The sequence below is a fragment of the Lissotriton vulgaris genome, chromosome 9 (assembly GCF_964263255.1).
Source record: "Lissotriton vulgaris chromosome 9, aLisVul1.2, whole genome shotgun sequence".
In the NCBI taxonomy this organism is placed as follows: Eukaryota; Metazoa; Chordata; class Amphibia; order Caudata; family Salamandridae; genus Lissotriton; species Lissotriton vulgaris.
Window position 1 is genome coordinate 857,527,335 of NC_141697.1, and position 1,019,988 is coordinate 858,547,322.

The 1,019,988-nt window shown below is 44.1% G+C and overlaps 1 protein-coding gene across 2 annotated transcripts; it reads left to right on the plus strand.

Moving 5' to 3' along the window:
• The first annotated feature begins 177,915 nt into the window (after positions 1-177,915).
• Positions 177,916-793,329, plus strand: LOC147692371 (cytochrome P450 2G1-like). 2 transcript variants are annotated; one of them, XM_086938596.1, is made up of 9 exons: positions 177,916-178,115; positions 197,031-197,193; positions 244,253-244,399; positions 388,851-389,011; positions 467,215-467,391; positions 487,196-487,337; positions 491,669-491,856; positions 500,153-500,294; positions 789,012-793,329. In XM_086938596.1, exons 1-9 carry the CDS (start codon positions 177,936-177,938, stop codon positions 789,194-789,196), a joined length of 1,485 nt encoding a protein of 494 aa, XP_086794722.1. In that variant the 5' UTR covers positions 177,916-177,935; the 3' UTR covers positions 789,197-793,329. The 2 variants fall into 2 exon arrangements, with proteins under 2 accessions (XP_086794722.1, XP_086794723.1); XM_086938597.1 differs by lacking the exon at positions 244,253-244,399.
• Positions 793,330-1,019,988: the final 226,659 nt, after the last annotated feature.

The window sequence follows — 1,019,988 nt, forward strand, 5'->3', positions numbered from 1 at the left end:
GGGCCTTGACCGCCTTTCCTTTCCTTTCGGCGTCCCATCCTTAGAAGGGACCGCCTACCCGTTGAGGGGCCAATGGCCACCTCCTTCGAGCGCTCCCATCCGTAATGGGTGACGCCCACTCATAGGGATCTACCAATTAGTGCTCACCGATCATGACCTTACCGCCACAGGCCGGATAGTTGACCGGCTATCCGGACCCCCCACACACTCCTACCTAAAGGTCATGTCTTAACGTCCCCAGCCAAGCTATCAGGTCTCCTATGAGTAACTCGTTCCCCACCCGGGACAAATGAACACCATCACCCAAATACATACTGTCCCCTTTAATACAACCATGCGAAATAGAATGCAGTGTACTTGAACGGAACAATCGACTCACTTTATTATTAATCTTCCTTACTGAATGATTCAGAGCAGAAACTGAAAGAGCCCCCGCCACACTTTTCGCGGGATCAAATGGGACCATGCGATTGTGCACCCTGGAACTCTTCTCGCTAACCAACTTACAGTGGAAAGCATTGCCTCAAGAAGTAGTCGTCTACCAGTGGACACCAAATCGTTGCCCCCAAGATGTACTATGACTATAGCCGGCGGTGACCTCGTCCGCCCTAACAAACCCTCAAAAAATGATTGAAACTGGTCAATACAGAGCCCGCCCTTTCCGTAGAAGGACACACTGTACCCGTATTCCCCAGCCACGTGAATCATGTCACCTGCTTTGAATACGTCCGCGGCCCGCCTCACGTATGAGTGGCCCACGACCCACACCTCCTTTTTCACAGCCGGTGATGTCTGACCGCTGACCCGGTGTTGGGTCGACTGCACAGTCCGCCCCGCCCCGTAGGCTTGCGCAACTGAAAACCAAACAAAAACAAGAAGCGTGAGTACATCATTACAGCTTCACAACATGTGCAACCGCACATACCTTTTATAACAGTTCGAGGACCAACGCCCCACACGTTTAACTTGTTCGACATTCAGACCCCTGGCTGTAGCCTCTGTAGCAGCCCCTATCCGAAAGGAATGGGTCCCAAACTTGCCGGGGTTCAAGCCCGCAGCGGAAATTGACATCGCAAGCACCCGCTAAAACTGAAACCTCGTCAATGGGGTGGTGTCAGCGTGTCTTAACAGGGTCCCTCCCCATGATGCCACCCTTTGCGCTAAATAATCCTCTACGCAACTTACTGGGCACATGGAGGACCCGGGAATCCTTTGTATGATTATGCAGTCCCCCATCGCACCCTGGTCGGTCTTGGACCTGACAAATGAGATGGACATTGTCTCCCCTCTGACCTGAACGTGCTCTCGGCACAGTCCCCCCGTCACATCCCGCTTGTTCCTCGCCACTAGTTCGCTTACTCGCATAGCCCCTTGGAATGCCAGCACAAAAGCGGCTCGGAATGACACTGTTTCATACTGGGATGAACACGTTGAAGGGAGTACAGATAATAACAGGGCCAGCCTATCCAGACCTATCGGGCGCCTTTCATCTACTCTGCGACCCTCAAGGCGTTGCCACCCACATAGCGCTTTTTGTACAACGAAAGACGCTGTCGGGTCCTGGATCCCATAAGCCCTTGCCACAAAGGAAATGGCTGCCCGATGCCTCTGGGCCGTAGCCACAGATTTGCCTGCCTGATGTAAAGACAGCAAAAAATTTACCACCCACTCCTCCTGGCCCCAAAGTTCCCCTCCAGCAGTCCCCAAAAAGGCCAAATAGGAACGGAACGCCCCTTCATATGCCTTCCTTGTCCTGGGTGCTAAACTCTCTCCCACGAGGTTTCGTAGTTCGGGCACCGAGAGACCAGAGAGCTTCGGGAAAGGGTGCCGCCACCGGGTCCGCTGTGGGCAGAAAACCCCAGAAGGCCTGCATACGGAAACGAGAAAGCGCATCAGCCGCTTGGTTCATCACCCCCGGCCCGTGTCTCGCCTTAAATAGGACATTCAATTGCATACATAACAAGACAATTTCTTTGAGCAGCCTCAGGATCCATTTGCATCGTGCCGCCTGGCTATTGATACACTCAACCACGGTCATGTTATCAGACCAGAATACCACAGAGTGATCTCTAAACCCCTCCGGCCAAGTTTTCAGGGCCACCAGAATGGGGAACAGTTCAAGAAAAGCAATGTTACTCGTCAGCCCACCCTCATGCCACCATGACGGACATTTTTGAGCTGACCATTGTGTGCCAAATATGGCGCCAAAACCAATGCTCCCTGCCGAATCTGTCCACAGGCCCAGCTCCTCAGAGGACACCGCCGGTTTGTTCCAGACAACTCGACCATTGAAATCCGCCAGAAATACCAACCAAATGCGCATGTCCTGGCGAACCTCGGCCGAGAGCCTCGTGCGATGGTGACCCTCCTTCAGGCCGACCATGGCCTAAGCGATCGAGCGGGAAAAGGGGCGGGCCATCGGTATTACTCTCAGGGCAAAATTCAGCTGTCCCACCAATTGTTGTAATTGCTGCAACTTAACCTTAGACTGACTAATACACGTCTCCAGGGATGCCCTGAACCTGAGCACTTTTTCTCTTGGTAAACGAAAACAACCCTCATCCGAGTCGAGCTCGATCCCCAGAAACTCCAGGCAAGTCGAAGGACCCACCGTCTTACCGGGTGCCAATGGCACACCAAAATGATTCATTAAGACACAAAATTCATTCAAGGCCTGACCACATTCCGGATCCCCGGCTGCCCCTAGAAACAAAAAATCATCGAGATAATGCATAACCTGATGAAACCCCGTCTTCCTTGTGAAGACCCATTGCAGGAAACAACTGAACTGCTCAAAATAGGAACAAGATATAGAGCACCCCATTGGCATACATCTATCCATGTAATAGTGTCCCTGAAACATGAAACCAAGAAGACGCTGATCGTCTGGATGTACCGGGAGCAACCGGAACGCTGACTCGATATCAGATTTCGCCATCAGCGCACCGGGCCCTAGGCGATTCAAAATGGCTACGGCCTCATCGAAAGATGCATACCGTACTGAACACACTGCCGGGTCTATCGCATCATTTACGGAAAGACCACGTGGGGCCGACAAATTATGTATCAGCCGAAACTCACCCGGGTCCTTCTTGGGGACCACCCCTAAAGGGGAACAAACAAAGTTAGCGACCGGTGGCACGTTAAACGGACCGGCGACTCGACCTCGAGCCATCTCTTTCCCAATCTTCTCTTGTACCACGGTCGTGTGCTGCAAGACTGATATTTGGTTTTTACATTTTGCTAAACCCTGAAACTCCCCCACTGGGATGCGGAAACCATATGAAAACCCGTTTCGCAACACCCCAGCGGAAGCGTGATCCGGGTATTCGCTGAGCCAAGGAATCATTGCCATGGTATCAATCGGAGTAGGTAAAGGCGCCCCTCGGACTATTTCAGACCTGTTTGGCGCCTCCTCTACCCCCGTTATCACCCGTTTTGGCTCTGCACATGGACTCAGGATGGGACGCTTGCCCACACCCACTACATTCGTGCCTAAATTTGCATGACCCCTGGGGCCTCGTACATTTACCCCTGTTAAAATTCCAACAGCTCCCCTTTTTACCTGTGGTGCCGTTCGGCCTGGAGTGGTATTCGTTACTCGCACCTGATCGAAAGGGGGTCCCAGAATATTGGCGGGAGGACTCCCCCACACTACTCCCTACCAATGGCAAATTCAACATACCAGTATCCGCCATTTTCGACCATGACACAGAATCGTAACAATCCCAAGTTAAGTTTTTATCATGTTCTTTCGCTTTTCTGAAAATATTATCATAACAGAACCACTGATTGCCCCCATGTGACACAGAATACCCCATGATCCGTGACTGATAAATCGGCAATTCAGACAGCAATTCGGGCCTACGTTCGCCCAGGATGGATGTAAAAATCCCCCACGCCTTGCCCCAATTGCCAATGTTTTCATTTACCTTGAAGGCGGCCATCTTTGCGCGCCAAACACCCGGATGCATGAGCTCCTTTTGGCTCTTAACATATTCCATCTCATAATGATCGGTAAGCAACGAGAAGATGTTTACATACTCATCTGCCCATATCTTCTCCTTAATAGCTAGAGGGACATGTTGACCCAACTTTTCCCTCCGTGACGGGGCAGACTCATCCCTCGCAATCGGCAATGGCCGCTTACCTGAACCGGAAGCTGTATCTGCGGCTGAGCCTATCCCAGGTGGCTTTCCTCCTGCCGCGGCCGGCGTGATAACTGGCGATGCTGCCTTCGCCGCCTCCCTTGTTTCACGCAGTTGCCTCATCAAAAACCGTGCGTCATCAGCCGTGGCGCCCTCGTTATTTTTGCCCAACCACGCTGCTAATTGTGCTGCCAGCTCGGGCGGCATATCCTCCCCGGACACAGGGGTGACCACCACGGGAATCGGATTCCCCTCCGCCGGCACCGGAGTTGGCTCTTGGAGTGGGGTACAGGGAACCGGGATGTCCCCTCCAGCTGCTCCCCTTCTGGGCCTCTTGCCTTTTCCTCCCGGAGCAGCTCCAACCAACGGACGTTTCGGCCCCTCTTCTCCATCTTTCTCCGCCATTCGCTTCTTTAGGTCGGTCACCTCCTTCATAAGAACACGCAGCATCTGGTCGGTAGTCATTCGCTTTCCGACTTTCTTAGGCATTCTCCAACAGAGAATACATCATTCATGAGATGTCATCAGTGATGTCATCAGTGATGTCACTGACCATGTCATGAATGATGTAATATGTGACATCATTAGCAGTGGATTGCGGGTCCGCGATATAGAGTTAGTGCAACTAACTATATATGGAATTTCAATGGTTTTGTGCAAATAAAATAAGGTTTTTTAAATGCTAATCCCTAACTATATATGGTCTATAACCTATGGTTTTTTCAGTGAATTTTCAAGGTTTTGTAAATGCAAATTCCTAACTATATATGGTCTATAACCTATGGTTTTTTCTGTGAATTTCATTGGTTTTTTAAAAGCTAATATCTATAGCTGTAAAATATATTCTTTATTAAGTGACGTATCACGTAGCCCGTGAGACGCCTCATGATGCATCGCATAACCGTGACGTATCGTCTCTGCAGCGCAAACCAAACCCAAAACGTAAGCGCGCCAGAACACGCTTAAAGATATATATATATTTTTTTAACCTTAATTAGACAAAATCCACACGTGCACATATCACAAACGTTCAAAAAACACAATATGTCGGACTCCCGTTACGCTGCCGGTTAGCTGCCCGGTTAACGTACCAGGAAGCACCTTTACCGCAAAAAATCGCAATCTTTTTTTTCTTTTGCCCCGCAGGGAACTTTAATAGCCCCCTCATCAATCCTAGGGGTTCAGGAGGGGTCTGCTTTACCCCTTTCATTCATTACACCTTTTTTTTTCCACCTCTTGTCTCTCGATCCCACAGAGAGACAAGATGGCGGCCGCTCCAGACTGTTTACAATGATAACAGCCAATCAGCTTCTCCTCAGACTCCTGTTACACTGCCGGTTAGCTTCCCGGTTAGCTGCCCGGTTAGCTGCCCGGTTCGCGTACCAAGACGCGTCTCTACAGCGAAAAAATCGTTTGGTTTTTTTTGGTTTTTTTTTGGCCCCGCGTGGCTTTATAATATCCCCCTCATCAATCCTATGGGGTCAGAAGGGGTCTACCTTGCCCTCTTTCCTTCATTTCCCTCTTTGTTTTGGTCTCCTCTTGTCTCTCGATCCTACCGAGAGACAAGATGGCGGCCGCTCCGGACTGTTTACAATGTTGACAGCCAATCAGCTACTCCTCAGACTCCCGTTACACTGCCGGTTAGCTTCCCGGTTAGCTGCCCGATTAGCTGCCCGGTTCGCGTACCAAGACGCGTCTCTACGGCGAAAAAATCGGAATTTTTTTTTTTTTTGGGGGCCCCGCGTGGCTCTATAATATCCCCCTCATCAATCCTAGGGGGTCAGAAGGGGTCTACCTTGCCCCCTTTCCTTCATTTCCCCCTTTGTTTTGGCCTCCTCTTGTCTCTCGATCCTACCGAGAGACAAGATGGTGGCCGCTCCGGACTGTTTAGAATGTTGACAGACACCGGAGAGCCAATCAGCTTCGCTTCGCAAAGTTCCGATACTCGAAAAGTTCGCGAACCGGAGCGCTACCCGGAGCGCTGTTACAGATATATATCTTGTTTTAAACGTTAATTTCTATTGAGACCTAGCAAAGGCACATCGGGCTAACAGTCCCTACAATTTTGCCAAGTTTCGTGGAAATCCATTCAGCCGTTCGGGCTAAAAGTGAGGCCAACCGCCCTATGGAAATTAACATGGGAAAAATGCGTTTTGGGACCCCCCTTTTTTCTCGGCCCCCCCTTGACAAACCCCCCCCCAAATTTCCAGGAGCTGCTCAGAAACAAAATGTGCCATTTTCCTGAAAATTTCAGCCAATTCCGTCCACAAACGCCAAAGTTATTAGGCATAGAATTTTCAAAAGTTCCATAGAGAAAAAATCCTAACTATATGTACCTACTGGCTATCGCCAGTAGGTAATATATATATATATATATATATATATATATATATATATATATATATATATATTTATATATATATATATATATATATATATCCTACTGGCGGTCGCCAGCAGGTAGATATAGTTAGGACCTATTTTCCATAGGAAATCCACAACATTCTATTCGGAATAACTTTGGCGCCGGTTGACGAATCTTTGCGAAATTTTCAAAACTATTGGGCAGGTCCTCTCCACTCCTATCCTGAAAGTCTCGGGTTGATTTGTGAAACGGAGGCTGTGAAAAAGGGGGTCCCAAAACGTGTTTATCCCATGCAATTTTCAATATTGACCTTTAGCCTCAGCTACAGCCTGAATGCTGAACGGAATTACACCAAATCTGGCAAATTGGTAGTCCTCAGTTCAGACTCGTGCCTTTTCCTAAAATGGTGTCAATCTGTTCAGTAGTTTCCTAAATATTAAAAGAAAAAAGTACATATATATCTGGGTGGAGCCTAATGACACATCTTATTGTGAGATATGATTGGCTGTCAACACTTCATTCAAGAAGTGTTGGCAGCCATCTTGGGACTAATATTCATGATAGCACCTCATTAAAAAACATTGCAGTTAATAGAAGGTTTAAAGACTTTAGTTACATTATAAATCCTTTGTTGATGGTAACATACTCATTTTAGAAATTGTGGTATGTTCTAAGGTGATTTTACCATGTGAAAAATCCTTCTGCTGGGATATCATGAATCATGTTTGAGAGAAAACTGTTTTCTCATGCTTGTCCCATAGAGGTTTGAAAGGTGCTCCAGAAGCTAAAATGAGAGTATATTTTCTTTAAATTCACATTATCTTTCTCAGTCATGTGATAATGAAGTCTGACATTCTCAGTAAACATGTAAATCCAATAAGGGCAGATACTGTCAGTTGATTCCCTTGTGTTCTACTGCTGCTTCCCAGGGTGTTCTAAAGATCAACTAGAACGCTAACAGCCTTACTATTGGCAAAACTATGGCACACCTGAAGTCATCTTGATTGGAATAAACTGGTAACACTTAAAACATGTAATTTAAAAATGAACAATATAAGGGGGTTTATTTTGTCATATAAATTATGGTTAGTGCTGTAGTAAGAAAAATTAGGACATGTTTTATGTGAGATCTCAAATATCTTCCTCTTATATTTCAACAGGAGCAGCCTGTCAGTTGATTGCTTTGTGTTCTACTGCAGTTTCCCAGAGTGTTCTACAGAACAACTAGAGCTCTAACAGCCTTACTAATGACAAAAATATGGCACACCTGAAGCCATTTTGATTTGAACAAACTGGTAACACTTAAATCATTGTTTTTAAAAAGGAATAAAATGAGGGGGTTCATTTTGTCCCAGAAATTATGGTTAGTGCTGTAGGAAAAAAAATTAGGACATGTTTTAAGTGAGATCTCAAATATCTTCCTGTTATATTTCAACAGAAGCAGCCTGGCAGTTGATTCCTTTGTGGCCTTCTGTAGCTACCCAGAGTGTTCTAAAGAACAACTAGAGCGCTAACAGTCTTACTTATGACAAACTTATGGCACACCTGAAGCTATCTTGATTGAAATAAACTGGTAACACTTAAAACATTTAATTTAAAAAGGAACAAAATAAGGGCGTTTATTTTGTCATAGAAATTATGGTTAGTGCTCTAGAAAGAAAAACTAGGACATGTTTTAAGTGAGATCTCAAATATCTTCCTGTTATATATCAACAGGAGCAGCCTGTCAGTTGATTGCTTTGTGTTCTACTGCTGCTTCCCAGAGTGTTCTAAAGAACTGGAGCGCTAACAGCCTTACTAATAACAAAAGTATGGCACACCAAAAGCCATCTTGATTGGAATCAACTGGTAACACTTAAAACATTTAATTTAAAAAGGAAAAAAATGAGGGGGTTCATTTTGTCATAGAAATGATGGTTAGTATTGTATAAAGAAAAATTAGGGCATGTTTTAAGAGAGATCTGTGGTATCCTCTGGCGGAGGGGGAACCTTTGCCCTTCTCCTCACCCCTGCTGGGCCACAGTGGTGAACGTTCGAACGGAGGCACCCCTTGATGTGGGAAAACGTTCAGACTTGAGACGAGCTGTGGCTGTTGTCTTGTTCTGTGTACTTTATGCTTAAATAAAGACACTTGGTGAAAATCCTACTGGCGTGTCCTAAAGTCTGAGTAATTTCACACTGGCGACGAGGACGGGGCGCTGGAGGACGAGTGACCTCAACACGCTGTCTTCATGTACAGTAATCTAGCGTGAAGAAGGCTGCAAGAGTTCTGTAAAAGCAAGACGTTGCAGCGGGTGACAGCGCTATAGGACCGGATACGACATACTTTTCTAAGGGCAATGAGAAGTACATGGGAAGTAACTGCTGATGCTCACACGTTCCTGTGGTGAGATCTTTGTCCCTGATCTCCCCTCCGATCAGCTGCTGGATTCAGGAAGTGGCTTTAACCTGAGTACAGCGTTAGGAGAGCTGTGAGGCAAGAAGCTCGGTTGAACGAACAGTGCAGTGGGTGCCGGCAGAGGGAGAGCGGCTCTGCGCTGAAGCAGGGTGCAGGGACGCAATTCAGAAATTTCACGGGGAGGAACTGTATAGTTGCTACACCCATAAACGTGCCATCATTGAATTTTGCTCTCATACCTATGGAGGTGACAGCGGTTTTGATCATGACCTGGGGCATTTCTGGATAGAGCTGACAGAGTAAGCGGAAGACGTGAGCTCTCACTTCTCTTAAAGTCCGGTCCTGTCAAAAGAGTGCTTCGGGGCAATAGAGAGAAGGCTGGGCTGACATCAGAAGATTTGGGTGCACTTTCCCTAGTGTGGGTAGTGATTATGTGCGAAGAGCTGTTGGCGTACCTGATAGTAGAGTGCCAGGGCAAGTTGAAGGAACGGTGTACACAACTGAACTGTGATCCTGTCAGGAACTTGAACTCAAAGCAACAGGAAAAGTGCAGAGGAGGCGCAGGGAGGAATTTCGTGTGAAATATCCTCATACAGAGACTCTTGCTGTCGTCACTGGAGGATCTCAGTGGTTGGGGAATCTGAACGTGGGCCACATTTTGGTAGAACACTCACAACACTCATAGACCCAGTGGACTTGGAGCTTTTATCTTTCCACAGGGAATACCTAAGGTCTCTACTGGAGATAGAAGAGAAGTTGTCATTGACACACTTTATTCTGTGTGTATTATCACTCCATTGTTCCTTGCATTGTTCTTTATATTTGTATTCCTGCAAGGGAAGTGACTATTCATATATTTCGTAAAGCTGTTGCGGGGGTGGTAATATTTTGCATGTGACTAGTAGGTATCTTATTGTCTCCCACTCTGGCCACTAGGAATTTTAGCTGCGATGCAAAATGTAACTCCTCCACCATTTTTCTTGCCTACCCCTGGGGAACCGACACTCAAATGGAACAAATGGAAGAAAGTCTTCCAAAATTATGCAGTGGTGTGTGGGCCAAATTTAGGACTTGAAAGGAAAGTTGCCCTGCTAATGCATTACCTAGGCTCAAAAGGGCAAGAGGTGTTGGAGCATCTTCCAAAGTTGAATGAGAATGATGCGAGGGGCTTGAATGAGTTCGAGTTGAGCCTGGAAAAATTTGACTTACACTACCTACTGAAGTTAAGCATAATTATGGAGCATTACCACTTTGGTAAGAGGGGGCAAAAAGAAGGAGAGGCGGTAGAAGAGTTTGTCTCTGAATTGCAAAAACTAGCAGCCACCTGTAAGTTTGGGGGAGCTTGTGAAGAGAGAATCCGTGATCAGTTTGTCCTAACATGCAAGATTGAACGCATAAGGGAGGAACTATTGCTAAAGGACGACCTGCCCCTGGGGGAGGTGCTCATTGTAGCGAAATAGGTCGAGCACATGATGCAGTGTATGAGTGAGATAAGGCAGGATGGGGAGAGTAAGGTCAAGGTGAATGAAGTATCAGTGGAAGAGGAGAAAGTACTTGCAGTAAAAGAGCGAAGGAAAATGCAGATGGAAGTAAAAAGGGAGTTGGAGCTTCAAAGGAAATTGCTACAGGTTTGGCAAGCAAGGTCACATGGCGAGTGATAGTGATTATCCTGCCCACAAGTCACTGTGTAATAAGTGTGGGAAAAGAGGACATTTCAGACAGTGTTGCAGAAGAAGTAACAATTATATAAAACAGAGTAAGGAAAGATCCACGCAGTGTTGTGATGAAATTGTGTTGCAAATAAAGGGAGGACCAGTCTGCAGTCCTGAAGATGAAATAACTGTAGATGGGACTGGGTTAGAAGCGAAGTTTGATTCTTGTTCTTAGATCACAATCATATCTGCGGTGGAGTTTGAAAGGGTGTCTAAAAGCAAAATCAGTCTCAAGAAAATAGATATAAGACCAGGGGGATATGGGGGAAACCCCATAGGCATGAAAGGTTACTTTTTGGGTAATGTTGACTATAAAGACAGCTACTAAGATCTACTTGTCGAAGAAAGGTGATAACATTCTGTGATGGCAAGCACAGAAAGATCTAGGCATATATCTCAACCCCAATGAGGATCCCCAAATTCTAGTACAGGAGGTGGGAAGAGCAAGAGTAGGGATAGAGGAGGAATTCAAAGAGGTTTTTTACGGAGGACCTAGGTTGTCTCAGAAACTACTCCCATAAAATAAGGCTCAATAAGAATGCCAAACCAGTTGCAGCCAGAGTCAGAAACCTCCCCATTGCCATACAGGAAGCAGTGAAAGAGGAATTAGAGAGGCTGTGCAGGTTGAAGGTGATAGAACCCATTGAAGCCACAGAGTGGTTGGCACCAACAGTCGCAGCCAAGAAGACCCTAGTGTGATGAATTTGGATGTTAGATTAGTGGTCATTACTGAATTCCTGCTTTTCTGTGTTTGCTGTTAGTGAATTCTTTTTAAACATATCCAATGCAACCTCGTGGTGCACCGATATGTTAAACATAATATCGCTCCTCTGAATCAATTGTTACAATGGTGGTTTAGATTTTTATCCCCTCCCTCGTCCTGCCATTAATTTCTGAGTAGACCTGCAGTTTTAAATCAAAACCGCTTACCTGCACACTGGCGACTCCGCTACGGGTTTCCTCCAACTCTCTGATTGTAAAGCTTCAAGGTTGGTTGTCTCTTTGTGGCGGTGCTGCTGTAAATCAAATTACTGATCCGTTACACCTTTCCAGTGCCCTCTCGGATGGGTGCTATAATTGTGGAGGTGCATCTGCAAGAATTATCTGCGCTCAGTTTTCTCCTCCAAATGTGCACAAGAAAAAGCACTCACGAGGGATTTTCTCCATCCATTTATTCCGGAGCAAACATGACATGTTTCGGCTCATGCCTCACTCCAATGTGAAAATAAGTCAAGGTATTGTCAAGCTTCCTGCTCGTGCTGAATCTGCATACATCACAGGGGTGACAGATCGAGAGACCTGCCATGGCACATCCCCTAAGCTCCTCCATCCTGCTTTCCTACAGTTCTTCCCCCATTGTTTGTAAAACGAAGGTGAAATAGGCCCATCTACCAATAAAAATAGCACTTAGACCTTCACTGGCTTGTTGGTGGCATCTGTACAGTGCAGAGAAAGTTGCAATTGGATTCAGTGGTACACAAGTACAGTGTGTGATGTTGTAAGGGTTACATGGTCTTGTGTCTAAGGTACAGGGATGAATTGGGGTCCAAAATCAGCCTAGGTAATGTAAAAAAATAGCCTTCTGCAGATTGAAGCTTGTGGGAAAATACTGGGGGGGCTTTACCATGGACATGCTTTATTAACTTTGGTGAGATAAAAAGAAAATGAAATGTATGCACACTTTGTGCATTGGATTGTGCATACTTGTGAAGCACACATGAATATAGGTTAAGGTATTATCAAGCTTCCTGTTTGTGCTTATCTTGTGTACAACACAGGGGCTGCAGAGCGAGAGACTAGCAATGACACGCCCCTTGGGCCCCCCAACTGCTTCCCACTCTGTAATGGTTTTTCTCCCGTCGTTTGTAAAAGGAAGGTAAAAAAGTCCCATCTACCGTGAAAAATAGCACTTAGACCTTCACTGGCTTGTTGGAGACATCTGTACAGCGCAGAGAAGGTTGCAATTGGTTTCAGTGGTACACGAGTGCAGTGTGTGATGTTGCAAGGGTTACATGGTCTTGTGTCTAAGGTACTGGGATGAATTTGGGTCCAAATCGGCTGGGGTAATGTACAACAAATAGTCTTCTGGAGATTGAAGCTTCTCGGAAAATACAGGGGGCGGTTTTAACACGGACATGCTTTATTAAATTCAGTGAGATAAAAAATTAAATGTTGTTTCCACACTTTGTGCATTGGTTTGTGCACACTTGTGAGCACACGTGAATATAAGTTAAGGGATTGTCAATATTCCTGCTCGTGCAGACCCTGTGTACATCACAGGTGCAGCAGATCAAGAGACTGCCAATGACACGTCCCTTGAGCCCCCCTCCTTCCTCCCGCTCTCTAACATTTGTTCCCCGTTGTTAGAACTGGCTATTTCTGGTTGGCTAAGGCTGACGCCAAAGCTAGGCAGATGCCACCATTCTAGTCAGGGCAAGGGAGTCACACGCCAAGATACCACCCTGCTCACCCCCTTGGTAGCTTGGCACGAGCAGACAGGCTTATCCCGGAGGCAATGTGTAAAGCATTTGCACCAGCACACAAAGTAACAACATCCTAGGCACACCACAAAAGGAACTCCACACAAGGTTATATAAAAATAACTTCTGTATTGTAAAAACACATCAGATAGCCATCACTGGACTGCCATCGGGCAGAGGAAAGCCGTGAGGGAAACGGCGGAGTGTTTTTCCGGGAGGCACCGGCACCGGGAGTAAAGGACTGCAATCCCCAGCAGCCCCTGGGGCACCAGCGCGACCGTGACGCGCTCGAAGCGCCCGGAGGCGCAGGTAAAACACTGACCCCCACGAGACCAGGGGGGGACACCAGTCTTAGCCATCACTGGACTGCCATCGGGCAGAGGAAAGCCGTGAGGGAAACGGCGGAGTGTTTTTCCGGGAGGCACCGGCACCGGGAGTAAAGGACTGCAATCCCCAGCAGCCCCTGGGGCACCAGCGCGACCGTGACGCGCTCGAAGCGCCCGGAGGCGCAGGTAAAACGCTGACCCCCACGAGACCAGGGGGGGACACCAGTCTTAGCCATCACTGGACTGCCATCGGGCAGAGGAAAGCCGTGAGGGAAACGGCGGAGTGTTTTTCCGGGAGGCACCGGCACCGGGAGTAAAGGACTGCAATCCCCAGCAGCCCCTGGGGCACCAGCGCGACCGTGACGCGCTCGAAGCGCCCGGAGGCGCAGGTAAAACGCTGACACCCCCCTCGCCCCCGCGAGTCGCGCGCGGGAGCGCCCGGGGCGAAGCCCGGGCAAAGGGCGGGCCCTCTGTGGCCCTCAGAGGCACGAGGAGGTCGGGACGGGGCCACTCCCTTTATATTTACCCGTTCGTTACGATTTGAAGGTACTGTTCTTTGGTCCACTGGCCATTTCTCATTTGGGAACTGTGGGTACTGCTATCTTTTCCGGGACTATCTGCTATTATTATTTGTGTAAATATTGTGTTTGCTATGTGTCATTGACACCTGCATCTGTAGCCCTGCGCAACCACCCAAACCGCAGAACAGGGGTTAGTATTTGCCAGCATGTCCCCAAGAGGCACCCGCAGCAAAACTGCTGCCGCTGTGACTGGCCCCATTGACCTTTTTATCTCTAAGGCCAATGATGCCATCAATCAGGGCATTAACCTATTAGAACGCAGGGTATCACAAGACCTGGCGCATGCCAAACGTTCCTCGCTTGGCCTTATTGCCACCGCCACTACACCTGCACAAACTATGCCTAACAACATCAGACCCCTACTTGATGTTTGTGCCGACATACACACAATTCCCAGTGAGGTTAACCTCTCAGCCTCCATTCCCCTGTTAGACACAGACACCGACACCAGCACAGACCTGGAAAAAACGCCTGACCTACTAATTAACCCCTCTCCCAAAGCAAAATCTGCTGATAACACCAGGCATGCTAGAGGTAGGCGAGAGGGGGCAGTTCAAAAACTGAAGTCACACGCACCCAAGCCCCGGGTCACTACGATCAGGAAATATGGCCGGGCACAAAGGAAACCTGGGAAAAATACCAACTTCGTCCCTGACAACAATCATAACGCGACTAAGGTTATGGTAATTCCCCAGAGGGATGACAGTGAAACTGTACAGCAGGGTAGAACAACAAACACTAATGGAAATATAGACAAATTATATGACCCCCTGTTGGAAAGACTGGGGGATTTATTAAGTGTTTACCTATCCCCAATCGAAAATAGGCTTGCTCGATTAGAAAAACAGCTAGACGATTTGAGCAACCCTCTTAAGACTTTCCTAAAGGGAGGTCCTGCAGCTAGCACAAAAAATAGTAACCCTACCAATATAGCAGGTCCCAAAACAACTATATTACAAGTACCCCCAGCCGTCCCAAATAACGTAGATAAAGTCGCACCTGTTGCGCCGGCCAATGGCCCAATTACTAAACAAAAAACAGCAACATCCCATACTAATAGTAAATCTACAGACAAAAGGAAGGATCCTGGCACCAATACCACCACGAATACTACACTCCCAATTGCGAGCACCACAGGTCACCCCTCAGTTTCAACAAGCAATCCTATCTTGACCCAACCCACCCCAAAAACATCCAGACAAGTTCCTGCCCGCATTAATCTTCCCCCGGAATGCGGTGCATATGTACTAGTGTTAGTAAACGTTACTAAACTAAGAGAGGATCAGGATGAAAATCCCACATCACTCAAAAATAAAACCCTGCACTGGCTAATTACCAACTGCAATTACCCGATTGATGGTGCAAGGGAGATTATTAACACACAGAGGGTGGGTTGGATTGGACCACTTAGGAAAAAATTTGAGGGTGACTGTGTCACTATTAGTTTTAGAAAACCACACTGGGCAGAGAAGACATTAGCTAACGCCCCTCTACCATCGCCATTGGAATTTAACACCACGCTCCTTCCCTTGGGATATTTTTACCGACACCTGATACCCCCAGAACAAGCTACGGTTAACTTTCCCAACTTTCCCAACAATTTCCCCACTAATTCACACCCAGAGATGAATTTTGGTGCAAGGGTCAAATCACCCCTTTTTGCCCAAAACCAGAACTTAAATGCCGCCTTTTCCAACAACCTTAATTGGCACCTACAACCTCCAATGCCAATTTCTACCCCCAACCACCCGCAGTACTTTCAAGCCCCAACTATGCACCTGAGCAATCATAGGGATAGGTCCTACTCAATCCCCAACCCATTCCAGTTTGCACAGATGACACAAGCTAGGCCAATGTACAATATCCCAACTTTCAATCGGTTCGACTATCTATCATCATTAGACGAACAGGATTGACTGACTACACCCCTAAATAAAGAATTAAGCAACAATGTAAAAACCTGTAACCAAGAGGATGCCACAATTATAATTTCACCTGCATCGCTCCATGTTAAAACGGCAGTTCCAGAAATTATATTGTCGGATAGCATTCCGGCCATTTCAAACGAACCAACTATTCATGATAATGGCAATACTAGGCACACAATTATTAACCAGGGGTTCAAACACGGCCTATCAATACTAAGCTGGAATGTCGCAGGTTTAGAATCCAAGCTCTCTGACCCTGCATGGACCGAACTAATTAATGACATAGACATACTTATGTTCCAAGAGACTTGGGCTGTTGATAACCTGCATATTGAAGGCTACCACTGCTTCAGCCTGACATCTCCAAAACCTAGTTTTGGCCGAGCGGTGGGTGGACTCTTTACGGGGATTAGAATTTTGGCAGGCGGTATAATTAATGTTTTGAAGTCGGATAACCTTGCCAATTCCAACATTCAAATTCTGGAATATAAATTGAAATCAAAGACCACAATTTATTTAATTAACTTTTACAACAATGATTTTAATGGTGTACCGAACAAAAATTTTGTTGCTTTATCTAAGGTTTTAAACATGATTGATTGCTCTCTGTCAGTAGACACCAAGACTAGTATTCTGATCGGGGGAGATTTTAATGTGAAACTTATAGATAACTATGGATCCACTAATTTTGATCACTGTAATGACCGCAGGGGTTTGGAACTGATTAGCATACTCTCTGATTTTAATCTTGCTGATGTAATGAGTGTAGGGTATGATATGAATTTTCCCTATGCCCCTACGTTTAAGGGCAGGGATAACGGTTCAATTATCGACTACATTTTTACATCGCCTGTGCTAACGGACTGGTTAATCAAATCCACTGTGGTGCAAACGTCTTTCAGCGATCATAATCCTCTGTTTGCTATTTTTAACCTTGCACCCAGTCCGATTTTTATGAATTTAAATGGAGCAAGGGATATCACACCCTCAATTGACGGCCTTCGCCTTAAATGGAGAGGAATTGATTGTGGGGCCATTATAGATATAATTCGGGAGGCACATCCGGATTTATTGAAATGCCTCTCCTCCCCAAGTACAAATAATGAAGAACTGATTACTGATTTTGAAGCTTTATGCACCAATATAAAAAATCTCCTGTCAGTCCCACTCTCTGCTGCCCACAAAGAGCCACGGTGGTTCGATACATCTTGCTCCGAGGCCAACAGAGAGCTAAGAAAGGCTCTCTCTGCCAATCCCAGGTGTAAGGACGCTGTTCGAGCTGCCAGGAAAAACTATAAAGACAAAACATCGAAAAGGAAGGCAGATTTGCTCTGTGATCACTGGGATAAGCTGGTTATCAGCGCCAATCTGGGTGGCAGTGGCCCTTTTTGGACGGCAGTTAGGAGAACGAGGGAAATGGGCAAAGAGCTTACAAAAATTAGCTGCAATATAACCAGCTCAGTTTGGGAGACCCATTTTTCTAATATTTATGCCGCCCCCTCTGATGAGCAACCTCTCCCTAATCTGAACCAAACAGAAGGCTTAGAGATCTCAGACTTAGAAGTCAGGAAAGCTATCAAAGAAAGCCTAGGTAATAAGGCGCCCGGGCCGGACGGCCTCCCTATTGATATTATCAAATTTAATGTTGATCTTTGGACACCAATACTTTTAAACATCTTTAACAGTCTCCCACATGTAGCCATGCCTGCCACCTGGGCTACAAGTATTATTGTCCCCATCTACAAAAAGGGAGACAGATCCGACCCAGTAAACTATCGTCCCATCTCCCTCCTGGATAATACTCTAAAAATACTAGGACGAATAATTTATAACAGGGTACTGGAATGGGCGTCTGATTCTGACTTTCTAGACCCCTGTCAGATGGGGTTTAGGAGTGGGGTAGGAACCGTCGAGCAATGCCTAAACTTAAAATTGATAATAGATAAATACTGCATTGCTCGCTCATCCCCCGTTTACCTGGCTTTTATGGATCTTTCATCCGCATTCGATCTTGTGAATAGATCCAAGCTATGGTTAACCCTCCTGTCAAACGGTCTCGATGCCGCTCTTGTTAACTTCTTAGCCTATCTCCACACTGACTTGAAAGCTCGGGTACGTGTTGGGATGGGCGGAGAAGTGTCGGGAGCCATCAAGATAGGGAGGGGGGTGAGACAGGGGTGCGTTTTAGCACCCCTGCTGTTTATTATCTATATTAATGGCTTGTCCAACTGTTTAAAGAAAGCTACCCCTGATGTTCCAACTATCTTAGGAAATCCCTTGCCCGTACTTTTATATGCAGACGACGCTGTCCTTATGGCACGTACACCTAATGCTCTACGTCTGCTTGTACATAGTTTTGTAAATTTTATGGAGGGACTGGATTTGAAAGTTAATTTTAAAAAGTCTTTTATCATGTCCTGTGGGCCGGGCAAAAGGAAACTCTGTACTATCCAAATTGGAACAGATAAACTTGAATCTGTCCAAAAGTTCCCTTATCTGGGGTTGGTTTTCGCTGCGAACGGCTCTTGGAGTGGGCATGTGGCCCACGCCACGAGCAAGTTCTCGAAAGCCAACAACTCTGTCCTGAGTCTACCCCGCCCAAAGAAAATCGGTGCCACCAAAGCTATTGTTAAAATTTTTAAATTACAGTGTTCCCCTGTTGCTACGTATGGAGCCGAAGTGTGGGGATCGGCCAGCAGCATTGGTATTCAAAGAGAGGAAAACCGTTTCTGCAGGAAATTGCTGGGAGCACCAATTTCCTCTTCCAATTTCATCTGTCATAATGAACTTAACCTCCCTTTTATAAACGACTTTATTAAAGCAAGACCAGCACTCTTCTGGATCAGAATCTGGAGGAATGAGGCTGCTGCCCTTACGCAAAACATCATCAGGGACTGCCTTAATAGTGAAAATGGCATGCAGATCCCCTGGTTTAAAGAAGTTTTAAAAATATTTAATGAAATTGGTAGAGGTATTTTGTTTACTGAGCCAACGGCTATAGAACCAAAGGACAAATATGAGATCCAAAAGGCACTGTATGCACTTTACCGTAATGAACGGCTTGGAATTGAACTGCAGAAATCTGGGGTTAAAAAATACATCAGTAATGGTTTTTGTATGCAAATAATGCCACCCTATCTATCACTGCCTATGTCAAATTGGGAACGATCTCTACTATTTCGTCTAAGGGCAGGAACTGTGAAATTTTTGCTCTCTTTTCCTCTGGGGTATCAACACCATACTGACTTTACCCCCTGCCCTTGTGACGGTACAAGCACTCAAGACGATTTGCACTTTCTGTTTTTCTGCAAATTTTATGTGAGATATACCAAATGGCTTTTAACCCCATATTTTAGAAAACTTAGACCTCTTACACTTCAGGATTCCTATTTGCTGCTGCTCACCCTGGACAATGATGAAGTGACATTCCGCACTAGCACTTTTCTAAGACTAGCCATACGTGCACGTAAGACTATGGAAAGTCCTTGAAATCAGATTCAGTCGAAGATACTACTGCTAAAACCTTTTAACTTAATGAAATGTATTGTCTAATCGCTGTATGATTTGCTTTGTTATTATGAAATGTAAATTATTTAACTGTTTTGTATTATGTGAATGTATATGCTTTTTGATGTGTTCGGTACTTTTATGAATTTTAACAAATTCGAATAAAGGTCTTTTGAAACTTGAAACTTGAAACTTCTGTATTGTAAAAACACATCAGATAGAAGTCACACATGTACATTGTGCCAACTGGCAAGGGCAATATTCACAAGGGATTATTTACAGGACAGGGCCACATGGGCGCCTGTCAGAATCAGCACTTAGTAGAAATAGCACTTATAGAACTTAGAATAAGTATAGCACAAAATAACAGTTATAAATCACAACCAGTAACTACTGGGAACAGGTAAGTACCACCTACGCAACCCTAAACACCTTAGGAGAATGTCACACAGGGAACCAGGACCTCACTAGGACCACCTGTACTATAAAGAACAACCACCTGAGTATCACAATACAATTAGGGGTATAAGCACAAACACATTACACATGATGCATCACAACATTCAGAGGTGTAGGGAAGGAAAAACACATGATGCATAAAACATACATTCAGCGGTGTAATAACAAGGCACATGATGCATCAAAAACACATTCAGAGGTGCAGGGAAGGAAAAACACATGATGCATAAACCAACACATTCAGAGGTGTAACATCCAGCAAGACACATGATGCCTAAAAACATTCAGAGGTGCCAGAACATAACTCAATAGCGCAAAAACACATGATGCCCAAAAACATTCAGAGGTGTAAGATCAAGGTGTGTAATCATATTAAATGCATTACATTTCCTAGCACCACATCACATTGCGCCTAAATAAAATCACATAACAGCCCCCATCTAATAAAGGGACTAAAGAGCCCTGTGTCCAGAATGTCAGGGCGCGCTGCCACGCAGCGCCAGTCAGGGGTGTGCCACTGGTGCAAAACCTAAACGTTGCAGGTGCCCACTACTTGCTGGGCACCTGAGGACAATCACAAGACCTAAATGGTACAGCTGCCCACTAATTGCTGGGCAGCTGGGAATCAAAACTGCAACAGGGTCCTCTCTGACACTTCGGAGCAACCTGGGCCCACTGCTGGAGCCACACAGACTCTGACACTAAACACTGCGGCCAAATGCTGGAGCCACACAGGCTTTGGACAATCAACGGTGCCCCTTTAGTCCACTGGGTCCTTAGAACAAATCTGCGCCATCTATTGGAGCCCCACGGGCTCTAAGAATAAACCGGTCCCCTTAAACACTGGGGACAAGACACAGGTCCTCATAATCACATCTGCGCCAGGTTGGAGCCTCGCAGGCTCTGACCCAACACATGCCCCCAGAACTGGAGCTCTCTGGCTCTAACATAGAGGTGTCCCCAGTCCCTCGAGGAGACTCTGCAACTCAATGGGGACCTTGTGGGAGCCTTTACGGCTCTAAAGCAAACATGCCCCTACGGGAGCCTCCTGGGCTCTAGACAACGTTGGGGCGGCCCACTGCCATCCGGTCCGGCCATGAGCGCTGTACTCGCACCTTCACCCGCCCGGAGTCCCCAGCCCGATTCCACTCACCGGGCTGCTGTCCTTCTGCGGGGCTCCTCGGGGCAGGCGGCCCAGGACTTCTCCGCCGGGGCCCCGCAACACCTCCCTCCTTCTCCTCGGCTGGCCGCACTTCCTGGTTGGCGGCCCCGGGGCTCTCCACAGCTATGGGAGCCCCAGGCCGCGGGAGCACATCACTTCCTCCAGTCAGCAACTTCTGGGCACATCTCTGGTTTCCCTTTTCTGCCGGGAGACCGGCAACGAACGAAATGCTTCCCTCTCTCGGGGCTCCCTCTCGGTCACGGCAGCCCCACAGCGGCCGCCGCCATCTTCTTCTCTCTCCCCGGACTGCGGGGCGGGACTTCCGTAGGGGCCGCTCTGCAATTGGCCGGCCGGCCAACCACTTCCGGGTCGTCGCGGGTATCGCGGCGGCCCGTTTCAGGCACTCGTAGGCTGGGGCTGAATTAACCGAGGAGTGGGCTCCCTCGAGTCAAAGTATAAAAATAGCGGCCAGGTCCCTGGCAGGGTGGGCACCTGCCAGGGGACAAAATAATCACAAATAAGCGAGGTGGGCACTCGCTAGGGCAACCATAAGCAGGGTGGGCACCTGCAAAGCAAATAAAGCGTTCCCAGCGCTAAATGACAATCCACAGCGCTTCTAGCGCTAGAACAGCAAACAAAGCGCTTCCAGGCGCTTCAGGCTATAATAAGCCCTGGCAAAAGCAAGAAAAAGTTCTCTGAAGGGAAATGCAGCTTCTCCTTGCTTCCAAAGGTCCCAGAGATTCCAAGGGGCAAAGCAAAGTCCCCCCAATCAGCCCAGGCAAGGCAGAGGGGTCCCCCAGAAGTCCTCCAGGCATCCAGGAAAGTCCATCAGGTGTCCAGGGGCTGGCCAGGGCTCAGGGAGGCAAGCCTTCCCCTGAGCCCAAGCAGCAGCACGCCCCTGGCAGGATTCAAGTCAGAAACAAGAACATTTTTAGAGTGTCACAACACCCTTTTTATACAGAGAAATCCTTTGTCTAGCAGGGTGCAGGCAGTGTTAGAACCAGCACAAACTGGTTATAGGGAATTCCTTTCACTGGCCAGGCTAGGGACATCAGACGCACCCCAGGGGGTGGAGCCAGCATTGTGTGGGGAAAACTCAGCCTCATTCAATACCCTCAAACCAGACGGTCAATCCACAATCAGGCCCAGGCTCATTCCTCCCCTCACATCAGCATGCTAAACACTCCATTCCACACAGTGGCAGACCCTCCCAGACTCCTGGAGCCAGGCTCACCAGCCAGCCTCAGCCAATCACACGCCAGACACAAATTACACAAATATGCCAACTTCTAGAAGTGGCACTTCTACACTAGACACAATCATGCCGCATATACCATTGCGCAGCATTCAATCTCACAAGTTTGCACATACCAAACTCGACCCTGCACTCCCCACACATCAGGAACCACCATGGGCATACATATTCCCCATTCATTCCTATGGGAGGGCAGGTCACTCACCACACATGCACAGAGAGCTCACACACTTTACACTGTGCCACAGTGAAAAAGTGCACAGAGGCCTAAAATCACCAACACCAGGTCACAGAAACAGGCTAGGAAAAAGAAAAATGTCTCGGGGTGAACCTGCCAAAAGGGCCGGGTTCAACACCTGTTGTTTGTAAAACAAAGGTGAAAGAGGCCCTTCTACTGTGAAAAATAACACTTACACCCTCACTGGCCTGTTGGTGCCATTTGTACAGCACAGAGAAAGTCACAATCGGTTGAATGCTACACAAGTGCAGTGTGTTATGTTGCAAGGACTACATAGCCGTGTGACTAAGGTACAGGGATGAATTAGGGTCCGATATTGGCTAGGGAAATGTACATGAAGTGGTCTTCTGCAGATTGAAACCTGTGGCAAAATACTGGGCGGAGACCTTAACAGGGATATGCTTTATTAACTTCAGGGAGATGAAAAAAATAAAATGTTGCCTGCATACTTGGTGCACTGGTTTTCTCACACTGGTGAAGCACAAGTGAATATAAGTTAAGGCAATTGTTACGCTTTTTGCTCGTGCTAAAGCTGCCTACATCACAAGGGCAGCACATCGAGAGACTGGGAATGACACATCCCTTGACCCCCCTCCTCTTTGTTTCCGGTCTCTAATAGTTCCTCACCCCTTGTTTATAAAAGGAAAGTAACAGGGGCCTATCTTCGTTGACCCTCACTGGCCTTCTGGGGACATGTAACGAGCACAGAGAAATATGGAATGAACGTCTATGCTATAGAAAACAAATGCACAGAGTTGCAACTTACATTGCTCGATGATTTGTCTTAATAGTTTAACTTTGCTGAGGTATGTCTATGCTTCAACATGTATTTTCACATAAGTTATGTATTGGAATATCTGATACCTATAAAACACAGGTATAGATATACTTGTATGTTTGTTTTAAGTATGATGCCACTACGAAAAGGGACAGAGATGTATGCATCATTTCAGTAATATGGTGAGACTTTCAACTGTGACATGGAAAGGGTTTCTGGTATGCATTTGGGTAGGCCCAACCTTGTTAGTAGTTGCTGTGTTATTAGATGCAAGAGGCGAATTAGGTTGCAGGCATGATAGGAAAGGAATTAGTGAATAAGGAAAAAACAAGAAGACAAAAGCAATTTCAAGAGATTCGACAATGACTCTTTCTAAGCAGAGTAATTCAGGATTTTATTGAAACATTGTAAGAAGTACAACAGAAGATTACTAGTTTACAAATAGAAGCAGCCTATTGAAACTGTAATTGTAACTGCTTTAACAGTTGAAACGAAAATTATTTAAATTGATTTTAAAAAGAATTAAATCTTTAAATAAAATAATGAAGTTTCTGAAAGACAAAAGCAAAAGAAAAAGACTTGTTAATAGAACTAACTTTTGTAAAAGTTTCAGTGGTGAATGGAAACACACTTCAACTAGTGAGCATTTCTTTAATGAAGAAAGCTACTTTCAACAAAATAATTTACTATTTGCAGTTGATACTCAAGGTTGCTGTTACGAAGTTCGAAATGGTTGTCTCATTCCAAAAGAAGAAATAGTTGTTATAAGTGCAGAAGAATTAATAGCTGAAGAAGTGCAAGGGAAATGCACAGAATCTCCTGTATATAAGTGGGATTGTAGAAGTATTTGCAGTATTCAACAGGCATCTATTGAGATAATGCGATATTGTTTATGACAATATGCACAGAAATGTGTTAAACAGAAGATTAGGTTGTTACAAGGACTAGATCCATGTAATGTAAGACAATATAGTAAGAAGCACAGACATTCTCTGGCTTGTCTTTCAAGAAAAGTGTATAAAATTGCTTTTTATCACTCAGGTATGAGGAATTTAGTAAGGAAAGTGTATTATGTAAAGACTCCTGCGTTATGTTTTAAGTGAACTGAACATTGCTCATTTACACAGTTGTGTATCTGATGTAGAAAAATTGTGTGATGAAATTGAATTTTGTTTTTTGGTTCAGAACAGCAGTGTGTAGAAACTAAGAGCTGACAACTGCAGATGTTGAAGAACATGGAAAAGAGATTAGCATTGATCAGTTTGAAAAAGAAATTAGAAAGTATAAGACAGTGTATTCTGAAACACCAAACTATGTTTGTATTTGTTGTCGATGTACTCATTATAAAAGTCAAACTAGGAATGTTAATTTGTATTTAAAAAGTGAAAAGGAGAACAATGATAGGTGGCAGCAATTTGGAGCTTACTTGTTGGTAGAAGGTCGATTTGAGTTGGGAACTGATCAACATATTTGTAAATATTGCCACAACAAATTAGAAGAGAAATAAATGCCAGCTAGAGGAGTACATAATAATTTAGAATTAGTACCTATTCCAGAGGGACTGGCAGATATGTACACATATGAGTTAGTTCTTATTCAATCTGTTCACCCATTTCAAGCTATAATTTGTATGAAGCCTAAAACAGGTAAGCCGCCTCCAACAGACTCACAAAGAGGTATACAAGGAAAAGTTGTGAACTTACCTTTAGGTTTTAGGAAAAATATTGAAACTGTTGGTGGAGACAGAGAAGAAAATGAGCCAGTAGTTATTCTAGTAAATGGTTTACCAACAAAGAGTCGGAAAATATGGCAATAGTTTGTAGATGTTAATAAACTTCAAAAAGCTACATTATATCTTGTACAGAACAATATTTATTTTAAAACTGTAAATGTTGATAAACAGGTAATACGTTAGAAGATGAATCAGAACTTTCAAGTGGTTAAATAGAGAAAGTGGACAAGTCGAGGAGTGAAGAGATTTATGAACATTACACAATATGTCCTCTACATTCAAAAGAAGTAGTAGGAAACAGAATTGAGTTATTTCAAATAAAAAAAACACAGGGAACTCCAATGAGTGTATGGGAGAAAAGCTTTGAAGCTCTTTGGTTTCCACAGCTGTTCCCACTGGAGAAGGTAGACGATTTGATGAGCAACCTGGACGGATTCAAGCTTCAGAATATCATTCAACAAAATTATACTCTGAAGATCCTAGATTTCAACTGTGCATTACATGTATATTGCGTCTTTTGTTTGAAAGTGATTTGTCTTCTCTTTCGTATGCAATAAACCACATACTTAAAATGGGAGTTCCTCAATCACTTGTTTTAGCCAAAGAATTCATGGACAAAGTTCAACGAACAGATCAAAATTTAGAAGCACAGTTAATTAATTTGATGGCATGTCAACGTGGAACCAATGAGTATTGGTATCGTTGTCATGGTGAACTTAAGTGTAAGTTAAGAAACTTAGGTACACCAACATGGTTTGTAACACTTAGCTGGGAATAGTATGCATGGGAAGATTTACTTGAATTTCTACGAAAAGCAAATCTCAATATAAAAAATATGAAATGAAGGCCCCTGGAGAAATGTGTTCATTGGATCCTGTAAATGTGTGCAGGATGTTTTATCATTGGTTTAAAGCTAGGATGTATTTTATGTACAATAAAGATAATTGTCCTCTTGGAGAAGTTATTGATTCTTTTTTTTTGCAAAAAGAGTATCAAGTGAGAGGTGCTCCACATATACACATGCTATTATGAATAAGCAATCCTCCAAAATTTTGAAAGCATACTGATGAAACAGTATTGTATTTCTTCAAAAAATATGTTACCTGTGAGATTCCAAGAGAAGGAGAGGAAAAAAAGTTTTACATTTCCCAAGTCACCGTTGTGGTAAGTACTGTCAACGAAAATACAAGTATAGAGGAACAATTTATATCAAGTGTCAGTTTGGATTCCCACGTCCAGGATTTCTAAAGGAAGAGTAAAGTCTTTTATGTCTGCTGTAAGGCATACAAGAACTCGGAAATCTCTACAGAATACATACAACTTAATAAGAACAGAACAGTCAAAGTATATTAATAACTACAATCCAGTTATTTTGAAAATGTGAAATGCAAACATGGACATTTAATATGTTGCAGATAACTCAATAGCCATTGCACACTAAGTTACATCATATATAACAAAATAGAAAAGACAGAGATGAAAGAAATGTGGGAATACATTTTACAAGAGAACAGCCTTAGCAAAAGATTGTACAGCTTTAGCTTAAAAATGCTTTCCCACAGAGAAATTTGATCCTATGAATGTTCGGATTGCTTGTGATCTTCCAGTTTATATTCAAAGACACAACAAATCATTTGGGTAAGTTTAGGTCTTGCATGCACACAAAATAGAGTGTTGAAAACATTAGAAGAAATTGAATACTTAGCAGTGAGTGAACCAGAAAGTACAGAAATTCATAAAACGAATACTTTGGGGAGACGCCTACGCCTTGCTGCCGTGGAGAGAGGGAGAGCTTTCTGTTTGGTGCTTTGCTGCTTTGCTCCCTAATTCCTTGGAACCTCGCGGTACCCGCTTCGCGGGTCCCGCATCGGCCGTTTGCCTGGGTGTCTTAATTTGGCTTGTGACTGTGGACCAGAGACTGCGGAGGATTAGCAGGGCTGCGAGCGCCAGGTGAGAGACAGGGACTCCATTTCCCAGGAGTCCCTGCGTTGTTATCATCTGCACCTGGACACTCTCCCTGTCTGACCCGCCCCCGAGCACCGAGTGAAAGGTGCCTGCCTGCCCTATCGCGTTGGGAGACGCCTACGCCTTGCTGGCGTGGAAAGAGGGAGAGCTTTCTGTTTGGTGCTTTGCTGCTTTGCTCCCTAATTCCTTGGAACCTCGCGGTACCCGCTTCGCGGGTCCCACATCGCCCGTTTGCCTGGGTGTCTTAATTTGGCTTGTGACTATGGACCAGAGACTGCGGGGGATTAGCAGGGCTGCGAGCGCCAGGTGAGAGACAGGGACTCCATTTCCCAGGAATCCCTGCTTTGTTATCACCTGCACCTGGACGCTCTCCCTGTCTGACCCGTCCCCCGAGCACCGAGTGAAAAGTGCCTGCCTGCCCTATCGCGTTGGGAGACGCCTACGCCTTGCTGCCGTGGAGAGAGGGAGAGCTTTCTGTTTGGTGCTTTGCTGCTTTGCTCCCTAATTCCTAGGAACCTCGCGGTACCCGCTTGGCGGGTCCCGCATCGCCCGTTTGCCTGGGTGTCTTAATTTGGCTTGTGACTGTGGACCAGAGACTGCGGGGGATTAGCAGGGCTGCGAGCGCCAGGTGAGAGACAGGGACTCCATTTCCCAGGAGTCCCTGCGTTGTTATCACCTGCACCTGGACGCTCTCCCTGTCTGACCCGCCTCCCGAACACCTCTCTCCTATAACAGGAGTTCTCCCCGCTGCGCAGGAGCGTCCTTGGAGAAGCCCGGGACAAGGGCGGGACCGTCTGTGGCCGTCAGGGGCCGAGGGAGGCCGGGCTGGGTCCCCCTCTATCATTTTTGTATTTGTGACAATTTATTTTTTTGCCTTTGTGAGCTGGTGTTCAAAACGATTGTAGCTATAGTCATTTGTAGAATTTGGTATTCTCCGTAAACATTTAGGTTACTAAATATGACATCACCTACCACCTCCACCATTGGTATCCAATATCTGCCCGAGGTAGGGCCAGCCATCTCGGGCCCTTTGGATAAATAATTTTCTCGGGTAGCCAACGATATTGACAAAGAGATTGCATTGGCAGAGAGACGCGCTGAACGTAGGCAGTCAATTGAACTCCTTAAAATACCCTTGGAAAAAAGACAACCACAGGTTTTTCTGGCATTGATCCCCCCGCGGTCTTCCTTAACTCTGCCAGCGGTAGTTGAGACTTCTTATCCCTTCCCTCCTACGATTGATTTATTGACCAACTCACAAGTGGACCCTGACATTCGCTCTCCCCTTGGAAGTACACCTCCCTTATCTACTGATCCATCAATAGTGCAGCCGAAATCGGACCAAGGGAGTGTGCTAAACCAAGTGGTTAGAGCAAAGACTTGTTCCAAAAGGAAGAGATGTCCCGCCCCAAAGAAGTGCCACTTGTCTAAACCCCCCAAAAAAACAAGGAAAGTTGTAGTATGTTCTCGCTCTTTCCAGGAACCTATTGAGGTTGGTCCCAATGGGGAAAAAATATGTGAGGAGGGTGTAGCTCTTGAGGTGGTTAGCTCTGGCGTGAATAGCACTGATGTACCAACTATGGGGTTGCCAGAGCTTCCTCCTGTAGTTCTCCCCCTATCTCTTGAGGGGGGCAAAGCGTTAGTTAGTCCTAGCCCCAAGACCAATGATCTCCCAGAATCGAGAGTGGTTGAGTCTTTACACGTTACCCCTACCCTGCTGCTCGAGATGGAGAAGCTAATGAGGTCCCTTTTGACTCCGCTTGAGGAACAACTCAAAAAACTAGCAGATAGGTTAGACCATTTTGAGCAGGCAACCCTGAACAATTTTTTCACTACTAAATCACTAATAAAGTCCCACATAAGGATAGGGGAGTGTAGTAATCCTCACCAGCTTAGTGGGCAGGAGAAAGGTGTGTCGGCTGTTCTACTCCCCCCAACTGTGGCTGGCGCCTCAAGTGGGCTCCAGGGTAAAGGGAAAAGTAAAAAGACCAATTTGGAGCCAAAAAACAACCCAAGTAGTATGGCTGAGATACCCGCCACCCCCTCTCAACACAATCCCCAAAAGGAGGGAAACCGGAAACAGTTCTTGAAGTTTTTTGGAAAAGGGGAGGGAGTGACCCTCCCCGGCCGTATTTATTAAAACAAAATTAAACGTTAAACAGTTCATATTAATGTACAATTTCATAACCACATTGCGATGTTTGGCTAACCTTAACAGATTCTCTAATACAGAGGTTCTCCTAGCCGAACTACCAACCTGCAAAACATTTTCTTTAAATAATGAAATTGTACATCCTAACGTTTAAGGGCCAACGGCAAGGTCGTAACCAGTGTCAAGATCCCTAACCAGAAATACCCCCCCCCACTTGGGAGGGGCGACAGCACTGAGGCGTACCCCACGTGCAACTACCAATTTCCCTTAACTTGTCGGGGGCCCCAATAAACTCGACGCCACTTAAAGGTCGTTCGAGGACTCGTGTGAGTATCTAGAAGGTAGCGTAGACCTCCCCCCAAACCCCACACAACTTACCACATCTGCCGTCGCAGACGTCACTGGCCCCGGGAAATTCCCCAGGAGGGGGCTGTAACCCCTCCTACACAGGAAGGGGCCTTGACCGCCTTTCCTTTCCTTCCGGCGGCCTCTCCTTAGACAGGACCGCCTCCCCGTTGAGGGGCCAATGGCCACCTCTCCCGAGCGCTCCCATCCGTGTTGGGTGACGCCCACTCATAGGGATCTTCCAATTACTGCTCACCGATCATGACCTTACCGCCTACCAAATAAATACGACAACGCTACCTAAAACAACAATCCATTGGCCACTATGACCCGAATAAGCATGCTTATAATGGACACAAAAACCGAATATTTTTAATCACAGAACATACATAAAATCGACCAACTTTATTACACACTCAATATCAACATGATAATACCACAACCTGTAAACAAAATTAGAATTATCGAACCATCTTAAAACAACTAGCTGTCCTCAGGGGCTGGTGGGTGGGTCAAAATTGGCTCTTCGTTCCGTCTCGAGCTCACGTGCAGCGAGGAGGTGCAGCTTCAGAGCACAGGAACAAGAGGATGTCTTCCGGTCTTGCGTCTCTTTTTATCCGTCTTCAGGGCGGGCGTAAACCCGCCCCTGCCTGCCCCGAGGGCGTGGCCAGCTGCGTCAGTGTCTAGGCCAGCCCACTCCAGGGCGGGAAAGAGCGCGCCCCGGCTACGCCGCTTCGGGCATACCAGCCGAGACGCGCCTCCCGCCCAAAAATGGCTTCCCGGGGGGATCGAGGTACTCTGCCATAAGTTCGGGGGGACCGAGTGGTCGCCCCTTTCCATATGGCTGAGATACCCGCCACCCCCTCTCAACACAATCCCCAAAAGGAGGGAAACCGGAAACAGTTCTTGAAGTTTTTTGGAAAAGGGGAGGGAGTGACCCTCCCCGGCCGTATTTATTAAAACAAAATTAAACGTTAAACAGTTCATATTAATGTACAATTTCATAACCACATTGCGATGTTTGGCTAACCTTAACATATTCTCTAATACAGAGGTTCTCCTAGCCGAACTACCAACCTGCAAAACATTTTCTTTAAATAATGAAATTGTACATCCTAACGTTTAAGGGCCAACGGCAAGGTCGTAACCGGTGTCAAGATCCCTAACCAGAAATACCCCCCCCCACTTGGGAGGGGCGACAGCACTGAGGCGTATCCCACGTGCAACTACCAATTTCCCTTAACTTGTCGGGGGCCCCAATAAACTCGACGCCACTTAAAGGTCGTTCGAGGACTCGTGTGAGTATCTAGAAGGTAACGTAGACCTCCCCCCAAACCCCACACAACTTACCACATCTGCCGTCGCAGACGTCACTGGCCCCGGGAAATTCCCCAGGAGGGGGCTGTAACCCCTCCTACACAGGAAGGGGCCTTGACCGCCTTTCCTTTCCTTCCGGCGGCCTCTCCTTAGACAGGACCGCCTCCCCGTTGAGGGGCCAATGGCCACCTCTCCCGAGCGCTCCCATCCGTGTTGGGTGACGCCCACTCATAGGGATCTTCCAATTACTGCTCACCGATCATGACCTTACCGCCACAGGTCCGGATAGTTGACCGGCTATCCGGACCCCCCACAAAGCTCCTACCTAAAGGTCATGCTTTAACGTTTTTAACCATGCTAAGAAGTCTCCTATGAGTAACTCATTCCCCACCCGAGACAAATGCACACCATCCCCAGAATACATACTGTCATCATTAATACAGCCATGCGAAATAGAATGCAATGTCCCGGAACGGAACAACCTACTCACTTTGTTATTAAGTTTTCTAACAGCCAGATTCAAAGCAGGAATAGAAATAGCCCTCCGCCACACCTTTCGTGGGATCATATGGGACCACGCAATTGTGCACCCCGGAACTCTCCTCGCCAACCAACTTACCGTGGAAAGCATTGCCTCCAGGAGAAGTCGTCTACCGGTGGTGACCAAATCATTGCCCCCTAAATGCACTATGACTACAGACGGTGGTGACCTCGTCCGCCCTAACAAATCTTCAAAATATGCTTGAAACTGGTCAATACAGAGACCGCCTCTTCCGTAGAAGGACACCCTGTACCCGTATTCCCCAGCTACGTGAATCATGTCACCTGCTTTGAATACGTCCGCGGCACGCCTCACGTATGAGTGGCCCACGACCCACACCTCCTTTTTCACAGCCGGTGATGTCTGACCGCTGGCCCGGTGTTGGGTCGACTGCAAAGTCCGCCCCGCCTCGTAGGCTTGCGCAACTGAAAACCAAACAAAAAACAAGAGGCGTGAGTACATCATTACAGCTTTACAACATGTGTAACCGCACATACCTCTTATAACAATTGGAGGACCAACGCCCCACTCGTTTCACTTGTTCAACATTAAGACCCCTGGCTGTAGCTTCTGTAGCAGCCCCTATCCGAAAGGAATGGGTCCCAAACTCGCCCGGGTTCAAGCCCGCAGCTGCAATAGACATCGCGAGCACCCGCTGAAACTGAAACTTCGTCAGTGGGGTGGCGTCCGCGTGTCTCAACAAGGTCCCCCCCCATACTGCCACCCTTCGTGCTAGGTAATCTTCTAAACACCTTACGGGGCATATGGAGGACCCGGGAATCCTGCGTATGATTATGCAGTCACCCATCCCGTCCTGATCGGTCTTGGACCTGACAAAGGAGACCGTCATGGCCTCTCCTCTGATCTGAACGTGTTCTTGGCACAAACCCCCCGCCACATCCTGTTTGTTCCTTGCCACCAGTTCGCTTACTCGCATCGCCCCGTGAAATGCTAGCGTAAAAGCGGCTCGGAACAACACCGCCTCAAACGGAGATGAACATGTGGCAGGGAGTGTGGCCAACAACTGGGCCAACCTATCCAAACCTTTCGGGCGCCTCTCATCTACTCTGCGACCCTCAAGGCGTTGCCACCCACGCAGCGCTTTCTGTACAACGAAAGACGCTGTCGGGTCCTGGATACTATGAGCCCTGGCAACAAAGGAAATAGCAGCACGATGCCTCTGAGCCGTAGCCACAGATTTCCCAGCCCTACGTAAGGACATCAGGAAATTCACTACCCATTCCTCGTGGCCCCAAAGCTTCTCCCTATCAGTCCCCAAAAAGGCTAAATAGGACCTAAACGCCCCTTCATATGCCTTTCTCGTCCGTGGTGCTAGACTCTCTCCCACGAGGTGACGAAGTTCGGGGCACCGAGAGACCAGAGAGCTTCGGGGAAGGGTGCCGGCTCTGGGTCCGCTGAGGGAAGGAAGCCCAAGAAAGCCTGCATATGAAAACGAGACAGTGCATCAGCCGCCTGGTTCAGTACCCCTGGGACATGTCGTGCTCTGAACAGCACATTCAATTGCATACACAGTAAAACAATCTCCTTGAGCAGTCTTAAAATCAGTTTACATCGTGCTGCCTGACTATTGATGCACTCGACCACAGTCATATTGTCAGACCAAAATATCACAGAGTGATCCTTGAACCCTTCTGGCCAGGTTCTGAGGGCCACCAAAATGGGAAAAAGTTCGAGGAAAGCAATATTACTTGTCAGACCATTGTCATGCCACCATGTCGGCCACCTTTGTGCCGACCATTTTGTGCCGAAGATGGCACCAAAACCTATGCTACCTGCAGAATCTGTCCATAGCCCCAGCTCTTCAGAGGATACGGCTGGTTTGTTCCAAATGACTCGACCATTAAAGTCCGCCAGAAATGCTAACCAAATACGCACGTCCTGGCGGACCTCAGCCGATAGTCTCGTGCGATGATGGCCCTCCTTCAGGCCGACCATAGCTTGGGCAATTGAACGAGAAAAGGGGCGGGCCATCGGTATAATTCTAAGGGCAAAATTCAACTGTCCCACCAACTGCTGTAACTGATGCAGCGTAACTTTAGAAGCATTTAGACACTCTTGCAGGGTTGCCCTGAACTTCAACACTTTCTCAGCTGGCAAACGAAAACAACCTTCTCTGGAGTCCAACTCGATCCCCAGAAACTCGAGGCAAGTCGTAGGACCCACCGTCTTACCCGGTGCCAATGGCACACCAAACTGTTTCATTAATACACAAAATTCGGCCAAGGCCCGGCCACATTCGAGATCCCCGGCTGCCCCAAGGAACAGAAAATCATCAAGATAATGCATTACATGTTGGAAACCCGTCTTCTTTGTGAAGACCCATTGTAGAAAACTACTGAATTTCTCGAAATAGGCACAAGATATAGAGCACCCCATCGGCATACACTTATCCATGTAATAATAACCCTGAAAGAAAAAACCTAGGAGACGCTGATCGTCCGGGTGTACCGGGAGCAACCGGAACGCTGACTCGATATCCGACTTCGCCATCAGCGCCCCGGGCCCCAGGCGATTCAAAATGGCTACGGCCTCATCGAAAGATGCGTACCGCACCGAACACACTTCTGGGTCTATTGCATCGTTTACAGAAAGACCACGTGGAGCTGACAAATTATGAATCAATCGAAACTCACCCGGGTCCTTCTTGGGGACCACCCCTAAAGGGGAACAAACAAAATTCTGTACCGGGGGTACACTAAACGGGCCGGCGACACGACCTCGGATAACCTCTTTCCGGATCTTGTCCTGCACTACAGTCGTATGCTGCAAGACGGAAAGTTGATTTTTGCACGTCCCGACACCCTGAAAGTCCCCTACCGGAATGCGGAAACCATATGAAAAACCGTTTCGCAGCAATCCAGCAGAAGTACGATCTGGGTATTCACTGAGCCAGGGAATCATCGCCAAGGTATCAATCGGGGTAGGTAAAGGCGCCCCTCGGACTATATTAGACCTGTTTGGCGCCTCCTCTACCCCCATTCTCACCCGTTCTGGCTCTGCACGAGGACTCAGGATGGGACGAACCGCAACCACTACATTCGTGCTTGAACTTACACGATCCCTGGGGCCTAGTACATTTACCTTTGTTGAAATTGAAACAGAAACCCCTTTTCCCTGTATTACTGGCAGGTCTCGAGTAATCGTCGGTACTCGTACCTGACCGAAAGGGCGTCCCCGCATATTGGCGGGAGGACTCGCCAACATTGCTCCCCACCAACGGCATTTTCAACATTCCTGACTCTTTCATTTTATCCCATGTCAAAGAATCATAACAGTCCCAGGTCAAACTTTTGTTATGCTCCTTCGCTTTCCTGAAGAGATTATCATAACAGAACCAATGGTTACCCTGGTGAGACGTCGAGTACCCCATGATTCGTGACTGATAGATCGGTAACTCAGCAAGCAATTCAGGCCTACGTTCCCCTAGGATCGACGTAAAAATTCCCCATGCATTGCCCCAATTACCAATATTCTCATTCACTTTAAAGGCGGCCATTTTTGCGCGCCAAACACTCGGGTGCATCAGATCCTTCTGACCTTTAACATGCTCCACCTCATAATGATCGACAAGCAAGGAGAAAATGTTCACATACTCCCCTGCCCAAATCTTTTCCTTTACTGCCAAAGGAACATGTTGCCCCAACTTTTCTCTACGAGAGGGTGCTGACTCATCCCTCGCGATCGGCAATGGCCGCTTACCTGCACCGGACGTTGCTTCTGTAGTCGCAACCGGGGCCTGCGGCTTGTCTATCACTGCAGCCGGCGCGGGCACCTTGGCTGCATCTCGCTTCTCGCGCAACTGCTTCATCAGCACTTGTGCCTCGGCAGCCGTGGCGCCCTCGCTACTGTCGCCCAACCACGCTGCTAGCTGTGCCGCCAACTCGGGAGGCATATCCTCCGTGGATATCGGGGTGACCACGACGGGAATCGGATTCCCTTCCACCGGTACCGGGGTTGGCGCCTCGAGCGGGGTACAGGGAACCGGGACGTCTCCCCCGGCTGGTCCCCTTCTAGGCCTCTTGGGTTTTCCTCCAGGAGCTGCTCCAGCCGATGGACGCCCCGATCCCTCCTCCCCATCTCGCTCCGCCACCCGTTTCTTCAGTTCGGACATATCCTTCATGAGGATCCGAACCATCTGTTCCGTCGTCATTCTCTTCGCGCCTTTTCTGGGCATCTTTCCGACCAAGTATCTAGAAGACAAAAAGAAAGATCAAACGCTCAAAATTGGCTCTTCGTTCCGTCTCGAGCTCACGTGCAGCGAGGAGGTGCAGCTTCAGAGCACAGGAACAAGAGGATGTCTTCCGGTCTTGCGTCTCTTTTTATCCGTCTTCAGGGCGGGCGTAAACCCGCCCCTGCCTGCCCCGAGGGCGTGGCCAGCTGCGTCAGTGTCTAGGCCAGCCCACTCCAGGGCGGGAAAGAGCGCGCCCCGGCTACGCCGCTTCGGGCATACCAGCCGAGACGCGCCTCCCGCCCAAAAATGGCTTCCCGGGGGGATCGAGGTACTCTGCCATAAGTTCGGGGGGACCGAGTGGTCGCCCCTTTCCATAAGACCAACAAAGTAGCTACACTACCTGTCACAGTTGTTACGGGTATAAAAGACTGTTCTAGGACTGTTGCCCCCCCATCCAACGCCCCCCAAGTCCCATTGAACAATCCAACACCCTGTCATGGTACTGCAGCCAGCAGTAGCAGAAATATCTCTGGGAACAAAATAATTCTATCAAACAGCTCACAACCACCACATGACAATACTTCTTCCGGGTCTGTGGTCCCTGCCAATAGTCTACCCAAACCACCCCCATTGAAGGCACCACGCAGGATACCTTACATGAATCTTACCCCAGATTCTTTTCCCTACGTGGCTGTCCTTATAAATGTGCCACCACTATTGGCTGGGCAAAGGGAATCCTTCCAAATGCTAAAAAACAAGGTAATGCATTGGTTAAGGGTAAATAGACCACTACCCGGGGAAGTAGATGGTTTGATTGTTGGAGTAAGAAGGACGGAGTGGATGAGTTGTACCCCTAAGAAAGTGGGGGGTGATTGTATAGTTGTCAATTTTCAAGATCCTAGGGTGGCAAGCTTGATAACGAAGCATGAAGGGGGTATAACTTGCGGGGGAATTGGTGTCGTAGATCTTACTTTCTTTTACCCGAGACCAGCGGGTGTGGAATCTATCATGACAATTTATCCAAGATCCTTAACCAATGTCCCGTTTTTTATGGTCTGTCCCCTCTACAGTTCCATTTCAATGGAATAGTTATAATGGTGGCATAAATAGTAATTGTTTTGGAGCACTGAGGGAGCCGGGGTGGGGGTATTGACAGATGCTTGGCAATTGTATGAATAACGCAAATGTTATGACTAGCCGGAACCCATGTGGGAATTTTGTTAAACCTCTTAAGAACCAAAATGTGGAACCTAACGGAATATATACCGGCCTGGGGCTTGTGACTTTGGAGAAATCATGGGATGAATGTAACCAAATATCTGGGGGTGAGGATCCAATTACTCCTGGTATCCTAAGTAACCAGGGGGTCGAGCATAATTATAAAGATATAATAAGGCATAGGGCGGAAGCTGATGTTACTCCGATAAATCTGCCAATGAGGTCTCCTGTAGGAATAGTGCCCAGGGATGGCCCAAGCATAGGGAAGCTTTTCTCATGGAATATCGCCGGGCTGGCTGGCAAACGGATGTCCCAGGATTGGATATACTTTGTTAATGGTTTTGAAGTCTGTCTATTCCAGGAGACATGGGCCTGTGACCCTATTTTTTTCCCTGGATATCTAAACTTTTCAAACCCGGCAAGTAAAGGTCCTAGGGGTCGACCAATGGGTGGCCTTGCAGCTTGGGTGAAACAAAACCTACAAATAGAAGTAAAAGTGGTCGATCTGGGTTGTAGGGACATCCAAATGCTAAGATTGGCTTTGGAAAAGGGAGGAGTGATCGATATTTATAATATCTATGCTAGGGGTACCAACTCAGGAAGCTCCCCCACTCTAGAGGCCCTGTTCACCTCATTAGAATCACACTCATTGGGGAAGAAAATCATAGTAGCGGGTGACCTGAACAGGACATTTGAGCCACTAGACAGTATAGATGATCCCCTGGGGCAGGAGGAGGACACACAATGGGGTGTCCCGATCCTAAACCTGGCTACTGTAAAACGTTGGACTTAAGACATCTTGTTAATGAATGCCATCTGCCTGGAACATGGGTTGAGAGCTCTCAATGGGAGAACGAAAGGCGACAGCGAAGGGGCTAGTACCTTTGACAATGGTCTTAGCCGAAGTAGGATAGACTATGTAATTTGCAGCCTTAGTCTATGGCAGTGGGTATGGGACATGAAAGTAGAGGGTAGATTGGAAAGTGACCACAATCCCCTCTGTGTGGACCACAATAGGTGGTCAACCATGCCAGATAGTCAGCAATTGAATGAAGATCAAATGCCCATAATGACAAACGATATGTGTAGACTTAATTGGCCAAGGGTCTTGGTGAATGCGGATTCAATGGACTTTATAAGTTCCGAGTTGGATGCTGCAATCGCTGCAATGGAGTCTGAAAATTCCGTTAACCCAGGGTCCAGGGAAATAACGGATATACATAATAATCTCTTCACCCACATAAGACCACATTTCATGAGAGCACGTAAGAAAAACATGAAGCAATCACCTAAATTAGCTAGGTGGTTTAATCATCAGTGCAGGGAAGCCAGGTTAGCCTTAGGTGGCGCTATTAGGAATAGGGATAGGGAAGCTGTTGGTAAGGCCAGGAAGCACTACAAGGCTAGTATATTACTAGCGAAAAAAACATGGGGCGAAGAGTATTGGACAGAGTTAAAGGAAGCGTCAGGGGTCAAGGACTCCAGGTTGTTTTGGAGACTATTATAGTGGGGTAGAGGTGGTACCCCGAACAAGCCTGATAACAACGTCGCTGAGGGTGCTTGGGTGGAATATTTTAAACCACAATATGCAGAGTCCAAGGAGGTTGGGTTTGTGAAAATGATTCCAGTGGTCTTTGCAACTGGAAATCTGTTTTCTTTTAAAGAAACTGAGACTGCAATAAGTGCTGCCCAAGGGGGAAGGGCCCCGGGTCTTGACGGGATACCCTCTGATGTTTTTAAAAATGATATGGGTCGGTGGGCCAAGTATGTCTCCCTCCTGGGAAATTCTATTGCAAAAGGAGCTGAAGTCCCAGAAGTATGGAAGGGGGCGATCATTATACCCATCTACAAGAAGGGGGATAGGTCCCTCCCGGCTAACTACAGGCCAATAAGCTTGATTGCCACCATTCAGAAAGTGGTGGGGAGAATGGTGATAAACAAGCTAAGGGAGTGGGTTGAAGAAAATGGTGCATTGTCTCCTCACCAGGCCGGTTTCAGGCGTGCCACAAGTACGGTTGACCAGGTGTTTTGGTTTGCCTTACTTCAATGGGGGACGGTGGTGCTTGGCGAGGGCAGCCTGTATGTCGCCTTTGTCGACTTGTGGGCTGCCTTCGACCTGGTCCCAAGGGGAAGGCTTTGGGCAGTCCTGAGTGAAATTGGTGTCCCAGCTGAGTTACTCACCCTAATTATGAGGCTGCACGAGGCCAATTTTGCCAGGGTTCAGTGGGGCACTAACAGTGAATCTTCCGCCGACTTTCCTGTTGAGCGTGGTGTTCGCCAGGGATGTGCAATGGCACCCTTGCTCTTTTCGTTATTTATTAACGGAATTGTGGCTCGGATGTTGGATGCCTGTGTTGATGCACCCTCGTTGGCGGGCATCAGGGTCCCGATCCTGATGTTCGCCGACGATACATTGATCTTGTCCAAAACACTGCGCGGCCTCCAGCGTGCCCTACATATTTTTGAACACTTTTGCAGGGAACATGGCTTGGAAGTGAATGTGGGCAAGACCAAGCTGATGACTTTCTCGCCTAGGCATAGAACCCGCCCAAAAATATCTCTGAATAACTCTGAGTTAGAGGTGGTTAGTGTATTTACTTACCTCGGGGTCCAAATCACTAATAACTTAAAGTGGTCTCATCATATAGAAAAGGCGGTCCTGAAACACCAACAGGTCGCGGGAGCATTAAGGGTTGAACATAAAAAATCAAAATCTAAACCTATCAAAGCAGTCCTGGCAGTTTACGATGCCAAGGTCAATGGGTCTGCCCTGTACGGAGCGGAACTATGGGGCTTTGACAAGGTCCTTCCCTTGCAGATATCCGAGAATAGGTTTATTAGGGGTATAACGGGACTTCCCCAGAGTACCCCACTAATCCCGCTTGGCCTTGATCTGGGGAGAAGATCAGTCAGTGACCGAGTAAGATTACGTCCAATACTCTATCGGCGACGCCTCTGGACCACCCCAGAGATACGGCACTATGCCGATGGATTCCTTGCAACAATTAAAGCTGATGTTTTCCGTAAAATAACATGGCTCAAACACCTTAGGGCTGCTTTAAGAGAACTTGGCCTCTCCAAGCTTTGGGATAATCCCTCTGGGGAAGTTTTCCCTAGTAAAAATACCATCAAAAGTCTATACTGGGAAAGGGTGGATGGCAGACTCTGGAGCAGAACAAGATCTGACACGATGGGGGGGCGCTTCTTGGAAATTAAACAGTGTCCATTATTAGAACCATACTGGGACAGTATCACCGTCCCAGGAGACAGGAAGTTAATGTTCCAGCTAAGAGCTGGTTCCCCCTGAGATCTTTAACGGGCAGGTGGAGGAGTACGACCAACTCGTGCTGCCCAGTGTGTGGTCCAGCCAAGGAAAGCATAGACCACATCTTATTCCTCTGTGAGGCATACGCAACCCCTCGAAGAGTATGGCTAGTTCCCGTTTGTAGGAACTTAGGGATATCTAGTGGTGTGGAGGCGCTAAGAATTATTTGTACTTCAACTGATTTGCCAATTGTTTTGGGAACAGCAAAATACCTGGGGTGGGCATGGTCCATTAGACGGAGGGCTATCTCCTCCAATATTCATTTATTTTTAGAGTAAATGTGTTTTTAACTGTTTTTATTCCCTTCTTGTCGAAGCTTGCACAACGGTTTTTATCATTAAATGTATGAAATGGTTAATTTTATGTCTTGTATTCTTCAAACGTATTTTTTAAATGTATGTTGTGCTTTTATGAGTATATTGCTCGAATAAAGCTTTGACACATCTGGAAGAGCTATGTCTGTATGGAATACTTCCACATTACAGCATTAAAAGAAATGTTACACCGAATTTAAAACAAGGAAAATATGCAGTAATTAGACGTGGGGATGGCGTAGTGAAACTGAATTACTTGGACATTTCGACTGCTAGGAAGATTCTTCTAATACATGTAAATTTAACATTGCATGTACAATTTTTCCTACATATCTACAAATATTAAATGATGAAATTTAACAAGAAAAGACTATTAAATCTGAAATAGCTAACAACAGTTCTCAAGATAGTCAAAGTTCTGGTCCAGCTAGTCAAGATCCACTGGGACAACCAATAATCAAAAATGAACCAGCAATAGCTATGTATGAAGTAGAAATTGTACTGCAACAAGCACAACAGGAGAATACTATGGTGGAAAATTTAGAAGAACAACTAAATATTGAACAGAAATAAATATATGTACAAGTAACAGAACAGATACAACATGGTTTGTTGCATGAAAAAAAGGAATGTACACGTTCATCATTTAAACCTATTCCTATGTACATCAGTGGTCAAGCTGGAACAGGTAACAGCTTTTTAATTAAAGTTTTGACCAATTATCTACAAAAAACTACAGATTCACATTTATCTTGTGTTGTAACAGCTCCGACTGGATAAGCAGTGCACAATATTAAATGAATTACATTGTAAATGTAAATGTACAGGAATTTATATAGCGCAAATCACCGAGCGGTTTCTAAGTGCTTGCTTAGGGAACCCGTCCTGGTATTCCCCTGTGAGATAACCCCGGCAGGGTATCCGCAAGGTGAAAGCCAGGCATCCCGCCGCGAGGGGCCATTGTGGAGATTAAGCAAGCTATTTCCCAGAGTCGCAGAGTGTGAACCCGTGAATCGAGTAGGCACCGGAGCGAGAAATGTCGAGTCCATGGACATTTTGTGGACTCAAGACCCCGCCGAGCCGGGAATTGAACCCTGGTCCCGGGCTAACCTCTGCTTCCAGGTCTGCCTCCTCTAACCAGTGATCCACACTTCTCCACTGATTACTTACGTTACCAGTTGAACATGATAATGAATTAGAATATCAGAAATTGTCTGAAAAGGCTTCTTATGAAATGTCAAGAGTGTTGAAGAAAATTTTACTTCTAATTATTGATGAGGTGAGCATGGTCTCAAACATAATGCTTGCCTTTGTACATTTGAGAATGTAACAGGTTTTAAAAACAGATTATGATGTTCTGTTTAGAGGAAAACATAATTGTATTTGGAGATCTACTACAACTAACTCCTGTAAAAGGAGAACCAGTTTTAAAAAAACTTGTGCATGAAGACACTAGGAAATGTATGGGAAGCATTGGAAAGGTGAATATATGGTTACATTTTGAATATAAAGAACGTATAAAGAATATTTGACAAGCAACCGATGAAGATTATGGAAATATTCTGAAAGATATAAGAATTGGTGTTGTAACGAGACATGGTAAACAAGCTTTGGAAAGTCGGCTACTAAGGAATTTGCTTACATCCGAAAACACAGCAGCTGAAGTAATGTATAGGAACATTGAAGAAAAGAAGTCTATAGTTTGCTTAATGCCTATACTGCAAGAGTTTTGCACATTTAATCTAGAGCTTCCGAAATTGGAAAAAATCTAAAATAGTTTACTTTGAAGCTATTGATAAAATAGAGCATAAGGGAATGACCATTTTTCTTTCAAAGAAACTACAGACTAAATTGGACTCTTTGGAAAAATCTGTATCTAAAACTTTAGATGTATGTATAAACTGTCGGGCAATTTTGCGGCGTAATTTGAATGTAGAAGGAGGTTTAGTAAATGGAGCAATGGGGAGCGTTGTTGATTTTGTAAAATATCAGAACTGAGATGGATTAGAATTCTTGAAAATAAAATTTGATCAGATTACAGAGATGTTATTCTCTTGCATATCTGTATTTAGCCTCTGGAAACAAGTATGGTCTCAAATCAACTTAATTTTTGGCACTAAGTTTCCCTTTTCTTTCTCCAATGTCTTTTTAGGAAGCCTCTCACCTGTTTGGGAAAATATGACGTTTAATGTTAAAATTACTGATCTATTATTAGCTGTTGCTTTTCAAAAAATTACTATAACTTGGAAAGACTTTCCAAACATTTCTTATAGAACCTGGTGGTACGCTGTTTGTCACAACCATAGGTTAGATACTGCTTTTGTTTACCTTATAAATTTGGCAACAAAACGTTTGGATTTATGGTCACCTGTCACAATATTTCTTGATGTACATGCTAAAAGGTTCACTCAGCCACAACCATCACAACTTGAGGTTCTTAAACCCCCCTGATCCCCTAATTGTTAATTGTTCCTACTTTCTTCTATTATTTTATTGATATTCAGATTTTATATGTAATACTTTTTTCTCATATATTGTCATTTATACATCTGATTCGTATATTTGCAAAGATGCTTATTCTGGCCATTTTGATATGAGATTACTGCCATGCACTCGTTATAACACCCTTATATTTGTCAATAAAATGTTCTTGAACTGTAGATTACAGAGATAAGACAGATTGGGATTTATGCTGTACGTTTTCTGCTCGTAAAAGACTTGTATGTTCGTTGAAAACAGTTTCCCTTGTCTTTAGCATATGCAGTAACTATTTATAAAACTCAAGGTTTGGGTGTGGACAGTGGTTTGGTAAATGTTGGAAGTACTGTGTTTAAAGAGGATATGGCATATGTTGCATTATCTTGAGTGAGAACATTGTCTGATTGTATTAGATTGATTTTGATGACAACAAGATTAGTGCTGATGTAAATTTTGTAAGAGAATATAATTGTTTAAGAAAACTTTAAGCACCAACTTTAGGTGAATATCCCATTTATGAGAAACGTGTTGTGTGTTCAAAACGAAAATATGTTAAAGAATCAAGTGCAGTTGAAAAGCATAAAAATATCCAAGACAAATGAAAAGGTGTAAAGAAACAAAAAATGGAAAGTGTTGATGATGTTGTGCGATACCAATTGGAAAATAGTTCAGGTATCAACTATTATGGTAATGCTATTCTGAATGTTGTATTTTACCTACAAGATCGTTATCATGAAATTATAGGAAATCAGGAAAAAAGATTATGTTCTGCACTTTATGATGTATTTCAACAATTGACAACTGACAAAGTAAAATCTATACTGCTTGTGGTATTCGCCAACTCTTGGATATAGGTACTAGTTTTTTGACATTCAGTCTTTATATACAACAAGATTCACAAGAATTTCTGATGGTTTTGCTTGGAATATTAAAAGATTAAGGAATACAGATTGAAAATGTATTAGGACTAAGTTAGAAAAGGGATTATAAATGTGAACAGTGTTCATTAACTTCAAGCACTGTAGTCGACACAGAATGATTCATATACCTAACAATATCTGACTGCAAATCTGCAGCTTTTAACAAACTAGTAAAAGGAGCAAACCATGATATGAAATGCTCTCATTGTAAATCAGAGATGTTATCCACATTACGCATAGAAAGGTATGGAAAATATCTGATTTTGATGATGCAATATTGTAGAGGAAATGGAAGAAAACTGGAAACCAGAATAAGAAATGTTGTTGCCAGTCAAGTATCTATTTCTGGAAGAACTTTTACAACAATGGCTATTATTTTCCATTTTGGACCTACTACAAAATATTTACACTATACTTTGTATTTAAAGTGTAATAAAGGATTGACACATTGCAGAGATGCACACTTGGAAATAAAACCCAGATTGACTTACTAATTCTCAAATTCATATTTGATATTTTTGAAGCCTACGTTTTGAATAAATCATTTGGCCTATTGGGAAGATGTAAACATGCTTCAACAAATTCATATTGAATATTTTCCAAAGCAAAGTTTTGAATACAGTATTCGGCCTATTGTGAAAATGTGAATAGAAAGTAGAGAGCACTGGAAACAATTACTAATTATAACTAGTGTTGGACATATTATGTGTGCTGATTGATAATACATTTTGAAAAATTGTGTTGAAATGGAAAACGTTTACATATTTGTTCTGTTTATAGTAGGAGATGTAAATTTGTGTACATTTTGAAAATGTTGTTGAGTTAAATAATAGACATCCTGTAGAAGAAGGATGTAATGAAAGAAATCGAAAGGAGGAACACATATAGGTATAGATATTGAAAATAATGTTGTACACTCCTTTTTGTTTGAACAATCTAGGTGATTGTTTTGTTTCCCCGTTGTTTCACGATGATACTGCATTGACATCAATGTATCAATGCATATAGTGAAGTTAAGTGGAATCTGAGAACATAAAATGTTATGTAAATGTTAAATTATGTTGTAGTCTTTAAAACGTAATGTGTGAAATACATTATATTACATAATAGTTTTTGGTTTATTTTATTGTACGTAGTGGTAAACTTTGAAAAGATTTGTAATGATAAAGAGCACAATAGTACTTTGATATTTACTGAAAAACATATGTTTTAGGGACGTTATAGTTAGAAATTAACATCTAAAAAACCTTCAAAATTCATTGAAAACATAGGTTTCAAGGAGTTTATAGTTAGAAACTAGTATTTAAAAAGCCTTAGTAATTCACTGAAGAAACCATAGGTTTCAGGGATGTTATAGTTAGAAATTAGCATTTAAAAAAACCTGAGAAATTCACTGAAAAAACTTTAGGTTTTGGGGGCAATATAGTTAATTGGAAATTTCTCTCATACAAAAGCAGAGAAATGTGGTTGGTATAGTTAGTTGAGCTAACTATAACTTGCACCCCGCAATGCACTGCTGATGACATCACATTTTATATCGTTCATTACATGGTCTTGCGTGAATGAATGTAATTTGAAACTATAGCGCACAAAAGACGTGAAGTATTTCTTCTATGTCAGGCAACATTTTAATCTATATCTAGGGAAATTTGGGGATCAGGAAGCAACTTGACAAAGGCTAATGCCGAAGCGCGTCGTCCTTGGATTTTGAGTGCACAATAAGCTATTGTGCCACTCCTGGTGTGCCGCCTCTTCATTCTTGGCCGTACTTTGGTTGTGGAGTGAAAAACTGTTGCTATATATATATATATCTCTCGTGTATATATATATTCACTGAAAAAACCATAGGTTATAGACCATATATAGTTAGGAATTAGCATTTACAAAACCTTGAAAATTCACTGAAAAAACCATGGGTTTTAGACCATATATAGTTAGGGATTAGCATTTACAAAACCTTATTTTACTCGCACAAAACCATTGAAATTTGCATATATAGTTGGTTGCACTAACTATATATCGCGCACCCGCAATCCACTGCTGATGATGTCACATATTACATCATTCATGACATGGTCAGGGACATCACTGAGGACATCACTGATGACATCATCCAGTGACTGTATTTTTCTGTAAAGTAAAAATATGTCTTACATATTTAAGAATTTTTAAGCTAAAGACTTATTCACATGCACACAAAGTATTTAGATCCTTAGAAATTAGCTGTATAGGGTGGCTCAATTCCATCCAAGCCCCCCACCCCTTCAAAGGAAATTGAAGAAAGTCACATACTGCTGAACTGGGACCAGACCAATATAAGGTTCACTTTTCAAGTTTCTTTTGCAAACGCTCCATATCTTCAGACATTTAAGCATTTAAATACGTTTTGCTACCAGCCACCCATGATTGTGTCTCTAAAACAGAGCTGCAGAAAATCAATTGTAGAGAGGAAAAGAATAATGAAGTCGGATCCAAAAACTTTCACGGTAAAATGTTGTTTCCATACCGCAATATAAGGGCTAAGGACATACGCAATGAAAAGTGTCCGCCTTCAACCTTGGCCCAGAGATTGGTATGAGGTCCAATGCAAAAGTGCTGAGGCGTCTACAAACCAGTCCATTGTGAACTTTCTTGGTGCTCTGACAGCAGTGGCAAGATAAAAAATAATTTGAATAAGTTACAACTGTTTAGCCTACAGGACTGAAGACCTGATATGGGCTTGCATCTAATTTATTTAGATAGTTTATGCATTTTAAACACTCATTTTGTTGCTAGATATTGATGTTTTCACAAAATTTTTAGAAATGCATTCTAAAGTTATCGCCAAACCCAGTCAACAGATTTTCCCAGATAGGGGTCTCTTCCTACTGGTCTCTTTTCTCAACCAATACCTTCCCTCTAACATCATTCTAAATTGCTGCTTCTACAAACAGTAAACTATTATAATCACTACCCCTTGGTTTACTTAAGACTTACTTGCTAAAAACACCAGATGTTTTCGTATCATTAGTTAGCATTTCTAAATGCAGTTCTTAAACCTTTCGATTTTCTCAACATAACAACAAAATCATTTTGTCATAACATTACAGTGCAGATTAGGTTGCTCAAGTTTGTTTGTTATTATTGTTTTTATTTAACTTTGTGTTTAACCAAACAAATGTTTATATTTTAGTTTGTTGAGAAGTCACATTTAGCACCCCAATGATCACCATCAAATGATGAAAGCCGAGATTCTTTTTATTTTTTATTTTTTTTTATTTCAAAAAGTGATATAAAACTGCATTCAGCTTTGTAGCATCACCCAAAAATGTGGATACCACTGCACCCCTAAGAGCTTCTCTAAACGCTGCAGCGAGACTCATCACTGGGTCAAAAAAACACTAGCATATCTCCCCTGACCTGAAATCCTTGAACTGGCTGCCTTTTGAAGCCAGAATACATCTGAAAATCGCCTGCATGACACACAAGGCTGTACACCTGAGCTCTCCCGGGTACCTCACTCAGAAGCTGTCAATCTCTGGCGGCTCCAGAAACACTAGAGGCACAAACAATCTTCTGCTAAAACCTCGAACATTCCGGAAGGAAAAAACTTATAAACGCTCTTTCTCAGGAATGGCACCCAGGATCTGGAACTCACTCCCACCTGAAACCAGGCTCATCTCCTCCTTCACACTTTTCAAGAAAGAAGTAAAAGCTATTCTCATGGCTAAATACACTTGGCCTATTAACGTGGATTTGTAAAGACTCTACACCGATCTGTATTATTCTGCTCGAACTCTACGACTATGTGTTTCACCTGTATTATTGACTTAACTGATTATCTATGCACACATTTATCTGTAATATTTGCGTTTTTTGATGTACCTGTTCTACTTTGCTCCCTCACGTACCTACCCGTCTCACTTATTACGTATAATTTCACTCTCTTGTTGGTATTTCCGGCTTTGTAAAGCGCTCTGATATCTGCAAAGATCTTGTTCGCGCTATATAAAACTTTCAAAATAAATAAATAAATAAATAAAGAATGAGTGGATGTATAAGTGTCTGGATGAAGGAGTTAGTAGGTGCATGACTGATTGTATGAGAGAGTGATTAAATGTGTCTCACTGAGTGCATGGGTTAGTGGCTAAACTGTCTTAATTTGTGCTTCATTATGTCTGTTGTTCTGTAAACTGCTGCATGCGTTGATCAGTAGCTATGTGAGTAACTATATGGGTTATTGATTGATTGTCGAAGTATTTGTATGGGAGATGAGTGTGTGTGTGGCTGGCTGGGAGATGTGTAACTCTGTGCAGATCAATGTGTTCTTGTATCAATGATGGTATAAGAGAGTAAGTATGTGTTAGTATAGGTTTGAAAATATAGGGTACTCTATGTTTAACTGTATTGATTAGAAAATGGAAGTGTGATTGATTCTTTACAGGACTGACTAGGTGTGTGAGTAACTCCATGGATGAGTGGCAGAGTGTGAGTGTCTGTATAGGTGTATGAGTGCATATGATAGTGTTGTAAAGATGAGTGATTGTATGTATGAATGATTGTATGGGTGAATGAGTGAATCTGTGTGTAGACATAGGAATCAGTGAGTGCGTATGTAGTAACTAGTATTGGTGTGTCAATGGTTTAAAGAATTATGGGGCATATTACCAAGCAATAGCGATAATTATCGCTATTGCTTGGTTAGCGGGAAAAATTTACCGCTGAGCTGCGGCGATTTTTACCGCAAATAAACCTTGGTATTACCAAGGTTTAACGCAAATGCGCTGCAAATGCGCTGCAAATGCGCTGCAAAGCATGAATATCGCTGAAAAGTCAGCGATATTCATGCATTAGCGAGCTAATGCTCTTAGCCATGTTATCCACTTCCCATTGGATAACATGGCTAAGAACTGCTCAGGGCAGGTGTTAGCTTTTGGAGATATTCGCGCTTAGCGCGAATATCTCCAAAAGTTAGTAATAGGAGATAGCGATGTTAGCAACTGTTTTCAGTCGCTAACATCTTGGCACGCCCACTTTGCATCTCATTAGTGATAAATATCACTGACATGCAAAGCAGGGCCCAAGATGGTCGCTATCTCCTACTAGCTGTCGGTAACTGGTGTTAGCGACAGCTAGGTAATAGGGAGATAATTTTATCTCCGCTTTCTTGGCTTTTAAAGCCAAAAAAGCGGAGATAAACCCCCTTGATAATATGCCCCTATATTCTGTATTTTACACTGGATGTAACAGAGGTTATATTAAAGTGTGAGGAGATGCATTGTATTGTCACATGAATGATGTCATCAGTGATATCATCAGTGATGTGATCAGTAATGTCAAATGAAATGTCATCAGTGATGTCTTCAGTGATGTCATTTGAGATGCCATCAGTGATGTCATCAGTGATGTCATTTAAGATGTCATCAGTGATGTCATCAGTGATGTCACTGACCATGTCATGAATGATGTAATATGTGACATCATCAGCAGTGGATTGCGGGTGCGCGATATATAGTTAGTGCAACTCACTATATATGCGAATTTCAATGGTTTTGTGCGAGTAAAATAAGGTTTTGTAAATGCTAATCCCTAACTATATATGGTCTATAACCCATGGTTTTTTCAGTGAATTTTCAAGGTTTTGTAAATGCTAATTCCTAACTATATATGGTCTATAACCTATGTTTTTTTCAGTGAATTTCAATGTTTTTTTAATAGCAAATATCAAAAGCTGTAAAATGTAAAGTATGTGGTAGGTAAAAACATTTTCGTGTTTATGCACGCTGATGTGCTTTGAACGCTGCCCCCCCCTTTTTCTTTTAGGAGTATTCTCTCTTTGCAGATAGTGAAGGATAGGTAACGCAGGCCTTTGCCCCCGTTGTAATCCGTCGTGCCTGCTTCCCTCTCCATTTGATTGATTGTTATCCTGGCATTTATTGTTTTGGAATTGGTTCTCTTTCGTTCATTCTCTATTTACAAACAAGCACAGAGTCACAATATTCTGTTTAGTCTTTGCAGATAGGTAAAAATCGTTAAAAAAACTAAATGAATCAAGCAAAATCAGTAGGCCACTAATGGGATCTCTTCTTGACCTCGCTAAAATAGAAACATTAGGAACAACACCTCATGAGAAATACGAAACTAGTGAGAGGAACTGAGCTCGACGCCATGATGGCTGCAACACAACTCGGCTCCGCCGCCCACCCCGCCCAAAACAACGACAAACCCTATGCAAATATTATAAATATATACAACACACCAGCAAAGTAACAGGGTAAAACGTTTTATTAAAAAACTATTTACTTGGCAGCCTGCTGCAACATCCATCACTGTTCCAGTCGAGGTAGCATAGCTGGCGACCTAGGGGTGGAGGACCGTTGTGCAAATTGCCCGGGGATGACACCATGCGCCTAGGCTCGTCCCCAGTACATCCAGAGGTGATGTCCGACAAGTTGTGTGGGGGGATGCCTTGCTGATGCCGCCACCCCCACCACCACCTTCCTTTTGCCTGATCCGGCTAGCTCAATCGATCGAGCATGAGACTCAGGCACTCTGATCTCCTTGGCCTCAGTCAAGTATCAATAGTAAGATTTTCATAGGTGAGTGTAGGTTCATGGTTTTCCATCCACAGACTAAAAGCCTGGAGTGGGAGTGAAAGAACAATAACTAGGTAAGAAGGAAGGCAGAGGTTGTGGGAAGGACTCTGGATATGGTATGTTGCTTGGTCCCTGAGATGCTTCGATGTCACTGCCTTGCACAAATGGCATAAGTCCTGGATGTTGGGTGTAATAGTTAAGGGTTCCGAGCAACGCTTATAACACTGTCTGAAGCTTATTTGCACCTGCTGCAGCTTCACTATTTTCAAAGTAAATTAGGGCTGTTTGTGGACCTGACTGCATTGGAAAACAATGTGATGCGGTGCCTCCCTGAACCACTTGACGGAGGCCCCGAGATAATTGCGCCTGCTCCACACCTTGTCCCACAATCCGTTTGACCTGAAGACATGTCCTGCGGTGCCCTGGTCTGACCATCACATATACCTGCGCCAGGAGACGGCATGGGGTGCAGTAGAAGGGAGAGGCGGCACGAACGAGCCTCCCCCACCTCCCCAGGTGGAGGTTTCTCAGCTACACCCAAGCGCTTCACTTGACCAGCTGACTTGCGCCCGCTCTTGCGACACAGTGCCTCGCTCGGCCAGCTGAATTGCGCCTGCTCTTGCTATTACAACGTCTCACCCGCCATCCAACGGAATTCCACCCAATCTTGCGGTACAGTGACAGGCGGCTGCTACGGAGCTCACGAAATGGCGGTCGGCTCCACAGACTTGGACCTGGCCTGCAAAGATGGCTCTAGGCAACCGTGGAACTCGGACGCTTAACTGCTAGGGCATGGGCCCCATACCCAAAAGAGTCCACTCAGCCTTGAAGATTCTACAACAGTCACCGGGACCCCCGACTCCCGTAGACTTCCGGTGAGGAGCGTCTGCCATGATTGCTCGCGGAATGGCCACGACGTAGCCACGAGATGGTGGTGCTCTCATGTTGACGCCAGCTTCAGTCTGAAACATCCAGAAACACTGTAGACTACCAATTCGATCAGTTCCGGTGGAGCCCCAACGTGACCCGGTAGAGAAGAACTTGCCCTCCCCTCTTTGACTGATGGTTATTGTTGCCTGTCCCTTCTCTTGTCATTTAACAGAACTTTTTGGACTGCTGAAAGGGGTTGTGTTCCGACCGCTGGTTGGTGGAGACATTTTGACTATATTCTGGACCTGCGTTGTCGCGTAATGCGTCATATGATGTGCCGCGTTAGCGCACCCGGAAGTGCTCTGGTGCGCGAGGCGCAGCTTCCCGTAAACGATCCAGAGCGCGGCGCGCGGCGCGCGGCGCGCGGCGCGCAGTGCGTAACGTAAGCATAACAGGTCATGTGACTTGTTAATAAAACTTTTCATTGGTTCATTTTACTTTTGTTATTCTAATGATGAAAGGCTTGGTCATATGACCGAAAAATAAGGCTTTTCATTGCTTTCGAACATTTATTTTTCCTAAATGATGAAAGCCCCACCTTTTTTTTTATCGCTCTGACTTGTAAAGCAAAGGACCCAGATGCATTTACAGTTTATCACAAACAATGTTCCAGGCTAATGTATTTTCCCGGGAAATTTACAACTGTCCTCCAAGTAAAATATTCCTATATCGAGAAAAAGGGCGTTTCTTCGTCCATGAGGGAGCCGTTGAGCAAAAGAGGTTCGGCCTGCTGTCTTAGTCGCTGATAGGCATGAATATCAGATTCTTATCGATCACTTTATGTTGCAGGAGTGGAAAACACAACAGCCCTTAACCATTTATCTTTACTGCGTTCCTGCGTATTATACCTTTCAACCGTCATGTAATCGGGCTGCTTTATTTCACTTGCCTTTTACTCATTCGAAAACAGTGGCTATTATTCAAAACTATACCAAAAAAGGTACTACTACCATGTTTTGTTTTAAAAACCTTTATTGTGAAAATGTCAGTATACAAATACGGGCCTATAACCACGTGGGCCGGCCACGGAGCAAACTGGAATCGTATATGACGAGGGGACATTTACACTGTAGAAGAACGTAACGAGCGGGCCATTAGGTTGCAAGAACTAAGGTGTCTAACAGTTGTGGAATCGGGAACGTACATTTTATAATTAAAGTACGACAGGGCCAGTTACAATAAAATTATCTAGATATACATTTGCGGGCAAGTACCATGGGTGACGTTAATTCGAACTTTCAATAGTACAGTAATCAATAACACATCAGAACTTAATATCAATAGGGATGTCCAAATGTTCAATCAATTCTCGTCCCCGCCCGCCATGTGCTTCAAAACTGCATATGTATCTCGTGATATCAAGGTTGGGCAACCAGTACACAACAAGGAGTTACGAGTCCCATTTATACCGGCGCAATTTTGTGCGAGGCCGGGCAGGTCCAGGATATAGTCAAAATGTCTCCACCAACCAGCGGTCGGACCGAACACCTTTCGGCAGTCCGAAAAGGTTTCGTTAAATGACAACAGAAGAAATAGGCAACAAGAACAATCAGTCAAAAGAGGGGACACTTTCGTGAATCGGGCCCATGCCCTAGCAGGCAAGGGTCTGAGTTCCAAGGTGTCCCAGGGCCATTTTAGTGGACCAGGCCCAAATCCAAAGAGCTGGCCACCATTTTGAGAGTCCTGTTGCAGCCGGCGAGTGAAACGCTAAGAGGCCCCCCTCTGCAGATGAGGTGCCTCCACCTGGGGAGGCGGGAGAGGGCCGTTTGCGCCGCCTCCCCCGGGCACCCCACGCTGTCTTTCGGCGCAGCATTGTAGGATAGCCACACCAGTGCGACAACTTGCTGGACACCACCTCAGTGCCATCCGGATCTCGGCGCGTTCGAGTCGTTGTACCGCAAGAGTGGGAGGAAAACTGTTGGATGGCGGGTGACTCACTGTACCGCAAGTGCGGCAGCAACTCTGCTGAACGGCGAGTGAAACGGCAAAGGGTGCCGCACTGCACATGAGGTGCCTCCAACTGGGGAGGCGGGAGAGGGCCGTTTCCGCCGCCTCCCCCCCCCCGGGCACCCCACGCCGTCTTTCGGCACAGCATTGTAGGATAGCCACACCAGTGCGGCAACTTGCTGGACATCACCTCGGTGCCATCCGGATCTCGACGCGTTGTGCTGCCTTAGGCCTATTCGCACATCGGTCCGCTACTGACGCCGCCTCACAGGTCAACGGATTTTGTAGGCTTTTTATAGCCCAAAGCCGCATAACAGGTCATGTGACTTGTTTATAAAACTTTTCATTGGTTCATTTTACTTTTGGTTTCCTAATGATGAAATGCTCGATCATATGACCTAAAAATAACACTTTTCATTGGATTGAAACTTTTTTTTTCCCCAAACGATGAAAGCCCCACCTTTTTTTTTCTCACTCGGTAATCCAAAAAGGTTCCGTTAGATGACAACAGAGGGGACAGGCAACAAGAACCATCAGTCAAAAGAGTGGAGGGCAAGTTCTTCCCTACCGGGTCACGTTAAGGCTCCACCGGAAGTCATCGAATTGATAGTCTACTGTGTTTCTGGATGTTTCAGACTGAAGCTGGCATCAGCATGAGAGCACCACCATCTCGTAGCTCCGTCGTGGCCATTCCGCAAGCAATCATGGCAGCCGCTCCCCACCGGAAGCCTGCGGGAGTCGGGGGCCCCGATGACTTTTGTAGAATCTTCAAGGCTGAGGGGACGCTTTCGAGAATGGGGCCCAAGCCCTAGCAGACAAGCGTCCGAGTTCCAAGGTGTCCCAGGGCCATTTTAGTGGACCAGGCCCAAATCCGAAGAGCCGGCCGCCATTTTAAGAGTCCTATGGCAGCCGCCTATCGCTGCACCGCAAGAGTGGGTGCAATTCTACTGGATGGTGGACGAGACACTGTAGCCGTAAGAGCGGGCGGTAAACAGCTGAATGGCGGATGAGGCACAGCGCAGCAAAAGCGGGCGGAAAACTGCTGATTGGTGACTGAAATTGTAAAAGGGCGCCCCACTACAGCAGACGAGCCTCCACCTGGGGAGGCCCGTTCACGCCGCCTCCCCCACCCCCATTGTAGGATGCCAAGACCAGTGCGGCAAGTAAAGACATCACCTGGGTGCCGTCCAGATCTCGGCACGTTGTGCTGCCTTCGGACTATTCGCACAACAGACCGCTACTGACGAGACACAGTGCAGCAAAAGCGGGCGGAAAACCGCTGAATGGCAAGTGAAACGCTAAAGGGGCGCCCCACTACAGCAGACGAGCCTCCACCTGGGGAGGCCCATTCACGCCGCCCCCCCCCCTCCCGGGGCGCCCCACGCCATTTTTCGGTGCAGCATTGTAGGATGCCAAGACTAGTGCAGCAAGTAAAGGACATCACCTGGGTGCCGTCCAGATCTCGGCGCGTTGTGCTGCCTTCGGACTATTCGCACAACAGACCGCTACTGACCATTGTTGCTGTGTTTAAATGTTTTAATTTTAACGTGTTTACTGTTTTTGGTGCTTTCTATATATTTATAAGCTATTAAAGTGTTATAATCCTACTAGTTTGTTGGAGTGCTATATATTTTTAATGTGACACACAATGGGAAGACTTTGATGTACAAAAAGGCATCCCTGGAATCTTCCGCTTCAGGCTCGGTCCCACACACCCTCACAGTGAGAATCCCCTCCCCAATCACAATACAGGATCGTTATCAGATAGTAGGAACGCGTGTGGTGTGACGGATCTCATGAGGTGGGGGCCTTGATCTACTGTACCTCCTTTGAAGAGGGGTGATTCTTTACAGTTGAGGCCATAAACTACATCCGCAGGGCTAGGTGATAACCTGGGACCGGCCTGGACAATCAGACACAAAGGAAGAGGAGTGTCAGAGGGTGCGGTAGTGAATAGGGTGAAAGGGAGGTGTCGGGCGGGCACAGGGTGTGATTCTCAGGGAAGAGCAGCGCAGATGGGGGGAGGTTTATGGGCCATGCATGAGAGAGAGAGCGGGGGTGACCAGTGCGTGGGGGAGATGCTTGCGAGAGTGGGGAGCTGTGCTGAGGATCGGCGGTGTGCAGAGAGAGGGTCTGGTCAAGGCATATAAAATGGCTGCCGTGCACGACAAAAGTGTGGCATTGGAAAAAAAGCAAGATGGCACAGACAATGTTTATCAATACGGATTAATTTATAACAATTATTTTTAACAATATATTTACTCACAGTGTCAAAATGGCGGTCAACACTTCCTGATTTCCTTCGAATCGAACGTTAACAGACGTCACGCAGCAAAAAAAAAACGCTCACGCGCAGCCGCTGGAAGACAAGTATCAACATATATGAGCATCCTCAGCCACCCTCAGAAAACATAGGGGGTCAGGATACGTCTCCCGTACCCCCTTATACCCATTTCTCACGTTGTTTTTCCTCCATCTTGTAATTTAAATAAAACGAAACACAAAATGGCGAATTCCCGTTTCGCATCCCGATTCTACCGCAAAAATTCAAATTTTTTTTATTTGCCCCACGGGACCCTTTAATAACCCCAACATCATTCAAGAAGGATCTACCTTGCCCCCTTTCATTAAAATCCCCCTTCATTTTTCTCCTCTTCTTGTCTCTCGATCCTACCGAGAGACAAGATGGCGGCCGCTCCGGACTGTTTAGAATGTTGACAGACACCGGAGAGCCAATCAGCTTCGCTTCGCAAAGCTCCGTTACGCGAAAAGTTCGCGAACCGGAGCGCTACCCTGAGCGCTGTCACAGATATATCGTTAATTTCTCAAAATCCACTGGAGCACATATATTGAGACCCAGCAAAGGCACATCGGGTTAACAGTCCCCACAATTTTGCCAATTTTCGTGCAAATCCATTCAGCCGTTCGAGCTAAAAGTGAGGCCAAACGCCCTATGGAAAAATGAATGGGAAAAACGCGTTTTGGGACCCCCCATTTTTCTCGGCCTCCCCTTGACGAATCCCCCCCAAATTTTCAGGGGCTGATCAGAAACAAAATGTGCCATTTTCCTGAAAATTTCAGCCGATTCCGTACACAAACGTTCACGAGTCAGAACTTTATCGGATTGTACTTGATTGACTGTGATGTCACAAACATTTGTGCGGATCTAGATTGTGTTAAGGAATACAATAGGTTAAGAAGAGAGTATTCGCCAAATTTGCCTCAATATCCTTTGTTTGAGAAACGTGTGGTAGGCCGGAAACGAAGAAATATCAGTAATAGTAGGGAGGTTGAAGCAAAAAGACCAAAAGTCGATGATCCAAAAATTGTAAGCAGGAATAAAAGGAATTCTGTTGAAGATGTTGTTGGTTTTAAATTTGAAAATAGTTCTGGTGTCAACTGCTATGCTAATGTAGTTGTTAATGTTCTCTTTTCACTAGAGACTTTCAAAGAACAGATTGTGATCAATTCAGAACAAAGTTTATGCTGTTTATTGAATTCTGTGTTAGAGAAATGTAGTGCTGATAGAACGAGAGTAGAAAGTGTGTCTGAAATTCGTTTTCTGTTAGACGAATGTTCAGGTCAAGCAGAATTCTCTGAAAATATTCAGCAGGATTGTCAGGAGTTTTTAATGTATATGCTTGATGTATTGCAAGATGAGGGTGTAGATGTAGATTATCTATTTGGCCTTTCTTATCTATGGCAGCATGACTGCAAGAACTGTAGGCAATCAAGTACTACTAGTGTAGAGTCAGAAAGATTTATATATTTAACTTTGCCTGACAGTAAATCAGTATCCTTCAATAAGCTAGTAAAGGCAGCCAATCTAAACATGGAGTACAGCCAATGTAAGTCTGGAATGCTGTCCACGTTAATTTTACGAAGTTATGGCCAGTATGTCATTTTAATGTTTCAACGATGTAGGTCTGATGGAACTAAATTGACAACTTTAATTAATAATTTTGTGGCTTCGCAGTTGTCAATATCAGGAAGGACTTTTATAACTACTGCAATTAAATATCATAACGGTCCTTCAACTAATTCACGACATTATACAGCTTATTTAAAATCTGGAACCGGCTGGTCATTCTGCAATGATTCTGTTTTAACTTTCAAAAAAAGATTGCCTTTCCACCTTCAAAATTCTTACCTGGTGTTCTTACAACCAAAATTTTAGGAAAGGTAGCTTGGGATTTGTTTAGAGGAATTTCCAGAGGTTCTAATGGCTCCTACTCTATATGGCCTTGTGGATAATTGTAGTACAGAGCGAAAACTGTTTGTGTTTATAAGCTAAGTCAAGCAGCAGATCAAAATAAGGAGTAGAGGAAATGTAAGTCTGCAATGCTGTCCATATTTTTTATAGAAACTTATGGGTGAAATGTCATTTTACAATTTGAACTACATAAACTGGATGAAAAAAAGTTGTTAAGTCTAATAAAAAATTTTTGGGCTACACAGTCATCGATTTCAGGAAGAACATTTGCAACTGCAGCTATTAAATAATATGCTGGTCCTTTGACAACATCTGGATATTACACAGCTTATTTGAAATTTAAAAAAGGCTAGTCTTTCAGCAAACATTACTCAATACTCGTACTCAATGTTGCCTTTTGACTTGAATTTTGAAGTCAGAATTTAGGGTAGGTATTTGGACTATAATGTTTCTAGGTGTTGCTGTAACTTAGTGTGCTGTTTTAAATTGCTTTGTATGTCTCAGTTTTCTTAAGACAATGGAGTTTATCTTTCAGAAAGTGGCGGGCAGAAAATAGTAACAGCACAACAGAGTATAAACTGTTCATAGGACATCCTTTGACGTCATAGAAAATAAGTTACTTTGGAGGAGTTCTTATTTCTGCTTAGCTATATTATTTGGGTTTTTCCCCGCTGTTATATGATGAATACCTTCAACTCACTGTTGTCAGTGAAATTTGATATTTTCTGATAACAGCAAAAATAAACCATTAAATATGTTTAATTAATTTTCTACTTTGAATTGTGATTTATAATATGTATTCATTTTGTCTCATGGTCACTCTTTATTTACCACCTTGTATTAATTAAAAAATTATTGTTCTTTCTTACACAGATTAAAAGTATAAAAATGATAATTCAGTACGGTAATGACAATTATAAGGTAAGTGTTTAGTACTCTTTACGTTACATGTCTATCAGATTTAAGTTTTATTAGTTCCGCTGCTTCATTTCTTTAACCCTTAGTTTCCTGCCTTTGCTACTTCCTTCATTTCTTTTTCTATTACTTATTTATACTACTCTTTTCACTTCTTTTATCAGTCCCTCTTTCAACAGTAACTGTGTGTTACTCCCTCTATTTTTCTTTCTTTTCACATTACTCTCTGTTTATTTACTCGTTTTAAAAAAAAAAAATGTTTTAGTTCGCTTCCGGTTCGCGTACCGGAACACTAACCGGGAAGCGTATCAAAAGAAATAGAGGATGCTAGAGTGCTAAACATTCTAGCAATTTTTTTTAAAAGGGAAGGTAGTTCTGAAAAGAACTTTTTTTTATTATTTTTGATGTTTTATATTTTTTTGTGTGTTTTTTTGGAGGAAGGGGAAACAAAAATGATTCACTTCAAAGGGCTCAACAGGAGCAACAAAAAAAAAATTACTTTCTTGGACGTTTTGGACATTGATGATTTTCATATGCTCGATTTATTAGAGTAATACTCCTCTCTCCACATGAAATTAATTTTCCGCAAGCTACACATGTCAATCTCATCTGCCCAAAGTTCGTTTGGAGATTTGGGACCGTTTCCCTTGCCTCTGATTCAGTTATTGCTAGGTCATTGGTGGATGTTTTGGCCGGTCGGGGGTTATCCACCAAATCTTTAAGTTGTGCAGCACTATAATTAAGAGGGTGTCACCTCTCCATGTGTCGATGCATGGTATAATTACCATAGCTATATTTTTTCTCGGTCCCTCTGGAGAGTTTATCGTGGCAGATGAGGCAGGTAACGTACCTGGCATTTACTTTTTTTTCATGAGGACGAAAAGAAAAAAATTGCCAGATAAAATTTACTTTAACATGGGACGTCCTTGGCATTTCTTTCAAAAACCGCCTTGTCCCTTGCTCCTGTTCCTCGTCTTCCTCTTCTTCTTCCTCTTGTTGGAAGATGACCTGGCTAGTTGGTCCTCTCTTCTTTGGTGGTGGTGGAGGTGGTGGGGATCCACCAGCTGCAGCTAATACAAATGCCATGTCTAAGCAAGCAAAAACAGGTCTTTCTCTCATAAAAATGAAAGTCGGAGTGAGGAAAAAAGGTGGCACTTTCATCATCAAAAAAATGTTCTAAACCAATGAAAAGTGTTTATTTTACGTCATATGATCAAGCGTTCCATCATTAGGAAACTAAAAGTAAAATGAACCAATGAAAAGTTTTATGAACTAGTCACATGACCTGTTATGCTTACGTTACGCGTTCCGCGCCGCGCCTCGGATCGTTTCCGGGGCTTTGCGTTTCACGCCATGGTTCGCGTTCCAGAACGCTTCCGGGTGTGCTAACGCAACACGTCATAAGGGGCATTACGTAGTAACGCGATACGTTGCGTTTACGCGACGCGTCACGATGTGGCTTTCTAACGCGGTACTTGCACTAACGGAACATTTACCGGTTCGCGGACCGGCAGCGAAACAAGAAAATATATTTGTGAATTAGAATAAGAATATATTTTACAGCTATAGATATTAGCTTTTAAAAAACCAATGAAATTCACAGAAAAAACCATAGGTTATAGACCATATATAGTTAAGGATTAGCATTTACAAAACCTTGAAAATTCACTGAAAAAACCATGGGTTATAGACCATATATAGTTAGGGATTAGCATTTACAAAACCTTAATTTACTCGCACAAAACCATAGAAATTCGCATATATAGTTAGTTGCAATAACTATATATCGCGCACCCGCAATCCACTGCTGATGATGTCACATATTACATCATTCATGACATGGTCAGTGACATCACTGATGACATCACTGATGACATTATCCAGTGACTGTATGTTTCTGTAAAGTTAAAATATGTCTTACATATTAAAGAATGAGTGGATGTATAAGTGTCTGGATGAAGCATTTAGTAGGGGCATGACTGACTGTATGAGAGAGTGATTAAATGAGTCTCACTGAGTGCATGGGTTAGTGACTAAACTGTCTTAATGTGTGCATCATTATATCTGTTCTGTAAACTGCTGCATGTGTTGATCAGTAGCTATATAATTAACTATATGGGTTATTGATTGGTTGCCCAAGTATTTGTATGGGAGAGTGAGTGTGTGTGTGGGTGGCTGGGAGGTGTGTGACTCTGTGCATATATGTGTGAACAGTTGATTCACTAGATGTATGGGTTCAAAACTGCATGTGGAAACAGCTGTATGGGTGGTTGACTGTGTGCATGAGTGTATTAGTGAGTGAATGGATATGTCAGTGCTATATGTCAAAGTAAGTACATATGTAAAACACAGTACATGTGAGAGTTGACATATATAAATTACTGTGTATAAGAGCCAGTGAATGTGTGAGTGGCTGCATGGATCATTGAAAACTTGTATCAGTGATTGTATAAGAGAGTAAATATGTGTTAGAATATGTTTGAATAAGTAAGGTGTGTATAACTGTATAGTTGTGGAAATGGAGGTGTGATTGATTCTTTGCATGACTGACTAAGTGTATGAGTAACTCCATGGATGAGTGACAGTCTGTGAGTATCTTTTTACACTGAGTGTATCTAAGGTTATATTAGAGTCTGAAGAGGTTTATCGTATTATCACGTGAATGATGTCATCAGTGATGTTGTCAGTGAAGTCATTTGAGTTGTCATCAGTGATGTCATCAGTGATGTCACTGACCATGTCATGAATGATGTAATATGTGACATCATCAGCAGTGGATTGCGGGTGCGCGATATATAGTTATTGCAACTAACTATATATGCGAATTTCTATGGTTTTGTGCGAGTAAATTAAGGTTTTGTAAATGCTAATCCCTAACTATATATGGTCTATAACCTATGGTTTTTTCAGTGAATATATATATATATATATATTACCTACTGGCGGTCGCCAGTAGGTAGTTATAGTTAGGACCTAGTTTCCATAGGAAATCCACAACATTCTATTTGGAATAACTTTGGCCCTGGTGGATGAGTGTTTGCGAATTTCTCAAAGAAGATGTCTCGGTCCGCTGCGCTCCTTCCCTGAAAGTTTGGGGGGGATTGGTCAAGTGGGGGCTGAGATATAAGGGGGTCCCAAAACGTGTTTTCTCCATGTTATTTTCCATAGGACCTTTAGACTCGGCTACAGGTCGAACGGCTGAATGGATTTATAAGAAATTTGCCAAAAGTGTAGAGTCTTGTTCGCAGATTACGCTTTTTTTGGAATTGTGTAAATCCGTTCAGTAGTTGTTGAGAAAATTAAAGTTAAAGTCAATTATATATCTATAGGCGCGCACACGTGCGCGCACCCAAGCGGCTGCGCGTGAGCGGAATATTTTTTTGCTGCGTGACGTCTGTTAACGTTCGATTCAAAGGAAATCAGGAAGTTTTGTCCGCCATTTTGTCACTGAGAGTAAATATATTGTTCATTTCAAAGCGTTGAAACATGGAAAGGGGAGAAGGTAGAGATTGGAAAGGGGCGACCACTCGGTCCCCCCGAACGTATGGTGGAGTACCCCGATCCCCCCGGGAGGCCATCTTGGGCGGGGGGCGAGTCCCGGCTGGTATGCCCGAAGCGGCGTAGCCGGGGCGCGCCTTTTCCCGCCCTGTAGGGGGTTGTCCTAGACGCTGACGCCGCCGGCCACGCCCCCGGGGGGCAGGCGGAGGCGGGTTTACGCCCGCCCGAAGACGGATAAAAGGAGCAACAAGCCAAGAAAGCATCCTCTTGTTCCTATGCTCTGAAGCTGCACCTCCCCGCTGCACGTGAGCTCGAGACGGAACGAAGAGCCAATTTTGAGCGTTGTAATCTTTCTCTTTGTCTTACAGATATCTTCGTTTGAGAATGCCGGGCAAGAAGGTCGGAAAGCGGGTCGGTACCGATCAGATGCTACGCATGCTCATAAAGGAGGTAGCCGATTTGAAGAAGCAGATGGCGGCTAAAGACGGGGAGGGAGGACCGAAGCGAGTCATCGGACCAGCTTTGCCGGGAGTAGTCTCTAGCAGGAGAGGCAAGAGGTCAAAAAGGGGGGCACTTGGTGGGGAAACCCCGGTTCCCGATACTCCACTTGAGGAGCCAACCTCGGTTCCGAAGGAGGGGCATCCGATCCCCGTGGTGGTCACCCCCGTGAACGGGGAAGATATGCCCCCCGAGTTGGCGGCGCAATTGGCAGCGTGGTTGGGGAAAGATGGTAAGGGCGCCACGGCTGACGACGCCCGGGCAGTAATGAGACAGCTGCGGGAATCCGGAGAGGCCGCGAAGGCACCATCTTCTGTTCCCCCACAGGTTCCGGCGGCTGAAAGTGCAACAGGCCCAAGTTTGGCGGCAAGTGCGGGATCTACTTCAGGTAAGCGGCCATTGCCGATTGCGGGGGAGGGGGCTGTACCTTCTCGAAGGGAGAAGATTGCCCAGCATGTTCCACTGGTAATTAAGGAAATGATTTGGGCGGATAAGTATGTAAACATGTTTTCATTGCTTACCGACCACTACGAGATAGAGCATGTGAAGAGCCAAAAGGAGCTCATGCACCCGAGTGTTTGGCGCGCGAAAATGGCCGCCTTTAAGGTTGACGAAAACATAGGTACTTGGGGCAGAGCGTGGGGCATTTTTACCTCCATCATGGGTGAGCGCAGGCCCGAGTTATTGACCGAGTTGCCTATTTATCAGTCACGTATCATGGAGTATTCCCTGACGTACGGGGGCAATCAGTGGTTCTGTTATGACAATCTTTTTAGAAAGGCTAAGGAGCACAACCCAGTTCTAACATGGGATTGTTTCGACTCTGTCTCGTGGCAGAAAATGGAGAGTTCAGGAATGTTAAAAGTGCCATTGTCAGGGAGTAATGGGGGTGAATCTTCCCGCCAATCCTCTGGGACACCCTTTCGGACAGGTGCAGGTAACGAATACCACTCGAAGTCGAGTGGCAACACAGGTAAAAAGGGGATTTGTTGGAGTTTCAACAGGGGAAAATGTACGAGGCCCCAGGGGTCATGCAAGTTCAGACATGAATGCGGGGGGTGTGGGCAGTCATCCCATCCTGAGTCCATGTGCAGAGCCAAGACGGGTGATAACGGTGGTAAGGGAAGCGCCAAACAGGTCTGAAATAGTCCGAGGGGCGCCTTTACCTACTCCGATTGATACCATGGCAATGATTCCTTGGCTCAACGAATACCCGGATCATGCTTCCGCTGGGGTGTTGCGGGACGGGTTTTCATTTGGTTTCCGCATCCCAGTGGGAGATTTTCAGGGTGTAACAAACTGAAAGAACCAACTGTCGGCCTTGCAGCATTCGGCGGTGGTTCAGGTAAAGATTGGGAAGGAGGTGACTCGAGGTCGTGTTGCCGGTCCATTCAATTTTCCGCCGGTTGCTAACTTTGTTTGTTCCCCTCTAGGGGTGGTCCCCAAGAAGGACCCGGGCGAGTTTCGGCTAATACATAACTTGTCAGCCCCACGAGGTCTTTCCGTGAACGATGCGATAGACCCGGAAGTGTGTTTGGTGCGGTACGCATCTTTTGATGAGGCCGTCGCCATGTTGAATCGCCTGGGGCCCGGGGCGCTGATGGCAAAATCGGACATCGAGTCAGCGTTCCGGTTGCTCCCGGTACACCCAGACGATCAGCGTCTCCTTGGTTTTATGTTTCAGGGTCGCTATTACATGGATAGATGTATGCCAATGGGGTGCTCTATATCTTGTGCCTATTTTGAAAAATTCAGTTGTTTTCTGCAATGGGTATTCACACGGAAAACGGGTTTTCGACATGTTATGCATTATCTCGATGACTTTCTGTTTTTGGGGGCAGCCGGAGATCCTGAATGTGGTAAGGCCTTACATGAATTTCGGGTCTTAATGAATCGATTTGGTGTGCCATTGGCACCAGGTAAGACTGTGGGTCCCTCAACTTTGCTCGAGTTCCTGGGGATCGAGCTCGACTCAGTAGAAGGTTGTTTTAGATTACCCAGGGAAAAAGTGTTAAAATTTGGGGCATCCCTTGAAACATGTATTCGTGCGACGAAAGTAAACCTGCATCAATTGCAACAAGTGGTTGGTCAGTTGAATTTTGCCCTGAGAGTGATGCCAATGGCCCGCCCCTTTTCCCGCTCTATTGCACAAGCCATGGTCGGCCTGAAGGAAGGACATCACCGCACGAGGCTCTCGGCAGAGGTTCGCCAGGACATGCGCATTTGGTTGGCATTTCTGGCGGATTTCAATGGTCGAATTGTCTGGAACAAACCAGCGGTGTCCTCCGAGGAGCTGGGGCTTTGGACAGATTCGGCGGGGAGTATAGGTTTTGGGGCCATATTTGGGACACAATGGTCGGCTCAAAAATGGCCGTCATGGTGGCACGAGTGCGGGCTGACGAGTAACATTGCTTTTCTCGAACTCTTCCCTATTCTGGTGGCCTTGAAAACGTGGCCGGAGGGGTTCCGGGATCACGCTGTGGTGTTCTGGTCTGATAACATGACTGTGGTTGAATGTATCAATAGTCAGGCAGCACGTTGCAAATGGGTTCTGAGACTGCTCAAAGAAATTGTGTTATTATGTATGCAGTTGAATGTGCTCTTTAGGGCAAGACATGTCCCGGGGGTACTGAACCAAGCGGCTGATGCACTTTCTCGTTTCCGTATGCAGGCCTTCTGGGGTTTTCTGCCCACAGCGGACCCGGTGGCGTCACCCTTTCCCGAAGCTCTCTGGTCTCTCGGTGCCCCGAACTACAAAACCTCGTGGGAGAGAGTTTAGCACCCAGGACAAGGAAGGCATATGAAGGGGCGTTCCGTTCCTATTGGTCCTTTTTGGGTTCTGCTAGGGGGGAGCTTTGGGGACAGGAAGAGCTTGTCGTAAAATTCTTGCTGTCTTTACATCAGGCAGGCAAATCAGTAGCTACGGCCCAGAGGCATCGGGCCGCCATTTCCTTTATGGCAAAGGCTCATGGGATTCAGGACCCGACAGCGTCTTTTGTGGTTCAGAAAGCGCTACGTGGGTGGCAACGCCTTGAGGGTCGCAGAGCAGATGAGAGGCACCCGATAGGTCTGGATAGGTTGGCCCTGTTATTTTCCGTACTCCCTACAACATGTTCATCCCAGTATGAAACTGTGTTATTCCGAGCCGCATTTGCGCTAGCATTCCATGGGGCTATGCGGGTAAGCAAACTAGTGGCAAGGAACAAGCAGGATACGATGGGGGGACTGTGCCGGGAGCACATCCGGGTCAAGGTCGAGACGATGACTGTCTCGTTTTTCAGGTCAAAAACCGATCAGGGTGCGGTTGGGGACTGCATAATCATTCAGAGGGTTCCCGGGTCTTCCATGTGCCCTGTTGTTTGCGTAGAGGAATATTTAGCGCAGAGGGTGGCATCATGGGGGGGGACCTTGTTGAGACACGCTGACGCCACCCCACTGACGAGGTTTCAGTTCCGGCGGGTGCTGGCGATGTCAATTTCGGCCGCGGGCTTGAACCCCGGCGAGTTCGGGACCCACTCCTTTCGGATAGGGGCTGCTACTGAGGCTACAGCCAGGGGTCTGAGTGTTGAAAAAGTAAAGCGTTTGGGGCGTTGGTCCTCGAACTGTTACAAAAGGTATGTGCGGTTGCACATGTTGTGAAGCTGTAATGATGTACTCATGCTTCTTGTTTTTGTTTGGTTTTCAGTTGCGCAACCTTACGAGGCGGGGCGGACTGTGCAGTCGACCCGACACCTGGGAACCAGCGGTCAGACATCACCGGCTACGGAAAGAGAGGTGTGGGTCGTGGGCCACTCATACGCGAGACGTGCCACGGACGTATTCAAGGCAGGTGACATGATTCACATGGCTGTGGAATACGGGTACAGGGTAACCTTCTACGGAAGGGGCGGGCTCTGTATTGACCAGTTTCAATCCTTTTTCGAGGGTTTGTTAGGGCGGACAAGGTCACCGCCGTCTATAATCATAGTCCATCTTGGGGGTAATGATTTGGTGACCACTGGTAGACGACTGCTTCTCGAGGCAATGCTTTCCACTGTAAGTTGGTTAGCGAGAAGAGTTCCATGGTGCACCATTGCATGGTCCCATATGATTCCACGTAAAATGTGGCGAGGGGCGATTTCCGTTTCTGCTCTGAACCACTCAGTGAAGAAGGTAAATAACAAGTTGGGTAGATTGTTTCGTTCAAGTACACTGCATTCTATCCCGCATGGTTGTATCAAGGGGGACAGTATGTATTTGGGAGATGGGGTCCATTTGTCCCGGGTGGGGAATGAGTTACTCATAGGAGACCTCATTGCTTGGCTGAAGAGTTTAAAACATGACCTTTAGGTAGGAGTTTTGTGGGGGGTCCGGATAGCCGGTCAACTATCCGGCCTGTGGCGGTAAGGTCATGATCGGTGAGCAGTAATTGGAAGATCCCTATGGGGGGGCGTCACCCATTACGGATGGGAGCGCTCGGGGGAGGTGGCCATTGGCCCCTCAACAGGGAGGCGGTCCCTTCTAAGGATGGGCCGCCGGAAGGAAAGGAAAGGCGGTCAAGGCCCCTTCCTGGATAGGAGGGGCTACGGGCCCTCCTGGGGAATTTCCCGGGGCCAGGACATCTGCGACGGCAGATGGGTAAGTTGTGTGGGGTTCGGGAGGGGGTTTACGCTACCTTTTAGACACCTCACACGAGTTCTCGGACGACCGTTAAAAGGCGTCGAGTCCATAGGGGCCCCCGTCAAGTCAAAGGGAAATTGGTAGATGCACTTGAGGTACGCCTCTGTGCGGTCGCCCCCCCTCACAAGTGAGGGGGGTATTTTCTGGTTTAGGGATCTGACACCGGTTACGACCTTGCCGTTGGCCCTTAACGTTAGGATGTACAATTTCAAGTCAAATGTTTTGTAGGATGTTAGTTCGGCTAGGAGAACCTTTGTATTAGAGATCTGTTAAGGTTAGCCAAACATCGTAATGTGGAAATGAAATTGTACATAATATGAAACTGTTATTTTAATGTTTTAATTTTGTTTCATATTTTAATAAATACGGCTGGGAGGGTCACTCCCTCCCGCCTTCCAAAAGTTCAGAACTGTTTCCAGTTTCCCATCCTTGGGGATTGCGTCGAGAGGGGGTGGCGGGTATCTCTGCCATATGTCTTGCTGCGTAGGTTTTCTCGGGGTGTGCAGTAAGGCCCTTAAACGCGAAAAGATATTTTTTTTTTCGGGAAAAAAATAACGGGGTGCGCGCACCCGGTCGCGCACACTTATTCACAAGAGTGTGAAAATGGAGATAAATCAGAAGTTTGAGTGCTTAGATATAAGGTGGCTCTGAAAAGAGCCCTTGTGTTAATTGAGTGTTTTCTGCATTTATAAGTAAGTACCGATGCAGAGCCTGATGTTGCAGAGGAAGATTCTGTTTCCCTCATTCGTGAAATGAACACCGTCTCTCCTATAGACGTCTTGCATGTGGTATCGCAAGTTGTTGTGGTAAATAGAACCCATGCTATAATCTCTGAGGAACGCAGAAACAGATTTATTTACATGTCTCCTTGCTTTCTCAAATTGTGCACAATGTTGATTGGACCAATTCCATTTCTGTCTTTGGCATATATTGGAATATACCAAGGCAGATCGAGGAAAACGTGTCATCAATTGTCCAAAGGTGTCTTTTAGAAGCATTTACAATTATAAGGTCTGGTTCTGGGAGATGCATAAAAGTTTTCACCAATGGAATCAATTGGTGACATTTCAATCCTCTTTTGGCAATCCATGTTACGTGTACATTTGGTAAGCTGAGGTTGCAAATTCATCTGCTTACTGCATATTTTTCACTCCAGTGAATATAACTGTGTCCTATTAGCCAGACCTTCATTTTCAAGGGATTTGTAGTCGTCCTCCGATCGGTTCTGGAAGTGGAATGGTAGTTAGAAGTTGAAATTCTAAATAAAGAAAAAGGAAGAGGCTGGGTGTGGTTTAAAAAATAAAAATGATTGGTTGATTGTAACAAGTGGAGATTGAACTGTACGTTCCATGTTAATGTTTATGTTAAACGAAAAGTACTATTGGGTGTGAAAAAACAAGATATGTAACAGAGCTGTGTATTGGCAGGTGTTTCTGGAGGGAAAATCGTGTTCTTAGTTTGTTGTAGAACGTTAAGACATGAACTTTTGACCTGTGCCTTCAGCAAGGTGCAGAATGAGGTGTAACCATGGAAACAGCCGGAGATGGCAGTTGGTGATGGGTTCACTCTTTGGTGCCTCTGCATCTGAGTCTGTTCTCTGTTGGCAGGCGGAGAACTGTTTGTTATTGTGGAGATGAAAGGGTGATAAGGAGAGAAATACGACATAGCGTCTGGCCTGTAGAAGCGTGGAAGCAGTGATTAACTCTGAGTAAAGCGGAACTGTGTCGGTGCTTAGTAACAGTAAAAACAAAATGTTAACAGTGGTATAACTGTCTTTACGGTGCGCGACCTACTAAGAAAGAGTTCACGGGTCGTATTGGTTTGCAGGCTCTAGTATCAGTAAGTGAGGTCGAGAAAAGAAAACATTCAGGACTTTATTTATGAAGGCCTTGCGCCACCGGTGCGTTACTTTTTCACATTTAAAAAAATGCGGCACTGGCGGTGGAAGGTCTTTATAAATAAGGTCTTCAGTGTCTGCAGTTAAGGTTATGTGGAGCCCATGAATAGTTTTTCAATATGAAATCATTTCAGTTGAGATTATGGATTAAAAGAGAAACCGTGAATATTTGAAATGTTTATTTAGAAATGTACTGTTTTAAAAGCAAATCATTATGTAACATGAGTACAGAAATTGCAAAAAACACAGTAATTGGTATTGTCAGTAGTACATGGAATACAAACGCTATAGTTGAAGAAAAATGAATATAGTTGGAAAAAAACATTGTACACTCTTATAAGGAAGTATATTAAATTTTAATAAATGGAAGAAGGTCTCTGGCCTTTCAGTTTAGGAACGATATATGAAAATGCAAGTGGTTATACATCATTACTTTATGAATCAGCTGTCAAACAACACGAAATCATAATGTCCACTGTTAGTAAAGCCAATAGGTCTGTTCTTCAAAAGAAAATATGGAACAGAACGTGAAGAATATAGAAAACTAAAAGGAAATGAGGACGTCAATGGCTAGTATGAGAGTTATTGAAGCATTGTTTAGGCAAAATAGGTAGCTTCTGCTTGTAACAGGAAATCAGTTTTATCATTTGAAAGTATGTCAGCTATCCAATGGAAAAGAGTAAAGCAGTAGTGATAATCTGTTATAATCGGAGCCTCTTTTACCATCAGACTGCAGGTCGGTGGGTTTTCGATGTAGCTCGCTGTTAGGAAAGAGTTAACCGTCCATTGTGTAGGCAAAGTATGCAGCAAGTGCCTCTAACATGAAATCATTGTTATCATCTGAAAACATGTCAGCCATCCAATTGAGAAGATGAAAGGAGCATTCATGATCTGTCATTATTGGAGCGTCTTTTACCATCATTGGGCAGCTCAGTGGGTTTTCGATGTAGCTCTCTGTTAGGAAATCTTGCGCCGCTGCGAATATATTCCAATGACCCAGAACTCCTTGTATCGCTGCAAAGGCCATAAACCCTCCGTTGTAACAAAGCTGTTCATGATCAAGTAACGGATTCATGAGGTGATTGTAATTCGGTTCAGGAGGTACCAAATTGCAGAGACATAAATCCAGGGCCCACGTGAAATCACAGCTCAGGCAATGAAATACAGGCTGCACAAAGGTGAAATACGAATATCGAAATGATAATCGATATGAAGTATTCAAAGTTGAGAGTGGTAAGGTGCCGTAGTACAGAAGCATTCTCTGTCGAAATAGTTCCAAGTGGCCCGGCTCGTTTGCGAAGGCAGGAGGGACATCCATTTTGAATTTTCCAAGATGGTAAAGGAAACGGCGCAGCACCGCTGATTGTATAGCAACTCCACAGAATTAGCTCGCCGGCTATGCAGTTGAGAGGAGCAGAATGAGTTGATACATTTTCTAGGAGTCTAGTCACTTATATATTGCTTAGTAGTTTTCAAAAAAGTAGCTTTTTTTGAACTGGAGGATGCGTTAAAAAATAAGGGAGTGATTTGAGGGAGTTGTAAAGCAAGGTCAATTTTTTTTACATCAATGCTGTTTTCTGTGAATGTTAGCTTAGTGAAAGATATGTGTGTGAGCAGATGCAACGTTCAGTTTTAAATGTGACAATGGCGTTCTTGTTCATGTCTTCCGATTCAAGGTCGGTATTCGCTGCCAAATACAAAGATCAAGAAACGCATGCGTGGGGTACATAGTCTGCATTCTTAAAGGAAAGCAAATGAAGGGTTATTTTTACCGCGTTAGCATTGTCGTTTAAAAAGTTACAGTGATTTCTATTATATGTTAAGAAAGTGTCACTGATGAAGACTGAAAATAAATCCTTATAAATGATAGGGACTGGTGTATTTTAGAAAAGGTGTGTAACATTACATGAATTGTGAAAAAAAAATTATGTAATTGAAAGTGTATGGTTTGAAAATGAAAAGTAGAGGTTTATAGTTCACGTTTTGAAAGCAGTTCTAGAGGGTCAGATGAAAGTGTATGGTTTGAAAATGAAAAGTAGAGGTTTATAGTTCACGTTTTGAAAGCAGTTCTAGAGGGTCAGATGCATGATAGATTTATAAAAAATAGAACATTTTTTTAAATAGTATTATGGAAAAAATATGTGCCTTTATGCACTATTTACATTATCTGCCTGTTGCGTATTCTTTGAGTTTTAGTAATCCTGTGTCTTATAAGTTTTCTAGGGGTGGTTTGAGGTTCATGGTGGGTTTGGGCAGGGAGGGTAGGTTGGGGGTTTGTAATAGGGGGTCCGGGTGGGGTGGAGTGCGGAGTTTAGTGAAAAGTGAGGGGGGCGGGGAGTTACGGTGTTTGGTAATGGAGCAGAGTCAGAGGACGCCACATTTGTGTTATGGGGTGCCACGGAAATATGTATTTATTCTCAGAGGTTTATTATATTAAGGATATATATCAACATGGTGGCTCTTGTCGTTTTGTGATTCTGTGCATGTTTATAATGCTGGCTCTGTAGTTTTTGTTTATGGACCTTATTACGACACACAGGGGAGCCACGTTGCACAGTTGGAGATCAGAGACTTAGGAAATAAAACTTTATAATTGTAAGGGCTCTAAGCGATACAAATCGCCCGTTGTCGGTGTAAAAAATGTCACCGCTATTGGTGGTATTTTCTACGGTGTTAGTGCTCGAAGGAGAATAGTAACATATATGTGAAAGCAAATTGTGTAACAGGCTCAGCATTTCACATTATCGCGTGAAAACAAAAGTTGCTTTTACATAGCAACAAGTCTCTTATAATTAAGGGACGGAGTGTATATAGTGCTATTTAGTACTCTGCTATGTGATTGATGTCGAATATTTCATAAGAGGAGGCTTTAAAAGTTTTTCGATAAACTGGTTTTCTAGGGAAGTGGGTGGAGTGTTCCGTGTAAATTGCAGAATAGAAAGTAGTAAGAACCAATTGGAAGTGTTGTTTTAAAGTCACATGACTGCACATGCGTGTCTAGACGCCTGTACGCGATAGGTGGGTGAGCGCACCCGGTCGCGCACTATAAGAAAGCGGCGAAAAAACATCTCATAATATGCTCTTGGAGCTCGTTTTGGTAGAAAGAGTTAGTTCTGAAAAGAACTTTTTTTTTTTTTTTTTTTGGAAACAAGTGTTATGATGCTTTTGATTTCTTAAAGTTGCTACGACATTTTTCAGTATGTCATACTATCCAAATAAAGTGAAGAAATTTAACTTTTCTTGGAGCATTTATGACTCTCAATTCTGTGTTTAATTAGAGTAAAGCTTTGCTCTCCGTATACAAGAAGTTCTCCACAGTTGTTGCATTTTATGTGCACGTTCGCCAGACATGGTTTCAAGTCCATTTCAGCACTCGATGGAGATACAGGTCGTCCACCGGAAGATGTGCTGATTACTTCTGATGGTAATAGCGTGGCATCCGTTTTTCTTGTGAAAGGTGGTTGCTCATTTTCTTCAGATTCGGAAGATGAATGCGTAACGGTAGTCATTGCAGCGAAGTCTTCGGGAAGATGTTCGACGTTGTTTTCTCTTGAGAGTAGAAAAGAAAGTGATGGAAGTGGGTGGAGTGCTGCGTGTAAATTCCAGAATAGAAACTACCAAGAACCAATTAGAAGTGTTGTTTTGTAGTCACATGACTTCACATGCAAGTGTCAGGTCCTGTACGCGATAGGAGGGTGCGCACACCTGGCCTCGCACTAAAATAAAGCGGCGAAAAAACATCTTATAATATGCTCTTGGAGCATGTTTTGGTGGAAAGAGTTAGTTCTGAAAAGAACTTTTTTTTTTTTTTTTTTTGGAAACAAGTGTTATGATGCTTTTGATTTCTTAAAGTTGCTACGACATTTTTCAGTATGTCATACTATTCAAATAAAGTGAAGAAATTAAACTTTTCTTGGAGCATTTATGACTCTCAATTGTGTGTTTAATTAGAGTATAGCTTTGCTCTCCGTATACAAGAAGTTCTCCACAGTTCGTGCATTTCATGTGCACGTTCGCAAGATATGGTCTCAAGTCCATTTCAGCACTCGATGGAGATACAGGTCGTCCACCGGAAGATGTGCTGATTACTTCTGATGGTAATAGCGTGGCCTCCGTTTTTCTTGTCAAAGGTGGTCGCTCATTTCCTTCAGATTCGGAAGATGAATGCGGAACGGTAGCCATTGCAGCGAAGTCTTCGGGAAGATGTTCGACGTTGTTCTCTCTTGAGAGTACAAAAGAAAGTGATGGAAGTGGGTGGAGTGCTGCGTGTAAATTCCAGAATAGAAACTACCAAGAACCAATTAGAAGTGTTGTTTTGAAGTCACATGACTTCACATGCAAGTCTCAGGTCCTGTACGCGATAGGAGGGTGCGCGCACCCGGTCTCGCACTAAAATAACGCGGCAAAAAAACATCTCATAATATGCTCTTAGAGCACGTTTTGGTAGAAAGAGTTAGTTCTGAAAAGAACTTTTTTTTTTTTTTTTTTTTTTGGAAAGAAGTGTTATGATGCTTTCGATTTCTTAAAGTTGGTACTACATTTTTCAGGATGTAATACTATGAAAATGAAGTGAAGAAATTTATCTTTTCTTGGGGCATTTGTGACTTTCAATTTTGAGTTTAATAAGAACGAGGCTCTGCTCTCCATACAAAAGAATTTCTCCACACTCGTTGCATTTCATATGCACCTTCGCAAGATATGGTCTCAAGTCCATCTCAGCACTCGATGGAGATACAGGTCGTCCAGCAGAAGATGTGCTGGCCACCTCTGATGGTAATAGCGTGGCCAGGGCTCTTGTCGATGCTTTTGCATAATGCTTTGTTTAACATGCCGCTGCATGGTGTGTATAGAAAAGGAATATTTTTTATCTGGATTTCCCCTTGAGAGCTCCGAATTGCATATCGTGCAGGTTACTTTTGGCGCATTCACTTTCTTTTGATCTTCAGGATAAGTGAAAAATTGCCAAATGAAAGATTCCTTTTTTCTTCTTAACGGTGGTCGCTCATTTCCTTCAGATTCGGAAGATGAATGCGGAAGGGCAGCCATTTCAGCAAAGTTTTCTGGAAGATGCTCGACGTTGTTGTCTCTTCAGAGTAGAAAAGATTGTGAGGAAAGTGGGTGGAGTGCTTCGTGTAAATTCCAGAACAGAAACTACTAAGAACCAATTGCAAGTGTTGTTTTCAAGTCACATGACTTTACATGCGCTTCTTAGAACCTGTAGGCGGTGACACTATCTAGTTACGAACGTGATTTCATACTTAGGAACTAGCATTCAAAAAACCTAAGAAATTCACTGAAAAAACCATAGGTTTTACACAGGTTATAGTTAGGAAGTAGCATTTAAAAAACCTATGAAATTCACTGAAAAAAACATAGGTTTGACACCAGTTATAGTTAGCTGGAAATTTTACTGACATAAAACCAATGAAATTCCACATTATAGTTAGTTAGTTGGACTCACTATAACTTGTGCGTGTAATGCACTGCTGATGACATTACATATTACATCACTCATGACATGGTCAGTGACATCACTTATGACACCATCCAGTGAATGTGTATCTTTCTAAAAAATAAATATGTTTTATATATGTATATGTAAAGGTGGAGGGAAGAATAAATGTTTAAATTATTGTCTTAATGAATGTTTTTTTTTTAAAAGAAATGATTGGATAACTGGCTTATTAAGTGTATCTTACTGAATACATATATTAGCGAGTAATGTTTAAATATTTCAATATATGTATCAGTGTTTCACTTTGTGAATAAGTGGCTGCATGGGTTGATGAGTACCTACATGTGTGTGTATATGGGTTATTAGATGTTTTTTTAGTATCAGTATGAGTGTCTCTATGGTTTGGTGGGGGTGTTACTTATGATATAGATCCATCAATGACTGACTCACTGTTTCTATGTTTTTTGAAGACAACATATGTGCAGGACTGTATGGGTGGATGAGTGTGTATATGTTTGTGTTAGTAAGTAAATGACTGTCTTATTATTGTGTTTATCAGTAACTACATATGTTTTAATCTAGTATATGTGATTATTGATGTATATAAGTGAGTATATGTGAGAGTGAGAGATTGAAAGAGTTTCTGTTTAAATAAGTATGTGTTTCTATAAGTGATTGTTTAAGAGAGTAAGTATGTATAAGTTACCTTAGAAGTAACGTGGTAGTCACTTAAAGGAGGTCTGTCATCAGTGATGTCATAAGTGATGTCACTGACCATGTCATGAGTGATGTAATATGTAATGTCATCAGCAGTGCATTACACGCGCAAGTTATAGTGAGTCCAACTAACTATAACGTGGAATTTCATTGGTTTTATGTCAGTAAAATTTCCAGCTAACTATAACTGGTGTCAAACCTATGGTTTTTTCAGTGAATATATATATATATAAACCAATCCTGCTGCCAAAGTCTGTTTTCCCCTCAGGGCTTGAAGAACAAAACAGGTACAGACCACCAACGGCTCGTGATAATAAGTGCAATTTATTTCACCACGGCCTCCTCTGCATGACGCGTTTCGACCGGTCTCCCTGGTCTTGATCACATATATATATATAACCTACTACAGGTGGTCACCAGTAGGTAGTTACAGTTAGGACCTCGTTTCTTTTCAAAAACCGTTTATTCTTTTGCTAATATATTTGGTGCCGGTTGACGAATCTTCGTGAAATTTTCTAAAAGTATCGCCTGCTCCGGTCTTTTCCTGCCTTGGAGGTTTCGGGGTGATTCGTGAAGGGAGGGCCGAGAAAAAAGGGGGATCCCAAAATGCATTTTCCCCATGCTCATTTCCATAGGAAAAATTGGAACAGGCTACAGACCGACCTGCTCAACAGTATTACACCAAATTTGGTGTAAATTCAGTAGTACCAGTGAAAAAAGAAAATATCGATATCCCAGCACCGAGGAGGAGTCGGGACTCTGCAGGAGCTGACTTAAACCAGGAAGTGTTAGCAGCCATCTTTTACTCGGTAACTGAGTCACAAGAAAACAGTGGAAAACAGGTTGAAAAATAAGAAAAGGGGGCAGTTTTTATTTAAAACGTCCGATCATTTTTTATAAGCCCCTGGGTGGGCCAGGTCCCGGAGACAATCATTAATTAATTTACAGCAACCTCCCCGGTGCTTAGTTATTTAAATGTGGCGGGCACGCAGCCCCTCCACAGCACTGGGAACCACCACCTCCCCGGGGCTTGATGTATAAATGTGTGGGTGTCCCAGCTCCCCCATGCTGCCCTGGGGACCGCCACCTACCTGGGGGAATTGTTATTATAAGGTGGGGTGCCTCGCTGGCCCCCCAAAGCCTTGAGGACCTCCACATCCCCGGGGATTTTTTCATTACCCACCTCCCTGGGGCTATGTAAATTTAGGGAGGGTGGCTGACGGCCCCATCCTGCAGCCCACATTGGTCCCAGGGACTGCCACACTCCAGGGCCAGCTCCTGCCATGTCCCGGGGTGCCCACCCCCGGGACATTGCTGTTTGCTATAACAGGGTGGGATCAGGGCTCCCGGCGTGTCATAGCAAACTCCTGCTTTGCTTAATTAACGCAAAAGCATGAAACCAGCTCTGGCTTCAAAAAAGCAAAGCAGGATTGCTTTTGAGCAAGAGGAGCTGCATGTTAGCAGCTCCCCTTGCTCAAAAGCAATGCTGGCTCCCGCAGGAGGCGGGGAGCTGGTGAGACCATGGGGGCATTGGGGATGCCCCCACGGTCCCTAACACTAAAGGCCCTAGGGTTGGGGTCCCTTAATAAAGTTTTTTTTTTTTTAAAAGAGGCCAGGCCCCTGGGATGGGGTCCTTGGAGTGAATCCGAAATAATGGAAGTGGATCTTTTTTTTCTTTCAGGTTTGGATTCACAACTCCAGCCCAGCTCTCGGGAATCCATTGTAAATAAATAATTAAGTAGTATACAATGTAGAAGGTAGTGTTGTATTTGTGAAGTTCTTTTAAAAAGGTACTGTGATTGATGTTAATGACAAGATTATAATTGATGGAGTTGTTGAAAATATATAAAATTAAAAGAAAATAGTTAAATTTGAAAGGGTGTTGTGTTGTAGCGCATTGGGTGCGCGAATACATTTTTTTCTTTTTAAAAAGGTAGGCGTTAAACAAATCAGTATTAAGTTATAGGGTGGCTCTAAAAATAACCCTTGGTTTCATTATGAGTTTGTTGAAGCTAAATGTAAGTGCGGATGCAGAGCTTTATGTTTTTGAGAAAGACTCTGTTTCCCTGATCTGTGAAGTGTACTCCATCCCTCCTGTATATGCCATCCATATCAAAACGTAGATTGTTATTATATATCCTATGGTCTTTGGGGTAAGCAGAAACAGCTTTATTGACATGTTTTTTAGCTATCTCAATGTGTCCCTAATTAGCATTTCCAGACCTACCCCAGTCAATGTGTCTATGTGATTGTCACCATAGTGCACAATCATGAGATCAAGGGGTTGGAGATACAAAAAGGTTTTAACCAAAGGCATCAATAGGTGCCACTTTAATCCTCTCTGTGCAATCAATTTAATAACCACATTTTGCAAAGCTAGGTCTTTGTCAATACCTCTGCATTCAGCATACCTCTTGCGCCAGAAAACATAACTGTGCCCAACAATCCACGCTGTAAGCATCTTGAATGGATGTCTGGAAGTAGTGAAAGATGTCTGTAACTGAGGTAGTCAGTTGGTAGAAAGAGAGGTTTGTAAAATGGTGGTCAAGATGCTGGTTTTGAGAAAGTGGAGAATTGATTGGCTGTTTAAGAACATTGTACATTCAAAAATATGATGGTACAATAGAAAGGATAAGGTCTTATTTTGAAAAGTCATCCACACCATCTGTTTGTATTTATAACATTGTGTGGTGCACTTTAAAATATGGTGAACTTGTGACCTGTCAGTTCATTTGAATGTTCCATGAACTGTTACTATGCAAACTGGCATTAAGCAGAATGGGGGAAGGGTTGAAACGTAACCGTGGGCTTAAAAAGTGAATTTGTAACTTATATATAAGTAAAATGTTATTACAGTGACATTTCCCAAGTCAGTACTATCTTTAGAAGTGGTGTATTATTAAAATATAGTGGACAATGTATTTGTAATATATTTTTGAACTACGGTATGAATTTGCGACTCCATCGCGGTGGTGCACGGTGGAGTCGCAACTTCAAAAAAAATCTAGAAGCAGTTTGAGCACTTTTATAAGTCAGTTGCTAAGGGTTAATATGTGTAACCAATACAAATTTGTTTTAGAATTTGAAATAATCTAGGAATTGGTACTTACATGTATTTGTGTGGAGAAAGAGAGGGAAAGTTTGCCGCTACTGGTTTTACCTTGCTAAGACTGGTGCATTATATTGATTGTGTGCTAAAGAAAATCCTTTAAGACTTTGTGATATTTGAAATTCTATAAATCTATTTGGAAGGTGAGTTACCAATTTGTGAGGTGTATTATGAATTAGTTTTATTTTAAACTTTTAAAATGATTCCAAAACTGATGTTTCAACTATATTATTATTAAATGTAGAGATGTCTATTGTAGTTTGTTTTATTGTACCTAAATGTTGTTTGAAAATGTTTCTGTATAGTAATATGTGTATTTTGGAAGATGGATCAGTAATTATGGTAGTTTGCTTTAGTGTATGGATATGTACATTTGTGGTATACTGTATCATTTTAGCTGTTGGTTTACATTTGGAGGTGCAGTCTGCAAAATTTTTAAGGTGTGCATGGATTTATGTCTGAAGTATGTTTCTACTTGTATATGTATTTTCATACGTCTTATATATTTAAAGGTGCATGATGTATAAGAAAGAGCTGTTGTTGCTTTTTTGTGGTAGGGTCAAGACTGTGAGTACTAGTAGAATGGTGAATATGCAGCAAAAAAGTGTAGTTTGAAAGATGCTCCCATAAAGTGTTATTAATTAAGCTTCTTTTTTCTAGTCTGTAGAAAGGTATAGTTGAATGATGCCACATACTTTTAGATAGAATGTGAAAATGCACTACATAAGTGTAGTATGAAAGATGCTCATATAAGGTGTTATTAAATAGGCTTCTTCTTGATTGTACTCTGTAGAAAGGTATAGTTGAATGATGCCACATAATTGTAGATAGAATGTTGAAGATGCAGCATAAAAGTGTGGTTTAAAAGAAGCTCACTTAAGGTGTTATTAAATAGGCTTCTTTTTTCTAGTCTGTAGAAAGGTATAATTGAATGATGCCTCAAAATTTTAAATAGAATGGTGGAGATATAGCACAAAAGTGTGGTTTGAAAGATGCTCACATAATGTGTTATTAACTTGGTTTCTTTTTATCTACGTTGTAGAAAGGTATAGTTGAATGATGCCGCATAATTTTATATAGAATGGTGGAGATGCAGTTCAAAAGTGTAGTTTCAAAGATGCTCACATAAGGTGTTAAAAATTAGGCTTCTTTTTTTCTAGTCTGTAGAAAGGTATAGTTGGATGATGCCACATAATTTTAGATTTAATGGTAGAGATGCAGTACAAAAGTGTGGTTTGAAATATAGAATGGTGGAGATGCAGCACAAAAGTGTGGTTTGAAAGATGCTCATATAAGGTGTTATTATTTGGGCTTCTTTTTTCTAGTCTGTAGAAAGGTATATTTGAATGATGCCGCATAATTTTAGATGAAATGGTGAAGATGCAGCACATAAGTGTGCTTTTAAAGATGCTCACATGATGTGTTATTAATTAGGCTTCTTTTTTCTAGTCTGTAGAAAGGTATAGTTGAAATATGCCGCATAATTTTAGATGTTTGGGTGAAATTTAAAAATTTTCTTTGAATTTTTAAGGTTTGGATAGTGTTAGGATATAGATATATTTATGTATGCTTTAAGTAATATGGTGAGACTTTTACTAAAGATATGTGAAGTGATCCTTATTTGTCTTTCGGTTGATGTTATATTAAAAGTAGTTGTAGAATGGTTAAGGGAGCGTGAAAGTGTAGTTTGTGATGTTTTAGACATGTTATTTATTAGAGAAATTTGTATGATCTGAGGAAAGTTATATTTCATATATACTGCATAATTTTCAGTGTTGGTTTAAAAATTGAAGTGTGCTGTAATCACTCAAGCATCACCGTGGCACTCATGCTATCCCCCAGGCACTATCTATGTACTCATCCAATCACCAAATTATTACCCATGCACTCTTTCAATCATGTAGCCACTACTTATGCACTTGAATAATCATTCAGGCACTACTGTTGCAGTCCTTCAATCATGAAGGCACTATCCTTGTACTCATGTAATTACTCAGCTAGTAGTCATGGTGTTATAAAATCACCCAGGCACTCCTTTATTCACTAAGACAGTTCCTGAGTAGTTCTGCTATCAGCGAAGGCGTACGTATGCACTTATAAAATCACGCAGTCACTTCCTATATATCATGTAAATTCCCAGGTATTACCCTTGCAGGCATGCTGTCACCCATGTGTTACCTATGTGCTCCTTTAATCCCCCAGACATTACCCCTGTACTCATGCAATCACCAATGCATTAGCTATACAGTGCTTCAATTATCCAGGCACTATATATGCACTCTTACAATCATGCAGGGACTACTTTTGTACTTTTCTAAGCACTCAGCCAGTACTCATGTACTTATAAAATCACCCAGTCACTACCTTTGTACTCCTGTAATCACTTAGGTAGTATCTTAGTAGTTCATTAATTACCCAGGCGGTACTCATGAACGTATGAAAACACCCACTCATTTGCTATGCACTACAGTAATACACCAGATATTACCCCGGTAGTCATGCCATCACACAGGTACTAATTATGTACTACCCCTGCAGTTATGCAATCATTCAGGGTGTATCTATGCACTCAAGTAATAACCCACACACTACTCTTGCCATCATAGAATCACCCATGGTGCACTGTTGCATTCATCTATTCACCTAGGCAATACTCAATTACTCATCTATGCTTTCAGGTGATATTTATACACTTATCCATGCACTCAATGTGTATGTTTGCACTCATGCAAATAGCTACTCACTATCCATGCTTTTGTGCAATTATTCAGTGACTACCCTTGCACTCCTATGATTTTCTAAGTAGTACCCATTGAATTTTGGAATCGCTGAGGCAGATGTATTACATAGCTCAGTTTCTAGGTTGTACTATATTTCAGAAATATTGTATACATATTTCTTTTAGATATCATGATGATTTGAAAATATAGGGACATATGTATGCGTGCTTTTACCAATATGGGGAGACTTATAGTTGAGTCATGTAATAGTGTGCTGCTTTATATTTGGCTAGGACCAACACTCATGCACTTATAAAAACACCCTAGTACCCACTATGCAGTCTCGCAATGATGCAGCACTACATATGCAGTGCTGTAATCACTGAGGCATTACTGCTGCACTGATTCAGTCATTTAGAAACTATCTACGTAGTTATGCAATACCTAAGGTATTACTCATGTACCCATATAATCACCCAGGCACTATTGCTATACTCATTGAATCGTGGAGGCACTACCTTTGAACTCATGTAGTTGCTCAGCCAGTAGTCATGCTGTTATGAAATCATCCAGGCAATGCTTTTGCACTCCTTTATTTACTGAGACTTTATCTCAGTAGCCCTGCAATGACCCAAGAAGTACCCATGTACTTATAAAATCATCCAGTTACTTCTTATGTAGTCATTTAAATCCTAGATATTACCCCAGTAGTCATGCAACCACAGAGGTGTTACCTATGTAGTCCTTTAATCCACCAGTCATTACCCCATACTCATGCAGTTACCAATGCATTATATATACAGTGCTTCAATTACCCAGACACTATTCTTGTATTCTTTCAATGACGCGTGCACATTTCTTGTACTTATGTAATTATTCAGCCAGTATTATGTACTTTTGAAATAACACAATCACTACCTTTGCGATCCTGTAACCACTCGGGCAGTATCTTAGTAATTCAGTAATCACACAGGAGGTACTCATGAACTTATAAAATCACCCACTCACTTGCTGTGTACTCCAGTAATCCACCAGATATTACCTCTGTAATTATGCCATCACCCAGGCACTAGTTATGTACAACCCCTGCAGTTATGCAATTATGCAGGCTATATGTTTGCACTCATGTTAAAACTAACACTACAACTCGTAGTAGTCATAGAATCATGTAGGCCGTACTGTTGCTCTCATCTATTTACCTAGGCACTAGTTTATGACTCATCTATGCCTTCAGGTGGTATTTATACAATTCAATTCAATTATAACTTTATTTCGGTCTTTTTGACCATAAAAGTGCATAAGAAAAAAGATAACACATTTTCATCCTACACTTAACGATAGCATATCAGTATCACAATAGTTGGTTTGGGGGCGTACAGTTTGACATTTATACACTTATCTGTGCAATCAATTGTTCATGTCTGCAGTCATTTAATTAGCCTGTCACTTTTCATCTTCTAGTGCAATTACCCAGTGACTACCTTTGCCCTCATTCAATCAATCAAACACTACCCATAGAGTTATGCAATTACTGAAATAGATCTATTACATGTTTCGGTTTCTAGGTTTCATTATGACCCAGAAATATAATACACATACTTGTTTTAGATATCATGATGATTTGAAAATGTAGAGACATATGTATGTGTGCTTGTAATAATATTGAGAAACTTATAGTTGAGTGCAACTCTCATGCAGTTATAAAAACACCCAAGTAGTCACAAAGCAGACTTACAATGTTGCAGGCACTTGATATGCCGTGCTGTAATCACTCAAGCATTACGGCTGCATTCCTTTTCTCTCTTTCTGCATCCCTCTTCCCTTTTTTTCCTACTCAGGTGTAAGTGTGAGCATATTCAAAAAACCATATATACATTTGTTTGTAGCTTGTAAATAGAAGGTGTTTCTTTAGTAAGAGATAAGAATATGTTATTATTAAGAAAGATTCACCATAACAAAAAAGTGCAAAAGAGAAAAGAACAAAGAAAACAATACTATTTAAAGGAGAGACAAAAGCAGGAATTGGATGAACTACAACATGTGACAATGAAGAAAAAGTTGTGGTGAGGGAATAAAATAATTTCTTAAAACACTTTTAAGGAGTGGAAAGAATTTTGAAAATGCAGAAAATAGAAAGAATAGTTGTAGAATGCAGAAGAATTAAATGAAAAAAAAGGACAAATTAATGGAAAATCACATTCTGAGAAATCAATCTATGTTGAAAGAAGGATGAAACAATTTTAAGATATTATGACACGTATGTATAAAAGTAGAGAACTACAAAAGTTATTGAAAGATGGCAAGAAATATAAAAGAAGATCTGCTTTATATAAAAAAAATAGCAGATTGAAGTCGAAAAGGCTTTTGAATTAAAAAGAAGATTGTTTATATTAGTTTTAAAAAGAATTCGAACATTGGATAAACCAATGCATCTATGAAGGAGAAAAGTAAATGGAAAAGACAAATGTACAGGAGTAACTTTTGTAAAATAAATTTGGGTGAATGGAAGCACACTTCTAGTTTAAAACCTTTTTTTAATGTAGAGAGCTATTTTCAAAACAATACATTAGTTCACACAGTTGATACCAGTGGTTGTGCTTATGAAGTTAAGAATGGTTATGCAATTGAAAAAGAAAAATTGGGTCCTAGAAATGTGGAAGAAGTGATAGCTGAAGAAGTTCAAGGGAGATGTTCACAGGTTCCAGTGTATAAGTGGGATTGTAGTAGTATTTGTAGTATACAACAGGAATCTATTGATATTTTGTAAAATTTCGTACAACATTATAGTAAAAAAGTATTTAAAAAAAGATTAAGATGTTGCAAGGACTGGATCCTTGTAAAGGGAGAAAAACTACTAGCTTGCATGGCCATTCTCTGGCTTGTCTTTCTAGAAAAGTGTGTCAAAGGGTTTTTCATCATCTGAGAATGTTAGCTGTACATCACTCTTCAATGCAGAAGTTAGTAAGAACTTTGTACTATATAAAACGTCCTGAATTATTTTTAAGTGACATAAACACTGCTCTTTTGCATGGATCAGTGTCAGATGTAAAAAAAGGTTTGTGATGATGTAGAGTTTTGTTTCTTTGGTCCTGAAGAGGAGTGTAGAGAAAGTGAGAGTTTCATAAATGTAGGTGTTGAAGAAGAGGTGCAACATTTTGCTACTGTTTGCAGACAAAATTAAAAAGTTTAAGGTAGTTTCTTGTGAAAAACCAAACTATGGGGCCGATTAGGAGTGCGGTGATTCCGCATCCTCCAGGCCGGCGGAAGCCACCGCCGGCCCGGAGGATGCGGAATCACCGCAGCAGTGCCTTCAAAGACCCCCGGCCAGATTAGGATGGCTGGGGGTCATCGGCGGACGGGAAAACCGTCTGCCACTCTTCCGCCACGGTCGCCTTCTGACCGAGGCGGAAAAGCTCTAATATGGTGGCGGTGTCTATCAGACACCGGCAGCCATATTAGGATGGGGCAGGAAACATGCTTTTCCACGGCGGATTTTCCGCCGTGGAAAAGCATGTGGTCTTGTGAGTTTCGGGGCCCGTTTCAGGGCCCCGGTGCGGGCCCCCAGAGTGTCAGGGGGTGGGGGGGGCACATGGGGGTATGGTACCCCCCTGCATTTACATGAACAAAGCAGCAGGCACCGCGCGGTGCCTGCCGCTTTGTGCATGTAAATGCAATACATGCATTTTTAACCTTGCGGCGGGTGCTGCTTCAAGCAGCACCCGCCGCAAGGTTAAAGATACGGGATGTGATTGCCAGGGTGGCGGTCACATCCTAATTCAAATGGAGGGACCACCGCTGCCCCTGCGGATGGTCCCTCAACCTCGGGGGTGGCGGACGGACGCAGGTCCATCCGCCATCCTAATGGGCTCCTATATTTGTATTTGTTGTTGACATACTCACTATAGAACTCACACTAGGAATGTTGATGTGTATTTAAAAAGTGAAAAGGAAAACAATGATAAGTGGAAGGAATTTGGTGCTTATATGTTGGAGGAAAATTGCTTTGAGTTGGGTAGTGATCAACGTATTTGTAAACATAGTTACAGTAAATTAGAAGAGAACAAAACGCCAGCTAGAACTGTACATAATAACCTGGAGTTAGTAGCTATTCCTCCACAACTGATAGCTTTATATACATATGAGTCCATTCTGATTCAATCTGTGCACCCGTTTCAGGCCATTGTTTGTATGGAGCCTAAAACAGGTAAGTTGCCTCCAACAGATTTACAAAGGGGAAAAAGGAAGAGTTGTGTATTTACCTTTAGAGTTAAAGAAAAATATTGAAACTATTGGTATAGAGAGAGAGGAAACTGAACTAGTAGTTATTCTGATTAAAGTTGTTCCAACAAAGAGTCGGAAAATATGTCGAGAGTTAGTAGATGTCACAAACATTCAAAAGGCTATGTTATATCTCATAAAAAAAATCTTTATTACAAAAATGTATATCTGGAAGAACAGGAAACAGTTTTAGGTGATGATAGTGAAATTTCAACTAGCCAAATCGAAAAAGTGGACATCTCCAGGAGTGAAGAAATTTATGAACATTAGAGTGTACATCCTTTACAATTAAAAGAAGTGATTAGAAATACAATTGAATTATTCCAAATAAAGAAAGCAAAGGGAACTCCTATGAATGTCTGGGAAAGAAGTTTAGAAGCTCGTTGTTTTCCACAGCTCTTCCCCACTGGAAAAGGTGGACGATATGATGAATGACCCATGCACATTCCAGATTCAGATTATTGTACTCAGAAGATACAAGATATCTCCAATGTATTCCATATATATTTCATCTTTTGTTTGAAAGTGACTTGTTTGGACTTTTATATACCATGAAAGACATGTTAAAAACAGGAGTTCATCTTCAACATGTTTCTGCAAAGGAATTCTTGGACAAAGTACAACAAAGAGACAATAATTTAGAATCTCAATTGATTAATTTGATGGTGTTTCAACGTGGTACTAATGAGTATTTGTATCATTTTCATGGAGAACTTAAATGTATGTTATGAAACTTAGGAACCCCTACATGGTTTGTTACGCTTAGCTGTACTGTATACGCATGGGATGATTTACTTGAATTTCTAAGAGAAGAATTCAAATATTAAAGACATTAAATTTAAGATAGCTGGAGAACTGTGTTCCTTGGATCCTGTAAATGTGTGCAGATATTTTAATCATAGGTTTCAAGCTATGGTGTCTTTTACCTACCATAAAAATAACCCACCTCTTGGAGAAGATATTGTTTTCTTTTGAAGAAAAGAGTACCAAGCAAGAGGTGCTGCTCATATGCATATGCTATTATGGATCAAGGATGCACCTAAATTTAGAACTGATTCTAATGAGACTGCTTTATCTGTCATTGAAGTCTATGTTACATGTGGTATTCCAAAAACAGGAGAAGAAGATACCTTAAGATAACAAGTTTCACAGTTTCAAACTCATCGATGTAGGAAATATTGTCGTCTGAAATACAAGTCAAAGGAAAAATGTTATGCAATATCTCGTTTTGTATTCCCACAGCCAGTAATTTCCAAAGGAAGAGTCAACAGTTTCATGTCAGCAGCGAGGCATACTATAACTTGAAAATCTCCGAAGAATACTTACAATATAAAAAGAAGTGAAGATTCAAATTATATTGATTATTACAATCCAGTGATTTTGATGATGTGAAATGCAAATATAGATATCCAGTATGTTGCAGATAATTAAATTGCTGTTTCTTGCTATGTTAAGTCATACATAACAAAATATAAAACGACGGAGTCGAAAGAAATGAGGGAAGAAATTTCAAAAGAGAAGACACTTAGTAACAAATTATATAGTTTTAGTTTGAAGATGCTTTCCTATCGAGAGATTGGATCCTGCGAATGATCGGATCGGTAGAAGTTGATATTCAAAGTCAAGAGGAATAATTTGGGTAAGTTGAGGTCTTGTAACACGAAATCGAGTATTAAAATCTGTACAAGAAATTGAATACTTAGCATTAAATGAACCTGAAAGTACAGATATTGTTAAAACGTACTATCCTGAAATAAGTCCACATTTGGAAAAGATATGTCTCTAAGAAGTACTGCAATATTACAGCTTTAAGAGAAATATTACAGAAAATATAATCGAAGAAAAATATGCAGTAATTGGATGTGATGAATGTTTGTTAAAACATACCAAAGGAAATCTTATTAATCACAGGAAACTCAGTTGTGATACTGCAGATAAAATTGACTTTTTCTATTTCGCACTTATTTTTTTAAGTTCAAAAAAGAGTTTATTAAGCAATAAGAGGTGTCAATATATTATACATAAATGATACAAGAAAGAAGCAAGTCAAGCTAGAAAAACATTGTATAAATAACAAAAAGTACACTGGTTATGGAGATAGGATGAGGTTATACAATAAAGAAAAAAAACAGTAGTAAAATCTGTTAGACAGGAAAATACTTAGGAACAATAAGGTCAATCAAGGAGGTTTGGGGACTTCTTGTTGAATGGGTGATAAACAAAATGAATTTTTAGCACAAGCGTCAAGGTACAATGTTATAGGGAGCCATAAATTAGTGTGTTTCATTGCCATATGAGGAGGAAAGACAAAGGCAGTATCTAACCTATTATTATGACAAACGTTATACCACCATGCTTTAACCGATATATTCGTAAAATTCTTCCAGTTAACAGTAATTTGTTGGAATGCACCGCTATCAGTAAATCAATGATTCGTACATCAAAAGTAACATGATCCCAACAAGGGGAGAGACTGCCTAAAAAATGTGAACTAAAGAAAAAGGGATTTGAGTGTGGAAAATATCATTAATTTGGGTCCAAATTTGCTTCCTGAAATCATAAACGATTGTGCAAGAGAAAAGCATATGGAAGAGAGTGGCAGTGGGTGTAGAACAAGACCAACAGGAGTCAGGGATAGAGGAAAATCTCTTACTAAGCAAGTGTGGTGTAAAAAGAAGTCTGTTATAAATGAAAAATAATGTCTGTGTTAAAGTGGCAGATCTAGAGGATTTGCGAATCTTGACCCACAACCTATCCCACAGAGAAATAGGCCAAGAGGTAGCAAAGCCACATTCCCATTGCTCCTCTACCTTAGACTTTGGGCGAGGAGAGGGTGTGGAACGAAGAAATGCACAGATGAGAGAAGCCTTAGAAGAAACAGCCAAAAAAGAGTGAAGTTTGAGGTGGGGTTAGGAGACGAAGAGTGATTGCGAGAATGCTGGATCTGAGTGTAAGTAGACATGACCACTTCCTAAAGTATAAGATATTTACGAGCAAAGGAAGCAGGAAAATCAAAAGAGTGGCGTAATGTTGAAAAAGATAAAAAAGTAGATTGAGAAAAAAGTTGAGAAACCCAAATTAAACCCTTCTGTCTCCAAGATTTCCAATAAAAAGGTGTGTTATTGTTAAGGAGACTCTTATTGTGCCAAATGGTTGTGGATAAAAAATCAGCAACAGAGGAGGGAGGTGTCGGGGAGGAGGCTAGGAGGAGCTTGACTGTGAATTTATGTATGGGGATGGATGGTAACTGTGGTTTACGAGAGAAAGATAGAAATTCAGCAAAAGTAAAGGGAGAGAGAGAGAGAGACGTTCTACAGTAACCCACAAAAGACAGGGTTTATCAGGGTCCCGCAGCCAAAAGGAGGTTTGGCGCAAAAGGAAAGCCTTGTGATAAGTCGGAAAGTCAGGAAAATTGACACCTCCTTCAGATTTAGGACGTGTCAGTCTGAGGAGAGAGATATGGGTTTTTTTGCCAGACCAGAGAAAAGAGGAAAGAATGGTGTTAATCTTCTTAAAGAACTTTGTGGAAATAGGAACAGGAATATTAGAAACAGTGTACAGAACAATGGGAGATAACATCATTTTAATAGTATCAAGACGTCCCCACCAAGAAAGATAGAGTGGATGCCATTTGGTAGTGAGATCGGATAATTTCTGGATACATTTGTTTAGACAAAGTGAGACTGTATCTGTGATGGAGGGAGTGACATGTAAACCTAAGTATTTGATGTGAGAGGAGCTCCAGGTGAAATTAGAATCAACAAAATCAGGTTTGAAGGTATATTTCGTAAGAGGTAAAATTTTGCACTTGTCATTGTTCAACTTATATCCAGAAATCTGTGAATACTCACGAACTTCAGCAAGGAAGGCAGGAATAGAGACAGTAGGATTGGAGATAAAAAGCAAAATGGCATCTGCGTAAGCAGCAAGTTTATTGTGAGAGTGTGATGTCTGAAAGCTGTGTATGTCAGGGTTTTGCCTGAGTTTGGAGAGGAAGGGTTCCAAAGCTAAATTAAAAAGAAAAGGGGATGAAGGGCAACCTTGCCAAACACCTCTACCCAACTCAAAAAATGAGGAAACCAGACCATTTGCACAAACCGCTACTCTGGGATTGGAATAAAGAAAGGAAATTAAGGATACAAATTTGGCGCCAAAACCGAACCATTTGAGGGTAGAGAAAAGATGGGTCCACTCTACCCTATCAAACGCCTTCTCTGCGTCCAGGGCAATAGCCGCCAGAGAATCTTGAAAGCATGGAGATTTAGACAAAACATTAAAAAGAAGTCTAGTATTATCAGTAATAAAACGTCCCTTAACAAAACCAGATTGGTCGGGGCCAAGTAATTCAGGTAAAAAGGGGTCTAACCTAGCTGCAAGGGGTTTGGCATAAATCTTATAATCAATGTTGACAAGGGAAATTGGTCTATAGTTTTTACAATATCGAGAATCTTTCCCTTCCTTAGGGATTATACAGATAGGAGCATCAGCAAAGGTACCTGAAGAGCTGCCAAGGGTAACAAAGGAATCTATAAGAGAGTGTAATTTGGGCATTAACAATTTGGAAAAATGAAGACAAAACTCAACAGTAAAACCATCAGGCCCTGGAGCTTTATCTTTTTTGAGAGAATTAAGGGCAGAGAGTAATTCTTGCTGGGAGATGTCCAATTCCAAAAAAGTTAAGTCAATGGGAAAATGGTCTGGTTGACGAATGGTAGAGAAAAAATCAGAGAGAGATTGAGGGGTAGGACGAGTTTCAGAGGAATAAAGGGTAGAGTAGAAGCGGGAAAATTCAGCAAGGATATCGGTGTCTTTATGTATAAGGACAGCATTATCATCTAGTACAGATTCAATATTTAATGTATTATGTTTGATTTTCAAATAATTAGCTAGAATTTTTCCTGCTTTGTTTTTCCCACCATAAAATGTCGAACTAGATTTCAATAATTAGAGAGAAGCGTCCTCTGTAGATTTTTTGTTAAACTTCAACTTCGCCTCAATAAGCGCTGTCAAGCTTTCCTTTGAGTGAGAGGTATAATAGGAGTGCTCCAGACCCTTGATTTTGTGGAGAAGGTCACTAGTGTATTTACGAGCGATCTTCCGCTTCTTTGCCACATAACGGATGATGAAATCCCTAGCTGTGGTCTTGAATGCATCCCAAACAGTGTGATTGAGAATAGAAGGGGTGGCATTGAAGGTAAAATATTCATTAAAAAATTCAGTAAAAGAGGTGGTAAATTTGGGATCTAACAATAAGGAAATATTGAAACGCCACCTCTTTGGTCCAGTAACTTTGGGTAGGATATCAATATCAATCGAGACTGGAGCGAGGTCAGACAATAGAATAGGGCCAATTTCTGCATGAGTAAGGGACTGTGCAAGATGATGGGATACAAAAATGTAATCAATACGTGATTGGGAATGGTGGGAGGGAGAATAAAAGGTAAACTCTTTGGCCGTTGGGTTGCATATGCGCCAAGCATCAATGAGTTTATGCTGTGAGACTGCGTGAGTAAAGAGTTTATGAGGCTTGTTTGGAATGAAGGAGGTTTTGGAGTTTCGGTCAAAAAATAGATCAAGAGGCTGATTACAGTCCCCCGCCATTATGAAATTATCATCCACGAAACTGGGGATGCGAGTAGCCATCTCGTGCCAAAAAGTAGGATGACTACCTGTGGGGGCATAAACATTGAGAAGGGAGAGTGGAACACCCCTCAAGGAAAGCTTGACATATGATCATCTACCATCAGAATCTGACTCAGTATCCAAGATGGAGTAAGCAAGAGATTTACGGATAAGAATAATGACACCATTTCGCTTACCATCTCCGGGAGCAAAACACTCCTCTCCCACCCAACCTCTTTTAAGCTTAATAGATTCCGCTTCAGATAAATGACTCTCTTGCAAGAAGGCGAAATCCACATTCAATTTAGCAAGGTGAGAAAGAATTTGTTGTCTCTTAATGGGAGAGTTAAGACCTTTACCGTTCCATGAAACAATACGCACTGACATTAAAAAGAGATGAAAAAAGGAAAGCAACTACAATGAGAGAAAACCTCAAAGCAAAGAAAAACACGTAAAGATGAATGAAGGAGAGGCAGAGAAGATGGTGAAATAGGAAATAGATGAACAGAGAGAAATTAAAAATGGAAAAGAAAAAGTGACACCTTTAAGAAGAGAACAATTAGAAAGGACAGAAACAGAAGTTAACATTTCAATAAGGAAAGGAAACGTACTTACAGGTAGGGGAGATGAGGGATCAAAAGCAGGGAAGGAAGCCAAACGTATGAAGAGGGGGGTAGAACCAACTAGATGAGATAAGACGGTCAGGGCTTGCGAACCGCCCGGCTGGGGAAACACGGAACATGGTGTATGATCTGTGGAAACAAGAGGAAAGCTTTAGGAGAAAAGACAGGAAGAGAATCAAAAAACCAAGAGAAGGTCAAATCATCAAAAGCAACAAGTAGAGGGGAGAGTAAACAATGAACATTATGAACAACAGGATCAACATGGAAAAAAGGAAACTGTAACACAATGCATGTGAAACTATGATAACAATGGTAAACCCATGCGTAAAGCACAAGACTTCAAAAAGGAAAAGCCAACATTAGTCAGAAGAATCAAGGAGGGAATGAAGAAGAGGGACCAGAAGTATCCATGTTGGCTCCGTGACAGGAATTCAGAAAGCTCTGGAGTCACACAGGGTCTTCGTAGGTCGTCGTCTTATTGTTATATGTAACCCTAAAAAGACAGGGATGAAAAAGCCCATATCTAGCACCAATGGATCGAAGTTCAGGTCTCATGTCCAGAAAGGCTTTGCGACGACTGGCCGTGGCTCTAGCATAATCCTGCGCAAAAAACAAGGAGGATCCAGACCATGTAAGACGTGGAGAGGCTTTAGCTGCTGAGAGGACCTTTAAAAGTTCAGTATATTGCAAGAAATACATGATCACACCTCTGGGTTTCGTCGAGGCAGAAGTAGACGAGGGAACTCGACCAAGCCTGTGAGCTCTTTGAATGTTGAGCTCAGTGTCCTCTGGAAGATGTAGAAGTTTAGGAAGAAAGGACTTAAAGAAAGTAATGGGGTCACTCCCCTCACAGCCCTCCGCCAGGCCGTAGATGTGCAGATTATTGCGTCGATTTCTGTTCTCAAGTTCCTCAACCTGCTTTTGAAGAGAAGAGATCTGGGAGTGCATATGTGAAGTCTTAGCAGAGGACTCCTGAAGAGAGGAAACACTGTGCTCCACTGACGTGACTCTTGCTTCCATTTGTGTCCAGTTGTCAGTTAGAACCTGCAATTTAGCATTAGTCTCTTCCATAAAAGGGCGGAGTGCCCTTATTTCCTCCAATAATAAATCAAGAGACGCAGATGGAGCGGAAGTGGATGGTGAGGGGGTCCTTTTTCAGTCGTTTAACTGTAGTCTTCCCGTTGGGCTGAGTAAGGGGCTCCATGGCCGGCTTCGACATATGAACAGGAAGTTCTTGTGAAGCTTCCAACTGGGCCAGTGCTGAAAAAACCTTTGAGTTTTTGATGAAAGTGCGGTTCAAGGTCTTGCTAGCACAACTTATTATAAGTCTGCCCATAGGGTGATCAATCTTTACCAAGAGCACGACTAGGCGACATGCAGAAGGAAAGAAAAAGGCCCCTTATCTTCCAGAATGAGTAGTCAGCATTGGAAAAATAAATAAATATCACAGCAGTGAAGAAGTAGATCCAGGTATCACATGTAGAGCAAAAATAGCAAAATCAATAATCAGAAGCAAAGGCTGCTGAGGACTGAGGAAGAAAAAAGCAGCAAAAAGGTGCGAACCTCTGACAGGCAAGACCTAGAAACCGCAAATGACATATTATGCTGTAAATAAGCACGAAGAAACCAGCTTCCATGCAAGGGAGCAACCAAAAAAGGATGTAGTGATGCCGCAATCAGTCTTTAGTGCTTAGACGAAGCAAAGGAGGCATCTAGGTGAAACTGCGTAAGCATAATGTGACCAGAAGGTGTTAAAGTCACAAAATGGACGCTCATATGAAAAAGGAAAAAAGGCAGCATTAAAACATAAGTGGAAGGCTATGCGGGACAAGAAAGTCATTTAGCAATGGTATAGTGGCCCACCATGAGGAAAGAAGAAGGCATCAGGCATTCTGAGGGGTTGATGAGACCGACGATGTTTCACCTGTGAGGATCGTCACACGGAGTAGCTGCACAAAATGGCGGCCGCGGCCGTCATGAAGCCGCGATCTGGAGAGCGTCGCTCGAAAAAGACAGCAAGCGGCCAGAAAGGCTCCTGCAAAAGGTCACAACATCCTCTGGAGACCTTCCGATGCCGAAATCTTCCATCCGTATGAGAGGAAACCAACGCGGTCCGCTAGTATGCCTCAGCCGCGACGGAGCACTCACACAAGCACCGCCATCTCCTCAGGGCGCTAAGCCACGCCCCCTCTATTTAGCACTTCTGCAACTCTTCAAGCCTTGGCGTTGTGAAATGGAATTACTTGGAGATTTTGAGGGTATGACGATTCTTTTAATGCATGTAGAGATAGCATTGAATGTACAGTTTTTTCAAGTTATCTACAAATGTTGAATGAAGAGATTGAACTAGAAAGTACTATTGCATCAGATATTGCTAGAGACAGTTCTCAAGATGGTCAAAGTTCTGCTCCACTGAGTCAAGATCCACTAGGATAACCAATTCTTCAAAATGAAGCAGCAATAGCCATGAGTGAAGTAGAAATGGCAATGCAACAAGCCCGACAGGATATTATGGAGTTTGGAAATTTGGAAGAACACCTAAATATTGAACAGAAAGAAATATTTTAGCAAGTTACACAGCAGACTGACAATGGTTAGCTTCATGAAAAAAAATGCAACTGCACATCATTTAAACCTATTTAAATGTATATCAGTGGTCAAGCTGGCGCAGGAAAACGTTTCTTAATTAAAGTTTTGACCAGTTATCTACAGAAAAACACTGACTCACATTTATCTTGTGTTGTTACGGCTCCAACTGGGTTAGCAGCAAATAACATTAAAGAGAGTACATTACATCGATTAATCATGCTACCTCTCATCATTGATGAGGTTCGCATGGTCTCTAACCTATTGCTTGCCTTTGTACATTTAAGAATGCAGCAAATTTTAAAAACAGATTATAATGTTTTATTTGGAGGAAAACATGTAATTGTTTTCGTCGATCTACTACAACTTACTCCTGTAAAAGGGGCAACCATAGTTTAAAACACTTGTGCATGAAGACAATAGGAAATCTTTGGGAAGTATTGGAAATGTCAACATCTATCTGGGAGGTAATATGGCGCCGGAGTGAGTGGTCGCGGCAGCAGCGCTCTGTGAGCTTGGGCAGGCTCGTCAAAATACCTCAAACCTTCCTTGGTGCAGACGGGGAGAGCAAGCGATGATGCTATGATGATAACCTTCACCTTCTCCTTCACCCTTCTCCTTCACCCTTATCACGAGTTAATTACTGGCAGATCAGCGTTGAATGCTTATCCTGCTTATCCTTAAAGGGCACCAAGCATCGAAACACCGTACTCCTTGCCCCAGAAAAAGCCAGATGTTATGAAAGGCATGAAGGTTGAGCCTTCTAAGGAGAGACACTGAAAAAAGAAACCCGCGACAGGCTACAATCTTTGCTACAATCTTTGCGACCGCCTAAATACCTGTATCCCAACACCTGATACTGGAGCTCGGAGCTCGGAGCCTGGAATTTGCCTGGACCTTCAGTAAGTGTTTGGGACCGAGATGCCTTTTTCTTCGTTCTTGGCGCTCGTAGCTGTGACTCTGTGCCTGTGTCCCAAATAAAGGAAAGAAAGCGGATGGTCCTGGCTGAGAAAACCGTGAATTATCTGTGCAAAACCTCCCGTGTATATACATATATATATACATATATACTTTCTATGCTCTCTCTCTAACTCTGACTTTCAGATGATTGGTGGGTTTCTAAGACTCTAAAAACTCAGCTTGTGTTTAGCTTAATCACCCCCAAGGCCGGACTGTGTTTGATTTATGGAAAAAGTGCACTGCCCTTAAGCTGGAGTAGAGCTGGTGTTTTGATCTCGTCAGCGAGGGGAGAAATGGAGAAATGGAGAATAGAGGGTAACAGAGGCTAAAAAACGCTAAGAGAAGTGTCTACGCTTCTGTCTTGCTGCCGAATTTTCTATTTTCCCTGACTTTCTTCGACCTTCTCTGCCTGACCTGCCTGCCCGCTCGGATCGCTCATGCATCAGCCCTCATTCACCCTTCATCTCACCTGGTGTTTCTTGGCGCCTGACTCGACCGACTTGCCCGACTTGAACACTGTCACTACTGCTTGGCGTCATCTGCTAACACGAGGACAGGCGCCGTAAATCTCAGCGCGTATCCCGTGTATCTCGTTGCCGTGGAAACGTGAGAGCCTACGCCTATGCACGCAAGGAGAGAGGGGCAAACGGAAAAGAAGCAGAGTAAAAGGGGGCAACAAAAAGGGGGTTAATGCAATTTAAAAGGCAATCCAAAAAGCCAACGTGGCAAGAAAAGCCTCGAGATTGTCTTGGAGAAACTAAAAAACTATTTGAAACAGCAAGTAAAGACAGTATTACAATATTAGTGAAAATTCATGTTTTCAATGTAAATGTAAATGTACATGTATTTATATAGCGCAAATCACCACTGGTTTCTAAGCGCTTGCTTAGGGAACCCGTCCTGGTATTCCCCTGCGAGATAACCCGGCAGGGTATCCGCAAGGTGAAAGCCAGGCATACCCCCGCGAGGGGCCGTTGTGGAGATTAAGCAAGCTATTGCCCAGAGTCGCAGAGTGTGAACCCATGAATCGAGTAGGCACCGGAGCGAGAATTGTCGAGTCCATGGACATTTTAGGACTCAAGACCCCGCCGAGCCGGGAATTGAACCCTGGTCCCGGGCTGACCTCTGCTTCCAGGTCTGCCTCCTCTAACCAGTGAGCCAATAGAGATTGGCATATTGCAGGCGCCCTGAGCAAGCAATATAGTACATTTAAAGGAGGAGCCTGGAAAACCATTAAAGCAGCGCCAAAAGTGCCCAGAAAGCTGATCTATTGGTGTACCAAAAGGGGCAGAGAGGGTAGCAAACTACCAAACAACCTCAAAATATGTGGCAATTGCTGGCACAGTACCGGTAAAGAAAGAGGCTTCGTCTCTGAAACACAGGATATGGAGAGAAGGGAGAAAAGAGATGCTGCTGCAGGAGATGTCGGAACGGCAGCGGAGGCACAAATAACTGTGAAGAATAATGCAGCACTTACCGGAGATAAGGGGGAAGAGGAAGCAACGGCTTTGCAGAGCACAAGTGAGGTCCAGACACGAACCCTAGAGGGTCTAGAGTACTTGAGAAACTTACAGATTCTGGAAACAATCAACCCCCACAAAACGCTGAAATGGAAACGGTATATGCTTCGCAAATAACTAATGATAGACAGAGAGGCCCTGAAACAAGAGGATCCAAAGCAAAAGAAAAGGAAAAGGATTTGGAAAGGCTAGAACCTCATGAGAGTGGGAGAAATAAAAATGTGGAAAAAAAACTAGAGAAGGAGAAAGAAAAAGCAAAATGGAAAGCGAAAGAGAAAGAGCGTGAGAATGAGAATGAGAAGGGGAGAGATATAGAGGATAGCGCAAAATTGGAGTTAATGGCCAAGAAAGCACAGAGGCTTGAAACAATAAAAAATCTAAAGGCCACCGCAAAAACCACAGGCTCCCAGGCTACTTCTCGGCCCAGAATCTCTAATATCTTTAGCCCCCTACCCAAGGATGGTCTGACCAATGCTTCAAAAAATGAAAAATCACAGATCAAACATTCAAGCGATCTGAGCGGAACTTGTGTGGATGTCCAAGGTGCGCCCCTAGAGAACCTCGATGTAGAGGAAAATAACACTTTAGATCCAGACCTACGAAACCAAATCGCAGATCCTAGTGTGGGCATGGAAGGGACCAGGGCTCCCACAGGGGTAAAACCAGTGAAACCTAACCAAAGGGAGCAATCGGACCAAAGCAAGATGTACCCGATGGGCGTTTTGAATATCGAACATCCCTCTTGTTCTCTTAGTATGCAAACTCTTCCACGGGGGAGAGATCTACATCTAGGAAATAAATCATTCTTCGAGGAAGATTCTGATTCGGACATCTATGAAACAGGGATGTCCATCTCAAGTGAGTCAAGCAAATTAAGTGACACAAGCAAAGCAAGCCCAGGCCTACAAATGGGGACTTTATCCTCGGAGGTCTCTGGCTCTCACGAATCGAGAAAACCCAGTGAAACAAATTCCAGGAAAAAACGGGGAAAAAAGAGGACAAGACGTGAAAGAGAATGTAATCCTCCTAACGAAGAGACAACAGATCCAGGCACTAATACGGATCACGCCAAAGCAAGAAAGAATCTCGCACGAAGAAGACAGATTTCAAAATCATTTGGAGAAATACCACGTCAAAACCACAGCTTGGATGAGATAAAAGAGGGAAGTCAAAAAACAACGGGAAACAGAGGCGGCCCCGGAATAACTTCAATAACAATAGAGCTACCCAATAATCCCCTAGGGACTGGGTATTGTCAATAACAATAGCAAAAAATGTCCCTAAAGGAATCATTTATACAACAATTTTGGTATTTGTTAGTGTCATATCCATGAACACTTAGTTTGTGACAATCATAGGAGCTTAAATGATAACAACAGTTTATCAAAAAAGATCATGTTTTTTAATAATACATAGATTTTTTGTCAATTAATTTTTAATTTTTTTGGCAACAAAAACTACCAATCATTTCAAACAATGTTGAGTGGTAGGACAAAGAACACCTTTCGCATTATACATGGGTTTTACAAATAGCCATGTTCAAATGGTCATTGCACAAACTCAATAGGTCTACAAAACCAAATTAAATGATTTGAGCAAAAACAGTGTTCATATGTCGACGTTTCGGTCCCTGGTGGTCGCATGGATCCTTGGGACCATCTTCAGGACAAATAGTTGCACAATAACATCTAATATATAAAAACAACAATACTCAATGTCAGTGCTAAAAATCCAAAACCTGTGACACAAAGAAAAGGCTGTACAGTGTGCTCACACTAGAAGGACAATAATGAGCTATACAACACTAGACAAACCATAAGTAAACAAACAATCACCTAGATTTAGTTAATAGTCAATACAAGTACCAATAAACCTATACTGGTATACTTACATATTTAGATTGTCAACTGAATTACACTATACAAGTTGGACCAACCAATCAGCCATCTGTGGGACAGGGTGCAAAAAACCAACAGGAATATCTAGCCGGAGTCTATACAGCTAATCTCTACCATCACCAACACCACATGTGAGATATAACTGTCTGATAGTCACTCACGTGTATTTATTTTTTTAACTGTGACCTGAAAAATGAAGCCAAATGCCATATTAAAATATGCACCACCTAAGACCAAATATCAGTCAATTATACAGCTAATCGCTACCATCACCAACACCACGTGTAAGATATAACTGCCTGGTATTCACTCACGTGTGTTGGTCTGAAATGTGACCTGTAAAATGAAATCATATGTCAAATTAGAATAACCGCCACCTGAAATACGACCAAGTATTGCCAGTCAACTGTACATATCCTCTACAATCATAAATGTCTGCACGAGTTTGTTAGCCTATCGCTTCTGTAAAAGCGATATCTATTGTTACGGTCAAGCCAACAGCAAATTATGAAATAGTATGAACAAGCCCAGCTACGCAATGAAGACTCCGTGAGCCCTACCTAGTGGGTTCTCGCATACCTGACATGCGGGAGCGGTAAAACTCGTCCCGGGACGCCTGACTGCAAGGTTCTGGCAACATTCAGTGCCCGCGTCTGCTCCGTGAAATAACAGCAGAGCCCTCATTGAGTGAGGTGTTGAGCTCAATAAAGAATTTCCATATGGATGTCAAAAAAGATAGCCAAAGGAACCGGGCTGCCATTGAAAAATTACAAGGTGCGGTTAAAAAAGTCGGTAACATATGTACTGAGATCTCAGAGAGAATGGCCGCCGCAGAAACTTGCACGGAAAATTTGGAAACTGACGTTGCCAAACTACAAAAAACAGAAAAGGAGCATGATGGAATGATAAAAGACCACAAGGCAAAAGTCGAAGATCACAAGAACAGATCCAGAAGGAATAATTTAAGGTTTCTTGGTATCCCAGAAAATTTTGAAGGACCCTAGAGGGACAATGATTAATATACTCAAAACAGCGTTCCCGGAATTGGAGGCCTGGGATATGGACAGAGAGACACAGCGTGCCCATCGCTTTCCTTTGACGCTACCAAAACACGCTCATAAGCCACGCCAATATCCCAGGGCCATGCTGGTTCATTTTGGGAACTTCCTTCTTCGTGAAGCAATTTATGATCTTGTCAGACCTAAAAGCCAAAGGGAATACAAAGGGTTTAAGTTTTTTGTAAGACCAGATTTCGCCCACACCACCGTAGAGCGAAGGTGGAAAATGCGCCAACTTTTAACGCCTTTTGAAAAAATTGGAGCTACAGTTTTTCTACAAAACCCGGCACGGCTGAAAATTATATTCAAGGGCTCAACAAGAAGCTTTACTAGCGAAGTACAGGCCGAGGACTACTTAAGAGAAATTTCAGAAACTGGGACACGAAACTCAGGGAAATAATAAAAAAAAAAACACTTAAAGGAACTATAGAAGGAGATGGTCATTGAACTTAGCTGTCCTAAACAGCCTTAGAAAAGTTAAGGTTTGGAAGTATGGGGAATCACTAGAAGGGTAGAGTGGGGTGGAGAAGAATATAAACTTATAAAGCAAATTTTGTAATGTTATTTGAACAAGTATAAAGACTCTGGGAAACACTATATTCCATAAACCTGCCCAGGCCACGCGGTCCGCTGTGGCAGTCTGACCATTCGGACGCCCACAACTAGGACCCGGGACCTAGGATGCCTCATAAGATGGTATGGGGTGGTGTGGTGGGGAATCAGCGGTGGGATGAGGGAGTAGTGGGGGGAGTATAGGACCAAGAAATTCCAAGCACATGAAGGATAGAAAAGACTTTGTTACTGTGGTGCCAGATAATTCTGTAATGACCATGAAAATAGGATATGGATATGATGCAAGGCAAATGACAATAACATTTATGACATTATGGCTAAGTTGAAAATTGCTTCACTAAATATATGTGGCCTCAATGATACTAAAAAAAGTCAGAAGGTAGCAGCGGGGCTGCAATTAATGGAAGCTAATATCGTTTGTTTACAAGAGACTCATATTGAAGGTTCTCAGCATTTCTTATTGAAATCATTGGGGTATAACCTTATCACCGCCTCGACACAGGGAGTCTGAACTAAGGGGGTGGCAATTTTAGCAAAAGGTGGGGGGCTCCAATTTGACAGAGTACTTTCTGATAAATTTGGTAGATGGGGAATCGCCGAATGCAAGTATAATAATGGACTGAATAAAATGACAATCTGCACCATTTATGGGAGTGTCTGTGATGAACCCGAGACGCTTACATATGTTTCTAATGAGCTAACTCATTGGCCCCTACCTCTCATAGTTTGCGGGATCTTAATTTACATCTCCCCGGTGACTGAACAATGGGGCTGGAATTTAAATATCACGGTAGGAAACGTAGAGTTTTTCGGGCGCTTAAAGGATTGTGTATGGTACATGGCCTAATAGATGGGTGGTAACATAATCATAGTGGAGATCCTGGCTTCACGCGATATGCAAGATTAGATTACATGTTTATGTCAAATTCATTGAAAGCTGCATGTACGGTAGATAAACTTACGCGCCTATTGTCGGACCATAATCCTCTAATTTTGAACCTATCTTATACTTTGAATAAACGTCCAATTACTACCTAGACGTTTGAACGGGCTCTGTTAAAGAATGAAAATTACTGTCAACACATGAGGGGGTGGATCCCGGGTTTTCTAGCAGATAATCTTGGAAGTGCTCCCGTAGCAATAGAATGGGATGCTCTAAAAGCGGGCATAAGAGGCGAGACACTGCAATTCTCGCTTAGGTCTAATAAGGAAGGGAAACTTCGCCTAGCTGTACTACATCATAACCTGGGTAAAGCCGAGGAGGATCTGATCGCTGCAGCCCAACAGGGCCAAGTGCTGGATAATGCATTGGCTCAGGTAGCCATCACGAGAAATCTTATCACAGAAATAATAGTAGAAAAGGCCATCATCAAAGCATTAGTTAATAAGGAGAAAGTGTACGAGCTGAGCGAACTGGTTGGGCATCAGCTGACGGTACGTACTAGAGAAGTAGCATCAGCAAGCACTATTAAAGAAATTCAGGACCCCAGACTAGGCTTAAAAGCTGAACCAGCCAAAGTAAGGGCCGCGTTTCAGAGATTCTATCAAGAACTCTATACAGAACCCATAGTGGGGCTTGGGGACCCAGATTTATATTTAGATGTAAATCCAGGGCCTAGTCTCGAGAAGAAAGATTAGGAAATGCTGGATGAGTTACCTAACTGGGATGAGATCCTGCTCTCTTTAAATGCGCTAAATAATAGGAAAGCGGCAGGACTGGACGGGATTCCATCAGAGTTCTATTTGAAATTTGCTGATCAATTAAAAACAATAATGATGGTCTTATTTGCTCATATATTTCAGGGAGGGACCCCCCCACCTCATGGTCTGAAGCTAAAATTGTGGTCTTCCTGAAAAAAAAACAAAAATCCACTCGATTTAGGTTCATATCGCCCATTTACCTTGATTAATGGGGATTCAAAAATTTACTCGAAACTTCTAGCAGCTAGATTGGCACCAATAATTAATAAAATAGTCTCAAAATATCAACATGGGTTTATACCAGGACGGTCAACAACTGACCACGTTCAACGGGTGATGTCGCTATTTGATTATACGGAGTCAACAGGAGACCCTATGGCGCTTATCCTCATTAACGCGGAGAAAGCGTTTGATAGGGTCTCCTGGAGATTTTTATGGGCAGCAATGTCTCATTGTGGAATTAATAACAAATTCATTATGGCTACCCAAGGGCTATATAATAAGCCGAGTGCTAGAGTATTGGTTAATGGGCTCCTGTCAGAGAACTTTGCGATCATGAGAGGAACCAGACAGGGTTGCCCATGCTCACCTCTGTTGTTCGCGATTTATATCGATCCTTTTATTCGGTGGTTGGACAATTGTGTATCTATACCACCGATTCAAATTCGTAGTTATAACACTAAAATGTTGGCATACGCCGATGATATCGCGCTTGTCACTAGAGACCCTAATCTAGCCATGCCAGTGATAGAAGAAGAGGCACACCTATTCGGATTAGTATCTGGATATAAATTGAACTCCAACAAAACCCAGATTGTACTCAACAATAAGATTGTGATGGGAGATTCAAGAGTGACGGAGGAGGCCGTATACCTAGGCGTTACAATAAGTGCAAAAATTCAAAATATTTTGGATATCAACCTAAACCCATTGATCTCTCGAACTAAGAAGGAGTTGGCCCGACTGGATAATCTACATTTGAGCATAGGGGGCCGCTGTAATCTGATTAAGATGCTTTTTTTGCCCCGATTTTTATATTTCTTTAGGACCATTTACCTTGAGTTCTCCCCCAAAATTTTTAGTATTATTGAATCTATGCTTTCAAACTTTATTTGGGGATATAAAAAACCCCGAAGGGCCCTTAAACGGTTGGTACTTCCAAAGGAAAGAGGAGGTTTATCTCTACCTAACTTTAAACTGTATTATTGGGTCACTGTCCTGAAATATTGCGTTAAACTGATTTCACATGATGGTATTAACCTAGAGATCCCGTCCCCTCAAGAACTTATACTAGGAGAAGATTGCGCTGGTTGTTTTTGGCGACATACCAACGATAGCTACTTTAAGAAAGTCAATTTTAAAACTATTGTAGGGGTTTATAAAGTGTGGTGTAGTGTTTGTAAGATTTTGGGGTTGGGGCGATTTTCATTTTATACCCCAGTGAACAGCAATAACGAACTACCCCCAATATTTCACGATAGCTGTATGAACAGATGGGCCTCTGTAGGGGTGGTGCAGCTGGGCTGTTTTTATAAACAAGGCTGTCTCAAGATGTTTGAAGACCTACATGAGGAATATAATATTAGCCATAAGGACTTCTTTAAGTTTCTGCAGGTCAGAGATTTCTTAATAAAGAAAACTGGCGGGCGGGAGAATTTCCAGAATAATCAATTGATTGATCATTTATGTAAAAAAATTACTCCCAGGATCGGGGAAATTTATGAAATATTGAATCTAGCCTCCCCAGATGATATGGATAAACAATGCACTGTCTGGCAGGCTCTGCTGGGAGTTCATATTACAATCCCCCGCATGACCTATGATTTAGCCCTACACTCGTTAATGTCGATAAAGCTACAAGCACAATTTTATAAAACATTTTTTTCCCTGTATTACACACCTAAGAAAATTGCCAAATGGGGAACAGGGAAGGGAACTACATGTCCTCACTGTGCACTCTATGGGGCTGATATTGTTCATATGTTTGCCACTTGTAACAGGCTCTCCGGCCTGATTAAAGATATGTCGGAATTTCTTTCTGAAGTATGCCAAACAAGAGTAGAAGTTTCAACAGAGCAAATGGTGAATGGTGAACAGCATACAAACACACAGGGATTGATATTTGTGGCTATGGCAATATTCCGACTTAGTATCGCCTCCGCCTGGCTAGATCCTAACCCACCAGTATTCCAACAATGGAGGGCTAGACTATTAGCGACCTGCAGTCTGGAAATGGCAATCTATAGGAACAAAGGAGCTAAAAAAAGATTAAGGGGGATGCAGATCTGGGCACCGCTCTTGCTGTGGATTCAGAGACATACATGAATGTATTTTGTTTGTTTATTTCTTTTTCTCTTTCTATGCTCAGGAAATGCGAATTATAATGGATTAATTTCAGATTTATGAATGTAATAAGTCGTTTCTTTATGACATGATCTTGGTCGGAGAGTCGGGGGGAGGGGTGGGTGGGAATGCATTTATTATGTAAAAAATGTTAATAAAAAGTTTTTTTAAAAAAAAGGAAATGTCAACATTTAGGGGGTCATTATGATTGCGGTTTTTCCGCATGACCAAAGACCCACCGCCACATTAGGATGGCTGGTGGGTCCTGGTTTCCGTCCGCAGCTTTTCCGCCGCGGTCGGCTTACAACCGCGGCGGAAAAGCTCTAATATGGTGACGGTGTCTTCCAGACACCGTCCACCATATTAGGATGGCCTGTAAATTATGCTTTTCCGCGGCGGGTTTTCCGCCGTGGAAAAGCATACAGAACTTCACTGCGGGGGCCCGTTGCGGGCCCCCTAGGTGAAGGGGGGGTGGGGGGTGCACATGGGGGGTACCTATGGTACCCCCCTGCATTTGCATGCAGAAAGCGGCAGGCACGGTGCGGTGCCTGCCTCTTACTGCATGCAAATGCAATGCGTGCATTTTTAACATTGCCGCGGGTGCAGCTTGAAGCCGCACCCGCCGCAATGATAAAAATAGAGGATGTGACCGCCAGGGTGGCGGTCACATCCTAATTGCACAGGAGGGAACTCCGCATGCTATGCGGAGGTTCCCTCCTGCTCTGGGGTCGCGGACGGACGCAAGTCCGTCCGCGATCCTAATCGACCCCTAAGTCTCATTTTAAATATAAAGAACCTACTAAGAATATGCGACAAGCAAGTGATGAACATTATGGAGGCATTCTTCAATATATAAGAAATGTGTTTTGATAAAACATGGTAAAGAAGCTTTACAAAGTCAGCTACTTACAAACTTGTTTCCAAATGAAAATGTTGGTCTTGAAATAATGTACAAACAGGTTGGAGAAAAAAAGTCTATATTTTGCCTAATGCCAACACTGCAAGAGTGTTCTACATTCAATCAATAACTTTTGAAGCTGGAAAAACAGCAAATAAAAAAAATGGGAGCCATTGATAAAATAGAACACAAAGGACTTACTATTATTCTGTCAGAAAATTTAAAATCAGAATTAGATTCTTTGGAAAAGTTTATATCTAAGACTGCTGGTTTTGAAAATATTTTATATGTATGTGAAAACTGTCAAGGAATTTTACACCATAGCTTGGGTGTAGAAAAAGGTTTAGTAAATGGAGCAATGGGAAAAGTTGTTGATTTTGTTGATTATACAAACAGAGATGGAATTGAATTCTTAAAGAATAAATTTAATCAGACTGAATAGGTAAAACAGATTTGACGCTGTGCTGTTCGTTTTTTGCTTGTTAAAGACTTGTATGTTTGTAGAAAACAGTTTCCTTTTTCTTTAGCATATGCAGTGGCAATTCAAAAATCTCAAGCTTCAAGTGTAGACAGTGCTTTGGTAAATATTGAAAGCACAGTGTTTAAAGAGGGTATGGCATATGATGCATTGTCTCGAGTAGGACCGTTATCTGGATTGTATTTGATTGATTTTGATGACAAAAAGGTTAGTGCAGATGCAAATTGTGTAAAAGAGAATAATCGTTTAAGAAGATTGCATGCTCCTCACTTAGAGGCCTATTAGGATGGTGGAGGGAAATGGGTTCCGTCCGCCATGGTCGCGGCAAAAATACTCCTGACGGCACCGCGGATAATTCGCGGTAGCGATTAGGATATTTCTGTCATCACACACCGACCGCGGCGGATGGATCACATCAAAGACCGCCGCAAGCGGACGGTACCACAGAAACACTGTTCGCCGCGGACGCATTGACCGCGGAAACAGGCCCAACCGCCACCAGACCTGCAGAGGGTCCGGACACACGATTAGATAACCCCGCCATCCCAACGGAACTCACCACCTTCCTCGACCGCCGTGGAAAAAAGTACCGACAAACGGAGCATGACTGCGGAAGGACCAAACGAACATCACCCCTGCCGTCAAACCGATTAAAAAATGGTGGACGGAAGTAAATAGAAAACACAAAAAACAGGACACACACCCACCTGAAACACCCACCCCCAACAACTACACGCCCCAATGACACCCCCCCAGCACAAACAAGAGCACCCAAGTCACCACACCCACAGAACACCTGACTGGCAACAACCATTGGGACACAACCACCACACAGAGTATAAAATGAATCCCTCCCATTACCACAATCCTTTGCATCACAGCACAGCTGGAAGAAAGAGGCAGAATAGCACAAACAGCGGACACACACAAACACACATACAACCTGCACACCAACACACCCACCACACAAACCCCCACAACACCATCCCAACATACCACACCCCTGCACACCCCACCCCACCCCACCATCACCTTGTAAATCACACACCATGGCACCCAAGAAAAACCCAAAGTTCACAGAGAGTGAGTTGAAGGTCATGGTGGATGAAATCATCCGTATGGAACCACATCTGTTTGGTACCCTAGTCCAGTAGACCACCTCGGCAACTAAAACCACCATGCGTGACAGGATAGTGACTAGAGTGAATGCTTCAGGGACTGAGCCACGCACCAAATATGAGATCCAGAGGCGGTGGCACGACCTCAAGGCAAGGGTGAAAGGCACCAGGGCCAAGAACCACCTGCGGGCACAACACACTGGTGGCAGCACTCCCCCGGAGCCTATAACATTTGCCGAATGGGAAGAGAAGGTGCTGGGCATACTGCACCCTGACAGCCTGGAAGGAATAGAAGAGGGACTTGAGGCTGGTAAGTACAAACCAATGACCACTATCACACTGTCATGGTCTGCCTTGCACAACTGCCAAGACACATCTCCCAGGCTCCAATCCATGCATGTGGACCACACAGTCACCCAAATGTGAAGTCCAGGGCTCAAATGCACCCACCATGATCAACCACAAATGTTGCCTCCTACGTTCCCAGGCTTGCATGTTGTCAAAGCAGCTAACACCACGACTCCCAACAGGCCCCTATGTCTACATGGAGGGTGGGTTGGGTCCAGCAGTACAACTCCCAACAGGCCCCCATGTGTACAGGGAGGGTGTGGATGGGTGGGTGATAGTCCTGCACTACAACTCCCAATAGGCCCCCATGTCCACAGGGAGGGTGGGGGTGGGTGGGCGAGAGTCTAGCACTACAACTCCCAACAGGCCCCCATGTCCACAGGGAGGGTGGGGGTAGGTGGGCGAGAGTCCAGCACTACAACTCCCAACAGGCCCCCATGTCCACAGGGAGGGTGGGGGTGGGTGGGTGATAGTCCAGCACTACAACTCCCAACAGGCCCCCATGTGTACAGGGAGGGTGGGGGTGGGTGGGTGAGAGTCCTGCACTACAACTCCCAATAGGCCCCCATGTCCACAGGGAGGGTGGGGGTGGGTGGTCGAGAGTCCAGCACTACAACTCCCAACAGGCCCCCATGTCCACAGGGAGTGTGGGGGTGGGTGGGTGAGAGTCCAGCACTACAACTCCCAACAGGCCCCCATGTGTACAGGGAGGGTGGGGGTGGGTGGGTGAGAGTCCAGCACTACAACTCCCAGCAGGCCCCTATGTCCAGAGGGAGGGTGGGGGTGGGTGGGGTTGTGTGTCCAGCACTACAACTCCCAACAAGCCCACATTTGTACAGGGAGGGTGGGGGTGGGTGGGTGTGAGTCCAGCACTACAACCCTCAACAGGCCCCCATGTCCACAGGGAGGGTGGGGTGGGTGAGTCCAGCACTACAACTCCCAACAGGCCCCCATGTCTACAGGGAGAGTGGGGGTGGGTCCAGAACTACAACTCCCAACTGGCCCCCATGTCCCATCCCAGAACAAGATGGATTCCGCCCACCATTTGCTGACCAGTGCATCTCCCCCTTCAAACTTATAGGTAGGTAGCTATCTTCACAGGGGCACCATCCAATAGCAGGACCGGACCACACATATCCAAGTATTGTTTCCCCAACTCCACACCACCATAATGCCCAGTACTGTCTACCACACCAACATGATGACACCAACAACCATGTCCTGATTCCCTAGAAATTTGTAATGTAACACTAACAAATCTGTCATGTCCACAGCATTGATTCTTAAATTCTTGTCCCTCGGGTGATCGCAACTTGACAGGCAAAACCAGCAACCGCCAGCACCAGTCGCCCCCCTCACAGCCAGGACTCTCCAGTGAAGATTCCATGGACACCCCGGGTGCAGAGGACGATGCTGGCCCAAGCACAATCCCAGGGCCATCAGGCTCCCAGGACATCCCTGCCTCCACCACCTTGGCCAGTGTAACAACACCAACACCTGCCATTGTGAGCTGGGTAGCTACCACCACCACCACCACCACCACCACTCCTGCCAGTGCCACCCTGCCTGACCCATCGTCCAAAGATGGGCCATCAACATCTCATGCTAGCAGGGAGAGTGGACGGGGGAGGACACAGGTGAGGCCACAGCTCACAAACAGGAGTGCAGGTGCAAGGCGAGGTCGGGAACAACACCCAGCCCATCCTGGGACCGAGACCCTGGATGCCATTGCCAGAGCGGAAGCCTCCTACGAGCGGTCGCAGGCACAGGCAGATGGGGCACACCAAGACTCGCTACATACCTGCCAGCTGTTGGGGTCCATGGACACCCGGATGGGACAAATTGTTGACCTGATGGGGCAGCAAATAGCTCTTTGGAGAGAGTGGTTATCCCACGCCACACCACCTCCCCCTCCCCCAAGTGGCCAGCAGGACAGGGCACGAACACCACCTCCCCCTCCCCCAAGTGGCCTGCGGGACAGGGCACCAACACCACCGCCACCAACACCTGAGGACACTGACAGGGAGGTGGTCCCAGAAAAACCTACGCCCACATCTGGCTCCGCTCCGGCTCCAAGACGTAGGGGCCGTCCGAGGCTGGATCCGAGGCTTTATCCAGCAAAGATCAGTGACAATGCACCATCCACCCGCTCGAAGAGGGGCCGCCACTGACTTCACCCTTCCTTGAGCCTGGCATTCACTCTGCAAACTATCTTGCCCCACAATGCCAAGCATTGGCACACGTCTGTTGGACTAGGTGTGCATCACACAATTGTGGTGCCCCCACGGTGTTGTCATCTGACATGACCTTCAACTCACACTTCCCCCAACACCTATTTGTAAATATGCACTAACAGTAATCCACACCCTGTAAATAAAAATCACGGTGACCGGCCATGGCCATCCATGCCAGGGTAATATCAATACACAGGGCGGTCACCCACCGCCCGCACACAGCGGTGGGTGACCGCCCGCACCCGGCTGTCTGCGGTGGGTGCTGCTATGTGACTGAAAGGGGGATACCAACTGCCATTTCCACTTGCACATTCAAGTGTATGTGTTAGACTGCCCCGCCCCCGTGGAATGCGTGCTCCGCCATTGCAATACCAAAAGATGCACCGTAGCGGTAGCACGCACATGCGGTTGGCGGGGTGTGACCGTGATGGACCTTGCACATGTAGCCAATGGAAACAGGTAACGCAGGACGTGTAAGCCGTGCACCGCCACAGCAGGGCCAGGCATTGGCTCGTTTTGAATGAGGCAGCCCGGGAAAACCAATTGCTGCAGACGTTTGCCACTGATATCAGCTCAGGGCCCTATAAATTTGTGAATTTCAGCAGCACACATCCACTGCTTCCAGCCACTGCTGCCTGCACCCATCACCTCTACCTGCTGCTGCTGAGCAATCCACCAACTGCTGCCTGCACCCATCACCTCTACCTAATGCTGCTGAGCAATCCACCAACTGCTGCCTGCACCCATCACCTCTACCTGCTGCTGCTGAGCAATCCACCAACTGCTGCCTGCACCTATCACCTCTACCTGCTGCTGATGAGCACTCCCACAACTGCTGCTGTTGTGCCACAGTCCTGGACCTTGCCATGCCGAGAGTTCGAGAGATCCAGTCTACTCCCTTCACCGCAGCGGAGCTGGAGGTCCTTGTGGACGGTGTGCTCCGCCACTATGAATGGCTCTACGGTGACCCCAGACAGGTGGTTAGTGCAGTGGGGGACATGTTGGTGTGCATGAGGTGGTCACTGACTCCTGGCTTCTACAATCTTGGCAGTGTGCTGTGTGACCTTAACATGTGTTGTACTGTGCATGGCTGCTGAAAGATATGTGTTGCTCCTATCTGTGTGAATGGCCAACTGTCCACTGACTTGCCCCATCTTGTCTCCCATCATGGTAGGTCAAGCTGCACCTTCGCAAGGCCGCGTGGAGGACCATAGCATGTGATTTACGGGCAGTGGGGGTGTGCAATAGGCAAAACACACACTGCCACAAGCGGTGGGACGACATCTCCAGGCTCAGCAAGAATGTGGCAGAGATGACACTGGGGCTCAATCCCAGATCAGGCCCAGATCAGGCTGGCTTGACCCCTCTAATGCTCCGTATCATAGCTGTGACGCATCCTGACCTGTCCGCCCGGTTGAGAGGGGAGCAGCAGCAAACTAGCGGTAAGCAGACTGAATGGGTTTCTGACTTGTGAGTGCATCCATGTACTGTTGCTCAGACACAGTAGTGACATCCGTGGTGTGTATGTTGTGCTGCAATTGCATGTTGGTGCCATTAGCGGAGTGAGCGTTAGCATCCATGTCAGCCAGGTGGACATACCAGTTGCATTGTTGTGCAGGGTCCCAGGACATGCCGTTGAGGTCTGTGGTCCCATGGCATCACATGTGTGCTGGTCAGCATGCACTTGCCCTGTTTGTTTGATGTACATATTTCACAGGCACCCCCGGTTCTTTGACATGATGATGTCTGGTAGGGGTGTTTCGTGTGCAGGATGGGTCCTATATGTTGGTCAGCAGTCAAGGAAGTTTTGATTTTGTAATTTGCAGTACGTGAGTGTGGCACTTAGGTATACAGGTATTCAGCTTTGGCCGAGGGCACTGACCTACAAACGACGGAGCTTAGTGGTGGCAATACATCCGGATCAGAGATCACACACACGCAGACTGAGACTAAAGAGAGCAGCCCAGGAGAGGGGGACCGAACTGTCCCTGAGGACTCACATGTGGAGACACCATCGTCCTCATCTTCAGACAGTGGTGGTGAGTCAGCACTATTGGTAGACACAGGGAGTGGGCAATCTACACCTTCAGTCGGTACACAGCACACTGGGCCCACACTGCCACCAACTGCAACAAGTACTGCTCGTGCTCGCCAGAGTAGGGAGAGCAGAGTGGCCTTCAGTGCAGGCACCGCTGCCCCTGCTCCTGTGACACAAACTGCCCTTTGTGCTGAGGTAGTTGATCTGCTGCAACAGCTATGTGTAGGGCAGACCAACATGATCAATGCATTCCTAGACCACGATAGGAAGTTGGGGCAGGTGGTAGCATTCATGGAGGGGATGCATGGTGATGTTGCTGGTCTCCACAGAACAGTTCAGTCATTATTCAACACAGTGTCTGCAGCCATTCAACAGTCGCATGGACAAGGTTCTGCTTCAGTTCCCCCATCCACACCACTTGATGTCTCAGGGGAGAGTGACATTTCTGACCAGGCCTCATTTTCTGGGTATTGCACTAGAAGCAGGCACAGGCAGCAAGGCAGGGCACGGAGGCAACAGACACCATCCCCTAGGACAGGGAAATCTTTCACAGAACACGAAATCAGCTACCCTGGAGTTGACACACAGGATCATCAAGGGGTGTTGGGGGACAGGAATTCACATGTAACACAGGCATCCCCCTCAAAAGGTACTCCCAAGGCAAGGGCACCTCCCAAGAACAGGGACACTCCCAAGGACAAGGACACTACAAAGGACAGGGCAACTCCCAAGGCCAGGGACACTCCCAAGGACAAGGACACTACAAAGGGCAGGGCACCTCCCAAGGCCAGAAACACTACCAAGGACAAGGACACTACAAAGGACAGGGCAACTCCCAAGGCCAGGGACACTCCCAAGGACAAGGACACTACAAAGGACATGGCAGCTCCCAGGGACAGAGCACCGCCCACGGATAAGGCACATTCCAAAGACAGGACACCTCCTAGGGCCAAGGAACCTCCCAGGGCCAAGGCTTCTCCCATTCACAGGACATCCGCCAAGGACAGGCATACATCACCCCTGCGTCCCCTGAAGCTGGTATTGGTGAAGGAACGTACACCACATGTGTCAGAGGTGGAGTCCCCCCATACCTCTACTCCCATCCACACCCCGGTGAAGCAGAGGAAGGAGTACACTGTTGTTGCATCCCCCATTACACATGATAAAGAGGGCAGAAGGCAGGGCCAGAGCAAGTGTCAAACAGGGTCCAGCACGTCCCCAGTGAGCAGACCACCACCAGCACATGATCCACCTTTGATGGGTGATGTTTCAGATGAGCCCGCACCACTTACCCGTCCAGTCATGTCCAGGGTGCCCTTACATATACCAAAGAAACGGAGACACACACCAGTGACACCTGACTACACTTCTCCATCACAGTTCTTCCACGCCACAGCCACCTTCACAATCTACAACAACGGAATTATTCTCATTCAATCCACTGACCGCAGTCTAAATCTATTTGATAACATCTTCTCCAATTTAAAAGATTATGTGTCTAATCCTCCTACCTCCCCCAACCTACCCAACTGACCCAATCTCCCAACAGTCCGGCCACCACCTCCCCTACCCTCCTCGCCACACTCCCATCCCCTACCCCCCTGCCATCCTTGAGCGCTGCTCCTCACTCCTCCCTCAACCTCTCTTTCCCACCTTCCAGCACCCCCACTCTCCTCCCCTTACCCTCTCACGCGTCCAACCTACTCCACCTCATCTCCTAATTCACCTCTTGCACAATCTCTCAGGCCTCCCACTATGCCCACAGCCCCTTTCACTTCTTGTCCCTCCTCCCCCACCATCCCTCCCCCTACTGCCCCCCTATCTCATAACAATACCTTAGTCCTCCCTCAGGCTCCCTACACAGTAGTCGTCCCGTCTCTGGCTCCTAACGTTGACCATTCCCCTCCTATTGAAACCCCCAAGAACCTTGCACAGTAGTCGTCCCCCCTCTGGCTCCAAATAGAGACCATTCCCCTCCCATTGATTCCCCTCAAGAACCCTGCACAGGCGTCAATCCCTCTCTTGCTCCAAACAGAAACCATTCCCCTCCCACTGAATCCCTGCACGCACCCTGCACAGCAGGCGTTCCACCTCTGACTCCAAGTTGTGACCTCTCTCTTCCCAATAATACTCCAACCATCATACCTTTCCTTCCTTCATTAGCCATTTCCAGTTCCCTTACACCTCTGCCTTTAATTTGCACTACCTTCCATTCTTCACCCCCCCTTCCCCACCTTTTCCTTCATCTGATCTCACTCATAACCGTTTCACACAGCCCAAATCCCAACCCTCTTGTCACTCCAACACCAACACCCCTTCTGCTCCAATCTTTACCTTGGATAAGATTATGGCTACTCTTCTTCAAATCAAAGATGAACTCCAATCCTTCAAAGAGTTATTCTTTAAACAACTCAGGAACACTTTACCCCCTAAAACTTTGTCACCCTACAAACCCCTCACCCATCCCCCTCCTCCTTGCAAACAGAACTCTCCTTACTGGACATCTATCCCCTCACGTAACTCTATCACCCGTCCTCATCGCAGCGTTAACACTCTCTCTGCGTACGACATACGCTCTCTCCTACACTCATATGATATCGCACCCCTGGCCCACGCAGCCCCTACATATCTTCCCATCCCTACTATTCCTCTCAATCCCCACAGGTCCTCCAAACAGAACGATAGAGGTATCGTTCCTGATAATCTGAAAAAAGTCTCACTCACTCCCGACCCCTCTTCCTCCCTCTTCACTCCTCGACTAAAATGCACTCTTCTGAACTGCAGATCGGCCCCCAGACATGCCTCAGACATTGCAGACCTCATCATCGCACATGAAATAGACTTGATCATACTCACCGAAACTTGGCTATCTGACTCCTCCTCACCTCTCATTGACATTCTAGTTCCCCCTAACTACCTTATCATTAGGCTAGACAGGTTTGGCAAAACAGGGGGTGGGCTTGCGTGTATTCACCGTAGCAATCTGGCAGTCAATAGAGTCAGTTCACCTCTATTCTCCTCCTGTGAGTACCTTTGTCTTGATATCATCAGTGAAACTAACCCTGTTTGCTCCCTACATATTCTCTACCATCCTCCAGGAGACAACCTCACCTTTTCTGAGCACCTCATGGATCTGATCACAACGAACACTGGACGTCAACATACATAGATTATCCTGGGGGATTTCAACCTTCATTGGAACGACCACAACGACTCTTTAGTCAATTGTCTCAAAAACTTCCTCATTGACCTAGACCTCACACAAATTTGCAACAGCCCCACCCACGACAAAGGCTCTATCCTAGAACTTATCATCTCCAAAGCTGACTCTATCCAACTCGTGTCAATCCAACCCTGTGACTGGTCTGACCACTTCATTATCACTTTCTTCATTACTGAAATGAAGCTCATCCCTTCTCAATCCACCAGACCTAAGGTCTGGAAGAGAGATCTGAAGAAACTCAACCCCAACTCTCTTCCCTCCCTCAACCACAATCTTCTCTTACCTCCCGTTGGCGTTGTTGATATACAGGTCCTTACCGATCACTACCTCAATTCGATGTCCTCTATTATCAACGCAGCTGCCCCCCTTCAGTTAAAGAATGTTTCCTCAAAAATCTCTAAACCATGGTATGACGGATTTCTGAATGACGACAGATGAGCGATGAGACAGGCAGAACATAACTGGAGATCTGTTCCTTCTGCTTTGCACCTCAAAACACTTAAGAAAAAAAGAAACACTTACTTCAGAAAAATCAAACGCTCAAAAACTGCTTTCTTTAGCCTCCAGCTTGATCAAGCAAAAAACCGACCAAAAAAACTGTTCGAGTTAATAAAAACTCAATCCAGAGATGCCCCTCAATATCTTTCAAACTCCTCTAATACACTGCCGTCATGTGAAGAATTCTCTTCCTTCTTTAACTTAAAGACAACATCAAGAATGACCTCCTTATTGATCTAAATCTCTACTCTAGCGCACACATTAAAACGCCCACTGAGTTAAAAAACAATGCTTCATGGTCCTCCTTTGAAATGTATTCGGAAGAAAATATTGCCAAGATTCTCAGCACACTAAAGCCCTCCAATCACCTATCTGATCCTCTACCCGCAAACGCCGTAAAGGACTTTATACCATTACTTCTCCCCCTTTGGACAAAAATCATTAATTGCTCACTTCAACAAGGATACATCCTGTACTCCTGTACTCCCTCAAAGTGGGACAGTTCTTGCCCATTTTAAAGAAACACACAGCTAACCCCTCTGAACATAACAACTATCGCCCTATCACCAATATCCCTACCCTAGCCAAAATACTAGAAAAATGTGTGCACCTTCAATTGACTAAACACATCGAGCACTTTCATCTCCTCAACCCATACCAATCAGGCTTCCGAGCAGGCCACAGTACTGAATCTGCCATGACCCACAATATTGATGATGCACTTCAAGTACTGGATCAGAATGGCTCCTGCCTCCTCATACTACTCGATCTCTCCTCAGCTTTCGACACGGTCAAACATGAGAATCTAATTGATCTGTTGAATCTCAGAATGGGTATCTCAGGTACAGTTCTCAATTGGTTCACCTCCTTTCTGCACAACAGGACCCAAAAATTCAAAATTAATAACACTATGTCTTCTCCAGTTCCTGTTACTCTGGGTGTCCCTCAAGGATCCTCCCTCTCCCCTACTATGTTTAATCTGGTCATGGAACCACTTACCGCACTACTCCAAGCATCAAATGTTCAATTCCACATGTAGGCTGATGACACCCAACTCTACCTCAAAATAAACAACGTTGACGACATCAAATTACTCAACATAACGCTTAGGAACACACAGACCTGGCTAGCAGAGAACCACCTCAAACTCAACGCATCAAAAACAGAATTCCTCCTAATAGCACCTCCCTCCAAAGTCCACATCATTCAGCCCTGGCTCAATCATCTCACTGCTCTCAACGTTCAACCTACTATTGTGGACTCCGCGAAATCTTTAGGCATCACCCTCAACAGTAATCTCAACATGCAACATCACATCAGCAATGCAACGAAGGGAGCTAATTTCCACATCAACACTTTGCGTAAATTGATACCTTACCTTCCTCCCAAGGATTTCAAAACTGCAGTCCAAGCCTTGGTCCTCCCAAGATTGGAATATGGCAGTGTTGCACTCTGTGGTCTACCCCTATCATCTATAGCACCATTAAAAGCCTCTATTAATGCTGCAGCCAGACTTATCACAGGCTCGAAAAAAAGATCACACATCACTCCTGATCTAAAAGCTCTAAACTGGCTGCCCTACGAAGCCAGAATACATCTGAAAATCGCCTGTATGACCCACAAAGCTTTACTAGTAATAAACAACAAAAGAGTGCCCACTGAAGGGTAAAGGTGTCGAGCACAGAGACAAGGAAAGTTAGAATCTACCTTCGTAGGAATTTCCCGGGGATTCTTTTTAAGCCCTCACTCACCACCCTGGGTGGTGACATGCTTCATCATTGGGCCCACCGGGAGAAACCGAATGTCTCCCCGGTGTGCTGCAACGCCAGGTTACTGCGGAGCGGGGTTAGTTTGTGACAGAGTGTGAAAAAGGTGGAAAATATTAAAAATACCAACAGCACGTACCACACAAAAACTTTATTCCGTGGTTGGCTGGGTATCAGTTAAAAGGTATGTGATGGGAAATCTACCAACTATTGTGTTGGGTGTTTTCCCCTCAAGGTTTACAATGGGGTCAACATGTTTCTGCCCTTTAAGTGTACATGTGTTACTGGGCATTCGTCAGGACCATGTAAATGTGTACCTCGGCGGTATAGACACGCTAAGGCCTACCCTGACCAGAGGACGTGAAAGTTAAAACACAGACTATGTGTCAAAAAAGAGGGTGCAAAAAGAACAAACCAAAAAAGAGGGTTCGAGCTAAAGTGTGCGAACCTGTGGTTTGTGTGTTAAAAGATCCACACCTCATGGGTCTCGGGAGGGGGGTGGTGGCGACGATGGCACACCGCCCGCAACGCCAAACACCCGCTTGGCACCTAGCGCTCTCCTTTAACCGGACCCCGTGGAACTTTCACGTCCTCTGGTCAGGGTAGGCCTTAGCGTGTCTATACCGCCGAGGTACACATTTACATGGTCCTGACGAATGCCCAGTAACACATGTACACTTAAAGGGCAGAAACATGTTGACCCCATTGTAAACCTTGAGGGGAAAACACCCAACACAATAGTTGGTAGATTTCCCATCACATACCTTTTAACTGATACCCAGCCAACCACGGAATAAAGTTTTTGTGTGGTACGTGCTGTTGGTATTTTTAATATTTTCCACCTTTTTCACACTCTGTCACAAACTAACCCCGCTCCGCAGTAACCTGGCGTTGCAGCACACCGGGGAGACATTCGGTTTCTCCCGGTGGGCCCAATGATGAAGCATGTCACCACCCAGGGTGGTGAGTGAGGGCTTAAAAAGAATCCCCGGGAAATTCCTACGAAGGTAGATTCTAACTTTCCTTGTCTCTGTGCTCGACACCTTTACCCTTCAGTGGGCACTCTTTTGTTGTTTATTACTACTTCGTGGGGGACCGAGAGTGTCCTTTCCCTCTCTCTCTCGTTGTTGTTATTATTCCACAAAGCTTTACACCACAATTCCCCCACTTATCTCGCACAGAAACTCACAATAGCTGGAGGATCAAGAGCGACAGGAAGCGCAGACAATCTTCATTTAAAACAATCGAGATTCCACAAGAAAAAAATCTACAAACGCTCCTTTTCGGGAATGGTGCCCAGGATATGGAATTCCCTCCCTCCAGAAATCAGACTTATCTCTTCCACAGCACCCTTCAAAAAAGAAGTAAAAGCTCTTCTCCTAGCCAAATTTACATGATTTCTGACTATTGTAATCTGGCAACTCAATACTTCTCCTCCTTAGACTATTTGATTGTATTTTTGCATGTATTCTGGTAACTCAATACTCCCTTCATGAGACTATTTTAGATTGTATTTTGTATGTCTATTGGCCTCATGCATCTTTATCCTCCATACATTGTTTTTATTTATATTGTAACCATTTAATCGTTTCCGTTTTTGCTTAATCTTTGGTCATCTGCATGTTTAGTCACACTCTGTCTGTAAAGCGCTCTGATATCCGTAAGGATCTTGTTCGGTCTCTATAAAACTTTCAAAATAAATAAATAAAATAAATATCGCTCCAGTACAGCTGTCCCCAGCTCCCAGAGCTACCCTGCCTCCTGGCCCATACAGCCCTGTGGCTCATCATTTCAGTGGTCCTAGTGGGACAGCTGCAGTTCACTCCCATGTGTCAGGTAGTGGCACTGTGTCTGTTGTTCGCTGTCATGCCTCATGTAGTAGCACTGTGCCAGTTGTGCCCTCTCCTGTTTCAGGTACTGCCACTGTGTGTTTCCGCCACTCTCATGTCTCAGATGCTGGCATGGTATTTGTCGGTCACTGTACAGGGACATGTCCTGGCAGTGTGGCTGGGTCTATGGCTCATATGTCAGTCACTAGATCTGTGGCTGTGTCTCACACTCCTGTATCTGGTGCTGGCAGTGTGTCTCGGTCTATGGCTCATGTGTCAGTCACTACATCTGTGGCTGTGTCTCACACTCCTGTTTCTGGTGCTGGCAGTGTGTCTGCGTCTATGGCCCATGTGTCAGTCACGAGCTGTGGCTGTGTCTCAAACTCCTGTTTCTGGTGCTGGCAGTGTGTCTCGGTCTATGGCTCATGTGTCAGTCACTAGAGCTGTGGCTGTGTCTCACACTCCTGTTTCTGGTGCTGGCAGTGTGTCTGGGTCTATGGCGCATGTGTCAGTCACTAGAGATGTGGCTGTGTCTCACACTCCTGTTTCTGGTGCTGGCAGTGTGTCTGGGTCTATGGCTCATGTGTCAGTCACTGGTACTGTGGCTGTATCTCCCAATCCTGTACAAGATCCTGCCACTGTGTCCGAAGCTACTAGGTCAATCAGTCCACCTGATTCTGTGCCGTGAGGTGCAGTTCTCATCACTCAGAATGTCATTGTACTTGGTGTCTGGATTGTCCATTGTAACCACCCTTGCATTATTAATGTCCATGGGACGGGGCGCATGACACACGTCCTTGTGCTGCTTCAGATGTACCTGCTCTGTTCTGTACCATGGCCTGTTGATGCTCGTTGACCCTCTCATGTGCTGCCTCAGATGTACCTGTTCTGTGCCATGGACTGTTGATGCACTTAGCCACTCTCATGTGCTGCCTCAGATGTATTTGTTCTGTGCCATGGCCTGTTGATGCACTTAGCCCCTCTCATGTGCTGCTTCAGATGTACCTGTTCTGTGCCATGGACTGTGGATGCTCGTTGCCCCTCCCATGTGCTGCCTCAGACGTACCTGTTCTGTGCCATGGACTGTTGATGCACTAAGCCCCTCTCATGTGCTTCCTCAGATGTACCTGTTCTGTGCCATGGCCTGTTGATGCACTTAGCCCCTCTCATGTGCTGCCTCAGATGTACCTGTTCTGTGCCATGGCCTGTTGATGCACTTAGCCCCTCTCATGTGCTGCATCAGATGTACCTGTTCTGTGCCATGGCCTGTTGATGCACTTAGCCCCTCTCATGGGCTGCTTCAAATGTACCTGTTCTGTGGCATGGACTGTTGATGCACTTAGCCCCTCTCGTGTGCTGCCTCAGATGTACCTGTTCTGTGCCATGGCCTGTTGATGCACTTAGCCCCTCTCATGTGCTGTCTCAGATGTACCTTTTCTGTGCCATGGCCTGTTGATGCACTTAGCCCCTCTCATGTGCTGCTTCAGATGTACCTGTTCTGTGCCATGGACTGTTGATGCACTTAGCCACTCTCATGTGCTGCCTCAGATGTACCTGTTCTGTGCCATGGCCTGTTGATGCACTTAGCCCTTCTCATGTGCTGCCTCAGATTTACCTGTTCTGTGCCATGGACTGTGGATGCTCGTTGCCCCTCTCATGTGCTGCCTCAGATGTACCTGCTCTGTTCTTTGCCATGGACTGTTGATGCTCGTTGCCCCTCCCATGTGCTGCCTCAGACGTACCTGTTCTGTGCCATGGACTGTTGATGCACTAAGCCCCTCTCATGTGCTGCCTCAGATGTACCTGTTCTGTGACATGGCCTGTTGATGCACTTAGCCCCTCTCATGTGCTGCCTCAGATGTACCTGTTCTGTGCCATGGCCTGTTGATGCACTTAGCCCCTCTCATGTGCTGCATCAGATGTACCTGTTCTGTGCCATGGCCTGTTGATGCACTTAGCCCCTCTCATGGGCTGCTTCAAATGTACCTGTTCTGTGGCATGGACTGTTGATGCACTTAGCCCCTCTCGTGTGCTGCCTCAGATGTACCTGTTCTGTGCCATGGCCTGTTGATGCACTTAGCCCCTCTCATGTGCTGTCTCAGATGTACCTGTTCTGTGCAATGGCCTGTAGATGCACCTAGCCCCCCCTCTCATGGGCTGCCTCAGATTCACCTGTTCTGTGCAATGGACTGTTGATGCACTTAGCCCCTCTCATGTGCTGCCTCAGATGTACCTGTTCTGTGCCATGACCTGTTGATGCACTTAGCCCCTCTCATGTGCTGCTTCAGATGTACCTGTTCTGTGCCATGGACTGTTGATGCACTTAGCCCCTCTCATGTGCTGCCTCAGATGTACCTGTTCTGTGCCATGGCCTGTTGATGCACTTAGCCCCTCTCATGTGCTGCTTCAGATGTACCTGTTCTGTGCCATGGACTGTTGATGCACTTATCCCCTCTAATGTGCTGCCTCAGATGTACCTTTTCTGTGCCATGGCCTGTTGATGCACTTAGCCCCTCTCATGTGCTGCTTCAGATGTACCTGTTCTGTGCCATGGACTGTTGATGCACTTAGCCACTCTCATGTGCTGCCTCAGATGTACCTGTTATGTGCCATGGCCTGTTGATGCACTTAGCCCTTCTCATGTGCTGCCTCAGATTTACCTGTTCTGTGCCATGGACTGTTGATGCGCTTAGCCCCTCTCGTGTGCTGCCTCAGATGTACCTATTCTGTGCCATAGACTGTTGATGCACTTAGCCACTCTCATGTGCTGCCTCAGATGTACCTGTTCTGTGCCATGGGCTGTTGATGTACTTAGCCCCTCTCATGTGCTGCTTCAGATGTACCTGTTCTATGCCATGGACTGTTGATGCTTGTTGCCCCTCTCATGTGCTGCCTCAGATGTACCTGCTCTGTTCTTTGCCATGGACTTTTGATGCACTTTGCCCCTCTCATGTGCTGCCTCGGAAGTACCTGTTCTTAGCTTTGGACTGTTGATGCTCGTTGCCCCTCTCATGTGCTGCCTCAGATGTGCCTGTTCTTTGCCATGGACTGTTGATGCTCGGTGCCCCTCTCATGTGCTGCCTCAGATGTACCTGCTCAGTTCTTTGCCATGGACTGTTGATGCTCGTTGCCCCTCTCATGTGCTGCCTCATACGTACCTGCTTTGTTCTTTGCCATGGACTGTTGATGCTCGTTGCCCCTTTCATGTGCTGCCTCAGATGTACCTATTCTGTGCCATGGCCTGTTGATGCACTTAGCCCCTCTCATGTGCTGCCTCAGATGTACCTGTTCTGTGCCATGGACTGTTGATGCACTTAGCCACTGTCATTTGCTGCCTCAGATGTACCTGCTCTGTTCTGTACCATGGCCTGTTGATGCACTTAGCCCCTCTCATGTGCTGCTTCAGATGTACCTGTTCTGTGCCATGGACTGTTGATGCACTTACCCTCTCTCATGTGCTGCCTCAGATGTACCTGTTCTGTTCTATCCAGTGCCCATGCTCCTGGCTACTCTAGGAGTCAACCCCTATGTGCAATAAAGCAAGTTTTTCCTGTGTAGTGGTTTTGCTGTGTCATTCCTGGTTGTCTCCTTGCATTGTTTATATATTGGTGCTATTGTAAATGTTGTGTCCCAAACATGCCCCTCCCCCTCCCCACGTCACACCCCCGGCAGGTACTCCCCTTCAGACAGCGATTGGTGTGCTTGCGTACCTGCGTCGGCGACGGTCCATGACTTGCTGGTGGTGGAGCACGAAGAGGAGCGGAAATGCGTGTAGAGCTGGGTCCATGACGGCGATCTGCCTGTGGTGGGTATCTCTGCAATGTTTTGCCTCTCCGCTGTGGTGAATCTGCCGTGTTCAGGCTGGTGGTTTTTCCGCTGCGATTTGCTGTGTCTTTTCCACCATCGTGATATCGAGGCCGGTCGGAGACGTCATTCCGTACGGCAGTGTCTCTGGATTGGTTATGTCCGCCGCGGGGTCGGGTGTATTTACGCGGCGGTGCATGTTCTTCCGCGGCGTATGGAAATTTGACAGTGCTTCCCATCCTAATATGGCGGACGGACTGGCCGCGGCTGGCGGACAGTAAAAAGACATTTTCCGCCTACTCCAGGTCGGCGGTCGTCCTTCCCTCCGCCATCCTAATCGACCCCTTAGTTAGATATCCCATATATGAAAAACATGTTGTATGTCCAAATTTAAAATATGAGAAACATTCTAGTGAGGTAGGGAAATAAGAAAACAATTCAAGAGAATGATAAGGCCGACAAAAAAATGAAAATGGACAATGTTGATAATACTGTAGGGTATCTGTTAGAAATTGTATTTCTGGTTGGATGAGGCTTGCACCAAAGCCAGGCAAAAACCACCACTCTAGTCAGGGTAAGGGGGATACATGCTGTTGGTAACCCCTGCTCACCCCTTTGGTAGCTTGGCACGAGCAGACAGGCTTATCCCCAAGGCAATGTGTAAAGTATTTGCACCAACACTCACAGTAACACAGTGAAACACCACAAATTGACACTACACCATGTTGCTTATAAAAATAAAGGTATCATTATGTAGACTTAGGCAGATCAAAACGACATAACATCAACATACACCATTAAACATTGCTTTATAAGCAAAAGGTTCTCTTGTAGTCTTCTTTGTAATATCCTTGTGGAAGAAAAGTTAACTTTAGTAATGTTCTTATGTAGAAGGAGTATGTGTAAGAATTATAGCAGTGTTTGAATCCTTAGAACAATAGAACTCCTGAAGTGAAAGTAACTTTAGAAAATGGCGCTCTTAATAACAAAATGCCACCACTGTACTTAAAATAAGGAAAGGGGTGCCGTTCTCTTAAATGCCCCCGCTGTACTTGAAATAAAGAAAGGGGTGTTGTTTTCTTAAATGCTCCCGCCTCCAATGCGCCGGCAGCCCGACTTCCCCATCTTCCTAAGCGTAATATTAATAGCCCCTTCACTTCGTACCGAAGTGCAGTACCCTCCTTGGTCTGGAAACAGAGGAATCCACTCTGCTTACTCCTAAACTGACCCTGTTGTGAGAGGCTATGACACCCTGCTCCCGGATGCCCTCTGAGCACGAGACTGCAGGTGATTGTCTCCGGTTTTGCGGCTATCACCCAACAACCTCCTACAGGCACACAACCCCTCCCAGGCAGCGACACAGGGGCGGTTTGTGACTGCAGCCCGAGCATTACCTCGAGGAGGGTTGCTCTCTCTCTTGCGTTGCTGGCTTCCCGCTGGCGATTCCTTGGGTGACCGCGGGGTGTTGTCAGGAGAACTCTGATTGCCAGGTGGCGCTTCCCACAAAGGGTGGCTCCGTCTGACCGGTATGTGTGACTACATATAGCACACTCTCCAACCAGGTCACCAAACTGGTGAACAGACATTGGCGTATACTCACGAGCGGTACACTAGACTTGGAGAAACCTCTTTTTGCCCACAGGAGAGGAAAGAATCTCAAAGATATCCTTGTACATACGAGACCACAAACCACAGTAACCCAACAACCACGGTTACAAGGGTTGCATGGACACCACCCATGCAGAAACTGCAATAGTTGCCACTTAACGAAGAAAAGTCATACTCTAACTTTTAAAAATGGCACAAGGTGGGAACTACGAGTGTTCACCAATTGCAACAGCAAGAATGTTGTTTACCTCATCATGTGCCCATGCAACATCGAGTACGTGGGCATGACCACTCGAGCAGTTAAGACCAGAATAAATTAACATAAGAGCAACGTGAGGTGCAAAAAAGCAACCACAAAAATGGCAGCACATTTTTTGGAGGCGCAACATTGTGTCAATGAACTACACTGGACTGTCATTGAACAGCTACCCACAGATGTTGGACTATTTGAAAAGGAGCAGAGGTGGGTTTTCCGTCTGGGCACGGATACCAGCGGACTTAATGACTCCATCCCATGGGGCCAGCTGCGATGACCTGTGGGCTCACAAGTCACGCATTAAACTCAGAACCCCAGTTTAGGCACCAGTCAACCTTGACTTCCCACCTATAAACAATTGATATGTTAATGTTTGGGATTATGTACCCCTCCATAAAAGATCGACATATGTAGAAGCTTGCCGCACTGCTATCCCAGCGTAATATGACCTGAATGAGCCTAATTCCTTGTAGCGATTTAATGCACTTAATACAGGCCGAACACTCTTTCACAGAGAAAAACCTGCGGAGTTAGCACTTCTAATTCCTCCATTTGGCAGCATGCAATATTCCCTCTTTTCTTTCCTGCCCTCTACACAAGCGCAGAGACGTTGCGCACTATCGCGCATGTGCGATATATTGAATGTAGTGTACACGGCATTCTCGCTACCCCCGCGCGCATGCGCATATGAAAGAAAACGCCCTAGACATGCGCGCAGAACCGACAAAACAATCTAGGGTGACACTCCTTCTTTGGACATGATCCGTTTTGAGTTAGGCAGTAATTGAACTCGCATTTTGTAGTATAAAAGGGGCTACTCTCCAAACACACGGCATTACGTCGGAGCCGCGTTGAGGGGAAGGCAGCCTACCGAGTCTTGCAAAAACCGTGAGCTTGGTGTTTGAGGAACTATGGAACTATGTCTAGATTACTAATGAGTAGTACCAACAAAAACCTGAATTGAGCTTCCTATATCCTTTAGGTTGCCGCATTGAGCCGGAAGACAACCCCCAATACCACGCAGGGCTCATGAGGCCATCCTGCCTTAGTATATAAGTAAGCATTGATAAAACCAATCTTCCTCCTCTAATCCACAACTAAGGAGAAGAATATGACTTATTCATTTAAATGTGTGTGTCCTTGTCTTTGTGTGTGTCCTTGTCCTTTTCATTTTTCAGGGTTCTAGACCTCACCTGGTCCTATACTACCCTTCGTTTTGAACAGGTTATTTTTCCTGATCAGAATCTACGTCCTATTGTGATGGTATGATTTATTTTGCTTTGTTTCTTTACAGGTCTTGTTCTATGAACGCCAATTGGGCGCAACAGACTATTATATTGTAAACACTATTAGGAACATTACCCCTAATTTTTGTAGATAGTATTTTTGTAGAATTCACTTTTACATCTACACTACATGTGAGTAAGGTGAGGAGAGTTGTGCATATCCTCGTCCTGAAGAAGGAGTTTTTACACTCCGAAACATGTCAACGCACTTTCTGAGGTTGATGTAACTTAAAACACAGTAACAACCTCACTCTGCACCCCTTTTAACGATACCAGCCGAGGGCTTAATACATTTTATTTTTCACCCTACTAGCCAGGTATCTTTTAACCATCGCTTTTAACCACCTCACCACTCACACTTATTCTCCTACACACACCAACGCATAGTATACTTGAAGTGCTCCTACGTAGTCGTGAGTCATAGCACGCCGCATCCCGTAGAGGGGTGCGAAGACCCCAATGATGAAGCATGATACCAAGGGGCCTGTTGGTGTGTGAGGGGTATTTAAAACAACACTGTGTGCTCCCCACCATTGTAGGGATTACTACCACTACCTGAGTGGATTCCATTCTGTTTATGTAAGTGTGCACACTGGCCAGGACAACATGGCAGTTAGGAACTGTCCACAGGCACTGCAGTTGCAGGCCTGAGACACCTTTCTAGGGCTACTCATGTGGGTGGCACAATCAGTGCTACAGGCCCACGAGTAGCATTCGAAATACCAGTCCTGGCATACTCAGTGCACTTTGCTAGGGACCTACTGGTAAAACAAATATGCCAATCAGGGATAATCAAGCACAATAACAATTTACAAGGAGAGCATAGGCACTTTAGCACTGATCAGCAGTGGTAAAGTGCCCAGAGTTCTATAGCCAACAACCACAGGTCAGGAAAAACAAAGGAGGAAGAAGCAAAATGTTTGGGGATAACCCTGCAAAAAGGGCCATTTCCAACACAACCCCCTCCCAGCCTAAATCCAGGGCAGACCAAATGATACCGCAATGGGATTGCCTCCTTGGAGCGATAGAATACGGAAACTGGCCTGAACAGCAGGGTTCCATTCCTGTTCTATGCATTCCTGAACCCAGTTGGATCCCTCTATCCATACTCTCAGGGCTCACTAGGCTAAACAATGGGGGACCCTTCTCCTCACCTGGGGACCCCATCTGTGCAGCGCCTAACCTTACTTTGCTCACAGATGTGTCCGCAATGGTAGAAAGTACCCATCTGGCCAATACAACGGTGTGGCCCAGTCCACCCCCAGGGTGTGACCCCTGCCCCCTTCCCAGGGGCAACTCTGTCCACCAGGACAATCAGCCACATTGGCCACTGACAAGGGTCAATGATGAGGGCCAGGCCCTCTCTAACCTCTGTGGTGTCAGAAAGTGGGGAGCAGTAGCCCCAGGTGCCTGGAACCTTTTCTCCATTTTCCCTCCTTCTAAGTCAGGTATGGTATCCTGGCACTGGCTCGCCACCCCAGGGTCTGTGCCCTCACTCTGACCACAGGTCACAGGCAAGGCTCTTCTCTCCCTACCTCTACTTCTGGGGTCCTGCACTCTCCTCCCCGGAGAGGCGCCCTCAGAACACAACTCTCCCACCAGTTCAGGACCTCTCTCCAGCAACTGGTCACCCAACCTAGAGTCTAAACCCTCAGATTGCACCGGGGTCAGAGGCGAGGACTCCCTCCCTCTGTACCCCCTTCCAGAGTGCTGCACCCTCCCAAATCCAAAACTGACCCAGTTGTGAGAGGCTACGACACCCTGCTCTTGGATGCCCTCTGAGCAAGAGACTGCCGGCGATTGGTCTCCGGTATAGCGGCTATCACCCAACAACCTCCTGCAGTCACTCAACTCCTCCCAGGCAGCGACACAGTGGCGATTCTGAACTGCAGCCAAGCGTCACCTTGGGGGAGGGTTGCTCTCTCTCCTGCGTTGCTGGTTTCCCGCTGGCAATTTCTTGGGTGACCGCAGGGCGTTTTCAGGGGGGCTCTGGCTACCACGTGGTGTTTCCTACTCAGCGCAGCTCCAGTCTCTTCACACAGGCCATCCCAGCAGCAGCAGCTGATTGAAGCGGGAAGCTTCCGGTTGCTAGGCAACCCTTCGTCTCCACTTCAGCGTTGTTCCTTTCCTCACGGCTACATCTCGGGCCAGCGGAAATGAAAGCGCCCTTGATGGGGTCAGAGCCTCGGATCAGTGGTGATGAGCATTCCCTCAGTACTCAATGGTCTCTGCAGCATCTCTGTGACTCAGTTGGCAATATTAGAGGAACAGGATGAAGACAGGATTCCAGCAGGTTTAACACACTGTGCCAGACACACGCACACAGCAGCTGGAGGGGGATCTTTGGCAAATGAAGCACTGCTCAGAGATACAAGCCTTACGAAGGATCTCAGCTGTGCAGAGACACAAGCACACAGTGGCTGAAAGGCGATCTGTGGCAAATGACGATCTTGGGAACTTTGATGTGCCTGAGTTTCCACAACAGGAGGCCAGCTCTTCACAGGCCCTTGGAGATAGGTGTATTTCAGAGAGGCAAAGCACACAGCACAGCTCCTCTTCAAGTAAGGGGGACACAGCGCACAGCAGACAGCCCCTTAGTCCTCTTCCTCAGTAATCAAAGCAACTGTAGGTCAGCTTCCAGAAACTCAGCAACGGCAGCACTTTTCCTCAGTCTTCCTGGCTGTTCTTCTTGGGCAGGGATTCCTTCTTGATCACAAAGATTTCCTAATCTAATTTTGCACGGGTCTCAGATCTACTTTTATACCCCAATAGTCTTTATTCTTTCTGTGTGAGGGGTCCTGGACCCAGTCCAAACCAGTTATGGGTGCCCTCTGCCGGGGCATGTCTTCTTCCTTTGTGAGGGGAGGCCAGGGTCATCAGACACACTGCAGGAGGTGGTGCCAGCATTGTGGATGGAAGGAACAGTCCTATTCAGGCCTTATACACAAAGGAGCTATAGGGGTAGAGAACAGGTCATCCCCCACTCATAACCTCATACACAACATAGGACCTGTTCACACAGTGAATCTCCTCCTCAGATCCCTACCCATCTAATATGATATATGTTGGGCCAACGGTTAATATTATACCGTCTGTGCTTTATGGATTGGGTCACCACTTTAATACAAAATTAAAATGTAAACTGTTGCGTTGAATCCAACTAGTGTTACCCCCAATCACTCCCTCTCCTCATGTGAAGAAAGTACTTCAGGTTAGTGAGAAGAGATGAAGAAAGAGAAAAATGTGTAGAAGGGCTGGTGGTGCCTCACAGGAGTAACACCATGGGCGTAGCAGGAAGGTACTCGCTTGCTACATCAGCTTCTCCTCATCAGCGACCACCAATCCCAAACAAAAAATGCGAAATGTTAAAAAGAAAAGAAAGTGAACACTGGTGCTAAGATGTCAAACACTGCCTGTACATCAGTTAAAAATAAAATGTACAGCAGGCTCAACCCCACGATGAGGACTACAGGGCCTGGACCATAGCCCCGCCTGTCTCAATTGAAACCGAGCTAGATCACACTGGCTATTGGACTTTTATTCAGTGCTATGTGTCTGCTCATTTAAAAACCAACACGTTTCATTGCCCAAGGAAAACTCACGGCAATTTCTTCAGGGCGTGGGTCTGTCACTTCACCCTGCACCAATTGATATTTATTTTTTAGTGTTCCGGGATAAGGCCCCTTATGGGCATACCTGTACCCTCATGCACAAGTGAGTATGTGCTTACTCACTGTCTCACTGGCTATCAGGTTAACTGCCACCGCCAGTCGTGACCTCGTAGGTGTGTAGCATCGTCTTTTTCACATTTCTCATTTCACATTTTTTGTTTGGGATTGGTGGTCGCTGATCCATCTGGTAGTACTCATACACTCCTGCAATATTTTAGACATTATTTCTACAGTCTTCTAATCACCCAAGTATTATCTATGCACTCCTTCAATCATCCAGACATCACTCTTCCACTGATGGAATTACCCAAACAGTAACCATGCATTTATGCAATCACCCAGCCATTACTTATGCACTTACAAGATCATACAAACAATACCTATCCAGTTACAAAATCACCCAGGCACTACTGATGCATTTCTGCAATCACCTAGGCACTACTCATTCACTCATGCAATGACACAGACATTACCTATACAGCGCTCTAATCACCAATGCACTACCCAAGCATACCTCTAATTGCACAGTCAGTACCCATGCACTGATCCAATCACTCTGTCAATACCCAAGTACTTATAAAATCAGTACACATTACACTTAACCTGTTCTAATCACCCAGGTGCATGGCACTCATGCAATCATCCAGGCATTACCCATTAAGCAATGCAATCAGTCAATCACACACACTGTGGTCACGGTCGAGGCACCGATGGAGAGGGCGGGTCTCATATACCTGAGTGTGTACCGGGTGAGGTGAGGCCAATACCACATATAGGGCAGGTGTGCCAAATTCACCTTGTCTATATGGAGGTAATATGACTAATATATAATTAACAATTGCACTAAATAGTGTTTGCATGGATGCAGTAGCTGAATAAGGTCCTGAAGAAAGCCGGGGTCAGCGACCCGTGAGGCTGAAACTAGTCGACCGATTTTTCATCTAAAAGCAGCGACTTATTTGTTTTATGTCGCCACTGCAATTATTATTTTTTGGTGGTTGGTGTAATAGACCGCTAAGGCTGTGCGCATGCATTTTAATAATTTCTTTCGTGTTTTAACCTGTTTGCTGCTCCTTGGCGCTACGAGCTATTTGGTCATTTTGTTGATTTAAAAAACAATTTCACCTGTCAGAACGCCGCTCCTCGGCGCAACGCTCTCTCTTGGGCCTGTCATCTTTCCGCTCTAGGCACCGATCCGCCACGGCTTGTGCCGTTTGCAGCGGCGGGGCCATTCGAGAGAGACTCTTCCGGCCTCACATACTCACTTCTGCCCTGCAGGCTCATTGGCAGGTTAGCGGGCTAGTGTGTAGAATAGGCTGTGGCTATTTAAAGATCATTGCAGCCTCAGTTGGGGGCTGACAGTTTTTGTAATAGGCCGCTAAGGCTGTGCGCATGCATTTTAATAATTTCTTTCGTGTTTTAACTTGTTTGCTGCTCCTTGGCGCTACGCGCTATTTGGTCATTTTGTTGATTTAAAAAACAATTTCACCTGTCAGAACGCCGCTCCTCGGAGCAACGCTCTCTCTTTTGGGCCTGTCATCTTTTACGCTCTAGGCACCGATCCGCCATGGCTTGTGCCGTTTGCAGCGGCGGGGCCATTCGAGCGAGACTCTTCCGGCCTCACATACTCACTTCCGCCCTGCAGGCTCATTGACAGGTTAGCGGGCTAGTGTGTTTCTTCTTTTTAGGTACTTAATGACGCAGTGGCGGAAGCGCAGTGGATGAGCGCAGCGGGAGCGCCGACTTCGCGCCGAAGTCGTGCCAAAGTCCTGGCCGTCTGCGCCCATCTGCGCCCGTCTGCGCCCGTCTGCGCCCGTCCGCGCCAGTACGGGACCAGGGGCCATTCCATCTGCCCCTGGTCACATAACATACTCCGCTCTGATTTACTGGGTCTACTGATACCTCCCTGTACCTTTGTTCCTACTCTTAATTGCCAAGATGCGCCGTTAAAATGTCGTAAATACGCCCTTACCCTAGACTCGGTCCCTTGGGTTACAGACTCCTTATCTTCTTCTTTTTGGGCCACTTCTCCTGCCACGCATCAGGTTTCTTTTGCTACGTCTAAAATTTGTCCTACTCTGAACTTTATCAGCATAAATTGCCGATCTCTCTCTAAACACAAGAGAGATATGTTTCACCTCCTTGAGTCAGCTAGCCCAGCAGCCATGTTTGTAACGGAAACGTGGCTTAATGAGAGTTCCGGCCCTGACATTGCCATGGCTCTCCGCAATAACTACGCCTTTGTGGGGAGAAATCGTGTTCTCAAGGAGGGCGGAGGTATTGCGGTAATCTTTAAAAGAGAATTCTCATGCAAATGGGAAGACTTAGATTTTCCGAATTGCGAAGCTGGTCTCTTTAAACTTTCTCTCACTCCTTATTTTACTGTGACTGGAACCCTGATCTATCGTCCCCCGGGTTCGGCCAGCGCATGGGCTTCCTCTCTTCCAGAGCTCATTGCCCCTCTTATTTTACAATCCACTAATTTCCTTATAGTGGGTGATTTAAATATTCACTTTAATCTCACATCTTGTCCTATTAGCATGAGCTTACTTCAGGATTTAGCCGCCCTGGATCTCCACCTACATAACTCCGGCCCTACCCACAAAGCCGGCAATTTATTAGATCCCATTATCTCTAACCTCAACTGTATCACTCATCACTCTTCCTCTCCTGTTATCTGGTCCGATCACTTTATCATTAACTTCTCAATCAAGATATCGGCTCACAACTCCTCCACTAGTTCTCATCCTCATAAAGCCAGTAGGAACTGGAAACGATTAGATAAGGATAAACTGAACATCTGCCTTGAAAATTCCAAACCGACGTTTTCCACTATTTCTACTAAGGAGGTGTCTGCTATCAACTCTTGGCTGACAACAGCCTTAGATTCCTGTCTGCCAACCCAGAGAAATAAGTCACAGATCCATCATCCTCCAGCTCCCTGGTTTAATGATTCACTTCGCCAGGAAAAATCTCGTTGCAAGAAACTGGAGCGCATTTGGCGCTCCGATTACTGTACAGATAAGAAATCAAATTACAAGGCCGCCCTCCTGGCGTACCACTCTGCCTGTGATACCGCCAGAGCTAGTCATGCTAACAGTACTATACTCAACGCCCAAAATAGACCAAAGGCCCTGTTCAAAGTAGTAAAAGATCTTTCTGGCGTGTCTTCTGCACCTAAAGACCCTTCTCTGGACACATTACAATGTAACGTTCTGGCAAAATTCTTTCTGGATAAAATAGATAAGATCTATGCCATCTTTAGCACCACTCCCACTATATCTACCACTCTTGAGCCCTTATTTCCTACCCCCTGTCTCGCTGATGCTTCTGGTTGTACTCCCACTGCCTCCCAACTCCACTCTTGGGAGTCGATCTCTTCCTTGCTCTTTCAAAAATATTTACATGAAATAAAATCGGGCTCTCCCCTTGATCCTATGCCTCCTCAAATATTGTGCACCCTGGATCCTGCCATACTTCAGATCATTTTAGATATTTTGAATGCTTCATTGGTTGAGGCTACTGTCCCTAATGAATGGAAACATGCGATGGTGGTTCCATTGCTAAAAAAGGCCAACGCGGACCCAAACAATCCCTCTAACTTTCGTCCTATTTCTCTGCTCTCCTGCTACTCTAAGATTCTTGAAAAGCATGTTAATTCTCTTCTTAGTTCTTATGTTGAATCTTCTAATCTTCTTCACTGTTCACAGTCTGGGTTCAGGGCTGGCTTCTCCACTGAGACCACACTCATTGGTGTGTCCGAGACCATCAGAAGACAGGTGGACAACGGGGAGACAGTGGCACTCATCTTGCTAGATTTGAGTGCCGCATTTGACACCGTCTCCCATTCCATCTTGTTGTACACCTTGAAATCTGTGGTGATTGATGGTTCGGCCCTGGCCTGGATTGCTAGTTTTCTCTCTAATCACACCTTTCAAGTCTTTTCCTCTACTTCTGTTTCTTCTGTCTTTACCTCCCCTCACGGTGTTCCCCAGGGGTCTATTCTCAGTCCCCTTTTTTTCAACCTTTATGTGAGACCTCTTGCTTTCTTGGCAGAGCAAGCAGGCCTCACAATCTATTCTTACGCAGACGACACGCAAATCGTCTACTTACTTTCCACTAATAAACATCTTCCCATGTCTTCCCTGCAGTCTGGTCTGAAACATATCTCCAACTGGATGCACAGACATAAATTAAAACTAAATGGGGACAAAACAGAGCTGCTCCTATTTGGTCCAAATACATCCCTATGGGGCCCGCAACATTGGCCTCCTCGGATGGGCCCTCTACCTACCCCTTCAGCCACAGCCCGCAACCTCGGGGTTCTTCTTGACAACCAGCTGTCACTGAAGCAACATGTTATAAAAGTCTCTGCCACCTGTACCACCATCATCAGGTGGCTAAGAAAAATCACATGGATGCTTCCAGCTGATACCCTGAGGACCGTGGTCCAGGCCCTTGTCACCTGACAGATGGACTACGGGAATATTCTACTTCTGGGCGCCTGTAAGGAGGTAATAAAGAAATTTCAGGTGGTTCAGAACATGGCAGTTCGCCTGATCTGTAACTTACCTGTCAGGTCCTCGGCTACCATCCATCTGCGCAAACTGCACTGGCTGCGAATTGAGAGCCGAATTAAATTTAAAGCCCTCTGCATAATGCACCACATTAAAATGGGTAAAGCTCTGAGATACCTCTTTTGTGCAGCAATATGTCCCCTCCCGCACGTTAAGATCTTCCACACAAAACAAGTTTCAGATCCCTCGTGTCAACAGAGCCAAAATGGGCGGTCGCTCGTTCGCCTTATTGGCACCTTCCCTATGGAACTCCGTGCCTCAATTCTTGCGTTCTGAAGTCTGTTATCTGACATTCCGTAAAGGAATTAAGACCTGGCTTTTTAATACTTAACATGCATGCTCATAGTCTCCTAAACTTAGCTCATCTTCTGTTTGCTTTAGCGCCGGGAAACCTCCGGGTAGCTGCGCGCTCAATAAATGCAATTATAATAATATTAATAATAATCATTACCTCAGTATTCTTCCAATCACTCATAATTTATCTCTACACTCATGTAACCACCCAGGAAGTAAACAAGCACTTACAATATAACTCAGGCACTACCCATGCACACCTCCAATCACCGAGGTACTCCTCCAATCACCTTCATTTTCCTTCATTACCTTTCATTTTTATCTCTATTCTGAAGTTCCCTTATGTGTGGCCTAACTCCACCCCCCTTCCTACGGCCTCCACACCGATCTCCAATTTACGGAGATCTCCCTACACCCCGTTCCCTAGTCCTATTCTTGTGTGACTGAATAGATTAACCTGCCTTTTCTTTCAGCTAATGTACTATTTCAAATGTTTGCATATATTTAACACCTTGGCTGCTTTTACTTTTCCCCTCCTGTGCTGCAACTCATGATTTACCATTGTTCATGACGAGCTCAGCTCGTCATAAGCACAGCTCCACTGTGCCTCATGACGAGCTGAGCTCTTCATCAGCATGGAAGGGGTTAAAGATTTTAGATGTTTAATCGAACCTTAATATTTAGTTTTTTGTGTAAACAATTATTCTTCAATTTCATCCTTGTTCTACTTCCTCATGCCATAATGAGCTTATCTAATGTCTTCGTTTAACTCCTGTTTTTCACCTCTCTCCACCAATGCAGGCCGCGCAGTCCATCGCGGCTCTGCATCGCTACATTTTATTATTTCGGATTTCATGCCCATGCCCCCTGATGCAGACCATGCTCTCTAAAGTGGCTTTGCATCTCTCGTTGGATTAGAGGAACGCACTTTAGCAACGGTGATGCTTCGCCCACCTGTTGCTAAGTGTGTTTCCTCATAACGCTGTCTTCCATCCTGCAGCTGATTCTTCACGATCGTGCTTGAGGCCGGATTTCATCTTATCAACAGCAGCTGATCGCAAGAGTGTCAGTTACTCGGTGCCAACGCAATCAGCTGCTGCTCTTCGTATCACAGCAAGTAGTTGTTTTACAACCTTATTCATAAAAAATGTGTTTTAGCAGGAATTCCTCATTTAACTGGCCTTTTCAACATTCTATAGCAATATTAATTGTAATAAGAGAGGAATTATTCTCTTGAAATTCCTTTATCTATGAACCTTGTCACTATTATTAAGGGAAATCCTCCCTAATTATCTTTTCATTAAAGGGCTATACCACTTTTTACAAGTTAACATTTCCTATATACCAGGAATGACTCAGACGAGGCTTCTGCCCCTACTCCTAACATAGACAATGAAGCCCTGCAAAAAATTCTTCATAAGGAATTGAGGTCCTACATGTTTGAGACCTTAAGTCAGATCATGTCCTCTAAAAGGTCACTCCCTGATGCGGAAGAAATCTCAGAAATTCCAAACCCCTACTCTGACAACATCACTGAATTAAAGGGTAAAAGACTCAAGAAAAGTAAAAACATTGATAAGAGCAATATAGGAGGTCCAAGCACCTCATCAATTCAGGGAGGTCTTAGCACCTCAACTTCTCATGGAGGTCCTCGCACCTCGAACTCCCAAGCGGCATGACTTATCTGGGTGTCCTTAGCGGCACAAAACATATGGGTGTCCCTAGCGGCACAAAATATCATAATGCTCTTTACAATATGGGAGATAGCAAATCGAATGATATAGAATCCTCCGACACAACTGATGAGTATGTCCTTGATCTGGATGAAGATGATCTAGAATTTTAAAATCCAGAAGAAGAACTCCCATCATCCTCTAAGGACATTATCCTTGACCCCTTAGAGGAAGAAATGTATTCTCCATTAAATCTGAAACACCCAAGAAGTTTGAGTGGTTCTCTCAGGACCACGTTGCAAAATTCATTAAAAAATAGATTAGAACCCTCTTAGAAAGGGACTCTCATAACATCCTTAGAGCTGAATGCTCTAGACCGTCTATCGAGGATAAAACCTGCAATACCCCCAATTTGGACCCTGAACTCATTAAATTCCTATTCAAACTTGGATATGATCTAAGAAAAGGTATGGAAAAATCCCTGAAAGTGTGCCAAGGCCGTCTTCTCAATGTACTGGGACCATTAGCCATAATCCTAGATTCCGCAGAAAACAGCCCCATCAATGGCACCCCTCTCAACAACAATCTCATGGATGGAGCCAGAGAGCATTCATTCTACTGGGTAATGCCAACTCTAGCATTAATGCAGAGTTTTCAATCCTAACCTTTTTGGGTGGGCCAGAAAATGGGGCCTCTCTTCTGGCCACTTCAATCAAAGGCCATTTCCAAGATCTCATGGTTTCAGAAGAGGGTATCAGCAGTACAACGTGCCTCAATTCTACCCCCAGAGAGGTAGAGGCCAACGCAGCAGAGGATTTAGATCCAGTGGAACCTCCGTCTCAAATAACCCTCCAAGTGAGTACCCTCTCCACTCTCCCACACAAGTGAGGTACCTGGGGGAATGCTAGGTGGTAGGAAATTTGTGTCATCCGGTGATCCCAATACAATCCCACAGAGAAAAGTGAGGAGGGAAATGTGTTTTTTTCAGCAAAATCTGAGGTTTGCAGGGGATTCTGGCTGGGGAAACACTGGGGGATCCACACAAGCCATACCTCCCTGGACTCCCCAGCATGTCTATTTTTCAGAAATACATGGGTTTGGTAGGTTTCCCTAGATAGCTGCTGAGCCCAGGGCCAGAACCCCAGGAGACCCCCTTGCAAAACCAGGCCATTTTGAGACAGGTATTTTGATGTCTCTACAATACGTTATGGGCCCTTAACTGTTGCGGGTACTTGACCCACCCACACAAGTGAGGTATCATTTTTATTGGAAGATTTTGGGGAATGCGGAGTGGGTGGAATCTTGTGGATCCACACAGATTCCCGATCTTTCCATCACAGAAAAGTGAGGAAAATGTGTTTTACAAAGTTTGATGTTTGCAAGGGATTCTCGGTAAGGGAACCTGGTGAAAGCCATATAATTCACCCCATCCTGGATTCCCCTGGGTGTCTCATTTTCAAAATATTTGGCATTCTTAGGTTTCCCTAGGTGTTGGCAGAGCTAGGATTCAAAATCTACAGCTAGGCACTTTGCAAAAAAAGTGTCTGTTTTCACAGTAAAAATGTGGCAGGTCCATTTTGCGTTTTGCGCCGTTTCCTGTAGCCGGCACAGGGCCTACCCACACAAGTGAGTTATCATTTTTATCGGAATACTTGGGGGAATGTGGAGTGGGTGGAACCTTGTGGATCCACACAGATTTCAGAACTTTCCATCACAGAAATGTGAGGAAAATGTTCTTTTTTTCACAAAGTTTGAGGTGTGCAAGAGATTTTGAGTAAGAGAACCTAGTGAAAGCCACACAAGTAACCTCATCGTGGACTCCCCTGCATGTCTAGTTTTAAAAAATGTATAGGTTTGCTAGGTTTTCTTAGGTGCCGGCAGAGCTAGGGTTCAAAATCTACAGCTGGGCACTTTGCAAAAAGGTTCAGTTTTTAATGTAAAAATGTATTGTGTTCATGTTGCGTTTTGCGCCATTTCCTGTTGCAGACACCAGGCCTACCCACACAAGTGAGGTATCATTTTTAATGGAAAACATTGCGGAATGCAGGGTAGGTGGAATTTTGTGGATGCACGTGGATACCAGAACATTCCATCACAGAAATGTGAGGAAAATTAGCTTTTTTTCTTACAAACAATGAGGTTTGCAAGGGATTCTGGGTAAGAGAACCTGGTGAAAGCCACATAAGTCACCCTATTATGGATTCCCTGGTTGTTTCGTTTTAAAAAATGTGTAGGTTTTCTAGGTTTCCCTTGGTTTTGTCAGAGCCAGGGTTCAGAATCTAGAGCTAGGCAATTTGAGAAAAAATGCTCCATTTTTCCCTGTAACAATGTGTAGTGTAGTTCCTATATTCCCAATAGGCTCTGCACATTGGAATAACATATACTATAGATTTAACGTAAGTCTTAGATCGACTAGGTCTCTATCGAATATATTAGACTTAATTGTGAGTGCCAGCTAGCTCAGAGGTCACTAGAAACTTTCTCGAATTCACAAGCAGGGATTAGTTTCTGACAACCGCATAAACATGACAACTTTGTTTCCCAAGAATAAGAAATCAATCTCTAGAGTCGCGGAGACAATATATGGCTATTTTACTGAGTCAATCTTGCATGCTTCGTTTCACCAGAGGTGCTGAGAAAATAGAGAGACAGGCGTTTTCAATAAAAAGTATTTATTGAATAGTCTTCTTTCTCAAGCATAAGAAATGTACTGCTACAATCGTAATACTGGTTATAAAGTAAAAGGCATATAATACGAAGAGTATTATAAAATAGTACTGTAGGAGCATGATATGATTTGTAAGCCATAAAATACCTAAAATATATCAAATACATACAGTGATAAAATAATGACTAAAAAGTACTCAACTGGAGCTTCTAAAATACGCCTACCTAGGTGTACCTAACCTAAGTCTAGTACAAGGGAAGAAGTAAGTGAGGTGTAGCTTAAGTTTATTATTCTTTTGCCAAGAATCTATTCCAAGTATTCTCTAAGGGTCTAATCAGCTCCGTACCTTGGTTTCAGAATGAAGGAGGTCTTGTATCTCTCTCTCAGGCCTCGATTTCCCAGGGTAGCCTTGAAACACTGGAGCTGGATTTCTCAGCAGGAGAAAAGACACTGTCTCTCAGTGCGTCAGCTGGAGGGTCGGCTTCCTTCGGCACTTGCTACTGCAGGATGCGTCGGGCAAGTAGATAGTCGAACTGCTCCAAACCCCTCTGTGTTTTTCTGGGCAAATGTAGGCATATTTATTCCTTGAAGGTGCAGAGTTTGACGTATGATTGGACATTATAACGTCATCAAAGACTCAGTTCTTTGAAAACTCCATGATTTCCTAGATAAATTAGTATTCAGGCAAGGGGAAGTCCCTAGCTGATGAAGGCGGGTTTTTCTAAGAAAACGTTGTGGATTCTCAGAACTTAGTGGAAGTAACCATGCCGTATTTGGGCTGCATAGGCTCAGTCTAAATATGGGTATGATTTCTATGCCCATATAAGGGTCGTGTGATTTATACCTATATATGGGCATGAATCGGGAAAATTGCACTAGGGTCCTAGATTCGTACAAAACACCCACTCCACGATATTAAGTTCAATAAAACAAAATGTATGAGCACTGAACATATCTATGGCTATGGCTAGTGTTTACAATCCCACCCAAAATACAAATTGCATTTGAAAAGGTTTGTACGCATGAAATGAGTATTAACTGTATGAAAAAACAAGTCTCAACAGTTATATAAAGCATATTATGAGAGCATATATTCTAACCTTTATAAAATACTAAATTACATTCATGAAATGTCTCTTAAGGTACAGAAAGAAAAAATTCGAGACCATCCCATGGCATAACATTTAAACTGTCTAATTTGTAAGACAAGGCCAAATATTGTTATTAGGAAGTTTTCAAAAGAAATATTGTTCTCTAAGAATAGTTCTACTTTAAGCAGATTACTCAGTGCCAACAAGTTCTATTTTGGAAAAAGTTCAAATTGTTAAATGGTTTGTTTTGAAAAACGAAGGCCGAATTTCAGAGTTCAGGAAACGCTGTGTGCATGAATCAAAAGTTATTCTCGGTGTCAGGAGAAAACATCAGATCGTCAAGGCTGGCAAAGAAACCGTCTACCATAGCAGGCAAAAGTGGAGCTACTTCAGTTAGCAGATCAAATGTGCATAGATGAGGATAATCGCCGTCAGCGTTTGATGCATTAGCAATGCCCGCAGTAGGTTGTACCTGTGTGCCTGTAGGGTCACGTATCTCACCCTCAGTTAGACTTGCCGATGAGACCTCAATGAATGCCGTCATCTGAATGGGCAGCCTTTGGGGGCAACACGATGCATGAGTCGTTACCGGACCTAGCAAAGAGTCAACATCTGATGGCAGGACTGATGGAAGAGTAAGATAAATGTCCAACACGCATTCCTCTCCGCAAAGCAGGCCTCGTAGAACAGGTAAGATGCAATCTTGCCAGATTGGTCTGAACGAAAGGAACCAGGTTGTGTTCAGATCCCTTAAACAAGCCAAGCTAAGAATCTGTGTAATTCTCTCACGATACCTCATGACAAGGAGGGATTGTTCCATGGTAGTCTGGGTATCGCTGGTGACTTGACTTGCCATATCGGAGCAGAAGGAATAAATATAGAATTCCTGCAACGAGTCTCAAGATGAGAGGCAGACCGCCGAACACAGAGTGCACAAAATTTGGAAAAATGCCAAGGACTGCTTCAAATGGTGTTAACAGTCCTGAAAAAACTGTCTTAAATAAATTTGCGATGCCACTGGTATCAGACATGTTTAAGATTTGACCTAACATTTCTGCCAAATGTACTGGACAGTTTGTTGATAATAATGCATGTATCTCTGCTGAAGTCCTTGCAACTTTCAGATCATACGTTTCTCTAGACGAGGTCAGTGGCACAGTTTTCTGTAAAAGAATGGCTTTTATTCATTTTAAAGTATCCATTCGTATAGAAGAGATATTCAAGGAAGGCCATAATGCCGTCTCCCTGTCTGACTTTCTTCTAGGATACAATACTTGCATACAACAAGTGACCCTGGATGACACACTAACTAGATACGCTTTTCCTGGCAACATGCCACAACAGCTGTGGTCATTGAGCATAACGTAGCTGCCATTGGATAGCTGCCTGAAAATTAGTTCTATCACTGTGGAGGGTGAACCGTGCAGGTGGCAAGAAAGGTTATTTGCAGTACCTTTGCAGGCTCCGTGTAAATTAATACCTTGGCACAAAACTGTACCACTTAGTGAGTTCTTACAATTTTTACCACTAAGGAATACTTCCTTTCCCCCATTCCAACATTTGTGTGTGTAAGGTAAAGTCCAGGTCGACTTAATGTATTCTTTAACCAACATTTCATACAGGCCTGCTGGTATATGCTGTAGACAATACTGAAATTGAAAAATCGTCACTGGTATCGTGATGGTGCCATGTATTATCCATTCAATGACAGGCTTCTCAGTAACTGTCAATGGTAATCTTTCCAGTTTTTCAATGCTCAGCACTGTACAGTTTCTCCTTTTTGTGCCAAAGATATGTGTTTATCTGTAAGGTTAAATACAGTAAATAATGATGTGGTGTTGATTAGATGCCATGGCACGTAGCCTGAAAAGGGATTTTGTAACGTCCAGCCTAGCTGCATTATAGAACATAATTGGGACAGGCCATGTTGTAACATTAGCAAGACCTGCTCTATTATGTCAATGGCAGATGATACAATGTTGTCCAGAGAGTAAATTCTGGAGGACTGAGTCATTAACCTGTTGTCCACTACAGAAAGGCTTTTCTCTAAATTAGTACAATCAATTTCTCGTATTCTTTCTGCAGTTTCTATTTGCGTTATTTTCCATGCATCATTGTAAGCAGCGTATATACCGGCGTATATGAAAGTTTTTGACGTGGTTTGCGAGGCCCCATTAAGGAATCTCGCAAATCATTGCCTTCTTTAAGCAAAGATAAGTGTTGTTTGATGTCTGGAAGTGTAGATTTCTGTAGCCACTCAAGGCATAGTTTTCCTACACTGTAAGTACTTACTATTCCTGGATGTTGTCTCTGGGAATATCTCGGATCTGGCCTATTCACTGTGAACCCTTGTGTTCTGTTCAGGAATCTATCTTGACAGGTATTCATGTCTGAGGGCCAGATTAACTATTTTTTCCAATCAGGATTAATTCTGTTGTGTTGTAAAATCTGTTGAGCGTCTACCTCCTCATCTACAGTGTTATTACTGTCAGGCGTGGGCTTAGGTAAGGACGGTTTGTTTAAATCTCTTATCTTAGCCAAGCCAAGACAAGATGTTTGTTGTACAGTGTCATTTAAAAACATTATTTGCTCTGGGAGAATTACACTAGGGCTCTAGATTCGTACATAACAAATGTGATCTGTCGATGTTGTGTTTTGCCCAGTTTCTTGCAGCAGGCTTCAGACCTACCCACACAAGTTATATATCATTTGTATTGGAAGATTTTGAAGAATGCATGGTAGGTGGAATTTCGTGGATCCACACAGATTCCAGAACCTTCCATCACAGAAATGTGAAGAAAACTTGTTTTTTTCCTTACAAATGATGAGATTTGCAAGGGATTCTGGGTAAGAGAACATGGTGAAAGCCACACAAGTCACTCCATCCTGGATTCCCTGGGTGTCTATTTTTCAAAAATGTATAGGTTTGCTAGGTTTCCCTGGGTTTTGTCAGAGCCAGGGTTCAAAATCTACAGCTAGACAATTTGTAAAAAGAGGGTCAGTTTTTCCCTGTAAAAATGTGGTGTGTCCATGTTGCGTTTTATGCCGTTTCTTGCAGCATGGACGAGACCTACCCACACAGGTGAGGTATCATTTGTATTGGAAGACTTTGAAGAATGCATGGCGGGTGGTATTTTGTGGATCCACGCAGATTCCAGAAATTTCCATCACAGAGATGTGAGGAACATTTTTTTTTTACAAAGTTTGAGGTTTGCAAGGAATTCTGGGTAAGAGAACCTGGTGAAAGCCACACAAGTCACCCTATCCTGGATTCCCCTGGGGGTATAGTTTTTTAAAATGTATAGGCTTGCTAGGTTTTCCTTGGTGTTGACAGAGCCAGGGTTCAACATCTACAGCTAGGTACTTTACAAAAAAAGGGTCAGTTATTCCCGATAAAATGTGGGGTGTCCATGTTGCATTTTATGCCATTTTTTGCCACGGGCACCAGGCCTACCCACACAAGTGAGGCATCATTTTTCATTGGAAGACTTTGAAGAATGTAGGGTTGGTAGAATTGTGTGGATCTTCGCAGATTCCAGAACTTTCCATCACAGAAATATGAGGAAAAAATGTTTTTTTTACAAAGTTTGAGGTTTTCAGGGGATTCTGGGTAATAGAACCTGGAGAAATCCACACGTAACTCCACTGTGAATTCCGCTGCATGTCTAGTTTTTGAAAATGTATAGGTTTGCTATGTTTCCCTAGGTGCCGGCACAGCTAGGTTTCAAAAGCTACAGCTAGGTACTTTGCAAAAAAAAGGTTCAGTTTTTACTGGAAAAATGTGGTGTGTCCATGTTGTGTTTTGTGCCTTTTCCTGTCGCGGGCACCATGCCTACCCACACAAGTGAAGTATCATTTTTAATGGAAGATTTTGGGGAATACAGGGTTGGTGGAATTTTGTGGATGCATGCAGATTCCAGAATGTTGCGTTTTTTAATTTTTTTACAAAATTTGAGGTTTGCAAGGAATTCTGGGTAAGAGATCCTGATGAAAGCTGCACAAGTCTCCCCATACTGGATTCCCCTGGGTGTCTACTTTACAAAAATGCAGAGGTTTGCTAGGTTCCCCTTGGTGTTGTCAGAGCCAGGGTTCAAAATCTACAGTTAGGCACTTTGCAAAAAGAGGGTTAGTTTTTCCCTGTAAAAATGTGATGTGTCCATGTTGCGTTTTATGCCGTTTCTTGCAGCGTGGACGAGACCTACCCAAACAGGTGAGGTATCATTTGTATCAAAAGACTTTGAAGAATGCAGGGCGGGTGGTATTTTGTGGATCCACACAGATTGAAGAACTTTCCATCACAGAAATGTGAGGAAAATTTATTTTTTTTACAACGTTTGAGGTTTGCAAGGAATTTTGGGTAAGAGAACCTGGTGAAAGCCACACAAGTCACGCTATCCTGCATTCCCCAGGGGGCATAGTTTTAAAAAATGTATAGGTTTGCTAGGTTTTCCTTGGTGTTGACAGAGCCATGGTTCAAAATCTACATAAGGTACTTTACAAAAAAAGGGTCAGTTATCTATATATATAAAAACGAAAGTATGTCTGTTTGTCTTTTATGCATTACTACATCATTCATCCAATCGCCATAAAACTTTGGGAAGTTGTTTAATACACTCACGCGAAGGTGTCTGGCAAAAAAAAAAAGAAAAGAAAAATGTGTTAAATATCGGCCACCCGGTCCCCCAGGGCCCTCATAATCTTTCCAATACTGAACATGTACAGTTTACGTTGCCACTCGCTTTCGCAATGACCATCAACAAAGCACAAGGACAATCGCTGCAAGTGTGTGAACTAGATTTGGAGAATCATGTTTCTCACATGGACAACTGTATGTGGCCAGCTCACGTGTCGGAAAACCTTCTGATTTATTTGTTCACCCACCAGATGGAAAAACAAAAAATACTGTGTATCCACAAGCACTTGAATAAATAAACAGAATTAAAACAACACTTTAAAATATTTTCCATATTAAAATGAATAAGTTTCAATAAAAATAACACAATGTAAATTGAATGTTATCATAACAAGTTTCCTTACATTTCATTTCTTCTGAGATCGCAGCAACGCGCGACGGGTAAGCTAGTTCCCTATAAAATGTGGTGTGTCCATGTTGCGTTTTATGGCATTTTTTGTCACGGGCACCAGGCCTAACCACACAAGTGAGGTATAATTTTTTATTGGAAGACTTTGGATGTAGGGTTGGTAGAATTTTGTGGATCTTCGCAGATTCCAGAACTTTCAATCACAGAAATATGAGGAAAAAGGTTTTTTTTTACAAAGTTGAGGTTTTCAGGGGATTCTGGGTAATAGAACCTGGTGAAAGCTACACACGTAACTCTACCTTGAATTCCGCTGCCTGTCTAGTTTTTGAAAATGTATAGGTTTGCTAGGTTTCCCTAGGTGCCGGCACAGCTAGGGTTCAAAAACTACAGCTAGGCACTTTGCAAAAAAAGGTTCCGTTTTCACTGTAAAAATGTGGTGTGTCCATGTTGTGTTTTGTGCCGTTTCCTGTTGCGGGCACCAGGCCTACCCACACAAGTGAGGTATCATTTTTAATGGAAGACTTTGGGGAATACAGGGTTTGTGGAATTCTGTGGATGCACGCAGATTTTAGAATGCTCCATCACAGAAATGTGAGGAAACTGCGTTTTTTATTTCTTAACAAAATTTGAAGTTTGCAAGGGATTCTGGGTAAGAGATCCTGGTGAAAGCTGCACAAGTCCCCCCATACTGGATTCCCCTGGGTGCCTACTTTACAAAAATGCATAGGTTTGCTAGGTTTCCCTTGGTGTTGTCAGAGCCAGGGTTCAAAATCTACAGTTAGGCACTTTGCAAAAAGAGGGTCAGTTTTTCCCTGTAAAAATGCAGTTTGTTCATGTTGCGTTTTGCGCTGTTTCCTTCCGCAGGCACCAGGCCTACCCACAAGTGAGGTATCATTTGTATTGGGAGACTTTGAAGAATGCAGGGTGGGTGGAAATGTGTGGATCCTCGCAGATTATAGAACTTTTCATCTCAAAAATGTGAGGAAAATGTGTTTTTGGTACAAAGTTTGAGGTTTGCAAAGGATTCTGGGTAAGAGAACCTGGTCAAAGCCACACAAGTCACCCTATCCTAGATTACCCTGGGTGTCTAGTTTTAAAAAATGTATAGGTTTGCTAGGTTTACCGTGGTGTCAACAGAGTCAGGGTTCAAAATCTACGGCTAGGCACTTTGCAACAAAAGGGTCAGTTTTTCCTTGTAAAAATGTCCATTTTGCGTTTTGCACCGTTTCTTGCCACGGGCTTCAGTCCTACCCACACAAGTGAGGTATCATTTGTATTGGAAGACTTTAAATAATGCAAAGTTGGTAGGATTCTGTGGATCCAGGCAGATTCCTGAACTTTCCATCACAGAAATGTGAGGAAAATGTTTTTTTTTTTTTACAAAGTTTGAGGTTTACAGGGGATTTCGGGTAATAAAACCTGGTGAAAGCCACACAACTAACCCCATTGTGGATTCCCCTGTGTGTCTAGGTTTAAAAAATGTATAGGTTTGCCAGGTTTAACTAGGTGCCAGCAGATCTGGGGTTCAAAATCAGCTAGGCACTTTACAATAAAAGGTTCAGTTTTCACTGTAAAAATGTGGTGTGTCCATGTTTTGTTTTGCACCATTTCCTGTTGCAGGCATGTGGGTGGAATTTTGTGGATGCACGCAGATTCCAGAACTTTCCATCACAGAAATGTGAGGAATATGTTTTATTTTTTTTACAAGGTATGAGGGTTGCAAGGGATTCTGGGTAAGAGAACCTGGTAAAAGCCATACAAGTCTCCCTATCCTGGATTCCCCAGGGTGTCTAGTTTTAAAAAAATGTATAGGTTTGCTAGTTTTTCCTTGGTTCCGGCAAAGACAGGGTTCAAAATCTACAGCCAGACACTTTGCAAAAAAAAGGGTACATTTTTCCCTGTAAAAATGTGTTGTGTTAATGTTGCATTTTGCTCCGTTTCTTGCTGCGGGCACTAGGCCTGCCCACACAAGTGAGGTATCATTTTTATCGGAAGACTTTGCAAAATGTAAGGTGGGTGGAATTTTAAGGATCTACGCAGATTCTAGAACTTTCTATCACAGAAATGTGAGAAATTTATTTTTCTTTTGCAAAGTTTTGAGGTTTGCAGGGGATTCTGGGTAAAAGAACCTGGTGAAAGCCACAAAAGTAACCCCATAGTAGATTTCCCTGCATGTCTAGTTTTCGAAAATGTATAAGTTTGCTAGGTTTCCCTAGGTGCAAGCAGAGCTAGGGTTTAAAATGTTCAGCTAGGCACTTTGCAAAAATGGGTCAGTTTTCACTGTAGAAGTGTGGTGTGTCAATCCGCTGTTTCCTGTTGTGGGTACTAGGCCTAATCACACAAATAAGGTATTATTTTTATCGGAAGGCTTTGGAAAATGTAAAGTGGGTGGAATATGTGGATCCATGCAGATTCCAGAACTTTCCATCACAGAAATGTGAGACAAACGTGTTTTCTTTACAAAGTTTGAGGTTTGCAAGGGATTCTGGGTAACAGAACCTGCAAAAGAGGGTCAGTTTTCACTGTATAAGTAAGGTGTGTCTACGTTGCATTTCGGGCCATGTTCTGTCGCAGGCAACAGGCCTACCCACACAAGTGAGGTACCATTTTTACCTAGGGAAACACATAATAGTAGAAGAAATGATTTTGCCAATTGACTTTCTGTGCATTTATCCCTTACAAATGTTGGATAGTGTGGAAAAAAGTATTCATTTTCAAAAATGCCCTCTGATTCACATGCTAGTATATGTACCCACAAAACGGAGTTGTGCAAATAACCCCTGCTTCTAAACTCCATATGTTGTTCCCATTTCGGATATTTATTGTTTTCCTTTGTATGGTTTAAAAAGAGTCTTTATTAGAGTAAAAGATACAAAAATATTGAATAGGTCAAACAAATCAAGCAAAGAGAAGAGAAAAAACAAGTAAATGACATCAAAACTAAGTAGAGAAAAATAAGTAGTGCTATACAGTTTGGAATTAAACATGTTTGTTAAATTTAATACAATATTAACAATCATTAACTAAGGAAACAACAAAAAGAACAATAAAAGGAATTTCAAGGAGGCTTCAAAACTTATTCTGTAGCAGGTGATCTCATGGTAGAACATTTAGCAATCCTATCAATAAATTGAGTGACAGGGGACCATAATAAAAGTATTTTAATAGCAAGAGAAGGGGGGTATACAAAGGCTGTATCTAATCGGTGGTTATGACAGACTGCATACCACCAAGCCGGAAAGGAGAAATTAGACAAGTCTTTCCAATGTTTTGTGATTTGCTAAAAAGCAACTGCTAAAAGCAGATTTAAAATGTGTGTGATTAAAGAACAATTGTCCCAGTCGTTTGATATGGAAGATGTTAACAAATGTAAAGGGGGCTACATGGTCAAAAATCTTAACTAGTTGTTTACAAACTTTCTCCCAAAAGTTGTGAACAAAAGGACAGGTAAAAAGTATATGCTTTAAATCAGCACATTCTTGGGTGCAAGACCAGCAAGTGTCTGGTAAATCCTTGGTCATTTTATGTAGGGTTGTGGGAGCGATAAGGAGCCTTTTATAAACAAAGAAAAGTGTTTCAGTGGTGTTAGCTGCTCTGGATGTTTTTCTACGTTTAGACCAAATTCTAGACCAAGTATGGACCAAACTATTGACAGGTCCTGCTCCCAAGCTAATTCTATATTGGTGGTAGGGGATCTGTGTAAAGAAGAATAAATGGTGGAAGCTGTAGGTTTTATGGATAGGAGATTATGAACATGAATATTGCAATGTGTGGTATTTGGGGGAGATAAGGGGAAAGAATTAAAGGCAGTTTAGACAGGCTCTTGTAATAAGAGGTATTTATTGTGAAAGGAGAGATGGAAATCAAATAATCCACTAGCTTGTGGGAAAGAAATCACCTTGTCTGCTTCAAATAATTGACTTACCCAGAGTAATACTTTCTGTCTCCATATTTTCCAGCAAAAAGGTTAACGTTTAATCAATATAAATGTATTGTGCCAAATTGCAGTTTTAAGGACAGGACATGTGAGAAGACCAAATCGAATAAGTGACAGGAATGTTTAAGGATGAGGGTAGATAAATGTTGGGGGTTTTGTGAGAATGATAAATATTCTTGGAAAGAAAATGGGGATAGATAAGACTGTTCCATTAACACTCAAAGGGGTGGAGTCCCCAGGGGATCTGAGGGCGATTTAGAGAGTTGGCATAAAAGGAATGCTTATGGTATGAAGAAATATCAGGACAATTAACACCTCCTTCGTCTTTGGGACGCATGCAATTTGATAAAGATAAACAGGCTTTCTTGTGATTCCAAAGAAAAGAAGAGAGTATGGAATTGATCTTCTTGAAAGATTGAGATGACAAATCCAAAGGGATGTTAGAAATAGTATGAAGAACAATGTTATGTTATGTTATGTTATGTTATGTTATGTTATGTTATGCAGGGGTTTTGTATAGCGTACGGCTACTCAGAAGAGTGTCCCGACGCTTTGGATTGCACACTAATCTCATAACACAACAGGGAAAATAAGAAACAGAAATAGAAGGAAGCTAAAAGGGACCGAAACTAAGAGGAAAAGAGCCAGGTTTTAAGCCCTTTCCGGAAGGCCAACAGATTAGTAATGCTGCGCAAGGACACAGGCAGTTTATTCCATAACTGAGGTGCTAGTAGTTTAAAAAAGCGGCCTCCGATGCGGGCTCTTTTCACACGAGGAACCGCCGCAAGAAACAGGGCTTCAGACCTGAGCGACCTAGCAGGCAGGTAAAAGGCCAGCCTATTCTGCAGGTATTTTGCTCCGGAGGCGTGCAAGGCTTTGTGCGCCAGAGTAAGAGTTTTAAAAATTATCCGCTTCCGGACAGGGAGCCAATGCAGAGCCTCCAGAAGACCCGAGGCTCTGGCACGGCGCGATAGTCCAAAAATGGCCCGTGCTGCCGAATTCTGGACAACCTGTAGCCGTTGGAGCAGATACTCTGGCAAGCCGAGATAAAGGACGTTGGAATAGTCAATTCTCGAGCCTATAATCGCCTGCACCGTGATCTTCCTATGTTCCTCCGATAACAGGGGAAGGAACTTGCGTAGCATCCGGAGTAGGCCAAAGCATGTACCAGTGAGACCGATTACCTGTGAACGTAGTGTGAGGCCATTATCGATCTTAATCCCAAGGTTTTTAGCCACCTGGGACGAACTTGCTGGTGGAAACATGTTCTCAGGCCACCACACTTTCCAGTCCGGATCCGAACTGCACCCAAAAAAAAGGACCTCGGATTTATCCGAGTTGCACTTGAGGCTGTTGTGATGAAACCATTGAAACACAGCCTCAAGGCAACCCTGGATCCTACCTCCATCGAAGTCCGCACCCCTCTCACAGGTGAAGAGGAGCTGGGTGTCATCGGCATAAGAAACGATCTGGGCCCCGAAAGACTCCGCCAATGCCGCCAAAGGGGTCATGAAGATGTTAAATAGAGTTGGACTCAGGACAGAGCCCTGAGGAACTCCGACACCCAATGGCGACATCTCGGCGGAGCAAGCAGAAGCCCAGACCGTTTGTCGACGGCCTGCCAGGAAAGATCGAAACCACTGGAGCACCGTCCCTCGGAGACCAACCTCTGAGAGTCTTGCAAGAAGACCCTCATGAGGGACGGTGTCGAAGGCCGCCGACAGATCTAGCATCACCAGCATCGCTCTCCCGCCCGAATCCAGCACCTCCTTAATCGCCTCCGAGACTTCCAGGAGGGCTGTTTCGGTGCTAAGATTGGCGCGGAAACCCGACTGGGTAGGGTGCAGTAGGTCGTGTGACTCCAGGTAATCGGCAAGCACCTTATGGACATGCTTTTCAATGACCTTTGCAAAAGCCGGCAGGAGCGAAATAGGTCTATAATTCGCCAACACCTCCACGTCCAGGCCAGGCTTTTTAAGCAGGGGAATGATCATGGCCTGCTTCCAGGCCTGGGGAACCACACCCTAGGCAAGAGAACAATTCAACAGGGGGTTCACAAGGGGGTTAATGACAGCTGCCATTTTAGCCAAAAATTTTGCCGGACAGGCATCCCGAGGGGAACCTGATTTAAGGCCAGCCATCAGGTCAAATGAGACGGTCAGCGAGAGAGGAGGGAAAGCTGCCAAGGCCACACCTGCGTTAAGTCGGGTATCAGCGGTATTCTCCACCCGACCCGGTATCTCAGGCTCCAGTACAAGGAAGGAGTCCTGGATCCGCTGGATCTTAGAGGTGAAAAAATCCGCAATCGCCCTGACCCAAGGCGCAGGAGGGGGAGACTGGGTTGGTACTGCGCGAGACGTTGTAAACTCCCGCACAACGGCGAAAAGCTCCTTGCAGGAATTGGAGGCAGCTTCAATTTTTCTCGCGAATTAAGCCTTCTTCTCCGCGAGGATGTTCCGATGGTAAGCTTTCACCACAGACCTGTAGGTGAGTTTCGCCGTTGCGTCGTAATTAGCGCGCCATGCTCTTTCCGCTACCTTGCATTGGCGCCGAGAGGCCGCCAATGCTTCCGTAAACCAAGGGGCAGAAGCACCTTTTCCAGGTTTGCGGAGGGGTCTCAGAGGAGCCAGATCATTAAGTCTCTCTGAGAACCAGGCCTGCAGTTGTTCCACATCCTCCTCTAAGTTCCCTGCTAACACGAAAGGGTGGTCCGCACAAGCTTGTGCCAGCAGTTCCGGAGTAATCCGGTGAAGTGCCCTGAATCCCACGGAAGACTGCCGGGGGGCGCCGGAAGGCTTCCTAACTTCCGAGAAGTAAAATTTCACCAACCTATGGTCGGACCAAAGAACCTGGCTAGGAGCCAGCATCTCAATAGGGGTCGTAGAGAAGGTCAAATCTAAAGTATGTCCCTTCTCATGGGTCGGTCCGATATGATATGGAACCAGGCCCAGAGGGGCTGTGACCTCCAGCATTTTTATCGCATCGGCATCCGTTTCCACGTCCATGTGGACGTTAAAATCCCCGGCAACAATACAATGCTCTGCCGTGAGTAATAAAGAAGAAGTCACCGACTGGAACTCTTCAAAAAAAGAGCCCATGGGCCCTGGCGGCCGATAGACTAGGAGACCCTTCACCGATTGGTGCGGTGAAAGAACAATGGCAAAGGCAAGGGATTCGCAATCCTTGATCGCGTCCGAGGGGATGATGGTACAGGTGGCTATTTTATTTACTATTAGTGCAACCCCCCCTCCACGCCCCTTCGGCCTGTCCTGCCTGAAGATGTTATACTCGGGCGGGAGAGCAGTAGCAATATCTGGGTTGGACGCCTCACCGGGGATAACATAATTTTAATGGTATCTAGGCGCCCCCACCATGACAGCTAAAGAGGGTGCCACCTGCTAGTCAAGTCAGCCAATTTTAAAAGGCAATTCTCTAGATTTGTAGAGATAGAAGTTTTAATTGATGACTTGAAGTGCAGTCCTAAATATTTGATACGGTTGGATTGCCAAGAAAAATGAGAGCTGGAAAAATCATCTTTAAAGGTGAATTTGGTTAGGGGCAGGATTTTGCACTTATCATGATTTAATTTGTAGCCAGAGGCAAGAGAGTATGCGGAAACTTCTTGTATGAAAGCAAGAAGGGAAGATTGAGGATCAGAAAGAAAAAGTAGGATATCATCAGCGTACGCAGCGAGTTTCACTTGTAAGGAGTTAGACTTGAAACTTGATGCGGATATATTTTAGAAAGAAAAGGTTCTAGGGCTAAGTTAAATAGGAATGAAGAGAGGGGCAACCCTGGCAAACACCTCCGCCTAAAGAGCAGGAAGGGGAAGAGATGTTATTAACAAATATTGCCGCTGTTGGATGAGAATAGAGAAGGGAGATGAAAGTAACAATCTTAGAGCCAAACCCAAACCATTTGAGAGAATGAAAGAGAAAGGGCCAATGGACTCGATCAAATGGCTTCCCAGGGTCTAGGGCTATTTCAGGAAGGGACTCAGAGAAATGAGATAATTTGGATAAAATATCAAAAAATAATCGAGTGTTATCTGTAATATATCTTCCTTTAACAAAGCCGGACTGTTCCCTGCCAAAAAGATCTGGAAGATAAGATTTTAGTCGTAAAGCCAAGGCTTTAGAAATTATTGTATAATATATGTTAACCAAGGAGATGGGTCTATAGTTCTTACAATAATGCAGATCTTTGTTTTCCCTGGGGATGAGCCAAATCAGAGCTTTGAGGAAAGAACCAGAAGCCTCTTCCTTATGTAGAAAAGAAGAGATGAGGGTCATAACGTGTGAGCGGATTAACAGATAGCAATGAAGATAGAATTCCTCAGTAAATCCATCAGGGCCTGGGGCTTCATCCTTTTTGAGTGTGCAAAGTGCTTCATGTAATTCAGCTTATGATATGTCCAGTTCTAAAAGGGGCAGGGTTAATTTTGTGTCAAAACTTTTGGTGATATTGTAAAAATAGACTTCTATTTGAGATTCTGACGGAGAAGAGTCCAGTATGTATAAAGAATTATAAAACGGATGGAATTTGTGAACAATCTCATTGTCTTTGAATTTAAGAGTGCTGGGAGTCAAAGATTGATTGGATGTTAAGATTATTATGTTTGATTTTGAGACAATTAGCTAGAAGTTTACCAGATTTATTTTGACCCCCCCAAACTTTAGAGACGAATTATAAAACATATAATGAGGCAATGTCTGTAGACTCTTCATTATATTTTAATTTGGTGGCAATAAGTTCGAGGAGACATTCTGCAGATTTGGTAGTGAAATAGGAGTGTTCTAAGCTCATTATTTTGCCAAAAAGATCAGCCAATTGTTTCTGAGCAATATATCTCTTTTTGGAGACATAATTAAGGATAAAGTCTTGTGCTGTGACCTTAAAAGCATCCCAGATGGTAGGAAAGGGTAAAGAATCTGATTCATTTAAAATAAAAAAATTGTTCACAAAAAAAGGAAAGGAGGAAGTAAAACATGGATCAAGAAGTAGGGAATTGTTGAAATGCCTCCGGTTGGATTGAGAAGGTTTGTGGAGAATGTCTAGTGAGATAGAAACTGGGAAATGATCAGAAAGTTAAATAGAACCAATTTCAGCGGACTGTACGGACTGTGAGAGATTATGGGAAATGAAAAAAGAATCTATACGTGACTGGGCATAGGTGAGCAATAGGTATGTTCTCATGTGACCGGTTTGCAAAGTCCCCAGGAATCTAATAATTTACATTGGTGGATAGTATGTCTAAGGAGTTTGTGAGCTTTGGGTGGTGTAAAGGAATATAGGGATAGCTACGGTCAAGAAAAGGGTCCATGATTTGGTTACAATTCTCTGACGGGATGAAATTGTCTTGAGTGTGATGTGAGAGAGATTTGGCGAGGCTAGACCAAAATAGGGAGTCACCTGAAGTGGGTGCATAAAGATTAAAAAGAGAAATGTGTGTTTTCTCAATCATCAAATTGGTAAACAGCCAACGACCTGCATCATCATGGGTTTCAGAGAGTAATTTGAGTTGTAAAGATTTACAACAAAGTGTAGCAACACTGTTTAGTTTGCCATTACCCGGGGAGGAGAAAACAGAGCCCACCTAGTCGCGTTTCAATTTCAAAGACTCTTTCTCATTGAGGTGAGTCTCTTGTAGGAGAGCTATGTCAGCACCAAGTTTCAATAAATGTGTGAGAACACGCTGTCGTTTGATAGGAGAATTTAGGTCTCTAACATGCCAAGAAATAATTTTCAATGGCATAAGAACAACAGTATGAATGGAAGAGAAATTACAACAAATGCAAAAAAGGAATAACACAAAACATACCATGTAAGTAAAAAAAAAAGATAAATAGAGTAGTCTTTGCTGGATCAACATTGTGAGCAGAGAAGAGAATTTTAATAGTGGTGAACAAAAAGAAAGAAGATAAAAGAAAAAGAAAGAGATGAAAAACAAAATAAAATAGGAAGAAATGCACAAGCAAAGAAAAATTCATACCTATACAATTCCAAAGGAAGGGTGGGGGAGGGAGGTACCACATGGAAGGACAACACAGGCGACCTCCATCGACGAGACACACGTACCACCTGTAGGAGAGTAGGGTCAGCTATCCTATGGTCACCCCACATTTTTGCTTTTTGCTTCACTGGTTTCTGACTTAATGTGGCTGTGGGCCTGCTAATCAGACCCACAGCCTGCTGTTCTCTCTCTAAATCAATGCCAATGCACTCTAGGTGCATTACCAATTGGAACTGGTTCACCTTATAGGCCCCTATAACAGTGTACCTTAGGTATCCAGGGCATAGGTGTATCCAAGGCCTACCAGGGGCTGCAGCATGTATTGTGCCACCCCTGGCCTGGCCTAGCTATTTGACACAACTGGCTGATCACTCAGCCGGGGTAAGTTGGTGTAACCTCCTCTTACTTAGATGTAGTATATCTATATCTAACATATATGGACACATGGTAACCTATAAGTCACTCCTATGGTAGGTCTCGACAATCCTGGAGGCAGAGTGCTTGGTTTCATGTGAGATGGTGCTCTGGCATGAGATGAGCCTGTCTGCAGCTTTTGGAACAACGTTCTTTAGCTGTTTCATGATATTGCCATACCATATACTCTTAAGTGCATTATGAACCTCGCGGTTAAATGCTATCTTTGGTTTGGCTTTATCAAAACATGTCGAGTTAGGTGTCATACGACTTGGAATACTACCCCCTCACCAATTCTGGCGACGGGGGTAGAATTCCACCCTTCTAGAGGGAGACGACATGTACCTAACCTGAAACCCGGGTAAAGTTAAACATGAGCCTCAGCATCACAAAATGGATGCTGCCACCGAGACACAAGTCTGACCTCCTGCTGCTGGGAGTCCTTCCAGCTTGGGAGGCCTGGACAAAGGGTTTCCTGTCAGGGGAGGTGCTTGCACCACCCCAGGCAGGATTTTGTGTAGTGGGTTAGGGAGGGCTGAATAGAATGAGTCATGACTGGGGCACACAAGGTGTCCCTGTGCATATGCCAGTTCAAACCGGAGCTGGGGCTTTCCAGCCCCAGTCCTGGTGCAAAACTGGACAAAGGAAAGGGGGTGTAACCACCCCCCTTCCTGGTCCCACCCAGAGGAGGGACCTAGCAGGTGATCCGGCCCCTAGATTAGGTTTAAGAGTAGGAGCTGTGTCCTAAGACTTCAGATCATCCTGAACTCGACTTGAAAATAAGAAGAATACTGGACTTCAACGTTCTGCTGCACAGAAGACTGAAGAGCATCTCCCTTGTGGCCAAGGAGTGACCACCCTGTGAATACAGGCACCATCCAGCAACTAGACATCTGCTTTACCACTGCCTCCCGCAGGAGCCTGAGCCCAGAGCCCAACAAGACCTGGATTCCCAGACATCTCAGAGCCCGATCCACAGTCCATGAAAAGAAGAGACCCGTGGAGGCACCGAGAGATGTGGGACCGGCCATCTTGGAAGATCCACGAGAAGCTGACTGCGCAGCACCCGAGGCATCCTCAATGCGGTGCTTTGGGGTTTGAGAAGCTCCACCACCGAGCAGCATCTGCACCGAAAAACAGCCCTCCAGCATCTCAACGATCTGCGTGGGGCCCTTGTGCATTTTGCCACTCGACGCGTCACCTTGGTCACTGGTCCGTTGGCTAGTGGCCATCTTGGCAGCTAAATCTACAATCAACACTGCTGGTCTGGTTGCTCCAGACTGGCCCTCGCTCCTGTAAAAAGGAGCAGCCCCTCTGACCTTGCTGGTCTGAGTAACAAGCTTTCTTCGACTCCTGCGTGGCTTGCATTAGCCAAGGCCTGTTTGCTTCAATCAAGTCACCGACACTGGCATCAGCTAGAGCCTGCGTGGGACAGCTCATGATCGACTCCTGGTTATCCTCGACCTCTTCGTGTCCCTTGTGGCTGCAGAGACAAGCTATACCTCTTCACCTGGTTGCACCCGACAATGCCTTGTTCCTTCCTGGTTCCTCGCCAGTCACTGGCTAGTGACTTTGAACATTGTCCCCTCTGCTTTCAGGTCTTCACTTCTGCAGATCCACCCTTGGATCCACCGGAACTCTCCTTGACGACCCACCTGCAGCATCTTCATCTCCAGGCTCCATAGAACAGCACGACGAAACCCAACGCACTTTGAGACATATGCACCCGCTCCTGGGTAGAAATACACCTCTGGTGTCTAAGTTCCAAGTTGCTAAGTTCTAGGTCATCCAGAAGGTTCCCTTTTCTTTAACTTTGTGACTTTTACACACCCATTGAAATCAATAGGCGCCCGTGTGTAAATTTCTTTTTTTTTTTTTTTTTTTTTGTGTGTAAATTTCAGCACTGCACACGCATTCCGTGGGCCTCCTGGTCACTAACTTGTGTTAGCTCCTTGCAGTCCCAGCGATTCTCAAGGCCCTAGGCCTTCTTCCTTTCAGATGCGTGGTCCTTATAACACTATTTTAGTATATGGTTTGAGTGGCCACCAGGGCCTATCCATATGGTGCAACTTTTGTATATTTAGCCGAAAGAGCGTGGCGGGCACAATATGACACTGTTGCCAAGCTGACCTATAAAACGGTGGTCAAGGCTTATCATCGGGACATTCGCCTGGAAAAAAAAGCGTATCTAGCCAGGAGAATTGATGCTGCTTCCAACTCCTGCAAGGAGATATTCTCCATCGTGAGAGAATTCACCTCACCTTGGTCGAACACCTCGGACCAAAAACCATCTGGTACCTGGGCTGCGGATCTTGCTGACTTCTTTACGAGCAAGATCCAACGCATCCAGGAGTCATTCCTAGTACCAATGTCTGTGGGCCAAACTGAACGTGACATCATCACACTGCCACAGGCCGGGCCTAGGGCGACGTTGAGTGTGTTTCCTCCAATCTCTGCTCCGGACTCCCTGGCTCTAATGGGCAATTTAAAATCGGGTTCTCCCCTTGACCCATGCCCGGCTAAATTTCTAGCGAAAGTTGCGGAGGTGATCAACCCGTTGGCTAATCCGCTTTTGAATCTTTCGTTGAGGCTAGGTGTGGTCCCGCAAACCTGGAAGCAGGCGATGGTGATTCCCTTGCTAAAAAAATCTGGCCTAGACCCGAAGGCCCCAGTTAACTATAGGCCCATCTCTCTGCTGCCGGCCCTCACGAAGATTCTGGAAAAGCACGTTCAAGGCGTGCTTTCCAATTTCCTTGAATCTAATGAGATCTTGCACGCCACCCAATCGGGCTTTCGTCCCCATCTTAGCACGGAGACTGCGCTCCTGGAGGTTTCGGAATCCATTAAAGGGGTTCTGGACTCTGGGGGCAAAGTCATGCTGGTGATGTTAGACCTGTCGGCGGCTTTCGACACCGTTCCCCATGATGGTCTTCTCGCAAGACTTCGCGAGATAGGCATACGGGGGACGGTGTTCGACTGGTTTGCTTCCTTTCTTGCCGGCCGCCGGCAAACGATCTGGGTCCCGCCTGATTCCGCCGTGATGCCGCCTCTGGGAGTCGGGGTCCCTCAGGGCTCTATCTTGAGCCCGACCCTCTTTAACATCATTATGACCCCGTTGGCGGCACTGGTGGAGTCGCATGGTGCCCAGATCGTATCCTATGCGGATGACACCCAGCTCCTCTTCTCTTGTACGAGAGGAGGCGACTTTGATGGGGAGAGTATTCGGGATTGCCTTGGGGCTGTTTTTCACTGGTTCCATCTAAACAGCCTTAAGTGCAATTCCGACAAGTCCGAAGTACTTTTCTTTGGGTGTGACACCGAGCCTGACTGGCAGACTTGGTGGCCACGGGATATGTTCCCTCCATCCTGCTCCTCTCAGGTTGCAAAGAATCTAGGGGTGAAGTTGGATAACAGGTTAACCCTGAAATCTCAGATCCTGGGGGTGTCGGGCATGTGCTTTGGCATCCTTAGGATGCTGCGGAGGTTCCTTCCTTTGTTATCCGTGGAACATAGGACGCTGACAGTTCAGGCTCTGATTGGGTCCAGGTTGGATTATTCCAACATTCTTTACCTGGGCCTTCCAGAGTACTTGCTGCAGCGCCTTCAAGTGGTACAGAACGCCGCGGCCAGGGCAATCTTCGGCCTCAGTAGGCGCTCCAGTGCCTCGGGCCTGCTGGTAACGTTACATTGGTTGCCCATCCGCAAGAGGATCGCCTTTACGGCTCTGACCTTGGTCTATAAAGCTCTTCACAAGGAGGGAGCTAAGTACCTTCAAAAGAGGCTGGTCTTTTATCACCCGACCAGGTCTCTGAGGTCGGAATCCCTGCACCTTGCTGTTGTCCCTCGGGTAAAGAAAGCGCGCCTTGGCGGGCGCTCTTTTGGACTGCTGGCATCCCAGCTATGGAACTCTTTGCCGCTGGCCCTGCGGGGAGCCACTAGCCTGCTGGCTTTTAGGAAAGGCCTTAAAACGTGGCTTTTTACTCAGTAGCCGTTCTCTCTTTAATTCTTGGCTCACTGCTTTTTTAGTCTTTCATTTGGTGTTATGTTATTTTGTTGCAGTTTTTTTGCCTTCTCCTTTAAAAGCGCCGGGACACTCTTTTTGAGTAGCCGTGCGCTATAAAAATGAACTAATAACATAACATAACATAACATAAACACTGTTTTGTTTTAACGCATTTGCTTTTGTGCTCATAAAGAGTATAGGGGATACTTGTAGTAAATAAATGTATATATATTTTCAATATATATCTGTGTGGTGTCCTTTCATTTGGTATTCAAGGAGAGTGTATATGGTAAAACAGCTTGCTTCACATGCCTTTACAGAGTTTAGCCTAAGACTGCTTTGTCCATGCTACCCCTAGGATAGCTGGTCTATAAGGTTGACTTACAACCAATCATCATAAGGGTTGTTTGGACTGATAGAAGGTGGTCACTAGAACTAGTGAACATCATATATCAGGCCAACTTCTCACACCACCGTACTCAATGAGATGAGGCATAAGGACAGGCATGAATAATAGGGTATCTGAGAGGGAAATAGAGAAAACATGTTAACTAGGGAGGTCAAACACAGTGCCTAAACAAAATATTGAAAAAAAGATTTTAAACACCGTCAACAACTCCATGACAATCATGGGATGCACAATGCTGAACTGCTGTGAAAACGTAAAATAGTAATTAGAAACAGAAGGCAAGGGGCTCCATGGAGTGACAATATATCCAAACTCTATTGACACTTAAACAACGAGATGAAAAATAATAAGTAAGGTAAATAATAGGGTATATGGGAGGGGAGTGGAGAAGACATGGTAACCACAGAGGTCAAACAAAGCAGCAAAAAAGAAATACAAGACAATAAAAGAATGGATGAACAACAGCAACAACGCAATGGGAAGCATGGGACGAACAACTCTGAATTGCTGCAAAAACCTAAATTATTAGTTAGTCACAGAATGCAAGGGATTCGAAGTGTCCATTGTTTCTAACTTGCAAGAGTTGATAAAACTTCTCAACTTGCTGGGGTCTTTGTAGGATGTTGTGTTGTTTCTGTATGTAATTTTAAAAAGGCAAGGATGAAAAAGGCCGTAGCAGGCTCCCAATGAACGAAGATCTGGTTGCATGCTGAGAAATTACTTTCTTTCATCACAGTGCTCTTGGCGTAGTCCTGGGAAAAGAACTGAGCATGGCCAGACCAAGAGATCCAGTTAAGTGATTTTGGTGCTGACAGAACTTTAAGAAGATCTGTATACTCCAAAAAATATAAAATAAATCCTCACTGGCATCGTGAGGAGGAAACCATAGTAGGCAAGTGACCTAGTTGATGAGCACGTTGTATGACAAGGAGGTGCCTTCAGGAACTTTTAACAGTTCTGGAAGAAAGTTTGTGAAGAAAGTGAGAGAGTCTGACCCCTCCACATTTTCCTACAGGCCAAAAATGCAAAGATTATTCCTCCTGTTTTGTTTTTCTAACTCTTCAACTTGCTTTTGTAAGGATGAGACTTGTGTCTGGAGAGATGTGACTTTAGTTTCAGTGACACTGAAATGAGAGACGTGCTGCTCTACTGTTACCAAATGCACATCCATTTGAGACCATCTGTCAGTAAGATATTGCAATATATTATTTGTTTCCTCCATAAAGGGGCGTAAAGCACAAATTTCTTCAAGCAACAAGACCAAAGAAGTAGGGGGAGGAGATTTTGTGGGGGAAGGTGGGTCCTTCTTGAGACTTTTTGTGGAGGCTTCCCCTAAGGCTGTTGAACCAGTGGAAATCAGGGATAGAACCATTCTTGGGAGAAGAGGCAGCTGTGGAAGCATCCATGGCTGCAGATTTCAAAGAAACTGATGAGTTCTTAATATTTTTTTTTGTTTTGCTGGCTTGACACAGGAGTCAGTATTGCACAATCTCCCCATAGGTTAATAATGTAACCAATAGATAGATAAACCGTAGTCTTAAAAATGCAGTGTAACGAGCAACAGGGGGCTTTCATGGAAAACTATGCAGCATTTTACAGAGCTGACAAGGATTCTAGCCACTCCTAATGCATTTGAAAGGGAAACAATCAGCTTCCGTCTTCCCAAGGAAATAAAAATTAAAAATGGAGAAAAATGTCCACATGGGCACTAAAAAAATGCAAGAAAAATCAGGTAGTGTTGTCTTAAAATTAGAGGAGGGCATACCTTTCAAGTCCCAGAGAGTAATGCTGGGCAGGAGACATGTGCATAGAAGTACACCGACATGAAGAGGTTGGGAGGTGGCAGCCACTATGCAAGATGGCCACCGTCTCTGAGGAAAAAAAGAAGTGTGTGGCCGCAGCACTATTAACAGTTTTCAGGTGCAGGAAAAATGCTTGTTGGCGATAGTGCGCGTCTCACACACCTTCTGATGTCCATTCCGGCACTCTGGGCATGAAAAGGTGCAGCTCGCTGAGCGCGGTCCGTGAACTCGGCGAGAGTCACAGAAGCACCACCATCTTCTTCAGGCACCCAGCCACACCCCCTACATACTTTCCTTGATACATATTCTTCAATCTTTATATTTTACTAAGTGAATTTCTGTAAACCCAGGTACACAATGAAAACCGTAGCAAGGCGCAGCTCAGTTATTGGCTCTGGGCACGTTGGATTCTTGGTGAACCTACAAGTCCTATATATCCCCACAGCCAGAAGGGTCCAGCAGATGTAACAATATATTGTTTTGAAAAGTATGCCATATTTAGAAGACGTTACAGGTAAAAACGTTGGCAGAAAAGGCTGTTTTTCTTACATTTTCAATTTTTCCTATGTTCAATTGTTGGTTTCTATATGAAAACCTTGAAGTATCTACACAAATGATTCCTTGCTTAATTTGGATTTTTGTCTACTTTTCAGAAATGTATAACAATTCAGGATCCATTATTGCTTGTATACCCATTTTTACCATTAACTTGACGGAGGGTGAGAATGCAAAAAATAGCAAAAATAGGCTTTGTCCCAGTAAAATGCCAAAAGTGTGTAAAGAATTTTGGTTTTCTGACAAAAGTCCATCAATCTTTGAAAACTTGAAAGATGATGATTTCAGCACCACAAACACTTTGTTGGTACCATTTTCAGGGAAAACAACAGACACTTTCATCTGAAGCACTTTTTTCCCATAAAAGAAATCTAAATTCAGCTGGATTTTGGCTAATTTCTGGGTCACCTCCTGAAGAGTACACAAACCCTGGGTACCTTTAGAATTCCCAGGATGTTAGAAGAAAAGGATGCAAATTTGACGTGGATACCTTATATGGACTAACAGTTACAGGTGCCTAAGTGTGAACTACCCCAAATAGCTAAAAAAAAAGGGCTCAGCACTGGGGGTGAGGGGGGGAGGCCGAGCAGTGAAGGGGTTAAAAAGCGCAAATATTTATTTCCAGAATTTCATGGAAAGCTCTGAGGCAATTTACATTGTTGAAGAATGTATAATCTATGGGTGACTCACAAATGGTTCTAGTTTCAGTATGCAAATAAAAACTGTCCTAATGGTTATACCATTCTGTTTTTTGCAGGTATATGTATGAGGTATTTTTACAACTTCAGTGGGTTGTGCATAGGACCTGGTTGTGATTAACTTAACAATGGCTAATCCATAGATTTGAAGCAGTTGACTTAAAATCTATGTCTGATGAGGCATATTACAGGCACATCTAAGTAAGGTAAATAATCATTAAATACTCTTTTGCACAGTATTCATGGTTTAACAAATTCCTGATCACATGAATGCTGACAGACATCGATGCAGCAATTCACAAAGGAAATGTTCACTTGTGAGTGATTTACACATGTAACATCAATCTTACATAAATTGCTGATCACATTAATGTCTATAGAGCCAATACATTTCATACACACCTGGAAATCTGTAAAAAAAAGCGCCTAATACCTACTAAATACGAGTGAAAAAATTACAGCGCTTTGTTCCGGCAGGAGCAGATTCAAGACTGATTTGCTTATGGCTGGGTCCAAAATGAGGTGGCATGTTGGGTAAAAAATTTGCGTATTGTTGGGTTAGCCAGACTTTGTATCTACCCCCCCCCCCCCACGCACACCCAAAGGCCATATGCTGCATATGGTTGAATTTACATATGGTACTTCAATTATACTTTGTGTAAAAAAAATTACCTAGAAAAATGATGGATCAGGATGTGGCCATGAGCGATTGCCATTGCCTGAGATTCATTCAGATATTCCATTTATCCCTTTGTTGATGTTGTTGTTGCCACCCTGAGTGTAGAGGGTAATGCCCAGACATGTGTCTAGTAATCACTGTGCCCCTGGAATAAAGCTATACCAGGCGGATGAGTCCGTAATAAGGGCAAAACTGGTCCTGGGTTGCTTGTTTTCTGGTTCAGGGAGGACCCGGTCTGTCAGTGTAGGCTGGAATGTTCTGACTAAAGCAGGGTCAACGCTGATTTGCATATGGCTGGGTCCAAGCTGAGGTGGCATGGTGGGCAAAAAATGATGGATTGGTATGCAGTCTGAGCGATTGCCTGAAGTTGAGATTAATTCAAGCATTCCATCTATCAATTTGTTGTTGTTGCAGTTGCTGCACTAAGTGCAATGGGTATGCCCAGATGTGGGTCATGTGCTCACTGTGACACTGGAATCAAGCTATTGCTGGCTGGTGAACCATTGTAAGTGCAAAACTGGTCTTGGGCTGCCTGTTTTCCGGTTCAGGGGGGACTTAGGTTGACAGTCCGGGCTTGGCTGTTCTGATTGAGGCAGTGCCACTGTTGATTTGCATATGGCTGGGTCCAAACTGGAGAGGCAAGGTAGGCAACAATGTATTGGTTGGGATGCAGTTCAGAGTGTTTGCCAGTTGCTGAGATTAATTCAACCATTCCATCCATCACCTTTGTAGTATGGCTGATAGGTCCATTGTCTGCATTTGCATGAACTAATCTGCCATGAGGCTGCTTTTGAACACAACACTACAGGCATATATTTCGCAAAACCCTATTTGTTCCCTTTTCACTTGAGAACTGTCTACCTTGCACCTTCTCTGCTGTGCTCTGAGGTTTAGTCTGCACATGCTGCTCAAGGTTAAACAACAATGCCCCTTGTTATTCCGTTCTGGTCAGTCCCTCACACCTAGACATAACATGCTACACACAGCTGCACTACTGGAAATCGTGTGCTTTAATATAGTAAGCGCAACCTGTTTTAACGCACTTGGAGAGACACCTTTCCGAAGAGAAGAGCTGTGCTTGTCCTGAGATGTGAACATTGTATCTAGGTCTTGAGGTATAGGGGTCTGCTGACAAACCGCATAGGTCTTCTCTTTTATAATAAACTACCACTTAACACGGGGAGGGTGGTTAGGTTGTTCAGTCCTTTTCCACTGATTTTTTATAAAATTATACCTCTGTTTGTATTTGTCAGAACTATAAAACTTGATCGTGGCTTACCAATTCTTGCACAGGAACAGAGATGCTAGTACCCTAATCCCTCTCAGCAATGCTGGTAGGTCATTACACTGAACCTCCCATCATTACCTTAAGGGAAGGGGGAATTGGATAAAATAATAAACAGAGAAGAGAATGGTCCTGCGCTGGTTCCCTCAGGCCGCTACCTTCTGGTGGCTCATTCGTTGGAACCTAAAAGCAACAACACAACATTACATTCCTGCCTTCCTACAACCTATGGAAGTCTACTCTACTTATTACTATGGTCTCCTCTCACCCACCCTTGTGCTGCTGGACCTTGCTTCTCTTCTTAGTGAATTGATTGAATGCTCTGCTCCTCTATTAGTTGTCACTAATGTAAATAAATAGCAAAAAATAGATTAATTCCTTCTCTGATGATTCCACCTTACGCTAATTTTATTTATTGTTTTGGTAAGTGCACTTACTTCACTTATACTGGAGCTTCTTTTTATAGAGGGGTTCTGTTAGAAAGTTTTTCTCCCTTTTGTATTTGGAATGTTCAGGGTGTCTAATTCTAGCTTATCTTTTTCTTGCAGGTAGCTGAGTCTTCACCTTCTTCCAACAGTCTCTTGGTAAGTATTTACATTTATATACATTATTTCCACATTCTTTTGGCATAACAGAAGACCTTCTATAATCTTATCTTTTTCCTTCTAGGTCGTTTTCAACTGCAGAGGTGCAACTCTGGTTTTTACTTCAATTGACAGCAACTCATATTATCACAAGCTTTAATACAACGAATGTTCACTTAGCTTTGATCTTCTGAGTCTTAGTTCTGAGAAATGCTTCTTTACTCGGACGTGTCAAAACAGGAACAGCTTCTCCAAAGCTCCTTAATGGCTCTCAATAAAAGCCTCTGTCCCCGACTTCGGCTCTCCACAAATCTCCTCAAAAAGTCTTTAAATTAATTATTATCAGAACTCGCGCTAAGCTTAACGCGCCGAGTCCGAGTTCAAGACGCCTTTTATGAGGTGCGTCTAACAGGCTCTCCGCCTCGAAAACAAGGGAATACTTTACAGGAATTAGCGTCTCTCAGAAAACCGAACAACTCCAGTCAGGTTCATCGGTGAAGTGCGCATTTCCAAGGCGCTCGCGCTCCACATAGAATTCTCAGCAGCTGTGGCCAGAGAGACTGGAACGCCTACTGCCCTCTGTTCTGGCGACAACGGCGGCCATCTTAAGTCTCCAAGACCGTACTCTTTCAGCCCAAGTGTTTGCAGTATCATTTGATTCAGTTAGCAGCGTGGTTGGATAAGCAAGAATGGAACCTACGGTTCGGGTCCTGACAGTATTCTATGGTATTGTAACAATGGTGACTATATTGTGTTTATGCATTTTGCTGCTAGTATTGGCCTGTGTACTGCACCATAGAGCGCATTAGTTGAAATAAACATTTTAAACTATACCGCGACTCGCATTGTAGATAAGTACGAGTGAGTGAGCGAAAGAGTGTCTGGTTCCCATGATTCCCAAGATAGAGCGATGTGTTCTGGGTTGTCTAATCATTGGTAGCTTCGCTGTAGATGGAGAATGAATGAGACACTATGGCTAGTGGGTTTGGAATTTTGGGTACTAATGTGGTAGGTTGGCACACCCCTAATCACTGAGGTCCTGTTTTCCTGTGCATAGTTCTATATCTGAGCAGAATCTCCACAACATCTGGTTGTTGTTGTAGTTGCAGCAGGAAGTGCAACAGTTATGCCCAACCTGGCTGATGAGCCCATAGTAAGGGCGACACCAGTCCTGGTTTGTTTGTTTTCCAGTTCAGGGGGTACCTGGCCAGGCAGTTTGGGCTAGAATATTCTGACTGGAGCCAGGTCAAGGCTGACTTGCATATGGCTGGGTCCAAACTGAGGTGGCATGATGGGTGAAAAACAATGAAAGTAGCCCAGAGTGATTGCCAGTGGCTGAGATAAAATCAAGCATTCCATCAATCACCTTGTTGTTACAGCATCTTGTATTAAAGAGATTAAAGCAAATTGGGACTAGATGTGCCTTACTGAGTACCCTCCAGTATGAAAAGCATATAGCTAGCTGTCACATTCATTGTATATTGTCATCATTGATGTAATTTGAGGTGTCATTTGCGATATCATCACTGATATCACCTAGCTTGTCATGAATGATGTAATATATGTTCTCCTTTGACGTGCTTCAGTGGTCAGCTTTCTGCTGCTGCCCTTGCCGGTCTGCCCTGAATATTCTGCCTACTAACCCTGCATCACTCCTGTCTGCCTTCCGTTATTTGTCTGTGTGCCCTACTCTTACACTACTCCTCTTCAGGATCGTCTTGATACCTATGTTGGCTTGTCATCCACATTCAGCTTGCCTCCCCTAGCTATCTGTTCTCCATTGGCCAGCATCAACTTCTGCCACATGCTCTCCATCATCAGTTTACTGCCCATGCCCATGCTAGCCTCCACCTTATGGTCAACCTTCAGCGCTCCATGAGAACACCCCTGCCCCTTCCCTCCTGCTCTGTTGTCCATGTGCGTGTCACTGGACCCTCCCTGCTGCCCTTCATGGCCCATTGTACTGCTATTTCCCTCGTCACCGCATTGTCCTTGTTTTAGCTTTCAAGAGAACTAACCATAATTCCTATGACAAAAAGACTTCCCACCCCCCATTTTGTTCATTTATTAAACAAATTCATTAGGTTCTACAGCTTTAATTAACTCAAGATGGCTTCAGGTGAGCGACATTTTTACCTAAATATAAGTGTTAGCACTCTTGTTTATTAGATCACCATAGGAGGCAGCAGTAGAATCGACTGGCAAACTGCTGCTGTTGAAAGTGCATGTTGTACTCACAATATCAGACTTTATTCTCACAAGGCTAAGAACGGTAGTATTAATTTATAGAAAATGTGCGCTCATTTTAGCTTTGGAGCACCTTCCATAACCTCTATGGAAAAAACATGACAGAGAGCAGTTTTCTCTCAAGTCTGTGTGCAGTAGAGGCTAATAAAATAGAAATTCATGAAAACAACAAAGGTCAAATAGATATTATGTTAATGTGATATTCCCTAACATCAAAAACTCCCAGATATTCACTGAAATAAATAGTCAATAAAGCCACAATTAATTTAGTTATAGTAATACGACTGTGGCTTATGTAGAAAAAAAGAAAACTTGAAATTCACTGCAAACTCCAAAGATTAAAGTAAAGTTATAGTTAGATGATGAAATGAGTTAAAAACTACTGCTTAAAAACTAAAAAACATATTAGCCAGTTACAGTTCTGTGTGCTAAATATAACTTGTGTCCCTGCCATGCACTGCTTACGATCTCACGTATTACATCACTCATGATATGGTCAGTGACATTCTTGATGACATCACTGATGCTATTCAATAGGTGCTCCTAGAACATGTCTGCATGACTTTAGTTATGAATAATGTAGTTTACTTGTAAAGAAGCTTGTCACATTTAGTGTTAATAGTAGAACATGATCTTCCGAGGTACATCCCTTTATTCTTAACAACAAGTCCAGAGTATCCTCAATGTGAGAAGGTAAGGACATAACAAAAAGTTGGAGATAGCAATCTATATATTTAGAGGTATTGACTAAAAGGCTTCCAGAGGAGGAGACTATAGGTCTACCCAATGAGTTTCCATATGTCTATGAAGTTTTGGTAAGAGGTGTAGAGTCGGAATCTTGGTAATAACATTATAAAATGGACGCTCTTCCCTTTCTAACTAACATTTCTCTCTCCAATCCGTAGGCAGTTCACAATATTTAAGAATGATTTAAGTTACTTCTTGCTTGGCTATCATTGTATTCAATAAAAATCTGAATGTTGAAGAGAAGTTATATTTAGGAAAACGTAAATATTTATTTGTATACACAACCAGCTTAAACTACACAAGCATTAGACATTCTACAGATATAACTTAAAGGTTTAATTTGAGAACCACTCAAAACTTAATATAACTCATCTACGTCTGTATGAATGAATAAATGAATGATGGATTCATAAAGCGCACAGCTTCTACAAGGGGTGTCTCGGCGCTAGCAGAAGAACACAGTATTGTTAACGTGCTACGCAGACTATTTGAACTATAACTTAGCCCTCTGCCAGTGTATTTTATGACAGTGGTGTCAGAAATTATGTCATTTGAGATGTTATTGCTATAATTGCTATAATTTAACATGGTACAAGTGATATATTATGGGAGGGTATAGGATGTGCATTGTAGAAGGGCAAGTTATAGTTCATTTAGTCTATGTAGCGAGTTGACAACACTGTACAGAGGTGTACAAATTATATCAAGTTTTGGCTGATGTGCAATTTAAAACTGGAAGTTATAGCTATAACGTTGCCATTTCTGCAGTTTGAGTTTTATGTAAGTTTGCGCAAATATAACTTATCTTCAACTTTTGGGTTTTTCATTGAATTTGTATGGGTGTTTTGGTTGAATAATTGTTTTTTCCATATAATGTTGTTTATGTTGGTAAGAATCCCTAGATATATAGTTGTCTTAATACATTTCAAAAGTACCTAAGGATGTTCACAATAATGTAGAATGGAGTGGCGTAGAGCGGAGTGGCATTGTGTACATTGGTGTGAAGTGACGTAGAGTAGAGTGGAATACAGTGGGGTAGAGTGGAGTGAAGTAGAGCACCATAGAGTACAGTGGCACTGAGTGCAGGGGCATGGAGTAGAGTGGTTCACAGTAGAATGCAGTGATATGGAGTGCAGTGGCATAGAATGGTGCAGAGTAGAGGACAGTGGCATAGAGCATTGTAGAGTACAGTGGAGTAGAGTGGCTTGGAGTCACGTAGAGAAGATTGACATAGAATTGAGTGGTGTAGAGTATCATAGAGTGAAGTGGATTAGAGTAGAGTAGAGTAGAGTGGTGTAGAGTAGCTTGGAGTCACATAGAAAAGATTGACATAGAATTGAGTGATGTAGAGTATCCTAGAGTGAAGTGGATTCGAGTAGAGTGCAGTGGCATAGAGTAGAGCGGTGTACAAAGCAGTGGTATAGATCCGCAGTGGCATACAGTGTCGTTGTAGAGAATAGAGTGGTACAACGTAGAATAGAGTGGTGTAAAGTACAGTGAAAGGGGTACAGTAGAGAGGTGTAGAGTGCAGTGGCATAGAGTGCAGGGGTACAAAGTAGAAGACAGTGGCATAAAGTGCAGCTGCAAGGAGGAGGCTGCAATGGCTTAGACTGCAGTGGCGTGAAGCAGAGTGGCTTTATGTAGAGTAGCGCAAAGTAGAATAGCGGATAGTAGAGTAGTGCATCATGCAGTAGAGTGGTGTAGTGTAGTGGTTTGGAGTAAAGCAAGGTAGAGTGAAGATGCATAGATTAGAGTTAAGGGGCATACAGTAGAGTGGCATTGAATGGCTTTGTATTGAGTGGAGTGCAATAGAGTGACAGTGTGTATAGTGGAGTGTAGTGGTGCGGCATTGACTAGAGTTGCATAGAGTACAGTGGTACAGACTAGAGTAGATTGGCATAGAGTGTGGTGGTGGCGAGTGCAGTGGCCTACAGTAGAGTGGTGCAGAGTGGAGTTCAGTGTTGTTGAGTGCAGTGTCATACCATAGAGTGGTGCAGAGGAGAGTAGAGTGTTGTACAGTGCAGTGGCACAGTACAGTGCTGAGAAAAGTGCAGAGGCATAGAGTACAGTAGTGCAGAGTAGTGTACAATGGTCATTAGTGCACTGACATAGAGTAGAGTAGTGCAGAGTCGTGTAGAGTGGCATAGAGTGGTGTAGAGTAGAGTGACAGAAAGGCACAGATTGTAGTGGTGCACAGTAAATTGGCTTACAGTGTAGTGGCATAGAGTGGTGCAGAGTAGAATGCTGCAGTGGCATGCAGTGCAGTGCCATAGAGTGCATTGGCATGTTTTTTTTTTTTACATTTTCATAGTGTTAGAGTTCTTTTGAGGTAGTACTGTGGTATTCTGTAAACTTAAAAAATATATATACACATCAAAAAATAATTTTCCTTACCTCTACCCAATTCGCTAAAGTCCCTCATGTCTTCCTAGACATGACAAACATGGTACTAATGTAGACTTGGGTATAAAACCCAGAGCACTCACAAAGTGTGTTCAAAACAATATGGCTGACTTTTAATTTTGTAAAGGTTGTCATCAGCAAATAATATTGTGTTTTGCAGTATACCGCGGTCCAATATATCACTATGATTTTGTTCTTATAACTACGGAATCAAATACCAGAAAGGATCCTTTCCACACCATAATTTCTATTCCTGCCAAATTTCATGAAAATCTATTCAGCCATTTTGCAATTACTTCTGTGTAAAAAGTCTATGGAAAATGCATTGGTTGAAAAACGTGTTTGGGGACCCTTTAATCTTTTTACCCCCTTGACTAATCATCAAAAAACTGTGCATCATCTGCCAATGTAGAAACAGGAATAGGTCAGCAAAGTATTGTGGAGAGTCATCAAACATTGCAAAGTTACTACCAGTAAAAAATCTGAAGAATTCCTATCTCTGAGAATCCTAACTATAACTACAGAGTGGCTATCATCACTCTGTAACACCAAGTAGTGGTATTTAACTGTTGCATACCTTCTGCAGTATATGCTGCCTTGGAGAGTATCACTATAGTCCACACTTGTCAGTGAGATTAATGTCTATTTCATTATCTTTCTATAAGGTTGTGAAGGTCCTATATTTACACCATGTTAAATAAGACCATGTTGTCTTCTTGTGCCTCCTAAATTTCTTAAAGTCATTAACATAATTTATAAAATGAATCAATCATGTAATTTAGCACTGTGGGAACAAATGTAGAATTGGGCATGAAGCCCCTAGACCAGCTCATGTCCCCTGTGATATTCATGTCTGATAAGTTTAGATTATGGATCACCAGTTGTCTCACTAATATCTGATTCTGTCAAAGTGTGTAACAAATCCACATCACAAATACTCAAATTACTGGGTTGTGGTATGTTAGTAACCTTCCGATAACCTTCAGGGGGTTTGGAAGTATACCACTTTTTCACATTCATTTTTTGTATACATTTCAAAAAATCTATGCAACTGTGCATAATCAACATTTTGAGTGGGACAGGTTTATAAACCATGGAATACTACATTAATTCCATCCTTGGTTGATGTTCTATTTGACAAATTATTCACTGTGTTCATGTCTTCACCACTGTTTTGGCCACTTGTCTCCATTCCCAAGGGGGTCTTTGTGTCTTGCGGTGTGCCGTGTACATCTTCGTGTCAGCTTCCACCTCTTCCCTTCCGCCTTTTTTATCTTGAGTGACTTTACTGTCCCTTGCCTTTGTACAGCAGGCTGAATTATTCTAAAAAAATCACTTTGCCCTAAACTGCTGTCCTGGATGCTTATTGTTGTGCCTTCAGATGTGTCACTACCCTCATGTATCAGACCCTCATTCATTCATTGTTTTCTCTTTTCTCATTTGGTTGGTTTCTTGTCTACGTTCCCTTTTCAAATTATCATATTTCGTTCCGAGATCCGCCCACTTTGGTAAGCTCAGGGTGCAAGTTATAGTTACCTTAGGGCATGAGTTATATTTATTTGATATATCTACAACTGGTAAATTTCAGGGGTTTTGTATTTCTAGAATTGCATTTTTTTATATATATAATGTCACCTCAACCTCTGTTTTTTTTAGTGAGTATATGCACACGTATAAGAATTCTTGATGTGATTTCATCAAATCATGTCAGCATCAAAGTCATTAAAGTTCGAAAACGATCAGTTTGAATGGCTTGCATCAAGGAAGCACCTAAATTAAGGTGATCCTGTGAGGACTGTGCTGCACTGAAAGGGAAGGGTGAATAGACCGCTACGTGATTCGATTGATCTTCAGCGAGTACACTAAGGTCTGCGGCAGCAATGGGTGCACTCTCTGTTCCTTGATGCACCCCATTCAAACGTAATCATGGAGCCACTAGCTTTTGTCTTTTGACTGGCAGGGTTGGAATTATCACCGGCAGAGTGATCTGTAATAATCTACGACAGGAACAGCCTCACTTAGGTGCTTCTTGGATAATAACCCTTCGAACCTAAACGCAGAGCCACTAGGCCTTTATTCAATTGACCAGTCAGGTCAGCATTATCACCAGCAGAGGGAGCTGAAAGAATCCACACTCATGAAGTACAGCACTGAAGAAGTCACAGGATATTTCCCATTGTGACGAAACACGTGTTGGCTGGTTGCTTTTTCGATTTTACATGGAATAAAAGACAAAGAACGGATCATTTTCTAACTTTAATGACTTTGATGCTCACATGATTTGATGAACTCTCATCAAGAATTCTTATACGTGTGCACAGGACTTTGGTTCACAACTCTGTGAAGGATTCTTTCCTTCCCACACATAGGGGTTATAGGGTGTTTCCCCTACCTGTTGGCACCGTACCTACCAGACATCTAGCATACCAAACGGAGAAACAACAGGGCGCCATCACTTCCTATACCACCAACACCCTACATTGTAGTAATATACACACAACTATACATTGTTTATACAGAGGACCTTGATGATCCTCACATCAAGGACTGAAATGAATTTGAAGGTAATACTACAAATACTTGCCCTGAACCCCATCCTTTTCAATTAGCTTTATTTTCTCCATATACGGTGGGAGATAGATGACTATCACATCTTTATTTATAAGAGCTGAAGTTGTCCTTGATTTTTAACATTCAATGAAAGTATCTTCTCCCTCCACTCAATCAGTATCTTTGCCACTGGTAATCTAATTAGTGTTATGCCTGGGTTTCTGCTACCTGTGTTCTGTTGATCCCATTTGGGCTCAGCAGGAGAATGAAGTCCATGTTATAAAATATTAGCAAATCACAGTAAGAAAAACATCTGTTTCTAACTATCTAGTTTATTTGGTTCACAGGTTCTGCTAGGAAGATGGAACTATATAATATATCTGCTATCATAAAACATTACTTATCTGCTTGTTTTTTTGGAGATGGCCTTTTCAAGTACAGTGCATTGTCATTTATATGGGCTTTTTGAGTCAGGATGAGCACATTAACAAGCAGAATTCTTAGTGAATTGTTATTTATGGCAGTTTCAGTGCTGCGTTTTGGTCCCCAGCCAGACTGAAGCTTTTGAATCAGGCCCTTTCCAACTGTAAAACGAGTGAACTGTGTGTCTCTGCAACTTACCAGGGCTTTCACAAGAACGGGTAAGTTGGAAACTGAGTTTAAATGATTTAGTTTTTTTGGGTCTCCTCTGTTTTTCAGAAGAGGGATACCTCATATATTCTAACACCTTTCAGGTGGAAGGTGTTAATTAGGTCTGGCCAGTAAGACATAGCTAAGAGCTTAGCACTTTCCGACTTGTTGTGAGGAAAGTTGCAAGAAAATAATAGTTCGGTTGTAGAAACTGTGCTTGTAAGAAAATGGTTTATCGATTGAGGGGCGTGAGAGCCTCACTTAAATATGGCGATGAGTTACAATCACAGCAAAAACTGGAGAAAATTGTGATGTTGAACCATTATATCATGGAGCTGTTCAAACACATTATTCATGCTTTCTGAAACTCTTACTCTGAGGGACTTCTTTCAGCACGGTGGTAAATTTAGGGTGTTTGGGAACATGTCCTGCACCAGTGGCAGAGCTAAAAAATGTATAGATGAGAAACCTAATTAGGAAATCAAATATGTGCTGATATTGTTTTTGTGTTGCTAGATGAGGGTCATTAAATAACAAGCACGACAAAAAATGCACACATTTCTCACATTTTAGAACAGAAAAATAATGTGAATTAAATCCAAACTGATGGTTTTACATCTGAATCTAAAGGCTGAAGTCTGTTGACAGTAGTGAATGTATTCATTGTCTATTGTGAAGTTTTTTTCACCATGATACATGCAGAAATAACAGTACATGCAGAATGATGTGATGTGCAGGGGAATTAATTCTTGTATTGTATTTTAAATTTGTTATTTTCGATTATGTGAATAAAGAATGATTGCACCTGTTGTATTTATATTGTAATTATAATGAGATATTTATCCGGATGGAAAACAAGAGAGATTTATTTAATTCCATATAGCATCTCATTTCCTAAATCTGTTGCTTACAGAATGTTACATAATTTAAAAGGTTAAAATATTTGTCTAAATAACGTGTATTGTTCAGAACATTATGAAAGAGCTTGAGTTTTTTGTCCAGAGCTTTCATGCCATTTTTTGCTGAGAAACTGGTGGTCTACACTGGTCTTTTTTTATCTGAAGATATTTTTGCTAGAAGCATTTAACTTTGTGGTTTTGCTTACATATTTGCACATCAGCTTGAAGTGAGCCTTTGCCATTAAATCAAAGGCATGCACAGTCCATGCATAGAACTCAAGAGAAAGTCTAGTGTGCTCCGATTTTCATGAGGATGGAAGTTGAGGTGATTAAGAAGGTGAATCCGGCATTTGGTCTGTTGCGTCCCCGGCCGGTCGCTTGTTAATATTATTATTCACAAATATTCCACCTCTTGCCTCTAATTTTGCCACTTCAGTACAGGCGACTGGTATGGGATTACAAACCTTGAGGAAGGCCACAATGTGAGAAACTGGCTGCCTGTGGTCCAACACGGCACTCTGAGACACAGGTCCATATCTACTGGGGTGGTGAGGTGCAAAACATCTTTAAGCTGATAGGACTGATGAGGGAGGAGAAGTCAGTTGAAAAGAGGCATCTCACTGCCTCACGAGTAAGACTTTTGGTATTCATTTTGTATTTAGGACACTCCCAGCCAGTGGAGGTATGGGCCTACAAAAGATGCAGTAGAAGGTCTTCATTGCTGGACAGAAATATCTTTAAGTAGAAAGACAATAATGGATATTCCCTCAATGTACATCACAGCCTGTCGGGCTTATTGGTGCAATTTTTTAACAAAATATAAATACCCTTAGATCATATCGGGTTACAAAATTTGAATTGAAAGTATGCAATATTTTAGACCTGTCTAATGCATGGATTTTGTTTTGTTGATTATACAAATCTGAATGTTGTTGCAATAAAGCCTGGGACGTTTGAAAATGTAACTAAACATCCTCAAGTTGACATCATCATTATTGAAAAAATGGATGGAGTAAATAAGCCACCTATTTTCTTAGACACTGTGGGCGAACCATCCATTCCGTGGCCAGTGTGGAAAAACATCTTTGAGAATTACATAAAAGCTATGGATGATACCCATTTCGGTTCTAGTACAAAAAGGCAATACTATTGATTTGCTTAGGAGTAGAAGGTTAAAGAGCTGTCAAATATCACAAAACGGGAAAGGATGCTGCTGGGAATATTATAACAGATGTACATGAGGAAGAATTAAAAAAGCTTACACCAACATTGCACAGAATAAATAAATGTTGTGCTGTGTTTTCCACTAGGCCTTAAAGAGATTTTAGCAATTTGCAAATGTACTGAAAGAGCTGGCAGCGGCATGTGACTTTGGAGCCATGACTGAACAAATGGTGAGAGGCAAGTCAATACTGTAGTGCAAAAATTATAAGGTACAAGAAAAATTATCCTTGAGCACAAAATCCTATGGTCAAGGAGATATTCACCATTGCCAAGATGAAAGAACAATCACTGAGATGAGTAAAAGAATTAGAGAGGAGTTGGGCAAAGAGGGTCGGTGCAACCTTCTGATGGCAAAAGGCAGATAAAGTGGTCACAAATCTCCCCTGATGAATTTTACAAGTCAGTGAAAGACTCAACTGCTAGTGAGTTAGCACTGTGTACTTCATCGCATATACCTCCGGGGGAGGTCATTTGTGCGTTTAATACCATCTCTGCTAAAGTTGGTGACCTTTTAAGTATCCCGGGCCGACGCCCAGCTATCCAGGCTCCTAGATGGTTTGACTACTCCTCTTCTCTGGTGGCTAGAGAGCTGAGGGAAGCTATAAACAGTAGCCCAGGAAATCAGATCTTAGTCAGATCACGTTAAAGAGACTACAAACTGGAACTGGCCAAACGCATGCCCGCTTTGGAAGAAGGGGCATGGAGAGGGTTAGTTGAGGCTATCACGCTAAGGAATAGCTCAAGATTTTGGAGCATCATTAACAGTCCCTTACTAAACCACGATGAAGGCTGTGCAGTAGTTGCACATATCACAGAGGATGAGTGGGTGCTCAATTTTGACACAATGTTTGAGAGCCCCGCTGAGCTAGGTCACCTGCCAAATCGTGAGACAGTTAGCACTGATCTGGTCTTTTGTATGGAAGAGATTGAGGAGGGTATCATCACGCTGACCAGTAATATAGCCTCAGGACCCGACAGTATCCCTCCGGATCACTATAAATCAGATCCAATCTTTTGGGCTCCGGTCCTTGCTACAGTAGTCAATGCTGCAGCAAGGACAGGCTGCCCGAGTCCTGGGCTACCGCAACCATTGTTCCAGTTTTTTAAAAGGGTAATCGTGATAGCCCCCACTGTTACAGACCAATTTCACTGTTAGACTTAGTGGTGCGCTGAATGCTTCGAGAAAGAATGACTAGCTGGGCAGAGAAACACACAATGTTGGGCTGACTAACATGCATTTTTTGGGGGCGCTAATGGGCCTTTTGTTGGTTTTCGCCTGCTAACGCTGGAATTCCTATCGCCATCACGCTAATGTTAGCAGCAGTTTTCACTGCTGATACATGAAGCTATCTCCATGAAGCAATGTCTTTTACATACATTGCTAACAAGGTAATATTTTTTCACGGTACAAAGCGGTAAGGAAACTACCGCTAACTAGCGTTAGTTTTAGCCAGTCCTTGTACATATGCCCCAGAGACTCTTGGTTCGGCGCTATTCCTCTATGGTAAATATTATTCAACATCAGTGATTTACCTCTTGCTGGTTTAATGAATAGCTGGTAAACCTTTTTTACCCTCCTTTAATTTGTAGTTCATTGACTACTGTTCCCATGTAATTAGACCACCAAATGTACTACCAGCTTTAGGGTGATGCACAGTAGGAGAATTCGTGTAACCAGATATATGAACTGGTGAAGTGGCCCACGTTTCTTGAAAAAGGCAACATTGAAGGTTTTTAATAAAGGTTCCCCAGTCTGTCTGCTAATTTTGATGTAATACCTGCCAAATTCCAGGTACGTGGTGTACTTGGCGGGGTTATCGTTTATACAACAACTTTGTTTTCCCTTTCCTTGCTATGTTCAAATCTGAAGTTATTAGGTTCAGAGGTGAGTTGAGCAGTTGAGCAGTTGAGCAAGACATTTTTAGATGTTTTCGTTTAAGAAACCACTGGTGAATGATGCTCCACTTACTGGGTTAAATAGTGCACTTAATTGATCTACTGTGGTGTGAATCAATACAGGCTCACCTACCTAATGTGTTATAGGGTTGGGAGCCAGTTCATCTCTTTAACACGGGTTTTTCCGGGTTGACACTGTTTGAGCTCTCACTGCATTTAGAAAAATTCTAAGTATTTCTAAATCTGGCGATGGCTGTCAATCCCTGGGGCTGGTTTAGTTTAAACTGGAACACAAACTAATGAAATACAGTTTGGAAAATTGTGCAAGTCCTAGGCCCTGCCAGCATCTATAAACAGCGTATGCAACTTTTCTGGCTAGCTTTTCTTGCCAACTCTGTCAGCACAGCGACGGACTGTGGTTATCGAAAAATGGCGCTTTCCGAGACAACACTGACTTTTCTTGCTGTTTGTACTTCTTTCCTGCTTTTAATCTATACATGGAAATGGATCTTCAAAAGTAGCAACTTGCCTCCTGGTCCCCTTCCTCTGCCATTGATCGGTAACTTGCATCAAATAAAAACCAGCGACATGGTGAAATCCCTGAGTATGGTGAGTGTTTTCCGCCAATGTTTCATGATTAGACAAAAAGACGATGCTTCTTTTTCAATTACGATTTAATAAACTCTACCAGAGTGCTTGCTTCTCTTTTGAAAAATCGCAGGCTGTAAGTTGCCAAATAGTTTGCCATGTCTTTCTTTTCTTAATTCCACTTCATGCCGCGTTCCATCATCACATAACGCCTCCTGTCCCTTTATCGCACCCTTACAGTCACTTGTATATCCTTTCTGTGGCTTTTGGTCACTTCTTTTTCACCTCTCTCTCCCTCCTTCCTTCTCACTTTGTTTTTCTCTCTTCCTTCAGATGAGAATGAAACAAAACTCACAGTCTCCAGGAATTAATGCTTGTCTTGAGAATTTGTATCTCTTCCTTTTAGCATTTTAATAAACAAAAAATCATCCTTCACATATAAACCTGAAAACTTTAGAAACGACAAGCAGATTGTGTTGCGAATTAAGCTTGAAAGGAGAGAAGCAGCCCCTAAATGGTGTGTGATATGGAGTGCAATGTATTTAAATGTTTCAGAGTGCACTGAAATCCATAGTCTGGCTCTCCTTGCGCTACACTGCAAAATGCACCTCATGGCCGAAGAAAGAAAGCAAGCTTATTCAACTTTCTCTTGAAAAGTGGTAAAGAAGACTCCTGACTAATGTCAGCAAGAAAAAAAAAGGCGTGGCCACTGAATGAAATGACTCCGGGGCAGATTTACGAGTCTCTTGCGCCACTTATGCGCCGCCATTGCGTCACTTTTGTGACACAGCGGCGGTGTAAACCATGTGCCATGTTACGCCCTATTTATAACGTGACGCACCTAGGGAAATGCGTCATGCTGTAATGCCCTGCACCACATAAAACCTGCGTCATTTTTCATGTGGGCGTTCCGGCACGGTGGGGGGGGGGATCGTTCCGGCGCAGTAAAGCCTTAGTAGAGTGCCTGAGTGAAATCTCCAAGATTCCCCTCTGTCACTTTTCCGACGCAGCTGCGTCAAAACCTTGAGCCTGCTTGAAGCAGGTGTAAGGCGTGAGGCACCACGTTATGTATGAGCAGGCCACGAGTATTGCTGGAGATGCTTCGCGCTTGCGAAACAACTCCAGCAATGCGCCACCCTTCCGACGGAAGATGCATCACGCATCTGTTTATCCATGCGCCATGATGTGCCGCATAGTAAATGCTGCGCATCTGTGGTGGCGCAAGGGTAAACTTGTGTGACACATCTTACCTGGGGCATCCTTGCTTATTTGCAGGGATGCGCCAGTCGTCATAAATCTGCCCCTCAATCTTTAGTGTAAAGCCAAGTGTTTCTGTATATTCATGATGAAAATGTGAGTACTATTTTTCCATATTCGCAGAATATATAAAACTGTACATTTTACAAAAAAAGAACGGTAATGTAGTAGGCTTTTTGGCAACAACAGTAGACTCAGTGGAAATCAGATCTCAATGGGGCTAGGTGCCTCAGGAGATAAGGGCTGGCCAGCGTCATGAATTGCACGGCAGCAGAGGTCATTAGTAGTAGGATGTTTGCAGGGCTGACAGATGTGTGAATTGAATGTGCCTATCTTCGGGGTCACAGACCATCTGTGCGACAATAGGATAGAGTAAAGGTCCAGCAGCACAGATGAAACAAAGAGAGCCAGGCGCAACACAAGGGGCCTCATTTATGAGAAATGACGCATCGCTGCGTGAAAGCAGCGATGCGTCACTTCTCAGTGCGCACTCCTTGCGACAATCCTGATGCGTCATATTTAATGTATGACGCATCACGTCGCAAGGAGTTACAGATACGTCAGTATTTCTGACGTATCTGTAAGCGCAAAAGTGACGCATTGCTGGAGTGTGTCACAAAAGTGACGCAACTCCAGTAATGCGTCCATTCACATGGGGCAAGCCCCATGTGAATGGGCCTGCGTCAATCTTACGCCTGATGTGAGGCAGGCGCAAGATTGTGACGCAACGGCGTCCTAAAAGTGACGCAGTGAAATCTCATAGATTTCACTGTGTCACTTCTACGACCCTTCCTTGCGTCAATACGCCCCCCTTGCATACATTATACCTGGCGCAGGTATAATGTGGCGCAGGGGTTTACAAAGTGACGCATCTACCTAGATGCGTCACTTTGTAAATATGGCGCAACAAGGCGCATTTTTACGCCACTGGTGCATCACAAAAAGTGACCACCGGCGGTGTAAAAGTGACGCACAGCCTCATAAATGAGGCCCAAGGAGTTTCTGAAATAAACAGCGTGCACCATATATCACAAGCAAACTTTATTTTAGTGCATGTAACTAAACAAGCAGCCAAGGCATCAGAGAGATGTCCACCCCGTCCAAGGGTCTTCTCATTTGCTGTATAAGGTTTGGTGATGCACCTTTACCCAGTTAGCCCATTTTCAGGCATATGACTTAATTTTGTGCCAACTTCTGGTCCTTGTCTATTTCAAAAGAAAATGGTGGTTCAGTGAGTTTGTTGGATGGATTTTCCTGAGCGAAGTATTGAGGATGGCAGAAGTCGAGTTAATGTGGTGGGGGGGTGAGAGCTGTGGACATATGTAAAAACATAAATGAGTCTTTGATGGGCCTTCGCCGTTCACATGTAAAATGTAGGACTTTCAGTGGGTGCAGCTCAGATATGAAATGTAGGACTTTCAGTGGGCACATATAGGGGTGTCCTATGCATTAAGAATTTGCAGAACTATGCGTTCAAGTAATCAAAGCTTGTGTCCCTTTTTGGGGTTCCATGGTGCAAGGCCAATGCAAACCCTTGATAAATATGCCCCAAAGAGTAACACGACCCATTAACAATAGAGCTACAGTATAGGAAAAGGTCAACAAGTCAAGTTGATGTTTTGATCCCCTGACAAATGACGGGATTATCATTAGGGCTCTTTTATGTACAGCTGAGACCGAGATTAGTACTGCAATAAAAGAATAAAGCTAAGAAAAAAGGGAAGGAATGGTGTTAGTTGCAGGTAAGAATCAATAGTACTCACATAACAGCAGGGTCTATATATGTTCTGCGAGGATAAAAGAAAGAGAGATATACAAAGAATTAGTGAACCTTCTATATGAAAACCACAACATGGATGATGCCTCAAGTGGTGAGCAAAGTTTACATTACTTCAGCACTGCTTTCCAATGCACATATTTCTCAGAGAAAGTAAATCCCAAAACATCACCTGTTTGCATTACTTTTTGTGACATTGGACCATCGCAAAGCCTTGAGAAAACTTGACATTGATATTTTATTTTTTATATAGTGCAATGGTTTAAAAAAAAGACTAAACACTATAATAATAATAAGACATTGATTTAAATTTAATATGGGCCCTTAGCAACCCAGTGATTGCTCTATTATCTCTTTCTATGCTGGTGTTTGATACCACTAATAAGTCCAAGTTCAAGTTCAAGTTCAGGAATTTATATAGCGCGCTACTCACCCAGAGGGTCTCAAGGCGCTTGGGAAGAGGATCGTTATTTGTCGAATAGCCAGGTTTTGAGTTATTTTCTGAAGGAGATGTGGTTCTGTGTAAGGCGGAGATGAGTGGGGAGAGAGTTCGAGGTCTTGGCCGCCAAGTAGGAGAAGGATCTACCTCCCATGGTGGATCTTTGGATACGCGGAACTGCAGCGAGGCCTTGATTGGAGGATCTTAGTTGGCGGGTGGGTGTGTAGAAAAATAGTCGAGTGTTGAGGCATTCGGGCCCTAGTTTGTAGAGGGCCTTGTGTGCGTGGGTGAGGAGACGTAATGTTATTCTCTTGTTGACGGGAAGCCAGTTGAGGTCTTTCAGGTGGCCGGTAATGTGATCTTGGCGAGGGATGTCCAAAATGAGTCTCGCTGATGCGTTTTGGATGCCTTGGAGTTTTTTTTGTAATTTGGCTGTGATTCCAGGGTAGAGGGTGTTTCCGTAGTCTAGTCGACTCGTACCTAGTGCGTGGGTGACAATCTTTCTTGTCTCGGCGGGGATCCAGTGGAAGATTTTTTTGAGCATACGAAGTACGTTGAAGCAGGAGGATGAGACGGCGTTGACTTGTCTTGTCATCGAGAGGGAGGAGTCTAGGATGAAGCCTAGGTTACGTGCGTGGTCTGTGGGTATGGGTGCAGAACCCAGATCCGAAGGCCACCATGAGTCGTCCCAGGCAGAGGGGGATGATCCAATGATGAGCACTTCCGTTTTGTCTGAGTTGAGTTTTAGGCGGCTGTTTTTCATCCATACGGCTACTTCTTTCATGCCTTCGTGAAGATTGGTTTTGGCGGTGTTGGGGTCTTTGGTGAGGGAAAGGATCAGCTGGGTGTCATCAGCGTAGGAGATGATGTTAAGGTTGTGTTGTCGCGCGATGGAAGCTGGTGGACTCACTTAAACGTTGAAGAGGGTGGGACTAAGTGATGATCCTTGTGGTACACCGCAGATGACTTCGGTGTTCTCTGATTTGAATGGGGGAAGTCGGACTCTCTGAGTTCTCCCAGCTAGGAACGACTTGATCCAGTCCAAGGCTTTTCCTTTTATGCCGATGTTGCTGAGGCGTTGTATGAGTGTGCTGTGACAGACAGTGTCGAAGGCGGCGGAGAGGTCGAGTAGAATGAGTGCTACTGTTTCTCCGTTGTCCAGAAGTGATCGGATGTCGTCTGTTGCTGCGATGAGGGCAGTTTCGGTGCTGTGTTTGGCTCGGAATCCAGATTGTGAGGGGTCGAGGGAGTTGTTGGATTCGAGGAAGGCGGCGAGTTGGCTATTGACGGCTTTCTCGATGACTTTGGCCGGGAATGGGAGGAGGGATATGGGGCGGTAGTTTTTGAGTTCAGAGGGGTCTGCTGTGGGTTTTTTCAGGAGGGCGCTGACTTCGGCATGTTTCCAGCTTTCAGGGAAGGTAGCAGAGTAGAAGGAGCAGTTGATGACATCACGGAGATGGGGTGCGATGATGGAGTCTGCTTTGTTGAAGATGTGGTGGGGACATGGGTCGGTTGGCGAGCCGGAGTGGATGGAATTCATTAGGCGGATGGTGTCTTCGGTGGTGATTGGATTCCAGGCGCTGAGATTGTTAGAGGTCGGTTTAGGTTCTGAGGGGGGTAGAAAAGATTGTTCGTTAGAACTGTTTTCGAAGCTGTTGTGTATGTCGGCAATTTTGTTGTAGAAGAAGGAAGATAACGAATTGCAGAGGTCTTGGGAGGGAGTGATGTCGTTTGAGGCTGCGGTGGGGTTGGTGAATTCTTTGACGATGTTGAATAGTTCCTTGCTGTTATGGGCGTTGTTGTCGAGTCGATTCTTGAATGCTGATTTCTTGGTGGACCGAATCAGCTGGTTGTGTTTGCGGGTGGCTGCCTTGAAGGTGGTCATGTTGTCTGGGTTGGGTTTTTTCTCCATGTTTTCTAGAGAGTACGGCATAGCTTCTTGGATTTCTTAAGGTCATCGTTGAACCAGGGGGCCTTTTTGCTGTCTTGTTTGGTGTGATGGTTTGAATTTGATGGCAGCTTGGTTTGGGTCCGATGAGAGGGCGGGTTGGTTTTGGTTGAGCGATGTGAGGAGTTGGTCTGTGGTGATTTTGTTCCATTTTCTTCGGGGAATGGGTTGTGGGGGGTTGTGGGTCGAGGTGGTTTTGTAGCTGAAGTGAACACAACTGTGGTCCGTCCAATGGAGAGCTGTGGTGCGATCGAAGGAGATGTGTTTGCTGGAAGTGAAGATTGGGTCGAGCGTATGACCGGCTACATGGGTGGGGGTGTCAACAAGTTGTTTGAGGCCGAGATTGGCCAAATTGTCCAGAAGGGTGGTGGTGTTGCTGTTGTTTTTCTTTTCCAGGTGGAAGTTGAGGTCTCTTAGTAAAATGTAGTTCACGGAGGCGAGGGCATGTGGACTGATGAAGTCAGTGATGTCCTCGCTGAATTGTTTACGGGTTCCTGGAGGCCTGTAGATGAGGGTGCCTCTGAGTGTGGTCCTAGGGTCGGTGTGGATCTGGAAGTGGAGGTGTTCGGCGGTTGTAAGGTGGTCATCGGAGCTGATTGTGATTTTGATGGTGTTCTTATGGACGATGGCGATGCCTCCACCTGTTTGGACGGGGCGGTCTTTTCGGACGATCTTGTAGTTGTTCGGGATGGCTATGGCGATGTCGGGTGTTGATGATGAGTTCATCCATGTTTCAGTAAGGAAGGCGACGTCCGGTGATGTAGTGTCGAGTAGGTCCCAGAGTTCGATGGCGTGTCTGTGGACCAAGCGGGTGTTCAGCAGGATGCACTTCAGGTGGTTAGAGTCGGAGCTGAGTTTGGGGTTAGCGGATGTGGTATGGCTTTTGATGCTGGTAAATTTGCAGGAGTGGCAAGCGAAAGGACAGTGGGAACGTCCCGGGGTAGCTTCGTAGCATTGAGGTTTGCGTCCGGGGTTAAGGGCTAGGAGGGTGGTGGCGTCATATGATATGATTGTGACCGCCTGGACATCGTCCTGAACGGCCGCTCCCCTCGCTCCCTGCTCCCAGCCCAGTGCAGCGTCCACAGCTCACAGCTGAATCTGGTTTTGCCTGTGACTCGCCTGCAGAGTCTGGTATCGTTGTTCTAACCTGCTCAATTCGCTCTGTGCATTATCTAGTGGCAGCGCTTAGTAACTTATTTGTGCATTTAGTTTTGGCAGCGCTTTTAACCTGTAGTGCATTCATTTTAGACAGCTTGTCTTAAAATTGTCAGCGCTCTTACCGGGACTCTCTGTGTGAGCACGCTGGTACTTATTTGCATTTGAAATTACCTGCCTTTGCATTGTGCCCTCCCGGTTTCACTTTCCAGCCCCCCCACCATCTTGTTGTTGTGCTTTTCCCCTGGCCCGCCTCCACGTCCACGCCTACCAGCGGACCCTCCCACGCTCCGCCCCCTCCACCACCTATGTTAATCAGATGTCCCAACGCGCAGCGTCCACGCGCTTCGGCCACGCCGAAGGTGCGCCAAAGGTAAGCCCGTCTACGCCCGTCCGCGCCTGGACCGCGCCCAGCGCCAGACCCCCTGGCCCTCGCGCTGCCCTGCCCTCCCGCATTACCTACGATGCCGCCACCCTCCTAGCCCTCAACCCCGGTCGCGCCCCCAACTGCGTCCAAGCCGCTCCCGGACACACCCATGGTCCTTTCTCCTGCTACTCCTGCAAATTCAGCGGCACCGTCAACATCTCCGCTACGACCACACCACAGATTCCCGACCCCAACCACCTACAATGTATCCTTCTCAACACCCGCTCGGTCCACAGGCACGCCATTGACCTATGGAACCTACTAGATACCATCTCTCCAGACGTCGCCTTCCTAACGGAAACATGGATGAACGCTTCCTCCGCCCCAGACATCACCATTGCCATCCCTGAAGAATATAAGATCACACGCAAGGACCGTACCAACCACACAGGAGGAGGCATCGCTATCGTCCATAAGAAATCTATCCGCATCTCAACCAGCTCTGACGCCAACCTCGCCAACTCCGAACACCTTCACTTCCAGATCCACATCGACCCCAAGACCACACTCAGAGGCACCCTCCTCTACAGACCACCAGGACCCCGCGCAAAATTCAGTGAGGACATCACGGACTTCATCACTCCACACGCGCTCCCCTCCAAAGACTACATCCTTCTGGGAGACCTCAACTTTCACCTTGAAAAGACCAACGACTGCAACACCACCACCCTGCTGGACAACCTCGCCAACCTCGGACTTAAACAACTAGTCACTTCCCCCACCCACATCGCAGGTCACACACTCGACCCCATCTTCACCTCCAGCAACCATGTCTCCTTCAGCCACACTACGGACCTCCTCTGGACTGACCACAGCTGCGTTCACTTCACCTACAACAAGCCAAAACCCACCAACCACCTCCAACCAACTCTGCAAAGAAATTGGAACAAGATCACCACCGACCAGATCTCCGCATCGCTCCTTCTAAACACACCAGCCCACTCTTCCAATCCAAACCAAGCCGCCGCCAACCTCACCCTATGGCTATCCAACACCGCCGACACCCTAGCACCACTGAAAAAACGTCAAAGCAAACCTGGCAGCAAGAAGGCCTCATGGTTCAACGATGATCTTAAGAAGTCCAAGAAACTCTGCCGCTCCCTTGAAAAGGCCTGGAAAAAAGACCCATCCACTAGCACCAAGGACGCCTTCAAAAACGCCACCCGCACTCACCACCAACTAATCCGAAAGGCCAAGAAAACAGCATTCAAGGATCGACTCGACAACAACGCCCACAACAGCAAGGAACTTTTCAACATCGTCAAAGAATTTTCCAACCCCTCGGCCAACTCCAACGACATCACCCCCTCTCAAGCCCTCTGCGACTCCCTAGCCTCATTCTTCCACAACAAGATTGCAGACATCCACAACAGCTTCGACAACGAACCCGGAAACCAACCAACCCAACCATTTGCTGAACATTCTCCCCCCGTGAACACCCTCAACGACTGGAACCCAATCTCCACTGAGGACACCATCTGCCTGATGAATTCCATCCACTCAGGTTCCCCCACAGACCCTTGTCCTCATCACATCTTCAACAAAGCAGACTCCGTCATAGCACCGCACCTCCGAGACGTCATCAACTGCTCCTTCAACTCCGCCACCTTCCCGGAAAATTGGAAACACGCTGAACTCACCGCCCTTCTGAAAAAACCCACAGCGGACCCCACCGAACTCAAAAATTACCGCCCCATTTCGCTCCTCCCATTCCCGGCCAAAGTCATCGAGAAAGCCGTCAACAACCAGCTCGCCGCTTTCCTCGAAGCCAACAAATCCCTCGACTCCTCACAATCTGGCTTCCGAGCAAAACACAGCACTGAGACCGCCCTCATCGCAGCAACAGACGACATTTGAACTCTATTGGACAATGGAGACACAGTCGCCCTCATCCTCCTCGACCTCTCGGCAGCATTCGACACAGTCTGCCACAGCACCCTGTTACAACGCCTCAATAACATCGGAATACAAGGAAAAGCACTTGAATGGATCACCTCATTCCTCTCCGGAAGAACCCAGAGAGTCCGCCTCCCACCATTCAAGTCCGAGGCCACTGAAGTCATCTGTGGCGTACCTCAAGGATCCTCACTCAGCCCCACCCTCTTCAACGTTTACATGAGCCCCCTCGCGACCATCGCCCTCCAACACAACCTCAACATCATCTCTTACGCGGATGACACTCAACTTATCCTGTCTCTCACCAATGACTCCAGTACCGCCAAAACTAACCTACACGAAGGAATGAAAGAAGTTGCCGAATGGATGAAACAAAGCCGTCTGAAACTGAACTCAGACAAAACAGAAGTCCTCATCTTAGGTACATCCCCCTCTGCATGGGACGACTCCTGGTGGCCGGAAGCCCTTGGAAAAGCACCCATCCCGACAGACCACGCACGGAACCTTGGCGTCATCCTGGATTCTTCACTCTCAATGAACAGACAAGTCAGCGCCGTATCCTCATCATGCTTCAACATTCTTCGCATGCTCAGAAAAACATTTCGCTGGATCCCCACCGAAACAAGGAAAACAGTCACCCATGCTCTAGTCACGAGCCGACTGGACTACGGAAACACCCTCTACGCAGGTACTACCGCTAAACTCCAGAAGAAACTCCAACGAATCCAAAACGCCTCAGCCAGGATCATATTAGACATCCCGCGCAACGAACACATCTCCGGTCACCTGAAAGACCTCCACTGGCTACCCGTCAATAAGAGAATCACTTTCCGACTGCTAACTCACGCACACAAATCACTCTACGACATCGGACCAGAATGCCTCAACTCACGACTGTCCTTCTACACCCCCTCCTGCCAACTACGTTCTTCCAACCAAGCCCTCGCCACTGTACCTCGCATCAACAGGACCACCATGGGAGGCAGATCCTTCTCATACCTGGCTGCTAAAACATGGAACTCACTCCCCGCCTACCTTCGCCTCACCCAGAACCACCTAGCATTCAGAAAACAACTTAAAACGTGGATATTTGACAAATAATCCTCCTCCCCTTTCTAAGCGCCTTGAGACCCTATGGGTAGGTAGTGCGCTATATAAATTATCTGACTTGACTTGACTTGACTATGCGGGAGGGATGGGTGTTGCGAGGACCAGGGGGTCTGGCGCTGGGCGCGGTCCAGGCGAGGACGGGCGTAGACGGGCTTACCTTTGGCGCGCCTTTGGGGCGCGACCGCTGCGCGTGAACGCTGCGCACAAATGAATCAGTCATATGTGGATAGTGGGAGGGGAGGGGCGAGGGAGGGTCAGCTGGGAGGAGGGGCAGGCTGTGGAGGACGGGCTCTGCGGCACAACAACAGGTGAAATGGCCGCGAAAAACAAAAGTGGAGATAGGCTGGGGCACAGAGTTAAATTATGGCTGGGACAATCTGTCTTGCAAGTGTGATTATAATCGTAAGAAAATACAGACAATGTGCATTTAAATAACGCAGCACAAATAGCGCTACAGCTGCAAATGCGCGATTCTGAATCACAGTGCTACAAACCCCTAAAAGCGCTATAAGTATTTCAAAGTGATACAATGGTTAACGCGCTATTGCTTTAAGCAATATTGGTGCCAGCAAATAAAAATCAGCAATTCAGTTCCGAGCGTAGCTACAATACCAGGTGATGACTGGTGAAAGACTTTCTGCAAAGTTTCACACATCACTTGCTTGAGGAGCTCATCCCCAGCAGTGCAAGGAAATTCCCGCCTCAGTGAAGATCAAGATCGTCGCAGCGCCTATTGCCGCTGCAAGAACCGAAGCATCCTTTGCTTGCGGAACGCAGCGCTCCAGTGCGGGAAAAGTACCATTGCTGCGAGTATAGTCGCAGAGCCTGTCGTCACTTGGTGAGATTGTCGTAGCGCTTGGTTGCGGACCCCATCATATCACTGCGAGAGTTGTCGCAGAGCCATGGCATCGAGGGGCCGTGAGAGGGGAAAATCGAAGCTGCGCATCATTGCCGGACCAGCGTTCGTTGCCGTCCTGAAGATCGTCACATCGTACCCTTGCAAGATGCTTCCTACGAAACCTGCGCACCAGAATCCATACATGGTATTGCATCCCTCTCCATACAGACCGGAGTCACCGCAACATGCCCGCTGCGTCCAGCGGGGTTGACGCATCACCTCCCTAGGGTCTCAGGAGTGTCGCATCGCTTGTTTTTCAACGCTGCAGCTTTCACTTGGAACTTTTGTTGCATCTAAAGGTACTTTCGGCTAAAACGTGACGCAACTGTGGATTATTTTAACTCAACCTTAAGAACTCTATTAAAACCATATTCTTGAACTGTGTATGTTGGATTTTTGTCGTTTTAGTCTTGTTTAGTTTAGATTAAATACGTCTATTTTTCTAAACTGGTGTGGAGTCTATTTGTGGTGTTTTCACTGTGTTACTGTGAGTGTTGGTACAAATACTTTACACATTGCCTTTGATAAGCCTGTCTGCTCGTGCCAAGCTACCAATGGGGTGAGCAGGGGTTATCTAAAGAGTGTATCCCCTTACCCTGACTAGAGGCCAGGGTCCCTATTTGTCACAAGTACCTACCTGTGCCAACTAGAGACCCCAAAATCTAACAAGGGCACTCACCCCCTCCTCAAATTCATGTGCTTGTTGAAACCCCACATTTCAAAGTGGATGCTATTCAGGACTCAAGGTTCAGTTGAGTGTAGCTCAAATGTATGATAGCCTGGAAGGTCTAGAGATTGACAAACCACTCACTAGAATACTCATGCTTGCACTTCTCGGGCGGTTGTTGTAGGAAGTTGACTTTTTATGCAGTGTACCAAAGTAGGGGCACACCATTTTTGGTTTACATGGGCTTACTTTAGTAATTCCAACTGCTTTATTTAAGGTAGTGTAATTGAGCAGCTTATGTTTATCAAAGGGGAGTGGTAAGATTTGTTGAACACACAGACTCAATAAATGGCACACACTCAAAACGAAATCCGAGACCAATTAATAAAAATAACACATCATTTTATATAATTATAGACAACAAGATCATCAGAATCAGGTAAGTACTTTCAGTGTTTAGAATTTTAAGATGACACAGTAAAATGCTCAAATAACAGTTTTTTGTGGTATGAGCCTCGAATGCAGTAAATATACAGGAGAAACACACTCCTTGAATATACTTTCAAGCAATTGCATGAAATACATTTTAGGACTTAGGGTGCTTGGGAGCCAAGGTCTAAAGAACCACCAGCAGTTTGGGTTTATCTGCCCTGGATTGTCTCCCGGTGCAGAGATTCTAGCCGCAATAATAGCTTTGAGCACTACACGGTTAAGTCAAAGTACCTGAAACAAGAAAAGGCTGCAAGTGGTGACAAGTCTGGCAGAACCCAAAAGTGGTTTATATCATAAGGGTCTCTGGGGCATGGGGATGCCATTGGGTTTCCATTAGCCCAGGCTGTGCGTCACGGGTGCAGTGGTGTTTTGGTCAGAGGGTCCTTTGTGTTGGAGGCTCTCACGGTTCTTGAGTTGACCTAGAGAGGGCAAAAAAACAAGCCAGCAGGGGAAATCATGGTGTGGGCCTTGTGGGTCCTGACGTCCCTTATTGGCAGGTCGGATTTTACGGTAGGGGTGTCCAGGTTTGACAATCAACAAGCCTTGGATGCAGCAAATGCTCTTGTTCCCCGGTTATTGGAGCTGGGAGACTCCTGGGGGTCTAGCATTGTGAAACTCACTGGAGAGATGGGGATGACCTCTTGGACACATGGTGACCTGTTTCTGATAAGATGTACCCTCGATGGGTCCCATAGTCATCAAAACAAAGTACCATACAAGTGCAGTTGGTGCCTGCAGATGCAGGGAAGTGGCTCCTCCACCCCAAGAGAGATGCTTAGTGGTTGTTGAAGTGCTGTACAGACCTCCAAGTGTTTAGAGAATGCACAGCTTTTGGACGAGTTGGGTCTTTGCCATGGTCAAGGTACCAGCAGGCAGGCAGGGTGTGGCGACAATTTCACACAGGAGTGCGCAATGTCATGTTTTAAGAATGGCTTGCACAATTTTCTTGTATCCTGCAATGGCAGCTAGCATGCAGTTTTATGTGTGGGTCCCTTTGGGTGGCATAATACATGCTGCAGCCCATACGGACCCTCTGTAGTACTGATGCCCTGGGTACTATAGGTACCCTTTACCAGGGATTTATAAGGGTTCTAAAGTCCTGGCAATAATGCAATATGAATGGCTTGAGTACCTTTCCCTTGTGGGACTTGAAACTCACAGGGGACTTTAATTCAAACCTAATTTATACTCCGGACGAGGACGAATCTACATCAGCAGACAACATACATTGGTCCGTCCCACATCCTATACCAGCCAATAAGGCTAAAAGTGGACCGCGTAGGACAAGGGTTGGTTAATGCCTCAGAGTTTCTTGGGCTAAGAGTATTGAACGGTAGAACTCCAGACGATTTCCCCCCTAAGTTTCCATTCCATGGGGAAGACAAGGTCAAGACTGGACTACACAGCAATCTCAGTATGGCTGATACCATCCCTATCGCACTTCTCGATAGAGTTCACAACCAGGAGTGACCATTCATATCAGCTGATACATTTTAGGTCAAAAATTACCAAACACCAGGTAAATACCACTTTTGATGGCAACATACACACAGTGGACCTAAAACATCTAAAATGGTCAAACGACACAATTGAATCATTGCAGATAAAAATAAAAAACGTGTTAATTACTAGCAAAATTGGAGCCCAGGACAAAATACAAGCATGGGAAAGCTTCACAGCTGAGCTAAAAACATTAATGCCGTCAGGACAAAAGCAGCCCAACGCCCGGGAAAAAACAACAACGTTAGGTCTAAGCATGGGCGGAAAATCCGTTCCGCTTGCGAATTTTGCGGATTTTCGGTAAATTCGCAATCCGCGAACGCTCGCGAATTTACCGAAAATCCACAAATTTTCACGCAGCGGATTATTTTTTCTTGGTGATACAATTTTGCGGTGTGCGGTGTAAGTTCGCAATTGCGAACATGTAGGTGCGGCGGGCAGCAACAATCTCGCACTCACGAAATTACAAAAATTGCAATTCTGCACAAGAAATCCACTAGCAAGCAGCATAGACCTTCTGAAAATGATGACTTTTTTCAGAATAACTCCTCAGGTTGACATTTGCCTGCACTTTTTTGGATTTGAGGCCTTTTGACTTTCTTTGGATCACTTTTGGATTAGAAACAACTTTCACAAGTAAGCTTGTTTGGGGCATTACAGTTGCTGTAATGCTGTTCTGCAGAAAAACGAGTTTTGCAAAAGTGAAAGCATTCAGCAGGTTCAAAAGTTCAAACTCATCATTAGTAACCATTCCCTGTAGTGCTTCCTGACTGGGGCCCCTCCAGAGTTCAGTTGCTAGTTGCAACAATTGTATGACCCTGCGCTGACCCTCACAGCAGGCTCATAGAATAGCTACAAGTAGGCCACAACGGTCCTGGAAAATAAAATTGCACTTCAACAGAAAGCAAATTACAGATAAGGAAGCAGGTGCCAGACTGGAACTTTAAAACAGTGACACATTAATAAATCAACCCCAAATTAATTCATGTCAGTTGAAGCAGGGCAAGTGTGCTTGCTTTTTCCCCCCATAATCTACAGTGATGATGAACCAGAGGGTGGCATTGATGTACCAGAGGGTGGCATGGGTGAAACAGAGGGTGGCAGGGGTGAAACAGAGTGTGCTGGGAACCTGTGATGATGAACCAGACGTAGAAACAACATAATCGCGACCGTTGCGGGCCGACATGTAAGTTCGCAATTGCGAACTGGTACAAAACCCTCGCGAACTGGCAGAAATCCTTGCGAACACAAAAAAAATCTGCAAATTCGCGAGAATTTGCGGATTTTGCGGATTGTGAGTTCGCAAATTCACAAAATTCGCGAACGCCAGATTCGCAAAATTCGCTCATGCTTAGTTAGGTCTGCGAACCCTGAAACGTAAACTCAAAAAATGCATAAGGATGCTAAAAAGAACAACTCCTGACACAGCAGCATGGGACAGTGTAAGATAGCTGCTGAGGAAATGTTATAAAAAAGACCTCTGGGAAGAAAAAAGAAAGAGCAGCAACAAATTCTGGGCCGAACTCCTCTGTAGCTCAAAGAAATCCAACTCAAAACAGTTTTGAATCATCATAAACAACCTGAACCGACAGGTTACAGTGTTATCCTCAAACATACAAGAATCTGAGTGGGTGGAATTTCTATCCAGGAGGTTTTGAGAAGCTCCCTTGCTAGAACCAATCATGGGAAACACCTATGATTGAGGGGAAGATCATGTAAAGCCCACTGGGTTCTTAGAAAGCACCAGCCCAGAAGACGCCGCAACTTCAAAACAGAAGGAGCAATCAAATGTGGTCACAAATCCAGTAGAGGAAAATGTCTCCCCGATTCCAGCTATAAGTTACTCGTCCCCTTCGACTGAAGGAGTTAGATGTATAATTAAGAAAGGCAGAAACGACGGCGCACCAGGCCCCAACGGAATCCCCCAAGCAATCTTCAAATATGATATTCCGTTTTGGGGCAAACACCTTTCCAACTTATATCAAGAAATAGAGAAACTAAACATCATACCAGTAAACTGGCAAGGTTCGATTCTGACACCTTTATTTAAAGGAGGAGACAGAGCAAATCCGGTGCACTACAGATTGATAGCCCTGCTGGACGTAGAGGCCAAATATTATGCCTCCCTGGTACTAGAAGAACTTAAGGCATGGTCTGACGCCCTTAACCTAATTCCGGAAAACCAGACGGGCTTTAGAAAAGTCCTTGGAACGACGACGAACATTTTAGGTCTTTCGCTAATTACAAACAAGTGTAAGCAGAGAAAACTGCAACTTTACCTCTGCTTTATAGACCTAAAAGCAGCCTTCAACAGTGTTGCTCGCCATCTTCTGTGGAAAAAGCTGCGAGCCTGGGGTATCCCTGAAAGGCTTTTAAAAGGCATCCTGTTATTCTATTCAAACACCTGGCTAAGGATTAAGATAGGTGATGGGTCCAGACTCTCAAGGAAGCTGACAACCACCAGAGGCTTAAAACAAGGGTGTGTTCTGGCCCCCCATCTTTTTAATTTGTTTTTATCTGACCTCTCTCAAAGGCTGGACTGTACCAATTCCCATCCACCAAAGCTTGGCGAACTGAGACTTTTGCATCTCTCATACGCGGATGAGGTGGTACTAATGAGCCAAAGAAAGATCGGCCTGCAAAGATGCCTGAATGAAATGTCAGTTTACATTTCAGAAAACAAACTTGAAATAAACACATCCAAAACAAAAACTATGGTGATTGGAAAAAAACAGTTAAGAAAACAGACAATCTGGCTTAATGGAAGCCAATTCGAGGAGGTAAAAAAATACAAATACTTAGTCCTTTATATCGACAACTCAAGAAATCTTACGGAGCATAAAAATATATGTCTCAGAGATCAAGTGCACTAACATTTGCTTTCAGCCTATTAGCAAAAAAGCTGAAGGTCCCCTCCCATAAACGTTTGCTCACCGTAATGAAGGCAAAAACCCTGCCAACTCTAACGTATGCCAGCGCGGCCTTCCATGGCGAGGATGGAGAGCTCCTAAACCAACTAATAGCTTCCATCTACAAAAAAGTATTCCAGATTCCAAGGTCAGCTTCCCCAGCCCAGGTTCGGCTGGAATTTGGCCTTACAAATGAAGAAGTTGGCAGAATGTACGCGACGGTGAAAACCTGGTATCGCTTCAAGCTAAACGCTGCTACATCAAAAATCAACGAGGCCATCTGGACTGAACTAAACTAAGGCAAATCTTCTCCTTTCAATCAAAACCTTTGCAAATCCCTTTCGGCCACATGTACGACAGAAATATGGAACAAAAACTTGCCGTACCAATCGTTTTAACAAGTTGTAAATAAAGCATCAAAAACCCATGCACTGCTACTGGACAAAAATATCCTAAGATCAAGGTTGCACGCCTGGATGGTGATAAACCACTATAGGTCCCTTGCACCGGCGGCTTATTTATGCGAAACTTACTCAATTAACTTAAAAAAAACAACTTATGGCACTGCGATTTGGAACACTACCATCCCAGGCCGAGCAGCCAGCTTGGCTGCACACAGGCCCTAAATCGTGCCGGCTGTGCAATCATCACAAAGAAGACTTTATCCATATAATTTGCACATGTAAAAAACTGCAGGCTGAACGTGTAATCTTTCTAAAGACAAGTTTCAACGAAAGAGGTATTAGATCCTGCAGAGCCGCAATAATGGCGTGCCTAAGCCCCTCCGACCCCCCACTGCATGGCAGACTGATCAAATTTCTTAAAGCCTTTAAAAAGCTTTGCTAAAAGGGTCGGAAGCTGGGCAAACGAGGTCTAACTTTCTGCCTGGAACTTTTAACCCCTCCCCTGCTGATGACAGAACCGCTCCGTCATCAGCTACAGTTGAGCTGTGCTGATGACGGAGCGGTTCCGTCATGGCCCAGCCGCCGCGCCTGCGCGGCGCTGATTTCGCGCCTGCGCGGGCGTTCTAAACAGCGGGGCGGGTCATGACGGAACCGCTCCGTCACCAGCATAGCTCAACCGCGGCTGGTGACGGAGCGGTTCTGTCACCAGCATGCGGCCGCCGCGCGGCCGCCCCGCCCCTTTAGCGCTGCGGCGGAATAGCCGCCGCAGCGAAGGGGTTAAGAAACAAAATGATTGTATACTTAAATTTCTGCTTTTAACTGCTTATCGTATTATTGTGCTTTTGCTACTTGTGTTAAATTGTTATGGTTTTGACTAACTAAACAATAAACATTACTTACTTTAAAAAAAAAAAGAATGGCTTTCCTGTGTATTACAACAATTCTGAACATGGATTTTCCCCATTGCATGCATCTTATTTGCTTTATTGTATACTTTGGTGTTTTTTACATGTATAATATATGCAGATGCAGTCTTAGGTGACTTGCATGTCCATGCTTACATTAGTTTTTACAGATCCTAGCTATACATTAGTCAGCCACACCCCCATTGTTCCTGTGTTTTCTGTCTCTTCGTCCCGCCATAATTCCTTCAGGCTGTGGATCACACTTCTACTAGCCATCATAAGCCAATAATCTTGCCTTCAGAAGACATTTGAAAGCTAATTTTTGTAAATGATCAATGCCCCCTTACCTAAAAAGACAAGCACCTGCAATGTGCTGTGTAAGTTGTTACTCCATTCATTCATTTACTCAGTATTAAGTAAAAGAATTAGGTTGTTTGTCAAAATGTCAACCAAAGAAATATCTACCTTCACACAGATGGTCATAGTCCACATACATAGGAGGAGTAGAGATTCATTATCATTCCACATCTATTTACCTTAATGATATTGTGCTAGTCAATATTTTGAAGTGGATACATGGGTAAGCTGATATTTTAAACTGAATATTTTGGTGGCACACAGTAAACAATTTAAGCATGCATCATTCGGCAGGAACAGATATCACATTTATTCATATCAGACGTTTTATATGCATCCTATCTTCTGTAATAAATTTGTAAAACACATTGACAATAGTCTCCAGAATTATAATAATTTTCTTTTAATATATCAATTGAAGCAATCCAGCATCTCCCTGAAGAACAAAACTCATGTTGTACACAAGTGACAGGTTTCTCACATCATCAAGCCACTTCTAAATGCAGACACAACTTGTCTTTCCTCCTAAGTGAATTGGACTTCTTTGGAACCTGCATGCTGATATTTAAACACCCTCTCATCAGTGATTAGGTCCATCCATATCATGTTAGGGGATGAGGTGGATTAAACAATTTGTCTCATCGCTAGGCATTTGCAATTGTTTCCCTTTCTTGACTCCATGGCACAGCACTGTCCCGAATTTGCATTACAGAGTGATCTCACTTCATTATTCAATGTGTGTGCATGGAAAAAAACAGTTGAAATAAAATTGTTTTACTTCTTTCTCCATTGCAGCTGAGCGAGAAGTATGGTTCGGTTTTCACAGTATCCCTTGGCCCTCGCCGCGTGGTGGTACTTTGGGGATATGACGCTGTGAAGGAAGCCCTGGTGGACCACTCTGAAGAGTTTAGTGGAAGGGGAGCTCTTCCAACATTTGACAAAGTCTTCAAAGGTTTTGGTAAGTAATCATCTGAGAGAGATGATATTTGGAGAATGTTTCCTTATCCTTATCAGAACTGGATTGACAGTATTAAAGGAGAGTTGATTTCTGTGTGAATGTTACTACTTCTTCACTCTGCTGCAAACAGCACTGCTCACCGACGACGTTTGAAGGCCACCACATCACTGATATATATCACATTCAATGATGAATGAGTACACAATGAAGGCCCATGCCAGGACAAAATGTTAAGCTCTCTTAACATGCTTGCTGTTATGGTGTTCCCTGAATCCAAGGCTATACATTGTATATTTTGCAGCAATTAAAGTATTGTTAGAAATAGGTTGTCTGATTGTCATCAGTAAGCGGGAATCCTGTCTAAGCGGGAACCACCACTCTTGTCATTGTAAGCTAGATACAGACTAAAAGATAACTTGTGCTCACCCTACAGTAGCTTGAAACACAGCAGTCAGGCTTATCTAAAGAGGTAATTGTTAACAAATGTATGCAAAAGACACACAATTGATGGATGGAATACAGAACAAATCAAAAAACTCACCCCCAGTCAAGAGATCTGGGTTAAATCCATCATTCCTTTGCTCACCATGCCACCCCAGTTTAGACCTGGCCATATGCTTCGCACTGTTTTTAAAAGCTGATTTCTGGGCACTTACTGGCACTTGTATCCTTCGCCTCTGCTACCCCGGTCCACCGCAAGCGTTAAGCTTTATTGCTGTGGAGGGTGCAGGGCGGTACCTTTTTTCTCTGGGGGCTGATGTCATTGGGCTAGCGTGGTGAGGCGATGCTCGGATGGTCATCTGACTTAGAGCCCATGCCTACTTTTAGCAAATGTCACGCAGGACGCGCGCAGCAGACGCGCGCAGCGGTCATGCCATCGTCGCGCCGAAGACAAGCCAAAGTCCTGCCCTTCTGTGCCCGTCCGGGCCCAGACGGGGCAAGGGGCCAAGACCCCTGCTCCAACAGTTCCAAATCCTCTGGTATTTACATCCAAACAATTAAAGACCTTGCGCCCCCCTAAACAAAAAGGATGTACTACACTTAAAGCCCATTTGGCAAATGGCGCAAGTTGTCCAATTTGCAAACTATCACTTGTAAATGTCCAACCATACCCTCCTATTGATACAAATCAGACATTACATGATCCCCATATTGTCCGCACTGCCGATAATTTTCGGTTTTACAGTTTAAATTGACGCTCTCTGCCAAAACACAAACTGGATATTTTTAACCTTCTTTGAGATGAGCAGCCAGATGCTCTTTTTCTGACAGAAAAGTGGCTACACGATAGCGCTGGCCCTGATATTTCAACAGCGCTTCCTACTAATTAAGCTATCGTACGGAGGGACAAAGCCACGAAAACAGGAGGTGGTATAGCTATCATCTTTAAAAATCACCTGAAATGTAGCTTTGACCCTGCAAATATCCCTGACTGTGAAGCAGCTACTTTCAAATTAACACTAACACCAAACTTCACCCTATCTGGCATGTTGATTTATAGACCTTCAGGTAATTCTACCCAGTGGGCTAATACCCTAGCGAATTACGTTACCCCACTTCACCTGGGCTCAAAAAACTTTTCTCTTATAGGGGATTTTAATCTTCATTTAGAAGACCCTTCAAATATTACTTGCACTAATTTGATTGATGATCTGTCTGCCAAGAATATCAAGCTTCTTGATTCCAGCCCTACTCATAAAGCAGGACACTTATTGGACCCTATTTTTTCTAGTCTAACAGAACTGGTATGTCACTCCGCAATTCCTTTATGCTGAGTTAGAATACCTAACTCAGGTCTTCGACGAAGTAGTACGGAGTGGGGAGATCCCTGAATCCTGGAGAGGGTCATTTATATCCCCCATCTTTAAAATGGGAAATTAGGCCCGGCCAGAGTACTACCGTTTAATTACGCTACAAGACACGGTCGCCAAACTGTTCGCAGGGATTTTGTTGTCAAATTTATCAGACAGGGTAAATGACAATAATATTCTCCCACCTAATCAAACAGGCTTTATCAAAGGCCTAGGAACAGCAACAAACATCTTAGCCCTATCGGTACTAATGGACAAAGCAATTACAATAAAACAACCTTTGTATTTATGCTTTGTTGATTTTAAATCAGCTTTCGACTGTGTGGATTGAGAATTACTGTGGGAAAGGTTACGACTGCAAGGCATCCCACCCCAACTACTACAGTTGATTTGTCTCCTCCACACTCATACTTGGGTCAGAGTGCTGATGGGGGACGGTCGGTCATTAACTGAGGAAATACCGCCATCAGGAGGCCTAAAGCAAGGGTGCGTACTTGCCCCATTGTTATTCAACCTGTTTTTAGCAGATCTAACGGCGGCACTGAATGACACAAATGCCCATCCACCTAAACTTGCTGATAAGCATATATCAAACCTCCTATATGTGGATGATGTTGTTCTTTTAAGCAATACAAAAGTGGGACTACAGCGCCTAATAGCACGAATATCTGAGTATTCAAAGGAAAATATGATGATAATAAATGAATCAAAATCCAAAGTCATGGTGGTAGCAAAAAACGCACAATGGAAATACAAATCTAAATGGTTTCTGGGGAACTCGCAATTAGAACAGGTAGAAACCTATAGATATTTGGGTGTTATATTTAATGATAACGGACATTTTGTTCAGCAAAATCTTGAGCCCCCTAGGAAGGCAAATGCTTTGACAGCCGCGTTCAGGACTATCCATAAACTAATCAGCCAACTTACTTATCGTCCATTCCTAAAAGTGATTTCTGCTAAACTGCTTCCCTCTCTTACATACGGCAGTGAGGCTTTAAATGGAAAAGATGCAATTATTATCAACAACACTACTGCAAAGTTCTTTAAAATCCTCTTCCATTTATCTATGAATGCATCACAAGCACAAGTTAGACTGGGATTTGGTTTAAATAACCAGCTGTACGCACGGAAGGGACATGCAATTGTCTGGAACAGAGTAAAAAATTATCAAGTCAATCTAATTTCCCAGTTAATCTGGAAAGAAATTAATGGCAATAGCAAATCACCAGCTTGGCAATATCTGGATGCAGCTTTAGACGAATTTGAGGCTAGGTCGTTTTGGGATTCTCCCATAACTCAGGAGTCATTTAAGAAAATTATTATTAAGATAACAGATCATTTGTCGTTGATAAGTGACAAATCAATGTTTGCAAAAAGAAAACATACCTGGCCTATAATTAATGGATACTCAAAAAAGACAGCACAGCAATACTTGAATATGCCATTGTCACTGAACAACAAACAAATCTTTATGGAAGCACTATTTGGCATATTGTATGTAGGCTGTGTAAATCTGGGGAGGAGAACATTATCCATCTATTGTGTCTCTGTTCTGAAATGAGAAATGAAAGAGCAACTGTATTAAAGAGACTATTTAACGTAAGAGGGGTTCGAACATGCAGACAAGCATTGATCCTATGTCTTTCTTCAGATGATATAATTATAAATTCTGCTTTGGTAAAATTTTTAACAAAAGTCTGGAAAAAATTAAAGGTCCAAGAAACGGCAAACTAAAAACCCCTATATTTTTCCCTTTTTTTAATCCTTTTTGAATTACATGTCAAGTTCAAGTTCAAGTTCAAAACCACTTTAATCGATTAATTAAAATCATTAAAGTTCATCAATATCACAATACATTACAAAAATACATATGGATAACAATGTTAAAAGAAGAGGTTATCAAGATACAAATATATATCATTGTCACAAATTTTATTGAAAAGACGCACATAATTTTAAGGAATTGCTGCTAATCAAATTGTATATAACTGTTTACTGTATGAATTGTTTTATTGTAAGATTTTAATTAATCAAACAATAAAGGATATCTATCTTTATGCTGGTCCGATCATTTTTTAGCTAAATTTACTCTCGAATTACCTGCCCCATCAGCACCTCTTCTTTTTTCACAAATTATATCAAGGAAAAACTGGAAAAAACTGGATCTCTTAGACTTCAATAAAGCACTTGGTGTAAATCCTCCCCCAAATGTCCTACATATGGAAAGTGCAGCTAAGACCACTCAAAATTGACTTTCTGATGCCGCAGATTCATGCTTGCCAACACCACACATAAAATTCAATAATCATCGTCCTCCTGCCCCTTGGTACAATGACGTACTAAAAATTGAAAAATCAAAGTGCAAAGCACTGGAGAGACAATGGCGAAAAAACTACGCACCAGAGAAGAAGACTATATACATTAAAGCAAGAAATATTTATCACACTTCTTGCATAAAAACAAAAGCCTTTTTATTTTTTTGTCCTCATTAGCCACTTAATCGATCCGGGGGCATTCCAATCGCAAGACACAGTCGCCTCTGTACCATTAAGATACCGTCAAGTATTCCAGGAAGGCTGGCCTGGTGTCACAACAGGGAAAGAGGACCCCACACAAACTGACTCCAAAACAAGCCCATTATAGGCTGATAGTCCAATGCTGCTGTGGCTTGGGGTGCCTCCCGTTGGACATGGAGACTCAGGCTTAATCATCGGACCCGGGGAAAAAAAAAAAAAAAAACCCAGGTTCCTAGTTGTTCCGTCTCCACTCAATTAAGAAATTCCAAAATCTCACTGTACGGGGACTACACGTTCTGGTCAAATCTACTTTTGATGTTACATAAAGTGAGGACAACCACTCTGCATGGATCGGTGGATTGATATTAACCCAGTTTTTGCAAATTTGTCTTCTTGCTAGTAGTATGGCATAATATAGGAACTCTTTTTGTAATCCCTTGATGTTATCACTTAGTCCAAATATTACTAAAGACCAAGAAAAAGGGATAGAGATTTTAAGAATTGACTCAAGTGATATCTTGATTTCTTGCCAGAAAGTAGTAATGTTCGGGCATTCCCAGAATATATGCAGGTCTGAGGCAGCTGGAAAAAAAAAATTACTGCAACACTTCCATGGTTGGAACTTGGAAAGTATTTTAGGGGACTAATACGCCCGATGTAATGTAAATAGTTGGTTGCGCCTCAGCCAAGCTGGTTTTATGATCTTATAGAGAAGTGTAAAGGATTCTATCCATTTCACTTCTGCCTGGGGTTCTCCCCATAGTTTTATCGGAAGATTAAGCTCACCCTCCCTTTCTTCCATGATGCTCCAATAATGAGAGGCAACCCCCTTACCTCTATAGGGTTTTTCAAATAGATTCTTTTCTAGGGAGCTGTATCCTCCAAATTTGATCTTTTTATTAGTTTGAGAGCGCAACCCACTAGAAAGCTGTCTATAAACAAACCAAGATAGGGGTGAGGTTACACTGTCTGAGAATATTTCCCATTCGATAAAAGAGCCATCTATCACTAGTTCTCCCCATCGTGTAATTCCTGCTTCTAGTAGAACTGTTTTACCGTCTGAGTGTAATGCGGTGAGAGCCCTGGGAAGTCTCAGATCAGTGCGTAGTTGGAAAAGTATGCAATCCCCACCTTGGATTTGATTTGAGACCATTATTTTATGGGACAATGTAGTGTCTTTAGCCTGACTTTTTTGAAACATCTCTGATGCCCAAATTTGAATAGGAATCCGTCCAGAGGAAGATCAGAGCCCAGTAGCATTGCTTTGAACATATGTCGGTTCTAGTTGTCTAGTGGGGACTTTAGTAACATCCTGGAGTGGGTCAAGTGGAAGGCCCAAGCGTAATATTCCAGGTCTGGCAAGGCGAGCCCTCCTTTTTCCCTTCTCCTTCTCAGCTTCTTCCATGCCAGCCTGGTTGACTTATAGCACCAAACAAATGAATTAATATTTTGTTGACATTTTAGTAATTGGTTGGTGTCAAATATTAAAGGAATGGTGTTGAAGATGAATGTGTATTTGGGGAGAATGGACATTTTTACTAGGCTAGTTCTCCCGTAGATGGTGAGAGGGAGAAAAGACCAAGATTTCATTAATGATTTAGATTCGCGTGAGATACGGTCTAGGTTAGTCTGGGCCAGAAGATTTGGGTCTTTGGTGATTTTTATGCCCAGGTAACACATTGAGGTTCTTAAAGGGAGCTGAAGATTGCTGATGTTCCAGGCCATTATCTCTGTCTTCCCTGCGTTTATTTCATAACCTGAGTACTTCCCAAATTCCTCTGCGCTTTTAATGACAATAGGAAATGCCTGTGTCGGGTCTGTTGTGTAAACAAAAGCCTTGTTTATCTCCAAAACTATACAAGAAGCAATCAATAAATCCAAAACATTGTTTAATATGGTCAAGGAATTAGCAGGCTCTCAAACAGTTGCAAATCCCCAACCTCTAAACGAACAACAGTGCGATAATCTCGCTCAATTTTTTATTGGGAAAATTGACAAGTTAATCAAGGAAATGAATATTTCAAATCCTGTAACCAATGACCAAGAAGCAACTGAAAACTGCTCCTACTGGCACCTTAGACTGTTGGCCTCCCATCAAAATGGAGGAGTTTAAGACTATTCTCAATAGTATTAAATCAGGATCTCCCATGGATCCAGTGCCAATTAATATCCTAAAACAATTGGATTCCTCCCATTTGGAAGTATCCAAATACTTTCTTCCTACAATCTACGGTACCCACTCTTTGGAAGCACGCAATGGTGAACCCTTTATTAAAAAAAAAAACGGCCGACCCCGAGGTACTGTCCAACTATAGACCTATCTCTATCTTACCAGTGTTCTCAAAAATCTTAGAAAGACATGTCCATTCCTTTCTAACAGACTTTACAGAAACTAATAATTGTCTTCACTCCTCCCAATCTGGCTTTAGAGCAGGCTACTCCACCGAAACAGCACTTTTAGGAGTTACCGAAAAGATCCGTAAGCTCCTGGACGATGGCAATACAGTTGCCCTCATCCTATTGGACCTTAGTGCGGCCTTCAATACCATCTCGCCCAAAAGGCTGGTTAACACCTTGAAAAATACTGGTGTAGGTGGCGCAGCTCTTAAATGGATTTGTTCCTTCTTGGAAAATCGCACTTTCCAAATTATGTCAGCATCTGCCTGTTCGAAAAACTTTATTTCACCACATGGAGTACCCCAGGTTTCTATTCTTAGCCCCCTGTTTTTTAATCTTTATGTCAAACCCTTAGCAGACATAGTTGACAAAGCAGGTCTTACCCTTATGACCTATGCAGTTAATTCCCAAATCATCTTCTCTCTCTCTGACTCCAGTTCATTTGCTCCCTCTAACCTCAAACTGGGTCTTACTGATATTTTTGACTGGATGACTGAAAACCAGTTAAAACTAAATGGAGATAAGATGGAGGTTTTTGTCTTAGGACAACATAAAGATATTTGGAACTCCTCCCATTGGCCTACCCAAATGGGAAATCTCCCACTTTCGACTAGCCATTTTTGCAACCTTGGTGTGTTTGTGGATAGTACTTTTTCAATTGAACCAACAAACTGGCAAAGTAGCAGCCCTGTGTTTCACTATTTTGAAATTGCTGAAAAATTTTTTGTGGATGCTACCTGCTTCTACTCAAAAGACCGTAGTCAATGCGCTTATAACATCTCGACTTGACTATGAAAACATCTTATACCTTGGGACTAGCAAGGCCGTGGTACGCAGATTGCAGTTGATACCAAAATCTGTGGCCAGACTGCTCTGCAAGGTTTCCAAAACAGCTAGCATCTCGGGCCATCTACGTGACCTACACTGGCTCAGGGTGGAGAATCGCATCAAATTCAAAGCCCTGAGCTACATGTTTAAGATAAAAGCTGGTACTGCTCCCAAATACCTAAAAGCACTATGATTGGGGGAGAATGTTTTGATTTGTTCTGCATTCTGTCCATCAATTGTGTGTCTTTGGCTTTCTCGCCCTAAGTGTGCCAGGTATGCCCAGATGTGGGTCCTGGGATCTTTGTGCCACTGGAATCAAGCTATCCGGGCTGATGAGGGGTGAAACCCCAAAACTGGTCCTAGGATGCTTGTTCACGGTCAAGGGAGGACCTGGCTTGGCAGTTCGGGCTGGATTGCTCCCATGAGGCACAGGGTCAAGACTGATTTGCATATGGCTGGGTTCACACTGGAATGGCATGGTGAGCAAAAAAATATGGATTTAGGCCCAGATCTCTATACTGGGGGGAATGTATGACATTGTTCTGCATTCTGTAAATCAACTGTTGTTTCAACATATGTGTGCAACACACACAGACAATAACATATTGCAAATACCTACAATCTACTCCACACAGGGATAGAAACATAGATAATCATTTTATGAATAAAACAAGACCAAATCGAGAAGAATCCAATATGTAGAACAGGAGTTATGAATTTTTAAAGCTTAAATATAATTATATTGCTTGGAGTCAAAAGGGATATCTGGTCATGCTAGATTGGGTAAATCCAAAGTTCTGGCTGATAGAGATACTGGGCTACAGGACTCATGCAAGTCCCTCAGAAAAAGTACCTGGGATGGAGGAAGCATCGACGTCGAAGACCTGATGCAAGGAGCAGAGGAGGCAATGCGTTTTCGTTGATCCCCTGGATGTAGGTAAATTGTCCGTTACAATCCACATAGTCAGTGAAGCCTGGTTGGTGAAGCCCTTTGTGATGCATTGTCATCAAGCCGTACAGTCCATCATCATCAAGGTACTTAGTCGGTCAAAGCAATGTCCGCGAGCAGCAACTGCGTCGAAGCAGATGTGTCAATTCCAATCGACACAAAGTTGTTAATGCATTGGTTCTGCTGGATCAGTATTGAAAAGTCACTTCCAAGAGCCCAGGACAGGGTTGATAGCACTTGGAAAGGCAGTACTCACAGATGGCAGATTTCAGGTGCTGGTGCAGGGTTGTAGGAAGTCTTTGATGTCCTAGAAACTTCAGAACAGGGAGAAAACCAGCAAACCCTTGGCATTACTCTGGGTTCAAGAGAGATTGGTCCAGTCCTTTTCCTCAGCAGGGCACAGGGTAGCAGGTAGCGGGCAACAGGCTGCATATCAGAGCAGAAAAGCAGTTCTTCCAAAGCGGCCGTCCAGTAGAGTGGCAGTCCTTGTAGCAGCACATCAGTCCTTCTTAGCAGAGTTCTTCACAAGTCTAGAAGTATACTGTCTTTGTAGGGTCAGAGACCCAGTATTTATACCCAGTTGGGCCATTGACGTAAGTTTGACATCAAAGAAGAATCTTTGAAGTAAATAGAGGTCCTTTCTTCCCAGCCCTGCCACCAGACTGTCAGTTGGGGGTAATCAGCCTTTCACGTGAGAACAGGACACTGCCTATTCAGTGGTAAGTGTCAGCTCCCCCACCCTTCCTTCCCAGGATGAGCCATCAGAATGCAGATGAGTTCTCAGATACATCTAACCTTTCTTTGCCTGTGGCGGTATAGAGGGAATTCACAAAGTGTAGCTGGTACCCACCCCAGACATGTATTGGAGAAATGCTGCAGGCACATAGAGCAGTAAGGAAATGCCCACTTGGCATTTCTAAAATATTAATGTTAAATCCAACTTTACCAGTGAAGAGGATTTATCATTACCATTCCACAGATATTAAATACAATGCAGTTACTCCTTTTTAAACAAGAAATATAGCTTAAAAGTATATAAAGGAATTCCCAATGTTAACCCATGAGAGAAGTAGGTCTAACAGTAGTGAAACATAAATGTAGGTGTTTGTCACTACTAGGACATGTTAAACTCAAAAGTACATGTCCTACCTTTCATTTACACATCACTATGTCCTATGTGTTGCTTAGGGCCTACCTTAGGGGTGACCTATGTGTAAAAGAAGGGACATTTAAGGCTTGGCAAAAGGTTTTAAATCCAAAGTGATAGTGGCAGTAAACTGCACACACAGGTCATGCACTGGCAGGTCTCAGACAGGATTAAAAGACTACTTGTGTGGGTAACACATTCAGTGATTCCCTTTGGTATCGCAGGCCTACTGATAGCAATTAATTTACAGGCCCTGGGTACATGTTATGCCATTTTGAAAGGGACGTCCGAGTAAACTAAATAGGCCAATTGTGTATACACCAATGTTTCCATGTTTAGGGGAGAAGCACATGCACTTTAGCACTGGTCAGCAGTGGTGAAGTACTCAGAGTCAGTAAGGCAAACAAGGAGAATCAGAAGAAAGAGGTGGTAAGCAGACAACAAGTTTGGGAGAAGGTCGCCCTCAGGATGACAGGACTAAAAGGCACATTCTTAGATTTTGCCACTAAAGTCATCCTTATTGTTTTGCAAATGTTCCCATTGCCAATTGCTAAATTTTACCAGTACATTTATAGGATCTACAAAGTCTAGGTCTCAATCCAGTCAATGGTTTTCACACAACAAATTGTGAGCAAACTGCGTTTAATTTTGCAATGCAATTAATTTACTAATCATTCAAAATTCAAAATGCCTGTGGGGGGGGGGGGGGCGATAGGGGCAGAGAATGCTTTAAGAAAAAATGTTTCATGCAGGCATTGATATTGGGGGGAACATGCAGTGATCTTAAGGACCTGCTTCCCCTGAGGCTGTCCACCACTATTCACCTGGACCTTTTAATAAATGGGATTGATTTCAGCTCCCTTCCGCATCTCAAGTATGTCATAGCTTCCTGTAATAGATAGAACATTAACATAAGTGATGCAAATTGATGATTCTGATCCTACTTTTAAACTCTGGCTATCCTGTAATTAAACAACAAGGTTGATTAGAGGAATAGGGGAGATAGCCTTTATTTAGAAGGGGCTTCCTCATTGGTGTCTGAACAAACAGTGCTATTAGGCTCTCAGTAGAGAGTGGTAAAGTGCTTCTCTGAGATTGCATGCTGATCTTTTGCTGACAGTGATTGTAAAGTGTGGTGCTGTACGGAGATCATATTTTTGTTCCACAGAGTTAACATTATTCAATATATAATTCCCTGATTAGCACCTCTGGGATGTTTTGGTATTGAACACATAACCCAGTGGATCAGTTGACACATTTCTCTCTGAATATCATGAGAGATATGGGTCATTGGACCTAGTGGTCTCCTATTTTCTGAGAGATTCATGCACCAAATACACATGGTTTTATCTGGGTTTGTGAGGAAGATTCTCTTGAGATGCCTCATGTTTTGCTTCTTGTTATGTCCAGTGGTCTATAACATGTCTTTGTTTTTTCTACTCAAAAAGAATTCTGTTCTGATGATGACCCTGTAAATTGTTAGGGTCAAAACACCGTTGACTCACTCTTGGCAAGTTGGAAGAGAACATTATCTCTAACAGGTTCCATCTTGTGTGGACTATTCAACCAAATCTGAGACTTTTTTATATTGATTTTCTTTTTTGTTAATGCTCTGTAATGTTGGAATGGGGCAGTTGTATGTAATATGTTGAGCTTAAATTGTTTTTGTATTGTTCTACATTGTACTTTCTTCTGTGAAACGTATTTTCTAATGATAATTCAAATTGTTTTGCATTACTTACTGTATGGGCACAGTGGTTCTGTTATGGTTTTTCATATGTTTTTTCCCTTTCTTCTGGAATGTTATATTCATATTGTAATCCTGCATGTTTACATATATTTATATTATGTCCTCGAACCTTTGTGGCTTTTGCATGTCTCCCAGATTTGTGGTGCACTTTGAAATTCCACATGGTTGCAGTATTTACGCTGTCATGGACAACAAAGTGCCAGAACAAGTGCTTCTAACATGTCCAGACAGTTTTTGACCGAGGATTGATTTGTGTAACCTTCTAGCTTCCACAGTTTAACCTCTAGCTCACACTTTAACTGCTGATAATAAATTAGACTTTGTTTACTTACAGATTTTTGTGTACCATGAAGTCAGTTCCTCCTTATGTGAGACTGGTCCATCATCTTTAACAAAATCATTTTTTAATATATTAAACAGCTGTGATATTGGTATCTCCTTTGTTGGTATATTATCATAGGGCTACTATGAGAGTAGAATAGATCTCTGCTAATTTCTTAGGGCCATTTACATTTTTTGGTCACTTAACACACCTACAGATGTTTGAAATTATTCGGGGATGGACTTCTTTAAAACAGTCCTATAAGAACTCTGTTGTGAATGTGTTTTCTGGAGTGGAGGGAGGTGGGGGGAGTTATGACAGGGGCAGTTTCTCCCTTAGGGCTCAGGGGCTGTGCCTCCCTGAAATTCCTTAACATTAACATAAAAACATACTAAATAGATCAATTTATTTTGAGATACAATCATATCTCTAAATAAATTGATGTATTTAAGTCTGTCTGTCTGTTTCCGGCAGCCTTCCTCTCCTTGCTCTGAGCAGGAGACTGAAGCCAGACAGTAAATCAACTTTCTGAACTGTGATGCATGACACAGGGCTTTTTGTTTTAAAGTCCTTCATTGCCATTGTGATCTAGGGTTGTATGCTCTCTGTAGGCAGTTTTGGGCGGCGGAGTGTAATTTCAGATGTCTGTCATTCAAAGGCGTATATCCCATCCTTTCCTCATACGTGGGACTGGATGTAAGCACATCTGACCTGGTGCCTTGTTCTCAGTAATGGTAAATGTTTGCATGCTAATGTTGTGTTATCGATATTGTGTTGAGAACCCTCATCACGCTATCTTCCCATGCCCTCGCTGCAGATTGCTCGCTCCTTTAGAAGTAGGGCTGCTGTATTTGTTCCCCCTTGAAATGCATCCATATAAGGAGCAGGGTTCTTCTTCCCTTGCGAAGGTGATCCAAATATCCAAATCAAGCACAAAAGTGATAGATATGTGCTTACTGTGGAACTTGTGCATACAGTGGACAGTTCTCTGAGGCATGACATTAAAACGGGCCCTGTCTTCATGTCTCTAAGTTAACCCTAATGCCAAAAACATGGATTGACTTGCAAACAATGAATGTTAAAAACGTAAAGATAATGCATTTTAGTGATTTAGTTCCACTCTTATTTCACATGCTTTACTTAAACTTGCATTGCCCAAGAGCTAGCTATTTTAAAATTATTGATGTTTATCTGTATTTTTTTATGTGCATGCTTTGAGGCTTGAGCCATGTCAGGTGTTTATGAGGGGCTTTGATTGGGGGGGCAGGTACTAAGGCTGAAGTGAAACAAAGAAAGCGGGGGTTGGTGTGTTGGCCTGTCTGCAGACAATGTTTATGTATTCCATTTGCAACTAACATTTTTTCGATGTGTGTGTGTGTCAACATATTTGCAAAGAAAAAGTAAGAGAAATTATAGTGCTTAAATATGAGTGCACTGCATGTTGGGATCTGTGATGTGACAGAGATGAGAGGAAGTGCATTCGGGGAAGAGTGAAAAGAGGATCCTGAAGATGAAAGAAAGGGGGGTGGAGATGGGCAGAGGGACAAGATATGCAGAGAAAAAGAGAATACATATTTAACATAAAGCACATATAACTGAAGGCCAACATTTCTTCCACAGGCCTCAATGCTATTTAATTCACTGACTCACTTTTTCAGAATTTAAACATTTCCAATATTAAGTATTTATAAGAAATCATTGTAACTCATTTATCTTGATTTAGGTGTATGTCAGTTGTTGTGTCATTTATCTGGAAATAATTTCATCTCGGAGAGAACCCAAAATACCGGTCAGGTGGCACACTATGAAAATTACAGACATTTATTTGACATGTTCCTTTAAGCAGAGCCCCAACTTTTTTCTTCTCACTTAAAGACCTGCCTGCACACATTTCCTTATTACTGGTTGCAGCCAGTGTCTGTGGATACTTCTCAAAGTCTGGGGAAAAACAACTATTTTGCATAAAATGGAAGCACCGGGCTCAGTGCTGATTGGCAAAAAGGTTGTGTGCAAACTCTAGACACTTTAGTATATAACAAACAATTTATCAACCGATTTCGAAAAATATTCTTAATTTTATTAATCTTTTTGCATTTTTTGATGGTAGAAAAATATATATATAGATACAATTTATACACAAGACATTCTAGTTAAGGATGGAGTAATGATTTCAATCTTTACTATACCGAGTGCGACCTTGACATAATTGTGGCTATCTGCGGCATTATGGTGGTCAAAGGCCCTTTCATGTGATGGCATACAAAATATTAGATGACAATAAATCTGTATGATATAATAGCACCATGCATGACTCTAGTACATATGAATGCTTGAAGAAAGAACAAGCTGCTGCTTGGAGACCACATGCGAATTTACCAAAAAATCTAATAATTAAAAGTTGGTGTTTCAGGTCAAAAATGCAGATTATTTCATGAAATCAACAAGTTTCTCTTTGGGGAGGAATATGACTTGGTGAAATGGCTGTACAAAAGTGAAACTGGGAAGAAGATATTTAAAATAAAAATATTGGATTTAAAAAGTTGTCATTTAAAGGATAATTCACACTAATTTCTGAAGGTTTTTATGTGTGGTGTAATTTGTCTGTTTCTTGGTGATTTATACAGTTAAGCAGTAGCATTGCTCGATGATAATACTGCATGGTTTGTCTAGCTTGTATACCTTTGGCCTGTGATTGTGAGATTTTAATTTATTTAGATATATTCTGCCTTGCCAGGTAGGAACTGAGTCATAGTATAGGCCTGAGCATCTACAATGGAGGGTCAGGATGCAAAAATACAAAAATAAGTAACATACATTTTGAAAAATGATAGGCCATGTGACTCCATATTACTAGATTTTCTATAACTCATTGTAATGCATATACAGTTTCAGCTGATTTTTAGAAAAATTATGTTGAATAATTAACAACCCAGTTTCATTGCGGAGGTTGACCCCCCAACTCACAAATTAAGAGTACAGCTTGCATGGCACTCTACAAAAGTATTGGATTATTTAATTCAGAAACTATTCATTTGTAGCCAAAATATAGAAAATGTGTGTTGTAAAATGTGTTTGAAAAAAAATACCCCCCTAAGAATATGTTGGGCTTACTTACTTTGCTCACATGTTCCATTCTATCTAAGGCAGGTATTTTCGCCCCATATGTCTTAAAGTTCAGCAGCTGCCACCTCTATGAAGGAAGCCTACACTGCTAAGGCTATGCAGTAATGTGTGCCCAGGGGAAACTTCAGATCTTATTGTGCCTGGGCATTCAAGTTTGTATTCGTCATTCAAGGCTGTTGTTGGATTTAGCATTTCTGGTTGCTCCTGGCTAATTGGTGGTTGCATCTCTTATATAAGGTAGCAGCTTAATTAATGAATATGTGGTGAATAAAATAGAAATACCTAGTTTAGCATTTTTTGTGGTCATTAACATGCAACTTTTTGTTTAATTTTGCACATTTGTTACTTTTTCTTTTCCTCTGTGAGGTCACATTTTATGTTGTCAACAGAGACAATGATCACATGACATCAGTAGTTCCAATATTGTGTGATGTCACTACCTTCTGGAATTAAAGGGTTGTGACTCCCTTCCTCTCCCATACCATTTTGATGAGTCAACGTCCACATGGTTGAAAGGAGCTATATTTGAACTCTTTTGCCAGCTGGGTGTATACAGACACTTTGAGCCAGGTTTTTTTTTTTCAAATCCTGGGATCACACCTAACACAGAAATCCTTTACCACATTGGGGCTGCCCATATGTGACCTAAGGAAAAATCTACGAATTTGGTAGGACTAATATGTATAATTCTAATGATAATTGTCACAGAGTTCCTTATACTTAACATCATGTAAGAAATAATGAGGTGCTATTTTGTGTTTTGACAATATGTGAGTCCATATGTCTGTTCCTTGTGGAAGCTTAAATTGCACAATACACGTTTCTGTTGCATTAACCAAACTTTATCAGCCCATTCATCTGAATCTTTTCTTTTTCTGTAAAGTTAAGAACAAGTTTCTTCATGTCCATACATCTCTCTTGACCAATTGATTAACTTGAGTTTTTTCCAGATTGAAATCAATTTTCTACAGAGCACGATTAAATCTGGACTCAGGATCCAATGTAATCCCTTTAAATCTAGATTGGGGACCTTCCTTACTGAAATTGGAGGCACCTCTCTTTAATTCTTCCCCAAGCTCATTGTGCTTTATCAAATGTAGAAAATACATGAACATGTTTGTTGTATTCTAGGTTAAGCAAATGTCGACCAATCAACTTTGAACAGTGTCTCACAAATTGCTTTCTTGAATTGCAATGAGCAATCAAACAAACCAGGCTAGATGAACCACCGCTCTACCCCTCACAAGTTCAGGATTTTAAAAGAATCTAATACATTTTACATTGTACAGAAATAATCAAAAAAACGCTTAGGTGATATCAGTTTTAGAGGCATTTCAGAGGATGCTTTCATGAAAAGCAGTTTTGCCAATTAAGCCTGCCCCCCCCCCCCACATGGGTGTCCTGGCGTGGAATTTAGAATAAATGTGGGCATCATTTTCTAAGTATAGATTTAGATACAGGTCAACAAATTGATGGATTGCAATTTAATGAGGTTACCTTTTATTTTAAAATTATCTATCAGCACTTCCTTCACCTATCATTGCCTTTGCAATTAATCTTCCTATCCTGCCACTCTTACATAGCACCTCACTTATATAAATGTTTTGGTACTCCAGTTAAAAAGGGGCATTAAAAGAATTTTGATAAGTTTTGTTAGGCTAGAAATAGGAATGCCACAATATGGCATGTAGATCCACCTTTTGGTATTGTTACCCACATTATGCCATGTGTGGTCACCATATATGAGGAAAAGTCAACAGCTACTGAAGGTGTCAAAGAGATTTCGTGTCTTCCCACTTTAGGCCAGACATAGCCATATTTTATACTGTTACAGCCAACCTATTTTGGGGATGACCAGAGAAGGTCACACCTGCACTAATTATGCCAAATTTGGCCATGACATGTGCTTAATGCTTAACTGGATGAACGCTGAAAGTCAGGGATATGATGTTCATGAGCTGTCAGGGATGAGATGCCCTTGTCATGACATCAATGCCATAAGTTATTTGAGAGATTGCCAGCAGATACAGGCCTGCCCAGCATATAGGGATGCCAGCCTACGCCCTGAATTGCTACCTTATGCCAAGGATGATTGACAGATAGAACCAACTCCCACAATAATTGCCAATAAGGCAGAACCAAGACCTGAGGTGGTCACCAGATGCAAGAGATGGCATGCTCATGTCATGCTAGGAATTGTCATTTATGCTGAAAGAGGGCTGGGCATTATAATGTAATCTCTTGGTCAAGTTCTTAAATATGTTTCCCCATTGGTCATATGGAATTGTATTAGTTAATGTAAGGCATTGAAAGGAAGAAGACATCAACAATACATTTCTAACTTGTGAAGCCGATATGACTCGCCATTAAGGACCAGGAACCACTGAATAGATTTACATTTTGTTATTTGGATAATGAATCAATCTAGTATATATGCAAGCCAACAGTAAATTCAGTAAGTACAGCAATATAATAGGTAAGCTGAACTATCTCAGCAAGTTAAGGCATAATAGAATGAGATACAGAATTGTGATAGCCGTGATATTACAACAACAAATAAAACAAACAGGTGTTCCATAAAGAAACTTCCCTTCTCTCTTATAAATATAAATTAATAATGGGTTATTATTGACAAGTAAATCGACAGTCTCAAATTCAGGAGTATAGAAGGTGTCAGCATGATCAGACTTCAGCCTTCATAGAAGGTGTCAGCATGATCAGACTTCAGCCATTACAGCCGTCTTCAGCCTGGCTGAAGACAGCTGTAATGCCAGAAACTGGTCCTAGGAAGCTTGAATCTGGTCCAGGGACGGCATGGCTTGGCAGCTCGGGCTGGACTGTTCCCATGAGGCACAGGGTCAGACTAATTTGCATATGACCATGTCTGAATTGGGGTGGCAGAGTGGGCTAAAGAACGGTGATGGATTAAACCCAGATCTGTTGCCTGGGTGTGAGTGTTTGATTGGTTCAGATGCGCCGTCCATCACCACCCCCTTTTGTACCGCCTCAGACTTCAGTACAAGTCTTGGAAAACGGAAATAAGTGCTAAGCATTAAGCTTCACACTTGCAAGAATAAAGCAAAGAGGTCAATATCTCTCAAAGTCAAAAGAGAATATTTCAGGACTAACCGCGTGAACACCAATTTAAAAGTAACGAGATTCAGAAAGCATCCTCATCACCTTTCACACCAACAGGGACCAATCAAAACATTACTAGAGTGCATCTGCAACATCGCCTCATTTTCCCAATGCATCGAACTGGGACTCTGATTTTCAACTTTGAACACGTGCCATCCTGGTACATGATGAACAGAAGACCATTGTTTCTCCACGTTCACTGCCAAGTTGTTCCTTCCAAGCCTCTCCTTCAGCAGTCTAATACAAACAATACACCTTTCTGTAACTAACTAAATAATAAACCTGCAAGAAAAAGGAAATATGCTGGCAAAGCAGAATGCATTTAAACTGAGGTATGCAGTCAGGCTGACTTTAATTAAACATTTAATATGCACTAGGAATGCATGGTTATACATGCATATGTGGAACATTAAGAATTAATGCAAACACGAGTAAAAGAATACATGTTTATATAGGAAAATACAACTTGAGGTCTAAGTGTAAACTGTGTTTAAAGAATCTATCAGCTGTTTTGATCTTTTTAGCCTTGTGGTGGCAATTCAAATGTTTAAACAAAGGGACTTCAGAAAGTACTATACTATAATTCAAATAATAATACTGAAAATGGCCCTTTCCATATAAAAGGCTCATTAAAAGACTACAAGTAACACACAATAAAAAGAGGAATGTGATGATAGGTAATCCATTCTGCAGCAGATGCAGGTAACTGTGTACAGAAGTAGCAATCCTTAGCATCCATAGTGTCAATGTATTCATAAAGCAACTTAAAAAAGGAATTTGGGAATAAAATTCTCTTGACGAATCTACTTGCAATGTCTTAAACTCCTGAAAACTACTGTCAGTAGGAATCAGGGGCCATATGTATGAAGCAAATTTGCATTCGCAAAGGCCGAAATTCGCAGAATTTCGGCCTTTGCGAATGCGAATTAGGAAAATGATATGTATGAATTGAAATATGGTGCAAAATAAGGAATTGCGAAATTTGCGATTCCTTAAATGCAATGTATAAAGCCAAAAACAATTCCAAAATGCCGTTAAGGAATCGCAAATTACCACCAACTTCTAGTTCGTGGTAAGTTGCGATTTCCTTTAAAAATGCACATTTCAGCATTTTTTAAAGTGCCATGTGACGCACATACATGCTGTTAGGGCATGCATGTGCACCACATGTGCACCCATGCATATTTCAGGGGTGCAACAGGGTGTCCTTTGGACACCCCTGCACCCTTGAAATTATTCTCAATTTGCGATTTTCAAATTGCGAATCGCAAAATTGAGCATACCTTCCCATTCATTCCTATGTTCCTCCTGGCCCATAGAAATGAATGGGAAATTATTCCTTAATTGCGATTCGCAATTTGGTAATCGCAATTAAGGAATACTAAGAATTCGCAAAAAAAAGCACATTTGTACATACACACCATTTTATGATTCTGAAATAGCGATTTCTTAAAAATCGCTATTTCAGAATCTCAAATCGATACCTTCATACATATGGCCCCAGGTTTCTAGGGTTAGTCCTAGTTCTATGTTCAGGCGAATTGGGAAGCGTTGGTGAATATTATCCTAAAAGCAAATAAATTATCCCTTCATTAAGAGATAATTATACACCTGCTAATATAAGCCTACATCTATTTGGGTTACTAGTTGCTATGACTTCTCTAAAATCAGACAGTTGTGTAGAAAATAGCAGCAATCAGAGTTCTTTGTACATTTCTACTTGTGCAAATGGCAAAACAAAGTCCACAAATCATATGTAAGTTACATACAAATTCTTTGTGAGTCTTCCCTAACCCTACTCCGTCTTTTTCTAAACGACACCCTTATGCTCCTTTCGCAGCCTCAGGCCTAGGGAAACTTCCTAATTCCTTAACAAAAGTTAATTTAATTTACTCTGATAAAAGCACAGATCAGGGTTCAGTTTAGAGATCATGCCAGTGACAAGTCATGGCAATCCTTTTAATCAAAAAACAAATTAAAAGCACAGTTTAGCCACACAATTAGGTTCACTGATATCCTTTTAAGTCCCTAAATAGCCTCTTGCTCTAATTACTGCAAGCATGTCCATTCATGGAATGAGTACCTCCAACCGGGTACTCTAGCTCTTTTTGATCTCCTAAGAACAAATCGTTAGCCTTCACTGCCACTCAGACCAGAGTCCTCAGTGACCTGTGAGATAGTGTGGGGCACACGCTCTGCAGGCAGACTTAGTCTCTCCCTTTTCCTCTTTCTTGGCCAACTGTCTCAAGTCCCACCCAGTTTCCCACAACAATAGGCCCATCATCACGGTCTGAATCTGGCTCAGTTAGTGCCACAGGGCAAGACTCTACTGTCTCAACCTCAGATATTGACTCATCAAGACTCCCCTTAGGCAGATGAGGAGCGGTTTCAGGTTCTTACTGATTTTCCTCAACTTATTCAACCTTTTTCCGCTGCTTTTAAGTTGCAGCTACCACATGTGGAAGAGGTACTGTCACGCCATAAAGTGCACACTCCACTCTACTAGTGTCAGCAGCATGAATCCAGTTGGGGAGACATCCACAATTAACAGCCGTATTCGTTACTAGGATCACTTGGAGTGGTCCTCTCTATTGAGGTTCTATGCACGTTTTCCATATATGTTTCCATGCCAAGAACCAGTTGCCGGTAGTAAGGTCAAGGCACTGTTCCTGATGCAGTGGGGCGCTAACAGCTTTGACTTGTTGAGACACCGAAAACACCACATCAGCCAGTCCTTTGCAGTAATCAAGAATCATCTCATCTATAATGTTCACAAGATTATGTGTAGGCACTGCTGGCAGTCTCATTGCTTGACCCATGATGACTTCCTTTTGGGACACTCCTATTGGGAATGCAAAGACTCAAAAACACAAGGGACAAGGCATCAGGCCATTTCAGAGACGTTGGGGCACACACTTTGGTCAACCTGGATTTCAATATTTCGTTCATCTGCTCAACTATGCCTGAAGGAAAAGTCTGATAACTGCAATGTAGTCATTGCTCCACTTGTATTGTTGCACACAACATTTTCATAACCTCATTCATTATTGAAATGAGTTTCTTGGTCTGACTCCAGCAAAGTTGGGAAATCTACACTGGGTATAAGTTTTCTAAACAACAATTTAGCTTCTGTGAGGCTTTCGTTTCTATTGGTTGGGCATGCTTTGACTTAATACAAAATGGTACACACAATTACTAGGATGTGTCTCAGCCCATTGAATACAGCCATCTTGATGAAGTCCAGCTGCATACTGTTGAATGGCCCTCCTGATATTCCTATGTGGCTTAGTGTCACTGTAGTTCATTTCCCTACATTTTATGTGCTATCACAAAATACTTCTGTGACATAATCCTTCAGCCATCAATCTAAATCAGGGTTAAACCAGTTCTGTTGAACCAATCTGTCCATGTTATCCCTCCAATGTGTACGGGACCTTGACAATGTCTAATCATCGGGAACACCAAGCTATCTGGCAATACAGTTCTTCCATCAAACCCAAATGTCATCTTCTCTTTTGACACAATCTGCTCTGACCAAACTCTGCTGTTCTTCCTCTGGTACTTCCTCCTGCAACCTTTTAACTTCTTCCCAAGTATCAGTTGTTGCCAACAAAAGGTTGTTATTGGTTTCATCTTCAGATTCATTTACATATTCACCTTTAAATGTTCGAGCCTCATGAGAACAATATTAGGGGTGGGCGGAACTCATAGAGTTTTACTCTGTGGAATTCAGCGGAGTTACATAAAAACTCTGCGAGATTCAGCAAAGTTCTGACCACCCCTTAAAAAAGCAATCTTTACAATGTTTCTGATAAAAACCTCTTTACTTTCCTCACTGAGAAACCATTTCCATGCTGGTATGATATAGGGTTTTCTGCGTCCCTCAAATACACTCAGACATAATTAAAACTCAGTTACCTTCCTTTGGTTTTACTCCAGAGTGTGGTACATCCTCTAATTAGACCAAGTGCCAGCTCAACCACATGGCAAACTCATGTAGATGGGCAACTTGACAACAGTTATGTTCAGATACTCCTCGAGAATGCGGGACACTACTGACAGCACAGAGGTCAACATTTTAGTCATAATTTCACTGGGGCACTCACAGGTACACAGGCACAGCACACCAGCAGGAAGCAGCAGGAGGAGGCAATGATTTGATGCACAAACCTGTCACTTGATTAGAGAAGATGATAAAGTACATCAGGGAGGTCTTCATCTTTGACACATAACTGTTGCTGCTTGTTTCAAAAGCAACTAATGTGTATCATTGATTTTTGTTATTTAAATATAATGTTTCTGACATTTTTAATTAATTGTCCGATAAATAAGAGGTAATTGACATTTGATAAAGCAAAAGTTGAAAGAGATTGAATGTTGTATACCCCATGTTGTGTATACTACAACCCACTCTGCCCTTATATAATAATGCAACAATGTTTTAAGTTTCAAACTATTCCTAATTATTATAAAAATGTATTGGAAGTACGCTTGTTCACTGCAGCTGCGTTGGTTGATGCCTACCAAAAGAATAGGTAAATATATGTATAGTCCTTCTTTTCCTATTTATAATTTGTGTACATTGAAGTTACAGACTGATGTGATGTGAATGGACTGGGAGAAATAGAGCTGAATCACTGACATAGAAAATAAGGTCACCAATTCAAAGTGCCTGAAACAAACATCCATTTGTGTGCAAGACTGCTTGATGTGTTCAAGACTGCTTGATGTACAAATGCAGAGACAAAATAACTATTGTAATTTCGTCACTACCATTTCCGTGGCTAGACTACTGTAGTCTTGCTTCAGTTCTATGGCGAGTCTCTGAAGGTGGAAGTATGCTGCTTCAATTTCCTCCTGTCTGCTGAGGATTCAGTGCATCAGATGTTTTTTTCTGGTTTCGTGTGGGTGTAATTTATTTCCACTGTGAGAGTGATTGGGGGAGAGGGTCAGAATGATTACAAGCAGGGGTGATGGGCAGTACACTCTGGCACATTGCGGTTAGTGGACTTTTTGCTCAAAAGTAGGCAAAACTCTGCAAACTCTGTCAGCAGAGCGAAGTTTACCATCCACCCTGACACAATATTGAGCAACCCCATTAGCATATTGGTTGACAATTGCCACATAGTCATTTCCACTTCTATGGACTGAACACTCAACAACAGCAATGTTGGTTGCCAATTGCAGTGCCTCCAACAATCTTATGACATGTGTTTCGCTCCTCAGATGGGATCCGGATGATGTCATAAATCTCCTCTGTGACCATAATGGTCCAAAATCATGAACAACACCAAGTCCATCAGTGCAAATTGTCACTTTCAGCTGTTCAGAAACACAGCAAGTTCTTGTAAGAATGTTCAATTCTGTCACTTGTGCTGAAAACACCCCTCAAAACCAGGAGGTTTCCACTACTCCTGTGATTGTACAGACTGTGTTAGCTGCTCTCAGTGTTCCTCCATCGTCTCTCAGGCAGGACTGATCAGCAACAGTATGAAATCAGTTGTTTTCAGTGGATCATCTTGCATATCCATGTCTGGCTCAGTGTGCATTTCAGTGACATCGAGACAATCATGCTGTAGTTCTCCATTATCACCAGTGTATTCCCAGCAATATTTCCAGGAGTCAAATTGTACTGAGGATTTCTTGGGGACTCTGCATTAAGTTTGACATTTGTGCATACAGGCTGATCTCCTTTTATAAGACCTATGTCCTTTCGTAAGGTGTTATAAAAAAGTAAGAGGGACCCCTAGATTAACCAAGGGAATAGAGGTACCACAACCAGAAAAGAGATTGGTTCCCTTGATTACGATAATGACTACAATGTACAATGAATATGCAACAAACTATTTCCAACTCCAGTCAGCAGTTATCTAATACCATCACACAAAATACTATATTTTCTAAAAAAACATTTGTCTTTATTTGCATGCTGTGGGCAATTTCAATAGAATTCCTTTAAAAACAACACATGTTTCATAAATCTTTCAAAGACACAATTACATCAACAATTGTCACACATATTAAAATCTATGGGCCAGATGTAGGTATCCAAATACCGATTTTCGGCCGTTTCCGACCGGTATTTGGATATTGAGATGTAGGGGCATGTTAAATTACAGAATCGTTAATTTTACTGAATTTGTCATTTTTCCGATTCTGTAAAATACCGAATTGGTAAAATTACCGATTGTGTAATTCAACAAGTAGGTAGCACTGTAATCAGTGCTACAAGGGTTTAAGAATTTGTGATTTACCACCAACTAGAAGTTGGTGGTAAATAATGAAAACCCTTCAAAAAGCATTTTTTTTGCTTTAAAAAATGTGCCATGTTGCAGACATACATGCCCTAAGGGCATGTATGTCAGCAACATGTGCACCCATGCACAATTAAGGGGTGCAACAGGGTCTCAAAGTGACACCCTGTCCCCCTTGCAAATTCGGTAATTTTACCGAATCGGTATTTACCGATTCGGTAATTGGCATTGATTCCTATGGGCCTCAAAAATTACCGAATCGGAATGAATCGGTAATTACCGAATTGGTATTTACCGATTCGGTAATTTCAAAAGTGAAATTACCTACATCCCATTTACCTACTCTTAAATACCGAATCGGTATGATTCGGTATTTAAGAGTAGGTAAATCGAGATTACCTACATCTGGTCCTAAATTCCCTAATCATAAATCAACATGTACACATTCCAAATACCGGTCCTGGGAAGCTTGATTCCGGTCCAGGGAAGACATGGCTTGGCAGTTCGGGCTGGACTGTTCCCATGAGGCACAGGGTCAGACTGATTTGTATATGGCCATGTCTGAACTGGGGTAGCGGAGTGAGCTAAATAACGGTGATGGATTAAACCCACATCAGTTGACTGGGGGTGAGTGTTTGTATTGTCTACACTCCGTCCATCACCATCTTTAGTTTTTCTTTGTTCGCCCTAAGTTGGCAGGGTATGCTCAGACGTGAGTCACTTGCTCACTTTGCCACTAGAGTCAAGCAAGCCTGGCTGAAGACGGCTGTCATGCCAGAAACCGGTCCTGGGAAGCTTGATTCATGGTCCAGGGAAGACATGGCTTGGCAGTTCGGGCTGGACTGTTCCCATGAGGCACAGGGTCAGACTGATTTGCATATGGCCATGTCTGAACTGGGGTGGCGGAGTGAGCTAAAGAACGGTGATGGATTAAACCCAGATCAGTTGACTGGGGGTGAGTGTTTGTATTGTCAACGCTCCGTCCATCACCACCTTTGGTTTTTCTTTGTTCGCCCTATGTTGGCAGGGTATGCTCTGACATGAGTCCCTTGCTCTCTTTGCCACCGGAGTCAAGCAAGCCCGGATGAAGACGGCTGTCATGCCAGAAACCGGTCCTGGGAAGCTTGATTCCGGTCCAGGGAAGACATGGCTTGGCAGTTCGGGCTGGACTGTTCCCATGAGGCACAGGGTCAGACTAATTTGTATATGGCCATGTCTGAACTGGGGTAGCGGAGTGAGCTAAATAACGGTGATGGATTAAACCCACATCAGTTGACTGGGGGTGAGTGTTTGTATTGTCAACGCTCCAGCCATCACCACCTTTGGTTTTTCCACATTCCATATACATCAAGTATGACCTGCATAATCGAGACAAACGAAAAAACTAAAAGACTTTAAAATGATCTAATTCTATTGCACATTGATTTCGAAAGCACAAGGCCAATACTCTTGATTTGTATTTGCACCCTTCTGCGGCTGTCTTTTTCAATTGTGCTCTCCTTTAGCATTGATAGTTTTCGATGGTTTATATTAATTCAGTACCACCTTTTTCAAGACATACAGATGATTTAGCTGTCCCGATATAATTTATAATTTTTCTACCATTAATGGCTCTTTGGTCCACTGCTTAGTGGGTTATTTGAGGAAGCAACGGTTCTTACGGTACTGTGCTGTAAGAGTAAACTGTACTTGCCACTCCTACTGCTTTTTGGGGAAGTTATTGATGGCTGTACCCTCTTTGATTGGACTTTCGTAATATTGCCCTGATTTGTCACATCTTATTCTGCGCGGTATTGGTGCTGTTTCCACGCTCTTTCTTCGCCTATACTACACTGGATGCGCAGAAACTTGAGTTCAGTTTCGTGGTTTTAATATGGAGCGCATCTTTGAATGGCCGCACTTTAAATGTAGACCACGTAGTATGTTCTGTGCCCCAGATAATTGGATGGTCGATCTCCTCTTCCTCGAGGCGACAGCAAATCTAGACGCCAACTACCGCTTGTTTGCTTCCCCATTGAGGAAGCAAGCAAGCAGTAGCTGGCGTCTAGATTTGCCGTCACCTCGAGGAAGAGGAGATCGATGCAATTTAGCTTGCATAGCAAAGTGCAATACAAAAGATTCACAGGTATAGAATCACAAACCACAAACTGATGGCTTTCTTCAAAAGGCCCTATTCTAACAAGCACTTCTCGTGGTACAGGGTTTGTCATTTGTTTATTTGCAACTCCTAAAACTTGGATTCTTTTTCCTGAGAGGGGTAGGCTTGCAACTTCCACTAATCAAACAGTGAAACAGTAGAATGGGTAGCATCAGTGTTGATCAGAAATGATACTGAGTGGCCATTCACTTCACCTTCCATGATTGAACCACTCTGGTCCGCCTCTAAGACTATGTCAGGCGCACAATAGTCCTACTCCCTCAGTCACCATCATTGTGACAGATCTAAACCCTCTGCTCAACCCAATCTTTTGCAGCGCTGGGACGCCCCTGGGTAGCCATTGCGCTATGTAAATCCTCTTTCCATTCCATTCCATTCCATTCCAACGCTCAAGTTTATGAAACACAGGAAATTGATGGAACATGTTTTGGTTCTGGGTGGAATGTTAATTAAATTTCAGGACCTAATTGTTATTTAATATAGGACCATTTGCATTTGGCTGTGGAATTGGGGCTTGAGGAACTTGCATCACTGGAACGTGTTGCACATTAAGACTTTGTGTCATTTGTCTTTGCACATTTTGTTGCTGCACAGGGGTGTTAAACATGAATTTTGAACCTGATTCACATTCATTATTCTGTGATTCACATTCATTATTCTGTTGGGATTATGGTTAGATCCCCAATTTTAATGCCCTTAACTTGTTACAATAATGACATGGATTCGACTTCAACGTTGCAACATCAATTCCAATACTCGAGTCAATGGGGACACTACAACTACTACCTTGTTGTGGATAACTTTTTCCACCTTGCATCATAAGAACTTCCTGCTGATACGCACTTTGCATATGGTTGACTTTGACTTTCCTCTCTGTGCTGTCTTCATTTGTTCAAAAATCATTTTCTCCTTCAACGGCTTCTGTTTCATTTCCAGTTCATCACTACAATATTTTTCAAACTTAAAGATCTCATCAATTGACTTATTCTGCCAGCAAATTAAATGCTGTTGAATCATCATGATAAACTCAGGTCTCCATCCTGTTACAATCCGAGATACAAAACTTTCTATATCTTTGGATTCAAAATTCTTCATTCCACTGTGCTATTTAAACACTTACAACAATCTCTCATAAAAAAAGCACTGTCTCTTTAAGCTACTGAGTTGTACTATCAATTGTATTGCAATCTATTTCCTTCACTGATATCTTCCCTTTTAAAAAGGTAATCACCTGTTGATACTGTTCCATCACCCAGGGTGATGGTGCAATAACATATCGGAATTCTTTTTAGCTACTTCTCTAGCCTCTGTATAGCCACCTCACATTCTGCCTTCAAATCACTAGGGGCAACAATGTTTAAAATAGTATTGAACTCTATTCACAATCCCTGCAAAATCTTCATAAATCGATCAACCTGGGTGTACCATTCCACTGGCTGATCTCTCAATTTGGGGAAATCATTCGTAAAATATGCAAGATCACTCCAACTCTATGGGACATGTACATCATCTCCACCAGGCACTTTTCTCAATGGGAAATTTAAAGCACCTTCTTCATCTATAAAAGACTGAGGTGGCTCTCCGTTTGCTTCTTTTGGATCTTTCTTTTTAGCCCTTCTGCCTCCCCACTTGTCTAAATCACTCCAATTCTGGATGCTACCAATTAATTCTCTAATTTGCATTTTTATTCCTGATGTCCTCATACTAATTATGTCATTTTTGTCAAAACACACACAATAACTTTTCTGCAAAGATTTGGTCCGTCTTAAATCTACATCAGACTCTCAAGCTAATTCATACAGCTTATCATGAGCTTGTCCTGCATTCTTAGTGACATCTTTGCACATGTAAAAAATGCATTCTCTTGCTTGATAGGTATCTTTCATGGAAAATCAAGATTTCCTGAGATCATCTTATCCAATTCTGATTTTAATATACATGCATCCACTCCATTCTTCCTTCCTGGAGATTGATGTTCTCTGCTCAGTCCTGAACCCTCAGCTTCTCTTGGGGACCCATTGAAAAACCTAATAAAATCATCTCACTCTTGTGAATAAACACCATTTTGGACTCCAGAAGTATTGGACACTGTCCCTTCCCAGTTTCTACTGCTTGTAATACACTGAGGTGATTTCCAAATGAACCAATGTGAATTTTGTAACCTCTGGGAGCGTTTCTCTACAGGGTTAAGTTCTGTCTGATTTAGTGTCAATGGTACATAAGTGACATATGGTGTATTGGCCATATTCTGGACCAAAGGATTCATTTTGTGCCTCCCCATCTGAGAGCAACAGGAATAGTAGTTGACACAGTCAAAGCATGTGTCATTGTTCCTGATGTCTCAGGTTTATAAAAGGGAATTGCGGGACCAATAGTTAATGGAACAGTTATTGCATCTGGGGTATTACAAACAGTGGAGTCAACAGGGGCACAGTTCACTGAACTCTCGCCCATAAGGTTCTGACTCATATTCACTGAGGTGGTAGCTTACTCTGAGCTTCCGTCAGCAACAATGTGTATTGGCATTTATATAGCGCACTACTTACCCGTAGGGTCCCAAGGCGCTTCGACCGCTGCGAAACCCTTCCTGGCTTCCCTGAGAGATGGTCCCTAATGGGTATCTCCAGGGTGAGACCAGGCATCCCCGGCGGTCTGGTGGGGCCGTTAGTGAAGATGAGGCAAGCTAATGCCCAGAGTTGCCGAGTGTGATCGCTGATCAGAGTGGGCACCGAGGCGAGAGAATTATCGAGTCCGCTGACCCTGGTCCAGAAACCTGCCGCGCCGGGAATCGAACCCTGGTCCCGGCCCGTCCTCTGCTCTCGGGTCTGCCGAGATCCCATTCATTCCTTCAGGTTGGGTCACATTATAAGGAGGTGGACTGGTCACCAATAACACACCCAGAAAGACATCACTAGATTCACCCTCACTATCTTTGCCTTATCCCTCTACACTCTCAACCTTATCCTCCTTTTCTTTTTCTGAAATTCCTTACTCATCAATGCAGGACATAATCTAGTTACCTCAAATATGTCAGATCTCTATTTTTGTTGTTCTGCATCCCATCTAGCTTCAGCACAGCTACTTACTGCTTTCTGACTCTACCTTGATATTTCTCTTTAACATGAGCTACATGCTCCCAAGTATTGGGTCTCATACAGTGCAGGTTTAGGAGGTTGGCTTCACATCACACAATACTCTTCTCCGATTTTCCATAATTCTCAAACCAAATGTGCTGTAGCGTGGGAGAATCAAAGCACCTTCTTTTTAAGTGATCTTATACCATTGACTCAGCCAGATACAAGTGTGGAACACCACATTTATGGCCATGTAAGGACCTGCTGTGCCTTCTTCTGAACCTTGTCTCCTTCCCTAATAGGCGCTCTTACATCTCTCCTAATCAGTTCTTAAAAAGCCCTGAAACATTTCACTTTTCAGTCTTAAAGACAAGAATTTTTTTTCGAATCAAACCACAAAATAATTTCTGCACCCACAGTTCTTGTTCAGGATTTAACAACCAATCTCAGCACGGCTCTCTCTGACATAATCCATCTCTGACATAATCCACCAATACCAGCACAACAATAATGACAACCATCCCATCTCACACAGCATATTATGTCATGCTTCTCACTCCTCACATTGGGTCACTGTCCTTTACAATTTTTACAAGGCACCTTTTTTCAGTACCTTAATTAATGCAACCTCCTATTTGCATGCAAGGATCCATTACACCAATCACACCTCATTCACAAAAATGTATATGTCCTTACCTCAATTGTGCAGCAGATGGCTAGGACCACAACATATTTTACAACACAGTGTATTCCACACTCATATATATCTATTCCAGGATCTTAGGCTATGTCCAACTCAATTCACACCTATACCACAACTAAAACATCATCTTATCACATCATACAATCTCAGCAAAATACCGCAAGCTGTACATGCACAATTACAATGCGCTACCCTATTAATATTCACTCCTCCTCTGTTACAACTCTTTCCCAAACCACTGGAACAGTGCTGATCCTTCGAATCAGGATATGGGCTTTAAGGGCTCGGGCTGGGTTTGTCAAGTGAAGAATTTCTACAATGGTTACATAAACTCCCTGTGCTTCATAACTAACCACCCAACAAAGGTATCATCTGAAAGAACACTGTGCATTACAAGGTACTCTCTTGGCCAACTCTTTAAAAAAATTCACATTGGTTTTATGGACCCTTAGTAGTTGACATGAAGCATTGAAAGAGAGAAGAAATGAAGAATACATTTCTAACTAGTGAAGCCAATGTGACTTCACAATAAGGAACAAGAATCACTAAATATAGTTAAAAATTGTATTTGGATGTGAGGAATCTGTCATCGGGACCTGCCTTACATGAGGAGATCACCTAACGCCACTGCATCCAACAGTGTCACTACCCTGAAACATGCACAAGAAAAAGAAGGGTTAAATGGAGCAAAATGTTGTTGGCAACAGCACTAATAAAGGATAACAAATTTTGTGTTCAGGGAGATGAGGGCTACCAAAGGAAAGAAATAGTCACAGAGCTACCGGGGCAATGAAAGGGAAGCTACAGAGTCCAAAAGTGTGTGTGTGTGTAAAGCCAAAAGGGGAAAGATGGCGTGGGGCCAATGAGGAAGAAGCCGTGATGAGAGGTGCTCACCCTCACACAGTGAAACATCGAAGAGATAATGAGGAAATGACAGAAGGGAGAGGACAATGCCTCTGAGGGAAAATATCCTGCTGAGAAAATGAAAACCCGGATGTCACGGAAACATAGAAAGATTGTCCTGAGAACTGGTGTGAAGACTTATGGCCAGCTCCGGAGGACACTGGAGAACAACTTCAATTCTCCTAGTCATTGAGTCCTAAGACAGAGGAAGGTGGGGTGTGGGGGGGTAAAGTATTCACAGGGAATAGGTTTGTTGTTTTTTTTTTACACTGCTATGTGTCCTTCATTTCCCTCACAAACATTTCTGACAATTCTGGCATAAAAGATTGTAGATCCCATTTGGAGACACTGTCTGATACTGGTTATGTGTGCAAGTGTGAAACCTTAAACATTCCCCACAATTAGAATTAAAGTTGTATTCAACTGTGAAGACCAAGGAGCTCATTACAGTTGTGTCCTGGTTATCATGATTTTATTGTAAGACACTACCTAGGAAACCCCTATGTTGACCTTTGGGGATAGCCAACAGGAAATTGACTCCACATGAATAGAATGTGGAATAAAACCAAGAGCCCATAAAGAAAGGAGTAGACTCCTTTTTTCCCTTTTTTACACCCTAATATTTCCAATTTCCCCAAGCACTGTTGGGTCTGGTGACCCAAATCTTGCATCATATAGTTATCCCTGCTTCCTTTCTCAGAGACTCCAGGCCCTCCAGTTTTGAGGAAAACATACAAAAGGAGACAGAAAGAAGAAGACAGGTTACCCTAACAAAGTCCAGGATAAATTGTCCATATCCGCACTTTCTCTTTAGAATTACAATTTTCAATAAAAACATCAGTAATAAAAAAAAGCGCCCGTTGTCCATACATCCGCCCATCCCTTTAACACTTGGGATCGGGAACTTTGAAGGCTGTAGTGCATAAGATGGCTGAAAGCCAAGATAAAATGGAAAAGGTTTTGGAGAAGTTCCTAATGGCAGCAGCAGAGGACCAGGAGGCATTACACAAAGTTCAGACAACTCAATCATAAATACAGGATACATCCCATGGAAGGCTCGCCAATACCTTGGGGCAACAGAGAGGACACACTGCCCTCCCCTCAGTGGTATTGCAAAAATATGCTAGTGGAAAGAATCCTGATTTATTCAATAATTTGAGAATGGCACAGGCCACAAACAATGGGTGAAGTATTTAGGTGCTCTACTAATCTGCGTATCAGGCCTCCAATCCAAAGGGGACCATGCATCACTGGGAGATCAAAAAAAATATCATTGAGCTTTTGGGCGTTGAGGAAAAAATATATCAGGTGAAATTATGGCATATCAAGGAAGAGCCTCAAGAAACCCCTTGAGCCCTGTACTACCGTGCCAGAAACATGACGGACTGATGACTGAAGCCCCTTACTGCAATCAAAGAATACATTCTCAAAAAATCTATTTAGAACAATATCTCACCTCCACACACCCTCTGATACTGAAGTTGGTCCATCAGCATACCCAACGAACCTTAGAAAAAGCAGTCAAAACTTTTAGTGTGTTCAGTTGAGCCCAAGAACTTTAAAAAGGGTAAGAAGACCCGAATTAACACACCCAAGCACCAGGGGTCATATTACCAAGGTGAAGTATCGCCGCTTTTTCGGCGAATTGTGCTGAGAAAGCGGCGATACTTCTAGCGCCCTATTATCAAGGACATGCTAACGCCTGTCTCAAGCCCACTTTGCATGTCAGCGAGAAACATTGCTAATGACATGCAAAGTGGGCATTCCCACGTCCAACCACATGTAAAATGTGGTTCGAGGTGGTAACACCCTATCACCAAGGCAGGCGTTGGGAGAAAGAGACCTGCAATAAACTTGTTTATTGCAGGTCTCCCAACGCCTGCTCTGATCAGGTGTTAGGCATTGATAACATGGGGGTGTGGATAATAAAGCTGAATCCACCCCCCCATATTATCAAGGCACACATTGGCGCGTGACAACAACGCTTGTTTTCACGTGCTAATGTTCCCCATCGCCGGCTATCGCCGGATTTAATATCGCCTACGTGTTGCGCGTTGATAATGACACACTAACACAGCGATAAAATCCGGCGATAGGGAAATGTGCGATGTGAGTTTTTTAACGCACATCTTGGTAATATGGCCCCAGATCCCTTCAACCCCAGACACCCCTCCTACCCATGAAACCAGAAACAGTAAACACATTCCCAGGATAAATGGTACCATCTCCATCTTAGGGCCCTCAATGCTTTTAGTGTGGAGGGCTTTGTGATATAGCCCGATTTTGTCCAAAGAAGATAGAGCACATGGAGATAGGGATGGTCCAAACATTATACTGTCCCCACAAATGTTAAACCTCCTTATCATTGCAGCTTGTTGGTGAATGGAAAACCTTTCACCGCCGTTGTAGACACCCTTTGTTTGCAAAGCGTGATTCAACCCCAAGTGCTCCCCGGTGGAATATCAAATACTATGGAGACCGTCAAAATCCAGTGTGTCCATGGGGAAAGCAAGAGAAACCCTTTTTCCAAGGTGCTAATCCAGCATAGAAATTACCTGGTATTACCTCTTAAGGAGGGGATTAGTCAGATCATGGGAAACGATTAGCCAGACTTGAAATACTGGTCCAGGAGACCTTGAAGGAGGGGGAGGACTGGTAGGGGAACGGCACCCTTTACGCAATCTGAGGATCATGAATGTCCGTACCCAAAAAGCTGGAAGAGCAGGAAGCAAAGAAGAAAGGAGGATACAGCCACCTAGATGGTGCTACCTATCAAAACTGATTATTTTGTTTTGGACTTAGATCGTAATTTTCGGGCTGCACAGAGGGAACACATTCTGAGCAACTTGCCACACAGCTTCTGAGAAAGAGGGCCCCAACTACATAGATCCCCAATTCATTCTACAAGAGGGGCTACTCTTTCGAAAAGCGAGGAAAATAGAGCCCCAATAGTGGTTGCTACCCGGTCCCTTTAGACAAAATATTGTTCCTAGCCCCAGAGTCAATTGCTAGGGTGTCATTTCAGTACTGAGAAGGCAGAGAGTGCTTTTTTTGGACAAATTCTATTGGCCAGGTATTTACCAGCAGGTAAAGAATTATTGCATGAAATGCCCGATATGCCAGAAGAACAGTAGACATAGGCCAGGTAGAGTCCACCTCCTTCCCTTGTCCATTATAGACAAACTCTTCACAAGGGTGGGTATGGACATCATAGGGCCCCTTCTCGCGTCCTGAAGTGGTTGCTGTTATGTCCTAGGACTCATGGACCATGCCACACATTTCGCTGAGGCTATTGCCCTCCGCCAACCCAATAAAATACACATAGCAAAGGCTATGATTAATGTATTTTCAAGGGCTGAATTATCAAAAGAGATTTTAATGGATCATGGAGCCCCCTGTCTGTTGGGAATCAAGCCCTCATTACTTACCAAATTTAGATTGACTCAAACAAGAATACCACACAGATTTACCATATTAACCTCCTGAAAGAATGGGAAGGTCCTTACCTGTTTTGACAGGAATGACTATAGAAGAGGCTCCTTTGTACCTAGAAAGTATAGATCTGGACCTCCCACATCAGTTGAAGCAATAACTGGTGAACTGCCCACAGTCCCACACAGGGGTGTTCTCCCTTCTCCCAGGTAGAGCTGACCTGGTATAACACCCTATACACAGAATTCCAGGCAAAGGGGTTAAAATTAAGCATGGGCGGAAAATCCGTTCCGCTCGCGGATTTTGCGGATTTTCGGTAAATTCGCAATCTGCGAGATTCGAGAATTTCCCGCAAAATCCGCGAGCGGAACGGATTGGGTCAAAGTTTAAGCTGACTTTTGTAACTCTTTTAGAATAACGCCGGCAAGCTGCCAGAGCCATTCTAAAATAGTTACAAAAGTCAGCTTCAACAGGAAGCTCTAATAGATAAAGTAAAGCAGGTGCTGCTCAAATTCAGTTACACAATCATTAATCACCCCAAACTTGGGGTGATTAATGATTGTGTAACTTAATTTGACCTTCAACTCGAGCACCTGCTTCACTTTATATATTAGTGCTTCCTGTTGAAGCTATTTGTAGCTATTTTAGAATGGCGCTGGCAGCTTGCCAGCTCCATTCTAAGTGGTGCTGAGGGCAGAAGGGCACAAAAGTGGGACAGAGGGCAGAAGGGGACAAAACATGAGTGGGGAAGAGGGCAGAAGGGCACAGAAACGAGTGGTACAGAGGGCAGATGGGCATAAAAAACGAGAGGGCGGCAGTGATTAACCAGGCAAAAAAAACCCCCGCGAACACGCAAGGCGCCCCGCGAAAACCCGCGAACACGCAAAAGTAAAAAAATCCGCAAATTTGCACTAATTCGCGAATTTTGCGGATTGCGAGTTCGCAAATCCGCAAATTTGCAGATTGCGAATTCGCAAAATTTGCCCATGCTTAGTTAAAATACATCCCTATTGTATTCCAGAGGCCAGAAGAGACACCATAGAAACAGAAGTGAAGCAGATGCTCCTGGGGGGAGTCATTAAGCTATCTATGAGTAGTGGAGTTCCCCATTTGGAATGGTACCCAGACTGGGTGGCTCAGTCTGTTTCTGCATTGATTTTATAGAGGTAAAAATGTATTGCAGTTTGATGCACTCCCTCTCCCTAGAGCAGATGAGATGGTGCAGAGACTTGGGGAAGCAAAGTACATACCTTCCTAGATCTCTAAGGGATATTGGCAAGTACCCCTGAGGAAAGCAGCCAAAGAAAAGACAGCCTTCTCTACACTGAGAGGGGTATATTACTTTAACCTGTTGCCATTTGGGCTTCATGATGCTTCTGCAACTTTTCAATGCCTAATGAACACTATTCTTCAACCCCATAACTAATACTCCACTACATATATAGAGGCTACCATCTTCTATAGGAATACATGGAGCCAACACTTAGGCAAATGCAGGCGGTTGTCCACACCCTAGATGCAATCGGGCTGAACACCAACCCTACAAAAAGCTTTCTGGAAGCAAAAATGGTGAAGTATCTGGGATTTCTTTGGGGTGAAGGCTTATCAGACCACAAGCCAAAAATGTATCAGCCATATCCAAAATACCTGTACCCTGTACGAAAAAAGATCTTTGGGCTTTTTTAAGCCTCTTAGGCTATTACAGATGGTTCATATCTAGTTTCTCTCAAATAGAAACATCCTTGACTGGCCTGCTCAAGAAAACCTCCAAATCCATATCAGAGCTAAAAAAAAAACATTCCCTGAAGTGTTAAATGCCCTTCTCACCCTAAAATCAGTCCTCCTCTTGGCCCCGATTATACCAAGCCCTTTACAGTTCAAACCAGCATCTCAGATGTAGGCCTGGGAGCTGTTCTATCTCAGGTGGACGGTAAGGGTAAAGAGAGACAAAATATGTACATTCGTTGACAGCTGTTCCTCAGGGAAAGAAACTATGCAATAATAGAGAAGGAAGCCGTAACTATGAAATAGGCCATATTCACCCTATGCTACTACCAGGGCCGGACTGGCCGTTGCGGGCACCAGTCAATCCCCTGGTGCGCCGCACAGGTGGGGGGCGGTTTTGGGTTCCTGGGGGCCGTTTTTGTTACAGGGATGTTTTTGCAGCATAGCTGCAAAATCGGCCCTGTAACAAAATCGTCGAAAACCAGCCCCAGCAAAGAGCTCAGCGGCACCCACAACCTCCCCGAGTCCCTCCCCCCCGGGGGCCGGCCGAGCACATTGCCAGGGCCGCTTTTGGTTCCCAGTCCGGGCCTGGCTACTACGAGGGATGAGAATTTACCTTGTTCATGGATTATGCCCCCTTGGAATAGATGGCCTGTAATAAAGCTGGAAAAAAACGCATACTGTGATGGTTCCTTGCATTACAACAATTCTGATTTCAAACTCTGTATTGGCAGGGGACCCAACAAACAAATGTCGACTTTTTGTCCCAGTGCCCCCATGAAAGGTATCTTGTGGACAAGAAAGTAAGAGAAGCAGGATGTGAGGATTCAGTCCCCAAGTCCACTGCATCCAACAGCGTCGCAACCCGGAAGCCTGCGTACGAAAGGGTTAAATAGAGCAAAATGTCGCTTGCAATAACACTAATATAGAACGACTATGTTTTTTTTCAGGGAGGCAAGGCTACTACAGAAGAGGGCAAAAAACAAGCGGCTACGGGGCAATGAAAGGGATGCTATGAAGTCTAAAAGCGTATGTGTGTGTGAAGCCAAAATGGAAAAAAAAGACATGGGACCAATGAGGAAGAAGCCATGAAAGGAGATGCTGACCTTAACACCATAATACATCAAGAGGAGGACAAGGAAAGGACTGAATGGATGGAACGTTGCCTCAGAGAGGAAGAATACAGCTGAGAATCTGGCTGACCCAGAATTTGCGGAACAGGAGGAAGAGAGCCCTGAAACCTGGTATGAAGACTGGTGATTGGCTCCAGACGATGCTGGAGAGATGCTGCAACTCAAGAGAGATGCATGCTGTTGCAACTCAGGAGAGTTGCATCATAGGTGAGTCCTAAGGCGACGGGGAGGCATGTGGTTGTAAAGTATTTACGGGAAGGTGTTTGGTGGCACTTTTGACACTGATATGTGTACTTCACTTCCCTCACAAACACAGTGGCAATGCTGACATTGGATGGTAGTAGAGTGCACTTGGAAGCACTGGGGCATATCTACAAGAAACTGGCAGAGCGAAGTGTTATGCCAAAATTGGTAACACTGCGCTCCAACAGTTTCAAAAGGCAGGGATGCACCGATTTCACAAAAATGTGGCGCACCCCTGCATTTCCCCTAGCCCTGGTGCTAACAAAGCTGCCTAGCAAAATTGCAGGCCCCCTACCGCCATTTTGCTTTGCTGCCTGCGATGCAGGGGCAATTCTTTATGTGCAGGAAGTGACAACTTTCTCCACATAAAAAATCTTTACATGCGATTCGCTCTATCTATGTGTGCTGCAGAATGCAGCACACATGGAAGGAACAAATAAAAAAGAGAAATAAAACTTTTCTCCTCATATCCCCTGCTCAAGACCAGGTATTCCTTGGCAGTATTTGCTGGCACCCCATACCTTGTAAATATGGGGCAGCATCAAAAGAGATGGGTGTTGCAGCAGAATGCCCACTGTAACCCCCATTGCACACCCCTTTTCACGTTAAGTGCTGTGTGAATAGGGGTATTATTTACAAGGCAGTGTTAAGCTGCGTCAAATGACTTAACAGCGCCTTGTAAATAGGGTAAAAGAGTTAATGCCAACAGAATGTCTGAAAAAGTGGTGGCATTAACTCTTCGTTGAAGAAGTGTGGCTCACTGGTTAGAGGCGGCAGACCCTGAAGCAGAGATCAGGCCCGGGACCAGGGTTCAATTCCCGACGCAGCAGGGTCTAGGATCAATGTCCGCGGTCTCGATAATTCTCGCTTCGGCACCTTCTCTAATCATGGGCCCCACGCTGCAACTCTGGGCAATAGCTTGCTTAATCTCCACAACGGCCCCACCAGCGCTGGGAGGCTTGGCTCCGCCCCTCACAGGGAGAGCCAGGAAGGGTTCCACAGGCTAGGCGCAGAGATACCCTCATGGGTGATTCAGCGCTATATAAATCAATAACTATTTGTTAAAATGCCCCACGATTTGATACCAGTTATGTGTACGTGTGTGATACCTTAAACATTTGCCACAATTAGAATTAAAGTGTTCTTCAACTGTGAAGACCAAGGACCACATTACGGTTTTCTCTTAGTTATCCTGATCCTATTGCAAGAAACTACCTAGAAAACCCTTATGTTGACCTAAGTGGCAAGCCAATTAGGAATTGACCCCTCATTAATAGAATGTAGATTAACACCTACAGCCTATAATGAAAGGACCAGACTCTGTATTCCCCTCTTTTAACCCTCCTAATATTTCCAATTTTCTAGAGCAGTGTTGAATGTGGTAAAGGTGCATTCCCAAATCCTGCACAAACTACTTACAGCTATTTCCTTTCTCTGAGACTCCAAGCCCTCCAGTATTGCGGACAATCTACAGAAGGAACCAGAAAGAAGAAGACATGTTACGCTACCAAATTCCAGGAGAAAATCTCCATATCTGCAATTTCTCTTATGAATTATATTAATCAATAAAAACATAATTGATTAGAAAAATCTGCCTCCTCCTCCATACATCCGCCAAAACTAGTGTATCAGCCCATCTGCTGGAAAACTCATTCTCCATCTTCGAGTATTTCAAAGGCTACATGGTCAAATTTCCTGCCAGAAATGTATGGAGACATGATTGCAATGAAGATACCCATATAGGTTGATAACCAAGTTATTGGGGAAGCCAGTTCAACCTATTTACACCAGGTACGGTCGAAAATTTTTTTGTAAAAGCCATCAAGACTGGTCCCCGGGACCGTATGGTCTCCTACAAGCGCTCAATAAACATAACCCACAATTCTGGGCAGACAAGTTGGTCACTTGATTCAAACAAGTCCTCATCACTCCAGGAATACCTGATAGCTGGAGAGGTTAATTTTGGTCCCCATCCATAAAGCTGGTAAAACCTTGCTACCCTCAAAAGAACAGGTTGATAACCCTAATGGATGGTGAGGCTAACAGATCTCATGACCAGGGTGGAAAGCATCGATCTGATTTTGTACATCGACTAGGCACATCCACTAACACCCAGATGCTGGCTCAAATAATAGAACAAGCAATGCAGCGCTCAGCCACACTTTATCTGTGTTATTATAACTTTCGTTCAGTATTTGATGCCTTTCAGAGAAAGATCATTTGGGTAAAGTTAGTGAATAAGTGAATTTCTCCCTTCCTTCTCAGGGCGATCTAACTCTTGTACACACATTCCAGGACAAGAGTCAGACTGGGTTGCGAGTCAACAGTCTAAAAAATGTTTACAATGAATGGTTTGAAACAAGGCTGTGTCCTGGCCCCTCTTTTTGTTTATTCTGTACCTTGTGGATAGTACCCCTGCTTTAAACATAATTTGCATTCCCTGAGTGTGGCTGGTTCGAATGTATCCCACCTGTTGTATACCGATGCTATTATCTTTACTAGTTATACAAAGCTGGAGCTACAGCATTAAATTAACAAAACTGCACAGTATGCTGCTGATCATGAGTTAAATGCCAATTTAATTAAAACTAAAACAATGCTAATTACAAGTGTAATAGGTCCCCATTCAACATTTTATATAGGAGGGTAAGTGTTGGCATCAGTATCAGAGTAAAGATATTTGGTGTGATATTTGATTCTAGGGGTTCGTTAAAGAATCCTTGTGCTGAAATTTCAAGAAGGAATGATGCACAAGTTGTTGTGTCTGCTTCATTACGGAACACCTTAAAAAGTTTGTCACTTAAGCTTCTCTTGGAGGTAATGGCAGCCAAACATGCCCCTTCGTTGATGTCCGGTGTGGAGACATTAGGAGGGAAAGCAGACAAACTATAGATAGCCTCACGGTAGGAAACTTTTGACGTCTTTTCAATCTACCTAGGTATGCCTCGCCAGCACAAATTCATTTAGAATTCGAGCTTAAGAGGCAAATCATAAGTATCCTAGGAGCATACTTTAAATGTTTTCACAATAGAAAAAATCATACAAGTTCCACACTTAGTACAACAGTATTGGAGGCTATAAATGACCCTAGAAATTTAAAGCACACGAATATTTTAAACTGGCTATCTCCACTTTTATGACAGATGAACTCTGGGCCCTTCAACTTTCACAATCTGTATTTAACAGAGTCATTAGCGGTCTTAGTAAAAAGGCCTCATTGTTGATAGACAAATAGATGTTAGAAAAAAGTACACATATATTTATTTATGTATTATTTATTTATTTATGGCTCTTATAAAGCGCACAGCTACCTCCGACGGAGGTGTCCCGGCGCTATATGGATTGTTATCTCCTCGTATGGCCTACTAAAACCCCAGACATACTTGAGTGGTCTGAATAGATTAGAAGCTAAATGAGAGCTCATGAGATTCCGGTGTGGCAACTTCAAATTTAGCAGTAATATGCCAGCCTGGAAAAGGCTAGGCAATGAACTATCATGACTTCTATGTAATTATAGCAGAGAAGACATCTGTCATATTGTTTGCTGTTGCCAGCTTTAGCGATTGAATGAAAAAGCTTATTGAGACAGTATTTTAATCATAATACTATCTGTAGATGTCGTCAAGCAGTTATAGCTGCCCTTCCGGAGGAGGAGTTCATTTTTTCTGGGAGATTCTTAAAATTCATGTCTACAGCTGAGGGGAAACCTAAAAAAGTGTGAACAGCAGCATTTGCTGATAGGGATGCTAGATGTCTCCATGAGGCACAAATACAATGATTGTTTCCAATATTCTAATGGGCTTCCTCCAACTTATGTTTAATTGGGAAGGTTTTTCATCTACATACAGTATTAAGTTGAGAAATTATTTTACAAAAAACACGATGCACTTTAACTTTTGGGTAAACCTTATTCCCTTACTTATTCTTGGGGAGTAACTATTAAGTGCAATGATGTTGAACCATGGGTAAGAAGGGTACTGTAACATGGGTAACAAGGGTTTGTGGAACACTATATTATCAGATTGCTGCTTTTAAGATATTGCGGGTGCGTGTCATGTTATTTTAAATTCGTCTGTTTACTCCATGACCATTATTCGCTATCCAGATGCAATAGGAACCTGACAGGGTACTTGGCAGTTTACTGACTATTTTGCAAAAAATATATGTATGGTACCACTAGTAATAGTTAAATAGGTGTATGTTTGAATATTTCATCTATGTGTGTTGACCCTATGACCATTAAATAGAATTTGACTTCTGTGGTATCCTACCGGCATGTGGCACTTTAATGACTATTTTGCATAAAAACTATGCATGATGCAACCAACAGCAGTTTAATTAGAACATGATAGGTGCAAGGAGTCCATTAAGGGCAATAAGATCTATGAAACCATTTCATTGTAGATGTTGTTTTTTAATCAATTGTTTCATCTGAAGCTCTTGAAAGGTTATGAATGTTTAATTGTACTTTGAAATGTTTATTTTTAAAATGACACCGTTGTGATTTTTCTTCTTTCATCCATATCAGAATGTAAGTTTATATTATCTGAATAAACGCATACATTCATTTATTCTTACACGGGATTACCAATCAATCCATTATGTAAACAAACCAAATGGAAATTCAAGAAGTACAGCAATACAATAGGTAAACTGAAATATCTCAGTGAGTTGAGATGCAACTGAATGGGATACAGAATTGTGATAGCTACTAGAAGGAACGTTTCTTTATGGAAAAAATGTTTGTTTTAATTTTTTTCCATAGAGAAACTTTCCTTCTCTCTTCTAAATAAATGTCATTTATGGGGTCATCTATGAAGGGACTATAGTTTGAGAGCGTAGAAGGTATCAGGATGATCAGACTTTAATAGCAGTCTTGGAAATACATTCTTAGCATAAAGCTTCACTCTTGCAAGAAGAATGCAAACAGAGAGTTCTATTCCTCTCAAAGTCTGAAGAGAATCTGTTATGACTCTAACTATGCAGGAAACACCACCAGAAACCAATCAAAGGATTTTCTAAGTGCCGTTTCAACATTGCTTCCGTTTCCCAACACACAGAACTGAGTCTATGGTTCTCAACCTTGAACATATTGCCATCCTGGTACATGATGAACAGAAGACCTCTTTCGACCATTGTTTCTCCACGACAACTGCCAGGTTTGTCTCTCCAGGCCTCTCTTTCTGCAGTCTAATACAAACAATAAGCCTTTCTCTTACTAACAAAATAATAAACCTTCAAGAAAAAGGAAAACCTGCTGGCAAAGCAGCTTGCATTTCAACTGAGCTACTAACTGAAGGCTGATCCAACAAGTTTAACAGCACTTAAATGGCAGTACATATATATGTATTTGACCAAATGCTCATGTCTGCGGTGTTTAAGGGTAGGTAGAATCACCCCACTCCTTGAATGTGATAAGAAAATCACCAGTACAAATAGCCTCTATCCCAAACACTCGCAATTCTATGATGCAAACAATCTAATATCCCTATAACAATATTCAAGGGAAATCACAAATAACTCCTTCTTCTTTAATTTTCTTAGAATCCAATTCTTTTATTCTTAGAGACAGAACTAAGCATAAAATATATTTTGAAGTGTAAGTGTAAGGCGTGAATAACAAAATGCTTGTGTTCACGTTTATGCTGAACATTAATGCACACATACAAATCTCAAGGATCTACAGTGAATACATTTAATTATTACGCTTATTAGTTTAATAGAATATAAGTGCACTTCTGTGATGTATAAGGGTGGAACCTCATTTGCTCTGCTCCAATGGTACAGATCCCTATTTGATCAGTAGATCCCCACTTTATGTTTTCAGGGTTGCCATAGATCAGACGGGGTCAAGAGAGTCCATGGTTATGATGCCAACAAAGATATCTGGGATGTGGTGTTCACCTTATGCATTGAATTTCCATTTTAGAGATGCTCCTGATGTCTGCCAGATGTAACAGATGCCAATTCTATACCACTGGCAGATTTCAGATATCAGAGTGACTCAGAAATGAAATAGATGTAAACACATGAAAGTCCAAGTGGAGGAAAGATAGTTTTATGCAAATTGGTTCATACCTATATGCCATTGAACCCATCTGAATTAAAGAGCATCAGATGTCATGGTTGACCAACAAATTCCAGGGATGCAACTCAAACATTTATATAACCAGACACACACTAACTACAAACACACACACACATGCCTCTCCCAATCATTTCCTACATGCTTAGCAGCAGCTACTAGCATTGCTGCATAATTGTCATTGCTCATGCATTCACTCTTCTTTCCAGGACTGGGTTCGACAGAAGAAATTAAGCCTCACCTAAGCCATGCTGTAAACAGGCTATCAAACTTGTCAGGACAAAGAGATCTGCCACCAGAACACAGGGGCAGTCATAAGGCCAGCAACCAGCAAATTAAAGCAGAAGAGACAGTGTTAAGCAGAAGAGACAGTGTTAAGACCAGGAAGTGGGTCAGGAAGAAGACACTGTTCCATGCTCACTGTCACACTCAAGTTTCTGTCTGCCACCATTTTTGGCCTTACCTCTATGAAGCTTAACTTTATATGGAAGAAGGGCGTACCTTTTTGGACAGCCGATGTGAGAGTTGAATCCCACTAATCACTGGAACCTCAATATTTGGTCACCAATATTTACCAAAGTATTTGGCTTTGGAATCTCTAATTGATCTAGAAGATAGAGACTGCACCTCTCATCGTAGTAAACACAATTTAGCATAGTGGTACAGAATAAAAAGATTAGACATATAAAGCATTGAAGGGCATATTTATCAAATTATCATGCAGCGCAGTGCAGCAAGTCACCTTGTTGCCCTTCATGATAGGAAAAGGGCAGGAATGCGCTGTATTTAAAAATATATGGCACATTCCTGTAATTTCCCAGTGCTGGTGCACAGTATGCTGCATAGCGCCAATGCAGGCACCCTTGCACCATGATGTAAGGGTGCGTGTGTTATTTCCAGGATAGTTTTGTGGAGGAAAGGACACATTTCTGCACAAAAACAATCCTATGAGGCATTTTCTTCTTTCTATGTCATAGAAAGAGGAAGTAACAAGAAGAACTATAGATATTTCTCCTCGTTGCACCTCATTTGGGGAGGTGCAGCATTGTGACGCATTCTCAGGTCAACCACTAATGGTAGATTTGGGAATGCACAAAAATCCTTGAGTGAATGCATAGGAGCACCCACGCTCCACCCATGGAATGCCTCCCTGGTGCAGATTTGCGCTGCGTTGCATCACTCAGGGCCATACAAAGTGGCCTTGCATAGCTTGACAAATCAACCTTAAGGGTTCCGTCACTTTTGTACCCCATTGTGTGGTGCAAAAGCAATGCAACCCTATGATAAATATGCCCCTGAGTTCTAAAGAAAAAGTAAGGAAAGGATACAAAACAGAAACAAAATACATGACTTGCCATAAAGGCCCAGCCAGAAATACAGAATACATGCAAATCATAAGCCCCCACATGCATCAATCTAGGATTTTGCATTTCTTAAATAGCGAAAATTAAGGAATCGCTATTTAGGAAATGCAAAATGCTATGCATCATTTTTTTCGGTATTTCTTTGTGATTCGGTAAAAATCGCATTTTTTACCGAATCCCAAAGAAATACCGAATTCTTAAGTTAATTTTCGCAATTTCCATTGATTCCTATGGGCCAAAAGGCCCATAGGAGTCAATGCAAATTGCGAGTGGCACTTAGAAAATTTCATGGGTGCAGGGGGGGGTCCAAAGGACCCCCCCCATGCACCCCTGAAATGTATTTTTCGCATCATGTTGCACACACACATGTCCTAAGGACATGTGTGTCCGTAACATTTAAAGCATTTTAAACACTTTTTCCAAATTTACCGAGTGGTTCAACCACTCGGTAAATTTGGAACCCTAAGTGCGAATTTTCACTTGTCAAAGTGATGATGCATTGCTTTTAAGAAGTCGCACATCTGCGACTTCTTAAAAGCACCCGCAATTTTAGAACTCGCAACAATGTTGCAAATTCTAAAATTGCTTCATGCATCCCAAAAAGCACTTTTGCATTCGCAAACGGCCGATTTTAAGGAATCGCACCGTTTGCGAATTTAAAAGTGCTTGATGCATGTGGGGGTAAACTCCTAGTTAGACGTTTTGCTCTAAGAAAAACTCTAAGTGTCTGACTTATTAGGAGCACTGACACCATAACAGGACGTCTAGAAGGAAAATGGTAAAGTATCCCTATCAAAGCTTCATTCACAATGCATGCTTTCTAACACAATATTATACAATACTAATTATTTGACTTCACCTACCGGATTCTTTGTGAAGCAAGAGAAGAGATGGTTTTTCCACATGACACTGATTGGGAGGGAGAATGAGCAGGCGAGATTGAACAGAACAGAGCAAACAGTATACATTTTAAAAATAAAGGCACACAACACAAACAACATGAACATGTGGCATAATGTTCATGGCATTATCTTGATTTCTAAATAACCTAAATAATAATTCGATGGGCAACTTCATTAATTCATTATTTGGACTAAAACAAATGTTAGTACATATTTTCACACGTTATTTGTACATTCTGCATATTTTCAAAAACACTTTCACACTGAGATCCTGCCTGTTTTATGTTCAAGGAGTTTTCTCACACTCACTGCTGGAAAGTTGCCAGTTTTGGCAGTAGGTCTCTGCCGCTGCTCCTACATCAGTAAAACTGTTAAAATCTAAATTAATCCATGTTCTACCTGCACAGTGAGAGAGAGATGAACTTCTCAGCTTTACTCCAGCTATGATAACTGCCAGTGGGATTGTATCTGAAGGGTCAGCTATACATTCAACTCTCTCTTTCTCATGGGATGTTTGATCTCAAGCACTCTCTCAGCACATCTGTCACAGACATTTAAAAAGAGAAATGTGTACGGTACAATAGGTGGAAATAAACCCAATGTATGAATACAACATCTGAAAGCAAGAGGAAATATCAAGTATGTCAGATTCAAATACTTTCCTAAATGTTAACATTTATATTAAAACACATGAAATAAAAAATAAAAACAGTACCGTTTTTATAGATAAAAACACAACATGCATTAGCATTTAAAATGAATCAATGCCATAAATAACTTTCTATCACTGCAGCAAAGAAAAAAGTCTATGGACCTGAGCACTCCAGTGTGCATTGACCTGTGTGCTATATAGCGTTTTGCTGATGTTTCAGTCTTGCTCTTTGGTTACACTTTACATTACTGCTCCTTCGGGTATATGTTTTGGTCACTGGTAAGAAAAATATTGCCTGATATCTCCTGATAATGTTAGTAATTCATACGTAGTCAATATAAATGTATTAAAATGATGTAGGATAAAAGGTGTATTTTTTTTTTTTTTTAATTTTTAGAGAATATTGAGTCCTTTTTCTGACAAATATATTTAACCAAAACTCCACAGGATTTTTAAGCAATGGAGAAAGGTGGAAGCAGATCCGTCGATTCTCCCTTACCACGCTGAGGGATTTTGGTATGGGCAGGAAAACTATCGAGGAGCGGATCCAGGAAGAGGCTGAGTTTCTTGTACAAGAGTTCAGAAAAACCAAAGGTCTGTGTAGTATTTTAACAATTTAAACAAAAATCAGAAAACAACTGAACTTCTGGAATGGTTTTGCAAATACATATACTTATGTATCTACACATGTTTACATATTCAAGTATAGTTGTCAACTTATAACATTTCTGCAAACATTTTGATATTTCTGTAAGGGAATGAAGCATTACCAAAATTTATTTTTGCTTGTTTTATATCAGTATTACTGCAGGTATTTTTGAACAAGTGCTTTGAGTATGAGAACATTCCCTTGTAATCTTATTTCACATATTATCAACTGAAAAAAGCAAAAAGCTTGCAATGGCTTTTACTGCATCCGGTCGACATCTACTGGAGGGATTGAAAGTCTCAGAAACTCAGCTGTGGGGGTAGGCGGAACCATAATTACTGACCATATCTTACCCGTTTTTCTGCCTTCTAGTATCCCTGTCGTTAGGCATCCCAAGGACCTTGTCCGGGCACTTGTCTCAAGTGTCCCTGCCATAAGGCATCCTAAGGACCTCGTTCTGGGAATTGTCCTTTTATATCCTTATATTAATATGTTTATTGTTAAACCTCGTGACTCCCCACCCCACTGGAGGTGGTTTACCGACTACTGAGTGCTACCCCCAAGGCTAAGAGAAAACCATCAGTCCTAGTGTTGCCACGATGTTCAGGAGGTACCCGCCAATCTTTCCAGCAGTCTGATGAACCTCAGATGACAGACATGTGATAAAATAACATCATTAAAGATTAAAAAGAATATTTTAAAAGGAAAACGGCTATCTACATTTTACAAAAAGCAAAGACTAAAAACAGGTTTCAGTGTTGCCTAAACCAAAATCAATTAAACAGAAGATGAGCATTGCATTGTTTTCCTTGTTCTTATCACCCCTTTCAGGTATTTTCCAATATAATCATTAAAGATTTAGACATCTAGAAATTGCAGCTTAACAAAATTGAGTCGACATTGACTCAGGCCTTGCAGTTTCAAGTAAGGAAAAATCCTTCTTTTCCTAAGAAGGGTAAAAAACGTACAGAAAAATAGTGTGTGAATTGTGGACTGTGCAGATGATTCATCACAGGGGCATGGACAAAGCATGTGTGACCAGTCATTTACCTGAGGGAATGTTACCAGGTTATGGAAATTGCTAAGACGTAGATGTGTCAGTAGCATCCTGTCATAATTTCTATTAGCTGTTAATAAGTAGGGTTGGATTCCTGGCTGAGTCAAGAGCAATTGATTGGCTCTGACTGAGATTTTCATGTTATTAGATGACAGTCTAATCATCTCCAGATGATTAACACATAAAGCCTTAAGGTCCCTCCTTGAGATATGAGACAGGGTATCAGATTTGGCAAAATATTCTGAGCAATCTAGGTCATGCATAAAGTTTTTAACATAGGCGAGCCAGGGAATACGTCAGGCCCGTTGCAAGTTCAGACACTCGGTAATACGTTGGGCTCATTGCAAGTTCCGACACTCTTTGATCACGTCCCCAATAAGGCCGGTAGCAACACCTGTCCAAACGTTATGCCATAATAAAATTGCCTGGATTTTAATAAGGCCCTAGTTTAGCATGGCTAATGTACGTAGCCATAGATCTTGGGACGGCTAACAAAAATCTCAAAAACCTAGTCTCAACTTGCTGGTGGGACTCTACATTTGCCTAACCCCAAATACCAGCTCCATATAGAGCAACTGAAATGCATTTAGCTTTATATATTATCTGCAAGTCCTCAATAGAGCGCTTTCCTTACTTCCTGGAAAAATTAATCAAGACACCGATGGCTTTGGCAAAAAGCAGTTTTGTACAGTAAATAGCTTTTGACCATGAGCCCATATTATCAAAGACAATCCCCAGGTAGAACAAGTGATTAGTGAATTCAAGTTTTTTAGTACTAATAAAAATATTGTGGCACTTCACACTGGGCTTACTACATTTCATTACAAAGGCTTTACTTAAATTGACATGGAGATCCAGGCACGACATATAAGAGGCAAAACTCGTCACAATTTTCTGCAGGCCTATTGGGGTGCGGGCTAACAAGACTGCATTGTCGGGGTATAGCAAAGTACCAATAGTCCTTTTGCCTAGTCTGGGTAGGTCTTGGCATTCCCTTGATAAGGTGTCCCCTAGGCTGTTTATGTAAAGGGTAAGAAGGAGGGGTGCTTAAACGCACCCCTGCCTGACACCCTTCCTTACAGGGAAACTAGGACTGAGTTCACCAGTTCTGCCATAGCGCACCCTAGCCTGAGCGTCTAAGTACAGCTGTTTGAGGAAGTTGTTTAATGACTTTTCCACTCCCTTGTCCTCTAGGATGCACCACAACTTCTGGTGATTGACACAGTCGAACACCAAACTTAAGTCGACCAAACAAATAAAAAGGCTCCCTCTTTGTTCCTGTCAAGTCAAGTCAAGTCAGAGAATTTATATAGCGCACTACATACCCAGAGGGTCCCAAGGCGCTTAGAGGGGAGAGGAGGATTATTTGTCAAATATCCACGTTTTAAGTTGCTTTCTGAATGCTAGGTGGTTCTGGGTAAGGCGAAGGTAAGCGGGGAGTGAGTTCCAAGTTTTAGCGGCCAGGTATGAGAAGGATCTGCCTCCCATGGTGGTCTTGTTGATGCGAGGTACAGTGGCGAGGGCTAGGCTGGAGGAACGTAGTTGGCGGGACGGGGTGTAGAAGGACAGTCGTGAGTTGAGGCATTCTGGTCCGATGTCGTAGAGTGATTTGTGTGCGTGGGTTAGCAGTCGGAAAGTGATCCTCTTATTGACGGGTAGCCAGTGGAGGTCTTTAAGGTGACCGGAGATGTGTTCGTTGCGTGGGATGTCTAATATGATCCTGGCTGAGGCGTTTTGGATTCGTTGGAGTTTCTTCTGGAGTTTCGCGGTAGTGCCTGCGTAGAGTGTGTTTCCGTAGTCCAGTCGGCTCGTGACCAGAGCATGGGTGACCGTTTTCCTTGTTTCGGTGGGGATCCAGCGAAATGTTTTTCTCAGCATGCGAAGAATGTTGAAGCAGGAAGAGGATACGGCGCTGACTTGTTTATTCATTGAGAGTGAGGAGTCCAGGATGATGCCCAAGTTTCGTGCGTGGTCTGTCGGGGTGGGTGCCTTTCCGAGGGCTTCCGGCCACCATGAGTCGTCCCATGCAGAGGGGGAAGTACCTAGGATGAGGACTTCTGTTTTGTCTGAGTTCAGTTTCAGACGGCTTTGTTTCATCCATTCGGCAACTTCTTTCATTCCTTCGTGTAGGTTAGTTTTGGCGGTGCTGGGGTCATTGGTGAGAGAGAGGATGAGTTGAGTGTCATCCGCGTAAGAGATGATGTTGAGGTTGTGTTGGTGGGCGATGGTCGCGAGGGGGCTCATGTATACGTTGAAGAGGGTGGGGCTGAGTGAGGAACCTTGAGGTACTCCACAGATGACTTCGGTGGCTTCGGACTTGAATGGTGGGAGGCGGACTTTCTGAGTTCTTCCTGTGAGGAATGAGGTGATCCATTCAAGTGCTTTTCCTTGGATTCCGATGTTATTGAGGCGTTGTAAAAGGGTGCTGTGGCAGACTGTGTCGAATGCTGCCGAGAGGTCGAGGAGGATGAGGGCGACTGTGTCTCCATTGTCCAGTAAAGTTCGAATGTCGTCTGTTGCTGCGATGAGGGCGGTCTCAGTGCTGTGTTTTGCTCGGAAGCCAGATTGTGAGGAGTTGAGGGATTTGTTGGCTTCGAGGAAGGCGGCAAGCTGGTTGTTGACAGCTTTCTCGATGACTTTGGCCGGGAATGGAAGGAGCGAGATGGGGCGGTAATTTTTGAGTTCGGTGGGGTCCGCTGTGGGTTTCTTCAGGAGGGCGGTGAGTTCGGCGTGTTTCCAGTCTTCCGGGAAGGTGGCGGAGTTGAGGGAGCTGTTGATGACGTCTCGGAGGTGCGGTGCTATGATGGAGTCTGCTTTGTTGAAGATGTGGTGAGGACATGGGTCTGTGGGGGATCCTGAGTGGATGGAGTTCATCAGGCGGATTGTGTCCTCAGTGGAGATTGGGTTCCAGTCGTTAAGGGTGTTCACGGGGGGAGAATGTTCAGCAGATGGTTGGGTGGGTTGGTCTCCGGGATGGTTGTCGAAGCTGTTGTGGATGTCTGCAATCTTGTTGTGGAAGAAAGAGGCTAGGGAGTCGCAGAGGGCTTGAGAGGGGGTGATGTCGTTGGAGTTGGCCGAGGGATTGGCAAATTCCTTGACGATGTTGAAAAGTTCCTTGCTGTTGTGGGCGTTGTTGTCTAGTCGATCCTTGAATGCTGTTTTCTTGGCCTTTCGGATTAGTTGGTGGTGATTGCGGGTGGCGTTTTTGAAGGCGTCCTTGGTGTTAGTAGTTGGGTCTTTTTTCCAGGCCTTTTCGAGGGAGCGGCAGAGTTTCTTGGACTTCTTAAGGTCATCGTTAAACCATGAGGCCTTTTTGTTGGCAGGTTTGTTTTGACGTTTCTTCAGTGGTGCTAAGGTGTCGGCGGTGTTGGATAACCATAGGGTGAGGTTGGCGGCGGCTTCGTTTGCGTTAGAAGAGTGGGCTGGGGTGTTTAGAAGGAGCGATGCGGAGATCTGGTCCGTGGTGATTTTGTTCCAGTTTCTTTGCAGAGTTGGTTGGAGGTGGTTGGTGGGTTTTGGTTTGTTGTAGGTGAAGTGAACGCAGCTGTGGTCAGTCCAGAGGAGCTCCGTGGTGTGGCTGAAGGAGACATGGTTGCTGGAGGTGAAGATGGGGTCGAGTGTGTGACCTGCGATGTGGGTGGGGGATGTGACCAGTTGGTTAAGTCCGAGGTTGGCGAGATTGTCCAAGAGGGTGGTGGTGTTGCGGTCGTTGATCTTTTCAAGGTGAAAATTAAGGTCTCCCAGAAGGATGTAGTCTTTGGAGGGGAGCGCGTGTGGAGTGATGAAGTCCGTGATGTCTTCGCTGAATTTTGCGCGGGGACCTGGTGGTCTATAGAGGAGGGTGCCTCTGAGTGTGGTCTTGGGGTCGATGTGGATCTGGAAGTGAAGGTGTTCTGAGTTGGTGAGATTGGCGTCAGAGTTGGTTGAGATGCGGATTGACTTCTTATGGACGATAGCGATTCCTCCTCCTGTGCCGGTACGGTCCTTGCGTATGATTTTATAATCTTCTGGGATGGCAATGGTGATGTCTGGGGCGGAAGAGGCGTTCATCCAAGTTTCTGTTAGGAAGGCGACGTCCGGAGAGATGGTGTCTAGTAGATTCCATAGTTCAATGGCGTGTCTGTGGACTGATCGGGTGTTGAGAAGGATGCAATGTAGGTGGTTGGGGTCAGGGGTCTGTGTTGTGGTCGTAGCGGATACGTTGTCGGTGCCGATGAATTTGCAGGAGTAGCAGGAGAAAGGGCCATGGGTGTGTCCAGGAGCGGCTTGGACGCAGTTGGGGACGCGACCGGGGTTAAGGGCTAGGAGGGTGGCGGCATCGTAGGTAATGCGGGGGGGCTGGGCAGCGCGTGGGGCAGGGGCTCTGGTGCTGGGCGCGGTCCAGGCGCGGACGGGCGTAGACGGGCTTACCTTTGGCGCACCTTCGGCGCGGGTTGGGCGCGATCGCTGCGCTCGAACGCTGCGCGTAGGTCCTACTGACATAAGTAGGGGGGTGTAGGGGGGCGGAGCGAGGGAGGGGCCGCAGGGAGGTGTGATCGGGGTGGATGGGCGGGCTGGCAGGCACAACAACAAAATGGCTCCTAGCCAAAACAATAACACGCCGAGGTCGGCACAATCAGCTGAAATATATCTGGGAAGTGGGCGAAGGTGCAGCTGTTGAAAGTCAGGCAGTACCCACAAAGTCAGTAGCGCTGCGGTCAAATCCCTATTTAAACACGCGCTACAGCAAATTCCAGCGCTACAGCAAATTCCAGCGCTATAGGCAGTTTAAAATGATATTAGCGCTATGTACTAATAATATGCAAAAAGGTGGCGGCAATTGCAATTAAAATCGTAACGATGCCAGGGTTCAGGGACACCGATGTTCGGGGAGCGGCCAACACTGAGCAAGTCAGGCAGGTCACAGAGGAGGCTCGGGCGGGTCAGCACTCTTCACTCAGTGAGAGGGAGGGGCCGCAGGGAGGTGTGATCGGGGTGGATGGGCGGGCTGGCAGGCACAACAACAAAATGGCTCCTAGCCAAAACAATAACACGCCGAGGTCGGCACAATCAGCTGAAATATATCTGGGAAGTGGGCGAAGGTGCAGCTGTTGAAAGTCAGGCAGTACCCACAAAGTCAGTAGCGCTGCGGTCAAATCCCTATTTAAACACGCGCTACAGCAAATTCCAGCGCTACAGCAAATTCCAGCGCTATAGGCAGATTAAAATGATATTAGCGCTATGTACTAATAATATGCAAAAAGGTGGCGGCAATTGCAATTAAAATCGTAACGATACCAGGGTTCAGGGACACCGATGTTCGGGGAGCGGCCAACACTGAGCAAGTCAGGCAGGTCACAGAGGAGGCTCGGGCGGGTCAGCACTCTTCACTCAGTGAGAGGGAGGGGCCGCAGGGAGGTGTGATCGGGGTGGATGGGCGGGCTGGCAGGCACAACAACAAAATGGCTCCTAGCCAAAACAATAACACGCCGAGGTCGGCACAATCAGCTGAAATATATCTGGGAAGTGGGCGAAGGTGCAGCTGTTGAAAGTCAGGCAGTACCCACAAAGTCAGTAGCGCTGCGGTCAAATCCCTATTTAAACACGCGCTACAGCAAATTCCAGCGCTACAGCAAATTCCAGCGCTATAGGCAGATTAAAATGATATTAGCGCTATGTACTAATAATATGCAAAAAGGTGGCGGCAATTGCAATTAAAATCGTAACGATACCAGGGTTCAGGGACACCGATGTTCGGGGAGCGGCCAACACTGAGCAAGTCAGGCATTTACCCATTATAAGGTTCAGGTTCAAGCTCTGTTCCACAGTACCGAGACCTTGATGGAAACTGTACTGTAGCTCTGAGATGACACACAAATCCTCCACCCACGACTGCAGTCTGTTCAAGACTACACGTCCAGCCACTTTCACAAGGGATTCTAACGAAGAAATGGGTCTGTAACAGGCCGGGTCGTTACGATTGCCTTTCTTGAAGATAGGAAGAAGGATAGATTCCACCCATGTCAGGGTAAACCCTTGTGTGCAACAAGCCCTTAGAACCCGGGTTAAAAGAGGGGCCAAAGCAGCGGGCAGGATTTATATAAATCGACAGGCATACTGTTGCGTCCTTGAGCTTTATCCCCTATACTTGCATTAATGGCCAGGTTCACCTCGTCCACGTTGAAATCAATGCAAATTGGGAGGTGACTTACCGTGCCTGGTCCAGTGACCTCACTGGTATTGGGTATTGTGTTGTTAAAGTAAAGGCTGGAAAAGTGGGACACCCAAAGGTCTTCTCTGATCGCGTTTTCAAAACTTGGAGAGTTTTTCAGGGCCAAGAACGGAGCATTCACAGCCTTCCAAAAGCCTTTCATATCCTTTAGTGCAGGGGCTCGCTTAAAGGCCTGCCATAGTTCGAATCTGATAGCCTCCTTTCGTGCTTTGAGCGACATTTTATACGCCACCCTAGCCCTTCTTATTGCTTCTTGATCTACGTCGGCGGGTGTAGTGCAAATTTCAAAGCTGCATGTGACTTACTGCACTGGGAATCGAACCAACCTTGTGTGGACCTTTAGAGGTTGATTAATAAACTATTGTGAATGATCTTTCAAAATCTACAGAAGGAGTTAAGAATGTTGACATCTAGCGCAGTCTCATCGAGACATGCTAAAAAATCTGTTTTGCAATTAGTTGGAAGAGATTTTGTTAAAAAAGAAGTAGCTACACCTGTCCATCTAATCGTGTATCCATTAGTTCTTTAATAAAAGGGCCCTGTAAAGGCCCATTGATCATATGTCCAATTAATAGCAATTTGGACGGCAGGTCTACAGTGACACTAATTAGAAAATGGTCGCTAAAAGCGACAGAGTGAGTTTTAAAATTATGTATTCTGTCGGCGTATCTATGACCAGGTTTAACATATTCCCAAGGTGGGAATGATAGAAGTGAGAGGTGTCTATATCATCATCAGATGAAAGACCGCAATATCCTCTTGCCGTATGAGTGCAAAGACTAGTATTAAAGTCCCTGCCCCAGATTACACAAAGGTCTGTAGTTATGGTCCCATAAATAGAGTCCAGATATCAAACCTATAGTTATACGGCAGGTGCAGAAAATCCATCCTTATATGTTATCGTATTGGCTGCTGAATCGCCTAACTCCCATGGCCTTGGGTATAGCGCCCTCACATAATCCCTCTGGTGTCCCTCTTTGCGGCTATTTTGCTCCCCTCCTTGATATACAAATATGATCCTGAGCAGAGTTGCTGTATGCATATTCCATTGGGAAATTGCATGTAACCTAGGTCACCAGCAGCATCATTGGATCATGCTATTAGCTTTTCTGGTAGCAGCAAACTTTCATGATGGTGCTGTGTTGAAAGAATGGCTAGGCGCAGGTTTTCTCATCCATCCTAATCACTCATAAACAATGTAAAATTTCAGCAGTCTTTAGGAGAGTCAGATATTTAACCGACTACTTCCCAGTGTACATTCTTTAACTACATGTCCCACTTTTAGTAATACTGAAAAATTGGGACAAAGCTGGAGGTCATTAGTCTGGTACCAGCATCATCTCACTGCACTTCTCGTCATATAATGAGAGACTGGGGAAAATCATGAGTTCTAAACAATACCTTGTAGTTCTGCATGCAGCTCTTTCATGCCAGTTTATAGCTCGCTGTGTTATATGAGGTTTTTGACTTATGAACTGCAAATAACAAAAGGATCTATGTAACAAAAGCCTTAAGTACCAAGCTATCTATGTAAATGATTCTGCCCTCTGCAGAATACATGTTTTCTCTGTAGGCATACTAATCATCTGCCTTACTGTATTTGATTCAGAAGTCTCTCCAGTAGGAACATGAATCATCAGCCTTATCAGTACATCTTTATCATTGCCACTGGTCTGTGTACCTTTTCTACTAAATGCCTCACTTCCAATAATTTGCTCAACTTGAACAGAGCTGGAAGTCATTAGATGTGTCTCCAAGTTTCCTCACATTGCCCTATTCATCATGTCTGCCAGGTGTCGCTGCACAGCTGCACCGCCCCGTTAATCCATTGTGCTGTAAATATTCAATGCCCTGACAGAGCAGTAAGTTCTGAACACCTTTGGCCATCCATCCATCCATCCATCCATGGCTTCTCAAAAAACTACAAGCTTAAACTTGCTACAGATGAAATTATGGTGTGTTTCAAGTCTAGAGCATGTGTAGGGACCTAAACTACGGAATCCATACATTAATTAATAATGCCAGATTCAGGCGCTACGTAAAACATAACAAGTGCGCTTGTTGACAGTTGTGGAGAATTGACCACGTTTTCTCACAGCATTGTGAAGCGGCAGTTATGGGATTCGAACCTGCAACATGGTAAACTACAGATGCAAGCAGTACCCCTTCACCAAGTGGCTAGGGTGACCAACCATCCTTTAATTTCATGGACTACCCATGAACAGAGTGTCTGAATTAAGCAGACCACTCTTACCCAGTCCAAAGATCAGGGCTTGATCCATCACCGTTATTTATCTCACTGCACCATCCCAGCTCAGAACCTGGCTATATGCAAATCAGTCTGTCCCTGGCCCAGTGCATCATGGGAACAGGGCAGACTAAACTACCAAGCCAATTCTTCACCAGAAAGGAGACAAGCTACCGGGGACCGGTTTCTGGCATTTCATCCGTCTTCGGCCCGGCTTGCTTGAATCCCTGTTCCCATCATGCACTGGGACAGGAACAGACTAATTTGCATATAGCCAGGTTCTGAGCTGGGATGGTGCAGTGAGCTAAAAAACGTTGTTGGATCTAGCCCTGATCTCTTGACTGGGTGAGAGTATTCTGCTTAATTCAGAAACTCTGTCCATCACCACCCCTTGTTGTTTAATTATTTTGTCCACCATAAGCGTGGAAGGGTATACTCAGATGTGAGTCCCTTGCTCATTGCACCATCAGGATTCAAGCAAGCCGGGCCGAAGACGGCTGTAATGCCAGAAACCGGTCCCCGGAAGCTTGTTTCCTTCCCAGTGAAAGAATTGGCTTTGTAGTTTGGTTTGCCCTGTTCCCATCATGCACTGGGACAGGAACAGACTAATTTGCATATAGCCAGGTTCTGGGCTGGGATGGTGCAGTGAGCTAAAAAACAGTGTTGGATCTAGCCCTGATCTCTTGACTGGGTGAGAGTATTCTGCTTAATTCAGAAACTCTGTCCATCACCACCCCTTGTTGTTTAAATATTTTGTCCACCATAAGCGTGGAAGGGTATACTCAGATGTGAGTCCCTTGATCATTGCACCATCAGGATTCAAGCAAGCGGGCTGAAGACGGCTGTAATGCCAGAAACCGGTCCCCGGAAGCTTGTTTCCTTCCCAGTGAAAGAATTGGCTTTGTAGTTTGGTTTGCCCTGTTCCCATCATGCCCTGGGACAGGAACAGACTAATTTGCATACAGCCAGGTTCTGAGCTGGGATGGTGCAGTCAGCTAAAAAACGGTGTTGGATCTAGCCCTGATCTCTTGACTAGGTGAGAGTATTCTGCTTAAGTCAGAAACTCTGTCCATCACCACCCCTTGTTGTTTAATTATTTTGTCCACCATAAGCGTGGAAGGGTATACTCAGATGTGAGTCCCTTGCTCATTGCACCATCAGGATTCAAGCAAGCCGGGCCGAAGACGGCTGTAATGCCAGAAACCGGTCCCCGGAAGCTTGTTTCCTTCCCAGTGAAAGAATTGGCTTTGTAGTTTGGTTTGCCCTGTTCCCATCATGCACTGGGACAGGAACAGACTAATTTGCATATAGCCAGGTTCTGAGCTGGGATGGTGCAGTGAGCTAAAAAACTGTGTTGAATCTAGCCCTGATCTCTTGACTGGGTGAGAGTATTCTGCTTAATTCAGAAACTCTGTCCATCACCACCCCTTGTTGTTTAATTATTTTGTCCACCATAAGCGTGGAAGGGTATACTCAGATGTGAGTCCCTTGCTCATTGCACCATCAGGATTCAAGCAAGCCGGGCCGAAGACGGCTGTAATGCCAGAAACCGGTCCCCGGAAGCTTGTTTCCTTCCCAGTGAAAGAATTGGCTTTGTAGCTTGGTTTGCCCTGTTCCCATCATGCACTGGGACAGGAACAGACTAACTTGCATATAGCCAGGTTCTGAGCTGGGATGGTGCAGTGAGCTAAAAAACGGTGTTGGATCTAGCCCTGATCTCTTGACTGGGTGAGAGTATTCTGCTTAATTCAGAAACTCTGTCCATCACCACCCATTGTTGTTTAATTATTTTGTCCACCATAAGCGTGGAAGGGTATACTCAGATGTGAGTCCCTTGCTCATTGCACCATCAGGATTCAAGCAAGCCGGGCCAAAGACGGCTGTTATCCCAGAAACCGGTCCCCGGAAGCTTGTTTCCTTCCCAATGAAAGAATTGGCTTTGTAGTTTGGTTTGCCCTGTTCCCATCATTCACTGGGACAGGAACAGACTAATTTGCATATAGCCAGGTTCTCAGCTGGGATGGTGCAGTGAGCTAAAAAACGGTGTTGGATCTAGCCCTGATCTCTTGACTGGGTGAGAGTATTCTGCTTAATTCAGAAACTCTGTCCATCACCACCCCTTGTTGTTTAATTATTTTGTCCACCATAAGCGTGGAAGGGTATACTCAGATGTGAGTCCCTTGCTCATTGCACCATCAGGATTCAAGCAAGCCGGGCCGAAGACGGCTGTAATGCCAGAAACCGGTCCCCGGAAGCTTGTTTCCTTCCCAGTGAAAGAATTGGCTTTGTAGTTTGGTTTGCCCTGTTCCCATCATGCACTGGGACAGGAACAGACTAATTTGCATATAGCCAGGTTCTGAGCTGGGATGGTGCAGTGAGCTAAAAAACGGTGTTGGATCTAGCCCTGATCTCTTGCCTGGGTGAGAGTATTCTGCTTAATTCAGAAACTCTGTCCATCACCACCCCTTGTTGTTTAATTATTTTGTCCACCATAAGCATGGAAGGGTATACTCAGATGTGAGTCCCTTGCTCATTGCACCATCAGGATTCAAGCAAGCCGGGCCGAAGACGGCTGTAATGCCAGAAACCGATCCCCGGAAGCTTGTTTCCTTCCCAGTGAAAGAATTGGCTTTGTAGTTTGGTTTGCCCTGTTCCCATCATGCACTGGGACAGGAACAGACTAATTTGCATATAGCCAGGTTCTGAGCTGGGATGGTGCAGTGAGCTAAAAAACGGTGTTGGATCTAGCCCTGATCTCTTGACTGGGTGAGAGTATTCTGCTTAATTCAGAAACTCTGTCCATCACCACCCCTTGTTGTTTAATTATTTCCTTCTATACTCGGTTGCTCCAAAAGCTCTAAATTATTCTTCTACATTATTACATTAATTGTCTCACCGTAGGGATTATGAGGAAAGTGATGGCTAACTTCACCATATTCACCCCTATAGCCACAGTTTTTCCCTTTTAAAACATCACATTTTCTGCAATTAAAATCACCAGCGCAAATATATATGGAATCATTTTGATGGATTTTATGAACATGTCTAACGCCTTTTCTAGGGCCATAACAACATGGTTTCTGATGTTAGCAAAAATATTATTATAGTAATTAATTAACACTATGCACACATTTTCAGTTGTGTGAAACCATAAAATGTTTTAAAAACTGTGAATTCATGTAGAATTTTTAAGAATAGGTGGGGATGTAACAGTAATCAAGGTCGCTAATCCTCCTTTTAGCCCTTCCATTTGATTGCTGGTGTTATAACAGAAGAGTATCCCTCAATATAAAAAGCCTCAATGTGCCAAGTTTCTTGTAAGATGATTAAATGGCAATTTTAAACTAAGCTTCATCCTTCATTTTGTTTCTCATCCCAGATATATTCCATATTGCAATGATCAAATTTGTATGCAACTGGGTCTTTTTTATGGCGCTTTTTGGCCTAATTTGAATTACTGAGGGAATTTGTATACTCAGATTTGTGTTAGTTTCCTGCGTAGCATTCTTATACAGTCAATCAAGTTCACTCTATCTTCTGAGTGTTGGAAATCTGTTCCTAAATGATAGCTGTGTTAACCAATCTGTAAGTTTATGACCATTACTAATATGGGTAGATTGTTCAACATCTGGTTTATAGAAAAAACCTGAGTGGTAGTGCCACAATGTCACCTAGTTGTTTCTCTATCATCATTTGCCTATAGGAACGTTCTCTGGGCAATGCTTCACCCAGTTCAGGGGAACACAAATTTACAACACATTGCACTTGGCAGAGTTTCCCCGAGTAACCCTCCCAATTTACTCTTCTTGTCATAGTAATTCCTCAATAGAGAAGGTTTGTGCTACAACTACTGTACTTTGCAAACCAGTAAACAACCTTATTCTTTAAGTCCCTGCATGTTTCTTTAGCATTGTATGCCATCTTTAGAACCTCCATTAATATAATTGTATACTGTGTTGCCGGAGGTAGTAAATGCAAAGTATCTTGGGCATTCCTCGTAGTATTAGAGGTTGTAATTTCTATGGCACCATTAGTGTTATTGATGGTATTATTAATGGTATTTGTACTGGAAAGTTCAGGTTTTCTTGTGCATGTAATTATATTTTCCCTTGTTTAATGCAGGGCAGCTAAACCAGATGATATATTATTGGAAATTTCCCACAAAGAATGTCCCGTAGGCTCCCTATTAGCCAGTTCAATAGGGCGTATTGCACCAGAGATCTTATGCCAGGATGTTATGTCTTTAATTATTTTCCCAATCGGTTCAACATCATTTTTGGCAATTTTTATTTCAGCCATATATCTTTTTTCAATGGTGTCTGTTTTGGCGTCCAGCTTTTTGAATAGACCTTTCAAGTTTAAAAAAATATTTGGTGCCAATTCTTCGTCCATCCGTGATCCTTTGTACTTTTGTTTTCCTAAATATTTTAGGGCAGGAGGGAACATCAGTTCATTAGTACGTGACAAGACAATATATCTCTAATGGGGACTTTGGTACACAAGGTGTCGTTTTTAAATTAGGCAGAATGCATGTGTTTTCCCCTAGGCAGCCAATAATATTTGTTCCGCTTTCTAGGGTCAATATTTCAGTCCTGGCTTCTTCTATAGCTGCATTCAAAGCTGACTTAGTAACAGCTAAACATTTCTCTGTGTTAACTTTTTAATTATTAATTAAACTCATAGCGTTGGTAGGAAGTTTGTTATTGGTGAGCCTGCTCCTGCAGTTTTCTCCCCATTCTCGCAGAGTTTGATGCAAATTTCAGGTTCTCCATGATGTGGGATTGGTGTTTACAGGGAATATCAATATTAACAAGCATTTACAATGCAACGGTCTCGCCTTTGCAAAAGTTAGAGCTATTGGCATTGTAAATTACAACATTTGTATTTATGTATTGGATTTGAAAATAGATAACTAAATGGCATTGTTATTTACAATGCCAATCGCTTAATCTCTTGCCAATGCGAGACCTAGTAGTAGAGTGAGTAATAGTGAGTAAGTGTTAGAGAGTGCGTAGTAGAGAGTGTGTAGTAGAGTAAGTACTAGAGAGTAATAGAGTGATTAATAGTTAGTGAGTAGTAGTGAGTAGTAGAGAGGACTAGAGTGAGTAGTAGTGAGTATAGTGAGTATTAGAGAGTGAGTAGAGAGTAGTAGTGAGTAGTAGAGTGTAGTAAAGTGAGTAGTAGAGTGAGTATTAGAGAGCAAGTAGTAAAGAGCGAGTAGTAAAGAGCGAGTAGTAAAGAGCGAGTAGTAAAGAGTGAAAGAGTGAGTAGTAAAGAGTGAGTAGTAAAGTGTGAGCAGTAAAGTGTGAGTAGTAAAGAGTGAGTTGTAAAGAGTGAGTTGTAAAGAGTGAGTAGTGGAGTAGTAGGGTGAGTAGTAGAGTGAGTAGTAGTAATCAAACTTTTCCCAATAAACGAACAATGGCGCTTCATGGAGACCTCTGTGGAAGGATGTGTGACAGTGTTTAGCCCTCCACGCTAGACACTGCCATCTACATTGTTCTCTGGTCTCTAAAGAACCTACACTCCCAGGATTTTATAATAGTCCGCAAAAGCAAGGTTTGGTGGTGAGCCTTGTGTCCAAAGCCTGTGGAGGCTATGGAAACAGTGTAGCATTCGGCTTTTCCATATTTGGTATGCACGCAGAGTGATTTTGTTGGCATGGCCGTTCTGTGGGAACATCCTTAATCAAAAGGAGCGCGTTCTGGTTCTCTCTGTTGGCGCCTTTACACGGCGCGATGGTGGTCCTTTCCATTGGACGGACCAGAGTAGCCCTGAGGAGCCTGTTTTAAAAGTAGAATTGACGCATCTTTTCCATAACGTCAGTCAGCGTCACTGTTGGAAGAAGTCTGATAACTTTACCGGATATTTACAACAGCACACCGGGTGTTTACACTACGTACTTCAAAAAGGGTATTACTGTGCGTGCGTTGCATTAGAAAGAAGGATGTGCTTTCCAGTCTCACTCTGCCAGCCTCCCCACACCCTCCAATCTCAATGCTGGGGATAATGTGTGACCACTTTAAATCTTAAATAATAGTATCTCCGTGCACTCACTCTTTGATTGAGGTTTAATTAAACCTCAATCAAAGAGTGAGTGCACGGAGATACTATTATTTAATCATATTGACTTTTGCCTACTTCATCTCCTAGTGCACCAATATACTGTTTTGAAAATGCAGTTTGATGAAATAGCGCAATTAACGTCCAATCAAGCTGAGTTGTTAGCTTTCACTTCTGAAGCGGCAGAAGAAATTTATGGACTCATACAAGAGACCAGAGCTTTCAGTCCTAATATTTCCACCACAGCACAATTAATTCGGCAATTTGAATTTCTAAGCAAAAAAGAAATCAATCAAAGATTACATGCAACGACATTGATACATTATCATAAAAATAGGAGAATCCCCAGAGGGTTGAGAATCGCCCTAAAACCTATGTTGTGCAAGAACAGTAAAAATTTTGTTGAAAAGTGGTATCAAATTTTGAACAAGTGTTCACTTGATTTGATTCTGTTAATCATACAGGAACTTTCTAAAGTTCTCAAAGAAATTGACGTCGATCTAAACAACATGAAAAAGGAGCTTGAAAAATTTCTAGATTTACAAACAACATTGGAGGATGTGAACAAAAGATTAGACAAATACGCCAAGGAAGTAAACGATCGGAAAGTCAGAAAATATAAGAGAGATACTATTGATTATAAATACGACGAAGTGTACACCTGGGCAGAAATTTATAATCAAAAGAAATGGCAACAACCCAAAACTAAACCATCTACTACCTCGTCTCAAGAAAGTTTAGTATCTGAATCAGACATTGCACAGACAAGACAACCCATTGAGAAAACCCAACAACCAAGTTCCTCTACCAAGAAGCAGCCTTTTTTAGATATCAGTCCCGCAGCCAACGCACCACCTACAGTCGCATCAGGAGGGGGAGAAGAAACTCCCGAAGAAATAGCCAAACGAACCAGGAGCCAGAAGTCAACAAAACCGACTTAGTTATCAATATCTCATCTAAACCTTTGACACCAGCCCAGATGGCGGTATTAAATAAAGGAATCACGTTTGTACCAACCTATAAGACCAGTCTCGCTGAAACTGAGATAGCGCTATTCAAATTTTTCAGGAACCTTAAACTGAAATACTTTTTCAAAGATGCGATACCTACATCTATGACCGATGCTGCAGTTTTCAAGCCTAAAAGCACATTCTGTGCTCCATACTCTCATAAAACTATAGAAACTGTGGAAAGGATGATACTAACGGACATTCAAAAAATTAACTTTAACAAAATCACCAAAAACAATCTGTCTAAGAAGGAACGCAGCACCATCATGCAGTTGTCTAATGATACTGAAATAACTTTCCAGAAAGCAGACAAAGGGGGAGCCCTGATTGTCATGGACACAACTTTTTACAATGCAAGTGTCAATGAACACGTTCAAGACAAAAATACCTACATTCCTTTGGACTGTGACCCCACTGAAGAATATTTGAAAACTCTCACAGCAATTTTGGATCATGCCCTTGAACAAAAATGGATCGACGACAGAACACATAAATTTTTGGCAACCAAATTTCCCAGGAGACCAAAACTCTACATGTTGCCTAAAGTGCATAAAGAGTTAAAAAGACCACCGTTCAGACCCATCGTGTCCGCGTGCGGATCAATATCAGACAGTGTAGGCAAATATCTAGATCACTTTTTACAGCCGATGGTACAGAGAGGACAAACCTACATTAAGGATACTACATCTTTCCTCAATTTACTCAAAACCATAGAACTTGAACCTGATGCAGAATATTGGCTCAGCACAATTGATGTAGTATCACTGTATACTTCCATACCACACAATGAAGGCCTTGAAGCCTTTGAATGGAGTCTTTTAAGGGATGATGAATGTGAAGCCAACAAAATCTTCTTAGTGGAACTCATGCATTTCGTGCTGTATCACAGCTACTTCGAATGGGATAACAAATTCTACAACCAGTGCAACGGAACCTCAATGGGTTTTGGGGGGGCCCCCTCATATGCCAATCTGTTTATGTATAAATTTGAACAAGAGAACATTCTGAACAACAACAACTGGACCGATCACCTTGTGACGTTCAAAAGATACATAGATGATTTATTTTTAATTTGGAAAGGCGACAAAGAACAACTTGTTGCTAACATCATGGAAATAAATCAGTTGAGCCCCAGAATCAAGTTTACACACACCATCCAGAAGGAAACTATTGCATTTTTAGACGTACAGATTACAATAGTCAACCAAAAACTACATACCCAAGTGTACAAAAAACCCACTGATCGGAACTCCAGTTTGCTGTTCCAAAGCTTTCATCCTGAAACCTTAAAAAAGCATTTACCCACTTCCCAATTCATCCGCCTTAAAAGGATCACCTCGGACTCCCATCAATTGGAAATGACTCTTACCGATCAGCTACATCAATATCAAAAACGTGGATATCCCAAAGATGTGTTGGATGAATCAATCAAAAAAGTCACCAATCTCTCAAGAGATAAATTACTGACATCTAAGCCTCAATCAAAAGAGAACAAGACAGTGTGTGTCTTAAAATACTCGACAGCATCAACACAAATCAAAAGAATTATCAATCAGTATTGGACCCTCATCAGAACAGAACCTGACTTAACCAATCTTTACAGCGATCATTTGACCTTCGCCTTTAAAAGATCGAAAAATCTTAAAGAAACACTCAACACTAAGAAAGTGACAAAAATTGCACCAAAAGGCATGCTGAAATGTTTGAACTGCATACATTGCAACAACATAATACCTGGCAACATCTTTTTGCATCCTACCAAAGGTCACAAAATAGATCTACTGTATACAGGTACCTGTGACTCAAAAAATGTAATTTATGCAATAAAGTGCCCATGTGGCAAAATCTATGTCGGCCAGACAGAAAGAAAGATTAAGACGAGAATATCAGAACACAAAAGCAATATTCGAACAAAAAACATGAAATCAGCATTATCAACACACTGGCTTGAAAACAATCATCAGATCACCCAACTGAAATTCACTATACTGGAGATACTTCCGCAACGCCAAGACATGGATCCCACTAAGCAACGATTACAAGCGGAATTTCACTGGATCAAGAAATTGAATTCCCTCCAACCAGCAGGGATCAATGATCGAATTGAATTTTCATGCTTCCTGTAAATTCCCGTCACTCCATATGGTCACATGAGCGACCCCCCACTCCTCTGAGGATGACCCTATGAACTTTTTCTCATTGAACTCTCTCAGTTTGTTAGTCATTTTTGATCATATGTTTCACACTGTATGAACAGATACTTTTAATCAGCATGTGTCACTTTTGTACCTTTACGTACATTATTTTCCATGAGTTTTTCAACACAGCTTTGGGTTTCATTTTTGTTGCCATCCATGTTTCCCACACTTTAATTATGCCTAAGTTTGTTTTGCATATCTTTATTATAATTATGTAGGTCATTTTTTGATGTTCTGCCGTGTTTCCACATTGATTAGCCTTTGTTTACCATTTCATAGCGTAACACGTGACCCCAGCAGACCTATCACATCACGCTGAAATCGCCACGCTTTTGCAGCGCATTTCGTAGATTTTTATTTTTTCCTATCTCTGTAACCAATAGGTTTTTATTTTACCTCGGGTATCTTACTACCCGGTTGATTAAATTCCCACAATGTGGTGCATATTGTTATCCCGATCTCCGTTATCGGAACCCGTATCACGTGACCTTGCGACTTAGTTATAACCAGGCTTCCCATTGGCCAGTCATCCAGCAGGATCAGTTCCGCGTTCGGAACTGCGAGACGAGCACTCGTTCACATTATGGTAAGCTCTCCGGTTCGGATTTGAGTTGGTCCTTTCCTTGAGGGTAGAACTCCGCTCCTTTTCATTTTTTAGCGCACTTATTTTTTGATCCGTACACACAATTTTAGCAGCATACTAGCTACTTGCTTTTTCACCACTTTTTGATTTACCGCTTTCGTGCATGATAACAGCCGGTTAGGTTCGCCCCTGTTTACAACATGCTTAACACCCTGTAATGACTAACGCTCACCTGTTGATGCATAATCCCAGCATGTATGCTTTAATGTGCTTAAACTTAATATTTATGTTATGTACATGATTGGTCAGTTTGACCCCATGGTTCGTCTTCCTGAAAGTTAAGGTCTTGTATGTTTTCATTATGTTTTAGGCCCCTGACGAAGGGTTACTCCCTCTAACCCGAAATGCATTGGGCAAGTAATGAGTAATATGAAGATGGAATGATTTTGATCCTAGTTGGAAAATGAAGTCTTGAAATGAACACTACATTGGAATGAAATAAATTCTGATTCAAGCTTTAAAAGAAGTTTCAGTTTGGATTTGTGATAATAACATGTGAAGAAACCCACCAGTTTCATGTGAAATTGCGCGCCTTACAGTGATTTCCCATCACAGTTCGCTCACTTTAAATCTTAACACACAACCTGCGTATTATCCCAGCATTAAACATTCCATAGTATTGCTAGTATCCGCGCATTCATCCAAATAACGGGAAACAGCCACTACAACGAAGCCGTTTCCACGAATTCAGTAACCACGCATGCTTTACAACGCATGCGTGGTTACCACTAAAACCTTTACCACGCATTCCTTTACTACGAAATACGTAGTAAAGGAATGAGAGTTAAAGGTCAAATAAAAAAGAGGGGGCAAGGGGGGGCTGGGGGGGTCTCCCCCCCCTAAAAAAAAAAAAATCGAGCATAAAGAAAAAAAGAAGAAAACTTACATAAAAACGTCTTCAGTGCCCCTGTCATGAATGAAAGAGCCTCCACAACGTCGTAGCGTAGCGTGTCCGTCATTATAGAAGTCCTTTTTTAATTTTCATAGACGTGTTTTGACGCTTGTTTCTGTGGTTGGTGGAATTAAGGGCTGCTGATGAAAGGCGTGCAGAGGTGTCAGGTAAGAAAACAAATCTTTGTAAATAAAAATTACCCTGAAAAAAAAGTATGAAGTGTTTCTCTCCTTTGCTTCTGTAGACTGACCCCTCTCCATGCCTCATTTCCCTGAAAATAGCCTAACGCAAATAATAATATGCACACATTGTTTAGCCTATCACTATCATTATGTACAGTTTCCCGTTTCAAAGATGTTTTTTACCGTAGAATAATCCTGCGTAAAAAAATGCTGCGTGCTAAAGCCACATGCGAACAAAAATTTGCGTGGTAATGCCATGCGTGGTACTGGTTAGCGTGGTATAATCATATAACCCCAAATAACAGGTTATGGATTGATTTGAAAGCGGAGTCGTTGAGTCATTTTAAAGGTCAGAATCATTAGCAACGTGGAGAACAGTAGAATCAGAGGGAAAGTCACCAGCGCGCGACTGTACCCGGGTTAAAACTCAAGCTAATGACTACCTGGACATGGATGTGTCGCCTGAGAGCGTGGATGTGTAGGAATGCCTGAATCCGCTTGGGAGGGGGTACACAGGCTGACCTTGCCTGATGTCACAGAAAAAAGGAACCCATCAGACAGGACACTATAGGTGTGGCAGGGTATACTCAGACATGAGTCCCTTTCTCTCTGCACCATCAGGATTCAAGCAAGCCGGGCCGAAGATGGCTGAAATGCCAGAAACCGGTCCCCGGTAGCTTGTCTCCTTTCTGGTGAAGAATTGGTAGTTTAGTCTGCCCTTTTCCCATGATGCCCTGGGCCAGGGACAGGCTGATTTGCATATAGTCAGGTTCTGAGCTGGGATGGTGCAGTGAGATAAATAACGGTGATGGATCAAGCCCTGATCTTTGGACTGGGTAAGAGTGGTCTGCTTAATTCAGACACTCTGTTCATCACCACCCCCTTTTCTGAATCATCAGACAGGACAGGCATCAATCCATCACAGAATCATACAAATACCTGATTGAAAGAGAGGCAGCAGAAGGCCTAGCTCAAGCTGTCTGGTTGGGTCTATTGTTTGCTTTATGCCTTAAACATTTTACAGCATTTATAACCATATTCAACGACGAGTACATGCTAAACTTTCATTAACAGTAGATTTACAACCATTTTTAGAAACGTCTGCTGTATGTTTGTTGCTCTATAGTGAGATCATCTTCAGAATCTTTGCAATGCACATGCGTGGAGCATGTGTTGAATAAGCACAGAAGACCAAGACGCAAAATGTCTTGCAGAGAGTTAGCTAGGTCTTGAGTCATGTTAGATTCTAATGGAATGCACCTGAAGAAGCTCAACAGAGGATGAACACATGATCTCCAATGCCTGCTTGTAACAAGCCTGGTTGTAAGAAGATGCATGTTTATTTTAGACCATGAGGACACGAATGGAACAGGTCTGAGGTCACTGTCATTTTTTAATGAAAGAACTGCAAACCTTTACAGCAGTGAAATGACCGTCTGCATTTAAAGTAGGGGGAAAAAGCGGGAATGTGCCTTTAGACACTGCATGCATTCAACCCTAGTGTATCTCCCACATTATTTCCTTCCACCATGCTGCCCCTTGTGGTGTATGACAGTCAGTCCAACTTTACTTGCCTTTCTGGAACCAATGCAAGCATTACATATTACTGAGGGGTGGCATCAGAACGCCAAGTGGTACTGGCATCATGGATGGGGTAATGATTGAGGGCCAGGAGCTGTCTTGCTTTGCCCATGCTTTGTGTCAATACAACGTTGTTAAGACTCATTCTATTTAACATATTTCCAGAAGTCAACTGTCCAGTGAAAACAGCCCCTGTTCACTAAATAGCGAATTAATCCAATAGTCGAAGAGGGAAATCAAAAAGAGGATGTTCCTAGCATTATGATTTGAGTTCCCGTTGCAGGAGCATCACTTGGTTCTATAGCAACCTACATGCACCCTTTGCTCCTAAGGAGGCACAACTAGTAGGTTTACAACCACTTTGACACCGAAATAAATAGCCACAAAGCTGACCACAACATTCTGGGTTTTATACATCTGCTCTCCATGCTCCATCCCGCCCTTTCTTACCCCCTTGAAGCTCGTTTTAGGATGCTTCTTCTACTCACCTATCTGTCCATGCACCTCTATGCTGCCTGATACACTCCTTTCCTTTCTACATTTGCACTATGCCTTATTAAAAGCAGCTGTATTTATAATTATCCGGTGGCCGGTTTAAATCTAGCATTTCTATGTTACAGTGGCCGAATGTGAATACAATTTAATTCAGTAAATTGCTAGAGGATATTTTAAATTGCATCTATTGTGTCCTAGAAACTGGAGTGCACCCATCAGTTTATCTTCAGCTCTGAAATTACCCAAAACACGTTGATGTACATAACATTTCACAAAATCAATTTTACTGACCATATTTTCTTACTAGCTGTTGAATTTTATAGAAGATTAACTGTATTATACACTTCATCAATGTGTTGTCAAATAAAATGAAGCAAACTTGCCATGCTCTCTTTTCGGTGTTTACTTGGGTGGTGCAAACTGATTTAAAAAAAGGAAAATAAACATACGCTGCATCATTTTGAAAACGCACGCAGCAAGAACATGTGCACCTGCAAAATGACGCAAGTGCTTATTTTTGTCTGTTTCCTGATCCAAGTTGGATTGGCAAAAAAAAAGTTGTTCGACTGGGGGGTTGCAACACGGAGGGGCGGAAGTAACTAGTGAGAGACAACACTGAAGGGGGGAAGCAGTGCAGGGAGTGCGGAAGCAATACAAAGAAGGGGAGACAACGAGCCATGGCTAATGCATGAAAGAGTGGTGGGGTGGCGGGGCGGGTTAGGTGGGGATTTAACAGATGACCACAAGAAGAAATTAAATAAATAAATAATTTTCCCTCGTCCTCGTCTGTTGAAATCTCCCTTCCCCCCTCCGCCCCCCCCACCTGGCCCCACCACTCTTACCTGCACGGTCCGCAGCTGGAGACTACTGAAGGTGGGAACGGGTAGGGGAAGCAACACGAGGGGCAGAAACAAGTGGGAAAGAGAGAGGAATGTGGTCAAAATTAATGTAAAAGAGAGAGAACGCAACACAGAGGTGGGGAGAAGCATATGGGCAAAAAAGCAATGCAGGTGTGGGAAAAGCACACAAGGGCATGGGGGAAGCACATGAGGAGGGGAAGACATACACGAGGGAGACAATAGGAAAACACACTCACTCTCTTAGAGAGCGTAAACAAAAAGTAAGCATCTGGTATGTGTCCCTGAAAAAACTAAAATGCCATCTGATGGATACACTCTTCAGTTCAGTGTTAATTTCTGTTTTGAGGCATCAAATACTTCTGTAGGGCCCCTCCTCGCACCATTTATATGTGCCTCAGGGGCCCGACCGGCATGCCGCACCCGCTGGGTTCCCTCAGACCCCTAATTAGCCTAGGCTCGGACCGAGTCGGACACAGACTCACCTGACACCTGGTCCTGACCTGAGGTCTGGCGGCGGGGCCTGGGTCTGGCCTGCAGGCTGCAGCAGCTCACAGTTCTGATAGCCGCGCAAGGCCGCAAGCAGGACGGGCAGAGAGGCTGCGGCCAACGCAAGGCTAGCTGGCCAGGTAGGGGGCCGCCCGGGGTGCAATTTAAATAATTTTAATTATGGCTACAGGGCAGGCCTGGTCGGTGACGCAGTGGACTTCGGCCCTGCGTTGGAGTTGCTGCTGGGTGTTGTCTTTTTGGATGGATGCCACACCTTACTCGTCTCTGAGCCTCGCACACCATTAATAAAGAGCCTCAGGCCGGGGCCTCGCACCACTTGCAAGAGCCTCGCGGGGCCCACGCACCATTTGCAAGAGCCTCACGGGCCCCTGCCGGGGCCCACGCACCATTTAAAAACAGAAACCTGCACTCGCCTGCCCTCAAAACACACATCCGAAGGACGCTCTGTAATCACGTGATAAGGAGCGAACAGTGGGAGGGAGAATTCAACAGGACTTCAGCCAATCAGCAGGCTGCGTCTTCCTCAGATGTACTAGCGCGAAAGAGGAGACACACAGCGTACCCGGGGAACGTTCGGATGTGAAGTGGGGAAGCATGGCTGCCAAGCAAAGTAAAGTGCTTTTTGTATGTGTGTGTGCATGTGTGTAGGTGCGCTCCTGTGTGTGTGCGGCTGGGGGGGTGCCGGTGAGTGGGGGGAAGTAGGGGTGGGTGCACACGTGTGTGTGTGTGTTCAGGGAATCTGTGGCAGGGACGTGCACAGCGCAGGGCTGGGCGTGCGCGCCCACGAGGTCAAATCTCCGGCAGGAGAAGCTCGTGACAGTCTGCTGTCCACATTCCCCCAAAAGTGATTACATAAGTTGGCTCGCCCTAGACAGCAAAAGCTTTGCTTTTGCTTTTGTCTAGGCGAGCCCTAAAAATGTATTGATAGAGGTAATAAAAGCGTCTCACCATTTTCTTTATTCCAAAAATCAAGAGGGGGGGCCCAGCCCAGCCTCATCCACCTGCAGACAGGCATTGAAGGGCCCGCTCTTGGCACGCCCAGGCACACAGTCGGGTGTGTCCCACGCTGCGGAGGTAAATGCTACGCTTTGTAGGGAGATGTCAAGCAAAGTCTTGAATGTTATAAAGAACTGCTGCTGGAAACTAAAAAGCACTTCTACTCGCGTGAAATTCTTCTAGCAAAAGTCCAGCACCAAAGAGTTATTTCAAAGTTAAAAAACTTGCCTCACCTAGTACTCCTAAGAGTGCAAGTAGCCCTGAACTATGCAATAAGCTGACTACTTTGTTCCAACATAAGATAGAATGCATATATTCAATTTTTTCACCAGCCCAGAAGGGAGAAGGAACCTTCCCTCTAGAAATGGCTCAGACAGGACCTAACATGGTGTCTGTATTTGATCATTTCATCCCTTTAGAAAGATCACCAACTATTAAACTTTTGAACTCCTTACGCTCAGGTTCCCCCCCTGACCCCTGCCCAGTCTTGATTCTGGAAAGCATTCCAGAAACTATAGGATCTGCCTTACACCCCGTGATCAATAACATCTTTTATATCTGGGTGTTTCCCCAAAGGGTGGAAGAGGGCTTCTATTCTTCCGCTATTGAAAAAAACGACAATGGAACCCTCAGACCCCAGTAGTTATAAACCTATCTCGCGGCTTCCATTGCCAGCAAAAATTATTCAAAAGGCAATGAACACGCAGCTTAGTTCATATCTTCAGACCAGCCATCTACTTGATCCAACACAATATGGTTTTAGAGCCGAACACAACACGGAACTTGCTCTCTTGAAATCCATAGAAGAAGTAAGGGAGGCATTGGACGGTGGAGGGAAGGCTGTTCTGATCTTGTTAGATCTATCAGCAGCCTTTGACACGGTCTATCACATGGTTTTGATGGACCGATTGTCGGAGGTAGGAGTACAAGGTACAGCATGGAAATTGCTGTACTGCTTTCTCTCAGATAGATCACAGACCGTCGACCTGGATAACAACAAGTCCCATCCATTCTGCTTTCCTTGGGGGTCCCTCTGGTGTCCTAACTAAGCCCCACGCTTTTTAATATTTATATGATATCGCTGGCTGGCTTTATAAAATCTTACAGTTTTCAGCTTACCTCGTACGCCGATGACACCCTAATAGTGTTATCATTTAATGACGGCGTGGAAAAAGAAACTGAAGTGCGCTGTCATGGTTGTATGAAGGAGATAGCTGGTTGGATGGCCTCGAACTGTTTAAAATTAAATTCCACCAAAACCGAGATCATTGTTTTCGGAAATAACCCCCATGTTTGTAAACCTGATTGGTGGCCAGAAGATTAGGGCAACTGCCCTTTACTGACACTGAAAGCCAAGAGTCTGGGAGTAACAATTGAGAGTAGATTGACATTTAGCGATCACATCAGTGCTGTGGTCTCTGCTTGTTTCATGATACTAGGAATTTTAAGGAAAATTAAACCTTATCTTTCAGAAGGTAATTTCAGGACAGTTGTCATGTTACTCGTTATGTACGGACTGGACTACTGCAATGGTCTCTATTTGAATGCCCCAAAACAAGTCATCAATAGGCTTCAGATAGCGCAAAATGCAGCAGCAAGGCTGCTGTCCGGCACTCCCAAATTAGTTTCAGTAAAAAAGAGCTAACTAGGCTACACTGGCTTCTGGTGAAGCAAAGGGATTGCTTTAAGGCCTTATGTATGGCTTTTAAGGCTCTTAATGGTATAGGCCCTGACTACCTGAAGAATAAGTTCAAGTGGTATGCTCCAGTTAGGATCCTTCGATCGACGGGAGCAAAAAAGCTCCTAACCCCTATTGTTAAAAAGACCACTTAGGGAGGCAGGAGTTTTATTGTATGTACATCTAAGGCTTGAAATGATCTGCCACTCAATCTGTGGAATGCCCTGGATTTCCTTCTTTTCAGGAAGGGGTTGAAGACATGGCTGTTTACCCAATGATCCTCTCCCCACTACGGCTAGGCAGTGTATAGCGCCAGGACACTCCAGGGTAACAGCTGCGCTCAACAAATTCAATCAACATAACATAACATGTCAAGACATATCCCCATTCAGCAGCTGTGGACAGGAAGAAAGGAACAGGTAAGGCCCGGGAAAGTGGGTCCCACAAGGGCAAAGCACAACACCAGCAGAGTCCCCTTGTAGCTTCACTCTTACCCCACTTACACTCAGGCCTCTGACATGCTATCATCCGCCCATAGAGATAATGGAGCTGAGAAAAAGTCACTGAATTCGCCTTGTAACTATAACAAATGCTCGGGCGTCAGCAAGATCATGCAATTTCAAGGTTGCCTAATTGACTGTCCCTTTGCCCTTTTGATCTGCTGTGAGCCAATAACCTTCTGGCCCTCAGCAGAGATACTACTAAAGTGGCTGCAAGATGGCCACCACCGTCGGTCGAATTACTTGATCTCATTCCTTTCTTCCTGGGACCAGAGTTAGCTTCTTGTCGGTCCCCTTCTGGCACCGCCCTTGCTCCTGGATGCAAACCTACCTATCATCGTGACTTCACCCGTAAGAAGGATCTACAAAGTGCATAACGGTGCCAAACCATTAACAGTCACCAGTGTTTAAACTCTGCACCAGTAACGCTCTTCACTGCTGTTGATGTAAATTTAAAGCAGCATTATAGTTCTTACACAGTCTCATCATTACAGATTGCAGTTTATATCATGGAAGCTCGCCTCAGAGGTATTGGAGCACTTTACATGAGTGCCAGTCACTTGAGCCACCGCCTCCAAGGCTCATACCTGCTTCCTGAGCTCCAAAGTTGCCAGCTCTAGTCGTGAAGCCACAATCTCCTCGAAAGAATATTCATGATGCATAACTACTGCCTCAGCTGCCCAAACTGGCTGCGGTTCAGTGCATCTGTTTCTGAGCTGTCTCCCACCTTTATGAGCGGCTGTGTCCATCCTGGCTTGTAGCTCGGGTGCATCCCTTGTGGGTGGGCCCTAAGAATGCCATATCAGCACACTTAGTCATGTGCAAGCTCCCCATTTCAGTGCTGTGACTCCTAATTGCCCTGTGCCTGATCCAACCAGAAATGGCAGTAGCGGGGAGAGGATTTGCAGAAGGCTTGCAATTCGCAGCCTCTGGAAAGTTTTTGTCTAAGACTGCTCCCCTTAAGCCCACTTACTGCTGACAACAAGGGGGCCCTTCAATTCCCACGCTCTTACTTAATTCCAGTCAATGCGATACCCCAACCCTTATTACCACAATGTTGCTCAACTCACTCATTGCCAACAGCTTCAGAGCACAGCTGACCATGCTAACCCATAGTGCTGTGCGACAACTGGGAAACGGACCACCCAGTGAGTGCCTGCAGTTGCCAATCAAGATCCTCTGACCCACGGGTACTCATAGTACGACCCGCGGTCCGCCAGCGGTCCGGCAAGCCTTCCTTTGTGGCTCGCGGACCTTGCAGACATCGTACCTGTGTTTTTTTTTAAAGAGTGTCCGCAAACACCGCCAGTTGCAGCAGCGCAGACTTTGAGAGACTCTTCTCTATGGGGGCCGGGCAATTCCAGGGATAGTCAGAGAGGAGATGCAGGGAAGCTAAGAGGTGAAATATAACAAAGCCTCATTATCAAGTAAATGGCCTTTTAAAGACCTGTGGAGTACTCGGGTGGGCTGTGTGTGTGCCCGGGAAGCTGTCTCAGCCCGGGCTGCCACACACGCTGGGTGAGGTGATGGAGGATGACAGAGGTCAGCAGGGTGTGAGAGCCAGGTGAGGTGATGGAGGGCAGCAGAGAGTGAGAGCCAGGTGAGGTAACAGAGGGCACCGAGAGTGAGAGTCGGGTGAGGTGACAGAAGCACCACCATCCTTGCTGCAGGTGCCGGTGTCCCCCCCTAAGATGCTGGTCCTGTTGTCTTACTTGCCCCAGAAGGGCTACGGCACCCAACACCGTGTCCTGGGCATGGCATTTCTGGCTGCAGGCATCGGTGTGGTGGGGGCTCATTGTTTGCTTCCACATTGTGCAATGTCCCCAGAAACCAGCCTCTGACCAAGGCTTGCTGTACAGCAGACAAGTTAATCTGTCCCGTTTTTGTCTTCTCTGGATCATATTCTGCTACTGTGGCTCTTCTTGTGCGGCACACAGTGATGACGACCATCAATTTCTTCCAGAAACAATGCTGAGGACTGCCTTTTCCCGTCACCTTTTAGGCTGAGCTGGTGACCAAGCCCCTCTTTCCTGATTGGGTCCTTTGAACCAAACTTCTTGGTTACTCAGGGACCCTTTCATTGGTGCGCTCTAACGCCCTGCAGCCGCTATGCCCTTAATCTGACTCCTACAGGGGGGGTTTGCCGTCCAACCTCTGGGTTGGGCTGTGCCTCCCGGTTGGCAGTAATACTCCAATGCGTAAAAGGATTTTAAAGCTCATATTGGTTGATCTGAATTTAAAACAAGTTTGGCCTGCTCTGTTGTATTTACAGATGTTGTCAAATGCCGGAACTTGTTATCATGTTGCTTCTTTTATGAATAATGCTGTAAGAATGAAGAACTCAATGATTCTAGATTTATTTCCTAAACCACAGTGTTATCTGTATGCCTTGCTGTATAGTGTGTGTTGCCCGGGATATTTCTTATTGGGGCTTATTATGTGATTTATTCCTAATGAAATTGTGTTTAATCAAAGATGTATTTTTTTTCTTTTATGGGTAACATATTTTAAACCAAATAACAATGCTTTCGTCTTCTCTTAGTGGTCAAGGGGCTGCTGTGAGATCAACACCCCTCACACAGGTCATAAGAATTTAGTCAACGGGCTATTATGACTGGCTACAATCAGCCAACCAGAAAGAGCCTACGGCACTATTCTGACTAGAGAAAGAACAGATAGGGGCAGATTTACAAGTCCCTTGCACCACTTTTGCATCACTTTTCCCATGTTAAAAGTGACGCAAAAGTGGCACAAGAGGATTGCTAATCTGCCACATAGTTTCTTAAATCAACAACAATCTCATTGGCCACCCTTTCAACTAATCTAAATTTGTCTGGGTGTTAGGACAATTATGATTGGCTGATTGCCGAAGACATTGCAGTAATTTTATTTTAACTTTCAAATGGTTGAGGATTAGGGGTTGTCTTTGTGCCAGAATTACCTCAGTCAGAATTGCTGTAGATAGCCCACCCTCGTTTTGCTTTCCAAGGAGTCATGAGTAGCATACAATTGCATCCTGATTTTGACCAGAGAGCAGAAAGGACTGTGGAGTTTTATTAATAGAAATATTGTTTCACAGATCTTTCCAGCTAAATTGTTAGTTTATCCCTACTTAGCACAACACAATATCCTCCACATAGAACAGATGAGCACAATATTTCCACGTCAAAGGCTTTGGTATTCAATAATCACAAGTCACTGAAGGAAACAGTAAAGTTTCCTCTGGAAGTGTTTTGGTTGGGCTCTGACAACAAATCAGTCAGAGTTGGATGAAAAGTATACAGTCTCATCACCGTTCAGAGTCTGCACACCAAAGCGTACACTGCAGCTGCTTGCCTGCTTCACCTCTCTAAAATGAACAAAGAGGTAATAGACTTGCCATCATACCAACAAATCATTAAAACACAAATACAAAGCATAATCCTCAACCATTTTAAAATTAAAATGGAACTGGTGTGAAGTCCTCCAAGGTCTACTTTAACAACACTTGAGGAGACACCCAATGAACAGGTATTTTGTCCTTCTCCACCACAGAAGGAGTAAACAAATATAAACATTGTAAAACAAAACTAATCTAGGTCCTTATTGGTCATTTGCAACACGGGCTGGTGAGTAAAATGAGGCTCTGACAATATGCTTGAAGAAGGATAGACATAGGGTTCTTAAGAGTACAGACAGTGTGCTGTTGCCTTTTATCTCACAGATATTTGCTGAACTCACTCACTTCAAGTGAAGACCATCAAACCCAGTTCATTTTGACTGAATGTTTCTACATGAGATGGCAGTGAAGTGTTGAGTAGTAGTTACTTTGTATAAAATGTCATTTTGGGTGTTTTCGGTTATGCATAATTCTTGCATAGTGCTTTATGACTGAAGAAAGGATTTACAAAGTGAGGGCTTATGAAGTAAACTACACTCATCATAAGAGCTGTGCAGGTATAGTAACTGTATTATCAGTGTTCTGATAGATTGTGGAGTGGGATGGTATAGTCGAATGTTGATGATGTGTATATAACGTCTAGAAGTTTTTAGTTGGAAGGAGGTGGAAGGGAAGAAGTGTCAACGAGGCAAGAGCTAAAGAGATTAAATTCAGACTCGCTGAGCACTGATGAGATAGATACCTAAGGAAAACAATTGCTTACATTTGATTTGAGTTACTCTTCATTTACCTGGTTTGCTGGAGTTACCTCCTATGTTCTGTGCCTTTTGGCATAGCACCACACCACACCACAATGGGACTGTGCCCCAAAATAGAAGTATCTCAGAGGGTCTCCAATCCTGTCCCCACACAAAGGGCTGCATACTCCCTGTAGTGAGTCTGATGCCAGGGATGGGAAGGGAGGTTGTCTGTGCATGTTAAAGCCCCTCTTTGAAGTCACCACCACTTCAAAGGCATAACTGTGTAAAAGTACAGGGTCTCTGACCGTACCACTAAAGACACTATTGGCCGGTGAAGAACTCTGGCAGGAGGAAGGACTTCCGTGCTGCTACAAGCACTGCCATTCTGCTGGATTGCTGCTCTGGACGAACTGCGTGTCTGCGCTGCTCCCTTGCTGCCTGCTATCAACAGTCCTGCTGAGGAAGGAGTGGACCGATCTCACTTGGAATTAGAGTGACTCCAAGGGCAAGTTGATTTGACCTGTGATCTGAGCCTCAGGGACATTAAAGACGTACTTTCCACCTGCAACAGCATCTGTACTTTGCTTGCTGCAAGTCTTGACCTGCCAAGGGGTGCCAATTCAGTCCTGAGAACTGGAAGGGGGTGTAAAGTGCTGCAACTGCCAGAATTTACTCACCACTGTCTATGTGCCACTCAAAACCGGCCCATCTCCCTCAATGATAATGAATCACTGCTGCAATCGCTACTTAATAATAAAAAAAAACACATTCCAATTAGGGAAAAATAAATGCTCTTTTTGATTACAATGTTAGCATTGCGACATGTGTATTGTTTTTGGCCGAGATTTGAAAGCATGTACGCATTGATCAAAAAGTCAGCATAAAGCAGGATGGTATCATAGAGGATGGGAGAGCACGTCAGCATTTCTTGGAACATCACAGCCGTTGTGAAGAATGCTGGTATATAATGCGAATTAAATAAAACAGCCTTATCTTATTTTTTTAGTTAACACACGACAAAGCACTTGAATGCCCCTTGCCCCTACCCAACACATTACACTATTAAGTCCCTGGGGCCTTATTTATGAAGGACTTGCGCCGCCGGTGCGTCACTTTAAACATGGGAAAAAGTGACGCATCGGCGGCGCAAGTGCTTCATAAATAAGGCCCCTGTAGTTTAAAGAACGTTAGTGCATGGGGGAGGGAATCTTAAACATGCAGTCAATTTAATTAAATCTCTGCCTCCATCGAGGCTTGCCATGGGGTTGCGATCATCGGGTACAGAGCCTTTGTTAATGTTGCTTGCAAGTGGAAGTAGACAGATTAAGAAGGTAGGTACACAACATTTGCATTATTGACATGCAGTTATAAACAAAATATCCCACAGAATCGTAAGCAGCAGATATAAACCTTTTGTCCCCACCCAACACATTTGAGTATTTACAGAGTCCCTGTACGTAAAAGCAAGTGAGTGAGTGAGTGATGGTCATCTTAAACACAAAGTTAACTGAATTACATCCTAACCTCCAGCGAGGAGAGACTACGGGGCTGTAATACAGGTATTTGGTTGTCTGCCCCAACCAAGTGCAGTTTACTGCGAAAACGTAGGCATTACTCATCTCACCATGCCATTACGATCGGGGACAAACACACGTACACAGATGGAGTGACTTTTTTATGTTGTTTGCATCTGTAGGTAGTTTTAGACAGATGTAAACAAAATATACCAGAGAAACAGAGAAATGTGATAGAAAGAATAAAAATACCCCTTTGGCCAGCTGCTCGGAGGCAATTTTGAGCACGGTGCCACCTCACATGCCTCCTGCTCCGAGTACCCCTTCACTGAGCTATCAAAAGTGCCCTCCCAGTGACCAGAACAAAACATTTTAAAAATTGAGGCACAAATCATGGCATATGCGAAACCAAAAGCTGTGTGAATCCATAAAGAAAATTAAGCCAGTTGAGGCTGTGTACCTTTATTTAGACATGCCGTATCTAATGAAAGTGTCATAGCCTCCATTTGAAATAGGACCACAATGGGGCGCTTGTAAAAAAAAAAGTAGTCCATAAACAAATAGATTAAAAAAAACTACAGTGTTAGGAATCGGGAGTTGGCTGGTGCTCCTGGCTTACAAGTGGAAGTAATGTATCCTGAGCACCGGCCAATAAGGAACCAGGGAACATGAGCAATGGAGTTTTGAACCAATAGCATGCAGCAGGTCTTGATGACAGTGCATGTACGCTGAGGCTCGACCTAAAAACCAGCCCCCCTGGTCATAAAACCGTAATAAAACCGTCCCTCAACTGCTTAAAAAAACAAACCCGACACTGATCCGTTAGACTAGCCCACCAGGCACTGCCTGGTTGCTCTATAGGCCAGTTCGACACTGCACACATTTACCAACTACTAAGAGCAGAACTAGCAATCATGGCGCTAGTATCAGGGTCCTTCTGAGCAGTACTAATGGTATTCCATAAAAAGTAAAGCGTTGCAGTAACATTAAAAGTTAAAAAGTGTTAGTGGTGCTTCATAATGTAGAATAGTCCAGAAGCAAGAGCGATACAAACCCTTCCAAAAATATAAATCAGCTCAGATGAAACAGCTGACACTAACCCATCAAAGACCATGCAACACATGATATGTTTCTATCAAATGGTATTATGATTCAAAATATTGCATTTGTTAAATAAATGTTCAATTTTTTCGTAACAGTAATGATACCCGTAATGAAACTTTCATTTACAGCAGTACTTTTCTTGATCTTTGTTGATTTTTTCACTTGCGAATCAACTGCGTATCATATAAAGTTATTTTTTTTAATAAGGTACTAGGAACTCCCTCGTTAAACAATAAAAGAATACTAAACAGCCAATCTAATCAGTCACCAGTATTTAATAACATGCTTTAAATTGTAAAAAAATACAAATCATCTTGCTAGCTGCACTGCTGACGGAGTCTTTTTCTTTGTATACCATGTGCAAAGTTATATATGGTAGAAATAGAGCCAGATGTAGGAATATCTTTTGCTGGGATGATCACCGCAACACACACCAATATGAGAGCTTCTTAGCGGTATTAAGCTTGAGGGATACTCTTCGGTGACTCTGGTGCTACGGGGAATTTCTGCAACTTGAAGTATGCAAAAGAAATGGGTATCAACGCTATTAAGAAGAAGCATCCTGAAGTGGTAAAGGCGGTTGATGGTTCTAATCTCACCTCTGGTCCCATTGTAGAAGAAACTGAGACCTTGGAGTTGACGGGGCTACAGGGTCATCAGGAATTTATAAGATTCAAACGTATTGATGCCCTGCAATTTCAATTAATACTGGGATTACCATGGTTGTCTGAGCACAATCCTACTATTGATTGGGAGCGAAGAACCGTGAAGATGAACTCAGAATATTGTCAAACTAACTGTTTTTCAGAGATAAATGCAAGGTTGAAGAATTCCCAGCTTCCACGCTTGCTCTTCTCACCACTAACATTGGTGTGGTGGAAACACAATCAATACCTAAAGGGTACCATGATCTCGCTGATGTCTTTGATAAAAAGAATGCCAAAAGATTACCACCTCACAGAGATTAAGACTGCAAAATTGAACTTGAACTGGGAGCGATACTACCATGCAGTCGTATCTTTGCCTTAACAGAAGATGAGAACCTTTATCTAAAAGAATATTTGGATGAATATTTAAAAATTGGATTTATCAGGCCGTCTCAATCGCCAGTGTCCTTGCCTTTGTTTTTCCGGCCAAAAAAGGATGGGACTCTTCAAACTTGCATCGATTATAGAGCCCTGAATCAAGTCACAGTAAAGAACAGATACCCTCTACCACTAATTTCTCAACTTTTGAATCAAGTGAAGGGGGCTAAGATCTATACCAAACTCGATTTACGTGGAGCGTATCATCTGGTGAGAGTCGCCGAGGGTGACGGATGGAAGACAGCTTTTCGGACCAAATATGGGCTGTTCGAATATCAGGTGATGCCATATGGGTTGAGCAATGCTCCCGCTGCCTTTCAACATTTGGTTAACGATGTTCTACGAGAATTTCTGGATCGAGTGGCCATTGTATATATCGATGACATCTTGATTTTCTCAGACAGCATTGAGGAACATGTTAATCATGTAAGAGCTGTTTTGCAAAGGTTATTAGAGAATCATCTGTTTGTAAAACTTGAGAAATGCTCATTTCATGCGGAACGAGTGGAATTTCTGGGTTTTATTCTGTCAGCTGATGGAGTGGAGATGGATGATTCAAAGGTTTAAGTGATTCAAGATTGGGCTTCCCCTCAAAGCGTGAAAGAAATACAAAGCTTCATCGGATTCGCTAATTTTTATCGTCGATTCATATCTAATTTCTCAGACAAGGTCTCGCCCATAACCCAATTGTTGAAAAAAGGGAAGAAATTTGAATGGTCCAATGAAGCAGAGATGGCCTTTCAGACTTTAAAAAAAGCTTTTGTGACCGCCCCAATTTTGATGCACCCAGATCCAGAGAAAGAATTCTATGTGGAAACTGATGCCTCAGACTTTGCCACCGGAGGAATTTTATCTCAGAGAGATAAAAACACAGGACAACTCCACCCAGTAGCCTATCGATCCAGGAAGCTATCAGAGCCTGAATGTAATTACTCCATAGCCGACAAAGAAATGTTGGCGGTCAAGGAAGCATTCCAAGATTGGCGTCATTACCTATTAGGTGCTAAACATTGCGTAACAGTATTCACCGACCATAAAAATCAGCAATTCTTAAAATCGGCAAAAACGCTCACTCCGCGACAGCTAAGGTGGTCCCTGTATTTCTCTGAGTTTGATTTTGTGATCACTTATAAACCAGGTTAAAAAATGGTAAGGCTGGCGCTCTATCCAGAATGAATTCTTCTGAGGAAACCAAAACTTTGCTTCCAGAACCAAATATTCTCTTGAGGAAAATAGTAGGAACTAATTATCTACAGGAATTTTCTGACGACATCCAAAAAAATCACTCCGAGGAATTGAAAGGTTGGGCGGATTCTGATGATAAGAAATCTGTTGAAGGTGGCCTACCATTTTATGAGGGTAAACTATACCTCCCTACTAAAGATATGCAAGAAAAGGCAATGAAAAGTTGCCATGATGATTGTCTAGCTGGTCATAGAGGAGTTAAGAAAACTACAGAGTTGATCAAGAGGCACTCTTGGTGGCCTGGCATGGCGGCTTAAATAGGACAGTATGTGTTGACCTGAGAATTATACATTAAGGGAAAACCAAGTCGAAGATCCCCTCAGGGATTGCTGCAACCCCTACCTAATGCACCATATCCCTGGCAGACGGTGACATTAGACCTAATAGTCGATCTTCCTGCCAGTTTAGGTAACACAGTCATATTAGTGTTGGTTGACTCGTTTTCTAAAATGGGACACTTCATTCCACTAAAGTCCATACCCACAGCCCCTCAGTTAGTGCAGATATTTAATCAACACATAGTCCGTGTTCATGGCATTCCTAAGGTCATTATTTCAGACTGAGGGTCACAATTCATATCAAAATTTTGGAAAAAATTCATGCACAGTCTAGGAGTTGACACACGATATTCAACCAGTTTCCATCCTGAAACAGATGGCCAAACAGAGAGAGTTAACCAGGAATTAGAACAATATCTCAGACTCTATCTGTTGGAACAAGAGGGCAACTGGTCTGAATTGCTGTGGACAGCGGAATTTGCTTATAATAATGCTGTACATGATTCCACTGGGTACTCGCCATTTTATCTCAATTCCGGTAGACATCCAAATTTAGTGGTGGGTAGATCTGAGGGAACAGTACCTTCAATCACTAAAGTCATGACTGAATTAAGGGTATCTTACAATAAAGCTCAAAAGAATTTGCTTAAAGCTAAAGAGTCATATAAAAGACAAGCTGATAAAAAAAGGAGAGTAGGATCAAGTTTTGAAGTGGGTGATCAGGTATGGTTGTCTACCAAACATTTAAGATTAAAAGGGAATAGGAAGTTCCAGCCCATAAATCCTGTGGTAGTACAACTGAAACTTCTAAAATCTTTAAAGGTCCACTCAACTTTCCATGTATCACTCCTAAAAAAGAATCCTGAGAATGCCAGACTCAAGGAAACTCCTTCACCCATAAATGTGGAGTCAGGTGAAGAATTTGAAGTCAGCAGGATTCTAGACTCAAAAGTTGTTCGATAGAAGCTATATTACTTGGTGGAATGGAAAGGTTTTGGTCCAGAAGAAAGATCATGGGAACCATCCACAAATGTACATGCCACAAGACTGATCAAGAATTTTCACAAGGCATATCTAAAGAAACCCAAATTGGGGGAACCCTGTTTGGAGGGAGGTACTGTCACGACCTCTCTGGCAGCAATTCGAACACATGAGCTAAAACACAAGGAAATCCTCCTAAAGAAAACGTCATTCAAATATCTACGATGGAAAAGACATCATGTGGTGTCAGCATTGTTCCTAAGACTGTGCCTAACGAAGGTACGCGCTTTTGGTCGGAAAATGGAGAGAGACTTGCTCCGCGGCAAAGGAAGGTTGCCGCTCCAGTGTTTATTGACTCGCGGTTGACAGCTGAATGTGGTGCGCGTGCAAATTACAAACTGCGCACTTCAACTGTGTCTTCCTTGCGAGTAACAGCTTGTTTCCTGTGTTCTTCGTCGATGCTACAGTTCAATCAGAGTTTCAGCAAGTATTTCCTCTATCGCATGCGCAACGTGGTATTCTCGTAAGAAACACCTTTTGTTTTCAATTGTGACTGTAAAATTTCAGTAGCGTGTGCTACTTTTGAAACGCAATTAAGTGTGGCCAGTGTTATCAGAGAAATCTTGCTCCAGACCTGAAGGGGTATACTGGCATCTCGCTTCCAAGTTCTGGCAATTTATTTTCCACATAATTTACTTCTGACAAAACAATGAACCGTATTAGACTCCTGATAAAAAGCTGTGAATAGTTACTCATAAGTTTTGAGCTCACATTTAAATTCAGAGGCCAAGTTATATTTTAGGAATAGTATTCCGGGTAGCAAACAGTTGAAGAATTATAAGAATAACAGAATCTGTGACAGGTCGCTAAGAACCTAAGCTATCACATAAAGTTAGTTTATGTAGATATAATATAAACGTTACTAATGGTATTATGTTTAATGCAGCATAACAGATTCGTGAATGCAAACCTTCAAAATTCCCAAGAGAGAGCAGCAATAGCCTAAGGTTTCAGGGTAAGAGTTCATCCTTAGTATTAAGTAAGAAATATTGAAAGTAGATAGTTTTTGGTGTTGTACATTGTGTTTTTTCCCTGCAGGGCGCTAGCTCAAGAGCCCAGCGGAACCGGCAGAAGGATTAACATCAATCACAAAAGGCTGTCTCTCTTTTTCATCCACTTCCCCTTTCCCCCCCGCTTTAGGGGTTGCCACGATATTTATTATCGGCGATTACTGAGGTGGTGGGGCGTTGGGATTCAGAATCGACTCCTGTGGAATATCTTGGTACCTTGACACATGGCATGAAGGGCGGAACATACCACACGCCCCCAGCGTTTGTCACACTCACAGCACACGCCCACAGCACAACACAGACACGCCCACAAGGGACTACTTTGCTGGCACGGTTCTTTTACCTTCAAAATGTATATGGTGGGCGTCTGAATAGCCTATGTCCTTCTGCTTCAACTGCCCTTTCCAAAACTGTATTGGGTTTTGTGATTGGTGCTGTGTTTCCTGAGATTACCCGCCTCAAAGGTTTGGGCTCTCTCTTTATTATATTAGTATGGATTATAAAAGGCATACATACATATTATTAAGACATAAAAATGGAAAGATACATATGTCAAATTGACAAGGAGGTAACAATCATAATTCCAGTATTTCATTCCTCTGCTTGAGATCTCCTACTTATTAGTAAAAGGTGTAGGTAATACGCTAGACAATAGCAAACAAAGTGATCAGGTACCATTTGTAAAAAATGTAATGCTGGATGGCATTGCCTGAATTTGCATTTCCACATAAGGGGTAATACTAATCTATTACAGGCTGCAACATAAAAAGATCATATGTAAATTTGTTTGAGAAGATATTCCATCCAGCAGGGCTTGGAGAAAAAAGGTTCCTGTAGGGTAACCCAACATACATGAGATGAGATTTAATCGAAACCTTACTAAAATAAATCGGTGTTAAGGATTTGTCACAAACAGTAATTAGGAATTTACATCAAAAGTGATAGTGGGACACTTAAGATTTAGTGACACCATACATTTATTAAAAAAAATTTCCAGTCCCTCTTTCGTCATCTTAATTAAAAACATTCCTTTAATTCGGGATTTTCGAGATTTAGAGATTGACAGGCAATTGATCCATTTCACAAACAATGATTATAAGCCCATTGAACTCAAAGTGTTTTTAATATTGTGGAGCCGGGAATCTTGTACGGTTAATCCTCAAGTATTACAATTAATCCCTGAATATTAATACACTTCCCCACCCACTACCCCTATATCCCTTGAATTCCATCCCTAAAGGTGTATGTTATATTTTTTCTTTTTTCCTTTTTACATTAAATACAAATATTTAAATATTTAACTATTAAACCTCAAGTATAAAAATTAATGCCTGAGAATAAAGGGCCCGATTCACTGAACTAACTTAAGACAAAATCCTAAACTTACTACCATTTTGGTATTCACAGAAGGCACTTACTCATTTTGATATTTACAGAAGGCACTTACTCATTTCGGTATTCACAGAAGTTAGGACTCCTAACTCCAGGACTCCTAAATGCCTTCTGTGAATACCGAAAGTCTTAAAGTTAGGATTTTTCTTAGTTTAGGAGTAGTAAAGTTAGGACTCCTAAATTTATGACTCCTAAACGCCTTCTGTGAATACCGAAAGTCTTAAAGTTATGATATTTCTCAGTTTAGGAGTAGTAATAGGACCCCACATTTACAAAACCATGTAAGCCTGGGGATGCGCAAAAACTTTACAACTCCAGAAGTGATGTGTAATGAGGAGGAATAACTGTTTCTCATAGGTTTGCCCTCTTTCCATGTGTGCTGCATCCTACAGCAAACATGGAAAGAATACATAGCCTTCAAGGATTGTTCTTGGGCAGGAAGGTGCCCCTTCCTGCACAAAAACTATCCTGCCTACAACTAAGGAACCCTTGCACCATGGTGCAAGGTTGCCTGCATTGGGGCCAGCACTGTGGGAAAGGACAATAATGCACTGAATTAGACAAATGCAGTGAATTCCTTCCCTTTCACTTTGATGTTGGGCAGCTAGGTGACTAGTGCACTGCCCTACGTCGAATCCCCATAAATGAGGCTCTTCATCTCTAAGTTGCAGTAATATTGGCCAGCAATCTGGTGATAATACTAGATAATTTCCCTCCCTAACATTATGCATACACTATAAACTTCCTTTATAGATCAGCTATATTTTCTCTATCATCTTTAAAATACCAATTAGGGTCTTATTACGATAAAGTCAGAGGCTTTCCAAGCCTCATTGCAGTTTTCACACTGACCACCTAATTACAATGTAGGCGGTCAGAATTGAAACCAGCTGGTCATTATGGATGAATTCAGATGGGTTCAAGGAGCCCGTCAGCCATTAAGAGACCGTCCCATAATCCCTATGGACTGCATTTCCACCATAGGGATTACAATGCTCTTTTTCCAACAGGCTTTCCATGCCATGCTTTCCGAAAAGGAAAGCCTGTCGGAAAGCGAAATTGGGGGCTCCTAGCAGTGCCCCCTTCTCCATGCAGCCTCCAGTTGGCACCGAGGAGGCAACTATGGTACCCGCCTGTTAATCCCTGCATCGTGTGGCAGGGATTCACATAATCACCCATTTCTCTATGGGAGCTTGAGCTATGGCCAGTTTATGGTTGCAGCTCAAGCTCACATAGAGAAATGGGAGTATGGGACCGCACCATATGCGGTCGCATTATAATTGCAGTATGGGGACCCCCAAACTGAGGCATGCTGGTCCCAAGACCGCGATGGTGTTGGTCAGAGACAACTCCAACTGACATCGTAATTGAGCCCTTTGCATGGTACTGATGGACATTTTGTTAATTTGAGTAGATTTTCATATCTACTCAAACTTAAGTTCTGGAGTGCAAATGGTATTAGTATTCACATTAAGAGAAGGAATCTGTTGAGGTTCCTAATAGATAATCAAACATATACTGCCTCCTAAAGGAAACACACTTAGGGGCAGATTTACTAGAAACTGACGCATCTGTTTAGATGCGTCAGTTTCCTGTGCCTCCATACGAAACGCTTGCACCACCATGGATACGATGTATTACAATACGGTGCACCATGGGGCAAGATTTGACAGATGTGTAAGTGCTTCTGATGCATTTGTTGACCCAAATGTGACGCATTGCTGGAGTTGCTCATGAAATTGATGCAACTATAGTATAGCACCACAACAGATAGGTGAGTCCCATTTAAAAAACCTTGCGTCGTTCCTTACGCCTGGTCAGAGCAGGCGTAGGGAATTGGATGCAGTGAAGGCGTAAAGTGACCCAGTGAAATGTTGTATATTTCACTGCGTCAGTTCTACATGGCTTTTTGAGTGGAAATGCCAACCCTGCATACATTATACCTGACGCAGGTAAAACGTGACGCAGGGCTTTACAACTTGACGCATCTCCCTAGATGCATCTTGTTGTAAATGGCCGCACTGTGGCACATTCTTTACGCCTCCGCTGCGTCATAAAAATTATTAAAAGGAGCCAAACTAAAAAAAGAATGGGTGGTTACTTATCAAGTAAAATGCTGTACAATAAGTGTTCTCTTCTATAAAGAAAAAGCAGTGTATCAATAAAACAAAAGACAAAGCAGATTTCTCATAGGTAAAGCAGAAATGAATGGCGCAAGTATGACACTACGTAGCACCCAACAATGAGTTTGGCAGTGTGGCAGTGGGCTGCCAGGCCAGTACCCCACTGCCAAACTCATCTGCACCCCACCCGTCAGATTACAAATGTATTTGTGGTCTGGCGGGTGGTGCTTTGATAGACCCACAGCTATGCCTTTCAAAGGCTCTTATCTGAGCCTTAGAAAGGAATTGCAATGGGAGCGCCATAGCACATTCTTGCACGGCATGAACTGTGCAGTTCATGTCATGCAGGAATGTGGGTGCATACTGACGGAGACACACCATGTACCCCCTGCATGCACCTTTTGGTCCTTAGGGGCTCGGTTGGCTCACTTAGTTCCCTCACTGTCACACTTTTCATGGTGGGATCACTGCCATGAAAACTGTGACAGAGAGGAAACTGGTAATATGCTTACCGGATGCAGCAGAACTCTGTCCATCAACTGTTGTTTTTGCATTTGTCACCCCGAGTGGGACGGGTGTGCTCAGACTTGAGTCCCGTGCTAGCCGTGCTCTCCATGCCACTGGAATCAAGCTATCCTGGCTGAAGAGGGTGTAAAGCTGTCTGAAACCAGTCCTATGATGCTTGTTTCCAGTCCAGGGAGGATCTGGCTTGGCAGTTCGGGCTGGACTGTTCCCATGGGGCACAGGGTCAAGACTGATTTGCATATGGCTGGTTTCAAACTGGAATGGCATGGTGAGCAAAAAAAACGATGGATTTAGGCCAAGATCTCTGTACTGGGGTGAATGTATGACATTGTTCTGCAGCCTGTCCATCAACTGTTGATTTTGCATTTATCACCCCGAGTTGGGACGGGTATGCTCAGACGTGAGTCCCGTGCTCTCCATGCCACTGAAATCAAGCTATCCTGGCTGAAGAGGGCAGAAATTTCGAAACCAGTCCTAGGATGCTTATATTAAGCGCTTAGAGACCCCTGGGTTATAGTGCGCTATATAAATCAAATAAATAAATAAATAGATGCTTGTTTCCAGTCCAGGGAGGATCTGGCTTACCAGTTCGGGCTGGACTGTTCCCATGGGGCACAGGGTCAAGACTGATTTGCATATGGCTGGGTTCAAACTGGAATGGCATGGTGAGCAAAAAGACGATGGATTTGGACCCAGATCTCTGTACTGGGGTGAATGTATGACATTGTTCTGCATTCTGTACATCAACTGTCGTTTTTCCAGCAGAACCACCAGCATATTGCTGCCTCAGACTGCTGCAAGATCAAGGATCCCTGGTGGTTCCAGGGTTCCTGTGGTGGTCCAACTGCCCAAAGTATTATAGAGCTGTGACCGCCCTGAGCTGTTCAGAAGCGGTCGCTCTCCTTCACCTACTCTCCCCCCTGGTATCGTAGCGGTTGTGCCTCAGCTGCCTCTACGCTTTGCACCAAAATTGCGGTGTTTGTGTTGCGCTCCACTGCTGATCACGCGCTCAACTATGGTGGAATTATTTACATTGTGGTTTGGTTATTTTAAAATACTGTGATTGCTCGCATTGTGGTATCGTATTTCATATTTTGACATTGCCCGACTGCTGGTGTATTCTAAGCGCTACACCACTGCTAAACGCTTTGTGTGCCCTGCAGCGTTTAATATTGTTGCTGCAATTTTGTTTGTTGTGCCCTCTTGACCGTCCCTCCACCTCTCTCCCGCCTCCCAGCTGCCCCTCCCACCCACTGGTACTTCTGGCCGACCTCGCACTCGTGGAGAGCTGTGACCGTCCTGACCAGTTCAGAAGCGGTCGCTCTCCTTCACCTCCTCTCCCCCCTGGTATCGTAGCGCTTGTGCCTCAGCTGCCTCTACGCTTTGCATCAAAATTGCTGTGTTTGTGTTGCGCTCCACTGCTGATCACGCGCTCGACTACGGTGAAATTATTTACATTGTGGTTTGGTTATTTTAAAATACTGTGATTGCTCGCATTGTGGTATCGTATTTCATATTTTGACATTGCCCGACTGCTGGTTTAATCTAAGCGCTACATCACTGCTAAACGCTTTGTGTTCCCTGCAGCGTTTATTATTGTTGCTGCCATTTTGTTTTTTGTGCCCTCTTGACCGTCCCTCCACCTCGCTCCCGCCTCCCAGCTGCCCCTCCCACGCTCCGCCCCCTCCACTATCCATTAAAGACAGATGAACCAACGCGCATCGTCCACGCGCAGAGGTCGCGCCGAAGGTGCGCCAAAAGTAAGCCCGTCTACGCCCGTCCAAGCCTGGCCCGCGCCCAGCGCCAGACCCCCTGTCCCCCGCAAAACACACCCCTCCCGCATTACATACGACGCCGCTACCCTCTCTGCACTTAACCCCGGACGACCCCTTACCTGCTTCCAAGCTGCCCCAGGTCACACCTGCTTCCAAGCCGCCCCAGGTCATGGACCATTCACCTGTAATTCCTGCAAGTTAGACTGCATCAGGACCCTCACCAAACCCACAAACACTAAACAGAATCCCGACAACAACCACCTGAAATGCATCCTTCTGAACACCCGCTCAGTCCACAGTCACGCCATTCAACTTTGGAATCTACTCGACACCACATCACCCGACGTCGCCTTTCTTACGGAAACATGGATAAACGCCTCATCCACGCCTGACATCGCCATAGCCATCCCTGACGGCTACAAGATTATCCGTAAGGACCGCAACAACCAAATAGGAGGAGGCATCGCCATCGTCCATAAGAACACCATCCGCATCACTACCAGCTCAGACGACAACCTCACAACCGCCGAACACCTCCACTTCCAGATTCACATCGACCCCAAGACCACACTCAGAGGCACCCTCATATACAGACCACCAGGACCCCGCACACAATTTAGCGAAGACATCACTGACTTCATCAGCCCACACGCCCTCCCCTCTGAGGACTACATTCTACTAGGCGACCTCAAATTCCACCTGGAAAAGAACAGTGACAACAACACTACCACCCTTCTGGACAACCTCGCCAATCTCGAACTCAAACAACTTGTGGACACCCCCACACACTGGGCCGGACACACACTCGACCCAATCTTCACATCCAGCAAATACATCTCCTTCAATCACACCAATACTCTCCATTGGACGGACCACTGCTGCGTTCACTTCAACTACAAAAAGACTACGAACCACAACCACCCACAACCAATTCCCCGCAGAAACTGGAACAAAATCACCACCGACCAACTCTTCACATCGCTCCACCAACACCCCCCTGCCCATTCATCAGACCCAAACCAAGCAGCCACCAATCTCGCACAATGGATCACCCATAGTGCTGATGAATTGGCACCCGTGAAAAACAACCCGACCAAACAAAATCACAAAAAAGCCCCCTGGTTCAATGATGAACTTAAGAAATCCAAGAAGACATGCCGACCCCTCGAGAAAACCTGGAAAAGAAACCCAACAACCGAAAACCTAGCCACGTTCAAAAACGCCACCCGCAAACACAATCAACTAACCCGCTCCACAAAAAAATCAGCATTCAAGGACCGACTCGACAACAACGCCCACAGCAGCAAGGAACTGTTCAACATCGTTAAAGAATTCACCAACCCCTCAGCCGGCAACAACGATATCACCCCTTCCCAAGACCTCTGCGACTAGCTAGCCTCTTTCTTCCACAACAAAATCGCCGGCATACACAACAGCTTCGTAAACCAGTCCGGTGACCAGCCCACCCCACTCACCTCCGAACTAAAGACCCCTACTAACATCCTCTGCAACTGGAACCCAGTCACCACGGAGGACACCACCCGCCTGATGAACTCCATCCACTCAGGATCGCCAACCGACCCTTGTCCCCACCACATTTTCTACAAAGCAGACTCCATCATCGCTCCCCACCTTCGAGACGTCATCAACTGCTCCTTCAACTCCACAACCTTCCCGGAAAGCTGGAAACACGCCGAACTCAGCGCCCTCTTGAAGAAACCCACAGCAGACCCCACCAAACTTAAAAACTACCGCCCTATCTCCCTCCTCCCTTTCCCTGCCAAAGTCATTGAGAAAGCTGTCAACAATCAACTAGCCGCCTTCCTCAAATCCAACAAATCACTCGACCCATCTCAATCCGGATTCCGAGCCAAACACAGCACCGAGACCGCCCTCATCGCAGCTACAGACGACATCCGAAAACTACTGGGCAATGGAGAAACAGTTGCCCTCACCCTTCTTGACCTCTCCGCGGCTTTTGACACAGTCTGTCATAACATCCTTATACATCGTCTCAGCAACATTGGAATACAAGGAAAAGCACTGGACTGGATCATCTCGTTCCTCGCCGGAAGAACGCAAAGAGTCTGCCTCCACCCTTTCAGATCAGAGGCCACCGAAGTCATCTGCAGCATACCACAAGGTTCTTCACTTAGTCCCACACTCTTCAACGTCTACATGAGTCCCCTCGCATCCATCGCTCGACAACACAACCTCAACATCATCTCCTACGCAGACGACACCCAGCTGATCCTCTCCCTCACCAAAGACCCAAACACAGCCAAAACCAATCTACACAAAGGGATGAAAGAAGTGGCCGAATGGATGAGGAACAGCCGCCTAAAACTCAACTCGGATAAAACAGAAGTCCTCATATTAGGATCTTCCCCCTCAGCCTGGGATAACTCATGGTGGCCTCCGGCCCTAGGAAGCGCCCCCACACCTACGGACCACGCACCTAATCTGGGCTTCATCCTAGACTCCTCCCTATCTATGACCAAACAAGTCAATGCCGTCTCTTCCTCATGCTTCAACATCCTGCCTATGCTCAAAAAAGTCTTTCGTTGGATCCCCACCGAAACTAGAAAGACGGTTACCCACGCACTGGTCACAAGCCGACTAGATTACGGAAACACCCTGTATGCCGGAACCACAGCCAAACTACAGAAAAAACTCCAACGTATCCAAAACGCCTCAGCCAGACTCATTCTAGATGTCCCCCGCAGAGCTCGCATCTCTAATCACCTGAAAGACCTCCACTGGCTTCCCGTCAACAAGAGAATAACGTTCCGTCTCATCACCCACGCACACAAAGCCCTATACAATCTAGGACCCGAATTCCTCAACACGCGTCTTTTGTTTTACACCCCCACCCGCAAACTTCGGACATCCAATCAAGCCCTCGCCGCAATACCACGCATCTACAGGTCCACCATGGGGGGAAGATCCTTCTCTTACCTAGCGGCCAAAACCTGGAACTGCCTCCCGACCCACCTCCGCCTTACTCAAAACCACCTCTCTTTCAGAAAACAACTCAAAACCTGGATTTTTGATAAGTAATTTCCCACCTTTCCAAGCGCCTTGAGACCCTATGGGTGAGTAGTGCGCTATATAAATGCCAAACTTGAACTTGAACTTGACCTCCACAGTGACTAGGTGGTCCTATGGACTGTCATAGTTATATTAAGGCCCTAAATGTGTATTTGCTATGCTCCAAACCCATATTCACACTTGGTGAAATTCAAGATTCATTTATCACAAGCCAATGGGAAAACCTGGCATTTGGAGGAGGCCTCAACATAACATCAGATGATTGTGTATCCAAAAGTTCTAATACAAAATACGCACTTGCCACAGAAAGAATTCAAAGTGATTGGATTGTCCTAATGACTCATGATTATTCTTTTTCTTGTCACCTTCATATTTATACTCAAGGGTTGATCTAAAACTCAGAGTCCTCACCCAGTCAGTGTTAGAGGCCAAGCATAGAAAAATGAATCTATCAAGTAAAGCACATGCTGAAATCCTATTCAATTCAATTCAATGAATCTTTATTCAATTTCTTAGTTAAGATAATGATAAAAGCACATAAAAATGTCTACGTAATAATCCTTTCATAAAATAACTTAAAAATGTAAGGAATATACGGTCAACTTGATTTTGTACTCAAAGTATTCCATTCACTTAATAATGCTCAAAATAGTCTCCCATCATAATTGTTTTTCTACATTTGAAATTATTTTCTAGGGATTGTAGAACCAGAAGTGCAGGACGACAATATCTAAGCCCGTAAGCTCTTAAAATCTGGAGAATCCACCTCTTTCTCTGGACAGTGTAAAATGTACAAAAAAAGAATATGTGCAATGTGTTCTGTAAAGATAAATCATCACATGGGTATTTACTCATCGATCTAGACCAGTTGTTCAGTTCAGGAAAACTTATTGTTCTATGTATAATGCCTAATCTGAACCGCGTTAACAGAAATCTATGGTAGTCACCTGCAATAATCCTTATATAAGGCTGAATATTAAATGCTTACCGGGTAAGATGGTGTGCTTGAACAGTTGAAATTTTGTCATTTCAATAATATTTATTTTTGCTTTCAAAATGTGCTGGCAACTACTTTTGAGATCTTTCCTGGCAACCTTGCTCATGGTGTTGGGATCATTATATTATTCTGGGTGGCCAAGATTGCATGTGATTTTTAAAAATAGAATTTAACCACCTAATATGCATGGCCCTGTCTAACCCACAGCTGTCTTTCAAGATTTGAAGGTCGAGCAACATTTTATCTGTGTCCAAATCATATGCCACAATAGGACTGGCTGGATTTGTATAATGTCCACTAAATATGGAATGCCAATTCTGAGTGACAAATATGGGTAGAAGTACTGTCTGGAACAGTCAACTAGAACCTAAAAAATGAGTTTTCGACATTCTGTAAGTAGTTGACATTAGCATAGCCCCAGATACCAGCACCATAAAATTGCAATTGTCACACACTTAGCTTTATATGTTTGTAGCAATTCTAATGGTGGCCGTCTACCCAGTTTTCTACTGAAGTTTGATAGAGCTGCCAATGCTTTAGTAAATAATAATCTCCTGGCTTTGACTGCCTGAGTCCAAGTTCCCATTCGATCATACATAATCTCCAGGTAAGAAAAAGTTTTGGAGCATTCTATAATTTTAGCATCTATAAAAAAGGCTTGACTCTTTTTGCGGCACCTCATTATGAATGTTTTGTGGTATTAACTGTCAGACCCAGGTTAAACATAAACATAACAAACCCGGAAACTACCCTTTGCAGACCCAGCGGAGTGGGTGCCATAAGGACTGCTTCATGCAGAAGAGCGAGTACGACATTTATCGACTAAAGGTAGGTCCTGGCACTCTTTTGCCAGTACACGTCCTAAATCGTTAATATAGAGTGTAAAAAGAAAGGGTGCCAGGACAAAACCCTGTCTAACTCCTCTCATTATTATAAATGGTTTTGTACATTCCTCCCTACCCCATAACAAACTCTTGCCTTCCCCCCTAAGTAAAGCTGCCTTAAAAAGGATATAAGTGAGTTTTCCACCCTCATACCCTCTAAAATCTTCCATCGGTTATCGTGGATAACGCAGTCAAAAGCCTTGGTTAAATGCATGAACACCAGGAATAGCTTGCCCCTTTTTGCCTTTGTGTGCTTGCCTTTTAGAATGGTTAAATTAGGGCCCTGTTCCATGGTGCCCAGCCCCTTATGAAAGCCATATTGAACATCACTGATAATCACATGGTCCTCAGCCAAGTCTTGCAATCGAGTTAAAATGACTCACCCCACAACTTTGACTGTGGAATCCAGCAACAAAATTGGTCTATAGCACGCTGGATTCTCCCCCTTCGCCTTTTTTTAAAAAAGGGCACTAGTATTGATTTAAACCATGTTGATAAAAATCCGATAGGACAACTTGCATTAATTACTTGTGTTAAAAGCGGTCTCCATAACAAAATGTTAGATTTTTCAAAATATACGGGGATACCATCGGGTCCAGGGGCTTTCCCTCCCATACTTGACATGATGGAATGAGAAACTTCAGAAAGGTCGAACTGTAAGTCAATTTGGTAACCACTTGGGAGTAGTTCTATCTCATCAACTATGCCAACTTCAGTCTCTCTACACGTCACAGAATGGTTTTTTGTAAAGTTTTTGATAATGTTCCACCCATTCATCTTCACTAATACCTATCTCTAGCGACACTGTTAAAGGGAGCATTAACAGCCTTCCAAAAGGCAGAGGTATCCCTAGTTTCAGAGACAATGTGTAGGGCACGCCAGCTTCTTCTTTTAGTGTATGTCTCCTTTCTTTTAGTGCACATCTATACTTCCTTCATGCCTTTCATATCATCTCGATTTTTAACTGATTTATGTAAAGTGTGTTTAAGTTTTGAGTGGGCCTTGGTGCATTTGGAATCAAACCACTCATTAGCTTGTATAGCTTTTTTATTGATCTTCACAAAAAGGGCGTTTTTAATATAATGTGATGTTGTAAAAAAGCCTTTTATAGTGGCTTTATGGGGAGTTGTCTCATAAAGGCAAGCCAGAAAGGTATCTTTACAGTTTAATACAGCCTATCCTGTAAACCCATCAGGGTCAACTTTGACCCAGCGTAGCGCGTAGCCATTTAACCTGTTCAAAGTTATATTTTTGACAGTATAGGTTGGACAATTTCTTGTATTTATCACATTATAGTGTACTAATAAACCAACGCTCAATGGGAAATGATCACTCAAAGGGATCTTATGAGTACAAAAATTCTGCATGACAGTAAGATAAAATCTATAGTTGAAAAGATACCACGGCCAATAAAAGTAGGACTGAAAGAAACCGGCAGAGAGCATATATTGTTGGGAAGTCCTAGATCAGCAGTGAACATGATTTTGTTTAGAAGATCACCATAGGTTGTGTGCGGAAAGTGTGAAAAACTTAGATCTTTGTTATACGAAATACCACATACACCTCTTTCAACATGTTGACATATGGCAGAATTAAAATCCCTTTCCCAGATAATAAGTAAATCCTTGATTGTGGAAGCCTGCAAGCTTTGTAAATTGTAACTTATTTTCCTAAGTACCCGCTCAATCAAATCATGGGGAACGTTATTGTAAAAATTCAATAAAACAATACAAAGTGATTTGTCATTGTTAATGATAACAAGTTGAAAATATATATCTGCAACCTTCAATACAATTATACTTATGTTCATGTAGTTTGAAACATATGTGCATTAAGCATGGGCGTAAAATCTGTTCCGCTCGTGGAATTTGCAGATTTTGGGCAAATTCGTAATCCGCAAACTCTCGCGAATTTGCCGAACATTCGCAAATTCGCACGCAGCTGATTTTTTTTGCTTGGTGATACAATATTGCGGCGCGCGGCGTTGACTTACCATCATTCAGCGTTTGCAGATTTGTTTTTCTCCATATTTTGCATGTGCTGCGCCATTTTGGATCTTGCTGCGGGATCCCGAGGGGAGTTTGGCGACCGCGATTACGTCATCGCGGCTTGCCACCTTGCACAGCACGCATCGCGAGAGTTCGCAATTGTGAACACGTAGATGCGGCGGGCAGCAACAATCTCGCACTCGCGAAATTGCAAAATTTGCAATTCTGCAAAAGAAATCCACCAGCAAGCAGCATAAACCTTCTGAAAATGATGATTTTTATCAGAATAACTCCTCAGGTTAACATTTGCCTGCACTTTTTTTTGCAAGGAGTCCATTTTGGGGGGGGGGGGGGGGGAGGAAGGAAGTGCCCCACAGTCTCCAACTTCCTGTTCCTGTCCAGCAGGCTAATCCCAGTGCTTTCTTCTTGTGCTGGTCAATTTCATTTGGATCTTGACCTGGAAGGATTACTTTTTGTGGATGCTGCCGGATATTTGGATTTGAGGCCTTTTTGACTTTCTTTGGATCACTTTTGGATTAAAAATTTCACAAATAAGTTTGTTTGGGGCATTACAGTTGCTGCAACTACAATTTTTGGAATTTTCGATTTTTGGGCTGTTGTTGGGGCCTTTTGCCCAGGGATACTCAGTGGTGCATGGACTGAGTCTTTCTGTGGGGTCTCTTTAATGTAAACATCATGGAGGGCATGGATGGCATTGGATTGTAGTGATTTTAGTGTGTTTTTCGATTTTTGGGCTGTTGTTGGGGCCTTTTGCCAAGGGGTACTCAGTGGTGCATGGACTGAGTCTTTCTGTGGGGTCTCTTTAATGTAAACATCATAGAGGGCATGGATGGCATTGGATTGTGGTGATTTTTGTGTTTTTTGACTTTTTGGGGTGGTGATGGGGCCTGTCCATGTGGGTGGGGGGCATTTTAAGGACTGGTACAGGCAGGGCCTGGCCATGTGGTGGGGGTCTAGGGGCCATTTTAAAGCCAGGCAGTGTGCTTTGTTGTGCCATAGGCCTGCACCCAGTCTGCCATGCTTTCATTCATTATGCCCAGGGGTACTCAGTGGTGCATGGACAGAGTCTTTCTGTGGGGTCTCTTTAATGTAAACATCATGGAGGGCATGGATGGCATTGGACTGTGGTGATTGTTGTGTGTTTTTCGATTTTTTGGGGTGTTGATGTGGACTGGCCATGTGGGTGGGGGCCATTTTGAGTGCTGGTACAGGCAGGCACTGGCCATGTGCTGGGGTGCAAGGTGCCATTTTGAAGGCAGGCAGTGTTCTCAGGCCTGCACCCATTTTGCCTAGCTTTCATCTATTATGACCAGGGGTAGTGAGTGGTGCATGGGCCTAGTCTTTCTGTGGGGTGTCTTGAATTTAAACATCATTGAGGGCATGGATGGCATGAGATTGTGCTGATTTCTGTGTGTTTTTTGATTTTTTTGGCTGCTGTTGGGGCCTTTTGCCGAGGGGTAGTGAGTGGTGCATGTACTGAGTCTTTCTGTGGGGTCTCTTTAATGTAAACATCATGGAGGGCATGGATGGCATTGGATTGTGCTGATTTTTGTGTGTTTTTCGATTTTTTGGGGGGTTGATGGGGACTGGCCATGTGAGTGGGGGCCATTTTGAGTGCTGGTACAGGCAGGCCTTGGCCATGTGCTGGGTTGCAAGGGGCCATTTTGAAGGCAGGCAGTGTTCTCAGGCCTGCACCCATTTTGCCTAGCTTTCATCCATTATGCCCAGGGGTAGTGAGTGGTGCATGGGCCTAGTCTTTCTGTGGGGTGTCTTGAATTTAAACATCATTGAGGGCATGGATGGCATGGGATTGTGCTGATTTGTGTGTGTTTTTCGAGTTCTTGGGCTACTATTGGGGCCTTTTGCCCAGGGGTAGTGTGTGGTGCATGGACTGAGTCTTTCTGTGGGGTCTCTTTAATGTAAACATCATGGAGGGCATGGATGGCATGGGATTGTGCTGATTTATGAGTGTTTTTCGATTTTTTGGGGTGTTGATGGGGACTGGCCATGTGGGTGGGGGCCATTTTGAGTGCTGGTACAGGCAGGCCCTGGCCATGTGCTGGGGGCAAGGGGCCATTTTGAAGGTAGGCAGTGTTCTCAGGCCTGCACCCATTTTGCCTAGCTTTCATCCATTATGCCCAGGGGTAGTGAGTGGTGCATGGGCCTAGTCTTTCTGTGGGGTGTCTTGAATTTAAACATCATTGAGGGCATTAATGGCATGGGATTGTGCTGATTTTTGTGTGTTTTTCGATTTTTTGGGCTGCTGTTGGGGCCTTTTGCCCAGGGGTAGTGAGTGGTGCATGGACTGAGTCTTTCTGTGGGGTCTCTTTAATGTAAACATCATGGAGGGCATGGATGGCATGGGAGTGTGCTGATTTTTGTGTGTTTTTCCATTTTTTTGGCTGCTGTTGGGGCCTTTTGCCCAGGGGTAGTGAGTGGTGCATGGACTGTGTCTTTCTGTGGGGTCTCTTTAATGTAAACATCATGCAGGGCATGGATGGCATGGGATTGTGCTGATGTTTGTGTTTTTTTCGATTTTTTGGGGTGTTGATGGGGACTGGCTATGTGGGTGGGGGCCATTTTGAGTGCTGGTACAGGCAGGCCCTGGCCATGTGCTGGGGGGCAAGGGGCCATTTTGAAGGCAGGTAGTGTTCTCAGGCCTGCACCTATTTTGCCTAGCTCTCATCCATTATGCCCAGGGGTAGTGAGTGGTGCATGGACCTAGTCTTTCTGTGGGGTGTCTTGAATTTAAACATCATGGAGGGCATGGATGGCATTGGATTGTGCTGATTTTTGTGTGTTTTTCGATTTTTTGGGGGGTTGATGGGGACTGGCCATGTGAGTGGGGGCCATTTTGAGTGCTGGTACAGGCAGGCCTTGGCCATGTGCTGGGTTGCAAGGGGCCATTTTGAAGGCAGGCAGTGCTCTCAGGCCTGCACCCATTTTGCCTAGCTTTCATCCATTATGCCCAGGGGTAGTGAGTGGTGCATGGGCCTAGTCTTTCTGTGGGGTGTCTTGAATTTAAACATCATTGAGGGCATGGATGGCATGGGATTGTGCTGATATGTGTGTGTTTTCCGATTTTTTGGGCTGCTATTGGGGCCTTTTGCCCAGGGGTAGTGTGTGGTGCATGGACTGAGTCTTTCTGTGGGGTCTCTTTAATGTAAACATCATGGAGGGCAAGGATGGCATGGGACTGTGCTGATTTATGAGTGTTTTTCGATTTTTTGGGGTGTTGATGGGGACTGGCCATGTGGGTGGGGGCCATTTTGAGTGCTGGTACAGGCAGGCCCTGGCCATGTGCTGGGGGGCAAGGGGCCATTTTGAAGGCAGGCAGTGTTCTCAGGCCTGCACCCATTTTGCCTAGCTTTCATCCATTATGCCCAGGGGTAGTGAGTGGTGCATGGGCCTAGTCTTTCTGTGGGGTGTCTTGAATTTAAACATCATTGAGGGCATTAATGGCATGGGATTGTGCTGATTTTTGTGTGTTTTTCGATTTTTAGGGCTGCTGTTGGGGCCTTTTGCCCAGGGGTAGTGAGTGGCGCATGGACTGAGTCTTTCTGTGGGGTCTCTTTAATGTAAACATCATGGAGGGCATGGATGGCATGGGAGTTTGCTGATTTTTGTGTGTTTTTCCATTTTTTTGGCTGCTGTTGGGGACTTTTGCCCAGGGGTAGTGAGTGGTGCATGGACTGAGTCTTTCTGTGGGGTCTCTTTAATGTAAACATCATGCAGGGCATGGATGGCATGGGATTGTGCTGATGTTTGTGTTTTTTTCGATTTTTTGGGGTGTTGATGGGGACTGGCTATGTGGGTGGGGGCCATTTTGAGTGCTGGTACAGGCAGGCCATGGCCATGTGCTGGGGGGCAAGGGGCCATTTTGAAGGCAGGTAGTGTTCTCAGGCCTGCACCTATTTTGCCTAGCTCTCATCCATTATGCCCAGGGGTAGTGAGTGGTGCATGGACCTAGTCTTTCTGTGGGGTGTCTTGAATTTAAACATCATTGAGGGCATGGATGGCATGGGATTGTGCTGATTGTTGTGTGTTTTTCGACTTTTTGGGGTGTATAACTGATGTTCCTCTGGCTTCCATTGCTTTTAGGTGCACAAGAGAACCACCAGTGCCAGGAAGAAGTCCTGCTGCGGTGTGTGCAGCATAACGTCACGCGACATCACGTGCGGCCACAGACAAGACAACTCTGCAACTCGTGCAACTGCGGCCTGCTGTTCTGACATCTGAAGAAGATGGCCCCATAAAAAGTTCCCTGTAGCTCCTCTAGCAAGAAAGTTTCCAGTAAGGAGCAGAAGAAGCAAGTGGCGCCACTTACCAAGGAGACCGGTGTTCCGCCCGCCACATTTTTTGGGAATAAAAAAAAAGTACGCCTGCAGCAGCAGCGGGATCTGATGGGGACCAAGCTGGGAGCAGCACCCCCGCTCCATTGGGCTCAGTGCCACCACCACCACCATGCCAACTCAAGTCCAAACCCTTGAGTGCTTTAGAGGCAGCCAGTCTATTTGTTCAATCACCATCGACCAGTGATGTTGGCTCATCGCAAGAAAGTAGCAGCATCCCTCAATCAACACAGGTTGTTGTAACTCATCTGACGAGTGTTCAACAACCACAGCCGCAACAACAACCACATGTGCAAGTACAAGCCCAAGTACATGTGGAAGGAGAGGCAGCGCAAGGAGATGCGCAAGCAGAGGTGCATGGAGCGGCACAAGTGCCCACAATAGTTGTTCCTCCCGAAGTAGGGGCACTTCAGGAAATCGACATTCAAGCCGAGGTATCATTTGAGGAAGCCACTCCTTCTGATCATTCATTGTCTTCCAGATCCCTAGCAAGGAAAAGATCAAGGATGGTGTCTACATCTTCTTCAAGCCCCCTTCCTTCTGATGATATGGATCCAAATTGGGAACCACCACTGCCGTCTGAGAGTGAGGCACACCATGATCTGACAAAGGTAGCTAAGCGTAAAAGGAAGGTCCCCGAAACTCTCGTACTTATGGAGTGTGATGATGACGCTGAACAAGAAGTCGCGTATACTACTGCTGATGAAGACTCTCACGACGACGACGCAGTCATCATAAACGCCACTGCAGCCCCAGCGGGCATGCAGCAAACAGATATTTTTACCCTAGCCCGAAAAGCTGCTGAGCGTGATGTTGTTGACGAGGCAATCGGACCACCACCTACCGCTTCCATATTTTCTCGCCAAACGGGACCTCCATCCACCTCGACCTCCATATCCTCAATTAGTGGTGCTGCAAGTGTACAACGTAGTAAAGTTCGGCAACACACATCCTCCACTTCATCTGGCATTGGCATTACCAGTATTGCCTCCTTCGCCCTCCACAGACATTTGAAGTCCGCAGTTTGGGACTTCTTTAGTGTTAGCACAACAAGGGAAAACAGGGCCATTTGTACCATTTGTAAGCTTGGAGTTAGTCGTAGTAAGCTTGGTACCAACTATGGTACCGGAGGCCAGAGAGGTCATCTTGAGAGACAGCACACTGTCCAATGGCATGCGCACCTTAAGGAGATCAAGGAAGCCTGAATTGCAAGTCAACAAACTTTATCCGTCGATGTTTTATCTGATGATGACGAGGAGCAAGAAGCGTCAAACATTTCTTCACTTTCACCCAGTACCCCTGTCAGCAGCACACCCACTGTGAGCCACACTAAGAGTGTGGGAGAGAGTGAGACACCAATGCGAAAAAGTTCATCATCACCGAGCGTAACTGGGTCGAAGAAGTCATCATCATCATCATCCCGTAAAATCATGGTCCAGCCCACCATTAGAAGCATGTTGTTTTCAGATGCGCCATTTGAACGACCACCCAATGACGCGTCTGTATAACACTCAGCTGGCTAAAGTGCTAGCTCTGGACCTTCTCCCTTTTTCTTTTGTGGAAGGGGTTGGTTTTCTTGAATTAGTGGCAATGCTCTGCCCTAAATGGAAGGTTCCTATCCCGTTCTATTTTGCCAGAGTTGCGGTTCCAGCACTACATGAAGATGTGCTGGAGGTGATTGGGGCAGCTTTGCAGAAGAGTGCTGTTCACATTATACATCTGACAACAGACATGTGGACCAGTTGCGCCGCCACTGATTACATGTGCATCACTGCACACTGGGTCTCTTTTTCAGGGGTTACAGCAAAGCTAAGGGCTGGTGTTGACCCGGACAACGTTTTTAAAGCTGCTCGGAAACATGCAACACTAGCCATGTTTGGCATGGAGAAAAGTCATACAGGAGAAAACATTTTGCAGGAGTTTAACACAAAGGTCTTTCAATGGCTGTCCCCAAGAAAATGCAAGATTGGTTATGTTTCCACGGATAATGGCGCCAATATAGTTAAGGCCATGGATATGGGTAACTATTTCAGAGTGCCGTGTTTGGCACACTGTATAAACCTGGTTGTTAAAAAATTCTCGAGTGAAGAAAGTCCAGTACGCAAGTTACTGACCACCTGCCGAAGAATGTGCACACATTTCAGCCATTCTTCTAAGGCCCGGAAGCATCTGAGGGGCCTGCTACATCAACGTAAACTGCCAGTGAAAGCACTCATCCAGGAGGTAGCAAAACGTTGGAACTCAACCTTCTACATGCTTGAGCGTCTGTTTGAGCAGTGTGCGGAAGTCGATCAGTATTTCTTTACACAGGGTGCAGCTATGAAGGACCTGAGGATACATGCAGAGCAATGGAAGCTAGTTCAAAGCCTGACAGACATGCTTCGACCTTTTGAGGTCTTATTTTATTTATTTTATTTATTTATTTATTTATTTATTTATTTTATTTTAAAAATTTATAAAGCGCGGCGTATACCCATGGGTGTCTTGGCGCTATAATTTTGCTGAAAATCCCAGAATAAGGAGGTATCTGCCTTCAAACGTATTGTTACTGAGCGGATTATTGATCGAATAACCAGGTTTTTACCAATTTTCTAAATTGAAATAACGATGGTGACAATTTTATTTCCTTTGGGAGCATGTTCCAGATTTTGGACTTAGGGATGAGCCTTGCGGGACGCCACATGGGAGGGCGAGCTGAGGGGATTGAAATGCGCCCAATGTCACTGCCTGTGTTCTATTGGACAGGAATGATGCCAGAAGCTCTTTGGCCTTTGAGCAAATGCCCATCTTCACGCGTGCAGTCAGCAGGGAGGACTGTAATTTGGGAAAAGCTATCCCATTGTTGCGCGTGCTAGAGCACCAACTGAAGGCGGTGTCTTCTATGTTTCAAAAAGATGAAAAAAAGCAAGGAGCTTTTGATTTGGTGGAGAAATTATTATAGGGCCTACTTTGCGATGAACGTCTTCAAAAGATCCACACAGAACAGCATTACATTTGTGCTACTATTCTGGATCCACGGTACAAAAAGGCACTGGCTGGCAGAGTATTCTTTCCTTTTGATGACGCAGAAGTTACAAAGTAGAAACGTTGGCTAGCTGTGTCAGCCATGAGGTTTGAAAGGGAACGGCAGGAAAGTGAAGGAAAAGGCAGTACATCAGCATCAGCAGGCCATCTGGAGTCAAAAGAATCCACTTCTACACCTGTGACTGTGGCAGAAGTGAGTGATTTTTCCTCTCAGCCATTAAAGACACCAGCAACCGGATCATCTGCACCAGACACAACAGTAACATTGTGTGAAGAAGAGGATTGGCTAACTCGGCTTGGGTTTGCTTCTGAAAAGGTCCCAGCAAAAAGTAAGCAAAGTGGAGAAACCGTGGAGAACCTTGAGTCGATGGTGCAGGACTATCTGAATGAATCAACAGAGGTCTATGTTCATGATGACCCATTGGCGTATTGGCATGGGAAAAAAGAATTGTGGCCAGAGATCTCCAACCTGGCTATAAATTACTTGTCTTGCCCACTCGCAAACGTGTCTTCTGAACGTGCTTTCAGTGCTGCTGGTGGCATTGGAATTTGCAAAAGGACCCGCCTCTCGCCCAAAAATGTGGAGAGGTTAACAATGATCAAGATGAATCAGCACCTCATACCACCAGATTACAAAATACGAGAATACACGCAGGAAGAAGACGAGGAGGACACCAACTTAGATGAGGGAAGTTCTTCTCAGTTAGGTGACCTACTCTAGCCTGAATTCACAGAGTATGAGGACAAACTTTTCTTCCCTGTCACCGAGCCCTGAAAATGAGCCAATGAATCAATAACTTTCTTTTTCGTCCTTATTCACTTTTATTCCTGTGTGTCTGTCTTTCTTTGTTTTGCAAAATCTATATAAAAAAACTTTAATCACCTAATCACAAAAACAAGCCCATCAGCAGAACTGTCTTCACTTATTTGCTTATTGATTTGAAGGTGCCGCAGTCTGCATTCCTCAGGTTCACAAGTTCACAAGAACATGCACCTCTATCCTCCTCCTCCAGACTCCTATTTCCCTCAAAGCAGATGGCTGGATTACGCCCAATGACGAAAGACTCTGCACTTGTGGGGGCGTTCTACTTCTTTGCGGTGAGTTGACGGGTCTGGGGCCATTGCTGGGAAGGTCTAATACCGGATAAAAGTGTTTTGGAGAAAATCAGAGTTGAAAAAGTTTTTGCCTTTTTACTCACTATCATGTTTTCGGGGGCCTGTTTGGGTGGGTTCCTGCTGTATGTGACAGGGTTTTGGGGTCTTGGAGCAACGCTGGGTATGGATACTTTTGATTGCAAGTGGTTTGAAGAAAATCCAGGTTTGGCAAAGGGGAGTTAGGGCCTATCTTCAGAGCGCGCGTGGAGTGATTTTGGAAATTTGCCTGAAAATTACTAAGTCCCCATTTTTGTAGTTTTGCTTTTTGGCTGTTTGGGGGTCTTCTACTTGTTTCCGCCTGGGTTGGCGGCTCTGGGGCCATTGCTGGGAAGGTCTAATACCGGATAAAAGTATTTTGGAGAAAATCAGAGTTGAAAAAGTTTTTGCCTTTTTGCTCACTATCATGTTTTCAGGGGCCTGTTTGGGTGGGTTCCTGGTGTTTGGGGGTGGGTTTTAGGGTCTGGGAGCACTGCTGGCACAGTCTAATGTTGATTGCATTTGGTTTCCAGGACATCCATGGTGGAAAAGTGGAGTTATGACCTAGCTGCACAGCGCGCTTGGACAGAAGGCCGAAAAATATTGTAAGTATGAGATTTTCCATTTTTTCTTTTTGCCTGTTTGGGGTGTTGTGCTTTTTTGCAGGTAGGTTGGCGGGTCTTGGGGCATTGCTGGGAAGGTCTCATACCGGATAAAAGTGTTTTGGAGAAAATCAGAGTTGTAAAAGTTTTTGCCTTTTTGCTCACTATCATGTTTTCGGGGGTCTGTTTGGGTGGGTTCCTGGTGTTTGGCGGTGGGTTTTGGGGTCTTGTAGCAATGCTGGTTATGGATACTTTTGATTGCAAGAGGTTTTAAGAAACGCCATGTGGAAAGGGGGAGTTAGGGCCTAGCTGCACAGCGCGTTTGGACAGAATTGAAAGAAGGCCGAAAATATTCTAAGTATGAGATTTTCCATTTTTGCTTTTTGCCTGTATGGGGGTGTTCTGCTTTTTTGTTGGTGGGTTGGCAGGTATTTGGGCATTGCTGGGAAGGTCTAATTCCGGATAAAAGTGGTTTGGAGAAAATCCATGCTGAAAAGCGTTTTGGCACATTAATTTAGGGCTCGTTAGAGTTAGCACTAGCAGCAGGATTGCATGTGTTTCGGGGTGTTCTAGATTTTTGCAACTGAGTTCTGGGGTCTTACAACACTCGTGGGAATGTGTAATTTTGGTTGCAAGTGGTTTGAAGAAAATCCATGGTGGGAAAGGGGGGATTTGGCCTAGTTTAAGAAAGTGTTTGCCACTATTCTTAACTTAGGGCTCGTTAGGGTTAGCAGTATTGTATTGCATGTGTTTGGGTGGGGGGATGTTTGTGGGGGGGTTTGCGAGTCTTGGAGCGATGCTGGGTATGGATACTTTTGCTTGCTTGCAAGTGGTTTGAATACAATCCACGGTGGGTAAGGGGGGATTTGGGCCTACTTTACTTTCAAAGTACGTTTTGTCACCATTTTCTACTAGGCCTCGTTTTTTGAGATCTGATTGGGGGTCTTCTACATTTTTGCGACTGGGTTTAGTAATTGTCTGGGAGCACTGCTGGGAAGGTCTAATTTTGTTCTAAAACACAGTTTACAGTACACCTAGCTTGAGGGGAAAGATCCGCTAAATTAATTCGCCCATACTTATTTATCCTTCAAAAGGAGACTCAGACAGAGAACTCACTTTCAAAAATATTGTACTGTCTATTAGGAAACTCAAAGTGTGACTTTTTGCACTACACAGCGTACATACCTTATATTTATTTGTCAGTGGTGTTCTAATATCACTTACTGTTTTTCCATCAATAATTACAGGCCGGGTTTCAGCCTGTGCAATTTGAAAAGGATGTAGTCAGGCTTCACATAAGCGAGCCGCAATTCAGCATCCGCCAGGCAGGCAGTGGACAGGGTGTCTTCTGGTCACCAACATTGATGGACGGAGCGTCAGATGGAATGGAAGAGTCACGCTAATTAGAGGAATGGTTGGATGCATCTTACAACTTCCCAAATTCAACAGGACAACTACAACAACATACATATACAGTATCCAATCTTTTCTAATTATCTTTTAAGTAATGTTATTCTATGAGTGTGACTCTGCATTTCTTTGATCTCTGCTTCTAAATTCATCCCTACAGCCTTTGTATAGGTTTTACTTCTGCTATTTTTCAAACCTAATTTAATGTACGAAGTGTTTCTCTGAGTGCAGAGATAGGCAAGTGAAAACGCATAATTATTACTGCAGCCCTGTACTGTCGCATTTTTTTATTCACGGTTGTCGAAAGTACTACTTACTTTTCAGTAACCATGCATGCAGTAGTGCATGCACTTCCTTTATGTCACTTAAAAAATTTATGGTTAGCTTTGTACCCAAAGATTTGTTTATCTTCAATTAATGTTTGTCCATGCTGTGCTTTTTTTTTCTTCTCTCAACAAAACTTTCCCAAAAAAAACCCATTCCCATCCATTTTCCAAACCCTAACCCTCTTCCCCCGGGCTGTGTGGTTTTGATTGATGTGTGACTAAATGACAGAAATAATTCCACACACTTGCTGGGGAGGATAAGGTCATAGCAACAGGCTGGAGAAGGAATCCGAGGATATATTCTATTCTTACTCAGCTTGACACTCACTATTAGCAAATGAAAGCAGATTTTCATGTGCGCCATCAACTTGATTGGTCATCAAGAACATCCTCCTCCTAAACGTGGCAAATTATTACGCTGCTGTGTCCTTCACCTTCAGTACTATTTCTTGTAGTAGTAGCCAATGTCAAAGAAATTCAACGCAAGTACTAGTTATACTTTCAATACTTTACCATTTGTTAGGCTACATTGTGGCACTGTTCTAGTGTACTGTCACCTGCTATATTCTCCATCATACCGTTCTAATGTTACGGTAAGGACAAACAAGGTTTCATTTTCTTTTTTTTCAGATGCTGCAACTGCCAGTACCACCGCAATGATGACATTTCACCCGCCCAGGATTGCCAACCTTAATCGCCATTTCGCGTGCAGCCAGCCCTGTGCCTAGCCCTATTTTCAAACACAAATTACAGGTAAGATAAGCGTTTGGGGGGAGGTAGTATTAGGAGAGACGAGAGACTGACGGTCCTAGGACTATTGAATTCACTTACTCTGTGAGAGGCACTTAGTTTTGAAAACATTTGGGCCATTAGTACTTACACAACTTGAATCAAGATGCCACTTAAGTTTCTGGACTGTTAAACCCCCACATACCAGCCTCAAAAGCAGTCAAAAACACGTATGCTAAGATAAAGTTTAAAGTATATTTATATATCCCTAACATAAGTAATCTCCCGCAAGACCCAACCCACCCCCCCTCGCGAACCCCAACGAATGTCCCTGAAAAATAAGTCCAAAAAAAGTAGAAAACCCAACTCCCAATTCCAACCCCCCAGAAGTCTTTAAAAAAGGGGCAAGGGACAGTCTCCTCTTACTGCTGGCTGCTGTTGACTTTTCGGGCCAGGTCGGCATGCTTCTTGCGGAGGGTCTCGAGCAGGGTTTTGGTGTTGAGGAGCTCCTGCTCGAGGTAGGAAACCCTCAGGGAAAGGTGGTGCATCCTTTTTTTGCAACTGCTATGGGGGGGCAGCTGATTTCTTTGCTGCTCGGCGGTGGCGGGTGGCTGCGGTACCCCTGCTCCGTACCGCTGGAGACCTTCTGCGCTGACTGGCTAACCCAGGGAGCACTGAGGAGGATGCAGATGTCGCCGTGAATGTTGTTGATGTACAAGTCTGCGTGTCCTCCTCCTCCTGGGCCACCAGCCGCCGATATTCGGCGACAGTGGCCTCCAGCCTCCGTTGCCGGGCACTTTTACCCAGCTCCTTCCGTGTTGGTTTGGAAGGAGCATCTATATGAAGAAAGAAAGACATAGTCTGTAACCTATGCTCTTTAAGATTAACACAAAATGATTCAGCAGAAAGTTGTGTCACAGTAGAAATAGCAACTTGCAAGCGCAGTACATAACTATTGTGGCCAGTATCTATATAACCTCCCACTTCTTCATCCTTGCTCTAATATTAGTGAGAGTTTAAGGAATCAATTCTACGAGCACTATGGACACACTCCATTAGAGTCGACTATGACAGTACACCAGTCTTATTCTTCTTCTTCTCTCTTGTTTAGCAAAATTGGTACGCTAACTTCTGCAAGTCAGCATAATGCCAGCGCAGTCAACTTGCACCCTAGAAAAACAGACGCCCGCCATGATGAGTGAGACAGACTTGCGTTACTGTAGCAGTCCAGAACATTCAGGTGGTGATGCTCTTACTTTTCTATTATGGGTGGCACTGAGAATACTCTGTTACAAGGGCTACTGCTTAATTAATTTAACTTTCACCCTACAGTGCCAATGAATACTAGAAAAGGAAAATGAAGAAGATAAATAATCTGATTATCTATCACTGCACATGGTATGTATTTGCTCACATATGGGATGACTTTAGGTGCTTTGCTTCTTATTGAGTGAACAGTGATACATCCATACATGAATGACCGAGTTCTACTAAACGTATTAACAGAGGTAGTGAGTGGCCATCGTAATAGCCAGATATATGTTGTGCTTGTAATACAAACTACTGCTACTATTCATGGTAGTATTCTGACAAAATTACAACTTCTTTTCCTTGCCCTTCCTACACTGGGACGGACATGCGTGTGCGGTGTTACATGCTCTTCAAAGTAACACTTAGTTCATCCAGTGACCGTCTACTCTCTCTAGATACACATATGCTATCTAAGAGTCAGATAGTACCATGATCCAGGCATCCATCCATTCAAACTATATGTCAATCATTCTTCTTCATGTCTCTCATCTGGACAAACCTTACGTTTTCTCACGGGGAGCAGCCTATGCAGTCTGCAATCTCAATAAGTAAGGAATATAAGAGCTTACCACTGCCCGCCACTACCGTGGCAATCCGCACAGCAGTTTGGTCCGGCATTTGCACCGCCTCCTCCCCAGAGCTTTCCTCCTCCACCTCCGCGCTGGGCCCAGCACCAGATGTTCCACCTACAAAGTACATTTCAGAATGTTAGATGTCATAGACATACACCACTCACTAGTATTTTGTCTAGGAATGAAGAAATGTGAATACAGAAACCAATCTAATAATTTGTGACTGTCTACTCTAAAGTAAAAATGTCCCTTTTTCCAGGGAAGGGTGTTGTCTTGCTGCACTTTTTGGCACAACTGATGAATGCTTGCTTTTTAACACGCATCATTTTTCTCAAAACAGACAGAAGCTTCACTTCTAAGAACAAATCATCATCACTAGGACAGAGGGACCAACGAGATTAAAGGAGTCTCTGTAATGATTGACTCTGGTGCTACGGGGAATTTCTGCAACTTGAAGTATGCAAAAGAAATGGGTATCAACGCTATTAAGAAGAAGCATCCTGAAGTGGTAAAGGCGGTTGATGGTTCTAATCTCACCTCTGGTCCCATTGTAGAAGAAACTGAGACCTTGGAGTTGACGGGGCTACAGGGTCATCAGGAATTTATAAGATTCAAACGTATTGATGCCCTGCAATTTCAATTAATACTGGGATTACCATGGTTGTCTGAGCACAATCCTACTATTGATTGGGAGCGAAGAACCGTGAAGATGAACTCAGAATATTGTCAAACTAACTGTTTTTTCAGAGATAAATGCAAGGTTGAAGAATTCCCAGCTTCCACGCTTGCTCTTCTCACCACTAACATTGGTGTGGTGGAAACACAATCAATACCTAAAGGGTACCATGATCTCGCTGATGTCTTTGATAAAAAGAATGCCAAAAGATTACCACCTCACAGAGATTAAGACTGCAAAATTGAACTTGAACTGAGAGCGATACTACCATGCAGTCGTATCTTTGCCTTAACAGAAGATGAGAACCTTTATCTAAAAGAATATTTGGATGAATATTTAAAAATTGGATTTATCAGGCCGTCTCAATCGCCAGTGTCCTCGCCTTTGTTTTTCCGGCCAAAAAAGGATGGGACTCTTCAAACTTGCATCGATTATAGAGCCCTGAATCAAGTCACAGTAAAGAACAGATACCCTCTACCACTAATTTCTCAACTTTTGAATCAAGTGAAGGGGGCTAAGATCTATACCAAACTCGATTTACGTGGAGCGTATCATCTGGTGAGAGTCGCCGAGGGTGACGGATGGAAAACAGCTTTTCGGACCAAATATGGGCTGTTCGAATATCAGGTTATGCCATATGGGTTGAGCAATGCTCCCGCTGCCTTTCAACATTTGGTTAACGATGTTCTACGAGAATTTCTGGATCGAGTGGCCATTGTATATATCGATGACATCTTGATTTTCTCAGACAGCATTGAGGAACATGTTAATCATGTAAGAGCCGTTTTGCAAAGGTTATTAGAGAATCATCTGTTTGTAAAACTTGAGAAATGCTCATTTCATGCGGAACGAGTGGAATTTCTGGGTTTTATTCTGTCAGCTGATGGAGTGGAGATGGATGATTCAAAGGTTTAAGTGATTCAAGATTGGGCTTCCCCTCAAAGCGTGAAAGAAATACAAAGCTTCATCGGATTCGCTAATTTTTATCGTCGATTCATATCTAATTTCTCAGACAAGGTCTCGCCCATAACCCAATTGTTGAAAAAAGGGAAGAAATTTGAATGGTCCAATGAAGCAGAGATGGCCTTTCAGACTTTAAAAAAAGCTTTTGTGACCGCCCCAATTTTGATGCACCCAGATCCAGAGAAAGAATTCTATGTGGAAACTGATGCCTCAGACTTTGCCACCGGAGGAATTTTATCTCAGAGAGATAAAAACACAGGACAACTCCACCCAGTAGCCTATCGATCCAGGAAGCTATCAGAGCCTGAATGTAATTACTCCATAGCCGACAAAGAAATGTTGGCGGTCAAGGAAGCATTCCAAGATTGGCGTCATTACCTATTAGGTGCTAAACATTGCGTAACAGTATTCACCGACCATAAAAATCAGCAATTCTTAAAATCGGCAAAAACGCTCACTCCGCGACAGCTAAGGTGGTCCCTGTATTTCTCTGAGTTTGATTTTGTGATCACTTATAAACCAGGTTAAAAAAATGGTAAGGCTGGCGCTCTATCCAGAATGAATTCTTCTGAGGAAACCAAAACTTTGCTTCCAGAACCAAATATTCTCTTGAGGAAAATAGTAGGAACTAATAATCTACAGGAATTTTCTGACGACATCCAAAAAAATCACTCCGAGGAATTGAAAGGTTGGGCGGATTCTGATGATAAGAAATCTGTTGAAGGTGGCCTACCATTTTATGGCTACTAAAGATATGCAAGAAAAGGCAATGAAAAGTTGCCATGATGATTGTCTAGCTGGTCATAGAGGAGTTAAGAAAACTACAGAGTTGATCAAGAGGCACTCTTGGTGGCCTGGCATGGCGGCTTAAATAGGACAGTATGTGTTGACCTGAGAATTATACATTAAGTGAAAACCAAGTCGAAGATCCCCTCAGGGATTGCTGCAACCCCTACCTAATGCACCATATCCCTGGCAGACGGTGACATTAGACCTAATAGTCGATCTTCCTGCCAGTTTAGGTAACACAGTCATATTAGTGTTGGTTGACTCGTTTTCTAAAATGGGACACTTCATTCCACTAAAGTCCATACCCACAGCCCCTCAGTTAGTGCAGATATTTAATCAACACATAGTCCGTGTTCATGGCATTCCTAAGGTCATTATTTCAGACAGAGGGTCACAATTCATATCAAAATTTTGGAAAAAATTCATGCACAGTCTAGGAGTTGACACACGATATTCAACCAGTTTCCATCCTGAAACAGATGGCCAAACAGAGAGAGTTAACCAGGAATTAGAACAATATCTCAGACTCTATCTGTTGGAACAAGAGGGCAACTGGTCTGAATTGCTGTGGACAGCGGAGTTTGCTTATAATAATGCTGTACATGATTCCACTGGGTACTCGCCATTTTATCTCAATTCCGGTAGACATCCAAATTTAGTGGTGGGTAGATCTGAGGGAACAGTACCTTCAATCACTAAAGTCATGACTGAATTAAGGGTATCTTACAATAAAGCTCAAAAGAATTTGCTTAAAGCTAAAGAGTCATATAAAAGACAAGCTGATAAAAAAAGGAGAGTAGGATCAAGTTTTGAAGTGGGTGATCAGGTATGGTTGTCTACCAAACATTTAAGATTAAAAGGGAATAGGAAGTTCCAGCCCAGATTTATAGGCCCCTTCCAGGTGTCAAAAATCATAAATCCTGTGGTAGTACAACTGAAACTTCTAAAATCTTTAAAGGTCGCCTCAACTTTCCATGTATCACTCCTAAAAAAGAATCCTGCGAATGCCAAACTCAAGGAAACTCCTTCACCCATAAATGTGGAGTCAGGTGAAGAATTTGAAGTCAGCAGGATTCTAGACTCAAAAGTTGTTCGATAGAAGCTATATTACTTGGTGGAATGGAAAGGTTTTGGTCCAGAAGAAAGATCATGGGAACCATCCACAAATGTACATGCCACAAGACTGATCAAGAATTTTCACAAGGCATATCTAAAGAAACCCAAATTGGGGGAACCCTGTTTGGAGGGAGGTACTGTCACGACCTCTCTGGCAGCAATTCGAACACATGAGCTAAAACACAAGGAAATCCTCCTAAAGAAAACGTCATTCAAATATCTACGATGGAAAAGACATCATGTGGTGTCAGCATTGTTCCTAAGACTGTGCCTAACGAAGGTACGCGCTTTTGGTCGGAAAATGGAGAGAGACTTGCTCCGCGGCAAAGGAAGGTTGCCGCTCTAGTGTTTATTGACTCGCGGTTGACAGCTGAATGTGGTGCGCGTGCAAATTACAAACTGCGCACTTCAACTGTGTCTTCCTTGCGAGTAACAGCTTGTTTCCTGTGTTCTTCGTCGATGCTACAGTTCAATCAGAGTTTCAGCAAGTATTTCCTCTATCGCATGCGCAACGTGGTATTCTCGTTAGAAACACCTTTTGTTTTCAATTGTGACTGTAAAATTTCAGTAGCGTGTGCTACTTTTGAAACGCAATTAAGTGTGGCCAGTGTTATCAGAGAAATCTTGCTCCAGACCTGAAGGGGTATACTGGCATCTCGCTTCCAAGTTCTGGCAATTTATTTTCCACATAATTTACTTCTGACAAAACAATGAACCGTATTAGACTCCTGATAAAAAGCTGTGAATAGTTACTCATAAGTTTTGAGCTCACATTTAAATTCAGAGGCCAAGTTATATTTTAGGAATAGTATTCCGGGTAGCAAACAGTTGAAGAATTATAAGAATAACAGAATCTGTGACAGGTCGCTAAGAACCTAAGCTATCACATAAAGTTAGTTTATGTAGATATAATATAAACGTTACTAATGGTATTATGTTTAATGCAGCATAACAGATTCGTGAATGCAAACCTTCAAAATTCCCAAGAGAGAGCAGCAATAGCCTAAGGTTTCAGGGTAAGAGTTCATCCTTAGTATTAAGTAAGAAATATTGAAAGTAGATAGTTTTTGGTGTTGTACATTGTGTTTTTTCCCTGCAGGGCGCTAGCTCAAGAGCCCAGCGGAACCGGCAGAAGGATTAACATCAATCACAAAAGGCTGTCTCTCTTTTTCATCCACTTCCCCTTTCCCCCCCCCCGCTTTAGGGGTTGCCACGATATTTATTATCGGCGATTACTGAGGTGGTGGGGCGTTGGGATTCAGAATCGACTCCTGTGGAATATCTTGGTACCTTGACACATGGCATGAAGGGCGGAACATACCACACGCCCCCAGCGTTTGTCACACCCACAGCAAACGCCCACAGCACAACACAGACACGCCCACAAGGGACTACTTTGCTGGCACGGTTCTTTTACCTTCAAAATGTATATGGTGGGCGTCTGAATAGCCTATGTCCTTCTGCTTCAACTGCCCTTTCCAAAACTGTATTGGGTGTTGTGATTGGTGCTGTGTTTCCTGAGATTACCCGCCTCAAAGGTTTGGGCTCTCTCTTTATTATATTAGTATGGATTATAAAAGGCATACATACATATTATTAAGACATAAAAACGGAAAGATACATATGTCAAATTGACAAGGAGGTAACAATCATAATTCCAGTATTTAATTCCTCTCCTTGAGATCTCCTACTTATTAGTAAAAGGTGTAGGTAATACGCTAGACAATAGCAAACAAAGTGATCAGGTACCATTTGTAAAAAATGTAATGCTGGATGGCATTGCCTGAATTTGTATTTCCACATAAGGGGTAATATTAATCTATTACAGGCTGCAACATAAAAAGATCATATGCAAATTTGTTTGAGAAGATATTCCATCCAGCAGGGCTTGGAGAAAAAAGGTTCCTGTAGGGTAACCCAACATACATGAGATGAGATTTAATCGAAACCTTACTAAAATAAATCGGTGTTGAGGATTTGTCACAAACAGTAATTAGGAATTTACATCAAAAGTGATAGTGGGACACTTCAGATTTAGTGACACCATACATTTATTAAAAAAATTTCCAGTCTCTCTTTCGTCATCTTAATTAAAAACATTCCTTTAATTCGGGATTTTCGAGATTTAGAGATTGACAGGCAATTGGTCCATTTCACAAACAATGATTATAAGCCCATTGAACTCAAAGTGTTTTTAATATTGTGGAGCCGGGAATCTTGTACGGTTAATCCTCAAGTATTACAATTAATCCCTGAATATTAATACACTTCCCCACCCACTACCCCTATATCCCTTGAATTCCATCCCTAAAGGTGTATGTTATATTTTTTCTTTTTTCCTTTTTACATTAAATACAAATATTTAAATATTTAACTATTAAACCTCAAGTATAAAAATTAATGCCTGAGAATAAAGGGCCCGATTCACTGAACTAACTTAAGACAAAATCCTAAACTTACTACCATTTTGGTATTCACAGAAGGCACTTACTCATTTTGATATTTACAGAAGGCACTTACTCATTTCGGTATTCACAGAAGTTAGGACTCCTAACTCCAGGACTCCTAAATGCCTTCTGTGAATACCGAAAGTCTTAAAGTTAGGATTTTTCTTAGTTTAGGAGTAGTAAAGTTAGGACTCCTAAATTTATGACTCCTAAATGCCTTCTGTGAATACCGAAGGTCTTAAAGTTATGATATTTCTCAGTTTAGGAGTAGTAATAGGACCCCACATTTACAAAACCATGTAAGCCTGGGGATGCGCAAAAACTTTACAACTCCAGAGGTGATGTGTAATGAGGAGGAATAACTGTTTCTCCTAGGTTTGCCCTCTTTCCATGTGTGCTGCATCCTACAGCAAACATGGAAAGAATACATAGCCTTCAAGGATTGTTCTTGGGCAGGAAGGTGCCCCTTCCTGCACAAAAACTATCCTGCCTACAACTAAGGAACCCTTGCACCATGGTGCAAGGTTGCCTGCATTGGGGCCAGCACTGTGGGAAAGGACAATAATGCACTGAATTAGACAAATGCAGTGAATTCCTTCCCTTTCACTTTGATGTTGGGCAGCTAGGTGACTAGTGCACTGCCCTACGTCGAATCCCCATAAATGAGGCTCTTCATCTCTAAGTTGCAGTAATATTGGCCAGCAATCTGGTGATAATACTAGATAATTTTCCTCCCTAACATTATGCATACACTATAAACTTCCTTTATAGATCAGCTATATTTTCTCTATCATCTTTAAAATACCAATTAGGGTCTTATTACGATAAAGTCAGAGGCTTTCCAAGCCTCATTGCAGTTTTCACACTGACCACCTAATTACAATGTAGGCGGTCAGAATTGAAACCAGCTGGTCATTATGGATGAATTCAGATGGGTTCAAGGAGCCTGTCAGCCATTAAGAGACCGTCCAGTAATCCCTATGGACTGCATTTCCACCATAGGGATTACAATGCTCTTTTTCGAACAGGCTTTCCATGCCATGCTTTCCGAAAAGGAAAGCCTGTCGGAAAGCGAAATTGGGGGCTCCTAGCAGTGCCCCCTTCTCCATGCAGCCTCCAGTTGGCACCGAGGAGGCAACTATGGTACCCACCTGTTAATCCCTGCATCGTGTGGCAGGGATTCACATAATCACCCATTTCTCTATGGGAGCTTGAGCTATGGCCAGTTTATGGTTGCAGCTCAAGCTCACATAGAGAAATGGGAGTATGGGACCGCACCATGTGCGGTCGCATTATAATTGCAGTATGGGGACCGCCAAACTGAGGCATGCTGGTCCCAAGACCGCGATGGTGTTGGTCAGAGACAACTCCAACTGACATCGTAATTGAGCCCTTTGCATGGTACTGATGGACATTTTGTTAATTTGAGTAGATTTTCATATCTACTCAAACTTAAGTTCTGGAGTGCAAATGGTATTAGTATTCACATTAAGAGAAGGAATCTGTTGAGGTTCCTAATAGATAATCAAACATATACTGCCTCCTAAAGGAAACACAATTAGGGGCAGATTTACTAGAAACTGACGCATCTGTTTAGATGCGTCAGTTTCCTGTGCCTCCATACGAAACGCTTGCACCACCATGGATACGCTGTATTACAATACGGTGCACCATGGGGCAAGATTTGACAGATGTGTAAGTGCTTCTGATGCATTTGTTGACCCAAATGTGACGCATTGCTGGAGTTGCTCATGAAATTGATGCAACTATAGTATAGCACCACAACAGATAGGTGAGTCCCATTTAAAAAACCTTGCGTCGTTCCTTACGCCTGGTCTGAGCAGGCGTAGGGAATTGGATGCAGTGAAGGCGTAAAGTGACCCAGTGAAATGTTGTATATTTCACTGCGTCAGTTCTACATGGCTTTTTGAGTGGAAATGCCAACCCTGCATACATTATACCTGACGCAGGTAAAATGTGACGCAGGGCTTTACAACTTGACGCATCTCCCTAGATGCATCTTGTTGTAAATGGCCGCACTGTGGCACATTCTTTACGCCTCTGCTGCGTCACAAAAATTATTAAAACGAGCCAAACTAAAAAAAGAATGGGTGGTTACTTATCAAGTAAAATGCTGTACAATAAGTGTTCTCTTCTATAAAGAAAAAGCAGTGTATCAATAAAACAAAAGACAAAGCAGATTTCTCATAGGTAAAGCAGAAATGAATGGCGCAAGTATGACACTACGTAGCACCCAACAATGAGTTTGGCAGTGTGGCAGTGGGCTGCCAGGCCAGTACCCCACTGCCAAACTCATCTGCACCCCACCCGTCAGATTACAAATGTATTTGTGGTCTGGCGGGTGGTGCTTTGATAGACCCACAGCTATGCCTTTCAAAGGCTCTTATCTGAGCCTTAGAAAGGAATTGCAATGGGAGCGCCATAGCACATTCTTGCACGGCATGAACTGTGCAGTTCATGTCATGCAGGAATGTGGGTGCATACTGACGGAGACACACCATGTACCCCCTGCATGCACCTTTTGGTCCTTAGGGGCTCGGTTGGCTCACTTAGTTCCCTCACTGTCACACTTTTCATGGTGGGATCACTGCCATGAAAACTGTGACAGAGAGGAAACTGGTAATATGCTTACCAAATGCAGCAGAACTCTGTCCATAAACTGTTGTTTTTGCATTTGTCACCCGAGTGGGGCGGGTGTGCTCAGACTTGAGTCCCGTGCTAGCCGTGCTCTCCATGCCACTGGAATCAAGCTATCCTGGCTGAAGAGGGTGTAAAGCTGTCTGAAACCAGTCCTATGATGCTTGTTTCCAGTCCAGGGAGGATCTGGCTTGGCAGTTCGGGCTGGACTGTTCCCATGGGGCACAGGGTCAAGACTGATTTGCATATGGCTGGGTTCAAACTGGAATGGCATGGTGAGCAAAAAAAACGATGGATTTAGGCCAAGATCTCTGTACTGGGGTGAATGTATGACATTGTTCTGCAGCCTGTCCATCAACTGTTGATTTTGCATTTATCACCCCGAGTGGGACGGGTATGCTCAGAGGTGAGTCCCGTGCTCTCCATGCCACTGAAATCAAGCTATCCTGGCTGAAGAGGGCAGAAATTTCGAAACCAGTCCTAGGATGCTTATTTTAAGCGCTTAGAGACCCCTGGGTAATAGTGCGCTATATAAATCAAATAAATAAATAAATAGATGCTTGTTTCCAGTCCAGGGAGGATCTGGCTTACCAGTTCGGGCTGGACTGTTCCCATGGGGCACAGGGTCAAGACTGATTTGCATATGGCTGGGTTCAAACTGGAATGGCATGGTGAGCAAAAAGACGATGGATTTGGACCCAGATCTCTGTACTGGGGTGAATGTATGACATTGTTCTGCATTCTGTCCATCAACGGTCGTTTTTCCAGCAGAACCACCAGCATATTGCTGCCTCAGACTGCTGCAAGATCAAGGATCCCTGGTGGTTCCAGGGTTCCTGTGGTGGTCCAACTGCCCAAAGTATTATAGAGCTGTGACCGTCCTGACCTGTTCAGAAGCGGTCGCTCTCCTTCACCTACTCTCCCCCCTGGTATCGTAGCGGTTGTGCCTCAGCTGCCTCTACGCTTTGCACCAAAATTGCGGTGTTTGTGTTGCGCTCCACTGCTGATCACGCGCTCAACTACGGTGGAATTATTTACATTGTGGTTTGGTTATTTTAAAATACTGTGATTGCTCGCATTGTGGTATCGTATTTCATATTTTGACATTGCCCGACTACTGGTGTATTCTAAGCGCTACACCACTGCTAAACGCTTTGTGTGCCCTGCAGCGTTTATTATTGTTGCTGCCATTTTGTTTGTTGTGCCCTCTTGACCGTCCCTCCACCTCGCTCCCGCCTCCCAGCTGCCCCTCCCACCCACTGGTACTTCTGGCCGACCTCGCACTCGTGGAGAGCTGTGACCGTCCTGACCAGTTCAGAAGCGGTCGCTCTCCTTCACCTCCTCTCCCCCCTGGTATCGTAGCGCTTGTGCCTCAGCTGCCTCTATGCTTTGCATCAAAATTGCTGTGTTTGTGTTGCGCTCCACTGCTGATCACGCGCTCGACTACGGTGGAATTATTTACATTGTGGTTTGGTTATTTTAAAATACTGTGATTGCTCGCATTGTGGTATCGTATTTCATATTTTGACATTGCCCGACTGCTGGTTTAATCTAAGCGCTACACCACTGCTAAACGCTTTGTGTTCCCTGCAGCGTTTATTATTGTTGCTGCCATTTTGTTTTTTGTGCCCTCTTGACCGTCCCTCCACCTCGCTCCCGCCTCCCAGCTGCCCCTCCCACGCTCCGCCCCCTCCACTATCCATTAAAGACAGATGAACCAACGCGCATCGTCCACGCGCAGAGGTCGCGCCGAAGGTGCACCAAAGGTAAGCCCGTCTACGCCCGTCCAAGCCTGGCCCGCGCCCAGCGCCAGACCCCCTGTCCCCCGCAAAACACACCCCTCCCGCATTACATACGATGCCGCTACCCTCTCTGCACTTAACCCGGGACGACCCCTTACCTGCTTCCAAGCTGCCCCAGGTCACACCTGCTTCCAAGCCGCCCCAGGTCATGGACCATTCACCTGTAATTCCTGCAAGTTAGACTGCATCAGGACCCTCACCAAACCCACAAACACTAAACAGAATCCCGACAACAACCACCTGAAATGCATCCTTCTGAACACCCGCTCAGTCCACAGTCACGCCATTCAACTTTGGAATCTACTCGACACCACATCACCCGACGTCGCCTTTCTTACGGAAACATGGATGAACGCCTCATCCACGCCTGACATCGCCATAGCCATCCCTGACGGCTACAAGATTATCCGTAAGGACCGCAACAACCAAATAGGAGGAGGCATCGCCATCGTCCATAAGAACACCATCCGCATCACTACCAGCTCAGACGACAACCTCACAACCGCCGAACACCTCCACTTCCAGATTCACATCGACCCCAAGACCACACTCAGAGGCAACCTCATATACAGACCACCAGGACCCCGCACACAATTTAGCGAAGACATCACTGACTTCATCAGCCCACACGCCCTCCCCTCTGAGGACTACATTCTACTAGGCGACCTCAAATTCCACCTGGAAAAGAACAGTGACAACAACACTACCACCCTTCTGGACAACCTCGCCAATCTCGGACTCAAACAACTTGTGGACACCCCCACACACTGGGCAGGACACACACTCGACCCAATCTTCACATCCAGCAAATACATCTCCTTCAATCACACCAATACTCTCCATTGGACGGACCACTGCTGCGTTCACTTCAACTACAAAAAGACTACGAACCACAACCACCCACAACCAATTCCCCGCAGAAACTGGAACAAAATCACCACCGACCAACTCTTCACATCGCTCCACCAACGCCCCCCTGCCCATTCATCAGACCCAAACCAAGCAGCCACCAATCTCGCACAATGGATCACCCACAGTGCTGATGAATTGGCACCCCTGAAAAACAACCCGACCAAACAAAATCACAAAAAAGCCCCCTGGTTCAATGATGAACTTAAGAAATCCAAGAAGACATGCCGATCCCTCGAGAAAACCTGGAAAAGAAACCCAACAACCGAAAACCTAGCCACATTCAAAAACGCCACCCGCAAACACAATCAACTAACCCGCTCCACAAAAGAATCAGCATTCAAGGACCGACTCGACAACAACGCCCACAGCAGCAAGGAACTGTTCAACATCGTTAAAGAATTCACCAACCCCTCAGCCGGCAACAACGATATCACCCCTTCCCAAGACCTCTGCGACTAGCTAACCTCTTTCTTCCACAACAAAATCGCCGGCATACACAACAGCTTCGTAAACCAGTCCGGTGACCAGCCCACCCCACTCACCTCCGAACTAAAGACCCCTCCTAACATCCTCTGCAACTGGAACCCAGTCACCACGGAGGACACCACCCGCCTGATGAACTCCATCCACTCAGGATCGCCAACCGACCCTTGTCCCCACCACATTTTCAACAAAGCAGACTCCATCATCGCTCCCCACCTTCGAGACGTCATCAACTGCTCCTTCAACTCCGCAACCTTCCCGGAAAGCTGGAAACACGCCGAACTCAGCGCCTTCTTGAAGAAACCCACAGCAGACCCCACCAAACTTAAAAACTACCGCCCTATCTCCCTCCTCCCTTTCCCTGCCAAAGTCATTGAGAAAGCTGTCAACAATCAACTAGCCGCCTTCCTCAAATCCAACAAATCACTCGACCCATCTCAATCCGGATTCCGAGCCAAACACAGCACCGAGACCGCCCTTATCGCAGCTACAGACGACATCCGAAAACTACTGGGCAATGGAGAAACAGTTGCCCTCTCCCTTCTTGACCTCTCCGCGGCTTTCGACACAGTCTGTCATAACATCCTTATACATCGTCTCAGCAACATTGGAATACAAGGAAAAGCACTGGACTGGATCATCTCGTTCCTCGCCGGAAGAACGCAAAGAGTCCGCCTCCCCCCTTTCAGATCAGAGGCCACCGAAGTCATCTGCAGCATACCACAAGGTTCTTCACTTAGTCCCACACTCTTCAACGTCTACATGAGTCCCCTCGCATCCATCGCTCGACAACACAACCTCAACATCATCTCCTACGCAGAAGACACCCAGCTGATCCTCTCCCTCACCAAAGACCCAAACACAGCCAAAACCAATCTACACAAAGGGATGAAAGAAGTGGCCGAATGGATGAGGAACAGCCGCCTAAAACTCAACTCGGATAAAGCAGAAGTCCTCATATTAGGATCATCCCCCTCCGCCTGGGATAACTCATGGTGGCCTCCAGCCCTAGGAAGCGCCCCCACACCTACGGACCACGCACCTAATCTGGGCTTCATCCTAGACTCCTCCCTATCAATGACCAAACAAGTCAATGCCGTCTCTTCCTCATGCTTCAACATCCTGCCTATGCTCAAAAAAGTCTTCCGTTGGATCCCCACCGAAACTAGAAAGACGGTTACCCATGCACTGGTCACAAGCCGACTAGATTACGGAAACACCCTCTATGCCGGAACCACAGCCAAACTACAGAAAAAACTCCAACGTATCCAAAACGCCTCAGCCAGACTCATTCTAGATGTCCCCCGCAGAGCTCGCATCTCTAATCACCTGAAAGACCTCCACTGGCTTCCCGTCAACAAGAGAATAACGTTCCGTCTCATCACCCACGCACACAAAGCCCTATACAATCTAGGACCCGAATGCCTCAACACGCGTCTTTTGTTTTACACCCCCACCCGCAAACTTCGATCATCCAATCAAGCCCTCGCCGCAATACCACGCATCCACAGGTCCACCATGGGGGGAAGATCCTTCTCTTACCTAGCGGCCAAAACCTGGAACTCCCTCCCGACCCACCTCCGCCTTACTCAAAACCACCTCTCTTTCAGAAAACAACTCAAAACCTGGATTTTTGATAAGTAATTTCCCACCTTTCCAAGCGCCTTGAGACCCTATGGGTGAGTAGTGCGCTATATAAATGCCAAACTTGAACTTGAACTTGACCTCCACAGTGACTAGGTGGTCCTATGGACTGTCATAGTTATATTAAGGCCCTAAATGTGTATTTGTTATGCTCGAAACCCATATTCTCACTTGGTGAAATTCAAGATTCATTTATCACAAGCCAATGGGAAAACCTGGCATTTGGAGGAGGCCTCAACATAACATCAGATGATTGTGTATCCAAAAGTTCTAATACAAAATACGCACTTGCCACAGAAAGAATTCAAAGTGATTGGATTGTCCTAATGACTCATGATTATTCTTTTTCTTGTCACCTTCATATTTATACTCAAGGGTTGATCTAAAACTCAGAGTCCTCACCCAGTCAGTGTTAGAGGCCAAGCATAGAAAAATGAATCTACAAGTAAAGCACATGCTGAAATCCTATTCAATTCAATTCAATTAATCTTTATTCAATTTCTTAGTTAAGATAATCATAAAAGCACATAAAAATGTCTACGTAATAATCCTTTCATAAAATAACTTAAAAATGTAAGGAATATACGGTCAACTTGATTTTGTACTCAAAGTATTCCATTCACTTAATAATGCTCAAAATAGTCTCACATCATAATTGTTTTTCTACATTTGAAATTATTTTCTAGGGATTGTAGAACCAGAAGTGCAGGACGACAATATCTAAACCCGATAGCTCTTAAAATCTGGAGAATCCACCTCTTTCTCTGGACAGTGTAAAATGTACAAAAAAAGAATACGTGCAATGTGTTCTGTAAAGATAAATCATCACATGGGTATTTACTCATCGATCTAGACCAGTTGTTCAGTTCAGGAAAACTTATTGTTCTATGTATAATGCCTAATCTGAACCGCGTTAACAGAAATCTATGGTAGTCACCTGCAATAATCCTTATATAAGGCTGAATATTAAATGCTTACCGGGTAAGATGGTGTGCTTGAACAGTTGAAATTTTGTCATTTCAATAATATTTATTTTTGCTTCCAAAATGTGCTGGCAACTACTTTTGAGATCTTTCCTGGCAACCTTGCTCATGGTGTTGGGATCATTATATTATTCTGGGTGGCCAAGATTGCATGTGATTTTTAAAAATATAATTTAACCACCTAATATGCATGGCCCTGTCTAACCCACAGCTGTCTTTCAAGATTTGAAGGTTGAGCAACATTTTATCTGTGTCCAAATCATATGCCACAATAGGACTGGCTGGATTTGTATAATGTCCACTAAATATGGAATGCCCAATTCTGAGTGACAAATATGGGTAGAAGTACTGTCTGGAACAGTCAACTAGAACCTAAAAAATGAGTTTTCGACATTCTGTAAGTAGTTGACATTAGCATAGCCCCAGATACCAGCACCATAAAATTGCAATTGTCACACACTTAGCTTTATATGTTTGTAGCAATTCTAATGGTGGCCGTCTACCCTGTTTTCTACTGAAGTTTGATAGAGCTGCCAATGCTTTAGTAAATAATAATCTCCTGGCTTTGACTGCCTGAGTCCAAGTTCCCATTCGATCATACATAATCTCCAGGTAAGAAAAAGTTTTGGAGCATTCTATAATTTTAGCATCTATAAAAAAGGCTTGGCTCTTTTTGCGGCACCTCATTATGAATGTTTTGTGGTATTAACTGTCAGACCCAGGTTAAACATAAACATAACAAACCCGGAAACTACCCTTTGCAGACCCAGCGGAGTGGGTGCCATAAGGACTGCTTCATGCAGAAGAGCGAGTACGACATTTATCGACTAAAGGTAGGTCCTGGCACTCTTTTGCCAGTACACGTCCTAAATCGTTAATATAGAGTGTAAAAAGAAAGGGTGCCAGGACAAAACCCTGTCTAACTCCTCTCATTATTATAAATGGTTTTGTACATTCCTCCCTACCACATAACAAACTCTTGCCTTCCCCCCTAAGTAAAGCTGCCTTAAAAAGGATATAAGTGAGTTTTCCACCCTCATACCCTCTAAAATCTTCTATCGCTTATCGTGGATAACGCAGTCAAAAGCCTTGGTTAAATGCATGAACACCAGGAATAGCTTGCCCCTTTTTGCCTTTGTGTGCTTGCCTTTTAGAATGGTTAAATTAGGGCCCTGTTCCATGGTGCCCAGCCCCTTATGAAAGCCATATTGAACATCACTGATAATCACATGGTCCTCAGCCAAGTCTTGCAATCGAGTTAAAATGACTCACCCCACAACTTTGACTGTGGAATCCAGCAACAAAATTGGTCTATAGCACGCTGGATTCTCCCCCTTCGCCTTTTTTTAAAAAAAGGGCACTAGTATTGATTTAAACCATGTTGATAAAAATCCGATAGGACAACTTGCATTAATTACTTGTGTTAAAAGCGGTCTCCATAACAAAATGTTAGATTTTTCAAAATATACGGGGATACCATCGGGTCCAGGGGCTTTCCCTCCCATACTTGACATGATGGAATGAGAAACTTCAGAAAGGTCGAACTGTAAGTCAATTTGGTAACCACTTGGGAGTAGTTCTATCTCATCAACTATGCCAACTTCAGTCTCTCTACACGTCACAGAATGGTTTTTTGTAAAGTTTTTGATAATGTTCCACCCATTCATCTTCACTAATACCTATCTCTAGCGACACTGTTAAAGGGAGCATTAACAGCCTTCCAAAAGGCAGAGGTATCCCTAGTTTCAGAGACAATGTGTAGGGCACGCCAGCTTCTTCTTTTAGTGTATGTCTCCTTTCTTTTAGTGCACATCTATACTTCCTTCATGCCTTTTATATCATCTCGATTTTTAACTGATTTATGTAAAGTGTGTTTAAGTTTTGAGTGGGCCTTGGTGCATTTGGAATCAAACCACTCATTAGCTTGTATAGCTTTTTTATTGGTCTTCACAAAAAGGGCGTTTTTAATATAATGTGATGTTGTAAAAAAGCCTTTTATAGTGGCTTTATGGGGAGTTGTCTCATAAAGGCAAGCCAGAAAGGTATCTTTACAGTTTACCACAGCCTATCCTGTAAACCCATCAGGGTCAACTTTGACCCAGCGTAGCGCGTAGCCATTTAACCTGTTCAAAGTTATATTTTTGACAGTATAGGTTGGACAATTTCTTGTATTTATCACATTATAGTGTACTAATAAACCAACGCTCAATGGGAAATGATCACTCAAAGGGATCTTATGAGTACAAAAATTCTGCATGACAGTAAGATAAAATCTATAGTTGAAAAGATACCACGGCCATTAAAAGTAGGACTGAAAGAAACCGGTAGAGAGCATATATTGTTGGGAAGTCCTAGATCAGCAGTGAACATGATTTTGTTTAGAAGATCACCATAGGTTGTGTGCGGAAAGTGTGAAAAACTTAGATCTTTGTTATACGAAATACCACATACACCTCTTTCAACATGTTGACATATGGCAGAATTAAAATCCCTTTCCCAGATAATAAGTAAATCCTTGATTGTGGAAGCCTGCAAGCTTTGTAAATTGTAACTTATTTTCCTAAGTACCCCCTCAATCAAATCATGGGGAACGTTATTGTAAAAATTCAATAAAACAATACAAAGTGATTTGTCATTGTTAATGATAACAAGTTGAAAATATATATCTGCAACCTTCAATACAATTATACTTATGTTCATGTAGTTTGAAACATATGTGCATTAAGCATGGGCGTAAAATCTGTTCCGCTCGCGGGATTTGCAGATTTTGGGCAAAAATCGTAATCCGCAAACTCTCGCGAATTTGCTGAACATTCGCAAATTCGCACGCAGCTGATTTTTTTTGCTTGGTGATACAATATTGCGGCGCGCGGCGTTGACTTACCATCATTCAGCGTTTGCAGATTTGTTTTTCTCCATATTTTGCATGTGCTGCGCCATTTTGGATCTTGCTGCGGGATCCCGAGGGGAGTTTGGCGACCGCGATTACGTCATCGCGGCTTGCCACCTTGCACAGCACGCATCGCGAGAGTGCGCAATTGTGAACACGTAGATGCGGCGGGCAGCAACAATCTCGCACTCGTGAAATTGCAAAATTTGCAATTCTGCACAAGAAATCCACCAGCAAGCAGCATAAACCTTCTGAAAATGATGATTTTTATCAGAATAACTCCTCAGGTTAACATTTGCCTGCACTTTTTTTTGCAAGGAGTCCATTTTGGGGGGGGGGGGGGGGGGGAGGAAGGAAGTGCCCCACAGTCTCCAACTTCCTGTTCCTGTCCAGCAGGCTAATCCCAGTGCTTTCTTCATGTGCTGGTCACTTTCATTTGGATCTTGACCTGGAAGGATTACTTTTTGTGGATGCTGCCGGATATTTGGATTTGAGGCCTTTTTGACTTTCTTTGGATCACTTTTGGATTAAAAATTTCACAAATAAGTTTGTTTGGGGCATTACAGTTGCTACAACTACAATTTTTGGAATTTTCGATTTTTGGGCTGTTGTTGGGGCCTTTTGCCCAGGGATACTCAGTGGTGCATGGACTGAGTCTTTCTGTGGGGTCTCTTTAATGTAAACATCATGGAGGGCATGGATGGCATTGGATTGTGGTGATTTTAGTGTGTTTTTCGATTTTTGGGCTGTTGTTGGGGCCTTTTGCCAAGGGGTACTCAGTGGTGCATGGACTGAGTCTTTCTGTGGGGTCTCTTTAATGTAAACATCATAGAGGGCATGGATGGCATTGGATTGTGGTGATTTTTGTGTTTTTTGACTTTTTGGGGTGGTGATGGGGCCTGTCCATGTGGGTGGGGGGCATTTTAAGGACTGGTACAGGCAGGGCCTGGCCATGTGGTGGGGGTCTAGGGGCCATTTTAAAGCCAGGCAGTGTGCTTTGTTGTGCCATAGGCCAGCACCCAGTCTGCCATGCTTTCATTCATTATGCCCAGGGGTACTCAGTGGTGCATGGACTGAGTCTTTCTGTGGGGTCTCTTTAATGTAAACATCATAGAGGGCATGGATGGCATTGGATTGTGGTGATTTTTGTGTTTTTTGACTTTTTGGGGTGGTGATGGGGCCTGTCCATGTGGGTGGGGGGCATTTTAAGGACTGGTACAGGCAGGGCCTGGCCATGTGGTGGGGGTCTAGGGGCCATTTTAAAGCCAGGCAGTGTGCTTTGTTGTGCCATAGGCCAGCACCCAGTCTGCCATGCTTTCATTCATTATGCCCAGGGGTACTCAGTGGTGCATGGACAGAGTCTTTCTGTGGGGTCTCTTTAATGTAAACATCATGGAGGGCATGGATGGCATTGGATTGTGGTGATTGTTGTGTGTTTTTCGATTTTTTGGGGTGTTGATGGGGACTGGCCATGTGGGTGGGGCCATTTTGAGTGCTGGTACAGGCAGGCACTGGCCATGTGCTGGGGGGCAAGGGGCCATTTTGAAGGCAGGCAGTGTTCTCAGGCCTGCACCCATTTTGCCTAGCTTTCTCTAATTATGCCCAGGGGTAGTGAGTGGTGCATGGGCCTAGTCTTTATGTGGGGTGTCTTGAATTTAAACATCATTGAGGGCATGGATGGCATGAGATTGTGCTGATTTTTGTGTGTTTTTTGATTTTTTGGGCTGCTGTTGGGGCCTTTTGCAGAGGGGTAGTGAGTGGTGCATGTACTGAGTCTTTCTGTGGGGTCTCTTTAATGTAAACATCATGGAGGGCATGGATGGCATGGGATTGTGCTGATTTATGAGTGTTTTTCGATTTCTTGGGGTGTTGATGGGGACTGGCCATGTGGGTGGGGGCCATTTTGAGTGCTGGTACAGGCAGGCCCTGGCCATGTGCTGGGGGGCAAGGGGCCATTTTGAAGGCAGGCAGTGTTCTCAGGCCTGCACCCATTTTGCCTAGCTTTCATCCATTATGCCCAGGGGTAGTGAGTGGTGCATGGGCCTAGTCTTTCTGTGGGGTGTCTTGAATTTAAACATCATTGAGGGCATTAATGGCATGGGATTGTGCTGATTTTTGTGTGTTTTTTGATTTTTTGGGCTGCTGTTGGGGCCTTTTGCCCAGGGGTAGTGAGTGGTGCATGGACTGAGTCTTTCTGTGGGGTCTCTTTAATGTAAACATCATGGAGGGCATGGATGGCATGGGAGTGTGCTGATTTTTGTGTGTTTTTCCATTTTTTTGGCTGCTGTTGGGGCCTTTTGCCCAGGGGTAGTGAGTGGTGCAAGGACTGAGTCTTTCTGTGGGGTCTCTTTAATGTAAACATCATGCAGGGCATGGATGGCATGGGATTGTGCTGATGTTTGTGTTTTTTTCGATTTTTTGGGGTGTTGATGGGGACTGGCTATGTGGGTGGGGGCCATTTTGAGTGCTGGTACAGGCAGGCCCTGGCCATGTGCTGGGGGGCAAGGGGCCATTTTGAAGGCAGGTAGTGTTCTCAGGCCTGCACCTATTTTGCCTAGCTCTCATCCATTATGCCCAGGGGTAGTGAGTGGTGCATGGACCTAGTCTTTCTGTGGGGTGTCTTGAATTTAAACATCATGGAGGGCATGGATGGCATTGGATTGTGCTGATTTTTGTGTGTTTTTCGATTTTTTGGGGGGTTGATGGGGACTGGCCATGTGAGTGGGGGCCATTTTGAGTGCTGGTACAGGCAGGCCTTGGCCATGTGCTGGGTTGCAAGGGGCCATTTTGAAGGCAGGCAGTGTTCTCAGGCCTGCACCCATTTTGCCTAGCTTTCATCCATTATGCCCAGGGGTAGTGAGTGGTGCATGGGCCTAGTCTTTCTGTGGGGTGTCTTGAATTTAAACATCATTGAGGGCATGGATGGCATGGGATTGTGCTGATTTGTGTGTGTTTTTCGATTTTTTGGGCTGCTATTGAGGCCTTTTGCCCAGGGGTAGTGTGTGGTGCATGGACTGAGTCTTTCTGTGGGGTCTCTTTAATGTAAACATCATGGAGGGCATGGATGGCATGGGATTGTGCTGATTTATGAGTGTTTTTCGATTTTTTGGGGTGTTGATGGGGACTGGCCATGTGGGTGGGGGCCATTTTGAGTGCTGGTACAGGCAGGCCCTGGCCATGTGCTGGGGGGCAAGGGGCCATTTTGAAGGCAGGCAGTGTTCTCAGGCCTGCACCCATTTTGCCTAGCTTTCATCCATTATGCCCAGGGGTAGTGAGTGGTGCATGGGCCTAGTCTTTCTGTGGGGTGTCTTGAATTTAAACATCATTGAGGGCATTAATGGCATGGGATTGTGCTGATTTTTGTGTGTTTTTCGATTTTTTGGGCTGCTGTTGGGGCCTTTTGCCCTGGGGTAGTGAGTGGTGCATGGACTGAGTCTTTCTGTGGGGTCTCTTTAATGTAAACATCATGGAGGGCATGGATGGCATGGGAGTTTGCTGATTTTTGTGTGTTTTTCCATTTTTTTGGCTGCTGTTGTGGCCTTTTGCCCAGGGGTAGTGAGTGGTGCATGGACTGAGTCTTTCTGTGGGGTGTCTTTAATATAAACATCATGCAGGGCATGGATGGCATGGGATTGTGCTGATGTTTGTGTTTTTTTCGATTTTTTGGGGTGTTGATGGGGACTGGCTATGTGGGTGGGGGCCATTTTGAGTGCTGGTACATGCAGGCCCTGGCCATGTGCTGGGGGGCAAGGGGCAATTTTGAAGGCAGGTAGTGTTCTCAGGCCTGCACCTATTTTGCCTAGCTCTCATCCATTATGCCCAGGGGTAGTGAGTGGTGCATGGACCTAGTCTTTCTGTGGGGTGTCTTGAATTTAAACATCATTGAGGGCATGGATGGCATGGGATTGTGCTGATTGTTGTGTGTTTTTCGACTTTTTGGGGTGTATAACTGATGTTCCTCTGGCTTCCATTGCTTTTAGGTGCACAAGAGAACCACCAGTGCCAGGAAGAAGTCCTGCTGCGGTGTGTGCAGCATAACGTCACGCGACATCACGTGCGGCCACAGACAAGACAACTCTGCAACTCGTGCAACTGCGGCCTGCTATTCTGACATCTGAAGAAGATGGCCCCATAAAAAGTTCCCTGTAGCTCCTCTAGCAAGAAAGTTTCCAGTAAGGAGCAGAAGAAGCAAGTGGCGCCACTTACCAAGGAGACCGGTGTTCCGCCCACCACATTTTTTGGGAATAAAAAAAAAGTACGCCTGCAGCAGCAGCGGGATCTGATGGGGACCAAGCTGGGAGCAGCACCCCCGCTCCATTGGGCTCAGTGCCACCACCACCACCACGCCAACTCAAGTCCAAACCCTTGAGTGCTTTAGAGGCAGCCAGTCTAGTTGTTCAATCACCATCGACCAGTGATGTTGGCTCATCGCAAGAAAGTAGCAGCATCCCTCAATCAACACAGGTTGTTGTAACTCATCTGACGAGTGTTCAACAACCACAGCCGCAACAACAACCACATGTGCAAGTACAAGCCCAAGTACAAGTGGAAGGAGAGGCAGCGCAAGGAGATGCGCAAGCAGAGGTGCATGGAGCGGCACAAGTGCCCACAATAGTTGTTCCTCCCGAAGTAGGGGCACTTCAGGAAATCGACATTCAAGCTGAGGTATCATTTGAGGAAGCCACTCCTTCTGATCATTCATTGTCTTCCAGATCCCTAGCAAGAAAAAGATCAAGGATGGTGTCTACATCTTCTTCAAGCCCCCTTCCTTCTGATGATATGGATCCAAATTGGGAACCACCACTGCCGTCTGAGAGTGAGGCACACCATGATCTGACAAAGGTAGCTAAGCGTAAAAGGAAGGTCCCCCGAAACTCTTGTACTTATGGAGTGTGATGATGACGCTGAACAAGAAGTCGCGTATACTACTGCTGATGAAGACTCTCACGACGACGACGCAGTCATCATAAACACCACTGCAGCCCCAGTGGGCATGCAGCAAACAGATATTTTTACCCTAGCCCGAAAAGCTGCTGAGCGTGATGTTGTTGACGAGGCAATCGGACCACCACCTACCGCTTCCATATTTTCTCGCCAAACGGGACCTCCATCCACCTCGACCTCCATTTCCTCAATTAGTGGTGCTGCAAGTGTACAACGTAGTAAAGTTCGGCAACACACATCCTCCACTTCATCTGGCATTAGCATTACCAGTATTGCCTCCTCCGCCCTCCACAGACATTTGAAGTCCGCAGTTTGGGACTTCTTTAGTGTTAGCACAACAAGGGAAAACAGGCCATTTGTACCATTTGTAAGCTTGGAGTTAGTCGTAGTAAGCTTGGTACCAACTATGGTACCGGAGGCCAGAGAGGTCATCTTGAGAGACAGCACACTGTCCAATGGCATGCGCACCTTAAGGAGATCAAGGAAGCCCGAATTGCAAGTCAACAAACTTTATCCGTCGATGTTTTATCTGATGATGACGAGGAGCAAGAAGCGTCAAACATTTCTTCACTTTTACCCAGTACCCCTGTCAGCAGCACACCCACTGTGAGCCACACTAAGAGTGTGGGAGAGAGTGAGACACCAATGCGAAAAAGTTCATCATCACCGAGCGTAACTGGGTCGAAGAAGTCATCATCATCATCATCCCGTAAAATCATGGTCCAGCCCACCATTAGAAGCATGTTGTTTTCAGATGCGCCATTTGAACGACCACCCAATGATGCGTCTGTATAACACTCAGCTGGCTAAAGTGCTAGCTCTGGACCTTCTCCCTTTTTCTTTTGTGGAAGGGGTTGGTTTTCTTGAATTAGTGGCAATGCTCTGCCCTAAATGGAAGGTTCCTATCCCATTCTATTTTGCCAGAGTTGCGGTTCCAGCACTACATGAAGATGTGCTGGAGGTGATTGGGGCAGCTTTGCAGAAGAGTGCTGTTCACATTATACATCTGACAACAGACATGTGGACCAGTTGCGCCGCCACTGATTACATGTGCATCACTGCACACTGGGTCTCTTTTTCAGGGGTTACAGCAAAGCTAAGGGCAGGTGTTGACCCGGACAACGTTTTTAAAGCTGCTCGGAAACATGCAACACTAGCCATGTTTGGCATGGAGAAAAGTCATACAGGAGAAAACATTTTGCAGGAGTTTAACACAAAGGTCTTTCAATGGCTGTCCCCAAGAAAATGCAAGATTGGTTATGTTTCCACGGATAATGGCGCCAATATAGTTAAGGCCATGGATATGGGTAACTATTTCAGCGTGCCGTGTTTGGCACACTGTATAAACCTGGTTGTTAAAAAATTCTTGAGTGAAGAAAGTCCAGTACGCGAGTTACTGACCACCTGCCGAAGAATGTGCACACATTTCAGCCATTCTTCTAAGGCCCGGAAGCATCTGAGGGGCCTGCTACATCAACGTAAACTGCCAGTGAAAGCACTCATCCAGGAGGTAGCAAAACGTTGGAACTCAACCTTCTACATGCTTGAGCGTCTGTTTGAACAGTGTGCGGAAGTCGATCAGTATTTCTTTACACAGGGTGCAGCTATGAAGGACCTAAGGATACATGCAGAGCAATGGAAGCTAGTTCAAAGCCTGACAGACATGCTTCGTCCTTTTGAGGTCTTCACGCGTGCAGTCAGCAGGGAGGACTGTAATTTGGGAAAAGCTATCCCATTGTTGCGCGTGCTAGAGCACCAACTGAAGGCGGTGTCTTCTACGTTTCAAAAAGATGAAAAAAAGCAAGGAGCTTTTGATTTGGTGGAGAAATTATTATAGGGCCTACTTTGCGATGAACGTCTTCAAAAGATCCACACAGAACAGCATTACATTTGTGCTACTATTCTGGATCCACGGTACAAAAAGGCACTGGCAGGCAGAGTATTCTTTCCTTTTGATGACGCAGAAGTTACAAAGTAGAAACGTTGGCTAGCTGTGTCAGCCATGAGGTTTGAAAGGGAACGGCAGGAAAGTGAAGGAAAAGGCAGTACATCAGCATCAGCAGGCCATCTGGAGTCAAAAGAATCCCCTTCTACACCTGTGACTGTGGCAGAAGTGAGTGATTTTTCCTCTCAGCCATTAAAGACACCAGCAACCGGATCATCTGCACCAGACACAACAGTAACATTGTGTGAAGAAGAGGATTGGCTAACTCGGCTTGGGTTTGCTTCTGAAAAGGTCACAGCAAAAAGTAAGCAAAGTGGAGAAACCGTGGAGAACCTTGAGTCGATGGTGCAGGACTATCTGAATGAATCAACAGAGGTCTATGTTCATGATGACCCATTGGCGTATTGGCATGGGAAAAAAGAATTGTGGCCAGAGATCTCCAACCTGGCTATAAATTACTTGTCTTGCCCACTCGCAAACGTGTCTTCTGAACGTGCTTTCAGTGCTGCTGGTGGCATTGGAACTTGCAAAAGGACCCGCCTCTCTCCCAAAAATGTGGAGAGGTTAACAATGATCAAGATGAATCAGCACCTCATACCACCAGATTACAAAATACGAGAATACACGCAGGAAGAAGACGAGGAGGACACCAACTTAGATGAGGGAAGTTCTTCTCAGTTAGGTGACCTACTCCCACCTGAATTCACAGAGTATGAGGACGAACTTTTCTTCCCTGTCACCGAGCCCTGAAAATGAGCCAATGAATCAATAACTTTCTTTTTCGTCCTTATTCACTTTTATTCCTGTGTGTCTGTCTTTCTTTGTTTTGCAAAATCTATATAAAAAACTTTAATCACCTAATCACAAAAACAAGCCCATCAGCAGAACTGTCTTCACTTATTTGCTTATTGATTTGAAGGTGCCGCAGTCTGCATTCCTCAGGTTCACAAGTTCACAAGAACATGCACCTCTATCCTCCTCCTCCAGACTCCTATTTCCCTCAAAGCAGATGGCTGGATTACGCCCAATGACGAAAGACTCTGCACTTGTGGGGGCGTTCTACTTCTTTGCGGTGAGTTGACGGGTCTGGGGCCATTGCTGGGAAGGTCTAATACCGGATAAAAGTGTTTTGGAGAAAATCAGAGTTGAAAAAGTTTTTGCCTTTTTACTCACTATCATGTTTTCGGGTGCCTGTTTGGGTGGGTTCCTGCTGTTTGTGACAGGGTTTTGGGGTCTTGGAGCAACGCTGGGTATGGATACTTTTGATTGCAAGTGGTTTGAAGAAAATCCAGGTTTGGCAAAGGGGAGTTAGGGCCTATCTTCAGAGCGCGCGTGGAGTGATTTTGGAAATTTGCCTGAAAATTACTAAGTCCCCATTTTTGTAGTTTTGCTTTATGGCTGTTTGGGGGTCTTCTACTTGTTTCCGCCTGGGTTGGCGGCTCTGGGGCCATTGCTGGGAAGGTCTAATACCGGATAAAAGTATTTTGGAGAAAATCAGAGTTGAAAAAGTTTTTGCCTTTTTGCTCACTATCATGTTTTCAGGGGCCTGTTTGGGTGGGTTCCTGGTGTTTGGGGGTGGGTTTTAGGGTCTGGGAGCACTGCTGGCACAGTCTAATGTTGATTGCATTTGTTTTCCAGGACATCCATGGTGGAAAAGTGGAGTTATGACCTAGCTGCACAGCGCGCTTGGACAGAAGGCCGAAAAATATTGTAAGTATGAGATTTTCCATTTTTTCTTTTTGCCTGTTTGGGGTGTTGTGCTTTTTTGCAGGTAGGTTGGCGGGTCTTGGGGCATTGCTGGGAAGGTCTCATACCGGATAAAAGTGTTTTGGAGAAAATCAGAGTTGTAAAAGTTTTTGCCTTTTTGCTCACTATCATGTTTTCGGGGGTCTGTTTGGGTGGGTTCCTGGTGTTTGGCGGTGGGTTTTGGGGTCTTGTAGCAACGCTGGTTATGGATACTTTTGATTGCAAGAGGTTTTAAGAAACACCATGTGGAAAAGGGGAGTTAGGGCCTAGCTGCACAGCGCGTTTGGACAGAATTGAAAGAAGGCCGAAAATATTCTAAGTATGAGATTTTCCATTTTTGCTTTTTGCCTGTATGGGGGTGTTCTGCTTTTTTGTGGGTGGGTTGGCAGGTATTTGGGCATTGCTGGGAAGGTCTAATTCCGGATAAAAGTGGTTTGGAGAAAATCCATGCTGAAAAGCGTTTTGGCACATTAATTTAGGGCTCGTTAGAGTTAGCACTAGCAGCAGGATTGCATGTGTTTCGGGGTGTTCTAGATTTTTGCAACTGAGTTCTGGGGTCTTACAACACTCGTGGGAATGTGTAATTTTGGTTGCAAGTGGTTTGAAGAAAATCCATGGTGGGAAAGGGGGGATTTGGCCTAGTTTAAGAAAGTGTTTGCCACTATTCTTAACTTAGGGCTCGTTAGGGTTAGCAGTATTGTATTGCATGTGTTTGGGTGGGGGGATGTTTGTGGGGGGGTTTGCAAGTCTTGGAGCGATGCTGGGTATGGATACTTTTGCTTGCTTGCAAGTGGTTTGAATATAATCCACGGTGGGTAAGGGGGGATTTGGGCCTACTTTACTTTCAAAGTACGTTTTGTCACCATTTTCTACTAGGCCTCGTTTTTTGAGATCTGATTGGGGGTCTTCTACATTTTTGCGACTGGGTTTAGTAATGGTCTGGGAGCACTGCTGGGAAGGTCTAAATTTTGTTCTAAAACACAGTTTACAGTATACCTAGCTTGAGGGGAAAGATCCGCTAAATTAATTCGCCCATACTTATTTATCCTTCAAAAGGAGACTCAGACAGAGAACTCACTTTCAAAAATATTGTACTGTCTATTAGGAAACTCAAAGTGTGACTTTTTGCACTACACAGCGTACATACCTTATATTTATTTGTCAGTGGTGTTCTAATATCACTTACTGTTTTTCCATCAATAATTACAGGCCGGGTTTCAGCCTGTGCAATTTGAAAAGGATGTAGTCAGGCTTCACATAAGCGAGCCGCAATTCAGCATCCGCCAGGCAGGCAGTGGACAGGGTGTCTTCTGGTCACCAACATTGATGGACGGAGCGTCAGATGGAATGGAAGAGTCACGCTAATTAGAGGAATGGTTGGATGCATCTTACAACTTCCCAAATTCAACAGGACAACTACAACAACATACAGATACAGTATCCAATCTTTTCTAATTATCTTTTAAGTAATGTTATTCTATGAGTGTGACTCTGCATTTCTTTGATCTCTGCTTCTAAATTCATCCCTACAGCCATTGTATAGGTTTTACTTCTGCTATTTTTCAAACCTAATTTAATGTACGAAGTGTTTCTCTGAGTGCAGAGATAGGCAAGTGAAAACGCATAATTATTACTGCAGCCATGTACTGTTGTCGAAAGTACTACTTACTTTTCAGTAACCATGCATGCAGTAGTGCATGCACTTCCTTTATGTCACTTAAAAAATGTATGGTTAGCTTTGTACCCAAAGATTTGTTTATCTTCAATTAATGTTTGTCCATGCTGTGCTTTTTTTTTCTTCTCTCAACAAAACTTTCCCAAAAAAACCCCATTCCCATCCATTTTCCAAACCCTAATCCTCTTCCCCCGGGCTGTGTGGTTTTGATTGATGTGTGACTAAATGACAGAAATAATTCCACACACTTGCTGGGGAGGATAAGGTCATAGCAACAGGCTGGAGAAGGAATCCGAGGATATATTCTATTCTTACTCAGCTTGACACTCACTATTAGCAAATGAAAGCAGATTTTCATGTGCGCCATCAACTTGATTGGTCATCAAGAACATCCTCCTCCTAGACGTGGCAAATTATTACGCTGCTGTGTCCTTCACCTTCAGTACTATTTCTTGTAGTAGTAGCCAATGTCAAAGAAATTCAACGCAAGTACTAGTTATACTTTCAATACTTTACCATTTGTTAGGCTACATTGTGGCACTGTTCTAGTGTACTGTCACCTGCTATATTCTCCATCGTACCGTTCTAATGTTACGGTAAGGACAAACAAGGTTTCATTTTCTTTTTTTTCAGATGCTGCAACTGCCAGTACCACCGCAATGATGACATTTCACCCGCCCAGGATTGCCAACCTTAATCGCCATTTCGCGTGCAGCCAGCCCTGTGCCTAGCCCTATTTTCAAACACAAATTGCAGGTAAGATAAGCGTTTAGGGGGAGGTAGTATTAGGAGAGACGAGAGACTGACGGTCCTAGGACTATTGAATTCACTTACTCTGTGAGAGGCACTTAGTTTTGAAAACATTTGGGCCATTAGTACTTACACAACTTGAATCAAGATGCCACTTAGGTTTCTGGACTGTTAAACCCCCACCCACCAGCCTCAAAAGCAGTCAAAAACACGTATGCTAAGATAAAGTTTAAAGTATATTTATATATCTCTAACATAAGTAATCTCCCGCAAGACCCAACCCACCCCCCCTCGCGAACCCCAACGAATGTCCCTGAAAAATAAGTCCAAAAAAAAGTAGAAAACCCAACTCCCAATTCCCACCCCCCAGAAGTCTTTAAAAAAGGGGCAAGGGACAGTCTCCTCTTACTGCTGGCTGCTGTTGACTTTTCGGGCCAGGTCGGCATGCTTCTTGCGCAGGGTTTTGGTGTTGAGGAGCTCCTGCTCGAGTAGGAAACTCTCAGGGAAAGGTGGTGCATCCTTTTTTTGCAACTGCTATGGGGGGGCAGCTGATTTCTTTGCTGCTCGGCGGTGGCGGGTGGCTGCGGTACCCCTGCTCCGTACCGCTGGAGACCTTCTGCGCTGACTGGCTAACCCAGGGAGCACTGAGGAGGATGCAGGTGTCGCCGTGAATGTTGTTGATGTACAAGTCTGCGTGTCCTCCTCCTCCTGGGCCACCAGCCGCCGATATTCGGCGACAGTGGCCTCCAGCCTCCGTTGCCGGGCACTTTTACCCAGCTCCTTCCGTGTTGGTTTGGAAGGAGCATCTATATGAAGAAAGAAAGACATAGTCTGTAACCAATGCTCTTTAAGATTAACACAAAATGATTCAGCAGAAAGTTGTGTCACAGTAGAAATAGCAACTTGCAAGCGCAGTACATAACTATTGTGGCCAGTATCTATATAACCTCCCACTTCTTCATCCTTGCTCTAATATTAGTGAGAGTTTAAGGAATCAATTCTACGAGCACTATGGACACACTCCATTAGAGTCGACTATGACAGTACACCAGTCTTATTCTTCTTCTTCTTGTTTAGCAAAAATGGTACGTTAACTTCTGCAAGTCGGCATAATGCCAGCGCAGTCAACTTGCACCCGAGAAAAACAGACGCCCGCCATGATGAGTGAGACAGACTTGCGTTACTGTACCAGTCCAGAACATTCAGGTGGTGATGCTCTTACTTTTCTATTATGGGTGGCACTGCGAATACTCTGTTACAAGGGCTACTGCTTAATTAATTTAACTTTCACCCTACAGTGCCGATGAATACTAGAAAAGGAAAATGAAGAAGATAAATAATCTGATTATCTATCACTGCACATGGTATGTATTTGCTTACATATGGGATGACTTTAGGTGCTTTGCTTCTTATTGAGTGAACAGTGATACATCCACACATGAATGACCGAGTTCTACTAAACTTATTAACAGAGGTAGTGAGTGGCCATCGTAATAGCCAGATATATGTTGTGCTTGTAATACAAACTACTGCTACTATTCATGGTAGTATTCTGACAAAATTACAACTTCTTTTCCTTGCCCTTCCTACACTGGGACGGACATGCGTGTGCGGTGTTACATGCTCTTCAAAGTAACATTTAGTTCATCCAGTGACCGTCTACTCTCTCTAGATACACATATGCTATCTAAGAGTCAGATAGTACCATGATCCAGGCATCCATCCATTCAAACTATATGTCAATCATTCTTCTTCATGTCTCTCATCTGGACAAACCTTACGTTTTCTCACGGGGAGCAGCCTATGCAGTCTGCAATCTCAATAAGTAAGGAATATAAGAGCTTACCACTGCCCCCCACTACCGTGGCAACCCGCACAGCAGTTTGGTCCGGCATTTGCACCGCCTCCTCCCCAGAGCTTTCCTCCTCCACCTCCGCGCTGGGCCCAGCACCAGATGTTCCACCTACAAAGTACATTTCAGAATGTTAGATGTCATAGACATACACCACTCACTAGTATTTTGTCTAGGAATGAAGAAATGTGAATACAGAAACCAATCTAATAATTTGTGACTGTCTACTCTAAAGTAAAAATGTCCCTTTTTCCAGGGAAGGGTGTTGTCTTGCTGCACTTTTTGGCACAACTGATGAATGCTTGCTTTTTAACATGCATCATTTTTCTCAAAACAGACAGAAGCTTCACTTCTAAGAACAAATCATCATCACTAGGACAGAGAGACCAACGATTCAGCACCAAAAAGAAAAATTAAAGTTCAAACCAGGTGAGGGCTCGGCTCGCTCACAATAAATGTGTGAAATAAATCACTATAAGCACTTTTCCATTTTTAATCAACCGTTTATGTTTTATGACAAGCTTGATTTTAATAAATATTTTTACTTTTAATAAAGCTTTAAAACTTAGATAGACTCTGTGGTTTTTGGTCAAGAGTGAATGAGCAAAAGGTTTTGCAATTTGCAAGCATGAGTCCGTGCCTCTGACACTTCTGGACTCTTACTCCTTACTCTTGTCCTGCGTTGGATAATAATCATCATTGGGGATCAATCATCGATGAATTCGTGAGCTAAATGACTCTGCCACACTATCTAGTCAGTAAGGATATTGGGGGTTTTTCAAAGACTGATATCACTGAGGTATGTGGAAAGTCTACCTGCACCTATCATAATTGATAAACAATGCACTATTTAGTGTCCATAGTTCTGTTTGTGCAGATTTGTCCCTGCAACAGTAGTATTATGGATTGTCCTCCTATCCAAACCAAAAGTAAAGTAGTATCTTATTCTTTCTTGGTGGTCATTCACCTTTTTATTGTTGGTAATTGTCAAAGCATAAACATTTAGAAGACTTGAAAAGACATTATGGACCATCCCAGAGGACTGCACTCAGTGCATAGAGCTATTGCTGACTAGAATGGGAGTTTTGTTTAACACCTTTTGCCAAATGTGCAATCTTAGTTAGCTACACAGACATACTACTAAGAATAATCTAGTAATACCACAGGGAGTCATAGTCGAGGCAGGATAAGAATTTAGATAGTCTACAAGAAGATCAAAGACGATTTAGAAAAAATCGAATGAGGAACGCTAGGAAAAAATAGGTACTCTATATTAAAATTAAAACTTACCGGGGCCAGCAAAAGAGCCCTCGCCTGACCGATCCTGGCCTTGTTCAGCAGCAGCAGCCTCCTCCAATGTCCTCTTGCCCCTGGGGGGAGCTGATGTACAACATGAAAGTAAAAAAGACCCGAAAACATGGATGATTGTTGTCAACCAAATCAAACATTACAAAAGAACAATAACAAAATATTTTGGCGAAATAGCAAATAGACAACTATTCCACGGGATATATTGACCTATCTCATGTGGTCTACTACGATATTAGTATTGCTTGATTTGCGGACCGTCGACTTGGAAAGTTATGTAACTTACTAAACAAACTACTAAAAATGTTCTCCTAGGACTGGCAGGCAGCAGTCCGCAGCACGCGAAGTGACAGACAAACTCCATCGTGATTGCAGATCAGCGACAACACTAAAAAGTTTCCTAATACATTAACCAGTCATTAAAATACTCAAACTATCAATCCACCACCACTATTTCTTCTTATTGCCAGGTGTACAAAGGAAGGACTGGACTTGAGTCTGTAGGGGCAGATTTACAAGCCCCTTGCGGCTCTTTTGCTTCATTGTTGCGTGACTTTTGTGGCGCAGCGGCAGAACAAAAGAGGCGCCATGGTGCGGCGTATATTAACAACGTGACGCATATGGGAGATGCATCACGTTGCAAAGCCCTGCGCCATCAGGGGGGCGTTCCGGCACAAGGGAGGGCGTTCCTGCGCAGGAACGCATCCTAAAATTGGCTGAGGGAAATCTACAAGATTTAAATCAGTCACTTTTAGGACAATGATGCGTGACTCAAACCCTGCGCCTGCTTGAAGCAGACGTACGGCTTGACGCGGCATTGGGGAGATAGGGCACCCCAGAGCATTGCTGGAGCTGCGCCATCGTTGCGACGCAACTCCAGCAATGCGCCGCCTTTACGGCACAGATGCGTAATGCTTCGGTGACATTTTGGGCCCATGGTGCGCCGCATTGTAAATACGGCGCACCATGGGTGGAGGTGGCGTGACGCACAATTACTGGCGCATCCCTGCTACTTTGCAGGGATGCGCCGGTAATTAAAAATCTGACCCTTAGTGTCTAGCATTACGCAGTTCTTTAAACTACACTCATACATAATTTCTCAGGCTAATAAAATGAAGTCAAGTCAAGTCAAGTCAGAGAATTTATATAGCGCACTACATACCCAGAGGGTCTCAAGGCGCTTAGAAAGGGGAGGAGGATTACTTGTCAAATATCCACGTTTTAAGTTGCTTTCTGAATGCTAGGTGGTTCTGGGTAAGGCGAAGGTAAGCGGGGAGTGAGTTCCATGTTTTAGCAGCCAGGTATGAGAAGGATCTGCCTCCCATGGTGGTCTTGTTGATGCGAGGTACAGTGGCGAGGGCTTGGCTGGAAGAACGTAGTTGGCGGGAGGGGGTGTAGAAGGACAGTCGTGAGTTGAGGCATTCTGGTCCGATGTCGTAGAGTGATTTGTGTGCGTGGGTTAGCAGTCGGAAAGTGATCCTCTTATTGACGGGTAGCCAGTGGAGGTCTTTAAGGTGACCAGAGATGTGTTCGTTGCGTGGGATGTCTAATATGATCCTGGCTGAGGCGTTTTGGATTCGTTGGAGTTTCTTCTGGAGTTTAGCGGTAGTGCCTGCGTAGAGGGTGTTTCCGTAGTCCAGTCGGCTCGTGACCAGAGCATGGGTGACTGTTTTCCTTGTTTCGGTGGGGATCCAGCGAAATGTTTTTCTGAGCATGCGAAGAATGTTGAAGCAGGAAGAGGATACGGCGCTGACTTGTCTGTTCATTGAGAGTGAAGAATCCAGGATGACGCCTAGGTTCCTTGCGTGGTCTGTCGGGATGGGAGCTTTTCCGAGTGCTTCCGGCCACCAGGAGTCGTCCCATGCAGAGATGGAAGTACCTAAGATGAGGACTTCTGTTTTGTCTGAGTTCAGTTTCAGACGGCTTTGTTTCATCCATTCGGCAACTTCTTTCATTCCTTCGTGTAGGTTAGTTTTGGCGGTGCTGGGGTCATTGGTGAGAGAAAGGATTAGTTGAGTGTCATCCGCGTAAGAGATGATGTTGAGGTTGTGTTGGCGGGCGATGGCCGCGCGGGGGCTCATGTAAACGTTGAAGAGGGTGGGGCTGAGTGAGGATCCTTGTGGTACGCCACAGATGACTTCAGTGGCCTCGGACTTGAATGGTGGGAGGCGGACTCTCTGGGTTCTTCCGGTGAGGAACGAGGTGATCCATTCAAGTGCTTTTCCTTGGATTCCGATGTTATTGAGGCGTTGTAAAAGGGTGCTGTGGCAGACTGTGTCGAATGCTGCAGAGAGGTCGAAGAGGATGAGGGCGACTGTGTCTCCATTGTCCAGTAGAGTTCGAATGTCATCTGTTGCTGCGATGAGGGCGGTCTCAGTGCTGTGTTTTGCTCGGAAGCCAGATTGTGAGGAGTCGAGGGATTTGTTGGCTTCGAGGAAGGCGGCGAGCTGGTTGTTGACAGCTTTCTCGATGACTTTGGCCGGGAATGGAAGGAGCGAGATGGGGCGGTAATTTTTGAGTTCGGTGGGGTCCGCTGTGGGTTTTTTCAGAAGGGCGGTGAGTTCAGCGTGTTTCCAGTCTTCCGGGAAGGTGGCGGAGTTGAAGGAGCAGTTGATGACGTCTCGGAGGTGCGGTGCTATGACGGAGTCTGCTTTGTTGAAGATGTGGTGAGGACATGGGTCTGTGGGGGATCCTGAGTGGATGGAATTCATCAGGCGGATTGTGTCCTCAGTGGAGATTGGGTTCCAGTCGTTGAGGGTGTTCACGTGGGGAGAATGTTCAGCAAATGGTAGGGTGGGTTGGTTTCCGGGTTGGTTGTCGAAGCTGTTGTGGATGTCTGCAATCTTGTTGTGGAAGAATGAGGCTAGGGAGTCGCAGAGGGCTTGAGAGGGGGTGATGTCGTTGGAGTTGGCCGAGGGATTGGAAAATTCCTTGACGATGTTGAAAAGTTCCTTGCTGTTGTGGGCGTTGTTGTCAAGTCGATCCTTGAATGCTGTTTTCTTGGCCTTTCGGATTAGTTGGTGGTGAGTGCGGGTGGCGTTTTTGAATGCGTCCTTGGTGCTAGTGGTTGGGACTTTTTTCCAGGCCTTTTCAAGGGAGCGGCAGAGTTTTTTGGACACAAAATTGAAAACAAATAAGCATAGTAGCAATGCTACTGAGAAGGAAAGCCGTGCACCTGAAATGCACAGAAGATTTTGAAATATAATTTACCTACAATGTAATCAGCAGCATTATTACTCACCAAGCCCGGGGATTTCGAGGCCAAGCAGGTCGATCAAGTCGCGTTCCCGGTCCAGGAGATCCGTCCAATGGTGGGTGGCCTGGTTGTAGGTGTGCCGGACCCGAGAGTGTTGGTTCATGGCCCGGCACACCTTCTCCCACCGCTTCCGGCGCTCCCGGATCCCGTAGCCGCTAGCGATCTTGCCGCCTGCCATGATGGTCCTGGGGAGGCGGCGCTGGACATAAAAGACTAGTGCGGCCACCTCCACCGCACTAAAGATCTCCCAGGCTGTGACTGTGTCCCCCCTCAAACGCCCGCACGGGAGCTGGGCACGGGGTGCGGGACCCTTCCCCTTCTCAGGCTGCTTCCCGGCTCCCTTTACCATGGTCTGGGCAGAAAGGAAGGTAAATAATAAAGAAGAAATAGAATAGGGAAGAAGAAAAGAAAGGAGTTTAAAAAAGTAGTTTAAAATTAACCAAAACACAAAAATATAGAGCTAGAAAAATAGAGGGATAGATAATAAGTAAAATAGATTAAAAAAAACTTCAAACAAGCAAAGGATGGCACTGTAAGGATTGCAAGTAGGTTCCACAGGAGCGTCAGGAATCCGAAGACTATTCCACAGCCTTCCCCTACGGCCTTCCGACTCGAGAGACACGCCAGGGGAAAACAAGGAGACAAAACAAGGAAAAGTTGGAGGAAAAAAATGTGCTTGATGGTGGTTTTCTGAATGGATGCGTGGTAACTCCAATGGGGGAACTGGACAATCAATCAATCAATCAATCAAAGACATTTATAGAGCGCACTACTTACCCGTGGGGTCTCAAGGCGCTGGGGGGGGGGGGGGGTGCCGTTACTGCTCGAACAGCCAGGTCTTGAGCTTCTTCCTGAAGGAGAGGTGGTCTTGGGTCAGGCGCAGGTCGGTCGGTCGGGAGTTCCAGGTCTTGGCGGCCAGGTAGGAGAAGGACCTTCCTCCTGTTGTCGCTCTTCGGATGCGGGGGACGGCGGCGAGGACGTGGTTGGCTGATCGGAGGAGGCGTTTGGGCGCGTAGAAGTTGATTCGGTTGTTGAGGTAGCTCGGGCCTTGATCGTGTTGGGCTTTGTGTGCGTGGGTGAGGAGACGGAAGGTGATTCTTTTGTTGATGGGGAGCCAGTGCAGGTCTCTCAGATGTCCGGAGATGTGGCTGGTTCGTGGGATGTCGAGGATGAGTCTGGCTGAGGCGTTCTGGATCCGCTGCAGTCGCTTCTGGAGCTTGGTGGTGGTACCGGCGTAGAGGGCGTTGCCGTAGTCCAGCCAGCTGGTGACGAGGGCCTGGGTGACGGTCTTCCTGGTCTTGGTGGGGATCCACCAGAAGATCTTCCGTAGCATGCGTAGGATGTTGAAGCACGACGAGGAGACGGCGTTGACTTGCCTGGTCATGGAGAGGGAGGAGTCCAGGATGAAGCCCAGGTTGCGTGCGTGGTCCGCCGGTTTGGGTGCGATGCCCAGGGCGGGGGGCCACCAGGAGTCGTCCCAGGCGGAGGGCGAGGAGCCCAGGATGAGGACCTCCGTCTTGTCTGAGTTCAGTTTCAGGCGGTTGGTCGTCATCCACTCGGCTACATCTTTCATCCCTTCGTGCAGATTGGCTCCGGCGGCGGTGGGGTCGTTGGTCAGGGAGAGGATCAGCTGGGTGTCGTCGGCGTAGGAGATTATGTTGAGGTTGTGTTGGCGTGCGATGGCCGCGAGGGGGCTCATGTAGACGTTGAAGAGGGTGGGGCTCAGCGAGGATCCTTGAGGGATGCCGCAGATGACTTCGGTGGCCTCTGACTTGAACGGTGGTAGGCGGACTCTCTGTGTTCTTCCGTCGAGGAAGGAGGTGATCCATTCCAGTGCCTTCTCCTGGATTCCGACGTTGCTGAGGCGCTGCACTAGGGTGCGGTGGCAGACAGTGTCGAATGCCGCGGAGAGGTCTAGGAGGATGAGGGCCGCTGTATCTCCGTTGTCCATCAAGGCTCGGAGGTCGTCAGTGGCGGCGATGAGGGCGGTCTCGGTGCTATGGTTGGCTCGGAAACCAGACTGTGAAGGGTCGAGGGATCCATTCGTCTCAAGGAAGGCGGCCAGCTGTTTGTTGACGGTCTTCTCGATGACTTTGGCTGGAAACGGGAGGAGCGAGATGGGGCGGTAATTCTTGAGTTCGGTGGGGTCCGCTGTGGGTTTCTTGAGTAGAGCGCTGAGTTCGGCGTGCTTCCAGCTCTCAGGGAAGGTGGCGGTGTCGAAGGAGGTGTTGATAATGTCCCGTAGGTGGGGTGCGATGACAGCGTCCGCCTTGTTGAAGACGTGGTGAGGGCAGGGGTCGGTCGGAGATCCGGAGTGGACGGAGTTCATCATGCGGACGGTGTCTTCGGTGCTGACCGGAGTCCAGGCGCGGAGGGTGGTGGTGGGTGGCGTTGCAGCGGTCGTGGCGTGCGTCGTTTGAATGCTGAAGCTGTTGTGTATGTCCGCGATCTTGTTGTGGAAGTAGGAGGCGAGGGAGTTGCAGAGGTCTTGCGAAGGGGTGATGTTGTTGCTTCCTGCGTTGGGGTTTGAGAGTTCTTTCACGATGTTGAAGAGTTCCTTGCAGTTGTGTGTGTTGTTGTCCAGCCGGTCCTTGAATGCAGTTTTCTTGGCGGTGCGGATCAGTTGGTGGTGCTTCCGGGTGGCGAGCTTGAGGGTGGTCCTGTTGTCCGGTGTAGGTTCCCTTCTCCAGGCTTTCTCCAGGGCTTGGCAGTTCTTCTTGGAGCTCCTGAGTTCATCAGTGAACCATGGGGCTTTCTTGCTGCCGGGTCTGCTGGGCGGGGTCCTCAGAGGGGCGAGTTCGTCCGCGCAGTTGCTGATCCACTTCGCGAGGTTGTCGGCGGCCTGGCTGGGGTTCGCTGAGCTGGCAGGAGGGTGCTGGCTCAGGGAGGTGGCGAGCTGGTCGGCCGTGATCTTGTTCCAGCTTCTACGGGCAACCTGCTGCTGGTGGTGGTGGATCGTCGTTCTGTCGAAGGTGAAGTGGACACAGCTGTGGTCTGTCCAGTGGAGTTCTGTGGTGTGGCTGAAGGCGATGTCTTTGCTGGATGAGAAGACGGCGTCGAGTGTGTGTCCGACGAGGTGGGTGGGGGTGCTCACCAGTTGCTTGAGTCCAAGGTTGGCGAGGTTGTCGAGCAGGGTGGTGGTGTTGCGGTCATTGTTGTTCTCCAGGTGGAAGTTGAGGTCCCCCAGGAGGATGTAGTCAGCAGAGGGGAGGGCATGCGGGCTGACGAAGTCGGCGATGTCCTCGCTGAATTGTGTGCGTGGTCCCGGGGTTCGGTAGATCAGGGTGCCTCTGAGGGTGGTCTTCGGGTCGGTGCGGATCTGGAAGTGCAGGTGTTCGGCGGTGGTAAGGGTGTCGTCGGTGCTGGTCGTGATGCGGATGGTGTTCCTGTGGATGATGGCGATGCCTCCTCCCATCTGGTTGGCGGTACGGTCCCTCCGGGTGATCTTGTAGCCCTCTAAGATGGCGATGGCGATGTCGGGAGCTGAAGAGGCGTTCATCCAGGTCTCCGTGAGGAAGGCAACGTCAGGGGCTGTGGTGTCGAGGAGGTTCCAGAGTTCGATGGCGTGTCTGTGGACGGAGCGGGTGTTGAGCAGGTAGGCTGTAAGAAAAGGTAAGTAAGCAACCTTATCTAATGAAAATATTAAACATACAATCCCATTGACTCCTCTCTGCATATTAACATTACATACCAAAGGGTTTTCTGAACTGTTGCAGAAGTGATATGTAGGATCTTACGTAAAGAATCTTGTCTGGAGCTGTGGCAAAGATGACATAACATATCAGTGAGTAACTGTTACTTCTCTACAATAAAGTGCCATGTATTCTGAATTGTTCCACTTCTCACTTTGAATGTTGTAGAAGGCTTGAGGAAATATCCACTTGTATAATGGAATACAATGCACCTATTGCCAACACCACTGTAGTCTGTATGATCCTCTATAAAGAACAAGACATGTAATCAGATATGTGTTATAACAGGACCCTTTAGATAATAGTTTGTGCAGCGCAAAAAGCGCTGTTACCGTGATTCCACGTAGTGTAGATAAAGCTGCACCCACTCTGGTCCACGCAAGTTATCCAACAAATACGAGGCGATAATCCCCGTTCAAGAATCCAATCAAGGGGATGAGCAACAAGGGGGGAAAGGGAAAAAAGAACTAACAAAGTATCTAAAGTAATAAAAGGAAAACCTGACCGGGCAGCGGAGAACGAGCCCGGCTGTCAGGCGAAGCAAAATACAGGGAGAATGAAGCACGGGGCTGAGCCCAGCCGGATGACAGGGAAAAGCGCGGCCGCCGGGCGGGACTCAAGGGCGGGGATTAACGTTCATGGGAGATCCCGCAAACGAACAGCACTCAGGACAAATAGGCGACAATTAATGAACGCCCACAGAGAGCTGGCAGATGCTGGAAGGGAGAGAAACCCGGAGCCCGCAGAGGAACGCGGGGGCCGGGGAAGCTCGCTTCGATACAACAAAGCAGGAAGTCCACAAAGCGGAAGTCAGGCAATCCGGAACAAGACGGACACGGAACCAGACGGAGCTAGATGCAAGAACATGAAGCATCGCTCCATGGGTCATGGTGTCCTAAATAGCGCGAAATTTAAAGGGACAGTGTTGTAGGAGGCTTGAGGATTGACAGGCACAGATTGACAGAGGATATGGAAAGCATGCCCAGAACCATAGCAATTAATGAAAAACAAGATGGCCGCGCCCGTTCACCACCGCGTGGGTAAGTTCGCGCGAGATTTTCCTCGCAATCACACGCAAACTTGTACTAGCTAGCCGCACACTTTGCGAGATTATACATAGCACCCAGAAACGGAAATACGTCACGCAAACAAAATGGCCACGCCCGTGAACGACCGTGAGGGTAACTTCGCACCGTTGCGCTACAAGCGGCTCGCTAAAACGCACAAAACCTTGCGAACTAACATGCCGCAAAAAACAAAACGCATATTCGCACGAATTCGCGGCTTCCGAATTCGACCTCGTGCAAATTCGCGCCCCGCGAATCCCGCGAAATTGCAGAAAAACTATTTTTGCAAAACTGAAAGCACTCAGCAGGTGCAAAAGTTCAACATCATCATTAGTAACCATTCCCTGTAGTGCTTCCTGAGGGCCCCCTCCAGAGTTCAGTTGTCTACTTGCAACTATTCTATGGCCCTGCTCTGACCCTCACAGCAGGCTCAGAGAATAGCTACAAGTAGGCCACAAAGGTCCTGTGAAAAAAATTGCACTGCAACAGAAAGCAATTACAGATAAGGAAGCAGGTGCCAGACTCAGAGACACATTAATCAACCCCAAATTGATTCATGTCAGTTGAAGCAGGGCAGGTGTGCTGCCTTTTCCCCCCATAATCTACAGTGATGAACCAGAGGGTGGCAGTGATGTACCAGAGGGTGGCAGTGATGTACCAGAGGGTGGCATGGGTGAACCAGTGGGTGGCAGTGGTGAAACAGAGGATGCTGTGATGAACCAGACGTAGAAACAACACAGTCACGACCGTTGCGACCCGACAAGTAAGTTTGCGTTTGCGAACTGGTACAAAACCCTTGCGAACTGGCAGAAACCCTTGCGAACACAAAAAAAAAGAAAAAATCCACAGATTCGCGAGAGTTCGCGGATTTTGCGGATTGCGAATCCGTGAATACGCAATTCGCAAAATTCGCCCTTGCTTAATGTGCATGGACCCCCCTTAGATCTTCCATGGGACGATGTAACTGCTACTGTACGATAAGTTTATAACCATTATTGTGGATAGGCTCTTGCATCCAAGTTTCCTGGAGGCTAACTATGTAGAATTTCCCAACAAAATCAGACCATACATTATTGCTCACCTTAGTTTTTAAAGCAAAACCAAAGGGGATGATGGACGGATTGTTGAACATTGCAAGCACTCACCCCAGTCAACTGATCGGGGTTTAATTCATCATCAATCTTTAGCTCAGAAAAGACGGAAGTCCTCATCCTGGGCTCCTCGCCCTCCGCCTGGGACGACTCCTGGTGGCCCCCCGCCCTGGGCACCGCACCCAAACCGACAGACCACGCACGCAGCCTGGGCTTCATCCTGGACTCCTCCCTCTCCATGACCAGACAAGTCAAAGCCGTCTCCTCGTCGTGCTTCAACATCCTGCGCATGCTACGGAAGATCTTCCGGTGGATCCCCACCGAGACCAGGAAGACGTTCACCCAGGCCCTCGTCACCAGCCGACTGGACTACGGCAACGCCCTCGACGCCAGAACCACCGCCAAGCTCCAGAAGAGACTCCAGCGGATTCAGAACACCTCAGCCAGACTCATCCTTGACATCCCATGACACAGCCACATCTCCGGACATCTGAGAAACCTGCATTGGCTCCCCGTCAACAAAAGAATCACCTTCCATCTCCTCACCCACGCACACAAAGCCCTACACGATCAAGGCCCGAGCTACCTCAACAACCGCATCAACTTCTACGCTCCCAAACGCCATCTTCGATCAGCCAGTCACGCCCTCGCCGCCGTCCCCCACATCCGAAGAACGACAACAGGAGGAAGGTCCTTCTCCTACCTGGCCGCCACGACCTGGAACTCCCGACTGACCGACCTACGCCTGACCCAAGACCACCTCTCCTTCAGGAAGAAGCTCAAGACCTGGCTGTTCGAGCAGTAGCAGAGCACCCCCCCCCCCCCAAGCGCCTTGAGACCCTCCGGGTAAGTAGTGCGCTCTACAAATGTCTTGATTGATTGATTGATTGAGCTCACTCTGCCACCCCAGTTCAGACATGGCCATATGCAAATCAGTCTGACCCTGTGCCTCATGGGAACAGTCTGATACCAAAGGGGATGATGGAAGGAGAGTTGGAGCAAATCAAATACCACCCCAGTCAACTGATCTGGGATTAATCCATCATCATTCTTTAACTCACTCCATCACTCCAGTCCAGACATGGCCACATGCAAATCAGTCTGACCCTGTGCCTCATGGGAACAGTCCAGCCTGAACTGCCAAGCCATGTCTTCCCTGGAACTGAAACAAGCATCCTGGGACCACTTTCTGGCTAATCAGCCGTCATCAGTCAGGCTAGCTTGAATCCAGTGGCAAAGTGAGCAAGGTACCCAAATCTGTGCTTACCCTGCCAACTTAGGGCGAACAAAGCGATACCAAAGGGGATGATGGACAGAGCATTGGAGCAAATCAAACACTCACCCCCAGTCAACTGATATGGGTTTAATCCATCATCATGCTTTAGCTCACACCACCACCCCATTTCAGACTTGGCAATATGCAAATCAGTTTGACCCTGTGCATCATGGGAACAGTCCAGCACGAACTGCCAAGCCATGTCTTCCCTGGACCAGAAAGAAGCATCCTGGGACCTGTTTCTGGCTAATCAGCCGTCATCAGCCAGGCTAGCTTGAATCCAGTGGCAAAGTGAGCAAGGGACCCACGTCTGGGCATACCCTGCCAACTTAGGACAAACAAAGCAAAACCAAAGGGGATGATGGACCGAGTGTTGAACTTTGCAAGCAGTCACCCCAAGTCAACTGATCTGGGTTTAATCCATCATCATTCTTTCGCTCACTCCGCCACCCCAGTTTAGACATAGCCATATGCAAATCAGTCTGACCCTGTGCCTCATGGGAACAGTCCAACACGAACTGACAAGCCATGTCTTTCTTGGGCCGGAAACAACTATCCTGGGACCGGTTTTTGGCTATTCAGCCATCATCAGCCAGGATAGCTTGAATCCAGTGGCAAAGTGAGTTAGTTTTTAAACCTGCAACATTCCAAAACATTACCTGACATTATCTTTTCTCTTATATGTTTTAATTGCTTCCAACTTCGAGCCCTCAATGGGTAATGTGGGATCGACATATGGAGTTAAGGGTGGGAGAAAAGCATTATCTGTCTCAAAGGCAACAATGCATGGTTTCAGGATCACAGACCCATGCTGAAATCTTATGTTTGTAATATTCAGAAATGGGAATTCCTTTATCGAGAAATTAAATCACAGTATTTTGGACAAACAAAAAAGGATAACATCTAAGCAGATTTTAAATTAATGCAAATAGAGTACTGTTGAAAATATCCATTTAGGAAAATTTAAAATGGTTGATTGCAGGAATTAGGAGGGTCAACAAACATAACCCTTAACAAAGAACAAAGTGTCTTTGAAAAATGGATAAATCTAAGGTTTGCATGAAAGATTTAATGAGTCAAGCTGAAAAATAAAATAACCATACGACAGCAGAATTTGCTGTCTTAAGAACTAGGTAGCGTTACTCGGAGAAAAAGTAAATGGAACTCCCAGTATTGATTCAATAAGGATGCATATTTTTGTAATCACCTGAATGCCTCACAATTAACAGAAAAAAATTACAAAATACTAGGATGGAGAATTAAGTCCCAAAAAGTCAAACCCACTTGAATTTTCGAATGTTGCAAATGAAAAATAATGCCCAGTCTTGTCAAGTTATGCAACTAATGCATACAAGACAAATTATCTCATGAATCTATACAAACATTATCGGCCTGATTCACAAAGATAAACTGAGATGAAAGTCTATCTTTACTACTTTCGGTATTCACAAAGGGCCTTTACGACTAGTAAAGTTAGACCTTTGTCTCAGTTAAACTTAAGTTTTGGTCTTCAATTTAACTGAGACAAAAGTCTAATTTTACTACTCGTAAAAGCCCTTTGTAAATAACGAAAGTCATAAAGTTCGATTTTAGTCTCCATTTACCTTTGTGAATCGGGCCCTATGCGTCACTCTTTTACCAAAGTCAAATAAAAATCTCCAAGATGGTTTCCAATATAGAATTATTTCCTAAATGCATTTTTAGGAAAAATACTGAATTATATATAGGACAACAGATTGACTAAAATTAATAATCCATTTAATAGTCAAAAGCTAAACAGGGTTTAGGCAGATTAGGCAGTAACAATTTAGGACACGCTTGAGATTCAATACACTTCACAAATTCAAAAAATCATTGATGAATAAGTTAGGCATTTGTACATTCACTATATTTATTTAAGATGCTGCATACAATGAATTTTCGGAGATGCCTCTGTTGATGTTATTAATGGATGTGTAATGGATCTAAAGTAAATTCACAAAGAAAAACAACAGCTGGGTGCCTGCCATCTTCTTCATCATTTAATATAGCCTTTTAACCCTTGTCAATAACTCAGGTTTCATATTTTAATTATGCTTATCCATATATGTGTAAATGTATGGAAATGCAAACTGTTCACAGACGGTTTGTTGTTGTAGGAAATTGTTGTTGTAGGAAATTGTGGTATTAGTTGAGAAGGGTGAGTACACACCTCAAATACCTGCAGTTACCACTTCTCTTGTCAGGGTGAATAAACCTGAGCTCAAGCAAGCAAAAATTTGAGGCAATGTAAAAAGTGGGTATGCAGTACCAAAACAGTAAAAAAGTCCAAATATACCCCGGGAAAAACCTCAAGCCAACTTAAAAAAATAGAGCACATTTTCATAAATAAAATGACACCAAAATGAAAAAAATCCCATAAGGCAAACCAGAGTTATGAAATTTTAAGGATTAAAGTTCAAAATAAGTCCAACTAGGATCATCTGGTTGTGCATGACCATTATCTAGGTGCAAGTTAATGCTGACCACAACAGAGCATGGGTTGTATACAGGAACCAGGTTCAGACTTGTTGCAAGTTTTATCTTCTGACTTGGGGCCTGACCTAGATCTAAGGAGGTGGCCAGTCTCTCCACCAAACCGACAGATATTTTCCACCCATCCTAATGGGGTGGATGGACACATAGACAATTCTTTAATCCATCGGAGAAGTTTAACTGGTTTGCCTGCATATAAATCAGGGAGGTGGACCACTGTGTTGTGGGTGAGGAAACTCTGTTACTGTTTCATCTGAGTTCCATCTCTGCCAGCAGATAAATTGGGCCCTTAGTCTCTGAAATGGAACTGAGAAATCCCCGGAAGGACAAGGCAGCAGGCTGTGGCTGACGATGGCTACCCATCATCGATAGTTGCTGGACAAGGTATCGTGAAGCTGTTGATGTTTGGCAGGAAAGCTCTGAGTGGGAGAACTTTGAATGACATACTTAGAGAACCAGTGGGAAACTTAGTTACATTTTTAAGTTAATTTTTCCAAAGGGGCCAGGCAGCAGGCTGAAGCAGAACAGGTCTCGACGGGGCCAGATAACGTTTCCATGAGGTCTAACTGAATCGGATTTGCTGCTGCAGAAAAGCACTTTAAAGGAGCAACCTAAATATTTGGCCCAGCGGAAATGTGCCCTAATTTTAGTGGCTTGGCAGCTTGGTCCAATTCCTCTCGAGGTCTTTGGAGCCAAAGGGTTTCTAAGTTTGAGGTTTCAGTAAAAGTTAAGAGGAGTATTCTTCTAGGGTCCAGGACCTTGTGGACAGTACTTGGAGGTCAAGACTCACTCTAGCAGAGGCAAGTAGTAGGTCCGAAGTAGATCCAGTTGGAGCCATGCTGTTGCAGGACAGGCCTCTCTTAGTTTGAATCCCTGTAGCTTAAACAGGAGATCAGCCTAGTAACTCTTAAAGTCCATTTCTTTGTCCTGGGTCATGACTCTTCTCAGGTCATAGATAGCAGGCCCAGTCCTTTTCTATTCTTTTCACAGGTCCCTTCTGAGGTGTGTACTGGGGATGTCACATTCCTGCCTGGCACCAACTTGTGACTGGAGGAAACTCCTGCACTTCCTAATCAAAGGGGAGAATTTCCCTGTTGTGAACCAACTCATATTTTCAGCATATCCTGTGTGCCATACTGCAAGAAATCCCACAGTGGCTCTCTCTACCTAAAACCAAAATGACAGTACCTTTCTTCCCCTATGTGGAGTAACTGTGACCATCCCAGAGTTGTGGCCATGGAAATGAGCAACCCCAACTCTGTAGTCACTCTAAAACAGTTCTGGGAACAGCACCTCTCCCAGTAGGAATGGTACCTGCTTGATTGGTGGAACGAAGAGGGTCCCTACCAAGCAAATCATGTACATGTACTTGTGAGATGGCAGGCCTCTGTGAAGTTAATCAAATTCATGGGCACACCCCAGATGGCCATCCTGCCTGAGGAACAGACCAACTTTCCCACTTCCAACACATTTTTCATGCTCTGGGAGCAGTTATTACACCGGGTTAAGAGGGTTATTTAGCTGTCAAGTTACAGCTAGGTCTCATGCAAATAGGCCTCCCGAGAGTTCAGTCAGGGAAAAGGTAACTTTGTAAAAATACATTTCCCACAATATGTTTTACGAATCGGATTTCAGTAGGAAATTGGGCTTGTAATAAATATTTGAAAAAGTTCAAGTATGACAGCTTTAGTTGTTTCCTAGCCAGAGGTAATATTATGAAATGTAATATTATATTCCAGTGCTTTCCTGTGTAACAGCCAACCCTGCTACAGTGATAAAAAGGTTTGGGGGACTATTTAACTGTAATGACATTGAATGCTTACATGTCCTACTTTTATATAAAATTGCACCCAGCCTTATGGGCAGCAAAGTTTACTTTGGGGTGACGTATTAATATTTGAAAGAAAGCTTTTGCTTTGTCCAAAGGGGTTATTTTGACATGACGAATTTGCAGTTTATAACTATGCAGCCAGGCTACAAACGGTAGGCCTGCAGTCCTGTTAGCAGTAGGTGGCACAATAGGTGCTGCAGTCAACTTGTGACATTTACTTTCCAGATCCTGGATACTCTTCATACCATATACTTGGGATTTATAAGTAAGTTAAATATAGCATTTTGGGTATGTCCATTTTATCATGTTGGAAGGGGGAGACGGGCACTTTACCAATAGTGGTTCCATCTAAATCTACGAAATCAAATGACCAAATCAATTTTGATGCCAATATCAAAGATTATAAATGAAAAATATTATTTAAAATGGCCAAAAGATAGTGAAACAAATAACATACATTAGCATAAAAAAATCCAAGATCAGTATCAAAATAAACATTGATGAATTCATAATAAATCTTATACTCAGACTTGACCATTCGCACATAGTCCATGACCATGGACAAAAATGAATGCACTAATGATGACGTTTTTTCCAAGGATTCTTCATATGTTACAAAATTTATCTGCTTTTGGGGATGCCAATCTTTTTTGTAAGCTATTTAAGATGATGACTTGCTTCATTTGGCACCAACAAATTCTTCTCTGATTTCACTGAACAAACTGAAGATTCCTATTAAAAACGTGAGTATAACTACACCTTTGGTCTCCATCCTACATACTAGATATGTGGATGCATCCGCAGAAGCATGGGTATACCTTCTCATTCATCACCACAAAAAAGCGTATATGAAATTGCTCAACACACCAGAATTGCTACTCCACTCCTCAAATACAGCAAGAAGCTGAGGACCTGGCTGTCCAACAAGGAGTACAGCTGGCCCTACAGTTCTGCTCTGGTGCCTGGATGCACTCATTTGTGATATGCTGCACCATACAAATCTCCCTAACGTAACATAACAACATAACATAACATAACTTGACAAAACAAATGAGGCACCAAATGGTTTTATATTGAAAAATAAGCAATACAATATTTTTAATCTTGAATTTTGGGAGAAAACTGAGGTCTTGATTTAGTTGTATGGACTAGGGAAAAAAATCTTGTATGCCTCCTCCAGTGGTGACATTTTTTTTTATTAAAAAAGCACAAAGTTCATGGGTGTGACTCAAATTCAGCACTTCTATACTTGGGAACTGAGCACTCTGTTGTGAACATGTATCATAAGTAGGTCAACCATCACTGGCAAAGTCTTGGGTGAAACAACATTTTAAAGCTAACCAGCAATACCAGGCAGATGTCTTCAAATTGTACAAATACAGGGGGCTCATGAGACTCTGCTCTTTGGTGAGGAATGTGACTCTGACTGGTGCTTGGACCCCTTACTAGACCTCGGGTTTCACCTACCTCTCAGCTGCATCTTTTAGCTTGTACCGCTTTGGTCGAATGACAGAAGCACAACACTCCGCAGGGGTCTAGTGATACCATGCCTTTGGTAGGAAAGGTAGTTGTCACCCCTGTCAGGAGCCCTAGCCCAGATGACAATACCCTAGGCAACCCCTCTGTTAAGCTGGTCATACTGAAGGAGCACAAGATCGCTCCCTAGTCTGGCAGAATCCTGCCCTGAGTGGGGAAGGTAGCTCTGGATCATGTTAGGATCCCTGGACCATGAGACAAGGCCACAGGCATCCTTGTGGTCTTTATGGAGCTTCCAAGGTCATCTTGACAGAAAGAAATACTCTGGAAGAGCACAAGACTCCTAGTTCTCTCCAGTCTGACATCAACCTGCCCTGGACAAGGAAGATGGTTTTGGACAGTGTATGAAGTCCTGGCACAGGGGTCCAATTCCCAAACAGACACACATGATTTAATGACCTGACACATTTTTGAGCAGGCCACACCCTGTCTCCTTTTGTGACTGCCAGCCCTGTAAGTCAGCCCTTTATGTACAGGGTTTCTGCCCATTCCCTTGGAGAGGATAAATTATATTTTTGAACTGCGCCAAACTACTGTTTACAGATGGGCAACAACATACCACATTGATGCTTGTAATATGATGTCTGTATGTTGATCATCCCATTCATAGCAGCAATAAAATCATTGGGAGAATATATATATATTATATATATATATATATATATATATATATATATATATATATATATATATATATATATATATATATATATATATATATATATATATATATATATATATATATATATATATATATATATATATATATATATATATATTACCTACTGGCGGTCGCCAGTAGGTAGTTATAGTTAGGATTTTTTTCAATGTTAAATCTCAAAATTCTATTTGGAATAACTTTTGCGCCGGTTGACGAATCTGCCTGAAAATTTCCTGAAAATGGCCTCGCGGCGTTCCGGTCCTTCCCTGAAAGTTTGGGGGGGATTTGTCAAGCGGGGGCCGAGATAAAAGGGGGGTCCCAAAACGCGTTTTCCCCATGTTAATTTCCATAGGGCGGTCGATTTCACTTTTAGCCCGAACGGCTGAATGGATTTCCACCAAACTTGGCAAAATTGTAGGGACTGGTAGCCCGATGTGCCTTTGCTATGTCTCAAGATATGTGCTCCAGTGGATTTTGAGTAATTTAGGTTCAAAAAAATATATATATCTATAGCAGCGCACCGGTGCGCGCACCGGGGAGCGCTCCAGGCGCGCCACGCGAGGTGCGCATGGAAAGCTGATTGGCTCTCGGGTGTCTGTAAACATTCGAAACAGTCCAGAGCGGTCGCCATCTTGTGTCTCGGTAAAATCGAGACATAAGAGGTGGCTAAAACAAAGTGGGAACTGACCATAAGGCGTCAGGGATAGACCCCTTTGACCCCCTAGGTTTGATGTGGGGGCTATAAAAGGGCCCCGCGGGGCATTTAAAATATTTTTTTTTTTCGTTTTGCGCGGGGGAAGCGCACGGTGCGCGCACCGGGGAGCGGCCCTGGGAGCGCACTATGATGAAAAAAGGTGACAGAGTGTTTAAAAAATGAAGTTTTGATTTAGAAATTGGAGGTAGTTCTAAAAAGAACTTTTTGTTTTCTTCTTTTTGTTGTTTTATATTTTTTTTGTGTTTTTTGAACTTTTTGTACTTTTTTTGGCTTTTCAAAACAGTTTTATATATTTTTTTGTATTTTTTTGGGGGAGAAACAAAAAAAGGGAATTGAAACTGGCTCAACTGGAGCAAAAAAACAAAAAACCCAAAAAATTACTTCTTTTTGGGGCACTTGTGATTATCACCTGCAAGGACGATGAGTTTCACACTTTGTTCCCCATAGGAGATAAGTTTGCCACAAGCTTTGCAAGTAATTTTAAAATCAGCAAACCTCGGCTGAATGCAAGGCATCACCTCAGATGTTTCTGGTTGCGAGGAAGTGGGTTGGTTTCTTTGGGAGGGGGTCCTTGATGAATGGGGGAGGTTACTGGCCAGTTCCTGGAACTCTGCACGAGAGTAGTTGTTTGGATGCTTTCTTGTCATGTGCCGAATCATGGTATAGTTACCAAAAGAATATTTCTTATTTGGGTTGCCCCGTGAAAGTTCATCATTGCAGATGAGGCAAGTGACTTTGGGCGCATTCACCTTTTTTTTCCCCTCTGGAATTGAAAAAAACTGCCAAATAAAGTGTGGTTTGGGTTTATAAGGTGTATTTTCTTCTGGCAGCCATCTTCTTCTCCCCTCCTCCTCTTCCTCTTCCTCTTCCTCCTCCTGTTCTTGACCACCAATATAATTTGGAGCTGGTCCTCTTGGTTGTTGTGGTGGTGGTGGTGGGGCAGATGCACCAGCTGATGCTACTAATGAAGCCATTTTAAAGTACAAAATATTACTCAAAGAGCAAAAAAGTAGACAGAGCAACAAACAGGTCTTCCTCAGTCAAAGGACAAAGTCAGAATAAGGAAAAAAGGTGGGGTCTTTCATCATTTAGAAAAAAAAACTGTCCTGAACCAATGAGAAGTGTTATTTTCAGGTCACAAGACCAGGGGCTTCATCATTATGAAACCAAAACTGTTATGAACCAATGAAAAGTGTTATTTTCTGCTCACATGACCCGACGCGCTTACGCTACGCGCCCGGGGCGCGCCCGGGGGCGCGCCCCGGGTCGCGCAGCGTAAGCGCGTCGGAAGTTTACGTTGTGCGATTGTATTCGCTCGAGTACTTCCGGGTGCGCTTACGCCGTGCGTATCACGCGGTCGCGGCTACGCGATACGTCACGATCATGTTTTCGTTTGCGATATTGGCGCTCACGGGGCGCTCCCCGGAGCGCGCCCCGGAGCGCTTTTCAGAAATACGCTTTTCGGGGCGCTCCCCGGGGCGCGCTCCGGGAGCGCTCCCCCCAAAAATTAAAAAAAAAAAAATGGGATAATTGTAGGGACAGGTAGCCCTATTCTAAAGTGGTTTGTAAAAAAAATAAATTTAGAAAAATATGTATTGTGCTACATTGGGCTTAATATATGTTAGAGCCAAAATGAAGCCCAAATGTAGCCCAAAGTAGCCCAATGTAGCCCAAAGATGGCCACCAGAGATCAAAAATTGAAAATGTAGCCCAAAATTCAACTAGATGTAGCCCAACTGTAGCCCAATGAGAAAATGTACCAGAGTGTTAAAAAGAACAACTAGAGTGCTAACAGTCTTATTTATAAAGTGAAACTTATAGTTAGGAATTAGCATTAAAAAAACCTTTGAAATTCACTGAAAAAACCATAGGTTTCACACCAGTTATAGTTAGGAATTAGCATTTAAAAAACCTATTAAATTCACTGAAAAAACCATAGGTTTCACACCAGTTATAGTTAGCTGGAAATTTTACTGATATAAAACCATTGAAATTCCCACGTTATAGTTAGTCGGACTCACTATAACTTGCGCGTGCAATGCACTGCTGATGACATCACATATTACATCACTCATGACATGGTCAGTGACATCACTCATGACATCACTGATGACACCATCCTTGTGACACAGTCACAGACCTCCTCTCAGTGTAAAGTAACCCTTGAGACACATATTCAAAAATAGAAACTGAAATTTTTAAAAAATGGACATACCTATATCAGTTACAACAAGCAATTCTGTACTTCCACTATCTATATACACATCCACTCATTCACCAACAGTTCTATATAGTCACTCATACATATACTCACTCATCATATGAAGAGATACACCTATACATCCTGTTACACACCGACATTCATCCAAAAGTTACTCACACACATATTCACACGTGCAAATAAACTATTGAACAACCATTTATTTGAATATAGAGTTATACACACACTTCCACCTTACTTCTATTGAAAATTACACATATTTATTCTCTTAAACAATCACTTATAGAAACACATACTTATTTAAACAGGAAATCTTACAATCTCTTACTCTCACATATACTCACTTATATACATCAATATTCATATATACTAGATTAAAACATATGTAGTTACTGATAAAGACACTAGTGAGACAGTCATTCACTCACTAAAAAAAAAACATATAGACACTCATCCACCCATACAGTCCTGTACATATGCTGTCTTCAAAACACATACAAACAAAGAGTCAGTCACTCATGCATCTATGTGCTAAGTAATACCCCCACCAAACCATATAGACACTCATACTGATACTAATAAAAATATCAAATAACCCATATACATACGCATGTAGCTACTTATCAACACATGTAGTCACTTATACACAAAGTGAAACACTAATATATGTATTTAAATATTTAAACATAACTCACTAATATTTATTTTTCAGAAAGACACATATTCACTGGATGGTGTCATCAGTGATGTCATGAGTGATGTCACTGACCATGTCATGAGTGATGTAATATGTGATGTCATCAGCAGTGCATTGCACGCGCAAGTTATAGTGAGTCCGACTAACTATAACGTGGGAATTTCAATGGTTTTATATCAGTAAAATTTCCAGCTAACTATAACTGGTGTGAAACCTATGTTTTTTTCAGTGAATTTAATAGGTTTTTTAAATGCTAATTCCTAACTATAACTGGTGTGAAACCTATGGTTTTTTCAGTGAATATAATATATATATATATATATATATATATATATATATATATATACATATATATATATCTGATTGATTGCTATAAAGTGCTGGCCAGCTATTGTCGTTTTTCTGTGATTTATTTGATAACTTCCCTCATTAGGTCCATATCACTTTTATGGTGTATGGGCTTTTATGAGATTTTGGTATTTGCTTCATTCAGTCTTCCAGACGATGATAGTTCATATTTTTAGGCACTCTGCTTCATATGTTTTGTTCAAGGTTTCTGTTTCTATTTTCATTTTGTCATTAGAAAAAAATTATTTTTCAACAGAAGTTTGAGTTTCTACTTTTTTGTTCTTTACATCCAGTCTCATATTTTTCGTGTAATGTTTTGGCGGCTCTTTTTACTAAGGTATGAAAACTATAGTATATTGAAAGTTTACTGATAGCAAGAGCTGATAGTCTAGTGTAATGTTGTGCTATTTCAATGAACACTTCAAGCTCATTGTGATACTCCAACTTTTGGTGCCAATTTAAGGTCAAAGCAACTACAGAACACACTAGTTTTTCTTTTGTTATTATATTGGTGCATTTGGGATAGTGGGAACCATTAAAATGAAATCTAGCCTCCTCATCACATTTTGAAAAACATAATTTTAAACAAAATACTTAGTTTATTTGAGATTTGTTTTTAAGTTCTCATTATATCTCAAAATATATTGCAATTATAGTTGTCATTGGAATATTTCCTTCAGGGGAATCTTCTTGTTAAAGCCAGCTTTCAAATCACAGAGTTTAAAAGTAACATAATAGACATCTTTGTTTGATGATGATACAATTGTTAGCCTTTCAGAGAGATCATTATCATCTTCATTTTCATGTATCATGTATTGTGTACATGGTGATTGTTTGTGATTCATTTCACTATTGATATCAGTGTTGTTGCAGAATGGTGTAAAGTCAACAAAATCAATACAGAGGTTAATGATTTGTGGTAAAAATCATACCTCTTTTCACCACTTTAACTTTATTTTCAATTGAGGAAGTGCCCCATCTAGATTTTTTTCATTTGTTTTTCCAAACAAATATTTTATTCCGAGATAGTTACCAGCACAGACACTTGGAGGTAAATCACACTATGATAAAGAATAGGTAAAGAATTCCTAGTTACTGCCATCTTCACTCATGCTTTGTTGAATTTCTTTCCTTTAACTTTATGCATTTGGCAGAAATCACATCATATCAACACCAACGTCTGGCCTTTGCCATTCTTCATGTAACCTGGATCTTCTGGACCACACCAGTTCTATGTCAGCTGCTAGTTGCAGGGCTGAGAATTACACTAAACCCACATCATGGAGAGAGTCATGGGGGGAGGTGACCACTGCAGCCAGGGCAATCCACATGATGGGCCAGGTTTTGCATCCAAAGCTACTGTCCCCAACTACGGCACTTGGCCAAGCACACTTTGCAGCCAAGTATAACCAAACCAGCCATTAGAAAATCTCCATATCCCAAAGATATATAGCTGATTTAAAAAATTCTCTTACCTACACTGTTTCAACATGCCAGAGGCTGTTCTGCTTGGAGACCTGCTGTGGATATGGGTGCAGCTCAGTGTATTGTAGCCTTTTAGTAGAACACCTATCACATTGTTCCATAGTCATTATTATAATCATCCTACTCCAGTGCAAATTATGCTGCCACCACAAATCTCTACACCACGGTCAGGAATACCTACAACGTTTACTTGAAAGAATTACCGCCAGGCTTTGTGGCGGGTATTTGAAGATCTATTTGTCAAAAGGAAAAGGGGCTGGTTTATACCCTTGTCTTTCGCTCAAATCTTGTCTAGGTAGTTCTTTCAACCTATGGTATTTGGTATGCTCCCTCTCTGGACTGGGGCTCATATCATGATCTTAGATTTTGTATGATTATCCTAATCTTGCTTTTGGTGAACTACCTTTCCATTGTGACCGATTATGCCTTCAAAGCTTTCTGTTTCCATGCAAAGAGAATGGGATCATCAGCATAAAATAATAACAGGCTCCATCTGTGGGAGATTATTTTAGCGTACAAGTTAAACAGCAGAGCGCTTAGGACGCGCCTTTGTTCCTATATCCTGTGAAAATATGCAGTTTCTCTATCTCTAGAGACTAAATCTTTCCAGGGCCATCAAGAGAGTGCAAATGTTTTCATGACTTCCAGAAGGGTCAGTCATAGCTGTAGTGTTGTGTGTCTTACAGAGTGCAGAACCCATATATAACCTAATGAACTCCATAGTTTAGTGATGTAAGTTTTTGGGTGTGGTTAATAAAGACTCATGATGTAGGTAGTTGGGCAGTTAACGGTTACACTGAGAGAAACATACATGAGTAAACCGAGCTCCGTGTGTGTGTAAGTGCTTTTACGTGCTACCGAGCTAGGGAGGATGATACAACTCGCAAGAAGACAGAGGATAAGTAAACTCTGCATACTGATGAGTTGAGAGTGTTCTCCCGGAGAATTTGCTGAGGTCCGGCAAACTTCTTGTGCATGCCAAGTGCGCCTCAGTTATAGGATCATCAGTTGACGTATGTGGAATCAAAGTGCTCCTCCAGCCAGTGAGAGACTTTCGAAGAAAGTAAGGTCACATATGATTGAGAATTAGAGTATTGCTAATACGACCAAGATAAGAAGTGCAACACCACAACTTAACAGAGAGCCGTCATTCATACAGTACTATAACGTTAAAGGCAGTATCAACCAGGTACAGAAAGCACAACAAGCAGTGATAATACATTGCAAAATATTGTTGTGTTTAAAAGTGGATAAAAGAAAAGAAGCATTAAAAGGGAGCATCAACCAGTTGCAGAAAGAGCAACGAGCAGTGACAGCCTTGTGCAAGAGAACACTGTGCGTCGAAGTAGATGAGCAACAAAGAGCTAAGAGGCAAAGATCAACTAAGAGTGAGAAAGAACAAAGAAACGTCAAGTGTGGTGCGCCTCTATACAATAAACAAAAATTTACTTACAAAATCTCTAGAGTAAAGAGAGTCGTCCGACCTCAGTGCCATGTGTAGCCACCCAAAAAAACACCAGGGGGTTGTGGTAAATTGTATATTACCGTATTGTTTTTGCCATATAATTACAAGTCATAAGGATAGCTCAAATGAGAGGCAGAGTCTGTGGCATCTGAGTCATACGGGCTTTAATATAATGCTTCGAAGCATGGGACATCGGGTTCCATCACCACTCAGGTTCAGGAAGGGACATTCAACATTTTATTAGCATCACACATTATATATAGTAAAACAGTATAGATGGAAGTGAATACAGTAGGCTTAACAGGTGAAAAGAGAGGTGATAAGAACACATGTGCGTAACAGGAGGCGTGTAAGAAGGCGTACACATGGGCGTGCACTGGACCTGTCAGAGAATCGTCACATGAAACGTCACAAGTGGGTGGGTGCATAGAGAAAGTTGCAGAATCAGCAGAAACTTATGACCTATATGTGCGCGCAGCTGAGCATGACGTGTAACCGGGGAGAGCTGGGGGCTTTGACTTTTGCACGAGTAGAGGAGACTAATGTCTGGGGTGTCAAAACGACCTGTACCTATAGCATATCTGATATCGTATGTTTTGAGGATGTAATGTCTAGAGTAAAAGGTTTCTCGGGCAGGGGCCGTTCAACACTGAATGCTAGTGTGTGCATACGGATCTTCATGTAGAGTGCGGGGGCCATGGGCCTACCATGGTAACAGGAGCAGTAAATTACTTGCATGGAGACAGGAAGGCAGGGAGGCAGGGCCCTTTGCTCTGCAGCCGGGAATATGTTTACCTATTTTACTAGACTGGAATGTGTTTTCGAGGAGGCTGAACAGATAACTTGTAGGTAAAACATCATCTTGGCAAGCGAACCAGGCCGAGCCGGGCACCGCTCGTCTGAGGCAGGAAGTAAGGCAGAGGTCAGGGATGCATACCTAAACGGCAGCTTTCAGAGGGAGAAAGAACTTGGAGCCTCGTTTAAGGCCTAACTCGACTGGACCAGAAAACGTGGACGAAAACGTGAAAGTGCACCATGGAAAGACGTTGGCACCATAGGCCTAGAAGCCTAATTAACGGGATATTTATACATGGCTGGATAGCTGACATGTTAACGTTGGACGCAAATGTATTTGCGTCTCTCTAGCATGAACAGAAAAGAAGTTACACGACATACAAGGAACATGGGTGCATGGATAGGGTGCGAGTGGGGGACACATTGGTTACCTGGAATTTTCTATTACCTCATTCCCTCCTTGGCCCCTACCAAACCCTTTAAGATATATCTATATTCATAAGACCATCTATCTGTTCATATAACATCATTTGTTCATCTTTTATCATTCGGGAACGGGAACTTGGACCTGGAATACAGGCTGTGGCGCACAAGCCGCAAATCGCTGGCCCACATTGCAGACAGAGACAACAACTGAATACTATGACCAATATTATTCCTAGGAATTATAACAATTTCCATCCCCAAGCGGATATCACACTCCAGAGCCAACCGGACCAAGTCCAGGAGCCTGGATTCTGGTGAATCAGGTGAGCAATTTCGTGAAGCCGTGTGATGGCCTTATACACGGACGGCGCGTTATTAGGAATAAACACGCAACAACTGGATCCGATGACTCTACAAGCCCCGCCCCTATCGGCCAGGACGACGTCAAGGACAAGGCGATTTTGAAGAACAACAAGTCTCATAGCAGATTGCTCTTCGGTCAGATTACTTAAAGCAGAAGTAGTTTCGTTCTCTACCGCTTCCAATGTTCTAGTTAATTTGCGTATCAATTTACTGTTCTGAACAGGACCTACAAAGAAAAAGAATCCTTTATTGAAATCTGTGTATTGTTCCCACGTTGTCTCAGTCTGATCGACAATGGGGGTCTTGATCTCCCGTCTATGTCTAATATTCACAAGCCGTGAATTCCTATGATAATCAGGCGGCGCTAGAAAAACAGGTGGCAATAGGAACGCAATATAACACGTCCCATCCCAATCAGGGGGCAGATGTACATAAGCCGTGTGACCACAAATGAAATAAGAATGGCGAGAGGCTTTGAAAGTAGACTTGCCTTTGTCACTGAATTCGACCACAGTATTACAATCACTGTGTCCTAGATGTACTGAGCCATTCTTTCTGACGCATAATTCACCTTTCACTGGCAAAACTGTAATAAACGGCAAGTTCGAATTAGTCTCAGACTGGACGTTCAGGATTATAAGATTGAGGGAAAAATTACCTAATTTATACACTTCATTTTCTAGGTCAGTCCCTTTCCTTTGGGGAAGACCGTCTGCATCTGGGAAACATGCTTTATTCATGACTGTATTCAGGTTCCCCCAAATCCAATTACCTTGGGAAACTTTGGACTTACTATCTAGGGAGGACATTAAAGTAAACCATGCACCACATGAACCATTATGTGTGAACGGGTAAGGAAAGAGAGGCAGAGCTCCCTTGTATTTCTGATAAGGTGGGAGTCGGCCACATACCCAGCAATTGGTGGCATTGCTGGCCTGATGAGTATGGTGTAACATACGAATGAATGTATTGTTGCGCGTTGCTAATCGATAGGAAAGTTCATGTGGGGGCAGGTCGCTAAAAGAGTGCTCTACAGTGTCATTAGAGGAAGCATGTATACGTGAATCAAGAGGGAAAAAAATATGTAGCATTAGACTTATGCATATAATCGTAAGACTCAGAAGAAACATGAAAATTAATGTTATTACACATCAACTGTGCAAATTTTTACAGTATTGTTCTCGTTTCTTGATACGCCTATCTCTCTGACTACTTGGGTCTATCTTATACATGTCAGAAACCTGTCTAACCGCTTCACCCAGGGGGGGACTTAAACAATTAAACGCTGTCTGACTTACTAGACCTTAGCTTGGAACGATACTCCTGTTGAGGAGTTTTCTCTATCAGGGGAAGTTTAGAGTCAGAGTCCGATAGGGGGCAGTCTTTAACCGGAGTTTCTGGACACAGTCCGTGAAATTTTTTAACGTGGCTGGAGTGCAGCCACCCCTTCCGGCCTTCCAATTTGACAGCGGTCCTCGTCGTCATCAACACCAACTTCGGCTGTTTCCACCTCGGCTCCAGCGGACTTGAACGATCAAAGTTCTTCACAAACACCAGATCACCCGGAACGACTTCATGCGATTTTACTTGGGTGTTGTCCGGGAAGGCAGCTGCAACCTGTGAACGACATGATTGTAGTGCAGACATCAAGGAAGCTAGGTAATCTGTCAGCATATTACAGTCAACATCGGTAATCTTACAGGGCATAGGCGTACCCCACATATTGGGAGGCCGCCCGAAAACCACCTCATAAGGAGATAGTCCGGTTCTGGAATGAGCAACCATGCGCATATAGAAGAGGGCAACTGGCAAAGCTACTATCCAATCTACTCCTTTTTCTGCACATACTTTGGCTAAGCGTGTTTTCAGGGTCTGATTATGTCTCTCTATGAGACCAGCTGCTTCAGGATGTCGTACGCAGTGGAACTTCCACTGGTAACCTAACAGGAAGGATACCTGTTTCATGAGCTCGGACGAGAATGGTTGTCCATTATCTGAGTATACGACACGGGGCAAGCCGTATCGCGGGAAGAATTCACGAACCAACTGCTTCGCAGTGGTCGCGGCAGTGTAATCTGGGACTGGATATGCTTCTGTCCATCGGGAAAGGGCACATACAACTACGAGGACATATTTAAAACCTCTACATCTGTCCATCTGGATATAATCCATCTGGAGGACTTCAAAAGGATGGTCAGGAGGATGAAATCCACCTTGTTCCACGGGAACACCTTTGCCTGGATTGAACTGACAACAGATCATGCAGGTACGCACTTTCTGTTTTGCTGCTGCTCGTAAATGTTTATTGAACCAGAGGTTTTGAATGCTGTCTAACATGGCTTTTTCTCCTAAGTGTGCTGGACTATGTGCTGTGTTAATGATTACTTGAACCATAGAGTCGGGAGGAACCATGTGGCTCTTCCCTTCGTCATCCATCCCTGATCTGTCTGGATCCCTCCTTGTTCAGTCCATTTCTTGATTTCGTCGGGAGTAGCATGTGTCTGTATGTCGAGTACGTCTAGAATGGGATCCTTCACTGTCATACAATGTGTCTGTGGTATCACGTCAGTCTTTGTCATGTCCGTTGGGATGTCTGTCTGAGCTGTGAGTTTAGCTGTTCCATCTGCCAGGTCGTTACCCTGAGAAATGTTGTCGGTGGCTTTAGTGTGTGCTTTGCACTTCATGATAGCGATGGATACAGGTAAGTGTATTGCTTCTAACAGAGCTTGAATGAGGGGACCATGCTGTATTTTGGCGCCGTGAGAGGTTAAGAAACCTCTCTCTTGCCAGAGGATACCAAAGTCGTGAACGACTCCGAATGCATACTGCGAATCAGTGTATATGTTTACTTTCTTGTTCTTGGCTAGTATACAGGCTTGGGTCAGAGCAATGAGTTCTGCTGCTTGAGCAGACAAGGTGTCAATAAGATGTGTTTCCATGACTTCAGTTTCAGTGGTCACTGCGTAGACGGCCACTAACTCTCCTGTGCTTGTTCTCATGCATGAACCATCCACGTAAAGTGTCAGGTCAGGGTCGGGTAATGCAATATCTGTCAAGTCTTGTCTGGGCTTCGTTACAGTATTGATGACTTCTACGCAGTCATGTGGTGTCGTATCAGTTGTGCTCGAGGGTAACAATGTGGCAGGATTTAATGTGTTGCATCGTCTGATCTCTATGTGTGGCTGAAACAATGTCAATTCATATCCTGTCAGTCTTGCTATGGTCAAGTGCTGAGTCTGGGTACGGTTCAGAAGAACTTCCACTGAGTGTGGAACTTGTACTGTCAGGGGATGTCCTAACACTATGGAATCACTTTGTCTGATTGCTAGAGCTGTCGCTGCAACTGATTTGAGGCACGCAGGCAGAGCCTGGGCCACTGGATCCAATGTACTAGAAAAATAAGCACAAGGCTTATGGTGTCCTGCTTGATCTTGTGTGAGTACAGATAATGCTGTGCCATCACGTTCAGTAACAAAAAGTGTAAAAGAGTTTCTGTAACATGGTGTCGCTAAAACTGGTGCTTGACATAAGGCTTTCTTTAACTCGTCAAAAGCTTGTGTATGTTCCTGAGTCCAAGGGAGGACAGTCGAAGCCGCTGCTTCCTGTGTTGTCAACTGTATGAGTGGTTTAGCTAGATATGCATACTGGGGAATCCATTGTCTGCAGTAAGAAGGGAGGCCAATGAAGGCCCGTACCTCCTTTTGTGTCTTGGGTTGTGGCAGATGTGCGATTAACTGAATGCGGTCTGGTGTCAGCTGTCTCCCCCATTTGGACAGCAAGTGCCCAAGGTATACCACTTGCTGGGCACAGAATTGTAGCTTCGAAGGGGACACTTTATGCCCCTTTTCGGCCAAGAAATACAAGACAGTCAGTGACGCGCGCTCGCAGACACGTTCGGTCCGTGCAGTAATCAACAAGTCATCTACATATTGCAGCAGAGCAGTGTCAGCAGGCATGTGGATACTGTCTAGTTGTCTTTTCAGTGCTTGACTATAGATGCTAGGACTTTCCGTGAACCCTTGAGGTGCACTTGCAAATTTGAAGCTTCGGCCATTTAAAGAGAATCCGAATAAATACTGGCTTTCAGGATGAATGGGGACACTAAAGAAAGCGTTCTTGAGATCGATTACAGTAAAGAACGCTGCTTTGGAATCAATAGCCGTCAAAAGAGAAGATATGTCTGGCACTACTGGGTACTGTGGAACAATGCATTTATTCAGTTCACGAAGATCAATCACCAATCAGTAGACTGGTGGTGCATTTGGGTCAGTTCGTTTAGGAATTGGAATGATCAGGGAATTGCATACATTGGAGTCAGTTTCAATAACTACTCCTTGGGCAATGAGCTCGTCAATAATCTTCAGTAGGGCTGTTACAGCCTCGGGTGGCAATTTGTATTGTCGGATTCGGGGCAGTACAACTCCTTGCTTGAGAGTGACACGATACGGTGTAATGTGCATACAACCTACATCAGTTGGACCTTGTGCCCATAAATGTTTTGGTACATTCTGCAATCTTGGATCAAAATCTCGTAACACATAATGACCTTTAAAGTCACGTAGGAACAATCTTACTCCTTCCGGAGAACAACATATTACAGCACCTAGTGCTTTCAACGTTTTAATACCAAGCAGATTTTCAGGACATGCTTTCGTAAGTAACAAGTCTGTAGTACGGGACAATGGACCAACTTCAAGGGAAACTGGCTTTGACACTTCATTAACAATAGGCTTTCCTGAAAAACCCAGGGAAACATTCTGTGAGCCTGAGAGGGGTGCCCCTGGAACCTCGTCATGACTAATGGTAGTTCTGCTCGCCCCTGTGTCAATCAAAAATGTTCTGTCTTTCCCTAATACCTGACTATGTACATAGGGACCATCTTGATCTACAGGAACCTCGATGAGGGGCAAGCCAACCTCCCTCTCTAGGCTGTTTCATGTGTACTGCTGATAATCGGGGTAATCTGGTACATTTGCTGTGAGACATGTTGCGTGGCAGCAATAGGTTGGGGTTGGGGCACAGCTACTGTCTGTTGTGCTTGCTGTGGAGGTGGTTGCGTGTTCTGTGGAATATTCTGTGGAACGTGTTCTGGTCTAGGTGGATGCGGTCTCTCTTTCGTTTTGCCTGTAGCAATGTTGTGTTTCAAAACCAAACACTCATTTATGTAATGTCCTGGCTGTTTACAATAGTTGCAGTTCCCTTTAACGGGAGCTGCAGATTGACCTGGCGGTGGTGTACCCTTTTTATGACCGTCAGCTGGAACAGATTGGGCAACTAGTACTTTCATTTTCGTGTCTCTCATACGTCTCTGTTCATGATCATGTTCCTCTCTAATTCTGTTCTGGTGGTACTGTAACATTTGTAACATTTGAGAAGGGGTATTTGCTTGCCATGTGCTCTCGACTTTCAATACTCTATTTTTAACTTGTGGTAAGGAATTCTCGACTAATTTGGTTACAAAAAGATGTGGATAAGATTCGCTACTTGTTTTCAGGCCACTATTTATAATGAAACATTTCTCGAATCTAGAATAAAAATCACTAGTGTCTTCGTCTTGTTTCTGTTTACAGGCTGAGATTGCATCCCAGTCTTCCTTTTTAATTGTCAATAACCTCGGCAAAACCTGTACTAATAATCCTGGTAATGCTTTCGCTTTTTCACCAAGACCAGTACCTGGGACTCGTGTATTTTCTTCGCCTTCTAATTCGGCCCAATTAATCTTTTTATCTCCCACCTCCCATTCTTTCTCTTTCAGTTTTTCGTAGATACCAGCCGGCAACAATACCTTTAACATTTTCAGAATGTCGGAATATGTATAATCTCCCATGAGTAACATGTCTTTTATTTCACGGTGAAAACCTGCTGGATCTTTATCATGACAGGGCACTATTTTCTTCATTTCTAATAGTTCCATTTTACTTAAGGGTGTGTATACGAATACTCGCTGAAGCGTACCCCCTGCGGCCTGGACGGGGTGCACTTCTCGTAAGGGATTCTGTCTATCCATATGGAATGGTTGTCTTACTGGGGGTGGGACAGAAACGAAATGTGGAGTCAAGAAAGTTCTGTATTTGTGTCGTTGTTCTAGAATGGTATTAATCAAATCGGTACCTAGGCCTCTCCATCTTTTTAGGAGTAATTCTTCCAATATATTATATAAGGGACCTGGATCAGAATGCTGACTCTCATATAGTGAAATGAGATGCTGGATCATGTACATACCAGCAAGTCGCTGTTCGTCTGGGGAAAGGGTCAAAAACGTTTGTGCTACTGAATCATCTTTATATATGCTATCATTTCCAGCCCATTGGACTGCTGACCGTGCTAATTCCTGATCTCGCATTGTACTAAGTTCATGGTAACCTATTCTTTCTTTCAGTAATTTATCGGTGTTTTGAAATACATGTTCAAGAGAACATTGTTCTGGTATGGGAGAAAGGAAACGTTTCTTGTTTTCTAGGCGAAGGGGTCTGTCAAAAGGTCTATCAAAAGAATACTGTATGGGAAGTTTCACTCTACCTACGTACGCCATAGTTTCTGGCGTTTCTTCTTCAGTGCTATCTACCTCCTCCTCTGAATTATCACTCTCTTTCTCGGCTCCCCTGGTTTCTTTCTCATGTTCATGGATTTTTATGATTTCTTTACGAATCTTTCTGTACATGGCTTCTATGCTATTCTGTCTATCATGTTTACCATCAGTTATGTTATTAATCCAATATACCAACATATCCATTTCTTCTTTGCTTGTCTCTGGCCGATCTCGTTCCCGTATTAGACAATTTATCAGGAACCGTAAGATCATACCTTGTGTCTCGACTTTTTGATGTGCCATGGCCTCGCGAATGCATTCTGGTTTCTCTCCTGTTCTTATAAAATGATATATTTTGTCTAGATGGTCAGCCGTTTCTGGTAAAAGAACCGAATAGTTTGCAACTCGCCGTAAACGTAATGAGTATTGAACCATCCCGTCTTCACCGGGTACTGGGTCATATCTGCAGTCTGTAACATACTCTTTAAGGGCTGCGAATGTCGCTGCCCTGGGTGTACGTTGTAAAGCTAACTCTCTACACGTTAGTCGTTTTGTCTGTGGCGGGTGCGAAGATGACCCCCTACGGCGCCTCCTGAAGCGGAAGCGTAACCATCACCTAGTTGTGATGATGTTGCTGGTGTCATTAATTGGAAAGTAGGTGCAGGTAATGCCGGACCCCGGGCTGCCGGTATACCGAACGGATTATGAGGACCAACAGTAGCGGGAACATTAGTAATAGTAGTGACAGGAATGGTTGTGACAGGGACAGTAGTAACAGGAGGGAGAATAACAACGGGTGGGGAAGTCGAGTCTTGAGGGGGTGCAGGTGACGTGTCTTGGACAGACTGTACGGATGGAGCAGGCTGCTGTATGTTTTGAACAGGTGGGAGAGGTTGCGGTACATTATTAGCTGGAGGTATGTGAACATTGGTATATGCAGGAACTACGTCATCTAAATAGGAAGAAAGGAAAATGTCCGCTGCGGTCTGTTTGTGACGGAGTTTAGTCGGAACCAATGGTGGTGGCAGGTTACGGGGTGCTTCCGGGGTCGCCTTAGGCAGGCCCTCGGCAAGAACGGGATACAGTCCTGTAATAAGTGCATTTCTCTGTCTGTCTTGTTGTTCTATTCTGACTCGTTCTCCTTCTTCTAGTAACTCTTTTTCCCTAGCTTTTTTGGATTCTTCTCTACTTCTCTCTGCTTTTCTGAGTTCTTTTTCTGTTCTTCTATGCGCTTCTTTACGCCATAATTCTATGGCATTTTTCTGGGATTGTCTGGCTTTCTTTTTCCATAACGCTTCTTCTACTCTCATGATGCAATCAGCATCCCATGTCCCTGAGACAGGCCATCTATACTTTTCTTCCAGACCCTTGGTATAATCTGCCCATAAATCTAGATACAGTATGGCATCTAAGCCATGCTTATTATACATAAAATGTCCAGGAGTGTCCCTAGGCGGGACAGGAACTGCTTCTTCGAGTATCCCTTTCCTGGTCCCTATCTGACGTAACTTCGAAAACAGTGGCATGGTCGGATTACTTTAAACGTGGACACAGTAAACACAGTAATGAATAGAAAAACAGTCATTCATACCACAACATTAAAACCACATAAAAACATTTTACCTGATACATAGAAAACACATAAGCACTGGAATCTCGAGTTGCAACACTAGAATACTGAATTACTGAATTACTGAATTACTGAATTACTAGATGCACTGCTAAAACAGTACAGACAATACCGGTCCCATAAAGAGACACGTCGGACCGTATTCACCTAAGTGAACACGTCTGGACCAGGCCTGTGTACCCAGACCTGTCTTGACCGGGAACAAATTAATGAACCCGTCTAGATGCGTTCCCAACAACGGTACTCACCGGGAAGCAAGAACTGAAGGCCTCGGAAACTGGACTGGACTGGACTGGACTGCTACAACATCTGGCTGCTACTATGCCGCATGCGCTTCGGAACAGGTGGGCCTCTGAATACCTCGGACCTTGCTCTCTCGACTAGGGGCTCTGGTCGGGATCCTCCGCATTCCTCACCGCCTCGTCTGGATGCCGGACCGCAATCTCCGTCTCCTCCGTGGGCCTGAGGGAGATAGCAGGAAAACAAGCAGGCGTGCACGGTTCCGTCGCGGCTGTAGAAGGGGTCAAAACCTGCGTAACATCGCCGGCGAGTGGGGAAGGGGGGGGTCCCTATTCGGGCGCCAAATTATGTGGTAAATTGTATATTACCGTATTGTTTTTGCCATATAATTACAAGTCATAAGGATAGCTCAAATGAGAGGCAGAGTCCGTGGTATCTGAGTCATACGGGCTTTAATATAATGCTTCGAAGCATGGGACATCGGGTTCCATCACCACTCAGGTTCAGGAAGGGACATTCAACATTTTATTAGCATCACACATTATATATAGTAAAACAGTATATATGGAAGTGAATACAGTAGGCGTAACAGGTGAAAAGAGAGGTGATAAGAACACATGTGCGTAACAGGAGGCGTGTAAGAAGGCGTACACATGGGCGTGCACTGGACATGTCAGAGAATCATCACATGAAACGTCACAAGTGGGTGGGTGCATAGAGAAAGTTGCAGAATCAGCAGAAACTTATGACCTATATGCGCGCGCAGCTGAGCATGACGTGTAACCGGGGAGAGCTGGGGGCTTTGACTTTTGCACGAGTAGAGGAGACTAATGTCTGGGGTGTCAAAACGACCTGTACCTATAGCATATCTGATATCGTATGTTTTGAGGATGTAATGTCTGGAGTAAAAGGTTTCTCGGGCAGGGGCCGTTCAACACTGAATGCTAGTGCGTGCATACGGATCTTCATGTAGAGTGCGGGGGCCATGGGCCTACCATGGTAACAGGAGCAGTAAATTACTTGCATGGAGACAGGAAGGCAGGGAGGCAGGGCCCTTTGCTCTGCAGCCGGGAATATGTTTACCTATTTAACTAGACTGGAATGTGTTTTCGAGGAGGCTGAACAGATAACTTGTAGGTAAAACATCATCTTGGCAAGCGAACCAGGCCGAGCCGGGCACCGCTCGTCTGAGGCAGGAAGTAAGGCAGAGGTCAGGGATGCATACCTAAACGGCAGCTTTCAGAGGGAGAAAGAACTTGGAGCCTCGTTTAAGGCCTAACTCGACTGGACCAGAAAACGTGGACGAAAACGTGAAAGTGCACCATGGAAAGACGTTGGCACCATAGGCCTAGAAGCCTAATTAACGGGATATTTATGCATGGCTGGATAGCTGACATGTTAACGTTGGACGCAAATGTATTTGCGTCTCTCTAGCATGAACAGAAAAGAAGTTACACGACATACAAGGAACATGGGTGCATGGATAGGGTGCGAGTGGGGGACACATTGGTTACCTGGAATTTTCTATTACCTCAGGGTTGTGCTTAAGGAGCACCCACTGGAGCTGCCAGGTGGGGGCTCATTCCAATTCCAAAAGACTTGAAGGATACAGTCTCCTATTGCTGAAGAGGATGTGGCTAGCACATTACAAGGCCTTAGCGATGGTATGAATGAAACTGATCCTGATGGACAGCAGACAAGGTGAGAGAGAACTCCACTCTCAATGTCAGTTAGTTCCACAGCTGGTCACACACCGCTGCTTTTTAAAACCACCGAGAAGCAGAATATTGGCACCAGAAAATGTTGAAGATTTCATTGATGTGCGGGAAGAAGTAGATGACAAAAAAGATCACCAAATATTTAAAAAACTTGGCAGGCATGGAGTAAAAAAAGTGATCAAGAAGATACCGAGCAGTGAAGAGACTTCGTACAGTCACCTCATAATAGCATTGAATATCAAATTCAACCTGATGCAGAAGGCTGAATACGAAAGGTACATTTTCAACCATGAAAGACAAAGAGTTGGTGAAACGTTAGATGAATTTGTGACAAGACTTTAAATGCTCATTAAACACTGTAAGTTCAACAAATTCAATGATGAAGAAGCCATCCCTCTTAGAGTCATGGGTGCATGCTTGATTCTTCAGAAGTTGACTGCTGAAAGAAATGCTCAGTCTGGAGCATGTGCTTATGGTAGCCATAGATGAAGAATGTGCTAACAAACAGACAGCTGACATGGAGGCTGGAGGAGCCCAGATAGAATCGCTGTTGAGTATGAAAAGCAAGAAAATACATAATGCAGAAGGCCACAAGTTAATGTCTTAAGAGAAAAAGAAGTTATCTTTTCGATGTGGATTTTCCTTTCACATGAAGTTAAATGGCGCGCCATTGGGCAGACATGGAAAGGCTGTGGGAAGAAAAACTATTTGGTAATGGTTTGCAAAGTGAAGAAAAGAGCGAGTGCATCACGTCGAGTAAACAAAATTGACGCCAGAGAGGCCCAGAACCATTCCCGTCACATCCACTGAAGTAAATGGCAACATCAATCAATCAATCAATACATAATAGAGTGCGCTACCCACCCGTGAGGGTCTCAAGGCGCTGAAGGAAAGGGGGGGTGTCGCTACTGCTTGAATAGCCAGGTCTTTAGGTGTTTTCTGAAGGTGAGATGGTCCTGGGTCAGTCGTAGGTGCGCGGGGAGGGAGTTCCATGTTTTGACTGCCAGGTAGGAGAAGGATCTTCCTCCGGTGGTGTTTCTGCGAGTTTGTGGGCAGTTGGCGAGGGCGAGGCTGGCGGAGTGGAGCTGGCGGGTGGGGGTGTAGAACGAGAGGCGGTTGTTGAGGTATTCGGCCCTTGTCATGTAGCGCTTTGTGTGCGTGGGTGAGGAGCCTGAACGTGATCCTCTTGCAGACAGGGAGCCAGTGCAGGTTTCTCAGGTGGGTGGATATGTGGCTGTGGTGAGGGATGTCGAGGATGAGTCATGCGGAGGCGTTCTGTATACGTTGAAGTCGTGTCTGAAGTTTGGCTGTGGTTCCTGCATATAGGGCATTTCCGTAGTTCAGTTGGCTGGTGATGAGGGCCTGGGTGACATTTTTTCTGGTTTCGGTGGAGATCCATCGGAAGATTTTTCAGAGCATGCGCAGGCTGTTGAAGCAAGATGACGAGACGGTGGTAACTTGCTTGGTGTTCGTGAGGGAGGAGTGCCCAGGTTGCGTGAGTGGTCCGCGGGTGTTGGCGTGGAGCCCAGTCCTCTGGGCCACCAGGAGTCATCCCAGGCGGATGTGGATTGTCCGAGGATGAGGACCTCCATTTTGTCTGAGTTCAGCTTCAGGCGAATGAGCTTCATCCATTCTGCAACGTCTTTCATTCCTTCATGGAGGTTGGTTTTGGTGGTGTCTGGGTCTTTGGTGAGGGAGAGTATCAGTTGGGTGTCGTCGGAGTAGGAGATGATGTTGATGTTGTGTTTGCGTGCGATGGCGGCAAGGGGGCTAATGTAGATATGGAAGAGGGCAGGGCTGAGCGAGGAGCCTTGGGGTACTCCGCAGATGATCTTGGTGGCCGCTGAGTGGAAGGGAGGGAGGCAGACTCTCTGGGTTCTGTAGGAGAGGAACAAGGTGATCCAGTCCAGGGCCTTTTCTTGGATCCCAGTGTTGAGGAGGCGGGTTGTTAGGGTGCGGTGGCATACGGTGTCAAAGGCTGTGGAGAGGTCTAGGAGGATGAGGGCGGTTGTTTCTCCGTTATCCATCAGGGTCCTGATGTCGTTGGTGGCTGTGATGAAGGCGGTCTCGGTGCTGTGGTTGGCTCGAAATCCAAACTGGGACAGATCGAGCGAGTTATTTGCCTCGAGGAAAGCTGTCAGCTGTTTATTGACGGTCTTCTCAATGACTTTAGCCGGGAAGGGAAGGAGAGAGATGGGGCGGAAGTTCTTGAGGTCTTTGGGGTCCGCTGTGGGTTTCTTCAGAAAGGTGTTAATTTCTGCGTGCTTCCAGCACTCAGGGAAGGTGGCTGACGTGAAGTAGTTTATGACGTTCCGGAGGTGGGGTGCCATGATGATGTCGGCTTTGTTGAAGATATGATGGGGGCAAGGGTCAGAGGGGGAGCCAGAGTGGATGGTGTTCATGACGTGGATGGTCATCAGTCAAAGGAAGTATAAACTAAAATACGCCAATTGCCATTGAATACTTTGCCAAGAGGTTCTTCTACATCACTGTTGAGCGACAGTGAAGAAGATGGATGTGCGATGTCAATGCTGACTACTGAAAGGTGTGCACATGTAGGGTTAGCTTCCTCTAAGAAAGAGTACAAGTGGAAAAAAGATTGATAAGTAAAGTCATGAAATTCATTTGGACAGTGTACCAAAATCAAACTAAGCATAATGGTGGCTAATTCCCATTTAACCTAGACAGCAGGCGATCGATAAATATCATGCCAGATGAAAGTACAATGAACTCTCTCCAGTGCCTTGTCTTACACTATCCATAACTAATGTTTATATGTTGATTGCCTCAATATCACTGCAAAATCAAGGTTCTTTTATGGGGCCATAAAGCATAAAAAGACAAAGATACAATTCATGTCCTTTAAGGCACTTCGCTAAGTGCTGGCGTACTCAATTTCAGCACTGATGCTGATATGGGACTAATTTCTGTGACTTACAATGTCCATGCTCATCATGACATAGTAAATCAGTTTCCAATGTTGATTCAGGGATTAGGAAAATTTAAGACAATGAAAGTGCAGGTTCACATAAATAGAACCTTCATCTTGTTGCTCAGTGACAAGAGCAGCTTCACATAAATGAGGACATTCATCACTTTGCTCAGCAACATCGTTGAGTTACATTTCATCTACAAGAAGCTGTTGAAAATGAAATTGGGACCTTACTGAAACATGATTTTATTGAGCGCTCTACTGCCCTGATGCCATGGGTGTCGCCCATTGTGGCAGTCCCTTAAAATGGACAGTGGAGGGTCTGTGCAAATCTGTTTTGACATGCGCCAAGCAAATGAGGCAATGGAAAGGGAACAACCTCCAGGTCTGCACATTGCTGATATGATTACCCAGTTGAATAGTGCCAAAGTCTTTCCTCACTGCAGGTACATTACTCCCTTTTCAACTCATGTCGGTATGTTCAGATACAAAACATTGCATTCCTGAGTGTCTTTAGCTGTTAAACTTTTCCAACATGTCATTTGTAGCATGATATAGCCTGTCACGCATGCTTTAAATTACAGTGATGATATACTGGTGTTTGGAGCCACACAAAAGTAACATGATAGATCCCTTGTACAAGTATGCCATCTTCTTGCTGATGCAAGGTTACCTTAAATGCTCACAAGTGCAAGTTCCATAAAACAAAGCTTAAGTTCATTGGGCGTATTTTCTCAGATGGGGGAATGACTCCATATTCAACCAAAGTTCAGGCTTTGTCATCCACCTCTCCTACACGAGAGGTAACAGTGTTGCATTATTTTCTTGGTGTGGCCAGCTACTCCTCCTGTACATCCATAACTTTGCCACTGTGAGTGCCGCATTGAGAGAGTTAATGGAAAGGAATGTTTCATTTAAATGGTCAGAGGAGTGTGAGCAAAGTTTCAAGTCTATTAAACATGCTATTGATAATGCTTGGGGGAATGGCTTACTTTGATCTGAAATTGCACACAGAGATTTTTGTAGATGCCACCCTAGTGGGTTTAGGCGTGATTCTTGCTCAACATAGTGGACATGCAAATGCTCCAAGGCGTATTGTGGCTTATGCCAGTCGGAGTTTGTAGCAAACCAAATGAGCCTACTCACAGCCTGAAAAAAAATCTAACTGATGTGTGGGCTTGTGAGCATGTTCATGTGTTGCTCCAGGGGAAAACTTTCACGCTTGTTACGGATTTTCAAGCCCTGCTGTAGGAATCTGGCTCTGTATATGGTTTGTCACTATGTGGTTGTACCATGCACAGTATCCAGGTGTTCCTCAAAAGTGTACAGGTCTCAATTTAAAACCCAAAATGATTCTATTAGTGGTAGAGTGGCAAACAGCCTTAGGCCTAACACAGAGAAGTGTAAGACATTCATTGCACAACATTGACCAATAATGGACACGCAACTCGAAAAGGAGATCCACCCCAATTTTAGAAAAATAGGCTTTGTTTTTGCTTTTTTTTTATACCAAGAATTTTGCAATAAGGTAACTAAGTTCTCAACTAAAAATACTTTTCAGTATCAAAAGTTGCAATTTCTGAACAGTTCAAAGTTATCCTATGGAGGAAAACAACAATGCTGTTAATCAGGTAAGTTTGCAATTTATAGTTCCAGGCTTCGGGACCAAAGGTCAGAAATGGGGCTCGGGTCAGGTGAGTACCAAAACTGCACCACCAGCGGCACAGGGGCAGCAGGTGCAGAGGTAAAAATCATAGGTCGGCCCAATGTCTTTCAATGGAGACAAACAGCCACATGCATCAAGCTAAAAACCGGTCGCAAATGGGCAGATTCTCAGAATCTGCCCCTTTGCGACCGGTATTTATGCATTTGGGATGCATCATCCCAAATGCAAAAATCGCAATTTAAGGAATCTCTAAACTGAGATTCCTTAAATTGCGATCGCATTTAAGGAATCCCAAATTGAGATTCCTTAAATGCAATGCATCAAAGTAAAAAAATTAGCGATTTCGCTAATAGGAGTAGCAAATTAACATGAAGTTGAACTTCATGGTAATTAGCAAAAACTTTGAACAAATGCACTTTTGTGCATTTTTCAAAGTTTCATGTTAAGCACACACATGCCCTTAGGGCATGTGTGTGCGCAACATATGTGCACAGCTCAATTTCAGGGGTGCAACAGGGTGTCCTTTTGACACCCTGGCACCCTTGAAATTGCATTCTCAAATTGCGATTCTCTAATTGAGAATCGCAAATTGAGTATGTCTTCCCATTCATTCCGATGGTGGGCCTCTAGGCCCATAGGAATGAATGGAGAAGTATTCCTTAATTGCGATTCGCAATTTGTGAATTGCAATTAAGGAATGTTTAGAAATCGCTATTTTTTAAGCGATTTCTACATGCGTAGGCTTTTGCGATTCCTTAAAAATCGCAACTAAGAAATCGCAAAAGCCAACATTGATGCATGTGCCTGTAAGGGTGTTCGAAGCCACACTGCTTGCAGATAAGTAAACCGGTTGCAGGTGCCAATCTTTGGCGGTTTGATCAAGCACGGGTGGGCACAGATCAGCACCAAATATACACCATCAGCAGCACAGGGGCGACCGGGTGTGAGGTGCAAACTCAGCATCAGCGTTGTCGTGGAGTCCAGGAGGGGTCAGCCAATGCTGGACTTCAGGTTAACATCACTGGAGAACCTGTTCTGGGTCAGTGGGCAGCCTGGACATGGGCAGTGGGTTTCAGGTACAGAGTGGGCAGGACTTGCGGATCCAAAGGACATCAGAGTCCTCTGTATTGTATTCTTGGGGACAGAACTTCCCTCCTCAGGAGTTCTGGTATTTTTAAAAGTTCAGGCAGTCTTCCTTGGGTTTTTAGATGTCCTGCGGGGTCTTGGAAGCTGGAGACAGGCCGGCAGGGCTGGGGCCAAGTCATTCATGGTCTTCAGGCTTCACTACAAAGCGTCTTCTTCATCCCTCTTCTTAGGTTGCAGGTAACAAGTTTCTTAGGCTGGCGGAGCCACCTAAATACTAAATTTAGCAGACATTTTAGAGTAGTAGCAGGTAGGGCCAATGTGGACCATACCTGGGTAGACTACACCCGCTGTAATGCCACCCTCCTATTGGTGTGGGCATAGACCCAGCCCTGAGTGGAGGAGTGCCCTTATATTCAAAATGGAGAGGACTGAAAATGATGCCTAACTTTGCCTCATCCACCTGAGGAGTTGATTTGGCAAAGGTGGCCACACCTTGAATGAATGAATGAATGAAAGTGAATTTATAAACAGCGCGATTGCTGCCCTGAGGCGTCCAAGCGCTAAAAAAGGAACCAGTGAAGGAGAAAGAGGTTGAGAACCAGAAGAAAAGGGAAAAGAACTGAGTTAAGTTAAACAGAATTGAATAGGTGTGTTTTTAATTGTTTATGGAAGGAAACGAGATCAGGATTGGATCTCAGGTGAAACGGGAGGGAGTTCCAGATCTTGGCGGCGTTGAAGGCGTACGTCCTTCCGCCAGTTCTAGACCTTTTGACTCTGGGGACTGCTGCCATGAAGGCCTGACTAGAGCGCAAATTTCTACCTGGGTGATACTGGCTTACTAGGTCACGGGTGATTGGAGGACCCGAATCCCAGAAAGCTTGATGGGCAATGCACATTGCTTTAAAAAAGACTCTCTTACGCACTGGGAGCCAGTGAAGATTGGTCAGAGCCGCCTTTACTGACAATCTGTGAGGAATCTGCAGCAGCGTACGCGCGGCACAGTTTTGTACCAGCTGTAGTCTCTTTAAGGTGTACTCTGGTGCACCCAGATATAGGACGTTGTTGGAGTCCAGCCGTGATTGTATCAGGCCCTGTATGGCTATCTGCTTTGCCTCCATTGGGAGCAAAGGAAGAACTTTCTTCAGTGTCCTGAGTATTCCAAAGCAGGTGGCTGAAAGCTTTGTGGCCTGGGTGTTGAGTGAGAGACTCCTGTTCAGCCATACCCCTAGGCTTTTGATGTTATCCTTCGGGGCCGGGGGGGGACCTAGACAGGGAGGCCACAATGAGTTGAAAAATGTGGGGTCGGCAGGGCCCAGGAGCATGAGCTCCGTTTTGTCACCATTAAGTTTTAATGATGACTGAGTCATCCAGGTCTTCACCTCCTCCAGACATTTGGTAAGTCCCCCTGATCGTGGTTGAAGAGCCTCCTGCGCTAATGAGACCACCAGCTGGGTATCGTCCGCATAGGATATGATCTTAACTCCATATGGACGAACTACCTCAGCCAGTGGCCTCATATAGATGTTGAAAAGCGCGGGGCTTAATGAGGAGCCCTGCGGGACTCCGCACTTCAGGGGAATGCTAGAAGACACTGTTTGTCCATCAAACACTTGGAATGACCTGTCGCTCAAAAAAGATTTTAACCAGAGCCACGCCTTGTCCACAATGCCGACATTCGAAAGACGGTTCAGTAAGGTGGCATGACTGACCGTGTCGAATGCCGCACTGAGATCAAGGAGGACCACTGCCACTGATCCTCCCTGATCAAGGATTTTCCTGGACTCCTCGATGACCATTAGGAGGGCGGATTCTGTTCCATGCTTAGGCCTGAACCCTGTCTGGGTGGTGTCTAGCAGCTGGTTATCCTCAAGGAAGCTGACCAGCTGGAGATTGACATACCTCTCCACGATCTTACTCACCCAGGGAAGCAGGGAAATCGGACGATAGTTCCCAAAATCCGATGGTTCCAGATTGGGCTTTTTTATCAGCGCTCGGACCATCACCCGTTTCCAAGCAGAAGGGACAATGCCCGAGGCAATGGAGGCATTTAGCAGGTTCCTAATGATCGGTAGGTCAGTCTGAAAGACCAACATCATGGCCTCAGGAGGTGCCGGATCAGATGGAGATCCGGATTTTACTTTCCGAGACATGGACTCCAATACTTCGAGATCCATGCAAGGAAAGTGACTGAGCAGAGGTGGAGGGGCTGAAGCGGAGTCTAAGGTCTTGATTTTATCCTGAATTAGCGGAGGGGTGGGAGTAAGAGTGCAGGGAAAGGAGGCATATATTTTATTTACTTTTGCTGAAAAAAATTCAGCCAAGTCATTGCACTGGGAAACAGACTTTTCCTTCAAAGCAATTGGGGACGGGAGTTTTGTGAGTTTTTGCAGGGTTTGAAAAATTTCTCTAGGTTTGGATTTTGCAGCTAAGATCTTGTCAGAGAAGTACACTGCTTGGGCGGCTTTTAGTTCCCTTTTATATGCTTTTATCTCCTCTCGATATCGAGTCTTTTCCTCCATGGAGTAGTCTAGGCGCCATTTTCTTTCGATTTGCCGGCATTGGCGCTTTTTGTTCCTAAGTGCCTCTGAAAACCACGGTGCTGTTTTAATAAGGCGTTTTACCGTTGATTTCTTGAGGGGGAGGATGGATTCGAGAGAGTGCAGGATCCAGTTTTCATAGGCCTGGTTAGCCAAACATGGATCCTCGTTGTTAGGGGGAAGTTCTTTCATAAGTAGGTTTTTCCATTCCTCTATAGGTATCCGTGCCCAGGATCTGGCGAGTCTTATCGATGGTTTTACCGGCCCAGATTTCTGAGTAGACCAAGTAAAGGGCACCAAAAAGTGGTCAGTCCACGGGAGGGGGAGCGGAAACCCAACCACAAGGTCCTCGCAGTTACTGAACACTGGGTCTAACAGGTGACCCTTCTCATGGGTCGATGCTTTTACTCGTTGGCTAAGTTGCAACGCAGCCAGGTCATCGGCTAACGTGATAGCCAGAGAATCCAGCGGTGAGTCAAAATGAAAATTGAGGTCACCTAACACGGTATAGTTGGCAGAAGTGCTAACGTGTGGTGCCATAATTACTGATAAAAGATTGTGAAATTGTTTAGGGGGACCAGGTGGGCGGTATATCAATGTGCCTGAAAAGCAATGGTTAGGGGAGAACTCCAGCGAGAAAGCGAGGCTCTCACAGTCTGGGATAGTTTCAGGGATGAGTCTACAGTGATATTGTTCCTTGAATATAATTGATAACCCTCCACCTCTACCCTCCGAACGATCTTATCGGATGATTTGAAAGCCCGAGGGGAGGGAGGTTACAACAGCCGGGTCAGAGTCGGGTGTCAGCCATGTTTCAGATAGAAATACTGCGTCCGGCGAACGATCTTCTAGTAGAACCGAGATTTCCACCTTATGTTTTGGCAGAGATCTGCAGTTTAGTGAAAACATACGGTATTCCTGCTGCGGTGATTTAGTTTGCCACCGGGTAAAAGGGGCGTTGCAATGAGGACAAATGGTTGAAAGGGACGTTACCTCGTAGCGATGCAGCTCACAGACTGGACCTGAGGGCCTCATGCCAAGGAGGACCTCTGCACTATAGGTTATGGGATATTTGGCATAGGATGTAGGGGAGGTGGCCCCTGGCCCGGACTCGGCACGGACGAGCGCAGACCTTCTAGCCTTTCTGAGTTTTCCCTCCACTTTTCCCCCCAAAGTGGGGGTGTAAACCGGGGTCTGACATCTGCTGCTAGCAGTAGAGAATGGGGTCGCATTACAAAGGTGGCATGCCTTTGGAGCTTCCTCTTAGAACACTGGGCCTATCCTGTGGGTAGGAGGTGTGACACCTCTGCCAAGGTCATGCATTGTTTCTTGTCCTAGAGAGTGTAGTATAGTGGTGAATGTTGGGTTGATGTTCTAGTCACCCAGTAGAACTTGTGGAACCATTGTGTTGTCTCATTCTTTGTTGGAATGTTGAAGTACAACTGTTGGCAGTTGCTGCAGAGTTGTTGCCTCATTAACAATGCTTTGCAGTACCATTATGAGATCAATGAACCTTTACATTGATTAAACTGTATTTGTAGCCATTCAGGGTTCCAGAAACATATCTGAGGGTGGCAGGCTGGCTAAAGCAAGTCATTGCCCATACCAGGGTCAGTTAGTTTTTAAGGATCAAGTGCCCTCTGAATACATCTTACAATAAATCCCCCATTGGCATAAATTTAGGTTTATTGTGTTTGATACCAACCACACCTATGTTCACTGAAGCTATCATGGTGCTGTGGAACTCGAGTTGTCGAGTTTTCAGCCCATGTTGTCTCTATGGCTTCACTGACACTTACAAGATTAAGGAATAGACTCCAATATTGAAGGGACATATGTGCTCTTGCAGATATGCCCACACCTGGGATATATGGCACCCTGCCTTATGGCTGGTAAGGCCTGGTAGAGGGGTCACTTACCTATATATTAGGCAGTGTGAGCTGGCATGGCACACAAGAAGTGTGCCATGTCGTCTTTGTGTTTTTGGCTGCACCAGGCCATGCATGCTACAGTGGCAGTCTGCATTGCCACTGGTGACCCTTCTTCAGTCCCAATGCCCTATCTACCTAGGTACCTTTTACAAGGGACTTACAGGCACACAGAAGGGCCAATTAGGGAGTAGTTTTTGGGGAATGGGCACTGGCACAGTGAGACCTGATTTGCAGGAACCGTATGCACAGTAATCAAAACCACATCAATGTCCAGGCAAAACATGGGGTCTAATCATGTCAAAAGAGGCACTTTCTCACAACTGATTATTATTTTTGACAATACAGAGGCCAAAATGCCCCCTTGCATTGAAAGGTGGGGTTTGCTACTGCAAGAGTATGACTACACCATTGTGCACCAACCAGAAAAAGAACAAAACCCTGCTGATTCCTTTTCTCGAGTGCCCATCCCAGTGTAAGGATACACCTTCTAAAATGGCTGAGGACTATATTAATGTCATTGTGTAATTGAGCACCCCTGCAGCTATATCTGTGGATCAAATAGGTTCTGCTACCAATGCTGATAGAACCATGATTGTACTCAATGACATTATCATGTATCAGTTCTGGAGAACACAAAGTTGACTTCTTGATAGAAGCACTGAATACCAGAAATTCAAAAATGTGTGTGATGAACTGGCGATTACTCACGTAAGAATTATCTTATGAAGATCGAAAATTGTAATTTCTGATGTTCTAAGGCAACAACTCATTGGAGTGGTGCATGAGGGACATCGTGGAATTGCTCCCACAAAGTGAGCCCTGAGGGATCGTGTCTAATTTCATCATCTTGATGAGTGAGTTGAAAGAGAACTTCAGGCTTGTTATTTGTGTTCTTCCCTATCCATTTAACATGTCAGATTTTCCAAGGTATATCTTGGGAAAACTTTAGTTTTTTGGACCCCTTGCCCATGGCCATTTCCTCATGCTAGCGGTAGAAGAGTACTCCAGATTTCCTTTGGTGGAAGACCTTGTATCAGTCACTCATGATTGAGTAATTGAAAGACTAGAAGGCCTTTCTGAAACCTGGGGTGTTGTATCAATTTTACAATCTGAAAATGGCCCACCAGTCAAACAGTTGGAAATTCATAGACTTTTTTGCTCAGTTAAATGTCAAGCATCAGAAAAGCACACCTTTTTGGCCACAGGCTAATGGCATTGTTGAACATTTTATCAGCACTCTTAAAAAGGCTGTATAGTGTGCTGCACTGAAAGGACTTGAGTACAAATCCATTCTTAATTCTACCCTTCATGCATACAGGTGTATTCCCTATTCTAGAACTGGAGAGAGTCCAGCCACTCTGAAGTTTGGGAGAGCTTTGGCCACCAAGCTGCCTCAGTGGACCAATTAAAGATAAGCTGATGCCAAGGAAGTTTGACTCACTAATTCTCACAACTCCAGAATGAACATTTATGCAGACAAGCGCAGATGTGGTCTAGGTAAAACATTTTGAACAGAAGACCGTGTCCTTATCAGACAGAGGCAAAAATGAAAATCTGATGCTCCTTTCTATGCTGAACCTTTACATTATTGCAACTAGTAAAGGACACCGGTGAGTGCTCACCATTCTGGAAATTCCATTATAAGAGTGTTTCACATTTCAAGCACTTACCTCAGTGTCTGTTGGTTCCTGTAATTCAGTTTGAGACTCCATCACCAGAAGACTAGGAAACTAATAGATCTATAGGAAGTTGGATCTGACAATTGGCCTTTCTTGTAAAAGAGAATAAGCAAACGTGTATTGCATGGATTGGATAAAGAGCCATGATTTATTAAGAGAATGGTGGACCACCAACCTTGAAATAATTCATAATAATGGGGCTGTATACATTTTGGTTCCAGTGTGTTGTTGTTCTAATATGATACCTGCTGAAATCATATACGTTTTGATAGGTCCTTTGAGAACTCTGAAGTTTTCGTATTCCTGGAAAGATTATGTAATATTCATATCAGTGTTCTTTGACATGGTCTTAATTGAATTACTTCATCATACACTTCATGCAGTTATTTATCAAACTCTGAGGCATAGTGAGAGATTCAAACTTCAGCTGGAATTGTAGTGGTTATATCTTTTTGAGAGTGCCTAATTACTTTGCTGCCAATGTTCAAAATGAGAGGGTGCAATTCCAATGGCAGATCTTATAGCCTCTAATTTTCTGTATATGTGGATATCATGTTTTGCAGAACATTGTTGGCTAATACATTTTCAATATATGAACCCATTTGTGTTTACTTGTTATGATCCTGTGTGATTTAAGTATATAATTTTAAAATAAATTCTCTCAATAAAGAAAATAACAATATTTCATTTTCCTCCTAGAATCACCCTTTGACCCAACCCTTTTCCTCACCTATGGAGTCTCCAATGTGACCTGTTCGATTATGTTTGGAAATCGTTTTGACTATGAAGACCAAGCCTTTGTCACTCTACTTAACCTGATAAATGAAAGCACCAAACTTATTAGCTCTGTTTGGGGACAGGTACATCATGTTGTCGTTTTCCATTTTATTTTGTTTCCCATATTGCATTTGAAAACTCTAAGTTCACCCTTGACCAAAATTGTACTGGAGAATTTTGAAGATTCAATAAAGAGACACCGTCACAAATGAAGGTTGCTATAGCATGTCCCATTGTTTCATTCTTAATACCATTGGGCCTGATTTTTAGTTTTACTCCTCCACAAATGTGTTGGGGTACCCGAACTGCCAGACTGATGGTTTGTTCACTCTGTGATGTGCAGAAACCCTTTACCTATGACCCAAAACTTTGAGGCTAACGGTATAAGTACATCAGACTGCACACCATATTTAGAGCAAATGTTCTGATTTATTTTTTACTATTCTGGATCACTAGGGAAAGCTGGTGATCCTGAACAGAAAAAAATAAAAATGACACCCACACTCTAGGAGGAAAAAACTCATTTGGTGTCACTGTCATTAGTATTTTGTTTTTTCTAAATGAACTCCTGCTTTGGGAGTTTGTTTGTGAAAAAACTTTTACTGAGTTGTCAGAATCAGAATCAGAATTTTGCTTTATTTGGTTTTCAATTTAGCACACAGAAAAACCATAAAAGCACAGTTTTGCAATTATATAACACATTATTATACAATATTTAAGAAAAATTAGTTTAAAAGTTGACACAGCATTTAAAAGTCAAAAATTGGTTAACCCCTTAACTGCTTAGAACGTTACGCGCCAGTGAGGAATGTTCTATTGAGCAGGCGGGGCCGGGATGGCCAACGGACGTGCGCAGCACTACAAATGTAGTGCACACAACAGCTGTTGACCGTCAGAAGCAGCCATGAGGTTAAAAACTAAGGCCTAGCCGCATACTTTAAATTGGGCTGGAATTCATAGATGTTTCCTACATTTGATCATGTGCTTCAAGAGAATAGGGCAATGTGTCTCACAATACAGTCATTATCTAAAAGCTGCAATGCAAGATAGGCCGGGTGACATTGCCTCAATCCCCATAATTTCAGTATAAGTTTGATCCACCTCCTCCTCTGTTCCAAATAACATTTACAGAACAGGACTACATGGATTGATGTTTGCGGGGAGACTCCATCACAGGGGCAGTTTGGTAAGATTTCAGACCAATCATTTATGGTCGTAAAGCTTACCAAGCGATGAAATACATAAATTCTGAGATGTGTAAGGACAAATCTAATGTATCCACTAAATGTATGTGTTAAATATGGTTGCATGCCAATGGTGGACCGCATCATTTGGTTGGTTCGAACCAACGGCCATTATGCATCAATGGCAAATCTATTTGCCTCCATATGGGTCATGCATTGTTTTTTTAAAGCCTTTCTAGAGAAGGAGCACTTCGAATATTTATGGTAATATTCTGGCTGGCCCAAGTCGGACATAAAAACTTGTATGTACTTTAACCACTTGGATGCTAATGACAAGGGTAACTTGTCATGCACTGCCCATTCATTTCAAAGGAAATCTCATTATATGAGTCTAAGTCCCTTAGCGTCCAAGTGGTTAACCACCTGATTTCTAATGCATCCTCTAGTTTAAGACTATCACTTAATATATTACGATTCAATGTGGTTTTTATTGAGGGCCAGATCCGGTGCCATAACAGAACTGGTTGCACCTTTATTATGTCTGTAATGTATGGTAGCCCCAACTCGGTATGGCAAATATAGGTTGATGGACAGCGTGGGACTGCCAATAAATACCTTAAAAATCCACCTTCTGGATTTTATTTACGTCGCAGTATCCCCATATCCCAGCGCCATAGATGGCCGTGCTAATGCACTTGACTTGGTAGATATGGGTCAACTCTACTGGAGGTCTTTTTCCTAGCTTTTTTGAAGAAATTCACCAATGCTGTTCTTGTTACCATAAGAAGCAATTTCCTAGCCTTAATTGCCTGACACCATGAGCCCTTATGATCAATTAAAATTCCTAAGTAGGGGTATGTTATAGTGGTTTCCACCTTTTTGCTTTCTATTTAAATGTCCCTCTGCTTCCTGCCACCTGTCCCGCAAATCATTATAAAAGTTTTAGTAGTGTTTATTCTCAAGCCTAAATTTTTCATAAACTCATTATAACTATCAAGAGCCCGTTGTAGTCTCATCGGTGTCCGGGCCATAATTACGGCATCGTCCGCATAGAGTAGGGCAGACATTGGGCGTTTTGATAACTGAGGTAAGTCCCGACACCCTTCCAATATGGATTGCTGCAAACCATTGGTATTTAGTGTAAATAGTAAAGGTGCCAGAACACAGCCTTGCTTAACCCCCCTCTCCACTTGGAACGACGCTATACACTCTACTTTAGGCCCAAACCACACCGAGCTCCAGCATTTATATAGAGCTCCCTTCATAAATGAAATAGAGAAGCCTCCATCCCCATTGCCGCTTAAATACTCCATAATTTTCCATGACGTACACAATCAAATGCGGCTGTAAGGTCAACAAAGGCCAGGTACAGCTTTCCCTTTCTCGCCTTTGTATATTTTACCATAAGGATGGTTAAATTAAGACCCTGTTCTATTGTGCCCATCCCCTCCCTAAAACCAAATTGAAGGTCTGATAAAACATTATTATCCTCAGCCCATTGTGGGAGCCAATTAAGGACTATATGACCTGCCACTTTGTCCAAGGAATCCAGCAGTGAGATAGAGCGATAGCATGCCAGATATTGTTTATCTCCTTTTTTTAAAATGGGTACCATGGTGGAAACTGAGCAAGATCCAATGAGTCCGATCGCACAGCAAGCCACTAGCATATGTGTTTATAGTGGTCCCCATAGCTCTATATTATAATTAAAAATGTCAACAGGTATGCCGACTGTCCCCTGAGCCTTTCCCTGAGTTGTCACATGAAACATGTCAGCCTCTCAGCAAACTTTCACTTCCTTCGGAGGAGTCCCTTGGTGAAGTCTCCTTTGAAAGCACTGAAATCTCTGTACAGCCGGCATAAATCTTTAAATATGGTAGGCGGTAATCTAGTCAAGGAGGTAACAGTAATAATCTCTGCACCCTGACAGGTAATAGGTCACCTGCCAAACTTGGGGAAAACATCCTTTGAAATGGGAATGCAGTTTTTTTCAAATTATAATTCTGATCATAAATTGTAAAAGGTTTCATTAAAAGTCTGACTAGTATTCTTAGGAGTGTCCAAATGTGGGTTGCATTGTGGTATAGTAGCTGTAGTCTGGTTGAATGGATTTGTGGAATGCTTTATGTCTGCTGGCAACATGTCTTAGTGTTATGTATAGTCTAGCAGAGTGGGAGTACTGCCAAACACTGGTGATTCCCTTATGCCACCAAACTTCTGATTTCCCACTCTGTTTAGATGTGGTTTCAAATGGCGGACCCTCATCCAGATCTGCCATTAGAAAATCTTGACCTGGTGGTCTACCACTGGACTGTCAAATAGGAGTGGAGGTTACCCAGGCCTATTTGGGGTGGACTGACATTACTGCTTGTTTTCCGGGCACCAACATTTAGGATATGGCATTACCAAGAAAGAAAATGTTCAAATATCCCAGATATACAAGGAGAACAATTGTGTGCATGAAGGAAATTTCTAGTTTTGGCTGAACCAACAACCTCTGTTTCAGTGTTTTTTGTTGCAAAGCAAATTAGTATGCTGAACAACCTATTTTAACAGGGTGGTCTCTTCAGCATTAAATAGCAATGAAAATGTGTATGCTGTACTGGTACATGCACATCAAATACAGAGATGCCTGACAGGAAGGCTGGCATTTCTAAAACTGTGAAAGTCATCCGCAGGTAGGGCAGAGAAACACAGAGATCCCTCACAGGAAGGCTGGCAAGTCTAAAAATGGTGAAGGTTGTCGGCAAGACCTCTGCAAACCCACTAGGCTGCTAATAAACTTGAAATTCACTGCTTTGCATTTTGTGAATGTATGTAACATTGTTGAAGTGTTTTCAGAATGTGTAGGCGACTTTTAGTTTTATGGATCTGAGCTTTTGTTGTTGGTTAAAAATAATCTATACATGTCACTTTAAGATAATACTCACTTATTGACACACATCATTTTCATATGCTTTTCTGATTTTAAACTTTGAATCTATGCATATGTCTTTAAATGATTACATTTCACATTTCAGAAATGTAATATGTTATTAGAAGTTTGTAAATATACAAATTTTTGATGTTATTTTGCAGTGTGTGGTGGTTTTGTGTTGATCTTGTTGAAATTGTGCTAAATGTTTAAGTATTCTTTATGCTACTTATATAGTAAGTAGTGTGTTTTGTTTATGAAAAGTTGTTTGACATTGTGTATCGTATGTTTGTGGAGTTAGAAGTTTGCTCTAAGGTTTGCAATGAGTTATTAGAATGAAATATTGAATTTCATGTTTTACCATTTTGTTAGGTAGTTGCTATCAATAAAGTATTCAACCGTAACATTTTCATTATAGTGTTTAGGAAATGTATAACCACATGGACAACCACATTATCAATGACACAATGACAATAATAATATAGCAACATAGTTGAAAATGCAGTGTCATCATAAATGACCATTTATTATGGCTAGTGAAAGTTTCATTTTTCCTACATAAACATTGAAATTTAGGAATTATATACTTTAAATAGAAGTGCAAGGAACCTCAACCCTGCCTGAGCAGGCATACGTGCACTTTGGTGAAAGCTTACTATGTGATGTAAGCACTTCTGGACCCTTAAGATGTTCATTTTGAATCTGGGATAAGCATTAAAGATGGCATTGTCCTAATATTCCTGGAAATCTGCCATCACATCTAATGTACATGGTATGACAAGTGCATGAAGGATCAGGAATACTGAAAACGGTCTGCTGGAAGGCTAGTAAGTATTGGAGATCCTTGACATACCACTGGTGTAGATCATGAGGTGCGTCAGGACTAGGCACAAGGCTTTGAACTCTAGTCTTTTGAAGAAAATATTTTCAGGGGAAAGATGCACACTGGTGCTTGTCGAAGCTGTGATCTTAAACCCCTGCCTCTTGCCTCAACAGCTTGACGTTTTCATGCTCTGTATGCCAGTTGACTTGTGATAAACTGAAAACTGATGTTTATCTTCTTAGCAGCTTATTCATTTAAGAAAGAGCGGCTTCTCAGACTTTATACATGTACTACTTCCGCCTGGATACGTTATACTATACCCTTTCACACAAGATTATCACTTGCATGTATTTGTGTGTCCTGCTGTCATCTGGAATGGCTTTTTTCCCTTTCTTAGCTATCAAGGGAAGTATCAGATGATTAGTAGAAAGCCCAGTATGGAAGGCCAACTGTACCGGCAGATCAATGAAAAGGCTTTCTTGATCCTAAGACTGTGGGGCATGGAAATCAAGATATGAACAGGTGTGAAGTGGTCTTAAAAGGGTTTATTTGGATCCAGCAAGCAGATGATAGCTACGTTGCTGGATCCTATCCCTCATTTTCATACTATTACACTCTGTTACTTTAGCAACAAGGAGCGTGTTTTAAGGCAATTTACTGATCTTTTGACACCAGTACAATCTGCCCATGTATAGGTACACTGATGGCAGTCAATGTTGTTATAAAATACATTGAGGTATGCCATTTACTGTGAGATGAGTTAGTACATGCTTCACTTTGGTGACAAGTGGGAGGAGAGGAGAGCTGTCTTTGATGGATCTAAAGCATTGCATCCCACGTATAACTGGAGGAGGTTTGGCTAAGCAGAGCAATGACGTTGCTATTGCGGGATTATAGAGCAGATGGTGAGAGCAGAGCTGGATGCCTTTCAGCCCAAGTTTAGCTAGCAGGCATTTAACGTGAGAGGAGCTGCTTGCTAATGCCATCGGTTGAGCATGATTGTGGCAGCCATTTTGAAATGGGATCATCATTTGAAGGCACATTGAAATTATTGACAGCCAATTTGAATTGAGATCATCCTTTTCGTAATTGGTGGCCATTTTGGACAGAGATCAACTAGTTCACAGTAACAGCAGCAATTTGAAATTTGGAAACAAACATTTGTGGCTTGACCTATTATTCCAGTAATTTCTCTTCACCATAAGTAGAAGTAAATTTGAAAATTGGTGCCACGTTTACTTCTTATGCTGGTCTTTCATTGTGATTCAAATTTGCAGAAGTTGGATACATTGTTGTGCAACAGTGTTCTACATTTAACCCTTACATTTTGCATATTATCAGCATAACAATAGTGTCAGTGATATACCCACTTGCTCGTTTGCTGGTAGGAAGTTGTGGAACAGCTTCCTTTAAGACAATGGCATGATGCAGTCAGTAAATCCACCTCGAAAATTCTTTGAAACACCAGGAGAACCACCAACAAATTGAGGAAGTCATTTGATGCATTTGAAATTTACTTGGGTACTACTGGGGGAATACACCTTTGAAATCCAACCCAGGAACCTTCAGATAGTGGGGAAGGCAAACCCCCCTTTTCTGCTCCATTTTTGGTCAGAGGGAAGGTATGAAAATTATTTAGATGAGAAGGAGGGTCCCTACTTAGCCTCCACCACTCTCTTAGTGGGACTGGCAGGTGAACCCCTCCCCTGAAATTCTACCATCTTGAGATGGTGAGAGAAACTCCAATCAAGGCTAGGGTAGTGTCTCATCCCAGAGGAAGTGGTCTCTAGCAGGTATAGACACCCTAAAGGTAATTAGCCCATTGGCTACTACCTGCCTCCCCTTGGAAAGCCCCTAAATTCAGTAGTTAGGTGGATCCCGAGACATGAACACCAGATTCACTGGAACAAAGAAGAAAAGGTCAAAGAAGAGAGGCAGCAATAGAACTGAAGCACGGCTGCCAAAGAAAAATGAGCCAAACCCTGCCAACTACTACAAGGACTTGACAATCACTACAGCTGAGGTGTTGTCTTGAGCCTTGTGTGGATTTCAAGAACCCAGGAGCATAATCAGACTTCCTGAAATCACTGTGAACCTCCCTTGAAGTGAAGGAATTACTTACCTGAACACCACAGGCAACGATCCCAAGAAGTGCGGTTTGCCAGCTACTTACTACCTCCTCCATCTAAGAAAACCCACCAGCCTAACCCGTAAGTGCCTCTGTGCAGTGATATTTTAAATGGCACTTTTCACACCAGCTCTCAAGACTTCAGCACCCTGCTCCCAGCCAATCTGGGATACTCCCGAATGTCTCCTCCTGGAAGTTTGAACCTGGCCCCAATCTCGTCCTAAAACCAGAAGGTGAACTTTGTGAAAGCATTGCCTGAATTTCTATGCATATTTCTGCTTTTTCCCCACTGTTTCCAAATGTGCGTAATTGCACATAGAAGTGATATGTTTATCCAACTTTGAAAATTCATAACACTGAAAGTGTTTATCCTAGATCTCTATTTATGTCCTTAAAAAATATATAAAAATCAATGTTATTTTTTCAAATTGGTCTCAGATTTATTCTAGGGCATGTGTCTTATTTATTGCCTCTGTGAGTTCAACAAATGAGTAATACTACCCTCTGATAATCCTAACTACTCGCCCACACTACCACAAAAAGTGAGTTAGTATTATCTACTTTAACCTCTGCCAGCCCTTTGAGGAACTCTTGCACTCTGTACACATTGTACTCCATTTTAGTATGCTTTACAGAGATGGGGTTTACTACATTAGTGGCATAGGTGGGTACACAACTTTGCATTTGCTGGACCACTTTGACAAAAAGGGTCTCATTCGATGTCGATATTGTAGCAGTGTGGAACCACCTGACCTTGGGTCAGTGTTTAAGACTTCAGGATTAGGATTGATCCCAAATATCAATTTTTCAATTGAAGCTTCTACTGCAGGCGGAGGAGGCCTGCAGCACAAGCTTCCATTGAATAATTGATGTTTGTGAACATCCCTACACTGTGTGGCAGGCACAGTGCAGAGCCTGCCATATGGTGCAGGCATGTTTAGGGGAGCCATGGGTGCCCCCAGGCCACATTGTGGAGGGTCAGTGAGGAAGGGGGCCCTGCTAAGGCCAGCCAAATTCTCTTTCTGACAGCCTTTCCATGTCAGAAAGGCTGACATCGAAAGGCTGTTAGAACCCAAAATTATAATCCCGACGGTGGAGCTGAGGCTGGCTCCACTGTCACTTAAAGGATTACAATTCTGCTCCTCTTTTGGCAGGCTCTGTGAGCCCGATGGAAGAGAAGCGGAACCCCCTTGCTGTTTTCCCTCTGTCCCCTGTCATCATAACACAGTGGTCGGAGGGAAACCCTCGATGTCTGGCGGACAGCCTCCGACATACTCCCAGATGGCTTTCAGCCTGACGTCCAAATCAGGCCCTAAGTGACCACATTAATACATCTAAAAGATGCCTTTATATCGTCTAATTGTCAACTGTTTGTTTTTCTCCAAATTTCCAAAATGTATTGCTAGTACCTTGGTTAAGTTAAATAATGTCTGATTCTGATAGCCAGGTTCAGGAGTTCAACCTGACCCCTTATATTAACCTGAGCAATGGAATCAAACCAGACAAAGCCCTAAAAAGGATTATCTCAGAGAACCGGTAGCCCAGTTTGAGAGATATCTCCTAGAACTGGTGACCAGTCTCAAGTTGAAGATAATACCAATGAGAATGAAATTGAGGAAGGACAGGTGTCACTTCCCTCAAACCCAGCTAAAACCCCCTCACATAAGGACCTCATGCTGGAAAGATTTACCAGGAGGCTAAAAGTATAGGCTCAGCTCCTAGAACTAGAAAAACAAAGACAAGAGATGGGCCTAGGACCTATCTCTTGTAGCAGCATACAAGTAATTAGGAAGGGTGGAGGTTCTCATGACTCAAAACTCTCCAAAAAGATCGTCCATAACTTGTCAGAGGTGATGACAAAAAACTGGGCTTTCTTGTGGGAACGTTTCTCTGAGAAATGCAGGGATAGACTCTTGACATTACCAGAAAAAGATGCTCAATCTTCTGACCTAATGAAGAGTACCATGATGAAGATCTTTGGACTCACTACTGAAGAATAAAGAATAATATGCAGAGAGACTTGAAAAACCCAGAGCAGTCCTGGGTGGATTTGTTTACTTTTTAGTAAAAACACTATATGGTTGGTTAACAGTTAACAATGTCAAGGACTATGAAGGGCTTTACAAGGTAATCATGAAAGAACATTTTTTGAGTAATTGTTACAATGGGGAGTACATCAACATCTATTAGACCTAGGGCCACTTTCTCCCCTAGAGTTGGAGAAGTAGCCAGACCAGTGGGTCAAAACAAGGGTGATCAACATTATCACTTGTGGGGGAGACCAAAAGAGGCCATAAAGCCCAACCAAAGGAAAGGTGTTGATCAAAAAGGGAAAAACGAAAATTAGTCTTCTTCACGCCCCCAAAAACGTGTTCAGGAGGGTGGGACCAGAAATTCATCATTGCACATGGGGGAATACCCAGGTAAAAACTGGGATCCCAACAAGGCTTGGTGTCGGTGATCAGAAAAAATATTGAAATTAAAATAACATTCAACTAAAATATTGTGTCCAACATATCATGATATGAAAATATTGTTTGCAAGAATATCACTGTTAAGAATATCGATTTTAAGGTAAGTAATTGTGATTTTGAAAATATCAAAGTCATTAATATAGTTTACAAAAATTTATTTGTTTGTAATAATGTTTTTGAACTATTGTTATGTATTTCATTATATATTTTAAATGTATATGATGCACATTTTTTATATAAATATTGTTTATGATTTTTACTATAGTTGTTAAATTTGTTGTAGTTATTACATTTAACTTAACGGAGAATAATTTCATCAGACAGATAGTCGCACTTCCGCCCAGCACCCCGCTCCTCCCCATGAGGTTAGATCTGGGTCTACGACCAATAGCCGATGAAATAGGTTTGAGACCCATAGCCTTCTGGCGTAGGCTGTGGAGTAGCAACGATCTTACAGCCTATAGGGCGGAATTGATGGAACTATTGACCCACCTGAGAGCGCTTCGGATCCCCTGGATAAAATACATCCAAAACACTTGTATGGAAATGGGGTTCTCTGACCTATGGACTGATCCTGCTAATGCTGCACTAAACATTTCTAAGAGATCCCTCGCCAATGCATACCATGAACAAAAACTAGCTAGTGCCCTAGATAGCCAGGGTGAAGGGTCACTATCCTCTGTATTTGCACAAAGTAAGGACTTATACAGGTTTGAGGGGGTTTTAGATGCCATTTCCCCTGTGCTGGCCAGGAAGCTGTTTCTCCAATGGAGATACGGCACATTGCCCTTTCGATCTTTTACCAGCTCCTGGTCATCACCTTCCACCACCAAGCAGTGTCCGGCCTGTGATGCCGCGGAGGAAACTGATTTACACGTGGCCCTCTTTTGCCCAGCTTACAAGGTTGCGAGGAAATACTGGCTCCTTCCACTGATTAGAAACATGGGTTGTAGGGAATATACCCCAATGTATAGGATTTTAAAATCTGATGTTACAGGCCCAACTGTGTTTGCACTGGCAAAATATCTCACTAATGTCTGGCACACCCGCAACCGTATTTTAAAAACGCAGGCTCCCTCTTCATTTTAAGATGCATAGTTTTTAAGGCATTTTTAGCAACATGTAACTCCAATGTTTTATATTGTTTAAGTGTGTTGATTTACTGTGATTGTATATGTTTTATTGTTTATCTTTTATGGCCAACGGCCGAAATAAAGATTGGAATAATAATAATAATAATTACATTTAATTTAATATATTTTTGTTATTTTAAGTCCTGTAGCGGGCTGTGAGTTCATAGAGGTACAGGGTGGGCAGTAATTTAATTATAAGTTCATAATTCGTTTTCAATTAATAATATTTATTTAATTGATAAAGAGTTATGCTAATTGTGCAATTTTTTTTCCAATTTAAATTGTTGGTGTGGACTCTAAGGTGTATAGGGTTTATGTGGTGGGACATAATTTGATTTTAATTAATTAATAATTAGTTGTGAATCTATAATATTTATTTATTTGATAATTAGTTATGTTAATTGTATAGATAATTGTTTTTGTAATCTTAGGTGTGGATTGTGGGGTTTAAACGGGTAGGGGGTGGGAAGTAAATTCATTCTTATTAATTATTAATTATCTGTTAGTTATTATTTACTATTTAGGTGAAAATCAAATGTCTTAATTTTACAATGATTTTTTTTTTATTTTAATTTTAATTTGGGTGTGGGGTTTATAGGGGTACAAGGTGGAAAATAAATTAGTTCAAATTAATGAATAATTCATAGTTAATTAATATAAATGATTTAACTGATCATTAATTACGTTAATGTTGTAATTATTCTTTTATTTAAAATTTTAGGGGCAGGTTGTAAGGGTTTATAGGGGCACAGGGCGGAAAGCAAATTATTTATAAGTAATTAATATTTCATTTTTATTTAATAATTATTATTTCATTGATAATAATCATGTTAATTGAGCAATTACATTTAGTTTTTTCACATTTTAGGTGTGGTTTAGGGGTTTTGTTGGGGTATAGGGTGGGAAGTAAATTAATTTTGTAATTGATGTTAATTATTAAATTAATAAATATTTATGTCATTTGTGTAATACATTTTTTGTTAAGTCAAACTTTAGGAGCATGTGTGTTTTGTGGAGGGTATATTGTGGAAAGTAAATTAATTATAATTAAGTCACCATTTCCAATTAGTGATAATTAGTTTATTGAAAAATATTTATGTTAATAGTATAAATAACTAATTTTCTAGAGTTGTGTTGTAGGTGCAGGTTGTGAGTTTTGTCGGGATATAAGGTGGGAAGTAACTAAAAAAAACGAATTCTTAAATATTTTTTTTTTATAAATAATTTATAAATAAAAGTATTGATTGAAATGAAAAATATGTTTGTATTTTCATTATGATAATATCTGAAGTTCTGTATGATATGTATTTAACATTGTAAAGTGTATTTCTTTTAATATAAAATATATATTTATATGTTTTACATATTCATATTTTTATTTGTTTACTATGTTTTTAAAATGATTTCACTCTGTTGAAGAAAATGTGTTTGTTTCTAATGTTGCACTGACTGGAGTGGGAATAGAAAATGTTAACCTTATGCAATCCAACACTTTCCCTACTGTTGCACTCATTGGAGTGGGAAGAGTAGGTTTTACCCCTCAGCAATCCAACACTTTCTCTATAGTTGCACTTATTGGAGTTGGAATAATAAATGTTACCTCTCTGTAATTTGACACTTTCCTTACTGTTGCTCAGACTGGCGTGGGAATAGTGAATTTTACTCATCAGCAATCCAACAGTTTTCCTATTGTTAAAGTGACTGGAGTGGGAATAGTAATCTCACCAGTCCATAATCCAAGAATTTCCCTCCCGTTGAAGTTATTAGAGTTGTAATAGTACATTTTACCCCTTCACAATCCAACACTTTTCCCTCTGTTGCACTGACTGGAATTTGAATAGTGAAATAATAAATTGCACCCCTGTGTGATGTAACAGTTTTTCCACTGTTGTGTTGTGTGAAGTGGGAATAGTACATTTTGTACATCCTTAATACTACACTTTGCCTACTTTTGTACAAATTGTAGTGGGAATAGTCAATGTATTAAATGTAACATTTTATAATTTCTTTTTATATTGATACAATTTATATTATCTGTTTGCTCATATAAAATTATAATGGTTATAATTATTAGTGTTTTGAATGTGTAATATATCTTTATTAAATTGGGAAAAAAAATTCACTTTTTTATTTTAACCCTTTCAGTGCTCATGACAGAATGGTTACGTCATGAGCACCAGTGCTCCTATGCTCATGCCGGAACCATTCTGTCATGTGCACAGGCACACTAAATCCCTCTGTGGCAAACAGCAGAGGGATTTTCATTTTTTTTGGACCGCAGGAGGTGGCCTTTTATTCCCCCAACGTAATGACAATTGAGTGCATGACGCTCTGTCGTCATTACATTGTTTAAGTTTCAATGTTTTGGTGCTCGTGGGATCCACCCACTAGGCACAGGGGATGGGGGAGCGGCCCCTTGGGCAAGGGCCTTTGCTACCCCATTGAAATATGGCATAATCAGTCGTTCTGCCCCCCGGGGGTAGACATCACCCTAGACCCCAGGAAATATTTTGTTATAGGCCAAGGGTGGGGGCTGACCACCCTTTCCCCCAATAAATGCAAAAGTCTTTCTGTCCACCCGAGAGGCAGATGGGGGAAGTAGCCCCTAATCTGCCCCCCGGGGGCATAAATACCACTAGGCACCAGGGATTTATTTTTTTTGTTCGTTGGGGTAGGGGCTGCCCAAAATGGGCAAGCCAATGCCCCAACCCCAAGAACATTTTATACAGTCTTTCTGCCCCCCCGGGAGGCATATGTGGCAACAGTTCACTAGGCCCCAGAGCATATTTTTGTTCAAAGTTCAGGGGTAGGGACTGACCAGAATGGGCATGCCAATGTCCCCAACCCCCACCAATAATGCCACATTGCTTCTGCCCCCAAAGGTGGCAGATGAGGGCAGTAGCCCTGATCTGCCCCCGTGGGGGGCAGAAAGCCCACTAGACACCAGAGATTATTCTTTTATAAGTTGGGGTCCATTTTATAAACCTAAACAACAAGGGGAATATAGGATGGGATGACTTGTGTGCCTCTCACCAGGTGCTATTACCCAGAATCCCTTGCAAACCTCAAACCCATTTTCCTTACATTTCTGTGATGGAAAGTTCTGGAATCTGCATAGATACACAAACTTCCACCCACCCAGCATTCCCCTAAGTCTCCCAATAAAAAGAGTACCTCACTTAAGTTAAAGGTTTAGTGCCTGTGACAGGGAATTACCCAAAATGCAACATGGACAGATCACATTTTTTCACAAAAAACTGATCCTTTTTTTGCAAAGGGCCCAGATGTGGATTTTGAGCTCTAGCACAGTCATCACTGAGGGAAACCTATCAAGCCTGTACATTTTTTTAAACTAGACTTACCGGGGAATCCTGTTTGGGGTGACTTGTGTAGCTCGCATGAGGTTCTGTTACCCAGAACATCCAGCAAACCTCAAACCTTGGTAATAAAAACAAATTTTCCTCACATTGATATAATGGAAAGTTCTACAATTTAATAGGAGCAAGAACCTTCCACCAACCCAATATTCCCCAAAGTCTCCCGATAAAAATGATACCTCACTTTTGTGTGTAGGCCTAGAGCCTGTGACAGGAAATGACACATTTCAGGGTGGGAAAGTGGTGGGATCACACGGCTGACAAAAATGTCCTACCACTCCGCATTTCCATAGGTCTCCTGATAAAAATGGTACCTCACTTGGTCCACCCACAGAAGTGAGGTACCATTTTCATTGAGAGACCTGGGATGACACTGGGTGGTAGGAAATTTGTGTCAGCGCGGTGATCCCACAACTTTCCCACACAGAAATGTGAGAACAGTGTGATTAGCTACATTTGAGGTTTGCAGGGGATTCAGGGTAGGAAACCGTTGGGGGATCCAACCAAGCCACACATCCCTGGACTCCCCTGAGTGTTTAGTGTTCAGAAATATCTGGTTTTCGTAGGCTTCCCTAGATGGCTGCCGAGCCCAGGACCAAAAACACATGTGCTCCCCTCATTTTCTGAGATTGCCTGTCGCAGGTGCTTGCCACGCCCACACACCTGAGGTACCATTTTTTTCAGGAGATTTGGGGGAACACAGATTGGTACAACATTTGTATCAGCCCAGTGATCCCACAACATTTCCACACAGAAATGAGAGGGAAATTTGATTTTTCTGCCAAATTTGAGGTCTGCAGGGGATTCTAGGTAGGAAAACTTTGGGCGATTTCACATCCCCCTTAAACTTCCATGGGTGTCTCATTTTCAGAAATGTGTGGGTTTGGTATGTTTCCCCCGATGGCCACTGAGCCCGGGACCAAAAAGCAGGTGACCTCTTTACGAAACCAGCTAATTTTGTGATAGATAATTCTGATGTCTCCACAGTAGACATTTTGGGCCCTTCCCTGCCGCATTTACTTGACCCACCCACACAAGTGAGGTGCCATTTTTATCGGGAGCCCTGGGGGTACACTGGGTGGTAGGAAATTTATCTCAGACCGGTGATCCCACAACTTTCCCATGCAGAAATGTGAAAATGTATTTATTTTTTCAGCTAAATTTGAGGTTTGCAGGGGATTCTAGGTAGGAAAACATTGGAGAATCCATGAAAGTCACACCTCTAAGGACTCTCCGGGGTATCTAGTTTTCAGAAATGTGTGGGTTTAGTAGGTTTCACCAGATGGCCGCTGAGCCCCGAACCAAAAACGGAGGTGCCCCCCTTGTAAAACCAGGTAGTTTTGTGAAAGATAATTTTGACGTCTCCACAATATGTTTTGGGCTGTGCCCTGCCACGAGTACTTTGCCCACCCACACAACTTAGGTACCATTTTTATTGGGAGTCCTGGGATAATGCTGGGTGGTACAAAATTTGTGTCTGCTCGTTGATCCCACAACTTTCCCACAAAGAAATGTGAGAAAAACTGTAATGTGTTTCCTCAGCTATATGTGAGGTTTGCAGGGTAATCTGGGTAGTAAAAGGTTGGGGGATCCACACAAGCAACACATCCCTGGACTCTCCAGGTGCCTTGTTTGCAGAAATGTCTGGGTTTTGTGGGCTTCCCTAAATGGGCGCTGAGCCCACGACCAAAAACACATGTGCTCCCCTGCCAAACCAGGTTGTTTTCTAATAGATAATTTGTATGTCTCCACAATATGTTTTAGGAGCTTGCCTGTCACAGGTGCTGTGTCCACCCACACATGTATGGTACCATTTTTATCTGTAGATCTGGAGGAATACAGGGTGGTACTAAAATGGTGTTAACCCGGTGATCCCCCAACTTTCCCACACAGATATGTGGGAAAAATGTGATTTTTTTCTGCTAAATTTGAGATTTGCAGGGGATTCTGAGTAGGAAAACATTGGGGGATCCAGCACAGCCATACCTCTCTAAACTTCCCCGGTTGTCTAGTTTTCAGAAATGCCTGGGTTTGGTATGTTTTCCTTAAAGGACGTTGAGCCCAGGACCAAAAACGCAGGTGGCTCCCCTTGCAAAACCAGGTGGTTTTGATATAGATAAGTTTGATGTCCCCACAACTGGACCCTTCCTTGCCACGGGTACTAGGCCCACCCACAAAAGTAAGGTAACATTTTTATCGGTAGACCTGGGAGAACACTGAGTGGTTTTCCGTCAGTCAGTAAATAGGCTTTATTTTGATAAAACATATCTTTAAAAGCATTACATAGCACAACAAATTAAAAACCAGAACATATAAAATGCATCCGCAAGTTAGATAAAATAGTGCACATGACATCAGTAAAATACTTAAGAAGGTCTAGCTAAACTGACCATAATTAAACAATTTCATTAAGCCTTTTAGATCAAATCGACCAAGCCCATCTTAAAAATGTTGACATACCGCACACAAACAAAGGCCGGGTGTCCGACTTCAAAATTCCCAGTGCGGCTATGTGGTGTCTGGTGCCCAACTCCTTACACAATGATTTTAGCCACCTAGATCTCGGAGATTTATAGGCGGGACATTCAAATAGGAAGTGGGCAACAGACTCGACCCTAGATGTACAAAATAGGCAAAAAGGTGATGTTTGGGCCGGGATTTTCCAGCGTGCAGTCAATTCACCCACTGGGAGCATGCCTATTCTAAATTTAAAATACAAAGCCCTATCTATAGATTTTAAAATTATGTCAAGGTAGGGTTCTCGGAAGGCCACGTCCTTGAACCTAAGGAACTCAGTGGTTGCTCTACATTGTTTGGGGTCGGTGCTACTCTTATTCGATACCCAGCTCCAATAGATATTCTTAAGGACAGATTTAGGGGGGGGCAGATCTAATAAGCCAAGCTTCCCCGAGCCCCAACTCCCCAAGCAGGAATTTAACATCCCTAAGCCACCTAATTTTGGACCAACCAGGCATCAACAGTACTTCCAACAAACCTTCCGCATAACTGGCAAGTTCGGGAACACTCCACAAACGGGCCCAGAACGTAAGGGACGAAGCTTTGTCTGGTCTTTAATTGAGCGGCATCCCATATCGAGCAGCAAGGGTAACGTCGGGGTACTTAGAGGGAGAGCCATCAGGTTCTTCAAGAATTTATTCTGGGAACAAGACAGCTGATCAATATTATGGGTTCCCCAGAGTTCCGCCCCATATAGCGCTGCACTAACACCTCTCGCCTTATATATATCTATCACAGGGGCAATGGGTTTGAAAGAGGACGAGCGCTGTTCTTTAAGGAGAGCCCCCACAACCCTTTTGTGGCTTAGCAACATCTTCTGAAGATGAGAGTTCCACCGCATAGTGTCAGTTAGCCGGATGCCTAAATAATCAAATTCCTTGACCCTTTCCAGGGGCACCTGATTTAGTACAGGAGGCCGTCCAAGCTTTTTAGGGGGGTTTAGTACCACATATTTTGTCTTATCAATGTTAATTTTAAACCCCCTACTTGTGCAGAAAGACTGGAAACTATCCAGGAGGCTCTGTAAACCCACTGGGGATTTAGAGATCAGCAGGGTGTCGTCAGCGAATAGGAGAGTTGGTATTCTCTTGCCCGCCAGGGATGGTGCATCAGATGGGTTTTTCAAAAGGTGCTCCACCACTCCGTTCACATACAATGAGAACAGAGTGGGGGCAAGAACACATCCCTGGCGGACGCCCCTATTCACTGGCATTCTAGCAGTCTTCTGACCCTGCTTACCCCACCTCACCTGCGCAAAGTTTCGTGTATGGAGCTTCACCACTAAAGACAATATATATGCGGGCATCCCCAAGTCAGACATTACCTCCCACAGGCGATCCCGGGGCACCAGGTCAAAGGCAGTCTTTAGGTCGATAAAAGCGAGATAAAGACTGCCTTTGCCTAATACGACCACCTTCCAATAAATGAGCAGCAATCTAAATGATGCTCAATAGTCCCGGTGCCTGACCTAAAGCCTGCTTGGAAGTCAGAGAGGATTTTATTGTCATCGGCCCACTGAAGCACTCTCCCAAGAACTACCTTTCCTGCAACCTTCTGGGTAGAGTCGATTAAGCTTATGGGACGATAGTTAGCTGGGTCATCCCGACCCCCCTTTTTGAAGATCGGGACGACCTCAGCTCCCCTCCAAGAGTCCGGGATTGCCGCACCGTGGTAGGAAGCATTAAGCAAAGATGAAAGGAGCCTCCCCCATTCTTTCAGATTGAGGCGGAGCAAATCTCCCGGTAGCCCATCTGGACCTGCTGCTTTGTTTGGAACTAGGGATTTTATCACATTCTCCACCTCAGCTGTAAAGGAAAGATCTTCGCTCATCCCGGTGGGGCCCAATGATGGTAACTTAATTGGCCCCTGCCTTACAACCAGATTGGTAGTGTAAAGGAGAGAGAAGTGATTAAACCATGTCTCCTCAGAGATGTTACATTTTATGAGGGTATCAGCGGGCCTGTTCCTAGCCCTTACTAGATCCCAGAAGCCCCTAGAGTCCCTCCCTGCACTAGCTTCCTTCAGGTCACACCAGAACTGTTCCTCCCACTCTTTCTTTGCATCACTAATAGAGTGCTTATACCTCTTCCTAGCAACACGAATCAATTCAGGTCCCCCAAGTTTGACGGCTTTCAGTAGTGCCCTTTTCGTCTCCTGACAATTCTTAGAGTCCCACCCCGGATCACCCTTGGGTCTCCGGCACTCCAACCACTGAGTGGTTGGAAAATGCATCAGACCGTTGATCCTGCAACTTTCCCACAAAGAAATGTGAGAAAATGTGATTTCTGCAGCTAAATTTGAGGTTTGCAAGAGATTCTGTGTAGGAAAACGTTAAAGAATCCCTTGCAATTCACACCTCCCTGGACTCCTCCAGATGTCTAGTTTTTGGAAATGTCTGAGATTGGTACATTTTCCTAGGTGACCACCAAGCCCGAGATCAAAAAAGCAGGTGACTGGCTCAGAAAACCATGTCTTTTGTAATCAATACTTTTGAGGTCTCTAAAGTATGTTTTGGGCCAATCCCAGTCACGGGACCTAGGCCTACTCACACAAGTGAGGTACCATTTTTATCAAGAGACTTTGGGGAATGCTGGGTGAGTGGAAGTTTGTGGATTAACCCACATTCCAGAAATTTCTATCACAGAAATGTGAGGAAAAGTACTTTTTTTTTACGTCGTTTGCAAGGGATTCTGGGTAACAGAACCTGGTGAGAGCCACACAAGTCACCCCATCCTGGTTTCCCCTGGAACTCTAGTTTTCACAAATGTAGAGGTTTTTTAGGTTTCCTTAGGTGCCGGAATAGATACGGTCCAAAATCAACAGCTACGCACATTACGAAAAAAGGGTCCGTTTTCACTGGAAAAACGTGATGAGTCCATGTTGAGTTTTGGCCCATGTCCTGTCACAGGTTCTGGGCCTACCCACACAAGTGGGTACTACTTTTTATCATAAAACTTTGGGGAATTTTGGGTGGGTTCAACTTTGTGGCTCCCTGCAGATTCTAGTACTTCCCATCACAAAAATGTAAGGAAAACGTGTTTTGTTTTACAAAGTTATAGGTTTGAAAGGGATTTTAGGTAACAGAACCTGGTGAGAGCCACACAAGTCACCTCATCCTACATTTCCCTGAATGTCCAGTTTAAAAAATGTATAGGTTTGCTAGTTTTCCTTAGGTGCCAGCAGAGCTGTGTTCCAAAATCCACAGCTAGGCACATTGTGAAAAAAAATGTTCAGTTTTCACCAAAAAATTTAATGTGTTCACGTTGCTTTTTGGGCGTATCCTGTCCCGAGTTCTAGGCCTACCCACTCAAGTGAGGTACCATTTTTATTGGGAGACTTTGGGGAATGCTTGGTGACTGGAAGTTTGTGGCTCCCCAAGGATTCCTGAACTAGCCATCACAGAAATGTGAGGGAAATGTGTTTTTTTTACAAAGTTTGAGATTTGCAAGGGTTTCTGGGTAACAGAACCTAGTGAGAGCCACACAAGTTACCAAATTCAGAATTCCCCTGGGTGTTTAGTCTGAAAATATGTATAGGGTTGCTGGGTTTCCTTAGGTGCCGGCTTAGTTAGGCTCCAAGGTAATCAGCTATGCACCATGAAAAAAGGGTCAGTTTTCAGTGGAAAAATGTGATGTGTCCACTTGTGTTTTGGAACGTTGCTTGTAACGGGCACTAGGCCTACCCACTCAAGTGAGGTACAAATATTTTCTGGAGATTTTGGGTAATGATGGGTGTGCGAAAGTTTGTGGATGCACGCAGATTCTAGAATTTTCCATCACAGAAATGTGAGGAAAATGTGTTTTTTTTTACAAAGTTTGAGGCAAGAGATTCTGGGTATGAGAAGCCGGTGAGAACCAGACAAGTAAACCCATCCTGGATTTCCCTTGATGTTTAGTTTTTAAAAATGTATAGGTTTTCCAGGATTCCTTAGGTACCAGCAAAGCTAGAGTCCAAAATCCACAACTAGGCACATTGAGAAAAAAGGTCAGTTTTCAATGGAAAAATGTGATGTGTCCATGTTGTATTTTGGGCCATTTCCTATCGCGGGTACTAAGCCTACCCACTAAAATAAGGTACCATTTTAGTAAGAAGGCTTTGGGGAACACTGGGTGGCTAGAAGACTGTGGCTCTCCACAGATTCTAGAACTTTCCATCACAGAAATGTGAGGAAAATCTGTTTTTTGTTTTACAAAGTTTGAGGTTTACAAAGGATTTTGGGTAACAGAACCTAGTGAGAGTCACACAAGTCACCCCATTCTGGATTTCCCTGGATGTCTAGTTTTCACAAATGTATAGTATAGGTTTGCTAGGTTTCCTTTGGTGCCAGTAGAGCTAGGGTCCAAATTACACATCTAGGCACATTGCGAAAAAAACAGTCAGTTTTCACTGGAAAAATATGTTGTGCCCACGTTGCATTTAGGGTGGCTTTCTGTCATGGGTACTTGGCCTGCCCACATAAGTGCGGTAAAATTCTATCAAGAGACTTTGGTGAATACTGGGTGGGTGTAAGTTAGTGCCTCCTCGAAGATTCCAGAACTTTGCATCACATAAATGTGAGACAAATGTAGTTTTTTGACAAAGTTTGAGGTTTTCAAACGATTCTGGGTAACAGAACCTGGTTAGAGCCACACAAGTCACCCCATCCTGGTTTCCTCTGGGTGTCTAGTTTTTAAAAATGTATAGGTTTGATAGGTTTCCCTTGGTGCCGACAGAGCTAGGGTTAAAAAACGACAGCTAGGCACTTTGCAAAAAAAGAGTATTTCTTCATTGTAAAAATGTGGTGTGTTCACGGTGCGTTTTGAGCCGTTTCCTGTCATGGGCACTATGCCTACCCACAGAGGTGAGGTATGATTTTTATCGGGAGACTATGGGAAACAGAGAATAGTCGAACAAATGTTATTACCAATGGACTTTGGGGGAGATTTTCAAACCTTTTTCGCTGGTTTAGGGTCCAACCCAAATTTGTTTTTTTGCTATGATATTGAAAATCACCCTCTAAGTTGCCCAAAGTAGCGCAAAGCTCTACTTTGCGTTACTTTTCACTGAGGGCACATTACTTGGGTGGTAGATGGGCGCTCCCATGCAGCCACCCATGCCTTTTGAAGAAAAACCATATTTACAAAAATTTGTAAACATGGTTTTGCTCCAAAGGTAAACTCTCCTTCAAAGGAGGCGCTAAACGGAGAAATGCTTTCATTTCTCTAAGCTATTATGACTTTCCTTGCGTGCTGCATTGTAGCAACACATATGCAAAGTGGGAAAAGATTTGCATCATGGCTAGAAACGTATTTTGTACAGGAAAAGTACTCTTCCTGTACAATACCTTTGCTACACTCATGCACACACCCTAGCGCTGCGGCGCTAAGGTGTGTGCATGGAGCATGGCATCTGAAATCAGTGCAAGGGAAAGATAAGAGAGAGTCATATCGCTGAAGATATGGCACTCTCCTGCTCTCTCCCTGTCATGCAACTCAGCATAACTTTGCTGGGGGCTACACTTCATTGCATGACGTTTTTGAAATTCTCCCCCTTCTTTGCATTTCTGCCTTCCAAATTTAAGACAATTTGTAAAAAAGAAGTCATTTAGAAAAAGGACCTCAAATTCACATGCTCGTATGGGTACCCATAACTTTGGAGATGTTCAAATACCCACTACTTCTAAACTCTATATTTTTTTTCAATTTTGGAAATATATAGGTATCTTGGTACCTATTTTTCACTCTTTATATTTTACCAAATGAATTATTATATACCCGGTACACAATGTAAAACCATTGCAAGACGCAGCTGGGTTTTTGGCTCAGGGTTACTCCGAATCTTGGTGAACCTACAATTCCTATATATCCCCACAAACAAAAGGACCAAGAAGATGTAATGGTATATTGCTTTTAAAAATCTGTCATAATCAGAAGAAGTTACAGTTGAAAACGTTTCCAAAAATTGATGTTTTTTCAACTCAATTTCAATATTTTGAAATTTCAACTGTTAGTTTCTATAATAAAACCTTAAAGGATCTACACAAATGGCCCCTTGCTTGCTGAATTCAGACTTTTGTCCAGTTTTCAGAAATGAGTAGCTTTCTGGGATCCAGTATTGCTTTTATACCCATTTCTACCACTAACTGGAAAGCGGTTGAAAGCACAAAAAATAGCAAAAGCCAAAACTGTGCAAAACATTTTGGTTTTCAAACAAAAGTCTGCCTGTTTCTAAAAGCTGAGAAGATGGTGATTTCAGTACCACAACCCCTTTGTTTATAGCATTTGGAGGGACAAAATAGACTCTACTTCTGCAGCATTTTTTTCCCATTTTTGTTAAAAACAACCAAAATGTAGCTGTATTTTGGCTAAATTATGGGTCTTCTCCAAGGGAATCCACAAGGTCTCAGTAACTTTAGAATCCTCAAGATGTTGGAAGAAAAGCACTCAAATGTGTTGTGGATGCCTTAAGTGGATAAAATGTTTCAGGGGGTGAGACCAAACTACACCAATTATCCCAAAAAAGACTTAGCATAGGGGTTTTGGGAAAATGCCAAGCAGAGCAGGTGTTAATTTTAATGGTTTGTTTTTAAATATTTTATGTTATTGATATATGTGTGTGTGTGTGTGTGTGTGTGTGTGTGTGTGTGTGTGTGTGTATATATATATTCACTGCAAAAACCATAGGTTATAGACGATATATAGTTAGGAATTAGCATTTACAAAACCTTGAAATCTTACTGAAAAAAACATTGGTTATAGACCATACATAGTTAGGGATTAGCATTTACAAAACCTTAATTTACTCGCACAAAACCATTGAAATTCGCATATATAGTTAGTTGCACTAACTATATATCGCGCACCCGCAATCCACTGCTGATGATGTCACATATTACATCATTCATGACATGGTCAGTGACATCACTGTTGACATCTCAAATGACATCACTGATGACATCTCAAATGACATCACTGATGACATCACTGATGACATCTCAAATGACATCACTGATGACATCACTGATGACATCTCATTTGACATTACTGATCACATCACTGATAATATCATTCATGTGATAATACGATGAACCTCTTCAGACTCTAATATAACCTTAGATACAATCAGTGTAAACAGACACTCACAGATTGTCACTCATCCATGGAGTTACTCATACATCTAGTCAGTCATGAAAAGAATCAATCACTCCTCCATTTCCTCAACTATACAGTTATACACACCTTACTAATTCAAACATATTCTAACACATATTTACTCTCTTACACAATCCCTGATACATGTTCACAATGATCCATACAGCCACTCACACATTCACTGGCTCTTATGCACAGTTATTTATATATTCAACTCTCACATGTACTGTGTTTTACATATGTACTTACTTTGACATGTAGCACTGAGATATCCATTCACTCACCAATACAGTCATGCACACAGTCAACCGCCCATACAGCTGTTTCCACATGCACTTTTGAACCCATACATCTAGTGAATCAACTACTCACACATCTATGCACAGAGTCATACACCTCCCAGCCACCCACACACATACTCAGTCTCCCATACAAATACTTGGGCAACCAATCAATAACCCATATAGTTACTCATATAGCTACTGATTTAAACATGCAGCAGTTTACAGAACAACAGACATAATAATGCACAAATTAAGACAGTTTAGTCACTAACCCATGCACTCAGTGAGACACATTTAATCACTCACTCATACAGTCAATCATGCACCTACTAAATCCTTCATCCAGACACTTATACATCCACTCATTCTTCAATATGTAAGACAAATTTTAACTTTACAGAAACATACAGTCACTAGATGTTGTCATCAGTGATGTCATCAGTGATGTCATTTGAGATGTCATCAGTGATGTCATCAGTGATGTCACTGACCATGTCATGAATGATGTAATATGTGACATCATCAGCAGTGGATTGCGGGTGCGCGATATATAGTTAGTGCAACTAACTATATATGCGAATTTCAATGGTTTTGTGCGAGTAAATTAAGGTTTTGTAAATGCTAATCCCTAACTATATATGGTCTATAACCAATGTTTTTTTCAGTGAATTTTCAAGGATTTGTAAATGCTAATTCCTAACTATATATGGTCTATAACCTATGGTTTTTTCAGTGAATTTCAATGGTGTTTTAATAGCAAATATGAAAAGCTTTAAAATGTCAAGTACGTGATAGATAAAAACATTTTTGTGTTTATGCACGCTGATGTGCTTTGAATGCTGCCCCTCCCCCCTCCTCTTTTCTTTTAGGGGTATTCTCTCTTTGCAGATAGTGAAGGGTAGGTAACGCAGGCCTTTGCCCCCGTTGTAATCCGTCGTGCCTGCTTCTCTCTCCATTTCATTGATTATTATCCAAGCATTTACTGTTTTAGAATTGGTTCTCTTTGGTTCATTCTCTATTTACAAACAAGCACAGAGTGGCAGTACTCTGTTTAGTCTTTGCAGATAGTGAAAAATCGTTTAAAAAAACAAAAGGAATCAAGCAAAATCAGTAGGCCACTAATGGGATCTCTTTTTGACCTCGCTAAAATAGAAACATTAAGAACAACCCCTCATGAGAAATACGAAACTAGTGACATGAACTGAGCTCGACACCATGGCCGGCCCACGTGGTTATAGGCCCGTATTTGTATACTGACATTTTCACAATAAAGGTTTTTCAAATAAACATGGTAGTACTACCTTTTTTGGTATAGTTTTGAATAATAGCCACTGTTTTCGAATGAGTAAAAGGCAAGTGAAATAAAGCAGCCCGATTACATGACGATTAAAAGGTATAATACGCAGGAACGCAGTAAAGATAAATGGTCAAGGGCTGTTGTTTTTTCCACTCCTGCAACATAAAGTGATCGATAAGAATCCGATATTCATGCCTATCAGCGGCTAAGACAGCAGGCCGAGCCTCTTTTGCTCAACGGCTCCCTCATGGGACGAAGAAACGCCCTTTTTCTCGAAAAAGGAATATTTTACTTGCAGGACAGTTGTAAATTTCCCGGGAAAATACATTAGCCTGGCACATTGTTAGTGATAAACTGTAAATGCATCTGGGTCCTTTGCTTTACAAGTCAGAGTGAGAAAAATAAAGGTGGGGCTTTCATGATTTGGGAAAAAAAATGTTCGAAAGCAATGAAAAGTGTTATTTTTAGGTCATATTACCAAGCCTTTCATCATTAGAATAACTAAAGTAAAATGAACCAATGAAAAGTTTTATTAACAAGTCACATGACCTGTTATGCTTCGTTACGCGCTGCACGCCGCGCTCTGGATCGTTTCCGGGAAGCTGCGCCTCGCGCACCGGAGCACTTCCGGGTGCGCTAACGCGGCGCGTCATATGACGCATTACGCGACAACGCAGGTCCAGAATATAGTAAAAATGTCTCCACCAACCAGCGGTCAGAACACAACCCCTTTCAGCAGACCAAAAAGTTCTGTTAAATGACAAGAGAAGGGATACGCAACAAGAACTATCAATAAAAGAGGGGAGGGCAAGTTCTTCTCTACCGGGTCACGTTGAGGCTCCACCGGAACTGATCGAATTGGTAGTCTACAGTGTTTCTGGATGTTTCAGATTGAAGATGGAGTCAGCATGAGAGCACCCCGTGGCTACGTCGTGGCCATTCCGCGAGCAATCATGGCAGTCGCTCGCCACCGGAAGTCTGCGGGAGTCGGGGGCCCCAATGACTTTTGTAGAATCTTCAAGGCTGAGGGGACGCTTTCGAGAATGGGGCCCAAGCCCTAGCAGACAAGCGTCCGAGTTCCAAGGTGTCCCAGTGCCATTTTAGTGGACCAGGCCCAAATCCGAAGAGCCGGCCGCCATTTTAAGAGTCCTGTGGCAGCCGCCTATCGCTGCACCGCAAGAGTGGGCGCAACTCAACTAGATGGTGAGCGAGACGCTGTAGCCGCAAGAGCGGGCGGTAAACAGCTGAATGGCGGATGAGGCACAGTGCAGCAAAAGCGGGCGGAAAACTGCTGATTGGTGACTGAAACGGTAAAAGGGCGCCCCACTACAGCAGACGAGCCTCGACCTGGGGAGGCACGTTTACGCCGCCCCCCCCCGCCCCCCCCGGGGCGCCCCACGCCTTTTTTCGGTGCAGCATTGTAGGATGCTGCCAAGACCAGTGCGGCAAGTAAAGGACATCACCTGGGTGCCGTCCAGATCTTGGCGCGTTGTGCTGCCTTCGGACTATTCGCACAACAGACCGCTACTGACGAGACACAGAGCAGCAAAAGCGGGCGGAAAACCGCTGAATGGCAAGTGAAACGCTAAACGGGCGCCCCACTACAGCAGACGAGCCTCCACCTGGGGAGGCCCATTCACGCCGCCATCCCCCCCCCCGGGGCGCCCCACGTCGTTTTTCGGTGCAGCATTGTAGGATGCCAAGACTAGTGCGGCAAGTAAAGGACATCACCTGGGTGCCGTCCAGATCTCGGCGCGTTGTGCTGCCTTCGGACTATTCGCACAACAGACCGCTACTGACCATTGTTGCTTTTGTTTAATTTTTTTTTTTTAACATGTTTACTGTTTTTGGTGCTTTGTATATATTTATAAGTTGTTAAAGTGTTATAATCCTACTACTTTGTTGGAGTGCTATATATTTTTAATGTGACACATAATTGTGAAGACTTTGATGTACAAAAAGGCATCCCTGGAATCTTCCGCTTCAGGCTCGGTCCCACACACCCTCACAGTGAGAATCCCCTCCCCAATCACAATACAGGATCGTTATCAGATAGTAGGAATGCGTGTGGTGTGACGGATCTCATGAGGTGGGGGCCTTGATCTACTGTAACTCCTTTGAAGAGGGGTGATTCTTTACAGTTGAGGCCATAAACTACATCCACAGGGCTAGGTGATAGCCTGGGACCGGCCTGGACAATCAGACACAAAGGAAGAGGAGTGTCAGAGGGTGCGGTAGTGAATAGGGTGAAAGGGAGGTGTCGGGCGGGCACAGGGTGTGATTCTCAGGGAAGAGCAGCGCAGATGGGGGGAGGTTTATAGCCCATGCATAAGACAGAGAGCGGGGGTGACCAGTGCGTGGGGGAGATGCTTGCGAGGGTGGGGAGCCATGCTGAGGATCGGCGGCGTGCAGAGAGTGGGTCTGGTCAAGGCATCTAAAATGGCTGCCGTGCACGACAAAAGTGTGGCATTGGAAATAAAGCACGATGGCGCAGACAATGTTTATCAATACTGATTCATTTATAACAATTATTTTTAACAATATATTTACTCGCAGTGTCAAAATGGCAGTCAACAATTCCTGATTTCCTTCGAATCAACCGTTAACGGACGTCACGCAGCCAAAAAAAAAAAAAAAACGCTCACGCGCAGCCGCTGGAAGACAAGTATCAACATATATGAGCATCCTCAGCCACCCTCAGAAAACATAGGGGGTCAGGATACGTCTCCCGTACCCCCTTATACCCATTTCTCACATTGTTTTTCCTCCATCTTGTAATTTAATTAAAACGAAACACAAAATGGTGAATTCCCGTTTCGCGTCCCGATTCGCTACCCGGTTCGCTTCTACCGCTAAAAATCAAAATTTTTTTATTTGCCCCACGGGATCCTTTAATAACCCCAACATCATTCCTAGGGGGTCAAGAAGGGTCTACCTTGCCCCCTTTCATTAAATTCCCCCTTCGTTTTTCTCCTCTTCTTGTCTCTCGATCCTACCAAGAGACAAGATGGCGGCCGCTCCGGACTGTTTAGAATGTTGACAGACACCGGAGAGCCAATCAGCTTCGCTTCGCAAAGCTCCGTTACGCGAAAAGTTCTCGAACCGGAGCGCTACCCGGGACGCTGTCACAGATATATCTGTTTTTTAAAACGTTAATTTCTCAAAATCCACTGGAGCACATATATTGAGACCCAGCAAAGGCACATCGGGCTAACAGTCCCTACAATTTTGCCAAGTTTCGTGCAAATCCATTCAGCCGTTCAAGCTAAAAGTGAGGCCAAACGCCCTATGGAAAACTCAATGTTAAAAACGCGTTTTGGGACCCCCCTTTTTTCTCGGCCCCCCCTTGACGAAACCCCCCCAAATTTTAAGGGGCTGCTCAGGAACAAAGTGTGCCATTTTCCTGAAAATTTCAGCCGATTCCGTCCTCAAACGCCAAAGTTATTAGACATAGAATTTTCAAAAGTCCCATAGAGAAAAAATCCTAACTATATATACCTACTGGCGACTGCCAGTAGGTAATATATATATATATATATATATATATATATATATATATATATATATATATATATATATATATATATATATATATATATATATATATATCAATCAAGCAAACACTCCGACCACTTCCACCAAAGCCTCGGCGGCGAAGAAGGAGAAGCGAACCTCTTTTTATCAGGCAAGATGTTCTTTATTCAACCATAAATATCCAAGTCAGCAATCGACAGATGACGCGTTTTGGGCTCGAGATCCCTTGATCACATAGAGACTGGTTCGGTTGTAGCCATTTTCAAATGATATGCCCCATCCTACTCTAGTCACGTGGTCGGTAAGTTAACATGGAACTGGAAAACAGACTCAGAAAATACCAGCTATTGCAGATAGGTAATTTCACATGCTATTATGCAATATTAAAATCGCTATCTACAATGATTTCAAATGCATAAATTTCACATTCAAAACGGGCTCAATTTCGATTTGCAAATTTTATAAAAATTCATAACATAATCTTTAATGCCCGATAGAAATGACATTGTTCCTTTTATCTGTACAAATATATAAACGAAAAAAAGGGGATTTATTTTATACAGATGCCATATCACTTTTATATGAATGTAGAGTCCTATTAATTTGTTAACATATTTCCAAACATGATTTACCATAAAATCTTGATAGACTAAAAACATTCCTGGATAAATCCATATACAATGCCTTGTATACAAAACACTTTCTGCTTAAATGCAAAAAACTTACTCCATTCATGAAAATGATTTAAAGGATGTACAAAACTGAGCATAGCAGAAATTATTATTATGTGCAAAGAATAGTGCAGAATAAGATCTCAAAAAAGAGATAAAGTTGAAATACCAAGGCAGACAAATAGATTATAACACGAGATTACAGATATAGTATCGAACCAAGAAACATATCCTCAGTACCAAAATCATCCACATCTCTATATATAAACTATTGTACACATCCCTGGCATTAGTGCAAATAAGTAAGGTGTAATATTACCATCTATCCCTATATATAACAAAAAGAAACCCAAAATCCATAAAAGGCAAATTTTAAAATACATATAGTAAACAGAATTGTCAAAATCAGATCATCATTTAAGCTTTTGTTACATGCAATATTTAGAACAAAGAACAGAGAAATTGAGTCTTATAGACAAGTGTACATATCTTCCGTATTGTTAAGTCCATTAGGACACTTGCTATCGAAATCGAGAATGAACTTTGTTTCTAATCGTCTGAGCAATACCTCTCTATTGCCCCCTCTACGCTGTTTCGGAACAGAGGACACCACAAAATACTGCAAACAGGTTAAGTTGTTCTCATGCACCTGCTTGAAATGGTGCGCCATAGGATAACTAGGATCACTGTGCAAAATTGCGCATAAGTGCTGTAATATTCTCACGTGCACCTGTAGCTTAGTACTCCCAATATAATTGAGACCACAGGTGCACGTGAGAACATAGACTGCGAAGTCAGTCTTGCAATTATAGTTACCCAATATTCTGTGAGGTGTCGGGCAAAAGGGGGTTTGATACTCAGTTTTGTTAACCCCAAATCTACAAGCACGACACGTGGAACATTTATAAAAACCCGATTAGGGTTTTAACCAGTTAGAATTAGTTCTAATTTCAGGACTGGTTGGATCCAACACAGAACCCATGTTCTTCGCTCTGCTGAATGTTATAGTCGGGCTTTGGGGCAAACTCATTCTTAAAACAGGATCAGTTAGTACTATTGCCCAGTTCTTATTGACAATAGACCTGATTTTCCGCTCATTCTCACTGAAAGTTGTTATCAATCTGGGACATTGGTCATTACGCCCCATGTCTGAAGTGGCCATGGGTTCAAGAGAGTTACTTAAATCAACTAATTCTTCCCTTGACTGTGGCAACAGGCTTGCTCTCGATCTAAGTGCAGTTTTGGCTAGTGCTGTATTAAGTACTTTATCAGAATAGCTTCGAGCTTTCATCCTCTGCATCGATTCTGCTGCACAGGTGTCAAACTCAGTATCTACACTGCATATTCTTTTGAGGCGTAAAAGTTCTCCATATGGGATACTCGCAATAAAGGTGCCTAGGGTGAGAACTTGAAGCATGAAGTGTTACATTCCCAGCTGTAGGCTTCCTAAATAAAATACTTTCTACCTTATTATTTTTGACAAACAGTTTTCCATCCAAAACTCTATACTGGAGTCATTTATATGGGAGGTGAAGTATAGATTTAAATTGTTCATGTTGATGTTATCTATAAACTCCACTGCTTTTTAACTGCTTCCTTCCCATACTATAAAAATGTTGTCAATATATCTTAGGAAATATTTGATGTTAACATCGAAAATTGCTTTGTAGTCCCTCCTAAGAACCTACTCCTCCCACCAGCCAACGTGCAAGCACGCATAGCTGGGGGAGAAGCAGGCTCCCATTGCCACGCCTCTCAATTGCTTAAATAAATCCTTCCCAAAAAGAATGAAATTATTATTTAAGCACCAGCCCATCAAACTGATTAAAGCCTTATTGTGTTGGTAATATTCACATGGCCTTTGGTCCAGAAAGAATTTCACTACGTTAAGTCCTGCCTGGTGGTCAATGCTAGTATATAAAGACTCGATGTCTAATGAAATAAGATACATTCCCTCTGACCATTGTAGATTTTCCACTTTACTTAGAAAATCGCCAGTATCTTTGATATAGCTAGGCAGTGACTTAACAAGATCTTGCAAAAAAAAATCAACATATTGACCAACTTGTTCAGCTACGCTACCTATAGCAGAAATCATCGGCCTGCCAGGGATGGGGGAAACAGCTTTGCGCACTTTCGGTTTTAAATAAAGAACAGGCACAATAGGGTTGTCATTGTACATAAATTTGAATTCATCATTGGGCACGAGTCCTTCTCTGCGTAATTGCATCAGCTGTTTCTTTAGAGACTCAGTGGCTTTGTTATAGTTTTTAATGCTGGACAGTTCATAGCAGTCAGAATTGTTAAGTTGACGTTTGGCCTCTTTGATGTAGTCTTCCCGAGGCCAAATAACTAAATTGCCACCTTTGTCCGATTTTTTAATGATAATTTCATTGTTCTCCCCCAGTTTTTTCATTAAATTAGCATAGACTCGTTTCTTTTGCTGTATATGTTTTTTCCTTTTTATTTTTCTGGACTGTATTTGTGTGTATAGCTTTTTAATGTCTTCGACCACACAATCACGGAAAGTATCCAAAGCGTCTCTGGGCATCATTGGAATAAAATTAGTTTTTTTCTTAAAGGGGCTGATCCCAGCTCCTTTTTGTAGTAGATTGATATTCCTGAGTCTGGTTTGTGTAGTTTGGTCACAGCTGGTATCGTCAGTTTCAACTTCACTGACATTCAAGTCATGTAGATTTAAATATGTGGGTATGTCTGCTGCCATGATTCCCAAATTGTCTACATTAGTATTGGTATTCTCTTGAAACTCAGTATTTTTGTCTTATATGGATGATCCTCCTGATATATATATATATATATATATCTTCCGAAGTTGCCCTGCATCAGAGACGGACTCCTCCAGCTGATAGATTTCACAACTATTTATTTGCATGGGACACGATTACAGCTCTGCCTTTAAAATCCATTTTGCCTAATGCATTTCAGAATGTCCACGCTCTTTCCTCAGAGGCAGATTCAAACACACAGCAGTTCTCTTGAATTACTCCCAGTTACCTGCATGCATTCATTACTTTGAGGCTTCCGGTGTGCCCCTCTTGATAGACTTAATTGCGGTGCATGTCGGAACTCATCGTTTATATTCCATATTGATTTTTGACCTCCAGTGGTGGTGTGTGTTCAAAAATGTTTTATGGACCAATTCCTACCCTCCAGTGGGTCCCAGGGCTGTAAGCTTGCTCCATAATCTTGCCATCATATGCGTTTGCCATGAATTATTCTTGGCGGAAAGGACGGCACAGCTGATGCTAAAATCTACAGGCAGGCTGATCATGTGAAAGAGCAAAACACACAAGATGATGGATGGAATGTTGCGTAAAGGCAAAACATTCACCCCCAGTCACATATCTGGGTTTAATCCATCGTTATTTTGCTCACCAAGCCACCCCAGTTCAGACATGGCCATATGCAAATCAGTCTTGACCCTGTGCCTCATGGGAACAGTCCAGCCCGAACTGCCAAGTCATGTCTTCCCTGGACCAGAATAAAGCATCCTAGGACCGGTTTCTGGCTATCTGCCGTCATCAGCCAGGATAGCTTGACTCCAGTGGCGTAGTGGGCATGAGACCCAAGTCTGGGCATATCCCTTCCACATAGGGTGAACAGCAAAACACACAAGATGATGGATGGAATGATGCACAATGGCAAAACATTCACCCCCAGTCACAGATCTGGGTTTAATCCATCGTCATTTTGCTCACCAAGCCACCCCAGTTCAGACATGGCCATATGCAAATCAGTCTTAACCCTTTGCCTCATGGGAACAGTCCAGCCCGAACTGCCAAGTCATGTCTTCCCTGGACCAGAATCAAGCATCCTAGGACCGGTTTCTGGCCATCAGCCATCTTCAGCCATAGTAGCTTGAGTCCAGTGGCGTAGTGAGCACGGGACCCACATAGGGTGAACAGCAAAACACACACGATGATGGACAGAATGTTGCACAATGGCAAAGCATTCACCCCTAGTCACAGATCTGGGTTTAATCCATTGTTATTTTGCTCACCAAGCCACCCCAGTTCAGACATGGCCCTACGCAAATCAGTCTTCACCCTGTGCTTCATGGGAACAGTCCAGCCCGAACTGCTAAGACATGTCTTCCCTGGACCAGAATCAAGCATCCTAGGACCGGTTTCTGGCTATCAGCTGTCTTCAACCAGGATAGCTTGACTCCAGTGGCGTAGTGAGCACGGGACCCACGTCTGGGCATACCCTTCCCACATAGGGTGAACACACAAGATGATGGTCCTAGGATGCTTGTTTCCAGTCCAGGGAGGACCTGGCTTGGCAGTTCGGGCAGGACTGTTGCCATGGGGCACAGGGTCAAGACTGATTTGCATATGGCTGGGTTCAAACTGTAATGGCATGGTGAGCAAAGAAACGATGGATTTAGGCCCAGATCTCTGTACTGGGGTGAATGTATGACATTGTTCTGCATTCTGTCCAACAACTGCTTTTGCGTTTGTCACCCCGAATGGGCTGGGTATGCCCAGACGTGAGTCCCGTGCTCTCCATGCCACTGGAATCAAGCTATCCTGGCTGATGAGGGCTGAAAGCCCGATACCGGCCCTAGGATGCTTGTTTCCAGTCCAGGGAGGACCTGGCTTTGCGGTTCGGGCTGGACTGTTCCCATGGGGCACAGGGTCAAGACTGATTTGCATATGGCTGGGTTCAAACTGTAATGGCATGGTGAGCAAAGAAACAATGGATTTAGGCCCAGATCTCTGTACTGGGGTGAATGTATGACATTGTTCTGCATTCTGTCCATCAACTGTTGTTTTTGCATTGATCATGTGAAAGAGAGCATCAAAGCTGAAGTCAGCAAAATGCAGTGGCTAGGACCTTCATTGGTATCTACCAGATCGGGTTTACCTATGGAGGTAGTATTAGAAAGAGATACAAACTTCATTGTTGGTTACATAAGCAAACACAAGGAGAGGATGGACGGAGTGCTGAAACTTTTCAGACACTTACCCCCAGTCAGAGATCTGAGTTGAATCCATCTTCTTTCTTTGTCTCACTTTGCCACCCCAGTTCAGACCCAGCCATATGCAAATCAGTCTTGATCCTGTTCCTTATGGGAACAGTCCTGTCCAAACTGCCAAGCCATGTCTTCCCTGGACTGGAAACAAGCATCCTGGGACTGGTTGTGGGGCAACAATCTTCATCAGCCAGACTAGCTTGAATCCATTGGCAAAGTGAGCCAGGACCCACGACTGGACATACCCAGCCAAATTAGAGTGAATAAAGCAAACAAAATAAGATGATGGACGAAGCACTGAAACTTTTCAGACACTCACCACCAGTGACAGAACTGGGTTCAATACATCATTGTTCTATAGCGCACTTCGCCATCCCAGTTCAGAACAAGTAATTTGCCAATCAGTCTTGATTCTGTCCCTTATGGGAACAGCCCAGATGAACCGCTAAGTCAGGTCTTCTCTGGACCAAAAACAAGCATCCTGGGACCAGTCTCGGGTATCACCCCTCATCAGCCAGGCTAGCTTGAATACAGTGGCAATGTGAGCAAGGGACCCACACCTGGGCATACCCTGCCAACTTAGGATGAACAAAGTAAATGCAAGGAGAAGATGGACGGAGTGCTGAAACTTTTCAGACACTCACTCCAGTCACAGATCTGGGTTGAATCCATCATCGTTCAGGGAAGTGTCACAAAAGGGAGTGGCGTTCTCCTTATTTAAACTTTTGTTTGGCACTCTTGTTAGGGCACCCTTGTGCCTTGTAAAGGAGGGATGGAAGAGACCTCTCATTGAACCTAAACTGGACATAGTGGACTATGTACTTGGCCTCTGCTCTAGGTTGACTAAATACATGGAGAACGCTAACCAAACCTTGAGGCCAGCCAAGAGCTTTAACCCGGTGCCTGCTGATGACGGAACCGCTCCGTCATCAGCTGCGGTGGCGCTGTGCTAATGACAGAGCGGTTCCGTCATGGCCCGCTCGGAGCGCCTGCGCAGCGAGAATTCCGCGCCTGCGCTGAGCCTTCCATTGAGCCGGGCGGGCCATGACGGAACCGCTCCGTCATAAGCACAGCGCCACCGATGCTGGTGACGGAGCGGTTCCGTCACCAGCATGCGGCCGCCGCGCGGCCGCCCCACCCCCTTAGCACTGCGGCGGAATAGCCGCCGCAGTGAAGGGGTTAAAAGTAATGGTATTATTAAAAAGCTCCTATGGTGGAGTTCCCACAGGGCAGAAGATGTGGGTTTTGAAGCTTGTTGCCCCTAGGACAATCCAAGATATGTGGAGTGGTCCATACCATTCTTCTAGTAAGAAAATGGGAGGTTACCTTCCTGGTGGGTCTTGGCTCTTGCAGGAACCCCAAGAGGATCATCCATATGAACCGCCTTAAACCCTATAATGACATGGCAGATATGGCCATGCTCATGCTTGCAGATGAGGATCATGATGCAGAGAGGGAACCTGTCCCTGTCTTCCTGTCCAACTACCCAAAAGATGGGTCCGTAGAAGACGTGGTCTTGTTAGTCCAACAGCCCAACCGCAGGCTGATTGCAAGCAAGTCCTCAATCAGTTTGCTGAGTTCTTGTCTTCGACCCCTTGTTAGATCTGGGGGTCTCAAATTGGCAGAGGTACGTACCTTAGACCAAGTAGGGACCCTTGCTTCTAGTCAGGGTGAAGGAATACACACAGTAGATAACCCCTGCTCACCCTCTAGGTACCTAAATGCACCTAACACAAACAATGATCCCCAATCCACCACAAACTGAGACCACACAGGTAGGTATATTTATAAAAATATAACATTATCTAGTTTATGCAGTAAAAATAACCAGTTACAAGGTGATTGCTCTTTTCACCAAATGTTGCACGTTATCTTGATGGTTGCTTAAATTATCAGGAAGTTCTCAAGGTAAAAATAGTCTCAAGTCTCTTTATATTGGCACCAAAAATAATGCCACCATATTATATGCCCAAGTCAGCTCTTTGCTGACTCTAGCGGCATGTTAACACGTTCTCCTCACCGTTGCTAACAGCCCCGGCCGGTCCCGTCTGCTCTTGCTGCTTTCTCATGGGCGGGGCTTCCAGAACGGCCCTGGCCGGTCCCCTCCACTCTCCCGTCCGCTCTCGACAATCCAACGAGAGTAGGGGGAGCTGGTGCAGCACACTTCTGCGGGGACGACAGGACAGGGATGCGGGCACACTTGTTGCTTCCTCGGCAAGATCGGGTCAGATAGATGACTCGGCCATCGGTTCCTCGCTGGTCACGGTCTCAGTTCCTTCCAACAGCGTGGGCCAATCCGGTCGCGGCCCTCGCGGGGAGCCTCCGCAATCACCCGGGAGTCAACCAATAACAGCGCGGCTCAGGGGGCAAACCCTCAACCACGCAGACGCCGGCAGCCAATCAGGACGCGGCCTCAATGATGACGCGGCAGCGCTAGGCCAATCCTAGTGGGGCGATCACTGAGGGGGCTCGTTCTTCTGGGCCAATGAGAGTGCGGCGGCTTCGTTCTTCGTCTCCGCAGCTCCGGCCAGGGACGGCAGACTTCGGAGGGTATTTCTGGCCCCAGGCAGTGGTGGTGAAGTGGCGGCAAGGGATTTTCATGGCCACAGGTCGCGGCTGGACTGCTACAGGCCACCAGATCGTCGGGGATGATTCTCTACGCAGGGAGGCACCAGGAGCCTCCTGTCAACCCTGGATATGTGCCGATGAGCACAGCAATCTTCTCTACCGGCCAACAGTCAGAAACACGCGCTGGGGCAAAGCACCACACGATCTTTTCAGCAGTTTGGCAATGTGCTTACGAACCTTTTAACCCTGGGTTCCAGAACAGGAGGCCAGCTCTTCTCAGGCCCTTGGGGATTCAGTTAGAAGACACAGCACACAGCAAAGTCTTTGTGGGTCAAGCAGGCAGGGTCACAGCACACAGCAAAGTCCCTCTTCACCTCAGCTTCAGCTGAACAGCAGAACAGGTCTGCCCTTAGAGCACACAGCAAGGCAATCTTGTTTCAGTTCTTCAGCAGTCCTTCTTCCAGCAGAGGTTCCTCTTGATTGTAGAATCTGATTTTCTGTTGTCAGGGGTCCTTCTCTTATACCCCTAAAAGTCTTTGAAGTTCTTTGAAGTCTTTGTGCAAGTGGGCCCTGAGCCCGGTCTAAACCAGTTCTGGGTGTTATTGGAGCACTGGGGCTTTCCTGGCTTCCTTCCTTCTTTCAGTATCAGGGACAGAGGTGACAGTCGCCCAGCGGGAGGTGGAGCCAGCATTGTGGTCTGGCAGGCACAGCCCTGGTCACTCCCAGGTGCTATCTCCTCCCACTTCCTTGGCAGCAGATGCAGCCTTTCATCCACGGGCTGACTCAGACAACCTCCTGGGGGCTCTACAGCCCCTGTCACCCTCAAACCAGACAGTCAATCCACAAACAGTCCCAGGCACACAGAAAGGCTAGACAAGAGAACAGCCACTTTCTAAAAGTACTATTCTCAAACACAGAATTTAAAAACAACCTTTCCTAAAAGATGTGTTATTAAATTCTGAGTTCAGGGATATCAATCACTTATGTCCCATCTTGTTCTTTAGGTAAGATAGGCTGGTATCCATTGGGACCAACCTCCCCCATGTTAATCTATGGAGCAAGATAACCTTGCAGCAGTGAGCACACAAAATGGCTGCTGCTCACTACCAGAGCATGTTACCTGCACTAGTACATGCTCTACCTTACCCATGCACTGCACCCTGCCCAGGGGGGTACCTTGAGCCTTCCATAGGGGTGACTGATGTGCACAGACAGGGAAGGGTTAGGCCCAGCCAGTGGGGACACTGGCCAGGCGGACATTACGGTCCACTGACTGCACACAGGCACTGCGCTGGCAGGCCTGAGACACCATTTTAGGGCTAATTATGTGGGTGGCGCAATCTGCGCTGCAGGCCCACTAGCAGCATCTGTCAACACCAGCCCTGGCACACCCAGTGACCTTTACTAGGGACTTCATGGTGATACAAATATGCCAATCAGGAATACCCAATCAATATGACAATTAACATAGGGAGCACTTACACTCTGGCACTGATCAGCAGTGGCAGAGTGTCCAAAACATCTCAACCAGCAAAAACGAAATCCAGCACAGCATCAAAAATACAGGAGGCAGAGGCAAAAAGATGGGGGAAAACCACGCCAAGGGTGTCAGGTCTAACACGCGTCCCCTCCAGCTGAAAGTGGGGAGAACTACCCAACCTCTTGGGAGTCCTCATCACTAAGGCAGAAGAATCTGGACAGACCATCAGCATTGGCGTGTTCTGTACCAGCGCGGTGCTCCACCGCAAAGTCCATCCCCTGTAGGGAAATGGACCACCTCAACAGTTTTTGATTCGCACCCCTCATCTGCATTAACCATCTGAGGGGCCTGTGGTCGGTCTGAACATGGAAGTGAGTCCCAAACAGGTAGGGCCTCAGCTTCTTCAGAGCCCAGACCACAGCGAAAGCTTCCCTTTCAATCGCACTCCATCTCTGTTCCCTGGGGAGTAGCCTCCTACTAATGAAAGACACTGGTTGGTCTCCGCCCTCATCGTTAATTTGTGAGAGTACTGCTCCCACGCCTTGCTCTGAAGCGTCAGTTTGCACAATGAACTCACTGGAAAAGTCAGGCGCCTCAAGCACCGGTGCTGTGCACATCGCCGTTTTGAGGGCATCAAAAGCAGTTTGACAGGCCTCGGTCCAATTCACTTTCCTGGGCTGATTTCTAAAAGTCAGTTCTGTCAAAGGGGCTACAATGGTGCCATAACCTTCGACAAACCGTCTGTAATACCCAGTGAGACCTAGAAAGGCTCTCACCTCAGTCTGGGTCTTGGGGGGTTCCCAAGCCAGAATGGTATCAATCTTCGCCTGTAGGGGCGCCACCTGGCCGCTCCCCACCTGGTGTCCCAAGTACACCACTGATCCCTGCCCTATCTGGCACTTACTGGCCTTGATAGGGAGGCCTGCCTTCTGCAGAGCCCTCAACACTGTGCAGAGGTGTTGCAGGTGTTCCTCCCAAGTGGAGCTGAACACAGCAATGTCATCCAGGTATGCTGCGCTGAATTCCTCCAGCCCTGCTAATACCTGGTTGACCAGTCTCTGGAATGTGGCAGGGGCATTTTTCAACCCAAAGGGCATGACACGCAACTGGAAGTGCCCCTCTGGCGTTGAAAATACTGACCTTTCCTTGGCCCCCTCAGTTAAGGCAATCTGCCAGTACCCTGAAGTCAAATCAAAGGTGCTCAGGTACTGGGCAGCTCCCAACCGATCCACAAGCTCATCAGCTCTGGGGATGGGGTGTGCGTCAGTCTTGGTGACCGCATTGAGCCCACAGTAGTCCACGCAGAAATGGAGTTCTGGGGGGCCACGAGGCGTAGCAGCTTTCTTAGGCACTAAGACCACAGGGGCTGCTGGAGGGTTCAATTACCCCTAGCGCCAACATCTTGGAAACTTCTTCCTTGATGCTAGCTCTGACCTTGTCAGCCACCCTGTAAAACATCTGTTTCACAGACAGACTATCTCCAGTGTCCACATCGTGGACGCACCAGTTGGTGACACCTGGGGTCAGGGAGAACAGGGGGCGAACTGACCCAAGACTTGGCGACAGTCCTTCTGCTGCTCCGGGGTCAGGGTGGGTGAGAGTATCACACCATCCACTGACCCGTCTTGCTCCTTGGTTGCCAGGAGGTCAGGGAGAGGATCACTATCCTCCTCCCCTCCAGCATCTGTAGCCATGAGCATACAGCCTGATTCATGTAGCTAAATTGCACTCGCAAAGGGCCAGATTCTCAGAATCTGGCCCTTTGCGAGCGCAATTTTTGCATTTGGTATTCATGATACCAAATGCAAAAATCGCTATTTAGGAATTCGCATATTTGCGTGGAATGGCATTTAAGGAATCTCTAATAGAGATTCCTTAAATGCTATTCATGACACACAACAAAATAGCGATATTGGACATTTGGGGCCGCTATTTACCGACAGGTCAGACCTGTCGGTAAATAGCAAAAACTCAGAAAAATGCTTTTAAAAGCATTTTTCAAAGTTGCATGTAGCACACACACATGTCCTTTGGACATGTGTGTGCGCAACACCTGTCCAAAAGTGCATTTTAGGGGTGCTACAGGGCGTCCTTTGGACACCCCTGTCACCCTTAAAATCGCTATCTCAGTTGCGAGTAGCAAATTGCTACTCGCAAATCCCCATTCATTCCAATGGGCCTCTTGGCCCATAGGAATGAATGGGGAGTATTTGCGAGTAGCAAATTGCTACTCGCAAATAAAGAACATGTAGGAATCGCTATTTAAGTAGCAATTCCTACATGAATGCCGTTTTGCGTGTCCTCAATAGCGAATCGCTATGATTCGCTATTAGGGACACGCAAAACGGCCCGTACATGAATCAGGCTGATAGTCACTTCAGACCTCTCAAAGTGGGGTTTGAGGCGGTTCACATGCAACACTCTCAGGGGCTGCCTGGGAGTTTTCAGGTTAACCAGGTAGGTAACCTTGCTCTTGCACTCCACCACCTCATATGGCCCGGTCCACTTGTCACGGAGCGCACAAGGCTCCACCGGCGCCATCACCCACACTTTCTGACCAGGGTGGAACTCAACCAGAGAGGTGTTTTGGTCATACCATCTTTTCATTTCCTCATGGCTAGCCTCCAGGTTCTCTTGAGCGAGCTTCCTGAAGCACTTGGTCTGGTTGTGGATGGCCAGCACATAGCTGAACACATCCTGAGGGGTTTTCCCACTGGATTTCTCCCACCCCTCCTTCACCAGAGTTAGAGGCCCTCTGACAGGGTGGCCATACAGCAACTCAAAGGGACTGAACCCTAAAGATTTCTGAGGCACGTCCCTGTAAGCAAAAAACAGGCATGGTAACAAGATGTCCCACTTCCGCCTCATGGGCTCCTCTAGGCCCATAATCATGCCCTTCAGGGTGCGGTTGAATCTTTCAACCAACCCATTTCCTTGAGGGTGGTAAGGAGTGGTGAACTTATATGTCACCCCACACTCCTCCCACAGAGACTTCATGTACCTAGAGATGAAGTTTGTACCCCTGTCAGAGACCACCTCTCTGGGGAACACGGGAAAAGATCCCCATTAAGGCACGGCTCACCACAGGAGCTGTGACTGTCCTGAGAGGGACTGCTTCCGGGTACCGGGTGGCATGGTCCACCAAGACCAGGATAAACCTGTTGCCTAAGGCTGTCTTGGGGTCCAGTGGCCCCACGATGTCAATGCCCACCCGCTCAAAAGGGGTGCTCACCACAGGAAAGGGTTGGAGGGGTGCCAAGCACTTCCCTCCGCTCTTGCCACTGGCCTGACAATTTTGGCAAGACTTACAAAAGAGAGCGACGTGCTTCTTCATCTGGGGCCAGTAGAAGTGGGTGACAAGCCTGTGATAGGTCTTGTCTTGCCCCAGATGTCCTGAGAGAGGCACGTCATGAGCCAGACCCAGTAGGAAGTTCCTGAAGCGCTCGGGTACCACCAGCACGCGGGCTGCACCAGGCTCAGCGAACTTAGGCTCACTATAAAGTAAGTCATCCTCCCAGTAAATCAAATGTTCTTTGGACCCCAGGCCTGCTGCCTGGTCTGCAGCCTGCTGCCGCACACCAATGACAGAAGGGCACTCCTTCTGAGCATGGCAGAATTCCTCCCTGGAGGGACCACCATCTTGCTGCCACTGGGACTGCTCAGGCAATTCCCCCAGTTCGGCCACCTGCTCCCCTGTAGGTTCCAGGGCATCCCCCTCAGGTTCTGCTTCCTCCTGGACCGTGGGAACGGTGGGGGCTGGTTTCCCGCGCCCTCTACCCCTTCCTCTCTTGGCAGGTCCCTGGGCCATTTTTCCAGGCTCCAGTTCTGCTAATCCACCCTTACCGGCTGTCATTGCACGTGTGGTCACACAGATCCACGCAGGCAAGCCCAACATTTCCAAATGAGTTCTGTGCTCCACATCTTTCCATGGAGAGCTCTACAGGTCATTACCTAATAGACAATCTACAGGCAAGGCATCACTTACAACAACTTCCAAAATACCGGAGACTCCTCCCCAATCATATAGAACACGTGCCAACTTGCAGAGGCGCACTGAGCTGTCAGCTGCCACCACAGGACGGAGTACATTGGGAATGATCTGCTCTTCAGACACCCACTGACACCTGACAGATGTCACGCTGGCCCCTGTGTCTCTCAGAGCTTCTATCTCTTTTCCATTGGTGGTCACCTTCTGCCCATATTTTTTAGTGTTTAGGGGCAGCAAGGTTTCCTGGGCCATCTCTTGGTCTCCTAAAAAGACAAGGGTCATCACTGCTAACCCCTCCTCCCCACTGGAAATCAAATCCCCTCCCAAAGCTACACTGGCTAACCCCGGGGTTGGAGCACCAGTGGGTGCTGGAGGTTTGTTTGGACATTTGGGGGCAATGTGCCCCACCTCCCTACATGCATGGCAAGTAGGCGAGGACCTGTTGTCCTGCTTGCCCTTATGGGGCCAGGACTTCTTAGGCTTGGGGGGTTGAGACTCCTTCTCCTGGGAACTATTTTGGGGCCCTTTAGAAGACTCCTTTTGATCACCCTTGTCCCCCCCACTCTTCTGCTGGGGACCCTGTCCACCTTTGGCTGGGGTACTTACCACCCCCTTGTGGTAAATATAATTTACCGTATACTATTTTTCCGTATAATGACAAGTAAAAGAATAGCTCAAGTAAATGAGAGGCAGAGTCCGGGGTGTCTGAGTCTTAAGGGCTTTAATTCAGAATGACTCGAGTCATGGAAATCAATTCCATCAATACAAGGGTTCGGGGGTATATGCAATGATGGCAAAAAGATGTCAACGATTTATTAACAGTACATGACATATATAGTATAACGGTGCAATAGTAATGAATACAGTTGGCGTGACAATTGAATGTGCGTAGAAAAAAGGCGTGTACAAGGCGTGCACGAAGGTGTGTGCTGGAAACGTCACAGAAAAGTGTCATAAGTGGGTGGTTACATAGAAAATTCTGCAGAGTCAGCTAAAAACTGTAACTTGGGTGCGCGCGCAGCTGGTTTGACGTGTGATTGACGTGTATCTGGAGAAAGCTAAGGGTCTGACTTTTAGCACTAGTAGAAGAGACAGAAGTCTGGCATGTCAGACCGACCTGTTCCTATAACATGTCTGATATCTGGTATTTGGGGTAGGCATAATCTGAAGTAAAAGGTCTCTCGGGCAGAGGCTATTCTATACGGATGAATATGTGTCTAAGTGCAATGCGCGAGGCCATGGGCCTACCATGGTAACGGGAGCTATGAATTACATGAGGGAGACAGGGAGGCTTGGCCCTTTGCTCTGCAGCCGGGGAGCTGTTTACCTATTTCACTAGACAGGAATGTGTTTTCGAGGAGGCTGAGCCGGCTACACTGATAACTTGAAGGCAAAATACTGTTTGGCAGGCAGGCCAGGTCGAGCCAGGCACCGCTTCGCTTGGCAGGAAGTAAGGCAGAGGTCAGGGATGCATCTTCACGCTGCAGCTTTCGGAGACAGAGACAGAGACAGAAAGTGGTTCAATGGCAGAAATCAGGGCCTAGCTCTGCAGAGCCAGAAAAACATGAAAGTGCACTATGTAAAGACGTTGGCAAGGCATAGTTAGGAACGGAATTATCAATCCATTCATGGTGGATCTGATGGGGAACATGTTAACGTTGGACGCAAATGTATTTGCGTCTTCAAATTCGGTTGCGGAGGGAAGTTACATGCACTTTGAACTCGTACATGGAGACGATGGGGTACACGTTAGGGGACATACTTGACCATAAAAATTTCTATTACCTCATTCCCTCCTTGTCCCCTACGGACCCATTAGGATATATCTATTTTCATGAGACCATCTATCTGTTCATATAACATCATCTGTTCCTCTTTCTTTAATCGGGAATGGGAACGTGAACTTGAGCGGGGAATACAAGCTGTGGCGCACAAGCCGCAAATCGCTGGCCCACATTGGAGACATAAACAACAACTGAATACTATGGCCAATATAATCCCTAGGAATGACAATAGCTTCCATCCCCAGGCTGTTATTACACTTCAGAGCCAACCGGACCAAGTCCAGGAGCCTGGATTCTGGTGTATCTGATGGGCAATTTCATGAAGTCTGGTGATGGCCTTATAGACTGATGGCGCGTTATTAGGAATAAACACGCAACAAGTGGATCCGATGACTCTACAAGCTCCGCCCCTATCGGCCAGGATGACGTCAAGGACAAGGCGGTTCTGAAGAACAACAAGTCTCATAGCAGACTGCTCCTCTGTTAAGTTGCCCAAAGCTGAAGTAGTCTCATTCACTACTGCTTCGAGAATTCTGGTTAATTTGCGTATCAGTTTACTATTGGAGACAGTGCCTAAATAGGGAAAGAATCCTTTATTGAAATCTGTATATTGTTCCCATGCGGTTTCAGTTTGATCAACTAATGGAAGATCTCTCTTGTGCCTAACAAGATTGAGGCGGGAATTCCTGTGATAGTCAGATGGGGCTAGAAAAACTGGTGGCAATAGGAATGCAATGAAACAAGTACCATCCCAGTCTATAGGTAAACGTACATAAGCTGTATGGCCACAAATGAAATAGGAATGTCGGGTAGCTTTGAATGTAGACTTGCCTTCATCACTAAATTCGACCACAGTAGTACAGTCACTATGGCCTAGATGTACTGAACCATTCTTTCTGACACATAATACACCTTTTGCTGGTAAAACTGATATAGATGGCAAGTCTGGACTAGTTTCTGACTGAACATTTAGAATCATGAGGTTGAGTGTAAAATTGCCTAATCCATACACTTCATTTTCTAGATCGGTCCCTGTCATTTGTGGAAGACCTTCTTCATCTGGGAAACATGCTTTGTTCATGACTGTGTTCAGGTTCCCCCATATCCATTTGCCTTGCGAAACCCTTGATTCAGTGTCTAAAGAGGATATTAGAATAAACCATGCACCACAGGAACCATTATGTGTAAACGGGTAAGGAAAGAGGGGCAGAGCTCCCTTGTAGTTCTGATAGGGAGGGAGCCGGCCATATATCCAACAGTTAGTAGCATTGTTGATCTGGTGTGAATGGTGTAACATACGAATGAATGTATTGTTGCGCAGCGCAAGTCGATAAGACAATTCGTGTGGGGGTAGTTCACTAAACGTGTGCTCTGCAGTGTCATTAGAAGAATGTACAATCGGAAAATACATATATAACATCCAACTGATGCAAGTTAACGTAAGACTCAGAAAAAACATAATAATCAGGGTGCAGATGCACCGACTACGGAGATTTTTACAATAATGATTTCTTTTCAAGATCTCCTGTCTATCTCTCTCTCTATTGGGGTCTAACTTGTACATTGTCAGAAACTGCCTAACCGCTTCACCCAGGAGGGGACTTAAACAATTAAACTGTCTGACTTACTAGATCTCAATTTCATGCGGAACTCCTGCTGAGGAGTTTTCTCTACCAGGGGGAGTTTAGTATCAGTCTCTGGAATGTGGCAGGGCTGGGAATCAGTCTTTGGCGGAAGTCCATGAAAACGTTTCACGTGGATGGAGTGGACCCAGCCCTTCCTCCCCTCCAATTTAACTGCAGTCCTGGTTGTTAACAAAACGATCTTCGGCTCCTTCCAGCGGGGCTCCAGAGGGCTTGACCTGTCGAAATTCCGGACTACAACAACGTCCCCCGGGACCAGTTCATGTGGTTTCACCTCGGTGTTGTCTGGGAAGGCTGCCGCAACCTGTGAACGACATGATTGTAGTGCAGACATCAAGGAAGCAAGTTAATCTGTCAGCATATTACTGTCAACATCAGTGATTTTTCTCGGCATAGGCGTCCCCCACATATTAGGACGTCTACCGAAGACCACCTCATACGGGGATAGCCCTGTCCTAGAATGGGCTACCATTCGCATATAAAAAAGAGCAACAGGTAAAGCTACTATCCAATCTACGCCCTTCTCTTTACACACTTTAGCAAGACGTGTTTTCAGAGTCTGATTATGACGCTCCACGAGACCTGCTGCCTCGGGATGTCGGACACAGTGGAATTTCCACTGATATCCCAAAAGAAGGGAGACCTGCTTCATGAGTTCGGACGAGAATGGCTGACCATTGTCCGAGTACACGACACGGGGCAAACCGTACCGCAGGAAGAATTCACGAACCAACTGCTTGGCAGTGGTCGGAGCAGTGTAATCTGGGACGGGATATGCTTCTGTCCATCGGGATAGGGCACATACCACTACGAGGACATATTTGAATCCTCGGCATCTTTCCATCTGGATATAATCCATCTGGAGGACTTCAAAAGGATGGTCGGGAGGATGAAATCCACCTCGTTCCACGGGAATACCTTTTCCTGGGTTGAACTGACAACAGATCATGCAGGTACGCACTTTCTGTTTAGCTGCTGCTCGTAAATGTTTGTTAAACCAGAGGTTCTGTAAACTGTCTAACATGGCTTTTACACCTAAATGTGCTGGACTGTGTGCAGTGTTGATAATTACTTGGACCATAGAGTCGGGGAGAAACCATGTGGTCTTTCCCTTTGTCATCCATCCCTGTTCAGTCTGGACCCCTCCTTGTTCAGCCCATTTCTTGATTTCGTCTGGAGTAGCATGTGTCTGTATGTCAATGACATCTTGTGTGGGGTCCCTGACTGTCAGACAATGTGTGAGTGATGATACGTCAGTCTTTGTCATATCAGTCGTATGAGTATGGGTCTGTGCTGTATGTTTCGCTGTTCGATCTGCAAAGTCGTTGCCCTGGGAAATTGTGTCTGTGACCTTTGTATGTGCCTTGCACTTCATGATGGCTATGGCTGTAGGCAGATGTATTGCTTCCAACAGAGCTTGAATGAGGGGACCATGCTGGATTTTGGCTCCGTGAGAGGTCAGAAAACCTCTTTCTTGCCAGAGGACACCGAAGTCGTGTACGGCTCCAAATGCATAACGTGAATCTGTGTATACGTTTACTTTAAGGTTCTTGGCTCGTATGCAGGCTTGGGTCAGAGCAATGAGCTCTGCTGCTTGAGCTGACAGGGTGTCAATGCGGTGTGTTTCTAAGACTTCAGTTTCAGTGGTCACTGCATATGCGGCCACTAGTTCTCCTGTACTTGTTCTCATACATGAACCATCCACATAAAGTGTCAGGTCTGGATCGGGTAAGGCCACATCTGTCAAGTCTTGTCTGGGCTTCGTGATAGTATCAATGACCTCCACGCAGTCATGTGGAGTAGGATCTGAATTGCTCGATGGTAAAAGTGTAGCAGGATTCAGTGTATTGCAACGTCTGATTTCTATGTGTGGTTGGAATAATGTCAATTCATAACCTGTCAGTCGTGCTATAGTCAAGTGCTGAGTCTGTGTTCTGTTTAGGAGGACTTCCACAGAGTGTGGAACCTGTACTGTCAACTGATGTCCCAATACAATGGAATCACTTTGTCTGATTGCTAGAGCTGTTGCTGCAACTGATTTTAAGCACGCAGGCAAGGCCTGGGCTACTGGATCTAATGTGCTCGAAAAATAAGCACACGGTCTATATTTGTCTGCTTGAACCTGAGTGAGAACCGACAATGCTGTGCCATCGTGTTCTGTGACAAAAAGTGTAAAAGGTTTGCTGTAACACGGTGTTGCTAAAACAGGTGCTCGACATAAGGCTTTCTTTAATTCGTCAAAAGCATGTGTATGTTCCTGAGTCCATGGGAGGACAGCCGAAGACGCTGCCTCTTGTGTTGTCAACTGTATAAGTGGTTTAGCTAGAAATGCGTATTGAGGAATCCATTGTCTGCAATAGGAAGTGAGTCCAATAAAGGCTCGTACTTCTTTCTGTGTCTTGGGTTGTGTAAGATGTGCTATTAACTGTATACGATCTGGTGTCAACTGTCTCCCCTCTTTGGATAGCAAGTGCCCAAGGTACACCACTTGCTGGGCACAGAATTGTAGCTTCGAAGGAGACACCTTGTGTCCCTTGTCCGCCAGGAAAAACAAAACTGTCAATGATGCTTGTTCACATTCTGGTTCACTTCGGGCGGTGATCAATAGATCATCGACGTATTGGAGCAGGGCAGTATTAGGAGGCATGTGAATATTGTCAAGTTGTCGTTTCAATGCTTGGCTGTAGATGCTGGGGCTTTCTGTGAATCCTTGAGGGGCGCGTGCAAATTTGAAGCTTCGGCCATTTAAACAGAATCCGAAAAGATACTGGCTTTCCGGATCAATGGGGACACTAAAGAAGGCGTTCTTGAGGTCGATTACAGTAAAGAACGTCGCCTCTGAATCAATAGCTGTCAATAATGAAGAGATGTCTGGGACCACAGGATACTGTGGTACAATGCATTTATTCAATTCTCGTAAATCAATCACCAGTCGATAAACTGGAGGTGCATTTGGATCAGTACGTTTAAGAATTGGAATGATAGGGGAATTACAAACATTTGAGTCGGTCTCTACAACCACTCCTTGTGCAATGAGCTCGTCAATGATTTTCAGTAAAGCCACTACAGCATCAGATGGTAACTTGTATTGTCGGATTCGGGGCAGTACTACTCCTGGCTTGAGTGTAACACGGTATGGTGTAATGTGCATACAACCTACATCAGTGGGGCCTTGTGCCCATAAATGTGCAGGAACATTCTGTAACCTGGGATCAAAGTCTCTCAACACATAATGGCCCTTGAAATCACGAAGAAACAGCCTTACTCCTTCCGGAGAACAACATATTACAGCTCCTAGAGCTTTCAAAGTTTTTATACCAAGCAAGTTTTCTGGACATGATTTCGTAAGCAATAAATCAGTAGTACGGGATAATGGACCAACTGCAAGGGGAACAGGTTTCGATACTTCGTTAACAATGGGCTTTCCTGAAAATCCAAGGGAAACATTCTGTGAGCCTGAGAGGGGTGCCCCTGGGACCTCGTCATGACTGATGGTAGTTCTGCTTGCCCCTGTGTCAATCAAAAACTTTCTATCCTTCCCTAATACCTGACTATGTACATAAGGACCCTCTTGATCTACAGGAACTTCAATAAGAGGCAAGCCAACCTCCCTCTCTAGGCTGTTTCATGTATATTGCTGATAATCGGGGTAATCGGATTGGGCATACTGGTACATCTGCTGTGTGACATGCTGTGTTGCGGCAATGGGTTGGGGCTGTGGTACCGCTACGGTCTGTTGTGGAACATGCATAGGTTGTACGTTTTGTGGAACATGTTGTTGGACCTGGTGTTGGGCCTGGTCCTGTCTGGGCGGACGTGGTCTCTCTTTAGTTTTACCTGTGGCGATATTGTGTTTCAGAACCGTACACTCGTTTACATAGTGACCTGGCTGTTTACAATAGTTGCAGGTCCCTTTAACGGGAGCCGCCGAATTATTGGACTGTGTCGTACCCTTTTTCTGACCATCAGCTGGAACTGACTGAGCAACTAGCATCTTCATTTTCGTGTCTTTCATTCGTCTTTGTTCGTGATCATGTTCCTCCCTAATTCTGTTCTGGTGGTACTGTAACATTTGTAACATTTGGGATGGCGTATTTGCTTGCCATGTGCTCTCGACTTTCAATACACGGTTCTTAACCTGGGGCAATGAATTCTCAACCAATTTGGTTACAAATAGGTGTGGGTATGACTCGCTACTTGTTTTCAGGCCACTATTAATAATAAAACATTTCTCGAATCTGGAATAAAAATCACTAGTGTCTTCATCGTGTTTCTGTTTACAGGCTGAGATTGCATCCCAATCCTCCTTTTTAGTTGTCAACAATCTTGGCAGAATCTGTACTAATAATCCTGGTAACGCTTTAGTTTTCTCCCCAAGACCTAAACCTGGGGTTCGACCAGTTTCTTCGTTTTCTAATTCAGTCCAATTAATCTTTTTATCTCCCACCTCCCATTCTTTTTCTTTGAGTTTCTCGTAAATACCGGCAGGCAAAAATACTTTCAATATTTTCATAATGTCGGGATAGGTGTAATCTCCCATGAGTAACATGTCTTTTATTTCACGGTGAAAACCTGCAGGGTCTTTATCATGACTTGGCACTATTTTTTTCATTTCCAATAATTCCATTTTAGTTATGGGCGTATATACATACACGCGTTCAAATGTATTGTCTGGTTTCCGGATGGGGTGTACTTCTCGTAAAGGGTTCTGTCTGTCTAGGTGAAAAGGATTGTTTACTGGGGGTGGAACAGGCACAAAACGTGGGGTCAAGAACGTTCTGTATTTATGGCATTGTTCGAGGATTACATTAATCAAGTCAGTACCTAGGCCTCTCCATCTATGCAGGAGTAAATCTTGTAATAGATTATACAACGGGCCTGGATCAGATTGTTTGTTTTCGTACTGTACGATAAGATGTTGGGTCATGTATATACCAGCTAGTCGCTGTTCTTCTGGGGTTAGACTTAAAAACGTTTGTACTACTAAATCATCTTTATATATACTCTCATCCCCGGCCCATTGAACTGCGGACCGGGCTAGTTCCTGATCACGCAAGGTAGTGAGTTCATGATAACCTACTCTTTCTTTCAGGATTCTATCAGTAACTTGGAAAACATGTTCAAGAGAACATTTCTCTGGAATCGGGGAAAGATGACGGATGGGTCTGTCAAAGGGCCTATCAAGAGAATACTGTTTAGGGAGTTTCGCCCTACCTACGTAAGCTATCGTGCCTGGAGGCACTTGGGTCGCTGCTGAATCTTCTGGTTCTTCCTCCTCTGAGGAGTCTTTATCGTCTAACTCGAGAGGCTTGTCAGACTCTCGTCTGGCATGTATTGCTACGATTTCCTTACGGATCTTTCTAGTCATGGCCACTATACATTTCTCTTTATCATGCTTACATTCGGCAATATTCTGACTCCACCTCGACAAACCCTCCATCTCTTCCTGCGAAAAGCCGGGCTTGTCCATTACCCTTATCAGACTATTAATCAGAAATCGCATTTTCATACCCTTTGTCTCAACTTTCTCGTGTGCCATAGCTTCGCGAACACATTTTGGCCCTTCTCCTGTTCTAACAAAATGATATATGTTATCTAGATGCTCTGGCATGTCTGGTAATAACAGTAGATAGTCTGTAACACGGCGTAGACATAGTGAGGCTAACATCATGGGTTTTGTCTTGCCAGGTACTGGATCATATCTGCAATCTGTCAGGTACTCTTTAAGTTTTTCGGCTGGGCTTGCTTTAGGTGTACGCGACATGGCTATTTCTCTCATTGTCACTCGGTGTAAGGGGGGTGGGGTATGAAAGGAACTTCCTGAAGTACCTCCTCTGAGGCAGAACCATGAGCTTGACTTGATGTCAGTGGCTGTGGGTGAGGTATGTTTATCGGGGACGACTGACTCCGAGTCGCATCTGTACCAAAAGGATTATTAGGACCAAGAGTACGGGGACCAGCAGGGGAAGTGATACCAGGTGTGGGAAGTTGATGACGTGGAGGGGTCGTGGATTGATCAGCAGGAATCAGCAGTGGCAATTGGCGGGGTACATTGGCGTATGCGGGAGCTTCACCATCTAAATAGGAAGAAAGGAAACTGTCTGCTGCGGTCTGTTTATGACGTACTTTGGTCGGAACCAGTGGAGGGGGCAGATCATTCGGTATTTCCGGAGTTGCTTTGGGCCCTCGGCCCTCGGCCAGAACTGGATACAGTCCTGTTATAAGAGCATTACTTTGTCTTTCATGTTGTTCGATTTTGACTCGCTGTCCTTCTTCTAGTAGGTCTTTTTCTTTAGCTTTTTCGGAATCTTCTCTACTCTTTTCTGCTTTTCTGAGTGCTTTCTCTGTCCGTCTATGTGATTCTTTGCGCCACAATTCAATGGCATCTTTCTGTGATTGTCTAGCTTTCTTTTTCCATAACGCTTCTTCTACTCTCATGATGCACTCGGCATTCCATGTCCCTGTAACGGGCCATCTCTGATTCTCTGCCAGGTCTTTAGTATAGTCTACCCATAAGTCTAAGTACTGTATGGCATCTAAGCCATGTTTGTGGTACATAAAATGTCCTGGAGTGTCCCTAGGTGGGATGGGAACTGCTTCTTCAAGTATCCCTTTCCTAGTTCTTATCTGTCGTAACTTTGAAAACAAAGGCATTGCTACCTCTAAATTGGACGCAAACACAATGAACACAGTATATTACGCAAACGATCACTCATACCACGACATTAAACACATTGAAACATTTCGAACAGATATAGACTACCCATAAGTTCTATAACAAAAACAAAACTGAATTGTTGAATACTAGAATAACTAGATGTACTGCTAAACAGCACAGATACACTGCTAAAACAGTGCAGACCGGATCTGTGTACCCAAACCCGTCTTGAGCGGATACAAATTAATGCACCCGTCTTGATGCATCCCCAGCAACGGTACTCACCGGGAAGCACGGAACGGAAGGCCTCGGAAACTCGACTGGACTGGACCACTACGACGTCACTGCTGCCGCGCACTATGCATGCGCCTCGACTCTTCGGACAGGTGGGCCTCTGGACACCTCGGACACTGTTCTCTCGGCTGGGCTCTGGTCGGGATCCTCCGCACTCCTCACCGCCTCGTCTGGATGTCGATCGCAGTCTCCTTCACCTCCGTAGGCCTGAGGGAGATACAGGAAATCCTGCAGATGCGCATAGATGTCCGTCACGGCTGTGGCAGGGGGCAAGGCCTGCGACGCATCGCCGGCGCGTGTGGTGGGGGAGGGGTCCCTGTTCGGGCGCCAAATTATGTGGTAAATATAATTTACCGTATACTATTTTTCCGTATAATGACAAGTAAAAGAATAGCTCAAGTAAATGAGAGACAGAGTCCGGGGTGTCTGAGTCTTAAGGGCTTTAATTCAGAATGACTCGAGTCATGGAAATCAATTCCATCAATACAAGGGTTCGGGGGTATATGCAATGATGGCAAAAAGATGTCAACGATTTATTAGCAGTACATGACATATATAGTATAACGGTGCAATAGTAATGAATACAGTAGGCGTGACAATTGAATGTGCGTAGAAAAAAGGCGTGTACAAGGCGTGCACGAAGGTGTGTGCTGGAAACGTCACAGAAAAGTGTCATAAGTGGGTGGTTACATAGAAAATTCTGCAGAGTCAGCTAAAAACTGTAACTTGGGTGCGCGCGCAGCTGGTATGACGTGTGATTGACGTGTATCTGGAGAAAGCTAAGGGTCTGACTTTTAGCACTAGTAGAAGAGACAGAAGTCTGGCATGTCAGACCGACCTGTTCCTATAACATGTCTGATATCTGGTATTTGGGGTAGGCATAATCTGAAGTAAAAGGTCTCTCGGGCAGAGGCTATTCTATACGGATGCATATGTGTCTAAGTGCAATGCGCGGGGCCATGGGCCTACCATGGTAACGGGAGCTATGAATTACATGAGGGAGACAGGGAGGCTTGGCCCTTTGCTCTGCAGCCGGGGAGCTGTTTACCTATTTCACTAGACAGGAATGTGTTTTCGAGGAGGCTGAGCCGGCTACACTGATAACTTGAAGGCAAAATACTGTTTGGCAGGCAGGCCAGGTCGAGCCAGGCACCGCTTCGCTTGGCAGGAAGTAAGGCAGAGGTCAGGGATGCATCTTCACGCTGCAGCTTTCGGAGACAGAGACAGAGACAGAAAGTGGTTCAATGGCAGAAATCAGGGCCTAGCTCTGCAGAGCCAGGAAAACGTGAAAGTGCACTATGTAAAGACGTTGGCAAGGCATAGTTAGGAACGCCATTCACGACCAAGGACCCTTATTCTTAAGAAAAGCCTTCCGACCGCTTGAACATACTAGAACTCTGCGGTCATCCTCAGCGCACCTACTCATGGTCCCCCGTACAAATAGGGCCAACTGGGGCGACAAACGCTTTGCTGTGGCCACGGCCAAAATGTGGAACGCACTTCCTCTAAACATCAAGAGCGCTCCGACCCTTCTTAACTTCAGAAAACAACTAAAGACATGGTTGTTCCCTGCCTAATCCCCCCTCCTCCTCCGGAGAGTTCTGCAACTACAGCGCCGAGACACCCCAGGGTATTTGCGTGCTCTAAAAATCGGCAGAAATAAATAAATAAATAAATAAATTCATGGTGGATCTGATCGGGAACATGTTAAGGTTGGACGCAAATGTATTTGCGTCTTCAAATTCGGTTGCGGAGGGAAGTTACATGCACTTTGAACTCGTACATGGAGACGATGGGGTACACGTTAGGGGACATACTTGACCATAAAAATTTCTATTACCTCACCCTTGTGGACCCTGGTGCTAGTCCAGCGGTCCGCCTCCTTAGCAAGCTCACTGGGATCAGTTAACTTGCTGTCTAAAAGATGCTGGCGCAGCTCTGGAACACATAGACTACTTAAGTGCTCCCAACTAATCAAGTGACACAACCCCACATAATCAGTAACTTTGCTGCCCTTTATACAACCTTCCAGTGCACGCGTGTACCTACTCACACACTCCACCCAAGCACTTGAATCAAGCTTCTTGAAGTTCCTAAACTTCTGGCGGTACTGTTCTGGAGTGAGCCCATACCTGAGGCATAAAGCCTCATTCATAGCGGGGTAGGATAAAGTACCTGCTACTTCTAAGGGTGCCAAGACATCCCTCCCAGAGTCCTCAAAGTGCTTCCACAAACCTGCCCCCCAATTCTTCCCAGGCACTTCATTCATCTTTAAGGCAATTTCACACGATCTAAACCACGCATAAATATCCTCACCCCTCTGATAATTCTGTACCAGATCCTTTGGTATGTATACTTTACCCGTCTGTACAGGTTGTGCGCTGCCACCATTAGGACTGGACTCCACCTGTTTAGCTTTAATGTCCAGCTCCCTCATGCTCAAATCATGAGCCAACTGGAGTTTCCTCTCTTCAAAAGCAAGAGCATTCCTCCTCTCCTCCGCCTTCTTTTCACTTTCAAGGCGCAGTCTCCTATCTTCTGCCTTGGCTTTGAGTTTTAAAAGCTCAATCTCATGGGCCCTAGCTCTCTGATTATCCTCCAGCTCCTCTGGAGAAATAACCCTACTGGAGTGGTTACTGCCAACCCTAGACGCTGGCCTATTCACTGGCAAATCACCGGATTCAAAAGCATTCTCCTGTGTGCCTCCCTCTCCAGTAACATCTTCTGAAACAACATGTTTGGCCTCCCACCAGGCCCTTAGAGCTTTCTGTAGCTCTTCCTTGTTTGAACTGCCCTTCACTGGGCATCCAAGCTGCTTGCAGAATTGCTTCATTTGCTCCTTTTTATAGATGAGCAACTCCTGAATTTCAAATTCCAATTCTACTCCTTCGCTCACAGCTTTCTGAGACATGATGCTTCCTAGACTTTCAAAAATAGGTTTCACCAAAAAGAAAAAATCTTGTGCAATCTGTGCTGCTAAACTAGACTAGTGATGTACAAGAAATCACTGCAGGTCAAGTGCAAATATTAGTTCAAAATCCACACCGCTGTCCAACAATGTTAGATCTGGGGGTCTCTAATTGGCGGAGGTAAGTACCTTAGACCAAGTATGGACCCTTGCTTCTAGTCAGGGTGAAGGAATACACACAGTAGATAACCTCTGCTCACCCTCTAGGTAGCTTGGCTCGAGCAGGCAGGCTTATCCCCAAGGCAATGTGTATAATAAATGCACTTAACACAAACAATGATCCCCAATCCACCACAAACTGAGACCACACAGGTAAGTTCATTTATAAAAATATAACTTTATCTAGTTTATGCAGTAAAAATAACCAGTTAGAAGGTGATTGCTCTTTTCACCAAATGTTGCACGTTATCTTGATGGTTGCTTAAATTATCAGGAAGTTCTCAAGGTAAAAATAGTCTCAAGTCTCTTTATATTGGCACCAAAAATAATCCCACCGTATTATATGCCCAAGTCAGCTCTTTGTTGACTCTAGCGGCGTGTTAACACGTTCTCCTCACCGTTGCTAACAGCCCCGGCCGGTCCCGTCTGCTCTTGCTGCTTTCTCGTGGGCGGGGCTTCCCGAACGGCCCCGCCCGATCCCCTCCGCTCTCCCGCCCGCTCTCAACAATCCAACGAGCGGCGGGGGAGCTGGTGCAGCACACTTCTGCGGGGACGACAGGCCAGGGGCGCGGGGCACACTTGTTGCTCCCTCTGCAAGATCGGGTCAGATAGATGACTCGGCCGCCTGTTCCTAGCTGGTCACGGTCTCAGTTCCTTCCAACGACGTGGGCCAATCCAGTCCTGGGCACACAGAAAGGTTAGACAAGAGAAGAGCCGCTTTCTAAAAGTACTTTTCTCAAACACAGAATTTAAAAACAACCTTTCCTAAAAGATGTGTTATTACATTCTGAGTTCAGGGATATCAATCACTTATGTCCCACCTTGTTCCTATGGGAAGATAGGCTGGTATCCATTGGGACCAGCCTCCCCCATGTTAATCTATGGAGCAAGATAACCTTGCAGCAGTGAGCACACAAAATGGCTGCTGCTCACCACCAGAGCATGTTACCTGCACTAGTACATGCTCTACCTTACCCATGCACTGCACCCTGCCCAGGGGGGTACCTTGAGCCTGCCATAGGGGTGACTGATGTGCACAGACAGGGAAGGGTTAGGCCCAGCCAGTGGGGACACTGGCCAGGCGGACATGGCAGTCCACTGACTGCACACAGGCACTGCGCTGGCAGGCCTGAGACACCATTTTAGGGCTACTTATGTGGGTGGCGGAATCTGCGCTGCAGGCCCACTAGCAGCATCTGTCATCACCAGCCCTGGCGCACACAGTGCACTTTACTAGGGACTTCATGGTGATACAAATATGCCAATCAGGTATACCCAATCAATATGACAATTTACATAGGGCGCACTTACACTCTGGCACTGATCAGCAGTGGCAGAGTGTCCAAAGCATCTAAACCAGCAAAAACGAAATCCAGCACAGCATCAAAAATACAGGAGGCAGAGGCAAAAAGATGGGGGAAAACCACGCCAAGGGTGTCAGGTCTAACACCCCTGTTCCGACTAGTTGGTGCTTCCATGATGTGGATACTAGTGAAAGCCTACCTGTTAAAAACAAAATCTACAGGCAGTCTGATCATGTGAAAGAGAGCATCAAAGCTGAAGTCAGCAAAATGCTCGAATTGGGGGTCAAGAGTCACCTGAAAGTCCCTGGGTAAGCTCAGTAGTGTTAGTCTGCAAACCAGGGGAGTAAAAAAGTGATGAGGTTCTGTGTAAACTATAGGGGCCTCAATGCTGTGACCAAAACTGATGCCCACCTATTTCGAAGGGTAGAAGATTTACTTTACAGGTTTACAGGTTGGGAGCAGCCAAATATCCAAGTACCTTTGATCTGGGTACTATCAGATAGGTTTAAATCCAAGAGCAAATGAAAGATCAGCATTTTTAAACCCTCATGAGCATAATCAGTTTACGTTGATGCCTTTTGGGCTAGAAAATGCAACTCCCACTTTTTAAAGGCTGGTGTACAAAGACTTTGCTTGTTTGGAATCCTACAGTGCAGCTTATCTAGATGATACTGCTGTCTTTAGCTCCACCTTGCAGGATCACCTAATCCACCTTGGAAGAATTTAGATACTCTGAGACGTGCATGTTTCACTATTAAGGCAAGCAAGTGCTGTACAGGGGAAGACAAGGTTGTATACATGGGCCACCTAGTTGGTGGAAGCCAGGTGTGGCCATTGCAAACCAAGATCCAGTCCATTCTGGAATGGGTGGCTCCATCAACTCAGACTCAAGTCAGGGTTTTCCTTGGCCTAACCGGGTACTATAGGAGGAGTATGAAGGATCATGGCACCATTGTGCCTCTCCTCACAGAACTGGCCTCCAAAAGAATGCCCAAAAAGGTGAACTGTGCAGTGAGCTGCCAAAGGGCTTTTGCCACCCTGAAGGAAGCAATGTGCTCTGCAACTGTTCTGAAATCTCCAGATCATGCCAAGCAATTTATTGTGCAGACTGATGTCTCTGAACATGGGATTGCAGCGGTCCTATCCCAAATAAATGACCAGGGTCAAGACCACCCATGGCTTTCATCAGTAGAAGAATACTCCCCAGGTAACATCATCAGAGTGCCATTGAGAGGGAAGCCTTTTCTGTGGTCTGGTCCGTGAAGAAGTTGAAGCCATACCTGTTTGACTCTCAATTTATTGTTTAAACTGACCATAGGCCTCTCATAGGGGTAATGCAGATGAAAGGTGAAAATCCCAAACTGCTCTGATGGTACATATCCCTAAGAAATTTTCTGGGGAAGAAACTTTTTTGGGACATCAATGTGGCAATTAAGGGACTTTGTATTTTGGGAGGGTTCCATCAGGTTTTGTTCCATATGGTTTTGAATTCTGGAATGAAGGATCTAGTTTTGGTAGAGTTAGACCATGCCAGTGATACAGTATATATGATTTTTTGTGTTGTTTTTTCAAACAATTTGGGTAATATTAAAGGTTTCCAGCACATAATAAGATTTAAAGAGGGTGCAGTTCTGGTTAAGAATAAGTTGGGCAATGTGCTATTGTGTGGTAGAAAAGACCTTGAGAATGAGTTGGCCTGTGTTTTGTGACGGGACATCATTGGTTCGATTGATTCTTCTTTGTGGAAGTCACCATTCATTGTTGCATGGGGAGACATGGAGAATTGAGGATTTGAGTGGATTTTAGATGTCTAAATAAAGCTATTTTGGTTGATTCATATACTATCCCCAAAATTTCAGAGCTGTTGAATTTGATCGAAAACGCTAAATTGTTTTTTTAAATTGAACTTAGCTTCAGCATACCAGTAGGGTGTTTTAGAACCCAAGTTCATGAAATGATACTGCTTCAATTTCCTGGTGGGAACATTACCAATATTTTAGGATGCCTTTTGGCCTGGCATCTGCACCATACATGTTCCAGAGGATAATGTTGAGCTTTTTCAAAGATCTAATGGGTGTTTCTGTTTTCCAGGACAATGTGTTGATTTTTGCTTCTTGATCAGATTTTGGTGTGGGCTAAATCTATCATGAAGGTGAAGGGGGTGGTGTTATAAAAAGAAAAGTAAGAGTTTGGAAAGACTAGAGTAGACTACCTGAGTCATGTTGTCTCAAGAGAGGGCATTGAACCCACACCTAGACTCGTTGAAGTCTATAACAATGCTGTTTCTACTGCAGATAAATCTGGTTTCAAATCTTTTATTGGCTGTCCAACTTCTACAGGAAATTCATTCCGGATCATGTTACACATATCAAACTATTGTCTGTTTTACTGAAGAAAGATTCTATTTTCCATTGGTGTGAAGAGTGTGGAAGGAGTTTTGAGTGGATCAAGAAACAATTAATGGGTTTCAAAATATTGGAAACAGTATGATCCAAGTTTGAAATGTTGTATCACAGTCGATGCCAGCAATGTTGGATTGGTAGCAGTTCTCACTCAGAACAGAGGGAAAAGTGAATTTATTAAGTGATATGCGTCTAGTGTACCAAAATATGAATGCTTGGCATGGAGGGTTTTGGGAGGGTGGAGATGATACAGAAATTGTGAGCTAGAAGCAACACTGACAGTTTGTGGAGACAGGAGAAGGCATGGGGATTCACAAGGGTTTTAGAATGGATCCGGGTATTTTGGTGGAATGGTGTTGGGGACAACAGGGGAGAATGAAGATAGTTTTGATATTTGGTCCACTGTAAGCTTGTCCAGATGGTCTGATCTTTTGAAGTGGAATCTCAATGACCAAATTACTATAGCATATGGCTAAATATCTTGGGGATTATAAAGTTTAGTAAGCCAGCACTGCATTAAATAAACCAACTTTTCATTGCCGATTAAGCTGGTTGTCTCTGGTGGTTCACCATTGATTAAAAATTGTGTTATGTTTCTCAAGGAGTTACCAAAAGATAAAAATAAATCACTTCTCTGTCTGAGATCGATGCTTAGTACCATAGGTTTCAAAAAAGGGACTTCATTATATTATTGGTTCTACTTATCATCCAAATTGCACTGATTTAGCAATATTTAGGGATATGGCATTGGAGATGTTAATTATTCACAGGATAAAAAACCCAAATAAGCATTCATTGGCCATAAATACTTGTCTCTAGGTGGTAATGTGATATACTCTAGGATTAGTGGATCGCTGGAGATATACATATGGGCTAATCTCGATATAGGTATTTTTGAACCCACCTCCACTCACTATATTAACATATTGACCATCTTGCATCGCAAAATATACTAGGACATGCTCACATAGATCTAAGACCAATGAGTAGGTGAAATCAATCTTAATATTGTTGTGACATCAAATAGTGGGTCTCATCATCAGGAAAACACACTGCACTTTTGTGAGAGCATTTAAAAATCTGTCCATTTCATTTTCTCCCTGTATTTTCTTATACTTAAAGACCTACACATCTGCATTTTTAGATCTATCAAATCTTTTACTACATGTACATCTTCCCTAGAAAAATGGCAACTTACTGGGGATGCTAATTGTCATATTTAATGTAAGTCTGCTTTAAAATTACACAGAGGAAGACTTAAGTGGCATTAAAGTCAGACATAATGTAGCCGGTACACCAGGTTATATGATTTAAAGGTAATATGTTCATAAGTCAGTGGACTATTTAATAAAAAAAACTACATAGTGTTCAAAAAGCCCATTTATGCCATTCATTTCCTCTTTTGCTGCTAACTTGCCATGGTGGGACAGGAGTCCTGAGGCCTCCACTCAGTTGCTCCCATCTCAGCAGGCGCTCTTCATTCTAGCCCCACCGGGCCGACGCTGCTCACAGGGAGGACTACAAGACCCAGAAGCCCCTGCACCATTCCCTTAGCTGCTGCTGTTTGAGACGGGGAGGCGTCACCATCGCGCCCCCCCTTGGCTCCTCTGAAAGCGATGGGACTGGATCTTGCTGTTGTGTTAACCACTATTATTTTAATCAGTCAAAGCTAGGCCCTACTGTGACATCCTTATATTGACTATTGAAAGCCTGCCGTAGGGCCCTATTATCTCTTAACGACTAGTTTATCTTTTTACATTTAATTCATTTAGAATTGTCATTTTGAGCTTCTGTAAAAACAAACCTAGTAAAACCTCACAGCAAGTAAAATGGGCAAAACAAATCCCCCTACCTCTTGCCCCCTTACAAGGCAAAAAGCGGCCTCAACACCCCCAGTACCGACCCTAACAGCCATTGATAAAATGCTTCAAAAAACAATAGGGGTGGTTGCGTCAGCCATAGAGAACACCAAAAGACGCCTTTCACTTACATCTGCTATGCCCCCAACCCCTTTGCCCAACATGGACGTATCCCTAGCCACCGTTAATTCTCCTGATACAATGATGGTGTCTTCCTTTGCCAAGCTTACATGTGCACAGTTCGTGCCAGATGCTAGCTCCTCTAATAACCTCGTACCTTCTCCAGTCCCCCAGGCAGGTAAAAAGGTATCCAAGCCTCGTCCCAGAACTAGGAAGCTGAAATCCCTTAAAAACGTTTCTAAGAGAACTATACCTACTCCTTATCCCCCACAGCCAGAGCCTAGCCCCCTTTCTTATACTCTTGCACCCCTGGTCTGGGCCACCCATTTACTAACTGACCTCCAAGCCCAAATGGATCAACTTATCAATTCTCACTTTAAAACCTTGATGTGTAGAATTGATAAGGTGGTATCATTGATAAACAACAAATCGTAAGGAGGAGAACAGAAATCTACCTTAAATGGGAAAAACACTCCGAAAGCGGCGCTTGCCAATACCAAGAAGGCCACTCAAGGCCATAGACTAAATGAAGGCCCACGTTTAGACCTCCGGGCACAGGGTTTGGTTGCACCGACCATGCCTAAATGTACCCCTGTCACCATCGCCTCTGGTCCTGCTATTTCACCCAGGGTGCATCTAGATACAGCTAGCCTGATTCCCCGAGTTCAACCTTATACCCCAAAAGCCCCTAGTAAGCAGCAGCCAGCTTCGTGTTTGGTGCCTCACAACCCTGCTATGGAATCCTCTAGCATAGGAATCCTCCAACCTCCTCCCTGCCCCCAGTTACCACCTGAGGCTTCCCTGTATGTGGTGGTTCTAACAGGAGTCCCTTTGTTGGCAGGAGAGCGAGGCGAAACATTCCCCGAGCTGAAGAACAAAATCATCTACTGGCTGAACAGACACAGACCCTTTTTGAGTTCAGGCCAGGGAGAAATTCTTTTTGCTAGAAGAGTCAGTCTGGAACCAAAGATATTCGAGCGGACTGTGTGATTGTTAATTTCAGGGATCCTGGCGTGGTCAATCACATCCTTGAATGGGGAGGTCCCTGTAATTTGGGCTCAATTAATACCCTCCATTTGGGGTATTTCTATCCACGAGATCCAGTATTGGGCGGCCCTGCATCAACTTATCACCGTCGTGGAGGGCAAAAATTAGAATATAACATACCAGTAGCCAATAGTTTTAGTCCCCTGAACAATGTGGATTGACTAACTCATCCACTGGGGCCCAATGAAATGGTCCCCAATGTAGCCAGATGTTCTGTGGAAGAGGGCGAGAGAGTTTAGGGGGGTTCACCCCACATGGATATCAGGACATAGGAGAATGGTATGATAGCAATCCCACTAAGCCTAAACCTAAACACCAGCCTTTTAGGAGTTGGAATAGAGCCGGATACCCATATTGGATCTCCTCCTTTTAATGTGTTACCATCTACCTTAGCCAGCTCTCCCAGGGCCAAGTCCCATAGATCATTAATTGGGTCTTGGAACGTAGCAGGGTTAGGCCCTAAGCTATCCAATCCTGAATGGGGTGAGCTGATGTACAGGTACGACATGTGCCTGTTCCAAGAGACCTGGCTGCTGACTGCCCCTTCAAGGGTTTGCTTTGCAACATTCTTTACACCGGCTGTGCAGGGATCCAGGGGAAGACCTTTTGGGGGTCTGTGTATCTGGGTAGCTACACATCTGGGGTGCTCAGTTAAGGTAATAGATTCCCACTCGCCGGATATCCTTTGTATTGCACTTAAATACTTGGATGGTTCGACGGTGGTGGTGTTTAACATCTATTTACGCCCTACGCCCCACCAGTTGGGAGTATCTATGCTAGAGGCCCTCAAGGAACTCCTCTCTTCATTTCCCTCACCGATACACAGAATTATCGGGGGTGATTTTAATTGTCATTTCGAACCCCTGGCCGGGATCCCCTCTGTAACCCTAGACGAGGACTCCGTATGGCTCATCCAGGAGTGCTCCATGTACCTGGCAAAGCGCATAACACCTTTGGCACTTTAGATTAATAAGATGGTAGTAACTCATTCCCTCAGGACCTGTAACAGTAGACTTCCTCCCGACGTACCAGGCACGAGCACTTATAACAGAGTGGGGAAAAGTACAACTATAGATTATATTTTGGTTAACGTGGAATTCTGGGCCCAATTGAGGGCGTTTACTGTAATCCAAAGGGTAGATAGTGACCACAATCTCTTGTCACTTGAACTAAATTTTACATTGGGACATCAACATGAATCGGGGGTACTGGAGACTTCCACTGATCCAAACCTAGTCATAGCGGCAGGTAGCAGATGTATCAGGTGGGCCAAGTTTGCGATAGCCCCTAACAAAGTAGCTGAGCTATACCAACTCGCTGCTGGATCTCTAGCAGAGGCTTTTGATATCCAAGTTGCCAACTATGATCTGACCTACTTCCGGGATCTAGAGCATATTCACTCTAAGCTCTTTTCTACTTTGGCCGACTATTTCCACACTACAGACAATAAGAGGATACGGCCAAAAAAAACAGGCCCATTGGTTTAACAAAAATTGTGGGGAGGCTAAACGCGCTCTTGTAAAGGAAGTCAAACCGGGTCCCTGTTGAGTATTAGAATGACTAGACACACCTACAAAAGAATGATTGCGGAGTTTAGGTTGGAATGGGAGTCTACAATATGGGAATGCATAAAAGAAGCCCTGGACGGACGAGAGTACAGGGCTTTCTGGAAGCTTGTTAGATCAGGCTCGGCAGAGGGGTCTTCCGCCATAACTCGTAACCCTGTTACACTCTTGGAGGTTCAGGCAGCCATTAATAGCATAGCCCCTGGAAAGGCTGCTGGACTGGATGGTGTACCTGGCGATTTAATTCTACATAACCCCATTGTTTGGGCTAACCTCATTCTACACCTGATGAATCTCCTGCTACAGGGCCATACAGTCCCAGATTCCTGGAAAGGAGCAGAAGTGGTCGCAATACACAAGAAGGGGGCGAGAGAGGATCCTGCCAACTACAGACCAATAAGTCTAATTGATGTAATTCAAAAAGTGGTTGGCAGGGTCATTATCTCTAGAATGGTGGCTTGGTTAGAGGAGGGAGACATACTAACGCACCTACAAGCAGGTTTCAGGCAGAAAATAGGTACAACGGACCAGGTATTCAGATTTACAGCAACATATTGGAAAACTGTGTCCATTGGTAAGGGGTCGTTGTATCTGGCCTTTATTGACCTTAAAACTGCTTTCGATCTTGTACCGCGTGCCAAATTGTGGCAGGTGCTGCATGACATGGGTCTACCACGTTACCTCTTTGAACTAATCAAAAGGCTGCATGATGGTACCTATGCGAGAATCAGATGGGGGAATGCAGGAGAACTGACGGAGAGAATACCAGTACAGAGGGGGGTCCGCCAGGGTTGTGTGATGGCTCCCACCCTGTTCTCCCTCTTTAGAAATGGGGTGGCAGACCATTTGAGGGAGGACCCAGTGGATGCCCCCACCCTGGTGGGTGAAAATATACCTACCCTCCTCTTTGCAGACAATACCCTCCTCATGTCTAAAACTCCTTCTGGTCTCCAGAGACTATTAAATAGGTTTAGTACCTTTTGTGAAGAATGTGGGCTCAAAATTAACACCTCCAAAACTAAACTGATGGTGCTATCTGGTATTAAAAAAGCTAAGAGGATTAATGTTTCCCTTAATGGCATTTTATTAGAGGAAGTGGAAGCCTTTGACTACCTGGGAGTCAGGATAAACTGCAAAATGAAGTGGGACTCCCACTTAGCTAAAATGCTTTTAAGCTTCAAGAGAGTGGCGGGTGCTATCTCTCGAGATCATTGTGCGACCTCTATCAGACCCATTAGCCCTGCTTTAGCAGTCTATGATGGTAAGGCCTTGGCTGCTGCAACATACGGGTCGGAACTCTGGGGCTTCGACAGAGTTCCACATCTGGTTAAAACAGAGAACAAGTTTCTGAGAGAGCTAGTGTGTCTCCCCACTTCCACTCCCTTAAAACCATTACTCCACGACATGGGTCGCCGTTCCTTTAAAGACATTGTTGGCCTTCGGCCTTTACTTTATTGGGTACGCCTTAGAAGGACACCGGAGCTTGCTAACTACACTGCTGTCCTTGATGATCTTATTATTGCAAATTCCCCAATGAAGATTGGCTGGCTGAAAAAACTGAGGGACCTGGCGATCAATTTGGGACGAGCAGCCTGATTCATGAAAACCGGCATCTGCGATTCTCAAATAGCGAAAAATTGTGATTCGCTATTGAGAAATTGCAGACCGGAATTCATGATGTTTTGCGATAATAAAATGCGATTCGCACGCGGCCGCAAATTCCGTTAGCGAGTATCGATATTCGCAGAAAAATCGCTATTTCCGGCTACATCCGTGTCGGGATTGCGATATCGCAAATAGCGATATCGCTAATTGCGAGATCGCAAAATCGCGAGATCGGGAAAACGGGAAGTCGGATTTCGAGCACAGTGATGACATCACAACCAGGAAGCAGCCAGTTCCCACCCCCATTCACCACAGTGAGGCAGACCTCGAGTCAGCAACTGGGAGAGCTCCTGCTAATCTTTTTGGATTCCTACTCTGCAACAACAGTGCTGCCATGTCTGAGGAAGCTGTTCCTGGGCCCAGCAACACCACAGGGCGGAAGAGGAAGTTAAAATTTTCCGAACAGGAGCTGGAGCATTTGATAGAAGGGGTGGTGGCCAACCACTCCAAACTGTTTGGCAAGGACTCTAGGAGGGTGCCGGAGCAGGAAAAAAGGAGGACCTGGCAGGGAATACGTCCACGGTGTACTCCGTGGGTGTGGCTAATAGGTCACTGGACGAACTAAAAAAAAGATGGTACGACCTCCGAGGTCGTGCCAAAGAGAAGGTGGCAGAGCGCCTTGGAGAGGCATCGGGCACTGGAGGGGGAGGACCTACAGTCCCTCCAAACACAGCCTTGGAGGACCAAGTGGAAGACACGCTTGAGAGGGAGGTGTGCATTGGAGTAACACGTCTGGACTCATCCCGCCCACCCAAGAAATCCAAGGTAAGTGGCATGCGACTGCGACCCTGTCCCCTATGAATGTCCATGACCATATAGGCTCCCATAATGTTCCATAGTCATGGCATTGTTGCACATCAGGTAATGCCCTGAAGCATTGTGGGACATGTAGTCTGGCCACAATGTAATAGTACCACAATGCAGCCAGACAGGTTCCAAAGTACGCAAAGCCATAGCCAGTCAGAGAATGTCACCCAGCATGCAAGTAGCAACTGCACGTGTGACAGATACATGCAACTAATGAACGTCCACTTACCCTCACAGGTGGCGCAGACAGCAGCGACAGCGAGAGGCTGCTAATAGATGAGGAGGCCCAGGATGAGGAGGAGGTGCCACCACAAACACAGGCACCAGCCCCTGCCGCAGCAACAACACCAGCAGCCAGGTCCACCAGCAGTGTGCCTCCTGCGTCTGGCGCAGCAACCACTGCCGCAGCCAGGCCCACAACTAGCGTGCCCCCAGCCTCAGCCGCAACAACTACAGCCGCAGCCAGGCCCACTACCAGTGTGCCTCCAGCCCCTGCCACACCAGCAACCCCTGCTGTGACACCACCAGCAGCTGGTGCTTCTACATCAGGGCCAGCGACAGCTGCAACACAGCGGCAAGCCACTGTGTCAGGCCAGCAGAGCAGGCGTGGCAGGTCTCGCCAGCAGTCCAATGCAGCAATCAGCAGGAGGGGGAATGGACAGCAGCTGGCGTGAATGAGGGTTGAAAGACGCATGCTGCGTATTCATCAGCTTCAGGCACGCCGGCAAGGTGCCATACAGCTACAGCTGTACAACATTGGGCGCAATGTGGCCGGAGTTGGGGACCGCATGGACCGCATGACGGCGGCCATGGCAGGTGTGGGGGAGGGAATGGCCCGCATGACTGCAGCCATGGAGGCCAACACTGCAGCTATAACATCTCAGCGCAACGCAGCACGCCGGCGCCACCGTCAGCTATTGACCCGGCTGACGGCCTACACCAGGTCCAATTATGTTGTAGGCAATGCTACATCACAGTTAACGCGGCGGTCCCTTGCACAGCAGCAGCAGCTCATCCAGTGCTGCGAGGATGTGGCCAGGGTCCTTGAGCACCTGACCACTGCCGTGACAGCACTACACCCTCCTGCCCTACCTGCCACTGTTGGGGATGATGATGTCAGTGAGGGGACATCGAGCATGAGCAGCCACTCTGCCTCACAAGTAGGGTCACTCAGGCGCAGCACCAGGCCCACGGCAGGTACATGTGCCTTGGAAGAGGATGAGCTTCAGAGGCGCTTGGGTGGTACGCGCAGGAGGCGCAATTGACTTCATATGACTATTTCTGGCACAGGCTGAGTATAAGCCTGCCCTATCCTTTCACACAGCAGTATGCCGAAATACTGTTACCAATGACAACATGTATAGTGGTAGCAATATTGTGAATGAAACAATAATAATTTATTTTGCAGCACACATTGGCGTTGCGTCAATATTACATTTTGCATGCATTTGTGATTTGTGGGGTGAGGGTAGAGGGTGCACTAGAAACTGTTCATTGTGATGTGGTTGCGGCGTCTGTGGCCTTCAGCTGGGTTCCCGCCGCGTGCATGGCGCGCATGTGCAGGTGGCCGGTCGTCCCCTTCCGATTCACTGCCAGAGATGTCGACAGGTATCCTGCGCTTGGTAGCAATGTTGTGTAGGATAGCACACACAGCCACAATGCGGCAGCACACTTCAGGACTGTAGTACATGGCCCCACCTGTCTTGTGAAGTATGCAGAATCTGCTCTTCAGTAGCCCAAATGTTCTCTCTATGCAATTCCTTGTGCGTATATGTGATACGTTGTAACGCCGTTGCTGTGGTGTAGCAGGGTTGAGGTATGGGGTGAGGAGGAATTCACGCAGGGCGTAGCCACTGTCACCTGGATGAGAGGAGCAGAGGGTGAGTGCCTGTGCAGCGCAGCTAGTCATTGGCAATGTGACATTGTGGGCAAAGTGTACTTACCAAGTAGGTGTCCTTCCCCGAAGTCTCCCCTGACCAGTCGTGTGTGGAGGCCGCTGTGGCGGAATATGAATGAGTCATGTGTACTCCCCGGGTACTGTGCCACTATGTCGGTGATGTATGTCTTTGCATTGCAGACCATCTGGATGTTGAGGGAGTGGTAGGACTTGCGATTGCGGTACATGTACTCCGTTCCAGCAGGTGGGCAAATGTGGACGTGGGTACAGTCAATGCATCCTATCACGTGTGGGAAATGGGCAACATTGTAGAATTGTAGCTTGGTCTTATCCAATTCCTGTTGGCTGGTGGGAAATTTGATGTGCTGGTGTAGCTGGGTCAGCATTGCGTCAAGGAAACTACGTAGGCAACAGGACATGGTGGGCTGGGATATCCCCCCAGCTACCACAACTATCCCCTGGAAGCTCCTAGAGGCCAGGAGGTGCAGGCTACACAATACCTGGACATGTGTTGGGACGGCATTGGTCCCCCTTGTTGGGTGCTGCATCAGGGGGTCAAGGTCCTGTATGAGCTTGATAATCATAGCCCCATTCAGCCGGTACTTTGCGTATATTTGCTCTCTGGTCTGGCCCAGCAGGGTGACCCACTGGCGGAATATCCTCTCCTGGATTCTGCGTCTCCTCCTTGCTGCTCGCTGTAGCCTTCGCCGCCTGACCACCATGTACATTCCTGGCATTGTGAGACTCCTTCTGCTGTTGCTGCTTCCCTTTAAGTGCGTTGGGTCAGGCCTGCACCAGTTACTGATTGGCCATCGGTTTTTCAAAAAAAAAATTCCAATGGGTTTGATGGTTACCACCTGCTTTGGGTTCTCCTTAAATAGCGCCTCGCAAAATGCGATTTTTGGCTTTTTCGCTAATAGCGATTTTTCATGAATACCGATTGCGAGTAATGTGCGAATTCGCTATTATTTTCGCAGATTCCATGCATTCTCGCTATTTCCGATTCGCTATTGGTATCCTGCCGTGATTCTGCGAATGTTTTAGCGATTTCGCAAATCTGTGTTTGCGATTTCGCATTTTTTATGGTGAATTCCGTTTTTTGAAATTGCGCCCGCGATAGCTTTTTCGCAGCTATTGCGGGCGCAATTTTGCTTCATGAATCAGGCTGAGAGGGAAGAGTGGACCTCTCAGTCACCTCCCCTGAAGGAAACCATCAAGAAACTCTATTGGGAGTGGATCCAAGCTAGAGATATGAAAATTCAAAGGGGGACCTCTTAACTCACCAGTTCTTGGACCATAAGCCTGAGAGGAAGCTAGAACCTTTTCTAGATTTCATCAGTAATCCGAGAGACAGAACATTGTTCTCAAAATTGAGATATGGAACTCTACCCTTGAATGCCTTTACTAGAAGCTGGAGAGGATCCTCTTCTTACCATCAAGTTACCTGCCCGGGGTGTGCAAATCCCACCGAGACCCTTGCTCACTTCTTGTTTGCCTGTAGGGCGTACAGGGGCCCTAGAAGAAGATGGTTAAGACCAGTTTGTAGAGAGCAGGGAACAAGGCATTATTCAGTGGCCCTCCGCATTCTAACAACAGATACCACAACCATGATGGTAATTTGCGGATTTGCAAAATCTTTGGGGAAAGCATGGCAAATACGTACACAGCTTATTCAACTGAGAATGGGGTAGGACATAAAGTGGTATAACTGTGCCATTATATTAACTAGTATTTTATTAATCAACATCTTTTTAAACAAACTAGACTTGACCTGTTTTTACTAGTGATGTGTATTTTAATTGTTTTTTAAATCTGTTTTTTCGCTTTTATATCCTGTAACTTGTTTTATCTAATTTTACCCTCCGTGATGAATTTGTATTTACTTTTATGATACTCTGGTATCGAATAAAGTATTACAACAAGTAACTCATTCCCTCAGGGCCTGTAACAGTAGACTTTCTCCCGATGTACCAGGCACGAGCACTTATAACAGAGTAGGGACAAGTACAACCATAGATTATATTTTGGTTAACGTGGTATTCTGGGCCCAATTGAGGGTGTTTACTGTAATCCAAAGGGTAGATAGTGACCACAATCTCTTGTCACTTGAACTAAATTTTACATTGGTACATCAACATGAATCGAGAGTACTGGAGACTTCCACTGATCCAAACCTAGTCATAGTGGCGGGTGGCAGATGTATCAGGTGGGCCAGGTTTGCGCTAGCCCCTAACAAAGTAGCTGAGCTATACCAACTCGCTGCCGGATCTCTAGCAGAGGCTTTTGATATCCAGGTTGCCAACTATGATCTGACCTACTTCCGGGAGCTAGAGCATATTCACTCTAAGCTCTTTTCTACTTTGGCCGATTATTTCCACACTACAGACAATAAGAGGATACGGCCAAAAAAACAGGCCCATTGGTTTAACAAAAATTGTGGGGAGGCTAGACGCGCTCTCATAAAGGAAGTCAAAACCGGGTCCCTGCTGAGTATTAGAATGGCTAGACACACCTACAAAAGAATGATTGCGGAGTCTAGGTCGGAATGGGAGGCTACTAGATGGGAAAGCATAAAAGAAGACCTGGACGGACGTGAGTACAGGGCTTTCTGGAAAGTTGGCGTTCATCCTAGCTGACATTTAGCGCTACTCTCGCATTGCGGGTGGTCCCTGATTTAAAAGCGGCCACTCGTGCATTTTTAAAAACTCCTGTTTTGGTATTTGATTTTACTTTTATTTGGCAGCATTTTCCCCTGTTTTTAATCCCAGCCCCCCCACTTGCACTATAAATGTTTAAAACCCACCGCTATTGGGCGGGCCCTCTTCCCGGCTTGTGATCGGTCTGTGGCGGCCATATTGGGCGAACCTGGGGACGCCTGCTGGTGCCATTTCGGACATCGCGCGTTGTAGTCGTCAGAAGGATGATAGAAGCTTCAAAAGGTGGTCATGCTGACGCGCAGCGGATACGCGCAGCGGGGACGCCGGATTTCCGCCGGAGTTACGCCAGAGTTCAGCCCATCTGCGCCCGTCCGCGCTGAGGACGGGCTGGACGCTGGACATTCTTTTATATTACCACAGGTAACCTATCACTATTCTCTCTTGGAGTTACTAGCTCTCAAACCATCTTACTTGCCCTGTACTCACAAGTTTTCTCCGGAGGGTGTAATGCACTCCTCCCTTTGTCACACTTGTAAATCGGTGGTTCTACATTCTGTTTCTCCTAAAAGGAGCTCCATGAATGCCTCTATATCACCTGGGGACACGACGACTAAAAAGGGATTCCTGATTAACGCTAGGTCTCTCATCAAAAATAATATCGCGTTCCATGAGTTTGTGGCGGACAGACAACTGGAATGGATGTTTGTTACGGAAACATGGGCCTCTGAGTCGTCGGATCACGACTTACTGTTGGCCATTCCCGAAGGCTTCAAACTGCTCTGACAGGATAGACTTAAACGTAGAGGAGGAGGACTTGCTGTTTTATGTAAATCCTCCCTGCCCTGTACGATAAAATCTTTGTCAGTGGCCTCGGATCCTTTTGAGGCTCTTTATTTTTCTATTCTATGTGCCCCCTCGGTTTCCTTTTCTGGAATCCTCATGAATAGACCTCCTGGATCTAGAGCTGCCTTCAGTGGGGACCTTTTGAGAATACTTGAACCCTATTTTGGTAAACCCCATCTGGCAATACTTGGCGATTTTAATTTTCATTTGGAAAACTTAAAAGATACAGACACTGCTAGGCTGGTGGACTCACTTGCAGCCTGTGAGTGTACCCAACTTGTGAATTACCCGACTCACCGGGCGGGTCACATTTTAGACGGCGTATTTACTAATGATTCAAGACTTTCTGTGGGTATTCTGGTGCCTTTAGTCTGGTCAGATCATTTGGCCGTACCTCTTTCACTTGCTTATGCCTCGGCAGAACTATCTGTACTAACCACTAGCACCAGAGGACCGAAAAGGAGTTTTAGGAATATTACTAAGGATACCCTTGCTCCATATATAGATACGAGCAAGTACTCTCCCTTGAGAGATGTGGACAAGGCAGCTGATGGGCTTTCTTATTCCATCACTAAAGCGGTTGAGGAACTGGCCCCTTTATCTTATCGATATTCGGCTCGTCGTAAACCCTCTGCCCCATGGTTCACTGAATCATTAAGACTTCTGAGACAAAGTTGTAGAAGACAGGAAAGAAAATGGAGGAAGACCTGGGATCCTACTGAAAGGGAGGCACACAAGTGTCTGTTAAGAGACTACAAAGCCAGTGTCATCAGGGAAAAACAGCAGTTCTTCTCGAATCTCACTACCTCCCTCACTTCTTCTAGGGAGCTCTTCAAGATTGTCGACTCCCTCTGCTCCCTCCAGATCCCGGACCCTGTCGTGGGCTCGCAGGAGCTATGTGATAATATCTCGGAGTTCTTCCATAAGAAAATTGAAGATATATATCTTGCTTTGGAAACTCAGAGGAATACCTTAGGGGATCTCTCTCTCCAAACTCTGGTCAATCTAGAATCTCGGCCTAAAGACCCCTCCAAGAGTCTAACTGATTTTGCGCCACTTACCCTTGAAGGGCTTGAGCTCTTGCTGGATTGGACTAAATCGTCATCTCCTCGGAACCCGTGTCCTCTGAAGACCCTAAAGGAATGTAGGCTCACACTTCTTCCGCCTCTCCTGGAAGTGATGAATGGGGCCATAACTCAAGGCATTTTCCCCTTAGCTTGGAAAAGGGCGATAGTGAAGCCTCTTCTTAAGAAGCCCACTCTGGACCCGGAACAATTGAAGAATTTCAGACCCATTTCACTGTTACCCGCTCCCGCAAAAATGCTTGAATCTCACCTGAATCTACATCTCTCTACCTTTCTGGATTCGTCTGGGTTCCTTGACAGCTCCCAGCATGGATTCCGAAAGGCCCACAGTACGCAGTCAGCTCTGACTATGGTGGTGAACAACATCCGCCTGAAGGTGGATTCAGGTCAAACCACGGTACTGGTCCTACTGGACCTCACAGCAGCATTTGACACCCTGTCTCCCTCTACGCTTACATCACGCTTGAGGGAGGCAGGGATTGCGGGTCCGGCTTTGAAGCTTCTGCACTCCTTTTTACATCTTAGAGAGCAGAGAGTCATGCTTGGCGAATTCCTTTCCCCTGCCAAATCCTTGCAGTACGGGGTGCCACAAGGGTCGGCCGTGAGTCCGACCCTATTTAACATTTTTGTGGCCCCCCTTGCGAGGTTAGTAAAATCTCAGGGGATGGAAGTGGTGTCATACGCTGATGACACCCAAATCATGGTGCGGCTGGCCCACTCTGTTTCCACCTCCGCCACCAACTTTGGGACCTGCATGCAAACAGTCTCGGACTGGATGCTTCAGAACTCCCTAAAGTTGAATGGCGATAAAACTGAGATTCTGGTCTTTGGCAAAGACCAGGATGTCTGGTCTAGTGAATGGTGGCCGTCAGCTCTGGGAACCTGTCCATCTCCCTCCCAGTCAGCTAGAAATCTAGGCGTAATTTTTGACACCTCATTGTCCATGACTCTACAGGTCAATCGAACAGTGGCCACATGTTGCGTGCAACCATCGTCTGCACGCAAGCAGACGATGGTTGCATTGGTGGGTTCCAGGTTGGACTACTGCAATGCTCTTTACGCAGATTCCAACAAGGGACTCATTCAGAGCCTTCAGGTCGTGCAGAACGCGGCTGCTCGATTTGGTTTGGCGCTTCCTAATGCTTCCTCCGCAACAATGGCCAGAAAGAGTCTGCACTGGCTCCCTATACATCTGAGGATCTCTTTTAAGATCTTATGTCTAGCATATAGAGCTCTCGCAGATGGGCCATTGGACCCTCTAGGTGCCCTCCTGACTCGCTACTTGCCCAGTAGACCCCTTAGATCTTCGGAGTTGAATCTGCTGGTGGTTCCTCGGGCCAGAAGGGTACGCTGTGGTAATAGGGCATTTTCCATTGTAGCCCCCAGACTGTGGAATTCTCTTCCCCAGGAGATTAAGACCCAACCTTCTCTGTCCCTTTTTAAAAAAGCGCTGAAAACCTGGTGTTTTATCAAGGCCTACCCACAGTGAGAGTATATTTTAATAGCTAGTTTTCATTTGGTTAGGCGCCTTGACGCCCATTGGGCTTAGTAGCGCTAGAGAAATTTATTTTCATTCATTCATTCATTCATCCAGGTCACGACTTCACAGAGGCCGGATCCAAGAGCAGAGGGCTGGGTAGTATTACCTGCCGAGAGAGAGAAGAGGATCTGGGTCTCGTCCGCATTGGAGAAAAGTGACAGACCGGATTTCTCAACATAAATGTTAAACAGCAAGGGGCTGAGGATCGAGCCCAGGGGTACTCCATAAGGAGAGGGATGATGCTTTGATTTTGATGTAGTAGAAAAGACCTGGAAGGTGCGACCAGTGAGAAAAGAACTAAGCCAATTTAGGGCTGCCCCTGTGACACCCGATAATTGAAGGGCCTTAATGAGTACAGTATGGGAGACCGTATCAAAGGCTGCACTAAGGTCAAGTAATATCAAGGCCATGGTTTCACCTGTGTCAATAATGTGACGCAGCATTTCTGTCACCCCTAGGAGAGTGGACTCCGTAGAATAGCCGGCCCGAAAACTGGACTGGGAAGGGTGCAGTAGCCCATTTGTTTCAATGAACTTAGACAGATGCCCATTGATATGTCTCTCCAGAATCTTTGAGAGAGAAGGCAGAAGTGAAATAGGGCGAAGGTTAGAAGGAAGAGAGGGGTCAGCGTTAGCCTTTTTTAATAATGGGACAACCATAGCATTTTTTCAGTCGGAATATATGAAGATCCATGTCTTTAGCTTCTTGCAGAACCCAAAAAATGAAGAGGAGGCTCTGATGTGTTGAGAGACTTTTTTTTTGCTTAAGTGCGATATAGGAGAATGAGTGCCCTCCAGTTTTGCTTTTGCATGTGGGAGCAACTGAGAGTGAGGCAGAGGGTACGTGTCTGGTGAGTTGGTGAAAGTGTACGTAGATGTTCAGTTATTCTGACCCAGTTTTTGTGTAGGGCTTTGCATGTACGCATGAAGAATATGAATTGGCTACACATTTGAATGAGGAGCTAGTGAAACTTTCTGAGGTGCAGTGTGATGTGGGTACAGCAAGTAACGTCGAGTATGAGTCTTGTGTGATGATTTCTGGATGGCCTGGAGTCTGTGTAGGAGTTGTTTAGAGATTTAGGGTTAAAAAGTGTTGCAACAGTCTAGCCTCTAAGTGATGAATGCTTGCTTGACGGTCCTTCTGGTGTTCTGAGGCAACCATTTGAAGACCTTCCGAAGAGTTCATAAATTGTGAAAGCAGGGGCTGCACACTTTGTTTACTTGATCCATCATGTTGAGCTTGTCATCTAGGATGATTCCTAGATTTATTGCGTGGTCTGTGTGTGTAGGTGTTGGTTCTACCTCCGATGGCCATCAAGTGGAGTCCTATGCAGAGGTCTTGTTGCCGAAGGCCAGTAATTCCATTTTGCTGGAGTTCAGCTTCAGGCAGTTGGTGCACAAACAGTCTGTTACCATGTTCATGCATTTGTTGAAGTTGGTTCTGGTGGTGTTTGTGTTGTCCATCAGGGCAAAGATAATTTGGCTTTTATTGGCATAAGAGATGAGGGTGATGTCTTTTGATCGGATGGTGTTGGCAAGCGGTGTTGTGGATTTTTTTAAAAGGGTGGGGCAGAGGGACAATGCCTGTGGGACTCTGAATATCAGTTCATGAGCTCTGATGGGAAAGGTGGCAGGTTAAACTTTAGGTTCTTTCTGTGAGGAAGGAACAGATCATTTTGAGAGAAGATCCTTGAATGCCAATCTTGTGGTGTCTTCTGATGACGGTGTTGTGGGAGACAGTTCAAAACTGCATAGAGGTCGAGCAGAATGACAGCTGCTGGTTCTACTTAGTTCTGGATGATTCGAATGTCGTTGGTGGCCACGATGAGTGTTGTTTCTGTGTTGTGCTTCTCTCTGAATTCATAGTCAGTGTTGTCTAGAAGATGGTGAAGTTTTAAGTGGGTTGTAAGTTGCTTGTTGATGACCTTCTCAATCACTTTGCCTAAAAATGAGAGCAGGTAGATAGGTTGGAGGTTTATCAGTTTATTCTGGTTGGTTGTGGGTTTCTTGAGGAGAGCTCTGATTTCTGAAATTTTCTATGCATCCTAGAATGTGGCAGATGTTATGGAGGTGTTGGTGATGTGGGTCGGGTGTTACTGATTTGTGATGGTCATGGGTAGGTTAGCAGTGAGTTTTCAGGGGTTGGGGTGCTTTGCGGAGTTGCTGTATATGTCTGCGATCTGCTGTGTAAGAAGTTGGATAGGTTGTTGCAGATTTTTTAGAAGACAACAATAATGTTGACAGTGGCTGAGAGAATCCTTCACAATCAAGAACATTTCCTTGCAGCTGTTGGAATTTTCTTTGATGTAGTCCACTAGTGTTTTTTCTTGATGTCTCTTATTTGCTGAAGATAGCATCTGAGTGCAGCCTTGTAGCTAGTTCTCTCAGTGATATCGTGGCTGGCTTTCTATTTCCTTTCTAGCTGTTTACGGTGTTGTTTAGTGGTTTGGAGGTTTTCTGATAGTTAGGTTTGATAGGTGCGAGGGAGTCAGCACAGTTCTTGATCCAGGTGTTGAAGTTGTTGATGTCCTTGTTGAGGTTGTCTGTTGGGATAGATGGACCTGTGCTAATGGTGCTGAGGCAGTGAGCCTGTGATTTTTTCCCCAGCTATGGTTTGGAATGCTGAACCTGGTAGCGGTGTTGACTTGAGGTGTGTTGATTTGAAATACACAGCCTCCTTTATGGGCAATTGGCGTAGGTTAGGCCTGCAAGTCTTCTTGCTGCACTGCCCTACACCAATGTGAAAGGGCAGGAGTACACTGGGTCCGATTCGCAGAACTAACCCAAGACAAAATGCTAAGCTTTCTACCATTTTGGTATTCACAGAAGGCACTTACTCATTTCAGTATTCACAGAAGTTAGGAGTCCTAACTTTAGGACTCCTCAATGCCTTCTGTGAATACCAAAAGTCTTAAAGTTAGGATATTTCTCAGTTTAGGAGTAGTAAAGTTAGGTCTACTAATTTTAGGACTCCTAAACTGAGGAAAACCTAACTTTCAGACCTTCAGTATTCACAGATGGCATTTAGGAGTCCTAAAGTTAGGAGTCCTAACTTATTGGCTCTCCATGGACAAGTGCAGCCAATTCAAACTTCTGTCGCACACATACAAAGCCCTACACAACACAGGACCAGAATACACAAACAGCTGCATATACTTTAATCAACCCATCAGACTCTTACGCTCTGCCTCACTCTCTCTCATAAACACTTCCTGGATTTCCCCCAAACAAATTGAAGGTTGCTCATCGCACCCAAGACATGGAAGAACCTCTATTAACACATCAGAACCTCCTACTCACTTATTTAGTGGCTGCAAGCTAAAGCAGTCAATTGGCCAGATCTGAAATTTAGGAATGTATTCAATTATTGGGTGTTAACTGTTGCATGTTTGCATATGCATGCAATGTGATGTCTGTTTTGCATGCAGCTACAGAGTAAACACTTTTTATATAACAGAGATTGCAATATCATATCCATTTCTTTCTTTACAGTTGTACAGCATGTTCTCTACAATCATGGATTATTTACCAGGCCGTCACAACAGAATATTCCAATGCCTTGAAGAGCTTGAAGTGTTTGTGGAAAAAAGAATAAAAATCAATGAAGCAACTCTAGACCCCTTATTTCCTAGGGACTATATTGACAGCTTCCTTATAAAAATGGAACGGGTAATGTAATATCTTGGAAATATCACTGATTCATTTTAATGAGAAAAGGTGAAGGTATCACATTGGGAGTGAAACAACACCTTTCATGTGCATTCTTCCACTATTAAAATTTAGTTTTCGTAGATATTGATGTTGGATATTAATGGTATAAAATGTAGCAGTGGTCTTCAGACACAGGGATTTGAGATTTCATTATCCATGAAAGAGACTCATCCTCAAGGGAATTTGACAATCCCAGTCGGATCCTATTTCCACTGTGAAGAGTATTCCATTGTGTAGAGCTGCGCACAACGAGGTAAAGAATTCCCTGTGCAAACACAATTTTTTTTTCTTCGAGGGCAAAATATTTTTTCATGACGCCAGGATGGAAAGCATGTCAAAATTACAAACTACTTACCAAGTGATATCGAATGCTTGCTTAAAAGTGCCCCTTCTTTACATTTGTATAGTTTTCCATACATTTTGACAGTGCTTGCAGGGTTTACCGACTGCAGTATCAAGTATATTGTGAGTAATATCAGTAATGTAATCAATAATGTTGTCTGAGATGCCAACAGTGAAATTTTTAATGATGTCATCCAACATCTCATGTATAATAATTCGAGATCATAAAAAGTGTAATATGGTTAGTTTACCTAACCACACCTAGTGAGTATTAGTAGTGTTTAGGTTTTGCTTTGTAAACATAACTGTACTGTACCCCCTTGGAGTGTGGGACGAGACTTTCACATCCTTGCATCAATGGTTGAAAATAAGATGATTTTCAATTTTTTCAATATTCTAAATCAGTGAGGCAAGATTTTGCTTCTCTATTTGTTTTCAGTCTTTGAAGATCAGTGAGTGCATTGCGCTGACGTCACACAAAGTGATAATGATGGCGCCTGGTGCCATTAGGCTCTATCTCTTTTCACTTTCAATGGTGTTTTCAAGGTGTATCCCAGCCCCCAAGCACTGATCAAGACAGGAGAGGTACAACTAGAAATTATATTATGTCCTCTTTGAGATGGTATTTACATTTAGTGCATCCCTGCTACGGGATCATCACAGGATCTACCCACTAGCCCCAAGCAAAGGTTCTTGGAAGAGAGCAGGGCAGTACTACATGGGGAAAATAGGCAGTTGCTCTGCCCCACGGTGGGGAGGTGGTTTAAAGGGTAACTGTCGTTCTCCCCCTCCAATATTGTAGAACTACATCCAGTTTTTTTGGTTTTTGATTGAGTGAGTCTAGAACCAACCCCATCGAGGTGAATGAGAAAACAATAAAAGCTATGTCCATATGCAAACAGCAGGGACAGGCTGCCTTGATTCTATTAAATCATAGTTGACTAGAGTCAGTAATCAACTATAAATATTTGGGGCTGTACCTAGATTCCAGAGGACAATTTTAGTCACCAAAACAACACATAACAAAGAAAGTGAATGCACTCACTATGCCTTTACAACTCAAGCAAAAAACGTGGCTGGTCCTTCTTTCTAACCTCTTTTATCTGTTAACCCCGTTATGTTACTGACAACCATCGCACATGGAAGTGTGGCCTTGACAAAGCAGGATGCTGCAATACTGGGTAAAGTGCTGATAAACACATTTTTTTAGGTGAGTTTTTATCCTTCCACTAGGCTCATCTTGAATTTGGGATCACCAAGCAAGATCAAGCTAGAAGAACTATAGCAATAAAAAGCTGGTACATGATCAGTTGAGATCAACACTCCCCATTTACTAGTGCAATGTGGTCGCTCTTTAAGGGGATCACCAATACGAATATTTCAAGTATTTGAATGTCTCCATCTCAAAACTGTGCTTAAACGCTGTGGGCTGTAGGAGCATCATACGATGCCTTTAAAAAGGCGACAAGCAGGGCAATAAAATTACTATCTTGTCAAGAAGGCAAAATACATGTTAGCTCCTGCTCACAATGCACGGATGGTACTCAAATACAAAAAAATACCCTGATACCGGTTACCTATCCTGTAATCCCCTATCCAGTACATATAAAACTCCAATTTATGATTTTGCGTATGGGAACTATATCTACATTAGCAAATCAACCAGGGCCAGATGTGTCAAAGGGAGTTCTACAACTCCACCCCCAACCATTCACTTGTCTCTGACCTAAAACATGGCCATTTCCCTGCTCCATTACGACTGTGTGGGGGCAGACTGTGTAACTGACCCTAGGGGACAACTACATAGTTGGCCCTAATTTCTGTCCCGGCTTGAAGTTCCTGTTCCTCTTTTGTGGGATTGAATACACCATGCTCCTGCAGCTGTAATCCGGCTCTAGGATGTTTTGCAATACTTGGGGAAGAGGACTGAGCTCAGGATATGATCAATATATACTTCCTCTCATATTTAGTGTCAGGTTTATGTGATTTTCTTCAATTGATTCCTCTATCCGTATATCATTCATTATGCAGTTCTAAATAGCAATTAAATAGATCTCCACTTACATTATTACAGTATGTATATTATGAACGATGAGGCTTATTTATGAGAAAATGACGCAGTACAGATCAGCAAATCACCTTGCTGTGCTACTTGTGTGACAAAGAAAGGTCAGGAATGTGCTTTATGTAAGGCAATACGGTGCTTTCCTGTCCTTTGCCATGGTTGGTGCTCTTTTGGCAGCCCAGAACCAATGCAGGCACCCTTGCACCACAGTGCAAGGGTTCCTGTGGTACATGCAGGGTTGTTTTAGTGCAGGTAGGGGCACCTTCCTGCACAAAACCAGTTGTGGTAGGCATATTCCTCTTTCAATGTGAGCACCTGAAAAGAGGAAGAAATTAGGAGAAATAGAGATACTTCCCCTTGTTACGATTCCCCTGGGAAGGTGTAAGATTGTGGCTCATTCCCAGGTTTACAAGTTCTTGTACATTTGTCAGTCAGTCAATATATTTATTTGGCCTAAATGGCCATAAAGGAGAACGATAAATACATAAATACATAAATACAAAAGGACAGATTATGATGTCGGACGCGTCAGCCTGCCCAACACATAAGGCTGTCAAAGAAAGTGACTGTGGGTGCCCCTGGCAGGGTCCCCTTCTTCCTGGGGCCTCTGTTTGGGGACAGAGGGGTACATAAGGGACCCCCGTAAAAATCTGCACTGTGTGGCAGGTACTGTGGGGTGCCTGTGATAGAGTGTAGGGTTTTCCACACACACCTCATTTCCCATTAGGAGCCTGTGTTACTGCTTGTTGTTGGGTGGAACACAAGCTTCAATCATGAGTTGGGCAGTCTTGATTCCGAGTCGGTGTGGGGCGGAGAGTTTCCCAAAATATAGAAAAGCAAATAAAAATACAGAGCATACGAAAGAGATAAATAAGATCCAACTAAATGGTAAAACTAGGATAAAATATGTTAAAATGTTAAGTACACAGCAGCGTTAGGAGGACACCTTTTTCTGTCTTAACCTCTATATAGACATCAAATACCTTGAGACTGCAAAGACAATGGACAGGCATGTAGTACTTCTTTGTTTTCCAAGGGAGGTACTGTAAAATTTCTCAGACACAAATTACGAAAAAGAGGCAAAATCCACATGTTCCTTGGACCGTGACATGCTGGACGAAGTAGAATTGCATATTCAACCACTACGATCACCCCAGGGAAGAAATGGCATGTTTTGTCAGACTTGGTTTTGTCAGACTCGGTGGTAAAAACTCAAATTGGGAGGTTACCTACAGAAAACTTTAAGAGCAGGGTTCTGGCATAGGGTGGGACCACCTCATCCAAAAATTATTCCAAGCAGTAATCAAATTTGAACTCCAAGAAGAAGGCAGTGAGGGATCCCACCACAGAGTTACCCACAATCCTTTGGTCCACATATTGCCAATAGGCTCATTTCAGTGCCTGTTTGGAGACCAATGCAACATCAGTTGGTGTTGACCAGAGATTGCCAAAACTACAGGCACGGGCCGTGCCGGGTGTTACACTGGGGCAGTGACGTCAGGCAGGGGAGGGTCAGGGTAGGGGGATGTAAAATACGAGATAAGGACCATTAGAGGTAAGTATTGAAAAAAAAAAAAACGAATTTCGTTGCCCACTCTGCATCACATTTGGCGATGCAGAGTGGGCAACGAAATTCGGTTTTTTTTTCCGATACTTACCTCTAAAGGTCCTTATCCCGTATTTTACATCCCCCCACCCTGACCCTCCCCTGCCTGACGTCACCGCCCCAGTGTAACGCCCGGCACGGCCCGTGCCTGCAAAACTAATCTGTCTCAACCAATCCCTGACCACCCTAAAGCAGGAAATCTTACTGGTTCCTAACTGCCCTATGACTTCTTCCAAAGCACTTCGGAGAAATATAAGTTCAGATGCTTGCCATAGTCTTTGCCAATACATTAGAGGTTTCAGCCCCACTCCATCATTGACTCTCTTTAGTCCATGATCTAGTCAAAAAGGATAAAGGGGATAATGGCTGAAAGTTTGTTCAGCCCAGCAAAAGTTATTTTCTGCTACTTCAAGGGACCTAGCATCACAAATGCCCCATAGTTCATCACCATACTGTGCTGCCCCCAGTGTATGGTGCTCAATTATGGGGCATTTGTGATGCTTGTAAATACTAGAATGCATAAAAATCCATGGGAGTTGTGAGTACCACCCAAACAACGCCCATGGGACGCCTTCCTAGGGCAGAGTAATGAAATGCAGTGATTTGCGCTGCATTCTGTGACTCCAGATTTTTCAAGCCACGCAAAGTGGCTTTGCTTAGCTTCGAAAATATGACTTAGAGATTGGCATCAAGCATGTACCATGTTGCATGGTGCAAATGCAACACAAGCCTCTCATAAATATGCCCTCAAGTTTGGTGGATTTATTCCTGTAAAGTTCATTGTAATAAATATATGGTAGCATTATCAGTTATGTTTCCCGAACGCCTTGTGTACAAAGGTGATGATGTACTCCTACTACTGGGAAGGACTCTCCACGCAGAGTGGGTGAATTATATTTATGTGCAGATTTACACATAGGCATAAAGCTATGTGTGTGGACATTTCCACAGGTAGATTTACTTTGTGAGTTAGGCCTAAAATGTAGAGGTCTACAAGTTGGACCAAAGGATGCTTAGATGAGGGCAGCACACAATAAGTAATGGACATTTTATCTAGAAACCTAAAAGTTATTTTGGCTGATTTTGTACAAAGGCTTCCGAGCGTTTGTAAAAGAGAAATACTCTAAATTTTTAAAATAATACTTTCATTTCTAAGGATCTTTAGTATGGATTTAAAAAAATCTTTTCCACTTAAATTAATGTTTTGGCCAGGGAAAAAAAAGCTAAACACCTAAAAAGGTATGAGCCAGGAGGATACACCCATCTATAGAGTGTGGAGTGTCTGAAATATAAATTCTAGAAGTGGAACCTCAGGTATTCTCTTAGCCTGATTGGAAGTCGTTTTTGTCTTTTGAATGTCTCCTTTAGTCATGTATTTCTTTTATTTTTGTTGTATAGTGCAACAGCATCCACGAGCTTTTCAGTGATTTATATTAAACCAGAGCAATACCTTAGACATAGAGCCGTCAATATCCAGTAGAATTGTTCAATGAAAACCAAACACAAATGGAGTTTGGGGAGAGGAGTAAGAAGGGGGTTAAACAAAATTCTAAATTATGAACACAGGGTGTGATCTATCTATAGAGTAGTGCCTACCAGGTAGGGGTTTATTGACAATACACTCTGGAGTAGGTTGGTCCATTAAATTTCGTGAGGAAGTGGTAAAAATAAAATGAAGTTGTAGCTTTTTCATGAATGTGTGAAAAATAGATTGAATTATGATATTTATGGACAGATCCAAGCAGAAAATGCAGCACCAGAGAAAGATCTGTTCTGCACAAAGCTGGTTGTGAATTTCAGAGTCTCTAATCTGAGATTGTTTCAGCTGTACACACTTCTTTAGTCTCCCGAGATTAGAAATAGAATGGGCAGGTACAAGGGATTGCTGATAGGCAAAACTTTGAATATTTTGCAAAAGAGTTGGAAAATGATTGTAGCTTCTAGAGGCAGTCAGGGGCATATCACCAACAACCTACTATAATTATAGCTAAGCGCACTTAGCTCTAGGATAATTATCACGGGCTATAGTTTGTTTTTATCGCAGAGATAGCGCGCTATCAGCGACGCTTATCTCCAGAGTGATAAAAACAACCGAGTTAGCTGCCAAATGTGCAATTATCGCTGGAATCAGCGATAATCCCACAACGCTTGGCGCTACACGGGTGATAGGAAAGGGCATACTTAGCCATGATATCCTCCTTCCATTGGATATCATGGCTAAATCAGATGAAAAGCAGGGGTAAGGAAAGTAGTGATAACGGAGGTTAGCGCTACTTTTCTTATCGCTCTGCGGGTTAGCATGAGGCTTGATAATAGGAGAAATGTCGCTTAGTGACATTTCTCCCGTTATTCTGGGGAGGAACGCCCACTTTGCATCTCATTAGAGATGCAAAGTCGGGCGTTAAGCGAAAGGGCGCTGAGGCAAGGGTTCACGCGATAGCGTGACCTTGCTAATAGGGCGATCCAATTATCGCCGCTTTCCGGACGAAAACGGCGGCTAAAGTGGCAATAATTGTGTTGCTGATATGCCTCTTAGAGTCATCCACTTAGGATAGGTGAAATATGATCAAATTTTCAGGTCACTAGCCTAGCTGACAGTGGGTATGGGGTTTAGTGAGGCCAGGGACGATATAAGAAGCCCTGCTGAAATGCAGTTACAAAACTTCAGACACAAGATAACAAGAACATGAACAGCAGGTTTCAGATGGTCTTCAGGTCTGAATGGTTCTAATCTTTTCAGGGTGTTTAGGAAGAGGCTAGTATGTTTAGCGATTATGTTTAAGTAATATTAGACAATTAGGAATCCATGTTATCTACTTCCATTATGTTCCCCTCTGAATGCTCAGGTCAGAACTCTTAGAAACTGTGGGGAATCTTATCAGCTTTGGTATGATTACTGGACGTAATGGAGTGCCCTCTAGCCTCTCTGCATTAAAGAATATCTAGATCACTCATTTAATGTTTTGCTTTAACGAGGGTCATCACTTGGAGGCAGGACAGACCATTTACTTTATTGGGCATTTTGTGGAGAGCTGGCGCAATTGGTGTCCCTATCTATGGCCTGTAGCCATCTCTGTCACTCATTCCAGCTCACCAGAGTTTATTTCAACAGGCTCAGAAGTATGTAAGGAGAGAGGAGTGGAGAGAGAAGCGTGGAGAAAGAGAGAGAGAGAGAGAGAGAGAGAGAGAGAGAGAGAGAGAGGGAGAGAGAGAGAGAGAGAGAATGTGAGAGAGAGGTTGGGAGGAAACAACAAGTCTCATCTTTGAATGGCATTAGCTGACGTTTTGGCTTTGCCACCAATTGTCAATGCTGAACAGTATTGGCAAAAAGTAAAAATAAATACTTGTTACAGATGCTGAACACCTGAAACAAAACAAAAAGTTGGGCTCAGGTTGTGAAATATTTGCACATTTGTATCTGCAAACATGTGTACATCAAGATGATGATTGTTTTTAAATCTACCATTCGAAGGTGGTGGGAACACATCTTGAAAGAGCAAACTAAAAATAAAAGGTGAACATCATGCCACAAACAGAGCAGAGCGTGGCATATTGCACTTCTCTGGCTCTTCAAAAAATAACAAGAATGCAACAGGGAGTGGTAGCAATGGAGGAGTGGGTGGAATTACATGGAGAGCACGAAGAGACAGGTACTTGCGGGCAAAGTAGTTCACTGATGTGAGAACAAGAAAACACATATACAGCCTTGTATTGCTATTTTTTTTGTCCTCATTCCACCAAAGGCTGTGCAAATAAACTTTCTCAACCCGTTCCATCGTCGTGAGCGCCCGGGGTTGACGTCCTTGCAATGGCCTGGGCATGCCCGCCCTGCAACTTTATTCCGAGGCCTGGTGTAATCATGGACGGCAAGGCCTTAGACCAGCCTCATTTGTCTTCCCCAATCTAACAAGGGATCCCACACCGTGCTATTTACATTTATTGCCAAACCGAGTTCTAACCGTGCAGTACTCAAAGCCGCCCATAACCAGCTTTCATATAGGGGAGGGCTAGCATCTTTCCATAGTTTGCATAATTCCCTGTGCGCTATTATGATAAGGCTAAAAAATAAAGCCACTTGTACCCCCCTTAGTAAACTAAAAAGCTCAGTGGCGATCTCAAAAACAACTCTAACTAAATTTATAGTCAAGGTCCCTTGAACCTTAAAAATGCCTTCCAGGGCCTTCTCAAACATAGACCAGAAGGGACCCAGAGAAGGACAATCATAAAAGACATGTATGTCATCTGCTTCCACTAACCCGCATCTTGAACACGATGGAGGGGGAGTCACAAACTTTGCAATCTTTTTTGGCGTGTAGTAAAGCCTGTTAATGGTGAAATAGTGGTTCTTCTTCAGGGAAGCTGATCTAACATATTTATACAAGATATAAAGAGATCTATCATAAAGAGCAACTGATGCCTCCTCCAGCCTAGAGGAATTCCAGATTTGATACATTGGGGGGGCCATAGATTCCTCCTCCTCCAGCATTTTTCTGTACCAGAGTCCCACTTCCTTCTTCATTGGGCTTGGGGATTGAAGTGCAGACTCGATATCCCAATTCCCACCTATGTTCTCTCTCTCAGCGTTAATGAATGAATGAAAATTGCACTTGTATAGCGCTAAACTACCCGGAGGCCTCGTAGCGCTTGTGACTGAATTTGCTTAACGCGGGCTCAGGGCAGGTCAGCAGAATTTGGTGTACAAGTGTGTTTTCAAGGCTGAAGGACAGGTGGTTACTGTTGCCTCGAAGGGATAGAGGGAGGGTGTTCCAGAGTTTGGCTGCAGTATGGGAGAAAGAGCGGCCTCCCCATCGAGCTTTCCTGACTCTGGCGGAAGTGGCCAGCCGGAGGGTGCAGGAGCGGAGGGAACGGGACGGGACGTAGGGAGTAGCCAAGGGATGCAGAATGGCGGGACCTGTGCGATGAAAGGCTTTGTGTAGGATACACATAGCCTTAAATTGTACTCTTGCCACTATAGGGAGCCAGTGAAGCTCCCTTAGGGCATTCCTCGCTGACTGCCAGCGAGGGAGGTTATAGAGTAGGTGGGCCGCACTATTTTGTGTGACTTGGAGCTTCTGGGTGGCAAAGGTCGGAGCTCCCATGTAGAAGGCATTCCCATAGTCCAGGCGGGAGAGTATAAGGGCCTGGACCAGGATCCTCCTTGCCTGGAATGGGAGCAGAGGGAGCACCTTCCGCAACATCCTCATAAGCCCAAAGCTGGTGGCGGCGGTCTTTGTGGCTTGGACTGAAAAGTCCAAAGCTTTATCGAACCAGATCCCGAGGCTTTTTATTTGGGACTTGGGGACAGGGGGCAGGCCCAAACATGGTGGCCAGATGGATGCAAGAACAGAGGGAGAAGGATTGCCCAATAGGATGACGTCTGTCTTCTCCCCGTTAAGTTTTAGGCAGGAAGATTGCATCCATCTGGCAACAGCCTCCAGACAGGGGCCTAAGGTGTGGGACGATCCCTCAGAGTGGTCCAGAGAGACCACCAGTTGGGTATCGTCCACGTAGGTGACGATACGCACACCAAAGGGATGGACTATCCTGTCTAGGGGTTCCATGTAGGCATTAAACAGGGTAGGACTCAGGGAGGAGCCCTGAGGGACCCCACACCTGAGTGGGTGTTTAGGAGACACCGCCTCGCCCTCAAAGACCTGGAAGAAACGGTCAGCCAGGAAGGATGTCAGCCATTCCAGGGCCGCGCCCGACACGCCCATGTCCGGCAGTCGTTGTAATAGCGTGACATGGTTCACCGTGTCGAACGCGGCGCTGAGATCTAAAAGGATGATGGCGACTTTTCCACCCCGGTCCAACACAGCTCTTGCCTCTTCCGTCACCGCTAAGAGAGCGGTTTCAGTCCCATGCAGAGGACGGAACCCTGTCTGAGAGGCCTGCAGAAGACTATTAGACTCCAGATAGTTCGTCAAGGTGTTATTTACGTGCCTCTCTAGCAGTTTGCTTAGCCAGGGGAGTAAGGAGATAGGACGGTAGTTCGTCAAGTTGTTCTGGTCAAGGTTGGGCTTCTTCAACAGAGCCCTCACCATCGCGCACTTCCATGAAGGTGGTACGGATTTAGAGGTGATGGATGTGTTGAGAACGTCCAATATGACCGGGCGAATAATGTCCATGACCTTGGTGAGGGTCTGAGGGGGTGCTGGATCGTTGGGGGAACCAGAGGTGATTTTGGGGATGAGTTTATCCAAGGCAGGAATGTCCAAAAGTGGTATTGTATCAAGCGTACAAAGGACAGAGGAATCGGAGGTTGTAGATACGAGGGGTTCCGTATCATTGTTAGCGTCCCTGAAGGAGGAGTATATGGCCTCGATTTTTTGGGAAAAGAAAACGGCCAAATCGTTACAACGATTTTGGGCGCCCTCGGCAGAGGGACACTCAGCAGGGGGTGAAATAAGGGATTTGACAATTTTAAAAATGTCCCTTGGGGCATTAGCGGCTGCATTAATTTTGCCACCATAAAAAGAAGCTTGTGCCACCTTTATCTCCTGTTTGTAGAGCTTAATGGCAGCTCTATATTCAGTTTTCCTGAGTTGGGAGTAGTCCTGTCTCCAGGCTCTCTCGATTTTCCGGCAGGCTAATTTCATGGTCTTAAGGGCAGGTGTGTACCATGGGGCTGCTTTGGGTCTTTTTATGGAGTTACTAGATTGTATGGGGAGGACCAGATCGAGTGTGCTAGAGATCCAGCCATCGAAATTGTTGGTGGCTGTGTTGGGATTCGTTACCTTCCTAGGTGGGTCTCTAGCAAACCAGGAGCAGATCTGGATATACTTGAATCTAGAGAAAGAGTCACCTATCTTCAATCTCAAGACGTCCCATGGGAGAACTCCCTCTGATGTTTCTATGTCTGACCATATTGTTATACCTGCTCTTCTGATAGGAAGAGAGAGACTATCATCGAAGCATGTCAACAGACCCGGGGAGTCCCAAATTGGGGCAAAATCTGAATAGTACTTTATGCCCCATCTCCCCTTGACTCTAGTCCATACTGAGAGTGCACGTTCCAGTACCTTGAGACGCACCTTTTTGTAAAATTTTAATGCGCCAAATTTATGAAGGAAACCAGGCCCGCCGCCCTCTTGTTCCTCCATAGTTTTCAATATTCGCCCCCAGTTGGAATCATCGGGGCTGGTAAGGAGGCATCGAATGTTTTTCAGTTGAAAAGAGAAAGCATACCATAGAATGTCAGGGAGCGCAAGACCTCCCTTCATCAATCTTCTTTTTAACTTTTTCCATGATATCCTTGAATTTTTATTTGCCCAAATAAAGCTGCCTATTTTCCCCTGGATTCTGGCCAAGGCCTTATGTGGAAAAATAATGGTATCATATTAAAGAGGTATGTCAGTTTCGGTAAGATTACCATTTTGACCAGATTGACACGACCATAGGTTGTAAGCTGGAGGTTCTGCCATCTCAGCAAAAGGTGGTCACTATCCTCGCCCACCTTCTTTATGTTAGTCAATACTATGGTATTTAGGTCTAGTGTTATTATTATACCTAGGTATCTAAACTGACTGCTTCGGGCTCCCTCCCAATTGTCTACCCCCCAGCACATTATTTCAGTTTTTTGATTATTTATCATGTACCCAGAGTGTTTACCAAAGTCTTTCATTATCTCTTCCACTCTGGGAAAGACCTCAGCCGGTACTTGCACTGATTAGCAAATCATCGGCATATAATGCCACCTTACAGCTAAAACTTCCAACAGTGAAGGGTGTAACTTGATTATCCAGCTGCAACGCTTGTGCCAAAGGCTCGATGTAGAGATCAAATAGGAGGGGCGAGATAGGACACCCCTGCCTTGTTCCTCTTTTTACGCTGAAGCGTGATGTCAACATGCCATTTAGTAATATTGCGGCGGATGCTCCCTCGTAGCATCCCCTCAGTGTCTGTATGAAGGTTGCATCGAAGCCCATCGTGCTCAGGACATCCCACATAAAGCTCCAGTTGACTCGATCGAAAGCCTTCGCAGCGTCATAAGCAGCCACTGCCAAGGGTTCCGACAGAGTCTACGCTAAGTCTATACTTCCAATCAGCTGAAGGGTTAGATCGTGTATATATCTTCCAGGCACAAAACCCTTTTGATCGGAATTAATAAACTGTGGGATTAGCCTTGCCAACCTCCCCGCCAAAACGCTTGTAAAGATCTTGTAGTCCGCGTTTAGCAGGGAGATAGGCCTGAAAGAATCTGCCTTTAGGCGGTCTTTTCCCGGTTTTAATATTAACACAATTGTGGACTCCTTTCAAGAAGGAGGTGTCCTACCCACCGGCCTGTAAATATAATTAAACAATTCACAAGTCGTGACACCAGAGTATCCTGTAATACTTTATAGAATTCTCCGGGTAGGGCATCGGGACCAGCCGCTTTATTATTCTTTATATTTTTTATATATATGCCGATTTCTTTCTCAGTAAATGGACTGTTAAGAATTTCTAGACCTTGATCTGTTAGTCTGGGAAGAGCCTTGCTCTCCAACCACCGTAAGGTGTTACCTGAGTCTGGTGAGGGCTCTTCCTCATCGTATAGTTTAGAGAATAATAAGAGTAAATGCTTTTACATGTCCTCCTGATGACATGATATTGTTCCTTGATCGTCAATAATTAAACTATTTATATTATTCCTAACCCGGTCCGCTCTGATTTTACTGGCCAATATTGCCCCAGCCTTTTCTCCATATTCATAGTTGTCCATTGCATGTACGGCCCATTGTGCTTTCACTTTTGAATCTAACAACCGACGATATTCCAGCCGTAGGCGTTCTAATTCTTCTAGGACCTGTGGCAGACTATCAGTATTCACAGTGTGCCTTTTATTCTCCAACAGAGAGATTTTACCTTCCAGGTTTTTAAATTTCAATGCCTCCTCCTTGTTGTTGTAGCTAGTGAGGCTATGGATCTGTCCTCTGATGTAGGCCTTATATGCGTCCCAAACAAACTCCATAGTAGCAGAACCAACACTGTCTAAAAAATAGTTATTCGTTGCGTGGATAACTGCATCAACTATATCTTTATTATGGAGTACGGACCTTTTTAAAGTCCATCTGGGGATAGTATTCGGCTTATACTCCCAATCAAAGATGTAAACAAAATAGGGGCATGATCTGAGAGAATAGTAGGGAGTATTTTAATATCAGAAACTGCCTCCAGCCTATCGACCAAGACATAATCTAGTCTTGAGGCATGCCCGTGTTTTTTACTGAAATACGTAAAACAAGGTTTCCCCCCCCCCTTCATTCTTCAAAGATCGATAAGGCCCACCTCATGCATCATGTTAACCAAGGCTTGTCTAGAACGTGGGGTAGTAACATGATGACTATAATTAGAGCGATCCTGTCTGGGATCAAGGAGAACATTGAAGTCCCCCCCTCTAATCATGGGGGAGGTAACCACTGTTATGTTGGACTGGACTTTGAGTAGCCAGATAGGGTCATCTATATTTGGGCCATAATATGAAACAATAGTGTGTTTACAGCCACTAAAATCGACTTGTATCAGAACCCATCTCCCCGACTGGTCTGTAGATGTAGATTTTATAATCCCCCTGGCCTCAGCCTTGATCAAAACTGCAAAACCCTTATTTATTCCAGACTGCACAGAACAGCTGAATGCTCCTATCCATCTTATTTTTCCGAAGATCTCTTTGCTTTCAATAGCACTTAGATGGGTTTCCTGTAGGAGGATGACTTTAGCCGGAGATTGCTCAACGAAACTCATTATCAATCTCCTTCTTCTGGGACAGCGAAGCCCTTTTACATTGAATGAAATGAAAGGCACTTTATTATGGGCCATTTATAGTGTCTCCCCCCCCCCCCCCTCTTTGCTATCTACCATTTGAAGGTGGTGGGAACTCATCTTGAAAGAGCAAATTAAAAATAAAAGATGAACATCATGCCACAAAAAGAGTAGAGCGTGGCATATTGCACTTCTCTGGCGCTTCAAAAAATAACAAGAAAGCAACAAGGAGTGGTAGCAATGGAGGAGTGGGTGGAATTACACGGAGAGCATGAAGAGACAGGTACTTGCGGGCAAAGTAGTTCACTGATGTGAGAACAAGAAAACACATATACAGCCTTGTATTGCTATTAATATAAGAACATTTTCTTCCCTGATGACAGCCATGGAATGATACAAGTTAACAAATCAAAAGTATGCTAAAGAAACAATGTTCTAGTAGAGGAGTGAACATAATAAGAGGCTGAACATTAATTGAATAATAAGCAAGCACATGATGTTGACATGAAAGCCAACCAATGATATGCAACAGGCTAACACAAAATGCTTTCTAATTTTTTGATTGTACACAGTTGGTCTTCTTCAACTGACAACGTAAAGCTATCTGTAAGCAGGACTGACAAATTATGCATCACAACAATTTTACAAGGGCTATTGTTGGTTCTCAGTTTGGCCCTAGATAAATACGCTTGAGGCTATTTATACATTTTTCAAATCGTCCTCCTTCTTTTTCACATGCGATTGTAGAAACCATGGCTGTGCAGGCTACAAATCATGAACTGCTGATTTGATCAAAGATCCAGCCACTTATCTTATCGTCTCATTCTTACTCCAATGCCCTTCACATTTTTCATGAGGATACTATTACTCTGATCATCTGTGATGCTTTTTTTTGCTTCTGTATATCACCATCAGTTTTGATTGAAGTTTTGGTGGAGTTAGTTGAACCCCAGAAGAGGGTGACAGTTTTAAGGGCTATAATGAGTCTAACAAACTTAAGAATAGTGAACATGTTTACATTTCTTTCTAAACTCAGCATACCACAAAGCTGAAGTAAGAGTTGTAAATTATTACAAAATAATTGATTGCTTGTTGGCTTGATGCCTCATTTAGTGTACATATTTAAGAGCATACTTTGACTGTTAACTTTTTTGAGATGCAGTGGGAATACATGACAGAGGCTGATGAGTCACTTCTCCTGGTGCCTAATGGGTGACTGTGGGGTCTCACTTAAAGTACGTTTCTAGAGTTGAATGGTGAGGGAGTAGACTGCAATGAGAGTTATATATCTTAATGTTGCAATTTCTGAGGATATGTTATCTTAATTGAAAATACTAAGCCATACACCCTCTGCCCACCAACATCTCAAGTTAGAACCTGAACTGGATTCTATTTTTACTGTGGGAGAGATTGTGTTTGAGATTTTTGAAGTTTATGATCTCTTTTCGTCCGCCTTGCTTAAGTGGTTACCTGAACAAGAGACCAGTTTACATACCAATTTTGCTGAGGATACCTGTGAGAATGATAAATTAATCCTTTTGGATATTTACCGCTTATGTTTTTGCTACCAAACTGGAAAGCAAAATGTGGGGTTTCCACATAAGCTCCTAACCTTCACTAGTGGCTTTAATTGAATTATTGCTACTGAATCAAGTTACCACAGTGAAGTAGGCACTTTTCCTGTACGTTGTGAAAATTAGCTATTATCTGTACTGAATTGAAAAAAATGTTTTTAGATTTTATTGCTAAATTTGATGAATTGAGACTTAGCTTTCAGACCTACCTTATTGTACATGGTTCATTTCAAGTGTTGCCTTGGCTGAGAAGAGAGAGGGCTAGATCCATTGATGGTCTTCTGATTTGATTGGCCAAAATATTCAATTACATTAGTCAAGGCTTTCAACCTCCAAGTAAAATTCTTTATTTCAAATTACATTGCAGGTTGAGGGGCCAATCTTTTATTTAATATGTGTATACAAAACACAATACTTATATTGATAGAGATAGAGTCCCCGCAATGGTTTACAAAACAATCATCAAATAGAGTGTATGCATGTTATTTGCTGATTTTCTATTAATCATATGCAAGATGAAAGATAAAATGATGTCACTGATTGACGCAATTTGGGGGGAGAGGGTCCCAGAAAGAAGCTGGCAGCAGCCGGCCGCAGAAAAGTCAGCAAAGAAAAGACGTTAAGATGGTTTGATTGAGAAATACTAATGGTAAAACATGATCACATGCTTCAGCAAAAACTACCTACTGTCATAAAGGAAAGACCATTATTTAATTATTATAGAAGCATGGCACCTGCACAAAAACCTAACAAGGCTCGCAACTTCACAGGGTTATAATGAGAATAATGTAAACACTATTATAATGTACTTGCAGTTTGTCTGGTAAATGAACGGTCAGTAGATATCATTTAATTTAGCCTGTAGGAGATTCAAGAAACCATATTTATGCAGAAGAATAGATAGTTCCCAGGAACTGATTCTTTACCACTTAATAATATACTCTATGAGCGAACGTGTGGACTCAAGCACGGTAGGATAATGAATATTAAATAAGGCGCAGAAATGAACGTGTAATGAGAAATCCTTGCCTTCTTTCCAAACAGGTTTTCACAAATGGTTGAATGTCACAATATAGTGATTAATTTAATCAACATGCATATTTATCTACTCCACAATATTAACTACCAACATATCATTAAAGGGAAGAATAGATTTACTGTTCTCAACTCAACCTCAACTTGCCTTGACATTATGCTGCTAGTGGGTACTACGGAGTCGACAGAAGTGCAAGGCATTAATACAATTGTAATATTGTGGTAGAACACCTTATAAAGGAATTTTTTCAATAGACTAAACTTTCTGGTTGTTTGCAATATACTTACCCTCCATTTATCTGAAGTTAGCATTTGACCCTGCAAGCCACAGCAAATTGTGCATAAAGTTGAGAAAGAAATTATAGGTTTGGAAAATGATCTGATCCGCGATTAAAATATATTTCACAAAGAGTTCCTCTTCTGGGTCAGTTAGCAGACCAGATTGATGTCTGGGCAAAAAGTAACCTTTTCTTCCTAAGAGCAGTCTATCTTCTGGAAAGGGAGAATAGGCGTGCAGAACCTTTGAGTTGTGTGTTTCCCTCCTCTGTGTCTATTTCACTCAATCAGAGATTTTCCAGGAAATATTGAGGTGTTTCAGGGAGCCATGGGTGGATCTCTTTGCCTTTTGCCAGGGTGCTCAGCTTCACAGATTTTGATTCCTTTTTCCATGCTAACATGTGTGAAAGGTGGATGGGTTGAAATTCTTTTCTCCCAGAAGTCTCCTGTATGCTTTTCCTCCCTTTCCTCTCATAAGGAGAGTATTTACAAGATCATGGAGAAGAGAGAGTGGATATTTAACTGGTAGTTCCAGCTTGGTGGTACTGCCTTTGATTTCCCCTACTGGGTTTATCCCTTTAAATCCCTCTCCCCTGAGGTTTCCAGCTCTCCCAGTGGCATTCCTTTTACAACTATCCTGGAGTCTGGGCTTGAAAGTCAGAATTAGAAGCCTGTAGTATTTTTCCAGATATAGCCCCCTCAATTAGCAATTCTAGAAAGGTCAGTACTCTAAAAATATATATGAGATACTGGATGAAATTCTCCAGTTGATATGTTAACAGAAAAAATGTGCCATCACTTTAAGGAAGGGGCATAATTGTGGAATTCTTAATGCCTTGTTTTCTATTGCGGCTGGCTTTATCCACCAGCGGGCATTTATTGAGGCAATAAAGGGCAGTTCGATCCTTTAGCTGCTTGCTTATTCAAGAGCTCTTTTACTCGGGAAGACCAGCAGTGCGCAGCCCTGCCCCTTCATGGGATATTCTGCAGGTCATAAGTATAAGATCCCCCATTCAAATCTCTGTTTTTCATTTCTTTAAAGCTTCTGTCCTTAAAAGTGTTTTTCCTTGCAGCAATTACTTGAGGGAAGAGGTGAGAGTAAATTGGAACTCTGTTGAGTCATTACCCTTTTAATAATTTGTTTTGTGACAAAAAGGTTTGGTAACCAGATCCCTCCTTCTCCCCCAAGATCTCTTCTTCTTTTCATCAATCACGGGACATTGTGATACCTACCTTTCTGCCATCTTTGCATCAGGAATCCTTTTACACTCTTTCGAACTTCATAGGTTCTTTTCCATTTACCTTGAAAGAACAACACATTTTAGAAAGACAGCTTTCTTTTAATGACTTTGAGCCTAGATAAGAAAGGCAATCATTCTGCTCCTACAGCAATAGGTAATTGGATTTAAACCCTAATTTGATTGACTTACCATAAAGCAGGAGTATCTATACTTAACGATGTTCAGGGCTATGAGAATCACTTTCTTCTGCACATCCTTCAAAGGCTTCTGTCTGAAAAACATTTGTACTGTCTCTACCTGGACATAGTCACACACTTTCATTTCTCACTATAGATTATGAATGGGGGAGGTTTTGTCTGCTTCCTTATGTACAGTTGCATTTTCCACAGTTAATTAGCTAGGTAATGCTTGTACTCATTGTGAAATACATCTTCATTTTGTGCTGTGCTGCGTAGACACTTCTGTGTTGTTTATGTTTATGAGGGACTGGGGTATACGCTACAATTGTAAGGATTGGGACAAGGAAGATAGAAAAGATAGATAATGGCTTGGTTACTTGCCATTAATCTTTGTTTTTCCGAGTCATGGGGCCTGATTTAGAAGTAAGAGGAGGGAGGGAATACTTTGTCACAAACATGACGGATATCCAGTCTGCCATATTATGATAACCCATAGGATAGAATGTAATTTAGTGACGGAGATCCCATCTGCCATATTATGATGATCCCCATTGGATAGAATGTGATGTAATGCAGAGGAAGGGATATCCGTCACGTTTGTGACAGAGTGTTCCCCTCTGCTGCCTTCTAAATTAGGCCCATAGACATCTTCGTCACAGTCCTAGGTTCACACCTCTCCCTCTCTGTAAAGGAAAGGAAAAATTGCATTTAGTGATATCAGGAAGTCTCCTACTCTCCCCCTCCTATTTGGGTCACAGGTCAAGGTTTCCCTTTGGTAGTCATATTTGGAGGGAAACAAGTTAGGAGTATTTTATAGACTGGGTTGATGCTGTTTGCAGGGACTGGAATGGGCAAGACGGCTGAGTTTGTGGGAATACCTTCCAGTAATGGTAATACCACACCCAATCATTCTGTTAACCCTCTTTACCTGCCGGCTAGTGCTTGACCATAAGTATGTGAAAGTAAACTTTGCAGATTTAAAAAGGTGAGGCTTTTTTGGTATTCAGCAAACACTACCCAATACATGACCATCTTGCGAGTCCAGTGGCGGCTCCTCCATTAGGGAGGAGCAGCGCCACCCCACTGCTTTCTCGCAGTGCGAGGAGCAGAATATAAACTGGTATTTTAAATACCATTTTATTTTCTGCTTTTCACGCTGCGAGAAAGCAGAAGACACAGGTATGCCTGGTTGGGGGCAGGCGGGAGGCTATGTCTGGTTTGGGACGGCGGGTGAGCAGGTCGGGGATGAGTGGCTTGCACCACTCTGAGTGCCCTGACTGCTTGGTCGGCCCTGTGGCAGACCTAAGCAAACATGCGCACTCTACATTTTCCCTATGTAGGCTGCATGCAGCCTTCAAAGAGGAATTGGCCTCCCAACAGGTTTCCGGGACTCCGCACCAATCACAACGCTGCCATTGCAGCATTGTGATTGGCTACAGGAGGGAAGGGAGCATGCCTGTTCCTGTTCAGGACTGGCACTGGAGCAGAGGCGACGCAGGACCCGGATAAGGTAAGTTTGAGTTTTATTTATATTTTACCACCCCATAGTAACACCCGCATAATAAACCCTACGATTACCCCTCCCCCTTAGCCCCCACCCACAAGAATTACGAGCCACAACTGTGCTCGTCTTCTTTTATGAACTTTAATCTAACCAAAAGAGCACCTTAACAAAAATAATTTTGTGTTTCCCATCAAAGGAAAAAGAAAATCCTTCCACAGAATTTCAAAAGAGGAACATGGTCATCACTGTTTTGGGCTTGTTCATCGCTGGTTCAGACGGCGCAAACAGAACTCTGAAACATGCTCTCTTAATTCTGCTAAAATATCCAGACATTCAAGGTAATTCAGGCTAATATAGTAATAAATTGTTGTATTTGATCATTTAGCTACTGATTCCTTTTTATGTATCATTGTATCAAATGTTTTCAATCAAGGGGCAATCTGCCATTTTGCAAATCAAAGCTGATTGGGCATCTGCACACTTGTCATTCCTCCATTGAAAATATTATATTGTAACAAATTCATAGAAGTATATGACTGACATGTATATCCCACCTTTCAGTTTCAAATTATTTTGTGGCACTCCAAAATAAAATTTGCAATTAGCAATATAATGCCTAGAAGCCTGTAATTCCGGTAAATGCCCATGTCTAATGACCTTATTGCAATCGAGCTGTAAGGTCTGTAATCACCTGCGATGAATGAAAGATGTAGCTGCTGAAATGTGATAACTTACTCCAGTTGAGTTCTTACAACTCAATGTTTGTTGTCATAATCAGCAATCATAGAGAAAGGAAGTTCCAGAGCATACTTACAGCTACAGTTTTAAACAAGGAAAATGAGACATTGCTTTACCTTCGCCTGAAAAAATGATCAACAGAAATGAGATTTTTATGGCAACAAGTTTATTTTTTCCATGCTATAGGTCATTACAGGGGAGATACCATCTCTGCATGTTTCCGGATGCAGGGCGGCCCTCCAGAGACACGAGACATTCAGGCCTCATTTACGTTGACATGCCCACTAGCAATCCCGGCCCTACTCTATACGTCCCTTCCTCTGATTCTGAGCGCTATCTGCTCATGAATTTTCCTCCCCTTTCCCCATAAATATCACTGGAGCTTCTATTCAAACTAAAATCTGGGTCGCCATCGGATCCTTGCTCTGCAAAGTTCCTTGCCAAGATAGCGCATGTCATCAATCCTATAATTAATCCGGTTCTTAATCACTCTTTTAACACTGGCACTGTTCCTAGCACTTGGAAAAAGTCCCTCATCCTTCCATTATTAAAAAAACCCAACCTTGATCCCCTTGCCCATTCCAATTATAGACCTATTTCGCTTCTCCCGCCCTTGGCCAAAGTTGTAAAAAAACATTTCCATTCCTCCCTCTCCAATTTCCTCGAGGCTCATGACATTCTCCATCATACTCAGTCCGGGTTTCTCTCAAATTTGAGTACAGAAACGGCGTTGTTGGAGATAACCGAATCCATTAAGGAGGTTTTGGACAATGAAGGGAAGGCGATGCTGGTCCTGCTAGATTTGTCGGCGGCTTTTGATACCGTATCTCATGACCGTCTTCTTTTAAGACTCCAGGAGATTGGCTTGAGAGGGACGGTATTCAGTTGGTTTGCGTCCTTTCTATCTGACCGCCAACAATCAATGTGGGCCCCTCCACTCTCAGCCTCAATTCCACCTCTGAAGGTAGGAGTCCCAGAGGGATCTATTTTAAGTCCTACTCTCTTTAATATATATATGTCCCCCTTGGCTGCCTTGGTGGAGTCTTATGGAGCCCGGATTGTGGCTTATGCCGACAATATGCAGCTGCTTTTTACCTGTGACAAGAATACTGATTTCAACGGCGCTAATATCATGAGTTGTCTCAAGGCGGTTTTCTCGTGGTTCCATCTGAATCAACTAAAATGCAATTCAGATAAATCAAAGGTTATCTTTTTTGGCTGCCCCCCTGATGCCAACTGGAAATCCTGGTGGCCAGCCGATATGTTTCCCCCTTCAGCTGCCACCACAATGGAGAAAAATCTGGGTGTGAAAGTGGACAATGGACTGACTCTCAAACCCCAGATTCTTGGTGTAGCAGGACAATGTTTTGGCCTCTTAAAAATCCTTAGAAAATTTCTTCCCTTTCTGTCACACGTCCATAGAAGGATCACGGTACAGGCCTTGATTGGATCACGATTGGATTATGCTAACATACTTTATCTAGGCCTCCCGGAGTATCTCCTTACCCGCCTACAATCTGTTCAAAACTCAGCCGCTAGAGCAATCTTTGGCCTTAGTCGTAGGTCCAACACCTCTGTTCTTTTAAACTCGCTTCACTGGTTGCCGGTGCGTAAACATATTATTTTTAAGTCTCTTACTATGGCGTTCAAATCTCTTCATGGCATTGGCGCCTTCTATCTAAGGAATAGAGTACATTTCTACCATCCTTTCAGATCCCTACGGTCATCCTCCCAAGTGCTGGCTATTGTTCCAAAAATCAAAGAAGCTCGCATTGGGGGACGCTCCCACAGACTTCTGGCACCTCAATTGTGGAACAAACTACCTCTGTCTCTCAGGAAGCTGGACAGTCTGCTCTCCTTTAGGAAAGAGCTCAAAACGTGGCTGTTTGGACAGTAGCCTCCTGCGTTCTTCTCGGTTTTGGCCCTGCAGATCGTATAGCGCCGGGAAACTTTGCCTGAGTAGCTGAGCGCTTTACAAGACAATCTCTAACATAACATAACATAACATAGAGCATCTCCAGACTTACCATCATTATCTGTGCAGGGCAAACCAGATCTTCATTCTGCAGCTGCATTCCCCTGTTGGAGGCGTTGGCTCTGGGTTTCAGGGACTCCTCACAGCTCCTTCCAGAAGTGGACTATGTGCGCTAAGTGTATGAAAGCACCTGTTATAATAGAGAAGGGCTGCAAAAAGCACTGCAACACCTTCTGGATTTACCTTCAAATGGTTGCTGTTCATCCAGTTTAAGGGTGGGCGTAGTTAGTGAAGTAGCGCTACGCGAAGCTATGCGAAGTGCACTTCGCACTACGCGAACTTCACGTAGCACTACGCGAGCTGCGTAGGAGCATGTTCGCACTGTGCAAGATGCGTTTTCAATGATTGCACAGTGCGGACAAGCATCCGGCACTGTGCAATCATTGAAAACGGCATCTTGCACAGTGTGAGCTGTAGTTTTTTGCTGCTCGAGTAGATTATTACTCGAGCTGCAGCTTTCTCAACGCGAACTGGTAGTTTCTCATTGAGAGCCGTCGCGAGCATGCGCAACCACTCACAATGAGAAACCTTACCTCCCCGCATTGAGAATCTCGCCGGGATGTCATTTTGCTTGCTCGCGGTCGCGAACATGACATTCAGGACCGCGAACAAAAAAAAAATAAGCTCTGCACTATGCTACAATGCACTACGCGCGTTCGCACTGTGCTACGTGCAGCTCGCGTAGTGCGAAGTTGCGCAAACTTCGCAAACTCCGCTAGCGTAGCGTAGTGCTTCGCCCAGGGTTAATCCAGTTGCCGATGTGCAGCATGGTATATTGGAATTCAGAAATGGAATCAGGCTTGTTGTCCATGGTAAATATTAGTTGTAGATCATCTGTATAATTAAATGTGCTCACATTTATATTCCTTAAGGACAGAATCAGAGTGAGTAGATACAGATTAAATAGGTGGGGCGATAATAAAGATCCCTGTGGCACTCCGCAAGTTTGACTTCACATTAGGTGCAGTAAAGTAGGAGAGGCAGACCGACTAGGAGCGATCCTCCAAGAAGGTTATAATCCACCTGAGAGCCGAACCCTGAAGTCCTGCGTCCCTAACACGATCCACCAAAATTCCATGGTCGACCATATAATATACATATTATTTTTTTATTATTTATTGCCAACTGATAGTAGGTAGGACAGAATATAGACAGATATGTTTCTCTTTACTTGTTTTTACGAATGTGCTGGTTATGTATGCATATGTTGATGACTGACTTCCAAAAACATAGATAAACGAAAAATAGGCGAAGTGCTTGTTACGGAAAGAATTACCTGATGTACAATTCCATTCCCAAAAAGATTTTTAAAATTGCTCACTGACTTTTTGTGAATGGAATTGTATTTTGCGAACCAACCTATGTGATAATAGGTCAGTTCACCAAATGCCAAATTGCAGGAGGATCACATAAGGTCTTGCCTAATTAATATTCAATAGGCAGGGTGATATTTGCTAGCCCCTGTGATTGGATGATTCGATGCAGTTACTGTGATGGTGGTATGTATGCCTATGATTGCATTCCAAAATGGAAAACCATTTCTTTAAAAGCAGTCGGTGTTTCTTTAAAGATTCAGCGCTGCTTTTGAAATAAATTACATTTTTATTTTGGAAGGCAGTGGTCCCTTGAACCACTGCCTACTCCCTCCGAGGCCAGCACGATTCCCACTCGCAAAAGCTTTTTACGGTCTTGAATCCCGTCATTTTGCAAATCACAGGGTTTTTGATCGAAAAAGGGCACCATAAATTCCTTTCCGGGAACCTTGTCTGATGATTCAAAAATAGTTTACTATTAAGACTACCGAGTAAATATGCTTGCATATCCACACAGCACACAAAATGTTATTCTTGTATTTCTCAACATGCCTTAATTCTTACATGGACCATTTACCAACAGACAAGATTCACGAGGAGATTGATAAAGTGATTGGCAGAATCCGCAGGCCTGCTATCGAGGATAGGATTAAAATGCCCTATACAGATGCTGTTATCCACGAAGTTCAACGATACAGTGACATTTTTCCCATGGGAGTACCACACATTGTGGTACAAGACACACAGTTCAGAGGATTCACTATCCCGAAGGTATATTTTCATACATATTTCTTCCTTCAATAAAAAAAAACTGGTGCTTGCTAAGGAGTGTTTATAAGTGATACCTTATACATAGAAACGTCGGTCTATGAAAAGCGAAAAATCAAAAATTTGTCACTGTGCAAACTGTATATTGAACCTTTTTATAAGCTGTTTTAATGGGTGTGCTCAGGTCGCGGGTGCGTGCAATTTACGATGTGTAGCTTGCTGTAGGTTTCCTTATTCGTCATGAAAATGAGATACTCCGTGAACGCATTGTCAGAAAGACACCAATTCCATCCTGAAAAGAACCACAGCTTTATATAATGTAGTCCATCAGTGAGATAAATCACCACAAAACCAGAAACAAAGGATACTCATTCACTGTAGGTTCACACAACAATGCCATGTAACTTGTAATGCAGGTTGCAAAGATGTTAAGACCAATGTTTCATTGGACAAGAGGGCTGATCAATTCAGATTTTTTATATAACCACTGATTGACTATGCAAACTAATTCAATGTGTGTAAATGTGTCTTATGTGGGTATCCGAAAATATGTCACGGATCCCCACCTCCTGGATCTAGACTGGAAAACTTGGCCACAGTATATGTGTAGATGACATAGAATAATTATAGACTTTCATGGTTCCTCTCAGAATCTCTGTAGTGCCATGGGGATGCATGTCTAAAAATTATAAACCTTTGTCCTAAAATGTTTCTTTCGCAACAATTTTACACATTATAGTTCACCAGAAGTTCTGTATAAAAACCGAGGGGCAGATTTACAAGCCCCCTGCGCCACCAGCACGTCACTTTTCGTGACGTACTGGTGGCGCAGGGGGCTCCTTCATATTAAAAAGGACAGGAAAAGCCACCCTGCATGACGTTTCCTTTCCTAGTAAATACGGCCCCTTCACACGCAGCACTTTGCGTGGAAGGGGTGGTCCATGGGTGTTGTTGTGGGTGTTTCCATGCAACACCCATGGAACCAGACACATCTCCAAATTTATGAGAAATCGTAAATCTGGAGATGCGTGTGAATGCTACACCACCCTAGAGGTGGCGTAGCAAGGCGCAACGTGGAGAAATATGTTCATTTCTCCTCGGTTTTTCCCTCTTTCAATGCGTGCTGCATTCTACATCAAGCATTGAAAGAGGAAAATGCCTTTAGTGATTTTTTTTGTGCAGAAAGGAGTTCCCTTCCTGCACAAAAACAATCTCCCTATGACGCAGGCCTACTTGCACCATGGTGCAAGGGTGCATGCGCCAGAGCATGGCGGCAGTTTGTGTGCCAGTGCAGGGGGAAGCACAGAGATGCAACATATTCTTGTAAATATGTTGCATCCCTGTGCTTCGGAAGTACCACAGAGTGGCACAGCCAAAGGGATTCCGGCACCACACTGCAGCACTTCCTTGTACATCTGCCCGAAGATACAAATACTCCTCCAGGAGTTTTATAAAGTATAGGGTACAGTAAATAGCGGGTGCTGCATGATTTATTAATGCACTGTTATGAGTCTAAAACTCCAAAAAGGAGAGCATTAAAATAATCAGAGTTAGCGCCTTGATCTCTGCATATTTTCCCCTTATTCCAAAGATATCTCGTGTGATATATTCTGCCTGCATTTAACAGGCAAAATGTGCATGGGGAAAATCCCAGAAATGGGATTTGGCATTAAAACTCCGAATCCCGGGGGAAGAGCTGAGCCGGCGTCAGCAATGGCCGCCTGAAGATCAGCTCCGGCCGCATATCATGCCCGATATCCTGCCCCCCGCCCAGCTAATCTGGCAGGGAATCCCAGCCGTGACCGACGGTGCCACCCCTGACTTTTTTGGACCCTCCGGGACCGCGTAGTGCCGCTCCGACGTTTGCAGCCTACGCTTTAACTTGCGTGGCCTGCCCCCCCGACCGCAGTTCAACAACATCGGCCGCCGGGACGGCCTTTTGCCGGCCCGGCCGGCGGTCGGGGCGGGCCGGGGTTTCACCCCGGGGCCTGCTTTTTTGCGTGCGGGACCCCCACTGGGCATAGGGGGGGGTCCTAAAAATTGAAGGGGGCTGAAAATCTGCCCTTGGTGAGCCCCGGAGGGCCTTTACTGCTAATGCCCCCTGGACTTTGCCTGTGTTGACGGGGGAGGTGCCCTGGTGCTTGGAGTGGGCCTCCCCAGTGTTGTTGGGGCCACGTCGAAGGAGGATCAGAGGGGGGTGAGGTAAAGTGACGTTTCCCCCCAGGCTGCAGTCGGGTGCCCGATAAACGCCTGAAGGCGGTGCGACCCTGCGGGGCATCCCCTGGAGTTCTGCCCAGAGGAGTGGGCCCCCGGGGGCAGAGTGGAGCCCCAACAGACAACGTGGACGACGGGGAGCTGCGAAGCTACGAGGCCTAGCCTTCTGACTAGTGGCTGCAAGCGGGCTGGAGGTGGCCGGAACCCCCGTGTTCCGGGAGTGGAATCCCACCTGAAGATCCTATGGGAGGGTCTCCCTGGCTTGTTGGACCTCTGTATGCCTCTGTAGGTGGTGGTCTGGTCCGGATTGGAAGGAGGTCCGCATTGTTGTTCTCATTGCTGTGCCGCTGCTGCTGGGGGGCCTGGTCCCGGGTTCCCTGATAGTTGAGGCGGAAGAGGTGGTTTGGCTGACGGTGTCCTGGCTGGCCGAGAGTTGAGCCTGCAACAATGTCGATGAAGACGGACCCCGAGCGACAGGGCCCCGAGACCACCAGAGGGGCCCGGCAGGTCCAGTCCAATAAGCTGGACAGATATACCCTACCTAAGGGGTCACCGGCTGAACCTAAGAGGGGTCCGAGTGGCGGAATGGGCGATAATCCTGCTGATGATGAGCCTACGTTCACGGATTTCATGGCGGCGATCACCGGGGTCCGCACTTCCCTGGGGCAGCAGATGGAGACTCTGGATGCCAAGCTCGACACGGTGTCGATTGAGATAGGATTGATCGGAGCCGACCTGTTGAAGGCTAACGAGAAGGTTAAGTCGCTGGAGCTTAAAACGACTAGCCTTATTGATGATGTGAGCCAGCTTCAGCGTGAGGTGGGTGAGCTTCGATCCGCGAGGGAAGCTGTGGACTGGCGGCTGGACGACTACGAAGGGCGGGATCGACGCAATAATGTCCGCATCCTTGGCGTTCCGGAGAAGTCAGAGGGGCAGGCCACTGACCTCTTCGTGGAGAACCTTATCCTTGATCAACTTAAGCCTAAGGGGCTGAGCAAGTTCTTCACTGTTGAAAGAGCTCACAGAGTGCCAGGAGGCAGGCCCCGGGTCGGGGCGCCTCCTCGGCCAATAATTGCCCGAGTGCTGAACTTTCGCGACCGGGACGCTATCCTGCAGGCGGCCCGTTCGGCGGATCCCTTACAGTTTGAGAATTCGAGGATCTTGTTTTTACCGGATTTTAGCCAGGATGTCCAAAAACAGCGACAACGGTTCATTTTGATTAAAAAGAAATTGAGAGACCGGGGCATCCGGTATGCCATGATGTTTCCAGCTCGCCTTCATGTGGAACTTGAAGGGATGGCCTGGTTCTTTGACAATCCTGAGGTGGTGGCGGACTGGCTGGACAGGCTTCATCGCCCGGACAAGGAGGCTGCCGATCGTGCGGAGGCTGAGGAACAATGATGTGTTGAGTGGGGCTTGATATGGGACAATATACAGTAACTGGGGGTGGGTTGCAGGGCATTGATTATGAGCAGATTTTGGATGAGTGATTTTGGGCAGTATAGTTGATGTCTCATCAAGTTAAGTGCCGGTGGGCTGGGGGTGGGTGGGCTGGTCCGTAGGCCCTCCTCTGTGTTCTATTTTTAGATAAATAGGTATTTGGGGGTGACAGGCATACTGCTGGTTGAGGATGAGTGTGAGCTTTATGCAGGGGTGCAGGAAGGGGGGTTGGGGGGCTGAAGTTGGGGTCTGTTATTGTGTTTTTGTATGTCTTTTTGTTTTGCACGGGTGGCTTTGGCACTATATTGTTGGTTATTTTTCTCTGAATGTCCTCCGTTAAAGGTGCTATGGGGATCTCCACACTGATTTGAAATGTTAATGGGCCAGGGGACAAGATCAAGAGGGGCATGGTGAACCAATTGATTAGTAGACACTCCCCAGATGTGGTGTTGCTGCAGGAAACACATCTCATGGGTAAGGGTTGCATGACACTCCAGAGAGGGGGGTATAGGTTGGTGGCTCATGCGGGGTTCACGACTGGGTCACGAGGGGTTGGGCTTTTGATCAGGAAGGCCTTTCTACTTGCTATACAGGCTACATGGGTTGACAGTAGGGGGAGGTACGTCGGGATCTCTGGCTTGTGGGAGGGGAGAACTGTAACGTTTTTGTCTGGTTATGTTCATCCGGCCCTTCAGTCCGACACATTTCATGAACTTGGTAATATTTTTTGTCCCTGCCGGTTGGTGTGGTGGTTGTTGGTGGTGATTTTAATGCAGTGGTTGATGGTATGACTGATCGGTGCTCGGCTCGCGAGTTTTCGTCCTCTCAGAGGTGGTTGGCTGAGTTTGTGGACACCATGGGCATGGTGGATTGTTAGAGATTCAGACACCCCGACGAGGCGCACTTTATGCACATTTCTGCGGCGCACAAGTCCCTCTCTAGAATAAATAACGTTCTGGTCCCGGCGGCACAGGCCGCTTGGGTCCGGGATGTGCGTCATCTGGCTAGGGGGGTTTCAGATCCCTCCGCTGTTTGTCTCAGTCTTGATCTCGGCGGATGTAATGTCGCGCGTGTTTCCCCGATAGGCGCTTGGAGATTTAGAGACCCTGGGCCAAGAAGGAGATTGTGCGGGTGGCGGATAGGTATTTTCAGGAGAAAACGGTCCTTCGGGGGGAGTTGCTTTCGTATATCTCGGGTAAGAAAAGGGAAGTGCGCGTTGAGATGGATAGGGTGGAGTCAGATCTGCAAGCGTTGGAGTTGGAAGTGTCGCGCGCTTCCACGCCGGAGGGGTTGCACCGTTTGCGTCTTCTTACAGATGAGTACCGGTCACTGGCCAGTGACAATGCTAGATCACAGCTGCTGGACACCCAGAGTAGGATCTATGAGCATGGGGACAAGGTGGGGAAATTGATAGCTTGGTTGGAGAAGGAACAATGGGCGTCACAGCTGGTCCCGGTGCTTCGGTCCCCTGGTGCGGATAGAGTCACAGACCCGCAGGAAATTGTGGATGTCTTTGCTACTTATTATGAGGGGGTCTATTCGGCTGTGGGCCCGTATTCAGAGGCTGAGAATGCAGAAATGAATAAGGACACTCCGATGCCCTCTCTTCCGGAGGAGGACAGAGGTTTTCTCGATTCTCGCCTTACCAATGATGAGGTGGCTCAGGCAATTAGGGCGTTTAGCTCTGGTAAAGCGTTGGGCCCGAACGGGCTCCCGATTGAGCTATACAAAGTCAATGCCAACAAGCTGGCTCCCTTTTTAAGGGGTATGTTTTTGGAAAGTAGGGAGAGGGATCGGCTTCCCTAAGACCAGCGAGTGGTGAATATTATAGTCCTTCATAAGGAGGGCAAGCTGAAAACTGAGTGTTCGTCCTATCGGCCGATTTCTTTGTTGAATGCCAAACCCAATATCTGGGCAAAATTGTTGGCTAACCGTCTGGTCAAGGTGATTACCACACTGGTGCATCCGGACCAATCGGGCTTTATGCCCCACCAGAACACAGCTCTTAATTTACGAAGATTGCATGGGGTCGTTGCCGGTGCGTCGCAGATATATGAGCCGACGATATTGCTCTCCCTTTATGCCACCATGGCCTTCGACAGGGTGGAGTGGCCCTACCTTTTTGATGCCCAAGGTAAATTGGGGGTGGGCCTGGAATTTATCTCTTGGGTTCGCCTCCTGTATTCAGGTCCTCTTGCTCGAGTAGTCGTTAATAACCACAGATCTGCGGATTTTGTGCTGGGGAAGGGCATCAGGCAGGAGTGTCCTCTTTCCCCTCTGCTCTTCGCTTTGGCGCTGGAGCCGCTGGCGGCCTGAGTTCGGTGGGATAGGTCGATTAAGGGTCTTCAGTGGACGCCTGAGTGGGAGGATAAGATATCTTTATACGCTGATGATATTTTGTTGTATTTGACCTTCCCCCGGAGATTGCTTATGGCATTTTTGGACGTTTTGGAGGTGTTCGGCAGGTATTCAGGCTTTGCTATCAATTGGACTAATTCGGTTCTGTTCATTTTGAGTGGGGATCCCCCCGAAATTCCCACGCATTGGCCGGTCTGGTTGGAAACTGTAGGCTTCAAGTATTTAGGCATTTTCATATCTCTTGACCCTCGGGTTAGACATGCTAATAATTTGCTGCCTCCACTGGTTCGGCTTCGGCGGGATGTGGATCATTGGAAGGCACTTCCCCTCTCCCTTCTTGGTCGGGCTGTCTTGTTCAAAATGATGGCTCTCCCGCGCTTTTTCTATGTGATTCAGAACACTATGGACCCGGTTCCGCCATCGTATTTTAGGGAGGTCGAGTCTCTTCAGCTGCAACTTCTCTGGAAGGGGAGACCGCATATAGCATACGCGAAGTTGACACTGCCATGGTACGATGGGGGATGGCTTAACCAACATCAGGAGGCATTACTGGACGTCACAGCTGGCGGTGGTTAACCAAGCTATTTATGGGTCACTGCTCAACCCCGGCTGTATTATGGACCATGTTGAGGCTCCCGGGGGAGACCTCACCAGGGCGCTGTATGCTAGGTGGGGCGTTTTCCACTGGTGGGACCGACGGCGGTGGCAGTTCGGGTCTGGCATGAGGCGAACTGCTCCCTTGGTTGGGAGGGGAAGAATACACTGGCAACCCCCCTTTGGAACTCGGAACTATTAGGCAGCCTGTGGAAATCTAAAGGATTTGACAAGTGCGATCTCATTGGCATCTCCCGGGTGGGGGATCTGTGGGGGAAGGATGGCATCCTCCCCTTCGAGACCCAGCAAGAACGGTATCAGATGCACGGGAGTGAGAGGTTCCGTTATCTTCAGATTCGGCATGTGCTGCTGGCTAATATTCCCCCTAGGGGGGATACCCCAGAGGCATCTCCATTAGAGGATAGGGTGCGCGATGGTTACCTCCCGAGGAAAGCGATTTGTTTGATTTATAAGAAGCTAGTCAATCATGCTTATGATCCTTTGGTGGCCCTGAGAGATCAATGGTCGGCTGACGGATTGCTATTTGATGACGAGGACTGGAGGGAGGCAGTGGCCTCTCCGCGGGTTGTGGCTGTCCAGCTGAGGCTTCGCCTGGTCCAGTTAAAGATTCTACATCATAGTTATGTGACTGGCCCTCGGCTGGTGCGAATGGGTTTGGCTGATAGCGGAGAGTGCAGGAGAGGATGTGGTGAGTCGGGAACCTTTTTTCATATTTTGTGGGAGTGCCCTCACGTTCAAGCGTATTGGTCGGCTGTTCATACCAAGGTGAGAGAGGTGTGTGGTGTGGGATTTGATTTGGAAGAGAGGTGCTGTTTTTTTAATGTATGGGGACCCGACAGATCTTAACTCGCATGGGAAGGTGTGGGCAACGTTGGCATGTAGTATAACGAAGCGTAATATCGCTCAGTTGTGGGGTGCGGCTCAGCCACCCACGGTTGGGAAATGGATTGGTGCATGTTTCGAGAGCGGGCAGTGTATGTGGCAAGGGGTAGACCCAAGAAATGGGGGAAGATCTGGGGGCCCTGGAATGCTAATAGGGGGCGACATATGTACTCCCCCAATGCCAACAGATAACCCAGCAGTGTTGGAGGACCCTTGATCCCAAATGTCACTGTTATTGTTGATTTTTTCGTGTTTCAGGAGGATGTGAGCAGATTTGTGGTGCAGATTGGTGACTCTTGCACTTATTGTAAGTGTATTATTTTTATGTGTTTAATAAAAAGAGTTTTTTAAAAAAAACTCAGAATCCCGTTTCCGGCTAGACGCTCCCTTTCATGGTAGACTCTGCACTATTTGGAAATAAATAATTATGGACATTGCAATTAATTCAATAGGTTTACATTGACGAAATTTGCTAAATTGCACAGTACGTTAGAAACTGAGATAGATTTTGTGGTCTTTCTTCATATATAAATATTACCTAGTGCTCCATGTTTCACTCTTTGGAGTTGTCTTTTAGTGACAAATGCTATAATTAAACTTATTAATTGAATGCAGGTAAGTCATGTGCTAATAGCTTACTCAAGCAACTCCCAATAGTAAACTTGACAGATCCTCGATTTACTGTCCTGTAAAAGTGGTAATTGAATGTTATAGGCTTTTCTACTTAATGGTCTTAGTGGCAGCAGCATGGTGTAAGGTGAATAGTATTTCATTACGCTAATTTTTTTAGGATATGGAAGTGTTTGCCATTATATCTTCAGTCTTACAAGACCCTACTAAATATGAAGACCCAGGAACTTTCAATCCTAATCACTTCCTGAATAACGATGGTACCTTTAAGAGGAATGAGGCATTTCTTCCATTTTCCACAGGTATTCTGCTTATATTGGTGTTCTATTAATTTGTATAATATATTCATGAACATAAACAAAGTTACTTCGTTTCTGTGTGATTTAAGTAGAAGAAATGTCATGTAAATTGCTTTATTGAAATAAATGTAATTCAACACAATGACATATTATGTACCAGTTTGTCTGCTGTAGTCAGGGCATGTACACTAAGATACATGAGATATTGCATCCTCACTGAACGTAATCGGAATACTGCTAATTACCAAGCAATGCCATGGACAAACAGGGATAGGCGACCAAAAACAAAGATCCCAGCCGTGCCCCGTACCCCGTGCAGGTAAGAGCGGTGGGGCGGTGGGGCCAGGTGAGGGGGGATTTCGATGGGCAATGACGAGGGCAAATTAAGCAAATTATTATTTTTTTATCGTCCATCAAAATCCCCCCTCACCTGGCCCCACTGTCCTACCGCTCCTACGTGCATGGGCCGCGGCTAAAAGATCACTTAGCAAGTCCCTGACATCTACGGTGATGTGCAATATCATTTATAGCCTAGGTTTACAATCAACACAAGAAGAGTATCATTTAACCATTTGTCTAGTTCAGTGTGTTATATACCCTTTGTTTGATATATGCGATGGAAAACCTCCTACTTTTCATATTGAGAAAATTGCAATACACCAAGGAGTTCCATGACTAAATAGAGGAATTTGGCCAACGCCCAGTTCCTTTACAATGTCACAGAACTCACACCACTTGTCTAAGTCAGGATTTGGCACTTTCATCCTTTATTATTCATGGTCAACCAGCATCCTTCCAAGCCCCCTCTTTAATACTTTGGTCTCTTGCTCTATCTTATGAATGTGATACAGCAATCATAGAGGAACCCATTTTCAATTCACATAGTTAAAAGAAAACACAGCGTCATGCAATTTGTACTTTATTTCAGAATATATTATAAGCATTTTAAAATGTTACTTTCAAAATTGGCTGTCATCGTGCAAATGGAGTCCTACTTTCTTATAATGTATTTCAGATCTGCAATATATAATCTTAATGTGGGAAAGTTGTTGTATTTGCCTGGGGGCTGCGTTGCAGAGCGGTGTAAAAAGGGGCGTGGCCTCATTGCACCTCTCTGCAACGCAGCCCCCTGGCCCATACTGGAGGTTCCTGGCGGGCTAGTTGGCCCCAGGGGACTCCTACTATTCAAGGGGAATTAGTTGCCCTTCTGCAAACACACCAGGGGGCTGGGTTGCAGAGAGGTGTAATGAGGCCTCGCCCCTTTTTACACCTCTCTGCAACGTAGACCCCTGGCGCATACTGGAGGTTCCTGGTGGGCTAGTTGGCCCCCAGGGACCCCCAGTATTCAAAGGGAATTAGTTCCCCCTCTGCAAACGCACCAGAGGGCTGCGTTGCAGAGAGGTGTAATGAGGCCACGACCCTTTTTACACCTCTCTGCAAGGCAGTCCCCTGGCACATACTGGATGTTCTTGGTGGGCTAGTTGGCCCCCAGGGACCCCTAGTATTCAAGGGGAATTAGATCCCCCTCTGCAAACATGCCAGGGGGCTGCGTTGCAGTTAGGTGTAATGAGGCCACGCCTCTCTTTACACCTCTCTGCAATGCAGCCCCCTGGCGCATACTGGAGGTTCTTGGTGGGATAGTTGCCCCCAGGGACCCCTAGTATTCAAGGGGAATAGATTCCCGCTCTGCAAATGCACCAGGGGGCTGCGTTGCAGAGAGGTGTAATGAGACCTCATCCTTTTTTACACCCCTCTCCAACGTAGACCCCTGGCACATACTGAAGGTTCCTGGTGGGCTAGTTGGCCCCCAGGGACCCCTACTGTTCAAGGGGAATTAGTTCCCCCTCTGCAAACGTGCCAGGGGTCTGCGTTGCAGTTAGGTGTAATGAGGCCATGCCCCTCTTTACACCTCTCTGCAACGCAGCCCCCTGGCGCATACAGGAGGTTCTTGGTGGGCTAGTTGGCCCCCAGGGACCCCAGTATGCAAGGGGACTTAATCCCCCAACTTAGAACCTTCTACGGGGCGTGTTTGTGCAGTGATGAAGGTAGGGGGCGGGGTTTGAGGCGATGTGTGTGAAAACATGCCCTGTGGCGCGTTTTAAGCTGGGGAATTAATTCCTCTTAAATCCAGAGGTCCCCTAGGGGCCAACTAGCCCACCAGGTACCTCCAGTAAGCGCCACGGAGCTGCGTTGCAGAGTGTTGTAAAAAGGGGGAGTGGCCTCTGAACACCTCTCTGCAACGCAGCTCCCTGGTGCATACTGGAGGTACCTGGTGGACTAGTTGACCCACAATGACCTCAGGATTGAAGAGTAATTAATTCCCCAACTGAAAACGCACCACAGGGCATGTTTGCACACATGTCACCTCAGGCCCCGCCCCCTTCCTTCACTATTGAGCAAATTATTCCTCTAAAATCAGGCAAACTACGAATTCCGATTCACTCACTTGTTATCAGGAGATACCTCAGTGCTGCATCTTTCAGCCCACTACTGATCCTGAAAAGTAATTCTAACCTTACTTACAGTAACTTGAATTTCCCTCCATAGGCTAACATTGACTGGTTTCACTTGGAAATTCTTCTAAGTGTGGAGTTTTGGAACTTTAAAACATCCTTCTAAAATCAGCCGAACTATAAATTCCGATTTACTCACCTGTTATCAGGAGAGACCTCAGTGCTGCATCTTTTAGCCCACTACTGTCACTGAGATGTCATCAGTGATGTCACTGACCATGTAATGAATGATGTAATATGTGACATCATCAGCAGTGGATTGCGGGTGCGCTAGATATAGTTAGTACAACTAACTATATTGGAGGAATTTCAATGGTTTTGTACAAGTGAAATGTCCAGCTAACTATAACACCCCTAAAACCTATAGTTTTTTCAGTGAATTTCTAAGGTTTTTTAAATGCTAATTCCTATCTATATCAGACCTGAAACCCATGTTTTTTTCAGTGAATTTCAAAGGTTTTTTAAATGCTAATTGCTAACTATATCAGGCCTGAAACCTATGGTTTTTTTTGTGAATATATATATTTACTGAAAAAAACATAGGTTTCAGGGACGTTATAGTTAGTTAGAAATTTCACTTGTACAAAACCAGAGAAATGTGGCCGTTATAGTTAGTTGAGCTAACTATAACCAGTGTCGCCCGCAATGCAATGCTGATGTCGCAGGGATTCCATGCTCAGACAGAACTGTGCATAGAGGCTTGGAACCTCAGTGAATTAGGGTGTTCCAAAACTCACCTTAGTACCCAAAAATCCCCCTACCAGACTAGCAATCAGTGTCTCGTTGGTAATCATAAACTCCCAATGCTTAGACAAACAAGAACATGGACTTAGTACATCTCAGGTAACGTGGAACACATGAACACTCTTTCGTTATACAATCATTTCAATCCAGAACAAGGAGTAAAAGAAGACACGTACATATTTGAAATGTTTATTTACTAATGCAGTGTTCTCAAACGCAGTATCTTAGCTAATACAAGCAAACATATTATAAGAAACAAAGTAATCAGCATAGTCACTAGTCCATAGAACACAAACGGTGACAGCATGGTATTATGCTAAAATGAATAGGGTTTGACAAAACCTAATTCTCACACTCCCTAGCTAGTATATCATATTATATCTAAGAAGGTCTCTTTGGGTTTTAGCAGAGCGGCCCCATACCTCAAGATCCTAGTGGTAAGGGATCACATCATCATCAACCAGCTCTTCTGCATGCGAAGCACCATCAAGTGTGTCTGTATGCTCTCGTGCAAAGCAATATAAAATGCGCCTAAAGCCAGAACTTGGCTGCAGCTGCATGTATGTTATGTCTAGGAACGTGCAAAGATTAGTGCTCACAACAACCACTGTGTTGAGATATCCTTGAAGGATTCAGCACTCACTGTACAGACACAGCTCGCCAAGCAGGGCTGATATCAGTGTAACAACATATTATTCTCGTATGTATCAAAAACATTCTAGTAGCTCAAAGCTAAAGCAACAAATATGTGTAGCGTGCTGCAAAAGCAGCAGAAAGGTAAAATGGTGTTTAAACTCCTAAAAAGCTCATGCTAACTTAACACAGCATTCAGGCTATATGTATGTATATATCACCCTCCCTTGATCCGAGCATGTATCAGATAAGATAAGAAAAGGGACTCAATTGTTGAAAGCAGAGTTCAATTAAACGTTCAGTTCGAAATCGAGTAGGTGAGGAAAAATAATTTCGTCCGCCCAAACATCCAAAATCTCACCAGCATGACATTGTAATGTCCACTGTTAGTAAAGCCAATAGGTCTGATTAAAAAAAATTGTCCATCATAATTTTGTAAACATTTTGAGAGAAAGAAAAAATCATGACATCAAAGGCCTCAATAGGAGTCAGCCTAAAACTGAGTATGCGAAATAGGCAGCAATCGCTTCCAAAAGGAAGTCACTGTTATCATACGAAAATAACTCAGCCATCCAATTTGATAGTCAGAAAGAATATACATGCTCTTCAATTACTGGAGCCTCTAGTACCATCATAGGACAACTCGGTGGGTTCTCAATGAAGCTGTGTGCCAAGAAATCTTGCGCCGCTAAGAATATATTCCAACGACCCAGAACTCCATGCATCGCTGCAAAGGCCATAATCCCTCCATCTGAACAAAGCAATTCATGAGTAACTAAGGGACTCATGAGATGATTATAATCCACTTCAGGAGACACCAAATTGCATAGACACAAATCCAGGGCCCAGTTGAAATCACAGCTCAGGCAATGAAACACAGGCTGGGCACAGGTGAAATAGGAAAATCGAAACGATAATCCATACGATGCACTTAAGGTGGCAAGGGGCAGCGCACCATAGTATTCAAGCATCTTGTTGCGAAAAAGATGCTTGAACTTGCATTAGGATCAGCGTACTCCAATGCAAGCATCAGAGTACGAAGCTCTGCTAATTGTGCGGTGCAGTCCACTAGAGTCTGCGTGTGCACGACTCTGGACTTGAACTCATCATTCACCATGGCACCTACCACAATAGCACAAGAGGAAACATAGGCGTGTTTAGAACCATGCGCAACCTGCGCCGAACCATCAGTGTATATGATGCAATGGAAATCCTCCAAAGGCTGCATAGCCAAAGGTGCAGGATGAACTAACTCATATTGCAAAAACTCTTGCAACCGTAAGGAGCTATAAAAAATTAACGTGACATCCGGAGACGCCAATGATGCAGCCCATTGTATCCACCGAGGGTGCAAAGCTTTAGAATTCGGTACACTGGCTTTCGTAACTGCTTCCAAAGCAGGACACGGGGTAACAAGCAACATGCGTTTTCCCCGTGACAGAGCGCGTTCCTTTAGAATTGCCATCTGCACAGCCGTCAAAACTTTCTCCACAGTGGAAAATCGCATTTCAGCCAAAGTGTACAAGTGTGACTTGCAAGCAATAGGTACTGTATCTCCTTCGTTAAAAGTAAGGTAGGTGAAACCCACCGTCCCTGGGATGACACTTATCACCAGGATGGTGTGATTGTCACAAGTCAATAAGTATTTAGAAGCGAGCAGATCAGCCTGCAAAGCTTGCAGCATAGCCGAGTGCTCAGGCAGCCAGTTCAATTTTGTAAAATTTGGTTGTATCAAAGCATACAAGGGCTTGATACACTGGGCATATTCAGGAATGTATGTCCTCCCAAAATTTAAAAATCTCAGCAAAGACTGTAATTTTTTCAGAGTTGTCGGAGCGCGCAATTGTGCGCATTTCTCCAAGAAGTGAGGAGCAAATCCTCGACCTTCAGCGTTGAGCTCATAGCCCAGGAACAACACTGTGTACTCTGCAATGTGCAATTTTTCAAAGTTGAATTTGTAAACGAAGTCCGCAAAGCTACAAATTAAGTGGTCAACTCGACACAGCTGCTCCCACAGTTCGTCATCCGTGAGATAAATGTCATCCACATATGAACAAGCATCCGGGTCAACCCTCTGTAAGAGAGAGACTGTGCGGGCAGCAAACATTCCAGGACTATTCTTATAGCCCATCGGTAAACGTTTGGAATGTTCATGTACACCACCGCAAGTAAAGGAGGTCCATTGGGAACTCAGACCATCCAAATGGTGGGCATAAAAACCGTTGGAAATGTCAAGCGTGGTTTTAAACCGCTAACGCACGAGACTATCCACTAAAGCAGAGCTGTGAGTATTCTGTACTGCACAGGTAGAGCAATGCGAGTTTAAATGCTGGTAATCCAATACCTAACGATATGAACCGTCAGGCTTGGTCACAGTAAAAAGAGGGTTATTCATTGGTGACACACAAGTTTCAATAACACCCTGGTATTCTAATTGTTCAAGGATTTCCACAACGGAAGCCTTCGCTTCGCGCTTTAAGTGATATTGAGGTTGAGGCTGAGGCATAGACTGCAAAGGAATCTCGTGGTGAGGCGAAAATGTATCCCATCCACAGTGAGTACGGTACAGAGCCGGCGCAAGGGCCTTAGCCCACTCTTCTGCAAAATTCTGCGCATGCTCCTTCGAGACTGTGTGCGCGAAACTAGGGAGGGTTATCTCATCCCCTCTCGGACCTGCGAGCACAAAAGGTGGGGGCCAGTCAGCCTCCACTAACAAAATGCCATAGGTATTCGTAAGATTCTCCCAAAATACGCCTTCTATGGTACGTTGAATGTCACCTTCAATGAATAAGACTATTTCTTAGAGTCTATCAGGGGGAGCTACTCTAGTGTCAGCTGTCTCCACAACAACATAACGATCATTCGCTGTCACCTTCAATAGTGGACGCAGGGCCTCTCGCACCATGGTAATCTCTGCCGCGCTGTCCAGAAAGGTCAGTGCACATGTCAGATTCCGAAGCTGGGTTCTCACTATCTGTGGCATATCTGTGTGCTGCTAAAGCAGTGACTTTCTTTTTCTGAAACTGGGGTCTCTTCGGTGTAGAATCGTCCTGCTTGCCTTTATCGTCTTTCAGGCGGGGCTGGTCGCGTCCTTGCTGGCCAACCCGACCCCTGCCTCCTCCTACACCACCGGACGAAAAGGCCGATGACTCCTGAAAAGAACGAGGAGAGCGTTGGTCAGAAACCTGAAAACGATCAGGTGATTTTATCATCGCGCGATCGCGCCTGTCATAAACACGTTCTGTGGGCGTAGGCAATGGAGACGCAGGACGAGATTCCTGTTTCTGTTGTTGTTGTTGTTGCTTTCCCTGTTTCAGTTTTTTAGGCCAATTTTGTTTTTTGGACTTGGGCTGGTCGTCGGTTTCCGACTTCTGCCTTTGGGGTTGTTTTTTCTCTTTAGTTGAAAAAGGCTTGAGACCCGTACTATTGCGGCGCACGGTTTTATAAGCCACCACAACAATCCTCGTCAACTGTCGGGGTTTTTCGGCATCAGGAATCGCCTGCAAAGCATTGGCAACCGGAAGTTCACCACATCCCCCTTGACATTAGCAAGTATGAGATCGGAAACCACATCAAAGGTGCCACAGAGACGCATACCCAATTCAACCGCAGCCTCATCCTGCTCATCCTGAACACGTTTAAGGACCGTCGGCAGGACAGTCATAGACGGAGTGCCATAACACCTTGTGTAGACCACCGCAAACGTTTTTCCCCAGGTCTCACAGTCACCGATTTCGGGGGTCAAGTCCTTCGGTAAGCTAATTGTCAGAATCCTGTGTTTCTCACCAGGAGACGTGTTAGGAAATACTGCTTCCAATTGGTCAAACTTTTCGGCAAGCCAGAAAGGGAATTCATCCTGTTCTTGGGGGCGATTGCCCATCACAGTGTTGACCTTAACAGGACTGAGCTTCATTCCGCCCTGTCCGGCAGGAAGCGCCGCACCACCCGGGGCCCCGCCCGGGAGATTACGGGTAATGTATTGCACTAACGACCTAATCACGCTAATTGCAAATACATGTAGTCGTCTAAACTCAGCTACGTTACATGCTCCGTGCAGAGGATGAGGCTGAAATCCAGCCAAAACAGGCCAAGTTGCGCCTGGAATGGACAAAGGACCTAACCTCGGAGCTGCTAAAGTATGGGGTAGGGTGCCATTAAACCAAACTCGATGCTGCCAAGTATCAATAGGAATCTCCTGTGCCCTATATGGTGCATATTCTGCTGGCACAGCTGTGGGAGTTTACATGTTGAACACACAAGTATTTGCATTCATAGCTCAGAAGGTCACCCATGAGTAGAAAATCTCATACTGGTAAGCCACCTCTGCACTCACTACCACTATCACGGCCATACCATCTTCAGGGACATTGTAAATCTGCAAATGATTGCGCACCGCAATGCGGCTATGTTGCGCAATGTCCACCGCAACCATAGTGACGCAGAAAGAAAAAAGGTACAAAGGAAACTTTGTAGCACAACTGGGTAGTAACTCAATGAAACCGTTTTAGAAAGATTCAAGCTTGAAAGCACCTATACGCATACAGGTAGGTTTGTCCGACACCACTGTAAACCGGAAACAATAGTGAAGGTGTTAAGGACTGAATGATGTACTACTCAAGTATCATGCAATAAGACCACCAAAGATTGGGCGCCATGTCGCAGGGATTCCGTGCTCAGACAGAACTGGCCATAGAGGCTTGGAACCTCAGTGATTTAGGGTGTGCCAAAACTCACCTTAGTACCCAAAAATCCCCTACCAGACTAGCAATCAGTGTCTCATTGGTCATCATAAACCTCCAATGCTTAGACAAACCAGAACATGGACTTAGTACACCTCAGGTAACGTGGAACACATGAACATTCTTTCGTTATACAATCATTTCAATCCAGAACTAGGTGTAAAAGAGGACACGTGCATATTTGAAATGTTTATTCACTAATGCAGTGCTCTCAAATTCAGTATCTTAGCTAATACAAGCAAACATATTATAAGAAACAAAGTAAACAGCATAGTCACTAGTCCATAGAACACAAACTGTGACAGCATGGTATTATGCTAAAATGAATAGGGTTTGACAAAACCTAATTCTCACCCTCCCTAGCTAGTATATCATATTATATCTAAGAAGGTCTCTTTGGGTTTTAGCAGAGCGGCCCCATACCTCAAGATCCTAGTGGTAAGGGATCACATCATCAGCAACCAGCTCTTCTGCATGCGAAGGACCATCAAGTTTGTTTGTATGCTCTTGTGCAAAGCAATATAAAACGCGCCTAAAGCCTGACCTTGGCTTCAGCTGCATGTATGTTATGTCTAGGAATGTGTGAAGATCAGTGCTCACAACAACCACTGTGTTGAGATTAAGTATGGGCGAAATTTGCAAATTTGCGTTCCGCGAATTTGCGCGAAATCGAATTCGCAATCTGCAAAATCCACGATTCATGCGAATTTGCGGATTTTTATTTTTTGTGCGTACGCGGGTTTTTTTGCGCGTTCGCTGGGTTTTTTGCGTGTTCGCAGGGCTTTTTGCGTGTTCACTGGCTGCTTGCATGGCGAAGTTACCCATGCGGTCGTGTATGGGCACAGCACCCTCAGGTTCACCATTGTCACCCTCTGGTTCATCACTGCCACCCTCTGGTTCACCCCTGCCACCCTCTGGTTCACCATGGACACCCTCTGGTCCTCAGCACTGTCACCCTCTGGTTCACCACTGCCACCCTCTGGTTCACGACTGCCACCCTCTGGTTCATCACAGCACCTCTGGTTCACCAGTGCCACCCTCTGGTTAACCACAGCCACCCTCTGGTTCAGCACTGCCACCCTCTAGTTCACCTCTGCCACCCTCTGGTTCACCCCTGCCACCCTCTGGTCCACCACTGCCACCCTCTGCTTCATCACAGCACCCTCTGGTTCACCCCTGCCACCTTTTGGTACAGCACTGTCACCCTCTGGTTCACCACTGCCACCCTCTGGTTCATGACTGCCACCCTCTGGTTCATCACAGCACCTCTGGTTCACCCCTGCCACCCTCTGGTACAGCACTCTCACCCTCTGGTGCACCACTTCCACCCTCTGGTTAACCACTGTCACCCTCTGGTTCAGCATTGCCACCCTCTGGTTCACCACTGCCATCCTCTGGTTCACCCATGCCACCCTCTGGTTCACCACTGCCAACCTCTGGTTCATCACAGCACCCTCTGGTTCACCCCTGCCACCCTCAGGTACAGAACTGTCGCCCTCTGGTTCACCACTGCCACCCTCTGGTTCACGACTGTCACCCTCTGGTTCATCACAGCACCTCTGGTTCACCACTGCCACCCTCTGGTTAACCATTGTCACCCTCTGGTTCAGCACTGCCACCCTCTGGTTCACCCATGCCACCCTCTGGTTCACTACTGCCACCCTCTGGTTCACCCCTGCCCCCATCTGGTTCATCACTGCCACCCTCTGGTTTACCCCTGCCACCCTCTGGTTCAGCACTGCCACCCTCTGGTTCAGCACTTTCACCCTCTGGTTCACCCCTGCCACCCTCTGGTTCATCACTGTCACCCTCTGGTTCATCACTGCCACCCTCTGGTTCACCACTCCCACCCTCTACCGAGACCTTTTGTGGCGCAGCGGCAGCACAAAAGATGCGCCATGGTGCTGGATATTAACAACGTGACGCATCTTAGAGATGCGTAGTGTTGTAAATCCCTGTGCCATCAGGGGGCGTTCCGGCGCAGGGGAGGGCGTTCCTGCGCAGGAACGCCTCCTAAAAGTGGCTAAGTGAAATCTACAAGAATTCACTAGGGTCACTTTTAGGCCAATGCTGCGTCAAAAGCCTGCACCTGCTTGAAGCAGACGCAAGGCTTGATGCAGCATTGGGGAGAAAGGGCCCCCCAGAGCATTGTTGGAGCTGCGTCGCAAGCTCGACGCAGCTCCAGAAATGCGCTGCTTTTACGGCACATATGCATGACTCATCTGTGCCGTTTTTGCCACATGGTGCGCCGCATTTTAAATGCGGCGCACCATGGGTGGCGGAGCTGCGGCGCACAATACCTGGCGCATCCCTGGGGATCCGCCAGTTATTGTAAATCTGCCCTTCTGCCCTCTGTTAGACTCGTTTTTCCCTTGTTTTTCTGCCCCTGTGCCCTCTGTTAGACTCGTTTTTCCTTTGTTTTTCTGCCCTTCTGCCCCCTGTTAGACTCGTTTTTTTTGCCCTTCTGCCCTCTGTTAGACTCATTTTTTCCCTTGTTTTTGTGCCCTTCTGCCCTCTGTTAGACTTGTTTTTCCCTTTTTTCTGCCCTTCTGCCCTTTGTTAGACTGCTTTTTGTGCCTTTCTGCACTCTGCATCACCACATAATTACTCAGCGCTACCCCAGCATCAATCAGCACCACCACATTATCACTCAGCACCACCACATTATCACTGAGCACCACCACAGCACCACTCAGCGCCAACACAGCATCACTCAGCGCCACTACAGCATCACTTAGTGCCACCACATTATCACTCAGCACCACCACAGCACCACTTAGCACGACCACAGCATCACTCAGCACCACCACATCATCACTCAGCACCACCACAGCACCAATCAGCACCACCACAGCACCACTCAGCACCACCACAGCATCACTCAGCACCACCACAGCATCACTCAGCACCACCACATTATCACTCAGCACCACCACAGCACCACTCAGCACCACCACAGCATCACTCAGCACCACCACAGCATCACTCAGCACCACCACAGCACCACTCAGCACCACACACATTATCGCTCAGCACAATCCCAGTATCACTCAGCACCACAACAGCACCACTCAGCATCCCCACAGCACCACTCAGCACCCCCACAGCACCACCCCAGCATCAATCTTCGCAACCATTCAGCAACAACTGGTTCAAATATGTTCTCTCAATGTTTCAAACTTCATTACAAATGTCACAAAAAGATGTTAATATTTCACTTCTGTTCTTGGATTTTCGTCACAATAAAATACACTGTATATAATCTTCACAAAAGTTATTTACAAAAGTTTAAGCTATTGCCATTATAAATTAAAATCACTTTTATTTAAGTATTAATTATTAAAAAAAATTAAAAGCCATTGTAATTTGTAATATCAATACAGCTAAGTCACGTAAATGCAAAACATGTTGCATTACAAATGCTATAGGTGTCACATTTGCCAAAGTTATAACTATTGGGATTGTAAATGACAAAGCTATTAATTTAGCTATTTTCAAAACCAACACATAAATAAAAAAAAAATGTGTTTACAAGACCAATAGCTCAAACTTTCCTAATGCGAGACCTATTGCATTGCAAATGCTTGTTTTTATATCTGTCAGTGCTTCCTGTTGAGGTTTAATTTACGTGACAGGCGCCTCATTGCCTACTTGTAACTCTTCTCTGACCCTGCTTCAAGGGTCAGAGCAGGGTCAGAGAATAGTTGCAAGTAGGCAACGAGGCGCCAGGAAGCACTTACAGGCTTACAGCACCAGGTGCCCAAGTTGAAGTTAATTTCTTTGTAACCCTTTTTTAAAAGGTTAAGAAAATTTGCTTCAACGTTTGCACCTGCTGCTGTAACCCTGTAAGTGCTTGGCTGAAAATTCGTCCCCGCTGATTCGTGGATTTTACCGCGAATTCGCGAGATTCGCGGATCGCGAAATCGCGGAAAATCCACAAATTCCGCGAGCGGAACGAATTTTCAGCCCATGCTTAGTTGAGATATCCTTGAAGGTTTCAGCACTCACTGTTCAGACACAGCTCGCCAAGCAAGGCTGATATCAGTGTAACAACATATTATTCTCGTATGAATCAAAAACATTCTACTAGGCTCAAAGCTAAAGCAACAACTATGTGTCGTGTGCAAAAGCAGCAGAATGGTAAAATGGCGTTTAAGCTCCTAAAAAGCTCATGCTATAACACAGCATTCAGGCTATATATATCTATATATCAATATTACATCATTCAAGACATGGTCAGTGACATCAGTGATGACATCTCAAATGACATCATCCATTGACTGTGTGTTTCTGTAAAGTTTGAATGTTTTTTATATATATGGGCCAAAGTGTATGGAAAAATGAGTGGGTGTTTAACTGTCTGAATAGATGATTTAGTAGGTGTGTGACTGACTGTATAAGTGAGTTATTCAACATGTCTCACTGAATTCATGGGTTAGTGACTAAACTGTGTGAACATCTGTATCAGTCTGTCTGTTGGTGTGTAAGCGGTTGCATGGATTGGTGAGTAGCTACATAAATGTCTATACAGGTTATTGATTACTTGTCTGAGTATCTGTATAGGTGCCTGGGTGACTGTGTGGGTGGGTGGGGTGTGTGACTCACTACTTGGATGTGTGAGTGGGTGATTCACTGTGTATATGGGTTCAAGAGTGCATCTGTGAGGGGCTGTATGGGTGGGTGATTGTGTGTATGGGTGTGGTGGTGAGTGAATGGATGTCTCAGTGGTGCATGTGTAAATAACTACATATGTGAAAGGCAGTATATGTGAGTGTTGGAGTATATAAATGACTATATGTGAGAGTGAGTGATTGTGAGAGTGGGTGTATGGATTAGTGTGTGCTTGTATCAATGATTGTAAAAGGGAGTAAGTATGTGTTAATATCTGTATGAACAAGTTAGGTGGTGTGTGTATACCTGTACACGTGAGTAAATCTATGCATGATTGACTAGATGTTTGAGTACTTCTATGTATGAATGGTGATGTGTGAGTGTCTGTTTAGGTGTATGAGTGCAAATGATAGTGCTGTATTGATAAGTGATTGCATGTATGAATGACTGTATGGGTGAATGAGCGGACATGTGTGTAGACCTAGGAATCAGTGAGTGGGTATGTAGTAACTGGCATTGGTGTGTCTATGGTTTCGAAAATGGTAGTCTGTATTTTCGAGTGGGTGTATCAATTGTTATATTTAGGGTATGAGGATGTGCATCAGATTATCATCTGGATGATGTCATCAGTGATATCATCAGTGATGTCACTGACCATGTCATAAATGATGTAATATATGATGTCATAATCAGTGCTTTCCAGTGGTGCGAGTTATAGTTAGCTAAACTAACATAACAGCTGAATTTTTCCGCTTTTGTATGAGTAAAATGTCCAACTAACTATAACGTCCCTGAAACCTATGTTTTTTTTGGTGAATTATTATGGTTTTTTAAAAGCTAATTTCCAACCATAAGGTCCCTGAAACTTTATTTTTTTTTAGTGAATTGCAAAGGTTTTTTTTTTTGTTCAAATCATTTTTATTGATCAAGAAAAGAAGAGAAAGTAAATGCAAACAATAATACATACAAGCATTGGTCTTTCCGTGCTGAATTATAGTAAAGTAAAATGCCAAAATAAGGTGAATACAAATACAAATACAGATCCACATAGCTCGTGGAGGGCAGATGGCCGATTATGAGTAGAGTACCTACATGTGATTTGAGATTGAATACCAATGTTATACAATTAGGAGTAGGTCCTAATTCATGACAGCATTCTCAGTGACGATGTCAGCATAGAAGACAGTAAAACGAGCTTATGCGGTCAAAAGGAATAAAATATACAAAGGTTAACCATATGTTGTGTTCTCATTTACTGTGCTCTTATGTTTATAGCTTATGACGCCACAAGGTAGCTCAACACCTATTACCTAACACCTTGACATTTAGCTTGGTCCATTAGTAGTAGTCGCACTAGTAGCCTGCCACTGGGTTCAGTTGTGGTGGCAATTCTATTCTGACTTAACGAGTAATAAATGACCTACGGCGGAACAAAAGAGAAGGAGGAAGCATCAAGAGCAGTCCAGAAATTTTTGTTATTTACGTGCCATGGGGAAGAGTGCAGAGCAGAGTTATCTGTCCCTCTAATGCATGAAAGCCATTCTTTCCACATAGCAAATGAAACCTCAGAGGCACTCTTCCATTTGCAAAAAAACAACTTTGCACGCAAGTGTAAGTAGTAGATCAAGTAGCTGACGATCATGGTCTCTAATAATATCGGGTCAATGGCACCCAGAATTATGTAGATAAATTCCCTCTTTGGCTTAATCTTAGATATGTGCTCAATATAGTCAAAGACTTTAGACCAGTATTTGTGAAGTAAGGGACAGTGGAATAGCATGTGTGGTAGATCTCTCTCAGTTAGGGAGCAATTCCAGCATGTGGGGGTGTCTCTTAGATTAAGCTTAAATAATTTTTGGGGGGTCCAGAAAACCCTGTTAATTAGCATATATTTGATTTGGGAAAGGATCGGGGACACCTTGTGTGTAAGGGCTGAAGCATGAATCTTATCCCAGTTAAGGTCTATGCCCGTAGTATTAGGTTCTTCTTCCCACCTAACCTCGTTACGTCTTTGTGGTTTGCCTAGTGCTGGTGAGAGCATTTTGTACACCTTCGAGACAAAGTGACCTGTATTCTGGAGGCGTGGGAGTAGTGATTTCAACTAAGGATCTGAGAGTGTAAACAAGCGTGTGGATAAGGCTGTTTTCAACTTTAGGAATGCATAGAAGTCAATTGGCTGGAGGCAATGTTTAGTCTGAATCGTAGAGAACTGCAATGGCAGGTGACCGTCGTATAGGTCTGAGACCATGTTGTTGCCCTTAACTGACCAGTGTTCCCAAAAGGGTGATGTTCCATTAATCTTGATGTGTGGGTTGCGCCAAAGGGATGACAAAGCAGTTTTTTTTTACCTGTAATCCAGAGTTATGGGTTTGGTCTAGTCTAAGAAGTGCTCTTCTGGTGTTAAGCATAATGTATTTGGAGTGTGTAAGATGTGACAGGTCCATGGAAAGTATCGCTGGGAGAGGAGCTTTGCCTGTGATGGAACTCTCTATTGCAATCCACAGTGGTGTATAACATGAGCCCTCATTAAACCAACATGCCCCTTGCTTGCACAGAAAATCAAATTGATAGTTCCTAAAGTTGGGTAGACCCATGTCACCTTTTATCTTAGGTAGTTGTAATTTTTTCATAGATATCCTGGGCTTCTTTCCCTGCCATAAGAAAGTACTGAATAACTTGTCTATTTTTTGTAGAAAGTCCTCTGATAAAGTCATAGGGAGCATGCTTGCCATGTAGTTAATTAGGGGAGTGACCATCAGTTTCAATGTCTCCGCTCTTCCCTACCACAATAAGTACTTAGGAGACCACCCCTCTAGGAGCTTATTTACTTTCTTTATGAGTTGTTCTTCATTAATTTTTAGTGTCGTAATTAGATCTTTTTCAAATTCTAGGCCCAAGTACTTGAAACTCTTCGGTTGCCAGGTGAGTCCTGAGTTAACTAATATGTCCTTACCACTCATATTGTTTAAAAGCTTGACCTCAGTCTTATCCTTGTTTAAGGAATAACCAGACACGTCAGAGAATTCCTCGATCGTGGACAGCAAGGCAGGTATTGCTTTATCAGCCTGTTCACTTAGGACTAATACATCATCTGCATAAGCTGTGAGTTTTATAATGCATTTGTTAAATGGAATTCCTGGAATGTTATCATTGCTTCGGATTTGATACAGGAAGGGTTCAATAACCAAGAGGAATAAGGAGGGAGATAAGGGGCACCCTTGCCTAGTTCCTTGTTCTAATTTAAACGGAGAGAAAAAGCTCCACCAGCCCTTACCCTTGCAGTAGGACAGGCATATAGCGACATTACCATTTTAGTGAAAAAAGAACCTAGTTCAAATTTGTGCAGGTCTGCTTCCAAATATGTCCAGTCCACTTTATCAAATGCCTTCTCTGCGTCGAGTGTTATCGCAGTAGTGGGCGTTGATAGGGATTTTGCCTTTTCAATGACATGCACTAGGATTCTAGTATTATCACTTGATAACCTGTTTTTCAGGAAGCCCGCTTGTGATGGATGAATTAGGGACGGAAGGACTTTCTGGATGCATTGTGCCAATATTGAAGCCAAGAGCTTGCAGTCTAAGTTTATTAGTGAGATGGGTCTATAGTTCTTTGGGAGCTTAGAATCTTTCCCTTCTTTTGGTGTTACGGCAATAACCGCCTCAGCCAGTGTCCCTTTTACCTCACCTGTTTTGCCAATCTCATGAATCATATTTAAAATTGGCGATGTGAGCGTTAGGGAGAAACATTTAAAAAACTTTGCGGTGAACCCGTCAGGGCTGGGGGCCTTCCCACATTTAAGTAATTTGATCGCACATGTGACCTCCGTCTCTGATATCGGCTTATTTAGTGTCTCTTGTTCTGACATGGTAAGTGTTGGTAGTTCACACTTAGTAAGGTAATTCTCCACCCTTTCCTTTTTCACATTATTGTTTTTGGCATATAGTTTCTTATAAAAATCTTTGAACAATTCCGCGATTTTAATGGGGTCTGAATTGGGCATTCCTTTGTCATTTATCAGGGAGTTGATTGTGTTTTTTTATATTTTAAATTTAAGGTAGGCTGCTAGTCCTTTCCCTGCCTTATTAGAATCGCAAATTTTAAACCGTTTCCTTCTGTCCAACCAAACTCCTGCTCTCTCACTTATTAATTTGTTGTAGGCATACTTCTGGTTTGTTAAGTTATTGAGCGACTCAGCAGATCTATTTTTCAGATATTCATTTTGGAGTTTCGAAATATCTTTTTCTAGCTTCAAGAGAGCAGCATTATCGTTCTTATTTATCGCAGACGTTATTTTTATGATGAGTCCCCTTATGTTGCTTTTTAGAGCTTCCCACCTGATGGAGTCAGTGGTGTCGCCCTCTTTATTGATTATTAAATATTCTTTGATGGCGGTTTCTATGGTATCTCTGTGCTTCTCTTCATTTAGGATGGCGTCGTTGAGGCGCCACATTGATTGACGGAGTATTGGTTTAACGTTTGATATAGTTAGTGAGATGCATGAGTGGTCTGAGACGAGCCTTAGTTCAATGCTTGTGTTCTCGATCCTAGCTACGGCGTTTATAGTGATGAATAAATAGTCGATTCGTGAAAATGAATCATGTGGAGGGGAGTAAAAAGAGTAGTCTCTGCCATCGGGGTTTTGTAGCCACCATGTATCTATCATGTTAAATCTACTGCATAGTCTAGTGAAGTCTTTATGGGCCTTGCTGGGACGGAAATTACATTTAGAATCCCTATCTAAGGCAGGGTCGAACGGAAGGTTGAAATCACCTGCCAGAATATGGATAGCTGAGTCCAGAATAGTTTTTTTTGTTTTGTGAGTTCTGACCAGATGGAGGGTTCGTGTGAGTTAGGGGCATATACCGTTGTGATGTCAAATTCAGTGTCATCCTTGATCAATTTCGCGGAAACCCATCTACCTTTCGTGTCCATTGAGGAAGAAACTACTTCCACGTTGGCCTTTTTTGCTGTCAATATTACCACCCCGTTCTTCTTAGCTATTGCCTCAGAACCCACCAGTTCTGTATAGAACTTGTTTCGTAGAGTATGGAAATGTTTTGCCTCTAGTTTTGTTTCCTGTAACAGAGCTATGTCCCCCTTTTGTCTACGAAGGTAATCTAATATTTTCTGCCGCTTCTTAATTGGTTGGTTCAAACCCTTCACATTCAATGAGAGTATTTTAAGGTTACCTATTGTCGTTGTCCCTATAGGAGTGTCAACATTGGAAGCCATCATGTGTCATAGACATACCATATCGAACGACTGTTTAAAGCTATAATATGATAAGCCATTTTAACTAGTGAGACCCATAGTAGGCGTAGGGTGATGATCATGTTTTTTGTTGATGAGAACCCATTGCTAACAATTCCGTTAGTAATTCTGAGCAGTAGTGATAGGTGTGCACTTTGTGGATAGAGCAACTGCAATAAATCGCAAGTACTGGTGTTAGTGTAGGCAAGAGCAATAGTGGTTTCTAGAAACACAGTAGGATGCCAAGTAGAAAATATAAGAGAAAACAGAACAAAATATGCAAACCCCCCAACCCCTGAAGCCTCACCCCTCCCTCCACCCTCTCCCACATCCCTCCCCTCCCACCCCAATTGTAGAAAAAGAACATGGCGACTCGGGAACGACCGCGAGGGCGCCTCCAAGCAGCTTACTCAGGTCAATGCAATGTAAGAACTGCAAATGCATTTCAGAACATAAATGTAACATATATGTAGACAACTAAGACTTTGTAGAACTTCTTCAGTGATCTCTTCAGTACCCTCTTCAGTGACTATATTTGAGGTTTGTGAGGTTACCGGCCATAACATCCAATAGACCGATCAAGCGAATCATTAACATGCCAGGTTCACATGTAACAACTAGTAACCATACCGGGTTTCAACAAGGAGAGTATTCGTATTACACAACCATTAGAAGTTATAGTGTAATTACAGTGGTTTAAAGTTATAATACATCGGTATTAATTAGTCATCAGCGAGTAATGACTAAAACTTTAGCAACATAGCAACCATAACAACATAGCACATAGTACATATCACAGGGTGGAATCCACCGACACTGGGGTCTACGCTTTGTTCTCAGACAGCTGGAGCACGAATCATAGGAGAACAGGACATAGGCTGTGTTGGAATTACCACAGGTTTCAATATCAAGTGATCACTTGTAGCCGGATGCAGTTGCGCCCACCAGTTCCGGGGGGGTAACTTCCATACGGCCTTCTCCCTGGTTATATAGGAAGCGTCTTCGTTTTTGTGGGTTAGAGAAAACATGGGATACACCTTGGATCGTTACTTTAAATTTTGCTGGCCCAATGAACCCATACTGGTGGCCAAGTGATTTCAGCTCTCATTGCAAGAAAGGCTTTCTTGATATCCATAGTTTCTTTACTGAAGTCCTTCGAAATGTAAATTTTGTGACCCTTCCATAAAACGTGGTTATGCTTGGGGACAAATGTGAGAATTTGTCAAACATGCTGTAATCTCAGTGGTTTACATACTATCGCTCTCGGGCCTTTCTGGTCCTTTGTTATTCTTCCCGGGACTCTATGCGCCCTGTCAAACTCCAATGGCTGGGTGAAGGTGAGGTTTGTGGCCTGTGTAAACCATTGCTCGAGGAAGGTTATACAAGATCCCTGGAAGTCTTCTGAATTTTCTGGCATACCAAATATTCTCAGGTTCCCTCTCCTATTCCTATCTTCCAACTCCGCCACTTTCCTCAAAAGGTGGTCAGAACTCAGGGTGAGGTTTTTGATAGCTCCACAGGTTTTGTTCTCAGAATCTTCCAGTTTGCTTATTCTACTCTCAGATTCTGTCAGCCTCGAGTTGATGTCTCTGATATCTTGTTCGACCGCAAATTTCTTTTTTTTAAAAAATATTTTTATTGAAGTTTTTCCCCCTTTTTCCCCCCCCCCGAGATGAGAGCAGGGCACAATAACATTTATTACAATACAGAAAAACATAAGTAAGTATTGGGATTATACAGAATATTATGATCAAAAAAATAATATCAATTCATATATGGTTTTCTCAAAACAAATCATATACTCCAAATATACACAGACTTCTACATACTAAATTCTCAATTTCGAACCCCCCCCTGATGATCACTAATCGGGACCCTGTTTCCAGTGGACGAGCGGCTCCCATATTGCTAAACCTAGTTTCTTACCGTTTCTCCCCCTTCTCGCATAGATAGCTGATTCTAGCTTTTGGATAGATAATAACTTCCCCAGCCATTGATGATAGGTTGGAGGGTTAGGATCCAACCATGCCGAGGCGACTAATAGTCTGAGGATAGCTGTAGCTACGAATAGGAACTTTTCATTACCCACATAAGTCTCAGGATTGACTCCTAATAGCATGACAGCTGGACTTAGTTCTATTGTTGTTGATAATACATTCTGTAAAAACTGCTCAATATCCCGTTTTATATTATTCAGATGTGGGCAGAGTGCAAAAATATGTGTAAGATCCGCCCCCAGACTCCCACATCTAAAGCAGGTTGTTCCCGTAGTACCCCCCCATTGAGCAATTTTTCCAGGAGTGTAGTAGAGATGGAATAAAGTCTTATAATGTTGAGCCTGTAATGAAGATGAACACAACAATTTCCTTCCCAACTCTAATGATTCTGAAAAAATATCCCAACTTATATCCAAATCTACAGACCACCTATTTATCCATTTCTCCATATCATCTTTCTTTAACGCTGTCAATTCGCAGTAGAACCTCTTTATAGTGCAATCCGAGCCTATTTCTATAATATCCAACAATATATTTCTATTGAACCCTATAGGTCCTCCTTTCCTGTTTATTAGACAACTCCTTATTTGAAGATACTTAAAAAAATGTTTTGTATCTAGGGTATATCGATCCTGTAGCTCAACAAATTGTAAAATACCTTGGGGGCCCAAAATATCTCCAATCTTTCTTATCCCACGCGACTCCCAGTCTTGGAATACAGCTCCCGAGAAAACCATACCCGAAAGTGAGGGGTTATTTTTAAGTCTAGTGTAAAAATTATATTTCCCAAATCCAATCTTTTTAGCTATTCCCTTCCAAACATTATGAGCAGCCATTAGGATCTTGAACCGTGTTCGTTTATAGTAACTTTCCTCCGTAAATCTTAAAAATATATTTTCCGCATTTTTACCTAGAGTCAAACCATAAATTGCAAGTGATCCTGCTTTATCCCAGTCATCTGTATCAGCCCCCCCTACCAATCCCAACATATTTTGGAATGCGGCGGCCCAATAATACACTTTTAGGTCTGGTAGGGACCAGCCACCACGTTCCCGTGGTAGAGACATATACCTCAGTGCCCTGCGCGTCTTGCCCTTAGCCCATACGAAGCGATTGATCATTTGTTCACATATATTAAACCACTTGTTTTCAAATAAGAGTGGGATAGCCCTAAATATATACAAAAATGTTGGCAATATCATCATTTTAATAATATTTACCCGGCCCACTAGCGATAGATGTAAATTTTCGTACCGATCCAAATCCTTCTTTACTTTACTAATTATTGGGGCAATGTTATTTTCCACCAAATTGTTTAAATCAGCAATTATTTTAATTCCAAGGTAAGTCCCTGCCTGTACCACACGATTATCATCACACGAAGTCGTCGAGTTTTTAATTATCTGAGTCTTGGAGACATTTAGGGCATACCCGGATACGCGACCGAATCTGCGGGCCTCTTCTTCTATATGCACAGTTGCCTCTGTGGGGTTTGGTGTTATCACCGCCACATCATCAGCATAGGCCAAGATCTTACATGGCCCCAGTAATGTCGGCAATGGAGTTATTTCTGGACAGAGCTCTAATTTGCGGATCAGTGGATCCATATACATGGCAAAAAGTAATGGGGAGCATGGGCACCCCTGCCGTGTGCCTCTTTTAATATAGAATTGGCCAGTAGTCCCCCCGTTGACTCTTAGGGCCGCGACCGGTTCTTTATATAGGGTTTGAAGTGCTTTAATAAACCCACCCCTAAAGCCAGCTCTAGCCAACGTATACCACAAATAGTCCCAGGAGACCCGATCGAACGCCTTTTCAGCGTCCAAAAGAATGACTGCCATCGGGTCCCCTCTGACTTCGGCGGCATCCAATAGCGTTATTACCTTCCTAGTATGATGGGTTGTTCCCCTACCAGGAATAAAGCCATGTTGGGTGTGATAAACTAGTGAGCTGATTACTTCTGCAAATCTCATTGCCAATATTTTAGAATATATTTTAGTATCATTATTCATTAATGTAATGGGGCGATAAGACCCAGGCTCCTCCTCCGGCTTGCCCTTCTTAAGAATCAAGACGATGTCTGCACCCCCCCATGACTTTGGTGTAGACTGCCCAAGCTGTGCAGATTGAAACACTCTAGTTAACTCTTGTGCAAGTACCCCCCAGAAAGTTTTATAGAATTCTAGAGGTATCTGATCGGGGCCGGCAGCCTTACCAGAGGGGAGTTTGCCCATGGCTTCTTTGACCTCTTCCATTTCTATCTGGGTTTCTAATCTATCTGCATCTTCGTCTGTTACCGTCTCGTTTGGTATATTTTCCAAGTAGTCACTAATCTCCTCACTACTACAAGGATATTGATGGTCATAGAGGGTCTGGTAAAATTTCCTAAATACTTCCCTAATTTCTTCAGGACCAGTTTGTATATTACCATTTTCATCTCTAATTTGTCTCACCGTGCCCGCTGCCGCTATCTGCCTAGTACGCATGGCCAGAACATGCCCAACTTTTTCGTTATATTCGTAACATCTTTCCCTACGGATTGTATAGTGTACTGCCGCTTTTTTTGCCAAATCCCCTTCTGCCTCACTTTTGACTTTTAGTAAATCTATCAGATATTGTTCTACTGGGTCACCTCTAATAAGGCAGTTATCAACTTGCTCTTCTGCTTCTGAGACGGCTCTCTCTAATTCCCTTTGTAATATCCCTTCCATTTTGCGTTTGTGAAAACTGTAACTACATGTTTCTCCACGGACGCCTGCCTTGAAAGCATCCCATATAACTCCCTCCGGTGCTGTTCCTTTGTTATAGTAAAAGAAGTCAGTGATCCATTTTGACATATGTAATACATAATCCTCTTCTAAAAGAAGTTTTCTTTCAAAAGTCCATACCCGATTAGGTCTTTTTCCTCCTTCTACCTTTAAATCCAGAATTAACGGATTGTGGTCACTTAGAATTTTTGGCAATCTATCTATATTAACCCTTGACATTAAATTACTAGAAATTAAAAAATAATCAAGCCTAACACAAACTTGGTGTGGTGCAGAATAATAAGTATACCCTTTCTGTTGTGGTCTAGTAATACCCCAAACATCATTCAAATTGTTACTACACAGGAGGTCAACAAGTGCCTTATGGACTCTTTTCTTACGGCCTTTATAGCTTCCATTTTGACCAGTTCCTAACCCATCCGCCCCGTTGATATTAAAATCTCCTCCTATAATAATCTGTGGGGGCCAAGCAGCTAACTCAGAATCTATAAACTGTAGCACCTCCGGGTCGTCCTGTGTAGATCCATAAATGGACACCATCGTCGTCCAAACCCCATCTATCTCAATCTCTACCATGGCCCATCTTCCCCACTTATCCTCTAGTTTTTTCCCTATTCTCCAGTTTCTACTCCTTGACAGAATAGCGACTCCTCTATTTTTAGCCCCTTGTTTGGAACTAACTATGAGTTGGAATCCCATCTGGTTCAAGAAGGACTCTTGGGTACTCATTATATGCGTTTCTTGCAAGAAAATGAAGTCCACATTCATCTGGCGTAATCGTACTCCTATCTTATTTCTCTTTTGAACATCGTTTAAACCGCACACATTCCATGTTGTAAACCTAAGTGTCATTACTAAATTTCACAAAACTTTTGACTGCCTGATCACTTGACATTATCTTGACACACTTTATCTTCAATCCGCCTAAAACACTCAATACATGCAACTTAGAATTGATAATCCGTTCCTTGACATCATGCCACTGAAACACTTTTTCCATCACACGCCCATCATTGCCTCTACAAATTACAATATCCTTGTGCCCTGCCCCTAAGTTCTCCCTCCCCCACCCCAGACACCCCACCCTCGTGAACCCTCCCCCCCTACAGGCAAATAGGTCCATAAGACCTATGTCTGGCTGACGTTTGCCACTGGGTTGTCTCACCCTCCCCTCCCTGATTTTCCTTTAACTATATACATTGCTCAGAATGCTCACTGGCATAGACATAGACCCAATCATTTTGTTACTGCTTTTCCTTTTTCCCTTTTCCCCCCCCGCCGTGATTCATAACTTTTAGCAGTAATTTCCGGGTTTTACACTTTTTTTTTTTTTTTTAACAATCAGGCTGCTCCTGATGTATCATTTTCTCATTTTCCTTTTTATTCTTATTGCTTAGCAGAGTATACTACTTTTTACTTTTTACGAGGTATATTTTGGACAGGACCAACTTGTGTATCTTGAACCTCCAAAGATCCACGTGTAGGCTTTTGACGACCTCTATTCTCTCTCAAGTAAGAAAGATATTCTTGCGCCATAATTTCAGAATGGAAAACTCTAAAGCTACCCTCAAAGCCGACTTTCAGACGTGCCGGAAATAAAAGATAAGCCTCATAGCCTATATTATGGAACGGAGTAATAAGCTGTCTCATCCGCCACCTTCTTTCCACGGTGGTGTGACAAAAATTGGGGCGGGCGAAAAACTCAATTCCCTTATAAGAGCGTTTAGCCTGTGGTTTTGCCTTATTGATTAATTCTTCATGCAGAAGAAAGTTACCAACATAGATCAATATTGCCCGTGGCTTGCCCTGCAAGTTCTTTCGTGTCAACGGGAATCGGTGCGCCCTTTGAATCTCATGTTCCCAATCCCATGAGACCAACTCAGGGAATGCACCTTTCAACAAATCAATAACAAATGTTCTAACATCCCCCGCCTCTTTCCCCTCTTCAATTCCAATTAATCTGATATTATTTCGCCTTTGTCTGTTCTCGAAGTCCTCTAGCTTCCAGAGCATATCTGCAGTTGTCTTGTCTTTATCATCGCCAGCATCTTTCATTTTAACAAAGTCGTCTTCCAGTTTGCTTGTTCTGACCTCAAGCTCGGATACTCTCCCGACCATGTCCTCGTACATTTTGTTAACCTTTTGCAGAGAGGATTGTATCTTCCTATTTGCACGCCTGGCCCTTCTACTTGATCTGTGACTCTCAGTGCGTGCCTCAGTTTGGATTTGTTTTAGGGTTGTGAACAAAAGTTCAAAATTAGCGGCGCCCCTTCCAGGGTCCCCCTCTGCTCCATGAGAAGTAGATCCCTGAGCCCTTATTTCCGTGTTCACAGATGCCCCAGTGTGAGCTATTCCTTGCTCTGCGATGTAATCCCAGACTAGCTTTTTAACTACTGGTTTCACTTGTCTTCTGCGAGGTACTTTAGATTCATTCCTGCGGGTTGTATTGCCTGCTTTCCCCGTGTATGCAGAGTCATTGTCTTTTGATTTTCTGAGTTCCTCTCTTAAACTTTTTTTTAGCTTTGGTCTTACCACCCTTTGTACTGTCTCATGTGTCACTGAGTCAGTGTCGCTATCCGAGATGGTCGATACATTCCCGAGACCGGATATGTCAGTTTCTGAACCTGAACCTGCTATGGAATCTGAATCACCCAATTCTGACTCTGCACTAGAGGATTCTGCAGTGCTTGTCTCACTTCCATCTAACTCTTCCTCATCTCCTTCATTGTCTGCTTCATCATTTCCAGTAAAAAAGATGTCTTCACCAGGAGATGCCATAGATGGATCTGGGATGTTTTGCACATATTCGATGTTGCTAACAGTCATGCTTGTATCCACTGACATATTTAAATTTAATTCATCCAATACCTCATGTGCTTGAATTCGTGTCTCTTTCCTTTTATCCTGCACAATTTGTGTTCCTTCATTGTTTCCACAGAGGGCTAAGATCATGCCTTCACTCTCAAGGCTACCCTCTGCCCCAGAGTCTCTATTATGAAATTGGAGTGGAGGCAGCGCTGCTGCGTGGTTATTTCCTACCTTCTTTGTTGTTGACTCGGTTTCAGGTTCGGTTTCAGGTTCCTGGCCCTTTAAGACCACAGGCCCGCCCCCTGCTGCAAACACTGAAGAGGCAGCCACATCCTCTGCTTCTGTAACCTCGCTTCCTGTGGGAGGCGTCGCCAGGCAGCCTGCAAGCTCAGTGTGCAACGCGTCCACTTCCACGTTAACTTCTTGATCAGCCGACTCGGAGCTCTGAAACTGTACGTTGCCCAACTTGCTTCCACACAAAACTGCCAGCGTGGGAATGAGAGACGCCTGCGTTATATCCGAAGAAACTGTCACCACCGCTCCAGGCACAGGTAGGAATGACTCCACTATCGTGGTCTGCCGTAAGGCAGGTTCTCTCCCCAACGCCTCCAGCAGCTTTGGGTCTGTGGCTCCCTTGCCAGGACCCCTACCAGATCGGGCGCTTTCCGTTTTGGTTGCTTTTGCCAGCTCCCTTTCTTTCAGTTTGCGTGCTTTTGCTTCCTTCGCCTCTTTCGCAGCCTCCCGCCTCAGCTGAGCTTTGCTCCTCGACTTTACTCTCAGGTTAGCCGCTGAAGATCCAGGACCCTCTTCAGAGCCTTCTTCATCGGAGGGGGGTAAATCCCTGCTTTTGTTGTTAATACGATAGATCTTAGGCGCCATCGCAGCAGAGTAAAAAAGACGGCCCGCCTGAAATGTCCTTGAGATTAGAGCTGTAAAGGACTCGAAAATATGTTTGCCTTTTCTCAAGCTTCTGCCCTGAGTCAGATCCTTAACAATCGTAGGCCAGTGTATCAAGTTCACAAACATCTCCTCAAGTGTTGCTTCAGTACACAGCGGGATACATACGATAGAGTACCACCTGAGAACTCTAAGCAGTATAAAAGTCTAAACGAGCGTTCTTTCCCACTTCATTGAAACACCATCAGGAGAGAGGTAGAGTGAGGCTTCCCCCTACGGCGTCTCGGCAGCCATCTTGCCTCCACAGTCGCACGTTTGTTTCGACCGCAAATTTCAAAGGTTTTTTAAATGCTAATTTCCAACTATGACGTCCCTGAAACCTATGGTTTTTTCAGTGAATTTCAAAGGTTTTTTAATGCTAATTTCTAACTATAACGTCCCTGAAACCTTTGGTTGTTTCAGTAAATTTCTAAGGTTTTTTAAATGCTAATTTCTAAGTATGCCTACAGAGGTAGGACATGTGAAGAAAGAGGAAGAAAGGCACAGAAAGAAGCAAGGGAAATGCAGAAATAGGCAACAGAAGTCCAGGGAGACAAAGAAAAATGCAGGAAAAAGCAAGAGATATGCGGAAAGAACAAACAGAGGTGTAGAAAAGGGCCTTGTTGCAAAGTTATCCTGTGCCCCAACATTTTACTGACTGCTACTGGTGGTAACTGACTCTGAGTAACCAGGCCCGGAGCCAGCGTTATGCTGAAAGACACTCAGAAGACAGCAAAAACACCTACACTAGGGAACACTATGGATTGGAGTACCCCAGTGATTGGCAAGACCTCCCCTGTATGTCTCGGGTACATAATAGGGCAGGGGAATGAAACTACCTCTAACTCGGAGGTGCAGAAAGAGGCAAGAGAAGTTCATAAACAGGCAGGAAAGGTGCAGAAACAGGGAACAGAGGTGCAGAAAGAGGCAAGTGAGGTGCAAAAGGAAATCAGAGCGGTGCAGAAAGAACCAACAGAGGTGCAAAAAGGGACAAGAGTTGTGCAGAAAGAAGGAAGAGAAGTGCAGCAAGAGGCAAGAGATATGCTAAAAGAAGCAACAGAGGTTTAAAAAGAAGCAAGATAAGTGCAGAAATAGGCAAGTGAGGTACAGAAAGAAGCAAGAGCAGTCCAGAAAGAACAAACAGAGGTACAAAAAGAAGCAAAAGGGGAAAGAAAGGGTTAGGAGAGGTGCACAAAGAGGCAAGAGAGGTACAGAAAGAGGCAGGAGGGGTGCAAAAAGAAGGAAGAGAAGTACAGAAAGAAGCAAGTGAGGTGCAGAAAGAAGCAAGAGCAGTACAGAAAGAACCAACAGAGGTGCTGAACAAGGCAACAGAGGTGCAGAAACAGGCACAAGGGTTGCAGAAAGAAGGAAGAGGAGTGCAGAAAAAAAGCAACAGAGGTGCTGAAAGAGGCACGAGGGGTGCAGAAAGAAGGAAGAAAAGTACAGCAAGAAGCAATAGAGGTGCTGAAAGAGGCACAAAGGGTGCAGAAAGAGGCAAGAGAAGTGCAGAAAGAAGCAACAGAGGGACAGAAAGACTCAAAAGTGGTACAGAAAGAGGAAGTGAGATGCAGAAAGAGATGAGGGGTGTAGAAAGAGGCAAGGGAGGTACAGAAAGAGGCAAGAGAAGTCCAGAAAGAGGAAGAAACATGCAGAAAAGGTACATCAAGGGGCAACAGAGGTGAAGAAATAGGCAAGCATGGCGCAGAAAGAGGTGAGAGAGGTGAAGAAAGAGGCAAGAGAGTGTAGAAAGAGGCAGGAGAGGTACAGAAAGAAGCAAGCAATGTGTATAAAGAGGCAAGAAGATTGTAGAAAGAAGAGAGTGAGCTGCAGAAGGAGGGAAAAGGGGTGTAGAAAGAGACAAGAGGTGCAGAAACAAGAGCGTGAGCTGCAGAAAGAAGCACGAGAGATGCAGAAATAGGCAAGAGAGGTTAAGAAAGAGGCAAGAGAGGTACAAAAAGAGGTTAGAGGTGTAGAAAGAATCAAGAGAGGTACAGAAAGAGGAAGAAAGGCACATAAAAGGCAAGTGAGCTACAGAAAGAGGCAAGAGACGATCAAAAAGAGTCAAGTCAAGTCAAAATAAGCTTTATTCGGAGTGCAGTGCACAACCATATAAGCAGTCACAAATAAGCATATTAAAATCATCCCAGACATAGATATATTAGTAATGTTGTACTGTCATTTATCAATTACTTAAAAGAATAGACATTTACACGTTATTTAACATATAATAAAATGCATAGACCAGAAAATCTGTCTCTTGTGGCCTGAGATACATAATGTCACTATGCGATATTTAAAAGAAATGCTAATGACGAACAAATTACAAAAATGACACATTATTCTTAGTGGAGAATGTCATGTGCAAATTGCGCAATAAGGTGCTTATTCGCTCTAAGGGCCACGATGTGCAAATTTCGCTATTAGATACCTTCAGAAGAAGTTTGACGTTTCCAAAAATAATTTTCTAAGAGATAATAAATAATCAGAAGTGTGCAAATATGAGCAATAATGTGCAATTTACGCAAATTACGGATGAAAGAGCTCCTGCATTTTCTAAAATCTGGAGAGTGGGAATTTCACTGAAAACTTCCTGCTAGGATCAATAAAATGCATGGTGAATTTCCCACACAAGAAAATAGTCTGATTGATAAATTATAATATAGACAAATATCATAAAATAAATTGTATTTACCAAGCTTTAACACCATCACTGCTTGAGATCTTCCCCTCCTGTGCTGAGGGTCAATGTTAATGGGTGTGGTCATGACGAGCTCAGCCCGTCATGAGCACAGCTCCACTGTGCCTCATGACGAGCTCAGCTCGTCATGAGCATCGAAGGGGTTAAAAAGGTTTCTTTTAAAAGCTTTTAAAATGTTAGAAATACATCTTGACTTGATTTACAAATTATTTCTGTGCCGAATTCAAAATTTTAGGAACATAGTGATGCATATAGCTATGAAGTCTGATTCCAAGGACTGAAGGGTCATAAAAGCAGGGCGACATTGACGGAGGCCCAAAGATTTTAGATTGGAATCAGCCATCGCTTTCTGGGTTCAATGTAAAATTTGCAGAAGAGAGTTATGTGAAGGAGCGATTGTGGGGAAGTATCATCACATGGACAGGGGATTAACTGCTTGGACCAATCATTTGGCAATGGGAAAGTTACAAAACGGTGAAAATATTTAATCTAAATCGAATCAACAGAAATGTATCAAAGTTAGATAGCTTCAGAGTTAGGTAAGGCTGGATTGTGGCAGTTGTTTGCATTAACAGTGAATGCTGAACTGAGATTTTATTTGCTTCAGCAGACAGACGGAGATCAGCTAAGTGCGTTAAGCATAGTTTCTTTAGCATCTTTCTTGAGATCCCAATCAATTCTTGGGGATTATGATAGTAATTCTCCATTCCCAAATCAGAGAAGAACTTCCTAACGTATTCCAGCCATGGAATCTTTGCAGCATATTCTGACTTAACCCAGTCTGTCACGATTGCTTGGGTAAACGCTAATTTATCACACGTCCAGAGACGATACCATAGAAGGACTGGTTGCATCCGAATGATATCAGAAATATAAGGTACACCCAGTTCTAAATGGCAACTAAATGTGGACGTACTTTGGGGTACGGCTAGTAAGAATCTTAGGAAACTATTTTCAACCTTTCGGATAGATTCATCTTGCACATATCCCCAGACCCCTGCCCCATATGTAGCTGTGCTAATGCATTTAGCGGGATAGATACGTAGCATCTCTTGAGGGGGTCTTTTACCAAGCCTCTAAGTAAATGCAACTAAAGCCATAGTAGCTTTTAGAACCTGCAGTTTTCTAACCTCAATTGCCCTTTTCCCGGTACCCTTTTCGTCTATCACAACTCCCAAATAGGGATAGGTGGGAGTGTGGTTGATCCTAGAATTATTTATGTAGATATTGTTTCCCTTTCTCAGCTTTTTGCCAGAAGTCATAGTGAAGGTCTTCTTTATATTCATTTTTAGGTCTAGGTTTGACATAAATACATTATAGCAATTTAGAGAGCGCTGCAGTTCAAGAGGGGTTCTGGCGATAATAACCGCATCATCCGCATATAAGAGTGCAGGAATTGGGTGATTTTGGACAAGGGGAAGGTCCTGGCTCCCATACAACATTTCTGTTTCCAAGCGTTTTGTGTATAATGTGAAAAGGAAGTGAGCCAGGACACAGCCCTGTCTTACTCCCCGCTCTACCTTAAAAGATGCGGATAGCTGGCCCCCCTAGCCATATCTCACTCTTGCAGTTGCGTTTGAATACATTTCTCGCAGATAATTGACCAGTAGAGGATTGACCCCCATTGATGTCAGGGTGTCCCAATGTTTTGCATGGCCGACGCAGTCGAACGCTGTGGTGAGGTCTACATATGCCATGTGTAGTCTACCACCCTTCATATCTACGTACTTGCCTCTAAGTAACAGAAGGTTTAGGACCTGCTCGATTGTGCCAAGGCCATCCCTAAAGCCGTACTGGAGGTCAGATATGATGTTGTTATCTTCCGTCCAGTGCTGCAAACGTTCTAACAGGATCCGACTCACCACCTTTCCCAGCGAGTCTAGTAAGGAGATGGGGCGGTAGCAGGTTGGGCTATTGCGATTGCCCTTTTTAAAAACCGGGACCAAGATGGATTCTGACCAAGAGTCCAAGAGTCCAATCTTTCCAGTAGCTTCTAGGATCCTGAGTAGCAACGGGGCCCATAAATCCATTTTGAATTTATAAAAATCCACTGGCACCCCGTCCGGGCCGGGTGCCTTCCCTCCTCTGCTTGCGATCAGGGCTAGCTCAACTTCAGCCAAGGAGAAATCTAAGGCCAGTGAACTTGGGGTAGCATTGGGATTCTAAGCCAGAGACTAAAAAAAGTTTATGTAATGTCAGTCATTAAGCCAAACATCTGCGAGAAATTAGTTATCCAGTCAATTTCAGAGAATGTGACTTCTATATTACTACACTCTCTGGGGCCCGAAAGGAATGATGAATTGATAACTTCCCAAAATGCTGTATTATTAGTTTTACAGGCGTTATGTAAGGTGGCCCAATGTTCCTCTTTTAGTTCTTTCTTCCTCTGGCGAAGAGTTTTATTATATGTTTTCCTTAGTTGGTAAACCTCTGCCCTATTACTGGGGGATTTTTTGAGAGCTGCTTTAAGGGCGGAATACGCTTTAGAACAAGATGAATTGAACCAGCTAGACTTGAGTTTTCTTTTCCCTTTAGGTGTAATGGTTAGAGCATCATTTACAGATTTAGTTATGATGTTAAAGTTGTCTACAATCTCCTTCGGAGATGAGCTTTCCGCCAAACATATACTGACTGCTGTCATAGATGTTCTAACGTCCTTTTCTGTTAATTTTTCAGGGTCTGAGTGAGCCCAATTTATTGCATAGCCGTTTAATCTATTCATTATAAGGTTTTTGTCCTGGTACACAGTCATTGGCTTTTGTTTACCTCCGGCCAGTTGCATAGTAATGGAGATAGGGAAATGGTCACTATAGGCACAATCGTGCATTGTAAAGTTGGTAATAAGATTAGAAGCACTAGTAGCCATAAAGATGAAATCGATGCAGCTAGAAGCCCCTCTACCATTAAAGGTTGGACTTAAAGTAACAGCAGGTGTTAATAGTTAATTTGCAAAAGCCAATTGAAGGAGGGAGATTATCTCATTCATACACTCCCCTTTATGAGAGTGGGAAAAATTAGTAATGTTGTTTTCTTGGGGGTCTAGAAGGCCACAAGTAATTTTATTATTTCTCTCACATAGCGATAAATTAAAAAATCGCCGCAACACATGATTATGGGATTTTTCTCGTAGTTGTTGTTTAGATAGTCTAAGAGGAAATCCCATATTTCCTTTAACCTCATAGATGCTATTAAACATTCCTCCCCAGTGCTGCGCTGTCCATTGGAACTAGTGCTGAATGGACGTCCAATGGTCGTGCGCAGCACTGGGGAGGTAGTGCTGCCGTCGGCCAATGCACCGAGGCAGCACTTAAGGGGCTAAGGTCGCCACTATTTTGGATTCCTGTATGTTGTTATAAAAATTGACTACTACTATGTGAGTTGATTTGTTTAAGATTATTGAAATTATCTGGTAATTTTCCATTTTTTTTAGGGAACTTGTTTCTCTAGCTTGGATTAAATTTGAAATGTACATCACCAGCCCACCTTTAGCTCGCCCTGAGGCTGAAGAAAGTGCCAGGGAGAAGAATGTTTTATATCCATTTAAATGGGTTGGTGATACTGCCCATGTCTCCTGAAAACACAGGATGTCGTAACACCGCACAAGTATTAACCATCCTTCTTGGTTGAGCTTAGAACGGAGACCAGCAATATTCCAAAATATTACCCTAATAGTGGCCCCTCTTAAGGTGTTGACATCAGCCTGAGAGGATGAGTTTAGACAGTTTCTTTCTCTGACTAGGATCCTGTGCATTGGAGTAACCACAGTTAATTCAAGGGAATTTGTTTCTTTGGATCTTAGTTAGTTTCTCTTGTGGTCATGGTTTACTATGGGGATTTCTTGAACTTGCTCTACGGGGAGGAAAACGGAATTAGAGGACTGATTCAAAGGGTTTCCCAAGGATGGAATATCTAAAGATGAATTACAGACTGAGGTCCAGTGATTGCCACTTCTTTCATTCTCAGGGTTAGGACGGACTGGTCCTAATAACGAAGTTGGTTGTCAGTCTACATCCTCTAGCAATGAAAGGAGTTCAAACCTATTTTGCGTTTAAGAGAGAACCATTTGGTTGCAAGGTGGGATTGAAAGCCGGTCTATAGAAGAAACCAAGTGGGATAGACAGAATTGCAGTGGGTTTTAAGGGTACTTCCTCCTTGTCAGCTATTAGGGAACAAACTATTCTAGGGGTATTGAAATGTATGACAACACAGTCACCCTTGATAGATTTTTGGGATGAGCCCACCCAACCTACTCTTCGAACCATAAGAATTTTATTAATTTTCTGGTGGGGAAAATGTTTATATTTAACTAACCAGTCCACCACTTTGTTTCGGAGGGACAACCAGGACTCTGTCACTACTTGTTTCAAGGGTGGGACACCCGTCTGAACCAGGACATAAGGACAGGATGCGGGTGGCAAATTTAGAGAATCTGTGTTTGGTCGAGCCATGCTATTAGTCGAATTAAAGTTTGCCTTTTTCTGCCCGAGATTACTCGTATTCTCCTTCCCTTCAATGGCCTTCAGTGTGGTACACTGGAGTATGTGATTTTGGTTCTCTTGTTGGGGTACCTTAAGAATACCAGGCAAAACCTCTTTGGTCGGGTGATTGGAGTAATCCCTGACCAAAGGTGCGATGTTATTAAAACTAGGGGTCAAATTGGTAGCTTCTAATTGAACTCTGATTACATCAACGTCCCCTTTCGTTTGAGCCAACTTGTTCTCAATATGAGCAAATTTTTCTTCAAAAAGAGAAGACAGAAGAGAGGTCATCTCGCCAATTTTTTGTTCTAAAATGTTTTTTACACGGCCTTCCATTTGTTTCCCTAGATTTTGTAAGGTTACTCCAGACTTATCAGTAGGGAAGCCTACCTGAGCTACGGGATTGAATTGACTTTCGCCTATTTGGGTACCCAGTGAACTTGACCCAGCCCCAGTAGTCACTTTTCCCTCTTTGACAGACTTGCCTCTCTTCTGTTTTATGCCGGTGGCACGTCCTTTCTTTTGTTTGGTTTGCCCTCGGGTCTGGGGGCCATTCTCTCTTGAGATAGTAATGACAGGATCCATATCCCTTAAATCAGGTAATTTTAATAAAGAGTCCACGTTCGGGGAGGAAAATATTAGGGAGGTTGTATTGTTCAATGGTAGTGGGCTATTAAGTTCCTCCTCCCTTGTAGGAGCGAGCTGTCATGGGTCAAGTGAAAGTCTACGCTCTGTTAGTTGGATCTCTTGGGTAATTAGAGATTCTGCTCTTAATAGGTAGGCATCTAAGGTGCCCATGGTATTCTTGCGTTTCTCCATTGCTGGTAACTCTCTATGCACAGCTTAACAGTCAATACACGCTAAATGTACAAGAAATCAAAGTATAGCTACTGTCTCAGAACCACGTTTCATCAAAGGTGCAAAAAACTCTTTAAACAAAAGAAAAGAGGTGAGAAACCGCTTTTGTGTCCACTTCAGAAAGGGTTCTTACCAGGGCTCTTAGTAATTCAGTCAGTGTTAAGCCACTAAGGGACCGGGTCCTGCCCTGCCCCGGTCTGCCCCGGAGGGCCCGGCACGTGCCCTTGTGCGTCCTGCGGTGCGAGAGACGCAAGGGGTTGATGTAGGGCTGGAGGGAGGGGCTGTGGCACACACTCGTTGGTCCCTCTCACTTGTGGGACAGGTAGTCCTTCTGTTTATCCGCTCCGTGATCCGCAGCATCTCCCGCGAAGTGGGAGGTACAAGGCGTTGATGTAGGGCTAGAGGGAGGGACTGTGGCACACACTCGTTGGTCCCTCTCACTTGTGGGACAGGAAGTCCTTCTGTTTCCCCCGCTCTGCGATCCGCAGCGTCTCCCACGAAGCTGGAGGTGCAAGGTGTTGATGTAGGGCTGGAGGGAGGGGCTGTGGCACACACTCGTTGGTCCCTCTCACTTGTGGGACAGGTAGTCCTTCTGTTTCCCCGCTCCGCGATCTGCAGCATCTCCTGCGAAGCGGGAGGCACAAGGCGTTGATGTAGGGCTGGAGGGAGGGGCTGTGGCACGCACTTGTTGGTCCCTCTCACTTGTGGGACAGATAGTCCTTCTGTTTCCCCGCTCCGCAATCCGCAGCGTCTCCCCTGAAGAGTCAAGAGATGTACATCAAGAGGCAAGACAAGTGCAGAAAGAGGAAGACATGTTAAGAAAGAGGCAAGAAAAGGGCAGAATCTTAAGAAAGAGGCAAGAGAGGTACAGAAAGAGGCAAAAGAGGTACAGAAAGAGGAGAGCGAGCTGCAGAAAGAACCAAGAGAAGTGCAGAAAGAGACAAGAGAGAAGCAGAAAGAGGCAAGAGAAGTACAGAAAGAGGCAAGAGAGGTACGGAAAGAGGCAAGATAGGTACAGAAAGAGGCAAGAGAGGTGCAGAAAGAAGAAGAAAGGTGCAGAAGGAGGAAAGAGAGGTGCAGAAAGAGGCAAGTGAGGTGCAAAAGTAGAAGAAAGGTGCAGAAGGATGCAAGAGTGGTGCAGAAAGAGGCAAGAGAGGTAAAGAAAGAGGCAAAAGAGGTACAGAAAGAGGAGAGTGAGCTGCAGAAAGAACCAAGAGAAGTGCAGAAAGAGACAAGAGAGATGCAGAAAGAGGCAAGAGAAGTACAGAAAGAGGCAAGAGAGGTACAGAAAGAGGGAAGATAGGTACAGAAAGAGGCAAGAGAGGTGCAGAAAGAAGAAGAAAGGTGCAGCCTCTCCCCTGAAGAGTCAAGAGATGTACATCAAGAGGCAAGAGAAGTGCAGAAAGAGGAAGACATGTTCAGAAAGAGGCAAGAAAAGTGCAGAATCTTCAGAAAGATGCAGGAGTGGTGTCGAAAGAGGCAAAAGAGGTACAGAAAGAGACAAAAGAGGTACAGAAAGAGGCAAGAGAGGTGCAGAAAGAAGAAGAAAGGTGCAGAAGGAGGAAAGAGAGGTGCAGAAAGAGGCAAGTGAGGTGCAAAAGTAGAAAAAAGGTGCAGAAAGAGACAAGGGAGGTGTAGAAAGAAGAGAGTGAGCTGCAGAAAGGGGCAAGAGAAGTACAGAAAGAGACAAGAGAGGTGCAGAAAGAAGAGAGTGAGCTGCGGAAAGAGGCAAGAGAGGTACAGAAAGAGGCAAGAGAGGTGTACATAGTGGCAAGAGAGGTACTGATAGAAGTGAGTGAGCTGCAGAAAGAGGCAAGTGTTGTATACAAGGGGGGATAACCCATATATACTACCTGACCTGGGTTAGGCAAAGTCAGTATTAAACAATGTGGTTGCGGCAGTATGAGCAGCTAAGTATATATTTATAAGAAACACACAACACATAGAGATGTGGTCATTAGATTCACTTCTGAATCCTTTGTATTGTTCAGAAATATATCAGATGCAGTACAAATCAAAGCATCTAACAGTATGAGTATTGCATATGCTCATTCGAACAAGAATTCAGAAGATTCTTTAGTATATACACTGCTCGAGGTGACATGAAAGAAAGGAAAGATGGGGATAAGGTGTTCATCTGCGGGTAGGGGACAAGGAAAAGTAGTGGTGACATATATTCATCAGTATGATTCGCTGTATACGTTTCCCAATATGATCAAAATGTTCCCATTATAATTAGGGCTCCCGGTTTTCCGTTTAAACGGATTGATACATATAAATACAGACGGAAATAATTTATTCCTTTGTCTGTATTTATAAATAGAAACGGAAAATTACTTATCAACTGGCTTTATTGTGTCTATGTGCTCCTCTGTAAAATGAGTGTCTGAGGCACACAGGGGCTAAGGGAATAAATTTGAAACTGCTACTGCGATGTCATACAGATTATGCTCCCCTCTAAATCACCTCACCGTCCCGAGTCTGGGCTAAGCACTCTGCTGCCAAGGGAGACTGATTAGTAAATGAGCGACCCTCTGTACCTCCCAGACAGCAGCAGGCAGAGAGCGCTTATCTGCCTTTAACATACACGCCATTAACCATGGCACAGGGTTAATTGACGCCCCCAGACATCATGTCAACACATGACTTTGGTCATCTGTTGTCTCACCATCATCTTGTAGTAACTGCGTGTCCAGAGGCATAGTTTAATGATCAAAGAAATGGGAAAGCAGCAGGACATTGATGTTCTCTTTGTCTTCGAATTACGCATCTTAAAGTGCGTGTGAACATCTGCACATCTGATGCACAGCAGCGCCTGGTTCACAGCTACAGCCTAGAGCCAAACACAACACCGAGGTGAATAACAGGGTGCCAAAGTCAAGCATGCATTTCAGGCTGATTGGCATACCGTCAGACGAGGTGCAGCGCTCTGCCCAAGACGCCGGAATTCCAACAATGCAATGATCACCTGTTAATGCGCGCCCAGGCTGTAGATGTTTCTTTTCAAATAAATAGACACTCACGGTACTTTGCAGACCTTGAAGGTAGTCTGACTTGCTGCTAACTGTAGCGTTTTAGTACAAAGGTGTAACCACAGGAACACTGAAGGGGTGAGGAGGGCACAAGCAAACGAGGGTGACTTGTTGAGTAGCTCTCAGCATGTAAAAGCTACATAGATGTCTAAATGTTGCTGTTCCACATTTCTGTAGCCCGATCTCTAATTGTATTAAGAAAGCTGGAGCCCCTTACAAGTGCATTAATCTTGGTGGCCTAAAGTGTCAACATGTAGAATCTGTCTTTACATTTATTTTATTAATTATATGGCAATGGGTGTATACATCAACCAAAAAGGTGGTGCATGGAGGAAATGGTAGTAGTTGATTTGGAGGGACTTGAATGTCGTGGTCAATTAGCGTTAGTGAGGAATACAGATAGTGAACCACCCGACTTGTCTGGTCATCACTACTGTGGGAAAAACGGGAAGAAGTCAGGAATCTAGAGCCCTGTTTATATTTCTTGATTATCACTCAGCTTTATTTTCTTAGCCTCACAGCAGGAATTGAGTGACTTATGTGGGGCTAAGAGTGGATATAACCCTGCGATGGCAAAAGGATTGTGATGTCACCTTCACTGCCGATAGCACTGGGGTGAATAAACAACCATGGATGTGAACATATAGGCTTAAGTCTCGAGTTTGGCTCACCATCCTATGATTCTGGCCAAATCCCTCAATTTCCCTGTGTCTGTAAAAATCAAAATGACCTCGTGTAATCAAACTGTTGCACTTCAGTACTTTTGGTCCAAAGTCACACTACAAAAAAACGGCAAAAAGAGTGCTTTGTCTATTTAAATAAATGTGAAAAAATACTAGCTGCAGCGTCTTCTTTTGCGTGCCACAAAAATAAATGCGGATAAATACAGATGAAATGGTAAAAAAATAAATATGGATAAATACAGACGGAAATGTGCAAAAAATAAATACCATAAAACCGTGAGCCCTAATTATAATTCATAACTCTACAGGACCCTGAGTTAGTCTATGCGTTGTGTGTTTCTTATAAATATATGCTTAGCTGCTCATACTGCCGCGACCACATTGTTTAATACTGATGCAGAAAGAGGCAAGAGAGGTGCAGAAAGAAGAGAGTGAGCTGCAGAAAGAGGCAAGAGAGGTTCAGATAGAGGCAAGATAGGTTCAGAAAGAGGCAAGAGGTATAGAAAGGAGCAAGAGAGGTAAAGAAAGAGGGAAGAGAGATTCAGAAAGAGGAAATTGACATGCAGAGAGAGGAAGAAAGGTACTGAAAGAAGCAAGTGAGGTGCTTAAAGAGGCAAGAAAGAAAAGAGTAGAAGAAGGCAAGAGAGGTACAGCAATCAATCAATCAATCAATCAGTGACACTTATATAGCGCGCTACCTACCCGTAGGGTCTCAAGGTGCTGGGGGGGGGGGTGCCGCTACTGCTCGAACAGCCAGGTCTTCAGCAGGAGGAGAGGTTCAGAAAGAGGAAGAAAGGTACAGAAAGAGACAAAACAGGTGCAGCAACAGGTAAAAAGGCACAGAAAGAAGCAAGAGAAGTACAGAAAGAGGAAAGTGAGGTCCAGCAAGAGGAAGAAAGGTGCAGAAACAGGCAAGAGAGGTGCAGAAAGCAAGGTATATATATGTATATATTCAATCTCCTCTCACTCTTACAAGGAAGGAATTAGTTCTTGGTTTGTAGTTTGAAAGTATTTAATTTACAAAGGATGCGATCCACGCGTTTCTGCTAGTCCGAACCTTGATCACAATCAAGACGTCATTATAGCTTCCATATTTAAATGTAGAAATGGCTCCAGTTGCCAACAGTAACAAAGGACTACATATTACATTAAACTAAAAAGCTGTCAGCCATATTGGCCTGGTCACGATACGAAAATTCAGGAACTCAACAATAAAGAAATGAAAACAAGTGTCAATATGCACACATAATTTCAGCATATCTTGCCCCGTGACCACCATACCTGTATGTTCGTCAGCGTAACTTGTTCATATTAAACATAGTTACGATTGCAAACATCAACATAAACAATGGACTACACATTACTTTAAAGTGAAAGGCTATCAGCTATATTTATCTGGGCAGGTTGTATATTATAGATGTTCTTACACGAAAGAAAAGTAATAAAAAGGGATGTTAATTTACACACACTATCCCTATATAAAAGTTCTAGTGATTATAGTTCCATTCCACAGCTCATTTGAGATGTCATGAGTGATGTCACTGACCATGTCACAAATGATGTAATGTCTGAGGTCATAAGCAGTGGGGGCGTAAGTTATAGTTAGCTCAGGTAACCGTAACTGCTGAATTTCAAAGGTTTTATACGAGTGAAATCTTAGTTTAACTATAACGTCCCTGTAATCTTTTTATTTTTTTCAGTGAATTTCTAGTTTTTTTAATGTTAAGTAAGATGCCTTTCACAATGGATGGTGGGGGGTTGGAAGCAGGACATGTCCTGGCATTGTGCTGTCCCCAGCCAAGCTTGCAGCAATACCATAGGACAATAGCGGTAACTCAAATTTTTATTGAAAAAGCAGTTTTCAATTTTTTTCGGAAACTAAAAAGGTTGGTTTCAGATTTCAAAGCAATTGGAAGCGCGTTCCAATATTTGGGACCGAGATGGTAAAAAGCTCGACCCCTCATCCTTGCAAGTTTGAATCTTGGAACAACAAAGCCGCAGTTTGCAGAAGATCTTAATGTGCGACTAGGCTTGTAAAGTTGAACAAGACTCTGCAAGTATTTTGGAGCCGTGCCCTGTTTGATTTTGAAAAGATAACACAGGGCTTTAAATGTTATACGGCTAGAGACCCTAAGCCAGTGTAAATCTCGGAGAGCTTGAGAGGCCGATGTTTTCCTCGGGATGTTAAGAAGAAGTCGGGCCGACGTATTTTGTACAACCGGAAGCTTGTTGATGGTGTCTACGGCTGCACCGAGATAGAGGACATTTCCATAGTCCAGGCGAGAGGTTACTAACGCCTGGACTACGATTCTCCTGGTGGCATGGGGCAGCATCCATAGAATTTTCTGGAGCCAGCGCAGGGTGGCAAAGCAGATGGCGGCCACCTTAGTGGCCTGCTGCCTCATGGAGAATTTATCATCTATAAGGAAGCCGAGGTTCCGAACCACAGTTGTTGGCTGGGGAAGGGATCCCATATCACTGGGCCAATGTTGTGGGCTCCAGAGATCTTTATGCTTCCCCAGAATAACAACTTCGGTTTTATCATCGTTTAGCTTGAGCAGATGCCTCTGCATCCACTCAGCCATACAAGACAATCCGGACTTCAGGGTCGATGCATTGTTACTCTCACTGCTGGAAAGGGAGAATTCCACTTGGGTATCATTGGCGTATGAAAAAATAGTCAGCCCCGCATCCTCTGCGATGGTATCCAAGGGTCTAACATAAATGTTAAATAATAGGGGGCTGAGTATGGACGCCTGCAGGACCCCATACGCCGATGAACAGATTTCGGATGTGGCTTTTGTGGAAAAGACCTGGAAAGTGCGCTCACTTAAAAAGGAGGCAATCCAGGCTAGTGCAGGACCGTCCACTCCCAGGGACCGGAGAGAGCTCAAAAGAATGGAGTGGGACACGGTATTGAACGCCGCGCTCAAATCCAGAAGGATGAGTGCTGATGTTGCCCCGCGGTCGATACCGTGCCGCAGACTCTCCGTCACATCCAGTAGGGCTGTCTCCTTGGAATAGTGCGCACGAAAGCCAGACTGGGAGGAGTGTAAGAATCCCGAACTTTCCACAAGATGGTTCAACTGAGTATTAACATGTCTATCCAGCACTTTTGAGAGAACAGGTAGCAAAGATATGGGGCGAAAATTTTTAAGGTTGGATATGTCGGCTCCAGCCTTTTTTTGAGAAGGAACAACCATTGCATGCTTCCCTGATCCCTTTCTCCAGCCCTTTATGGTTCATTATGCTGCAGATTTCTCTCCTATCTCTCAGTATGGTTGGCTTGCTGCCATGGCCTCTTTACCCTATGTTCTTGGTTGTCCCCTTCCTTTTGCCTGCCATGGTTTGTTGTGCTGCACTGCCATCCTGCATGCCCTGTATGATGTATTGTGCTGCTACAAACCCTGATGCCTGGTCAGTTTGGTGCACCTGTCCATGTTCCTCCTGTCCTCTGTTATCCATGTCCATGCTCCTACCCCAATTCCTCCTGCCTGCCATGATCCAATGTACCATACTTGCTAACATTTTGAACTTGGTAAGAGGGAGAATTTGAAAAAAAACAACTGGAGAATCAATTTTTCCCATGGACTTGCATAGAAAACGAGGAGATCGTAGATAAGAGACAGATAAAACAAAGCCCTTATGGGCTTAAAAACATTTGTAATTTCCTGCCTGAATCGGCTCTGTTGGCATGAATAGATCTGCACCCGGAACTCTGTGATCGTCTGCGTGGCAGTCCTGAGTTGAATCGCTACAATTACTTGCAGAGCGCAGTGAATTTTCTGAAGCTCTGCAACGTCACGGCCCCCGCTACGAATTTTGAATTATAAGCAGCCATCTCATACCTTGATCGTTACCATTGTTATGATACAGCCCAGCCAGGGGGTGCGTGCTAGGCACGCGATGGCGATGAACGCACACGGGTAGAGCTCCGGCCTGAGCTCCCCTTCCCCAGGCTGATACTCCGTCACAATTCCCTTAAATTAGCACGAACCACAGGTGGAGCGCTAACACCCTGTGCTTTGCCCTCCCGCAGTCTTTGGTGCCGATCGGATGCCGCCTGCCGCTCTGGGCCACCTTGAGACATCGCGCGCCGCTTGGCCAGCAGGCGCAACTACCAGAGCCCGGGGCTTATGCTCGGGGGCTGGGTCTGAAGGTGAGGCCTGTGATGCGAGACGCCGGGAGCTGCCTGAAGGTGCTGCATTAGCCCCGGGCGGACGTCCCTGCGACTTGCGGGACCCAGCTGCTGACGACACCCACCAGCAATTGTACTCCCTGCACCCTCTCCCGTCGGCGCTCGGGGGCCCCGGAGTGCGGGGTTTTTCTGGACACCATTGGAGGGGCGGGGATGGCAGAGGACAGACTCACCGGAGAGTGCGGCCCTTCCCTGCCCAGTTGATTGAGGCCCCGCATGGACGAAGGTAGAGCACGTCACCGACCTGCAGCACGACACCCACAAGGCGCAACAGGCACAGTTTCGAGGCCTACCTTTGGCCCTGGACCGCGGAGTGGGCTGCCTCCCTCCCTCTCCGCCCGCAAGACAACCCCAGCAGCTTACGAAGACTATGACTATGTAAGGCACTGCCCTGACATATACCCTGTTGGCAGTAAAAGGGAGGAGCTACTGACTGGTGAGTCCTGCGGCAAGTTGTGCCTGTGGTAGCCCTGCATGATGCGATAACCACCTGCCTGATCGGTGGCTGCGCCGGGTGAATGCCTCTGACCTGATACGCGCCTCAGATGCTGCGGACAGCGCATGGTGCCTTCGGCCGCCTGTGGTCACGGCCGGGCCTTGTCACAGCGATAATGACACTTCTACGCTAGAGGGGAGGTGAAACAGCTGCACCAGAGAAGCTGCCTCTCCCCGAGGCCCTCCTGCGCTGCTGTGCCTCTGGGCTGAAGCTGCCTGGTTTATCAGACGGGACATATCCTGCTTTTGGTGGTTGTCACAGAGGGCACAGGCTCCTCCATCTGTCGCTCTACCCATGTCTGGGGGTTTAAAGACACGCATTGGCACCGAAGGCGCGCCACCAAGGGGGAAGATGGATAAGTTGCAGAAACCTACGGACGGCGACCACGGAGCAACGAAGCTTGACACCATGTTATCCGCCATGGAACGACTGGAATAATCGCTCCAGCTCACCCGTACCTCTCTGGAGACCAAGATAGACAGCGTCACCAGTGAGCTTACCCATCTCCGCACAGACCATATGAAACTGGCAGAACGCACAACGTCTTTGGAAGGCACAATGGCAGATCTTGATCCCAGGGTTACCCAGACCGATAAGCAAGTACGAGATCTCCTGACCAGGGTTGAATTTTCGGAAGATCGCGCAGAGGATGCAGAAGGGCGGGCACAAAGAAACAATGTCAGAATTGTGGGTGTGCCGTAAAAATGGGAAGGAAAGGAACGTAAGATACACAGGGAAAGCTGGTTGAGGACCCTGCTCCCGGAGGGCACCCTGTCGCAACACTTCGTGGTGGAGAGGGAGCAACGAGTGCCAACGAGGCCTCTCCCCACGGGGTCGAATCCCAGACTGCTGCTCCTCCGGATCCTGAATTATCGTGACCATGATTCCATCCTACGTGAAACCTGGAGGCTCAAGGATGTCCAGATCAACAACGCCAAGATAATGTTTTTCCCCGACTACACAGTCCAGGTGCAGCGCCAGTGGCACTCCTTCCTCGCTGTGAAACAAAGGCTGTCACCTTGGCCTTAAATATTCTCTTCATTTCCCTGCCAGATTGAGTGTGGTGGCGCAGGACGAAACCCATTTCTTCACTAGCTCTGAAGAGGTTGAGACCTGGCTGGACAGCGGCGTGGATACGGCGGCCCGGCGGATGCCGGGGCCCTTTGCAGCGCCAAGTTGTCGCAGGCCACGGTGATGCCACAGGCATAAATCACCAGCGGCCCGCCAGACGCAGGTGACAGTGGACCTTACCCCACCTGCAGAACTTGTCCTCCTTGAGCTGCAGGATGCCCTCCGCAGAGTAGTGGAACTCAGTGGTTCCCCAGCACCGGACCATGCCCTGGACACCAGCCCCCGGGCCTTCCCTAGCGACAATGAGGATATTTGTGGGCTACTTGACTCCCAGATGTCCGCGGAGCCACCGGATGTCACACCACAAACAGCGGACCTGATTGCTTGAGGAACAACAACGAACCGTGAAGAACACCTGGTCTGAACCATCCTGGTCAAGGTGACTGCGTGTGCCCCGGCGGGGCCGTGAGCCGGTTGCCTTGGGCGAAGCCCCCATCTGGACACATGGCCAAGGATGCGAGACGCAGTGAGTACTACCACCGGCAACAAATCATTGACATGACGCCAGGCTGGTGGCGACCCTCTACTGCCCCTGCTTGGTGCGGCTTAGCCGTTGGCGACCTGGTCACATGGGTAGCAACGGGGTCTGTCTGAAATGCCTGATTATGGTTTGCCCTAATTGACATATGCACTGAGGGCCATGCACTAATCGCTCATCATGCTTCCTGTCTGACACTGCCTGCTTCACGAGGCCTGGGGAGGGGCGAAGCCTCTTTTGACGGCCATACTGTTGCGATACCGCAGCTGTGCCCAGCATACAGCGACCCCCTGAACAGAAATGGTAATTAGCTTGATAGAGAGTTTGGACGGCGGCATGTTCAGCAGCCGACCTTTTGGTATTCTATATTGGTTTGGACTTTTGTGGTCTGTTATATTCCTTAGTTTACAATTCTTTTGTTTTTCTGAGAATTTATCCCTATTGTCAATGGAGGTGTCTTTAATGGTTTGCGGTGGGGGTGCGTGGGGGCTGCAGGGGTGGGATCTTGTTGCAGTGGGGTGGTGGGGGTGGGGGAGGGGGTTACTTATTGTGGTAAAATGACTGCGATCAAAATATGCACCTGGAATATAAGAGGTATGCACCCACCATCACGCAGGTATCAAATTTACTCCTACCTTAAATGTCATCATGCCCATATCGCGCTCCTACAGGAGACACATTTAAACGGCGGAAACGCAATCGTTACACCGTAGATGGCGCGGGCAACTCTATGCCACGGAATACTCTTCCTATGCCCGAGGGGCGTTGTTATGGGTGAGGCCCGGGACTCCGTTCACAGCAACACACTCCCACATGGACCCAGAGAGCAGGTATGTAGTTGTTCACGGCAGATTGGATTGACACAAATTGAAATTGACCTGCTCCAAAAGGAACAGGAGGTGGCGGAGGGCGATGACGGATCTCTACACACGGCACGCACAGAGCATACACGTTTACTGGAACGGCTATGTCACATTAATTATGCTGCCCACTCGGTGCGTACGCATCATCATTGTGACAAACCTGGGAAATTGTTGGTCTGGCTGATCAAACAGGAAGATCACACTGCGCCTGTAACCGCGATGTGCACTGGCCAGGGCGAGGTGGTGTACACACAAAGCAGGATACACACCGCCTTCGTAGATCTCTATCGGGTTCTATATCGCTCCCAATTGCGGGTCCCAGCGACAGGCATCACCGACTATCTCTTGGACGTACAGCTGCCGAGATTAACTGCTGCGCAACAGGGCGACTTGGGTGCACCGCTCACATCTGACGAGCTATGCACGACCATTTTTGCCCTATCTAATGGCAAGTCTCCCTGCCCGGACGGGCTGCCTACTGAATTTTTCAAGGCTTGCTTGGATATTTTGATCCCAGAGCTGCTAAGGGTGTACGCGGCAGCCGCTGAGGACTCCTCCCCCCCCACGCTGAACAAGGCCACTCTCATTTCGTTACTGAAACCCGGCAGAGACAGCACATGCTTGGGCTCGTACCGACAGTTGGCCTTGTTGAACACCGATTACAAGATACTTGCCTCTACTTTGGCTCAGCGTCTGGCCCCTCTAGTCCCAACCCTTGTGCACTACGATCAGAATGGTTTTGTGCATACACGTAGCACCTCCTACAACATCCGCAGACTATTTAGAGTGCAATGTTATGCCACGCAACAATGGCCTCGATCGGGGTGCCTCGTATTGGACCTCGAAAAGGCTTTCGACTCTGTGGAGTGGCCCTATCCTTAGGGCAACGCTGGAGTAGTACGAACTCGGTGACGACTACATTGATATGGTCGGATTATTATACCAGAAACCTACAGTGCGAGTACGCACTGGTAGACTGCTATCTTAAGCCATCCGGGTTGGGAGGGGAACCAGACAGGGTTGCCCCTTGTCCCCGTTACTCTTCTCACTAGCCATGGAGCCTCTCACAGCACTATTGAGAGGGCAGGGCGAGGAATGGGGAATCCCACTGGTGGATGGCTTACATGCGGTCTCATTGTACGCCGATGATTTGCTCCTATACGCCAAGGACCTGACCTGCCTGCCACCATCCCTGTCTGACACTTTTCGAACCTTTGAGGCCATGTCGGGACTCAAAGTCAACTGGGCCAAGTCTGGAGTGTACTCCTTTAGCCCGGATGCGCAGGAATGCGACATCCACATCAATGAACGGAGACTCGCATGGTACCCCACCAGGTTCCGGTATGTCGGAATACACATCTACAGAACTCTGCCCGACGTACTGGAGGGAAACCTAATGCGTGCTATTACCTCACTACGAGCACAGATGGCCTTTTGGAAGACTCTCCCACTTAATGTGCCCAGTCGTATAACACTGACGAACATGATAGTCCTACTGAGGCTATTATATTATTATGCCAATATTTCAGTGTATGTTCCAACTCGGGTGTTTAGAGACCTGGAGACCTTGCTCCGGAACCCTATTTGGAACACCGGGAGACCTCGCGTAGCGTTAGGGAAGCTTTATGCGCCCGCAGATGCGGGAGGCCTTGCAGTTCCAAATCTGGAACTTTATTATCTGGTGGTGCAGCTGCAATAGGTGACGGGATGGCTGAGCAGATGGAACCTATGTGACACTGCACAGATGCCACTATCTGGACAATCAATCAATCAATCAATCAATCAAGGCATTTAGAGAGCGCCCTACTCACCCGGAGGGTCTCAAGGCGCTTGGGGGTGGGGTGGGGTGCCGCTACTGCTCGAACAGCCAGGTCCTGAGCTTCTTCCTGAAGGAGAGGTGGTCTTGGGTCAGGCGAAGGTCGGTCGGGAGGGTGTTCCAGGTCTTGGCGGCCAGGTAGGAGAAGGACCTTCCTCCTGTTGTCGCTCTTCGGATGCGGGGGACTGCGGCGAGGGCGTGGTTGGTCGATCAGAGGTGGCGTTTGGGAGCGTAGAAGTTGAGGCGGTTGTTGAGGTAGCACGGGCCTTGGCCGTGTAGGGCTTTGTGTGCGTGGGTGAGGAGACGGAAGGTGATTCTCTTGTTGATGGGGAGCCAGTGCAGGTCTCTCAGATGACCGGAGATGTGGCTGCGTCGGGGATGTCGAGGATGAGTCTGGCTGAGGCATTCTGGATCCGCTGGAGTCTCTTCTGGAGCTTGGCAGTGGTTTCGGCGTAGAGGGCGTTGCCGTAGTCCAGTCGGCTGGTGATGAGAGCCTGGGTGACCGTCTTCCTGGTCTCGGTGGGGATCCACCGGAAGATCTTCCGTAGCATGCGCAGGATGTTGAAACAGGACGCGGAGAAGGCGTTGACTTGTCTGGTCATGGAGAGGGAGGAGTCCAGGATGAAGCCCAGGTTGCGTGGGTGGTCTGTCGGTTTGGGTGCGGTGCCCAGGGCGGGGGGCCACCAGGAGTCGTCCCAGGCGGAGGGCGAGGAGCCCAGGATGAGGACTTCCGTCTTGTCTGAGTTCAGCTTCAGGCGGCTGGTCGTCATCCCCTCGGCTACGTCTTTCATCCCTTCGTGGAGGTTGGTTCTGGCGGCGGCGGGGTCGTTGGTCAGGGAGAGGATCAGCTGGGTGTCGTCGGCGTAGGAGATGATGTTGAGGTTGTGTTGGCGTGCGATGGCCGCAAGGGGGCTCATGTAGACGTTGAAGAGGGTGGGGCTGAGTGAGGAGCCCTGAGGAACGCCGCAGATGACTTCCGTGGCTGCAGATCTGAACGGTGTTAGGCGTACTCTCTGTGTCCTTCCAGCGAGGAAGGAGATGATCCACTCCAGGGCCTTTTCCTGGATTCCGATGTTGCTGAGGCGCTGCACTAGGGTGCAGTGGCAAACAGTGTCGAACGCCGCGGAGAGGTCTAGGAGGATGAGGGCCGCTGTTTCACCGTTGTCCAGCAGGGCTCGGATGTCATCGGTGGCAGCGATGAGGGCGGACTCGGTGCTGTGGTTGGCTCGGAAGCCAGACTGTGAGGGGTTGAGGGATCCATTCGTCTCGAGGAAGGCGGCCAGCTGCTTGTTGACGGTGTTCTCGATGACTTTGGCTGGAAACGGGAGGAGCGAGATGGGGCGGTAATTCTTGAGTTCGGTGGGGTCCCCTGTTGGTTTCTTTAGTAGAGCGCTGAGTTCGGCGTGCTTCCACCTCTCAGGGAAGGTGGCGGTGTCGAAGGAGGTGTTGATGATGTCCCGCAGGTGGGGTGCGATGACAGCGTCTGCAGATCCACACGCTGTTTCACCCTCTGACCAAGATGTCCTGCCCGTCGCAGCTGCACCTTGCAGTGGCTTCAGGTGTTTTCAGCATAGCTTGAAACTCACTCGAGAGGTGAAACCCTATGCCCCGGCACTCCCGCTGTTGGGGATTCCCAGGGACGGTGGAGTGGTGACAGAGGCTATGTTGGAGCCGTGGGTACACGCCGGAGTGGACACGACAGGCGACCTGTACGCGGACGATGCCCTGCTTCCCTTCGAGGCTTTAGTCAGAGACACAGGCCTTCCGGCTGGGAAGTTTCTCCTTCATGCATCCATTACACACACGCTTGTGCGGGACTGGGGGGATATAACTGATGAGCTGTAGACGCACCACTTTTTGCAATATCTGCATGTCATGGGTAATGGCTCCCACGTGGTCCATTGGCTAGCGCAGGCTCTCCAGATGCACACACAATGCTCCACCCAACGGTTGTGAGACACATGGGCGGCAGATAGGGGAGGGGCATGGACGGATAAAGAATAGGCAATGATACTGGCCATTCCCGTTAATGTTCCACCCAACTTCCATTTCAAAATCATACAATTCTATATAGTACACTGAGCATACCTATCGCCAGACAAGATCAATAGGTACTTCTCGGTCACCACTACTGCATGTCCGAGATGCTCTTTGGTAGACGCAGGCCTCTTACATATGCTCTGGGCCTGTCCCAATATACAGGCGTATTGGAGCATGGTGACACCCCTGCTGACACAGAGCGCCGGCGAAGACCTACCGCACACATGGAAGGCCTGTCTCCTGGGTCTGTACAAGAGAACTATACTTAACAAGGTACCAGACAGGTTCTGGGAGCTAAGACTAATCACGGCCAAGAGACTAAGCATGGGCAAATTTTGCAAATCTGGCGTTTGCGAATTCACGAATTTGCGGATTTTTTTGTTTTTATAGTGTTCGCAAGGGTTTCTGCCAGTTCGCGAGAATTTTGTACCAGTTCGCTATTGCAAACTTACTTGTCGGCACGCAACGGTCGCGACTATGTTGTTTCTACGTCTGGTTCATCATCACAGGTTCACAGCACCCTCTGTTTCAACACTGCCTCCCTCTGTTTCACCCATGCCATCCTCTGGTACATCAATACCACCCTCTGGTTCATCATCATCACTGTAGATTATGGGGGGAAAAAGCAAGCACATCTGCCCTGCTTCAACTGACATGAATTAATTTGGGGTTGATTTATTAATGTGTCTGTTTTAAAATTCCAGTCTGGCACCTGCTTCCTTATTTGTAATTTGCTTTCTGTTGCAGTGCAATTTTTTTTCCAGGACCTTTGTGGCCTACTTGTAGCTATTCTATGATCCAGCTGTGAGGGTCAGAGCAGGGTCATACAATTATTGCAACTAGCAACTGAACTCTGGAGGGGCCCCAGTCAGGAAGCACTACAGGGAATGGTTACTAATGATGAATTTTAACTTTTGCACCTGCTGAGTGCTTTCAGTTTAGCAAAACTCGTTTTTCTGCAGAACAGCAAATGTAATGCCCCAAACAAACTTACTTGTGAAAGTTGATTTTTAATCCAAAAGTGATCCAAAGAAAGTCAAAAGGCCTCAAATCCAAAAAAGGGCAGGCAAATGTCAACCTGAGGAGTTATTCTGATAAAAATCATCATTTTCAGAAGGTCTATGCTGCTTGCTAATGGATTTCTTGTGCAGAATTGCAAATTTGGCAATTTTGCGAGTGTGAGAACTTACGCCGCACGCCGCAAAATTGTATCACCAAGAAAAAAAAATCTGCTGCGTGCGAATTTGCGGATTTTAGGTAAATTCGCGAGGGTTCGTGGATCGCGAATTTACCGACAATCCGAATAATCCGCAAGTGGAACGGATTTTCCGCCCATGCTTACAAGAGACTGCTCACCAAGCGCTGGAAAAGCAGCGAACCCCCACACGCCAAGCACTGGTACGCCTCTTTTGTATATTGGGCGAGAGCAGAAAGCACCACACTACATAGCGAAGAGACTACGGGACTGAGAAAGTTCCCCATTGCGCAGCTCTGGGATGACACCCTGAAGTCCTTCCAGCAGGCAAGTTTGGATCAGGGAATCACTTAGATGGTCCCCTTTATTGGACTGGGCCTGGGACACGGGTGGGTTGGAGAGTTCCATGCCCCCATGATACCCACTTCTTCTTGGACACACATTGACACTTTTCTCACTCCAGTGACTCATCATCTCCTCCCTTTTTCCATGCATTGTTTCTTCTTCAGCTCCCCCCCCATGCTCTTATGATGGAGACTTGTTTTCGTCATTTAGTTCCATCTCACTTCTCCCTTGTTGGCTAGGTTCTGGTGTCATGGGAGTTTCCCACTTGACACGATTGTTCCAAAAAAGTTATGAATATTGTATTAGTTGCCAATAACCATCTAACACACAGCACCTCGATTACGACCTTAAAATGGATGGTACACCAAATGCTAGCTGTTGGGTGGGACCTGAGGAAGGAGCACAACTGTAAGAACATGCCGACTCACATCTCATCCTTGAATCTCAGATTGTGCTGCTATCAGCAATACATGACTGCACACTCTCTAAAGCCTCCATTTCTTTATGTTTTACTCGTAATGCATGCTATGGCAGATTGTTTCATTTTTACCTCGGAGATCACTATGTAGTCGTACTGCATCATATGTTGTTTTTTAGACATCACAAGCTCATTGTCGCACAGAAAAGCATAGAATATTGTTCATTTGTCGAGCTCCTTCAAATGGAGGGCTTTCCCCTCTTCTTCTCCCAATTTTTCTACATTCTCATTCCCGCTTCTATTATCCGTTTGGCCGAGAGCTATGCGATGTATGTTTCATTTTTCATTGTGTAATATAATTATGTTGGATTGTCCTTGTAAAGCATTGGAGATTATATGTACTCGTTATTCTTTGCTTGCTGCATCGCTGTATATTGACAATAAGTGCTGAAAACCAATAAAATATATTTAAACAAAAAATGATACAGTCCTGCCAGGTAGGAATTATCACCGGCAGCGCGATTACGAAGATCCTTTTTGCCTTACTCAGCCCTGAGGAAGTTGCTGAAGTAATTCCAAATGCGACCAAACACGTGTCGGCTGATTTTATTTGGTCGAATTGAACACTGAATTAAAGAACAGAGCAACCTTCTCTTCTCTGGCCATTCATCATTGTATTCAATTTGTAAGAGTGTTGTAGAAACTTAACATACTGTTTATTTACTCTGATGTGTGCCTGGATTGAGATGTACACTGTTGGCATGCATAGTTGTGCTACCACTGCCCTTAATGATCTATAATATTGCCACAGTCTCTCTTGCCTGTCCTGCATTGTTGGTTTGTTGCCCATGCCCCCTTCCCACTGCCCTCTATGTTTTGCTGCCACTGCCTGCCCTGTGTGGTCAAATTATTGCCTCTGCACGCTCCTACCTGCCTTGAATTTTCCGAGTCTGTGCCCCTGACCTGTGCCTCCCAACAGTATCCTAATTAACAACTAGATTGATAATTTATATTTATTAGAAAAGTGTGGCTCGCCTGATGTCACTTTGATGCAATCAAAACTGTAATACCTAAATCATTTCCTTTAGAAATTACGTAGATGAGAGGATCTTATTTGCATCGAAATTATGGTTAGTGCTCTAAAGAATCTAAAATGAGGACATATTTTCAGAGTTTTCAAATAGCAACAAAGCACTTTTAAATTATTTGTTATCTTTATGTTTTTTTGCCCAGTTGACGACTTGATTAAATGTTGCACTTTGGGGAGAGGATATGGTGTTACTTCCAGAGCAGCAGACTTTGCAACTGGGGAACCAGGTTAGAGATTCTGCTTCAGCTCGACATTCTGTGATTCTGGTCAAATCACTTATTCTCCCCACATCTGCAATCAAAATGAATTTGTCCTTGTGTGATGTAACCAATGTTCATGTAAAGTACTCCAATACCTGACCAGTCTGCACTATATACAACTGCAAAAACACAAAATATAAAAAGTGTTTTGCACACTTCTGTCATTGGGCTACCCATGGGCTACATCTGAATGACATTTGTGCTACATTTGGGTTTATTTGTTATGAAGTTTCCTAATGTCCTCATTTACTGCAGCCTCCTCAGTAGGGAATGCTTTCAGTGTTTTTCTTGGTTCCATTAAGAAGGCATTCAGTTTATCACACATTTGCCATTAATTTTGAATGTTAGCAATCTAGTTGCTCATAAGATTACTGTAGTAAAGCTACTGCTCACCTGGGAAGTCTGCTGTTGGTATTGAAAGTGCATGTTTCAGTCTGCATGTCAGAACTTTTTCATGAAATAGAAGAGGATTTGAGAAGTCACTCAAAATTTGCCCTAATTTTTCTTTCTGCAGCACTAATCATAATCTCTATGGCAAAATGAAGCCACTCATGTTGTTGCTTTTTAAAGTAAATATTTTAAGAGTTACCACTTTATTCCAATCAAGATAGCTTCAGGTGTGAAATACTTTTGTCATAAGTAAGACTTTTAGAGCTGTAGTTGTTCTCTGGGAAGCTGCAGTAGAACACAAAGGAATCAACAGACAGTCTCTGATCTTGTTGGATGTATATGTTTTACTGAGAATGTCAGACTTCATTCTCACATGGCTGAGAAAGTTAATGTGAATTTGCAGAAAATATGCTCTCATTTTAGCTTCTAGATCACCTTCCAAACCTCTGTGAAAAAAATATGAGAACATAATTTTCTCTCAAACATGATTCATGATATCCCAACAGAAGGCTTTTTCACAGGATAAAATCACCTTAGAACACACCATAATTCCTAAAATTAGTTGGGTACCATCAACAAATGATTTATAATGTAACTAGAGTCTTATCACTCTTTATACGTTCTCCTTTTGGTGACCCCCAAACCTTCCATTCACTGCAATCATGTATATTGGTCCCAAGATGGCTGACAACACTTTTTGGATGAAGTACTGACAGCCAATCAGATCTCACAATGTCGGACTCACTATAACTTGCGCGTGCAATGCACTGCTGATGACATCACATATTACATCACTCATGACATGGTCAGTGACATCACTCATGACATCACTGATGACACCATCCTTGTGACACAGTGACAGACCTCCTCTCAGTGTAAAGTAACCCTTGAGACACATATTCAAAAATAGAAACTGAAATTTTTAAAAAATGGACATACCTATACCAGTCACAACAAGCACTTCCACTATCTATATACACATCCACTCATTCACCAACAGTTCTATATAGTCACTCATACATATACTCACTCATCATATGAAGAGATACACCTATACATCCTGTTACACACCGACATTCATCCAAAAGTTACTCACACACATAATCACACGTGCAAATAAACTATTGAACAACCATTTATTTGAATATAGAGTTATACACACACTTCCACCTTACTTCTATTGAAAATTACACATATTTATTCTCTTAAACAATCACTTATAGAAACACATACTTATTTAAACAGGAAATCTTACAATCTCTTACTCTCACATATACTCACTTATATACATCAATATTCATATATACTAGATTAAAACATATGTAGTTACTGATAAAGACACTAGTGAGACAGTCATTCACTCACTAACAAACACATATAGACACTCATCCACCCATACAGTCCTGTACATATGCTGTCTTCAAAACACATACAAACAAAGAGTCAGTCACTCATGCATCTATGTGCTAAGTAATACCTCCACCAAACCATATAGACACTCATACTGATACTAATAAAAATATCAAATAACCCATATACATACACATGTAGCTACCTATCAACACATGTAGCCACTTATACACAAAGTGAAACACTAATATATGTATTTAAATATTTAAACATGACTCACTAATATTTATTTTTCAGAAAGACACATATTCACTGGATGGTGTCATCAGTGATGTCATGAGTGATGTCACTGACCATGTCATGAGTGATGTAATATGTGATGTCATCAGCAGTGCATTGCACGCGCAAGTTATAGTGAGTCCGACTAACTATAACGTGGGAATTTCAATGGTTTTATATCAGTAAAATTTCCAGCTAACTATAACTGGTGTGAAACCTATGGTTTTTTCAGTGAATTTAATAGGTTTTTTAAATGCTAATTCCTAACTATAACTGGTGTGAAACCTATGGTTTTTTTCAGTGAATTTCAAAGGTTTTTTTAATGCTAATTCCTAACTATAAGTTTCACTTTATAAATAAGACTGTTAGCACTCTAGTTGTTCTTTTTAACACTCTGGTACATTCTGTCATTGGGCTACAGTTGGGCTACATCTAGTTGAAATTTGGGCTACATTTACAATTTTTGATCTCTGGTGGCCATCTTTGGGCTACATTGGGCTACTTTGGGCTACATTTGGGCTACATTTTGGCTCTAACATATATTAAGCCCAATGTAGCACAATACATATTTTTATAAAGTTAATTTTTTTACAAACCACTTCAGAATAGGGCTACCTGTCTCTACAATTATCCCATTTTTTTTTTTTTAATTTTTGGGGGGAGCGCTTCCGGAGCGCGCCCCGGAGTGCGCCCCGAAAAGCGTATTTCTGAAAAGCGCCCCCGGGCGCGCTCCGGGGAGCGTCTCGTAAGCGTCAATATCGCAAACGAAAACATGATCGTGACGTATCGCGTAGCCGCGACCGCGTGATACGCACGGCGTAAGCGCACCCGGAAGTACTCGAGCGAATACGATCGCACAACGTAAACTTCCGGCGCGCTTACGCTGCGCGACCCGGGCCGCGCCCCCGGGCGCGTAGCGTAAGCGCGTCGGGTCATGTGAGCAGAAAATAACACTTTTCATTGGTTCATAACAGTTTTAGTTTCATAATGATGAAGCCCCTGGTCTTGTGACCTGAAAATAACACTTCTCATTGGTTCAGGACAGTTTTTTTTTCTAAATGATGAAAGACCCCACCTTTTTTCCTTATTCTGACTTTGTCCTTTGACTGAGGAAGACCTGTTTGTTGCTCTCTCTACTTTTTTGCTCTAAATAATGGCTTCATTAGTAGCATCAGCTGGTGCATCTGCCCCACCACCACCACCACCACCACCAAGAGGACCAGCTCCAAATTATATTGGTGGTCAAGAACAGGAGGAGGAGGAAGAGGAAGAGGAGGAGGGGAGAAGAAGATGGCTGCCAGAAGAAAATACACCTTATAAACCCAAACCACACATTATTTGGCAGTTTTTTTCAATTCCAGAGGGGAAAAAAAAGGTGAATGCTCCAAAGGTGACTTGCCTCATCTGCAATGATGAACTTTCACGGGGCAACCCAAACAAGAAATATTCTTTTGGTAACTATACCATGATTCGGCACATGACAAGAAAGCATCCAAACAACTACTCTCGAGCAGAGTTCCGGGAACTGGCCAGTAACCTCCCCCAGTCATCAAGGACCCCCTCCCAAAGAAACCAACCCACTTCCTCGCAACCAGAAACATCTGAGGTGATGCCTTGCATTCAGCCGAGATTTGCTGATTTTAAAATTACTTGTACTGCTTGTGGCAAGCTTATCTCCTATGGGGAACAAAGTATTAAGCTCATCGTCCTTGCAGGTGATAATCACAAGTGCCCCAAAAAGAAATAATTTTTTGGGTTTTTTGTTTTTTTGCTCCAGTTGAGCAAGTTTCAATTCCCTTTTTTTGTTTCTCCCCCTAAAAAATACAAAAAAATATATAAAACTGTTTTGAAAAGCCAAAAAAAGTTCAAAAAGTTCAAAAAACACAAAAAAATATAAAACAACAAAAAGAAGAAAAAAAAAAGTTCTTTTTAGAACTACCTCCAATTTCTAAATAAAAACTTCATTTTTTTGAAAACTCTGTCATCTTTTTCCCTCATTTTACGCTCCCCGGTGCGCTACCTGGTGCGCGCACCGTGCGCTTCCCCCGTGCAAAACGAAAAAAAAAAAAAATATTTTAAATGCCCCGCGGGGCCCTTTTATAGCCCCCACATCAAACCTAGGGGGTCAAAGGGGTCTATCCCTGACGCCTTATGGTCAGTTCCCACTTTGTTTTAGCCGCCTCTTATGTCTCGATTTTACCGAGACACAAGATGGCGACCGCTCTGGACTGTTTGGAATGTTTACAGACACCCGAGAGCCAATCAGCTTTTCATGCGCACCTCCCGTGTCGCGCCTGGAGCGCTCTCCGGTGCGCGCACCGGTGCGCGCACCGGTGCGCTGCTATAGATATATATATTTTTTTGAACCTAAATTACTCAAAATCCACTGGAGCACATATCTTGAGACATAGCAAAGGCACATCGGGCTACCAGTCCCTACAATTTTGCCAAGTTTGGTGTAAATCCATTCAGCCGTTCGGGCTAAAAGTGAAATCGACCGCCCTATGGAAATTAACATGGGGAAAACGCGTTTTGGGACCCCCCTTTTATCTCGGCCCCCGCTTGACGAATCCCCCCCAAACCTTCAAGGAAGGACCGGAGCTCGACGAGGCCATTTTCAGGAAATTTTCAGGCAGATTCGTCAACCGGTGCCAAAGTTATTCCAAATAGAATTTTGAGATTTAACATTGAAAAAAATCCTAACTATAACTACCTACTGGCGACCGCCAGTAGGTAATATATATATATATATATATATATATATATATATATATATATATATATATATATAAAAATATATATATATATATATATTTATATATATATATTACCTACTGGCGGTCGCCAGTAGGTATATATAGTTAGGATTTTTTCCCTATGGGATTTCTGAAGATTCTATGTCTAATAACTTTGGTGTTTGTGGACGGAATTGGCTGAAATTTTCAGGAAAATGGCACATTTTGTTTCTGAGCAGCCCCTGAAAATTTGGGGGGGGGGTCGTCAAGGGGGGGCCGAGAAAAAAGGGGGGTCCCAAAACGCGTTTTTCCCATGTTAATTTCCATAGGGCGGTTGGACTCACTTTTAGCCCGAACGGCTGAATGGATTTCCACGAAACTTGGCAAAATTGTAGGGACTGTTAGCCCGATGTGCCTTTGCTAGGTCTCAATATATGTGCTTCAGTGGATTTTGAGAAATTAACGTTTAAATCAAGATATATATCTGTAACAGCGCTCCGGGCAGCGATCCGGTTCGCGTACTTTTCGCGTTACGGAACTTTGCGCACGGAAAGCTGATTGGCTCTTAGGTGTCTGTCAACATTCTAAACAGTCCGGTGCAGCCGCCATCTTGTCTCTCGGTAGGATCGAGAGACAAGAGGAGGCCAAAACAAAGGGGGAAATTACCATAAGGGGGCATAGTAGATCCTCATTGACCCCCTAGGTTTTATGTGGAGGTTTTAAAAGGGCCCAGGAGGGTCAAAAAAAAAATTTCTTTTTTTTTTTGCGTGGTTAGCGCCTAGTACGCGAACCGGAAAGCGTTCTGGGCAGCGTACTATAAGGATAATCGAATGATACACTTTTCAAATACTGTATGTTAATTGTTTGTTGTTTTTGTTGTTTTTTTTGTTTTCTTTATTTTTAAAGTTTTTTTTTATTTTGATTGTTTTTCATAATTTATTAAACTTTCTAACATTTCAGTGTCTGAAATGTCATTATTTTCTTGAAATATTGTTTGCAATCTGTGAGGTTGTAAAATGTCCTCATTTGCAAGGAGGGCATCTACTGCTTGGACACATTGCAGCAGTTCATTATCCAAGCTTACATCCATAAATTCCATGTCAATTTGTTCAATCAATTCCTGGCTGCTCTCTTGCAGGTCCATCTCAAAAGAAACTTGGTTTTCGCCTTCCATTTTGCCTGAAATTTGGATTTTAAAAATATATATTAGTAGAGATAGGGCACTGTTGGGATTAATTTTAGATAGGCAGTTTTTATCAGTGAATTTATCTTTTGGCAGTGTATAGTATCAGAGTGGAAATAGGACTATAAAAAAGTGTATGTGATGTAACCAAGACAAGCCTAACTCCATTCATAACTATAACAGAGAAGTCTATCTAAATACATTACTACTACAGAGGGATAGTGTATATCTAGCAGAAAAAGTCTACTATATTAAGTTATAGTGCACAATATATTTCATTTTTAAAAATTATAACTTACCTTCACAAAGAAGTTGAAGTTTTTGGAAGCTATTGAAATGTGAGGTACAACAAGAAGTAGTAGTCAAAATGGCTGTGTTTCCTTCTCTTCCTTTATATATATACAGGTATATAACCAATCAAATGTCAGGTAATAAAAGTAGAAAATGAAAGTAACATTTTCATTGGTTGTCAATTCCAACAGTTCAGATGTGTTTTGTGAAGTAATTTACCTCACGGTACTTGGAGAGGTCTACAGGCTAAATGGCTAAATGAAATTTCAATCAAATTTGTGAGAATGAAAGGGATTGTTATGTAGTATGAGCTAATTTATATTTGGTGAGAGTGTCTCTAGTCGTTTTTCTGTAAATTACTTTCCCATCTTTTTTTTGGACCGCTTCCCGGGAAGCGGTCCGGTCCGCAAACTAGGAGCGTAACGGGAGTCCACCATTTTGTGTTTCGGTCGAATCAAGGTATAAAATGGAGGGTAAATAATGTTCTGAATGGGTAGAAGGGGGCATGGTACAAGTATTTTGCCCCCCTACGTTTTCTGAGGGTGGCTGAGGAGGACTATATGTGCGAAGAAAAAACTTTTTTTTTTAAATTTTGCGCGGTTAGCTTCCAGTTCGCGTACCGGATAGTGCTCTTTGAGCGTAGTTTGTTGAAAATTACAGGAAAAAAGTTAGAAAAAAAATAATAAAAGTGTGTGATCAGATGAAGGGTAGCTCTGAGAAGAGCTTTTGGGTTTATGGCACATTTAGGTACTTATAAGTAGGTACCAATGCACAGTCTTAAATTCAGAATGAAAATTCTGTTGCCCTCATCTGAGAAGTGAACTCCATCTCCTCTGTAGATATCTTGCATGTAGTAACGCAAGTTATTGTTGTACAGAGAGCCCATTCCATGGTCTCTCATGAAAGCTGAAACAGATTTGTTTACATGCTTCCTCGCTTTCTCAATTTGTGGAGAAAATTGGTTGGACCACCTCCATTTCTGTCTTTGGCATATATTGGAATATACCAAGGCAGTTTGAGGAAAAAGTGTCATTAATTGCTCAAAGGTGTCCTTTAAAAGCATTTCCAGACCTACCCCTGTCAAAGTGCCCAAATCATTACCTCCACAGTGCACTATTAACAGGTCAGGTTTTGGCAAATGCATAAAGGTTTTCACCAATGGTATCAATTGGTGACATTTTAATCCTCTTTGGCCCAACCACTTAATTTCCACATCTTGTAACTTGAGGTTAGGTAAATTTCTGTTCTCAGCATACCTTTGAGCCCAGTGGATGTAACTATGTCCAACAATCCAGACCTTAAACATGGTGGGAGAAGGTTGTTCTGCAGTCAGATGAAGTGTGGTAATGAAAGGGCAGTTGAAACAGTAGGAGTTTCTAAAGAAAGAAAAGTGTGGATTTCCAATGCTAATGAATCATTAGCAGTGATTGGTGCATTTCCATTTCTGAAAACAGAAAGTTAGGGTGCATGGATGTGTTCTTTGAAAGATGTCATTTGAATGGTCAAGGAAGAAACATTTAATGAAAGATTGCACTGGATACGCAGGTGCACTGAGAGTTCAGAGTTCAATTGAAACATTGTTGTGTGAATTTGCAAACATCGCGGCCATCGTACGCAAACACCACCTCAGCATCATCTCCTACGCCGACGACACCCAGCTGATCCTCTCCCTGACCAACAACCCCGCCGCCGCCAGAGCCAACCTACACGAAGGGATGAAAGAGGTAGCCGAGTGGATGACGACCAGCCGCCTGAAACTGAACTCGGACAAGACGGAGGTCCTCATCCTGGGCTCCTCTCCCTCCGCCTGGGATGACTCCTGGTGGCCTCCCGCCCTGGGCACCGCACCCAAACCGACAGACCATGCACGTAACCTGGGCTTCATCCTGGACTCCTCCCTCTCCATGACCAGGCAAGTCAACAGCGTCTCCTCGGCGTGCTTCAACATCCTACGCATGCTACGGAAGATCTTCTGGTGGATCCCCACAGAGACCAGGAAGACCGTCACCCAGGCCCTCGTCACCAGCCGACTGGACTACGGCAACGCCCTCTACGCCGGGACCACCGCCAAGCTCCAGAAGAGACTCCAGCGGATCCAAAACGCCTCAGCCAGACTCATCCTCGACATCCCACGATCCAGCCACATCTCCGGACATCTGAGAGACCTTCACTGGCTCCCCATCAACAAGAGAATCACCTTCCGCCTCCTCACCCACGCACACAAAGCCCTACACGACCAAGGCCCGAGCTACCTCAACAGCCGAGTCAACTTCTACGCTCCCAAACGCCACCTCCGATCAGCCAACCACGCCCTGGCCGCCGTCCCCCGCATCCGAAGAGCAACTACAGGAGGAAGGTCCTTCTCCTACCTGGCCGCCAAGACCTGGAACTCCCTCCCGTCCGACCTGCGCCTGACCCAAGACCACCTCTCCTTTAGGAAGAAGCTGAAGACCTGGCTGTTCGAGCAGTAGCGGCACCCCCCCCCCCCCCCCAGCGCCTTGAGACCCTACGGGTAGGTAGCGCGCTCTACAAGTGTCACTGATTGATTGATTGATTGACATGAGAGGTCTTCCAGGAGGTGGTTGCTATGGAAAAAAGGCAGAGAGGGCAGAGGGGGGAAGGGTTTTGATTTGAAAAAAGTGAGGGAAGAGTTATGATTGGCTTATATGAGAGATATGTGAAATGAATATCTGTATTTCTGTGCTTTCAATAGCTGCAGCCTTTGGAGTGCATCCTTTTTCTTCTGCTGAAGACAATTTGGTGTATTTCTGAGACTGTTTTCAAAACTCAAAAAATATTTGCTAAGGTGAGAAAAGATTTATTTAATTTAGATAGAGAATAGTATGATTTAAGGAGAAAATGATGAAGAAAGCTGTGTTTTTAAAATGTGGTTTTGTCTCTAGTGATATACTAATAGAATTAGTTTCTTTGAGAAATTTGAATTGCACATTCGGTGTAGCATTCTGGCATGCAGTAACACAAGTTATTGTGGTACATGGAGCCCATTCCATGGTCTGTTATGTAAGCTGAAACAGATATGTTGTTTTTAAAAACGATTTTAGAAATCAATTACATTTCTGGATATGTACTGCTAGAGCTTCATAGGTTGTTTTGGGCCATATTTATAAGGCATTTGAGTGTCTTTGATGTTATGTTTTCCTTTTAAAATGGAAAGTGTTCCTCATGGGGCAAGTGTCTTGTAAATACGCTCCCACTTGTGCTTTGCAAATTTAGATTTTGATTATGGGAGTTACATAGCCATGTTAATAATGTCCAAACAATGGTGGTAGGGCATTCAAGAAAACACTTTTCTGTGTCTCTAGGACATTTTCAGTCCTTTCCTCTTGAATACAGGTATACAATTGATTTATATGCTGTGTTTAAAAACGAATTTTCAAATCAATTACATTTCTTGATATGTACTGTTAGAGCTTCATAGGTTGTTTGGGGTCATATTTAGAAGGCATTTTAGTGTCTTTGATGTTATGTTAACCTTTTTAAATGGAAAGCGTTCCTCATGGGGCAAGTGTCTTCTAAATACACTCCCACTTGCGCTTGGCAAATTTAGATTTTGATTATGGGAGTTACCTAGCCATGTTAATAGTGTCCCAAAAATGGTGCTAGGGCATTCCAGAAAACACTTTCATGTGTCTCAAGGACATTTTTAGTCATTTCTTCATGAATGCAGGTATACAATTGATTTATATGCTGTGTTTAAAAACGAATTTTGAAATCAATTAAATTTCTGGATATGTACTGTTAGAGCTTCATAGGTTGTTTGGGGTCATATTTAGAAGGCATTTTAGTGTCTTTGATGTTATGTTTATATTTTTAAATGGAAAGCGTTCCTCATGGTGCCCTGAGCAGTTCTTAGCCATGTTATTTAATGGGAAGTGGATAACATGGCTAAGAGCATTTGCTGGAAAATGCATGAATATCGCTGACTTTTCAGCGATATTCATGCATTGCGGCCGTTTTTTTTCGCATTTGCGAGCAGTTCTTAGCCATGTTATCCAATGGGAGGTGGATAACATGGCTAAGAGCATTTGCTGGATAATGCATGAATATCGTTGACTTTTCAGCGATATTCATGCATTGCGGCCGTTTTTAATCGCATTTGCGATAAACAATTACATTTCTTGATATGTACTGTTAGAGCTTCATAGGTTGTTTGGGGTCATATTTAGAAGGCATTTTAGTGTCTTTGATGTTATGTTTACCTTTTTAAATGGAAAGCGTTCCTCATGGGGCAAGTGTCTTGTAAATACGCTCCCACTTGCGCTTGGCAAATTTAGATTTTGATTATGGGAGTTACCTAGCCATGTTAATAGTGTCCCAAAAATGGTGCTAGGGCATTCCAGAAAACACTTTCATGTGTCTCAAGGACATTTTTAGTCATTTCTTCATGAATGCAGGTATACAATTGATTTATATGCTGTGTTTAAAAACGAATTTTGAAATCAATTAAATTTCTGGATATGTACTGTTAGAGCTTCATAGGTTGTTTGGGGTCATATTTAGAAGGCATTTTAGTGTCTTTGATGTTATGTTTACCTTTTTAAATGGAAAGCGTTCCTCATGGGGCCCCGAGCAGTTCTTAGCCATGTTATTTAATGGGAAGTGGATAACATGGCTAAGAGCATTTGCTGGAAAATGCATGAATATCGCTGACTTTTCAGCGATATTCATGTATTGCGGCCGTTTTTTTTCGCATTTGCGAGCAGTTCTTAGCCATGTTATCCAATGGGAGGTGGATAACATGGCTAAGAGCATTTGCTGGATAATGCATGAATATCGTTGACTTTTCAGCGATATTCATGCATTGCGGCCGTTTTTAATCGCATTTGCGATAAATCTTGCTAAGGAGAAAATGATGAAGAAAGCTGTGTTTTTAAACTGTGGCTTTGTCTGTAGTGATATAGAAATAGATTTTGTTTCTTTGAGAAATTGTAATTGCATATTCGGTGTACCATTCTGGCATGCAGTAACACAAGTTATTGTTGTATATGAAGCCCATTCCATGGTCTCTTATGTAAGCTGAAACAGATATGTTGTTTTTAAAAACCATTTTTGAAATCAATTACATTTCTGGATATGTACTGCTAGAGCTTCATAGGTTGTTTAGGGTCATATTTATAAGGCATTTGAGTGTCTTTGATGTTATTTTTCCCTTTTTAAATGGAAAGCGTTCCTCATGGGGCAAGTGTCTTGTAAATACGCTCCCACCTGTGCTTGGCAAATTTAGATTTTGATTATGGGAGTTACATAGCCATGTTAAAAATGTCCCAAAAATGGTGCAAGGGCATTCAAAAAAACGCTTTCATGTGTCTCAAGGACATTTTCAGTCATTTCCTCTTGAATGCAGGTATGCAATTGATTTATATGCTGTGTTTAAAAACGAATTTTAAAATCAATTAAATTTCTGAATATGTACTACTAGAGCTTCATAGGTTGTTTGGGGTCATACACCATTTTTGGGAAATTATTAACATGCCTCTGTAACTCCCATAGTCAAAATCTAAATTTGCCAACCGCAGGTGGGAGCGTATTTACAAGAAATTTGCACCATGAAGAACGTAAAATAGCATAATAGACACTCAAATGCCTTATAAATATGACCCAAAACAACTTATGAAGCACTAGCAGTGCATATTTCCAGAAATGTATTGGTTTTCATTTAATGATTTACTTCATTGGTAGGCCTTCACATGTTTTTTTACCTTGGTTTTTCAGTGAAAATCTTATCTGCAACCATGTGTTGGCCTCACCTCAAATAAACAAAACAGGTGATGGACCGAATGTGGATCAATGACACACATTCACCCCAGTCTAAAGATCTGGGCCTAAACAAACCTTTAGATAGGCTACATCTTATCGTCATCCTGAATTAATCATTTAAAATATTAGGGAGTGATTTATGATTGTTCTATGCCTGTTTTGTACCATTGAGTGTCATTTTTGTGATGCAGTGCTGGTGGAAAACATTTGCTATGTTAAATAATTAGTAGGGCATTAAGTTTTAGATGACTGTTATTCATTTACTGTTTGGTAATAGTGGTTAATAACATTTATTATTATATTTTTCCACAGATTCAACTGCAGATTCTTTCATAGTTTGGAAAATGCCTACAAAAAATAGAATTAGAAAGGCTAGAAAACGTCAAAGACAGCAGGATGATGTTTTATTGCAGCAGTCCTCTTCCCCAAATACTTGTCAAAACACCAAGAAAGGTCCGGGTAAGAGCACGAAATCATTCTTAAGAAATATTTGTAGTAAAAAAAGTTTTTCTCCAAAAAATGTTTCAGTCCACAAAAAGAAAAGCAATTTAAATGGAAAGGAGAGACCCATCAAAAATGTTACTGGTAGAGGAAGAGATAACTCTGTGCATGATAGTAGAAGGAAACAACAGTTTAGGGACATTCGAAATCGAATGTTCCGTAACAGGATAATAGTTAATTTATTGAAAAATATAAAAAAAAAGGCCAACAGAAAGCGGCATTTTATAAGAAGAAGAAAAATGTAGAGAAAATTATTGATCATGCTTTTGAAATTAAGCGAAAGTTGTTTATTTTGGTAATCAATAGAATTAGGAAACTAAGCAAGGTAATTTCTGATTTCAAAACAAAAAGTAGATAGAAGAGAGTAGTAAATCGTACTAACTTTTGTGACGTTTTTTCCGGAGAATGGATGCATAGTTCAAGTTGTGAGGCATTTTTTAATGAGGAGAGTTATTTTCAGGATAATGATTTGGTGTTTGCAGTTGACACCAGTGATCGAGCTTATGAAGTGAAGGATGGTTGTCCAGTTGAAAAAGAACAACTTGTGACAACAGAGACAGAAGAGGCGCTAAGTGATGAGGTTTTAGGAAGACGTCCTAAGGGTCCTGTGTACATTTGGAAGTGTAATCTATTTGCAGTGTGCGACAGGTTTCCATCAATTTGCTTTGTGATTTTATACGGACATTTAATAAGAAAAGTTTGAAGCAGAAAATGAAGTTGTTGCAAGATTTAGATCCTTGCAGAGTGAGACAAATGACAGGTTTGCGTGGTCATTCACTGGCTTGTCTTTCCAGGAGAGTATGCCAGAGTGTTTTTCATCATTTCAGGATGCTAGCAGTGCATCATAATAAAGTGAGAAAATTAGTGAGAATGTTGTATTATGCTAAGAGTCCAGCAATTATGCTTAAACAATTATGTGCTGCTCTTTTGCATGGTTCTGAAATAGATGTGAAGAATATTTGTGAAGAAATTGAGTTTTGTTACTTTGGTAGTAAAGATGAGAATGTTCAAATTGACCCTGAAGTAGAGGGTAATGTTGAAGATAATGTACAGGTTTCCAGTACAGATTATTTTCAGAAGGAAATTGCCACGTTTCAGATGAAATCAAGTGAGAGGCCTAATTTCACTTGTGTATGTTGTCGACGCACTTATTATAAGAATCAGACTAAGTTAGTGGATTTATATGCAAAAAGTGAAAGGGAAAATAATAGTGAATGGAAGGATTTTGCCACATACTTGATGGTAGAAAATTGTTTTGATTTGGGAGTGGACCAACGTGTGTGTACTTATTGTTGTAATAAATTAAATCAAAACCAGATGCCTGCTAGGGCGGTTCATAATAATCTGGAATTGGTTGAGATTCCTTCAGAATTAAAGGATTTAAATACTTATGAATCTATTTTGATTCAAAGTATCCATCCCTTTCAGGCTATTGTAAGAATGGAGCCAAAGACAGGGAAGTTGCCTCCAGCAGATTTACAGAGAGGATTAAAGGGAAGAGTTGTTTATTTGCCTCTAGATTTGAACAAAAACATTAACACAATTGGAGTTGAGAAAGTGGAAGAGGAACCTCTGGTTATCTTGGTTAATGGGGTTCCGACAAAGAATAAGAAAATATGGCAAGATTTAGTGGATGTTAGGAAAGTGAAAAATGCAACTTTGTATTTGAAGAAAAATAATAAGTACTATAAGAATGTATATGTTGCAGAAGAGGAAGTAAGTGATGAAGAGGATAGCGTTTTGTGTGCTGGCCAAATTGAGAAAGTAGAGGTGTCTAATAGTGAAGAAATATATGAACATTATAGTGTTCATCCTTTGCATTCCAAGGAAGTCATGGGGAATGCAATTGAGTTGTTTCAAATGAAACAAGCCAAAGGGAGTCCCATTAGTGTTTGGGAGGAAAGTTTGGAAGCTCGGTGTTTCCCACAGCTATTTCCCACAGGTCAAGGAGGAAGATATGATGAGCAACCTCATCAAATTCCTGCGTCTGAATACCGGACTTTACGATTGTATGCAGAAGATCCTAGGTTTCGTCAATGCATTCCCTATTTGTTTCATCTCTTGTTTGAAAGCGATCTGTCAGGACTGTCATATGCAGTGAACCACATTTTAAAAAGTGGTATACAGATGCGAAACATCTCGGCAAGTGACTTTATGCATAAAGTCAATGTCCAAGACAGTATTTTGGATTCTCACTTAATTAATCTCATGGCGTGTCAGCGTGGTACTAATGAGTACTGGTACCGTCGTCGTGGTGATTTAAAATGTATGCTGAGGAACTTAGGAACTCCAACATGGTTCCTCACTCTGAGCTGTGCCGAGTATGGCTGGGAAGACTTACTTGAATTTCTACGAGAGGCAAATGGAAATATTGAAAACATTGAATTCAAGACACCTGGAGAACTGTGTTCTTTGGATCCAGTGAATGTATGCAGGTACTTCAATCATAGATTTGAAGCTATGATGTCTTTCATCACAAATAAAAAGAATCCACCTCTTGGAGAGGTGTTGGATTTCTTCTGGAGAAAGGAGTACCAAGCAAGAGGTGCCCCTCATATACATATGTTGTTGTGGATCAAGGATGCACCTAAATTTGGAACAGATCCGGATGACTTAGTGATGAATTTCATAGAACAGTATTCTACGTGTGCTGTTCCAAACGCAACGGAGAAGAAAAGCCTAAGAGAACAAGTTCTACGTTTCCAAAGCCATCGTTGTGGAAAGTACTGTCGTCGTAAATTCAGAAACAAGGACAAGTTCTACACCAAATGTCGTTTCAACTTTCCACGACCGGTGATTTCTAAAGGAAGAGTGAACAGTTTGATGTCTTCGCTGCGACATAATGTGACGAGGAAATCACCCAAGAATACATACAATTTGAAAAGGAACGAAGAGTCCAAGTACATCAATGACTACAACCAGTGATTTTGTCCATGTGGAATGCTAACATGGATATACAGTTTGTGGCTGACAACTGTATGGCTGTGGCTCGGTATGTGACATCTTACATCACCAAAAAAGAAAAGACCGAACTGAAGGATATGTGGGAGGACATTTCCCATGAAAAGAGCCTCAGCAAGAAGTTGTACAGTTTCAGTCTGAAGATGTTGTCGCATCGAGAAATCGGAGCTTACGAATGTTCTGATCGATTGTCTTCAGCAAGTCTCTATGCCAAATCCAGGAGTCTCGTTTGGGCGAATCTTGGTCTTGCTGCAACGCGAAATCGAGTTCTAAAACCTGTCCGGGAAATTGAGTATTTGGCAGAAAAGGAACCAAACAGTACCGACATTTTGAAGACCAACATGTTGGATACATATTATCCAAATCGAAGCAGTCACCTTGAGAATGTTTGTCTATATGAGGTTCTCCAAAATTATATATTCAAGAGGAACATCAAAGAAGATATTGAGAAAGGAGTGTATGCTGTAATTGGAAGTGAGGGATGCCTGGTCAAGCAAAGAAAATGCCAATTAGTAAACCATCGAAAATTGAGTGGTGAATCTCCAGAAAAAAAGGAGTTTTTCTATTTAGCACTTTTGCAACTTTTCAAGCCTTGGCGTGCAGAAGAGGAACTGCTTGGAGATTTCCTCTGTTACGAAGACTCTTTCAATGCAGCCAAGGAGTCCATAGAATGTCCTGCTTTTTCTAAATATCAAGAAATGCTAACTTTGGAAATTGAGCAGGAAGCAACGATTGCAGCCGAGATTGCCAGAGACAGTTCTCAGGACAGTCAGAGTTCTGTTTCATTGAGTCAAGATCCACTTGGAGGACCTATTATCGAAAATGAAGCTGCCACTGCTATGAATGAAGTAGAAAGAGCAATGGCACATGCTCAGGAGGATTCAGTTAACTTAGAAGACTTGGAAAAACAACTCAACGTTGAGCAGAGGAAAATATATGATGAAGTTACCAAGGAAATTGAGCACGGATTAAGTCATGAGAAGAACGAGTGCTCATGTACATCGTTGAAGACTGTCCGACTGTACGTGAGTGGAGAAGCGGGAACTGGAAAAAGTTTCCTCATTAAAGCAATCTCTTGTTATTTGCAGGAAAGGACTGAGTCATCGCTGTCTTGTGTTGTCACCGCTCCTACTGGACTGGCAGCACATAACATTAAAGGTATTACTTTGCATCGTCTACTGATGCTGCCGGTGGAGCATGACAACAAATTACAATACAACAAGTTATCTGGGGATGCTTGCTGTGAAGTTTCAAGAGTCTTGAGGAAAATGAAACTACTTATCATTGACGAAGTAAGCATGGTTTCCAATGTCATGCTTGCCTTTGTGCATTTGAGAATGCAAGAAGTACTTAAAACTGAATATGATGTGTTATTTGGTGGCAAACACATCATTGTTTTCGGAGATCTTCTGCAGCTGACACCAGTAAAAGGTCAACCTGTGTTCAAAATACTCACACATGAGGATACCAGGAAGTGCCTAGGGAGCATTGGCAACGTCAATATATGGTTAAACTTCAATTATGCTGAACTGCATGAAAATATGCGTCAAGCAAAGGATGAAGATTACAAGAATATTCTACAAGATATTAGAATTGGAAAGTGACCGAGCATGGGAAAGAAGCTTTAAATGCACGATTACTGTCAAATTTATATCCCAAACAAGAGATTGTGCCTGAGAATATTTTTAAGAAAATTACTGAGAAGAAATCCGGGATATGTTTGATGCCAACTCTTGCAGAATGTGCCATCTTCAACAACAAAATGTTGAATTTAGAAAAGCAAGAGATTGTGAAACTTGAAGCTATCGACAAATTAGAGCATATGGGATCAACAATTATTTTGTCAGACAATTTGAAATCAAAATTGGATTCATTAGAGAAGACTATATCTAAAACAGCGGGTTTTGAAAAGACTTTGAATGTGTGTTTAAATTGCCGAATCATTTTGAGAAGGAATTTACATGTAGAAAGAGGTCTGGTAAATGGATCAATGGGTAATGTTGTTGATTTTGAGAAATACAGAAATAGAGATGGAATAGAATTTTTAAGAATTAAATTTGATGGCATTGAGGAAGTACAGCAAATTGGTCGTTGTTCTGCTAGGTTTTTGCTTGTTAAAGACTTATATGTTCGCCGTAAACAGTTTCCTATTTGCTTGGCATATGCGGTGACAATCAATAAATCGCAAGGTTTAAGTGTAGACAGTGCATTGGTGAATATTGGCAGTTCTGTGTTCAAGGAGGGTATGGCATATGTGGCATTGTCACGAGTTAGAACTTTATCGGGATTGTACTTGATTGACTGTGATGTCACAAACATTTGTGGGATCTAGATTGTGTTAAGGAATACAATAGGTTAAGAAGAGAGTATGCGCCACATTTGCCTCAATATCCTTTGTTTGAGAAACGTGTGGTAGGCCGGAAACGTAGAAATATCAGTAATAGTAGGGAGGTTGTTGCAAAAAGACTAAAAGTCAATGAACCGAAAATTGTTAGCAGAAAGAAAGTGGATTCTGTTGAAGATGTTGTCGGTTTTCAATTTGAAAACAGTTCTGGTGTCAACTGCTATGCAAATGTAGTGGTTAATGTTCTCTTTTCACTAGAGAGTTTAAAAGAACAGATTCTGTTGAATTCAGAACAAATTTTATGCTGTTTGTTGAATTCTGTTTTCGAGAAATGTAGCACTGATCGAACAAAAGTAGAAAGTGTGTCTGAAGTTCGTTATCTGTTAGATGAATGTTCAGGTCAAACAGACTTCTCTGAAAATAATCAGCAAGATTGTCAGGAGTTTTTAATGTATATGCTTGATATATTGCAAGATGAGGGTGTAGATGTAGATCACCTGTTTGGGCTTTCTTATCAATGGCAGCATGACTGCGAGAACTGTATGGTATCAAGTACTACTAGTGTAGACTCAGAAAGATTTATATATTTAACTTTGCCAGACAGTAAATCAGTGTCCTTTAATAAGCTAGTAAATGCAGCGGATCACAACATGGAGTGTAGCCAATGTAAATGTGATATGATGTCAACATTATTTATACGTAGATATGGCCAGTATGTCATTTTAATGATCCAACGATGTAAGCCTGATGGATCAAAATTGTCAACTTTAATAAAAAAATTTGTGGCTTCTCAGCTGTCAATATCAGGGAGGACTTTTGTAACTGTAGCAATTATCTATCACGATGGTCCTTCAAGAACATCAGGACATTATACAGCTTACTTAAAGTCTCGAAACGGCTGGTCATTCTGCAATGATTCTGTTGTAACTTTCAAAAAAAAATTGCCGTTTGACCTTAAAAATTCTTACCTGGTGTTTTTAAAACCAAAATTTTAAAGAAAGTTTTTGGGGATTTCCTGTGAGGAATTGGAAATTGTTCATCAAGTAGAGGGAATGTAAGTCTGCAATGCTGTCTAGATTATTGGTCCAAAACTTTTAATTATAATGTCAATTTTAAAATCCAACTATATAAACCTGATGCAAGTAAGTCTGCTTCATAGTAAGCAGTATCAGTGTCATAGGAAAAGGAGAACATGAGTGACAAAGAAGAGTAAGATATTAGTAGTCCAGGATTGTGAAAATATTCTCAAATGTTTTCTTTTTGAAAGATGCGAAAATAGAAAATGACGGGATTTGATTTGAAGAATTACAAGATTTGCGAATCGCTGCAACATGATTTGGCCTAGTGGAAACATGTGATAGAATGTGAGAAGTCTTTTTTTGTATGTAACATATTTTTCGAAATGATGGAGGTTTTCTTTCAGAAAGTGCCGGGCTGAAAATATTTATAGCACAACAGAGTGGATGCTGTTCATAGGAGATCCTTTGACGTTATTGAAAGTAAGTTAATTTTAAGGAGTTTTGAATTCAGAATTCTTATGTTGTATGGGTTTTTTAAACACAATCATTTTGATTGTGTTTTTTTTCCCCGCTGTTACATGATGAATACCTTCAAATCACTGATTTAAGTGAAATTTGATACATTCTGAGAACAGCAAAAATAAACCATTTAACATGTATAATTAATGTTCTGCTTTTTGTACTTATGATATACATTTAGAAATGTGAGGTAGATATGGAAAAAGTGAGTCTTCTGTAAGTGTCAATTCTAATGCTTACAGTGCTGTACTTCTGGGTACTGTTTTTTTTTTAAAAAAAAGAAATAGGCCTCACCTCTAAGAAAGCTCTTGAAAGCACACATCTTATTTGCATCCTGAAACAATCATTTAAAATGTTAGACACAATTTTATGATGGTTTTACATCTCTTTTGCGCTGTTATTGCATCACTATTGTGAGACATAAGCAATGCAAAAGAAGCATCATGTTTCAAAATAGGCCTCATTTCATCAGCATGAAGATACTGTTTGTTTAAAATAAATATCTTTAGGATTGTGTACGGGTCGTAGAGAAGTAGAGGTTTCTGTAAGTGTCAAAGTTGTTTAAAAACTGTTTCTTCTTGAACCTTTTCCCTTCTTTTTTCTAATTTTTAAATACATGTTTTAATATTTTTGGAAATGTTTGTTCTCTCATTTACAGATTGAATATATGAAAAATTTTCTTTAAAAGTTATCAAGAATTATAAGGTAAATGTTTTCTACTTTTATAACCCGCATTCCACTGCTGATGATGTCACTGACTATGTTATGAATGATGTAATAAGTGGGCATGTTTTACTACAATGGTAGGTCTTCACATCTATTATCTCCTCTGTATTCTTCAACAAGCATAAATTTGATATGCAACCCAGAGTACGGTTCACCTTAAACAAACTTTTAGAGAGGACACACCTTATCGTCACCCTCAATCAATCATTTAATCTATCACATTTAACATCTATTAGTTCTACTGCTTCATTTCTTTAATCTTTACTTTCCTGTGTTTGCTACTTCTCTCATTCCTTTCTCTATTACTTAATTTTTCTACTCCTTCCAGTATTTTTCTCACTCCCTCTCTTCTCATACTTCGTCATTATTATTCACTAATTCTGTCTCTATTAATGTTACTGTTTCTGAATGATCTCCAAAAATTTTTAAAACAAGAACAGTAAGTATAAGGATAGGAAAAGACATTTATGTTACAAGAAAGACAGCTATAGGAAGTAAACAAAAAAAACTGTTACTCGCAATCCACTGCTGATGATGTCACTGACCATGTCAAAAATTATGTAATTATGACATGATCAGAAGTGAATTGCGGGTAACAGTATCTTTTCTTTACTCCCTATAGCTGTCTTTTTTGTAACATAACTGTCTGTTTCCTTTCCTTATACTTACTGTTCTTTTTAAAAAAAAATTTTTTTTGGTTCGCTCAAAGTTCGCGTACCTGAGTGCGAACTGGGAGTGAACTAATAGAAATAGAGCTTGGCAGAGTTCAAAGAATTCTACCAAATGTTTTTTAATAATGGGGAGGTAGTTCTGAAAAGAACTTTTTTTTTGTTTTTGTTGTTTTATTTTTTATTTTTATTTTTTTGAACATTTTTTATATTTTTTTGTTTTTTTCTGAACATTTTGTATTTTTTTTTATTTTTTGGGGGGTAGGGGGGAAACAAAAATGATTCAGTGAAAAGGGCTCAACAGGAGCAACGAAAAAAAGAAGAATTTATTTCTTGGGTCGTTTTGGGCACACATAATTGTTGATGGCTCTCATTATAAGGGTAATGCTACTTTCGCGGTAGCAAAGTGTCTAGTTGCACCACACACAGACTTGCTTCACTTCCCCCATGTTGATTTGGATGTTCGGGATCACCTCCCTCGCCTCCGGTCCCGATACCTCCTGAACAACGGATCTTCTCGCCATTTCTGGGGGATTTTGTTGTTGGTCGCGAAGCTGGGCATTGCTGTAATTGTTAGGGTGCCACCGACCCATGTGCCTGTGCATTGTATAATTCCCATAGCTGTACTTTTTGTCAGTGCCCCTGGAAAGACGATCGCCGCAAATACGGCAAAAGACGTATCTGGCATTGACTTTTTTTTGGTCAGCTGGAAATTTAAAAAATTGCCAGATGTAATTTTCTTTCCTGTTATATCTCCTGGGCTCCTCTGGCAAAAACTCAGGAATTTCTTCTTCTTCCTCCTCTTCTTGATTTTCCTCCTCTTCTATAATTAGTGAAGCATGTGGTCTTTTCTTCCCATGAGGAGGTGGAGGAGGTGGTGGGGGCACACTGGCTGAAGCAACCATTGAAGCCATTGCTGAAGAATCAAAAGGGGTCTTTCTCTCACCAAGATGAAAGTCAGAGTGAGGAAAGAAGGAGGGGTTTTCATCATTTGGGAGAAGGAAAAATTCTAAACCAATGAAAAGTGTTAATTTTACATCACATGACCAAGTATTACATCATTAGGAAACCAAAAGTGAAATGAACCAATGAAAAGTGTTATTATCGAGTCACATGACCTGTTGTATTTACGTTTCGCGCTTTGCTCCGCTTTCCGGTCCGCTTCCGGGTCCGCTAACTTGGCGCGTCCAATGACGTATTACGCGATAACGCAAAACGTCATGCGAACGTAACAGTTACGCTAAAGGAACGTTTACCGGTTCGCGTACTAAGCCGCGGCTTTAAATTGAGCTAACGGGAAGCTGACCGGTTCGCGGACTGGGAGCGAAACAAAAAAAAATGTTTTTAAAAAATTGTCTAAAATACATGAAAAATATATTTCAAGATTTAAAGGAGAATACATTTTACAGCTACAGATATTAGCTTTTAAAAAGAACATATATAGTTAGGAATTTGCATTTACAAAACCTTATTTCACTCGCATAAAACCATTGAAATTCCATATATAGTTAGATGCGCTAACTATATATCGCGCACCCGCAATCCACTGCTGATGATGTCACATATTACATCATTCATGACATGGTTAGTGACATCACTGATGACATCACTGATGACATCTCAAATGACATCACTGATAAAATCACTGATAACATCTCATTTCACATGACTGATCACATCACTGATGATATCTTTCATGGGATAATACCATGAACCTCTTCAGACTCTAATATAACCTTAGATACAATCAGTGTAAACAGACAGTCACAGACTGTCACTCATCCATGGAGTTACTCACACACCTAGTCAGTTATGCAAAAAATCAATCACACCTCTATTTTCTCAACTATACAGTTATACACACCTTACTTATTCAAACATATACTAACACATATTTACTTTACTCTCTTATACAATCCCTGATACATGTTCACAATGATCCATACAACCACTCACACATTCACTGGCTCTTATGCACAGTTATTTATATATGTCAACTCTCACATGTACTGTGTTTTACATATGTACTTACTTTGACATGTAGCACTGAGATATCCATTCACTCACCAATACACTCATGCACACAGTCAACCGCCCATACAGCTGTTTCCACATGTACTTTTGAAACCATACATCTAGTGAATCAACTGCTCATACATCTATGCACAGAGTCATACACCTCCCAGCCACCCATACACACACACTCAGTTTCCCATACAAATACTTGGGCAACCAATCAATAACCCATATAGTTACTCATATAGCTACTTATCAACACATGCAACAGTTTACAGAACAACAGATATAATGATGCACAAATTAAGACAGTTTAGTCACTAACCCATGCACTCAGTGAGACACATTTAATCACTCACTCATACAGTCAGTCATGCACCTACTAAATCCTTCATCCAGACACTTATACATCCACTCATTCTTCAATATATAAGACATATTTTAACTTTACAGAAACATACAGTCACTGGATGTTGTGTTCAGTGATGTCATCAGTGATGTCATTTGAGATGTCATCAGTGATGTCATCAGTGATGTCACTAACAATGTCATGAATGATGTAATATGTGACATCATCAGCAGTGGATTGCGGGTGCACGATATATAGTTAGCGCATCTAACTATATATGGAATTTCAATGGTTTTATGCGAGTAAAATAAGGTTTTGTAAATGCAAATTCCTAACTATATATGTTCTTTAACCAATGGTTTTTTCATTGAATTTTAAAGGTTTTGTAAATGCAAATTCCTAACTATATATGGACTATAACCTATAGTTTTTTCATTGAATATATATATATATATATTCACTGAAAAAACCATAGGTTTTAGGCCATATATAGTTAGGGATTAGCATTTACAAAACCTTAATTTACTCGCACAAAACCATTGAAATTCGCATATATAGTTAGATGCAATAACTATATATCGCGCACCCGCAATCCACTGATGATCATGTCACATATTACATCATTCATGACATGGTCAGTGACATCACTGATGACATCACTGATGACATCATCCAGTGACTGTATGTTTCTGTAAAGTTAAAATATGTCTTACATATTGAAGAATGAGTGGATGTATAAGTGTCTGGATGAAGGATTTAGTAGGTGCATGACTGACTGTATGAGATAGCGATTAAATGTGTCTCACTGAGTGCATGGGTTAGTGACTAAACTGTCTTAATTTTTGCATCATTATATCTGTTGTTCTATGAACTGCTGCATGTGTTGATCAGTAGCTATATGAGTAACTATATGGGTTATTGATTGTTTGCCCACGTATTTGTATGGGAGAGTGAGTGTGTGTGTAGGGGTGGCTGGGAGGTGTGTGACTCTGTGCATACATGTGTGAACAGTTGATTCACTAGATCTATGGGTTCAAAACTGTATGTGGAAACAGCTGTATGGGTGGTTGACTGTGTACGAGTGTATTGGTGAGTGAATGGATATCTCAGTGCTACATGTCAAAGTAAGTACATATGTAAAACACAGTACATGTGAGAGTTCACATATATAAATTACTGTGTATAAGAGCCAGTGAATGTGTGAGTGGCTGAATGGATCATTGAAAACTTGTATCAGGAATTGTATAAGAGAGTAAATATGTGTTAGTATATGTTTGAATAAGTAAGGTGTGTATAACTGTATAGTTGATGAAATGGAGGTGTGATTGATTCAGTGCATGACTAACTAGGTGTGTGAGTAACTCCATGGATGAGTGACAGTCTGTGAGTGTCTGTTTACTCTGAGTGTATCTAAGGTTATATTAGAGTCTGAAGAGGTTGATCGTATTATCACATGATTGATGTCATCAGTGATGTTGTCAGTGATGTCATTTGAGTTGTCATCAGTGATGTCATTTGATTTGTCATCAGTGATGTCATCAGTGATGTCACTGACCATGTCATGAATGATGTAATATGTGACATCATCAGCAGTGGATTGCGGGTGCGCGATATATAGTTATTGCATCTAACTATATATGCGAATTTCAATGGTTTTGTGCGAGTAAATTAAGGTTTTGTAAATGCTAATCCCTAACTATATATGGCCTAAAACCTATGGTTTTTTCAGTGAATTTCAATGGTTTTTTAATAGCAAATATCTATAGCTGTAACATATATTCTTATTCTAATTCACAAATATATTTTATATATTTTTTTTTAAGCAAAGGACCCAGATGCATTTACAGTTTATCACTAACAATGTTCCAGGCTAATGTATTTTCACGGGAAATTAACAACTGTCCTGCAGGTAAAAGATTCCTATTTCGTGAAAAAGGGTGTTTCTTCGTCCCATGAGGGAGCCGTTGAGCAAAAGAGACTCGGCCTGCTGTCTTAGTCGCTGATAGGCCTGATTATCGGATTTTTATCGATCACTTTATGTTGCACAGTGGAAAACAAAACAGCCCTTGCCCATTTATTTTTACAGCATTCCTGCGTATTATACCCTACCCCCAAACAGTATTTTGCCTGTTACCATAGTAGTAGTTTATGGAACACTTATGTCAGCACATAGGTTAAAATTTCACCACAATATGTTCCTAATGAGTGAGCTTCAGCATTATACTTCAAATTATAAATATCATTTCTATTGATGACTGCTACCCCCACAAAAAAACAGACGTATGTACTTTTTTAATTAACTTTTATTAAAACAATAACCGGAACTATAACTAAAAGATAACACTACAATAAATAACTAGAACTATAAGTAACAAAACAATATAATAAACAACATATAATATGGAGTCCAAAATAAGTATTGTAGTTAATCTGCAAAACAAAAAGAAAATTAGTGTTTAAAATTAGATTGAAGTGACTAAATGAGATCAAACATCACAAGTCAAAGTAAAACTTGACAATATTTATATTTTTTAAAATCTTCGCAGTGTGCCTGAAACGCTTCCACTGGCATTCATCATGCAGACTTTGGACCACCCTCTTTATCAATTTTTGCAGTTTGAAATATAACGTCCTACATGTGTTATTCATCTCCTACTTTCTCCTTTCAAATTCTCTTGTAAAGACCTTAACAACAAATAAAGGGAACATTTTCTGCATATTTTTAATAAACCATTTGACACAATGCATAGTAACACCGTATTTATTGAATGTTTTGAAATTAATTTTCACAAGTCTTAAAAAATTTGAATGCAATAAAAGTTACTTGTCACATATGCAAGACTGCTTTCAAGAGGAGACCCCAATAAAAAGGACTTGTGTGGAACTGCAAGTATGCTGAAGCAGTTGCAGACTAAGAATTCGGTCAACTTTGCAAGGGAAGAGTTAAGGAGATTGAGAGCGGCTCCTTCTGCTTCATGAGAAGGCCCGAGTACCAGTGGAGCAACACCGTCAACCTCTAGAGCACAGCCTAATATTTGTACCCAATTTGAAACCCTTTAAGAGAAAAAGTAAGAAGGTTGGGAGCTTTGTATGCCATCCTAATATCTAATTATCCATAGTTATACAGAGATCCGCCCTGTATCAGACTCATATGTACAAGTGTATATTGTACATTATCTGCCACCGAAAACCTCTCAAGTACCTATATCCGTTACTTTTTAACTTCGTTGAGTAGTCATATTTTGGGTATTTACCTTAAAGTTGTTAATTTTTTATTGATTATTGCTCTTTGAGATATTCCCTGACTACAAACAGAGAAGAATAGGAATATTCTGTCTCCCTTTGCAGATAGTGAAGGATAGGTAATGCAGACTTTTGTCCCCTGTTGTAATCCGTCATGCCTGTTTTTCTCCCCACTGATTGATTGGCTGGACATTTATTGTTCAAGGAATAGTTCTAACGAGGTATTCTCTGTTTGCAAATAACGTGGAATAGAAATATTCTGTCTAGTCTTTGCAAGTAGTGAAGGGTGGGTAATGCGGACCTTTGTCCCCCGTTGTAATCTGTCATGCCCATCTACTCCCCACTGATTGAGAAACTAGTTCCACCCGGACCATTTATTAGAGGTACATCATCTGGCTCAACCGGAGAGTACCCCTAATAAAGAAGACATATGTAAAATACGAAGTAAAAACTGTATCCTGTTAAACAGAAACTTTACAATGAAACACACTTGAAAAAGAAGGGAAAGAAATCGAACAAAATCAGTAGGCCACTGATGAGTTTTTGACTTCGCTAGAAATGAGAAACATGCTTGACGTTACGGCAGCCACGAGGTAGCTAACCTCCGCCACCCCCCCACTGCTCCAAGCATGTCTGTCCCACCGCCCGCCACGCCTAATAACGGTAACATGAAATAGATACAAATCAGCAGATACCTACCCCCATTCCGGAAACTCCCGAAGTGCAACAGGTCCACGGTTACGCCCATCCGGAAGATGAGGCCACGACACGTGCAGGGCGGGGCCCGACTAGCCGCCATCTGCCGGAGAAGTCATGGGATGGTCGGCCCGGAATGTGCTAGTCCTCCCTTTCTCTTCTGGCGCCCTGCAGGCCACGGGGGGGTGTCTTGCCTCTGCCTCCGACCCCCCCCCTCTTATCGCCTGGTCCGGACATCACGGATATCAACGCCTGACAAAATGGCGGCCAGCACCCTGTATCCTGGACTCGTTGATGACGGCGCGTTTTCTGAATACTGTAAAGGTTTTCCTACACTCCGTTGCCTTGAATTCCTGGCGTGAGTCCATGAAGTTTCAGTCCGCCAGGCCGGAGGATGTTCTTCTAGACGGGCTCGCTGAACCGCTTCCCACGTGTGCTTGATATGAGCTCCCCGTTCGGGCCTGAAGCGGCGCCCTGCAGGCCACGGGGGGATGTCTTGCCTCTGCCTCCGACCCCCCCCTCCTATCGCCTGGTCCGGACATCACGGATATCAACGCCAGGTGTCGGCGTGGGGTGCGCTGGGAGGGAGAGGCGGCGCAAACGAGCCTCTCCCACCCCCACAGGTGGGGGCCCCTCAGCTGCACCCCTAACGCTCCACTCACCCAACAAAAGGTCTCGTCCACTATTGCGAGGCAATGATGCTCCGCTCACCCAGCGGGGGTCTCGTCCACTGTTGCGGTGCAACAACGCTTCTAGTTTCCTGCGTCCAGAAACGTTCTCCTCAACTTTGAAGATTCTATAAGAGCCACGGGGGCCCCCGACCCCCGATGAGGAATGACTGCCATGATCACCCACGGAACGACCACGACATCGGCGCGCTTATGCCGGCGCCGGCCTCAGTCTTGAAATGATCAAAATCCTGCAAGACTACCAACTTGATCAGTTCCGGTGGGACACCAGTATGACCCGGTAGGAGAGATTGTTTCCTCCCACCCCACTTTCACTGATGGTTCATGTCACCAGTCCCCTCTGCTACCCTTCAACAAAAACTTTTGGACTGCCGAAAGAGGTCCCGGTCCAACCACGAGTTGGTGGAGACATTTTGACTATACTTGGACCTTCCTGACCTCACCCAAAATGGCGCCGGTACAAATGGAACTCTCAACTCCTTGTTGTGCCCCGATTGCTCAGCCTTGATATCATGAGATATGTATGCAGTTTTTACCACATGAATTGATATGGGATAAGACTGATTACACGTTCGAACAATGAATTGATATTAAGTTCTAATGCATCATTGATTACTGTATTTATTATTGAAGGTTGGAATTGTCGACACAAATGGTACTTGCTCACAATGTATTATCGATATGATTTTGTTGCACTTGTCGCACTTTTTACTATGAAATCAACGACCACTGACTCTGTTATGTTTTCCACAAATAAATACCCCCCCCCCCCCCCCATTTACAGTTCCAGCCTGCTCCGTGGCCGGCCCACGGGGTTGTAGGCCCGTATTTGGGCACCAACATTTTTATTAAAGGTTTTTGAAAAAGCAAACGTAGTTGTAACGCGTACATTGGTAAGTTTCGAAGAAATGGCCACTGTTTCCGATTTAAAAAAAAAGCAGGTGAAATGAAGCAGCTAATTAGTTAAGGGTTAAAAAGTATAGTACGCAGAAACCTTGAAAATATGAATGGTCCAGGTTTGTTGTATGTGTTTTTCATTTTTGTACAGCATAAAGCAATCGATAAAGATCCTGGTATTTAGCCTCTACTTTATATGCTACCTGTATCAGGGAAGTTGTTTTAAATGCCCCTAAGCCACCCCGAAGGAATGTCACCTGGCCCCCCTAGTACGAACGAAAACGACCCCGTACCACTGTAGGTTATCTCTCTTCCTCAAAAATGACAAAAATTACTTTCTAGGACGTTTTGGACATTGATGATTTTCATATGATCTATTTATTAAAGTAATACTCATCTCTCCGCATGAAATTAATTTTCCACATGCTACACAAGTCAATCTCATCTGCCCAAAGTTCTTTTGCAGATTTGGGACCGTTTCCCTTGCCTCTGACTCACTTATTGCTAAGTCATTGATGGATGTTTTTGCCGGTCGGGGGTTATCCACCAAATCTCGAAGTTGTGCTTTAGAATAATTAGGAGGGTGCCACCTCACCATGTGCCGATGCATGGTATGATTACCATAGCTATATTTTTTTCGGTCCCTCTCGAGAGTTTTTTTTTTTGCAGATGAGGCAGGTAACGAACCTGGCATTAACTTTCTTTTCATGAGAAGGAAAAGAAAAAAATTGCCAGATAAAATTCACTTTCACATGGGACGTTCTTGGCATTTCTTTCAGAAACTTTTACATCACTGTGTCATTTCTTTGTCTATCCTGGTTAAAGCAATGTCATATAAATAGTTGTTTAAAAAGTTTTTTTTAACGTGTTTACTTTGTTGGAGCGTTGAATATATTTATAATTTATTAAAGTGTTATAATCCTACTACTTTGTTGGAGTGCTATATATTTTTAATGTGACACATAATTGTGAAGACTTTGATGTACAAAAAGGCATCCCTGGAATCTTCCGCTTCAGGCTCGGTCCCACACACCCTCACAGTGAGAATCCCCTCCCCAATCACAATACAGGATCGTTATCAGATAGTAGGAACGCGTGTGGTGTGACGGATCTCATCAGGTGGCGACCTTGATCTACTGTAACTCCTTTGAACAGGGGTGATTCTTTACAGTTGGGGCCATAAACTACATCCGCAGGGCTAGGTGATAGCCTGGGACCGGCCTGGACAATCAGACACAGAGGAAGAGGAGTGTCAGAGGGTGAGGTAGTGAATAGGGTGAAAGGGAGGTGTCGGGCGGGCACAGGGTGTGATACTCAGGGAAGAGCAGCGCAGATGGGGGGAAGTTTATGGCCCATGCATAAGACAGAGAGCGGGGGTGACCAGTGCGTGGGGGAGATGCTTGCGAGGGTGGGGAGCCATGCTGAGGATCGGCGGCGTGCAGAGAGTGGGTCTGGTCAAGGCATCTAAAATGGCTGCCGTGCACGACAAAAGTGTGGCATTGGAAAAAAAGCAAGATGGCGCAGACAATGTTTATCAATACGGATTAATTTATAACAATTATTTTTAACAATATATTTACTCGCAGTGTCAAAATGGCGATCAACACTTCCTAATTTAATTCGAATCGAACGTTAACAGAAGTCAAGCGGCAAAAAAAAAAAACGCTCACGCGCAACCGCTGCAAGACAAGTATCAACATATATGAGCCTCCTCAACCACCCTCAGAAAACATAGGGGGTCAGGATACGTCTCCCATGCCCCCTTATACCCAATACTCACATTGCTTTTCCTCCATCTAGTAATTTAATTAAATCGAAACACAAAATGGCGAATTCACGTTTCGCTACCAGTTTGCGACCCGGTGCGTGAACCGAGAAGCGCTTCTACCGCGAAAAATCTAATTTTTTTTATTTGCTCCACGGGACCCTTTAATAACCCCAACATCATTCCTAGGGGGTCAAGAGGAGTCTACCTTGCCCCCTTTCATTAAATTCCCCCTTTGTTTTTCTCCTCCTCTTGTCTCTCGATCCTACCGAGAGACAAGATGGCGGCCGCACCGGACTGTTTAGAATGTTGACAGACACCGGAGAGCCAATCAGCTTCGCTTCGCAAAGCTCCGTTACGCGAAAAGTACGCGATCTAGTGCGCTATCCAGGACGCTGTCACAGATATATCTGTTTTTTTAAACGTTAATTTCTCAAAATCCACTGGAGCACATATATTGAGACCCAGCAAAGGCACATCGGGCTAACAGTCCCTACAATTTTGCCAAGTTTCGTGTAAATCCATTCAGCCGTTCGAGCTAAAAGTGAGGCCAAACGCCCTATGGAAATTAACATGGGAAAAACGCGTTTTGGGACCCCCCTTTTTTCTCGGCCCCCCTTGACGAAACCCCCCCAAATTTTCAGGGGCCAGTAGATAATATATATATATTACCTACTGGTGGTCGCCAGTAGGTATATATAGTTTGGATTTTTTCTCTATGGGACTTTTGAAAATTCTATGTCTAATAACTTTTGCGTTTGTGGACGGAATCGGCTGAAATTTTCAGGAAAATTGCACATTTTGGTTCTGAGCAGCCCCTAAAAATTTGGAGGGTTTCGGCAAGGGGGGGCCGAGAAAAAAGGGGGGTCCCAAAACGTGTTTTTTCCCATTCATTTTTCCATGGGGCATTTGGCCTCACTTTTAGCTCGAACGGCTGAATGGATTTGCACGAAACTTGGCAAAATTGTAGGGACTGTTTGCCCGATGTGCCTTTGCTGGGTCTCAATATATGTGCTCCAGTGTATTTTGAGAAATTAATGTTTTAAAAAACAGATATATCTGTGACAGCGTCCCGGGTAGCGCTCCGGTTCGCGAACTTTTCACGTAACGGAGCTTTGCGAAGCGAAGCTGATTGGCTCTCCGGTGTCTGTCAACATTCTAAACAGTCCGGTGCGGCCGCCATCTTGTCTCTCGGTAGGATCGAGAGACAAGAAGAGGAGAAAAACGAAGGGGGAATTGAATGAAAGGGGGCAAGGTAGACCCTTCTTGACCCCCTAGGAATGATGTTGGGGTTATTAAAGGGTCCCGTGGGGCAAATAAAAAAAATTTGATTTTTTGCGGTAGAAGCGCTTTCCAGTTCGCGAACCGTGTAGCGAATCGGGACGCGAAACGGGAATTCGCCATTTTGTGTTTTGTTTTAATTAAATTACAAGATGGAGGAAAAACAATGTGAGAAATGGGTAAAAGGGGGTGCGGGAGACGTATCCTGACCCCCTATGTTTTCTGAGGGTGACTGAGGATGCTCATATATGTTGATACTTGTCTTCCAGCGGCTGCGCGTGAGCATTTTTTTTTTTTTTGCTGCGTGACGTCTGTTAACGTTAGATTCGAAGGATATCAGGAAGTGTTGACCGCCATTTTGACACTGCGAGTAAATATATTGTTAAAAATAATTGTTATAAATTAATCCGTATTGATAAACATTGTCTGCGCCATCTTGCTTTTTTTCCAATGCCACACTTTTGTCGTGCACGGCAGCCATTTTAGATGCCTTGACCAGACCCACTCTCTGCACGACGCCAATCGTGACGTCTGTTAACGTTCGATTCTAAGGAAATCAGGAAGTGTTGACCGCCATTTTGACACTGCGAGTAAATATATTGTTAAAAATAATTGTTATAAATTAATCCGTATTGATAAACATTGTCTGCGCCATCTTGCTTTTTTTCCAATGCCACACTTTTGTCGTGCACGGCAGCCATTTTAGATGCCTTGACCAGACCCACTCTCTGCACGCCGCCGATCCTCAGCATGGCTCCCCACCCTCGCAAGCATCTCCCCCACGCATTGGTCACCCCCGCTCTCTCTCTTATGCATAGGCCATAAACCTCCCCCCATCTGCGCTGCTCTTCCCTGAGAATCACCCCTGTGCCCACCCGACACCTCCCTTTCACCCTATTCACTACCGCACCCTCTGACACTCCTCTTCCTTTGTATCTGATTGTCCAGGCCAGTCCCGGGCTATCATCTAGCCCTGCGGATGTAGTTTATGGCCTCAGACTGTAAAGAATCACCCCTCTTCAAAGGAGTTACAGTAGATCAAGGCCCCCACCCCATGAGATCCGTCACACCACACGCGTTCCTACTATCTGATAACGATCCTGTATTGTGATTGTGGAGGGGATTCTCACTGTGAGGGTGTGTTGGACCGAGCCTGAAGGGGAAGATTCCAGGGATGCCTTTTTGTACATCAAAGTCTTCACAATTATGTGTCACATTAAAAATATATAGCACTCCAAAAAAGTAGTAGGATTATAACAGTTTAATAACCTATAAATATATACAAAGCACCAAAAACAGTAAACACGTTAAAAAAAAAAATTTAAACACAGCAACAATGGTCAGTAGCGGTCTGTTGTGCGAAAAGTCCGAAGGCAGCACAACGCGACAAGATCTGGATGGCACCCCCTTGCCATTCAGCGGTTTTCCGCCCGCTTTTGCTGCACTGTGTCTCGTCAGTAGCGGTCTGTTGTGCGAATAGTCCGAAGGCAGCACAACGCGCCGAGATCTGGACGGCACCCAGGTGATGTACTTTACTTGCCGCACTGGTTTTGGCATCCTACAATGCTGCACCGAAAAACGGCGTGGGGCGCCCCGGGGGGGGGGGGGGAGGCGGTGTGAACGGGCCTCCCCAGGTGGAGGCTCATCTGCTGTAGTGGGGCGCCCTTTTACTGTTTCAGTCACCAATCAGCAGTTTTCCGCCCGCTTTTGCTGCACTGTGCCTCATCCGCCATTTAGCTGTTTACCGCCCGCTCTTGCGGCTACAGCGTCTCGCTCACCATGTAGTTGAATTGTGCCAACTCTTGCGGTGCAGCGATAGGCGGCTGCCACAGGACTCCCCAAAATGGCGGCCGGCTCTTCGGATTTGGTCCTGGTCCACTAAAATGGCCCTGGGACACCTTGGAACTCGGACGCTTGTCTGCTAGGGCTTTGGCCCCATTCTCGAAAGAGTCCCCTCAGCCTTCAAGATTCTACAAAAGTCTTGGGGACCCCGACTCCCGCAGGCTTCCGGTGGGGAGCGGCTGCCATGATTGCTTGCGGAATGGCCACGACGGAGCTACGAGATGGTGGTGCTCTCATGCTGATGCCAGCTTCAGTCTGAAACATCCAGAAACACTGTAGACTATCAATTCGATGACTTCCAGTGGAGCCTCAACGTGACCCGGTAGGGAATAACTTGACTCGCCTTTTTTGAGTGATGGTTCTTGTTGCCTGTCCCCTCTGTTGTCATCTAACGGAACCTTTTTGGATTGCCGAGTGAGAAAAAAAAAGGTGGGGCTTTCATCGTTTTGGAAAAAAAAATGTTTCAATCCAATGAAAAGTGTTATTTTTAGGTCATATGATCAAGCATTTCATCATTAGGAAACCAAAAGTAAAATGAACCAATGAAAAGTTTTATAAACAAGTCACATGACCTGTTATGTGGCTTTGGGCTATAAAAAGCCTACAAAATCCGTTGGCCTGTGAGGCGGCGTCAGTAGCGGACCGATGTGCGAATAGGCCGAAGGCAGCACAATGCGTTGAGATCCGGATGGCACCGAGGTGGTGTCCAGCAAGTTGCCGCACTGGTGTGGCTATCCTACAATGCTGCGCCGAAATACAGTGTGGGGTGCCCGGGGGGGGGGAGGTGGCGCAAACGGCCCTCTCCCGCCTCCCCAGGTGGAGGCACCTCATGTGCAGTGCGGCGCCCTTTGCCGTTTCACTCGCCGTTCAGCAGAGTTGCAGCCGCACTTCCGGTACAGTGACTCACCCGCCAACCAGCTGTTTTCCTCCCACTCTTGTGGTACAGCGACTCACCCGCCATCCAGCTGAGTTTCGGCCACTCTTGCGGTACAGCGACTCGAACGCGTTGAGATCCGGATGGCACCGAGGTGGTGTCCAGCAAGTTGCCGCACTGGTGTGGCTATCCTACAATGCTGCGCCAAAAGACGGCGTGGGATGCCCGGGGAGGGGGGGGGAGGCGGCGCAAAAGGCCCTCTCCCGCCTCCCCAGGTGGAGGCACCTCATCTGCAGTGGGGCGCCTCTTAGCGTTTCACTCGCCTTCCAGCTGCATTGCGCCCGCTCTTGCGGCACAGTGCCTCACCCCCCATCCAGCTGAGTTCCGCCCGCTCTTGCGGTACAGTGACTCACCCGCCATCTAGCTGAATTTCGGTTACTCTTGTGGTGCAGCGATAGCCGGCTGCAACAGGACTCTCAAAATGGTGGCCAGCTCTTTGGATTTGGGCCTGGTCCACTAAAATGGCCCTGGGACACCTTGGAACTCGGACGCTTGCCTGCTAGGGCATAGGCCCCATTCACGAAAGCGTCCCCTCTTTTGACTGATTGTTCTTGTTGCCTATTTCTTCTGTTGTCATTTAACTGAACCTTTTTGGACTGCCGAAAGGTGTTCGGTCCGACCGCTGGTTGGTGGAGACAATTTGACTATATCCTGGACCTGCCCGGCCTCGCACAAAATGGCACCGGTATAAATGGAACTCGTAACTCCTTGTTGTGTACTGGTTGCCCAACCTTGATATCACGAGATACGTATGCAGTTTTGAAGCACATGGCGGGCGGGGACGAGAAATAATTGAACATTTGGACATCCCTATTGATATTAAAATCTGATGTGTCATTGATTACTGTACTATTGAAAGTTCGAATTAACGTCACTCATGGTACTTGCCCGCAAATGTACATCTAGATAATTTTATTGTAATTGGCCCTGTCGTACTTTAATTATAAAATGTACGTCCCCCGATTCCGCAACTTTTTAGACACCTTACTTCTTGCAACCTAATGGCCCGCCCGTTACGTTCTTCTACAGAGTAAATGTCCCCTCATCATATACGATTCTAGTTTGCTCCGTGGCCGGCCCACGTGGTTATAGGCCCGTATTTGTATTCTGACATTTTCACAATAAAGGTTTTTAAAACAAAACATGGTAGTAGTACCTTTTTTGGTATCGTTTTGAATAATAGCCACTGTTTTCGAATGAGTATAAGGCAAGTGAAATAAAGCAGCACGATTACATGACGGTTGAAAGGTATAATACGCAGGAACGCAGTAAAGATAAATAGTCAAGGGCTGTTGTGTTTTCCACTCCTGCAACATAAAGTGATCGATAAGAATCCGATATTCATGCCTATCAGCGACTAAGACAGCAGGCCGAGCCTCTTTTGCTCAACGGCTCCCACATGGGACGAAGAAACGCTCTTTTTCTCGAAATAGGAATATTTTACTTGCAGGACAGTTGTAAATTTCCCGGGAAAATACATTAGCCTGGAACATTGTTAGTGATAAACTGTAAATGCATCTGGGTCCTTTGCTTTACAAGTCAGAGCGAGAAAAAAAAAGGTGGGGCTTTCATCATTTAGGAAAAAAAAATGTTCGAAAGCAATGAAAAGCGTTATTTTTAGGTCATATGACCAAGCCTTTCATCATTAGAATAACAAAAGTAAAATGAACCAATGAAAAGTTTTGTTAACAAGTCAAATGACCTGTTATGCTTACGTTACGCGCTGCCGCCGTGCTCTGGATCGTTTCCGGGAAGCTGCGCCTCGCGCACCGGAGCACTCCCGGGTGCGCTAATGCGGCACGTCATATGACGCATTACGCGACAACGCAGGTCCAGAATATAGTCAAAATGTCTCCACCAACCAGCGGTCGGAACACAACCCCTTTCAGCAGTCCAAAAAGTTCTGTTAAATGACAAGAGAAGGGACAGGCGTCAAGAACCATCAGTCAAAGAGGGGAGGGCAAGTTCTTCTCTACCGGGTCACGTTGGGTCAGCGTGCATAAATACGAAAATGTTTTTACCTTTCACGTACTTGACATTTTACAGCTTTTGATATTTGCTATTAAAAAACCATTGAAATTCACTGAAGAAACCATAGGATATAGACCATATATAGTCAGGAATCAGCATTTACAAAACCTTGAAAATTCACTGAAAAAACCATAGGTTATAGACCATATATAGTTAGGGATTAGCATTTACAAAACCTTATTTTACTCGCACAAAACCATTGAAATTCGCATATATAGTTAGTTGCACTAACTATATATCGCGCACCCGCAATCCACTGCTGATGATGTCACATATTACATCATTCATGACATGGTCAGTGACATCAGTGATGACATCACTGATGACAACACCCAGTGACTGTATGTTTCTGTAAAGTTAAAATATGTCTTACATATTGAAGAATGAGTGGATGTATAAGTGTCTGGATGAAGGATTTAGTAGGTGCATGACTGACTGTATGAGTGAGTGATTAAATGTGTCTCACTGAGTGCATGGGTTAGTGACTAAACTGTCTTAATTTGTGCATCATTATGTCTGTTGTTCTGTGAACTGCTGCATGTGTTGATCAGTAGCTATATGAGTAACTATATGGGTTATTGATTGGTTGGTCAAGTATTTGTATGGGAGACTGAGTGTGTGTGTGGGTGGCTGGGAGGTGTGTGACTCTGTACATAGATGTGGGAGCAGTTGATTCACTATATGTATGGGTTCAAAAGTGCATGTGGAAACAGCTGTATGGGCGGTTGACTGTCTGCCTGAGTGTATTGGTGAGTGAATGGATTTCTCAGTGCTACATGTTAAAGTAAGTACATATGTAAAACACAGTACATGTGAGAGTTGACATATATAAATAACTCTGCTTAAGAGCCAGTGAATGTGTGAGTGGCTGTATGGATCATTGTGAACATGTATCAGGGATTGTATAAGAGAGTAAATATGTGTTAGTATATGTTTGAATAAGTAAGGTGTGTATAACTGTATAGTTGAGGAAATGGAAGTGTGATTGATTCTTTGCATGACTGACTAGGTGTGTGATTAACTCCATGGATAAGTGACAGTCTGTGAGTGTCTTTTTATACTGATTGTATCTAAGGTTATATTAGAGTCTGAAGATGTTCTTTGTATTATCACATAAATTATATCATCAGTGATGTGATCAGTAATGTCAAATGAGATGTCATCAGTGATGTCATCAGTGATATCATTTGATGTCATCAGTGATGTCATCAGTGATGTCATTTGAGATGTCATCAGTGATGTCATCAGTGATGTCACTGACCATGTCATGAATGATGTAATATGTGACATGATCAGCAGTGGATTGCGGGTGCGCGATATATAGTTAGTGCAACTAACTATATATGCGAATTTCAATGGTTTTGTGCGAGTAAAATAAGGTTTTGTAAATGCTAATCCCTAACTATATATGGTCTATAACCTATGGTTTTTTCAGTGAATTTTCAAGGTTTTGTAAATGCTAATTCCTGACTATATATGGTCTATATCCTATGGTTTTTTCAGTGAATTTCAATGGTTTTTTAATAGCAAATATCAAAAGCTGTAAAATGTCAAGTACGTGAAAGGTAAAAACATTTTCGTATTTATGCACGCTGACCCAACGTGACCCGGTAGAGAAGAACTTGCCCTCCCCTTCCCTGGAAGTTTGGGGGGGATGTGTCAAGCGGGGGCCGAGATAAAAGGGGGTCCCAAAACGTGTTTTCCCCATGTTAATTTCCACAGGGCGGTCAACCTCACTTTTAGCCCGAATGGCTGAAAGGATTTACACCAAATTTGGCAAAATTGTAGGGACTAGTAGCCCGTTGTGCCTTTGCTATGGCTCAAGATATGTGCTACAGTGTATTTTGAGTAATTTAGGTTAAAAAATATATATATATCTATAAGCGCGCCCCGGTATGCGCTCCGGGGAGCGCTCCGGATGCGACACGCGACTTGCGCGCAGAAAGCTGATTGGTTCTTGGGTGTCTGTAAACATTCGAAACAGTCCAGAGCGGCCGCCATCTTGTGTCTCGGTAGGATCGAGACACAAGAGGTGGCCAAAACAAAGGGGGAATTGACTATAAGGGGGCAGGGTAGAACCCCCCTGACCCCCTAGGGTTGATGTGGGGGCTATAAAAGTCCCACGGGGCAAAAAAAAATGTTTTTTTTCGATTTGCGCGGGAAGCGTCCGGTACGCACACCGGGGAACGCACCGGGGAGCGCACCAGGGAAAAAAGAGAATGGCAGAGTTTAAAAATGTAAGTTATTTTATATAAATGGGACGTAGTTCTGAAAAGAACTGTTTTTTTTTTCTTTTTGTTGTTTTATATATTTTTTTGGTTTTTTTGAACATTTTTTTTTGGGGGGATTTTCAGAACAATTTTATATTTTTTTTGTAGTTTTTCTGGGGTGAAACAAAAGACAGGGAATTGCAAACAGCTCAACTCGAGCAAAAAAATAGAAAAAAATTTAGGTTGCTTGCTGCAGTGATGGTTGTCTGCAGCTCGATTAAGTAAAGCGATGCTCTGCTCACCATAAGATATAGTTTTGTTGCAATATATGCAAACAAATTTAAATTTGGAAAACTTAGTTTGAACATTAGGGACCATCTCCCTAGCCTCTGCACCCGATGGAGTGGGTTGGTTGGAGGTGCCTGAAGTTGAAGGATGGGGAGGGTTCTTGCTCAGTTGCCTGACTTCTGCTGTTGAGTAATTGTTTGGGTGCTTCCTCTGCATGTGCCTTATCATCGTGTGGTTCCCAAACAAATATTTCCTGTTTGGGTTCCCTCTTGACAGTTCTTGGTCACAGATGAGGCAAGTCACCTTTGCTGCATTTACTTTTTTGGCACCCCATGGCATTTTGAAAAACTCCCAAATAAAATGTTCTTTGGGTTTGTATGGGGGAGTGTCCTCAGGCAGAAATTGCCTCTCCTCCTGCTCCTCTTCGTCCCCCTCTTCTTCATGACCAACAATGTGGTCTTGTGGTGGTCTTTGTGGTGGTGGTGGAGGTGGTGGTGGTCCAGATGCACCTGCAGCTGCTACTACTGAAGCCATTTTTCACAGTCTTCTTCACTCAAACAACAAAGTGAAAATGAGGAAAAAAGGTGGGGTCTTTCATCATTTGGAAAACAAAATCAAAGGTGTTATTTTCAGGTCACATGACCCGCTGCGCTTACGTTACGCGCCCCGGGCGCGTCCCGGGGCGCGCCAAGGGGCGCGTTACGTAAGCGCGTTGAATGCTTCCGGGTGCGTTTACGCCGTGCGTATGACGCGGACACAGCTACGCGATACGTCATGATCATGTTTTCGTTCGCGACATTGGCGCTAACGGGACGCTTCCTGGTTCACGCACCGGGACGCTTCAAACGAGTACGCTCTCTGGGGCGCTCACCGGGGTGCGCACCGGGAGCGCTCCAAGGCAAAAAAAAAAAATGTTTAAAATGGGAAAAATTGTGGGGACTGGTAGCCCGATGTGCCTTTGCTATACTCAAGTGGTTTTTACGAAAATTAACTTTCCCAAAAATATATATTGTGCTACATTGGGCTATATATATGTTAGAGCCCAAATGTAGCCCGAATGTAGCCCAATGTAGCCCAATGTAGCCCAAAGATGGCCACCAGAGACAAAGAAAAACAAATGTAGCCCAAATATCAGCCATATGTAGCCCAACTATAGCCCAATGATAGAATGTACCAGAGTGGTCTAAAGAACAACTAGAGCGTTAACAGTCTTACTTATAAAGTGAGACTTATAGTTAGGAATTAGCATTTAAAAAACCTATGAAATTCACTGAAAACACCATAGGTTTCACACCAGTTATAGTTAAGAATTATTATTTAAAAAACCTATTAAATTCACTGAAAAAACCATAGGTTTCACACCAGTTATAGTTAGGTGGAAATTTTACTGACATAAAACCAATGAAATTCCCACGTTATAGTTAGTTAGACTCACTATAACTTGCGCGTGTAATGCACTGCTGATGACATCACATATTACATCACTCATGACATGGTCAGTGACATCACTCATGACATCACTGATGACACCATCCTTGTGACAGAGTGACTGAGTCGCCAGTAGGTATATATAGTTAGGATTTTTTTCCTATGGGATTTCTGAAAATTCTATGTTGAATAACTTTAGCGTTTGTGGACGGAATTGGCTGAAATATTCAGGAAAATGGCACATTTTTGTTTCTGAGCAGCCCCTGATAATTTGGGGGGTTTCGTCAAGGGGGGGCCGAGAAAAAAGGGGAGTCCCAAAACGCGTTTTTCCCATTCATTTTTCCATAGGGCGGTTGGAATCACTTTTAGCTCGAACGGCTGAATGGATTTACACGAAACTTGGCAAAATTGTAGATATGGTTTGCCCGACGTGCTTTTGCTATGTCTCAATATGTGTGCTCCAGTGGATTTTGAGAAATTAACGTTTTAAAAAAAAGATATATCTGTAACAGTGCTCCGGTTAGCGCTCCGGTTTGCGTACTTGATGCGTAACGGAACTTCGCGAAGCGAAGCTGATTGGCTCTCCGGTGTCAGTCAACATTCTAAACATTCCGGATCGGCCGCCATCTTGTCTCTCGGTAGGATCGAGAGACAAGAGGTGGAGAAAAACGAAGGGGGAAATTAATGAAAGGGGGCAAGGTAGACCCCTCCTGACCCCCTAGGAACGATGTGGGGGCTATTAAAGGGTCCCGTGGGACAAAAAATAAAAAAAGAATTTTTTTCGATTTTTCGCGGTAGAAGCTCTACCCGGTACGCGAACCGGGTAGCTCACCGGTAGCGTAACATGAGTTCGCCATTTTGTGTTTTGTACAAATTTAATCACAAGATGGAGGAATAACAATGTGGGAAATGGGTATAATGGGGCACAGGAGACGTATCCTGACCCCCTATGTTTTCTGAGGGTGGCTAAAGAGGCTCATATATGTCGGAAAAAAAATAATGAATTTTTCGCGCGGTTAGCTGCCGGTAGGCGAACCGGGTAGCGAACCGGGAAGCGAACATAAGTGAAAATTTGTGAAAAAAAGTACATTCGAAATTTTAAAAGAGTAATTATAGTTAAGGTAGCTCTGAAAAGAGCTTTTGGGTTCCGTGTAAGTTCTAGGTACTTATAAGTAGGTACCAATACACAGTCTTAAATTTTGTATGAAAACTCTGTTTCCCTCATCTGAGAAGTGCACACCATCTCCTCTGTAGATATCTTGCATGTAGTAACGCAAGTTATTGTTGTAGATGGTGCCCATTCCATGGTCTCTCATATAAGCTGAAACAGACTTATTTACATGCTTCCTCGCTTTCTCAATTTGTGGACAAATTTGATTGGACCACCTCCATTTCTGTCTTTGTCATATATTGGAATATACCAAGGCAGTTTGAGGAAAAAGTGCCATTAATTGCTCAAAGGTGTCCTTTAAGAGCATTTCCAGACCTACCCCAGTCAAAGTGCCCAAATAATTTCCTCCACAGTGCACTATTATGAGGTCAGGGTTTGGCAAATGTAAAAAGGTTTTCACCAATGGTATCAATTGGTGACATCTCAATCCTCTTTGGCCAATCCATTTGATTTCCACATTTTGTAAATTGAGGTTGTGTAAATTTCTGTTATCAGCATACCTGTGAGCCCAGTGGATGTAACTATGTCCAACAATCCAGACAGAAAACATGGTGAGAGGAGGTTCTGCTGCAGTCAGATGAAGTGTGGGAATGAAATGGCAGTTGAACCAGTAGGAGTTTGTAAAGAAAAAAAACTGTGGAGTTTCAGTGCTAATGATTCAGTAGCAGTGATTGGTGGATTTCCATTGCTGAAAACGGAAAGTTAGGGTGCATGGATGTGTTCTTTGAAACATGTAATTTGAATGGTTAAGAAAACATGATTTTAAGAAACATTGCAGTGGATTAGCAGGTGTACTGAGAGTTCAGAGTTCATTTGAAACATTGTTGTGTGAAATTGTAAACATGAGAGGTCTGGCAGGAGGTAGTTGCTATGGAAAAAGGACAGAAAGGGCAGAGGGGGGAAGGGTGTTGATTTGAAAAAAGTGAGGGAAGAGTTTTGATTGGGTCACATGAGAGATATGTGTGATGAATTTCAGCATTTCTGTGCCTTTGTTGGTTGCAGCCTCTGGAGTGAATACCTTTTGCTCTGCTAAAGAAAAATTGGTGTGTTTCTGAGACTGTTTTGAAATTCAAAAAGCATTTGCTAAGGTGAGAAAAAATTCATTTAATTTAGATAGAGACTAGAATAGTTTATGGAGAAAATAAGGAAGCCAGCTGTGCATTTAAAAGGTTGTTTTGTGTCAAGTGTTTTCATTATTTTTTCCAAAAAGATGTTGCTTCTTTGACAAATTATAATTATAGATAATGTGAAGTATTAGTACTGACAGGGTGTGCTTGTACATAGGAGGTGTGCTGTGTTTTCAAATTATGACCGGAAAATCATTTTTTAACAAAAACATTTACATTTATGAGAAGGATAACATGGGGTGTGCTTTTTCGAAATAAATATTTCACTTCCCAACATGAATATGGGAGAATAATTTGCTTGTTTGTTGGTTTAAAAACTCGTTTCTTGAAGTCATTTAGGTTTCACAATATGTTTTGCAAGAGTTATATAGTCAACATGGGGGCATATTTACAAGGCTTATGAGACACATTCACGTCATTTTCCCCATTTTAAAAGTGACTTTAAAGGGGGTGCAAGGTCCTTGTAAATACACCCTCATGAGTGCTTTGTAATTCATTTTTCCCTGGTGCATGTGCCTTGTAAATACGCCCCTATGTGTGCTAGACAATTTTAAGGTACTTCTCCCATGAATCTGGGAGACTAATTTGCTTACATGATGTGTTTAAAAATAGTGCTAAGGTAAAAAAAGATTCCTTTAATTTAGAAAGAGATTAGTATGCTTTTTGGAGAAAATAAGGAAGCCAGCTAGGGTGTGCTTGTACATAGGAGCTGTGCTGTGTTTTGAAATTATGACCAGAAAATCGTTTTTTTTTTTAAAGAAATACTTTTCACATTTATGAGAAGGACAACAAGGGGTCTGCTTTTTTAAATAAATATTTCATTTCCCAACATGAATATGGGAGAATAATTTGCTTGTTTGATGGTTTAAAAACTCGTTGCTTGAAGTCATTTAGGTTTCACAATATGTACTGCTAGAGTTTCATAGTCACTATGATAATTATGATATACATTTAGGACTGTTTAGGGGGCATGGATATGCTGAGGCTTCTGTAATTGTCATTGGAGGAGAATTATGTACATTGCACTGCTGCATACAGTCCTCACCTTCTGCGTACTCTTGGATATGCTAGACTATATCTGCTCAATGAGATACCTAAGCTGAGGAAACACAGGTGATGTGATTGTGAAATGAGCAAAAATATTTGCACGTTTATCAATTACATCACCTGTGTTTCCTAACATTACTAATCACATTGTGCAGATAAGGTTTAGGCCTGTCCAGGGAGACAGAGGAGGTCTGGCCTTTGTTGAAGTGTGCAGTGGACATGACTCACTTCATCTGTTGGCCTGCACATGTATTATGTCCTCTGTACTCTTCAACAAGCCAAAATTTCATCTGCAACCCTGAGTGGGCCTCACCTCAAACAAACTTTTGTGACTGCAAGACCTGTCTTTTTGCTCCTAGATATTTCATGGTTTTACCATGGCAGACAGACAATCCAGCATACCTCTGGATAGGCCACACCTTATGGTGGTGCAAGGGCCTTGTAAATATGCCCTCATGTGTGCTTGGTAATTTTAAGTCACTTCCCCCTGGTGCAAGGGTCTTGTAAATACACCCTCATGTGTGCTTGGCCATTTCAAGTCACTTCCCTCTAGTGCAAGGGCCTTGTAAATACGCCCTCATGTGTGCTTGGCAATTTTAACTCACTTCCCCCTGGTGCATGGGTGTGGTAAATACCCCCTCACGTCTGCTTGGCAATTTTAAGTCACTTCCCCCTGGTGCATGGGTGTGGTAAATACACCCTCATGTGTGCTTGGCCATTTCAAGTCACTTCTTCCTGGTGCAATGGCCTTGTAAATACGCTCTCATGTGTGCTTGGCAATTTTAACTCACTTCCCTCTGGTGCATGGGTGTGGTAAATACGCCCTCATGTCTGCTCTCAGTTTTAAGTCACTTTCCCCTGGTGCAAGGTCCTTGTAAATACGACCCTATGTGTTCTTGGAATTTTAACTCACTTCCCCCATGGTGCAAGTGCCTTGTAAATATGCCCCCTTTGTCTATGTTGTTAAATTACTGTGGATAGAATTGACAACTAGTGTGTTAATTGTTTGCCTACTGTTATTGGTTTACTGTTTGGTAATAGTGGTTAATATCAATTTTTTAAAAAAAATTCCACAGATTTAACTGAAGATCTTTAGAAAACTTTAAAAATGCCCTCAAGGCAGAGAAAACAAAAAGAAGCAAAGCGACTTACACTCCACCTTGGTAAAGATTTGCAGCAGTCCTCTACTATTAAATCGTATCAAGTCGCCAAAAAAGCTCCGGGTAAGAAAATAAAATCATTTTAAAAACAATTTGTAGACAAAAAAATACCAGTATTGAACATGTTTTAGTGCATAAGAAGAGAGACAATTTAAAGGAAAAGGAAAGGCCAGTCAAAAAAGTTTCTGCTAGAGCAGGAGATAAGTCTGTGCATGGCAGTAGAAGGGAAAATCAATTCAGGGACATTCGTAGGCGAATGTTCCGCAACAGGATAATTGTCAATTTGTTAAAAAAATTTAAGAAAGGCCAACAGAAAGTGACATTTTATAAGAAAAAGAAAAATGTAGAGAAAATTATTGATCAGGCTTTCGAAATTAAGCGAAAGTTATTTATTTTGGTAATCAATAGAATTAGGAAACTAAACAAGGTAATTTCTGATTTCAAATCAAATTGTAGATGGAAGAGAGTAGTTAATCGTAGTAATTTTTGTGAAGTTTTCTCAGGAGAATGGATGCATAGTTCAAGTTGTGAGGCATTTTTCAATGAGGAGAGTTACTTTCAGGACAATGATTTGGTGCATGCAGTTGACACCAGTGGTCGAGCATATGAGGTAAAAGATGATTGTCCGGTTGAAAAAGAAAAACTTGTGTCTGCAGATGCAGAAGAGGTGTTAGGTGATGAGGTTTTAGGAAGACGTCCTAAGGGACCAGTCTACACCTGAAAATGTAGTAGTATTTGTAGTGTGCGACAGGATTCCATCAATTTGCTTTGTGATTTTGTACGTACATTTAATAAGAAAAGTTTAAAACAGAAAATGAAGTTGTTGCAAGAATTAGATCCTTGCAGAGTGAGAGAAGTAACAGGTTTGCATGGGCATTCACTGGCTTGTCTTTCCAGAAGAGTATGCCAGAGTGTTTTTCATCATTTCAGGATGCTAGCAGTACATCATAATAAAGTGAGGAAATTAGTGAGAATGTTGTATTATACTAAAAGTCCAGCAATTATGCTTAAACAACTGAGCAGTGCTCTTTTGCATGGTTCAGAACTACATGTGAAGAATATTTGTGAAGAAATTGAGTTCTGTTACTTTGCTAGTAAAGAGAACAATGTTGAAATTGACCCAGTAGAAGAAGGTAATGTGGAAGAGAGTGTACAGATTTCTAATATAGATTCACAAGGAAATTTCCGTCTTTCAGGTGAAATCAAGTGAGAGGCCTAATTTCACCTGTGTGTGTTGTCGACGGACTTATTATAAGAATCAGACTTAGTTAGTGGATTTATATGCAAAAAGTGAAATGGAAAACAATAGTGAATGGCAGGATTTTGCCACATACTTGATGGTAGAAAATTGTTTTGATTTGGGATCGGACCCACGAATGTGTACTTATTGTTTTAACAAATTAAACCAAAACCGGATGCCTGCTAGAGCGGTTCATAATAATCTGGAATTGGTTGACATTCCTTCTGAATTGAAGGATTTAAATACTTATGAATCTATTTTGATTCAAAGTGTGCATCACTTTCAGGCTATTGTACGAATGGAGCCAAAGACAGGGAAATTGCCTCCATCAGATTTACAGAGAGGATTAAAGGGAAGAGTTGTTTATTTGCCTTTAGATTTGAAGAAAAACATTAATACAATTGGAGTAGAGAAAGTGAAAGAGGAACCTCTGGTTATCCTAGTTAATGGGGTTCCGACAAAGAGTAAGAAAATCTGGCAAGATTTAGTGGATGTTAGGAAAGTCAAAAAGGCAACATTGTATTTGATAAAAAAACAATGAGTACTACAAGAATGTATGTGTTGCAGAAGAGGAAGTAAGTGAAGAAGAAGACAGCGAATTGTGTGCTGGACAAATTGAGAAAGTAGAAGCCTCTAAAAATGAAGAAATATATGAACATTATAGTGTTCATCCTTTGCATTCCAAGAAAGTCATGGGGAATGCTATTGAGTTGTTTCAAATGAAACAAGCCAAAGGGAGTCCTATTAGTGTTTGGGAGGAAAGTTTGGAAGCTCGGTGTTTTCCAAAGTTATTTCCCACAGGTCGAGGAGGACGATATGATGAGCGACCTGATCAAATTCCTGCTTCTGAATAAAGGACTTTATATTGTATGCAGAAGATCCTAGGTTTCGTCAATGCATTCCCTATTTGTTTCATCTATTGTTTGAAAGTGATCTGTCTGGACTGTCTTATGCAGTGAACCACATCCTGAAAAGTGGTCTACAACTGCGAAATATCTCAGCAAGGGACTTTATGGATAAAGTCAATGTGCAAGACAGTATTTTGGATTCTCACCTGATTAATCTGATGGCATGTCAGCGTGGTACTAATGAGTATTGGTACCGTCGTCATGGTGACTTAAAATGTATGCTGTGGAACTTAGGAACTCCCACATGGTTCCTCAATCTCAGCTGTGCTGAGTATGGCTGGGAAGACTTACTTGAATATCTACGAGAGGCAAATGGAAACATTGAAAATATTGAATACAAGACACCCGGAGAACTGTGCTCTTTGGATCCAGTGAATGTATGCAGGTACTTCAATCATAGATTTGAAGCTATGATGTCTTTCATCACAAACAAGAAAAATCCACCTCTTGGAGAGGTGTTGGATTTCTTCTGGAGAAAGGAGTATCAAGCACAAGATGCTCCTCATATACGTATGCTGCTATGGATCAAAGATGCACCCAAAATTTGGAACAGATCCGGATGACTTAGTGATGAATTTCATAGAACAGTATTCTACATGTGCTGTTCCAAAGACAAAGGAAGACAAAAGTCTAAGAGAACAAGTTTTACGGTTTCAAAGCCATCGTTGTGGAAAGTACTGTTGTCGTAAATTCAGAAACAAGAACAAGTACTATGCAAAATGTCGTTTTGGATTTCCACGATTGGTGATATCTAAAGGAAGAGTTAACAATTTGATGTCTTCGCTGCGACATAATGTGACAAGGAAATCACCCAAAAATACATACAATTTGAAGAGAAACGAAGAGTCCAAGAACATCAATGACTACAACCCAGTGGTTTTGTCCATGTGGAATGCTAACATGGATATACAGTTTGTGGCTGACAATTGTATGGCTGTGGCTCGGTATGTGATGTCTTACATCACAAAAAAAGAAAAGACAGAACTCAAGGATATGTGGGAGGACATTTCCCATGAAAAGAGCCTCAGTAAGAAGTTGTACAGTTTCAGTCTGAAGATGTTGTCGCATCGAGAAATCGGAGCTTACGAATGTTCTGACCGGTTATCTTCAGCAAGTTGCTATGCCAAATCTAGGAGTATCATTTGAGCAAGTCTTGGTCTTGCTGCAACTCGTAATCGAGTTCTGAAACCTGTACGGGAAATTGAGTATTTGGCGGAGAAGGAGCCAAGCAGTACAGATATTTTGAAGACCAACATGTTGGATACATATTATCCAAATATAGCAGTCACCTGGAGAATGTTTGTCTGTATGAGGTTCTACAAAATGACATTTTCAAGAGGAACATCACAGAAGATATTGATAAAGGAGTGTATGCTGTAATTGGAAGTGAGGGATGTCTGGTCAAGCAAAAAAAATGTCTATTGGTAAAACATCGAAAATTGGATTGCGAATCTCCAGAAAGAAAAGAGTTTTTCTATTTAGCTCTTTTGCAACTTTTCAAGCCTTGGCGTGCAGAAGAGGAACTGCTTGGAGATTTCCTCTGTTACGAAGACTCTTTCAATGCAGCTAAGGAGTCCATAGAATGTCCTGTTTTTCCAAAATATCTAGAAATGTTGAATGCAGAAATCGAGCAGGAAGCAACAATAGCAGCCAAGTTTGCTAGAGACAGTTCTCAGGACAGTCAGAGTTCTGTTTCATTGAGTCAGGATCCACTAGGGGGACCAGTTATCGAAAATGAAGCTGCCACTGCCATGATTGAAGTGGAAAGAGCCATGGCAGATGCTCAGGAGGATGTGGTTAACTTAGAAAATTTGGAAAGACAACTCAACGTTGAGCAGAGGAAAATATATGACGAAGTTACCAGCCAAATTGATCATGGATTAAGTCATGAGAAGAAAGAGTGCTCATGTACGTCGTTGAAGCCTGTCCGACTGTACGTGAGTTGAGAAGCAGGAACTGGAAAAAGTTTCCTGATTAAAGCAATTTCATGTTATCTGCAGAAAAGAACTGAGTCATCACTGTCTTGTATTGTCACTGCTCCAACTGGACTGGCAGCACATAATATTAAAGGTATTAATTTGCATCGGCTACTGATGCTGCCGTGGAGCATGATAACAAATTACAATACCACAAGTTATCGGGAGATGCTTGTTGTGAAGTATCTAGAGTCCTGAAGAAGATGAAACTTCTTATCATTGACAAAGTGAGCATGGTTTCCAATGTCATACTTGCCTTTGTGCATTTGAGAATGCAGGAAGTTCTTAAAACAGAGTATGATGTGTTATTTGGTGGCAAACACATCATTGTTTTCGGTGATCTTCTGCAGCTGACACCAGTGAAAGGACAACCAGTTTTTAAACTGCTTATGCATGAAGATACCAGGAAGTGCCTAGGGAGCATTGGCAACGTTAACATATGGTTAAACTTCAATTATGCTGAGCTGCGTGAAAATATACGTCAGGCGAAGGATGAAGATTACAAGAATATTCTGCAAGATGTTAGAATCGGGAAAGTGACTGAGCGTGGGAAAGAAGCTTTACATGCACAATTACTGTCAAATTTGTATCCAGAAGAAGACATTCTGCCAGAGAATATTTTTCATAAAATTACTGAGAAGAAATCGGGAATATGTTTGATGCCAACTTTTTCAGAATGTTCCATCTTCAACAACAAAATGTTGAATTTAGAAAACCAAGAGATTGTGAAACTGGAAGCTATTGACAGAATAGAGCATATGGGTGCAACAATTGCTTTGTCTGAGAATTTGAAATCTAAATTGGATTCATTAGAGAAGACTATATCTAAAACTGCTGGTTTTGAAAAGACTCTGAATGTGTGCATACGAGCCAGTGAATGTGTGAGTGGCTGTATGGATCATTGTGAACTTGTATCAGGTATTGTATAAGAGAGTAAATATGTGTTAGAATATGTTTGAATTAGTAAGGTGTGTATAACTGTATAGTTGAGGAAATGGAGGAGTGATTGATTCTTTGCATGACTGACTAGATGTATGAGTAACTCCATGGATGAGTGACAATCTGTGAGTGTCTGTTTACACTGATTGTATCTAAGGTTATATTAGAGTCTGAAGAGGTTCATCGTATTATCACATGAATGATATTATCAGTGATGTGATCAGTAATGTCAAATGAGATGTCATCAGTGATGTCACTGACCATGTCATGAATGATGTAATATGTGACATCATCAGCAGTGGATTGCGGGTGCGCGATATATAGTTAGTGCAACTAACTATATATGCGAATTTCAATGGTTTTGTGCGAGTAAAATAAGGTTTTGTAAATGCTAATCCCTAACTATATATGGTCTATAACCTATGTTTTTTTCAGTGAAGATATATATACATAAGTGCAATCTTCACCACAGCTGCTCACGCGAGTGAAAAGAAAGATCACGCAACTCCAACGTGCAGATTTGGCATGAATTCTTTTATTCCAACAAAGCCACTAGATCCGACGCGTTTCGGGCATCTGCCCTTGCTCACAGAATATATATATATATATATACAAAACTATGCAGGCTTTTTACTTTTTATACATTGATTGGTGAAGCACCGGTTTGGGGTGATTTATTAAGAGGCTTATAACTTTAAAACTACTAAGCCACTTTAGGTCTTCTACCAAAAAGGACACTTTCCACCCCATAATCCATGTTACTGCAAAATTTCATCTAAATTAATTTAGCCATCGTTTTTTTGCCCCCTTCAATGAATATAGACTAAATTCCAAACTCCAGTCTTGGAGGTTCCTGGCAAAGCCAGTCACTAGCTACATAAACGAGCTACAGTCATTGCTACAAACAAAAAGTATCTAAACTTGTATAAGCTGCCCCCCTTGGAAACCTCCTGACCCATCCCTAGCAACATCAATGCAATGGTTATCCGAACAGGTGTTTCTAATACATCTGATAAAAAAATTTCCATAGCTTGTATGAAGGGAAGCAATTTATCGCAAGTATAAAAAATGTGATCTATATCTGCTTCAGGTGAAGCACATCGAAAACATTTACCATCATACTTAATACCCCATTTTTTTTATTCGTGCCGGCGTATAGTATAACCTAAAAACAGTTTTATAGTATTGTACTTGCAGCTTTGCTGACATAAGTGCTTCCCTTGCTCTTCCAATTGCTTCCTCTATTGCTATATCTATTTCATTCTCCCCAAGGATTTCCACCCAGTATAACATATGTTTTTCCAGGTCATCCTTCTTTCTTGAATTTAGGATTTTATATAATCCACCAATTCTACTATGAGCCTTTAGAGCCTCCATCAAAGGGTTCGATATTAATTTAATATGCTTTTTAATTAAATAATCCCTAATTTGCAGAAACTTGAAATACTTTGTTTGAGGTATACCATAGACCTGTGTCAATGAAGAGAACTGCTTAAGATTACCAATTTGATCACACAGATCCCCTAGCGTCTCAATCCCTTTGACCTGCCAAGACTTCGTCACGCTGTCTTGGCAAATAGCCGGGAGCAGTTTTTTTGCATTTATTGGGGTATAATAGGTTATGTTTCCTAGACCAATTAATTTGCGTACTTTCTTCCAAACTTTGCTAGCTGCTGCTACCGTCCTAAACTTCGTTTTTTTGTAGTAGCTCCATTCTATCTCCCTAAACAGACCCAGATTTGCTGTTATTCCCAGGGTCAAATGATACATCGAAATATTTAGACTCGATGTTATTGCATTGCTTCCCTCTTCACCTCCCATCAATAAAATATATATCTTTTGCAAAAAGCAGGCATAATAATACAATAGAAAATCAGGGACCGATAGTCCCCCTCTATCTTTTGGTAACGTCATAAGCCGCATAGCTCTCCGTGGTTTACCAGGATTCCATATAAATCTAGCACACAATGCCTGTAGTTTTTGAATTTTGGCCGGCAATATCTCCAGTGGTATAGATCTAAAAAGGCATAAAACCCTTGGTAGTATATTCATTTTCAGTATATTAGTTCTCCCAATTAATGTAAAATGTAGTCTCCCCCACTTCTCTAAAGATTCCGCTATATTTCTATACAGCGAAACCCAGTTAGCTGACACTACCTCCTCCATAACTGCCCTTATCTTGACCCCCAAGTAAGTTGCTTCCACAACTACTCTGGGATCATCAACCTTCACTGCTAGAGAACACACTAACTGTGTCTTTGCTGCATTTAACTTGTAGCCAGACAGTTGACCAAAACTCTTAGCTAAACATTCAATTTCTACCACTCCAAGAGCTGGGTCTTCTGTAGTCACTGCAATATCGTCTGCAAAGGCAAACACTGTATGAGGGATACCATGGACAAAAAAAGGTTTAATCACCTCACTACTTTTTAACATACCAATAAAAGGATTTATATACAGCGCAAATAAAAGAGGCCAGCAGGGACATCCCTGCCTCGTTCCTCTAGTTATCTGAACTGCATCAGAAGTCATACCCATTGCCGAAATCCTAGCATTCGGTGCCACATAAAGCGTTTGTATTGCTGTCATAAACTTATTTGGAAACCCCATGTTCTCCATCAGCATCCATAGATAATTCTATTCTACACGATCAAATGCTTTTTTAGCATCGAGTAAGATCAGCCCTAGGCGGCGTTTCTCTACCTCTGCTATATCAAACAAAGTCATAACTTTATTGATATGTGTTACTCTTCCTCTCCCTGGAATAAATCCATGTTGATCATCAAATACTAATGAGGTAATAACTTTTGATATCCGATTTGCTAGGAATTTGGAATAAATCTTTTCATCACAATTTAAAAGTGATATAGGGCGATAAGAACCCGGCTGATCTATCTCCTTTCCTTTCTTGCTAAAAACAACAATAATGGCTTCGTCCCATGATTTCGGTGGTATTCCTTCTTGGGCAGAACTAAATGTAGCTAACATCAATTCTTTAACAGCCTGATTCATGAAGTAAAATTGCGCCCGCAATCGCTGCGAAAATGCAATTGCGGGCGCAATTTCCGTAATCGGCATTCAACATCAAAATAGCGAATTCGCAAACACAGAATAGCGAATTTGCTATTATATTCGCAGAATCCAGGCAGGTGAATTAGCGAATCGGAAAATGCGAGAAACCACGGATTCTGCAAAATAAATAGCGAATTCGCTATAGATTCGCAATCGGTATTCAAGAAAAATCGCTATTAGCGAAAAACCCAAAAATCGCTTTTTGCGCCGCGCAAAATAAGGACAACTCAAAGCAGGTGGTAACCATAAAAGCCATGCAAAAATTACTTTTAAAAAAACGTTGTCCAATCACCAACAGGTTCTGGCCTGACCAATCACACATAAGGACAATCATCAGCAGCAGCATTAGGAGTCCCACAATGCCAGGAATGTACATGGTGGTGAGGCGTTGAAGGCTACAGCGATTAGCACGGAGGAGACGCATGATCCAGGACAGGATATTCCGCCAGCGGGTCACCTTGCTGGGCCAAACCAGAGAGCAGATATATGCTAAATACAGGCTGAATGGGGAAATGATAATGCAGCTAATACAGGACCTTGACCCCCTGATGCAGCACCCAACAAGCCGTACCAATGCGGTGCCTACACATGTGCAGGTATTGTGTAGCCTGCACCTCCTGGCCTCCGGGAGTTTCCAGGGGATAGTAGCAGCTGCTGGGGGGATATCCCAGCCCACCATGTCACGCTGCCTCCACACTTTTGTTGACGCCATGCTCACCCAGCTACACCGTCACATCAAATTCCCCGCCAGCCAACAGGAATTGGACATGACCAAGCTACAATTCTACTATGTAGCCCATTTTCCACATGTGCTCGGATGCATAGACTGTACCCACGTCGCCATCTGCCCACCACATGCCATGGAGTATATATTCCGCAATAGAAAGTCCTAATACTCCCTCAACATCCAGATGGTCTGCAATGCCAAGACATACATCACTGACATTGTCGCACAGTACCCAGGGAGTACCCATGACTCCTTCATATTCCGGCACAGCGGCCTCCACACACGAATGGTCAGGGGAGAGTTTGGGGAAGGACACCTACTTGGTAAGTACACTTTGTTGAAAATGTCAAATTGCTAAGATGTAACAGCGCAGCACAGGCAATCACCATCTGCTCCTCTCATTCAGGTGACAGTGGCTACGCCCTCCGTGAATACCTCCTGACCCCATACCTCAACCCTGCTACACCCCAGCAACGGCGCTACAATATTGCACACATACAGACAAGGAATTGCATAGAAAGGACATTTGGCCTGCTGAAGAGCAGGTTCCGCATACTGCACAAGACAGGTGGGGCCATGTATTACAGTCCTGCAGTGTGCTGCCGCATTGTGGCTGTCTGCGCAATACTACATAACATTGCAACCAAGCGCCAGATACCTGTTGACATCTCTGGCAGTGAATCTGAAGGGGACAACCGGCCACCTGCACATGCGCGCCATGCACGTGGGGAGAACCCAGCAGAAGGGCACAGACGTGGCAACCACATCACAGGGAACAGTTTCTAATACAACCTCTTCCATCACCCCACAAATCAACAATGCATGCAAAATGTAATGATGACACAACGCTAATGTGTGTAGCAAAATAAATGTATTTGTTCAAATCACAAAAAAAAAAGCTTTCAGTACAAATTTCTCCCACTAACAGTATTACAGCATACTGCTGTGTCATAGGCCATGGCATGCTTAACGTCAGCCTGTGCCAATGAAAGTCAAATGTTCTCAAGTGCGCCTACTGCGCGTTGCGCCCAAGCGCCTCTGAGGGGCATCCTCCTCCGGGGCTTCAGGACCTGGCGTGGGCCTGGTGCTGCGGCTGTGTGGTGGGATTTGTGAGGCTGAGTGGCTGCTGACGCCGGACGCCCCCTCACTAGCATCATCACCCCCCACAGTGGATGGTATTGCTGGAGGGTGTAGTGCCATTACGGCCGTGGTGAGGTGCTCCAGGACCCTGGTCATGTCCTCACTGCACTGGACTAGTTGGTGCTGCTGTGTTAGGAAGCGCCGCGCCAACAGAGAAGTTGCATTTGCAGCAACATAATTCGCCCTGCTGTATGAGGCCAGCCGGCTCATGAGTTGACGGTGGCGGCGGCATGCTGCACTGCGCTGTGTGGACATCGCAGTGGTGTTGGCCTCCATGGCTGCAGCCATGCGGGCCATTCCCTCACCCACACCTGCCATGGCTGCAGTCATGTGGTCTATGCGCTCCCCCACACCTGCCATGGCCGCCCTCATGCCGTCAATGCGGTCTGCGACTGTGGCCACATTGCGCCCTATCTTATGGAGCTGCAGCTGAATGGCTCCTTGCTGTCGTGCCTGGCGCTGGTGTATCCACAACATGCGTCTTTCAACGCTCAGATGCGCAAGTCCCTGTCCATTGCCCGTCCTGCTTGCTGGAGTGGAGTGCTGGCGAGACCTGCCACGCCTGCCCTGCTGGCCTGAGTCTGTGGCTGGCTGCTGTGTCGCAACTGGCGCGGGCCCAGATGTTGTGGCGACAGCTGCTGGGGGTGTGACCGCTGGCGTTACTGGTGCGCCAGATGCAGGGGGTGTGACAGCTGGCGTTGCTGGTGTGCCAGATGCAGGGGGCACAATGGTAGCTGGCCTGGCTGCGGCTCGAGGTGGTGCAGCAGTAGCAGGGGGCACAATGGTAGCTGGCCTGGCAGCGGCTGTAGGTGCTGCACCAGTCGCAGGGGAACACTGCAGGTGGATCTGGCTGCTGGTGTTGTAGCAGCGGCAGGCGCTGGTGCCTGGGTTGGTGGTGGCACCTCCTCCTGGACCTCCTCATCAATTTGCAGCCTTTCACTATTGCTGCTTTCGCCACCTGTGGGGGTAAAAGGAGGATCATTAGTTGCATGTATCTGGCAGACGTGCAGTTGCTACATGCATGCTGGGTGACATTCCCTGAATGGCTGTGGCTTTGTGTGCTTTGGGACCTGTCTGGCTGCATTGTGGTACTACTACATTGTGGCCACACTACATCTCCCACAATGCATCAGGACATTCCTTGATGTGCAACTATGGCATGCCTATGGGACATTAGGGGAGCCTATTTGGTCATGGACATTCATAGGGGGCAGGGTCGCAGTCGCATGCCACTTACCTTGGGTGTCTTGGGTGGTGCGGGATGAGTCGAGTCGTGTGAATCCTATACAGGCCTCCCTCTCTAGGGTGTCCTCCACCTGGTCCTCCATGGCAGTGTTGGGAGGGACTGTTGGTCCACCACCTCCAGTGCCAGACGACTCTCCAAGGCGCGCCGCCACCTTCTCCTTGGCACGGCCTCGGAGGTCATACCACCGTTTCTTTAACTCCTCTAGGGACCTGTCCGCCACTCCCACGGAGTTAACAGTGGAGGCAATCCCCTGCCATATCCAACGTTTCTCTTGCTCAGGGACCCTCCTGGAATCTTTTCCAAAGAGTTTCTCATGGTTGGCCACCACCCCCTCAATCAAGTGTTCTAGCTCCTGCTCGGAAAATTTGAGCTTCCTTTTGTGCCCAGAGGAGTTGCTGGTGCCAGGTACAGGTTCCTCTGACATTGTAGCAAAGTAGTGGATGTGTAGTAATCTCCTGTGTTGCAGCAGCTCTCCCACTTGCTCCCTCTCAGTCAGCCTCACTGTGGAGAATGGGGGTGGGAACTGGCAGCTTCCTGGTTGTGATGTCATCACTGGGCTCGAAATGCGACTTCCCGTTTTCCCGATCTCGCGAGTTTGCGATCTCGCATATAGCGATATCGCAAATAGCGATATCGCTATTTGCGAGTTCGCAATCCCGGCGCGGGTAGCCGAAAATAGCGATTTTTCTGCGATTATCGGTATTCACTAACGGAATTTGCGATCGCGTGCAAATCGCTTTTTTTAATCGCAAATCTTCATGAATTCGGATTTGCGATTTCTGAATAGCGATTCGCTTTTTTTCGCTATTACAGAATCGCAAATGCCGTTTTTCATGAATCTGGCGGCAGGTTCTTAAAAAAAAACTTATATATCTCCCCTGGTAATTGATTGGGCCCTGCTGCTTTACCCATTGCCAAAGTTTTTACAGACAAAGCTAGCTCCTCCTTTGTTAGCGGGGCCTCCAGTAAATCAACCATTAAAGGGTCTAATTTAACAATTGATCCTAAAGAAGTCAGATCTAGTTCCTCCGCATTGATTTGTTCTGTTTTATACAATTCTGAGTAAAAGTCATGAAAAATTGCCAATATATTTTGAGGCCCCCTTTTTAGAATCCCTGTTTTATCTTTCATAGCAGATATATTCCGAATAGCCTCCTTCATACGTAATTTCAATGCCAGAGGTCTTTCAGTATAGCATAATTTTCGATCAAAAGTGAATTTCCTTGGTGCAACCGGAGACCCCCACCCTCGAACTGAAAGAACAATAGGTGTATGATCGGACAAAATGTTGGGATACATATACATCTGTACCTCAGACAGATGAGGTACTTCCACAAAGAAATAGTCCAATCTAACCTTTTTCTGTTGGGGATAGGAATAATAAGTTAAACCAGGGTCCGCTGGAAACAGGGCACTCCAAACATCCACCAATCCATAATCCTTTAACAAATTGAGGAGTGCCCTGCATATCTGCGGCTTCCTACCTTTATAAATCTTCATTTCCCCATCAATTTTGTATTTTGTTAAACTAATGTTCATATCCCCACGAATATTCAGGGGGGTGGCCCATGTTGCCAGCTCTTCATGTACTCGATCCAACACCCCAGAATCATCAGTATAAGAGCCATAAATATTTTTTTTTTTTTTTTTTTTAAACCTTTATTTGGAGACAAGCAGGTACAAGGGGAGTGTACATTCAAAACATACAGTTACATTCGGCCATCACGATGGTGCGTCAGTGCCTAGAAAACATACAGAAAAAAAAAAAAGTAAATAAGGAGACACAAGGAAGTACAGGGCCGGGCATCAGTCAATACAAGGAGCAACAACGAAATGTGCAGGAGATATTAAAATACAATGATCCAGCATGGGCAGGCGAGCCAATAAGACAATGCAATACGAATACAGTACATTAGCGGAGAGCACGTGAGCCAGAGGGGACACAAATATGAGGAGCACTGGATAGAAGGGTGCCGCATAGGGATACAATCTGGATTCCCGATAAACTACCTGCCCGGAGGGAGACTCCCACCCCCCAATAGCTCGCAGGAAAAGGAGACAGTCAGCCCCCCCCCGATGTCGAAAGAACAGCAGGTGTCGTGTAAAATCCCAGCCCATCACATCGTCATCAGCCTATCCCCTCACGGTCCTCAAGTTCAGAATCAGAGTCCCGCGCCGCCCTGGTCAGAAGGTACACCTGGAGCGGATTCCAAAAATCCCTTGGTCTGCATCGCACAGGCATCAACTCAGAATAGATATTGTACTGATCCTGACAGTAACTGAGGTCAGTCACCCAGTCTTGAAAGCGCGGCACCCTACCGCGACCCCAGCAACAGGCGACCCTACGCTTAGCCAACAACAGGGCCACGTCAACAAATCTACGGTGAGAGGCAGGTACATCTTTAGAGAAGCCGAGTAACATCACCAAGGGGTCAAACGCCACCCCATCCTCCGCCATAACCTGCAGGGCTCCATGAACATGAGTCCAAAACTCCAAAACCCCCGCACAGCTCCAAGCCAAATGTAAAAAATCAGCGCCTTCCGCTCGACACCTAGCACACCTATCATCCTCCGCCAAATGAAATCGCAGTTTCCTCGCCGGGGTATAGTAGTACCTCTGAACAAACTTATAATGGATAATTTTAAGGCGACAGCTAGAAGAGACATTGGCCGTGAGGCCGCAACAATATTTCCACTGCTCATCTGTAATAGGAGCACCCAATTCTGCAACCCACTGCTCGCGCGCTCGATTGGTCGGGACCGATCGCTGTCGGCGAATAGCCCCGTATAATTTCGACACCAGGTGTCGCCCATCTGAAACCAGCAGCACATGGAGGGGGAGGGTCACCCCAGGCTCCGAGGGGTAGTCCGGTAGCAGAGCGCGCATGCCCTGCCGCAGGCGGACAAAGTAGAACAGGTCTAGAGGGGAGCAAGCCGCCGAACCGAAGAAATGAGCCTGCGTGCGGAAGGCACCTTCATAAAACAAGTCGCCCCACGTGAGGATACCAAGCCGCTTGCACATTCGCTGAAACCCCGTCTCCAACAACAGCGACAGATCCGGATGATAAGACAGAGGCAAGGCTGGCGAGTAGAGAAAGGAAACGTCTAGCAAATGAGCCATCCGCTTCCAAGCATCCACCGTGCACGTCACCGTCGTGCGGGGCGTTTCCACATCTGACACCTTGCTCAAAACCATCCCCTCCAGAGGGAGCGGATGGGCGACCCAATGCTCAGCAGCAATCTGGGGCATGAATGGCGTGGGGCGCATCCAATGATAGGCATAATGCGCCTGAGCGCTGAGATAATAGAGTTCAAAATCAGGGACATCGAAACCGCCATCAGCGTAAGGCAACGTAAGGGTAGCCCAGGCCACCCGTGGCTGCTTGCCCCCCCAGAACAATCGCAGAAGCTCAGAACGAAGTCTACGAAAGAAATAAGCACCAGGATGATACGGAAGGTTTTGAAAAAGATAAAGAAAGCGGGGCAGAACCACAAGAGCCATAAATATTTCATATTGTGAAATTACCATGTTGTCCCACACACTCAACCATCGCCCACCTTCCATTTGTGTCTGCTGCATTCGGGCGTATCACAACCAAATCTTTTTTAGCTAAGATAGCTACCCCCCGTGTCATACCGGATTGCTGTGAGGAAACTAAAATAATAAATCCCAATTCAGCTAATACTTGATGTTTATTCCATGGAAGATGGGTTTCTTGTAAGCAAACCACATCTGCGGCAACATGGCGCAGCTCGGCCGCTACTCTTCTTCTTTTATTAAAATCATTCAACCCAGAGACATTTAGCGAGCATATTCGAAGATCTCTATTCAGAAACATACCGCTCAACTAGTATTTCCACAAGACTTGGCCCGTTTAACTTTCTAAACACCATATAATATCTCTTATCCATTTGTCTACCATTTTGAAGTGTGGATTTTTTAACCCCTTTTAACGCCTCCACCAAACCCTTCCCCCTCCTCATCCCTCCCCCTCCCCATAACTCCCTGCCCCCTTTGCCCACCCCCCTCCCTTCCCAATAACGAAGCATTCGGACTTATGGTCCTGTAGATGTAACTGACAATCCCCCGCTCACCCCCGCAAAACTGCTCTTATGTACTCTGTCATTCATAAGAGGTAGGATTAATATACATCCTTCCTCTATTAGTATGACCTAACTGGATTATAGATTAGGTACCCACAGAGCCTCCTTTACCCTCTTTTTTTTATACCCTTTTTCCCCCCTTCCCTGTTTTAAAAAAACATTTTTAACCTTGTGATAAGCACTAAAAAAGTACAGAACATTCATAGTACCACCTTTCTGATTTCTACGCCCATGTTTAGTGCTTACTCGGTTGATCTAGTAATCTTACTCAGAAACTCCTTAGCTTGCCCCACATTGGAAAAAAAACGAGTTTGCTCCTTATAAATAATCTTCAATTTTGCAGGATTAAGAAGGAACACTTGGGCACCCTTAGCCTGTAATGGGGTTATTAGCTGTCGTAGTTGCCATCTGTTATCAACCGTATACTTGCAAAAATCAGGGGTTACAAAGAACTCGAACCCAGGGCCAGGCTGTTTCTTGTTAGGTCTAGCAAGCTTAAATACCTCTTCCCGGGCTAAAAAGCTGTTGAAAGAGATTAGCAGAGCCCTGGGTCTATCTAAATTTCTTTCTCTTGCCTTCTCCATCACTTGCCCAGGAGCCCCTTTCAAATTAAATGGGAATCGATGTGCCCTCTCGACCTCCCTGTCCAAATCCCACTTTGTTAATTCTGGGAAGGCGTCCTTAAAGAGATTAACTATGAATTTGCCTGGATCTTGGCCTTCTTTTCCATCAGGGATTTGGGGGACCCTCAAATTGTTCCGACAAGCCCTGTTTTCAAAATCCGCTAACTTCCAGAGGGTATCCTCCTCTAACCCTTGTAGTGCTTCTGTAGTTCCTTTTTGATGTTCAACTGCGTCTTCCAAGCTAGAGATACGAGTCTCCGTCTCGTTGAACCTGTTAGCTGTATCGGCTTGTGATTTAGCAAGCCTTCGAACTGAGTTTTGGAGTTTGCGACACATATTCTGAACTCGGTGGCTCTCCTCCCTGGTCTCATCACGCAATGAAATTATTGATTCATATATCAATGCTAGCGAAATCTCATTATGCCCCTGATCAGTAGCCTCCTCTATAACTGTCTCAGTTCTGATGTGATCTGAGGCTTCAATATTTAAGTCTCGTACAGTAGAGGGGCTATCTTCTGTATTATCAATAGAATCATCCTGGCATAAGCTACTAGCCGGGCTCCCACCTTCCAAACTCATTTGCAACGCATAGTGTGATACTAGGTCTTCACAAGATGAGGGTAGGGATGCTTCGGACATAGAGTAAAAGTCTCCGGACTCTCCATCCAGTTGAATCTGTTCCTGCTCCTGTCCCTTTCCTCCAGTGGCGCCAAGGTCGGTGTCAATATCATCACCCTCCGAAGGTGCAACAAGAGTTAGAGTCTTTACACCGTCCCCCTTGGCTCTCTCTTTTCCTGTTGCGGCTGCCGCTGCTGCTGCTGCTGCTGTGAAGATTTACGGGATCACCACATTCTTATCCGTGCCTCCCATAGTTGAACCGGCATTAGCCCCTACTTGTGTGCGGTCCTTCACTGTCTCCACTGGTGTTTTGGGCTGAGTTTTTTTACCCGTGACAGATTTAGCCCCTTCTTTGGAAGCTCCGTTTCCCCCCTGATCTTCTTCAACTTTCTGCTTCCCCCTTGTACCCTTAGGCGCCAATTGGGTCTTATGATTTGGGAACAATTTTTGACTTATTTGAATAATTAAGGATGATTTATTTTCTTCTTGTAATACAAAGATTGATGTATATGGACTAATAACTGTAGTAGTAATGTAGTAATGCACTATACCAGCTACACCATTGTTTAATCAATGTTAAAAAGACCTACAGTTGTGTGTTTTCAGGGCTATTTTTTTTTTGATGGGGAAGTTTCATGATATGACCAGTGTGATAGGCGGATTAAATAATGTATGATTACTGTGTAAAAACATATAAGGAAAGTATGTATTTCTAAATGTCTACCATGTTTTGGAAGTGTGGAACTAAAATAAATTAAAAAAAATACAAAATTAATTCAGCCATCTTCCTGCTACATCTGTGTAAATGACACTCTACAACACGAGATGCATTTCAACTACACTGTACGACTTGGATCTCCACTCTATGACACGTCAATCCACTTCAAAATATGCCACTTCACTGTATAACAGCCCAATCCACTGTAAGGCACTAAACACCGCTCCACTCTATGACATTTAACTCTGCTGTACTGCATGCCACACCATGCCACGCCACTCATCTCTGCAACACTCCACTCTATAACATGCCACTCCACTCTGTGCCACACCACTCTACATAATCACTTTTCAATCTATGCTACTTCCATGTATGCCCCTCCACTCTAAGGCACTGTATGACGCACCACTGTATGGCACACAACTGTACTCTACTGCATAACATGCCACTGCACTCTATGCCACTCCACAACACTCTTCTCTACTCTGTGCCACTGCACCGCACATTACTGTACTCCACTCTATGACACGCCATGCCACTTGTCTCTAAAACACGTGACTCCATTCTACTATATGCCACTTCACTCTACTGCGTGCCATTCCACTATATGAAAAGCCATTCCACTGTACACCACTCCACTCTACTCCACTCTACAACACACTCCACTCCTCCACTCTAGGACACTCTAATCAAGTTTATGCCACTCTGTGACACTCTACTCCATTCTATGCTGCTGGATTACACTCTACTCTTCCCCACTTGAGATGATGCCACTCCAGTCTACTCTACAACATGCCATCCCACTGTACGCCACTTCACTCTTTCCCACTCTACCCTGTGCTATTCCACTCAATGTAACTCCACTCTATGCCTCTCCGCTCTGCCACTCCACTGTCAGCCATTCCACTTTATGCCACTCAACGTTCTACCTCTACTATATTCCTATACCTCTGTACTACACTCTGTTCCACTCTATGCCTCTACACTCCACTCTGCACCACTCTATGCCACTGTACAACACTCTACTCCACATATGCCTCTCTGCAATACTGAACTCACCTGTACAACCCTCCATAATACTCCCTGTGTGACCCTCCACCCCACTTTACTCTACTCTACTGTAAGACATACTCAACGTCACTTCACAGCACTACTCCAATCTATACCACGTGACTCTAAAAAACTCTGTGCCACTCTACTCTACTCGTAAAAAAGAGGGGCCCCTTTTAACCCACAGGAATAGGGCACTATACAGTGAAAAGAAAAAAGCTTCCTTTGGGCAAAATAATGGATTGCACATGTCTTACAATCAAAGTGCCACATACAGACCAGATGTAACACTAATTCAACTCGCTCGCCCCAGTACAGAAGATTGGACCATATGAAGCTTGGAAATGACAAGCTAAAACCATATAATGCACTTAAGTGTATCTGGTTTAGCTGCATCAGAGACAACCCCGGAGAATAGATTCCGAAGACTGCAGAGGGGCTCTGCTAATGCAGGGACACCCTCTCACACAAAATCCAGCAACTTGCCTTTTGGATTGAAAAGGCCTGCCATAGGGGTGACTGATAGGTTTATATGTGCAGTGATTTAGAATAGATATAGGTAACCTATAAGTAAGGGGTCCATGCACCACCTTACACAGGCTGCAGTAGCAGACCTGTGGTGTCCTTTTGAATGGTCTTTCATGAGTGGTATAATACATGCTGCAGCTCCTGGGAGGCCTCTGGGGTACCTATGCCCTGGGTATATGGTGTACCATATACTCGGGACGAATAAGGGTACCCCAGTATCCAATCTGGAGTGTACCTAAAGTACATGCAAACATTTATAAGAGAATTCTGAAGGTCTGGGGTCCTGGATAGCAGGATCCCAGTCAATGTAAGTCAAAAACACTTCAGCAAAAAGTGGGGGTAATCATAAGAAGCAGATCCTACTCTCCTATAATGCCCTCTATTATTTTTATAACAGTTTGGAGGGGGGGAGGACGCAGCTCTCCTCCAGAAGCTGTTATAACACTGGGGACCCCATCTCCCAGAATGGTTAAATACTTTAATTTAATTTAATTTCACTGTCCCCCGAGGCATGGCCACTTTCTTTGGGACTGCACGGGGAACCCCAGGGCATCGTGATCCATGCCAGCTTCCCGACTCCTGCGGGAGCTGGCAGTGCATTCGCACAGAGGAAACAGTTAACATGCAGCACGCTCTGCCCAAAAGCTATTCTTCTCCGCTTCATGGAAGCTGGAGCACCTTTTCTGCTCTCACTCCCATGAAGCAGAGTTTACTGTGGCTGTGTGAGAGGGCTTGAGCCCTCCTACACTTTATTTTTCAATATATCCCTAGGGAGGTGACAGAACCCGGTGCTCCATGGAGGGGTTAGAGCCCCCCACACATCTTATAAACTGAACGCTGGGGAGGTTTTGGTCACCGTAGGCTACGGGGGCCATGTGACCCCCGCATTTAACAAAATTAGCCCCAGGGAGGTGGCAGTCCCCTGGACTGAATGGTGGTGGGCTTCAGGACCCCATGTCCTTATTTAAAAATTAAAGCCCTGTGGGGGTAGGGGTCCCCGGGGCCGCGGGCCCATGCAGGCCCATCATGATTTTGAACATTACCCCTGGGACCTGATCCAACGGGTAGCTGTAAGGAAATGAAGCACAGGATCACTTCCTTCATTTTAACAAAAAGATATTCCGCGGAATTCACAGACCCAAGGCAACTCTTGATAATTTCTTTTTTTTTAAATGTTTTTTTTGGTTGTGGGGGCCTAGGGGGTCAGGGTGTTTATTCTCTGGCCCCTTTTCTTTAATTCTAATGTTTTTGAACACTATTCCTTGTGACCCAGTTCAACTGAATGGCTGCCAACACTTTCTGGTTGGAACTCTTGGCAAAAACAACAGTTGATGGACAGAATGCAGACCAATATCATACATTCACCCCAGTACCAAGATATGGGCCCAAATCCATTGTTGTTTTGCTCACCATGCCATTCCAGTTTTGAACCCAGCCATTTGCAAATCAGTCTTGAACCTGTGCCCCATGGGAACAGTCCAGCCCGAACTGCCAAGCCAGGTCTTCTCTGGACTGGAAACAAGCCTCCTAGGACCGGTTTCGGGTTTTCAGCCCTCATCAGCCACGATAGTGGAAGGGTATGCCCAGACAAAAATTAAGACCATTAATAACTTCACTTTGAATGGCCTATTAATTTATAGGCCCCCTAGTGCAAAGATACCATTAATTGAGTTACTCAGTCGTTTTCCTAGAATCAAGTCTGATAGGTCCCGATTACACTATTTTGGGGGATTTTAATCTACATCTGGAGAAAAATGCTGACCCTAAGGTAGTCTCCTTTAAGGACGCTCTGGCTGGTTTCTCTTAGAACAAAAGGTTTTTCTAGATACGCACTCCGCTGGTCACTCCTTGGATGGTATTTTCACTTCTTGTCAGGGCTTAAATAAAGTTGCCACCCTCCAGGTCCCATGGTCTGACCATAATGTGATTACTTTTTCATTAGAAATTAAGGAAAATACCGGAAGACCCGTTGAAATGCTGAGGAATGCCACCTTTCCTGACTGGTCAAAGATTAACTCTCAGACTCTTCTACATAATCTTCATGTATCTTACCCGGATCTTGCCTCAGACAGCAATAGAGCCTGTGAACAACTTAACGAGTGGATAAACGCTGCAGTTCAGGTGGCAGTCCCTTTAAGGAAAGTCACTTTTAAAAGGAAAACCCCCTCACAGCCATGGTTTTCGGAAGCTCAAAAACAGAGCTGCAGAAGAGCCGAGAAAAAATGGAGATCAAACTATGATGCTAGGCTTAAAGAAGAGTATAAAATGGCTTTAGGTGCCTACAAAAAATTAATTATTACGGAAAAAAAAATTATTTTGTGCAAAAAATCAATGATTCAAAGGGATCTAGTAAGGCACTGTTCTCCACCGTTAAGAAACTAGTAACAATTGACAATAATAGTTCAGAGACAATGACATCAGAATTCTGTAACACATTGGGTGAGTTCTTTGTTAACAAAGTAGCCTCGGTTTTTAATTCCTTTAAGAGTCACCATTCAGGTAACTTAGAACAGGCTTCTTCGGACCCAATAAAAGCAGCTGAATGGTCGACGCAGATCCCACTGTTCCAATTCACTCCACCTACAATAGAACAGATTGTGCAGGAAGTGAACACTATCAACTCAGGTAGTCCATTGGACCCCTATCCACCCAAAGTAATGCAGCTCTTTCCTGAGTTGTTGAGCTCACTGTCGGAGAAACTTTTTTCACAAATCCTAAAATCTGGTATTTTTCCAGCTGTCTGGAAAATTATATCGGTAAGACCGCTCCTAAAACAAACAAATTTGGATAGTGAGGAACCTGGCAGCTATAGACCTATAGCCAGGATTCCATTTGCAGCAAAAGTCCTGGAAAGACTATTAAACAAACAGTTGTCCAGATATCTGGTGGAAGGTAACTGGTTAGATCATTCTCAATTTGGATTCCGGGAGGGTCATGGGACGGAAACAGCTTTACTGACCGCGGTGGAAGAACTCAGGAGTGTGTTGGATGATGGAGGGAAGGCCGTCCTGGTCCTATTAGACCTATCGCGGCCTTCGATACGGTCAGTCATGAGACACTCCTGATCCGTCTGACAGAAGCAAGGGTCCATGACTCAGCTTCAGCCCTCCTTGCCTCCTATCTGTATAATTGAACTTTTTTGTTTGAGCTGGGAGAGGCAAAGTCCAATTCATTTAGCTCACTTTGTGGGGTACCCCAGGGGTCCTCCTTGAGCCCTACCCTTTTTAATTTATATGTGGCTCCTTTGGCTGAAATTATAAGGGAATGTGGTTTCACTCCAATATCGTACGCCGACGACACCCAGATAGTGGTGTCCATCAGTAAGGAGGTAAACGAGACGGCAGAAAAATTCAAACACTGTATGTCACAGGTCAGCCAGTAGATGCTGGATAATTGCTTGAAGCTGAATGGGGATAAGAGCGAAGTGCTGCTGCAGGGAGCCAATTCTAACATCTGGTCCCCAGCCTGGTGGCCCGACAGCTTGGGCAGTGTCCAGATCCAGCAGAAAAAGTTAAAAATTTGGGTTTGATCCTTGATACCAAACTTTCATTTGACGCCCAAGCTAGTAAACTGGCATCCTCAGTCTGGTTTATTCTGAAGATGGTTAAAAAATTACTACCTTATATACCAGATGACACTCGAAAGATGGTAGTGACGGCATTAGCATTAACTAGATTAGACTATGGGAATGCTTTATATGCCAGAGTACAGACTTTATCTAAGCTACAACGCCTACAAAATGCAGCTGCAAGATTGGTACTTGGTATTCCCAAATATGAGCCAATTGCACATAAATTAAAAACCTTACACTGGATTCCAATTGCAAAAAGAGTGCAATTTAAATTATTGTGTTTGGCATACACAGCTGTTCAGGGATCAGGATCAAAGTTCTTGAGAACCAATCCGAAATTGTATGAACCTTCCAGATTGCTCAGATCGAGCCAATTGAAACTAATTAGAGTCCCGAAAATTAGACTGGCCAATTGGGGTGGAAGGAGCCTTTTTGTACATACAGCACGGGCTTGGAACCTGCTGCCACTCACTATAAAGAACTGCCCATCTCTAGGCTTGTTTAGAAAAGCAGTGAAAACTTGGCTTTTTACTGCAGTCTGTTCGGTGGCCCGTTTCAGAGGGGACTGCTGCCTGTCATTTTAGTGTAGTTCCTATTTTCCCTATAGGCCCTGCGCATTGGAATAACATAAACAGCAGTGTAGATGTAGAAGTGCGGTCTTCCAGGTCTCTACTGACTATGCTAAATTTAATTGGGTTTGTACCAACTAGCTCAGAGGTCACTGGAAACTTTCTTGACTGAATAGGAAGTGATCAGCTCCCCTGGCTCAGACAAGAAGGGATTCAGTTTTCCAACAACCGCATAAACATGACAACTTTGCTCTTTTAGAATAAGAGTGAATCTCTAGAGTTGTGTGAAACAATAGACAGCTATTTCACTCAGTCAGTTGTGCAGATTACTTTCACCAAGATGCAGAGAACAGAGAGACGGGCGTTTTCAATAAAAAGGTATTATATATTGAACAGTCTTTCTTCTCATGCAAGAGAAATGAATTGCCACAATTGCAAGACTTGTTATTATAAAAAGTGCGTACAGTAAAAGGAGTATTGCGAAATAATACTGTAAAAGCATTGAAATGGTTTCTTAGCCATACAATGGTTAAAATGAATAAAATATATACATTCATATATACATTAAGCTAACATTCTCAACTGGTGCTTCTAACTACGCCTACCCCAGTGTACCGGACCTAAGTCTAATACTTGAAAGGGAGTAAGTAAGTACCAGTTTAAGTTAAGTTGGCTTTGCTAAGGGTTTGCTTCAAGAATTCTCTCTAAGGATTTATTCAACACTGTACCTCTGGAATAGAATGTTGGAGGTCTTGGATCTCCTCTCAGGACTCAATATCCCAGTCACCCGCAAGGGTAGGCTGGAATCGCCGGAGCTGGATTTTCTCGGCAGGAGAAAAGACAGCGTCTTTCTCAGTGCGTCAAAGAGGAGGAGGGGCAGCGTCCGTGGGCTTCTCGCATCTGCTGGGCTCTGCAAGGGACAGCTGTTCTGCTCCTGTATTCTCTACCACCATCACTGTGTTTGCTTAAGGCAAAGTTGGTAATATTTATACCTGGAAGGTGCCTTGTTTGACGTAAGTTTTTGGACATAAGACATCAATAAAGATGTCACTAAGAACCGGTCGTTCTTACAGTGCTCATTAGAGTTCTATTACTAATCAAAACATAGCAAGCGGGGCTTTCCCAGGTTGCTGGGGGTTTTATCTGTTGAAAGAACTCAGTGTGTAATCTAGGAATCTTAGATAGTGGCTTCTGCTGTGTCATATACTGTAATGAGCTGCAGAGGCGAGTTTCTGAAATATGGCTCTGATCGTTTATGCCATTGTAGGGGTATGGATGGATTATAGACTTATAGGGGCATAAGGTCACAATATTGATCGGGGTCCTAGATAGAACACGACACCCACTCCACGAATTTATGTCCATCAAATTACTAAAAACTAAAGCAATAAGATACTTCCCACCCCAAAATACATATTGCATTTGAAATGGTGTATTCGAAATACATAAAAATATAGGTACTGTACGTCTTTAAGCATAGAAATCATTCAAAAATTATAGCATATGTAATCAGTTGAACGACTTTTGCGAAAAAAAATTACACATGAAATATCTCTGTATACAGAAAAGAAGGTCAAGATTATTTCATCACATATAAATGCATTTGCTGTAACATGTGCTAGAGGCTGAGGTAAAGTTATTATGTCTCTAGATCTACCTAAAAATAGAAGTTCTGTTCTTTATGAATAGTTCTACTTTAAGCAAAGGTTTTCGTGCCAGAAAAAAGGTAAATATTTTGAAAAAGTGTTAAATTAAATAAAAAAATTCATTGTGAATGGGGGAATAGAGTTCCAACGCTTTTCAGTAGTTGTTGTTGATCAAAACTAAAGGCCAAATTCAGAGTGCATGGGAATGCTGTGCGCCGGAATACTTTCCAAAAATTCATTGTTGCTGTTCAGGCGAGAACATCATATCAGACAGGCTTTTAAAGAACAGGTCTACATTTTCAGGTGACAGTTTGACCAAGTTCGATAATGCTGTAACTTGGCAGGTGTGGGAATGATTGCTATCATCTATGTTTGGATCATCAATGCCCACAGAAGGACGTACCTGGGTGATGTTGCTTTCTTGTACCGCTTCACTGCCGCCACCTAGTCGTAGCACAGGAGTCTCAACGAATGCCGTCATCAGGATTGGTAGACGCTGGGGACAACACGATGCATGAGCCGTTACAGGACTTACCAAAGTATCGATATCCATTGGTACTGCTGATGGTAGTGCAAGACAGGTGTCTAACACGCATTCTTCTCCGCATAGCATACATCGAAGTACAGGTAAGATGCAAGTCTGCCATATAGGTCTGAATGAAAGAAACCAGGTCATGTTCAGATCTCTCAGCCTGGCCAATCCAAGGACTCTAGTTATGCGGTCCCGGTAGCGTACTGCTAGGATCGTTTCTTCCATCCTTGCTGGAGTCATGTCTGTATTTTGGCTTGCCATATCGGAGCAGGAGGGTCAAAAATAAAATGCCTGCTACAAGTCCCAAAGTTAGGGGTATGCCGCCAAAGACTGAATGGACAAAATTAGGAATAATTCCTAGGATTGCTTTGAATGGTGTTAACAGTCCCGAAAAAATGGTCTTAAATATGTTTGAGATACCTACGGCATCCGACATATTTAGAATTTCTCTAAGCATTTCTGTGAAATGCACGGGGCAATTTGTTGATAAAAGGTCATGTATCTCCGAAGTTGTCCTTGCAACTTGGAGATCATACGTCTCTTTTGATGACGTTATGGGCACTGTTGTCTGTAAAAGCACAGACTTCATTCTGCTTAAGGTATCAATTCATATAGAAGAAACATTCAAACAAGGCCAAATGGGAGCCTTGGAGTCTCCAGGGCCGTTTGGAAACAATGCTTGCATACAGCAAGTGACCATGGAAGTTACGCTAACGAGATATGCTTCAAGTATGGGCGAATTTTGCGAATCTCGCGTTTGCGAATTTTGCGGATTTGCGAACTCGCAATCCGCAAAATCCGCGAATTCTCGCGAATTGGCTGATTTTTTTTGTGTTCGCAAGGATTTCTGCCAGTTCGCGAGGGTTTTGTACCAGTTCGCAATTGCGAACTTACATTTCGGCTCGCAACGGTCGCGATTATGTTGTTTCTACGTCTGGTTCATCATCACAGGTTCCCAGCACCCTCTGTTTCACCACTGCCACCCTCTGTTACATCAATGCCACCCTCTGGTTCATCATCACTGTAGATTATGGGGGGGAAAAGCAAGCACACCAGCCCTGCTTCAACTGACATGAATTAATTTGGGGTTAGTTTATTAATGTGTCACTGTTTTAAAATTCCAGTCCGGCACCTGCTTCCTTATCTGTAATTTGCTTTCTGTTGCAGTGCATTTTTTTTTCCAGGACCTTTGTGGCCTACTTGTAGCTATTCTATGAGCCTCCTGTGAGGGTCAGAGCAGGGTCATACAATTGTTGCAACTAGCAACTGAACTCTGGAGGGGCTCCAGTCAGGAAGCACTACAGGGAATTGTTACTAATGATGAGTTTGAACTCTTGCACCTGCCGAGTGCTTTCAGTTTTGCAAAACTCGTTTTACTGCAATTTCGCGGGATTTGCGGGGCGCGAACACTCGCGAGATCGGATTCGGAAGCCGCGAATTCGTGCAAATATGCAATTTGTTTTTTTGCGGCGTGTTAGTTCGCAAGGTTTTGTGCGTTTTCGCGAGCCGCTCGTAGCGCAAGGCGCGAAGTTACCCTCGCGGTCGTTCAAGGACGCGGCCATCTTGTTTGCCTGACGTATTTCCGTTTACGGGCGCGAAGTGTAATCTCGCAAAGTGTGCGGCTCGCCAGTACAGTTTCGCCAGTGTTCACAAGGAAAATCTCGCGCGAACTTACCCGCGCAGTCGTGAACGGGCACGGCCATCTTCTTTCTCATTCATTGCTATGGTTCTGGGCATGGTCTTTGTATCCTCTCTAAATCTCTGCCATCCTTTGCTTGTTTGAAGTTTTTTTTAATCTATTTTACTTATTATCTATCCCTCTATTTTTCTAGCCCTATATTTTTGTGTTTACTGCTACTTTTGGTTAATTTTAAACTACTTTTTTAAACTCTTTTCTTTTCTTCTCTTCCCCATTCTATTTTCTTTATTCCTTTCCGCCCAGACCATGGTGAAGGGAGCCGGGAAGCATCCCGAGAAGGGGAAGGGTCCCGCACCCCATGTGCGGCTCCCGTGCGGGCGTTTGAGGGGGGAGGAGGTCGTACCCAGGGAGATCTTTAGCCCGGAGGAGGTGGGCCAACTCATTTTTTATGTTCAGCGCCGCCTCCCTAGGACCATCATGGGAGGCGGCAAGATCAGTGCCGGGTACGGGATCCGGGAGCGCTGGAAGCGGTGGGAGAAGGTGTGCCAGGCCATTTACCACCACTCTCGGGTCTGGCGCACCTACAACCAGGCCACCCACCGCTGGACGGATGTCCTGACCCGTGAGCGAGATCTGCTCGACCTCCTTGGCCTTGAGATCCCCTGGCTTGGTGAGTAGTAGTAGCTATTTCTTTACTACTCTGTTTTCTCCTGCTGTGTTATTATTTTGCAAATTTTTGTTTTTTACCAAGAGCAATAATGCTACTCATTACATTGTAGGTAAATTATATTTCAACATCTTCTGTGCATTTCAGGTACACTGCTCTCCTTCTTCTCAGTAGTGTTGCAACTATGCTTATTTGTTTTAGATTTTGTGTTCATTTCATTGGCCTGTGAAATTATGTATGAGTGTAGTTTAAAGAACTGCGTAATGCTACACACTAAGGTTCAGATTTTTAATTACCGGCGCATCTCGGCAAAGTAGCAGGGATGCGCCAGTAATTGTGCGTCACGCCACCATCACCCATGGCGCGCCGTATTTACAATGCGGCGCACCATGGGCCCAAAACATCACCAAAGCGTTACGCATCTGTGCCGTAAAGGCGGCGCATTGCTGGAGTTGCGTCGCAACGATGGTGCAGCTCCATCAATGCTCTGGGGTGCCCTATCTCCCCAATTCTGCGTTAAGCCGTACGTCTGCTTCAAGCAGGCGCAGGGTTTGAGTCACGCATCATTGTCCTCAAAGTGACTGATTGAAATCTTGTAGATTTCCCTCAGCCACTTTTAGGATGCGTTCCTGCGCAGGAACGCCCTCCCTTGCGCCGGAACGCCCCCTATTGGCGCAGGGCTTTACAACTTGATGCATCTCCCATATGCGTCACGTTGTTAATATACGCCGCACCATTGCACCTCTTTTGTGCTGCCGCTGCGTCACAAAAGTCACGCAACAATGGAGCAAAAGAGCCGCAAGGGGCTTCTAAATCAGCCCCTACAGACTCAAGTCCAGTCCTTCCTTTGTACACATGGCGATAAGAAGAAATAGTGGTGGTGGATTGATAGTTTGAGTATTTTAATGACTGGAAACTTTAGTGTTGTCGCTGATCTTCAATCACGATGGACTTTGGCTGTCACTTCGCGTGCTGCGGACTGCTGCCTGCCTATCTTAGGCAAACCTTTTTAGTACTTTGTTTAGTGAGTTACATAAGGTAATTTCCAATTCGACGGTCCGCAAATCAAGCAATACTAAAGTAATAACGTAGTCGACCACATGAGATTGGTCAATAATATATCCCGTGGAGTAGTTGTCTATTTGCTATTTCGCAAAAATATTTTGTTAGTTCTTTTGAAATGTTTGATTTGGTTGACAAATATCATCCATGTTTTCTGTTTTTCTTTCTTTCATGTTGTACATCAGCTTCCCCCAGGGGCAAGAGGAGGACACAGGAGGAGGAGGAGGAGGGTGCTGTTGACGATGCAGGCCAGGACCGGGCAGGCGAGGGCTCCTTTGCTGGCCCCAGTAAGTTTTAATTTTAATATAGGGTACTTATTTTTTCCTAGCGTTCCTCATTCGATTTTTTCTAAATTGTCTTTGATCTTCTTGTAGACAGGATCTAAATTCTTATCCTGCCTCGACTATGACTCCATGTGGTATTACTAGATTATTCTTATTAGTCTGTCTGTGTAGCTAACTAAGATTGCACATTTGGCATTTCCATTGGACTCCCATTCTAGTCAGCAATAGCTCTATGCACTGAGTGCAGTCCTCTGGGATTGTACATAATGTCTTTTCAAGTATTCTAAATGTTTATGCTTTGACAATTGCCAACAATAAAAAGGTGAATGACCACCAAGAAAGAATAAGATACTACTTTACTTTTGGTTTGGATAGGAGGACAATCCATTCTACTACTGTTGCAGGGACAGATCTGCACAAACAGAACTATGGACACTAAATAATGCATTGCTTAGCTTATCAATTATAATAGGTGCTGTTAGACTTTCCACATACCTCAGTGATAACAGACTTTGTAGTTGAACCCCCCATCTCCTTACTGACTAGATAGTGTGGCAGAGTCATTTTGTAGCAGGGTTTCCGTTCTCCCACAGAACTGTGCACAGAGATCTAGAACCTGGGTGAGTTAGGGTGACCCAAAACTCACCTTAGTTTCAGAAATCCCCTTACCAAGCTAGCTACAGTGTCTCATCTGTAGTAATAACTTCCCAATGACTTAGACAATCCAGAACATGAACTTAGGGTACCTCAGTTATCGTGGAACACATGAACACTCTTTCGTTATATAATCATTACAAACCGAAACTTGGAGGCAAAGAACACACGTGCAAGTTTGAAATGTTTATTTTTCAATGCAAAGTTCTCAAACGCAGTATCTTATATAATATCAACATACATATTATAAAAACCAGAGTTAGCAGCATAGTCACTAGTCCATAATAAGCGAGCGGTGATAGCATATTATAATGCAAAATCTATAGAAATCTGTATCACCTATATTTTGCGCACCCTATTTAGCATATTATATTATATCTAAGAAGGTCTCATTTGGGTTCTAACAGGGCGGGCCCATACCTCTAATTCTCAGTAGGAGGAGATCACATCAACAGCTACCAGCTCTCTGCATGCGAAGCATCAAGTGTGTTGATTCATTCCCTGTAACTCTATCTTAAACCCGCTTAGAGCCCAAATGTTGGCAGCAACATTATTTGTGTTATGTCTAATGTAGTGCGAGGATCAGGCTTTCAGCAACCTTGTGTTAGGTTATTCTTAGAGGGTGCAGTTCTCAGTGTGCAGACAGTTGTACCAAACACGACTGATATCAGAGCAATAACATATTATTCTCAAATAAATCACATCTTTCGTCTAGGTTGAAAGCTACAATAACAATTAGGTGTCGTGTGCAAACTGAAGCCTAAGGAAAATATGTTGTTTAAACATTTAATAAACTCATGCTAACTTAACACAATATATAGAAACGCAGTAACCATATGACACCCCCCCAATGATCCGAGGACGGTTAAGAAAGGAAGAAAATATAAGCCAATACTATATGAGAGGCAAAACCTGAAAGCAGAGTTCAACAGTATTGAGCCAAGCTAAATGTATATAAATGTATATATGTTTGATAAAAAAATGTATGAATGCCTATAGTGGCCACACAAAATATAAAAATTCGAACTCAAGGCCTACTACAAGTCCAAAGGCCTAGAACAAATGAAAGTTGAATGTTCGTAATAAAAAAGGCACCATTCAGAATTACTAAAAAGTCACGTGCCAAAACAATGAAAGTTTTCAAAGTCACTCATGGGTTGAATGAATACGCAAAATAGGTAGCTACAGCTTCCAACATGAAATCACTGTCATCATCCGAAAACAGTTCAGCCATCCAATTAAGCAATGGGAAAGAACATACTTGCTCCTCCAGCACTGAATCCTCTAGCAACATCAGAGGACAACTCAGTGGGTTCTCGAGAATGCTATGCGCCAGAAAGTCATGCGCTGCTGCGGATATGTCCCACTGACCCATTAGTCCATGCATCGCTGCCACGGCCATAACCCTTTCGCCAGAACAAACCAACTCGTGAGCAACTACGGGGCTCATTAGCTGATCAAAATTGACGTCAGGAGACGTCGGTAAGCAGAGACACAAATCAATGGCCCAGTCGAAATCACAGCTCAGGCAATGAAACACAGGCTGGACACATGTGAAATAGGAAAATCGGAACGATAATCCAAAAGCCGTGCTTAAAGTCGCAAGCGGCAAGGAGCCATAGTAATCAAGCATCCGGTTGCGAAACTGCATCAGTAGGGGCTGAGCGTTTCCTTGCGCAGGATGGGCATCCATGTTTTATAAAGCAAAATATCACCAGAACCCCTGCAGCCACAGCCAGCAAAACAGGGAATCCGCCAAACAAGCTTGCGAATATAGAATGAAAGAACGCAGGGATAATACCAAATACTTTTTCAAACGTAGTCACGAGACCACTGCTAACCAATTTAAAAAAATGTGCTAGGCCGGTTGTGGAGGAGGCATTGAAGATTTGATGAACCAGCTCGCAGAAATGAAACGGCAAAGCAGTATTTAAAAGTGCCTGCACCTCTGTGCGTGTGTTAGCTATGTGAAGGACATAAGTTTCGCGGGCCGAGCTCAGGGCCACTTCTTTCTGAGACAATAGGGCTCTTATACGGCTCAAACCATTGAACTCCGTTCTCAAGGTTGGTATTCGTGGCCAAATGGAAACATCTGAATTCCCATGCGTGGGTGGATATAACACATTCTTGCAACAAACCACACGTTCTGATACAGTAACCACATAGGCGATACCGACCATTAACCCACAACACATTTCGTTATTCAAAAGTAAATAACTACCATTGGACAATAAAGTGAAGGTGGGAACTATTGCAGGAACCGGTGTCCCTTTCAAAACACAGGCTAAATTAGGCTTGTCCTGATTACAAGAACCATGCAACTGGATGTGTCTGCATATTAGTGAGCGGTCAGGCGACTGTGTACATTCTTCACCATTTAGATTCACTTCATTTCCCTCCTTTAGACATCTGTATGTGTATGGTAAAGACCATGTCTCATGGAGGAAAGCACTGCCCAATGGTTCATATCGCCCTATAGCAATATATCTCATACAATTTGTAAATTTATACAGAGCAAAAGGTAAGGTAATAATACCATGGATAAGCCATGTAGCAGCAGTCACTTCAGCCACAGAAAAGGGCAAGGATTCTAATTTTTCAATGTGTAACATAGAAAATGATGCATCTCGCATAGAAAGCATGCGCTGTTTATCAGTCAAATTAAATGGGGCAAATAGTGATGAGACGTTCATATAACTCCAAGGCACTCGACCAGCCTTCAGAGTCTGTAGTGTCCAAGCAAACTGCATTACAGAACGCAATTGATTTTGACCATGATATAACACGGACACTTCATCATGTACAATGTCAACAACAGAAGACACAATATTGTTCAACGTGTAAATTCGGGAAGAAAGCGTGTTAATACTGTTATCGACAACTGCAAGCACTTTTTCTAAATTTGCTTGATCAATTGCTCTCAGGCGCTTAGCAGCCTCAATTTGAGAAACTTTCCAAATTTCATTGTAATTCGCATAAATCCATCGTTTAGATCTACCTTTAGCTGGGCCTTTTATAAAATCGTTCAAATCCACATTTTCAGTTAATTGAGACAGATGTAGTTTAACTGCAGCTAATGTGGAATGTTGTAACCAATTCTGACACAGCTTCCCCACAGAATAAGTTGTGACAGTATAATCTTCTTCAAAACGGGGATCAGGTCTGACTTCTGTGAACCCTTCAGCCAAACCCAGAAAACGACGTTGGCAAGAATCAGCACTCCTATGCCACATCAGCCAACCCTTGGAATCCAAACTGGAAACGTTAAAGGATGAATTGTGCAATAGAGCTTGCAACTCATGAATGGACAGTTCAGTATAATTACCCCAACCTGAATATTCCTCTAAATCTGGGAAGGTTGGTGTATTTAATTTTTTTGAAGTAGCCAAACCAAAGCATGTTGTTTGGAAAATGGATGAATTTAAAAACAACATGTGATTCGGGATGAGACATGCACGGTGCAAAGCCTCAGTGCCTTGTACCTGCCAATCTTTGGTACCCCAAACCGATTTAAGGTCAATTGTTCCTTTCCAAAACTCGTAGCCATCTACAGCCAACCTGTCTAGAAAGGACTTCGAATACAGCAATTTTGTATCGGTAAGTCTAACTTTGGACATGGACTTTTGTGTCATTTTGAAATAAAATTACTCAGGATTTGATTGATTAAAGTCTGTGAAATAAGTGTATTTTTTCAGAAACGTATTGGAGCTGCCTCCTAATGGAGCAGGGCAATGTTCCCATTGTGTATAATTTACAGCAACCCTCCTGGAATTTGTCTTATGCAAAAAAATGATTACCATAATGTTGAAAACAAAACAAATCACCATAATTAATAGAATCTAAATACAGATCCTCAGCATCGAAGGCAGCATAGTATTTCAAATCAGAGAATAATGCTTCTACGGCCTGAATATCCCAATCATCAGAACGTATATTTTGTTTAATCACATCTCCCATGTTTACTCTAAGCACATTCGGAACATTAATCACTTCAGTGGGCCCATGTATCTGAAATCTAACAGCATCCCACACAATCCCATCAAGGACAGGCCAAGCAGTAATGTTGACTGTATTTAAGTTTCGTTTCAGTCTGTGTGCTGAATGTGAAGAGGAAAGAGGGGCCAATGTTCCATTTAGGTACCGAATTCCTGTTCTTTCTTTACTGTAGTGCCCATCGATCAGGCGGAAAAAATAAAACACAAAACCAATTGACATAAAAAGGTAAAATGAAAATAGGATCAACCAAATGTATGTCCATGGGGGAATTAAAAAATGTTTTTTAAACAACTTGGCATATTTTGCAATAGTTGAGGGTTTCTTTGAAAGTTCCGAAACAGTGTCAAAAGAGAATCTGGATTGGTCGGCCAAACTGGTCTGTAAATCAGGCATCGATAAATCAGCGGGATAGGTGTAGTTCAGCTCATCAATGTTAGTAACAGGAATAGTATTTAATAAAGGACTGGATATGGCAGGCATCTCAAGGGACACCTCCTGTTCTGCACCAGAAGTTATTACCAGCACAGAGTGCCTCACCATGGAAGGACAGGATACTGCCGGTGTCATGCTATGAAGAATCGGCCACCCTGTGTGTCTTGACATTGTCAATAGAAATAAATCTTTTTTCCTTACGACCTGGAAGTGGTGGTAAAATGACTGTTCTTGTGCCCTTCACTCCAAGAACTCGAACCGGTGCTCGATATGAGGGACCAAACTCTTTCTTGTTATCGATCTTCTCTCGAACTAGTTCTCCAACTTGGGGTAGCCAGCCAACTACCGCGATCTGCAACGCATCATCCGATGTGGAGGGCAAATGTTCCTTTGCTAGACTGTCTCTGGTCTTTTGTAGATCCTGTAAAACATTGCAATGTTCATCTACGTCAAAGGCCGAGGCCTGGGCCTTGCAGTCTAAACCATCGAGGTCAGGGACGTACATCTTGATACCAAAGAGCACTTCATACGGGGTCCGCCCACCCAGAGACCTTCTAGGGAGATTATTAAGCGCACGCTGCACGCCATTGAGGTGGGCCAGCCAGTTTCTGCCAGTGCCTATAACTTGAGCTGTCAAAGATTGCTTTAAGTCGCGGTTCATTCGTTCAACTACACTATTGCCCTCGGGCCTGTAGGGACTCGAAAACTTGACTTGGACCCCCAACTAAACCATAGCATCCTTATACGCCTTAGAGGCGAAAGCCGGACCCTGATCCGAATGGAAGGTACCACAGGCAAAAATTCCCACAAAGACTCGCAAATCCTTAATGACAGTCCGTGAATCAGCGCTCCGATGTGGCCATACCCACACAAAGCGTGTGCATGAATCAACTGCTACTAAGATGTATTTGTATGCAGTATCAGAAGAAAAAGGACCGCAGTGATCCAAATAAACGCATCCAAGCGGTTTATTAGAGATGTACAACTGCGTCTGAGGCGGACGCGCAGCAGTTGAAGGTTTAATCTGCTGGCTAATGTCACATTGAAGGACATAATCGCACGTCTGTTTGTACAGTCCCCGCCACCAGAATCTCTGTTGTAGCTGAAATACAGTGGCTGAGAGGCCGCATGTGCAGACGCCACACCTTCATGAGCCGCTGTAATCAAAGCAGTACTGCGATCCGAGTTGGAAACTAGACGTTCGCCAACATCAGGAATTTTCACATAAGGAACCTTATCGGGACTTAAGTGGTATGTGTATTTAGAAGGGAACCCCGCAGGATATTTACCTCCCTTCTCGGTTGCAGCAACAGCTGCCAAGATGTCATTATCTATTTTGCTTTTGGACCTCGTGACTGCTGCAACTAAGTATTTCGATACCGCTGACTTTGCTGCTTCATCAGCAAGCGAATTACCAACAGCGTGGACCCCCACGCGCTGATGGCCGAGAGTATGAATCACAAACACGAGTGGCAACTTCTCTTTAAGTTCCGCCACTCGGACCCAGATCATTTTAGGTTTTATTGTGCTACCTTTGGAATCACGAAATTCATTCTGAATCCAAAAGAACAAGTTCTCATTGTAAGACTGGACACAGTAGTAAGAATCACTTACGATCAAAGTTGTCACACTAGGATCTGCGTACTCCAACGCAAGCATCAGAGCCCTAAGCTCTGCTAATTGTGCGGTGCAGTCCCCAAGCATCTGCGTGTGCACGACACTGGACTTGAACTCATCGTTCACCATGGCACCGACCACAATGGCGCAAGCGGAAACGTAGGCATGTTTAGAGCCATGCGCAACCTGCGCCGAACCATCAGTGTAAATGATGCAATGCAAATCCTCCAACGGCCGCATTGCTAAAGGAGCAGGATGAACAAATTCATACTGTAAGAACTCCTGCGACCGTAAAGTGGCGTCAAAAATAAACGTGACATCCTGGGATGTCAAGGATGCAGCCCACTGAATCCACCTAGGGTGCAAAGCTTTGGAATTAGGTACACTGGCTTTCGTAACCGCCTCTAAGGCCGGACACGGGGTAACAACCAACATGCGTTTTCCTTGCGACAGGGCACGTTCCTTAAGAATTGCCATCTGTACAGCAGTTAAAACTTTCTCCACAGTGGAAAAACACAATTCAGCCGAAGTGTACAAGTGTGACTTGTAAGCAATAGGTACTGTATCTCCCTCATTAAAAGTCAGGTACGTGAAACCCACCGCCCCAGGGATAATTCTTATCACCAGGTTGGTCTGGTTATCACGAGTCTGTAAGTATTCAGAAGCGAGCAAATCAGCCTGCAAAGATTGCAGAATGGCTGAATGCTCAGGCAGCCAGCATGATTTGGAGAAAGATGGTTGTATCAAAGCATACAAAAGCTTGATACGCTGGGCATATTGCGGAATGTAAGTCCTCCCGAAATTCAAAAAGCCCAGTAAAGATTGTAATTTTTTCAGTGTTGTCGGAGAGCGCAGCTGTGCGCATTTCTCCAGGAAGTGAGGTGCAAACCCCTTTCCCTCGTTGTTTAGCTCGTAGCCGAGAAATAACACTGTGTACTCTGCAATGTGCGACTTTGCTAAGTTAAACTTGTAACCTATGTCTGCAAAGTTACAAATTATGCTATTCACACGACACGGATGCTCCCAAAGATCGTCGTCTGTGAGATAAATGTCATCCACATACGAACAAGCAACTGGGTCGATGCCCTCAAGAAGAGAGACAATGCGGGCGGAGAATACCCCAGGACTATTCTTATAGCCCATTGGGAGACGCCGAAACATTTTTTGCACACCGCCGCATGTAAAACTGGTCCATTGGGAACTTAGACCATCTAATCTATGGGCATAAAAACCATTGGAAATGTCAAGCGTGGTTTTGAACCGTTTACGCTCAAGACTATTCACTAAAGCAGAGCCATGAGTATTCTGTACTGCGCAGTTACGCCAATGCGAGTTTAAATGCCTATAATCCAAAACCAAACGATATGAGCCGTCCGGCTTGTTTACAGTAAAAAGGGGTTTATTCATTGGTGACACACACGTTTCAATTACACCTTGATTTTCCAATTGTTCAAGGATAGCGCGACTGAAGCTTTGGCTTCACGCCGTATGGGATATTGAGGTTGAGGCTGCGGCTGAGACCGCAACGGAATCTCGTGGCTTGGAGACAATTTATTCCAGCCACACTGATTGCGATACACAGCCAGCGCAAGCGCCAGAGCCCACTCTTCTGCAAAATGCAGAGCTTCCACTCTCGATACAGTGTGCGCGAAACTGGGGAGGATCACCTCCTCCCCTCGCGGAGCTGCGAGAACAAAAGGTGGGGGCCAGTCAGCCTCCGAAAGCAAAATGTCATACGTAGACGAGAGATTTTCCCAAAATACCCCTTTCACAGTTCGCTGCATGTCACCTTCAATTAATAGGACAATTTCAAAAAGACGTTCAGGGGGAGCAACATGCGTATCAGCAGTCTCAATCACAACATAAGTGTCAGTCGCTGTCACCTTCAACAGTGGACGGAGGGCCTCTCTCACTATGGTAATCTCTGCTGCGCTGTCCAGCAAGGTCAGAGCCCACGTCAGATTCCGAAGCCGCGTTCTTACTATCTGGGGCATATCGATGTGCTGTCAGGGCGGCGACTTTCTTCGTGGCAAACTGTGGTCTCTTGGGCGTAGCGCCTTCCTGCTGATCTCCACGGGCTCGTGGGCGGGGCTGACCACGTCCTTGCTGGCCACCCCGGCCCCTGCCGCCCCCTCCACCACCGGTTGACGGAGCCGATGAGTCCTGAAAGGAACGAGGAGAGCGTTGGTCAGAAGCCTGAAACCTTTCAGGTGACTTAATCATCGCGCGATTGCGCAAATCATGAACCCGATTTGACTGCGCAGGCAACGGAGACGCAGGAGCAGAAACCTGTGTTTGTTGTTGTTGTTGCTTACCCTGATTCTGCTTTTTAGGCCAATTTTGTTTTTTGGACTTTTGTTGACCACTAGTATCCGAAGACTGACCCTGGGGCTTTTTCTCCTTATCAGGAAAAACCTTAAGCCCCTTCGCATTGCGGCCAACCGTTTGATAAGCAGCCACAATAATCCTTGCCAACCGACGGGGTCTCTCAGCCTCAGGAACCAACGCCAATGCGTTAGCAACCTGAAAGTTTACTGCATCCCCCTTGACATTCGCAAGAATCAGATCGCAAACTATATCAAAGGTGCCACACAGGCGCATACCCAATTCGACCGCCGACTCCGGTCCGTGTTCGTCCTGAACACGTTTAAGGACTGTGGTAAATAAATTTACCGGACTATTTTTCTATACATTACATGACAATAAAGATAGCTCAAAATGAGAGGCAGAGTCCGTGGTATCTGAGTCATACGGGCTTTAATTAAGTATCTCGAGATACTGGACATCGAGTTCCATCACCACTAAGGTTCAGGAAGGGATATTCAACATTTTATTAACATCACACATTATATATAGTAAAACTGTATAATGGAAATGAATACAGTAGGCGTAACAAGTGAAAAGAGAGAAGATAAGAACACATGTGCGTAAAAGAAGGCGTGTACAGGGGCGTACACGGAGGTGTGTGCTGGAAACGTCACAGAAGTGTCATAGGTGGGTGGATGCATAGAGAAATTCTGCAGGGTCAGCAGAAACTTTTGTCCTGGATGTGTGCGCAACTGAGCATGACGTGTAACTGGGGGGAGCTGGGGGCTTGACTTTAGCACTAGTAAAGGAGTCTGGTGTCTGTAGTGTCAGAACGACCTGCACCTATAACATATCTGATATCTTAAGTTTGGAGGATGTGTTGTCTGAAGTAAAAGGTCTCTCGGGGAGAGGCCGTTCAATACTGTATGCTAGTGCGTGCACATAGTTCTTCATGCAATGCGCGGGGGCCATGGGTCTACCATGGTAACGGGTGCAGTAAATTACGTGCAAGGAGACAGGAAAGCTAGGCCCTTTGCTCTGCAGGCTGGAATATGTTTACCTATTTCACTGAACTGGAATGTGTTTTTGCGGAGGCTGAGCAGATAACTTGTAGGCAAAATACCGTCTTGGCAAGCAGGCCAGGCCGAGCCGGGCACCGCTCGCCTGAGCAGGAAATAAGGTAAAGGTCAGGGATGCATACCTAAACTGTAGCTTTCAGAGGCAAAAGAGACTCGGGGTCTCAATTAAGGGCCTGGCTCGACTGAGCCAGGAAAACGTTAAGAACGCGTGCTTTGCGATATTTTAAAAGTGCACCATGTAAAGACGTTGGCACCATAGGCCTAAAAGCCAAATTAACGTGGTTTTCTTGGAGAACTGAATAACTGACATGTTAACGTTGGACGCAAATGCATATGCGTCTTCATGGCAGGCACGGGAAGGAAATTACACAACATACATGGACCACGGGTGCATGGTTGGGGTGCGAGTGGGGGTCACACTGGTTACCTGAAAATTTCTATTTCCTCATTCCCTCCTTGGCCCCTACGGCGCCGTTCAAGATATATCTATTTTCATGAGACCATCTATCTGTTTATATAACATCATTTGCTCATCTTTCTTCATTCGGGAACGGGAACGTGGACTTGGACGGGGAATACATGACGTGGCGCACAAGCCGCAAATCGCTGGCCCACATTGCAGACAGAGACAACAACTGAATACTATGAGCAGTATAATTCCTAGGAATGACAGTACTTTCCATCCCCAGGCGGATATCACACTCCAGAGCCAACCGGACCATGTCCAGGTGCCTGGATTCTGGTGCATCTGATGAGCTATTTCATGAAGCTTTGTTATTGCTTTATATACCGATGGTGCGTTATTAGGAATAAACACACAACAACTAGATCCGATCACTCTACAAGCCCCGCCCCTATCGGCCAGGATGACGTCAAGGACAAGGCGGTTTTGAAGAACAACAAGTCTCATAGCAGACTGCTCTTCGGTCAAGTTACCTAAGGCAAAGGTAGTTTCGTTCACTACTGCCTCAAGAGTTCTGGTTAGCCTACGTATTATTTTACTGTTCTGTACCTGGCCTATGAACCAGAAATATCCTTTAATGTAATCCTTATATTGATCCCATGCTGACTCGGAGTAATCGATAACCGGAGGAAGGTCTCTCTTGTGTCTTACATGAGTGAGTTGGGAATTCCGATGATAATCGGATGGGGCTAGAAAAACAGGTGGCAATAGGAACGCAATGTAACACGTTCCATCCCATTCTAAGGGCAGACGTACATAAGCTGTCTGACCACAAATAAAATAAGAATGTCGGGAAGCTTTGAAAGTAGACTTTCCTTTATCAAAGAATTCGAACACAGTATTACAATCACTGTGTCCTAGATGTACTGAACCATTCTTTTTAACGCATAAATCGCCTGTTACTGGTAAAACTGTTATAAACGGCAAATCCGAATTAGTCTCGGATTGAACGTTCAGAATCATGAGATTGAGGGTAAAGTTTCCTAATCCATATACTTCATTTTCTAGATCGGTCCCTGTCCTTTGGGGAAGGCCGTCCTTGTCTGGGAAACATACTTTATTCATAACTGTATTCAGATTTCCCCATATCCAATTGCCTTGGGAAACTTTGGACTCACTGTCTAAGGATGACATTAAAGTAAACCATGCACCGCACGAACCATTATGTGTAAACGGATAAGGAAAGAGGGGCAGAGCTCCCTTGTATTTCTGATAGGGAGGGAGTCGGCCACATACCCAGCAATTCGTGGCATTGCTGGTTTGATGAGAATGGTGTAACATACGGATAAAAGTGTTGTTGCGCAGTGCTAAATGATAAGACAGTTCGAGTGGTGGCAGGTCACTGAAAGTGTGCTCGATGGTGTCATTAGAAGAAGAATGTACATGTGAACTAAAAGGAGGAAAGAAAACATGTAATGTCCAGCTGATACATATGATCGTAATACTCAGAAAAAACATAAAAAGTAATGTTATGATGCATCTGCTTCGTAAATCTTTACAGTATTTCATTTTCTTGACTCTCTGTCTATCTCTCTGATTATTGGGGTCTATCTCATACATGTCAGAAACCTGTCTAACCGCTTCACCCGAGGGGGACTTAAACAATTAAACGCTGTCTGACTTACTAGACCTCAACTTTAATTTATACTCCTGTTGCGGAGTTTTCTCTAACAGGGGGAGTTTAGAGTCTGTGTTGGAGACGGGGCAGTCCTTGGGAAAAGTCTCTGGTTTCAGTCCATGAAAGCGTTTTATGTGGCTGGAATGGATCCAGCCTTTTCGTCCTTCGATCTTTACTGCGGTCCTCGTGGTCATCAACACCAGTTTCGGTTCCTTCCACCTGGGCTCCAGAGGGCTTGATCGGCCGAAGTTACGGATATGTACATATTCTCCAGGAACGATTTCATGCGGTTTCACTTGGGTGTTGTCCGGGAAGGCAGCCGCGACCTGTGGACGACAAGATAGTAGTGCAGACATCAAGGAAGCCAGGTAATCTGTCAGCATAGTACTTTCAACATCTGTAATCTTATGCGGCATAGGCGTCCCCCACATATTCGGTGGTCTGCCAAAGACCACTTCGTACGGGGAAAGCCCTGTTCTGGAATGAGCTACCATTCGCATGTAAAAGAGGGCAACCGGCAAGGCTACCATCCAATCTACACCTTTTTCTGCACAGACTTTCGCTAACCGTGTTTTCAGGGTCTGATTATGTCTCTCAACGAGACCTGCTGCTTCAGGGTGTCGTACACAGTGGAATTTCCTTTGGTAACCTAAAAGGAGTGATACCTGTTTCATGAGCTCGGACGAGAATGGCTGTCCATTATCTGAGTACACGACACGGGGCAAGCCGTATCGTGGGAAGAATTCACGAACCAGCTGCTTGGCAGTGGTTACAGTAGTGTAATCTGGGACTGGGTAGGCTTCTGTCCATCTGGAAAGGGCAAATATGACTACGAGGACATACTTGAATCCTCGGCATCTGTCCATCTGGATATAATACATCTGGAGGACTTCAAAAGGATGGTCAGGAGGATGAAATCCACCTTGTTCCACGGGAATGCCTTTGCCTGGATTGAACTGACAACAGATCATGCAGGTACGCACTTTCTGTTTTGCTGCTGCTCGTAAATGCTTGTTGAACCAAATATTCTGGATACTGTCTAACATGTCTTTTTCTCCTAAGTGTGCTGGACTATGTGCTGTATTAATGATAACTTGAACCATAGAGTCGGGGAGAAACCATGTGGCTTTTCCCTTCGTCAACCATCCCTGATCTGTCTGGATCCCTCCTTGTTCAGTCCATTTCTTGATTTCGTCCGGAGTGGCATGTGTCTGTATGTCGAGTACATCTTGTGTGGGATCCCTGACTGTCATGCAATGTATCAGTGGAGTTACTTCTGTCTTTGTCATGTCAGTCGGTATGTCTGTTTGAGTCTGAGCTGTAAGTTTAGCTGTTTGATCTGCCAGGTCGTTACCCTGGTATATAGTGTCAGTAACCTTAGTATGTGCTTTGCACTTCATGATGGCTATGGCTGTAGGCAAATGTATTGCTTCTAACAGAGCTTGAATGAGGGGACCATGCTGTATCTTGGCTCCGTGGGAGGTCAAAAAACCTCTCTCTCGCCAGAGAACGCCGAAGTCGTGTATGACTCCGAATGCATACCGTGAATCTGTGTATATGTTTACTTTCAGGTTCTTGGCTCGTATACAGGCTTGGGTCAGAGCAATGAGCTCTGCTGCTTGAGCAGACAGTGTGTCAATACGATGTGTGTCTATGACTTCAGTCTCAGTGGTCACTGCATATGCGGCCACTAACTCTCCTGTGCTTGTTCTCATACATGAACCATCCACATAAAGTGTCAGGTCCGGGTCGGGTAAGGCAATGTCTGTCAAGTCTTGTCTTGGTTTCGTAATTGTGTCAATGACTTCCACACAGTCATGTGGTGTAGGGTCTGTTGTGCTTGAGGGTAACAATGTAGCAGGGTTTAATGTATTGCAACGTCTGATCTCTATGTGTGGCTGAAACAGTGTCAATTCATAACCTGTCAGTCGTGCTATGGTCAAGTGCTGAGTCTGTGTCCTGTTTAGGAGAACTTCCACGGAGTGTGGAACTTGTACTGTCAGGGGATGTCCTAACACTATTGAGTCGCTTTGTCTGATTGCTAGAGCTGTTGCTGCAACTGATTTTAAGCACGCAGGCAGAGCCTGGGCTACTGGATCCAATGTACTAGAAAAATAAGCACAAGGCTTGTGTTTTCCTGCTTGATCTTGTGTCAGAACAGATAATGCTGTGCCATCGCGTTCAGTAACAAAAAGTGTAAAAGGTTTGCTGTAACATGGTGTCGCTAAAACAGGTGCTTGACATAAAGCTTTCTTTAGTTTGTCAAAAGCTTGTGTATGTTCCTGAGTCCAAGGGAGGACAGTCGAAGTCGCTGCCTCCTGTGTTGCCAACTGTATGAGTGGCTTTGCTAGATATGCATACTGGGGAATCCATTGTCTGCAGTAAGAAGTGAGGCCAATGAAGGCCCGTACTTCCTTTTGTGTCTTGGGTTGTGGAAGATGTGCAATTAACTGGATACGGTCAGGTGTCAACTGTCTACCCCTCTTGGACAGCAAGTGTCCAAGGTATACCACTTGCTGGGCACAGAATTGCAGCTTGGAAGGGGACACCTTGTGCCCCTTTTTGGCCAAGAAATACAAGACAGTCAGTGATGCATGTTCGCAGTCACGTTCGGTCCGTGCTGTAATTAACAGATCATCAACATATTGGAGTAGGCCAGTGTCAGTAGGCATGTGAATACTGTCTAGTTGTCGTTTCAAAGCTTGGCTGTAGATACTAGGGCTTTCTGTGAATCCTTGAGGAGCGCGTGCAAATTTGAAGCTTCGGCCATTTAAACAGAAACCGAAAAGATATTGGCTTTCCGGGTGAATGGGGACACTAAAGAAGGCGTTCTTGAGATCGATTACGGTAAAGAACGCAGCTTCTGAGTCAATAGCAGTCAATAGTGACGAAATGTCAGGGACCACAGGGTACTGCAGTATTATGCATTTATTTAATTCTCGAAGATCAATCACCAATCTGTAGACCAGTGGTGCATTTGGGTTAGTTCGTTTAAGAATCGGAATGATAGGGGAATTACATACATTGGAGTCAGTCTCTACAACCACTCCTTGTGCAATGAGCTCGTCAACAATTTTCTGTAAAGCCACTACAGCATCAGGTGGTAACTTATATTGTCGGATTCGGGGAAGTACAACCCCTTGTTTGAGAGTAACACGGTATGGTGTAATGTGCATACAACCTACATCAGTTGGGCCTTGCGCCCATAAATGCTGTGGAACATTCTGAAGTCTTGGATCAAAATCTCTCAAAACATAATGACCTTTAAAATCACGTAAAAACAATCTCACTCCTTCCGGAGAACAACAAATCACTGCACCTAGTGCTTTCAACGTTTTAATACCAAGCAAATTTTCAGGGCATGATTTCGTAAGCAACAAGTCTGTAGTACGGGATAACGGACCAACTTCTAGGGAAACTGGCTTTGACACTTCGTTAACAATAGCCTTTCCTTGAAAATCCCAGGATAACATTCTGTGAGCCTGAGAGGGGTGCCCCTGGAACCTCGTCATGACTGATGGTAGTTCTGCTCGCCCCAGTGTCAATCAAAAAATTTCTGTCTTTCCCTAATACCTGACTATGTACATAGGGACCCTCTTGATCTACAGGAACCTCAATAAGGGGCAAGCCAACCTCCCTCTCTAGGCTGTTTCATGAGTACTGCTGATAATCTGGGTAGTCTGACTGAGCATACTGGTACATTTGTTGCGTGACATGTTGTGTGGCAGCAATAGGTTGAGGTTGGGGTACTGCTACGGTCTGTTGTGGATTCTGTGGAGGTAGCGTGTTCTGCGGACTTTTTTGTGGAACATGTTCTTGTCTAGGTGGACGCGGTCTTTCTTTCGTTTTGCCTGTAGCTATATTATGTCTCAGACCGGCACGTTCATTTATATAGTGACCTGGCTGTTTACAGTAGTTGCAGTTCCCTTTAACAGGAGCTGCAGGATGACTGGACGATGTCGTACCCCTCTTCTGACCATCAGCTGGGACAGACTGAGCAACTAGTACTTTCATTTTCGTGTCTTTAATACGTCTCTGTTCGTGTTCGTGTTCTTCTCTAATTCGGTTTTGATGGTACTGTAACATTTGTAACATTTGGGAAGGGGTATTAGCTTGCCAGGTACTCTCTACCTTTAGTACTCTATTTTTAACTTGTGGTAAGGAATTCTCTACTAATTTGGTCACAAAAAGATGTGGGTATGATTCACTACTTGTCTTCAGACCGCTATTAATAATAAAACATTTCTCGAATCTGGAATAAAACTCGCTAGTGTCTTCATCTTGTTTCTGTTTGCAGGCTGAGATTGCATCCCAGTCTTCCTTTTTAGTTGTCAATAACCTCGGCAAGACCTGTACTAATAATCCTGGTAATGCTTTGGCTTTTCCCCCAAGACCAGTACCAGGGACTCACGTATTTTCTGCGTCTTCTAATTCTGCCCAAACAATCTTTTTCTCTCCCACCTCCCATTCTTTTTCTTTAAGTTTTTCGTAAATGCCAGCAGGCAACAGAACTTTCAACATTTAAGGATATCGGGATATGTATACTCCCCCATGTGGAGCATGTCTTTTAATTCATGGTGAAACCCTGTTGGATCTTTATCGTGACAGGGTACTAATTTTTTCATTTCCAATAATTCCATTTTCGTTAAGGGTGTGTATACAAATACTCGTTCAAGCGTATCATCTGCCTTCCGGACTGGATGAACTTCTCGCAAAGGATTCTGTTTGTCTATGTAGAAAGTTTTTCGTACTGGGGGTGGAACGGGAACAAATTGTGGAGTCAGGAAAGTTCTGTATTTGTGTCGTTGTTCTAGAATGACATTAATTAAATCGGTACCTAGGCCTCTCCATCTACCTAGGAGTAACTCGTCCAATATATTATATAGGGGACCTGGATCGGAATGTTGACTTTCATACAATGTAATGAGATGTTGAATCATGTACATACCAGCTAATCGCTGTTCGTCTGGGCAAAGATTCAAAAATGTTTGCGCTACTGAATCATCTTTATATACGCTAGTATTGCCAGCCCATTGTACTGCTGACCGGGCTAGCTCCTGTTCATGCATGGAACTAAGTTCACAGTAACCTATTCGTTGTTTTAGTACTTTATCAGTGGCTTGGAATAAATGCTCAAGAGAACATTGTTCTGGTATGGGAGAAAGAAAACGTTTCTTGCTTTCTAGGCGTATGGGTTTGTCAAAGGGCCTTGCCCTACCTACGTACGCTATTTTATCTGCGTTATCGGGGTTTTCAATTTGTATATCATCATCTTCTGAAACTACATCATCAACCTCTCTATCGGCCTCTCTCTCTACTCTTTCCCTTTCGTGTATGTCTATTATTACCTTACGAATCTTTCTGTACATGGCTTCTATACAAGCCTGTCTACTATGCTTGCCATCGGCTATGTTGTCACTCCATTTTGTCAGAACTCTCATCTCTTCTTTATTATAACCGGGCTGGTCTCGTTCCCTTATCAAACAATTTATCAAAAACTGTAAGATCATATTTTGAGTCTCCACCTTCCTGTGTGCCATGGCCTCTTGAATACTGTCTGGTCTCTCCCCTGTTCTAATAAAATGGTATATGTTATCTAAATGCTCTTGCATATCTGGAAAAATAGTCAAGTAGTTTGTAACCCGTCGTAAACGTATTGAGTATAGGATCATCTGGTCTTCGCCAGGTACTGCATCATATCTACAATCAGTAAGGTACTGTTTAAGTGCTGCGTACGTAGTTACTTTTGGTGTGCGTTGTAATGCTGCTTCTCTGAGTGTGGTTCGTTTTACTTGGGGCGGGGTGATAGGGAGACCTCCTGCAGCTCCTCCTGGAACGTGATCGTCAACTAATACTGGTTGTGCTGTTGGTGGTAGTAATGGAGCTGGTACAGTAGGTGTAGTAACAGTAGGTGTAGGCAATGTAGGTTGGCCCTGGGTTGCTGTCGTAAAGGGATTGCCAGGACCAGTGGCAGCAGGAACAGTAGGGGGAATCGTGTCATGAACGGGGTTGGGAGGATTATTAATAGTAGGTGGTACACGTGCATTAGCATATTCTGGAGCAACGTCATCTAAATAGGAAGAAAGGAAAATGTCCACTGCGGTCTGTCTATGACGGAGTTTAGTCGGGACTAATGGTGGCGGTAAATTACTGGGTACTTCCGGGGTCGCCTTGGGTAGACCCTCGGCGAGAACTGGATACAGACCTGTAATAAGGGCATTTCTTTGTCGGTCTAATTGTTCTACTCTAACTCGTTCACCTTCTTCTAGTAATTCTTTTTCTTGGGCTTTTTCAGATTCCTCTCTACTTTTCTCTGCTTTTCTAAGTTCTTTCTCTGTTCTTCTTTACGCCATAATTCTATGGCATCTTTCTGGGATTGTCTGGCTTTCTTTTTCCATAATGCTTCTTCTACTCTCATGATGCATTCAGCATCCCATGTCCCTGAGACAGGCCATCTATACTTCTCTTCCAGATCCTTAGTGTAATCAACCCACAAGTCTAAGTACAGTATGGCATCTAAGCCATGCTTGTGGTACATAAAATGTTCGGGGGTGTCCCTAGGCGGGACGGGAACTGCTTCTTCGAGTATCCCTTTCCTGGTTCCTATCTGACGTAGTTTCGAAAACAGCGGCATAGTTGTACTTTACTTGGAACTGAACACAATAAACACAGTAATGAAAAGCAAACAATCACTCATACCACGACATCAAACACATTAAAACATTTACCGACTGAAATACTACCTGGTACATTGAAAAACATAAATTCTGAAAATCTCTAGAAACAATACTGGAATACTAGAATACTGGATCACTAGATGCACTGCTAAAACAGTACAGACATACCGGTCCCATAAAGAGACACGTCTTACCGTATTCACCTAAGTGAACACGTCCTGACCGGATCTGTGTACCCAGACCCGTCTTGACCGGGCACAAATTAATGGACCCGTCTAGATGCTCCCCAGCAACGGTACTCACCAGGAAAACAGAACTGAAGGCCTCGGAAACTCGACACTGGACTGGACTGGACTGCTACGGAGTCTGGCTGCTTCTACGCCTGCGCTTCGGAACAGGTGGGCTTCCAGATACCTCGGACCCTGCTCTCTCGGCTTGGGCTCTGGTCGGGACTCTCCGCATTCCTCACCGCCTCGTCTGGATGCCGGACCGCAGTCTCCGTCTCCGCCGTGAGCCTGAGGGAGATAGCAGGAAAACCCGCAGGTGTGCACAGGAGTCCGTCACGGCTGTAGAAGGGGTCAGGGGCCTGCGTTACATCGCCGGCGAGTGGGGAAGGGGAGGGGTCCCTATTCGGGCGCCAGATTTTGTGGTAAATAAATTTACCGGACTATTTTTCTATACATTACATGACAATAAAGATAGCTCAAAATGAGAGGCAGAGTCCGTGGTATCTGAGTCATACGGGCTTTAATTAAGTATCTCGAGATACTGGACATCGAGTTCCATCACCACTAAGGTTCAGGAAGGGATATTCAACATTTTATTAACATCACACATTATATATAGTAAAACTGTATAATGGAAATGAATACAGTAGGCGTAACAAGTGAAAAGAGAGAAGATAAGAAGACATGTGCATAAAAGAAGGCGTGTACAGGGGCGTACACGGAGGTGTGTGCTGGAAACGTCACAGAAGTGTCATAGGTGGGTGGATGCATAGAGAAATTCTGCAGGGTCAGCAGAAACTTTTGTCCTGGATGCGTGCGCAACTGAGCATGACGTGTAACTGGGGGGAGCTGGGGGCTTGACTTTAGCACTAGTAAAGGAGTCTGGTGTCTGTGGTGTCAGAACGACCTGCACCTATAACATATCTGATATCTTAAGTTTGGAGGATGTGTTGTCTGAAGTAAAAGGTCTCTCGGGCAGAGGCCGTTCAATACTGTATGCTAGTGCGTGCACATAGTTCTTCATGCAATGCGCGGGGGCCATGGGTCTACCATGGTAACGGGTGCAGTAAATTACGTGCAAGGAGACAGGAAAGCTAGGCCCTTTGCTCTGCAGGCTGGAATATGTTTACCTATTTCACTGAACTGGAATGTGTTTTTGCGGAGGCTGAGCAGATAACTTGTAGGCAAAATACCGTCTTGGCAAGCAGGCCAGGCCGAGATGGGCACCGCTCGCCTGAGCAGGAAGTAAGGTAAAGGTCAGGGATGCATACCTAAACTGTAGCTTTCAGAGGCAAAAGAGACTTGGGGTCTCAATTAAGGGCCTGGCTCGACTGAGCCAGGAAAACGTGAAGAACGCGTGCTTTGCGATATTTTAAAAGTGCACCATGTAAAGACGTTGGCACCATAGGCCTAAAACCCAAATTAACGTGGTTTTCTTGGAGAACTGAATAACTGACATGTTAACGTTGGACGCAAATGCATATGCGTCTTCATGGCAGGCACGGGAAGGAAATTACACAACATACATGGAGCACGGTGCATGGTTGGGGTGCGAGTGGGGGTCACACTGGCTACCTAAAAATTTCTATTTCCTCAGGACCGCACCCAGATTGGTCACAGACGTGGTACCATAGCACCTCTAATAGACCGCTGCAAAAGTCCTACCCCAGGTCTCACAGTCAACAAGTTCAGGTGCCAAATCTTTCGGTAAACTTAGTGTAAGAATCCTGTGCTTATCACCAGGACTCGTGTTGGGAAACACAGCTTCCAGCTGGCCGAATTTCTCAGCCAGCCAGAACGGAAAATCATCCTTGTCCTGGGGCTTTTTGCCCATCACGGAATTCACCATGACAGGATTGATTTTCAAACCAGCCTGTTCTGCACGAAGCTGTGCACCCCTAGGGCCTACGTCTTGAGCATTACGGCTAGTGTATTGAACAAGTGCTCTAATCACTTCCACTGCGACTTCATGAAGCCGCAGCTTATCTGCCACGTTACAAGTGGCGCGATTAGGGTGAGGAGTGAATCCAGCCAAAGCGGGCCAAGGTGTGCCCGGAATGGACAAAGGACCTAACCTCGGAGCGGTTAAAGCGTGTGGTAGGGCGCCACCAAACCAAACTCCATGCTGCCAAGCATCAATAGGAACTTCCAGTGCCCTGTACGGAGCATACTCAACCGGTACAGCTGAAGCAGTGTATGAATGGAACACTCCAGAATTAGCGTCCACCGCCGGAAATGTCACCCATGAATAAAACAGTTCGTACGGGTAAGCATGTTCCGCACTCACCACCAGAACAACAGCCAAGCCATCCACAGGGACATTATAAGCCCGCAAGTGGTCTCGCACCGCAATGCGACTATGTTGCGGGATGTCCACGGCTTGTGCCATGATGGCACCGGAAGATGAAAAAACAAAGACTACTTTGTAGCACAACTGGGTAGTAATTCAAAGAAACCGTTTTAGTAAGAATCAAGCTTGAAAAGACCTATTTTAAAAATAGGTAGGCCTGTCCAACACCACCGTTTTCCGGAAACGGGAATGAAGGTGTCAAGGTTCGAATGATATACTACTCGAGTGTCATGATATAAGGCCAACAACGTATGGGCGCCATGTAGCAGGGTTTCCCTTCTCCCACAGAACTGTGCACAGAGATCTAGAACCTGGGTGAGTTAGGGTGACCCAAAACTCACCTTAGTTTCAGAAATCCCCTTACCAAGCTAGCTAGTGTCTCATCGGTAGTAATAACTTCCCAATGACTTAGACAATCCAGAACATGAACTTAGGGTACCTCAGGTATCGTGGAACACATGAACACTCTTTCGTTATATAATCATTACAAACCGAAACTTGGAGGCAAAGAACACACGTGCAAGTTTGAAATGTTTATTTTTCAATGCAAAGTTCTCAAATGCAGTATCTTATATAATATCAACATACATATTATAAAAACCAGAGTTAGCAGCATGGTCACTAGTCCATAATAAGCGAACGGTGATAGCATATTATAATGCAAAATCTATAGAAATCTGTATCACCTATATTTTGCGCACCCTATTTAGCATATTATATTATATCTAAGAAGGTCTCATTTGGGTTCTAACAGGGCGGGCCCATACCTCTAATTCTCAGTAGGAGGAGATCACATCAACAGCTACCAGCTCTCTGCATGCGAAGCATCAAGTGTGTTGATTCATTCCCTGTAACTATCTTAAACCCGCGTAGAGCCCAAATGTTGGCAGCAACATTATTTGTGTTATGTCAAATGTAGTGCGAGGATCAGGCTTTCAGCAACCTTGTGTTAGGTTATTCTTAGAGGGTGCAGTTCTCAGTGTGCAGACAGTTGTACCAAACACGACTGATATCAGAGCAATAACATATTATTCTCAAATAAATCACATCTTTCGTCTAGGTTGAAAACTACAATAAAAATTAGGTGTCGTGTGCAAACTGAAGCCGAAGGAAAATATGTTGTTTAAACATTTAATAAACTCATGCTAACTTAACACAATATATAGAAATGCAGTAACCATATGACAATTTAGCTCCCAAAGTCACCGATGGCAGAGGCACGGACTTATGCTTGCAAAAATTCCAAAACATTTAGCTCATCCACTCTAGTCTGGAGGACCAAAAACCACAGAGTCTATTTAAGTTTAAAAGCTTTATTAAAAGTAAACACATTTATTAAAATCAAGTTTGTCATAAAAGTAAATGTTTAACTGGAAATGGAAAAGTGCTTAGTGCTGACGATTAATTGGACACATTTCTTGTGGTCGAGCCGAGCTCTCACCTGGTTTGAACTTGATCCTGCTCGTGTTCTTAGAAGTCAAGCTTCTGTCTGTTAGGAGAAAAAGTGGTGCGTGTTAAAAATAAAAAGCAAGCATTCATCAGTTGTGCCAAAAAGTGCAGCAAGACAACAGCCTTCCCTGGAAAAAGGGACATTTTTACTTTAGAGTAGACAGTCACAAATTATTAAATTGTATACTGTTTTTTCACATTTCTTTCTTTCTCCTAGACCAAATATTATATAGTAGTGAGTGGTGTATTCTAACATTATTAAATGTACTTTGTAGGTGGAACATCTGGAGGCGGGGCCAGCGTCGAGGTGGTGGTGGCATTGGACGAGGACAACTCTGGGGAGGAGGCGGTGGAAGTGCCGGACAAATCTGTGGGGGATAACACGGTGGTGGCGGGCAGAGGTAAGCTATACATTCCTTACTCATTTGAGATTGAAGACTGCAGAGTGTGCTTTCTGCACGGGAGTATTATAAATAAACCAGGTAGTAGCCTCCTCTAAATGTACTTTGACTTTGCTGTGAAGTTTTTGGCGAGAAGAATCCCAATCAGATCTGAGGTGAACTTGATGGAAGGGATGAACGAAAAGCGAAAGAATGGTGTAAGTAAGTGTGGAAGGACGAAAAACATAAGGATGACTGGCAAAGAAGAATGATATGTGTTTTCTTGGTCTCTGAGGTGGCTGGGAAGGAAAGAATATGGTATGGTGCATGGCTGGGTGAATGATGAAGCAAGGATGGGTGGAAGGAGAACAGCCTGGGTGGGTGAAACAGAAACTGTATGTGTGCATATACTTTGAATGGATGGATGTCTGGATCATTCATGGTACTATCTGACTCTTAGATAGCATATGTGTATCTAGAGAGAGTAGACGGTCACTGGATGAACTAAGTGTTACTTTGAAGAGCATGTAACACCGCACCCGCACGTCCGTTCCAGTGTAGGAAAGGCAAGGAAAAGAAGTTGTAATTTTGTCCAAATACTACCATGAATAGTAGCAGTAGTTTGTATTGCAACTGCAAGCACAGCAAATATCCGGTTATTACGGTGGACACTCCCTACCTCTCTTAATAACTTTAGTTTAGTAGTAGTACGTCATTCATGTGTGGGGGTATCACTGTTCACTCAATAATAAGCAAAGCACCTAAAGTCATCCCATATGTCATCAAATACATCCCATGTGAAGTGATAGATAATCAGATTATTTAGCTTCTTCATTTTCCTTTTCTAATACTCATTAGCACTGTAGGGTGAAAGCTAAATTAATTAAGCAGTAGCCCTTTTAACAGAGTATTCTCAGTGCCACCCGTAATAGAAAAGTAAGAGCTTCACCACCTGCATGTACTGGACCGGTACAGTAACGCAAGTCTGTCTCACTCATCATGGTGTGCGTCTGTTTTTCTCGGGTGCAAGTTCACTGCGCTGGCATTATGCCGGCTTGCATAAGATAACATACCCATTTTCCTAAACAAGAGAGAAGAAGAAGAATAAGACTGGTGTACTGTCATAGTCGACTGTAATGGAAGTCCATAGTGCTTGTAGAATTTGTTCCTTAAACTCCCACTAATGTTAGAGCAAGGATGAAGAAGTCAGAGGTTACATAGATACTGTCCTCAATAGTTATGTACTGTGCTTTCAATTTGCTACTTGTACTGTGACAACTTTCTGCTCAATCATTTTGTGTTAATCTTAAGGAGCATTGGTTACAGACTATGTCTTTCTTTCTTCATGTAGTTGCTCCTTCCAAATCCAAGAGACCATCAAGGAGGAAGGAGCTGGCTCGAATGGCCCGGCAACGGAGGCTGGATGCCACTGTCGCTGAATATCGGCGGCTGGTGGCCCTGGAGGAGGAGGAGACGCAGTCTGGTACAACAACAACGTCCACGGGGACAGCTGCATCCTCCTTCGTGCGGGCTGCCAGCCAGCGCAGTGCTCCAGCGGTACGGAGCCGGGCTACCAAAGCCAAACGCCACCGCCGAGCAGCAAAGACAGCAGCTGCCCCCCACAGGATTTGCAAGGCACACCGGTGCCGCTTATCCCTCAGACTGTCCTACCTGGAGCAGGAGGTCCTGAACTATAAGAACTTGGTGGAGGGCCTCCGCTTCGAACATGCCACCCTCCGCAAGGAGCATGATGCCCTGGCTGCTAAAGCCAACACAACCCTGCCATAGTGTCCCTTGCCCCTTTTTTAGAGACTTTTGGGGGGTGGGAATTGGGAGTTGGGTTTTTTGGGGACTTTTGAAGGACAATCGTTGGGGTTAGGGAGGGTCTTGCGGGAGATTATTTTGTTAGGGCTATAAAAATATACTTTTTGAAACTTTATCTGACCATACCTGTTTTTTCTGCTTTTGAGTCTGGTGGGTGGGGGTTTAACAGTAAGTTTGTTTTCCTGAATAGTCCTAGGACTTTAGTAGTACTACCGTCAATCTCGCGTCTCTCCTAATACTCCATTATACTGCCTCCAACCAAACGCCTATCTTACCTGTAATTTCTGTTTGCAAGTAGGGCTAGGCCCAGGGCTGGCTCCACGGGAAACAGCGAATAAGGTTGGCAATCCTGGGCGGATAAAATTTCCTCATAGCGGTGGTACTAGTGGTGTGACACAGTGGCAGTTGCATGCCTATGAAAAAAAAGAAAATTAAATCTGGTTTGTCCTCCTGAGCAATACAACGGTACAATAGAGAATATAGCAGGTGACAGTACACTGGAACAATGCCACATTGTAGCCTAGCAAATGGTAAAGTATAACTACTAATTCGGTTGAAGTTCTTTGACATTAGCCATGGGTCTTTGTCAAGCAGAGTAAGAATATATCCTCGGATTTCTTCACCAGCCTGTTGGTATCACCTTATCCTACCCAGCAAGTGTGTGGATTTATTGCTGTAATTTAGTCACACATCAATCAAAACCACACAGCCCGGGGGAAGAGGGTTAGGGTTTGAAAAATGGATGGGTACGGGGGTTTTTGGGAAAGGTTTTGGGAGACAAGAAAAAATAGCACAGCATGGACAAACAATTGTGAACATAAACAAATCTTTGGGTACAAACCTATCCATCAATCTTTGAAAGTGCATGCACTACTGCATGCATGTCAGTGAAAAGTAAGTAGTACTTTCGACAACTGTGGAAGAAAGAATGCGACAGTACAGGGCGTGTGTGGAAATATTGATAACTATATTCAAGATAAGGTCTCTGTTGCCAGATACCTGAGAGCCTTGCTGGTCACTATAAATCCATTCACAACACTCAATGGGGTTGGTCTGGAAGGTATAGTAGATAGAAAAGGAGAAATTGCTCTTTTTCTAGGTGTCCCCTCACTCACCAGGGTTGCCCCTTGGTGACATGCTTCATCATTGGGGCCATCCCAGTCCTCTACGGGCTGGGGCGTGCTGCGACTTGCGAATTACGTAGGAGCACTTACAAATGACTATCAGCCATATTCATCAACATGAATTGCGCTCGCAAATGGCCAGATTCTGAGAATCTGCCCGTTTGCGAGTGAGATTTTTGCATTTGGGATTCATCATCCCAAATGCAAAAATCGCTATTACCGAAATTGCATATTTGCGAGGAATTGGATTTAAGGAATCTCTAATAGAGATTCCTTAAATCCAATTCATCAACCAATTGGAAATTGCGAATTCGCAATATTTGGTCGCAATTTACCACCAAGTCTGACTTGGTGGTAAATTGCGAAAAAAGAGTAAAAAGCACTTTAGTGCATTTTTTTCTTTTGCATGTTACACACACACATGTCCTCTGGGCATGTGTGTGCGCAACACCTGTTCAAATGTGCATTTAAGGGGTGCTACAGGGTGTCCTTTGGACACCCCTGGCACCCTTCAAATCGCAATCTTATTTGCGATTAGCAAATTGCTAATCGCAAATAAGGAATACTCCCCATGCATTCCTATGGGCCTTTTGGCCCATAGGAATGAATGGGGAGTTTTTCCTTATTTGCGATTAGCAATTTGCTAATCGCAAATAAGGAATCAGTAGGAATCGCAATAAATTTTGCTAATCCTACATGAAGCCCGTTTTGCGAGTCCTTAATAGCGAATCGCTATAATTCGCTATTAGGGCCTCGCAAAACGGGAGATTGATGAATCAGGCTGTATGTGTGGTGCAGATGTGATAGTGGAGTGGACTAAGTGATGTGTTAAAGGATCAATTTAGAAGTGGAGAGAGATCCAAGAAATGCAGTCACAGTCATAGAAAGAAACAATGGATACTGTATCTGTATGTTGTTGTAGTTGTCCTGTTGAAATTGGTAAGTAAGTTGCATGCAGAAAAAAATTCCTCTTATTAGCGGCACTCCTCCATTGCAGCTGACGCTTCGTCCATCGATGTTGGTCACCAGAAGACACCCTGTAAAAAAAGCACAGCATGGACAAACAATTTAACATGAACAAATCTTTGGGTACAAACCTATCCATCAATCTTTGAGAGTGCATGCACTACTGCATGCATGTCAGTGAAAAGTAAGTAGTACTTTCGACAACTGTGGAAGAAAGAATGCGACAGTACAGGGCGTGTGTGGAATTATTGATAACTATATTCAACATAAGGTTTCTGTTGCCAGATACCTGAGAGTCTTGCTGGTCACTATAAATCTATTCACAACACTCAATGGGGTTGGTCTGGAAGGTATAGTAGATAGAAAAGGAGAAATTGCTCTTTTTCTAGGTGTCCCCTCACTCACCAGGGTTGCCCCTTGGTGACATGCTTTATCATTGGGGCCATCCCAGTCCTCTACGGGCTGGGGCGTGCTGCGACTTGCGAATTACGTAGGAGCACTTACAAATGACTATCAGCCATATTCATCAACATGAATTGCGCTCGCAAATGGCCAGATTCTGAGAATCTGCCCGTTTGCGAGTGAGATTTTTGCATTTGGGATTCATCATCCCAAATGCAAAAATCGCTATTACCGAAATCGCATATTTGCGAGGAATTGGATTTAAGGAATCTCTAATAGAGATTCCTTAAATCCAATTCATCAACCAATTGGAAATTGCGAATTCGCAATATTTGGTCGCAATTTACCACCAAGTCTGATTTGGTGGTAAATTGCGAAAAAAGAGTAAAAAGTACTTTAGTGCATTTTTTTCTTTTGCATGTTACACACACAAGTCAAGTCAAGTCAAGTCATAGAATTTATATAGCGCGCTACATACCCAGAGGGTCTCAAGGCGCTTGAAGAGGGGTGGGGAGTTACTGGTCAAATATCCACGTTTTAAGTTGCTTTCTGAATGCTAGGTGGTTCTGGGTAAGGCGAAGGTGAGTGGGAAGTGAGTTCCAGGTTTTAGCTGCCAGGTAGGAAAAGGATCTACCTCCCATGGTGGTTTTGTTGATGCGAGGTACAGTGGCCAGGGCTTGGTTGGATGATCGTAGCTGGCGTGAGGGGGTGTAGAAGGACAGTCTTGTGTTGAGGCATTCTGGTCCGATTTCGTAGAGTGCTTTGTGTGCGTGGGTTAGGAGCCGAAAAGTGATCCTCTTGTTGACGGGGAGCCAGTGGAGGTTTTTCAGGTGACCAGAGATATGTTCTTTGCGCCGGATGTCTAATATGAGCCTGGCTGAGGCGTTCTGGATTCGTTGGAGTTTTTTCTGGAGTTTAGCGGTAGTACCGGCGTAGAGGGTGTTTCCGTAGTCCAGTCGGCTCGTGACCAGAGCGTGGGTGACCGTTTTCCTAGTTTCGGTGGGGATCCAACAAAATGTTTTTTTGAGCATGCGAAGAATGTTGAAGCAGGATGAAGAGACGGCGTTGACTTGTCTATTCATTGAAAGTGAGGAATCCAGGATGACGCCCAGGTTCCGTGCGTGGTCCGTCGGTATGGGTGCTTTTCCAAGGGCTTCTGGCCACCAAGAGTCATCCCAGGCGGAGGGGGAGGTGCCTAAGATAAGGACTTCTGTTTTATCTGAGTTCAGTTTCAGACGGCTGTGTTTCATCCATTCGGCTACTTCTTTCATTCCTTCGTGTAGGTTAGTTTTGGCGGTGCTAGGGTTATTGGTGAGTGAAAGGATCAGTTGAGTGTCATCCGGCATGTGTGTGCGCAACACCTGTTCAAATGTGCATTTGAGGGGTGCTACAGGGTGTCCTTTGGACACCCCTGGCACCCTTCAAATCGCAATCTTATTTGTGATTAGCAAATTTCATAATCGCAAATAAGGAATACTCCCCATGCATTCCTATGGGCCTTTTGGCCCATAGGAATGAATGGGGAGTTTTTCCTTATTTGCGATTAGCAATTTGCTAATCGCAAATAAGGAATCAGTAGGAATCGCAATAAATTTTGCTAATCCTACTTGAATCCCGTTTTGCGAGTCCTTAATAGCGAATCATAAACATAAACAAATCTTTGGGTACGGGGGCGTGGCTAGCAGCCAACGATGGCGGCAGCTTAGGAGGAGAGCTCCGTGATTGAGGCGGCCTCCTAAAGAAATCCGACCACCTATCCGTGCATGAAATTTCCCAGGCGGGAAGGCAACGAATTCCAGGACCGGGCGGCAGAGACACGGAACAGCGGGACTTCAATGCGTGGTCAGGAAGTCCAGTTTTCAGCGGACCCCGTGTGGGCCTGTGCGGAGTTTCAGGGCCGGGGAGTGGAATGACCAGCTGAGCTGGCAGGAAGTCGACTGATCTGGGCAGAGGGACACCGGAAGCGCCCGCCCGCGGCCGAAGACGACGAAGGGGAACCATCGGCGCCCGGATAAAGCCACCGGACTTAAAGAGCCCAGAGTGCAAGCCCAGGCACCCCTCCGAGGTAAGGAGGAGAACTGCCCTGACACCCCACGGGAGCGGGAAGAAGCGCTCGGAGCTGAAACGTCCGAGGTAGGGACCGCCATCTTGGGGACTCGCAGATAGCCCTGCATCAGCGGCTGCAGCCCGGCGTCGCAGACGGAGCGCGGGGACAGACTAGCAGTGGCTCTTCACCGCAAGGCAGAACAAAATATAGCATAGACTGGGGGCGCATTACATTGTGGAAAGCCCGGGCGGGCTCCGGACCTTCCTGACACTCCTCCCAGAGCTGACACCGGGTGCTGGGGATCATCCACCCAGGACTTTCCCCTCGGACCCGGGCCGAATTAGCTGCCAATCATACAGGCCATACAGTGGAACAGGAGCACCAGGCAGAAGGATCGACGGCCACAGAGTGGGGGAGGCATATACGATATTGGGGTGCAGCAGAGACCGCTCTTCCAGGGGAGAACATTACAAAGACCGCCCCACGACTGGATCTAATCATCAGCTGCCAGCCTCACCCCACCGTTCCCGCTGGTCATTGCGGGAGCGGCGAGAAAGTAAAGGGGCCCTGTGGTGAGCACTGTCGCCAATTATCGCATGGACCAGACGCAGTTCCCGGGGATCACGCCGAACCACTGAGAGCCACGTGGGCTATTGGACGGGGTCCCGTGGCCATCCGGAGGGGATACGAGTGGGTCTGACCCAAGTGTGAGTGCAAACGACCAGCTACATCGGTTCAAAGGACTGAGACACTGGCTACCTTCACATTCGAAGAGCCCTGTTGCCAAGATGGCTGGCAAGGGGCCGAAAAACGGAGCGGCGCAATGCCGCCTTGACCGGTTTGCGTATGAGAAACCCGATTCCTCCCCCCCCGGACGCCAAAACACAGCAGGGCAAGACTGCGGAAGCGGCGGGGGGCAAGAAGGCGACCCTGGACGATGTCATGCGGGCCCTCACGCAAGTGCAAACTACGGTGGGGTCGATCTCGGCTGAAATCACACTAATAAGGGCGGACTTCCATAAGATGACGGAGAAAGTGAACAATATGGAAGTGGTGACCAAGTCCTTGGTGGAAGATGTGTCGGAGCTGCAGATTAGTATGGAACGCATCTCGAAGGAAAATAGGGAACTGCGTGACAAGCTCGATGACCAGGAAGGGCGCTCGAGGCGCAACAACATCCGTATAATAGGTGTGCCGGAATCGGAAGACACGAGGGCGATGGACCTATATGTAGAGAACTTAATCAAGCAGAATCTGCAGCCTAAAGGACTCTCCGCGTTTTTCACAGTGGAAATGGCACACAGGATCCCTGGAGGACGCCAGAAAACGGGCGCCAACCCCAGGCCGATCATAGCGAGACTCTTTAATTTCAGGGATCGGGACGCCATCCTGCAGGCGGCGAGGACATCACCCCCTATTAAGATCCAGAACTCTACGCTGGCCTTTTTTCCGGACTACACAGCCGAGGTCAAAAGGAGAAGGAGAACTTTTTTCGAAGTAAAGAAAGAACTGAGAGCTAGAGAGATCCCGTATTCAATGCTTTTTCCGGCCAAGCTTCGGATTGTGGCAGACAATAAAACATGTTTTTTTGATTCCCTGGAGATGGCGCAGGAATGGCTCGAGGGATGGAGGTCGGCGGGCCTCCCGCGTCGCTCCAACAGGCAGAACAAACACCGTAATGCTGGGTCCCGTCCGGGCTCACAATCCACCGGGGAGGATGCCGAGGTACTCTCCCCTCTGAATGAACTTCGGGAGGAGGGTGACGAAGGGGAACAGTGACTCACTGCTGTGGTCCGGCTGAACTGACTGCATCGACGACCGGCAGTGCCGCCTTGGACACTGGGCTGAGGGCCTCCGCAGCCGTGGAAGGGGGCCGCTGACTACGGAGAGTCCTTCACCCCAGCGAGCAAGTACTATGTTTTGGGATGGGGTCAGGCACTCTGCTAAGTTGGGGGGGCGGGCAGTCCGTTGAGCAGGGGGGCAGGGAGGGGGGGAGTTGGGGGTAGGATGTGTTTTTAGTTTTCAGTTAGTACACAGGGTCAGGAACGACACCATGGGGCACACACGCGTAGAATAGTGGTTTCGAGGCGCAGCACACAGACTCACTCCACAAGCTGCTTGATTCACCGCAAATATAGACAAACTTCCTGCTCATCTACACATGGTGGGGAGGGACACTAGTATGGGGCGGGCATCTCCGTTGAGCCTCATGTCCTGGAATGTGAGGGGGCTGGGAGACAAAATTAAGCGTGGGTTGGTCTTACAGAACATAAAGAGATTGAATCCCGCCTTGGTCCTACTACAGGAAATGCATCTAACTGGCACAGCGACACGGGCCCTAGATAGGAAAGGCTACAGCATGGTTGTCCACTCTGAGTTTACTAAGGGGTCCCGGGGTACAGGAATATTAATGCACCGCTCGTCCAGGTTCATATCCCAATCTGTTAGCATCGACACACAGGGGCGCTTCGCGGCGATACATGGACAGTGGGAGGGAAGCCGCTCAACGTGGTCTCGGTGTATATCCCGCCGGCACTGCACAACTTAGCTCTCCCAGAACTGGGAAAATTCCTGTTGGACCTTCCAGAAGGTGATCTTATCATGGGGGGTGACTTTAATGCGGTGGCACACAACTCCCTAGATCGCTACCCTGTGCGCACACAAACACCAGGGCCTTCCAGATTACAAGACTTCATGGAGGCACAAGGTTTAGTAGACATATGGCGGCAGTTCCACCCAGAGGACCGGCAGTATACCTACTACTCGGCAGTCCATGACAGCCTATCACAGATTGACTACTTCCTTACTCTAGGGGGGGGCCTCCTCAATTTCACGGACACTCAAATCAGACCGCGAGGGGTCTCAGATCATTCCCCACTGACACTGACTCTCTCCAGCCAGGAACGAACCCATAGACGCATCTACCCTATCTACCCGGGATACCTCAAGGAGCCTTTTATAGCCAAGACATTAAAAAGAAGCACAAGATCCTACCTCGCTGAAAATGGAGGGTCGGTGGCATCCCATGTAACCTTTTGGGAAGCATACAAGACGGTTCTTCGCGGGCAGGCAATCTCTGCTATCACACAGCATAAACGCACGCGACTTCAGGAACTGTTAGATCTAGAGGACCAACTTGCCAGGGCAACGCAGGACCATGAGAGTAACCCGACAGGGGATTCACAACACGCGCTTAAACTGTGTCAGCAGCGTCATGCTGACCATGTGCGCCGCAAGGTAGTAGACAGTATGGCGGCGACAACGAGTAGGATATATGACGTTGGCGATAAGGCAGGTAAACTCCTAGCCTGGCTGGAACGAAAACGGGGAGGACAGAGGGCCATACTGCAACTGAAAGACTCTGAAGGGGTGATACAGACCAGTCCGGCACGAATAGTGGAACTCCTGGCGGACCATTTTCACTCAGTATATTCCCCTGAATTCTAGGTCACGCGGGAGATGGCAGAAGGATCTCTCTTAGGGGTGCCTACACGTACTCTCTCCCAAGACAATCGGGACGAGCTTGACTCGGACCTGACGGCTGAAGAAATACAATTAGCCATAGCAGCGTTACACCCAGGGAAAGCGCTAGGCCCCAACGGAGTGCCGATTGAATGGTACAAGAGCATGTCCGAAACGCTGTCCGCACCCTTGCTCAATATGTACAGGGAATGCCGAGAGCGGGGGCATTTGCCTCCTGACCAGCGCACGGCCACTATAATAGCCATACCGAAGCCCGGCAAACCCCCTGAGGAATGCGGATCATACCGCCCAATCTCCCTCCTTAACGCCGAAAATAAAATTTTGGCAAAACTATTGGCCACTAGACTGCTGCCCCATCTGACGCACCTGATTCATCCGGACCAGTCGGGCTTTATGCCACAACGGAGTACGGCGCTGAATTTGCGACAGCTGCACGGGGTGCTAGCACGCGCCCCACAGTTGGCGGAGCCGGCAGCGGTGCTGTCATTGGATGCCAAAATGGCGTTCGACCTGGTAGAATGGAGATATCTCTTTGCGGTCCTGGAACACATGGGGATTGGCGCGAAATTCATATCATGGGTCAGGCTATTATATACCGACCCCGTGGCAAGAGTCACGGCCAATGGTTGTATCTCAAGAGAACTGCCGCTGGCGAGGGGCACAAGACAGGGGTGCCCGCTATCGCCGCTGTTGTTCGCCTTAGTACTGGAACCTCTGGCTACGGTCATCAGAACCACCCAGCTGCTGAAGGGCATACGATGGGGAGGCGACTGGGAGGATAGGGTTTCCCTGTATGCTGATGACATGCTTATTTACCTCACGGACCTCACGAATGGTATTCCGGTACTACTGGCACTGTGTGAGAGACATGGTGCAGCATCAGGGTACAAACTTAACTGGTCCAAGTCCATACTCTTTATGGTACAGGGCGATCCCCCGGTCCTACCTACTGATTGCCAGCTACTCACGGAACCCCTTTCCTTCAAATACCTGGGGATTCAAATCACAAAGGAACATGCAACCTTTCTGGAGTTGAACCTTGGGCCCCTGCTGGGCAGGCTCAGGGCCGATGTGCGCCACTGGAAGACCCTCCCCTTGACTCTGCTAGGTAGAGCGGCGCTCTTCAAAATGATGGCGCTGCCTCGTTTCTTATATGTCCTGGAAAACACGCCGGCGATAGTCCCGATATCGTTCTTCCGCCAAGTGTCGGCGCAACTGTCAGGCCTACTGTGGGGAGACAAGCCGGCTAGGGTAGCACAATTGAAATTGAATAGAGACTGGTACAGCGGGGGGATAGCACTCCCGAACCTTGAATTGTACTATTGGGCAGCTCACCTTAAGGTGATCAACCAATGGATTCATGGAGCACAAGATGACCTGGCCTACCTGGCGGATAGACGCCAATTGGGCACGAACACCCTACTGGCCCCACTCTATAACAAGGGCATGGTGAGGAAGCTGGAGGGACCCACTAAACACACAGTGTCAATATGGCATAAAGCTCAGAGGCGGCTAGCTTGGGAGGGAGTGATTACCCAACTTACACCACTATGGGATGCCAAGGCCCTCGGTAATCTGCGCAGCTGTAAAGGGTTTGACAAATGGGACGACATCGGGATCTCCACGGTGGGCGACCTCTGGACGAGAGATGGCGTGCTCTCCTTTGCGACCCTGAGGGAGCAGTACGAGCTGGGGGTGACTGAAACATACAGATATGTACAAGTAAGGCATGCACTCTTGTCTGTTTTAGAGCCAGGGGTGTCAGTCCCGGAGTCTGCCCCGTTAGAGGATCGACTGCTGACAGACTATATGGAGGCAAGTGCTACCTCCCTTACCTACCGTAAGCTGCTGAACAACCTACCGGATCCACTGGTGAAGCTGAAGGAAAATTGGGAGGATGAGATCAGGGACCTGGATGAGGCCGATTGGAATGCAGCATTGGCGTCACCGAGGGAGGCGGGTATATCCACCAGATTTAGACTGGTCCAATTTAAAATACTACATAGGGTTTACTACACCCGCATGACACTACACAAAATCCACAGGGCAGAACACCCATACTGCCTAAGAAATTGTGGGGAGGAGGGTACGCTGTTCCATACTTTGTGGGCCTGCCCCGCGATACAAGAGTACTGGAGACGTGTAACATGCACGGTCAGTCAGACCCTACAGTCCTCGTTCACACCTGACCCTAGGGTCTGCCTGCTGAATGTGTGGGGCCTAACCGACCTGCCATTGCATGGGAAACGATGGGTGATCATTGGTATGATGCTGGCAAAAAGGGATATCGCAAAGAATTGGGGGGCACTGGAGACCCCGACCCTGGCTCAGTGGTGCAGGAACATGGACATGCTTATGGTGACTGAGAGGGCAATTTACCAACAAAGGCTTAATCCACGTAAATGGAACAAAATATGGGCACCTTGGAACACATACAGGGGGGATATCTGCGAGCCTCTGCCTGAAGATGAAGATGGGGATAGCTCAGGGGAAGAGGAGGATATGGAGTAGTAGGGGGGAACAAGGGAAAGGGCATTAGAAGCAACGGAATGCACAGGGCCCTATGAACTGAAAATGCAGGCAGGCTTGTTTTTGCAGTGATTATGTTCAATGCCTTGAGATGCTTCTGTTCACGCAAATGCAGTATTTGATTTATGACGCGGATCGTATATCTTGACCCTTTTATTAATAAGTTAAGAGTTTGGGAGGGAACACAAAAAATTAAAAAGTTGCTCTACTGATTGGAAGCAGCTGAATGTTGACGCTGCAATGAACAATGAATATCCGTTGGTGTTTAACATGTGATGGCAACAATAAAAACAAAGTAAAAAAAAAAAAAATCTTTGGGTACAAACCTATCCATCAATCTTTGAAAGTGCATGCACTACTGCATGCATGTCAGTGAAAAGTAAGTAGTACTTTCGACAACTGTGGAAGAAAGAATGCGACAGTACAGGGCATGTGTGGAATTATTGATAACTATATTCAACATAAGGTCTCTGTTGCCAGATACCTGAGAGCCTTGCTGGTCACTATAAATCCATTCACAACACTCAATGGGGTTGGTCTGGAAGGTATAGTAGATAGAAATGGAGAAATTGCTCTTTTTCTAGGTGTCCCCTCACTCACCAGGGTTGCCCCTTGGTGACATGCTTCATCATTGGGGCCATCCCAGTCCTCTACGGGCTGGGGCGTGCGGCGACTTGCGAATTACGTAGGAGCACTTACAAATGACTATGTGTGGTGCAGATGTGATAGTGGAGTGGACTAAGTGATGTGTTAAGGGATCAATTTAGAAGCAGAGAGAGATCCAAGAAATGCAGTCATAGTTATAAAAAAACACAACGGATACTGTATCTGTATGTTGTTGTAGTTGTCCTGTTGAATTTGGTAAGTAAGTTGCATGCAGAAAAAAATTCCTCTTATTAGCGGCACTCCTCCATTCCATCTGACGCTTCGTCCATCAATGTTGGTGACCAGAAGACACCCTGTCCACTTCCTGCCTGGCGGATGCTGAATTGCGGTTCGCTAATGTGAAGCCTGACTCCATTCTTTTTTCCCCATTGCACAGACTGAAACCCGGCCTGTAATTATTCAACGAAAAACAGGAAGTGATATAATTTTACAACACCACTGATAAATAAATATAAGGTATGTGGGCTGTGGAGTGCAAAAAGTCACACTTTGATTTACCTAGTAGACAGTACAATATTTTTGAAAGTGCGTACTCTGTCTAAGTCACCTTTTGAAGGAAAAATAAGTATGGGCAAATTAATGTAGCGGATCTTTCCCCTCAAGCTAGGTGTACTGTAAACTGTGTTTTAGAACAAAATTAGATCTTCCCAGCAGTGCTCCCACCCAGACCCTTACTAAAGCCAGTCGCAAAAATGTAGAAGACCCCCAATCAAATCTCAAAAAACGAGGCCTAGCAGAAAACTGGTGACAAAACGTTTTTTGAAAGTAAAAGTAGGCCCAAATACCCCCTTACCCACCGTGGATTGCATTCAAACCACTTGCAAGCAACCAAGCCAAAGTATCCATAGCCAGCATCGCTCAAAGACTCGAAAACCCCCCCACCCAAACACATGCAATAGAAATACTGCTAACCCTAACGAACACTAAGTTAAGAATAGTGGCAAAGGCTTTCTTTAACTATGCCAAATCCCCCCTTTCCCACCATGGATTTTCTTCAAATGACTTGCAACCAAAATTACACATTCTCACGAGTGCTCTAAGACCCCAGAACTCAGTTGCAAAAATCTAGAACACCCCGAAACACATGCAATCCTGCTGCTAGGGCTAACCCTAATGAACCCTAAGTTACAAAAAGTGCCAAAAGGCTTTTCCGCGTGGATTTTGTCCCAACCACTTCTATCCGGTATTAGACCTTCCCAGGAATGCCCCAAGACCCGCCAACCCACCCGCCAAAAAGCATAACACCCCCAAACAGGCCAAAAGCAAACTCTCATACTTACAATATTTCTCGGCCTTCGGTCCAAACGCGCTGTGTAGCTAGGCCATACGTCCGGTTTACCACCACGGATTTCCTGAAAAGCAAATGCAATCAAGATTAGAGTGTCCCAGCAGTGCTCCCAGACCCCGAAACTCACCCACAAACAGCCGGAACCCCCTCAAAGAGCACCTCAAAGGCAAGCAAGTCAGCAAAAACACCAAAAAATGTCCGCCTCGGATTTGGTCCAAACCACTTTTATCCGGTATTAGAGCTTCCCAGCAATGGCCCCAGAGCCGTCAACTCACCTGCACAAGTGCTGAGTCTTTCTTCATTGGGCGTAAACCAGCCCTTTGCTTTGATAGAAATAGGAGTCTGGAGGAGGAGGATAGAGGAGCATGTTCTTCTGAACTTGTGAACCTGAGGAATGCAGACTGCGGCACCTTCAAATCAATTAGCAAACAAGTGAAGACAGTTCTGCTGATGGGCTTGTTTTTGTGAGTATCTGATTAAAGTTTGAATTATATTAACTGTGCACAGCAAAGAAAGACAGACACACAGGAATAAAAGTGAATAAGGACGAAAAAGAAAGTTATTGATTCGTTGTCTCATTTTCAGGGCTCGGTATCACCGTCCATGAATAGGAATAAGGCTTCGTCATCATACTCTGCGAATTCAGGCAGGGTGAGCTCAGTGTCACCTGACAGAGAAGAAATTCCCTCATCTATGTTGCTCTCCACCTCGTCTTCATCCGTTGCGCTTTCTCGTACTCTGAAATCTGGTGGTATGAGGTGCTGATTCATCTTGATCATTGTTGACCTCTCCACATTTTTGGGCGAGAGGCGGCTCCGTTTGGAAGTTACAATGCCACCAGCAGCACTGAAAACACGTTCAGAAGACACGCTTGCGAGTGGGCAAGACAAGTAGTTTAAAGCCAGGTTGGTGAGCTGTGGCCACAATTCTTTTTTCCCATGCCAATACGCCAATGGGTCAGCATTAACATAGACCTCTGTTGAGTCATTCAGATAGTCCTTCACCATCGACTCAAGGTCCTCCTCCAAGGTTCCTCCACTTTGCTTAGCTGTTGCTGTGACCTTTTGAGAACCAAACCCAAGCCGAGCTAGCCAGTCCTCTTAAGCCTCCAATGTTACTGTTGTGTCTGGTGGTGCAGATGATCCGGTTGCTGGTCTCTTTAATGGCTGAGAGGTCACTTGTGCCGCAGCCACAGGTGCAGAAGTGGATTGTTGTGACTGGGGATGGCCTGCTGATGCTGATGTACTGCCTTTTCCTTCAATTTGCTGCCGTTCTCTTTCAAACCTCTTGGCGGAGGAGGCTATCCACTGTTTGTACTTTGTAACATCTTCATCAGCAAAAGGAAAGAATGCTTGGCCTGCCAGCGCCTTTTTGTAGCGTGGATCCAGAATAGTAGCACAAATGTTATGCTGGTTTGAGTGGATCATTTTAAGACGTTCATCACCTTGTAGGTGCTCTAATAATTTCTCAGCCAGAGCAAAAGGGTCTTGGTTTTCTTCATCTTTTTCAAACACAGAACACACCTCCTTCAGTTGGTGCTCCAGCATGTAGAACAATGGGATAGCTTTTCCCAAATTACAATCCTCCTTGCTGACTGCACGCGTGAAGAACTCAAAAGGACAAAGCATGCGTGCCAGGCTTTTAACTATGTTCCATTGCGCCGCACCCATCCTCAGGTCCTCCTTGTGAGCTGTACCCTGTGTTAAGAAATAGTGATCGAGTACCGTATACTGCTCATACAGACGCTCAAGCATGTAGAAGGTTGAGTTCCAACGTGTTACCACCTCCTGGATGTCAAGTCAAGTCAAGTCAATAAATTTATATAGCACGCTACATACCCAGAGGGTCTCAAGGCGCTTGAAGAAGGGTGGGGAATTACTTGTCAAATATCCACGTTTTAAGTTGCTTTCTGAATGCTAGGTAGTTCTGAGTAAGGCGAAGGTGAGTGGGAAGTGAGTTCCAGGTTTTAGCTGCCAGGTAGGAGAAGGATCTACCTCCCATGGTGGTTTTGTTGATGCGAGGTACAGTGGCAAGGGCTTTGTTGGAGGATCATAGCTAGCGGGAGGGGGTGTAGAAGGACAGTCGTGTGTTGAGGCATTCGGGTCCGATTTCGTAGAATGCTTTGTGTGCGTGGGTCAGGAGCCGGAAAGTAATCCTCTTATTGATGGGGAGCCAGTGGAGGTTTTTCAGGTGACCAGAGATGTGTTCTTTATGCGGGATGTCTAATATGAGCCTGGCTGAGGCGTTCTGGATTCGTTGGAGTTTTTTCTGGAGTTTTGCGGTGGTACCGGCGTAGAGGGTGTTTCTGTAGTCCAGTCGGCTCATGACCAGAGCGTGGGTGACCGTTTTTCTAGTTTCGGTGGGGATCCAACGAAATGTTTTTTTGAGCATGCGAAGAATGTTGAAGCAAGATGAAGAAACGGCGTTGACTTGTCTGTTCATCGAGAGGGAGGAGTCCAGGATGACGCCCAGGTTCCGTGCGTGGTCCGTCGGGATGGGTGCTTTTCCAAGGGCCTCTGGCCACCAAGAGTCATCCCAGGCGGAGGGGGAGGTGCCTAGGATGAGGACTTCTGTTTTGTCTGAGTTCAGTTTCAGACGGCTGTGCTTCATCCAGTCGGCTACTTCTTTCATTCCTTCATGCAGGTTGGTTTTGGCAGTGTTAGGGTCTCTGGTGAGAGATAGGATCAGTTGAGTGTCATCGGCGTAAGAGATGATGTTGAGGTTGTGTTGGCGTGCGATGACCGCGAGGGGGCTCATGTATACGTTGAAGAGGGTGGGGCTGAGTGAAGATCCTTGTGGTACGCCGCAGATGACTTCAGTGGCCTCTGACTTGAATGGTAGAAGGCGGACTCTCTGGGTTCTTCCGGTGAGGAACGAGGTGATCCATTCCAGTGCTTTTCCTTGGATTCCAACGTTTCTGAGGCGTTGTAGAAGGGTGCTATGACAGACCGTGTCGAAGGCTGCGGAGAGGTCGAGGAGGATGAGGGCGACTGTGTCTCCATTGTCCAGTAGAGTTCGAATGTCGTCTGTTGCTGCAATGAGGGCGGTTTCAGTGCTGTGCTTGGCTCGGAAGCCGGATTGTGAGGAGTCGAGGGATTTGTTGGTTTCGAGGAATGCGGCGAGCTGGTTGTTGACCGCTTTCTCGATGACTTTGGCCGGGAATGGAAGGAGTGAGATAGGGCGGTAGTTTTTGAGTTCGGTGGGGTCAGCTGTGGGTTTCTTCAGGAGGGCGCTGAGTTCGGCATGTTTCCAGCTTTCCGGGAAGGTTGCGGAGTTGAGGGAGCAGTTGATGACGTCTCGGAGGTGCAGTGCTATAGTGGAGTCTGCTTTGTTAAAGATGTGGTGAGGGCATGGGTCTGTGGGGGATCCTGAGTGGATAGAGTTCATCAGACGGATGGTGTCCTCAGTGGAGATTGGCTTCCAGTCATTGAGGATGTTCAAGGGGGGTGGGGGTCCTGCAGGGGGTTGGGTGGGTTGGTCTTCGGGTCGGTTGTCGAAGCTGTTGTGGATGTCTGCAATTTTGTTGTGAAAGAATGAGGCTAGGGAGTGCTTTCACTGGCATTTGACGTTCAAATAGCAGGCTCCTCAGATGCTTCCGGGCCTTAAGAGAATGGCTGAAATGGTTGCACATTTTTCGGCAGGTGTCCACTACTCTGTACGCTGCACTGCCTTTTTCACCCAAGAATTTTTTGACAACCAGGTTTATACAGTGCGCCAAACAAGGCACTCTGAAATAGTCACCCAGCTGCATGCCCTTAACTATATTGGCGCCATTGTCCGTGGAAACATAACCAACCTGGCGTTTTTTTGGGGACAGCCAGTCAAGGACCTTTGTGTTAAAGACATCCAAAATGTTTTGTGCTGTGTGACGTTTCTCCAAACCAAACATGGCTAGTGTTGCATGTTTCCGAGCAGCTTTAAAAACAATGCCCGGGTCAACACCTGCGTTTAGCTTTGCTTTAGCCCCTGAAAAAGAGACCCAGTGTGCAGTGATGCACATGTAATCAGCGCCTGCGCCACTGGTCCACATGTCTGTTGTCAGATGTATAGTGTGAACAGCACTCTCTGCAAAGCTGCCCCAATCACCTCCAGAACATCTTCATGTAGTATCAGTAGGCCAGATTAACCACTTTTTCCAATCAGGATGTGTTCTGTTTAGATGTAAAATTTTAGATACTTCTATTTCAACTTCTGTTGTTGCATTATCAGGTAATGGCTTTGGAATAGACGGTTTGTTAAGGTCTTTGATCTTAGCTAGGCCAAGATAGGTTGTTTGATGAATTGTGTCATTTAAGAATATTTGTTCTCGGATCATGCAGGCTCGAAATAATGCTTCTAGGCCTTGTACTTGCCAATCTTTTGTACCCCAGATTGTTTTTGTTTCAATGTTTTTTCTCCAGAAATCAAGACCAAATGTCATCATTTTTTCATAAAATGCTTCTGAATATATCAATTTAGTATTTGTCAGCATAGTTTTCAACCCTGTTTTATCCAACAGTTTATAATAAAACGTTTCTGCATCACTTGTGTTAAACCCTGAGAAGTACTGAAATCTCTCATAGAATGTTTTCGAACTACTTTTAGTTGGAGTAGCTGTTAAGTAATCCACAAAGCTGGGTATAGTTGTAGAGGTTTTATTCACAGCACAGCAACACAGCAAGCAGCTCCAGATCCACAGGAACAGTGCAACTGACCTGAAACCTGGAGAGCAGTAGTGTTCTAAGAACACTTGAAGAATAACAGGGGAAACTTAAAGGGACAGGATAATATATATATTGATGAAATGTAACACACCTCCCTTCAATATAAATGAAAAACAAAAGGTAATCATGTTACATAATCATTGAATTTAACAGGAACAAATCTCGAACGATCAGAGGACTTGACTCTTGAAGCAATAGAATAGTTGGTATTGTTTCGAGCACATGAATAGAAGTCTAACTGTGGAATGGGACACTTCGCAACCCTCCTAATGTTCCAGAATCTGCCATCCTGAGTAATGACACTGTTGCTAAAAACTTTAACTATCTTCATAGGTTTACCAAACTTACTGGAACATTTCGGAATCAAACCAGGTTTTTTAATTCTAACCACATCACCCACAGTAAAATTTGAAGACTTAACATTCCACTTTTTATCATACCATGTCTTGGATTTAGCTTGTTTAGTTTCAACTTTCTGTGCAGCTAAATCAACTAATTTATCAGAGAAAGATCTATCAGTACACTTTTCTCTGAACCACCAAGGACAAATAGACGAAACAGGATCACGTCCCTTGAGTAAACGGAAAGGGCTAACCTCAGTAGTGGAATGGGGAGTAATCCTGTAGGACCAAAGTTTTTCTCTCAAATTTGTCTTCCAATCTGAACCATTTTTAGAGCCATCAGTTATGAAACCTTTCAAAACCCTATTAAACCGTTCTACCAGACCATTCTCATGTGGTTCATAAAAAGACACAGTGTGGTGTTTTATAGAATGTAATTTAAGAAAATCCTCCATTTCTGCTGATGTGAGTTGAACGCCATTATCAGTGACTAGAATAGAAGGGCAGCCTTCTCTTGCAAAAACTTCCTTAAAGAACTCTATCACGACACTGGTAGAAGCCGAGGAAACGAACTTGACTTCTGGCCATTTGGAATGATAATCTATCAACACAAGGGCGTACCTAGAATCAGAAGGAAGACACATGAATGGACCAGAAATATCAAAAGACATTTTTTTCCATGGCACTGTGGGCCAAGAAGTGGTTTTTAATGGGGGAATATTGGTTTTTAACATCTTGTCATTTCCCATACATACAACACATTCCCTGACCTTGTGTTCTACCAAACGATCCAAAGATGGCCACCAAAAAAAATTCCTGATCAACCTTTTCATGGCAGACATACCAGGATGAGTTTTGTGTGCAACATCCAAAATTACACTTTGAACATTAAAAGGTGGAACACATTTACCCGACTTGAAAACCAAATTATTCTCCAATTCTAACTCATTAGAAATATTAAAAAATGGCATAAAATCTTCCTCCAACAATTTCTTTTCCGGCCATCCTTCTCGAATAAATTTTTTTATAGCTTGTAAAGTGAGATCTAAATTATCAGATTTTTCCCACATTTCTTCAGAAATCTCAGTAAAAGAAGTAGAAAGAACATCTTGTAATAACATAACAACATCTGAATCACTAGCATTCTCATTAACAGAACTTTCACAAGGATGGCGAGACAAAAAATCTGCTACAACATTTTTTTTTCCTGGAACGTACTCTGGAGTGAAAGTATATTCTTGGAGTCTGGAAGTAAGTCTGGAAATACGAGCTGTGGAATTCCAACCTCCACCAGGGGAAAGAATATTAACTAATGGCTTGTGATCTGTTCTTAACACAAACTTACTTCCCCATATAAAATTTCTAAAATGTTCAATTGCCCATACACAAGCCAAAAGTTCTTTTTCAATGACTGCATATCTGCGTTCAGTATCATTGAGAGTGCGAGATGCAAAACATACATTCCATTCATCTTGACCTGATCTTTGCGATAAAACTGACCCTATACCATACATACTTGCATCTACCGTGATAACACACATCTTATTTATGCAAAATGGTTTAAGCGTAGGAGCATGTAAAATGTCATTTTTTATGAGATCAAATGCCACCTGTTGTTCTTTTTCCCACACAAAATTATTTCCATGTCTCAATAGTTTTCTTAGTGGTTCCATTTTGGTGGCGAAATTATTGACAAATTTACTATAATATTCGCACATTCCTGCAAATGATAATAGCTGATCTCTATTTATAGGTGCGGGAGACTTGCTGATTCCATCCACATTGGATTTTTTTGGAAAAACACCATCTCCAGACAAAGTATGACCCAGATATTCAACGGTAGACTGAAATAGCTTACACTTTTTTGCCTTCAATGTCAAACCACTCTTTCTCAACTTTTCACAAACACAGCTTAGATGAACTAAATGCTCCTCGTCAGTACCAGAAAAAATCAAAATATCATCTTGGAAACATTTCACAAAATGTTCCACATCTCTAAATATATTATACATGACCCTCTGAAAAACTGAGGCCGCCGAAGCTAACCCAAACGGCATTCTTGTATACTGAAAAAGACCTTGAGGGGTAATAAAAGCTGTGAGACATTTAGATTCATCTGTCAGGGAAATTTGGTGATACGCTGATCTCAAATCAAGCGTGGAAAAAACTTTGGCACCTTCTAGCATGGAAACAACCTCGTTAATATTGGGAAGAGGATGGCAGTCTACTAATATCGCTGAATTCAGTGCTCTCAGGTCCACACACATTCTCAAAGATTGATCGGGTTTTCTAACTAAAACGATCGGGGAAACCCATTCAGCTGAGTCAATGGCTTCTATAATGCCTTCTTTAACCAACTCATCCAAAGTTTTTTTGAGCTCTTCCCTAACATTGATAGGAACAGACCTCAACTTCTGTTTTACTGGGACAACTCCAGCTTTGAGCTTAATTTTATGTGAAAAATTTTGAAGCATACCTAACTTGTCCGAGAAAACATCCTTAAACTTAGACTGGATCATATCAATTTCCTTTTCATTGGAAATGGTAGATATATTACAATCCTCATAAATTTCACCCAACATAACAGGATCCTTTGCACGAGGATTGAGTATAATACCAAATCTCCATTGATCCATCCAACCAATCACATTCACTCCTCTTTCAGCAATATGTAAACTAATTTGTACACATCTGGATCTAAAAGTAATCTTAACTACAAAATGTCCTAAAATATCTACTCTTGATCCATTGAAACTAAGTGCACGAATACATGACGGAAGAATATCATTCAAATTGAGGACCTGTCTTAATCTTTCATCAAAATATTCTTTGGTGATAATGGTCCAAGGTGACCCTGAATCAGCCATTAAATTGAGACTGATACCTAACACAAACATTTCACAAATGGGTTTCTTAATACATTGACCTTCTGAAGTGATCAAAGAAATTTCTTCATCCAAATACACTACAAAACCTTTATTAGTTGAAGAAACACATTCTGTGCTTTCAGGAACACAATTGTAATCTTCCTGTGCGTTATCCGTCACTACAGCTACTTTTACATTAGAACTTTGTGCAAATCTCCCTGAATCTCTACACATATTGGAAAAGTGTCCTAACCTTCCACACTTCCTGCATTCTTTATTTATAGCAGGACATCTAGGAAACGAAGCAACATGCATTCTACTGCCACATTTGTAACAGATAATAGATTTTTCATATCTCTTGAAATTTCCTGTGCTATTAATTCTATTGTTGTTCGTAAAAAAACGTGAGTTTTCATTTTGTCTTTCACTTTGTTTGATCACACAAACTTCATCATGTGAATCAGACTTGCTATACTGATGTTTTTGTACAGTAAGCATCCATTTCTCAGATTGTTCTAGTGACTTTGCAATCGAAATCGCTTCCGATAGTTTGGGATCACCTAATTCCCATAACCGCTCTTGTGTCTTTTTATTCTTGACATGTACAATTATCTGATCCCTTAACATCTCATCACATATGGTGCCAAAATTACAGTGAATGGCTAAGGATCTCAACGCAGTTATGAAATCATCAAACGATTCCGATTCTAGTTGTGCACGGGTATAAAACTTATATCTATTTAAAGCTATGTTGGAAACTGGTTTAAATCTTTTCTCAATTCTAACTAAAGCTTCTTTATATACATTAGATGATTCCTCTTCACCCAACACAGGAGGAGTGGGTGGTAAAGCTCTAAATATCATTTGCCCTTCAGATCCGAGACAATGTAAAAGAATACTTTTTTTCCTCTCCGCCCCCATGCGTTCACCATCTATAGCTTTCATGTAGTTAAAAAACTCTTCTTTCCACCTAGTCCAAGGAATGGGTGGATCACCCTTATTTTGTAAAAACTTTTCAGGAGGATCAAACTGCATGTTTTGAATTTATAGACACTGTGCACTATAACTTGAAAATTTATAAATGTGTTAATAATGACTACTATAATGTGGCCAAAATAATGTTCAACTGAGGAAATACAATATTATTGACTGCTGCTGACTAGTGATGAAAATTAATTTCAATATGTTAGTATTATAAATTATATAAACATTTCTTTTTGAGATTCAGTATATAAACATCAACATTGCCTGTTAGAAATAAAGTCTAAAAGATGATCTCGATTAGTACCAAACGCGAAGGAAACCTAATCTGTTGATGTTGACAAAGTAATTCCTCTCACTCGACACGACGGTAAATCTGTTGTCATGGAGTTGTCATGGAGATATACAATATTTGCAAAATGGCCGCCACGCTGTGTGACGCTGCGTGGTGACGTCCTCACGCACGTTATGTAGCGCGATGACGTTCTTGTAGAAACGCTCCTCTCCTTAGCAGCAATTGACGTGTTTCTTCGATCGCTGAACGCGAGAAGAATTCTAGAGCAGATGAAAACAGCTGCCTGCTCGTGCGCTGGTCTCGCACCCTGCTGCTCCACTCGCGCTGGTTTTCAAAGGTAAACACGGTCGCGCTCTGGCCTCGCGTCTTGCTGCTCCACTCACAATGATTTGAAAGTAAACACTTACAGCAAAGTCTCCAAAGTGTCAACATTTTCTCAGTCAGCTGTTGGTAGGAGTTTTGAAACGGGTTTTCTTCTTATATCAAAAGGGAATCGTAGGTTGCACAAAAGGGATCTCCCAAGCAAAAACGATGCTTCTTTCTTCAAATTCGTTAAAATCTTGAAACTCCACCTCTGTGCTGTGTCCTCAATCAGGAAGGTCACCCTCGTCGCCAATTTTGTTAAGTAATCCACAAAGCTGGGTATAGTTGTAGAGGTTTTATTCACAGCACAGCAACACAGCAAGCAGCTCCAGATCCACAGGAACAGTGCAACTGACCTGAAACCTGGAGAGCAGTAGTGTTCTAAGAACACTTGAAGAATAACAGGGGAAACTTAAAGGGACAGGATAATATATATATTGATGAAATGTAACAGTAGCACAATGTTCCCATTGGTTATATTTAAAAACATTTCTAGGTTGTGCAGATTTATGTAAGTAATGGTCTCCGTAATGTGAGAGGCAGTACATCTGTTCATCATTAGACGAACCTTGCAAATAATCATGTTCTGTAAATCTTGCTGACAACACTAAATCAGACATCATATTATTTATACTTTCAAAATCCCAATCATCAGAGAATGTACTCTGTTTTACAAAGTCACTTAATGAAACCTTGAACTGGTGAGGATATTTCAAGATCTCGACCGGGCCATATACTTCATAGTCAATCTTGTCCCACACTACCCCGTCGGGTATTGGAATGCTGTGACATTTACTGATGACAGTTCTCTTTTCTTCACGTGGGATGATTTGTGTGGTTTTAGAACTAAGTTGATGTTCTGACTTGCTGTGTCCATTGAACTGTATTTTCCCTCAATGAATTTTCCCAAACAAACTAGCATGATGAGCCAAAGCAGGAGGAAAAATACACCTAACCCAAACCAAAATTCTAACCATGGAGAAATAAGGTAAGTTTCCTTGAGTTGATGAAAGAGTTCTGTTGCTTTTTCTTTAAAAGTATTTGTTTCTGGCGTCACTTCAGGGTCGTTTTGATCTTCAATACTCAAAAGAAGCAACGGTGAGGGCAACACACACTGTAGCACAGAAAATAACCCAAATTTATCATAGAAATAACACAAATGTAAATTCTAATATAGTGTCCACTCTGAAACCTCCAAACAGATCCACCGTCCTAAGATCCAAAAAACTGTCCAATACAATGTCAATAATTAGAGGGAGCGGTCCATACTTCTTGAAAATATCACAGGGCCAATGAATGTTGATTCCCAACTTTATTGTTTAAGTTTGAAACACCAACTGACGGCAGCTTCTTCAATCAGTGTCAACAAATAATTAATCCAAATTTCACTCAAAACATCAGACAGCCGACGCGTTTCGTCCTATGAAGGACATCATCAGGGCTGTTAAAACATAAATCAAACAAAAAACATATATTACACTTTTTGAAATTACATTAAATCAATGTTGCAATATTGTCATGAAAACAAAGTCATTTACACTTGACGTCCATCATCCTGCCTATTTCACAGTCTGAGGTATTACATAAGTTATATTTCCACATTACAGCGCTAATATACCATTGTAAATTCACAGATCCTGTACACTTCAACCCCTGCCCATTTGGCAGTCTGAAGTATTCAATTGAACTTAAAAGATCCAATATCCCAGCCTCACAGAATCACCACCTACTATGGTGTAACCCAAAACCAACGAAATGCCTACCTTTCAAAATGATCAGTTTTGTGCGATATATCTTTCAAGTCCACGTTAGTAGTAAATGTTTGATCGTAATTCAATATCTGTAACAAAAACATCCCAATGATATACATGGCACATGTGATGAAGAGTTAATTATAGCTGAGCATTGCTTTCATGTCCCCTCAACTTGGTTCAACTAGTGTCTCACCTTTTAAGTGAAATATTATTCCTAGTCAGGACCTCGACTTCCCTTTACTTACTCCACGTCTTCTGCTAAAATCTCTGTAAGACATAACATAGTGTCTTCCCATTCACTATCCATACATATTCACTATTTCCATGTGCCATAGAGGATCCCACTCAAAGACCCAAATCTGAGCTTACCATTGAGATATCCATAATTCCTTTAAGCGTTTCATCCAATCACACCTTTCTATTTCTGTTATTCAAACCTGAAAAAACACATGTATATATATATATAGACAGATCCCCAGCCTTATGTCTTTCAGAAAGGCTTTAAAAACTTGGCTCTTCACCAGATAGGCCCCCGCCTTTCCTATGGTTTGCAGTTATGTTGCCACCCCCGAAGGACTTCTTCGCCAAAGCTCCGGGACAGTCCTTCTGGAGTAGCTGTTGCGCTATAGAAGAATCTGATAACATAACATAGCATAACATAACATATATATATATATAAATTTCAAGGACATGCTTACTATTTCCACACCAATATTGCTCGTATGGCTAACCATCACCTCACCTCGTTACTTCTTATCTCCTGTAGTACCTAATGCACAGAAAAATACAACCAAAAGTACAGCTTTCAGTCTCTACCTATTTCTAAATTTAAAACTATCCAAACAAATCTAATAATCCCTGCAATTTACCTTATTGCAATATCAAAAGTATCGAAGGTCCGGGAAGTCTCGGTCCGTGGCGACGGTATTCTCTTCAATCCTCCGTGCAAATAACTCACTATCCTTCCGGATATTTAAACACCTAAGCAACCAATCAGCATTCTTACACTTTTGCGCTCAAACCTCAAGTGTAGCTCTCTTTCTGGACCGCTACACATCGCTTTTATTAATTACCAACTACAAGTAACATCGAGTCATGAACCATATCCGACTAGCGTGATCATCCCTACAAGCGGCCAATCAGATTTACCTATGGCTCCGTTCGTTCGTCTCTATGAACGAAGAATTAAAATTTTGAAAGCAAAATATGCACTTTGTGTTCTCTCGAACTGTAGACCTTTAATGTTCAAGCAAACGCGGCCGCACTCCTAACAGTGACTTAAAACCTAACATTAGCCTCGAGGTTGTTATTATTTACCCCGGTTGTTCTATATGCATCCTACCAATCAGATTCCTTCTGGTCTCTATGTCCAACCAATCAGCAACCGTGCCCAGCCGTCTCATTAAATATTGCTCGAACGAAGAATTTAGATTTTAAAAGCAAAAATGTACAAGTTGTGTTATCTCAAATTGTAAACCTCTAAAGTTCCAGCAAACGCGGCTGCACTCCTAACAGTGACTTGAAACCTAACGCTAGCCTCGAGGTTGCTTATGTTTACCCCGGTTGTTCTATATGTATCCTACCAATCAGATTCCTTCTGATCTCTGTGTCACACCAATCAGCAACCGTGCCTGTCAGAATATCCTACAGCTACAAACCAAGTCTTTCCACTAGCTTATAATTCATATTCCATTCATGACGGTCAGCCCTCAATCCGGCCTTACGTCAGCACTATCTTAATCACACTATTCCTGCCAGTTTATCAAACACGTAAATTAAAGTGTCTACATTACCCACGCCGCCAGCTGATTCAAAATACCATATCCCAGTTATATAGGCCCCTTTCTGCATTAATGATAACTGAACATTTATCTGACTTTGTAGATTCTTTTCTTAAACCCTTAGTTACCAATCTCCCCCCGTATATTAGAGACATCATGGACGTCCTAAATAAACTAGAGGATGTGACATGGGAAGAAGGATATACCCTGGTTACGATGGATGTGGTGGGGTTATATACATGCATTTTTATGGATAATGGTTTGGCAGGATTGAAACACTTTTTGGGCAGTAGGAATGTGAGCCTAAGGGAGCATTCTAATATGTTGATTGAGATGGCTAGATTGATACTTACGAACAACTATTTTTTGTTTGAAGATGTATGGTACCATCAGATAAGGGGGACTGCGATGGGCTCCAGGTTTGCTCCCTCTTACGTGAACCTATTCATGGGTTGGTTTGAGAGGGAGCATGCCTGGATTAGAGTAGCGCATAAATGAGTAGACAATATTTTATTTTGGACTCGATTTATCGACGATGTCCTCATGATATGGAGAGGATCAGCCATAGACTTGCAAGACTATTTCCAATATTTGAACCATAACAATTTCAATGTTTCCTTAACTATGGAACAGAGCCAGACACATATAGTGTTTTTGGACGTGGAACTTAGTGTAGAGAAAGATAGAATTATCAGCAAACTATTTAGAAAACCTACTGCTACCAATTCAATTCTCAGAGCTGACAGTCACCACTCCAAATCAGTGGTTCGAGGAATTCCCTATGGGGAGATGGTGAGAACTAGGAGAAACTCTAGTAAGAACATGGATTTTCTGTTGGAATTAGATGCCTTGCAAGACAGATTAACTCAGAGGGGGTATAAAACATTGGACCTGAATAGAGCAAGGAACAAGATCATGGGGGTAGATAGGAAGCAAACGTTAACCCAAAAAATGGAGGAGAAGTCAGCAGTGAGACGTATAGCCTTTGTCACTAGATATTGTGAGAAGAGAACAGATATCTTTAAGGCTCTGTAGAAGAATTGGAATCTTCTTAGAAATGTTCCACAATTAGAAGCAACACTTGGGGATAGTCCTGAGGTAATCTTTAGGAGATGCCACACAATTAAACAAATGGTTAGCAGGAATTACTTAGAACCTATTAAGAAAAACAGTTGGACTGGCTATCTCAAACACCTGTAGGTTTTTACACTTGTGGCACTTGTAATGTTTGTGAAATAGGAATGAACAGGACTAAGGAATTTAGTTTCAATACTCACCAAGTGTACACAATCAGGGAATGTATTAATTGTAACACAGAGGGCATTGTATATGCCATATTATGTGAATGCAATCAAGTGTACATTGGAAGTACAAAGAGAAAATTAAAGCTGAGAATACAGGAACATGTCCGATCAATTTTAAATCAAGATGCTAAATCACCCATTTTTCAACATATCAAAATAAGTCATCCTTCAAAGAATCATATTAGATTCCATGGGTTACAGAGGGTAATGCCATCAAAAAGAGGGGGTGATTGGGTACTACAATTGTGACAGCAGGAGGCGAGATGGATCAGTCGCTGTAGGACAGTACAACATGGACTCAACACAGAGCATGAGTTACATTACTTTCTCTGAGTTGTCAGGAATGGACTCAATAGTACATAGTCTCTTTCTTAAGGATTTATCGTACATAGGACATGCTTAGTAAGCATTAACAGGTTGAATCCTCATTAAGTGTTAGGAATAAGAATAATGAATCATTCACAATTTTAAAACTGAAATCATTAATGCAGAAAGGGGCCTATATAACTGGGATATGTTATTTTGAATCAGCTGGCGGCGTGGATAATGTAGACACTTTAATATACGTGTTTGATAAACTGGCAGGAATAGTGCGATTAAGATAGTGCTGACGTAAGGCCGGATTGAGGGCTGACCGTCATGAATGGAATATGAATCATAAGCTAGCGGAAAGACTTGGTTTGCAGCTGTAGGATATTCGGACAGGCACGGTTGCTGATTGGTGTGACACAGAGATCAGAAGGAATCTGATTGGTAGGATACATATAGAACAACCGGGGTAAACATAAGCAACCTCGAGGCTAGCGTTAGGTTTCAAGTCACTGTTAGGAGTGCGGCCGCGTTTGCTGGAACTTTAGAGGTTTACAATTTGAGATAACACAACTTGTACATTTTTGCTTTTAAAATCTAAATTCTTCGTTCGAGCAATATTTAATGAGACGGACGGGCACGGTTGCTGATTGGTGGGACATAGAGGCCAGAAGGAATCTGATTGGTAGGATGCACATAGAGCAACCGGGGTAAATAATAACAACCTCGAGGCTAGGGTTAGATTTAAAGTCACTGTTAGGAGTGCGGCCGCGTTTGCTTGAACATTATAGGTCTACAGTTCGAGAGAACACAACGTGCATATTTTGCTTTCAATATTTTAATTCTTCGTTCGTGCAATATTCATAGAGACGAACGAACGGAGCCATACGTAAATCTGATTGGCCGCTTGTAGGGATGATCACGCTAGCCGGATATGGTTCATGACTCGATGTTACTTGTAGTTGGTAATTAATGGAACCGATGTGTAGTGGACCAGAAAGAGAGCTACACTTGAGACGAACGAACGGGGCCACACGCAAATCTGATTGGCCGCTTGTAGGGATGATTACCCCAGCCGGATATGGTTCATGACTGAATGTTACTCGTAGTTGATGATTAACGGAAGCGGTGTGTAGCGGACCAGAGAGAGAGCTACACTTGAGATTTGAGCGCGAAAGTGTAAGAACGCTGATTGGTTGCTTAGGCGTTTAAATATCCGGAAGGATAGTGAGTTATTTGCACGGAGGATTGAAGAGAATACCGTCGCCACGGACCGAGACTTCCCGGACCTTTGATACTTTTGATATTGCAATAAGGTAAATTGCAGGGATTATTAGATTTGTTTGGATAGTTTTAAATTTAGAAATAGGTAGAGACTGAAAGCTGTACTTTTGGTTGTATTTTTCTGTGCATTAGGTACTACAGGAGATAAGAAGTAACGAGGTGAGGTGATGGTTAGCCCTATGAGCAATATTGGTGTGGAAATAGTAAGCATGTCCTTGAAATTTATATATATATATATATATATATATATAATATATATATATATATATATATATATATATATATATATATATATATATATATATATATGTGTTTTTTCAGGTTTGAATAACAGAAATAGAAAGGTGTGATTGGATGAAACGCTTAAAGGAATTATGGATATCTCAATGGTAAGCTCAGATTTGGGACTTGGAGTGGGAGCCTCTATGGCACATGGAAATAGTGAATATGTATGGATAGTGAATGGGCAAACACTATGTTATGTCTTACAGAGACTTTAGCAGAAGACGTGGAGTAAATAAAGGGAAGTTGAGGTCCTGACTAGGCATATTATTTCACTTAAAAGGTGAGTCACTAGTTGAACCAAGTTGAGGGGACATGAAAGCAATGCTCAGCTACAATTAACTCTTCATCACATGTGCCATGTATATCATTGGGATGTTTTTGTTACAGATATTGAATTACGATCAAACATTTATTACTAACGTGGACTTGAAAGATATATGAATGAATGAATGAATGAATGAATGAAATATTATTTATAACGCGCAGCTATGCCCAGTGGGCGTCAAGGCGCCTAAACCAAAATATAAAGCTGTTAGCAGACAGAAACAAAGCCTACTGGTATGCCTTAATAAAGAGCCAAGTTTTCAATGACTTCCTAAAGAGGTCAAGGGAAGGAAGTCGTTTGATTTCAAGGGGGAGTGAATTCCACATCAGAGGTGCCAATATGGAAAAAGCTTTGGACCCCCATCTAGCCTTCTTGGCTCTGGGGATTACCAGTTGGTGTTGCTCGCTGGATCGTAAACATCTGCTCGGAACATATCTGGTAAGTAATGAACCAAGGGCATCAGCCGAGCCTGCAGTTAGAGCCTTATATGTAAGGCAAAGAAGTTTGAAAGTGATCCTTGACGGAATGGGAAGCCAGTGGAGGTTCTTCCTCGCTAAGGTCATAGATGACAACCAGGGCAAAGCGAGAGCAAACCGCGCTGCGGCGTTCTGTATGACCTGTAGACGCTGGAGCAAGCCCTTGTTGGCCCCGGCGTACACTGAGTTACAGTAATCGAGCCTTGAGCCAACAAGGGCAATCACCACCTGTTTCCGCGCCTGTGGGGACAGATAATGCACAATCCTTTTTAGGGTCTTGATGACACCCCAACAGGTCGCCACCGTTCTGTTCACCTGTAGCTCCATGGAGAGCTGGGTGTCAAAGATGACACCTAGGTTTCTAGCAGATTTGGTAGGTATGGGGCAGCTGCCTAAAGAAGGGGGCCACCAGTCATCTGACCATATGTCCTGGTCCTTGCCAAAGACCAGGACCTCTGTCTTGTCCCCGTTCAACTTTAGGGAGTTGGAAACCATCCACTCTGCAACAAGTTGCATGCAGGCCCTAAAGTTAGAAGCAGTTTCACTGACAGAGTGGGTCAGGGATACCATAATCTGCGTGTCGTCCGCATACGACACTACCTCCATCCCCTGAGATCTTACAAGTCTTGCAAGGGGGGCCACGTAGATGTTGAACAGGGTCGGACTCAATGCCGACCCCTGTGGCACCCCACATTGCAAAGACTTGGCAGGGGAGAGGTATTCGCCTAGCATGACACGTTGCTCTCGATGTTGTAAGAAGGAGCTCAGGAGACTGAGCGCTGGTCCGACTACCCCTGCCTCCCTTAACCTAGATGTTAAAGTCAGGGGAGACAGGGTGTCGAAAGCTGCTGAAAGATAAAGCAGCACCAGGACGGTGGTGAGACCCAAATCTACTTTTCTGCGGATGTTATCCATGACTTTTGTCAAGGCAGACTCCGTGCTATGTAGCTTTCTAAAGCCATGTTGGGACCCATCCAAGAAGCCAGAGGCGTCGAGGAAGTTCGAGAGATGGAAATTCAAGTGGGTCTCCAACATCTTAGCAGGGGCTGGCAGCAGAGAGATGGGTCTAAAATTTTTCAGCACTCCAGGGTCTAAGGTGGTCTTTTTCAGAAGCGGCTTTACGATGGCTCTCTTCCAAAGTGATGGAAAAATGCCCTGTTCCAAGGCTCCATTCATTACCTCAAGCATCGGGGGAAGAATGATCTCTCTGCAGTTTTTAAGTACCTTGAGGGGCAGTGGGTCAAGGGGAGATGAAGATTTAGTTTTATCCAACAGGCTATTGAGATCTTCTAGTGTAAGAGCCGGGAAGTGTTCAAGGGACTGAGGGGAGCCTACATTCCAAGCCTCCAGTTGTGTGATTTGCACGGAATCCTCCGAACTGAGTAAATTCCTCTGCGTCTTTAGGGCTATGTAAATATCGTCTATCTTTTTATAAAAAAAGTTCGATATGTCATCACATAGCTCCTGGGAAGCAACTACTGGATCAGGAACCTGAAGAGAGCAAAGGGAGTCTACGATTTTAAAAAGCTCTCTGGAGGATGTTAACGAACAGGTTAAGTTGGAAAAATAGTCCTGTTTTTCCTTAATGATTCGCTTTCTATACTCCCGTAGTAGACTCTTGTAACCTTCTCTATCTTTTAAATCCCAAGATTTACGCCAGCCACGTTCCTTCTGTCTACATTTTTGTCTGAGCAGCCTCAGATCGGCAGAAAACCAGGGGGCGGATGGCTTCTGTCTAGCTGCAGATTTCAGGGAAGGGGGAGCTAGCTCATCAGCAGCTTTGATAATGGCATCAGTTAAATCTTGAGCCGAGTCATCAACCTTCTGTTTGGTTGAAATACTGATGTTGCGGATAAAAGGTGCAAGTGCCTCCTTAGTGAAATTTTTGAAGCTCCTTTTAGATTGTTTATTACCAGTGTCAGCCGTAACATCAGGACAGGGAATGTCTAGGGACAGCGGGACTGCTAGATGGTCAGACCATGTAATTGGTACCGGTAGACCGACTTCTAGTCTGGAATCGTTGGAGAAAATCCCGTCAAGGATGTGCCCCGCCTGGTGGGTCGGGTGGAGAACAAGTTGGACAAAATCACATGCCTCCAAGGAATTAAGCAGAGAGGTGGTGTCTTTTGATGCAGAATCCTCTAAATGGAAATTGATGTCGCACAAAACTGATCATTTTGAAAGGTAGGCGTTTCGTTGGTTTTGGGTTACACCATGGTAGGTGGTGATTCTGTGAGGCTGGGATATTGGATCTTTTAAGTTCAATTGAATACTTCAGACTGCCAAATAGGCAGGGGTTTAAGTGTACAGAATCTGTGAATTTACAATGGTATATTAGCGCTGTAATGTGGAAATATAACTTATGTAATACCTCAGACTGTGAAATAGGCAGGATGATGGACGTCAAGTGTAAATGACTTTGTTTTCATGACAATATTGCAACATTGATTTAATGTAATTTCAAAAAGTGTAATATATGTTTTTTGTTTGATTTATGTTTTAACAGCCCATATGATGTCCTTCATAGGACGAAACGCGTCGGCTGTCTGATGTTTTGAGTGAAATTTGGATGAATTATTTGTTGACACTGATTGAAGAAGCTGTCGTCAGTTGGTGTTTCAATCGTAAACAATAAAGTTGGGAATCAACATTCATTGGCCCTGTGATATTTTCAAGAAGTATGGACCGCTCCCTCTAATTATTGAAATCGTTTTGATCTTCATAAAAGGTATCGCAGTTGATGATGTAGCCAGAGGCAGTTCTGTCAATTGTTGGAATTTGTTTCTCAATTTGTCTTTCGTTAGCACATTCGGATGCCACATCATTGTAGACAGGTGTTTCATGACGAACTGTTTCAATCTGTGTTTCTAGAGGCACCAGTTCCATGGCATTATTACATAGTCCCTCTCTGTGCACTGCAGGTTTATCAAATGTGATTAGTCTTTCAGTTTGAACCTCATGGATTGTTGCAAATTTGGGTATTATGTTGTTTTTTCATGGGAGTCCATTTGGCCTACTGTTGATTATAGGCCACATGATTGTGGTTTTACCAGGTCGATTGATACAACTCGGTTCTCCTTTTTACCAGCAAGAGGCGGTAGTACTACTGATCTTGTTCCGTTGATTGCCAAGACAGGTACTGTTTTTCTGTAAGAAGGCCCAAATTCCTTCTTCACCGCTATTTTCTCTCTGACTAGATTCCCAATCTTTGGAATACAGACAGGTCTTGCTGGGACAGGTGGTGTGTCTTCAGTGGAAGTTGGCTGTTGCTTTAACTTTATGTTGCTTAAGGATTTTCTTGTTTCATTCAAGTCCTGTAAAACAGCCAAACGATCCTTGATGTCAAAGTCTTTATTCTTATCTTTTACCACTGAAGCCTGACTATCGAGATCCTGAATATGCATTCTAGTTCCGAACAATAGTTCGTACGGGCTGAAACCTTTTAGAGAATTTCTTGGCAAATTATTTAGACTAAGTTGGACACTTATTAAATGTTTGACCCACCCATCACCCTAACCTAATACCTTCGCTGTTATAGATTGCTTTATGTCTCTGTTTTTTCTTTCCACTACACTGTTCCCCTCAGGGTGTGATTGACAAGAGTATCGCAACCCAACGCCCATACTGGCCATGGCCTCCTTATAAGCTCGAGAGCTGAAAGCAGGACCCTGATCAGAATGAATGGAACATGGCAATTGCGTATGTGCCGATAAAGACTTGCAGATCTTTTATAACAGTTTTGGCGTCAGCCGAGCACTGGGGCCACATTTTCTAAGTGAATTTTAGTCTTAAACGATTAATAGGACGCTGGTTTGCATCTAGACAGCATTACCCTGTCTATAAATGGTAATTGGGCAACAGACTGGACCGGTTCATTACTGAGATCTCAGTCACATTCGGGACAGTTCTTTACATATATTTGATGTTGCACGCTCATCCCCGGCCACCAGTATACTGATTGTAATTCAGTAAGAGATTCCTTCATCTGTTTGTGCCTTGGACCTTCACCCATGTGTGCGTCTGCTATTAAAATGATTCTCCGGTTCGTGTTTGGAATTACCCTATCCCCCACTCCAGGGATTCGAGCAAAAGGAACGGAGTTTGCATCAATTACGTATGCATAATTGAGTGGATAGTTCACGGGTAGTGCTGCACAGTCGCCTTTTAAAGACGTTTTTACTGCCAGCATGGTTTCCCCGTCTATATATTTTTCTGAACGCTTTTTTGTGGCTACGGAAGCCGGTTTAGTTGCTTCCCCTCTGGCTGTAACAGCCAATGAATTCCCTGCAACGTGAACGCCATCACGTTGATGACTCAGAGTGTGTATGACGTGAGTCTTTTGTAGTTCTTTCTGTAAAAGAACTACCTGTTTCCAAAGCATTTTATGCTTGATTGTGGCACCTGTGTCATCTTTGAAATCATTTTGAATCCAGCTCTTCAATTTATTATTATAAGATTGTACGCAATAATATGAATCGCACACTATAAATGTGGGGAATTCGCGATCGGTATTTTCTAGCGCCATCTTAAATGCTATTAGTTCAGCTCGCTGAGCTGTAAAATCTCCTAGAGATTGTGTCTTAGTGACCAGTGGTCTAACGACCTTTAACAATCGCGCACGCAGCACTGTAAGCTTGTTTACCCCAAACTGCGGGTTGTGCTGATCCGTCTGTATATATGATACTTCCGTATTCTTCTAGAGGCAGGATTTCAATTGGCAGAGGACATTCATATTCATATTGTATAGTTTCCTGAGTCTTTAGGTTAGGATCAAATTCATACACTACGTCTGTTGCAGCAAGAGAATTAACCCATTGGATCCATCTTGGATGCAGAGCTTTAGCATTTGGAATGCTTGCTTTAGTTACTGCTTCTAAAGCAGGTATTGGTGTACCGATTATTATTTGTTTACCTTGTGCTAGGGCCCTTTCTTTTGCTACAACAGGCTGAACCGCATTTAGATTTTTTTCCGTTGAACTGAATTTTATTTCAACTTTTGTGTACAAATGTGATTTGTAAGCAATTGGTACAGTTTCTCCCTCATTAGAGGTCAGGTACGTGAATCCGCATCTTCCTCGGATGACTCGGATTACAAGGTTTTGTGTATTGTCACGTGTATCTAATTTTGTTTTTGCTAAAATGTCTGTTTGCAATGATCTCAAAATTTCTGTGTGTTTTTGAGTCCAGTTGATTGGTTTAAAATCAGGTTTAATTAATTCGTAGAGAGGTTTAACCCTCTTGGCGTAGTTTAGAATGTAAGTTCTTCCGAAATTCAGGAAGCCTAGAATCGATTGTAAGTTCTTTTGCGTTTTCGGTGCTTGGAGTACAGCGCACTTCTCTAAGAAGTTGTCCGCTAGGCTTTTTCCTTTACTTGATAATTTGTATCCTAACCTGTCAGATGAGCAATTCGAGACTTTTTAAAGTTGAATTTGTAACCCTCTGCAGCAAACCCAAGTATTATGGTGTTCACCCTTTTCAAGTGAGTCTCCAAGTCGTCATCTGTTAGATAGATGTCATCGACATAAGATAATGCCTCATCATAATATATTTGTAGTAACTCTGTTACTCTGGCTGAGAATAGTCCTGGGCTGTTCTTGAATCCCTGTGGGAGCCTACAGAAATTTTTCTGAGACCCGATTACTGAGAAAGCGGTCAAGTATCTGCTTTCTGGTGCAATATTTTGACAAAAGAAACCATTAGATATGTCTTATGTCGTTTTATATTTTTTGCGAACTATGTTATTCATTAGTGCAGCACTATGCGAATTTTGTACTGCAAATGTTTTGCAACATGAGTTTAGGTGTCTGTAGTCCAAGACTAGACGATATGAATCGTCCGGTTTGGAGACAGGAAACATAGGATTGTTCATTTGAGAGGTGCATGTTTCAATCACCCCCTAGTATTCAAGTTGATCTAAAATCTCCCTGACCTGTTTTTTAGCTTCTTGCTTAATTGGATACTGCCTTTGTGCAGTCGGTTGACTTTTTAACTGGATTTTGTGAGGAGGAGAATCCTCATCCCATCCTACATGATTCTTATATAATGCTTTTACTTTGAGCAGGTTCCTTGTCTTTGGACTTGGTGTGCTCTCCTGGGTCTGACCGTCCTCTTCTTTCCGATTTCTGCGAAAAAGATCGAGAGGGACGTGTATCAATACTTTGATATCTATCAGGCTTCTTCAAGTTATCCCTATTTCTAAGGTTATATCTTTTCTCAGAGGCCTCCCTCTGGGGAGACTGGTGTCTTGAGTCTGAGTTCTTTCCCTCCGTCGAGGAGACCTTCCTCTGGACTGGAAAACTTTTTCCTTGGGAGTGGATTGTTTATTTCCATCCCAGTTCTTCTTAGGAGTGTTTGAATTATTTTTAATAAATAATTTTTCAGGATTTTTGAGTAGTTGGGGTTTCACTGGTTTCCCACCCAAGCTGTCTCTACCTAATTCTTCATAACATTTTTCTATATTCTGGCAAGCTCAATTAGTTGATCTGTTATATCTGTTTCCTTCAATTTCTGGCGGATCGCCACAGATGCTGCTTCTCCTTTTATATTGGCTAGTAATATAGCCGAGACCTGCTTGCAGTCTTTCAGTAATTTCATACCAAGAGTTAAAGCAGGTTCTGGACCGTATTCATTCCAAATCTGTTTTAGCACATCTGGTATTACAGCCATTGACGCAACACCATGTGTTTTTGTGTACATGTAAGCAAAGACTGTACCCCAAGTGTCACAGTCCTCCACGTGTGGTGCGACCCCAATTGGAAGGCAGATGGTCAGAATTTTGTGTTTCTCAATAGGGGTAGTATTCGGAAATACTGCCTCTATTTGAGTAATTTTCTGCGCTAACCAGAAAGGAATTTGTTCCCGTTTATGGGTGTTTTACCAAGACATGATTGTATGTTCTGTGGTGTAATTTTATTTGTGTTCCCCTGATGAGGGGTCAGCTGTGGAACATTAACAGCTGTTTGGACTGTTGCAGTCCGCATTACATATTGGACTAATTGTCTATATATTTCAAATAATGTTTTTAGCTGTGCTTAAAGTTCTTCTTTAGACATTTTATCAATGTCCGGATGTGGTGTGTAGCTGGCTAGAACCGGCCACGTTGCTCCTGGTCTACCTAGTGGACCAAGCCTGGTAAAATGATCATTGTGTATTAGAGCACCTTTAAACCAGAGCAGATGCTCTTGGTATTTTAATGGAATTTCAATCTCCTCAAAAGGAGCGTACTCATCCGGAGGTTCCTCAATTTTGTAATAGTGGAACTCGTGTGTTGCAGCATTTGCCTCTGGAAATTTTATCCAAGAATAGAATACCTCTGTCTGCCGATATTCATGTGCCTCTACCACGAAGACGACTGTGCCACCTTGTGTGGTCAGTCCATTTTCTATAAGTTTTAACGTCATAGTTTTTCTTATGTTGACCGGGATGATTATTGCACCCGGTTCATTAATTCCTGTAACATCGGAACCCTGCTCAGTCGCATTTACTGCGGCTGCAGCAGTTCCGTTGTCTTCCACTGACATTGTATAAATGAAAGTTTTTTGCAGAGCAGGTCTCCAAGGAGACAAAGATTAGGTGCACAATATTTTGGTACACTGTATCCTTCAACGTTGAATAAACCAGAGCTTTACATAGGAATCTCTTCCTACTAAGTTCGGGCGGATTTTAACCTTTCACCCACTCCAGACGTCTATTGGAGTATTTACGGGAGAAAGGGTCTGTGTGAAAAAGCATGACTGAGTTACTCTAACATCTTGTGTTAGTTTTACCGCCTTACCAAACGTTGGGCGCCATGTAGTGTAGTTCCTATTTTCCCTATAGACCCTGCGCATTGGAATAACATAAACAGCAGTGTAGACGTAGAAGTGCGGTCTTCCAGGTCTCTACTGACTATGCTAAACTTAATTGGGTTTGTACCAACTAGCTCAGAGGTCACTGGAAACGTTCTTGACTGAATAGGAAGTGATCAGCTCACCTGGCTCAGACAAGAAGCGATTCAGTTTTCCAACAACCGCATAAACATGACAACTTTGCTCCTTTAGAATAAGAGTCAATCTCTAGAGTCATGTGAAACAATAGACCGCTATTTCACTCAGTCAGTTGTGCAGATTACTTTCACCAAGATGCAGAGAATAGAGTGACGGGCATTTTCAATAAAAAGGTATTATTTATTGAACAGTCTTTCTTCTCATGCAAGAGAAATGAATTGCCACAATTGCAAGACTTGTTATTATAAAAAGTGCATACAGTAAAAGGAGTATTGCGAAATAATACTGTAAAAGCATTGATATGGTTTCTTAGCCATACAATGGTTAAAATGAATACAATATATACATTCATATATACATTTAGCTAACATACTCAACTGGTGCTTCTAACTACGCCTACCCCAGTGTACCTGACCTAAGCCTAATACTTGAAAGGGAGTAAGTAAGTAGCAGTTTAAGTTAAGTTGGTTTTGCCAAGGGTTTGCTTCAAGAATTCTCTCTAAGGATTTAGTCAACACTGTACCTCTGGAATAGAATGTTGGAGGTCTTGTATCTCCTCTCAGGACTCGATATCCCAGTCACTCGCAAGGGTAGGCTGGAAACGCCGGAGCTGGATTTTCTCGGCAGGAGAAAAGACAGCGTCTTTCTCAGCGCGTCAAGGAGGAGGAGAGGCAGCGTCCGTGGTCTTCTCGCATCTGCTGGGCTTTGCAAGGGACAGCTTTTCTGCTCCTGTATTCTCTACCACCATTGCTGTGTTTGCTTAAGGCAACGTTGGTAATATTTATACCTGGAAGGTGCCTTGTTTGACGTAAGTTTTTGGACATAAGACGTCAATAAAGATGTCACTAAGAACCGGTCATTCTTACAGTGCTCATCTCATTAGAGTTCTATTACTAATCAAAACATAGCAAGTGGGGCTTTCCCAGGTTGCTGGGGGTTTTATCTGTTGAAAGAACTCGGTGTGTAATCTAGGAATCTTAGATAGTGGCTTCTGCTGTGTCATATACTGTAATGAGCTGCAGAGGCGAGTTTCTGAAATATGGCTCTGATCGTTTATGCCATTGTAGGGGTATGGATGGATTATAGCCGTTTAGGGGCATAAGGTCACAATATTGATCGGGGTCCTAGATAGAACACGACATCATAAGCGCCAAGACGCCTTCGGGCATTCGCACGCTATATAAGTTGATAAATCAAATTAAATCAAATCAAATCAGACGTGTGTCCCGTGCTCACTACGCCACTGGAGTCAAGCCATCCTGGCTGATGAGGGCTTATAGCCATAAACTGGTCATAGGATGCTTGATTCTGGTCCAGGGAAAAAGAAGGGTATGCCCAGATGCGGGTCCCATGCTCCCTATTCCACTGGAGTCAAGCTATCCTGGCTGATGACGGCTGATAGCCAGAAACCGATCCTAGGATGCTTGTTTCTGGTTCAGGGAAGGAAGAAGGGTATCCCCAGATGTGGGTCCCGTGCTCACTATGCCACTGGAGTCAAGCTATCCTGGCTGATGACGGCTGATAGCCAGAAACTGGTCCTAGGATGCTTGATTCTGGTCCTGGGAAGATCTGAACTGGGGTGGCGTGGTGAGCAAAATAACGATGGATTAAACCCAGATCTGTGACAGGGGGTGAGTGTTTTGACAATGTACAACATTCCATTCATCACCTTGTGTGTTTTGGAATTCTTGGCAGCCAATCATATTGCAGGCTTGAGATCGGCAGGGCACGCTGATCCGTTGCCCCAATATATAGACATGTCAAGGCCAGGGTCTTTGGGAGCAGTACCCTCAAGAGCCCACTTTCAGGCAGCCTTGACTAAGCACTTTTACAACACCAGAGTATCAAGATGGCCAGATGGGGGGAAGGAATTTAGGGAGGGTACTGCGGGGAGGAAATATCTGGAACAGATGTGATTGACAGTTGAGTTGAGAATCTTGTACTTATCTTGACCAATACATGCAATACACATAAATGCTCGGTTTAAATATGACTTGCAATTACCTGTAAAGGAAAATAGCAAATGTTCTGAAGAAATGATCAGCAGACTCAAACAGTTTGGAAAAGTCTCAAAAAAGTGTCTCTCTTATATTTCTTTGTTGCAAAAGACAGGGCATTTGCCTTTTGCCTTGTGTCCGGAATCATAGCTGTTGAGGATTATTTGTAATGTCTATGCTCCAACATATAACATTAATATTGAAAACCACTCTTGTGACAAATGTATGCAACTTGGTAATGTTCACATAATCTTTTGAATAGCACCATAAGTACAATCCAGACCACAATGCCTCCAGAAGCAAGGAGGTTTACATACAATCCAGGCAGCATAGGAGAAGAGCATAACTGCACCTCTCGATTAGACCATAACCAGGGGCACTAGATAGACCTCTGTAATGCTTTCAAAGTTTTGGAGGGCATGACAGTCCTCCCCGTCAATAATGGATACACAACTTAAGGATGAGGTGCCTCTGGATGGTTTTTATGAAAGAGACACAGTAGTCTTGAAGCATGAAATACTTCCTTGGGGTCCCACCAGTCTTCTTCAGTGCCATACCCTTTCTAGAAGCTCAAATACAAAGGTTTTCTATTTTTCACTTTACTATCTTTTACTTGTTGTACTTCATATTCTAATTGATTTCCAACTATAACCGGAGGGTGTCTAGAGCGAAAGGTAGGGGTGGCTGTTTTTAATAATGAAGTGTGGAATACTGGGTGAATTCTCATCGAACTAAGACGTAACTTAAAAGACACTGGATTTGCACATTTTAGAATGTTAAATGGAACTATGAAATGTGGGTGGAAAGGATACTTGTGTTTAAACTGTAAGTCCTTTGTAGATAGCCATACTTTGTCTCCTGGATGGTATATAGGACTAGGTTGTCTTTTCTTGTCAGCAAATTTCTTGTAATTTACTTTGGCTTTGTTCACAATCTGTTGAAGTGATAACATTAGTTTTTTCATTTGTTGTAATTTTGATGTTACATGAGGAATTTGTGTAGTAGTTTGAGTTTGTAAAGTTAGGGGTCTTGGATTCCATCCGTGTGCAGCAAAGAATGGTGACATTTTCGTTGAAGTATGCATTAGATTGTTATATGCAAACTCAGCTTCCCATTATAGATCCACCCAAGAGGCTTGTGAATGAGGTAAGTCACATCGAAGATATTGTTTAAGTATTTGATTAACTCATTTGGTTTGTCCGTCTGATTCGGGGTGGGAACTTGTGGTTAAATTGCGCTGAATTTGCGAGGCACTAAACCATTCTTTCCATAATTTGGAATTAGATTGAGAACCATGATCGGTTGTTATGGATTGTGGTAATCCATGAAGCCTTACTATGTGATATAATAACAACTCTACTAGAGCTGCTGCTGTTGGTACTTTATCACATGCTATGAAATGTGCCATTTTGGATAAACGATCAACTACGACTAAGATAACTGTCTTTTCATGATCCTTTGGCAAATTAGTAATGAAGTCCAAGGAAATGTCTTCCCACACATGAGTTGGTGTTGGTAGGGGTAATAAAAGACCTTGCTTTGGTGAGTGATCTGTTTTTGCCCTTATGCAAGCTTCACAATTTTTGACATAAGAGAAAACATCATTTTTCCAACTGGGCCACCAGAAATGTATACTTACCAAATTCAAAGTATTGGTGTATCCAAGATGACCTGCCAATGGACGAGTGTGACACCACAGCAAAACTTGTTTCTGTAACTTTTTCACCGGAACATAAAGCAAATGACCTTGAAATGGAAGCCCATCAATCATTGATCTTTGTTTATCTAACTCTTTCCAAGACAGTATTTTATGAATGGGCATGACATTTCTAATCTCATTCAGAAATTGTCCGGACAGTGTTACTCTAATTATATGATCATTGGGTATCATGGATCTCACTTTTTGCTGTTGGTCGGATTGCATTGTTTCGTCAGACCGAGATAGGGAATCCACTTTTTTATTGGCACTACCAGGTCTGAATGTTATGGTAAATTCAAACTCAGGAAAAAAAAGAGTCCATCGCAATTGCCGAGGGGATAAAGCTTTTGCACAATGTAAAAATTGTAAATTCCGATGATCTGTATACACTATAATGGGATGGTGTCATCCTAACAAATAATATCACCATTCTTTAAATGCTAATCTTATGGCTAACAATTCTTTTTCTGCTATAGTATAATCTCTATCTGCCGGTAGGTATTTCTTAATTAAGAAGGCTACTGGGTGGAGATGATTAGTCCTTTTTTCCTGTTGTGATAGTATAGCGCCAATGGCAGTATTAGAAGTGTCCGCTTCAACAATAAAAGGTTTTGACAAATCTGGATGTTTCAAGACTGGGGCTGTCATGAAGGCACTTTTCAAATCCTGAAAAGCCTTTTTTGCATCTAAAGTCCAGTGAAAAACATTCCCTTTTTGTAGTAACTTTGTTAATGGGGTTGCTCTGGTGGACAAACCTTGAATGAAACGTTGGTAAAAATGATCAAACCCAAAACGAGTCCATTGCAATTGCCGAGAAGATAAAGCTTTTGCACAGTGTAAAAATTGTAAATTCCAATGATCTGTATACGCTATAATGGAATGGTGTGCTCCTAACAAATATTGTTGCTATTCTTTTAATGCTAATCGTATGGCAAACAATTCTTTTCCCCTATAGTATAATTTCTTTCTGCTGGTAGGTATTTATTAGATAAGAAGGATACTGGGTGGACATGATTAGTTCCTTCTTCCCGTTGTGATAGTATGGCTATAATGGCAGTATTAGAAGCGTCCGCTTCCACAATAAAAGGTTTTCACAAATCTGGATGTTTCAAGACTGGGGCTGTCATGAAGGCACTTTTCAAATCCTGAAAAGCCTTTTTTGCCTCTAAAGTCCAGTGAAAAACATGCCTTTTTTGTAGCAACTTTGTTAATGGGGTTGCCCTGGTGGAAAAAACCTTTAATAAAACATCAGTAAAAATTCACAAAACCCAAAAATCTCTGTATATCCTTGATAGACTTGTGTTCGGGCCTATCTTGAGTGGCTTGTACCTTTCGGTCTGCCATGGTGATTCCTTGAGGGGAGATGATAACATTTCAGATTTGTACCCTGGAAACATGAAACTCACATTTAGGAAGCTTACAATAGAGACCATGTTTCATCAACGTGGTTAAGATGATTTTTACATGGAGTTTGTGTTCTGTATGTGAGTTGGAGTAAATAAGTATATTGTTGATTTATACAATTACAAACCTGTCCAAATACTCTCTCAAGACGTCATTTAAAAAGATTTAAAAAGCTGTGGGGGCCATGCAAAACCCGAAAGGCATTAAACAATACTCAAAAAGACCATACCATGTAGGGAAGGCCGTTTTCCATTCGTCTTCAAGGCAAACTCTAACTAGGTGGTAGGCCCCTCTTAGGTCTAGTTTGGTATATATTCGAGCAGTTCGCACTTGATCAAGGAGTACTGGAATGAGCGGTAGAGGATACCTGTTTTTCACAATAATGTTCAGTGCTCTATAATCTATGCAAGAACGAAGCTCGCCTTTAGCTTTAGCTACGAAGAAGAGAGGGGAAGCAGTGGGTGATCTAGAAGCTCTGATAAATCAATTTGTCAGGAATTAATCTAGGTATTCTTGCAGATGTTGGTTTTCAACTTCTGTAAGTGCATATATTCTACTGCATGTTTTTTTTGCCCCAGAAACCAATTCTATTTCACAATCGTAGTCACGATGTGGTGGTAAGATTTCTGTGCTTCTCTCACAGAAAACATCATAAAAGGAGGTGTATTGAGGAGGCAATTCAATGTCTTGTTCTGCTTCAGTTCCAATAAAATGTGCCCCAATTGTTTTCTCCTTAGTGGTTTGAATTTTATCTTTAGGACTTGTTGAGGATGAAAGACATTCTTGATGACACCAATCTGAATTAAGTTCGGCGCAATCTATGGTGGGATTATGTTTGTTTAACCAGGGCATTCTAATTATTACTCCAAACTGTGGAACATCATTTAAATCAAAACAAATCTCCTCTGTGTGGTTACTTTCAGTTGAATGAATAGCCCTGGTTAAAGTAACGGTGGTTATGTGTGATTAACCCTGGGGTAAGCGCTGTACCATCAATTGCAAGTACTGTTTCTGGTTTATTTTTCTTGATTGTAGGTATTTGCAATTTTCCGATAAAATTTCCGGGGGCTCCTGAGTCCACCATTACTATTGTTTCTGTCTAGAGAACTCCAAGTATTATGAATGAGACATTCAGATTCAGATGTGGGGCAGCTATTTGCAGAGTGTTGGTTATTAATTGATCAGAGGAATCATGAGACCTACCCGAGGAAGTCCTGTGTTTGTTCCTCAAGCCTCCTAGTTTTCCTGTTTGGAAACAGCTGTTGTTACTGACTTAACTCCTTTGGTTTTATTTGGCATTCTCAAATGAATTGCCCCTTTTTTCCACAATATAGACAGAAGCCAGACCTCCGTTGTGCATCATTTTCTTCTTGAGAAAGTGGTTTTCGACTGTTTCGGCTGTTGACCCTGCCTCTAGGCTAGGTCGCCCCCATGTGCTGCTGTCTCCCAGCCTGCTTCCTCGCCCAGCTGATCCCGCCGCCACTGCCGCCTTGGATGACCCAGCCGCCACTGAGCCGCCCACCACCTGATTTTCCAGCTGCTGCCTCCCTGCGGCCCGCACCTCTCCATCCCATTCACCGCCCCACTCCCGCCACCCAGCTGCTCCTCCCTCCTGGCTCCTTACTTATGGAGACCACAAAGCGACCTCGCAGCGGACGCACGCAGTGGCCGCGCGCAGCGGACGCGCCGATTGTGCACCAAAGGCAAGCCCGTCTGCGCCTGTCCGCGCCTGGACCGCGCCCAGCACCAGGACCCCCGGCCCTCAACGATGCCAACACACCCGTCGAACTTACGACACTGCCACCCTCCACGCACTCAACGCCAGCCGGAACCCTGCCTGCTACCTAACCACCCCGAAACGCACCCACGGACCCTTCACCTGCCCATCCTGCAAATTCACCTGCCTCCGAACCGGCACCGCACCTGCCAAGCCGAGCTCCTGCAACAACTACCTTAAGTGCGTCCTTCTCAACACCCGCTCCATCCACAGGCACGCCGTCGAACTCTGGAACCTCCTCGACACAACATCACCAGACGTCGCCTTCCTCACAGAAACATGGATGAACGCCTTCTCACCTCCCGACATCGCAATAGCCATCCCGGATGGCTACAAGATCACCCGGAGGGACCGCGTCAACCAAACCGGAGGAGGCATCGCCATTGTCCACAGAAACACCATCCGCCTCACAACCAACTCTGACGACACCCTCACCGCCGCCGAGCACCTTCACTTCCAGATTCACACCGACCCCAAGACCACCCTCAGAGGCACCCTCATCTACAGACCCCCGGGACCATGCACATAATTCAGCGAAGCCATCGCAGACTTCGTCAGTCCGCAAGCCCTCACCTCCACAGACTACATCCTCCTAGGGGACCTCAACTTCCACCTGGAGAACAACAAGGACTGCAACACCGCAGCCCTGCTGGACAACCTCGCCAACCTCGGACTCAAGCAACTGGTGAACACCCCTACCCACTATGCCTGCCACATGCTCGACCCCATCTTCTCCTCCAGCAAGCACATCTCCTTCAGCCACTCAACCGGACTACACTGGACAGACCACAGCTGCGTCCACTTCAACTTCAGGAGAACCACGACCCACCAGCACCCGCAACAGGTTCCCCGCAGAAGCTGGAGTAAGATCACCGCCAACCAGCTCACTACCGCCCTCAGCCAGAACCCTCCCACCAACACGACGGACCCCAACTAAGCAGCCCGCAACCTCACACAGTGGCTCACCAACTGCGCCGACGAATTCGCACCACTGAAGAATCCTCCCAGCAGACCCGGCAGCAGGAAAGCCTTGTGATTTACCAACGACCTCAAAAACTCCAAGAAAACCTGCTGCACCTTTGAGAAAGCCTGGCGCCACGACCAGACATCAGAACACATGACCACCCTCAAGAACGCAACCGCAAACACCACCAGCTGATCCGCACCACCAGAAGACAACATTCAAAGAACGACTGGACAACCACACCCACAACAGCAATGAACTCTTGAGCATTGTTAAAGAGCTCTCCAACCCCAGCACCTGCAACAACGACATCACACCCTCGCAAAACCTCTGCGACTCACTCGCCTCGTTCTTCCACTGCAAGATCGCCGACATACACAACAGCTTCGGCATGCTCACCACCCACCCAACCACCTAACCAGCGCCCCCACTACCACCCTTTGCACCTGGACCCCTGTCAGCACCAAATACACAACCTGCCTGATGAACACCATCCACTCCGGCTCCCCTACCGACCCCTGCCAACACCACATCTTCAACAAAGCCGACTCCATCATCGCACCCCAACTACGGAACATCATTAACAGCTCCTTCGCATCCGCCACCTTCCCGGAGAGTTGGAAACATGCCGAGCTGAGGGCCCTCCTGAAGAAACCTACCGTGGACCCCACGGACCGGAAGAACTTCTGCCCCATCTCACTCCTCCCCATTCCAGCCAAAGTCATTGAGAAGACCGTCAACAGACAACTCTCCGCCTTCCCCGAGACCAACGGATCCCTCGACCCCTCACAGTCCGGTTTCCGAGCAAACCACAGCACCGAGACCGCCCTCATCGCAGCCATCGACGACACCAGGTCCCTGCTCTAGAACGGGGAAACTGCTGCCCTCATCCTCCCGGACCTCTCAGCAGCCTTTGACACCGTATGCCACCACACTCTGATATAGCGCCTCACAACACCGGAATCCAAGGAGCGGCCCTGGAGTGCATCATCTCGTTCCTCGACGGAAGAACCTAGAGAGTCCGCCTCCCCCCGTTCCGATCCGCGGCCACCGAAGTCATCTGCGGCGTTCCGCAAGGATCCTCACTCAGCCCCACCCTCTTCAACATCTACATGAGCCCTCTCGCAGCCAGCGCACGCCAACATAACCTCAACATCATCTCCTACGCTGACAACACCCAGCTGATCCTCTCCCTCACCAACGACCCCGCCACCGCCAAAGCCAACCTCCAGGAAGGAATGAAAGATGTCGCAGAATGGATGAAGATCAGCTGTCTGAAACTGAACTCAGACAAGACGGAAGTCCTCATTCTCGGACCATCTCCCTCTACCTGAGACGACTCCTGGTGGCCCCCAGCCCTGGGCACCGCACCCAAGCCAACGGACCACGCACGCAACCTGGGCTTAATCCTGGACTCCTCCCTCATGATAACCAAGCAAGTCAACGCCGTCTCATCATCCTGCTTCAACACCCTGCGCATGCTCCGAAAGATCTTCTGATGGATCCCCACCGAAACCAGGAAGACGGTCACCCAGGCCCTCGTCCCCAGCCGTCTGGACTACGGGAACACCCCCTACACTGGAACCACAGCCAAACTCCAGAAAAGACTCCAGAGCATTTAGAACACCTCAGCATGACTCATCTTGGACATCCCTCGCCACAATCACATCTCTGCTCAACCTAAAAGACCTGCACTGGCTCCCCGTCAACAAGAGGATCATGTTAAGACTTCTCACCCACGCACACAAGGCTCTCCACGACACAGGCCTGAAGTACCTCCACAGCCGCCTCACATTCTCCACACCCATCCGCCAGCTCCTATCCGCTAGCCTCGCCCTCGCCTCCGTCCCACGAATCCGCAAATCCACCGTCGGAGGAAGATCCTTCTTCTACCTGGCAGCCAAGACATGGAACTCCCTCCCCACTCACCTACGGCTGCCCCTGGACCATCTCTTCTTCAGGAAACAACTCAAGTCCTGGCTGTTCGTGCTGTAGCGACCTACCCCCCAGCGCCTTGAGACCCTATACAAATTCTGTTGATCGATTGATTGATTGATTGATTTTCATAAACCTTCAATTTCTATTGGTTCACTGTGGTCCAAAACAGGTGGAGTAACTCGCACCCTAGGGCTTAATGAACTTTTAAAATCTAAGTTATTTCTGTCACCCTTTCTTTCTTCTAGGCGATGATCCAAACGTAAAGTGAGCAAAAGTAGTTTCGCACAATCCCGAGATTGACAATCTATTGGCGCAATTACATCTTTAAGGTCATCTTTTAGTCCTAAATGAAAGAGCGCTGTTCTCTTTTTCTCTGGGCAGTTGGTTTCAGCAATAAGTTGGTTAAATTGTATCAGGTAACTAATTAAGTCTTTGTTCCCTTGTTGGATTTCACGGTCTGCAGAGCCAGTAATTGTACGCATATCAAAAACTTTTTCAAACTCATTTTTAAAGGCTGGCCAGTTATACAATAAAGGATCATCTGAATTCACCAAGGGCACAGCCTACATAGCCGCATCACCACTAAGGTATGAAATAAGGAAGACTATACGTGATTGCACATCTGGGCAGGGTGCTGGTTTAACCATAAAGTGTAATTGAGATTGTGTCAAAAAGGTTTGGAATTTACTGGGGTCCCCAGCGAATCTTTCCGGAGAAGCAGGAGGTACAGTAGAAGGAACCGTTACTGAAACTGTCGGAATAGGACCGGAGGGTAGTATTGCGGTAGTAGGGGCTGTTGTGGCCCTGGTACCCTGGTAGGAAGATGATTCTGTATCTGTGATACTCGACTGGCTAAAGTAGCAGTTTCTAGTCTTGTGGCTATCAATTCCTTCTGCATATTTCCCAGCATTTTACAAATATCGTCTAAAGTGGGCATCTTGACGATACTGCTCGGGAGAAACAATTTTCTTAGGCAGATTATTCTGCAGAGGCCAGGTTCCTCAGAAGTAGTACCCTCAACAGCCCACCTTCAGACTGCCTTGACTCCATGCTTTTACAACACCAGAGAATCAAGATGGCCAGATGGGGGGGAAGGGATTTAGGGACGGTACTGTGAGGAGGAAGAGCTGGAACAGATGTGATTGACAGTTGAGTTGAGAATCTTGTACTTATCTTGAACAATACATGCAATACACATACATGTTCAGTTTAAATATAACTCGCAATTACCTGTAAAGGAAAATAGCAAATGTTCTAAAGAAACGATAAGCAGACTCAAACAGCTTGGAAAAGTCTCAAATAAGTGTCTCTCTTATATTCCTGTGTTGCAAAAGATGCTGTTTACCAAATGTCCGAAATCACAGCTGTTGAGGATTAATTGTAATGTAATGTCTAAGCTCCAACACATAACATTATTATTGAAAACCACTCTTGTAACAAATGTACGCAACTTGGCAATGTTCATGTAATCTTTTGAATATCAAGGTTCAAAGGTCATACAGATATATGAATAGCATGTGCTTAACTGTTCATACTTAAAGGCATGTATTCCACTATTGCGCCATAATGTTGTACACTGCCCTTAATCAAATATGCTCACATACATTAGTTCACCTCAAAATGACCTATAACACAGTCTCAATGTCTGAAGAAACAAACTCACTTAAGACAAATGCAAATGAGCTTAAAGTTATAGATATTTGACAAAGTCAGAAACAAAGAGTTGCCATGGGTTTATATAAATTTCAAGTGCCAATTGAGAAATGTGCAGGCAAAATGTTTTCCTACGATGATTAATCAAAGGAAGCGCTCGATAACGAAGAAAACGTTTGATCACTCAGGAATCTCGAAATACAGAATAGCGCAAGTAAAATTGACGTCTCCTACATGAAGGTGTTTGTCAGTTTCTGAAAATCAGGAGTGAAAGCCCCCCTAGACAAGAAATCACATTACCGGTGATGAAGCGCAGTAACTAAAATTCTTTATAAATGATGACACAATCCACTATCACACTTATCAATCAATACCAGGCCCATACAACTTAGAGAGTGAGGTGAATGGATCATTATGTTGTAATGTCTTTAAGCAATAAACTATCTACAATAAACAAGTCCAGCTTGTCATTTTGAAAAGTTTATTTTTAAAATTCATAATTGAAAAATCTTTATTAACTCACTTTATTAAAATCAAGCATTTAGTTTTATTAATTCAAGTCACATAATCATTGGCACAATGTAAGCTGTCAAATTAGAATTTATCAAAATGATGAACTTAAGAAATCATAAACATTTTCTCTAAGTTAGTTTTCTAACCTGAAAGAGAAACAAATAATGAGCAGTTGAATGCTTACAATCCCAAGGCAATCAGACAGCGCTTCGCCCCTCTGGAAAAGACAGTCCCAAACCCTTCAAGAGAGCCAATTTTATATCATTTTTTCGCTCTCAAAACTAACCAAATATAATATTTTAGAAAAGTTCAGCACTACGATTGGATGATGGCTGTCAGGCCACCTCAGCTACCAGTCCAGAGAATATGCGTGTCACTATGCCATTGTCCATAGAGTGACATCAGCTTCCGAGGTTTTGCAACAAAAAGTTGCCAATCTACTTCCACCTAAGCTCGGCAGATTCATGCCTGTCACTTCCTCGGCCTTGAATAAGAACATTCAGAGCAGTCCATGGAAATAAGCTCCATTGTTAGAGCCTCTTTTTTTATAAGTCAGAGCCACGAGAAGTAAGTTCAATAAACTCTTGTATGGAAAGATTCCAAAGTGTACGCTTGGCTCCAGCTTCTGCTCAGTTCAGGCCGACCAACTTTTCTCCAAAGACTAGGCCTCATCTCACTCTTGAGCTAATATTTAAACAAACACAAAAAGAGTGATTAATTCAGGTAAAGCAAACCATTCTGTACCACTCAATCCCTTATTAATTATTAATTAACCCACTAATAAAAAGACATTTAGCAAAAGCAAATATTTAAAGCAGCACATAAAATATTCACCATTCTTCATGTTATCCAGCTTTATGTTTCTGAAAGAATAAAAAGATAATTAAATGATACACAGACAGACAAACACAAAATAAAACATACATGTAAGCACATAAAATAAGCACATGCCATGAATGATCAGCTGCATATTAATAGTGACAAAGACAATAGGACAGACATAACAAAACAGGACAATATTAATAATGTGTTACAAAAACAGACTTGCAAATGCAACAAGAGCACATGTAATTAGTTTCCCGCGTGTATATGTGTGGTGCAAACTTAATCTAGGTTGAGTTAATTAAACAAATCATGCAACAGTTCATTAATTGCTTTAGTTCATGTTATGGGGAATTGAATCCAGAAGTCAGAATAAAATATTTTCTGAAGCCCGCTTCATCACCGGTCTAGGTCCTGAAAGCCGTTGATATAATCAACAAGGAGCGGCAGGGTGTGGTTCCTATAAATAGCCACAGAATGAATACTGCGGCCGCTGAGGAGCATAATTAGTGATTATGTGAGTCGGTTCTTTAGTGTATTTGCTTGATTGATTGACTATGGGGGTAAAACAGGTTCAAAATAAAAGATGCTTAAGGAAAATAAAATTAAACAGTTAGTGACTACCGTTATGGTGTTATTATAAAACATTAGCCACCATAAGTACAATCCAGAACACAATGCATCCAGAAGCAAGGAGGTCCACATCAAATCTAGGCAGCACAGGAGAACAGCATAATTGTGCCTCTCATGTAGACCATAAACAGGGGCACTAGCTGGACCCTTGTAATGTTTTCAGAGTTTGGGAGGGCATGACAAGACAATTGAGAAATGTTCAATTTCTCAGGAACTACTACATGGATATACACCTTTTAACAAAAAGGTGCATCCTGAAAAAGAACTATCTTTTTGGCAAATGTTATGTAATTCAGTTCATCAGTTTGGGCTGTAGTCATGTCTAAAGTTTCCTATGGAAATAAACTTGGAGAAAACGTGTTTAGGGCCCCCCTCTTTTTCCCAGCCCCCGCTGGATGAACCAACCCAAAACTTTAACACAGCGACCGCCACATTAGTTTTGAAAATTTCGCGACGATTCTTCAAAGGGCGCCAAAGAAATTGGCAAATCCAAAAACTCTTTTCCTATAGAGACTAGGTCCTAACTATAATTACCTACTGGCGACTGCCATATATATATATATATATATATATATATATATATATATATATATATATATATATATATATATATATGGCGGCTGGCTGGCTGGAAATAAAGCACTTTAATTAAGCACTGATTCCTGGGTCTGCTCTTCATCATTTCTAAAGGCAGGAGCCTTTTTTCCTGGTGACGACTTACTGTCATATATATATATATATGTATATGTATATATATTACCTACTGACGGTCGCCAGTAGGTATATATAGTTAGGATTTTTTCTCTATGGAACTTTTGAAAATTCTATGTCTAATAACTTTGGCGTTTGCGGACGGAATCGGCTGAAATTTTCAGGAAAATGGCACATTTTGTTTCTGATCAGCCCCTGAAAATTTGGGGGGGGGTTGTCAAGGGGGGGCTGAGAAAAAAGGGGGGTCCCAAAACGCGTTTTTACATTAATTTTTCCACAGGGCGTTTGGCCTCACTTTTAGCTCGAACGGCTGAACGGATTTACACGAAACTTGGCAACATTGTAGGGACTGTTAGCCCGATGTGCCTTTGCTGGGTCTCAATATATGTGCTCCACTGGATTTTGAGAAATTAACGTTTTAAAAAACAGATATATCTGTGACAGCGTCCCGGATAGCGCTCTAGTTCGCGTACTTTTCGCGTAACGGAGCTTTGCGAAGCGAAGCTGATTGGCTCTCCGGTGTCTGTCAACATTCTAAACAGTCCGGTGCGGCCGCCATCTTGTCTCTCGTAGGATCGAGAGAACAAGAGGAGGCCAAAGCGAAGGGGCAAATGACCATAAGGGGGCATAGTAGATCCTCCCTGACCCCCTAGGTTTGATGTGGAGATTTTTAAAGGGCCGCGCAGGGCAAAAAAATAAAATCGTTTTTTTTTTCGTGGGGTGCGCCCGGTACGCGTACCGGAAAGCGGTCTGGGGAGAGTACTATAAGGAAACAAGAATGATTGACTTTTAACTTATTGCATGTTTATTGATTGTTCGTTTTGTTGTTTTTTTTTGTTTTTTTTTATTTACGTAGCAACATGTAGGTACCAATGCAGAGTCTAAAAATCAATAAACGCCGTTTCCTTTGTAGATATCTTGCATGTTGTTACAGAAGTTATTGTGGTATATGGAATTCATACCATAGTCTGTTAGGAAAGCCGAAACAACATGGAGGCAGGAGATGATAAAGAGATGTTAAATATACATTGGAGATAATATAGTGGAAGAAAGGAAGTAACTATGAGCAAATTTAGTATGTAACACAAAAAGTTGCACAGTATATTTAAAGTCTGATTTCACGTTATAATCAATTTGCTACTAGTTTACAATATACATATAAAAATGAATAATGTGTCAAACAATTTTTGAATTATGAAATAAAAATTTATTATTCTGATTCTTTCTCAAAATTTAAAAGAAATTCTAAAAAATCATTATCATTTTTTTTTCATTTTCCGGTAGAAAATCTACTGCTTCCACACATTGCAGAAGTTCATTGTTCAGTGAATCGTCATAGAATTGATGGTCAATTTCCGACTCGTTTTTTGTTCCTGCTTCAATTTCTAAGTTATTTTCCTGTTGTCCTTCCAGCTGTAAAAAGATTTTTTTTTAAATATATCAGTACAGATAGGGCACTGTTGGGTTTCAGTACAGACAGGCAGTTTGGTTATTTAAACAGTGATTTTTTCGTTGGGCACTGTATGGTATCAAACTGGAAGTAGAAATATGAAGAAAATTATCAAATGAACTCTTTTCATTCATTTCATCATAATTCTGTATTATACAAGACAAGTCTAACTCCATCCATAACTAAAACAGAGAAGTCTATTTTATTCTATAAGTATTACAGAGTGATAGAATATAACTATCAGAAAATGTTTTCCTAATTAGCTTACAGTACAGAACATACTTCAGTTTTTTAAATAATATGTTACCTTTTAAATACAACTTGAAGTTATCAGTTGAAATTTAGTGGATATGCACTTCAAGAAGTAGTAGTCAAATGGCTGTGTTTCTCTCTCTTTCTTTATATATATTCAGGTACATAACCAATCAAATGTCATGATATAATAGTAGAAATTGAAAGTAATATTTTAATTGGTGGTCAATTCCAACACTTCCGATATGTTTTTTGAAGTAATTTACCTCAGGGATTTTAGAGAGTTCTACACGCTAAATGGCTAAATGGTATTCCAACGAAATTTGTAAAAATGGTAGGGATTGGTATGTAGTATGAGCTAATGTTTAATTGGTGAAAGTGTCTCCAGTGGTCTTTCTGTAAATTACTTTCCCACCTTTTTTGAGCGAGTGCTTGTTAGTGCGTGTCCCGGTACGCGAACCTGCAGCGTTACGGGAGTCCTCCATTTTGTGTTTCGGTAGAATTGAGATACAAGATGGAGGGTAAATAATGTTCAGAATGGGTAGAAGGGGGTACTTTAGACGTATCCTGACCCCTAAGTTTTCTGAGGGTGGCTGAGGAGGCTCATATATGTCGAGAAAATAAATTTAATTTTTCGCGTGGTTAGCTGCCGGTACGCGAATTGGGTAGCGAACCGGAAAGCGAACATAAGTGAAAATTAGTGAAAAAAGGTACATTCGAAATTTCAAAAGAGTAAATAAAGTTAAGGTAGCTCTGAAAAGAGATTTTGGGTTCTGTGTAAGTTCTAGATACTTATAAGTAGGAACCAATACACATTCTTAAATTTAGTATGAAAACTCTGTTCCCCTCATCTGAGAAATGTACGCCATCTCCTCTGTAGATATCTTGCATAATGGTATCAATTGGTGACATTTCAATCCTCTTCGGCCAATCCATTTGATTTCCACATTTTGTAAATTGAGGTTGTGTAAATTTCTGTTATCAGCATACCTGTGAGCCCAGTGGATGTAGCTATGTCCAAGAATCCAGACTGAAAACATGGCTAGAGGAGTTTTTGCTGCAGTCAGATGAAGTGTGGGAATGAAATGGCAGTTGAAATAGTGAAGTTTGTAATGAAAAAAAACTGTGGAGTTTATGTGCAAATGATTCATTAGCAGTGATTGGTGTATTTCCATTGCTGAAAACAGAGAGTTAGGGTGCATGGATGTGTTCTTTGAAAGATGTAATTTGAATGGTTAATAAAAAATGATGTTATGAAAGATTGCAGTGGATTAGCAGGTGTACTGAGAGTTCAGAGTTCATTTGAAACATTGTTGTGTGAACTTGTAAACATGAGAGGTCTGGCAGGCGGTAGTTGCTATGGAAAAAGGTCAGAAAGGGCAGAGGGGGGAAAGGGTGTTGTTTTGAAAATAGTGAGGGAAGAGTTTTGATTGGTTGACATGAGAGATATGTGTGATGAATATCAGCGGTTCAGTGCCTTTGTTGGTTCTGGCCTCTGGAGTGCATACCTTTAATTCTGCTAAAGAATAATTGGTGTGTTTCTGAGACTGTTTTGAAATTCAAAAAGAATTTGTAAAGGTGAGTTATTGTTTCTATATTTTAGATAAAGACTAGTATGCTTTTTTGAGTAAATAAGAAAGTCAGCTGTGTATTTAAAATGATGTTTTGCATCAAGTGTTTGCATTATGCTTTCAAAGGCGATGTTGCATTCTTTTCCCAATTGTAATTGTAGTTAATGTAAAGTATTAGTACTGATAAGGTGTGTATGTACATAGGAGCTGTGCTGTGTTTTTTGAAATTATGATCAGAAAATAGTTTTTAAGAAAAAGGCATGCTTTAAAAAAATATAAGAATTTATTTACTTGTGATGTGATTCCTGCAATGCGTCGCTTTTGCAGAACAGATGCATGCTGCATCTGTGTTGTTATTGCCCCATGCTGTTCTACAGTGTATATGTAAAAAATGATGCATAAGTGTTGCACGGGCATTGTAAATACTCTCCTATGTGTCCTTAGCCATTTCAAGTCACTCCCCCTGGTTCAAGGGCCTTGTAAATACGTCCCCATGTGTGTCTGGTCATTTGTAGTCACTTTCCCCGTGGTGCAAGGCCCTTGTAAATACGCCCCGATGTGTGCTTGAAAAATTTTGTTTTTGATTGTTTGAGTAACATAACCATGTAAAAAGTTATTGAAAAAAAGGTGCAAGTACCTTAAAAAAACGTTTTAATGTGTATTCGGGCATTTTAAGTCAGTTCCCCATGAATGTAGGTGTATAATTGTTTTACATAAAAGTTTTAAAAACTTTTTTTTAAATCAAATACATGCACAATTAGGGCCCGATGTAGGTGGTCGTTTCAGGCCATTTACCGACCGGTTACGGCCGATTTCGGCCGTTTCCGACCGGTAAATGGCCAATCGGTATGTAGGGGCCTAAATCCAAGGCCACATGTAGGTAAATCTACATTTACAAAATCGGTAAAATTACCCATTCGGTAAAATACCGAATTGGTAATTTTACCGATTCTGTAAATTTCCTATGTAGGGGGACTCTTCTGAGTCCCAAAGGCCTTAACGAATCGGTATTTTAGCATAAAATCCAACTTCATGGTAAAATACCGATTCCGGTGTGCATGCACATGTGTGCATGCACACCTATGTCATGTGAAAGGCAGACCTGCCCTTAGGGCAGGTATGCCTGCCACATGGCACCTGTGCCTGTTTTGAGGGTGCCAGAGGGTGTCAAAGTGACACCCCCTGCACCCTTGTGAATTCTTTAATTACCGATTCGGTAAATACCGAATCGGTAATGCCTAATCATTCCTTTGGGGTTCAAAGCCCATAGGAATGATTGATTGTTTGAGTTACATAGCCATGTTAAAAGAAAATGATGCATAAGTGTTACACGGGCATTGTAAATACTCTCCTATGTGTGCTTAGCAATTTCAAGTCACTTTCCCCGGGTTCAAGGGCCTTGCAAACACGTCCCCATGTGTGTCTGGTCATTTGAAGTCACTTTCCCCGTGGTGCAAGGCCCTTGTAAATACGCCCCTATGTGTGCCTGTAACATTTTCATTTTGATTGTTTGAGTTACATAGCCATGTTAAAAGTTATTGAAAAAAAGGTGCAAGTATCTTAAAAAAACTTTTGATGTGTATTAGGGCATTTTAAGTCAGTTCCCCATGAATGTAGGTGTATAATTGTTTTACATAAAAGGTTTAAAAACTTTTTTTGAAATCAAATGCATGCACACTTAGGGCCCGATATAGGTGGTCGTTTCAGGCCATTTACTAACCGGTTACGGCTAATTTCGGCCGTTTCCGACCGGTAAATGGCCAATCGGTATGTAGGGGCAAAAATCCAAGGCCACATGTAGGTAAATCTACATTTACAGAATCGGTGAAATTGTTTTTGATGGTAAAATACCAATTCGTAAAGGCTCCTGGCACTTTGAAGTCCCACCTACATATGGGTGGCTTGAAATCGGTATATTTACCCATGTTTTATTTTACCGAATCGGTAAAATTACCGATTCGGTAATTTTACCGATTCTGTAATATATTGCCCCCTACATAACAAATTTTGTAAACGGGTCGGTAACGGCCGAAAATACAATTTTTCGGCCGATACCGACCGACCTACATCTGTCCCTTAAAGTTTTAGGGAAAGATTTATGATGGTTGTGCGCCTCTTTTGTGTTGCTGTTGCGTCACTTTTATAATGCAGGAGAGATTTACAAGATGCACCATGTTGCAAAACAGCAGCCGCGGGTCGTGGAGGGAGTTACGGTGGGGCAGGTAGGCGGGGAGGGGGAGGGGCAGGGTGGAGGGACGAAAACACTGGCATATGGATTATTGCAGGTAAGTACACAATTTAATGTGCGTAAAGTTTAATGTGGGCTTTTCGTTGCAGGGTGGGCAGTCATTTGCATGAAAGCCCTGTAATATTATCACTATCACAGTAAAATTAAAAATATTTTATTGAATCATTTTTATAGCATTGTTGAATCTAATTCTTACTGTTATTGATTTACTGTTTGGTAATAGTGGTTAATAACATTTTTTATTATATTTTACCACAGATTCAACTGCAGATTATTTGGAAATTAGACAATGCCGTCTAAGGATAGAATTCGAAAGGCTACGAAACGTCAAAGACAGCAGTTTACTAAAAGCTTTCAGCAGTCCGCTACATTAAAATTACCTCAACGCACGAAGAGAGCTCCGGGTAAGAGAACGAAATCATTCCTTAGAAACATTTGTAGAAACAAAAGTATAACTACAGAACAAATTTTAGTCCAGAAAAAGAGAGCCAATTTAAATGGAAAGGAAAGGCCCGTCAAAAAAGTTTGTGCTAGAGCAGGAGATAACTTTGTGCATGGCAGTAGAAGGGAAAATATATTCAGGGACATTCGTAGGCGAATGTTCCGCAACAGGGTAATTGTCAATTTGCTAAAACAATTTAAGAAAGGTCAACAGAAAGTGTCATTTTATAAGAAAAAGAAAAATGTAGAGAAAATTATTGATCAGGCTTTCGAAATTAAGCGAAAGTTATTTATTTTGGTAATTAATAGAATTAGGAAACTAAACAAGGTAATCTATGTTTTCAAATCTAATAGTAGATGGAAGAGAGAAGTTAATCGAAGTAATTTTTGTGAAGTTTTCTTAGGAGAATGGATGCATAGTTCAAATAGTGAGGCATTTTTTAATGAGGAGAGTTATTTTCAGGACAATGATTTGGTGCATGCAGTTGACAGCAGTGGTCGAGCATATGAGGTAAAAGATGGTCGTCCGGTTGAAAAAGAAATACTTGTGTCTGCAGATGCAGAAGAGGTGTTAAGTGATGAGGTTTTAGGGAGACGTCCTAAGGGACCAGTGTACACCTGGAAGTGTAGTTCTATTTGCAGTGTGCGACAGGATTCCATCAATTTGCTTTGTGATTTTATACGGACATTTAATAAGAAAATTGTAAAGCAAAAAATAAAGTTGTTGCAAGAATTAGATCCTTGCAGAGTGAGACAAGTGACAGGTTTGCATGATCATTCACTGGCTTGTCTTTCTAGGAGAGTATGCCAGAGTGTATTTCATCATTTCAGGATGCTAGCAGTGCATCATAATAAAGTGAGGAAATTAGTTAGAATGTTGTATTATGCTAAGAGTCCAGCAATTATGCTTAAAAAATTAAGCAGAGCTCTTTTGCATGGTTCTGAAGTAGATGTGAAGAATATTTGTCAAGAAATTGAGTTCTGTTACTTTGCTGGTAAAGAGAACAATGTTGATATTGAACCACTAGAAGAAGGTAATGTGGAAGACAGTGTACAGATTTTCAGTACAGATAAGTTTCACAAGGAAATTTCCACGTTTATGGTGAAATCAAGTGAGAGGCCTAATTTCACTTGTGTGTTGTCGACGGACTTATTATAAGAATCAGACTAAGTTAGTGGATTTATATGCAAAAGTGATATGGAAAACAATAGTGAATGGAAGGATTTTGCCACATACTTGATGGTAGAAAATTGTTTTGATTTGGGAGCGAACCAACGTATGTGTACTTATTGCTATAACAAATTAAACCAAAACCAGATGCCTGCTATAGCGGTTTATAATAATCTGGAATTAGTTGACATTCCTTCTGAATTGAAGGATTTAAATACTTATGAATCTATTTTGATTCAAAGTGTCCATCCCTTTCAGGCTATTGTACGAATGGAGCCAAAGACAGGGAAGTTGCCTCCATCAGATTTACAGAGAGGATTAAAGGGAAGGGTTGTTTATTTGCCTTTGGATTTGAAGAAAAACATTAATACAATTGGAGTAGAGAAAGTGGAAGAGGAACCTCTGGTTATCATAGTTAATGGTGTTCCGACAAAGAGTAAGAAAATCTGGCAAGATTTAGTGGATGTTAGGAAAGTCAAAAAGGCAACATTGTATTTGATAAAAAATAATGAGTACTACAAGAATGTATGTGTTGCAGAAGAGGAAGTAAGTGAAGAAGAGGACAGCGATTTGTGTCCTGGACAAATTGAGAAAGTAGAAGCCTCTAAAAAGGAAGAAATATATGAACATTATAGTGTTCATCCTTTGCATTCCAAGGAAGTCATGGGGAATGCTATTGAGTTGTTTCAAATGAAACAATCCAAAGGGAGTCCCATTAGTGTTTGGGAGGAAAGTTTGGAAGCTCGATGTTTCCCACAGTTATTTTCCACAGGTCGAGGAGGACGATATGATGAGCGACCTGTTCCAATTCCTGCTTCAGAATACCGGACTTTACGATTGTATGTAGAAGATCCTAGGTTTCGTCAATGCATTCCCTATTTATTTCATCTACTGTTTGAAAGTGATCTCTCTGGATTGTCTTATGCAGTGAACCACATCTTGAAAAGTGGTGTACAACTGCAAAATATCTCAGCAAGGGACTCTATGGATAAAGTCAATGTGCAAGACAGTATTTTGGATTCTCACCTGATTAATCTCATGGCTTGTCAGCGTGGTACTAATGAGTATTGGTACAGCCATCATGGTGACTTAAAATGTATGCTGGGGAATTTAGGAACTCCCACATGGTTCCTCACTCTCAGCTGTGCTGAGTATGGCTGGGAAGACTTACTTGAATTTCTACGAGAGGTAAATGGAAACATTTAAAATATTGAATTCAAGACACCCGGAGAACTGTGCTCTTTGGATCCAGTGAATGTATGCAGGTACTTTAATCATAGATTTGAAGCTATGATGTCTTTCATCATGAACAAGAAAAATCCACCTCTTGGAGAGGTGTTGGATTTCTTCTGGAGAAAGGAGTATCAAGCAAGAGGTGCTCCTCATATACATATGCTGCTATGGATCAAAGATGCACCCAAATTTGGAACAGATCCGGATGACTTAGTGATGAGTTTCATAGAACAGTATGCTACATGTGCTGTTCCAAAGACAAACGAAGACAAAAGTCTAAGAGAACAAGTTTTACGGTTTCAAAGCCATCGTTGTGGAAAGTACTGTCGTCGTAAATTCAGAAACAAGGACAAGTTCTACACCAAATGTCGTTTTGCATTTCCACGGTCGGTGATATCAAAAGGAAGAGTTAACAATTTGATGTCTTCGCTGCGACATAATGTGATGAGGAAATCACCCAAAAACACATACAATTTGAAAAGAAACGAAGAGTCCAAGTACATCAACGACTACAACCCAGTGATTTTGTCCATGTGGAATGCTAACATGGATATACAGTTTGTGGCTGACAACTGTATGGCTGTGGCTCGGTATGTGACGTCTTACATCACCAAAAAAGAAAAGACAGAACTGAAGGATATGTGGGAGGATATTTCCCATGAAAAGAGCCTCAGTAAGAAGTTGTACAGTTTCAGTCTGAAGATGTTGTCGCATCGAGAAATCAGAGCTTATGAATGTTCTGACCGGTTATCTTCAGCAAGTCTCTATGCCAAATCTAGGAGTATCATTTGGGCGAGTCTTGGTCTTGCTGCAACACGTAATCGAGTTCTGAAACCTGTACGGGAAATTGAGTATTTGGCGGAGAAGGAGCCAAACAGTACAGATATTTTGAAGACCAACATGTTGGATACATATTATCCAAATAGAAGCAGTCACCTGGAGAATGCTTGTCTGTATGATGTTCTTCAAAATTACATTTTCAAGAAGAACATCAAAGAAGATATTGATAAAGGAGTGTATGCTGTAATTGGAAGTGAGGGATGGCTGGTCAAGCAAAAAAAATGTCAATTGATAAATCATCGAAAATTGGATTTCGAATCTCCCGAAAGAAAAGAGTTTTTCTATTTAGCTCTTTTGCAACTTTTCAAGCCTTGGCGTGCAGAAGAAGAACTGTTTGGGGATTTCCTCTGTTACAAAGACTCTTTCAATGTAGCCAAGGAGTCCATAGAATGTCCTGTTTTTCCAAAATATCTACAAATGTTGAATGCAGAAATTGAGCAGGAAGCAACAATTGCAGCCGAGATTGCTAGAGACAGTTCTCTGGACAGTCAGAGTTCTGTTTCATTGAGTCAGGATCCACTAGGAGAACCAGTTATTGAAAATGAAGCTTTCACTGCCATGATTGAAGTGGAAAGATGTTCATCAAGAAATGGAGGGATGAGGAAAAGTAGTGTCCGTTTCTTTCCCCGGATATTAGATGCGATTAATCAGAAAAAAGTGGACACTTGTTACACCTTCTAACCTTCGGTTTAAAGGATGAAGAGTACCCTCAAAAACTCAATGCAATCGAAGGTGCGGTATATATGGTTCATCCGCCCCGCATTGTAGTTGTGGCAGTTATCATCGGGTTATCTTCTGTGTGTGAACTGCCAGCCTCACCCGAGGCACCTCTGGGTTATTTGGTGCAGTGTCCAGAGATATGAGGGTTTCCCCGTGCAAAGAAAAAGTGGCAAAAGTGATGTGCAGAAGAATAATAGTTAAAAAAGGGAAATAACCCCAAGGATTTATTGAGGGGTATATTTCCACTATGGTTAAAAACAGAACTATACTTTGTGCAGACCGAGTTACTGGGTCTGTCGGTATTTATTAGAAAAGCGTCGACATGTTTCAGCTCCTTGGGCCCTAGGGGTCTATGGAGCCTTCGTCAGGACTGATACAAACAATAAACACAAATTATACTCACACTATTTGTGCGGTATCTGTTTATCAATTTTTCGTTTTCTGAAAAAGAATTACATATTAATGTGCAAATACATATTAGTAATCACAGTTCGATTTCTTCGCATTTGGGGTAACGTAGATCAAACGTTGTCTTTTAGTAAAACAAGTTTAAGCTTTGCAAGGCAGAATTGTGGGGGGAAGGGGTTCAGTTTTGACTGTAAGCAAGGAGATAGGGAAGCTCAGTAGATATCATGAATAGGTATATTGGCCATACATGCATACAATTAGCGGCAATATAATAATTTGACATAGGTGTTATCAAAGAATTGTGTGGTGCGTAATTTTAAACAAGGGGCAAGTTGTGAAGCACCAGAAAAAGTAAAAGGAAGTGGAAAGAGCCATGGCACATGCTCAGAAGGATGCGGTTAACTTAGAAGATTTGGAAAGACAACTTAACGTTGAGCAGAGGAAAATATATGACGAAGTTACCAACCAAATTGAGCATGGATTAAGTCATGAGAAGAAAGAGTGCTCTTGTACGTCGTTGATGCCTGTCCGACTATACGTGAGTGGAGAAGCAGGAACTGGAAAAAGTTTTCTTATTAAAGCAATTTCATGTTATCTGCAGAAAAGGACTGAGTCATCGCTGTCTTGTGTTGTGACCGCTCCAACTGGACTGGCAGCTCATAACATTAAAGGGATTACTTTGCATCGGTTACTGATGCTGCCAGTGGAGCATGGTAACAAATTACAATATCACAAATTATCAGGGGATGCTTGTTGTGAAGTATCTAGAGTGTTGAAGAAGATGAAACTTCTTATCATTGACGAAGTAAGCATGGTTTCCAATGTCATGCTTGCTTTTGTGCATTTGAGAATGCAGGAAGTTCTTAAAACAGAGTATGATGTGTTATTCGGTGGCAAACACATCATTGTTTTTGGTGATCTTCTGCAGCTGACACCAGTGAAAGGACAACCAGTGTTTAAACTGCTTACACATGAAGATACCAAGAAGTGCCTAGGGAGCATTGGCAACGTTAACATATGGTTAAACTTCAGTTATGCTGAGCTGCGTGAAAATATGCGTCAGGCGAAGGACGAAGATTACAAGAATATTCTGCAAGATGTTAGAATCGGGAAAGTGACTGAGCGTGGTAAAGAAGCTTTACATGCACGATTACTGTCAAATTTATATCCAGAAGAAGACGTTTTGCCAGAGGATATTTTTCAGAAAATTACTGTGAAGAAATCTGGAATATGTTTGATGCCAACTCTTGCAGAATGTTCCATCTTCAACAACAAAATGTTGAATTTAGAAAAACAAGAGATTGTGAAACTGGAAACTATTGACAAAATAGAGCATATGGGAGCAACACTTATTTTGTCTGAGAATTTGAAATCTAAATTGGATTCATTAGAGAAGCCTATATCTAAAACTGCGGGTTTTGAAAAGACTTTGAATGTGTGCTTAAATTGCCGAATCATTTTCAGAAGGAATTTACATGTTGAAAGAGGTCTGGTAAATGGATCAATGGGTAATGTTGTTGATTTTGAGAAATACAGAAGTAGAGATGGAATTGAATTTTTAAAAATTAAATTTGATGGCATTGAGGAAGTAGAGCTAATTGGTCATTGCACAGCAAGGTTTTTGCTTGTAAAAGACTTATATGTTCGCCGTTATTAGTTTCCTGTTTGCTTGGCATATGCGGTGACAATTCATAAATCGCAAGGTTTAAGTGTAGACACTGCTTTAGTGAATATTGGCAGTTCTGTATTCAAAGAGGGTATGGCTTATGTAGCATTGTCACGATTCAGAACTTTATCGGGATTGTACTTGATTGACTGTGATGTCACAAACATTTGTGCGGATCTAGATTGTGTTAAGGAATACAATAGGTTAAGAAGAGAGTATGCGCCACATTTGCCTCAATATCCTTTGTTTGAGAAACGTGTGGTAGGCCGGAAACGAAGAAATATCTGTAATAGTAGGGAGGTTGAAGCAAAAAGACCAAAAGTCGATGATCCAAAAATTGTAAGCAGGAATAAAATGAATTCTGTTGAAAATGTTGTTGGTTTTAAATTTGAAAATAGTTCTGGTGTCAACTGCTATGCTAATGTAGTTGTTAATGTTCTCTTTTCACTAGAGACTTTCAAAGAACAGATTGTGATCAATTCAGAACAAAGTTTATGCTGTTTATTGAATTCTGTGTTAGAGAAATGTAGTGCTGATAGAACGAGAGTAGAAAGTGTGTCTGAAATTCGTTTTCTGTTAGACGAATGTTCAGGTCAAACAGAATTCTCTGAAAATATTCAGCAGGATTGTCAGGAGTTTTTAATGTATATGCTTGATGTATTGCAAGATGAGGGCGTAGATGTAGATTATCTATTTGGCCTTTCTTATCTATGGCAGCATGACTGCGAGAACTGTAGGCTATCAAGTACTACTAGTGTAGAGTCAGAAAGATTTATATATTTAACTTTGCCTGACAGTAAATCAGTATCCTTCAATAAGCTAGTAAAGGCAGCCGATCAAAACATGGAGTGCAGCCAATGTAAGTCTGGAATGCTGTCCACGTTAATTTTACGAAGTTATGGCCAGTATTTCATTTTAATGTTTCAACGATGTAGGCCTGATGGAACTAAATTGATAACTTTAATTAATAATTTTGTGGCTTCGCAGTTGTCAATATCAGGAAGGACTTTTATAACTACTGCAATTATATATCATAATGGTCCTTCAACTAATTCAGGACATTATACAGCTTAGTTAAAATCTGGAAACGGTTGGTCATTCTGCAATGATTCTGTTTTAACTTTCAAAAAAAGATTGCCTTTCCACCTTCAAAATTCTTACCTGGTGTTCTTACAACCAACATTTTAGGAAAGGTAGCTTGGGATTTGTTTAGAGGAATTTCCAGAGGTTCTAATGGCTCCTACTCTATATGGCCTTGTTGATAATTGTAGTACAGAGCGAAAACTGTTTGTTTTTATAAGCTAAGTCAAGCAGCAGATCAAAATAAGGAGTAGAGGAAATGTAAGTCTGCAATGCTGTCCATATTTTTTATAGAAACTTATAGGTGAAATGTCATTTTACAATTTGAACTACATAAACTGGATGAAAAAAAGTTGTTAAGTCTAATTAAAAATTTTTGGGCTACACAGTCATCGATTTCAGGAAGAACATTTGCAACTGCAGCTATTATATAATATGCTGGTCCTTTGACAACATCTGGATATTACACAGCTTATTTGAAATTTAAAAAAGGCTAGTCTTTCAGCAAATATTACTAATTGAGTACGAAGCAATGTTGCCTTTTGACTTGATTTTTGAAGTCAGAATTTAGGGTAGGTAATTGGACTATAATGATTCTAGGTGTTGCTGTAACTTAGTGTGCTGTTTTAAATTGCTTTGTATGTCTCAGTTTTCTTAAAACAATGGAGTTTATCTTTCAGAAAGTGGCGGGCAGAAAATAGTAACAGCACAACAGAGTATAAGCTGTTCATAGGACATCCTTTGACGTCATAGAAAGTAAGTTACTTTGGAGGAGTTCTTATTTCTGCTTAGTTATATTATTTGGGTTTTTTAAACACAATCATTTTGATTGTGTTTGTTTTTCCCAGCTGTTATATGATGAATACCTTCAACTCACTGTTTTCAGTGAAATTTGATATTTTCTGATAACAGCAAAAATAAACTATTAAATATGTTTAATTAATTTTCTACTTTGAATTGTGATTTATAATACGGATTCATTTTGTCTCATGCTCACTCTTTTTTTACCACCTTGTATTAATTTAAATTTTTTTGTTCTTTCTTACACAGATTAAAAGTATAAAAATGATAATTCAGTACGGTAATGACAATTATAAGGTAAGTGTTTAGTACTCTTTACGTTATATGTTTATCAGATTTAAGTTTTATTAGTTCCACTGCTTCATTTCTTTAACTCTTAGTTTCCTGCCTTTGCTACTTCCTTCATTTCTTTTTCTATTACTTATTTATACTACTCTTTTTACTTCTTTTATCAGTCCCTCTTTCAACAGTAACTGTGTGTTACTCCCTATATTTGTCTTTCTTTTCACATTACTCTCTGTTTATTTACTCGTCTTTTTAAAAAAAAAAAAAAATGTTAGTTCTCTTCCGGTTCGCGTACCGGAACGCTAACCGGGAAGCGTATAAAAAGAAATAGAGAATGCTAGAGTGCTAAACATTCTAGCAATTTTTTTTAAAAGGGAAGGTAGTTCTGAAAAGAACTTTTTTTTAATTATTTTTGATGTTTTATATTTTTTTTGTGTTTTTTTGGAGGAAGGGGAAACAAAAATGATTCACTTCAAAGGGCTCAACAGGAGCAACAAAAAAAAAAATTACTTTCTTGGACGTTTTGGACATTGATGATTTTCATATGCTCTATTTATTAGAGTAATACTCCTCTCTCCACATGAAATACATTTTCCACAAGCTACACATGTCAATCTCATCTGCCGAAAGTTCTTTTGGAGATTTGGGATCGTTTCCCTTGCCTCTGATTCAGTTATTGCTAGGTCATTGGTGAATGTTTTGGCCGGTCGGGGGTTATCCACCAAATCTCTAAGTTGTGCAGCACTATAATTAAGAGGGTGCCACCTCTCCATGTGTCGATGCATGGTATAATTATCATAGCTATTTTTTTTTTCGGTCCCTCTGGAGAGTTTATCGTGGCAGATGAGGCAGGTAACGTACCTGGCATTTACTTTCTTTTCATAAGGAGGAAAAGAAAAAAATTGCCAGATAAAATTTACTTTAACATGGGACGTCCTTGGCATTTCCTTCAAAAACCGCCTTGTCCCTTGCTCCTGTTCCTCGTCTTCCTCTTCTTCTTCCTCTTGTTGGAAGATGACCTGGCTAGTTGGTCCTCTCTTCTTTGGTGGTGGTGGAGGTGATGGGGATCCACCAGCTGCAGCTAATACAAATGCCATGTCTAAACAAGCAAAAACAGGTCTTTCTCTCATAAAAATGAAAGTCGGAGTGAGGAAAAAAGGTGGGACTTTCATCATTTGGGAAAAAAAAATGTTCTAAACCAATAAAAAGTGTTTATTTTACGTCATATGATCAAGCGTTCCATCATTAGGAAACTAAAAGTAAAATGAACCAATGAAAAGTTTTATGAACTAGTCACATGACCTGTTATGCTTACGTTACGCGTTCCGTGCCGCACCGTGCCTCGGATCGTTTCCGGGGCTTTGTGTTTCGCGCCTTGGTTCGCGTTCCAGAACGCTTCCGGGTGCGCTAACGCAGCACGTCATAAGGGGCATTACGTAGTAACGAGATACGTAGCGTTTACGCGACACGTCACGATGTGGCTTTCTAACGCGGTACTTGCACTAACGGAACGTTTACTGGTTCGCGGACCGGCAGCGAAACAAGAAAATATCATTTTAACTATAATATAAATTGAATTAAAAAAATATAATACAAAAATATATAAAATATATTTGTGAATTAGAATAAGAATATATTTTACAGCTATAGATATTAGCTTTTAAAAAACCAATGAAATTCACTGAAAAAAACATAGGTTATAGACCATATATAGTTAGGGATTAGCATTTACAAAACCTTGAAAATTCACTGAAAAAACCATAGGTTATAGACCATATATAGTTAGGGATTAGCATTTACAAAACCTTAATTTACTCGCACAAAACCATAGAAATTCGCATATACAGTTAGTTGCAATAACTATATATCGCGCACCCGCAATCCACTGCTGATGATGTCACATATTACATCATTCATGACATGGTCAGTGACATCACTGATGACATCACTGATGACATCATCCAGTGACTGTAAGTTTCTGTAAAGTTAAAATATGTCTTACATATTGAAGAATGAGTGGATGTATAAGTGTGTGGATGAAGGATTTAGTAGGTGCATGACTGACTGTATGAGAGAGTGATTAAATGTGTCTCACTCAGTGCATGGGTTAGTGACTAAACTGTTTTAATTTGTGCATCATTATATCTGTTGTTCTGTAAACTGCTGCATGTGTTGACCATTAGCTATATGAGTAACTATATGGGTTATTGATTGGTTGCCCAAGTATTTGTATGGGAGAGTGAGTGTGTGTGTGGGGGTGGCTGGGAGGTGTGTGACTCTGTGCATAGATGTGTGAGCAGTTGGTTCACTAGATGTATGGGTTCAAAAGTGCAAGTGGAATCAGCTGTATGGGCGGTTGACTGGGACCCCGAACAGGGCTGCCGAAGGGTTGCACGCAAAAGCCTAGTCCGAATGTATAAGGAAAAAAGACTCTCACTCCTGTTGAACGCACAAACCAGCGGCACTCTTACAGATCGGTTCATGGAATCCAAAAATTCCTATGTTTTCGAAAGTTTTATGGACCTTATTTATCCCATCCTTGCGAGGAAATTATTTGTACAATGGAGGCTAGGTACACTGCCCACTAGAACATTTACTCACAAATGGCACAATGGTGGCGATATAATGTGTCCAAGCTGTAACACTTATAGGGAAGATGAGCTTCATATTATGTTTGTCTGTCCTGCCTACGTAAATCCAGAAAGTACTAGTTAGCGCCCCTCTGCAGAAACTTGGGGTTCAGTAACTATTCACACGCATACCGAGTAATGAAAACCAGCACTCTCGCCCATATTGTGTTTGCAGTAGCCAAATTATTAATGGCAGTTTGGCAGATTAGGAAAAAAAACCCTCTAATGTGCGGACAGTGAGATGGCTTGCTTCCAACCTCCCTTTTCCTTGTTTAGGTGGGAAATCAATTTTAAGACTGTATGAAATGTGTTTTATTGTAAGCATTGTTTTTATTGTGTCATATACTGTATCTTTTATGGTCTATACGACCGAAATAAAGAATTTTTGGATTTGGATTTGGTTGCCAAAGTATTTGTATGGGAGAGTGAGTGTGTGTGTGTGGGTGGCTGGGAGGTGTGTGACTCTGTGCATAGATGTGTGAACAGTTGATTCACTAGATGTATTGGTTCAAAACTGCATGTGGAAACAGCTGTATGGGTGGTTGACTGTGTGCATGAGTGTATTGGTGAGTGAATGGATATCTCAGTGCTACATGTCAAAGTAAGTACATATGTAAAACACAGTTCATGTGAGAGTTGACATATATAAATTACTGTGTATAAGAGCCAGTGAATGTGTGAGTGGCTGCATGGATCATTGAAAGCTTGTATCAGTGATTGTATAAGAGAGTAAATATGTGTTAGAATATGTTTGAATAAGTAAGGTGTGTATACTGTATAGTTGAGGAAATGGAGGTGTGATTGATTCTTTGCATGACTGACTAGGTGTATGAGTAACTCCATGGATGAGTGACAATCTGTGAGTGTCTGTTTATACTGAGTGTATCTAAGGTTATATTAGAGTCTGAAGAGATTCATCATACTATCACATGAATGATGTCATCAGTGATTTTGTCAGTCATGTCATTTGAGTTGTCAACAGTGATGTCATCAGTGATGTCACTGACCATGTCATGAATGATGTAATATGTGACATCATCAGCAGTGGATTGCGGGTGTGCGATATATAGTTAGTGCAACTAACTATATATGCGAATTTCAATGGTTTTATGTGAGTTAAATAAGGTTTTGTAAATGCTAATCCCTAACTATATATGGTCTATAACCTATGGTTTTTTCAGTGAATTTTCAAGGTTTTGTAAATGCTAATTCCTAACTATATATGGTCTATAACCTATGGTTTTTTTCAGTGCATTTCAATGGTTTTTTAATAGCAAATATCAAAAGCTGTGAAATGTATTCTTCTTTTAAAGGAAAAATATATTTTATATGTTTTTAATATAATTTTTTTATGCATCTGCCAAACCCTGACCTCTTAATAGTGCACTTTGGTCGAAATGAATTGGGCACTATGACTGGGGTTGATCTGGAAATGCTTTTAAAGGACACCTTTCATCTTTTGTTGACACTTTTTCCCCAAACTGCCTTGGTATATTCCAATATATGCCAAAGACAGAAATGGAACTGGTCCAACCAATTTGACCACAATTTGAGAAAGCATGGAAACATGTGAATAAATCTGTTTCTGCTTACATGAGAGACTTTAGAATGGGTTCAATATACAACAATAACTTACGTTACAATATGCAAGACATCTACAGAGGAGAAGGTGTGCATTTCTCAGATGAGGGGAATAGAATATTCCTCCTGAATTTAAGACTGTGCATTTGAACCTACTTGTAGGTATCTAAATGAGCCACAGAACCCAATAGCTCTTTTCAGACCTACCCTACCTCTGATCATTCAAAACGTTTATCTTTTTCTAACTTTTTTCACTATTTTTCACTACACTACGCTCCCCGGTACGCTTACCGGTGCGCGTACCGGGCGCTCCCCCGCGATTTTTTTTTTGCCTATATGAGCGTCCTAAGCCCCTTTAGAAAACCTAGAGGGTCAGGAAGTGTCTACCGTGCCCCCTTCTACCCATTTCGAATATTGTTTGCCCTCCATCTTGTGTCTCAATTCTACCGTAACTCAAAATGGAGGACTCCCGTAATGCTGCCGGTATGCGTACCGGGGCGCGCACCGGTGGGAAAGTAATTTACAGAAAAACCACTGGAGACACTTTCATCAAATATAGAATAAGCCCTACTACATAGCAGTCCCTACCATTTACCCAAATCTGATAGAATTCCATTGAGACATTTATGCTGTATGCCTGACTAAATATCCTGAGGTAAATTACATGACAAAAACACATATGAAGTGTTAGAATTGACAGCCAATTAAAATGTTACTTTCATTTTCTACTATTATTTCATGACATTTGATTGGTTATGTACCTGAATATATATAAAGAAAGAGAGAGAAACACAGCCATTTTGACTACTACTTCCTGAAGTACATTTCAAGAGCATTTTCACTGACAAATTAAACTTCTTTTTGAAAGGTAAGATGTTATTTTAAAAACTGAAGTATGGTGTACACTTTAAGTTAATTTGGAAAACATGTTCTGATAGTTATATACTATCCCTTTGTAATAGTTATAGAATGAGATAGACTTCTCTGTTATAGATATGGATGGAGTAAGGCTTGTCTTATATAATTATATAATTTACTTAGGCTTTATCACATACACTTTTTTATATTTCTACTTCCAGTCTGATACCATACACTGCCCAAAGATAAAATCACTGTTAAAAAAACCAAAGTACCTGTCTGAACTTAAACCCAACAGTGCCCTATCTCTACTGATATATTTTTTAAAAAATGCAAATTACAGCACAAAAATGGAAGGAGAGCAAAAAAATTCCAACGAAATTATTCTGGAGAGCAACAATAATAAAGTTATTGAACCCAATGACTCAGAATTCATGGATGAATCACGGGACTATGAACTACTTCAATGTGTACAATCAGTAGATTTCCTGATTCAAAATGAGGAAATTTCTGACAATCAAATATTAGAAGTTCTGTTAAATTTGGAAAAGGAATCTGAAAAATAAATTTATATTTAATAATTCAAAAATTGTTTGAGACATTATTCATTTTTATATGTATTTCAACGGATTAGTGTCAGTACAACGCGTTTTTTTACAACGCATTCCGTTACATCGGAATTTTTACAACGCAGGATCCATTACATCGGATGCCATTACAACGCATGGCATTACATAGCAGATGCTATTACAAAGCATGGCATTACATCGTAAGTATAGGTAAGTATACCTTTTTTTAAAAAATTTAATTAAGTTAATTTTATTAATTTAATTTAATTATTTAATTAAAATACATTTTAAAATAGTAATTAATTTAATTTAATAAAATAAAATCTATTTATTTAATTTAATTTTAATAAAAATTGTAATTAATTTTATTAAATTAATATAATGAAATTAATTTAATTTAAATATTTTTTAAAATGTAATTTAATTAAATTAATTAAAATAATTTATTTAATTAAATTAATTTAATTATAAAATGTAATTAATGTAATATAATTAATTTAATTTAATACATACATTTTAATTAATTTAAAAATGGTAAATATAATTTAATTAGCCCTAAACACAAACCTACCCCTACCCCTGAACCCTAAAATACCCCTGTACCCCAAAACCCAAACCCTGCCCTAAAACCTAAAAACACCCCTGTACCCCAAAACCCAAACCCTGCCCTAAAACCTAAAAACACCCCTGTACCCGAAAACCCAAACCCTGCCCTAAAACCTAAAAACACCCCTGTACCCCAAAACCCAAACCCAGCCCTAAAACCTAAAAACACCCCTGTACCCCAAAACCCAAACCCTGCCCTAAAACCTAAAAACACCCCTGTACCCCAAAACCCAAACCCAGCCCTAAAACCTAAAAATACCCCTGTACCCCAAAACTCAAACCCTGCCCTAAAACCTAAAAATACCCAAACACCCCAAAACATATACCTCAGTACCCAAAACATATACTCCTATACTCATACTTATTAAAAAAATTACTTAAATTAATATATTTAATTTATAATATTAAAAAACATAAATAAATTAATTTATTTAAAATTAATAATGATTAAATTAATTATATAATATTAAAAAAAAAAAAAAAATTATATACTTACCAATACTTACGATGTAATGGTATGCGTTGTAATAGCATCTGCTATGTAATATCCTGCGTTGTAATGGCATCCGATGTAATGGAACCAGCGTTGTAAAAGCTGCGTTGTAACAGCATTACGACGTAAAAGTTGCGTTGTAACAGTGACATACCATTTCAACTAGTACCAAATTGAATATAATGTAAAGTCAGACTTAAAATATATTGTGCAACTTTTTTGTGTTACATAATAAGTTTGCTCATAGTTACTTCCTTTCTCCCACTATATTATCTCCAATGTGTATTTAACATCTCTTTATCAACTCCTGCCTCCATATTGTTTCTGCTTTCCTGACAGACTATGCTATGAATTCCATATTCCACAATAACTTCTGTGACAAAATGCAAGATATCTACAAAGAAGACAGTGTATATTAAATTATAGACTCTGCATTGGTACCTACATGTTGGTACTTAAATAAAAAAAAACAAAAAAAACATCAAAAAGAACAATCAATAAATGTCTATCTTCCTTTTTTCCCCATAGTACGCTCCCCGGACCGCTTCCCGGTGCGCGTACCGGACGCTCCCCCCGAAAAAAAAAGAAAAATAAATTATTTTTTTTTGGCCCCGCGGGGCTCTTTTAAAGCCCCCACATCAAACCTAGGGGGTCAGGGAGGATCTATTCTGCCCCCTTATGGTAATTTCCCCCTTTGTTTTGGCCACCTCTTGTGTCTCGATCCTACTGAGACACAAGATGGCGGCCTCTCCGGACTGTTTTGAATGTTTACAGACACCCGAGAGCCAATCAGATTTCCGTGCGCAAGTCGCGTGGCCCGCCCGGTGTCCTCCCCGGTGCGCGTACCGGGGCGCGCTTATAGATATATATATTTTTTTTAACCTAAATTACTCAAAATCCACTAGAGCACATATCTAGAGACCTAGCAAAGGCACAACGGACTACCAGTCCCTACAATTTTGCCAAGTTTCATAGAAATCCATTCTGCCGTTCGAGCTGAAAGTGAGTCCACCCGCCCAATGGAAAACTCAATGTTAAAAACACGTTTTGGGACCCCCTTTTTTCTCGGCCCCCACTTCAAGAAACCCCCCCAAACTTTCAGGGGACGCTCAGAAACGAAATGTGCAATTTTCCTGAAAATTTCAACCAATTCGATCCATCAACGCCAAAGTTATTCAACATAGAATTTTCAGAAATCCCTATTCAAAAAAATCCTAACTATATATATATTCACTGAAAAAACCATAGGTTTCACACCGGTTATAGTTAGGAATTAGCATTTAAAAAACCTATTAAATTCACTGAAAAAACCATAGGTTTCCCACCAGTTATAGTTAGCTGGAAATTTTACTGATATAAAACCATTGAAATTCCCACGTTATAGTTAGTCGGACTCACTATAACTTGCGCGTGCAATGCACTGCTGATGACATCACATATTACATCACTCATGACATGGTCAGTGACATCACTCATGACATCACTGATGACACCATCCTTGTGACACAGTGACAGACCTCCTCTCAGTGTAAAGTAACCCTTGAGACACATATTCAAAAATAGAAACTGAAATTTTAAAAAAATGGAGATACCTATATCAGTTACAACAAGCAATTCTGTACTTCCACTATCTATATACACATCCACTCATTCACCAACAGTTCTATATAGTCACTCATACATATACTCACTCATCATATGAAGAGATACACCTATACATCCTGTTACACACCGACATTCATCCAAAAGTTACTCACACACATATTCACACGTGCAAATAAACTATTGAACAACCATTTATTTGAATATAGAGTTATACACACACTTCCACCTTACTTCTATTGAAAATTACACATATTTATTCTCTTAAACAATCACTTATAGAAACACATACTTATTTAAACAGGAAATCTTACAATCTCTTACTCTCACATATACTCACTTATATACATCAATATTCATATATACTAGATTAAAACATATGTAGTTACTGATAAAGACACTAGTGAGACAGTCATTCACTCACTAACAAACACATATAGACACTCATCCACCCATACAGTCCTGTACATATGCTGTCTTCAAAACACATACAAACAAAGAGTCAGTCACTCATGCATCTATGTGCTAAGTAATACCCCCACCAAACCATATAGACACTCATACTGATACTAATAAAAATATCAAATAACCCATATACATACGCATGTAGCTACTTATCAACACATGTAGCCACTTATACACAAAGTGAAACACTAATATATGTATTTAAATATTTAAACATAACTCACTAATATTTATTTTTCAGAAAGACACATATTCACTGGATGGTGTCATCAGTGATGTCATGAGTGATGTCACTGACCATGTCATGAGTGATGTAATATGTGATGTCATCAGCAGTGCATTGCACGCGCAAGTTATAGTGAGTCCGACTAACTATAACGTGGGAATTTCAATGGTTTTATATCAGTAAAATTTCCAGCTAACTATAACTGGTGGGAAACCTATGGTTTTTTCAGTGAATTTAATAGGTTTTTTAAATGCTAATTCCTAACTATAACCGGTGTGAAACCTATGGTTTTTTCAGTGAATTTCAAAGGTTTTTTAAATGCTAATTCCTAACTATAACTGGTGTGAAACCTATGGTTTTTTCAGTGAATTTCATAGGTTTTTTTAATGCTAATTCCTAACTATAAGTTTCACTTTATAAATAAGACTGTTAGCACTCTAGTTGTTCTTTTTAACACTCTGTCATTGGGCTACAGTTGGGCTACATCTAGTTGAAATTTGGGCTACATTTACAATTTTTGGTCTCTGGTGGCCATCTTTGGGCTACATTGGGCTACTTTGGGCTACATTTGGGCTACATTTTGGCTCTAACATATATTAAGCCCAATGTAGCACAATACATATTTTTCTAAAGTTAATTTTTTTACAAACCACTTCAGAATAGGGCTACCTGTCCCTACAATTATCCCATTTTTTTTTTTTAATTTTTGGGGGGAGCGCTCCCGGAGCGCGCCTCGGGGAGCGCCCCGAAAAGCGTATTTCTGAAAAGCGCCCCGGGGCGCGCTTCGGGGAGCGTCCCGTGAGCGCCAATATCGCAAACGAAAACATGATCGTGACGTATCGCGTAGCCACGACCGCGTAATACGCACGGCGTAAGCGCACCCGGAAGCACTCGAGCGAATACGATCGTGCAACGTAGGCGTCTGACACGCTTACGCGGCGCGCCTCTGGCCGCGCCCCGAGGCGCGTCGCGTAAGCGCGTCGGTTCATGTGACCAGAAAATAACACTTTTCATTGGTTCATAACAGTTTTGGTTTCATAATGATGAAGCCCATGGTCATGTGACCTGTAAATAACACTTTTCATTGGTTCAATAATTATTTTTTTCTAAATTTAGAGAAACCCACCCATTTCTCTCACTATTGATTTGCACTTGGAGAGAGCAAGAGGTGTTTTGTGAATTGTCTACTCATTAATTTCCTGATCTACAGCAATGGCTGCAAGGGAGTCATCCAGCAGTGATTCAGATGGATTTGTGCAAGAGGACCCTCCTCACCAGAAAACAAAGAACCACTTCATCTGGAAATTTTATGAGATCCCTGAAGGACAAAAAAAAGTTAATGCAAGTAAAGTAACTTGTAAAATATGTGGAAGTATTTTATCCAGAGGCAATCCTCTAAAAAATACAGCTTTGGAAATGCCAATTTATTAAGGCATGTCAAAAGAAGACACCCCAACAATTACTCCAGGGAGAGTGTCAGGGAGCTGGCAGAGAAGGCACGAAGAGATGGCAGCAGCACCTCCACTGGTGGAGCAACACCTTCAGGTTCAACACGTGCAAGAATGGTCCCTAACGTCCAGCCGGTATTTGCAGGAATAAAATTTTTATGCAAGGACTGTGACGAACTACTCTGTTACGGGGAGCAGAGCGTTGAACTCATTGCAATAAAGAAACAGGAACACCAATGCTCTCCCCGTCCCTAAATGTTCTCATTTTTTTGCTCCTGTTGAGCATTTTTTGAATCCCTGTTTTTGTTTTTCCCCTGAAAAAAATCCAAAAAAAATATAAAATCGTTTCAAAAAGTATAAAAAAAATATAAAACAACAAAAACAAAAAAAAAGTTCTTTTCAGAACTACCTCCAATTTATAAAAAAATGCTATTTTTTTTTAAAAAAAAGTGTCATTCTTTTTCTCAATCGTACGCTCACCGGTGCGCGTACCAGGCGCTCCCTCGGCGCAAATTAAAAAAAAAAAAAATTTGGGGCCCCGTACGGCTTTTTTATGACCCCCACATCAAACCTAGGGGGTCAGGGGGGGTGTACCCTGCCCCCTTTTGCTCATTTCCCCCTTTGATTTTTACCACCTCAATCCTACCGAGGTACAAGATGGCGGCCGCTGCGGACTGTTTCGAATGTTTACAGACACCCGAGAGCCAATCAGCTTTCCGTACGCAAGTCGCGTGGCGCGCTTTGAGCGCTCCCCTGCGCGCGTACCGGGGCGCGGCTCTAGATATATATATTTTTTTGAACCTAAATTACTCAAAATCCACTTGAGCACATATCTCGAGACATAGCAAAGGCACATCGGGCTACCAGTCCCTACAATTTTGACAAATTAGGTGGAAATCCATTCAGCCGTTCGGGCTAAAAGTGACATCGACCGCCCTATGGAAATTAACATGGGGAAAACGCGTTTTGGGACCCCCCTTTTATCTCGGCCCCCGCTTGACAAATCCCCCCCAAACTTTCAGGGAAGGACCGGAACGCCGCAGGGCATTTTCAGGAAATTTTCAGGCAGATTCGTCAACCGGCGCAAAAGTTATTCCAAATAGAATTTTGAGATTTAACATTGAAAAAAATCCTAACTATAACTACCTACTGGCGACCGCCAGTAGGTAATATATATCCGTGTGCGGCAGGACTGTGTTTAAAAACTTTCATTTTGGCCCACACCCTGTTCATAGACTCTGGGCGCTGAGGAAGGCTGGACAATGCCGAAATGCATACGCCATTGAGAGTCACTAAGCTTCATTAAAGGTGTTTCCTGTCTCCCCCCTACTTGGCCTCTGCTTCTTTTTTCAAAGGAGTGTTCTGCATGTTCCACGCGATTGCCAGTATCGCGTTACAGGGGTCACCGCACTTAAAGCAGGCCTGGACTTCACTGGTAACCGCTTCGGCGCTGCATCTCTTCAGGTTACTGAAACTTTACCAGGCTCACCACCGAAGTTCGACACTTGGATTCTGGCGGAGTCGGAGGCACCTGTGCACCACGATGGACGAGCTGGTTTTCCAGACGAATCCACGCCATGTTCCTGTCATTTCTTCGGGGTTTGTGCGGGTCAGGGGACTGGAGGGGACACGTTGTAAGGAGCAACTTAATGGGACACTAGTGGATGCCAAGATAATGAGCCTCCGCCGCAACTAGCACAAACCCCCCCCTTCGCATCACTCCCCTTCATGAAGCGCTGCACCCTGGGATCTGTAGTTTCGCTGCAGTCACCCTGCTTCGGGTGTAGTAGTTTGAACATTCGGGAGGAGGGACCAGTGACTCACCTATCCGTGTGCGGCAGGACTGTGTTTAAAAACTTTCATTTTGGCCCACACCCTGTTCATAGACTCTGGGCGCTGAAGAAGGCTGGACAATGCCGAAATGCATACGCCATTGAGAGTCACTAAGCTTCATTAAAGGTGTTTCCTGTCTCCCTCCTACTTGGCCTCTGCTTCTTTTTTCAAAGGAGTGTTCTGCATATATATATATACATATATATATATATATATATATATTCACAGAAAAAACCATAGGTTATAGTGGATATATAGTTAGGAATTTGCATTTAGAAAACCTTGAAAATTCAATGAAAAAACCATTGGTTATAGGCCATATATAGTTAGGAATTAGCATTTACAAAACCTTATTTTACTCGCATAAAACCATTGAAATTCCATATATAGTTAGCTAACTATAAGCGCTAACTATATATCGCGCACCCGCAATCCACTGCTGATGATGTCACATATTACATCATTCATGACATGGTCAGTGACATCACTGATGACATCACTGATTACAACATCCAGTGACTGTATGTTTCTGTAAAGTTAAAATATGTTTCACATATTGAAGAATGAGTGGATGTATAAGTGTCTGGATGAAGAATTTAGTAGGTGCATGACTGACTGTATGAGTGAGTGATTAAATGTGTCTCACTGAGTGCATGGGTTAGTGACTAAACTGTCTTAATTCGTGCATCAGTATGTTTGTTGTTGTGTAAACTGCTGCTTGTGTTGATCAGTAGCTATAAGAGTAGCCATATGGGTTATTGATTGGTTGCCCAAATATTTGAATGGGAGGCTGAGTGTGTGTGTGGGTGGCTGGGAGGTGCGTGACTCTGTGCATAGATGTGTAAGCAGTTGATTCACTAGGAGTATGAGTTCAAGAGTGCATGTGGAAACAGCTATATGAGCGGTTGACTGTGCATGGGTGTGTTGGTGAGTGAATGGATTTCTCATTGCTACATGTGCAAGTAAGTACGTATGTAAAACACAATACATGTGAGAGTTGAGATATATAAATAACTGAACATAAGAGCCAGTGAATGTGTGAGTGGCTGTATCGATCACTGTGAGCTTGTATCAGGGATTATATAAGAGAGTAAATATGTGTTATTATATGTTTGAATAAGTAAGATGTGTATAACTGTATAGTTGAGGAAATGGAGGTGTGATTGATTCTTTGCATGACTGACTAGGTGTGTGAGTAAGTCCATGGATGAGTGACAGTCTGTGAGTGTCTGTTTATACTGAGTGTATGTAAGGTTATATTAGAGTCTGAAGAGGTTCATTGTATTATCACATGAGTGATGTGATCAGTGATGACAAATGAGATGTCATCAGTGATGTCATTTGAATTGTCATCAGTGATGTCATTTGAGATGTCATCATTGATATCATTTGAGTTGTCATCAGTGATGTCATTTGAGATGTCATCAGTGATGTCATCAGTGATGTCACTGACCATGTCATGAATGATGTAATATGTGACATCATCAGCAGTGGATTGCGGGTGCGCGATATATAGTTAGCGCTTATAGTTAGCTAACTATATATGGAATTTCAATGGTTTTATGCGAGTAAAATAAGGTTTTGTAAATGCTAATTCCTAACTATATATGGCCTATAACCAATGGTTTTTTCATTGAATTTTCAAGGTTTTCTAAATGCAAATTCCTAACTATATATCCACTATAACCTATGGTTTTTTCTGTGAATTTCATTGGTTTTTTAATAGCAAATATGAAAAGCTTTAAAATGTCAATTACGTGATAGATAAAAACATTTTCGTATTTATGCACGCTGATGTGCTTTGAACGCTGCACCCCCCCCCCTCCCCTCTTTTGTCTTAGTAGTACTCTCTCTTTGCAGATACTGAAGGGTAGTTAACGCAGGCCTTTACCCCCGTTGTAATCCGTCGTGCCTGCTTGTCTCTCCATTTGATTGATTGTTGTCCAAGCATTTACTGTTTTAGAATTGGTTCTCTTTGGATCATTCTCTATTTACAAACAAGCACAAAGTCGCAATACTCTGTTTAGTCTTTGCAGATAGTGAAAAATCGTGTAAAAAAATAAAAGTAATCAAGCAAAATCAGTAGGCCACTAATTGGATCTCTTTTTGACCTCGCTAAAATAGAAATATTAGGAACAACCCTTCATGAGAAATACGAAAATAGTGAGATGAACTGAGCTCCACACCATGAGGGCTGCAAGACAGCTCGGCTCCATCACCCATCCCGCACAAAATAACGACAAACCCTATGCAAATATTAAAAATATAGACAACACACCAGCAAAGAAACAGGGTAAAACATTTTATTAAAAAACTATTTACATAACGTTGGTTTATAAGATGATGTCAGTAGTGGACCGATGTGTGAATAGATCGAAAACAGCACAAGGCTCCAAGATCCGGATGGCAAGCTCCTGGATGTTGGGTGCCATAGTTTAGAGTTCTGAATTTCAGCCTTTTTCAATGCCTGTGCTTTGTTGAATCAAAATGGCGGCTTGACACAAAGCTGACTCAAGCGTTGCTACTGATGCTATGCAGACCAAAACTGGTTTTCAGTTTCTACATTTTTCTAGATTTTTCAATCCAAGTTTGGTTGACTTTGTAGAACGATGGCTTCAGATTTTCAACATACGGTGTGGTGGCGCTGACTGGGAGGGGGCGCTTCGCTCCTGCCCCCTCCCCAAGTAAGATTTTCATACGTGAAAGTACGTTAATGGTTTTGGTCCCTGAGATGCTTCGATGTCACTACCATTCTCAAATAGCATAAGTTCTGGATGTTGGGTGCCATAGTTAAGAGTTCTGAGCAGTGCTTGTAACACTGTCTGAAGCTTATTTCCACCTACTGCAGCTTCACTATTCTCAAAGTAAGTGAGTGTCGTTTGTGGACCTGACTGCATTAGAAAACAATGTGATATGTTACCTTCCTAAACAGCTTGACGGAGGCCCCTCAGGGGCGGTGTGATGGCCATGGACTCGGAGAAGACGCTTGGCTCCGACACCCTCCCCAAGTCTTATAGCACTGGTGTAGCCTGAGATCGCCCCCGACATAGGCGGCCGGCTCCCGGGGTCAGGCGGAACTTTTTGCCTTTTGATGACTCTTCAATTCTGGACCTTGTCCCACAATCCGTTTGACCTGAAGACAAGCTGTAGTGGGGCGCCCCTTTATCGTTTTAGTTGCCATTCCGCCCGCTTTTGCTACACTGTGCCTCTTCCGCTATTCAGCTGTTTACCGCCCGCTCTTGCGACTACAGCGTCTCGCTCACCATGTAGTTGAGATGCGCCCGCTCTTGCGCTGCAGCGATAGGCGGCTGCCACAGGACTCTCAAAATGGCGGCCGGCTCTTCGGTTTTGGGCCTGGTCCACTAAAATGGCCCTGGGACACCTTGGAACTCGGACGCTTCCCTGATAGGGCTTGGGTCCCATTCTCGAAAAGCGTCCCCTCAGCCGTGAAGATTCTACAAAAGTCTTGGGGGCCTCCGACTCCCGCAGGCTTCTGGTGGGGAGCGGCTGCCATGATTGCTCGTGGAATGGCCACGACGGAGCTACGAGATGGTAGTGGTCTCATGCTGACGCCAGCTTTAGTCTGAAACATCCAGAAACACTATAGACTACCAATTCGATCAGTTCCGGTAGCGCCCCAACATGACCCGGAAGAGAAGAACTTCCCCTCCCCTCTTTGACTGATGGTTCTTGTTGCCTGTCCCCTCTGTTGTCATTTAACAGAACTTTTTGGACTGCTGAAAGGGGTTGTGTTCTGAACGCTGGTTGGTGGAGACATTTAGACTATATTCTTGACCTACGTTGTCGCGTAATGCGTTTTATGACACGCCGCGTTAGCGCACCCGGAAGTGATCCGAGGCGCGGCGCGCAGCGCGTAACGTAAGCATAACAGGTCATGTGACTTGTTAATAAAACTTTTCATTGGTTCATTTTACTTTTGTTAATTTAATGATGAAAAGCTTGGTCATATGACCTAAAAATTACGCTTTTTATTATTTTCGAACAATATTTTTTTTTCAAACACATGTTATAATATTCCAGGCTAATGTACTTTCCCGGAAAATTTACAACTGTCTTGCAAGTAAAATATATTCCTTTTTCGAGAAAAAGGGCGTTTCTTCCTTCCATGACGGAGCCGTTGAGTAAAAGAGATTCGGCCTGCTGTCTTAGTCGCCGATACGCCTGATTATCAGATTCTTATCGATCACTTTATGTTGCAGACATGAAAAACACAACTGCCCTTGACCATTTATCTTTACTGCGTTCCTACATATTATACCTTTTATCCGTCGTGTAATTGGACTGCTTTATTTCACTTGCCTTTTACTGATTCGAAAACAGTCACTAAAAGTAAAAACTTTACAAATGTAAATACTACTACCGTGTTTTGTTTTAAAAACCTTTATTGTGAAAATGTCAGTATACAAATACGGGCCTATAACCACGTGGGCCGGCCACGGAGCAAACTGAAATCGTATATGATGAGGAGACATTTACATTGTAGAAGAACGTAACGAGCGGGCCATTAGGTGACAAGAACAAAGGTGTCTAACAGTTGCGGAATCGGTGGACGTACATTTTGTAATTAAAATACGAGAGGGCCACTTACAATAACATTTTCTAGATATACATTTGCGGGCAAGGAGTTACGAGTCCCATTTATACCGGCGCCATTTTGGGCGAGGCCGGGCAGGTCCAAGATATAGTCAAAATGTCTCCACCAACCATCGGCCAGACCAGAACCCCTTTCGGCCCTTTATTCTACAAGATGGTGTCTTCCATTCAGAAAATATTGTTGGCAGCATTTTGAAAGGAAACAGAAACAGCCGTTCTCCTAGTGAGTTTCACATTGTTACATTTAGGAAGAATGTTGAAGAGTAGTATGTGGAAAATCTGAAGCCATTTTTCTACAAACTCTCAATCAGACTTGGATGGAAAAAAAAAACCTGAAGAATGTACAAACTGAAAACCAATTTTTGTCTGTATAGCACCAACAGTAACGCTTGAATCAGCTTTGTGTCAAGCCGCCATTTTCATTCAATCAATAGCGTCCCCCTGCACACATTCAGGGACCTGGTCGTGTCTTTAGATGAAACGCATTGTAGGAAAAGAAGCAGAAAGGAAAAGGAAAAAAGTTCCGCCGGACCTAGTGAAGCTGCAGCAGGTGCAAATAAGCTTCAGACAGTCTTACAAGCACTGCTCAGAACTCTCAACTGAGGCACTCAACATCCAGGACTTGCCATTCGGATCTTAGCGCCTTGTATTTTTGTTTTGTTCTTGATGGAGGGGAAACAACAAAAAACAGGCATTGAAAACGGCTCAACTGGAGCAAAAAAAAAATTACTTCTTGGGTGCATTAGGGCATTTATGATTTTCGAATGCCGTATTCATCATGTTGATGCTCATGTTGCCATAGGACAGCATAGCACCACAGTGTATACAAGTTAACTTCATATGTTCAGATGAGGCAGGTGGCATATTTAGCATTCACCTTCTTTGATCCAGGAGGGATGGAGAAAAACTGCCAGATGAAACTTGAAACTTGGCCATCCAGATCTCGGCGCGTTCGACTCACTGTACCGCAACAGTGACCGCAACTCAGCTGGACACGCCGTCTTTCGGCGCAGCATTGTAGGATGGCCACACCAGTGCGGCAATTTGCTAGACACCACCTCGGTGCCATCCGGATCTCGGCGCGTTCGAGTCACTGTACCGCAACAGTGACCGCAATTCAGCTGGACACGCCGTCTTTCGGCGCAGCATTGTAGGATGGCCACACCAGTGCGGCAATTTGCTGGACACCACCTCGGTGCCATCCGGATCTCGGTGCGTTCGAGTCACTGTACCGCAACAGTGACCGCAACTCAGCTGGACACGCCGTCTTTCGGCGCAGCATTGTAGGATGGCCACACCAGTGCGGCAATTTGCTGGACACCACCTCGGTGCCATCCGGATCTCGACGCGTTGTGCTGCCTTCGGCCTATTCGCACATCGGTCCGCTACTGACAGTGACCGCAACTCAGCTGGACACGCCGTCTTTCGGCGCAGCATTGTAGGATGGCCACACCAGTGCGGCAATTTGCTGGACACCACATCGGCGCCATCCGCATCTCGACGCGTTGTGCTGCCTTCGGCCTATTCGCACATCGGTCCGCTACTGACAGTGACCGCAACTCAGCTGGACACGCCGTCTTTCGGCGCAGCATTGTAGGATGGCCACACCAGTGCGGCAATTTGCTGGACACCACCTCGGTGCCATCCGGATCTCGACGCGTTGTGCTGCCTTCGGCCTATTCGCACATCGGTCCGCTACTGACGCCGCCTCACGTGCCAACGGATTTTCTACGCTTTTTGTAGCCCTATGCCGCAGAACAGGTCATGTGACTTGTTTATAAAACTTTTCATTGGTTCATTTTACTTTTGGTTTCCTAAAGATGGAAGGCTTGGTCATATGACCTAAAAATAACACTTTTCATTGGTTTAGAACATTTTTTTTCCCAAACGATGAAAGCCCCACCTTGTTTCTGGATCATTCAGACTGAAGCTGGCGTCAGCATGAGAGCACCACCATCTCGTGGCTCCGTCGTGGTCATTCCGCGAGCAATCATGGCAGCCGCTCCCCACCGGAAGCCTGCGGGAGTCGGGGGCCCCCAAGACTTTTATACAATCTTCACGGCTGAGGGGACGCTTTTCGAGAATGGAGCCCAAGCCCTAGCAGGCAAGCGTCCAACTTCCAAGGTGTCCCAGGGCCATTTCAGTGGACCAGGCCCAAAACCGAAGAGCCGTCCGCCATTTTGACAGCCATGTGGCAGCCGCCTATCGCTGCACTGCAAGAGTGGGAGCAACTCCACAACATGGTGAGCGAGACGCTGTGGCCGCAAGAGCGAGCGCAACTCAGCTAGATGGCCGCCACCTGGGGAGGCCCGTTCACGCCGCCTCCCCCCCCCCCCCCCCGGGCCGCCGCACGCCAATTTTCGGAGCAGCATTGTAGGATACCAAAACCAGTGCGGCAGTTTACTGGACATCACCTGGGTGCCTGTCGTACATGTTGTGTCAGCCATGTGACACTGGACACAGACCGCTACTGACGAGGCCTCCCCCCGCACCACCCGGGACGCCCCACGCTGTTTTTCTGTGCTGCATTGTAGGATCCCTAAACCAGTGCGGCACCCAGGCGACATCACCTGGGTGCCGTCCAGAACTCTGCACGTTGTGCTGCCTTGGGACTATTCGCACAACAGACCGCTACTGACGAGGCCTCCCCCCGCCCCACCCGGGACACCCCACGCCAATTTTCGGAGCAGCATTGTAGGATCCCTAAACCAGTGCGGCACCCAGGCGACATCACTTGGGTGCCGTCCAGAACTCTGCACGTTGTGCTGCCTTGGGACTATTCGCACAAAAGACAGCTTCTAACCATTGTTGCTTTTTGTGTTAATAAATGTTTAAATGTTTTTAGTTTTTGTTCTGTTCATTATCGTTAAAAGTTAATAAAGTTTTATAACCTTACTTTGTTGGAGTGTTATCTATTTTTTGAAAAACGGGTGAATGGGGCCTTGAATCGGGTTATTGTCATGTGTGGGCTTTGGAAGTGTGCTGCTGCAGGATCGGACATTTCAAACTCAAATGCACGTTCTTTTTCTTACCTTTCCGAAGCATGGAGCGCAATAGCAAGCAGAGAAAGGGTGATGCACGTGTTGAACACTACCTGACCTGGCAAGTTGCTGGCAGTGCCCCCCCGCCCGCTCCTGAAAGAGGGCACACACACACCGCCGCCCCGAGTACTTCAGAAATCTTTAAAAGACCATGCGCTTGTTCATGAGGCTTAAATGGTTTATCACTTCTTCTAGAACCCCTACATCGACCCTCTGACGTTTCATGGAAAAATTACCATGTAACACAATACCAAGCCCTATCAGCTGAAACCCCCAAGGAATCGTGGGGCATATTAGCAAGGGGGTTTATCTCCGCTTTTTTGGCTTTAAAAACCATGAAAGCGGAGATAAAATTATTTCCCTATTATCAAGCTGTCGCTAACACCAGTTAGTGACACCTAAAAGGAGATAGCGACCATCTTGGGCCCGGCTTTGCATGTCAGTGATACTTATCACTAATGACATGCAAAGTGGCGTGCCAAGATGTTAGCGACTGGAAACAGTCCCTAACATCGCTACCTTCTATTACCAACTTTTGGAGATATTCGCACTAAGCGCGAATATCTCCAAAAGCTAACACCTGCCCTGAGCAGGTCTTAGCCATGTTATCCAACGGGAGGTGGATAACATGGCTAAGAGCATTAGGTCGATAATACATGAATATCGCTGACTTTTCTGCGATAATAGCAAGGTTTATCTGCGATAAAAATCGCCGATGTGCGGCGATAATTTTTGTCTCTAAACAAGTTATAGACAAAAATTATCGCTAGTTGTTAGTAATATGCCCCCGGGTTTTTGCTTGCAGAAATCGGGAGGCGGGAGACTAGCACTGAAATCAGTACTCACACGCCTGAATCAGGAGAATTGGCATGTCTGAATTCTCTACAGCTGGGGCCATAAACTACATCCGCAGGGGTAGGTGATAGCCTGGGACCAGCCTAGCATCTAAAATGGCTGCCGTGCACGACAAAATTGTGGCATTCCAAAAAAAGGCAAGATGGCGCAGCCGCTGGAAGAGATATATCAACATATATCAGCCTCCTCAGCCACCCTCAGGAAACATAGGGGATTAGGATATGTCTCCCGCACCCCCTTATACCTAGTACTTTAATTAACGAAGCACAAAATGGCGAATTCCCGTTTCGCTACCAGTTTGCGGCCCAGTTCGCGGCCCGTGAAGCGCTTCTACCGTGAAAAATCATTTTTTTTTTATTTTCCCCACGGGACCCTTTAATAACCCCAACAACATTCCTAGGGGGTCAAGAGGGGGATACCTTGCCCCCTTTCATTAAATTCCCCCTTAGTTTTTCACCTTTTCTTCTCTCTCGATCCTACCGAGAGACAAGATGGCGGCCGCTCCGGACTGTCACGCAGCAAAAAAAAAAAAAGCTCACGCACAGCCGCTGGAAGAGATGTATCAACATATATCAGCCTCCTCACCCACCCTCAGGAAACATAGGGGATTAGGATACGTCTCCCGTACCCACTTATAACTAGTAATTTAATTTACGAAGCACAAAATGGCGAATTCCCGTTTCGCTACCAGTTCGCGGCCGCGCTTCTACCGTGAAAAATCATTTTTTTTTTATTTTCCCCACGGGACCCTTTAATAACCCCAACAACATTCCTAGGAGGTCAAGAGGGGGATACCTTGCCCCCTTTCATTAAATTCCCCCTTCGTTTTCCACCTCTTCTTCTCTCTCGATCCTACCGAGAGACAAGATGGCGTCCGCTCCGGACTGTTTAGAATGTTGACAGACACCGGAGAGCCAATCAGCTTTCTGCGCGCAAAGTTCCGATAAGCGAAAAGTAAGCGGACCGGATCGCTGCCCAGAGCGCTGTTACAGATATATATCTTGGTTTGAACGTTAATTTCTCAAAAACTACTGGAGCACATATATTGAGACCTAGCAAAGGCACATCGGGCTAACAGTCCCTACAATTTTGCCAAGTTTCGTGCAAATCCATTCAGCCGTTCGAGCTAAAAGTGAGTCCAACCGCCCTATGGAAAACTCAATGCAAAAAACGCGTTTTGGGACCCCCCTTTTTTCTCAGCCCCCCCTTGACGAAACCCCACCAAATTTTCAGGAGCTGCTCAGAAACAAAATGTGCCATTTTCCTGAAAATTTCAGCCGATTCCATCCACAAACGCCAAAGTTATTAGACATAGAATTTTCAAAAGTCCCATAGGGAATTTATCCTAACTATATATACCTACTGGCGAACGCCAGTAGGTAATATATATATATATATATATATATATATATATATATATATATATATATATATATATATATATATATATATATATATATATTACCTACTGGCGGTCGCCAGTAGGTATATATAGTTAGGATTTTTTTCCTATGGGATTTCTGAAAATTCTATGTCGAATGACTTTGGCGTTTGTGGACGGAATTGGCTGAAATTTTCAGGAAAATGGCACATTTTGTTTCTGAGCAGCACCTGAAAATTTGGGGGGGTTTCGTCAAGGGGGGGCAGAGAAAAAAGGGGGGTCCCAAAACACGTTTTTCCCATTCATTTTTCCATAGGGCGGTTGGAATCACTTTTAGCTCGAACGGCTGAATGGATTTACACGAAACTTGGCAAAATTGTAGATATGGTTTGCCCGACGTGCCTTTGCTATGTCTCAATATATGTGCTCCAGTGGATTTTGAGAAATTAACGTTTTAAAAAACAGATATATCTGTGACAGCGCTCCGGTTAGTGCCCCGGTTCGCGTACCTGACGCGTAACGGAACTTCACGAAGCTGATTGGCTCTCCGGTGTCTGTCAACATTCTAAACAGTCCGGAACGGCCGCCATCTTGTCTCTCGGTAGGAGCGGGAGACAAGAGGTGGAGAAAAATGAAGGGGGAAATTAATGAAAGGGGGCAAGGTAGATCCCTCCTGACCCCCTAGGAATGATGTGGGGGCTATTAAAGGGTCCCGTGCTTGGCAATTTTAAGTCACTTCCCCCTGGTGCAAGGGCCTTGTAAATATGCCCCCATGTGTGCTTGGCAATTTTAAGTCACTTACCCCTGGTGCAAGGGCCTTGTAAATATGCCTTCATGTGTGCTTGGCAATTTTAAGTCAATAACAATAACATCAACAATGTCTGATGTGGAGCAATCTCTAGATGTGGAACAATTTCTAGATGAGGAACAATGTCTAGATGAGGAACAATCTCTAGATGTGGAACAATCTCTAAATGAGGAACAATCTCTAGATGTTGATTTAAAATTATATAAAAGTTTTCAAAAACACCCTGTGTGAAGTGTTTTTAATATAATTGTGAAATCGAATCTCGAAATTAGTTGAGATTAACATATAACAGAGCACAGGTCATATGTAGAAGCATTCCATTCCATTGCTACTATTTGAGATTTTTAAATTTGTCTATGTTGTTAAATTACTGTAGGTAGAATTGACAACTAGTGTGTTAATTGTTTGCCTGCTGTTATTGGTTTACTGTTTGGTAATAGTGGTTAATAACAATTTTTTTTAAAAAAATCCACAGATTTAACTGAAGATCTTTTCAAAAATTCAAAAATGCCCTCAAGGCAGAGGAAACAAAAAGAAGCAGAGCGACTTACACTTCATCTTGGTAAACATTTGCAGCAGTCCTCTACTATAAAATCGTTTCAAGTCGCCAAAAAAGCTCCGGGTAAGAAAATGAAATCATTTTTAAAAAGAATTTGCAGACAAAAAAATACCACTACATAACATGTTTTAGTGCAGAAGAAGAGAGACAATTTAAAGGAAAAGGAAAGGCCTGTCAAAAAAGTTTCTGCTAGAGCAGGAGATAACTCTGTGCATGGCAGTAGAAGGGAAAATCAGTTCAGGGATATTCGTAGACGAATGTTCCGCAACAGGATAATTGTCAATTTGTTAAAAAATATTAAGAAAGGCCAACAGAAATTGGCATTTTATAAGAAAAAGAAAAATGTAGAGAAAATTATTGATCAGGCTTTCGAAATTAAGCGAAAGGTATTTATTTTGGTAATCAATAGAATTAGGAAACTAAACAAGGTAATTTTTGATTTCAAATCAAATAGTAGATGGAAGAGAGTAGTTAATCGTAGTAATTTTTGTGAAGTTTTCTCAGGAGAATGGATGCATAGTTCAAGTTGTGAGGCATTTTTCAATGAGGAGAGTTACTTCCAGGACAATGATTTGGTGAATGCAGTTGACATCAGTGGTCGAGCATATGAGGTGAAAGACGGTTGTCCGGTTGAAAAAGAAAAACTTGTGTCTGCAGATGCAGAAGAGGTGTTAGGTGATGAGGTTTTAGGAAGACGTCCTAAGGGTCCAGTGTACACCTGGAAGTGTAGTAGTGTTTGTAGTGTGCGACAGGATTCCATCAATTTGCTTTGTGATTTTGTTTGTACATTTAATAAGAAAAGTTTAAAACAGAAAATGAAGTTGGTGCAAGAATTAGATCCTTGCAGAGTGAGAGAAGTAACAGGTTTGCATGGGCATTCACTGGCTTGTCTTTCCAGAAGAGTATGCCAGAGTGTTTTTCATCATTTCAGGATGCTAGCAGTGCATCATAATAAAGTGAGGAAATTAGTGAGAATGTTGTATTATGCTAAGAGTCCAGCAATTATGCTTAAACAATTGAGCAGTGCTCTTTTGCATGGTTCAGAACTACATGTGAAGAATATTTGTGAAGAAATTGAGTTCTGTTACTTTGCTAGTAAAGAGAACAATGTTGAAATTGACCCAGTAGAAGAAGGTAATGTGGAAGAGAGTGTACAGATTTCTAATATAGATAAGTTTCACAAGGAAATTTCAATCTTTCAGGTGAAATCAAGTGAGAGGCCTAATTTCACTTGTGTGCGTTGTCGATGGACTTATTATAAGAATCAGACTAAGTTAGTGGACTTATATGCAACAAGTGAAATGGAAAACAATAGTGAATGGAAGGATTTTGCCACATACTTGATGGTAGAAAATTGTTTTGATTTGGGATCGGACCAACGTATGTGTACTTATTGTTTTAACAAATTAAACCAAAACCGGATGCCTGCTAGAGCGGTTCATAATAATCTGGAATTGGTTAACATTCCTTCTGAATTGAAGGATTTAAATACTTATGAATCTATTTTGATTCAAAGTGTGCATCCCTTTCAGGCTATTGTACGAATGGAGCCAAAGACAGGGAAATTACCTCTATCAGATTTACAGAGAGGATTAAAGGGAAGAGTGGTTTATTTGCCTTTAGATTTGAAGAAAAACATTAATACAATTGGAGTAGAGAAAGTGGAAGAGGAACCTCTGGTTATCCTAGTTAATGCGGTTTCGACAAAGAGTAAGAAAATCTGGCAAGATTTAGTGGATGTTAGGAAAGTTAAAAAGGCAACATTGTGTTTGATGAAAAACAATGAGTACTACAAGAATGTATGTGTTGCAGAAGAGGAAGTAAGTGAAGAAGAGGACAAAGATTTGTGTGCTGGACAAATTGAGAAAGTAAAAGCCTCTAAAAATGAAGAAATATATGAACATTATAGTTTTCATCATTTGCATTCCAAGGAAGTCATGGGGAATGCTATTGAGTTGTTTCAAATGAGGGAAATTACCTCTATCAGATTTACAGAGAGGATTAAAGGGAAGAGTGGTTTATTTGCCTTTAGATTTGAAGAAAAACATTAATACAATTGGAGTAGAGAAAGTGGAAGAGGAACCTCTGGTTATCCTAGTTAATGCGGTTTCGACAAAGAGTAAGAAAATCTGGCAAGATTTAGTGGATGTTAGGAAAGTTAAAAAGGCAACATTGTGTTTGATGAAAAACAATGAGTACTACAAGAATGTATGTGTTGCAGAAGAGGAAGTAAGTGAAGAAGAGGACAAAGATTTGTGTGCTGGACAAATTGAGAAAGTAAAAGCCTCTAAAAATGAAGAAATATATGAACATTATAGTTTTCATCATTTGCATTCCAAGGAAGTCATGGGGAATGCTATTGAGTTGTTTCAAATGAAACAAGCCAAAGGGAGTCCCATTAGTGTTTGGGAGGAAAGTTTGGAAGCTCAGTGTTTTCCACAGTTATTTCCCACAGGTCGAGGAGGACGATATGATGAGCGACCTGATCAAATTCCTGCTTCTGAATACCGGACTTTACGATTGTATGCAGAAGATCCTAGGTTTCGTCAATGCATTCCCTATTTGGTTCATCTACTGTTTGAAAGTGATCTGTCTGGACTGTCTTATGCAGTGAACCACATCCTGAAAAGTGGTGTACAACTGCGAAATATCTCAGCAAGGGACTTTATGGATAAAGTCAATGTGCAAGACAGTATTTTGGATTCTCACCTGATTAATCTCATGGCATGTCAGCGTGGTACTAATGAGTATTGGTATCGTCGTCATGGTGTCTTAAAATGTATGCTGAGGAACTTAGGAACTCTGACATGGTTCCTCACTCTCAGCTGTGCTGAGTATGGCTGGGAAGACTTACTTGAATTTCTACGAGAGGCAAATGGAAACATTGACAATATTGAATTCAAGACAGCCGGAGAACTGTGCTCTTTGGATCCAGTGAATGTATGCAGGTACTTCAATCATAGATTTGAAGCTATGATGTATTTCATCACGAACAAGAAAAATCCACCTCTTGGAGAGGTGTTGGATTTCTTCTGGAGAAAGGAGTATCAAGCAAGAGGTGCTCCTCATATACATATGCTGCTATGAATCAAAGATGCACCCACATTTGGAACAGATCCGGATGACTTAGTGATGAGTTTCATAGAACAGTATTGTACATGTGCTGTTCCAAAGACAAAGGAAGACAAAAGTCTAAGAGAACAAGTTTTACGGTTTCAAAGCCATCGTTGTGGAAAGTATTGTCGTCGTAAATTCAGAAACAAAAACAAGTACTACACAAAATGTTGTTTTGGATTTCCACGATCAGTGATATCTAAAGGAAGAGTGAACAATTTGATGTCTTTGCTGCGACATAATGTGACGAGGAAATCACCCAAAAATACATACAATTTGAAAAAAAACGAAGAGTCCAAGAACATCAATGACTACAACCCAGTGATTTTGTCCATGTGGAATGCTAACATGGATATACAGTTTGTGGCTGACAACTGTATGGCTGTGGCTCGGTATGTGATGTCTTACATCACAAAAAAAGAAAAGACAGAACTGAAGGATATGTGGGAGGACATTTCCCATGAAAAGAGCCTCAGTAAGAAGTTGTACAGTTTCAGTCTGAAGATGTGTTCGCATCGAGAAATCAGAGCTTACAAATGTTCTGACCGGTTATCTTCAGCAAGTCTCTATGCCAAATCTAAGAGTATCATTTGGGCAAGTCTTGGTCTTGCTGCAACGCGTAATCGAGTTCTGAAACCTGTACGGGAAATTGAGTATTTGGCGGAGAAGGATCCAAGCAGTACAGATATTTTGAAGACCAACATGTTGGATACATATTATCCAAATAGAAGCAGTCACCTGGAGAATGTTTGTCTGTATGAGGTTCTACAAAATTAAATTTCCAAGAGGAACATCAAAGAAGATATTGATAAAGGAGTGTATGCTGTAATTGGAAGTGAGGGATGTCTGGTCAAGCAAAGAAAATGTCTATTGGTAAATCATCGAAAATTGGATTGCGAATCTCCAGAAAGAAAAGAGTTTTTCTATTTAGCTCTTTTGCAACTTTTCAGGCCTTGGCGTGCAGAAGAGGAACTGCTTGGAGATTTCCTCTGTTACTAAGACTCTTTCAATGCAGCTAAGGAGTCCATAGAATGTCCGGTTTTTCCAAAATATCTAGAAATGTTGAATGCAGAAATCGAGCAGGAAGCAACAATTGCAGCCGAGATTGCTAGAGACAGTTCTCAGGACAGTCAGAGTTCTGTTTCATTGAGTCAGGATCCACTAGGAGGACCAGCTATCGAAAATTAAGCTGCCACTGCCATGAATGAAGTGGAAAGAGCAATGGCACATGCTCAGGAGGATGCGGTTAACTTAGAAGATTTGGAAAGACAACTTAACATTGAGCAGAGGAAAATATATGACGAAGTTACCAACCAAATTGATCATGGATTAAGTCATGAGAAGAAAGAGTGCTCATGTACGTCGTTGAAGCCTGTCCGAATGTACGTGAGTGGAGAAGCAGGAACTGGAAAAAGTTTCCTCAATAAAGCAATTTCATGTTATCTGCAGAAAAGCACTGAGTCATCGCTGTCTTGTGTTGTCACCGCTCCAACTGGACTGGCAGCACATAACATTAACGGTATTACTTTACATCGGCTACTGATGCTACCAGTGGAGCATGATAACAAATTACAATACCACAAGTTATCTGGAGATGCTTGTTGTGAAGCATCTAGAGTCCTGAAGAAGATGAAACTTCTTATCATTGACGAAGTAAGCATGGTTTCCAATGTCATGCTTGCCTTTGTGCATTTGAGAATGCAGGGAGTTCTTAAAACAGAGTATGATGTGTTATTTGGTGGCAAACACATCATTGTTTTCGGTGATCTTCTGCAGCTGACACCAGTGAAAGGACAACCAGTGTTTAAACTGCTTACGCATGAAGATACCAGGAAGTGCCTAGGGAGCATTGGCAACGTTAGCATATGGTTAAACTTCAATTATGCTGAGCTGCGTGAAAATATGCGTCGGGCGAAGGATGAAGATTACAAGAATATTCTACAAGATGTTAGAATTGAGAAAGTGACCGAGCGTGGGAAAGAAGCTTTACATGCACAATTACTGTCAAACTTGTATCCAGAAGAAGACGTTCTGCCAGAGAATATTTTTCAGAAAATTACTGAGAAGAAATCTGGAATATGTTTGATGCCAACTCTTGCAGAATGTTCCATCTTCAACAACAAAATGTTTAATTTAGAAAACCAAGAGATTGTAAAACTGGAAGCTATTGACAGAATAGAGCATATGGGAGCAACAATTATTTTGTCTGAGAATTTGAAATCTAAATTGGATTCATTAGAGAAGACTATATCTAAAACTGCTGGTTTTGAAAAGACTCTGAATGTGTGCTTAAATTGCAGTATCATTTTGAGAAGGAATTTACATGTTGAAAGAGGTCTGGTAAATGGATCAATGGGTAATGTTGTTGATTTTAAGAAATACAGAAATAGAGATGGAATTGAATTTTTAAAAATGAAATTTGATGGCATTGAGGAAGTACAGCTAATTGGTCGTTGCACAGCTAGGTTTTTGCTTGTAAAAGACTTATATGTTCGCCGTAAGCAATTTCCTGTTTGCTTGGCATATGCGGTGACAATCCATAAATCACAAGATTAAAGTGTACACAGTGCTTTGGTGAATATTGGCAGTTCTGTGTTCAAAGAGGGTATGGCTTATGTAGCATTGTCACGAGTCAGAACTTTATCAAGATTGTACTTGATTGAGTGTGATGTCACAAACATTTGTGCGGATCTAGATTGTGTTAAGGAATACAACAGGTTAAGAAGAGAGTATGGCCACATTTGCCTTAATATCCTTTGTTTGAGAAACGTGTGGTAGGCCGGAAACAAAGAAATGTCACCAATAGTAGGGAGGTTGTAGCAAAAAGACCAAAAGTCGATGAACCCAAAATTGTAAGCCGAAAGAAAATGAATTCTGTTGAAGATGTTGTTGGTTTTCAATTTGAAAATAGTTCTGGTGTCAACTGCTATGCTAATGTAGTGGTTAATGATGTCTTTTCTCTAGAAACTTTAAAAGAACAGATTGTGATCAATTCGGATCAAAGTTTTTGCTGTTTGTTGAATTCTGTGCTAGAGAAATGTAGCGCTGATAGAACAAGAGTAGAAAGTGTGTCTGAAATTCGAAATCTGTTAGACAAATGTTCAGGTCAAACACAATTCTCTCAAAATATTCAGCAAGATTGTCAGGAGTTTTTAATGTATATGCTTAATGTATTGCAAGATGAAGGTGTAGATATAGAACATCTGTTTGGCCTTTCTTATCAATGGCAGCATGACTGCGAGAATTGTACGTTATCAAGTACTACAAGTGTAGACTCAGAAAGATTTATATATTTAACTTTGCCAGACAGTAAATCAGTATCCTTTAATAAGCTAGTAAAAGCAGCCGATCAAAACATGGAGTGTAGCCAATGTAAGTCTGCAATGCTGTCCACATTATTTATACGAAGATATGGCCAGTATGTCATTTTAATGTTCCAACGATGTAGGCCTGATGGAACAAAATTGACAACTTTAATTAAAAATGTTGTGGCTTCTCAGTTGTCAATATCAGGAAGGACTTTTCTAACTGCAGCAATTATATATCATGACGGTCCTTCAACAACATCAGGACATTACACAACTTATTTGAAGTCTGGAAACGGCTGGTCATTCTGCAATGATTCTGTTTTAACTTTCAAAAAAAGATTGTCTTTTCACCTTAAAAATTCTAACCTGGTGTTCTTACAACCAAAATTCTAGGGAAGGAATCTCTGGATTTGCTCTGAGGAATTTCAAGAGGTTCTAATGGCTCCTACACTATATAGCCTTGTGGATAAGTTTAGTACAGAGCGAAAACTGTTTGTTTTAATAAGCTAATTCAAGCAGCAGATCAAAACAAGGAGTAGAGGTAATGTAAGTCTGCAATGCTGTCAACATTATTTATAGAAACGTATGGGTGAAATGTCATTTTACAATTCCAACTATATAAACCAGATGAAAATAAGTTGTCAAGTCTTATTAAAAATGTTTTGGCTACACAGTCGTCGATTTCAGGACGAACATTTGTAACTGCAGCTATTATATGACATGATGGTCCTTTGACAACATCAGGATATTACACAGCTTATTTGAAATCTAAAAAAGGCTGGTCTTTCGGCAATGATTACCATTTGACTATGAAGCAATGTTGCCTTTTGACTTGTTTTCAGAAGTGAGAATTTAGGGTAGGTAACTGGACTATAATGATTCTAGGTATTGATATAATTTAGCGTGCTGTTTTAAATTGCTTTGTATGTCACATTTTTGTTAAAACGATGGAGCTTTTCTTTCAGAAAGTGGCGGGCAGAAAATAATAACAGCACAACAGAGTATAAGCTGTTCATAGGACATCCTTTGACGTCATGGAAAGTAAAATACTTTTGAGGAGTTCTGATTTCTGATTGCTTATATTATATGGGTTTTTTAAACACAATCATTTTGATTGTGTTTTTTTTTCCCCGCTGTTATATGATGAATACCTTCAACTCACTGTTTTTAGTGAAATTTGATATATTCTGAGAACAGCAAAAATAAACCAGTTAATATGTATAATTAATTCTGTACTTTGAATTTTGATTTTTAATATGTACTCATCTTGTCTCATGCTCACTCATCTTTTACTACCTTCTATCAATTTTTAATTTTTTGTTCTTTCTTTCACAGATTGAAAGTATAAAAATAACAAGTGACTAAGTTAACGACAATTATAAGGTAAGTGTTTAGTACTCTTTCCATTACATCTCTATCACATTTAACTTTTATTAGTTCCACTGCTTCATTTCTTTAATCCTCAGTTTCCTGCCTTTGCTACTTCCCTCATTCCTTTTCTATTACTTACTTATTCTACTCTTTCCACTCCTTTTCTCAGTCCCTCTGTTCTCACAGTTCCTCACTCCTTTTCACTCAGTCCATTTCTCTAACACAAACTGTCACTGTCTCTTCACTCTTTTACAAGTTGTTCTTTATGCTTTCTCTCTGTAGTTCATGCACAGTATCTTATTTTCATTTTTTTGCTGTTTCAATTATTCTTTTTCTATCACTTCTTCTTTCTGTTTTTTCTCTCTGTCATTCCACATGTTTTAATCTTATTCACTATGATACACCTTGTTTTAATCCTATTTACTTTCACTCTCTTTTTTTTAACACCTTCCCTCAGGGTTGTTGTTTTAGTCCGGTTCTATCCCTACTTCTTATTCCACATCCTTTACTCTCTTTTTTTTTAATTTGAAGATTCATTCACATTTTCCAAGTAACTCATCTTTATTATTCTTCTACACTCTTTTTTTCTTTCACTTCCTTTTCTATTTTCTTTTTCTCAATTTTTCCCTCTTACAACTTTTCTTTGTATAATTATCTATTATACAGTATCTCTGTGTTACTCCCTCTAGCTGTGTTGCTTTTAACATTATTCTCTCTGTCTCCTTCCCTTATATACACTATTTTTTTTAGATTTTTTTTTTGGTTCGCTTCCGGTTCCCGTACTGGGGCGCGAACCAGGAAGCGAATCAAAAAAAAAAACAGAATGCAAGAGTGCTAAACATTTTAGCAATTTTTTATAAATGGGAGGTAGTTCGGAAAAGAACTTTTTTTATTGTTTTTGTTTTTTTATATTTTTTTAATTATTTTTCTGAACATTTCAATTTTTTTTTGTTTTTTTTGAACAATTTTAATTTTTTTGGGGTTTTTTTGAGGGGGAAGAACGAAAAACAGGCATTAGAAAGGGCTCAACAGGAGCAAAAAAAATTTCACTTTTTGGGGTGTTTTGAGCACTTGTGATTTTCAAATGCTCTGTTCATTAAGTTTACACTCATCTCGCCGTAACAAAGCAATCCCCCACAATAAATACACACCAGCTTGATGTGTGCAAAATTGGTTTGGATAGTGGGGACCGTCTCCCTCGCTTCTGGTCCCGAAAGACTTTCCTGTGTTGAGGTGGTGGCCACAGGAGTTGGTGGGTTTTCACGTAGGTTATGCACCTCAGCCACACTGTAATTTATTGGATGCCACCTTTGAATGTGGCGATGCATAGTATAGTTCCCAAAGCTATACTTTTTATCTGTGCCTCGGGACAGAACTTCTTTACAGATCAGGCATGTAACATGACGGGCATTCACCATTTTTTGGCCTTGAGGAAATGTAAAAAACTGCCAAATGGAATTGTCCTTGCGGTGGGATTCCGGGGCTGTTCAGGCAAAAATATTCTGTTATGTACATCCTGTTCCTCTTCTTCCTCCTCTTCCTCAGGGTTGGGAATGAACTGGGGAGGTGGTCCTTCCTTCCTAGGAGGTGGTGGTGGTGGTGGGGGTCCACCAGCTGCAGCTACTATTGAAGCCATCTTTCAATAATCAAAATAGGTCTTCCTCTCACAAAGTTGAAAGTCAGAGTGAGAAAAAAAGGAGGGGGCTTTCATCATTTGGAAAAAAAAATTTTCTAAACCAATGAAAAGTGTTATTTTTAGGTCACATGACCTAGCCTTACATCATTATGAAACCAAAAGTGAAATGAACCAATAAAAAGTGTTATTTACAAGTCACATGACCTGTTACGCTTATGTTACGCGTCCCGCTACGCACCCGGAGTGCTTCCGGGGCGCTGCGCTTTACGCCTCGGTTCGCGTTCCAGAACGCTTCCGGGTGCGCTAACGCGGCGCGTCATAAGACGTATTACGCGGTAACGCGATACGTCGCGCTAACGCGACGCGTCACGATGTTGTTTTCTTACGCGGCAGTTGCGCTAACGGAACATTTACCAGTTTGCGGACCGGGTCGCGGCACCAAATTGAGCTAACGGGAAGCACCTGTTACGCGGATCGGTAGCGAAACAAAAAAAAATAATTACAAAAAATATGTACATAAAAATATTATATAAAAAACATATAAAATATATTTTTCGATTAAAAGAAGAATACATTTAACAGCTTTTGATATTTGCAAATAAAAAACCATTGAAATTCACTGAAAAAAACATAGGTTATAGACCATATATAGTTAGGAATTAGCATTTACAAAACCTTGAAAATTCACTGAAAAAACCATAGGTTATAGACCATATATAGTTAGGGATTAGCATTTACAAAACCTTATTTTACTCACACTAAACCATTGAAATTCGCATATATATTTAGTTGCACTAACTATATATTGCGCACCCGCAATTCACTGCTGATGATGTCACATATTACATCATTCATGACATGGTCAGTGACATCACTGATGACATCACTGATGACATCTCAAATGACATCACTGATGACATCACTGATGAATTCATTCATGTGATAATACATTGAACCTCTTCAGACTCTAATATAACCTTATATACAATCAGTGTAAACAGACACTCACAGACTGTCACTCATCCATGGAGTTACTCACACACCTAGTCAGTCATGCAAAGAATCAATCACACCTCCATTTCCTCAACTATACAGTTATACACACCTTACTTATTCAAACATATACTAACACATATTTACTCTCTTATACAATCCCTGATACAAGTTCACAATGATCCATAAAGCCACTCACACATTCACTGGCTCTTATACACAGTAATTTATATATGTCAACTCTCACATGTACTGTGTTTTACATATGTACTTACTTTGACATGTAGCACTGAGATATCCATTCACTCACCAATACACTCATGCACACAGTCAACCGCCAATACAGCTGATTCCACTTGCACTTTTGAACCCATACATCTAGTGAATCAACTGCTCACACATCTATGCACAGAGTCACACACCGCCCAGCCACCCCCACACACACACTCACTCTCCCATACAAATACTTGGGCAACCAATCAATAACCCATATAGTTACTCATATAGCTACTGATCAACACATGCAGCAGTTTACAGAACAACAGATACAATGATGCACAAATTAAGACAGTTTAGTCACTTACCCATGCACTCAGTGAGACACATTTAATCACTCTCTCATACAGTCAGTCATGCACCTACTAAATCCTTCATCCAGACACTAATACATCCACTCATTCTTCAATATGTAAGACATATTTTAACTTTACAGAAACATACAGTCACTGGATGTTGTCATCAGTGATGTCATCAGTGATGTCACTGACCATGTCATGAATGATTTAATATGTGACATCATCAGCAGTGGATTGCGGGTGCGCGATATATAGTTAGTGCAACTAACTATATATGCGAATTTCAATGGTTTTGTGTGAGTAAAATAAGGTTTTGTAAATGCTAATCCCTAACTATATATGGTCTATAACCTATGGTTTTTTCAGTGAATATATATATACCTGATATAATTAGGGAGTAGCATTTAAAAAACCTTACAAATTCACTGAATAAACCATAGGTTTGAGGGTTGTTATAGTTAGCTGGACATTTTACTCCTACAAAACCAGTAAATTTCCTCTGATATAGTTATTTGTACTAACTATATCTCGCGCACCCGCAATCCACTGCTGATGATGTCACATATTACATCATTCATGACATGGTCAGTGACATCACTGATGACATCTCAAATGACAAATGACATCACTGATGACATCATCCAGTGAAAGTGGTTTGGTTTGTTACTTAAATATCTATTATATATAAATATAGCAATTTGCATTGAAGAATGAGTGGATATATAAATATCTGGATGGAGGATTTAGTAGCAGTGTGATTGACTGTTTACTTCACTAATTTATATTGTCTCATTAAATATATTGTTTAGTGACTAAACTGAGTGAATATCTGTATAACTGTGTCAGTTGTTGTGTAAACTGCTGCACCAGTTCGTTATTATCACTGTGACAGTCTAAATTAGTTATTGATTAGTTAACTGAGTATTTGTATGGTAGAGTGAATGTGTGTGTAGTTCGGTGGGAGGTGTGTGACAGCCCAAAGATGTGTGAATACTTGATTCAGTAGGTATATGAAGTTACAACTACATGTTATTACAGTTGTTTGGGTGAGTGAATATCTTTATGGGTGTGGTGATGAGCAAATATATGTCTCAATGGTACATGTCCAACAAACTAGAAAAATAAAAGAAGTGTATGTGTCAGTTGTTGTATATAAAGAAGTATACATAAGACTCAGTGATTGTATGAGGGACTGTATGGATAACAGTATACTTGTAATAGTGATCTTATAACACACTAAGTATGAGTTACTATCTATATGAATAGATGAAGTGTTGTTTGTCTAAGTTTGTAGCTAAGTAAATGTAAGTATGATCCATTGTTTGCATAAGTGAGTAGGATGACTTCATAAGTGATTAGGATGTGTGCTGGTCAGTGGGTGCTCCGGAACGGCGCTCTGGATCCTCCGCTGACACCACTGATCCCCTTCTCGCTACCTCCTCAGGAGAAGGGATATACCAGCCGGATGACTCCTTAGCAGTAGGTCCGAGACTCTTATGCTCCCGAATCGGCCCCTGCAAACTCAAGTCACCCCCAACAATGGCCGTGCTAACTGCTGCGGGAAGCCGAATGCGAAAGCAGAAGATATTGACGACGTGAGATTCCAGCAACGAGAGACTAAGGTCCCGCTGGATGCTGCTCGACCCAAAATGGTGGCTGACTAGCCCCATCAATCCTCCAGAATTGTGACATTCTCTCTCCTTTAGAGCTCAACTGCCTAGGTCTCCTTTAATCCCACTAAGCAGATTCTTGCCTGCTATCCTGCCTTAGAACCTTGAAACTGGCACTCTTCAACAGGAGACTCAGGGCTCGCAAGTGCGCTGCCTGACTTAAAAATGGCAGCCTCCAACCTACTAACCTCCCATTTGCCGAGTAACTTCGTCCTCCGGAGATCTGTCCCATCCTCGCTCTCACCGTCCCTCCTGACAATTCCCGGTTCTCCAGAAGCCCTGAATCTCCAGGCAAAAGTCCCGTCCTCGCAACGAGCACTGAGGACTCCCTGCCTGTCTTCAAAATGATGTTGCCCTGCTCTCACTAACCTCCTCACCGCCGAGCTTTTACACTATGCTCCTAACAGACTTCTTTCAAAGCACCTATCTCTATCCTCGCATGCCCTGGCTGTCCACCAGCCCAGGACGGCCGACGCTATGGCTGCTGTTCCTACAGGTCATAGCAACACAAGACTTCTGGCGTAATTCTCACCCGATGTCTTAACCTCAAGATGGCACCTATGAAGAAACAGACCTGCTTTTTGAATGCCTCACAGCAGATCCCTGAGAAATTTTACCGAACTACCTACCCCCTACACCTCCCCGCTCTACTCCTCTCCTATTTCCTGCTACTAACCTTTGCCCTCACCTGTCCTTGCCCTAGTCCCCACCCTGTTTACCTGTGAATTTCAAGCATCATTTGAGAGCTAGCTATTTTGTCTGATGCCCGATGGAACTACCTGGTTTAGCTATATGGGAGACAGGTCGGGGGTTCCCTCCTTGGACTTCACCTATCCAGTCGGTCTTCAGCCAGACTTCCTTTCGTCTCTCCTGTCGTCTCTTCCAACTTCCTCCCTCTATTTATATCTCTCCTTCTCTCCTCTCTCAATGTACTGAGACTGAACTATTTTATCTGATGCCGATGGAGCTACCTGGTTTAGCTATAGGGGAGATGGGCCGTGGATTCCTTCCTAGGTCATCACCTACCCAGTCGGCCTTTAGACAGATTTCATTTTGTCTCTCCTTGTTGTCTCTTCCCATATAGTCACTAGCTCCATTTATTTTGCCCTCCATGTAATTTAAATGTTTCCCATTGAGACCTAGCTATTTGGCCAAAGCCCAGTGGAGCTACCTGATAGCTATAGAGGAGATGGGTTTTGGGACTTCCCCCTCAACCGTCACCTACCCAGCCGGTTTTGGGCAGACTTTCCATCGTCTTTCTGCCGTATATCCCTCCCATCCTGTTTTTCTGTGAACCTCTTCCCTCGACACTTGAGACCAAACTACTTTGTCTGATGCCCGATGGAGCTACCTGGTTTAGCTATAGGGGAGATGGACCGTGGATTTCCTCCTTGGTCATCACCTACCCAGTCAGTCTTTAGACAGACTTCCTCTCGTCTCTACCGTTGTCTCTTCCCTTATCCTTACTTTCTCACCTCCCTTACCCCCCACTTCTTTTCGCTCTCCTTTCTCTCCTCGCCTAATATATTGCTGATTGTTTGATGTAATGTGTAATTGTTGATCTTTTTCTGTTATACTGTTAAACCACATTGTTGCACTTCTTTTCGTCTCTCCTGTCTTCTCCTCCCACTTCCTCCCTCTATTTATGTCTCTCCTTCTCCCCTCTCTCAATGTATTAATACTGAACTTTTTTGTCTGATGCTCGATGGTCCTACCTGGTTTAGCTATAGGGGAGATGGGCTGTGGATTCCCTCCTTGGTCATCACCTACCCAGTCGGTCTTTAGACAGACTTCTTTCCATCTCTCGCCGTATTGTTTCTTCCCTTACCCTCCCTTTCTCACCTCCCCTGCCCCCTCAACTACTTTTCTCTCTCCTTTCTCTCCTCTCCTAATTGTATTGCCTATTTTTTGGGGGTGGTTTATTGTGTAATTGTAGAACTTTTTCTGTTACATCTGTGATTTTCTGTTATATTGTTGATTCTCATGTAAAGCGCTCTGATACCTCCGGGTCTAGCCAGCGCTATATAAAACTCTTTAAATAAATAAAATAATGTCGATATAGGTGTATAAGTATATTTGATAGTGTTCTATTGATCATTGACAGCATGTATGAGTGAATCTATAGGTAAATGATTAGATGTGTGTATAGATCTAGGAATCACTGAGTGGGTGTTTAGAAACTTGTATTGGTGTGTCAATGGTTTCAAATATGGCACTCTGTATTTTACAGTGAGTGATGAAAGGTTATCCTAGTGTATGATGAGGTGTATCTGATTGTCACATGGATGATGTCATCAGTGATGTCATTTGAGATGTCATCAGTGATGCCACTGCCCATGTCATGAATGATGTAATATGTGACATAATCAACAGTGGATTGCGGACGAGCGAGATATAGTTAGTACAACTAACTATATCGGAGGAATTTCAATAGTGTTGTACGAGTAAAATGTCAAGCTAACTATAACACCCCGCAAACCTATGGTTTTTTCAGTGAATTTCCAAGGTTTTTTAATAGCTAATTCCTAACTATATCAGGTCTGAAACCTATGTTTTTTTCAGTGAATTTTAAAGGTTTTTCTAATGCTAATTCCTAACTATATCAGGCCTGAAACCTATGTTTTTTTCAGTGAATTTCAAAGGTTTTTTAAATGCTAATTCCTAACTATATCAGGCCTCAAACCTATGTTTTTTTCAGTGAATTTTAAAGGTTTTGTAAATGACAATTTTTAAATGTATTAATTGTTATATTTATTTGTTTTGATACTGATTTACTACATTTTTTAAAACTATTTTTAGATAATTTATTACATTATACATTATATTACAAAATAAATCTTCTCAGAATAAATTACTTTAGTTTAAATACTTTGGAAATAGGCAATAGACTTTTAAGTACAGTAGTTTCAGTTGTTGCAATGCGCAACACAATTTCAGACACAATACAACATTGAGCTCAATGTGAATTTGTAGTCAAAAGCAATTAGTTACTTTTTGGATTACTTTTCTAACCACAGGACTGGATTCTAGATTCAGTCCTGGGACATCTCCTGTAAACAGTTGAGTAAAAGCGTTTTGGTTACAGTAGTGATTTTTAAGGAATATTATTGTATTTGAAAAATTGACAGAAACTTTTTTCACATAGAATCACCAATGTTATCCTATGGGAGGAAATTCACTTATCAGGTAAGTAGTGTTAACGTTACTTTTTCTTACACAGTGGTGGATCCCTGATCCAGCACGGGTGCATCTCCTGTAACCAGTCTGAAGAATGCGTTTAAGTCATACAGGCCATTTTTAAGGAATATTTTTAGTTTGTGAAAATAGACACTTAGAAACTTTTCAGCTAAAAACCAAACAATGGATTCCTGTGGAAGAAAATACAAGTTACTGGTAAGTACGGTTAGAATTACTTTTCAGGGTCAGTGCTGGGCTAAAAGATGCAGCACTGGGTTCTTTTTTTTTTTTTTTTTTTTTTTGGTAATCCTCATATATCACAGATGGAACTCTTGATGGGAAACTGGCTCCTCCATGCACCAATGGTCATTCTGTACCGGCCCTCGTAGATTTCGGCCTGATGCAAGTTGGTTTACCCTTACCCGCAAGTAGCCACTACCTTCCCCTCCATTCTCCTTTTTTCGCCGATCTTAGAGCGCCCCATGCTACTTAGGAGATCGGGGAACCAGCAGGGCTCCAGACAAATCATTGGAATACCAATCATCGAGATTGCCTTGCCGCCAAGGCCGCCCAAACGTTCGTCTCACTTCTGGGATCACATGCCACATCTGATTTACTAGTTATCATAATCTGCCTCAGGCAGTTAGCAAAAGTGGGGGGAGTTGGATCTTTCCATGCCCTGCAAATCTCACGCCTTGCTAACAGGATAATGTAGAATACAAATTTCGTGGGAAGATCATTCACCTGATAGTTCGTGACAAGCCCAGACATTACTGTAAACCTTGAGACTGATATAGACATTAAGAGGACTTCTTCTAGGAATGCCCTTATCTTGCTCCAATAATCCACCAATTCAGGGCAATCCACGAACATGTGTACATCATCTGCCTTCGAAAGGCCACATCTTGGCCAGTTGTAGTCTATGTTTGAAAATTTCGCCAGTTTTTTAGGAGCTATATAAACCCTGTACATAGTGTATATGTGATTTCTTTTCAGCGCTTCCGGCTTAATTACAGCATTTAACACCCTGAAAGAGTCATGCCAAAAATCCAAGAAGGACCCGATGGCCGGGGTAAAAGCGTTGCACCACAATTTGCTAATTTCAGCCTCCGTGACATCCTCACCCTCTAACATTGCCGAATACCAAAAAGATATTTGATTCTTTCACTTACCCCTTCTAACTACCGCATCAAATTTGGGGTTAGAGGGTTATTATCTCCGGGTGTCACAGGTCTCGATGCCCACCAACCTGATAGTTAATAATATTTAAACCGCGTCAGGGATCCCCTAGTTAGATTCGGCAATATATCCCAACTTAAAAGTTGGCCATCTCCCTGCAAGTCTCCCCACCTCTCCAGCCCTGCCTGTTTCAATGGTAATGATAGTTGATCATTTAGTCAGGCTGGAAGGCCTGGTGAGTCCCATATGGGTGCCTGCGGCGCATAATAGGAAATGTTTAGTTTGTTCCTTACAAATACCCAATTTTTCAAAGCTGACCTCAAGATCTTCAGCCTAACTTTTTTAAAGAATTTTGGGTCCCCGAACTTATAAAGGAAAAAACTTAATCCCTGAGGGACCTCTTTTAACAAAGCAGAAAATAGCAAACCCATCGATGATTGCTCCAAACAGCCCGCCATGGTTCTAAAATGCTTAAAATGAAAAGCGTGGCAATACAACAGTAGGTCAGGGAAAGCTAGCCCTCCTGTCTTGAGACCTCTTCTTAATTTTTTCCACGCTATTCGAGGGCCTTTGGCATTCCAAATAAATGAACCCAATTTTCCTTGGAGTTTTTTGATTAAAGGTACTGGAATAGCGTTAAATAAAAAAGTAATTTTAGGAAGAACTATCATTTTCTTTTTTTTTTTTAATTTTTTTTATTGGAAACCTCAAATATAGCATTACAGGAAATAGCAGGCACAGGCCAACAATCACTGAGCATCGACATAAAGGATATATAGCCTCTCACGGCGAGGGGCGACAATACTGTGAGGGCAACCGAGGCCTATAGGAAGGATCAATGAATCGACGTGTCCACAATGTTCCAGGAGATGGGAGGATTCAATTTTCTAGTGAGATATGAGGATCTTGTAGCTTGCAATTTCACAAAATCAAAAACTAAGCAAATCTCAGAACAGGAGAGTAGTCATCAATGAAGGATCACAAATTGGGAAGCATAACGAACAGTAATTACTTATCAAATCACAGTGTCCCACTCTCGGAAGGCCAAGAGCCACAGCTAAGTCGCATAAAGACACATTGCATAAAGCTCCCCAATGGTACTGAACCCCGATCCCCAATGAAGTAAAAAGCTTTACGGAGACAGAAAAGAGACGTGATAAGAAATAGAAAGAAAGAGGGCCATAGAAACACAGAAAAGAACATAAAACACATCCCATCCCCCGACCCCCCACCCTGCATACCAGCGGAAGGCCACGGCCCCCCCCCATAGGCATGCCTGTCGCCCCAAGAAAAACCCCAAATGTGGGAAATAACGGAGGAGGCCGTAGCACCAGCCCCGTGCACACCCCCCACCCCCAAAAAGCGTAAGCCCACTAAGTAGGAACGTGGGCATTAATGTACGGTCATCCCAGCCACCCAAGGTCTCCAGTGCGAACAATGTTCCGCTTCGACACCGAGGTCACAAAGAAGTGTCGTATACAGGCAGTGGTCAGCCCTGACCAGTCCGAGAAAAAGTCAGCAATCCTCCCAAAGCGTGCGCAGGTAGTAGCAATAGATCAACAGTACCAGAAGGGGCCACACAGGTCCATAACAAAGACCATAGTAACAACGCAGGAGCGATCCTCAGGGATGTAACAATCTTCCTCAATAAGGCAGGGCAATGGCAGTCAGGAAACAGATCAGCCGGCAGGAGAGCAGGAGGAGTAACAAAGGCACAGTCTCGATCATTGTGCTCCCTGGTCCCGTCATCCAGCATCACACACGCCTGGGAGTCCTCAGCTGCAACAACCGGGGAGAAATCGGACTCACGTTTCTCAGTGCATACAGCTGCGCCCAAATGCTCCAGAGGAGGAGAGGTGGTTAACTGTGAGGTATGCACATCCATCCACAGTCCTTGCAAGTCAATGCGCAAGTCATGAAGAGCCAGCCAAACATCTTTCACCGTAAGCGCCATTTCCTCTCTGCTAGTGTACCAGGACCTCGGGTCTCACAGAACAAAGAAAATCCGTCTCAGCGGCGGCCCGGCTCCAACAAACAGTGCGCGGTTTTGAAAGGAGTCGGAAAGAGTCACACTCAGGCCCTCACGTAAACACAGCGCCACGCGCCTCTTACCGCAATTCGGCCAAAGTCCGGTCCGGGCAAGCAATTTTGCCTCACGGAGTACCCTTCCCAAAGCCACAGGTACCGGCCGGAAACATGTGTTGCAGAGATCAATGGTCCGTTGCCGCGACTCGTTCAAGGGCTGCGGCAAAAATTAGTTTCGGTTTCATCACTCGGGGCACCGGACCATCTTGGCCGATCGAGGCCGTTGTTTATCCATTGCGAGGCGGCTGTGACGCAACCCAAGGTCCTGGCTCACACCAGAGCGAAGGCCAGAAACTTCAGGACGTCGATTCTCGGTCGTTCGGGGCGGTGCGTGGACCGGAGTCACACGGTCGGGCTCCACCGCAGTTCCGCTGCACGGGACCACGGCTGGGGTGCAGGATCATGGGCAGGATGTTGCTGGAGACGAGGGCGAGCGGCGGAGCCGGGCGTCTATGCGGCCGTCTTGGCTCCTCCCCAGAACTATCATTTTCAAGAGGTTCACTCTCCCATAGATATTTAAAGGTAGAGAGGACCAGCGTTGTAATAGAGCGATTGTGTCTTTTATGACCCTTTCTAGATTAGTTTTGGGGATTTCTTCAATTTTGTTGACCAGATGGATTCCCAAATACCTCATTTTATTCTTTTTCCCCATCGAGCTAGTCAGCTGATTCCATTCCATTATTTCAGTTTTTTCAGCATTGATGGAAGACCCTGAAATATTACCAAACCCCTTAGCAAGATCTAATAGTCTGGGTATCGCTACATCCGGATTTGTTGTATACATTAGCAAATCATCAGCATACAATGCAAGCTTCAACTCCATATCCGCGATCTTAAAAGGTTTAATTATTGGATCCGCTCTTAACAGACAAACAAAAGGCTCTATATACAAATCAAACAAAAGGCGGGATAGGGGACATCCCTGTCGCGTGCCTCGGGAAATAAAAAACTGCTCAGTCAGTGAACCATTTACTAGAACCTTCGCTGTCGGGCTGAGTATAAAAGCTAATGGCCGTTATGTAGCTCATTGGTGAGCCAAATTTTTCCATCGCCATCCAAAGGTAGTCCCAGTCTACCTGGTCAAATGCCTTTGCGGCGTCGCCTGCTACCATGGTCAGGGGCTGCTTCTTTTCTTGAGCAACATCTATCGCTGCCACAGCTTGAAAGGTCACTCATTGAGCTGCCTATCCGGAATGAAGCCCCTTTGGTCACAATGTACCACTGATTTTACTACCTTTGCTAATCTCGTTGCCAGTACCCCCGAGAAAATCTTATAGTCCACGTTTAATAATGAAATGGACCTATAGGACTCTATCTTACTCGGGTTCTTATTTGGCTTCAACAATAATGTGACCGTCGCCTCAGCCCATGACCTAGGGACCTGCCCCCCCCTGAGTAAGATTTCGTTAAACAATACAGTCAGGAGCCCTATAATCTGCTCTAAAACGATCTTGAACAGTTCCACTGGAAGCCCATCTGGACCTGCAGCTTTGCCCTTAGCCATTTTCACCAACTGAGCCCTGACTTCCCCTTCTTTAATTTCTGAACTGAGATAAGACCTGTTTGACTCCGACAACTCAGGGAGCTGTACATTTGCAAACCATGATTCTGCTTGTTGCCTACCCAAAGAGGGGTTAGTTCTGTATAGAGACTGCATGTATCTCTTTGCTTCTTCCCTGATGCGGTCATCCTCGTTGGATTTTTCCCCTGTGCTTGTTAACACCAGACTGTCTATCTGGTTTCTAGTTCTGTCCGCTCGGGCCTTCCAGGCTAGGAGACGCCCGCACTTCTCACCATAGGCAAACTGTTGTAGATTACTTGTGTCCCACTTTTCCTTCAGAGCCTTATCCAACCCTGCTTGGAATTCTGCTCGCAGGCCATCCAGGTCCCTCTGGAGGATTGGCCTGTTATCCGACTCCTCGGCCGATGCCTTCTGCAACTCCCGCTCTTTGAGCTTGATTCTTAAAATCCATGCTTCCCTTTTCTCTTTCCTCAGTCTGTTCCTCCTGATCATCAGGGTTGTTAACAAACCTCAGGAAAAGGCGTTATACGTTTCCCACATGATTTGTTTACTTGCTGACCCGGTATTGACCCTAAAAAACTCTTCAGACTGGGTCACTAAGTCCTGTCTGACCCCTTCTTCTAGTAGCAACGTCCGGTCCAATGTCCATCTCCTTTGATGTTTTTCCTGTTTCAAATTGACCACCATTTCCACAATTGAATGGTCTGACAGGATTGCCGGAACATATGATATAGAGTCGACTGCCGATGAGAGATTATTATCTAGCAGGAAAAAATCTATCCGAGAATGATGCCCATATCTTCTGCTGTAGAAAGAGTAATCTCTTCCCCCGGGTTTTTAAGTCTCCAAATATCTATCAGGTTAAAATCCCTCATAATGTTCTTCAGTTCCTGACTTGTTTTTTTGGGGGGGGAAAATCTCACTCTTGATGTTCTATCTAGATCTCTGTCGAATATTAGGTTGAAATCTCTTCCTAAAATTATCGGGCCTGCTGTCTCTATTAAGTTGGTTTTAACACCTTGGCTGCTAGAGGTTTTCCCCTTCTGTGCTGCAAAGTGGGATATATCATTGTTCATGACGAGCTCAGCTCGTCATAAGCACAGCTCCACTGTGCCTCATGACGAACTGAGCTCGTCATGAGCAGGGAAGGGGTTAAGTTTCACCAGAGCCCCCGGAGCATCTAAATTCGGGCCATAGTAGACTGCACAAACAAAAGGGGTACTTCCTGCAATCAGGGAAGCTATCAGCCATCTGCCTGAGTTATCTGTTTCATGTTTAATCAGCCTGATCCCCATGCCTGCTCTAATACCTATGGCCACCCCCCGTGTACTACCACTTCGTCCCGAGGAAACAACGTCCTGGACCCATCTACATCTCCCAAAGATTTGATTACATTCTTCCCTTTCTATATGTGTCTCCTCGAGTAGACAGATATGTGCCCCTGATCTAAACAAAAAATCAATAATCCTTCTTGCTTTCTTCCTATCCCTTAACCCATTAACATTCCAGCTTATTAGTTTTATACTACATATCGTATTGGCCATAATTCTCTATGATCACTCTATGCATTCTGAGCCAGTTCCCTACCTGTGTGTGATTTAATTTCAAACATATATGAGGATTAATTTTTTTTCTTTCCCCCCCTGCTCCCCACCCTCCTCCCCCCTCCCCTGAGGAACCCCCCCCCTTTACTCCTACGGCGATCCTGTCGCCAGTCGGGAGCTCACCAGACCCCTGGATGGAGACCCTTGTGGTTTATTTGACTTTGTGAACACGACAAAAGCTGAATAATTTTCTTTTATTTATTTTTTTCCCTTTTTTATTCTTCTTCTTCTTTTTTCCCCTTTCTCTTTTTTTTTTCTTCCCCCTTTTTTCCTTTCCTTTCCTTTCCTCACTCTCGATAAACTACTTATACCCATTAACCCCCACACACCCCATTGATCACCTTAATACATGTGTTACTTAAATTCGAGCTATTTTTCTACCTGATTATAATCTTTACCCCACCGGGGTTTCCTAGGTCTTTCTACATTTTACATATTACCCATTTAGAATCTCTTACTAAGACGTATTCTCTCGCATCAAGGTGAGAAAGGAGTCAACATCTTGTGCTGAAGTAAAATTGTGAGTTTTGTTTTTCCAAACCACTCTCAGAAAAGCAGGGAACTTCATCTGCACCCGCCCCCCTAAACTCCTCTGCTCAGGCATTCGGCTCCCCAACTCCCACTGCCTCTGTGCTGTTACCTTCCCCACATCAGAACGGATCAAATAGTTAGCTGAACCGAATTGCAGGGATTTTTCCTTCAAAGCTTTTACTCAGGATTAATTCCTTGACGGAGAAGGACAGAAAATTCACCAAGATCTTTTGTGGATCTGACCTCCCCGAACGCTGCCTAAAGGGATCTCTGTGGGCTCTCTGTATCTCGCCCTCAAGGTCTATTTCTGGATTATCCTTAAGGACACCCTCTTTGAGAATTTTGCAAATGAGGGCCTTGACATCCCCATTTTCCATCCCTTCCGTTATTTTCAAGAATTTCAAATTATTCCTTCTTGAGTGAATTTCAAGTCTTTCCACGTCCATCTGTAGATCCCTATTTCGCACTCTTAGTGTCTCAATGTCCCTGTCATGTCTTTGAGAATCCCCTTTTAACAGACTTACTTCTTCCTCAAGCACCTCTGTGCGTTTACTAACATCCACCAATTTTTGTTCTAAACTGGCACATTGGTCGTGAATAATTTTTTGGTTTGCCTCGGATGTATCAAATTTCTGATCAAGTTTTGTTAGAAGGTCCTCTCTGAGACCTAAAAGGAGGGCCCCAACCTGTGACAAGCCTGCATCGGGGGTTGTTGCTGGCGATCTTACAGGAGGCAAGGGGCTAGCATGAGCTGCTTGCGACGGTTTCTGTCCTATGGGTATTCCCTCTTTTCTATCTTCATCTACTTGCGCTAGTTCTTCCTCCAACCTCTCCTGACTTATGGCATCCTCTAACTCTGCCAATACTGTATAACTGTTTTTGAGAGGCACTGCGAACGAAACACCTGTTATATTGGGAGAAGTATGATCAGGTAGACTGCAGACACTCGGTGCGACTGTTCCTTTCGGGTGATCTGGCGGAGGGTGACTGGGTGGGCCAGGGGAGCCGGAGGGGCTGGGGAAAGGGACACTCCCCCCCCCTGTTGTAGTATCAACCACCTTCTCCATAATTCTAAAATAGGCCTTTAAGGAAGGGGTGGGCTTTGGGACTGTCCCGCGCATCTTCAGGGGCTTCTGCTTTTGTTTGTTCACTTCCCCCGCAATATTGCTCCTCCTACCCCTCCTTCTTCCTATCGGGGAGATTGGGATGGCCCCTGTCCTAGCAGTGCAAGGGACCTCAACTCCTGTCTTCTGCAGCGCGAGTCTCGACCTCAGCTGACACCTATTCCTGGCTGGTGGGATGGGGGGTACGTTAGGAGGCTCCTTATTCCTTTCCCCATCCTTATTTAAAGTCTTATTCTTATGCTCCTCCCCAACCAGGGTCTCCGAGAGAACAACTATCTCTTCTTCTTGCCGAGGATATGTGTGTAAATTCACTGAGGCTGAGCTTGCTCCTAAGTCCATGCACTTGTCCTGTGACAAACTCTGCCACTCACATAATCCCCCTCCCCTGCTCAGTCTTAGCACAACAATACCCCCCAGATGCTCAAACGCTTGATCCCCCTTCTTCTCCCCCTCCTTAGAGGATGCGTGGTAGAAAAAATTGTTAATTAATGGCGAGCTGAGGCTTACTCTTGCCAGCAGCCGCCTAGCATGCCCCCAAGCACAAGCCCAGTCACCAGGACCCCGCACTGTACCGCCGGAATACCTCCTCTCCTTCGACGGGGCAATACCTGCTCCTATCGCTTCACCAGCTGTGGGTCCGAGCACGGGTACGGGAAGGAGCCTGAACACGCTCATATCATACCGCCGAGAGCGTTTTGTGACTGCCTCACCCGCCGGCTCCCTTCACGTTCTGACTCCGTCTTCTCTCTCCGTCTCTCCTAGGTCCTAGTGCCGGATGTGCTCCGAAGAGGTGCAGACGCCGTCTTGTTCGTTTCTCCGTATGCGAAGGAGAGAAACAAAAACGAACGCCTCATCAGAATACTGCTAACAACGAACTATCGAATCATCCGCTCTGCCCTCACCGTTTCGAGCCTTTGTTGCAGCCTTCTCTTCGGGGAAACCACCTCCCGGTCTGGAGCTCCCACGGCAAACGTCAGCCTGCCGCCATGTTCCTCTCTCAGCCTTCAGCACTGGGTTCTTGTGCTAACAGGTGATTAAATCGCAATTCGTAGTTCGGCAGATTTTAGAGGAATATTTGTACGTTTCAAAAATAGACACTTAGAAACTTTTCTTCTGAAAACCACACAATGGATTCCTATGGAAGGAAATACAAGTTACTTAGAAGTACGCTTAGAATTACTTTTCAGGGTCAGTGTTCGACTAAAAGATGCAGCACTGGGTTCTCTCCTGATAACAGGTGAGTATATCGGAATTCGTAGTTCGGCTGATTTTAGAGGAATATTTGTACGTTTCAAAAATAGACACTTAGAAACTTTTTCAGCAAAAAGCAGGCAATGATATCCTATTGAAGGAAATTCTAGTTACTGGTAAGTACGGTTAAAATTAATTTTCAGGATAATTCCCCTTCAATCCTGAGGGTCTCTAGGGTCCAACTAGCCCACTAGGTACATCCAGTAAGCGCCACAGAGCTGCGTAGCAGAGAGATGTAAAAAGGGGCATGGCCTAGACCACCTCTCTGCAACGCAGTGCAGTGGCACTTACTGGAAGCACCTGGTGGGCTAATTGGCCTCCAGAGCCCTCATGATTGAAAGGGAATTTTTTTCCCAACCTAAAACGCACCACAGGCTTGTTTGCTCAGTGGTGAAGGAAGGGGGCATGGCCTGAGGTGACATGTCTGCAAACACGCCCAGTGGCGTGTTTTAAGTTAGAGAATTAATTCCTCCTCAATCCTGTAGGTCCCTAGGGGGCCAACTAGCCCACCAGGTATGCCCCTTTTTACAACACTCTGCTCCGGGACCCTCAGGATTGACAAGGAATTAATACCCAAACTTGAACCGCGCCACAGGGTGTGTTTGCACAGGTGTGAGCTCAGGCCCCGCCCCCTCCCTTCATCACTGTGCAAACTCGCCCCATGGCACGTTTTAAGTTGAGGGAATAACTCCGCTTGAATACTGACGGTCCCTGGGGTGCAACTAGCCCATCAGCTACCTCCAGTAAGCGCCACAGAGCTGCGTTGCAGAGAGGTGTAAAAGGGGGCGTGGCCTCTGAACACCTCTCTGCAACGCAGCTCCCTGGTGCATACTGGAGGTACCTCGTCGGGCTAGTTGGCCCCTAGGGGACCTCTGGATTGAAAAGGAATTAATTCCCCAACTCAAAACGCACCACAGGGCATGTTTGCACACAGATCACCTCAAGCCCCACCCCCTACCTTCACCACTGTGCAAATGTGCCCCGTAATGCTTTCTAAGTTGGGAGATTGAGTCCCCTTGCATACTGGGGGTACCTGGGGGCCAACTAGCCCACCAGGAACCTCCAATATGGGCTGTGTGTCCCGCCTCCTGAGTCCTTTTACGACCCCTGGGGCATGGCCTTTTTAAAAAATATATATATATATATATATATCTTTTGGAGGGGGCTGCCTTGCCCCCCTCCTGTGGCCTCTTATGGCTCCGGGGACCCCATCCCCCAGGGCTGATTTTAATTTTTTTTTTTTTTTTATTTTGTGTGGAAGGGGGCCGCGTGGTCCCCCTCCTGGGCCACTATTATCCCCGGGGACCCCATCCCCCGGGTCTGGCCCACCTCATTGGGGGCTGTGGGGGTACCCAATCCCCCAACGGTCCCAGCCAGCTTCCCGCATCCTGCAGGAGCCGCATTGCTTTTCCACATGGGGAGCAGCTAACATGCTGCTCCCCCTGTGGAAAAGCAATCTGCTTTCCTATTTGGAAGAGAGAGCAGGTTTCCTGCTCTCTCTTCCAAATAAGAAAGCAGTTTGCAATGACAGGCTCCCGCCCTGCCATTTCAAACAGCAGTGTCCCGGGATGGGCACCCCGGGACACTGCAGGATCACGTCCCCCTCCCACATCAATTTCAAGCCCCAATTTCAAGATTAAATACATAAAGTGCACAGTGCATATTACAATTGTATACTGAATAACAATTCATAAAATACCATCTTATAAAAAATCACCACTTCTGCTATACTGCTCTTTCAAATACCACGATTCCACCCGAAGAACTGCTATCTAAAATGGATAATGTCTTCACTAGATGTAGGCGAGACCATATGCAATACCACATGCATATTAGATGTGCCTAAATCCATGGGCTACTAACTGCCGTATTGACTTTTTGGATTGTAAGTCTAAGCTAATAAATTCTCAATTTAGCTCATCTCGTAAGAAGTGCAATCAATAGTAATTTATCTTTATGTACAAATACCGTTGTAAAGTGACTCTGCAATGTGCAAATGCGCTAATGGGGCATATTATGCTGTAATGATAATAAACTTCTTGCTTTATGTAAAAAGTGCTAGTGCCTACTGAATTCTGAAGTATGTAAAGTACAAATTAATAACATTTTAGTGCAAAATGTGCAAATACAAATATGAAAATTGAAATTATGTAGCGACTACTCATTATCCTGTTCTCTTATGTGGAATCTAGTTTGTCCCTGGTGAATCTAAGATCACTTCTGTATCTCTGGGTACAAATACCCTATGAATTATCTCACTGGTCCCCCTTGGGACAAGTATATTTACTATAGACCCACATGGAAAGCAGTGATCAGGGAGCCCCCTGACACTACTTTGTATACCCCTAATGGCAATCTCTGTGGGCAGCTCATTAAACCATAAATGTATGCAGCCTAATACTCACTAATATATAGAGCGAGATTATATTGGGATCCTGAGTCATATCGCCCTATTTTACGATCATAAAACAAGATCTACTCTGGCCAAGTAATGACAATATCTGGCAGTTGAAATTTGACCTACTCACAGAAAGTTGTGCAAATCTGCCCTGATATTCAGCCCTAGCAAAGTCTTTGTATCCAGCTCTACTAGATATCACGATTCGAGCTGGCAAAATGTTTTTGCCCTATTGCCACCTCGTTTACTCGGTATCACTGTATCGATAACAAAATATTGCAATCATTTCAAGTTATTATTGTGAATTGCTTTAAAGTGCCTGGCTGGATCGGAGTTCACTATCTTACAGAGATGCTGTAAAATATGAACATACACATGTAGTGTAGTGCTTCCCACTTAGCATAGATTACAACTACACTTTAAAACATAAACTGCATGGTCGGTTCTACAAGTGCAATGTTCTCTAAGTAAGATTGGTTTCTCTGTGAAGGGTGTCATATATGTGGCGGTGTTGATGCCAAACTTGCAAGCTCGGAATGAGCTGCACTTAAAGAATCCCTTTCTTGAGGAAAGCCAATTGTCTGTCTTAGTTGTCTCAGGACTGTTTTTCACTAGGTCATTTCACATAGAATATGCTCTCCGAAAGGTAATAGTAGGAGTTCTAGAGAGAACCTTTTTCAATGTTGCATTTGTGAGGATAATGGGCCACTGTTTCCTAATAATGACTATGATACTCTTCGCCTGTTTACTATACAAAGTTATCAGTCTCAGTTCATTTTTATCATTAGATGGAATATTGATTGGATCTACTGTTTCTGTGATGTTATGCCTGTTGGGATCAAGTAGGACTACCCTTTCCTTCTCATTGGCCTTCCTCATAGCTATATCTAATCCCTTGGGGTTATATCCCCTGGCTTCAAGTCTCCTTTTAGCCTCTGTTTGAGGATATTCCTGGGCATCTGATGTGCTGCATGACCTATAGATACGTAGAAACCCCCCATAGTGGATGATAGATATTGTAGGCTGTGGGTGGAAACTACTGGCATGCAACACCGTATTTCCAGATGTGGGCTTCCTAAAAAGGCAAGTTTCTACTTTGCCCTGTACCACTTGAACAGTAATGTCAAGGAAATTGGCCAATGTTGCATCAATGTGGGCAGTGAAATGCAAATTGAGACTGTTGTCATTGATTTTTTCAACAAACTTAAGGGCCTGATCTTTGGTCCCCAGCCATACAACAAAAATGTTGTCAATATACCGCCAATAATTCATTACATGTACAGACCATTCACGGGCGTGTTGTGCCATGAGGACATGCTTCTCCCACCAGCCATATGAAGATAGGCGTAGCTGGGGGAGAATCATGTCCCCATAGCCACACCTGGTATTTGAAGAAATACTGCATTATCAAACATGAATATATCATTATATAAACACCAATGTATCATTTTTAAAAGCATTTGGTTATGACAATACATCTCAATTGATCTTTTGCCCAAAAAATGTTCCACGGCTCTTAATCCATCTGAATGGGCAATGCTCGTATATAATGTAGTGATGTGCATAGTGAGAAAAATTTACTCATCTGAAGACATTAGATTGCTCACTTGGAATAAAAGGTTGTTAGTGTCTTTAATATAAGTTGGCAAGTTGGTCACAAAGCCTTGGAGATAAAAATCAACATATTTAGATGCCTTCTCAAAGGTGATGTTAATTGCTGAAACAATAGGTCTGCCTGGAACAGATAAATCTTTTTTATGTACCTTTGGGATGAAATATTTGTTCGGTAACATTGGAAAATCATTGCTGAAAAACGTGAATTCATCTTTGGAGATGAGGCCATCTCTTCTCCATATGTTCAATTCATCCTTGTAGTTCTTTTGTATTCCTTTTACTTGTGCCATATTGATCTTACTATAGCAAGTTGCATTGTTAAGATGACAATGTGCCTCCTTTATATTTTTTTTGTCCCATAGCACAACGTTACTTCCCTTGTCTGATTTGTTGATGACAATGGTGTTATTATTTTTAAATTTGTTCATAAGTTCAACATATTTTTTAATTTGTTGTTTGGGGGAAATTTGTTGTGCCTGGGTTTTTGATAGACGTCAATTGAATCACAAGGCAGTGTAGGGGCAAAAGTTGAGACCAGTTTGAATGGACTGTGCCCAGGCTTGGCTATATTGATTCCTTTAGCATCTGCAACCTGTTGTGTGTTATTGGTTGAAATAGTAGCTTCACTAAGAGCATGTAGGGTCTGAACCAGCGACATATCTCTCACTTGCAGTCCCTTAGTTTGAGTTGAATTATTACTACCCTCTTATTTGTGTTTGTCAACATGTTCCAGATTATTTTTAATAGTGACTTTTGTTCTTAATTTGATTTTCCTCATAAATGTATGGACATCGATGCATGTGTTACAATATCCAAAGTTACTCTCTGGGCAGAAAGAGAGGCCTAATGCGAGAAGTTGTTTTACCGCCTGGTCTAGTTCGGTATTTGTGAGGTTGATAATGGTGTTATCGTCAACTACTGGTTTTCTTCCAGTGTTGATTGTGCTGTCTCCAACCTCTTGTTCCTGAGGCATTTCCTTCTTTGATGCCTCCTGACATTCCTCCTTTGTTTCTTGAGGCGTTTGGATTGTGAGGCTGTAGCGACTGGTTGTGTTCCATTCTTATGTAATCCAGTTCCTCTGCAAGTGTTAATTGGCCCAAATACCCTCATTCTGCACCTGGGTTACTGTCCTCAGACTTAGTTTCACTTGTGGCCATGCTGGGGTCCGATGTTTGGTCTTGCATTGGTTGACACTCTGTTGGTAATAGTACCCTTCTTTTTGCTCAAATTATCAAACTTACATGCAAATGTAAAAATCTGTCCTTGTTCCTATTCATTTTTATCTAGGGCAAATTTATATGCCTTCCTCGTTTTTATAACTTCCTCCTGCTTTTTCAGGCGGTCTTTCATGTCTTTGATACTTTTTTCTCTATATTCCTTGCTGTTTTGATGTTCCGGTTTACTTAATTCATTGTTCATTCTTGCTATATCCTCCATGTTTTTATCTCTGTCAATTCTTGCATATTTCACCAATAAACATGCCAGGCGCATCAAAGCTTCTAATTTGCTTTCAACCCACTCCTTCAATTGGAGGGGATTTGGACTATCAAAACTCTGTGAAAACATTATCCGAAGTTCCCTGGGGATCCTTCCCACTTTATGATATTTCTCTAGTGACTTTATTTCCCACCACTTGATGAGTTCACTCCTGCTGTTTTTCTCCAAGGCTTTAATAAGGCATCATTGTTGGAACTATTTTCTTTCGTTTTACAGCTGCGCCCTCCTTGTTGGACTTTAGGTAAATTAATAAATAATTATTCCGCCGCCATCTCCCGTTCCTGTAGGATGTAATTAGACAGTGCACCCAATACAGTTCAATGTATGCGTTGTGGGCTGTATTATTCACCATTACTGCCCATACTGGCACTACCAGCCCCTCCCCACCTGCAGTATATTGCAGACTTACTTACCCCGAGCAGATGGTGACTCCACAGGTCCTCTGACTCCCACAATACACCTCCACTTTCACGTTACTCAGTAAATGCATCATTTTCAGGGGGCTGACAGAAAAAAAAACTCTCCACTGAGCAAAACTCCTCACTGGCTTGAAATATATATATATATTTATATATGTATTTGAAGGCAGGAGTTGACAGGAGGAATTGGTGTTTGAGATCTATATATATATGTGTGCATATATATATTGTTATCAAAAGGAGAGAGGAGAGTGGAGGGCTTTTTTCACAGAGGTCCTGCATAACGGAGTATGCAGTCCCTAAAGAGACAAAAAGTGACTAGAGTAGATTGTTCAGGTGACTGTCTATCAGGAAGGAGGAAGGGGAATTCCTCCTTTCGGATTTAGGGCCCTCACACACCCAGCCAGCTGGGTGTCATGCTTCATCATTGGGCATGCTCCTTGTCGGGTCGGCGCTGGGTGTGTGAGGGCCCTAAATCAGAAAGGAGGATTTCCCCTTCCTGCTTTCTGATAGACAGTCACCTGCACAATCTACTCTAGTCACTTTTTGTTTCCATAGGAACTGCATACTACATTTTGTGAAACTGCATATATATATTCACTTAAAAAAACACAGGTTTCAGGGACGTTATAGTTAGTTGGACATTTCACTCATACAAAACCATAGAAATTCAGCCATTATAGTTAATTGAGCTGATCAACTAACTATAACAATCTCAAATGACATCACTGGTGACATCACTGATTACATCACCCAGAAATTGGGTGGTTTTCAAAGGTTTAAGAATGTTAATTATAGATAAGCAAAGGTGTATTGAAGAATGAGTAGGTGTATGAGTGTCTGAATGGATAATTTAGTGGGTGCATGTCTGACTGTTTAAGTGAGAGATCAAACTTGTCTTAGTGAATGCATGGGTGAATGACTAATCCGTGAATGTCTGGATCAGTCTGTCGGTTGGTGTGTAAGTGGCTGCATGGGTTGGTGTGTAGCTACATAAGTGTCTATTTGGATTGATGATTGGTTGTCTGATTACCTGTATGGGTGCCTGAGTGTCTGTGTGGGTGGGTGGGGGTGGTGTGTGACTCCCTCCGTGGATGTGTGAGTGGGTGATTCAGTGGGTGTATGGGTCCATGAGTGTATCTGCGAGGGCCTTTATTGGTGAGTGAGTATGAGTATGGCTGTGTTGGTGAGTGACTGGATGTCTCAATGGTATATCTGTGAGTAACTACACATGTGAAAGGCAGTATATGTGAATGTTGGAGTATGTAAGTAACTATATGTGAGAGTGAGTGATTGTGAGATTGGCTGTATAGATGAGTGTGTTTTTGTAAATGTAAATGTAAATGTAAATGTGGGATACTTGTATAGCGCACAGTTACTCTACCCGAGTGTCCCGGCGCTGTAGACCGCTGGGGAACCCGTCCTGGTTTTCCCTGTGAGATGGTCCCTTTTGGGTATCTCCAGGGTGAAACCAGGCATCCCTGGCGTCTGTGGGGGCCGTTGTAGAGATGAGGCAAGCTAATGCCCAGAGTTGCCGAGTGTGCTCCCTGGTCGGAGTGGGCACCGATGCGAGAATTATCAGTCCGCTGATCCTGGTCCAAGACCCTGCCGCGTCGGGAATCGAACCCTGGTCCCGGGCCGTTCTCTGCACTCGGGTCTGCCGCCTCTAACCAGTGAGCCACACCTCTTGTGTCAGTGATTGTATAAGAGGGTATGTATGTGTTAGTATCTGTATGAATAAGTGAGGTGGTGTGTGTATAACTGTTTTGGTGAGTAAATGGCAGTGTGATTGAGTCTTAGGGTGACTGACTAAGTGTGTGAGTTCTGTGGATAAGTGGCAGTATGTGAGTGTCTGTATGGGTGTAGAGTGCATGTATCAGAGGCTGTATTGATGAGTGACTGCTGGATGAGTGACTGTATTGGTGAGTGAGTGGATGTGTGTAGACCAATGAATCATTGAGTGGACTTCTTAGCCCCCATAGTCCCTCAGGAGTAAAGTGGACTCCCCCAACCCGTAGTGTGCCAGGAGGCGCGTTTGCAGAGTGGTGGAGAAAGGGGGCCTTGGACCTCTTAGCAATCCCACTGGGGGGACTTACTGGAGGTAGCAGGGGGAGTACTTGTCCCCAAAGGACAACTTGGGGGCCAACTGCCCCTCCTATTACCTCCAGTAAGTCCCAGACATCAGCATTGGTAAGTACTCATAGCAGCCCACGCTCCCTTTGACCACTAGTCTGCAAACTCGCTCCTCGGTGCGCTCTTGGATGGGGATTAAAGTCCCTTCACTGCTGGGGGTCCTTTGGGGCCAACTAGTCTACCTGATACCTCTAGTATGCGTCAGATAGTGGGATTGCTGACATGTGGAAACAGGCCACACCCCTTTCTCCGCCACTCTGCAAACGTGCCTCCTGGCACGTTCTTGGTTGGTGGATTAAGTCACCTTGAATTCTGAGATTCCCTTGGGATCAACTAGCCCACTAGGTACCTCCAGTAAGCCCCACACATCTGGATTGCTGAGAGTGATCCAAGGTCACGCCCCTTTACACACCAGTCAGCAAATGCGCCTCTTGGCACCCTGCTACTCTGAAGATAAAGTCAACTTCAGTCCTGAGATCCTCAGGACACATTTGGACCTCATTGCCCACCAGCAGTACGCCAAGAGGCACGTTCGAAAAGTGGTGTAAAAAAGGGCATTTCCTCGCACCACTTCTTAGCAATCCCACTGTGTGGGGCTTAGTGAAGGTACCTGGTGGGCTAGTTGGCCCCCAGGGACCCTCAGGATTCATGGGGACATAATCTCCCAACTCAGAACACGCCAGGAGGTGTATTTGCAGAGTGGTGGAGGGAGGGGGTTGGGCCTCTAATGAGATGGAGGATTTTCTTTCTTTTTGTTTTTTATGTTAGAAGGGGATGTGTGGCCCCCCTTCTCTAAATATTTTGTGGGCCCTGGAAACGTCAACCCCCAGGGCCTGACCCACTTTGTTTTTTTTAAAACTGGAAGAGGGCCACGCTGCCCCCCTTTCCAAGGCTGATTTTGTCCCTGGGGACCCTATCCCCTGCAGCATGGCCTCATTTTTTAATGTTTTTATTATTCATACGGGAGGGGGCCAAGTGGCTCCCTTCCCTGGGCCACTATCGGCCCCCGGGACAACATCCCCAGGGCCTGGCCTCAATTCTTTTTTTTAATTATGGGAGGGGTCTGCATGGCCCCCCTTCCTTGGGCAACTCCTGGACCTGTTGACCCCATCCCCTAGCCTTTATTTTGTATTTATAATTTTAGAGGGGAGCCTCAAGGCCTCCTCCTCTGGCTAATTATAGCCCCAGGGGCCCCATCCCCGGGTCCTTGCCAAACATTAGGGACCCCGGGTGAGCCCCAATGCCCCCGCGATCCCAGTCGGATCCTCCTACAGGAACTGGCATTGCATTTGGACAAGAGGAGCTGCTGACATGCAGCTCCCCTTGTCCAAAAGCAATCTGCTTCAATTCATGGAAGAGAGAGCAGGTTTTCTGCTCCTGCTTCTATGTAGCGATCCATAGATTGCAATGCCACGGTGGAAGCCGCATAGCTCCCACCCTGTCATTGCAAACCACAATGTCTTGGGGGTGGGCACCCCAGGACATTGCTGGAGCTTGCCCTGGAGGGTGGCGGTCCCCAGGGCCATGAAGGGCAGCTCCCCTCCCTTTGTGTGCAAAGCCCTCGGGAAGTGGTCTTCCCCGGGACCAGGGGTCCGCAATAGGCCCCCAAACGTAATATATAAATGCCCCAGGGAGATGGTGGTCCATGGCGCAGTGTGGGGGAGGCAGGAACCCCCACCACACTTATTTTTTTATTTATTGAAGCATGGGGGAGGTGGCAGTCCCCGGGGCTTGGGGGGCCCGTGAGGCCCCCTACACATAATAGAAATGCCCTGGGGAGGTGGCAGTGTACGGGCAGTATGGGGGCAAGACTTTAAATTTAAAAAAGAAGCCCCGGGGAGGTGGCAGACCTGGGGCTGTGGGGGGCTGCTTGGCCCCACTTGTAATCAACATGGCCCTCGGGAGGTGGTGGGACCCTGGGCTATATTTTTTAGCTGGCCCAGGGACCTGGCCCACCTGGGGGCTGATTAAAACAAGGTTCTAGAACCCACCTTTTTTAAATATTCTGCTTGATTCCCACAACCAGCATGAATTCTGCTGCAATGTGTTTCTACCATGCCCCCTTTTCTTATTTTTTATCTTTTTTTACTGTTTTCTTGTGACTCAGTTTTATCACAAAGACGGCTGCCAACACTTCTTGGTTTGAAGTGTTGGCTACCAATCAGAATGAAGCTCGTGATCGGGAGGGTTCGCAAATCCCGCTCGGTCACCAGATATCAATATTTTTTATTTTTAAATTTCTCAAGAACTTCTGAACGGATTTACACCATTTAAAGCAAAGAATGCACTCTGGACTAAGTTCTACCTCTCTCCAAATTTGGTGTCATTCCATTCAGCAGTTAAGGCTGTAGCCATGACAAAAGTTCCCATGGAAATAACATGGAGAAAATGCGTTTTGGGACCCCCTTTTCTCTCGCCCACTGCTTGATGAATCACCCAAAACTTTCGAGACAGGAGCTGACCAGAGTAAGCCATATGTTTCGAAAATGTTTTAAAGATTCGCCAAACGGCTCCAAAGATATTAACAAATAAAAAAACGCTTTTCCTATGGGAACTAGGTCCTTACTATAATTACCTACTGGTGATAACCAGTAGGTAGTTAGTTGGACATTTAAGTCATACAAAATCATAGAAATCCCCCGTTATGTTAAGTTCAGCTAACTATAACTCGTGCCCCCGCAATGCACTGCTGATGACGTCACATATTACATCGTTCATGAAATGGTCAGTGACATCACTGATGATATCTCAAATGCCGACCCTGGAACTGTATACTGCAGATATCCACGTGCCTAGAATGATTGAAGTTTAAAGGATAAACTTTGACTTTTTTGCATGGTTAATTTGGGGGTATGTCTTGTCCCAGGCAACAGGCCCACTCACACAAGTGGAATTTCCATTTTTATCAGTAGAAATGAAAGGATTTTGGCCAATACCCCTAGGTTCCAGAATTTTCTCACACAGAAGTGTGAGGATAATCTGTGATTATAGTCAGAGCTTGTCATTTACAGGCATTCTGAGGAAGACAAAGTAGTTGGATCCAATCAAGCCACAAATTCTTGGAGTCTACTTTTCAGATGTTTCATATTTTCATGTTTTCTGGGATATTTCCTATCCCATTAAATGGGCCCACCCACAGCATTACCAGTTTTTATCTAGAAAAGAGTGAGTACACAGAATAGTTGGGCATTTGTGTTATATCTGATTTGTGTCTCTTTTCCCTGGCTGGAATTTCCCTGTGGCTCACATAGTGTCACTGCTAGACTGCTTGGTGCCATCGTGGAATGTTGGGGGCTTGGCCTGTGTGTTAACTGGCAGTTGGTGGCAGGCAGACTGAGCGACAGGGAGGTCAATCCTGGTGGGGTTTTATATTTCCATCTTAAGAACTTGATCTGCAACTCAACTTGAATAAAGCTAACCTATTAATACTCCTGGCTCAAGGACCTTATGTTTATAACAATTTGTTAATATACAAAGGTAATCATTTTTATTTAAAGAACCACAGGTCACTACACTACCACTACTCAGCTCCTCTTTGAAGCTTTTCTGGGTCCTGACTTCTGATTGCACTAGCTGAAATATTTTAGCAGTTTGTGGATAGCCTCAAGCGCCCATCCATAACCAAGGTTCACGCCAAACCAAAGGACGTCATCTGTGTGCTGACCTCAAAGCCCAATGCTGGATCCAAGTTGCAGAGGACCCCACAAATGAGTCCTTTCAATGATGAAAAGAACCAGGAAATTTTCTAAGTGTGAAGGTCTGATGCAGGGAGTAGGAACAAACCAGCTCCTGCATCAGACTAGCATCACATCATGGTCAGCCTGAAACGTTAACTTTGGCCCAGAAGCCAGTGCTTGAGCCTTATAGACTACCACTACAAGTGAAACGCAGTGATTTATGATATTTTTGTGTGAATTACAGTGATTTCTGTAATTCTTTAACATCCCCTTATTAATTTGTGTTGGTTTAGTGTCTGTATAAAGATAAGAAACAATACTATTATTATGAACTTAAGTTTTTTATAACAAACTAACCATGGGTGCAGGACTACGATACTCTAGCGGAGCGTGCATAGTGTGCGCTACTACGCGCTAAGCGAATTGCACGTAGCATTTTTTTGCTTGCTTGCTGTCCTCTACGTCAAATTGGCGACTGCGAGCGAGCAAAATCACCATCCCGGCGAGACTTTTTCCTCATTTGCGATCAGCAACACAAAGTTGCCGATCGCAAGCGTGGAAAATATACCTCCCGGCAAGATTCTCAACGCGGGGAGGTCAGGTTTTTCATTGCAATTGGTCATGTATGCTCGCGACCGCTCGCAATGAGAAACTACCAGTCTGCGTTGAGAAAAGCTGCCGCTCGAGTACAAATCTACTCGAGCAGCAGAAAAGGACTGCTTACACTGTGCAAGATACCGTTTGTAATGATTGCCTAGTGCGGACAAGCACCCAGCACTGTGCAATCAGTGCAAACAGCATTTTCCCTACCGCACTGTGCAGTTCACGTAGCTACACGTAGATTGCGTAGTGCGAAGTGCACTTTGCGTAGCTGTGCATAGTGCTACTACCCAAACTACCCCCAGGGTTATACATAACATTTCTTACTTATTAAATGTTTTGGTCTGGATAGATTTATTACACAGGTTTTTCTTTGAGTTAAGCCTGGCGCTCTGTGCCACATCTACCCAGGGCTGAGTTCAGGTTTAAATTAAAGATACCTAACTGGACCTCATACAGAATAGTGACGTTATTACTTCGTGAAGTCACAACCACCCCAACTAATTAGCTCCTTTATTACAAGGCAATGATAGGGAGTGAGAGAGAATGAGCCTACTGGAGGTAGTGGTTGCTGTATGGCTCCCTGGTGACACAGCTTTCCCTGTGCAGATCCTTGATGGAGGACCAAGTTTTTCAACAATACAGACACCTTTACTGTGGCAGTGTTAGTATAAGAAGGTGGGAAGGTAAAATAATTTTGGACGGACAAGTAACTATTTGAAGGATGACAATGAGGGACAATAGGGTATAGGGTGGGTATTGTTTTTTAACCAGTGTTATTGTGATTACTAGACCTCGTGGTAGATGTACCATATATGTGCAATAATCTTACATGATTTGTGAGTGATGTTCACCAGTACTGATGGTGTTATGGTGTTATACACCTGAGTATCCTCTGTGATTTTGCAAAGTGTGTGATCATTAAAGTCAGTTACACCTCAGTGGTTGGAGAAAGACTGGATGAATTACTCGTTTCCTATATCGGTAAAAAGTAGTAGTATATCTTTATTCGGTAAAAAGTTCACCATAAAAGAGTTGCATTTCCAACAATTATACATTACAAACCATTACAAGATAAAGACATTAGATAAAACCTAACACAATAAAATTCCTGATTAAAATAGAGCCTTGCATGATTACTTCCTGATTAAGATGGAACCTTACATGATTACTGTACATTGTATATTTACTGTAGGCCCATTTCCAGCTTTCTCAACAGTACATTGTTAGCTAAGTAATTAAAATACATCAAGCTGTACTAACTCAGGTTTACATAGGGCCAAGGCCAGCGGATGCTGGCTATCTATTTGTCAGGGCGGGTTTTGCTGCTTTCACCTCCTAGTACGGGTCAGCCATGCACTGCCCAGAAATTTAGCCACCCCGCAAACCATGACAGTTGAAGTAGGGTCAGAGGTGAGGACTCGTAGAGCCATTCTATGGCACCTCAAACCCAACCTCAAGCATACTGGTTTCAGCCATATCTTTCCTAGCAGTTTTATATGCGGGGCAGGCAAACAATAAGTGCGCCACAGACTCCTTCGGGGCCGCGCACCTAGGGCATTTGCGCGATGGTCCATCAGCAGTAGAACACCCGAGGTGAATTCATGTACCGGAAGGGTCCCATACCTTTACTTTAAATAAAGGGCTCTGTCTAATGGCTTGGTTATAAGGTCAAGGAAAGGTTCCAACTTTCTGGACCACTTAACCTTTAAAAAACGCTCAGTGAGTGGGCCCCCAACCCCACTACGTATTGACTCTGCCTGTACCCAATCCCAGTAGATCTTCTTAATCACTGCTTTTGGAGGTGGCAGTTGACTCTCCCATACATCCCTTAGGCCCAGTTGCAACACTAGCTGCCTCACATTGTGCAGCCACCTGATCTTGTTACCGGTGTCTAACAATATTAATTCATCCAATACGGCAGCATAGTTAGCAAGCTCCTCGGTCCTTCGCAGCCTCACCCAGAACAGTAAGGGGCGCAGCTGCACTAACTCTTTAATGGATCTCCTACCTAGGTCGAGTCGCAGGGGGATTAACGGAGTGGAAACGGGAAGAGCCACCAAATCCCTAAAGAATTTATTTTCCGCTGCTACTAACTCTGGCACATTTTCAAACCCCCACAACTCGGAGCCATATAGAGCAGACGGGAGTATCTGGCCCTCATAAATCGCCATGACTGGGGCCACAGGTTTGCTTGTTGATTCCCGATGCTCCCTCAAGGTCACCCCTGACAGTCTTTTATGGCTAAGTAACATTTTAGCCAGGTGATCCTTCCAATTCATTCGACTATTTACCCTTACCCCCAAATAGTCGAATGATTCTACCAACTCCAAGGGTACTCCATTAAGTGTAAGATTGTTTCTGAATCTTTTAGAGGGTGAGAAGGCCATGAGCTTAGTTTTCGAGGTATTGATGGTGAGTCCTCTGTCTGTACAGAAAGTGCTAAAGCGGTTTAAAAGCCTTAAGGAGTCCCACCGGGGATTTGGAAATCAATAAGGTGTCATCCGCGAAGAGTAGAGTGGGAATTCGTTCCCCTGCCAGAGATGGTGCATCAGCCTCTTCCCCTCTCAGATGTTCCACAACCCCATTCACAAACAGGGAGAAGAGGGTCGGAGCCATGACACATCCCTGTCGCACTCCCCTCCTCACGGGCACCCTTTCAGTTAACTGGCCCTGAGAGCCCCATCTGATCCTCGCGTAGTTTCCCTCGTGGAGCCTTACGATGAAACTCAGAAGGGGCCCCGGGAAGCCCATCTTTTCTAATGTCTCCCAAAGCCTTGCTCGAGGGACCAGGTCGAAAGCCATCCTGAGATCTATGAAAGCCATGTAGAGGCTGCCTCTATTGATGGTAACTGACTTCCAATAGATCCCAAAAAAGCAAAAGACCTGGTCCATCGTCCCCACCCTCTGGCGAAAGCCTGCTTGGAGGTGGGAGAGGATGTGTTCCTCTTCCATCCAGGCTCCAACCCTTGAAATGATGACCCTGCCAACCACTTTCTGGATCACGTCTATCAAACTGATAGGTCTGTAATTGGAGGGTCCTCTCTAGCCCCTTTTTTAAACACCGTAACCACCTCAGCGCCTTTCCAAGAGTCGGGCACGGGGTGCCCCCTGGCGATGTAATTCATTATGAGGGCAATTAATTCTGCCCAAACCTTGGGTTCCTTTATCAGAAGGTCCCCCGGTATCCCATCTGGGCCTGCCGCCTTCTTCGGGGTCAGGTGTCTAATTGCTGCTAGTACTTCCAAGGGCAGAAATGGATCCTCAATCTCCCTTGTATATCCCCCTTCTCCACCCGTGTCTACCATTAGAGAAAGGTCAGCTTCATTTCCGCTATATACTGCAGAAAAGTGGTCCACCCATTGCTGACTTGTTATATGGGTGGCTAGTGGTTGTGAACTCTGTTGCCTAGATTTGTTAATTAGGTCCCAAAATAACCTTGAGTTCCTCGTGGAGACCGCCCCGTTTAGATCCTGCCAATATTTTTCTTCCCACTCTCGTTTAGCAGCTGCTACAACCCTAGAATAATCCTTCCTAGCCGCTCTAACTAGTGAGGGATCCTTCTTGAGCAGGGTAGCTGTTAACTCTTTCCTTTTACCCTTGCACTGGGCATTGTACCAGGGATTAGTAGAGATGGGAGGTATATTCTTAGCTTTAAGGCTATGCCCTTTTAAAAAGTATTGGCTCACCTGCTCTATTGTATTTTTATAGGCTATTTCTAAGGCGGATGGTAGCTCTGGTGCGCTTCTCAGTCCCTGTTCCCGTGCTGCCAGGTCCAAGGTCAGATCTTCCACAAGGGTTTTTATACTCCCCGGTTGATCTTCCTTTAATTGGGCCTTGTCCCATTTCAGCCTACGATTACTATTATAGGGGACCACCTCTTTGGTCAGCCTCAGGGGAGCACACGGCCCCACCTCCTTTAAGTTACCCCACCTAAGCTTTCTGCAAGGGGATTGTGGTCACTATCCTGTGTTGCCATCACCTTCATATCTAAAAGGTATTTCCAGAGTTTGACGTCTAGTAGGATATAATCTATTCTGGATGGGCCACTAAGCCTATTGAATGTCATTGCACCATCCCTATCTGAATTAGTCCTACCATTGAGTGCTCTTAGATTATGTTCCCTGGTTAGGGCGTTGATTTGGATTGCCCTTGCCGACCATTTTCGGATAGGGGGTAATGACAAGGCTGGAATATACCATCTAGAATCTTCCCTCTCGGTGCCCAAGGGATCGTCCCCACTCAGAGGCTCAAATGTACAATTAAAATCCCCACCCACTATGATTTTTGCCGATTGTGGACACCTCGCCAATGCTACATCCAAGCTCGTTAATGTAGCTGAGGATGTATCCCCCGGTGCCCCTCTAGCATAAACATTAAATAGTTCCAACCTACTCCCCTCAGCCAGTCCCCTACAAGAGAGGTGTAGGACATCCCTACACACAGAGTCATAGGTGGTTACATCCCAGTTCAGATCAATTTTTATCCAAACCAGTAATCCTCCCGCTGGTCTACCCTTTCCACCACTTACTGCAGGGGAAAAATATGTGGTATATCCTGATTTGTATAGAGGGAGCAGGCTCCAAGTTTCCTGGAATAGGCAGACATCAAACTTATCGATGAATATATGCCATTCCGGAAGCGCCATCTTCCTTTTTAAACCTGCCACGTTCCAGGATAGCAGGTGAATAACTCTGTGGTCTATAGGGGTCAGTCCCAGGGCACCCTTTTTCCCTCTTCTTTCCCCCTCGTTAGTGGTGGCAAGAGCGTCCACATGGCCGGATGGTGACGATGCTAAAATACTATCACCTACCTGACTAATATCATTTCCTATTGCCACCCCTAGTTCCTCAAGCTCAGTACCCTTTGAGGTGACACTACTTGGGCGACCACCCCTCTCCCCCGTCGGCTGCAGACTTCGGTCGCAGTCTTCCAAACCCGATAGCAGCGAGAACCTGTTGCCTATCTCCAAAGGGGTGAAGGGCCTCAGGTGCTCCATTCTGCTATTGGTATTTCTATTGTTTCTCTGGGGTACAGAAGACCAGCCCGAGAAGTCAGCAGCTTGAGCGGGGTATTGTCCATAAGGGGCGTACCTATTGTTGTATAAGGGCGGGGGGTTGGGATGGGGAGGGTGCAAACCGTTTGTGAAGGGTGGCGGAAACACCACAGATCTGGGGTAGAAGTATGTCAGAGCCCTCGGGGTGATGCAGTTATCTCCACTTCCAGTGGGCTAGTTTAATATATAATCCACTGCCCGCGGGTCTCTAAAATTGACCACCACCAGATCACCCTCAATATCTTTTCGTCTGTTACCCAACCAATTGAGCCGCCTGACGTGCACTATTTCCCCATCGATGTTGTGTGCAATGGGCCTATAAGTGCGCAGCCAGTGCATTATTTTGTTTTTCAATTGGGCGTAACCTTCTCTCTTGTTATCAGGTAATGGCGGTACCCCAGTCAAAACGACCACAAAAGGAACTGCTTGTGGAGGTATCTCCACTTGCGGCCTCTTGGTAACTGGAGCTCTGGTGAGTCTATCGCTACCCTGATCCTCCTGTGTGTTCCCTGTGTTGTCCCTTGTCAATTCCTTCTGTGAGTCACCCACTATACCTGCTGTTGGGATATTTTGAGGCTTTGGGGGGGGGGCGGTGTTTGATGAGCTGGGGCAACCCTACTGGGGAGCTGTGGCTTAGGTTTGGGGGGCTGAGTTTGCACTATAGAGGTTTTGTTAGGAGTTTGCTTAGCAGAGGTTGATGGTTGGGTGACCCCTGTCGCCTGGGCCTTGGCTAGAGTGACCATACTGCTTATAGCCGTCTCCAAGATGGTAAGCCTAATCTCTACTTTTTTAATACTCTCATTTATGGGCAGGAGTAGGGATCTGAGTAGGAATTCCAGATTCCCCAGTGAAGTGGTGGGGGGTAATATGTTCGATTGTGGGGCCCCCGAGGTGATGTCATGATCTATAGTGTTTATACCCGAAACAGAGGGAGCCACTGCTTGTAATAGTGTCAAGGATGGGTGAGTTTCTGTGATTTCCACAGTTGACATATCGGAGCTGGCAGGGGGCTTTGCAACTTTCCCAAAGTCTGAATGGGGGATTTTGGCTTTACCCTGCCCGCCCCTCAGTTTCCTTCTCTTCTTGCATGGGGGGGACCATGCGTCTCTGTTGCAGCTATCTGTTTCGGCCGAGGCTTCCTTGGTTTAGCTGCAATCGGGGGCTGGGTTATTAAATCCACAGAAGTGCAACTAGGACTGGAGAGGGGGGGCGCACTTTCAGCCTGGACGGTGGGCAAACATGTGGAGGGAGGGGTACAATCCCGCAGTAAGAGCAGGACGCCATCCTGCGATGATAAATCCTCGCTGTTGTTTAAAGAGCCACCCTCTTGAATGCCATGAGTGGGAATGGTATCAACAAGTGGCCTATTTTTCAAATTCTCAATTGAACGCCGGCGTTCTGCCCTACGCTCCACCAAAGAGGTTTCCCTGTCACCATCAACAAGGGCCTTTGAAAAGTAATTATCCAGAGTCCCATTTCGTGTTCCCCCCATCTTCCCAATACAACCCTCTACAGCAATCAGTGCCATTACCACCACCCTTTTTACTATCTACAGTCCCAGTGTAGTAGGCGAAAGAAAGTAGGCCCAGCCCGGCCTACCCTGGCCTACGAGGGCCTCAGAGGGCCCGCCCTTTGCCCGGGCTTCGCCCCGAGCTTCGTCCGGCGCGCGTCCCGCTGCGCGAGACGAGTAAACAGATTATATCCTCCAAAGCGATGGGGGCGTGGCCGCTGCGGGAAGAGGCTGCAGGTGTGGAAAGTGCCTCGCAGTCCCGCAGCGGTGTGGGCGGTGAGGGCGGGTCTTAGGTCCAGCTACAGCAGCTCACTGGCAAGAGCCGCGTCCAGGGGAGAAGAGCCTCAATCAGCGACGTGGTCCCACAAACAGCGAAGGGAGGAGCAGTGTCCAGTCAGGTCAGCCACGATACACTGACACTGAGTAGTGCGAAGTGCACTTTGCATAGCTGCGCATAGCGCTACTACCCGAACTACCCCCAGGGTTATACATAAGATTTCTTACTTATTAAATGTTTTGGTCTGGATAGATTTATTACACATGTTTTTCTTTGAGTTAAGCCTGGCACTCTGTGCCACATCTACCCAGGGCTGAGTTCAGGTTTAAATTAAAGATACCTAACTGGACCTCATACAGAATAGTGACGTTATTACTTCGTGAAGTCACAACCACCCCAACTGATTAGCTACTTTATTACAAGGCAATGATAGGGAGTGAGAGAGAATGAGCCTACTGGAGGTAGTGGTTGCTGTATGGCTCCCTGGTGACACAGCTTTCCCTGTGCAGATCCTTGATGGAGGAATACGTTTTTCAACAATACAGACACCTTTACTGTGGCAGTGTTAGTATAGGAAGGTGGGAAGGTAAAATAATTTTGGACGGACAAGGAACTTTTTGAAGGATGACAATGAGGGACAATAGGGTATAGGGTGGGTATTGTTTTTTAACCAGTGTTATTGTGATTACTAGACCTCGTGGTAGATGTACCATATATGTGCAATAATCTTACATGATTTGTGAGTGATGTTCACCAGTACTGATGGTGTTATGGTGTTATACCCCTGAGTAGCCTCTGTGACTTTGCAACGTGTGTGATCATTAAAGTCAGATACACCTCCGTGGTTGGAGAAAGACTGGATGAATTACTCGTTTCCTATATCAACTGTTCAATGTGTGAGGTCATGAGCAGTGTTTTGGAGTCCTTGTTGTGGTTTTTATATTGCGTCGATAGCCATCATGACCTTTCTAGCGAGGTTGTGACTGCATAACTATTGATGTGTTAGATCCAGCCCTTGATGTGTTTTCTCACAAGATGTTTCACCTACAATCTCTTTTATTTAATTATTCAGCATTTTTGTGCCTAATATTTTCCCTTTCGGCTAAGCATTCTTCCACATAAACGTATGAAATGTATTAGTTCAGTAACTAATATTCTTCTGTATACTGTTTCATAATTGATTGAGCTAATAAATAACTGCACTAAAAATGAGGTTCTGTACTTTTACTTCTCAACAATACCTATTTCTAAGACTCATTACTGTCTCCCCAACACTTTGAAATGTGAACCCTGTGCCAGAAGCATGACAGAACTCTTCTAATCAGTCCGTGCATGAAAATAAAATTCTTTATAACTAGAAACGCCATTGAAGCCCAATATTACTTAATGAACATAACCAAGTTCCACACACACATCCATTTCAATACCATAAAAACTCTCAGCTCATTAGTACTTAGCAGACTACATCTAGTTAGCGCCCCACTCAACAAGGTTCATACGGCCAAAACCAGGACCTCATAGATGCTTCTGACAGAAACAGTAAATGCCTTAGCCCCAAATACCTCTCTAACATCCTAAGCAGCTAGATGTAAAGTAAAGAATCACTACCTATAACCTCATAGCCATATGTGAACAACTTTGTGATGCCTCTAAGAACCGGCCATTCTACCTTTTAGGTCCATTTCGCTGAAACTTTTCAGCAACAGGCATAAGATCTACTTCTCTCTCCAATAATTTTCAAAAAGCATCAAAGTGTTATCCATTGGAATTGGAATAGAGAGACCTTAATGATTATTGCAAGAACACCACATACCACTGAAAATATGTAAATTCTGTTCCATGCCCCTTGTCACATTTTTTTTAAAAACATCACATTCAAATGTGCCTGTCTTTGCTAATGATTTCCTTATAGCAGGTACTCTGATTGAATACCATAACCCTTTCTTGTTGGGTTTATGTTGGCCATTCTACACTAAAGGCTTTATTATGAGTTGGTAGTCCATGTCTTGCCAGACTTGTGGGGGCGCAGTGGTGCTGGTCTTCCGATCACCCCATTACGACCAGGACAGTTGGGCTGCCCTGGAACCACCGTATCAGCCAGTGATCTGAGATTCCTAGTGGTAGCCCAGCAGTATTGAGGCCCCAATATGCTTGGCTGGTCCGGTGCAGCTCGCCAAGCATATTATGAGTTTTCTCACGGCTAAACTTTTCATGGTGGTACAAACGCCATGAAAAGTGTGGCAGTGATGTAACAAATTGGGCCCTACAGAGCCCCATTGTGCCTCACGTCATGTGAATGCACACGGGGGGCACAACATGTGCCCCCCTGTGTGCATGCACACCAGTACCTGCACAGCATGGACTGCGCAGTCCATGCCATGCAGGTACTGCCTTTGATGTTTCCATTGTGGTGCCTATTTCATGGGCACTGCTGTGTGAAGATCAAAGAACCGCTCACCAGACAGGAAAAAACTCCTGATCTGGCGGGCATTTCCTACATGGGTTTGGTACGGGAACAGGGCATTCCCGCTCCTACACCTCCAAACTCCTAATAAGGCCCTCAATGTTCTACGTATGGCCATTGCTGCTATGTCAATCATATATTATCAATATGTTATTGATACCACATAAATTGATAAATAACTAATGTACCAAATAAATAAATTGAGAGAATTAATGCATTCTGAGGATTGTTTTCAAGTCTAAAATATGGGGCAGGTCTCACTTCAAGTTTGCAATTTGGCCCATTTTCAATGGCATTCATGGTGGGCTAAGTGTACTATATGAGGGAAGAGCACATCTTATTGGATTGTAAAACAGATATCTGCATAAAGCTTGGGTTTTGAGTACCACAGATAACCCAAGCACCAGTTGAATGGTGAATCTGACAAAGAATGTTACTCACTCCGTGTAACTAGTACATCAGTGTCAGCTGTTTTAGACATTCAAAGTATAATTCGTACCCTGACACAATAATGTAAGTGACCTAGAAAGCATGCGGTCAATGTATCATAATTTAAACATTTCTGAAAGTGAATATCACAATAATACGTCTCTTTTTTTCTAGGGAAAAGGAGCTGTCCCGGAGAAGGACTAGTTCGAATGGAGTTGTTTTTATTCCTCACGACAATCCTCCAAAGTTTCAGTCTTAAATCTGTCACTGATCCAAGCGAAATTGACATCAAACCAATACTAAGCGGTCTAGCAAAGATACCAGCAAACTATAAACTCTGTGCTATCCCACGCAATTAATGGACATCCCAAGAGTAAAAGGTTATCTCAGAGTTTTCAGGATGTCTGGCCTAAACTCCACACTACTTCCGAGAACATGGCTGCTGAGAAAGCACAGGAGAAACACCAACTGACTTTTTGCAGCTACTAAACAGCAGACACTTTGGGGCCTATTTATGAGCCGGTTTGCGTCCTGCAATGTGGTGCAAGAATGGCGCAAACCTTACTTGTGATTTATGAAGCCACGCAGGCCACTTTGCGTGGCCCTCATTGGCTACATAAATCTGGAGTGAGTGAAAGCAGTGCAAATTGCTGCATTGTCTTAGTGTTCCCACGCAACTCCCATGGTTTTTGACCCATTCCAAGATTTACCAGAACTGGTATCAAAAAGTCAGGTGAGGAGTAAGGAGGAGAATTATTTGTATTTCTCCATGTTTTCTTTCTCATTCTCTGTCACATTCTACTTTCTCTTTCTATGTGTGCTGCATTCCGAGGCAAGCAAAGAAAGAGGAATATGCCACTCAAGATTGTTTTTGTGCAGGGAGGTGTCCCTTTCTGCACAAACAAATATTCTGCAATTCTGCTGGCTCATGTGGAAGTGTTTCAGCATTTTCGGTAGGCTTGCCAGTAGGGCACCAGAGCAGGGGAAAAGGCAGGAATGTGCTGTTTTGCCTTAATTACGGGCATTCCTGCCCTTTTCCTATCACGCAGTGCAGCATGGAGACTTGCTGTGCCGCTTTGCGCTGCGCGACATTATCGTAAATAGGCCCCTTTGTTCAAGCTACAAATTATTTCACTATTAATGCTTTGTTTTTTGACCTCGTCATTTTCATTAGTTACATTACCTTACACTACTTTCATTTAGAAGAGCAAGGCGTGCTTAAATGGTTGACCCCTTACTTCTTAGCTTTAAGAAACATTTTTATATATTTCTTCGATCACATCAAATTTCAAGTCGAAAGTTGACCTCAAAACAATATTTGATTTCAACCGGATTACATGAAAAATTCACATCTGCTAACTGCTTTGTTAAGAAAAACGACATCTAAAAAATAGGCTGGCATGGGTTACACAGCAACGATTATTTTACTAGAATTAAAATATATATATATATATATATATATATATATTGATTACCAATCCAATTCCTTCGGATGAAAGGAAGGCACTGACACCGTGACTTGAACTCAAGGAAATATTTTAATCCGACATGCTGCACAGACGCGTTTCGGCGGAAGCCTCCGCCTTGCTCACTTAACTCTGTTGTAAATGGCATACGTTTATATAATGCATTACATGCTGACACATCACGAGCAAGAACATACAACATGATAGGCCGTTGGTTGTTATGACAACGAGTGAGTCATGGCTAAACATACTAATTGCATAGACACAGAAGAGTCTGTAGTTTATACGCGCACAAACCAAAATGGTAACACGTTATTCTTACTACTGACATTTACTCACAAATAATGCATTGCTAGTTGTATACACATAGTATTAGTGCGTAATATCAATAAATGCAGTTTTAAATCATATATGCGTGTCTACCACAGTTTCCATGACTGGACGCTAGGTAACTGACAATTACGGAACATTGTGTCCTGTTCCTATGTTGAAACCAGTCATGTTATTTCACTATGGTGCAATTGTAAATTACTTTAAAGAACAATACCAGTTCCAGGTAATGCTACCTATGACATTATCTCCAAGTGGACATAATTGCTGCTGTGCAAAGTACTAAACAACGAATTATAATCGTGTCTGTGCCTGACATACACTTGTGTGACTATAGCTCTATTATCATGCAGTTGCATTTGTGTCAAGTAGCTGTGTATTAAATAATAAACAAACAGAATATGCGCTCGCATTGTGTCCCAAATACAAAATTAAATGTATGTTACAAAGGTACAGAGTTAAAACTGGAATGGGATTGTCTTGTCGGGTAGGGCTCTACTTGGGATTCATAAGTGGACAGTCATGGCTTCGTCTGAGTTTAATCCATTTGGGATTTTTGAATTTAGCAGGATTATGTACCTTGACTCAAGACGTCGTAAGGCAAGTCTGCGATTCCCTCCCCTAGGATTTTTTGGGACACTGTCTATCACATAGTAGGAAATATGTTTAATATTCCCGTCATGCATAGTATTTATGTGTCTGGCCACAGGGTACGTTTGGTCATTATTAGTGATGGCGCGCAAATGCTGCAATATTCTCACATGTGCTTGATGGATAGTACTCCCCACATAGCGCTTGCCACAGCTGCAGACCAGGACATATACGGCGTATTCCGTTTTACACGAGTAGCCGCCCCTGATGGTGTAGGGTTTGTTTCTGAATGGTACCTGTACCTCCTTCATATTAAGCCCTTGTTTGCAGGCTTTGCACTTCGTGCATTTCTTAAAGCCTTTCTGAGGTGGGGGCCACGTGACTGGTTTTCTTAGTGTAGGGGAGTTGCACACTAGTTGGTCACGCATGGATTTGGCCTTTCTAAATGTTATACTAGGCTTATTCCCACTCAGTTGTCGTATTACAGGGTCATTTTTGATCAAGGGCCAGTGTTTCTGCAGGATTTTTCTGACCTGATTGTGGTACATATTGTAGCCAGTAATCATTCTTGGGGGGTTACCAGTCACGGTCGTTGGTGTGGTTCTAGTCTCCAAATCTTTTGTAAATATTAAATCCTTCCTGTTTTTAGTTTTACACTTACTCTCAGCTTTATCGAGGGTGTGTGGTCTATACCCTCGCTTACTTAATCTTTCAAATAGATCTTTTTTGGCCTTGGTGACTCCTTCCTCCGTACTGCAATTGCGTGTCATACGCAAGCATTCAGCATAAGGAATGGATTCTTTTAGCTTAGTGGGATGAAAACTTTGTGCATGAAGCACTGCATTTCCCGCTGTTGGTTTCCTATAAGTTCTGGTTTGGATTTTGTCATTCTGTACATACACTTCTATGTCCAAGAATTGGAGCATTGCTTTACTGGTTGTGCTGGTAAATTTTAAGTTTAAGCTGTTTTCAGTCAGATCTTTGGCGAATGCCTCCGCACTCTCAGTGGTACCCCTCCACAGGATAAAAATATCATCAATGTAGCGCTTATAAAGCACCACATTGTGTGACATCTCCACCTCATGCTTAACGGCTAGCACCTGCTCCTCCCACCAGCCCATATGCAAATTAGCATAGCTGGGGGAGAAGCAAGTGCCCATTGCCGAACCTTGCAGTTGTTTGTAGTGCAATTTCTCAAATAAAAAGGTGTTTGGTATTAAGGCACCACTCTACCATCTGTAGTAGCATCAACGAGTGTTGGTACAATGCTATTGGGCGTTTGCTCAGATAGTATTCCAAAGCCCGCAACCCGTCTGTGTGTCTGATACTAGTATATAAAGCTTGTACATCCAACGACATAAACACAAAATCCTGTTCCCACTGTAAATCATATATATGCCTTAAAAAGTCACCACTGTCCTGTATGTAAGCCGGAAGTGCTTTAACAAAAGGTTGGAGAAAATAATCCACAAATGTGCTGGTATTTTCAAACAGACTACCAATGGCAGAGATGATCGGTCTACCGGGTGGCTCCTTTGGGTCTTTGTGTATTTTAGGTATGAGATATAGCTGGGGAGTGGTTGGGTAGTCATTTTTTAGGAAAGCTAATTCTGCTTTGCTTATTAGACCCAGATTTCTCCATTTGTATAAATCACAATGATATCTCTCCTGTATACCCACTATGATGTTAGGGCTCACTCTGCAGTAGCATTCTTGATCAAGCAATTGCTTCATTGCTTCTTCATTGTACATTTTTAGTGGCCATAGCACCACATTGCCACCCTTAACAGACCACCACACAACAATATCAGATCTCATTTGTATTTTCGCCATCAATGCACTGTACTCTATTCTCTTGTTGTGCTCTTTCGTGCAAAATTGTCGTGTACTCAGTATTGATAGCTCTTTTAACTCTCTGATGACATTTTCAGAAAAAAGGTCTAGTCCATCTTTGAGCAGTATAGGCATAAATATCGATTTTGGTTTAAACCTGGTTTGTACCGTTTGATATGTGCTTAAGTCTGCTGCGTTGGCTATTTCTCCTGGTGTCAGTTGGCTGAGGGATTCTTCATATTCAAGGGCATTCAAATCTCCTAGTACCGCCATGTCCGCAATACTTAGGGTTTCAGCAATTCCTTGGCCTGTATTTTCTGGACACGTACTTTTGCTAGTACTGTTTATAAAGTGTTTTTGCAGTTTAAGTTTCCTTACAAATTGGAACAGATCTATCCTGGTTTGGGTATAATCAAAGTTAGTTGTGGTGCAAAAAGTTAACCCCAGTGATAAAATTTCCGTTTCCCTGGTTGTCAGTTCCAGATCGGTCAGATTGATAACGGTGTTATCCAAATTTTCCATTTGTTTGTCATCCATTATTGTTTCCTGTTTTTTCTGTATTTTGGTTTTGTTTGTTTCGTTGTTCCGCCCGCCCCAGCGCCTGTCTTTTCTTATTCGGCTTTTTGTTTTGTATTTTGTTTGGACTTCCCTTTGGCCCATTCTGTTTGTGACTGTTTCCGAGGCCTTAATGATTTGAGGCGCTGTAAACGAAAATAAGACAATTCCTGGGCCGGGTTTGGTACTTCTCCTGTGAGGACCAAGGAGCTGACACTTTCTGGGTCTGATTCCAATGAGGCGCTCAGGTCTGTTCCACTTGACGCGGGCGTCATTTGTGACCCGCTTGCCGTTGCCGATAACTGTTGTCTTTTAATATTGTCAAATTTTCTGGCAAACGTGTAGATACGGCCGTTCACATAGTCATTTCGGTCTCTTTGAAACTTGATCGCTTTTCTTTCCTTTATTTCCTCTTCCAGTTTGGAAAGCCTGCTGGCTATTTCTTTCAATGCCACATATATTTCATCTTGGTTTTCCCTTGATTCCAGATCCTTCATTATTTCTTCTATCCTGGTTATGATTTTATCACGGTCACTTGCTGCATATTTTACAAGTATTTTAAGCATATTCTGGGATGCCATGGCATTATTGTCTGCCCAGTCTTGTAGCATGGCCGGATCAGGATTTTCGTAGGTGGGCGCAACCAATATTCTGAGTCCTCGTGGTACTCTGCCCACATCCAGGTATCTCTGTAATGATTTTATCTCCCACCATTTTGATACCTCCTTTTTACGTAATTTCTCTAGTTCTGCACATAGGTTTTTGATACTGTTGTCTTTGTCGGTGACTGTCGTCGTTTCTGCCTTTTTGTTTTTTATTGCAGTGCTGGTATCTGCGTCCACAAATATATCCAAAGCGGCCGCTTCCCGCAATTTTTCCCATTCCGCAGACATGTCTCAAACAGGTACACGGATTTGTACGTTTTCTTGCGAAAGTCACTGCCTACCAGTGTGTAGTCATCACACACTGCAGGACTACCTCTACCATAAACCTTTGCAGTGTTTCGTTGCGCTAGTAACACAGATTTTCGCCGTCTTACCTGGACGCCCACAACTGCTCTCCAGCCTTCGCAGGGATCCGGCGAGTCAGCTAATCGTCCGTGTCACCAACAGTCCATTTCTCCGCGATTGCAGGTTTGGGGGGGCGCTGTGTTTCTCTCTTCTCGAAAGTTAGACCACAAGGTTTGTCCCAGTTCCACAGCGCTGCCAGAACGAGGAGGGTCAGTGTAGGGATTCCCAGGAGCTTGAATCCTACGTATTGATTACCAATCCAATTCCTTCGGATGAAAGGAAGGCACTGACACCGTGACTTGAACTCAAGGAAATATTTTAATCCGACATGCTGCACAGACGCGTTTCGGCGGAAGCCTCCGCCTTGCTCACTTAACTCTGTTGTAAATGGCATACGTTTATATAATGCATTACATGCTGACACATCACGAGCAAGAACATACAACATGATAGGCCGTTGGTTGTTATGACAACGAGTGAGTCATGGCTAAACATACTAATTGCATAGACACAGAAGAGTCTGTAGTTTATACGCGCACAAACCAAAATGGTAACACGTTATTCTTACTACTGACATTTACTCACAAATAATGCATTGCTAGTTGTATACACATAGTATTAGTGCGTAATATCAATAAATGCAGTTTTAAATCATATATGCGTGTCTACCACAGTTTCCATGACTGGACGCTAGGTAACTGACAATTACGGAACATTGTGTCCTGTTCCTATGTTGAAACCAGTCATGTTATTTCACTATGGTGCAATTGTAAATTACTTTAAAGAACAATACCAGTTCAAGGTAATGCTACCTATGACATTATCTCCAAGTGGACATAATTGCTGCTGTGCAAAGTACTAAACAACGAATTATAATCGTGTCTGTGCCTGACATACACTTGTGTGACTATAGCTCTATTATCATGCAGTTGCATTTGTGTCAAGTAGCTGTGTATTAAATAATAAACAAACAGAATATGCGCTCGCATTGTGTCCCAAATACAAAATTAAATGTATGTTACAAAGGTACAGAGTTAAAACTGGAATGGGATTGTCTTGTCGGGTAGGGCTCTACTTGGGATTCATAAGTGGACAGTCATGGCTTCGTCTGAGTTTAATCCATTTGGAATTTTTGAATTTAGCAGGATTATGTACCTTGACTCAAGACGTCGTAAGGCAAGTCTGCGATTCCCTCCCCTAGGATTTTTTGGGACACTGTCTATCACATAGTAGGAAATATGTTTAATATTCCCGTCATGCATAGTATTCATGTGTCTGGCCACAGGGTACGTTTGGTCATTATTAGTGATGGCGCGCAAATGCTGCAATATTCTCACATGTGCTTGATGGATAGTACTCCCCACATAGCGCTTGCCACAGCTGCAGACCAGGACATATACGGCGTATTCCGTTTTACACGAGTAGCCGCCCCTGATGGTGTAGGGTTTGTTTCTGAATGGTACCTGTACCTCCTTCATATTAAGCCCTTGTTTGCAGGCTTTGCACTTCGTGCATTTCTTAAAGCCTTTCTGAGGTGGGGGCCACGTGACTGGTTTTCTTAGTGTAGGGGAGTTGCACACTAGTTGGTCACGCATGGATTTGGCCTTTCTAAATGTTATACTAGGCTTATTCCCACTCAGTTGTCCTATTACAGGGTCATTTTTGATCAAGGGCCAGTGTTTCTGCAGGATTTTTCTGACCTGATTGTGGTACATATTGTAGCCAGTAATCATTCTTGGGGGGTTACCAGTCACGGTCGTTGGTGTGGTTCTAGTCTCCAAATCTTTTGTAAATATTAAATCCTTCCTGTTTTTAGTTTTACACTTACTCTCAGCTTTATCGAGGGTGTGTGGTCTATACCCTCGCTTACTTAATCTTTCAAATAGATCTTTTTTGGCCTTGGTGACTCCTTCCTCCGTACTGCAATTGCGTGTCATACGCAAGCATTCAGCATAAGGAATGGATTCTTTTAGCTTAGTGGGATGAAAACTTTGTGCATGAAGCACTGCATTTCCCGCTGTTGGTTTCCTATAAGTTCTGGTTTGGATTTTGTCATTCTGTACATACACTTCTATGTCCAAGAATTGGAGCATTGCTTTACTGGTTGTGCTGGTAAATTTTAAGTTTAAGCTGTTTTCATTCAGATCTTTGGCGAATGCCTCCGCACTCTCAGTGGTACCCCTCCACAGGATAAAAATATCATCAATGTAGCGCTTATAAAGCACCACATTGTGTGACATCTCCACCTCATGCTTAACGGCTAGCACCTGCTCCTCCCACCAGCCCATATGCAAATTAGCATAGCTGGGGGAGAAGCAAGTGCCCATTGCCGAACCTTGCAGTTGTTTGTAGTGCAATTTCTCAAATAAAAAGGTGTTGTTATTAAGGCACCACTCTACCATCTGTAGTAGCATCAACGAGTGTTGGTACAATGCTATTGGGCGTTTGCTCAGATAGTATTCCAAAGCCCGCAACCCGTCTGTGTGTCTGATACTAGTATATAAAGCTTGTACATCCAACGACATAAACACAAAATCCTGTTCCCACTGTAAATCATATATATGCCTTAAAAAGTCACCACTGTCCTGTATGTAAGCCGGAAGTGCTTTAACAAAAGGTTGGAGAAAATAATCCACAAATGTGCTGGTATTTTCAAACAGACTACCAATGGCAGAGATAGAAACTACAAAGATGATGGACCCTTTCTAGACTAAGCACCTGACTATCTTTCCCCCATGCAATATTTTAACCCTTAAGTTCAAACAAGGGGACTGTGTGCACACTGAGTGGCACCCATCATCACTGTGCCTTTTCCCTAGGGAATTTTTTAAAATTTCAAACAACAGCAAAGGTGCACCACAAAAATTGTAACAGTTGTAATAATAATGATCAATCTTGAAGATGTTGGAGTTCTTCTTCAAATCCTTTATTTTCAAAACATTTAGTCAAACATAAACAGCCGACTCGTTTCGTCCCAAACTGGGACTTCTTCAGGGCTTTAAGTTAGTCGGACGTTGCGTGCCTGGGAGAAGAAATAGAAGCGTGGTCCTGGGGTCACCTTGCCAGCTACAATATATCCTATTATTTAGGTTCTTCCCGACGCTATTATTTTATTATATAAATGCTAGCGGGCGACAGCAATGCAGGTTTCTTAAAAGTTCTTCGGAGGTATGATCGAATGTGCCACCTTACTGTAAATACTGTCTCAGTCCATATGCTGAGTTAGATGTGTAAATGATGTTGGACTGGAGGTCCTGTGAGTCCTATGGAGGAGGGTGTGGGCACTGTATCCCAGCAGGCCGTTATAGTCAAAAGCGGCCGGCGCCCATCCACAGCCCTCGTCCTGACCAACACCCGCAGCGACGTCGCCAGTCCAACATCATTTCTTTCTCTCTCTCTCTCTCTCTCTCCATATCTGTGTACGTATTCCGACTTTTTACAAGACTAAATAAGGTGTAAAACTAGAGTGGGAAAGTAATTGGGAATATTTCTGAGCTCCAGCTTTATGAGTTTTCTAATACATTTAAGGCCTACTCCGATGAAAATCTATTTTCTTGTCTTTATATCAAAGCTTAGTGCAAGGGAAATTTCTACCAACCTGACTATGTTCTACACTGGTAAGTAAAATTTGTGAGGAAAATAAGGCTCACCAAATGCTGCTTCTGAATTAGGATCAGTGAATTACTCTTTCATATTCAACTTTTCGGCTATTTGTTACATGTATGGACCAAGGTTTTGTTTGTTGCTCGGGTCTGGGATATAAATTTTATCTCAACAATGAATGCATACAACCGAAGTATGAAAGATTTTCTTAAACCTCTTCTTTTATAAAACATCTCAGATAGCAGGTATCTTCTTTCACAAAAAGTACATTTTAAAATCATTAAAAGAAATATTTAATGCCAACTCCTTCTACCTTTAGAATAAGGACAAGGACACATATTTTTCTATTGTGCCTAGCATCTTAGCCCATCCGATGTATTAATTTAAAACATGTTTTATTTACTCAGGTGAGGAAGAACTGTGACATGCTATATGACATAAAGTACCCTGTGCAATACATTATAAGAATGCTGCAAGGCACAGAGGAGTCCACAACCATACAGACGAACGAGGGGCTACAATTATAGCCCAGTATAAATTGCGAACATTTGTGGTACCAGCCATCATTTAGTCGTAGGTGACACAGTGGCAGTTACAGCAAAGAGAATTTTCCCTCCCTCCCATGCCTTTATGTCAGGGATTAAGGACTGTTTCTCCAGGATACGAGGGTTTTCGATAGACCAGGTGTGCAGGGAAGGGGAACATGTGTGCACTGTTGCTTTAAAGCAGGAGCGGAGGCAGTTGGCTGAAAAGTTGGCAGAGGTAGCTAATGTAATTGTCGTTGACAGAGGCAATCCTGGCTGAAAGGGAATGGGTGGACAAGCTCTCGTCTCGATGAAGAAAGAAGTAAAAAAGTTCATTAGGAAGTTAAGATATTTAGAGGTTAATATAGACAGTAAACCTGGATGGGAGGTTAAATGTCTCAAGTGCAGAACATCAGCACAGGAGGAAGTAGAGACTTGCAGAATTAAGTGTTGTAGAGGGGGAGGGACACTTTAGAGGTCAGGGTAATATAACATAGGTATGCATTTTTGTATAGTGAGGTTGAGGTTGTGTGGGTGAAAGGCCCAGGGTTGTTTATGTGAGGTGCACCTGTTTCAATAAAGCAGCCACTTTTCACACAAAACTGTGTCAGTTGTCTGTGCTGCACCACCTCTTCCTCATGTCCCTTTATTAGGTTATCGGTTTTTTAGGTCACCTGCAATATCTATTTAATGTACAGCACAGGGTACATTTTTCCACCCCATACCCGTTCTCACAAACTACTTATGTTCTTGGTGCGGTGCTGTTTCATATAAAGAGATAGGATCATTAAAAACATGAAGAATAAAACTAAAATCTCTAGTGCAAAACTAACTACACCAAAAAACTGTTAGATATTTGTTGCAAAAAAGATTTTAGAATCAGATAGTACAAGATAGATTAGAAAAAAACAGACACTGAAGTTCAGAATGCTTGGAAACATGCATACAATTACTTAAAGAATGGAAATAATAAATGTGTTGCCATACATATCTATTTTTTGCTTATTACTGCTCACTTGGAAAAAACAAAACAGGGCAGAAGAAGGAAAAGCCACATTTCATTTTTATTTTTTAAACCAACGCTTTAATTATGCTATGCGACCTGCCTTTCCCCTAAGCTGCTGGCTCTGGAAAAAGGCATTATGACATCAGAGCTCAACTGTAATAAGGTATTACTCTTGAGTGTCTATGCAATTTTTTACAGGAGTCTAGGGACATCACAAGTAGCCTGTAATGACAAAATTAGAGACAGCCTTTTATACAAAGTATGTAGGCTAACATGTATTATACACCGATAAGAATTCAATGCAAAGTAATATTGTTTCTCTCAACACAGCTATTGAGGCCATAAATATATATGATAATTATGTTTCTGCATTCAAACCTCTCGCTATGCATGGCAGGGAAGACATAGTTAAGCAAATACGGTTATTTAAAGTCCCTAGACATTAGTTCTCCAAAATCTGTTGCCTTATTGCAAACATCCTTGCATTTAAATCTATCTAAATACATTTTAAGACAAATGTTATAAGCGCACTATATAATTTATTTTTCTGAGCACCAGATTTATAATCTAATGATGGAGGACTTTTCAACTGAAGGGTGAGGGTCATAAAAGCACAAGTCTAAAGATCATTTATGGAGACAAAACGTTTATGCTCTACAGACTATATAAATATAACAGAAATGAGCTCTAATTGCAGTGGGTTATCATTCATTTATTTAATTGTACATCAATCCTAAAAGAAAGTTTAACATGGCAAAACAATACAGCAAATCAAGCAAGTGTTTCAAACTAGGGAGTTGAAGGGCACACCTACAACACACTTGCACTTTGGTCTGCGGATCACAGGCCTTTGTCAACGGTTGTGTGTTAACTGTTCTAATGTATTACTTTGAACGTTTGTGTGATGATGAAATACAATTTGGAAGGGCTTTCTGAGAGAAGATGTGAGGTGAATGAAGATTACAAGATATTGAATATGGGAAGGGTTGAAAAGACTGGACAAAGGAGGAGTATACATCACCAAGGAGTTCCATAGGCAGGTATTATTGAAATGTTGATAGACAGCTGGCATTTCATAGAGATTTCACCACTCCAGGGTCATTCCTCTCTCTGAAGTAGAAGGGTGGGTAGACCGTGGCTGAGGCGACTGCTCCTTCCCATTGGCAGTTGGCACCGAATATATTTTAATTCTCTTACACGTTGACATAGGCAGCAGAGTCTAAGGAAACCAGCATGATGGCCAGAGGAAGGGAGAGAGGGGGTATCCTGATACCTTGGGGATCATTCTGGTAGCATGAAACACATGGTAATTATTGCATGTGAAACTTGCAATAAATCTACCTAGTGAACAGACTAAGTGTATTTCTATAGAGGAATTTATTAAACAATGTGTTTATTTCATTCCTTAAATAGAGCAATCACAGTACAAAAGTATATCAAAATACTTTTCAAATGTATTCATTCACAAACATAATTCAATAGAAGTCTATATCCCACTCCAACAGACACAACCAAAAGAAAAAGTTGACCTAGGGTTTCAAAAACTGCACTGGACACCCCATACATTAGGTTTTTTAGGAATTAGTATGCATCGTAGGCAGTTGGATCTCCTTCTGGATCCCCTTACCTTTATCAGTAGCTGGCCGCATTGCAATAGCATAAATGGAGATACTACCCCGCCTTCTTTATTGTTGTACAACCTGCTGCTAATAATTCTTTTGGCAATTAGATTCCCTATTGGTGGAACTAATATGGGATATTGGCAGAAGAAGGGTGGGTTGGCTAAACTTAAATCACGCAGTAGCAAAGAAGGTATGGGAGTCCCAAACTTTCAAGGATATTACATTGCAGTTCTGTTTCAATGGGTGGAATATTGGTTGGTTAGTTACCACCTTGACACAACTGGACTCTCAGGGCACTCATCCAAGATGGGGACTAAGATAAAATGCTTTTCCCAAGTACTACAGCTCAACAAAAATCTCATGCTAGGTTTCCAAACAGCATTACAGTGTCTCAAGCTAATTATTCATACACTCACCCAGTACTGCTGTATGCAACAGCTATTCCTTTACTGGGCCTCCCAACTGAACTGGGTTTTCTCACTAGTTGGGAGCTGGTACACTGGGAGGAGGTCAGTTTGTGTATAGTGAAGACGGTTCAATTCACGATTTTCAGGCACTGGTTTATATGGTGTACAGGGGATACACTTTTTACTGTATGACAGGATCCATCAGTCACTACACCAAACCCACAACATAGGTTATAATACAAACACTATACACCATCAGACATGGTACTAGACTGATTACTTGGTTCTACAAGGTCAGACAAGAACCTAGAGGGGCATCCTTGCAAGCACTTAGAAATCAATGGGAGGCACATACAGTGCAAATCTATTATTATTAATAATGGAAGAACTCTCTGGTATATCCCCAAAAATAACCAGAAATGCAGCTTCAAGTTCATTCAATTTAGCGTATTGCAGAGGGCCTACCTTACATCACACAAACTTAGATTTGTTTACCCCAGTGTCCCAACCTATTGCCCAAATGCTCAAATGCTACTATTCATCTAAAGACTTCCACCACATTAAGAGGGACTGTACAAAACAGAAGAACTCCTGGGGCAAAGTACTAATGAGTATCTTCCTTGTAACAGGAAAATAAAACCTGTAACATGCAGAGAGCTGCTTTCTGGGCGTGTATACTCGGCCCAAGAAGGCCATGGAAGCAACAAAAGCTAGTGATTTTGCTTTAGTGTTAGCTAAACTGGCTATAACTATGCAGTGGAAATCGTCCATGATCAGCTACACAGCTGCATGGAAAATGAAGTGAAATATGGTGCTGAAGTGTAGACCAAAGCCCTAAATAGAGAAGAGGAATGACTTGTGGAAGTGATCTATTGCTGCATAATGGGACCAACTTCTTCAGTCTCATAAGGAGACTCGCAGCTACAACAATGAGCCGCCCTAAATTTTAGTTACTGTATAAGTAGCTTTGTATAATGGAATAACTTGAGTGGAAACTACTCTCATGGGTGCTTGTCCCCCTGCATTTAGGCACCGATTTAACTGAGCGAGAAGTGCTGAGACCACATAATTCTGTGTAGCTGTTACCTTTACCTGTTGTAAAAATGTCAGTAGTAATTAGTGCCGAATCACCACTTTATATGCACATCTCCACTCTCCATCAGGCTATTTTCCTGTATTCTATAGGAAGGTAAAAAATGTGGTGGGACACTCCTGAGCTATAGGGCGGTAGGTGGTCAGTGGCTAAATTTGTGAACTTAGAAATATGTGATGAACAATGTTTAAAAACATATCACTGATCAGATCACATCTGAAGTAGCCAGTTACATATCGAGCTTGCGCATTGTAGCATTTTTCATGCATTAACACATGGTGTATATGTGTGTTGAGAGATTATTGATGAAGCCACATATCAACTGCTTTTATATTCTCTCTACCAAAATGTATGAACATTTAAAAAAAGTGTTATTGAAAAATGTTTTTAAAAACAACAAAAAATGGTAGACTAAAAATCACATGGAAGGGGGCCGTGGCTTGCAGCCGATCAATAAGGCCCCAGCTTAGAGAAGCTCTGAGGGAGACGTAGATTCCCCAAGTAATCCGGCACTTCATCCATACATTTATCCTGCCCCAAAGAAACCCACCGTGAGCGGAAAAACGGGGCATCGATTGCACCAATTCTTGGCCAGAAGTGATTCCAAGCGCGCTGAAGGGTGCGTGAAACAAGAAGCGGCCTAGACATGCAGCTGCAGCCGGGGACTGACTTGAAGCGGTGAAAGTGACGCTGGAGGATATCATGTCAGCTCTCACTAATGTGCAATCGACGGTGGGATCCATCTCCACTGATGTCTCCATCCTGAGGGCAGACTTTCAAAAGATGACTGCCAGGGTCACGGAGGTTGAACACGTGATGAAATCCCTATCGAAGGACACCGCTGCGCTGCTCCAAAAGGTCAGCCATTCAGAAGCAGAAAATAGACTCATGGCGGCGAAGCTGGATGACCAGTAGGGGAGCTCTCGACACAACAACGTCAGAATTGCGGGTATTCCCGAAAGCGAAGGGAGTCCAGCCATGGACCTTTATGTTGAGGATCTCATAAAAACTAGACTTCAACCAAGAGGACTTTCGAATTTCTTCTCTGTGGAAAGAGCGCACAGGGTGCCGGGGGTAGGCCCAAGCCCGGGGAGCCCCCTAGACACGTCTTGGCCTTCATTTTCAATTTCGGCGTCAGGGATGCTATACTGCAAACAGCAAGAGTGGCTACGCCGCAGTGCATCCAAAACTAGGTGGTGTCCTTCTTCCCAGATTACAGGGCAGCATCGCAGGAGCTTCTTTGAGGTAAAAAAAGAACTTTGACGCAGGGAACCACCATATTCCATGCTGTTTCCGGTGAAGCTGCGTGTAGTGGCGGATGGAAAATCCTGTTTTTTTGAAACACCAGAGGAAGCCCACGACTGGCTCGATGGATGGTGACGAGGGGAGGAATCCAGGTGGATGGAGAGACGCCAGCAGCAGCGCAGGGAGGAAGAGGACTCCAGGGACCATAGACAGGAACAAGAGGAGGAGCATACGCAATGGACTGAGACCGAGGAATGAAGAAAGGCAACATTACACGATCGGGACCTACCCGAACAGAGAGACGTTTGTATGGCTCGACTACACATGAGGGGGGAATCTAATAGACCGACAGGATGCAAACGACCTGACCTTCCCACCTGAAGGAGGTATGCCAAGGACCAGGGCAGCAGGATTGGACGATGGAATGAAGCGTGCCCTTGTTGCTAGACTGTCTTTGAGGAGGGGGTGGACTGCGGCACTCTACGGAATTGTCTCCCCCACACGCAAGTACTGTTAATGGGATTGAAGCACTCTGCTATGATTGGGTGGCGGATGGTTGGGGACCCATCTGGCAGAGGAGCAGGAAGGGGGTGATAGAGGGGGGTTGTTCTTCATTGTTGATTTTCTATGTTTTTTGCTATTCTCTGTGGGCTAACCAAATTGAGATAAATATGTGAGTACAAGCACACTGGATAAGGTCTTTTCTGCGACAGATAGTGGATATGATGAGCACATCGCAAGAGAGACCCATAAAAACTGTCTACATCCATGCATGCCAAAAACGACACGATGACGACCGCACATTCACAATTAGATATTTGAATCAGGCAAGCAGGAAGGCAGGGAGGTGGGTGGGAGAGGGGGGAATGTTATTTTGGTATTCTTTGTTCTTATTTGCGATTCTCAAGAGGGTGATATGGCACACTTTCTATCTGTGATTACAAAATTTTTGGGATGCACTATGAAAATGATCCTGAGGCAGTACATGTTGCTCGTGGCAAAAAGGGATGATGCAAGCACAACAAGAGTCTAATTCACAGATGCCCCGAGTGTCCCCGATCACCCCTTTGTCGCTGCTGCAAGAGACACATTTGGTGAGCTTGGCCTGCAGGGTTATGGACCGCAGGGGGTTTCGAGTGATGGTGCATTCTGAGTTCTCTTCTGGTTCAAGGGGTGTTGGTATTCTAGTACCTAAACATTTTCCCCTAATAATAATGCATACTCAGACTAATGACCAGGGTCGATTTGCGGCTATTACATGTCAGTTGGAAGGGAAACTGCTCAATATAGTGTCAGTATACATGCCTCCGGCTCTCCACTCAGTGGCCCTCCCATCGCTTAGCCCATTTCTATTAGGTCTCCCAGCAGGGATGTATGTCAGTACAACGCGATCTTTTAGATCGCGGTACTTTACAATGCTGCAATTACAATGCAAGTTGTTACAATGACTTGCGTTGGAGGGCGTGGATTGTGGAATATTATAATTTTATATTCCAACACCAGTCCACGTAACAGTAGGGAAGGTGTTGGAACATAAAATTACAATATTCCTTAACCAAAAGCGCCATCCAGCGCTAGTCGTAGTAACGACTTGCGTTGTAATGGCAGCGTTGTTAAGGTAGTGCGTTGTAAACACTGCGTTGTAAACAATGTCCCCCCCCAGCAGGAATGATATTAATCAGTGGGGACTTTAATGCTATCATTGATGGAACCCAAGATCGATATCCCCCAGGCTGAAGACTGCAGGCACTACTCGTATGGAGGGATTTTTGGATGCCTTGGGCTTACAGATGAGTGAAGATACAGACATCCAGAAGCACGGCAATAAAGTTTTCAGTCAGGGGTACACAATAGCCTCTGCAGCATTGATTATTTTTTTACAGCTGCAGAACGTTGAGATCCGTCCAAGAGGTATTTCAGATCACTCACCGCTAATATTAACATACACAAACCATCATAAAGCAAGAAAGCGTGTCTACCCCATGTATCCGGGGTATCTGCATGTCCCTAAGATTTCAAAGGACATTGTTTCAGCAACACGCCATTACTTCCTGGAAAATGCTTCTTCGGTCCAATCCCCTAGTATTCTTTGGGAAGCGCATAAAACGGTGGTCCGTGGTCAGTCCATCTCCTCTATTGTAGGTCATAAGAGGGAGAAACAAGCTGAGCTAGACACTATAGAATCTGAACTGAGCAGTGCTACTGATAAACACGCACAGAATCTGTCACTAGAGACATCCCGAACCTTGCGTGCTAAACAATGTGAATTTAGGGAATACCAGCGAGAAGCGACTAAGGCTCAGATGCAGGCTACGTGACACACAATATATGAAATAGGTGATTAGGCTAGTAAACTCCTAGCCTGGCTTGATAAAAAGGAGCGAGCGCAAAGAACGATAGTGCAGTCACACATTCCGGATGGCTCCTTGGTGGCTGCGCCAGAAGAAATAGTGAATACCTTGGCTGGGTATTTCAAACGGGTGTACGCGTCACAGACGACTATAGAGACGATCAAGGCTCAAACGTATATTAGGGATATTAATATGCCTAAGTTGTCCCCAGAAGAGGCCCTTACCCTGGAAGCCAATCTAACTATTGAAGAATTGCAGATGGCTAACGGCTCCCTGCAATCAGGGAAAGCGGTGGGGCCTAATGGTTTACCCATTGAACTATATAAAAAGACTGCCGCTACGACTGCCCCTTATCTTTTAAATATGTATCGTGAGAGTCTGGAGGCACGGGAGCTCCCACGAGATCAGCGAATGGTCACCATAGTGACGATCCCAAAGTCTGGTAAGACCCCAGAGGTGTGCACTTCCTATCATCTGATATCATTGAATATTGCTGAAGCCAAAATATTAGCCAAACTGTTGGCGACACTGTTGAACCTACATCTTATGACCCTAATTCACCCAGATCAGTCTGAGTTAATGCCAAATAGGAGCATGGCTTTCAACTTGCGGTGAATGCATGGAATGTTGGCTCGCATGCTCTATACTCAGGAGCCAGCAGTCATCCTTTCCCTTGATGCGCGAATGGCGTTTGACATGGTGGAATGACCGTGTCTTTTTGCAGTCCTCAGACACTTAGACTTTTGCCCAAAAATATGTGCATGGATTCGGCTACTATTCACTAATCCCCTAGCACATGGAGTGGCCAATGGGCATATATCTAGAGATTTCCCGCTGACATGTGGAACGCGCCAAAGGTGTCCATAATTCCCGTTAGTCTTCACACTTGTGCTGGAACCACTGACGGCATGGATCAGGTGGGAGCCAATGATTTCTGGGCTCAAATGGACACTGAACTGGGAAGACCGCATCTCCCTATATGCGTATGATGTGCTGGTATATCTAACATCACCTAGGCGCTCCATCTTGGCGCTCTTAAATATTTGTGAGATTTTTGGTCGGGTGTCCGGTTACACCATTGATTGGTCCAAGTCGGTTCTATTTATATTGCATGGCCCACCCCCAATGCTTCCAAGGGACTGCCTGTTGCAGGTCACTGAGGCTACTTTCAAATATCTAGGCATTCATGTTACGCCCAAGCCTGACAACTTTTTTCAGAGAAATCTTGGGCCCACCATGGAACGGTTTCGACAGGACACGACGGTCTGGCGCAATTTGCCGTTGACAATGCTGGGAAAGGCAGCGCTTTTTAAAACGATAGTGCTCCCACACTTTTTGTATGTTTTGGAGAATACCCACTTTCGCGTACCACTGAGTTACTTCAAAACAATAACAACTGAAGTTTCCGGTCTGATCTGGGGGAATAAACCAGCGCGAATTGCGCAGGATAAGTTGGTCAGGTGCTGGTATGATGCGGTATAGCCCTCCCAAATATGTAATTGTACTATTGAGTGGCTCAGTTAAAAGTAATTAACTGCTGGATACATACTCTCCAGACAGACCCAGAGTTTCAGGCAGATAGGCAAGGGCTTGGAGAAGAAGGGGTCATGTCAGTACTGTATAACAGAAGCAAATCCAGACTACTGATTGGGCCAACAGCACACACAGTTCACATATGGTATGAGACACATGCCAGATTGGGATGACAGGGGGTCATCACACAAATGACACCACTCTGGACTTCTCAACGGCTTGGGCAACTCAGGAATAGTAAAGGATTTGACAAATGGAATGTGATAGGCATATCAACGGTGGGTGATCTCTGGTGGAAGGGTGAAGTGGTCCTGTTTGAACGCCTGAAGGTCCAATATGATCTTGCCTCCTCAGATGTTTTCAGATACACACAGATCAACCACTCACTACAGGCGGTTTTAACTTCAGGCACAATCTTACCAGAAACTACTCCTCCAGAAGTTAGATTGTTGATATATGCAAAAAAGGGCCACCTCTCTTACCTATCGTTAGTTGGTAAACAACTTGCTAGACCCCACGTTGGCACTTAGACAGAAATGGTCCACGTATTTGGGGGAATTTGATGACACGGAGTGGCAGGAGGCACTATCGTCCACTCGAGAGGTTGCAATACCTGCACAACTGAGGTTGGTACAACTCAAAGTACTTCACTGTACATACTACACTAGGAGACCCTCTGCAAAATAGGGACGGCTTCACATCAATTATGTCTGCAAGACTATGGGGAAGAGGGTACTTACTATCATACTATATGGGAGTGCCCGAAGATTATGGCATACTGGGTCCAGATAATGAAGACTGTATCACAAACTGTGGAGGTGTCACTGATTCCAGAACCAAAACAATGCTTGCTAAATATGTGGGAACCAAATGACCTGAGCCACTAATGCAGAATTGGACAACACTGGGAATTATGTTTGGTAAACGGAATATTGCAAGGAGGTGGGGTTCAGGAGAATCACCTACATCGCAAGAATGGTGTAAAGACATGGATAAAGCTATGGTGGTGGAGAGGGCGGCGTATGTGCATTGGGGGTGTCCTCACAATGGGGAAGAGTCTGGGGAGATTGGAAGAAATTCAGGGGGTATATCTGTGAACCAACAAGAATGGAAACTGAGCAAATGTCCGATAAAGGGGGGGACAAAGTTGTTGTTTTGTACTGTCGCTTGAGTTGTCCCTGCTGTCACAGATAATTATTTTGTAAGTGATGTTAAAGGTAATTGTGCAACTGGATGCTAAACATGTGTATACCATGTGATTATGATGCCCTATATTTACAATAAAAATATAATTTAAAAAAAATGAGGTGGAAATAATTTAAATTAAAAAGAAAAGCATGGAGAAAAAGTATTCTGAGCGGAGCACAGTATGAGGCCCAGAACTAGGCCTCTTTGTTTCTTATGAAAGGAAGAAACTATGGGCCTGATTTAGAAATTGGTGGAGGTAATATTGACCATCAGAGTGGCAGAATAATTTAAGTCTCTTAATGTGCCAAATTTAGAGTTTCTAACTGGGCCTGCAGTGATCTCTTTGGTTTGTATAAACTGCCATCATGATGGTTCACACAAAAATCTTGGGGAATGTCCATCAGTGAATATGACACTTACCCCAAACTTTTCAAAGTTTCTTATTTTCCAAAAACAAACTCCCAAAGCAGGAGTTTGTTGCTGGAAAAGAAAAATTGGCAAATGGCCCCTACACAAATAGAGTTTTCTCCCATTATCAGGCCTACAAAACCCTTGACTAGACCTATCCATTCTGTCTGTGCCCTAAAGAACAGGAACTGTTGGGCAAACAAAAGACTTACAGCTCGGAACCGCTTTTGGAGCTCCTTGGTTCGCGAGCGGAATTTCAAGATGGCCGCTGCGAGATGAGTTGGCGGTCTAGTTGTTGCTTTTCTTCTCAAGTGCAGACAGCTAGGTGAAGCACAGGCTTTAACGCTAATGCGCAGTTCACCTGTATCATCTGATGAAACGGTTGGCAGTGTTAATGCTCTTATCCCTTGTCCCATATTTTTGGCCCTTTGCGTCAGAAGAAGACAAGAAGTCATCACTATCTCGCATTCCACCTTGCGCTCCTAGTCAGGAGCTAGAGCTGGACACCTGGCATCCATTTAGCATCTTCAAGGAATAGAAGACACAGATACATGAAAGACTGTACTGGAGTAAGAGAGAGAGAAAGAGTGTTGCATAATTTTTTAAGAGAATTATGGACAGATAAAGTACTACTAGAAAGTAGAAGTATTTACGGAGTTAGAGGTCAAGCGACGGAATTTACCTTGTGAAACTGTTCTAGTAAGGCAAGAGAAAACCTGAAAGCCATTTGTGACTATAACCTTAACACGAAAAATATAATAATAGTGTCAGACTCTAGAGAACGTAAGAGTCGAAAGTGTAGAGTGACAAAATAATTACAAATACAAGGGAAGGTAAACTAAAAACTAATATCTCTATGTTGCAAATAAATGTCTCTGAAGGCAAGTAATAAAAAGAGAGAAGATTAAGAATGAAGAGTAGTGCTAGTTCTGGAAAGTTAGGTAAGAGCAAGATATAGAAACATTGAGCAAAGTTAGGAAATTTTAGGAAAGGTGTTTAATCTTTCTCTCCCTAATGCATTAGGACTTCTACGTTTTGACCAGCAATAGACGAGACAGAAGAAGCCGCAAGAACAGTTCCAGAGCAGTCTCTTCTATTGTTTATGATTTTATCCATTCCCCCTTCCCTCATAGGGGTCCTTGAGGGTCAAGTTATAAAACGGATTCTGAGTATCCTTGAGGTGGAGTTGGGAAAAAGGCAACTACCTGTTCCCGTGCAAGTCATGGTAAGACTTCACTTTTAGTCTTTGACACCCATAGTGTGAGGATCCATTTTATGATTTTACTGTCCCTTTACAGAAAGTTTTTGAACAAACATCTGACTTCCCATTCTACATAGGGTGAACGGTTGGATGGCTTCCCGATGGATGAAGGTTGAAGCCAACAGATTCAATTTTAATTGTTGGCGCTTTTACCAGTTGCTAAATGGAGGTAGGCAGTCAAAGAGTTTGGAGCACAGGGCATTCAATGGCTTTTGCACCAAAGCACCTAGTCCATCAAACTCTGTGCAATGGACCCTAAAGCAAGAATAAGTGGATTAACAGACAGAAATATCAGATATTTTAGAAAGTATGGCAACATCCACTCTGAACTGCTCTATGCAGCAAACCATCTAATACACCTAGTAAGATTCATTTGTAAAGCTAGACATGACAGTGCCTGTATGCACAGCTGAAAGAACTGAACAAACACCCTTCTATATTTTATCTGACCTTGTCGTCTCTTGAGACTGCAGTTAATACTGGTATACATAACTGTTTTCAATGTTGTTGCCTCTTTTTTAATACTTGAACCTGCCGATATTTCTACCACCCTATACTTTAGCTGAATAACCTTTACTTCAATCTGTGCCATTACCTCAACATACTCTAAGCTTATCTAACCCCAAATTTGACTGTGAACCTTACACTCTGTGTCACCCTTTTTCTGTCATTTTTCCTAACGCTTACTCTTAATTAATGTCCTCAATGACCTCTAAATGTTAAACCTAGTCTAGTGTAAAAAATGCTCAATATCTATATAAATATGTTTTGAGTAACTTGTATTTATGTTGATTTCATTTGGACTACATTGACTTTCAAGTAAACAGCTAGCCAACTTAATAAGGTAAATCATTTTAATTATGTTGTTGATGTATTTAATAAGTTATTTTGTTTAGTTTGCTATTAAATGTATTTACAGGAATCGAAATATAGTCTTTCTTTTTATTCATTTTTGAAATACCATTCATTATTAAAAAAATAATATAAATTGTTTGAATGCTTATCCACAACACTAAAACAAATAAGATGTCATTATTATTTGCATTTCTCCACTTACTCTTAAACATGGAATAAATGTTATTATAAACTATACGTTGTTTAGCATAAGCAGAAGACACCTCCCTCCATTTTTTTAATTTGTATGTGATTTGGTGTGTATTGTAAGAAAGTGAGTTATTAATTATGGTAGAAAGCAGTTCACCACATGTAACACAGACACTTCCCTTTAGGCTCAAGCAATTGTTTCAGTATTTTAAACTTGCGCTCACTCCCTGGTTTCTTTGGCACAGAGGAGACAGGCTTAACTTATACAAAATGTATGAAGCATTTACAAATATCTAAATAGTTAACAAGTCAAAAAACAACGCAAACAAAATTCTACTTCAATAAAACAGTTGGAGATATACATTTTAAAAAATGTAAAAGAAAAATCACCAAGGAAATGTAAAGCTGCAATAGAAAATATTGTGTGCCTGTGATCTGGATCAAGGTATGGTTTAAGACCGCTCATGATGGAAGGCAGGTCAGATACGACAAGCAGGTTTGACCCAGTCAAAGTTTTTACCTTCTGAGTTAATCTCCGAAATGGAAGTCAAAATCTTCCAGGAAGGCAAGGCAGCAGACCATATTTGGCAGGATCTTTTAAAGTCGGTAGTAGTGCATTGAGGGAGGTCACATTGGAGCTATCTTTTTTGGTAGGAAAAGGTGAGAGAACCAAAGTCAGGCTTCACGTTCAGGGAGGTCCTTTTGTCAGGCGGATAGTTTAGGCGTCTTTATCCAGTCAAGATTTCCACCTTAGACCTAGTCTCTTTTTTAGAGCTCGGATTCCTCCTGAGAGGCAAGTCAGAAGTCTACCCTTGAGAAGATTGCACTGAAGTCAGATAAGCTTGCTGTGAGCGTCCACTAAACTGGATTTTTAGGTGAGAAAAATCAGGACCAATGTTAATTTTCTTACACAGCAAGGTTGTGCCTTGGGCTTATGGACTTTGGTGGTTGGTCCCAATTACAACAGGTTTCAAAGTCCAAAATATTTTTAAGTCCACATTTTTCAAAGACTTCAGAGTAAGTCCCTTCTTTTAATACACTAAGGGCCAAACTTACAATGAATAGGCGTAGGACAGCATCACCAGTCTTTTTGCTGCGCTGCCCTACACCAATTCGAAAGGACTGGAATGCACCATATTTACAAGATCCAGTGCATTCCTGTCTTTGCAGCCAGCGCTCACTTTGCAGCCTTGTGCCAACACAGGCACCCTTGCATTGTGGCACAAAGGTGTCTGCATAGTAGAATTGTTTTTTGTGCAGGAAAGGACACCCTCCAGCACAAAACTTTTTCGATTGTTGATGTGTGCTGCAGAATCAAGCACACACGGGGAGAGGAAACAACGAGGAGAAATGAAAATATTTCTCCTGGTTACGCCTGCTCTATGGAGGTGTAAGGTTTAGGTGCTGCCCCAGGTTTACCTGATTTTGTGAATCTAAGGCAGTGTCAAAATCCATGGGTGTTGCATGGGAACACCCAACGCAATGCCCATGGAATAAAGCAATGCAGTGCTTTGTGTTGACTTACTCCATATCTATGAGGACACGTACAGCCACACAGTGTGGCTTTGTGTCACCTCATAGATATGATTGAGAGGCTTGCGCCAGTGGAGCATCAATAAAAGTTATGCTCCAGTGGCACAGGCCTCATGTATATAACCCCTTAAGGTTCCTAGCTCATCAGGGATAGAAATGAGGGGTCAGAATTCACTCTAGCAGAGGCCATAAGCATTGCCCAGGCCTCTTCCAGTTGTGATTGGTCACTCAAGCAAAAGGGCTTTTTGCAACTTTTGATGTCCCTGATGCCAAACAGGAAATCAGCAAGCGACCCTTGAAGTCCACTTCTTTGGCCTGGATACAAGTGGTGGCAGGTATAGCTCTTCAGATTTCCTCACAGGTATCAGAAAGCAGGTTCAGTCCTATTCTTTTCCTCGCAGATTACAATAGAATTCTGATGAGATATAGTTAAGTGTCCAAACCTATATGTTTCAACAGGCAGTGGGTGGGGGTGTCTTCTAGAATCTCCCTAATCACTGAAGAAAAAGTTCCCAGGAGCAACCCTTCCTAAATTTACAGCACATCATGTTCCTTTTACAGCAAACTATCCCAGATTTCCCTATAATAAGGGAAATCTAGGATTGCACAGGACTTCTGTCCCTGACGGGAGACTGTGGGTCAACCAGGGTTGTGTTTATGGAAATGAGCAGTCTGTTTCCAAGCAGCTACAGCAAAATGGTTCTGGAACCAGCTTCCCCTCCCACTATACTTTTGTCCAGACAGCTACATGGGGCCTGAGATTTAAAAGCTTTCCTTCTTCAGTCTTCCCCTTACACTTGACTGGCATGAGCAAGTTTCACATTTGACCCTTTGATGTAAATTCAAACCCTTAACCCTTTCAGCTGCTTGTCCTGGGTAGATACTTATCACATACTTCACCTCAGGTCATCCTGTCAACTGACCAAAACCATTGTCACTGCTCAGGGAGCATTTTTTACACCTCCTTAGCGTAAAGCACTAGCTGGGGCAGTTGCTAACAAGTTAATGCAAATTAGCATTCAGGAGCTCCAGACAGGGAAGAGGTCACGTTTTCCAAAATATTTATTACAAATCTATTTTCACCATTGAATTGTTTCTTAATGAATATTAAAAACAGTAGTTGAACCATTTCCCTAGCTGGCCATTAAGCTTGACCCACATGCCAAGATTAATTGGTTCTTAGCTTAATGTCCGTAAAAAACCATATACTATGCTTTGAACAAAATACTGAGAAAAGGTGTATGGACATGTGTGTGTAGGAAGGGGATATGTGTGTGGGTGACTGAGTCATATGTACTTGTAGCACAGGCTATACCTTTCACCATATATGGTATTTTTACATATGTAACACAAGCATACCATTTTTGTAATTGCTATAAATTCGAAGTATACTTTAAATTTCTCCCACTTAAAATAGCTGTATTTTCCTGTTATTAATATGTGGTGTCTAACAGCCTCTGGAAGCAAGGAGCCTGCTGTGTGTAAATACAATACTTTGAAATGAAAGAAAATTCAAATTAGGAGTTAACTCAACTATTACGTTAACAATTGATTTTAGTTTTTTCCCATTTAAAAGCATTCAGAAGTAGTTTGTTCTCATGTTCCAATATTGAGGCAACATAAACTTTTATTTAAGAGTTTAACACATGAGTCTTTCAGTTCTTCACCTCTGTGCCCCACCCTGGATCATAAAGCAGAATCCAGCGCTGATTATTATCAATCCTTGTTGTGTGCAGCTGAAGAGAGAGTGAGACCCGACTAAAATAAACACAGGCTTCCTTAACTTTAAAAGTAAAACACAGCAGGAAGATAAACTAAACCTTAGTGACTCAGCATTGTTTAAAAAGTAACTCAAGACTATGAGCTACTCTGAAGATATCAGCGAGCGAGCGGTAGCTTGTGTTTGACTAGCCGGATACACATGCTCAAGCATGTCCCAAACCCAAGATAAAATAGTATTCTACACTCTAGTTTTTCTCTTAGGAAAGCTAAGTTCTTCCACAGTGAAAATAGCTTTCAGGAGCTTGTCACTGTAAGATTATGCAAACATTAGACTGCTGCATGAATACTTGTAAATATATGCACCCTCCTTTGTGGGCTAAAACACCTACCTAGGGGTGACTCAATATTTAAAAATAAGGGTTTCCCCCTGTCAAAAATAATATCTTGACAGGTCGGGCTTCAGGTTTAAACTGAAGCAGTTAGGCCACATTGGAAGGCCTAAAGCTAAGTGTTCATCGTCTCACTCATGAATGGCACAATAATCTCTGTAGTCCACTGGTGTGACTGTTCATTTATTATGCTATTGGTGTACTATCTACAACATACACTATGACATTACTTGAAAGTTTAGGGTGCCTATTTGGGAATAGCCAACTTTTGGATGTTTTGGGGGTCAGTATACATGCACTTGGCACTGGACAGCAGTGCACCAGTGTGCAGAGTCTGCAAACTAACATTAAAATACAGCAAAAAATAAGAATTTTCTTTCGTGTACCCTCGAACTTTTTAACACTTTCTTTATCTTCTAACTGCCAACCATGTTATGGGTTAATTTATTGAGATGAAAAGAGTGGTAAGTGGACATTATGGATTTTAAGAAATTATTCCTATATATGGACAAATAGGAAAAACATCGAAAGTGCTTTTGTTTTAGAGTGTCCTTCTACAGCCACAATGTTTTAAAGCATGCTTCTGTTTATTTGGATATGTTCTATCTATCTTACTTTTGAACAGTATTTGAGTGAGTTCAAAAATTCTCCTTTTTGAGAGTGTTTAAAAGAGTTTCATGAAATGTGAAGGGGATTGATCACTTTATAAACCATATATACATGCAATTGAGTTGAAAGAATAATAAGAGACAGCAGGTGGGCAAACCAGGCTTTTTTCAAGGAGCGAGTAAAAGGAGGTGTTCACCTCATTTTGGTAAATTGTTTGTCTAACACACACAGAACTTGCATCGGTTCATTGGGTAGACAAGTTCTAATTGAAATAAATATGGTGGTGGTGTTTCAATTTCAATATCCATCACTTTTAAGAGCAAAAATGTAGTTATCTATGATCAGAATTTTGTTTTTTAACTAAAGAAAATTGGTAATACAAAGTGAGTTTAAGAAGGTCAATTATTGATTCAAGGATCAGAAATCTAAAATTCAATCCAGTAAATATAATATGCCGAAGAGTGTTTTAAATGTATTGAAGAGGCTTAATATTATAATAGTTGTCAAATGTGTCATCCTGTACTAATTCATTTATTTTTTTCATTTCACTGTGCATTTATCATAAGTGTGAATCATACGCCTTAAGGAATAGCTAATTAACGCCAACACAATTAAAACAGAATAGAGAACTAATACATTCTCAGTATTCTATCCTCATGGGCACAAACCTTTCCTTACCATGCACTTTAAATAAGTAAATATTTGTCTGTGGAGCTATAAGAACAATAAAAGCAGTCAGGAACGTCCTGGCCTGACCACAAAGGTTTATAAAAATTCATAGCCACTGGAAATATGCTGTGTTTATAATCATTATTCAACGCATCTGTGGGTTTCCTCAGCTGTTTGTACTTTCAAAATGGTGTCAATACTTTTCACAAAATAATTTACCAGTTGAGGATCTTGCTTACCAAAGCGGGATAATACTGCCTGCGAATGTTTTGAATGTTCATCTTAACAAAAAGAGGTCTCACATTCATCCTTGATTCATTTAAGGACATGCATGACTGAATCTTTAGCATTGTTAAATAAAAGTTGATGTCTCCAGGTTTCCAGATGTTCCCCAAACAAACAAAATAGCCCAAATGTCAAGTAGTATTTCTGAGGTTATCTTAGTCTGATACATTTGTACTGGAAGAGTCATGCTCGCAACCCAATACATTGATCTAAATGAATTTAATCGTAAGACCTCACATCAACACTCCTTTTTGCAATGATTGTGTTTTATTAGGTATTTTTAGCTAGAAATAAATATCTAGTACATTAATACAAATTGTGTGGAATTCTGTTAAACTAATAGGTCAGACAATTGTCTTTACATCCAACAGGGATGATGTAAAGAAATAAGACATTTTAGGCAAGGTTTAATTGCTTAGGCATATCTAAAACTGTTGGGAAATTGCAGCCTTTAATTTCCACATAAGTGACAACCGTAAGCTCCCCATATGTTGCCTTCTGTGGACAAGGAGTAAAGTTTACTTCATCCAGAAGTGGTGTCTGGGGCATAGATGAGTGCAACGTAGGAAACACAGGCAGCTAAACAGTCCCATAATTTATGTGTTTTTATGTACTTTTGCAGTGAATTGCAGGATCTTGGGGATAGATCACAGTTGTTTTATTTAAGCACCACCCACAAATGAGCCAGCATGATTCAGCATAGCTCTTTCCATTGGCACTGAAGCGGTCTTTAAAGTTTTTTCTCTGGCCCATCGAGATGCTCTTCCTACCAACATATGCTGTACTTTCTTAGAGTTGGTGTAGACACTTGGGGCCTGATTCTGATGCGGCTTGGAAAGCTTCCCGACCGGATCGGTTAGGATTGGGAGAGTCCGACCGACGGAGTACGATGCATCCGGATGCTTCCAGATGCAATTTGGTTGGACTCCCATTGACTTCAATAGGAGCATATGGTCCTAACCGCATCATAATTGGGCCATGGGTCGGGAAGACACGTTCCCGATCTGATTTGGAAGGAGCAAATGCCATTAGAAGGCCTTCCAAATTGCATCAGAATCAGGCCCTAGGTGGGAATGCTTTCCTAACCGCATCAGAATCAGGCCCAAGGTGTCAGAGTTCCGCAAGCCAATACTGCATCTAAAGTAAACCAGTTGCTCCCAAGGTTAGCATACTGTAAGCAATTCAAATATCCTTTGGGTAAACACAGAGGTTCCATGTCTTTGAGACTTTAGAAGTTGCTTTTTAAATTGATTCACAGACTCAAATGCATAAACTACAAGATGGTGGCTGCTGAGAAGGAGTCAGCTCTAAAGTTAGCGGTCTAGTTTTAATTTGAGGAGTAATTAACCTGTTAACGCGCTTGCGCTCCACGTGCAAGGCGCACTTCAACTGTTCCGTTCTGAAGAAGAGCAGCACTCCTGTTCTGCACTTTTCCCTGTGAGGAGAATTCACCTCAGGAAGTAGTGTTTTTCTACTGCGTCTGCTCCAATCTCCTAGTTTCTTATCATAAAGCATCTGAAAGCAGATTTAATCTGGTAAAATTGTGAAGCGGAGTTACCCAGGAGGATTTCTTCTCATGTAACTCTTGAATTCTCCCAGTCAACCCAACCGTGAGTGAAGACTTCACTTCTTGATTAACCCTCAAGTTTATTTCTGTGGAGAATACCCATGATACAGACTCTAGTTCCTTCTGTAAAAGACTTGTCCATGGTTTCACATTGGATTTTAAAATTTACAATGGGAAAATATAAGAATTGTTTCCTTCTGAGTCAATTTCTGCATTAGACATTACTTATTTCATAATAGTAGACATTGACCAAAGTATAGTCAAGGTTACACAAAAGAAAGAAGAATGTGAATCTGTCAGTGTATGTGGAAGTAAATGGCAAGATTCAATCACTGAAAGCATTAAGACTTAACTATGAACATTTCAACTAAATAGAACTCTTATATAATGCATATATAAATAAATAAGTACTTACTATCAATGACATCAGTTCACCTTAAAAGAAAAAGAGAACGTTTTGTGCAAGGAGAGAAAGTCAGACTATAAAAGAGAAGAAGAGAATATTGAGCACAAGGAAGTGGCACATCCAGTGGCAGTCTCTCTTATCTTTCATCCCAATACCCTTTCCCCCTCGTTATTGTAAGTAGTAGATCATATTGAATACTGCATTCTGCTCTCGTGGAAGTTCTGGCTCAGGTACGTGGACCTTGAACGAGTGAATTGCAACAAAACCGAAATTCCACATGAGCTGAATGGCAGAAGGAATTGATGTTAAGGTCTTAGCAACCATGTTGGAGGGAATATAAAAACAATTAAGTGAATCTTTGGAAGACAATAGGATTCTTAGGGAAGAGGTGAGGAAATCTAGTCAGGAAGCTAGTTTTATTTGCCAAAGGTTTGATGAATGAGTGGCATGTTCTTTTCCTTTGCCTAAAGAATCAAAATCTCAGCATTTCCCTCCTTCCACATCTATTGCTGAATTGTCAACTCAGATAATCCATGCATTTTCACCAATTATTCCCTTGGCAGCTCCAGAGAGGTTTATTGGGGATCCACATAAAACGCAAGTGTTGCTCAATTAGTGTTCCTTACATTTTTTATGTAGACCACCTGTATTTACTGAAGATCAATCAAAAGTAGCTTTCATATTGTATTAGTTGAGCAAAAATGTGGCAGCCTGGTCTATGCCCATGGTCAATCATAACAATCCAACACTTCATAGTTTTGAAGATTTTAAGAGAGAGTTTTTGTGTATTTTTGATCATCGATCAGTATCTCCAGCCTCTGGCAATGAGCTTTTGGAATTGATGTATGTAATAGACATTTGATAGCTGATCTGTCTCAGTTTAATAAATTGATTGTTGAAACCAACTGGTCTGTAGCACAGAAAGCGGCGATTTTCTACAGAGGATTAAAAGATGAGCTAAAAGATGAATTAGCTAAAATTCCAAAGAGACCCATGGATGCATATGAACTAAATGATTTGGTATTGCAGATTGTGAGAACTGGGATTTCTGGTTGGCTAAGGCTTACGCCAAAGCCAGGCAGAAACCACCATTCTAGTTAGGGCAAGGGAGTCACACGCAAGATAACCCCTGCTCACCCCCTTGGTAGCTTGGCATGAGCAGACAGGCTTATCCCGGAGGCAATGTGTAAAGCATTTGCGCATGCACAAAACAGCAACAACATCCTAGGCACTCCACAAAAGGAACTCCACACAAGGTTATATAAAAATAACTTTTGTATTGTCAAAACACATCAGATAGTAATCACACAATAAACATTGTGCCAACTGGCAAGGGCAATATTCACAAGGGATTATTTACAGCAGGACAGGGCCACGTGGGCCACTGTCAGAATCAGCACTTAGTAGAACTAGCACTTGGAATAACTGTCGCACCAAATAAAAATTAGAGATCACAACCAGTAACCACTGGTAACAGGTAGGTACACACTACGCAATACTAATAACCATCGGCATAGATCACGCATGGACACATAACCTCTCTAGTATACCATACTAGGCAAAGCAAACTTCTACGCATAAGCACCTTTAGGAGTATAACCCAAGCATAAAGGCAGAGCACATTACGAAGCAATCACATTTAGGCCTAAACAGTATAACTGCAGTAGGCAATCTCTCATTAGTCTAAACACATTAGACTCTGCCTCCTAAGCATAACTCACATATAGGGGCATAACTTACAGTGAAACATAATCTCACTAACATAAACCTCCATAGGTAAAACCATCTCTAGAGGTATCAATACAGGGTGTGTAAAACATACTAAATGCATTACATTTCCTAGCACCACATCACTCTAGCCCATAAAAACACATTAGGCAGATACCATCATAACATAGTAAAATCACATTGCGCAAAAATCACATTAGGGCTTTGCGCCCTATCCATATACCAGTCCCCTTGGCCAAATGGCCATCTCAAGAAGGGGCTGTACATGCCCCTCCATTGGTGTGAGAATTTTATAAGACTTATCCTAAAAAGCCAAAGAGTGGTGGAGGCGAGTCCTTGGTTAGGGGTACTGTAAGAGTCCCACAAGACAATTCGGCATCAAAACTAAGGCAATTGCTCCCAAGGTTAGCATACTTTAGGCAATTCAAATATCCTATGGGTAAATGCCAAGTGTCCATGTCTTTGAGATTCCTAAAGTTGCTTTTTAAATTGATTCACGGCCCAATATGCTTAAAATCCAAGATGGTGGTCGCTGAGATGGAGTCAGCTCAGAAGTTAGAGGTCTGGATTTTATTTGAGGAGGAGTGAACCGGTTAACACATGTGCACTCAACGCGCAAGGCACACTTCAACTTTTCCTTTCTGAAGAAGACCAGAGTCCTTGTTCTGAGCTTCCTTTGTGAGAAGAATTCACCTCAGGGAGTAGAGTTTTTCTACCGAATCTGCTCCAATATCCTAGTTTATTATCACAAAGCATCTGAGAGCACATTTCATCTGGTAAGGTTGTGAATCAGAGTTACCCAGGACGATTTCTTTGTGTGTATCTCTTGAATTCTTTCAGTCAGTGCAACCGTGAGTGAAGACTTCAGATCTTGATTAACCCTTGAGTTTATTTCTGTGGAGAATATGCATGATACAGACTCTAGTTTGTTCTGTAAAAGACTTGTGCATGGTTTCTCATGAGAATTTGAAGTTTACAAATTTAAGCAACTCTTTCATCACTTTATTGTTTATTTTAGTAAACATCAAAAGTGCAACAGACATGTAAATGTAAATGTAAATGTATTTATATAGCGCAAATCACCGACCCGGTATCTAAGCGCTTGCTTAGGGAACCCGTCCTGGTATTCCCCTGTGAGATAGCCCCGGCAGGGTATCCACAAGGTGAAAGCCAGGCATCCCACTGCGAGGGGCCATTGTGGAGATTAAGCAAGCTATTGCCCAGAGTCGCAGAGTGTGAACCCATGAGTTGAGTAGGCACCGCAGTGAGAATTGTCAAGTCTGTGGAATTTTTGAGCCCAAGACCCGCCAAGGCTGGGAATTGAACCCTGGTCCAGGGCCAATCTCAGCTTCCGGGTCTGCCGCCTCTAACCCCTGAGCCACGCTCACTGTACGATAATACTCAAGCTCTATCTCTCATTAAAGAGACTCAATAATTTACATGAGGAGTATGCAGCACTACATGAAAGATATTCTGCAGAGGCCTTGGAAGTTGACATAAAGACAAACCATTTAGATTTAAGTACAAGTGCACGCTCACTATGATGGCTTTAAACACCCTTTCTGAGTTCTGTGACCCATCAGTAAGTCATTACTTTTGAGCAGTGCTCTTAGACAGGCTGTAAAAATTTCAACAAAGTCCTACAAAAATCTGTTAGTCAAGTTATCAGTTAGAGATCTGCTCAAGCAATGGGATCTTTAAGTGCATGTGTGCAGTCTACAACCACAAGGTTCTAGCATTCATGTTTCCAGGAGCACATCTAGGTTGCTCCATCTCCTTCTTTCCATGTTGGGCCAAAGCAAATATAATGGCATGACTGATGGTACTATGACTGGGCAGGTATAGTACTTGTGACAGCAGGATTTCATCTTCCAATGCATGGTCACAGTCTTCGCGGTGCAACAAAGGCAAAGTAAGCATAGGTCATTTGGACTTCCCCCAAGGCAGTCGCTAGAGCAGGCACTCTGGTGAGTCATCGGTTCACATTGACTTGTCCTGGGTATTCAGGAAAGCTAGAAGTCTATCAGACACACTTGGGTTAACTCCTGGCACATGCCTACAGCAATCTGTTTCTTCTGGCCTGCTCCACGGCTGGGGTTTGCCTCCTTTTGCAGACAGCTTCTGTAGAACAAGTGTCTCCTTTAAGCAGGCATGTTCCTGGTCTCAATCAGTCCCACAACTCTCCAGTACTATGTGCAGTCTTGAGGTGATATCCACTCAACTCCACTCAAAGTGGGAATATTTGGGTCCAATTTTTATATACTATTTCCAGACTGGCAATGTGGATCCACTACCTAAAATCCAAGAACCATATTTCTGAATTTCTTGTTCACATTTCATTATCTGCCTTCAGCACAAAGTTGGTGTTTGTGTAAATTGATAACAGATCTAATGCAGAATCTGGGACAAAGTAGTTGTAACTCATAATATGTTCACAACTGTTGAGCTCTGTGATTGGTTATCATTAGCTTTCCTGTGAGGGTCACTAAAGGAAAGAGAATAGAACCAAGTTCTGTCCAGAACCTTCTCTTCCTCTAAAAATACAGGGCCAAATGTATCATAGAAGGGGTTGCAAGGGGGGGAGACTATTGGGCCCTGGTATGACAAGAGCACAGACTTGGGCACACGGGGGTCCCTTCCCCCCAAAATCAAAATTGCAATAATGCAGCCCTACTAATCTAGTGGGCTTTCTCCCTCTGGGGGAAGCAGATCGGGGGTAATTGCACGATCTGCCTCCGTGGGGAGGGGGGTGAAAGACTGTTGAGGTATTTTTTGGGGTGCTGGGCAGCACCCAACACTATTTTTCTCTGCTGTCTAGGAGAATTTTTGCTCTGGGGTAGTTTTGGGGTAATCACCCCCAATCCACCACCCAGGGAGAAAGACTGACACCCTAACTTTTGGAGGTGGAAGTGTGGCAATGCCTTGGTGTGTAGTGGACTTTCTGCCCCCATGTGGGGGCACATTAGGGGTAATTACCCCATCTGTCCGCCTGGGGAACAGAAAAACTGTTCCATATATATATATGGATGGGGACATGATCATGCCCTGTGGCCCCCACACCAATATCTTTATTTCTAAAAATCCCTGGTATCTAGTGGGCTTTCTGCCCATACAAGGGTGGCAGATTGGGGTAATTACCCTATCTGCCCCATGGGGACAGAAAGGCTGTTCCACATATATTGGGGGTGGAGACATGGCCATGCACTGGTGGGCAGCCTCCAACGCAATCCCTGGTGCCTAGTGGCTTTTCTGTCTCCCCTGGGGCAGGGCAGATCAAGCGTCATTGCCCCCATCTGCCCCCAGGGAGGGAGAAAGACTGAATTGTTAGAGGGAGTTGAAGGAGCACATGCCCTTGCCTAGGAGGATACTCCCCTTGCCACTTGTGGCTAGGGGGTGGATCCCTGCATTGAGAGTGCTCATCTGTGGCAATCCCCATAGCAAGTACCGACTTGGCAGAGGTACCATTGAAAAGGGGAGATACCCTCCTTTCCAATAATACCTCTCCCAATAGAATCTCAGCCCCCCTAGCAATGATTCAGTGAATGTGAAACAAGCCCTTCAGCTCATTTTACTTTCGGAATGTAATCAGTGTGCCCTGTGCGGTGATCGTCAATACAAACAAAAGAAAATCCTCAAGCTTTTCTTACCAAGCATGCCAAGACTGGGAGGGGGAGTAAACCCTCTGATGTAAAGCAAGAGAGGAGCCTTTCTAACCCTCCCCAGTGTTATCTAATGGCCAAAGGATGCACTGTGGAGGGAGTGCGGCTGTCAACCATAGGTCGACGGCCTCACTTAATGGGTTAAAATGCGCTTATTTCACCCTCCTGAGGCGGAAGCCGGTGGGTCCTCTCTCTCATTTTAATTATATGCTCATAACTCTGCCACCATCCCCCTCGCTTGATTTAAGAAGCGTTTTTATTGTATTTTACTTGTGGTGCCTTTCCGCTTGATTAATAAGCGTTTCGTTTGGCAGACACTTCAGCCTCTTCCCTTCGCTGCTCGAGCCCACTCTCAGCCGAGCATTGATGCTGAGAGTGTGGTCCAAAGCATTGACAGCGGCCATCTTGGGTGTGAATGAGTGCTCTGGTGCGCTCTAGCTCCCTATAAAAGGGGACGGCTCCCTCCGCGTAGTGGAGGCGAGTGGCGGACGCGCTGGACTCACGCCAGAATCATGCCAGAGTCCTGCCTGTCTGCGCCCATCCGCGCCAGGACCATATACTCACGCTCCTACCTTTTGCAATTAAACCATGCCACGTCCCTACCTAAACCCCTGTGCAAACATGTGTTAGACCCTTCACACAATCAATATCACTGCCGACACTGTCCTTATCAACTGATCAAACCGGCAGAGATCAGGCAGAAACAAGCACAAAATCTGAATATGGCACTTTTGAACTGCCATTCCCTGCCAAAACATGTCCTAGAGATCTCATTCTTACTTCAGGACGGGGCACTGGACGCATTGTTTCTCACCTAAACATGGTTAGGACCCAGTTCAGGCCCATATATTGTTCAGGCCCTGCCTCCGGGCTACTTAATCCAGCATCTTGACTGAACAGGGAATGTAGGTGGTGGGATCGCCATCCTTTATAAGGAGCATTTAGTCTGTCGCTTTTTAGATAGCCCATTGTGGGACTAAGAAAACGTCCATTTTTCGATCACTCTCTCACTCTCAGCCTCCGTTACGGGGCTTCTAGTCTACCGTCCACCAGGATCCCTAGGACAATTTCACAAGACACTGCTGGAAGCTGTTGTGAACCTCGCCAGCTCGGCTTCCAACTTCACTATATTAGGAGATCTGAACCTCCACTTCGATGATCCACATGATACGACAGCCGCGGATCTGACCCAAGATCTAGAGACTTGCGAAATGATTAAAAAAATTCAAAATCCCACACATATAAAGGGACACCTGCTTGATCCCATTTCTCCAATATCGCTGATCTAACTACTTTGCACCCGAACCCCATCCCATGGTCAGACCACTTCATCATACCTTTCTCTTGGAGCTTTCCTCCCCCAGCCCCGGCCAAACCGTCTAGTACCAAACAGATAAGACTCTGGTCAATACTCAAAATAAACGAATGGTCGGAAGCACTAAGGATCACTTTACCATCCGCTAACCATGACATAAACCTAGCGAACTCAGAGTTCAAACAGTGGATAGAGAACTCACTGGATGTCACCCTGCCTAAGAAATCCGTAATCCAAAAAAGGGGATCCATCAATCATCCTTGGTTTAGTCCAGAGCTTCGAAAACTTAAACAGAGCTGTAAAAAAGAGGAGAGACTATGGAGGAAAAATTTAGACCTAGAAACTAAAACCAAATACAGAGCCTCCATCAAAACCTACAAAGCTGCGCTAAAGACCACTAAAATAGCCTTCTATACCGAGAAAATCACTGCATCCCCTAACTCATCAAAAGAAATCTTCACTATTGTCAAAAGTCTGTTAAAACCCCCTGACCCCCCCGTGGCCCCTCAATGATCTGGTCCTCACTGCGAAGAATTGGCACTCTTCTTTCACAATAAAATTCCAAACATTCTCCTGGCCCTCCCACCCATCACCACCCTTGATCCTCCGCCGCTACCTAAACCCCTCTCTCAAGGCTCTACCCCCGAACTTTCTTCTTTTGCCCCTCTCACCAAGGAATTATTCCTCCCCCTTCTTAACTCAATCAGAAGTGGCTCTCCCCTTGACCCCATCCCAATTAACACCCTGAAGCTAGTCCAGCCCATCATGGAGACACCAGTTAATAACCTGATCAACACCTCGATCGAAACAGGCACAGTCCCACAGGACTGGAAAATGGCCATGGTCAAACCGCTGTTAAAAAAAACCAACCTGGACCCTGGAGACATATCCAACTACCGTCTCATCTCCCTTCTCCCGGGCATTAGTAAACTGGCAGAAAAAACTAATAAACCAGAAACTGTCCTCATTCCTGGAGGCCCCCAATTTACTCCATCCATCTCCCGGGCCAAGGGACGGAGACGGCACTCCTTAAGGTGGTGGAAGAGTCTAGGAGGATCCTGGACACAGGTGGCAATGTGGCCATCATCCTCCTAGACCTCAGTGCCGCCTTCGATACGGTAAGCCACTGTATCCTTCTAGCCCGCCTAAATGAAATCGGAGTCTCAGGAAAAGCTCTTTCCTGGCTTGAATCCTTTCTTTCTGAGAGATATTTTAAAGTATTTGAAGGAGACTGCCACTCCGCGCCATTACCCTGCAGTGTGGGGTGCCACAGGGCTCCTCCCTTAGCCCCACACTTTTCAATGTGTACATGTCCCCCTTAGCTAAGATAGTGGCCCACTACAGAATTGAATTGATGAGCTATGCTGACGACACTCAGCTTGTGGTCTCTCTGAATCAGGCTGAACTATCCCACACAAGTCTGAGTGACTGTCTGGATGAGGTATCAAAGTGAATGGGCTTGTCCCAGCTAAAACTCAATAACCAAAAGACCGAATTGATGTTATTGGGCAGGAATGCATCATTCAACTCCCCCACGCTATGGCCACCTTCTATGGGCGCTAGCCCAACTCCAAAAAGCGTGATCAAGAGTCTGGGCCTTTGGTTAGACAACGATCTTACTTTTAAAGTACAAGCCAGAAAAACTGCGGCCACCTGCTTCTGCTTGCTTAAATCCATCCGTAAAATCCTCCCTCAACTGCTCGATAGAGCCAAAAAAATCCTGGTCCAAGCCATGATCTTGTCGAGGCTGGACTTCGGTAACGCGCTCTACCTGGGAGCCCCGGTCTCTGTAATCCAGAAACTACAGGTGGTACAAAATTCCGCCGCTAGATTGCTGACGAGCACTAACAACCACTCCTCAGCCAAACCAGCGTTGAAAACACTCCACTGGTTACCCATACAGGAACGGGTACATTTCAAGGCCCTCTGTATAGCCCACAAAAGTCTTCAGGGTAAAGGCCCCACCATTCTTGCCAATCTGATTAAACCACACAGAACCCCCAGAAACCTCCGTTCCAACGAGCTTTACCTGGCACAAGTCAGCAGAATCAATAAGGCTCGTACGGGTGGTAGCCTCTTCTCCTACAACACCTCAAGGTTGTGGAACTCCATGCCCCTCCCGCTTCGACAGGAGCCCAACCATCTTTCTTTCCGTAAGAAATTAAAAACTTGGCTCTTCCCAACAAAATAACGATATCTGACCTTGTCCATCTTCAACCTCCTCTTTTCGTAGCTGCAAGCGCTGGGATGCCTCCAGGTAGCCATGCGCTAAATAAGAATCCTTTCATTTCATTCATTTAATTTCAAGCATACACTCATACACAGAGAATCAGACTCAAGAGCTACAACCCATTCTCCCTTTAGAGCCCTTCCAAACCTTGACCCAATTAAGTTCAAGCCTGTTCCTGCCAACAACACCCACCAAATGATGGTCATTGATGACCGGGAGTTAAAGTGCCCTTCCAACCAGATAACATCTTACTCAATCAATCAATCAATCAATCAACAAATTTGTATAGAGCGCTACTCACCCAGAGGGTCTCAAGGCGCTTAGGGGGGGGGGGTCCGCTACTGCTCGAACAGCCAGGTCTTGAGTTGCTTCCTGAAGGAGAGGTGGTCTTGGGTAAGACGGAGGTGGATGGGGAGGCAGTTCCAGGTCTTGGCTGTCAGGTAGGAGAAGGATCTTCCGCCCATGGTGGCTCTTCAGATGCGTGGAACGGTGGTGAGGGCGTGGCTGGTCGATCAAAGTTGGTGGGTGGGAGTGTAGAAGGTCAGGCGGTTGTCGAGGTACCTGGGGCCTAGGTCGTGGAGGGCTTTCTGTGCGTGGGTGAGGAGGCGGAACGTGATTCTTTTGCTGACGGGGAGCCAGTGCTGGTCTTTCAGGTGTCCGGAGATGTGGCTGTGGCGGGGGATGTCCAGGATGAGTCATGCGGAGGCGTTCTGGATACGTTGGAGTCTTTTCTGCAGTTTGGCTGTGGTTCCGGTGTGGAGGGTGTTTCCGTAGTCCAGTCGGCTGGTGAAAAGTGCCTGGGTGACCTTCTTCCTGGTTTCAGTGGGGATCCAACGGAAGATCTTTCGGAGCATGCGTAGGATGTTGAAACATGAAGACGAGACGGCGTTGACTTGTCTGGTCATCGACAGGGAGGAGTCCAGGATGAAGCCTAGGTTGCGTGCATGGTCCATTGGTTTGGGTGTGCTGCCTAGAGCCGGGGGCCACCAGGAGTTGTCCCAGGCAGATGGTGATGGTCCAAGGATGAGGACTTCCGTCTTGTCTGAGTTCAGTTTCTAACGGCTGTTCTTTATCCACTCGGCTGCTTCTTTCATCCATTCGTGCAGGTTGGTTCTGGCGGTGGCGGGGTCATTGGTGAGGGAGAGGATCAGCTGGGTGTCATCGGCGTAGGAAATGATGTTGAGGTTGTGTTGGCGTGTGATGGCTGCGAGCGGGATCATGTACACGTTGAAGAGGGTGGGGCTGAGTGATGATCCTTGTGGTACGCCGCAGATGACTTCGGTGGCCTCTGATCTGAACGGGGGAAGAGACTCTCTGGGTCCTTCCGGCCAGGAACGAAATGATCCACTCCAGTGCCTTCTCTTGGATTCCGACGTTGCTGCGGAGAGGTCCAGGAGGATGTGGGCCGCTGTTTCTCCATTGTCGAGCAGGGTTCGGATGTCGTTGGTGGCTGCGATGAGGGCGGTCTCGGTGCTGTGATTGGCTCGGAAGCCGGATTGTGAGTGGTCGAGGGATCAGTTTGTCTCGAGGAAGGCGGCCAGCTGTCTGTTGACGGTCTTCTCGATGACTTTGGCAGGAAACGGAAGGAGCGAGATGGGGCGGTATTTCTTGAGGTCGGTGGGGTCTGCTGATGGTTTCTTCATTAGGGCGCTGAGTTCAGCGTGTTTTCAGCTCTCCGGGAAGGTGGCGGTGTTGAAGGAGCAGTTGATGATGTCCCGGAGTTGAGGCGCGATGACCGAGGCGGCCTTGTTGAAGACTTGGTGGGGGCATGGGTCGGTTGGTGATTCGGAGTGGATGGTGTTCATCGTGCGTATGGTGTCTTCAGTGCTGGCCAGGGTCCAGTCACGGAGGGTGGTGGTGGGGGGCGTCGGTTCTGTGGTGGGGTGCGCGGTCTGTTCGCCGAAGCTGTTGTGTATGTCCGCCATCTTGCTGTGGAAGAACGTGGCGAGTGAGTCGCAGAGGTCTTGTGAGTGAGTGATGTCGTTGTTTCCGGCGCTGGGGTTGGAGAGCTCTATGATGATGCTGAAGAGCTCCTTGCTGTTGTGTGCATTGTTGTCTAGTCGTTCATTGAATGCTGTCTTCTTGGTGGTGTGGATCAGCTGGTGGTGTTTGCGGGTGACGTGCTTGAGGGGGGTCATGTTGTCTGTGGTCGGGTTCTTTTGCAAGGCATTCTTGAGGGTGCAGCATTTCTTCTTGGAGTTCTTGAGGTCCTCATTGAACCACGGGGCTTTCTTGCTTCTGGGCCTGCTGGGATGGGTTTTCAGGGGTGCGAGGTCGTCGGCGCAGTTGGTGATCCACTGTGCGAGGTTGAGGGCTGTTTGGTTGGGGTCCGTTGATCTGGCGGGAGGGTTCTGATTCAGTGATGTGGTGAGCTAGTCGGTGGTGATCTTGTTCCAGTTCCTGCGGGGAGCCTGTTGCGGGATGTGGTGAGTAGTGGTCTTTCTGAAGCTGAAGTGGTCGCAGCTGTTGTCTGTCCAGTGGAGTCCGGTGGAATGGCTGAAGGAGATGTGCTTGCTGGAGGAGAAGATTGGGTCAAGCGTGTGTCCGGCGTAGTGGGTGGGGGTGTTTACCAGTTGCTTGAGTCCGAGGTTTATTTATTTATTTATTTTATTTATTTATTTATGCATTTTTATATAGCGTGGACTTTACCCGAAGGCGTCAGAGCGCTTCACATTAGGAACAGAAATGAAACATAATGAGAAACATTGCAAAAGAACAGATTACAAAAGCATACGTTACGTTACATAAGGTAATAGTGACAGCTGTGAGCAAACAAAATACATGAGGTAGTAAGCATTGTAAGCAGCCAAAAATACATGAGGTAGTAAAGGTAATAGTGACAATTGTGAGCAAACAAAATACATGAGGTAGTAAAAATAGTGAGCAATCAAAAATACATGAGGTAGTCAAAGGTGCACAAGAGGATAAGTGACAAGTGTGCAGTTATAAGAGAAAACAAAGTATAATTTGAGGTATAATACTGTAATAAGTGCTAGACACTCAGGCACAAGAACAAGCGTTACGTAGGCAAGGTGGCACTTGTGCAAGTATCAAAGGTAAAAACTTGTGAGAGGTAGCAACCGTGTGTTACAAGGGCAAAGTGGTGTGTGCAAGTTACAAAGGGCACCGAACACAAGTACATGGAAAATACTGCAAAAAGGCAGACACGTGAGGTTGTCCAGAAGGGTGGTGGTGTTGTTGTCGTTGTTGTTCTCCAGGTGGAAGTTGAGTTCCCCTAGGAGGATGTAGTTAGCGGAGGGGAGGGCGTGTGGGCTGATGAAGTCTGCAATGTCTTCGCTGAATTGTGTGCGGGGTCCTGGGGGTCTGTAGATGAGGGTTCCTCTGAGTGTTGTCTTGGGGTCGGTGTGCATCTGAAAGTGGAGATGTTCGGCGGCTGTGTGGGTATCTTCGAAGTTGGTCGTGATGCGGATGGTGTTCTTGTGGACGATGGCGATGCCTCCTCCAGTCTGGTTGACGCGATGTCTCTCCGGGTGATCTTGTATCCGTCCAGGATGGCTATAGCGATGTCGGGTGCTGAGGAGGCGTTCATCCAGGTCTCAGTGAGGAAGGCGACGTCCGGAGATGTGGTGTCGAGCAGGTTCCATAGTTCCACGGCGTGTCTGTGGACGGAGCGGGTGTTGAGCAGGATGCACTTCAGGTGGTTGCTGTTGGTGCTTGGCTTAGCAGGTGCGGGTGGGTTGCAGGTCCGGATGCAGGTGAACTTGCAGGAGTGGCAGGTGAAGGGTCCGTAGGTGCATCTTGAGGTGTCTTGGTGGCAGCCGGGGAGGCGTCCGGTGTTGAGTGCACTGTGGGTGGCGGAGGAATACGGCCAGTGGGTGGGATGGCATCTGAGGGGGCCAGGGGGTCTGGCGCTGGGCGCGGTCCAGGCACGGACGGGCATAGACGTGCTTGCCTTTGGCGTGCCTTCGACGCACCATTGGCACGCCCGCTGCGCGTGAATGCTGAGCGCACGCGCGGACTCTGCCATAAGTGGAGAGTGGAGGGGGCAGAGCGAGGGAGGAGCAGCTGGGAGGCGGGAGCGGGGTGGTGAGAGGGGAGGGGAGCGGTGATGCTGGAGGGAGCAGGGGTGGGGCCGCGGGGGAGCAGCGGCAGAGAGCAGGGTGGGTCGGCGGTGGAGGCACAGGAGCGAGCAGGGGCACAGCAGAGGACAGATACGGCACAATAAAATCAAGGGCGCAGAGGACAGGCAAAACAGATACGGCACAATAATATCAGGGGCACAGAGGACAGGCAAAACAGATACGGCACGATAATATCAGGAGCACAGAGGACAGGCAAAACAGATACGGCACAATAATATCAGGGGCACAGAGGACGATGCTAAACAACAATTACGGCACAATACTTATCAGGGGCACAAAGGACAAACTGGCAGCAGCAGTGGCGCGGGATACCGGGACCTTCGGGATGGGCCACGCGGAGGGAGGAGCGACCAGCTCTGACCAGGTCAGGTCAGGTCACAGCTCCCCACCTCGCGGACACCACCTTTTGAGTCCAGTGGGAGGGAGGAGCAGCTGGGAGGCGGGAGCGGGGTAGCGAGTGGGGAGGGGAGCGGTGATGCTGGAGGGAGCGGAGGTGGGGCGGCGGGGGAGCAGCGGCAGGGAGCGGGATGGGTCGGCAGTGGAGGCACAGGAGCAAGCAGGGGCACAGCAGAGGACAAATACGGCACAATAAAATCAGGGGCGCAGATGACAGGCAAAACAGATATGGCACAATAATATCAGGGGCACAGAGGACAGGCAAAACAGATACAGCACGATAATATCAGGGGCACAGAGGACAGGCAAAACAGATACGGCACAATACTTATTAGGGGCACAGAGGACGAACTGGCAGCGGCAGTGGCGGTGGATACCGGGACTCTCGGGTTGGGCCACGCGGCGGGAAGAGCGACTGGCTCCGACCAGGTCAGGTCACCTAAATTATAGGAAATACTGCCAGTAGTTCCGATGACATCTTAACAATTTCTTCTCAAATTTCTCAATCCAACCAGCCCTGTGGGCCAGAATCTCTTTTCAAACCCCCTCATTCCAAATCAGTGTTTGGTACATCTATAAACATGTCATCAAATCAAACTGAGATTTTTGCGTCACTGGTTGCTCGCCCGAACCTGTCCCAGGGACATGATATGGCTGAAATTGAGTGTCTACACACCTCTAGTACCAATAATCATAAGCCAGCAATTGGCTCTCATATTGATACTGAACCTCCTGCCTGGCAACGGTGACTGTCTTGTCATCATTCCATTTGCTGTAGGTCATAATAGTCGATCAGAAATGGACTGCTTTGACATGGTCAGATGCATATGTATGAAGAGCAGGGTGATGCAGCCAAAGACGTAATGGCCCATCACCTCACCTGTCATTAACTAATTGAATCCGCTCTGGCACAATAGTGTACTCACCGATTAGACACAGTGGAGGTAGTCACCCCAGTACATAAAACAGTTATTCTATCTATACCATACCATCATAAACTTTATTCGGTCATTACGACCATAAATGTGCAAGAGCTTACAGTACATTAGTCCAGCAATAAATGCAGAACAGAAATTTATGAAGTACAATACATCAGTAAAATATACATAAATAAAAACATAATGTTGCGATTATTAGCCTGGAGAGTAAAAAATGAATACAGAGTGAGAAAGTATATAAAACAATTATTCTATTTACTCCTTATCTATCACTCTAGGTGTCCTCAATATATTCCGAATAGAGCAAACATAATAAAAGTCATTAATTTACCTTCTGGGCTTCAAGAAAGAAAATGACATGGCCTATACAGGGTTGACTTTATTCCAAGCTCTCAAGCAGGTAATAAAGAGACAACAATAACATGTTGGTCTGATACATCTTTGGCAGAGAAAGTACTGTTGTATAATAGAATATTGAAATGCTGGGGCATCCTGGTAACAGAAGGGGCACTCGGACCTTATCCCTTTGTCTATGAAACATCTTTCATCACAAAAACTCCAAATCAGGCAAAGAACCCCACAGCAAGCCACAGACGGCTCCTTAGATCAGCTGGGGGCCCTAGCACACTCTGTAGTGCACCTTCCTCCTTGGAAACAATTTGTGAAAAACTAAGAGTGACTGTCCGTGCTGTTGAGGTGATTGATCAATCCCTACTGCATTTAACTGATGCAGCAGGTACAAACTCATGTCCTATTTGATCTTACCAAAGAATGTCCACTGCATCTGTATCTAGTTTTTCACAAACCAAAACGACCTTACTAAGGGTACTACCAATTCGAGCCACTGTTGCAAAGAGCATAGAATGTATCCTCTGTACTCAGTTGGAACATTGCAGGGCTTAGACCAGAAATGGAAGATCCAGACTGAGTTGCATTCATTTAAAACAGAAGGCATTTTCTGCTTCCAGGAAACCTGGTCAGTGGGAAACCCAATATTTTGAAATAATGCTGTAAAAGTAAGGAAATTAAGGGTGTAAGGCAGCCTGGCAGTCTGGGTTTCTATAAACAGCTGTGCAAAAAAAACTTGACGTTAATGCAAACATTTAGCATATAATAATTTCCAATGATATATGCACAATTACAATTCTTAATATCTATTTCCCTCTCGGAGATTGTAAGAACTATTTCGCTACTGATAACTGGAGCTGCACATCACTTGCATAAGGAATGAGTTTCTTGAGACAAAGACCCTATGCAGTAAATGCTAGATACAACATTCTGGTTGCCTGTGTAGACTTCAACACTGGACAGGACACAATGATGATAGCTATGCAAATGATCAGACAACTGGATGTCCCCGAAACCAGATCTTCAAAGCATGGTAGAATGTTGCGTGCTTGTCTAGGATCCTGATCGATACTGTGACCTTATGCCCCTATTCGGCTATAAATCCATTTATTCCCTATATTGGCATAACCGTTCAAGTGCGATATTCAGAAAGTCATCTCTGGCCTCACATGAACAGAGCCACATTCCAGAATAATTCTCTGCCACTTCCTTTGCAACCAATTAGTGTAATGACAGAGCAGAAGTCACTATCTGAGATTCCTAGATTAACATTCCGAGTTCTTCAACAAGATAAAAACTCAGCAAACCTGGAAATCCCCGCTTTCTGTGTTTTGATTAGTAATGGAACTCTAATGAGCAACTGATAGCTATCACTTCCTAGTGACATCTTTAATTGACGTCTTATGTCCAGCAAACTTACGTCAAACCAGGCACCTGTCAGGTATAAATATTACCAACGTTGCCTTAAGCAATGAGCGTTCCTGTTGCTGCAGCCTGCTGCCCGTCGCCTGAAGCTGCTGATACCATTATCGTTGCTAAAGCGCGAACGATGGTGTGGTGTAACTAGGAGCTGAACAGCCGTCCCTCTGCGAAGAGCCCAGCAGATGCCAAGCTGCCCGCGGACGCTGTCCCCCCTCCTTCTCCTCGACGCGCTGAAGAAGAGATGCTGCCTTTCTCCTGCTGAGAAATCCAGCTCCAGCGTTTCTAGTCTGCCCTCGCGGGTGACTGGGATACCGAGTTCCCCCTGAAGGAGATACCAGACCTCCATCATTCTATTCAGAGGTATGGTGTTGACTAAACCCTTAGTGAGAATTCTTGAAGCAAACCTTGGCAAAACCAACTAAACTGAAGCTACTTACTTACTCCCTTCCCAAGTATTAGGCTTAGGTCAGGTACACTGGGGTATTCGTAGTTAGAAGCACCAGTTGAGTATTTTAGCCTAATGTATATATGAATGTATATATGTTTTATTACTTTTAAACCATTGAATGGCTAAGAAACCATATCAATGCTTTTACAGTATTATTTCGCAATACTTATCTTACTGTACGTACTTTTTATAATAACAAGTCTTGCAATTGTGGCAATACATTTCTCTTGTACGAGAAGAAAGACTGTTCAATAAATGTTAACCCTTTATTGACAAACGCCCGTCTCTCTATTCTCTACATATTGTGAAAGTAAACTGCACTAACCTGACTGAGTAAAATAAATGTCTATTGTTTCACACGACCCTAGAGATTGACTCTTGATCTGAGGAGCAAAGTTGTCATGTTGCACGGTTGTTGGAAAGCTGAATCCCTTCTTGTCTGTGCCAGGGAAGCTGATCACTTCCTATGCAGAGATGAAAGTTTCCAATGACCTCTGAGCTAGTTGGTAACAAACCCAATTAAGTTTAGCATAGTCAGTGGAGGCCTGGAAGATCTGCACTTCTACGTCGATACTACTGTTTATGTTATTCCAATGCGCAGGGCCTAGTGGGAAACTAGGAACTACACTACAAGAATCCCTAGCAATTTCGTGTATAACACTGAATTACGGTCCTTGAACAGGTGCACTCATCTCATTGTCCAGACCAATACATATTCAGAGCTGCAAACGCACTTGCTTTATTGACTTTAAGGACATGGAATCCTGGGCCCTTATTTATGAGGCCTTGCGTCAGTTTTGCGCCGCCGGTGCGTCACTTTTTGTGACGCACCAGCGGCATAAAATATGCACCTTGTTGCGCCATATTTAAAAAGTGATGCATCTAGGTAGATGCGTCACTTTTTAAACCCCTGCGCCACATTATACCTGCGTCAGGTATTATGTATGCAGAGGGGGCGTTCCCCCGCAAAAAGCCTCGTAATAGTGACGCAGTGAAATCTATGAGATTTCACTGCGTCACTTTTAGGACGCTGTTGCGTCAAAATCTTGCGCCTGCCTCACAGCAGGCGTAAGACTGACGCAAGCCCTTTCACATGGGGCTTTCCCCATGTGAAGGACACATTGCTGGAGTTGCGTCACTTTTGTGACGCACTCCAGCAATGCGTCACTTTTGCCCTTACAGATACGTCAGAAATACTGACCTATCTGTAAGTCCTTGCGACATGATGCGTCATACATTAAATATGACGCATCATTGGTGTCGCAAGGAGTGCGCAGGGAAAAGTGACGCATCGCTGTTTTCACGCAGCGATGCGTCACTTTTCATAAATGAGGCCCCTGGTATTTTATTTCCGAAATGACCATTATGAGGCGGATAGAGAATCACCATGATCACCTAGTAGCAACGTTAAATCTGTGATTGGAGCATGAGCACGCGCCGGGAATTGCTAAAATCTACAAATTAGGCAAACCTCATTGTGTAGTCAAATAAAAAAATGACCTTGTGGCAGCCTGGCCGTTACTGTGGCTGCCAGAATTGCATGTGCTGCTTATAATATCACTCTCTTGTTTTTAGTTTAAACATCTGACAATGAAACAAATGTTTAAGTTGACCAAATGTGTAATTTATGTATTTTGTTTTGAAGGAAAATTATTTTGTTTAGATCTGTGAAAAAAAAAACGTTTTTTTTATGCAAAATTTTAAGACCTTATGTACAAAACCAAACAACATATATTCAGAATGAACAATTTTTACAAATGAAACGATTAGAACCTTTAGACAACATATATACAATCAATCATACGACTCACAAAACAACGCTATTTACGTATTATATACAAACACAACAGAAAACGGAAACATATGAATTATTTCAACAATGTAATCACTTTGATTTACAAAGAAGCCAAAAAACATTTGCGTGTCGTCAACAACTGTTTAAAAATTTATATCACAGTTTTATATTTTAGGCTTAAGAAGTCTACGCGTTTCGAACTCAAATTAATAGTTGAGTTCTCGTCAGGACCAAGGTCTGTAAAAGAGAGAAAGGGAAACTTATTGGTGTGCTGTTTTCACTATGAAACTACGCTGCCTATCCCTACTACCAGCTCCTGTCTCTTACCTCTCAACCGCTTTGAGACCAGAATCACGTGTGGGGATTTCTGAAATACAGAACCATCTGTCATGAGAAAATTTGAAACTCCATTATCTATTCACACCTGAAACCTTATCAACAACAGGCAAGCATTCACTTCTCACATAGTGCTTACATAGTCAAAAGGGCGGGTCCGTCCTACGCAGTGAACCAAAAGGAGTTGTTTGGCGGGCGCCGAGTATCTGTGGGGAAAAAAGGACTTTTTAATTTGTTGCGATGAAGGTTCAGAAGCGGTGTATCACCGAGGGGTGGGTGTGTCCTCACCTGACACATGTAAATGAGTCTCAATGGCCGACACCAGTGAATGAGTCTTGATGGCCGAGGTGACCGTAAGCTGAAGTATATCTGAAAAAAGGACCGAGCAATCCTGTCAGGGTATGTTAGACGGTTAGGCTGTTTAGAGTTTGTCTGTGTGCTAGTTTAGATGGCGAATCTTACCTCGAAAAGGTAACGTCAATACGGAGCAGGATTCCGTTGTCTCTGCCAGTCGTCCTCAGTGCGCAATGCTTCCGGGTCCGCAAAGGATCTTGGGAGCTGAGTTAGATGCACGGTATGCAGCGCTTTAAATGTCTTAAAGGGCCCAAGCGAGTGTGTATCTGGGCGCTCGGCTCGTGAAATGAAGTTGGTAAACGATTATAAATAAGTCAACGCGTTATTAGTTATCCGAAGTACGATTTTTGGTGTACCTGAATGATATCAGGGAGCAGAGTATGAATAAGAAAAAACTTTTTGCACGCTGTGGCGTATGATGTATTCTGGGAGTTGTAGTGCTCATTTTTCAGACATCATCAAAAAAGTGGGTACTCATAGATTCTCGGAGAGCCGATTATATTTTGTAGGTCCATGACTTGCGGTGATTGTTTAGAATATCCAGTGGATGTCCTTCTAAAGTGCAGTTGTAATGCATTATGGTGACCAAGACATCGATTGGGAGTCCACATCCCAAGTGACTATTGCTGTTGGGTGGAAATGAACCAGTGTGGTTAGGTCCATTGTGTGAATGTAGATGTCTCATGACTGATGTGAGTTCAATGGTGTCTCAGAGTTTGAACATTTCTGACATTTCATTTAGCCCATAGAATGCTGTATTGAATTTGACAATTAACATCGCCTCAATTTTGGTCAGTTTGGCATCTAGGTTTCCACCTCTGGCATCACTTTCAACCCTCGCGATGACTGTCCAGATTAAATCTGTATCTTTGTGGCAAGCGGTGCTGTTGGGAGCCCAAACCCAGTAGTTTTGTTGATTGTTACTGTGGCTGCAGCAATAAATGATGTTGTGGTTAATCGCTACAAAAAGAGTGCAGAGATCCACTATTGCTGAGGAACCAAATTGAACCAGTTGCCTCATCCTAGCTAGTACCCTTTCTGGAAACAACGTTGAAGTTAGTTCTAGACAGCAGATCCATCAGGCATCACCAACCTGGCTCCAGTGATAGCATGAGCATTTTGTGGTTTGATGACTTATGCCATAAATTAAAAACTGCTCTGACATTGGCCCAATGCTCCAGAAAGAACTATGCAAAGAGCAAACAATATAATCTGTTGTTAAGGAAAGATTACAAGCAGCTGATCAGATTGATAAAAAATCATTTGCAAATAAAACCCTGTTTTAAACTTATGGAGGCAATCCAAGAAAAGAACACAAGGCTCCTTTAGATCTTGATCAGATGGGGCTGAGGGGCACCCCAAGAAATTTCAAAGTAGGTATTGCGGTGCATGCCTAGATAGATCATTTTATGGTCGTATATAATGCAGAACATCTTGGCTACCTGAATGAAGACTTGGCACCGTCCTTGAGCCTCCCTAAAGAAACAGTGCTGAATAATTACGTGCTTCCATCTTTGGCAAAAGTTGGTGCTATAAATCCGGGATTTGCAGAAAGGGATGTCCGAGTCACCGCCCTAAGCCAAACATCTATGGAAGTTCTAGGCCCAGACAGAATTCCATCTTATAACTGCGGTAACAACGTAACCATCTGGATCTCTATTGTAACTGCTGTGTAGAATGCAGTCTAGGAATTCTGGGGAGTTCCAGCTTCTTGGAGAGCCGCAGTTAATGTACCCTGCACAAAAATGGTCCCTGGAATGCCCAAGCTATTATCTTCCTCACTCTCTCTCCTGGAAAGGTCAGGAAAATGTATGTTAAAATATTGTTAACTCATCTAGAGTCATGGGCCGAGCTACCATTAGATGCTTTCACCATTCCAAACTGGCCTCCACAAATTGCAAGGTATGATTGATGAAGTGGTCAGACTATACACTGCCTGCCTGAAGTACACATTTGTAAAACAGTCAGTAATTTTTCTATTATTCATTGACCTCAAAAAAGCCTTTGATTCTGTGGATAGGCAGAGCTCTGGCAGGATTCGGAGGTACAGGGTATTAATACCAAGCTCCTGCGTTATAAATCTGCTCCATCAGGGTAACCAAGCGGTGATGAGATTTGGTCCCAAGGGGGAGTGCATCCTAATATTGGACATAGAATTGGGTGTGAGGAAAGGATGCATGCTTGCACCATTATTATTCAATCTATTTAATAATGATGTTGGGGGGGCGTGGCTAGCAGCCGGCGGGAATGGTCGCTCACTAACGCGGTTCCCGACCCCTGCCTGCTTATCCGCCACATACCATCCGGTTCTCGACCTGGGATCCCCCTAAAACTCGGGGGGCCCCATAGCGGACCCCAGTGCCTGCTTTGGTGCTGCAATTGCCCTGGTTCCTGCGGTAACACTGGTGAAATACGGCCGGGGAAGTGGAGGTCCCGCTGTGGACAAGATGGCACCCATTTCGGAGCTCCAACTCCGCAACTAACTGTCCCCCTGCTATTGCCTTCTCCGGTGGCGGTATTGAGGAGCGGACCCTCCTGAGACGCTTTGGAGCCCTGCGTGTGACTTCCCTGGTGCCAACAACTGCTTGGCCGATTTCCTGCCCGATCTGCGCTGCCCTGGATGAGCTCGAAGCGACTGCTTCCTACTGGGGGCCGCCTACGCAACACCCCAGCTTCTGTGCCTGTGGATGCTGGCGCTTGGTGACTTTTCCCTGCCTCTCGCCTAAGCCACGGCTCCGCTGCGCCACACCTGCGAATACGACCTGCAGAGCCACTGATCCTTACCCTTGGACTCCGGACCTTCTCGGCTCTGTCCCGCTGCGGCCCGCTCCCCTGGGCGGCGGAGGCCCGGGTGCCACAATCCTGAGCCCCTCTTCACCTGCGAAGGTACGTTGGATGCCAAGACACCACTGTGGTTGAGGGGCATATTTGACTCACTACTGTGCCCGACTGCCCACTGCTGTGCCCGACTGCCGCCTCACATCTCGCCCCACACACTGACCGGCCACTGCGGGCCTGCGCCGCCTTGAGCCTCCCACGCACTACCCCGGCTTCTAGGCCTTTGCACACCAGCGCCTACTACCTTTCCCGGCTTGCATCTTACCTCCGCCACGCTCACACCACTACAGGCCTCTGGGGACTGACTTTGGAGCCGGGAGTGAGACGCGCAGCCTTTTCACACGATCTGGCACCGGACCCCAGCCCTCGCAACTCCGTCCTGCTGCGACCCGCTCCTAACTATTGTGGATGCCTGAGCGCCACGACCTTGAGGCCGGCCACACCTTTGAAGAGGTGCTACGCTCCGAGACGGCGCTGCGGGCTGACCTGAGGAAAATGGACTCCAAGGTCAAGGTTGTAGAAGTTAAAACTGTGGCCCTTATTGACGATACTTCTACCCTCCAGCTAAATGTGGAACAACTCCAGAAACAGCAGAAACAAATAAGTGAACTCCTGGACGATTATGAAGGAAGGGCGCGACGCAACAATATTCGCATCTTGGGCGTTCCAGAACGAATGGAAGAGCCAGCGGCGGACCTCTTTGTGGAGAAGCTGATTACGACACACCTCCGACCGAAGTAGCTCTCAAACTACTTTTCCATCGAGCGGGCGCACAGGGTCCCGGGAGGTAGACCCAAGCCAGGGGCTACCCCCCGACCCATCATCGCAAGGGTCTTCATTTTCCGTGACTGCGACGCCATCCTCCAAGCAGCCCGGGCAGGACCGTCTCTTGTCCTGGAAAATGCCCGCATCACGCTGTTCCCGGACTTCACCATGAAGGTCCAAGCCAGACGCTGCAGCTTCCTGGAAGTCAAGAAAGCTCTCTGTGATAAACACGTTAAATATTCCATGCTTTTCCCAGCAAAACTACGGGTGGAACACGACGGCAGAGTATGGTTCTTCTTGTCGCCAGAAGAGGTGTGGGACTGGATAGAAGGCTCTCTGAGACACTGTGACACCCACGATGACCAGGACAATCACACACGCGCTGAACAGATGCCGAGTAGCCAAGAACTCTTTACTGGTCTCAACGATGTTGGGGACTGATGTCCCTTTGCCATGGTGAGTTTGTGGTACGCGGACCTTGGCTACTATGCAGCGGACCTGCTCCTTTCATAGAGACTTATTTGCTGGGACCGCTCTACGTGGCGGAGCTCCGTACCTTGTTTCCTTCTGATTCCCGATGGTGTACTTTTCGACTCCAGTCGAGGCCGCACTGACTGCTTACCAGGTACTCTTTCTATTATGTGAATATGGCACTGAGAACTGTTTGACATTTTACTTCTTCCTGTATTTGATGGTCACTTCACTGCTAGTATCAGGCAGGGGGTGACACCGGCTCACCGATTACCCCTACCATGGTTGGGAGGGCGACAGGCACTCTGCCTAGTTGGGGTGTGGATAGTTTCAAGTCCGCAGGCAGGGAAGCAGGGAGGGGGGATGGATGAGGGGGTGGGGGGATCTGGGCTCATTATGTTGTTGTTGCACTGTCATTGTTTTCCTGTTTTTTTTTGTTTTCCTGCGGAGTCCTCTTTTGTCACATTGGTCTTGTCTCTCGGCCCACTACAGGTCTCATGCTGACCGGCTGTTCACCCCAAAGGTTGCCTGGTCCCCTTGTGCCTTGTAGGCTTCTTCTTCCACAGCGTTGCTCCGACTTGCCGCCCTGGTGCTTCCGCCAGCCTTACACCCATTTCTCCTTTTGTATGGTCCCCTTAGTCAACAACTATGATGCATCCCCACTCTAGAACCATCACGATCCTGTCCTGGAACGTTAACGGGCTGCGGCACAAAATTAAATGAAGTGTGGTCCTCCAGAATTAATATAGAACGGACATTGTTTCTAAAGACGATTTAATCTCTGAACAGTTTCCTCTGCCATGTGGGGTACCCTAGGGCACCTCATTGAACCCTACTCTTTTTAATCTGTGTGTCATTCGAATGGCAAGACTGATAAAGTCTTTTGGTTTCTCAGTGGTTTCTTACGCCAGTGATCCACATATATTGGTATCCATTTCAAGCACCCCTGAGGACACTGCTCAAACGCTTAGCTCTTGTTTATTCCAGGTATATTGCTGGATGAGATCAAATTGCCTAATGCTCAATTCCAGGAAGGCAGAGACTCTTCCTTTTGGCAATGACAATTCCTTTTGGTCACCAAGATGATGGCCACAGTATATGGGGCGCCACCTTCACCAGTGCATAAAGTGAAGAATATAGGAATCCTGTTTGATGATCAATTTGATTTCTAAAATCAGGTCAACAGTCATGCCTCATCAGTATTCTTAACTTCAAGAATACTCAGAAAGATTTGCCCTTTTATCCCTTCAGACCTTCAAACATTGTTGGTTACCACCTTAGTCCTAGCCAAATTGGACTACGGAATGCCCTTTTCATTGGCATCCAGAAACAATCCTTCCTTATACTCCAGTTGCTGCAGAATGCCTCAGCTTGGCTTCTTACTGGATTTCCAAAATACCAATCAGATTCACAGGCTGTGATTAAGCTACACCAGCTTCCTGTGGCAAAAAGGATTGAATTTAAGGCGCTCTTTATAGCTTTTAAGGCACTACATAATATTGGTCCACTATATCTTCATGTCAAATTTTTCTGGTACACCCCTCTTCAGAGATGATTAACACATTGGCTGCTAATGGTTTTCCTCTCCTGTGCTGATAGATCTAGAACCCTATAATTTCATGACGAGCTCAGCTCGTCATCAGCACAGCTCAACCGTGCCTCATGACGAGCTGAGCTCGTCAAGAGCACTGAAGGGGTTAAACAAGCTACATGGAGAGGTAGGAGTTTTGGTTTGAAGGCCACAAAATTGTGGAACTTGCTCTCAGGAATTTAAGGATGTACCCAGGTCTGATGTTCTTTCCAAAATCCATGAAGACTTGGCCCTTCAATCATTAGATCACCATTTTTTTCCCAGCTCTTATTTTCCTTCTCTCTGACATGATAGCAGAAGCACCAAGACACCTCCGGGCATTCGAGCATTATATAAACTTAAAAATCAAATCAATCAATCACATTATAAAGCTGGAATATAAGACCTAGAATATAAAGTTGAAAACATGGACTAGAGCAGCACATCTTGCATGAACCTTGGAAACTTCGCACATATGTAGGGCCAATGCAAGCTCCTTTGCATCATGACTGAATTGTGCATGTGTTGGGGCTTGGCAGTCAAAAGTGTACTGTAATGTAAAGTCAGTTAATGTGGCTTTGTTGAAGATCAAAGTTTTACCCCAATGAGCTCCAGGTCCTGAGTATGCACATGCACTGCAAGTGGTACCACTTGAAGAGGCAGGTGTACAGTTCCCAGTACCAATCCATATCTGACACAGCTGACCTGATGCGCTGTGGGGGGTTGTTCCAGGTGTAGCTTGCAATATTTGAGAACACCCTACCACCTGTCTTGCTCATATGGATATGGGGAGAGTGAATAAACACAAGTGATTCAGAACAGAGATTCTTGATTGGCTAGTGGAAGCGTAAATGGTGTGTGAGCTAGGAGAGTTCCGGGTAGTGAAGTGCCTTCTGGGTGTGGCTGATCATTTTGAACTGCCAGTGTGTATGAATGGGAAGGCATTGCATTTTTCTGATGTGAGGTGTGATGTTTGTGCAACAAGGTAGGTTTAGTAATAGTCTGGCAGTGCTGTGTTACATATTTTGCCTTTTGTGTAGCTAGTGAGCAGAGATGCTATAGTAAAGTGCATTAGTGTACTACAGTATAACTGTGATGAGGGCCTGGGTTGTGGCCTTTCAAGTGTCAGGAGGGAAACATATGAAGAAATGACTGACCATTCTAATTATGTGAAAACAGGTGGAGGTGATAGTGGCATTCTGAAGTCACCGGGTAAGGTAGGTGTCCAGGATAAAGGACAGGTTTCTGGGGTGTTTGGAGGGTGAGGGCTTCAGGCAGGGTGAGTTCATGTTGCAGAATGTCATCACTTCTATCTTGTCATGTTGAGTATCAGCAACAAATCTCACATAAAGTTAGCCATGTTGGTCATTGGCATACTGTAACAACTGTTGGTCGTTTTGATGTCTCCTGAGAGTGATTATATGATCTGTGTGTCATCAGTGTAAGATATGAAGTATAGTCCCTGGGTCTGAATGATGGTTGCCAGAGGAGTAATGTACACGTTTAAAAGTGTGGGGCTGAGTGAAGAGATTTGCAGGACTCTGCAGATGAGCTCATTGGCTACTGAGGGAATGGAGTGAGCTTGAGCTATTGTATGCTTCCAATTATGAAGGAGGCTATCTACTTCAGAGATGCTCCATAGTTATTACTGTTGTGGAGTCTGAAGATGACTGAGTGTATGCTAGGAAACTACAGGATTCCCCTGAAAAATTAGAATTATGCCATATACATGCCCCTCCCCTTTCATGCAGTGCAGCAAGGTGGCTTGACATGTAGCTTTGCGTTGATACATATGAAGTATGACCCCTAGACTGAAACAATGCACACATTCCATGCAAGACAGTACAGTAAGGCAGCTTAGTGTGTTGTCCTGTGAGAAAGGCAGAGTGCAGGATTGCGTAAAGTATAACAATAGATGTAATCTCTTGGCTAGTGGTGGGGCGCAAACTGATGGCTAGAGCAAATGTGAGTACTTTTGCTACTTAGTGGAATGGTCTCTGCAGTGGTACTAAGAAGCACATTTTGCATCAGTCCAAGCAGACAGCTGAAATGCACCGTAACATGTTACATGTGGCCCAATTCTGCAATCACTCTTTCATGAAAGGCAGGGGAGCAAGCTTCCTAGCTGCATTGAGTCTGTTTAAACATCGTACATGTCTTGCCATGTGAAAAGCAACAACAGTACAACACAGCCATATTCACCTGTAGAAGCATATGTTTTACATATCCCTCCATACTTGGAAGTGAAGAAAGATACTGTCTGAATGTTCCACAAATTACTTATCTCATATTCAATCTATTATCTATTTTTTTCCAGAGAGATAGTAAACACTTTTTCGAGATCAGCCTGTCCCTGATGCCCAACCTTTTGATGATGCAAACACAAAGAGATGATGGACGGAGTGCTGAAACTTTTCAGACACTCACCCCCAGTTACAATTCTGTGTTGAATCCATCATCGTTCTTTAGCTCACTATGCCACCCCAGTTCAGTCATAGCTATATGCAAATCAGTCTTGACCCTGTGCCTCATGGGAACAGTCCAGCTGAACTGCCAAGCCATGTCTTCCCGGCACCAGAAACAAGCATCCTGGGACCGGGTTCATGCTAACAGCCATCCTCGGCCAGGCTAGCTTGAATCCAGTGGTAAAGTGTGCAAGGGACCCACGTCTGGGCATACCCTGCCAACTTAGGGGGAAAAAAGCAAACACAAAGAGATGATGGACGGCGCTCTGAAACCTTTCAGACACTCACCCCCAGTCACAGATCTGGGTTGAATCCATCATTGTTCTTTAGCTCACTATGCCACCCCAGTTCAGACAAATCTATATGCATATCAGTCTGGACCCTGTGCCTCATGGGAACAGTCCAGCCCGTACTGCTAAGCCATGACTTTATTGGACCAGAAACAAGCATCCTGTGACCGGTTTTGGGATAACACCCCTCATCCGCCAGGCTATCTTGAATCCAGTGGCAAAGTGAGCAAGGGACCCACGTCTGGACATACCCTGCCAACTTAGGGCGAACAAAACAAACAGAAAGAGATGATGACGGAGCGCTGAAACTTTTCAGACACTCACCCCCAGTCACAGATCTGGATTGAATCCATCATCTTTCTTTAGCTCACTATGCCCCCCCAGTTCAGACATATCTATATGCAAATCAGTCTTGACCCTGTGCCTCAAGGGAACAGTCCAGCCCGAACTGCCAAGCTATGTCTGCTCTGGACCAGAAACAAGCATCCTGGAACTGGTTTCGGGCTCTCAGCCCTCATCAGCCAGGTTAGCTTGAATCCAGTGGCAAAGTGAGCAAGGGACCCACATCTGGGCATACCATGCCAACTTAGGGCAAACAAAGCAAACACAAAGATATGCCATCCTCCTCCGTGAATGAAGACACCTTCCAACAGCCCCTGGACACTTTTAAACCTTCTGCTGTACTGGCAAAGGAAGACAACATTGTTGGCTCTCTGGAAGAATCAAATCGGACTGGACATGAACTATCAACCTTTGACATTCCATTTGTGAATTCTGAGGACCCCCAATATAGTTTTCAATGTCAAGTGCTTGGAGTCCAGCACTGAATGGCTTATGAGGTCCAGGTGGGGATAGAGACCACAGAAGGCATTTTTGAAGGAGTCCATGGGTGTGTTATCCCAGATAAGGGATTGACAAAGGCTATCACAGACACCAACTATTGGCTCCATGGATTGAAGTCTCCCTAGCTGACATCGCTATTGTCATGATGCAAAAGGAGCAGCAATACCAGCCGTTTTCATCTGATAACACGAAAGATGTCAGGCAGTTGGGAGCCATTAATACACTTATGCAGTCCCTGGAGGCCAAGCTGGACTCCTTCATAGTATCAACGAGTGCTCTCAATAGCAACGTTTTTGCTTGTTGGCTGACCAAGGAACCCTTACCAGGGACTACCGTGCTGCCTTAGTGAGTCTCACAAATGTTATTGGGAATATGGGAGTTACATCTTCTGCCTCTGATGTGTGTGTGCCTGATGCTTGTAACATCACTCTGCTGCCTCCCATTTCAACATTACCACTTCCAGTTGAGGCAAAACACTCATTAGAGGAGTAGAATTTAGAGTTCCTCAGTTTCTGAAGAAGAACTTCCTGATAAAAATTTATGAGTGCAACCTGGCCAGTTTTGATAACTGTCCTGTGTAGTTTATCATGTCACCTTCATTGGAGCCAGTACAGTACTTTTTGTTTGTGCAGTAGTTTATCTTGTCCACTTGTTCTACAAAACAAAAAAGCTAAACTTGCTAATGGCAATTTGTTTATCCTCACTTATCAGAATAAACACATGTACATGCGAAGTTACATTTGCAACCAAATGAAATCATAATTTTGGATATGTGTTCACTGACATAATAAATCAACTACTCACATGTTGTTATGTGGGGATCTGTACTTCTGTAATACTTATTACATTTTTAAAACCATTATGAAATTTCTGTGGTTGTTTCTCAAAATTCTACATATATATTGTAATTCTAAATCCCAAAGCCAATCTTTTTGAAGCTGAAGAAGAGTCAGCAAAAGTTAATTGCACATGCTGTCTTTGTATGTGCACCTACATAAATTACATATTTTGCAATGGTATGATGATCAATGTGTAGTTTCCCAATGTAATGTCAGAGTGGGTGAAGTATCTGCATTTTCTGGATAGACACACAAATACTAGTAATAATAGTAATAATAATAATAATAGTACACAAATACTTACCACCTATAAATGGGATGTGTGAGGCAAAGACACTGTTCCACTGTAGAGATATCTCTGGCAATGTAAATATTATAACATCAGTACATACTGTAAGTACCTTACTGCTCACACAAAAGATAATCAACAATATGTAACTCTGGATTGATGTATCAATACTAGCCAGATACTCATGCCCATATACCTCATGGATTTGCATTGTACGCTTGCCACACAAGGATGTACAAGACCAACCCAGTGCCTTGAATGACAGTAACCAAGTCATGCAAGGGCAACTTGCCTGGCCCTGTGTATGCTAATAAATGTTGAGTATTGCAACACAGGCCAAAATAGCTTTCTAATATTACTCTGCTCCAGAGAGGCCTCGCGTGTTGAGTGTGAGTGCATCCACACATTACAACATTTGCTCATTAGATATTTTATTAGTGGTAGACCAGGGAACCTGTAACAATGCTACACCTTCCTAGGGGAGGGCTAAATGGGAAATATATGGACACATATTATTATTGTTAGCTCTTTCTAAGTGAGCTGCATGATGTGGCACACTTAGCAAGAAGTTAATGCCAATGAGGATGGATGTGGTCCAGGCAGGTATGACTTCCTGTACAATTATAAACCAGTCAACAAGGCAGACACTCTTGCACAATAGCGCAAAGGTGTCTATGTTAGTGTTTGGCAGCAGTGTGTGTCCCAGTGCAGGCAGGGAACAGGAATCTGTAGTATTATGTCGAAACCAACACTTACCTGTTCTTTCGCTTTCACACAGGGAGCTACAGTAAGGAGACTACCTGTGTTGTGCTGTGTAAACAGTAAAATACTGAGCCCCGGTTACAGTGTATAGAGTATGGAAATGAGTCCATACTAATGTGAGGAAGACCTACTGTTGTCCAGTGGAATTAGACAATATTACATATGCCTACAATGTACTCAGGACAAATTGAACATCATATAATCACCTAACACAATAGTACCAGCTCATGACAAATAAATAGTATCCAACTAGAGAACAAATAATAATTTATTTCAATGTAAAACCAAATGGCTAAAAACACCACCTAACCCTAGCTAACCAACACTAACTATCCTAAAGATTAGCCTATTCAACCTTATCGTACACTTAACCTATCTTAACCACTATTGACACATGACAAGTTAAACATAACCCCCACACCCTCCTTGATACTAAGCATGAGCGGATTTTGCGGATTGGCAATCCGCGAATTTTGCGGATTTGCGGATTCGCAATCCGCAAAATCCGCGAATTCCCGCGAATTTGCGGATTTTTTTTTTTTTTGTGTTCGCCCGTGTTTCTGCCAGTTCGCGAGGGTTTTTACAATTTCGCAATTTGCGAACTTACCTGTCGGGTCGCAAGTTTTGCGAACTTGTTGTTTCTACGTGTCCAGCCTGTTTGGGACACTCTTCTTCATCACTGCCACTCTCTGTCACCACTGCCACTCTCTGACTACTCATGCCACCCTCTGGCCCACCCATGCCACCCTCTGTTTCATCACTACACCCTCTGGTTGTCCAGTGTACATTATTTTCGGCAAAGCAAAGCACACCTTCCCTGCCTCAAGTGACCTGAATTAATTTGGGGCTGATTAATGTGTCACAGAATATTTTTTTAGCTGGCACCTGCTTCCTTAGTGCGCCCTGATTAGTGATCTTTTGCACTTGCTAAGTGCTTTCATTGTTGCAAAATTAGTTACAACACCTGCCCTGCCCCAACTGACAATAATGAATTAGGGGCTGATTAATGGATTTTAACTTCCAGCCTGGCTCCTGCTTGTCTCCCTTAGCTGTAATTCAGGACCTTTGTGGCATATGTGTAACTATTCTGAGGTTCAGAGCAGGGTCACATAATAGTTTCAACTGGCAACTGAACTCTGGAGGGGCCCCTCAGGAAGCCCTACAGGAAATGGCTACTAATGATGTGCCTGAACTTTTGAACCTGGTAAGTAGTTACTTTCAGTTTTGCCAAGATCGTATTTCTGCAATTTCGCACTTATTCGCGGGGCGCGAACTCACGCTAACAGTGCGAGCAGCGCGAGCAAAATCCGCTGCTCGCGGATTTGCGGATTTTGCGGGAAATTCGCAAATCTCGCGGATTGCGGATTTCCCGAAAATCCGCAAAATCCGCGAGCGGAACGGATTTTCCGCCCACACCTACTTGATACACATAGCTTGGTATAATACAAGCATCAACTACATCCTAAAAATATACTAACTGCACATAGAAGCCTAAACAAATATATATGTTGTGCGTATGTTTTTTTAAACACAAAACATGAACCCCCCACCCACATAAATGTCTACCATGTTAGAAACCTACTAAAAAACGACTACATAAAAACAACTCACTTATATAAAACTATGCTAAACTACTTTTAAAACTACACTAAGCTAACTATTACTTTACCTATGACTACTAAATATAACCATATAAAATGTATAAAAAACAGGGAATGGGAAGTCCGGAAGGAGAGTTCAGATCTGGGCGGCTATTCTCTCAAGTGCCTCCTGGCACTGCTCCAAAATGTCTTCTTGCTGCTCCTTTTCAACTCTGGACATACTCTTGTCCATCCACTGCATCCTCCTCACAGCAAGAAATTTTAATTTGCATGAGCTGCACCTTTACTTCTAGATTCTCCTATGCCTTGCACCTGCTGTCCTCCTGAAGGTCCAGCGGAGGGGTGGGATGCCCCTTGCTGCTGAGTGGCATGTTGACTTCTCTTAGTGGTGGTGGTGGTCCGTGCAGATGTTGGTCATCCCCAAATGTCAGCAGACTGGCTTTGTGAAATGTGCACCCCATTTTTGGGAAGCCATTAGCAATTTTATGGATATGCCAATACTGTGCCTGTCACAAGGCAGAGGTTTTTGCTGTTTCTGATGTCATGAGAGCTTGGGTGCATATTGTACCTCATATTAACGCAAGTATACTTTTTACCTCACTTATCCCAAAAGAGTACTAATATCGTAGTGCTATAATAAGTGCTTCTCTATACCTACACCTGGTCTTGGGTTGAAATGTACAATATATCTTCATTACATTGACTTCTCCAATTACAATATGTCAAAATAACCCAAGTAAGTACAGTGTAGGTGTACAAAACGTATTTAGGCACAATATACAACTATGCCTTTCACTCATACCAGTGTTCCCCTCGCTTTCAGATGTGTCAATGGTAAACAATACCCATGGGCCGGATATGTACACTTTTGCTTTTGGTTTTGCATCATGCAAGGGGGGGGCAAGGTCAAAGCAAAAACTAAGTGTAAAGGTAATGAATGGCAGCTTGTGTGGACCTACATGTATTTAGTCATCTTGAGTTATGAAAGACAGTGGACATTGTAGACTTGCCTTACTCTGTGGCCTTACTCCATAGATGGTGAGTGGTTATTACACTGCAATAACACCCTTATTTTGACAGCTTTTCAGATTTAGCATCAGTGCTGTACCTAGAATGTGCTGTTTCATTGTGAATTCCTGCCCTTTATCTTTCAGGCAGTGCAGCAAGGTGGCTTGCAACATTGCACAAGATGAAAGCTTGACATAATTGCTGCATGGGTTAGATACTGCCATTGAGGCTGACATTGATATGCCGATAATGGGTAAATCTAAAGCACATGTCCTGCTGGCCAAGCTTAGGCTAATTACTTTGCATTCTTAACGTAACTAAGATGGCTACTGGCAAAGCGGAATAGAGAGAGCGTCCGATCTGTTGAAAATATCTAGCGAAGGTGTTTCTGCAATGCTGGGCTGCCATCTAGTGGTTTCCAGAAGAAGAGAAGAATCATCGCTGAGAATTAGCATGCAGACCAGGGCAATACGACTATCAAGCCTACGGCTACAAGTGTGACAGACCAGTCGTGTTTGTTGCCTGAAGCGTGGAGGTGAACCCTTTCTACTGCTACCCATCTCCCCATTGGGATCCTTGAACTCTGAGCCCGTGTGCTCCACCGTTGCTGGATTGACTGTGCCTGGGGAAAACGGAACTCTGCCTGAGCCCGTGTGCTCCACTCCAGGGTTTTACCATCAGCTGAGGCAGTCGAGGCAGCCAGCGGGAGCGAGACTGCGAGGCCCAGAGGTGCTTGCGCCAGGTAATCGCGCACACCTGGTGCCTCTTCCCACCCCCTCCTCCCTGCAAGCATTTAACGACTCGCGGCCCCCGCTCCGCGGGAGTCGCTCGCAGTCGTGTTTGTTGCCTGAAGCGTGGAGGTGAACCCTTTCTACTACTACCCATCTCCCCACTGGGATCCTTGAACTCTGAGCCCGTGTGCTCCACCGTTGCTGGATTGACTGTGCCTGGGGAAAACGGAACTCTGCCTGAGCCCGTGTGCTCCACTCCAGGGTTTTACCATCAGCTGAGGGAGTCGAGGCAGCCAGCGGGAGCAGGACTGCGAGGCCCAGAGGTGCTTGCGCCAGGTAATCGCGCGCACCTGGTGCCTCTTCCCGCCCCACTCCGTCTCCTACTTAGCCCAGCTTCCGGACGCGTACGCGGGAAGCGCGCGGACGGAAGCGCGGGCGAAGACCGGGTAAAGAGCGGGCCGTTGTGTGGCCGGAGAGGCTGGGCTGGGCCCCGTCTCTTTCATTCTCATTGTGCTTCCCCGAGTTCCCTACGTACATAACAGTATTGTCACTTTCCCTGCGTGTAGCACCGCGTCGGTGACTTTACCATTCTGTGCAAGTTGGTGTTTCATTACCACTGCTTGGTGAGGTCGTTTTTTCCCCTTCCATTTTTTCTACCTCTCCTAGGACCAAAGTTTTTCTAAATACTTTGTGGTTCTGAACAGACATTCTTGCTCAAGCCCCATAGTTGTGTAATCCCCTGCCAATATGGACACTGCTTCACCTGGGATTGCGGGGGGAAACCTTAACAAGGGCACATTAGATAATTACTTCAAGAAATCTACTTCCGAAATTGAAAGGGAAGAAGCCCTAGCCGAGAGAAGGGTGGAGCGCCGCCGTTCCATCGAGGGTTATAGGGCTAGACTCTCCCTGACACCATCTCCGCTTATCATAACATCTAGCTCAGGGGTGGCCCCTATTACTGAGGACCCTTTTACAACCCAGGGAATTCCCGAACTTCAAGGGACTCTTCTCCCATACCACCCTCACCTAGGGCCCTAATTAGCTCCCCTAATATCGCTCCCTCTCCATCCTGTAATTCTGACGTAGGTCAGGAAGTTACATCAGCTGCCATCCACACTGGTAAAATCACCGTCAAAAATCAACCGAGGAAGATAGAGGTCCCGAAAGTTCATGGTCCACCGCCCAATAAGAGAAGGAGGAAGGGGGGTTCTATTCAAAAGGGCAGGATTAGCCACTCTGAATTCGGCAAGGGAAAAGGGGGAGTGCAGTTTCTGCCCCTAAACCAACAGTGGATACAAGACCCGTAATCACCTTAGTGACTACACAAGAAACACCACTTACAATTGCCACTGCCCCCACAAGTGCCAACATCAATGACATTCAGCCGATCGCCCCCACCCTGGAGCTTCTTGAGCAAATGCTCAGGATGCTCACCTCTCCTATTGTAGACAGATTACTGGCTATTGAACAACGGCTGGGGAACTTGGAACAGGCTATTCTCAACAAGCCGGACAAGCAGAAGGCCCTTCCCATTCCTAATCCAGCATTGGCTGCGGTTGGTTTACCCAATATCTCAAAACCTACTTCAGCCAAAGCGGCTCATACAACATCCACTACCATCACTACGGCCTTACTCCCTAAGTCCAATGCTCCTACTAAAATAGTGACCCATAATCCCCAAGGGATTACAACCTCTACCATTCCTTCCCGGCTTGCCATGCAAACGGATGGCGCCATCCCGAAGGGTGGAAACAGTTCGGCTGCAAGACCATCGTGGCTGGCTGGAGAGAGGGAATCCCTAAGTAGAGTAGCAAAACGTAGAACTCCTCAGGTTGAACTTCCTCCGGAAGCACTACCGTATGTGGTGGTGCTTACGGGTGTTCCCACCCTTGACCCTGACAAGCGAGAAGGTCCTCAGCAGCTTAAAAACAAAATCATGTACTGGCTGTCTAAGAATAGACCACTCCCGGGTAATGTTAATGGGGACATTGTGCACGTGCGCCGACTCCCCTGGTTGGGGGGGCGGGAGAAAGACATTGAGGGCGACTTGATTGTGATCAACTTCAGGGATCCTGAAGCTGTTAGGCATATTTCGAGCTGGATGCCAGGGAACCTAGGCAAATCAATTATGCTGTGTGACCTTACTTACTTCTATCCCAGAGCCCTAGTAGCTCCCTTGTCATGCCCCTGGCCACCTATGGCCCTGCCAGGCACCTTAGGTCCAAAACAAAACAATCATTACTTCCCTTCGCAGCCTGGTCCCTCGGTCCCAAGGAATGCATATGGGTGGGAATCCATCCCGCAAAGGGGCTATGGAACCAACCCTAGGAGGTCGGACTATCCTCTTGAAACAGGGGGATGGATCATCTGCTTCCTTTTACACCCCTGGAAGTTAGCTATAGATTCAAAGCTTTCTCTGAATTGGACTCTTGTGATTGACGCCTGGGTATCTCCCCTAGTCATTCTGCCCCAGAGAGGGGGTTAAGCATACAAGATGTTAAATCTTATTTCTCTGGTGCACATTCCCCTCCACAGATGCCAAGTGATTCCCACGGCACGACTCAAATCCCTTTAGTCACATCAAACCAGAGTCCATCTCCTCCTCCTGGGATTTCTATCTCGCATGTAAGTAGTGATAGTGATATTACAGGGATGCAGGGACCTACATCTAATACTGCTTCTAGAGCCCTGAGGGTATTGTCATGGAATGTTGCAGGCATTGCCAATAAAATACACACTGAAGACTGGGATTCCCTAATAACAAATAGTGACATCTGTCTCTTTCAAGAGACATGGGCGAGGGAACCCGTGCTCAAAATTGGCTACGCAACATTTGAAATTCAGGCTACCTGGAATGGCAAGGGGAGGCCCTCGGGTGGTCTGGCGGTGTGGATAGCGTGTCACATTGGTTGCACAGAGGAAACCATAGCCACGTTCTCTCAAGACATTCAGTGTGTTGTACTGAATTGGCCGGGCGCCCCCAAACTGGCAATCATAAATGTTTATTCCCGCCCAGTGGGCCCAACGGCGGAGTCCACCACACTAGAAGATCTTGCGTCCTTTTTGGGTCAGTTGCCGACCGACTACAAGGTGGTAATAGGTGGAGATTTTAACTGCCACTTCGAGCCCTTAGAGGGCTTGAGGGAAGGGGCCCTTACGGCAGAAGACGACTTCTGGGGCATTCCAGTGTGTCAATCGCCCCACCCCAGATCCTGGTCCCCACTTGCGGTCCAAATTACGTCACTGACCCTTAATTTTGCGTTAAGAGCTTGCAATGGACGCACACCCTCAGACACTCCCTCAAAATGTACATTTAATAGGAAAAATCATGATTCACGACTAGAATACATCCTTGTAGATACCAGTCTCTGGTCAAAGGTAGTGGATTTTAAAATAATCCCCCGTACAGATAGTGACCACAATGCCCTCCTACTTTCCCTGGCCCATCTCCCAGCATATCCCGGATCACTACCTCTCGAGGATAGAGATGATCGGGGTAATCTGGTATTAACCTCCAATAGGCGTAGGGTGAGATGGCAGAAATTTTCTAAGTCAGAAGAAAATATTGGCAAAATCTACGATCTCGTGCTGCCAAAATTCGAGGCTCTGGGTGAGCTAGTTAGCCAATCCAGTTCCCAGGATTTTCACAAAACTCTAGCTCTTATTCATGAAGACCTAGTGGGAGCTTTAGGTGAGGTTCTCTACCCAGAGGTGCCTAAGCCCAAGCAAAAGACCAGAACCTCCTCCTGGTACAACTCCGAATGCAGAAAGGCCAAATCTGACCTTATCACCGCAGTCAAAGACGGTGTTGCTCGGACCAGGGTGGCCGACCTGCGGCGCCAGTATAAGGCCACAATGGCCCGTGCGAGGTCAGATTGGGACTGGGATAGATGGCAAGATCTTTCAGCAGCTCTAACAAACAAGGACTCAAGGAGATTCTGGTCACTAGTTACCACTGGCTCAGGGGAACCCAAAGCTGCAGTTGAACCCAATATTGCTGCATATATATGGGAAGATCACTTCAGTAAACTTTATGCAGATACCCTAGAGAATACTGATGGCGTTGTTGCAGCACTCCTATCCCTTCCTGGAGACACCTTGGAGTTCACGTTGGGGGAAGTGGTCAGTGCAGTAGATGGTCTTGCGTTGGGAAAGGCCCCGGGCCTTGATAAGTTACCAGGTGACCTCTTTAGGTCCCAACCAGAGATCTGGGCGCCCTACCTTCATATTCTTTTCAATTCAATTGCACGTGGAATGGCGATCCCCTGTACTTGGTTGGGGGCAGAGATAGTCCCAATTTTCAAGAAGGGCTGCTCTCTGCTCCCATCCAACTACAGGCCGATTAGCCTCATAGATGTCCCCCAAAAGCTTTATTCCCGACTTCTACTGGACCAACTCCTGGACTGGATGGAGGATAATGAAATCTTAAGCCCCCTCCAGGCTGGCTTCAGGAAAAATACGTCCACCATGGATCAAATCTTCCTCCTCGTCCTCCTTTATTGGAAATCGGTGAGCATAGAGGGAGGGAGATTGTACATGGTGTTCGTAGACCTGAAGTCAGCATTTGACTTGGTATCACGAAAAAAACTCTGGGAGGTCCTTAAGGAGATGGGAGTTCCCACTAACCTACTACAGGCCATAATAAGACTCCATCAGGGCAATTTTGCCCAGGTACGATGTGGGAGGGGTGGAGTTTTGTCAAAAAGGTTTCCTGTTTCCAGAGGGGTCAGGCAGGGATGCGTCCTTGCCCCCACTCTCTTCTGTCTTTACGTCAATAGTGTCATCACACACTTAGTTGACGTTAGGGACAATGACGCCCCGGTTTTGGCTGACAGGAGGGTGCCGGCAATCATGTTTGCTGACGACACCCTCCTGCTCTCCAAATCCCCTATGGGAATTCAGAGAATCCTAGATGGATTTGGTCTTTTCTGTAGGCAGTATGGCCTCGAGATCAACACAGGGAAGACCAAATTCATGATCTTCAACCCCACCCCCACAACCAGACCCAACCCATCCCTAAATTCCACGGTATTGGAGAGGGTTAAAACATTTCAGTACCTGGGCGTAACCCTACAGGAGAACCTATCCTGGGGACCGCAGATCTCAAGTTCGCGTATAAGGCTTTCTCAACTCTCTGGGGCTATCTTAAGGGTTACGAACACCTCAACCTACAAACCCATAGCTCCTGCAGTTGAGATGTATAAAACACAAGCGAAATCAGCGGCACTTTACGGTAGTGAACTATGGGGACATCAAGCTGCAAATGAGTTGGTGTGCGTCGAAAACAATTTTCTGAGGCGTCTTTTGGCCCTCCCAACTGCAACTCCTCTGTTTCCCTTACGCCTAGATTTGGGTTTACCGTCCATTAGGGAGGACCTTGAATCCAAACCATTAAGATTCTGGCACAGACTTTGGTCAACAAATGAGCTCAGACACTACAGGCAAGATCTTGTGCATGTTATGAATTTAAATCACAGTGACAAGATCCCTTGGCTATCCTTTGTCAAGCAAGAATTGTTCCGGCTCGGCTTCAATGAGCTGTGGGAGGCCCCGGAATCAGGCTGTAATAGGGTCCCCCGGAAAAGACTTGTGGAAGCTTATAAGGAACAAAATCTTGCCTCCCAGGTGCTTGCACCCCGCACCGGCACTTTAACTCATCATTTTACTGAATCCAAAAATTCTTATAAGTTTGAAACCTTTATGGATTTTATTTACCCGATTATGGCAAGGAAGCTATTTATACAGTGGCGATTTGGCACCCTACCCATTAAATCCTTCACCAGCAAATGGACCAACGGAGGGGACAAAATATGCCCTGGCTGTAACTCCTGCGATGAGGAGGAAATCCACGTTCTGTTTTTCTGCCCTTCCTACAAGTTACCTAGGAAATATTGGCTTGTGCCTCTATGTAGGAATATGGCAATAAGGAATTGTGTAACATCCTTCAGAATACTGAAAACTGATTCCTCCCCCCACATTGTTTTCGCAGTTGCAAAATATCTCTTGGCCATGTGGCGCATTAGGTCCAAGTTAATTAAGGCAAAACCATCATAGGATTGTATGCCTACACCACCGTGCCATTGCAACCTTTAGCTCTCGCTGACAATGTCTCCTATCACATTTTGTCTTACTCCACTCCCAATGATATGAAATGTTGCTGCTTGTTCCTTGTATGCACTTTATATGCTCGACTTTTAAATGTTATGAAATGTTGCTACGTGCTCCCTGTAAGTACTTTATATGCCTGAATTTTAAATGTATGGATGGTTTTTTAATGCATCTTTTATGGCCTAAATGGCCGAAATAAAGAATTTTTGGATTGAATTGGATTGGACTTTGCATTCATGCAGTGTGGCATAATGGGGCTGCATAGGTTTCACAACAATGATATTGCTACTCTGAGCTCAACAGATACATATATTACTCAGATATGCAGGCTGCTATCCACTGTACAACTGCTAGGCCACACCACAAGTTCCCATCCATGTGGACATCTACCCTCACATTGTGCATTAGGCACGCTGAGAGCTATTGTGTTGAATCAAACCTTGAATAGATACTTGAGCTGACCTGCATGTAAGCAGCAATCAAGGACAACAGTGTAATGGAACCACTACCACTCCATTCTACATATGTCTAACATGGACACCTCTGTTGGAGGTTCAGTCACCCCAGAGACAGAATTACAACAGCTATACCTCAGGTAAGTGGTAATAATGTTCAAAATCACACCCCTGCTGCACCACATCTTGAGTGGTCAATTTAAACTTTGAATAGGTTGTCCCAGGATATAACCAAAGATGGAATGTTACTGGCACATTGCCAGCATCTATCTGTTGTGCAATGATTGCCATATGATGCCTAACCTGTTAATACTGTCAAGATTGTTTATGCAGTGTGTCATTAGGCATGACACTTGAGTAATGTCACAGGTATACTATACTCGTATTTCAAGTGGGGTACTGTAGAAAAACGTACCCACACCTATGTTGATACTATATTGACATGAACACGCCTCCTTTGTTTTATAATCTGTTGTCATGTGATGTTAGGTTTCCTTAATGATTCTGAGTGATTTGTTGACATAATCTTCCCACACTTGTAATCTCAGTTCTAGTTTTGTCTAGAGCCAATAAATGTAATGGTCTTTTTGTTAATCTGAGGAAAAATGCCTCACCAAAATTCAGATTGTGCACAACGCCACAGCTCGCATACTGTTGGATATTCTCAAGCAAAAAATACACTGCCTCCACCGTTAGACAACTACACTGGCTCCAGTAAAGAGGCGCATTGAGTTTAAAGCTCAATGAATCACCTTCAAAGTGATATATGGTGCAGGACCAAGCTTTTTTAAACTTCCAATGGTTAATCCCAACTGGGTCACTTCGATCTTCCTTTTCCCATAATCTTGTGATCCCCTGCTTTAGCAAAACCACCTTGAGAGGCAGAAGGTTTCTGGTTGCCCCACCAGACTATGGGACTCTCTTCCCCTAGATTTAAAGAGGGAAGCTCAACTGCTGGCCTTCAGAAAAATATTAAAAACCTAGCTTTACGATCTCTGATCTTGTAGGTTAGATCTCAGTGTTAAGATGTTCTGTGAGCTAGCACCTAGACACCTTCAGGTATTTGTTCGCGCTTTATAAATCCACCTTTCGTTTCATTTAATTTTATTATTCTCACCATACACATCACACTACTACAACTATCATGGATCACACACGTCACAGAGCTGCAACTATATAGTTTTGACACTTACTTTACGCATCGCTATCCCCAAAACTGTCAACTTCACTTTAAGTGAATGGGCAATGTCCAGCTGCTAAACAAAAATGGAGTCATAGCATCAAATATAGAGCAAATTCACTCACTTCCAAATTTTAACCAGAGCTTATGTCACCTAGTGCCCACTTCATTATCCCAGGCAGGCTGCCCCCCGGCTGCATGCACTGTTCTTTTATACTTTCACAGCTTATTCAAAACCCACGACCTTCCCAAAACCCTACAAAATGTTCCTGCTAAACTGCAGATCACTGTCCAAGTATGCGGTTGAAATTTCTATTTTGCTAAAGGAGGAATGCCCAGAAGAACTGTTTCTGACTGAAACATGGCTCAATTCAGGTTCTGACCCTGACATCGTCCAAGCCCTCCCCCTGGCTACTAAATCCAGAGGAAAGATTGGTGTCATGGTAAATGCGTCAGAATTGCCATCATATATAAAAAAAAAACCTCAGCTGCTGCATCTCTGGAAGTCCTTTACCACATTGTGAGAATCTCCTTCTTACAATAGGCTTCACCCCCACGCTTCCTTGTTAGGCATCCTAATCGACAGCCCCCCTGGCTCATTGTGTCAACTCTGTAAAATACTACCCAAGATGGCCGCTAATCTTGCAAGTACTCCTTCTAATTTTACCTTCTTAGGTGACTTTAATTTGCATTTTGAGGACCTAACACATGTGGCCGCGGCAGAGATTATTAAAGATCTTGCCTCATCAAGGCCAATAAGATTTTTGTCATGTCCCTGGCCCAAACTCCCTTGAGAAATGGCGGTACGGGAGTTAAAAAAACACTAAGCCGTCCATTGACAATGATTCAATCGCTGCCAACAAAAGATGTAATAACTGGATCGAGAGCACTTTAGATCAGGTTCTCCTGCAGAAACCTACCCAACTGAAAGTAGGGCCCAACAGAACACTATGGTATTCCCCTAGGCTCGGGCGCTAAAACAGAGGTGTAAGAAATTTGAAATAGCAGGGAGAAAGGATTTATCTCCGAACAATTAATTGGAATATGGGGAAGCCATAAGATCAGACAAAGCTGAAATTAAATTGGCCCAGGCCTCATATTACGGGTAAAGAATCTCCCTGGCAGCCAATTCCCCCCGCAAATCTTTTTGCACACCGAAAACATTTCTTAAAGCCCCCTCAACCCCGGATAGACCAGATGTCACTGGCCGACGTTGTAATGAACTCACAGACTATTTTTATATTAAAATCCAAACTATCTATTCATCTTTTACCCCGGCGGATAGCCTAAACAATTTCAACTTAGAGGATACGGATCTGAGTAACAGAGGTAACTCCTTTGAGGTATTCACCCTGATGGACTATGAATCACTCCAAACCACCTCGGCACTTGTAAAGAGCGGGTCCCCTAGAGACCCAACTACACCCAACACTATGAAACAAGTGTCCAAAATAGTTTGCCCAACCATCCTTGACTTGATCAACGCCTTTCTCTTTAAATGGGGTGGTCCCATCCTGTGGAAAAGAGCCATGGTAAAGGCTCTCTTTAAAAAATCTGGTCTTGATCCAGAGCTATTGAGTAATGTCCAAACTATCTTGCTCCTCCCAGGGATTAGTAAAACAGCAGAGAAATATATTAACGCAGAACTCTCAACATATGTGGAATCACACAACCTCCTTCATCCCTCCCAAACCGGCTTTCAGCCATGTCAAGGAACAGAAACTGCACTGTTAGCAGTTGTCAAAGAATCTAAAAAGATCCTTGACGCCGGAGGCTCAACAGCGATTATCCTCCTGGACCTCAGCACAGCCTTGGACACAGTCAACCACCAAATTGTGATCCATCGACTCATAAGATTGGAAGTGACAGGAGTAGCTCTAACATGACTACAATCATTCTTGGAAGAGAGATCCTTCCAGGTTTTTGAGGGTGATGTCAACTCAAAACCTTCACCTCTCCACTGCGGAATCCTGCAGGGTTCATCTCTTAGTTTGTCTCTTTTTAATGTTGATATGGCCCTGCTCGCAGTGATTATGCCCCTATTTGGGTTTCATATAGTGACTTATGCGGACGAGACCCAACCGGTGGTAGCCCTGAACCACCCGGATAATGCCTCTTTGGGCCTGTGTCCTTGTCTTGAAGAGGTAGTCAAATGGATGAATCAATCATACTTACAACTAAATGGCGACAAGACTGAGTTGATGCTACTTGGCAATCCATCTCTATTCAATGCAGATGTTCAATGGCCAGCCTGCATGGGCGCTGTCCCGGACCCCAAGACCCAGATGAAGAGTCTGGGTATCAGTCTGGATCTAGATCTCAACTTTATGGTCCAGGCACAGAAGGTTGCGGCACCTGCTAAGGCATCCTCAGGATGCTCCATCAAGTGCTTCCTCTTCTCCTCTTCCAGGCAAGAAAGCTCATGGTTCAGGCACCCATCCTTTCCTGCTTGGATTACGGGAATGCTCTCTTCACCGGAGCTCCAGTTTCAACCTTCACAAAACTCCAAACAGTGCAAAACTGCGCTGAGAGGTTGCTTGTAGAGATCTCAAACTGGCAATCTGCAAAGCCTGGCCTGAAGTCCCTCCATTGGCTCCCTGTTTGGGAGAGAGTTAACTTTAAGGCCATGTGCATTGCCCACAAGATGGTAGCAGGGAAGAGCCCCTCCATCAATCATTCTATGGTCCAGCCTTATGCGGCAAACAGAAGACTGTGCTCAGCTGATCTATACCTGGCTGCCGTTCCCAGGATTAAGAAGGCCAGAAGTGGCAGTCGCATATTTGCTTACAATGCCGCCTAGCTGTGGAATTCCCTCCCCCTCTGACCAATGGAAGGAACCCAGCCATCTTGTCTTTCGTAAGTCACTGAAGACTTGGCTTTTCCCATTAGTGTGCTGCAATGTCTCTATTGTTACTGTTACAGCGTTTGGATGCCTCATGGGTAGCTAAGCTCTCAATAAATACTGTTTCATTCATTCATTCATTCATTCATTCATTCATTCATTCATTCAACTGAGCTCTATGACATCCCAGTGTCATTGTACATTTAGACACCCTTACACACATATGTTTAGACCATGGAATGCAGCTAGTCACTTCACAGGGCTGATCTGACGGGTGGTGAAAAGTCAGAAATGTCTTATATCATTTGTATGTTGCTCAAATGTGAATTTACCTTAAAAAAAAAAAAAGGAAAAGAGACATTTGGCAAAACAGAAACAGTTGGTTTAATAAAACACTTCCAACGAGAGCAGTTAAAGAGTCAGGATCTGAGCACTGTCTCAAAATATAATTTTTTTGAGCACTGTTATTTTCATTTCGTGAAACATCATAAAACCATTCATAGATCCTTCTTAGGAAATGGAGTGTGAGGGCCTAGTCATGGAACAGAAATTATTTCCACCTAATAACTTTGCATGGGCACAATGCCGGCCAGTTGGTAACATGTCCAGATGTCCGGCATGGGTGGCACATGATCACTGCACGTACTGTGTGTGTTGTGTCCTGAGTGTTCCTAACTTCACGTCGCATCTAATTTTAAGGAGTTTTGGAATGCACACCCCTCCGGCCATGTGTGCTTTATAGGGGCCAATCTCCACGGAACATTATGGTGTTGCTGCCTACCTTTAGATTTCATCTGGGTTGGTCCTGATGGTTGTGTGCTACCCCTCCTGTGATCTGTCAATCAGTTGCCTCAGGGCTTGGCCGCAGGGCCTGCATGACCATGTAAATCTGACTCTGGGTTGTTGGAGAGGTCATATCCGGTGATTTTGACAACAGTGATTTGATTTAGTTTCCATACACCCATGTATCATTGAGTACATCGAGATTGACTCTTTCAGTATTAGCATTCACCCCTCTAGTTGAATTTTCAACTACATCATTTACCCCATGAATTGTGACAATCGCATTATTAGAGGCTTGTCGTATTTCAGTTTTAACTATTACTACTTCCCCGGTTACTTGTATTCTGCCCAATTTGAGGACTGTATTTTTACTGTAGGAAACCCCCACTTGTAGGAAACCACACAAAAACAGTACTAGATTAAGAACAGGCAGCAATGACACACACAGTCCTGTCATGTACCTAGGGAGCTACCAAAACCAACTAATGTACCAGTCCTTCTCATGGGCACCTCCCTCCTAACGTATGTCTGTTTGTAAATTATGCATTGCTTAGATGGCAGGAGTCAGAGTCCTATTGTTTATGTTGTTGCCTGGGATAAACGTGCAGAGGACACACCGATCTTGGCACACAACCCTCCCTCCATTGCGGTCATCAAGTCCAACACATATCGATGTTGCATCACCATGAGATAGATGGCTCTTAGTTTTTCCGTGATTGTGTTAAGGCTGAGCTCAGTATTATTCATCATTTTCATCATTTTCCATCTGGTTATGTGCAACCAGTGGGTGTTTGCTTTCGTCTGCACAGTGAATACACCACAGAAACTTGTGTGTCAGAAAATAGTCTGAAATCTTCTGGAATGTCTCAATCAGCAGTTCTTTTTTCTCGAGCCTGATGCAACAGAGTTGTCTTCTTTGTTAATGGATGTTGGTAAAACTCTAACAGATCTTCTCCACAAATGACCAGAGTAGGGGTGTGTTTGGTGACCAGAGAGCATAGACCCCGCCAATGGGGGATGAGGTGGGTGTAGGAAAATTAATTGCACTTCCAGTAGGTACCCATCAGCATGGAGGTGAGCCATTGCATGTCTGGTATGTGCAGTTTTGCATCACCGTTCTCATTTGAGCCAAGTAGAATCCTTCCTTTACCTCTGAAACACAAGGAATACAGTATAAGTTTCCATACAATTAGGGGTTGCCCCTTCCCTTTCAACTACGTGTACCTATTTATCTCAGCATCCCATATTTCCTGTAATGGGTTATCTATGTTGGTGTTTAACCCTCCCCTACAAGACTCATTTCCCTTCATATCTTCAAGGTGGATGGCTCTGCACTGGCACTCTATGTCTGGTGTCCAATTGTTATTAAAGAAGACTTCACCAGCCATGCTAAGGGCCACCCTAGGACCACAGACAGAAGCAGGAGCAGACGTGTTTGTGCACTGGAGCAGTGGCTTTGTTACCTCCAAACATTTCTTTTCTGGAAAGTCTCAGGGCCAAACAGTATCTATGTGCCTTCCCGTGCCTCCTATCTAGCACTGTTTGAATTTTGCTAGGATTGATAAAAAGGCACAGTACTGTGGGATTGGTGTCATAATGGGTCATTTACATTAGTACTCTATGGGGTTCTACTCTATTGAGTTATATCTTGGCCCTAATCCTATATAGGTACAGGTGGAGGAGGCATTTCACTTTTTCGGGGGCTATCTGCTCCTACTGCATGTGGCATCAGTGAACATACATAACATGACCTGGATGATGTCTGGGTGCCCACGGCTGCCATGTGCTGATACCATGTGTTGTGTAAGAGTGTGCTGTGTAGAGCGTGTGGAATACTAAGGTTGGGTTAAATGTAATTATAAGTGACTTGGGAGAGGCCCCCACCCACGCACTATGCAAATGTGGGGATGGACTCCATTTGACTAAGCAAAATATAGATGTATGGCCATACCCACAGTAAACAGAGGGTATACAATTGTTGACACAATGTAATTTATGGAACATTTCTGGTCTTGGGGATTGTTCCAGGAAAGATGTCTGTAGTCCTCAGGTGATAGGGTGTTTCTTTACTTTTTGTATGAGTTCAAGATAGTTTGGGAAATATTTGTAGTACAAATTTGTGGTCTTTGACTTGCACTCTTGGATCTTGTTTAGGTTATTTTCTTTTTAAAACACATTTGTATTGATTTTCTCCCACATGTAAACATCTGGCCATTGCATTTCACTATTATTAATGGCCATAGATCATGACACTGTTACATTGTATGTTGACTTAACATTCCGTACATAACTATGCAATTGAGTACTTATTATCTCTTCATGCTGTCATTTCTTTCCCAGTTAGTAATGTCCTTAATACATATTTGGCTTAACAGTCTGTTCATCCCCATCACATGCTCCATTAGTTTGATCAAACAGTGCTTCCACCCAGTTAGAGGTCAGTCCCTCCCCTATAGCCCTCCCTAGCCCTTGCCACCGGTGTTTCCTTCATTAACATAATTGATAAACAAACAATGATATATAACAATTCAGGGGTGTGTATCTCTCCCCTGCCTCCCAACTAGCCAACCTGACCTAGAACGCTCCTAGTTCCACTGCAGTGCCTCCTAGAATTGTAAGGAGCTTCTCTATAGCCCTTTAGCTCAGGGTGCTCCTATCCTGCTTGCAGGTCAGGCTGCCTCCCACACCGCACAGCTTCGCCTGTGTGTGCCTGCCTTTAGCCAACCGCTGCTGCCTCGTGAGTTTGACACTCCCCCCCCCCCGCTGGTAAAATTGTTCTGTCGTTCTGCTCTAAACTGTATTGTTGCGATCTTATTTTTATTCTTATTTTCATTTTTATTTCTATCACTGTTAACTGTTGCCCTGTGTGGTTGACTGGATAGTGCTCCTGCCCCCTTTTGCCTTCTTATCACTTCCTCCCGTCCCTTCCCGCCGCTGCCTACCTGTGGCCCGCCCCCCGCTCTCCCATTCGCCGCCCCGCTCCCACCTCCCAGCTGCTACTCCCTCCCACATCCTCCTATATGGTGCCTAAGGCAAGCCCATCTGCGCCCGCCCGCGCCTGAACCGTGCCCAGCACCAAAACCCCTGGACCCCAAAGACACCACGAAACCCAACTACACTACGATGCCAGCACCCTCCACGCAATCCCAGACTAGAACACACCTGCTACCGGGCCACCCCGGAGCACACCCAAGGGCCCTTCACCTGCCGGAACTGCAGCTTCACCAGTATCCAGCCCGCGAAACTTCCAACCAACGAACCCAACCACCTGAGGTGCATCCTCTTCAACACCCGCCCTGCCCACAAACACGTCGTCGAAATCTGGGACCTCCTAGATTCAACTGCCCCAGACGTCGCCTTCCTGACAGAGACGTGGCAGACCCACGCCTCGCCATAGCCATACCGGAAGGCTACAAGATCGCCCGCAGAGACCGCACCAACGGAACAGGAGATGGAATTGCCATCATCCACAAGAACACCCTCAACGTCTCGCCAGCACAGACGACACCCTCAGCACCGCTGAACACCTGACCTTCTAAATTCACACTGACCCCAACACCACTCTCAGAGGAACCCTCATCTACAGACCACGTGGACCCAGGCCACAGTTCTGCGACTCCATCACCGACCTCAACAGCATCCACGCCCTCGCTTCCACAGACTACATCCTCCTCGGGAACCTGAACTTCCACCTCGAGAACAACAACGACAACTCCACCACCCTGATCAACAAACTCGCCAACCTCGGACTCAGACAGCTTGTGACAACACCCACCCGCGCCGCCGGTCACACGCTAGACCCCATCTTCTCTGCAAGCGCCCACATCTCCTTCAACCACACAACCGAATCCCACTGGACCGACCGCCGCTGCATCCATTTCACTTTCAGGAAGCCCACCGCACATCGCCGCACCCAACAGATGCCTCGTCACTGCTGGGGAAAAGTCACAGAAGAGCAGCTAGCTACCGCCCTCGCCCAGAGCCCACCAGCCGACCTAACCGAACCCGACACTGCCGCCCTCAACCTCCGTGAGAGGATCAACGATTGCGGCAACACCCTCTCCTCGCTCAAGACACCCTCCAACAGCCACACCAGCAAGAAAGCCACCTGGTTCACTGAAGACCTCCAGGCCTTCAAGCATACTTGCCGGAAACTGGTGAAGAACTGGCTCCGGGAAGGATCAGCAGACAACTAAACGGCCCTCAAGAACGCCACCCACAGACAACATCAACTCATCAGAACCGCCAAGAGGACTGCATTCAAGGACCGCCTGGATAACAACGCACACAACAGCAAAGAGCTCTTCAGCATCGTGAAGGAACTCTCCAACCCCAGCTCCTACAACAACGACATCCCCCCTTTGCAGGACCTGTGCGACTCACTGGCCACCTACTTCCACTGCAAGATCGCAGACATCCACAACAGCTTCAACGCCATGACCGCCCCACCAACCACCGAGACCCCCACTGCCGCGACCACCTGCCACCTGATCACATGGTCCAACATCAACGATGATGACACCATCAAAGTCATGAACTCCATCCACTCTGGATCCCTGTCTGACCCATGCCAAAACCATGTCTTGAACAAAGCCAGCACAATCATTGCCTCCCATCTCCGGAAGGTCATCAACACATCCTTCGAGACAGCAACCTTCCCAGAGAGCTGGAAGCACACCGAAATCAACGCCTTACTCAAGAAACCCAAGGCGGACCCCAAAGACCTCAAGAACTTCCGTCCCATCTCCCTGCTCTCATTACCAGCTAAGGTCACCGAGAAAATCATCAACAAGCAAATGACCTGCTACCTCGAAGACAACAACATCCTGGACCCATCCCGGGCCCCGTTTCCGCAACAACCAAAGCACCGAAATCGCCCTCATCGCCATCACCGACGACATCAGGACCCTGCTCGACAACGGAAAAACAGCAGCCCTCATACTCCTGGACCTGTCAGCCGCCGACACGGTCTGCCACAGGACACTACAAACACGCCTTCACAACGCCAGGATCCAAGAGAAGGCACTGGACTGGACCACATGCTTCCTCTCGGGCAGAACACAGAGCATCCGCCTCCCCCCCTTCAACTCCACCGCAGCCGAGATCATCTGCGGCGTTCCCCAGGGCTCCTCTCTCAGCCTAACGCTGTTCAATATATACATGGCACCCCTTACCTACGCGCCCATCATCACGACCTCAACATCATCACCTACGCCGACACCCAGCTGATCATCTCCATCACCAAAGACCCTCACACCGCCAAAACTAACCTCCACGAAGGAATGAAGGCCGTCGCTGAGTGGATGAGGAACAGCTGACTGAAGCTGAACTCAGACAAGATGGAGGTCCTCATCCTCGGCTCCACCCCTTCAGCCTGGGATGACTCCTGGTGGCCGACATCACTGGGAACAGCCCCGACACCCACTAACCACGCACATAACCTGGGGTTCATTCTCGACTCTACCCTCTCCATGACCAAACAGGTCAATGCCGTCTCTTCATCCTGCTTCAACACCCTACGAATGCTCTGCAGGATCTTCAAGAGGATCCCGACCGAAACTAGAAGAACAGTAACCCAGGCCCTCGACTCCGGTAGGCTGGACTACGGAAATGCCCTCTTCGCAGGAACATCAGACAAACTGAGACGGCTGCAACGCATCCAGAACGCCTAGGCACGACTAATCCTCAACATCCCCCGCCGCAGCCACATCACACATCACCTAAGAGACCTATATGGCTCCCCATGAACAAGAAGATAACCTTCAAGCTCCTCATCCACGCACACAAGGCCCTCCACAATGCCGGCCCAGCGTACCTCAACAAACGACTCAGCTTCTACGCCCCTACTCGCAAGCTACTCTTCACCAGCCTCGCCCTCACCACAGTGCTGAGCATCCGAAGAACAACCGCGGGTGGCAGATCCTTCTCCCACCTCACAGCCAAGACCTGGAACACCCTCCCTACCAACCTACGGCAGACCCAAGACCTCCTGGCCTTCAGACAACTTCTCAAAATCTGTCTCCCTGACCAGTATCAGCACCCCCTCCCCAGCGCCTTGAGACCCTCAAAGGTATGTAGCACGCTTAACAAATATCCTGATTGATTGATTAATTGATCGGCATATCCAATGAATCTCCATCTGTCTCCGGTTCAGGTAACATTAGCAGCACAACAAAAGCCTCCCACGCCTTTGCGGTTTCTAGTGCCTTATCGTTGTTAGATCTCCTAGCTTGCTGGAACCAAACTGCGCTCTCACTTGCTGCCTATTTAGGTAATTCTGCCTTCCAGCGCTCAATGCTGGATCCCTACCTGGATTTACAATGCATTGTTAATTAGCTTTTTACTAGTAGCAACCCCAGGTCCAAAAACTTACTTGTAACTTTCGTCCTAGCCATATGAGGGAACCAGTGAAATATACACGTCCCCATGTCTGGGTCTATCTGTCTGTCCGTAACCAAACATAGTATATCCACCACGTCCTCCCGATACGTTCCCAGCTGCGGGCGACTCCAGACCATGAGTAAATTCTGCCCCATCTAAGTTGCAATGGGGACACCGGGCTGTGTCCACTTTAAAATACTTATTTATCCGTGCTGGGGTGAAATACGCCCTGTGTAACACACAGAATTGAATAAGCTGGAACCTAGCATTATGCGTGCTCTTCCACACTCTCTCAACTATCTTAGACCACGTTGTGTCAGGAATCTCCATACCCAGGTCTGCTTCCCATTTCCATTGCAATTGGTTTCAATGGCTGCATTCCCTCGCTCACCGTTCGTTTGTATAAGCACGTTATAGCTTTGAAGATCCCTAATGCAATCACTACATATTGACATTCCAAATTTGTTTGCGGGTCCGAAAACCCTCCTCCCCAATGGCGTTGGATTGCCGATGCCAGGGATGAATACAACAAGAAATCGCCTCTGGTAAGGCCATACCTATCTTCCAGTGTCTGGTAAGGTAAAAGAACGCCCTCCACATATAGGTCTCCCAACACTTGTAGCCCCAGCTCCTCCCACTTGGAGAGCGCAGACCAGTACCCCCCATGTGGTAGGGCGGTGCACATGCCTAAAGGAATCTCCAGGCGTACGGCTGGGCATACCCAACCCTACGTTGGCTTCAGATCCAGCATAATCTCAGCGTCCGCTCCTCGTGAGTTAATGATCCTAGATGCAGCCGCTGATGGAGTACAACAAATGATAGCTCATGACGTGGAATCCACCGCCCCTTCGGGCCATCCAGAACCCTAAACTCCCTCGCCACTGACTGGGTAAGCCATTGCAGCTGGGCTGCTAAATAATATAGTCGAAGTCTGGGACCGCCCATCCTCCCTCAGCTCGGGGTTTGCATCATCGCGGCCAGAGTCACCCCCCGTATACCGTTCCCCCATATAAACACCCTGTAAAATAGTACAGCAACCGAGCTAATGCCACCATCTTCAAGAGTGATACTCGACCAGCCACAGATAGCGGCAATGTACCCCAGAACGCTATGTTCCCCCTAATCCCCTGTAGCGCTCTCCCCACATTACCCTCCAGCAGGTCCTCTTGCGTATGATAGATGTTAGTTCCAAGGTAAGGTAATGCAGCAAGGCTCCCACTGTATACCCCCAACCTGGTTAGGGCTCACTGGGAACAGGCAAGTCTTTGCCCAGTTCACCCGGAGCCCTGATTCCGCAACAAACACACGCAGCAACGTCGTCTCACCCATCAAATCCTCTCCTGTGTTGGCCAGGAACATGAGTAATTCATCTGCATAAAGCGAGATATACTGCATGTCTCCACGCAACTCCAGACCAGCATAATGCTTCCCTGACCTGGCATGTGCAGCCAAATGCTCAATTGCCAAAGCAAAGAGCAGTGGAGATAGTGAACACCCCTGTTGAGTTCCCCACCTAACTGAACAGGCAAAGGAAACCGTTGTCCCCGTCGACACTCGGGCCGCCGCCAAGCTATAAAGAATCTGAGTTAACCCAATGAAAGCCTCCCAAGGCCCATCACTTGCATAAGCTGAAATAGGAACGGCCACTCCAGGCTATCAAAAGCCTTTTCAATATTAACCAAAAGGACCGTCGCGGTAAGTCTCGTACTGTGGACCCCCTCCAAAATGCGAAGTAATCGCCACACGTTAATAGACGTGTTCCGTATGGGGATGAAGCCCGCCTGGTTCGGGTGGACCAGCTTTCTCATTTAGGGGAGGAGCCGGGTCGCGAGGATCCTACTCAAAATGTTATAGTCAGTGGTCAACATTGAGATTGGGCGACATGCTGTCACATCAGACGGGTCCCTGCCAGGCTTCAGCAGTGGAATAATAATAGCCTCTCGAGTAGTTACCGTTAGCTTCCCCATCTTCCTTGCCTCTTGAAACAAGCAGAATAGAATTCTATTGGCAGGCCATCCGCCCCAGGCGTTTCATTACACGCCATATGCTTAATTGCACTCCAAATTTCTCCGAGTGTGATCTCTTGTCCTAGTAGGTCTGCTTGTTCCTTTCCCAGCCTAGGCAGCGTCAGTTCAAATCTTGTTTAGGTTAGACAGTTAGAAAGACAGCTGCCAAGAAGGAGCTCCCTCGCTGAGCTCCTGGCTGGCGGAATGCCAAATCAGTATTAATCCCTTGTATACCTACCCATCCTACCCTCCGAGCACAACCAACTTGAACATCTTCTAACAGCAACTATCAGAGTGTAACTGGAAAACTGTAACTTCCTCTCATCCTGGCCTTCGTCCTGGCTCTCTGGCCTTGACCGACTTCACCTCCCGCGATCTCTAGGCTGAACTATCTGCCGTGCTGTGGGATCTTGCTGCCCAAATATGCTGGGGCTGATTGGTGGGACTGGTTCTCCGGGATCTCGATGTTGTTGGGCCCAATCCTCTCTATGCCCTGGCCAGGGACTTGGCTCTGGGGACAGCATAGGCACTTCCGCACGGGACCCGTAGCAGCGCCTCGCATGCACCGACCTTGGTGCGGTTTGCGCCCACTGCTTTGGACCTGAACAAGGTGATCCGTGGGGACTGACTCCTGGGTCCTGGTATCCCGGGTCCCTGTGACTGCCACAGACCCCCTACGACCTGGCAGGGGTCTGTGGGGTCTGACCCCAACTAAGCCAGTCGATGATTCGGGGCTCCTTGACTGCATTCTGGAGCGAGCGGTTTCTCCAACGTGAGAGCTCCCCTGGGATTTCCCCCCACCACCAAGACCGGGGAGGCCGCTGGGGTCTCGTGGTGCCCAGGCTGAGCCTGAGGATTTCTCCCCTGTGGCTCGCCCAGAGCTGCGGAGTGTTTTGTGCCCCCTCTTGCTGGATGCTAACGGTGGGTAACGGCCCGCAACCCTGCCATTCTTCTACACAGCTCGTTGCCGTTCGAGAGCCCTCCCTCATGGCAGTGCTTTAGGTATTTCAGTGAAATCGCCGGATCCCTCATTTGACCCCACAAAGTCTAACCAACCCCAAGATGGGAGGTAGTTGTCTATTGTAGTGAGGACGCCCAGCCAGTGAGGTGGAAACTGTTGAATCCAACGTCAAGGAGGGAGAGGAAACAGCCTCTACATGTTCTCCATTGCATTCCTAAGCTCTACACTACGCTAACGGAGGTGAGCCAACCTAATTCATCCCTAATGGAGGTGTTCCACTGTTCCATCTAGGTCCTCATAGTGCCCCCCCCCACTCATTTCTCACTCGGATTTGGCATTGTAAAGTGTGCACTTTTACCTATGGGAGACCGGGTTGGGCCAGTACGGGGTTCTACAACTGCTGAAATAGCCCCGTATTCCACTGGCAAGAAGGTCCGATCAGTGGCCGCCACCCCCACCTCTACCTTCAGGAGAGCTCCCGCAAACGCCCTGAGAACCCTGAACCCTGCGCTGCATCTGCCCTTGGGGACATTCTACCTCTTGGGACTACTGGCAAGGAGGTATGATCAGTGGCACCCCCTCTACCTTCATGAGAGCTCACAAAAACGGCCTTGAGAGCCCTGAACCCTTCGCTTCATCTGCCCTTGGTTGACATTCTGCCTCTTGGGACCACTGGCAAGCAGGTCCGATCAGTGGCACCTCCCCCTACCTTCATGAGAACCTGCAAAAACGGCCCTGAAAAACCAGAACCGTGTTCTTCACCCGCCCTTGGTGGACACTCTGCCTCTTAGGGACACCGTCCAGACGTCCTTCCGGCTTTCCTGAATCCCCCCCAACGCCTGTTAACCCTCTATCCTCAACCGACAGGCCTATCTACGAATTTCTGTCTCTCCCCTGAAAAGACCCTTTTGACTGTCCTGCCTGCAGCTCCAGTTTTGAGGTGTTCCACTGTTCCATCTAGGGCCTCATAGTACCCCCTCCCCACTCATTTCTCACTCGTATTTGACATTGTAAAATGTGCACTTTTTCCTATAGGTGACCGGGTTGGGCCGGTACGGGGTTCTACAACTGCTGGAATGGCCCCGGAATCCACTGGCAAGGAGGTCAGATCAGTGGCCCCGCCCCCACCTCTACCTTCAGGAGAGCTTGCACAAACGGCCCTGAGAACCCTGAACCCTGCACTGCATCTGCCCTTGGGTGACATTCTACCTCTTGGGACTACTGGCAAGGAGGTACGATCAGTGGCACCACCCTCTACCTTCACGAGAGCTCACAAAAACGGCCCTGAGAGCCCGGAACCCTTCGCTTCACCTGCCCTTGGTTGACATTCTGCCTCTTGGGATCACTGGCAAGGAGGTCCGATCAGTGGCACCCCCACTACCTGTATGAGAACCTGCAAAAACAGCCCTGAAAACCCAGAACCGTGCTCTTCACCCACCCTTGGCGGACACTCTGCCTCTTAGGGACACCGTCCAGACGTCCTACCGGTTTTCCTGAATCCCTCCCCAATGCCTGGTGAACCTCTATCCTCAACCGACAGGCCTATTTACGAGCTTCTGCCTCTCCCCTGAAAACACCCTTTTGATTGTCCAGCCTGCAGCTCCAGTTCTTCTTTGATTCTCCCACCCTGCCTCCAGTCTCAATCTCACCTGCCCACCTCTTGCAGTGTATTTAATCCTCTTGCTGTACCCTTTCCTCCTACGGACGCTCTATGTCACACTAAGCCCTCCTCCTACAACCATCTATCTTCATTCATTTACCTGTATACCCCTCTACCTTACATTCTCTGAAATCACTTCACGTGTGACCCTCCTCCTCCCTCTCTCATATTCCTCTGCTCCCCCCTCGCAATGCGCCTCCTCCTTATTTTCACCTCTCCGGTACGTTTTTCAAATGCGCCATGTGTATGTACATTGACTGTTTTGACCCTATTGACATAGAGCACACTGTCTTTCTCGTCGCACCAATCTGTTTTTCAATTCCCTTGTACGACTCATTGTTTATCTAATGTTATTTGTTCTTGTATATTGACTATTCTGACCCTTTTGACTTAGATTACACTGTCCTACTCTTCACACCCAATTGTTTCTCAATTCCCCTGTACGACTCAACCTGTACCATCGACCTGTTCACCTCTCCCCACATACAAAGATCTTAGCTTGGACATATCCAGTCGATATTCTGACCCTATGGTATCCTGAACATGTTTCACACATACTCTCCTCTATTATTTACACACTTCTCAAAACTCTATATGCACCATTATTTGCTTTTCTCACTCCTTTACTCACCACCTCTACTGCTGAGACCCCTAAAGCACTTCCCTCCCACCGCCCCTCTTTCCTCCTCCCACGCTACTCTCCTCATCACAATCGCCTCCCTCTTATAACCCCCTCCTCCTGTACCGCCCCATCTTGCTGAACCCCCTTCCATCTCCTCCAACTCATCCTCTCAACCATGTCCCACCTCAATACTGCCCATAAGCCCCACCACTCAAGATCTAATTAATAATTTCACCACTCTCACAAAACATGGTCCCAACTCTTGTACAATACCATACCCTCCCTCCCTCTCCAAAAATGCCCAAAAAAACTTCAAACATAAACTCCTCACCGAGATCCTGAAACCCTCGTTGAAGATAACTATCACAGCCTCACATCCCCCATTAAAACTAACTACATTTTCTACACCAAACGCCCCTCTAAGTGGAAGAGCATCCTCTTACAATACCTCCCAGTGTCCACCTCAATTAAAATCCCTCATGGTCATAAACTCACCACTTCCCCTTCCTCTCTTCTTCCTGGCGAACTAACCATTTCCAGCTATAAAACTGGAAACATCCTGATCCAAGCCTCCGAGGAACTCCTCTCAATCTTCGGACTCCTCTTCAATAATCTTTCCGAACACTTAGCACTTCCTACTCCGCCACCAACAACCCCTTTGTCCCAATGCCCCTCCGGCCCCCCCTGGGCCGCCCCCACTCATAACCCTCACCAGAATGATATTCTACAGTCAACCGCTCCCACTCTGTAACCCTCACTCTTACCATCCCTATCGAAATCCAATCCCACCTCCCCTCTCCTACACATTCCTCTACCCCACAGAGATCTTCTCCTCTCCTCCTTGACACTCCTACCCCTCCCCCTCTCCTGTTCCAACCCGCAGCCGCCTCCATATTACACCCCTCCAAACCCCCACACCCCCTAATAGCTGTCAAAGTCTGACACTCCATATCCTCCCTATTACTCCTCCTCTTCTCTCCACTAGTCCTCCATCAAACACTGCCCTGCTTACCTCCACCCCTTCCTTCACACACTACACGTCCAACCCGCCCACAGCCTCCGCTTCTCCCCTTGTCCCCGATACTCTGCCTCCACCTACCCCCCTTTCCCCCTCTCCCCCCACAAGTCCAGCACCTAATCAATCAATCAATCAAAGACATTTATAAAGCGCACTACTTACCCGTAGGGTCTCAAGGCACTTATCGCTCCTAACCCCCCTCTCATCTCCAGCCCATTAACCCTTCACATCCCCAGGCCTTCTCCCATTCCTCCCCTCACCGCAGAACCTCCCATATCATCCTCCCATTAAAACTACCACACCAAGCTTCCAACCCTGCCCACCTAGCCAATGTGCGCATTCCCCCTCCTTCTGTCCAGAGACCACCCTCATCCCCCTCCCCTACCTCCATCAACTACTGCGTAAACTTGACTACAATCTCTTTACCCTAACCACTGAACTAACACTGCTCAGAAAAGACTTCAACCAGATTAAATACATCAAACACTTTAACTGCCCCCCCTTGGCCTTTTGCTCCCAACCCTAGGCGCAGAATACACCCATACCCCAACCTTTGGTCGACTAAGCCCCTGTTCCCCCGCCCTGATAGACCTCTTCGCACCTCAAATACCTATCCGCCCCTGATCTCTATGCCCTTTGCAATGACTACCTTACCACTCTCCCAACCATGGACCCCTTCCCCCTCACTCCAACATTTATGTCATCATCGGAACCTGCAGAGACACGGAGTGTCTGAGCTCCCTCAGGCCCCCCCTCAACTCACCAGCATTCAACTCCTCCCTGCCCTTAACCCCAAACCGAAACCCCTTACCTGCATGCTCGTGAACTGCCGCTCAGCATTTCGTTGTGCGACTGAAATCTCCGAAACCATCTTCAACGAGGATCCGGACATTGCCTTCCTTACTGAAATGTGGCTCAAGGACCACTCCACACTCATCCTTGACCTCCTGACCCCTCCTGGCTACTCTATTCTCAGACATTACAGACCTGATAAAATAGGGGGAGGCTTTGCAATAATTTTTAAAGAAGAACTGCAACTCGCCCAAAATAACAAGCCTGACTACTCTACCTTTAAATACTTGGGAGCCAAACTCAAAATAAAAAACACCCCTTCGATTCGACTCCATAACATATACCACCCTCCTGGGGAACACCTCCCTTTTGCGGAAGAACTATCTGATCTTATCACCACTTCGCTACTTCATTCCAACTCCAATGTTATCTTCTTTGGAGATCGTAACCTCCACTGTGATGAACCCAGTAACCCTACAATAAACCTTCTCAACAACCTTCTAAAGATTAGTGACATCAAGCAGATTTGCAATGCACCCACCCACACTAGAGGAGCTACTCTAGATGCCATCATATCCACGCCTGATCTAACATCCTTATACAACATCATCCCCATTGATTGGTCTGACCATCATCTTATCCTGTTCAATATCTCCCTCCCAGAGCCACCCTCCACCAAGCAAAACACTAAGACTACAACTATGTCCAGAAATCTTAGGCAAATCCCCCCTGGAGTGTTAGAGCATGAGCTCCAATCCCATCTCGGTCGCACTGCCCCTTCCTCCAAATGCAAATGAACTCACCGAGCACTTTAATAAAACTAACTCAGAGGTCTTAGACAAGCTCTCTCCCCTAAAAACGAAAAAAACGTAACAAAATGTTCCCCCTAAACAATGGTTCACACTTGACCTTAATAAAGAAAGGGGCTCCCTGAGACTGGCTGAAAAAACTTGGAGACAACACCCTTCCCCTTCCCATCTTGCTCTCCTTAAAAATGCCAGAAGGTCCTACAAAAAACATCTTTTCTGTGAAAGCCTCTATCTTTCGTCTTCAACTCTTCAGTGCAAAAAATTGACCCAGGGAACTGGCCTCCATTAGTAAATGCAAAGGAATCGCCAACTTTTTCAGCGAATAAATCGCCAAAATCGACTGCGCTTTCCTCCACCCTCTACCCCCACCCACCCCAAAACTCCCCTGGATTCCCACCCTCCTCCTCTCCCTACAAACTCACCACAGATTCCTCCACTCCCCCTCCCATCGCTCATCCTCTGGATCCTCTCCCCATTATCCCACCACCTAAAAATAATGCCTCATGGCACAATTTCCTCCCTGTCCCTGAACAAGAAGTCTTCAGCATCCTTAATAAACTCAAACCATCGTCCCACACTAAAGACCCTCTCCTGTCCACACTAGTCCAAGATCTCAAACACGTTATTGTCCCCTAGTGGACGAACATCATTAACACCTCCCTTGCTAGAGGAAATGTTCCCACCTCACTTAAACTCGGACAAATGACCCCCAGCCCCAAAAACCCTAAAGCTGACCCCAATGACCCTAACAATCTCCTCCCTATCTCCAATCTCCCACTCCTCTCCAAAGCCCTTAAAAAATGTGCCCTCCTCCAATTGGACAATCACATTGACACATTCAACCTTCTTGACCCCCTTCATTCTGGCTTCCGCAAAGGCTGCAGCACCGAAACCGCACTGCTAAACATAGTAGACGACGTTCACTTAGCCCTGGACAAAGGGGAGTGCTATCTACTTATTCTCCTTGACCTTACTGCTGCTTTCGATACAGTCTACCATCCTACCTTACTCAACACACTCATAGATTGCTTCGTCATTACTGGCACTGTCCTTAACTGGTTCCAACACAGAATACAACAAATTAAAATTCAGAACAGCCTCTCTAAACCTACTCCTGTATCCCTAGATGTCCCTCAAGGATCCATCCTCTCCCCTGTCCTCTTCAACGTCTTTATGGAACCCCGCATCCTTATACTTAAACAAGAAAATATTAACTACCACCTTTACGTGGATGACACTCAACTGTACTATAAAATTAAATCACATGCCGATATCCTTCACCTTAACTCTACACTAAACAAAATCCAAACCTGGTTTCATACCAGCCATCTTAAACTCAACCCTAACAAAACCGAGATCATCCTCCTCTCTCCCAAAAACAACTCTCTCCCCATCCAAGCATGGATCGCTGACCTCAATGCCCTAAACTGCCCTCTCTCCCTCGCGAGTCTGTCAAATTGCTCGGTATCACCATCACTAATAAACTCACACTCAACTCTCATTTAAAGAACTCAGCTAAAAGTGCACTCTTCACTCTTCGCCACCATAAAAAAGTCAAACCTTTTATCCCAGCCAATGACTTCAAACTAATTATCCAATTGCTGGTCCTATCCAAAATTGATTACTGGAAAGCCCTTCTGTCCGGTATTCCCAAAATCCACCTCACCCCCATCAAATCTGTCCTCAACCTCACAGCTAGATTAACAACCAACAGTAAACGTTTTGACCACATCTCCCCCACCCTCACGACCCTCAAATGGCTCCCCATCGAAGGCATATCTTCCTACAAAATTGCGTGTATTACACACAAAGCCCTCTATCGGAACTCTCCAACAGATCTCTCATCAAAACTCAAAAAAGCTGGCGGCACCAGATCGCTGAGAAGCACTAACACCATTCTGCTCATTCCACCTCTACTAAAAAAAGCGCATCGAAATCCTCATCTTCTCAGGCAAGGCCCCTACCATCTGGAACGCCCTCCCCAAAGACCTCAGATGCAACCACTCCTTTGACAGCTTCAACAAAGACCTTAAAATCCACCTCCTCACTAAATTATTGGGATAATTAGATCCTAGATCCCCCCCCATTGCAGACCGTCACCCCCCCAGGAACCTCTATACCACGTCCTCCCTTCTACATTGTATAGCCTACCTTCCCCATTGTCACACTGTTCATAATAATCTACTATCTATTACAATGTATGCATGACACTCAGTAGGGTATGCTATCTATGCCCTTTAATTCGTATGATATCTGTTGTAATTTGCTCCATATTCTGCTTATTGTTATTTTACTTATGCCTTTATTTTCATATGATGTCTGATGTAATTTTCTTCATATACTGTTTATTTTTATTTTTGTCTCCCTATATTCAATGCTGATGTTAAACGCTCTGATACCCTTGGGTGTAGCCAGCGCTCTATAAAACCTTTCAAATAAATGAATAAAATAAATAAAAAATAAATGAAGTTGTCACAGAATAGGCGCCGGGCCACTGTACAGGTAGTGCACTTTGGTGGCTCGATTGCAGACCTGTCGAATAAGAGCTGTTGTTTGTTGGTTTAGTTTCGAAAACTGCATCCTTACGTTTCATCATCAATTATTCTTCGGGATTCCTGTGCCTTTCCTTTTTAGGGTTGTGCTTTTTGTATTACATGCATGATATTGTTAGTGGGGCATGCTGTCTACATTTTCACCTTAATACTTGCTTATGGCTTATTGTTTCCTCCCCTTCGCCATGACAGAAAAGGATATATTATGCAACAGGGTGGTTTTCATGAACTTGTAGATATTCTCTGCTCTTTAACTAGTGTCTTTTAACAGCTAATATCCTACCTTCACTAGTGAGGGTGTCCAGGCTGTGCCTTTTGACCTACACATGCGTGGGGTGATGTATAAAGAGGAGGTGTGCTGTAATTAGTTGTTGTTTTCGATCGCAGCATGCTCTGGGGTCACGTGTATATCCCTATAGTACCCGCATGCAGCGGGCAGTGAGACCCTTCCTAACAGTGCCAGGTGTCGTCACATAGCCCTTTTTCTAGAGGATTCTTTTTGGGCTAGTTTTGGGGTACTTGTTGCTGGTACCGTAGGCATTTCCCAAGGTCCTCATGTGATTTGCCTATTTATGTCATGTACCAGAGGGGATCGGAGAGCTGTCCTGCAGCCCCATGTGTTTCTGATGTGGCGGCGTCTGAGATTGGGCTCTTTACCTCTCCAGTGTGTGCAAGGCCTTGTGTGCGTCAGTTGATTGCTCAGTTGAATATGGCGGTGAGCACTTTTCTGAGTATCTGGCATGGAGCTATGATAGGTTTTTGCAGACTCTCTCCTTCCTGTTACCACCTCTCCCCCCAACTACGTCTTATCCAGGATATTTGGGTCTGCTGTCCATAGCTGTGACCAGGGACTTCTACCTGGCTATACACTGCTTCTGTTGCTTCGAGGGATGTGGCCTGAAGAGCAGACTTTGGATGTTTGAAGAACTTTGAGGGAAAGGAGGAGGCAGATAATTGTTAAATAGAGTCTCCATTGCGATGCCAGAACTCATCAAAATTTGCCTGATACTGGTAATGGATTGGGATGACCGATTGCTCTTGTTAACGTCCTTACCAATGGCACAAAGACAGTCCCTGAAGTGGCCTTCTGTAGTAGTGGACACATTTTGGCTTGGGGTAGCATAGCTGTTTTTTCTCTAACATAGCGATTTCATCTTCTTAGGCAATCCTGCATGTGGAAGAAGTTCCAATTGGCATCTCACCCTCCATGCCAGGTACAGTCTTCCACAACGGCCATGTCCTCTGGTTTGAATGATCCCTCCTTTGGCCAGGATCTATCATACTGGCTGGTCTTCCTTTCAGAACAGTGGGCTAGTAGGTTGCAAAATGGTTGCATGAAGGTCTGGCCTTCTACTCTAGCCACTATATTCTTTGGGATCAGTTGGTCTATCCTGTGGATTCAGGGGGAGCAGTGGACATCTCTATTGCTGATCTCCTTGTGTGCATGCTAGGATACCATGTTGCTTTCCCTGCACCTTAATTGAGTCTGTACAAGGCTACCTTGATCCCTTATTGCCTAGTCTAACATTCTCCTACACTGACAATCTGGTGAGTTTTGGGTCCCAGGCAGAGATCTCCCCTTAAGTTCTGCCTCAGACTCTTTTTCGAGCGGTGCTCTATACCTACTCCTAACCTAACCCAGCTCGCCTCAGGTGGAGGGCATACTGCTCAGTTCTCTTTTTGTGTTACCAGAGTGAGAGCTCTGCTTTGGGTGAGACTTTACCCTCAAACTCGCTTACTGTTATCCCCTTGGCTGCCTGAGCATACCCTGCTGCTGCCCCCCATCATCAGATCCAGCAGGACTGGGTGCCTTTTCTTCACCTCCTCTAGTTGCATCACTGTCCAGACAGAACTGCTATGAATCTCCCGGCTACATGAGTGTGTTCACCCGGATAGGTGGCAGCATATTTTTCCTGTGTCGCTGGAGTTTGATGGGCTGAACACTAAGGATGGGGATTGACCTCGACCTTTGGGGAGCTCTAGCACTGGACTGGGGTGATGCTGGGATTGTCTGGGTCTGCTGACCTGTTAGCCTCCCATGTCTGGATCTAGCAGTTTGTTGTTCATTCGGAGGCCCTCCAGCTCCCTAGACAGACCAGTGTATTGCTATAACCTAATGTGGGGATGGCAGGCATTGGGGAAAGCTCTTCCATTCCTACATACAGTGGGGGAGGCGCATACACCATGCTTGGTATTTCTGGGAGGAAGATTGTAGATCTGGGTCTCCTGAAGGATGACCCACAGTCTACCATTGACTCTCTTCTTTTCTTTTTTCCTAGATATTCAGTCTGAATGTGTGTTCTTGTGTATTCTATTATGTTAGTGCCAAAGGTTCCCCCTCTGGTCACGGGAACACGTGTATCCTTAGTGTGTGCGTGCCATTCAGGGCAATATTTCCTATGTTTTCAAACCTGTGTGGGGAACTGATTTGCATGTGTTTTAGCATCAACTTCAAGACAACTGTGATCTTTTTTTAAGGGACTGATGTGCTCTAGCTTCTCAGGATCAAATAATATTAGATTCTACTCTAATCAGTGGGGAAATAAATATATGCCGATTACTGGTTACAACTACTTTCACGAGCTCAATGCTATACACAGAAGCATTGAAATAGAAATTTCACAAATACAAACAAAATATTTATATAAATGATCACAACCTGAAAGAAAGTGCAATTCTTAGTCCAAAACATGTTAGTTCAGCAGAAACAAATGGCAGATATGAAATAAGGATGGTAAGAATTAGCAGTGCCTTCGCAAGCACATTGAGTCATTTAACCAAACACAACACTTAAGACAGGCATGCTGCTGCAACAGTTTTCCAGCATCACAACATCAAAAATTAATCAATCAATACTTCACAGTATTAGACCTTGCTTTTCCAGCAGGCTTATCCCCAGACTTTTTGCTTTTGGGCCTCCAGTTTTTGACCCGGTTTTTAGACTCCGGCAATTTTACAACTGCTGATCAGAGCTAAACTGCATATGCTCTCTGTGCAAATTGTTATTATGGACTGGATTTTCCATGGTTGGCTTATTTAATGTACTAGTAAGTCCCTAGTACAGTGCATTGTGTGTGCCCAGCACCTGTAGACCAAATGTTGCTAGTGGTCCTGCAGCACTGGTTGTGCCACCAACACAAGCAGCCTTTCAAAGGGTTCTCAGGCCTGCCACTTCAGAATCTATATGCAGTTTCTACTGCCATGTCTTCCTGGCAAGTGTACCCAACTGCCAGGCTCTAACATTCCCTCTTACTGCATGTAAGGCACCCCACAGGTAGGCCCAAGGTAACCCAGTGGGCATGGTGCAGTGTATTTGACATGTGCTAGTAGTTAAATACAGTGCATTTTAAGGTGAGCAGCCTTTACAACGCTGGCATTACCACGCGCTGCCATTACTATGCTGCTTTTACTACGAAAGTCGTTACAACGACTTGCGCTGGAGGGCGCTGTTGGATAGGGAATAGTTAAATTTTCTATTCCAACACCTTCCCTACTGTAAGGTGGGCTGGAGTTTGAATAGAAAATTAAACTATTCCACTATCCAGCGTTTTCAGCGCAAGTCGTTGTACCGACTTGCGTTGTAAAAACAGTGTTGTAATGGCACGCGTGGTAATAGCCCGTGTTGTAGTGACATACAACCCGTTTTATATTTCCCTGCTGAATAGATATCTGTCCCAATAGGATAGAATGGGAGATACTTTGTAAATTCTTACACAGATAATGTATAAGATGGAAAGATGGAGTTCAGTATGCCTGCACCCAGAATATAAACATTTTAGTAAAGGTTATTTTTGTATTGTTTGTTTGAAAATACCACTTTCAGAAAGTGGCTATTTTTGGCTTAGCAATCCTGTGTGCCTCTCCTGGTTTGTGGATTGACTGTTTGGTTGTGGAGTGATAGGGGCTGATCATTCTCTTCAGACAGCCACTGGGGGTTTGGGGGGGGGGGTTGAGGTGTGACCTGCCTTTTCCGGATGTTTCTGGGCTGGGCTGAATAGACCTGGGCTGCATTTAGAGTGGTGGGACGAGTCTTCCCTGCACAGGAATAGGCATGGTTTGCCTTGGACAATACTGTCTCCACCCCCTGCCAGGAAGCTGGGTCAGAGAGAACAGAACTGGTTTGGACTAAGCACAGAGCCTTTCTGCCACAAGAGAACAAAGAGAAAGGCATTATAAATATTGGAGCCCAGACCTCAGATCTTTAGATTACTTCTAGACTCAGGAGGAACCTCTGTCAAGGAGAAAAGCTGGGAAAACTGAAGGAGGAGTACTGCCCCTTTGCTGTGTGCTGTCTGGGGTTGACCTGCAGTGATTGTTTCTGCGAAGGAGAGGAACTGTGTGTATATCCTGCTTGAAGAAGATCTCCAAGGGTTTGGTGTAGAGCTGGCCTCCTGTTCTGAACTCTCAGGGACACAAAGACTCCATCCCCTCTGTCTTCCTGCATCTGGAACTGCTGTTTCAGCTGCCACATAGGGAAAAAGCAACACAGACACTGGTGAGCGATGTCGTGATCTGCACCGAAGCTGTGGGCACCACTTGTGAAGTGCCTGATGCACTGCTCCAGCTTGCACCACAGCCCCGACGCCTGCCAACGCCGTATTGTATCGACTCCCGAGCCATCACCATGGTCACTGCCTGCACTAGAGCAAAGGGCACCACTACTGAGGCTCACGATGCACCGCCCAGACACACTCTGCAGCCCCAACTTCATCCATGCCGGTGCTTCATCCCCTTGGAGCCGATACCTGACGTGGATGATTTTCCGAATTCATCAACCCCGCACCTTTGTAAGGAACCAACTCCTCTGCACGGTGGCGATGTCACCTCCCCAGCAACAGTAAGGAACCAACGCCTCGTCTCCCCGGCATGGCTGTAAGGAAACCGATGTCTCATCTCCCCTGTGGTTGTAAGGAACCAACGCAACCTGGGGCCAATGAAGCATCATCTCCCCAACGCCGTACACCGTCTTTGTTTTCATCATTTGCCAAGGTACTCTTCTTTGGGGTCCATGTGATTCCAGGCCCGATGCCGCGCACCTCACGGTTGGCACTGTACTTTGGGATTTTGATCTATCACGACATTGTAATAGCTCCAGGTGGAGTTATTTGTTGCTACAAGCTTTATTTGTGTGAATAGTAACCCTGGGCAAAGCACTACACTACGCTCCCACAGTTTGCGAAGTTTCCGCAACTTCGCACTATGTGAATAGCACGGAGCACAGTGCAAACACGCATAGCGTTACGTAGTGCAATGCCCATTTTTTGTCTGCTTGCAACACCAAGTTGGCGACCGCGAGCAAGCAAAATGACATCCCAGCGAGATTTTTTCCTCGTTCGCGATCAGCAACATCAAGTTGCCGATTGCGAGAGTGGAAAATAAACATCCCGGCGAGATTCTCAAATCGGAGAGGTCAGGTTTCTCATTGCGAGTGGACGCGTATGCTCGCAACCGCTCACAATGAGAAACTACCAGACTGCGCTGAGAAATCTGCCGCTCGAGTAAAAATCTACTTGAGCGGCAGAAAACTACACCTGTGTTACTGTATATGTGCACAAATGCTTTACACAAATAATCCTGTTTGCTTTTGCCAAGCTACCAAGGGGGTGAAAAAGGGTTATTTTAGAGATGTATCCCTCTTACCCTAGCTAGGAAGAAGGGTCCCTACTTGGAAAAAGGTGCAAACAATTACCAACAGAGGCCCCCATTTCTAACACACACTGAAGAAAAAGAGAGCAAAAACTGACGGATTAACAATGGTGACTTTGAAACTAATTAGCACAAGCTACCGAATGGCGAGATTAGGCTCTGTGCAGTACGCAGAACTAAGTGATCCCGATAGTCTGTCAATATCAGCTCTATGACAATTTATGTGGAAAAGAGGAACAACTCGACGTCTACAGGTTCTTCTAGGACAAGCAGAAGCTACACCAAATTTTCTCTAACCTCTGACCTACACCCTATAGCACACCCAGAGTTTGTGCGGGATTTCTGTGTCACGTCCAGTAGTCCAAGGGAACAACACTTCTCACTCCCTTCAGATACCAACAGTGTTAAGAAACCAAAAACCCTAAGAAAACCATTTTAGACAAAATAATAATATTGAGGTGCTGGTCCTATATCAAAACCCAGGGCCTATGTGTACCATTTGTATCACGCCCAGTGGTCCAAGTGGTGAGGCCTCACCCCTTTATCTCACCCAAGGGACAAGAGTACCAACTGTGTAATGCCCATTGGTCCAAGCAACTAATAACCTTTACCTTTCCTAGCGTGCTGGCTATCGAAAAAAGATGACCTCTGTGGGATCGCCTCAGAAGACACCTTATGACTATTCAGTTTGCATACATAAAATAGGCAATATGTCAGATTTCTCTCAGTGGCAGGGGGCTCAGGGTAAATTTTTGTGCTTGTTCCTAGTTTGCCATACACCAAATGCTCTCTTGCCAAATTGACGGAAGCTTCAGGACAGAACCCCTGTGGATTCAGAAGAACTTTCAATCAGTTGTGGTATCTGCTCACTTTCCTTGCTGCGCAGATGTGAATTCTACTGGGCGGGGTCTTTCCTTCAGCCTCAGTTGGGTTTGAAGCACCAATATCTCCTGGCTGGCTCACCAAAATGTTGCTTGAATGGGAATTTACTTTAAAAAACAAAGACAAGAGGCAATTGGTAAAACAAGAACAGTTAGTTAAATCAAACACTTCGGCTGGGACCACAGTTACAGAGTCGGGGTCTGAGGACTGTCTCAAAGTATAATCATTTTGAACGCCATTATATATATTTAATTAAGCATCATAAAACAATTCAAAGAGGCTTTTGAGGAAGAAAAATGTGGGTCTAGTCATAAAACCATAAAATATTTCCACCTGATACCAAATGCAGGTGGGTCTCGCCCTTGCGTGGACACAATGTGGGCCAGTAAGCAATTTATCCAGATGTCCAGCATGGGGAGCATGTGATCACTGCATGTTCTGTGCTTGCTGTGTCCTGATTGCCTGAGTATTCCTAACTTCATGTTGCATCTAATTGTATGGCCGGGGGCTCAGGTTAAGTTTTTGTGCTTGTTCCTAGTTTCCCATACACCAAATGCTCTCTTGCCAAATTGACGGAAGCTTCAGGACAGAACCCCCGTGGATTCAGCAGAACTTTCAATCAGTTGTGGTATCTGCTCACTTTCCTTGCTGCGCAGATGTGAATTCGACTGGGCGGGGTCTTTCCTTCAGCCTCAGTTGGGTCTGAAGCACCAATATCTCCTGGCTGGCTCACCAAAATGTTGCTTGAATGGGAATTTACTTTAAAAAACAAAGACAAGAGGCATTTGGCAAAACAAGAATAGTTAGTTAAATCAAACACTTCGGCTGGGACCACAGTTACAGAGTCGGGGTCTGAGGACTGTCTCAAAATACAATCATTTTGAGCGCCATTATGTATATTTAATTAAGCATCATAAAACAATTCATAGATGCTTTTGAGGAAGAAAAATGTGGGTCTAGTCATAAAACCATAAAATATTTCCACCTGATACCAAATGCAGGTTGGTCTCGCCCTTGCGTGGACACAATGTGGGCCAGTAGGTAACTTGTCCAGATGTCCAGCATGGGGAGCGTGTGATCACTGCATGTTCTGTGCTTGCTGTGTCCTGATTGCCTGAGTATTCCAAACTTCATGTTGCATCTAATTTTATGGCCGTGTGTGCTTTCTTGGGGCCAATGTCCCCGGACCAATCTGGTGCTGTTGCCAATCTGTGGAACTAATCTGGGTTTTTCGTGTTCGCACATTTGTCCTGCTGAATATGTGCCAGCTCACCTGTGATCTGTCAATCAGTTGCCTCAGGCCTAGGTTCCAGAGCCTTCCTTATCATGTACTTCTGACTTAGGGTTGATGGAGAGTTCATATCGGATGATTTTGACAACAAGGATTTGATTTTGTTTGCATGCACACATGTATCATTGCGTACATCAACATCGACTTTTTCAATATTACTACGTCAACAATCAGACCCCATGCATGTGATGTTGTAAGTTTTACTGGCCAGCTTCATCACAGGACCGCTCGTACAATGATGCAAGGCTGCAAGCTTTGGTACTAGGGAGCCAAATGTCTGCCAGCACTAGGAAAGGACTTTTTCCTAGTGCTGGCAGACTTTTGGTAGGCTTCTTTGTGTGAAAGTTTGATATATCTGCCACCTGGAGTCACTCTATTCTGCCCTGTGTGTCACAAGGCATCTACACATTGAAAAAACATTTAGATATTGAATTGTACCTTGACAAAATTATCTACATTATCACAAGTGGATGGTACATTAATACATTCCTATGGGGCCTCTGCTATCCAAACACAGCAGTTTCAGCACATCTACACTAACTCTTTACTTCATACCTCACACAAGCACATTCACCTTACAATCTCACATTCATGCCCTAGCCGGATCTCACATACATATAAGATTAAACCCAGGGATTCATATCTTTTGTTGTGAGCTGGGGTTTCCCAACATATACTCAAAGTGTGTTTCGGTTGTATCAAACGTAGAGAACCAAGGGGTAGTCTATCTGTCTTATGTATTTGCTGGATCACTGACAGAATATCAACAGTCAAAATATCGACTTACCAAAATATCGAGGTAAAAATATAGAATGCCGGAATATCGACTTCCTATCTACAAACAGGTAAGTACAAAAATATTGACTCCAAAATATCGATAGGAAAAAATATAGACAGTCAAAATATCGAATTTTTTAAATATCTTAAAATTAATTTAAAAGTAATATAATAATAAATATAATTAATTTAAACATACTTAAAATACTTAAATAAACTTAAAATTAGTAAATAATTATTGTAACTTTAAAAAAGAAAATATTATAAAACATATATATATATCTATATATCGTGTTAGAGCTCTGTACCCGTGATCAAGCCTTCGGCTGAAGGCGAAACGTGTTGGGCTATTGACGAATGAGTGAAAAATAAAGCCAATGGATTAAGCTTACATTTGCCTGCTTGTGTGCCTCCTTACCTCCGGTGTTGGGCCGGACCTGCGAACATATAGATATATATACATATTATTAACAACACATATACAATATTTTTTCCGTAGGATAGCGAGAGGGTTGAATTTACTATTCACACTCCAGAGAGTGCAACAGTAGGTAAAGAGTTGGAAAGCATAGGGGTAAAAATTACTATTCCCACTCCAGCAAGCGCAACAGTAGGGAAAGCGTTGGATAGCGTAAGGTTAAAAATTACTATTCCCACTCCAGTGAGTGCAACAGTAGGGAAAGCGTTGGATAGCGTAGGGGTAAAAATTACTATTCCCACTCCAGAGAGCGCAATGGTAGGGAAAGCGTTGGATAGCGTAAGGTTAAAAATTACTATTCCCACTCCAGTGAGTGCAACAGTAGGAAAACCGTTGGATAGCGTAGGGGTAAAAATTACTATTCCCACTCTAGTGAGTGCAACAGTAGGGAAAGCGTTGGATAGCGTAGGGGTAAACATTACTATTCCAACTCCAGAGAGTGCAACAGTAGGGCAAGCGTTGGATAGTGAGAGAGTAAAAATTACTATTACCACTCCATAGAGCGCAACAGTAGGGAAAGCATTGGATAGCGTAGGGCTAAAAATAACTAGTCCCACTCCAGAGAGTGCAACAGTAGGGAAAGTGTTGGATAGGGTAGGAGTAAAAATTACTATTCCCACTCCAGTGAGTGCAACAGTAGTGAAAGCGTTGGATAGCGTAGAGATAAAAATTACTATTCCTACTCCAGAGAGTACAACAGTAGGGAAAGCGTTGGATAGCGTAGGGATAAAAATGACTATTCCCACTCCAGTGAGTGCAACAGTAGGGAAAGTGTTGGATAGCGTAGGAGTGAAAAATTACTATTCCCACTCCAGTGAGTGAAACAGTAGAGAAAGCGTTGGATAGCGTAGGGATAAAAGTTACTATTCCTACTCCAGAGAGTGCAACAGTAGGGAAAGCGTTGGATAGTGTAAAGATAAAAATTACTATTCCCACTCCAGTGAGTGCAACAGTAGGGAAAGCGTTGGATAGCGGAGGAGTAAAAATTACTATTCCAACTCCAGAGAGTGCAACAGTAGGGAAAGCGTTGGATAGCGTAGCGATAAAAATGATTATTCCTACTCCAGAGAGTACAACAGTAGGGAAAGCGTTGGATAGCGTAGGGATAAAAATTACTATTCCCACTCTGTGAGTGCAACAGTAAGGAAAGTGTTAGATAGCGTAGGAGTGAAAAATTACTATTCCCACTCCAGTGAGTGCAACAGTAGAGAAAGAGTTGGATAGCGTAGGGATAAAAATTACTATTCCTACTCCAGAGAGTGCAACAGTAGGGAAAGCGTTGGATAGCGTAGAGATAAAAATTTCTATTCCCACTCCAGTGAGTGCAACAGAAGGGAAAGCGTTGGATAGCGGAGGGGTAAAAATTACTATTCCAACTCCAGAGAGTGCAACAGTAGGGAAAGCGTTGGATAGCGTAGGGGTAAAAATTACTCTTTCCACTCCAGTGAGTTCAACAGTAGGGAAAGCGTTGGATAGAGTAGGGGTAAAAATTACTATTCCTACTCCAGAGAGTGCAACAGTAGGGAAAGCGTTGGATAGCGTAGAGGTAAAAATTACTATTCCCACTCCAGTGAGTGCAACAGTAGGGAAAGCGTTGGCTAGCGTAGGGGTAGAAATTACTATTCCTACTCCAGACAGTGCAACAGTAGAGAAAGCGTTGAATAGCGTAGGGGTAAAAATTACTATTCCCACTCCAGTGAGTGCAACAGTAGGGAAAGCTTAGGATAGCGTAGGGGTAAAACTTACTATTCCTACTCCAGAGAGTGCAACAGGAGGGAAAGCGTTGGATAGCGTAGGGGTAAAAATTACTATTCCCACTCCATTAAGTGCAATAGTAGGGAAAGTTAAATACTTCATATATAAATATAAATAACATAAATATTAATACCAATTACAAAATAATTAAAATATTTTACAATTTTATTAAATATATTAATTAATCAGTTAAAATTACAAACAAATTAACTAATAATAAAAATTACCTACTAATACTAATTATTTACCAATTACCAATAAATTAATTTACCATATAAAAATAAATAAAAATTAGACACTAAAAAATATTTTAAAAATTTAATTACACACAATTAAATTACTTCCCAAGCTATTCCCCTATAAACACACAGCCCACTACAGAAAATAATGTAATAAAAGTAACATATTTATCAATTAATCAATTACAATAAATTACAAATTATATTTTAATTAATTGCCAATTAATAATTAATTAACAATTAATTCTAAATACATACCAATAAATAAAATTACATATTTAATTAATTATAATTAAATTACTTACCACCCTATTCCCCTATAAACCTACAACCTGCTACAGAAAATGAATTACTAAAATTAACATATTGATCAATTAATCAATTAAAATTAAATACCAATTATATTTTAATTATTTACAAAGTAATAATTAATTGACAATTAATTTTGAATACATACCAATAGATAAAATAACATATTTCATTAATTATAATTCAATTACTTCCCACCCTATTCCCCTATAAACCCACAACCCGCTACAGAAAATAAATTACTAAAATTAACATATTTATCAATTAATCAATTAAAATTAATTACCAATTATATTTTAATTAATTACCAATTAATAATTAATATAACAATTAATTATAAATAAATACCAATAAATAAAATAACATATTTAATTAATTATATTTAAATTACTTCGCACCCTATTCCCCTATAAACCCACAACCCAATACAGAAACTAAATTACTAAAATTAACATATTTATCAATTAATCAATTAAAATTAATTACCAATTATATTGTAATTCATTACCAATTAAAAATTAATTAACAATCCATTCTAAATAAATACCAATAAATAAAATAACATATTTAATTAATCATAATTAAGTTACTTCCCACCCTATTCCCCTATAAACCCACAAACCACTACAGAATTTTTTTTATTAAAATTAACATATTTGTCAATTATTCATTTAAAATTAATTACCAATTATATTTTAATTAATTACCAATTAATAATTAATTAACAATTCATTCTAAATAAATAACAATAAATAAAATAAAATATTTATTTAATTATAATTACATTACTTCCCACCCTATTCTCCTATAAATCCACAACCAGCTACAGAATTATATTACACAAAAATTAAAAATTAATATTAACTTACCTTAAATTCGATATTTTTGTTGTCTATATTATGTCTAGTCGATATTATGTCCATTCTATATTTTTTACTTGATAATATGTCGAGTCGATAATTAAAACTCGATATTTTTACTCTATACCGTATTTGCTGCATGTGCTGTAATGAAGCACCTCCTCGCGTTCCTTTTTATAACCAGGGATGCAGGGGCAGATCTATTTAAATGCTCCTTCTTTTATAGATATGAAATTTGTTCCTGTGATTCGCCGCTTTCATGAAGAGTGCTTATGTTATGGATGGCAGGGCTTCCTCACAACCCTGGCGACACCCATCCAGTCTTCAACCCCTCTGATAACGTCGAAGGAATAGAACACGACATCGGATACTGGCTGAAGTCGGACTGCGACCTCTTTTCTCCCCTGGTCAAATTCCCCCGCACTAGGCATCACAACTCCCACAGGTGGTTCTCTGATGACCTTAAGCAACACAAATTAAAAACGCGCCAGCTGGAAAGTATATGGAGACGCGATTATTCCAACTCAGCCAGGCAGTCTTACATGACTGCGCGCAGAGAATACAAGACTGCCATTACCCTAGCCAAAACGGAACATTTTTCCAACAGGATCTCGTCAGCTGCTAACAAATCTAAGGAAGTGTTCAAAGTCATGAACGAGCTTACCACTGATGACAGCTCCCTCCCAGCCCAGACCCCTACTCCAGAGGCATGTGACACCCTCAACCTCTTTTTTGTGGGAAAGATTACAAAAATCAAAAACTCTATACCTCCCCCACCCCAGCTATACCCATCGGACACTTCCTCCGACAATCCCTCTACCTTTTCTACTTTCCCCGCCCTGAACCCCATCTCATTAGCGGAACTCGCCACTCGCGTGAAATCTGGCTCCCCTAATGACAGCTGTCTGCCATCTGTCTTGCGGAGTATCTGCCTCAAACTACCTGATTGGATTCTACCCCGCTGAATGGTTCACTCAGCAGTGGCATCGTACCTAGCTCTCTCACGGAGGCCATCCTTGTGCCTCTCCTCAAGAAACCTGGCGCCGACCCCCTGGAACCATCGAATTACTGCCCCATCTCCCTCCTTCCCTACTCTTTGAAATTAATGTAGGCCCACGTCACCCGATGTCTGTCAAAATTTATTGAATCCTCTGGCCACCTTGAGCCCAATCAAGCTGGCTTCAGACCTGAACACTCTACTGAGGCCGTCATCTTGGCAGTCCTGGACACACTCAGGAGCAACGCGGATGCGGGGTCTCCCCAAGCCCTCGTACTCCTGGATCTGTCGGCCGCGCTCGACACGGTGGACCACAACATCCTTCTCCACTGTGTCGGACAGGCAGGCATCCAGGGTTCCGCTCTTAAGTGGGTTGAGTCCTTCCTAACAGGTAGAACACAGGCTGTCCGCCTGGGCCCCTACACTGCCACAAAAACCCCCACGACCTGCGGAGTCCCCCAGGGCTCCTCCCTCTCACCACTCCTGTTCAACCTATACCTCCAGCCCTTGATCCACTCACTTCAGAAATGGGACATTATTGTCTACAACTACGCCGACGATTTACAGATTGTCCTCCCGCTCAATTCACCCCATGCAATCAAAACATTTCACGCAGTTATGATCCACATCCAACATTGGATGAACCAGAACCAACTGAAGCTAAACCCCGGGAAAACCGAGCTCCTCCTTCCTGGACCTAGCCATGCTCACTGGGGTCCACAGTTCTGGCGCTCGGAGCTCGGCCCCCCCCAGCCCCGGTCAAATCAGTGAAGAGTCTGGGAGTGATTATCGACACCGGACTGTCCCTCAAAGCCCAAGTGGGTGCGGTAATCTCATCTTGTATGTACCAGCTCCTGAAGATTCGCAAAGTTCGCCACCTACTTCCGCTCGCCGCACTTACCCAAGTTGTCATCTCACTTGTGCTTTTCCGTCTGGACTTCTCCAATTCCCTCTACTACGGTCTCTCGCAATCCCTGCTACACCGCCTTCAGGTAGTTCAGAACCAAGCGGCCCGACTCATTCACAAAACCCCCAGATGGCAATCGGCCAAACCTATACTTCACAGACTGCACTGGCTCCCAATAGGCCAAAGGCCAGCTTTCAAAGTGGCCTGCCTAACATTCAAGGCCCTCCACTGTCCCGGCCCCGCGTTTCTCAAATCTTTAATTACTCTTCATCATCCAACGCGCAATCTCCGATCAGCCCACCGTCATCTACTAGTCACCCCCAAAGCTAAAACCAAGAAATTCGGTGGTCGCCGCTTCTCCCACCTGGCTCCCGGGCTTTGGAACCTCCTCCCTCTCTCCATCAAATCCACCCCTTTTCTCCTGAACTTTAGGAAATCGCTCAAAACCCATCTCTTCCCTCCCCTTGGTTAAAACCACGCCACTCACGCTTTTCTCCCTCACTCATTCTGTCTTAAAGAGCCAGGAAACCTTTGGTGTCAGCACGCTCTATAAATTGCACTTAAGATAAGATAAGGTCTGCAACATGCTGATTATCCAAACTCTGGAAAGGGTATGCCTGTTCTAGGATTCTAACTCAAATCTTTTTTTTCCACATTGAAAAGTGGGTCACACACCAACCTTGGTGGCCTCTGGTGAAGCACGCAAACTTTGAAAGTTTGTGTGCTTCACAAAAGCGCACTGAGGTCTGAGATATTCCCACATGTTTAGCAACAGTTTAAAAATCAAGATTAATATGTGTTAAGGCCTACATCTAGTTGAGACGATGTGAGTGACAATATATGTACCTTGACATGCACAAATACACCACACAATGGATGAGTTCAAACTGAAATTTATGGTTGATAGTTTGACATTATTTCTGTCACTAGTGCCATCATTGACATTTAATTATGAAGAAAAAAAATCCATTATTTGGTCCTGTCTCACACAACCTATGCTCTTTATCTGCATCCATCTCATCATCCTCTTACGGTTCAAGTGTGATTTCAGTCCCATTGTCCCATGACACATTAGTTTTGAGACTGATATTTTGCAAAATTTCACACACTAAGTTTATCCTGCAGACCATAGGAGTACAGGAGTCTTCCACCATATTTGTTCAGGCAGCGGAAACAGGACTATAGGACCCCAAACATTTGCTTCACAAGATATCGTGGTCACAGCAGAGTTGTACATTTTTTGGCACTCTGTCTGGGGATATTCGAATGTTGCCATTATCCATACTCCATTGCTGCAAACAATATCCTTGGTCATCTGAAAAGTAGCGAATACCAAAAGTTAATGATTCGGTACATTTTTATGGCCTGACACAAGCTCCCATAAGGAACGATGGGAATCTGTCCGAACAGAGGGGTCAAATAGGATGGCGGTCAGACAAAGTCCGCCTGCCATCCTGTCGGGGGACGGGACTGTCTGCCACAAGGGCGGAGGTCCTGTGCCACGAATTAGGATGCACCCGCCACAGTGGCGGGTGCATCCCGGATTTTTAACATTGCTAAAAATGCATGTTGTGCGTTTCAAAGCACAACATGACAGGCACTGCGTGGTGCCTGCCATGTTGTATTTTGAAACACAGGGGGGTACCATAGGTACCCCACATGTGCACCCCAACCCCCCTCCCCCTTTCACCCTGGGGGCCCGCAACGGGCCCCCAAAGCAAAGACCATATGCCTTTCCGTGTCAGCATTGCCGCCACGGAAAGGCATTGCCCACAGCACATCCTAATATGGCTGAGGTTGTCTGAAAGACACCGCCACCATATTAGACCTTTTCCACCGCGGTCGCCTTGCGACCGCGGCTGAAAAGCGGCGGACGGTCTTCCCGTCCGCCGCGGTCCCCCCGCCATTGTAGTATGGCGGGGGGGAAATAGGTGGCAGACGGGCACGGATGGCGGACGGATCGCCACCGCCTACATGGCAGTGGCGATCTGTCCGCCATCCTAATCGGCCCCAGAGTTCGGACGCTTCATAATCAGGAAGTCAGAACCACCGATTGCTCGTCGGTCAGACCCAAGTCCAAGACGGTGTCGGTCAGAGGTAACTTCGACCGACATCGTAATAAGCCCCTTAGTGTTCTGAGCGCTCTGTATTTACATATTTATTATTGTCATCGGTATTGTGTTGTACTACTCCGCGGTGTGATCACTAAAAATGCAAAATTATGCTAAGAATCATTAGCATTTACTCTTCACCTTTTCGTTGCATATTGTGAATTGCCTGCAGAGTTTTGTTGCACTGGTTGGAAGTGACAAAGTAACACTTCCATCAGCCCTCGAGGACTCCATTACAACAAAATATGTTTTAAAAATTGCAGGCAGTCAGGTGCTTTATTAGAATTAATATTTACCAAATCTTCAATTAAATTCGCACTACATCATTTGGCCAAACAGATGATTTGGGGTGCCACAAATAATATGCTGTGTGGAAATAAATATTTTCAAATATCTGTTATAGTGATACATGTTTCCTTTCTGCTGGGAAGAACGCTTACAAACTATCCATCTTTCAAGGTATATTCTGCAATTCCACAATCAAAATTAATATAAAACCTATCTATGATACTATTACAAGTAAATGCAAAGCCCTTCAAACAGTACGATCAATGAGGCGAAAATGAAGAGATGCGTCACTTTGGCTTCTATAAACAAAAACTACCTCTGAGAAAGGCTATAGATACTCACTGTAACGTAAAAATGTATAAGCAACCATTGTACTAATATAAACTAATTTAAAGGTAAGTAGAAGCAGCAGGAAACGTGAGTCGAACAAGCAAGACAGGGAAATAAATGAACAACAAGCAGCAACCTCCCCTTTTCTTGAAACAAAGTACAGGTTGGAGCAAGAGTCTAATTCCATTCATAAGCTCCACAAAAAACATATCTTATGTTTTATACAAACATGCTGTATTCGAAACACATAGCAAATTCAGATAAAAACTTGCTTAAACAAATATATCTGCAGGCTAATATACGCAAGTACTAACACTTTTCCAAACCTAATTGGTGACAACACACATTATAAACAGTCAGGAAAAAAAGACATGAAACAACAGGAAAATAAATTACAAGTTGACTAAGCCAAAAATGTGAAAGGCATTTTAAAAACCACAGCATGTTTGGTGTACTGCCATCCCCAGTTGTTTTCACTTGATGGAGTTCAAAATTGTTATTGGCAATGCTTGTGTTTTTGAGGGCCTCATGTGCACTTTTTATTTCTCGCAGTGGACAACCAATGCCTTTTATCACTTTGCTTTTCTTTCTCTTTTACCTTCTTACCAAGCGCATTTAGAAGCAAGTTTCCCCTGGAGGAAACTGCAGGCCAGCCAAGTATCAATAATCAGTGGTTATACTAACGCAAATTTGTCACTGTCACTGCATTACCTCATTGAGGCCTTCTCGTTGTGCATTTCTGGTCTCCTCTGAGGTCAGAAGCACAGTTCGTCGGAATGCACTACGGTTGAAAAATTGCCAGGAAGAGCGACCAGCTGTGACTGTAACATTTTGCTGCTTAAAGCATGATCTGTCTGGGATCGAGCAGATGCCTTGGGTGTCAGGATAACAAGGTACATTTATCATGCAGGATGTGCCATTGCTCACACTCTCTCTGTCACATGAGTTCTACTATGCTTCTAACTGCCTGCACTGAAGGAGCGCTGGATGTCCTCCTTATGTTGATTGGCCAGTAAACCACTAGATTCGGTATACACCCACCAAAAAGCAGGGTTACATAATGAGTATTTTTTTTTTGGGTTGAAAGAGTTTTGAGTCAAGGAGTATAAACTGTTTTCAAGTGTAAACGCTTGGTCAGAGGTTGATGGTGACCATGAAGGATGGATGTGGATTAGGTGCTCGGTTTAATTGATTGTTTGGAGAATTCCTTTGTTCATATGCATATTGTAAGTTACACGTTTATTTGACGGAGTAGTATTTTAATATTAGGAGGATAATGGGCAGAATGTCACAAAGCATGTTTAGTAGATATGGGATATTTGGACAGTATTTCAGCAGTAACAAATGTATTGTTTTCAGGGCAAGTTTTACGGTATGTTTACTAAGCATGGGCGTAAAATCCGTTCCGCTTGTTGAATTTGTGGATTTTCGGCAAATTCGCAATCCGCGAACTCTCACGAATTTGCCGAAAATTCGCACATTCGCACGCAGCGGATTTTTTTGCGTGGTGATACAATATTGCGGTGCGCGGCGTTCACTTACCGTCATTCAGCGTTTGCAAAGTTGTTTTTCTCCATATTGTGCTGCGCCATTTTGGATCTTGCTGCGGGATCCTGCGGGAGTTTGGCAACCGCGATTACATCATCGCGGCTTGCCACCTTGCACAGCACGCATCGCGGGAGTTTACAATTTTGAACACGTAGATGCGGCGGGCAGCATAAACCTTCTGAAAATGATGATTTTTATCAGAATAACTCCTCAGGTTGACATTTGCCTGCACTTTTTTTTGCAAGGAGTCCATTTGGGGGGGGGGGGAGGAAGGAAGTGCCCTACAGTCTCCAACTTCCTGTTCCTGTTCAGCAGGCTCCTCCCAGTGCTTTCTTCATGTGCTGGTCACTTTCATTTGGATCTTGACCTGGAAGGACTACTTTTTGTGGATGCTGCTGGATATTTGGATTTGAGGCCTTTTTGACTTTCTTTAGATCACTTTTGGATTAGAAATCAAATTTCACAAGTAAGTTTGTTTGAGGCATTACAGTTGCTGCAACTGTAATTTTGGAACTTTTTCAGAACATTAAATAACATATATTGTAGGTAGCCTAAGTATCCAGTAGAACCAGGGTTAGTTATGGGTGCATGATACAACTATTTTGTTGAATTTAAACATGATTTAGGGAATGGATGGCATGGGATTGTGCTGTTTTTTGTGTGTTTTCGATGTTTTGGGCTGCTGTTGGGGCCTTTTGCCCAGGGGTACCCAGTGGTGCATGGAATAAGTCTTTCTGTGGGGTCTCTTTAATGTAAACATCATGGAGGGAATGGATGGCATTGGATTGTGGTGATTTTTGTGTGTTTTTCGATTTTTTGGGGTGTTGATGGGGCCTGTCCATGTGGGTGGGGGCCATTTTGAGTGCTGGTACAGGCAGGGCCTGGCCATGTGCTGGGGGGCAAGGGGCCATTTTGAAGGCAGGCAGTGTTCTCAGGCCTGCACCCATTTTGCCTAGCTTTCATCCATTATGCCCAGGGGTAGTGAGTGGTGCATGGGCCTAGTCTTTCTGTGGGGTGTCTTTAATTTAAACATCATTGAGGGCATGGATGGCATGGGACTGTGCTGTTTCTTGTGTGTTTTTCGATTTTTTTGGCTGCTGTTGGGGCCTTTTGCCCAGGGGTACCCAGTGGTGCATGGACTGAGTCTTTCTGTGGGGTCTCTTTAAAGTAATCATCATGGAGGGCATGGATGGCATTGGATTATGGTGATTTTTGTGTGTTTTTCGATTTTTTGGGTTGTTGATAGGGTCTGTCCATGTGGGTAGAGGCCATTTAGAGTGCTGGTACAGGAGGGCCTGGCCATGTGCTGGGGTGCAAGTGGCCGTTTTGAAGGCAGGCAGTGTTCTCAGGCCTGCACCCATTTTGTCTAGCTATCATCCATTATGCCCAGAGGTAGTGAGTGGTGCATGGGCCTAGTCTTTTTGTGGGGTGTCTTGAATTTAAACTTCATTGAGGGCATGGATGGCATGGGGTTGTGCTGTTTTTTGTGTGTTTTTCGATGTTTTTGGCTGCAGTTGGGGCCTTTTGCCCAGGGGTACCCAGTGGTGCATGGACTGAGTCTTTCTGTGGGGTCTCTTTAATGTAAACATCATGGAGGGCATGGATGGCATTGGATTGTGGTAATTTTTGTGTGTTTTTCGATTTTTTGGGGTGTTGATGGGGCCTGTCCATGTTGGTGGGGGCCATTTTGAGTGCTGGTACAAGCAGGGCCTGGCCATGTGCTGGGGGGCAAGGGGCCATCTTGAAGGCAGGCAGTGTTCTCAGGCCTGCACCCATTTTGCCTAGCTTTCATCCATCATGCCCAGGGGTAGTGAGTGGTGCATGGGCCTAGTCTTTCTGAGGGGTGTCTTTAATTTAAACATCCTTGAGGGCATGGATGGCATGGGACTGTGCTGTTTTTTGTGTGTTTTTCGATTTTTTTGGCTGCTGTTGGGGGCTTTTGCCCAGGGGTACACAGTGGTGCATGGGCTGAGTCTTTCTGTGGGGTCTCTTTAAAGTAATCATCATGGAGGGCATGGATGGCATGGATTATGGTGATTTATGTGTGTTTTTGATTTTTTTGGTTGTTGATGGTCTCTGTCCATGTGGGTAGGGGCCATTTTGAGTGCTGGTACAGGCGGGCCTGGCCATGTGCTGGGGGGCAAGTGGCCATTTTGAAGGCAGGCAGTGTTCTCAGGCCTGCACCCATTTTGCCTAGCTTTCATCCATTATGCCCAGGGGTAGTGAGTGGTGCATGGGACTAGTCTTTCTGTGGGGTGTCTTGAATTTAAACATCATTGAGGGCATGGATGGCAGGGGATTGTGCTGTTTTTTGTGTTTTTCGATTTTGTTGGCTGCTGTTTGGCCTTTTGCCCAGGGGTATCCAGTGGTGCATGGACTGAGTCTTTCTGTGGGGTCTCTTCAATGTAAACATCATGGAGGGCATGGATGGCATTGGATTGTGGTGATTTTTGTGTGTTTTTCGATTTTTTGGGGTGTTGATGGGGTCTGTCTATGTGGGTGGGGGCCATTTTGAGTGCTGGTACAGGCAGGGCCTGGCCATGTGCCTGGGGGGCAAGGAGCCATTTTGAAGGCAGGCAGTGTTCTCAGGCCTGCACCCATTTTGTCTAGCTATCATCCATTATGCCCAGAGGTAGTGAGTGGTGCATGGGCCTAGTCTTTTTGTGGGGTGTCTTGAATTTAAACTTCATTGAGGGCATGGATGGCATGGGGTTGTGCTGTTTTTTGTGTGTTTTTCGATGTTTTTGGCTGCAGTTGGGGCCTTTTGCCCAGGGGTACCCAGTGGTGCATGGACTGAGTCTTTCTGTGGGGTCTCTTTAATGTAAACATCATGGAGGGCATGGATGGCATTGGATTGTGGTAATTTTTGTGTGTTTTTCGATTTTTTGGGGTGTTGATGGGGCCTGTCCATGTTGGTGGGGGCCATTTTGAGTGCTGGTACAAGCAGGGCCTGGCCATGTGCTGGGGGGCAAGGGGCCATCTTGAAGGCAGGCAGTGTTCTCAGGCCTGCACCCATTTTGCCTAGCTTTCATCCATCATGCCCAGGGGTAGTGAGTGGTGCATGGGCCTAGTCTTTCTGAGGGGTGTCTTTAATTTAAACATCCTTGAGGGCATGGATGGCATGGCACTGTGCTGTTTTTTGTGTGTTTTTCGATTTTTTTTGCTGCTGTTGGGGGCTTTTGCCCAGGGGTACACAGTGGTGCATGGGCTGAGTCTTTCTGTGGGGTCTCTTTAAAGTAATCATCATGGAGGGCATGGATGGCATGGATTATGGTGATTTATGTGTGTTTTTGATTTTTTTGGTTGTTGATGGTCTCTGTCCATGTGGGTAGGGGCCATTTTGAGTGCTGGTACAGGCGGGCCTGGCCATGTGCTGGGGGGCAAGTGGCCATTTTGAAGGCAGGCAGTGTTCTCAGGCCTGCACCCATTTTGCCTAGCTTTCATCCATTATGCCCAGGGGTAGTGAGTGGTGCATGGGACTAGTCTTTCTGTGGGGTGTCTTGAATTTAAACATCATTGAGGGCATGGATGGCAGGGGATTGTGCTGTTTTTTGTGGTTTTCGATTTTGTTGGCTGCTGTTTGGCCTTTTGCCCAGGGGTATCCAGTGGTGCATGGACTGAGTCTTTCTGTGGGGTCTCTTCAATGTAAACATCATGGAGGGCATGGATGGCATTGGATTGTGGTGATTTTTGTGTGTTTTTCGATTTTTTGGGGTGTTGATGGGGTCTGTCCATGTGGGTGGGGGCCATTTTGAGTGCTGGTACAGGCAGGGCCTGGCCATGTGCCTGGGGGGCAAGGAGCCATTTTGAAGGCAGGCAGTGTTCTCAGGCCTGCACCCATTTTGCCTAGCTTTCATCCATTATGCCCAGGAGTAGTGAGTGGTGCATGGGCCTAGTCTTTCTGTGGGGTGTCTTGAATTTAAACATGATTTAGGGCATGGATGGCATGGGATTGTGCTGTTTCTTGTGAGTTTTTCGATTTTTTTGGCTGCTGTTAGGGCCTTTTGCCCAGGAGAACCCAGTGGTGCATGGACTGAGTCTTTCTGTGGGGTCTCTTTAATGTAAACATCATGGAGGGCATGGATGGCATTGGATTGTGGTGATTTTTTCGATTTTCTGGGGTGTTGATGGGGCCTGTCCATGTGGATGGGGGCCATTTTGAGTTCAGGTACAGGCAGAGCCTGGCCATGTGCTGGGGGGCAAGGGGCCATTTTGAAGGCAGGCAGTGTTCTCAGGCCTGCACCCATTTTGCCTAGCTTTCATCCATTATGCCAAGGGGTAGTGAGTGGTGCATGGGCCTAGTCTTTCTGTGGGGTGTCTTGAATATAAACATCATTGAGGACATGAATGGCATGGGATTGTGCTTTTTTGTGTGTGTTTTTCGATTTTTTTGGCTGCTGTGGGGCCTTTTGCCCAGGGGTACCCAGTGGTGCATGGACTGAGTCTTTCTTTGGGGTCTCTTTAATGTAAACATAATTGAGAGCATGGATGGCATTGGATTGTGGTGATTTTTGTGTGTTTTTCGATTTTTTGGGGTGTTGATGGAGCCTATCCATGTGGGTGGGGGCCATTTTGAGTGCTGGTACAGTCAGGGCCTGGCCATGTGCTGGGGGGCAAGGGGCCATTTTGAAGGCAGGCAGTGTTCTCCGGCCTGCACCCATTTTGCCTAGCTTTCATCCATTATGCCCAGGGGTAGTGAGTGGTGCATGGGCCTAGTCTTTCTGTGGGGTGTCTTTAATTTAAACATCATTGAGGGCATGGATGGCATGGGACTGTGCTGTTTCTTGTGTGTTTTTCGATTTTTTTGGCTGCTGTTGGGGCCTTTTGCCCAGGGGTACCCAGTGGTGCATGGACTGAGTCTTTCTGTGGGGTCTCTTTAAAGTAATCATCATGGAGGGCATGGATGGCATTGGATTATGGTGATTTTTGTGTGTTTTTCGATTTTTTGGGTTGTTGATAGGGTCTGTCCATGTGGGTAGAGGCCATTTAGAGTGCTGGTACAGGAGGGCCTGGCCATGTGCTGGGGTGCAAGTGGCCGTTTTGAAGACAGGCAGTGTTCTCAGGCCTGCACCCATTTTGTCTAGCTATCATCCATTATGCCCAGAGGTAGTGAGTGGTGCATGGGCCTAGTCTTTTTGTGGGGTGTCTTGAATTTAAACTTCATTGAGGGCATGGATGGCATGGGGTTGTGCTGTTTTTTCGATTTTTTTGGCTGCAGTTGGGGCCTTTTGCCCAGGGGTACCCAGTGGTGCATGGACTGAGTCTTTCTGTGGGGTCTCTTTAAAGTAATCATCATGGAGGGCATGGATGGCATTGGATTATGGTGATTTTTGTGTATTTTTCGATTTTTTGGGTTGTTGATAGGGTCTGTCCATGTGGGTAGAGGCCATTTAGAGTGCTGGTACAGGAGGGCCTGGCCATGTGCTGGGGTGCAAGTGGCCGTTTTGAAGACAGGCAGTGTTCTCAGGCCTGCACCCATTTTGTCTAGCTATCATCCATTATGCCCAGAGGTAGTGAGTGGTGCATGGGCCTAGTCTTTCTGTGGGGTGTCTTTAATTTAAACATCATTGAGGGCATGGATGGCATGGGACTGTGCTGTTTCTTGTGTGTTTTTCGATTTTTTTGGCTGCTGTTGGGGCCTTTTGCCCAGGGGTACCCAGTGGTGCATGGACTGAGTCTTTCTGTGGGGTCTCTTTAAAGTAATCATCATGGAGGGCATGGATGGCATTGGATTGTGGTAATTTTTGTGTGTTTTTCGATTTTTTGGGGTGTTGATGGGGCCTGTCCATGTTGGTGGGGGCCATTTTGAGTGCTGGTACAAGCAGGGCCTGGCCATGTGCTGGGGGGCAAGGGGCCATCTTGAAGGCAGGCAGTGTTCTCAGGCCTGCACCCATTTTGCCTAGCTTTCATCCATCATGCCCAGGGGTAGTGAGTGGTGCATGGGCCTAGTCTTTCTGAGGGGTGTCTTTAATTTAAACATCCTTGAGGGCATGGATGGCATGGGGTTGTGCTGTTTTTTGTGTGTTTTTCAATTTTTTGGCTGCAGTTGGGGCCTTTTGCCCAGGGGTACCCAGTGGTGCATGGACTGAGTCTTTCTGTGGGGTCTCTTTAAAGTAATCATCATGGAGGGCATGGATGGCATGGATTATGGTGATTTATGTGTGTTTTTGATTTTTTTGGTTGTTGATGGTCTCTGTCCATGTGGGTAGGGGCCATTTTGAGTGCTGGTACAGGCGGGCCTGGCCATGTGCTGGGGGGCAAGTGGCCATTTTGAAGGCAGGCAGTGTTCTCAGGCCTGCACCCATTTTGCCTAGCTTTCATCCATTATGCCCAGGGGTAGTGAGTGGTGCATGGGACTAGTCTTTCTGTGGGGTGTCTTGAATTTAAACATCATTGAGGGCATGGATGGCAGGGGATTGTGCTGTTTTTTGTGTTTTTCGATTTTGTTGGCTGCTGTTTGGCCTTTTGCCCAGGGGTATCCAGTGGTGCATGGACTGAGTCTTTCTGTGGGGTCTCTTCAATGTAAACATCATGGAGGGCATGGATGGCATTGGATTGTGGTGATTTTTGTGTGTTTTTCAATTTTTTGGGGTGTTGATGGGGTCTGTCCATGTGGGTGGGGGCCATTTTGAGTGCTGGTACAGGCAGGGCCTGGCCATGTGCCTGGGGGGCAAGGAGCCATTTTGAAGGCAGGCAGTGTTCTCAGGCCTGCACCCATTTTGCCTAGCTTTCATCCATTATGCCCAGGCGTAGTGAGTGGTGCATGGGCCTAGTCTTTCTGTGGGGTGTCTTGAATTTAAACATGATTTAGGGCATGGATGGCATGGGATTGTGCTGTTTTTTGTGAGTTTTTCGATTTTTTTGGCTGCTGTTAGGGCCTTTTGCCCAGGAGAACCCAGTGGTGGATGGACTGAGTCTTTCTGTGGGGTCTCTTTAATGTAAACATCATGGAGGGCATGGATGGCATTGGATTGTGGTGATTTTTTCGATTTTCTGGGGTGTTGATGGGGCCTGTCCATGTGGGTGGGGGCCATTTTGAGTTCAGGTACAGGCAGAGCCTGGCCATGTGCTGGGGGGCAAGGGGCCATTTTGAAGGCAGGCAGTGTTCTCAGGCCTGCACCCATTTTGCCTAGCTTTCATCCATTATGCCCAGGGGTAGTGAGTGGTGCATGGGCCTAGTCTTTCTGTGGGGTGTCTTGAATATAAACATCATTGAGGACATGAATGGCATGGGATTGTGCTGTTTTTTGTGTGTTTTTCGATTTTTTTGGCTGCTGTGGGGCCTTTTGCCCAGGGGTACCCAGTGGTGCATGGACTGAGTCTTTCTTTGGGGTCTCTTTAATGTAAACATAATTGAGGGCATGGATGGCATTGGATTGTGGGGATTTTTGTGTGTTTTTCGATTTTTTGGGGTGTTGATGGAGCCTATCCATGTGGGTGGGGGCCATTTTGAGTGCTGGTACAGGCAGGGCCTGGCCATGTGCTGGGGGGCAAGGGGCCATTTTGAAGGCAGGCAGTGTTCTCCGGCCTGCACCCATTTTGCCTAGCTTTCATCCATTATGCCCAGGGGTAGTGAGTGGTGCATGGGCCTAGTCTTTCTGTGGGGTGTCTTTAATTTAAACATCATTGAGGGCATGGATGGCATGGGACTGTGCTGTTTCTTGTGTGTTTTTCGATTTTTTTGGCTGCTGTTGGGGCCTTTTGCCAAGGGGTACCCAGTGGTGCATGGACTGAGTCTTTCTGTGGGGTCTCTTTAAAGTAATCATCATGGAGGGCATGGATGGCATTGGATTGTGGTGATTTTTGTGTGTTTTTCGATTTTTTGGGTTGTTGATGGGTCTTGTCCATGTGGGTAGGGGCCATTTTGAGTGCTGGTACAAGCAGGGCCTGGCCATGTGCTGGGGTGCAAGGGGCCATTTTGAAGGCAGGCAGCGTTCTCAGGCCTGCACCCTTTTTGCCTAGCTTTCATCCATTATGCCCAGGGGTAGTGAATAGTGCATGGGCCTAGTCTTTTTGTGGGGTGTCTTGAATTTAAACATCATTGAGGGCATGGATGGCATGGGATTGTGCTGTTTTTTGTGTGTTTTTCGATTTTTTTGGCTGCAGTTGGGGCCTTTTGCCCAGGGGTACCCAGTGGTGCATGGACTGAGTCTTTCTGTGGGGTCTCTTTAATGTAAATATCATGGAGGGCATGGATGGCATTGGATTGTGGTGATTCTTGTGTGTTTTTCAATTGTTTGGGGTGTTGATGGGGCCTGTTCATGTGGGTGGGGGCCATTTTGAGTGCTGGTACAGGCAGGGCCTGGCCATGTGCTGGGGGGCAAGGGGCCATCTTGAAGGCAGGCAGTGTTCTCAGGCCTGCACCCATTTTGCCTAGCTTTCATCCATTATGCCCGGGGTAGTGAGTGGTGCATGGGCCTAGTCTTTCTGTGGGGTGTCTTGAATTTAAACATCATTGGGGGCATGGATGGCATGGGATTGTGGTGATTTTTATGTGTTTTTTTGACTTTTTGGGTTGTATAACTGATGTTCCTCTGTCTTCCATTGCTTTTAGGTGCACAAGAGAACCACCAGTGCAAGGAAGAAGTCCTGCAGCAGTGTGTGCAGCATAACGTCACGCGACGTCACTTGTGGCCACAGACAAGACAACTCTGCAACTCGGGCAACTGCGGCCTGCTGTTCTGACATCTGAAGAAGATGACCCAAAAAAAAAGTGCCCGTAGCTCCTCTAGCAAGAAAGTTGCCAGTAAGGAGCAGAAGAAGCAAATTACCAAGGAGACTGGTGTGCCGCCCGCCACATTTTTCGGGAATAAAAAAAAAGTACGCCTGCAGCAGCAGCGGGATCTGCTGGGGACCAAGCCGGGAGCAGCACCCCTACTCCATTGTGCTCAGTGCCACCACCACCACGCCAACTTAAGTCCAAGCCCTTGAGTGCTGCAGAGGCACTTAGTCTAGTTGTTCAATCACCATCGACCAGTGATGTTGGCTCATCGCAAGAAAGTAGCAGCAATGTCCCTCAATCAACACAGGTTGTTGTAACTCATGTGACGAGTGTTCAACATCCACAGCTGCAACAACAACCACATGTGCAAGTACAAGCCCAAGTACATGTGGAAGGAGAGGCAGCGTAAGGAGATGCGCAAGCAGAGGTGCATGGAGGGGCACAAGTGCCGACAATAGTTGTTCCTCCCGAAGTAGGGGCACATCAGGAAATCGACATTCAATCAGAGGTATCATTTGAGGAAGCCACTCCTCCTGATCATTCATTGTCTTCCACATCCCTAGCAAGGAAAAGATCAAGGATGGTGTCTACATCTTTTTCAAGCTCCCTTCCTTCTGATGATATGGATCCAACTTGGGAACCACCACTGCCGTCTGAGAGTGAGACACACAATGATCTGACAAAGGTAGCTAAGCGTAAAAGGAAGGTCCCTGAAACTCTCGTACTTATGGAGTGTGGTGCTGAAGAAGAAGTGGCGTATATTAATCCTGCTGATGAAGACTCTCACGATGACAACACAGTCATCATACACGCCACTCCAGCCTCAGCGTTCATGCAGCAAACAGACATTTTTACCCTAGCCCGAAAATCTGCTGAGCGTGATGTTGTCGATGAGGAGGCAATGGGACCACCATCATTGGAGTTAACTAGTACACCACCACCTACCGCTTCCATATTTTTTTCTCGCCAGAAGGGACCTCCATCCACCTCGACCTCCATTTCCTCAATTAGTGGTGCTGCTGCAAGTGCACAACGTAGTAAAGTTCGGCAACACACATCCTCCACTTCATCTGGCATTAGCAGCATGCCCAGTATCGCCTCCTCCGCCCCCCGCAGTTTGGCACTTCTTTAGTGTTTGCACAACAAGGGAAAACATAGCCTTTGTAGCATTTGTAAGCTTGCAGTTAGTCGTGGTAAGCTTGGTACCAACAATGGTACTGGAGGCCAGAGAGGTCATCTTGAGAGACAGCACACTGTCCAATGGCATGCGCACCTAAAGGAGATCAAGGAAGCCCGAATTGCAAGTCAACAAACTCTATCCGTTGATGTTTCATCTGATGATGACGAGGAGGAAGAAGCGTCAAACATTTCTTCACTTACACCCAGTACCCCTGTAAGCAGCACACCCCCTATGAGCCACACTAAGAGTGTGGGAGAGAGTGAGACACCAATGCGAAAAAGTTCATCATCACCGAGAGTAACTGGGTCGAAGAAGTCATCATCATCATCCCGTAAAATCATGGTCCAGCCCACCATTAGAAGCATGTTGTTTTCAGAAGCGCCATTTGAACGCAACCACCCAATGACGAGTCTGTATAACACTAAGCTGGCTAAAATGCTAGCTCTGGACCTTCTCCCTTTTTCTTTTGTGGAAGGGGTTGGTTTTCTTGAATTAGTGGCAACGCTCTGCCCTAAATGGAAGGTTCCTAGCCGGTTCTATTTTGCCAGAGTTGCGGTTCCAGCACTACATGCAGATATGCTGGAGGTTATTGGGGCAGTTTTGCAGAAGAGTGCTGTTCACACTATACATCTGACAACAGACATGTGGACCAGTTGCGCAGGCATTGATTACAAGTGCATCACTGCACACTGGGTCTCATTTTCAGGAGTTACAGCAAAGCTAAGGGCAGGTGTTGACTCGGACAACGTTTTTAAAGCTGCTCGGAAACATGCAACACTAGCCATGTTTGGCATGGAGACAAGTCATACAGGAGAAAACATTTTGCAGGAGTTTAACACAAAGGTCTTACAATGGCTGTCCCCAAAAAAACGCAAGATTGGTTATGTGTCCACGGATAATGGCGCCAATGTAGTTAAGGCCATGGATATGGCTAACTATTTCAGAGTGCCGTGTTTGGCGCACTGTATAAACCTGGTTGTTAAAAAATTCTTGAGTGAAGAAAGTCCAGTGTGCGAGTTACTGACCACCTGCCGAAGAATGTGCACACATTTCAGCCATTCTTTTATGGCCGGGAAGCATCTGAGGGGCCTGCTACATGAACGTTGACTGCCAGTGAAAGCACTCATCCAGTAGGTGGCAACACGTTGGAACTCAACTTTCTACATGTTTGAGCGTCTGTATGAGCAGTTTAAGGTAGTCGATCAGTATTTCTTTACACTGGGTACAGCTATGAAGGCCCTGAGGCTAGATGCGGAGCGATGGGAGCTAGTTAAAAGCCTGACGGACATGCTTCGTCCTTTTGAGTCTTCACGCGTGCAGTCAGCAGGGAGGATTGTAATTTGGGAAAAGCTATCCCATTGTTGCGCATGCTAGAGCACCAACTGAAGGCAGTGTCTTCTATGTTTCAAAAAGATGAAGAAAAGCAAGACGCTTTTGATTTGGTGAAAAAATTATTACAGCGCCTACTTTGCAATGAACGTCTTCAAAAGATCCACACAGAACAGCATTACATTTGTGCTACTATTCTGGATCCACGCTACAAAAAGGCACTGGCAGGCAGAGCATTCTTTCCTTTTGGTGGCGCACAAGTTTTAAAGTACAAAGGTTGGCTAGCTCTGTCAGCCATGAGGTTTGAAAGAGAACGGCAGGAAATTGAAGGAAAAGGCAGTACATCAGCATCAGCAGGCCATCCGGAGTCAAAAGAATCCACTTCTGCACCTGTGGCTGTGGCAGAAGTGACCTCTCAGCGTTAAAGACACCAGCAACAGCATCATCTGCACCAGGGACAACAGTAACATTGTGTGAAGAAGAGGATTGGCTAACTCAGCTTGGGGTTTGCTTCTCAAAAGGTCCCAGCAAAAAGTAAGCAAAGTGGAGGAACCATGGAGAACCTTGAGTCGAGGGTGCAGGACTATCTGAATGACTCAACAGAGGTCTATGTTCATGATGACCCATTGGCGTATTGACATGGGAAAAAAGAATTGTGGCCAGAGATCTCCAACCTGGCTATAAACTACTTGTCTTGCCCACTCGCAAGCGTGTCTTCTGAACGTGTTTTCAGTGCTGCTGGTGGCATTGTAACTTGCAAAAGGACCCGCCTCTCGCCCAAAAATGTGGAGAGATTAACAATGATCAAGATGAATCAGCACCTCATACCACCAGATTACAAAGTATGAGAATACACGCCAGAAGAAGACGAGGAGGACACCAACTTAGATGAGGGAATTTCTTCTCTGTTAAGTGACCTACTCCCGCCTGAATTCGCAGAGTATGAGGAGGAACTCTTCTTCCCTGACACCGAGCCCTGAAAATGAGGCAATAAATCAATAACTTTATTTTTCGTACTTATTCACTTTTATTCCTGTGTGTATGTCTTTCTTTGGTTTGCAAAGTCAATATAAATAAAACATTTAATCATCTAATCACAAAAACAAGCCCATCAGCAGAACTGTCTTCACTTATTTGCTTATTGATTTGAAGGTGCCGCAGTCTGCATTCCTCAGGTTCACAAGTTCACAAGAACATGCTATGCCCATTGAAGAAAGACTTTGCACTTGTGGGAGTGTTCTACTTCTTTGCGGGTGAGTTGACGGCTCTGGGGCCATTGCTGGGAACGTCTAATACCGGATAAAAGTTGTTTGGCGAAAATCAGACTTGAAAAAGTTTTTGCCTTTTTGCGCACTATCATGTTTTCGGGGGCCTGTTTGGGCGGCTTCCTGGTGTTTGTGGGTGGGTTTCGGGGTCCGGGAGCACTGCTGGCACAGTCTAATGTTGATTGCATTTCTTTTCTAGGAAATCCATGCTGGAAAAGTGGTGTTATGACCTAGCTGCACAGCGCGTTTGGACAGAAGGCCGAAAAATATTGTAAGTATGAGATTTTTCATTTTTGCGTTTTGCCTGTTTGGGGGTGTTGTGCTTTTATGCGGGTGGGTTGGCGGGTCTTGGGGCATTGCTGGGAAGGGCGAATACCGGATAAAAGTGGTTTGGACAAAATCAGACTTGAAAAAGTGTTTGCCTTTTTGCTCACTATCATGTTTTCGGGGGCCTGTTTGGGGGGATTCCTGATATTTGTGGGTGGGTTTCGGGGTCTGGGAGCACTGCTGGGTATGGATACTTTTGATTGCAAGAGATTTGAAGCAAATCCATGTTGGCAGAGGGGAGTTAGGGCCTTGCTGCAGAGCACGCGCGGAGTGATTTTGGAAATTTGCCTGAAAATGACGAAGTCCCCATTTTTGTAGTTTTGCTTTTGGGCTGTTTGGGCGTCTTGTACTTGTTTTCGCATGGGTTGACGGCTCTGGGGCCATTGCTGGGAAGCTCTAATACCGGATAAAAGTGGTTTGGACAAAATCCATGAGGAAAAAGGATTTGCTTTTTCTGACATTTCGCTCAATTTAGCGTTTTTGGGGGCCTGTTTGGGGGGCTTCCTTGTGTTTGTGGGTGGGTTTCGGAGTCTGGGAGCACTGCTGGGTATGGATACTTTTGATTGCAAGAGGTTTGAAGCAAATCTATGGTAGCAAAGGGAAGTTAGGGCCTAGCTGCAGAGCGTGCGCGGAGGGATTTTGGAAATTTGCCTGAAAATGACTAAGTCCCCATTTTTGTAGTTTTGATTTTTGGCTGTTTGGGGGCCTTCTACTTGTTTTCGCCTGGGTGGATGGCTCTGGGGCCATTACTGGGAAGGTCTAATACCGGATAAAATTGGTTTGGACAAAATCGGAGGCACATTTTTTTTTGCTGGCTTGCTTGTCTTTGAGGTGCTCTTTGGGGGGTTCTGGGTGTTTGTTGGTGGGTTTGGGGGTCTGGGAGCACTGCTGGCACAGTCTAATTTTGATTGCATTTGTTTTTCGGGAAATCCATGGTGGAAAACAGGAGTTATGACCTAGCTGCACAGCGCGTTTGGACAGAAGGCCGAAAAATATTGTAAGTATGAGATTTTTCATTTTTGCTTTTTGCCTGTTTGGGGGTGTTGTGCTTTTATGCGGGTGGGTTGGCGGGTCTTGGGGCATTGCTGGGAAGGTCTAATACCGGATAAAAGTGGTTTGAACAAAATCCATGAGAAAAAAGTTTCTGCTTTTTCTGACATTTCGCTCAATTTAGCGTTTTTGGGGGCCTGTTTGGGGGGCTTCCTGGTGTTTGTGGGTGGGTTTTGGGGTCTGGGAGCACTGATGGGTATGGATGCTTTTGATTGCAAGAGGTTTGAAGCAAATCCATGTTGGCAGAGGGGAGTTAGGGCCTTGCTGCAGAGCACGCGCGGAGTGATTTTGGAAATTTGCCTGAAAATGACTAAGTCCCCATTTTTGTAGTTTTGATTTTTGGCTGTTGGGGGCCTTCTACTTGTTTTCGCCTTGGTGGATGGCTCTGGGGCCATTACTGGGAAGGTCTAATACCGGATAAAAGTGGTTTGGACAAAATCGGAGGCAAATTTTTTTTGCTGACTTGCTTGTCTTGGAGGTGCTCTTTGGGGGTGTTCTGGGTGTTTGTGGGTGGGTTTTGGGGACTGGGAGCACTGCTGGCACAGTCTAATTATGATTGCATTTGTTTTTCGGGAAATCCATGGTGGAAAACAGGAGTTATGACCTAGCTGCACAGCGCGTTTGGACAGAAGGCCGAAAAATATTGTAAGTATGAGATTTTTCATTTTTGCGTTTTGCCTGTTTGGGGGTGTTGTGCTTTTATGCGGGTGGGTTGGCGGGTCTTGGGGCATTGCTGGGAAGGGCGAATACCGGATAAAAGTGGTTTGGACAAAATCAGACTTGAAAAAGTGTTTGCCTTTTTGCTCACTATCATGTTTTCGGGGGCCTGTTTGGGGGGATTCCTGATATTTGTGGGTGGGTTTTGGGGTCTGGGAGCACTGCTGGGTATGGATACTTTTGATTGCAAGAGATTTGAAGCAAATCCATGTTGGCAGAGGGGAGTTAGGGCCTTGCTGCAGAGCACGCGCGGAGTGATTTTGGAAATTTGCCTGAAAATGACGAAGTCCCCATTTTTGTAGTTTTGCTTTTGGGCTGTTTGGGCGTCTTGTACTTGTTTTCGCCTGGGTTGACGGCTCTGGGGCCATTGCTGGGAAGCTCTAATACCGGATAAAAGTGGTTTGGACAAAATCCATGAGGAAAAAGGATTTGCTTTTTCTGACATTTCGCTCAATTTAGCGTTTTTGGGGGCCTGTTTGGGGGGCTTCCTTGTGTTTGTGGGTGGGTTTCGGAGTCTGGGAGCACTGCTGGGTATGGATACTTTTGATTGCAAGAGGTTTGAAGCAAATCTATGGTAGCAAAGGGGAGTTAGGGCCTAGCTGCAGAGCGTGCGCGGAGGGATTTTGGAAATTTGCCTGAAAATGACTAAGTCCCCATTTTTGTAGTTTTGATTTTTGGCTGTTTGGGGGCCTTCTACTTGTTTTCGCCTGGGTGGATGGCTCTGGGGCCATTACTGGGAAGGTCTAATACCGGATAAAATTGGTTTGGACAAAATCGGAGGCACATTTTTTTTTGCTGGCTTGCTTGTCTTTGAGGTGCTCTTTGGGGGGTTCTGGGTGTTTGTGGGTGGGTTTGGGGGTCTGGGAGCACTGCTGGCACAGTCTAATTTTGATTGCATTTGTTTTTCGGGAAATCCATGGTGGAAAACAGGAGTTATGACCTAGCTGCACAGCGCGTTTGGACAGAAGGCCGAAAAATATTGTAAGTATGAGATTTTTCATTTTTGCTTTTTGCCTGTTTGGGGGTGTTGTGCTTTTATGCGGGTGGGTTGGCGGGTCTTGGGGCATTGCTGGGAAGGTCTAATACCGGATAAAAGTGGTTTGAACAAAATCCATGAGAAAAAAGTTTCTGCTTTTTCTGACATTTCGCTCAATTTAGCGTTTTTGGGGGCCTGTTTGGGGGGCTTCCTGGTGTTTGTGGGTGGGTTTTGGGGTCTGGGAGCACTGATGGGTATGGATGCTTTTGATTGCAAGAGGTTTGAAGCAAATCCATGTTGGCAGAGGGGAGTTAGGGCCTTGCTGCAGAGCACGCGCGGAGTGATTTTGGAAATTTGCCTGAAAATGACTAAGTCCCCATTTTTGTAGTTTTGATTTTTGGCTGTTGGGGGCCTTCTACTTGTTTTCGCCTTGGTGGATGGCTCTGGGGCCATTACTGGGAAGGTCTAATACCGGATAAAAGTGGTTTGGACAAAATCGGAGGCACATTTTTTTTTGCTGACTTGCTTGTCTTTGAGGTGCTCTTTGGAGGTGTTCTGGGTGTTTGTGGGTGGGTTTTGGGGACTGGGAGCACTGCTGGCACAGTCTAATTATGATTGCATTTGTTTTTCGGGAAATCCATGGTGGAAAACAGGAGTTATGACCTAGTTGCACAGCGCGTTTGGACAGAAGGCCGAAAAATATTGTAAGTATGAGATTTTTCATTTTTGCTTTTTGCCTGTTTGGGGGTGTTGTGCTTTTATGCAGGTGGGTTGGCGGGTCTTGGGGCATTGCTGGGAAGGGCTAATACCGGATAATAGTGGTTTGGACAAAATCAGACTTGAAAAAGTGTTTGACTTTTTGCTCACTATCATGTTTTCGGGGGCCTGTTTGGGGGGATTCCTGGTATTTGTGGGTGGGTTTCGGGGTCTGGAGCACTGCTGGGTATGGATACTTTTGATTGCAAGAGGTTTGAAGCAAATCTATGGTAGCAAAGGGGAGTTGGGGCCTAGCTGCAGAGCGTGCGCTGAGTAATTTTGGAAATTTGCCTGAAAATGACTAAGTCCCCATTTTTGTAGTTTTGCTTTTGGGCTGTTTGGGGGTCTTCTACTTGTTTTCGCCTGGGTTGACGGCTCTGGGGCCATTGCTGGGAAGGTCTAATACCGGATAAAAGTGGTTTGGACAAAATCCATGAGAAAAAAGGATTTGCTTTTTCTGACATTTCGCTCAATGTAGCGTTTTTGGTGGCCTGTTTGGGGGCTTCCTTGTGTTTGTGGGTGGGTTTTGGGGTCTGGGAGCACTGCTGGGTATGGATACTTTTGATTGCAAGAGGTTTGAAGCAAATCTATGGTAGCAAAGGGGAGTTGGGGCCTAGCTGCAGAGCGTGCGCGGAGTAATTTTGGAAATTTGCCTGAAAATGACTAAGTCCCCATTTTTGTAGTTTTGCTTTTTGGCTGTTTGGGGGTCTTCTACTTGTTTTCGCCAGGGTTGACGGCTTTGGGGCCATTGCTGGGAAGGTCTAATACGGGATAAAAGTGGTTTGGACAAAATCCATGAGGTAAAAGTTTTTGCTTTTTCTGACATTTCGCTCAATTTAGCGTTTTTGGGGGCCTATTTGGGGGGCTTCCTGGTGTTTGTGGGTGGGTTTCGGGGTCTGGGAGCACTGCTGGGTATGGATACTTTTGATTGCAAGAGGTTTGAAGCAAATCCATAGTGGCAGAGGGGAGTTAGGGCCTAGCTGCAGAGCGCGCGCGGAGTGATTTGGGAAATTTGCCTGAAAATGATCAAGTCCCCATTTTTGTAGTTTTGATTTTTGGCTGTTTGGGGGCCTTCTACTTGTTTTTGCCTGGGATGATGGCTCTGGGGCCATTACGGGGAAGGTCTAATACCGGATAAAAGTGGTTTGGACAAAATCGGAGGCACATTTTTTTTTGCTGACTTGCTTGTCTTTGAGGTGCTCTGTGGGGGGGTGTTCTGGGTGTTTGTGGGTGGGTTTTGGGGTCTGGGAGCACTGCTGGCACAGTCTAATTTTGATTGCATTTGTTTTTCAGGAAATCCATGGTGGAAAACAGGAGTTATGACCTAGCTGCACAGCCCGTTTGGACCGAAGGCCGAAAAATATTGTAAGTTTGAGATTTTCCATTTTTGCTTTTGCCTGTTTGGGGGTGTTGTGCTTTTTTGCTGGTGGGTTGGCGGGTCTTGGGGCATTGCTGGGAAGGTCTAATACCGGATAAAAGTGGTTTGGACAAAATCAGACTTGAAAAAGTTTTTGCCTTTTTGCTGACTATCATGTTTTCGGGGGCCTGTTTGGGGGGGTTCCTGGTGTTTGTGGGTGGGTTTTGGGGTCCAGGAGCACTGATGGGTATGGATACTTTTGATTGCAAGAGGTTTGAAGCAAATCCATGGTGGCAGAGGGGAGTTAGGGCCTAGCTGCAGAGCGCGCGCAGAGTGATTTTGGAAATTTGCCTGAAAATGACTAAGTCCCCATTTTTGTAGTTTTGCTTTTTGGCTGTTTGGGGTCTTCTACTTGTTTTCGCCTGGGTTGATGACTCTGGGGCCATTGCTGGGAAGGTCTAATACAGGATGAAAGTGGTTTGGACAAAATCCATGAGGAAAAAGTTTCTGCATTTTCTGACATTTCGCTCAATTTAGCGTTTTCAGGGGCCTGTTTGGGGGGTTTCCTGGTGTTTGTGGGTGGGTTTCGGGGTCTGGGACCACTGATGGGTATGGATACTTTTTATTGCAAGAGGTTTGAAGGAAATCCATGGTGGCAGAGGGGAGTTAGGGTCTAGCTGCAGAGCGCACGCGAAGTGATTTTGGAAATTTGCCTGAAAAAAACGAATTCCCCATTTTTGTAGTTTTGCTTTTTGGCTGATTGGGGGTCTTCTACTTGTTTTCGGATGGGTTGACTGCTCTGGGGCCATTGCTGGGAAGGTCTAATGCCGGATAAAAGTGGTTTGGACAAAAAGCCATGAGGAAAAAGTTTTTGCTTTTTCTGACATTTTGATCAATTTAGCATTTTCGGGGGCCTGTTTGGGGGGCTTCCTGGTGTTTGTGGGTGGGTTTCGGGGTCTGGGAGCACTGCTGGGTATGGATACATTTGATTGCAAGAGGTTTGAAGCAAATCCATGGTGGCAGAGGGGAGTTAGGGCCTAGCTGCAGAGCGTGCGCGGAGGGATTTTGGAAATTTGCCTGAAAATGACTAAGTTCCCATTTTTGTAGTTTTGATTTTTGGCTGTTTGGGGGCCTTCTACTTGTTTTCGCCTGGGTGGATGGCTTTGGGGCCATTACTGGGAAGGTCTAATACCGGATAAAAGTGGTTTGGACAAAATCGGAGGCAATTTCTTTTTGCTGACTTGCTTGTCTTTGAGGCATTCTTTGGGGGTGTTCTGGGTGTTTGTGGGTGGGTTTTGGGGACTGGGAGCACTGCTGGCACAGTCTAATTTTGATTGCATTTGTTTTTCGGGAAATCCATGGTGGAAAACAGGAGTTATGACCTAGCTGCACAGCACGTTTGGACAGAAGGCCGAAAAATATTGTAAGTATGAGATTTTTCATTTTTGCTTTTTGCCTGTTTGGGGGTGTTGTGCTTTTATGCGGGTGGGTTGGCGGGTCTTGGGGCATTGCTGGGAAGGGCTAATACCGGATAATAGTGGTTTGGACAAAATCAGACTTGAAAAAGTGTTTGCCTTTTTGCTCACTATCATGTTTTCGGGGGCCTGTTTGGGGGGATTCCTGGTATTTGTGGGTGGGTTTCGGGGTCTGGGAGCACTGCTGGGTATGGATACTTTTGATTGCAAGAGGTTTGAAGCAAATCCATGTTGGCAGAGGGGAGTTAGGGCCTAGCTGCAGAGCACGCGCGGAGTGATTTTGGAAATTTGCATGAAAATGACTAAGTCCCCATTTTTGTAGTTTTGCTTTTTGGCTGTTTGGGGGTCTTCTACTTGTTTTCACCTGGTTTGACGACTCTGGGGCCTTTGCTGGGAAGGTCTAATACCGGATAAAAGTGGTTTGAACAAAATCCATGAGAAAAAAGTTTCTGCTTTTTCTGACATTTCGCTCAATTTAGCGTTTTCGGGGGCCTGTTTGGGGGGCTTCCTTGTGTTTGTGGGTGGGTTTTGGGGTCTGGGAGCACTGCTGGGTATGGATACTTTTGATTGCAAGAGGTTTGAAGCAAATCTATGGTAGCAAAGGGGAGTTGGGGCCTAGCTGCAGAGCGTGCGCGGAGTAATTTGGGAAATTTGCCTGAAAATGACTGTCCCCATTTTTGTAGTTTTGCTTTTGGGCTGTTTGGGGGTCTTCTACTTGTTTTCGCCTGGGTTGACGTCTCTGGGGCCATTGCTGGGAAGGTCTAATACCGGATAAAAGTGGTTTGGACAAAATCCATGAGGAAAAAGGATTTGCTTTTTCTGACATTTCGCTTAATTTAGCGTTTTCAGGGGCCTGTTTTGGGGGTTTCCTGGTGTTTGTGGGTGGGTTTCGGGGTCTGGGACCACTGATGGGTATGGATACTTTTGATTGCAAGAGGTGTGAAGGAAATCCATGGTGGCAGAGGGGAGTTAGGGTCTAGCTGCAGAGCGCACGCAAAGTGATTTTGGAAATTTGCCTGAAAAAAACTAATTCCCCATTTTTGTAGTTTTGCGTTTTGGCTGATTGGGGGTCTTCTACTTGTTTTCGCCTGGGTTGACTGCTCTGGGGCCATTGATGGGAAGGTCTAATGCCGGATAAAAGTGGTTTGGACAAAAACCATGAGGAAAAAGTTTTTGCTTTTTCTGACATTTTGCTCAATTTAGCATTTTCGGGGGCCTGTTTGGGGGGCTTCCTGGTGTTTGTGGGTGGGTTTCGGGGTCTGGGAGCACTGCTGGGTATGGATATTTTTGATTTCAAGAGGTTTGAAGCAAATCCATGGTGCCAGAGGGGAGTTAGGGCCTAGCTGCAGAGCGCGCGCGGAGTGATTTTGGAAATTTGCCTGAAAATGACTAAGTCCCCAGTTTTGTAGTTTTGCTTTTTGGCTGTTTGGGGGTCTTCTCCTTGTTTTCGCCTGGGTTGACGGCTCTGGGGCCATTGCTGGGAAGGTCTAATACCGGATAAAAGTGGTTGGGACAAAATCCATGAGGTAAAAGTTTTTGCTTTTTCTGACATTTTGCTCAATTTAGCATTTTCGGGGGCCTATTTGGGGGGCTTCCTGGTGTTTTTGGGTGGGTTTCGGGGTCTGGGAGCACTGCTGGGTATGGATACATTTGATTGCAAGAGGTTTGAAGCAAATCCATGGTGGCAGAGGGGAGTTAGGGCCTAGCTGCAGAGCGCGCGCGGAGTGATTTTGGAAATTTGCCTGAAAATGACTAAGTCCCCATTTTTGTAGTTTAGATTTTTGGCTGTTTGGGGGCCTTCTACTTGTTTTCGCCTGGGTTGATGGCTCTGGGGCCATTACTGGGAAGGTCTAATACCGGATAAAAGTGGTTTGGACAAAATCGGAGGCAAATATTTTTTTGCTGACTTGCTTGTCTTTGAGGTGCTCTGTGGGGGGGGTGTTCTCGGTGTTTGTGGGTGGGTTTTGGGGTCTGGGAGCACTGCTGGCACAGTCTAATTTTGATTGATTTGTTTTTCAGGAAATCCATGGTGGAAAACAGGAGTTATGACCTAGCTGCACAGCGCGTTTGGACAGAAGGCCGAAAAATATTGTAAGTTTGAGATTTTCCATTTTTGCTTTTGCCTGTTTGGGGGTGTTGTGCTTTTTTGCGGGTGGGTTGGCAGGTCTTGGGGCATTTCTGGGAAGGTCTAATACCGGATAAAAGTGGTTTGGACAAAATCAGACTTGAAAAAGTTTTTGCCTTTTTCCTGACTATCATGTTTTCGGGGGCCTGTTTGGGGGGCTTCCTGGTGTTTGTGGGTGGGTTTCGGGGTCCAGGAGCACTGCTGGGTATGGATACATTTGATTGCAAGAGGTTTGAAGCAAATCCATGGTGGCAGAGGGGAGTTAGGGCCTAGCTGCAGAGCGTGCGCGGAGGGATTTTGGAAATTTGCCTGAAAATGACTAAGTTCCCATTTTTGTAGTTTTGATTTTTGGCTGTTTGGGGGCCTTCTACTTGTTTTCGCCTGGGTGGATGGCTTTGGGGCCATTACTGGGAAGGTCTAATACCGGATAAAAGTGGTTTGGACAAAATCGGAGGCAATTTCTTTTTGCTGACTTGCTTGTCTTTGAGGCATTCTTTGGGGGTGTTCTGGGTGTTTGTGGGTGGGTTTTGGGGACTGGGAGCACTGCTGGCACAGTCTAATTTTGATTGCATTTGTTTTTCGGGAAATCCATGGTGGAAAACAGGAGTTATGACCTAGCTGCACAGCACGTTTGGACAGAAGGCCGAAAAATATTGTAAGTATGAGATTTTTCATTTTTGCTTTTTGCCTGTTTGGGGGTGTTGTGCTTTTATGCGGGTGGGTTGGCGGGTCTTGGGGCATTGCTGGGAAGGGCTAATACCGGATAATAGTGGTTTGGACAAAATCAGACTTGAAAAAGTGTTTGCCTTTTTGCTCACTATCATGTTTTCGGGGGCCTGTTTGGGGGGATTCCTGGTATTTGTGGGTGGGTTTCGGGGTCTGGGAGCACTGCTGGGTATGGATACTTTTGATTGCAAGAGGTTTGAAGCAAATCCATGTTGGCAGAGGGGAGTTAGGGCCTAGCTGCAGAGCACGCGCGGAGTGATTTTGGAAATTTGCATGAAAATGACTAAGTCCCCATTTTTGTAGTTTTGCTTTTTGGCTGTTTGGGGGTCTTCTACTTGTTTTCACCTGGTTTGACGACTCTGGGGCCTTTGCTGGGAAGGTCTAATACCGGATAAAAGTGGTTTGAACAAAATCCATGAGAAAAAAGTTTCTGCTTTTTCTGACATTTCGCTCAATTTAGCGTTTTCGGGGGCCTGTTTGGGGGGCTTCCTTGTGTTTGTGGGTGGGTTTTGGGGTCTGGGAGCACTGCTGGGTATGGATACTTTTGATTGCAAGAGGTTTGAAGCAAATCTATGGTAGCAAAGGGGAGTTGGGGCCTAGCTGCAGAGCGTGCGCGGAGTAATTTGGGAAATTTGCCTGAAAATGACTGTCCCCATTTTTGTAGTTTTGCTTTTGGGCTGTTTGGGGGTCTTCTACTTGTTTTCGCCTGGGTTGACGTCTCTGGGGCCATTGCTGGGAAGGTCTAATACCGGATAAAAGTGGTTTGGACAAAATCCATGAGGAAAAAGGATTTGCTTTTTCTGACATTTCGCTTAATTTAGCGTTTTCAGGGGCCTGTTTTGGGGGTTTCCTGGTGTTTGTGGGTGGGTTTCGGGGTCTGGGACCACTGATGGGTATGGATACTTTTGATTGCAAGAGGTGTGAAGGAAATCCATGGTGGCAGAGGGGAGTTAGGGTCTAGCTGCAGAGCGCACGCAAAGTGATTTTGGAAATTTGCCTGAAAAAAACTAATTCCCCATTTTTGTAGTTTTGCGTTTTGGCTGATTGGGGGTCTTCTACTTGTTTTCGCCTGGGTTGACTGCTCTGGGGCCATTGATGGGAAGGTCTAATGCCGGATAAAAGTGGTTTGGACAAAAACCATGAGGAAAAAGTTTTTGCTTTTTCTGACATTTTGCTCAATTTAGCATTTTCGGGGGCCTGTTTGGGGGGCTTCCTGGTGTTTGTGGGTGGGTTTCGGGGTCTGGGAGCACTGCTGGGTATGGATATTTTTGATTTCAAGAGGTTTGAAGCAAATCCATGGTGCCAGAGGGGAGTTAGGGCCTAGCTGCAGAGCGCGCGCGGAGTGATTTTGGAAATTTGCCTGAAAATGACTAAGTCCCCAGTTTTGTAGTTTTGCTTTTTGGCTGTTTGGGGGTCTTCTCCTTGTTTTCGCCTGGGTTGACGGCTCTGGGGCCATTGCTGGGAAGGTCTAATACCGGATAAAAGTGGTTGGGACAAAATCCATGAGGTAAAAGTTTTTGCTTTTTCTGACATTTTGCTCAATTTAGCATTTTCGGGGGCCTATTTGGGGGGCTTCCTGGTGTTTGTGGGTGGGTTTCGGGGTCTGGGAGCACTGCTGGGTATGGATACATTTGATTGCAAGAGGTTTGAAGCAAATCCATGGTGGCAGAGGGGAGTTAGGGCCTAGCTGCAGAGCGCGCGCGGAGTGATTTTGGAAATTTGCCTGAAAATGACTAAGTCCCCATTTTTGTAGTTTAGATTTTTGGCTGTTTGGGGGCCTTCTACTTGTTTTCGCCTGGGTTGATGGCTCTGGGGCCATTACTGGGAAGGTCTAATACCGGATAAAAGTGGTTTGGACAAAATCGGAGGCAAATATTTTTTTGCTGACTTGCTTGTCTTTGAGGTGCTCTGTGGGGGGGGTGTTCTCGGTGTTTGTGGGTGGGTTTTGGGGTCTGGGAGCACTGCTGGCACAGTCTAATTTTGATTGATTTGTTTTTCAGGAAATCCATGGTGGAAAACAGGAGTTATGACCTAGCTGCACAGCGCGTTTGGACAGAAGGCCGAAAAATATTGTAAGTTTGAGATTTTCCATTTTTGCTTTTGCCTGTTTGGGGGTGTTGTGCTTTTTTGCGGGTGGGTTGGCAGGTCTTGGGGCATTTCTGGGAAGGTCTAATACCGGATAAAAGTGGTTTGGACAAAATCAGACTTGAAAAAGTTTTTGCCTTTTTCCTGACTATCATGTTTTCGGGGGCCTGTTTGGGGGGGTTCCTGGTGTTTGTGGGTGGGTTTCGGGGTCCAGGAGCACTGATGGGTATGGATACTTTTGATTGCAAGAGGTTTGAAGCAAATCCATGGTGGCAGAGGGGAGTTAGGGCCTAGCTGCAGAGCGCGCGCAGAGTGATTTTGGAATTTTGCCTGAAAATGACTAAGTCCCCATTTTTGTAGTTTTGCTTTTTGGCTGTTTGGGGGTCTTCTACTTGTTTTCGCCTGGGTTGATGACTCTGGGGCCATTGCTGGGAAGGTCTAATACCGGATAAAAGTGGTTTGGACAAAATCCATGATGAAAAAGTTTTTGCATTTTCTGACATTTCGCTCAATTTAGCGTTTTCAGGGGCCTGTTTGGGGGGTTTCCTGGTGTTTGTGGGTGGGTTTCGGGGTCTGGGACCACTGATGGGTATGGATACTTTTGATTGCAAGAGGTTTGAAGGAAATCCATGGTGGCAGAGGGGAGTTAGGGTCTAGCTGCAGAGCGCACGCGAAGTGATTTTGGAAATTTGCCTGAAAAAAACTAATTCCCCATTTTTGTAGTTTTGCTTTTTGGCTGATTGGGGGTCTTCTACTTGTTTTCGCCTGGGTTGAAGGCTCTGGGGCCATTGCTGGGAAGGTCTAATGCCGGATAAAAGTGGTTTGGACAAAAACCATGAGGAAAAAGTTTTTGCTTTTTCTGACATTTTGCTCAATTTAGCATTTTCGGGGGCCTGTTTGGGGGGCTTCCTGGTGTTTGTGGGTGGGTTTCGGGGTCTGGGAGCACTGCTGGGTATGGATACTTTTGATTTCAAGAGGTTTGAAGCAAATCCATGGTGCCAGAGGGGAGTTAGGGCCTAGCTGCAGAGCGCGCGCGGAGTGATTTTGGAAATTTGCCTGAAAATGACTAAGTCCCCATTTTTGTAGTTTTGATTTTTGGCTGTTTGGGGGTCTTCTACTTGTTTTTGCCTGGGTTGACGGCTCTGGGGCCATTGCTGGGAATGTCTAATACCGGATAAAAGTGGTTTGGACAAAATCGGAGGCAAATTATTTTTTGTTTCTTTGCTGACTTGCTTGTCTTTGAGGTGCACTTTGGGGGGGTTCCGGGTGTTTGTGGGTGGGTTTTGGGGTCTGGGAGCACTGCTGGCACAGTCTAATTTTGATTGCATTTGTTTTCCAGGAAATCCATGGTGGAAAACGGGAGTTATGGCCTAGCTGCACAGCGCGTTTGGACTGAATAGAAAGAAGGCCGAAAAATATTGTAAGTATGAGATTTTCCATTTTTGCTTTTTGGCTGTTTGGGGGTGTTGTGCTTTTTTGCGGGTGGGTTGGCGGGTCTTGGGGCATTGCTAAGCATGTCTAATACCGGATAAAAGTGGTTTGGACAAAATCCATGCTGAAAAGCCTTTTGGCATTTTTTGTAACTTAGGGTTCGTTAGGGTTAGCACTAGCAGCAGTATTCCATGTGTTTGGGGGTATTCTATATTTTTGCAACTGGGTTCTGGGGTCTTACAGCACTTGTGGGAATGTGTAATCTTGGTTGCAAGTGGTTTGAAGAAAATCCATGGTGGGAAAGGGGGGATTTGGCCTAGTTAAAGAAAGCGTTTGCCACTATTCTTAACTTAGGGCTCGTTAGGGTTAGCAGTATTGTATTGCATGTGTTTTGGGCGGGGGTTATAGATTTTTACGACTGGGTGGGGTCTTGGAAAACTTGTTGTAATGTCTAATTTTGATTGCAAGTCGTTTGAACATAATCCATGGTGGAAAAGGGTGTTTTTGGGCATACTTTCTGAGTGCGTTTTGACACGATTTGAAATTAGGCTTCTGTGAGGTAGCAGCAGTATTCTGCACGTTTTTGGGAGGGTAATGTGGGGTGTTCTAAATTTTGGGGATTGTCATCTCTGAAAGTTACAGTATAATTTTTGCACTACACAGCGTGCCTTACATATTTTTTTCTCCGAGGTGTCTTTAACACTAACTGTTGTATTTTTCCATCATCAATTACAGGCAGGCTTTTACCCTGTGCCATCGATGTACTATTCAGGCTTACATTTAGCGATCCGCAAATCCGCATCAGGCAGGCAGTGGACAGTGTGTCTAGTCACCAAGATTGATCGACGGAGCATACGATGGAATGAAGGAGTACCGCGAATAAGAGGAATGGCTGGATGCATCGACTTCACAAATTCAACGGGACAACTACAAAAAACAGTAACAGTATCCAAAATTCTCCTTATCTTTTAAATGATATTGTTGTGAACTTGAACTTACTTCTACGAGTTTGACTCTGTGCGTTTGTTTGATCTCTGCTTCAAATTCATCCCTTCCTCCAGCAATTAGATACATCTTTTCTATGTTTAACACTAATTTAATGTTCTAAGTGTTTATTCTCTCTGAGGGCAGAGAGGCAAGTAAAATTGTGTAATGACTGCATCCCTGTACTGTCAACTTGTTTCTTCGTAGTTACTAGTAAGTTGCTGTAAGTAGTAGTACTACTTTTCAGTACCCTAACCATCCATTTACTACTTATGGCATGCAGTAGTGCACTTCCTTTATGTTCCTTTCAAGATTTATCAATATCTTCTAATCCAAAGATTTGTTTCTCTTCATTTGTTGTTTGACTGTCCATGCAGTGTTTTTTTCCTCTCTACCAAACTTTCCCAAAAACCCCCATTCCCATCCAATTTTCAAACCCTAACCCTCTTCCCCCGGGCTGTGTGGTATTTCATTGAGGTGTGACTGACAACAACAATAAATTCCACACACTTGCTGGGGAGGATAAGGTTAAAGCAAGCAGAAGTTCATGTGCGCCATCGTGGATTGATAAGAACATCCTTGTTGTGAAATCGTACATGAAGAAACAGCAGAAGAAAGAAATGTATTTTTATGAACTTTATTTATAAGGTAAAAGAGCTTGTGCGAGGAGTGATGGCTACGCAGAGCCAGGGTGAAATCCACAGATAACGTCACTGACGTCATTCTTATACCTGCTAGACATTCTAGATGTGCGCGTGCGGATGAGCAGGAGCATTGAAAATACTTTCACCGGATCTGACTAGATTTTCCTCTTCTGACTCTCTTTTAAATTTGATATAAATTGTGACACTAGTTTATGTGCTTATACAGAATATATAACACTCTATATACCATACAGTACGAACGAAACTTGAACAGAATTGTTGAAATGTTCTTACCTTGAATTGCAGGAAGTAAGATGCACTTAACCTATGGGAGTAAACTAAGCAAAGACTCGAAATTCATTTATAAAAAAGAGACAAGTTCTTTTTCCGCTCTTTAACTAAACACATATAATATTTTACCCTCAGTTCTGCAAAGTGCTTGAAATGCAGCCTTTGTTAAACTTACAAGTTGCTGGCAGACCTATATGCTAAATAACTAAAGATTTATAATATTTTACTCTCAGTTCTGCAAAGTACTTGAAATGCGGCCTTTGTTAAACTTACACGTTGCTGGCAGCCCTACGTGCTAAACTTCCAGTAACACTGCAATAAAGACGTAAATATCTTAGAAATGTTGAAAGCGTTTCAAAACAAAACGCAAATATTCACACTTGCCTGAAAAATATCTTTAATCAGCATCACAAATTCGCCGATCTTCCTCATGTACCACGTCTAAGTTGACCATCTTGAAGAACCGTACTTGTAATTATGCCCGAAACAAAGAAAAGAATCGAATTATAAGGAAGAAATGCTCCTTGAAATTGAATGAAAAGCAAACACTTGCCTCGAAATGAAGTGTCGCACTCCCGAAGAAATCTCCGCCACAAGCTCTGAATACCTTTATCCCGTCCTCGTCGCCAATTGTTGTGAAATCGTACATGAAGAAACAGCAGAAGAAAGAAATGTATTTTTATGAACTTTATTTATAAGGTAAAAGAGCTTGTGCGAGGAGTGATGGCTATGCAGAGCCAGGGTGAAATCCACAGATAACGTCACTGACGTCATTCTTATACCTGCTAGACATTCTAGATGTGCGCGTGCCTATTAACCAATAAGACAGCAGTGAAACTTTAAACAACTAGAACCACAACAATCCTCCTCCTACACGACGTTAACAACAATGAAATGATTAATGCTTACCTTACGTTGGCACTGCTTAGGCTAGGGCACTGTTCTGTACCGTACTATCTATTGTACTGTTTCTAATGCTACGCTCAGGCCACTCAATGTTTAATTTCCTCTTTTTTCATATGGTGATACTGCCAGTGTATACCACTACTGCTACCAGCACAACAATGATATTGCATCCGTCGAGGATTCAAGTCAACAACCAACCTTATTCACCAACCGTGATTCGCAAATCACAGGTAAGATAAGCATATTGGGGAGGTAGTAGAATAATGGGCTAGGACTAAGTTTGGAGGAGAGCAGAGACTAACAGTACTACTAGTAAAGTACAGTAGTAGGGCTACTGAATTGACTAACTCGGTTACTTGCATTTTGGTACATTTCAGGACAAGATGTTTCATTCATGCTGGTAAGTTTGAAAAACCAAACGTCCAGTAACCACCGGCAACCCCCACACAAAATAATATGAGCGCGTATACTGGGTTTTTGAATAAAAAATATAATTAGTAAGAAATATAAATTATGGATGTTGTTGTTGTCACAAAAATAGAATTACCCCAACTCACCCCCCTCCCTAACCAAACGAATGTCCAAAAAGTACAATTTCCCAAAAACCCAATTCCCCCCCCCCAACCCCTCCCCCCCCAACAGTCTTTAAAAAAGGGACAAGGGACAGTCACTTCCTCCGGTGGCGTTTGGACAGCTGGTGCTGCACATCCCGCAGCTCTTTGCGGAGGTCCCGGAGCTGGCGCTGATGTTTTTCGGCCAACCGCTCAAGGTAGTCCACTTGCTTTTGGAGGCGGCGCTGGCGTACCATCCAGGCTCTGGGGGGGCAGCTGTTGTTTTTGCTGCTGTGCAGCGGCGGCTGGAGGCTGTCGGGCCACGGCTCCGTTTGGCTGGAGGCTTGTGGCTGGTGGACCCGGGGGCAGTGGAGGAGGATGAACAGGAGCTTTTGTAGTTTCCTCCTCATGCTCCCGAGCCCACAACCGTCGATACTCGACACAAATAGCCTCCAGCTTACGGGCCCTGGCCCGGACAGCCATCTCCTTACGGGTGAGCTTTTTGGAAGTAGCATCTGTGAAAAAAAAAAGAAAAATACTGTAGCCAATAGTCTTTAACATAAAGTCAAAATAATTCAACAGAAAGTTGACACTCAGTAACAGGTTCTGAAACTGGGATGGTGCAGTGAGCTAAAAAACGGTGTTGGATCTAGCCCTGATCTCTTGACTGGGTGAGAGCTTTCTGCTTAATTCAGAGACTCTGTCCCTCACCACCCCTTGTTGTAAATACTCAGTAACACTAGCATCAGTAACACCAGCAAGTAGCAAACACAGTATAACATTTTGAAGATAACGGACCAGGTTTTTTTTGATTGTCGATCCACAACTGGCGCCACCCATATGTGACGTTATTTATAATTTCTAACCACTATTTTGAGGGTGCCCCAGATTGGAGGAAGAACCTAAACCTCCAATTAGGACCAAGATCCAAACATAATTGATACAGCAGGTATCTGTGCACACGTCGCCTTTTACAGAGTAAATGCTGTTGGTAATCAAACAGCACAACCAATAGACAAACAATGTGGTAGTAGTCTTGATAGAAGTTTTTCTTCAATTCAGATTTTATCTACCAGGCCCAGCCAACACGTGTTTTGTCAGGGCTAGTAGCCCGCGACTTCATCAGGGCTCCCGCAGGCAGCGGTTCCAAAGCTATTGCCACAATGGCTAGGTGCTCTCAGCCGGTTCTAAGTCCGACCCGGCTACCGGGTACTGTCGAGGTTCTCGCTGACTTGTTCTTATGACAACTGATGAATGCTTGCTTAACGGGCACCATTTTTCTCATTACAGAAAGAAGATTCCATTGCCCTTCTGCCAGACAATTCTGCAACTACTAGTAAGTCATTGTACCGACCAGATTTTTGGACCAGATGGAATCCGCTCCTAGGAGCCCCTCTAATCCAGCCGGAACGTAAACAACTCCCTCCTTAGAACGTATTTACAATGGGTATAGGCATATGTATAACATTTCGTACCTAAGGATGGGAAAAATAGCAATAATCAAGCATTGGTTCTACAACATCCTATTCACACCTATTAGTCTCGCGGCCACATAAGCCCAGACTAGTCTACCCTGGGGCAGGTCTGATAATGTACCATTTCGCACTTTATTCACTTGACACGCAATCCGGCGCATCTACACACGTGGGGCTGCAGTCCCAGTGCTCTCCTTTATACCCGATCTGCAATCCAGCAGACCTACACACCCCTCAATCTTGGGTGCTCTCACTTACACACGACCTACAATCTGGCAGGCCTCTGCACCGTATCCCCCCGGTGCTCTCATTGACACACGGTCTACAATCCAGCAGACCTACACACCTATCCTTAGGTGCTCTCATTTACACACGGTCTACAATCCAGCAGACCTACACACCTATCCTTAGGTGCTCTCATTAACGCCGTGTACCAACGACGATCACTTTCCCATGAATCCTCAGGGATGAAATCTGCAATTATCTATTCAGGGTAAAACTACGGCAATGGAAATTAGTGTAGTGTTCGAATCACAAGGTGTGCCTTCTGCTCTTGACATCAACTGTTTTCTGCCTCCCTACTTGTTCAGTCATGCCTTACCTGACCGGGATTCACATCCGTTCATGCAAACAACATCTGACTAGAAGAACTAGATCACAACGATTGAACAAGAATACAAGGCACATGTCGGTTCACCAAAAATGGGGGCATTTATTACAATATAAAGAACAAACACAATACTACACGATATATATATATATATATGCTGCAAAGAAAAGATAGAGGTTAAGATGCGCGCTTCGCAAGGGAAGGGGCAGATATCACCTGGTTAATATGAAGTTTGGACTCGGCAGTCATCTAGGTTCTCGTCTCGTCTCTCTCTGTGTCTTGGCTCGTCTCGGGGGTCCACCTCAGCCGTCACAAGTACACGTCTGCACCGCTAGGCTCAACCTTCTCTGCTTCCCTCCAAGGCACTGGAACCTTGTTCGTTATTAACTACCGTCTCTCTCTCTCTCTCTCTCTAGCTCTCAGAGAGTCTTGGCTTTTCTCAGACTTCAAAATGGCGATTGTCTGCCGCAGAAATAATTAATGGCAGAGATGCTAACGGCTAGCTGCCGCCTACGGACTGACTCACTCAGTGCCTAACACTTTCACTAATATGGAAGCTGTCCCTTCATGGAAAGTTACGGCCAGTAACCTGCCGCCCACCAAATTCTTGTACCTCCACGTACCAAGGACACGTTCCCAGCCGGCCGGCCTGAAGTTGTGTCTTCGGAGTGGAGAAAAATACAGTCCTTCGATAAGGGCCAGCCTGAACCGGTTCTCTCCAAGCGAACAACACCTTGAAACTAAAACATTACATTTAACCTAGAAAGCCTCTCCAGCTACCGGGCAGAGGGCAAGATGGAGTCTGTCCCGTTTAAGGCCTGCAAGGCCCGAAATATGCGTGACTCCATAGAAAATGTACTAATACTCTTACAAAAGGACGGATCATCCCTAATACTTATATATCTATCCCCTAGCTTTAGCTTATAAGCCCTGATCTAAAGAAAAGGGTACGAAAATGCACTACTGTGCCTTATGGATAGGTCCTACTTATAGTCCTAATCCCTATACCATAGGGGATAATAGGCTGGAGTCATCATTCATCATCCTCCTTCTAAAAAGGGTCGGAAAAGTCAGTTATTACATTTCACCCTTGACTCCAGTCTATTAGCCAGATTCTATATCGAACTAACATCCGTGGAGGAATAATAAGAAACAAAATTAACTGATCTATTCTTTCTACTAAGTCTACAAAATTGCAATAAAGAGGGAATGCACTGGATAAAGCAGCAAATAGCTACTAAAATACAAATAAAAATTATAATACCCCCTAAAATCTGTCGTAAAGAATGTAAGTCTGGCAACCAATTAAAGAGCCAGTCGAACCAGCCCTGATCAAGATGTTGTCTAACTTCTGTAGTCAAATCGTGGAGTTTGTCAATATGAGCTTGGATTGATTTAGAATGGTCAGACAAATTAAAACAGCAGAGGCCCTCAAAGTCAGAACAGTCATGTCCATGTTTCAACAACAAATAATCAATCGCAGCGCGATTTTGCAAAATGGCTTGTCGTTCACCCTGGGCATCTAATAATAAGTCAGATAATACAGTCGAGGTTTGATTAATGGATTTAACCATCCAGCATGCCATCTTGCCAATAGTTTTAGCATTGTAAACAGCCAATGCTGGGACACCAATAATAGAAAAAGCTAAACTAAGATACTCCGATTTAGAGTAAAGGTGAACGGAGGAATCACAGTCTTCTTGTAATGTCATAGAGTCTCGTACCACACGGGAATGGGAACCAGGGTGTGAGGAAAACATTAATAAACTCAATCTAGTGATAGCACACGGACCTCTGGTAACATTAGCAGGAATATAGGGCCAAGAAGTATTCCCACATGAAAAGAGCCAGCCATTAGGCAACAACATAGGACGATAATAGCTAGGAACAACTAATAAACTTTTACATGCCATATTATTTTTAACAGAAGTACATGAATTCGGAAGTCTTCGTAAACAAAGCAATCGTTGGTGAGCAGAAAAAGTCGTGGCAGCTCGTAATTTTAAACGTAGGCATTCCGAAATCGCCTAAGGATCACAAGTGAAAATGAAACATAAATCGCCCTGTGTAATGTTATATGTAGTAATCTGGGAAGGAATCGGAAGGGCAGAATCAGAAAGGGTAGAACATAAAGGGCAAAATTCATGGGCGGGAAAATCGCCCAAAATAATATTAGGACGGGCACTCAAAATATTGAAAATGTGCCGCAAAGTCTCAGTGGAAGCAGGGACAGCAACCAAGCAGGTCGCTAAAATATCAGTCACGGATCTCATAGGGGTAAGACAGAAATGTGGAGAGTTCGTAACCCTTTTCGCAAGGGTTATCCAAAAATTGGACGAGGTATCCCACGCAGCGAAGGAACGCGGAACTCGGGTTCTCCAATCAACCGAAGTCGGTGGGTTCTCTTCTCTCCCGGCGTAGCAGACCAAAAGGAGTCCAACGCCGGCACATCCTGCAGCAGCAGTCCAGAGAATGATCTGAAAGAATACAAACACAGGCCTTAATCACTCTCGCAAATAACATTTGTCAGCTGGGACAGCTTCCCAGCTATCTTTCCCTGGCTTCATCACCAAAATGGTGTTATCATGACCGGTCGCAATAATTTCAGCCTGTTCAGGAGGATTTTTAGGCGATTGCACCCAAATTTTGGCACCAGGGTTGTCCGAAGAACCAAACCCTTTTTGACCTCGTATCGTTAGCAAAGTCGGGGCAGAGCCTTTCTTAATCTCACCACTGAAAACAGGCATAATCAGCAACTGAGCAACACGGTCAGATTTCTTGATCGATAAGTCAAGCTCACTGCTATTAAGCAGGAGAACCTTAATCTCTCCCTGATAATCGCTGTCAATTACTCCTCCAAGAACCTGAACACCTTTTAAGGCAAGGCCCGATCTAGGGGCAATCAGTCCAAAGCTACCGGCAGGTATACAGACACCAATGCCAGTTTCAACAATGATTCGGTCTCTACTTTTCAAAAGTGCATCATTCATAGCATGCAGGTCCAAGCCTGCGGAACCTGGGGTCGCTCTGCATGGAGCCAAAGCTCCGGGGGTAATTTCCCAATAAAGAACAGTATGAGACATCGAATTAGGTTTTGCATCAACAGCAAGAGGAAACAAACGCATCAAAGGAGATTCAGCATGCAACAAAGGACGATTATTTAAGATCAATAATGCCTGAAATAAAAAATCTTTCCAATTCGTATAATGGTCATTAGTCAATTTACGCAACTGTTCTTTCAACAAGCCATTCATGCGTTCAATGAGGCCCGAGGCCTGCGGATAATATGGAATATGAAAAATCCATTCAATGTTATTTTCCACACAGAATTCCTGCACCAATCTTCCACGGAAGTGGGATGCGTTATCAGATTGAATTTGGAATGGGACACCATAGTACAGTATGAGTAATTCAAGAGTTTTAATGGTATTAACTTGGGTAGCTTGTTTACAAGGGAAAGCGACCAACAGGCCACTAAAAGTATCAACAGCTGTGCAAATATACTGGCAGCTTCTGCTCATAGGGAGTGGACCAATATAATCAATCTGCCAAATTTGAGCGGGCATTTTTCCTCGATGCAAATGGCCTTTATCAATATGGGGCACTGATCGTTTATTAGCATGCTGACAGATAGGACAATGCAGAATGACATCTTTAATCAAATTTAAGGGAATATGAATTCCTCGATCGGAATCCCACCTGCTAGTGGCTCCCTCTCCAAAATGTCCTGCTTTTTGGTGGGCCCACTTCGCCAATCCTGCCAAATCAGAGTCTTGCATGTCCACCACTGCCTCAGAAATTTTAGACTTTTCATCTGCAATGTTATGAAAGAATTTGTCAAGGGAGTCGATCGGGGTATGAGCATCCACATGAAAGATTGTCACAGTACCCTGTGGGAGCAGTTCCCAAATTTCTTGCCATAATTCCTTTCCCCACAGTTCTTTTGAATGCAATTCCCAATTATGAGAATGCCAAGTTGGTAACCATATCGCCAGTCCATTAGCAGTGGACCAGGAATCAGTGAAAATATGACATGTGCCAGGTAATTCTTGTTTCAAAACTTGGTAAACTGCGTATAACTCAGCATATTGACTGCTCTTCCCTTCACCAGTTGTACTCAATAACTTTTGTGTGATCGGATTGTAAGAAACTGATTTCCAGTGCCGTTTTTCACCAATGAATTTCGCTGAACCATCTGTAAACCACACATGTTTTCTGTCCTCCGCGGACAAATCATCAAATGGCTTACCCCATCTGACAGGAGATTCCTGAACCACAGGTACAGAACAATCATTTTCAGACTCGTTCGATGGCGCCTGCGCCACTCGTTCATGCAACACAGCCACACCCTTCGGTCCCACACGCGCTCTGTCCTGGATGTACCATTTCCACTTAATCACATTCGCCTCTTGAGCATGTCTGATTTGATGGGATTTCGGCGAACTCAAAACCCACTGCATGATAGGAATTTCAGGTCTCAAAATCACAGTATGACCAAGAGTCAATTGCTCGGTATCCACCAGAGCCCAGTAACATGCAAGCAACTGTTTCTCAAAGGGTGTATAACGCTCACCAGCCTCAGGTAACTTTTTAGTCCAAAAACCCAACGGCACCTTTTGTCTGCCTTGCTTTTGCCATAAACTCCAATTGGCATACAGACCATCCACAGAAACATTCAAATCAACATCACCCTCGCTCACAGGCCACAAATCCAAGGCATACTGAATTGCTTCTTTCGCCAAATTAAAAGCATTCTGTTGTGGTTCACCCCATTCAAACGCATTCTTTTTACGGGTGACTCGATACAATGGGGCCAAAATCTGGCTCAAATGGGGAATATGCTGACCCCAAAAACCAAATAGGCCAATGAAACATTGAGCCTCCTTTCTGTTCCTCGGAACAGCAAAATCCAAAATTTTACGCTTCACCTGCGGGATCACCTCTCTGTGACCTTCATGCCAATTAATTCCTAAAAATTTTACATTCTGGGAAGGGCCATGCAATTTATCGGCATTAATCTCCCAACCTTTAGCACGTAAACAGTCGAGAATCTGGTCTAAATGGGATTGAACCTGGTCTTGAGTCTCACCTTGAATCAAAATGTCATCAATATAGTGACACACCTGAATTTGGGGATGAACAGGTACTTCAGATAAATGCTCCGCCACCAGCCGGTGACAGATCGTAGGACTATGTACATAACCTTGAGGAAGACTCCGGAACGTCATTTGACGTCCATTCCAGGTAAAACTGAATTGTTCCTGACACTCGGGGGAAATCGGGATTGAAAAGAAAGCATTAGCAATATCAATGGACGCATACCATGTACCTGGATGCTTTTGAATTCTCTGAATCAAAGTAACCATGTCTGGCACTGCAATAGCCAAATGTGGAGTGTGTTTATTCAATTCTCGATAATCAACAGTCATGCGCCAAGAATTATCACTTTTGCGCACGGGCCAAACAGGATTATTCCAAGCAGAAGTAATCGGAGTTATAACCCCAGCATCAACCAAATCTTGAATAGTGGCAGTGATTTCCTCATGACCACCAGGAATACGGTATTGCTTTTGAGAAACCACTTTCGTAGCCAGGGGAATGTGAATGGGGGGCATTCGTAAACGACCAACCCGTACGGGCCTGGACGAAATGTAATGTTTCGTTCCAAATTGATAACAACCATCATCTAAATGCAAGGTCATTCCTTTCAAAATGTCAATTCCAATTATGTATTCTAGAAGTGGCACAACTAGTACAGAATATTCTTTGCGGGGAAGTCTGCCAATTCTCATGTCGAGAGTAGTTTGCACCGCGGGGGTCTCTTTTCCACCTAAACCAGTAATCGTGAAAAATTGTCCTTTAAATTTCTTAGACTTACCATGAATTAAAGTGGCCTCCGCCCCAGTATCCACCAATGCTCGGGCCCTTTGGATATTACGATGTTTCCAAAAAATTTCGATATCTACATAGGGTCTATTGTCTCTGTGAGCCCACCTGCATACTGAGCTTGACCTATTTCCTAGTCATTTTTACAGTGGTCAGCCAACCAGGATAAATCAGGATAAATGCTTTCAACTTTCTTCGGGATCAGAACGTCCTGTTCATATCCATCTCTATTACGAAATGGATTATTGTCATGTTCAAAAAAGTGAGAATTGCGGTCAGAAAGCCTGTGGCGATCATCCCGTCGTCTAACATCAGGGGAACAACTCCTGTCATCTCTGCGTCTACTAGAGACACGATCATCTCTCCCTCTGTCTCTCTCCCCCTCTCTCACCCTTGTATTATCGCGGCGGGGAGAAGCATGACGTTCATAGCGCCGGTCATCACGGCGATCAGCATCCACACGACGTCTCTCATCACCACTGTCATCAGAACCACGATCACAATCATTCTTTCGTACTCGACGGGCACCCTCCTTCCGATCCAAATCACGCTTACGAAACATTTCCCACAAGCGATTATTAGGTTCACCATTGATGTCCTCTCTTTTCACACCATCATCCAAAAGTGCAAGAAACATGTCACGCCTAGAGAATTTATAATCCCCAGCGGTACGACCCTCGGGTCGAGATTGCCTTTCAGGTTTAAACCATTCACCCAACTCACCAAGCTGACGAACAGATTCAAGCACCATAGACAAAGGATTGCCAGTTTGATTGATCAACAAAGTCATCATGACCTGCTTATAAGCAACAGGCGAAGAACGGATAATGCGATTACGCACAGAAGAAGTTAAAAGACCATCCAACAATCTGTCAGAAGTACTGAGAAAAATCGCAGTTTTCATCACTTCCTCTTTCAAACGTTGCGACGCATCGCGCAAAGTGTACCATGGCTTGTCATTGACAGGCCAATCAGACTCAGTAGGGTACTTATGGTTACAGCCATCATTCGCAAGCTGGAGCAAAGTAATCTGGCCAGCACCATTATAATTCCGAAAATGATCCTGTACTGTAGAATCGGAACTCAGAGAGCAAAAACGTAAACAATCACCAGCATCAAGCATAATACCGGCAGCACCTAGTTCATAAAGGCGCACCATCCATGTGAGCAAAGTTTCACCGGGCCGTTGACGAAATCGTTGTAAAATGTCACTAACCTCCTGTTGAGTAAAATCTTCAATACTATCCATTTGAATACCATTCGGCATACCAGGAGTCTGTTGTAATTTGCGTCGAAACACAGGGTGAGCAGAAACCTCCGGAAGAGCTTCCGAGGAAGCCCGGTCCTTAGATTTAGAAGCACAATCAGGGCGTGATACGTCATCAGAACGGGTAGAGCGACAACCATTGCCAGAAATGTCATCTTTGTCACAAGAAGCAGACTTACAATCACGTCCGGAGCGAGAAGACTCGCGCTTGTCACCCTCCCCAGCCGAGGAGCCAGAATCATTCGAATCCCAGATATTACCATCCCACTCGTCGGGGTTCCAGTCCAGTCCGGCTTTCGCCACGACCAGACGCACTTTCCGCGTAGACACACGACCACGACGGTGTCTGTATTTATATTTCGCAATGCGTACTGCAGCCCTTTCAGCTATAGTTTGATAAGTTTCAAGTTTATCGGCAAGCAATTTATTTTGACATCGCAAGAGAGTGTGCGCATTTTGCACTTCAATAAACTTTTCTTCCATGTCAACAAACCGCTTCTGCAATTTAGTAAACTTCTCATGCAGAATTCTGTACGCAGTCAACACAATCCAACCTATGCGTCCTAAAATAGGAAGCTCATCACCCTTCACTACTGGCGCTTTTTGTAAGCAAGAAGCCACATCAGCGGGCTCCGCCTGCTCCAAACAAGAAGTCCAATTCTCACTCAAACCAGTAGAATCGGCCCACTCACGGGCCAGAGCCTCATAAGGAGTTGACTCCCAGCCGGGAATATCAACACGCAACTTAAAAGTAGATTTTGATTTCTTTTCCGAAAACATTTTAACACACAAAAAATATATATACAAATATCAACAAAAAAAATATGTACGAGCCGAGCGCAAACCAACAAGATAAAAACAATACAGCGCACACAGGCTTCGTAAACAGTTCGTGACGCCAGATGTACCGACCAGATTTTTGGACCAGATGGAATCCGCTCCTAGGAGCCCCTCTAATCCAGCCGGAACGTAAACAACTCCCTCCTTAGAACGCATTTACAATGGGTATAGGCATATGTATAACAATTCGTACCTAAGGATGGGAAAAATAGCAATAAACAAGATTTGGTTCTACAACATCCTATTCACACCTATTAGTCTCGCGGCCATATAAGCCCAGACTAGTCTACCCTGGGGCAGGTCTGATAATGTACCATTTCGCACTTTATTCACTTGACACGCAATCCGGCGCGTCTACACACGTGGGCCTGCAGTCCCAGTGCTCTCCTTTATACCCGATCTGCAATCCAGCAGACCTACACACCCCTCAATCTTGGGTGCTCTCACTTACACACGACCTACAATCTGGCAGGCCTCTGCACCGTATCCCCCCGGTGCTCTCATTTACACACGGTCTACAATCCAGCAGACCTACACACCTGTCCTTAGGTGCTCTCATTTACACACGGTCTACAATCCAGCAGACCTACACACCTATCCTTAGGTGCTCTCATTAACGCCGTGTACCAACGACGATCACTTTCCTATGAATCCTCAGGGATGAAATCTGCAATTATCTATTCAGGGTAAAACTACGGCAATGGAAATTAGTGTAGTGTTCGAATCACAAGGTGTGCCTTCTGCCTCCCTACTTGTTCAGTCATTCCTTACCTGACCGGGATTCACATCCGTTCATGCAAACAACATCTGACTAAAAGAACTAGATCACAACGATTGAACAAGAATACAAGGCATATGTCGGTTCACCAAAAATGGGGGCATTTATTACAATATAAAGAACAAACACAATACTACACGATATATATATATATATGCTGCAAAGAAAAGATAGAGTTTAAGATGCGCGCTTCGCAAGGGAAGGGGCAGATATCACCTGGTTAATATGAAGTTTGGATTCGGCAGTCATCTAGGTTCTCGTCTCGTCTCTCTCTGTGTCTTGGCTCGTCTCGGGGGTCCACCTCAGCCGTCACAAGTACACGTCTGCACCGCTAGGCTCAACCTTCTCTGCTTCCCTCCAAGGCACTGGAACCTTGTTCGTTATTAACTACCGTCTCTCTCTCTCTCTCTAGCTCTCAAAGAGTCTTGGCTTTTCTCAGACTTCAAAATGGCGATTGTCTGCCGCAGAAATAATTAATGGCAGAGATGCTAACGGCTAGCTGCCGCCTACGGAGTGACTCACTCAGTGCCTAACACTTTCACTAATATGGAAGCTGTCCCTTCATGGAAAGTTACGGCCAGTAACCTGCCGCCCACCAAATTCTTGTACCTCCCCGTACCAAGGACACGTTCCCAGCCGGCCGGCCTGAAGTTGTGTCTTCGGAGTGGAGAAAAATACAGTCCTTTGATAAGGGCCAGCCTGAACCGGTTCTCTCCAAGCGAACAACACCTTGAAACTAAAACATTACATTTAACCTAGAAAACCTCTCCAGCTACCGGGCAGAGGGCAAGATGGAGTCTGTCCCGTTTAAGGCCTGCAAGGCCCGAAATATGCGTGACTCCATAGAAAATGTACTAATACTCTTACAAAAGGACGGATCATCCCTAATACTTATATATCTATCCCCTAGCTTTAGCTTATAAGCCCTGATCTAAAGAAAAGGGTACGAAAATGCACTACTGTGCCTTATGGATAGGTCCTACTTATAGTCCTAATCCCTATACCATAGGGGATAATAGGCTGGAGTCATCATTCATCATCCTCCTTCTAAAAAGGGTCGGAAAAGTCAGTTATTACAGTCATCACCAGCAGTACTTTAAGTACTGTAAAGAAGGTGGGGGCTCCCGCACAGTTATTCTAATAATTTCATGTGTCTGTTAACTATTATTAATTTTAAGTCATACTAATTTCATTCATGGGAATGTTGTTGCAACTTTAACGTCATCTTCATCCATCACAATACTACGCTATTAAAAATAAAGAAATAGTGTTTTCATTTCTTAATTGAAAATAAAACTTTAGAACTAACAAACACTGTGTGGTTTTTGTTTACGAGTGAGTGAGCGGAAAGGTTTGAACAACTGCACTTGGCAGTCATCTTTTAGTGACTCAGATAGGCCGGGACTCGGAGGTAGTCTTCTTCTGTTCTTCTGGGTTGTAAAAATCATTGGTCAGACATTCTATATAGTCGGTCAGGGGATTGGGGGATTGGGGGTTCAACTTCTGTTTGGACTGAGGTATGTCAAAAGACGAACTGCCCCTATCAACTTGTCCATACTTCTTTGTGTGCAGAATAGTCCCTGAAACACTAGCGGTATGGGATGTGCTCCTCTCAAATCAAAAAGCACACTGCTACCTTTTACTTGGTGGAAACAATTACATTTTGTTGTTGCAAATTGTCAAAGCACTTACATTAAGAAGACTGGAATAGACAGCAAGGGCAACCCAGAGGACTAAACTCAGTGCCTAGAGCTATTGCTGTATCAGAGTTTTGTTTCACACTGTTTGCCAATGGGCAAGCTTAGCTACCAACACAGACGACTCATAATTGTAAATAGTAGTAGCACAGAGAGTGATGGTAGAGGCAGGATAAGAATGTAGAAAGTAGTCTACATTAGAAGAATATCCAAGACTATTTTGTAAAACATAGAATTATTAGGAACCAGTTTATAATAAATAGGAGCTGTAAAAGTTAGGGAAGTATAAGTATTAAGATAACAATAAGACAACTTACTGGGGCCAGAAGAAGAGCCTGGAAGGGACTGCTCCTGTCCAACTTCCGCCGCCGTCGCCTTGCCCCTGGGAGTTGCTGGTGATTATGAAATAAAGAAACACAACATGATTGTTTTTTGGGAAATATTTGATTTCTTTGTACTCAATCTAAAATTATGTTGGGGAAACAAATTAACTTCAATTGCATCTGATCTGGTCAACTAAGAGGATAGTAGTACAGTATTGCAGGATTCGCAGACCGTCTAATAGGAAAGTTATGTAATTCACTAACTACATCAGCAACAAAAAGGTTCTACTACGACTGCCACCACTCAGCAGCACAAGACGTTGTGTGACAGACACAGTCCGTCATCATGATTGAAGACCACTAACAAATGTCCTAGAACAAGTAATAAATAGTATACTCAATGTATCAATTCACCACTATCTCTTCAAAGTGGCAGCAGCAGGAGTACAAAGAAGGACTAGACTTGAGTCTACTGTCTCTAGCATTACGTAGTAATGCTTTCAAATGACTAAAAAGTTGCAAACAAGTAAGCATAGTAGCAACGCCAATAACCAGGCGAGCACCTGCAATGACAGAAGCTATTTAAACATTAATTTACCTGCAATGTAATCTAATCAGCAGCATTTGTACTCTTCAGGAAAAAAATAGATTAGCAATATAACAGAGCAGAAGGAAAAAAAAGTAGTTAATAAATAGCTACTTACCAAGCCCAGGGATCTCCACACCAAGCAGGTCGAGCATGTCATGCTCCCGGTCCAAGATGTCAGTCCACCGGTGCGTCACTTGGTGGTAGGTGCGCCAGACCCCAGACTCCTTATACATGCGCCGGCACACCTTCTCCCACAGCTGGCGACGCTCCCGGAGGCCGTAACCAGAAGCAATCCGCCCACATGCTGCCACGGTCTTAGGGAGGTGGACCTGGACAAAAACCAGCAAGGCGGCCACCTCCACCGCAGAAAAGATCTCCCTGGGCTGCACTTCCTCCCCCCTCCAACGCCCGCAAGGGAGCCGGGTACGTGGGACTTGGCCCTTCCTGTTGCCCTTGTCGCCTCCCTTAGCCATGCTCCTGGGCACAAGAAGAAGGAAAGAAGAATAGGTGTGAAAAAAATAAGAGAGAGAGCAAAAGAAATAAAGTAGGTAATAAAGTAACAAAATATAGATGTAGGAAATTGAAGAGAGAGATAATAAGCAAAAAAAAAAAGTTCAGAAAAACATAGGATTGCAAAGATGTATGGTGGATAGAAAGGTAGCATGCCCAAAACCATAGCAGTGAATGAAAAACAAGATGGCCGCGCCCATAGAGGACCGCGTGGGTAAGTTTGCGCGATATTTCCTCCGCAAGTACGCAAAAACACCCACGAATACGTAATCGCGCGCCGCATACGATGCAAACTTGCAACGAGCGCCCGGAAACGGAAACACGTCACGCAAACAAGATGGCCACGCCCGTACATGACCTCATGGTCAACCTCGAGGTCGGTGTGTTGCAAGCGGCCGCAAATAAGCAAAAAACCGCCCAAACACGCAAAAAAAAATAAAAACCACCCGAACATGCAAAGAAAAAGAGAAATCAGCAAATTCGCACAAATTTGCAGATTGCAAGTTCGATTTCGCGTCCCGCAAATCTCGAGAAATGGAAGAAAAGCAAATTTTGGAAAACTGAAAGCACTTAGTAGGTGCGAAAGTCAAACTAATTTGTAACCATTCCCTGTAGTGCTTCGTGAGGGGCCCCTCCTGAGTTCAGTTGCCTACTTTCAACTATTCTCTGACCCTGCTCCGACCCTCAAAGCAGGGTCGGAGAATAGTTACAAGTATGGCACAATGCTCCTGTAAAAAAAATAACTGCAACAGGAAAGTCTTACAGCTAAGGAAGCAGATGCCAGGCTTGAAGAACAAATTCAGTGACACATTAACCAGCCCCAAATTAATTCATCTCAGCTGAGGCTGGGAAGGTGTGCTTTGCTTTCCAATCAAAACACAAAGGGTGAGGGAGGGCCTAAGGGGAATCGTATTTATAGACTTCTTTGGTACCTTGTCCCCCAACTTAGCAATAAACAACCCGAGAGATACCAAGAGTCTGCGTACAAGAACCTAAATAGTGTTCAATCTGTAAGACAAAACCAACAGGTTAATGTGTAGGTCATAACAATCCTAAGAGATGTGGAACCACAGGAGAAGAGAGAACTAGAAAAATAGCCTAAAGAGTGCTAGAAAAATCCCCATCAGCGCGCTCAATAGCGGAGCATCGTCATCTGGGTAGTATGGTTGAAAATTGTGGTATCCAGTGTGCCCTTCCTTAGGAACAACCTAAGGCTAGCAAAACTTGGACCACCATGTTGACCCTCAACCAATAGAGATGATCAAGTGCAGACTGAGAGGGTTCGGTTGTAGTGCTCGAAAAGTTGTGAGAAAAGAAGGGAAAAAACTTTTAATCCAAGTGTTCAAAAAATTCCTACCTTAATGTCATTAGGAAAACTTTATTGGGTCTGACCATCAAGGTGGTATGGTTAAAAGCAGAGTGAAAAATAGCATGCAAGGAATTGCTATTCACCATGAATCTTAATCGGTCGACATGTTTCAGCCTGGGTAGGCTTTCTTCAGGACCTATGATGCACTACTGCAACATTAACTTACTGTGTCAAAAAAACTAATAAGTAGCTCCAACTCCTCAAAATGAGAAAGTGGTGTATCTTCTCCTGTGTGTAAAGAAATGACAAAATAGAAATGGCAATCATTATTGCTATTTACAAAGAGGCTATCATGTGTGCAGCGCACTGATTAGACCTATGGTAATCAACTCACCCAAATTGTAGGGAGGAATAACCTCACCTCACCTGGCACTGGCTCAAAGTGAAGGAGGCCACGCACTAAAGGAAAGAAAAAAGAAAAAAAGAAGGAAAAACATACGTTTCATTTATAGACCAAATTAAGACTCTGGATAGTCCTAGAAAAATGGTGTAACTCATAATGGCAACAACAAGTGTGGCAGTCAAGGGGGTAAAGGGTAAAGATGACACACTTTCACATTGGGCACCAGGCACCAGTCACGAGGGACAGACCAGTATTCCAGGGCGAGCGCCAAAAACCCCCTCTGCCCACCTGAAAAATCAGGACTGAACCCATGTGGCCAGTGCCTCCCATAAGGACACCTACTTAAAAAATGAGGATGGGCCTGCACCTCGACCGGAAGTCTCTACAAAGTAAATTGCAAAAATGTGAAACAAAGATCACAGTTCCAAGAGAGACACTCCCTGGTGTTCAGATTGCTGGCCAGAAAGCTGAGTTCCGATCTACCCATCCGCTATACCTCGTCCTATCTGTTGGAAAATCGGGGGAAAATAAGCGAGAAACCAGTGTCCTCACCTCTCCGTCGTTGCCTCGCTATGGGTCGAGAGCCGAGGGGGAGGTGAGGACAACGTGTACCTAGCCGCAAGATGTATAGCGGCTGCGGACGTGAGTGGTACATAGACGACATCTTGGTGGTATGGCGTGGTGATGAACACTCTCTGCTGGCCTTCCACAATTGGCTCAATGGCCTAAATCCGTTTTTGAGGTTTACCTTGGAACACAGTAGAGTAAAACTACCATTTTTGGATCTGGTGATCTTTCCACATGATGGTCACTTGGCTAGCTCCCTCTACAGGAAGCCCATGGCGCGAAACTCTCTTTTGAGGTTTGACAGCCATCACCCTCGTTCACTAAGGTTAAAATCTTCCTTTTGGACAGTTTTTGAGAGTGAGGAGAAACTGTTCAGGCATGTCAGATTTCCGGGTTCAAGCTAAGGACCTTTCAGCCAAACTAAAGATGCGTCGCTACCCTGGCCGTCTCATTAAGAAATCATGCAAACGGGCCTCAAATAACCACCGCGAGTCTCTTCTAGAGGCACTGGTAGAAAAACCACCTTTGAATCAACTGGTTTGTGTCACAACATTCAATACTTCCTCATCTAAACTTCAGAAAATCGTTAGACAGAATTGGAAGATTTTGAACAGTTCTGGTGATAAGATTCCCCTACCACTCTTTTCGTTCAAAAGAGGAACGAATTTGAAGGACGAGTTGGTCCACACTAGACCGCGACAAACTGTAGAAGACTCCACATCAACTCTGTGGAATCTTCCGCCTGTACAGGGTCATCACCCTTGCGGGAAGTGCTCAGTCTGCCCGCAGACAAAGAAAACCTCATCAGTGGATATAGGTACCTCTCAACCATGGATACTCAAACGCCATACAAATTGCAACAGCGAGAAAGTTGTGTATCAAATCACGTGCCCATGTGGGTTAAGATACATAGGGATGACAACGAGAAAAATAAAACTGCATATTCAAGAACATAAGAGCACGATTCGACGCAGTAAGCAAGCCACTCGGCTTACACCCCACTTTCTCGAAGCAAAACACCAGGCAGACGATCTGAGGTGGGTGATCCTAGAACAACCACACATACCCAATCACATTACGGACATCTCCCAGTTCCTACTCAGAAGAGAACAGAGATGGGTGTTCAGGCTAAAAAGTGACACAGAGGGGCTGAATGATGAGATCCCGTGGTTACAGCTTTAAGAACTATGTTTCTAGATCATCGCCTTCCAACACTAACCTGAAATGATAGGGTCCTGGATAACTCTAATACGCATATTCCCTAATGAGAAAACAGAGAGTGATTCTGCTCTGCTCTTTGTACTCGGTTGGTTATTACATCCCTGCAACATACAATATGGGCTATACAGATTTAGAATCGAAGGGGCCAATGTGGTAGTGTAAATGTTTACATTTCCGATCGGATTGTTGAGCTCTTTCCTCATAGACAATACTGAGGGAGTTTTTTAGCAATCCGGTCACCGTGAGTATCAGACAGACACACGGGAGATTTCACAACCGATCAGGCATGTGCCCTATGCAGGTCCGTCTGGTACATCCACGAGTTACCTGGCGTTTGATACCGCTATGCGATTTCGCGTCAGTGTGGTCGGGAATACGCATAAACAAACAATTCTGTTACACTGATCGGCCTAATGTCAATCAATATTGAGCTATCCGGTCATCGCGAGTATCTGACCAACATACGGGAGGTTACACGGCCGATTGGGCATGTACCCAATGTAGCTGCGTCTGGTTCATTTGGTACCGCCATACAACTTCACGTCAGTGTTGTCGGTAATACACATAAACAAACAATCCCGTCACACTGATTGGCCCAATGTTAACCAATAGGATTGCTCCTTTGACCCAGTCACCCAATCAGGGCGCAGCTTTGTTTTCGATGGTTACAGAAGTTTCTTGGGCTTGCTTCGTACAACATTAATTTTATTGGACGCGGAGAGAACATGTACCCAATGTAGCTATGTGTGGTACATTCACAGGTTGCTGTGCAGTTAGCACCGCCATATCACCCCACGTCAGTGTTGTCAGCAATACACATAAACAAACAATCCCGTCACACTGATTGGTCCAATGTTAACCAATAGGATTGCTCCTTTGATCCTGTTACCCTATCAGGGCGCAGCTTTGTTCCCGATGGGTACAGAAGTTGCTTGGGCTTTTTTCTTCGTACAACATTAATTTTATTGGACGCGGAGAGAACGAGCCAGTTCAAGGACATCGAACGGTTCTCTCTCACGTCCGCAGCCGCTATACATCTTGCGGCTAGGTACACGTTGTCCTCACCTCCCCCTCGGCTCTCGACCCAGAGCGAGGCAACGACGGAGAGGTGAGGACACTGGTTTCTCACTTATTTTCCCCGGATTTTCCAACAGATAGGACGAGGTATAGCGGATGGGTAGATCGGAACTCTGCTTTCTGGCCAGCAATCTGAACACCAGGGAGTGTCTCTCTAGGAACTGTGATCTTTGTTTCACATTTTTGCAATTTACTTTGTAGAGACTTCCGGTCGAGGTGCAGGCCCATCCTCATTTTTTAAGTAGGTGTCCTTATGGGAGGCACTGGCCACATGGGTTCAGTCCTGATTTTTCAGGTGGGCAGAGGGGGTTTTTGGCGCTCGCCCTGGAATACTGGTCTGTCCCTCGTGACTGGTGCCTGGTGCCCAATGTGAAAGTGTGTCATCTTTACCCTTTACCCCCTTGACTGCCACACTTGTTGTTGCCATTATGGGTTACACCATTTTTCTAGGACTATCCAGAGTCTTAATTTGGTCTATAAATGAAACGTATGTTTTTCCTTCTTTTTTTCTTTTTTCTTTCCTTTAGTGCGTGGCCTCCATCACTTTGAGCCAGTGCCAGGTGAGGTGAGGTTATTCCTCCCTACAATTTGGGTGAGTTGATTACCATAGGTCTAATCAGAGCTCTGCACACATGATAGCCTCTTTGTAAATAGCAATAATGATTGCCATTTCTATTTTGTCATTTCTTTACACACAGGAGAAGATACACCACTTTCTCATTTTGAGGAGTTGGAGCTATTTATTAGTTTTTTTGACACAGTAAGTTAATGTTGCAGTAGTGCATCATAGGTCCTGAAGAAAGCCTATCCAGGCTGAAACATGTCGACCGATTAAGATTCATGGTGAATAGCAATTCCTTGCATGCTATTTTTCACTCTGCTTTTAACCATACCACCTTGATGGTCAGACCCAATAAAGTTTTTCTAATGACATCAACGTAGGTATTTTTAGAACACTTGGATTAAAAGTTTTTTCCCTTCTTTTCTCACAACTTTTCGAGCACTGCAACCTAACCCTCTCAGTCTGCACTTGATCATCTCTATTGGTTGAGGGTCAACATGGTGGTCCAAGTTTTGCTAGCCTTAGGTTGTTCCTAAGGAAGGGCACACTGGATACCCCAATTTTCAACCATACTACCCAGATGACGATGCTCCGCTATTGAGCGGGCTGATGGGGATTTTTCTAGCACTCTTTAGGCTATTTTTCTAGTTCTCTCTTCTCCTGTGGTTCCACATCTCTTAGGATTGTTATGACCTACACATTAACCTGTTGGTTTTGTCTTACAGATTGAACACTATTTAGGTTCTTGTACGCAGACTCTTGGTATCTCTCGTGTTGTTTAGTGCTTTGCTTTCCCCCATAATCTACAGTGGTGAACAAGAGGGTGGTAGTGGTGAACCAGAGGGTGCTGTGATAAACCAGAGGGGGACAGTGAGGATCCAGAGGGTGGCAGTGATGAACCAGAGGGTGGCAGCCTTAAACCAGAGGGAGACAGTGATGAACCAGAGGGTGGCAGTGGCAAACCAGAGTGTGGCAGTGATGAACCAAAGGGTGGCAGGGATGAACCAGAGGATGGCAGCGATCAACCAGAGGGTGGCATTGATGAACCAGAGGGTGGCAGGGACCAACCAGAGCGTGGCAGTGATGAACCAGAGGGTGCTGTGATAAACCAGAGGGGGACAGTGATGATCCAGAGGGTGTCAGTGGCAAATGAGAGGGTGGCAGTGATGAACCAGAGGGTGGCAGGGATGAACCAGAGGATGGCAGAGATCAACCAGAGGGTGGCAGTGATGAACCAGAGAGTGCTGTGATAAACCAGAGTGGGACAGTGATGATCCAGAGGGTGGCAGTGACAAACCAGAGGGTGGCAGTGATGAACCAGAGGGTGGCAGGGATGAACCAGAGGATGGCAGTGATCAATCAGAGGGTGCTGTGATAAACCAGAGGGGGACAGTGATGATCCAGAGGGTGGCAGTGGCAAACCAGAGGGTGGCAGTGATGAACCAGAGGGTGACAGGGATGAACCAGAGGATGGCAGTGATCAACCAGAGGGTGGCAGTGATGAACCAGTGGGTGCTGTGATAAACCATAGGGGGACAGTGATGATCCAGAGGGTGGCAGTGGCAAACCAGAGGGTGGCAGTGATGAACCAGAGGGTGGCAGGGATGAACCAGAGGATGGCAGTGATCAACCAGAGGGTAGCAGTGGCGAACCAGAGGGTGCTGTGTGTGAGAAGTTGGCCTGGTATATGATGATCACTATTCTAGTGAGCACCTTGCACCAGTCCAAACGACCCTTATGGTGATTGGTTGTAAGTTAACCTTATAGACCAGCTATCCTAGTGGTAGCATGGACAAAATCAGTCTTAGGCTAAACTTAAGAGGGCATGTGAAGCCGGCTGTTTTACCATATGCAATCCTTTAAATCCCAAATGAAAGGACACCACACAAATTATATATTATAAAATATATGTATTTATTTCTAGAATAATCCCCTTGACTCTTTATGAGCACAGGAGCACAAGCGTTAAACAAAGAACACAGTATAACATACAATAAGATGCACAATTATGGATAGGCAGGGTGGCCACTCAAATCATATATTAAGAAAGTGGTATAAGTACCATGTCACAAACAATGAACAGGCCTAGGGCCTAGGGAATCGCTGGGCCTACACTGGACTAAGTGTCTCAGAGGAATCATGTAACCGCATCGCTGCTTTTTTTTCTGAAAAGGTGGCTACCATCTACTCCACTTTTTTAGGAGGATAGAGAAGGGGATCAGAGATTAGAGAGAGTAAACTAGAGGATGTGGGTGTCAATAGGCTGGAGAACTTCCTCACCCCATCCCCTGACGGCCTCCAGCAGATATGCCGCTCCATCAAGTCAGGATCTCCTCGTGATCCGGCATCACCAAAACTTTTTGCCGGGAGTATCGAGATCCTTGAGCCTTATGTTTTGGACCGATCATTTAGATCCAATAGAGTACCTAAAAGCTGGAAGCAGGCTGTAGTACTACCGCTTCAAAAAAGCCTAATCTAAGCTGGGACAGGCTGGACAATCTTCGTTCTATCTCACTCCTTCCCTATCTGGCCAAAGTGGCAGAAAAGGTGGTTAATCTTGAGCTAATGGCATTTGTGGCAAAAGCCAATCTGCTCCATCCAACTCAGTTTGGCTTTCGCTCACGCCACTCCACTGAGTCTGCGCTGCTTATGGCCACTGAGACCATCAGGCAAGGGGTAGATGAGGGACAGACGATGGCCCTCATTCTACTTGACTTAAGTGCAGCTTTGGACACTGTAGCACATTTCACCTTGCTACAGTGTCTGAACAAGGGTGGAGTTACAGGGTCAGCGCTGAGGTGGATCCAATCTTTTCTGACCGATAGGGGCTTTCAGGTTAGACAGGGAGAACACTACTCTCGTATGTTAAATCTTGATCAAGGGGTTCCTCAGGGCTTGGCCCTGAGCCCTACCCTGTTCAACCTATATGCTTCCCCCATAGCCAATATTGTGGAAAGCCATGGCATCCAACTAGTGTCATATGCAGGAGCTTGCATCCTGGATGTCTAACAACTGCCTGAAGCTGAATGGAACCAAAACTGAAGTGCTCGTGGTGGGAGGTGGTCCAGATGTGTGGTCCTCGGCATGGTGGCCAGCATGCCTTGGCTCCATTCCAGTGCCCTGTTGGCAGGCCAAAAACCTTGGGGTGATGTTTGACTCTGACCTATCGTTTACTCCCCAGATTGATCGTGTGGTTGGGATGTGCTTCGGTATACTCAAGAGTCTGCGGAAGATCCTGGACCTACTCCCCGTTGGTGCCAGGCAGACTCTGGTGCATGCCCTGGTCACATCGCGACTCGACTACTCTAACCTCCTTTATCTGGGAACCACGGTTAGAAGTTTTAATCGTCTCCCGGTACTACAGAATGCCACAGCCGGGCTGGTGTTGAGGCTTCCAAGGAGAACGGCCTCTAAAGCTGCTCTGAAGGCCCTCCACTGGCTTCCTGTCAGAGAAAGGATCACCTTTAAAGGGCTATGCATGTGTCACCGCATCATCGGGGGCAGGGCGCCCGATCCCCTGCATAGCCTTATCACTCCTTATAGACCCGAGCAGATGCTCAGATCCTCTGGCACCGGACTGGTATTTGTCCCCAAAATTTACAAAACTCATATGGGGGGCAGATCTTTTAGGCTCCTCGCAGCCAAGAGCTGGAATATGCTTCCGATAGAGCTGCGTCTCGAACCTTCTGAGGCCAAGTTCAGCAGAGCTCTCAAAACTCACCTGTTCCGGTCAGTACTGATGTAACCTCCCTGTTCTGGCCATCTCATACTCTCTCACCTAGTGCAGGGACACGCCGGGGATAGGGGCTTTACAAACTTCCATAATAATAATAATAATAATAATAATAATAATAAGGACATAGGAGGCCCACAGGATGCGGGTGCAGTGTCTATAGGCAATCGCGTTTACCATACAAGTCGATGGTGCGTAAAAATCAGAAAGTTATAGGTTTAGGAGTTTTCCGACTGTACTAGAACTTAGCCACTAAAAAGGAGGACACTAGAGGTGTAAACCACTATAGGAGCACCGGTGTAATCTCGTTAACTCACCCAAGGAAGCGGGTGCCTAGGTGCCAAAGTGCGTCGGGTTTCTTCGTGGAGTTCTACGGAGCCTGGAGGTAAAGATGCTGCAGGCAGCCAGGAGAGAAGAGTCCGGTTGGATCCAAGGGTGGATCGAAGATGTAGAGTACCTGAAAGCAGAGGGGACAGAGTCTAGGCCACTAGCCAGTGACCAGGATGTAACCAGGATGGAACAAGGCAGTGTTGGGTTGCGATCAGGTGCTGTTGAGTAGTTTGTCTCCGCTGCCACGAGGACCAGGAAGGATCGAAGATGACCAGCTGGTGGACTGGAGCTGTCCCACAAAGGCTCTCGCTGTCGGCGGTGTCGGTTCTCGAATTTGGAGTCACCAAACCTCGGCAAATGCAACCCAAGCAGGACTCGAAGATGCCTTCTGGATCAGACCGGGAAGGTCAGATCAATGAGGTCAGATCAATGGCTCCTTTTCAGGGAAGCTAGGACCAGTCTGGAGCAACCAGACCAGCAGTGTAGTTTTGATGGATCGTCATCACAGAGGCCACTAGCCAACGGGCAAGTGACCGGACAACATGTCAAGCAGGAAAAGTGCAAAAGGGCCCCACACAGCACTCGGTGAGTGTGGAAGGGTGATCTTTAAAGCACAGGCTGCTTGGGGCTGGGGCTTCTCAAACCCCAAAGCACAGCATCTAGGGTGCCTCGGGAGCTGCACAGGAAGCACTTTGTCGACTCTTCAAGATGGCCGGTCCTATGTCTCTCGTCGCCTCCACGGGTCTCAGCTTTGCCAGGACTGTGGATCGGGCTGTTTGATATTTGGGAGTCTGGGTCTTGTCGATCGCTGTTGTTCGAGCTCTGGCGGGAGCAACGGAAAAGAAGTCTTGATACGCTGATGGTGCCTGCTTGCACAGGGTGGCGACTCCTTGACCACAAAGGAGATTCTTCAGTCTTCCACGTCGAGTGGGATGTCGAAGGGTCCAGAGTTTCATTTCAAAGTTTCAGTCAGGATGATCTGGTTTGCATTGGCACAGCTCCTACCTTTATTCCAAATCTAGGGGCTGGATCTCCTGCTAGGACCCTCCTATTGGTGGGACCCAGTAAACGGGTGGTTACACCCCTTTCCCTTTGTCCAGTTTCATGCCAGAGCTGGGGCTGGAGAGCCCCAGCACCGGTTTGAACTGGACTTTGCATGGGACACCTTGTGTGCCCCAGGCAGTGTCTAGTTTCATTCAACCTCCCTGCCCCAATCCACAGCCTTAAACCAGAGGATGGCAGTGATCAACCAGAGGGTGGCAGTGATGAACCAGAGGGTGCTGTGATAAACCAGAGGGTGGCAGTGATGAACCAGAGGGTGGCACTGGTGAAACAGGGGGTGGCAGTGATAATCCAGAGGGTGGCAGGGATGAACCAGAGGATGGCAGTGATCAATCAGAGGGTGGCAGTGATGAACCAGAGGGTGCTGTGATAAACCAGAGGGGGACAGTGATGAACCAGAGGGTGCTGTGATAAACCAGAGAGGGACAGTGATAATCCAGAGGGTGGCATTGGTGAACCAGAGCGTGGCAGTGATGAACCGGAGGGTGGCCGCGATGAACCACAGGGTCGCAAACAGGCTGGACACGTAGAAACAACATGGGCACGACCGTTGCGACCACACAAGTAAGTTTGCATTCCCGAACTTGTACAAAACCACCGCGAACTGGCAAAAACAGCAAATTCACACGAATTCGCGGATTTTGCGGATTGCGAGTTCGTGAATACGCAAATTCGCGAAACGAATTAAGATTAACACAAAATGATTCAGCAGAAAGTTGTGTCACAGTAGAACTAGCAACTTGCAAGCGCAGTACATAACTATTGTGGCCAGTATCTATCTAACCTCCCACTTCTTCATCCTTGCTCTAACATTAGTGGGAGTTTAAGGAATCAATTCTACGAGCACTATGGACTCACTCCATTAGAGTCGACTATGACAGTACACCAGTCTTATTCTTCTTCTTCTCTCTTGTTTAGCAAAATTGGTACGTTAACTTCTGCAAGCCGGCATAATGCCAGCGCTGTCAACTTGCACCCGAGAAAAACAGAAGCCCACCATGATGAGTGAGACAGACTTGCGTTACTGTACCAGTCCAGTACATGCAGGTGGTGATGCTCTTACTTTTCTATTATGGTTGGCACTGAGAATACTCTGTTACAAGGGCTACTGCTTAATTAATTTAACTTTCACCCTACAGTGGCAATGAATACTAGAAAAGGAAAATGAAGAAGATAAATAATCTGATTATCTATCACTGCACATGGTATGTATTTGCTTACATATGGGATGACTTTAGGTGCTTTGCTTTTTATTGAGTGAACAGTGATACATCCACACATGAATGACCGAGTTCTACTAAACTTATTAACAGAGGTAGTGAGTGGCCATCGTAATAGCCGGATATATGCTGTGCTTGCATTACAAACTACTGCTACTATTCATGGTAGTATTCGGACAAAATTACAACTTCTTTTCCTTGCCTTTCCTACACTGGGACGGAAGTGCAGGTGCGGTGTTACATGCTCTTCAAAGTAACACTTAGTTCATCCAATGATCGTCTACTCTCTCTAGATACACATATGCTATCTAACAGTCAGAAAGTATCAAACTATATGTCAATCATTCTTCTTCATGTCTCTCATCTGGACAAACCTTACGTTTTCTCACGGGGAGCACACTATGCAGTCTGCAATCTCAATAAGTAAGGAATATAAGAGCTTACCACTGCCCGCCACTACCGTGGCAACCCGCACAGCAGTTTGGTCCGGCACTTGCACCGCCTCCTCCCCAGAACTTTCCTCCTCTACCTCCGCGCTGGGCCCAGCACCAGATGTTCCACCTACAAAGTACATTTCAGAATGTTAGATGTCATAGACATACACCACTCACTAGTATTTTGTCTAGGAATGAAGAAATGTGAATACAGAAACCAATCTAATAATTTGTGACTGTCTACTCTAAAGTAAAAATGTCCCTTTTTCCAGGGAAGGGTGTTGTCTTGCTGCACTTTTTGGCACAACTGATGAATGCTTGCTTTTTAACACGCACCATTTTTCTCATAACAGACAGAAGCTTCACTTCTAAGAACAAATCATCATCACTAGGACGGAGGGACCAACGATTCAGCACCAAAAAGAAAAATTAAAGTTCAAACCAGGTGAGGGCTCGGCTCGTCCACAATAAATGTGTGAAATAAATCACTATAAGCACTTTTCCATTTTTAATCAACCGTTTGTGTTTTATGACAAGCTTTTAATTTACTTTTAATAAAGCTTTAAAACTTAAATAGACTCTGTGTTTTTTTGTGCTTTTAATTTACTTTTAATAAAGCTTTAAAACTTAAATAGACTCTGTGGTTTTTTGTCAAGAGTGAATGAGCAAAAGGTTTTGCAATTTGCAAGCATGAGTCCGTGCCTCTGACACTTCTGGACTCTGACTCCGTACTCTTGTCCTGCATTGGATAATCATCATTGGGGGTCAATCATCGATGACTTCGGGAGCTAAATGACTCTGCCACACTATCTAGTCAGTAAGGAGATTGGGGATTCTTCAAAGACTGATATCACTGAGGTATGTGGAAAGTCTACCTGCGCCTAGTATAATTGATAAACAATGCACTATTTAGTGTCCATAGTTCTGTTTGTGCAGATTTGTCCCTGCAACAGTAGTAGTATGGATTGTCCTCCTATCCAAACCAAAAGTAAAGTAGTATCTTATTCTTTCTTGGTGTTCGTTCACCTTTTTATTGTTGGTAATGGTCAAAGCATAAACATTTAGAAGACTTGAAAAGACATTATGGACAATCCCAGAGGACTGCACTCAGTGTATAGAGCTATTGCTGACTAGAATGGGAGTTTCGTTTAACACCTTTTGCCAAATGTGTAATCTTAGTTAGCTACACAGACAGACTAATAAGAATAATCTAGTAATACCACAGGGAGTCATAGTCGAGGCAGGATAAGAATTTAGATACAGTCTACAAGAAGAATAAAGACGATTTAGAAAAAATCGAATGAGGAACGCTAGGAAAAAATAGGTACTCTATATTAAAATTAAAACTTACCGGGGCCAGCAAAGGAGCCCTCGCCTGACCGATCCTGGCCTTTTCAGCAGCAGCAGCCTCCTCCAATGTCCTCTTACCCCTGGGGGGAGCTGATGTAAAACATGAAAGAAAGAAAGACGCGAAAACATGGATGATTGTTGTCAACCAAATCAAACATTACAAAAGAACAATAACAAAATATTTTGGCGAAATAGCAAATAGACAACTATTCCACGGGATATATTGACCTATCTCATGTGGTCTTCTACGATATTAGTATTGCTTGATTTGCGGACCGTCGACTTGGAAAGTTATGTAACTCACTAAACAAACTACTAAAAAGGTTCGCCTAGGACTGGCAGACAGCAGTCCGCAGCACGCGAAGTGACAGACAAACTCCATCGTGATTGCAGATCAGCGACAACACTAAAAAAAATCCTACTACATTAACCAGTCATTAAAATACTCAAACTATCAATCCACCACCACTATTTCTTCTTATTGCCAGGTGTACAAAGGAAGGACTGGACTTGAATCTGTAGGGGCAGATTTACAAGCCCCTTGCGGCTCTTTTGCCCCGTTGTTGCGTGACTTTTGTGACGCAGCAGCAGAACAAAAGAGGCGCCATGGTGAGGCGTATATTAACATCGTGACGCATATGGGAGATGCATCATGTTGTAAAGCCCTGCTCCATCAGGGGGCGTTCCGGCGCAAGGGAGGGCGTTCCCGCGCAGGAACGCATCCTAAAAGTGGCTGAGGGAAATCTACAAGATTTAAATCAGTCACTTTTAGGACAATGATGCGTGACTCAAACTCTGCACATGCTTGAAGCAGACGTACAGCTTGACACAGCATTTGGGAGATAGGGCACCCCAGAGCATTGCTGGAGCTGCGCCATCGTTGCGACGCAACTCCAGCAATGCGCCGCCTTTACGGCACAGATGCGTAACGCTTCGGTGACGTTTTGGGCCCATGGTGCGCCGCATTGTAAATACGGCGCACCATGGGTGGTGGTGGCGTGGCGCACAATTACTGGCGCATCCCTGCTACTTTGCAGGGATGCGCCGGTAATTAAAAATCTGACCCTTAGTGTCTAGCATTACGCAGTTCTTTAAACTACACTCATACATTATTTCTCAGCCAATGAAATGAACACAAAATCGAAAACAAATAAGCATAGTAGCAACGCTACTGAGAAGGAGAGCAGTGCATCTGAAATGCACAGAAGATTTTGAAATATAATTTACCTACAATGTAATCAGCAGCATTATTGCTCTTGGTAAAAAACAAAAATTTGCAATATAATAACACACAGAGCAGGAGAAAACAGAGTAGTGAAGAAATAGCTACTACTACTCATCAAGCCCGGGGATCTCGAGGCCAAGCAAGTCGATCAAGTCACATTCCCGGTCCAGGAGATCCGTCCAATGGTGGGTGGCCTGGTTGTAGGTGCGCCGGACCCGAGAGTGTTTTTACATGGCCCGGCAAACCTTCTCCCACCGCTTCTGACGCTCCCGGATCCCGTAAAAGCTAGCGATCTTGCTGCCTGCCATGATGGTCCTGGGGAGGCGGCGCTGGACATAAAACACTAGTGCGGCCACCTCCTCACGGGGTGCGGAACCCTTCCCCTTCTCAGGCTGCTTCTTGGCTCCCTTTACCATATTCTGGGCAGAAAGGAAGGTAAATAATAAAGAAGAAATAGAATAGGGAAGAAGAAAAGAAAAGAGTTAAAAAAGTAGTTTAAAATTAACCAAAAGTAGCAGATAACACAAAAATATAGAGCTAGAAAAATAGAGGGATAGATAATAAGTAAAATAGATAAAAAAAACTTCAAACAAGCAAAGGATGGCAGAGATTGACAGAGGATACAGCAAGCATGCCCAAAACCATAGAAATGAATGAAAAACAAGATGTCCGCCCCCGTTTACGACCGCGATGGTAAGTTCGCGCCGTTGTGCTACAAGCGACTCGCTAAAACGCACAAAACCTTGCGAACTATCACACCGCAAAAAACAAATCGCATATTCGCACAAATTCGCGGCTTCCGAATTCGATCTCGTGCAAATTTGCGCCCCGCGAATCCTGCGAAATTGCAGAAAAGCGATTTTTGCAAAACTGAAAGTACTCAGCAGGTGCAAAAGTTCAACCTCATCATTAGTAACCATTCCCTGTAGTACTTCCTGAGGGACCCCTCCAGAGTTCAGTTGCCTTCTTGCAACTATTCTATGACCCTGCTCTGACCCTCACAACAGGCTCAGAGAATAGCTATAAGTAGGCCACAAAGGTCCTGTGAAAAAAAATTGCACTGCAACAGAAAGCAATTACAGATAAGGAAGCAGGTGCCAGACTCAGTGACACATTAATCAACCCCAAATTAATTCATGTCAGTTAAAGCAGGGCAGGTGTGATTTACCCCCCATAATCTACAGTGATGAACCAGAGGGTTGCAGTGATGTACCAGAGGGTGTATGGGTGAACCTGAGGGTGGCAGTGGTGAAACAGAGGGTGCTGTGATGAACCAGACGTAGAAACAACATAGACGCGACCGTTGCGGCCCGACAAGTAAGTTCGCGTTTGCGAACTGGTACAAAACCCTTGCGAACTGGCAGAAACCCTTGCGAACACAAAAAAAAGAAAAAATCTGCAAATTCGCGAGAGTTCGCGGATTTTGCGGATTGCGAATTTGTGAATACACAAATTCGCGAACTGCGAATTCGCAAAATTTGCCCATGCTTAATGTTTACAATGTGGGGGAGACATAATTTTATGACATTGATCATAATGGGACATTTGAAATTAATGTTTGACAGTTACCCCTGAAGAAGAGATAATTCTCGAAATCCATTGGGTTCATTTCCCTGAAGAAGAGATAATTCTCTAAATCCATTGGGTTCATTTGTTAAGAATGACATTTATATTGTGTCACATCAAGGAATTTACTATTGTGAATTGTTACATTTTAAAAACATCTCAACGTTAAAAAATAGAGAAGATTTGAATATTTAGGGCCCACCTTGTTTAAATTTGGATTAAAAAGTGGACAAGATTGGTTAAAAAATGGGAATTATGTTTTTTTTTTTAGTTTAAGAGATTTTTATTAGGTTTAAAACAAATACAAAACATAGCCATTTGACAATATCTGTAAATAAACATAAGAAATAACAAGAGGCATAGAATGCATATAAAGTAAAATAGGACCATGAGGGGGAGAAAGAAAAAGAAAAGAAAAGAAAAGAAAGGAAAGGAAAGGAAAAGAAGGGGAAGAAAGAAAAAGAGAAGTCAGAGGGAAAATATGTACGCGAAAAAAGGAATAAGGTAATCAATTGTGACGTTTAGAAGAAAGGAAAGTAACAAAAGGGAGCCAGAGGAGATCAGACTTAATTTTCAAAGAAGTGGAAGTAGAGGAGGTAATAGCAATCCTATGTTCATCACATATGAAATTCCACCAAGTAGATATAGATAGTTTGGAGTTGTCTTTCCAGCAAGATAAAATCACTTTGAATGCAATAGCAATGAAAAGGTCAAGTAACTTAGCCTCAGATTGAGCAATATCAACATCATCCGATATAGAACCCACAAATACATTCACAAACCTTAAAGAGGAAGAACAATGAAACATTCCATACATATATCCCAAATAGAATTCCAAAAGGATAAAACAGAAGGGCACTCATATAACTGGTGTTTAAGTGTACCTGTTTTGGAAGAAAAAGACCAACATAAAGAAGAAGATGAAGGTGAAAACTTGGAAATACTTACAGGTGTAAGAACAACTTTATGATAAATAAAGAAAAGGGACTGGGTAATACGTGCAGCAATAGAAACTTTAAATATTTTGGACCAAAGATGATCCCAAACATCAACGGACAACGAAACCTCCAAATCATTTTCCCAAGCAATCTCAGTTGATGATTTGGGTCGGTCAGGAACATTGGATAACAATATTTTATATACAAGGGCAGCTTTAGGTTGTTGAACATAAAACAAGGGATAAAGTGGAGATGAGGGAGAGAAAGAAGGCAAGGTATCGAGTGAGGAAAGAGTGGATAGGTGAGATTGTATAGCAGTAGTTATGTGGGTGTATTCAGGTAGACATGAGGTGGGCAATTGATATCCATTTTGCATCTCAGGGAAAGAAAGAATAGTGTTATTAGAAAAAAATTGATATACAAAGGAAATGCCCTTCTCCTTCCAATATTTGAAGTAAAAAGACTTGACCTTGTATTTGAGAAACTTATAATACCACACAGTGGATGCTAAGAAACACTGGAGAGGAGACAAATCTTTAAAAAATGTGTCTTGCAATAATGTTTGAGAATATTTTAGAACCGGATGTTTGGACAAAAAAGAACAATTGGACATAAAAACAGTGTGTTGAAACGAAAACTCTTTCATCAAGGAGCATTCAAATACAACCCATCTGGGTATTGGGGAGTCAAGAAAGTCATAAGCTAAAGAAAAGGATTGTTTAATGACAAAGGCAGAGTGGTATGTTTTGAAGTGGGGAAAACGAACACCTCCTTCGTTCTTGTGACAGATGAGTTTTTGGAAAGCAATACGGGGGTGTTTATCATTCCATAAAAATTTAGAGCAAAGAGAATTTAAGCAAACAAAATATGAATTAGGTATTTTTGTGGGGAGCATAGATACAGTGTAAAGTACATGAGGTGTAATCATCATATAACAGTATCTAGTCTACCCCACCACGACAGGAACAGGGGAGACCAACTTTGAAAGAGAGATTGGATTTTCTTAATAAGGGAGTCAAAAGTAAATTTAGGTGTGTCAACAAGGGAGGAGGAAAACCAAATGCCAAGATATTTTATTTTAGAGGGGCACCAAGCACAATCCGTAGACTCAAACATGTATTGGTAACAGGTAGAATTTAGGGGTAGAACTTCTGTCTTGGATAAGTTAAGTTTGTATCCTGAGGTGGATGAATACAAACAAACTTCGTCCATGAATGGAGGGAGGGACGTGATTGGATTAGCCATATAAACTAAGATGTCATCAGCGGAGGCAGAAATTTTTGTTTCAATGGAGGCCAATTTAAAACCATTAACATTAGGGTTATTACGAATTCGCTCCAAAAAAGGTTCAAGGCATTGGATAAATAATAACGGGGAGAGAGGGCAGCCTTGTCTTGTACCCCTGGATAAGGGAAAAAATCTAGAAAACTGGTTGTTGACAAAAATGCTAGCACAAAGAGAAGAATAAAGGAGTTTGACCAAGGAAATAAAAGAAGGGCCAAATCTAAACCATTGCAAAGTACAAAACATAAATTGCCAATTGATGCGATCGAAAGCTTTCTCTGCATCCAAAGACAAGGCTGCTAGCGGAGTTTTAAAGGTTTTTCTGCGCGACATAATGTCAGAAAACTTACGGGCATTATGAGCGGCCAATCTACCTTTTACAAAGCCAACCTGATCTGTCTTGATCAAAAGTGGGATAAGGGAGTCAAGACAGGAAGCAAGGATTTTGGCAAAAATGTTGCAATCTAATTAATCAGGGAAATCGGGCGATAGTTTTTACATTGGGAATAATCCTTATTGCGTTTGGGAATAATGACAATAAGAGCTTCTAAGAAAGACCCGGAGGCCTTAGCATTAGAAATAAAAGAATTAAAGAGTTGGAGTAATTTGGGTACAAAGATGGCATGAAATGTAGAGTAATACTCGACAGGTAATCCATCAGGGCCCTGAGCCTTGGATTTTTTCAAGGCGTTGATAGCCTGAAGCACTTCTTGAGGGGGGATGACTCTTTCTAAGTGAGCAAAATCATCCGGGAGTGATGGCGGAGCAGGGTGACCATCAACGAAAGAGGTTAAGTTGACATCGGAAGGATGTGTGTCATCAGTATAAAGAGCGTGGTAATAATTATGAAAAACGTCCGTAATGTCTTCATCAGAGGAAACCAATTTATTGGATGAATCATTAAAAATAGGGCCAACTGTTTTGCGTTCAGATTTAATCTTAAGATAATTTGCCAACATTTTACCGGCCTTGTTTTGGACCCCAGGGTATTTAGATTTGATTTTCAGAAGGGTATTGCATGCCTCGACAGTAGCAATTATATTTACTTCAGACTTTGCCTTAATTAGATTCTGAAGGGCCTCTGGGGATTTAGAAGAAAAATAAGAATGTTCACGCTGATTAATATTTTTCAGTTGGTCTTCATATTTAGTTCTGTTTGCCTTTTTCTTTTTAGCGACATAGGAAATAGTGAACGCTCGAAGAGCAGCTTTGAAAGCATCCCAATTATTAAGGATAGAGGTGTCAGATGGGTCATTAAACGTGAAAACTCATTGATAAAAGCTGTTACTTCTTTTACAAAGGCAGTATCAGACAGCAGAAACGTATTAAATTTCCACCGGCTGAATTTAGAGGTCGTTTGGGTGAGGTCAAGGACCGCAGATACAGGGGCATGGTCAGAAATAAAAATAGAACTAATGTTGGATTTGTGAATGGAGGGAAGGAGAGATTTACTAACCATAATATAGTCTATCCTTGAACGGTTATGGCGAACATTCGAAAAAAAGGTATACTCCAGGGAGTCAGGATTGCAAGTTTTCCATACATCATAAAAGGGACGCGAGGCAATGGCAGATTGGAAACACTTATGAGACTTATCAGGGTGAAATTTGCTTGACGAGATTCTATCAGAAAATGGATCTAACCATTGATTGAAATCACCAGCAAGGACAATATTTAGACAATCAATAGTGAAGAGAAGGATTTTGATATCATTCCAAAATTTGGGATCTGGCCGAACTGGACCATAAATGTTCAATAGGACCAAAGTCTTGTTTTGGATCACAACCTGAGCCATTACCCAACGTCCCCCATCATCATTTTGAGAGGATACAATTTGAACCGATAAACCCTTATGGAACAAAATAGCAACACCCCCTTTTTTGTCAACAGCTGGAGAAAACACCACTTGACCCACCCAATTCCTTTTTAACTTCAGTGATTCAACATTTGTACAATGAGTCTCTTGTAGAAAAACAACTTGTGAATTAAGTTTAGATAGATGAGACAATACCTTTTGATGGTTGACAGGGTTACCAAGACCTCGGACGTTCCACAATACAAAAATACACATGATGGAAGGTGAGGAAGAGGATATACACTGGGGGTAGACACATTGCAGGAGAACAGCTACAAGAGAGAAGACAGCAAAAAAAAGTATGTTACCTGAGAGCAAGAAACCCAATACATACACAATGAGATGATGATATACTCCCAAAATCAATGTGACCAACAACAAAGAACATAAAAACCAGAGGAGAGAAAACAGAGATTATCTAGGAAAGGGAGAAGAAGAGAGTGCACATGAAAGAGAGAAAGGGAAGAGAAGGAGAAAGCTAGTTGGGTAGAAAAGAGAGAGAAGAGGAACAATAGATGAGAGATAAGAAGACAGATCAAGGCAAGAAAGCCAGGTCTGAAAAGAAAGAGAGAACCAAGACATCAAAGGCGAGGAGACGCCACAGGTGAGACGGACGCCAGAGAGCAGCAGAAGAGAAAATTCAGGCAAAGAAAAGGAAGAAAAGGTAGAACCTCAAAAAAGAGGGAGGACATAAAATAGAGCCATGATGAAGCCAGATCAGACATAATAATCAGGAAAGGAGAGAATCCAAAGAGGACACGGACCTAACCAATGCCAGAAGAGTATAGGGGGGGACAAAAAGAGCTTCTCAGGAGAAGAGTCAGAGCAGAGAAAAGCTACAAGCAAGTCATGATGCCGCATAGGGCAAAAACCAGATCCTACATAAATCAGGGAGATTGTCAAGAGTTAGTATCCATGGTAGCTGAGGAGATACTATGCAGATATGCTTGTATCTTCTGTGGATCATCAAACGAGCGGGTACGCCCATCATGAGTAATCTTGCAGAAACAAGGATGGAGGATGTCATATTGGATGTTCAACTGTCTCATCAGGGAACGAAGGTTGAGAAATTCCTTACGGTGAGCATTTGTGGCAGTGGAGAGGTCTTGTGAGATGAAAATATTGTGACCAGACCATTGGAGACGTTGTTTAACCTAAGAAGTGCCACGGGCCGATCTAATCGGCCCTGTGTTAAAAGTGAAAGTGCTCTGGCCGATCTGATCGGCCCAAGAGCAGACACTCATTTGGCAGGGGTTTCTTTCAAGTTATGTTGCTTGAAAATCAATATTTTCACCTAATACCAATCTGGAACACTTTCATCTTTCTTGTGAAAGCTGTATTTGCCCATATTCAGTCTCAATCACACATATTTCCTCACCTAAAAGTAAGGCAGTAATCGGGTTCAGGAAATGGAAACGAGCGTTTGCTTGAAGCTGCACAAACCCCTGTTCACCAGCAGAGGGCTCTAATCTGCCGGCAGCCCCAGAGACAGTGCAGCAAGTCTCTGAGCTGGAGTGTTGCACTGCAGAAGCTTCTGGCAATCGGGCTGAAAACATCCACAAACCAGAACAGGTACGGCTCACAGTACCAATTATTTTATCTAAAATCAAAAGGATTCACTTGAGGAGAAATTGCACGTCACTTTAAAATCTTGGGTGACTCTCCGACTCGTTTCCAAAATTAAATGTTCACTTTGCCTATTCTACTTTTTTTGTATTGCATTCCTCTTTTTAACCGATCCCTCTAAATACTCCCACCCTTATTTACACTTTATTAGACAGGGATCGGTTACTAAAGGTCGTTCTATCCTCTCATAGCAGTGGCAGCAGGCCTTGAAAGCAGGCCTTGAAAGCAGGCCTTCGGAGCATGCCACAATGAAAATAACGTGAGTAGGCACTTTACACGGTTGGGGGGAAGGAAGTATCTATCACACATGTGAAGGCCGATATTATAAAATATATAGTGAGGAAATTTAAGCATTCTAGCGTGCAGGGAATACATAACAATAAATGAAGAGAGCAAGTAACAGTGGCCATAACGAGGCCTGTGGTTCATGCACAATGGGTGAATTTTAGTAGACGGTGCCTTTGAAATCCGAACTCTTCTGACTGAAAATAAACTTGACTATAATGTAATGTTTTTAGTTTTGCAATCTTTTCGGCCTTCCCCCTCAATTCTCACAGTGCCCTCACAAGCTGCAATAAAACGATTTATGTGATAAAAGTCTCTCATGCAATGGAAAATGTATTTCCTTGAAATGAAAATAAAAGTTACTGCTTCGTAATTGGCAAGGAAAGGCTATCGTTTGGAAGCTGTGTTTGTGTGTTTCTTCTGTGTTTTGAGAAGCAGCTCACTTTTCTAAGTTGTACCACGTACATCGTTCTACAGCTTTTGTAAGCAACATAAATAATATGTGGGAAGGGAATTAAATTGATTATTTCATTTTGGATGGATGGGTTGACGAATGCAGTGTTTCCATCTTTGTTGATAGGCTTCAGATTACCTTTGCTATGAAAAAGACCTGTACTTTCTTGGAGAGTTGTGTTGAGGTTTGATGGAAGGGGGCAGTCACACTGACAAGCTTGGAGGTGGACTGACATTCACCAGCAGCAATGAAATATGCTCCGAAGGGTCTTGCATCCAGTCACAGGCAGCAATGCAATGTCCCTAACACTCTTTGCTCAGCCAATTTTTGAGTTAGCACTTCACATGTCTTTCTCCCTGTCAGTACAAGCTTTTACCATTTAGCAGAACCAAGGAATCTGCTTGTAAAAAACATCATGACGCAACCAGTGTCGCTGCAGACACCTTTACTCCTATTACCTACCATTTAGCAGATGAATAGGGGCATAGGTAAGCGTATGTGAGTATTGTTTGTGTGTCTGTTAGATGTTATTGCTTGCTATCCTAATAATTCGAAATTACATGTTTTGCTATCATGCAAAGACACACTAGTATTTACAGACCAAGGCCCAACTGCAGACCGCAATATCAACCAGCCTCTGTTTACTCTTGACAAGCTTGATTTTCTCCTCATTTAAAAAAAAAATGGGTAAATGCCATATTGTAGTGCACAAATACACTTTGAAAAGTGTAAAAAACAAAAGGACAGCCCAATTTGGTTTTTGCATTATTATGTTTTTACTTGAAGAGAAAGCATCAAGCTGGACTGGCACCTTTCTCTTGCTCTCAAAATTTATCATTGTTGAAGTTGATCATTTTGCAAAAATGAAAAACATCCTTAGCTATCACTTCACAGGCTAAAATGTGCTGACCTCCTTGTTGGAGGGAACTGTGTAATCATAAGGCTGTGGTGTGCGAAGATAGTCTGATAAAAATTCAGCTGGTTTTATCACTCATGTGATTTTTTTGTAATCCTGTACCTCTTCCCATCAACCTCTTTCTCCCCTTATGCTGAGAAAAGCAGAGAGATGGAGGTGATTCTTATTATGAATAGCATGTAATATATATTGTGGACCTTATTTATGAGGGCTTGCATCACTTTTTTGTGACACTCCGGTGTTGTAAACAATGTGCCACACTGCACCCTATTTGCAAAGTGACGTTCTGAGGCAGATGCGTCATTTTGTAAATGCCTGCACCACATTATACCTGCGTCAAGTATAATGTATGGAGGGTGGGCGTTTCCCTACAAAAACATTGTAGAAGTGGCATAGTGAAATCTATGAGATTTCACTATACCACTCCTACGACTTGACTGTGTAACAATCCTTACACCTGCGTCAAGCAGACTTATGGAGTGATGCAGGGGGTTTCACATGGGACTTTTGTAATGACACATTATTGGAGGTGCGTTAAGTATACGACTCCAGCAATGCATCATTATTGTGCCAAATAGTACGACAGGATTCCTGACGTATCTGTTGAATCCTTGATACATGGAGCACTGTAGTGTAAATACATCACATCCATAGTGTTGCAAGGATTTGACAATTAAAAGTGACGCATCAGTGTTTTCAACCAGTGATGTGCTACTTTTCATAAAATGGGCCATTGTGAGAGTATTCAGATGTGTTGCTTCATATGTACTAATTGGTGATAGACCGTGTTGCTCTTTGTGGGTAGGCATATGGATATTAGGTGTTTGTGATGTTGGGTCATGTCTGAGGTAATAGTCTTTGTGATTTTGGATGTATGAGGGTGCCTCTAGATGTTTGTATAGCTAACTGTGGCTGTGTGTCAGTTATGATTCTGAAGAGGAAGTAGTACACTGTATATAGAGTGTGAGGAGGCATCTGAGACCTTAGTGTCTTCAGGGCGATTGGGGTAATATTTAGCTTTTCCTATGCTCCCAGCAATGTGTCCTCCATGTCTAATCCCAGTGCTCGGACACTGAGGGCTGCACGACGGGTAGCACAGGTGGGCATGGGAGTCTATTGGAGGCAGTAGCAGGTGGGGAGGTTGGTGCACCTCACCAGTATAATTAGAGAGGCCCTACATCCCCAGGTCACCTCTGTCTCCACCAGGCCCAGGGTTCTGCCATATGCCTCAGTGATGTGGAACAGATCCAGGTTCCAGGCATGCAGTTTAGGCGGAGCAACTGTCAATTGGTGTCCAAGGACTGAGAGTGTGCACACCTGCTGGACTCTGGGGAATTTAGCAATGAGCACAACAGTAGCTTATTAATTCCATATTAATTCAAAATGACTGATGCCTGCCACACAAGTACTTCTCATAGCTTTTGGAGCCTGGAATAGTCAGAATTGTCACACTTATAGGAGTGCGATGGTTAGTAGTTGTGTTGGTACTATCATTGGCAGCATGGCAGGGTGAATGTGTGATGCATGCTGCAGTGACCTCCTGTTGAGGGCCGAGGCACTTACTTTTCACAAAGTAAACATTGCAATTTTTGCCATCTGCACTGCTCAGACATCACGTTGAGAGGTCAATGTCGAGCTCAGCTGTGCACCTGCACGACACGCGGCCATCGTGGCTACCTTGTCACGCTCCCTGTTCTAGCCACGCTCCCTGTCCTAGCCACGCTCCCTGGCGATGACGCTTGATTTTGTTTCTTGAGCAGTGTTTTTTCCATCTGAAGTATTACAAATTATTTACAAAATGGATATGGATCACTTTCTCAAATTTTGAGGAGTCAAGATTATGGCAATATAGTGTGCTTCACTCTCCTGTTTGACAGCAAACGTTGAGTTGCAGCTTGATCTGTTCTCTCCAGACTTGTCTACCAGGTTTATTCCTGCCAATCTCTGCCTTTTCAAGCTGTATTGTGTTGATGCCACTTGGCATCTATTCAGGGTGTCTGATTGCAGGAGGATAGTCAGGAATCCTATGGGTGTATCGAATGTGACTGCCCGAAATGTCATTTCATGATTTCCAATTTTGAATGTCTTTAGCCCATCCCCAATGCTCTGCACCAAATGAAATTCAGCTTTCAGCATTTGCCTATGCATCTGGATAGATATAAGGAAAAAAGTGAATGACCTGGGAGTGTGGCAATCTACAGGTGGCATTCAGTGAGGCTTCCTTCTGGAGCCACCGGTGCAGAGCCTTGAACCTTACTACCTTATTGTTCTCAACATGAATGTATCTAGTAGGGTGAAGTTGCATATCAGAAGATTTACATGGATTTTGTCTTCTGCATTGATTTGCCACATTTTGCGGTTATTGTGCGCCTGTCAGTTGTGTCGTTCATCTTGTGTGGTTTATTGAAATATTAAGCAGTACATCAGTGCAATAAAAAGTCAGCGAGTCGTACATTACAGCATAGTCTACAGAGATTAGCACCTTCCCGCATCAAACTATCTAAAACCCCAACTACCCCCCTCCCACGAGTGTCCATGATGTTGGCGAACTTTCTAGCATCGCAATCCATACTTTAATAGGAACAAACAGTAATCACGTCGTGTAGTGCAGAGAATCAACAATCGTGCGCTATACAAAAGGCAGGTAATCCCGGCCAATGAAGCACAGAAACCTCACACATTTCCTCTTCAGCCCCTCTTCAGCCCCTCTGTACGTCCCCACCAACACATCCGGATAAATCAACACACCAAATCAACATCAAATTTCTCCCTTGTCATCAATATCACGCCAGATTTTAACTAGCCAGTCCCATCTATTCGGCCCATGTGTTCCTCACGGCCCAGGCTCGTTACCAGCATCCAAGCCTTCAGTTTCTGCCTCTCCCTCGTGTTCCGCCTCTTGCGCAAGAAAGTAGGAGGTGAGCGGGCCCCAAATATCTTTTGGGTGTGATTCAGTGGGCAATAGTTCTGCATAATAGCTCAGGTTTTCTTGCCAAGTAGACACTGTGTGTATCCAAAATTTGAATTTAGGCGCACGTCCTCTCCCCCATCGACAAGCTTCAAGTCGTTTAGCCAAAAGGAGCCTCATAGCAAGAAATTTTCTATGGGCCGTGTTGTTGTCGTGAGACAGGCCTAATAGCTCTACTAGTATGCATGGTGTCAGCTGTACCCCAACGTGCCCGAGAGGCAATCAAACACCTGTGTACAATATTCCGCCACTAGGGGGCAACACCATGCCAAATGCAGGAAAGCCCCCCCCCCCCGCCACAGCGAGCGCATCTATCATTATCCCTGAGGTGGAACGGGTGGAGTCTGGTCGGGGTATAGTACAGTCTATTTAAAAATGTAAAATGGACAAGTCGTAGTCTGCTATTCCCAGTGACAGCAACCGCATGACCGCAGCTGTGTTCTCATTGGTCATCCATCAGTGGGGTGTTCAGGTCTTTATCCCATTCTCTCCTGGCTCTAATAGGGCGAGATGGGGTCGCAGCTTGTGTGTGTTTCTACAGAAGGGAGATGGCATGTTTGGGAGGGCTTGCCTGTGAGAAAGCATGTAGAGGCTCAAACGTAGGTGGCTCCTTCCGGAAATGCTGGTGTGACAGCCTTTACACTCTGTCGGAGCCTGATATACAAGAATGTATCCATTGTGGTCGGTGTTCTTGTAGTGAAGAACTGTTCTTTAGTACGAAATTGCCCTCCCATGTAAAGGTCTCCCCAAGTAGAATAATTAAGGTCTTCAAGCATCTTTCGGCAGATGCTTTCGCACGTTACTTGCAGCAGGGGATTGCTCAGCAAGGTTACGGGCTATTTTGTGCCATGCAAGGACGGTACAATCCACTGTTGATGGATCTCCCTCCCGCGCCTTCACTGTCATGAAAACATAAGCCGCGTGGGTTATCGGGCCATGTAACCTTCCTCAACCGCAAAGTGGGGCATAAAATGGGACGGGTGGAGCCAGTGCTTTTTTGGCGAGTAGCACGCTACCCTAGAAACCATAAAGGATTAGTGGATAATTAGTATGGTGAAATATGAACGTAATTTAAGTGGTGGATATTAGTCAGTTATTTTGATTGAGGAGAATAGCAGAGAGAGATAGAGAGGGAAAAAGATTTGCATTGATATAGTCCTCGCTACCCCTGATGGAGTTTTGAAGCATTTTTTTCGACGAGTATAGGTTGGAATTGTGTGGAGGGAGCCTAGAGGCATTTTAGAGTTCTTGGAGTGCTGGTACAGTATTGCTCTTGGGCCACCTGTGAAAGGAGTTGGCTTTGTTAGGGTATCTGATGGCATATTGGCAGGTAAAGACAGTCTCAAGGTAAGTCATGCACCACACTAATTAACCAGCTAATTTCTCCAACTGTCCTCTACCTACAGTGGCATAAACAACCTTACTGCTCTCTCTGTGTCTTTTACTCACTATTATCTTTTTCAGTTTACCACACTTAGTCTCTCATTAGAAATTCAGTTTTTGGCCCGACTCCTTATTATGTGTTTGTGAACCTTGGCATTTGACTCACACACACCCCTACATATACAGAGGCAGATCTGGCAGTCATGCTCTCTCCTCCCTCCTAAAGTCAGGAATGATCTGCCACTGTGCATCAGATCCACCACCTCAGTTCTTGAACTCCACTAGGAAGTGAAGCCCTGACTCTTGATCTAGCACCTACTTTGGCCACAATAGTTCCTGCTTCAGCACCAGGATACCCTTCTGGGATAACATGACATAACATGGATATCTGATATCGTGCATAGGGCTTTTGCTACATGGCTCATTTGGTGAACCCGAAGCAAGCTTTGGTCTCTTGGTATCTTGTTGGCAGGGGGATGGTCAGATGGGTTGTGAGTCTAGAAGGCAGGGTCCTGTTACGTGTCTATCTTTTGATCTCAGCTTGGATAAATAATGAGCTTAGCCTTGCATGCCTTGCGGACAGTGCAGAGTAAATAGAACTGCTCTACTCTGCATAATAAATAGCAGTCTAACTTATCAGGCAAGGATAAAGAGAAGCATATTGTCTTGACTGACAAGTGGGTGGATATAAACCAGTGCAAAGTCAGTCACATTTGATGTGGGGTGAGAGAGTGACCAATGTCTTTTTAGAAGTGATTTGATTGCCCTTGGTTTAGCACTACATGGTTTCACTAATACCAACCGTGTTCTGCATGAGAGTTTCTGATGGGATGCGCTGCTTCTGAAAATGCTACTTCCTTTCCAACTCTGCATAGTAAGAGGGCGAGTATCAAATAAATGGATTTGTGCGTTTTGGGGATGTGTGACTAGTAGTATTTAATCATTAAATCATGTTTTTTCTTCACATGCTGGAAACCGTACTCATGAGAACACTTGGATGGTGTCTGTGATGAAGGTGAAGAAGATGAATAATCATGTCACGCTGAAAAGACTGTTGGATGTTGCCAAAGAAGCATTTGTCAGGTAAGTCGGTGACTAGAAGGTATACCAAGTCTGTTGACCTCCTGGGAAGCATCTTGGTATACGCTCTAGGAATCTGGATCTAGTTTTTACTCTTTCAACAATGTTTAGTAAAGGGTCAGATTATAGGCACACTCTCTCTCTTTTTTCCCTCTAGGTGGACCGGGTCTTCAACAACCGTCAAGTGCACATGTTTAGCCTAGGGACAGCTTGTAGGTTTATGGCAGCTTGCCTTGTGCTAATGCCCTCACTGAGGTGCTTTTGGTGGCAGGAGACTCACAGCACCACTTTGTACAGTTGGTTCAAGGCAACCTCCGTCTGCTTTGGTTTCTCCTGGCTGTACCAACAATGTTTAGTAAAGGGTCAGATTATAGGCACACTCTCTCTCTTTTTTCCCTCTAGGTGGACCGGGTCTTCAACAACCGTCAAGTGCACATGTTTAGCCTAGGGACAGCTTGTAGGTTTATGGCAGCTTGCCTTGTGCTAATGCCCTCACTGAGGTGCTTTTGGTGGCAGGAGACTCACAGCACCACTTTGTACAGTTGGTTCAAGGCAACCTCCGTCTGCTTTGGTTTCTCCTGGCTGTACCAACAATGTTTAGTAAAGGGTCAGATTATAGGCACACTCTCTCTCTTTTTTCCCTCTAGGTGGACCGGGTCTTCAACAACCGTCAAGTACACATGTTTAGCCTAGGGACAGCTTGTAGGTTTATGGCAGCTTGCCTTGTGCTAATGCCCTCACTGAGGTGCTTTTGGTGGCAGGAGACTCACAGCACCACTTTGTACAGTTGGTTCAAGGCAACCTACGTCTGCTTTGGTTTCTCCTGGCTGTACCAACAATGTTTAGTAAAGGGTCAGATTATAGGCACACTCTCTCTCTTTTTTCCCTCTAGGTGGACCGGGTCTTCAACAACCGTCAAGTACACATGTTTAGCCTAGGGACAGCTTGTAGGTTTATGGCAGCTTGCCTTGTGCTAATGCCCTCACTGAGGTGCTTTTGGTGGCAGGAGACCCACAGCACCACTTTGTACAGTTGGTTCAAGGCAACCTACATCTGCTTTGGTTTCTCCTAGCTGTACCAACAATGTTTAGTAAAGGGTCAGATTATAGGCACACTCTCTCTCTTTTTTCCCTCTAGGTGGACCGGGTCTTCAACAACCGTCAAGTACACATGTTTAGCCTAGGGACAGCTTGTAGGTTTATGGCAGCTTGCCTTGTGCTAATGCCCTCACTGAGGTGTTTTTGGTGGCAGGAGACCCACAGCACCACTTTGTACAGTTGGTTCAAGGCAACCTCCGTCTGCTTTGGTTTCTCCTGGCTGTACCAACAATGTTTAGTAAAGGGTCAGATTATAGGCACACTCTCTCTCTTTTTTCCCTCTAGGTGGACCGGGTCTTCAACAACCGTCAAGTACACATGTTTAGCCTAGGGACAGCTTGTAGGTTTATGGCAGCTTGCCTTGTGCTAATGCCCTCACTGAGGTGCTTTTGGTGGCAGGAGACCCACAGCACCTTTTTGTACAGTTGGTTCAAGGCAACCTCCGTAAAAGGTACTCAAAAAATCTTTACATATACTATACAACAGGTTTGAACTATAAAGAATGAACAAAAAAAGAATAAACTTTTTTTTATTTTTTACATTTTTATTTTTTTTGTTTTTTATTTTTGATAATTTTTTTATAACTGTTACTTACTCAACCTACAACTACTTCAAATAAACTGCAAACACTGAAATATTTAAAATGGTAATATAGTAATAATAATGTAAAATATTTTGATAGTTATGAAGTAAATTGTAGGGCAACAAAAAGCTAGTTCTGTTCCTCCTGAACACTAGGAGAGGGATGACAGTGACTTAACTGGGGATAACATTGCTCATGAACACCAAGTTTACAGGCAGGACACCAGTGGCGGGACCTTTTTCTCCCCCCAGGCTGACTCCTGTCAGAGCACACAGCACAGTCTCTCTCTTTTCGCCCAGGCAACAGCGCAAAGCCGTGCTCCTCACTACAAAGAGACAGTAGTGGTGTTGTAGGTATTTGTTCTTGAGAGAAACCATCCTGCCGTAGACAAAGTGCCTCTACAAGACTCACTATAAAACTGTGGCGACTCTGAACATTGCATGGATCAGTATTCAATTTATACAAATCGTAAGCATTCATGATCGACACATCAATCAGATTACGCCAAACCTTGGACCAGTATCTGTGTGTTGATCTCTCTGCTGCGAATTCGTATATTTTGCGGTCGCTTACATCAACCCCACCCATTCCTTTATTGTAGTCTAGAATGACTTGAGGTTTGATGATTGACTTCCCAGACCTTGTTTGTACAGTCACATCATCTGCTAGGCTAGAGGTGGACAGCAGTAGAACAGGCTTGCGTTGGCTTTTCTTTTCTCTAAAGGCGCATTCCAATACCCCTTTCTTTCTCATATACTTAGACATTTCTGCCTGCAATTTGGCCCCCTTTTGTACCGCTTTTGGCTGCCATAAGTGTGGCAGGGTATGCTCAGACGTGAGTCCCTCGCTCACTTTGCCACTGGATTCAAGCAAGCCGGGCTGAAGACGGCTGGAATGCCAGAAACCGGTCCTCGGAAGCTTGATTCCCGTCCAGGGAAGACATGGCTTGGCAGTCGGGCTGGACTGTTCCCATGAGGCACAGGGTCAGACTGATTTGCATATAGCCATGTCTGAACTGGGGTGGCAGAGTGGGCTAAAAAACGGTGATGGAATAAACCCAAATCTTTTGACTGGGTGTGAGTGTTTGATTGATTCAGATGCTCTCTCCATCACCACCCCCTTTTGTACAAGCGTTGGGGGTTAGCACAAGCACAGGGGGGGGGGCTTCAGAGTAGAACCAAACATACATCACCCGGGGCACAGGGGTGGCCAAGTGCAGGTTGCCAATTAAGTTCCAGGCACCCAATGCTTCTCAATAGAGTTTCTTCTTTTGCCAAAAAGTCTGCAGGCATGGCACCGGAGGTTGCAGGCGAGAGACCAATGATAGCAGAGGTAAGTAGAGGTGTAGAGGGTCATATGGGCAGGAAGGATCCAGCCATAATGCATTAATGACATTGAAAGACTTGGAAAAGTGTAATTAAAGGTCAAAGGTCAACAGACATGATCCCCGACACCAATGAAACCAATGAAAGCACAAGTGTTTATCAAGACAATTACAATAAAGCAACACTAGTAACACATTATCCAAGAGTAGTGTGCAATAACGACCTTGATACACCTAAACAAGTATAATTAGAGGTCAAAGGTCATAAAGCATAACCTCCTCCAACACTATAACTAAAGAGGATGCAGGTACTCATCATTACAATTCCAATAATGCCTCAATTGTAACAAATGATCTAACAGTAATGGATTAAAGGCCATGAAACACTTAGAACAGTGTAAATAGAGGTCAAAGGTCAAACTACATGACCCTCCTCCCACCAATTTAATGAACAAAAATTTAAGTAATTATCATTACAATTCAAACACTGCAACACTTGTAAACAATGGTCTCACTGTAATGGAATAAACTCTGTATACATCTGCAATAAGGGCAAATAGAGGTCAAAGGTCAAGTTTTATGACCTCTACAATAATTTGAACAAGGGAAAACATAGTACTTTGCATGCCGAGTCCAATAATGCCACACTTGTTGAAATTGATCCAACGGTAACAGAATAAACAGAAAAAAGGTTTAAAAAAAGTGTATTTAGGGGTCAAAGGTCACGTTTTTTTCACCTCTTGTAAAATTTGACTAGCTGACCTGTGAGATCAGACAACGACCTTTACAAAGATACCTCACTTTGCAAAAACAAATTCACTGTTACAAAGATATATCCTTTGCACACTTCCAGTAGCTACCATTTAGGGTCAGAGGTCAAGGACTGTGACCTTCAGGAGTTATATGCATGAAATAATATGCCAACCATTCACAAAATATGCATCACTACTGTGCATAAAAGTCAGAAAATATATTTAGAGATGTTGAACATATGTCCAGTAACAAGATTGAGATCATTATATGAAAAACCCCAACAGACCAAACAGCATGTCGGCCATTTTGTAGCATGTAAAGTGCTGTCAAAAGCAGCAAAAATATGTATTTTCATAAATTTACTAACGGTAGTCTCTGAACCATCCATTTTACTTCTGTGAACCAATTCTGCTAGGCTTATAAGTTTAGATTCTGCACAACAATAGACAAAACATGACAGATGTTTGTGGCTTATATCTATGTCATAGTTTGACAAAGAGCCATAAAAAACACAAAAAACAAAATCAAAATCAAAATCTGCCCTATTACCATTGAGCAAACAAACTAATAAATATTTCTGAGTATCTGCTTTTGGAAAACACTATTTTTTTTATTACCCTACCAACGCGGTCATTTACACTTATCATTTTCTTAGTCACCTGGCGGCCATCTTGAATTGTGTCATGTGACTTCAGGGTGTTTTATAAATGTAAGTTTTATATGCAAATTAATAGTTCAAGAAGTACTGAAACCAAAAATGTATAGTTTCCCAACATTATAATCATAATTATACAAACTACAGCATGTTAAAGCAAAGCACCCCAAAAAGTCATTAAATGGCTTAGCACTGAAGGATTTTCAATGGGCACTAATAGGGTTAAGCCTAGCTGCCTTATAACAGTCATTAACTCAGAAAATTCAAGGAATAATAGGATAATACCACAAGGCTTGGAGGCATTGGGAGTAAGACGTCCCAGGCGATGAGCCTTCTGTATGTTTAGAGGGTGTGAAGCAGGTTGAAGCTCCAAAAGATCATGTAGAAATTTATGTAGGAATAACACCATATCTGACCCTTCAACATTTTCAGGAATGCCATAAATGCATAGGTTGTTCCTACAATTTCGGTCTTCAAGGTCCTCTGTATGAAGTTTTAGTTTGTGAATTTCTTGTTCCAGTAGAGGAACTTTAGAGGCAACATCCTGTATAGCACTGACCCTTTGCTCGAGATTCAACACCTTGCTCTCCATGACGACCCATCTCTCCTCAATTTGCTTCAGTTTCTCATTGGTAGCACTCATGAAAGGTTGTAGACCCCTTACCTCCTCCAAAATGGACTCAATGACAGGATTTGAAGAAGTATGGATGGGGGAAGGGGGGTCGTTTTTTACTCATTTGGGTTTTGTGCCAGTATGGGACGACTTAGCGTTATTTGCATCATGCGCCATGGTGAAACACCAAGAAGGAAACTCAGCTGCCGTAGATGGTGAAAAACTGGATGAAAGCAACCTCTCAGATGAAGCATTAGGATAGAAAGCGCAAAAATGACCCCCTCAGAAGTATGAAAATAGAGCAGTCCAGAAGCGCAGTTCCATCAATTACGGTGTATGAGATGGTACCGAGGGAATCAAAATAGGCCCATGAAAGAACAGTCTTGCACTCAGACCGCTAAAACAACGACCATGTATCTCATATGAGAGTAAAAATAGGACCAAGTGACACGATACAGTTCAGCAGGCAGAGCAAATGCATCCTGGGTATATGCAATTCATGAGAAGAATTTAAATAAAGAGGCAACTTAATACAGAGTAGAGGATAAGGGGATATCCCATAGGTAAGCAGCACCGTAGATAAGGAATATCCAAGAAAAGGGTATGAGCTCAGCGGCAGAAGGACACTGCATTTGCACGCATCCAGGAAGGAAAGAAGGCTCCGTAGAAAACTTCAAAAGTAAGTATGACACCATATGCATATAAGTGAAACAGTCAGCCAAACCATGGTGTATTTCCAGAATTCAGATAGAGCATGCAAGGGTAAGGCCATGCAACAGCGGTATTTGTCACCAGAAGAAACTTCTTTGCAGAAGGTAAGCAATTAAGGGCTAAGAGCTCAGCGGCGTAGTAGAGCGGCCGCCCACACCCAATATCAGGAAAGCCAACTCCTTCCTCTTCAAAGAAGTGCAGCAGCTGACAGGAAGCATGCCATTAGGTATATAATAACAGCGCAGAATTTCTCCATACCTGCATAACGAAGGGACAAGGTTGGCACTGCGGGTGCTAAGCTAGGTGAGGCAAACACTCCCCAAGAGGCGATGAACAGAAGATGTTAGGTGAACAGAGGACGCAGGCACCGCAGCACAAAATGGCGGCCGCCCGCGTCCAGATCTGAGGAACTCATCCGCTTATCATTTTAAGCAAAGAACAGCGGGAAATCTAGGAAAGACGCCTCCGTCTGCTGCAGAACAGGTTCCGGCATCCAAATTCAAGAAAAGCCGTCTCTTAGCGGTGGAAATCGAGGTCCATCTGAGTGAAAGAGTCCCGTAGCTCAGCGGAGCTCACGGACTGTCCGCCATCTCACCTCGGCGCGGTAGCCACACCCCCAATGGGAATTATGTTTAAACTTGAATTTGGAGCTATAAGGGCCAATGACTCTATTATTATGCTAGTCTGTTCACCAGCTTCTTTCATAGTATTCAGTGCGCATGGACAAAGCATGAGCCAGGAGTAGCACGCCACAAAATTCAGTCGGAGAGCGTTGTTTCAGATTAGTGTAAAAATTGGGGTGTGCATTATTGGAAGTGTGTACAGTTATTCTATATTTAAAGCAATGTCTCCATTTTTGTTTGTAGGTAGACATTTCTCGTTCACTAAAGCTGCAGTTGAATGTTGAATGACAGAACCATGCATGCGATTACTTTGCATTTCTTAACAAAGTAGTCTTTTCCATGATTACTTCTTTTCCACATATGCCTTTAAATGAATTTCGTTGTAAAGGCATAATTGTTAAAGGTAAATGAGGGGCAACGGTTACCCCCCAGCCCCCCACCCTGAGCCCTAAAACCCACCTGCCAAACTTAAAACTACCCGACCCCACCCCAAAATGGTTGTATGAGTAGATTTGCACTGCCAGTAACTATTGCATACATAGAGATGCTGCTCGGTCCTTTCAAGCTGCCTGCCCAAGTTTTTAATACTTCATGTTTGTATGAGTTCATTTGCACTGCCCGTACTTATAGTCTACCCTATCAATGAAACACTCAGGTACGAGATTATATGTCCTCATGCATGTAACAAAAACATGATGAAATAATGCGTGACTGCAATAGTACGTTAAATCAGGGCATGAGGCTGGGGTACATGCGGGTGGACGGGTGGACGGACCCCACTATTTGTACAGGGTAGACCACGGGTACTCAAAGTACGGCCCTCGGGCCGGCAGAGGCCCGGCAAGCCTTCCTGTGCGACCCGCGGACCTTGAGACATCGTACCGTGTTCTTTTTATTTTTTCTTAAGTGTCAGGAAACACCGCTGGTACTGCTCTGTGGGGGCGATTCCAGCAACAGTCAGAGTGGGGCTGCAGGGGCGCTAAGAGGTGAACAAAGCCTCATTACCATGTAAATGGTCTTTTAAAGACCTGTGAAGTACTCGGGTGCGGCTGTGTGTGTGTCAGCCTGGGCAGACACAGCTTCCCAGGCACCACTTGCTTCCCGGGCACTGAAAGCAAAACACACTTGTGGGTAATGTTCGGACATTTTAATGTGTATCATGACTAGTTCATGTTGCACACAGCGTACTTTGAAATGCCAGTAAATCAGGCAAAAATATAAATCCAGAGGCATTGTAAGTCCCAAACAAGGAACTTACTCGTGGCCTACTACTTACTATAAGGAATAAGCAGGAATATAAGGAATGAAAAGTTGTCTGGAATTTTAGGTGTGGCTTACTCATTGTACATTGGCCTTCCTGTGTATCCATTTTCAATATATTATGTAATGCACAATCAGGAAACTGGCCTAATCAATAATTTTTCTCATTTATCCCCAAGAATGATGAAATCCGTTCATTGGGTGCTGGGCCTTACAAACCAAACACACTGCTTGCTGAAGGATGCAACCGGGTCCTACTCCTGGGAAGGGAAGAGAGAACTTCAATATGCAGGCAAATACAGTCTCCCTACACGCGGAGGGGGGTGGAGGAGGTGACAGAGGGCAGCAGGGAGTGAGAGCCCGGTGAGGAAGGAGGGCAGCAGGAAGTGAGAGCCCGGCAAGGTGAGAGGGTAGCAGGTAGTGAGAGCCCAAGTGAGGTGGGAGGGCAGCAGGGAGTGAGAGCCCGGTGAGGAGGGAGGACAGTAGGGAAAGAGAGCCCGGTCAGGTGGGAGGGTAGCAGGGATTGAGAGCTCGGTGAGGAGGAAGGGCAGAGCAGGGAGCGAGAGCCCAGTGAGGTGGGAGGACAGAGTAGAGAGTGAGATCCTGGGTGAAGTGGAAAGGCAGCAGGGAGTGAGATCCCGGGTGAGGAGGGAGGGTAGCACCCGGGTCCTACTCCTGGGAAGGGAAAGAGAGAACTTCAATATGCAGGCAAATACAGTCTCCCTACACGTGGAGGGGGGTGGAGGAGGTGACAGAGGGCAGCAGGGAGTGAGAGCCCGGTGAGGAGGGAGGGCAGCAGGGAGTGAGAGCCCGGTGAGGTGGGAGGGTAGCAGGTAGTGAGAGCCCAAGTGAGGTGGGAGGGCAGCAGGGAGTGAGAGCCCGGTGAGGAGGGAGGGCAGCAGGGAGTGAGAGCCCAGTGAGGTGGGAGGGTAGCAGGGAGTGAGAGCTCAGTGAGGAGGGAGGGCAGGAGGGAGTGAGAGCCCAGATGAGGAGGGAGGGCAGAGCAGGGAGCGAAAGCCCAGTGAGGTGGGAGGGCAGAGTAGAGAGTGAGAGCCTGGGTGAAGTGGGAGGGCAGCAGGGAGTGAGGTGGGAGGGTAGCAGGGAGTGAGAGCCCAGGGAGGAGGGAGGGCAGGAGGGAGTGAGAGCCCAGATGAGGAGAGAGGGCAGAGCAGGGAGCGAGAGCCCAGTGAGGTGGGAGGGCAGAGTAGAGAGTGAGAGCCTGGGTGAAGTGGGAGGGCAGCAGGGAGTGAGAGCCCGGGTGAGGAGGGAGGGTAGCAGGGAGTGAGAGTTCGGCAAGGTGAGAGGGCAGCAGGGAGTTAGAGGGCAGCAAGATGGGAGGGTAGCAGGGGAGTGAGAGCCTGGCAAGGTGGGAGGGCAGCAGGGAGTGAGAGCCCGGCAAGGTGGAAGGGCAGCAGGGAGTGAGAGCCCGGGTGAGGTGGGAGGGCAGCAGGGAGTGAGAGCCCGGGTGAGGAGGGAGGGCAGCAGGGAGTGAGAGCCCAGTGAGGTGGGAGGACAGCAGGGAGTGAGAGCCAGGGTGAGGAGGGAGGGCAGCAGGGAGTGAGAACCCGGGTGAGGAGGGAGGGCAGCAGGGTGTGAAAGCCCGGTGAGGTGGGAGGGTAGCAGGGAGTGAGAGCCGGGTGAGGAGACAGAGGGCAGCAGGGAGTGAGAGCCCAGTGAGGTGAGACAGATAGAGATAGAGACAGATAAAGACATACAGAGACAGAGACAGATAGAGACGGGGCAGACAGAGCTAGATAGGGAGACAGACAGACAGAGGGAGGGGGACAGACAGAGGGAGGGATACAGACAGAGGGAGGGAGACAGAGGGAGGGGGATAGAGGGAGAAGGGAGATAGAGGGAGGGAGGGAGATAGAGGCAGGGAGGGAGACAAAAAGAGGGAGACAGATAGAGGGTGAAAGAGGGTGACAGAGGGAGAGAGAGAGGGTGACAGACAGAGGGAGAAAGACAGACAGATGGAGACAGACAGACAGAAGGAGACAGACAGAGGGAGGGAGACAGACAGAGGGAGGGAGACGGAGGGAGACAGACAGAGGGAGACAGCAAGGGAAGGAAAGAGAGGGAGGGAGACAGAGAAAAAGAGGGAGACAGAGAGGGAGACAGAGTGAGTGAGACAGAGGGAGACAGAGAGAGAGGGAAGGAGGGAGCAAGCGAGAGAGAGATAGAGAGAGGGAGGTAGACAGAGAGAGTGAGAGATAGACAGAGAGAGAGAGAGAGAGAGAGAGAGAGAGAGAGAGAGAGAGAGAGAGATGTGTATGCCGGGTCAGGTGGCTCAGTAAACGAAGGCATCCACTGCAGGGGCCTGTGTTCAACCTCATGGTCAGTTTTTTTTGTCTCTAGCCCCTCCCCCCTCCTACACTGACCCCACCTCCACCAGTGCGGCCCTCGGCCACAAACCACACTGTAAATTTGGCCCCTGAGAGAAAGTTTGTGGGTACCCATGGGGTAGACGCTGTTTACCCTGCTCATCAAAAGCTGGTTACTCAAAAAAGAGTGCACCAACCAAGCATTTCCAGGTGATTGCGGCTGAATCCGGAATTTCTCGGTCTGCCGGTCACCAGGGACCTGCACTTAACTTTCCTAGATTGCATACGTTGACTTGCCTGCCCATCTCTCTGTGCTACTTATCACAGCTCATGCCTTGCCCTTTGAACCTGCCCCAATGCTGCTGCTCGCTGGGGTGTGCTTCGCTTCCTCGCCACCCTTCTGCCATCATTTATTGTTTCACTGCCGCCGGCCCAATCCATCCTGCCTTTTGGTGGCCGCACCCGTTAATTCACAGAGATGGTGCATCAGGAAAGCTACATGTACCAGGTAAAGATGAGAGCCGGGGCTGGGTCCATGCGCTCCCCCTCAGCAGAATAGAGCCTGCCGCCTCACTCCAGGGCAGCAGCAGGTTGACTACTATGATGCAATTGATGGTGCGTGTGGTGTTTATATTCTATCCCAAGTTAAATTTGGCTGCTGTCAGAATGAAAGCATCAGATAACACAGGCCTATCCTGAATTTTCCGTGGGTGGAGCATGGAAGTTGTCAGTGATTTAAATGGGAAAAAATAAGTGCAGGTACTCATTAAAATGACCAAGAGGTGTGGCAAGTGGGTGGGGCTATGGGCGGGGCTAAGGTCAAGATATGATGATACATATTGACTTCTATACCGGTTGCAGCACATATCAAAACACAACAGAAATGCATTTATGTTAACAAAACAGGTTAAATCATTACACAAATTGAAAGGCAAACAGGATAATATGTTAAAAATGTGCTTGTTTTAATATTTGCAACTTCTTAATGTCATACCGTTATTTGTTGTTGTTTCAGAAAAGTGGCTGAGCTAAGGACTACAGAAGCGCCTTGGCTGTCAGAGACAGCTTCTTCTTGGACAGCCTAGTGCTTACCAGCAATAGCAGCTAATGAGCTTACCTTTCATGAGTACTGGTGCTCTCTTACGTAGTGGCGAAGGGTCGGTATTGACAGTGATAAAAATAGGAAGTGCCAGTACTCAGTACCTGTGAGTACCCTCCCATTTAAAGCACTGCTTCAGCCCTTCGCCCTAAAGCTAGGCTCTTCCTGTCTCCTTCTGGTTCAGTGTCTTTGCATCCACATCTACTCTCCTTTCACGATTAACCTCTCATTTCTACTCAGCCTCTAACCTTCTCCCCCTGGTTCTGCCCCTCTTACTGCCACCTCTCACCTACTTTCTCCACAAGTCTCTTACATTTTGTCACTGTTTTTCCCCCACTTGCCTCCTCTTCTCCCCTCCATTATGTACCCATACCCTAAATTTTCCACCTGGCCTGTAATTTGTTGTCCTGTATTTCATTGTTTGTGTTGATAGAGCACGCTTAATGTTGAGGCCTGTATTTTGTAAATATTTTTTCCAGTAAATAAAAGCAGTACAAAACGATTTCCAAGCTGTGAAAGTGTGTGTGTGTGTGTGTGTGTGTGCGTGTGTGTGTGTGACTGTTGCGTGCACACTTCGCCACGCCCTGTAAATTCTGAAGGGCAGCGTTTTAAACTGAATTTCAGGCATGTGGTTCATCAATAACTAAACCAATTACTTCAAGAAATACAGCAGATTTGAATTTGTATTAAAATGCAATTCCTAAGCAACCGTTTCAAAACTAAACCAATATCTGGAATTATCTTTAAAAAGCGGCAATTCCAACTTAAGCTGTCACCTCATGTTTTTACAATCCTCCCTCTGCCATCCTTCAATGTTATCTCAGGTTGTCACCTGAGCTGATTTCTGGAGTGCCCCAGCGCTCGGTCCCTGCTATTCATTGCTCTTTGGGCAGGGCTACTTTCACACCCATGGATCCTTCGCTGTTATCATGTAAATGCAGCCACACAAAGGAAAGCAGCTAACATAAGAAAACCGGCTTTGGGAATGATGGACTAGATTACTGACCAGCAGCCCGAGGCCAGGCTATTTCACACACCTAACAGGGTGGACGAGGGTAGGGGGTGGGGGTGCTAAAGCACTTCCCTATATAATGGTTGTTGAACACCTAATCAACAGTGCAGGGTCTGCCTAGTCCCTGTCCTGTCAATCACAGCGTTATGCAAGCCCTCCCCAACCCCTTCAGTGTGGGTAATTCTAATAGGCACTACTGAACGTTAGCAGCATCTCTGCAAAAGTCTCCTTCAGGGGCTCCGTGCGACTGAGAGACCCAAACACAGAGCGGCATTTGTCCCGAATTGGAGACAATACCAAACCTTAGCCTGCCATGCCATCTGTCAGGGTACCAGTACTCTCCCTGACTGAAAAAAAGTGCCGGTACTGACAGTTCGGAAATTTTGAAGTGCCGGTACTCAGTACTGATGAGTACCGGCCCACTTAAAGCACTGCCTGTTGTGATGTTCTGTGCTAATTTCTGTACACATACCGGAGTTCCTTCCATTTTACACAGTGTAGAGGGCAGAATCTGTGCGTGAAGCAGAGAAGCACTACTGACAATTCAGCCTGTTTTACCGAGAAGCCCCATAGAATGATTTCACGTCTTGTGTGGTTGCCTGAAATGAACGTGGCTTTCAAAACAGTATAGCAGTGACTGGAATTGTCGCCTTTCCATAGAATCTCATATACCATATCATATTCTTGCAAGAGCAGCTACAGTGATTGTAAAGGTATTTCCACAGACTTGCATGTGCCACATAGGTAGGTGATGTAGATAGTGTGATTTTTTGTGCAATGTGTAGCAGGGTCAGATTTTTAGGATGACATAAGGGGTTCCAAGCAGGTGCCTTGGTATGTCTAACTCCCTCCTACTGCTATGAACTCCCCAGCAAAAAAAAACACGTTCTAGTCCTTTCCCTCTCTATCCCCCCACAATTCCTTTTCAATCCAAATAACAGACTAACTTGTCCACCACTCAAATGAATGTCTCATTTCCCTATCCTGTGATGTCACTTCCTGTGATGTCACACGCCGTGATGCACGCGCCGTGATGACTGTGATACTTCCTAACTTGAAGAGTCCCCCCACTTCTTTTTTAGGACTAGTACCCTGCGTTAAATTTTAGCCTATTGACTTGGCAGACAATGGAAGAGCTGACATATGCAAGCTCCCATCCCAACTCCCAGTAGTAAAGTAAGGGGCAACGGGGAGGATGGAATTGACTGATGTCAGGAACAGTGGGTATGAATCCGGGTGAGGGGACAAGGGAACGAGGGGAGGAATGTCAGACAAAGCGGGAAGGAGGGAATTGATTCCTAATGGTGATTGTAGGAGGGAAAACAGGAGCGAGTCTGTGAGAAGACGAGGCAGAGCAGGTGTTGCGAGAAGAGCAGTGTCACCTAGTGGCATGAATAGAAAAGTGCAGCAGAGCAGCGAGGGCAGAGCAGCACGTCAATCCTTGCAGAAAATTGGAAGCGTCAGTGAAAAGATGAAAAAAACTACATTGGAAAGCTACATAATATTGTTTTTGGATGAAAGACAACATTTTGATATTCTGATAACAATTTTAACAGATGCGCACACACGTCAAATGTAAAGTGCAATAAGAATGTAACTAGATGCAGTGACATTTTTTGAGACTCGCGACGAAGCAGGACTGGGATCACGAGGTCACCATGCGCTGAACCCATGGCGCTGTCACTTTAAAGCAAGTGTGTAGCTCTTGTTTTTTTTAGGTCTCGCCTCTCAATGCGCATGCGCATTGACCAGAGCGAGACTATAGGGACTTAAACAGACTTTACCCAACTGGCGATTTGGTGCTGTGCCCGTGCGCTTTTAGGTCAAAGCGCAAGCGCATTGACCTAAAATGCACGTGCGCATCATCAAATCGCCATCTGTTTCCCAGCAGCTCTTCCCGCTCCGCCCCACAAGCTTCCCCCAGCGTGCGCTCTGCCTCAGCCGCACTCCTCCCACACCTTTGAAGTGAAGCTTAGCTTCACTTCAAAGGCCCCTGCTGCTTCACACCCTCATCGCCGCTCTCCCCGCTCCGCCCCCTCCCCTGCCCGCCGTGTTGCATTTCTCCTCCCCCTCCCCTTCTCTGCCTTCTGTCCTAGTTTGGTCTCCTTTATTTTCTTGTTGATTTACTAAAAATAATTAAGTGTAAGCCTATTTGCTTTTCAGTAAAGGTTGTGCACCTTTTATCCATCTTACTATCGCATCGTTTATGCATTGTCTTGTGAGTGCTAGTTTCATACCATTTTAAGTTTGCTTTTGTGTAAGACTTGTCTTAAAATTATGTTTTAGAAGCACATCGCCACTCTCCCCGCTCCGCCCCTTCCCCTGCCCGCCGTGTCACATTTCTCCTCCACCCTCCCCTTCTCTGCCTTCTGTCGTAGTTTGGTCTCCTTTATTTTCTTGTTGATTTACTAAAAATAATTAAGTGTAAGCTTATTTGCTTTTCACTACAGGTTGTGCACCTTTTATCCATCTTACTATCGCATTGTTTATGCATTGTCTTGTGAGTGCTAGTTTCATACCGTTTTAAGTTTGCTTTTGTGTAAGACTTGTCCTAAAATTATGTTTTGGAAGCACTGCTGGTCGCAACGTCGGTACTACCCCAAAAAACTGCTTAAAACAGCTTGACACTTCACTTCGCTTTGTTTGCTTGCGTTTAGCTGCTCCCTTGCTGAAAAATGTTCATTTGTGCGTAAAAAAGCTGTTTTTAGGCTGCACTGTTCTAAACTTTCACTCCATAAAAGCATGGTTATACAAGAGTGGCCAGACTCCACCCAATGTATTAAACACAATTTATGTATATTAGGCGCCATGTCTCGCATAAAATAATAGAATTTCCCCCTATTTTTTGCTTTCTTGCGAGTGTGTTACTCAAGCACTGTCCGCCCGATTCACTCAACCCTGTGCGCACCAAAATGCTACTTGGTGCACAGATGGCGCGGTTCTGGTTTCCCTTTCATAGAGTGCCCTTTCACGCTCCTAAAACGGCTTAGTGTATTACATGGGAGTATAACAACTGCCAGAGCAGGAATTTGGGTGCTGTAGGACAGGATGCTTTAAAAAACAGATGCACGCATAAGAACCTGTGAATTTGTGGATATTTGGATATTTTAGCAAGGCACATTCCAAGCACGTGGAAGGTAGTATTTGTTCCTATTGAGTACGGGAGTAAATCTGTATTCGCTGGTGGGGAGAGCAGGGGGGTGCAGTAACATGTAAACGTCACTTTTATAACATCCAGTGTTTACTATTGACGACCGGTGCTCAAACCGAAACTGCATCCGAGAGTGCAAAGTATCAAGAATAAAAATGTATTAAATTATTAAGATGCACAAGTCTCAAGAGTAACAGCCGCTGCTTTTATACTTCTCTTTTCCCAGGTACCCTTTGTTTTTCTGAAGGAGGGAGGCCATTAACACTGCCGAAGTGTCAGTATTGGCTTTCTTTAAGGCACCGGATTTCCCTAGCCTCCTTTGAGGCTTTGCAGTCTGGTTCTGCTGTTGGTTGCTCTTTCACTCTACCTTAGACTTCCAGTAAATGTGATCTGTCGGATACTGCAGCGTAGCAGCAGGCTGGCTCACCCCCCCTCACCCTTGCACGCTCTCACCATCACCCCCCCTCACCCTCACACACCCTTACCCTCATCCCCTCACCCTCACACACCCTCAGTCACCCTCACACCCTCACCCTCACACCCCCTAACCCTCACCCCCTCACACACCCTCACTCACCCTCACACACCCTCACACACCCTCACCCTCACACCCCCTCACTCACCCTCACCCTCACACCCTCACACACCCACTCACACTCACACCCCTCACCCTCCCACCACTCAGTGCTACAACACATATTGTGTTACAATAGGTGTCACATTTGCAAAAGATAAAACTATTGGCATTGTAAATAACAAAGGTATTAATTTCGCTATTTTCAAAACAAGCACATAAATAAAAAATGTGTCCTTTACAATACCAATAGCTCAAACTTTCATAATGCGAGACCTATTGCATTGCTGTGCTTCTCTCCCCTGTTGCACTCTCCTGCTCTCTAGAGATGTGGCCTAACGACCAGAGCTGCCATCAAAGTCACGTAAATACAAAACATGTTGCATTCCAAATGCTATAGGTGTCACATTAGCGAAATGTATAACTATTGGCGTAGTAAATGACAAAGCTATCAATTTAGCTATTTTAAAAACAAACCAATAGCTCCAACTTTTCTAATGCGAGACCTAATACATTTCCAATGCTTGTTTTCTTTTCCCTCCTGCTCTTTGCTTGAGACACTTAAAAGAAGTTCCACCAAAGCAGCTGGACAGAGAAGGCGGAAAGTAAGTCACTATAGAGATTTATTTAATACAATAGATTTCATTAGCGTAGGGCAAGGGCTGTTTAGGCGAAACCTAAAAATCCAAATGGTGTCTTGATCCGGCACAGAATTGTATGGTATAAACAGCAATTGGTCGCAAGTTTTTTACCCGTAAATGTTTGCACAGAAGGCAAATAGTATACATTCTTATACCATTACTTTCGACAGAATCTTTCTTCAGCAGTAATGCACAGCATGTAAATATTGTTGAAAATAACAAAATAGCCAGAAACATCAATCCAGCAGTGTTCAGTATTTTTTCGCAGTGTACCTAAAATGCATCTCTTGACAACAAATATAATAACAGAAAATTGGTGGTGAATGAAAGCTCTTTATTTTTTTATATTCACCTAGAAATATGACTTATGCACTAGCGCACATTGTAACACCTCAAATCTGAATTACCCAGAATGCTAAGTGAGCCTGAGTAGGCTTTTACAAAACGTGCATTATGTAGATACTGACTTACAACAGTTAAAACATATTCCCAATTCAATAGATAGTAGCAAATGTACTACTAATCAGCATCCCCTAGTGCTCTCAATTAGACCGGTAGTGCACACGTATATTGTATGGAATAGGAAAGACCTATGAATTCATTTATGAAAATTGTGAGACAGAACTTTGGTATGAGGTTGATTTTAGGGATTTGTGTAGCTTTGGTGTTTGACCTGGCTTGTTAATAATCGGACAAACTGTGCACTGGCGTAACGAAAACTGTAGAGGGGCCCCCTCCGGGCTCAATCATGAGCTCTCTGGCCAGAGTGCAGTGCCGAGGGGCCACTTGGAGCTTTAGGCTTCCCCCCCGCACCGCGTGGGCTGCGGGGGCCTGTGTTACGCCCATGAAACGTTGTGTTCAGTGTGATCCCCAGGCCAGCTATTCAGTGTAAAGTAGGGTTGTCACCAAGCAAAAGAAAATTTAGGATGTGTAAATGTTAAAACTGTATGGTTGTGGTATGTTTTCAAGTAGTCTAGGGGTAATTCCTACAACCAAACTACAGATACCCTGCGGCAGCCAAGGATCCTGCGATGTTCACGCAGAAATATGCTGGCGGTGCCGCAGAGGCACCCCCAAGCATATTTCAAATTGTCTCACTACCACCCCCGCCACCTCTGGGCCCAGGTGGTACAAATAGTTCACCCCTGTATTTCCACCCCCAGTTTCTGCACAGTGTGGCATATTTGCTTTTACACGGGTCAGGAGCCACAGGCACAGTCCAAACTTTAGTAGCCCAAAGTGCAGCAGGTGCAGACCTTCCGAAGGTGCAGACTCTCTTTATGCAGCTTCAAGGGAATCAGGACAATTCTTCTTCTGGCCTTTCTTCAAATCCACAGTGATATGAGCAGCAGGGTGCCAGGAGTGTCATATTTATCCTAAGAAATTGCCCTGAGGGGACCACCGGGTCACTAGTCAATGGGCTACCAAGTCTCCTCCCTTCTGGTGATGTGTTTACTTCAAACAGTGGCATCTGGCTATCCCAGGGTGCACTATTCAAGCCACTGTAAAAATGTTTGGACCCCGTTCGATCATCAGGAGATTGGTAGCCCACCCTAGAGGTGTGGCTACCTAAATCTACACACCAACAGAAAAACTGGTTTGGGGATGGGTTTTCACTCTCTGTTTCTGTGTCCAACTTGTCTACATGTACAAAAGACAGCATGCTCGGGGGTTAGGTCACTAACGGTCATTCAAAGTCGGCTTCCCTTTAAAGCTCACCTTTTGGGGTAACATACAGAGTGGCCTTCCTGGGAGAGGAGGTCACATGTCACTATGTGGCAACTGCCTTTCTTCCTAAGCCTGGGAGTCATTCACATATCTCTCCAATTTGTTGTAAGCAAACCTCAGCTAGGCCTACTTACTGCAAGGGTTCGCCCTTCTCTGCACAGAGTCCTCAGACCTTAGAAAGAAGTTGGCAATGAAACTGAATAATACAAAAGCAAAGTTTATTAAACTTTAAAGGTGGTACTACAGTCCACACTACACCCTTCGGTATTGTATCGAGTAGCACACCGGACTAAAGCACATGGCCCCTTTTATACACAATGAGGGGGCTTAAGAAAAGGCAGTACAAAAGACAAGAGCAGATTTATGACCATACAAGGGCATTTTGGAAGGCACAATCAATGAGTGGGTGGAGTTAACAGTCTCCGATAACTGGTAGGCACAATTCTATCTGGAACCAATTAATAATGGTCACTGATCCTACTGCGCATGTCTGGGCATGCTGAAAGTGGGGACTACTAAAAATAGCCTGTTGCTGGGCAGACTCCAGGGGCGATGAACAAGAAGGTAGGACTAAGCACATGACGAGCACATGGCAATGTATGGCTTACAAAATGGCCGCTACAAATACTAGATGGAGTCGGCACATTTATTACAATAATGGTTAAAACGAAGCATGTCTTCTGCTAATGCTTAATCTAACCGCTGCTGATTTACAACAGACGACCCTTTCAGCATTAGCTGAAGACATTCGATTTTCTAGGAAAGGCCAGATATTCATCTCTTATATCAATAGCCATCATACTAGCAATTTCATTTTTTAGATCATTCCGCATTTTGACTTCTGTAATATTATTTTTAGTTGGTATACAAGCATTGACACACATAGAACAAATCATTGGACTGCATTGAATACAAACGCAACAGGTAAAAATTATTGCAATTATTATACATAGGACTGTTAATACTTTCCAGACCCAGGCAGAAATCAAAGTCCAAAGCCACCCTGTAAAAGTCCATGTACCATTTTATGTGTGAATGTCTGCAGCGATTTTCTGAAGTTTATTAATCACTTTATACACTGATGGAGTAAGATCAGGGATAAACATGCAGCAGCTACTACCTATAACATGGCATGCACCACCTCTATCTGCTAACATTAGGTCCAGAACCATTCGGTTCTGCAAAGCTACAATTCTTGCAATCTGCAATTCTTCAGTAATATTTCCTAAAGCTGCAGCTGTTTGATTTGTAACAGCTTCTACTACTCTAGTCAATCATCGCACTTTCCTGCTATTTAATGCAGCACCTACAAAAAAGGACAATCCTAAATTGAAATCTATATATTGTTGTAGGCTAGTGTCAGTCTGATCAACATTATCAGTAGTCAACGTCCTTTTATACCTATTCACAGTAATATTATTAAACAATTTGAGATTTCTGTGATACAGTGGAGGTGCTAAAAACACAGGGGGGAACAGAAAAGAAACGTAGCAGATACCAGTCCATCCGGCTGGCAATCGATAATATCCGCGATTTCCACACACAAAATAGGTGTTGTGTGAGGTTAGAAAAGTACTATTATTTAGACCATCTATATTCAATACAGTGATACAATCGCTAACTCCCACAGGGATATATCCAATGCTCTGTACACAAAGTTCTGCTTGCGTTTGAGTAACAGAAATAACAAAATGTTCAGCATTAGATGAGTCTCTCGTGTTGGTGAAGATATATGGTGTTGAAATATTGTCCGGTCGATATTCTTCCCACTCCCATTTAGTTCCATTTGCTTGGGGATACCCATCTTTGTCCTGATGGCACTCTTTATTTATCCGGAAAAGCAATCTGCCCACTTTAGGCTTCCTAGTCGCAAAGAGCAAAGTTTACCAGGCTCAACAAGAGCCATTATGCGAAAGAGGGAGAGGTATAAACGGTGTACCTCCTTTCTTTTGATGTGCAGGCATCATCCCACAAATCCAACAGTTTGTCGCATTAGTAGCGATGTGGGTATGATGCAATATTTGAATGAATGTGTTATTAAGATAAGATTGTCGATGTTTCAATTCTTGTTATGGGAGCATAAATAAATAATGCTCCTCTGGTGTAGGCGTAGTAACAATAAACAACTCACGAGCAGGAGTTGTTTCCTCAACAGACCATGTTATTGTTGCCACAATCATCATGGCAACAATGAACCCTATAACACAAAAAATCTTCGTCTTCCTCTCCATTCTCAGTCACAACACAGAACAAATCTTCCTGAAACTAAAGTAGTTGTCAGAGCTCTTACCCCTGGGTAGCCGTTGATTTCTTCACCACGGGCCAAGACGGGTGTCACTACTCTAATGCAAGGCTGACCCCCCTTGCCACATCGACTCTCCATTTCACTGACCAGGGGAATGCTAAGACAACATTCATAATGCTGCAGATTTCTCTCTCGGCCTCAAATTAAATCTTGTTGCTCCAGGGACTGTTTGGTCCGGGAAGAACTCCCCAGATACGTCAGACGTCACAGCACGACCTCTCTCTGCAGTCAGAATCTCTCGGTGGTTGGTAAATACAGCAGGCTCCACCAAAGTCAAGAGTACACGGCGACAATGGGTGCTGTGGACCCAATTCTTCCGATTCGTGACTCGAACTGCTGTTCTTGTAGCAAGTAGCACCTGCTCTGGCCCACGCCACCTCGGTTCTAAACTGCTTGACCTCTCGAAAGATTTTAGAAGGACAAAGTCGCCAGGTCGGAGGTTATGGCCCTCTCCTGTGGATCTGTCGGGAAGTGCTTCTCGAACCGGTTGATGAATAGAAACCAAGTTATCAGTTAATTGTGCCAAATAGTCAATCATTAAGACACAAGGTACATCATACACAGAACTTGGTTTAGGGATTCCCCAGATATTCATAGGTCTGCCGAAAAGGATCTCATAAGGTGTGAGACCCGTTCGATAATGAGGCACTGATCTGATTGACAACAATGCCAGTGACAACACATCTGGCCAAGTCAGAGAAGTAGAAGCCTGTATTTTAGCTAAAGTCAGTTTCAAAGTTGCATTATATCTCTCCACCAAACCTGTTTATTGTGGGTGGAATACTGCATGAAACTTTTGTTTGATCCCTAATCCTTTCAGGACATACTTTATAACGTCCCCTACAAAATGAGGTCCGTTGTCGCTCCACAAAAATCTGCAAACACCATAGCGTGGAAAGAATTCCTTCAAAAGCACCTTTGCCGTAGTAATTGCAGTATTGTCTTTGGTGGGGTACGCATCAATCCATTTACTGAAGGCACATACCACCACCAAGACGTACTTCAAATTATTACAGCGTTCAAGCTGGATATAATCCATCTGTAAAACCTCAAAAGGTGCAGTTGGTGTAGCAAATCCTCCTGCTGGAGTTCGTGTCCCTTTTCCAGGATTAAATCGTAATCAAATCATACAGGACTGTACTACTCTCTTGGCTGTGCTAGCGATTTCTGGATGCTCCCAAACTTGTGTAAGCAATTTCACTATTGCTGAAGCTCCAACATGTGGTAGACCATGTGCCATCTGAACCATAGGTTGTACAAAAGCTATAGGCAACTTCCATTTATCCATCTGTTTGTTCTGCCAACAACCTTCAGCATCCAACTCTCCATCTATGGACCATTGCTCTCATTCTTTTCAGAAGCGGTCCTCTGTATCTCTACTACTTCTTTCCTGGCATCGTGCCACCGCTCAGCTTGTGATTTCACTACATACATAGAAGTAGTATCAGGCTGCATCGCAGTCTCACGTGCCACTCGATCTACAAAGGCATTTCCTTGACCCACCTTATCAGTCACTTTCTTGTGTGCACTACATTTTACTATAGCTATTTTCTTTGGATATGTTAATGCAGTCAAAAGATTATGCACTAGTTCTCCGTGCATTATCTGCATCCCGTGTGATGTCAAAAAGCCTCTTTCCTTCCAGAGCAGGCCAAAATCATGGGCCACTCCAAAAGCATAGCGGCTATCTGTATAAATATTCACACACAATCCTGTACTAAGCTCACACGCTCGTGTCAAAGCTATCAGTTCTGCTGCTTGAGCTGACTTCTGTGGTATACGAGCTGTCTCTACTATCGTGTGAAGCGTAGTAATTGCATATGCGGCTGAAGTTGTACCATCCGGTAACTTCAGACAAGATCCATCAACCCACAGTTCTCCATCCACATCTGGAAGGGGCGTATCTTGCAAATCAATACGACCCTTTGTCTGTTCCTCAGTCAGAAAAATACAATTGTGTGTTTCCTGCGCCTCAGGCTGAGTCGCCGGAAATGGCAACAACATGGCTGGGTTTAGCGTTGCACATCTCTTCAATGTAATATGAGGAGCCAGCAGCGTCAGCTCATATCCTGTCAGACGAGCACTAGTTAAATGCTGCGTCTTTGTTTGATTCAAAAGAGCAACAACAGCATGAGGTACCAACACTAACAGTTTATATGATAAGACTATCCCTTCACTCTGGCGTATTGACACAGCTGTTGCTGCAACCGAGCGAAAACATCCAGGTAACGCTCGAGCAACAGGATCAAGTACTGCTGAAAAATATGCACAGGAGCGTTGCTTATCGCCGTGTGTCTGTACTAAAACTGACAATGCACATCCATCCCTCTCATGTACGTACAATGTAAAGAGCTTCATGTAATCTGGAGTACCTAACACTGGCGCTGAACAAAGGGCTTGTCGTAACTGTCGGAAAGCATTCTCACATTCATCTGTCCAGGGGAGGGGTATTGGAGTATCTTTTGTCAACAGTGCTAACAAGGGTTTAGCGATATGTGAAAATCCTAATATCCATTGCCTACAAAAAGAAGTAAGACCCAAAAATGCTTGAACCTCTTTATGTGTGGAAGGTACTGGTGTATCTAGAATTGCTTGGATGCAATCTGATGTGAGTGCACGCCCCTCCTTAGACAAAAGGTGACCTAAGTAGGTTACCCATGGTCTACAGTACTGCAATTTCTTTCTTGATACTTTATGATGGTGTGAAGCAAGGAAAGAAAGCAAGGACAGCGTGCATTTCTCGCATTGTTCGGGGGTATCAGCTGCTAGCAGAATATCATCAACATACTGAATGAGCGCCACACCCTCGGGTAGAACAAAGGAATCAAGTTGTCTTTTCAATACTTGGCTGTAAAAACTAAGACTCTCAGTATAGCCTTGAGGAACTCTGCAAAATCTATACGATCGATTATTCAAAGTGAAACCGAACAAATATCGGCTATCAGGATAAATAGGAATCGAAAAGAAAGCGTTCTTCAAGTCTATACCAGAGAACGTAGTTGCAGTAGGTGAAACTAAGGTAAGAAGCGTTGTGATATCAGAAACCACTGATATTGTGGCACCACTATCTTGTTGACCTCCTGCAAATCAATGATGAATCTGTAGATCCTAGTATCAGTATCTTTCTTCAAAATTGGGAAGATCGGACTGTTACAAACGTTAAAGGGAACTTCCTCAACAACTCCAACTTCAATAAGATCTTGCACAATTTGTGTGAGTGCTTCCTCACCCTCCTGTGAAATTCTATATTGAGGCAGGCGCGCAACACAGCTCCCTCCTTGACACTAATATGCACTGGTGGAATAACCATCTGACCCACATCTGTATCTGAAGTAGCCCACAGAGTATTAGGTAGGGAAGCTAATGCAGTATCTTCTTGAACAATACAAGCTCTGTCTGTTACTGGGTAATTGTCATTCAAAATCACACGTACTCCTTCAGGGGAACATCGTATTGTGGCTCTGAAATACTTGAGCATATCAAGACCCACAATATTATCTGGCGTGTTCGGGGAAAGCAAACACGGGAGATAGCACATGGAGCAGCAAACTTATCAACATGAAATGCAAGTGGTTGTGACAATGGGCTAAGGAAAGGTGTTCCATCGAACCCTATCGATGTAATCGTTAAGCCAGACAGGGGAGCCCTCGGAACCAATTGTTTAGACAAAGCGCTATGAGTAGCTCCTGTATCAACCAGAAACTGATCAGTAGAACCCAAAATATGTGCTGTAACATAAGGACCCTTCTGATCTATTGGAACTTCAACTGATTCCTAACCCCATCCTATGCAATCCTATGCATAAGCAGAATCATGCGACTCAGGTGACGCATAATCAGACATTTGGTATTGGTTGCGCCTGTCACAAGTATTGAACCCATTTTGTACCCGCACATTAGAATCAAACCTAGCACGATCATTCATGGCACCTCTAGGTCCTGAGTTCCCCGAGCGCTTCCTCATAGAGCCTCGGCCACGGACATAGCGCTGTGTGCGCAACAATGGACACTCATCTGCCCAGTGACCAAAGTTCTTACAATACGCGCATTGATCAATAGCCAAAGAGTAACGAGAATAAAAGGAATTAGAAAATCCTCGTCCGCCTCTATCGTTACCTCGAAAAGGTACACCATAGACCTGAGATAACATAACTTTTGTTTTTAATTCTTTAGATTTCTTATCCTCATTGCCCTTCGCTTCAAGTCCCTGACACTCGTAATATTGAGCCATTGTCAGGACAGATGCTGGAGAAGAGGTTGTCCAAGAGCTTTCGCTGGCTTTCAAGCAGCTAGCCTCTCCTGGTAATAGATTCGTTACATACTTATCTACAAATAAGTGACGGCCCGTATCGTCCGTTAGCGACTGGCCACTAAAATCACGAAAAGCTTCCTTAAAACATGTAAAGAAATCTGAAACCGATTCATCTGTCTTTTGTTTACAAGATGCTAAAACATTCCAATCAATCTTTTTAGGGAGAATAATTGTTTTTAATTTAGCTAATATTGCACCAGGGAGATCTAAAATCAATTGACATGGCTTTTGAGCTGGTTCCCTGTCCGTATCTTCCCTCTCTATCTCCTTCCATAGTGCCCCGTACGCTGTGCTATCATCTACTTTACGCACGGAGCGCCACATATCAGGCGGCAATATGAGCCCGAAAAATAAATCGATATCAGCCAGCGTCATGGTACAAGAATTTAAGGCTCCCTCAACTTCCTCATAAAAGGCGGCAGGGTTTTTACGCGGATCAGGCAATGCAGCTTTAAGCGCATGTTCCCTCCCGGTGCCGGGCAGCGATTAGTTGAGAGTGTGGGGAGGCGGTGCTGAACGCTAGCACGGCCTCTACAAACCTCTGATGACACCTAACACGCACAGCGGTGACGTGCATCGTCCGCGCCGTCCCCGCGCCGAAGACACCCCAAAGACTAGCCCGTCTGTGCCCGTTCGGGCCAGGACGGGGCAGGGGGCCAGAGGGCTATGTCTCCCAGGCAAGGACTAGACAGGTAATGTCATCCGACCAGCTTAAAGCACTGTGCCCTATGAAGCATGACGACGGTACTTTACTAGTAATTCCACATACTGGAAATGCGACCTGCCCTAACTGCAGTCTCACATTATCCTATTTCCAACCCTATCCCTATCGCAGATCCAGACATAGAAAGTGTCATAAACAATCCTGTCCCACTGACTCAAACTTTCTGTTCTATATCATTAATTGTCGCTCCTTACCCAAACACAAGCTGGACATTTTCAATCTGTTACTAGATGACAAACCAAGTGCATTATTCCTGACAAACCTGGTTACATGAGGGCTCCGGTCCGGTAGTGGCCACTGCTCTTCCACCAATTACGCGATTGTCAGGAAGGACAGAACCCTCAAAACAGGGGGTGGAATTGCTATTATTTATAACAAAGCACTCAAATGCACGTTTAAGCCGGTAGACATCCCTGATTGTGAAGCTGCATTTTTTAAAATTAGCTTGAACCCCAACTTCACGCTATCCGGCATCTTAATGTACCGGCCTCCCGGGAATGGCACTCAATGGGCTTCCAAGTTAGCTAACCATATCACCCCCTTTCACTTGACCTCTAAAAACTTCTCTCTTATTGGCGACCTAAATCTACACTTAGAGGACAAATCGAACACGACTTGCGCTAACTTGATAGAAGATCTGACAGCGTTAAACATCAGTCTCCTAAACTCAGGATCTACCCATAAGGCAGGACATCTGCTCGATCCACTATTTTCTAATCTCCCAGAACTCACCTGGCAGGATACTACCCCTGTATGCTGGTCCGACCATTATTTGATTAAATTTAATCTTAAACCACCTGCCATCTCCTCTGATCAATCTGTGTTCCCTGCTTCATCAAGAAAAAATTGGAAATCCCTAGACATTTCAAAACTTAATACAGCACTCAGCAAGAACCCACCCAATAAAAGCCAATGTATGGAAAGTATTGCAACAGTTACCCAACAGTGGCTCAGCAAGGCGGCTGAGACCTGCCTACCTACCCCTCACACCAAGGGCAATAGACATCGTCCCCCAGTCCCGTAGTTCAACGACTCGCTCAAAGAGGAAAAAAATTAATGTAAGGTACTTTATTTATTATGAAACTTGTATCGCGCAAACTAAACCCGAAGGTGTCAAGGCGCCTTGAAAGATTGTGGCGGAAAGACTTCGCTCCCAAAAAGAAAAAGAGGTTCCAAATCGCAAGAAACCTATACCACACTGCATGCAAGAAGGCACGTGCCTTGCATGTCTCTAATACCATCACGGAAGCTGTAAACAAAGCTAAAACACTGTTCAACACGGTTAAAGATCTAGCTGGGGCTCAAACTAAAGCTCCTACTCGCCCGCTAAACGAGAGGCAATGTCAGGATCTCGCTCAATTCTTTTCCGATAAAATAGACAATCTAATAGTTGAAATCAACAGCAACAACATTGATACTGCCACCTCAGGATGAGTTGGAGTTTACTACTAGTGTAAACCAGATCTTAGAACACTGGCCGCCCATCACAATCGATACTCTACAATCCATCCTGAAGACCATTAAATCTGGCTCTCCGCGCGACCCCATTCCCATCAATATAATGAAACTATTCGACACCCCCTCCCTTGAAATTATTGTAGACACATTAAATTTGTCCCTGGAGCTCGCCACAGTACCCACTTTGTGGAAGCATGCCATAGTGACCCCACTTTTAAAGAAACCAACAGCAGACCCGGAAAAACTGGCTAACTACAGGCCCATCTCACTTCTCCCAGCTTTCTCCAAATGTCTGGAAAGACATGTGCATTCTGCCCTAACTCTCTTTTCGGAAGATTACTTCCTCCTCCATCCAACTCAGTCAGGATTTCGAGCGGGCTTCTCCACGGAAACCGCTCTGCTGGGAGTCTCCGAAACCATTGGGAAACTCCTCGATGACGGTCGAACGGTTGCGCTTATTCTTCTCAACCTAAGCGCAGCCTTTGACAGTATGTCTCACAAAAAGGCTGCTCACCACGTTAGAAAAAACGGGATCCGTGGTGATGCCTTGCAATGGATTAGATCCTTCTTGGACCAACGGACGTTCCAAATAGCATCATCCGTTGCGTGCTCTGGACCTTTCAACTCCCCCCATGGAGTGCCGCAGGGCTCTATCCTCAGCCCGCTTTTCGTCAATCTTTATCTTAGACCCCTGGTGGATCTAGTGGAGAAATCAGGACTTACCCCTATGACGTACGCAGATAATTCACAGATTATCTTCTCGTTGTCAGAATCCCATCCAGTATCTCCATCCCTCCTCAAACAAGGTCTCCTGAACATCTTCAGCTGGATGACCACCAACCAGTTAAAATTAAATGGAGACAAGACGGAGATTCTCCTTCTGGGTAGGCAGCCAGATCTTTGGAACGCTTCACACTGGCCTTCCCAGATGGGAAATCTCCAAACACCAGTCACCCATGCAAGGAATTTGGGGGTAATTTTGGACAGTTCTCTGTCCATGAAACAACAGGTCAGCAAGGTGGTAGCCTCTGTTTCACCATCCTAAAAAGGCTCAGAAAGATCCTATGGATGCTGCCCATCTCCACGCAGAAAACAGTAGTCAATGCCCTAGTTACATCTCGGTTTGACTACGGAAACATCCTGTACCTAGGTGCAAACAAAGCAGTTATAAAGAGGTTACAGCTTGTACAAAACTCGGCTGCCCGACTTCTATGTAACATACCAAAAACCACATGCGTGTCCCCCTACTTGCATGAACTACACTGGCTTAGGGTGAAAAACCGCATCAGATTCATGACCCTGAACTATATGATCAAAATCAAAGCAGGCACCGCACCTAAATACCTTCAGGCATTAGTTCATCCCTACATTCCCAAAAGAAACCTACGGTCACAATCAGCAGCAAATTTTCGTGTGCCCAGATTCAAGCTCTCCAGGATGGGAGGGAGATCCTTTGGCCACCAGGGTCCATCCATCTGGAGCGCACTTCCTCCCCATATACGCAAGGAGGAGAGTTACTCCAGGTTCAGAAAAGAAATAAAAACCTGGTTGTTCGATCAATAATCTTGAACGACCTCAGTGAACGCTTTCCATCTTCTGTGCTGTGTTCTAGGCGCCGGGAAACCCTTTTTGGGTAGCTGTTTGCGCCCTACAAGTTTAAAAAATAAATAAATAAATAGACATCTGCTCTATTCCAGGGAGTATACACCCAATCATCAATAAAATAGTCTTTTTCATATACAGAATATTTATCGTCACTAGTACCCGCTCATTTAGGAGGAACATATAAAGGCGCGGCTTCTCGCATAGGCTTTGCATGCACTATCGCGATCTTATCTGTCTCGAAAATAGATGATTGTTTCCTGTCGACCAATCCTGCTCGGTCATCTGTTTTAGCTTTTCGTTTCTCCTCCCGTAGCCGAAGCACATCGTTTCGAAGTTTAACCAGTTGCCTGATGATATCAGTCACCTGGGAAAGAGGGAAAGAACCTTCACGTAATTGCTTACAATCAATTGCCACATCATCAGGTTCGAGAACATCGGATACTTTTCGAAACATCTCAACAACTTCATCTGCAAAATGTTCAGTAAAATACATCTGCTCTCTATCTTGCCATCCCTTAAAAATCTCTAAAATATCTGAAACAGTAATAGTATCCTTAAGTGACTTCCGAGCCAGGTTCCTAAGTTCAGCCGCACGGTCGACCGGGTATCTGGTTTCATTCGATCTGTACCGGAATCCTCATCGTCGCCGGATGGGGCGGTCGGAACGATATACGGAGGTGGAGGACAATCTAACAAAGAACAATCATGGAGAAGTATGGTCAATGGTTAGAGGAGGCAGACTATGAAGCAGAGGTCAGACCAGGGACCAGGGTTCAATTCCTGACGCAGCAGGGTCTTGAGCCCAAAAATGTCCACGGACTCGATAATTCTCGCTTCGGAGCCTGCTCGAATCACAGGTTCACACTCTGCAACTCCGGGCAATAGCTTGCTTAATTTCCACTATGGCCCCCCGCAGCGGGATGCCTGGCTTTCACCTTGAGGGTGCCCAGTACGGGTTATCTCACAGGGAAAAACCAGGACGGGTTCCCAAAGCAAACGCTTAGAGACCGTTGGTGATAATGCGCTATATAAATATAAATTACATTTACATTTACATTTACATCTTGCGGTTTACTAAGTACAGGATAAAGAGGTTCTCGAACAGCATATTGGCCAGATATCTGAAATCTGCGCTCCTTTTCCTGTCTCTCTTCCAACTCTTTTGCCTCCTTTTTCCTCAATTCTTGCGCTTTTTCATACACATTCTTCCGTTGCTCTTTCTCAATCAGCACTTGCTCACGTTTCTCACGCTCACGTACTTCTTTCACCCACATTCGCACACTTTCAAACATATCTTGTCTAGATTTTCGCTTAAACATACACTGTTCCGCATACTCATTTTTTCGCATATAAAATGACCCATACTTCGGCCAACATAACTCAGGATCCTTTCGCGTGTATTTCCTCCACAACGTGCTGTACATTATAGAATAAAGACCATATTTCATGTACATCTCCCTATGAGGCGTCCCCTCAGGGGGAGCCGGCTGCGATTCCTCAAGTTTTAACCGGTTATTTCCACAAAAGCAGCACATCCTACGAAGTGCGCTGAAAACAGGCATGCCAAAAATAGTGCAGAATATGCAGTATTATAATCAAAGTAGCACTTAAAGTATCTGTAATACGTTGTGCCGTTCAAATCAAAATCGTATTATGGAGCGGTCCAGTGTTTGGGAGGCAGACAGGCTGCGGGCTACTTAAGGCCCTGGAGTTCCGCCCGCGTTGTGGTGAGAGGGCAGTGGCAGGGCCCATTACTGCTGTGTGTGGCGCCAGCGCGCAGAAGAATTTTTAAAACTGCACTGTCATTGGAATTTTAATTGTTGCACTCTGCAATTTTTATCGGAGATTTGTGGGCTGATGACGAGACAGCGGTTTAGGCATCTCGTCCTGTCTACATAGAGCGTGGTTCCCGAATTCTCCCCGCACTTCCCAGACCTACCTTTAGTGGACGCACACGGGGGGCTGATCTCGTCTCCCTTCCTTCACGCCCCGGTCCAACGAGGTGGCTAGCACCGTTGTGTGGAGGGCGTGGAGGTGAGAGACAGCCACTTCAGGTGCGCGAGGGGGCCGGGTAGCGGTCCGGTGTCTGGGAGGCAGACAGGCTGCGGGCTACTTAAGGCGTATGCCACCCCGGCAGCGCAGCGGACGAGCGCAGCAGGCACGACGAAGGCGTGCCGAAGTTGCGCCTACGTTAAGTCCGTCTGCGCCCGTCCGCGGCCGGGCGCGGGCTAGGGCGAGAACCCCTGGCCCAGGAGGCAGAATTCACTGGCCCAGAGATCGATTTCTCAGCCTCCGCAGAGACATCCCTAACCCATGTCTACACAGCATAGATGTGGGAGAAAATGCAGGGTGTGGATGCTGTCAGTTTCGATTTACTACTGGTACTGAGGGCACCTGTGAACGAGCCAATCTCTCCTGTGGTTTGCTGAACGTGAATGCCTGATAATTATCAGATGGTGAAGCAAGACAGGCCTGTTGGGAAAGGAGGGAGAATTGATATTATTTTTAAACAGCACCTTGGATGCCAAATGGAGCCAGTATTGGTCCAGGACAGCGAGGCAGGCCCTTTCACCATAGAAATCGATGGGTTACCTTATTTACAGACCACCTGGGCCCTATACCAAGTTCACTGAGAGCCTGGTGGAAAGTATCACTGAGGCTGCTTTGCGTAGGGATAAGTTCATGGTGTTGGGGGACCTCAATATTCATTTGAACTGCCCGGCAGACAAAGGGGTCGAGGAGTTTCGCAAGGATATCCAGGCCTTGCAGCTAGAATTGAAAGTCCTAACCCCCACCCATCAACAGGGCCATTTACTGGACCCTATATTTGCAAACTGGGGGGAAGTTGAGGTTTTTCCAGTAGTACCGATCCCCTGGATGGACCATTTTCTTGTACCGTTTGCCATATATATCTCAGACACTAAAGGGCCTAACCAGGCAACCATGAACCATCAGAGCAGGAAATGGGCCAAATTCTCCGGGGAAAGATTTAACGAGGCACTGTTAGCAGGAGGTCAGCCAGGTGGGGAGGATGTTGAAACGGCTAATAGCAATTTCAATAAACGCATTACAGAGGCGTAAGACTGCACTGCCCCGCTCTGTCAGACCACGGCTGGTAGCCGCACTAAGAGAACAGCACCGTGGTTTGATGAAGAACTGCGGCTTACTAAAGCAGAATGCAAACGGGCGGAAAGGCAGTAGAGGGCAGCCTTCGACAGCCAAGCCAGGGAGATATGTCTGGCAAAAAGGCGAAAATACCATAGGATGATTAAGAAGGCGAAAACGGCCTTCTACGCAGAGCGTATTATGGAGGCAGAGTACTCTGCTAAGGAGCTTTTCTGCATCTATAAGTCCCTCGCGACCATCAAATCATCGGCAGGACCGGAGATTTGCTCAGTGGAAGCATGCAACCGTATAGCGGACTACTTCGCGGATAAGGGTGCAAAGATTTACACATCTTTCCCGGGTCAACCCACCACGGGGGCAGAGACCGCCGAAGCACCGGGGGGAGCAGAGGAACAATGTGCCTTAACCCACTTCCTCACCCCCTCTCCTGAAGAGTTAATCGGGATTTGTAGATCGGTGAAGTAGGGCTCTCCTCATGACCCTATGTCACCTAGATGGCTTGGGGACAGTCTAGGGGTTCTTGAACCCTATATAAGGCACATCTTGGATCTCTCCTTCAGGACCAGCTTGCTGCCTACTGGCTGGAAACAAGCAGTCGTGCTCCCCCTCCGGAAAAAACCAAACATCAGTTTTGAGACATTAGAAAATCTTCGACCAATATCTCTGTTGCCTTATATGTCCAAAGTGGCTGAGAAGGTTGTGTTTGGCCAGCTGATGCAATATGTGGAGGAGGCGAACTTACTGCATGACAATCAGTTTGGTTTCAGGCCCGCCACTCAACGGAGTCGGCCTTACTTATGACAACTGAGACCTTGAGGCAGGGTGCAGATGAGGGACAAACTATGGCCCTGATTCTGTTGGACCTCAGCGCTGCCTTCGACACTGTAGCACATTCCAACTTGCTACAGTGTCTGAATAAAGGGGGAATATCAGGTGCAGCGCTGAGATGGATCCAGTCCTTCTTAGCAGATCGTGGATTTCAAGTCAGGCAAGGGGACTGGTATTCTAGAGCGGTCACTCTGGGTCAGGGCGTGCCCCAGGGCTCATCTCTGACCCCAACTCTATTTAACCTATATGTTGCCCCTGTTGCGACTATTGTTGAGAGCTATGGCCTACGTATAGTGTCCTACGCTGATGACATGCAGCTGGTCATCTGCCTATCGTGTGCGCCCTGTCTCGCTGCAGACAATTTCAGAACATGCATGCAAGATCTTGCTGGTTGGATGTCCAACAATTGTCTGAAGCTGAACGGCGGCAAGACGGAGGTGCTCATAGTGGGGGGAGGCCAGTCGGCGTGGTCGTCGGCGTGGTGGCCACCCTGCCTAGGGACGGCACCGACGCCCCGCCAGGAAGCCAGGAACCTGGGAGTATGGTTCGATGCAGGTCTCACCTTTGGATCCCAAATCAATCGTGTGGTCGGTGTCTGCTTCGGCGTCTTGAAAACTCTGAGGAAAGTACTGGAGCTTCTTACAACTGAAGCACGCAAGACACTGGTGCATGCATTGGTGACCGCGAGACTGGATTATGGGAATCTGCTGTATCTTGGGGCACCTGAGAAGAACATTGGTCGCCTTCAGGTATTGCAGAATGCTGTGGCACGCCTGATCTTGAGGGTACCCAAGAGAGCATCTTCAAAAATGGCACTTCAGACTCTCCACTGGCTCCCGGTGAGAAGCAGAGTGGAATACAAGGCACTCTGTACCTGCCATCGCATTTTGAATGGCAGGGCGCCACAACCGCTGCAGTGCTTGATAGCGCGCTATCAACCGTCCCGTGCCCTAAGATCTGAAGGCTCGGGACTGGTGAAAATTCCCAAGGTAAAAAAAGCCTGCATGGGGGGAAGATCGTTTAGGTACCTGGCAGCGTTTAAATGGAATAAATTACCTCAAAACTTACTTATTTGTCCAGTAGTTGGTCTGTCTCCCCTACTTTTTGGATCCTGTTGTAGCCATCTCACCATAGCGCGGGGACACGCCGGGGCGCGTAACCAGGCGCTTTATAAGCTTCCCTATTATTATTATTATTATTAAAGGGGGGACGGTCAGAGAGGAGTCTCCCCCTGGACCAGTCTCCCATTCGCCAATTTCCATCCCAATTAGGTCTTACTGGGTCCCTCCATAGTAGTGACCTGTAAAAAAACCCTAAAGGTAATAATTTATTTACAGTACCCGTTGTCAGCTGTTGGCATTGGCCTCTTGATAATAAGCGACCAGCAATATGAGGGTTATCGAAATTGACAATGATACAGTCCCCAGTACCTATCTTGTTAGATCTTCCAATCCAGTTTACCCTGCATACCATTATTATATTATTGGAGACATTCGCTCCATCAGGGGTATTCTGAATAAGGCAGAACATTGTCTTATTCCGCAATTGTTCATAATCCTCAGTCTTTCCTGAAGGGAGAGCAGGAGCGTGGCTCAATATAACCACGTATGGAGTGGCTTCTGGCGGGAGATCAATAACCACTGGTCTTTGTGCCACACAGGGTCCCTCATCTGACCTCTGAGTAGAATCGGGAGTAAGTGATTTCATCCTGGTGCTTGAAGGTTGTAGTGGGGGTGTTTTTGCTTTCGAATTTCCAATGGAATAGCTAGCACCAGCTGTAGCAATGGGCCTTGCAATGATCGGCACTAAATCAGCCACCTTATTACTATTTTTTTTTTTGTCCTCATTAGCCATATAGTCGATCCAAATGTGCTCCTAGCCGCAGCACACAAGACCCGACCACCCCTGTAGCACCGAGAGGCCTACTGCTAAGCTCCCAGTACCCAGAGAATCAGACCAGATGTCTCCAGCAAAGCTTGGACGGACACTCTCCCTTCGGGCCGGTTCGGCAAGTTGTCCAATAACTGTACGGCTTGGGGTGCCTCCCTTTGGACAAGGAGATTTTAGGCCTAATCATCGGACCCGGGGAAAGAAAAAAAAAAAACAAAAAAAAACCCCTGGTTGACTAACTGTTCCTTGTCCAATTAATCAAAAGGTCCCAAAATCTCAATGATCGGGGGCTACATGTTCTAGATAGGTCGACCTTCGATGCTGCATATAGTGAAGACAGCCACTCTACATGCGTTGGAGAATTTGTGTTGACCCAGTTTTTACAGATTTCTCTCCTTGCTAATAAGATAGCATAGAATAAGAACTCTCTCTCTAATCCCTTGATGCTATTAATTAGGCCGAAGATGATTAAAGACCATGAGCACGGGATAGGTGTTCTGAGGATAGATTTGAGTGTTGTCCTGATTTCTTGCCAAAAGGTGGCGATGTTCGGGCACTCCCAAAACATAACGCCAGTATTCGTGGAACTGCCATCATTTTTAAAAAAGAAGCAAGGGCCCAGATCACGGACTAGAAAACAGATGCGAGCGGCAGATGGCTGATAGTCAATGCCCAATTATACTCGAAGGTTTTACCATTACTACCTATTATGGACCTAACCAGGACGATCCTTCTTATCTGAAAATTCTGCAGAATCACCTGATTACTTGTCCTGACCCCATAATATGGATGGGTGATTTCAATCTTGTCCTAGACCCAAAATTAGACAAATCTCCCACTTCCAGGGCCGTAGCTCACAGTAACATGAGGGATACACTCCTTAGATGCATGTCGAACCTTGGCTTAAACGACCTTTGGAGACAGAGAGCTGGTAAAGCTATGGGAGTCTCTTTTCACAATTACAAATATAGACATAAATCACAAATTGATTATGCCCTATTCAGCCTCTCTCTCAAAGATCAGGTTAAAAATATAATATACCTGCCTCTGCATCTTTCAGGCCACTCCTCTATTCTTTCCTCGGTAAAACTAGAGCAGAAATCCACTCATCCATCTTGGTCCTTTGTCTGAACAATTTTATTGGAGGAAGAGGAGAAAGATTATTTGATACATGAAACTGTCTCCTTTTTAGAGCGAAACATAGGCTCTGCCTCATTGGTCAATGTATGGGAGGCCTGGAAAGCTTTTATAAGGGGCTGCATTACTGGTAGGGCCTCTTACAGGAGAAAGAAATACGGGGAGGCGATTCTTCATATAGAGCAAGAACTGACTTGTTTGGAGTCATCAGATCAAGTCCTCTCAGATAACCAGGAGGAGAAAATATAATTAAAAGCTAAGTTATATACACTATTGCAAGAGAGGCTAAATAAAAGATGGCAGGCAAGCAAACTTGCGCATTTTGAATATGGCGAATCTGCTGGAAAATTGCTGGCCTGGAAAATAAAAGCCGACCAGTCCAGAAATGTTATTAAGGAAGTGAGGGTTGCTGGGGAAGCCACTAGTAGGTCAACTGACACAGACATCGGTGAAGCCTTTAGTGAGTTCTTTCGGAATATCTATACAGAGGAACTCAATGCTAATTTAGACGAAAGGAACGAATGGCTGGATAATATTAACCCTCCCAAAATTGAAAAGCTCCCAAATTGAAAATATAGATAAAGAAATAACGGAATTAGAAGTTGTTAACACTATCAAACAATTAACACTGGGCAAGGCCGCGGGACCGGATGGTCTCCCAGGAGAATTATATAGGGTACTTAATTCCACTCTTACTCCAGTCCTTACGAATCTTTTTAACAACATACTTATTGGAGGGGAGCCACCACCAAGCTCCTGGGGGGAAGCGAATATAGCTTTAATACTAAAAACAGGCAAGGACCCAGCCGAGTGTGGATCATATTGCCCAATCTCGCTTCTCAACAATGACTATAACATTTTTGCGTCAATTTTGGCAGCGCGATTGGGAAGCGAGATTGGATCAATTATCCACCCTGACCAAAAGGGGTTCATTAGAGGCCGGCAATTGGCCGACCTAACTTATGATCTGGTGGGAGCCACGGACATTGTCTCAACTTTTGGCCTACCCCTGGCTATCATGACTCTCAACGCCACAAAAGCGTTTGATAGGGTAAATTGGGCATATTTAAACATAATAATGGAAAAATTCCTTCTTGGTCCCAAATTTTGTAGAGTTATAGGCTTATTATACAATAACCCCAGAGCATCCCTACTAATAAATGGTAAGCGAACAACTCCTTTTAAAATTAGCCGAGGAACAAGGCAGGGTTGTCCCCTATCCCCCCTCCTTTTTAATTTATATGTAGAACCGTTTGCACAGTCTATCAGGGAGGACACTAATATTCCACACTTCACTTTTACTGGCTGGGATAAGAAGATCGGACTCTATGCCGATGATAAACTCATTTATACAACTGATCCCGCGTTAGCATTCCCTATAGTTATAAAGAAAGCGGAGGATTTTGGAAAATTCTCGGGATATGAAATAAATGCAGGGAAAACGGAAATTATGGTTTGGAACATTCATAATCTCCAACTCCCGGTAAAATCCTCAATGAGGTACCTGGGAGTTACAATAACTAAAGACTTGGAACATCTGGCTCAAAACAACTTAGCCCGGATCTCCAGTGAATCCCAATCCTTGATGAAAGCTTGGTCCTTTCTCCCGCTTACCATCTACGGGAGAACCACCCTCATAAAAATGAGCATTCTCCCAAAATTTTCATTCATTTTTAACTCCATCCCGTTAACTTTTGATACCAAACAGCTTGCAAAATGTCAGCAAATCATTAACTAATTTATTTGGGGATACAACTCCAGCAGACTGGCCTGGAAAAAACTGAGAAGGAGAAGAGAAAAAGGGGGGCTCGCATTGCCAGACCTGGAATACTACGCCTGGGCATTTCATCTGTCCCATTCCAGGATGTTACTCAAGATCCCCTGGGAAAATGCAAAGGGGCTTATGTATAAGGCAATGTTATTGGGTTTGGACCTCCCATTGAACGGCTTCCTCTTCAAGTTCGGCCACCAGAAGTTTTTCATAAAAGTCAGACTAAAGTCACTACTGGGCACTATAAAAGAATGGTCTCAAATTAAATCCAAGGCTGGGAGAGAATATCTATCCAAACATGTACCGATTTGGGACTTACCCGGGCTATCACCACAAGATGCCAACACAGTTAAAAGGGACCTACTAGATGCAGGTATAACACAGTAGGGGGAACTGCTGGTAGAAGGATCAATTATGGAATGGGCTACTTTCAAGCTCAGGGTAACATCATCACTCTCTTGGATAGTATATTTACAACTGGCCAGCTGGCTTCGAACTCAAACAAAGAAGAAAGCAATGATGGGTGACTATAGTCCTTTAGAAAACACCCTAGTGGAGAGACCTGCGGGAAGAAAGGAAGTCACACTCTTCTATTGGCACATCATAGAGGATGGAGAGCGTGACCCCAACCTCCCGGCAAAACTCTGAGGTGCAGAGGGAGAACTACATATGGAGGGCATATGGGAGGAATCTTTTACCCTCCTCTATAAAATCATCAAGCCAGCATGGTTGAGGCGCAACCATTTCTTCACGCTTCACCGAGCGTATTACTCCCCCAAACGGCTTTCGAAATTCCAACCCGGGAAATGTTGTAGCCACCTTATTACTATTACCGGCTGTTCTGTCCGTCGTGCTAAGAGGAGGAGTATTTTTTTCCTGTGTGTGTGCTGTGTCTGTTACGTTCAAAAAGTTAACCAGCGAAGTCTCCAGAAGCAAAAGCCTGGATTCTACCCCACACAGTTTTGATATGATGGGTTCTAGCAAGGTTTTTATCATATCCTTTAATTTCCCCCAAAAATCTCCTCCACCATGACCACTATTCAATATTCCTCCACCGCTCGGAGCATTATTAATTGAGTTTCTCTGATCCTTCTTTCCTGTGTCATGTATTTCCACCGTGGTCACCCCGGTACTTCTTGTACCTGTTTGTCTCTGCTTAGTTGCCCTGTTTTTTTTGGGGTGACACTAGTTTTTTTTAAGCGAGTAGAAACGAATTTTTGTTTCTGTGCTCTATCCCGTAGATTATATTTGACCGGGCTAGGTACCAACTCTGGCGTCCCAGAAGACATACTACCATTTAATAGAGAAATATCATCCTCTGTCTGGGGGAATGTTTCTTGGCCAGAGGGAGGGGTAGTTTGGTTCTGGGTATTTGTGAGGGCTCGGGTAACAGATAACCTGCCAAATGTGGGGTCCATAGATAGCCTACGTTCTGTCAATATAATTTCCTTATTGACAGCTGACTCTGCCCTAGTCAGGTAAGCATCTAAAGTTCCAGCCATACCCGGGCCACCTCCGACATTCCGTCGTGCCATTGCGGAACACTAGCAGTTAAAATTGACCAGTGCTTAGTTGCTTAAAACAGTGAACTGGAAATGGAAACGCCTAGGGAGTGTTTATCAGTCGTAACAACACCCCCTAATCAGTACATCACAACAATCCTGATGTAAGTTGTGAATACACAAGTATACCTAGATAACAAAATAATATTGTTGCTGTAATTGAAAAAAAAGACTAAAAAAAACACTGTCACAGCTACAAACAATTCCTTAGAGATAAAATGTTAACTTGTAGTACATTAAATCAGCAAAGGATTAGTCCATTTTGTACTGAGTAGCTACAAGGGACAAGTTCCAAAACAATCTTTTAGAAAGTGTCTTTCAAATGTATACACTGTTCACGATACCATGTAATTACTCACAAAGTTATGTGGATTTTAGGGGGGTGGCCCAGCCCGGCCTCTTCTGGCCTCTGACGGCCACCGACGGCCCGCCCTTTGCTCGGGCTTAGCCCAGCGCCTCCCGCACGCGTAAAGCGAGGTGGAGCTCCCAGCTGTATGTGAGCGCCACCGGGTGCCTGAACAACATAGGCGGCATCCTGGCCGCAATTTCTGTCGGGTATTGTAGTCCCTGGGTGGGCGGGAGGGGTCAGGAGCAGCAACACAGATGGCCCGATAGTCCGGGCGACAGACCGCGGTTGCAGGAGCGGGGTCCTGCAGGGTGAGTGCCCCCAAAGTCTTTAACAGCTTCCCCCTGTGATCTAGTCAGGCCTGTAAAGTGAGGAGGAATAAATACAATATACTTGATAAAACGAAATCCCCCTTGGCCATAGATTAATAATTATTTTAAAAAAACACACCAATCCAGTGTGTTTTGCATGTTTATCAACTCATTATTTATAAAAAACATTCATTACAAACATCTTTCCTAAAGTCTGACATTAGACAGCACAATATACAGACAAGTATCACATTATTAATTCAACAAAAACATTAAAGAAAATACTTACAAAAACATCAAAAAGAGTTCAACACTCATGAAATACTCTTAAAATACATGAGCTAGGTGCAATAACTCCAGCTAATTCTCAAGACATATAATGTGCTCCCCTAAAATGACACGAGGATGGGTGAACAGTTTTATGTAATGTCCTTTCCACTTATTCCATTCACAAAATACTTATCACTCAGTTTAGAGTTTCCAAAATAAATTGCCATCTTTTAACTCACTGTGCAGGAAATGCTCCCCATCTTTCCTCAAGCTTTTGCTAACACGTTTCGACCTTGGATATTCATAGGGGATGTCAGTATTTTTAGGCGGCTTTCATCAGGGCGTAATACATTTAAATAAATATGGATAGTCGAAAAATAAAATTACATACATGTTCGGGGACATATTCAGGTAAATATATTGTCCAGTCACCCATCCTGAAGGTAGGAAGAGGGGAAAGGAGTGAGGGGATTAGCACACCAAATGTGATGTTTCAAAAAAGCCAAACCAGGAGGTGCTCTATTGTATTTTTCAAAAAGGCCAAAGTTTAGTGAAATTCATGTAGGCTAACAGATTTTCCCAGTGGTAAAAAATACATTCTCTATATGAGCAACCACGTGACACCACATAGCCCAGCAAATGAAGTTTTATTTGAAAGCTCACCACAGTCGGTTATCAAGAGTTGTATATGACTGAAATATGAAAATACAGATTTTCATTAATGAATCAGACCTAAATAAAAACTATGCAGGTTGTTGCAAAGTGCATCTCATTGTGTCTATTCACTTACATTAAATCAATTAATCAAATGTAGGCTCATCTCATGGATCTATTAAAAGGAGGCACTGGACGGCAAGTGTCCTCTCTAAAACATTTCTAGAACTAACCAAAGATGTAAGATTTAGGTTGTGTTTCAAAGTGCTACAATCACACAGTAGTGCGTTGAAAATAACAATCACTTACATAGCTGGTCTTCCATTCACCCAAGTGACTGCTGCATTTCAAAGTCCCGGCCCGCGATCAACGGGGCCTATTCACAGAACTAACTTAAGAAAAAGTCCTAAACTTACTACTTTTGGTATTCACAGAAGGCATTTAGTAGTAGTAAAGTTAGGATTTTGTCCTAAGTTTGACTTAAGACAAACTTAAGACAGACTTAAGACATACGTAAGACATAATCCTAACTTAAGTCTGTCTTAAATCTGTTTTAAGGTTTTCCTAAGTTTGTCTTAAGTCTGTCTTAAATCTGTCTTAAGTCTGTCTTTAGTCTGTCTTAAGTTTGTCTTAAGTCAAACTTAAGACAAAATCCTAACTTTACTACTACAAAAGGCCTTCTGTGAATACCAAAAGTAGTAAGTTTAGGATTTTGTCTTAAGTTAGTTCTGTGAATCTGGCCCTATTTAAAAAGCGTCCTGCTCAGGTAAATTGCACAAGCCAGGGTGATGGGCTGTGATCAAGTTAAAGAGCTTCCCATTCTTCAGTTATCATTCCAAAAATGCAGACATTTACAACTGGTGCCCAACGCCGCTAATGTTTTCTGAACATCCGGCCATAGGTTCAGGGAAATTGGAAAAAATATTCCTGAGAGGTCCACGTGTGCATCTGTCTTCGGACGTTACTAATGATCTTTTAAAAAAGGACATCCAGCCTGAATGAGAAAGGAACTTTGGAAATGTATCTTTAGCAACTAAGTCTCCGCAAATCCCTGGGCTTAACCAAAAAATACAACCACAGTGAGGGGAGGGGGGAAACAGTCACATGAATGTGTTATATTTCATTAACAACACACAACTCTAATGTGACACGAAAAATGTGTGTTACTATTTCGCAGAGGCTGCCCCCAATGGGGGCTAGAGGACCGACGCCCTAACCGACGCCGAGCCCCGGAAAAACTGGTTTTGGCGCAATGAGGTGCCCAGAAGCGGGAGAAGCGCCCGCGCCCGCTCCCCGCCACTGCAACAGCCACCAGGAAGATGCCTACCCCCCGGCCAATGGGGAGGCAAGCGGGGTACAAACCCTCCAATGGGGGAATCTACCTGTGAGGTGGGAAAGACACAGGGGGATATAAGCCGCCTCTCCCCCAGGCAGCTCCTATCTTCATGTAGCTGGGGAGCAGCAGCGGCACAACAAGAATTTTGTGTTGTCCCTGTTTATTCCAACCTTCGAGGTGAAGCTCTGCTGTAGCATGTCCTGAGGTGATGGTCAGCCGCCCCTGCTACTCAGCTACAACTCGGCCAGGAGGTCTTCTGCCTCGGAGCACGCCGAGAATTGCACAAAGTTTCTTAAGAAGTATCGGGAGTTTGCAACCGCTCAAAAAAACGCATCCGCGTGTCTGGATTTACCGGCACCTACAGCCAGATCGGCGGTGACCGAAGGGAGGATCACGGCAGGGATCACAGGACTGCACGATCCAACATGGTGGCACTGATGGAGTCAGCCTAGCCAAGCATGGGACCATCTGAGTGAAGACGGCCGACAGAGCAGGTCTCAGGACGCGGACGGGTCGGTGCGGGCGGCGGTGCCCCCGAGACGACTGATGATAGTGGAATAAGGTGAGCAGGGTCAGAAGCATTAAGGCCGGGTCGGCAAAGATGGGACACATTGTAGCCTTGGGTTAATCCTGCTGCTTGCAGAGCGTAGGTCGCCTGACGCAGCAAGAGCTTAAGGGCACAAGAGTTGCAGCAAGGACACCAGGGTTCCTGACCATGGAAGTGTTGAGGCATCAACCCGGTCTATGAGGGTTACCTTGGCCCGCTCCCCACTGAGCAAGCGAGCGTAACCGCCAGAGTGGTTAGTAACAAATGGCAACCTTTTTCCTGGCCTCTAACTAATGTAATTACTGAGGGGGAGGGGAATTACCAACGGTAACTGCGAACATGTGAAAGAATAGACCTCTAGCGCATAGCGCTTCTCTTGAACCCAGGTCTTACTACATTTACAAGCTTCATGTCATGAAGAGGCTATCCAGGTTTGAAGGAGTACACTTCCGACACTACTTCGAAATAAAAAGCAAGTAGGTCTGCCGGTTGTGAACAGGCGCTTTTGCACACAGACAGGATGTACCTCTGACCTATGGAGCTCCGCTCGAGTAGGACCAACCTGGAGCCGCATGAAGACGTAAGCCTCCCTGACGGTGTGGCGGAGAGCTACGGGGATAATAGTTGATAAGGAGGCACAAAGAAAGTCGGTGTGCCAGGATAGGACCACTCACCTTCGGCTGCCTCACGGCTGGGTGAGTTTGCCTAAGGGCGGTGTGTAGGACCACTCACTTTGGGATGCCTCATGGCTGGACGATTTGGCCTACAAAAAGGGGGTAGCAAACGGAGACGGTGCTCGTAGCCCAACCCTTACCGGATGGCAGGGCACAAAAGAGTCCAACAAGTTAGCGAGTCATGGCCTAACTCTGGGAACAGAAGCTACCCCCCGCGCAAAGAGAGCGCAAACCCAACCGGTCCCAGGATTCAAGCAAGCCGGGCCGAAGTCGGCTGAAATGCCAGAAACCGGTCCCGGAAAGCTTGTTTCCTTCCCAGTATAAGAATTGGCTTGGTAGTTTGGTTTGCCCTGTTCCCATCATGCACTGGGACAGGAACAGACTAATTTGTATGTAGCCAGGTTCTGAGCTGGGATGGTGCAGTGAGCTAAAAAACGGTGATGGATCAAGCCCTGATCTTTGGACTGGGTAAGAGTGGTCTGCTTAATTCAGACACTCTGTTCATCACCACCCCCTTTTCTGACTCCCTACAAGCAACAGAGGTCGAGGCTTGAGCCACAGCAGAATGAAATGCCGGGAGGTGGGGGGAAAATTGAAGCAAAAACTTTCCCTACCTGCCTTCACTAAGACATCCGGAATACCCCTCTTTTACATTCCTGGGAATAGTCCTGCTCTGCCTTGGACAGTAATATGTAGCCAGTCCAGAGAACAGACAACCAAGAAGGGTGGCCCAGCCCAGCCTCCTCCGGTGTCTGATGGGCATGGACGGGCTTGGGTTTTGACAGAGCACGGCCCATGCACGTTCTGGGCCACAGGAAGTAGAACTCACTTTTAAGTGTGTGGCGCAGGAATGAGGGCAGCACAGGATTCTGGAATAGCAAGTCCCCTCCAAAAACTCCACCGGCCTCCAAGGTGCTCCCCAGGCAGAGCATCCCAGCAGCATTAGTCTAAAAATGTGAGGGTGAACTTGCAAAAAGAGGCATTCCTTACACCACTCCACTCAACTAACAATCCAATATCTTAGAACTTGCTAAAAGCAACATTTAAAAGAATGAACAATAAAACCTAGGATGAACAGCTAGTACGTTTGTATGGTAAGAACTCTGATGCAATTGTTTGTAAGCTTCTCTATGGGGGTTCAGTAATATACTTTGTATAATGCTTGTCAGGTTGCATTGGAGGCCCTTGCAAGAAGTTTTTAAAGAGCCTATAGGGGCCCATCTGAGTAACTCATAGAACATCCCAGCCCTAAAGCAGTTTTGGCAAATCCCCTCAACAAACCCCCCATCCACTGGGGCCAACGACCATGATACTGTTAGTCAGGGGTGCGCCGAGGGTTGTGCCAGAGGTGTTGAGTCAGACTTTTGTCACTCCTCTAGAAGACATATTTTTAGATGACTGCCCTTGACAGATGGGGATTTGTTAAGAGGATGGATCAGAAAAACAGAGTTCATGTTCCTGTATGTAATTTCCCGCTTGTGGTGGTAGGCAGAGATCCGTGTCAAGTCAAGTCAAGTCAGAAACACTTTATTCGATTGTTTTAAAATCATAAAAGTATGCTACAGAACCATATTCAATCATACAGACAAGTTTTTAAAACAAGTTAAAAAGTTAAAAAGTTACTATACACATGACAAATTCATATAAAAATCATCTTTGCAAACATATTTACAGTGATCACAATCTTATGATCCCTTAACGGTATTCAGATTATAAATACAGTACAAAACTAGAAAATCTTTAAAATTTTAAATACAGGAAATGCTAGCCGCCTGGGGTAAAGTGCAAAAAGTGCCGTTCATGCGTTCATATTTGGTACAACTCAGGGTTACATAAACAAGGGGCATTTATTCAGTACAAGCAGTTTAGGTTACGTTAATTATTTGATTTTAGTCTTGCTTGCTTTGACCGGATTGACATAGTCAGAAAATTTGCTACCACGTACATTACTACTGAAGTTTCCATAAGTTGTAAGTACAATAGGGCTGGTTTAACCTGTCTAGAGAATGAAGGTTTCTTCCTGTATATGAATTTTCTGCCCAGCATTAGTCTCCACACTGCTGCAGAGGAAACCACCCTGCATTGAGATGACTCTAAAAACATTGGGGAGGACAACACTTTTTGTAAATAAAAGTTGATTATTAAATTTAGATACAACAATTAAAAATAAAAAAATTAAAAATAAAAAAGTATCCATACAGTATCTGGATGCTATATTTAGTTTAAAAAAAAGTAAAATTGATAGAAATTGTGTAAAAGTTAAGTGTAAATGAATTATTAAATAAAGTATAGCATGGTTAGTTGTGGCATTATGGTAGTGCAACTGTATTGCCTCAGGATTGAATATTTTAACTGTGTTTTAATCCACCATTCTTGTTGACAAGACACTGTACAACCATACTAGCAGCACATATGAATGTATAAGACACTTAGTCAATCCTAGACCTGCAGTCTCTGAACTCTGTTCTGCAATACTCCTCAAGAACCTGACGTGGAAGTGTGTCGCAGCGCCTGTGATTGGCCATGTGTGGTTCTTGAACTACTTCAATGCTCAGTGGGCCTGTAATTTAGTCTGTTTTAACTATTAGAGCTGTTTTCAAATCAGAAGGGCATTTTGCAAATAAAAATTGTCTTACTATTATGTAGGTGTGTTTTAATAATTGCATGTTCCTTTCTAAGCCTCTAATTAATTCCTCCTTACCCATTCCGTTTAGTAGTAATTATTCCAGATTTTCCCAGCATTCCCCCTTTTGGCTCCCACTGTTACTTTTAGAACATATACCTACATGTGCGTAGATCTCCACACCACTGATGGAGATGTCCATACAGAAAAAATAGCAGAGGCGTAGATATCCAGCTCTAGGTTTGGGAATTTCCTTTTGTCATAAGTAAATATTAGTACTACTTTGCATACTCCAAAATATGGTTTGCGAATCCGATCCATCGTGGTGCCATGAACAGTTCATTAGAGGACGTGAGTTTTAGTCCTCATGACAGGGAGATAATTATGGCTTCTGTAGCATACTATGACTGGCCAATTTCAAAGGTGTTTTGGTTTTTTGTATGTAACAATATATGTATGAATTTATTGCACTGATAAAACAAAGGTTACATTTAAGCTATGGTTAGCTTTAGATATGACCCGAAAATTCTCTGGATGAAATCATTTAAAGTGGAGCTATGGTTACAAAGCAAAACTTTAAAAAAACTTAAATTCAACATTTACGGTTAGATAGAGGTACCATCACTCACACCCTGTTGTGCAGTTCCTATATCCCTGATGCGCATTGGAATATTATACACTATAGTTTTGACATAGAACTGAGGTCAGTATGTCTCTATCTAATACATTAAACTTAATTACTTGTGTGAGCCAGGCAACTCAGAGGTCACTAGAAACTTCTCGAATGAACAAGAAACGGTTAGTTTCTGACAACCGCATAAACATGACAACTTTGTTTCCCTTTAAAATCAGAACAGTCTCAGAATTGTGGAAACAATAGATAACAGTTTCACTCAGTCAAACTGGCATTCTTCATTTCTAAAGAGTTTACACAGAAATAGATAGACGGGTGTTTCACTAAAAGGGTTTATTGAACAGTCTTTTTTCTCGTGCAAGAGATGGGAGCTGCTACAATTGTAAGACAGAATGCGAAGTATAATATGTACAGCGTTAGCAGTAAGATAAAAAAATACTGCAATATCATGGCTTGTAGCTATGACATATATTCATAAAAATACAAACATAATTAACACAGGCTAAAATATGAATACTCAACTGGTGCTTCTAGCTAGTTCTACCCCAGTGTAACTAACCTAAGTGTAGTACGAGTTGAGAAGTAGGTGCTGTTTAGCTATAGTCTAGATTGCCTATAGCTTAGATTGGTTTTGCCAAGATTTGCCAAAAGTCCCTCTAGGTTCTAGTCCACTCCATACCTTAGAATGAGTGAGGTTGGAATCTTTCTGGATTTCTATCTCTAACACTCCGCAAGTGGAGTCAGAAACACTGGAGCTGGATTCTCTGCAAGGAGGATGACAGCGGCTGGTCAGTGCGTCAGGTGGGGACTTGACTTCTTTCCGAACTTGCCGTAGCGAGCCACGTTGTGCAAGTAGGCAGCCGAACGGTAGTTTGCCATGGCAAGCGAAGGTATATTCATACCTTGAAGGTGTTTAGGAATGCCAGTATTGACGTACAAGTTGGGCATAAGAACATCATGAATGAACTCCTAAGGAATAGATGGTCATGCACAATAAATGAGTTCTTGGAGAAATCAATATCCAAGCAAGGGGAAGTCCTAAAGGCTTAAGAATCCGTTTTTCCAAGAACTCGTTGTGACGTGGATGGACAGATGTAGTTGACCATGCCTTTTTTTGGTTTAGCATGAGCAATGCCTAAATAAGGGCTGGATTTCTATGCCTAAATAGGGGCAATGTGAATTGTTCCTATATAAGGGCATAAATCGGGAAATCTATATACAGTATCTAAATCGACACAACAACCCATCATGCACTCCTTATGATGTCTTATATGACATTACTCATGACATGTTAAGTTGTATCAGGGATGATATCATTGATGACATCTCACAAGAATATTGACCATCATAACCATATAACATGATGCAATACTGACCTCTGGGGATTCTGGTGGAATAATAACACACAAGGCAGAGTAGTTATCAGATATCATCTGATTTTCGAATTGGCAATATGCAATCATATTACACACCTTCATTTTGCAGGTAACCATGGGCACTGCAGTGGTTCCCAAACTGAGCGCCGTGGATCCCTGGAGAGCCGTCAAACCTAGCCAGGGAGGCACTTTAATGTATTTATTGTTGATGGTTCTGTTGGCTTCAGTTAAACTAATTAGACTTACACACATGATGTCAATGATTTGTAATTGACATGCCTAAAGCAGTAGATGTGGTGCTTAATTGATGGCATGTCAAAAGGGAGATGACCTCTATTTTTCAATGGATCCCCAGGTTCCAACACTCCCAAAGTAAGTGGAAGATGCCCGTTTTATTTTGTTCGAATCGTTAATAGTTTAGTTTTTTTCCAAATGCATTTAACACCAAAGAAAGTATTCACGAAAGTATAGTTTTCCTGTCTATTAAACACATTAAGTATTATTAAGTATTGACATTTGTACTTGAACCATAGGTACTTCTAGTACACATTTCATTCTGTGCACACACATTTCCAGACAAGCCTGCTTGCTCCTTGAGCACAGGGAAGTAAAAAGCTATATATGGCATAATGCTAACATTTGGAAACTAGAAAGAGGGATATTTTAAAAAAAATAAAAAAATTAGAGGAATTTATTTTACTTGCAGGGATTTGGAGCCTATTTTAGATAGAAGACAGCAAAAAGAAAGCTGTATGGGGTTTAAACAATCGTGAGTCACCCTGCTCAGTCAGGTTGGCACATTTGACATGGGTAGAAATGGAAGTGCATGCAAATATTCTTCAAGCACATGTACACTTTGGCAATGGGGCCTATCTGCATAAGGGGGCTATCCTGCACTTTAAGTGGGATAAAAATGTTTGAGAGGGGATGGGCAAAGAAGTGTAACTAGGAATATTTTATTAGAGGCTCCGCCTTAGTAATACAAAACACCCTGCATATATGACTATAATACCTTCATCAGCTTCATTCCAATTATTTTCAGTAAGAAAAATGCAAGTACTCCTGAGGCCGAACTTACATCCCCCCACCTTCCAAAAAAAGTAACAGTGGGGCTCCATGGGCAATGGCCAATGGGTCAAGGGAGCTGTGAGTCAAAAAGGTTTGGAAAACACTAGATTGGGATAAGAATGTTCAACTTTTGCGCATCTCTCCCACAAAAAAGTATCCATAAATAAAGCAGACAGTAGCAAACTACTGTAGATTAATATGATTTACTGAAAAATTATAGATTCATCAACTTTACCACATAATTTGACACACATTTTTCAGGTTGCAAAAACATTTTGTTTAAAGCTAAAAGGAATTAAAAGTACTGCCAGTGAGCGTGCCACATAATTTGTGTTTTTGCAGC

Coding starts and splice junctions, on each gene's coding strand:
- LOC147692371 (XM_086938596.1), top strand. CDS start 177,936: ATGGCGCTTTCCGAGACAACACTGACTTTTCTTGCTGTTTGTACTTCT. Junction 178,116..197,030: donor TGGTGAAATCCCTGAGTATG/GTGAGTGTTTTC, acceptor TCTCCATTGCAG/CTGAGCGAGAAGTATGGTTC. Junction 467,392..487,195: donor TCCTTATAAAAATGGAACGG/GTAATGTAATAT, acceptor TTCCCATCAAAG/GAAAAAGAAAATCCTTCCAC.